The sequence below is a fragment of the Schistocerca cancellata genome, chromosome 11 (genome assembly GCF_023864275.1).
Source record: "Schistocerca cancellata isolate TAMUIC-IGC-003103 chromosome 11, iqSchCanc2.1, whole genome shotgun sequence".
Lineage (NCBI taxonomy): Eukaryota > Metazoa > Arthropoda > Insecta > Orthoptera > Acrididae > Schistocerca > Schistocerca cancellata.
The window spans coordinates 77381254-78332215 of NC_064636.1; the positions used below are offsets into that span (position 1 = coordinate 77381254).

At 44.3% G+C, this 950962-nt stretch overlaps 2 protein-coding genes, 4 non-coding genes and 1 pseudogene across 6 annotated transcripts; 4 read left to right on the forward strand and 3 right to left on the reverse strand.

Moving 5' to 3' along the window:
- Positions 1–31424: 31424 nt before the first annotated feature.
- Positions 31425–159251, forward strand: LOC126108554 (zinc finger protein 493-like). Its single transcript, XM_049913840.1, has 9 exons — positions 31425–31545; positions 41413–41505; positions 45074–45166; positions 61334–61396; positions 80716–80811; positions 90267–90359; positions 103249–103341; positions 122619–122656; positions 152848–159251. The coding sequence occupies exons 2-9, from the start codon at positions 41485–41487 to the stop codon at positions 154682–154684; spliced, it is 2334 nt and encodes a 777-aa protein (XP_049769797.1). The 5' UTR covers positions 31425–31545; positions 41413–41484; the 3' UTR covers positions 154685–159251.
- Positions 159252–173197: 13946 nt separating this feature from the next.
- Trnal-caa (transfer RNA leucine (anticodon CAA)) lies at positions 173198–173272 on the forward strand. Its single transcript has one exon. It is a non-coding gene; the product is annotated as a tRNA-Leu (tRNA).
- Positions 173273–194512: 21240 nt separating this feature from the next.
- LOC126108224 (pleckstrin homology domain-containing family G member 5) lies at positions 194513–889288 on the reverse strand. The gene is made up of 22 exons (XM_049913456.1): positions 889049–889288; positions 840034–840134; positions 563242–563372; positions 474734–474816; positions 385627–385797; positions 377552–377654; positions 370235–370389; positions 330725–330925; positions 313840–313950; positions 299418–299567; positions 290722–290832; positions 278862–279011; positions 254504–254746; positions 249012–249307; positions 240275–240454; positions 235961–236280; positions 221857–222039; positions 218078–218292; positions 207568–207757; positions 203562–203737; positions 200098–200297; positions 194513–197927 (listed from the first exon to the last, which is right to left on the reverse strand). The coding sequence occupies exons 1-22, from the start codon at positions 889286–889288 to the stop codon at positions 197918–197920; spliced, it is 3720 nt and encodes a 1239-aa protein (XP_049769413.1). The 3' UTR covers positions 194513–197917.
- Trnaa-cgc (transfer RNA alanine (anticodon CGC)) lies at positions 221382–221454 on the reverse strand. The gene has a single exon. It is a non-coding gene; the product is annotated as a tRNA-Ala (tRNA).
- Positions 567517–567590, forward strand: Trnat-ugu (transfer RNA threonine (anticodon UGU)). Its single transcript has one exon. It is a non-coding gene; the product is annotated as a tRNA-Thr (tRNA).
- On the forward strand, positions 794009–794126 carry LOC126109086 (5S ribosomal RNA; annotated as a pseudogene).
- A 45263-nt stretch (positions 889289–934551) lies between the features above and the next one.
- Trnai-uau (transfer RNA isoleucine (anticodon UAU)) lies at positions 934552–934625 on the reverse strand. Its single transcript has one exon. It is a non-coding gene; the product is annotated as a tRNA-Ile (tRNA).
- Between the last annotated feature and the right edge of the window lie 16337 nt (positions 934626–950962).

The following is a 950962-nucleotide window of genomic DNA, read 5'->3' on the forward strand; positions in this document are numbered from 1 at the left end:
AATGTTGTCAATGAGAATTCTTCTGTGGAAAGCATGTCCCATTTATCCAATGCAGAAGCTGCGAATTGTGTCGAAAACGTTAGTATAAGGAGGTTTTCACATCCCCAAAGTTTTCTTATAATATTTTTTCATCAAGCCTTGAGTTATTTCAATCATATATAACGAAATTATTTGTTTATTTCAGAGTGCAGTTGGTTCTTAAGTAATTGATTGTGGTATACAGTCGAAAGTAGAAATGGAAGACAAGGCGACCGAAACTTGCAATTTTTTCTCAGACATTGTGCACGAATTGAAATGTAAACTGAAGTGGGCCCGTGAAAAACTTTGAAGAAGATAGAAGAAAGTGTTTTCCAAGGATGACATAATTCATTGAAGGAGAAGGGGCATCTTCGTGAGAAGTTACATAACTTCCTCCATCATCAGAAAGGAACACAAGTGGAATTTGTGTGCAATTTAGTGAACAACTCTCTCTCGTCAAAGGGTAATAGATACACAACAAATGTGAAAATGTTTGCAATGACTGAGTACTTTTATTCACCAGAAGCATATGAATACCTGCAAAAATTAATGCCTCTGCCCCATAAATCATTAATTTCCAAATGGGTGGCAAGTGTAGACTGTGAACCTGGCTTCTTAAAAGATGTTTTTAAGTACATTGATTTGAACCCAATTGTAAGGGAGCAGTTCAGCAATTCATGTCTAATTGTAGACAGTATGGCAATTAGGAAGCAAGTACTTTGGGACCAAGGAACTAAGCAATACACAGGTTTTTTAGACTTTGGTAGGGAAGTGCCTCAGTCAAAAGAAGTAATAGAGGCATCTTAGGCTCTGGTTTTCAAGCTTGTCTCTATTAAAGGCAAATTTAAATGCCCGATTGCATATTTCTTTATCAACGGTGTACAGGCAAATAATCAGGCCACATTGATAAAATCTGCTTTAGAGAGGCTGCATAGTTCTGGCATTGGGGTTTGGTGTGTTACATGTGATGGCTGCAAGGTAAATATAAGCACTTTACGTTCACTTGGCTGTACTTTTAATTTTTCCATGGGTGATTTTAAAAGCCACTTTCCTCATCCTGTGGAAAAATACAATGTTTATTGTATCTTGGACATGTGTCATATGATTAAGTTTGCCAGAAATGCTCTAGCAGAAGTATCTGCTATTGCCTCTCCAACTGGCATTATTAGATGGCATTTCATTCAGCAATTGAACAAGGTACAACAAGAAGAAGGTATGACATTTGCCAACAAACTATCAGGACAACATATAAGTTATGTAAATAGAAAAATGACTGTTTCATTAGCTCCACAGACTTTGAGTTCTAGTGTGGCAGATAGTATAAAGTTTTTGAGGAGGTTTGGTGATCCAAATTTTAAAGGAAGTGAAGCAACAGTAGAATTCTTGTATAATATTGATAGGATTTTTGATATTCTGAACTCCAGAAATCCATTAGGTAAAGGGTATAAGAGCCCCCTGAGGGATGACAACAAATCTTATTGGCTTGCTATTTTCACACACACTGAAAATTATATCAAAAGCTTAAAAATCATTGGTGTTCCGTTGCTGCTCCATGCAAGAAATACTTTTGCTTTTGGGATAATTTTCAATATGCGATCAGTCAGGCACATAGCTCTGGCAAGTATGCTTTGTGTTGAATCTCCTCTGAAGTATTTTCTAACATATAAACTATCACAAGACCACATAGAGCTTTTTTTTCCTGCATTCGGTCCAGAGGTGTTTTGGAACAATACAAATGCATACCAGTTCAAATGTGCCATGAGAAAGTTGCTCTTGGGTAACAGTGTCACTGCAACGAATGGGAATTGCTCAAATTTTAATGTGTGTTGTTTGCCACCTGTTTATGATTTTCATGCAAGAAAGCATGTAGTGGAAAGTGCTGCAGAAAATGAAGTAGAGAATTGGTGTGCACTTCTTGATGATAAGTTGATGATTAAGTTCTCATTTTACAAGCAAAACATACTGTATTATATTGCAGGGTATGTGTCATTGCGCCTTTCAGGGCAGATCACATGCAAAGACTGTCTTCACATACTGAAGCCACCAGTAGTTAAATCTGCATTAGAATGTGATTCTCTCTATGCTTCTCCCAATACGGCCAATAAAAATGCATTTGTAAAAATTTTGTTAACCGGGGAAAACTGGTTAAAACAAGTGACTGTGTGTACTCTGTTGTAGAATACTCAGAAACTGTTTCAGATGTTTCTGATTGCTGAGGATATGCGACAGCAATATGTACAGGCCAAGATTTTGCATTGTGTTAAAAATAAATTTGTAGATTACCCATTTCCTGCTATTGGTCATGATTACCATTATGAAATTAGGATTGAGGAACTTCCATCATGCTCAATTTGTTTGTAAGATTGCATCCCTATACTCCTGCATACGCTTAAAAACATATGGAAAAAAAGCAGCTGAGAAAATTTTAAACAACAAATCAAGTATAAGGCAGACTTTAAATAAACTCATATTGTTTAATCATGTATAGTGCTAAAATTGGAAAATATTATGTAATGGGACATTCCATGCAGATGGGTGTGACATTTTGACAGATTTTTTAGAACGATTTTGTCCATAGATTTGTTGTTGTGTAATGATGAACTTCAAAAGATGACTTACATTGAAGTAAAATTAACTCTTTACGCCCAACTCTTTACGCCCTGTGTAGATATTGTAACAAAATTATAATTGTTTATTATACAAGCTTATATTAAGATGTTTGGTGTTACAAAATATGCACTTGCATTAAAAACAGGTGATTTGTGTGAAATTAATGAAAAAAATGTTCTGAGACTTATTTGACAGATGGCTTTAAGTGTGACAAAATGTTTCCCTCAATAGCTATGTCAACTTGAATTTTTCACTTTAAGAAAACAGTTTAATCACAGGATGAGTGTGATCTAATGGTGTATGCAGTGGCCCTATGTTTCAAACAATAATGTTTGTGGATACTCTGCAACATAAGAGCAATAAAATTGTTACTCTGTTAATTCTTGTTTTAATACTTCCCAGAGCGAACACAATGTGCCAATTGATCATAAGCATTCTTATTACTTTAGAACCTAATTTTCTGAATTTTGTCTTTATTCTGCTAGGATGTCTTTCTATTATATTTTGCTGTGTTGAGGAAGGGGGGGGGGGGGGGGGAGAATGCAAATATCTTTCTAGCACTACAAAGTACAGAATACAGTGATTACAGGTACACTTGGAAATCTAGGAAATTTCAGTATTCATGTTACATGCCTAATTTTCATCAACATTTACCTTAATTATACAGTTACACTTTTTGCTGATTTGAACTGTGTACTACATGTTAAAAAGATTTTGTTTGGTCATGGTAATAAAAGCATTTCATTTTGTTAGTTCATAAAACCTGTAATTGCATAATTAACTTAATTAACTACTATATATACTGTTACAAAATATTTCATATTTAATACCTTTGTATTTCAACTGTGTTAGGTAACTACTTTATTTGCCAGTGTTATGATGTGTTACGTAACTACTGTGTTTGCTACTAAAATGTAACTCATTTTTGGTACCTTTGTATGTATCTGAAACAAGAATATGTATTAAGCATTGTAGTCACCTGCTTAAGGTTTATGTTATTTGTAAGTTACTCATATGCTAATTATATCTATGCCTTATATATAGTGTCTGGAATATTAATATTATTTTATGTACTGACGAAGCCTATTTCATCTTGCATGATCAATGGCTAATAAAGAATCTTGAATCTTGAATCATACGGAACTGAAATTATCAAGTTATGATGACAAAGGAAGGAAATAACATTAAGGAATCTTACTTCACAGAAATTGTGCAAAAATGTTACACTTTTTGCTAGTTAATTTTAACATAAACCATTTAGTTTTCCATTAAGAGTGAAAGCAGTTGCACGAGTCACGTAAAGAACAAAGCTTCCCATAGGGAACTAAAGTATTTTACGTTTGTGTTATTGCAGACCCAAAGTATTGTGATCTTCATATTTCTATTTAAAAAAGTTTGTAACTCAAATTCACAGACATTTTGGAATCTGTACATACCTGTGTGTAGCATGGTACTTTTCATGAGCCATGTGGAACCTTTAATTTTCTGGTTTAAATATGATTTATTTCATGAATTACCTTTAATACCAACACTGTCTGAATGCATTATTTACCATTTAGAAGAAGAAATATTAGTGTACAGAATAACAAACCTCATGAAAAATGTGAGAGATTGTTCTGTACAGAACTTGGAATGGCTCTTTATCAATTGCAGGTAAAAAGAAGGCTTCTATTAAATGTTCAAAGAAACCAGTCAGTACCTCTTCATTCGCCATAGAGATGATAAAGTAATAAAACAATTTACTTTTTTCAGAATTTCTGCTAAGTATTAAAAGTGTGAAGACCTATTCAATTAGTATTTGCATTACCAATAACCTGTAGTACAAGCACACCTATAAGCAGGTAATTATGGGAGTTAAGAGTTACGTTAAAATTAGAGATACTGACTGTTATTACTTGCTCACAAAGCATTGTAGTTGCTGTACAGTTTATGCTGTATGTGGTGTACCCAATATGATTCCTGGAGGACATAATATGCTGTTATCCTATGGGAGTGCACTGGTACCACACCTATTGAAAGTATATTTTGCTGTGGAATAGTTGTATCAGATGTCTGTACCAGAAAACAAATCTCCACTGTGACACCCTCATGTTCTTGGTATGCTATTAGCTATTATTACAGGAATACTCTTCACATAGAGGAGGAAGCACAGTGAGATTTTCTTTTTCATCATTTCCAACATTGTACACAACTTTCTTGCACTTTTATGTTATCACATTTTTCCCTTGATAATGGAGAAGAGAGGGGGGGGGGGGGGGGGGGAATTAAGTGAGCTTTCATAAAAACTGAAAACTCTACTTGCGTCATTTGTTACTTTCATAATGTTACTCTCTTTCCAAATACTGTTCTATTTCTTTTTGAATTTCTCAGGTTATTACATATTATTTACTGTACATTGTTCACCAATAATTCTGTTGTTACTGGATAGTTTGTAATGTGGCACTACCTTTGTGCCACTGGTATTGGCTAGTGTACTTTTGCAGATAAGAAAATCGACTGGACTAGAATGTCCTGTCAGTATAGGACAAATTCAGACAATATGGAACTTTTTACACTAAATTTGCAATATAATGTCACCCTTGTCTCACACAGATTGTAGCAGCTATTGGGATGTCTGTCTGGCCAGCTTCTGCAGCTTTCACTTCCAGGTTGGTTTTTTGCTTGGGCCATATACTGACAACCAGTCATTCCAGTGATTGACACCATGTCAAAGACTGGAACCAACATTCACAGAAATAAAATTCCATGGTTGTAATTCAAAGTGTAATTAATTTTGCTCACTGACATGTTTTGAATTCAATTTTAAAATAAAACCATGGTACCAGTCATTGTTTGCGTGTCAGACTGGAAAATTACAGTTTTAAGACACCCCAGCCTTAAAATTAACAGCTGTGATCGAGGTTATTTTCAACAAGTTCCTTCACTTCCTACATCATCATGGATCAGTCCAATATAATATTATTATTAGACTTAACTTCCAAATGATACAAGTCATGCATTTAAGAGGAGACTGTAGTGTTACCTTTTTATTTTATTATCTCTTCTTCTCATTAACTATTGAAACAACATCACTTTGACATGTAATTTTAATTTTCACCAAAAGCACATTCAACACAGCGGGAAAATACACGTCTTTCGTATCAAGACAAGAGAGAGTTCTCCTTTAGTTCTTAAAAACAAAAACTACGCAAAAGTAAAAAAAAAAAAAAAAAGAAGAACAAAATTATTTATAAAATCGGTCGCTGGCGCAGCGCTCTTCTGCGTGCGCGATCGTAAATTATAACTTTGCGGAAGTCAAAGTACCATTACAATGCCTCCTCTACTGACACGCTCCGCAAGCGAGCGTGGCAGTATAGAAAATTTACATAGATACATACATATATGAGAAAATAAGAAATTTACATATTACAAAAAATATTTCTGAGCATAATGCTCTTTGCGTATCAGTCTTTGTATACAGTCTTTTTGGTGTGTATCTTCTTTAGGAGTCGTAACATTGTCTTTGAATTGCAGCGTATTATCGTTGCTTAGCGCAGCGTTTGAATTCAGTTCACATGATTCGTGTTTACAATGGAATTAATTCGAACAATAAATGTTTCTTTTATATTGCTCCAATGTCTTTAAACGTAGTATCGGATTCTGAGTGTGTGTGTACTGCCTGGATCTCTTGCGTGTGACTTGAAGAAAATCCAAAGTTTGTTCAATGTGTCAACACGAAATTGTGATCTCCAGCAGTCGAATTTTGGTGGCGTCTACCGGGGTATAAATGGTCAATGAGGGCACAGGAAACACCTCACTGCCTACGACAGGTGATGAGCTTGTCTTTTACACTAACCTGAAGACCTGCCGGCTTCCACAACACCATACACTTCAAAGCATGTTGACACTACGTAAATATTGCTTGACCAGTGTTCCATCACGTTGGTTTCTTCTTTGCATTTTCAGTTCCATTTATATGAATCATGTGCTACATGCACAAGTCCTTTGAATCTCATTAACATCTCCTTAAAATACATTTCTCGATACAATAAGTACATGAATATACAAATATTTACAATTAATCATTACATGAGATACATTGTTGTCATATAGTACATATACAGAATTAAATGAAAAATATAGACAATTTTTTTACGTTACATTCAATATCATTGTGCTGACATGTGAATTACATTACATTCAGATTGAAATATACATTTTATTTGTTAGCTCATTCTCTCTCTCTTTTTTTTTTCGTTACACTTGCAACATTTGAAGATAATTGTGGCAACTCGCTAGAATATTCAACTTTAAAATTCATCTTGCCTCCTGGAATAAAATTTACACATATTTCAAGCTTCAAGACAGCCCTCTGTAGGAGGATAGGTTCATGGGATGGTTGCTGACTACTTCATAAATACTAGTAAAGTGATCCCCTACAATGGACTACACAAAATAAAATATGATTAATAAAATACATGTTAACTTAATATAACGTAACAGTTCCTATACCGTTTCTAAGTGTGGTGTCCCCACTATTGCTGTTTCTAAGAGTGGTACCCCTCTATTACCGTTTCTAAGAGTGGTGCCCCTCTAAATATCTTAGGATCCTACAAGTATGTACATCAGTGTGGTAAGTGAATATATATATATATATATATATATATATATAGTTCAAGTCAATCATGTTCCTATAAAGTTTGTGTAGTTCATCTCCTTCCTTTCATGAGTGTCAAGCAATATAAATAAATGTTTTACTTAATAAATAAATAAATCTTCTTAGATAATTGCTGCTGCGTTCCATGCTGTATATCCATTCTGTATTTACCTTGTGGTACCTGTAAAATTGTATTCATAAATAAATATTTGTGTATGTCTCTCCATACTGTCAGATAATCACGAATTATATAATGTCCAATATTTCATCAACATGTATAAATTTTTCTAAGGAAGGGATGAGAGTATGAGCCACAACAGAGGACTGACGTTTTGTTTTCTCCTTATTCTCCTTTCTATTTAATGGTGCATCAGTTCAGTTCAGTAGATGAGCTTTAATTATGTCATTAGATGACTGCTAAATATGTTCTCTTAAATAATTCTTCCAATCTGAAGTGTCAAGCCTACATAACTCCAAAAATTTCATTACAAGTTCCTATTAGATTAGTGTTAAAGTGTTATAGATTTAAATCTTCTGGTATATTTCCAACAGTGGCTGCTGTAAATAATTCTTTCCACATAAATCTATACTTTCACATTTAGTTATAAGAATATATAAGACACCACATAAGTTATTATCTCAGGCATACCAATCTTCCAATAAATAATATTCTTTCCATTACTTTCATTCTGTATTCCATGAGTACATGTGATATAGCGTTCAAATCTAGTTTCTCTCCTCTCAACATATTCTCAATTACTCATAACATTCTCACCTATCCATTATTCATTCTTCACAAAATAACATATACTTATTCCTCAGCATTATATATATATATATATATATTCCTCTTATTCATCACCACTTACTTTTTACTTCAACAACAACAACAATAATAATACCCTTTTCTCATCTTATATTCCATTTACCTCTCTCCATATTACTATTTATCCTCTTATTAAACTAAAATTACATTCACTCATCTCATTCAGTCACTCACATCACTCATATCAACATTACTATTATCACATGCCTCCTAAAGAAAATAATTCTGTTCAGTTCTCTGCCTCCTCTAATGTGTATATGCCTCCTCTAATGTGTATATGCCTCAATAGCAACTCCTCTTGTAACCAAATATCTTATTAGCTATTGGATGGTTCACATTGCTTTCTAGACTTACCTGCATTCATTAGATTGTAAGTATCTGTATAACTTAAATGTAGGCTCATCATAACTGTATATCATATTAATTATCTTCTCCTCAGTAGCTAACATTTTACTGTATGTATTTTTTCAAATGTCTGTGTGGATGTAGACCTCTGGGTTTATGTGTTAATGGATATTCTAATGAATAACAGCCAGGGTGTGGAATATTTGCAATTCGGTATGGTCCAGAGTATAAGATCTGCCATTTCCTGTTTAAATGTTTCAGTTTTGTGGGTTTAGGATGTGTTCTTAGTAAAACTAACTCATCAACTTGAAATGTTTGTGCTTTCCTGACACCTCTGTCATATTTCTGCTTTCTTTCCTTAGCTTTGTCACATAATGTTGTGTAAGCTTGTCTTACCTTTTCTTCTAAACTAACATGATTTGTTGTTGCTGTAAATTTAGGTAGAGGGTCTGTCCATTCATTTCTTTCTGTTTTATCCATAATTAATTCAGTTGGTGTGTATCCAGTAGAAATGTGAGTTAAATTGTTCACTATTTGTTCAAATGGTGCTAGGTATACTACCCATTTTGTGTGCTTCTCTGGTGTGTGTGTTCTCATAAACTGTCCAAATTCTCGAAATGTTCTTTCTACTGGGTTACCTGCTGCGTGAAATCTTGAAATTAAAATATGTTTAACATTCTGTTCTTCAATAAATGTCTTCCATTTTAAACTGGTAAAATATGCTGCATTATCCGTGATCATAACTTCAGGTTTTCCTATTCTTACAAAATAATCTGTTAATAGACGTCTGGCAATAGCAGTGGTAGAAACTGAACGTAAAGCATATAATTTTAAATACTTTGTGAAAACATCTAACACAGCAAGGATGTATTTCATTCCTCCACGTGCTTGTGGATAGAGTCCTGCAATATCTAAAGAAATTAGCTGTAATGGCCTCTTAGGTATGATTGGGTGCAATTCATTCATGCTTGTGCGATTAGAATATTTGGCTTTCTGACATATGATGCATTTCCTAATATTACTCAATACTCTTCGCCTTAAATTTGGAAAATAGCAATATTGTATAATCTTATCTGTACATTTGCTTACACCATAGTGTCCCCAAGTTCTGTGTGTAAATAAAATAAAATCATCAACATGAGCTTCAGGTAAGCAAACACACCAATGCTGTGATTCAGGGTTTCGGCGGTGAAATAATACTTCTTTGTGTAACGTGTAATATTTTTCAAGATGTGGGTCTGCTCCTGCACGTAATTTATTCTTTATCTGGATCCACCTGGGATCATTGTCCTGCAATATGGCTAACTTCCTGCACATGTTTTTGTAGTAAGGTGCAAATGTACCATCATACATGAGTAAAATTTTGAAATCTGATGTTTGTTCTGTCACATCTGAAAATTCTTGTAGGCCTTGTGGCAAACGAGATAGAGCATCGGCTATAATGTTGGATTCTCCTTTTATATATATAATATCAAAATCATATTCTTGTAGTGATGCACACCAGCGTGCAAGACGTGGATGTAATAACTTGCATGATAGCAGGAAAGAAAGAGCTTGATGATCAGTATAAAGCTTAGTACGTTTTCCCCATAGAAAGTAGCGAAACTTGCGAAACGCCCATACTATGGCAAGTGTTTCGCGCTCGGTCACTGAATATGACTTTTCGCATTCAGTGAGAGTGCGGCTAGCAAAACTTATAGGTTTGATGACTGTTTGTTCATCTTCTACATGAATTTGGAATAAAAATGCTCCGAGCCCATAGGAACTTGCATCTGTTACTAGGCAAAAGTCTGACGTCATGTCAGGATGACATAACAACGGTGCATTAACTAAAGCATCCTTAATCGCTTCAAAATCTGTCTGACAGAACTCTGTCCATTTCCAAATATTATTTCTTTTGAGTAAAGATAGAAGATGTGGACTGTTAAGAAGGTGGTAGGGTACAAATTTCCTGAAGAATGAAGATAGACCAAGAAAGGCTTTGAGTTGATTACGATTCTGTAAAGATGGAAAATTCTTTATTGCATCAATTTTTCTTGAGTCTGGATAAATGCCTTCAGTTGATATGATGTGACCAAGGAATTTGATTTCTCTCCTCCCTAATTTCGTCTTTGATAAATTGATAGTGACACCTGCATCAGAAAATTTAGTCAGAAGTTGCTTCAAAAGATTTACATGTTCATCCCAAGTAGTGGTGGCAATGACAATGTCGTCAACATAAACTGTGATTTGCGATAACAATTGTGGTCCAAGAACAGCATCTAAGGCTTCGATAAATACTCCAGCACTCACTCGTAGACCAAAGGGTAGAACACAAAATTGATAACTACGTCCCTCACATAGAAATGCAGTGTATTTACGACTGTTTTTATGGAGGTTCACCTGCCAAAATGATGAGCGGAGGTCGATATTGGTTAAATACTGTACATTATGAAATTTTAAAAGTTGTTCTTCCAAATTAATAGGTCGTGTGTTGATTGGGATTATAACTTTGTTAATTTCTCGTGCATCCAGCACTAACCTTACACTACCATCCTCTTTATTAACTGCTAGGATCGGACTGCAATATGGTGAATGTGACCTTTCAATGATACCCCAAGCTTGCATTTTTTCAATCTCTTTCAAAACTGCGGGTTTCTTTGACCAAGGAATATTATAATATGTTCTACAGTATGTTTTGTGTGGTTTAACATCCATCTCATAAGTATAGCCTCTAATAATTCCAGGTTTCTCCACAAATACCTCAGCAAATTGCTGCAAAACTTCAAGTAATTCAAGTTGTTGTTCCTTCGTCAGATATTCAGATTCTGTGCATTTCTCATATAAATCATTAGGTTTAATTCCCTGAGATACAGCTTCATTAAAAGTTAAATCACATATGTTTATTGCTGGTGGATACACAAAATGTAACTGTTCAAATTTACCTTGTTTACTGTTTAAGTTTTTACCCTGTGTTAACTCTATTGTCAGTTGTTGTTGGTTTACGGTTAAATGACATTTCCCTTTTCCTAAATCTATGATTGCTTGATATTCATTCAAAAAGTCAATTCCTAATATGCAGTGCATAACTAATTTGTCTACTACCAGAAAACTGTAATTGAGTGGTATATTTGAAAATGTGAAGTTAATTAGCACTTGAAATTTCACATTCTTTGATTTGTTACCGGTGGCACTTATAATGTGACAATTCTGTACTGGCAATGTTTGTATGTTAATTATTTGTTTGAGTTCATTATATAAGGACATTGAAATGACACTTGCTGCTGCTCCTGTATCTAACATTACTTCCACTTCATAACTACCAATCATCATCATCATCATCATCATCAGCCAATTCAATCATTAGATGATGTGGCCTCTTCGAGTCGTGGACTCAGGTAGGCTTTCAGCAGTCTTCTCCAAGTGGGACGGTCTTGGGCAGTTCTCTGCCAGGTGTTACCAGCGATCTTCTTGATGTCTTTGTCCCATCTGTCTGGTGGTCTTCCTCTAGGCCTCCGGTGCTCTCTCGGACTCCACTCCAGTACTAGCTTCGTCCACCTGTTGTCTTTTCTTCTTGCGACGTGGCCAGCCCACTGCCATTTCAAGGAACCTACTCTCTCTAAGATGTCATTAACCTTCGTCACAGACCGGATGTCATCTGCCCTTTTCCTGTCCTTTCTTGTATAGCCCAGCATTGATCTCTCCATGGCTCTCTGTGCTGTCCTAAGTTTCCCTTTTGTGAATGAGTTCAGTGTCCATGTCTCGCATCCGTACGTCATCACAGGAAGAATGCATTGATCAAATACTGCTTTCTTCAGATTTACTGGCATTTTTGATCTGAATACTTTTGAATTCTTCCCAAATGCTTGCCAACCAAGCTTGATGCGTCGATAGATTTCTGGTCTTATGTCTCCCTTCATATTTATAATCTGGCCAAGGTAGACATATTCACTGACCTCTTCTAGTAGACTGTCCTTGACTTTCACATCTCCAGCTGGGACCCATTTGTTGGATATTACTTTTGTTTTGGAAAGGTTCAAGTTCAAGCCAACCAGCTGACATTCCGATGCAAGATCTGTAACTAAGTTTTGGAGCTCTGCGAAGTCTTTGGCCAGTAAGGCAATATCATCAGCAAATCTCAAGTTGGTAAGCCTTCTTCCATTAATTCTGATTCCCTTACCTTCCCAGCTCAGCTTTGACATAGCCATTTCCAATACAGCAGAGAACAGTTTTGGGGAAATGGGATCGCCTTGCTTGACACCCCTCATGATGCGGAATTCTTGAGTTGATTCGCCGATGTTAACATAAGCTGAAGAATTCTCGTAGATTTTCCTGAGCACTTCAATGTATGCTGCTCCCACACCTTGCTCACTCAAAGCTTGGAGGACAGCTACATGGCTAACGGAGTCAAATGCCTTTTCAAGTCAACAAAGGCAATGCAGAGAGGCATTTGGTATTCATTCGCTCTGCTTATCACTTCACTAATGGTCAGAATGTGGTCAATAGTGCTAAAATTGCTTCGGAATCCAGCTTGTTCTATAGGTTGGGCTAAGTCTAGGGTGGAACTAATTCGATTTAACAAGATCTTTGTAAAAATTTTGTACAAAATTGAGAGCAAGCTGATAGGACGGTAGTTTTTAATATTGTGAATACTTCCTTTCTTGTGTATCAAAATAATCTTAGCCTTGTTCCACGATAGTGGGATTGAAGCATAGTGCAGGCAGGAAGTAAATACTTTTGCCAAGTGATTTATTGTTACCTCTCCTGCCAGTTTGAGGATGTCAACGCTGAGCTCATCATCACCCGGCACTGTTCTCTTCTTCATGCTATCTAGAGCACACTTGACTTCCGATGGGAGTATATCTGGAACACTAGGTATATCATTTAAATTAGATACACTCAAATTTTCCCCTGTATTGCTATACAAATTGCTATAAAAGTCTCTGATGAACTTCAAAACCGCCTCCTTTTCAGTGATTCGACTGTCATTTCCATCGAGTGCGATAATCTGCTTTTTACCGATTGTGAGTTTGCGTTTGGCTGACTTTAAACTTGTCTTGTTCTCCAAGCTTGCTCGTAAGGTGTCTTCAGTGAATTTCTGTATGTCAGTTTTCATTTCTCTTCGCACTGCCTTACATAGTTCGGAGTACGCCACCATGTCACGATCGGTTTGGATTTTCATTTCTCTCCTCTGTTGTAAAAGGGTTTCAGTTTTGGCACTGAATTTCTTTGGTTGTTTATTTTTTTGGCATAGGCCACCGACTTCTTGTGCACTTGAAACAATCATTTCCGCCAAATCACAATCTTTAGTTACGTGGAACTTGCTTTGGAGGACTTCTTGGAATTTCGAGGAATGTTCTTCCAGGTTTTTGAGGTAACTCGTGTTATAGCCTGAATAATCTTCTTTGTTTTACTGGTACTATTAAAATCTACATCCTGATATAATTCCTTTTCTATTTTCTTACTGTCATCATATCGGAGAAAACAAATCGTCGGTTCCGTTGCGCTCTGCTCCCTACTGACCGTAACTCGAGCGCTTAGCTCGGTCGTCGTTCGTTTTCCGGCAAATTCGGTTGTTGCTGCGGGTTGGGTTCATTGCCCAACTCAATAATATTTACATTTCTGTCGCGCGTCACCCAAGTATCAGCTGTTTGGTTGTTGTCATTACCCCGCGTCGCATTGGGAGTTCCGTTAGGTACAAATTGAGGGTTGCTGTATTGCATGTGTCGTAGCGGTTGTCCATTGTGATTTCCCCATACATTATTTCGCCCATGACTGTAACTGGTGTTGTCATTACTGTTATTCCTGCAATACATGTTTGGATGTTGTTGGATGTTGTTTCTCTGAAAATATCCTGGATGGTACCTGTTATCCTCTCTTTGATCTCTATAATTTCGGTTCCTTCTTCTGTTGTTATTTTGAATATAACTGTTATTGTTCTGATTGTAATTATTGTTCGGATAACCATTATAGTAATAATTACTGTTTCCTTGCCAATGCTGCGAGTTGTTTCTCCTAATATTGAATGGATTTGTCCCAGTGTAGTGTGAATTGTTTTGTGTGGTGTCGGAGGCGGATTCCAATAGCCTCTGTCATTTCTGTTGTGCGTACGCGAATTGCTTGGATGGATCGGATACAATTGATTGAAATTCCTGATCTCATCTCTGTAAACATCTATCTCATCAACATAACTGAAAAAATTCTTTATGTTGTCCTCGGACACTCCTATTAATTTATCATGGTAAGGAAATGGTAAGTGGCTTTTAAGTGTTCTAATTACATCTGGTAAATCTGCTGGTTTTGTCCAATATAATGTTTTGTCTAGGTAGCGTTCAAAGTATTGTCGTAAAGTCTCCTTCTTCGGGTTGTAAATTTCTGGATTGTATACTTCTCGTTTTAAACTTTGCTGTTCTGTGATCGACCAGAATTCCTCAAGAAATGCTTGTTCAAACTGTTCAAATGTTAAACATCGTCTTTGAATTGCTGCTCCCCACTTAGCTGCTCTTCCACGTAACAAATTTGTAACATATCGAATTTTGTCGGCTTCTAACCAATGTCTCGGGAAAATACCATCAAAAGAGCGGATGAAAACAATCGGATGCACTTTGTCTTTCTCATCACATGAAAGTGTCTGAAAGTATCCATGTCATACTAATGTTTCATCAGCTACTCCCGGTGGTATTATGGGTCCTGTATTTTGTGTCAAACTGTGCATAGTATGTGGTGATGTCTGATAGTAATTTTGATCTTGTGGTAGCATTGAAAATGGCTCATTGGGATTTGTATCACTCATTGGTAATTCTATTTTCGGCTGTGTGCTGGGTCTAGCATTATTATGATTCTCATTTATGTTTTGGTTGTCTGTTATGGGTTTTGGTATCACTGACGAACTTGGTATTACATTCTCTTTAAGTTTACGTACCTCTTTCTGAATATTATCTGTTTCTCCCTTTACTTGTTCCTTTGTCTTATCTAAAATGATCTGTGTCATTGTCTCAAACTTCTCATCTAAATAATCATCACATAATTTGCATTCATGTACAAGTTTTTCTGCTAGAGTTGTGTCATTCTTTAAAGATGCTACATCTGCTCTGTCTTCAAGCTTTTCTAACTTTTCCTGTAAGGATTTCTGCTCCAATGTTACATCATTTAATCTGTCTGAAAGGTCTGTAATCGTCAGGTCTAAGTGTTCTTGGTTTGTTTTTACGGAATTGTGTGACTGTCGTAATACATCAACTTGGGTACTGGTTTTCTGTTGTTCAAAAGCTACTGTTAACAATTTCTCATTACATCGTTGTAAGTCAGTTTTTGTCTCGTCACTGAATTCCACAAATACCTTTTCTTGTCTCGTAACCTTCTCTGATAAGTCAGTAAATTTCCTTCCAAGACTACTGGTGGTTTCTGTCAAGTCGGCAATTTGTCTCGATTGTTTTTCAAAATTTTGTTTTATGTCCTGTGTCAGTTCATCGAATTTAGTGTCAAATCTTTTGTCTAAAGTGTCAAATTTTCTGTTTTGGTCACCAAGTAACTTCAGAATCTGGTTGAGCATGTCAGAGTCCTGTGTCTTAGTTTCGTCATTTTTCCGTGTCTGATTGATGTCTGGTTCTGAAGTTGACGTTGTCAATGTCACATTTTGTCGCGTAGTACTCACTCTCCACTCGCCTGTATATCTGTTTAAATATAGGGGTTGTTGTCTTAATCGATCCGGTAAAATTATATCTTGAACATACTCCCTATTAAGTTCAATATTCATTTGACTGTCGGACATGTTTTGCAATGAGTCACTTTCACTAAGCTCGTCTGCGGAAACAATTTCTACGCATCTAGCGTCCATCTTGCGATTTTCATAATTAATTGCAAATAAAATTTTCCAGTGGTAAAAAAAAAATTTTTTAGATATGATATGTTGAAATCTGAAATTTCTCTTATGGAAATGGATATTTCTATATGATTTCTAATTAGAAATTGAATTATAAAATTGGCACTGAAATTTCCCTCTCACAAATAAATGACTGTGAATATGCGCTTCACTTATCATTTGCAATAATAGTAGTAAATCAGTTTTAACTACAAATTGAAAAAAATAATTTCGAAATAAATGGATCGGAATAAAGGAAGTACAGATGGCTGCTTGAAACTGGAAAAAATGTAAATTGCTGTACTCACCATTTTTTCTTTGTCAGTCTTATGTTGCAAATGTAGCGTCAAATATACAGTTTTCAATCCAAAATTTTTCTTTCGCGTCCGTGCAAATTATTTTTATGGAACGTTATCCTTTTCCCCCTTTTTTTTACCAAATTAATTTCCTCAACATGAAAATGAAAATTAACACAAATTAATAACAGGGAAAACAATATTGTTGTAAATTTCATGCACGTAACATTACAATTGAAATGAATGAGACTTAGTCCAAATTCATTTTCTGATGCTATTAAGTGGTTAAAATTAGATAAAATGTCCAAAATTAATAATAACTGCACTTGTATCAAATCCAAACTGCACTTGTATCAAATCCTAACTGCACTTGTATCAAATCCGAACTGCACTTGTATCAAATCCGAAGATTGCACGTCCTGTCACGGTCGCCAATTGTAGTGTTACCTTTTTATTTTATTATCTCTTCTTCTCATTAACTATTGAAACAACATCACTTTGACAAGTAATTTTAATTTTCACCAAAAGCACATTCAACACAGCGGGAAAATACACGTCTTTCGTATCAAGACAAGAGAGAGTCCTCCTTTAGTTCTTAAAAACAAAAACTACGCAAAAGTAAAAAAAAAAAGAAGAACAAAATTATTTATAAAATTGGTCGCTGGCGCAGCGCTCTTCTGCGTGCGCGATCGTAAATTATAACTTTGCGGAAGTCAGAGTACCATTACAAGACGTTGGCCTTTGTGTTTGTCTCATTTAAATGTATTTCTTGTCTCGTATCAAAGACTGAAGCACTGTTAAAAAACTGGTGCTTCTAACTTATCACTCAGTTAAAATACACCGTGTCATGTACAGGCGTTAATAAAATCATGCCATTTAAATTTCTGATCAAAGAGAGAGCAAAATTCGTAAGTGCATGTTGCAATTACAGTGTCAGCATATATGCAGATCGGTAATGCATCACTTCAGATAAAGAAAAAAATTATGATTTTTTTCGTTTATACATAAGTAATACTTTAATAGTTCAGTTGTAATTTCTGTTGTCAGTAAAGATACCCCTAAGCAAACGATGTCAACTTATTTTCAAGAGACGTCTTCCCTGTTTTCCACACTTGACTTTCCGAATTATAACTGTAGTTAACAGCTTTGGCAAGTAAGGTAATTTGCTGACCTCCATTGAATCTTAAATAGTGTTTTAAAACGGGCAAATAAGTAAAGCACTCGTAAAATTAATAGTAAACAATTTATAGGTCAGCTTGTCAAACTTTCAAAACACACTCGATTTTAGGAATTTCATAGCAGAAATGTCACTGTTTTTTCTCGCTAGATTAGAAACACTTCATTATGTTGATGTGTAGATATCTAGAACATCCAATATAAAATACTTATGAGGGCGCAGAACGAAAAACGTTTTCATCCGTGTTTTGACACTTCGCTTTTTGTCAAATTCAGATATGGCGGACACTCAATGATACGATCTCTTGACCGGCACGCGCTAGAGCCATCTATCGGTAGGTCCAGTAGTTGAGCATCCCTCATTTCGCTAGCTTTCAGGCCCCCACAACCGCACGAGTGGTCGACTGTGAACAGCGGACAAATTGAATAGCTGGCCGGCGGCCATTAGAGTGGTAAACTGACGCGCGGAGTTCGAATGTTTATACATCGCTTTTGGTTATAAAATGCCTTCCCTTGAGTTAGGTCGCAAACATAATGCCTCATTTAAATACGTTACTACAATATACTTTTTAATTTATGAACAAACAGCAACTAGTCACTGTTTATGAATTTATCTTATGTACTACATGGAATCTGCCGTAGCTAAAAGTTATGTACTGGACCCCTAGCATTTTTCGTAGTTCATTTACGATAGATGTAAGCAAAATGCGTTAAAATACTCGAATATTTGCCCACTATATTAATAGATATTTTCTGACTCTACCTTGCTTTAGATTTTATGACGAGAAGTGCGTTATATATGGCATAGTGCTTAGGCAACTCACGACCAAATTATCAAGTTTCAACCTAATCTAGACCATGAAAACACTATCGATCAGCGAACTTTCTTCAAAATGATCAGAACATATAAAATGGTATTCTGTCGGTCGGAAATCTTGCCTCCTGACAGCGTGTAACCATTTTTGTAACAGCTGTGGTTTTGAGAAAGGAAACCTGCAAATAGATGCACAGGCATTATGCTAATACCGTGTTACAAAAACATTTATTAAGCAAGTGCACTGACATACAAAACAACTTAAAATATTCACATACCTGTGAAATGTAATATTCGTTCCTTTCTCGAATTTAATTGTACAATTAATCGCTGCACAACTCTTCACCATTGTACTTCTTTTGATTGGAACGTACAGACAGTAGAATTACGAGTAACAAATACTGTATGTACGCCCCAACAAATATACAACGTTGAATCAGGGTCTTCATAAACAACAATACTAGACAACACATCAGACTACAACCACTATAATGGCGTCCAGCGGAAGGTTCAAATTATCCCGCGACTGCAGCGCCATCAGTGAGTCTAGTTATTTTTTACAAGGTCTTTGCTAGCTTTAGACGCCTGTGCGCGGAGGATGCTAAGTTCTCCGCACTTGGATACGATGTGACGTCATTATGACGTATACACGCTACATCGAAAACGATAGAAACCGTATATCGACTATTCGACTTTTGTGAACTTTTGAGAGGTTGTGACAGGGTAGCGCTGTACTCTGCGTCATTCGTTTAAATGTGTTCTGCGTTCCTTGCGTTTAAATCGTGTATTGTACTGTGTGTGTGTCCTGTGCGTTGTTTTTCGTTGCTCGTCTCTAATTATGTGTTCAGCATTCGAGAGACTAATGAGAGAAAAGCTGAAAAGAGTTCAGCATCGATGAAGACGGGCAATTGCGTGGTTATTGTGAATCTCAAGCAGAAATTGATGTATTTCTGACCCAGCTGAAGTGCGTCGGTTATTCGTACTCGGTGAGAAGAAGCACTCAGCAGCCAAAATCTTTAGATGCGTCAAGACACTAACCTTTCGTTAAGATTACATTGAGAAATCCAGTTCCCCTCGTATTTCATCTCCGGTCGACGATTTTTCCTCAACAATGCCTCATATTTTTCTTTTTAAGTTCGAAATTCAATCATTCTACACACCAGTAATTACTGGACACTAAGGTACCTGTCTCTGCGGTCCGAGTGTAAAATTACTTGGAATTATGGTTGATAAAAGACTATCTTGGGATGCACGACATATAAATTACTTAGCTAACAAACTTGCACGAGTTCTCTTTCAGCTATATAAATTAAGAAAAAAAAGTTAGCAAGAGTATGCTGCTACAATCTAATATGTACTGACAAGATTCGATGAAACCGTACTAAAATATTGATAGTAAATAAATATTATTTTCGGCGTAAACATTCAATACAACAATCACACAATCTAATCTGGTCGGGACATAAGAAGACTTCACTTTTTTACGAAACGTGTTGTCCGTGGTGTTTTCAAGGCCACGGTCAGGAATATTTCTATTAATATCCAGCTCTTTTATTTTAGCGAAATACATATACGCTGCCACACTGAGCTGTTATCAGAATAGAACGTGTCAAAACAAACCACTAGCTGACGACAGTTCAGAATCTCGAACGTTCGTAAAAGTCGATAGGTGTGTTAATCGACTAAAGCGTATATACGTCATAATGACGTCACATCATATCCAGGTTGGGTGAACTTAGCATCCTCCCCTGTGCGCGTGCCGGCCAAAGATCATATCATTGAGTGTCCGCCAGGGAGAAGCGTCTCGCGGACCCCGAGGAATCATGACGTCACATCATGACATGACGTCGTCTCTCACGCTAGCCAATATCGCTGGTAGTTTTCGAAACGCGGATATTCTTTGAACATGACATGCTAATGCATTATGGGTGTGTGTGTATAATGGCGGGTTTTGTGATTTGTGTGCGTTAAAGCTTTTCAGTCACGGAAAAAAATTGATAATACTTGCTGCAAAAGCACATGTTTGCAGAGGAGAAAGGATAGTTTATATTCCAGATAATGGTCCTTAAATAACTTCCGTTAGTAATCTTATAATGCTCAAGAAAAGTAAAGTGTATGGTAAATCTACAGAAATTTCATTCTTTGTGCCTATAGTATTCTGGGGTCAACAGAAGCGTCCGATCTTACCCGTCGGCTTTGACCCGTGACGTAAGCGTGTTGTGGTGTGTGACGTCATTACGGCGCGGAGTTTGATTTGCGATTGTGGCGTGTTTGTAGATGTCTTGTTTTTGTTTGTCGTGCTCTCTGGTGGTGTGTTCATGGTTTTCGTTTGTTTCGTTTGTTTCGTGTGGTGGGGTCAGTTTTCTGTTGCTCAGGTGTTGGATTTGAAGCGGAATTTCTATTAGTGAGTTAATGGTTAATTTAATGCTGTTTTGTGTATTGGGTATAGGTTGGAAACATCCGATCTCACGCGTCGGCTTTGACCCGTGACGTAAGGGACCTACACATTGATCTGTAGCGTAGCCCTGAATACGAGGTTAGGTTGGGAGTTTTTTTTTTTTTGGAATGCGGCCGCGGCAGCGGCCGCCTATGATTCGAAAATATTGATTTGACACTAATGAACATGTATACGTAATATGAAGCAATTTGATGAACATATTGATCTGTAGCGTAGCCCACTTGAGGTTAGGTTGGGAGTTTTTTTTTTGGAATGCGGCCGCGGCAGCGGCCGCCTATGATTCGAAAATATTGATTTGACACTAATGAAGCCTGTGGGGGGATGGGGGGGCACTGCAGACTCCCCCCACCGCATAACGACACATGATGATCAAATTTTGAAAAAAAATGAAAAATTTTTTCCGTACCTGCTAAACTGCATAAGTGCCGATGTATGTAGGTGTAAGGGAAGCTTTCGTTTCTTAGTTTTCTATTGGGGGATGTGATCGGTAGGTTCTGTTGAGCTATATAGGTTAAGGGAAGTGTCCGATTATGGATAGGAATGTGTTTTTTGGTATTTGGTCAGTTTTGTGATGTTGATTTATTTCGTTGTTTTGCGTGGTTTTGAATGGCGGTCGGTGGCTACATTTCTGTATATTTAGTTTCTCCGCACCCAAAAACCCCTAATTTCCCACGCTTGTCCCGTTACAGTCATTAGGCTTTTTGTGAAACTTGTGTATTTCAGTGTTTACAATACGTATGCGATGTTTTTATATCCGCCATATTGGAATTGTTTATAGTCGTTTCCGCGGTATTTGTGACGTCATGGGTCAAAGCCGACGGGTAAGATCGGACGCTTCTGTATTACCGTATTCTGATGCATTATGTTACCCAGTAAAGTTTCTTTCAATGCATCTATGTTGATTATTTGTGGTAATGGCGTATTCTCATGATTATTTGTGGTAATGGCGTATTCTCATAACAAATGGCTTCGGTATTTAAGTTTCAATCATCGTAACTTTTTCCTGATCAAAACTTGTGTAGTAACTGTATTCTAACGTCAGTAACATGCACATTTGAAAACTTTTGAATGTTCAAAATCACATCATTCATCATAGTCAGTATTTTTTTACAGTAAAATAGTTATGAATTGAATTGCAGTGACTGAATCCAGATTTGTGAGTGATGTAATCTGTTTTTGTAATGGATGTTTCAGTTTCTGAAGTGAAAATCCAAAGAAGAGAAGACAGCGAGAAGTAGCTTTTTGTCTGTTTCATGGTTTATAGGCCTACTGGGGAAACTCGCCATGTAAAAAAACGAGTAACGCATCAAGCTTGGTACCTCTTTGGTGATGTGGAAATCCGAGCGTTGTTAATAAAGAAATTAATTCAGTGTGTGTGTGTGTGTGTGTGTGTGTGTGTGTGTGTGTGTGTGTGTGTGTGTGTGTGTGTGTTTCTTTTGATTCCTTTATCATGTTGCTTATAGTAGACCAAATTTAATTAAAATACCCAGGTGATAATTTCAACATAAATTGGACTATGTGCATAGCTATTTCTAATGGCTTTGCTGCTTCTCAGAGGCAAAGTATGAATATTTACCATCCTCTGGCACGTGCGTTCACTAGTCATTTATGGCAAAAGAAATCACTGACTGAAAGCATAATTTGCTTGGTAGACATAATTGGAAATGGCCTTTTTAGTTATAATTTTACGTTTTTAGATTATAGTACTCCCTGAGAGATTATCTTCTGCATTTCTTGACCCTGACATGATTAGTCATGGATGTTTCACCACCAGGTCAAGCATACGGCATTAAGTGTCCTGCTCTGCTGTGAGCAGCATGGTAGTCAATGTATTAAGCAGGCATTTAGGAACTTTGAATGTGAAGTATATGCATCTGTACAGTCGTGGCTAAAAAGAACAGCTAGAATGCTAATTACTGTTTCAGGAATTATCCTTTACACAGTTAAATATGTATCTAAAAATGAATTCATGAATAACTTTGTAGTCATTCAACCGTTTTGTTTTGTAAGACATTTAAATAAAAATATTGCAGACCCAAAAATAGCCTGGAAATGGCAAGGAATATCAAATATAAGTAAATATTTTTCCTCAGTAAGATAAAAGTGTAAAATTGCTGATACCTGGTTGTTACTATATCATTGCTGGCCCCAGCAGAGCGGTCTGCTGTGACCACCGGCAAATTCATGCCAGCCAACGGGTTAATACACAAAACAGGGCAGTGCAAGACTTGGTCCGTAATTTTCATTGGTCGAAGCAACTAAAATCAAATTTCTGAGGTGTGCTGGAACTGTGTTATTGGATGTATTCCCCAGCATGATTTAAAATTGTTGCATTGAAATGGCACTGACAGTGCGTAATATATTTTGCAACTGAGAATCGATACTAAAAAATTTATGTGGGAATATATTTCAAGAAACTCTTTCATACCAAACCTGACAATTATATTGACACACAAGTAAACCCACCTGAATGGCACACTGGGTTATACAAGCATTAGCTGTAGGTGTAGAATAGGTAATTTACACAGAAAACTTTTCATACAAATTTTATTGTAAAGCACACTAAAGTTAAGGGAAAGGTGCAATGCCTAGATGAGATAAACTTGGACATGCAAGAACTGGTTTTGCTCAGATATATGGAAAATTAACTGTAGTATTATATGACATACAACACATCTGAGGTGCAAATTTGTGGAGAGGAGAGATTGCATTGAAGCTGTTGTGTATGGTGCACATTTTGTTACAGTGCTGGGTTGATGTCATCCAAATTTCAAAATTAGTGGTCTAGTAATGAAACTCTCATCAGTTTTAATATTTAAAAATAAACATGCCTGAAAAAGGAAGCTGAATTAGGACTTTCAATCAAATTGCAAAAATGTTCTTATTTTGCAAATTCACTGCGGATGACACTTAAAAGCACGGTGTTAGTAGCTCTTATTGACCTTTGTATCAGCCACAGTGAACATGTTGAAGGTTTTAAATTAACAAAGTAGTTGTTGACATTGAGGTATTAATGGATGACAGCAGGAAACAGCAATGAAATAATGTGAATTACATAAACCAGGAATTAAACAAGTCTACATAGCTTTGAACACAGCCAAAAAATGGTTGGTTCAAATGGCTCTGAGCACTATGGGATTTAACTTCTGAGGTCATCAGTCCCCTAGAACTTAGAACTACGTAAACCTAACTAACCTAAGGACATCACACACATCCATGCCCAAGGCGGGATTCGAACCTGCGACCGTAGTGGTCGCGCGGTTCCAGACTGTAGTGCCTAGAACCGCTTGTCCACCCCGGCCAGCGAACACAGTCATTTCACACTTCTTATTCACTGCATATTTGTGTGCTGTAACTAATACAGCAACCTTTTATTTTCTCATCTTTGATCTGGAACACGTGTCACATCTTACTTGTTTTCCTAGAGCAACTCTAGGTTTACAAGATCCACATTTCAGAATTCTGGTAATTGCTAGTCCTACCTCATGCTGAAAGCGTGGGTTGATAGCTGTCTCTTCAGATATGATCTCATCAACTGCCATTTCAGAAACTTGAAGCAAAAATGTGATTATTCAATTTTCTGTCAGTGATGAATATAGCGCTAATTATAGGTATATTCATGATGGTATAGAACAGTGCAGGGCCATCATCTGGAACACCTGCTGGGTTGACTAAACTGTGCACTTCACATCCAGTGCATCAATTTCTTCAAAGGTAGTGTCATAGTACACTACTATCTCAGACTTGATTGTTGCGATGCTCAATGAAACAGCATTATGCCTTGAAGACACTAAACTAACAGCCTTCTTAAGTTTTTGAATGAAGGATATAAGAAGTAATATATCCAAAAACAATTAAGTTTTACATTTTGCTGTCAGGAACTCTTTTGGAATCTTTGCTTTTATTATTGTTTTGTACATGTGTGGCCTTTTTGTTTCCTCTTCCCAGTTTGACAAGCACATCTGATTTGCTTAATGGGGATATTTATGCTTACAAAAATAAATAAATAAATATGTGTGGGTTCCTGTAGTCATGTCCTAGTTGTTGAACCATGGGCAACGTATGAGTGGCCAAGTAAGTGGTCCCGACAGTCGGGATACCAGTTACTTTGGAATAAGGCTGGGCATCTCGGACATATTCTGAGTCGTGGTCACCTTTTGTGCTCATACGGCAAAGACTACCAAATCCACCGGTTAGTCCCTCAGCCGTTAGGGGTAAAACCCAATGGGACTCGGGGCAAGTAAGGCTAGCAACCTGCTTCCCTGGTACTCTAAATATGATGCTGGCAATAATCAGAGCAAAATGCCTCGGACCTTTGGAGGAGACGGAGTCCCACCTCTAACTGACAAACCAGGGACTCCTAAGATACGACTTGGCAAGCAAATGGTAATGAGATGGGGAGCTATTAATATCAATGGGGGCTACTCTGGGAAGATGGTAGAGCTGGCAGAGGCTGCAAGTAAGATGGGACTGGACGTTTTAGCTGTTAGTGACATTCGGGTAAGGGGTGAGAAAGAAGAGGAAGTGGGAGAATACAAGGTCTACCCGTCAGGCGTCAAAGCAGGAATAGCACAATGGGGTGTAGGGCTTTACATCAGGAAAGAAATGGAACCCAGCGTAGTTGCAATAAGGTATGTAAACGAACGACTGATGTGGATAGATTTGACAGTGTCTAGCAAGAAAATTAGGATTGTGTCAATATATTCGCATTGTGAAGGGACAGATCAAGATAAGATGGATAGTTTTTATGAGGCACTCAGTGATGTAGTTGTTAGAGTAAAGGACAAGGACAGTGTTCTGCTCATGGGTGATTTTAACGCCAGGATTGGAAATCGAACAGAAAGGTATGAAAAGGTTATGGGTAAATTTGGAAAGGAAATGGAGGCCAACAGGAACGGGAAACAACTCTTGCATTTCTGTGCCAGTATGGGCTTAGTAATCACAAACTCCTTTTTTAAACATAAGAACATTCACCAGTATACTTGGGAAGGCAGGGGAAACAGATCTGTCATTGACTATATAATAACAGATCAGGAATTCAGGAAGGCTGTGAGGGACACACTTGTATTCAGGGGATTCTTTGATGACACTGATCATTATTTAATCTGCAGTGAAATTGGGATTGTGAGGCCGAAAGTGCAGGAGGTCAGGTCCATATGTAGGAGGATAAGAGTGGAGAAACTTCAGAATAAGGAAATCAGGCACAAGTACATAACAGCGATCTCAGAAAGGTACCAGTTAGTTGAATGTAGTCAATTACAGTCATTGGAAAAGGAATGGACAAGGTACAGGGACACAGTACTAGAAATGGCTAAAGAATGTCTTGGAACAGTAGTGAAGAGTTGCTCAATGTAGGTGAAAATGCGATCAGTAATGTTTCAGATTTCGAGGTAGAATGGGATAGGAATGATGATGGAAATAGGATCACATTTGAGGAAATGGAAAAAATGGTCAATAGATTGCAGTGCAATAAAGCGGCTGGGGTGGATGAAATTAAGTCTGAACTCATCAAATACAGTGGAATGTCAGGTCTTAAATGGCTACACAGGATAATTGAAATGGCGTGGGAGTCGGGACAGGTTCCATCAGACTGGACAAAAGCAGTAATCACACCAATCTTTAAACATGGAAACAGAAAAGATTGTAACAACTACAGAGGTATCTCTTTAATCAGCGTTGTGGGTAAAATCTTCGCAGGTATTGTTGAAAGGAAAGTGCGAGTATTAGTTGAGGACCAACTGGATGAAAATCAGTGTGGGTTTAGGCCTCTTAGAGGTTGTCAGGACCAGATCTTTAGCTTACGGCAAATAATGGAGAAGTGTTATGAGTGGAACAGGGAATTGTATCTATGCTTTATAGCTCTAGAAAAGGCATATGACCGGGTTCCTAAGAGGAAGTTATTGTCTGTTCTGCAAGATTATGGAATAGGAGGCAAACTTTTGCAAGCAATTAAAGGTCTTTACATGGATAGTCAGGCAGCAGTTAGAGTTGACGGTAAATTGAGTTTATGGTTCAGAGTAGTTTCAGGGGTAAGACAAGGCTGCAACCTGTCTCCACTGTTGTTCATATTATTTATGGATCATATGTTGAAAACAATAGACTGGCTGGGTGAGATTAAGATATGTGAACACAAAATAAGCAGTCTTGCATATGCGGATGACTTAGTTGTGATGGCAGATTCGATTGAAAGTTTGCAAAGTAATATTTCAGAGCTAGATCAGAAATGTAAGGACTATGGTATGAAGATTAGCATCTCCAAAACGAAAGTAATGTCAGTGGGAAAGAAATATAAACGGATTGAGTGCCAAATAGGAGGAACAAAGTTAGAACAGGTGGACGGTTTCAAGTACTTAGGATGCATATTCTCACAGGATGGCAACATAGTGAAAGAACTGGAAGCGAGGTGTAGCAAAGCTAATGCAGTGAGCGCTCAGCTACGATCTACTCTCTTCTGCAAGAAGGAAGTCAGTACCGAGACAAAGTTATCTGTGCACCGTTCGATCTTTCGACCAACTTTGTTGTATGGGAGCGAAAGCTGGGTGGATTCAGGTTACCTTATCAGCAAGGTTGAGGTTACGGATATGAAAGTAGCTAGGATGATTGCAGGTACTAGTAGATGGGAACAATGGCAGGAGGGTGTCCACAATGAGGAAATCAAAGAAAAACTGAGAATGAACTCTATAGATGTAGCAGTCAGGGCGAACAGGCTTAGATGGTGGGGTCATGTTACATGCATGGGAGAAGCAAGGTTACCCAAGAGACTCATGGATTCAGCAGTAGAGGGTAGGAGGAGTCGGGGCAGACTGAGGAGAAGGTACCTGGATTCGGTTAAGAATGATTTTGAAGTAATAGGTTTAACATCAGAAGAGACACCAATGTTAGCACTGAATAGGGGATCATGGAGGAACTGTATAAGGGGGCTATGCTCCAGACTGAACGCTGAAAGGCATAATCAGTCTTAAATGATGATGATGATGATGATATGTGGATACAATGCAACCTGCAAACCAAGATCATCCTCCAAAACTTTACGAGCCTAGGAAATAAGCACAATGATTTGGACGTAGCAGCATGTTTTAATAAACCAGATGTTTCAGTTATTACTGATCATTGGTACACCAAAAAAGAATCTTATTATGCACCCATTAACAAAGAATTTCTGCTCATCTTTTAGTAGGGATATCAAACCTTATGGTGATGTTGCAAAAAGTGGCAATAATTGGTGCTCAAAGATGTAATTCCTACGTGTTGAAGGTGTTACTCAACTTTCTGCGATAAGCTATAGATGGGAAAGGAAACATAATTTTAGATATAGACAGACCTACATCTGAAATTACTGATTTGTTTTAGCTAATCTCTATCAGTTGCTTGTAGAGAGAGATAGTAAATACTACGGGAAAACGGCTGGTAATTATGCTGATAATGTTCACAGTTTAATAAAACCTTATCTAACACAAATCAGTTTTCACTCATAAGGATGGTGAGTGGCACACACAGATCTAACATTACTGATAGGTAATACAGGATACCCAGGACTTTGTACTGGGATACTTTCTTTTGTTGATTTGTGTAAATGACAAAATACTGCTCCTCAAATTCAAGGATAGTTCTGTGTACTGATGCTACACCCATTGCATGCAAGTGTAAAGATTATGAACAACTACAAAAACTATGAAACTGTATTACAAATGAAATAACTCAGTATTTCTATGAAAGTCATCTCATTGTCAGCACAAGATAGGAGCAGTAACGGATTTTCACCCCACAAGACAGATTTTTAAACTCAGTTGTGCACTGGAACTGATATTGTCATGAAAGAAAGCTATTGCTTGGTTACAGTTAAACTTTCTATATTTAACATGTTATAACCTGGAAACTAATTACCGTACAAGAACATAACTTGGTAGCATTAATGTCAAGGACATGGGGAAGAGAAATAATGCAGAATCAATTCAACTGAAACACTTGTAATGTGCTGCTACAGTACACCATACCATTACATACCAGTACCATTACTGGTGACAGTGATGGAGGCTGTTATGAAAAGCTTGCGATATTATTCAAATCTGATATGGCAAGTTAACAGAACTTTTGATCCATGTGAGTAAAATTATTGTGTAAAATCGATAGTGCAGCTTCTTACAGAAGTCTCTTCAGGGCCTTCGAAGTCTTTCACTTACATGTCAACATATTTACTCCCTAATAGTATTTGTTGTTCATAATAGGGGTAATTTTACTCTGTTCAGTGAAATGAACTTGCAAAATACTGGAAGGAAAAACAATGTCCATATAGACTATACATCCTTGCCTACGATTCAGAATGGAATTTCACATTCTGATCGAAAGTCTTGAACAGGTTGCTGCTAGACATCAGGCAGAAAACTGAAAATCCTAAGATATTAAAAAAATACAAAGTGAAAACATTATTTTATTAGCCTCTCCTTCTATAATTATAATTAAACGTAATGTTTCGACTCAAGGATGCACATGCTAGTTAACACTGAGGTTCAAATTAACAGGGTTTTAATGTTACCATTATATGAAGGGCTGCCAGTACTCATTGTAAAATTCTGAAATGCTTTGTACGAAGTATGAGAGAAAAACAGCACTTGAATAAAAAAACCATTTCTAGCTTTCAGAGTCATTACTTCCTTCCTCTGGGAAGATGAATACGTTTTGTGACTGGAAATGAGGGGAAGATCACTTAGACCACCCGTATAGAACACTTATGTGACACATTCATGAGTACTGCTCCAAAGTTTGAGATCCAGGTCAGATTTAAGCAACACATTGAAGCAACTCAGAGGCTGGATGCTAGATAGGTTACCAGTAGTTTCAAACTATGTGTGAGTATTATTTTGTATAACACTATTGAGAAAATTTAGAAGGCATGAGAAATCAGGGCTCGGATGATAGACAGCCTTTCTTCCCTCTCTCTATTTGCGAGTGGAACGGTAGCATTTGGTTGCTTGTGTAGTATGTATATACATAAAAATACGGAAGAAAATTGTTACTGCCTACTACATTAAGAAGTAATAGTTAAACTAACCTAAAGCTTCGTGATTTAGTTCAAATGTTTTGTCCCACTGACACACTCTTGACAATCAGTGCATCTATAGCAGTCTTACAATTTGGAGATGTCAGTATTGCTTCGATCTATTAATATTCCCTCATTGAGCTCTTTTTTATCTTAAGATCACATAAACTGGATTTTTGAGAAACTACATACAGGAAGATGTGATTGGCATATAGCTGTTTGTTTACAGAAAAACAACGATCAAAATTTAAGCATATCGGTAACACACACAGGGCAAAAGCACATATCTGGGCAAGCACACTATACTGGGTTTCGCCCCATTTTCCCTAGAAACCTTGACTGGAGTAATAACTTTATTTGTAGCATAGTCTGAGGTCTACATTAGGTTGAAAAGCGATAATTTCGTTGACAGTTGTGGTACACAGCGAATGAGAAATAAAGGTTGTGGTAACAGACAGACGTGTGTCTTTGCCTAATATTTGTTTGCGGCATATTTAAATGCACTTTCCCACATTTAACGCATTTCTCATAATAAAAAAAATAAAACTACTAGGTCATCCCCAAAAAACATATATTAGAAAATGAACAAGCATCCGACGTGTTTTGACGCATATTAGGTACTGATGTCGTACACAAACTGGAAAAATGCAATGGGCGTTCCACTACGCATCCTTTACCATATTTGATTCGTTTTTCCGCATTTGCTACTGCTGGTATGGGTTCAAAGACAAATTCGTACTGCAAACGTCTCAGTGGTAGTTAGCCTACATTAGTAAGATGCAGTTAATGCGTTAAAAACATTTAGACACATTTTCCGCAATGCGTAATACGTGTTATGCTATAAATCACTCTGCCTTTCGCGCCAGTAATTTTTAATCAGTTGGCTTCAATCAATCACGTACGACTCTAATATGTAGCCTTGACAACGCTGCGGATTTATCATGTCACTATAATCCAGATTATTCGCATTTAAACCTTCTTTCTGCATTTTATTCTGTTAACGGAAGCTTCATTCAAACAATCTGGATTGATTTGACATTCCAAAACAACAGCTGAAGGCAAGTCAGTATAAACACTAGTGCCAACGTGTGACGTCACATGAGTCAACAGAGTTGTTTACAGGTCTAGTCACCAGGCAGCGCTGTCACGCTTTCAGCCTTACTGATGACGTCATGAAGCGATTCCTCGGGGCCCGCGAGACGCACGTCTTCTAGCCGCAATTTGTCACTGAAATCGCAGAAAGCAGTACGGAATTCGGCCAACAGATGGCTCACGGCGTTGAATGTGAAATGCTACTTGCAACTGCTAACTGTGACTGAAATCGCAGTTAGATTTTGTAAAGTTGTTATTGTGATATCGGTGACTTCTCAATCACTGTGATGTATAACACATACGTGATTTCCTGCCCACCACTATTGTTTTCCGTCAGAGTTCGAATGTTTGCGGGCGTTGGTTAATGGACTTAATAGCTATTAGCTATGGTTCATAGGCGGTAAGTGTGATTCGCATTCAGAAGTATATGTAAGTAGGCCTCTTGAATTGATATCGAAGAAATATGGTATAGTTCTAAGTAATAAAACTTCTTTTCCTGATTTCCATTCAGGTAGAAGTTAATAAAGTGTTTGTGTCAGGGATTTAAGCAGTTTTGGTACTAACCAGTCCAAAGTTTTTAGTTTTAGTAATAATAATATAGTATAGATATATTAGTAGTCTTTCGCGGTAACAAACATTTCATTCTCTACAATCGCACGCAAAGGTTTCTTTTTTTCGGTTCTGTCTTACTTGGCGTCCGTGCGTAGCTAGATTAGTCACGATATTAACGTAGCCTAACATAGTTGTCGTTCGTCGCGAAATTTTGTATGCGTATTACTTAGAAACTCCAGGAAACGAGCACTTATCCCTAAACGCTCTTTAATGTCATTATACTGGATGATGTCGTTCTGTCCCATTAGTAGCTTGGATGTATGACTTCCAAATTTCGTTTCCAGTAATAATATCTGTAAAGGATTATTATACTAGTACACGGTTTCTGTGATCTGATGTCATTAGAACCAGTTTGCGATGACATGTGATTCCCTTCGATCTGAGGTCTATATCTCGTCATGCAGACATTTTTATGGAATCAGTATTATGTAGCGGTGTGAAAGGAAGGTTCTGTCGCAGTGCCCCTTTAACACACAAGGTCAGTGAAGTAAAAGCGGTACTTTCGAGAAAGACTTAGTCTGCGTGGAAGATGTTACTGTAGAATGTAAATAAACTCTTGAAATTCACATAACTAATCAGAACATTGTTCCATTGTATTGAATTATACTTTATTAGGCCTCATATTTTTTACAAGATGTGGTCAGATATGTGACAAGTCTGTTGAGAAGTATAGTGGGTATTTATGTTACTTCTCTGATAACATTGGTATCTGCCCTTTCAGTATTTAAATGTGTTTTTATTTGTATATCTTTATCTCTGCTGCTGTTGGGCTACCAAATGTTATATCATTGTAAAATGAACCTTGGACACACAAACTGACAATTGTGCATTTTATGCTTAACATGAAACAGTTCAGAATTAGCCTATTTATAGTAGGCTCTATTGAAAGTAAGGTTATTTTTTTGAAGCACCAAAAGTCTTCTTACATTCTATACCAATTAAGAACTTCAAATTTTATGTAGCATCTCCCTGAACTCCATAACCTTTACATAGATCAACTGAACCTAATGGTAACAGATTTCTGCTTTCTCCCATGATGTAATGATGTTGTGGCGTGTGATGTCATGTGTGCAAACTAGAAGACAACAGGGTCATAACTATATTTTTTGTGTTTATATTATTTTTTTGTGATTTAAACTGTGTTGACAGATCGATCATTAATGTAGCCCAATGTATAGATGTGTTTGGAAAGGTGACACTTTGCCTGAGTGGTGGCAAAATAGTATCAAAGACTTCATTCAGTCCCAGCACACAGCGTATTTTTCTCACTGTGTAATGTTTCTCTCAACCTGACGATAGCTTTAGCATTTTTCTTCCACCTACATGTTATTTTGTGGATTTTGCATTTTTATGTAATAAGTTTGGCTTTTTAGCTGCATGTTTTTTTAATGTACATGTAGGTGTAATACAACAATCTCATGGATATACATATGACCAGTGGTATGATATTACATTTTTTTCTACTCATTCCATTATGCTTAAAACTGATTTTTGCATCTGAAAAGTCCAATACCTCATGCTTTGCATCCTAAAAGTATAATACCATATTTCACCATGAGGTGAACAAAAGCAAAGTACTGATCTTTCAGTTAGTGTTTGTGGCAGCAGTTTTGAGGACTTTCATTGGGTAATGTGTTGTAACCAGCTTCAAGGTGTTTACCTTGTATGTGTAACAGTTGGTATATTTCTGTTCAGATTAAGTCACCATAAAATATTAATGAAATTGAAATTAAGCCAGTTTCTGGTATGTATTAAATGTCTGTTATATCAAGCATATGTTATCATTCCTTTCTTTCTGCATCTTCAATCACCAGGTCACATAAGTTCAGTGTTTAAAAGATAGTATAAATTTGTGACAGATATGAAACTATGAAGCGCAGATTCCAGACATAGCTTCTGATCAGTGCATTTTTCAAAGGTTGTAAAGCTGCTAAGAGTAGACAAAAAGGAGCTCTCTAGTGAAACTGAAGAGGCAGCAGTTTTTTAAGAGTTGCAGGTTGCTTTCTAATTTACTCAATTATATTTAGAGGGCACAATTATATATAAAGATAGGGAGTATAGCAACAGTTTGTCTGATTTCTGTTTCTTTAGTCGGTTCATTACATATCCCTGAAGACTGTCCTGGATGACATCTGTGGAACATAATGAATGCATGTATATTGTTTGTGTTAGAATTTACAAAAAAAATTTGTGAATGTGTATCTGTGAAAAACTGATTCAAGAAAAGCAGTTTCAATAATTCTCTTATGTAAAAAAAGATACAGATTCATTGTTTTTGAGTGTGTGTATCTTTTCATGGTCACTGAATGGAAACGGTAGTAGTGGCATTAGTAGAAATAATATTTTTATACCATGGATATTTGGTTGTAGAAACTGTACACAGTATCTGCTGACACCTTGTGATCTGTTTTCTTTTGTGTGAAATGTGGATACTGTGTTGCTTAAGAAGCATTTATTACAAGTATTTTGTTGTATGAAATGAATGCTGTCATGGTCATACTGTGATTTTAATTCGATCGTCTTTTGGGACATTCTTTCTGCCAGGAAAACTTTTGTTTTTGAGACTGCTGGTTTTGGATACACATCCATATCAGATCTTAAGAGCTCTAGACAGGTTGGTCCTGCTGGAAGGAACAGTGATAGCCATTTAATCAGTTTAGTACATTCGTGAGTGTTCTGTATATCATTATTCTTTAAAATACTAACGGTAGCTTAAAAACCGAAACTTTTAATCTTTTCAACTAAATTGAAATGTGAGCTGGGCTATCTCTCCTTCCAGTTATTTGGAAATTGGGGTCATCAGTCTTCTCAAAATGTCAGTCATCTGTGTTCCTGTTACTATTAAAAATGCCGTTAGTCCAAACACATGAAAAAGTACGGAAATGTTTCTCTACTTACTGTTTTCAGCTCTGTATGAGAATATTCCTAGTTTAACCACATTTAGCTGTTGAATCAGATTCTACTTAAAAAAGTCTACAAGACCACCTTGCATTGCATTTGCAAGACTTGAGGTGTGTTTCCTGGCAGGGTTAAGCATTCTGTAGCAGCAGTCATCTACAAAACTATAGATAAGCGAATCACCTATAAAGACAGGCCTAGACTGAAGTGACAAGTCATGGGATACCTCCTAATATTGTCAGACCTCATTTTTACTAATGTAGTGCAGAACCAGGCGTGGCATGGATGCAAGGCATTGGCAGAAATAGTGAGCCACACTGCCTCTGTAGCCATCCATAACTGCGAAAGTGTTGCCGGTGTAAGATTTTGTGCACGGGCCGACCTGTGAATTATGTCCCATAGATGTTTGATGAGATTCATCACCAGTGATCTGGATGGCCAAATCGTTCAATCAAATAGTTCAGAATGTTCTTCAAACCTGTAGCAAACAACTGGGGTCCCAGTGACACGGTGCCTTGTCATCCATAAAAATTCATTCATTTGAATTGCTTGAAATGGTCTCAAAGTAGCTGAACATAACAATTCCCAGTCAATGATCAGTTCAGCTGGACCAGAGGGCCCAGTCCATTTCCATGTAAACACACTGTTATGAAAACACCACCAGCTTGCACTTAGCCTTGTTGACAACCTTCATCAATGGCTTCATGGGGCCTGCGCTGTGCTCAAATCCAACCACCTGCTCTTACCAGCTGAAACGAGGACTTACCTGACCAGGCCACAATTTTCCAGTTGTCTAGGGCCCAACCGATACGGTCAAGAGCCCAGGAGAGGCACTGCAGGTGCTGTTCACATAGGCACTCACATCAGTCACTTGTTGCCATAGCCCACTAATTTCAGATTTCGACGCAATGTCCTAACGGGTATGTTGGTTGTACATCCCACATTGATTGATGCGGTTATTTCACACAGTGTTGCTTTCTGTTAGCAGTGACAGCTCTACGAAAATACTGCTGCCGTCGGTTGTTAAGTAAAGACTGTCGGCCACTGTGTTGTCCGTGGTGAGAGGTAATGCCTGAAATTTGCTACTCTCGCCACATTCGTGACACTGTGTATCTCGGAATATTGAATTCCCTAACAATTTCTGAAATGGAATTTCCCATGCGTCGAGCTCCAGCAACCATTCTGTATTCAAAGTCCATTAATTCCTTTCGTGGGGCCATAATCGTGTCGGAAACCTTTTCATAAGAATCACCTGAGTACAAATGACACCTTCGCCAATGCCCTGCCCTGCTACATCTTATGTACGCGATACTCCTGCCATCTGTATATGTGCGTATCACTGTCGCATTGCTCTTGTCACCTCAATGTATAAGGGCTGTCCCAGAAGTACCCAACAAACAAAAGACAGTTTTTATGTAATGCTGAAAATGTATCGTGTGTCTCTGCAATATGAAATGATGTTGCATAAATTTCAGTAAATGACGATTGTGTTGGCATTTTAAGGAGCTATTTACAGTTTTTATACCTTAATGATAAATTATTTTATTTGAATATGATAAATTATTTTATTTGAATATGATAAATTATTTTATTTGAATATAATAGAGGGAAACATTCCACGTGGGAAAAATATATCTAAAAACAAAGATGATGAGACTTACCAAACAAAAGCACTGGCAGGTCGATAGACACACAAACAAACACAAACATACGCACAAAATTCAAGGGAGAGGGTAAGGAGTCATTCCAATCCCGGTAGTGGAAAGACTTACCTTAGGGGGGGAAAAAAAGGACAGGTATACACTCGCGTGCACACACACATATCCATCCGCATATACACAGACACAAGCAGACATTTGTAAAGGCAAAGAGTTTGGGCAGAAATGTCAGTCGAGGCGGAAGTACAGAGGCAAAGATGTTGTTGAAAGACAGGTGAGGTATGAGCGGCGGAAAATTGAAATTAGAAATTAGCGGAGATTGAGGCCTGGCGGATAGCAAGAAGAGAGGATATGCTGAAGGGCAAGTTCCCATCTCCGGAGTTCTGACAGGTTGGTGTTAGTGGGAAGTATCCAGATAACCCGGACGGTGTAACACTGTACCAAGATGTGCTGGCCGTGCACCGAGGCATGTTTAGCCACAGGGTGATCCTCATTACCAACAAACACTGTCTGCCTGTGTCCATTCATGCGAATGGACAGTTTGTTGCTGGTCATTCCCACATAGAACGCTTCACAGTGTAGGCAGGTCAGTTGGTAAATCACGTGGGTGCTTTCACACGTGGCGCTGCCTTTGATCATGTACACCCTCCGGATTACAGGACTGGACAGACATACCAACAATTAAAGGGAATAGCCATGGGTACCAGGATGGCCCCCTCGTACGCCAACCTATTCATGGGTCGCTTAGAGGAAGCCTTCTTGGTTACCCAGGGCTGCCAACCCAAAGTTTGGTACAGATTTATTGATGACATTTTCATGATCTGGACTCACAGTGAAGAACAACTCCGGAATTTCCTCTCCAACCTCAACTCCTTTGGTTCCAACAGATTCACCTGGTCCTACTCTAAATCCCATGCCACTTTCCTTGACGTTGACCTCCACCTGTCCAATGGCCAGCTTCACACGCCTGTCCACATCAAACCCACCAACAAGCAACAGTACCTCCATTATGACAGCTGCCACCCATTCCACATCAAACGGTCCCTTCCCTACAGCCTAGGTCTTCGTGGCAAACGAATCTGCTCCAGTCTGGAATACTTGAACCATTACACCAACAACCTGAAAACAGCTTTTGCATCCCGCAACTACCCTCCCGACCTGGTACAGAAGCAAATAACCAGAGCCACTTCCTCAAACCCGGAACCTTCCACAGAAGAACCCCAAAAGTGCCCCACTTGTGACAGGATACTTTCCGGAACTGGATCAGATTCTGAATGTGGCTCTCCAGCAGGGATACGGCTTCCTCAAATCCTGCCCTGAAATGAGATCCATCCTTCATGAAATCCTCCCCACTCCACCTAGAGTGTCTTTCCGCCGTCCACCTAACCTTCGTAACCTCTTAGTTCGTCCCTATGAAATCCCCAAACCACCTTCCCTACCCTCTGGCTCCCTACCCTTGTAACCGCCCCCGGTGTAAAACCTGTCCCATGCACCCTCCCACCACCACCTATTCCAGTCCTGTAACCCGGAGGGTGTACACGATCAAAGGCAGAGCCACGTGTGAAAGCACCCACGTGATTTACCAACTGACCTGCCTACACTGTGAAGCGTTCTATGTGGGAATGACCAGCAACAAACTGTCCATTCGCATGAATGGACACAGGCAGACAGTGTTTGTTGGTAATGAGGATCACCCTGTGGCTAAACATGCCTTGGTGCACGGCCAGCACATCTTGGCACAGTGTTACACCATGCGGGTTATCTGGATACTTCCCACTAACACCAACCTGTCAGAACTCCGGGAGATGGGAACTTGCCTTTCAGCATATCCTCTCTTCTCGCTATCCGCCAGGCCTCAATCTCCGCTAATTTCTAATTTCAATTTGCTGCCGCTCATACCTCACCTGTCTTTCAACAACATCTTTGCCTCTGTACTTCCGCCTCGACTGACATCTCTGCCCAAACTCTTTGCCTTTACAAATGTCGGCTTGTGTCTGTGTACATGCAGATGGATATGTGTGTGTGTGTGTGCGCGCGAGTGTATACCTGTCCTTTTTTCCCCCTAAGGTAAGTCTTTCCGCTCCCGGGATTGGAATGACTCTTTACCCTCTCCCTTAAAACCCACATCCTTTCGTCTTTCCCTCTCCTTCCCACTTTCCTGATGAAGCAACCGTTGGTTGCGAAAGCTTGAATTTTGTGTGTATGTTTGTATTTGTTTGTGTGTCTGTCGACCTGACAGCGCTTTTGTTTGGTAAGTCTCATCATCTTTGTTTTTAGATATAAATTATTTTATTTGTTATGCTTACTCTAAATTCATGCTGTGATGACATTCTGGCTGTAGAAAAATATATTTAAATTCAGTTGCCAATTGTTCACAGTAGTGGACTGATCCCCACAACTATTGGTACAAAACTGAAAGAACAGATGTTCAACAATCCATTGTTGTAAAGAGAGAGAGAGAGAGAGAGAGAGAGAGAGAGAGAGAGAGAGAGAGAGAGAGAGAGAGAGAGACCGACCCCTTCCATCTCTGTCAGATGTACCACTGATTTAACGCTGGGCTCTAATGGATTAGTTACTCACACATTGTGTGTTTACTCAGTTCATCGGGAATGTATGTCACAAGAACTTATATCTGTTTCCTAAACTGTGAATGAATTTATAGGATATTATTTTTTTCTATTCTGTTTTTATGGTTTTTGTGGAGGTGTTGTTTTTCGATACTAGTTATTTTATCAACCTGCTGTTGATAATGCCTGTTGTTACATTCTTCTCTATATAAGTAATTCCACTATACTTTGTTTTTTGATGTATAACATTCTCCTCCATTACCTTTTACTAATGTTTAAAATGAAATGGTATTCAATGGTGTCATCCAGATGTTGTTAAAAGCATAATTTGGTTTAGAATTATGTTGTGCAATTGTTAATCCAACAACGCTACATGAAAATTTTTGAACTAAATTATCATTACTTAACTTTGCTGCCATTGTCCACTGTAGGCTTGTCATCAGTTAGGCTTTGTTGTCAACAAATAATTCTGATTTCACTTGCTTGCTAAAGGACTGTTTAGGTTCTACTTCTGTAATTTGTCAACAAGTTGAACAAAAGTCACAGTTGTTTGTATCACATTTACTTAGTGTTTAATCAACAAACATGTCTCCCTTCTCTCCAAGAACTGGCAGACTTACACGCTAAGTGACTAACATTAACACTCACCAAACATTAACTCGCATACAAAATGACTAGCGATGATGGTGTCCCATTGTAACTCATAGATGTTACATTTTTATGGTTTACATTGAAAGATGTGCTTTATAGTTTGGTTATGTGTTATAACATTTACATTGCAGAAGTTCTTCAAATTACAATCCAATATTTATTTAAAAACTAATAACAGAAGATTTAATTCTTTTCAAGCACAAAAAATTTAATTCTTTTCAAATATTTCTCTCAAATTTAAAGTGAACACATCCTTTCACATTTTGAAGTATTTTCTTCTTATTATTATTATTATCATCGTTAAAACACAATCAATATTCACAATGACAATATGGTACATAAATTGGTACATTTCAAATTCATGGCACTTTTTTCTGTCTCTTTCTTTTCTCTTCCCAAAAACCTTTCATAAAATCACTGTGTTTCTTCTTCCTCTCTTCTGTCCACTTCTTTCCTGGTTTCTTCTCTTTTGGTGTTTCTTCGAATTTCTGTTTGTTGATTTTTTCTCTGTATTTTCCTCTGTTTGATATTTCTTCTGTGGAGATGTTTAGATTTTTGAGGTCTTCCGTGGTTTCCTTTACCCAGTTAGTTTTCATCTTATTCGTCACCACTATGTTAAAAATCTTCTTGGTCAGCCTATTTTCATTCATCCTATGAATGTGCCCATAGAATTTTGCCCTTCTTTTTCTGATATTGTCTGTAATTGTCTCTGCCTGTTTGTACAATTCCTTTGTTGGTCTCTTTATCCAGATCCCCTGTCTCTGAACTGGCCTATAGATCTTTCTCAGAATTTTCCTCTCTTGCTTTCCATTTCCTTGATTTTAGTTCTTCCTCTGATTACTGTTGTTTCTGAGGCATACAAGGCCTCAGGTAAGACTACTGTTTTGTAATGTCTTAATTTGGCATTGACAGAAATATTTCTTTTATTGTAATGGTTCCATGTAAGTGTGTATGCTTTTTGTAGTTTTGTAACCCTTTCTTCATTGGCTGTTGATGTATTTTCTTATATTATATTTTAATATATTTGTTCCTAAGTGAAATAATTTTCTTTAATTTATTCAGTCAATTTGTGAAGTATTTTTATGTGTCGGGTAATCTGCTCATCAGAGTGTATCAGGTTCTCCAAGTGTCTGTAAGTATCAAATAATCAGATGGTTTGTGGTGTATTGCATGTTTGGGTTTGTGGTGAAAACAGGATCATTGACCAGTTCAATTACAGTTACTGCTTTCATAACAACTGGATAATGGCTAAATCTGGCCATGGTTTTTAAAATTAAGTTAGAAGTTTCATTGGGACTGTTGCTTTATTCCAAAGAGAAATTAGAGCTCATTCGAAGGCTTACCAACTGCCTCCGCCTCGCACACCATTCAGTTACAGAAAAGGAGGAACTTGTAGCAATACCAAAAGTACACTTGAAGTTAGGTGGCTTGTGGAGCCTGGATGTGGATGCGGAACACTAGTGACAGCAAACATGGACAGTATTCAGTTTTTCCAACTGGTGTATGATGGGGTTATAAAAAATGGTGTGCGATAGAACAAGTGTCTTCACCCATTGCTCCAATTACGTATTCCTGTTAACATTTTTTGTCAACAGCGTCATTAAACTGTACCAGACAAATTTTAGGCCACTCTCTAAATTAGGTACGTAAATTTCATATTGAACCACAATATCCAAAATTGCATTTCTCATTGACATTTATCACAGGAAACACCCTCGGAGCGATCCATTTTTTGGATGGCCACCTCCAGAAATCTCAAAAGGAAACATTGTCATAAATATCACAAACGAAGTACTGTAGAGTCTTAATAAACTATGACCAGTATGTGCAAAGATGTATATGCAGTATCCAGTGACAGTGATGTTTTTACCTTATTTTCAGATTCCAAAAGACCCGTTAGTAGCTGCAGGATTTACAGAGAGAATCAAGAAAGAATCAGAAGTACAAATTGGGATGGCTCTCGTTGTGAACTATGTAAGTATTCAATTTACACACATTATGTGAAAATGTTCAGTTATTGTGCTTGCATTAAAGTTAAGTGCATAGTATGAAGGCAACACACATTATTTCCAAGTGCACTCAATAGTGTATGTAAAATATTTATCTCCCAGGGCAACAAAATGAGGCGAAAAGTCTGTCTAGCAAATAAATGACAATCTATAATTTGCTGATCATGATATAGCAGAGATGTTGAGTCGCATACAGGCACAACAGAAAGGCTGTTAAAAATTAAGCTTTTGGCCAACAAGGCCTTCATCGGAAGTAAACATTGGACATGTACACACATGGCCACAGTCTGGTTGCTGAGGCCAGATTCAATCTGTAATTTCCCATTCACTGTGCACCTAGTAGTTGCTATTGTAATATTCCTCTGTTCATGTGATACTCGGGAAACCAAATGACCAGTAAATAGAAAGAACCAGATGCATGTTGCAGGATGGTATGCAAACATATGTATCTGCTTCTTTCTGCAACCAACGATAACTCAAACTGATATTTAATTCTTCAGTCATCTGGTGAATAGTCTGAGACTACAGTTTTTCTCAGTTTACTGCACCATGACCAGCTGTATAAAGTGAAGTCCTACCCAAGGACGCAAGGGGGGCACCCAAAAGTAACCGGAATCGTAATGCTGACATCGTGTAGTTGTAGTAGCAGGTTTCGCCGCCAGAGGGTTATAGTAGGATCTCTGCTGAGTCATTCTGCCACGCTGCGTCACCCAGTAGTGAGAAGTGTGGTTTCTTTGGCAGTTCTTTCAGTGTGCGTACAGTGCAGACGCGGCATGAGGAAATGGCTAGTTCTTACGAACAACGTGTGGCAGTGAAGTTTTGTTTCTTGCTCGGCAAGCATGCAGCAGAAACTGTTGTGACAGTCAAGACTGCCTACAAAGACCATGCATGCTCTTAGTAAAATGCAAGTGTATGAATGGTTTTCTCAGTTTAAAAAGGGAGAAATGGTGGTTGAAGATCAGCCCTGTTCCAGTCGACCTTCAATTGTTTGAAGCAAAGACAATATTGACAAAATTTGTTCTGTGAATTGTCCCACATTTTTAACAAGATTTGGGGAGATATTTTTAATGTGTCAACGGGGTGGCTGGCCCACCCAAATTTTTTCATAAGTGTTCAGCCAGTCTCATTTCCCTGTGCTGTTCTTTTAACTCTTTTGTGGTTTGTATTCACTCTTTTACTTTCTTGATTAACTATCTTGCCTCCTTGTTGGTTTTAATGCATGCGAGAGTGCCTGTGCGATAGTCATTGTGTGATCGTTTCGTGTGTATGCGTGTATGACAGTTTTCGTTTGTTTTCTTCGATGTCAGGGTAACCCCAGTGGGCTTTCCACCATGTTGATCGAACTTAATATACCTCATAGGTCGGGTTGCCACCTTTTTTATTTGTCAGGTTGTAATGATGGAGTCGCCCATGATCTGTCCGGTAAGATAATCAACATTGCCGTTTCCCACTTGACAGGCCTCGTTTGCTGTTGGCCTGTTCCGAGGTGGAGCTCGGCCATTGCCACCGCTATCCGCAATCGTCATCGTGCCTTGCAACGTCTCGTGCGGCACCTGTCCTCTGCCGGTCTTATTATGTTTAAATGTCTTCACACTAAAGCCCGTCCCTTAATCAAACAGAGCAAGTGGGTGTGTTGGGAACACTTTGTCTCTTCTCTAGGTTGTTCTGTCCCTTCATCACTCATGTGTGCTACACACCACACCCTCCAAGGTTGTCTGTGGCAGTCATAAATTCCGGGCCTTGCCATTCCAGGTCGCCTGTGTACAGATCCATCAGTTTTCGTGGAACACCCTTGACCCATTTTGCAATGGCATCGATGTCGGCCTGGTATCCAGCTGCCTTTCGGACTGAAGCTTTCTGCGTTTGTTTTACCTCTTTTCAAGCAGAATCCTCCAGCATACACTTTTTTTGAATGCGAGCTGCTTCTGGTTTCCTCTTCTTTCCACGATTCAGCTCCTGGCCCTGAATCCATCCACAACCAATTGCTTCAACACTTCAGCTCTTTGCAGTGCCAAAACCACCTCCAGGTGTTGAACCATATTTGGCTCCAATGCGTCTTCCCCTCTCAGTGGAGAGACACTGTTCTGGTTCCAGTCCATAAGCCTGACGAGGATCCGCTGTCCCTTGATTGTGACCGACCACTCCGTCCCTGACCAATGCTCCCTGCAATTTACTAGAACAGAGGGCGGCTCATCGGCTCAGTCGTGACTTCGAATCTCGGGACCTTTTGTCTCGTTACCGGTGTGGCTTTCATCAGGGATGGTCTCCAATCGATCATCTGCTTCAATTCGAAACCACAGTTCAGCAGGCCTTTTCCCAGCCCCCATCATCTTGTCACAGTTTTTTTTTCTTTTTTTAATCGTAATAAGATCAATAACAAAGCTTGCCGCCATCATATCCTCGAGTGGGGCCCTCTTTTGATTTTTATTCAGAAGCTCCCGTCACACATGTCATTCAGAGTTTGGGTTGGCAACTTTTTCTATACAAAGGGAATAGAAAATAATAGTTGTCCTATCACACTTCCCAGGGGCAGTCCTGCCGATACTCTTGTCTCTGATAACACTCGCCATTGAGGACAACATACTGGGTTCTATTACTTAAGAAGTCTTCGAGCCACTCACATATCTGGTAATATATTCCTATGCTCCTACCTGTGTTAACAGTCTGCACTGGGGTGCTGTGCCAAGTGTTTCCCGGAAATTAGGAATATTGAATCTACCTGTTAGCCTCTATCCCAATTTGTGGGGTATCATGTAGGGAAAAGGAAAATTGAGGTTTACAAGAGCAATGCTTTCTAAATCCGTACTGATTTGGGGACAGAAGCTTTTCTGTATCGAGGAAATTTATTATATTCGAAGTTAGACAATTTTCAAGAATTGTGCAGCATTCTGATGTTAAGGCTGGGTCTGTAATTTTCTGGATCTGCTTTTTTACTTTTCATCTATACAGGAGTCAAATGCATTTCTTTTCTTGTCAGTTGTGACTTTGCACAGGGTGAGAGACTTGTGATAAATGCAAATTAAGTAAGGGATAGGCACATACAAGACTGGGAGCATCTCTCTCTCTCTCTCTCTCTCTCTCTCTCTCTCTCTCTCTCTGTGTGTGTGTGTGTGTGTGTGTGTGTGTGTGTGTGTGTGTGTGTGTGTGTGTGTCAAAGTGATGTTGTGCAGCGTCGTGACGTGTCCGGTGCTCCGTCGAAGAAGAAGCTGCGTTATGTTGCATACCTTCGGTTTGTTGACTACTACTGGTAGCATTTTCATAGTCTGCTCTTCGGAATCCCAGAGCGGTACGCAGGTTGTACGCCATCCTGAAATGTCCAACACATAATACAACCGTGCCAATGCCTGCCACCTATAATGTAAGCAATATTCATGCTGACAAGCACACTTATATAACAGTTCACACTGATATAACTTTAATGATCTTATTTCTTTTCATCTTGTTTTACCCCCTGTTCATTCTGGCACCCAGTGACCACTAGACTTCAAGCTGAGAGATGTTGCAAATATACCTCTATTTCACCCTTTTTTCAGGTTCTCGGAGACCCATCAGCTGTTTTGGAATGTGCCAACAAGATTAAGGAAGAGCTGAAAGAAAAGGGTGAACAGGATAGAGCAGAGGCTACTGTAAGTACTTCTGCTGTACCATGTACTATACTGCAAGGTAGACCACTAGGTTTTAGAAAAGTCGTGCTAAAATGATTCTTCGTTCCTCCACAGCAGTAAAGAAGAAAGAAAGAAGGGCAAATAGTAAATGTCTGTTCTGTGCCACAGCTTCTAAATTTGGTAAATTTCTTTTTGGAATATTCTCATCAGTAAAAAGCATTTATTGCATTTCAGAATCCCTGCAGAGTGGAAAGAAAATGAAAAATATTGCCTGTTAACCACATGATCCACAGATTTTCTGAAAATCTGTTTGGAGGTTTGAAAGCACCACAAGTAGCAGAGATGACAGCAGTGCTCGTTGTACATTGGCTTTAATTTTTTTCATGACAGTTGCCTCTCGAGTGTACTCTTGTAAATATACTGAGGTGATAAGTCGCGGGACCTCCTTTTCCGCAGTGTAGTGCAACAGTTCGATGTGGCATGGACTCGATAAGCCATTGGAAGTCCCCTACAGAAATATTGAACCATGATGTTTTTATGGCTATCCATAATTGCAAAGGTGTTGCCAATTCAGGATATTGTGTGTGAACTGACGTCTCGATTATGTCCCATAAATGTTGGATGGTATTCATGTTGGGCAATGTGGGTGGCCAATCGTTAACTCGAATTGTCAAGAATGTTCTTCGAACCAGTCGTGAACAATTGTTGCCTGGTGACATGGCATTGTTGTTTCGGAACATAAAGCCTGTGAATGGCTGCAACTGGTCTCCAAGTAGGCAACCATAACCATTTCCAGTTAATGTTCACTTCAGTTGGACCAGATGGTCCAGTCTATTCCATGTAAACTTAGCCCACGCAATTATGGAGCCACCACCGAGTCTGTTGATAATGTGAGTCCATAGCTTTGTGGGCTCTGTGGACACTTGAATCCTACCGTCAGCTCTTCCCAACTGAAATTGGAGCTCAACTGACCGAGCCACAACTTTACAATCATCTTAAGGTCCGACCGCTACTGTCATGAGCCCACGACAAGCACTGCAGGTGATGCTGAGCTGTTAGCAAAGGCACTCACATTGGTCATCAGCTGTCATAGCTTGTTGTTGTTGTGGTCTTCAGTCCAGAGACTGGTTTGATGCAGCTCTCCATGCTACTCTATCCTGTGCAAGCTGCTTCGTCTCCCAGTACCTACTGCAACCTACATCCTTCTGAATCTGCTTAGTGTATTCATCTCTTGGCCTCCCTCTATAATTTTTACCCTCCTCGCTGCCCTCCAGTACTAAATTGGTGATCCCTTGATGCCTCAGAACATGTCCTACCAACCAGTCCTTTCTTCTAGTCAAGCTGTGCCATAAATTCCTCTTCTCCCCATTTCTGTTCAGTACCATTTCATTAGTTACATGATCCATCTAATCTTCAGCATTCTTCTGTAGCACCACATTTCAAAAGCTTCTAATCTCTTATTGCCTAAATTATTTATCGACCATGTTTCACTTCCATACATGGCTACACTCCACACAAATACTTTCAGTAACGACTTCCTGACACTTAAATCTATACTCGATGTTAACTTATTTCCCTTCTTCAGAAACGCTTTCCTTGCCATTGCCAGTCTACATTTTATATCCTACTCATTTACTACTTTAAGTGTCTCATTTCCTAATCTAATTCCCTCAGCATCACCCGACTTAATTCGACTACATTCCATTATCCTCGTTTTGCTTTTGTTGATGTTCATGTTATACCCTCCTTTCAAGACACTGTCCATTCCATTAAACTGCTCTTCCCAGTCCTTTGCTGTCTCTGCCAGAATTACTATGTCATCGGTGAACCTCAAAGCTGTTATTACTTCTCCATGGATTTTAATTCCTACTCCAAATTTTTTTTTTTGATTCCTTTACTGCTTGCTCAATATACAGATTGAATAACATTGGGGATAGGCTACAACCCTGTCTCACTCCCTTCTCGACCTCTGCTTCTCTTTCATGCCCCTCAACTCTTATAACTGCCATCTGCTTTCTGTACAAATTGTAAATAGCCTTTCGCTCCCTGTATTTTACCCCTGCCACCTTCAGAATTTGAAAAAGAATGTTCCAGTCAACATTGTCAAAAGCTTGCTCTAAGTCTACAAATGCTATAAACGTAGGTTTGCCTTTTCTTAATCTAGCTTCTAAGATAAGTCGTAGGGTCATTATTGCCTCACGTGTTCCAACATTTCTACGGAATCCAAACTGATCTTCCCCGAGGTTGGCTTCTACCAGTTTTTCCATTCGTCTATAAAGAACTCATGTTACTATTTTGCAATGTCTAATTTGGGCACACTGTCCTAAAGGACACGTTCGTGATGCATCCCACATTGATTTCTGACGTTATGTGAAACAATGTTACTTGTCTGTTAGCACTGACAACTCTGTGTAAACACCGCTGCTCTTGGTCATTAAATTAAGGCCGTCAACCATTGCATTGTCCACGGTGAGAGACAATGCCTGAAACTTGGTATTCTCGGCACACCCCTGATGCTGTGGAATCAGAATATTGAATTCTGTAACAATTTCTGAAATGGAATGGGCTGTGTGTCTGACTCCAACTATCATTCTGCATTCAAAGTCTGTTAATTCCCATTGTGAAGCCATAACCACATTGGAAACATTTTCACGTGAATTGTCTGAGTGCAATAGACACTGCCGTTTTATATCTAGTGTTCGCAACACTACCACCATCTGTACGTATGCTTATCACTACCCCATGGCTTTCATCATCTCAGTGTATAAGGGCTTCCCAGAAGTACTTGACAAACAAAACACAAACATTTTGGGGAAAAAACACCTTATTTCTCTACATAGCCCATTTTCAGTGTGGTACCCTTTTTCCAAATGTGTTCAATATCTCAGGACCCCATTTATAGTGAGAATTGTCGAGCACTGCAAAATAACCCTCAGCTGCAGGCGCCACCTCTTCAATTTTAGCAAATCTTTCACCACCACGTCATTCCATCAAGTTTGTAAACACAAAATAAACAGAAGAGGCTAAATGTTATGACTAGGGTGCATGAGGAAGTAATTCAAACTTTAACTCATTGTTTTTATCCATCAAGATAATGTATGTGTCAACTGGTGCAGTGTCTTGACGAAAAGAAACTTTATTTTTTGCTAGATGTGGCCATTTTTGCTTCATTTCATCACTAAAATGCTGCAATAACTTCACACATTACTCACAAGTAATTGCTTTTACTTTTTTAAGATAATCAATTCAAATTATCCTATAGGAATCTCAAAAAAATGACTACATGAACTTACCTGCTGACGGAACTGCTTGTCTTCTTTGGAGTTGATTCTCCATTTTCAGTCCACTGTTTTGAGTCTTCCTATGTACCAGATGCAAAGTGATGAACCCACATTCATAATCAATTATGAATAGACATAAAGATTTGGCTTTATTGCAGCAAAACATTGCCAAACACTCGACTGAGTTCGTGGTGATGCAGTTTTGTTCCATTGTGAGTAGATGTGGCACACAATTTGTGCACAGCTTTCTAATGTCCAAATTTTCAGTCAGTATGTGATGTACATACAGCACTTTTTGAAATGCATATGATGTTTGGTAGTTTGTGCAATTTCAGTCGTGGCTGTTCTACCCAATTTCTGGTGTGGTCACCTCATTTGGTCTACACCTACATATACATCCATACTCCGCAAGCCACCTGACGGTCTGTGACGGAGGGTACTTTGAGTACCTCTATCGGTTCTCCCTTCTATTCCAGTCTCGTATTGTTCGTGGAAAGAAAGATTGTTGGTATGTCTCTGTGTGGGCTCTAATCTCTCGGATTTTATCCTAATGAACAATATAATGCTTGACTCATCAGTGAAGGTATGGTCTCGAAACTTCAACAAGAGCCCGTACCGAGCTACTGAGCGTCTCTCCTGCAAAGTCTTCCACTGGAGTTTATCTATCATCTCCGTAACGCTTTCGTGATTACCACTGCACTGTTCGTCTTGGCAACTCGTGTGGCCTTGTGTAAACTCTGCCACCGAATATTTTACTGTAGTAAATGAAGGAGCAGATGCCGCCAGTAGAAAATAGCTCAGCTTTAATATTAGTTAGACTAAGACCTTTCAAATGAAGGTAGTGTTATCACATAACAATAACAAGTTCATCCACTTTCCCAAATTTTCTGAGAGCATTCACTATTGAAGGCTGCCACACAAATATTGAACAACAGAGCATTGTTAAACTTCAAACTTGAGCTTTATAATATTGGTAGTTGCCACTGTAGTCATTTGTTTAAAACAACGACCGCTATCTATATGGCTGGTTGAGTACTTCGTGGACGGCTCTCATGTTAATCGAGGAATAATAGCAGATAAACAACGGATAGCTAATACAATAGGGAAACTGGCTGCCTTTTGTCGCTGTAGCGACTTTCCTGCTAATTTCTTGATGTTTATTTGTACTTATACTAATTTTGTGGAAACTCTAGCAGATTAATGGCAGTTAATAAAAACATGTTCATTTATTCCCTTGTGTAAACTGGAGAATCATGTACCTCACACCACCTTTCTGAAGTGGCTGTAGAACACATTGTGTGAATGTGTGTCTGGGGCAATGTGAACTTTCGTGTTTGCTTTGATAGGCATCATCAAATATGGTAGATCCTGTTTGGGGATCTACACCTAACTTTACAGTGCTAATTGGAAATTAATTTCACGACAGTTACATGTATTTTGGCATGAACTTCAGTGAATGTACTTGAAAGCCTGGTAGTGTGCAGCCTCCCCCCTCCCCCCACCTAACACCTCCCCTTCCCCCCCCCCCCCCCCCAATCCAAATATGAAACTTTGTTAGTTTATTAGAGTTGTATTCCCAATATTACTTCAAGAGATTACCAGTCTTCCTCGGTTGCTACTTCAATTCTGTTTATTTTACAGAAGTGATTACAAATTACTCAAATTTTGCAATTGAAAGCTTTGTTTCCTGCAAAAAAAAAAAACAATAATAATTTAAGGCATTTTCAGTGCACTGCAGAGAAAGTAAATGAAACTATTATTTGCTGCACTATAAATATAATGTGTAGACTTCTGCAGTAGCACTTTTGGTGACTTTAATATCCACCTTATTTAAAAGTAAATGATGCAGGCTGTGAAGTTTTATGTCACAGAACAGTAATATATTCCCACTAATGCACAACTTAGCAAGGTGGGGTTGTACAGTTAAGTGAGTACTTGTATGACTGTGCCTAAACATGTAGGTTTAACATGTTTGATTAAAAACAATATTATGAAAAGGATAGTTGCTACTCATCATATGGCGGTGATGCTGAGTCGCTGCTAGGCACAATAAAAAGACTGTCACATAGCTGCCAGGGAGTTTGTGTGTGTGTGGGGGGGGGGGGGTAGAGAGAGAGAGAGAGAGAGAGAGAGAGAGAGAGAGAGAGAGAGAGAGAGAGAGAGAAGGCTCAACTGATGCCCCTGGAAGTGCACGTCCCTCTTCACAACATGGGCCTGACCTCTTATTTATGGCTGTCACCATGTCCTCATTTGTGATAGATGGTGACCCAGCAGCATGGTTCTCTCAAGCCCATTCGCCTCCCATTTGGATATCTGCTCCGTGTTTATGCAATGGAACTGAAATGGATACTACCGTTGCGTCTCAAAGTTATAATCCTTTACTGTGTTTTAGTTGGTAGCTTGTGTCATTCTGCAGGAATCTCATTTTACTAATGCTCCGTCACTAACGCTTCATGGGCTCCGTGCTTTGTTGGAACCAGGTCAGCCCTTTGAAGGCTTCCAGTGGTGACTGTACAGATACTGTCAGTACATGTATCCACCTTCGTACCCCATTGGAAGCAGTTGCCGTCCGGGTCCACTTGGACTCTGCAGTCGAGGTTTGCAATCTTTAACTCCCTCTGGCAGGCCACCTACACCTGCTGCCCTAACTGCCCTACTTCAGCAATTTCCTCTCTTTCCCTTCCATCCTTCTTCTTGGGGGATTTTAATGCCCATTGCCCTTTGTTGAACAGAACTTCAGTGTTTGTTTTTTTTTTCGAGTCGGGGCTCCTCGTGACCAATTTCTTGCAAAAAAAAAAAGATCAATGCCTTCTTAATGATGGTTCTTTACTCATTTTAGTGCTGCATACGGCACTTTTTTTTGCCACTGATCTTTCGCTTACTTTCCTTCCCTTGTTTTATCCTTACACTGGTTGCCACATGACGACATCTGTGGTAGTGGCCCGTTGATTCTCTTGTTCCCTTTCTGCCTCCTGATGACCGGGTAACCCCATTGTGCTTTCAATCATGCTTGAATGGCCTCTGTATACCTTCCGAGTCACGTTATCATCATCTTTGTCAGGTTTTATTGATGACGTCGTCCATAATCTATCTGATAAGACAATCCGGGCTGCCGGCATTGCTGTTCCCCACTTGACCGGGCCCATTCACCATTGCCTGTTCTGTGGTGGAACACCACCATTGCCACTGCTATCTGCAATTGTCGCTCCTTGCAACATCTCGAGCGGTACCTGTCCTCCGCCGGTCTTATTGCGTTTAAATGTCTCCACACTGAAGCCCATTACTTAATCAAACAGAGCAAGGGGGAGTGTTTTATGAACCTAGTATCCAAGTGCCTTCCTCCTCCAGAAACAGCAGGCTGAAGGTTTCCACGTATGTTTTGTGCCTTGTCAAGTGGAATCCTACAATGCACACTATACTGAATGGAAGCTGCTTCTGGTCCCCTCTTCTTCTCATGATTCAGCTCCTGGGCCTGATCCCATCCATAACTAATTGCTTCAATAGCGCCGAAATCTTCTCCAGGTGCTTACCTTATTTATTTGAATCTAAGCACTTTTTTTTCCAGTTTTTGTAATCCAAAAAACCGCCTGCAGGTTAGAATCGAGTGCAAAGTAAGTGAAAGTTCTGAAAAATGTTGGTAGGAGCCGCCACAACTAACTTCTGCTGTCGAAAATATGTAGCTTTACACAGGCATGCTTTGCAGACACAAAGACTGGCGCCAAAACCTCAGCGTCAATAAATAAATTTAAAAAAGGTAGAAGACTAGCTTTTTTTTCTCCACCCCAAGTTTTGAGCACTGCATTTTCATACATTATCCAACAAAGGAAATAGAAATTCCGTATTGTTCGTCTCCGAATGTAACAACAATAATAAATTTCTTTACATAAAATACCAACAATCCACAAGGCTTTACGATCGTTTCATGAGTTGATACGCTGGGGCTCACTAAGATTTCACATAGCGGCACCTATTGCTTCGTGGAAGTTTGTGAAGTACTTGTTGGTGTTAGTGAACCATAATGAAGCGCTTTCATTATAGTGCCAAATTCAATTTGTGGAACAAAGTTCTAATAGTGCTGCAGGTCTGCGATACTGGATTGATGAGAGAAACATCAGGCGATGGCGACTGCAGAGGGACAAGTTATTTGGATGATCAAGTAGCAGGAAAGCATTTAGTGGGCCAATGTGTGGCCAATATCATACACTAGAAGTGATTTTAAATGAATTTGTTAAGGAACAGCATCAGAAATTCCTGCCTGTGAATGTCGAAATTTTAAAAATTAAGGTGCATGAAACTGCTAGAGAGCAAAAAATCGAAAATTTTAAGGCTAGCCGCAGTTGGATTGCGGCGGTAGCGCGCACAAAAGCAAGCCATGGCGCGAGCAGCGACAGGTCGTAAACACTTATTATTAGAATGCGACAAACAGTGCATGACACAGTACAATAATGCATTTTCAGCTTAGAGTGACGTAAACACCTATAACGAAGAGAACGGCACTTATCAGATCAAAGCAAAATAAGCAATCAATTTGAACCAGACAAAGCACGTGAAAAAGTAAGGGTACCCGTATAAATACGGACGGAACGCCTGACGCATAGCAATGGCTACCTGGTAAAGCTTAAATGCTAAGCTTACAACTCGAACCAAACTACTGCAGCTGTATCTTCATCCATTCATTCTAAATCGTGTCTCATGTTGCAATGGTCCAACTTTGTTTCGATTTGGAGGTGCAGTCTAAAACTTTTCTCTCCCCTTGAATTTGGAGTCTCAAATTTCAGATGCGGCTTAGATTCGGGAAAACTTTTTTCCTTGATTTCGAGTCTCATTTTTCATGTGTGGCTAAGATTCGAGTGCGGCTTAGATTCGAGTAAATACGGTAACTGTATTTGGCTCCAAGGCATTTTCCCCTCTCAGTAAGGAGACACTGTTGTGGGTCCAGTCCATAAGCCCGGCAAGGATCTGGCGTCCCTTATTAGTTTCCGGCCAATCAGTCTGACCAGTGACCCCTCCAAGTTACTAGAATGGATGGTGGCCAATTTGCTCAGTTGGGTCCTCTAATCTCGTCACATTTTTATCTCGTTACTGGTGCGGCTTTCAGGAGGGACGATCTCTGATCGATCATCTGCATTAATTGAAAACTGCTGTTCAACAGGCCTTTTTCCCCAGTGCCGTCCTCTTGTTGCGGTTTTCTTTGATCAGAAGGGCTATGACACAGCTCGGTGCCATCACGTCCTCCTTAGGCTCCAGTATTTAAGGCCCCGTACTGATTTTTTATTCCCAAGTTCATGTCTCGCCTGTCATTCAGAATTCGGGTTCACGACTTTTCTGACAAAGGGAGTAGAAAATAATAGTCGTAGGACACTATGTTCATGTTACATGAAGTGCAAAAGTTTACATTTTTGGACATCTAAACTAGGTTGCAAGTCATTGCACCACTTTGAAATCTTATGAAGATCTGACAGAATATTTGTGCAGCCTTTTTGACACAGTACTTCATTGTAGATAACTGCATCATGTGCAGGAAGTCTAAAGTTCCTGTTAATATTGTCTGCAAGGTCATTAATATAGAACATGAAAGGAAAGGGTCCCAAACATCACCACCTAAAGACAAGACAAAACAAGCATATTGTGACAACATAGTCAAGTGGCGATTGTCATATAAAGCAGCCAACACACAAAGAATTGTGTGACTCAAAAATTGCTAAATTTATGAGTTGACACTTAAATGAGGTCAGTAAACAGCAAAAACACGTATAGTTATTTATGTGGAAATGAGGCGTAAACAATTAAGAACATGTAACTACAATTAATTCCATGCATACTGTGCGACTAGCAAGTTTATAAACGAAGCTGCTGAGATCTTTGAAGAAATGTTTTATTTCTGTGCTTATGAGCGGTTAGTAATATATGGGGCATTTTTAAATGTAGTGTACAGCAGTTGTACAGGAAAACTTTCACAAGTTTCCAAATATTTTCATACGCTAATACTAAGGCATGCACATCACAGTTGGTTGTGTTCACATTGTTCTCTGTTACCAGTACAAGACCAAGAACAAATTGAATGGCCAGAATTTTGTTTAATGAACCTGCTTTTGAGTAGGCCTCCACTGTGAAATGATTGCCACAGGATACACCAATATAATGCAAATGGACAGATAATAAAACACACACACACACACACACACACACACACACACACACACACACACACACACTCATATTTAACTTTCACAAGCTTTCGAAGCCAGTGGCTCCTTCTAGTGGCAGACTTGATGGGGAAGGAAGAGTGTTGAAGGAAAAGGACTAGAGAGGTGTAGGGAAAGGGGCACGGTTTAGAAAAGTAATCCAGAACCCTAGGTCCAGGGAAAGTAAGTATCCCCTGGCCCGATGTTCTGGGTTACTTTTCTAAATTGTACCCCTTTCCCTAAACTTCTGATTGAAAGTGGAGATGCAGTAAGTGCTGATAAAGAGACTGCATCACTCTGTCCAGAGAAACCGGCGATAGACGGTGGCAATAGCAGAAAAATCATTGTAAATAGAGATGGGTCATTTGCGAACTAACGGGTCCAAAGGAATAGTTCATCAAAATGAAAGGAATGAGTGAGGAACGAATTCTAAGGAATTGTCTTTCATAGTTTACTTCGGTCTACTTTCTACTTATAGTTCCTGGGAATGGGAAACGGTTGGTCTTGTTCCCGCAATGGCACGTCAGCCGGTCTCCTTTCAGCCTCGATCCCATTCCCGTCTGTCTCGGTCTCATTCGGGTGGACTTGTCCTTCTTCACGTGGCCACTCGTTGCAGTTCCACTGCCGACTGCTCATAGTTCAGTATCGAGTTGTTCGTTTGGTTCGCTACGCACGCCAATTCTGGATCTGTTTCAAACCTTTTTTGAGCTCTGAACTTCTGGTTCTTTTTGTATTCTATTCAGCATCCAAGACTGGTAATTAAAATTTTACAATTACATAAATTACATAAAAATTATGGAATGGTATGGAAGATGTACATCTTTTCAGGTAACAAAACAGCATATCAGCTTACTTCACTATTTCGATAAACAGCAGAAGAAATACTTGTAAAAAGCCAAGATTTTTTAGTTGTTATACATGCAAAGGAAGTCGGCATGGCACACACAAGTGGGCATGTTTTGCATTTTTTTGATCCAAGGTAAAAGAGCATGTTCATTGTTATGGGAGGCAGACCAACTTACAACTGAATGAAGCCCACGCTCCATAATCGAGTGTCTAGTGTCACATTGTGTAAAGAGAATATGATGACTTGTACAACATTATTTCAGTGGTACAGGGTGGCGCACGAAATATCAGCCCCGAGTACAAGACTGCTCATTGTTGGCCACCAGTTGTCATCTATTGTTTCAAAGTTGTTGTTTGCATTAGCTTATTTGTCATTTCTTCACTGCCTAATTATTACATGTTTATCTATTCTGCACATAGCGGTCAACAAATCGTGCGTAATTGGTGAGCAATCTGTACTCGGGGCCGGTTTTTGTGTGCCACCTTATATTATTTCGTAGCGATCAGCCACATAATACTACAGTTGGCTAAATGAGACGTTTTGCAGAATCACGAAAATTACAAGTGTGTGAGAATTTTGTTATGAATAAAAACTCTGTACTCCAGGGGAGAGGAAAGTGCCCCTCTTGGCACCTCCCATCTTCAGTCCCTATGCTACTAATTTTCCATTTTCCATAGGAACCATATACCAAGCACAAATGAATGATGAACAAGTAATGATGAATGGTTCCCAAATAAGAGTGATCACCAGTGAAATAGTTCCCAAGGATGAACGAGTTTGCCCATCTCTAATAGTAAATACAGATGAAACTGGTCTCTGCTGGAAGAAGGTGCCTAAAAGAGCTTTATTGGGCATGAAGTGAGAATCCTTCCTGGTTGTAAAGCTGCCAAAGGTAAATTGACAATGATGGTTGGTTTGAATGTAGCTGATGATTGTAAATTAAAACCCCTCTCAGTTCATTGCTCAGGAAATCAAAGAACTTTAAACAAGTATGTCTAAAGCTGTGTTGCCTGTGATTTGGAAGGTAAATGCTGGAGCTTGGGGGCAGCTTCCCTCTTTTTAAAGGACTCATTTGGTCATTACTTCATACCTCAAGACAGATATTATTGCCAATTACAGCAAATCCTATTTAAAGTGATTCTGTTAATCGACAGCCTACCAGGTCCTTTTCATGTTTCTATGATTAATTTTCATCGATATGTCAAAGTAGTATTTTTGCCACTGAATAGAGCCAGTTTGCTTCAACAGGTGGACCAAGGAGCTATTAAAACATTAAAGCTTATTACACGAGATGATCATTTGTGCATCTGCGCGAAGCTATGGGACAAAACAAGCTCTCTATTAGAGACTTTTGGAAACAAATCAATGTTTTAGTTGCTGTGAGAATTATTGAACAATTTCAGAGTGAAGTTTCACAAAAAGCTTTAAATGGCATCTAGAAAAACTGTGTCTGTTTATTTTCACTTCTTAAATGCAGGGGTAATCAGCACCAGGTCCTGATCAGATTGATAATGTGATTGAAGTAAATTTTACTGGCCGATTACATTTAGATGTGGATGGGTTATGATGTTCAAGAATTGTTTGATTCACACAATTGGGAGCTGACAGTTGATGAGCTTATAGAAATGCATGAGCAAGAGTTGAACATTGAACAACCTGATTCTTCAGGCCCAGTTCACCAGATGATCAATTGACTGCTCCAAACTTGACAGACAGCCTCAGTTCAATAGAAAAAGTTGAAAATTTTAGAAAAAGTGTATTCAAACAAAATGCTCTTTTTCGCATTCAAAACAGGGAATAAAAAATTTATTAGTGTGCTACAACAAAATATTCTGCAGGAAGAATAAAAATTTGACACATTGCATGAAATTGTTAGTGTTTATGAAGCCTTCTATGTCACAATAACTTAGATTTACATCATAGCATGCAGTAATACTTCACAGTAACATAATTTAGTGTTATTGAACATTTTTAGTAAACATTTTCCTTCTAATTTACATTGTCTTCTTTAGTGTCTGGTCCCAATGGAATATAATTTGCACATATTTGTATGCAGAACGAGTTCTCGTCACATTTTTTAGCCAAGGGGGATGAAGATGTTTCTCTAAGTCCATCTGTACGCAGAGCAACTGAAAAGGAACGGAACGGGCAGGTGATATAGATTGGCAACTGATTGTTGACTGCCTGCTAATACAGTTCACACACTGCTCAACTCTGAAGTGAGAAGCTGCAAAAACAACAAACAAAACTCTGTACTTCCAGAGAAACATAAACTACAGGCTGTTGCTAACAGCCAAGGAACTGCAGCAGACAGATTCAAAATTTACAGCTTTTATAGAATAGTTGCCCACTCCCTTAGATGAATGCTCAAGCACGTCTATTGTGCAACAGGCCCGGGTTCACTTCCTGGCTGATTCAGAGAGTTTTCTCCCCACAGGGAGTGTATGTTCTGTTGTCCTTATCACTGGCATGCAAGTTGCCCAATGTGGTGTCAGCTGAAAAGAATTCCAGCTCACCGGCCAAACTTCCCTAGGTGGGACTCTCGGCCATCAATGCCGTGTGATTGTCACATGACATAGATTGGCTAGGCAACACTACAGTGATTCTGTGAATTGATTGCTCCAGGCATTACTTTCATTTTCAAAAGCTGGATGTCTTGAGATTTGTATTCAAAAAGAATACCACAACTTTAAAAATGTGTGTTTAATGAAAGAAACATAATATAACCTTCTGTTATACATCATTACAAAGAGTATTTAAAAAGGTTTTTCACCAGAGATGTTCAATATGGCCCCCTCCAGACACTCGAGCAATATCAACCCGATACTCCAACTCGTTCCACACTCTCTGTAGCATATCAGGCGTAACAGTTTGGATAGCTGCTGTTATTTCTCGTTTCAAATCATCAATGGTGGCTGGGAGAGGTGGCCGAAACACCATATCCTTAACATACCCCCATAAGAAAAAATCGCAGTGGGTAAGATCAGGGCTTCTTGGAGGCCAGTGATGAAGTGCTCTGTCACGGGCTGCCTGGCGGCCGATCCATCGCCTCGGATAGTTGACGTTCAGGTAGTTACGGTTTCATAACTAACCTTTTTCGTAGGACTCTCCATACAGTTGATTGTGGAATTTGCAGCTCTCTGCTAGCTCTGCGAGTCGATTTTCCTGGGCTGCGAACAAATGCTTGCTGGATGCGTGCTACATTTTCATCACTCGTTCTCGGCCGTCCAGAACTTTTACCTTTGCACAAACACCCATTCTCTGTAAACTGTTTATACCAACGTTTAATACACCACCTATCAAGAGGTTTAACACCATACTTCATTTGAAATGCACGCTGAACAACTGTCGTCGATTCACTTCTGCCGTACTCAATAACACAAAAAGCTTTCTGTTGAGCGGTCGCCATCTTAGCATCAACTGACGCTGACGCCTAGTCAACAGCGCCTCAAGCGAACAAATGTACAACTAAATGAAACTTTATAGCTCCCTTAATTCGCCGACAGATAGTGCTTAGCTCTGCCTTTTGTCGTTGCAGAGTTTTAAATTCCTAAAGTTGTGGTATTCTTTTTGAATCACCCTGTATAAAGAAATATGATGTGGTGGTTTGTGGTGCTTAAATCATTCCTATGTGAACACCATTGTATGTGCTCATATTAGAGATTTGTTGTTTTTGTGTCATTTTCTCACAATTTTCACTGTTTATTTGCACACTACAATGTAATTTTATGGAACGACACAGTTGTTGCTGTTGTTGTTGTTGTTGTTGTTGTTGTTGTTGTTGTCTTCAGTCCTGAGACTGGTTTGATGCAGCTCTCCATGCTACTCTATCCTGCACAGGCTTCTTCATCTCCCAGTACCTACTGCAGCCTACATCCTTCTGAATCTGCTTAGTGTATTCCTCTCTTGGTCTCCCTCTACAATTTTTACCCTCCATGCTGCCCTCCAATACTAAATTGGTGATTCCTTGATGCCTCAGAACATGTCCTACCAACCGATCCCTTGTTCTAGTCAAGTTGTGCCACAAACTCCTCTTCTCCCCAAGTCTATTCAATACCTCCTCTTTAGTTATGTGATCTACCCATCTAATCTTCAGCATTCTTCTGTAGCACAACATTTCGAAAGCTTCTATTCTCTTCTTGTCCAAACTAGTTATCGTCCATGTTTCACTTCCATACAGGACTACACTCCACACAAATACTTTCAGGAAGGACTTCCTGACACTTAAATCTATACTCGGTGTTAACAAATTTCTCTTCTCCAGAAACTCTTTCCTTGCCATTGCCAGTCTACATTTTATATCCTCTCTACTTCGACCATCATCAATTATTTTGCTCCCCAAATAGCAAAACTCCTTTACTACTTTAAATGTCTCGTTTCCTAATCTAATTCCCTCAGCATCTCACAAAAGAATACTCCCAGTATGATTTACATTGTTTTGTAAATTTTCTCCCATTGACATACTGATAAATTTATTTTTATATATTTACACTACATATTTTTCATACAAACTATTTTTCCCACTTCATACTACTTTTTCTCTGTCAAATCATTGTTGCAGTATCCTGGGAGCTTATAGTTGAATAAAATTGGATGTTTTTCAACTTCCCATACAAAGCTAAGGTCCACAACCTGTTCGTTCATCTTCAGATTAAATCAGTACTGAACTGTATTTGACACCACAATGCAACTCAAAGTACTCGGCCATATATACACGAGTCTTTGGCAATTCACTGGTAGCACATGTCAAATAATTTACTGGCTAGTCACTCAGCATTCACACCATCTGTAGAGCCCAATTTAACTAAACAGGACGTGATTCAAAAGTGACCAGTTACCAATTCACATTGTCAATAGGTTTCATTTCAATTGGTTTGTTTGCGGAGGGCCTAAGGATGAGTATGAATTTCATGTGTATGAACGAGAGTTGTGACCCTCCGTTTGTTATGTGAAGGTATTGCAACATCAAAACGTGGATCAATTTCTGCGAGTATGTATTGTTTTTGCACATGGTCCCTTTATTCATATCTACAAGGAGGTCGGAAATAGTCTAAAAAGCATGTAAAGATGTTCCAGGAGAGGCTGTGCTGCTGAGAAGTAATTGCTAAGAAGGAAATTTGATATGTTGCACCAGTTCCGAATTATTTAGCGTTGAAGTTAGCCAATGAGGTCACTATGTGCACAAACTCAAGTGGCCCACCAGATACATTCAGTGTGAGTTGTTCCCATAGCTTAGATGATAGTGTATGAGCCTGCTCAGACTTTGGCTCAGGTTAAATTCTTGCTACTGTCCTATGTTCAGTTTCTGTATTGCTCTCTTGTTTGGTTGTAGGAAACCAAACTAACTACTCATTTGGCAACTTTGTCTCTGGTGTGCTGCTGCTTGAATTTGTGTGCACAATTGCCTGATTGACTCACTTCCTTGTTAATTAACTTGGAAGTGACGGAATATATAAAGTGTCTTTCTTGGGATTTAGTTCTCAGTACATTGTACCCTGCAGCACTCTTACAAGCTTTTCAAACCTGATAACTCTGTATAATGATGTAGTGGTGGACTACAACACTAAAGTGTGCTTTGTTAGTGGACATGAATCAAGAAATACTTTCATTAACGTATTTCAAGGAGTATTTCTGTTGACATTCATGGTATTTAGCATTGAAATCATATTTTCAGAGACCTCAAATTTAATAGGCTGGTGTTGCTATTACAAATGTTGCTGCATTCATTGAACATACACAGTTCCTCAAATGTAGCTCTCTTGTGAGTGTTAAATTCATTTTTTGTCATTGTTGAGTGGATTTATTGTGATATGTATAAATGTGATAAAACTTCTTTCTTCCAGTACGATCTGATGATTTGTGTTATTTGTTCTAGGTTGCTCCATTTGCTGAGGATTTTGTTCTTGAGCAGGATACTCTCAACATTAAGAAAGAGGAGGTATGTGTGTGTCATGTTGAGAGCCACAGATTATTAGATTTTATTAGTAATTTTCTCACCTGTCGTGGAATTTTTCATTTTGTGTATCTGGTGGAGAGTCAAGGTCTGGGGAACAGGACTGCACAAATTGGATGGTTGTATTTAAGTACTTTATTTGTGAAGCAAATAACTGAAGCACTAAACATACATTTTTTAACTAATTGGTCTCTCTTGTACTCGGTGTTAAGTTGAATTTACGTAGTCATTAGATGTATGACTGAAAATTTTCACTAATTTATAATAGGTCAGGTATTATGAGTGCTGACTTGGAGCAAGTAGTTACCTCTCCTTAGAAACGAAAGCGCAAAACTGAGCCAGTAGGAAAGCGGAATCAGCAAAAAGTCTCAAACACTAACTTTATTACAAATTAACAGGTAATACGAGCTGTTTCAAACCTGAAAAACTGATGAATACATCCAACTGATTATGTATTTTCACGAGTGACAATAACAGCATTATCAGTGGTGGAGGGAAGAAGGGTACTTTATGCCCCCCTTAAAAAAAATTAAAAAAACAAAATTCATTAATTGTTATTGATTTAACGTTAACAACATTTTCTGAAAAGGTGCTCGTGTTAGTAGGATCCAGAACCCGAAAATTTCTTTTATTACTCTAATAGCAGTGCTTGCCACTGCACTTTCAGTAATATGTACTACCAAGAGAGGTGGGGGTTACTTTATGAACACTACAAAAAATGTTTAAAAAATATAAAAATGATTGAATTTTGTTGACTGTTACAACATACTTTCTAAACTGATGTTGATGTGTAAGTAGTCCTGAACCTGAAAATATGGAATACTATCGAACCCAGCAATGCTTCGCAATTGCTAAATATGTATGTGAAATGGATATACGTCCTAAGCTGTTTCCCCCACTCTCTCTGCACATCTCTGCCTCCCCTCCCTCTCTGTCCATCTCCTCCTCCCACCTTCATATACATTTCCTCCCCCCCCCCCCTTTCATCTTGAGCATCATTTATTGTTATTACAAATGAAACTGTAATTCGAAATTGACGTCCCTTAAAATGAATGGTAAATCAGTTGTGATTATACACTATGTGATCAAAAGCATCCAGACACCTGGCTGAAAATGACGTAAAAGTTCATGGCGCCCTCCATCGGCAATGCTGAAATTCAATATGGTGTTGGCACTCCCTTAGCCTGGATGACAACTTCCGCTCTTGCAGGCATATGTTCAATCAGCTGCTGAAGGTTTTTTGGGGAATGACAGCCCATTCTTCACGGGGTGCTGCACTGAGGAGAGGTATCGATGTTGGTTGGTGAGGTCTCGCAGGAAGTCAGCATTCCAAAGGTGTTCTATAGGGTTCAGGTCAGGACTCTGTGGAGGCCAGTCCATTACAGGGATGTTATTGTCGTGTAACCACTCCATCACAGGCTGTGTATTATGAACAGGTGCTTGATCATGTTCAAAGATGCAATCACCATCTCCGAATTACTCTCCAGGAGTGGGAAGCTAGAAGGTGCTGAAAACATCAATGTAGGCCTGTGCTGTGATAGCGCAACGCAAAACAACAAGGGGTGCAAGCCCCATCCATGTAAAATGCAACCACACCATAACCCGGCCCCTCTCAATTTTACTGTTGGCACTACACACGCTGGCAGATGATGTTCACCAAGCATTCGCCATACACACACCCTGCCATTATATTTGTCACTCCACACAACATTTTTCCACTGTTCAATCATCCAATGTTTACACTCCTTACACAAAGTGGCCCTTGGCATTTACCTCCATGATGTATGGTTTATGAGCAGCTGCTCGACCATGAAATCCAAGTTTTCTCACCTCCTGCCTAACTGTCATAGTACTTGCAGTTGATCTGGATGCAGTTTGGAATTACTGTGTGATGGTCTGGATAGATGTCTGCCTATTACACATCGTGACCCTCTTCAACTGTCGGCAGTCTCTGTCAGTCAACAGATGAGGTCGGCCTGTACACTTTTGTGCTGTACGTGTTCCTTCACATTTCCACTTCACTATCAAATCAGAAACAGTGGACCAAGGGATGTTTAGGAGTGTGGAAATCTCGCATACAGACATATGATACAAGTGACACCCAATCACCTGGCCACATTCGAAGTCTGTGAGTTTTGCAGAGTGCCCCCTTCTCTCTCTCACGATGTCTAATGACTACTGATGTCGCTGATATGGAGTACCTGGCAGTAGGTGGCAGCACAATGCACCTTATATGAAAAAGTATGTTTTGGGTGTGTCCGGATACTTCTGATCACATAGTGTACGTATAAGTGGCATGAGAAACCTCTTCAGCTACTAGACCTATGAAGCTAATAGCGTCAATGACAGTATTTCACATAGTTCTAATCTGGAAATGGGTATGATTACAAGGCTTCAGACGATTCGGATTCCGTAGTAGTATTTTAAGCATAGGCCGATAAGCCAAAATACACCTTTCCTGTTTTCTGTAAAACTGATGGCAAAGGAGGGAACAGTTGTTGTGTGTACAATTGTTGTTTGAAATTTATTTAAGGAGAAAGAATGTACATGAGAGAAACAGATCTCATGGTTTACATGACTTTCAATCATAGTTGAAACTGACTGCAAGAAAGAAAACGAAACTGCAAATTTTCACAGCACAGTATTGTCTTTCCCACAGTGGACTTTAAATGAAAAGCTGTACATTATTGTTTAAAAAGATGTATTCAGTATATGTCAGTGTCAATGTTTGTTAGTGTATCATGTAAAAATTTTGAAGTAAATTGGTTAAGTACTCTTTGAAACATTTGGTAACAGTGTTTCTTCTCTGTGTATTACATATATATATTTGTAGATTATAAACATTAAAAATATATAGCCTGTGTCTGCCCAAATCTTCATTAGAGTATCGTGTCAAAATCTGAATTAAATTGAAGACAGAATTTTTTGGAGCATTGTCCATGGAAAAAGCGATACGCTATAAAACTATAATAAAATTATTTTAATAAAAGCTGTCTTGATTACATACAACTTATTTATTTCATTCAGTGACTGGTTTCGATCTCTTTACAAAATCATCATCAGATGACTTCAGTCCTTGGTGACCGCAGGAGATACTGGCATGGGGCGGGCTGCTCTCGAGAGGCATGAAGAACATTACTTCAGGCCACTATCTCCTGCTGTCACCAAGAAGTGAAGTGATCCACTAAGATTGGGCACTGAATGAAGCAAATAATTTGTGTGAGATCAAAACTGCTTTTACTGAAATAACTTTCAATTGAAGTACTTTTGAAATTTTTGGCAGCAATATTTGTCCTTTATTTATTACATATGCATTCATATATTATATACAGGGTGAGTTATTAACTATTGCCACCAAGAATAACTCCAGAAGTATGATAGGAGCTGAAAAATTTATGGGACAAAAGTTGCATGGGACACAGGGGCCATAATATGACATTGGTTTTTTGTTGCTTGGTGGGATTGCTTCAGAGATATGAAGGTCAGCTTTATTTTTTTAAATGGGATGCTATAGTTTGGTACTTATTTTCTGACAGCGGCTATCGAGACGAATCCAGTGATGTGTAACAGTAAGGTCTTTGGAGGTCAACGAAAGTCACAGAGGAGGCATGAACGTCCATTTACAGAAGGTGTCCGAAGTGATGACCATTGGTATGAATGCAGTGCTGCAATCTTCTTATCATGGATTCAGTGGTATTCCTTATCACATTGGCACTTATCGAAGCACATGCTCTGAAATTCTCTCGCGCTTACCTTCAGATGTAGTTGGAGCGTCTTTATAAAAAATGTCTTTTACAAATCCCCACAAGAAAAATTCCAGAGGCGTCAAATCTGGTGAAAGAGATGGCCACGACACATTTCTTCCGCATCCAGTCCAATGATTTGGAAGTTGTCTCTGCAACTCATTTCTAGCCATCAGCGAAAAATGTGCCGGATACCCATTGTGTTGACAACACGTTCTGCTCCTTGTTCGTAAAGGTATTTCTTCAAATAACAGACCTAATGTTTCTTGCAGGAATGTGGTGTACTTCCTACCATTAAGATTTCCTTCAATGAAGTAGGGGCCTATAATTCTGTCCTCCAGAGTCGCACACCGTACATGCACCGACCATGGTTTTTGGTGTGCAGCTTACCTCAGCCAACATGGATTTTCAGTTGCCCAATAATGCACGTTATGCAAATTAACATTTCCATAGTCCGTGAATGTAGCCTCGTCAGTAAATAAAATCAAATTAATAGATGTGCATCCCTCTGAATCTGAAGTTGAGCCCATTGGCAGAATTCAATGTGACGCATACAATCTGTGCCAGTTAATTCTTGGTGGACACTGATATGGTAAGGATGATATTTATGGCGATGCAGAACATGAACAACACTACTGTGGTTCATGCCAGATTCCCTTGCGATTTGACACAAACTAACACAAGGATCTCGAACCACAGTGACAAGAGTACCAATTTCAGTTTCCTCATTAGTAACTTTCCTTGGCGGATATGTTTCCAATGTGTTAAAGATCCAGTTTTCTCAATTTATCCTATGCATATATGGCCCTATGATGTGTAGGATGGTTGCATTGAGGATATCTTTCATTGTATAAGTCTATCTCTCACTGAATTTAGTTGGCATCTCTGTAAATGAGAAGCATATCGACTTGTTCTTCGAAGGAATACATCATTCACATTTGTTTGATTCTACGATACTATTCTTACCATTCTTATTACTGTTGTATTGCTAAAGCATCGAATGGTGTTTTTGTATTGCGAAACCATTGAATGGTGTTTACATGTCAATGGCGCGTTAGACGGCTACACCAAAGTTGGCGAATATTTACTATTTGCACGATATACGCGTGTGAATTGTCATAACATGTGCTTCGATAAGTGCCGAAGTGATAAGGAATACCACTCAATCCATGAAAGAATATTGCAGCACTGCATTAATACCAATCCAATGGTCATCACTTCGAACACCTTCTGTAAATGGGCATTCATGCCACATTTTTGACTTTCGTTGACCTTCAAAGACCTTACTGTTACACATAATTGGATGTGTCTCAATAGCCACTATCAGAATATAAGTTCCAAACTATAGCATCCCATTTAAAAAAAACAGAGTTGGTTTTCATATCTCTGAAGCGACCCCACCTTGCAACAAAAAATCAATGTCATATTCTGGCCCCCATTTTCGCATGCATTTGTCCCTCAAACTTTTCAGCTACTATCATACTTTTGGAGTTATTCTAGGTGGCAATAGTTAGTGACTCACCCTGTACGTTAAAAAACATAATGGCACGTGTCTGGCCAAATGTTCATTAGTATACGGAGTAAAAAATTTGAAATAAACCGGTCAAGAACTTTTTGAGAGCTTTGGTAACATCATTTCTTCTCTATTCGTTACGTATATATTACAATGATATTTGGTCTGTGTCCGTCTGAATGTTCATTAGAATATTGTGTAAAAAATTCAAATGTAGCGCTATGTAATTTTAGAGTACTTCGGTCGCAATGTTAGACACCATGTTTTTATATAAACAGTCCAGTCACATGGCTGTGGCCACCACCTATGGTCAGCTTCAGTGTGCAATAGCCACTCGCAGGCAGCAGGTGGCAGCACTAGCAGTGGAGGGCTTGTAAAGCATGTCGGGGATGCAGTAAACAGTGTAGTCATTGTTGTAATGTGGAAACAGCGATTTATCTGATATCGAAAAGGGGTGCTGATTGGATTTCAGGCCAAGGGTGCAAGCATTTCCAGAACAGCTAAATCTGTAACTTGTTTGCATCCTGCCATGGTGAAAGTACTCTGTGCATGGCAAAATGGTGCTACTGAAAACTGGCACCGAGTAAACTGTGTTATACCTTAAGCCATAGATGAGGGGTGAAGACAGCCACGGAGATGTGTGTGGGCGAATAAATATGCAATTGAAACTTCCTGGCAGACTAAAACTGTGTGCTAGATCGAGACTCGAACTCGGGACCTTTGCCTTTCGCGGGCGCAAGTGCTCTACCGACTGAGCTACCTAAGCATGACTCGCGCCCCGTCCTCGCAGCTTTACTTCCGCCGGTGCCTCGTCTCCTCCTAAAGCTGTGAGGACGGGGCGTGAGTCGTGCTTGGGTAGCTCAGTCGGTAGAGCACTTGCCCGCAAAAGGCAAAGGTCCAGAGTTCGAGTCTCGGTCTGGCACACAGTTTTAATCTGCCAGGAAGTTTCATATCAGCGCACACTCCACTGCAGAGTGAAAATTTCATTCCGGAATTGTGCAGTTGTTAGGGAACTGACAACTCAGGTGAACTGAGGTGCCACCAACAGTGTCTTCTCAATGTTCATCAAACATGGCCTCCTCCAGCAGGTACCTCGTTCCTGCACCCCTGCTGACTGCTGTTCAGTGACATTGAAGGCTGAATTTCCATGTCAGTACAACAACTAGATATCCATTAGTGATGGCAGGTGGTCTTTACAGATGAATAGCATTTTATACTCCATTGGACAGATGGCAGTTTGTGCATACGGTGTGAAACATCTTAAAGGAAACACCCTGCAAAAATCAATGGTGAGGTCCAGGCTAGAGGGAGAAGCATTACAGTCTGGAGAATGTTTTTGTGGCACTCCCTGGATGGTATCGTCATTCTCTGTCTGGGAGCCACAATGGATCAACACAAGTATGCCTCCATCCTTGGGGACCATATTCGTCCCTAGATGCAGTATGTTTTTCCTCGGAACAGTGGCATCTATCAGCAGGACAGTGCGATGTGTTACACAGATCACAGTGTATGTATGTGGTTTGAAGAGCAACAAGATGAGTTTACCATGCTTCCCTGCCCAAAAAACTCCCGGATTGAAACCTAATTGAAAATCTCTCTGTCGTGGATCCTCAGCTGAGAAACATAGCACAGGTGCCCACGGTGCAAGAGTCAGTTTGGCTCCACTTCCCTGTCAGTACCTTCCAGATCCTCATTGTCTTTCTTCCAGCATGTCTTGCAGTGATCTGCTCTGCAAAAATGGTTATTCAGGCTTTTGACGGGTGGTCACATTAATGTGACACTGACCAATGTGGTAGTATGAGAGCGAGTTAAATGAGAAGCTTAAATATTTTTTTAAATATTGTTTATTGTGCAGAAGTGGTACAAAGCTGTATCACTTTTCAACACAATCTCCCCCACGCTCAATGCAAGTCATCCAGTGCTTACAAAGTGTATAAATTCCTTTGGAAAACAATTCTTTCGGCAGTTTGTGCAACCACTCATGCACCGCATGGTGTACCTCTTCATCAGAACGGAACTTCTTTCCCCCCATTGCATCTTTGAGTGGTCCAAACATATGGAAATCACTTGGGGGCAAGGTCTGGTGAGTATGGTGGAAGAGGAAGACACTCAAAATGCAGGTCTGTGATTGTTGCAACTGTTGTACGGGCAGTGTGGGGCCTCGCATTGTCATGTTACCAAAGGACACCTGCTGACAGCAATCCATGTCGCTTTGATTTGATTGCAGGCTGAAGATGATTTTTTAGGAGGTCTGTGTATGATGCACTGGTGACAGTGGTCCCTCTAGGCACGTAATGCTCCAAAATGACGCCTTTTTCATCCCAAAAGAGTGTCAGCATAACCTTCCCTGCTGATGGTTCTGTTCAAAACTTTTTTGGATTTGGTGATGAGGAATGGCGCCATTCCTTGCTCGCTCCCTTCGTTTCCGGCTGGTGGAAGTGAACCCAGGTTTCGTCCCCAGTAACGATTCTTGCAAGGAAGCCATCACCTTCTCTTTCAAAGTGCCGAAGTAGTTCTTCACAAGCATTGACACGTCGTTCCCTCATTTCAGGAGTCAGCTGCCGTGGCACCCATCTTGCAGACACTTTGTGAAACTGGAGCACATCGTGCACAATGTGGTGTGCTGACCCATGACTTATCTGTACACATGGTGCAGTGTCATTCATTGTCACTCGGCAGTTTTCCTTCACTATGGCTTCAACTGCTGCAATGTTCTGTGGAGTCACAAGTCGTTGTGCCTGACCTGGACGAGGAGCATCTTCCACTGAAGTCACTCCATTTTCAAACTTCCTACTCCATTCGTACACTTGCTGCTGTGACAAACATGCATCACTGTGCTGAACCTTCATTCATGGATGAATTTCAATAGGTTTCACACTTTCACTATGCAAAAACTGAACACTGTTCTTCCTTGGTGCGAGTCTCAAGTGGGGTGGCCATCTTTATAGTGATACTGCAACGGTATGTGTGTATCTGCACTATGTTGCCACCTACAGGCCATTCTACACACTGTTTGTAGCACACTTACCAACTTACAGGATAACAGCATGAAATTTCGATTTGTTATTACAAATTTAAGGTTTTCATTTGACTCACCCTCGTATTATGGTAGATTAATTTTTACTTTTTGGACCCTCCGACTACTACTGAATGAAACACAATTTTCGTGCCATACACATTTCGCTTTTGTCTGCAAGGCATCTTCAGTGGCAGGTTGTGTGGACGATTTTGTTCATATTACACATGTGTTCCATTTTTGGTGCCGTAACCTCTTCTTATAAATGCCACTTGAGGTTTTTTCCCCACGTCGCAGCACTAGGGACTGAACTCTTGTTTTGATGCATAATCAATCTACCGTAATATTACACACAGCTGAGGAAGATGGGACTACAAAAGTTGAAGTTGTTAATGTTATAATATAGTTGACATTCAAGGCAAAAAGGACTTATACTACTAAGACGTAAATTTTCAGGTTAAGTTTAACTGAAAAATTTAAAACATTTATGTAATCTGCTAAAGGCCTTCATTAAAAACAATAAATATTTTCTTAAAAGTTTGAAGTATAAAATAAATGACTAGATCACGTTATTTTCCAAAAGGTGGCCATAAATTAACACTCCTCTTGCCACCCAGCCCCCCCCCCCCCCCCATTGGTATTGCGTGGTTTAATGTTTGTTTGAGATTTAACCATTGCTGAAACATTCGAAATATATTTTCACAGCAGTGAGTATTTTTGTATGTTTAATATTGGTTAGTCTGAACTTCTAAAGCCTCTAGAGTGAGTGACTGTTTTGAAATGAAGAATATTTCTATTTACGAATAAAATGAAGATGATCTTCATTATCCTTTGTCTGCAGTTGAGCAGGGTGGGGTAATGGTGGAGGTACTGAAATCACATTCAAAAGTTGTGGCTTCAGTGCGCTGCTGTGCCATGTAGTTTTACATGTTCCTCTGTTTTCATAAACTGAGAAATGTAAGGCAGGTTTTCTTTTTAATCCACACTTCTGCTGAGTCTCTAACGACCACAATGTCGGTGGGATGTGAAAGACTGCTCATACTTACTCCCACAGTTTCTCTTCATCATTCATTGTCTGCATTAATGGGAGGGTAGAGTGTCATTCACCAGTTTACTGCCATACTTTTGTGTTCATTTGGTTTGTGTCTTCTGTTTGCAGACAAGTACAAGGTGAGCCCATTCAGAGACATTGTTAATCTATTCAGAATAACTGCAGTGCATCCAGCAGACAGTCGTGTCTGCAACATGCAGGACATCCAGTTTCTCCTCATGAGGACAAAGAGGTGTCATTCTATTGGGTTCTCTGTCATGTAGGAAACAGATGCAGCAATTGAGTGGACTTTTTTGTCAGTGTATACAATTTATCCTCTCCTTAATCTGCTTCTTTCAGAGGCTTCCACATCTGAGGTATTTTTTGAAATTTGATCACAAATTATGTAGCTTAATTTTTATTACACAGTTCAAATATTTTCAGCAATCTCTGTGTAAGCCCTACTTTTTACATCCTGATTCATGTAATGTTCATGGGTCAATTCCCATAAACAAGGTCCTTCACAGTACAGTTGTAGAAGCTTTTTCCATTCAGGCATTGGTCATTCCTTTGTCATACTGGATGCAACTAAAACTTTGTCACTTGAAAACCACAGGAAAACTCACAGACTTTCTGAATGTGACTTGTCACTACTGCATGTGCTTAGACAACTATTGAAGAGGAACCACCGGTTCTGAGACCTGTAGAGATAGGCTTCAAGATTGTATCTCCATTAATGCAGAGGTGGGGACTGCAAGTGTTAGCAATTGATCAGGAAAATCCGTGGCCCGTTGCTAAAGTCCAGTCATTTGTGCGCAGCTTATGTCACAGGTCAGGAGGATAGCGGTAGGATGTGATAAGTAGAGTGGCTGGAAATAAGAGAGAACAAACTCCTGACAGCTAAACAAACTGTGTTCCTGTGGCATACTTCTCTCCAGTCACTCAGACAAAATGAAAATACCTAAAAACCTTTGTATAGCGCACTGCCACTTCAGCTACAATCCTCTCCAGTGTCTTGGAGAGCTCCTAGAATGTGACACTTGTGGCAAGAGTATGTGCCATATTTTAACATATGTTACTTGAATGCTGAAAATGGGCATTAAATGGTTTTTGGCGGGAGACGTACTCCCCATTTTAACTGATGATTGGACTAGTACAGCAGGGATTTTAAAGTTTTGTGAGGAATCAAAACTCCTTCCTCAATTTGTAGCAAGCATATTTTAACGTTTAAGGGCCCATCTTAACCCTTTACATCTACATCTACATTTATACTCCGCAAGCCACCCAACGATGTGTGGCGGAGGGCACTTTACGTGCCACTGTCATTATTTCCCTTTCCTGTTCCAGTCGCGTATGGTTCGCGGGAAGAACGACTGTCTGAAAGCCTCTGTGCGCGCTCTAATCTCTCTAATTTTACATTCGTGATCTCCTCGAGAGGTATAAGTAGGGAGAAGCAATATATTCGATACCTCATCCAGAAACGCACCCTCTCGAAACCTGGCGAGCAAGCTACACCGCGATGCACAGCGCCTCTCTTGCAGAGTCTGCAAGTGGGAGTGCATCATAACACGGGTGGGCATGCAGCGCACTTTATACGCAAAGTCACAGTTTAATAAAACAACAATAAGGTAAACTTAAGTTATAAGAGCCAAATCACTGCTTAATAAAACAATAATAAAATAAACTTTCATTACATCACTCTGTTGCCACGTATGGATGTTACCCCGCAGTAAAGAACTACTCAAAAGCATTGAACAGTGCCGTTGCATCAGATCCCTGCCAATTTATTATTTGATTGTTAATTATCTTGTAGATAACTGCCACTTTGTGTGGGATTGTGCTCCTAACTCAGAATCGGGATCATTTTTTTGCACAGATCATAAATTTTTTTCCTCTGGTAGCCTGCTGTTTATTTTATATTACTGCTGCTCTCATGAACGTATGATAACCTAACTTATCACTGTTAGCTGAAGCAATAATGAAGGAATAGGTACAGGCTCGCAGATCTAAAAAAACAGTGAAATGGTATCTTCATATCTCCCCCTTCCCCCCACCCTCACACGTATTAGTTGTTCTTTGTTGCAATGTACTTATTATTAGAGACCTGAAAATTTTGCATTTGCTGTAGATGCGAATTCTACTTCAAAATGTTAAAATGCAAAATTATCTGATAAATGCTCAAAAGAACTGTTATACCAGAGAAAATTGGAAGTAGCTTCATTTTCTGTATGTTGTTGTTGTTCTACTTATTATTAGAGACCTGAAAATTTTGCATTTGCTGTAGATGCGAATTCTACTTCAAAATGTTAAAATGCAAAATTATCTGATAAATGCTCAAAAGAACTGTTATACCAGAGAAAATTGGAAGTAGCTTCATTTTCTGTATGTTGTTGTTGTTGTTGTTGTTGTTGTTGTGGTCTTCAGTCCTGAGACTGGTTTGATGCAGCTCTCCATGCTACTCTATCCTGTGCAAGCTTCTTCATATCCCAGTACCTACTGCAGCCTACATCCTTCTGAATCTGCTTAGTGTATTCATCCCTTGGTCTCCTTCTACGATTTTTACCCTCCATGCTGCCCTCTAATAATAAATTGGTGATCCGTTGAAGCCTCAGAATATGCCCTACCAACCAATCCCTTCTCCTAGTCAAGTTGTGCCACAAATTTCTCTTCTCTCCAATTCTATTCAATACCTCCTCATTAGTTATGTGATCTACCCATCTAATCTTCAGCATTTTTCTGTAGCACCCCATTTCGAAAGCTTCTATTCTCTTCTTGTCCAAACTATTTATCATCCATGTTTCACTTCCATACGTGGCTACGCTCCATACACTTAGATCTATACTCGACGTTAACAAATTTCTCTTCTTCAGAAACACTTTCCTAGCCATTGCCAGTCTACATTTTATATTCTCTCTACTTTGACCATCATTAGTTGTTTTGCTCTCCAAATAGCAAAACTCCTTTACTACTTTAACATTCTCATTTGCTAATCTAATTCCCTCATCATCACCAGACTTAATCTGACTACATTCCATTATCCTCGTTTTGCTTTTATTGATGTTCATCTTATATCCTCCTCTCAAGATACTGTCCATTGCGTTCAACTGGTCTTGCAAGTCCTTTGCTGTCTCTGGAAGAATTACAATGTCATCGGCGAACCTTAAAGTTTTTATTTCTTCTCCATGGATCTTAATACTTACTCCGAATTTTTCTTTTGTTTCCTTTACTGCTTGCTCAATGTACAGATTGAATAACATCAGGGAGAGGCTACAACCCTGTCTCACTCCCTTCTCAGCCACTGCTTCCCTTTCTTGTCCCATGACTCTTGTAACTGCAATCTGGTTTCTGTACAAATTGTAAATAGCCTTTCATTCCCTGTATTTTACCCCTGCCACCTTCAAAATTTGAAAGAGAGTATTCCAGTCAAAGGATTTCTCTAAGTCTACAAATGCTAGAAACGTAGGTTTGCCTTTCCTTAATCTTTCTTCTAAGATAAGTCGTAGGGTCAGTACTGCCTCACATGTTCCAACATTACTATGAAATCCAAACCGATCTTCCCCGAGGTCGGCTTCTACCAGTTTTTCCATTTGTCTGTAAAGAATCTGCGTTAGTGTTTTGTAGCCGTGGCTTATTAAACTGATAGTTCGGTAATTTTCACATCTGTCAACACTTGCTTTCTTTGGGATTGAAATTATTATATTCTTCTTGAAGTCTGAGGGTAATCAGTTCTCAGTTACTGGTATTGCGCAGCATGTGATGATGCTCACTTTGGAAAGAAAATGTGCATAAAAATATGTTTGCAAAATATAAAGTGCACAAACGCAACAACATACTGTGTGCCGAATGCTCTAGTGCCCGGCCAGTTGCGGATGTTTAATGGTTTGTACGAGATACTCGGTGCATAATGCAATGTAGGACTCTAGAACAGAAACATATGATTTTGTCTGCTAGTTAAAATTCAAATGTAGGTACAGTGCAGACCCTGGAACATGGCAGTTTCATGTGGCAGTGTTTTGAATTGTGGTAGCGACAATTCCGGTAGAACCTGGGCCCGAACTACCTCATTTACAACACAGCGAGCCTTGGCAAGCATTCTGCTGTATCTGTTATGTAAAACTTTGTTATGCATTGCTCATAGTTATCTTATTTTTAAATGGATTTAAAGACTAATCCTGTTCCATCACGGAGTTCGATTATGGCCCTCACAAAACCAGAAGTGACCGGCACAACTCCAGAAAGGATCGGCAATTCCTGTGACTGAATGTCAGTTCTGCTTTTGCAGAAACATGGAACACCTGTGTAGGCTGGCTGCCATACGAGAGGGGCAGGGGCCGAGCTCGTTTGCCTGCACAACTGCTCTCCCCTTTTCAGTTCTATCTGTAGTGCTGTCAGGTATGCTTTGCGTGGCTATGAGTGCATGTGAAAGGTAGAAACCAACATTCTGCAAATTCTGTAATTATCACATTCAGTGCACAAAGAAAAATGATGTTGAGAAACAACATGCATCGTAGAAAGTGCTCTGTTCACCGGTGGGGGAAAAGGTGTTGCTTCTCAACAGGTGCTCTCATATGTTGAAAGCTTAAATAGAGCCAAAATAAGAAAAAAAGCAAAGATCATTTTGGAAAAAAAACTGTAAGTTTTTGCAAAGCAAACATTTCTTTCAAGAAGTCTCCAATCACCAGCTTCTTTTGATAGTTTCTAAGCATTATTTGTTTTCAATGTATTGGAAATAAGTCAGCTAGTTGCAAAATACAGATTTATTAAACCTTGACCATGGTTTTGACAGTTTTAAAACTGCAGTACTAGGTAAGGTCCTAATGGAGGTGGTTTGCCATTGCCTTCCTCCGACTGTAATGGGGGTGGTGGTGGTGGTGGTGGTGGTGGTGGTGGTGGTGGTGGTGGTGGTGGACGACCCAACACCACCCTGTCATCTCAGGCCAGGTGAAATCCCTGACCCCGCCAGGAATCGAACTTGGGACCCCGTGCTTGGGAAGCGAGAACACTACCGCGAGACCACGAATGCAGACTCCTAATCTATATATATGATTTATGATCTATCTGAGTCGCCTTTCATCAAAAAATCAAAACCAATTGCAAAACGATTTAGACAAGACATCTGCATCTTGCTAAGAGGGCAACTGACTCTAAATAACAAAAATTTGAGGTCCTTCACATGAGTACTAAAAGGAATCAATTAAATTTCAGTTACACAATAATTCACACAAATCTAAAGGCTGTCAATTCACTTAAATACCTATGGATTACAGTTGCCAACAACTTAAATAAGAATTATCACCTCATTGCGTACAGGCAGCTGGTGCAGGTGGTGAAGACTGCTGGCCTCGCCTGTGGGCTGGAAGCAGAGCTCAGAGTTTGCAGCGTAGTTCCCCGAGTTGATCGGGGTCCTTTGGTTTGAAGCAGAGTGGCGAGTCTCAGCCAAAGGATTCATCAACTCTGTGACGGTCGTGGCTGTAGATTTCTGGACCTGCATTATCGTGTGGGGATTTGTACGTCTACCCTTGACAGGTCAGGGGTGCACTACACCAAGGAAGCAGCTAGTCGGGTAGCGGAGTACTTGGGGAGTGCCCGAGGGATTTTTAGACCAGGCGATAGTTTGAGGTGCTGTGCCAGTCGATTCGCAGCAAGGGAAGTCAAACAGCATTCAGAATAAAGACACTTCGACTGTCACAATTTTATCAGTAAACTGTCGAAGTATTGGTGACAAAGTTTTCGAATTTACTGCCCTCCAGGAAAGTTCTTGAGCTCAAATTATTTTTGGTACCGAGAGCCTGCTGAAACTCGAAGTGGAAAGCTCCAAGGTATTTAGCGAGTTGTCGAATATATATCGCAAAGACAGATTAGTGGGAGGGGGGGCGGGGGGTGTTTATAGCATTGACAAAAATATTGTCTCTATTGAGGTTGTAGTTGAGTGACAGTGAAGTAATCTGCTCATGTATAACAGGTGTAGGTGAAACAAAGTTAATTGTTGGATGTTTCTACTGGCCACCCGATTCTGCTGTAGCAGTTCCAGACTCATTCAAAGAAAGTCTATTGTCAGTAGCTTGTAAATACACAGATCATGCAATACTAGTTGGAGGCGACTTTAATGTGCCGAGGATAGACTGGGATGTCTATGGATTCATTGTGAGGAGCACAGAAAGACAATCATGCGAAATACTTTTGAACAAGTTTTCTGATAATTGTCTTGAGCAGCTAGCTTGGCAGTCCATACCCAATGGAAATATCTTGGACCTCGTAGCTACAAATAGGCCAGACTGTATCGACAATGTCAGTATAGAAACGGGGATTAGCAATCATGTCATAGAAACTTTATTATGAAAGTTAATTACTCAAGAAGGCTAGGAGAGTGTTTCTGCTAGGTAGAGCAGATAAGCCGTTATTAACATCTTTCTTAGACAGTCAATTGGCATTACTTAGTACCACTAAGATGGATATAGAGGAATGATGTGCAAAGCTTAAGCAGATTGTAAATCATGGTCTGGAGAGTTACATGCTTAGTAAGTGGTTAAAGGATGGAAATGAACCACCACGGTTTAATAATGAAATTCGTAAGATGCTCAGGAAGCCGAAGCTGTTGCACTGTAGGTTGAAAAGGCGGTGCACGAATGATAAGTGAAGGTTAGTGGAGATTCGTCTGTGAAAAGATCTATGCGCGAAGCATATAACAACTGCCACTGTCGCACCTTAGCAAGATATCTGGCAGAGAATGTGAGAAAATTCTGGTCGTATGTAAAATCGCTATGCAGGTCCAGTCCCTTGTTGACCAGTCTGGTATGGCAGTTAACAATAGCAAAACAAAAGCCGAAGTTCAAAATTTCACATTCAGGAAATCGTTATTGCAGGAGAACAGTACAAACATACCATCATTTGACCATCAGACTCACTCCTGTATGGATACCGTAGAAATAACCATACCTGGTGTAGAGAACCAACGTAAAGATTTGAAAACAAATAAATCACCAAGTCCAGATGGAATCCAGTTCGATTTTAGAAACAGTTCATTACAGCATTGGCCCCTTACCTAGCTTGCATTTATTGTGAATCACTCGCCCAGCACAAAGTCCCAAAGACTGGAAAAAAGTGCAGGTGACTCCAGTGTATAATGAAGTTAAAAAAATGGACCTGCAAAATTGCAGAATCAATATCCCTAACTTGGCGTTTGCTGCAGAATACTTGAACGCATTCTCAGTTTGAATATAATAGACTAAGCAGCTAATGTCCATGCGTCAGCATGGCTTTAGAAAGCATTGCTTGTGCGAAACTCAGCTTGCCCTTCTCACACTGTATATACTTGAGAACTATGGATGAAGCACAACAGGGAGATTCCATATTTCTAGATTTTTGGAAAGCATTTGACACAGTGCTCCGTTGCAGGCTGTTAGTGAAGGTATGGGCATATGGAATAAGTTCACAGATATGTGAGTGGCTCAAATACCTTTTATGTGATAAAACCCAGTACCTTTTCCTTGACAGCAAGTATACATCAGAGACAAGGATATTGTCGGGGGTGCCCCAGGGAAGTGTGATAGGATCACTGTTGTTCTCTATATACATAAATGATTTGGCAGACAGGGTGGGCAGCAGTCAGCAGTCAGCAGTTGTTTGGTGATAAAACTGTGGTGTACGGTAAGGCGTTGAATGACTGTAGTAAGAGACAAGATGACTTAGACAAAATTTCCATTTCGTGTAATGAATGGCAGCTAGCCCTAAATGTGGAAACATGTAAGTTGATGCAGATGAGTAAGAACAAAAAACCTGTAATGTTCAGATACAGTATTACTAGTGCCCAGCTCGACGTAGTCAAGTCGTTTAAATATCTAGGAATAACACTGCAAATCGATATGAGGTGGAACGATTATGTGAAAGCTGTGGTAGAGAAGGCAAATGGTCAACATCAATTTATTATGAGAATTTTAGGAAAGGGTGGTTCAGCTGTAAAGGAGACTGCGTGTAGGACACTAATGCGACCTATTCTTGAGTACTGCCCAAGTGTTTGGGATCCGTACCAGGTCGGATTGAATGAAGACATCGAATCAGTTCAGAGGAGGGCTGCTAGAGTTGTTACCGGTAGGTTTGAACAAAACTTAAGTGTTACAGAGAGGCTTCAGGAATTCAAATAGCAATCCCTGAGGGAAGGCGGCATTCTTTTTGGGGAAACACTACTGAAAATATTTGGAGAACTGCCACTCGAAGCTGACTGCCGAACGATTCTGCTCCCGCCAACATACATTGTGCTTAAGGGCCACGAAGTTAAGATAGGAGAAATTAGGGCTGATATTGAGGTGAACAGATGGTCGTTTTTCCCTTCGCGTTTTTTGTGAGGGGAACAGGAAGGTAAATGACAAGGAGTGGTACAGGGTGTACCCGCTGCCACACACCTTACGGTGGCTTGCCGAGTATGTGTGTAACTGGAGATAATGTTGTGGTGAAGGTAAACAGAGGACTGTTTTATTGACAGAACACTGAGAAGATACAACAGGTCGACCAGTGAGACTTCCTACACTACTCGTGTCCATCCTCTTCTGGAACATTCCTGCATTGTATGGGATCAGCATCAGGCAGGATTCAAGAGTCCATTGAAAAAGTTCAAAGAAGGGCAGCTTGTTTCATACTACTGCGAAATATGGGAGAGAGAGAGAGAGAGAGTCACGAATATGATATACGGGTTGTTTAAACAAAGGTGATTTTTGTTGCGGCGAGATATTTTCATGAAATTTCAGTTGCCAGCTTTTTGGGCTGAACGTGGAAATATTTTGTTGATGCCAACCTCCATAGGACGAAATGATGATCATAAGAAAATAAGAGAAATAAAAGCTCTCACAGAAAGATTTAAGTGTTAATTTTCTCTTGAGCTGTTAGAGAGTGGAGCTGCGAGCAATAGTCTGAGGCTGGTTCGATGAACCCTCTGCCAGGCACTTAACCATTTGAGTCTCAACAACAAAAAATTCAATTTCAAAATTTTTCATAAGATTAACCTTTATTATCATAGTAAGCAACAAATACAAGAAGAAATTGACAAAAAAAAATCAATATCAAAAGTGCATACTGCCTCAGTGCTTTCATTTCAGAACCACTCATTAAAGCAGTGCTACTAATTCAACTTTAGGTATTCTTACTTTCAATGTCAATGATGTCCTCAGAATTATCACTATGAAAAAAGAGTTACAATCTCCTACAATTGCACCAAGTGACGTGGCACAGTGGTTAGCGCACTGGACTCACATTCAGGACGACAATAGTTCAAACCAGCGTCCAGCCATCCTGATTTGGGTATTCCGTGACTTCCCTAAATCACTTAATGCAAATGCTAGAATGATTCCTTGGAAAGTGCACAGTCAACTTCCCTCTCCATCCTTCTCTAATCCGATGGGACAGATGACCTGACCTTGCTGTTTGGTCTCCCCCCCCCCCCCCCCCCTCCAAACCAACCAATCAATCAACCAACCAACCAACCAACCATCTTACACTTCTGTAGTACAATCCCTGTGCCATCTGTTGCTGAGAACACTACCAGTGAGTGACAGCTACAATGCACTACATTCGAAGAAGTACCTCAGTGTATCACTAGATGTCTGTGTGTTGCAGTTTGATTTGGACCATCAATTTGGAAAACTATCTCAAATTGACTTGCAAAAACCACCTAAGCTACAGCACATGAGCATTGCTCAAAATATTCAGTTTTTTCTAGCTCTCTTTGTGCAAACTATTAGTCCTGGAAAAAAAATGAAATGGACTTTTTTTTTGTAGGAAATTTAATGTAATTTGGTTCTGTACTGGGTATGTTGGAAAGAAACATTCAAAAATAACCTCCAAATACACCCTAGCAATTATGAACTTAAACTGTCCTCTGAGTGCTATCCTTATTTCCTTCCACGTTCTTGTACTCTTGTACGCTAGTCCCCATTCCCCCTCCTGTCAAGAAAACATAGTGCTCTGCTCCAAGTGTTGCTTAGTCTGATGCTGTAATTTTTTTTTTTTCAGGATTTGGAGGATACATCGTTATCAAATTTGGAAGTTACAAACAGCACTAAAAAAGAAACAGAAGTAACATTTGATGAAGATGGAGCTGAGAATTGTGTAAGTACTCGTTCTCTAGCATGATACGCACAGTAGAAAAACTAAGACTTGTTTCCTTCCATCTTGTTGTACACTTGTATACTAGCCTTCCCTTCTCACTCGTCCCCCCTGTGGGTTCGGGGGTAAGAATAGGCCCGCGGTATTCCTGCCTGTCGTAAGAGGTGACTAAAAGGAGTCTCAAACGTTTCGGCCTTAATGTGATGGTCCCCTAAGGGGTTTGACCACTACCTTTCAAAATTTTCTGTTAGTGCATACCATTTGGGGAAGGACGCCTTACGTGGTGTATTATATATCCATCTTGCCTTAACATCTGGCACACCCGATATTGTCATGGAGTTTGACTTCCTTCGAGCTTCCGGCCACATCGGCTGCAGTGTGTTCCCGATAGCATACATTCCCTCCATTGTGCACTTCCATCTTTGCCCTCGTGATGTACATGGATATTTCGACACCCGACATCCAGCACGGTAGCCAGCCCGTTGTGGTGGGATTGTCATGTACCCTCTTGGTGGTAGCCCCCTGACTACACAGGGATCGCACTGCTGATGCCTGAGCTGAGACCTCCCCACGTATGCCGAGGAGTAGATGCCTATCCCTCTGGAGCATCGGGACTCCCGGCAAAGGCCATCCTGCCAGGTGGCATCAGGGCGGATGACCCACAATGAAGCGTGGTACATCATCTCTCTCTGGTGGGCCTCCACCAGCAGTCTCTAAGCGATCGAGGTCTAACCTCAACGGGCAGAAATACGATCCGAGATCATTTCCCTCCCTGGCCACTCCATGGGAGGAACGCATGGCAAAAGACAGCAGTGGAGGTTATTCACCCCGGTACCTTGTCTGTACGCGGGTTGATGGTGAATATTTTATGCCAACCAAGCCTCAGTTTTTTGTGGAGCATTTAGAGGACAAGTTCGGGGTGATGGAGGGCTTGTCCAAAATGCGCTCTGGGTCAGTTCTCATCAAAACAGCATCCTCTGCCCAGTCACGGAGGTTGCTCAATTGCGACAAGTTGGGGGATGTTTCTGTCACCATCACTCCCCATAAAAGTTAGACATGGTGCAGGATATTATCTTCCACAGGGATCTTCTTCTACAGTCCGACGATGAACTACGCGCCAACCTAGAACGACGAGGTGTTCACTTCGTCCGGCACTTCCATCGGGGTCCGAGGGATAATCAGGTGGCCACCGGTGCCTTCATCTTGGCCTTTGAGGGTGATGTCTTACCCGAAAAGGTCAAGGTGATGGTTTACCGCTGTGATGTGAAACCATATATCCCTCCTCCAATGCGGTGTTTTAAATGCTGGAAGTTCGGGCACATGTCATCCCGCTGTACTTCCAGCATCACGTGTAGAGATTGTGGTCGTCCTTCGCATCCCAATACTCCATGTGCCCCGCCTCCTATATGTGTTAACTGCGGAGAACACCATTCCCCTTGCTCGCCGGACTGTAGGAAATTCCAGAAAGAAAGGAAGATAATGGAATATAAGACCCTGGACCACCTGACCTACCCCGAGGCTAGGCGGAAATATGAGCTGTTACATCCTGTGGCAATGACATCCACCTATGCCGCAGCTGCAACACCGGCTCGAACCTCTACCGTGTCGTCCCCTACAGTTCGACCTCAGCTCTGTCAGAATTCACCGGCCCACTTGGTTGTGGGGGGCACTTCACTCCCTGTTGCTTCTGCTCCATCTACTTCAGGAGCAACACCCCCCAAACCATCGGGGACATCAGTGCCCCCTTCCCAGCTGGAGAAGCGTAAGACTTCTTCGGCTTCTCTCACCAGGAAGGGGTCCCTTGGGGGCCTCCCTTCGCAAGTTCCGACCGGTTTAAAAGCGGACACCCGCAGATGGCTCAAACAACCACCGGTCGCTGGTCGTAGGGCCTCATGGTCGTCGTCCGTCCCTGAGACTGAACCAGGGAAGCCCTCCCAGGCTGAACCACCGAAGGCACAGAGAGAGAGACACAGACAAAGAAAAAGGTTCATAAAAATTACGACAGTGCGGTGGCACCCATCCCACCGCTTCCTACAAATTCCGCATCTGAGAATGAGGTGGAGATTCTTGCGCCCGCTGAGGATCTTGCCGGTCCATCGGACGCAATGGATAACATTTGCACGGGTGCTCCATCGGAGGCAGCAGGTGACCCAGCGGCGTAATCTGCCTTCCCAGTCCCGTCATGCCTTTCACAGACATGGAAAATACCATCCTCCAGTGGAACTGCAGCGGTTTCTTCCACCATCTAGCTGAGCTGCGGCAACTTATCAGCCTTCACCCTTTCTTCTGCATTGCTCTTCAGGAAACTTGGTTTCCAGCTATGCGAACCCCCGCCCTACGCGGCTATCGGGATTATTATAAGAACCGAGCAGCTTATGAAAGGGTGTCTGGTGGCGTCTGCATCTATGTCCTTAACTCTCTTCACAGCGAGTCTGTCCCTCTACAAACAGCTTTAGAGGCTGTCGCTGTTAGTGTGTGGACGCCACAGGCTATTAACGTCTGCAGTCTTTACCTTCCACCGGATGGTGATGTCGCGCAGCATGAGCTGGCTGCGCTGCTAGCCCAATTGCCGTCACCTTTCTTCTTACTGGGCGACTTCAACGCCCATAACCCTCTGTGGGGTGGGTCAGTGGCAACAGGTCGAGGCGCCACCATTGAGCATTTATTGGCACAGCTCGATCTTTCACTCTTAAATGATGGTTCCTTCACACACTTCAGCATGGCGCGTGGCACGTACTCCGCCATTGACCTTTCGATCTGTAGCCCTCGCCTCTTACCGTCTGTCCAATGGAGTGTGCATGACAACTTGTGTGGCAGTGACCACTTTCCGATCCTTCTGTCACTGCCACAACGTCACTCTTCTGGGCGCCCCAGCAGGTGGTCTATGAATAAGGCTGACTGGGACTTGTTTTCCTCCACTGCCGCTATTGAGCCTCTCTCAAGTGATGACATCGATGCGGTGGTTCAGTCGGTCACCACCGGCATCGTTACTGCCGCCGAATCTGCCATTCCCCGTTCTTCTGGGTCCCCTCGGCGGAGGGCTGTGCCTTGGTGGTTGCCTGAGATCGCTGAAGCGATTAAAGATCGCCGGCGGGCGCTCCAACGTCACAAGCGACATCCCTCCATAGGCCACCTTATCGCCTTCAAACGGCTGCGTGCGCGGGCCCGCCTCCTTATCCGCCAAGGCAAGAAGGAGTGCTGGGAGCGGTATGTGTCCACCATTGGCCTCCGTGTCACTCCATCGCAGGTCTGGGCCAAGATTCGACGCGTCTACGGCTATCGGACCCCTATCAGCGTCCCTGCGCTCTCACTGAATGGAGCAGTTTGTACTGACTCCGACGTCATTGCAAACCGCTTAGCAGAGCATTTTGCTATGAGTTCCGCTTCTGTGAATTACCCCCAGGCCTTCCGCTCCATTAAAGAGCGGATGGAACGTCGGAGCCTTTCTTTTCGCACCCACCATTCTGAATCCTACAATGCTCCATTCAGTGAGTGGGAATTTCACAGTGCCCTTGCCGCTTGCCCTGATACCGCTCCCGGGCCAGATCACGTCCACTGTCAGATGCTGAAACACCTTTCAGTGGACTGCAAGCGACGCCTCCTCGACCTTTACAACCGTCTCTGGGTCGAGGGTGAGTTTCTGTCGCAATGGCGGGAAAGCATTGTCAACCCCGTTTTGAAACCGGGCAAGAGCCCTTTGGAGGTGTACAGCTACCGCCCCATTAGCCTCACCAACGTTCTTTGCAAGCTTCTCGAACGGATGGTGAGCCGGCGCTTGAATTGGGTACTGGAGTCTCGGGGCCTTCTGGTTCCGTCTCAGGGTGGGTTCCGTAAAGGCCGCTCCGCCACCGACAATCTGGTGAATCCGGGGTCGGCCATCCGTACTGCCTTTGCCCACCGTCAGCACCTGGTTGCTGTCTTTTTCGACATGCGGAAGGCATACGATACGACATGGCATCATCACATACTTTCTACGCTTCATGGATGGGGTCTTCGGGGCCCTCTGCCGATCTTTATCTGAAAATTTCTGTCGTATCGTACCTTCTGCGTGCACGTTGTGGCCTCTCATAGTTCCTCCCGAGTCCAGGAGAACGGGGTACCACAGGGATCTGTCCTCAGTGTCTGCCTGTTTTTAATCGCAATAAATGGGCTCGCTGCAGCAGTGGGAAATTCTGTATCTGCTTCCCTGTATGCTGACGACTTCTGCCTTTACTACAGCTCTACTGGTGTTGCAGCTGTTGAACGTCAGCTACAGGGTGCTATCTGCAAGGTGCAGTCTTGGGCAGTAGCGCATGGTTTTCAGTTTTCGGCTGCCAAAACCCGTGTTATGCATTTCTGCCGGCGCCAAACAGTCCATCCTGAGCTGCGGCTTTATCTTGCCGACGCACTCCTTGCTGTGGTGGAGACCCACAGGTTTTTGGGTGTAGTTTTTGATGCCCGGTTGACTTGGCTGCTTCATATTCAGCAGTTTAAACAGGCGTGTTGGCAGCATCTAAACGCTCTGAGATGCTTGAGACACACCCGCTGGGGCGCCGACCGATTTACCCTGTTACGGCTCTACCAGGCGCCAATCCAGTCCCGTCTGGATTATGGGAGCCTGGCTTATGGCTCAGCATCCCCATCTGCGTTGCAGGTGCTGGACCCAATTCTCCACAGCGGGATACGCCTTGCCACTGGTGCTTTCCGTACCAGCCCTGTGGACAGCATACTAGTGGAGGCGGGTTTCCCCCCACTGCGATTACGCCGCCAACGTTTGCTGGCTTCTTATGCTGCCCATGTTTTCAGCTTGCCCGGGCATCCAAACTATCGTCTCCTGTTCCCGCAGTCAGTCGTCCATCTGCCAGAACGTCGGTCCCAGTCAGGTTGTACGATCGCGGTTTGTGTTCGAGAGCTTCTCTCCGGGCTTGGGGCTTTACCTCTGCCGCCTCCTTTCAGGGCACCTCTGCGTACACCCCCGTGGTGTGTTCCTTGCCCTTGCCTTCAGCTCGACTTGGCACAGGGCCCGAAGGACTCAGTCCCTCCAGAGGCCTTCCGCCGCTGCTTTTATTCCATCCTGGCCACGTATCAGGGCTCTGGCATTGTTTACACTGACGGCTCGATGGTTGCTGGTCGAGTCGGTTATGCGCTAACTCTAGGGGACCATTTCGAACAACGTTCCTTGCCGGCTGGCTGCAGCGTTTACACTGCTGAGCTGGTCACCATCTCTCGTGCCCTAGAGTATATCCGCTCCTGCTCAGGTGAGTCCTTCGTTATCTGTAGCGATTCCCTGAGCGGTTTACGAGCTCTCGACCAGTGTTTTCCTCGTTCTCGTCTGGTGATGGCTATCCATGAGTCCCTGCATACGCATTTCGGCCGCTCTGTGGTCTTCGTGTGGACCCCAGGCCATGTTGGGATACCCGGCAATGAGAATGTTGACCGCCTGGCGAAAGAGGCGACCCGTACACCATCTCTGGACATTGGCCTCCCGGAGACAGATTGGCGAGTGTTCCTACGCAGCAAAATTCTGGACCTTTGGGACACTGACTGGCGCGCCCTGCCTTCACGAAACAAACTTCGGGCCATCAAGGAGGCTACCGGTGTGTGGCACTTCTCCTTGCGGGTCTCTCGCAAGGAGTCTGTTGTCCTGTGCCGGCTGCGCATTGGGCACACATGGATGACGCACGGCCACCTATTGCGACGTGAGGACCCACCTTTATGTCGCTGCGGCTCCGTTTTGACAGTGGTCCACATTTTATTGGACTGTCCACTTTTAGCTGTGCTCAGGCATTCGTTCGCCCTGCCTGACTCGCTCCCTGCCCTTTTAACAAATGACTCTGCTATGGCTGACTTAGTTTTACGTTTTATTCGGGCAGGGGGTTTTTATCATTTAATCTGAGTGTTTCTGTTTTATCTTATTGTTTTGTGTTGATTCTGGCCTCTGGCCTCTGATTTTAAACTGATTTTTTTACTGTGTTTCTAAGTGGTTTGCTTTTCCTTTTTTATTTCTATGGTTGGCCAACCACCGTCACACTCTGTGTGATTTTAGTACGTTTTGTCTGGTCTTTGTCTCAGTTTCTTTTGTTGTGTGTCGTCTGTGTTCTATTCTGTTAACCGTTTTTATTCTCTGTGGGTGTTTTTAGTATTTGGAAAAAGGGACCGATGACCGTAGCAGTCTGGTCCCTTTAATCCCACAAACCAACCTTCTCACTCAAGAACATGCACGGAGGTGAGAAAAGTAATGGGATAGCGATATGCTGATACGCGGACAGTGGTAGTACCACATACACGAGGTATAAAAGTGCAGTGCATTGGTGTAACTGTTATTTTTACTCAGATGATTCGTGTGAAAAAGTTTCCGTCATGATTATGGCCTCATGACGGGAATTAACAGACTTTCAAGGCAGAATGCTAGTTGAAGCTAGATGCATGGGACATTCCATTTCAGAAATCACTACAGAATTGAATCTTATTGGATGCACAGTGTCAAAAGTGTGCCGAGAACACCAAATTTCAGGCATTACCTATCCCTACGGACAACACAGTGTCTGACGGCCTGTGCTTAACGAGCAAGGGCAGTTGGGTTTGCATAGAATGCTAACAGACAAGCAACACGGTGTGAAATAACCACAGCAGTGAATGTGGTACGTACGACGAACACACCTATTAGGATGATGTGGTGAAATTTGGCTTTTATGTGCTGTGGCAACAGACGAACGATGTGAATGCCTATGCTAACACAGGGTGTATACGGCCCGGGAATTCCGGGAAAAACCCGGGAAGTTTTTCATCCAGGACAAATCCGGGAAAAACCCGGGAATTTTTTAGAATTCCGGGATTTTTCGTTGTTTTAGATTTCAGTTAAAGTTTTGTAGGTGTGACGTGTAAGATCTGATACGCTGACAAAGAACTTTACTCCACTACTGCTGAATAATATTGCAGCAACGAAACACAAATCAGAGAATAACACCAAAACAAGTTTAGTTGCATAGAAAATGGGTAATTTACGCAATGCACAGACCAGCTTGCCGACACCGTTAAGTGTCAAAGGCTTCAGGTCGAAGATTATGCAGTATGTCCGTAACAACTAACGTGCATTCGATGTGTGTGACGTCACAATTGTTTACATTTATAACAGATCACCAGAAAATATTACGAATAGTGGCTTGAGATGCGTTACTTACAAAGTAAATTTCCACGCAAGATGATGCAGACAGTGCAGTGAATTTCTTAAATCACAGGGCGTTATAATTCTCATTCAAAACGTAACACTTTGAGGATCAGCCACTTGAAAAATGTCGGGCCCAGAAGATAAGTCATTTATGCCACTATTTAAAATTTTACCGGCACATTTGTATTTGATATGACTTAACGTGTAACACACACTAAAAAAAGACCGAGCTTCAAGTTAGTTTTCATATTTAATGTTGTTCTTTCATAGATAAAAAATTACGCAGTCGATGGCAAAAACTGTAATTGACCTTCAAAAAAATGTGCATAATGTGTTACTGAGCAATGTCACAAGTCTCTTCATGCCAGAACACTGCGACTTTTCTATGCAACTGATAATCATTTTGGCACGATTTTAATTGCCAAATTAGAGCCTGTTTGTAGGCCTACGGACTTCCTATCATTTTAGGGCTAATGACAGTGGATGCCAATAGACGATGCAATTCTCCTTCGTACATACACATCTACTTACCAGTTAACCGGTGTAGAAACGCACTTTGCTGATTTGAGCGAGCTCGGCCTACCTTCGTAACGTACGCGCTGCGGCCTGTCTTTCTCGTAGGCCTCCTGCTCTGAATAACTAGCGAGATCACGTGACACGAGCTATGACTGGCTGACAAAAGTGCATCGCTCAACGCAATCTCTATTTTAGAGTATCCGTAGCTACCGTGCTGTAATTTGTGGAATTTGTGTATATACTTTAGCAATACGAAAATAAACTCTGTGCATATTGTCTCGCATCAAACGACTTTCCAGACGCATTGTTTTTCCTGGATTTCGTTACCTAAAGTGCTGGGACATCCTCCGCCGGTATAAGACCTTTACGATTCAAAGGACTGATAGGTTTTACAACTCCGAGGGAAAGTATACTGCTACTTAACACGGATGTATTTTCACCCGCTTTATGCGTAATTTCATCCGGGAGAAATTGTGTTTTTAACCGGGAAATCCGGGAAAAATCCGGGAATTTTTTTTCTTGTCCACGTAGACACCCTGTAACAGCACGATGTCACCTGCAGTGCCTCTACCATATTGGCTGGACCCTAGATGACTGGAAAATTGTGGCGTGGTCACACGAGTCTGGATTTCAGTTGGTAAGGGCTTACGGCAGGATTCAAGTGTGGCGCAGACCCTGCGAAGCCACAGACCCAAGTTGTCAACAAAGTACTGGGCAAGCTGGTGGTGGCTCCGTGATGATGTTGGCTGTGTTTGTAATGAAATGGACTGCGTCCTCTGGAACTTCACCGGTCATTTACTGGAAATGGTTATGCTTGTCTATTTGGACACCAGTTGCCAGCCATTCGTTGACTTCATGTTCTCTGACAACAATGGAATTTTTATGGATGACAGTGCGCCATATCAGTGAGCCACAATTGTATGTGATTGGTCTGAAAAAAAAATTGTGGACAATTCGAGCAAATGATTTGGCCACCAAGATCACCTGACATGAATCCCATTGAACATTTATGGGACATACTCAAGATTAATTTTAATTTTAAAAACCAACAGCCTCAGTCGCAAAGTTTATCTAGATGTAGCTAGATTCCAGTTGGGAAAGCCCAACCTTCTTCAGAATAAAAGTAACTAGCGAATATCCATAGTGGACGTCGTCAAGCTAAACTACAAATCCATAAATTATCGTCAGACTGTAAAAACTTATCTGAAACTGCCTCGGCCTGCGATGCGGCAGCCACGAGTGTGAGTTCCAATACAGCACCCGTGGCTGCCGCATCGCGATCGTGAACTGGGGCCGAGGCAGTTCCAGATAAGTTTTTACAGTCTGACGATAATTTATGGATTTGTGGTTTTAGCTTGACAACGTCCACTATGTACAACCGCTAGTTACTTTTATTCTGAAGAAGGTTGGGTTATCCCAACTGAAACCTGGGTAAATATAGGTAAACTTTGCAACTGTGGCTGTTGGTTTTTCAAATTAAAATTAATATTTATACAGTTGCTGACAGGGCTGTGAAATGTTGAAAATATTTAACATAATCAAGAGGTCTGTTTGTGCACAAAATCCTGCGTTTGTAACACATTTGTAATTATGGATGGCTACAGAGCCAGCATAGCTCATTGTTTCTGCAGGGGACTTCCAATGAGTTGTTTGGTACATACCATGTCGAATTGCTGCACTGCAATGGCAAAAGGTGGTCCAACATATTATTATGTGTCCCAAGACTTGTCACTTCAGTGTATAAATAGTGCTCTGCTTCAACTCTTGCTCAGTCTGATGCTCTGATTTTTTGCAGCATTTGGAGGATACATCTACAATATTGGCACTTACGAACGACATCAAACAAGAAGCAGAAATAACATTTGACGAGGATGAAGTTCAGGATTATGTAAGTACTCATTCTGTAGCATTATATTTGCAGTAGGAAAACTAAGACTGTATACCACTTATGGTGTTCTGACCACTTGTTGTTGTTCTGTGAGGCAGAAGAAATTTAGTAACACAAAAGTTCTAAGAGAATGTATCGCTACATGAATACTCTGCAGTTCACGCTTAAGTGCTTGGCAGATGGTTCATTGAGAGGTTTAAATTTTCCCACCTCCGCGTTGCAAATGTTTTGAGTGAAAATGCCCAGTCGATGCACTGTTGTCTTCACGTCAATTCTACCAACGTTGAGAGTTGTTTAGTTCTCGGGGTTTAGTAAAATTCCTGGATTCATGTCTCGTCGCTGTGCAGCCTACGAAAAGAATTGCGTAAAACTCCCAAATGAATTCCAAAGTACAGTGCGGTTTTAATACCAATATATTTCCAGGACTCGGGTGTCCGAGCCTGGTGAACTTTACCGGTTACATCACATGTACCCAAAGTTGACATCAAATGACATAAAGTTCACAACAATCAACAAACGAGTGAGCCTACAATACATTTGCTCGCAACCCTAGCCAAAAAAAGAGTGCCCCAAGGCGTCTGCGTGACCTCTATTTATACTTTTGTTAACAATTACCTACAGTGAAAATTACAATTTTACGTAAAATCACAATTAAAAGTTAAACCGAATATGAGATACACATTGCTAAAAATTTACAATCTCAGTGCTGAACAAGGTGAACCTATTTTCAACTTACTTATGAGTTAATATAACATTTTCTGACCAATCATATTACAGGTAACAATTACATGTCTAAATTTGTTTATAACAAATCAACTAGTGCCTGAATTTTAGTGCTAACACATATTGGAGATTCAATTAACATGCTTTATTTATATGTTCTATTTAATTTGCTTTAGTAATTTTATAATGATAGGTTTACTGGTGCATCCTGACCATGTGCTCTATTTCTTTCGATTAGCTACAGTATTAATTTCACATTTCTATTATGTATCTCACATAAGAACATTGTTAATCAGCAAAGCATCGTTTTCGAATTATATGTATACTGAAATAGTGGTTATTTTTGTATGTAATTTGGAAACAGGTCACTTTACAATTGGACAATTAGGATTGGTAGCAATGAGATACAGTAATATTTCAGTACCCCGGAAGAGTTTTGCCTAGCCTGATAGACGAAACTCTTCTCACAGAAATATTAGTATGATTGATGTGATACAGTACTAGTTGGACAAAATAACACGAACTGCATATATTTTAAAAGGTACAAAATTGGATCATGAAACTTTACGTACAGATAAATTTTCCAAATAGCTACAAACGTATACATCAAGAAAACAAGAATTGGAAATATGAGATTACAAAGAAATTTCCAAACTTTTACAAAATCAATATTTACATCAAATTTTCTGAATGAATGTTTTTTCGAAACTATCACTTCTAGAGAGTCCATTAATTTTTCCTCCTTCAAACACTCAAACACAACTAAGCTAACAAATTACAAATTTGATTGAATTAATTACGTTGCACTTTTAAAGTGTCCATATGACATGTTCTAGAATAATATTATCATATCAAAGACAGAAGAATAAAATTTATCCTAACAGTTTGCAATACCATAAAATATTTTACAAATCTTATCAAACATGAATATTCAAAATTATATTTGTACATTTATATTGTGACAGTATAGAAACTGTTCATTTATATCCAATCCGGGTTGTTGTCACAAGTATCTGAATATATTATGTATAGTCAATATTTCTTGGCTTTGTACATAAAATGAAATAACGTTTCAAAACGTTTACCAATAATCCAGAAGTCAGATCAAATTAACACCGAGAAATAGCTTCAAGGTTTTATAAATTGTGAGAAAATAATTAATACATAAAATAAATAAATAAATAAATAAATAAAAATAAAAAAAATTAAAAAAGAATCCTGAAAGTGGTAAGATACACTTAAGCAAGTGAAAATGTAACAGATTCCTTTTATAAATTATAGAGTGCAGCAATCAGTTGTCCTTTTTAAGATTTTATTACGCAAATCCAGATTTTGGCTAGTAGCTAGCCATTCTCTATGCACTATTTTCTATTCTCAGTGCATGTAAGTCCCTGTTGTTCGGGCATCAGTCACAGTTCTTTGAATACTACTGTGTCAGTAATATTCAAAGAACTGAACACCCAAACAAAAGGGACTTACATGCATTGAGAATAGAAAATAGTGCATTGAGAATGGCTAGCTACTAGCTGAAATCTGGACTTGCATAACAAAATCTAAAAAAGGACAACTGATTGCTGCACTCTATAATTTGTGTGTCCATAACAGTCTCTGAGTGCACCCACTTTCCGTTTGGAAGGTAACCTGATGAGGATTCCTTTTAGTACTCGTGTAGATGACCTCAAACTTCTCCAAATTTAGAGTCGGGTGCTTTTTTTTGTACCATACGGATATCTTAGCTAAATCATTTTGCAATTGGTTTTGACATTCTCATGGTTTTACGGATAGTAAATGACAGCATAATCTGCAAACAGTCTTAGACGATTGCTCAGATTGTCTTCTAAATGCCGGCCGGAGTGGCCGTGAGGTTCTAGGTGCTACAGTCTGGAACCGAGCGACCGCTACGGTCGCAGGTTCGAATCCTGCCTCGGGCATGGATGTGTGTGATGTCCTTAGGTTAGTTAGGTTTATTTAGTTCTAAGTTCTAGGCGACTGATGGCCTCAGAAGTTAAGTCGCATAGTGCTCAGAGCCATTTGAACCATTTGTCTTCTAAATCATTTATATAGATTAGGAACTGCAGAGGTCATAACACTTCCTTGGGAACACCCAATACTACTTCTGTTTCAAAAGATGACTTTTTTCAGTTAGTGCAGACTGCAATTTGATTTGAAGCCACTTCTGCGGAAGGATATCAAAATCCATGTGGAAATCTAGAAATACGGTATCAATAAGTGTCATATATCAATAGCACTCACTTCATGAGAATAAAAAGCTAGTTGTGTTTCATACGGATTATTTTATCTGAATCCGGGCTGTGTGTCTCCAGATCATTCCCATCAGGGAAATTCTGTTCATTATATGACTTTGCATTTGCAGTCCTGCCAGTTATCCCCCAAGAAATTAAAGCAACAAAAATTGTTATTTTCCATTGTAGCATGCAGTGTCTAATGAATGATTACTGGTAGTGTTTGGGACTCCCACACATCGGCTTAAAGGAGGAAACTGAAACATTTCAGAGGCAATCAGATATTTTACTAGTATGTTTGATCTACATGTGTATTACGGAAATGCTTTGTGAACACAAATGGGAATCCCTGGAACGAAGACGATGCTCTTTTTGCAAGGCACTGGTACGTAATTTTAGAAAACTGGCATTTGAGGCCAACTACAGATCGATTCTACAGCCACCATTGTATATTATGCATAAGGAATGCAAAGATAAGATGAGAAAAATTAGAGCACGTGTGGAAACTAATAGAAAATCATTTTTCGGTAGCTGTATTTGCAAATGGAACATTAAGGGAAGTGACTAGTAGTGATACATGTTACCCTACTCTCCACTATGCACCATACAGTGGCTTGTGGAGTATGTATGTGGATCTAGATGTAGAACTGATTTGTTGTTGCAGTCATTGGTCTGATGGGTGATTTTTTGCAACTCTCCATGTCTGTCCATCCCATCCTGGTCTGCTGCACCCTACATCCATTTGAACCTTCCAGCTGTTTACTTTTGTACAATTTGTACATCTCACACTTCCCCCTATTACCAAATTAATGACTCCTTGATACCTTATAATTTCTCATAGCAACCTATTGTTAATTATTTGGTCAAGTTGTGAAGTAAAGTTTTGTTTTCTGCAAATAGTTTCAGTACTACTTCGTTACTAGCTAAATTTACTCATGTAATCTCTAGTATTCTTCTGTAATCTGACATTTCCAAAACTACTACTTTATTCTTGTCTATAGTGATTATTGTCCTTGTTTAACTTGTGTACAAAGCTGTTCTCCAAACAGGAACTTTCATAAAAGATTTTCCAGGGATTATATATTTTTTATGTTGATGTATTCATCTCTCTCAGGAAATCTTATCCTCTAATTGCCAGTCTGTTTTATACCCACTTCACTTTTACTATCATCAGTTATTTTTTCTGTCCAAATATCAAAACTTGCCATCTGCTCTCGGCATTTCATTTCTAATCCATTTCTCCCAACATCACCTTACTTATTCAACTATCCTACACTCAGTTTTTTGTGTGCCTTTTTCTGAAACATTTTCAAGATACTAACTGTTCTGTTCACCTGATCCTCAAACTGATTTGCTAGCTATGGTAGAATTTCAATGGCAATGGCAAACTCCTTCAACTTTAAGAATTTTTGGAACATTATCCATGGGAAAAAACAACAATTGATAAAATTGTATTAGAATGATTTCAATAATACTGTTACATCGGATATAATTTGTATATTTCACTTGGTGATTGGTTTTGGTCTTTCAAGACTATTCTTAGGTCATTTTTAGTCTGTAAACAAGAGCTTTATATTTTGTAAATGGCGGAGGAATAAATACACTTTTTTGATCAAAAGTATCCAGATACCCCAAAAAACATAAGTTTTTCATATTAGGTGCATTGTGCTGTCACCTACTGCCAGGTACTCTCATGTCAGTGACCCCAGTAGACATTAGACAGTGTGAGAGCAGAATGGGGCATTTAGTTACATAGGGTATTATACCCTATTTTTGGATTGCAATAAATATTTTTGTATGTTTGATAAAGGCTGATCATCATGACCTCAGTTCTCATGCTCGTGCGACTTGTTATTCAAAGTGTCCACACATTTTAAAAATGACATTACAATGTGGCAGTTCGTGGCAGTTCTTGTAAATATTATCAATTTTTTCAATAATTTTCTGTTGTTTATTTTAATGGTATATTATCCCAAATACATTTTACATAATGAAAATATAATACTTCATGATGACAAACAGCTTGTGAATTAATACTGTGACACTGCTGTCATCAACTTGGTTGCTCCTTGTACATTAATATTTATTTTAATTCTTCCATTGCAATCTTTACATATGCTGATTGTCATCTGCACAAAATATATGCTACATTTTTTAAACCATTTTTAAGATATAATATCGTAATCATTATGTTTGAAAAAAAAAATAAAAATAAAAAAAAAAAAAAAAACCAGCATACTCGTGTAATGATAATTTTATAGTTATTTTTCTGTAATTGAACAACAGGCAACTGCTCTTTTCTATGTACGTAAAACAGCCACAGATGACTCCACACCATCTATAACTGAAAGCAGCACTCCCAACTGGGTTTTGCAATATCTTCAACTGACTGTGGAGAATATGGACTCTTATTCGCCTCCTTGGTAACAAGTTAGCATCCTATCAACCATCTTTACCACACCTGTGTTGTTACATGACATGTAGAAGGCAGTATGCTTTGAAATGAGACAGCGTCATTGAGCTAGGCAGTCTCTGCTATTTAAGAACACTATATGATGCACATTATTTATGTACCATATTCGTAATACCCCTAACTGTTTTCTCTATAATTTTAACCTGTAGTGATGTATCTTTTCAAACAGCCTTCGCAGAATATAGTAACAGCTTTCTGCTATTGGCTATTGCTATTGCTGATGCTACTCCTGAGACAGTGGGTGAAGTTTTCGCTATAAAACCACGAGCAACTCGGCTTTATTCAGCAGTGTTCCACACGCCTCTTCAGAGCTACCTCGGCACCATCTCCTACTGTCTCCAGTGAATATACCAGCCATTTATTTTGTTATGATTCTGTTTACTCCTCAACCATTTACAAAATATAATACTCTGGTTTACAGAGTAGAAATGGTCTGATGATGGTCTTGTAAGAGACCAAAATTAGTCACCAAGTGAAATATACATCTTAAATGTGATCTAGACTGTTTTTTTTGAAATAATTCCGTAAACTTAGTATGAGGGGCATTCAATAAGTAATGCAATAGATTTTTTCTTCAGCCTATTAAAAAATGCGGAATTTGTTGTGGGACACCAAGGATATTCCCACTTCAGCCCATATAGTTTCATGAAGTTTAGGTAGATGGCAGCATTATACTTAACCTTCAAAGTCGCATCTGTAATGGAGGTGCGTTCCAGGCAGAGAGCTGTCATGGAGTTTCTGTTGGCAGAAAATTGGAGCATCGCAGATATTCATAGGCTCTTGCAGAAGGTCTACGGACACCTAGATGTGGGCAAAAGCACAGTGAGTTGTTGGGTGAAGCAGCTACATCTACATCTACATACATACTCCGCAATCCACCATATGGTGTGTGGCGGAGGGTATCTCCTACCACAACTAGCATCTTCTCTCCCTGTTCCACTTGGGAAAAATGACAGCTTATATGCCTCTGTACGAGCCCTAATCTCTCTTATCTTATCTTTGTGGTCTTTCCGCGAAATATAAGTTGGCGGCTGTAAAATTGTATTGGAGTCCTCAGTAGCGATTCACGAAAAGAACGCCTCCTTTCCTCCAGAGACTCCCACCCGAGTTCGTGAAGCATTTCCGTAACACTCGCATGATGATCAAACCTACCAGTAACAAATCTAGCAGCTACATCTATGTACATACTCCACAATCCACCATACGGTGCGTGGTGGAGGGTACCTCGTACAACAACTAGCATCTTTCATCATCGCATCAAGGTTGCAGAAACCTGTCCCTGTCTCCCACATGGTGCCTGCCCACACAGCTGTGACTCCAGCTACGTTGGAAGGTGCGGGCACTCTATTTTAGGTGATCAGTGGATCACAAAGACACACCTTGTTGCGTAACTGGATATTTCTGTTCTTAGTGCTCACACGCCTGTCGGTCAGTTGGGGTAGTGAGTGGTGTGTGTCCACTGTGTAACATACCCCCCGCCCCCAGCATTACTATAATATTAAATAGCCAGAATTTGTAGCTGGGTATCGGTACTTACTGTCACACAAAGAATATAAATCATGCCACTATGACACCTTTTCCTGTTACGTAATTATACTATATAATACTATGAATGATATTTAAACAAAATTTATGAATAATTAAATAATATGTATATATGTAACATAATAATCACTATGAACCATCAACATTTCCTCAGAGCTATAATAATCAGTATGAAATTCATTTGATTAGAAGTAGTTATAAATGTTAGCATCGTTATTACTTTAGTTAATTAACTGCAATTAGATCTCGAAAGTTCAGTTTGGAAAACGTTATTGTAAATCGATCAAAAAGCAAGACCCAAATTTAAATTCACGTAATTTCAAGTGATATGTAATTTCAAATCTGTAAACCAGAATTAATACCAACACTAAAATAATTAATTGATCATTGTTAGCACATGCAATTAACTCCATTATTTACGTTTGGAGGCATACTTCAAAGTTATGAGCCATTAAAGAGGTAAAAACAACTTGTGTATATATTACGTAAATGTTAGCAATATTTTCCTATCGATACTTGATTTGTATTTATTAAATTAATGAAACGCATTATTGTAAAAAAGTCATATCTAATTTTCAATCTTAAATTGTAAAATTTTTAACCTGAAACTCATCTGTAATGAACTAATAGTTTATGCTGTAAGTGATCTGATTGTCAACCTTTTTTATATTGTTAACTTTTAATTGTAACTATTAATTTCACAATGGTGTAATAATTGAAGTAATGAACACTCATTGTTTGGAATATATATAAGCAAACGCAGCAATCCAGCGTCAGTTCGCCTAGGGGTTCACTTTCTTTTCGGTCAGTAAGTCAGTCTGTCAGCTGTTGGATTGTCAGAGAGTCTATATGTGAATTTGATGTATTCTGCAATGACTTCGGAAAAATGTTATCATCAACAAATAAACCTCCACAAATTGTATGACCTGATGTTAATTAGAGGGAATCACCAGCTACCCAACTCGGGCAAATTATAAGATAATTACAACAAAAATACTTTGTTATGCATCGCCCTTACTATCGTCCACTCCAGGTGCAAATATATAAGTAATTATATTAATGCACCGGTAAATAAATCATATGCATTTATTAAGTAAGGGAGATGTCATAACTGGGTTCCAAGCTCCCTAACATAAACCATGCAGAGGAACAAAGCACCATCTGTATGGAATAGGCTGTTTTCCTATCTTAAAAATATAGTTCAGAAAGTTTTTATTCTTAGTTATTCAACTTACATTTACAGCCGATATTCTCACAAAATATCTATTACTTTTATCTAATTAAAGCTTAAAATCATTAAATATCAAGATTTGCCTCTGTTATTGATAGAAGCTCTGGTGACATCACAGACTAGGAGTAAGACAAAGCTGTATGTGTGTTACAGAAGCGTCAGCAGAAGTTATTAGGTTTTTACGTGCTTTTTCTGCAAATAGTTTACCTACTTAGTGATGGAAAACACATTTACAACTTTTAAGCAACAAAAGAAAGGAATTTGATGAATGCTGGTAGTGGGGACCTTATGAAAGTTGATGTATTTGTGCTCCACTCATTTACAGCGGTGATATGTGTAAGGATGGACTTCCTTTTACCTGCTCCCCGCAACATCATTAAACTTGCTCAAAACTGAGGAATTGTGGAACTTTTGTGCAAATGGGTTCGTATCTTATATCTAGATTTTCAACTATCAATGAAGAACTGTGACCCAAAGCACAATAAAATTATTCTTCCAGAATGAAGTTTTCACCCTGCAGCGGAGTGTGCGCTGATATGAAACTTCGTGGCAGATTAAAACTGTGTGTCGGACCGAGATTCAAACTCGGGACCTTCGCCTCTCGCAGGGCAAGTGCTCTACCGACTGAGCTACCCTACTGGTGGAATTAAAAGTGTAAGGGCGGATCGTGAGTCGTGCTTGGGTAGTTCAGTTGGTAGAGCACTGGCCTGCGAAAGGCAAAGCTCCGGAGTTCGAATCTCTGTCCCGCACACAGTTTTAATCTGCCAAGAAGTTCCAAAATTATTCTTGGCAAATCTTAGTGCTGATTTCCACTTTAGAGAACAATCGACAGATGTGCCACATGTAACACGCGCTAAGTGGCGTAACATGTAGTGCATGTGACTGGATAACAACACAGGTTCGAGTCGTGGAAGATTCATATATTTTTAAAAGTTTTACACTAAATGACATTAGCAAGAACTTGTAGAAGTTGTTTCGATGATGGCATATAGTATACAGAGTGTATCAAAAAGAATGATCTGATATGGCATATCTATATTTCTGAAACTAATAAATATATACAATGAATTTTGTTTTTTGATGAATGGGGAAACTCAAAAAGGTTACCCCACCACCACTCCACATCCCCCACCCATACCTTTCAATAGGTGTTAAATATGCTCCCCTTGATAAGCAAGGCATATGTCAATGCGGTATTCAGATTGTTCCCACAGTGCAGCGAGGATGTCTTGAGTTACAGCTTCCACAGCTGCTGTTATGCGATGTCTCAGTTCGTGCATTGTTGTTTGTAATGGAGGCACATAGTCGTTTACAAATACCCACAAGAAATAACCACATACAGTCAGGTCTGGTGATCTTGGAAGCAAGTAACATAAGTCTGAATCATTTGGTCCAATGTGACTGATCCATTCTTCAGTAATCATTTGATTTAAAAATTCCCACTGTTGCCAATGTGGTGGTACCCCATCCTGTAGTTAAATGAAGTCATTTGAATCAGTCTCCAACTGTGGGAAAAGAAAGTTCTCAAGCATATCAAGATATGTGCTTCCTGTAACAATGTTCTCTGCAAAGAAAAATTGACGATACACCTTTTCCCATGAAACTGCATAAAACACATTAAATTTTGGAGTGTCTGTCTCATGTTGTAAAACTTCATGTGGTTGATCAGTACCACACATGCTCACCTTATGGTGGTTCACTATTCCATTTAAATGGAATATTGGCTTGTCACTAATGACTTAAGTGTGGAAGAGAACTGTTGTACTCCATCTTGCCATGAACGAAATTACAAAACTCCACACGCTGTTGTTTCTCACCTTCACAAAGGGCTTGCACTAGCTGAATTTTGTGTGGTTTCATGTGTAAACGTTGACATGACACACGCCAGATGGACATCAGGGCCATGTTGAGTTGTCGAGCTGCACGACAAACGGATTGCTGCGGACTCCTTGTGAAACTATGGCGGATGCATTTGATGTCTGTGTCAGACACTCTGTGTCAGACACTCAAGGACGGCCTAGCGATTTGCCTTTACACAAATTACCTGTTCCTCAGAATTGTTCATGCTATTGTGTATTGCTCTGTGCTGTACGAAAATCATGCTGAACAGTTAGTACTGACCCACACTGCGCAAAACATTAAACACTTTCTGTTGTCCTGATGCCATATTTACTTGAACTGAAGTAGGCGCACACTGCTACTACGTAGTGGGAACCATGTAAAACTAAAGAGTTTGCTCTTTCCTACAGTACATTGTTCACACACATATTGCAAATAACATAATAGTTATGACTTTTTTTTTTTTTAATCGGATGATTCTTTTTGGTACACCCTGTAGATAGCTTCGCATTTAATCTTAGTGTGAAAATGGACAACTGGGGATAAATGCATTTACCTTGCTCACAAACAGTTAACTTTCTTGAAGAGTATTGCTAGTAGTGAACATACTCGCACGGTACAATGAGCTGTAAGATGATGAAGTTTTGTATACAGCAAGATATAAAGCATTACAACATGCAGGTAATTAAAATATAAGCACTGTGCTGTTTATGAGTGTAAAGTAATGTTGGTGTCTGAAGCAGAGTTAACTGCATCGTATGTAAGATGATAAAGTTTCAAAAACTTAAACCATAAGGATCCTACCTGGACAGTACAAAGATAAAAAAATTTGTTTCTAATAAAAGTAAAAATTTGTGGCCACATTAACTAGCAAATATCTTTTCAAACATTGTGTGTGGACAGCTATTGCAAATGTAAGTGCATGCAAACTCCCCCCCCCCCCCCCCCTCCCCTCCCAAAAAAATGCAATAATACTGTTTCTAATCGGTGTGGTGAAATTTTGTATTTGTGGTTTGGTTTTCATATAAAAGAAGTGTCAATTGGTTTTACCAGTAAGTTAAAATATTTTTGCTGGCTGGATTCAAACCAGCAGCCTATGGATATCATCTATTATTCAATAGTCCATCGCTTTACCAACAGAGCTGCCAAATGATGTGCAAGGAAATGGATGTAACAATAATTTTTGCTAAGAATTTAGTGTCCTTGAGTGACACTATCCTTCATTGTAACAGTGGGAAAGTGTATCTCGCAGGTAAATTAATGTCAAATTCAGAGTGCAAGGCAGTTTTTAATTAAGTAAGGAAATGCGGGCATCGACGTGGTGGCATTTTGCCAGTATAGTGCAACAACATTTATTTTTTTATTTATTTTTTTTTTTCACCTTCTTATTCTTTGGAACATTCAAAAGCACTTTTTGGAGCAGTCGAGGACACTTTTTGGAGCAGTCGAGGACATTTTTTGGAGCAGTCGAGGACACTTTTTGGAGCAGTCGAGGACACTTTTTGGAGCAGTCGAGGACACTTTTTGGAGCAGTCGAGGACACTTTTTGGAGCAGTCGAGGACACTTTTTGGAGCAGTCGAGGACACTTTTTGGAGCAGTCGAGGACACTTTTTGGAGCAGTCGAGGACACTTTTTGGAGCAGTCGAGGACACTTTTTGGAGCAGTCGAGGACACTTTTTGGAGCAGTCGAGGACACTTTTTGGAGCAGTCGAGGACACTTTTTGGAGCAGTCGAGGACACTTTTTGGAGCAGTCGAGGACACTTTTTGGAGCAGTCGAGGACACTTTTTGGAGCAGTCGAGGACACTTTTTGGAGCAGTCGAGGACACTTTTTGGAGAGATTTTATGGACGTATTTGTACATTGTGGTACTACATACCATTTGTAATCTAATTTTTCGAAACGTAAATTACAGAACACGACATCACTGTGAGTTAGCTTTGACGGTAGGGGCAGTGAGCTAGCCAGTGACATCACAGGCATCACATGACTCAAATGGAGTGTTTTAGTTGCTTTCACATTATTTGAATTTCATTTCCATTTTTATAAAAGAATACTGAAATTCAAGAGGGAAAAAAGCATGGTGTGAACATGAAGTGACGCAATAAACCATTTAAGACAATTTCCAGAAAACAGTCAAATACTCAGTTGCTTGCACATTAAGAGGCTGATCGTGCAATTTTTTTTTAACACAGTCATAGTCGATGAAATATAGGTTCATTACTTCAGATCGGAAACAAATCAGCAACCTGTGGACTGGTGCCACAGCATGTCTTCTACAAAGAAAATGTTGTTGCAGCCTCAACTGGTGAAGTCATGGTGACAGTCCCTTCATTGCCGCGAAAAAGCATACAAACCTCTCCATTTCTGTGAGAATGCAAGGCTTAACACAATCTGCATACCCAAGAGGAGCTCACAAAACTTTCTTGGACTGATTTTCTTCATCCTCCCTACAGGCTAGATCTTGCACCTTCCGACTTCCACCTGTTTGGCGCAACAAAGGTTGCACACTGCAGGAAGCTGTATGTGGATGATGGGGAGGTTTGGGAGCTTATTGATGTGATAAGACATTGGCTCCAACATCGACCAGTAGACTGGTAACGTGCGCACATACAGGCCCTCCCAGTTGGGTGATGTAAGGCTGTCGCATTGAATGGACATTATGTTGAAAAATAGGATTTTGTAGCCAAAAGAGTGGGAAATAGTATGGTGTATTGGAATCCTGAATAAAACCAACCTGTTTTCAGAAAAAAAATGTGTTGTACGACGTATCGAACACCCCCTGAACTTTAGTTACGGTTTCCATTATGTAGTTTCATGTTTCAATTTCTTTCAGGTTCATGAAGACCTGCTACCAGTTTCGGAATTGACTAACAACATTAAAAACGAGCCAGAATTAACAATCGACAAGGATAAAATGGAGAATAATGTAAGTACTCATTCTGTAGCATCTCTTGCACAGTAAGGATCTGAGACTTTGTACTACATATTATATTCTGACTGTGAATTTTCCCCATGTAAGACTGTGGCTAATGTTAATGACACAAAAATTCCAAGAGAATTAAGTTCACTACATTGGCTAGTAGTCCTGATCCTGCCAGTTATCTTCAAAGACATTAAAGAAAGAAATATTGTTATTCTCCATTGTAGTATATAGTTCCTAATGACTCTCAGGAGAAACATATAGTCAGCAAACTGAGCCACCATTCGAGTCATCAGTTTGAAGACTAACTTTATGCAGCTCTCCATATCTGTCTATCCCATCCTGGTCTTTTCATATTTGCGTAAATCCTGCATTCTATATCCATTAGAACCTGTTTGCTGTAATAAAGATTTGTTGTTTGTTTACAATTCCCCCCCCCCCCCCCCCCCACTTTTCTCCATTACCAAATTAATGATACCTTGATGCATCACGATGTTTTGTATCAACCTATCCCTCTTTTTAGTCAAATCGTGTCAGGCAGATGTTTCTGCCAGAGTTGGATTCAGTGCTTATTCACTAATTACTGTGTGCACCCATATGCTCTAGCCTCGGCATTATAACAATATAATGAAAAAGTTAGTTACTACTCACCATATGGCAGAGATGTTGAGTCGCAGATAGGCACAACAAAAAGACTGCCGAAAAGGCCTTCATCAGAATTAGACACCACACACACACACACACACACACACACACACACACACACACACACACACACACACACACACACACACGCGCGCTTTAACAGTTGTCACCCATTCCATTCTGAGAAATCCCTTCCATGAAGCCTAGCTATTTGTGGCCTTCACATCTGTAGTGGTGATAAATCCCTTCCAAAATACACTTAAGTTCTCACTTAGGCCTTCACGAATCATAATTACCCTCGCAACCTTGTACAGAAACAGATCTCCAGTGCCTTATGTCTCCAGTCACCCACCACCTTCTCAAGTCCCCACCATCTGCCCACAGAGGCGCATTCCGCTTGGGGCTCGATACTACCGAGGACTGGAGCAACCGAATCACACCCGCCAAAGTTTTGACTACCTCTCATCGTGTCTTGAAATGAGAAATGTCCTATCCACTATCCATCCCACCCCTCCCACTGTGGTATTCCACTTCCCACCGAACCTGCACAATATCCTCATCTGTTCCTACATAACTCATACTCCAAGTACATTACCTCATGGCTCATATCCCTGTAATAGACCTAGATGCAAGATCTCTCTCATACATCCTACCGCTACAACCACCACCACCACCACCACCACCACCACCACCACCTACTCCAGTCCAGTCACAAGCATCACTTATCTCATAAAAGGAAGAAACCAAGAAACCAGGCCTGAACTACAAGCTAAGCTGCAACCACTGTGCCGTGTTGTTCTTGCACGTGATTGCCGACAAGCTGCCTGTCCGCAAGAATGGCCGCCGACAGCCCGTGGCCGAGAAACAGCTGGGACATCCAGTTGTTGAGCCAGCTACCCAACACAGCATTCTTCATTTCAATGACTGCTTCACAGCCTGTGCCATCCAGATCCTTTCTACCAACGCCAGCTTTTCTGAATTCCACATGTGGGAACTCTCCCTGCAATATGTCCTACCTTCCCACAACTGTCCTGGCCTCAATGTGTGTGTGTGTGTGTGTGTGTGTGTGTGTGTGTGTGTGTGTGTGTGTGTGTGTGTGTAGCCCCTACTTGTTTCATAGTCTTTTTGTTGTGCCTGTCTGCGACTCAGCATCTCCACTATATGGTGAGTAGTGATCTATCCCTTTCATAAAATTATAATCATCTCATACCGGACTTTCAATTATTTAACATTTGGCATTCTTACATAACACAACAGTTCAGAAGCTTTTATTCTCATGTTATCTGTACTGATTATCATCCTTGTTTTATTTCCATATGAGTTTATGCTGAAGGAAAAAAAAAAAAAAAGAAAAAAAGCTCTCCGGAAGGACTACCCAACATTTAATTTTCTCATGTAAGCTTATCTTAAAATTGCCAGTCTGCATTTCATATCCAATACATTCCTCCTCTCATCAGTTAGTGTACGGGACAAATACCAAATCTCAGCCACTTCCCTGTTCACACATGCTAATATAATTTTTCCAACATCTTCGCACTTAATTTGGCTGCACTCACAAGAAACCCCTTGAATACGAGGTCGCAAGTTCCATCTTTAGTAAAGCTCAGTTGACTTGTGTTAACAGTTATGACAAGAAAAATATTAGCTGCTAATGACTCACAATGTGCATCAGGAGAGTAACATAAAATGAGTGTCTGTGAGGTGCAGAGACCAACCTTCTGTTGGATGTATAAAATCTGTTAAAAAAATTCTGGCACTTTGTCCACAAAATTTTTCTGCACTTACCTTTTACTTACTGTGCATGGTTTCCTTCAAAATTCTCTACTCCACAATTGATACACTGCTTCCAAAACCATTTCCACTTCCGGAAACAGTCTTTTTACACCTCTTGCTGGTAGCGTGAAGCGCCGTCTGTGAATTTTCTTTTCTCTCGCCTGTCGTTGCAAATCTTTGTACTTTCAACAGGATTTTCAACTTTGGAAATAAAAAAAGTCTGCAGGGGCCAGGTCTGGAGATTGGAGAGCATGAGGCAGCACAGTGATTTTATTTTTTGTGCAATAGTGGTGCACCAATAGGGATGAATGTGCAGTTATGTTGTTATGATGCAAGAGCCATGAATAGTGTCACCACATTACAGGCCATTTCCTTCTCACATTTTCTCACAGGTGTTGCAACACATCCCAATAGTACCATTGAGTAACAGCTTGTCGCTCTGGCCCAAATTCGTGATGAACTAATCCTTAAAAGTCAAAGAAAATTTATCAGCACGGTTTTGACATTTGACTCGACGAGCTTTTTTTAGTCTTGGAGAACCTGTGCTGACCCATGAAGAAGATTGAACCTTTGTCTCAACATCCTAACCATAGACCCATGCCTCATCACCAGTTACGATTCTGTTAAAGAACATCTCATTCTCATTTGTGAATTCCAAAAACTCTCCACAGACTGCGAGGCTAAGGTCTTTCTGGCCTCGACTCACGAGCCTTGGGACGAACTTGGGGGCAACTCGATGCATTCAAAGATGCTATCAGGATTTTATGACATAATCCAACTAAAATGTTACATTCTTCTGCAATCTCTTTGCCAGTTAGGCTTCAAATGGCACTCACAACTTTGTTGATGTTCCTGACATGAGCTTCATCGGTAGATGTTAAAGGGCACCCTGAAAGAAAATCGTGTTTAATTTCCGTCGGGCCATTTTTAAACCGTGTGAACCATTCATAAAGGTTTTCTTGAGTTTCACACAAAATTTAAAGCAGGTGTGTTGCTCCTTTAACTCTTCCATCTCGGAATTCACAAACTGTGCAACACAACGTTCTACTCAATGCACCACTGAAAAATAACTAAGAGACATACAAAAATGAAACTTCTGACAGTTACATATTAAACACAGGCATATGAGGTGCAACAATAAAGTAATGAGACTGATTTTCTTTGCAAGATGTGGAAACCCAGCAGGCTTGCGTAGGCACAATATCTTGGACCTTGGTCTATAAGCTGCTTCTAGTCCAAGCGGCACATCAATGCAACTGCTCAGTCGTGAGTTGTGCTGTAATAAGTTAACACATGCTTGTGTCTCTTGTCACAGAAATGGAAACACATAATATTGCGCAACAGTATGCCGTTTCCTTTTGCGTTAAATTGGGTGAAAACGTGACAACTTACGGTAAGCTTCAGAAGGCTTGTGGAGAGGAGGTTATGTCAAGAGCTCAAATATTTCATTGGCATAAAATGTTTAGTGAAGGCAGAATGAATGTTGAAGATGAAGACGGCAGTAGACGACCGTCAACCTCACGGACGGATGTCACCTTGGCCAGGGTGCGTGAACTCGTACGATCTGATCAAAGATCATCCATGAAAACGATTGCAGAAGAACTGAACATCAATCAAGAACCAGTTTGTCTAATAATAACTGAGGATTATGATATGAGAAAGATTTGTGCAAAAATGGCCCCCAAAAATCTCACACCAGAACAGCGAGAAACACAGAAAAATGTGGCAGCCGATCTGTTAGAGCAAACGGAAATCAATCCAGAATTGTTGAGCCGTATTAACACTGGTGATGAATGTTGGTTTTTTTCAGTACGATTCAGAGACAAAATGCCAAAGTTTGCAACGATGCTGAAAGAGATCACCCAGACCAAAAAAAGCTCGCATTTCAAAGTCAAAAGTGAAATGCATGCTTTTGTGCTTCTTTGATTCCAAGGGAATTGTTCATAAAGAGTGGGTGCCTCCTGGAAAAACAGTTAATCAATGTTACTACAAAGAAATTTTGTAGAAGAGTTCTTTGTGTCTGTGTCAACATTGCTGATAATTGGATTCTGCATCATGATAATGCACCATCCCATATTGCTCCGTCAGTATGGAAATTTTTAACTTTAAAATAAATTTCAGTACTACCACAGCCACTTTATTCACCAGATATTGCTCCATGTGACTTTTTTCTATTTCCAAGAGTCAAAATGGCGGTCAAGAGACACCATTTTCAAGCGTCACAAGATGTCCAAAGAGCTGTGACGAGGGTCTTGGACGATATTACTGAAGGTGAGCTCCAGAAATGTTACCATCAATGCCAGAAGCACTGGTAAAAGTGTGTGCAATAAGAAGGGAACTACTTTGAAGGAGACAACACTAAACTTGCCTTAAAAGGTAAGCAACATTTTTTTTCACACGAGTCTCATTACTTTATTGTCGCACTTTGTATGCAGGGATGCCAACTGCATTTTGCTCCAACACACCATTCGTGCGAAATTACGAATGTTCTGTAGTTTTTTAAACAGATATTCTATGTATTACACTTCACAAAATGGACATCATCGACAATCGAGAAATGTCTAAAACAAACCATCATGAACACTGAATGAAAAACAGGATCCCACAGTGATCACAAAGGTTCGCACCATTAAAATCGAAGGCAAACTACCTGGAAGTTACGAACTGTGCAGGACTTTGTTATGTATCCACTCTTAAAGAATGCACGTAGAATCTTATTGGTGTAATGGGGTGATGAGAACTGATGGAATGCAACTGAATGGCAAACAGTCTGTCGTGGAACTTATTGTGAAACTGGCTATCCTTTAAGGAGCAGCTGCGGATAGTGTAATAGTGTTTCATAGGCATGGAAAAAACAAACATCTAGAGGCTGAATTTGTCCAGTGGCTCCAAGTGATATGAATTGTAAAGTCACACACGTTTCAGGAGGGACAGTTTGCTCTGAAGGAATATGATTTTTATACGCTGACTAGGAATCAAGCTATTGGTCAAACGCTGTGTTTATACCATAGTTGTAGTTCTATTATGCCCATTTTCCAACTGTTGCTTGCAGTGATATAAATATTCCCTATTGCCCTTGCAAGATCACGCACATGTGAAAGAATTGGAGGGGTTAGAGCACCTTGAGCTTCTTGCAGCCCAATAAATAACTTTCCAGTTGAGTTACCATCCAGATTAACAATCAATGTATTTGTATGTGAATCCATGAAAGCATTGATGTTAATTATCTTGATACAACTCTCTTGGTACTACTAATTTCCAGGGTTCCATTCGTATGCGTTGCCTCTTCAAATCCCAATTTGTTGAAGCTGAAAACAAATTCTATGCTAAACGCTGAGATAAATTTCATTATCTCATCTACAAATTTTCAGGCCGATTGTTCGGTCTGCTGTGCATCCTCAAGTTGACGCTTTGTTTGAAATTTCATTACCTTGTCTTCCAATTCTGTAGCAGTGTTTGAATTTATGTAACCATCCACTGCTTCCCTCAAAATCACTGTTGTCTATGTTGTGCACAATTTGATGTGCACAACATAGTAGATCACTATTGTGCTCATTGTGTAAATTGTATTGAGCATTCTTGAAACACGCAAACATCAGTTTTTGTAACAAGTGCGTCCTGCCCTCCCTTGAATATCTGCAGTTTTTCTTACGCACTACATGATTATATTGCTGCAGACTTATTCGGTGGCGTAGTAAAACATACAATTATGCCCATATTGTTTTTTTATGATTCTGCGGACGGTCTTCCATGTACGTACTTATGTTTAGTACGTGCTCCTTAGACAGTGATTGTCTTTTATTACATTTCACTGGAGATGGGATTTGTGGCTTCGTGTCTGAGAAGGATAATGAATTATATGGCTCGACACCTGTTCCAGTATCACTTACACTTGTTAAGCACGTATCGTCGTCATTGTACTCCTTGTGTACATTGTCCGCAGAGTCGAGCATATACAACACTGCGCATTCCACTGACTCATCTTGCAAAAATGCTAATATTTCATCTGCTATTTCTTTCTTGCTCTGCAAAATTCTGTGGGTCCATTTCTGACGAAACAGTTGTTGTAGGTGCAATGTTTGCTTTGTTTATTGTCAGCAATGCTCTGCTTTGCATCAACACCACTAGCACTGTAGCACTGTTGTTAGATACGCATCAAGTTAGCAGTTACACTACATTCTGTAGCCTCATGCTGTGCTCACCATTGGATAACTGTAGTCCCACCCCCTTGTTGCCATTAGCAACCAATATTATGGTTGCATGACTGACAATATGCAGGCCTTTAAATGCTGTGAACATCATTGAGCTATTGTGACCTTGCACTGAAGTGGTTCTTTAACAGTTACCCTTGTTTTACTTTAGTTGATGTTCATCTGGTTTTTTCCCAAAACACTATCCATCACTTCTCTCTGAACTTCAGATCCTCTTTTGTTGCTTAATTTGATCCTTTAATTTTTTTTTTTGAAGGATTTTGGTCAACCGTCATCTTCGGAATGGACTTACAACGTTAAAAACGAGACAGAAGCAGCACTTGAAGTGGATCGTGATGAGAATACTGTAAGTGTTCATTTCTTAGTGTCACACATGAAGTGAGTGCAGGTTTATTGATTGTTTTGGTATATTAAACTTATGTCAGCATATACAATGGCGATTCAGAAGTCTTGGCCCATAGGACAAAGTCATAATTAGTGGAGATGGCAACAACACAAAGAGAGGAATGCATGCTACAGATCTACTTTAATTGTAGAAACAAAATGTTACATCATCAGTCACTGATGGCCTCAGGGTTAACATTACAATGATACTGCCATCCCCGGTGAGTTGTGCGCCCATACCTTTAATGCTGAAGGTGTTGAAAGGGACCACCATCCTGCACACGATGCATCTGAACATGGCAACAGACACTGTTGGACACTTGAATGTATCGTTGCTGTTTGAATTTCTGTACTGGCCCCTGTGATATTTTCCTGCAGGTCAATTAATGTTCATAGAATGTTAGTATACAATGTAGACTTGAGGTGCTCCCAAAGAGAAAGTCCAGAAGTGTCAGATCTGGCGACCAAGGTGGCTGTTCCACTGGACTCCCATCTGCCAATCCAATGACCAGGAACAACCTCATGCAGGAATCAGCAGATGCTTTTGACTAGTGTTGAGGTGTGCCATCCTGCTGGAAAAAAAACCTACCCCTCTATTAGAGAGGCGGAGCATCCAAATTGCTATTAGAGAGGCGGAGCATCCAAATTGCGTAGTAATGTTCTCTCAAGATAATGCCTGTAACGTGCAGCATTGAATGTGCTGTTAAGTATGGCTCCAATGAGGACATTGCACCCACACCATGCATTTAATCCTCACACAGTATCAGGTGTGGAGAAACTTATTATGTGTGTGGTGTCGTTTTTGATCTGAAAGGGATTCTCACAACTATATGGCAATGAAGTGTAAATTTTTTTTGCAAGATAGCAATGACTTATTGTGAGCTCATGTACATTGTTGAACTTACAACTCCATTGTTGTGTGCTATAATTTGTGTGCAAGTTCTAATTATGTGCTAGCTATGTTTGCAATATGAAAGTGTAGATATTTTATTTTTGTTTTTATGTACACAATTACTCTGCAGTTCACAATTAAGTGCCTGGCAGAGGGTTCATTGACTCACCTTCAGGCTATTTCTGCACTGTTCCACACTCTAACACCACATGGGAAAAATGAATGCTTAAATCTTTTTGTGCGAGCTCTGATTTCTCTTATTTTATTATAATGATCATTTCTCCTGACGTAAGTGGCTGTCAACAAAATATTTTCGCACTCTTGAGGAGAAGATAGGTGATTGAAACTTCATAACAATGGAAAACGACTTTGTTTTAATGATTGCCACCCCAATTCATGTTTCAAATCAGTGGTGCTCTCTCCCCTATTTCACAATAGTATAAGGGGCATTCAAATGAAAGCGGTCACTAGTGTAAAGTAATGGTAACCATTTTATTAACTCAAAAATGTAGTTTATACACACTACACTCACTCAAAAATAGTCACCAAAACTGTTGGCACATTTATCCCATTGCGACACTAGCCAGTCGATTTCTTCCTTGAAGAAGCAGTACGCTGCTGTCGGATCCAGGCCTGAACCCAGTCACACACTTCGTCATCTGTTGCGAATCGATGTCCACGAGTAGGTTGTTTCGAGAGGTCCAAACACATTAGTCACACTGTGAAAGGTCGGGACTGTACGGCGGATGTTCCAGCAGTTTCCCACCGAAACTGCTGCAATGTCGTCTCCACTGCATTGGCCGTGTGTGGACAGGCATTACCATGCAGGAGGATAACGTCACTGGACAACATGCCTCGGCATTTCGACTTCATAGCTCGTCTAAGGTTCTGTAAAGTGGCTTAAAAACGCTGGGCGTGGATGGTGGTTCTCCGTTCCAGGAACTCGACAAGCAGTGGGCCTGTGTAGTCAAAAAAGCATATCATGACCGTAACAGAACTGGTGTCCATGGCCTTTGATTTCTTTGTAGGTGGTGAAGTCACATGTTTCCACTGCTTGATCTGACACCTGCTTTCCAGTTCAAAATGGTGACACCATGTTTCATCACCTGTGACAATACACAACAGAAAACCGTCTTTCTCCTCATGATAATGTTGCAGATGACTCAGACAGCTCCATTCGAGTATTGCGCTGTTTGATGGTCAGTTGTTGGGAAACCCATTGTGCACAGATTTTTTGAAAGTTCAAGTGCTGACTCGTTATGGTGTGGGCGGTGCCCACGCTAATACCCAGTAATCGATGGATCTCGTCCATGATGATTGTGTCAGAGATTAAAGCATTCACTTCCGCAACTATTTCCGGTGTGATAACACGAAGAGCCTGTCCAGGACGAGCATCATCTTTCAGTCACTCGTGCCCCTCAGGGAATCATTTGCGCCATTCCACAACACTTGAACGACTCAGACTGTACTCACTGTGCACAGCCTTCATCCGTCGATACCTTTCACAGCCTCCAACTCCCTCCACCACCAAAAATCGAATCGCTCCTCATTGTCCCTGCTTACTCACCTGTATGTTCGATAGTGGACGATAACTTGCGTGGCCACCTTCTCTTCGGGGTGAAACCACACTGGCGCTATGCAACATCAAACGGTGTGCGTGTGTTAGTCTCTCTACCAGTAGATTGTGCCACCATACAGGCAGTTACGTGGTGCCTCCTTATGTGTGAGGCAAAGGTAGACGCCCCGACCAGGTTTCATTTGAATGAAACTCATATAAAACAAGCTTTAACTTCTTTGAACTTTTTTAATGTCCTCCGTCTATTATATCTGATGCATATCCTACACAGCACGGCAGTATTCCATAAGAGGATGCGCAAGTGCAGTAGAGGATGTAAAAGTGCAGTGCAGACAGTCTCTTTAGTAGACCTGTTGCATTTTCTCTGTGTTCTGCCCGTAGGTCACGGTATTGGTTTTGCTTTACCCACAACATTATCTTAGTGATCATTCCAACTTAAAGGCATTCGTTATTGTAATCCCTAAGTATTTAGTTGAATTTACAGACGTTAGATTTGCCTGATTTATCGTGTAATCGAAATTTATCAGATTCCTTTTGGTGCTCATGTGGATGTCTTCACACTTTTCAATATTTAGAGTCAACTGGCACTTTTTGCAGTGTGCAGAGATCATGTCTAAATCATTTTACAATTTGTTTTGGTCATCTGATGATGACTTTGTAAGATGGTAAGTGATAGCATCATATGCAGAAAATCTAAGAGGGCTACTCAGATTGTCTCCTAAATCGTTTGTGTAGATCAGGAACAGCAGATGGCCCATAACACTTCCTTCGGGGACACCAGATATTACTTCTATTTCACTCGATGACTTTCTGTCAGTCACTACTTATATGATGTGCATTTTCACATACAAGGAATTGTGTTAGAAATGTAATTCTACTCGCTCTACATCCCATATGATGAACACTCGTTACACAACACTCTTATTGTGGCTGTTCTTTACAGATAGACTTGTAACACTCATCACTTTGATTCACTTTCCTGTTTTCTGACCTTGGACAGGAATCACACCTTTGTTTCAGATTTGGAACATCTGCATCCTGATTATCATGTTGCTTACCCTTTGAAAGATCTTTGAAGCCTGAAGAAATTATTGGTGAATGAATGTGTTGTGTTCTGCATTGGGGGCACAAAATTTGTGAGGTTTGAGCAGTTCTTTTCCCAGTTCTGAGAGGAATTCTCTTCTTGCATTTTTACATATCATCTAAAAATTTATAGTACAAGACATAAGTATTTGAGACATGCTGAATCAACTATATCAAAAAATGCAGCAAGTGCCCACCTTCTTGTTCCGTGTTTCACTGAGTAATGTGTAGACATTGTATCACCCATATCAACTCCTGGCTTTGTCAAATTGTGCAACATTATTATTTCAGGTTTTCTGTGTTCATGCTCACTTACATGAAATGAAATGTTTGTGGAGTAGACAACAAAATAACTGACTTGTTTTATACGAACACATAAGAAGATAAAACGGTATTCTGTGTACCTTAAAGTGGCCGATAAGGGAGATCTTTGTCTTGATGGCAACATTTATTTTGGAATCTCTTGTCCTTTGGTCCAGAGAGTTCCTGTAAGTGTCAGCTTCTTAGCAAGAGGTTCCTGAAGTTAAAATCTTCTGGGTTATTAGGCCACCTCATGTTTCTTCTAAAATGTTCGACGTTTCAACCCCTCAGCTGGGATCTTCCTCAGGATCTTTTGGTGTCCACTACTGCTAGAACACTGTCAGAGACGAGTGTCGCGTCCACTTATAAAATTCATATGGCTACCATTGGTGGGCACGTGAAGACAGAGTGTTGAGTACTGCTTGCTTCTGGGCTGGATGGTGGTGCGAAGTGGCATCTAAATACCTGTTTGTGTTAGTCATCTTTCTGTACACTCTGTGACCTAGAGTGTTATCAGATCTTCTGTATACCAACACATCAGCGACGACGACAACTTGGAATCAGAGTTGAATTTTTTAAAGGAGACATTGGAGGCAAATGGATATGATAGTTATTCAATCGACAGGACTTTTAAGCGGAATATTTATACCACTAATAAGAATGACGAGGAACCGCCTTCTCACTCTGTCAGGTTACCGTTCGTTTCTGGGGTCACTTACCACATAAGCAGAATTTTAAAGAAAAATGGTATTCAGACATCTTTCTTTAGTCAAAACAAAATAAAAGACTTTTTCCAATGGAAAATGGATGCACCTGATTACCTTCACAATGCAGGCATCTATCAAGTGTCATGAGGCTGCGGCAAAGTGTATACAGGCGAAACGGGAAGAACTGTTAAAGAACGCAATAAGGAACACGAATGGCACATGCGGCTAAAACAAAGTGCAAAATCGGCAGTAGCAGAATATCACTAGCACTGTGGCTCTGACATCAATTTTAATAACGTACATGTATTGGCTAAAGAAACCAACATTTATGGAAGAAAGGTCCGAGAAGCGGTTGAAATTTCTAAGAATGCATCTAATTTCAATAGAGGGAATGGCTATAGGCTTCCGGCATCGTGGCTCCCCGCCATCAAGGAAGTAAATACGCAGCCGCGGTGTGTGAGTGGCATAAACAACGCGCTGCAACTCACCTCGGCCGACAATAATATTTTGGGTAAACATTCCCCCCTCTCTTGCTCTGTCCGTTTGGAATCTAGCCACTGATGACGACCAACCGGTAGCTGTAGCAGGCATTTCAACCAATAACCTTTCTCCAGCATAAGTGTGGAATAGCGCCTTTCTATCCAATGACGATGACCGCCAATGGTATCCACAGGAGATGAGCTACCAACGCCCCTTCTCCTGCATTAGCTTATGACTACGCCCTACCAATGGTAGCCATTTGAATTTTAACCAATACTATCACTTCTCCAGTACGAACGCCAGAAAATTCCCCCTTTATAAGTGGACGCGACACTCGTCTCTGACAGTGTTCTAACAGTAGTGGACACCAAAAGATCCTGAGGAAGATCCCAGCAGAGGGGTCGAAACGTCAAACATTTTAGAAGAAACATGACGCGGCCTAATAACCCAGAAGATTTTAACTTCAGTGACAACGGCCACGAAGGCCTGCAGACTTCCTGTTCCAAATCAAAACTTATGAAAAGATTTAGTGATAATGTTTGTAGCACTTACCCTCAGTTGATCAACTAAATCATTTACCTCTCATTTCCTTTGATTTATTTTCCTTCCTTCAGCAGATTTCCCCATATCTAGTTGTGAATTTATGAGATAACTGGTCTCACAGTCAACAGTAGCCCACACTTTTATCCCATATGTTCCAAGTTTTGAAGAAATGTACACACAGAGTGGACACTGTCCCCTGAAAGTACACAGGTGCTCATCAGCTGTAATATAAGTCCTAGGGATATAAGACAAAATGTGTGTGTCAATGGACATTTCAGACACAGCCCATATGGGTTCAGCTTTCGATCCAGAAACATCATTTCTTTCTTCTCTTGTAAGTTCATCATCAAACGGAGGCTCGTGTAAATATCAAGAAATCTTGAAAATTATTGTGGCTCGAAAAATGGGTAAACTGCACTAATCTGACCAAAATTCACTCAAAGATTTTCCCATGTGCCTTATGTAGACCAGCTATTGTTAGAAGACCAAAGAATGCCTGTAGTTCTGTAGAGTCAAGCTCAATCCGGTGCTGATGATATGGGTGCAGAATTTTACTATCTTCTGGTCGATTATTGGTATACGTTGCTATTACACTCAGCATCTGATTGGTGATAAAAAAGTCTGCCTGTAATTGCTGTCTGAGGTGACATGGAATATGTGCAGTTTCACGTATTACATTCCTGGAAGCTTTCTTGCATACATGGGGTGATACTGTGTTGGCCATTTCTGGGTACATGAGTAGGCCCACAAGTTTCCTGAATACTATTATCATCTTCTTCACATCTGCATCAGCATTGGTCTCATCCTCATTTCCAGAAATTGATTCATTATCACTCTCAGTCTTGTGCATATCTGCTAAAATATGCTCAAACCTGTAGCCCCTTTCGGAGCGTATATCATCCATTGTGTATAAAATATAATACCACCTCTTACTTCAAAGAAATGCAATTCCTAACTGTGAATTTGTTCCAACGATGCATGTATATGTATTTTTTACAAATTGGTTGCGACAATAGAAATATAAATGTTGGTTGAGAAGGTGCATTATTCCAAGTTTTTATTTTCATAATGAAGTTGAAATATAAGATTGAAAATCACATGTTGTGTACATTAGGTATTTTCTGACACCCATTGCAAAATTTTTAAATTATTGTACTACAAACAATGATGTAACCATAAATATTTTGCCCGGACATAATAAAACCTCCATAAAAAGCATAGCTAGAGGATGAAAAGCCTACATCAGTAAGTAGTAGGGCACTACAGTTTGTGGCCAGGAATTCGCTGATGTCAGCATCAGTACCTTATCTGTGGTGTCATTTAACAATTGAGACAGCTGTGCATGTCATATTTCACTGACAACAGCATCAGCACTTACTTATCTCCAAGGCCATCGCCCCCCCCCCCTCCCTCTTCCCTTACTCTGCTTACTCTGTGCTCCAACAATTAGCGTAAAGTGCCCTGCAAGCGAGTGCTGTAGTTTGCAGATACTTTCATATCTCCAAGGCCCAAGGCCGTACAATGCTTTGTTATCTTCTGCGAATCTAGGCACTGAGCATCTGCTCCCAGCACCCCATCACCCGTCGATATTCTGACACTGTCACACAAGTATTGTTACCCCAAACACCATGATGACGTAGAGGCAATATAGTGCTCAAAAGTACCTCTTATACAGTATAACCCTGCTATTACGTTCCCAGAATTAACGTTTTCCTGCCGTTTACAACATTTTTTTAGGTCCCATCAAATTTCCTATGCCCACAATGCTAATTTGCATCAGATTTTGCGTCAACATATTTAAAATTTTCCCGCAATTTACACATTACAAAAAAATGTTTGTGGAGAAAAAATTATGCTGGCATAATGTTGACCATTTAGTAGTGTTTACAAATGTCATGTGTTTGTTTCTTGTCATCAGGGCACTCTACTCAGTGGATTTGAACCAGCAAACATGTAAAAGATGGAAAAATTTGAGCATTATCTCCCGCTGCTGCCAAGCTCTGCTTGGTGTGGTGGCTGATGGTAGTAACTAGGTTCATTCGAATGAAGATGTCGTGACCAATCACAGCCATTTCCAAATTGTCTCTACTGTGCAAATGCAGTTTCGTGATCATTGTGATCATCGTTACCCCTTTGTCGAACCATATTTAGCGTGTTTCGGCGTATAGCCACTTGGAGTGCTAGTTGATACCATAATTCACTTTTCGTTGCTCAAATATTTTTAGTTTAGACTCTGCGCTGGTTATGAAGTTTATTCATGTGGAGCAAAACGTGTTTCAAAAATATATTATTGTTGTCAAGTGCAGTATTTACCTATGTATTTTTTGTGATGTTACACGCAAACAGTGTGTGTGTGTGTGTGTGTGTGTGTGTGTGTGAGGGAGAGAGAGAGAGAGAGAGAGAGAGAGAGAGAGAGAGAGATTTTATACATAACTGATGAGGCACAGTACCTGATAACCTCAAAAAGACAACTACAGTGCAAGAGACACAGAATAACATGTTTTCAAACACCATACAAAATACTAATTTACATATTTGCACGTGACAATTAGTTAAAATTCTCAAAACATGTCGTGCTAAGCATGAAAAAATACGTAACTAGTGCAGTATTTTATTATTTAAATAATGAATGATGGCTGCAGGCTTTCAAAAACATCAGTTATGGCATATGAAATTGAGTGAAATGTTCCTCCTTCCCAGACAGTTACCAGTTACAGCAACATCAGCAGTTTTTATTAGATAATAATGAACATCTATCATACATAAAGTGCAAGGGGTTATCCTGTACATAACTTTTAAAGCATAAAACATTATTTCCCACATTTCACATTTTCTCGCATTTTACACAATTTTTTTGAAGTCCCTTAAAAAGTGTAAAAGCAGGGTTTCACTGTATTTATCAACTGTTTGAGGCCTCTGCCCTGTAGGGAGTAGCAGAATATGAGACTTTGTCAGTACAGAAAAATGATAGTGAAACGTAATCTGCGAAAAAGAAAAAAAAAGTCACAACATGGACAAAAGTGTGTGTTTAGTGATTGTGATGGAACGTCATTGTATAGGATTATAATGAAGAATAGGAGGCTGACAGATGGAAATGTCACTGCAAAACTGAAAGCCACACTTGTGAAACCTGTCAGGACAAAAACTAAATAATTAAATAAATAAAAATAAAATAAATAAATAAAAGGAGCTCCAGAAGCAGCAACAATGTATTGGCTGGCTCTTGTAGGAATGTACACTCTCGCTAATTTAACAAGAAATGTCACAGTGAGATCAGAGAGATTATAGTACAGCATCTGCCACTGGCACAGGTTTGCAAGGCACGTTGTAGACAACTACAGGGTGTTGCAAGAGGAATGAGCAGTATTAAGGGATACAATGGGAACTATCATTCAAAGCAAAAAAACAAAATCTAGTAAACATGGGCTCTAAAACGCACACCTTAAGAGCGACTCAAAAACTCACAAAATTAGGTCAACATCTCTCTTAAGTTACCAACACAGATGATGTGGTCAGTGTCTTAAAATCAAACATGCAGATGGATTTACTGTCTGCATTCTGCAAGCTGAATTTCACAAACATGAGTCTCGTGAACATACCGTATTTACTCGAATTTAAGCCGCACTCGAATCTAAGCCGCACCTGAAATTTGAGACTCGAAATTCAAGGGGGGAGAAGTTTTAGGCTGCACCTCTAAAGCGAAACAAAGTTGGTCCATTGTAATATGAGACACAATTTAGGTCGAATGAATAACGATACAGCTACAGTAGTTTGGTTCGAGTCGTAAGCTTAGCAGTTAAGCTTTACCAGGTAACCATTGCTATGCGTCAGGCGCTCCATCCGTTTTTCACGTGCTTCGTCTGGTTTGAATTGATTGCTTATTTTTCTTTGATCTGATAAGTGCTGTTCTCTTTGTTATAGGTGTTTACGTCACTCTGAGCTGAAAATGCATTACTGTACTGTGTCATGCATTGTTTGTCACATTCTGATGATGAATGTTTACGACCTGTTGCCGCTCGTGGTATGGCTTGCTTTTGTGCGTGCTACCGCCACTTACAATAAAAAAAAGGGAGAGGAATTGTCTCAGTAGCGAAACAATGGCAAGAGACTGCTATTTGTTGTTATTTACACTGCTGCTTTCTTTGTTAATGATCAACAAGAACCAAGTGATAAACTGCGTATGATAGAATATGTTCTGAACGAGAGTTTAGCAAAAAATTTTCTCTGTTTGAAAATCTTTGCAGACGCCTCTTTAGTACATTACTTTCTAGACACAAATTAGTCATCTTAGATTCAAAAATCTAGTCAATTGCCGTGCTTCATTTCTGACTGTATCCCTATTAGGCATAAGAATAATACGAATATAAACATGATATGATATGTGTATACTTCCGCGTTTGCTGTTGTCTCACTCTAGTTTCGTAGTTTATTAGCATAAGAATAATACAAATATAAACATGGTATGATATGTGTATACTTCCGCGTTTGCTGTTGTCTCACTCTAGTTTCGTAGTTTATTAGCCACACAGGAGTTAAATGAGATAGCAGCAAACATGAAACAATACATGGCAAAATGTTTATATTCGTATTATTCTTACGGTGAAGACAATACTGCATGTGATTCACAAAAGTTCCCATTAGCAACCATCTGTTCTCACAGGTAGAAAAAAATTCAGAACGTAGAATTGGCCATACTGACAAACATCGCAAACAGTCTTGCCAGTTGGACTTTCGTAGTACATTGAAATTCTGCTACATTCGAAGATGAACAATACGAAATTTGTATTTACTTCGTTAGATAATGTATGAATATGCAGTGGTCGAAATTTGGGGCGGAGAAAAAAGCTCATCTTCCGCCTTTTTTTAATTTATTTACTGACGCAGAGGTTTTGGCGCTAGTATTTATCTTTGTGCCTGCAAAGCATGCCTGTGTAGCGCTACATATATTCGACGGCAGAAGTTATTTGTGGCGGCACCTACCAACATATTTCAGAACTTCCGCTTACTTTGCACTCGATTCTAAGCCGCAGGCGGTTTTTTGGATTACAACAACTGGAAAAAAAGTGCAGCTTAGATTAGAGTGAATACGGTATCTATTCTTGCGGTGTTTTGTCGGAGACAACATTACGTGTTGTTCTTTCTACACCACTTGGATCCCTTGTGAGCTGAAACCGAGAGACGTTGAACGGCGTTTGTGTGTTTGTGAACAGTTGCTTCAGAGGCAAAAACAGAAGGGATTTCTGCATCGCATTGTGACCGGGCACGAAACATGGGTTCTTTACGATAACTCTAAATGCAAAAAATCACGGGGAGGTCGTGGCCATGCTTCTTCGTTGACAGCCCGACCGAATTTTCATGGCTCCAAGATCATGTTCTGCATTTGGTGGGACCAGCTCGGCGTCATGTACTATGAGGTGTTCAAACCAAGTGAAACAATCACAGGTGCTCATTATTGAATGCAATTAATGTGTCTGAGCAGAGCATAAAAAGACAAATGGTCACAATACAGGAGATTCGGTCGTGGCAACACAGTCAATAGGTGCAGGTCCCTTGGATGCAGCTGAAGTGATTATAGCCAGAAGATACAAGAGAACAGAAACAGACTTTCACTTTACCTGAACCTTATATAGTTCCTAGAATGACCAAAGTCCAAGTTTTCAGCTAAATTTGCTGCAGAAGTGCTGAGCCAATTCATGCAATCGTGTTCACTGACAGCACAATTTGATGAAAGTATGTAACAAGTCTGTGAAGAACATTAAGGATGATGCTACGATTTTGATGTTGGCGATCGTGTAATGCAAGGTGGACAGGTCATAAGGCCCTACTGTGCTGGCATATTTGGTTGTTCACAGCAAGTGACAGCACTCAGTGGTGTGCCTATCCACTTGATTATGTACCACTGGACAACTATTTTTCTAGTGGAGCATGAATACTCGTGGGACATTTCATTGAACTTTACAATTACTCTCCCCTCCCCCTCCCACCGCCACCCCAGAGGATGGAGTACCACTATATAGATCTGAATGTACAGTGCCCTGGAGGATGTATGTGGTGTTAACATTCTTCTTTTTGGTTTTCATACTTTTAAATTTGCAGTCTGTTTACATAACATGAACATATGCGTTACATTTCAGTAATTCTCATGATCTGGGTTGGAAATGGTATTCTTTGTTTTATGTGCCTTGAATTGTTCAGTCATGGGCTGCCTGCTATAACTAAACTGAATGAGCAAGATTACATTGTTGGTTATACACAATGCATCTGTTCTCAAATCCTGAACTGTAGATGTGTCATGGGCAGTGCTGTTCAGCTACATTATGGGAGAGAATCAATTTTTTATTAGTGTTCACAATCGTCTGTCCTGTGAGAAAAAATATAAATTATTCTGTGCAACATAATTCTGATTTCTTAACCAAACATGTTCATGACTGTAAAGTTTCTAGCACAAGTTTCGTGTACCTGGGGGACCTGGTGACATGTAAGAGACTGATGCTGTAGGTGGCTACACTGTTGAGAGTAATAACCTGGATCTGCCAAGTAATTTCTGCTGACATAGACTAAATTTTTATTACTTTTTCTGTATATTGTCGATAACCAGTCTTGTTGAATAATCAAATTTCTGTGATAGTTTATTATTGTGTGTATCATAACTTCTTGAATTTATGTAGTACAACCATTACTTGTTACAGGACATGGTCTCAACAGAATATGCATCAAATACTACATGGTAAGTTTCACTGTTTATCTATTTATTTATACTTTTAAATGATTAATGGAAAATCTCATATAAAGATGTGAAACAAATACTAACAAAGAGATAGAGGGGCTGGCCAGTACTTACCTCAGCTCAGTACAGCCGATAGATACACATAATACAGAACCGAAAATTTACGTTCCTAGCTTTCAGAACAAATGTTCCTTCATCGGGGAGGAGAGAGGGGAAAGAAAGGGAAGAAGGGAAAGGAGATTCAGTTACTCACAACCCAGGTTATGAAGCAATGGAACATTTGTTCCGAAAGCTAGGAACGTAAATTTTTTGTTCTGTTTTATGTGTATCTATCAGCTGTATTTATACTTTTATTGTTTTGTACGAGATTAAGGATCTCAGGCCATCTCTTAAAAGTACTAAGGCATCGTCTTTGGAGGATTTGTTTACAGATACATTCCATTATACAATGTCAAGATACTCTGCAACCTGCTACTCACAGAAGATGATTGTTGATGAATTGAACATGAGATAGACAGCACTTGTGCCCCTTGTCGGGTCCCCTTTGTGGGTGTTCTTCCGCCATAGAAAACCTTCCCATACACCTCCATGCGATACATGTCACAGACTCTCCTAATTCTTTGTGCGACTGTTTTATTGGAAGATAATTTAAATCACAAATTTCTTCCATGTAATTGGTTTCACAATCAGCAAGTCATTTTAGGCGAGAGAGTAAGTCAGTGGTAAGCCAATGGAAAACAAACGTGTGTCGTCGTCGCCCCCCCCCCCCCCCCCTGCGCCCCGTATCATGTCTCCACATGCAGAAAATACTACAACTTATTCAATCTTCATGGACTTTTTGAGAGACTGTAACCATCCGATATAACTGAATGTATTACAACAAAGAGCTACTGTACCATGTGCTATGTACAACTATGAACAATTATTTTTAAATCAGATGCACCACTTCAGTAATATGCTGCTGAGTACATGGTAAGTACACCAAGTGTCAGTATATAAGAATAAAGACTAACAATAAAATGTACAGGATAAATTGTTACTCACCACATAGAGGAGTTGAGTTGCAGGTAGGCAATGTAAAAAAGACTGCTAAAATATTAAGCTTTTAGACAAAGTCCTTTTGAAGTAGAAGACACACACACGCACAATTCGTACACACTCTGAGTGCTGGAACCTGCATGATTGATCTGAACAGAAAGCTGCTGGGGTGGATAATGAGGATAAGGAGGTGGTATGGGGCTAGAGGTATTCTTTCTAAGCACTTGGAATCCTGAGTGTTGCACCTGGTTCAGATTCATTGCTGACATTTCATGATCTGGATCAAGGATGAGGACACCCTATCCACATTCCCCCAGAACCTCAACCCCTTCTCCCCCATTCGCTTCACCTGGTCCTCCTAAACCCAACAAACCACCTTCTTCTATGTTGACCTTCTAACATTACTCCAACAGCAGTTCTGGCTAAAATACTTCTCATTACGAGAGATTCATCGTAATATGAGAGTGGTATAGTTTTTGCAGTGAATATTTAGCTTTGAACTGTTGAATCTCCTCCACCAATAAAGTCCGTTAGGGGATATATATTGCAGATTTGCATGGATTTCACACATGATGCAAACTTGGATGTTAAAATAATATTTTCCAACATACTGATGAATCCTTTGAACATCAAATGTATTTTCCATAAGCATTAAAAAAGATATTCACACAGCAACTGTTAAAGACTTTGGTAATTACATTGACCAAACTGACGTAAAGTGCTTTGCCCCATTCAATATATACCCATTCTTAACAATATATAAGTTCTTAGGACTATTGTCAAGAACAATTACATTTACTGATTTATAACGAAAAGTTAATGATTTACAACAAACTGTTAGTAGAATTTTAAAAACAATAAATGATGATTAATTCTGATTACATTTCTAAATATTCTCTCTCTCTCTCTCTCTCTCTCTCTCTCTCTCTCTCTCTCCCTCTCCCTCTCCCTCTCCCTCTCCCTCTTTTTCCCTCTTCTTCTTCTTTTTCTTTTTTTTAAGTTACAATAACAGTACCTATCATAAAATCATTAATTATATCTTGAGTTCACAGTGGATTTTATTCCTGACATTAACTGAGACACAGTACAAAGTGCCAAAACAGAATTTCAGGGTAAAGTTCTGTTTGATAATTTCGTAGTATTAAATCGACTGAAAGTCAATTGTATTTACATCAGAATGTTCAAGAATCATTTATGAAAAATTTGATTACAAGTGATCTGATTGGTTTCTCATTGTTGACATTATACATAAAGTGCACAAGCCACATTAAATGACAGATGACTGATAAATGTTCCGAAAGTCTCTTTTAAGAAGTTGAAATTTATGAATTTTACTAATTAATTATTTGTTTAATAAAAACATTGATATTTTTCCAGACACTTCTGTTGGTATGTAGTAATGCAGTCACGAGAATGAAATAATAAATTTTACTGAAATGTATGATAGGATGTTAATTCACCTCATCAGGTTTTCTAACTAATTCTAACTTTCTTTTAGTTACAGTTAAATGACCTGAAATAATGTTAATGATGTTGATTCAGTATATAAGTGCACCATACAGTTTAATTTGCTGATAGAAATTAAGAAAAACCATGCTTTCTAACTTTTGCCCATTACCTATTTAGACTGGATAGTATACAATCTGCTAAACTTTTAGTGTTATCATATCATTTATTAACCACCCTATAACTAGTCCTATTACAAGCTCAACCCCAAAAATGTCCACATCAATACCTCCATCCATATCAAACCTGCCAACCACCAGCAATACCTCCACTTCGACAGCAGCTACCTGTTCCATACAAAGAAGTGGCTTCTGTACAGCCTAGCCACATCCTGTGGCCATCGCACCTGTAGCGATGAATGGACTCTCTTGAAATATACCGATGGTCTTACTGTCAGGCCTTCACAGGCTGTCATTATCCTCCCAGCATTGCACGGAGACAGATTTCGTGTTCCGTATCTCTCCAGTCACCCGCCACCTCCTGAAGTCCCACTGTCTGGGTACGGAGGAGCATTCCCCTCGTGACTCAGTACTACCCGGGACTGGAGAAACTGAATTGCATTCTCTGCCAGGTTTTCAACTACCTTTTGCCGTGCCCTGAAATCAGGAATTTCCTATACACTATCCTTCCCACAGTGGTGTTCCACTACTGCTGAACATACACTATATCCATGTCCGTGCCTACACAGTGCCTACTCCTTACCCCCTTGTATTCCAGTTCGATCACGAGCATAACCTAGCCCATCAGAGACAGGGCTATGTGTGAAACTAGCAAGCTAAGCTGAAACCACAGCATTACATTCTATATGGGTATGACAGCCGACAAGCTGTTTGTCTGCACGAATGGCCACCGCCAAACTGTGCTCGAGGAACAGCTGGACCACTTTCTGAGCACGCCACCCAACACGAGGTTCTTCATTTTAATGACTGCATTCAGCCTGTGCTGTCTGGATCCTTCCTATCAACACCAGCTTTTCTTAATTGCGCACCTGGGAACTCCCTCTGCAATATATTCTACAGTCCAGTAACCCTCATGGTTTCACCCTTCATTAGCCATTGTCCTTCACCCTCCTGTCGCCTTCCATGTTCACATTCTAGCACTACAGAGCCCTCTCTTCCACCAATGCACCCACACTCTTCTTACTTCTCTCATTTTCTGTTCCTCTGCCCACCCTCCATCTAACTTCCGAACTGCATCTGGGTGCTCTACCTCTCCCCACCTTGTCTCTGAAAGCACCCTCAAGCAGCACTATGCCGTCCCCCCACCTATACACTGCTATCGCTTCCCTCCCTCCCCACCCCCATCTCCTTGCCTCTGCCCCCCCCCCCCCCCCCATTTAGATGCTGTAGCTCACAGTCTGGCCTTGGCAGCCAGAGACTGTGGTCACGTGGTCGCACACGTGTGTGTGTGTGTGTGTGTGTGTGTGTGTGTGTGTGTGTGTGTGTGTGTGTGTGTGTGTGTGTGTGTGTGTGTGTAATGCAGTCATCTTGCCATGCTTATCTGTGAATAAACATCTTGGTTATATGGTGAGTGACCATCTATCCTTCTCATAATATTGTCATTATTCCATCCTGGATTTTCCATTGTTAAAATACAAAGGGACAGACAGGTGTGGTGCCTATTCCATGCGCTGTGCACGTGGTGTGCAAGCTATGGGTACTGGCAGCAATCCAGAGGACAATAACACTGAACGTAATTAGTCAAGTGATTTTTGAAGCAGAAGTTGAAAAACACTGTCTTCACTGATATGGGTATGATGAAGGCACAATTGAAAAGTACCGGTTCTCTTGTGGCATTCAGAGCAAGTGACAGTGAACAATTAGATGAAGTTGTGTTTGATGATGTGTGTTCTATAGTTGTCAACATTATTAATGTAACTTCCTGGCAGATTAAAACTGTGTGCCCGACCGAGACTCGAACTCGGGACCTTTGCCTTTCGCGGACAAGTGCTTTACCATCTGAGCTACCGAAGCACAACTCACGCCCGGTACTCACAGCTTTACTTCTGCCAGTATCTCGTCTCCTACCTTCCAAACTTTACAGAAGCTCTCCTGCGAACCTTGCCCGCGAAAGGCAAAGGTCCCGAGTTCGAGTCTCGGTCGGGCACACAGTTTTAATCTGCCAGGAAGTTTCATATCAGCGCACACTCCGCTGCAGAGTGAAAATCTCATTCTGATTATTAATGTATATACATAAATATGTTTTATTAAGTTACCATTACATTTACTTAATTCATGCTTTCAACCAATTCTCCATAAACTTCAGGTACTGTTTGAGATATGGCTGTCTTGAAAATGCAAAATAAATATGTTGCAAAAATATTACAAACAGTGCTGAAAACTGTTTGTAATAAACACGTGGTGCAAGCTTGAGTGTGCACATCACTTTACACTTTTCCCAGTCCCAATTTCATATGTTTGCTAAGCAACAATCAGTGTTATCAAGGTTTGTCTGGTGTAGAGTTCCTTCATCAGTTTCCTGTCCTTCCAGTCTACACCAACATCCCAGAAGCTCATCAGGAGCATATGCCACTTTACTATGTCAAAAGCTTTTTCTCAGTTGACTATACTAATATACTTACACTTGTTAGCTTCCATCATTCTTTGTCCAATCATCCCCAGTACCCAGTAGCACCTTGTTTCATCCATTCCTGAATCCAGATTGATAACCCCTCATCTTTTCCTCAGGTTTTTCTTTCTTTCTTTTTTCTTTTTTAAATTCTGTGAACATGCGGTCATACAGGCTTTTGTAATGTGGCGTTTAAAACTGCTGTATAATCTTTGCACTCTTTGGTGTTTTATTTGTATGGTAAGTACAGCAGAAAAGTTTTAACAAGGTCTTTAGCCCAAATGCCCTTGTTGTATATCGTATAGATAAGGTTGATCAGTCTGGATATTGTGGTATCACCCAAGAGCTCCAGCTGGTATTTTATCATAGCCCATTGCTTTCCTCTGTCTGAGATCTTTAATGGCCTTCTCACATCTCAATATCTTTGCTCCACAGTCCATTTCAATTCATGCTCCAATTCCACATGCATATGGTCACCTCGTGTGCCATATAAATCTTAGACATACTCTTTCAATGCCTGTTGATTCTGTTCTATGCATACTGTTGTCTTTCAATTTTTTTTATTTATTTATTTTTTTTAGTTTTTTTTTTAATACGTCGTTTGCTGGCTATTCTTGTTACTTTGTTAGATATGTTGCTAATTCTGTACATTAACTTGTAATGTATCACCATTTTCCAGTTCTTAGTTTTCCTTGCACCAAATTTTCATCCATTCTTCTCAAACATGATCATTTGATATTTTTAGTTTATTATTGTGCTTTCTATACTGTTTCTTTCCTTCAGTAGTATGTTCACACTTTAATTTCTTTATTTTAACTAACGTAGTTGATGTAATTCATTCTTTATTATTCTTCCCCGTCTTTTTAGCAAAAAGAACACAGCATGTTGTTATCAATGGAGAGACGTCTACATACATTAAAGTAACCTCTGGCATGCCACAGGGGAGTGTTATGGGACCATTGCTTTTCACAATATATATAAATGACCTAGTAGATAGTGTCGGAAGTTCCATGCAGCATTTCGCAGATGATGCTGTAGTATACAAAGAAGTTGCAGCATTAGAAAATTGTAGCGAAATGCAGGAAGATCTGCAGCGGATAGGCACTTGGTGCAGGGAGTGGCAACTGACCCTTAACATAGACAAATGTAATGTATTGCGAATACATAGAAAGAAGGATCCTTTATTGTATGATTATATGATAGCGGAACAAACACTGGTAGCAGTTACTTCTGTAAAATATCTGGGAGTACACGTGCGGAACGATTTGAAGTGGAGTGATCTTATAAAATTAATTGTCGGTAAGGCGGGTACCAGGTTGAGATTCATTGGGAGAGTCCTTAGAAAATATAGTCCATCAACAAAGGAGATGGCTTACAAAACACTTGTTCGACCTATACTAGAGTATTGCTTATCAGTGTGGGATCCATACCAGATCGGGTTGACGGAGGAGATAGAGAAGATCCAAAGAATAGCGGCACGTTTCGTCACAGGGTTATTTGGTAACTGTGATAGCGTTACGGAGATGTTTAGCAAAGTCGAGTGGGAGACTCTGCAAGAGAGGCGCTTTGCATCACGGTGTAGCTTGCTCGCCAGGTTTCAAGAGGGTGCGTTTCTGGATGAGGTATCAAATATATTGCTTCCCGCTGCTTATACCTCCCGAGGAGACCACGAATGTAAAATCAGAGAGATTCGAGCGCGCACGGAGGCTTTCAGACAGTCGTTCTTCCCGCGAACCATATGCCACTGGAACAGAAAAGGGAGGTAATGACAGTGGCACGTAAAGTGCCCTCCGCCACACACCGTTGGGTGGCTTGCGGAGTATAAATGTAGATGTAGATGTACATCTCCATTATCTTCTAAGATTTTCAGAACTGCATTGTTTACTGTATTCCATTCTTCTGGTACATCGGTATTTTCTGCTGAATTTTCCATTTTTCTTTTTGTGAGTAACCCTTGTATGTGCTTTCATTCTTTGAGTCACTGACATAAAAGTGGTGTGTGTTCGGAGGATGAGGGGGAGGGGAGGGGGGGCCGGGGCAACAGATACTCCTTTCCATGACCCTTGCTCTGTATGTTCCTTATTTGCATATGGTTTCCTCTTTCTTGCCTTTACTGAACAGTTTTTGTTCCTTTCTCTTCGCAGGTAATGATTTAGTGCAAGTCGTTACATAATTGAAACATATTTGAAACAAGGCTATGAGGCATTCTATTACTATGTCGGGATTTTTGGTTTCCATTACCACACTGTTTGAGTTTACCTTACCAATATCATTTACAGCTGCACTTTCAGGTTTTTGTTGTTGATAAATCAGTCATGTACTGTGTACATAAACTGACTCAAAATGAGACAGATTTGGAGAAGAAAGCTAATCCAGTAATATTGTCTGCTAAATGACTTGAGCTCAAACAAGCCACTTGTAATTGAGGAGGTATGTTCAGAGTTACTGAAATCTGTGGAAAATGTAGGTAGTAGAAAGTTAAGTAAGTTAGTGCCAGAAAACTATGAACTGGATGACTTACTATCAGGTTTGTATAAACCATTATCATGTTAAGCAAAATGCAGATGTGAGACAGCATTATTAAACATTGGTCTAACAAGTTATGCTTGTAAATTGCTGAACAAAATAAATTGCAAAAGAATAGATCAAGGTCAGTTTGGTTTCAGGAAAGGAAAAGATATCAGAGAAGCAATTCTGTCATTGCATTTAGTAATAGAAGGCAGACTGGAGAGGCATCAGGATACCTATGCAGCATTTGTGGACTCAGAATCTGTAATTGTGCCTCCAATGTGAAATAAGATGCTCACGTTATATAGAAGTTTTACAGATAAGTAATCTACTAATCTATCTAATATTAAAGACTGAAGCTTAAGAAAGGCAAGTTGGTGTCAAGAATCTAATGCAGGATTGCAAGTTATCACAATTGTTGTTTATCTTCTGCATGAAAAAAGCAGCACTTACATTCCATCTCAGAGCGAAAGACATCATATATTTCATCCCCAGTATCCACATTGTTTGTGATCCTTGTGGCAGCACTTAAGTCTTCATTTTTAAATATAGTATATGCATTTTGTGCCATTTAAGGGAATGGGGTAGATAATAGAAATATTAATCCTTAACTCTGTATTGTAATATATACAGGGTGGTCCATTGATAGTGACCGGGCCAAATATCTCACGAAATAAGCATCAAACGAAAAAACTACAAAGAACGAAACTCGTCTAGCTTGAAGGGGGAAACCAGATGGCGCTATGGTTGGCCCGCTAGATGGCGCCGCCATAGGTCAAATGGATATCAACTGCGTTTTTTTAAAATAGGAACCTCCATTTTTTATTACATATTCTATGTACGTGGTATCACGTAACATTCCACCAGTGTGGACGGTATTTGCTTCGTGATACATTACCTGTATTAAAATGGACTGTTTACCAATTGTGGAAAAGGTCGATATCGTGTTGATGTATGGCTATTGTGATCAAAATGCCCAACGGGCGTGTGCTATGTATGCTGCTCGGTATCCTGGATGACATCATCCAAGTGTCCGGACCGTTCGCCGGATAGTTACGTTATTTAAGGAAACAGGAAATGTTCAGCCACCTGTGAAACATCAACCACGACCTTGAACATATGGTGACTCCCAAGTAGGTGTTTTAGCTGCTGTCGCAGCTAATGCGGACATCAGTAGCAGACAAACTGCGCGACAATCGGGAATCTCAAAAACGTCGGTGTTGGGAATGCTACATCAACATAGATCGCACCCGTACCATATTTCTATGCACCAGGAATTGCATGGCGACGACTTTGAACGTTGTGTACAGTTCTGCCACTGGGCACAAGAGAAATTACGGGACGATGACAGATTTTTTGCACGCGTTCTATTTAGCTAACATTCATATTTCTTTACGTACTACACAAATATGTAATAAAAAATGGGGGTTCCTATTAAAAAAAACACAGTTGATATCCGTTTGACCTATGGCAGTGCCATCTAGTGGGCCAACCATATCGCCATACTAACTAACTAGTTGCTGATTACGTATCTAAATTGCTCCACAGCTGCATACAACTTCCTCCTCTCATACACCCACGAGACCAAATTTGTTCTCTACCTTGAGACTCACATTCGTAATCTGCACTGAGGTGACAAAAGTCATGGTATACCTCCTAATATCGTATCAGACCTCCTTTTCCAGGACAGAGCATCAACTCGACGTAGCATAGACTCAACAGGTCATTGGAAGTCCCCAGCACGAATATTGAGCCATCTTAAACTGCGATGTAACATTTCGTGCACAAACTGACATTTCTGTTACGTTCCATAAATGTTTGTTGGGATTCATGTCAGGTGATCTGCATGGCCAAATAATTTGGCTAAATTGTTCGGAATGGTCTTCAAATCAGCTGCAAACAGTTGTGGCACAATGATATGGCACATTGTCATCTGTAAAAATTCTGTCATTTTTTGAGAACATGAGTTCCATGAATGGCTGAAAATGATCTGCAAGTAGCCGAAAACAGACATTTCCAGTTAATGATCTGTTCAGTTGTACCAGGGGACCCAGCCCATTCTATGAAAGCACAGCCCTCATCATTATTGAGTCACAACCATCTTGCACAGTGCTTTGTTGACAACGTAGGTCCATGGCTCTATGGGGTCTGCACCACACTCGAACCCTACCATCATCTGACCAGGCCACAGTTCTCCAGTCATCTAGGGTCCCACGATACGGTCACGAGCCCAGGAGAGGCACTACAGGTGACACTGTGATGTTAGCAAAGGCTCTCGCATCAATCGTCTGCTGCCATAGCCTGTTAAATTATTGTTGTAATGATATATGAAGATACTATCTGTTCCCCAAAGAACAGTTACCGTTGATGACCATGCAGCTTTCGCTAGACTGAAATGATAATTAAATGGACACCCTAGCTGCAAAGAGGCGTTGATATACTTCATTTGGGACATGTTGAAAATGTGTGTCCCCACCTGGACTCGAACCCGGGATCTCCTGCTTACATGGCAGACGCTCTATCCATCTGAGCCACCAAGGGCACAGGGGATAGTGCGCCTGCAGGGACTTATCCCTTGCATGCTCCCCGTGAGACCCACATTCCCAACATGTCCACACCACTACATTCATAGTGTGCCTAATAGATGTTTGCCCATCATACTCATTACCTCATGATGGGCAAACGTCTATTAGGCACACTATGAATGTAGTGGTGTGGACATGTTGGGAATGTGGGTCTCACGGGGCTCGTGCAAGGGATAAGTCCCTGCAGGCGCACTATCGTCTGTGCCCTCGGTGGCTCAGATGGATAGAGCATCTGCCATGTAAGCAGGAGATCCCAGGTTCGAGCCCCGGTCAAGGCACACATTTGCAACATGTCCCCAATGAAGTATATCGGCACCTCTTCGCAGCTAGGGTGTCCATTTAATTATCATTTCACTGTTGTAATGGATACATTCGACATGTCCCACATTGATTTCTGCGGCTATTTATCGTAATGTTGCTTGTCTGTTAGCATTGACAACTCTATGCGAACACCACTGCTCTTTGTCATTAAGTGAAGGCAGTCGGCCACAGCATTGTCTGTGGTGAGAGGTAATGCCTGAAATTTGGTATTTTCGGCACACTCTTGACGCTGTGAATCTCGTAATATTGAATTCTGTAAAGATTTCCGAAATGGAATGTCCCCTGCTTCTAGCTCCAACTACCATTTTGCATTCAGAGTCTGATAGTTCCTGTCGTTCAGCCGTAATCACATTTGAAACATTTTCAGATGAATCACGTGAGTACAATTAACAGCTCTGCCAATGGACTGCCCTTCTATTCCTTGTGTACGTGTTACTTCTGGCAGCTCTATATGTGCATATCACTATTCCTTGACTTTTGTCGCCCCAGTGTATTAAGGTTTCACTATGTACTGTAGAGTAGATGATAACTGCAGCAAATTTTTCGCTTGGGGTAATGTCCACTTGCTTAGCAGCACTTTCTTGCCACAAGAAAACATGACTAACAACAGACTTGACGTCTAATAATAACATTCACTACAGAAAGCTTTTTCTATGCTTAAGGCGATGTGCTGCAGCTGTCTGATTGTATGTCAGATGTTTTGGGTTTTCAAGCTGCTTCTTCCATTCTATTTCTCCTCCCACTCTGCGTCTTATGGGTGGGGATGCTTTGCCAGCCGAGGGTATATCTTTGAGACTGATACGATATTGCAGTGTCTGTGTTATTCTGATTATGATGCAGCATTCCTTTGGACATGCACACATTTTCAAAGGAACAGGCACTGCAGCGACTACAGCTGTTATGAAATACATTGAATGAATGTTGCGTCGGATAATGTTGCACAGTATTTCGACGAGACAGCTGCTCATCATCTTCGGGTGCTTACTGATGTGTTGCTGCAATGGCTTGCCAATATATACACTGAATCACTAGAAAAGCACAGACACCAGGGTTAAGGGGATAACATCATTGTAGACAAAGCACAGAGCACGGTGACATCCAGTGCCCCCTGCCGTACAATGGGCCACGGACTTCTCATTCGTGATGCTGGAAATGTGCAGCTGCAAATAGCAGCTCAATACTTGTGCGGGCAGTGTGTTGGTGCCCAGTTTAAATGTGCGGACTTTGATTCTCCGACTGTGTTGACTTGGATTCATTCAACTGTAACTGATGATACCTGGTTCCCATGCCTTGGTGAGTTGAAATCCCATGTCTCTATTGATCAGATCGTTACTTATACGAATACCGACTGCTTCTTTAATTTTGGAGTTCCAGTATGTGGAAGTGGATGAAAGTATCTTCGTCTCTCCGTACTTCATGATGTATCCCATGTCAAGACAGTGTTCAGCCACAGCAGACTTTCCTGGCTGACCCAGTCTGGTGTGATGTCAATGTGCAGCACATTTAGTCTTAACAGTGCGATACATGTGACCATTGTATGATTTCCCACACTGTCGTGGGATTTTAAATATCCTCGTCTCCTTAGACCTGGGTCGTCTTTAACCCAGCATAGTTTGCAATCGCACTGGAGGGCGGAAGACACATTTTGTTTGATGATTTTGAACAGCTTGCCAATCTCAAAGGAAACACCACCAACTTAGGGTAGAAAAACCATCCTCTTGGAGTTCTCTGTTTCTTATTGCTGTTCTTGAGATTCAGTGCATGCAAGTTTAAATGCACGACGGGTCTGGTTATCAGAGTACCCATTTTGTACAAATACAGAGTGAAGGTGGCTAAGCTCTGCTGACAGGTTCCCTGCATCTGAGATAACTCTAGCCCCATGAATGAGAGTCTGCAAATGCCACTGCATTGAGATGGGTGATGGCAGCTCACAGCTCGTAGATATAGGTCAGTGTGAGTCGGTTTGCGAAACCGAAAGTGAACCGAGGAACCATCTTCTTTCCTGCAGACCAAGACGTCAAGGTCTCCATTTTCCTCCACTTCCATGATGAAGCAAATGCTAGGATAGAGGGAGTTAAGGTGTTCCAGAAATGCAGGAAGCTTTGCTGCTCCATGTGGCCAAACTACAAAAGTGTCGTCCACATATCTCCAGAAACATTTAGCTTTCAACACCGCTGACTGAAGTGCTTTTTCCTCAAAGTCTTCCATAAGAAGGTTAGCTACTATGGGAGGCAAAGGACTACCCATGCCAACACTGTCAGTCTGCTCAAAATATTGTTCATTAAATAAAAAGTACGTCAAGATAAGCATGTTTGAATAGACGTAAGATGTCGTCCTCCAACTTATTTCCTATAAGTTGTAATGAATGCACCAAGGGTCCTCATGTGAACAAAGAGACCACATCGAAACTCATTAAAATCTCAGCTCGTTCGGGACGCAATGTCTTCACTCATTGTATAAAATCTTCTGAGTTTTAAATGTGATGTTTGCATTTTCCTACCAGTGGGCTTAGAAGAGAAGCCAGATGTTTTGCCAGGTATTATGTTGGGGCTCCTATATTGCTCACGATGGGGCGAAGAGGAACCTCTTCATTATGGATCTCAGGCAGCCCATAAAGTCGTGGTGGAACTGGTGCTTGTACTCTTAAGCTCTTTTTAAGACGCGACTGCTACGGTCGCAGGTTCGAATCCTGCCTCGGGCATGGGTGTGTGTGATGTCCTTAGGTTCGTTAGGTTTAGGTAGTTCTAAGTTCTAGGGGACTGATGACCTCAGCATTTGAGTCCCATAGTGCTCAGAGCCATTTGAACCATCTTTTTAAGATGTTCAGGAAACTGGCTGTGTTTGAGGAGTGCGGACATCTTCCATTGTACTGCATCAGTTGGATCCTTCTGGAGACTGTGATATGCTGAGTCCTGCAGTAAATCCGTTATCTTGCCAAAATAGGATGTTACAGGCAAAAGAACAGTAGAATTTCCCTTGTCAGCAGGTAAACCCACTATTTCTGAGTCTTCTCTTAAGGAACGGAGAGTTTTCCTTTTTTCGGTGTTGATGTTCTCCTTTGGTATGGGCATCCAGGTTATGGCGCTGCAAGCTTCTTGCCTTATTTCTTCAGCAGTCTCACTCGGAAGTTTCAAGACACCTTGCTTAACAGCACTGATAAAATTCTTAATAGGTGAAGACACCAAAACAGAACATCAACACCGAAAAAAGGAAAGCTCTTCGTTCCTATTCACCAGGTTTAGTACCATTAGACTTTCCTGTTCCTTAGGATGAAAATAGACTTAAAAGTGAAATATTTTGCTGATGTCGAAAACTTGAAATGCAATGTCGTGAGTGTTCTAGCAGGTATTAAAGAGAAGTGCTTCCAACACTGGAATGAACATTTGCGCAAGTGTGTTAATGCCAATGGAGACTACTTTGAAGGAAATTAAGCTTGTATTTGAAAAAGAATATAGTAAATGCTTTCTACAAGGAAATTCCAGTTACTTTTGTTCCCCCTCATTTGTTACTGTAAGCATGTTATACTAATTCTAGAAAAGAAAATTTACAAAAGTACAGATAAAAAACTACGTATATGCACATTTTATATGCATATGTGATAAATACAAGAATTAGAGACTTCAGTAACATAGGTTTTTAATTATGAGTGGCAGCAATGGGCTTGGAGAGCGGGTGGAGAAGGTTTAAGGATAAACAAAGCAAAGATGAAGGTTACGAAGAGTAATAAAGACTATGAATGGCATAGTGTGAGGAAAAGCTTAATCCACAGCAAAATAAGGAAGTTTCCTGCCCTTTCAGGCAAAGGTTTAGGTTCCGGAAGCAGGAACACACTTCCAAATGGTATGTTACTGGAACTACTTTCTTTCAATACTTTCCCATCACTGTTGCAGCCACACTCCCAAATGTTAACTGATAACAAAATTCAACCGTACCTGAAACAGCAAACAAAACAGTGGATTGTAATTATAGAATGTTGCTCAAAATGTAGCAGGAGCTTTGACTCTGATGTGCTTTCCATCAAAATTACCAATACAGTTTAGTAGATTCCTAGTTCCCAGTTAGGAATCAGCTTTTTTCTTCCTGGTGTATTAAATTGTTGTTGGTAAATATTCAGGCTGCAGATGTCCCCATTTTTCCTTTGATATTTCACCCACAATTCTTTGACTAGAAGTTTGTCCTCACAAAAAATAAAAGGAAAGCGAGATACTTATTCAGCTCTGTAAACACTTTAAAGGCACCATGTTTGTTTATATCACTATGACGTTGAAGATATACCCAGCATCTTTTAGACTTCTATTAATTAATGTAAACTGACTAAAGCCAGAACATCTTCATTGTCCAAAGAAGCCATAATATCATATTACTAATGCCTGATCACTTCTATTAGTGTCAAGTCTCATGCCTACCATTCCATTGCCATCTATCTGACATGTCACGCATCCTGTATCTTGTCACGCCATGCTGGTATGTGCCTTGAAAAAAAAGTGAGGAACTTAATCGTAGTATACCTCCGTGGTCTGTGCATGCTAATATTCTATCAGAGAAGTGAAAGAATTCTCTTATTTAGGAAAGGGTCAATTTACGTGGAACGCTTGATGCGAGAAAGGTACCAGAAATAGGCTTGGCATAGGCAAAGAAAGCGATTTTCAGTGACAGAGCTCTTTTGATATCAGATATTGATATGCAAGTGAGGAAATAGTTGCAAAGCGTGTACATGTTGACTTCTAAAGTATATGCAAGTGACATTCAAGGAGGAGAAACTTACTGTATTTAAAATGTGGTGCTGTCAGAAAAATTTTAAGTATTAAATGGACTGATGAAATATGATAGGCAGGAAAAGTAAAAAATACATGAAGAAAGAAGTCTCTGCAAGCCTGTTAGTAGAAGGAACAGATCAGTGGAACATCTGCTGCAAAAAAAATGAAGAGGATGTTGGTTGCAATAGTTGCATAGGAATGCAGAGGTTAGCAGAAGATGTAAAAAGGTAGAGAACAGCTCATAGAATGGTTGGACCAACCATTCAAGAGCAATTTAATAGATGGAGTCTGTAGAAGTGAGAGATTGACCCTTTGAGACTGTCAGTATCCCTGTAGAATGTCAAAAAATAGCAGGCAAAGACCATGGAAGTGAAGTAGAAATAAAGTGTCCTTGTTGCTTTAGGCATGGTACCCACAGAGCTGATGTCACAAGTGATGTGATGCGTCACATGTCAGATACGTAGTAACGGTGTGGCATGCACGTGACTTGACAGTAATAAAAGTGATTTGGCATTAGTAATGTGACAACTTTTCTTCTTTAGACGATGAATGTGTTCTGGCATTAGTCAACTTGTTGTTGTTGTTGTTGTTGTTGTGGTGGTGGTGGTCTTCAGTCCAAAGGTTGGTTTGATGCAGCTCTCCATGCTACTCTTTCCTGTGCAAGCTTCATCTCCCAGAACCTACTGCAACCTACATTCTTCTGAATCTGTTTAGTGTATTCATCTCTTGGTCTCCCTCTACATTTTTACCCTCCACACTGCCCTCCAATACTAAATTGGTGGTCCCTTGATGCCCCAGAATATGCCCTACCAACCGATCCCTTCTTCTAGTCAAGTTGTGCCACAAACTCCTCTTCTCCCCAATTCTATTCAATACCTCCTCATTAGTTATGCGATCTACCCATCTAATCTTCAGCATTCTTCTGTAGCACCACATTTTGAAAGCTTCTATTCTCTTCTTGTCCAAACTATTTATCGTCCATGTTTCACTTCCATACATGGCTACACTCCATACAAATACTTTCAGAAACGACTTCCTGACACTTAAATCTATACTCGATGTTAACAAATTTCTCTTCTTCAGAAACGCTTTCCTTGCCATTGCCAGTCTACATTTTATATCCTCTCTACTCCGACCATCATCAGTTATTTTGCTCCCCAAATAGCAAAACTCCTTTACTACTTTAAGTGTCTCATTTGCTAATCTAATTCCCTCAGCATCACCCGACTTAATTCGACTACATTCCATTATCCTCGTTTTGCTTTTGTTGATGTTCATCTTATATCCTCCTTTCAAGACACTGTCTTTAACCATACAGTAAAGTTGCATGCTCTCGGCTGTAACTTCCCCTTGCTTTCAGCCGTTCGCAGTACCAGCACAGCAAGGTCGTTTTGGTTAGTGTTACAAGGCCAGATCAGTCAATCATCCAGACTGTTGCCCCTGCAACTACTGAAAAGGCTGCCGCCCCTCTTCAGGAACCACACGTTTGTCTGGCCTCTCAACAGATACCCCTCTGTTGTGTTTGCACCTACGGTACGGCTATCTGTATTCCTGAGGCACGCAAGCCTCCCCACCAGGCTAATCGACAAAGGTCTAAAAGACGTTGGGTACTGCTTTACTGCCATACTGATGTGAACAAGCTTTCTGCTTTTTAAGTAACTATAGAGTTGAATATGTATCGGGCTTTCCTTATATTTTTTTAAAGACATGCTGCCATTCGAAGAGTTGTGGCTTTAATGTCATACACAAATGGGGAAATCTGCAGTCCAAATATTTACCAACATCTGCTCAATAAACCTGGAAGAAAGCAGCTGACTATTATTGGGAACTATGAACTCTACCAAACTTTGTTGGTAGCTTTGATGGAAAGCACATCAGAATTGAAGTGCTTGCTAAAAATGGATCAGCATTTCATAATTACAATTCATAGTCTTGTTAGCTCTTTCACATGCAGATGGATTATTTTTATCAATTAACATTGTGGAGTATGGCCACAACAGTGATGGGAAAGTATTGAAAGGAAGTTGTTTTGGCGAAGCGCCGTTTTGCACTCTTGCTTCCAGAACTTTGTTGGAAGAAGACTGTTAATTTCCTTATTTTGCTGGAGATGAAGCTATTCCTCTCACAGAACACACACCACCACCATATCTTTGAAAGGTACATATCTAATTACAGATTACACTGACTAATATTGGTTTGATAAAAACTAATGAGACAAAGAAATTTATTAGCTCTAATTTCAGCAGTATAGAGTAGGTGAAGTATTCTATTTTAATGGATTAAGAGAAAGTGATGCATCTAGTTACTTGTTGAAAGTTCATTTGACTTTTTTTCAGTTACATTCTAAGAGTTCTATAGTGATGGAAGAATACATGGTTGTTAGTTGGGTATGAAGAGAATTATGTGGTGGCTCTTTGAGATCTTTGTCTTTTGGCTTGCATCTCGAGAGTGAGTTCCAGAGCCTCTCTGAGTACTTACTCCAACCTACATCCTTCTGAATTTGCTTACTGTATTCATCTCTTGGTCTCCCTTTAAGATTTTTAGCCTCCACGCTTCCCTCCAATACTAAATTTGTGATCCTTTGATTACTCAGAACATGTCCTGCCAACCGATCCCTTCTGCTAGTCAAGCTGTGCCACAAATTCCTCTTCTCCCCAGTTCTATTCAGTACCTCTTCATTAGTTACATGATGTACCCATCTAATATTCAGCGCCGGCCGGTGTGGCCGTGCGGTTCTAGGCGCTTCAGTCTGGAACCACGTGACCGCTACGGTCGCAGGTTCGAATCCTGCCTCGAGCATGGATGTGTGTGGTGTCCTTAGGTTAGTTAGGTTTAAGTAGTTCTAAGTTCTAGGGGACTGATGACCACAGATGTTAAGTCCCATAGTGCTCAGAGCCATTTTTAATTTACATGTAGGGTTTTTTTTCTAAGAATTTCTTTTGATTCTGTTTAGTCTTCATTATTGTAACCATGTGGACAAGTATTACTATTCATTCAAAAGTTTTGCAGGTGCACCTGAAGGTGAACGCACAACCTGAAACTAGGTAGTGCTTTCCTTTTTAGAAATAAATAATTTTTATAATTGTTATGGATTTTATCATTGACATACATGGTTTAGCTACCAATGAAGGTAATACTTCCCATATGGTTCCACCCACATGCATGAATTGCTCACATCACCATCCTAAATGCAGTGCAGACTGTTCAGTCTTCGTAGAGGAAAAAATATATAAAAGTCCAGGTCATAATGTATCCCAAGCTGTGAGGGGATAAGAATATTTATAAGGCAATCCAGCTGCCTACTTTCATAAACGCATTCACCTCAGCTTTGAAGCAGTTTTTGTCAAAGACCAGTGACCAAGCTAGACGGTTAGCACACTGGACTTGCATTCAGGAGCAAGATGATTCAAAGCCTTGTACAGTCATCCACACAGGTTCCGTGATTTCCCTGAATTGCTTAAGGCAAATGGTGGAATGGTTTCTCTGAAAAGTGCATGGTCAATTTCCTTGCCCATCTTTTTGCCCTCATAAGTTTCTGCTTCATATCTAATTAACTTGTTGGAGACAGGACATTGTAAACTCTTTAATCTTCCTTTCTGCACCCCCCCCCCCCCACCCCACCCCCACCCCCAGATCTTGTTAATCCCAGCGATAATTGATGAAAGAACAACAAACTGCACATGCGAAAGTAGCTGCAAACCTGTATTACGAACTAAACCATGTAAACATTCAACAGAAACAATAGTTATGCCTGAAGTGGTGTTGAGAACTACTGCGTGTTCTCATGGCAGTTTGAAAAGAAGAAACACAAAAATAGGCCAGGTGAAACAGTCTTAAGATGTTGTCTGCCGAGGGATCAGCAGTGGCACAGTAGAGCAGCTACAAGGCACTTAACAGGGTGTCTGGAAAGTAAAGATGTGTCGAAAGAGATGAACAAATTCTACATTTACAAGGCTAATTTATTGAAATTGAAATCATGCATATATCTCTATATATAAAAGGCAATGGCCTGATTCACTCACTCACTCACTCACTCACTCACTGACTTATCATTGCCCAGCCCAAACTATTAAGGATAGAATTTTGAAATTTGCAGAGGGTGTTTATCTTATACTGTAATCGTTGTTTAATAAGGGATTTTTCAAAATTTCACTGCCAAGGGGATAAAATGGGGCGATGAAAGGCTTTTTGAAAATATGTTGCTATTAAGGCAATTTTGTGGCTGCACCTACGAACATTGGTATTTAATTTCTTTTCAGAAATAAATGTGTGTTTAAGCATTTTTGAAAATTTAACCCCTGTGGTGGGGAAATAGTGGGTGAAAATTGGTTTTGGAAGTAAATCATTATTAAAGAACTACTGAAGTATTTTTAAAGCTAAATGCATGAAAATTGGTGTTTGACTACTGAGTTACAAATGAAAAAAGTGTTTTTGCAAATTCAACCCCTAATGGGGTGAAATAGAGGATGAGATGTTTTACAAAAAATTTCACCATGAAAGTACTTTTAAAGTTGTATCTATTAAAATTGTAATTTGGCTTCTCGGTGAGAAATAAGAAAAATTAGGAATTCAGTCCCTTAGGTGGTGAAATAGGGGATGATTGTTTTTATGGAAATATTTCATTATGCAAGCACTTTTGAAGCTAAATAATTTGAAATTTTGTATATGGCTTCTCCGTTAGAAAGAAGAAAAAATGCATTTCACTCCTTTTGTAAATTCCGCCCCTAAGGGGTGAAAGAAGGCCACCACCCAGCCCAAACTACTAAGGATAGGGCATGAAATTTGGAGACAAGTTGATCTTATACTGTAAGCATTGTTTAAAAAGCGATTGTAGAAAATTCCACTCATAAGGGAGAGAAATAGGGGATGAAAAGTTTTATGAAATTATTTTGTTATGAAACTGTTTTCAAAGCAAAATTTATAAAAATTAGTATTTCACTTATTGGTTAAATATAAAGAAATATGTGTTAGGTGATGACAATTTTTATGGAAATATCACCACAAGAATGCAAAAGGTATGATTAACAGAAACCTTGGACTCCAGCCAACAGAATGGCTTTTTTGTCAGAAGTAAATTCAGAAAATACCATGTTTTTATGACCTTAATTAACTCGAAAAGTTTAAAAGGTTTAGCAGTTTGTGAACAACATAAAAAACTGAATTGAAGAAGAAGAAGAAGAAGAAGAAGAAGAAGAAATCTATAAGCTAGTTCTTATATAAGAAAGTGGATGCGCACCTTAAAATTCAGTGTAGATGCCTTGTGGCATCGACTAATAGTCTCTGACACCCACGTATGTAATCCACAGTCTTGTGGAGCAAGTAACGTGGGATATTGCTGATAACATCCGGAATCCATGTTTCAGATTTTTCCAATGGGTGAGGTTTCATCAGGTACACCTCACATTTTACCCAGCCATGTAAAAAGGAGTCACATGATGTAAGTCTGGACTTCTTGTCTGCCACTTGTGAGGTCCACATCTTTCTGGCCAATTTCCTGGAAACTTATCAGCCTAGTACACATTTGTAAAGTGAGATGGTGTATCATCTTGCATAAAAGTTGCGTCTTCAATGTTATCCTGTGCAGATAATGTGGGCCAAACAAAATTTTTGACAATATGCAGGTAGCATTCCTGTTCATTGTGTTTCACAGGATAAGTGGTCCAATAACATTTGTGGCAGTCATTCCAAACCACACGCTCACTTTTGGGCGAGACTGCATTTCCTCCACTGTACAACTGGGATCCTGTTCTGCCCAGTAATTACAGTTGCGTCATTTGATAAAACCTCCTTCATTGAGTATGGCTTTGTTGCTGCAGAGGATGTTAATAAGCAATTGAAGGCCAATCTTTGCATCGGCACACTGTACTCCATCTGCGATCGCAGACTTAGTGTCACCTGTCAGACGTGATAATGCTTCCACGTTTGATAATTCAGTTCTTTAATCGAGATCTGATGTACCACATACCTCCTGAGTCGTCCTTCACGTGCTGCCCAGCTTGTCGATTTCAAATATCTGCGTGGAAATATTTCCCACAGAGTCGGCACTTAATCGCCAGATCAAGACATGGATGGATGGCCAGTTTTTCTCGTATCTTTGTCCGAGCCAGTAGTCATAAGAAGAATATAATAAATAAGAAGAATATAATAATTCCAATCCCAAAGAAGAAAGCAGGAGTTGACAGATGTGAGAATTACTGAACAATCAGTTTAATAAGCCACAGCTGCAAAATACTAACACGAATTCTTTACAGACGAATGGAAAAACTAGTAGATGCCGACCTCGGGGAAGATCAGTTTGGATTCCGTAGAAATACTGGAACACGTGAGGCAATACTGACCTTACGACTTCTCTTAGAAGAAAGATTAAGGAAAGGCAAACCTACGTTTCTAGCATTTGTAGACTTAGAGAAAGCTTTTGACAATGTTGACTGGAATACTCTCTTCCAAATTCTGAAGGTGGCAGGGGTAAAATACAGGGAGTGAAAGGCTATTTACAATTTGTACAGAAACCAGATGGCAGTTATAAGAGTCGAGGGACATGAAAGGGAAGCAGTGGTTGGGAAGGGAGTAAGACAGGGTTGTAGCCTCTCCCCGATGTTATTCAGTCTGTATGTTGAGTAAGCAGTAAAGGAAACAAAAGAAAAATTCGGAGTAGGTATTAAAATCCATGGAGAAGAAATAAAAACTTTGAGGTTTGCCAATGACATTGTAATTCTGTCAGAGACAGCACAGGACTTGGAAGAGTAGTTGAACGGAATGGATGGTGTCTTGAAGGGAGGATATTAGATGAACATCAACAAAAGCAAAACGAGGATAATGGAATGTAATCGAATTAAGTCAGGTGATGTTGAGAGTATTAGATTAGGAAATGAGACACTTAAAGTAGTAAAGGAGTTTTGCTATTTGGGGAGCAAAATAACTGATGATGTTCGAAGTAGAGAGGATATAAAATGTAGACTGGCAATGGCAAGGAAAGCGTTTCTGAAGAAGAGAAATTTGTTAACATCGAGTATAGATTTAAGTGTCAGGAAGTCATTTCTGAAAGTATTTGTATGGAGTGTAGCCATGTATGGAAGTGAAACATGGACGGTAAATAGTTTGGACAAGAAGAGAATAGAAGCTTTCGAAATGTGGTGCTACAGAAGAATGCTGAAGATTAGATGGGTACATCACGTAACTAATGTGGAGGTATCGAACAGAATTGGGGAGAAGAGGAGTTTGTGGCACAACTTGACCAGAAGAAGGGATCGGTTGGTAGGACATGTTCTGAGGCATCGAGGGATCACCAATTTAGTATTAGAGGGCAGCGTGGAGGGTAAAAATCGTAGGGGGCGACCGAGAGATGAATACACTTGGCAGATTCAGACGGATGTAGGTTGCAGTAGGTACTGGGAGATGAAGAAGCTTGCACAGGATAGAGTAGCATGGAGAGGTGCAATAAACCAGTCTCAGGACTGAAGACCACAACAACAACAGTAGTCATTACTTTTCTGTAACAGTTCTTTACTGTGTCTGGACAAATTGTGGAATTCCCTCAATTCACAACACACCACCATCTCTGCAGGAGGAAGACGGATTTCCACACTTCATAAAGTGCAGCAATCTGTGTTCACTATTGAACAGTGAAGTGGTCAGCCATCTTTTCAGTTGCTGTGTGCAAATCATCTCAGGGCAACCGTCTGTACTGTAGAAAAGAGGGGGGGGGGGGGGGGAGGACACTAATCAGAGGGGGATGGAACAAATGCCAAGCATGGAGCACAAGTGTGGCCCGGCATCCAAGTGTGTGCAGCTGTATTGGTGCCAGTACGGCAATATGACCTTGGAGCCAGCTGAGATGTGCCCAGGAATTCAAACCTTACTTAATGACATATATGTACATACCGTTTCCATTGTGATTCCACCTATCCCAAAACTTCGACAGCTATAGTAGAACTCACTTTTTATATTCCCGCTTTTTACATTCATTTGTGAGGGTCCCAACAGAGGTTGTACTCTCTTGATACGATGCTTTCCCATCATTAACGATTCTTCATTATAACATTTCCCACATTTTAAATTTTCTTTGATGTTATTATGACATTTAACATTGATTTTTCGTACATATTTATACTAGAAGTTCATCGTGTTCCTATTCAAAGTCAGCCTTGGAACAAAGTAGGAAACACTGTAGATGCAAAGTTATTAATCATTTAGCATGACGTTAGCGTGGTAAGCAAGAGTTTCATTGTAAGCATGTTGGGTCACGGGACACCTGTATTAGAGTATGCCAAGACACTGCCTTATCGTGATCTGATAATAGTGAATGTAGTAGCAACCTTCCTTCTGCTCACTGATTTGTATTAAAGCACCTTTAATTTAATTTCACAGCTATTTATACAAATAAACACCACTTTTTATGATGGCTGTCTCTATGATAGGCCTTCATGAATCGTTGTTACTTCCACGTGAATTACCTAATCCGTACTAGACACACAGTCTTATGTTGGTACGACCTAATGTCACATGTAAACATTCGTCTCCAAGTTGCCCCTTAACGTAAGGACAATTTCAGCCCTCTTTCTCCCCCACGTCGTCATCTGAGCCGAGTGATGTCTTTGTCAGCAATAAGCTGTAGGTCTCATGCCTGTTGTTTTCTATTCACGAAGATGGCCAACTTTAGTGTTTTAATCAATATTGTGTTAATATCTTTTTAATTTGCTTTGATGAAAGACTATTGCTTCCGTGTTGTATTTACCATTGGATGTGATCGGAACATTTTGAGGCAGTACATTGGTAGTACGTCAGGTGGTGGTGATGAGTTTGATACTTTGCACAGGCCTACTGTGGAGAGACAAGTAGAGCTAATTGCTATTAAAAAGAAACAAAAACAATTATTTCAGTTTTTTTAAATAGGCAAACTTTAAATTACTTCAATTTTGTATTTTGAATGGTATAAAGAGAGTGACAGTAACAGTAATTTATTCATTCTCACTTATTGTACTTCCTGTGCTCTCCTGTATTTTACACTTTCCTGCATTTTACCCTGAAATGTGTAAAATGTGCTTTTACTGTATTTTATAATACCTAGTTACTCTAGAAACAAAAACAATCAATTATAGACAAAATAATTTAACTGTATAGATACAAAATTTACTTACCAAGGGGCAGCAGAGCAAACACATAAGATGGTTGTAATCGGCAAGCTTTCAGAGCCAGTGGTGCCTTTAGGTAGAAGGGTTGAAGGGGAAGGAAGAGGGGTGAAGGAAAAGGACTGGAGAGATCTGGGTAAAGGGGTAGATTTTGGGGAGACTTACTGCACGGGATGAGAAGGAAAGACTGATTGTTGGGGATTGCATCGGGTGAGATTTGAAAACCTGAGAGCTTAAAGATGGGAGACAACGTAATATGTAGGCAGAGATTACTGCTTGAACATCAAGCATGAGCTAATAAGAGTGAAAAGCTAAGTGCATTGTACGTAACATAGGTGGGGGTGGGTTGGTGAAAAATAAACAGGTAAGACAATGAAAGATGTTGAAAACTGAAATCGAATGAAGCAAAGAGTAGTTACTATGAAGAAATTTTGAGATGCAAGAAATTAATGTAAATTAAGGCCAGGTGGATGGTGAGAACCAAAGACATGTTGTAGTGCTAGTTCTCACCTGCAGAGTTCTGAGAAACTGGTGTCTGGAGGAAGAATCCAGATGGCGCATGTGATGAAACAGGCACTGATCATGATCGTCATGGAGAGCATGCTCTGCAACAGGGTATTGTGTGTTGCCAGTGTATACCCTCTGATAATTTGGTGGTAGTTAGGCTGAACAGTATTTACATAATATGTATTGCCAATTGCAGGGTTGGCATAGGTGATGGTAGGAGAGCGGATAGGGCAGTACTTGCAGCAGGGACATTCACAGGGGTAGGAGCCATAGGATTGGGAGATGGTTGTCGAAGGAGCATAGGGTCTGACAAGAATATTGTGGACATTGGGAGTGCAACAGAAAGCTATTCTAGGTGTGGTGGGCAAAATTTCCGATGGAATGGGATCTCATTTCAGGGCACGATTTGAGGAAGTCGTGGCCTTGTCGAAGTAGCTGATTGATACATTCAAGACCAGGATAATTGTGAGTGACCAGTGGTGTGTTTCGAAGTTGTTTTTTGGAGGGATCAGCAGTACCAGGATTGGATGTGATGGCCCAGGAATTATGCTTCATAACTAGGCTGCTGGGGTGATCGTGTGCAGTGCAGTTAAGGCTGAGGTGAGAATGGTGGTGTATTGTTGTAAAGAGTCTGCAAGGCAAAGGTCCCGAGTTCGAGTCTCGGTCCGGCACACAGTTTTAGTCTGCCAGGAAGTTTCATATCAGTGCACACTCCGCTGCAGAGTGAAAATCTCATTCTGGAAACGTCCCCCAGGCTGTGGCTAAGCCATGTCTCTGTAATATCCTTTCTTTGAAGAGTGCAAGTCCTGCAAGGTTAGCAGGAGAACTTCTGCAAAGAATGAGATTTTCACTCTGCAGCGGAGTGTGCACTGATATGAAACTTCCTGGCAGATTAAAACTGTGTGCCCGACCGAGACTCGAACTCGGGACCTTTGCCTTTCGCGGGCAAGTGCTCTACCATCTGAGCTACCAAAGCACGACTCACTCCCGGTACTCACAGCTTTACTTCTGCCAGTATCTCGTCTCCTACCTTCCAAACTTTACAGAAGCTCTCTTGCGAAACTTGCAGAACTAGCACTCCTGAAAGAAAGGATATTGCGGAGACATGGCTTAGCCACAGCCTGGGGGATGTTTCCAGAATGAGATTTTCACTCTGCAGCAGAGTGTGCGCTGCTATGAAACTTCCTGGCAGGCTGTGAGTACCGGGCGTGAGTCGTGCTTGGGTAGCTCAGTTGGTAGAGCACTTGCCTGCGAAAGGCAAAGGTCCCGAGTTCGAGTCTCGGTCCGGCACACAGTTTTAATCTGCCAGGAAGTTTCATATCAGCGCACACTCCGCTGCAGAGTGAAAATCTCATTCTGGAAATATCCCCCAGGCTGTGGCTAAGCCATGTCTCCGCAATATCGTTTCTTTCAGGAGTGCTAGTTCTGCAAGGTTCACAGGAGAGCTTCTGTAAAGTTTGGAAGGTAGGAGACCGAGGTACTGGCAGAAGTAAAGCTGTGAGGATGGGGCGTGAGTCGTGCTTCGGTAGCTCAGTTGGTAGAGCACTTGCCCGCGAAAGGCAGAGGTCCCGAGTTTGAGTCTCAGTCCGGTACAGAGCTTTAATCTGCCAGGAAGGTTCGTAAGTACTGTCGTTTGTTGGTAGGTTATATGTGGATGGAAGTGTGTAGCTGACCTTCGGTGAGGACGAGATCGACATAAGGGAAAGTGGAAGGGGATTCGGAATAGGACCTTGTGAAATTTCGTTCGTAGAAGGTATTCAGACATGTCAGGAATCTTGATGTTCGTCTTTTCCCTTTTTGTGTTTCTATAGCCTTGTCTTTTTCAGCTGGAGATTTTGGTATGTTCCAGAGTGGCCGGCTCATCCCTTTTTATTTTTGGGATCAGCCAGCCGAGGCCATCTGCTATATCATTATAATACCTTTCACCATTTTTTCCTTTAAGTGCACACTTTCCCCTTTTGGTTTTCCTCTTTTGTTTTCTCTTTCACTGTGGTTTCCAGTTATTTTATGCCTTTTGACTTTCCCTGACTCCTTTTGAGAATGGTTTTAACACAGTACCTGTTTGCGTGAGGAAAAAGGGCAAGATGACCCTGTGTTTGGTCCCTTTACTCTCCAAACCAACCAACTAAACATAAGTAAGGGTTCGTACAGCTATTGTTTTGTAGAACTACAGCTGGGTATCTTTCCCGGCTTTACTCTATAAACTTATAGCAATGGTTCCACATATGCAAATAAATTTATTTAATTTTTGGTTGATGTTATGGTTATATTTATAAGTGATGTCGCGTCTAGATATTTAAAATGTTTTAATTGCTCCAAGATTTTATTATTGAAGAATATTTTAAATGTTACTGGTCATCTGCCCTGAAATGCCATCGCTTTCATTTTATCTACCGACAATGTTAGGTTGTAATCGGAGGGTGTCTGCAGCACCTTACAGACTTCGATCAGGTCATCTCCATTCTCTGTAGTCATAGTTAGGTCATCTGCATGTAAAATTACATTTAGTCTAGTGTCGTGATCTAAAAGTACTGTTTTTACACTGCAAAAAGTTACAGTAAAGAGACGAGAGTTCAGTAGGTAATCCTACATCTACATCGACATGGATACTATGCAAATCACTGGCAGAGGGTTCCTTGAACCACCTTCACAATAATTCTTTATTTTTTCAATCCTGTACAACGTGCAAGCTCTGATTTCCCTTATATTATTATGATGATCATTTCTCCCTATGTAGGTTGGCATCAACAAAATATTTTTGCATTCGGAGGGGAAAGTTGGTGATTGAAACTTCCTGATAAGATTCCGCCACAGCAAGAAATGCCTTTGTTTTAATGGCATCCACCCAAAATCCTGTATCATTTCACTTGTACTCTGTCAGTCCTATCTGGTAAGGATTCCACACCGCGTACCAGTATTCTAAAAGAGAATGACATTTGTAGTGTAGACAGTCTTTTTGGTATAACTGTTACATTTTTTAAGTGTCCTGCCAATAAAATGCAGTCTTTGGTTAGCCTTTCCCACAACATTTTCTGTGTGTTCCTTCCAGTGCTCTTTTTATAAAAAAAAGTTTGAGGGTACTCCGACATTGGATATAATGCAGCAAAAATTAGTTACAACTGAAGTATGGGATACCACCTGTCTGCTTTTAGCCATGACGTCGTCATCATCATCATCATCATCATCATCATGGTAGCGGGACTGTAGAGACATCTATCAGTAGCTCGGCATTTGAGTGTACGCATACCTGTTTAGCACTACCGTCGCCCACTATTAGTGGGCGAGGGCAGTACATGCTTGTCGAACTGGCTGCCAGCGATTCAGTTGTCAAGAACGGTTGCCGCAGATTCGAAATGCTTGAAACAGTCAATGACATCGCTTTTCCCACCAAAAACTGCAATGGTATCGTTCGTATTGCAATTACCAACATGAAAAAATAAAATAAAAAATTTACGTCCGTGAAATAAATCTTTGGCACTCTTCAAAGTCCTCAGTATGGTAAAAAAATTATTTTGTCGACGAAAAAGTTTAGGGGTACGCATCCCCCAGCGTTCCTCCAGAAAAACAGCACTGGTTCCTTCCAATTTAAGTTGTTCATAATTGTAATTCTTGGATGTCTCGCTTTTTTTGGATTTTGAGAAAGCTTTCCATATGTGAATAGAAAAAAATGCTATGGAGTATCATGGCTGAACAAGATTATCCACATCACCTCATATATGTTGTTAATTCCAGTCATTATCAACTTAAAATTAATATTTTGGCTTATTTTATAACTAACATAAGCACTGTCATGTAATACAATTTCATAATGTTAAACCATTTCATTGGATTACACATCAACAGAATGTATCTTTTTGACTCTTTCCACATACCAGTGAACCCTCTCAGTAGCATCTATGGGTTAAAACAAATGTAAATAAATCATTTCAAGCAATGGAAAATCCAAGATGGAATGTACAATATTATTATGGTGGTTTCAGTTGGCTGAGACAGCAGTTTTGTGTGTGTGTGTGTGTGTGTGTGTGTGTGTGTGTGTGTGTGTGTGTGTGGGGCGGGGGGGGGGGGGGGACGAATGCCAATGGCCGATAGCTTTAATTGTCAAAGTCTTTTTCTTGTGCCTATCTACGACTCAGCATCTCTGCAATGTAAATAAATAATTTAGATTATCTAGAAGCTTTGCCATTTTAAAATCATTTATTATTGCTCCAGTTCATTTTTGCACATCTAGATATAAAAACACCTTTCAACAGTGTTATTAACAGAATCTATTCCAAACAGACCTCTACTCTCACAGGATAAAGATAACTGGTATGCTGTGGAAGGTATAAATGTAATCTGGAAATATTGAGCAAGCAGCAGTAAATAAAGAGCAATCACTTATTATAACTTAAAATACAGCAGCCTTTTTTCTCAAATTAGTGGAATTGATCGTTTTCATTATATTATCCTACATAAGCACCAATAGATTGTTAATACAGAGCACAGTGTGCATTTGCATTAGCCCCTTCCCTTTGTTAATGTATATCCTTAGAGACTCCTTTCTCTCGTAGTACATAGGAATATTATGAATGAGTGAATTAATTAATTCTGGGATGTTTCCTATAAATGTAAGTCTGAAAAAGACACTAGATAAAGGAGAAGAATCTCATCATCCATTGCTACATATTGTTTTATACTTGGTGTTCTGCGTGTGCCAGGCTCGAACTGAAAAGATTCGAAGTGCAGTCCCCAGTCATTTCTAAGATTTTCTGTCACTGAACTATTCCGTCATTTTGGGCAGTCATTTGCTAACGTGGAAAATTCCAAGTCTCAACATGGTGTGCAGTTCACACTGAAATTTCGGTCTTCCTACAGCTGGCTGTAGTTCATTTCAGAGCTAGGGAGAAAACGAATGGCTACCACATGTGATGTGATCCTTTCTCAGGAACCACTCCAGTATTCAAACCAACCTTTAGGTTGAGGTGAGCTGTAATTTTTATTTAGTCGTTGAGTAATGGCTTTTGTCTGTGGTTTCAAATATAAATATACAATGTTGGCACCCAATGTACAACCTAGTGTTTGAATTTTACTACAGTTAACATCTCCAGTTTTCTTGCCACGACTATTATAGCTTTTTGCAGTATATTTACAGTTCAGTGAAGTTAATAAATCTTTTTTTAATGGAAACTTGCATATTGTTTCAAAATATTTTGTGAGTGATGTTAACAATGTATAGCTCAATTTTTGTATGTGCTACATGTTTAATTTTGATAGTGTTTCTTTTGATGCTTCAGGTCCAGCCAGATTATGGAAAAATTCCCCAGCACTTCACGAGGAAATGTTCTTCAAAAACTGATACACGGTAAGCCGGAGACGGACCCGGAGACCTCGACACCCACTCTCAGTTGCGGCATTCGACCCCAACAGATTATCTCAAAAAAGGACAGTGCCATAAATACAGATAAGAACAGATCACCACAAGGTGAACGGTGTGTATTCAACTGCAGTTCGTGTCGGCAGAAGTTTTCGTCGAAATACCAGCTCATAAAGCATGTATTCATCCACATTGATGGTGCAGAGCCACCTTCACATGTTTGTAGATGTTGCGGTTACGTGTATAGAACTCGTGTCAGCCTGAGAAGACATTTGATGGTGCAGGAGAATGGATTAAGGCATTCTGCGGGGAAACCTTACAAATGTTACGACTGTGGCAAATCATTTGTTAAACCTAGTTATTTCAAGGCCCACAAACAAGCACATTGTAGAGTCAAGTCACGCAAATGCCACATATGTGGCAAATCATTTTCAACTGCTAATTATCTGAAATATCATATTACTGAGCATTCTGGAGTGAAGCCATACAAATGTGAGATCTGTAGCAAATCCTTCTGCACAGCTGGACGCCTAAAGTGCCACAAATTTGTTCATTCTGGGATGAGGCCACATAAATGTGATGTTTGTGGCAGATTGTTTACTAGGGCTCAGCACCTGAAGGGCCATACCCTAATCCATTCTGGAGTGAAGTCACACAAGTGTAATGTTTGTGGCAAGTTCTTTCGTACAGCTACACAGCTGAAGACCCACGAAGCAGTACACTGTGTTGTAAAGCCACACAAATGTGAGCTTTGTGGCAAGTCATTTGGTACTGCTACCAATCTAAAGTACCACGCACTGAATCATTCTGAAGTAACACCGCACAAATGTGATATATGTTCTAAATTCTTTTCTAGAGCTCAATATTTGAGGCGACACAAGTATTTGCATTGTGAGCTCAAACCGTACCAATGTGACGTGTGTTCTAAATGCTATGCTACTGCCGTATGTCTCAAGGCACATAAAGAGGTGCACGGCGCAAAGCGACACAAATGTGTTGTGTGTAGTAAGTACTTTCGTACAGCTACCCAGTTGAAGATCCACAGAGCAGTTCATTCTGATGTAAGAGTAAAGCCTCACAAATGTGATGTTTGTGGCAAATCGTTTCTTACTGCCACATATCTGAAGTATCACACACAAGCCCATTTTGGGGTTAAGCCATACAGATGTGGTGTATGTAGCAAATCCTTTCGTACGAGTTCCAATCTGAGGCATCACGCAGCTGTACACTTTGATATTAAGCCGTACAAATGTGAGGTTTGTGGCAAATCGTTTGCTAGAGCTGACGGCGTGAAGAGCCACGCACTAATCCATTCGGATGTGAAAGCGCACAAGTGTGACGTATGTAGTAAAACCTTTCGTACGATTTCCAACCTGAAGCGACACACAGTAGTACATTCTCCTATTAAGCCACACAAATGTGAGGTTTGCGGCAGATTGTTTGCTAGGGCCTCCGATATGAGGGGCCACGCGCTAATCCATGCTGAAGTGAAGCTACACAAGTGTGACGTGTGTAGCAAATCCTTTGGTAGGCGCATTCATCTCAAGCAACATTTGTTGGTGCATTGTGCGGTGAGGCCACACAAATGTGATTTGTGTCACAAAGCTTTCCGTACACCTGCCTGTCTGAAGAGACATTCATTGACACACACTGATATTAAGGAACACAAATGTGGTGTGTGTCATAAGACCTTTGTGAAAGCTGCTCACCTCAAGAAGCATAAACTCGCACATCCTGAGCTGAAACTATTCAAATGATGTATTTGTGGCAAATTGTAGACTTGGAGGCTGACTGTGTGAAGGGCCACACACACTGGAATTGGCCACACAAATGAGACATTAACGGAAAGTCCTTTTATTGAAACTGGTACCCTCGGGACACTTCTCTGAAGCATAGAGGGAAGCGATGATACAGGTGAGATAGAATGAGATTTTCACTCTGCAGCGGAGTGTGCGCTGATATGAAACTTCCTGGCAGATTAAAAAAAAGCTGTGAGTACCGGGCGTGAGTCGTGCTTCGGTAGCTCAGATGGTAGAGCACTTACCCGCGAAAGGCAAAGGTCCCGAGTTCGAGTCTCGGTCGGGCACACAGTTTTAATCAGCGCTATAAACATCTTGCCACTCTTGTTCCTTGATAAGGTTTACAAAGGTCTCTACAGCATCTGGATCAGCTTTCCTAAACAGCTGATGACTATATTTAACACGTCTTGTGGCACAAAAATCTTTTATAGTTAAAATTTGTGCCTCATGCTCTGAAAGGCCATTCACCTTTTTGCTAACAGAATGCCCTTCTAGTAATGAGGAATGAACAAAAATGTTGTCTTTGCACGAACTTTTCAAACGCCCCTCGTATGTCAAGTGTACGTAACAGAAATTCACCAAGTAGGACTGTGACGAAAATTAGGAGACGACAGCTCCAAAAGGCACCGCGGAACTGAATGTTGCACTGGTGAACACCGTCAGTGACAAAACAGTGTAAAGGGAGCTCTCAAAACAGGGAATTGCAGGGCAAGCTGGAATTCAAAAATCTCTCATCAGTGATGCAAATGTCCATAACAGGAAAAAACGTGATGCCAGAGCCATAAAACTTGGGATATGCAGCAAAGGAAGGGAGAAATTTGCTTTGGTGAGTCTTTTCACACTGTTTACAATTTCTGTTCAAGTTTAAGTCCCAAAGAGCAAAATGTGTTTGGGGTTTGCTAATAATTGAGCAGCTATATTGTAGTATTCGATGGGCCTCACAAGTGATCTGCGAGGTCGCGTGACTGCCGAGGTTTATTTTACCATTTTGGCTAATCGGGTGCATCTCGTGGTATAGTATTTGTTTCCTAATTGTGATGCTGTGTTGAGACGACAGGACCCCTCTTCGCACAGCTTGCATCGTCCAGGACTAGTTTTGTGAGCACGAGGATGAATTGTCGCATATCTACTCTGGAAAGAATGGTGCGTGATCACTGTCTGCCTCTGTCAGCACCTAAACTTACCTCTGTTTTACAGGGCGATTGGTATAAGATTCTCTGGAAAATCATACAGGACCTGGATTTATTCGTTCAGATATGACTGGAATATGTTATGAATGCCCACAGTTTTCCTACAGCTTATTAGGCATGGAAATGTGTGTTGTGTTTGTGGTGTTTCCATATTTCTGTCCACCTCATGTATGTAAAAGACAAGTGAAACCCCCAGCTACACTATGTGATCAGAAGTCTACGGACACCGGGCTGAAAATGACTTAAAAAGTTTGTGAAACTCTCCATCGGTAATGCTGGAATTCAGTATGGTGTTGGCCCACCCTTAGCCTTGATGACAGCTTCCACTCGCAGGAAGGTTTCATGGGGAATGGCAGCCTATTCTTCACGAAGTGCTGCATTGTGGAGAGGTATTAATGTCAACATTCCAAAACATCCCTAAGGTATTTGTAGGATTCTGGTCATGACTCTGTGCAGGCTACTCCATTACAGGGATGTTATTGTCACGTAACCACTCAGCCACAGGCCGTGCATTATGAACAGGTTGCTCGATCGTGTTGAAAGATGCAGTCGCCATCCCCCGAATTGCTCTTCAACAGTGGGAAGCGAGAAGGTGCTTAAAACATCAATGTAGGCCTGTGCTGTGATGGTACCACGCAAAACAATGAGGGGTGCAAGCCCCTACCACGAAAAACACGACCACCCCGTAACACCACCGCTTCCAAATTTTACTGTTGGCACTACACACAATGGCAGATGACATTCACCGGGCGTTCGCCATACCCACTCCCTGCCATCGGGTCGTCACATTGTGTATCATGATTCGTTACTCCAAACAATGTTTTTTCCACTGTTCAATTGTCCAATGTTTACACTTCTTACACAGAGTGTGGCTTCATTTAGCTTTTACCCGGTGTAATGCGTGGCTTATGAGCAGCCACTTGACCAAGAAATCCAAGTTTTCTCACCTCCCTCATAACTGTCATAGTACTTGCAATGGATCCTGATGCAGTTTGGAATTCCTTCGTGATGGTCTAGATAGATGTCTGCCTATTACCCATTATGACCCTCTTTAACGGTCAACGTCTCTGTGAGTAAACGGATGAGGTTGGCCTGAATGCTTTTGTGCTGTACATGTCCCTTCACGTTTCAAATTCACTGTCACATCGGAAATGGTGAACCTAGGGATGTCAAGGACTGCAAAAATCTTGGGTACATATGTATGACACAAGTGACACCCAATAACCTGACCAGGTTCAAAGTCCGTGAGTTCCGGAGCGCCCCATTCTGCTCTCTCACGATGTCAAATGACTACTGAGGTCTCTGATATTACCTAGCAGTAGGTGGCAGCACAATACACCTAATATGAAAAATGTATGTTTTTGGGGGGGTGCGGATACTTTTGATCACATAGTGTATAAATGACAGACATAAGGTGCTGCATTACAACATGATCAGGAGCCAGACTACAATCAAGGGTGCCACTGCAGATTTTCTTAGAATGATGATAATCACAGATTTTTTAAATTCCTTCACCAAAAAAGATAAAGTAAATTTTTCAGAATTTGAATCAAGAACAGCTGCCAACATGAGTAACTTAGCAGTTAGATATCTTCGGTAAAGCAAAGCAGCTGAAATTGCTTAACCAAACCAAGTCTTCTGGTCCAGATAGTACATCAGTTAGCTACCTTTAAGACTATGCTGAAATATTAGCTGCATTCTTGACAAAAATTCTTACACCTGCTTGGTCAATGAAAGATCTGTACCTCAAGACTGGAAAATTGCACAAGTCACACCAGTACTCAAGAAAGGAAACTGAAGTAATCTGCTAAGCTGCAGGCCCACATCACTGACACTGATTTACAGTATTATTTTAGAACTGTTGTCAAAAGTTATGAATTACCTCGAAGAAAATGATCTGCTCACACACAGCTAGCAGGGATCTAGGAAATATCGTTTCTGTGGAACACATCTAGCTCTTTATTCATGTGAAATAATGAGTGTCATTGACGGGGGATCTCAAATTAATTGTATATCTGTAGATTTTCAGAGAGCTTTTCACACCATTGCTCACAATCAACTTCAAACCAAATTGTGTTTCTATGGATTATTGTCTCAGTGTGCAACTACATTTGTGATTTCATGTCAAAAAAGTTGCAATTAATAGTAAATGATGAAAAATAATAGAGTAAAACCTGACATTCTTCACTGAAGTGTTACAGGTGCTCTGCTGCTCCCAGTCTACACAAATGATTTAGTAGACAATCTGAGCAACGCTCCTAGATTGTTTGCAGATGATGCTATTGTTTACCATCTAGTAAAATCGGAAGGTTACAACTGATTGCAAAGTGATTTAGACAAGATACCTGCGTGGAGCAAAAAGTGGCAGTTGACTCTAAATAATGAAAAATGTGAGGTTATCCACTTGCAGACAAAAAGGAGTATGCTAAATTTCGGTTACACAATAAATCACGCAAGTCTAAACACTGTCTGTTCAACTAAATACATAGGAATTACTGCTATGAACAACATAAACTGGAAGATCAATTACATAGATAACATTGTGGGAAGGTGAACCAAAGAGTGTGTTTTATTGGCAGAACACTTAGCGTGTGCAACAGGTGTGCTGAAGAGAGTGCCTGCACTATGCTTATCTTTCCTCTTCTGGAGTCTTGCTGGTTGATACAGGATGCTTACCAGATAGCACTGACAGAGGACATCGTAAATTCCAAAGGAGAGCTGCTCATTTTGTGTTATCGTGAAATAAGGGAGGAGGGAAGTGTCACAGGTACGATACTCCAGTTGGGGTGGCAGTCATTGAATGGAAGGCAATTCTTATTGTGGAGAGATCTTTTCAAAGAATTTCAATCACCAATTTTCTCTTTCAAATGCAAAATATTTTCTTGATGCCCACCTGCACAGGGAGAAATGGTCATAGTGATAAAATAAGAGGAATCAGAGCTCACACGGGAATATTTATTTATTCGTTTTACCTACATTTTTCCTGAGTGTGGAACAGTAGAGAAATAGTCTGAAGGTGGTGCGATGAACCCTCCACCAAGCATTTAAATGTAAATCACAGATTAGTTTTGTAGACGTACTTCCGATGTGTATTTATATTATCTGAGGAACAAAATAGTCCATTGTCGCACATGTAATGCTCTCTCGCTCACTGCATGCAAGTTTATGTCTTCACGGACTGCTGAAAGAGCTGATATTTTTGTGGCATCATATAAAACTACATTTTATTTTTGTGGTTATAAAATATGAAACAAAAAACTAACCAATTTTTTAAAAACTGACTTATGTACAAAGATGTTCTTTGAAATAAACAAATTCCTCCAGCTGTCCATGAAGTTACTCATGACATTCAGTAATGTTTCCCTTGGAAATGTTCCATTTCCTCTTGGACTACTTCTTTCCTTGCGTGTCTTGTTCATAATGCATTAATCCGATATATTTTACACTTGTTACAACCACATGAAAAAAACTTTTACGTTGTTAGATCTGCCGGGCAGGGTGGCCGAGCGGTTCTAGGCGCTACAGTCTGGAACCGCGCGACCGCTACGGTCGCAGGTTCGAATCCTGCCTCGGGCATGGATGTGTGTGATGTCCTTAGGTTAGTTAGGTTTAAGTAGTTCTAAGTTCTAGGGAACTGATGACCTTAGAAGTTAAGTCCCATAGTGCTCAGAGCCATTTTTTTTTTTTTGTTAGATCTGCAGAATGTGTGTGCCATGGAATGTCTCCATTTTAACAGCTCACTTGAACTGCTTGTGCCTGATGGATTGGCAGTTGCTTTCTACTGTTGAAAAGGTTTTGTTTCTTACGTACTGCGGAAGTTGTGTAGTAAAAGTTTTAGCCTGGGTACCTCAGTCACCATATTGCTGTCTCTTACATGCAAAATGATTTTGGGTTTACACACTATTTTCGGTCTTCCAGGCTTCTATGGTGTTTTTGGTGAAGTCTGTTCAAAGTTTTCAACTCACATTAACCACATATGCAAACAGCATTGACTGATAGTGACAAGTGTTAAAATGATACTGGAAAACACAATGCATGTTCTGTTAAAAAAATCGTACTTGATAAAACACATCAACAGCATCTACATGGCAATGTGCAGTCTGCTATTCCATTGTCCCCACATCGTAGTTGTTGAACGTGGTATCAGTGGCACCTCTCACTATTACTGCAGTTTCAAATTCTGGCCTACCTTGTTGTAAAATGAAATGTCGTGTGACGAGGGCCCCTGTCGGATAGACCTGATCGCCTGGTGCAAGTCTTTTGAGGTGATGCCACTTCGGCGACTTGCGCGTCGATGAGGATGGAATCGTGATGATGAAGACGACACAAACACCCAGTCCCTCAGTGGAGAAAGTCTCCAGCCCAGCCGGGAATCGAATCCATGCCCTCTGGTATGACAAGCCGGTGCCCTGTCCTCTCAGCTACAGTGGCGGACTACCTTGTTGTAATACTGTTGCAGTCTTTTGAAATAGCAGAAGTAATTTATAGAAGTAAGCTTTCTGATAATACTGATCTACGTCTGTCAGCGATGACACAATCACAAAAAGAGCCCTGTGTAGTAGTGCTCTATTTTTTTATTTATTTTTTTTTATTTTAATGCAAGATCATTGATAAACAAACATACAAAATATCAGTGTTTTTAGTTTACTAAACCAAACTAAACTAATGTCACGTCCCGTAGATAATTTTCACGATTATTTTATAGAAATGATGTGGAACAAGTCAGGTTACAAGATATATACAGGGTGGTCCATTGACTGGGACCGGGCCAAATATCTCACAAAATAAGCGTCCAACAAAAAAAATCAAAGAACAAAACTTGTCTAGCTTGAACGGGGAAACCAGATGGCACTGTGGTTGTCCCACTAGATGGCGCTGCCATAGGTCAAATGGTTATCATCTACGTTTTCTTAAAATAGGAACCCCCATTTTTTGTTACATATTCGTGTAGTACGTAAAGAAATATGAATGTTTTAGTTGGACCACTTTTTTCGCTTTGCGATAGATGGCGCTGTAATGGTCCAAAATATACGGCTCACAATTTTAGATGAACAGTTGGTAACAGGTAGGCTTTTTAAATTAAAATACAGAACATAGGTACGTTTGAACATTTTATTTTGGTTGTTCCAATGTGATACATGTACCTTTGTAAATTGATCATTTCTGAGAACGCATGCTGTTACAGTGTGATTACCTGTAAATACTACATGAATGCAATAAATGCTCAAAATGATGTCCATCAACCTCAATGCATTTGGCAATACGTGTAACGACATTCCTCTCAACAGCGAGTAGTTCGCCTTCCGTAATGTTCGCACATGCATTGACAATGCGCTGACGCATGTTGTCAGCTGTTGTCAGTGGATCAAGATAGCAAATATCCTTCAACTTTCCCCACAGAAAGAAATCCGGGTACGTCAGATCCGGTGAACGTGCGGGCCACGGTATGGTGCTTCGACGACCAATCCACCTGTCATGAAATATGCTATTCAATACCGCTTCAATCACACGCGAGCTATGTGCTGGACATCCATCATGTTGGATGTACATCGCCATTCTGTCATGCAGTGAAACATCGTGTAGTAACATCGGTAGAACATTACGTAGGAAATCAGTATACATTGTACCATTCAGATTGCCATCGATAAAATGGGGGCCAATTATCCTTCCTCCCATAATGCCGCACCATACATTAACCCGCCAAGGTTGCTGATGTTCCACTTGTCCCAGCCATTGTGGATTTTCCATTGCCCAATAGTGCATATTATGTCGGTTTACGTTACCCCTGTTGGTGAATGAGGCTTCGTCGTTAAATAGAACACGTGCAAAAAATCTGTCATCGTCCTGTAATTTCTCTTGTACCCAGTGGCAGAACTGTACACGACGTTCAGAGTCATCACCATGCAATTCCTGGTGCATAGAAACATGGTACGGGTGCAGTCGATGTTGATGTAGCATTCTCAACACCGACGTTTTTGAGATTCCCGATTCTCGCGCAATTTGTCAGCTACTGATGTGCAGATTAGCTGTGACAGCAGCTAAAACACCTATTTGGGCATCAGCAATTGTTGCAGGTCGTGGTTCACGTTTCATGTGTGGCTGAACACTTCCTGTTTCCTTAAATAACGTAACTATCTGGCGAACAGTCTCGAAACTTGGATGATGTCATCCAGGATACCGAGCAGCATACATAGCACACACCCATTGGGCATTTTGATCACAATAGCCATACATCAACACAATATCGACATTTTTCGCAATTGATAAATGGCCCATTTTAACTTGGGTAATGTATCACGAAGCAAATACAGTCCACACTGGCGTAATGTTACTTGATACCACATACTTATACGTTTGTGACTATTACAGTGCCATCTATCACAAAGTGAAAAAAGTGGTCCAACTAAAACATTCATATTTCTTTATGTACTACATGAATATATAATAAAAATGGGGGTTCCTATTTAAAAAAAAAAAACGCAGTTGGTATCCGTTTGACCTATGGCAGCACCATCTAGCGGGCCAGCCATAGTGCCATCTGGTTTCCCCCTTCAAGCTAGACGAGTTTCGTTCTTTGTAGTTTTTTCGTTTGATGCTTATTTTGTGAGATATTTGGCCTGGTCACTATCAATGGACCACCCTGTATACACAGATTAATAGTGCTAATGTTACTATTACTGAAACTTTTAGTTCTACATATGCAACTATGGTACAATTTATTTTTTTAATTTTTTTTGAAGAATTATTTAGTGAAAGGTATTGACTGTATCCAAATAATGACTATGAATATTCAGTTTAGAGTAAGATAATTGTATTAAGGCTGCAGTGTATCATGATGTCAAAACAGTTAAAGCTTCATGAAACTTTTGTAATTTTCTAACAAGGCAGCATTGAACTGTGACCCTACTGTTGTTATAGAACCTTTGCATGTGAAGAAATCTATTGTATTGTTTGAGCTGTTGGCAATGGCTGTAAAATGTAATGGATATTGTGCAATTGATGACTTATTTGTGAAGCTGTGTACAAAATACTGCAAATAGTATTAGTGCGTTGTTCATCCTCAAGTCAAAATGTGTAACGTTATGTTGTGGAGTGATTTATAATATGTAACAATTCAAAGCTTTGTGTGTTAATTTCTATGCTTTTCAGGATGACAAACATCAACTGTTTTTGCACAAAACTTGCTAAATTAATCATTAACATTATTGGTAAAGATGGGAATTAAACTTACAATGTACATTTTCGAAGTGTCTCACAGCTATTGAACTCGTGTTTTGTACAGAGGCATAACCGTTGCACCCAATGCCAGTAATGTGCATTTCAGCTGTCCAATGTAACTGATTTGTAATAGCACGTCAGTTTGCAGGTAACCTGTGCACACGGCAGCATAGTGTCCCATCAATACAAGAGAAATATATTCTGACCCTATAGCATTTATGAGAGAGTGATACAGTGAACTATAAGTGGACGTTTTGTATTTGTGTTTGTGTTGTACACAATTAGAATTGACACAAGCAAGGTGTTAGAAGTTTTACAGCAGATTGAATTACTGTCTTCATTAAGGGAATTACATGAAGAAGAAAGAGGCATTGCAAAACTATCTTAGATTTGATCAAGAAACTTGAAGGTGCCACTATCATTACATTCCTGGAGAATGAAGAACTGGTGCAAATGCCTTCCAATGACATTGCTGAAGTCAAACCAGTTTGTGAGCCTTTTACTGACGAGGTAGCTAATGACTACGTTCCTTCCGATTATGTCAAGAAGGTAATTGAAATGTCTGTCTCATTATCAGAGGCAGAGAACAAAATGTGATAAACTTTAGCTCTTGTTAGAGTACGTTTGATCTACATTTCAAGACGCAAGGGTTAATTCCATGGCTGCACATGATGTTGATATAAGGCTGTGGTCATGCACAATTGGTAGAGGGCTTGGACTGGTGGATTTTAAAGCTGGATCTATCTGGGTGTGGAATTGTAAGGCAGTTCACAAGATTGTGTGTCACAGAGTTATGCAGTTTCTAACTTACAAGCATGCTTGTGCACAAGAAGAGAGAGAGAATTCTGCAGTTGCATATGGTATTGAATTCGTGGACACTGTAGTTCCTGATTATTCAGCAGCTGTAATTCTAAATTGTGATCAGTCTCAATTTAATTGTGATATTCACAGAGACCACACAGTGTTTTGCATGCGTGAATGAGGCACTATGATCAGGTTGTGTATCACATTCGTATAAAATTCAGCCAATTACTTCCATTGGAGGTAGACTTCTTTCTCCACGTCTCACTGGCTTCCGTGCACCAAGTGGTACATTTGGTCCCCTTGTGTAAAAGAAAACGAACCAACCCTGAACATATACATAACGGATTCAAAATTGGGCGAAGCAAACAAGCGTATTATTGACTAATGGTGGGGGAACTGTTTCTCTCCCAGAGCTGGAACAAAATGTCTATTTCTGGATTCATTTCCACTCCGACAGGATGTACTCGTAATTCTGGATAAACACACATAGGTAGCAAACCATTCCACTTGGTGCAGTGTCCCTTGTTCAACCTTTGGATGTATGCATTTTTCGTCATTGGGAAAAGTTTTTAATTATTGTTATGAACAAGTTTTACTCGACAACATTGATATTGAACTCTGCAGTTGTAAAGCCATCATCAGCCTTCATGCACTTATCCATAATCAGATCAGTGTGCCCATTTTCAACAACATGATCAAACCTGCCGGGAAGAAAGTTGAATGTGATGCTTTTTATACTCCCGGCAATGTAAACTGGAATATGGAAAGTTCAAGTTGCTCAACACTCAATTGCACAACTGCATGCTTTATCCTATGCACGTGTTGTCATTTACATTTGTGTTTAACAGATTTCTACACCAAAACCCACAGATGTTTAATGATAGATTCATACAGCTAAACAGAATAAATAAATAATAATTATTATGTTATTGCCTGTGTTTCCTGTCCTTATAATTACTACACCCCCATCTATAAGGCTCAATGTAATTACCACTGCCGTGCGGGATTAGCCGAGCGGTCTAAGGTGCTGCAGGCATGGACTGTGCGGCTGGTTCCGGCGGAGGTTCGAGTCCTCCCTCGGGCAGGGATGTGTGTGTTTGTCCTTAGGGTAATTTAGGTTAAGTAGTGTGTAAGCTTAGGGACTGATGACTTTAGCAGTTAAGTCCCATAAGATTTAAGACACATTTGAACATTTGAATTACCACTGTCGTTGTTTTTGTTGTAGTCTTCAGTCTAAAGACTGGTTTGATGTAGCTATCCATGCTACCCTATTCTGTTGGAAGCCTCTTCATTTCTGAATAATACTGCAACCTACATTCTTCTGAATCTGCTATTGTATTCATCTCTTGGTCTCCTCCTAAAATTTTCATACCCCCCCCCCCCCCCCCCCCTGCCACTTCTCTCCGGTACTAAATTAGTGATCCTTTGATGTCTCAGAATGTGTCCTATGAACTGATCCCTTATTTTAGTCAAGCTGTGCCACATATTTATGAATTCTGTTCAGTACCTCCTCATTAGTTACTTGATCAACCTTCTAATTTTCTACATTCTTCTGTAGCTTTTTCTCCAAGCTGTTTATTGTCCATATTTCATTTCCATACATGGCTAAACTCCAGATTCGATGTTAACATATTTCTCTTCTTTAGAAACGCTTTTCTTGCAATTGCCAGTCTACGTTTTACATCCTCTCCACTTTGGGCATCATTAGTTGTGTTGCTGCTCAAACAGCAAACATCATCTACTACTTCAAGTGTCTTGTTTCCTACTCTAATTCCCTCAGTATCACATGTTTTAATTTGACTACATTTCACTATCTTTTAATGATGTTCGTCTTGCATCCTCCGTTCAAGACTCTGTCCATTTTGTTGAACTGCCCTTGCAAGTCTTTTGATGTCTCTGACAAAATCACAATATCGTCAGCAAACATCAAAGTCTTTATTTCTTCTTCATGAACTTTTATTTTTACTCTAATTTTTTCGTTGGTTTCCTTTAATGCTTGCTCAATCTACAGATCGAATAACATTGGTGGGGATAGACCTCATCGCTGTCTCACTGCATTCCCAACCACTGCTTCCCATTTGTGTCTCTTGACTCTTATAACTGCTATCTGATGTCTATTCAAATTGTAAATAGCTTTTCACTGCCTGTATTTTACCTCTGATACCTTCAGACTTTCAAAGAGATAAGTCGTAGGTCAATATTACCTCACGTGTTCGTACATTTTACCAAAATCTAAACTTATCTTCCCCAAGGTTGGCATCTACTTGTTTTCTCATTCTTCTGTAAAGAATTTGTGTAACTATTTTGAAACCATGACTTATTAAACTGATAGCTCGGTTATTTTCACACCTGTCAGTGGCTGCTGCTTTTTTTGAAACTGGTATTATTACATTGTTTTTGAAGTCTTGAGAATATTTCGCCTGTCTCTTACATCTGCCATACTAGGTGGAAGAGTTTTTTCTCAGCAGGCTCTCACAAGGCCATCAGTAGTTCAGACATAATGTCTTCAACTCCAGGTGCTATAACTTCTGCGATGGGCAGCTAAAATTGATGCAGTAAGTATTGCTTACACTTGACGTTTCCATCTAATTAATTTTATTTCAACATCGGTGCAACACTTTGGGAATGCACCTTGTCACTCATTAAATGTTTGCCTGTTTTATTATGAACATTTTTGGGAATAAAAGTAAATAGCATACTTTGCGAATCTTATTAGTGTACAACTCTGGTTTTCTGGAACTGTTGCATCACAAGTCAGAATTAAGTAATTGTGCAGCCAAACTCATGTTTGTGAATTTGAAATAACATAACGTCAGCAGACAAAACTTAGTTAAAAGAGCCCACTGGTCAAATTGGAGCACTGCATAGAGTGATCATCGACTGCTGATGTAGTAAGCCATGGCACTTGAGCGATTTGTATGTGATGGTGTTGGGTTCTCTTTTAATTATTTTATTTTGATTTAGTATAACTTTTTGTCATTGCATAATCAGACCAGATGCCATTCTAGTGGTGTGACTTGGTAATATCATCTTCCATTGGATGAAGGCGTTGTGTATGTTATTCATTATAATTGTTTTGTGTTAAGTGAAATCCAGTTATGATTACAATGTATACAAGCCAAGTGAGAGAACATAATATTTTGAGATTATCTTTAAAAACATTGAATGATGTATTTTTATAATTTTAAAAAATTTACTGTTAAAAAATAGAAGGTTTTTCATTTAGGTTTGTGATGTTCACCTGCTTTATTTCTTCATTGATAGTCTTTGGTTTTGACTAATCATTACATTATGAAAAAAAGTCACCCTCACATAAAAACTTAATTACTACTCAAATCAAAATTAAGAGGATGGAAGTTGTACCAAATCATTGCCCTACTTCTCCACTCAGCTCCGAACACTACCCTCATTCAACCAGAAAATGAAATCTTCACAAAATGTTACCAAATAGTCGACCTGTCAGATTAGTCACATCACTGTAGCACCACAGTTATCAATCAGAAAAATTACTGTCCTTCATTTCAGTATTACCACTTTAATCTCAAAATTCTGCAGAACACAAACAGAAGTTTTCAGATAACTTATAGATCCAATGATGCAGCATTATATGACTTGTACCTATATATCTCTTTCTCTTAAGCTCTCACTCCCAGCTGCAGTGTCATGAATTGCACAATATACACAGCACCCAAATGTCGCCTGTTTCAAATATTGATCCTCAATGTAGTTACACCACATTTGTTTGTATGCAGTTATCTTTTTCATTACTCAATCGTGTCTGTCAGCTCCATTATTTTACTTACCTTTCATACCTCATTAGCTAGTGGAGTGCATTCTCAAAAAATATCCCTACTGCAGAGACATGCTCCCTAACCATTACGACCCTAACTTTATTCATTATTTTATTATTTCATTATTGCTTCATTATGTAATAAATAAACGCCTGTTCTGCTATTCCAATGCAAAATTGATTTTACTGAAAAACACTCCACAGTAACAGATCCTTATGCTAAGGCGAACTTAACTCTCATTACTGCTGAGACAAAATTATCACTTAGAAAAACTGTTATTTCACTGTATTCCATCAAATTGCTTGAGATTCTAGCCTGAAGGACGATATACATACGAATCTTGCATATTCTTTCCACACACATTACTCCAGGCAACTATGTTTAAGGTTGTATTTCCTTAATGTTAGAAGAGGCTGTGGTATGATACACTTCTATAGGTAGATAGTTATCTCCATATACTGATTGCTCTGAGCACAAACACTTCTATTATACCACACTTAATATTAAGACCTGGTATTCAAGTTGGTTTTTTACTGCATATTGCCTCTGCTGCTGCACCATATTATACTGATTTCACACATGAGTTGATTACTTCATGTGTTAATAGTTTTCAGATAATCTGCACCTTCTCCTCCACATATGCTGACACCTTTCATTTCTGTTTACCTTACCTCTTTGTTTGCCAGAAATTCTTTAACCATAACACCAATTTACTTTCATCGTCTTTCATAAAACCAAAATAAACACAGTATCTCATAGATTATCAAATAATCCTGCTGGTTTCTCTCTCTCTCTCTCTCTCTCTCTCTCTCTCTCTCTCTCTCTCTCTCTCTCTCTCTCTCTCTCTCTCGATTCCATTACTTATGACTTAACACAACATGATATACAGGGTGAGTCACTAACTATTGCCACCAAGAATAACTCCGAAAGTATGATTGGAGCTGAAACGTTTGTGGGACAAAAGTTGCATGGGACAATGGGGCCATAAAATGACGTTGGTTTTTTGTTGCTAGGTGGGGTTGCATCAGAGATATGAAGGTCAACTTACATTCCACGTGGGAAAAATATATCTAAAAACAAAGATGATGTGACTTACCAAACGAAAGTGCTGGCAGGTCGATAGACACACAAACAAACACACACTAACATATACACAAAATTCAAGCTTTCACAACAAACGGTTGCTTCATCAGGAATAGGGAAGGAGATGGAAAGACGAAAGGATGTGGGTTTTAAGGGAGAGGGTAAGGAGTCATTCCAATCCCGGGAGCGGAAAGACTTACCTTAGGGGGCAAAAAGGACAGGTATACACTCGCACACACACACATATCCATCCGCACATACACAGACACAAGCAGACATTTTGTGTGTGTGAGTGTATACCTGTCCTTTTTTTCCCCCTAAGGTAAGTCTTTCCACTCCCGGGATTGGAATGACTCCTTACCCTCTCCCTTAAAACCCACATCCTTTCGTCTTTCCCTCTGCTTCCCTCTTTCCTGATGAAGCAACCGTTTGTTGCGAAAGCTTGAATTTTGTGTGTATGTTTGTGTTTGTTTGTATGTCTATCGACCTGCCAGCACTTTCGTTTGGTAAGTCACATCATCTTTGTTTGGGATGCTATAGTTCGGTACTTATTTTCTGATAGTGGGTATTGAGACAAATCTAATGAAGTGTAACAGTAAGGTCTTTGAAGGTCAACAAGTTGGCACGATTGTCGATTTACAGAAGGTGTTTGAAGTGATCATCATTGGTATCAATGCAGTGCTGCAATCTTCTTATCATGGACTGAGTGGTACCTTATCACTTCGGCACTTATCAAAGCACATGCTCTGACAATTCTCTCTCATATATCGTGCAGATAGTAAATATTTGCCGAATACAGTGTATCCATCTAATGTGCCATTGAAATGTGAACACTATTCGACAGTTTTGCAATACAACAAAACATTCGCTTGATTTGACGATACTAGTCTTACTGTTCCTATTAGTGTTGTATTGCGAAACCGTCGAGTGGTGTTTACATGTCAATGGCAATTTTGAATATACATCTGTATTTACTTTTAGCAGTTTTTCATCTACCACTACTGCACACTGCGTTTCTAAATCATTTTTAATCTGATCAATTTGGTTTTCAAGTTTAACGCTATTTTCAGCACAAAATTTCCTGGCTGCTGTGACTTCATCTTCACACTGTTTCTCGGAAGCCTCCACCCTCCTACTATAGTCATCACAAAGCTTCTTTCTCTCTTCTAAACATTTAGTACTCATTAATGTTAATTTCTCATTAGTGTTATGTACTACTTTTTTTATCTTTTCATCACAATCTTTAACTACCACCTCAACCTTCTTATTTAATTCTGAAAGATTAGAGCTGACTACCTTAGTTTTCTTTTTAATTTCTTTCTTCAGTTCATCCTTTAAGCTACTAATGTCTTCTTTTGTACAGATACTACTCGTAATTTGCCTTAACATTGCTCCCAATTTTCCATCTGCCATAAACTGTTGCCCTTGCTGACTTTCACCACTAGATTCCTCCCCCTGAACTTTAACGATTTCATCCACTTTAGTACTGTAGATGACGCTTTTATAATTTCATCTACAATAGGACTTTTGTCCCCATAATTCAAGTTACATTCATGTCTGATTTATAACCACTATCATCTACTGAATCGGTCCCCATGAAGTCTTTCTATTCATTTAAAAACTTAACCTCTACAGCTTTGTTATTAATCACACCCCTCCCCTGTTTTCCATTCTCACCATCACACTGTCTTGTTCGTTAAGGCCACTCATTACGTATCAGTTAATATAAAACAGATTTTGCTATTACCTTATTTTTAATCACTCATCCCCAGCTGCTGCTGCGGTTGTCATCTCGAATCGTCATCTGCACGGCAGCTGCAAGTTGTAATTTTTTCAGTGATGTGTGTTGTTTATCGCAGTTGGCTGCATCTACCTGCATGCTGATTGGCTGCTCCTGTACTCAGTGGCTGCTTCCATAGAACCCACTCACTAATTGGCTGCTGTTATACTGTGGCCACAAAACCCTTGCGCTGATTGGCTGTTGCACCTTCTTCGTTAAAATCACTGTACTGTAAACCGTACTTGAGTTCACTGTTCAAAATTCGCAGGTTGTAGTTTATTATGCCCATATACAATAGTCCTCATCCGAAAGAGCACCAGATGTGACATTCGCCTGCTTTATTTCTTCGTTGATAGTCCTCAGTGTTGACGTACTGCATTGTTATACTGGGTGAAAAATGGACTACTGAAAATGATGTAGCCGACAGCTGCACAGTTGCGTTTCACAGTTCTTTACTTTCAGTTCACAATCCCGAATATTACACAGTTATATGGCCAGTTAACTATTGGTTAACTTTTGATAAGCCTCATTAATAGTTTGCAGGCAAGCGTCAGCATACTGCTACAACAGTTTTCCATTGAATACCTATGAGCAGTAAAAAACTAACCACACAGTTCTTGCAGAATAATGCAGTACATGTGACACTATTGAACAAGCGCTGTCATTGTTTTAACACATGGCCTATTTATGTTAATTCCACTGTTCAGTTGATGCATTACTCTAATTGATAGACTTCCTGTCTGAAAATTGGAAGTGGACTTACTGTCTAGGGACCAAAAATCAGGCCTTTATATATACTCACAATAATAGGCACTGGAACTATACAGAAATTACAATTAAAACATAACTCATTCAATTAACTGAACACACCAAAAATTGGTTCCTTTTAACAGTTTCTTCAATCACAAAGGTTAGGACAAATTATTTGTTTAAATAACGAAATGAACAGATATAGGTATGCAAACAGTGCTTTTGACAAACCAGGTAATTATTTTGGCATTAATTAAGGGCTGGCTTTGCTAACATCTTTTAAAATAGAGCCAAATAAATATGTCAAGAATCCGAGCAGTTCTTCTTCGAAATGTTTATAATTATTACGGAATTTATATTTGTTTATAAGTCAACAATAGAATTTAAGTCACAAAGCAATTACTGATTTCACCCTATAACAAAAGATATTAACTAGGAATAGTCAAAATAAATTAGGAAAATGATTACATACACAAAACTAAGCACAAAATTAGATCTGGTGCTACATTCTTTAAGGCTGAGGCCAACCTTTCTCTTTTATGGAAATGCAGATTATACTCGTGTATGTTAATGGTAATTATTAAAAAATGAATTTAAGGAGGTAGATGGCAAAACAAGAGAAGAAGTAAAAAGATCCAAGCTTGCTTCGTCACAGGTTCTCTGTGTACACCTAACAATAGTACCAGTCATGAAGCTAGACTTTATTATATCTAAGACTACATTCATATCTAAGGGTACAGTTATCTGTGTCATGATTAAAATTAACACACAATACATCTAATTTATTGACTACAGCCAAGTGGAGGCAACTTAAACTTATTGTAGTGTCTTTTGTGATTTTATCATAAAAAATAGAATTATGTTTTGGCAAGTTTTTAATTACAACATGTCACCTCATATCTAAGTGATTTTTGAGTACAAACCATACATCGATTAGAAAAGACAGTCATCTTAATTTACATTGTATACTCAATTTTTTTCAATAATAAAATTACACAAGACACTACAGTAAGCGTAAACTGCCTCCGTTTGGTTGTCAGTAAATAAATTAGATGTTATTATGTGTTAATCTTAATCATGACATAGGTAATTGTACCCTTAGATATCAGTGTTGTACTGAGCAACGTGGTGCCGTGTTTAGATCACTGGACTCGCATTCGGGAGTATGACGGTTCAAACCCGCATTCAAATTTATACTGACTTTTTGATCACCCGGTATATTAATTCACTTGATGGCTCCCGCCCACAGAAATCTGGTTTGCTTTCATTTGACGTGGGAGCTGTAAACGAAAAGACACCAGCAATTTCGCGAAACATATACACAGGTCACGTGGAGAACGACCCCCCACTATAAGCCTGCTCTGCGCATGCGCGAATCTGGCAGCTTGGGCGCGTTAGAAAAATTTTTCCGGGTAGCTTCTGGCTACTTGCTGCTACTGCTCATACGGCAAACAGCCACACTTCAAGTAGCCAGAAGTGGAAGGAAGGCACTGATCATGCGCGAATTCAGCTCTGCGCATGCGCACGAGCCCGCTGGCAACTGCTCAAACAAACGTTAGAGTCCCCAGAATGAGATTTTCACTCTGCAGCGGAATGTGCCCTAACTTCCTGCCATCTTAAAACTGTGTGCCGGCCCGAGACTCGAACTCGGGACCTTTGCCTTTCGCGGGCAAGTGCTCTACCAACTGAGCTACCTAAGCACGACACACGCCGCTTTACTTCTGCCAGTACCTCGTCTCCTACCTTCTAAACTTTACAGAAGCTCTCCTGCGAACCAGGAGAGTTTCTTTAAAGTTTGGAAGGTAGGAGGCGAGGTACTGGCGGAAGTAAAGCTATGAGGACGGGGCGTGAGTCGTGCTTGGATAGCTCAGTTGGTAGAGCACTTGCCCGCAAAAGGCAAAGGTCCCGAGTTCGAGTCTCGGTCCGGCACACAGTTTTAATCTGCCAGGAAGTTTCAAACCTTAGAGTATCGGTCACGAAGCTCCCAGATACCTGGCGCGGACTGTATTTCTAAGCAATCTCTTTAGTAGACTCACTGCACTTCCCCAGTATTCTCTCAATAAACTGAAGTCTACCACCTGCTTTATCCACAAATGAACCATTCCATTTCATATCCCTACATCGTGCTACACCCAGGTATTTGTATGAGTTGGCCGATTTCAACAGTGACTCACTGATATTATAGTCAATATTATAGTCATAGGATACTGCGTTTTTTCGTTCGTGAAGTGCACAATTTTACATTTCTGAACATTTAGAGGAAGTTGCCAGTCTCTACACCATGCTGAAATCTTATAAAAATCTGGATGAATATTTATGCAGTTTTCGTCAGATAGTACTAGCCTAATACTGTAGCCTCTTGCTGAAGATTTACTGCGTATCAGTGGTTTTGAGAAACAGCTGAAATCATTAAAACTGAACAAAGCTCCAGGGCGCGACGGAATCCCTGTAAGATTCAGTACTGAATTTGTGGCTGAGTTAGCCCCTCTTCTTACTATAATCCATGGTTGTTGTTGTAGTGGTCTTCAGTACAGAGACTGGTTTGATGCAGCTCTCCATGCTACTCTACCCTGTGCAGGCTTCTTCATCTCCCAGTACCTACTGCAGCCTACATCCTTCTGAATCTGCTTAGTGTATTCATCTCTTGGTCTCCCTCTACGATTTTTACCCCCCACGCTGCCCTCCAATACTAAATTGGTGATCCATTGATGCCTCAGAATATGTCCTACCAATCGATCCCTTCTTCTAGTCAAGTTGTGCCACAAACTTCTCTTCTCGCCAATCCTATTCAATACCTCCTCATTAGTTACGTGATGTACCCACCTAATCTTCAGCATTCTTCTGTAGCACCACATTTCGAAAGCTTCTATTCTCTTCTTGTCCAAACTATTTATCGTCCACGTTTCACTTCCATACATGGCTACACTCCAAACAAATACTTTCAGAAACGACTTCCTGACACTTAAATCTATATTCGATGTTAACAAATTTCTCTTCTTCAGAAACGCTTTCGTTGCCATAGCCAGTCTAGATTTTATATCCTCTCTACTTCGACCCTCAACAGTTATTTTGCTCCCCAAATAGCAAAACTCCTTTACTACTTTAAGTGTCTCATTTCCTAATCTAATTCCCGCAGCATCACCCGATTTAATTGGACTATATTCCATCATCCTCGTTTTGCTTTTGTTGATGTTCATATTATATCGTCCTTTCAAGACACTGTCCATTCCGTTCAGCTGCTCTTCCAGGTCATTTACTGACAGAACTACAATGTCATCGGCGAACCTAAAAGTTTTTATTTGTTCTCCACGGATTTTAATTCCTACTCCGAATTTTTCTTTTGTTTCCTTTACTGCTTGCTCAATATACAGATTGAATAACTTTGGGATAGGCTACAACCCTGTCTCACTCCCTTCCAAACCACTGCTTCCCCTGCATGCCCCTCGAATCCATGGTAGATCCCTCGAACAAAAAACGGTGCCCAGTTTTTGGAAAAAATGCGCACGGCACACCTGTCTACAAGAAGGGTAGAAGAAATGATTCACAAAACTACCGTCCAGTGCCCTTGACATCGATTTGTTGTAGAATCTTAGAATATATTCTGAGCTCAAACACAGTGAGATATCTTGAACAGAATGACCTCCTCAGTCTCGACCAGCATGGATTTCGAGAACATCGATCATGTGAAATCTATGTCACACTTTTCTTGATGCGTTGGCAAATGTGCCAACACCTTGTAGATAGAGGAGGCCGAAATGCACGCTATAATCTAACGCAGACGGGCGTGAGATCTGGAACAGGATACGTAATGAATGCTATAAAGAAAAGTACGTAGCTGCTGAAATACTTAACTTTTAATCCATCATTTGTATACAGCATTCTTGATGATACAAGTGAGACTCTCTATAGAAAAGGTTAATGGCGCCTTGCTAGGTCGTAGCCATGGACTTAGCTGAAGGCTATTCTAACTGTCTCTCGGCAAATGAGAGAAAGGCTTCATCAGTGTAGTCGCTAGCAAAGTCGTAGTACAAATGGGGCGAGTGCTCGTACGTCTCTCTAGACCTGCCGTGTGGTGGCGCTCGGTCTGCAATTACTGACAGTGGCGACACGCGGGTCCGACATGTACCAATGGACCGCGGCCGATTTAAAGCTACCACCTAGCAAGTGTGGTGTCTGGCGGTGACACCACATTTCTCATGTGACGGATAAAGGCAAGCAGGTAGATGCAATATTTCTTCATTTCCAAAAAGCATTTGACTCAGTACCACACCTAAGCTTATTGTCAAAAGTGCGATCACACGGGGTATCAAATAAAATTTGATACTGGACTGAAGACTTTTGGTACGGAGGACACAGCATATCTTGGATGGAGAAACATCGTCAGATGTGGAAGTAATTTTGGGTGCGGCCCTGAGAAATGTGTTGGAACCCTTGCTGTTCATGTTGTATATTAATGACATTGCAGACAATATTAATAGTAGAATCAAGGTTTCTGCCGATGATATAGTTATCTATATTGAAGAACTATCTGAAACAAACTACATAAATATTCAGTCATATCTTGATAAGATTTCAAAGCGGTACAGAGATTGCCAACTCGCTGTAAATGTTGGGAAATTTAAAACTGTGGATTCACAAAACGAAAGAACGTAATATCCTACGACTGCAATATCAGTGAGTCATTGTTGGAATTTGCCAGCTCCTACCTCGGACGTTGACGTGCGCAAACTGGTTCACATCGCAGCCCCGGGGAATTTTATGAGACAGCCATTCACCACCTCATGTCAAAGTGGGACAAGTGTCTCAACAGCCAGGATCAATACTTCTAACATACAGGTACTCGTTTCTGTAATTATGCCTCCAGCTCATTTCCTTTTGAATGGAAACACACAGCAACAGAACGTATCGGCGTGGCTTCAAAGACTTTGTTACAGGAAATCTTCAAAATGTCCTCCGTTAGCGAGGATACATGCATCCACCCTCCGTCGCACGGAATCCCTGATGCGCTGATGCAGCCCTGGAGAATGGCGTATTGTATCACAGCCGTCCACAATACGAGCACGAAGAGTCTCTACATTTGGTACCGGGGTTGCGTAGACGAGAACTTTCAAATGCCCCCCTAAATGAAAGTCAAGAGGGTTGAGGTCAGGAGAGCGTGGAGGCCACGGAATTGGTCCGCCTCTACCAATCCATCGGTCACCGAATCTGTTGTTGAGAAGCGTACGAACACTTCGACTGAAATGTGCAGGAGCTCCATCGTGCATGAACCACATGTTGTGTCGTACTTGTAAAGGCACATGTTCTAGCAGCCAGGTAGAGTATCCCGTATGGAATCATGATAACGTGCTCAATTGAGCGTAGGTGGAAGAAACTAAAATGAGCTCTAACATGGAAATTAAGCGTTTCCGGACACATGTCCGCATAACATCTTTTCTTTATTTGTGTGTGAGAAATGTTTCCTGAAAGTTGGCCGTACCTTTTTGTAACACCCTGTATATATAAAAAAATAAACAGTTTCAAACTTTTTGAGCCGCTTCGCATAGCCCCACAGGACTGCCGTTCTTTCATCTCTGATTCAGCTCGGTACATTCAATAGTTCGCTCACCGTTTTCTGAACCTAGTCATAGTTTCCCTGAAACGTGTCAAAGATTTTACTCTTTCAGCCCATCGAGTTGAACACATTAGAAACAGTCTTTGAGCTTTTGAGTTTGGATTCGCCTCATCGATACCAGCTGCTAGCACAACATCTGCATACACGCTTTTCCTTGTTGTAGATTTTAGAAATACACACTGAAGCGCCGAAGAAACTGGTATAGGCATGCATATTCAAATAGAGAGATATGTAAACAGTCAGAAAACGGTCCTGCGGTCGGCAATGCCTAAATACGACAACAAGTGTCTGGCGCAGTTGTTAGATCGTTTACTGCTGCTGCAATGGCTGATTATCAAGATTTAAGTGAGTTTGGACGTGGTGTTATAGTCGGCGCACGAGCGATGGGACACAGCATCTCCGAGGTAGCGATAAAGTGACGATTTTCCCGTACGACCATTTCATTAGTGTACTGTTAATATCAGGAATCCGGTAAAACATCAAATCCCCGACATCGCTCGGGCCGGAAAAAGATCCTGCAAAAACGGGACCAACGACGAATGAAGAGAATCGTTCAACACGATAGAAGTGCAATCCTTCTGCAAATTGTTGCAGATTTCAACGTTAGGCCATCAACAAGTGTCAGTGTGCGAACTATTCAACGAAACATCATCGATATGGGCTTTCGGTGCTGAAGGTCCACTCGTGTACTCTCGATGACTGAAAGCTTTACACCTCGCCTGGGCCAGTCAACACAGACATTGGAGTGTTCATGACTGGAAACATGTTGCCTTGTCGGACGAGTCTCGTTTCAAATTGTATCGAGCGGATGGACGTATACAGCTACGGAGACAGCCACATGAACCCGTGGACCGTACATGTCATTAGAGAACTGTTCAAGCTGGTGGGGGCTCTGTAATGGTGTGGGGCGTCTGCAGTTGGAGTGATATGGGACCCCTGATACGTCTAGATACGACTCTGACAGGTGACACGTACGTATACATTCTGTCTGGTCACCTGCGTCCATCCCTGTCCATTGTGCATTCCGACGGACTTGGGCAATTCCAGCAGGACAATGCGACACCCCACACCTCCGGAATTGCTCCAGAGTGGCTACAGGAAGACTCTCCTTAGTCTAAACACTTCCGCTGGCCACCAAACTCCCCAGACATGAACATTATTGAGCGTATCTGGGATGCCTTACAACATGCTGTTCAGAAGAGATCTTCATGCTCTCGTACTCTTACGGAGTTATTGCCAGCCCTGCATGATTAATCTTGTCAATTTCCTCCAGCACTACTTCAGACATTAGTCGTGTCCATCCCACGTCGTGTTGCGGCACATCTGCGTGCTCGCGGGGGCCCTACACGATGTTAGGCAGGTGTACCAGTTTCTTTGGCAATAGACATCGACCATCTCGGCAATTATTTATCAACCCCTTCAGTCAGTTATACCAATGGCCTTGCGGCAGTGGTAACACTGGTTCCCGTCAGCTCACCGAAGTTAAGCGCTGTCGGGCTGGGCTAGCACTTGGATGGGTGACCATCCGGTCTGCCGAGCGCTGTTGGCAAGCGGGCTGCACTCAGCCCTTGTGAGGCAAACTGAGGAGCTACTCGACTGAGAAGTAGCGGCTCCGGTCCCGTAAACTGACATACGGCCGGGAGAGCGGTGTGCTGACCACATACCCCTCCATATCCGCAACCTGTCACGCCTGTGGGCTGAGGATGACATGACGGCCGGTCGGTACCGTTGGGCATTCCAAGGCCTGTTCGGGCGGAGTTTAGTTTAGTTCAGTTATGTGAAAGAGGCAGTGTAACATCTAGAAAGGTATCAGAAGGAAGTAAGCAGAGAGAGAAATTGATATTCTTGCTGGTGTTGCAGTTGATCCGCACGTTAACTCCTGCGCAATCGCACGAGGAAGTGGCATGAGTCAGGCAAGTGTTCAAATGGCTCTGAGCACTATGGGACTTCACATCTGAGTTCATCAATCCCCTAGATCTGAGAACTACTTAAACCTAACTAACCTAAGGGTATCACACACATCCATGCCCGAAGCAGGATTCGAACTTGCGACCATAGCGGTCACGCGGTTCCAGACTGAAGCGCCTAGAACCGCACGGCCACACCGGCCAGCTCAGGCAAGTGTCCTAAGCGTAAGTTTCACCCCCATGACATCTCTCTCGATCAAGAGCTGCATGGAAACGATTATGAGATTCGTGTTAACTTCAGTACATGGGCGTTAAAACAAGATACTTCAGATGTAGCATGTATCTTATTTAGTGATGAAGCCACATTTACCAATCATAGCCAGTTAAACCGCAGAAATATGCACTATTGGGGTCATACCAACCCTTTTGTCTTGGTCACGTTAAAACGTCAGAGTCCGTAGAGAGTAAACGTGTAGTATGGGACAATGATTCGTTAGCTCATAGGTCCGTTTTTCATAGACGGAAGACTGAACGCGGTGAAGTATCGCAGCCTCCTAACAGACCATCTTCCAGAGATCCTAGAAGACGTTCCTCTGCAGACTGAGGAGAACCTGTGGTATCAGCACTATGGCTGTCCAGACCATAATGCACGAAGTATTGCAGCATGTCTTCACGAACTGTTTCCAAATCGTTGGATTGGACGGAGAGGACCTGTACCTTGGCCGGCCCATTCCCCGCATTGACGCCGTTAGACATTTTTCAGTGGCTAAGGCTGACAGACGCTGTGTACAAGGACATACCTACCACAGCCGATCACACGCAACGAAATCTCCGCTGAAATGGTAGCACGTGTGCAGCAGTCGTTCCATACCAGACTGGTGAGACGTTGTAATTACTGGTATTAAGGAAAACGAGGAAGGGAGGACTCACTAATGTAACTTGCACACAACCTGAAACTTCCTGCCAGACTAAAACTGTGTGCCGGACCGAGACTCGAACTCGGGCCCTTTGCCTTTCGCAGGCAAGTGGTCTACCAACTGGGCAACCCAAGCACGACTCACGCCACGTCTTCACAGCTTTACTTCTGCCAATACCTCGTCTCCTACCTTCCAAACTTTACAGAAGCTCTCCTGCGAACCTTGCAGAACTAGCACTCCTGAAAGAAAGGATATAGCGGAAACATGGCTTAGCCACAGCCTGGGGGATGTTTCCAGAATGAGATTTTCACTCTGCAGCGGAGTGTGCGCTGATATGAAACTTCCTGGCAGATTAAAACTGTGTGCTAGACCGAGACTCGAACTCGGGACCTTTGTCTTTCGTGGGCAAGTGCTCTACCAACTTTTTTTTTTTTTTTTTTTTTTTTTTTTTGTAATCTCATTTTGTTCGTTTTCGTTCGTTGCATCTGCTCGGGGTGGACGTCGCAAGACACCCGTTTCAGTTCGTCGCTGATCCATTTTTTATTACAGAGGGCAGCTAACCCTCTGACCAATCACGCTGAGCTACCGCGCTGGCGACTGAACTACCCAAGCGCGACTCACGCCCCGTCCCCACAGCTTTAATTCCGCCAGGACCTCGTCTCCTGCCTTCCAAACTTCGCAGAAGCTCTCCTGCACACCTTGAAGTGCTGTTATATTCATAACCGGTGTAACCTCCAGAATGTTGAGTGCAAGGATACAGACATGCATTCATTTTGTCATACAGGTGACGGGTGTCGATTTTTGGGATGGATTTACACGCCTGTTGCACTTGATCAGTCAATACAGGGACGGTTCAATGCTGGTTGGGGATGAAGCTAGAGTTGTCGTCCGATGTTGAACCGTAATCGATTGGAGACAGATGTGGTGATTGAGCACACCAAGACAAACATGTCAACACTCTGTAGAGCTGGTTGGGTTACAACATCGATATGTGGGCAAGCATTATCCTACGAGGTGCATTCAAGTTCTAAGGCCTCCGATTTTTTTCTAATTAACTACTCACCCGAAATCGATGAAACTGGCGTTACTTCTCGACTTAGTCGCCCTGCAGACGTACACATTTTTCACAACGCTGACGCCATGATTCCATGGCAGCGGCGAAGGCTTCTTTAGGAGTCGGTTTTGACCACTGGAAAATCGCTGAGGCAATAGCAGCACGGCTGGTGAATGTGCGGCCACGGAGAGTGTCTTTCATTGTTGGAAAAAGCCAAAAGTCACTAGGAGCCAGGTCAGGTGAGTAGGGAGCATGAGGAATCACTTCAAAGTTGTTATAACGAAGAAACTGTTGTGTAACGTTAGCTCGATGTGCGGGTGCGTTGTCTCGGTGAAACAGCACACGCGCAGTCCTTCCCGGACGTTTTTGTTGCAGTGCAGGAAGGAATTTGTTCTTCAAAACATTTTCGTAGGATGCACCTATTACCGTAGTGCCCTTTGGAACGCAATGGGTAAGGATTACACCCTCGCTGTCCCAGAACGTGGACACCATCATTTTTTCAGCACTGGTGGCTACCCGAAATTTTTTTGGTGGCGGTGAATCTGTGTGCTTCCATTGAGCTGACTGGCGCTTTGTTTCTGGATTGAAAAATGGCACCCACGTCTCATCCATTGTCACAACCGACGAAAACGAAGTCCCATTCGTGCTGTCGTTGCGCGTCAACATTGCTCGGCAACGTGCCACATGGGCAGCCGTGTGGTCGTCCGTCAGCATTCGTGGCACCCACCTGGATGACACTTTTCGCATTTTCAGGTCGTCACGCAGGATTGTGTGCACAGAACCCACAGAAATGCCAACTCTGGAGGCGATCTGTTCGACAGTCATTCGGCGATCCCCCAAAACAATTGTCTCCACTTTCTCGATCGTGTCGTCAGACCGGCTTGTGCGAGCCCGAGGTTGTTTCGGTTTGTTGTCACACGATGTTCTGCCTTCATTAAACTGTCGCACCCACGAACGCACTTTCGACACATCCGTAACTCCGTCACCACATGTCTCCTTCAACTGTCGATGAATTTCAATTGGTTTCACACCACGCAAATTCAGAAAACGAATGATTGCACACTGTTCAAGTAAGGAAAACGTCGCCATTTTAAGTATTTAAAACAGTTCTCATTCTCGCCGCTGGTGGTAAAATTCCATCTGCCGTACGGTGCTGCCATCTCTGGGACATATTGACAATGAACACGGCCTCATTTTAAAACAATGCACATGTTTCTATGTTTCCAGTCCGGAGAAAAAAAATCGGAAGCCTTAGAACTTGAATGCAGCTCGTATTGGAAAACGCCCCCTGGAATGCTGTTCGTGAATGACAGTACAGCAGGTCGAATCTCCAGACTGTCAAACAGTTTTGCATTCAAGGCACTTGGGATAACCACGAGAGTGCTCCTGCTGTCATACGAAATCTCACCACAGACTATTACTACAGGTATAGGTCCAATGTGTCTAGCACGCAGACAGCTCGGGTACAGGTCCTCGACTGGCCTCCTTGTAACCAACACACGGCCATTGCTGGCATCGAGGCAGAACCGGCTTTCATCAGAAATCACGACAGGCCTCCACCCTGCCCTCCAATGAGCTCTCGCTTGACACCAATGAAGTCCAAATGGCGGTGGTTCGGGGTCGTCGGAATGCACACTATAGGGCGCCTGGCTCGGAGCTGTCCTTGAAGTAACAGGTTCGTAACAGTCCGTTGTGTCACTGTTGTGCCAGCTGCTGCTCAGATTGCTGCTGCAGATGCAGAACGATGCTCCAGAGCCATACACCGAACACAATGGTCTTCCCTTTCGGTTGTGCCATGGGGACGTCCATAGCCCGGCCTTCTGGCAACGTACATTTTCGTGAACATCATTGCCAGCGATCATGTACAGCGGCTACATTTCTGCCAAGTCTTTCTGCAATATCGCAGAACGAACATCCGGCTTCTCTTAGCCCTATTACATGACTTCGTTCAAACCTACTGAGGTATTGTTATTGGCGTCTTTGTCGCCTTAAGTGGGGTAGGTCGTCAAACGGGGCAACTTGGAGCGGGAGAGGCACCACAGTACATTTTAATTTCCACTGTCTATATTTTTACAAATAAATTCATAAAATTTCATCAGCATGAGCAGGAAGGATTCAGGATTCACACTCATAGCAGCGGAAGTTGTAAAACATAATAAAATAAATTTTTTTATATGTGAAATTTCATCATTTTTTTACTTACTGTTGGCTGCATTTGTTGATATAGGTAAACTTTTCTTCATGATGAATTTTGTACAGAACATAAACCATACTTACAGGTGTGTGAAACTCTAAAATTTATGTAATTTACGAAGATATGAATGAGCTGTTACATTTTAAACTTAATGTTAAGAAAAAATTCAAATTTTATAGTTAATTGTGTCAATTTTTAGCACAGATTTTAATAGATTTTGGAAAATTGTACAGTTTCATACACCGGTAAGTATGGTTTGTATGCTGTGAAAAATTAATCGAAGAATCTCTCTTACCCTCATATTTGTTACGAGACGCGCAGTTTACACTGAAGAGCCAAAAATTATGAATCCCTGCTTAATAGCTCGTTTGCACATCTTTGGAGCGAAATACATAGCAGATTCTGCTTATCAGAGATCTGACAGTTTGATGGTACGTTTGTGGAGGTATGTGTCATTAGATATCTATGCATAAGTCATGTAATTCGCGTAAATGACGGGCCGCTGATTTGCGTTGGCGGTGAAAGCAGCCGAGAGCGACCCAGATGGGTTCCACAGGATTTATATCAGGCGAATTTGGTCGCCGAGACAGCAGCGTTCACCATAACTCTCCTCAGACCACTGTAGCACGATTCTGGTTCCGAGACGCAGACAATTATACTGTTGAGAGATGACATCGCTGCCAGGGAAGACTTCAAGGATGAAGGGATGCAGGTGGTTCGCAGCTGCCAGCGTGTCTTCGATTACTACCGCAGGCTCCATGCAAGGAGAACGTCTCCTGTAGCATAATGCTGCTCCCACCAACCTGCGACCGTGGCGCACTGCACGTTTCGAGCCGCCTCTCACCTCGATGACGGCGTTTGTGGTGACGACCATCGACCTAGTGTAACGAAAATGTGATTCACTCAAAGAGCTGACACGTTTCCACTGATCGGCAGTCCAATCCCGATGGTCCCGTGCCCACTGCAATCGTATTTGCCCATGTTGGAAAACATGTGAACACTGTAACGGAACATATTAAAGGCTTTACTGTACCGAAGTATGCGATACCCTCCAAATTCAACCAGTTTAACGAGTATTTATGATTATAGAAAAGTTATTGTGTATGTTAACAATGATTGCGTAACATGTCTCCATAAACAGTCAACCCATTAAATTATACGGAATAACTGACCCACACAAAAGTTAATATCACTGGATCACTGATACAGCAAATGTCATCATGTAAAAACACTGAGTTCATCTTAAATAATTAATATGAAGTACGAAAAATAGTGTACAACTTAGGTATTTTGGATCTCCTTAAATAAAAATCACCCAGTGAAACCTATTTGTTCACTAGGAGCGTTTTCACTTAGTATTCACGAAATCAATCCTGTTTTAGACGAAAACCAATGTATTTCTTAATAATTCATGTTAATTACTTATTTATGCAAATTAGAGAAGTCAATTGACAAACTTCTAAAAAACGGACTTTTTGTAACAAAGAATTATTCTGTCAAGTCAACAAATCTGTCTGTCATTTTAATAACATGTTAAATTATGTCACTCGATGCAAATTAATAACTTTTCTGCACAAATTACGATAACAGACGTACATGTGACTTGTAAACTATATCTCTTTTTAGTAGTTCTTTGACAATGTTATAAATACGAGCAGCAAGAAGGGTCGAAAAGCAGTCGGAATGTCACTTTGGTACAGTGTGTTTGTGTGTTATTGTTTGAGGTGGATAAACAATGCAAATAACATGTAAAGGAAGTTGTGTTGTGTCATAGTCTTTGGTGGACAGTGGAATTAAGATGGCCACCAGAGAAATAAATATTTGAAGTTTACATATTTGTTGGTTTCGTTCATCCTTTATCATCAAAAGCACATAAAACAAAACACGGGACCTCATGTTTTTAACCCTAGACAACCAGATTTAGAGCCAGCATCAACATCGAGACACAGCAGCGATCCAGCAAGCAGCAGTGATTACTACAATGCATTTTAATGGCGCCAACCTAACATCAAGTGCTAACAAGCTCCGTAAATGGGAGTGAAATAGTGCGATTATAGCAATTAGCAATATCTACGACCAGGCGACCATTACAACACGTAAGGGTGGTCTCTTGCAGAGCTCCATGTTCAACAACGTACGATGGACGGTGTGCTCCAAAACACTTGTGCGTGCACCAGCATTGTGCTCTTTCAGCAGAGATGCCACAGATCGCCATCTGTCCTACTTTACTGAGTAGACAAGTCTCCGAATCCCACGTTCTGTGAAGAGTATTGGCCGTCCAACCAGTTAGTGGCTAGTGGTACTTTCACTGTCCTTCTTCCTCTTTCCATATACAGGGTGAGTCACCTAACGTTACCGCTGGATATACAGGGTGATTCAAAAAGAATACCACAACTTTAGGAATTTAAAACTCTGCAACGACAAAAGGCAGAGCTAAGCACTATCTGTCGGCGAATTAAGGGAGCTATAAAGTTTCATTTAGTTGTACATTTGTTCGCTTGAGGCGCTGTTGACTAGGCGTCAGCATCAGTTGATGCTAAGATGGCGACCGCTCAACAGAAAGCTTTTTGTGTTATTGAGTACAGCAGAAGTGAATCGACGACAGTCGTTCAGCGTGCATTTCGAACGAAGTATGGTGTTAAACCTCCTGATAGGTGGTGTATTAAACGTTGGTATAAACAGTTTACAGAGAATGGGTGTTTGTGCAAAGGGAAAAGTTCTGGACGGCCGAGAACGAGTGATGAAAATGTAGCACGCATCCAGCAAGGATTTGTTCGCAGCGCAGGAAAATCGACTCGCAGAGCTAGCAGAGAGCTGCAAATTCCACAATCAACTGTATGGAGAGTCCTACGAAAAATGTTAGTTATGAAACCTTATCGTCTGAAATTGATTCAAGCACTGTCTGCAGCTGATAAGATTAAAAGAATCGATTTCTGTGATTTTATCCTTGCTCAAATGGAAACAGATGAATCTTTCGTTTCAAAGATTGTGTGTAGTGATGAAGCAACTTTCCACACTAACGAGAAAGTCAACGGTCACAATGTTTGTATATGGGGCACTGAGAATCCGCGGGAAACAACTCAGTATGAACGTGACTCGCCTAAGGTGAACGTTTTCTGTGCCATTTCAGCCAATAAAGTTTTTGGTCCCTTTTTCTTCGAAGGTGCTACTGTAACTGGACTACAGTATCTGGAGATGTTAGAGAATTGGCTGTTCCCTCAGCTCGAACAAGAAGCACAGCAATTCATATTTCAGCAGGATGGAGCGCCACCACATTGGCACTTATCTGTCCGTAACTACCTGAACGTCAACTACCCGAGGCGATGGATCGGCCGCCAGGCAGCCCGTGACAGAGCACTTCATCACTGGCCTCCAAGAAGCACTGATCTTACCCCCTGCGATTTTTTCTTATGGGGGTATGTTAAGGATATGGTGTTTCGGCCACCTCTCCCAGCCACCATTGATGATTTGAAACGAGAAATAACAGCAGCTATCCAAACTGTTACGCCTGATTAACATTTTACAATGTAACAAACGGCACTGATTACGTATTTGTTTATATGTTCAGATGTCCTAACAAAACTAACGTGGTTCCATTTAAAAAAACGTAGGTTTGTGTTAAAAAACATACTTCTGTGCATTTTTGTATGGTTTGCATTAACCAATTACACTAGCCCCTCTCCTCACGTTCGGTCTGTGGAATCGGTTCATCAGTATTTGATGTGGTTTACGAAATATATCCAGCGGTAATGTTAGGTGACTCACCCTGTATACTCACGACAGTAGCACGTAAACATTTGACCAGCTTCGCCGTTATCGAGATACCCGTTCACAGGCTCTGCGTAATAATAATTTGCCCTCTGTCAAAGTCGCTTATCTCAGTGTATTTCCCCACTTGCAGCCCATATTTTCGCTGTGGTGATCCCCCGTCGGTCTCTGCTTCGCTTATATACGAGGGTAAGTCAATTATTATCCACAATTTAGTTATATTTTTATTTATTTTGGTAGTACTGTCGTTTTACGTTGATGACGCGTTCAGTATTTGTTGTTACATCTTTGCAATTTTCAAGCTGCTAGGTCAGTTTCGTTACCGCTGCCGTGCTGTTAATGATGGCTGCTCCGCTGTCTATTTGCGACAAAGAAGAGCAACGTTCAGTGATCCGCTTTTTGTGATCGGAACGCGTATCAGGGGCCGAAATTCATCGAAGACTTCCGGTGCAGTACGGGAAAAGAGTTTTTGCCACAACAGAGTGTCTACGAATGGATTGAAAAATTCCCAAATGGCCGCAAAAGTCTTATGCCCGATGAAGGAGCCGGACGACCGTTTACCGCCACAAATGAAGAGACCATTGAGCGTTCACGTGAAAGGATTCTCTTAGCCAGACGATTAACTACTGACGAAGTGGCACATCGTTCGCAAATTAGTCACGGTTCTTCCTACGAAATCATCCACAACAAACTTGGGTTTCATAAAGTTTGTGGAAGATGGGTCCCAAAACAACTCAGGCAGTTGCATAAACAAACACGCTTGGACATCTGCAAAAAAACATTTGGATCGCCGTGGTAACGAAGGGGACAACTTCTGGTGACGAAACATGGATCCATCATTACGAGCTGGACAGTAAACCATATAGTATAGAATGGAAACATCCAAATTAGCCGTGCAAGAAAAAGTTCCAAGACTCAACCGTCCGCAGGATAACTGACGCTTACAGTTTTTTGGGACGCACAGGGTCCAGTACTGGAACGTTATGGGGAAAGGGGCACAACAATAAACAGTGTATGTTACAGTGAGATGCTTATTGTCAGGCTAAAGCCTGCAATACGAAGCAAACGCCAAGGATTGCTGTCAAAAGGTGTTGTGTTGTTGCACGACAATGCCCGTCCGCATACTGCTGCCCACGCTGCTGAAACGCTCCAGGAACTCAAATTTTAAGTACTGGATCATCCTCCAAGTAGTCCCGATCTTGCCCCTTCTGACTATCACTTGTTTGGTCCACTCAAACAGGCATTAAGGGGCCGTCGATTTGCCTCGGACGGAGCAGTGAAAGAAGCGGTGCATTCCTGGCTCGCAGCTCAACCTAGAACTTTGTTTTATGAGGGCATCAGGAAGCTTGGACAACGATGGACCGAATGCGTTGAAACGCAAGGAGACTATGTTGAAAAATAATGTTCTTGCAAGTTTCCTATTTGATTACACTAAAATTTTATACTTACTTTGCGGATAATAATTGACTTACCCTCGTACTTTCGTTACCGCATCACTTCCACGGAACACTACTAGGTGCCATCCAACGTCGCATTGACCAGTAATCATAATACAGGGTGATTCAAAAAGAATACCACAACTTTAAAAATATGTATTTAATGAAAGAAACATAATATAACCTTCTGTTGTACATCATTACAAAGAGTATTTAAAACGTTTTTTTTCACTCAAAAACAAGTTCAGAGATGTTCAATATGGCCCCCTCCAGACACTCGAGCAATATCAACCCGATACTCCAACTCGTTCCACACTCTCTGTAGCGTATCAGGCGTAACAGTTTGGATAGCTGCTGTTATTTCTCGTTTCAAATCATCAATGGTGGCTGGGAGAGGTGGCCGAAACACCATATCCTTAACATACCCCCATAAGAAAAAATCGCAGGGGGTAAGATCAGGGCTTCTTGGAGGCCAGTGATGAAGTGCTCTGTCACGGGCTGCCTGGCGGCCGATCCATCGCCTCGGGTAGTTGACGTTCAGGTTTCATAACTAACCTTTTTCGTAGGACTCTCCATACAGTTGATTGTGGAATTTGCAGCTCTCTGCTAGCTCTGCGAGTCGATTTTCCTGCGCTGCGAACAAATGCTTGCTGGATGCGTGCTACATTTTCATCACTTGTTCTCGGCCGTCCAGAACATTTCCCTTTGCACAAACACCCATTCTCTGTAAACTGTGTATACCAACGTTTAATACACCACCTATCAGGAGGTTTAACACCATACTTCGTTCGAAATGCACGCTGAACAACTGTCGTCGATTCACTTCTGCCGTACTCAATAACACAAAAAGTTTTCTGTTGAGCGGTCGCCATCTTAGCATCAACTGACGCTGACGCCTAGTCAACAGCGCCTCAAGCGAACAAATGTACAACTAAATGAAACTTTATAGCTCCCTTAATTCGCCGACAGATAGTGCTTAGCTCTGCCTTTTGTCGTTGCAGAGTTTTAAATTCCTAAAGTTGTGGTATTCTTTTTGAATCACCCTGTACTTTCGCTCAATCAGTGTTGTGGTCTTCATTCCAGAAACTGGTTTGATGCAGCTCTCCATGCTACTCGTTCCTGTACAAGCTTCTTCATCTCCCAGTACCTACTGCAACCAACATCCTTCTGAATCTGTTTAGTTTATTCATCTCTGGGTCTCCCTCTACGATTATTGCCCTCCATGCTGCCCTTGAATACTAAATCGGTGATCCCTTGATGCCTCAGAACATGCCCTACCAACCGATACCTTCTTCTGGTCAAGTTGGGCCACAAATTCTTCTTCTCCCCAATTGTATTCAGTACCTCCTCATTATTTATGTGATCTACCCATCTAATCTTCAGCATTCTTCTGTAGCACCACGTTTAGAAAGCTTCTATTCTCTTCTTGTCTAAACTATGTATCGTCCATGTTTCACTTCCATACATGGCTGCACTCCATACAAATACTTTCAGGAAAGGCTTCCTGACACTTAAATCGATGTTAACAAATTTCTTTTCTTCAGAAACACTTTCCTTGCCATTGCCAGTCTACATGCTATACCCTCTCTACTCCGACCATTATCAGTTGTTAGCTCCGCAAATAGCAAAACTCGTCTATTACTATAAGTGTTTCCTTACCTAATCTAATTTCCCAAGCATCATCTGGTCAGTGAATATTGCCAATTATACAATCTATAATTTTATGGTTGAACTGCTATCTATACTGCCATACTAGTAATTCACCTGTAAGAGCTGAACGCTAACTCCTTTGTATCTCTGATTCAAAAGTTTGGTAAAACAGGGTATGCGGTTCAAACCTGGAACCTTCACATCTCTGTAATTAGTGCTGCCATTCGTCTGATAATGCTCGGAGTTACTAACAATTGTCATTTCAGAAAGTTTTAGAGAATCTTCATTTGCAGTCACTTACTCCTTTTTAAAGTTGAACCTCAGACGTATTTAGCTCCTAGGTTAGAAATGAAAAAGTATTATGTGTTTCACTGTTTTTGGAAATTCAACCCCTAAAAAAGTGAAATAGAGCCCTCATTGCGCAGCCCAAACAGCTAAAAACAGAAACTAGAAAGTTGGAGAGGTGCTGATCTTATACTATAGGCATCATCTAAGAAGAAACTGTCCAAAATTCCACCTGTAAGAGGGAGAAATACAGGACAAAAAGCTTTATGAAATTATTTCATTGTGAAAGCATTTTTGAACCTAATTCTATGAACATTTTTATTTGGCTTTTCTGTTAGAAATAAAAAAGTACGTTTCACAGGGTAAAATAGGAGATGAAAAATTTTACGAAAATATTTCGTTATTTTTTTAAATATAAATCTATGAAAATTGGTATTTCACTTCTCGTTTGGATATAAAAGAAATATGTGGTAGGGGATGAAAGTTTCTATGGAAATCCCACCACAAGAACACAAGAGGCACGATTAACAGAAACCTTGGATTCCAGCTAACAAAAATCGCTTTTTATTCAGAAGTATATCTGCAAAAAGATCGTGCTTCTATGGCCTTAATTAGCATCTAAAGTTTAGAAGCTGTTGCAATTTATGAACCACACAAAAATTCAATTACAGAAAAAATCTGTGCAGACCATAAAGTCTATGTGAGCACAGCAGCAGGCACTAAGCTATTTATCAAATATTTTTGCTAAGTTAGTTATCAAATATTTTTGCATGTCACACCTTCTAACCTCTCTCTCCCCATACACCAACCCTTGATTCGTTAAATAAATGAAGAAACACCATTTGGTTCACTTCTTTTATTACTGAATACAGGTTTCAACCTGAACTGTAGATCATCTTCTAATCTAGTTGGAACAGAAAAAAGGGAACAACAATAAAAATTACAAAAGTATGTTATTACAGACATACTATCAGAAGTTGCAAAATTAGCAACAAAATATTATAAGAATCCACTCATACCTGGGGCCACAAAGTGCATTTTGTTAATGTGTTACCTTATCATATCTTTTTATTCTTGAGCTCGTTATGTATTTTATTTTATTAGGGAGGCTGTTTTAATATACTAACCTATGACATGCATACATATCACATGATGACACAAAAATTATTACCCATCAACAATACTTGTATTTTATGTTAGTTGACAAATTGAAATTTTTTGTTCGAGGTACGTGTAGTTTCCCATAATATTCTGCTGTTAATTGAGCAGCCTCTGATGACAGTGTTTGTGTTTAACAATTTCATCATTTTTATTGTTGCTGCATCTTTTCATTGTAACAACTAGACCTGAAGATGATGCGCAGTACAGATTGAAATTTGTAGTCGGTAATAAAAGAAGTGATCCAGATGGTGACTGTTTATTTATTATAAGACAAGAGATCATGGTTCCTATGACATGGCATCAATTATGGATTGATTGATTACTTGATGTATTGATGGCTGGGTCACTGATAAATTTATTGATGCAAGGATGATCGATTAATTGATGCTGGATGGATAGCTGGCTGTATGTACAGATGACAGAATCTTTTGATGTGAATGATTGACACCCCTCCCCCCCCCCCCCAATCTCCAGATTATAAAGTTTATATAACTATGCATCAAATTTGGAATACAGTGAGGTATTGTTATAACTATGAGGGAAGAGGGATGTTTTCTGGAAAGAAATTTAGAAAATAAGTGTGCAGTATCCTCATTTCTCTGACAGTAGGTAGATATGTTGTGCACAATGAAATGAACATAGTGAATTATTGCCACTATATATCATATAAAGTATGCAATACAGATGTTTTAAATATACTTCATTGTTCAGCAAATTACAAGACATACTGTACAAAAATCAATTGGACCAAAGTTTATACATTTATAGCTATACATTAAACAATAATAATTACAGAATTATTATGTACACAGTTCACTGCCTAACTACGGTGTACTTCAATGGTAGATTACACTATTTATGGAGAAATTTACTCCTTGGGCTCCAGGTTCCTTCTGTTCTTCAAGGAATGTACTACCAATGCAGAAACTTACTACAGCTGTGCTGTGTCATGTCCTTGACAACAAGAAAATCAAACAGAATAATAATTTAATAGATAACTTAGACATTATCTACAAGCCATAATATATGTATTTTTCTCATAAGTGCTATACTACCTAATGCATAACATTTTTTAAAAATGTGGAATTACTTTCTTACATTGGATAGTTGAACTGTATAAATCCATCTCTGTACAGCTTTGCTGATAAATAATGCTGCAACAGTACACATTGACATGAGTGTACAAACTTTGCTACAAAATATATTTATATATAAAACAGAATGAAGGATTCAGAAAATTTGGTGCTATACATCACTCAATACAATATTGTTAGTAAGGAAATTCTGACAGTCCTTCATAATAATATAACACATCTCCATTAATATTTCTCAGCTAGTTGCATACTAGAATTGACACATTACAACTTAACACAGATAATTCTACATCTCTTAGCTTTTAAATGTTTTTCTGTTGGAACTTTGGTGCTCTGATTTTAAAAACAGTAGTGATGTAAGCGTCATCTATTGTAGGCCAACATTATTCCACTGAACAGGGTTCTAAACACATTCTAATACACTCCAAAACTAATACATACATTTAGTTTCCCTACACTAACAAATTGTATCAAATCTACAAATGACACTTTGGCTTCTAAAGTTAAAGCATGCACACATATAACACATAACCTAAAACCAGAATAAAATGTGTGGCTTTTGCTCACTGGAAAGCCACCACACTTATTAAGACGTATTCCCCCTTCATTTTGTTGTTGGATAATCAGTTTATTTCTATATATTAGATTCATATTTCAAAGAGATTAAAACTGCAGTTATTGTAACCTCACATGCAAGGGGAAAGAAATTGCAATCTCGGACAGAGGTAAAATTATCCACATTGATTATTCACAGAAAGGAAAACGCAACAGCAGGGGAAGCTCCGATGTATCAGGAAATGTTTTATTACACAATTATTGTAAAGATGATCAATCACTGTCAGTTCTTCACAAATATTTACCTGCAGCTGTCACCAAACAATTTTAAAACATAAACAGTATATGTGATGTAAACAGTTAATAAGTTGCAATACTATTATTTTGTACACTTATGATACTCAGCCAGATTCAATATATGGATTTGTTTTCAGAGTGCTTGCATGTGCATGAACCTTCAGTCAAAGTGAAGACAGATTACAAGACCAGTTGAATGGAATGAACAGTCTAATGAGTACAGAATATAGATTTAGAGTAGACTGAAAAATGATCAAAATACTGATGAGTCACAGAAATGAGATTAACAATAAATTTAACATAAAAATTGGGGATAACATAGCAGAAAAAGTTAAGCAGTTCTGCCACATTGGAAGTAAAATAACACGTGATGGACATAGCAAGGTGGACAGGAAATGCAGAACAGCACAGGCAAAAAGGGTATTCCTGGTTCTTATGTCAAATATTTGCCTTAAACTGATGAAGAAATATCTGAGAATGTATATGTCGAGCTCAGCATTGTATGGTACTGGATGATGGCCTATGTAAATTGAAGCTTTTGAAATGTGGTGCTATAGAACAATGTTGAACATTAGGTAGACTGATAAGACAGGGAATGAGACGGTTATCTGAAGATTCAGCAAAGAAAGGAAAATGGGTTACATATTGAAACCATTGAGAAGAAGAAGGGAGAGATTGTTAGGACATGAAGACATCAGGGAAAAACTTTGATGGTACTAGAGGGAGACGTAGAGGGTAAAACCTGTAGGGAATGAGAGTGATTGGAATACAACTAACACTCGCGGATGTAACCAGCAAGTGCTACTCTGATATGAAGAGTTGGCACAGAAGACGAATTCATGGCAGGCTGTATCAAATCCGTCAAAAGGCAACCATGTATAATAGCTGAATACTGGCAGAAGTCTTAACACTGATGGCTAAGGTAATCGAATAATTGAGATATTCTTCATGTGAAACAGATGAAAGAAACTGATTGAGTGTTTAAGTAGGGTGAGTGATGTTGAAACTTAGGAGGTCAATAAGGGCCCATAAGCTGGATGTGAACAAATAAAGCTGTGTTTAATTTGAGTATATACAGGCCGCAGTGCACAGGCTGATTTAAGTATTCAGTTCAATTTTTGATAGGCAGCTGTGTATCTGGCTGCTGGGAACTTGGATGAACATTATTATTAAAAATGAGGAATGAAAAAGGGAGGGGGGTGTACACACTGCAGACAACTGGAGGTATGTCTCCTAAGACAGTTTTATTTATATCAAGTAAAACTATTTGTTATTATGGGGCTAACTTGGATACCAGGAATAATTAGAAAAATTTCAGAGGTTCATGCAGGTGCATTTTTGTTTCCTTACATGGCAATCAGTAAACTTTTTATCTTGATGTTTGATTTTTAAACAAGAAAATGGAAGTATGCAATGGGGAAAGAAGCTTGGTGAACACTGTGAACAACAAAATAGTGTTAATAATGTCAGTGTCTCAGGGATGCAAAAACGCGCATGAGATGTGCAGCAGCATCACAAAAAAATCATGCAATGCCAGCAGTACATCAAGTCTCTCTTCCGACAAAATAACTGTCAGAAGTACACCATCATCAGCCCCCTAAGAGGAAGCCAGAACTGTAACAGATGCCATTCAAAACTCTGTATTCGCTTCATACTGAAACACCAAAGATGAAAGCATGAGAAGGGTAATGGTTGTGGACACCTTGACTGAAGCAGATAGGGGATATGTGCACCTGTCTTATTGATCTCAACTCCTAATTTAATCACATGGGACATAAGAGCTATTAGTGTTCCTATTTTGGAATAGGGATATGTCCTCATTAGCAACAACATGAATTCTGCAGTTCTTTATGTTCTAGTGGCTGTAAATGGACACTCTACTCTGAACAATGAGAATTGGCTACATGCTTGTATTGTGCACATGTTGTATATGAAACAAAATTTCTGCGTGGACAGGAGGGTCATGTCTGAAGAGAAAAAAAAGTTTGGTCTTATTGAAATCAACAATATAAAAATGTAGGAATACCTATTTCATCATATTTGTACAGTCTATATCTTTGATTTTGCTTACAACTGACAGAAACATACCACAACTTATATCCATATTTTGCATACATTTGTCACAAAACATTCCCGGGGCTTGGTTTTATATTTTCAGGTAAAAATATTGCATTTAGTTCTTCATAATAGCTCCTCAAATGCAATCAGTTTCTCCGTTATTATAACAATAATGACTTATCTTGCAGCACAACTGAGAAACATTACATGATATATCAAATGGTTAGCTAAAGCAACTACACTAGAGTAATATGAAATATCGAATCAATACAGTGCACAGAAAAAGAGGATACATGCAGTTAATATTTTACAATTGAAACTGGAAATGTGAAATCCATTTGACAGTATCATGGTGAATTTCTACAAATAAACGGTTGCATGAAGTCTATAACAGATGCCATATGCTTCTTTAATTATTAAGTGGTTGCCGTCACATAAGCAATGTCAAAATATGTGAAAATAAAGTATAATTAAAAATGAGATTATATTTTTTTCATTGTATATAAAATATTGCTAAAATAAAATTTAGTATTTGACATAATATTTTTGGTTTTTGTCACTACATCTTATCGGTCATCAAAATCTACTTAATCCAAACATTTGAGTCCACAAAGTTTGACTTACAAAACAATATTTATCATATAATTCCTTGTAATATACACTAGATCTGCTCATTAAATTTAAGGTAAAACCTACAATAACAAAATATACAGAACATTCAGGGTTTTTACATTATGTGGATAAGAAGACTTACTGACATTTATTATGTGTTCATGATTTAATTGGACTAGACATTTCATTGCACTAGATGTTCCATTTGGTAAAAGCTGATTGATTGCAGTACCTTGCATTGTTACCTAAATGAACTCTGTGGGTCCTGATATTTTGATTTACTAACAAAATAGGTCTGAACTTACATTTAGACCCTTAAATTAAAATAAAAAATTGCAATGACTAAAACTTTTTTACAATACTATATCAGTGAACTAATGCAATCTCAGCTTATTTGCCAAAATGGCTCACATACCAAATTTTTTACTAAAACACTCTACTTCTAGACATGTAAATATTTAAAACATACAACTTTCTGACTGCATTTTTCTGGCTGTTACTCCTCATGGAGAGAAATAAATTCAGTGCCCTCCATCAAAAGAATACCACTATTAAGAAGGAAATGGAAAAATAGAATTTTCCCAGTGCGAAATTAGTACAAACTTACAGTTCAATGATGTTTAAGTATGTAAACTGTTGTTCACCATAAAACTACCAAGTCTTGCAAATTCACAAGCAAGGGTAGAGTGACTGAAAAGTCTTTATACACAAATGTAATAACAAGAGAAGAACTTTAACAATTTTTAACAGTTATCTATGTTTCCCTACAAGAGTAAACATTTAGTTGTAAATAACTAATTTGTGCACATAATACTGCTAGAGTACACATACAATTTAAAATACTGTTTGTAAATATTTGCAATAATGATCTGGTATCTTGGTCCAAGATTATAAGGCCAAACGTTCAGAAGAAGTCGTCATCTTGCGACAACATATGCGCTTAGGCGTTTATACAGACACATAGTGTACAGACATTATATTAATTTGCTCCATACGTTTCTCGTTGTATTAGAAAAAAAGACTATTTGAGGGCACCACACTACCTCTTTTGTATCCCAAAAAGTTTTTCAATGTTATGGTCCCCATAATTAAGTACAGTGACACATGAAATGAACATGTATAGTTAAATAGCTTGTGGTAGTTCATTTCCAAAATAGATGGATAGGGTTTTCATACTGCATTGAATATCAGGTTAGGTTTCTCTTTGTACACTACAGTTCATTTCAGAATTAATATATCATCCTACTCATCACAAACATTTTCTACATACTGCAAGCTGCAGCTAAAACATTCTTGTCTTTTGGTATAGGACAAAGTATGCCATATATGGCACCCATTTCATAGCCAAAAACTAATAAAAAAACGTCTGACAGTGCACAACAGCATATGTAAAGAGCAATATAAAAGATAAAAATACTATGAACCACCTAATACAGAAATACAGCAACAGGCCTTAGGGAACTCCTTCTGGCCTACTACTCCTCATAATTTTTCATTTGCAGTGACATTATTGTACATATTTCAAGTACTCATTTAAAGCTGATAGTGTTAAAGCCAAGTAGAACTCAAAATCACAGCATCAGGAAGAACTTAATATACTGTGTGTTCTTAGAACCAATCCTGTTTTCCTCGTATCAGTCACTAATTCACAGAATGTGTGCACACAGTAAGTTACCGATGCACTATCAGAAATGTTTATACAGTATTAGGTGCAAGGTTCTACACTAATCAGAGGACATCAGAAAGTGAATCCTGAGCAGAAACATTTCTTTTTTCCAGCTAGAAAGCACCTGTCTTACATTACATTTCTAAAGAATAAAAATGAGTACACTTTGTAAAAAGACAGACACCATGTCACCATGTATTGCTGCCACGGTGACCATCCTTGATGCAATGTCACAATCTTTCCAAACTTTCCTCACTCTGCTGATCTTGCAGTCCAATAAAATACTGTAGAGATATTTCCAGATTGGTCATCAGACATTCCTGGAGAAGAAGAAGAAGAAAGTGCTTGTTAAAGTTCCTCTCTGCATATATTTCTTTTATACTGCTTGTATGCACACACACACACACACACACACACAGAGAGAGAGAGAGAGAGAGAGAGAGAGAGAGAGAGAGAGAGAGAGAGAGAGAGAGAGAGGAAGGGTGGGGGTAAGCAAGTAACTTACAGAAAACACACAAAAGCAATGTACAGAAAACACAAATTCCGATGTATAGGATCACATAAAAACACATATGGACAGAAAACAAACTGCCATGTATGCACAGAAAACCACAGCAATGCTCATGTACAGAAAAACATTCAAACAGATACATATAGAAAGCACACATACATATACAAAAAGTATGCCAACAGACAAGGATAGAAAACAGAGTAATACATACACAGAAAACTCATAAACAGATGTGTACATAAAACAGACACATGTAAAAGCACAGAAACAAGTAAGCACAGAAACAGACCTGTGCAGGAAACACAAAACCAGACATGTACAGGAAGCCCAGAATTATACATGTACACAAAAAACAAACAGGTGTGTTCAGAAAAAGAAACACAGACATATAAGTAGACGTGTATGGAAAACACAGAAACATATGCATACACAAAACACACAGACACATACACAAAACATGAAAACACAAATGTACAGAAAATCCACAAACAAACACGTACAGAAAAAAATAGAAACATACATGCACCAAAAACACGCAGACAGATGTACAAAAAATACAAACAGATAAGTACAGACAACACACATACAGGCATTTAACTCACAGGCAACGGATACACAGGGAACCAGATAGCTTTATCACACTAAGTAAATAAAACAAAAACAAATGGGCATCGCTGGAGAGAAAACAACCAGACTGGAGCCAATGCAAAGTATTTTATTTGGTATTGCAGCCATGGCAGCCACATTGTCATTAGGTGAGAAAGAAAGGAGGGGGTAGGGGGATCTACATCTACATCTACATCCATACTCCGCAAGCCACCTGACTGTGTGTGGCGGAGGGTACCTTGAGTACCTCTTTCAGTTCTCCCTTCTATTCCAGTCTCGTATTGTTTGTGGAAAAAAGGATTGTCGGTATGCCTCTGTGTGGGCTCTAATCTCTCTGATTTTATCCTCATGGTCCCTTTGCAAGATATACGTAGGAGGGAGCAATATACTGCTTGACTCCTCAGTGAACATATGTTCTCGAAACTTCAACAAAAGCCCGTACCGAGCTACTGAGCGTCTCTCCTGCAGAGTCTTCCACTGGAGTTTATCTGTCATCTCCGTAACGCTTTCGCGATTACTAAATGATCCTGTAACGAAGCGTGCTGGTATCCACTGGATCTTCTCTATCTCTCTATCAACCCTATGTGGTATGGATACCACACTGCTGAGCAGTATTCAAGCAGTGGGCGAACAAGCGTACTGTAACCTACTTCCTTTGTATCGGATTGCATTTCCTTAGGATTCTTCCAATGAATCTCAGTCTGGCATCTGCTTTACCGATGATCAACTTTATATGATCATTCCATTTTAAATCACTCCTAATGTGTACTCCCAGATAATTTATGGAATTAACTGCTTCCAGTTGCTGACCTGCTATATTGTAGCTAAATGATAAAGGATCTTTCTTTCTATGTATTCGCAGCATATTACACTTGTCTATATTGAGATTCAATTGCCATTCCCTGCACCATGCGTCAATTCGCTGCAGATCCTCTTGCATTTCAGTACAATTTTCCATTGTTACAACCTCTCGATGTACCACAGCATCATCCGCAAAAAGCCTCAGTGAACTTCTGATGTCATCCACAAGGTCATTTATGTATATTGTGAATAGCAACGGTCCTATGACAGTCCCCTGTGGCACACCTGAAATCACACTTACTTCGGAAGACTTCTCTCCATTGAGAATGACGTGCTGCGTTCTGTTATCTAGGAACTCTTCAATCCGATAATCTTTGGGCAACACCCCTCAGACAGGTGAAATTTGACATGAGGTTTATTCAGGTGTCACTGCTCACTCAATGGATTGTAGGGGACAATAGCTGTGGTAGTTTACATAGAAGTGATGAGATTAGCACAATATTGAAACATAATGTGGAGGACAGTAACAGACAGACAGACAGACAGACAGACAGACAGAGCAGTCCACTCACGAGCCATCAATGGGGGAATCCATGACGATGGCGTCCTTCATCCTCTGCAGCCCACCGGGTGGCCTCCTCTGGTGGTGCTGGTGGCGGTGGTGGTGGTGGTGCTGGTGCTCCAGTGGCGTCGGCGATGGCGTGGCTGCCCTCGGTGTCGGAGTCCCACTCGCACCTTGGCTGGACTCAGGAGTCCTTGCGGGGTGCACCATCTGTAGCGTAGAGGGAATATACTCTTGCGATGCTACTGCATCAGTGATGGGAGTCAGCAACATGGGGTTTCATGATGTGGATGTAAAAAAACTGAGATGAGCAGTAAGAAAGTTCAAAATGGCTCTGAGCACTATGGGACTCAACATCTGAGATCATCAGTCCCCTAGAACTTAGAACTACATAAACCTAACTAACCTAAGGACATCACACACATCCATGCCCAAGGCAGAATTCAAACCTCCGACCGTAGCAGTCGCGCGGTTCCATACTGAAGCACCTAGAACCACTTGGCCACACTGGCCAGCTAGTAAGAAAGTATCCTCATCAGGCTATCAGACCTGTCGTCCATTTTAAACATTAAATACAGCAGCACTGCAAAAAATCGTGGTCTCCGGTTTTCAGTATCTTCGTTTTAATACTTGCCACATGTAAAAGAACATTCAACAATCAGCTGCATTTTGCCAGTCTAGCGATAAAGTATATTATTTTGAAGTGAGCACAAAATTACGTGCCTATCTGACCACTTGTTTCGCATTATGTAATCATATTTCTCATTACTACATATTTTGGTTTCAATTGTTATCCGGATTTTCTTATTTTGTAGCATTGAATTATATGCACAAACTTACATTATTTATTAACTATAGCTTCAGGCGACTTTCTATGTGGAATAAGATGCCTGCAGTTGATTCAAATTTTGAAGCTTGGGTCCAACACAAATTACATGACGTAGGTAAAGAGAGAAATTGGAACAAAGACAAGATTTTGGATGATTCTGATGATGATTCTGTGGTAGCTGATAGTCACCGTGATACAGAGAGTAATATTACGGCATAAAAGGTTCTATTGGAAGAGCCTGTTGTGACCTGGGCAACAGTACTCTTATGGCAATGGTAATTTCAAATGGGAATGTTCAGAGCCTGTTAGAGCAAGGAAAAGACCCAGACACAACAATTTGGAAGGAGGAATGCCTGGACTAAAAGGAGAAATGGAATTTTGGCTCAAATGCCTAGTAAATCTCAAATATGGGAGAACTTATTTGATGACAACTAATTAGAGGCATACCATAAGACAGAATGTAAAAGTGTATAAGTGCACCAAATGTGGTCAGATAATTTGCCTGGAATGTAGCAGGAAGATCTGTGTCGACTATGCAAAGGTCCTGCAAATTAATATTTACAGTTCATTAGATTATTATCTTCATTTACATTTTCTACAGTCTTTCATTTATGCTAATGAATATCACGACTGGAGTAAAAATATTCAGTCATTTCAAGACTCATCTAAATGGGTATACATATTCAATCATGTTTCATGTTCATTCTGACAAATGTAATCAAAGGCACCATTACAACTGCTGAATAGTATTGCATCTACTTATAATATGAAATAGAGACCACTTTACTTCATTTTTGTTAACTAATGTGGAGTTATGTGATAAGAAACATTATGTCTACAAGAACACAAATTTGGTTTCGAGTTAATCGTTAAAGCTGCATAACATACAGTGACCATGCACAACAAATTAGTCCGATTCCTCCTGCACTGTTTTTAAATGATGACGTATTGCCAACAGATGGTCACAGTGCAGGTCTGTAAAATTTTCTGCCACTACTGTCAATCCACCAATGTTATGCTCTACAAAGGTGCTTTGGTGATGGAAAAACTGTATGTCTGAAGTATCAATTATTGGAATGTCCTTCCCCCCTCCCCATTCAAGAGATTTGACACTCCCTAACTTCCACATACTGCCCTCTGCCATGCACCTCACTGTGGTTTGCATAGTATTGATGTAGATACTCCATTATCAGAAGAAACTTGTGGCTCGAAAAAAGTTTACAGAGAGTCATAAGTGAGTGTTTTTCAGATCTTCAAGGAGCACACATGGGAGATTGAATTTTCTCACCGTGAAAATCATCTGATCTAATGCAGTGACTTTAAAGGGGTTTATATTCCGACATAAATCCAGATCTGAGAACAACCTCCTTTTAATCTGCGAGGAAGTTTCAAAACACAGCACACTCCGCTGCAGAGTGAAAGGTTTGGAAACAATCTCATATGTTGCGGTTAAGACATTTCACAGCAATATCCTTTCTGGCACAACACTAGTCCATCAAAGTGTGCAGGAGAACCTCTGTGGTATTTGGAATATGAGAGACGAGTGATAGCAGAAGTGAAGCTGTGGGGTGTGGCATCATATGTGTCTGGATAGCACACTCGGTAAGGGGCAAGCTCCCACACTGGAACTCGTTTTGGAAACAGTTTTGATGTGCCAGTAAGATCTTTTTTTAAAAAGTCTTTGACTGCCAGGTTGACAAATCTCACCTTTTCCTGGTAAACAGGTTTTGTGACATTTCTAAGTGACATGTGCTTTGTTCATAGATAACAGTTAGTGGACAAACTAGCTAAACATCTTTGAACATCTGTTAATTCCACAACAAACTCTGATTCACACACTCATTGAAAAAACAGGAGGAAATGTGAATGCGTTTCTCTGTCCTATATTTGGCTTTTTTTTTAATGAAGTCGGTTGATCTCCCCTGAAAAAAGGGGAAGGCGATTTCACCTGCCAGAAAGTTCGTTGACAGCGTCCTTGGCAAGTAAAAGTGATTCCCCTTACTGGTTTATCAATTACATTGTAAATGATAAAATAATTCACGAATGCTTTACACATCTTTGGCATCAACTAGTTGAGGAACTATTTGGGAAGAGGCGTCGGCAGTGAACAAAAAGAACTGGGTTTCATCAAGACAATGCACCTGTTTAGTCCGTGGGTAATATTGAGGTATTTGAAACACAGAATGTTACAACATTTACCATATTCACCACATTGGAGCCCATGGAGCATCATCTAGTCTGATGTCTAAAAAACTTTTGAGTTGGTTAGAGTCTAATATAGAGGTTATGCAAGCAGTAGATAGATGTTTTCTAAGATTTCCAAGATTTGCTATTCAGAGGTGGAATGTAATCATTAGAAAAGCATTTAATGGGAAGTAGGATGGAGAGAGGGGATGTCAGAATTAGAATGTGGGGGGAGATGGTGGGGTGGGGAACAGAGAGAGAGAGAGAGAGAGAGAGAGAGAGAGAGAGAGAGAGAGAGAGAGAGAGAGAGAGAGAGGGAGAGAGGGAGAGGGAGAGGGAGCGGGAGAGGGAGAGGGAGAGGGAGAGGGAGGGGGAGAGGGAGGGAGAGAGGGAGAGAGACAGCAGTACAGTGGCAGGAAAATGGCGAGATTCTGCCACTGGTTACAGTAGTCACTACTCACCTCGACGTTGACTGCCTCGAGGGGCACAGCCCGGGGAGAGAGGGGAGGCGTCCCCCCTTGGGGGTAGTAGCCCCCTGTCCCCACATATAGCTGGCGCTGCCCCTGGGGCTGTGGCTGAGATGGGCACGAAGGCGCACGCCGCCACTCGTACACCACCTCCTGCACCGGCTCTGCACCTGAAGATGAAACAAAAGTTAGAAACGTTCTTGTCTCACTACTGCCCCAGCTGGTACCAAGCACACCATCACAGCTAATTCTGTCCAGTTCAGAGTAAGAGACCCTGCTTCTAGGTTTTGTGCGGTATATATTGACCCTCTGCGATGAGCCAGTAGAGTACGACCACGTGCCTAATAGGGCATGGATGACCTTCTGAACACGACACAGAGAGATTCTGTGTGGCAAAGTTTCGGTAAGTCCTCTGTAGGTTTCTGACGGTATGTGGCACCAAATGTCTATGCACACGTCAAGCTAGTACAGTAAACTACACTAGCGGTTTGGGGCCCAGAGGTGGTCCCCGATACTGTCCAGGATGTGCTCCAACGAGTTCAGATCAGGCGAATTTGGTGCCCAAGGGGGTTCACTATCATGCTCCTCCAACCACTGCACCAGGATTTCGGCCAAGTGACATGGGCAGTTATCATGCTGGAAAATGCTGCCGCTGTTAGGGAAGACATGGATTGCATTAATGTTTACATACTCACAGCTCCTATAGCGTCTTCAGTTACTTATTTCTTGCTTATTTTGCCTGACCAGATTAGGGCTTTAATGCCCTCTCTTACATATGGCCAAGAATAAGACACACAAAAAATTACATAACAATCACAACAATAATAACTGGCATACTTAATAATAATGATAATATTAGGTTGGTGCGTAGTTCATAGAATTTTTGCTTTGCATATTGGTATTCCGGTAGCTATCGGTTTATTTATAGACTGTCACTTTTTATTTGCATTTGTCATTTGGATATTGTGAAAAGAGCAGTGGCCGCTAGAAAATGGAGTTCCAAGTGGAGAAATCAGAACACTTCCGACTTCTGTTTGAGTTCAGGAAATGGGAGACAGCAGTGAGGGCAGTAACTTACTTTTGCGCCATGTATGGGGATAATGCCATTGGACAGAGCGTGCCGAGAAAATGGTTTTCTCGTTTTATGGAACGCGGTTTTGGCATTACTGACTCTCCACATTCAGGAAGATCTTCACGGTTTGATGAAGATCGTTTAAACGCATTAATCCACAGCGATCCACTTCAGTGTACTCGAGAACTAGCAAATGTGATTAACTGATTATGACTTGATCGAAACGCATCCTATCGATGACCGCCGACTGTGCCGCCCGGTCTGTAACTTGAGTGTACAATCAGTATGTTCCAAGTAAAATCGTATATCTTTGGTTATGCTAAAGTTATTAATTAATTTATTAGTACCAACGTCTCCTGACATTGTAAAATTACTGAAAGATAGTATTTAACAATCATTTTCTAATCATTGCTGGTGAATTAAATAAAAAATTAGTTTCTACAGGGAACTGTATAACTCTCTTGGCACATGCCTTTCCGAGATTGGGGTCTGAAATACTCCTCTGTGATACAGGGAGATTGAGTAAATAATTAAATCACTGAAGACTAAGGACTCTCATGAATATGACGGAGTGCCTAGCAGAATATTAAAGTACTGTGCTTCACATGTTGGCCCTGCACTTAACCATATTTGTAATTTTTCCTTTAGGAATGGTCAGTTTTCTGGACGATTAAAGTACTCAGTAGGAAAACTGCTTTATAATAAGGGAGAAAGGGATAATGTACACAATTTTAGACCTATTTCTATGCCATCAGTGTTTGCTAAAGTTATTGACAGGCTGTGTATGTAAGGACCATTGATCATTTTATATCACATAATTTGCTATCACATGTACAGCAGCTTTAGAAGTCAATAACAAATAAAAATGCTATTTTTTTTCTCTGTGAGGTACTAGATGGGTTAAACATCACGTTTCGGACACTAGGCATATCTTTTGATCTAACTAAGCTGTTTGTTTGTGTTGATCACAAAATATTCCTCCAGAAGTTGGACCATTACAGAAAACAGGGACTAGATCACAATTGGTTCACCTTTACTTCAACAACACACAACAAAAGGTCATTATTCACAGTGTTGAGAATGATTCTGCTGTGGGGTCTGAGTGGGTTACAGTCAAATGGAGGGTGCCCCAGGGATCAGTGTTGGGGCCACTCCTGTTCCTTATTTATATAAATAATATGCCCTCTAGTATTACAGATAACTCTAAAATATTCCTGTTTGATATGACACTAGCTTAGTAGTAAAGGATGTTGTGTGCAACATTGGCTCATTCCAAATAGTGCAGTTCATGGCCTAGGTTCATAGCTTGTCAAAATAAACAAACACTAAATCACAGTAAGATACAGTTTTTACAGTTTCTAACACACAATTCAACATAACCCGATGTTTTAAGTTTACGCAATTGGCATATGTTTACTGAAACTGATCAGTCACCGAGCGAGGTGGCGCAGTGGTTAGACACTGGACTCGCATTCGGGAGGACGACGGTTCAATCCCGCGTCCGGCCATCCTGATTTAGGTTTTCCGTGATTTCCCTAAATCGCTCCAGGCAAATGCCGAGATGGTTCCTTTCAAAGGGCACGGCCGACTTCCTTCCCCGTCCTTCCCTAATCCGATGTGACCGATGACCTCGCTGTCTGGTCTCCTTCCCCAAAACCAACCAACCAACTGATCAGTCGAGATTTCTAGGTGTTCAGATACATAGTAAACTGTTGTGGAAAGTCCACGTTCTGGATCTTGCTCGAAGATTTAATGCTGCCATTTTTACTATTCGAACAGTATCTGAAGTAAGTGATCGTCCGACACGAAAATTAGTCTACTTTGCTTATTTTCATTCGCTTATGTCGCATGGTATTATATTTTGGAGTAACTCTTCCCATTCTAAAACTATATTTTTGACTCAGAAATGGGCGGTTCGGGCAATCATAGGTGGTGTATGTTTGCGAACCTCTTGTTGACACCTGTTCACTAGTCTGACTATTTTGACATTGACCATGTTCTGAAATGAATTGTTTAAAGTTCGGTTACACAATGAATGAATCAAGTCTAAAGGCCATACATTCAAATAAATATACAGGAATCACAATTAGGAACAGCTTAATTATAAAAAAACACACAGAAAATGTGGATAAGGCGTACCAAAGACTGCGTTTTATTGGCAAAACAATTGGAAAATACCACAGATTTACTGAAGAGACTGCTTACCCTCCTCTTTTGGAGTAGTGTTGTTTGGTGTGTGATCCTTACCCGATAGGATTCACGGAGTGCATCGAGAAAGTTCAAAGAAGGGTAGCACGTTTTGTATTATCAAGAAATAGAGGAGAGAGTGTCAGGGACGTGGTACAGGATTTGCTGTGGACGCCATTAAAACAAACACATCTCTTATAGAGGTGGGATCTTTTCACGAAATTTCAACCACCTACTTTCTCTTCCAAATGCGATAATATTTTGATGACGCTCAGCTACATATGGAGAAAGGATCGCCATAGTAAAATAAGGGAAAACAGAGCCCGCATGGGGTGTTTGTTTTTTTATGCACACTGTTAGAAAGTAGAATAATAGAGAATTATTGCGAAGGTGGTTCGATGAACTGATAGGCACTGCACATCGGTGCAGAGTAGCCGAGTAGATGTAGATATGGAGAGATGGCGACTGGTATAAAACTGTTCGGCGACTGACATAAAACTGTTCGGCGATTGGCGTAAAACTGTTTGGCGACTGGCATAAAACTGTTCGGCGACTGGCGTAAAACTGTTTGGCGACTGGCATAAAACTGTTCGGCGACTGGCATAAAACTGTTTGGCGACTGGCATAAAACTGTTCGGTGACTGGCATAGAACTATTCGGTGATTGGCATAAAACTGTTCGATAGGTTGAAGGGGAGACGTTTCGGCAGCACCGCGCGACGTCATCTTCAGGCGAGCGTACCTTGCGGCAGTAGGCAGCCGGCGCTGCCCCCGGAGCTGACGCCGCTGGACGAGCGCACGCTCTCCTGGCTGCCGCCCCCGCTGCCCGCCCCCACGGCCGCCGCCGCCCCCGCCGCCCCCGGCTGCTGCTGCTGGCGACCACAGTTCCAGGACAGCCGCTTGTGGATGCTGCAGTCGCGCGACTCCTGTTTCTGAAACGTGACACACGCATGCACGACTCACATTACACCCTCTTCACACATCAGCGCTACAGACACGTGACATAAGTCACGGGACAGTGATATGAACATACACAGATCGCGGCAGTGTCGCGTAAACACGGTATAAATTGTCAGTGCACTGGCAGAGCTGTCAATTGTACTCAGGTTGTAACACCATAGCTTAGACACTACATACCTTTTGTTGATTCATTTACCTTTATATTTTGTTCAACATCCCATCGCTGTACTTCTGCAATTATAGTTCAATTCTTTTATCTTAGCGGTTCGCGCATGCCCGCCCAGACGCGGGAGATTGCTGCGTTGCCAGTTGCAAACGACGCACGCGCCAAGAGAAGCAGCGCCATAGTATACTATACTTCGCAAACTTACATTTAGGGGAGAGCGCGCAGTTTCTGAAGTAAAGCCACCACGGGCGCATTAACTCTTTCGCTGCTACAGAGACGTGCTCCCTGCATTCCGCGCTGTGCGCGATTTTGTCGTAACTGCACTGCTCGCCTGTGCAGACACACGGTGTTTCGACTGCTTTGACACACTTATCATTCGATTTCACAAAAACTATTTGGCCCAAAAAATTGTTTTTTACACATATTCTTGACTGATACCTTCCCCCCATAAATGACTTAATTTTGTTTAAATGTTCAACGCAGTTATTGTGCAGCATTAAATGTAGTAAACCATTGCACGAAATTTGCAGAGGTAAAGGTCCACAGCGTATTCTTTCTGTATGGTAGATTTTAGTTGCCACTAAAAATTTCAAAAAATTACATTCAAACGAGTAAAACTCACGAAGTAAGACACATCGATATTGTCTTTAAATAAAGAAAATATTAAGCACCGAATAAGGTTAGAACTCAGAACCTTTTGCTCAGCAGTCGAACACCTTATCCATTGCCGGCCAGAGTGGCCGAGCGGTTCTAGGCGCTACAGTCTGGAACCGCGCGACCACTACGGTCGCAGGTTCGAATCCTGCCTCGGGCATGGATGTGTGTGATGTCCTTAGGTTAGTTAGGTTTAAGTAGTTCTAAGTTCTTGGGGGCTGATGATCTCAGCAGTTAAGTCAGAGCCATTTTGAGCCTTAACCATTACGCTAATGCAGTTCAACATTCAACAGTGTTCCTGGAGGACTTTAAAGAGGCACGCAGAATACCGACACACACTGTTGGTATGGTTATGAGTTACTCACGGTTCGTCGAAGTACAATAGGAAATAAACAATTACCGCTGTTCTTTATTGCGAAAAAGCGATTAGTGAGAATGAATTTCCTTGCTATCGCCTGAATTAGGACGCTTATTGCTTGTTTGGTTTAATTAATTAATAGAATATGAAGCAGGTCAGATGCGCAGAACGCACCTAAACTCGGCTGCCGTCGTAAATGACGCGCACTTTAGTGTACGATTAATTCGATACTGTAATGAAGTGTAAGCTCTGTAATACGCACAATATGAGCAAATGATCTTTTGTCTTCCTCATATAATCTCTTTGGTTACCTTTAAAAATTGAATAATTTTAAGTAACTTTTTGTAGAAATGTCCATATGTGCAAATGTTCTGTTTTATTTAAAATGTTTGCTGTTATGTAAACTGCTGACCTTCACTTAGGGTTCTTAGTTATTTTGTATGTAAAAGGCATTGTGGTTCCCCTCGGGAACGGAACTGTGAAGGGCGCGCAAATTGTGGTTGGCCTAGGTAGAAAAGGTGGAACAAAGAGTCAGTCGGGGATGAGCTACCAAACTATCAACTGCTCGTGTAAACGTTGTATATTGTGCTGGTTCCGAGAGAGGCTTTTCCTGACACTTTCCAATGCCTCAGATGGATGGATAAAGAGCTGGAAATATTCTGGAATAGGTATCTATCATCGCCACTAAGAAATGACAGAGTCCAGCAATTCTACCTGCAAAACCACCTACCGACATGCAATCGCCACCAGCTTGCGCAATCACTGTAATGGAACACTATAGTAATGTACAGTGAAGGATCAGCTCATAGGATGTTATGGTGTACCCAAATATATGGGAAAATATTACTGAACTCTTGTACCTACCGTGATTTATCCTTAGTTACATATCCACTTAGGGTCCCTCCCACGCTAAAGTGTTTGCCGACTGTCCTTTATTGAAGACATATTAAAATTAATGTGGCAACAAGGTGTGCTAAAATTAATATTGTTTGTTGAAAGGATCTTACAAATATCTCAAACTTGTGTTTCACTGCAGTAAAAGTTCAGAACTGCAACTGTTGAGAGTTATATGTTCATGCTTGCTAAGTACTTGTTTCTCTAGTGTATCGAAAGTGTGTTTAGTTTACTCTGCTACAGCGGGCAAGATTAAGGGCCCCCCTACAGTGAAAGTAGTTCAAATGCACCAAGTTACTTAATTATAGAAAATTTCAATTACTCTTGCTATTCACGTCTAATTCTGTTCAATATTGGGTTCCTCTTGTGTATTAAAAGTGCGTATTAATGCTGTAACAGGATCAACAGTTTGTCTATTGTGCTTATGCTAGGTAACAAGTAACAGAAAAACCACTATCTATGAAAACAGTAACTTCTTTATTCAAAGGACAGTGAGAAGTAATTTGTTAGTGAACTCCATTTAATTTTCATTCTAAGTAGAAAGGTGTTTGGTAGTGAGAGAATTAATCTATGTGCAGTAACTAAATTTGCTGTGAACCATATCCATATTTCACAGGAATTTGTTTGAAAAGTAATATTAAACCTATGTCCAATTTACGATTCTAGAGGGAATATTAATAGTAACTTTATTGCGACCATTCAGTTTGACTAAGTCCTCAAGGTAATAGTGTGTTTTGTTATCTGTTATATTTATGCAAATAGTTTGTTCTGATCTGGTAGCTCCAACCTTAACGTGAACATAGTGCATTCAGGTGCCAGAGTTCATTGCACTCGCGTCTGGCAAAGTATAGGTCTTGTTTATCCGTTAAAGTTACTCATACTTATTTTCTTGAACAAGAATGTCAATCATTCTGTTGCCTAATTAGTCTGGCGACCGTTTTCTTTGTTCTCTGAACAGTGTAGATAGGTAAAATATTGTTCGTTACTGTTTAAATATTTACGTAATTCTGACTTTCACTTCCGATAAGCCACCTCCGTTAGGTACAACATGGTCAACATAACAAAATTCCTCTCAGAGGGTAACACTGCTCTGTTGCTTTATACCATAATTGCTTTAACAAGATAGTTTTATTTCACGACCCGACTTTAAGGTTATGGTATAACAGTAGCGGACGGAAGTGGTATAAGGTGATTCATGTGAAGAAGGTTGTCGACATGATCATGGCCGCATGAAGGGAATAAACGACTTTGAACGCGGACTGGTAACTGATCCTAGACGCATGGGGCATTCCATTTCGGAAGTCGTTAGGAAATTCGATATTCCAAGATCCACAGACCCAAGAATGTGCCGAGGATACCGAATCTGGTGGACAACGCAGTGACTGATGGCCTTCACTTAACGACCGAGAGCAGAGTTGAGTTGTCAGTGCTAACAGACAAGCAACGCCTGCGTAATGTAACCTCAGAAATCAATGTAGGACGTAAGACTACTGAACCCGCTAGGACAATGCGGCGAAATGTGGTGTCGATGGGCTACGACGGCAGACGAAGGATGTGACTGCCTTTGCTATCAGTGCAGCATCACCTGCACTGCCTCTCCTGGGTTCGCGACCATAGCGGTTGGTCCCTAAATGATTGGAAAGCTGTGGCCTGGTCACATCAATACTGATTTCAGATGGTAACTGCTGATGGTAGGGTTCGACTGTGGCGCAGCCCGCACGAAGCAATGGACCCACATTGTCAACGACACACTGTGCAAACTGGTGCTGGCTCCATAGTGGTGTGGGTTGTGTTTATATGGAATGGACTGGGTCATCTGCTCTAACAGAACCAATCATTGACTGGAAATGGTTATGATCAGCTACTTGAACATGGAATTCGTGTGCCCAAAGAACGATGGAATTTTTATGGATGACTATATGGCATGTCACCAGACCACAACTATTCGTGACTGGTTTCAAAAACACTTGGGCAGTCCGACCGAATCATTTGGCCACCCAGATCTCCCGACACGAACCCCACCGATCATTTATGGGACATTATTGAGAGATCATTTTATTGAGAGTTCATTTCGTGCACAAAATCCCGAACCTACAACACTTTCGGAATCATGGACGGCTGTGAAGGCAGGATTGCTCAGTACTTCTGCAGGGGACTTCCATGCCAAGTCGAGATGGTGCACTAGGCGGGGCAAAAAGAAGATCCGGCGCGACATTACAAGGAATCGCATCACTTTTGTCTCCTCAGTGTAGCTGAAGGTTCTAAACTGAGCTGTTTCTTTGAAAAAGAGACAGACTGTACAATCCCAGCTAAGCGAAATAAGGGGGGGGGGGGTGGGAGGGGGAGGGGGGAGCCGTTTTGGAGAATATTTTCTTTCTCACCTAATATGTGTACTACAGTATTTTGTACTGTAATTTCAGTACATATTTTTGAACGGTCACATGTGGTCAAAAATCTCTTTTTACTCAACTGTTTGTAGCAGATGAATTGCTCATTCAAAAAACTATATATTTTTGTTTGTTTCTTGTGTCCCTCCTATGGAAGTGAAAAACTGACTGGTTAAAACCGATACCGGTATTTTAGTTCTGAATAACTTTTCTTTCGAAGTTTTTTTGGCCTCGGTTGTAACAGGTGTTTTTTTATATTTTACTATTAACCAGGTAAAAAACCGAAATATGATTTAGCCACAGAAGCAATGCAAAAAAATTTGGTTTTCAAATAAACCTTTTTTAAAAAAGAAACGAGTAATTTTAATTTTCAAAATTTCCATTGCTTTGTAAATTTGCGTTATTATGGAAAACAGGAAAAGTTATCAGTTCTATTATAATAACAATGCTAACAGAACGAGCAACAAACATACGGCATAATAATTGGTATAGCATTGTTGAGCCAACAATGTACCTGTTACCATGTGGTGTGGCCTATTAGATCGCATGTGTGTACATGCAGTGTGTAAGACTCGCCCCATCTGGATGGTTTCTCGTTGTATACGTTGGACATTAAGTGCATTAGAGAACGAGACCACAGCTAATCTGGAAATATTTAACAAACTACGGTGTCAATCAAGTACAATGCTGCATTTGTTGTAGCGATTAAAAACGGGAGGAGGCTCAACAATCTTGCGACATCATATGAGGAGAAAACTTAAAACTTTACGATTCATTCATAGTTCACAATAAAAATAGAAAGCAGCTAATGTGCTGCTTGTCTCTACATAATATGCCTTTATCTGCTTGTAAAACCTTGAGAACGCAGAAATTATCCCGAAAAATACAGTTCTTCAACGTCAGATTCCACTCTTTAGCACTGACTATTCGGAATGACCAAATAGTGGTATGATCCCTGGTTACAAAACGAATTTTGCGTAGAGTTTCAAAAAATTACAATCAATAGGAGAATACTGAAGACTTTTTTGTAGCATTAAACAATTTACCGCTTCTCGAGAAAAGCACCGAAATGTGGTAGGAATAAGTTTTATTTTATTTGCCTATTTACTTTTAATATTTTGATTGTATGCATCTTGAAATTGACGAAGTCAAAATTTTTCAACCTTTGTTCGATTTCCACATTTATTGTAGGAAATAACAGGAATAGGAAACCAAAAAACGGTTATTTCAGAAACCGATTATTTAGAGCGGTTTTAACACTCGGGTAAACTGCCGTTGAAAAACACCGATGTAACCGAAAACCGGCCATTTCAGCGATAATCGCCATCGCTAGTCCCTCCACACCCTTGCGTACAGCCATGTCCCGCCACCGTTTCATTAAGAGGACATCAACAGTTGTAACTGTGCTCTGGATCATGGGGTCACGGGTTCGATTCCCAGCCGGGATGGGGATTTTCTCTACTTGGGCACTGGATGTTTGTGTTGTCCTCATCATTCCTCATTCGTGGAAGTGGTTAGATTGGACTGTCTAAAGACTGGGACTTTGTATGGCTTAAAGTTGAAACAAATGAGCCCTCGGTCACAATTTTTAGTTTTATTAACCAGGATTCAACACTACTAAGAGTGCCCTCATCAGAATTTAAATGTTTAAAGATGCCTATAACATAATTAAAAATTTATGGGAAAAGAAAACTTGTATATAAAAGTGCAGGTACTGACTAACAATACAAGACAGAGACAGTACTTACATTTCACTTATAAAATAAATAACAGGCCGGACGAGCTTTAGTCACAAATATTTTTTAAAAAACTGCATGAAAGGCGAGCCGCTAAGTATTGTTAGTAAGTACTTACACTTTTATATAAAAAAATTTTCTCTTAAAAATTTTCTCTTCCCATAAATTTGTAATTACCGAACTATCAGTTTAACAAGTCACAGCTGCAAAATACTAACGCGAATTCTTTACAGACGAATGGAAAAACTGATAGAAGCGGACCTCGGGGAAGATCAGTTTGGATTCCGTAGAAATGTTGGAACACGTGAGGCAATACTGACCTTACGACTTATCTTAGAAGAAAGATTAAGGAAAGGCAAACCTACGTTTCTAGCATTTGTAGACTTAGAGAAAGCTTTTGACAATGTTGATTGGAATACTCTCTTTCAAATTCTGAAGGTGGCAGGGGTAAAATACAGAGAGCGAAAGGCTATTTACAATTTGTACAGAAAGCAGATGGCAGTTGTAAGAGTCGAGGGGCATGAAAGGGAAGCAGTGGTTGGGAAGGGAGTGAGACAGGGTTGTAGCCTATCCCCGGTGTTATTCAATCTGTATATTGAGCAACCAATAAAGGAAACAAAAGAAAAGTTCGGAGTAGGTATTAAAATCCACGGAGAAGAAATAAAAACTTTGAGGTTCGCCGATGACATTGTAATTCTGTCAGAGACGGCAAACGACTTGGAAGAGCAGTTGAACGGAATGGATAGTGTCTTGAAAGAAGGATATACGATGAACATCAACAAAAGCAAAACGAGGATAATGGAATGTAGTCGAATTAAGTCGGGTGATGCTGAGGGAATTAGATTAGGAAATAAGACACTTAAAGTAGTAAAGGAGTTTTGCTATTTGGGGAGCAAAATAACAGATCACGGGTGAAGTAGAGAAGATATAAAATGTAGACTGGCAATGGCAAGGAAAGCGTTTCTGAAGAAGAGGAATTTGTTAACATCGAGTATAGATTTAAGTGTCAGGAAGTCGTTTCTGAAAGTATTTGTATGAAGTGTAGCCATGTATGGAAGTGAAACATGGACGATAAATAGTTTGGACAAGAAGAGAATAGAAGCTTTCAAAATGTGGTGCTACAGATGAATGCAGATGATTAGATGGGTAGATCACTTAACTAATGAGGAGGTATTGAATAGAATTGGGGAGAAGAGGAGTTTGAGGCACAACTTGACCAGAAGAAGGGACCGGTTGGTAGGACATGTTCTGAGGCATCAAGGGATCACAAATTTAGGATTGGAGGGCAGCGTTGAGAGTAAAAATCGTAGAGGGAGACCAAGAGATGAATACACTAAGCAGATTCAGAAGGATGTAGGTTGCAGTAAGTACTGGGAGATGAAGAAGCTTGCACAGGATAGAGTAGCATGGAGAGCTGCATCAAACCAGTCTCAGGACTGAAGACCATTACAACAACAACATACATCAATAGGTACATATCGTGAAAGAGAATTGCTTCAAGTTTTGTTTAGTGTTAGGAGACTTCAACGTCGGATCCATTTCTTGCCCTGCACACGTTGATACGATATTCCACTTCTCGCCACGTATTCACCAACATTTCAGGTGTAACTGTCCCGACTACCACAACGATTCTTTCTCGTAAATGGCTGATGTCTCCGATCTTTTCACTGTACACAACTTATTTTATGTGGCCCCAAAAGAAAAAGTCCAGCAGGGTTAAGTCAGGGCTTCGTGGTGGCCAAGGTATTGGGCCAGCACAACCTATCCACCTTCCTGGAAAGCGAGGGTCAAGAGCCACATGGACATGGTTACTGTAATGAGTGTGGCGCCATCTTATTGGAACAACAAAAGTCCGCCTCAATATTGTCCATATGGAGAAAGACGTACTCTGTCAACATGCCACAGTAAATACACTACCAGTTTCCTTGAAATACTGTAGCCAATGAGGGATACTGAAAATTCCTGGCAGATTAAAACTGTGTGCCTGACCAAGACTCGAACTCCGGACTTTTGCCTTTCGCGGGCAAGTGCTCTACCAACTGAGCTACCCCAGCACGACTCATGCCCCGTCCTCACAGCTTTACTTCTGCCAGTACCCCATCTCCTACCTTCCAAACTTTACAGAAGCTCTCCTGCGAACCTTGCAGAACTAGCGCTCCTAAAAGAAAGGATACTGCGGAGACATGGCTTAGCCACAGCCTGGGGGATGTTTCCAGAATGAGATTTTCACTCTGCAGCGGAGTGTGCGCTGTTATGAAACTTCCTGGGAGATTAAAACTGTGTGCCTGACCGAGACTCGAACTCGGTTCGCAGGAGAGCTTCTGTGAAGTTTGGAAGGTAGGAGACGAGGTACTGGCAGAAGGAAAGCTGTGAGGACGGGGCGTGAGTCATGCTTGGGTAGCTCAGTTGGTAGAGCACTTGCCCGTGAAAGGCAAAGGTCCCGAGTTCGAGTCTCGGTCGGGTACACAGTTTTAATCTCCCAGAAAGTTTCATAACAGCGCACACTCCGCTGCAGAGTGAAAATCTCATTCTGGGAATGAGGGATACTTATTGCTGTAGCTGGTTCACCACCATAGTGACGTCTGAAATTACGCTGCACTGTTATAACTGACTCAGTTTTCAAAAGCCAAATAGCACACTGCATTTTCTGTTGCGGAGTACACGTTGTTCCTGAGTTGCTCTGCACTGCACGCACACCTGGACTCAACTGAGGGAACAGAGGAACAAAAAAGCACTGGTGCCGTCTCAAGGTCAAACAGACCTGCCAACAGCAGGGGAGCCAAACATGGAGAGTTGGTGAATCAAACACCACAAACCAGATTAGTGTATGTCACTTTGTACAGATTCTAGGAGACATTAACACTACAGATTTCTTTTTCAAACACACTGTATTATTGTCTCAGCAATGCTATGCCAGTTCTTATGCCATGCGCTTCCTGTTCATTTCCATCGGCATTGTTATTAAAACAGCCCTTACCACTTTTCCCATTTTCTATAATAACGCAGTATTGAAAGCAATGCAAATTTTACAAATAAAAATTAGTCGTTCATAGCAAAAGGCATATTTAAAATTGAAAAATTGTAGCTCACCTGCAATGGCTAATTGATATTTTGGTCTTTTTACCTTGTTATGGGCAAAAAATAAAAACTTTTTATAACTTCAAGCAGACAAGTACCAAAAAATTCTAGTTTTTCGGAAGTAAAATACTGGTATCGGTTTTAACCGATCTGCTTTTCCCACCCTTATTACAGAAGTACACAAACTGTCGCTTTTCCCTCACTCCATTTGCGTGAGGAACAGGAAAGGAATGCATGGTAGTGGTACAAGGTACCCTCTGCCATGCACCGCAAGGTGGCTTGTGGAGTACGGTTGTAGATGCAGATGTAGAGTTGACTTCATGTCTAAGTACACTAACGGCAATGGAAAAGTTTCACAATGGCAGCACACCGATATGTTCGCACAGCGATGGCAACCACGTCATGGTACTTTTACATCTGTCTCAGACCTCTCCCAATACTCTGTATTCTGTTGTTAAGGGATTCACTTGGAATGTAACTAGGACAACAAACTTAATTAAATATGTTATAATTATGTTACTACCCCGTGACTACAGGTCCATTATAGCTAAACACTCAAAAGACATCCCAGAACCACCTACAGAATTTTGTCAGTGGCATTTAGGATCACCCTGTATTACAATACCAGCCCTAAAACAGTGCCTTGAGGTAATCCTGAAATTGCCTTAAAATCTATCGAGCACCTTCTGTAGGAAATGAGATGCCGAGTTCTGTCTGCTAAGAAGTCCTGAATCTAGTGTAGTTTGATATAATTCTGCAGCATACCTGCTTGCACATGTTGTAGAACACTAACCATTGGCCACGGAAAAACTGAATCAGATGTCATCAACGAGATCTTCAAGAAAAGTACACGCGCGAAATACGAAACGGTACGCAGTATTCTGGCGCTTATGACTTATTTATTGGCCCAACTGCCTCTAGCAGTAGCCAGACACAAAGTTTTCGCCATTTCTAAAAACAGTTATGAATACCAACATATGTCATTTAGAGGGAAGATAGGGTAGGGCGGAGAGACCTACCTTGATGTCGTCTATGGCCCCGGCAGTCTTGTACCTCCGGTTGTCGGTGCGACCGGCTCTCTTGCCATTGCCGTTGCCGCCATCAGCGGCGCCAGTGACACCGACATCGACGGGACCAGCGCCTGGAGACTGGAGTAGCTGTTGAGACGGTCCTCTGCCATCTTCAGCAGGGTAGTCCCCCGGTGACGGCTTCTCGTCACTTGGTGGTGAAACACCTTCATCATAAGGAAATTCACCATAATGTTCATGAGCATGATCACAATAATGACCTAAGTCATAATCACAACAATGGTCACTAAATGATAATGACAATGATTATGATCACTGTAACGATCATTAGCAAATCACTATGATGAATGTCCACTCTCGGTAGCTGCGTGGTCAGCGTGACAGAATGTCAATCCTAAGGGCCCGGGTTCGATTCCCAGATGGGTCGGAGATTTTCACTGCTGAGGGACTGGGCGTTGTGTTGTCCTATTCATCATCATTTTATCCCCATCACGCTAGTCGCTGAAGTGGCGTCAAATCGAAAGACTTGCACCTGCAGAAAGATCTCCCCGATGGGAGGCCCTAGTCACACGACATTTACATTTTACTATGATGAGTGTGGTCATAATCACGATAGTCATCTCATCATCAGCCTATTCATGATAATGGTGACATGCCTCGCCTAGGCCGCCTGAGGGCTACTACTGTGGTGGATGACTGCTACCTACGGATTATGGCTAGGAGGAACCCTGACAGAAACGCCACCATTTTGTATAAAGCTTTTCGTGCAGCCACAGGACGTCGTGTTATGACTGAAACTGTGTGCAATAAGCTGTTGTGCACCCCCGACGTCCATGGCGAGGTCCATCTTGTCTGCAGGTGGTGGTCTAGGGGCTAGCAATGGTGCCTCTGGATCACGGGTACCCAGGTCCAATTCCCGGCCTGTTTGGGGATTTTCTCTGCCCGGGGACTGGGTGTTTGTGTTGTCCTCGTCATTTCATCATCATCATCATCATTTGTGAGAGTGACTAGATTGGATTGTGAAAATAAAATGGACTGTGTAAAAATTGGGTCTTTGTACGGGTGCTGATGACCACGCAGTTGGGCGCCCCACAAAACAAACATCGTCACTGAGGTCCAGCTTTAACCACAACACCATGCAGCGCAGTACAGATGGTACCGACAACATGCCGATTTGACTGCGTAGGATTGGCATCATGTTCTCTTCACTGATGAGCGTCGCACACGCCTTCAACCAGACAATCGTTGGAGACGTGTTTGGAGGTAACCTTGTCAGGCTGAACACCTTAGATGCACTGTCCAGCGAGTGCAGCACGGTGGATATTCCGTGCTGTTTTGGGGTGGCATTATGTGGAGCCGATGTACGCCGCTGGTGGTCATTGAAGCGCCATAACGACTGTACGATACGTGAATGCCATCCTCTGACCGATAGTGCAATCATATTGGCAGCATACTGGCGAGGCATTCGCCTTCATGGACGACAATTCGCGCCCCCATCATGCGCATCTTGTGAATGACTTCCTTCAGGATAGCAACATCGCTCGATTAGAGTGGCCAGCATGTTCTCCAGACATGAACACTTCGAACATACCAGGGATAGATTAAAAAGTGCTGTTTATGGACGACGTGACCCACCAACCACTTAAGGGATCTACGCCGAATCGCCGTTGAGGAGTGGGTCAATCTCGACCAACAGTGCCTTGGTGAACTTGTGGATAGTATGTCACGACGAATACAGGGATGCATCAGTGTAAGAGGACATGCAACTGGGTATTAAAAGTACTGCTGTGTACAGCAGTCTGGACCACAACCTCTGATGGTCTCGCTGTATGGTGGTACAACATGCAATGTGTGGTTTTCATGAGCAATAAAAAGGACGGAAATGATGTTTATGTTAATCTCTATTTTCTTTGAAGGTTCAAGAACTCTTGCAACTGAGGTGATGCAAAACTTTTTTTTGATGTGTGTGTTACGACTACTGTTCTCACACTGTGTTACAGGGCTGTGGCTGGTACGCCATTCCCTGTAGACACGCTGGGAAGTTTGCATTGATACACAAACAAATTGACCAATTTCATGCACATTGTGGTCACAGGCACATCTAAACACATTGACTCCTTTCTGCCAGTCTCTCATGCATCCAGGTCGACCCATTTTGCAGTACTGATTCCAAACAACCGACTGGCACATATTCGCCACTTGACTGCCATGAATTACTTTGGGTCACATGATCACCCAGTACCAATTCTACACCATGAACAGCGCTCAAAACAGTTCAGTGTGCTCTTTTAAGGGAGGGGGTTACTAAGTCAAAGGAGCGGCACACCATAAAGGAATATAGACAAATAAATGTTTACAATGTCAGAAAAGTTGGATGATTTATACAAGAGAAAGAGCTTTACATGTTCATAACGCATTGGTCTGTCTCTGGCCCTTACACAAGCAATTCTGACACTGATTGACAGAGTTGTTAAATATCCTCCTGATGGATACCATGCAATTTCAGCCCAATCAGATCGTCAAAATCCTGGGGTTTTTGGAGGATCCTGCCCATAATGCTCCAAATATTTTCAATTAGGGAGAGATGCAGTGACCTTGCACGAGCACGAAAATAAGCAGTAGAAAATTTTGTCATGTGCAGCCTGGCATTACCTTCCTGAAATGTAGGCCCAGGGTGACTTTCCATGAAGGGCAACAAAACGGGGCATAGACCATCGTCAATATACCACAGTGCTGTAAGGGTGCCACGGATGACAAGAAATGCTATGAAAAGAAATGGCACCCCAAACCATAATTCCTGTCTGTCAGGACATATGGTGGGTGACAGTTAATATCCCAAACTACACTAGATTCAGGACTTCTCAGCAGACAGAATTCAGCATCTCATTTCCTACAGAAGGTGCTGACCACGGCATCTGCAGACATGTCTTCACCCTGGAATCTCATTGACTGTAGCAATATTGTCTTCATTGATGAGTCCTGCTTCGAACTGAGCCCCGATGACCAGTTAAGTCGTCGCCAGATCACTCGCCAATTGAGAATGAGTGGAGCATTATGGGCAGGGCCCTCCAACAACCTCGGGATTTTGATGATCTAAAGAGCTAATTGGACAGAATTTGGAGGAGGAGGAGGAGATTAGTGTTTAACGTCCCGTCGACAACGAGGTCATTAGAGACGGAGCGCAAGCTCGGGTGAGGGAAGGATGGGGAAGGAAATCGGCCGTGCCCTTTCAAAGGAACCATCCCGGCATTTGCCTGAAGCGATTTAGGGAAATCACGGAAAACCTAAATCAGGATGGCCGGAGACGGGATTGAACCGTCGTCCTCCCGAATGCGAGTCCAGTGCGCTAACCACTGCGCCACCTCGCTCGGTGACAGAATTTGACACAATGTCCTAGAGGAGGGCACTGAACAACCCTATCAGTTAGTTTCAAGCCAAATAGCTGCTTGCGTATGGGCCAGCAGTGGACGAATGGGATACTGACTAACTCAATTTGTGAAGCTCTCTCTCTCTTGAATAAGTCATCCAATTTTTCTGAAATTGTAATCACTTATTTGTCTATACATGTACATAACATCTTGGGATTTCTGTCCCATTTGGATAATTCTTTTGTAGTGCTTTGCTGTTTTTGTCATAAAGTGTATTGTGTTCAATGAGTTTATATCCATGGAGTTGTGGTTATGGGTACATACCAATGGGGGCTCGATTAAATGCCAGAAAATAAATGAACTCAGGCAGACCCGAAGGTGATGCACAGTCTCTGTCCTTACCTGCTATAAGTGGCACTTCGAGATCAGAGAACCGCTGTGGTGGTGGTGGCGTGTGCTGGAGCCCTATACTGCCCACGCTGGCCACGTGACCAGTCTTCACCAGTGGAGGGTTCCGAGACTGTGGCACCGGCGTCGCGCGCTGCAGGGACCCTCGGCACGGACTGGGAGGTGGATAAGACACACCTGTGGAAAACCACCCAAACACTCTTAACATGTAATGCTGTTGGATATATTCTAATGCAGTAAGAGATTTTTCAAGATAAATTTCGAGGATCGTTGATAGCAGGTCATTTACACTGTTGTTGTTGCTGTCATCTACCTGTAGAAGGACTGAGGGAGTGATGAGATATTAATTAATTGCTGTTGCTATCCTAGGGGCACAATATTTCTGCACGCAACCAAATCAAGCCCTCCAATGAACTAGCTGCTGATTAGTGTTCTGACAATTACGTACCACCTTCTCCATTTCTAGTTGTATCCAGTTATCCCTCATAGCAAGTGGGAAATCTTGGTATGCACATAAAAGCTCATCTGCATGCAGTGGCAATGAGCGAGGTGGCGCAGTGGGTAGCACACTGGACTTGCATTTGGGAAGATGGGCGTTCAGCTGCCCTGATATAGGTTTTCTGTGATTTCCCTAAATCAATTCAGGCAAATGCTAGGATAGTTTCTTTGAAAGCACATGGCCAAACTCCTTCCCCATCCTCCCCTAATCTGATGGGGTCAATGACCTCGCTGTTTGGCCCCTCTGCCAAGTCAGCCAACCAACCATGCAATGGCAGTCTGTGCATGAGAATACCAGGTATTGGCAATATGGTCATTTGGTGAAGTATTCTGCACCAGTAGGGAATTGAGAATTTTATAACTGTGTAGCCTTTCCCAATCTGAGTCAATTAACGTAAACGGTTTGTGGGTGAAAATCTAAAATTTTAAAGTAGCTGTCACTGAATAAAACCTACATTTCAGTCACAGTCTCAGTGGCCTCCTTTGGGCCTAAAAGTCTACTGTGTTGTCCAGGGTCCGTTTCTTTTCATTGTTATATTGACATTATTGGTCTGCTGTACTCAAATTTATTGGAAAAATTTATTGTAGTTTCATACTGATTCAAAAGCACCAATGCAGCTGTATGGTTACTTTATTTAAAAAGCATGACCAGTTTTGCAACGTTAGTCGCATCATCAGGTGGAGTCCTGAATAGAAAGATACAGTGAAATAATACCAGGAAATGACAACCTTGGGACAACAGGAACGTCAGATCATTGCTAAATGCAAGTAATATAAAATGTGACAATGACCAACACTTACAGCTACGACACAGTACTGGAGTGCAATATTGATGTCAAGCTTCCTCCCAATTCCTACAATTTCGCTCCATTCTAAAAAAAAAACATGTCTCAGCCCACGACAGACAAACGTAGCAAGGGAGGCAATAGCTGGTGACCTAACAAGGAGTATAAATGATTCGTTAAAATAGTGCCTGGTGGAGGGAAAACAGGAAGACAGAAGAAAACCATACTTTGTACCTATAGTACGAGTGGAGTACAGGTTACTGAACGGACACTACTGCAGTAAAACATGAGGGGCTACTACACGGGTGGCACATGCGCAGAGGGGCTGTGGCAAACTCCGAATCTGAGAAAATACTAGGAATTGGGTGCAAATAAGATTACAAAGTCGAATACTTGCAACAGAAAATATAAACTGGATAGTGTTGGAAGACATAGAGGACATACTGTTGAAAATTATTAAGTCTGTTTGAAAAAAAGTAAAAGGACAGGGACCCATAGAGCATCAAACCATAAAAGACCCAAAGATAAGGGGGAGAGAAAGGAGGAGGCAATACAAAAACAGGTTATGGTTTGGGTTATCAATTGAGATACTGAAACTTCCTGGCAGATTAAAACTGTGTGCCCGACCGAGACTCGAACTCGGGACCTTTGCCTTTAACGGGCAAGTGCTCTACCATCTGAGCTACCGAAGCACGACTCACGCCCGGTACTCACAGCTTTACTTCTGCCAGTATCTCGTCTCCTACCTTCCAAACTTTACAGAAGCTCTCCTGCGAACCTTGCAGAACTAGTACTCCTGAAAGAAAGGATATAGCGGAAACATGGCTTAGCCACAGCCTGGGGGATGTTTCCAGAATGAGATTTTCACTCTGCAGCGGAGTGTGCGCTGATATGAAACTTCCTGGCAGATTAAAACTGTGTGCCCGGTGCCCGCTATATCCTTTCTTTCAGGAGTGCTAGTTCTGCAAGGTTCGCAGGAGAGCTTCTGTAAAGTTTGGAAGGTAGGAGACGAGATACTGGCAGAAGTAAAGCTGTGAGTACCGGGCGTGAGTCGTGCTTCGGTAGCTCAGATGGTAGAGCACTTGCCCGCGAAAGGCAAAGGTCCCGAGTTCGAGTCTCGGTCGGGCACACAGTTTTAATCTGCCAGTAAGTTTCATATCAGCGCACACTCCGCTGCAGAGTGAAAATCTCATTCTGGAAACATCCCCCAGGCTGTGGCTAAGCCATGTCTCCGCAATATCCTTTCTTTCAGGAGTGCTAGTTCTGCAAGGTTCGCAGGAGAGCTTCTGTAAAGTTTGGAAGGTAGGAGACGAGATACTGGCAGAAGTAAAGCTGTGAGTACCGGGCGTGAGTCGTGCTTCGGTAGCTCAGATGGTAGAGCACTTGCCCGCGAAAGGCAAAGGTCCCGAGTTCGAGTCTCGGTCGGGCACACAGTTTTAATCTGCCAGTAAGTTTCATATCAGCGCACACTCCGCTGCAGAGTGAAAATCTCATTCTGGAAACATCCCCCAGGCTGTGGCTAAGCCATGTCTCCGCAATATCCTTTCTTTCAGGAGTGCTAGTTCTGCAAGGTTCGCAGGAGAGCTTCTGTAAAGTTTGGAAGGTAGGAGACGAGATACTGGCAGAAGTAAAGCTGTGAGTACCGGGCGTGAGTCGTGCTTCGGTAGCTCAGATGGTAGAGCACTTGCCCGCGAAAGGCAAAGGTCCCGAGTTCGAGTCTCGGTCGGGCACATAGTTTTAATCTGCCAGGAAGTTTCATATCAGCGCACACTCCGCTGCAGAGTGAAAATCTCATTCTGGAAACATCCCCCAGGCTGTGGCTAAGCCATGTTTCCGCTACATCCTTTCTTTCAGGAGTGCTAGTTCTGCAAGGTTCGCAGGAGAGCTTCTGTAAAATTTGGAAGGTAGGAGACGAGATACTGGCAGAAGTAAAGCTGTGAGTACCGGGCGTGAGTCGTGCTTCGGTAGCTCAGATGGTAGAGCACTTGCCCGCGAAAGGCAAAGGTCCCGAGTTCGAGTCTCGGTCGGGCACACAGTTTTAATCTGCCAGGAAGTTTCATATCAGCGCACACTCCGCTGCAGAGTGAAAATCTCATTCTGGAATTGAGATATTCAAAATTAGCTAAGACCGATTATCTCATTTCAAAATTGCGTGTTGAATGTCAGACTAGGTGATTGCTTTAAGACAAGGTAAGTCTCTTGTTAAAAACATTGCCCTTACATTTCCTTCACAATACTGAAAGGTTGGATGAAGTATTGATAATAGAGTGATGCGTCTCAGAAAAATGGGTACACAGAGCTGTGTCAGAGCCTGAGCCAGATAAATGTTCACTTGTCCTGACCTCAAATGTCGTACCTGTCTGGCTGATATATTGGTACTGGTAGTCATTACACATAATTCTGTAAACTTTCGGGGGCTTAAAGAGATCATCCTTCATCTTTGCAGTATGTCAGAACCTCTATTATTCCTGGAAATGTAAGTAATGTTATGGAACTGGCCATGCCTTTTAAATGAAGTAGCTATACAGCTGCTGCGGTGCTTTCTTACTCAACATGAAGTGTTTTAGCTGTGGGTTTCTGATGAATAAACTTTTATGTTACTGTAGCTTGTTTCCTGTGTTGGAGCGAGTGGTCTATTACTGCTGTTGCTGTTGCCTGTTACAATATGTGTCAAGATCAGCAGTCGTCAGCAAGTGGCATGTAAATTCCTGTCTTCCTCATAATGGGCATGGGGTGCGCAGTGTAATTTGTTCATCAGTCACACTCACAGCTCAAGTTGTTTGTAAGGGCTGTTGAGCACTAATGGCCGGCAGTCAACAAATGTAACGCTGTCTTCTCTGTTCATGTTATTAGCATGCTTTAATAGTTCTATGGCCTCCTTGCTCTTGTGCTTGTAATGGTACTTGAATTGCGTAACCATTATGGTACCTCATCTGAACCTCTCGATACCAGTAATATTCTACTGTGTTTCTGTTAACTACTTAACATATTACTGAGACAACATTCAGATTTGATTTCATTTGTGATACGTCGATATGTTTATATTGCAATGATATTATTCTTATGTGTATTCCTCTTCGACCATAGATACTAGTAGACTGGCCTTGCTGTGCAGAAGCTATGGGGCTAGTGTGGCTCCAACATAAACCACGTGACTGTTGGCAAAACGTGGCGGGATTTCAAATCAGCGGTCTGCCATCCTATGTTTGTATCGGATTTTCCCCACATTTCTCAATTGACTGCCAAACGCTTCCAACAAAAACTACTTTTTTATTTGTGAAAAATTACGCAAGAACTACATTTGACCTGGATTTGTTCAAAGTACCATTTATAAAATCTAACAAATACATCGAACGCCACTCTGGTGGGCAGCGGGACGAAATTACTATAAACTATCAATTATAGTAAAAAGTCGTTAAAATTCTTTTAAACAGTAAGAGCGGGCTAGTGTCAAAACTTTAAACATTGTATTCGCCACGTTTCGAGCTTTAGTCACTTATAAAAGAAAATGGGCTGTGGGAATTATGTCAATTATAGGTGTCAAAATTGTCGACTTTAGGAGCAGGTCCATTTTAGAGTATCAATTTTAGGTGCACTTCAAAGGTTCAGTTCCCACTATTTTTACAAAAGTTTAAACTATCAGTTTAAAAAAAATGATATGTTAGATGAAAGGTGAGACTTTGCAGTTTCAGAAAATAATTTTGGAGCCTAGGTTTAAAAATGACAGACACTGTAAATACAAATTATAGATATACATTATAAATAATAACTAACCTATCAAAACACTTCTCCGCAAAGTGCTTCGAGCAAAGGCGCGTATGTGAAAACGGCTTAAAGTTTTTCCGTTTCAGGGCCTGTATCCAAAGCTGCCTTCGGTTTTCATCCTTACGGAACCTATGAGTAGCAACGAGAAACGATTATACTCACTTCTGTAACCGAATTATCACAGATACTTTCCAAAATGTAATATCAGTCTGACTTTACAGGCATCACTTTCAACACTTTAATTTACACGTGATACTCTATTTCAAGTGTAAAAAACATATAAAAGTCACTTCAGCAGATTTCAATAAACGCATCTGCACCATCTTAGACACACTTACACGTGAAATGTAATGCCATTTCCCCGACAAAACGCAGAGTACAGCCATAAGCGCAACACGAAACAACCATGTTTTGCCAACATTCACGTGACTTCAGCCCAGAGATGTTGGAGCCACGAAAATGACGTCAGGGCCAGCCTATTATATTTATGGTCGAAGTTATTCCTTCTTTTGTCACTATGATCTTTGACGTACTTGTAACTCTGATTTTTGGGCGCGTAAGCGATTATTAGTTGGTTGTTAACTTGTTAGAGGGTCGGACCTTGAGAAATTCAAGTCGTGGACGTCATGTTGGAAAGACGAATATTGTCGTCAGCTTATAAAATGTGAACTTTAACAGTGACTGCGAGGAAGATGTTTTCAAGTATGTTTTGTATTGTGAAGTGATGTTTTGTGTGTCACGTGATATTGCAATTAAAAGGAAGTGTAACTTAAACTCGGAGTGCTGATTATTCTTTACATCACCATTGCCCTGCTAAAGTGTAATCTTCAAGAATGGTTTGTGAAGCGCATCTACAAAACTTTTGAATATAGCAGAATAAAACCTAGGCCTCTTTGCATCCGAGCTTGGACTCATATCCACCTAGATTTTCGACGATTGAGAGCCATGATTTTACGACGAGACCAGCGTGGGAAACACAAAAATATGAGTGCCTAGTTTTTTTTATTATTACATGAAATGACTTTATTAACTGTGCTCTAATGACACCTGCCACATAATACGACTGTTGTTGCCCGAAAATGCAGTATTTAGCAGCGAGAGCAACACCACAATCGTTACTAAATGCTGCCCTTTGTTGTGGTAGGGTTGGTAGATGCTTCACCACTGCTTCACAGTTCTACACTGCTAGGAAACTTACCAAGTTCTATAAGATTTTATTTTGCAATGCAGTCTTTCTGGTGTTCAGCCAATGCCGATCTGTCGTACTGCCCAACTGGGATGTTGCACTCCTGCTTCCAGATGCACACTACTACACTACTGCTGGCCTTCCAGTTTTGCCAATGAACGGTTCTCCAAATTCACAGCCCATCTTGTGTGAGTATATGCCCACAGTGTGCAATGCATCTGTCCCGTCCTTTATGGAGCGTCACACGTCGTAGATCTTACAGACGCTGTAAAGGAGTAACTCCCACTACACGGCTGATGCCCCATAACAGGAAAACAGGAATCTAGACCACGTTCACTGACGACTGCACGGGGCTCCCGGGTTCGATTCCCGGCGGGGTAAGGGATTTTCACCTGCCTCGAGATGACTGCGTGTTTGTGTTGAACTCATCATTTCATCATCATTCCTGAAAGTAGCGAGATTGGACTGAGCAAAGGTTTGGAAATTGGTACGGACGTGCGGTTGAGAGCCCCACAAACCAAACTTCATCATCATCACTGATTAGTGCAGGTAACAATTCTTATTGTACGGGGCAATAGACAATATAATAAAATGATCTAATAAAGTTTCCCACCTCTTACATTAGAGCAGTCCAATAATATCACTACCTTTAGAATTGTGATGTTAATATCGTTCTCGGTAGAGGTCCCATGGCGAAATAAAATAGGCACTGGATCAAAACATACGTCATTAATCCCAGGAGATGACCACTGCAGCCATCGATGACGTATTTTATACTCTACCCCAAAAACTTTAATGCTATAATCCGTTCACCATAAGAATAAAGTCTGCAGCTCGTGCTCGTGCGGTAGCGTTCTCGCTTCCCACGGCCGGGTTCCCGGGTTCGATTCCCGGCGGGGTCAGGGATTTTCTCTGCCTCGTGATGACTGGGTGTTGTGTGATGTCCTTAGGTTAGTTAGGTTTAAGTAGTTCTAAGTTCTAGGGGACTGATGACCATAGATGTTAAGTCCCATAGTGCTCAGAGCCATTTGAACCATTCTTTTTTTAAGAATGAACCTGATGTGAACATCGCAATATGTATTCTTCCGTGTTTGCTGGAACCTTATTGGATTTCCGTTTCACGTGGGACTGCAGCCAATCTCTCTAGAGTACTGTCAAGTATGATAATAAGCGTTACGCGCACATCGACTTAGCGACATACGGGACAACAGGTTTAGCGGCGCATTTAACTCGGACAGCACTGGCCTGTCAGCTGGTGCAGCTAGTCTGCAGTGGCGTGCCCAGCTGCAGCTCACACGTAGAAAGAGGCGAGCAGAGGAACAACACGGCTTCGAATGTCGTTTAATTTTTGAACAGAATGAAATAATACACTGCAAATCTCCCACGATACGCTCCTTACAAGGGAACCTTCCCATCGCACCCCCCTCAGATTTAGTTATAAGTTGGCACAGTGGATAGGCCTTGAAGAACTGAAAACAGATCAACCGAGAAAACAGGAAGAAGTTGTGTGGAACTATGGAGAAAATAAGCAAAATATACAAATTTAATAGTCCATGGGGAAGATAGGCAACATCCAGGATAAGATGGGCTCAGGAGCGCCGTGGTCCCGTGGTTAGCGAGAACAAACGCGGAACGAAAGGTCCTTGCTTCAAGTCTTCCCTCGAGTGACAATTTTTTATTTTCAGACAATTATCAACAGGCACTCACACATAATCAACTTCGCTCTCCAGAATTCCAGGTCATGTTCAGATTTGCTTGGACATATGCAGGATTTGACTGTCTACACACGGAAAATTTTGAAAACGTTAAAAACATATGTTTTGACAGAGCACAGGAAAAACTGTGCGACTGTGAAACTGTTGCATTCATTTGTTGCAGTTTATGTGACAAACTCTTACGTTTTCATCACTTTTTTGGGAGTGATTATCACATCCACAAGAAAACCTAAATCGGGCAAGGTAGAAGAATCTTTTTACCCATTCGCCAAGTGTACAAGTTAGGTGGGTCGACAATAAATTCCTGTCATGTGACGCACATGCCGTCACCAGTGTCGTATAGAATACAACAGACGTGTTTTCCTGTGGAGGAATCGGTTGACCTATGACCTTGCGATCAAATGTTCTCGGTTCGCATTGGAGAGGCACGTCCTTTCGTCTACTAATCGCACGGTTTTGCGGTGCGGTCGGAAAACACAGACACTAAACTTATTACAGTGAACAATGGACGAACGGACAGACCATAACTTTACGAAAATAAAGAACGTAAACTTTTCACTCGAGGGAAGGCTTGAACCAAGGACCTCTCGTTCCGCAGCTGGTCACGCTAACCACGGGACCACGACGCTCCTGCGCTCACATTATCCTTGATGTTACCTATCTTGCGCATGGACTACTCAGTTTGTATATTTTGTTTATTTTTTTTTTCATAGTTCCACACAACTTCTTCCGTTTTCTCGACTGATCTGTGTTCAGTTTTTCAAGCCAATCTATAACTGAATCTGAGGGGTGTGCGATGGGGAGGTTCCCTTGTTAGACGTCTAGACGAAAACCGCAACACATTATCGTTTTTAGCTGACGTACTATTGTAATTAAAAACAAGAATGATGAAAATTCCTGACTTAACCACAGGGTAATTTTTCTGCATAAGCTGCGTGTAACGTGAAAGAGTATTGAAGAGTTTCACCGTATAGTTAAATATTGAAGCCACTGAAATCGTCTGCTAATCTCTTAGCTCCTTCCATATGCGAATCGCCGGCCGCGGTGGTCTAGCGGTTCTGGCGCTGCAGTCCGGAACCGCGGGACTGCTACGGTCGCAGGTTCGAATCCTGCCTCGGGCATGGATGTGTGTGATGTCCTCAGGTTAGTTAGGTTTAAGTAGTTCTAAGTTCTAGGGGACTTATGACCTAAGATGTTGAGTCCCATAGTGCTCAGAGCCATTTTTTTCCATATCCGAATCAGAGAAATACACTTCAGTTCTGGAAGTGTCAGGTGCTACATTGATAAGAAGCCTATCAACAACAGAATCCACGAAGTCAACCAGGCGTAACATTTTATCCTCTTCTTTTGTGACGTTCCATTCTGTATCCCGCCAGCGTTCCGCAGTGACGTGTGAAAAAATAGCGTGCGTTAGTTCCAGTACGTCTGGCTGCTTAACGGTCTTGTCACTTCTTGGGGCAAATCCCTCAGCTTGGCTCCAGATCATATTGTAATGGTACAGTGGCGAATGTAAAAATTCAACATCTGTATGATGTGCTCGATTCTGTGAAAATGATTGTTTTTCATGTTTTTACGATACTTATGTACCTCTGTGGCGTAAAACGGTGGACATAGTCCAAATCAAGAGCATTTGGTTTTTCATTTTTACCTTAAAAATTACATTGTTATGTTTTCTTAATGTAAACGACTTTTATGAACAGTTTTTCATAAAACATCGGTAATTAAGAATTTGCATTTGAAATGGAAACAGGAATTTTGCGTCCAATATGTAATTAAAAGCAAGAAGACGTGCGTTACTCATAAAAAAATGATGATGAGTTTTATAAATACGAGATGTAGGTGTTTCACATTGAACGAGAAAAAAAAATGATGATGTGGGGATTCGAACCAACGTGCGGATAATAGAATACGATTGACATTTCATTACGCTACCAGCTGCGTTACACGTCCGAGGTGGATTTTTTTTCATAAACTGCAGTTACACAACGGGGATAACTCCAAAGCCAATTATCTCCGCAAATTTATGAAAAACATTAAGGACATCCTATTTCTCGGCACTTTTTAACCGTGTTCCGCGCGCGTGTTTCACTACGGAGCAGAAAGCAGCCTCAGCCATTTTCATACTGCGCGTGACAGCGCGGCAATCAGAGCATAAGGCTGCAGAGGCTGTGGCTGTACACGATTTTTTAAATAAAAGATACGGAGCTAAAGCGTGATTAAGAAAACCGTCGATGGCGGTTAATACATTTGAATATCTTAAAGTTTCATTTAACATAACTTAGTAATATGATATGTAATACGTAAGTAGGGGCCACGGACTTGCCGCAGTGGCTACACCGGTTCCCGTGACATCACCGAAGTTAAGCGCTATCGGGCGTGGTCGCCACTCGGATGGATGACCATCCAGGCCGCCATGCGCTGTTGCAATTTTCCGGGGCGCACTCAGCCTCGTCATGCAAATTGAGGAGTTTTTTTTTTGGTCATCAGTCTACTGACTGGTTTGATGCGGCGCGCCACGAATTCCTTTCCTGTGCTAACCTCTTCATCTCAGAGTAGCACTTGCAACCTACGTCCTCAATTATTTGCTTGACGTATTCCAATCTCTGTCTTCCTCTACAGTTTTTGCCCTCTACAGCTCCCTCTAGTACCATGGAAGTCATTCCCTCATGTCATAGCAGATGTCCTATCATCCTGTCCCTTCTCCTTATCAGTGTTTTCCACATATTCCTTTCCTCTCCGATTCTGCGTAGAACCTCCTCATTCCTTACCTTATCAGTCCACCTAATTTTCAACATTCGTCTATAGCACCACATCTCAAATGCTTCGATTCTCTTCTGTTCCAGTTTTCCCACAGTCCATGTTTCACTACCATACAATGCTGTACTCCAGACGTACATCCTCAGAAATTTCTTCCTCAAAGCCGGCCGCGGTGGTCTAGCGGTTCTGGCGCTGCAGTCTGGAACCGCGGGACTGCTACGGTCGCAGGTTCGAATCCTGCCTCGGGCATGGGTGTGTGTGATGTCCTTATGTTAGTTAGGTTTAAGTAGTTGTAAGTTCTAGGGGACTTATGACCTAAGATGTTGAGTCCCATAGTGCTCAGAGCCATTTGAACCATTTTTTTTTCTTCCTCTAATTAAGGCCGGTATTTGATATTAGTAGACTTCTCTTGGCCAGAAATGCATTTTTTGCCATAGCGACTCTGCTTTTGATCTCCTCCTTGCTCCGTCCGTCATTGGTTATTTTACTGCCTAGGTAGCAGAATTCCTTAACTTCATTGACTTCGTGACCATCAATCCTGATGTTAAGTTTCTCGCTGTTCTCATTTCTATTACTTCTCATTACCTTCGTCTTTCCCCGATTTACTCTCAAACCATACTGTGTACTCATTAGACTGATCATTCCGTTCGGCAGATCATTTAATTCTTCTTCACTTTCACTCAGGATAGCAATGTCATCAGCGAATCGTATCATTGATATCCTTTCACCTTGTATTTTAATTCCACTCCTGAACCTTTCTTTTATTTCCATCATTGCTTCCTCGATGTACAGATTGAAGAGTTGGGGCGAAAGGCTACAGCCTTGTCTTACACCCTTCTTAATACGAGCACTTTGTTCTTGATCGTCCACTCTTATTATTCCCTCTTGGTTGTTGTACATATTGTATATGACCCGTCTCTCCCTATAGCTTACCCCTACTTTTTTTTCAGAATCTCGAACAGCTTGCACCATTTTATATTGTCGAACGCTTTTTCCAGGTCGACAAATCCTATGAAAGTGTCTCGATTTTTCTTTAGCCTTGCTTCCATTATTAGCCGTAACGGCACAATTGCCTCTCTCGTCCCTTTACTTATCCTAAAGCCAAACTGATCGTCACCTAGCGCATTCTCAATTTTCTTTTCCATTCTTCTGTGTATTATTCTTGTAAGCAGCTTCGATGCATGAGCTGTTAAGCTGATTGTGCGACAATTCTCGCACTTGTCAGCTCTTGCAGTCTTCGGAATTGTGTGGATGATGCTTTTCCGAAAGTCAGATGGTATGTCGCCAGACTCATATATTCGACACACGAACGTGAATAGTCGTTTTGTTGCCACTTCCCCCAATGATTTTGAAAATTCTGATGGAATGTTATGTATCCCTTCTGCCTTATTTGACCGTAAGTCCTCCAAAGCTCTTTTAAATTCCGATTGTAATACTGGATCCCCTATCTCTTCTAAATCGACTCCTGTTTCTTCTTCTATCACATCAGACAAATCTTCACCCTCATAGAGGCTTTCAATGTATTCTTTCCACCTATCTGCTCTCTCCTCTGCATTTAACAGTGGGATTCCCGTTGCACTCTTAATGTTACCACCGTTGCTTTTAATGTCACCAAAGGTTGTTTTGACTTTCCTGTATGCTGAGTCTGTCCTTCCGACAATGATATCTTTTTCGATGTCTTCACATTTTTCCTGCAGCCATTTCGTCTTAGCTTCCCTGCACTTCCTATTTATTTCATCCTCAGCGACTTGTATTTCTGTATTCCTGACTTTCCCGGAACATGTTTGTACTTCCTCATTTCACCAATCAACTGAAGTACACTCCTGGAAATGGAAAAAAGAACACATTGACACCGGTGTGTCAGACCCACCATACTTGCTCCGGACACTGCGAGAGGGCTGTACAAGCAATGATCACACGCACGGCACAGCGGACACACCAGGAACCGCGGTGTTGGCCGTCGAATGGCGCTAGCTGCGCAGCATTTGTGCACCGCCGCCGTCAGTGTCAGCCAGTTTGCCGTGGCATACGGAGCTCCATCGCAGTCTTTAACACTGGTAGCATGCCGCGACAGCGTGGACGTGAACCGTATGTGCAGTTGACGGACTTTGAGCGAGGGCGTATAGTGGGCATGCGGGAGGCCGAGTGGACGTACCGCCGAATTGCTCAACACGTGGGGCGTGAGGTCTCCACAGTACATCGATGTTGTCGCCAGTGGTCGGCGGAAGGTGCACGTGCCCGTCGACCTGGGACCGGACCGCAGCGACGCACGGATGCACGCCAAGACCGTAGGATCCTACGCAGTGCCGTAGGGGACCGCACCGCCACTTCCCAGCAAATTAGGGACACTGTTGCTCCTGGGGTATCGGCGAGGACCATTCGCAACCGTCTCCATGAAGCTGGGCTACAGTCCCGCACACCGTTAGGCCGTCTTCCGCTCACGCCCCAACGTCGTGCAGCCCGCCTCCAGTGGTGTCGCGACAGGCGTGAATGGAGGGACGAATGGAGACGTGTCGTCTTCAGCGATGAGAGTCGCTTCTGCCTTGGTGCCAATGATGGTCGTATGCGTGTTTGGCGCCGTGCAGGTGAGCGCCACAATCAGGACTGCATACGACCGAGACACACAGGGCCAACACCCGGCATCATGGTGTGGGGAGCGGTCTCCTACACTGGCCGTACATCACTGGTGATCGTCGAGGGGACACTGAATAGTGCACGGTACATCCAAACCGTCATCGAACCCATCGTTCTACCATTCCTAGACCGGCAAGGGAACTTGCTGTTCCAACAGGACAATGCACGTCCGCATGTATCCCGTGCCACCCAACGTGATCTAGAAGGTGTAAGTCAACTACCCTGGCCAGCAAGATCTCCGGATCTGTCCCCCATTGAGCATGTTTGGGACTGGATGAAGCGTCGTCTCACGCGGTCTGCACGTCCAGCACGAACGCTGGTCCAACTGAGTCGCTAGGTGGAAATGGCACGGCAAGCCGTTCCACAGGACTACATCCAGCATCTCTACGATCGTCTCCATGGGAGAATAGCAGCCTGCATTGCTGCGAAAGGTGGATATACACTGTATTGGTGCCGACATTGTGCATGCTCTGTTGCCTGTGTCTATGTGCCTGTGGTTCTGTCAGTGTGATCATGTGATGTATCTGACCCCAGGAATGTGTCAATAAAGTTTCCCCTTCCTGGGACAATGAATTCACGGTGTTCTTATTTAAATTTCCAGGAGTGTATTTCTTCTGTTACTCATGGTTTCTTCGCAGCTACCTTCTTTGTACCTTTGTACCTTTTGTGTTTGTTTACATCAGGTTTATTATTACGATGAATGGAGAATTAATTTCTGTAGTTTATCATTACACTTTGAATGCCTCGACGTGGCTCACCTCTGTGTCCGGGGCTGAGCAGGTGTTGTGGCTGGGCGTGCCGCTGCTTCCGGATGGCGCCGTGGCCCTGTCCGGGCACCAGGAGCAGCGAGGCAGGTGGGCTCTGGCCCAGAACTGGGGAGCCGCCGGTGGTGGCAGGTCCGGCTGCGGCCGGCGACGACCTGGGCGTGGGCGTGACGCTGCGCGAGGCCAGCACCGTGTCCGTGCCCCGGCTGGAGCTCAGGGTCAGGTTGGGCAGCGACTGGCCCAGCCCCGACTGGAAGCTGGGCGGCTGCAGCAGGCACAGCGAGCTGGGAGTCGGCGACAGCAGGCGCGACCTCCTGCGGTCGAGGGGGAAACATATCAGTCTGCCAGCCAAATATGTGTGGACCGTGTTATCTGGTGGAAAGTAGAGTGTCAACGTTGGCAGTAGTAAAAAGGGTAGAAAGGATGTCCTACGAGGTGCATTCAAGTTCTAAGGCCTCCGACTTTTTTTCTAATTAACTACTCGCCCTAAATCGATGAAACTGGCGTTACTTCTCGAAGTAATCGCCCTGCAGACGTACACATTTTTCACAACGCTGACGCCACGATTCCATGGCAGCGGCGAAGGCTTCTTTAGGAGTCTGTTTTGACCACTGGAAAATCGCTGAGGCAATAGCAGCACGGCTGGTGAATGTGCGGCCACGGAGAGTGTCTTTCATTGTTGGAAAAAGCCAAAAGTCACTAGGAGCCAGGTCAGGTGAGTAGGGAGCACGAGGAATCACTTCAAAGTTGTTGTCACGAAGAAACTGTTCCGTAACGTTAGCTCGATGTGCGGGTGCGTTGTCTCGGTGAAACAGCACACGCACAGCCCTTCCCGGACGTTTTTGTTGCAGTGCAGGAAGGAATTTGTTCTTCAAAACATTTTCGTAGGATGCACCTGTTACCGTAGTGCGCTTTGGAACGCAATGGGTAAGAATTACGCCCTCGCTGTCCCAGAACGTGGACACCATCATTTTTTCAGCACTGGCGGTTACCCGAAATTTTTTTGGTGGCGGTGAATCTGTGTGCTTCCATTGAGCTGACTGGCGCTTTGTTTCTGGATTGAAAAATGGCATCCACGTCTCATCCATTGCCACAACCGACGAAAAGAAAGTCCCATTCGTGCTGTCGTTGCGCGTCGACATTGCTCGGCAACGTGCCACACGGGCAGCCATGTGGTCGTCCGTCAGCATTCGTGGTACCCACCTGGGTGACACTTTTCGCATTTTCAGGTCGTCGTGCAGGATTGTGTGCACAGAACCCACAGAAATGCCAACTCTGGAGGCGATCTGTTCGACAGTCATTCGGCGATCCCCCAAAACAATTCTCTCCACTTTCTCGATCGTGTCGTCAGACCGGCTTATGCGAGCCCGAGGTTGTTGTCACACGATGTTCTGCCTTCATTAAACTGTCGCAGCCACGAACGCACTTTCGACACATCCATAATTCGTCACCACATGTCTCCTTCAACTGTTGATGAATTTCAATTGGTTTCACACCATGCAAATTCAGAAAACGAATGATTGCACGCTGTTCAAGTAAGGAAAACGTCGCCATTTTAAGTATTTAAAACAGTTCTCATTCTCGCCGCTGGCGGTAAAATTCCATCTGCCGTACGGTGCTGCCATCTCTGGGACGTATTGAGAATGAACGCGGCCTCATTTTAAAACAATGCGCATGTTTCTATCTCTTTTCAGTCCAGAGAAAGAAAATTGGAGGCCTTAGAACTTGAATGCACCTCGTACAACAAGGATGTTCAAATGGCTGCCAAGTGGTGTGATGGGCAACAGTTGTTTCAGACTAAACAAGGCTACAATGCTGAATGGCCCTACCCATACTGGACGATGGGAGGATGAGGTTGTTACTTCTATTTTGGCACCAAAAGTGCAAGGAAAGCATCCTGGATGAAGGAAGGGTAAGTTTCAACTGTTTCTTCATTGTTAGATTGAGCAGAATGTGGTCCTACCCATTTGGAAGATAGAGGGGTCTTATAGGTGTCGTTGTTTGGACAACACAGATGGCACAATTAGTCTACTGGCAAAAGAAATATTAATGGTTCAAATGGTTCAAATGGCTCTGAGCACTATGGAACTTAACATCTATGGTCATCAGTCCCCTAGAACTGGGAACTACTTAAATCTAACTAACGTAAGGACATCACACACATCCATGCCAGAGGCAGGATTCGAACCTGCGACCGTAGCGGTCACGCGGTTCCAGACAAGTGCCTAGAACCGTACCGCCATACCGGCTGGCTAGAAATATTGGTATTCAAGTGCTGTTCATAGTTAGGTTCACAACTGTCCTACTCAAATTGGTAGATTGGGCGCTGACGCATGTAGACTGGTTTGCATGACAATGAGGGCATGTAGGAACTCCAGGACCAAGTACCAATGAGGTTCAGCTGATTACCGAGTGTTTGGTTGCATAGAACATACATAAAAACACAGCTGAAAGGCAGTGTGTGCGTGTGTGCGTGCGTGCGTGTGTGTGTGTGTGTGTGTGTGTGTGTGTGTGTGTGTGTGTGTGTGTGTGTGTGCGGGTGCACAAGACTTGTCATTATCAGTACGGAATGTATTTACTTCCTTGTTCACTAGCTGAGAATCATATCGTATTGAGTGCAGCTGGTCCTGCACAAGCTGCAAGGCAGGGTTAGTACAGCGGTTTAGGCAGCAAGGAATACTGAAAAACGCCATGGAAAAGGGTGAGATGAGTTTTAACTGCTTGGTGAATGCTGTTTTGGGCAGAAGGTGGTCCAACAGGGATAATGAGGTAAGAAAAAGCAGAGCTGAATGTAAGAGTGCCTCCCAAGCTTCTAGTAACAAGTAAGGAAAAGATTTATCTTCTTTGTGAACTGCTGAAAATTATATTGAGCGCAAGTAGATCCCACATAACGTGGAAAGTAGAGTTCTAAGGTTGGCATAATAGTTTAGGTAGTAAAAAGGTAGGAGGGATGTCCTACAACAAGGTTGTTCAAATGGCTGCCAAATGGTATGATGGGCAACAGGCGTTTCAGCCTAAACAAGGGTATAAAGCTGAATGGCAGGGACTGTGTGCTGAACTCCTCTAATAAGTTGGGGATCGAGGTTGAGACTTTGCTGTGTTTCATATTGGCCAAGCTGGTTCAAAATGGTTCAAATGGCTCTGAGCACTATCGGACTTCTGAGGTCATCAGTCACCTAGAACTTGAACTACTTAAACGTAACTAACGTAAGGACATCACACACATCCATGCACGAGCCAGGATTCGAACCTGCGACAGTAGCGGTCGCGCAGTTCCAGACTGTAGTGCCTAGAACCGCTCGGCCATACCGGCCGGCCAAGCTGGTCCTGCTCAAACTTGAAGGCTGGGGTCTGAGATAGCTATAGTGGTTTGGGTTCCAGGGACAAAAGGAAGAAACTCCTCAGTGAACTATGGTAGGTAGGTATGTCACTTTATGTGTTTACTCGAGACACAGTAATGTCTGCAATCTGCAAGGGCAACGTTCTGCAATGGTAAATGCAGTTTCTAAGGAGGGATGATTGTGCCTGGCCAGGAAGGGTTGGTGTGGTAGACGAGTACCTGAAATTTGGTTAATCCAAGCATCTAGTGTGTCCAGCTCAGTCACCAGCTAAGTCTGACTGAACATTTGTGGAACACTTGAGGCTGAAGGTGACAGTGCTAAATCGACAGTCCACCGTTGACCTTCAAAGTTCCAGGCATTACCATAAGTCATGCTGGTGAGCCATTTTACATCTGAGACTTGCACATGAGGCTGTCACACCACAAAATGGCATTCTTTATGGCAGGTTGTTCTGGTTCCAGTACCTATCAGTGGGCAGCCTGGAGCCCACAGCCACAGTTAGGTATGGGTGGGCAAACAGCTGATATGTGGGCAGTCTTGCAACCAGATCATACTCTATGTCACTGTTCTGCAGCACTCGATTGCATGTCGGCGATGTTGGACAAGTGGTTCATCTATGTGCAGAATGTGTATAATAGGGCTGTCTCTACATTTTAGTTGTGACTGCCCATAAGCTATCTTAGCGACACCCAGCATCCTATGGGGCAACGCTGGAACAGCCTGCTCTATCAGATGTCATGTAGGTTAGGGCTTCCTGCTGCCAAACGACCCTCCGTTCCACAGTCAGTTTTCCAGTCTACCTTGTAACTATACCACTGTGCCACGTTGTTTCCACAGCACCTTTTAGTGTACACAAGGTTTCCTCTACCTCAAATATGCCTTAACATATGGACACAAGAGTATGTCAAACAGCGGAGTGGGACAGATTCAGTATTAACCTGATTGTGTTGGTACTACCATGACTGACCTGTCAGTCCTGGGTGAGGTGGCCTGCCTGGAGTCTCCAGTGGCTGTCGTGGAATGGGGCATCAGCAGACCCTCGTCAGAGCTGACACTGGAGCCGCGGTTGATGTCCACGCTGGCCTCACGAGACTGTGACTGGGATGCGCTGCTCAGCGAAGATGCCTCGTTCATCTCCAGTGAGCTGCTGCAAATGCGATGCACGATGTCAGGAAAAAGTCCTTAGTCAACATTTCCACGAACCAGCTAACATTACAACTCTACTGAGTCCTAAAGAGAATGGCGAAGGGGGGGGGGGGTCAAAAAGTGCAGTAGGTCATTGGACTTCACGCAAATTTAATTCTGGTGATTTACAACATGCTATAAACAAACCACCCCATTCTGACTTCCCCTTACACTTCACACCCTAAACCTTCTGACCACTTACTTATGACTCGATAGAAATACAGCATTAGTTGCGATGGTCTGTGAACAGGAAATACACTCCTGGAAATGGAAAAAAGAACACATTGACACCGGTGTGTCAGACCCACCATACTTGCTCCGGACACTGCGAGAGGGCTGTACAAGCAATGATCACACGCACGGCACAGCGGACACACCAGGAACCGCGGTGTTGGCCGTCGAATGGCGCTAGCTGCGCAGCATTTGTGCACCGCCGCCGTCAGTGTCAGCCAGTTTGCCGTGGCATACGGAGCTCCATCGCAGCCTTTAACACTGGTAGCATGCCGCGACAGCGTGGACGTGAACCGTATGTGCAGTTGACGGACTTTGAGCGAGGGCATATAGTGGGCATGCGGGAGCCCGGGTGGACGTACCGCCGAATTGCTCAACACGTGGGGCGTGAGGTCTCCACAGTACATCGATGTTGTCGCCAGTGGTCGGCGGAAGGTGCACGTGCCCGTCGACCTGGGACCGGACCGCAGCGATGCACGGATGCACGCCAAGACCGTAGGATCCTACGCAGTGCCGTAGGGGACCGCACCGCCACTTCCCAGCAAATTAGGGACACTGTTGCTCCTGGGGTATCGGCGAGGACCATTCGCAACCGTCTCCATGAAGCTGGGCTACGGTCCCGCACACCGTTAGGCCGTCTTCCGCTCACGCCCCAACATCGTGCAGCCCGCCTCCAGTGGTGTCGCGACAGGCGTGAATGGAGGGACGAATGGAGACGTGTCGTCTTCAGCGATGAGAGTCGCTTCTGCCTCGGTGCCAATGATGGTCGTATGCGTGTTTGGCGCCGTGCAGGTGAGCGCCACAATCAGGACTGCATACGACCGAGGCACACAGGGCCAACACCCGGCATCATGGTGTGGGGAGCGATCTCCTACACTGGCCGTACACCACTGGTGATCGTCGAGGGGACACTGAATAGTGCACGGTACATCCAAACCGTCATCGAACCCATCGTTCTACCATTCCTAGACCGGCAAGGGAACTTGCTGTTCCAATAGGACAATGCACGTCCGCATGTATCCCGTGCCACCCAACGTGCTCTAGAAGGTGTAAGTCAACTACCCTGGCCAGCAAGATCTCCGGATCTGTCCCTCATTGAGCATGTTTGGGACTGGATGAAGCGTCGTCTCACGCGGTCTGCACGTCCAGCACGAACGCTAGTCCAACTGAGGCGCCAGGTGGAAATGGCATGGCAAGCCATTCCACAGGACTACATCCAGCATCTCTACGATCGTCTCCATGGGAGAATAGCAGCCTGCATTGCTGCGAAAGGTGGATATACACTGTACTAGTGCCGACATTGTGCATGCTCTGTTGGCTGTGTCTATGTGCCTGTGGTTCTGTCAGTGTGATCATGTGATGTATCTGACCCCAGGAATGTGTCAATAAAGTTTCCCCTTCCTGGGACAATGAATTCACGGTGTTCTTATTTCAATTTCCAGGAGTGTAGTTCAGCTGGATACGGGAAATCGTTCAAGACAATGACATGGAAATTTGTCTGCACAGCAGTGCTAGGGAATTTTGAATCTTTCAGTTCCCAGAGCTAATTGTATGTGACTAATAGCCTGATCAAATAAATAGTCACTGTACTAAACGAGATGAATTGTAGCTCTCTGAAGTATCTCGTCTTCATACAGTTGTCGGCCCAGACGAGACTAACAACTTTTCTGAGCATTCAGTAGACACGACAAAATCTTCTGAGATATCTATATATCAACTTTTCGATAAACCGTCGCAGTGATGATGATTATGATGATGATGATGATGACTCGGAGGTTAACCATCGATTCTTTCGATAAATCGGAGTTTCACAAAGTCATTTTCTTTGAGAAAAATGTTTCTACTTTTGAGGCAGGAATATGTTGTTACCTAAAACTATTAAATTACTCGTAAATGTGTGCCATTATTCGCAGTGGTCCACGCCTCACTACCAGATATATTGCACAGATTCCTGAGATATCGACTGGAGGTATTCACACTCACACATCTAGAATATGTGCATCCTGGTGCCACAGTTTCTTACCCTGGAGCAAACGCAGAACCGTGTGTTGTGTGCCACTGTTGGCTAAGGTGTGTTGTGGATGAGTGTGATGATGCAAGATGGTCAAACACTATCTCTGGAGATGAAATGTGGGTATTTGTTGTGACCCATAAATGAACCGGGGATGCACAGAACAGCTGCAATATTGCGAGCCACCCTCGAAAGAAGTGCATACACTAGTCTGCGACTAAGGCTATGGTCATCACATTCTTTGATTACAAAGGCAAGATGAACATACACAGCTTATCAAGATGCCCAACAGTCACTGCAGCATACCCAAAGTCAAGTTCTTACCCAACTGATGGAAGATCAGATTACTGAGTAGAGGAAAGAACTTGTTGGTCAGTGCAAGCTTTTAGCGATAATGTCAGTTCCCAAGCTGCTCAAATTGCGATGAAGTTTTTGACCAGTAAAGGCATTTATACGTTTCCTATCCACCTCACGATTTTGACCTGGCACCCTGCAAAATTTTTGATGTACCCAACAGCAAAAAAGAACCTTTAGGGATGTCACTTTGACAATGAAACTCTGGCAATGAAAGCTATTGAGGCGAATTTGAAATGCAAAACAAAGAATGGCCTTCATCACATTTTCCAGGAGTGGCAGTCAAGATGGGGCAAGTGCACTGGATTGGGCGGGAAAATGATGAAGGTAAAAAAGCCTCTTCATCTCTGCATAACTACTGGAACCTACATCAACTTGACCTGTTGAGTGTGTTCGTTTCTTGGTCTCCCAATACAGTTTTTACTATTACACTTCTCTCCATTACCAAAATGAAGATTTTTTATGATTCAGAATTTGTCTTTTGAGCCCTTCTTTGAATCATGATGTGCCACAAATTTCTTTTCTCCTCAGTTACAGTCAGTGCCTCCTCATTAGTTATTCTTTCTATTCATTTACTTTTCAGTGTTCTCTTACAGCATCACATTTCATAAGCTTCTATTCACTTTTTCTCTGAACTGTTAGTCATCGACGTTTCACTTCTGCACAAGGCTATACTCCATAAAATACCTAACATTTAAATTAAAATACCATGTTGTCAAATTTCTATTTTTGGGAAATGCTTTTCTTACTGTATTAGTCTTCATTTGGTATCCATTCTATTTCAGCCATCATGAGTTATTTTAATGCCCACATAGAAAAAAATCATCTGTTACTTTCGGTATCTCATTTCCTTACCTAATTCCGTGAGAATCGCGTAATGCAATTTGACTACATTCCATTATCTTGTTTTACTTTTACGGATGTTTGTCTTACAACCTCTTTTCAAGACACTATCCATTCCTTCCATCTGTTCCGTCGAGCCCTTTGTCATCTCTGATGGAATAACGTCATAGGCAAACCTCAAAAATTTTATTTATTCTCCCTGAACTGTAATTTGGTTTCCACATTTCTCTTTCGCTTCTTTTACTGCTTAATCAACGTACTGTCTGCATTACACTGGGAATAGCCGACAACCCTTCCCTTTCATCCCCCCCCCCCCCCGACTCTTATGCAGTCGTGTTTCTATATGAGCTGTGTTTTAAGGCTACGACTCTTATGCAGTCGTGTTTCTATATGAGCTGTATTTTAAGGCTACTACCATCATAATTTTGAAGTGTGTACTCCAGTCAACAATGCGAAAAGTTTTCTCTAAATCGACATATGCTATGCATTTAGGTTTAGATTTGTCCACTGTATCTTCCAAGTCCAGTCATTACTATTCCCTCACGTTTCCCTACTGAACGAAGTGGCGTACTGGTTAGCACACTGGACACGCATTCAGGAAGACAACAGTTCAAACCTGCATCCAGTCATCCTGCTATAGGTTTTGTGTGATTTCCCTAAATCGCTTCAGGCAAATGCTGGGATAGTTCCTTTCAAAGGACATCCTTTCCTAAACTGACGGGATCAATGACCTCGCTGTTTCGTCCCCTCTCCCAAATCAGTCAACCATGTTTTCCTACACTTCTCCAGAACCAAAAGTGACCTGCCCTGAGGTCTGACACCGCCAGTGGTTCCATTGTTCTGTACGAATGTGGCATACAAATCACAATGGCTTTTCCACAAGCAGCTCTCCCATCGCATGAATGGACACTGATATGTCACATATACATTGCAAGGAGACTCATCAACAGTCTGGAAGCAGCTTCAGATATACCACATGGAAGTGTGTTGCGACCCTTACTGTCTGTATTGCATATTAACAACATTGCAGACTTTCTTGTTAGTAACCTCAGACTTTTTGCAGATAATGCAGTTATCCGTAAAGAAGTACTTTCTGAAAAAAATGCACAAATATTCAGTCACATATTGATAAGATTTCATACTGGTGTAAAGTTGGTAATTTTCATTAAATGCCGGAAAATTTAAAACAGTGCACTTCACACACTTATTTATGTAGTGCGGTGTGACTACAATACCAACAAGTCTCAGTTGGAATCGATCAGCTCACACAAACACTTGAGTCTAAAACTTTGTAGGGCTAGGAAATGGAATGGTCACATAGGGTCATTCATAGGTTAAATAATAGGTGGCAGTATTTGGTTCACTGGTAGAGCACTAGCGAAGTGCAAGCAGTCTACAAAGGAGATTGCTCACAAAACACATGTGCGACCTACCCAACAATATTGGTCATGTGGGTGACGATTGAATGTATACAGAAATGGGCAGCATGAATGGTCGCTGGTCAGTTGACCTTTGGGAGAGTGTCTCAGAGGTACTATAGAAACTGACCTGACAAACACTTGAGAATAGAGACAAACTGTAACGTGAAAGCTTACTTACAAAGTTCCAGGAACCGGGTTTAAATGGTTATTACAGGAATAGACTACAGTCCCATACACATTGCTCCCATAGGTACCATGAGGGCAAGACATACTAATTACAGAAGTTCATAATTTAAGCAGTCATTCTGCCCGTGCTTCCTACGTGAATCGAATGGGGAGAAGCTCTAGTCATTGGTACACCCTCTGCCTTGCACTTCTCTGTGGCTTCCAGAGTATGGATGTAGATGTAGATATATCAGAGAAATTTATTGATATTGAGGATACATCAACAGTGTGACACACTGATGCAAGAATTTCAGTATCACACTGAGATGACAAAAGCCGTGAGACAGTGGGAGGCACATACACAGATGGCGGTAGTTTAGCGTTCACGACGTATAAAAGGGCAGTGCATTGGTTGAGTGCAGTACATTGTACTCAGGCATTTCATTGGAAAGGTTTCCGACGTGCTTATGGCCAGACAGCGATAATTAATAGTCTTTTAACGCAGAGTGGTAGTTGGAACTAGACGCATGGGATATTCCATTTCAGAATTTGTTAGAGAATTCAATATTCTGAGATCCACAGTGTCAAGATTGTGCCCATGGTATAAATTTCATGGTATAAATCTCTCACCAAGGGCAACGCAGTGGCCGACGGCATTCACTTAACGACCGAAAGTAGCAGTGTTTGCGTAGACTCGTCAGTGCTAACAGACAAGCAACACTGCCTGCAATAACCGCAGAAATTACTATGGGATGTACGACTAACATATCCATTAGGACAGTTCGGCGAAATTTGGCGTTAATGGACTGTGGCAGCACATGACCGACAGTAGCACCTCCGCTGGGATTGTGACCATATCAGTTGCACCCCAGGTAACTGGAAAATCATGGCCTGGTCAGATGAGTCCAGATTTCAGTTGGGAAGAGCTGATGGAAGGATTCGCGAGTGGGGCGCAGATGCCATGAAGCCACGGACCCAGGTTGACAACAAGGTACTGTGCAAGCCGGAGATGGCTCCATAATGATCTACATCTACATCTACATTTATACTCCGCAAGCCACCCAACGGTGTGTGGCGGAGGGCACTTTACGTGCCACTGTCATTATCTCCCTTTCCTGTTCCAGTCGCGTATGGTTCGCGGGAAGAACGACTGTCTGAAAGCCTCTGTGCGCGCTCTAATCTCTCTAATTTTACATTCGTGATCTCCTCGGGAGGTATAAGTAGGGGGAAGCAATATATTCGATACCTCATCCAGAAACGCACCCTCTCGAAACCTGGCGAGCAAGCTACACCGCAATGCAGAGCGCCTCTCTTGCAGAGTCTGCCACTTGAGTTTGTTAAACATCTCCGTAACGCTATCACGGTTACCAAATAACCCTGTGACGAAACGCGCCGCTCTTCTTTGGATCTTCTCTATCTCCTCCGTCAACCCGATCTGGTACGGATCCCACACTGATGAGCAATACTCAAGTATAGGTCGAACGAGTGTTTTGTAAGCCACCTCCTTTGTTGATGGACTACATTTTCTAAGGACTCTCCCAATGAATCTCAACCTGGTACCCGCCTTACCAACAATTAATTTTATATGATCATTCCACTTCAAATCGTTCCGCACGCATACTCCCAGATGTTTTACAGAAGTAACTGCTACCAGTGTTTGTTCCGCTATCATATAATCATACAATAAAGGATCCTTCTTTCTATGTATTCGCAATACATTACATTTGTCTATGTTAAGGGTCAGTTGCCACTCCCTGCACCAAGTGCCTATCCGCTGCAGATCTTCCTGCATTTCGCTACAATTTTCTAATGCTGCAACTTCTCTGTATACTACAGCATCATCCGCGAAAAGCCGCATGGAACTTCCGACACTATCTACTAGGTCATTTACATATATTTTGAAAAGCAATGGTCCCATAACACTCCCCTGTGGCACGCCAGAGGTTACTTTAATGTCTGTAGACGTCTCTCCGTTGATAACAACATGCTGTGTTCTGTTTGCTAAAAACTCTTCAATCCAGCCACACAGCTGGTCTGATATTCCGTAGGATCTTACTTTGTTTATCAGGCGACAGTGCGGAACTGTATCGAACGCCTTCCGGAAGTCAAGAAAAATAGCATCTACCTGGGAGCCTGCATCTAATATTTTCTGGGTCTCATGAACAAATAAAGCGAGTTGGGTTTCACACGATCGCTGTTTCCGGAATCCATGTTGATTCCTACATAATAGATTCTGAGTTTCCAAAAACGACATGATACTCGAGCAAAAGACATGTTCTAAAATTCTACAACAGATCGACGTCAGAGATATAGGTCTATAGTTTTGCGCATCTGCTCGACGACCCTTCTTGAAGACTGGGACTACCTGTGCTCTTTTCCAATCATTTGGAACCTTCCGTTCCTCTAGAGACTTGCTGTACACGGCTTTCTGAAGGGGGGCAAGTTCTTTCGCGTACTCTGTGTAGAATCGAATTGGTATCCCGTCAGGTCCAGTGGACTTTCCTCTGTTGAGAGATTCCAGTTGCTTTTCTATTCCTTGGACACTTATTTCGATGTCAGCCATTTTTACGTTGGTGCGAGGATTTAGAGAAGGAAATGCAGTGCGGTCTTCCTCTGTGAAACAGCTTTGGAAAAAGGTGTTTAGTATTTCAGCTTTACGCTTGTCATCCTCTGTTTCAATGCCATCATCATACCGGAGTGTCTGGACATGATGTTTCGAGCCACTTACTGATTTAACGTAAGACCAGAACTTCCTAGGATTTTCTGTCAAGTCGGTACCTAGTATTTTACTTTCGAATTCACTGAACGCTTCACGCATAGCCCTCCTTACGCTAACTTTGACATCGTTTAGCTTCTGTTTGTCTGAGAGGTTTTGGCTGCGTTTAAACTTGGAGTGAAGCTCTCTTTGCTTTCGCAGTAGTTTCCTAACTTTGTTGTTGTACCACGGTGGGTTTTTCCCGTTCCTCACAGTTTTACTCGGCACGTACCTGTGTTGTGGGCTGTGTTGTCATACAGTGGACCAAATACTGCAGCCCAGCTGAGCAAGTCTTTGATTGGAAATGGTTATATTTGACTACTTGTTCACAAACAGTAATGGAAGTTTCACATGCCATGTTACCGGGACGGTACTGTTCATGACTAATTTGAAGGGCATTGTGGACAATTCGAGCAAATTATTTAGCCATCCAGATCGCTTGACATGAATCCCATTGGAGATTATGGAAAGTCAGTTCCTGCACAAAATCCTACACTGGCAACAGTTCCAAGTTATGGGCAGCTACAGAGGCAGTATGGCTCAATATTTCCTCAAGGGTCTTCCAAGGACTTGTCAAGTCCATGCCATGTCGAGTTCGTGCACCGTGATGGGCAAGAGGTGGCCTGACTTCATATTAGGAGGTACTCCATGGCTTCTGTCACCTGAGTGCGTATCTGCCATGTAACGACAATTCCGATATAGTGACGTAGTCGCCATCGAGGGGACAACTCAGAAGTACCTGTGCGAGTGTGCCAGGCTGGAGAGGCGGCTGCTCCTACTGGACTCCAGTCGGGGGCTGTGCGGCATCGCCTCGGCTGTCGCTGCCGCCCCTGCTGCTGCCGCCGCCGCCGCCGCCCCTGGCCACTCCGGCTGCGGCTCTGCCGCCCCCATCTGCTGCTGCTGTGCCACCCCCATGTGGGAAAGAGGCAGGGGCGGCGCCGCCCCGAGTGGGGAAGACAGCTGTGGCGCTGGAGACCAGGCCATCCGCGCCGTCGCGTACAGGTCCTGCGCGCGCTGCACTGCCTCCACCCAAACCTAGAAAAGCCACACACCACTCCTCGTGAACACACACACACATACACACACACATATACACGGTGTAACAAAAAGGTACGGCCAAACTTTCAGGAAACATTCCTCACACACAAATAAAGAAAAGATGTTATGTGGACATGTCTCTGGAAACGCTTAATTTCCATGTTAGAGCTCGTTTTAGTTTCGTCAGTATGTACTGTACTTCCTCGATTCACCGCCAGTTGGCCCAATTGAAGGAAGGTAATGTTGACTTCGGTGCTTGTGTTGACATGCGACTCAATGCTCTACAGTACTAGCATCGAGTACATCAGTACGTAGCATCAACAGGTTAGTGTTCGTCACGAACGTGGTTTTGCAGTCAGTGCAATGTTTACAAATGCGGAGTTGTTAGATGCCCATTTGATGTATGGATTAGCACGGGGCAATAGCCGTGGCGCGGTACGTTTGTATCGAGACTGATTTCCAGAACGAAGGTGTCCCGACAGGAAGACGTTCGAAGCAATTGATCGGCGTCTTAGAGAGCACGGAACATTCCAGCCTATGACTCGCGACTGGGGAAGACCTAGAACGACGAGGACACCTGCAATGGTCGAGGCAATTCTTCGTGCAGTTGACGATAACCTAATGTCAGCGTCAGAGAAGTTGCTGCTGTACAAGGTAACGTTGACCACGTCACTGTATGGAGAGTGCTACGGGAGAACCAGTTGTTTCCGTACCGTGTACAGCGTGTGCAGGCACTATCAGCAGCCGATTGGCCTCCACGGGTACACTTCTACGAATGGTTCATCCGGCAATGTGTCAATCCTCATTTCAGTGCAAATGTTCTCTTTACGGATGAGGCTTCATTCCAACATGATCAAATTATAAATTTTCACAATCAATATGTGTGGGCTGACGAGAATCCGTACGCAATTGTACAATCACGTCATCGACACAGATTTTCTGTGAACGTTTGGGCAGGCATTGCTGGTGATGTCTCGATTGGACGCCATGTTCTTCCACCTACGCTGAATGGAGCACGTTATCATTATTTCATACGGGATACTCTACCTGTGCTGCTAGAACATGTGCCTTTACAAGTACGACACAACATGTGGTTCGTGCACGATGGAGCTCCTGCACATTTCAGACAAACTGTTCGTACGCTTCTCAACAACAGATTCGGTGACCGATGGATTGGTAGAGGCGGACCAATTCCGTGGCCTCCACGCTCTCCTGACCTCAACCCTCTTGACTTTCATTCATGGGGGCATTTGAAAGCTCTTGTCTACGCGACCCCGATACCAAATGTAGACACTCTTCGTGCTCGTATTGTGGACGGTTGTGATACAATACGCCATTCTCCAGGCCTGCATCAGAGCATCCTCACACACAAAGAAAGAAAATGTGTTATGTGGACATGTGTCCGGAAACGCTTACTTTCCATGTTAGAGCTCATTTTATTACTTCTCTTCAAATCACATTAATGATGGAACGGAAACACACAGCAACAGAACGTACCAGCGTGACTTCAAACACTTTGTTACAGGAAATGTTCAAAATGTCCTCCGTTAGCGAGGATACGTCCATCCACCCTCCGTCGCACGGAATCCCTGATGCGCTGATGCAGCCCTGGAGAATGGCGTATTGTATCACAGCCGTCCACAATACGAGCACGAAGAGTCTCTACATTTGGTACCGGGGTTGCGTGGACAGGACCTTTCAAATGCCCCCATAAATGAAAAGAGGGTTGAGGTCAGGAGAGCGTGGAGGCCACGGAATTGGTCCGCCTCTACCAATCCGTCGGTCACCGAATCTGTTGTTGAGAAGCGTACGAACACTTCGACTGAAATGTGCAGCAGCTCCGTCGTGCACGAACCACATGTTGTGTCGTACTTGTAAAGGCACATGTTGTAGCAGCACAGGTAGAGTATCCTGTATGAAATCGTGATAACGTGCTCCATTGAGCGTAGGTGGAAGAACATGGGGCCCAATCGAGACATCACCAACAATGCCTGCCCAAACGTTCACAGAAAATCTGTGTCGATGACGTGATTGCACAATTGCGTGCGGATTCTCGTCAGCCCACACACGTTGATTGTGAAGATTTACAGTTTGATCACATACTGACGAAACTAAAATGAGCTCTAACATGGAAATAAAGCGTTTCCGGACACATGTCCACATAACATCTTTTCTTTATTTGTGTGTGAGGAACGTTTCCTGAAAGTTTGGCCGTACCTTTTTGTAACACCCTGTATATAGAGGATACATTTTTATGAGCTATGTAATTTCTAACAGAGTTGGATGGAATAGGTGAAAAATGCTTGCTGAATTGTACATTTATTTTGCTCACAATTTCTACTTTTAAAATTGCGAATTATCTTTGCAGTATTCAGCAAAGACATCCTAATGTCAGCTATGATTAGACGAGCCAAAGTATTTTATTTATCTCTTTGTGACACTGCTGAGACGTGTTTGCATCTGTGGTATGGTTCTACTCGTGTTAACCAATGTGGGGCATACACACTTTATAGCTGTAAGGATTCGAATGTGGATTGCATTGCTTTCTGCTAAGTGTTGTGGAGGTGGTGTGATGCAGTAAAGAGATCTCCAATATTGGTTTTGGGTGAGCTGTTTCCAGTTACTTTGCCATGGTGGTTAATAGATGATATGCAGGTCATTTCAATTGTGTGGTCTAAATATTCCTACAGATATTTTGCAATCATTCGGTTTACAGAACGTTTAGTGAATTCTAACTCACAAAGGCTCACATGTCGCTCATATTTTGTAAAGTGGAAGTTCATTTATGGGATCTAGTAATATCTACTCAATTCCTCGCATTGTATATTCAATCATATCATTCTCTCCTTATTACTTCTTTACTACTAATTCTATTTGCAATACACGTGGCAGACAGTAGCCACATATACTGCTCGATGTATCTGCAAAATTATATCATTGTCTTTCTGGAAAACATACCTGCAGAACACGTAATTTCGTGGCTTTTACCAAAACATCAGTTCATGTTACCAATACTGAGAATCCACAATACTTTCATGATCCATCCGCACAGCACTGAGGACAATATGTAAACCATATTCAATACTTCTTTTAATTATTTTACTCAACCTAAGTCATTCATTTATTATTGAACATAAAATAGCTACATGCTGGAATGCCACCTTCTTGTAAACTCTTGCTGCTACATTCTTTGTTTCATAACGATATTAGTAGGTACTCCTTGACCTTCCTCATTGCAGTTTATGTGTAGCCCAGTTGGTAGAGCACTTGCCCGCGAAAGGCAAAGGTCCCGAGTTCGAATCTCGGTCCGGCACACAATTTTAATCTGCCAGGAAGTTTCATATCAGCGCACACTCCATTGCAGAGTGAAAATCTGATTCTGGAAAGAATACCTGAATTAATTTGTGTTCTACTTGGTGACATTAATGACAAGTGAGTTGTTTCTTACTACACTCCTGGAAATGGAAAAAAGAGCACATTGACACCGGTGTGTCAGACCCACCATACTTGCTCCGGACACTGCGAGAGGGCTGTACAAGCAATGATCACACGCACGGCACAGCGGACACACCAGGAACCGCGGTGTTGGCCGTCGAATGGCGCTAGCTGCGCAGCATTTGTGCACCGCCGCCGTCAGTGTCAGCCAGTTTGCCGTGGCATACGGAGCTCCATCGCAGTCTTTAACACTGGTAGCATGCCGCGACAGCGTGGACGTGAACCGTATGTGCAGTTGACGGACTTTGAGCGAGGGCGTATAGTGGGCATGCGGGAGGCCGGGTGGACGTACCGCCGAATTGCTCAACACGTGGGGCGTGAGGTCTCCACAGTACATCGATGTTGTCGCCAGTGGTCGGCGGAAGGTGCACTTGCCTGTCGACCTGGGACCGGACCGCAGCGACGCACGGATGCACGCCAAGACCGTAGGATCCTACGCAGTGCCGTAGGGGACCGCACCGCCACTTCCCAGCAAATTAGGGACACTGTTGCTCCTGGGGTATCGGCGAGGACCATTCGCAACCGTCTCCATGAAGCTGGGCTACGGTCCCGCACACCGTTAGGCCGTCTTCCGCTCACGCCCCAACATCGTGCAGCCCGCCTCCAGTGGTGTCGTGACAGGCGTGAATGGAGGGACGAATGGAGACGTGTCGTCTTCAGCGATGAGAGTCGCTTCTGCCTCGGTGCCAATGATGGTCGTATGCGTGTTTGGCGCCGTGCAGGTGAGTGCCACAATCAGGACTGCATACGACCGAGGCACACAGGGCCAACACCCGGCATCATGGTGTGGGGAGCGATCTCCTACACTGACCGTACACCACTGGTGATCGTCGAGGGGACACTGAATAGTGCACGGTACATCCAAACCGTCATCGAACCCATCGTTCTACCATTCCTAGACCGGCAAGGGAACTTGCTGTTCCAACAGCACAATGCACGTCCGCATGTATCCCGTGCCACCCAACGTGCTCTAGAAGGTGTAAGTCAACTACCCTGGCCAGCAAGATCTCCGGATCTGTCCCCCATTGAGCATGTTTGGGACTGGATGAAGCGTCGTCTCACGCGGTCTGCACGTCCAGCACGAACGCTGGTCCAACTGAGGCGCCAGGTGGAAATGGCATGGCAAGCCGTTCCACAGGACTACATCCAGCATGTCTACGATCGTCTCCATGGGAGAATAGCAGCCTGCATTGCTGCGAAAGGTGGATATACACTGTACTAGTGCCGACATTGTGCATGCTCTGTTGCCTGTGTCTATGTGCCTGTGGTTCTGTCAGTGTGATCATGTGATGTATCTGACCCCAGTAATATGTCAATAAAGTTTCCCCTTCCTGGGACAATGAATTCACGGTGTTCTTATTTCAATTTCCAGGAGTGTAGTTCTATGAACGAGTACCCTTAAGTTGTTGGTTGTGGTTAGTGTTTAACATCCCGTCGACAACGAGGTCATTAGAGACGGAGCGCAAGCTCGGGTTACGGAAGGATTGGGAAGGAAATCGGCCGTGCCCTTTCAAAGGAACCATCCCGGCATTTGCCTGGATCGATTTAGGGAAATCATGGAAAACCTAAATCAGGATGGCCGGAGACGGGATTGAACCGTCGTCCTCCCGAATGCGCTAACCACTGCGCCACCTCGCTCGGTGTGTACCCTTAAGTTACATGACATCTGACTGGAGTAGTCAGTGACGTAAGACTCACCCGGACGGTCCTGGGGTCGTTGCTGGAGAGAGTGAAGGCGTGCACGGCGGTGCGCCACTCGCTCAGGTAGACGACGGCGACGCCCAGGCCGGAGGGGAGCTCTGCCACCCGCAGCCGCTCCACCAGGTAGGGCGGCCGCACCACCCGCAACGTCGCCCCCGCCCTGGAGGCAGAGCCGCGCCGCCTCCCAGCCGGCTTGCACACCAGCAGAGCGTCCGTCACCAGCACGCACCGCACGTCCGTCTGCACAGCCAAAACAAAAGTATAAAGCACTGTGTCCCACAGGGATCCATCTCGGGTCCACTACTGTCGAAATCCTGAGTTGACTTGCTGTTCCCCTGTGAGTCGACCCACAAAAAACATGCCCAGATACGTACATCATACGAGGGTCACTCCAAAAGAAATGCACCCTTTTTTTGTACAAATACAGTTTTCATTCTGCATGTGTGAAAGTTCTGCAGTGTGTAGATACATCCTTCCCGCTTGTTTTCAATCTAAATCTTCAGTACACTCGTCATTCATCGACTAGTGGTCTCTCGAAGGCCTGTCCGGCAACGTACGTGGTATCCGGTAAGAGTGCACCACACGTCCGTCTGCAGAACCAGATAAGAAACGTAAAAAGCACTGTGTCCCACAGGGATCCATCTCGGGTCCACTATTGTCTAAAACTTCAGTACACTCGTCATTCCTCAATGAGTGGTCTCTCGAAAGGCCTGGCCAGCAACGTACGTGGTACCCGGAAAGAGTGCACCGCACGTCCATTTCCAGAGCAATATATATAAAAAAAAGAGCACTAACGTCCCACAGTGTCTTAGGTCCACTACTGTCGAAATCCTGAGTTGACTTGTTGTTCCCCTGTGAGTCGACCCACAAAACACCTGCCCAGCTACATACATCATACGAGGGTCACTCCAAAAGAAATGCACCCTTTTTTTGTAGAAATACAGTTTTCATTCTGCATGTGTGAAAGTTCTACAGTGCGTAGATACATCCTTCCCACTTGTTTTCAATCTAAAACTTCAGTACACTCGTCATTCATCGACTAGTGGTCTCTCGAAGGCCTGTCCGGCAACGTACGTGGTACCCGGTAAGAGTGCACCGCACGTCCATCTGCAGAACCAGATAAGAAACGTAAAAACCACTGTGTCCCACAGGGATTCATCTTGGGTCCAATAGTATCGAAAACGTCAGTACACTCGTCATTCCTCAATGAGTGGTCTCTCGAAAGGCCTGGCCGGCACCGTACGTGGTACCCGGAAAGAGTGCACTGCACGTCCGTCTGCAGAACCAGATAAGAAACGTAAAAAGCACTGTGTCCCACAGGGATTCATCTTGGGTCCAATAGTATCGAAAACTTCAGTACACTCATCGTCCCTCGACGAATGGTCCTTGGCTCAAAAGGCCTGGCTGGCAACGTACGTGGTACCCAGAAAGAGTGCACTGCATGTCCATTTCCAGAGCAACACAAGAAACTAAAAAGAGAGAGAGAGAGAGAGAGAGAGAGAGAGAGAGAGAGAGAGAGAGAGAGAGAGAGAGAGCACTAACGTACCACAGGGGTCCATCTTAGGTCCACTACTGTCGAAATCCTGAGTAGACTTGCTGGTCCCCTGCGAGTTGACCCACGAAACGCCTGCCCAGCTACATACATCATACGAGGGTCACTCCGAAAGAAATGCACACTATTTTTGTAGATATGCAGTTTTCATGCTGCATGTGTGAAAGTTCTACAGTGTGTAGATACATCCTTCCCGCTTGTTTTCAATTTAAAACTTCAGTACACTCGTGATTCATCGACAAGTGGTCTCTCGAAAGGCCTGTCCGGCACTGTACGTGGTACCCGGAAAGAATGCACCGCACGTCCGTCTGCAGAACCAGATAAGAAATGTAAAAACCACTGTGTCCCACAAGGATTCATCTTGGGTCCAATAGTATCGAAAACTTCAGTACACTCATCGTCCCTCGACGAATGGTCTCTCGAAAGGTTGGCTGGCGACGTGCGTGGTACCCGGAAAGAGTGCACTGCACGTCCAAAAAAAAAGAGAGAGAGAGAGAGAGAGCGAGAGAGAGAGAGAGAGAGAGAGAGAGAGATAGAGAGAGAGAGAGAGCACTAATGTCCCACAGGGCTCCATCTTAGGTCCACTACTGTCGAAATCCTGAGTAGACTTGCTGTTCCCCTGTGAATCAACCCACGAAACACCTGCCCAGCTACGTACATCATACGAGGGTCACTCCAAAAGAAATGCACACTATTTTTGTAGAAATACAGTTTTTTCATTCCGCATCTGTGAAAGTTCTACAGTGTGTAGATACATCCTTCCCGCTTGTTTTCAATCTTAGTTCAACTTGCTCCCGTGAGTGGCGCCGTCACAGCATGTCTTCGAGGTGGCTGCTACCCTTGACGCTCGTCAGAAGCAACGTGATGTCATAGAATTCCTGTGCTGTGAAAACGAGACAGTGGGAAACATCCACAAGATGTTGGAAAAGTTGTATGGAGATGCTGCTGTCGATTGCAGTACGGTTAGTCGGTGGGCAAGCAGGTTACGTGCTGAAAGCGGGACACGGCAATGTTGAGGATTGTCCTCGCAGCGGCAGGCCTCGTACTGCACGCACTCCAGACAATGTGCAGAGAGTTAACGAATTGGTGACTGCTGACAGACACATCACAGTGAACGAAGTGTCACACTATGTTGGGCTGGGGAAGGAAATATTTGCAGAATACTGAAAGGTTTGTGCCAGGTGGGTTCCCAGGATGTTGACAGTGGCTCACAAAAAAAAACTAGAAAAATGGTATGCAGCGAAATTTTGGAACAGTACGAGAATGGTGGAGATGAATTTCTTGGAAGAATTGTGACAGATGATGAAACATGGCTCCATCATTTTTCACCCGAGACAAGAGGCAATCAATGGAATGGCATCATGCAAATTCACCCAAGAAAAAAAATTCAAAACCCCACCTTCTCCTGGAAAAGTTATGGCTACAGTGGTTTTAGATTCCGAAGGACTCTTGCTTGTGGACATCGTGCCAAGTGGAACCAACATAAATTCTGATGCATATGTGGCGACACTGAAGAAACTTCGAGCTCGACTGAGTCGTGATCGACCACATCGGTAAAAGCAGGATGTTTTGCTGTTCCACGACAATGCACAGCCACATGTCAGTGAAAAAAACGTGGAACCGATTACAAAACTCGGATGGACAATAGTGAAACACCCGCCTTACAGTCCTGACCTGGCTCCATGTGACTATCATCTCTTTGGGAAACTAAAAGACTCTCTTTGTGGATCATGGTTTGAAGATGATGACTCCCTTGTGCACGCTGCCAAACAGTGGCTCCAACAGGTTGGTCCAGAATTTTAACATGCGGGTATACAGGTGCTGGTTCCAAAATGGCGTAAGGCAGTTGAGAGGGATGGAAATTATGTGGCAAAATGAAAATATTGTTCCTAAATGATGTATCTACACACTGTAAAACTGTGAAACATGGAGAATAAAAGTTGGATTTAAAAAAAATAGTGTGCATTTCTTTTGGAGTGACCCACGTACATGGAAAGCATGCGCCACACGTCCATCTGCAGAGCAACATTAAAAAAAGCTCACTGGTGTCCCACAGGGCTCCATTTTGGGTCCACCATTATTATGTACGTCTGAGCAGTTGCTGATCCTCTACCATTGTCCCCATGAAAGTACTGCCCAACAGTGTATGTGGTAAATGGAAAGCAAGTAATGCATGTCCATCTGCAGAATAACATAAAATGTAAAATACTGGTGTTGTGCAGAGCTCTATCTTGGTCCACCACTATCGATTACTTATGAGCATTTGCCATTACTCTACCACTGTCCCCATGAAATCCCTGCCTATTACACTCATGCTCATATATTAAGGATAATTGCAGAATGTGGTGCCACACAACATGGCACTACACAAAACTGGCGCTGATAGCATAGGCACATACGGAACACACACTACACAGATCTGTAAGTCCACGGTATTGGTGATACATTGAGAAAATCGTCCCGAAACACAAGTGCTACAAAACGCCACTGTTTCCTGTGCATGTACCCTAACATCAATATGGGATATGATCACCGTGTACACATACACAGGCCGCACAACGGGTTGGCATACTCTGGATCAGGTGGTCGAGCAGCTGCTGGGGTATAGCCTCCCATTCTTGCACCAGTGTCTGTCGGAGCTCCCGAAGTGTCGTAGTGGTTTGAAGACGTGCAGCAATATGTCGACCAAGAGCATCCCAGATGTGCTCGATGGGGTTTAGGTCTGGAGAACAGGCAGGCCACTCCATTCGCCTGATATCTTCTGTTTCAAGGTACTCCTCCACGATGGCAGCTCGGTGGGGCCGTGCATTATCATCCATCAGGAGGAAGGTGGGACCCACTGCACCCCTGAAAAGGCGGACATACTGGTGCAAAATGACGTCCCGATACACCTGACCTGTTATAGTTCCTCTGTCAAAGACATGCAGGGGTGTACGTACACCAATCATAATGTGACCCAACACCATCAAATTGCGACCTCCATACAGGTCCATTTCAAGGACATTAAGGGGTTGGTATCTGGTTCCTGGTTCACGCTAAATGAAAACCCGCCGGGAATCACTGCTCACACTATACCTGGACTTGTCCGTGAACATAACCTGGGACCACCGTTCCAATGACCATGTACTGTGTTCTGGACACCAGGCTTTACGGGCTCTCCTGTGACTGGTGGTCAGTGGAATGCACCTTGCAGGTCTCCAGGCGAATAAACCATGTTTGTTCAGTCTGTAGATTGTGTGTCTGGAGACAACTGGTCCAGTGACTGCGGTAAGGTCCCGAGCGAGGCCATCTGCGGGCACTGATGGTGAGTTATCGGCCTTCTTGTGGTGTTCTACACTGTGGACGTCCCGTACTGTAGCGCCTGGACACGTTCTCTGTCTGCCGGAATCGTTGCCATAATCTAGATCACACTTTGTGGCACACAGAGGGCCCGTGCTATGACCTGCTGTGTTTGACCAGCCTCCAGTCGTCCTAGTATTCTACCCCTCATAACGTCATCAATATGTGTTCTCCGAGCCTTTGTCAACGCACAGTCGCCATTAGCACCTCTGAAAACGCCTGCACACTTACTTGCTGCACCGTACTCTGACATGCACCTACACACCTCTGCGTATGTGGACTGCTGCCAGCGCCAATGTGCGGCGACCGTAGGTCAAATGCGCCGCATGGTCATACCCCGAGGTGATTTAAACCCGCAAACCGCCCAGCAGTGCGTTGTTTCACCATGTATCAGCATTATCCTTAGTTTATGAGCATGAGTGTGTTTCGTCAATGGTCACAGTTACTCTGGAAGTTATATTTAATTCACTCAACGGAATTCGAAAAAGTTTGAAATGCAAAAATGTGGATTGCTATGATTTTGCGTTTGGTGCATATCACATAATACATTGCTGCATGTGAGAGTTAACTACCATATTGTAGTTTTGTATAGACTTACGTGGAGGTCCTATCTGTCACCAATCGCGAGAAAATTGATCTGACATAGCACACTCATATACGATTGCGACATGCCAGCGGTAATGCCAGAATTCCTCATATTCCTCATATTCTGTAAATGGTTTAAGATACCTGAATGAGATTTTAGCAAATGACAGCACACAAAGAGGGAATATTTTTGTATATGGTTACTATGCAAAACTTCATTATTTGCCGTTATTCCACTAACTGCAGACTTTTTCGATTAAAGAATGCAATTTTTAAGGTCTATCGATACCTGGCGAAACGAGAAATGCCGTGGGTTTTGGAAGAGCATAACTGAAGGCATCACACGTTTATTTTTGTACTGAGGATGTGCTTCCTCATAAGCTATTGACCTCACTTTTCCTCACTTAACAAACTTAATAAACCACAGTTTCAAAATTCTCTCATAATTGCATCAGCACAAGATGGTGAAGTGACGTGTGTGAACTCCGCTGCGTTTTGGACAGAAAACAAATTTCAACATGGCAACAAGGGAAATGTAGGTTTCGTTCCAAATTCGCCACTCGTGACGCATCTCTGAAAGTTACAAATGATTAACAACAAGCCAGACGAAAATAAATCGCTGCATTTTTCACCGATTTTTTTTATGTACTAACCAAACCAGAGGTGACAGTAGATCTTTTTGAGTGGTCACCATGTAAGTGTGGGTGGGAAGGGTATCTACTTAATATATTAAAAAAAAAACCGCGAGCATAGGCTTCAGTTTAGAACGGTATTTCCCCTCCAGCGCTCAGCATTCCCCCCCCCCCCCCCGCCCCCTCCGCACTCCTCCCCTTACTCCCCCCTCCCCCCCTACTACCACTCGCCCAACACATATGCTGCTGCTTGTGCATCTACCAGTGAGTATCGATTACATCTGCAAAACAAGCATAGCTTCAAGTTAATTTATTTCTATGTGAACAATACACTATGTGAACTATCGCTAATGCTTTCTTTCGGCATGAACAGAATAATTTTGACCTTAATTAACAATAAACATTCCCATGTAAATTTTCCCAAGTAATTTATAACAATATATTCATTCTAGAATGAAATTTTCACTCTACAGCGGAGTGTGCGCTGATATGAAACATTCTGGCAGATTAAAACTGTGTGCCGGACCGAGACTCGAACTCGGGACCTTTGCCTTTCGCGGGCAAGTGCTCTACCGACTGAGCTACCCAAGCACGACTCACGCCCCCTCCTAACAGCTTTAATTCCGCCAGTACCTCCTCTCCTACCTTCCAATCTTTACAGAGGCTCTCCTGCGAAAGTTGCAGAACTAGCACTCCTGGAAGAAAGGATATTGCGAAGACATGGCTTAGCCACAGCCTGGGGGATGTTTCTACAGCTGCGAGGACGGGGCGTGAGTCGTGCTTCGGTAGCTCAGTCGGTAGAGCACTTGCCCGCGAAAGGCAAAGGTCCCGAGTTCGAGTCTCGGTCCGGCACACAGTTTTTATCTGTCAGGAAGTTTCATAGCAGCGCACACTCCGCTGTAGAGTGAAAATCTCATTCTGGAAACATCCCCCAGGCTGTGGCTAAGCCATGTCTCCGCAGTATCCTTTCTTCCAGGAGTGCTAGTTCTGCAAGTTTCGCTGGAGAGCTTCTGTGAAGTTTGGAAGGTAGGAGACGAGGTACTGGCAGAAGTAAAGCTGTGAGGAGGAGGCGTGAGTCGTGCTTGGGTAGCTCAGTCGGTAGAGCACTTGCCCGCGAAAGGCAGAGGTCCCGAGTTCGAGTCTCGGTCCGGCACACAATTTTAATCTGCCAAGATGTTTAATATATTCATTACATTTACATAACAAATATGTGTAAAACCAACTGAAATACTTTCGCTGCCAGCAACGTAAATGAGGGGATTCTTTGCCGCAATTGTAATCTCTCTGGTCTCTATCACTGAGCGGGAAAGACGATTTCAGTTAGGCACGTTTTTGGAGTCTTAGTGGTTTGCTAGCATTTTGTAGCTCATGAGAGCACATGGAAATTGTATTACTGTAGAAGTAGAATGATTACTGTGACCCAGTTGTCTAAGTGTTTGGAAATGAAGAAGCTAAAATGAATGAACTGTTATTATTTAACATTTATGGTTCAAATGGCTATGAGCACTATGAGATTCAACATCGGAGGTCATCAGTCCCCTAGAACTTAGAAGTACTTAAACCTAACTAACCTAAGGACATCACACACATCCATGCCCGCGGCAGGATTCCAAGCTGCGACCGTAGCGGTCGCGCGGTTCCAGGCTGAAGCGCCTAGAACCGCTCGGCCACTCCAGCCGGCATTTAACACTTACAGTCATTCATTGAACTGTAACGATTCTGGAAACTTTCAGATCCTTTTTTATGCACGGGGAAAACTCGAGACAGCAATCACATCCCAAAGCAGCCATCGAGGCGAACATGAAACCAGTTAAGTACCAGATTCATAATTTATCAATGTGTGCAAGACTTCTTTTAAGTTTAAACACAATAACAAACATTACCAAAAATGGATGTGTCATTAGAGGTGTGTTCATTTGTTGCAATGATCATATCAGAACACCCATCCCACACAGGGCTCCATTTTGGGCGATTGCTGCCTGTGATGTACCTGTCACCAGCAAACATCACACATTCGTCGGTAAAAGATGAGTAAAATAACGCTGTTGTCCCTTAGGGCTCCATCTTCGCGCCACTGCTGTCTATGGCTACCATACAGTAACTATCACAAGTACACATCTGCAGAAAATGAAGGAAAACATCAGTAACAAAAAAGAACTGAGTCCCAAAGGGTTCTACATTAGGGAAACTACTATTGTGTACGACTTCTTCCCTCAATCTGTGGCAAGCACAAATTACACTTGCATCAGTAGGAAAAATAATAATAAATAAAAAACTGGTGTCCCATAGTGCTCCATCTTGAAGTCACTGCTATGTGCGCATCATGTGCCATACTTGTTTCTATACTAGTGAACTAATCAAGGTCTATCCAGTAACTTGCATGGTCAAAGAAGGAGAATAGTCTAATGTTGCTGGCTTCATCAGACCCAGAACAGTAGTTCAAATACCCGAACGATGGGCTTATACTTCTTTTCATACAGTGTGGACGATAAATAATAGCGAGAACTGACGCAGGTGAAAGTACACAATAATACACACATCAAAAAACGTTTTACATCACCCCTGTTCCCAGAACTCCACGTTGACTGTGGCTACTGTATCACACAGTCCCTTTGACAGTACAGATGTGCCACTAATCCCACCCAAAGATGTAAACAACCATGCATCAGAAGCGCCTATTACACGGAGGGGGTCTGACAGCCCATCAGTTCCAGTCATTCCAGCAAGAAAGAGGTACACGGCTCATGTTGTCTGTAGTTCAACCATGCCTAGACGGTCAATACCGCGGTTCGATCGCGCCCGCATTGTTACTTTGCGCCAGGAATGGCTCTCAACAAGGGAAGTGTCGTCGTGTCTGGGAGTGAACCAAAGTGATGTTGTTCGTACATGGAGCAGATACAGAGAGACAGGAACTGTCGATGACATGCCTCGCTCAGGCCGCCCAAGGGCTACTACTGCAGTGGATGACCGCTATCTACAGATTATGGCTCGAACCAGTCCTGACAGCAACGCCGCCATGTTGAGTAACGCTTTTCGTGCAGCTACAGCACGTCGTGTTACGACTCAAACTGTGCGTAATACGAGGTGCATTCAAGTTCTAAGGCCTCCCATTTTTTTTCTAATTAACTACTCACATAGATGAAACTGGCGTTACTTCTCGACGTAGTCGCCCTGCAGACGTACACATTTTTCACAACGCTGACGCCATGATTCCATGGCAGCGACGAAGGCTTCTTTAGGAGTCTGTTTTGACCACTGGAAAATCGCTGAGGCAATAGCAGCACGGCTGGTGAATGTGCGGCCACGGAGAGTGTCTTTCATTGTTGGAAAAAGCCAAAAGTCACTAGGAGCCAGGTCAGGTGAGTGTAGGGAGCATGAGGAATCACTTCAAAGTTGTCATCACGAAGAAACTGTTGCGTAACGTTAGCTCGATGTGCGGGTGCATTGTCTCGGTTAACAGCACACGTGCAGCCCTTCCCGGACGTTTTTGTTGCAGTGAAGGAAGGAATTTGTTCTTCGAAACATTTTCGTAGGATGCACCTGTTACCGTAGTGCCCTTTGGAGCGCAATGGGTAAGGATTACGCCCTCGCTGTCCCAGAACGTGGACACCATCATTTTTTCAGCACTGGCGGTTACCCGAAATTCTTTTTCGTGGCGGTGAATCTGTGTGCTTCCATTGAGCTGACTGGCGCTTTGTTTCTGGATTGAAAAATGGCATCCACGTCTCATCCATTGTCACAACCGACGAAAAGAAAGTCCCATTCGTGCTGTCGTTGCGCGTCAACATTGCTCGGCAACGTGCCACACGGGCAGCCGTGTGGTCGTCCGTCAGCATTCGTGGCACCCACCTCGATGACACTTTTCGCATTTTCAGGTCGTCATGCAGGATTGTGTGCACAGAACCCACAGAAATGCCAACTCTGGAGGCGATCTGTTCAACAGTCATGCGGCGATCCCCCAAAACAATTCTCTCCACTTTCTCCATCGTGTCGTCAGACCAGCTTGTGCGAGCCCGAGGTTGTTTCGGTTTGTTGTCACACGATGTTCTGCCTTCATTAAACTGTCGCACCCATGAACGCACTTTTGACACATCCGTAACTCCATCACCACATGTCTCCTTCAACTGTCGATGAATTTCAGTTGGTTTCACACCACGCAAATTCAGAAAACGAATGATTGCACGCTGTTCGAGTAAGGAAAACGTCGCCATTTTAAGTATTTAAAACAGTTGTCATTCTCGCCGCTGGCGGTAAACTTCCATCTGCCGTACGGTGCTGCCATCTCTGGGATGTATTGACAATGAATGCGGCCTCATTTTAAAACAATGTGCATGTTTCTATCGCTTTCCAGTCCGAAGAAAAAAAATCGGAGGCCTTAGAACTTGAATGCACCTCGTAGGCTGCATGACGCGCAACTTCACTCCCGACGTCCATGGCGAGGTCCATCTCTGCAACCATGACACCGTGCAGTGCGCTACAGATGGGCCGAACAATATGCCAAATGGACCGCTCAGGATTGGCATCAAATTCTCTTCACCGACGAGTGTCGCATATGCCTTCAACCAGACAATTGTAGGAGACATGTTTGGAGGCAACCCGGTCACCTGAACGCCTTAGATGAACTGTCCAGCGAGTGCAGCAAGGTGGAGGTTCCCTGCTGTTTGGGGCGGCATTATGTGGGGCCGACGTACACCACTGGTAGACACGGAAGGCGCCGTAACGGCTGTACGATACATGAATGCTATCCTCTGACCGATAGTGCAACCACATCGGCAGCATACTGACAAAGCATTCGTCTTCATGGACGAGAATTCGCGCCCCCATCGTGCACATCTTGTGAATGACTTCCTTCAGGATAACGACATCGCTCGACAAGAGTGGCCAGCACGTTCTCCAGACATGAACCCTATAGAACACGCCTGGGATAGATTGAAAATAGCTGTTTATGGACGACGTGACTCACCAACCACTCTGAGGGATCTACGCCGAATCGCCGTTGAGGAGTGGGACAATCTGGACCAACAGTGCCTTGATGAACTTGTGGATAGTATGCCACGACGAGTACAGGCATGCATCAATGCCAGAGGCCGTGCTACTGAGTATTAGAGGTACCGGTTTTTACAGCAATCTGGACCACCACCTGTGAAGGTCTCGCTATATGGTGGTACAACATGCAACGTGTGGTTTTCATGAGCGGTAAAAAGGGCAGAAATGATGTTTATGTTGATCTCTGTTCCAGTTATCTGTACAGGTTTCTGAACTGTCGGAACCGAGGTGATGCAAAACTTCTTTTGATGTGTGTACATAGACGCAAAAAAACCGCAACACCAAGAACGACTTGCGCGAACTAAACGAAACTTGGTAGGCATGTTTCTACATCTGAAAGATGAAATAGATTCAAATTTTGCATCAGTCATATAAGATGGTTCAAATGGCTCTGAGCACTGTGCGATTTGACTACTGAGGTCATCGGTCGCCTAGAACTTAGAACTAATTAAACCTAAACAACCTAAGGACATCACACACATCCATGACCGAGGCAGAATAAGAACCTGCGACCGTAGCGGTCGCTCGGCTCCAAACTGTAGCGCCTAGAACCGCATGTCCACTCCGGCCAGCAGTCGTATAAGAGTGGCGCTATTAGAGCGACTATGAGGATACAAATCAGGTTTGCTCTATGTACATACTGTAACAGTTATCAGCATCAGTCATCTTTGAGATTGGACGTGGTGAGTTGATGTTAGTCAAGACTGCCTTTAAGGTGACAAAGATACCTTTGTTCCTATACACACTGGACCTACACCTGGAGTTATGGTCTGGAGTGGGATGTCGTGTAACAACAACAGTACTCCCCTGGTTATCTCACACAACTTCATTGCAAATTTGAATAAGGATGGGGTAATAAGGCTACAAAAAGCTCTAGGTTCCGTCAGCGATACTGCAGAAAGATTTGGCAGGAATATAGCCACTGTACATGAAGGCTGGCAGTGGAGGTCACAACAATGTATGGTTGCAAGAGGACCAGACTCTGGCCGGGCATGTGGGGCTACCGAGAGAGAAAAACCATTGTGTTCAGTGCATGGCTCTGGTGCATTACTGTATCTGTCCGCCCCCGGTAGCTGAATGGTCAGCTTGACGGATTGTCAATCCTCTGGGCACAGGTTCGATTCCCAGCTGGGTCGGGAAATGTTCTCTGCCCAGGGACTGGGTGTTGTGCTGTCATTATCATCATCATCATCATCCTTCATCCTAATCGACTGCAGGTCGCCGAAGTGGCGTCAAACTGAAAGACCGGCACCCGGCGAATGGTTTGTCCGATGGGGGGGGGGGGGGGGCTAGCCATACGAATAAATACACTCCTGGAAATGGAAAAAAGAACACATTGACACCGGTGTGTCAGACCCACCATACTTGCTCCGGACACTGCGAGAGGGCTGTACAAGCAATGATCACACGCACGGCACAGCGGACACACCAGGAACCGCGGTGTTGGCCGTCGAATGGCGCTAGCTGCGCAGCATTTGTGCACCGCCGCCGTCAGTGTCAGCCAGTTTGCCGTGGCATACGGAGCTCCATCGCAGTCTTCAACACTGGTAGCATGCCGCGACAGCGTGGACGTGAACCGTATGTGCAGTTGGCGGACTTTGAGCGAGGGCGTATAGTGGGCATGCGGGAGGCCGGGTGGACGTACCGCCGAATTGCTCAACACGTGGGGCGTGAGGTCTCCACAGTACATCGATGTTGTCGCCAGTGGTCGGCGGAAGGTGCACGTGCCCGTCGACCTGGGACCGGACCGCAGCGACGCACGGATGCACGCCAAGACCGTAGGATCCTACGCAGTGCCGTAGGGGACCGCACCGCCACTTCCCAGCAAATTAGGGACACTGTTGCTCCTGGGGTATCGGCGAGGACCATTCGCAACCGTCTCCATGAAGCTGCGCTACAGTCCCGCACACCGTTTGGCCGTCTTCCGCTCACGCCTCAACATCGTGCAGCCCGCCTCCAGTGGTGTCGCGACAGGCGTGAATGGAGGGACGAATGAAGACGTGTCGTCTTCAGCGATGAGAGTCGGTTCTGCCTTGGTGCCAATGATGGTCGTATGCGTGTTTGGCGCCGTGCAGGTGAGCGCCACAATCAGGACTGCATACGACCGAGGCACACAGGGCCAACACCCGGCATCATGGTGTGGGGAGCGATCTCCTACACTGGCCGTACACCACTGGTGATCGTCGAGGGGACACTGAATAGTGCGCGGTACATCCAAACCGTCATCGAACCCATCGTTCTACCATTCCTAGACCGGCAAGGGAACTTGCTGTTCCAACAGGACAATGCACGTCCGCACGTATCCCGTGCCACCCAACGTGCTCTAGAAGGTGTAAGTCAACTACCCTGGCCAGCAAGATCTCCGGATCTGTCCCCCATTGAGCATGTTTGGGACTGGATGAAGCGTCGTCTCACGCGGTCTGCACGTCCAGCACGAACGCTGGTCCAACTGAGGCGCCAGGTGGAAATGGCATGGCAAGCCGTTCCACAGGACTACATCCAGCATCTCTACGATCGTCTCCATGGGAGAATAGCAGCCTGCATTGCTGCGAAAGGTGGATATACACTGTACTAGTGCCGACATTGTGCGTGCTCTGTTGCCTGTGTCTATGTGCCTGTGGTTCTGTCAGTGTGATCATGTGATGTATCTGACCACAGGAATGTGTCAATAAAGTTTCCCCTTCCTGGGACAATGAATTCACGGTGTCCTTATTTCAATTTCCAGGAGTGTAAATTACTGCATCTGCAGCAGCAGGATGAGCAGCAGTTGGCACCACAGTGATACAATGAACTGTTACAAATGCGTAACTCCAAGAACAGCTCCAAGCCAGAAACCCTTCCACTGACCCAAACCACCGCCATTGCCGCTTGAGTGGTGTCAAGAGAGAGCTCATTGGAGCGCAAGGTGGGGGTCCGTCGTGTTTTTTGATTAAGGCTGCCGTGGTCGTGCGTTAGTTATAAGGAAGGCCTGCTACCAACCTGTCTGCATGCTAGAAACATTGGACCTACACCCGGAGTTATGGTCTGGGGTGTGATTTCGTATGACAGCAGGAGCTCTCTCGTGGTTATCCCATGCATCCTGACTGTATGTCAGTCTGGTGAGTCGACATGTTGAGCTGCCTTTCATGAACAGCATTCCATGGGATGTTTTCAAACAAGATAACGCTCGGCCACATACCGATGTTGTAACACAACATGCTCTACAGAGACACAACAGGTTGCCTTGGCCTGCTCGATCACCAGATCTGTCTCCAAACGAGCACATATGGTACATCTTATGGTGACAGTCCGCCCCAATAGCAGAGTGGTCATCGTGACGAATTACCGTCCTAAGCGCCCGGTTTCGATTCCAGGCGCTGGGTCGGGGATTTTATCCGCTCAAGGACTGGGTGTTGTGTTGTCTTCATCATCATTTCATCCCCATCCGGCGCGCAGGTCACCCAATGTGGTGTCGAATGTAATAAGACCTGCACCAAGGCGGCCGGACCTGCCCTGCAACGGGCCTCCCAGCCAATGAGGTCAAACGCTCATTTCCATTTTCCATAGGGCGACATCTCCAACCATTCACAAAGAGCATTATCCGTCACTTATTGACTGTCCTAGTGCTATAGGCATGGAACTCCATCCCACAAACTGACATCCAGATCCTGTTCAACACCATGGATACACATTTGCATACTTGCATTCAATACTCTGGCGATTACACCTTTATTAATGTACCAGTATTTCACACTTGCAATGACTTATCTAGCCGGCCGGTGTGGCCGTGCGGTTCTAGGCGCTTCAGTTTGGAACCGCGTGACCGCTACGGTCGCAGGTTCGAATCCTGCCTTGGGAATGGATGTGTCTGATGTCCTTAGGTTAGTTAGGTTTAAATAGTTCTAAATTCTAGGGGACTGATGACCACAGATGTTAAATCCGATAGTGCTCAGAGCCATTTGAACCATTTTTTGATTTGACTTATCCAGCACTTGCATTAAGCTGTGATCCTGCTATGTTAATCACTTAAATATGTTACCTAGAAAAATGTATTCTCAGAATGTCATCACTCTACGTTAATTATTTTTTGGTGATGTGATGCGATCTGTCAGAGAAGAAGCAAAAGCTTTCCGGCCAACATGGGCCAAGAAATGAGCCATTTACAAGACATTGGGAATATGTGCTTAAGGGCCCAGCTGACTTCAGTATGACAGATTGTCACAGTTAGTGAAATGTATTTGAAATGAAAACTTTCTGATCAAGTCCACAGTAATTGGACTCAAGTTTCGTGCATGTTCCAACAAGAAAAACAACAGATTGGTTACTTGGTTTGGGGTTAAAGGGACCAATTTCTGGAGCTTTGTTACAGTGCACTGTACACTCATACGAGTTAAAGGATGTGGTCCATGTGTCGTCCATGCCATTTGGATGCAACACTGGTCTGTTCTCTGTGGTGAAATATGAATTCTGTAAAATAACTTCATATCTCCTCATACATCTTGCCAAGAGTGTGGAATTCACTTTTCCTGTTCTTCAACCACATCCGATGCAGTGCTGCTAACCTCACATTTGAGATGACATCAGGCATAAAAATACAGAGGACTGAGCTCAGGTGATCTTGGTAGGCAAGGTACAGGCCCCTATTGATCTATACAACTTGGGCCACACTGGTAAGATAGACGTTTTATAAATGTGTTCGTGCTCTACCATACATTTTGGAGAAAGGCATGCATTATGGCCACCATATGATTTGGCAATTTTTAACGAAGTTGCAGTCAATCTAGGAACTCCAAACGCAAAGGTTGTACAGTCAGGGTATCCTCCAAAGTGACCGACTCTTTTTATTCTTGTTGCGCTAAAGGAGAGCACCTAAATAATTAATAATCCGGAAAATTCCAGTGGCCACTGTGCCCGATGGGATAGGTAAAATGGCAACATAGCTGAAAACGGCTTAATAAATTGAGAAAATCAGCTTCAACTTTGAAAACTTGTATTGAGGGAAAATGTACTTACTAGGTGTAGAAGTATGAAAGCGGAATTTGGTTGCAATAATAACACGTCTCTTGTTCGAAACTGATAAACAAATTTTATTGAAAATAATCTCCGCTACTATTTATACATTTCTCCCACCTCTCCGTAAGGCTATGAGTGTTGTTGTTATGGTCTTCAGTCCTGAAACTGGTTTGATCCAGCTCTCCATGCTAATCTATCCTGTGCAAGCTCCTTCATCTCCCAGTACCTACTGCACCCTGCATCCTTCTGAATCTGCTTAGTGTATTCTACGCTGCCCTCCAATGCTAAATTTGTGATCCCTTGATGCCTCAGAACATGTCCTACCAACCGATCCCTTCTTCTGGTCAAGTTGTGCCACAAACTTCTCTTCTCCCCAATCCTATTCAATACTTCCTCATAAGTTATGTGATCTACCCATCTAATCTTCAGCATTCTTCTGTAGCACCACATTTCGAAAGCTTCTATTCTCTTCTCGTCCAAACTATTTATCGTCCATGTTTCACTTCCATACATGGCTACACTCCATACAAATACTTTCAGAAACGACTTCCTGACACTTAAATCTATACTCGATGTTAACAAATTTCTCTTTTTCAGAAACGGTTTCCTTGCCATTGCCAGTCTACATTTTATGTCCTCTCTACTTCGACCATCATCAGTTATTTTGCTCCCCAAATAGCAAAACTCCTTTACTACTTTAAGTGTCTCATTTCCTAATCTAATTCTCTCAGCATCACCCGACTTAATTCGACTACATTCCATTATTCTCGTTTTGCTTTTGTTGATGTTCATCTTATATACTTCTCTCAAGACACTGTCCATTCCATTCAACTGCTCTTCCAAGTCCTTTGCTGTCTCTGACAGAACGTCAAAAAAACTTCTTCTTTTGAAGCAAACCAGTCAGCGAGCCATTTTCGTACATTTTCATATCAACAGAAGCGTTGTTCAGCGAGAGCGTGTCCGAGTGATGCAAACAGATGATAATCGGACGGAGCCAAGTCTGGAGAATAAGCCGCATGCCCCAGTATTACCCACCTAAACGCCTCGATCGTTTCCCTCACCCTTTTTTGCTGTGTGTGATGAGGCGCTATATGGAGCAATATGACTTTGTGTTGCCTTTTTCCATATTCCGGTTGTTTTTCGCGTAACGCTCGATTTAAATCGATCACTTGCGGTTGATATCGATCAGTGTTAACGGTTTCACCATGTTTTAGCAGCTCATAATAGATGACACCCTTCTGATCCCACCAAACACAGAGCTTTGTCGTCTTCCCAAAGCGATTTGGTCTTGCAGTGGATGTCGATGGTTTGCCTGGATTCACTCACGACTTACGAGCCTTAGGATGCTCAAAATATATCAACTTCTCATCACCTGTCACTATCCGAAGGAGAAACCACTTTATTTTGTATCTAGCGACCAGCATTTCACAACTGGTCTTCCGATTTGCTTGCTGCGCTCCATTCAGTTCATGCGGAATCCATTTTCCCACTTTCTGCACCTTCCCTATAGGTTTCAACCGAAGAGAGACGGCTTTCTGCATCACATTCAATTGTTCCGCGAATTCCTGTCGAGCCTGAGTATCATATTCATGCAGTAAGGCATGGAATTCGTTGTCTTCGAACTTTTTCGGTAGTTTCCCGCGCTCGTCGTTTCTCACGTCAAAATCACCAGTTTTGAATTTTTTTGAACCACTCGAAATACTGTATTTTCCCAAGAGCACGTTCGTAGAAAGCTTCGACAAGCATTCGATGCGATTCTGCAACAGTTTTCTTCAAATAATGACAGAAAACCAACGCTGTCCGCAAATCGTAATTCGTAGGCACAAAACACGTTTACGGGTTTGAAATAGATACTGATGTGTGGAACTTGGGTTACTGTGTGTTGACATTCGTTGTCAGGCGTTAAAGGAAGCTGCACACGCGATCTCACGTGCCCGCCTGCCGGGGTGGCCGAGCGGTTCTAGGCGCTACAGTCTGGAACCGAGCGACCGCTGCGGTCGCAGGTTCGAATCCTGCCTCGGGCTTGGATGTGTGTGATGTCCTTAGGTTAGTTAGGTTTAAGTAGTTCTAACTTCTAGGCGACTGATGACCTCAGGAGTTAAGTCGCATAGTGCTCAGAGCCATTTCTCACGTGATCTACACTGACGCCTAGCACCATCTATAGAGAAATTCTGGTTTCATACTTCTACACCTGGTATTTTAGAACGAGGTACATGGCGAGAATGAAAATGAGTTACATAATATAATTATTATTTTTTTCACGAGCAATTTTTCTAGAAATAGGATTTTCACCACTACCATTAGTCACAAACGTTTCGTGGGTCACATTGCATATCCAGGGCACTTGACCACAACCTCATTGTCGGAAACCATTTCTGAAGCTGCACGTCTACTGTCCTCCAGCCGTTCCGGTATCCCTATCAAAATTGTGGGTAACATTATTCCTCTCGGACAGTTCAAATACTACACAACGCAGTTGCCCAATTCTCACCCGAAAATGTGTCTCCAGCAATAGGAGCTGGTCATAAATTCCCTTCTTCTGTTTTCAGCTAAAAATGATTGAAATACCTTCTTGTTGTCAGTATTCAATAATTGTTCACATAAATAAAAAATAAAAATTTTAATTCACGGTTGTTATGTACTGAGGTGACAAGTCATGGGATAGAGATATGTACGTATACAGGTCAGGGTAGTATCGCGTGCACAAGGCATAGAGGGGCAGTGCTTTGGTGGAGCTGTCATTTCTAATTTCCGCTGAGGTCATTCGTGTGAAAAGGTCTGCGACGTTATCATGGCCGCACGATGGGAATTAACAGATTCTGAACACGGAATGGTAGTTGGACCTAGATGCATGGGACACTGCATTTCGGAAATTGTTAGAGAATTCAGTATTCCGCGATCCAAGAGTGTACGCAGAATACCAGATTCCAGTATTACCTCTTACCACGGACAACACAGTGGCCGACGGCCTTCACTTAACCACCCGGAGCAGCGGCGTTTCCGAACAGTTGTCAGTGCTAGCAGACAAGCAACACTGTCTGAAATAACCGTAGAAATCAATGCGGGACGTATGAGGAACGTGTCCGTTAGGATAGTGCAGCGAACGTTATCATTAATCGGCTATGGCGGCAGAAGACCGACTCGAGTGCCTTTGTTAACAGCACAACATCGCCTCCAGCGGCTCCCCTGGATTCGTCACCTTACCAGTTGGGCCCTAGACGACTGGAAAACCTTGGTCTCGTTAGATAAGTTCCGATTTCAATCGGTGAGAGGCGATTATAGGGTTCGAGTGTGGTGCAGGCCCCATTAAGCCATGGACCCAAGTTGTCAACAAGGCACTGTCCAACTTGGTGGCAGTTCCATAGTGGTGTGGGCTGTGTTTACATGGAATGGACTGGGTCCTGTGGTCCAACTAAAGCAGTCATTCACTAGAAATGGTTATTTTCAGCTACTTGGAGACCATTTGGAGCAAAACTTCATGGCCACACAGGATAGCCGTGCAGTCTAAGGGCGCCTTGCCACAGTTCGCGCAGCTTGCCACGGTTCGCGCAGCTCCCACCATCGAAGGTTTGAGTCCTCCCTCGGGCGTGGGTGTGTGTGTGTGTGTGTTGCCCTTAGAGTGTTAGTTTAAGTTAGGTTAAGTAGTGCGTAAGGCTAGGGGCTGATGACCTCAGCAGTTTGGTCCCATAGGAACTTACCACAAATTTCCAAATCCCAACTTCATGTTCCCAAACCATGCTGAAATTTTTATAGATGACATAGCGCCATCACTGTTTGCGATTGGTTTGAAGAACATTGTGGACAGTTGGAGCAAATGGTTTGGCCACCCAGATCGCCCGACATGAATCTCACTGAACGTCTGTCGGACATAATCGAGAGATCACTTCGCATACAATATCCTGCGTGGGCCACATTTTCGTCATTATAGGTGACTATACAGGGTGTTACAAAAAGGTACGGCCAAACTTTCAGGAAACATTCCTCACACACAAAGAAAGAAAATATATTATGTGGACATGTGTCCGGAAACGCTTACTTTCCATGTTAGAGTTCTTCTCTTCAAATCACATTAATCATGGAATGGAAACACATAGCAACAGAACGTACCAGCGTGACTTCAAAATGTCCTCCGTTAGCGATGATACATGCATCCACCCTCCGTCACATGGAGTCCCTGTTGCGCTGATGAATCCCTGGAGAAAGGCGTATTGTACCACAGCCGTCCACAATACGAGCACGAAGAGTCTCTACATTTGGTACCGGGGTTGCGTAGACGAGAGCTTTAAAATGCCCCCATAAATGAAAGCCAAGAGGGTTGAGGTCAGGAGAGCGTGGAGGCGACGGAATTCGTCCGCCTCTACCAATCCGTCGGTCACCGAATCTGTTGTTGAGAAGCGTACGAACACTTCGACTGAAATGTGCAGGAGCTCCATCGTGCACGAACCACATGTTGTGTCGTACTTGAAAATGCACATGTTCTAGCAGCACAGGTAGAGTATCCCGTATGAAATCGTGATAACGTGCTCCATTGAGCGTAGGTGGAAGAACATGGGGCCCAATCGAGACATCACCAACAATGCCTGCCCAAACGTTCACAGAAAATCTGTGTCGATGACGTGATTGCACAATTGTGTGCGGATTCTCGTCAGCCCACACATGCTGATTGTGAAAATTTACATTTTGATCACGTTGGAATGAAGCCTCATCCGTAAAGAGAACATTTGCACTGAAATGAAGATTGACACATTGTTGGATGAACCAATCGCAGAAGTGTACTCGTGGAGGCCAATCAGCTGCCGATAGTGCCTGCACACGCTGTACACGGTACGGAAACAACTGGTTCTCCCGTAGCACTCTGCATACAGTGACGTGATCAACGTTACCTTGTACAGCAGCAACTTCTCTGACGCCGACATTAGGGTCATTGTCAACTGCACGATGAATTACCTCGTCCATTGCAGGTGTCCTCGTCGTTCTAGGTCTTCCCCAGTCGCGAGTCGTAGGCTGGAATGTTCCGTGCTCCCTAAGACGCCGATCAATTGCTTCGAACGTCTTCGTGTCGGGACACGTTCGTTCTGGAAATCTGTCTCGATACAAACGTACCGCGCCACGGCTATTGCCCCGTGCAAATCCATACATCAAATGGGCATCTGCCAACTCCGCATTTGTAAACATTGCACTGACTGCAGAACCACGTTCGTGATGAACACTAACCTGTTGATGCTACGTACTGATGTGCTCGATGCTAGTACTGTAGAGCATTGAGTCGCATGTCAACACAAGCACCGAAGTCAACATTACCTTCCTTCAATTGGGCCAACTGGCGGTGAATCGAGGAAGTACAGTACATACTGACGAAACTAAAATCAGCTCTAACATGGAAATTAAGCGTTTCCGGACACATGTCCATATAACATCTTTTCTTTACTTGTGTGTGAGTGTGGAATGTTTCCGGAAAGTTTGGCCGTGCCTTTTTGTAACACCCTGTATAGAGGCAGTGTGGTTCAAATGGTTCAAAGCACTATGGGACAACTGAGGTCATCAGTCCTCTAGACTTAGAACTAGTTAAACCTAAGGACATCACACACATCCATGCCCGAGACAGGATTCGAGCCTGTGACTGTAGCAGCAGCGCGGTTCCGGACTGCAGCGCCTAGAACCGCTCGGCCACAGAGGCCAGCTAGAGGCAGTGTGGCTCAATACTGTGCAGGTGACTTGGGAAGACTTGTGGAGTCCATGCCACGTCGAATTGTCGGACTATGCCAGGCGAGAACAGGTCCAATACGATGTTAGGAAGTACCCCGTTACTTTCGCCACGTCAGTGTATGGGCGAATGGCTGGCCATTGTGCTCGCCTAGACGTCGTTAGGTAAAAGTTATTTCTAGTTTGGGACAGCCTCCAATGTACCAATTGTCGACATGGGAATTTGTGACTAAGTAAGCACTCTTTCGACACGAACATGTTAGGAAAACCTTGCTGTTCCATTACAGCGGCGGACTTGGTGCTTCAGTGTACAACGTAGTCTCTTCCTCTATGGCGGTCTGCAGCTCCGAAACTGAACTGAAAACTACTCCTGTCGGGCCATTGCGTATTTATTTACTTCTGTTCACTGGAGGTGAACGACTTCACGGTCATTGCCTCTTCTGTCACATTGAAAAGCTTCTCGATGAATCTTCTTAACGTCAGTCATTGGCTCTTGGAATGTAGGCGAGGGCCTTTGATCAAATGTGACAATTGAGAAACACGTGAGCCGGTCGGGCGATGCCCTGACGGCTGAATCGACAGCTTCCGCTTATGTGGGGAGGGCGATGGCTTCTCCTGAACGTGCTGTCTTCATGGTCATTGCCTCTTCTGCTCTGCCCGCTATTTACCAGTGTGTAATTCTTCTAAACTAAACCAAGTTTTTCTTTTTTTTTTCTAATTTGACTAATTTATTTACCTACCTTAAGTACCACTCAACACATGTTACCGAAATTTGTAATAATTGCATGAAGTGAGAATTTACGTAAGAGCAGAGGGTCTCAAAACGATACCGTATGTGACTGCGAGACAACACGGTATCCTGGCTCATTCAACTGACTATGTGTTGCTTAGAAAGTTTCAAAAGACTCCTTTATGCAATTTCTGTGACTGGAGTACTGTACGGATTCACAAATGCAAATGGCCATAACGCACGCACTGGCCATTATGCCTGTCCTTCCTGTACCACATTCCCCAGCCATGTGCCACAAGTAAAATTTGAGATCGAATTAGATGAAGTCTTAACCACAGTAGCCACTATGCGGGTCTACATCTACATCTACATCTACATTTATACTCTGCAAGCCACCCAACGGCGTGTGGCGGAGGGCACTTTACGTGCCACTGTCATTACCTCCCTTTTCTGTTCCAGTCGCGTATGGTTCGCGGGAAGAACGACTGTCTGAAAGCCTCTGTGCGCGCTCTAATCTCTCTAATTTTACATTCGTGATCTCCTCGGGAGGTATAAGTGGGGGGAAGCAATATATTCGATACCTCATCCAGAAACGCACCCTCTCGAAACCTGGCGAGCAAGCTACACCGCGATGCAGAGCGCCTCTCTTGCAGAGTCTGCCACTTGAGTTTGCTAAACACCTCTGTAACGCTATCACGCTTATCAAATAACCCTGTGACGAAACGCGCCGCTCTTCTTTGGATCTTCTCTATCTCCTCCGTCAACTCGATCTGGTACGGGTCCCACACTGATGAGCAATACTCAAGTATAGGTCGAACGAGTGTTTTGTAAGCCATTCCTTTGTTGGTGGACTACATTTTGTAAGAACTCTCCCAATGAATCTCAACCTGGTACCCACCTTACCAACAATCAATTTTATATGATCATTCCACTTCAAATCGTTCCGCACGCATACTCCCAGATATTTTACAGAAGTAACTGCTACCAGTGTTTGTTCTGCTATCATATAATCATACAATAAAGGATCCTTCTTTCTATGTATTCGCAATACATTACACTTGTTTATGTTAAGGGTCAGTTGCCACTCCCTGCACCAAGTGCCTATCCGCTGCAGATCTTCCTGCATTTCGCTACAATTTTCTAATGCTGCAACTTCTCTGTATATTACAGCGTCATCCGCGAAAAGCCACATGGAACTTCCGACACTATCTACTAGGTCATTTATATATATTGTGAAAAGCAATGGTCCCATAACACTCCCCTGTGGCACGCCAGAGGTTACTTTAACGTCTGTAGACGTCTCTCCATTGATAACAACATGCTGTGTTCTGTTCGCTAAAAACTCTTCAATCCAGCCACACAGCTGGTCTGATATTCCGTAGGCTCTTACTTTGTTCATCAGGCGACAGTGCGAAACTGTATCGAATGCCTTCCGGAAGTCAAGGAAAATAGCATCTACCTGGGAGCCTGTATCTAATATTTTCTATGTCTGATGAACAAATAAAGCGAGTTGGGTCTCACACGATCGCTGTTTCCAGAATCCATGTTGATTCCTACAGAGTAGATTCTGGGTTTGCAAAAACGACGTGATACGCGAACAAAACATATGTTCGCCAAGTGGCAGGCTCCGTCCCCTACAGCAGTGACGGACCGTAGCGTCGTTGGATGAGTACGTGGTCCTACACCGCTGACGACCCCTAGCACTTTATCAGTGTAACTGTGCTGCACCCGGTGTACGCAGCACAAGTCAAACCACGACAACTGTGGGGCACCCACCTTGGAGGCAGCGCCCTCGCGCAGCTTCAGGTCGGACTCGAGAAGCAGCTGCCTGGGTTGTGAGACGTGGCAACCTGGCATGGGGCCCGTCAGGTCCAGCTGCGAATGGACGCGCACCAGCCGCTCCAGCTCTTCGTCCTTGACCGCCTCCTACAAAAATACACCACATTAACAATCCTTTCCAATCCTCCTCCAACTCTCCTCTTGTTACTTTCATTTATCCAATTTTTCTATCCCACTGAACACCACTTACAACCACACACACACACACACACACACACACACACACACACACACACTAAAACACGGCACCACATTAACAATCCTCTCCAACCTTCTCCAACTCTCCTTCCGTTACTTTCGTTACTAATTTTTGTATCCCACTGAAAACCACCTACTGGCACACACACACACACACACACACACACACACACACACACACAACACAGCACTGCACTAACAACCCACTCCAACTTCGATTTTCTTACTATCAGGTCTATGTTTGTAACATGTCACTGAACAACTCTTGCAACCACACACACATATGCCGCCACCATTAACTTAATGGCACAACATGAAACGGAGTAAATCCACTACTGGCCATTAAAATTGCTACACCAAGAAGAAATGCAGATGATAAACGGGTATTCATTGAACAAATATACACTCCTGGAAATGGAAAAAAGAACACATTGACACCGGTGTGTCAGACCCACCATACTTGCTCCGGACACTGCGAGAGGGCTGTACAAGCAATGATCACACGCACGGCACAGCGGACACACCAGGAACCGCGGTGTTGGCCGTCTAATGGCGCTAGCTGCGCAGCGTTTGTGCACCGCCGCCGTCAGTGTCAGCCAGTTTGCCGTGGCATACGGAGCTCCATCGCAGTCTTTAACACTGGTAGCATGCCGCGACAGCGTGGACGTGAACCGTATGTGCAGTTGACGGACTTTGAGCGAGGGCGTATAGTGGGCATGCGGGAGGCCGGGTGGACGTACCACCGAATTGCTCAACACGTGGGGCGTGAGGTCTCCACAGTACATCGATGTTGTCGCCAGTGGTCGGCGGAAGGTGCACGTGCCCGTCGACCTGGGACCGGACCGCAGCGACGCACGGATGCACGCCAAGACCGTAGGATCCTACGCAGTGCCGTAGGGGACCGCACCGCCACTTCCCAGCAAATTAGGGACACTGTTGCTCCTGGGGTATCGGCGAGGACCATTCGCAACCGTCTCCATGAAGCTGGGCTACGGTCCCGCACACCGTTAGGCCGTCTTCCGCTCACGCCCCAACATCGTGCAGCCCACCTCCAGTGGTGTCGCGACAGGCGTGAATGGAGGGACGAATGGAGACGTGTCGTCTTCAGCGACGAGAGTCGCTTCTGCCTTGGTGCCAATGATGGTCGTATGCGTGTTTGGCGCCGTGCAGGAGAGCGCCACAATCAGGACTGCATACAACCAGGCACACAGGGCCAACACCCGGCATCATGGTGTGGGGAGCGATCTCCTACACTGGCCGTACACCACTGGTGATCGTCGAGGGGACACTGAATAGTGCACGGTACATCCAAACCGTCATCGAACCCATCGTTCTACCATTCCTAGACCGGCAAGGGAACTTGCTGTTCCAACAGGACAATGCACGACCGCATGTATCCCGTGCCACCCAACGTGCTCTAGAAGGTGTAAGTCAACTACCCTGGCCAGCAAGATCTCCGGATCTGTCCCCCATTGAGCATGTTTGGGACTGGATGAAGCGTCGTCTCACGCGGTCTGCACGTCCAGCACGAACGCTGGTCCAACTGAGGCGCCAGGTGGAAATGGCATGGCAAGCCGTTCCACAGGACTACATCCAGCATCTCTACGATCGTCTCCATGGGAGAATAGCAGCCTGCATTGCTGCGAAAGGTGGATAAACACTGTAATAGTGCCGACATTGTGCATGCTCTGTTGCCTGTGTCTATGTGCCTGTGGTTCTGTCAGTGTGATCATGTGATGTATCTGACCCCAGGAATGTGTCAATAAAGTTTCCCCTTCCTGGGACAATGAATTCACGGTGTTCTTATTTCAATTTCCAGGAGTGTATATACTAGAACTGACATGTGATTACATTTTCACGCAATTTGGGTGCATAGATCCTGAGAAATCAGAACCCAGAACAATCACCTCTGGCCGTAATAACGGCCTTCATGCGCCTGGCCATTGAGTCAAACAGAGCTTGGATGGCGTGTACAGGTACAGCTGCCTGTGCAGCTTCAAGACAATACCACAGTTCATCAAGAATAGTGACTGGCGTATTGTGACGAGCCAGTTGCTCGGTCACCATTGACCAGACACTTTCAGTTGGTGAGAGGTCTGGAGTATGTGCTGGCCAGGGCAACAGTTGAACATTTTCTGTATCCAGAAAGGCCTGTACAGGACCTGCAACATGCGGTCGTGTATTATACTGCTGAACTGTAGGGTTTCGCAAGGATCGAATTAAGGGTAGAGCCACGGGTCGTAACACATCTGAAATCTAACGTCCACTGTTCAAAGTGCCGTCAATGCGAACAACAGGTGACCGAGACGTGTAACCAGTGGCACCCCATACCATCATACCATCACGCTGGGTGATACGCCAGTATGGCGATGACGAATACAAGCTTCCAATGTGCATTCACCGCGATGTCGCCAAACACGGATGCGACCATCGTGATGCTGTAAACAGAACGTGGATTCATCCCAATAAATGACTTTTTGCCATTCGTGCACTCAAGTTCGTCGTCGAGTACACCATCGCAGGCGCTCCTGTCTGTGATGCAGCGTCAAGGGTAACCGCAGCCACGGTCTCAGAACTGACAGTCCGTGCTGCTGCAAACGTCGTCGAACTGTTCGTGCAGATGGTTGTCGTCTTGCAAACGTCCCCACCTGTTGCCCTCAGGGATCGAGACGTGGCTGCACGATCCGTTACAGCCGTGCGGATAAGATGCCTGTCATCTCGACTGCCAGTGATGCGAGGCCGTTGGGATCCAGCACGGAGTTCCGTATTACCCTCCTGATCCCACCGATTCCATATTCTGCTAACAGTCATTGGATCTCGACCAACGCGAGCAGCAATGTCGCGATACGATAAACCGCAATCGCGATAGGCTACACCCCGACCTTTATCAAAATCGGAAACGTGATGGGACGCATTTCTCCTTCTTACACGAGGCATGACAACAACGTTTCACCAGGCAACGCCGATCAACTGCCGTTTGCGTATGAGAAATCGGTTGGAAACTTTCCTAATGTCAGCACGTTGGAAGTGTCGCCACCGGCGCCAACCTTGTGCGAATGCTCTGAAAAGCTAATCATTTGCATATCACAGCATCTTCTTCCAGTCGGTTAAATTTCGCGTCTGTAGCACGTCATCTTCGTGGTGTAGCAATTTTAATGGCCAGTAGTGTGAAAGATTTGATGTACAAACACTCGTGAAAGCATGAAAAATTGATAAAAGGTTACAGGAATAAGGTCTGCATTTCAGAATAAGGGACTATGAACTTCGTCAGTTCTACAGGGTGAGTCAAAAAGGACTTTACAACTTCGGAATTGTACAGAGTATTTCCATAAGAGTGTGCAAAAATGTAACAGCACATAGAGAATGCTCCATTGAACAATTTGAGGCAGGGAATCTGGGGTCCGAATAGCCAGCTTACAGATATATGGAAGAAGCTTGGCTATCACTTTGCCTAGCATTATTGCTTTCCAGCTTATTTACAACTAACATGCATAGAAATTTACACATACTGTGCTATTTATTTAAATGTACATTTTTTATTTCCTGCTAGGCAACAAGGACGACAAGACTGATTACTAGGAAATCATGATGCAGGTTTTGTTTACTTTACTTATCGATTAGGTACCTCTGTTGTATCGTATTTACACTGTCCCATGACAGAACATGCTATGAATCAACGATATAGGCATTCACAGATGTATAGTACAATACGATGGAGCAGTAATGGTACAGTATTTCCTGGTCACTGGATCGGAAGGGGCGGTCCTATTCCATGGCCTGTGTGGTCAAGTGACCTGAATCCCCTTGATTATTTCTTATGTGGATGTAAAAGTCACTTCTGTATGAGAGCCCAGTGGATACGGAGAGGGAATTAGCTGTCAGAATTGTAGCTGCCTGTGATGTGATTCGAAGTACACCAGGGACTTTTGTCAGAGTGCGTCAGAATCTTGTTTACCGACATCATGCTTGGTTTGAGGTTGATTGCCGTCAGCTTCAGCGTATTTTGCAAGATACGGCACAAATGGTACATTAATTATGTCAATAATGGTATTTGTAGTTAACTAATGTAAATAAAAAAGTACACAGTAATTTGATTTTATTCCTATTACCACCTTAAACTGGCCTCTCCGATCCCAGGTTCCCTACCTCAAATTGTTCAATGGAGCGTCCGCTGAAATCGTTAAATTTTTGCACGCTCTTACGGGACACCCGGTATAGACATTTATTGAGAGAACTTACGGAATCGGTAGATGTTTCATTTTGTAGCTAACAACCTCAAGTTTGATTCACGTAGTGCACTATTACTCCATTCGGCCAGCAGGAGCGCCAGCATAGTACACAGTTAAAATAGCTACTTTCACTGGTGCGGAGGATGTCCACCTCGCTCCCCAGACTTTACACCAATGGATTTCTTTCTCTGGGGTTTTATTAAAGAACGTATGTTCGTCCCCTGCCAAACAATTCAGCCGATCTGAAACAACGAATCTACGCTACCGTTGCACAAGTTGCGCCAGATTTGCTGCAACGAATGTGGGAAGAAACTGATTACCAGTCGGATATTTCCCGAATCACAAACGGCAGTCACGTCGAACCAAATTGAAACTTGGGACTTCTATGTGTAACTTGAGGTTGTTTGCTACAAAATTACACATCTACCAGATCTTAAGTTACCTCAACAAATTTACAGACTGAAGCGACAAAGAAATTGGTATAGTCATGTGTATAAAAGTACACATACGGCGCTGCGTTCGGCAACGCCTATATAAGACAACACGTGTCTGGCGCAGTTGTTAGATCGCTTACTGCTGCTACAGTGGCAGCTTATCAAGATTTAAGTGAGTTTGAACGTGGTGTTACAGTCGGTGCACGAGCGATGGTTCAAAATGGCTCTGAGCACTATGGGACTTAACATCTGTGGTCATCAGTCCCCTACAACTTAGAACTACTTAAACCTAACTAACCTAAGGACATCACACACATCCATGCCCGAGGCAGGATTCGAACCTGCGACCGTAGCAGTCCGGCGGTTCCGGACTGCGCGCCTAGAACCACTAGACCACCGCGGCCGGCACGAGCGATGGGACACTGCATCTCCAAGATAGCGATGAAGTGGGGATTTTCCCGAACAACCAATTCACGAGTGTACTGCGAATATCACGAATCCGGTAAAATATCGAATCTCCGACATCACTGCGGCCGGAAAAAGATCCTGCAAGAACTGGACTAACGATGACTGAAGAGAATCATTCAACGCGACACAAGTCCAAAACTTCCCCAAATTGCTGTAGATTTCAATGCTGGACCATCAACAAGTGTCAGCGTCCGAACCATTCAACGGAACATCACTGATATGGGCTTTTGCAGCTGAAGGTGCACTCGTGTGCCCTTGATGACTGCACGACACAAAGCTTTACGCCTCGCCTGGGCCCTTCAACACCGACATTGGACTGTTGATGACTGGAAACATATTAACTGGTTGGACGAGTCTCGCTTCGAATTGTATCAACTGGATGGACGTGTATGGGTATGGAGACAGCTTCATGAAACGGTAGATACTGCATGTCAGCAGGGGAGCTGTTCAAGCTGGTGGAGGCTCTGTAATGTTGTGACGCGTGTGCAGTTGGAGTGATATGGGACCACTGACACGTCTAGAAACGACTCTGACAGGTGACACGTCCGTAAGCATCGTGTCTGATCACCTCCATCTATTCATGACCATTGTGCATTCCGACGGACTCGGTCAATTCCAGCAGGACAATGCGACACCCCACACGTCTAGAATTGCTACATAGTGGCTCCAGGAGTTTAAACACTCCGCTGGCTAGCAAACTCCCCAGACATGAAACATTGTTGAGCGTATCTGCGATGCCTAGCAACGTGCTGTTCAGAAGAGATCTCCACCCCATCTTACTGTTAGGGATTTATGGACAGCCCTGCAGGATTCATGGTGTCAGTTCCCTCCAGCACTACTTCAGACATTAGTCGAGCAGATGCCACGTCGTATTGCGGCACTGCTGCGTGCTCGCGGAGGCCCTACACAATATTAGGCAGCTGTACCAGTTTCTTTTGCTCTTCAGTGTATATCATCCCAAAGTTGTAAAAGCCCTTTTTGACTCACCCTGTATTATAATTGGAGTCACGAACGATGGTCGTCGAGTTTACGCTTGCTCTGCGCACCTACGTCACTCACTCTCCGACAACCGATGGGCGTTCGGCAGTATTTTTAGCGCTCTGTTCTAAATGTCGTAGCCGGTTCTAGAGGAATGTTCGAAACTAGCCGTCGACGTTGACATGTGACGTAATGGCTGCTATGACGTCACGTTCTGGTGCAATTGAATTTCTGCGTCGCCTTACGTTCTATCGATCGTAATCTCGTTGGTTTATACAGAAAGTAATTTGTTAATCTTTGCGCTGGATTTGTAACTTCTTTTCAGTTATTACTGGCATCGCGAAATATGGAGGCAACTGTGGGGCCAAGCTCTGCTCCTGATTTTGAAGCTGTGGGGAATAGTAGGAACGGGGAACAACATATTCCTCACGTTCGCTTCACTATTGTGAAATGAGCTTATGAACCGGGCGTACCAACGAATGTCATCAGTTTTGCCAGACAGTACAATTTAAATGCTCGCTATTGTAAGTGTAGTGTTTGTGGCAAGTAGATGACATTATGCAAGGTTTGAGGAAACACACGGGTAATTTGTATATGTGGCGCTGTGCAAAAGATCTTGTGTGGAGGTATGTTCGTAGAAGGACGTGGTATGTGAAATCAAGACTTCCTATGAATAGTATTTTTTTTTTACTTTTTCATTTTTTTGTTTAAGATCTATTTGGCTTGTTTATCATGAGACAGAAACATACCGTAAATCTGTTATAGACTGGCATTCGTTTTGCTGGGAAATTTGTTCGGCTTTTGTTAAGACAAGGCGCAAAATTGTTGGTGGGCTGTGGCTATTATACAAATTCAAAAATTGCAATTGCAAAAAACAAAAAAATAAAAAAAGAAAGAAAGTGACAGAGGGGGGGGGGCAGTTGTTTTAGGAAATCACTGTTCTCCAAACATAATTTTTAAGGTGATCGAAGATGGAGAACTTGTACAATGTTTCACTTGGTACAAAGTTATAATAGAGATGGGTCAATCATGTCAGATAGGTGGGCTAGTTGTAAGGGATTAGACGAAATTGGGGTCATGTATTTGGCTGTGAATCATTCCGTTGAACTTAGTGACAAAAAAAAACAGGGGCATGTACAAATACAGCTGAAGGGATATGGGAGGCGGGCAATAAAAAGTATTACTGGGCGAGAGAAAAGGAAAATTTCAGCACTACAGAGCCATTTAGATGAGCATGTGTGGAGAAAGGATGTCCCACAAAACCAGTGCTTCTTTGAGGTATTTTTGGAAGGTGTGGCGAGGATGGAGGTGCCAAAGAAAGAGAGTTTAGTTGCTGCTTTGGAATGGAGGTACATTTTTTTGATTATTTTAATTTTTGCAATTAGTCTTATTTCATTAATTTTGTTATATCTTTGGTTTTGAATTATTGGGATTTTTTTTAATAGTTCATACATAGACTTGATTTCTTGGATATCAACCTATTAGGGATATTAGTCTGTATTGATAAGTTGTGGTGCGTACCCTAATACTGTAATTTTCATTTCTACACTAGTTTTTTTTCTAACACTGGCGTGCTGTGTAGTGGTTCTTGCATTATGTGCTGATGTTGGCAATTGTTGGTGTTGGTGTTAGCGAATTTGTAAATACCAATTGAGTACATGTCGAGGAGGAGGTGGAGTGAAAAGAGAGATGTATTTTTTGGAATTACTGAAGAAGTTCCGAATTTCCGAGAGAGTGGTTGGCTCGTGATTCAATAGAGAAGCTTAAAAATGTCACTATAATGGGTGGGTTTAGCCAGAGGTGTAGGTTAGGATGGAATATGACGATATGGACACGAGTTGGCAAAGCCAACGAATCTTACAGTGGGAAAGGTGTCTGTGCTGACACACTGACGTGTAACATAAACTGCGGACTGGGTTAGGTTGTCATGCAACACTTTGCTGTGAGTAAGCGAAGCAAGCAAATCTGATAGCAGATAAGAATTCTGGGGAGACACACTGATCCATAGCATAGACTTACAGTGGAAAATCTATAGCATAGACTTACAGTGGAAAAGGTGTGTGTGGTGAGATCTAACCTGCAGCATAACCTGAGGTCTAGGTTAGATGGTATGCAACTCTTTGGTTGTGGGTTAGCAAAGTCAAAAACCAGACATCCGATAAGATTTCTGTGATGTCACACTGTAGCATGGGCCGAGATCGAGGTTAGGTCGGAATGCAGCACTTTGGCTGTGAGTTGGTGAAGCCACGAATGTGATAGTTGAGAAGCTTTCTGTGGTTACACACTGATTTGTGTCATAGCCCGAGTTCTAGGTTAGACTGGAAAAGCAACAGTTGGGTTGTGAACTGGCGGAACCAAAGAATGTGGAAAAGCTTGCTGGGGTGACACAATGATCTGTAGCATAGACCGAGTTCCAGGTTACGTTGGAACGCGACAGTTTGGTTGTGAGGTAGCAAAGCCAAAGAATCGGACAGCAGATACGATTTGGTTAAGTTGGAACGCAACAGCTTTGTTGTGAGTTGGTGTAGGCAAGTAATTTGACAGTGGAAAAGATTTCTATGGTGGCAGACTGATCTGTAGCATAGAACGAGTTCTACGAGGTGCATTCAAGTTCTAAGGCCTCCGATTTTTTTTTCTAATTAACTACTCACCCGAAATCGATGAAACTGCCGTTACTTCTCGACGTAATCGGCCTGCAGACGTATACATTTTTCACAACGCTGACGCCATGATTCCATGGCAGCGGCGAAGGCTTCTTTAGGAGTCCGTTTTGAGCACTGGAAAATCGATGAGGCAATAGCAGCACGGCTGGTGAATGTGCGGCCACGGAGAGTGTCTTTCATTGTTGGAAAAAGCCAAAAGTCACTAGGAGCCAGGTCAGGTGAGTAGGGAGCATGAGGAATCACTTCAAAGTTGTTATCACGAAGAAACTGTTGCGTAACGTCAGTTCGATGTGCGGGTGCGTTGTCTCGGTGAAACAGCACACGCGCAGCCCTTCCCGGACGTTTTTGTTGCAGTGCAGCAAGGAATTTGTTCTTCAAAACATTTTCGTAGGATGCACCTGTTACCGTAGTGCCCTTTGGAACGCAATGGGTAAGGATTACGCCCTCGCTGTCCCAGAACGTAGACACCATCATTTTTTCAGCACTGGCGGTTACCCGAAATTTTTTTGGTGGCGGTGAATCTGTGTGCTTCCATTGAGCTGACTGGCGCTTTGTTTCTGGATTGAAAAATGGCATCCACGTCTCATCCATTGTCAGAACCGACGAAAAGAAAGTCCCATTCGTGCTGTCGTTGCGCGTCAACATTGCTCGGCAACATGCCACACGGGCAGCCGTGTGGTCGTCCGTCAGCATTCGTGGCACCCACCTGGATGACACTTTTCGCATTTTCAGGTCGTCATGCAGGATTGTGTGCACAGAACCCACAGAAATGCCAACTCTGGAGGCGATCTGTTCGACAGTCATTCGGCGATCCCCCAAAACAATTCTCTCCACTTTCTCGATCGTGTCGTCAGACCGGCTTGTGCGAGCCCGAGGTTGTTTTGGTTTGTTGTCACATGATGTTCTGCCTTCATTAAACTGTCGCACCCACGAACGCACTTTCGACACATCCATAACTCCGTCACCACATGTCTCCTTCAACTCTCGATGAATTTCAATTGGTTTCACACCACATAAATTCAAAAAACGAATGATTGCACGCTGTTCAATTAAGGAAAACGTCGCCATTTTAAGTATTTAGAACAGTTCTCATTCTCGCCGCTGGTGGTAAAATTCCATCTGCCGTACCGTGCTGCCATCTCTGGGACGTATTGACAATGAATGCGGCCTCATTTTAAAACACTGCACATGTTTCTATCTCTTTCCAGTCCGGAGAAAAAAAATCAGAGGCCTTAGAACTTGAATGCACCTCGTAGATTAGGTTGGCACGCAACATTTTTTTTCTTAAAGCCAAGACAACTACATGTATTAAGAGACTCATCTGGTGTACACCAAGAGATCTCCAATAGATGCAATGTGCTAATTTCTGGACTTGGGTCAGTTACGATTTATTATTAGAAAACTGCAGCTTATATTATCTACAAATGAGAGTTATCACTGGCTGACATCATACTGACCATTTATCGTTATCAGTTTGTTCGTTGTGATGCTTGTTTGAATTACTTCCGAATATGACTCTAATTACGAGGAATTATTTATAAGAAATATATCGCTGTTTTCGAGTATACTATGAGCTACGGTTATTATTTCCGAAAATCAAGGGATCCATTATCAATAGCAGCAGACTTTGGCAAAGTAGCTGAGCCTGTAAGTGTATATGTAGCTTGCTATTTTGGATGATTATGTTGACTCTTTCGTCCAGTAACATGGTTTTTTTTTAGTTACACGGGCTGTATTCTGAGAACATTAATGTGCGTTTGTTACTTACCCGTAGTTATAGTTCTTGGTTATGATTCGATTTAGTGTCCAACAGTTCATCTACATAATCGAATCATAACCGAGAACTGTAACTACGGATATCTGTTGAAAACACCGGAAACTACCAAAGTAAGAAACACACATTAATGTTCTCAAAATACAGCCCACCTAAATGAAAAAAAAATCGTGTAACGGTACTGAAAGAGTCAACACTATCATACAAAACAGTAAACTACAAATACACTTATAGGCTCAGCTACTTTTCCAGAGTCCGGGTCCCTTGATTTTCGGAAATAATATTTGCTTCGCGAATAACCGTAGCCATATTATACTCGAAAATATCGTTCGCTGTAAAACTATTTCTTTCATTTCAATATTCGTGGTCCTAAATGTTTGTTTTGCGACGATGTTATTTATTTATTTTTTTTACTCACTGATTCTGTCGGCTACGATGAAGAAATCCACTTTGATATGACGCCATATTGGGCATAATATTTCCGACATTTATTGCATGTTTACTACGTCACTCGCCAAAGCCAGCGACTCGTATCGAAGACTCCTCTTTATCCATCGTAGCCAATGCGGGCATTAACCGTGATCGGTGAGAGGTATTTAGTGATTCTTAATTCCATTTGTTGCTGGTTGTCACGACTAAAGGCGGCCGTAAGCGACAAATTCTGCACACAAGCAAGCCAGAGATATAATCTGCAGCTTGCACGCCTTTTTCAAGTGCAGAACACGTGTGTGCGCTTACGACAACCGTCTCTTGGAACTAGCAACAATGCAATTCCCGTCCGTGTCTACAGACGCACGAACCGCCATCGTTCGTGAATCGGGCTATAGTATCATATCAGAAAGTGGCAGCGACTGTACTGTATTTTCCACTGTCATCGGAATGATAATATCGTCAGAAGGAAGTACTTCACATGGATCCCCTTCGCACACCCGCTGGGAGACGACGCAAGTTGACAAATTTCTTGCTCAGAGCCAATTTCTAGAAATTGCAGAAAAATTAGGGTCCGGATTGAGCAGGAGAAGTGGAGGGTTTGGTGACTCAGTCATGACTCACCACGACGTCGTAGGACTCGATCCTCGCTATGAGGGCCTTCAGCTTCTCGTTGTCCTGTTTCGTCTTCAGTGAGGAATTCACATTGTTGACGAACTCGTCAACACTCGTTATCTGGAAAAAAGAGAGAATTTAAGTTTTTAATATTCTCCATAGTGTAAGCAGTCGCTTTGCGTCATTCTAATGAAATCTAACATTGTACAGGTAGTGAAAACGTTTGGATGGTTAGACTAGATGAGATCAGAAAACTTCTTATCCCATGGATTTACAGGGTGTTTCACAATTCATGCTACACACTTCTCGAGGCTGCAGAGGGAACTTCATAGATCAAGTTTTACAAGGTAACCCATGTCGGTAAACGACATCCAACGATGCTACAGAGAGACAAAGTTATATACATATATACAAGCGAAAGAAACTGGTACATCTGCCTAATATCATGTACGGAACCTGTGAGCAAGCAGAAGTGCCGCAACACAACGTGGCATGGACTCGACTAATGTCTGAAGTAGTGCTGGACGCAACTGACAGCGTGAATCCTGAAGTATAGTCCAAAAATCCGTAAGAGTACTAGGAGGTGGAGATCTCTTCTGAACAGCACGTTGCAAGGCATACCAGATATGGTCAATAATGTTTGTGTCTGGAAAGTTTGGTGGCCAGTGAGAGTGTTTAAACTCAGGAGAGTGTTCCTGGAGCCACTCTGTACCAGTTCTGGACGTGTGGGGTGTGGCATTGTCCTGCTGGAATTGCACAAGTCCGTCGGAATGCACAATGGACATGAATAGATGCAGGTGATCAGACAGGATGCTTACGTACGTGTCACCTGTCAGGGACGTATCTAGACGTATCAGGAGTCCCGTATCACTCCAACAGCATACGCCCCACACCATTACAGAGCCTCCACCCGTTTGAACAGTCCCCTGCTGACATGCAGTGTCCACAGATTCATGAAGTTGTCTCCACACCCGTACATGTTTATGCGCTTGATGCGATTTGAAACGAGAGTCGTCTGACCAGATAACGTAATTCCAGTTGTCAACAGTCCAATGTCGCTGCTGACGGGCCCAGGCGAGGCTTAAAGCCGTGTGTCGTGCAGTCATCAAAGGTACACGAGTGGGCCTTCGGCTCCGAAAGCACATATCGATGATGTTTCCTTGAATGGTTCGCATCCTGAGACTTGTTGATGGCCCAGTATATATATATGAGAACATTAATGTGCATTTCTTACTTTGGTTTATATATATATATATAAACGGCGAGCCCGCATCTCGTGGTCGTGCGGTAGCGTTCTCGCTTCCCACGCCCGGGTTCCCGGGTTCGATTCCCGGCGGGGTCAGGGATTTTCTCTGCCTCGTGATGGCTGGGTGTTGTGTGCTGTCCTTAGGTTAGTTAGGTTTAAGTAGTTCTAAGTTCTAGGGGACTTATGACCACAGCAGTTGAGTCCCATAGTGCTCAGAGCCATAAACGGCGATGGTAGATTAGTCCTTACTAATGTAAAATTGCTACCTTCTGAAGAAGACAAATTTATATTTGTCGAAACCTAGGTAAAGAATTTCTTTATCTATTGCAACTGGTCGGCTGCTTATAATTTTATTACTTGAAACCGTTGCTGTTGTGCTGCTATGTTTAAAATATTGCATTCCACTGTCATAGATATCAAAACAGTTTTCACTTATAACTCCCGAATCGTTCGTTTCGGTACAAGGGACCTTAACTCAAGCTGAAACACTTATTCGTTTCCATCGTCCTAGAAAACTTATAACATCATCACGGAATCATATAGAATTAGGGTTTGTCGGTTGTGAGCTTTGCAAGATCCATATTTACGTGACAAACCCTAATTCTAGGGCTATATTTCAATTTTGACAAATGGATCTATGCCGACAATTGTAAAAACGGCGATGGTACATTAGTCCTTACTAACGTAAAATTGCTACCTTCTGAAGAAGACAAATTTATATTTGTCGAAACCTAAGTAAAGAATTTCTTTATCCATTGCAACCGGTCGGCTGTTTATAATTTTATTACAGTGGAATGCATGTACCGGTACTACTGTTGCTAAGACTGTAGGGCAGGCAACTTTCAGAAGTGGTAGTATGGAGCAAAACAAGAGAAACTGTATCGTAAACATGGGCGATAAGATGCATACCACAAGAGGTAGGAGTACATGTTCAGTACAGGAGATGGGTCTCACCCAGTAGCAAAGATGCACAACTGCTTGTAGCCCCTTAGGTATGGGTTTTAGAGCCCATGTTTACCAGACTTTTTTTCCTTGTTTTGGTTCATACAACCACCTCTGAAAGTTGCCTGCCCTACATTCTTAGAAACAACAGGGGGGGGGGGGGGGGGTACAAGTATTCCACAGTCAGAGGTATCAGACTAGTATTTTACATATAACTTTCGACTCTTTCGTTTCCAAACCAAGGACCTTACCTCAAATTGGTAGAATTATCCGTCTCCATCATCCTTGGAGGTTTGTAGCATCATCATGGAATCATCCCCTAGATACATACATTTACACGCGCCGGCGCCTATATCTTTGACGCCATGTAGCGTCACTGGATGATGTTTCCCGACATGGGTATGTATGTGAAACTTTATCTACTAAGCCGGCCAGGGTGGCCGTGCGGTTCTAGGCTCTTCAGTCTGGAACCGCGCGACCGCTACTGTAGCAGGTTGGAACCCTGCCTTGGGCGTGAATGTGTGTGATGTCCTTAGGTTAGTTAGGTTTAATTAGTTCTCAGTTCTAGGGGACTAATGACTTCAGTAGTTAAGTCCCATAGTGCTCAGATCCATTTGAACCATTTTTTTATCTACTAAGTCCCCTCTGCCACCTCTAGAAGTGTGTGTGACACGAATTGTGAAACACCCTCTATATTGAGGAGATCCCTGTTGAAGAAGGACATTAGATTTTTTTACAGTATGTGACACTAAAAAAATTAAGTAACAGTGGTAATTATACATAAAGTATATCAACTGCTTTGTTTAGAAATTCGTCAGTGGGTTAGATGGAATAAGCCTTTCAGGCTCCTCTTAAACTTAGCTTCATTTGTAGGTAACCTTTCTATGGTTGGCAAGTTACTGAAAATGTCTCCTCCTGAATGGTGGACCCTTTTTTTGGACTGTAACAAGCGCTGTTCAAACATTTATTTAGTCTGTTCTTGTTCCTTGTACTGAACTTGTGAACTGAGCTCTTTGTTGGAAAAAGGGACACATTATTTACGACAAACTTCATTGAGGAATGAAATATGTATTCAGAAGCATTAGGCTATTGTTCATGAATTCCGAGCACAAATAATGCACATTACATGCTGATAATTTTTGTTTCACTTGAATACTTAGTCCAAAATGCCATTAAGCAATGAAAGTAAACAACTGTTTTGTAATTAAACAAGTATTTATATGCTTGCTGCGTATGATGGCCACACAAACAAACTTGTTGAAGTAAACAATGTACACTCCTGGAAATGGAAAAAGGAACACATTGACACCGGTGTGTCAGACCCACCATACTTGCTCCGGACACTGCGAGAGGGCTGTACAAGCAATGATCACACGCACGGCACAGCGGACACACCAGGAACCGCGGTGTTGGCCGTCGAATGGCGCTAGCTGCGCAGCATTTGTGCACCGCCGCCGTCAGTGTCAGCCAGTTTGCCGTGGCATACGGAGCTCCATCGCAGTCTTTAACACTGGTAGCATGCCGCGACAGCGTGGACGTGAACCGTATGTGCAGTTGACGGACTTTGAGCGAGGGCGTATAGTGGGCATGCGGGAAGCCGGGTGGACGTACCGCCGAATTGCTCAACACGTGGGGCGTGAGGTCTCCACAGTACATCGATGTTGTCGCCAGTGGTCGGCGAAAGGTGCACGTGCCCGTTGACCTGGGACCGGACCGCAGCGACGCACGGATGCTCGCCAAGACCGTAGGATCCTACGCAGTGCCGTAGGGGACCGCACCGCCACTTCCCAGCAAATTAGGGACACTGTTGCTCTTGGGGTATCGGCGAGGACCATTCGCAACCGTCTCCATGAAGCTGGGCTACGGTCCCGCACACCGTTAGGCCGTCTTCCGCTCACGCCCCAACATCGTGCAGCCCGCCTCCAGTGGTGTCGCGACAGGCGTGAATGGAGGGGCGAATGGAGACGTGTCGTCTTCAGCGATGAGAGTCACTTCTGCCTTCGTGCCAATGATGGTCGTATGCATGTTTGGCGCCGTGCAGGTGAGCGCCACAATCAGAACTGCATACGACCGAGGCACACAGGGCCAACACCCGGCATCATGGTGTGGGGAGCGATCTCCTACACTGGCCGTACACCACTGGTGATCGTCGAGGGGACACTGAATAGTGCACGGTACATCCAAACCGTCATCGAACCCATCGTTCTACCATTCCTAGACCGGCAAGGGAACTTGCTGTTCCAACAGGACAATGCACGTCCGCATGTATCCCGTGCCACCCAACGTGCTCTAGAAGGTGTAAGTCAACTACCCTGGCCAGCAAGATCTCCGGATCTGTCCCCCATTGAGCATGTTTGGGACTGGATGAAGCGTCGTCTCACGCGGTCTGCACGTCCAGCACGAACGCTGGTCCAACTGAGGCGCCAGGTGGAAATGGCATGGCAAGCCGTTCCACAGGACTACATCCAGCATCTCTACGATCGTCTCCATGGGAGAATAACAGCCTGCATTGCTGCGAAAGGTGGATATACTGTACTAGTGCCGACATTGTGCATGCTTTGTTGCCTGTGTCTATGTGCCTGTGGTTCTGTCAGTGTGATCATGTGATGTATCTGACCCCAGGAATGTGTCAATAAAGTTTCCCCTTCCTGGGAATGAATTCATGGTGTTCTTATTTCAATTTCCAGGAGTGTATGTCAGATTTTTATTTTTATATCATCTATGTCCCCCCCAAGAACCATGGGCCTTGCCGTTGGTGGGGAGGCTTGCGTGCCTCAGCGATACAGATAGCTGTACCGTAGGTGCAACCACAACGGAGGGGTATCTGTTGACAGGCCAGACAAACGTGTAGTTCCTGAAGAGGGGCAGCAGCCTTTTCAGTAGTTGCAGGGGCAACAGTCTGGATGATTGATCTGGCCTTGTAACACTAACCAAAATGGCCCTGCTGCGCTGGTACTGTGAACAGCTGAAAGCAAGGGGAAACTACGGCCGTAATTTTTCCCGAGTTCATGCAGCTCTACTGTATGGCGTGGAGAGATGGATCAAACCAGTATCAGGACTGAAGACCACAACAACAACAACATCATCTATGTCTGATAAGCCAACGGCCTTGCCACGCTGGTGACACTGGTTCACTTCAGATCACCGAAGTTAGGTGATGTCGGACATGGCTAGCACTTGGATGGGTTATTGTCCGGGTCTGCTGAGCGCTGTTGGCCAGTGGTGTGCACTCAGCCCTTGTGAGGCAAACTGAGGAGCTGACTGAGAAATAGCAGCTCCAGTCACAAAAAGTGACAATGGCTGGGAGATCAGTGTGCTGACCAAATGCCCCTCTGCATCCAGTGACGCCTAATGGCTGAGTTCGGTACGGTTGGGATTTCAGAGACCAGTTGGGCTGGAGAGTTTAGAGTTATAAGAAAATGAAACGCCAACAACCGTCCTTGTGAACTTATTTATTTTCTAGCTACTAGTTTCGGCACTTCAGTGGGCCATATTCAGGCCATAGTTGATGCTGAAGGGGTTGACACAATCCCTATGTATAGCACATCAGTGGCCAACATAACTGGTTATGCAGACTATCTGTAAACTTTGATGTCAGCACTCCAACCATCAACTGCCAACTGGCCACTGATTTGGTATATATAGGGATTGTGTCAAGCCCTTCAGCATCAACTGTGGCCTGAAAATGGCGCATTGAACTGCCGAAACTACTAGCTAAAAAGCAAATAAGATCTTAAGGATGGCTGTGGGCGTTTCATTTTCTTACAATAGTAGACGGCCATGGTCCCCAAGACCTCCACTCAAAAGGCTAGACATATAAAAAGTTCAGAATTATGTCTGATAACATTTGCACTGCAAATAAAGATATGTTCCGACATTTCAGCAGTTCTGTGGGATGCTCCTTCAAACTGAATTTTTTATCAAGTAGTCTATGAATTTAACAGTGTAAAGCTCTCCTACCTGCGCTTGTCCATACTTGTAAACCTCCTTATGTTCTAAACTGCAAAGTGTGGCTTTCTTCAAAGTTTAATGAGAGTGAGGTAGCTACAAAACATTCATGGATGTACAAGAAAATTTTACTACTGATCCTTTCTAAAACTATGCTAGACTTGCTGTTAATTGCAATATTCATATCATCTGCCAGCAAAACAAATCCTGTCTATCAATGTACCTGATGAGAGATCATTAATGTACACAAGAAAAAGCAGTGGGACACCACACGGAACTACTTCCCAATCTGATGATGATTGAGAGTTTAATTCACTGGTCTCTGATATTGACGTACTATGTTTTCTGCTTATCACTTGAGCCGCTTTGCAGCATTGCCAATGACGTATTAGCATTCTAATGTACTTAAAAGGACGTTGTGGCTCACACAGCCAAATGTCTTTGACAAATCACAGAAAATGCCTGCAGATTGTAACTGATTATCTAATGAATTATGTACAAATACCTGCAGATTGTAACTGATTATCTAATGAATTATGTACATTACCACCACATGTATAAATAGGCTTCTCAATATTGGAACTGTACAAAAACCCAGACTGTATCTTGGAGGCTCTGTGTTATTCATTGTCAGATGGTTAACAAGTTTCTTATGCATTATTTAAAAAAAAAAAAAACTTTTTGAGAGTGCTTGGAAAAGAACAATGTGTGAAATTTGATGACATTTCTTTATACAGGTCCTTCAAAAGTGATTTAATGTCAGAATATTCCAGCCTGTCAGTACACGTTTCAGTGATAAAAATTGGCTGCACAAATTATTAAAATTTTAGTAAACTCACAAGAACACCTTTAATTAACTTTGATGATATTGATATGTCATCAGAACAACTAGAATGCTTTGATTTTAAAGATTTTTCTATGTAAATTGTAGGTAGAGGAGGGATAAAAGAAAGGAAAGGGAAGGGATCATTGATGTAAACTGCATCAGGACTTTATGTGGAATCAATGGCGATGAGTGAAAATGTGTGCCAGATGGGGATTTGAACCAGGTATCTCCTGCTTGCTAGGCAGTGCATTTAATTAATGTGGCATCTGGGACGCATTGTTTATCGCAGTTGCACAGATCATCTCGACATGCCTCTTGGCCAACCCACATTCCCATCTATCTGCCGTCCCCATCAATGTCCTTCATGCTCACTACTTTGAGAGTCCCACAGGTGGTTGGACTTAATCCATATTGAAGATGATTGAATCACTGCCCATCAAGGCAAATCAGTTATGTGAATGCATGGAATCCGCAGCTGGGTAGGAATGTGGGTTCGCCTAGGGGTGTGTCGAGGTAGTCCATCCAGTTGTGATATACTGTGGTTCCAAATGGCTAACGCGACTGCCTATAAGCAGGAGATCCTGGGTTTGAATCCTGGTCTGGTACACATATTAATTCGTCACTACTGATTCCATGTAAAGATCCGATGCAGCTGTCATCAATAATTCCTTTCCTTTCTCCCCCCTCCATCTTCAATTTACATTATATATATCACAGCTGCAGATTCCACATTGTGTTTGTTCTTGTAGATATGTCTAAAAGAACAGACACCACATTTGTTTAATTTTATTAAATGTTTGAATAAAAACCTCGGTATAGACTTCACAAGCTGTGGCCAGGGCTGCAGTGGTGAGCTGAATTACCTGAGGAAGTGGTCCAACACTGAGCCATCTTGGTCAACTACATGAAAAGAAGGCATGCCCTGCCACAAAAAATGCAGGTCAAGCAACTATACATGTTCATCACTTGTACCCTACTGGTACCTTATCTTCAACTGACACCTACACCGAGACATATTCCGTGCCAGTTGGCAATCCCACTACATAGGCCAGATAGTTTAATCACAACTAGCTGATCATCCACTAGGGCTGGGCTATGGGACCCTGCTAGATCCGATGCTTCTAGGGCTCATGCTGGGGCCATTGAAAGGGGTCACATCCAGGTTGACTTCATCTGATCTCTGGGTCCGAGTCCCAGATGGCTCCATGTTGTACACCTGACATTCCATGGGGGTTGCTGGCTCTTTATACCTGCACCTGCAGCTTGTCATTACCTGATCAGCAAGACCACTGGAGTCCCCATTTCGCTGCTGCAGCACAAAGCTGCAAGGATGTATTTCTCTCCCCTCTCCTTTGGATGTCTTCAGGCCCCTCAGTACTTGCCATCCATGTCAGATCTGTGCTCTTTGCGCAAGGAACCACCCTGAATCGAGAGCTTCAGGTTTATACAGATCATGACTCTGCCTAGACATGCACCATCCAACACATACACAGCAGACATGTATTTTGAACGCCCCCCTGCTCCACCCTCCAATCACCTCTCACGGTGCTCACCAGTCAGGTCAGCGTGGTGGTGTGGTGTTTATGTGACACCTGGGCAAGGACACTGACATCAAAAGCTCGAGTATTATCTGGATCATGGATCATGACTCTGCCAAGATGTGCGCCATCCAACATGTGTAGAGCATAGACATGTTTGAGGCCCCATTTTTGGATTTCCTCGACCATCTTTCGCAGTACTCACCATCCGGGCCAGGGCGGTGGCATGGTGCTCGTCGTCGGTGTGCCGGAGCACCGCCCTGAGCAGCAGAGAGTATCTGGTGAGGCGCTGCATCGGCTTCACCAGCAGGTCTGCCAACCTCAGGCGGCCGCACGCTGGCTGCGCCTCACACCACTGGAAAACCAAATAAAAATAAAATACAGCTCCACTCACAGAACATAACATACATACTAAAATGTAGATTTTCACGGCCAGAAATATCATGTCCATTATAATTATCCAAGCTGTTATGCCGTGGTCGGTTGATGAATTTTGTCTCAATTCCCAACGTTTCGTCTCCGACTGCGGGAGACATCTTCAAGGGGGTCCGTAGTTCGATGGAAGGTCCAACACACCCACTGGCTCGCTACTGATCGAGCCAGTAGGTGTGTTGGACCTTCCATCGACCTACGGACCCCCTTGAAGATGTCTCCCGCAGTCGGACACGAAACGTTAGGAACTGAGACAAAAATTCATCAACCGATCATGGCATAACAGCCCGGATAATTATAATGCACATGATAACATACATATTCATCCATAGAAAGATGATCCTAAGGAAGTCGAAAAAGACTTGATCAGCACTTCCATTTCGTATAATATGTGGGAACTCTCTGTAAATATGTGGATACGTGGGAGATCAGGCGTATACTACGCAGACGAATGTCATGGGAGTGTGATATGCACATATGCAGATGGCGGTAGTATCGAGCAAACAAGGCATAAAAGGGCAGTCCATTGGAAAGCTGTCACTTGTACTCAGGTCATTCGTATGAAAAGGTTTCCGACGTGATTATAGCAGCACGACCGGAATTGACAGACTCTGAATGTAGGGTGGTAGCTGGAGATAGACGTATGGAAAATTTAGTTTCGAAAACCGTTAGGGAATTCATTATTCTGAAATCTACAGCGTCAAAAGTGTGCTGAGACTACCACATTTCAGGCATGAGCCTGCACCACGGACAACGCAGTGGCCGATAGCCTTCATTTAACGACCGAGAGCAGCGGCGTTTGCGTAGACTTGTCAATGCTGAAAGACAAGCAACACTGCATGAATTAACCACAGAAATAATGTGGAACGTACGGCAAACGTGTCTATTAGAACAATGCTGTGTCGTCTGCAACACCTCTCCTCGACTTGCGACTTTATCACTTGGACCCTAGATGACTGGAAAACCGCAGCCTGGTTAGATGAGTCCCGATTACAATTAGTAAGAGCTGATGGTAGGTTTCGAGTGTGGCGCACACCGCACGAAGCCATGGACACAACTTGTCAACAAGGCACCGTGTAAGCTGGTGATGGACCCGTCATGGTGTGGGCTGTGTTAACGTGGAATAGTGTGGGTCCTCTGGTGACACTGAATCGAAATGGTTGTGTTCGGCTACTTGGGAGGCCATTTGTGCAGCCTCTCATGAACTTCATGTTAACATACAACGATGCCGTGTGACCAGGCCATGATTGTTTGCCACTGGTTTGAAAAACATGCTGGAGAATTCGAAAAAATGGAAACATCAGCCTTGTCGCCCCACATGAACCCCATCGAACACTTATGGGACATAATCGAGAGGTCGGTTAGTGCATAAAATATTTCACTGATGGTGCTTTCACAACAATGGTTCAAATGGCTCTGAGCACTATGGGACTTAACAAAAAAAAAAAAGGTTCAAATGGCTCTGAGCACTATAAGACTTAACACCTCAGTCACCTAGAACTTAGAACTACTTAAACCTAACTAACCTAAGGACATCACACACATCCATGCCCGAGGCAGGATTCGAACCTGCGACCGTAGCGGTCGCGCAGTTCCAGACTGAGGTGCCTAGAACCGCTCGGCCACTCTGGCCGGAGGGACTTAACATCTGAGGTCATCAGTCCCCTAGAACTTAGAACTACTTAAACCTAACCAACCTAAGGACATCACACACATCAATACCCGAGGCAGGATTCGAACCTGCGACCGTAGCGGTCTCGCGGGTGCCGACTGAGGCGCCTAGAACCGCTCGGCCACTCTGGCCGGCGGGACTTAACATCTGAGGCCATCAGTCCCCTAGAACTTAGAACTACTTAAACCTAACTAACCTAAGGACATCACACACATCCATGCCCGAGGCAGGATTCGAACCTGCGACCGTAGCGGTCGCGCGGGTCCAGACTGTAGCGCCTAGAACGGCATGGTCACTCCGGCCGGCTCACAACTGTGGTCAGCTATAGATGTTGCATGGCTGTGTATTTGTACTGGGTAGTTCCAACGACATGTTGAGTCCATACCACGTCGAGATGCTCCATTACGACGGGATAAAGAAGGTCTGACCGGTTTTGGGAGGTATACGATGACTTTTGTCACCTCAGTGTATAATGAAGAGAAAGAAACCGATGAATATGGTAAAATGATTGCGGTGCACAGACCTAGTAGCAGGATGTCTAATCAGCAGCTTCCAGGGACAACTAAAATTTTATTTTCAAAGTTTCATATAATTATTGACCGAATTTAGAAATCTAACGCGCTGTCTTAATCTAGTGAATAAGACGTATAGTATTACATTAAAGGCGTAACGCAGCAAGACAGGTATTACAGAAAGTGTGTGTATTTCTTCAGGTAGCGTAAACTTATGGTGCGCAAATTAGGCACGTTGTACACTTAGCAATCAAACAAATAGGAAGTTCAGAGAAGCTAAGGCGACATAGGAGCGTGAAAAGTGTGAAGATATCGAGAAAGAAATGACTGTCGGAAGGACTGACTCAGCATGTAGAAAAGTCAAAACGACCTTCGGTGAAAGTAAAAGCAAGGATCCGAATTCCCACAGGAGAGAGGGGATGGGTGGGAAGAGGGCACTGAAGGCCCCTATGAGACGGAAGATTTTTCTGATGACATGATACAAGAAGAAACAGGAGTCTATGTAGAAGAGATAGGTGTCTAGTATCAGAATTCAACGCCTGGAAGACTTAAGATCAAATAAGAGAGAATGGATAGATACACTATGTCATCAAAACAATCCGGACACCACCAAAAACATTCGTTTTCCGCATTAGCTGCATTGTGCTGCCACCTCCTGCCAGGTACTTCAGTAGTCATTAGACATTGGGGCGCTCCGCGGAATTGACAGACTTCGAACATGATCAGACGATTGGGTGTCACTTGTGTCATACGACTGTAAGCGAGATTTCCACACTCCTAAATATCCCTAGGTCCAACGTTTCCGATGTGTTAGTAAAGTGGAAACGTGAAGGGACACGTACAGCACAAAAGCGTACAGGCCGACCTCGTTTGTTGACTGACAGAGACCGCCGACAGTTGAAGAGTGTCATAACGTGTAATAGGCAGACATCTGTCCAGACCATCACACAGGAATTCCAGACTGCATCATCGTCCACTGCAAGTACTATGATAGTTAGGCGGGAGGCGAGAAAACTTAGATTTCATGGTCGAGCGGCTGCTCATATGCCACACGCCACGTCGGTAAATGCCAAACGACGCATCGCTTGGTGTAAGGAGCGTAAACATTGGAAGATTGAACAGTGGAAAAACGTTGTATGGAGTGGAGAATCACGGTACACAATGTGGCGATCCGATGGCAGGGTGTGGGTATGGCGAATGCCCGGTGAACGTCATCTGCCAGCGTGTGTAGTGCCAACAGTAAAATTCAGAGGAGGTGGTGGTGTTATGGTGTGGTCGTGTTTTTCATGGAGGGGGCTTGTTTTGTGCGGCACTGTCAAAGCACGGGCCTACATTGATGTTTTAAGCACCTTGTTGCTTCCCACTGCTGAAGAGCAATTCAGAGATGGCGATTGCTTCTTTCAGCACGATCGGGCACCTGTTCATAATGTACGGCCTGTGACGGAGTGGTTACACGACAATAATATCAGTGTATTGGACTGGCCTGCGCAGAGTCCTGACCTGAATCCTGTAGAACACCTTTGGGATGTTTTGGAACCCCGACTTCGTGCCAGACCGCATCGACCGACATCCACACCCCTCCTCAGTGGAGCGCTTCGTGAAGAATGGGCTGCCATACCGCAAGAAACCTTCCAGTACCTCATTGAATGTATGCCTGCGAGACTGGAAGCTGTCATCAAGTCCAATACTATATATAACATCAACGTTACCGATGGAGGGGGGCCCCGACCTTGTACGTCGTTTTCAGCCAGGTGTCCGGATACTTTTGATCACATAGTGTAACATTCCATCGGAATTACTAAAAGCACACAAAGTGGCCACAAAGCGATTATTGATATTGGTGTCTAGAGTGTATGAGTCTGGCGAAATAACACCTGACTTTCGAAAAGTACCATCCACACAACTCCAAAGACTACAAGAGCTGACAAGTGCGAGAGTAATCGCAAAATCAGCTAAACAGCTCATGCATCCAAATTGCTGACAAGAGTAATGTACAGAAGAATGGAAAAGAAAACTGAGGATGTGTTAGATGACGGTCTGTTTGATTTTAGGAAATATAAAGGCCCCAGAGAAGAGGCAGTTCTGACGTTGCGGATGGTACTGAAGGTAAGACTGAAGAAAAATCAAGAAATGTTGATTGGATTTGTCGACCTGGAAAAACGTTCAACAATGTTAAATGGTGCAATTGAAATTCTGAGAAAAATAGAAATAAGCTATAGGGAAAGGCATGTAATAAATAATATGTACAAGAACCAAAAGCGAGCAATAATAGTCGAGCGCTAAGAACGAAGTGCTCGGAATAAAAAGGGTGTAAGAAAGGGTTGTAGTGTTTCGCCCCTACTGTCCAGTCTGAACATCGAAGAAGGAATGACGCAAATAAACGAAAGTTTCAAGAGTGGAATTAAAATTCAAGGAAAAAGGATATCAATGATAAGATTCGCTGATATTACTATCCTCAGTGAAACTGAAGAACAACATGATCTGTTGAGTGAATGAGCAGCGTATTGAGTACAGAATATGGGTTGAGAGTAAATCGAAGAAATACGAAAGTAATGAGAAATAGCAGAAATGAGAACAGTGAGAAACTTAACATCACAACTGGGGATGACGAAGTAGACAAATTCTGCTACCTAGGCAACAAAATATCCCATGACAGATGGAGCTAGGAAGAGATAAACGGCAGACTACCACTGGCAAAAACAGCATTCCTGGCGAAGATAAGTCTGCTAGTATCAAACAAAGATCTTGATTTGAGGAAGAAATTTCTGAGAACATACGTTTGGAGCAGAGCATTGCATGGTAGTGAGACACGGACTGTTGGAAAACCAGAAAAGGAGACAATCAAAGCTTTGAAAATTAGGTGGACTGATAAGGTAAGGCATGAGGAAAGGAATATGTGGAAAACACTGATAAGGAGAAGGGACAAATGGTTCAAATGGCTCTGAGCACTATGGGATTGAGGTCATCAGTCCCCTAGAACTTAGAACTACTTAAGCTTAACTAGCCTAAGGACATCACACACATCCATGCTTGAGGCAAGATTCGAACCTGCGACCGTAGCGGTCGCGCGTTTCCAGACTGTAGCGCCTAGAACCGCTAGGCCACTCCGGCTGGAGAAGAGGGACAGGATCATAGAGTATCTGTTAAGACATAAGGGAATGACATCCATGGCACTAGAGGGAAACGTAGAGGGCAAAAACTGTAGAGCAAGTCAGACTTTGGGATACATCCAGGAAATGAGAAAGTCCTACTTTGAGATGGAAAGTTGGCACAGGAGAGGAATTCATGGCAGGCCAGATCAAACCAGTCAGAAGAATGATGAACCAAAAAAAGAAAAAAATAGTCATCCTATATTTGAGAATGAGAGCTCTTGGTGGCAAACATAATTTCAAATATTTTTCAAATTTTTTGCTGCTTACGTGTTTAATGTCAAATATTTAACACATTAACTCATTATTAAAGAAGTATGAAGCTGTTTTGTACATGAGAGTTCGATTGTTCACAGAATAGAACGAGGAGGGGGGGGGGGGGTGGCAGAGGGAGTGTGTATTGGTAGCATCTGATCACAAGACCAGTGGTCAACAGCTTGAGCCACCTTCTATCCTCTCTGCTCCAACCTGTTTCCGTGCCTTTACTTTTGTGTCCTGCCCTCTCTCCATCTCCACACCCTCCACCTCCTTTCCCAACACAACTTCCAGCACCTACCCCTCCCGGATGATGAGCTTTGCCCTGACATCTACCCCTCCTACCAACTCTAACCCCACCTTCCCCCTCCTACTTCGCAGGGCTCCCTTTCACCTCCTCCTGCCTTCCCCTCGGCAGTTTTCCTCCCTCCTCCACCCTCATCCCTTTCCCATCCCCCCCTTCTGTGTCTGTGCTCCCTCCACACTTGCCTTCCATCTCCTGCTCCGCGTGTCTCCTGTCCCTTGGTGCGGCCCCCGACCCCCACCTTTTTCTTTTCCTCCCACCCCCTCCAGCCCTCCTCCCCACTTCCTCTCCCCTATATTTCCCTCCTCTCAGGCCTCCTCTCCCTCGGCAGGTACCTGCTGGCATTTTTTATTCTTCTTGTGTGCTCCATAACTTACAGTGGTTTTTTAAGTGCGTCTCATTCTGGTGTGTTTTTATACTGTGGCCAAATTTTAATTTGTGCATGTGATTCCAGTGTATTTTATTTTCTCCATTACCAAACAACTGTCTTCTTTTAACTTTATGCCGACTTTTTAACTGTCCCACAATAAACATCCCCATATCAGTGTATATTTTAACCCCCATTGCCTCTACTTATTATGTACGTTTTTATGTCCCTATTTTTTCGCCTTTTTATGCACAGTTTCCTCTTTTTATTTAACTGTAATGTCACTCAGCTGAAGAGTGGCGGATTGTGCTACTGCCAGCCCTCAAGTGCCCATATGGGGGCCAGGGGAATGAAATCACAATAAAGAAAAAAAAACAGTGGCGGACACTCACCTGAAGATGGCTGAAAGGGTTGCCAGCCAAAATGTTGTTGCAAGAAATCAATCCCGAAACATCACAGAATATTCAAAATGCCGGGAGAGTTTACATAGTTATTGGCTGTCACCTGAGTAACAAATCTATCACCGAGCGAGGTGGCGCAGTGGTTAGACACTGGACTCGCATTTGGGAGGATGACAGTTCAATCCCGCATCCGGCCATCCTGATTTAGGTTTTCCGTGATTTCCCTAAATCGCTCCAGGCAAATGCTGGGATGGTTCCTTTCTAAGGGCACGGCCGACTTCCTTCCCCATCCTTCCCTAATCCGATGAGACCGATGACCTCGCTGTCTGGTCTCCTTCCCCAAAACAACCCAACCCAACAAATCTATCAGGCACATTTCATCCCATGTAAGGCAGAAAAAGTCAACTGTTGTTGATGCGATTGTGAAGTCGAATGCGAAGAAAACACAGTGAAACTGAGACCCGTCATGTACTGACGGCCAGAGACTTTCGAGCACTGTTGAGGGTGGTGGTAAAAACTCGCATGAAATCAGCACAAGGAACCACTCATTCCAAAGAGCTACCAGCAGTCCAGCTAGCACAATGACTGTGCTTAGGGAGTTTCAAAAGAATGTGGTACAGAGGTAGAGCAGATCCTGGTAAGTCACACATTTCTGTGATCAGTGGTAAGCGCCACTTGAGATGGTGTAAATAGCGATGCCGCTGGACAGTGGATGACTGGGGTGTGATTTGGGGTGAGGAACTGCACTACACCCCGTGGCAATCCGATGGAGCTGGTTCAACTGGCTCTGAGCACTATGGGACTTAACGTCTGAGGTCATCAGTACCCTAGAACTCAGAACTACTTAAACCTAACTAACCTAAGGACATCACACACATCCATGCCCGAGGCAGGATTCTAACCTGCGACTGTAGCGGTCGCGCAGTTCCAGACTGTAGTGCCTAGAACTGCTTGGCTCCAATGGAGCTGTTTGGGTTTAGTTACCTGGCATCATGTGTGGTGGCAACAGTGAAGTGCAGAGGAGCTGGTGTTACGATAAGCGGGTGTTTTTCGTGGTTGGGGAGCGATCCTCCTATTGAGCTCAAGAAATGGGAAATGTGGAACAATATTACATTTTACAGCATTGTGTAGTGCTAAAAGTAGTCGAACAATTGCGATTCGATTATTGTTTGTATGAGCTTGACAATGCATCCTGTCATAAATTAGCATCAGTAAAGCAATAGTATGTGGACAATTAACATTCCTGATATGGAGTGGCCTGCCCAGCCTGAACCCAGTGGACTACCTTTGGATGAGTTAGAACGTCGATTTTTGCTCCAGACCCCAAAGTGTAGCATCCCCACCTTCTCTGGTTTCGCCTCTGAGGAAGAATGGGCTGCCATTCCCCTGCACACATTCAGATCCCTCACTGAAATCGTTCCCAGCAGAATTCAAGCTGTCATAAAGGCGGGGGTGGTCATACCCCATATTAACGTCCACCATCAGATGTTCTGATGGAAATGGAATTGTCGTGTGGCTAGGGCCTCCCGTCGGGTAGACCGTTCGCCTGGTGCAGGTCTTTCGATTTGCCGCCACTTCGGCGACCTGCGCGTCGATGGGGATGAAATTATGATGATTAGGACAACACAACACCCAGTCCCTGAGCGGAGAAAATCTCCGACCCAGCCGGGAATCGAACCCGGGCCCTTAGGATTGACAGTCTGTCACGCTGACCACTCAGCTACCGGGGCGTTACCAGATGTTCTGATATTTCGATCAAATAGTGTGTGTTGTAACCTCACATAAGGTGTCAATCGTGGTAAAAGTAACAAGCGCTCCGAAAGTAATTTAACAGCGAAGTTTCGATTCCGAGAAATGTGTTGTGTCGTGTAGGGTTGGTAGAGTAACAGCAAGTGTTGATGCGTGACGTCACGCAGAAATCGAAATTTTTTTGATAACGAAACGTATTTTATGTACCCCGATAGTAAGATTTGTGAAACTCCCTGGCAGATTAAAACTGTGTGCCGGACTGAGACTCGAACTCAGGACCTTTCGTGGACTAATGTACTACCAACTGAGCTACCCAAGCACGACTCACGCCCCGTCCTCACAGCTTTACTTCTGCCAGTACCTCGTCTCCTACCTTCCAAACTTGACACAAGCTCTCCTGGGAACCTAGCAGAACCAGCACTCCTGAAAGAAAGGATATTGCGAAGATATGGCTTAGCCACAGCCTGGGGGATGTGCCCAGAATGAGATTTTCACTCTGCAGCGCAGTGTGCGCTAATATGAAACTTCCTGGCAGATTAAAACTGTGTGCCGGACCGAGAACTAGTTCCGCAAGGTTCGCAGGAGAGCTTCTGTGAAGTTTGGAAGGTAGGAGACGAGGTACTGGCAGAAGTAAAGCTGTGAGGACGGGGCGTGAGACGTGCTTCGGTAGCTCAGATGGCCGGCACGGTAACTCAGCGTGTTCGGTCAGAGGGTTAGCTGCCCTCTGTAATAAAAAAACTGAGTTAATGGATCAACGACGAACTGAAACGGGTGTCTTGCGACGTCCGCCCAGGGCAGATACAACGAACAAAAACGAACAAAATGAGATTAAAAGAGGAAAATAAAGATGGTAGAGCACTAGCCCATGAAAGGTAAAGGTCTCGAGTTCGAGTCTCGGTCCGGCACACAGTTTTAATCTTCCATGAAGTTTCATATCAGCGCACACTCCGCTGCAGAGTGAAACTCTCATTCTGGAGTAATATTTGTGGTTTTTCATGTTATTATTTATTTGAAAGCTATTGAAATAATTGTGTTTGATATGAGTAAAAATAATCATATGACTATTATATCGTATTCACAGCGATGTAATAGTGATTTGACTTAGACATGACAATGAAGTAGTATATTACTTCTTTGATAAAGACAGAGATGTTAGCACTCTATCAAGCTACTCTGGTCCTAACTGATTGCGTAGAGGGCAATTCTAATTAATTACTGACTCCTTTGAGTGGTAAAAGGAAGAGGGACAGGGGCAGAAAAAGGAATAAATAAAGCTCACATCTTGCGGACTTTTACCAGCGAGGCGCGATGTATGTTACAAGAGATCGTGCTGTAGCATCAGTGTAGACTTCGCTTAAAACGAAGAACTATTACCGATAATAATTAGATCGGAAGTTGTTTTGAGAAAGCATATGATTTTCAACTGACTTTTAATTAACTATTACGAAAGATAATTCACGCGAGAAAAGACAAATTTCGAGAATTAGATTTGACTGTATGTTTGCATAGCAACGTATCAACAGTCTTGGGTTACGTGTACCTGGAACGCAGTTATAAGTTGAAAATCCCATACCACACACAGGCGAACACTATAAAAATTGGCATTAATTATGATTGAGTACCGAATGAATGTGATTTTTTTTAGCCAAATCGGGACCTCAATAAACTACAGTTACTTGAAAAGACAATTCATGTGTTGCGTGTCATTTCAATAGACGACCACCTGTAGAAACTACAAGTTCACATTGATGTGAAATAGTAGTCTCTACAGTTTTATCAAAACAGTGACACTCACTTTTTTTGTTTCCTGCCGTACTCGAACGAGGGCTATAAATTGCATGTTCTTAATGTTTTGTTGTATATCATGATTTCGAAACGATAATAAGATGTTCCCCTTCCTCCCTTCGTCGAACATACGACCCTGAGGATTTGCCGAGTCTGTAAAGGAGAAACAAGAGAGAACCAAACAAACCACAACCACGACCGACGACGACGACGACGACGACGACGACGACGAAGGAGACAAGGGGAGGGGAGTATACAGTGTGCTTACAGTAAGAAATACAGAGGGTGGGCAAGAATATGGAAACATCAGAAGCACAACATGTTAGTATGCCTAATACGGTGTAGGAAAACAAATGGCATTCAAAACAAGCTTCCAGTCATCTTGGAACGGATAAATACAGGTTGTATACAGTTTTCGAGGGAATCTTATAGCATTCTTCAAATGGTTCAAATGGCTCTGAGCACTATGGGACTTAATGTCTATGGTCATCAGTCCCCTAGACTGAACCACTTAAACCTAACTGAACCACTTAAACCTAACTAACCTAAGGACATACACAACACCCAGTCATCACGAGGAAGCAGAGAAAATCCCTGACCCCGCCGGGAATCGAACCCGGGAACCCGGGCGCGGGAAGTAGCATTCTTCCTACGAGATAGTGACAAGTGTAGCTAACGATGATGGAGGTGCGTAACTATCACACACCTTCCTCTCCAAAGTGCGTTACAAATACACTTCTGGGCATTAAAATCGCTACACCAAGAAGAAATGCAGATGATATTCAAATGGCTCTGAGCACTATGGGACTCAACTGCTGAGGTTATTAGTCCCCTAGAACTTAGAACTAGTTAAACCTAACTAACCTAAGGACATCACACACATCCATGCCCGATGCAGGATTCGAACCTGCGACCGTAGCGGTCTCGCGGTTCCAGACTGCAGCGCCAGAACCGCGCGGCCACTTCGGCCGGCTGCAGATGATAAACGGGTATTCATTGCACAAATATATTATACTAGAATTGACATGTGATTACATTTTCATGCAGTTTGGGTGCATAGATCCTGAGAAATCAGTACCCAGAACAACTACCTCTGGCCGTAATAACGGCCTTGATACGCCTGGGCATTGGGTCAAAGAGCTTGAATGGCGTGTACAGGTACAGCTGCCCATGCAGCTTCAACACGATACCACAGTTCATCAAGAGCAGTGACTGGCGTATTGTGACGAACCAGTTGCTCGGCCACCATTGAGCAAACGTTTTCAATTGGTGAGAGATCTGGAGAATGTGCTGGCCAGGGCAGCAGTCGAACATTTTCTGTATCCAGAAAGGCCCGTACAGGACATGCAACATGCGGTCGTGCATTATACTGCTGCATTGTAGGATTTCGCAGGGATTGAATGTAGAGCCATGGGTCGTAACACGTCTGAAATGTAACGTCCACTGTTCAAAGTGAGTGCGAACAACAGGTGACCGAGACGTGTAACCAATGGCATCCCATACCATCACGCCGGGTGATACGCCAGCATGGCGATGAAACGAATACACGCTTCCAATGTGCGTTCACCGCGATGTTGCCAAACACGGATGCGACCATCATGATGCTGTAAACAGAACCTGGGTTCATCCGAAAAAATGACGTTTTGCCATTCGTGCACCCAGGGTTCGTCGTCGAGTACACCATCGCAGGCGCTCCTGTCTGTGATGCAGCGTCAAGGGTAACTCCGAGCTGCATCAAACGTCGTCGAACTGTTCGTGCAGATGGTTGTTGTCTTGCAAACGTCCCCAACTGTTGAGTAAGCGATCGAGACGTGGCTGCACGATCCGTTACAGCCATGTGGATAAGATGGCTGTCATCTCGACTGCTAGTGATACGAGGCCGTTGGGATCCGGCACGGCTTTCCGTATTACCCTCCTGAACCCACCGATTCCATATTCTGCTAACAGTCGTTGGATCTCGACCAACGCGAGCAGCAATGTCGCGATACGATAAACCGCAATCGGCATAGGCTACAATCCGACCTTTATCAAAGTCGGAAACGTGTTGGTACCCATTTCTCCTCCTTACACGAGGCATCACAACAACGTTTCACCAGGCAACGCCGGCGAACTGCTGGTTTGTGTATCAGAAATCGGTTGGAAACTTTCCTCATATCAGCACGTTGTAGGCGTCGCCACAGGCGCCAACCTTGTGTGAATGCTCTGAAAAGCTAATCACTTGCTAATCACAGCATCTTCTTCCTGTCGGTTAAATTTCGCTCCTGTAGCACGTCATCTTCGTAGTGTAGCAATTTTAATGGCCAGTAGTGTACTTTATAATAATGAGGCTTGGTGACTGTATTGAACAGGGTAAATAAGACTATTCACGCTCGAAAAAAAAAAATTTTTCTTCGACTATGCAAGCGGTTTGAAGGGTTTCCAATCGTCTTGGAATCCACCGCTATCATTGGAGAACAAACAGTGTTCCATACAATGGACCTGATCAGTCTAAATATTTGCATAATCGTTTGTAGTAACGCGACCATGCAAAGTAACCATGAGGCCCATGAAATACCACTTTTTTTTTGGTCATCAGTCTACTGACTGGTTTGATGCGGCCCGCCACGAATTCCTAGCCTGTGCTAACCTCTTCATCTCAGAGTAGCACTTGCAACCTACGTCCTCAATTATTTTGCTTGACGTATTCCAATCTCTGTCTTCCTCTACAGTTTTTGCCCTCTACAGCTCCCTCTAGTACCATGCAAGTCATTCCCTCATGTCTTAGCAGATGTCCTATCATCCTGTCCCTTCTCCTTATCAGTGTTTTCCACATATTCCTTTCCTCTCCGATTCTGCGTAGAACCTCCTCATTCCTTACCTTATCAGTCCACCTAATTTTCAACATTCGTCTATATCAAATGCTTCGATTCTCTTCTGTTCCGGTTTTCCGACAGTCCATGTTTCACTACCATACAATACTGTACTCCAGACGTACATCCTCAGATGATATGGCAGCCAAAAACATCACCAAAGCCCTCCAATGTTTCACTGTCATACCTTAGCAGAAGATATTTTTCTTCTCTCTCTGTATGCAGTATAAATGTTCGATGTGGTGCTCCCTGAAGCACCAAACAATTTGGTTACTGTGGTTATGAAAACACCCACCATAGCAGCTGAAAGAATTCGGTCACGTTCGTAATCACTGTGCTTGGACACAATGCTATCACAACTACACAGAAGACTTCTCAGTACGGCTGAGTTTTGCTACGTACTGAGCACATTGCACAGGTGCCGTTAGTGGCCAAGTGGGCAGTGGGACAAATAAAAGTTGCTCAGATGAGTGGATACGATTGGACGTGAAAGTATGCGGATAGCCACACCATGTGACACGGACACCACGTGTACGCTCACCGCAGGCCGGGGTGGCCGAGCGGTTCTAGGCGCTAGTCAGGAAACGCGCGACCGCTACGGTCGCAGGTTGGAATCCTGCCTCGGGCATGTATGTGTGTGATGTCCTTAGGTTAGTTACGTTTAAGTAGTTCTAAGTTCTAGGGGACTGATGACCTCAGAAGTTAAGTCGCGTAGTGCTCAAGGCCATTTGAACTATGTGTCTCTGTATCCTGGAACTCTGTTCTCTGGGCCACTTTCATTTGCCCCATCCTGTAGGAGTGCAGGCTCGGTTAACATCTGCATTTATGTGGGGATGATTCCACAGTTTTGCCCAACCCATGTGGACCGAGCAAGGTGATGCAGTGGCTAGCACACTGGACTCGCATTCGGGAGGACGACGGTTCGATCCCGCGTCCGGCCATCCTGATTCAGGTTTTCCGCGATTTCCCTAAATGGCTCCAGGAAAATGTCGGGATAGTTTCTTTCAAAGGGCACGGCTGACTTCCTTCCCCGACCTTCCCTAATATGACGAGACCGATGACCTCGCTGTCTGGTCTCCTTCCACAAATAACCCAACCCAACCCAACTGAACCCCTGTGGATGTGCCGTGAGACAGGTGTGGAGGTACTCACGGCCAGGTAGGCGGCGAACAGCTCGTCCTTGCGGCACATCTCCCGGCAGTAGGCCTGGCAGTTGAGCTGCTCCGCACAGTAGCGCGTGTACGGCTGGAAGATCTCGTGGAACTGCAACATACACACACTCTGCTTAGCACTAGCCCGCAAGGATCTCCTCCATAAAAGTCACTGCCCAGAATAATATACAGAAGAATGGAGAGTAAAACTGAGAACCTGTTTGATTTTTTAAAGGCAAACGCACTATAGATGCAGCTGAAATTTGAAGCGAGACCTGACAAAAATCAAGACACTTCCATCGCATGTGCGTAAAATGGTGCAGGATGTTCGAAATTCTCAGATATGTAGGTCTAAGCTACTAGAAGAGATGCGTAATATACACACTTCAAAAAAAAGTTTTGCATCGTCTCGGTTCAGAGAGTTTAGGAAGCTGTACAGCATAATTGGAATAGAGATCAACATAAACACCATTTCCGCCCTTTTCATTGCTCAGGAAAACCACACATTGCATGTTGTACCACCATACAGCGAGACCTTCAGAGGTGGTGGTCCAGACTGCTGTACACACCGGTACCTCTAATACCCAGTAGCACGTCCTCTTGCATTGATGCATGCCTGTACTCGTCGTGGCATACTGTCCACTGTTCGTACAGATTGTCCCACTCCTCAACGGCGATTGAACGTAGATCCCTGAGAGTGGTCGGTGGGTCACGTCGTCCATAAACAGCCCTTATCAATCTATCCCAGACGTGTTCGATATTGTTCGTCTCTAGAGAACACGCAGGCCACTCTAGCCGAGCGATGTCGTTATCCTGAAGGAAGTCATTCACAAGATGTGCACGTTGGGGGCGCGGATCGTCGTCCACGAAGACTAATGCCTCGCCAATATGCTGCCGATTTGGTTGCACTATCGCTCGGAGGATGGCATTCACGTATCGTACAGCCGTTCCGGCGCCTTCCGTGACCACCAGCGGCGTACGTCGGCCCCACATAATGTCACCCCAAAACAGCAGGGAACCTCCACCTTGCTGCACTCGCTGGACAGTATGCCTAAGTCGTTCAACCTGACCGAGTTGCCTCCAAACACGTCTCCAACGACTGTGTGCTTGTAAGAATATGCGACACTCATCAGTGAAGAACACGTGATGCCAATCCTGAGCGGTCCATTCGGCATGTTGTTGGCTCCATCTGCACCGTGCTGCACGGTGTCGTGGTTGCAAAGATGGACCTCGCCATGGACGTCGGAAGTGACGTTGCGCATCATGAAGCCTATTGCGCACAGATTGAGTCGTAACACGACGTCCTGTGGCTGCACGAAAAGCATTATTCAACATGGTGGCGTGGCTGTCAGGGTTCCTCAGAGCCATAATCCATAGGTGGCGGTCATCCACTCCAGTAGTAGCCTGTGGGCAGCCTGCTTGAGGCATGTCATCGTCAGTTCCTGTCTCTCTGTATCTCCTCCACGTCCGAACAACATCGCTTTGGTACACTCCGAGACGCCTGGGCACTTCCCTTGTTGAGAGCCCTTCCTGGCACTGAGTAACAATGCGGACGCGATCGAACCGCGGTATTGACCGTCTAGGCACGGTTGAACTACAGACTACCTCCTACCTGGTGGAATGACTGCAACTGATCGGCTGTCGGACCCCCTCCGTCTAATAGGCGCTGCTCATGCATGGTTGTTTACATCTGTGGGCGGGTTTAGTGACATCTCTTAACAGTGAAAGGGACTGTGTCTGTGATAACAATATCCACAGTCAACGTCTATCTCCAAGAGTTCTGGGAACCGAGGTGATTCAAAACTATTTGTGATGTGTTTATAATACATTCAAGAGGGTGACCTACCACATATGACTCTCCTGCGTCAACCTCCTCATACCAGAGTACCACTTGCAAACTACACTCCTGGAAATTGAAATAAGAACACCGTGAATTTATTGTCCCAGGAAGGAGAAACTTTATTGACACATTCCAGGGGTCAGATACATCACATGATCACACTGACAGAACCACAGGCACATAGACACAGGCAACAGAGCATGCACAATGTCGGCACTAGTACAGTGTATATCCACCTTTCGCAGCAATGCAGGCTGCTATTCTCCCATGGAGACGATCGTAGAGATGCTGGATGTAGTCCTGTGGAACGGCTTGCCATCACATTTCCACCTGGCGCCTCAGTTGGACCAGCGTTCGTGCTGGACGTGCAGACCGCGTGAGACGACGCTTCATCCAGTCCCAAACATGCTCAATGGGGGACAGATCCGGAGATCTTGCTGGCCAGGGTAGTTGACTTACACCTTCTAGAGCACGTTGGGTGGCACGGGATACATGCGGACGTGTGTAGGAGAACGCTCCCCACACCATGATGCCGGGTGTTGGCCCTGTGTGCCTCGGTCGTATGCAGTCCTGATTATGGCGCTCACCTGCACGGCGCCAAACACGCATACGACCATCATTGGCACCAAGGCAGAAGCGACTCTCATCGCTGAAGACGACACGTCTCCATTCGTCCCTCCATTCACGCCTGCCGCGACACCACTGGAGGCGGGCTGCACGATGTTGGGACGTGAGCGGAAGACGGCCTAACGGTGTGCGGGACCGTAGCCCAGTTTCATGGAGACGGTTGCGAATGGTCCTCGCCGATACCCCAGGAGCAACAGTGTCCCTAATTTGCTGGGAAGTGGCGGTGCGGTCCCCTACGGCACTGCGTAGGATCCTACGGTCTTGGCGTGCATCCGTGCGTCGCTGCGGTCCGGCCCCAGGTCGACGGGCACGTGCACCTTCCGCCGACCACTGGCGACAACATCGATGTACTGTGGAGACCTCACGCCCCACGTGTTGAGCAATTCGGCGGTACGTCCAGCCGGCCTCCCGCATGCCCACTATACGCCCTCGCTCAAAGTCCGTCAACTGCACATACGGTTCACGTCCACGCTGTCGCGGCATGCTACCAGTGTTAAAGACTGCGATGGAGCTCCGTATGCCACGGCAAACTGGCTGACACTGACGGCGGCGGTGCACAAATGCTGCGCAGCTAGCGCCATTCGACGGCCAACACCGCGGTTCCTGGTGTGTCCGCTGTGCCGTGCGTGTGATCATTGCTTGTACAGCCCTCTCGCAGTGTCCGGAGCAAGTATGGTGGGTCTGACACACCGGTGTCAATGTGTTCTTTTTTCCATTTCCAGGAGTGTACGTCTTCAGTTATTTCTTGTAATAGATTCCAGTCTCTTTCTTCCTCTACAGTTTTCAATCTCTACCTCTCCCTCTAGTATCACGCAAGTTATTCCCTGATGCCTTAACAGACGTCCTATCATCCTGCCCTTCTTTTTGATACAGTCGAAGATTTGCTATCGTACAATGCTGTGCTACAAATGCACTTCTTCCTCAAATTAAGGCCTATATTTGATACTATTAGACTTCTCTTGGCCAGGAATAACATTTCACCCTGTGCTACGCTGCATTTTATGTCCTCCTCGCTCCGTCCATCATGGGTTGTTTTGCTGCCAAGGTTTTAGACTCCCTTAACTTCATTTACTTTGTGACCGTCAATCATTATGTTAAGTGTGTCGCTAATGTCACTTCTGCTACTCCTCATTACTTTCGTCTTTCTTCGGTTTACTCCTAATCCATATTCTGTACTCATTACACTGTTCATTCCTTCCACCAGATCTTGCAATTCTTCTTCACCTTCACTAAGTACAGCAATGTCATGAGCGAATCTTATCATTGATATCCTTTCATCCTCAATTTTGATGCATCTGTAGCTTTCTTTTATTTCGATCATTGCTTGTTCACTGTACACACTATATGATCAAAAGTATCCAACAACTGGCTGAAAATGACGTACAAGTTCATGGCGCCTCCATCGGTAATGCTGGAATTCAATATGGTGTTGGCCCACCCTTAGCCTTGATCACAGCTTCCACTCTCGCAGGCATACGTTCAATCAGGTGCTGGAAGGTTGCTAGTGAAATGGGAGCCCATTCTTCACGGAGGACAGGTATCGATGTCGGTCGGTGAGGCCTGGCAGGAAGTCGGAGTTCCAAATCATCCCAAAAGTGTTCTGTAGAATTCAGGTCAGGACTCTGTGCACGCTAGTCCATTACAGGGATGTTATTGTCGTGTAACCACTACGCCACAGGCTGTACAATATCAACAGGTGATCGATCGTGTTGAAAGATGCAATCGCCATCCCCGAATATCCTCTTCAACAGTGGCAAGCAGGAAGGTGCTTAAAACATCAACGTAGACCTGTGGTGTGATACGGCCACGCAGAAAAACCCCCTCCACGAAAAGCCCGATCACACCACAACACCACCGCCTCGGAATTTTACTGTTGGCACTGCACACGCTGGCAGATGACGTTCACTGGGCATTCGCCATACCCACACCTTGTCATCGAATCGGCACATTGTGTACCGTGATTCCTCACTCCACACAACGATTTTTCCACAATTCATTCGTCCAATGTTTACACTCCTTACACCACGCGAGGCGTCGTTTGGTATTTACCGGCGTGATGTGTGACTTATGAGCAGCTGCTCCACCGTGAAATCTAAGTTTTCTCACCTCCTTCCTAACTGTCACAGTACTTGCAGTGGATCCTGATGCAGTTTGGAATCCCTGTGTGACGGTGTGGATAGATGTCTGCCTATTACACATTACGACCCTCTTCAATTATCGGCGGTCTCTGTCAGTCAACAGACGAGGTCGGCCTGCACGCTTTTGTGCTGTACGCGTCCCTTCACGTTTCCACTTCACTAATCACATCGGAAACAGTGGACCTGGGGATGTTTAGGAATTTGGAAATCTCCCTTTCAGACGTATCACAGAAGTGACACCCAGTCACCTGGCCACGTTCGAAGTCCGTGAATTCTGCGGAGCGCCCCATTCTGCTCTCTCACGATGTCTAATGAGTACTGAGGTCGCTGATATGGAGTACCTGGCAGTAGGTGGAGCACAGTGCACCTAATATGAAAAACGTATGTTCTAGGGGTGTCCTGATACTTTTGATCACATAGTGTAGATTGAACAGTAGGAACGAAACACTGCATCCCTCTCTCGCGTCGGTTCGACGGGAGCATGTCGTTCTTGGTCTTCCACTGTTATTTTTCCCTCTTACAGTTAGTATATACAAGTACACTCCTGGAAATTGAAATAAGAACTCCGTGAATTCATTGTCCCAGGAAGGGGAAACTTTACTGACACATTCCTGGGGTCAGATACATCACATGATCACACTCACAGAACCACAGGCACATAGACACAGGCAACAGAGCATGCACAATGTAGGCACTAGTACAGTGTATATCCACCTTTCGCAGCAATGCAGGCTGCTATCCTCCAATGGAACGGCTTGCCATGCCATTTCCACCTGGCGCCTCAGTTGGACCAGCGTTCGTGCTGGACGTGCAGACCGCGTGAGACGACGCTTCATCCAGTCCCAAACATGCTCAATGGGGGACAGATCCGGAGATCTTGCTGGCCAGGGTAGTTGACTTACACCTTCTAGAGCACGTTGGGTGGCACGGGATACATGCGGACGTGCATTGTCCTGTTGGAACAGCAAGTTCCCTTGCCGGTCTAGGAATGGTAGAACGATGGGTTCGATGACGGTTTGGATGTACCGTGCACTATTCAGTGTCCCCTCGACGATCACCAGTGGTGTACAGCCAGTGTAGGAGATCGCTCCCCACACCACGATGCCGGGTGTCGGCCCTGTGTGCCTCGGTCGTATGCAGGCCTGATTTTGGCGCTCACCTGCACGGCGCCAAACACGCATACGACCATCATTGGCACCGAGGCAGAAGCGACTCTCATCGCTGAAGACGACACGTCTCCATTCGTCCCTCCATTCACGCCTGTCGCGACACCACTGGAGGCGGGCTGCACGATGTTGGGGCGTGAGCGGAAGACGGCCTAACGGTGTGCGGGACCGTAGCCCAGCTTCATGGAGACGGTTGCGAATGGTCCTCGCCGATACCCCAGGAGCAACAGTGTCCCTAATTTGCTGGCAAGTGGCGGTGCGGTCCCCTACGGCACTGCGTAGGATCCTACGGTCTCGGCGTGCATCCGTGCGTCGCTGCGGTCCGGTCCCAGGTCGACGGGCACGTGCACCTTCCGCCGACCACTGGCGACAACATTGATGTACTGTGGAGACCTCACGCCCCACGTGTTGAGCAATTCGGCGGTACGTCCACCCGGCCTCCCGCATGCCCACTATACGCCCTCGCTCAAAGTCCGTCAACTGCACATACGGTTCACGTCCACGCTGTCGCGGCATGCTACCAGTGTTAAAGACTGCGATGGAGCTCCGTATGCCACGGCAAACTGGCTGACACTGACGGCGGCGGTGCACAAATGCTGCGCAGCTAGCGCCATTCGACGGCCAACACCGCGGTTCCTGGTGTGTCCGCTGTGCCGTGCGTGTGATCATTGCTTGTACAGCCCTCTCGCAGTGTCCGGAGCAAGTATGGTGGGTCTGTCACACCGGTGTCAATGTGTTCTTTTTTCCATTTCCAGGAGTGTATGTTTGGGCTAATCCCAGTAACTAGTTTAGGGATTTTGATACGGTTTTCGTTAATCGATATAATCGATAGTGTTATTCACACAGAAGGTTACTGTGTATCACTACATACAAGTATCAAGTATTACAAACAAATCTTCCAGACGTAGATGCGTAGCGCTACCCGTCGAATCTGGTGTTGATCGCCAGCATTCTACATTACCCACCTTTCTGTGTAGCTTACAGTTGTTCTCCTTGGAATTTCAAACATGTTACAGAATTTTACATTGTCGATCGCTTCTTATACATCGACATTTGCTACGCACTTGTCTCAATTCCTCTTGTGCCTTCCATGCAATATCAACCCCTGTAGTTCCTTTGACGTTCCTAAAGCCACGCTGACAGTGACCGAACAGGTGCTGAATTTTATTTCCATTCTTCTGTTTACTATTCTTGTCTTGGATACGTAAATAAATACATAAATAATTGAATAAATGAAAACAAACGTATTGTGAAATTGTTTGCTTTAAATTAATACATAAAATGCTTCAGAGAAACCATTACGCTCCTTTAAATGATGCTCGAAATTATGCACAGCAGATGAGGTGTCTATTGAAAATGTACATTCTTTGGACCGTTATTTGAGAGATTGTCTGTTGCAAAATTTTTGAGACTCAAAAATTGTACAGGCTTTTATACACCTATGGGCATAGATGATAGAAATGTGTCAGAGCTACACAAAAGTAAACAGCACACCCTACATATTCCACCAAACTAATGTCCATACTCTTTAAAATTCTAAGTTTGTACGTTAAACACTGAACATTAACTCTGCAATCGCTGCCTCATTTGCTCTATACGATTTCGAGCACCATTCAAAGCTCGGTCAAATGTTTATCTATTTTATTCCTTACTTTTGAATTAATCATTTTGTGGTATCATGTATTAATAGCACCCTACCGGCGCCTTTAAACAACAGCGACTCAAAGGAAGGCCTCGGCGCTTGTTGGTGACGTCACGTCAGCTAGGCACGGCGAACGCCAGGTCTGTTGCAGGCAGAAACGCCTGGGCGTGCGCATCACTATAAATGTCTGGTATTGTTTTGAATTCTGCAGTTTTATTTAGATGAAAGATTTTCTTACTATCATAAAGCTACAAATGAAGATCATAGTACTGTATTACCGAATCCTGTCGAAACAAACGTAGATCAATATGAGAAGATACTTTGCCCCATTGCAAGCTTCGGAAATTTTACATTCAAGTAACTATATTTACTTGATCCATTTTGTTATCGAAACTTACGCCAACCCCCTTACAATTAACTCGTTTCTTTTATTTATTACTTATTTTCGTTTGACACCGTCAATGGAAATGTGAACTATGTCCAACTGTTGCCAGTCATTAGATTACAGTCGTTTTCAACGAAAGGAATTCTAAACAGGAAACAAAATAGATTCATACATCGAAAATACTGCTGAGCTTAAACTTTTTTAAACATGCACATTAGAAAAGATAAATATTCCCCTGTTCCAACTCAAAGGAGAAACTTTATAAGATAAAAAAATTTTATTTGATAAAACAAGTATCTCTCTTTTGCCTCTTCTTCTGTCCCCCACCCCCTCCCCCAACGTGTACAACCGCAAGATATTTCATTAACATTCAGTGCTCCTCACCCCATAGTCAACCAAGGTACCTAAAGAAGAGCACCAATATGTTCGCAGTTTCTTGTAAAAGCAACCCAGTACAAACGTAACTTCCTCAGATTTACAAATAAGATAAAGAAGCACGAATTCTGTTGCTGCTGGACCGTGAAGTTGTTTTTGTATGTCAGTCCTTAAAACAGGTGGAAATTTAAGTTCAGGAGTACACTATTTGTTAAGAAGTGTAATGAATTGCACAATTAACTGATTGCAGAAATCTCTCAGAATAATGTGTGTTGGTCAAGTACCGCCAATAGTTCCACATTTTCCTGTGTCAGGGAGGGAGACACCACCATTATGAGTGTTGTGTCTAGACAAGACACTCTAGACCAGGGGCGGGCAGGAATCCTGCTCGTGTGCGGTGCACTTGCACGCGTGCAGTTAACAGGTGTTCTGCGCGTTCGCAGGGGCAAGCTGGCCACCCGCTTATCTACCCTCCCCACCATACCTTCTGTCCGCTCCTTCCTCTCTAATGCGTTGTTTCCTACCTTGCTTTATTGAATGAAAGAATGAGGTTAGTAGGGGTGCTTGAAAGAAATCATGGTTTGAAAGAGTACCTATTACCTACGATACGTTTTATTTGATTACCACGGGTGGAGTTTACAACACGTTTCATATCTGGAACAAAATTTCTACATTCAGACAAACGCAAACAGTTACGTAAATTTTCATCACTGATGTTTGCTCTTAACCGAGACTTATTAATTCAGCAAATGGCTTTCCAGCTCTCGCTATATTAAGCGCAATCTTATAACTTGCACGTACCGCTGGGCTATTATTGTTGTCGTCCTGAAAAACTGAAAACAGTGCTTCATAAAATGTTAAATCTGTTACATGAGAGACATGACGAAAGTCGTAGATCTCTCGTGACAACAACAACTACGACAGATCATCTAGTATCGGCAGATCGCTCTTCTTAAGCTCAGTCAATTTCCCCATCTGCTCAGAATCCGACAATAAATTGTACTCGTCCTTGTGAAATTTATTATAATGACCTTCAATACTAAACTTACGCTGACCAGCGAGAATACTGCCACATATTAAACATTTCGAATTTTCACGTTTTTCACAAAGAAAAAAATGATTCTCCCATTGCTTTTTAAAAGATGACAAATCTCTACTTCTCCGCTTCCTTGTTTCGCTCTGCATTTTCCGGTTCTTGAAATACAACGTTCACTACGTAGTGGTCCCTTCGCATCAACGTCCGCTGCTTAGCCTGGCACTGCACTGCCGCACCCTGCCGCCTGACGCCGCTGCCCCATTCGACGCCTGCACGCGAGCAGCACACGTGCAGCGCTGTGCGCTCACGAGCCGCGTGCAACGTTTGCCCGCCCCTGGTCTAGACACAAGGCGAGGTAACCGAAAGGGCACGCGTCAACTCACGCCGGCTGGCGTGAGGTCTGAAACAGGATACGTGGTGAATGCTATAAAGAAAAGTACGTAGCTGCGTTAATACTTAACTTTATTCCATCATTGTGGTACATCGCTCTTGGTTATACAAGTGAGACTCTCTCCAGGAATGGTTAATGGCGCCTTGCTAGGTCGTAGCCATGGACTTAGCTGAAGACTATTCTAACTGTCTCTCGGCAAATGAGAGAAAGGCTTCGTCAGTGTAGTCGCTAGCAAAGTCGTCCGTACAACTGGGGCGAGTGCTAGTCCGTCTCTCTAGACCTGCCGTGTGGCGGCGCTCGGTCTGTAATGACTGACAGTGGCGACACGCGGGTCCGACATGTACTAATGGACCGCGGCCGATTTAAAGGCTACCACCTAGCAAGTGTGGTGTCTGGTGGTGACACCACAATGAGTATGCCTGCAACAGACCGGGCGTTCACCGTGCGTAGCTGACGTGACGTCACCAACAAGCGCCGAGGCCTTCCTTTGAGTCGGTGTTGCTTTAAACCGGCAACGGAATTGCCAATTTCTGTCCGGCGCCGACAGCGTGCACGCGCAATATGGCGGACCCAATGCCGCGTGGCAGCTGGGCCGCGGCTGCAACGGCTCCGAACCACGAGTGCCCTCTGCCGCTGCACAATAGGATGGCAGGCACCTGGACACTAGAGATGGGCAAAACTGTTCTTTTCAGAGATCGGATCAGAACTGTTCACTCCCTGAAATGAACTAGCTCTTTTTCATGACTCACCACTCATTCACAATAGAAAATAAATGGAAGGCACATTGCCCTTTAAACTTGGTTTATTCCAGTACTATACCTGTATTTCAATCTTATTTGATCCTATTTTGAAGTAACACAGATAATGAGTAAGAATTTTGTATTGTTTGTTGAAATTTCCACGATATGACAAAGTTTTTGATTATTGATTTATTTTGCACTATCGTGGTTTTTTGGGTGATCGGAAAATGTTGTAACTTGAGATTTACATTAACAATATAATGTATTAAAATTTCATTAACTTCGTATAAATACATCACAAGCCATATATTTTTAAAGTGAACGTTTCCTTCCGAAGACGCCTAAAATCGCAAAATCCGTACCAGAAAAAGAAAAAAATATATATAAATTTGACTGTAAGACTAAAGTGCTGCATATAGCCTTACGCAGAATAAAACAAGGAAAATATTGGTGTATCACATTTTGCGATACGTTTATCAGTTCGCTCGTAATTAAAGCGTAAATTCGAGTGTCCATAATAAAAATCCTATAGTAAGAGGAGTCGTCAGGAACCTAATCTGATCAGTTGAAACAAATAAAAATAAAATAAAAACAAATGATGTATACATAACATAATAATGTAATATACATAGCGGTATTACTACGAAGAACAATATCCAGTAGGGACGAACTCCGATGCAGAAGCGCTGAGTCGAGCAGGTCGAGCCGCGAGCTGTATTACTGTGTGAGCTAAGACCGCAGAGACTGGAGTGACACCTGAGTTGCTTTGCTCAACGCTCTGGCTAGAGTCGAGAACAGTGGGGTGAGCGTTGAGCGGGCGAGTTCCGAGGGTGGGGGGAGTGGTGAACGGCCACCAGTCACCCGCTCTGAGACAAATCGTCCGTTCTCTTGCGAGCAGGTTTTTGCAAGTAGTTCTTACGTTCTCCGCTAGGAGGCTCTCTGTCCTGTTGCTCGCATCAACTGCCCAGAGGGCAGGACGTGCGACTGAAACGATCGCCGACAGAGTGCGATACGAAGTTAAGCTGCGCCAGACACTGCACGTGGCAGACAACGCACAGAGACGGCACGGCATATGTGAAACACAAAATCCAATGGGTCACTGCACAATGCAGGCAGGCAAGGTAGAAGCAGGGCAGAGGCCGGCGCTGGCTGTGATGTGTGGCGTGCACTGTGCTCTGACCAGCAGAGGCGCCGCTGATATTCTCCTTCTCTCTCTCTCTCTCTCTCTCTCTGCCGTGGGAAACGTTTGGAGCTACTGTTCTTTTTTTCTGAATCACTGATTGTTCACTCCTTTGAAAGATTGAACTCTATGAATTAGTTCAAGAGCGGATCCCCCATCTCTACTGGACACAGGCCACCCAAACTTGGAGCCTCTTCTATGCGGTGCTATGCAGATGTTGCCTAGTCACAGCTCTGACACCATCATTCATGCTTTAGTTCAGAGAGATCCATCCTTGTTGACATTGAGAGCTGGACTCTTATTTCTTGCTGCATTATTCGTAATCAGCCTTCATATACTTGGAGAAATATAAGCAAAACAAATCTTCTGTTTGCCGTGTTATCTTGTTTGTTAATCATTACTGCTCCTGTCCACCTTTTCTGTGATAACAGCTGCTGCACCACTCTGCAGCCAACCTCTCCTTACTGTTGTGAAAAAAGTCATACACAACACATTTACCAAAACATTTCATGACCACGTATTATTGCGACCTGCATGTAGAATGCCGTGTTTATCATTGCTCAAACGTTGAGCTGAGTGGACACGGCACCCGCTACAAATTACCCAGTCGGTTGAGGGAAAATTACGTATTGGAGTATTGTCAGAGTTTTCATCGCCAAACAAAGAGTGACAAATGGACGAATGGGGTATCAAACGGACCAGTGGGAGATTTAGCTTCGAATAAAAATAGTTTCAACTGCTTGAAAGTAATGAAAGTGATCAAGCACAAGTTAACTGGTGATTAGAGGGAAAACTGAAATATCTCATAAACAGCTGCTATTAGTGATGTGTGAAAAATTTTCTCTCTTCAAGGCCTACTAATTTTGACATAAAACGCTGCGTTGGTATGATATTTATCTGTGAAAAAGGCTTACAATATTTCGAGGACAGAAGACGCTAGGGAAGCAAATAGGGTGTCCAAGAGATGGTGCTTTCTGAATAGAACATGAAAATAAAAAAAAAATACTTTTGAATACATTATGGGAGCGAACAGTGATCAATGTGTCACAAATATTTACTATCAGATACAGTCCTGATCACAATTTATTTATTACGGTGACCGGTTTCGACCACTACTGTGGTCATCTTCAGACTCGTTTGCAAAGCTTTAATTAGAGGGCTACATACATTAAAGAAAATACATAAAGTTATAAAGCTATAAAAGGAAGAATTACCAATGAGTAAGAACCTCTTTCTGCTGGAAAATTACTGCTGGAGAAACCAGTGCACGTCTTACTATACATGTAATAAAAAAAATGGAATCTACACACGAACTTCATAGACAATGTTTCATAAATATGCACAACTACTGTGCCCTCTCGATTTTATTTACTTATTTTTCTCTTAGTATTGTTCTGTAAGAAGTATTATGTTATCTGTGTAAATGAGAGTCTCTTATTACACCAGTAGAACGTACCTGTCCAGTATGTACTACGCATGTCAGCTAAAGATTATTGCAGCCTATTCATTGAAAATCGTTTCAATAAAGACATGTTGCTGCTCAATAGTACATTAGCTGACGTGACACCTTTTTTTTTATTTTGCCGGCCGGTGTGGCCGAGCGAAGCGCTTCAGTTTGGAACTGCGTGACCGCTACGGTCACAGGTTCGAATCCTGCCTCGGGCATGGATGTGTGTGACGTCCTTAGGTTAGTTAGATGCAAGTAGTTCTAAGTTCTACGGGACTGATGACCTCAGATGTTAAGTCCCATAGTGCTCATAGCCATTTTGTGACACTTTTTGCCATTCCACTTTCGCAACAAGTTCGTTAGAAAGAACCTGCTGCCACATCTTTGCACTGGCGTTTATCCTCACCATGGCGACCACTAGTCTGCCTGTCGACTTTACAACAACTTCAGCGGAAAGAAGCCTGCTGCCTCATCTCTGGAACGGCGTCCAACTTCACCATGGCAACCAGTGGTTCCAAATGGTTCACTAACAGGCCTTGAGAAGGCAACCCATGTACTATCAAAACGAAGTTCATTTATCCTACATGCTTAAATATTTTAAGGCTTCTTAATTGACAGTAGCTATTAAAAAGCTAAGTTTAATGTCTGTTTATTTTTTCTTTCTTGAGAATGTTCTTTTAACCAAGAAATTTTACATTGTTATTCGAGCTATAACCCATTGGTTAGTAATGACATCATTCCGTTAGAAGTGGATGGAGCCTCCATTATGTATAGTAAGACGTGCACTGGTTTCTCCAGTAGTGATTTTCCAGCAGAAAGAGGTTCTTACACACTGGTAATTCTTCGTTTTATAGCTTTATAACTTTATGTATTTTCTTTAATGTATGTAGCCCTGTAATTAAAGCTTTGTATACGACTTCTAGGTCTGAAGATGACCACAGCAGTTGTCGAAACCGGTCACTGTAATAAATAAATTGTGATCAGGACTGTTTTTGATAGTAAATATTTGTAACACATTGATCACTGTTCTCTCCCATAATGTGTTCAAAAGTAATTATTTTATTTTCATGTTTTGTTCAGAAAGCACCATCTTTTGGACACCCCATTTGCTTTCCTAGCGTCTTCTCGAAATATTGTAAGCCTTTTTCACAGATAAATATCATATCAATGCAACTTTTTATGCCAAAATTAGTAGGTCTTGAAGAGATGAACTTTTTCACACATCACTAATAGCAGCTGTTTATGAGATATTTCAGTTTCCCCTCTAATCACCAGTTAACTTGTGCTTGATAACTTTCATTACTTTCAAGCAGTTAAAACTATTTTTATTCGAAACTAGATCTCACGTTAGGGAGTTTGATGCCACATTCGTCCATTTGTCACTCTTTGTCTGGCTACGAAAACTCTGACAACAATCCAAATCGTAATTTTCCCTCAACCCAATGGGTAATTTGTAGAGGGTGCCATTTCCACTCAGCTCAACGTTTGAGCAATGATAAACACGGCATTCTACAGGCAGGTCACAATAATACGTGGTCATGAGCATTGCCGTCTGTAACAGGGGGCGAAGGGGGCGGGGAAGGGGTTGCAAGAGGCGGCACTATAACCACCCGCCCTTGGAATCAGTAGTCCAGGATTTTTTGTATACCATCGACAACTACCATTTCTCTGGGACATAATAAGTCCTTTGTGATATCTATAAAATTTACACTACTGGTCATTAAAATTGCTACACCAAGAAGAAATGCAGATGATAAACGGATATTCATTGGACAAATATATTAAACTAGAACTGACATGTGATTACATTTTCACGCAATTTGGGTGCATAGATCCTGAGAAATCAGTATCCAGAACAACCACCTCTGGCCGTAATAACGGCCTCGATACGCCTGGGCATTGACCCAAACAGAGCTTGGATGGCGCGTACAGGTACAGCTGCCCGTGCAGCTCCAACACGATACCACAGTTCATCAAGAATAGTGACTGGCGTATTGTGACGAGCCAGTTGCTCAGCCACCTTCGACCAGGCGTTTACAATTCGTGAGAGATCTGGAGAATGTGCTGGCCAGGGCAGCAGTCGAACATTTTCTGTATCCAGAAAGGCGCGTACAGGACCTGCAACATGCAGTCGTGCATTATCCTGCTGAAATGTGGGGTTTTGCAGGGATCGAATGAAAGGTAGAGCCACAGGTCGTAACACATCTGAAATGTGACGTCCACTGTTCAAAGTGCCGTCAATGCGAACAAGAGGTGACCGAGACCTGTAACCAATGGCACCGCATACCATCACGTTGGGTGATACGCCAGTATGGCGAAGACGAATACACGCTTCCAATGTGCGTCCACCGCGATGTCGACAAACACGGGTGTGACCAACGTGATGCTGTATACAGAACCTGGATTCATCCGAAAAAATGACGTTTTGCCATTCGTGCACCCAGGTTCGTCGTCGAGTACATCATCGCAGGCGCTCCTGTCTGGGATGCAGCGTCAAGGGTAACTGCAGCCATGGTCTCCGAGCTGATAGTCCGTGCTGCTGCAGACGTCGTCGAACTGTTCGTGCAGATGGTTGCTGTCTCGCAAACGTCCCCGTCTGTTAACTCAGGGATCGAGACGTGGCTGCACGATCCGTTACAGCCGTGCGGATAAGATGCCTGTCATCTTGGCTGCTAGTGATACGAGGCCGTTGGGATCCAGCACGGCGTTCTGTATACCCTCCTAAACCCACCGATTCCATATTCTGCTAACAGTCCTTGGATCTCGAACAACGCGAGCAGCAATGTCGCGATACGATAAATGGCAATCGCGATAGGCTACAATCCGACCTTTATCAAAATCGGAAATGCGATGGTACGCAAATCTCCTCCTTACACAACGACGTTTCACCACGCAACGCCGGTCAACTGCTGTCTGTGTATGAGAAATCGGTTGGAAACTTTCCTCATGTCAGCACGTTGTAGGTGTCGCCACCAGCGCCAACCTTGTGTGAATGCTCTGGAAAGCTAATCATTTGCATATCACATCGTCTTCTTCCTGTCGGTTAAATTTGTTGCCATCCTCGTGGTGTAGCAATTTTAATGGCTAGTTGTGTAATTCTTGTGGCATGACACGTTTCGAAACTTTGTGGGATCCGTACCAGATCGGGTTGACGGAGGAGATAGAGAAGATCCAAAGAAGAGCGGCGCGTTTAGTCACAGGGTTATTTGGTAACCGTGATAGCGTTACGGAGATGTTTAACAAACTCAAGTGGCAGACGCTGCAAGAGAGGCGCTCTGCATCGCGGTGTAGCTTGCTCGCCAGGTTTCGAGAGGGTGCTTTTCTGGATGATGGTTCAAATGGCTCTGAGCACTACGGGACTCAACTGCTGTGGTCATAAGTCCCCTAGAACTTAGAACTACTTAAACCTAACTAACCTAAGGACAGCACACAACACCCAGCCATCACGAGGCAGAGAAAATCCCTGACCCCGCCGGGAATCGAACCCGGGAACCCAGGCGTGGGAAGCGAGAACGCTACCGCACGACCACGAGATGCGGGCTTCTGGATGAGGTATCGAATATATTGCTTCCCCCTACTTATACCTCCCGAGGAGATCACGAATGTAAAATTAGAGAGATTAGAGCGCGCACGGAGGCCTTCAGACAGTCGTTCTTCCCGCGAACCATGCGCGACTGGAACAGGAAAGGGAGGTAATGACAGTGGCACGTAAAGTGCCCTTCGCCACACACCGTTGGGTGGCTTGCGGAGTATAAATGTAGATGTAGATGTAGATGTAGAACTGAGCACCTCATTTATGTCGAGAATGGAAATTTTAGAGGCTTACGACCCCCCACCCCCCACCCTGTAACCCCCTCCTCCAGGATAAATTTCTGCTGCCGGTCACGGTCCTGGAATCAGACGGAGCTGCTGGACTCACCCTGAGGAAGCCGTCCCTGAGGTGCAGCGGGTCGAGCGGCAGCGAGCGGTGCCGGGCGCTGGCGACGGCGGGCGCCAGGTGTCGAACCCAGAACTGCAGGCTGGCGGCCGCGACCGCCTCCACGTTGCAGAAGAGCCGGCCGGCGTCCACCTCGACCAGCAGGCCGCAGCCCTGCAGGGAGCGCAGGCACGCCAGGAACAGCTGCGGACACAGAGCGGGGGCGGGGTGAGCGGGGGAGTGAGTGGGCGACTCGTCCACCACCAGCTGGCGCACAGGGCTCCCACCTCCACACAAGTGGGGATGGGGGCATCAGGTCGCTTTCCAGTGGTTATGTCCATCATAATTTTCCTTTAATTTACGTCTATGGTCACAATCTTTTCTGTTTAAGGGGCTCCGGAAAGGCACAAAATCATGAAAAGTTCAATTTTTACTTTTTTGCATTTTCTGAATCTGCAGACTATTACCTTTTAATAGATATATAATTTATTCAATTCCGAAGACTACAACTATTTTTAAATTTTTTTTGAAATGTGTTCTACATGGGCGTGACCCACTGTGGCGCTGTTAAACTGCTGTCAAATGGTGTTATTATTAACGTCCGTGTTCATCAGGTTCATTTTAGTGATGTGAGATAAAGTATGTGTTGCGGCTAACCTCTGATGGTTCAATATATATCGCTGGTGTGATTGTCGATTGTTTCATGTTTATTTACTCTGTCGTTATCTCGAAAATATTCGTAATTAATTCTGTTTCTTGAGTCTCTGTTTTGTTGAAGTATAATAATCAGTAAAAGTAAAGTTATTAGAAATCCTCTGAAGGCTTTTAAGAAAAGGAGAAATGTTGGAAAGCCAAAGGTATGTGTTATTACTGTAAATAATAACATTCTAACATGGTACGAGCGATGCTTGCTTTAGACAAGGAACGCCTTCGGGCTGCAGACACGGCTGTAAAGAGTCTAGAAATACGAGCAAGAGTAAACAGGAGGAGGAACAAGAGGAAGCTGGAGGAGAAGTTTGCAGAGGATGAAGATAATCCATCCTATGGACCTGGAATGCACTAAAAAGTTAATCCAATCTTTGTCGCTCGATTCCCAAAACTTTTATTTTATCATACTAATTACATGTTTTCTAAGGATCTTCCACACATATTTGTTTCAAACTTTCAGTAAATGTTACACAGTACCTTCTGCATAATTTAACACAGCCTTTTTCCTAAAAACTATATATTTTTGAATATATAAATAAAAAATTGCAAAAAAACGTTGTAAATTTTCATTACAATTGAAAAAAAATCATCTTTAATAACTGAACTAAAATTTTGTAAAATCCCTGTGTTACGTTGTAGCCCATATTCCAATAAATAATGTGTAAGTAGTTCTACTTCCTACTTCAAATACTTTGTGAGGAAAGATGTAATTTATAAGCGTTATTTTAACATTGCAAGTATAGGGCGTTCCGGAGCCCCTTAACAGATTACCGGTTTCGGTCTTTAATGACCATCATCAGATCTGCAGCAAAAATGGGAGAAATATAAATACACTCGCAAACTGTATACAGCTTAAGAACGATACATAGAGCATATTGAAAAGTAGTACTGACAAAATTTACATTTGTGCGCTTTAAATGTGAAGAGGCATACCTGTCTCATAAAAACAAAGTCCTAATGCGCTGCAGCCATAGTGGCATAGTCAACTGTTAAATGCGGAATCAGCGCCAGCATCGTCAAATAAATAGAAATCACATCACATGCACGAGTCATGTAGTCAGTAAAACTACTGTTTAAAACTAGCTGCCGTACAGTAGCCACAAGATGTTTGTGTAGTAAGTCGACCAGATGTCGCTAATGTCAGCATACACTATTTTTCAATAATTAATTGAAACAGCGAAAATAAAAGGGGACAGAATGGTTAAAGTCTGTAATAAGCTTATAAAGTATAAAAAGTGTTACAGTAATAAAATGCAATAAAAAGAAGAACACGACAAAAGTAATATTGTTAAAAAGACGAAGAGTTAAAAAACAGTGGTTGACATATGCTCTAGTGCCAATATTCTAGGCAATGACGTAAATATTAAACGCCGTTATAATTATCCGGGCTGTTATGCCGTGGTCGGTTGATGAATTCTGCGTCAACTCCCAACGTTTCGTCCCCGTCTGCGTAGTTCATCTTCAAGGGGGTCCGTAGCTCGATGGAAGGTCCGACACACCCACTGGCTCGCTACTGACTGCCGCCAAATTCCGTGTCCGCGCGCTCCCGCGCCGAGGCGTGACGTCACGTGTTTTGAAAACGTCAGTGCAATTGGCTGCTGTCGGCTGCCGTCGATTGGGCCACTAGTATACCGCAGACCCACGCACACGGACCGTTATTTGCACCGGGATTCGAACCATCGCCCACAACAGAAGCGGGGTGTTATCAAGACGTTAGCGGACAGAGCTAGAAATATTTGTGAACCCGAGTTGCTGGACGTTGAGATGGAGCATCTCCACAATGCACTAATGGAGAACGGATATTCGTCCGCCGAAATAAAACGTGCGTTGAGACAGCCACGCAGAAACCATAGTGACGTACAGGCTACTGGAGTATCTAAGGTTTTCCTGCCGTTTGTTAAAAATATAACGGAAAGAATAGGGAGGATCTTGACGGACGAAGCGGGATATTACCGTAATTTACAAGCCCACCAAGAAGATACAGGAATACCTTAAGCCTGCCAAGGACGCTCGCAAACCATTGGAAAAAGCTGGAGTGTGTAGGGTCCCGTGCAGTTGTGGTGATGTTTATGTGGATACCACTAAAAGAACTGTTTCTAAACGTTTGAAAGAGCACAAGGGCAATTGTAGAAGAGGAGAAACAGAACGATCAGCTGTTGCGGAGCATGCTTTCCAGCCAAGGAACCACAATATTCGTTTCGAGGGGACGCAAGTACTAGCGGCCACGAGCGGATATTACGAAGGGCTCTACAGGGAGGCAAGCGAAATCGCGAAACACCCAAATAATTTCAATCGAAAGGAGGAGGGCGTGAAATTAAACGTTATATGGATGCCGGTGTTGAAGAAGATGTGTACCACCCGTCCACCACTGGGTGATGGCAACGGCGATCGACGGCGACGGACAGCGGCCAATTGCACTGACGCTTTCAAAACACGTGACGTCACGCCGCAGGCGCGGACACGGAATTTAGCGGCAGTCAGTAGCGAGCCAGTGGGTGTGTTGGACTTCCATCGAGCTACAGACCCCCCTTGAAGATGTCTCTCCCAGACGGGGACGAAACGTTGGGAATTGACACAGAATTCATCAACCGACCACGGCATAACAGCCCGGATAATTATAATGGACATGACATTTCCGGCCGTGAAAGTCTACATTGCCAATGCTTGTCAGGACATGCAAAACAGCAAAACATGTTACACTTACATCCAAAAAATTTATGTGGACTGTCAACACATTCAACTGACTCTTGGAAATAATGAATTGTTCCATACCGGGAATCGGCTTTGCCTCTTGATGTAATGAAAATGAGGGACACAAGCATAGCATTAACAGCATTATCATCTTCAACGTGTGCAGGGCCTTATACCTGCCGATCACCCAACACGAAAGAACTTTGGTGTATGGTTTGTTGCGCAAACTGCCAGTCCGTTGCTTGTCTCTTCAGTTTTGTTTATAGATGAGGCAACCTTCACAATAGACGGCGTAACAAACTTCCGCAACCAACACATATGGGCCGATCGCAGGCAGATCCTTTATCATTTAGCTACAATATAGCAGGTCAGAAACTGGAAGCAGTTAATTCCATAAGTTATCGGGAGTAGGCATTAGGAGTGATTTAAAACGGAATGATCATATAAAGTTGATCGTCGGTAAAGCAGATGCCAGATTGAGATTCATTGGAAGAATCCTAAGGAAATCCAATCCGAAAACAAAGGAAGTAGGTTACAGTACACTTGTTCGCCCACTGCTTGAATATTGCTCACCAGTTTGGGATCCGTACCAGATAGGGTTGATAGAAGAGATAGATAAGATACAACGCAGAGAAGCGCGCTTCGTTACAGGATCATTTAGTAATCGCGAAAGCGTTACGGAGATGATAGATAAACTCCAGTGGAAGACTCTGCAAGAGAGACGCTCAGTAGCTCGGTACGGGCAAATTGTTGAAGTTTCGAGAACGTACCTTCACCGAGGGGTCCAGCAGTATATTGCTCCCTCCTACGTATATCTCGCGAAGAGACCGTGAGGATAAAATCAGAGAGATTAGCGCCTACACAGATGCATACCGAAAATGTTAAGTTCACGAACAATACGAGACTGGAATAGAAGGGAGAACCGATAGAGGTACTCAAAGTAACCTCCGCCACACACCGTCAGGTGACTTGCGGAGTACGGATGTAGATGTAGATGCTACAGCACAGGACAGACATCAGCGTCAGTTTAAGATCAACCTGTGGGTTGTAATTGTAGGTGTGTATCTGCTAGGGCCGTATTTTCTCCCAGCACGTCTCACAGGTCCTACCTGCAGGAACTTTATTTTTATTCAGAACACCTGCTAGAACACGTGTCCCAGGAGATACGAAGAAACACGTGTTCTACGAGTAAGCGTGATGGAGTTCCAGCACATTTCAGTGTTCGACAGGCACTGGATGGTATCTACTATGGAAGATACATGCTTACAGGAGGACCATTTCCATGGTCTGCACGTTCCCCCGACCTCAGTCCTTTGGAATATTACCTCTGCCGGTAGCTAAACCAATTGGACTCTTCATAAAAAATGGTTCAAATGGCTCTGAGCACTATGCGACTTAACTTCTGAGGTCATCAGTCGCCTCGAACTTAGAACTCATTAAACCTAACTAACCTAAGGACATCACACACATCCATGCCCGAGGCAGGATTCGAACCTGCGACCGTAGCAGCAGCGCGGTTCCGGACTGCAGCGTCTAGAACCGCTCGGCCACTGCAGCCGGCCATCATGGAGAAGGTACACTAATTTGCAGACCACAGACTAATTGAAGATGACGATACCAACTTAGTGTTCTTCGTACAGAATGCACGTACACACTATGGGTTAACTGGAGATGACGATACTAACTTTGTTTTCCTCCTGGAGAGTGTACATAATGTACAGATAAGGGGTTAATTAAAGATGACGATACCAACTTTGTGTTCTCCGTAGAGAATGTACGTAATGTACAAATCACAGGTTAATTCAAGACGATATGGACTATGGAGCGTCATTTCCTCTATTTGTTTCCCACGTGATGTTGTCAAAGGTCACAAGTTTGCACGAGTCTCCCGTTAGTTACATACTCGTTTTTCGATTATTTCGAATTCTGTGGCTACCTGAATTAACTGTAGTAAATAACCTCGACTGCCAACTGCCTTGCCGCAGTGGTAACACCGATTCCCGTCAGATCACCGAAGTTAAACGGTGTCGGGCTGGGCTAGCACTTGGATGGGCGACCATCCGGTCTGCCGAGCGCTGTTGGCAAGCGGGGTGCACTCAGCCCTTGTGAGGCAAACTGAGGAGATACTCGACTGAGAAGTAGCGGCTCCGGTCTCGTAAACTGACGTACGGCCGGGAGAGCGGTGTGCTGACCACATGCCCCTCCATATCCGCATACAGTGACGCCTGTGGTCTGAGGATGACACGGCGGCCGGTCGGTACCGTCGGGCCTTCATGGATCTTTGGGGGGAGTTTAGTTTAGTTTTACTTTAAATGACCTCGACTCAGATCATAACCTTGTTGTCCTAACCATGGGGCGGACATTACGTCGCTCTTGCGGCCATAGGAAACACAACAACAACGACGACGATTTAGTAACAGAAAATATATTCGAAATTATCTAAAAATGAGTATGTAACTAACGGGACACTCGTGCAAATTTGTGACTTTTGTCAACACCAACTGGGAAACAAATAGAGGAAATGACGCCCCATAGCCCATATCGTCTTGAATTAAGCTGTAATTTGCACATTACGTACATTCTCTATGAAGAACACTAAGTTGGTATCGTCATCTTCAATTAACCCCTTATCTGTACATTATGTACATTCTCCAGGAGGAATGCGAAGTTGGTATCGTCACGTTCAGTTTACCCGTGGTGTGTACGTACATTCTCCAAGAAGAATACGAAGTTGGTATCGTCATCTTCAATTAGTCTGTGGTCTGCACATTAGTGTACCTCCTCCACCAAGGCCAGCCGATGTGGCCGAGCGGTTCTAGGCGCTTCAGTCCGAAGGCGCGCTACTGCTACGGTTGCAGGTTCAAATCCTGCCTCGGGAACGGATGTGTGTGATGTCCTTAGGTTAGTTAGGTTTCAGTAGTTGTAAGTCTAGGGGACTGATGACCTCAGATGTTAAGTCCCATAGTGCTTAGAGCCATTTTTTCTCCACGAAGAAAACAAAGGTGGTATCGTCATATTCATTTAACCTGTGGTCTTTACATTACGTATATTCTCCAGTAAGGACACAAAGTCAGTATCGTCATCTTCTATTAAGCTATGGTCTGTACAATATGTATAGTCTCCAGGAGGGACACAAAGTTGGTATCGTCGTCTTCAAATCATCTATGACCTTCGCATTGAAAACCGTCTCCAAGAAGACCATGAAGTTGGTATCGTTATCTTCAAGCCCCTGCGCAATACGTATATTCTCCAGGAATAAAACAATGCTAATATTGTCATCTTCAATTAACCTAGGGTTTGTACATACATTCTCCAGGAAGAATACAAAGTTTGTATCTTCATCTTCAATGAATGTATGGTATGCACATTATGTAACTTCTCCAGTAAGCACACAAAGTTGACATCGTCATCTTCAATTAACCTGTGGCCTGTACATTACGTACCGGCTGATCAAAAACTCAGTATAAATTTAAAAACTGAACAATCACGAAATAATGTAGATAGAGAGGTACAAACTGACACACATGCTTGGCATGACATGGGGTTTTATTAGAACGAAAAAAACACAAAAGTTCAAAAAGTCCGACAGATGGCACTTCATCTGATCAGAATAGCAATAATTAGCATAACAAAGTAAGACAAAGCAAAGATGATGTTCTTTACAGGAAATGCTCAATATGTCCACCATCATTCCCCCACAACAGCTGTAGTCGAGGAATAATGTTGTGAACAACACTGTAAAGCATGTCCCGAGTTATGGTGAGGCATTGGCGTCGGATGTTGTCTTTCAGCATCCCTAGAGATGTCGGTCGATCACGATACACTTGCGACTTCAGGTAACCCCAAAGCCAATAATCGCACGGACTGAGGTCTGGGGACCCGGGAGGCCAAGCATGACGAAAGTGGCGGCTGAGCACACGATCATCACCAAACGACGCGCGCAAGAGCTCTTTCACGCGTCTATCAATACTTTCTTGTTTTTTCTTTTTTTGGTTCTAATAAAACCCCATGTCATTCCAATCATTCCAAGCATGTGTGTCAATTTGTACCTCTCTATCTATATTATTCGGTGGTTTATCAAGTTTTCAAATTTATACTGACTTCTTGGTCACCCGGTACATTCTCCAGCAAGACAAAATTGGTAACGTTATCGTCAATTAACCTGTGGTTCCCACATTGCGTTCCTTCTCCAGGAATTGTCACCGTCAATTAATCTGTGACCTGTTGGTTACGTATACTCCGCAAAAAGGACACAAAGTTGGTGTCGTCATCTTCAATTAACCTGTGGCCCGTACATTACATACATTCTCCGGGAAGAACACAAAATTGTACCGTCATTTTCAGTTAACCTGTGAAGGCACGATGAAATCCATGACACATACCAACGACAATAAAAAAAGCAACTGTTGATACCGATAAATTCGTTTGACCTATATAGCTGAAATGACCTCTGCAACATATACCATAAAAAACCATCGACGTCCAGATGAAAAAATATCACAAATTCCATGATGTTTAACGTATCGCCGCGTGGGGAGATCGTAGAGTGTGGGAGTCTGGTCGCATAGTAGATGCTCGGGAAACACACGGCCCAACTTAACGGACACCACAACAACAAGACACGTTGCATCCACACCTGCATCTACGTCTTCAGTCTGCAGGTCACCTCTCAGTGTGTGGCGGAGAACTTTCAGCCTTACAGATTGGAAAGACAAAATGTGAATTTGGTATCAGTTACGTTCACGAGTGTCCACGCAAAGGAACCCAGAGTTAGTGTGCTTATTTAAGGTAATAATGTTCACAATTTCCGTTTCTCACAACCGACTTCTAACGAAGCTGCGGGCCTATGGGGTATCGTCTCGCTTGTGCGACTGGATTCGTGATTTCCTGTCAGGAAGGTCGCAGTTCGTAGTAATAGACGGCAAATTATCGAGTAAAACTGAAGTGATATCGGGTGTTCCCCAGGGAAGCGTCCTGGGACCTCTGCTGTTCCTGATCTATATAAATGACCTGGGTGACAATCTGAGCAGTCCTCTTAGGTTGTTCGCAGATGATGCTGTAATTTACCGTCCAGTAAGGTCATCCGAAGACCAGTATCAGTTGCAAAGCGATTTAGAAAAGATTGCTGAATGGTGTGGCAGGTGGCAGTTGACGCTAAATAACGAAAAGCGTGAGGTGATCCACACGAGTTCCAAAAGAAATCCGTTGGAATTCGATTACTCGATAAATAGTGCAATTCTCAAGGCTGTCAATTCAACTAAGTACCTGGGTGTTAAAATTACGAACAACTTCAGTTGGAAAGACCACATAGAAAATATTGTGGGGAAGGCGAGCCAAAGGTTGCGTTTCTTTGGCAGGACACTTAGAAGATGCAACAAGTCCACTAAAGAGACAGCTTACACTACACTTCTTCGTCCTCTGTTAGGATATTGCTGCGCGGTGTGGGATCCTTACCAGGTGGGACTGACGGAGGAAAAAAAATGGCTCTGAGCACTATGGGACTCAACAGCTTAGGTCATAAGTCCCCTAGAACTTAGAACTACTTAAACCTAACTAACCTAAGGACATCACACACACCCATGCCCGAGGCAGGATTCGAACCTGCGACCGTAGCAGTCCCGCGGTTCCGGACTGCAGCGCCAGAACCGCTAGACCACCGCGGACTGACGGAGGACATCGAAAGGATGCAAAAAAGGGCAGCTCGTTTTGTATTATCACGTAATAGGGGAGAGAGTGTGGCAGATATGATACGCGAGTTGGGATGGAAGTCATTAAAGCAAAGACGTTTTTCGTCGCGGCGAGATCTATTTACGTAATTTCGGCCACCAACTTTCTCTTCCGAATGCGAAAATATGTTGTTGAGCCCAACCTACATAGGTAGTAATTATCATCAAAATAAAACAAGTGGAATCAGAGCTCGAACAGAAAGGTTTAGGTGTTCGTTTTTCCCGCGCGCTGTTCGGGAGTGGAATGGCTGAGAGATAGTGTGATTGTGGTTCGATGAATCCTCTGCCATGCACTTAAATGTGAATTGCAGAGTAATCATGTAGATGTAGATGTAGATTTAGATTTAGATGCATCAACAACGAAGTTTTAAATTGAGATTGGAATAAACGAGCGTAAGGAATATAGGACCAACTCCGTTTTGGACCGAACACTTACTAGCAAACAGAACACATCAGGTCATTCTTAATGCAGAGAAACCATCACATATAAAAGTAACTTAGGCCGAACCCCAACGGAGTGTTGTAGGACCATTACTTTTGACAACATACACTGTGTTTCAAACATAGTTTTACAAACTTTGGGGACAGGTTCCTTGCACCAAAACAAGAGAAAAAGTTCATGTAAGCATATGTCCAAAAATGCTTCGCTTTCGAGTTATTAATGAAAGTTTACAATTTAGGTGATTTGAGCTCATCAGCACATAAATTCATAATAACTGCTTGAAATGTCCTTTTCTTGTAATCGTGGAGTCATGCACCGTCGCACCCTTCCAAACACTCCCTGACTGTTTCGAATGGTTTTGCAGGCTATTGTGACATGTTGATGGAGAGATTCGGCGTGTCGGTCGTATGCTGCACATATCAGTTGTTTAAGGGCTGAAGATGGGGAACCGTGCAGACCTTGGAAGTGGTTCTGCTTTAACCATGCATCTGCCATGGTAGATACCAGCCAGTGCTTCTCGAACGCTGAGATAGAAATGTGCTGCAGCTCCATCATAGATACTCGTAGAACACATGTTTCTTCGTATCTGCTGGGACACATCTTCTAGCAGGTGTTGTGGATAAAGTTCGTGCGGACAGCACCTGTATGACGTGCTGGGAGAAAGTACGGCCTTTACAGGCACACATCTAAAATTGCAGCCCACACGTTAATCTTAAACTGACGCTTATGTCTGGCCTGTCCCATGACAGCATGCAGTAATGTCTATTTTGTTTGTACCAGTCTTCAGAATGGGAAACAAGATAATGTCCTTGTGTAGTGAGCGTTCATTCTGTTTTTCTCGTTGCAACATTTGTCACACCACGGACATAACATCATGTTCAAATGGCTCTGAGCACTATGGGACCTAACTTCTGAGGTGATCAGCCCCCTAGAACTTAGAACTAATTGAACCTAACTAACCTAAGGACAAGACACACATCCATGCCCGAGGCAGGATTCGAACCTGCGACCGTAGCGGGCGTGCGATAACATCATGTAAGCTTTCATTCAGTAAGCAGTAAGTAATTGTTTTATTTCGTTTGCAACAGTTGTTACAGAAGAAAAATACATATACTGGCAGAAAAAGAAATCACAGCAACAAAAAATAATTAACGTAGAGTCGTGAAATTCCGCGAATACATTTGTCTAGGTAGCATATCTAAGTTATTAACATAGCAAGATCACATCTTAATATAAGCGCGACATAAGACATTGCAAATGTGAAATGCTGGTACATTAATAACCAGTGTAACCGCCAGAATGTTGAATGCACCCATGGAAACGTGCATGCACTGTGTGCACAGTTGCTGGATGTCAGTTTGTGGGATGGAGCTCTATCTGTTGCACTTACAGGGACTGTTAACGCTGTTTGTGGATGACGCTGGGGTTGTCGTCTATTGATGTTCCATATATGCTTGATTGGAAACAGATCTGGTGATCGAGCTGTCTGCAGAGATTGCATTACAAGAGCGGTATGTGGGCCAGCGTTATCCTGTTGGAAAACGCCCCCTGGAATGCAGTTAATGAATGGCAGCACAACGGGTCGAATCACCAGAGTGACGTACAAATTTGCAGTCAGGGTGCGTAGGATAACCACGATAGTGCTCCTGCTGCTATACTAAATAGCACGCCAAATTATAACTACAGATGTAGATCCAGTGTGTCTAGCATGCAGACAGGTTGGTTGCAGAAGCCGAACTGGCCTCCTCCTAACCAACATACTGGCAACGGGGTAGAACCAGCTTTCATCAGAAAACACAACACAGCTCCTGCAGCCTGCCCCCATTGAGCTCTCGCTAGACACCACCAAAGCCTCAAATGGCGGTGGTTTGTGGTCAGTGGAATGCACGCAACAGGGCGTCTTGCTCGGAGCTGCCCTTGACGTAACCGATTTCTTGTGTCACTGTTGTGCCAACTGCTGCTCAGATTGCTGCTGCAGATGCAGTAACATGCGTCAGAACCATACTGAAATGATAATTAAATCAAGACCGCAAGCTGTCGACAGGCGTTGATACACATCAACGGGGACAGTTGAAAAAGTGTGCCCCGAGAGGGACTCGAACCCAGGATCTCCTGCTTACATGGCAGACGCTCTATCCATGTGAGCCACCGAGGACACAGAGGATAGCGCGACTGAAGGCACTTATCCCTTGGACGCTCCCCGTGAGACCCACATTCCCAACCTAATGTCCACACCACTACATTCACCGCGCGGGATTAGCCGAGCGGTCTAGGGCGCTGCAGTCATGCACTGTGCGGCTGGGCCGGCCGAGCGGTTCTAGGCGCTACGGTCGCAGGTTCGAATCCTGCCTCGGGCATGGATGTGTGTGATGTCCTTAGGTTAGTCAGGTTTAAGTAGTTCTAAGTTCTAGGGGACTGATGACCTCAGGTGTTAAGTCCCATAGTGCTCAGAGCCATTTGAACCACTTTTTGTGCGGCTGGTCCCGGCGGAGGTTAGAGTCCTCCCTCGGGCGTGGGTGTGTGTGTTTGTCCTTAGGATAGTTTAGGTCAAGTAGTGTGTAAGCTTAGGGACTGATGACCTTAGCAGTTAAGTCCCATAAGATTTCAGACACATTTGAACATAAATAAGCAGCATATTGCCGCCACTGAGACCGTCATGTGCGCTCGTAACATAGATAGTTTGTCGATATTTGAGCTGTAGGGCAAAATTTATTGAATTAGGAGAACATGTACAACTGAAATAAGAAAAATACAAGCAAATGTAATTCTAGCTGAGGCAATGCGCTCGTCTACAAGACTAAAATCCCATCGTTCGAGTTGGCCCACTCTTTTTTTTTTTTAAGCAATATTGTTGAAAGGAGGAAGACTATACAAAATCAAGAAGCTGCATTCTTTATTCAATATTCGTCTATTTAAAACGTCGGAGCGGTCCTCCCCACTCAGAAATGTTTGAATTTTGAAATGTTGCCACTGTACAGATCTATCTTGAAGAGAGTAGTTTGCAAACCATTCTCTTGTTACTGCGGCTTGCTTCGAATAATTACTGCTGTTAATGTTAATAATTATTACTGTTAATAACTGTTGGTGTTAATGGAATAGCGTCATCAACTAAAACCGCATCTTATAGCATGCCTAGTGTTCTCGATTGTAATGCATGCAAAGTGATATGTAATTTCAGTTATGGCGACAGTGTTTCATGCATTATAATATCTTTATTACTTATTGCATAATTAACACTATTTAGGATAAACGTTAACAGTTCTGCTGACATTCTAAGAGAAGTAAAAGAACATCTTCGGTCTTCCTTTACAAATTATTTCAGCAAGGATGTTGAGCAACCGAGCTGACGTCATTTCTTCATTCAGTCACGAATCGAAACACGTTTTTCATTGTTTCCTTATGCAGCGATTCCGCACAACAAGCTTTAGTTCCATTACAACTCATGCGACGTGCAGCTGCCAAAACTTTCATTTCAGACACGACTCAGGGACCCACAAAACGACGAAACTGGAGTGTATACTGGTGTCCCCGTGTCTACAGTCAAAAATGAAACCACTTGCGTGCAACTCATTCCACGCAACGAGTGGCGCAACCCAATTTCGTCGTGTAAACTAGGCTTTATGCGACTGGCGCGAAATCTGAACAGTCACCATCTGTCAGATGCAGAAACACACTGACCAACTTTCGTTTACGTCGCAGAACTCCGTCTTGGGGCTGCGATTTTTTTTTCCGTCGGTGCAGAAAACAGCACACACACGATACATTACGCAGTTGGCTTGTTTAGTTTATATTGAAACGTCCCCTTTGAAAAATTATACATGACTGTGCTTAAACTGACACACAATATTTTTAGCGCAACGCAATCTGACTTTCAAAAATCCCTACATAAGAATGGCCCTGACTAACATCAACCTATACCTTTCACAAATCACTTACCTCACCAAAAATTTTCGTTACTTGAACTACTGCAATACAGCGAGCGCCACTACTGCCAGCTAAATAAAAGATTCAAACTACTGAAGGCACTAACTACTAATAGGCATAGTTAGCAAATGAAAGATTTTCATAGAGAACAAACAATGTATTTACCTTAATAATCATAATATATATTGTAGTTCATGACATCCATTCTGTACTCAAAAATCCGCCATCTCATTTCCCACATCCACCACTGCTGGCGGCTCACCTCGAACTGCGCAACACTACGCGCTGTTCACATCCAGCTGCCCGACACTACAATGGCAGACAACAATGCAAACCTGCCACAGACTGCACACAGCACAACCAGTGATTTTCATACAGAGCGCTGCGTGGCGTTACCAACATAAAAAACCTAAACAGCGTACTTACAATATGCTTTATGCATTACGAGTGAGTGCTGCAGTAATCAGTCTCAGGTCCACTGAAATGTTTATTGGGAGCTTCTCAGACTTTTGTCGTCCGTTCTGCATAATGTCTGCTCGTGTTTTCCAAGGTAAAGAATCGCAAGACACGCGTCTTCGTGCATAGCCGGGCGCCGACATTTTGCCTATGACGTCAGAGTCCTCCGACTGTCGTGTCCCGGGAGGAGATATTGCGCAATAATATTGTGCTGTTTAGGCCTCGCAATTCCAAGTAACGGATGTTCAAAAAGTCTCTCCGCAGTGCCGTATGATCGTTAGCCGTGCGTGCTGTATGCCGAGGTAAATATACCGAAATGAAACTCGGTGAAATACAAGTTATTAATTTATTGAATATTCATTTTTACTTACAAATTTTCACATTAAATGTTGAAAGTGTCCCCCCTGTTGTTGAATACACAATTCAATTCGTCTAATCATGTTTCCAAACCCAAGCTGTAACATTTCTTCTGTAACAGAAGCAGTGAAAGTGGATATTGCACTTTTCAATTCATCGATGGATTTTGGACGGTTTTTATAGACAGTTGCTTTCGCCGCACCCCAGAAGAAAACGTCAGTTGGTTAGGTCAGGCGATCGTGGAGTCCAAAGTCGCTGTGAAATTATCATCAGCTAGCATGACATTGAAACGCGAGCTGTATGCGCGGTTGCACCATATTGTTCAAAGTAACTGTTCAGTATTTCACTTAACACAAGTTCTCCTATGAATGGGTACAGAACATCACTGCAGTATCGTTGTGCGTTTACTGTTTCGCTGAAAAATATGGGACCCGCAATGCGACGTCTAAAAATTGCAATCCAAACTCCTATTTTCACAGAATGAAGCGAGTCCTCATGAATACACAATGGATTTGCATTAATGCACATACGAGAATTTTACGAGTTCATGTATCCGGATAAATGAAACCACGCCTCATCAGTGAAAAATGTTTCATTAAGAATATCCCTTCCATTTAGTTGAACGACATTTTTGAACCATTGACAATAATGCAGTCTCTTGCCATGATGAGTATTTTTCAGTTCTTCCTCGACTGTCACTTTGTATGGGAAAAGTTCTAATTTTTTCGTTACAGCTGTGTGAACCGTTCCGACACTAACATCGATTTCCTGGGCGAGTTTTCTTACTGACTTGTCCGGACTCGTGCACTGGACTCGCATTCGGAAGGACGACGGTTCAATCCCGTGTCCGGCCATCCTGATTTAGGTTTTCCGTGATTTCCCTCAATCACTCCAGGCAAATGCCCCGATGGTTCCTTTGAAAGGGCTAGGCCGACTTCCTTCCCCATCCTTCTCTAATCCGATGAGACCGATGACCTTGCTGTCTGGTCTCCTTCCCCAAACAACACAACCCAAACCGGACTCGTGGACGTTTTATCGGAAATATCGAGTAGTTTATCCTCAGACAAAACGCTAGGACGACCACTTCTCGGTGCATCTGTCACTGAACCCGTACTTCGAAATTTGTTAATCAAATATCGCACAGTATCGCCATGTGGGGGTGTTGTCTCCGGGAAAACTGAATTAAATGTTTGACGAACTGAAACTACGTATTTACCGCGAGCTTTGAACACTTGTTCGACTAAAAACACACGTTCTTCAGTGGTTAGCATTTATACAGTGAGGAAAACGAAACAAACGAACAAAGAAATAAACTTGAACGTTCACGTCAACACGTAACGACACACACCAACGATACTACTGACGCTGGCTGAGATAAACGGAACAGTGGAATGTTGGGAGAGTCCACTTGAAGGGAAGTAACCCAGGCAGGCGAACAATCATACGGCACGCGCGGCTAACAGTCATACGGCACTGCGGAGAGACTTTTTCAACAACCCGTAGTACATTGAAACAATACCGCTGCGCAATAGATATTGAGAGCGTGTGGACGGCTTTAAGAGGCAATCCGATGGCCTCAGATCTCTTGGCCACTAACCCTACCTCCCCTCTGGAGGAGGTGGCGTGTGGCGGAGAGGTAATTGATCACACCTCCCCTCCTGACGCACACACACACACACACACACACACACACACACACACACCGCTCAATGTCACCTCGGGGGCCAATACGCGTCGATGCGAGGGATCGCCCACCCCCTCCAGATGCTATGGGATATATAGGAGATTCCACACCATTAATGCCCAAACCTGGCACTGTTCCCAATTGGCGATACGCTGACAAAGATAAATCTCTCGCCTCCCTGGCTTCCCGCTGTTACGTCGGAAGCCATTACCCACGCAGCATTCGGTCGGTGCATAAGTTCGCAGCATTTTTCGTTACGTTTAATAAACACGACACTTTGGTCATCAACAATATATTCTCCTTCACTATTTACAACTGTCTGCCGACGCTGGGGTAACATTTCGATTCCGCCACTTGTGATGGCCTCAACCCACAGGAAAAATAATTATCAAAATCTGAACTGTGAAGTCATCCAAAATTCTAGTTGGAAAACCACACTCTTTGTTATACTTCTCAATTGGTCACGATCCCACTTTATTTATGAACTGAAAACTCTAACATTCACGAGCAACTGCTCTGAAATTAACCTGAATCGACAAAATTGTGTATATATTCTCTGAAACATCAAAGACATCTAAGACAATATCTGAAAGGAATTGGAAAAAGTGACAAAATTTCGTGAATCACACACAATACTCTTAATAATTGCATGAACACTGGGGGGGGGGGGGGGGGTTCACCATACATCTACCCACTTTTGGAGTATAACCAGTGTCTCAATACTACGACTCGTAGCAATACAATATCAAAAACTTTTATTATTGAGTAAACAGTCCCTACGTGATTTGACGGCTGACATTTATAATTCACGCTCACGTCAGGAAATGCAGCAATACGGGAATAGCAGCTTTTACGTTATTGGTCAGAACGCGAGCAATTATGGCCGTCGCCGTAATTTTCGCGCGACGCCATATTTCGCGACAAAATACTCTTATTAGTCACTGTCATATATCTAGTCTCATAAGAATACATAAAACTACAAAAAAAATAACTATAATAATTTTGACATGCAAGGAGAATTAGTTCTAATGAGAGGAAGAAGTTTATATTTACTAGTGTTTCAACAATGACTACCAGGCAACTTTTAATTCACTGATTGTAATTTTATTTTCGTTAGCACAAAGCAAACATATACTAAACAAAGAATTCATTTCAATAGAGTCTGTAATTCTTATACTTTTAATAGAGAAAGTAAGTTTCTAGGTGAGGGGATAGCGTTCGGCGAAATCTCTTAACTTTTTGTTGCATACGAAGCGTTGCGTTGGGCAGCACGATGTCGGCGGGTTACGATGATGAGAGCAGGATACAGGCAGTTCCGCTGGTTAATCGTCTCCGGCGAAACGCAAATAAAGTTCCGGCACAGCTGTATCATTAACGCCGTGGTGCTTAACAAACCACGAGACGCCGGTATACGGCCGTTGTTGACATGTCTTATCTTTCAAAGTACATTACGTAGACATCGCTCGTCTTTACACTTTATGCACTGTCCGTGACGCTATCGTCCATAATTACACAGTTCGTCACATTCATATAGTCTTAGCCACAAATACACAGTTCATAGAAGTGTTCTTGAGTGTGAAGCACACCGTAAACAATGTCCACTCTGTTCTCGCATCTCAAACTTCGACAACGTCACTGGAAGTCATTTATATTGCACAGTTAATTAAAGTCTTCACTTTCACGGCTTGATAGAATGTGATAGTCAACAGTCCCACCACCCAAAACCAATACCAGCAAAGTTCATTCGCATAAAAGCACAGTTCGTGTCGGCCACAATAAAGTTATTGCTAGTGGCACTTTCACAGTCCGGTTTATTTGCTCTTGAAGTTCGCTGGCGATGGCATACATACCGCAGTGGTAAAGAGAATTAACAATCTGATAGTTCGGTATCACTGTCCGTACAATTACGTATGCTTTTCATAAAACACGGTACTATTTTTCCGCACACGCTTCACAGACACACCATCCACCATCCCCTCTACTACACAACAACCGATATCACAATCGCTGTTCCCTGTCTATAGATGTTATATCGTTATCGTAAATTACGTAAATCTTTATAAATGTTATTGACTGCATTTTTCACAATTAATAATACTCCAAAAGCGAACTTTACAAACTTTACCACAGGTACAAAGCAAGAAACATACTTTATCCATTGGCAAACGAAATAATCAATATTACATCTTTACATTTAAAAACCACAATAGAATGTTACATAATCACAATTAGAAATGCCAATATGAAACAAAAGAAAAAGAATAGAAATCTAAAGAAAATCACGAAAAAAAATTTCTATGCGTAATTAGCAATGCCTTCACACACTGTAGAAATCACACGGTTTTGAAGCGATGAACTCGTTACGCAATGTTCAGAGCGCATTTGCATCCGGAGAGGAAAAAAGTCACCAGTGATGGCTACACCTCGGGGAAGCAATTTGTAGCACACCATACTGTTGCTGTTCCACCAGGTACATAACATTATCTTTTGTGGATGAGCACAGGTTTTGAACGGGAGTTACTGCTTTGTTTGGGCCCAACCATTCCTTTTTCTTTCCCTTCTGTTAGCTTAAAGACACCATTTCTCGTTAACAGTAACGATACAGAATAGCAATAGTCGGTGTTGTTCAAGTGGAAAGTTTGTGGTACGATCTTATGGAAACAAACTGCTTAGGTCATCGGTCCGTTGGCTTACACAGTACATGTTCTTTGCTCGCGTATCATGTTGTTTCTGGAAACCCAGAATCTACTCTGTAGGAATCAACATGGATTCCGGAAACAGCGATCGTGTGACACCCAACTTGCTTTATTTGTTCATGAGACCCAGAAAATATTAGATACAGGCTCCCAGGTGGATGCCATTTTCCTTGACTTCCGGAAGGCGTTCGATACAGTTCCGCATCTACGGAATATCAGACCAGCTGTTCAAAAAATAGCTCTGAGCACTATGGGACTCAACATCTTAGGTCATAAGTCCCCTAGAACTTAGAACTACTTAAACCTAACTAACCTAAGGACATCACACACACCCATGCCCGAGGCAGGATTCGAACCTGCGACCGTAGCAGTCCCGCCGTTCCGGACTGCAGCGCCAGAACGGACCAGCTGTGTGGCTGGATTGAAGAGTTTTTAGCAAACAGAACACAGAATGTTGTTCTCAATGGAGAGACGTCTACAGACGTTAAAGTAACCTCTGGCGTGCCACAGGGGAGTGTTATGGGACCATTGCTTTTCACAATATATATAAATGACCTAGTAGATAGTGTCGGAAGTTCCATGCGGCTTTTCGCGGATGATGCTGTAGTATACAGAGAAGTTGCAGCATTAGAAAACTGCAGCGAAATGCAGGAAGATCTGCAGCACATAGGCACTTGCTGCAGGGAGTGGCAACTGACCCTTAACATAGACAAATATAATGTATTGCGAATACATAGAAAGAAGGATCCTTTATTGTATGATTATATGATAGCGGAACAAACACTGGTAGCAGTTACTTCTGTAAAATATCTGGGAGTATGCGTGCGGAACGATTTGAAGTGGAATGATCATATAAAATTAATTGTTGGTAAGGCGGGTACCAGGTTGAGATTCATTGGGAGAGTCCTTAGAAAATGTAGTCCATCAACAAAGGAGGTGGCTTACAAAACACTCGTTCGACCTATACTTGAGTATTGCTCATCGGTGTGGGATCCGTACCGGGGGGGGGGGGGGGGGTAGACAGAGGAGATAGAGAGGATCCAAAGAAGAGCGGCGCGTTTCGTCACAGGGTTATTTGGTAACCGTGATAGCGTTACATAGATGTTTAACAAACTCGAGTGGCAGACTCTGCAAGAGAGGCGCTCTGCATCGCGATGTAGCTTGCTCGCCAGGTGTCGAGAGGGTGCGTTTCTGTGTGAGGTATCGAATATATTGCTTCCCCCTACTTATACCTCCCGAGGAGATCAGGAATGTAAAATGAGAGAGATGCGAGCACGCACGGAGGCTTTCAGACAGTCGTTCTTCCCGCGAACCGTACGCGACTGGAACAGGAAAGGGCGGTAATGACAGTGGCAAGTAAAGTGCCCTCCGGCACACACGGTTGGGTGGCTTGCGGAGTATACATGTAGATGTAGATGTAGAATCTGCCTTAAACTAACTTACACTAAGGACAACACACACACCCATGCCTGTGAGAGGACTCGAACCTTCGATGCGGGGAGCCGCGCCAACTGTGAAAAGACGTGTGAGAACCCGCGGCTAGCCCTCGCGGCGATGACAAGCAAGCAGAGAGGCAAATATGGCGACCCACTATTCTCTGTGTTGCTCACTTAAAGCATGCGGTACCCGTACACCCGAGTTTCGTACCTTCGCCATTGCTTGCAAATGGTGCACGATGGTGGAATGAGCATAGATCATCTGACTCACTAGTTCTCGTATACTCTGACGTAGATAATCGTGGATTAAAGGGTTTGAAAGATCTTTATCAAACCCCAAAATGTTTTACTGAACGTGGTGGCTTACTAAGGTAAAAACAACCCTCCTCACTACGGGGAAACCACTTTCTTGCCATGCTCTGTCCAATGCCATTATCCCCGTACACTGCACAAATGTTTCTGGCTGTCTCCGCTGTTGCAACCTCTCTATTCAACTCAAACAGAAGAATACGTCGGAAATGTTCCGATTACTTCACTTGGCAACTCCACCCACTATCTCCAAATAACAAAACGACAGTATGTAAACTCAAAAAGCGACAGTGAATTACGAGGGTAACCCCAAAAGTAAGGTCTCCCATTTTTTTCGTAAGTACATAGACCTGTTTGTTTCTACAATGGTTTACATCAGTTTACAGCCTGGACATTTAGCTATTTTTCGACATAAGCATCATTTCTGTCGATGCATTTTTTATAGACGCTGTGGCAGTTTTTGTATGCCCATGTCATACCAGCTCGCCGCCATGCTGTTCAGAAAGTGACGAATCTCTTCTTTCACCTCGTCGTCGGAGCTGAACCGCTGGGACCACAGTTAACGCTGACAGGTATTGTGAGACTCTGAAAAAACTCAAACGGGCAATTCAGAACCAGAGGAGAGGAATGTTGAGCAAGGGCGTACACATTCTCCGTGACAACGCTCGCCCACACATTGCTCGGGAAACAGTTGCTCTCCTGCAACAGTTTCAGTGGAACATAATCACCCACCCACCCTACAGTCCTGACTTCGCAACCAGTGACTATCACCTGTTCCCTAGGTTAAAAGAACATTTGGCCGGAAAGCGATTCAGCGGCGACGAGGAGGTGAAAGAAGAGGTTCATAACCTTCTGAACACCAAGGCGGCGAGCTGGTATGACATGGGCATACAAACTCTGCCACAGCGTCTACAAAAATGCATCGGCAGAAATGGTGATTATGTCGAAACATAGCTAAATGTTCATGCTGTAAAGTGATGTAAACCATTGTAGATATAACCAGGTCTATGTATTTATAAAAAAAATAGGAGACCTTACTTTTGGGGTTACCCTCGTACAAATGGAAAAAGACAACGATAAATAAACCCATTGCAACCGGAATACCAACATGCAAAACAGAAACGCTACGAACTTATGCAACAACCTAATACACCGGGTGATCAAAAAGTCAGTATAAATTTGAAAACTGAATAAGTCACGGAATAATGTAGATAGAGAGGTCCAAATTGACACACATGCTTGGAATGACATGGGGTTTTATTAGAACCAAAAAAATACAAAAGTTCAAAAAATGTCCGACAGATGGCGCTTCATCTGATCAGAATAGCAATAATTAGCATAACAAAGTAGGACAAAGCAAAGATGATGTTATTTACATGCTAAATATGTCCACCATCATTCCTCAACAATATATGTAGTCGAGGAATAATGTTGTGAACAGCACTGTAAAGCGTGTCCGGAGTTATGGTGAGGCATTGGCGTCGAATGTTGTCTTTCAGCATCCCTAGAGATGTCGGTCGATCACGATACACTTGCGACTTCAGGTAACCCCAAAGCCAATAATCGCACGGACTGAGGTCTGGGGACCTGGGAGGCCAAGCATGACGAAACTGGCGGCTGAGCACACGATCACCACCAAACGACACGCCCAAGAGATCTTTCACGCGTCTAAAGTGCTCGTCATTTTCGACGGCGGCCGAGTTTAGGTTCGTTCTGCGCATCTGACGTCACAAAACACAGTCAGCCAATGAACAGAGAATGACGTTGCCAGAGCTCGACTGCAGTGCAAAGCACGGACGAGTGTCTTCAGTTTTAGAAACGTTCAGTCATAAATAAAGTAACTGAACAAAAGCAATGTCTTGAGAGCGGACTTTCTTTTATAGAAAGTTTGGAAAAAGCAATGTTTATACCAATTGCTTCATATTCTATTAATTAATTAAACCAAACAAGCAATAAGCCTCCTAATTCAGGCGATAGCAAGGAAAGGTGTTTGTATCATTCTCACTAACCGCTTTTTCGCAATAAAGAAGAGCGGTAATTGTTTATTTCCTATTGTACTTCAACGAAAGGTGAGTAATTCATAGTCATACCAACAGTGTTTGTCGGTATTTTGCGTGACATGTTAAAGTGCTCCGTGAAGCATATTGAATGACGAGCTGCGTTAGCGTGGTTAAAGTGATTGGCTGTGAAGCGAAAGGTTCTGAGTTCAAACATTGTACAGAGCTTAATATTTTCTTTATTTAAAAACAATATCGAAGTGTCTTACTCCATGAATTTTGTTTGTTTGAATGTAATATTTTGAAATTTCTAGTAGCAACTAAAATCGACCATACGGTAAGCATACGCAATGGACTTTTACCTCTGCAAACTCTTCAAAATTTCGTGCAATGGTTTACTACATCTAGTGCTGCACAATAACTGCGTTGAACATAGAAACAAAATTAATTCATTTATGGGCGGAAGGTATCAGTCAAGAAGATGAGTAAAAATCAAATTTTTGGGCCAAATAGTTTTTGTGAAACCGAATGATAAGTGTGTCAAAGCAGTCGGAACACCATGTGTCTGCACAGGCGAGCAGTGCAGTGATGACAAAATCGCGCACAGCGCGGAATGCGGGGAGCGCGTCTCTGTAGCAGCGAAAGAGTTAATGCGGCCGTGGCGGCTTTACTTCATAAACTGCGCGCTCCCCCCTAAACGTAAGTTTGCTTGGCGCGTGCAACTGGCAATGCAGCAATCTCCCGCGTCTGGGCGGGCATCCGCCAAGATAAAAGAATTGAACTATAGCAATATGGGGTGGAGCGCCATCCTGCATAAACATCGTACGTTCCGGCAGGTATTTATCAGCCAGGCTGGGGATGATGCGATTCTGTAACATACCGGCGTACCTCTTACGCGTCACGGTAGCAGTTACAAAACCAGAATCACTCGTTTCCTCGAATAAAAAAGGCCCGATAACGGTTTTCTTTGTTCTAGTAAAACCCCATATCATTCCAAGCGTGTGTGTCAATTTGGACCTCTCTATCTACATTATTCCGTGACTTATTCAGTTTTCAAATTTATACTGACTTTTTGATCACCCGGTATAACAACAGCTAGCTGCAGCTGTCGAACACCAAAATTCTCACTGTTCCCAGTGCTTCCTATACCCAAGCCTGCTGAAACAGGCGTTGCTGTGTGTCAACAGAAACGATGTGCGTTGTGTTTGGTTGCTACCATGTGCGAGCGTCGTACTGGGCTATGATCTGATTTCGTATAACACCAAGAGCTCCCTCGTGGTTATCCCACGCATCCTCGCTGCAAATTTGTACGTCAGTCTGGTGACAATCTGCTGAGCTGCCGCTTATGAACAGCATTCCAGGGGATGTTTTTCAACAGGATAACGCTCGTCCATATACCGCTGCTGTAACCCAAAATGCTGTACAGGGTGTCGACATGTTTGCCTTGGACTGCTCGATCAGCCATCTCCAATCGAGAACATGTGGGACATCATCACTCACAAACAGCGTTAGCCGTCCCCGTATTGACCGACCAAGGTTGTACAGGGAACGATTTCCTAACAGGTGTCATCCGTCACGAGGAGTGTTTATTTCTCTCGAGCGATGAATGCGGGAGACTGGTTCACTAGAAACAGGAAACATGGGACCTGGCAACATGAGGACCACACGCAGACCCGGTCCGGAGTGGCCGTGCGGTTCTAGGCGCTACAGTCTGGAACCGCGGGACCGCTACGGTCGCAGGTTCGAATCCATGGATGTGTGTGATGTCCTTAGGTTAGTTAGGTTTAAGTAGTTCTAAGTTCCAGGGGACTGATGACCTCAGACGTTGAGTCCCATAGTGCTCAGAGCCATTTGAACCACTCGCAGACCAGATTTTGGAAAGGAGGTGCTCGTACGTGTTGCAGCTTACCCCGCTACAAGTATTCGTCGTATTGCACGTGAAATGGGCGCTGCACACACTAGCATGCGGCGAGAGCTCCACGAACAACAACTACACCCATATCTCTCACAACGAGTCCATGCAATGCTTGTGACTCACTTTGCACAACGGTAGCCTTGTATCAGCAGTTGCTCCAACAACGCGTCGATCGACCAGATTTCCCTCAAATCGTGCTGTTTACTGACGAGGCCTCATTTGGTCGTGATTGTACACTCCTGGAAATGGAAAAAAGAACACATTGACACCGGTGTGTCAGACCCACCATACTTGCTCCGGACACTGCGAGAGGGCTGTACAAGCAATGATCACACGCATGGCACAGCGGACACACCAGGAACCGCGGTGTTGGCCGTCGAATGGCGCTAGCTGCGCAGCATTTGTGCACCGCCGCCGTCAGTGTCAGCCAGTTTGCCGTGGCATACGGAGCTCCATCGCAGTCTTTAACACTGGTAGCATGCCGCGACAGCGTGGACGTGAACCGTATGTGCAGTTGACGGACTTTGAGCGAGGGCGTATAGTGGGCATGCGGGAGGCCGGGTGGACGTACCGCCGAATTGCTAAACACGTGGGGCGTGAGGTCTCCACAGTACATCGATGTTGTCGCCAGTGGTCGGCGGAAGGTGCACGTGCCCGTCGACCTGGGACCGGACCGCAGCGACGCACGGATGCACGCCAAGACCGTAGGATCCTACGCAGTGCCGTAGGGGACCGCACCGCCACTTCCCAGCAAATTAGGGACACTGTTGCTCCTGGGGTATCGGCGAGGACCATTCGCAACCGTCTCCATGAAGCTGGGCTACGGTCCCGCACACCGTTAGGCCGTCTTCCGCTCACGCCCCAACATCGTGCAGCCCGCCTCCAGTGGTGTCGCGACAGGCGTGAATGGAGGGACGAATGGAGACGTGTCGTCTTCAGCGATGAGAGTCGCTTCTGCCTTGGTGCCAATGATGGTCGTATGCGTGTTTGGCGCCGTGCAGGTGAGCGCCACAATCAGGACTGCATACGACCGAGGCACACAGGGCCAACACCCGGCATCACGGTGTGGGGAGCGATCTCCTACACTGGCCGTACACCACTGATGATCGTCGAGGGGACACTGAATAATGCACGGTACATCCAAACCGTCATCGAACCCATCGTTCTACCATTCCTAGACCGGCAAGGGAACTTGCTGTTCCAACAGGACAATGCACGTCCGCATGTATCCCGTGCCACCCAACGTGCTCTAGAAGGTGTAAGTCAACTACCCTGGCCAGCAAGATCTCCGGATCTGTCCCCCACTGAGCATGTTTGGGACTGGATGAAGCGTCGTCTCACGCGGTCTGCACGTCCAGCACGAACGCTGGTCCAACTGAGGCGCCAGGTGGAAATGGCATGGCAAGCCGTTCCACAGGACTACATCCAGCATCTCTACGATCGTCTCCATGGGAGAATAGCAGCCTGCATTGGTGCGAAGGGTGGATATACACTGTACTAGTGCCGACATCGTGCATGCTCTGTTGCCTGTGTCTATGTGCCTGTGGTTCTGTCAGTGTGATCATGTGATGTATCAGACCCCAGGAATGTGTAAATATAGTTTCCCCTTCCTGGGACAATGAATTCACGGTGTTCTTATTTCAATTTCCAGGAGTGTATATCGATCATCAGGAACAGCCGTGGGTGGGGTGAGGAATAAAAATGGCTCTGAGCACTATAGGACTTAACATCTGAGGTCATCAGTCCCCAAGAACTTAGAACTGCTTAAACCTAACTAAAGGACATCACACACAACCATGCCTGAGGCAGGATTCGAACCTGCGAACGTGGTCGCGCGGTTCTAGACTGAAACGCCTAGAATCGCTCGGCCACACAGGCCATCCTGGGGCGAGGAAAACCCTCACGCTGGCGTAGAATCACACCATCTACATCTACATCTACATGGTTATTCTGCAATTCACACTTAAGTGCCTGGCAGAGGGTTCATCGAACCATTTTCATACTACTACTCTACCACTCCACTCTCGAATGGCGCGAGGGAAAAAGGAACACCTAAATCTTTCCGTTCGAGCTCTTATTTCTCTTATTTTATTCTCATGATCATTTCTCCCTACGTAGGTGGGTGTCGACAAAATATTTTCGCATTCGGAAGAGAAAGTTGGTGATTGAAATTTCGGAAATAGATCTCGCCGCAAAGAATACCGCTTCTGCCACCGCAACTCGCGTATCATATCAGTGACACTCTCACCCCTATTGCGCGATAACACGAAACGAGCTGACCTTCTTTGCACTTTTTCGATGTCCTCCGTCAATGCTACCTGGTAAGGATCCCACACGGCGCAGCAGTATTCCAGCAGAGGACAAGTGTAATGTAGGCTGTCTCTGTAGTGCGTTTGTCGCATCTTCTAAATGTTCTGCCAACAAAGCGCCTTCCCCACAATATTATCTATGTCGTCTTTCCAATTTAAGTTGCTTGTAATTGTAATTCCTAGGTATTTAGTCGAATTGACAGCCCTTAGACTTGTGCGATTTATCGTATACCCAAAATTTATCCGATTTCTTTTAGTAGCCATGTGGATGACCTCGCACTTTTCTTTGTTTAGTGCCAATTGCCACTTTTCGCACCGTACACAAATTCTCTCTAGATCATTTTGTAATTTGAATTGATCGTCTTTACTAGACGGTAAATTACAGCGTCATCTCCAAACAATCTAAGGGGGCTGCTCAGATTAGCACCTAGATCATTTATATAAATCAAGAACAGCAGAGGGCCTATGACACTACCTTGCGGAACGCCAGATATCACTTCTGTTCTACTCGATGATTTACCCTCTATCACTACGAACTGTGACCTCTCATCAAGTCAGTTTTCCAGTGAATATTTGGGCTGGCATTGTAGGCGACAATGTCATTGGGCCATATCTTCTACCTGGCCGTTTGAATGGCCGCCTGTTCTACCCCAGTTGTTGGAGGACGTACCAATGGCTGTTCAAGAGGATGTGGGTAAAACATGGCGGTGAATCGCCTCACTTCAGTGTGGATGTCCGCAACCATCTCAATACCGTATTTCCTGGTCGCTGGATTGGAAGGTCCTATTCCACGGCCTGCGAGGCTACCCGTCCTGAATTCCCTTGATTATTTCCAATGCGTATACCTAAAGCCACTTTTGTATGAGACCCCCAGTGGATACGGAGATGGAATTAGTTTCCAGAATTGTGATTCGAAATACACCAGGGATATTTGTGAGGGTGCGTCGGAATCTTGTTTCGCCGATGTCATGCTTGGATTGAGCTTGGCGACCGTCAGTTTCAGCACATTTTGAAAGATACAGTATAAACTCTACATCCGTTATGCCAGTTGCAGTTAATCGTAACTAATGTAAATAAAAAAGAACACAGTAATGTGATTTTTGTTCCTATTATCTCCTTAAGCTGGCTTCTCCGAACCCAGGTTGCCTACCCGGAGATCAGTGTTTAAATTTGGCTCGTGCTCCTATTTTTTTCACAAAATTATGAACTTTCCGTCCGGTTGTTGATGTGTACGTTCTCCTACTTGACAACTCCTTCTATACCATAGATGAGTTCTTGAATATGAGTAAATAAATCTGGAGATATAATATATGCATTTTGTGCCAGTTAAGGGAATGGGATATATAATAGAAATATTTAGGTATAACACTATAATGTAAACAAAAAAGAGAAAAAACTTGTGCTATTGATGAATTGAACACGTAACTAACTAACTAACTAACTACCTTGATCCATACATCAAACGGAACACCTGCCACATCTGCATTTGTGTACACTTAATCTACATATGCAAACTTTAAAAGTTTCCAGAGGGCATATGAAATAGGATATCTTGTACGAGTGCTAGTCATTTCCTTTCGCATTCCACTCGCCAACAGCGTGAGGGAGAAATGACTGTTTATATGCCTCCGTATGAGCGCTAATTTCTCGTCTCTTATCTTCGTGGTCTTACACGAAATGTGTGATTGAGGCAGTAGAATCGTACTGCAGTCAGCTTCAAATTCCGGTTCTCAAAGTTTTCTCAATAGTGCTTCACGAAAAAATCGTCGTCTTCACGTATTCCCATTTTAGTTCACGAAGCATCTCCGTAATGCTTGCTTGTTGCTCGAATCTACCGATAACCAATATAACAACCTTCCTTGGAGTTTCTTCAGTATCTGTCTTTATTTCAACCTGGTGCGGATCACAAACACTCGAGACGTTCTACATTATGTGATCAAAAGTATCCGGACACCTGGCTGAAAATGACTTACAAGTTCGTGGCGCCCTCCATCGGTAAAGCTGGAATTCAATATAGTGTTGGCCCACCCTTAGCCTTGATGACAGCTTCCATTCTCTCAGACATAAGTTCAGTCAGGTGCTGGAAAGTTTCTTGGGAAATGACAAACCATGCTTTACGGAGTGCTGCACTGAGGAGAGGTATCGATGTCAGTCGGTGAGGCCTGGCACGAAGTCGGCATTCCAGAACATCACAGAGTTGTCCTATAGGATTCAAGTCAGGTCTCTGTGCAGGCTAGTCCATTAGGGGATGTTATTGTCGTGTAACCACTCCGCCATAGGCAATGCATTATGAACAGCTGCTCGATCGTGTTGAAAGATACAATCGCCATCCCCGAATTTCTCTTCAACAGTGGGAAGCAAGAAGGTTCATAAAACATCAATGTAGGCCTGTGTCGTGATAGTTCTGTAATCTTGGCTAGTGTCATAATATACATTGGTTACAGGCTATGAGTCACATGGTAAGAATATATTACTGTCGCAAGTGAATGTGATGAATGCTCTATGGCCTGTTAAATTTTTGCATGCTTTTACGCAAACAACCTCTACAGCCTACAAGAACACTACACGGCAGACATATTTTTGTGTTTCTTCTTTTTTGTGCATGAAACGTGAAGTTCAGAGCTCATATATCAATGAACAAAAGCATTTCGATGTAACTCTCAAAAATTCTCGAGAAATTCGAGTTCGAAGCTTTCCGAGAGCCTTCAATACAATAAAGCAAAATCGATTTTTCGTCGGCCTTTGTGGCTGTGTGATAAAATGATCGCCTCACACATGGTAGTCTGTAGTAAACGTTTTAACAGACGTTCACGTAAAGCATAAAATATATAAAGAAGATATAAATTAACTTGTATTTTTTTTTAAATTTTAACAATCATAAATGTTCGGTAATTAGGAATGGAAAAACGATTTTTGTCTGCGATATGTAATTAGAAACAAGAAGACGCGGAGTTTCAATAATAATGACAATTATATATGTGTTAATTAGGATGTATTGGATCAATTTTATTTTTAAATGGCATATGTATTCTAACTGAAAGGAAAAAAGAACGAAGGAAATAATGACTGAAGAGAAACTCGAACAGCGATCCTGCGTTACCAGCCTCGAATGTTACCGATTTTTGTCATCTCTGTGCATTTTACGCATCGCAGGAATGCTCGTACAAGGTAAACTATTGGTCGCACGTCCCTCAGATTTAGTGGTAAGATGGCTCTGTGAATAGCCCGTCAAAAACTGAATACAGGTCAAGCATGAAAACAGGAAGAAGGTGTACTGAGCTGTGAGAAAAGAGGCAAAATAGATACAGTTTACGGTCCAATTTCAAGATGTGCAACATCGAACGTACACTCATGCTCATAAATTAAGGATAATTGCAGAATGTGGTGCCACACAACTTGGCACTACACGAAACTCGGGCACATAGGGAACACACACAACACAGATCTGCAAGTCCACGGTGTTGGTGATAATTTGACAAAACCGTCCCGAAACACATGTGCTACACAACTCCACTGTCTGCTGCGCATGCACCCCGACATCAGTACGGGATATGATCACCGTGCACACGTACACAGGCCGCACAACGGGTTGGCATACTGTGGATCAGGTGGTCGAGCAGCTGCTGGGGTATAGCCTCCCATTCTTGCACCAGTGCCTGTCGGAGCTCCTGAAGTGTCGCAGGAGTTTGAAGACGTGCAGCGATACGTCGACCGAGAGCATCCCAGACGTGCTCGATGGGGTTTAGGTCTGGAGAACAGGCAGGCCACTCCATTCGCCTGATATCTTCTGTTCAAGGTACTCCTCCACGATGGCAGCTCGGTGGGGCCGTGCGTTATCATCCATCAGGAGGAAGGTGGGACCCACTGCACCCCTGAAAAGGCGGACATACTGGTGCAAAATGACGTCCCAATACACCTGACCTGTTACAGTTCCTCTGTCAAAGACATGCAGGGGTGTACGTGCACCAATCGTAATCCCACCCCACACCATCAAACCACGACCTCCATACAGGTCCCTTTCAAGGACAGTACAAGTTGGTGTCTGGTTCCTGGTTCACGCCAGATGAAAACTCGGCGAGAATCACTGTTCAGACTACACCTGACCGTGAACACAACCTGGGACCACTGTTCCGATAACCATGTACTGTGTTGTTGACACCAGGCTTTACGGGCTCTCCTGTGACCAGGGGTCAGTGGAATGCATCTTGCAGGTCTCCAGGCGAATAAACCGTGTCTGTTCAGTCGTCTGCAGACTGTGTGTCTGGAGACAACTGTTCCAGTGGGGTAAGGTTCCGAGCTAGGCTACCTGCAGTACTCCGTGGCCGTCTGTGGGCATGATGGTGAGATATCGGTCTTCTTGTGGTGTTGTACACTGTGGACGTCCCGTACTGTAGCGCCTGGACACGTTTCCTGTCTGCTGGAATCATTGCCATAGTCTTGAGATCACACTTTGTGGCACACTGCTGTGTTTGACCGGCCTCCAGTCGCTCTAGTATGCTACCCCTCATAACATCACCAATATTTATTCTTTGAGCCATTTTCAGCACACACGCCTGAAAACGTCTGCACACTTACTTGCTGCCGGCCAGTGTGGCCGAGCGGTTCTAGGCGCTGCTGCTGCTATAGTCGCAGGTTCGGATCCCACCTCATGCATGGATGTGTGTGATGTCCTTAGGTTAGTTAGGTTTAAGTAGTTCTACGTCTATGTCTACGTCTACGTCTAGGGGACTGATGACCTCAGATGTTAAGTCCCACAGTGCTTAGAGCCATTTGAACCATTTTGAACTTACTTGCTGCACCGTACTCTGAAATGCACCAACACACCTCCGCGTGTCAAATGCACCGCATGGTCATCCCCCGAGGTGATTTAAACCCGCAAACCGGCCACCAGAGCGTTGTTTCACCATGTATGAGGATTATCCTTAATTTATGAGCCTGAGTGGAGTTGTGTAGCCACGGCGTCATGGTTATGTGGTCACTGTGTTGGACTGCCAAGCTGGAGAGCCGTGTTTGAATTTCGCTCGTGCTCCTTTTTTTCCACAAAATTATAAACTTTCCGTCCGGTCGTTGACGTGTTTGTTCTCCTCCTGTAATCTTGGGTAGTGTCATACTATACATCGCTTATAGACTGTGAGTCATACGGTAAGAATATATTACTATCGCAAGTGAACGTCATGAAGAGCGAGAGCAGGCGAGATGCAGCTTCTACCTTCCACACAAATGAAAACAAATAATAAACGGGTGTGAACTATGTGACATCACTGGACTCGCATTCGGGAGGACGACGGTTCAATCCCGCGTCCGGCCATCCTGATTTAGGTTTTCCGTGATTTCCCTAAATCGCTCCAGGCAAATTCCGGGATGGTTCCTTTGAAAGGGCACGGCCGACTTCCCTAATCGGATGAGACCGATGACCACGCTGTCTGGTCTCCTCCCCCCAACAACCGAACCGAACCTATGTGACATCACAGGAATTCCAAAGTCAAAATTCCAAACCGGAACGCAAGAGTCATGTGACATCTGGGTTCAACAAATAGGTCACTTTCTTACATCTCACTGTTGCAAACGGATGTTACACCACGACACATTCACAAATATGAATACCGCAAACATACACGTCAATAACCGGACGGAGAGTTCATAATTTAGTGAAAAAAAAAACAGGTGAACGTGTGAGATTTGTACACAGACCTCCCCCTTCCAAGTCCAATACCGTAAACACATGACCACGACGGCCTTGCTACTGAAATATGCTCCTGCATATTTCGAGCTTGGACCCTTCACTATTTCTACTGTGCTTCTTTCTCTACGATTCGATACACCTTCTTCCTGTTTACACGTTTGATCATTTTTTGACGGGCTACCCACTGGCCACTTTAAATCTGAGCGGGAAGCGATGAGGAGCTTCCCTTGTTGGAACAAGTACCTTCCTTTAAAGATTTGCATAGACCGGGACTCGAACCCACGGCCCCCAGGTGCCAGGCGAGCATTATAACACAGCGCCACGCTGTTTCTCGAGAAAAAAAAATCGTTCTTACTTTAAGATATTAAAGGCGTTCGGAAAACTTCGAAGTCGATTTTCAAGAGGATTTATGAGAGTTACATCGAACAGCTTACGACGACTGATATCTGGGCTCCACACACCACAAATATAGCCCAACTAGCTTAGCGTTCGCTGCTTCACTCTCGAGAACTGCACCAGTTCTTTTGTTTTTCTTTAATCGAATTTTGATATCACTCATAAACTGCAATAACTTCCAAATTTTTCTCGTTAATGAAGGCAATGAAAGAATAGTCTATTCCGAATGTAGTTGATGCCAAAAAGCGATTCTGACAGTTGTAGCTCAAGGGTTCATTTTCTTCATTTTCTTTGCTTTCTTGTGGTGATCAAAGCTATCCGGACACCTGGCTGAAAATGATTTACAAGTTCGTGGCGCCCTCCATCGGTAATGCTGGAATTCAATACGGTGTTGGCCCTGCATTAGCCTTGACGACAGGTTCCACTGTCGCAGGCTTACGTTCAGTCAGGTGCTGGAAGGTTTTTTGGAGAATGGCAGCCCATTATTCACAGAGTGCTCCAATAAAGAGAGGTATCGATGTCGGTCGGTGAGGCCTAGCACAAAGTCGGCGTTCCAAAACATTCCAGAGGTGTTCCGTAGTATTCAGGTCAGGACTCTGTGCAGGCCACAGTCCATTACAGGGATGTTATTGTCGTGTAACACTCCGCCACAGGCCGTGCATTATGAACTGGTGCTCGATCGTGTTGAAAGATACAATCGCCATCCCCGAATTGCACAACAGTGGGAAGGAAGAAAGTGCTTAAAATATCAATGTAGGGCTGTGCTGTGATAGCAGCACGCGAAACAAAAAGGGGTGCAAGAGCCCTCTAGGAAAAATACGAACACACCATAACACCACCGCCTCCGAATTTTACTGTTGGAACTACACACGCTGGCAGATGACGTTCACCGGGCATTCGCCATACCCCCATCGGATCGCCACATTGTGTACCGTGATTGGCCACTCCACACACTCCACTGTTCAATCGCCCAATGTTTACGCTCCTTACACCAAGCGAGGCGTCGTTTGGCATTTACCGGCGTGATGTGTGGGTCATGACCAGTCGCTCGCCCATGTTCTCCAAGTTTTCTCACCTCCCGCCTAACTGTCATAGTATTTGCAGTGGATCCTGATGCAGTTTGGGATTCCTGTGTGACGGTCTGAATAGATGTCTGCCTATTACACATTACGACCTTCTCCAACTGTCGGCAGTCTCTGTCAGTTAACAGACGATGTCGGACTGTACACGTTTGTGCTGTACGTGTCTCTTCACGTTTCCACTTCACTATCACATCGGAAACAGTGGACCTAGAGATGTTTAGGAGTGCGGAACTTTCGCGTATGACACAAGTGACACCCAGTCACCTGACCACGTTCGAAGTCTATTGAGCTCCGCAGAACGCCCCATTCTGCTCTCTCACGATGTCTAATGACTACTGAGGTCGCTGATATGGAGTACCTGGCAGCAGGTGGCAGCACAATGGATGTGATATAAAAAACGTATGTTTTTTATGGGTGTCCGGATACTTTTGATCACGTAGTGTATATGGTTCCTTGAAAAGGAACTGTTGCAGGGTGGCATCACTTGAAGTGCCCAGCAGACCCTACTGCATCACCCGATGAGGCCGTTAGCAACTGTGGAAGAAGCTGAGTTGGCCGGCTGCCAGACTCCCCCTGGTGATGATGTGTATGACCTGGACGTAGGCAGCCTCGGTGGCCAGCAGTGGATACTTTTGATCACATAGTGTACATGGGTCCTTGAAATGGAACTGTACCAGGGTGGCTTCACTTGTTGAAGTGCCCAGCAGACCGTACTGCATCACCGGATGAGGCCGTCAGCGACTGCGGCAGAAGCTGCGTCGGCTGGCTGCCACATTCACCCTGGTGATGATGTGTATGTATGCAGCCTCGGTGTACAGCAGTGGATACTTTTGATCACATAGTGTACATGGGTCCTTGAACAAGAACTGTGCCAGGGTGGCATTACTTGAAGTGCCCAGCAGACCCTACTGCATCACCGGATGAGGCCGTTAGCGACTGTGGAACAAGCTGAGTCGGCTGGTTGCCAGACCCACCCTGGTGACAATGTGAATGACCTGGACGTAGGTAGCCTCGGTGGCCAGTAGTGGATACTTTTGATCACATAGTGTACATGGGTCCTTGAAAAGGAACTGTGCCAGGGTGGCATCAGTTGAAGTGCCCAGCAGACCCTACTGCATCACTGGATGAGGCCGTTAGCAACTGTCGAAGAGGCTGAGTCGGCCGGCTGCCAGACTCACCCTGGTGACAATGTTGATGACTTGGACGTAGGTAGCCTCGGTGGCCAGTAGTGGATACTTTTGATCACATAGTGTGTATGGTTCCTTGAAAAGGAACTGTGCCAGGGTGGCATCACTTGAAGTGCCCATCAGACCCTACTGCATCAGCTGACGAGGCCGCCAGCTACTGTGGCAGAAGCTGGGTCGGCTGGCTGCCACACTCACCCTGGTGATGAAGTGTATGTAGGCAGCCTCGGTGTACAGCAGTGGATACTTATGATCACATAGTGTATATGGTGCCCAGAAAAGGAATTGTGCCAGGGTGGCATCACTTGATGAAGTGCCCAGCAGACCCTACTGCATCACCCGATGAGGCCGTTAGCGACTGTGGAAGAAGCTGGGTCGGCCATCTGCCAGACTCACCCTGGTGACAATGTGAATGACCCGGACGTAGGCGGCCTCGGTGGCCAGCAGTGGATACTTTTGATCACATATTGCAGGGCTTAACAAGTGGCCGGTTTTGAGCGCGAGTACTCGCGTCTGCTCAGGCACGTGCTCGCGAGCAGGTGCAAGGTCGCGGAGTAGGGAGGGAGGGGAGGGAGGGGAAATGCGCGCGCACGCTTCAATAGGGCCGCAGCGTGCCTATTGAATTCGCGCCGACTGTGTAACGTTTAAAGTACTACGATCAGCTCAGATAACAGTCACTTCGCTGGTTAAGTATCATGTCAAGTCGCCGTTGTGTAACCCCAAACCATGCTTTCGCAGTTCAACCCCCATTGGGAGGAATTTTATCTGTTTACAGAAAAAGATGGTGTTGCAAAATGTTTAGTATGTCACAAAACGCTGAATTCTTTTAGGAAATTTAATTTGCAGCGACATTATATGTCGTACCACGCGAAAAACAACGGACGTAGAAAATGTGATGGACCATATTGTGCACAGGAAGTTATTAAACTTAAAAGGAAGCTATCCGGAGAAGATCTGGACGACGAAGAAAAATCAACTGAGGCAGCTCTCAGAGTGAGTTACAAAATTGCTTTGCTTTTAGCAAAATCCCTGCGCCCCTTCACTGATGGAGATTTAATAAAAGAATGTTTGGTAGTTGCAGCGGAACATGTGTGTCCATTTCAAGTTGAACAGTTTCGGATTGTGCCATTATCTGACATGACCATTATGCGTCGCATACAGGACATGGCAGACGACGTCCAGAGCCAGCTTGCAAATATCTGTAAAGATTTTATAGCGTATTCTCTAGCTCTGGACGAAAGTGTTGATATCACTGGAACAGCGCAGCTTTCCATATTTATTAGAGGTGTTAATAGAGATCTTCAGGGAGGGAGGAGCTGCTCGATGTAGTAGCCATGAAGAACACTACAATCGGAGGTGATATTTTAAGTAGTGTTGAAGAAAGTGTTGAAAATATAGGATTGTCGTGGAATTCTTTAGTTTCAGTGTCTACAGATGGTAGAGGCATACACTAAGCTAATAAAATTATGTGGCACGTGTACATTCTCCTTTATTTGTTTCATTTGTCGCAGTAATAATTCGTGAGTGATATACCTGCGGGTGGCCGCGGATTTACATTGACTGGCGGCAGCTGTTGTGTGCCTCACGTGACTCTCCCCACTCTCCGCTCTGGTCCGGTAGTGGGGGTAGCGTGTTCGCGCTGCTCCATGCTCGCGCCTTGCTGCTCACAGCTTTCTCCGCGAGCACATATGTTGTGAAGCCCTGACATATTGTATATCGTTCCCTGAAAAGGAACTATGCCATGGTAGCTCCACTCGATGAAGTGCCCAGCAGACCTACCGAATCATCTGACGAGGCCATCAGCGACTGTGGCACATGCTGGGTCGGCCAGCTGCCACACTCACCCTGGTGATGAAGTGCATGTAGGCAACCTCAGTGGACAGCTGTGGATACTTTTGATCACATAGTGTTTATGGTTCCTTCAAATGGAGCTGCACCAGGGTGGCTTCACTCGTTGAAGTGCCCAGCAGACCCTACTGCATTACCTGACGAGGCCATCAGCGACTGTGGCACATGCTGGGTCGGCCAGCTGCCACATTCACCCTGGTGATGAAGTGTATGTACGCAGCCTCGGTGTACAGCAGTGGATACTTTTGATCACATAGTGTATATGGGTCCTTGAAAAGGAACTGTGCCAGGGTGGCATCAGTTGAAGTGTCCAGCAGACCCTACTGCATCACCAGATGAGGCCGTTAGCGACTGTGGAAGAGGCTGAGTCGGCCGGCTGACAGACTCACCCTGGTGACAATGTGAATGACCTGGACGCAGGTAGCCTCGGTGGCCAGTAGTGGATACTTTTGATCACATAGTGTGTATGGTTCCTTGAAATGGAACTGCACAAGGGTGGCTTCACTTGTTGAAGTGCCCAGCAGACCCTACTGCATCACCGGATGAGGCCGCTAGCGACTGTGGAAGAGGCTGAGTCGGCCGGCTGACAGACTCACCCTGGTGACAATGTGAATGACCTGGACGCAGGTAGCCTCGGTGGCCAGTAGTGGATACTTTTGATCACATAGTGTGTATGGTTCCTTGAAATGGAACTGCACAAGGGTGGCTTCACTTGTTGAAGTGCCCAGCAGACCCTACTGCATCACCGGATGAGGCCGTTAGCGACTGTGGAAGAGGCTGAGTCGGCCGGCTGACAGACTCACCCTGGTGACAATGTGAATGACCTGGACGTAGGTAGCCTCGGTGGCCAGTAGTGGATACTTTTGATCACATAGTGTATATGGGTCCTTGAAAAGGCACTGTGCCAGAGTGGCATCACTTGATGACGTGCCCAGCAGACCCTGCTGCATCACCTGACGAGGCCGCTAGCGACTGTGGAAGAGGCTGAGTCGGCCGGCTGCCAGACTCACCCTGGTGACAATGTGAATGACCTGGACGCAGGTAGCCTCGGTGGCCAGTAGTGGATACTTTTGATCACATAGTGTGTATGGTTCCTTGAAATGGAACTGCACAAGGGTGGCTTCACTTGTTGAAGTGCCCAGCAGACCCTACTGCGTCACCGGATGAGGCCGTTAGCGACTGTGGAAGAGGCTGAGTCGGCCGGCTGACAGACTCACCCTGGTGACAATGTGAATGACCTGGACGTAGGTAGCCTCGGTGGCCAGTAGTGGATACTTTTGATCACATAGTGTATATGGGTCCTTGAAAAGGCACTGTGCCAGAGTGGCATCACTTGATGACGTGCCCAGCAGACCCTGCTGCATCACCTGACGAGGCCGCTAGCGACTGTGGAAGAGGCTGAGTCGGCCGGCTGCCAGACTCACCCTGGTGACAATGTGAATGACCTGGACGCAGGTAGCCTCGGTGGCCAGTAGTGGATACTTTTGATCACATAGTGTGTATGGTTCCTTGAAATGGAACTGCACAAGGGTGGCTTCACTTGTTGAAGTGCCCAGCAGACCCTACTGCATCACCGGATGAGGCCGTTAGCGACTGTGGAAGAGGCTGAGTCGGCCGGCTGACAGACTCACCCTGGTGACAATGTGAATGACCTGGACGTAGGTAGCCTCGGTGGCCAGTAGTGGATACTTTTGATCACATAGTGTATATGGGTCCTTGAAAAGGCACTGTGCCAGAGTGGCATCACTTGATGACGTGCCCAGCAGACCCTGCTGCATCACCTGACGAGGCCGCTAGCGACTGTGGAAGAGGCTGAGTCGGCCGGCTGCCAGACTCACCCTGGTGACAATGTGAATGACCTGGACGCAGGTAGCCTCGGTGGCCAGTAGTGGATACTTTTGATCACATAGTGTGTATGGTTCCTTGAAATGGAACTGCACAAGGGTGGCTTCACTTGTTGAAGTGCCCAGCAGACCCTACTGCATCACCGGATGAGGCCGTTAGCGACTGTGGAAGAGGCTGAGTCGGCCGGCTGACAGACTCACCCTGGTGACAATGTGAATGACCTGGACGTAGGTAGCCTCGGTGGCCAGTAGTGGATACTTTTGATCACATAGTGTGTATGGTTCCTTGAAATGGAACTGCACAAGGGTGGCTTCACTTGTTGAAGTGCCCAGCAGACCCTACTGCATCACCGGATGAGGCCGTTAGCGACTGTGGAAGAGGCTGAGTCGGCCGGCTGACAGACTCACCCTGGTGACAATGTGAATGACCTGGACGTAGGTAGCCTCGGTGGCCAGTAGTGGATACTTTTGATCACATAGTGTGTATGGTTCCTTGAAATGGAACTGCACAAGGGTGGCTTCACTTGTTGAAGTGCCCAGCAGACCCTACTGCATCACCGGATGAGGCCGTTAGCGACTGTGGAAGAGGCTGAGTCGGCCGGCTGACAGACTCACCCTGGTGACAATGTGAATGACCTGGACGTAGGTAGCCTCGGTGGCCAGTAGTGGATACTTTTGATCACATAGTGTATATGGTTCCTTGAAAAGGAACTGTGCCAGGGTGGCTTCACTTGTTGAAGTGCCCAGCAGACCCTACTGCATCACCTGACGAGGCCCCCAGCGCATGTGGAAGAGGTTGGGTGGTCCGGCTGGCTGCATGACTCACCCTGGTGACGACGTGGACGACCTGGACGTAGGCGGCCTCGGTGGCCAGCAGCTCCCAGAGCGCCGCCTGCTGTTGGCGCCGGCGCTCCGTCAGCTCGGCGCCGCCCCCGCACAGCAGCTCCCGCCAGTCGCCTTTGCCCATCTGCTCCAGCTCCTCTGCGAAACACCACACACGGCAATCAGGCGGAGCAACTGCCAGGCTGCAGCATAGGGCCATTTGAAAATGATGAACTACACTGATGAGCCGCTCGTAAGTGCAGCACATTTGGCTACCTGCTTTAGAGTGTGATGGTCCACCTGTGGGGTGCAAATCCTACGTGGCCAGAATTTAGGAAGACCTTCGCATTGATCCCAAAGTATGTGATACCAGTCATCTAGTGAATAGCAACTATATGGTTCCAGAGACCTTTTCAAGTCTCAAATATCTGTGATACCAGGTGATCAAAAAGTCAGTACAAATTTGAAAACTTAATAAACCACGGAATAATGTAGATAGAGAGGTAAAACTTGACACAGATGCTTGGAATGACATGGGGTTTTATTAGAACCACCCCATATTGCTAGACGCGTGAAAGATCTCTTGCGTGCGTTGTTTGCTGATGATCGTGTGCTCAGCCGCCACTTTCGTCATGCTTGGCCTCCCAGGTCCCCAGACCTCAGTCCGTGCGATTATTGGTTTTGGGGTTACCTGAAGTCGCAAGTGTATCGTGATCGATCGACATCTCTATGGATGCTGAAAGACAACATCCGACGCCAATGCCTCACCATAACTCCGGACATGCTTTACAGTGCTGTTCACAACATTATTCCTCGACTACACCGGTTGTTGAGGAATGATGGTGGACATATTGAGCATTTCCTGTAAAGAACATCATCTTTGCTTTGTCTTAATTTGTTATGCTAATTATTCCTATTCTGATTAGATGAAGCGCCATCTGTCGGACATTATTTGAACGTTTGTATTTCTTTGGTTCTAATAAAATCCAATGTCATTCTAAGCATCTGTGTCAATTTGTACATCTCTATTTACATTATTCCGTGATTTATTCAGTTTTCAAATTTATGCTGACTTTTTGATCATCCTGTATATACAGGGTGGTCCACTGATCGTGACCGGGCCAAATATCTCACGAAATAACTGTGAAACGAAAAAACTACAAAGAACGAATCTTGTCTAGCTTGAAGGGGGAAACCAGATGGTGGTATGGTTGGCCCGCTAGATGGCGCTGCCATAGGTCAAACTGATAACTGCGTTTTTATAAAATATGAACCTCCATTTTTCATTACATATTCGTGTAGTACGTAAGGAAATATGAATGTTTTAGTTGGATCACTTTTTTCGCTTTGTGACAGATGCCGCTGTAATAGCCACAAATGAATATGTACGTGGTATCACGTGACTTTCCGCCAGTGCGGACGGTATTTGCTTCGTGATACATTACCCGTGTTAAAATGGACCATTTACCAATTGCGGAAAAGGGCGTGTGCTATGTATGCTGCTCGGTATCCTGGACGACATCATCCAAGTGTCCGGACCGTTCGCCGGATAGTTACGTTATTTAAGGAAATAGGAAGTGTTCAGCCACATGTGAAACGTCAACCACGACCTGCAACAAATGATGATGCCCAAGTAGGTCTTTCAGCTACTGTCGCGGCTAATCCTCACATCAGCAGCACATAAGCTGCGCGAGAATCGGGAAACTGAAAAACGTCTGTGTTGAGAATGCTACACAACATCGATTGCAGTCGCACCACATTTCTATGCACCAGGAATTGCATGGCGACGACTTTGAATGTCGTGTACACTTCTGCCACTGGGCACAAGAGAAATTAAGGGACGATGACAGATTTTTTGCACCCGTTCTATTTAGCGACGAAGCGCCATTCACCAACAGCGGTAACGTAAACCGGCATAATATGCACTATTGGGCAACGGAAAATCCACGATGGTTGCGACAAGTGGATCATCAGTGACCTTGGCGGGTTAATGTATGGTGCGGCATTATGGGAGGAAGGGTAATTGGCCCCCCTTTTATCGATAGCAAACTAAATGGTGCAATGTATGCTGATTTCCTACGTAATGTCCTACCGATGTTACTACAAGATGCTATATTGCATGACAGAATGGCGATGTACTTCCAACATGATGGATGTCTGGCACATAGCTCGCGTGCGGTTGAAGCGGTATTGAGTAGCATATTTCATGACAGGTGGATTGGTCGTCGAAGCACCATACCGTGGCCCGCACGTTCACCGGATCTGACGTCCCCGGATTTCTTTCTTTGGGCAAAGCTGGACATTTGCTATCGTGATCCACCGACAACGCCTGACAACATGCGGCAGCGCATTGTCAATGCATGTGCGAACATTACGGAAGGCGAACTACTCGCTGTTGAGAAGAATGTCGTTACACGTATTGCCAAATGCATTGAGGTTGACGGACAGCATTTTGAGCATTTATTGCATTAATGTGGTATTTACAGGTAATCACGCTTAGCAGCATGCGTTCTCAGAAATGATAATTTCACAAAAGTACATGTGTCACATTGGAACAACCGAAATAAAATGTTCAAACGTTCCTACGTTCTGTATTTTAATTTAAAAAACCTACCTGTTACGAAATCTTCGTCTAAAATCGTGAGCCATATGTTTGTGACAATTACAGCGCCATCTGTCACAAAGCGAAAAATGTGCTCCAACTAGAACAGTCATAAAATGGAAGTTCCTACTTAAAAAAGCGCATTTGATATCCGTTTGACCTATGGCAGCGCTATCTAGTGGGCCAACCATAGCGCCTTCTGGTTTCCCTCTTCAAGCTAGACAAGTTTCGTTCTTTGTAGTTTTTTCGTTTGACGCTTATTGCGTGAGATATTTGGCCCAGTCATGATCAGTGGACCACCCTGTATATGCAGAGAGAAGCGACGAATGAAAATTTGTATAGAGGCCAGGATTCGAACTCGGTTCTCCTGCTCACTAGGTAGCTGACATACAGTGGCTTTGCACAACTGTGCGGACTAACCTAACATGCCCCCTCCTCATTCCAAGTTCCCATTCACGCCTCAGACCATTTGGTAGTCCACCTAAACACGAACAGCACTGGAGAGATTCTCCAACTGTATTGGAGTAGCATTTCTGTGCCAGGATGGCGTAGTAGTTAGAGCATTTGCTTAGTGAGCGGGGGACCCAGGTTCGAATCCCAACCTTGGTACAAATTTTCATTTGTCACTTCAGTTTACGTATATACATCATGAATAGGTCACGCAACAGGCATAGACTGTGGACCTGTTGGTTATAGCCGTGGAAACATTGCCTAATAGTGAAAGCTGTGAGTACCGGGCGTGAGTCGTGCTTCGGTAGCTCAGATGGTAGAGCACTTGCCCGCGAAAGGCAAAGGTCCCGAGTTCGAGTCTCGGTCGGGCACACAGTTTTAATCTGCCAGGAAGTTTCATATCAGCGCACACTCCGCTGCAGAGTGAAAATCTCATTCTGGATTGCCTAATAGTGTTGTGAGTGTGTTCCATCAGGTTCAGATCAGGCCAATTTTGTGCCCAAGATATTAACAAACGTTCATTATGGTAGGAATGCAATGCTGATTCTGGGTGAAACTATGACCTTGAACACTCCTCCCCTACACCCCTATTTTCCCCTACACCATCCCCCTCCTCCCCACCCCCAATATACCGAGCAGGGTGGCGCAGTGGTTAGACACTGGACTCGCATTCGGGAGGACGACGGTTCAATCCCGCGTCCGCCCATCCTGATTTAGGTTTTCCGTGATTTCCCTAAATCGCTCCAGGCAAATGCCGGGATGGTTCTTCTGAAAGGGTACGGCCGACTTCCTTCCCCATCCTTCCCTAATCCGATGAGACCGATGACCACGCTGTCTGGTCTCCTTCCCCAAAAACCAACCAACCAACCAACCACCCCCAATATCCCAACATTCCTAAGCCATGCCTTGTCCCCTCCTCAACCCTGCCTTTGGTGAGTCATGCAGCCTTTTTTAAAAAATACCCCATTGAGAGAACTTCCAAGCCAACATAAATATTTATCTCTGCCAATAACAACTCATAATTTTACTACCTAATGATATTTTTGATCACCTTCTTGAGCCACAGCATCGTTTACGGAAACAGGGCAATTAGAGAGCCCAAATTAAAACGTTTTTGATTTTTTTTTACTTATTTCACATTCATAAGGTCCACATCTCTTTAAATCTGTGGAAGCAACGTAGGCTATCTAATTCTTCATTAATGTGTATTATGTGTATTTTTAACACATATCATATTGTACGAGTACATTATTGAGAACCTTCTGACCAGGAATCTGTAGAACCAAATGTATACCTCATAAATAATCTAATATAAACACATTTCATATACAGCCACCATAGCTATTATACTGTGGATATGTGTAAGATGGTCATGATCATATCAGTGGCACATTGTAGATGATTCTTATCGCTTAACTGGTGGTCACGATCACGTAAATGACGTGTGTCATCACATAAATAACTAATCTTCTACACGTCAGCTGACGACTGACGATTGTGATCATGTAACTGAGGATTGTGATCATGCAAATTACGACTGTTATCACGTAATTGACGATTGTGATAACGTAAATGACGAAACTGATTACGTTAATGACGATTCCGATTATGTAAATCAGATTATGAGGAAACACTGACGATCGTAGTGACGCAAATAGTGCTTACGATCAAGTAAATGGCCGTCGTGGTAAAATAAACTGTGATCGTGACCTTGTAAATAACGACCGTGATCACGTAAATGACGATTGCAGTCTCGTGCGTGACACTCGTCATATGATAAATAACGAACATGACAGCGTAGTTATTCATATAGTGATCACTAGGACCTGGATTTTCATGCAATATCAAGTCGTAAAATATGCAAGCATTCGTGCAGTATCATACCACTAAACACACACACACGCAAACGCACAATGAGGCAGCAAAACAATATAAATATTGGACATCAAAATTCAGTCCTAATTTCCGTTGTCTGCTAAGACAGTACATAACCAATTTATCTAAATTTTTCACTTCGGCTCATACGTTGTCTGACGGTACGTTTTTGTACACAGAAAGTGCCCTTTCTATTTTACAAGAAGTGGTTAAGTGCATTGTTGAAAAAATTCCGGACAATTCTAGAAGCCATTACTGAACTTGAGAATCCGAGACAAATGTATGAAGTACCCGAATTCATTAGGTCTTCAGTGTAAGATATCAGCCGCTTTCGTTTGCTAGCGACAATGGAAAATGATTAACTTCTCACGATTGGGGTGCACAGTCATGTAGAATTTTTTAAATGACATTGACTGTAGAAATTATTTATCTCAATACTACAATTTCGACATTTGGGTCATTTTCAAGAGGTACTGCAAAAGATTTTGTTTCAGCACACGTGACTTTAAAACCCTCCGAGATGTATACATGCCATCGTCAAAAATTAGGCCTTTTCACTGTAGAAATACAGTAACGTCAGGCGAGTGTGAAGCTCTGTACGATGTGGAAAGAAAAACGTCTACTTTTGACGATGACTTGCAAATATGTCGGAGGATTTTAAAGTCTCACATGTGCAGGATGGAACTCTTTTGTAGTGCCACTTGAGAATGACACAAAGGCCGAAACTGCAACAGTTAAATAAATAATTTGTAAAGTCAACGACGAATATGCTGTCTTTTTGAAAAAAACCATGGGAAGTGTTGCATTGTCGACCGACTTCGTAATACCAAAGCGGGAAGAAACTGGTTCAGTGACGTGCTTTTGCCCGTATTTTACTTGTACACACAGTTGCACAAACCCACGTTCTGCTCACAATTGGTTAAATTAATTAACGGCTTAATAATTAATTAACTGCTTAAAAATTATTGATACAGAGTCTGTAAATTTCATATTGAGCTACGTCAGAGGCGACTGCAGTGAATGGGTACGGAACAGGACAGGGCAGCACTGCAGAGGGAAGTAATTCCTACAGTGCTGGCAAAATATTTTCGTGCAGCGACACTCACGTACAATAATTCGCAGATATTTACAGTAGATAGCAAGGATTGACAGCAGTGAGAGAAGGCACGAAGTATGCTGACTTATACTGATGGCTACCAGGCCGAACTAGGGCGGTTGAGCTCACTAGCAAAATTCGCAAAATTACTCATATTCTGCACTTCTGGCACAATGCGAATGAAAAAAAAATCAGTTAAAATTACTGCCATGCAGTGAATCCATAAAAATGATATAAACTTCTTCTTTTGCTTGTGTCTTTATCCCATGGTTTCGCTGAGTTGGCATTAACGGGTGGCCAGATGCCCTTCCTTCCATCCCGTACACCCCCCCCCCCCCCCCCGCTCCCCTGGGATGGAATTAGTGTACCGCAGCTGTCTGCATCTAGTTTAATCCATGGAAGAGTGCAAACGTGTTCAGATGGCTGCGAGTCATGTAACTGAGGGGGGATGCGGGGACCAGCCCGGTATACACCTAGTGGGATGTGGAAAACCACCTAAAAACCATACCCAGGCTGGCCGCTCACCGGCCTTCGTCGTTACGGGCCGGCGCGCCTACCCGAGTCCAGGAAGCAGCGCATTAGCACTCTTGGCTAACCTGGCGGGTACAAAGATGATATTATAAGCGTAATAAATATCTAATTCATGCTATTACCAGAATGAGATTTTCACTCTGCAGCGGAGTGTGCGCTGATATGAAACTTCCTGGCAGATTAAAACTGTGTGGCAGACCGAGACTCGAACTCGGGACCTTTGCCTTTCGCGGGCAAGTGCTCCATCATCTGAGCTACTGAAGCACGACTCACGACCCGTCCTCACAATTTTACTTACGCCAGTAGCTCGTCTCCTACCTTCCAAACTTCACAGAAGTTCTGCGAAACTTGCACTTGCCCGCGAAAGGCATAGGTCCCGAGTTCGAGTCTCGGTCCAGCACACAGTTTTAATCAGCCAGGAAGTTTCTCATGCTATTATATCGAAAAACTCTTCGAGACAAGCATTTATTCCTCGAATGGTCAACACATACAAAAATGCATGCAGTATTCATTTGCACGGAAAATCCCTTTCTACTGATCACGTAAATAAAGAAAGTAGTCAGGCAAATGACCATATTGATAATGTGATTGACCATCGTGATCATTTGGCAATAGTTGTGGTGATGGAGGTGGTGGTGGTGTTGATCAACAGGTGCTAAAGGTGTTAGACATTGTGTTGTCGTGATACGTCTCCATATCCAAACCTACTTAAGCCTCTGGCAGGGTACAAATGCAGGCTGTAGAAGGCGACTGAGGCAGAAACTCACCACGGTGGGTCTCGTACTCATCTGGGTCTGCGCGGACGTGCCTGGGAATGCCACTCTCCGAGTACTGCTTCAGCTGCTCCACCAGCGCCTCCATCTTCGTGTCCTGAGGATGGAAATATGGCATGAAACGACATTAGTGACGATACATGTAAACCTCGTGCCATTTTCACTTATCTCATCTGAGGCAAAGCTACTCATATTACGAGAAAACACACAAGGTGTCTGAAGGTCCCTATCTGCACTTTTGACAGAATGCGTACGGAAAAAAAAATCAGTAAAAATGACTGTTGTGCACTGAATCCATAGAAACGATATAATTTTATTCTTCTTTTGCTTGTGTGTTTATCCCGCAGTTTCGCTGGGTCGGCATGGTTAATGTTAAGGGGTGGCCGGATGCCCTTCCTTCCATCCCGAACCCCGCCCCCCCCCCCCTCACCCAGGATGGAATTAGTGTACCCCAGTTGTCTACATCTAGTGTAATCCATGGGATAGTGCAAAAGTGTTCAGATGTCTGCGAGTCATGTAACTGAGGCCGGACGAGGGGACCGGGCTGGTATTCACCTAAGGGATGTGGAAAACCACCTAAAAACCACACCCAGGCTGGCCGGTGTCTGAAGGTCCCTATCAGACACCTCTACCAGTTGCAGAGGGTTCTTCTTAGGTAAAGCTCTACATAGGATCTCATATCTGGATACACTCTAGTTCATTTTCATAAGAAAATGGCAATACATTCGTGCTTTTGACATAGGTTGTAACACTATAATACAAACATGCTACTTAACTTTTTTCCATTTATCTCTGATTATTTTTTTCTGTAAATTTTGAAATGTCACCAGTGACTGAAAATGAAATGTTCTTGTAATTAATCAAGATGTTGTTAAAACAATATGAATTACCTTTATAATTTCGTGCATACCTGCACACAGTCTAGGAGTAGTGTCGTTGACTAGTAATCAAAATGTCCTGGGTACTGATTTCGAACCTAGCCAAGGCTTCAATTGTGCACAAAGACCATCAGCAATGGAGGTCGAAGATTTATGGCAAAAGAAATCACGCTCATTCTGCCAACAGCCGTGTCAAAGAAGGCCAAAGAGCAGTCCAGGGCACTCTCTTGTGCTTGGGATGGGAAACTGCCCCTTAAAGGCGGAAGAATTGGAAATGATAAAAGGTATGAGGATGCAGAAGGTAATGGAAACCACTACATTAAAGACGGATAATGTGTATCCGTATCACATGTGATCTGTAATTGTAAAGTGTCATGATGATCTCACCGTTGGCAAAAGATTCTGGATTAATCCCTCATTCAGATCTACATCTATCTACATCCATACTCCGCAAGCCACCTGACGGTGTGTGGCGGAGGGTACCTTCAGTACCTCTATCGGTTCTCCCTTCTATTCCAGTCTCGTATTGTTCGTGGAAAGAAGGGTTGTCGGTATGCCTCTGTGTGGGCTCTAATCTCTCTGATTTTATCCTCATGGTCTCTTCGCGAGATATACGTAGGAGGGAGCAATATACTGCTTGACTCTTCGGTGAAGGTATGTTCTCGAAACTTTGACAAAAGCCCGTACCGAGCTACTGAGCGTCTCTCCTGCAGAGTCTTCCAGTGGAATTTATCTATCATCTCCGTAACGCTTTCGCGATTACTAAATGATCCTGTAACGAAGCGCGCTGCTCTCCGTTGGATCTTATGTCTTGTATCAACCCTATCTGGTACGGATCCCACACTGCTGAGCAGTATTCAAGCAGTGGGCGAAGAAGCGTACTGTACCCTACTTCCTTTGTTTTCGGATTGCATTTCCTTAGCATTCTTCCAATGAATCTCAGTCTGGCATCTGCTTTACCGACGATCAACATTATATGATCATTCCATTTTAAATCACTCCTAATGCGTACTCCCAGATAATTTATGGTATTAACTGCTTCCAGTTGCTGACCTGCTATATTGAAGTTAAATGATAAAGGATCTATCTTTCTGTGTATTCGCAGCACATTACACTTGTCTACATTGAGATTCAATTGCCATTCCCTGCACCATGCGTCAATTCGCTGCAGATCCTCCTGTGGGATGGGGCTGCCAAGGAGGAGGTGATCATGAGAAAAAGACGGAACAACGAGTCGGGGGATAGAATGTCAGAAGTTTGAATATGGTACGGAAGCTAAAAAATTTGAAAAGGGAACTGCTAAGACTAAATCTAGATATAGTTAGGGCCAGAAGGATTTCTGATTAAATGAGTGTAGGGTAATATCAATAGCAGCGGCAAATGGTATAATGGGAGTAGGATTCGTTAAGAGTAGGAAGGTAGAAGAGACCCTGAATTACTCTGAACAGTTCAGTAATAGGGTTTTTCGAATCAGAACTGACAGCAAACCAACACCGGCAACTGGTATACTTGCCGATGTCACAAGCAGAAGTTGAAGAGACAAAGTATATAAGGATATTTGTAAGTAGGCTGTTTAGGTTCTTATATTGGTAACGGCACGTAGCGTTCTATATGAAAATCACTGGCTGTGCTGTGTGCAGTCTGAGGCTGGTTGGCATTGTTGTAATACTCGCTATTGTAGTGTTGGGAAGTTGGCTGTTAACAGCGCGTAGCGTTGCGCAGTTGGAGGTGAGCCGCCAGCAGTGGTGGATGTAGGGAGAGAAATGGCGGAGTTTTGAGAGCGGACGATCTGGACGTGTGTCCATCAGAAAGAGTAAATTTGTATTATTGGATGTCATGAATTGCTATAATGACCTTTGAACACTATTAAGGTAAATACATTGTTTGTTCTCTATTAAAATCTTTCATTTGCTAACTGTGCCTATCAGTAGTTAGTGCCTTCAGTAGTTTGAATCTTTTATTTAGCTGGCAGTAGTGGCGCTCGCTGTATTGCAGTAGTTCGAGTAACAAACATTTTTGTGAGCTAAGTGATTCCTGAAAGGTATAGGTTATTGTTAGTCAGGGCCATTATTTTGTAGTGATTATTGAAAGTCAGATTGCGTTGCGCTAAAAATACTGTGCATCAGTTTAAGCACAGTCATGTATAATTTTTCTAAGGGGACGTTTCATATTGAACAGGTAATTCAGTTCACAAAATTCATGGCTATTGGAATGCAGGGGAAGGAGAAGAAGTAGAAGAAAGGGTTGCAGGAGAATATGGGCTTGGTAATAGGAATAAAAGAGGACGAAGACTAATTGAGTTCTGCAATAAATTTTAGCTGGTAATATCGATTATACTGTTGAAGAATCACAAGTAAACAAGGTCTACATGGAAACTGGAAGATTCCAACTGGATTACATCACGATCAAACAGAGATTCCGAAATCAAGTGTTAATTGTAAGGCTTACACAGGAGCAGACCTCAACTTCGTACTGATGAAAAGTAGACCGAAGTTTAAGAGAATCGTATGGAAGAATCAGTCTAGAAGAAAGTGGGGTACTGACATTCTGAGGAAAAATGAGATGCATTTGATTGGTTTGGGGGGGGGGGGGCTTAACAGCTAGGTCATCAGTCCCATCGGATGAGGGAAGGATGGGGAAGGAAATCGGCTATGCCGCTTCCCGGAATTTGCCTGAAGCGATTTAGGGAAATCACAAAAAGCCTACATCAGGGTGGCTGGACCCGGGTTTGAACCGTCGCCTTCTCGAATGCGAGTCCAATGTGCTAACCATCGCGCCATCTCGCTCGGTTAGGCGTTCGAAGTTCGCTAAAGATGGGGATACTGTGATAAGGTATGTCACAGTTGGAATTTCAGCTCAAGAGGATTGTACATCTCTGAAAACAGCAATCACAGGTGTTGGAAAGATAAACATAGGTATTAGAAAGGTAACTGCCAAGAAATCTTGGGCAACAAAGGAAATACTTCAATTCATCAAAGAATGAAGGAAGTATAAAAATGTTCCGGGAAATGGCAGGAAAAAATATAAATGTCTTAGAAAATACAGGGCAACCATGGCAAAATGGCTGCATAAAAGACGTGAAGAAATCCAAACAGAAAAGAACGTCAGGAGGACTGGCTGAGCATATACTGTGGCAAAGTCAAAGCAACCGTCGGTGAAACTAAAGGCAAGGTTGGAAACAATAAGGGTGCAATGGGAATTCCTCTGCTAAACACACAGGACAGAGTGGATAGGCGGTAAAGTACATTGAAGGCCTCTACGATGAGGAGGACTTGTCTAATGACGTGGTAAAAGAAGAAATGCGAGTCAACTGGGAAGATATAGGGGATCCAGTAATACAGTGGAATTTAAAAGAGTTGTGGATGACTTAAGCGGGGTAGGACGTCAAACGGGCCAACTTGGAGCAGGAGAGGCACCACAGGACATTTTAATTTCCACTGTCTATACTATTACAAATAAATTCATAAAGCTTTGTAAGTATGACCAGGAAGGATTCAAGATTCACACTCATAGCAGTGGAAGTTCAAAAGCATAACAAAATAATTTTTTTACATGTGAAATTCCATCATTTTTTCACTTACTGTTGGCTGCATTTGTTGCTGTAGGTACACTTTCTTCATAAGTAAGAGAGGTTCTTCGATGAATTTCGTACAGCATACAAACCATACTTGCAGGTGTATTAAACTCTAGAATTTTACAAATCCATTGAAAACTGGTAAAAACTGAGATATTTATGAAGTGTTGGCAGAAGAGCCAACACTGTGTTGCTAGAGGAGGCCGAAATGCACGCGTTTAATTACACGCTGACTGGCGTGAGGTCTGGAACAGTTAAGGGAATTAATAGTAGCAAATAAAGTACGTAGTTGATATAATACTTAACTTTAATCCACAATTGGTGTACATCGCTTTTGACGGTACATGTTATAATCTCAATATCAAATGCTATGGCGCCTTGCTAGGTCGTAGAAAATGACGTAGCTGAAGGCTACGTTAACTATCGTCTCGGCAAATGAGAGCGTAGTTGTCAGTGATCCATCTCTGGCTAAGTCGGCTGTACAACTGGGGCGAGTGCTAGGAAGTCTCTAGACCTGCCGTGTGGTGGCGCTCGGTCTGCAATCACTGACAGTGGCGACACGCGGGTCCGTCGTATACTAGCGGACCGCGGCCGATTTAAAAGCTACCACCTAGCAAGTGTGGTGACTGGCGGTGACACCACAATTTAACTATAAAATTTGATTTTTTTCTAAACATGAAGTTTAAAATGTAAGAGCTCATTCAGTTTTTTCATAAATTAAATAAATTCTAGAGTTTCATACACCTCTAAGTGCGGTTTGTATGCTGTGCAAAATTCATCGAAGAATCTGTCTCACTCATGATGATATGTGCAAACGGCCTCGCCGTAGTGGTAACATTGGTTCCCGTCAGATCACCTAACTTAAGCTCTATTGGGCTGGGCTAGCACTTGGATGGGTGACCATCCGGTCTGCCGAGCGCTGTTGGCAAGCGGGCTGCACTCAGCCCTTGTGAGGCAAACTGAGGAGCTACTCGACTGAGAAGTAGCGGCTCCGGTCTCGTGAACTGACATACGGCCGGGAGAGCGGTGTGCTGACCACATCACCCTCCATATCTGCATCCAGTGACGCCTGTGGGCTGAGGATGACACGGCGGCCGGTCGGTAACGTCGGGCCTTCCAAGGCGTGTTCGGACGGAGTTTATGAAGAAAAGTGTACCTATAGCAACAGATGCAGCCAATACATAGCAAGTGAAAAAAATGAGGAAATTTCACATGTGTTTTTGAACTTCCACTGCTATGAGTGTGAATCCTGAATCCTCCCTGGTCATGCTGACAAAGTTTTATGAATTTATTTGCAAAAGTATAGACAGTGGAATGAAATTTTCGCTCTACGGCGGAGTGTCCGCTGACATGAAACTTTCTGGCAGATTAAAACTGTGTGCCGGACCGAGACTCGAACTCGCGACCTTTGCCTTTCGCGGGCAAGTGCTCTACCGACCCGAGTTCGAGTCTCGGTCCGGCACACAGTTTTAGTCTGCCAGGAAGTTTCATATCAGCGCACACTCCGCTGCAGAGCGAAAATTTCTTTCTAGAAACATCCCCCAGGCTCTGGCTAAGCCATGTCTCCGCAATATCCTTTCTTTCAGGAGTGCTAGTTCTGCAAGGTTGGCAGGAGAGCTTCTGTAAAGTTTGGAAGGTAGGAGGCGAAGTACTGGCAGAAGTAAAGCTGTGAGGACGGGGCGTGAGTCGTGCTTGGGTAGCTGAGTTGGTAGAGCACTTGCCCGCGAAAGGCAAAGGTCCAGTGTTCGAGTCTCGGTCCGCACACAGTTTTAATCTGCCAGGAAGTTTTATAGACAGTGGAAATTAAAATGTGCGGTGGTGCCTCACCTGCTCCAAGTCGTCCCGTTTGACAGCCCATCCCCTTAAGATCAATTAATGCAGAAGGGAAGTGGCAAGATAACGACTATTCACGTTGGTGTGTAGGACTTTTGTGACTGGCGATATGGCATCAGACTTTTGGAGAAACACCAACCTACCTTACAAGGGAACCTCCACATCGCAATCCCCTCAGTTATAAGTCGGCACAGTGGATAGGCCTTGAAAAACTGAACACAGATCAATCTAAAAAACAGGAAGAAGTTCTGTGGAACTATGAAAAAAAAATAAGCAAAATATACAGTCTGAGTAGTCCATGCGCAAGACGGGCAACATCAAGGATAGTGTGAGCTAAGGAGCGCCGTGGTCCCGTGGTTAGCGTGAGCAGCTGCGGAACGAGAGGCTCTTGGTTCAAGTCTTCCCTCGAGTGAAAAGTTTATTTTCTTTATTTTCCCAAAGCTATGATCTGTCAGTTCGTTCATTGGCGTCTCTGTTCGCTGTAATAAGTTTATTGTCTGTGTTTTGCGACCGCGCCGCAAAACCGTGCGATTAGTAGACGAAAGGACGTGCCTCTCCAATGGGAACCGACAACAATTGATCGCAAGGTCATAGGTCAACCGATTCCTCCACAGGAAAGTACGTCTGATATATTCTATACGACAGAGGTGGCGGCATGTGCGTCACTTGACAGGAATATGTTGTCGACCCATCTAACTTGAACAGTTGGCGATGGGTAAAAAGATTCTACTACCTTGCCCGATTTAGGTTTTCTTGTGGATGTGATAATCACTCCCAAAAAAGTGATCGCATCGGACGGACGGACGGACAGATAATAATTATCTGAAAATAAAAAATTAAACTTTTCACTCGAGGGAAAACTTGAACCAAGGACCTCTCGTTCCCCGCTGCTCACGCTAACCACGGGACCACGGCGCTCCTGAGCTCAGACAATCCTTGATGTTACCTATCTTGCGCATGGACTACTCAGTTTGTATATTTTGCTTATTTTTTTCATAGTTCCACACAACTTCTTCCTGTTTTCTCGATTGATCTGTGTTCAGTTTTTCAAGGCCTATCCACTGTGCCAACTAAATCTGAGGGGGGTGCGATGGGGAGGTTCCGTTGTTAGAATCCCCAGTATATGAAGAGACCAATATGGACTTTCCAGCAATCCAGAAGGTTATGTTAAGCCCCAGGACACCACGAACCTCCCATGGACTTCCCAGGACTCCAAAAACCTCCCTTGGAGTCCCGAGTATACTACAAGCCTTTCTTGGAGTCCTCATCACACTACAATCCTACCGTCGAGTTTCCGTCATACGACTTTGGAATTTCCACCGCGCCACAACCCTACAGTGGAACTATCAGAGTATCTGGAACCTGACAGCCTACCCCCTTAAGATCAATTAATGCAGAAGGGATAGATAACATTCGATTAGAATTTCTAAAACCATTGGGGGAAGTGGCAAGAAAACGATTATTCACGTTGGTGTTTAGGCTGTATGAGACTGGTGATATGGCATCAGACTTTTGGAGAAACACCAGGCTACCTGGTTATATGAAGAGACCAATATGGGCTTTCCAGCAATCCACAACGTTACGTTAAGCCCCCAGGACACCACAAACCTCCCTTGGAGTTCCCAGGACACCACAAACCTCCCTTGGAGTCCCCGGTACACTACAAGCCTTTCTCGGAGTCCCCATCACACTACAAACCCACCGTCGAGTTCCCATAATACGACTTTGGAATTTGCACCACACCACAACCCTACACTGGGGCTATCAGCTTATCTGGAACCTACCTTGGAGTTCCCGAAGAGGCTGCTCCAGCGCTGCTTGGAGGACGAGCCCTGGGAGCGCACGCTGGCGGCGCCCCTGTCGGCCCGGCTGGGCGCCGCCTCCTGGTCGCCGCCTTCATCGGTGCTCACGCTGAAGAACGACCGTCCGGAGGACCAGCCGCGGTCGTAGCTCTGCTGCAACGAGGGAACGTCAACCACAGTCAGCATGCACAAAATGTGGTAGGGGGCTCATCAACTATGGGGGCACACTCATCTATATCTACATGATTACTCTGCAATTCACACTTAAGTGCCTGGCAGAGGGTTCACAGAACAATCTTTACAACAGCTCTCTACCGTTCCAGCCTTGAACAGCGCACGGGAAAATCCGTCAGCTACATCTTTCCGTGCGACATGCGATTCCTGTTACTTTGTCCCTATGTAGGTGTGCGCCAATAAATTACCTCAGTTCCGAGAGTTCTTGAACCCATACAGAAAATTGGAATAGAGATCAACATAAACCACCATACAGCAAGGTGGTGGTCCAGACTGCTGTACACACCGGTACCTCTAATACCCAGTAGCACGTCCTCTTGCTCTGGTGCACGCCTGTATTTGTCGTGGTATACTATCCACAAGTTCATCGAGGCACTATTGAGCCAGATTGTCCCACACCTCAATGGCGATTGGGCGTAAATCTCTCAGATTGGTTGGTGGGTCACGTCGTCCATAAACAGCCCTTTCAATGTATCCCAGGCATTGTCGATAGGGTTCATGTCGAGAACATGCTGGCCACTCTAGTCGAGCGATGTCGTTATCCTGAAGGAAGTCATTCACAAGATGTGCACGATGGGGGCGCGAATTGTCGTCCATGAAGACGAGTGCTTCGCCAATATGCTGCCGATGTGGTTGCGCTATCGGTCGGAGGATGGCATTCACGTATCGTACAGCCGTTACGGCGCCTTCTGTGACCACCAGCGGCATACGTCGGCCCAACATAATGCCACCCCAAAACAGCAGGGAACCTCCACCCTGCTGCACTCGCTGGACAGTGCGTCTAAGGCGTTCAGCCTGACCGGGTTGCCTCCAAACACGTCTCCGACATTTGTCTGGCTGAAGGCATATGCGAGACTCATCGGTGAAGAGAACGTGATGCCAATCCTGAGCGGTCCATTCGGCATGTTGTTGGGCCCATCTGTACCGCGCTGCACGGTGTCGTGGTTGCAAAGACGGATCTCGCCATGGACGTCGGGAGTGAAGTTGCGCATTGTGCAGCCCGTTGCGCACAGTTTGAGTCGTAACACGACGTCGTGTGGCTGCACGTAAGGCACTATTCATCATGGTGGCGTTGCTGTCAGGGTTCCTCCGTGCCTTAATCCATAGGTAGCTACCATTCACTGCAGTAGTAGCCCTTGGACGGCCTGAGCGAGGCATGTCATCAACAGTTCCCGTCTCTCAATTTCTCCTCCGTGTCCAAACAACATCGCTTTGGTTCACTCTGAGACACCTGGGTACTTCCCTTGTTGAGAGCCCTTCCAGGCGCAAAGTAACGATGCGTACGCGATCGAACCGCGGTATTGACCGTCTAGGCATGGCTGAACTACAGCCGTGTACCTCCTTCCTGGTGGAATGACTGGAACTGATCGGCTGTCGGAACCCCTCCGTCTAAAAGGCGCTGCTCATGCATCGTTGTTTACATCTTTGGGCGGGTTTTGAGACATCTCTGAACAGTCAAAGGGACTGTGTCTGTGATACAATATCCAGACTTAACGTCTATCTTCAGGAGCTAAAAACGCTAAAAACGCCTTTGTTTCAATGATTGCCGCCAGAATTGGTGTATCTTATCCGTAGAAGTCTCTCGCACATGTTGCGGTAATACCAAACGAGCTGCCTTTCTTTGGACTTATCCTCCGTCAGTCCTATCTGATGCGGATCTCACACCGCACACAGCAAAAATGAAATGATGGCACGGCATTGCTGGCCGAGAAGTTAGGCCGCCGAGTGCAAGTTTTTTCAAGCAACGCCGCATTGGGCGACGTGCGTGATATTGATGAGGACGAAATGATGATGAGGACAACACAAGACCCAGTCCACGAGTGGAGAAAATCTCCAACCCGACCGAGAAGCGACCTCGGGCCCGCTGCATGGTAGGCAAGCACGTTACCACTGGGCTAAGCAGGCGGACGCACCGCACACCAAAACTCCGGATGAGGGCGGTCAAGGGTAACCATTCCCTTCAGTACATCCGCTGCATTATTTACGTGTTCTGGCAATGAATGGCAGTCTTCGGGCTTCCCCCACAAAATTATGTATATGACAGTTCCAGTTCAAGGTATTCGTAATTGTAACCTCTAAGTATTTAGTCACAGCCTTCAGATTCGTGCGATTTATCGTGTCACCGAAATTTAGTGGATTTCTTTTAGCACTAACGTGGATGACCTCGCACTTTTCGTTGCACACAGTTAATTGCCACTTTTAGCATCCTACAGATACCTTGTCTAAATCATTTTGCAATTGGTTTTCATCATCTGCTGACTACAAGATGGTAAATGACAGCATCATCTGCAAACAATCTCAGAGGGCTGCTCAGATTGTCTCCCAATCGCTTATGTAGATCAGGAACGGCAGGGGCCCTGTAACACTTCCTTGGGGGACGCTAGATATTACTTCTATTTCACTAGTAAAGTTTCCGTCGGTTATTACGACCTGTGTCCTTTCTGGCAGGAAATTACGAATGTAGTCACTCAACTGAGATGATACTCCATAGGCACGCAGTTTAGTTAGAAGTCGCTTGCGATGAATGGTGTCAAAAGCTTTCTGGGAATCTAAAAATATGGAAGCAATATGAAGTTCCTTGTCGATACGACCCATTACTTCGTGAGAATAAAGAGCTACCTGTGCTTCGGAAGAACGATACTTTCTGAATCCGTGTTGACAATTTGTCGATAAATCGAAATGGCTCTGAGCACTATGGGACTCAACATTTGAGGTCATCAGTCCCCTAGAACTTAGAACTAGTTAAACCTAACTAACCTAAGGACATCACACACACCCATGCCCGAGGCAGGATTCGAACCTGCGACCGTAGCGGTCTCGCGGTGCCAGACTGCAGTGCCTAGAACCGCACGGCCAGTCGATAAATCGTTTCCTTCGAGAGGATTCATAACGTTCGAGCACAGTATGTGCTCCAAAACCCTACAGCAAATCGACGTTAGTGACATGGGTTTGTAATCTAGCGGATTACTCCTCTTTCCCTTCTTGAGCACTGGTGTGACTTGTGCAAGTTTCTAGTCTCTGGGTACGTATCCTTCTACGAGTAAGCTGTTGTATATAATTGCTAAGTACGGAGCTTTTGTATCAGCATAAAGGAACCTGACTGTTGTACAACCTGGGCCGGAAGCCTTGCCTTCCTTAGGTGTTCTAAGCCGTTTCGCTAAGCCGAAGATATTTACTTCTAAGTTACTCATACAAAATCGTTCAAATGGTTCTGAGCACTATGGGACTTAACATCTGTGGTCATCAGTCCCCTAGAACTTAGAACTACTTAAACCTAACTAACCTAAGGACATCACACACATCCATGCCCGAGGCAGGATTCGAACCTGCGACCAGCGGTCACGCGGTTCCAAACTGAAGCGCTTAGAACCGCACGGCCACACCGGCCGGCCTACTCATACAGCAAAAGATATCAGTGAGAAGTTCCTACAGTCAACTCTACAATATTCCCTACCTCATGTCAGTGGGAAACGAGCCATATACCCAAAAATATGCACTGAAGCGCCAAAGAAACTGATATGGGCATGCGTACTCAAATACAGAGATAGGTAAACAGGCAGAATACGGCGCAGCGGTCGGCAACACCTATATAAGACAACTAGTGTCTGGCGCAGTTCTTAGATCTGTTACTGCTGCTACAACGGCAGGTTATCAAGATTTCAGTGAATATCAACGTGGTGTTGTGGTCGGTTTTATAGTTCACGCCCGAGCGATAGAACCCAGCATCTCCGAGGTAGCGATAAAGAGGGGTTTTCTGCGTACAACTATTTAACGAGAGTACCGTGAATATCACTAATCCGGTAAAACATCAAATCTCCGACATCGGTGCGGCCGGAAGAAGATACTGCAAGAACAGGACGAACGACGACTGAAGAGAATTTATCAAACTGACGGAAGTGCAACCCTTCTGCAAATTGCTGCAGAATTCAGTGCTGGGCCATCTACAAGTGTCAGCGTGCGAACCATTCAACGAAACATCATCGAGCCGGCCGCGGTGGTCTCGCGGTTCTAGGTGCGCAGTCCGGAACCGCGCGACTGCTACGGTCGCAGGTTCGAATCCTGCCTCGGGCATGGATGTGTGTGATGTCCTTAGGTTAGTTAGGTTTAAGTAGTTTTAAGTTCTAGGGGACTGATGACCACAGCTGTTAAGTCCCATAGTGCTCAGAGCCATTTGAACCATTTGAAACATCATCGATATTGGCTTTCGGAGGCGAAGGCCCACTCGTGTACCCCTGATGACTGCATACCACAAAGCTTTACGCCTCACCTGGGCCCGCAAACACCGACGTTGCACGGTTGATGACTGGAAACATGTTGCATCGTACCACGAGACTCGTTTCAAACTGTATTGAGCGGATGGAGACATCCTCATGAATCCATGGACCCAGCATGTCAGCAGGGGACTGTTCAAGCTTATGAAGGCTCTGTAAAGGTGTGGGGCGTGTGCAGTTGGACTGATATGAGACCCCTGATACGTCTATATACGACTCTGACATCGTGCATTCCGAATGACTTGGGTAATTCCAACAGGACAATGCGACATCCCACATATCCAGAATCGCTACAGAGAGGCTCCAGAAACACTCTTCTGAGTTTAAACATTTCCTCTGGCCACCAAACTCCCCAGACATGAACATTATTGAGCATATCTGGGATGCCTTGCAACGTGCTGTTCAGAAGAGATCTCCATCCCCTCGTACTCTTGCGAATTTACGGACAGCCCCGCAGGTTTCATGGTGTCATTTCCCTCCAGCACTACTTCAGACATTAGTCGAGTCCATGGCACTTCTTGATGTGGCACTTCTGCGTGTTCGCGGGGGTCCTAAACCATATTAGGCAGGTGTACCAGTTACTTTGGTTTTTCAGTGTATATTCCTGCCCAGGAGATGACGGCATTTCAATAGAGAGACTCAAAGCTGGAGTTAAATTAACACAACAGAAAGTTACAAAATCATCCACAGAAATTTTGTGTTATCCATTTAGCCACTCGTATTTCTTAGCTGTACTTCTATATTTATTAGTAAAAATTGTTACTGTCACCTCTCTTTACGTTTACTATTTATATGTCTGTATGTTGTTTCATATTTTGTAACTCCATATGCAGACATCTGTAGGACTGCCCAATCAATCGACCATTGAATACAGCGTTCAAATCAATTAGTATGCACGTGAAGATACATTACGCAAGCTGTGACGGTACATCACATAAATATTGACATTTATATCGGGTGTAAAGCGTAGTTAACGTATTTTATGAATATAATTAGTATAAAAGATACAGTTAATGTTCTTGAAACAACTGACATGCAGCGATAATTTAAAAGTAGCATCTTTATTTAATGTCTATGAAAACAAAAAAGGATCGAAAAGAGACACGATTGTACGGCCGAGGAGGAAGGACGTACTTTATGGTAAACACACTGTTTTGTTTCGCGATACGGAAGGCAGCCATTGAGCAGCTACACATATTTTATGCAAGTCATTCGGTATTCTGCTAAAATAAACTAATTATTGTTATCACAAAATGAATTTCTTTGTAATAGATGTCACCTCAAATGGTCGCAGTGGCTAATTACAGGGCTATTACAAAAGATTGAAGCGATTTCATAAATTCACTGTAGCTCCATTCATTGACATATGGTCACGACACACTACAGATACGTAGAAAAACTCATAAAGTTTTGTTCGGCTGAAGCCGCACTTCAGGTTTCTGCCGCCAGAGCGCTCGAGAGCGCAGTGAGACAAAATGGCGACAGGAGCCGAGAAAGCGTATGTCGTGCTTGAAATGCACTCGCATCAATCAGTCATAACAGTGCAACGACACTTCAGGACGAAGTTCAACAAAGATCCACCAACTGCTAACTCCATTCGGCGACGGTATGCGCAGTTTAAAGCTTCTGGATGCCTCTGTAAGGGGAAATCAACGGGTCGGCCTGCAGTGAGCGAAGAAACGGTTGAACGCGTGCGAGCAAGTTTCACGCGTAGCCCGCGGAAAACTGGCTCATGCCACAACTGGAGACCGACAGCGCCGACTTCATCTTTCAACAGGATGGTGCTCCACCGCACTTCCATCATGATGTTCGGCATTTCTTAAACAGGAGATTGGAAAACCGATGGATCGGTCGTGGTGGAGATCACGATCAGCAATTCGTGTCACGGCCTCCACGCTCTCCCGACTTAACCCCGTGCGATTTCTTTCTGTGGGGTTATGTGAAAGATTCAGTGTTTAAACCTCCTCTACCGAGAAACGTGCCAGAACTGCGAGCTCGCATCAACGATGCTTTCGAACTCATTGATGGGGACATGCTGCGCCGAGTGTGAGAGGAACTTGATTATCGGCTTGATGTCTGCCGAATCACTAAAGGGGCACATATCGAACATTTGTGAATGCCTAAAAAAACTTTTTGAGTTTATGTGTGTGCAAAGCATTGTGAAAATATCTCAAATAATAAGGTTATTGTAGAGCTGTGAAATCGCTTCAATCATTTGTAATAACCCTGTATTTTTAATAACCATTTTTGTCAGTAATTTGCGCTGCGGTAAGCTTATCTTCCGATGCAGCCTCTGGTCGGCCATTACGCGCCGAAGTATTAATTTATTTTTCAAAGTGTTAACAGTAACTGTAATGCGAGAGATTTCGTTGTAAGAACCTTTTTAAATTGCAACAGATAATTAATTTACGTTAAAGTTCATTTTTCAAATTACACAGATTCCATGACTTCAGTAAGTTTTATCTTGGCCGCTCCACGGCAACAATTGCAATTCTCTCGAGCCTTGCTTTGGAATCAATAAATAGAAATTAACAAAATTAAATTCTATTCCGTTAATGGCTACTGTATTTTAGTCACCACGTTCACAATCTAAAGTTGGTACATGAATAACAGCGGCCCTTCAAGAACCCGTTTCATTTTTACTTAAGCACGTAAGTAAAAGTGACAAGGAAAGATCATATGCCTGAGAGAAAGAATCATGCTCTAACAAAAGAAAAATTCACCTGATAAATTAAAAAATAAAATATAACGTAACAAAGCCCACAATACAGGGTTATTACAAATGATTGAAGCGATTTCACAGCTCTACAATAACTTTATTATTTGAAATATTTTGAAAATGCTTTGCACACACATACAAAAACTCAAAAAGTTTTTTTAGGCATTCACAAATGTTCGATATGTGCCCCTTTAGTGATTCGGCAGACATCAAGCCGATAATCGAGTTCCTCCCACACTCGGCGCAGCATGTCCCCATCAATGAGTTCGAAAGCATCGTTGATGCGAGCTCGCAGTTCTGGCACGTTTCTTGGTAGAGGAGGTTTAAACACTGAATCTTTCACATAACCCCACAGAAAGAAATCGCACGGGGTTAAGTCGGGAGAGCGTGGAGGCCATGACATGAATTGCTAATCATGATCTCCACCACGACCGATCCATCGGTTTTCCAGTCTCCTGTTTAAGAAATGCCGAACATCATGATGGAAGTGCGGTGGAGCACCATCCTGTTGAAAGATGAAGTCGGCGCTGTCGGTCTCCAATTGTGGCATGAGCCAATTTTCCGCGGGCTACGCGTGAAACTTGCCCGCACGCGTTCAACCGTTTCTTTCCTCACTGCAGGCCGACCCGTCGATTTCCCCTTACAGAGGCATCCAGAAGCTTTAAACTGCGCATACCGTCGCCGAATGGAGTTAGCAGTTGGTGGATCTTTGTTGAACTTCGTCCTGAAGTGTCGTTGCACTGTTATGACTGACTGATGTGAGTGCATTTCAAGCACGACATACGCTTTCTCCGCTCCTGTCGCCATTTTGTCTCACTGTGCTCTCGAGCGGTCTGACGGCAGAAACCTGAAGTGCGGCTTCAGCCGAACAAAACTTTATGAGTTTTTCTACGTATCTGTAGTGTGTCGTGACCATATGTCAATGAATGGAGCTACAGTGTATTTATGAAATCGCTTCAATAATTTTTAATAGCCCTGTACATGTGTGTAGGTAATATCAACGTTCTGAACAGATATACTGTAGTCCAGGAACGTATTTCTGTCTGACACGAAGTGAGTCAGTTTATGTCATACAGCCGTGAATATTTCGAGATGAACATGGCTTTGCCTACAAAGTTCTTGACTGTCGCAAATGTATTCAATAAACAGGACGCCGATGACGGCCACCTCAAACATGGAATTCAGGTTTCTATAAGCAGCTGGCTCAGTTAGAATCTTACCTGCTCATTGTTAGGTTCGTCACTGTGAACACGGTGAAGTTACATTTTGTGCTTGATTATATGAGTCCACTGGACTTAGTGTTGGTACGTATTTTACCTTGTAAATCTTAGCGTTCGCTATTGAAATTTGACACACATGTTTATGCATTGGCCGTTCTGGTTTGCCTTGGTGTGTTTTTATTTTATCTTAGCGCTGAAGACGGTCACTCTGTGATTGAAATCGATATGCAGTAACAAAAAAGGTTTCAAATTTATTTAATCAATGTTGGAGTTTCTCTTGTTTGCAAAAGTTGTATCGTCATGATGCACAAATTTCCCAACGGAATCAAACCTCAGGTTCAGCAGCATCTGTTTGCGCTCACTCCAGCTACACACTGGAAAAACTAAACTTCAAAAATCTGGCGAAAGAACAAAGGTAATGCGCCTGACGGTCCTTAGAATTTTCAAATGGTTCAAATGGCTCTGAGCACTATGGGACTTAACATCGGAGGTCATCAGTCCCCTATAACTTAGAAATACTTAAACCTAACTAACTTAAGGACAACACACACATCCATGCCCGAGGGAGGATTCGAACCTGCGACCGTAACAGTCGCGCGGTTCCGGACTGAAGCGCCTAGAACCGCTCGGCCACAGAGGCCGGCGGTTCTTAGATGAGACACTCTATAGAGTAATTTCATGAGCTGGCTGGACTAACTAAGGAAAAAGGCCGACATTAATCGGTATTCGGCCACATTCTCTATCATAAATCAATTTCACTACCCCCCCCCCCCAACCAAATTTTGCTGTCTGCCGTTAGGAAGAAGATGTTTCGCATATCGCAGCTCGTGTTGCGAGGTAGAAATCAATAAAAATATTTCCCCCATTCTGTTAAGTTAACGACACGCAGCAAAGCGCGTCTTAAGGGCTCAAAAAAGGGGGAGAAGTGGTACCTTTCACCCCCCCCGCCCCCCCCCCCGCCAGCCCCCCCCCCCCTCCCCACCCAACGCTTCTAGCCAAATGCTACCAACTTACGCTACTGAACACTGAGGACGGGGAAACGAAATAATAAATGTACAGTTCAATTTCCTTCAGTTCCAAAGCAAAGTTTAGTTACCGCGTCAGCTGTACGAAAACGAGTCTTGCCGTTTGCAAAGCAGGCGCATGCCAGAGTAATTTTCTTTTTCTAATTACCGTCCGAAACTTCCGTTCCTTCATTTATTTCAATTGATGTTACCGCTAAAAGTTAGAAACTGCAGGTGTTGTTCAAATGCCCCTCACCGAAAATGTTCCAATAAAAAATATATATCGTCTCTATCATCGAGCACTGCTGCCGAATTATTTACACAAATTTGTTAGCTTTATTGAGGGGCTCCGGAAAGGCTCAAAATCATGAAAAGTTCAATTTTTACTTTTTTGCGTTTTCTGAATCTGCAGACTATTACCTTTTAATAGATATATAATTTATTCATTTCCGAAGACTACAAGTATTTTTAAATTTTTTTTTGAAATGTGTTCTACATGGGCGTGACCCACTGTGGCGCTGTTAAACTGCTGCCAAATGATGTTATTATTAACGTCCGTGTTCATCAGGAACATTTTAGTGATGTGAGATAAAGTATGTGTTGTGGCTAAACCTATTTTCAGAGACTTAGCAGCACCTGAACTGTTGAAAAAGTGTATTCACGGAAAAACTCAAAACCCCAATGAAAGTGTAAATAGTGTTATATGGTCGAGAATCCCCAAGACTGTATTTGTTGGAATAGAAACACTTCACTTTGGTGTGTATGATGCTGTGGCGACTTTCAGTGATGGCAACTTTGTAAGGTGCAAGGTATTTAGAAATATGGGAATGAAGATAGGTTCTAACACGGTACGAGCGATGCTTGCTTTAGACAAGGAACGCCTTCGGGCCGCAGACAGGGCTGTAAAGAGTCTAGAAATACAAGCAAGAGTAAACAGGAGGAGGAACAAGAGGAAGCTGGAGGAGGAGTTTGCAGAGGATGAAGATAATCCATCCTATGGACCTGGAATGCACTAAAAAGTTAATCCAATCTTTGTCGCTCGATTCCCAAAACTTTTATTTTCTCATACTAATTACATGTTTTCTAAGGAGCTTCCAAACATATTTGTTTCAAACTTTCAGTAAATGTTACACAGTACCTTCTGCATAATTTAACACAGCCTTTTTCCAAAAAACTGTATATTTTTGAATATATAAGTAAAAAATTGAAAAAAATGTTGTGAATTTTCATTACAATTGAAAAAAAAATCATCTTTAATAACTGAACTAAAATTTTGTAAAATCCCTGTGTTAAGTTGTAGCCCATATTCCAATAAATAATCTGTAAAAAGTTCAACTTCCTACCTCAAATACTTTGTGAGCAAAGATGTAATTTATAAGCGTTATTTTAACATTGCAAGTATAGGGCGTTCCAGAGCCCCTTGAGTTGTCGGTAGACCGGTTCGACTAAACGCGTCAAATGCAGCGCCTCACTTGGGAAGAACACACAGCTAGACAATTATACACACAAACACAACACAATAAGCACTTGAAAATCGAATTACAATCCTCTAAAGGTGTCGTATTTATTGAAATAATGCAACATTCAAAAAGCGACTACTAACTAAAGTTTATTTTAAGTATATACAGGGCGGTCCATTGATAGTGACCGGGCCAAATATCTCACAAAATAAGCGTCAAACGAAAAAACTACAAAGAACGAAACTCGTCTAGCTTGAAGGGGGAAACCAGATGGCGCTATGGTTGGCCCGCTAGATGGCGCTGCCATAGGTCAAACGGATATCAACTGCGTTTCTTTCAAATAGGAAGCTCCACTTTTTATTACATATTCGTGTAGTACGTAAGGAAATATGAATGTTTTAGTTGGATCACTTTTTTCGCTTTGTGATAGATGGCGCTGTAATAGTCACAAACGTATAAATACGTCGTATCACGTAACATTCCACCAGTCCGGACGGTATTTGCTTCGTGATACATTACCCGTGTTAAAATGGACCGTTTACCAGTCGCGGAGAAGGTCGATTTCGTGTTGATGTATGGCTATTGTGATGAAAATGCCCAACGGGCGTGTGCTATGTATGCTGCTCGGTATCCTGGACGACATCATCCAAGTGTCCGGACCGTTCGCCGGATATTTACGTTATTTAAGGAAACAGGAAGTGTTCAGCCACATGTGAAACGTCAACCACGAACTGCAACAAATGATGATATCCGAGTAGGTGTTTTAGCTGCTGTCGCGGCTAATCCGCACATCAGTAGCAGACTAATTGCGCGAGAATCTGGAATCTCAAAAACGTCGGTGTTGAGAATGCTACATCAACATCGATTGGACCCGTACCATATTTCTATACACCAGGAATTGCATGGCGACGACTTTGAAAGTCGTGTACAGTTCTGCCACTGGGCACAAGAGAAATTACGGACGATGACAGATTTTTTGCACGCGTTCTATTTGGCGACGAAGCATTCACCAACAGCGGCAAAGTAAACCGGCATAATATGCACTATTGGGCAACGGAATATCCACGATGGCTGCGACAAGTGGAACATCAGCGATCTTGGCGGGTTAATGTATGGTGCGGCATTACGGGAAGAAGGATAATTGGCCCCCATTTTATCGACGGAAATCTAAATGGTACAATGTATACTGATTTCCTACGTAATGTTCTACCGATGTTACTACAAGATGTTTCACTGCATGACAGGATGGCGATGTAGTCCCAACATGATGAATGTCCGGTACATAGCTGGCATGCGGTTGAAGCGGTACTGAATTGCATATTTCCTGACAGGTGGATTGGGCCCCCACGTCCACCGGATCTGACGTCCCCGGATTTCTTTCTGTGGGGAAAGTTGAAGGATATTTGCTATCGTGATCCACCGACAACGCCTGACAACAGGCGTCAGCGCATTGTCATTGTATGTGCGAACATTACGCAAGGCGAACTACTCGCTGTTGAGAGGAATGTCGTTACACGTATTCCCAAACGCATTGAGGTTGACGGGCAGCATTTTGAGCATTTATTGCATTAATGAGGTATTTACAGCTAATCACACTGTAAGAGCATGCGTTCTCAGAAATGATAAGTTCACAAAGGTACGTGTATCACATTGGAACACCCGAAATAAAATGTTCAAACGTACCTACGTTCTGTATTTTATTCATAAAACCTACCTGTTACCAACTGTTCGTCTAAAATTGTGAGCCATATGTTTGTGACTATTACAGCGCCATCTATCACAAAGCGAAAGAAGTGGTCCACTAAAACATTCATATTTCTTTAGGTACTACACGAATATGTAATAGAAAATGGGGGTTCCTATTTTAAAAAATCGCAGTTGATATCCTGTTGACCTATGGCAGCGCCAACTATCGGGCCACCCTTAGCGCCATCTGGTTTCCCCCTTCAAGCTAGACGAGTTTCGTTCTTTGTAGTTTATTTCGTGAGATATTTAGCCCGGTCACTATCAATGGACCACCCTGTACACGAGACAAGAGAGAAGGATCAGATTTCAACTGTTTATTGCAAACAAACTATAAAAGATAGAAACATTTGCTCATTTGGCTGTATAGAAGGTTCAAAGTTTTGACACAGCTGCGCTGTTTTTGATTGCAGCAAAATGGAGACTACACCGCGATGAAAACCATTTTGTTTGTTGGAATTTGCGCTAAATCTACCAATTGTTCAAGTGCAAACTGCATTCCGCCGTCGATCCAGCAAGAAGCGCCTCTGCACAGATAGAGGGACGCCAAGTGTTCAGAATTCTTGGAATCTTCTTGTACACTCCTGGAAATTGAAATAAGAACACCGTGAATTCATTGTCCCAGGAAGGGGAAACTTTATTGACACGTTCCTGGGGTCAGATAAATCACATGATCACACTGACAGAACCACAGGCACATAGACACAGGCAACAGAGCATGCACAATGTCGGCACTAGTACAGTGTATATCCACCTTTTGCAACAATGCAGGCTGCTATTCTCCCATGGAGACGATCGTAGAGATGCTGGATGTAGTCCTGTGGAACGGCTTGCCATGCCATTTCCACCTGGCGCCTCAGTTGGACCAGCGTTCGTGCTGGACGTGCAGACCGCGTGAGACGACGCTTCATCCAGTCCCAAACATGCTCAATGGGGGACAGATCCGGAGATCTTGCTGGCCAGGGTAGTTGACTTACACCTTCTAGAGCACGTTGGGTGGCACGGGATACATGCGGACGTGCATTGTCCTGTTGGAACAGCAAGTTCCCTTGCCGGTCTAGGAATGGTAGAACGAGGGGTTCGATGACGGTTTGGATGTACCGTGCACTATTCAGTGTCCCCTCGACGATCACCAGTGGTGTACGGCCAGTGTAGGAGATCGCTCCCCACACCATGATGCCGGGTGTTGGCCCTGTGTGCCTCGGTCGTATGCAGTCCTGATTGTGGCGCTCACCTGCACGGCGCCAAACACGCATACGACCATCATTGGCACCAAGGCAGAAGCGACTCTCATCGCTGAAGACGACACGTCTCCATTCGTCCCTCCATTCACGCCTGTCGCGACACCACTGGAGGCGGGCTGCACGATGTTGGGGCGTGAGCAGAAGACGGCCTAACGGTGTGCGGGACCGTAGCCCAGCTCCTTGGAGACGGTTGCGAATGGTCCTCGCCGATACCCCATATGCAAAGCGAAGAGCAGTGGTCGGCGACGCACGTCTTATGAAAATGTTGAGGGTGTCCGAGATGCCTTCACGCTGAGCCCTCGTCAAATTCACAAGTCGGGCAGTCTAGGAGTTTCAGCTTCCTCAAATAACGAAGTGGTGTGTACAGAAACAAAGCCTGCATTATGAGGCCTTTCAATTTGCTGGTACTGCAGCAATTTCGTTCTGGAGACCATAATAGACGGTACGAAGTCCGTATTTCACTTCTCCAGGATTTGGCAGAGGACACTTTTTCCGAACGACTTATCTTTTCTGACGAATCACCTACCGTGTAAAGTAAACCGCCATAATGTTAAAATTTGGGCGTCACCCAAATCCTAGCGTCTTGGTTAAAAGCAGTCTTGGTTGCAATTTTTACACCAAGATCTGCATAACGCGTTCCCGTTAATGCTTGCTACCTGAGCCCCATCTTATTCTGTTACTCGCTCCTGTGAACGGGAACGCGTTATGCAGATCATGGTGTCACTCGCGTCCATCTAGAAAAGTTTTTACTGAGTTTAACGAAGGCGATGCTGGGCCTGATATATTCGACGATGCCCTTTGGCTACACTGACTAAAGGATCCTTCTAAGAAATGCCAAATTAAGATAACCTGAAGATGCCTAAATAAGGCGAAACGCGTAGTTGAAAAACAAAAAACTAAAATTGCAACCACGACTGTTTTTAACCAATACTGTTAAGCACTGGTTTGCTGTATACCACATTGGAAGAATTTCCTTAGCGTCGTGGTCTAACATGAAAGAGACTCACCGATACGGAATTGTTCGGCGTCATTTCTGTTCACAAGGTTTTATACCTGTACATGTTGCAAAACTGGTCGTTTTGTCAACTTTACGAAGATTCCAATGATTTAATTTTTATGCATGACGGCGCCCCGCCAAATTTGCACCCTCAGATGCGGCGTTGTCAACAACAGCATCCCACAACGTTCTAATGGAAGAGGTGGATAAGATCTTGTTCATTGCTTTTATCCTCCCGGACCTTATACCTTGCGATTTTTTTTCCATAGGGGTACATAAAACTCAGAGTATTTGTTCCACCTTGGCAGCTGAGACAACACCTAAGACACTGAAATGTTGAAGCTGTCTATTCAATGAGGATGGACCTGTTGACTCGTGTGTGGAATGGAAAGGATTATCGTTTCGATGTTTCTCGAGCAACGCGTGATGCTCATGTTGAGTGAGTGGTATAGAGTCTGTGTGAACATAAAACTTTGTGTTTCTATCTTTCATGGTTCCTCCGCAATACACAATTGAAATTTCTTTCTTTTTCAGTCACCCTGTGTTTATCACGCAAACATTTGTAAAGGAATCAGACTTTAGATGCTGTTTAATACAAGAGTGGTTGATTCTTTAAAGTTTAAGCAATCGTCGGGGGAGGTGGTTTAGCGTACGTCAATGCCTATCCATATTTTTTTATTTTTAGAAAATATTGCTGACGTGTGGCCGACTTTCTGCAAAGCTACGACTAGAGATGTGTCGTGTTCACGGAAGCGTATAATGCAAAAGAAAACAAGTGAGAAGAAGAGAAGCGGCCGTTGAAAACTTATTATTGCGTCATGGCTATAGCGGGAATGAAGTTTCGGAATGTCGTTATTACGCTTGGCAGACGCGCGCGGCATCTCCTGGTAGCAGCTAGTCATTCACAACGCGGTTCCACTCGTTCGCCGCTAGATGGCAGCGCCGGCGGCGGTCGCCGCTCGTATGTGCTCTTCTAATTAACTGCGTGTAAGCGGAGCTACGTAATCCCTCTGTGCCCCCCACCACCGGCCCGCAATCACGGTCCGTGGCTGGGGTGAGAGAACAGGGGGTTAGCTCCCCCTGCGTGTAGCCGTCAATTAACTTTTCCTTCGCCGTCAACCGTTACAACATGACGAGATACGCTCACTTTGTTACAAGGCTTCGCTCGGACAGCACGTCGGCTAATTTCAGCGCTCTGGGCCCGACGTCATAGTCAGTGACGTGTGCTTCGCATTATCACGTTGCAATTTTTTCTGCGAGGGAGAATAAGGGGATGGGGAGGGAGTGAAGTCTTCCAAAGACAAAGGATCCTTTTTTCAACATTTACGATAGAGGCTGTCCACGAAAAAAAAAAGAAAGAAACCTATGCGGTTTGTGGTGTCATGTAAAGCAACTCAAAAAGTTTTGTGTGGATTTTTTTCCAAGCGATTCCTTATGTTCCACATTCTAAGCTGTATCTATTTATTGGCATCATAAAACCTGCTCTCCTGTGTCTCTAAAGCAAGTAGTACATCAGCACACTGAGTATTCTCTACATCATAGTATATATTTTTTCCTAAATTATAAAAATGTAACATTAAGTTACAAAATTATACAATACAAATTAATGTATATATTTATAATTTTATAATCAGTTAAGAAGAAAAATAAAATGAAAGTAAGTAACGAAGAAAGGAAACGTATTTTTTACTTCTTATGTAAATTTGGCTAGCTAATTGCGGTTTGCGTTTACCTCAGTACATCTCTGGGTTTTGCCTGCGCTGTGTGGAAAAATAGCGTACATTTCAACCATCTCTAATCAACTGTCCACGTGTTTAGCGACTCGGCAAAAAACATCGAATCATCACACTTATGACTTTTAATAACCAATATATTTATACTAAAATTAAATTACAACTTATTACGAAACACTACACAACACTTTCCTGATAAAGCAGTGTGTGTCTTTTTCTCCAACCGGTACTACCACCGTCTTTTCACGCCTCCTCATCATTCGCAAGTTCCCTCTGTCATCGCCTCTCTTCTCTAGACGTTTCTTACATACGTATGTCTTTCTGATATAGGCAGATATCTATCCAGACCATCACACAGGAATTCCAAACTGCATCAGGATCCACTGCAAGTACTATGACAGTTAGGCGGGAGGTGAGAAAACTTGGATTTCATGGACGAGCGGCTGCTCATAAGCCACACATCACTCCGGTAAATGCCAAACGACGCCCCGCTTGGTGCAAGGAGCGTAAACATTGGACGATTGAACAGTGGAAATACGTTGAGTGGAGTGACGAATCACGGTACATAATGTGGCGATCCGATGGCAGGGTGTGGGTATGGCATCTGCCAACGTGTGTAGTGCCAACAGTAAAATTCGGAGGCGGTGGTGTTACGGTGTGGTCGCGTTTTTCATTTTTTCATTTTTGTGTTGTTTTGCATGGCACTATCAAACCTTCACACTGTTGAAGAGCAATTCGGGGATGGCGACTGCATCTTTCAACACGATAAAACAGCTGGTGATAATGCACGGCCTGTGGCGGAGTGGTTACACGACAAAAACATCCCTGTAATGGACTGCCCTGCACAGAGCCCTGACCTGAACCCTATAGAACACCTTTGGGATGTTTTGGAACGCCGACTTCGTGCCAGACCTCACCGACCGATATCGCTACCTCTCCTCAGTGCAGCACTGCGTGAAGAATGGGATGCCATTCCCCAAGAAACCTTCCAGCACCTGATTGAACGTATGCCTGCGAGAGTGGAAGCTGTCATCAAGGCTAAGGATGGGCCAACACCATACTGAATTCCAGCATTACCGATGGAGGGCGCCACGAACTTGTAAGTCATTTTCAGCCAGGTGTCCGGATACTTTTGACCACATAGTGTATGAATGTTAATCTGACTGTCAGAGTAGCTAAAGTGAGAGTGTGGCCTGCCACCTTTCAGCTGTACGTTCTGCCTTTGCTGCCCTTAAGCCCGGTCCACACGCAACGATCTGTCTGCGCAGACATCGGCGCAGATGTCTGTACATGCAAAAGATCGCTGCAAATGTGGTGTGTTCACACGACACAAACCCCAATCTACTACTCGCCCGCCATCTGTCGGTGTAGAGAAGAAGTATCAGTGGCAAGCGACTACGCTCCCCGTAAACGTCAAAAATTTAATTCAGTTATTTTGAAATATAGAAATGGATGAAGTTCTCTTGTGTTGCAAAAAACATTCAGACCAACCGCAGGAAACAGAGAAAGCGTTCAAAATGGTGTAGACAGTGGCTGCTAAGGCGAAAGCAGTTTTCTCACATAAATTTACTGCGAGATTTCCGGGGCGAACCTTAAGAAAGTCAAGCAGATCAAAATACCATAATGTTGGCTGGTATACTTGATCCACTCCTACACCAGATCTTCTAGATTACTGAACTTTGGATAACTCTTTTCGGTAAACAGTTCGCAACGAATTTTTTTTTTTTTATTACTGTTTCTCTGTTTGCCGAGGCGTCAACTGCCCGCAATTTTTCAGTTAGAGCATTGTATGGTGCTGTCTTTTTGTCTCTGTCACTATATTCTTTACTTTTAATCTTCCACAAACATGGTGTTTTCTATATATTTCAATGAATTCACTAACAAACTCTCGAGAACACTGACGAGTATCAGCCATTTTAATGCCCTGTGCGCACAAATACAAACACTAGACTGAGCCAACAGCTTTTTCGCGCCAGATTTGCGGCGATCTGCTGTCCACACGCTCCAACTTGTCTGCGCAGATGTGGTTTGAACCCACAGATTTGAGAGGTTTCGCTCGAACCTCCAACTCCAACTTCCAGGTTTGCACACACCTCAGGTTGGTGTAAATCTTCTGTCCACACGCAACGATCTGTCTGCGCAGACGCGATGTGCGCAGACATTTGCGCAGACAGATCGTTGGGTGTGGACGGGCCTTTACAATACGACGATTCCAGCGGGCGTCTGTGTTGCGTGAACACCTAGAAGCTCGCTATGGGTGTGATAATGTTCACGTCACCAGTGATACCATCACCGTCGTTGCACAACTGACACAGCACGTACAATTTGTGTTGTATTTCTCATAAAGGACCATCCCGCCACTCGGAAGGCCACAATTTGACTCCTTCCAAACTCGCTCAGTTGGCTGTAGGAAGCACGAGTGCATTGCGTGTCATGGTCGCCTGCTCGCTTCACACGTTTGGGCCCCACTGTGCCTTTAGGCTTTGAGCATTCCCTACTAAAGGGTAGACACAGGTGGCGCAGGGTAGCTATGCCACTACGCTATCTGTCGGCGGACGACGTTGATACCATTATCACTACATCTACTGTCCTCTGGATGGAATACGCCGTCATTGGACAAAAATCGACGTTGTCTTTCCAGCTGTACTGGACTTCTGCCGGGTCACTCACACTTCGCACATCGAATGTTTGTAAAAAAAAAAAAAAAAAAAAACTTTCAGACTTTCTCTGGCAGTGTATTCTTCAAACTTACTTTTGCACTCCGTCTTCAGGCCACAAGTGGCCCATCGGGACCATCCGACCGCCGTGTCATCCTCAGTTGAGGATGTGGATAGGAGGGGCGTGGGGTCTTTCCAGCTGTACTGGACTCTTGCCGGGTCACTCACGGTTCGCGGTTCGCACATTGAATGTTTGAAAAAAAAAAAAAAAAAAATTCAGACCTTCTCTGGCAGTATATTCTTCAAACTTAGTTTTGCACTCCGTTTCAGGCCACAAGTGGCCCATCGGGACCATCCGACCGCCGTGTCATCCTCAGTTCAAATGGTTCAAATGGCTCTGAGCACTATGGGACTCAACATCTTAGGTCATAAGTCCCCTAGAACTTAGAACTACTTAAACCTAACTAACCTAAGGACATCACACACACCCATGCCTGAGGCAGGATTCGAACCTGCGACCGTAGCAGTCCCGCGGTTCCGGACTGCAGCGCCAGAACCGCTAGACCACCGCGGCCGGCCATCCTCAGTTGAGGATGCGGATAGGAGGGGCGTGGGGTCTTTCCAGCTGTGCTGGACTTCTGCCGGGTCACTCACAGTTCGCACATCGAATGTTTGTAAAAAAAAAAAAAAAAACTTTCAGACTTTCTCTGGCAGTGTATTCTTCAGATGTAGTTTTGCACTCCGTCTTCAGGCCACAAGTGGCCCATCGGGACCATCCGACCGCCGCGTCATCCTCAGTTGAGGATGCGGATAGGAGGTGCGTGCGGTCTTACCAGCTGTACTGGACTCTTGTCGGCTCACTCACGGTTCGCACATCGAATAATGTAAAAAAAAAAAAAAAGACTTTCAGACTTTCTCTGGCTGTGTATTCTTCAAACTTAGTTTTGCACTCCGTCTTCAGCCCACAAGTGGCCCATCGGGACCATCCGACCGCCATGTCATCCTCAGTTGAGGATGCGGATAGTAGGGGCGTGGGGTCTTTCCAGCTGTACTGGACTCTTGTCGGGTCATTCACGGTTCGCACATCGAATTTTATAAAAAAAAAAAAAAACTTTCAGACTTTCTCTGGCAGTGTATTCTTCAAACTTAGTTTTGCACTCCGTCTTCAGGCCACAAGTGGCCCATCGGGACCATCCGACCGCCGTGTCATCCTCAGTTGAGGATGCGGATAGGAGGAGCGTGGTGTCTTTCCAGCTGTACTGGACTCTTGTCAGGTCACTCACGGATCGCACATCGAATTTTGTAAGAAAAAAAAAAACTTTCAGACTTTCTCTGGCAGTGTATTCTTCAAACTTAGTTTTGCACTCCGTCTTCAGGCCACAAGTGGCCCATCGGAACCATCCGACCGCCGTGTCATCCTCAGTTGAGGATGCGGATAGGAGGGGCGTGCGGTCTTTCCAGCTGTACTGGACTCTTGTCGGGTCACTCACGGTTCGCACATCGAATTTTGTAAAAAAAAAAAAACTTTCAGACTTTCTCTGGCAGTGTATTCTTCAAACTTAGTTTTGCACTCCGTCTTCAGGCCACAAGTGGCCCATTGGGACCATCCGACCGCCGTGTCATCCTCAGTTCAAATGGTTCAAATGGCTCTGAGCACTATGGGACTCAACATCTTAGGTCATAAGTCCCCTAGAACTTAGAACTACTTAAACCTAACTAACCTAAGGACATCACACACACCCATGGCCGAGGCAGGATTCGAACCTGCGACCGTAGCAGTCCCGCGGTTCCGGACTGCAGCGCCAGAACCGCTAGACCACCGCGGCCGGCCATCCTCAGTTGAGGATGCGGATAGGAGGGGCGTGGGGTCTTTCCAGCTGTACTGTACTTCTCGCGGGTCACTCACGGTTCGCACATCGAATGTTTGTAAAAAAAAAAAAAAACCTTTCAGTCTTTCTCTGGCAGTGTATTCTTCAAATTTAGTTTTGCACTCCGTCTTCAGGCCACAAGTGGCCCATCGGGACCATCCGACCGCCGTGTCATCCTCAGTTGAGGATGCGGATAGGAGGAGCGTCTGGTCAGCACACCGCTCTCCTGGTTACGATGGTATTCTGGACCGGAGCCGATACTATTCGGTCGAGTAGCTCCTCAATTGGCATCACGAGGCTGAGTGCACCCCGAAACAGCGCATGGCGACCGGATGGTCACCCATCCAAGTGCCGGCCACGCCCGACAGCGCTTAACTTCGGTGATCTCACGGGAACCGGTGAATCCGCTGTGGCAAGGCCGTTGCCCCAAATTTAGTTTTGAAAGACCATTTTTTTCTGTAACTTCTAAAGGCCGGTCTTAGGCTGAATGTGAAGGAAACGAAAATTATGGCAACTACACCTACCAATTCGTGGGATATAGCAGGAGAAACCATGGAGGTAGTGACCACATTCAGGTATCTCGGTTCCCAGATCTCTGTTGATGGCGACTGCAGCCTTGAAATCCGGAGACGCCTGTTGCTCGGTAGACAGGCGATGTCAAACCTTGACAAAGTTATAAGGTCCAGAGATATAACACTAGCAACAAAGATCCGTATTGTGAGGGCTATGGTCTTTCCAGTTGTATGGATGTGTGACCTGGGCCATTAGAGAGGCTGAACGGCGAAGAATTGACTCCTTCGAATTGTGGTGTTGGAGGAAACTTCTCAGAGTTCCATGGACTGCAAAGAGAACCAACAGATCAATATTGGAGCAAATAAAACCATGTTTCTCCCTGGAAGGTCTAATGTTAAAACAAAAGCTGACCTACTTTGGACACACAATGCGAAGTCATGCATCGCTGGAAAAAACATTAATGCTGGGGAAGGTTGAAATGGCTCTGAGCACTATGGGACTTAACATCTATGGTCATCACTCCCCTAGAACTTAGAACTACTTAAACCTAACTAACCTAAGGACATCACACAACACCCAGTCATCACGAGGCAGAGAAAATCCCAGACCCCGCCGGGAATCGAACCCGGGAACCCGGGCGCGGAAAGCGAGAACGCTACCGCACGACCACGAGTGGCGGACTAATGCTGGGGAAGATTGAAGGAACTACAAGAAGAGGACGTCAAAGGATGAGATGGATCGCAGGCATCACAGAAGCACTGTGTTCCAACCTGGAAGGTCTACGGGAGAAAGTGCAAGACAGGAAAAACGTGGCGTGACTTGGTTCATGGGGTCACGAAGAGTCGGAACCGAATAAACGAATAGAGAGAGAGATATATATAAATTCTGGGAACAGTTTCAATTGTTTATTGCACAAGAACGAAACATTGTACAGATATCATACATATATCATTTTGAAGAGAAACCTTGGAAGTTTTTCTTCATGTACACGGCCACAGCGTAGTTTGGTAATTTGCCGATAGTCAGCGCTAGTGGCAAACATGGCGAGTTCCGGTGCGAAGCGAGCTTTCTGTGTGTTGGAGTTCGACAAAAACAAGTGTGCTACAGCTGTTCAACGGATGTTTAGAACCAAGTACGGTAAGAAGACAGCAACAAGGAAGGTCACTTACCACTGGTACAACAAATTCGTTACGACAGGTTGCTTATGCCCGGCAAAGAGAAGCGAACGTCCCAGTGTGACAGAAGTGAATGTGGAGCACGTACGAGAGACATTCGTAAGGAGTGCAAAGAAATCGGTGCGTCGTGCATCCCGTGAACTCGAAACGGCTCCAGTGACGGTGTGGAAAGTCCTGCGGCAGAACCTGTCTGTGAAACCATTCGTCCGCAGCTCGTGGTCGTGCGGTAGCGTTCTCGCTTCCCACGCCCGGGTTCCCGGGTTCGATTCCCGGCGGGGTCAGGGATTTTCTCTGCCTCGTGATGACTGGGTGTTGTGTGTTGTCCTTAGGGTAGTTAGGTTTACATCTACATCTACATTTATACTCCGCAAGCCACCCAACGGTGTGTGGCGGAGGGCACTTTATGTGCCACTGTCATTACCTCCCTTTCCTGTTCCAGTCGCGTACGGTTCGCGGGAAAAACGACTGTCTGAAAGCCTCCGTGCGCGCTCTAATCTCTCTAATTTTACATTCGTGATCTCCTCGGGAGGTATAAGTAGGGGGAAGCAATATATTCGATACCTCATCCAGAAACGCACCCTCTCGAAACCTGGCGAGCAAGCTACACCGCGATGCAGAGCGCCTCTCTTGCAGAGTCTGCCACTTGAATTTGTTAAACATCTCCGTAACGCTATCACGGTTACCAAATAACCCTGTGACGAAACGCGCCGCTCTTCTTTGGACCTTCTCTATCTCCTCCGTCAACCCGATCTGGTACGGATCCCACACTGATGAGCAATACTCAAGTATAGGTCGAACGAGAGTTTTGTAAGCCACCTCCTTTGTTGATGGACTACATTTTCTAAGCACTCTTCCAACGAATCTCAACCTGGTACCCGCCTTACCAACAATTAATTTTATATGATCGTTCCACTTCAAATTTAAGTAGTTCTAAGTTCTAGGGGACTGATGACCATAGATGTTAAGTCCCATAGTGCTCAGAGCCATTTGAACCATTTTTTTTAAAACCATTCAAACTGGAGATAATGAAGAAGCTCAATGATGACAACAAAGACAAGCGTTTTGAGTTTTGTTCGCAGTTGCAACAACTGAATGAGGATAGGGATGGCATTGTTGATCGCTCAATTTTTAGCGTCGAAGCCACTTTTCACACTAATGGGAAAGGGAACAGGCGTAATTGTCGAATTTGGGGTACAAAGCGTCCACAGAAATGCACTGAATTTGAGCGTGATTCCCCAAAGGTAAATGTTTTTTGTGCCTTGTCATTTCGAAAACTGTACGGGCCTTTCTTCTTCGCCGAGAGCACTGTCACTGGATATTCCTACCTGGACATTTTGCAGCAATGGCTGATGCCTCACATGCAATCGGAGTCTCCGTTCATCTTCCAGCAGGATGGGGCTCCACCCCATTTTCATCGTGAAGTTCGTGGCTACCTGAACACGGAGCTGCCGCATCCACGGATCGACCGCGCTACAGAAGGGGACAGCTGTTCCATGAAATGGCCTCCCCGATCACCAGATCTCACTCCGTGTCACTTTTGTCTGTGGGGACACATTACAGATCCGGTGTATGTACCGCTTCTACCACGTGATGCAGCAGAGCTACGGGAGAGAATACGGGAAGCAACTGCCACAGTCGACGATGCCATGCTGGTACGGGTGTGGCAAGAATTCGAATACCGTATTGACTTCGGCCAGCCTGGATGTGGTTTTTAGGCGGTTTTCCACATCCCGCTCGGTGAATACCGGGCTGGTCCCCATGTTCCGCCTCAGTTATACAGCTCGCAGACATCTGAACACTTTCGCACTACTCCATGGATTACACTCGACACAGACATTTGGGGTACACTGATTCTGTCCCGGGGGGTACAGGGTGGCGGCAGCAAGGGCATCCGGCCACCCCTTAACATTAACATGCCAAATCCGATTAACGATGGCTGACCCTGCGTAACTGCAGGTCGAGGCTCAAGCAATAGATAGATAGAATTGACTTCTGCCAGGTCACTCATAGTTCGCACACCGAATGTTTGTCAAAAAAAAAAAAACTTTCATAGTTTCTCTTCAAAATGCAATATGTATGACATCTGTACATGTTTAGTTCTTGTGCAATAAAGAATTGAAAGTGTTCTCAGACTTTATGTACACCCTGTCCTACATTAGCAAACTTATGAGCTAAAAAATTTCACAAATTTTAACAAGAATTGCAGCAAATTTGTATATTTTGGAAAGAGGGTCATTTCAGTATACTGCAGCCGACTGTTGGATCGATTGTTTCCGCAAGTTGGTTGGTTGGTTGGTTGGGGAAGCAGACCAGACAGCGTGGTCATCGGTCTCATCGGATTAGGAAGGATGGGGAAGGAAGTCGGCCGTGCCCTTTCAGAGGAACCATCCCGGCATTTGCCTGGAGTGATTTAGGGAAATCATGGAAAACCTAAATCAGGATGGCCGGACCCGGGATTGAACCGTCGTCCTCCCGAATGCGAGTCCAGTGTCTAACCACTGCGCCACCTCGCGCGGTTTTCCGCAAGTGTTTGACCGTTCAAAATTGATGCGGCCTATTTCGCCTTACGTCTTTGAAGATGTAGACACTACAAGAGTGAGAGAGAGAGACAGAGAGAGAAATATGGGGGTGGGGCATGTAATGGTACTTGAATTACGTAACCATTACGGCACCTCAACTCAACCTCTCGATACCAGCAGTATTCTACTGTGTTTCTGTAAAATAGTTAACATATTTCTGTGACAACATTCAGAATTTATTTCATAAATGTAGAGGTACTTTGATACATCGATATGTTTATATTGCAATGATATTATTCTTATGTGCATTCTTTCTTTTGTCACTATGATCTTTGACGAACTTGTAACTCTGATTTTTGGGCGCGTGAGCGATTATTAGTTAGTTAGAGAGTCGGACCTTGAGAAGGTCAAGTCTTGGACGTCATGTTGGAAAGACACATATTGTAGTCAGCTTATAAAATGTGAACTTTAACAGTGAGGAAGATTCCAGAATGAGATTTTCACTCTGCAGCGGAGTGTGCGCTGATATGAAGGAGACGAGATACTGGCAGAAGTAAGGCTGTGGGTACCGGGCGTGAGTCGTGCTTCGGTAGCTCAGATGGTAGAGTACTTGCCCGCGAAAGGCAAAGGTCCCGAGTTCGAGTCTCGGTCGGGCACACAGTTTTAATCTGCCAGGAAGTTTCAGTGAGGCATGTTTTGTATTGTGAAGTGATGTTTTGTGTGTTACGTGATATTGAAGCAAAAGTAATAAAAAAAAAGAGGCGTAACTTAAATTCGAAGTGCTGAATACTTTTTTACGTCACCATTGTCTTGCAAAAGTGTAATCTTCAAGAATGGTTTGTGAAGCGCATCTACAAAACTTTTGAATATCGCAGAATAAAACCTAGGCCTCTTTGCATCCGAGCTTGGAATGATCACCACCTAGATTTTCGACGATTGAGCCATCGTGGGAAACACGAAAAGATGAGTGCTTAGTTTATTCATTATTACATGAAATGGCTTTATTAACTGTGCTCTAATGACACCTGCCACATAATAACTTTGTTGTTGCTCGAAAATGCAGTATTTAGCAGCGTGAGCCACACCACAATCATTATTAAATTTTGACCTTTGTTGTGGTAGAGTTGTTAGAGGCTGGAGGCAGTCGACTTTAATTTCCGCGACCACGCGGGAAGTGCGCCAAACGGCTCTGTTAATTTCCGGTCCTGTGCCAATACGTGCTCGTGTCGGTTGTTACCGAATTCTACCGGGCAGTCTTCCACCCCTCTCTTCATCTCTCTCTCTCAAAGGAGAAGTGAAAGGAATTTTATTGCAGGCCTCCGGTGAAGCCAAGACAGAAGTTCTCGAGCTGTGAAACGTATCACGGTTAGTACAGTTTCATTCTGTCGCCTAATGAAAAACACATGAGCGTACGGAATTTCAGACCAGCTGCGATTGCACTGACGAGTTTCTAGTAAGCAAAACATAACATGTGATGTGATTCTCAACAGAGAGAAATGTTCAGACGTTAATCACAGCTATACGAGGTGCATTCAAGTTCTAAGGCCTCCGATTTTTTTTCTAATTTACTACTCACCCGAAATCGATGAAACTGGCGTTACTTCTCGACGTAATCGCCCTGCAGACGTACACATTTTTCACAACGCTGACGCCACGATTCCATGGCAGCGGCGAAGGCTTCTTTAAGAGTCTGTTTTGACCACTGGAAAATCGCTGAGGCAATAGCAGCACGGCTGGTGAATGGGCGGCCACAGAGAGTGTCTTTCATTGTTGGAAAAAGCCAAAAGTCACTAGGAGCCAGGTCAGGTGAGTAGGGAGCACGAGGAATCACTTCAAAGTTGTTATCACGAAGAAACTGTTGCGTAACATTAGCTCGATGTGTGGGTGCGTTGTCTCGGTGAAACAGCACACGCACAGCCCTTCCCAGACGTTTTTGTTGCACTGCAGGAAGGAATTTGTTCTTCAAAACATTTTCGTAGGATGCACCTGTTACCGCAATGGGTAAGGATTACGCCCTCGCTGTCCCAGAACACGGACAACATCATTGTTTCAGCACTGGCGGTTACCCGAAATTTTTTTGGTGTCGGTGAATCTGTGCGCTTCCATTGAGCTGACTGGCACTTTGTTTCTGGATTGAAAAATGGCATCCACGTCTCATCCATTGTCACAACCGACGAAAAGAAAGTCCCATTCGTGCTGTCGTTGCGCGTCAACATTGCTCGGCAACGTGCCAGACGGGCAGCCGTGTGGTCGTCCGTCAGCATTCGTGGCACCCACCTGGATGACACTTCTCGCATTTTCAGGTCGTCATGGAGGATTGTGTGCACAGAACCCACAGAAATGCCAACTCTGGAGGCGATCTGTTAGACAGTCATTCGGCGATCCCCCAAAACAATTCTCTCCACTTTCTCGATCGTGTCGTCAGACCGGCTCGTGCGAGCCTGAGGTTGTTTTGGTTTGTTGTCACACGATGTTCTGCCTTCATTAAACTGTCGTACCCACGAACGCACTTTCGACACATCCGTAACTCCGTCACCACGTGTCTCCTTCAACTGTCGAAGAATTTCAATTGGTTTCACACCACGCAAATTCAGAAAACGAATGATTGCACGCTGTTCAAGTAAGGAAAACGTCGCCATTTTAAGTATTTAAAACAGTTCTCATTCTCGCCGCTGGCGGTAAAATTCCATCTGCTGTACGGTGCTGCCATCTCTGGAACGTATTGACAATGAACGCGGCCTCATTTTAAAACAATGTGCATGCTTCTATCTCTTTCCAGTCTGGAGAAAAAAAAATCGGAGGCCTTAGAACTTGAATGCACCTCGTACCAAAGGTGGTGATGTGGTGCGGGGTGGGGAGTGTATTTATGCCCACCTTTTGAAAATATGATAATCTAATCAGGTACTTTATGTTTTAAAATTTTGAAAAAAATATTGTTTATAATGCTTTCTTCTGCGAAATTCCGCAACTGTTTGAAATTTTTCAACAAAACTAAGATTCAACGATAAATAACGAATTTGGTATTAATAACAATTTTGCCATTCCATCTTGGCAGGCTGTTAATAGCTTCAATGGATTGGAAATAACGGCGAACCAGTTGCAAAATGCAGGTTTCTTGAAGCTTGACCTAGGTTTCGTCAGTTTTACAACTGTCTTCTTCAGATGGTATTGCAACTATTAACAAATGTTACGACATTTTTTGTAGATCAGATATGCCATCGTTACAATAAACAAAATTGCAGGAAATGTTTACAAATAATTTTAGTGAAGCATAGCCACGTGGAATCACATTGTTTGTATCCAAAGCGGAAAACGATGACTCTTTCTATAAGCCGTTCATTATAAGAATAAACCTGATGTAAACATTGCACTATGTATTATTCCGCGTTTGTTGGAACCTCATGGGATTTCCGTTTCACGTGCGACTGCAGCCAAGCTGTTTCGAGTACTGTCAAGTACGATAATAAGGGTACACTTTGTGCTATGCGTTACGCGCACATCGGCTCAGCGACAATACGGGACAACAGCTTTAGCGGCGCATTTAACTTGGACAGCACTGACCGGTCAGCTGGTACAGCTGCAGCTCACACGTAGAAAGGGACGGGCAGAGGAGCAACACAGCTTCCAATGTCGTTTAATAGTTAAGCAGAATGAAATAATACACTGAAAATCCCCCATAATACAGCTCCTTAGATGACTAGATGGTTCAAATGGCTCTGAGCACAATGGGACTTAACATCTGAGGTCATCAGTCCTCCAGACTTACAAGCGCTTAAACCTAAGGCCGGTATTACACTATCAAATTTCTTTGTCAAAGATTTCATCAAAGATGTGACCAAATATTCCGTCAAATATATTTGACAAAGATCTTTGACGTAGCACTAGAAGGGGTATTACACTGTCATCATATTACTTCGTCAAAGTTCAAGGCGGCTGACAAGAACAACTTGTTATTAACCGCAGCAGTTGTACGAGGTGCATTCAAGTTCTAAGGCCTCCGTTTTTTTTTTTCTCCGTACTGGGAAGAGATAGAAACATGCGCATTGTTTTAAAATGAGGCCGCGTTCATTGTCAATACGTCCCAGAGATGGCAGCACCGTACGGCAGATGGAATTTTACCGCCAGCGGCGAGAATGAGAACTGTTTTAAATACTTAAAATGGCGACGTTTTCCTTGTTTGAACAGCGTGCAATCATTCGTTTTCTGAATTTGCGTGGTGTGAAACCAATTGAAATTCACCGACAGTTGAAGGAGACATGTGGTGATGGAGTTACGGATGTGTCGAAAGTGCGTTCGTGGGTGCGACAGTTTAATGAAGGCAGAACAGCGTGTAACAACCAACCGAAACCACCTCGGGCTCGCGCAAGCCGGTCTGACGACACGATCGAGAAAGTGGAGACAATTGTTTTGGGGGATCGCCGAATGACTGTCGAACAGATCGCCTCCAGAGTTGGCATTTCTGTGGGTTCTGTGCACACAATCCTGCACGACGGCCTGAAAATGCGAAACGTGTCATCCAGGTGGGTGCCACGAATGGTGACGGACGACCACACGGCTGCCCGTGTGGCACGTTGCCGAGCAATGTTGACGCGCAACGACAGCACGAATGGGACTTTCTTTTCGTCGGTTGTGACAGTGAGACGTGGATGCCATTTTTCAATCCAGAAACAAAGCGCCAGTCAGCTCAATGGAAGCACACAGATTCACCGCCACCAAACAAATTTCGGGTAACCGCCAGTGCTGAAAAAATGATGGTGTCCATGTTCTGGGACAGCGAGGGCGTAATCCTTACCCATTGCGCTCCAAAGGGCACTACGGTAACAGGTGCATCCTACGAAAATGTTTTGAAGAACAAATTCCTTCCTGGACTGCAACAAAAACGTCCGGGAAGGGCTGCGCGTGTGCTGTTTCACCGAGACAACGCACCCGCACATCGAGCTAACGTTACGCAACAGTTTCTTCGAGATAACAACTTTGAAGTGATTCCTCGTGCTCCCTACTCACCTGACCTGGCTCCTAGTGACTTTTGGCTTTTTCCAGCAATGAAAGACACTCTCCGTGGCCGCACATTCACCAGCCGTGCTGCTATTTCCTCAGCGGTTTTCCAGTGGTCAAAACAGACTCCTAAAGAAGCCTTCGCATCTGCCATGGAATCATGGCGTCAGCGTTGTGCAAAATGTGTACGTCTGCAGGGCGATTACGTCGAGAAGTAACGCCAGTTTCATCGATTTCGGGTGAGTAGTTAATTAGAAAAAAATTGGAGGCCTTAGAACTTGAATGTACCTCGTACTTACAGTCAGTCGTCTGGTAATCTCTTATCTCCTTCCTCATCCGAATGCGAGAAGTACATTTCAGTTCTGGCAGTGTCAGCTGCTACGTTGATAGCGAGCCTATCAACAACAGAATCCACGAAGCCAACCAGGCACAGCATTTTGTCTCCGTCTTTTTATGACGATCCGTTCTACAGTATATCCCGCCAGCGTTCGGCAGTGACGTGTGAAAACCATGCGTGCGTTAGTTCCAGTACGTCTCGCGGCTTAAGAGTCTTTTTACATCTCGAGCCAAATTCCGCAGCTTGGCTCCAATCAGTTCTGTCGGGTTCATACTGTACTGGTACAGTAGCAAATGCAAAAATGCAGCATTTGTATGATGTGCTCGATGCTGTGAAAATGATTGTTTTTCATGTCTCTAGGATACTTACGTACCTCTGCGGTATAAAATATGGACAAGGCCAAATAAAAAGGATTTGGTTTTTCATTAGTATCTTAAAAATTACATCGTTTTGTTTTCTTAATTTAAACTTGTATGAACAGTTTTTTTAAAACATCGATAATTAAGAAATTGTATTTGAAATGGAAACAGGAATTATGTAATTATAAACAAAAAGGCATGCATTAGTCATAAAAAATTACGATGAGTTTCATAACTACGAGATGTAGGTATTTCGAATTGACCGAGAAAAAATATGGTATTGGGAACATTTGTGCAAACGCACGAATAACAGCATTTAGCTCACATTCCATTACGTTACCACCTGCGCTACACATTCATTGTAGGTGTATTTAGCAACTTCATTATGTACAACCGCGGAAAACCAAAGCCGATTATCTCCGTAAATTTATGAAAGACATTAAGTCTATTTCTCGGCACTTTTTAACCGTGTTCCACGCACGTGTTTTACTACGGAACAGGAACCAGTCTCAGCCATTTTCATACTGCGCATTAACAGCGCGACTGTCGGAGCACAACACTGCAGAGGGTGTGACTGTACGCGATTTTCGAAATAAAAACTACGTAGCTAAGGCGTGATTAAGAAAAACGTCGATGGCTGTTAATACATTTGAATATCTTGAAGCTTCATTTAACGTAACTTAGTAATGTTGTTCTGGTCTTCAGTCCCGAGACTGGTTTGATGCAGCTCTCCCTGCTATTCCATCCTGTGCAAGCTTCTTCATCTCCCAGTACCTACTGCAACCTACATCCTTCTGAATCTGCTTAGTGTATTCATCTCTTGGTCTCCCTCTACGATTTTTTACCCTCCACGCTGCCCTACAATACTAAACTGGTGATCCCTTGATGCCTCAGAACACGTCCTACCAACCAATCCCTTCTTCTTGTCAAATTGTGCCAGACTCCTCTTCTCAACAATTCTGTTCAATACCTCCTCATTAGTTATGTGATCTACCCATCTAATCTCCAGCATTCTTCTGTAGCACCACATTTCGAAAGCTTCTATTGTCTTCTTGTACAAACTATTTATCGTCCATGTTTCACTTCCATACATGGCTACACTCCATACAAATACTTTCAGAAACGACTTCGTGACACTTAAATCTGTACTCGATGTTAACAAATTCCTCTTCTTCATAAACGCTTTCCTTGGCATTGCCAGTCTACATTTTATATCCCCTCTACTTCGACCATCATCAGTTATTTTGCTCCCCAAATAGCAAAACTCTTTTACTACTTTAAGTGTCTCATTTCCTAATCTAAATCCCTCAGCATCACCCGACTTAATTCGACTACATTCCATTATCCTCGTTTTGCTTTTGTTGATGTTCATCTTATACCCTCCTTTCAAGACACTATCCATTCCGTTCAACTGCTCTTCCATGTCCTTTGCTGTCTCTGACAGAATTACAATGTCATCGGCGAACGTCAAAGTTTTTATTTCTTCTCCATGGATTTTAATACCTACTCCGAATTTTTCTTTTGTTTCCTTCACTGCTTGCTCAACAATAACATCGGGGAGAGGCTACAACCCTGTCTCACTCCCTTCCCAACCACTGCTTCCCTTTCATACCCCTCGACTCTTATAACTGCCATCTGGTTTCTGTACAAATTGTAAATAGCCTTTCGCTCCCTGTATTTTACACCTGCCACCTTCAGAATTTGAAAGAGGGTACTCCAGTCACCACTGTCAAAAGATTTCTCTAAGTCTACAAAACTCACGTGTTCCAACATTTCTACGGAATCCAAACTGATCTTCCCCGAGGTCCACTTCTACCAGTTTTTCCATTCGTCTGTAAAGAATTCGTGTTAGTATTTTGCAGCTGTGACTTATTTAACTGATAGTTCGGTAATTTTCGCATCTGCAAACACCTACTTTCTTTGGGATTAAAATTATTATATTCTTCTTCTTGAAGTCTGAGGTAATTTCGCCTGTCTCATACATCTTGCTCACCAGATGGTAGAGTTTTGTCAGAGCTGGCTCTCCCAAGGCTGTCAGTAGTTCCAATGGAATGTTGTCTAGTCCCGAGGCCTTGTTTCGAGTCAGGTCTTTCAGTGCTCTGTCAAACTCTTCACTCAGTATCGTATCTCCCATTTCATTTTCATCTATCGTCTCTTCCATCTCTATAATACTATCCTCAAGTACATCGCCCTTGTATAGACCCTCTATATACTCCTTCCACCTTTCTGCTTTCCCTTCTTTGCTTAGAACTGGGTTTCCATCTGCGCTCTTGATATTCATACAAGTGGCTCTCTTATCTCCAAAGGTCTCCTTAATTTTCGTGTAGGCAGTATCTATCTTACCCCTAGTGAGATAAGCCTCTACATCCTTACATTTGTCCTCTAGCCATCCCTCCTTAGCCATTTTTCACTTCCTGTCAATCTCATTTTTGAGACGTTTGTATTCCTTTTTGCCTGCTTATTGCATTTTTATATTTTCTCCTTTCATCGATTAAATTCAATATTTCTTCTGTTACTCAAGGAGGTCTATTGGCTCTCGTCTTTTTACCTACTTGATCCTCTGCTGCCTTCACTACTTTCTCCCTCAAAGCTATCCATTCTTCTTCTACTATATTTCTTTCCCCCATTCCTATCAATTTTTCCATTATACTCTCCGTGAAACTCTGTACAACCTCTGGTTCTTTCAGTTTATCCAGGTCCCATCTCCTTAAATTCCCACCTTTTTGCAATTTCTTCAGTTTTAATCTACAGTTCATAACCAATGGATTGTGGTCAGAGTCCACATCTGCCCCTGGAAATGTCTTACAATTTAAAACCTGGTTCCTAAATCTCTGTCTTACCATTATATAATCTATCTGATACCTTTTAGTATCTCCAGGGTTCTTCCGTGTATACAACCTTCTATCGTGATTCTTAAACCAAGTGTTAGCTGTGATTAAGTTGTGCTCTGTGCAAAATTCTACCAGACGGCTTCCTCTTTCATTTCTTCCCCCCAATCCATAATGGCCTACTACGTTTCCCTCTCTTCCTTTTCCTACTAGCGAATTCCAGTCACCCATGACTATTAAATTTTCGTCTCCCTTCACTATTTGAGTAATTTCTTTTATCTCATCATACATTTCTTCAATTTGTTCGTCATCTGCAGAGCTAGTTGGCATATAATCTTGTACTACTGTAGTAGGCGTGGGCTTCGTGTCTATCTTGAACACAATAATGCGTTCACTATGCTGTTTGTATTAGCTTACCTGCACTCCTATTTTTTTATTCATTATTAAACCTACGCCTGCATTACCCCTATTTGATATTGTATTTATAACCCTGTATTCACCTTACGAAAAGTCTTGTTCCTCCTGCCACCGAACTTCACTAATTCCCACTATATCTAACTTTAGCCTATCCATTTCCCTTTTTAAATTTTCTAACCTACCTGCGCGATTAAGGGATCTGACATTCCACGCTCCGATCCGTAGAACGCCAGTTTTCTTTCTCCTGATAACGACGTCCTCTGGAGTAGTCCCCGCCCGGAGATCCGAATGGGGGACTATTTTACCTCCGGAAAAGCTGCATGCCCTCGGGAAAAATAACGGCTGTAGTTTCCCCTTGCTTTCAGCCGTTCGCAGTACCAGCACAGCAAGGCCGTTTTGGTTAGTGTTACAAGGCCAGTCAATCATGCAGACTGTTGCCCCTGCAACTACTGAAAAGGCTGCTGCCCCTCTTCAGGAACCACACGTTTGTCTGGCCTCTCAAAAGATACCCCTCCGTTGTGGTTGCACCTACGGTACGGCTATCTGTATCGCTGAGGCACGCAAGCCTCCCCACCAACGGCAAGGTCCACGGTTCATGGGGGGAGGAAACTTAGTAATAAGATACCTAATACATAAGTAGGACCTACTTCGAAGAGCGTAACACGAGCGTACGTGTGCTACGGCTTCTGACCAATCATCGCGTTTGTGTTTGTTTACATCGGGTTTATTCTTATGATGAACGGATTATAGTACTCGTGCGTGCCATATAAAATACGTGATATGAAAGTAGTTGCTCTGTGCTGTACAGCTTTGTCTTAAAACATTTAAAATTTAAAATATGACACATTTGACATGGGATCCAGCAACATGCACTGTATCACTTGACAGATTTGTATATAGATGACATTAAACACAAAACGTGGCATCGGATCCTACAGAGCCGGCAGAATGTACCCTGCTGTCTCGGAGCTGTCGTCGAAGTAACCGATTTGTAGCACTTCGCTGTGTCCCTGTGTTACCAAATGCTGCTTAACTCTTTCTTACAAGAGAACCTCCCCATCGCACCCCCCTCAGATTTAGTTATAAGTTGGCACAGTGGATAGGCCTTGAAAAACAGAACACAGATCAATCGAGAAAACAGGAAGAAGTTGTGTGGAAGTATGAGAAAAGTAAGCAAAATATACAAACTGAGTAATCCATTCCCATAATAGGCAACATCATTGAGTATGTGAGCTCAGGAGCGCCGTGGTCCCGTGGTTATCGTGAGCAGCTGCGGAACGAGAGGTCCTATTTTCAAGTCTTCCCTACAGTGAAAAAGTTTAGTTTTTTTTATTTTCGCAAAGTTATGATCTGCCCGTTCGTTCATTGACGTTTCTGTTCACTGTTATAAGTTTAATGTCTGTGTTTTGCGACCGCACCGCAAAAGCGTGCGATTAGTAGACGAAAGGACGTGCCTCTCCAATGGGAACCGAAAACATTTGATCGCAAGGTCATAGGTCAACCGATTCCTCCACAGGAAAACACGTCTGATATATCCTATACGACACTGGTGACGGCATGTGATCGTGTGTCAATTATCAAAGTTGAGGCACACACACATAATCAACTTCGCTCTCAAAAATTCCAGCACATGTTTAGATTTGCTTGGACATATGCAGCATTTGACGGTCTACACACGGAAAAAATTCAAAACGTTAAAAACATATGTTATGACAGAGCACAGGGAAAGCTGTGCGACTGTGAAACTGTTGCATTCATTTGTTGCAGTTTATGTGGCAGACTCTGATATTTTCATCACTTTCTTTGGAGTGATTATCACATCCACAAGAAAACCTAAATCGGGCAAGGTAGAAGAATCTTTTTACCCACTCGCCAATGTACAAGATAGGTGGGTCGACAACATATTCCTGTCATGTGACGCACATGCCGTCACCAGTGTCGTATAGACTATATCAGACGTGTTTTCCTGTGGAGGAATCGGTTGACCTATGACCTTGCGATCAAATGTTTTCGGTTCCCATTGGAGAGGCACGTCCTTTCGTCTACTAATCCCACGGTTTTGCGGTGCGGTCGCAAAACACAGACACTAAACTTATTACAGTGAACAGAGACGTCAATGGACGAACGGACAGATCATAACTTTGCGAAAATAAAAAACTAAAGTTTTCACTCGAATCAAGGACCTCTCGTTGCGCAATTGCTCACGCTAATCACGGAACCACGACGCTCCTGAGGGCACACTAATCTTGATGTTGGCTATCTTGCGCATGGACTACTCAGTTTGTATATTTTCCTTATTTTTCTCATAGTTCCACACAACTTCTTCCTGTTTTCTCGATTGATTTGTGTTCAGTTTTTCAAGGCCTATCCACTGTGCCAACTTATAACTAAATATGAGGGGGGTGCGATGGGGAGGTTCCCTTGTTAGTGTTGCGGTTTTGCCCGTCAGTGTAGTTTAGTCATAGCGAGCAAGAGAATATGAAAATCTCGCAGGTGGTATAGGAAGGGTTGCGGGTTTCATAAAACCGACAGATAGGAGCAGCCGAATCGCCTTGTGTACTTACTGTCTGCTCAGTACATTAGCCCGCATCTCGTGGTCGTGTGGTAGCGTTCTCGCTTCCCACGCCCGGGTTCCCGGGTTCGATTCCCGGCGGGTTCAGGGATTTTCTCTGCCTCGTGATGGCTGGGTGTTGTGTGCTGTCTTTAGGTTGGTTAGGTTTAAGTAGTTCTAAGTTCTAGGGGACTTATGACCACAGCAGTTGAGTCCCATAGTGCTCAGAGCCATTTGAACCATTTTTCAGTACATTAGACTGTGGTGGGTGGTAGAGGGTACTTTGAACGAGTAGCGGGTTCTTTGTGTCGTTGTCCATTCGCCTTGTGACCGCTCGGGGAGTATCTGCATACATGCGCCTCTGCGCACGCTGGATGTAAGATGTGTGTGTTTGCTCCACACTGCATGACGCTGGACGCAAAGCTCATTAGAAATTCTTTACCCCCTGCGTGACCAGTGGGGCGTTAAATTGGGTGAGCCCTTGATGACAGGCCATTAATTTCTCGCTAGTTCTCGCACGGCCTGACGTTTGTCACGAGGGAAGCTACGGATATATATTGGCTATCTGTTTGCGAAAGATTAATTACGGACGTTCAAAGCAGTGGGGCGAGACACATTAGCCGCTCCGAGCGGTAACGTCCGTGCTTTCACTAATTTGCATTCCGCCACAAACTTGTACCTGTATAATTCCTGTTAGGTATTTGTTATCAGTATGAGTCAAGAATGGGATTTTCACTCTGCAGCGGAGTGTGCGCTGATATGAAACTTCATGGCAGATTAAAACTGTGTGCCCGACCGAGACTCGAACTCGGGGCCTTTGCCTTTCGCGGGCAAGTGCTCTACCAACTGAGCTACCCAAGCACGGCTCACGCCCCGTCCTCACAGCTTTACTTCAGCCAGTACCTCGTCTCCTACCTTCGAAACTTTACAGAAGCTCTCCTGCCAACCTTGCAGAACTAGCACTCCTGAAAGAAAGGATATTACGGAGACATGGCTTAGCCACAGCCTGGGGGACGTTTCCACAATGAGATTTTCACTCTGCAGCGGAGTGTGCGCTGATATGAAACTTCATGGCAGATTAAAACTGTGTGCCCGACCGAGGCTCGAACTCGGGGCCTTTTCCTTTCGCGGGCAAGTGCTCTACCAAGTGAGCTACCCAAGCACGTCCTCACAGCTTTACTTCTGCCAGTAGAGCACTTGCCCGCGAAAGGCAGAGGACCCGAGTTCGAGTCTCGGTCCGGCACACAGTTTTAATCTGCCATGAAGTTTCGAAGTTGCTAATGCTGGCGCTGCTGTCCAAGTGGTCGTCACCGGTCCGGCGTGGCGCTTATGTCCTTTTCACTTAGGGGCAGTTGCTGTCGCGTTGTCGTCCTGGTTGACTTCTTCTCACAGCTTTCTCTTCCGTGTCGTTCCCGACTGCCGTACCGGCGCTGACTTAATGCCGTAACACCTTTTTCATGTCACTGTCCACAACCTCTCCCTCCCCTCCCTTAATTATCTTCTGTTATTAATTAAATGATTGATCAGAAATTTGTTAACATCGAGTATAGATTTAAGTGTCTGGAAGTCGTTTCTGAAAGTATTTGTATGGAGTGTAGCCATGTATGGAAGTGAAAGGTGGACGATAAATAGTTCGGACAAGAAGAGAGTAGAAGCTTTCGAAATGTGGTGCTACAGAAGAATGCTGAAGATTAGATGGGTACATCACGTAACTAATGAGGAGGTATTGAATAGAATTGGGGAGAAAAGGATTTTGTGGCACAACTTGACTAGAAGAAGGCATCGGTTGGTAGGACATGTTCTGAAACATCAAGGGATCACAAATTTAGCATTGGAGGGCAGCGTGGAGGGAAGCACCAACAAGGACGTATTTATATTAATGGCTTTTTTTTTTTTTTAAAAAAAAGGTGGGGCACTGCTTATTGAACGATCCTCGTATAATCTGGATACTTGCGTAAGGCGAGTTATACTGCCTAAGCACATACACTCAGTTCCTAACTGTAATATTTACTTTGCTGTGTTAAACCTTCAATAGAAGAGTATACACCTTAGTGAGTGGGTTACCACAGCATTTTCAGTTCTTAATTATGGACAGTAATTACGCAAAATATTAAAATTAATTTTTTGGTTTTGTATCTATGCTTTATAGATCTAGAAAAGACACATGACCGGGTTCCTAGGAGGAAGTTATTGTCTGTTCTAAGAGACTATGGAACAGAAGGCAATCTTTTGCAAGCAATTAAAGGTCTTTACATAGGCAGTCCGGCAGCAGTTAAGAGTTGACGGTAAATTGAGTTCATGGTTCAGAGTAGTTTCAGGGGTAAGACAAGGCTGCAACCTGTCTCCACTGTTGTTCATATTATTTATGGATCTTATGTTGAAAACAATAGACTGGCTGGGTGAGATTAAGATATGTGAACACAAAATAAGCAGTCTCGCAAATGCGGATGACTTAGTTGGTATGGCAGATTCGATTGAAAGTTTGCAAACTAATATTTCAGAGCTAGATCAGAAATGTAAGGACTATGGTATGATGATTAGCATCTCCAAAACGAAAGTAATGTCAGTGGGAAAGAAATATAAACGGATTGAGTGCCAAATAGGAGGAACAAAGTTAGAACAGGTGGACAAAGTACCTAGGATGGATATTCTCACAGGATGGCAACATAGTGAAAGAACTGAAAGCGAGGTGTAGCAAAGCTAATGCAGTGAGCGCTCAGCTACGATCTACTCTCTACTGCAAGAAGGAAGTCAGTACCGAGACTAAGTTATCTGCGCATCATTCAATCTTTCGACCAAATTTGTTGTATGCGAGCAAAAGCTGGGTGGATTCAGGTTACCTTATCAACAAGGTTGAGGTTACGGATATGAAAGTTCAAAAAAAAAAAATGGTTCAAATGGCTCTGAGCACTATGGGACTTAACATCTGTGGTCATCAGTCCCCTAGAACTTAGAACTACTTAAACCTAACTAACCTAAGCTCATCACACACATCGATGCCCGAAGCAGGATTCGAACCTGCGACCGTAGCGGTCGCGCAGTTCCAGACTTTAGCGCCTAGAACTGCTCGGCCACTCCGGCCGGCTACACGCATGGGAGAAGCAAGGTTACCCACGAGACTCATGGGTTCAGCAGTAGAGGGTAGGAGGAGTCGGGGCAGACCGAGGAGAAGGTACCTGGATTCGGTTAAGAATGATTTTGAAGTAATAGGCTTAACATCAGAAGAGGCACCAATGTTAGCACTGAATAGGGGATCATGGAGGAATTTTATAAGGGGACTCCAGACTGAACGCTGAAAAGCATAATCAGTCTTAAATGATGATGACAACTTTGATTGCTGGTGGAAGCCGTTACTGTGAGCCATGAGCCGGAATAGTCATTTAGTAATACCTGTATACGCGAAATGCGTACGCGGGTAAAACCTCCATAAAAGCGATAGTTTTGAATAACGAACAACTGGCCAGAACAATGTATCTCTCTTGTCAGTCACTCAGTCAACTTTATAATACCAGTGACCTTTATACCATTTCTTCGATAGCGTCTGCAGAAATCTCATTTCCGCATTGTCACGACTCGCAGATATCTGACGCTCTTACGTCTCCGCATATTAAAAAAAAGCCAGAGGACGGAGCGCAATTTTATTTTATTAATTCTCCAACTCAAATTTAATTTCCGACTCCACGTCACTGTTGTGAAGTAGACCATCGAAAACGCAGCCATACGCTACCCTCAGTTAGAAAACATGCTGAATTTTCCATTTCCTCAGTATAAGACGCCAAATGTGTTTGCTACGAGGAGCGCCAATAAGTAATGCAACACATTGTTATTTCTCGGTTGGAAAAATGCGGAATTTGTTGTGAAACATCGAGGTGTATTCCCGCTTCAACTCCTACAGTTTCATGAAGCTTCAATAGGGGCCAGCGCTATACGTTCCCTTCAGAATGGTGTCTGTCATTGAGTTCCTTTTGGAGCAAAAGCAGAGCATCGCAGATATCCATGTATTTGGCAACCATTTCTTAAGTGAAGCCGAAAAAATTGTAAGAATAGATCAGAAGCAAAAGCCACACAGTACATGGAAGAGTCAGTTTTCAGAAACCCTGGTCAGATTAATTTCCTTCTAAGAACCTCTTGTGAAATAAGGAAAAATCATGAAATCTTTGAAATTGATTGGCGACTCCATGTTGTCTTGTGCACTACGACCAGGTAACAGGTATACTTGAAAAAAGAGACAGCATTGGTCGTATATTTTTCTATTGCAAAATCGATTTTCTGTCACTGAGTGACCATCTTCAGTGCTAGAAGTTAAAATTTTTTTTCACATTACGATCAGAGAGTACAACATAGAAAATCACAATTACATCTGCATATGAACATAACACTTGTTAAAACTAACCTATATTGTATAACAAATTGGGATGCACTGTTGTTACTAAGCTTACGGCAATCACATAGACTGAGGTCGCTGTTTACCTGCACTTGTTCAGCAGACCTCGGTGTGACGGGTATCGTGCATAGTCTGTGTTTAATTTCTCTAAAGTACAATGTACATTTTGGTATAAGTGACACTATTACTTGTCCTTCCTCATGATGGTTTCTCGATGATTATCAGACCAATTGTGTGATTGGATTGAGGAGTTCCTAGATAACAGGACGCAGCATGTTATTCTCAATGGAGAGAAGTCTTCCGAAGTAAGAGTGATTTCAGGTGTGCCGCAGGGGAGTGTCATAGGACCGTTGCTATTCACAATATACATAAATGACCTGGTGGATGACATCGGAAGTTCACTGAGGCTTTTTGCAGATGATGCTGTGGTGTATCGAGAGGTTGTAACAATGGAAAATTGTACTGAAATGCAGGAGGATCTGCAGCGAATTGACGCATGGTGCAGGGAATGGCAACTGAATCTCAGTGTAGACAAGTGTAATGTGCTGCGAATACACAGAAAGATAGATCCTTTATCATTTAGCTACAAAATAGCAGGTCAGCAACTGGAAGCAGTTAATACCATAAATTATCTGGGAGTACGCATTAGGAGTGATTTAAAATGGAATGATCATATAATGTTGATTGTCGGTAAAGCAGATGCCAGACTGAGATTCATTGGAAGAATCCTAAGGAAATGCAATCCGAAAACAAAAGAAGTAGGTTACAGTACGCTTGTTCGCCCACTGCTCGAATACTGCTCAGCAGTGTGGGATCCGTACCAGATAGGGTTGATACAAGACATAGAGAAGATCCAACGGAGAGCAGCGCGCTTCGTTACAGGATCATTTAGTAATCGCGAAAGCGTTACGGAGATGATAGATAAACTCCAGTGGAAGACTCTGCAGGAGAGACGCTCAGTAGCTCGGTACGGGCTTTTGTCAAAGTTTCGAGAACATACCTACACCGAAGAGTCAAGCAGTATATTGCTCCCTCCTACGTATATCTCGCGAAGAGACCATGAGGATAAAATCAGAGATAAAATCAGAGCCCACACAGAGGCATACCGACAATCCTTCTTTCCACGAACAATACGAGACTGGAATAGAAGGGAGAACCGATAGAGGTACTGAAGATACCCTCCGCCACACACCGTCAGGTGGCTTGCGGAGTATGGATGTAGATGTAGATGTAGATGATTGATGTATACTACTTGTTCGCACCTTACATTTGCACGGCATTTTAATTATTAAGTAACGGCAGTTTCGTACTGTGATTATTTTTTTATATATTTGACTCCTTGGTATTAACGTTATTATTTTTTATATTTTGACTCCTTGGTATTAACGTTTGTTACATAAATCACGAACGTTGTACTTTTGACTTCCCACGCCAGATGGTGGGTGTTACGTTTTTTAAGAAAGACCTGTGTTACGCCTCTTTTTATGTTGTTCATTTATTATTCTTTGGCATTATCTTTTGCTTTGTACATGTTCTGCACTCTAACAACTTATCATCGATCTATTTTATGTTTTATAGTTTATAAAAAACAATATGCCAATGTATTTTAGATGCTCTCCTGCGTCTGCTATGTGTTGTACGCACATTTTAAATTTGAATTACTACACCATTCACAAAAGTACAAGATTCATTTAGTGTTAATAATTCGTAAAATCAATAACACTATGTCTTCACGTGACACATGTCACATAGAGGGCGTGTCAAGCCCTGTCACACCGAGGTCTGCTGAACAAGTGCAGGTAAACAGCGACCTCAGTCTATGTGATTGCCGTAAGCCTAGTAACAACAGTGCATCCCAATTTGTTATACAATATAGGTTTGTTTTAACAAGTGTTATGTTCATATGCAGATGTAATTGTGATTTTCTATGTTGTACTCTCTGATCGTAATGTGAAAAAAAATTTTAACTTCTAGCACTGGAGATGGTCACTCAGTGACAGAAAATCGATTTTGCAATAGAAAAATATACGACCAATGCTGTCTCTTTTTTCAAAAAATCTTTGAAACATAAATGTTGTGTTGCAGTAGATGACATCTCTAATAAGATACTAAAACAATGTCGAGAAGTTGCGGCTGGTGTTCAGAGTCACATCTGTAACGCATCACTAAATCAAGGTATGTTCCCAGACAGGTTAAAATATGCCATTGTCAGTCCTCTCTACAAAAAAAGGGGACACCACAGATGTCAATACTTACCGGCCAATATCCTTGCTCACAGCATTTTCAAAAATTGTCGAGAAAGTAATGTGCTCAAGAGTGGTTAGCCATCTCAGCAGTAAAGGGATACTTTGTAAATCACAGTTTGGATCTCAAAAATGCTGTTCCACTGAGACAGCAATATACAATTTCACTGTCCAAATAACAGAGTCTTCAAATAGTAAAATATCACCAATAGGAATTTTCTGTGACTTATCCAAAGCGACTGATTATGAACCATAACATTATGTTACAGAAATTACAGTTCTATGGTATAAATGGAACAGTATGTGAGCGGTTTAAGTCATACCTACGGAGCAGGAAGCAAATATTTTTTTTACATGGTTTATGTGATTTAAGGAAGTTTCCAACTTCATTTAAGTGGGATGAAATTACAGTAGGTGTTCCGCAGGGTTCGATCATGGGTCCCCTTCTGTTCTTTATATATGTGAATGACTTCCACTCTTACCTGAGACAAGAAGCTAAACTGACACTGTTTGCTGATGATACACAAGCATAATTGTTAATCCAGTAAAAGAAACTCCAATAGAAAATGATACAAATAATGTCTTTGGAAAAGTTACGGATTGGTTTCCTCCGAATGGGCTTGCTCTGAGCTTTGAAAAAAACACAGTACATCCAATTTTCTACTGCCAGGAGTACAGTTCCTTCAATAAATATAACACATCAAAAGAAGTCACTAGCCAGGCTAGATCATACTAAATTTTTGTGTGTACATGTAGATGAGAATCTTACTTGGTAAATTCATATTTTGGATCTTCTAAAGCGACTAGGTTCAGTAACTTTCGCAATCAGAATAATTGCTAATTTTGAGGATATAGAAATAAAAAAGCTAACATAAAAATGGTTCAAATGGCTCTAAGTACTATGGGACTTAACATCTGAAGTCATCAGTCCCCTAGAACTTAGAACTACTTAAACCTAAATAACCTAAGGACATCACACACATCCATACCCAAGGCAGGATTCGAACATGCGGCTGTCGCAACAGTGTGATTCTGTACTGAAAGGCCTAGAACCGCTCGGCCACAGCGGCCGGCAAGCTAACATACTTTGCATACTTTCACTCTATGATGTCATACGGAATAATATTTTGGGGTAACTCGACACTTAGACAAAAAGTATTCACTGCTCAAAAGAAAGTGCTTAGAATAACGTGTGGGGCTCATAGTCGCGCATCTTATAGGCATGTGTTTCAAAGGAATTCTCACAACAGCCTCACAGTATATTTACTCAGTTATGAAATTCGTTCTCAACGACATGGACCAGTTTAAAATCAACAGTGACTCTCATGATTATAATACCAGAAGAAAGAAAAACTTACACTATCCTCTGCGTAACCTATCTATGGCACAGAAAAAGATAAAATATGCTGGTGTAAACCTTTCGATAAATTGGCAGATGAAGTAAAACGTCTGACGGACAGCAGTAACAGTTTTAAAAATAAATTGAAATCTCATCTCCTTGACAACTCCTTCTATACCATAGATGAATTCTTGAATAGGAATAAATAAATCTATATGTATAATATATGCATTTCATGACAATTAGGGGAATGGGGTAGGTAATAAAAATTTTAAGCTTTAAAAAAACAAAAGAAAATTCATGTGTGCATGTCTTATGCACTTGGCACGTTCCGCATCATAGCGGTTAACATGAGTTGGTGAAAAAAATGGTTCAAATGGCTCTGAGCACTATGGGACTTAACATCTGAGGTCAGCGAATCTACGACCGTAGCGGTCTCACGGTTCCAGACTGAAGCGCCTAGAACCGCACGGCCACAATGGCCGGCTCACGAGTTGATGAATGGAACACGTAACTAACCTGTAAAGGCGCTTGCAGAATGCCTACGGAGACCTGGCAATGAACAAAAGCACGGTGAGTCGTGGGGCGTCGTCATCGCAACAGGACCGACGGTTTGAGGCGGCATGTCACGGACTGCGCGGGCACTCCCACCGGAGGTTCGAATCCTCCCTCGGGCATGGGTGTGTGTCTTGCTCTTAGCATAATTTGCATTAAGTAGTGTGTAAGTCTAAGGACCGACGACCTAAGCAGTTTGGTCCCTTAGAAGGTCCCACACATTTGAATCTGAAACCTGTGCTATCTCCCGCAAGTCGTCCGCACACTGCTGTGACTCCTGCAGTGTTGGAACGTGCGGACACTCTCATTCTATGTGACCCACCGACCATAAAGAAAAAAACTCACTGCTCATCTGGACATACCTGTTGATAGTGCTAACACACCCACCCACCAGTTGGGATACCCAAATGTGTGCGCCCTCTCGGTTCGTCACCGCCTAAGAGTCGATAAAGAGTAACGAAGGACCATATGTGCGGTATCGCTTGTAAGTTATAAGGGTTATCGTAAAAGTTTTTTGTCGAACATCGTCACAGGCGATGAAGCATCGGTTCAGCACTTCATACAGGAAACGAAAGGGCAATCCGTGGAGTGGTGGCACACCAGATCTCCGTCGAAGAAAACGCTTGAAGCCACTCCTTCATCCAGTGAAGTCATGGCGACGGTGTTCTGGGGCTCTCAAGGGGTTATCCAGTTTGATGTCTTTCTTACGGTGCAACGAACTACTGGCCATTAAAATTGCTACACCACGAAGATGACGTGCTACAGACGCGAAATTTAACCGACATGAAGCAGATGCTGTGATACGCAAATGATTAGCTTTTCAGGGCATTCACACAAGGTTGGCGCCGGTGGCGACACCTACAACGTGCTGACATGAGGAAAGTTTCCAACCGATTTCTCATATACAAACAGCAGTTGACCGGCGTTGCCTGGTGAAACGTTGTTGTGATGCCTCGTGTAAGGAGGAGAAATGCATACCATCACGTTTCCGACTTTGATGAACGTCGGATTGTGGCCTATCGCGATTGTGGTGTATCGTATCGCGACACTGCTGCTCGCGTCGGTCGAGATCCAATGACTGTTAGGAGAATATGGAATCGGAGGGTTCAGGAGGGTGATACGGAACCCCGTGCTGGATCCCAACGGCCTCGTATCACTAGTAGTCGAGATGACAGGCGTCTTATCCGCACGGCTGTAACGGATCGTGCAGCCACGTCTCGATCCCCGAGTCAACAGATGGGGACGTTTGCAAGACAACAACCATCTGCACGAACAGTTCGACGACGTTTGCAGCACCACGGAGTATCAGCTCGGAGACCGTGGCTGCGGTTACCCTTGACGCTGCATCGCAGACAGGAGCGCCTGCGATGGTGTACTCGACGACGAACTTGGCTGCACGAATGGCAAAACGTAATTTTTTCGGATGAATCCAGGTTCTGTTTACAGCATCATGATGGTCGCATCCGTGTTTGGCGACATCGCGGTGAACGAGTGTATTCGTCATCGCCATACTGGCGTATCACCCGGCGTGATGGTATGGGGTGCCATTGGTTACACGTCTCACTCACCTCTTGTTCGCATTGACGGCACTTTGAACGGTGCACGTTACATTTCAGATGTGTTACCACGCGTTGCTCTAAGCTTCATTCGATCGCTGCGAAACCCTACATTTCAGCAGGATAATGCACGACCGCATGTTGCAGGTCCTGTACGGGCCTTTCTGGATACAGAAAATGTTCGGCTGCTGCCCTGGCCAACTCATTCTGCAGATCTCTCACCAACTGAAAACGTCTTCTCAATGGTGGCCGTGCAAGTGGCTCGTCACAATACGCCAGTCACTACTCTTGATGAAATGTGGTATCATGTTAAAGCTGCATGTGCAGCTGTACCTGTACACGCCATCCGAGCTCTGTTTGACCCAATGCCCAGGCGTATGAAGGCCGTTGTTACGGTCAGAGGTGGTTGTTCTGGGTACTGATTTTTCAGAATCTATGCACCCAAATTGCGTGAAAATGTAATCACATGTCAGTTCTAGTATATATTTGTCCAATGAATACCCGTTTATCATCTGCATTTCTTCTTGGTGTAGCAACTTTAATGGCCAGTAGCGTATATTATGCTAGTCTCAGGAAACTGAAGCAGCGACTTCAGCGTGTTGGTCGCCACAAAAATGCAAACGACCTTCTAATTCTGCATGACAACGCAAGGCCTCACAGAAGTCTGCGCACCCGAGAGGAGGTCACAAAACTTCACTGGACTGTTCTTCCTTATCCACCCAACACCTCGGATCTCGCACCTTCCGACTTCCACGCGTTTGGCCCAAGGAAGGATGCTCTCCACAGGAAGCGGTAGGTGGATAATGGGGAGGTTACTGATGCAGCAAGACGTTGGCTCCGACTCGACCAATAGAGTTGTACCATGGAGGCTTGTAGGTGCATGGTGCAAGGTGTCATAAGGGTGCCGTTTTTTTTTTTTTTTTTTTTTTTTTTTTTTTTTTTTTTTTTTTTTTTTTTTGAGGCATCACTGTGGTTGGTTCGATGCGGTCCACCACGAATTCCTCTCCTGTGCCAACCTCTTCATCTCAGAGTAGCATTTGCAACCTACGTCCTCAATTATTTGCTGAATGCCTCCCAGTCTCTGTCTTCCTCTTCCCTTGCCTTCTGCAGCTCCCTCTAGTACCATGGAAGTCATTCCCTGCTGCCTTAACAGATGTCCTATCATCCTGTCCCTTCTCCTTATCCGTGTTTTCCGCATATTCCTTTCCTCTCGATTCTGCATTCCTTACCCTATCTGTCGACCAAATTTTCGACATTCGTCTATAGCACAACAACTCAAATGCTTCAATTCTCTTCTGTTCCGCTTTTCCCATAGTCCATGTTTCACTACCTTACGATATTCTGCTCCAAACGTACAGTCTCAAAAATTCCTTCCTCAAATTGAGGCCGATTTTTTATATAGTATTTTATATTAACCAGGTGCTAGAAACGACAGAGAGGGTCCGTCCCCGCCGCAGCCGCAGTGGTCCACAACCCCACGACGACTATCGCAGTCCACTTCACCCCTCCGCCGCCCCACACCCAACAGCTCTTTCAGTGTACTGTGCATCTCATACCAGACGAGTGTAACCCCTACGTTTGCATGGTAGAGTAATGGTGGTATACGCGTCCTTGGAGAACTTGTTTGCACAGCAATCGCCGACATAGTGTAGCTGAGGCGGAATAAGGGGAACCAGCCCGCATTCGCCGAGGCAGATGGAAAACCGCCTAAAAACCATCCACAGACTGGCCGGCTCACCGGACCTCGACACAAGTCTGCAGGGCGGATTTGTGCCGGGGACTAGGCCCGGAACGATTTTTGATATTAGTAGACTTCTCATGGCCAGCAATGCCCTTTTTGCCAGTGCTAGTCGGCTTTGGATGTCCTCCTTGCTCCATTCATGACAGGTTATTTTGCTGCCTACATAGGAGAATTCCTTAACTTCATCTACTTCGCGACCATCAATCCTGTTCTCATTTGAGCTACTTCTCACTGCTTTCGTCTTTCTTCGAATTACTCACAGTCCCCATTCTGTACTCATCAGACTGTTCATTCCATCCAGAAGATCCTGTAATTATCCTTCACTTTCCCTCAGGTTAGGAATGTAATCAGCGAATCATATCAAAACGGTTCAAATGGCTCTGAGCACTATGGGACTTAACTTCTAAGGTCATCAGTCCCCTAGAACTTAGAACTACTTAAACCTAACTAACCTAAGGACATCACACACATCCATGCCCGAGGCAGGACTCGAACCTGCGACCGTAGCAGTCGCGCGGTTCCGGACTGAAGCGCCTAGAACCGCTCGGCCACCGCGGCCGGCCGAATCGTATCATTGATATCCTTTCACCTTGAATTTTAATCCCACTCCTGTACCTTTCTTTTATTACTCCTGAACCTTTCTTTTATTTCCTTCATAGCTTCTTCGACGTACAGATTGAGCAGTATGGGCCAATGAATACATCCCTGTCTTACACCCTTCTCAATACGAGCACTTCGTCCATGGTTGTCCACTCTTATTATTCCCTCTTGGTTGTTGTACATATTGTATATGACCCGTCTCTCCCTATAGCTTACCCCTACTTTTCCCAGAATTTCGAACAACTTGCACCGTTTTACATTGTCGAAAGCTTTTTCCTGGTCGACAAATCCTATGAACGTGTCTTGATTTTCATTTAGTCTTGCTTGCATTATCAGCCGCGTAAAAACAGCCTCTCTGGTTTCTTTACCTTTCCTAAAGCCGATCTGATTGCCATCCAACACATCCTCAATCCGCCGCATTAAACGGATATTGTGTTGAAAATAGGATTTTGAAGCCAAAAGAGTAGGGAATAATTTGGTATATTGTAAGTCTGAATGAAACCAACATGCTTTCCGGAAAATAAATGCATTGCCTCACTAATTGAATGCGCCTTGTACAAGAAATCAACCCTTAACATAAATAGAACAATGGGAATTTATTTCTGAGCGAAGAGGTAAAATAATTCTGTACTTTTTAATGTAGATAATAATTCCACAGATTGCTTAACAGGCAGAATATCTAGGGATAAGCGTTGACTGTGATCTGTACTCGAATGGTCAAAGAACGATACCGGCAAACAATGTCGTCAGCAAGTTTTGCCTCGAGAGTTCCGTCATCAGCTTGTAAACAGGTTTGGCTTGTAGCTACGCACTGTTCTTACCTGCACTCAGATCAGCCCTTAGCTGTGGAATCAATTTTTGGCGTTGGGACGGGATATGCAGACAGTTTTCAAACTACAGGAAAGAACCATCAGAAAGACAGCCAAACATACACTCCTGGAAATGGAAAAAAGAACACATTGACACCGGTGTGTCAGACCCACCATACTTGCTCCGGACACTGCGAGAGGGCTGTACAAGCAATGATCACACGCACGGCACAGCGGACACACCAGGAACCGCGGTGTTGGCCGTCGAATGGCGCTAGCTGCGCAGCATTTGTGCACCGCCGCCGTCAGTGTCAGCCAGTTTGCCGTGGCATACGGAGCTCCATCGCCGTCTTTAACACTGGTAGCATGCCGCGACAGCGTGGACGTGAACCGTATGTGCAGTTGACGGACTTTGAGCGAGGGCGTATAGTGGGCATGCGGGAGGCCGGGTGGACGTACCGCCGAATTGCTCAACACGTGGGGCGTGAGGTCTCCACAGTACATCGATGTTGTCGCCAGTGGTCGGCGGAAGGTGCACGTGCCCGTCGACCTGGGACCGGACCGCAGCGACGCACGGATGCACGCCAAGACCGTAGGATCCTACGCAGTACCGTAGGGGACCGCACCGCCACTTCCCAGCAAATTAGGGACACTGTTGCTCCTGGGGTATCGGCGAGGACCATTCGCAACCGTCTCCATGAAGCTGGGCTACGGTCCCGCACACCGTTAGGCCGTCTTCCGCTCACGCCCCAACATCGTGCAGCCCGCCTCCAGTGGTGCCGCGACAGGCGTGAATGGAGGGACGAATGGAGACGTGTCGTCTTCAGCGATGAGAGTCGCTTCTGCCTTGGTGCCAATGATGGTCGTATGCGTGTTTGGCGCCGTGCAGGTGAGCGCCACAATCAGGACTGCATACGACCGAGGCACACAGGGCCAACACCCGGCATCATGGTGTGGGGAGCGATCTCCTACACTGGCCGTACACCACTGGTGATCGTCGAGGGGACACTGAATAGTGCACGGTACATCCAAACCGTCATCGAACCCATCGTTCTACCATTCCTAGACCGGCAAGGGAACTTGCTGTTCCAACAGGACAATGCACGTCCGCATGTATCCCGTGCCACTCAACGTGCCCTAGAAGGTGTAAGTCAACTACCCTGGCCAGCAAGATCTCCGGATCTGTCCCCCATTGAGCATGTTTGGGACTGGATGAAGCGTCGTCTCGCGCGGTCTGCACGTCCAGCACGAACGCTGGTCCAACTGAGGCGCCAGGTGGAAATGGCATGGCAAGCCGTTCCACAGGATTACATCCAGCATCTCTACGATCGTCTCCATGGGAGAATAGCAGCCTGCATTGCTGCGAAAGGTGGATATACACTGTACTAGTGCCGACATTGTGCATGCTCTGTTGCCTGTGTCTATGTGCCTGCGGTTCTGTCAGTGTGATCATGTGATGTATCTGACCCCAGGAATGTGTCAATAAAGTTTCCCCTTCCTGGGACAATGAATTCACGGTGTTCTTATTTCAATTTCCAGGAGTGTAGTTCTAGATTGACTTTAAAGGTTGTCAAATGTAGACATCTTATGCTAGGCTTCACCATGGATGTTGAACTTTCACCTGAAACTACGGTGTTTCAACGAGTTCAAATTTAATTAACACGCAAACTAATCGCGAAACGAAGTCGAACATTTTACACAAGGTACAACATTTATTCAAGTTTACTTAGGGCAAGTGCGGCTCGTAATTAATTGCTCTGAGGCGGGGCTGCCCCAGAATAAACATCAACATAAATTTCTCAGTAGCGCTTTACAGAATTTAAATTAACAGAAGGCATTTCGCATGTTTCCCACACGAATTTAAACAATGCGTGTGAACGTTTTTGGAACTTTTCATATATGATGTCACGTGATGTTTCTCGAACAGGTAGTAGCTATACTTAGTGCCTTTTAGCTCCATGTAGCGGATGTTTGGGGGCGTGGTTTCCTCGGAGAACAGCTCTTATGGGCGTCTCGAAAGCTCTGGTGTTTCAGCCTAACGGTGTCCTACCAATGCGGACAAAATTTTCACGTTCCATTGCTTACATCCAACGGGAATGAACAGTTTCCTGAAACTTAGGTATCGAATCCCTGTCTCTGTATATCTTAACTGTGCTTTGATTCTTCTTTAATCGACTTCGTAGTGTTATTGTGTGATAGTGTTTTGCACAGTTCGTTTTGTTTCTGCCACTGGCTATTCTATCCAACGTTGGAATAAGTTCGCCAATGTCTAGCCAGAGTGCACTACGGAACTATAACGTAAGTATCACCACCTAGTGAGAATTTCACAAATTATGGAGGAAAAAGCGCGAAGTATACTTCTTGCGCGAAATACGTCCCACTACTTTAGTTTCCTTGTTTGCTGACTGCGGGTCAAGTGCGTTATTAGCAAGTTTCTTTTTCTGAGCGTATTGTGCATGAGTTTAGTGAGTTTCACGTCGTTCCGAATAGCAGCAATATGCCATCAGTTCGAAAACAACGCAATATGAATTCAGTGTGCAATTTATCAGGTAAAATTTTGGAATATGCGGTTAGGATGAAAGTGCAGGAGCCGGCCGGAGTGGCCGAGCGGTTCTAGGCGCTACAGTCTGGAACCGCTCGACCGACACGGTCCCAGGTTCGAATCCTGCCTCGGGCGTGGATGTGTGTGATGTCCTTAGGTTAGTTAGGTTTAAGTAGTTCTAAGTTCTATGGGACTGATGACCTCAGATGTTAAGTCCCATAGTGCTCAGAGCCATTTGAACCATTTTTTTGAAAGTGCAAGAAACTTTGTGCGCCCAGATTCGATGTGAACATCAATCAAGTACAGAAACAGCGTAAATGTAGGCAAGGGTATACACACAATTTTAACAGAGTTCTGTACGAAACGGCTTGGTGGTTCTGTGCGCTACCATAGAATGAAGGCTTTCAAGACCGGATGACATAGTTGCCGGTAAACCTTTCGGGATGTGAGGTCGTGGTCCAAGAAACTCTTCTGTTCCTGACGTTTTGTCCAGGAATGTGCTGGACATACTCGAAGGCGGTCCTCTGCTGACTCATACATGAAACACTCGCGTCATTTCATTGAGAAACTTGAAGGACTAATTCTTGTAAGTTTTAACATAGTGTCCTTCTTCACTACGATTCCGTTAACAAAGTTACGATTTTTATAACGGATGTTTTTTCAGGAGATTTGACTGCTCTTTTTAGACACTGCCTTTCTTCGAGTCAGTTCAGTTCCAGTGGGAAGATGAATTTAATGAGTAACTTGATGGTGCAGCAATGGGTAACCCATTAGGTCCTGTGATCGCTAATTCCTATTTGGAGAAATTCTAACAATCGGCTCTGGACAAAGCAAATAAGAAACCATCTTGCTGGTACCGGTTTGCTGATGACACAGTTGTGGTTTACTCCCATGGTAGACATGATTTGGACGAATTCTTTGATCATCTACATAAAATTAATCCACAAATCCAGTTCACTATGGAAATGAAAAATGAGAATATCTTTCTTGGATGTTTTAGTTATGAGACAGTCCGATGGAAGTTTGGAACATAAAGTTTTCCGAAAAGTCACACATACGGACAGATATTTGCATAAAAACTCCAATCACCATCCACAACAAAAGAGAGGTGTCATTAAAAGTCTTGTCGATAGAGCCGAACAGATATGCACTCAGAACACCTGGACGCTGAAATAAAAAATCTGAAGCTGACTTTTGAGAAAAATGGCTACTCAGGGAACGAGGTAAAGAGAATTTTGTGACCAAGAAAAAAAATGGTTCAAATGACTCTGAGCACTATGGGACTCAACATCTTAGGTCATAAGTCCCCTAGAACTTAGAACTACTTAAACCTAACTAACCTAAGGACATCACAGACACCCATACCCGAGGCAGGATTCGAACCTGCGACCGTAGCGGTCTCGCGGTTCCGGACTGCAGCGCCAGAACTGCACGGGTGACCAAGAAACAAAAGACCGAAGGACAAGGATGAACCACAACAACAGAAAAATACAGTTTCTCTCACTTTTATTAAAAGAGTAACGGATCATATCGAGATTTTACAGGAACATGATATCAGACTGCTTTAGACCAACAAAGAAAATAAGATAAGTACTCCGAGCTGTGAAAGATAAACGCTCTCCTCTGTCGACATGTGGAGTATACAGAATTCTGTGTACGAATGGCAAAGTTTATATTGCAACTACCAAGAGGGGCGTAAATACACAGCTAAAATAGCACAAAAGCCGACTAGGAAAAATAAGGAAATCAGCTGTAGCAGAGCATGCTCTTCAATCAGGAAACCACCAAGTGAAGGTTTCGGAAATAGAAATTTTTATCTACGTCAAATTATTATCCACGACTGTGTAGAGAAGCTATTGAAATTTATAAGCATCAGGATAATTTTAATAGGAAAGAGGAGGCAATGATACTTAGCGACATATGGACAGTAGCTCTGCAGAATTGCTAGACAATTTTATCTCTGACAAGACGACAATCGATGCTTAATTTTTGCCTCTGACAAGGATTATCCCTGCTCATCACGTGTTACTTTGAACACGCCCCCTTTCCTAGAGTATTTATGTTGCTCTCGGACGTCCAAGCGGTTTCCTTCATATCAACCCCTCCAAGACCCTGCGATCATCATAGGCCACACCACCCACTCCTTCCATGATTTCTACCTCACCATTTATGGCCATTCCACCCACATCACTCCTAGCCTAATATACCTTGCCCTCAGCCTTGACTGCCTCCTTATTTGGACTCCCCATCTCCTTATGATCCAACACAAAGCCCACAATAGAGTCCACCTTAAGCAACTCCTGTCCAGCCTGGCATGGGGACAGCATCCTTCCAGCATCCATCTACAAATCCTTGATCCATCCCATGCTTTGTTATGCCAGTTTCACCTGTATTTCCGCACCTCCCAGATTCTATAAAGCCCCAGAAATCAGAGAATGTCATGCACTCCGCCTCACCTTCCATATCCACCTTCCGTCCTCCATGTGCATTCTCTACGATCTCATCCCATTTCCCCACTTTCTCCTTTTCCTTGAACACATCCGCATCCTGTACATCATCCACCGACTGGATCCAATTCCCCCCTCCCCTAGTGTCCCCCTTCCTCTCCACCCCCAGTCCATTCTGCCGCACCTACTGTTGTTTCCCATCCTCTCTCCATCTCCACACTCTCACCTCCTTTCCCACCGCAGCTTCCAACACCAACCCCTCCTGGATGATGAGCTTCGCCCTGATATCTACCCTTCCTACCAACTGTAACTGCACCTTCCTCTTCCCTACTCCTCAGGGCTCCCTCTCCCCTCCCCTTACTTTCCCTTCCCTTGACCAGTTTTCCCCTCTCCTCCATTCCCCTTCTGTGTCTCTGCACTTCCTCCTGTCTTGTCTTCCCTCTTCATCTGCCCTGCCCATCTCCTGCCTCTTCGTGCGCCTCCTGCCCCCTTTTCTTCCTCTTTGCCCCCCTCCCCCAGTCCCCTCATCGCACTTTCCTCCCCTCTTTTCCCCTCCTCTCCAGCCTCCAGTCCCTCGGCAAGTCCCTGACTGGTTTGATACGGCCCGCCACGAATTCCTTTCCTGTGCTAACCTCTTCATCTCAGAGTAGCACTTGCAACCTACGTCCTCAATTATTTGCTTGACGTATTCCAATCTCTGTCTTCCTCTACAGTTTTTGCCCTCTACAGCTCCCTCTAGTACCGTGGAAGTCATACCCTCATGTCTTAGCAGATGTCTTATCATCCTGTACCTTCTCCTTATCAATGTTTTCCACATATTCCTTTCCTCTCCGATTCTGCGTACAACCTCCTCATTCCTCACCTTATCAGTCCACCTAATTTTCAACATTCGTCTATAGCACCACATCTCAAATGCTTCGATTATCTTCTGTTCCGGTTTTCCCACAGTCCATGTTTCACTACCATACAATGCTGTACTCCAGACGTACATCCTCAGAAATTTCTTCCTCAAATTAAGGCCGGTATTTGATATTAGTAGACTTCTCTTGGCCAGAAATGCCTTTTTTGCCATAGCGAGTCTGCTTTTGATGTCGTCCTTGCTCCGTCCGTCGTTGGTTATTTTACTGCCTAGGTAGCAGAATTCCTTAACTTCATTGACTTCGTGACCATCAATCCTAATGTTAAGTTTCTCACTGTTCTCATTTCTACTACTTCTCATTACCTTCACCTTTCTCCGATTTACTCTCAAACCATACTGTGTACTCATTAGACTGTTCATTCCATTCAGCAGATCATTTAATTCTTCTTCACTTTCACTCAGGATAGCAATGTCATCAGTGAATCGTATCATTGATATCCTTTCACCTTGTATTTTAATTCCACTCCTGAACCTTTCTTTTATTTCCATCATTGCTTCCTCGATGTAAAGATTAAAGAGTAGGGGCGAAAGGCTACAGCCTTGTCTTACACCCTTGTTAATACGAGCACTTCGTTCTTGATTGTCCACTCTTATTATTCCCTCTTGGTTGTTGTACATATTGTATATGACCCGTCTCTCCCTGTAGCTTACCCCTACTTTTTTCAGAATCTCGAACAGCTTGCACCATTTTATATTGTCGAACGCTTTTTCCAGGTCGACAAATCTTATGAAAGTGTCTTGATTTTTCTTTAGCCTTGCTTCCATTATTAGCCGTAACATCAGAATTGCCTCTCTCGTCCCTACCAGCGGTTTTTATTCTTCATGAGTGCTCCGTCGCTTCTTGTCGTTTTTTAAGTGTCATGCTCTGTGTGATTTTTATACTGTGGCCCACTTTTTAATTATGTTTGACTCCAGTGTATTTTAAGTGCGCATCGAATTGCCACCTGTCTTCTTTTAACTTAATGCCGACTTTTTAACTGTCCCCCAGTGCATGTCCCTATATTAGTATATATTTTAACTCCCATCATTTCCATAGACTGTGTTTTTTTATGTCCTCCTTTTATACCCCTTCCTATGTAAGAGTTCCCCTTGTCATGTATTTTTGTAAAGCCATTTGGCTGAAGAGTGGTGTACTGTGCCGCTGCCAGCCCTCTCACGCCCATGTGGGGCAGGGGAATGAAATTACAATAAAGGAAAAAAAAGTACAACCTTCAGTCGACAAGACTCAGCGGACGAGCGCCTCTGAGGATGTCCAGCGCAGTCCTGGACGAAACGTCAGAAACATACGAGGGTCTTGGACTATGACCTCACATCCCGAAAGATTTACCAGCAGATCTGTGCGTTATACCACTCAAAATGCATATTTCTGTAATGTACAAGTGTAAGTAAAAACGATAAATCCGATCTGTAGATTTCCATGGCAGTTGCTCAGGTTCCACATGTCGTCCAGTCACAGCACAAGACATGTGACATCATGGGAGCATCACTGTTTCGTCACGCAGGCTCATAACACGGCAGTCTGAGTGCACAGAACATTAAACGTCTGAAGTCAAAATGCAAATACTAGAAACTACAGCGTGTTACAAAAAGGTATAGCCAAACTTTCAGGGAACATTCCTCACACACAAAGAAAGAAAATACGTTATGTGGACATGTGTCCAGAAACGCTTACTTTCCATGTTAGAGCTCATTTTATTACTTCTCTTCAAATCACATTAATCATGGAATGGAAACACACAGCAACAGAACGTACCAGCGTGACTTCAAACACTTTGTTACAGGAAATGTTCAAAATGTCCTCTGTTAGCGAGGATACGTGCATCCACCCTCCGTCGCACGGAATCCCTGATGCGCTGATGCAGCCCTGGAGAATGGCGCATTGTATCACAGCCGTCCACAAAACGAGCACGAAGAGTCTCTACATTTGGTACCGGGGTTGCGTAGACAAGAGCTTTCAAATGGCCCCATAAATGAAAGTCAAGAGGGTTGAGGTCAGGAGAGCGTGGAGGCCATGGAATTGGTCCGCCTCTACCAATCCATCGGTCACCGAATCTGTAGTTGAGAAGCATACGAACACTTCGAATGAAATGTGTAGGAGCTCCATCGTGCATGAACCACATGTTGTGTCGTACTTGTAAAGGCACATGTTCTAGCAGCACAGGTAGAGTATTCCGTATGAAATCATGATAACGTGCTCCATTGAGCGTAGATGGAAGAACATGGGGCCCAATCAAGACATCACCAACAATGCCTGCCCAAACGTTCACAGAAAATCTTCTCTGACGCTGACATTAGGGTTATCGTCAACTGCACGAAGAATTGCCTCGTCCATTGCAGGTGTCCTCGTCGTTCTAGGTCTTCCCCAGTCGCGAGTCATAGGCTGGAATGTTCCGTGCTCTGTCGGGACACCTTCGCTCTGGAAATCTGTCTCGATACAAACGTACCGCGCCACGGCTGTTGCCCTGTGCTAATCCATACATCAAATGGGCATCTGCCAACTTCGCATTTGTAAACATTGCACTGACTGCAAAACCACGTTCGTGATGAACACTAACCTGTTGATGCTATGTACTGATGTGCTTGATGCTAGCACTGTAGAGCAATGAGTCGCATGTCAACACAAGCATCGAAGTCAACATTACCTTCCTTCAGTTGGGCAAACTGGCGGTGAATCGAGGAAGTACAGTGCATACTGACGAAACTAAAATGAGCTCTAACATGGAAATTAAGCGTTTCCGGACCCATGTCCACGTAACATCTTTTCTTTATTTGTGTGTGAGGATTGTTTCCTGAAAGTTTGGCCGTACCTTTTTGTAACACCCTGTATAAGCATGCAACAAAGCTAACGTACATAGCATTAAAGATCTCTCCAAAACTCAGCTTTTAGTACTATGTGTTGTGGTAAACTGCCGGAAAATGTGTCGTTGGGGTTAATACACTATCTATAGGTTTTATCCTGGAGTTACCTTCTGATGTTATTTAGCAGTTGGTTATGAACCGGAAAGAAGATAAAGTATGTAAACGTTTGGCGAGAGTGTGATATTGCCCACTCCCTTCCCTCCTCTTCCTTGATTATGATGAAGACTCATCTTTAACTTAGCCTGAGGTCTAGGTTAGTTCCGAACGATAAATGTCGCAAGCTTTCCGCAGTATGGATACCACAAGCTGCGTCTGACTTAGGGGATACTACATCGGACAAAAGACGCCCATTCGTGGCTATACAATTCTCGAGACGTACAACCCAGTTTCTGCACACAGATTTCGTAACTACAGGAGAAATTCTGGAAATTTAGTCGTGAATTCGATGTTTCAACTCTTTCGAGCTTCTCAGCCAGTCGGACTACACTCCCGTCTTCAAATAATCGCTCGATTAAACCAGTCGAGCATGGCGGCCATTCGACAAAAGCACGTTTGGAAATTATGCCATTCTCAAACGCTTCAGGGAGAACTTGAAAGGTCTTGTTGGATGTGTGGCGTGTCGTGCCTGAACCTTAAAAAGTTCACGTTAGGCACTTGAAAGGGCACTACAAATTGGCCGCAGCGAAAACGGCGCTCCACATGGAACGCACGACGTTGTTTCCGCCAGTATGACACCGTTACTCACCTGTGTGTGGGATAAAACTTGACACTCCGCATTACTAAAAGATGGCTCCACCGTCGCTGTATCTTGCTTTAGCGCGCGTTGTTCATATATTATGAAATCGTCAAAACATTGTGAAACACCCTTTACAGTCAGTGAAAATTTTTTTTATTTCCTCTACAGCAGGGCTTCACAACACACGTGCTCGCAGAGCAAGCTGTGAGCAGCAAGGCGCGAGCACGGAGCAGCGCGAGCACGCTACCCCCACTACCGGACCAGAGCGGAGAGTGGGGAGAGTCACGTGGGGCGCACAACAGCTGCCGCCAGTCAATGTGAATCCGCGGCCACCTGCAGGGATATCACTCACGAGTTATTACTGCGACAAGTGAAACAAATAAAGGAGAATGTACACGTGCCACATAATTTTATTAGCTTAGTGTATGCCTCTACATTCGTATTAATTTGTGAACTGTTACACAATTAAAAGTGTCACTGAAGTGTGGTATCCTCGGTTATCTTGTACTTTTTGCCCTTTACAACTGAGTCTATGTACGGAGTAATTCTTCTTGTGCTTTTTAGGCGCAGCGTGCAGTTTAAATTTCGACCAGACAATGCGTTTCTCAGGCGCGTCTTGTTACATTTCATTGCAGAGAACAGTTGTTCACAAACATACGTGGAACCTAACATTGATATTATCGTAGCCGCAAGTTTGTGCAAACGAGGAAATCTATCCTGAGGGAAGTGTCTGTAGAATTCCAAAATGTTTTTCTTCTTCTGAAATTTGTCTCTGTATTCTCATCACACTGCAGGTCAATAATTTCTTGCTGCAGCTCAGGACGAATCTCTTAAATATTCGCTGAATATGGAGAGGAGAACAGACCAAAATCACTGTCTAGTGCTGTCAGATCTTGAAAGCGCTGATCAACTAAACTATGTGAATAACGTTCACAGTCTTTGTGAACATCTTGCATGGATGGTAATTTAGGAAAATGAGCTAGGTTTCCTGTTTCCAGCTGACTCACCCAAAGTGTCAATTTCATTTTAAAAGCTCGTACTCGATCTATGAAGTGAGTAATTAGCAGGTCTTTACCTTGTAGTAAAATGTGCAAAGCATTCAGATGGGTAGTTAAATCTGCTAAGAACGCGAGACCACATTCAAACGTGCGCGCGCATTTCCCCTCCCTCCCCTCCCTCCCTACTCCGCGACCTTGCACCTGCTCGCGAGCACGTGCCTGAGCAGACGCGAGTACTCGCGCTCAAAACCGGCCAGTTGTTAAGCCCTGCCCTACACAGTTCAAAAAAGGGTTCAAATGGCTCTGAGCACTATGGGACTTAACATCTGAGGTCATCAGTCCTCTAGACTTAGAACTACTTAAACCTAACTAACCTAAGGACATCACACACATCCATGCCCGAGGCAGGACTCGAAATTGCGACCGTAGCATCAGCGTGGTTCCGGACTGAAGCGCCTAGAACCGCTCGGCCACAGCGGCCGGCTATGCAGTTCAGATGTATACAAATTCATCATCACGAAACGATGTATTTGTTGTGTGAACGCCTTATCGATAACCTGTGGGAGCGTATGCTCCCACAAGACAAAAAAAGAAACACTAATTTAGTACAAGGCGCAAGTTCTGTTGATGAGCGGATACGGAGCAAAAAAGGACTAATGTTGTCCCGAAATGCATGCTTTCCATGCTAGACACCACTTATTCAATCATACTGTGTTACAGAGACTGAGGTCTAATACGCGCATTCGGGAGGACGACGGTTCAATCCCGTCTCCGGCCATCCTGATATAGGTTTTCCGTGATTTCCCTAAATCGCTTCAGACAAATGCCGGGATGGTTCCTTTGAAAGGGCACGGCCGAATTCCTTCCCCATCCTTCCCTCACCCGAGCTTGCGCTCCGTCTCTAATGACCTCGTTGTCGACGGGACGTTAAACACTAATTCGTCCCTAATACGCGCTGTACTGTGCAGCCATAGTTACAGTATGCACCGTTTCCACCTAGAAGGTTCATCGTACGTCATGCCTCATCGCCCTCTCTTGCGATAGTAATTCGAAATAACTTGCTCCCCTTCTAACAGCCGAGTACCGCAAGTCTCTAGAGGAACGGAGGGTTCCAAATGATTGGAAAAGAGCACAGGTAGTCCCAGTCTTCGTCGAGCAGATGCGCAAAACTATAGACCTATATCTCTGACGTCGATCTGTTGTAGAATTTTAGAACATGTTTTTTGCTCGCGTATCATGTCGTTTTTGGAAACCCAGAATCTACTCTGTAGGAATCAACATGGATTCCGGAAACAGCGATCGTGTGAGACCCAACTCGCTTTATTTGTTCATGAGACCCAGAAAATATTAGATACAGGCTCCCAGGTAGATGCCATTTTCCTTGACTTCCGGAAGGCGTTCGATACAGTTCCGCACTGTCGCCTGCAAACAGAACACAGCATGTTGTTATCAATGGAGAGACGTCTACAGACGTTAAAGTAACCTCTGGCGTGCCACAGGGGAGTGTTATGGGACCATTGCTTTTCACAATATATATAAATGACCTAGTAGATAGTGTCGGAAGTTCCGTGCGGCTTTTCGCGGATGATGCTGTAGTATACAGAGAAGTTGCAGCATCAGAAAATTGTAGCGAAATGCAGGAAGATCTGCAGCGGATAGGCACTTGGTGCAGGGAGTGGCAACTGACCCTTAACATAGACACATGTAATGTATTGCGAATACATAGAAACAAGGATCCTTTATTGTATGATTATATGATAGCGGAACAAACACTGGTAGCAGTTACTTCTGTAAAATATCTGGGAGTATGCGTGTGGAACGATTTGAAGTGGAATGATCATATAAAATTAATTGTGTGGTAAAGCGGGTACCAGGTTGAGATTCATTGGGAGAAAATGTAGTCCATCAACAAAGGAGGTGGCTTACAAAACACTCGTTCGACATATACTTGAGTATTGCTCATCAGTGTGGGATCCGTACCAGATTGGGTTGACGGAGGAGATAGAGAAGGTCCAAAGAAGAGCGGCTCGTTTCGTCACAGGGTTATTTGGTAACCGTGATAGCGTTACGGAGATGTTTAGCAAACTCGAGTGGCAGACTCTGCAAGAGAGGCGCTCTGCATCGCGGTGTAGCTTGCTGTCCAGGTTTCGAGAGGGTGCGTTTCCGATGAGGTATCGAATATATTGCTTCCCCCTACTTATACCTCCCGAGGAGATCACGAATGTAAAATTAGAGAGATTCGAGCGCGCACGGAGGCTTTCCGGCAGTCGTTCTTCCCGCGAACCATACGCGACTAGAACAGAAAAGGGAGATAATGACAGTGGCACGTAAAGTGCCCTCCGCCACACACCGTTGGGTGGCTTGCGGAGTATAAATGTAGATGTAGGTGAATGTTGCGTCCGATTCACTTCTCTTGCTGACTCACCTTGTAGTGGATGTGATGCAGCGTCGTGGTTCCGTGTTCGAATCATGCACTTGCCGACACGGTGTTTACTTGCGGAAAGGCAAATGGTAACGGGCGGCGGGCATCAAGCTTGCATCAGCAGGTCTATCTCCACCGACAACAACCACGGCATTCAATATTTGCAACAGTGTTTCGCCGTTTGTCTGAGACAAGTTCGTTTCAGAAAGCAGCAAATCGAGAAGGAAGTGCCCGAAATGTTCAGACACCAGACTTGGAGAAAAATGTGATCAACACTGTGGAAGGTCAGCGCGGTGTCAGAAGCAGGCAGTTGGCCTCCAATACAGGGTAAGCCAGACGACCGTGAGGAACTGAAGTTAAAACCTTCTGCATTATGGGACCGCGTCATGCTTCTTCTAAAATGTTCGACTTTTCGACCGCTTTGCTGGGATCTTCCTCAGGATCTTCTGGTGTTCACTACTGCTAGAGAATGGTCAGAGACGAGTGTCGCGTTCACTCATAAAAGGGGGGGTTTTCTGGCGTTCGTGCTGGAGAAGTGATAGTATTGGTTAAAATTCATTGGTTGGCCATAGTCATAGGATAATACAGGAGAAGGTGCGTTGGTAGCTCATCTCCTGTGGATACCAATGGCGGTCATCGTCACTGAATAGAAAGGCACTATTTCACACTTATGCTGGAGAAGGGTTATTGGTTGAAACACCTGCTACGGCTATTGGTTGGTCGTCATCAGTGGCAGGCACTTCAACCAATAACCCTTCTCCAGCATAAGTGTGGAATAGTGCCTTTCTATTCAGTGACGATGACCGCCAATGGTATCCGCAGGAGATGAACTACCAACGCCCCTTCTCCTGCATTAGCCTATGACTATGGCCCACCAATGAATTTTAACCAATACTATGTAGACTAGACTGGCAATGGCAAGGAAAGCGTTTCTGAAGAGGAGAAATTTGTTAACATCGAGTATAGATTTAAGTGTCAGGAAGTCATTTCTGAAAGTATTTGTATGGAGTGTAGCCATGTATGGAAGTGAAACATGGACGGTAAATAGTTTGGACAAGAAGAGAATAGAAGCTTTCGAAATGTGGTGCTACAGAAGAATGCTGAAGATTAGATGGGTACATCACATAACTAATGAGGAAGTATTGAATAGGATTGGGGAGAAGAGCAGTTTGTGGCACAACTTGACCAGAAGAAGGGATCGGTTGGTAGGACATGTTCTGTGGCATCAAGGGATCACCAATTTAGTATTGGAGGGTAGCGTGGAGGGTAAAAATCATAGGGGGAGAGCAAGAGATGAATACACTAAGCAGATTCAGCAGGATGTAGGTTGCAGTAAGTACTGGGAGATGAAGAAGCTTGCACAGGATAGAGTAGCATGGAGAGCTGCATCAAACCAGTCTCGGGACTGAAGACTACAACAACAACAACAACTATCACTTCTCCAGCATGAACGCCAGAAAACTCCCTCTTTATAAGTGGACGTGACACTCGTCTCTGACAGTGTTCTAGCAGTAGCGGACACCAAAAGACCCTGAGGAAGATCCCAGCAGAGGAGTCGAAACGTCGAACATTTTAGAAGAAACATGACGCGGCCTAATAACCCAGAAGATTTTAACTTCAGTGACATCGGCCACGAAAGCCTGCAGATTTACATAGAACCGTGTTGAACTTTCTCCATGACACTTCCTGGCAGATTAAAACTGTGTGCCCGACCGAGACTCGAACTCGGGACCTTTGCCTTTCGCGGGTAAGTGCTCTACCATCTGAGCTACCGAAGTACGACTCACGCCCGGTACTCACAGCTTTACTTCTGCCAGTATCTCGTCTCCTACCTCATTCTGGAAACATCCCCCAGGCTGTGGCTAAGCCATGTCTCCGCAATATCCTTTCTTTCAGGAGTGCTAGTCCTGCATGGTTCGCAGGAGAGCTTCTATAAAGTTTGGAAGGTAGGAGACGAGATAGTGGCAGAAGGAAAGCTGTGAGGACGGGGCGTGAGTCGTGCTTCGGTAGCTCAGCTGGTAGAGCACTTGCCCGCGAAAGGCTAAGGTCCCGAGTTCGAGTCTCGGTCTGGCACACAGTTTTAATCTGCCAGGAAGTTTCATATCAGCGCACACTCCACTGCAGAGTGAAAATCTCATTCTGGAATTCTTCATGACAATTGTTACTACCATTATCACTTACAGCGTGTACAGGGTTTACTATCATAGAGATTTTCCACATTGGGAGCGGTTTTGAGACTGGTTTCTTCACCAGGCAACCATGACTCCAGGATTTTTTTTACATCCATCCTACTCACAGATGAGGTCACCTTTACGTGGACTGATGTCTTCAGTTTTCATAACAGTCTTCTGTGGGATAGTATGCAGAACTCACATGGCATAGTGATAGCGAATTGTCAGCATCTGAGGAGCTGGAATGTGTGGGCCAAGATAATGGGTGACCATATTTTGGGACCAGTCCCCCTTCCACGTCACCTAACAGGCTGGAACTCGGCGTTTCTTCCGGATGACTTAGCCTCCCCTGCTGGAAGAAGTGCCATCGATGATTCGGTTATCTGTTTCCAGTCCACTTCGCTGTTAATGTCCGAACGCTTGCCAATCGTGTCTTACCTGATCTGTGGATCAGACGAGTGGGTCCAGTTGCACGGCCTGCTCACTCACCGGATCTCAACCTGCGCGATTTCTGGTTATCGGGTCATCTCAAAACAATCGTGTATGTGGAAAATGGTTCAAATGGTTCTGAGCACTATGGGACTTAACATCTGAGGTCATCAGTCAAGCCGGCTGCGGTGGTCTAGTGGTTCTAGGCGCGCAGTCCGGAACCGCGGGACTGCTACGGTCGCAGGTTCGAATCCTGCCTCGGGCATGGATGTGTGTGATGTCCTTAGGTTAGTTAGGTTTAAGTAGTTCTAAGTTCTAGGGGACTGATGACCACAGATGTTAAGTCCCATAGTGCTCAGAGCCATTTGAACCATCATCAGTCCCCTAGAATTTGGAACTAGTTAAACCTAACCTAAGGACACTACACACCTCCATGCCCGAGACAGGATTCGAACCTCCGACCATAGCAGTGGCGCGATTCCAGACTGAAGCGCCTAGAACCGCTTGGCCACACAGGCCGACTGGGGCTATGGGACCTTATCATCATACAGTCTGTGCAGGTCATGTAGAATGAAAAAATTTGTAGACAATCTGGTGAAAAATGTCATTCTTCAGATTTATTGAGGATGCGGAGTCTAAGCAGAAGGTTGGTTGGTTGGAACTCGAGAAGGGACCAAACTACACGGTCATCAGTCCCCTAAGCAGATGGACATGACTAATCATAAAACTGTAACATCAAGGACAGCACTCTCACTCCGTCTTCATGCCACGAGTGGCCTACTGGAGCCATCCGACCGCCGTGTCATCCTCAGAGTTGATGTAGATAGGAGGGGCGTGGGGTCAGCACACCACTCTCCCGGTCGTTATGATGGTATTCTTGACCAAAGCTTGACGGTCGAGTAGCTCCTCAATTGGCATCACGAGGCTGAGTGCACCCCGAAGTTCTGGTTATCGGGTCATCTCAAAACTATAGTGTATGTGGAAAATGGTTCAAATGGTTCTGAGCACTATGGGACTTAACATCTGACGTCATCAGTCCCCTAGAGCTTGGAAGTACTTAAACCTAACTAACCTAAGGACATCACACACAACCATGCCCGAGGCAGGATGCGAACCTGCTACCGTAGCGGTCGCGCGGTTACAGACTGAACTGCCTAGAACCGCTCGGCCACACCGGCCGACTCGCGCTATGGGACCTTATCATCATACAGTCTGAAAAAAATTGTAGACAGTCTGGTGAAAAATGTCATTCTTCAGATTTATTGAGGATGCGGAGTCTAAGCAGAAGGTTGGTTGGCTCGACTGGAGAAGGGACCAAACTACATGGTCATCAGTCCCCTAAGCAGATGGACATGACTAATCATAAAACTGTAACATCAAGGACAGCACTCTCACTCCGTCTTCATGCCACGAGTGGCCTACTGGAACCATCCGACCGCCGTGTCATCCTCAGGGAGGATGTAGATAGGAGGGGCGTGGGGTCAGCACACCACTCTCCCGGTCGTTATGATGGTATTATTGACCAAAGCTGCTACTATTCGGTCGAGTAGCTCCTCAATTGGCATCACGAGGCTGAGTGCACCCCGAAGTTCTGGTTATCGGGTCATCTCAAAACTATCGTGTATGTGGAAAATGGTTCAAATGGTTCTGAGCACTATGGGACTTAACATCTGAGGTCATAAGTCCCCTAGAACTTGGAACTACTTAAACCTAACTAACCTAAGAACACCACACACATCCATGCCCGAGGCAGGATGCGAACGTGCGACCGTAGCGGTCGCGCGGTTACAGACTGAACTGCCTAGAACCGCTCGGCCACACCGGCCGACTCGCGCTATGGGACCTTATCATCATACAGTCTGAAAAAAATTGTAGACAGTCTGGTGAAAAATGTCATTCTTCAGATTTATTGAGGATGCGGAGTCTAAGCAGAAGGTTGGTTGGCTCGACTGGAGAAGGGACCAAACTACATGGTCATCAGTCCCCTAAGCAGATGGACATGACTAATCATAAAACTGTAACATCAAGGACAGCACTCTCACTCCGTCTTCATGCCACGAGTGGCCTACTGGAACCATCCGACCGCCGTGTCATCCTCAGGGAGGATGTAGATAGGAGGGGCGTGGGGTCAGCACACCACTCTCCCGGTCGTTATGATGGTATTATTGACCAAAGCTGCTACTATTCGGTCGAGTAGCTCCTCAATTGGCATCACGAGGCTGAGTGCACCCCGAAGTTCTGGTTATCGGGTCATCTCAAAACTATCGTGTATGTGGAAAATGGTTCAAATGGTTCTGAGCACTATGGGACTTAACATCTGAGGTCATAAGTCCCCTAGAACTTGGAACTACTTAAACCTAACTAACCTAAGAACACCACACACATCCATGCCCGAGGCAGGATGCGAAACTGCGACCGTAGCGGTCGCGCGGTTCCAGACTGAAGCGTCTAGAACTGCTCGGCCACAACGGCGGCGTGTATGTGGAGCCCAACCCAGACGTGTAGACACTGAAACAGCGTCTTCCTCGCCAATATGAGCGTGTGAGAGAGAACGTGTTACAGCATGTACACGTATGTGTTGAGGCACACGGAAACCATTTTCAACACACACGGTAATTGTGGCTCGATGGTATTAGACTGCAGTCTCTGTAGCAATGTATGATTAAATATTACTGTTAAAAACAGTCTTGATCACGATTTATTTATCGAGGTGACCGGTTTCGACCACTGCTGTGGTCATCTTCAGACTATTGAGTGGGAACAGAAAGAGGTTCATACTCAATGGTCTGAAGGTGACAACAGCAGTGGTCGAAACCGGTCACCTTGATAAATAAATCGTGATCAAGACTGTTTTTAATAGTAATATTTGTAACACATTGATCACTCCCACTCCCATAATGTATTCAAAAGTAATTATGATTAAATAAATGGTCTCTAGCATGGAAACCATTTCTGGACGTAAGTTCCTTAGACCTTTTTTGTTCCGGATCCTCTCGTCTATCAATACCTACAGTCTGTACATGGTGGAAAAAATTACCCTGTACAAACATCGACAGAGAATGAAATTATATATTAATAGCTTCAGCTGCTGACGGGCGTTGATACGTATCAACGGGGAAAGGTGAAAATTTGTGGATTGAACGGGACTCGAACACAGAATCTCCCGCTTACACGGCAGACGCTCTATCCATTTGAGCCACGCAGGCCACAGAGGATAGTGTGACTGCAGGGACTATGTGCCGCACACCTCCCACGAGACGCACATTCTCACCTTGTATGTCCACACACTACATTCGTAGTGTCCCACCCCAACACACCCATCACTCATGGAAGACATTGTTACCAAGTCCCATAAGAGTTCTGTGTCTCGCGGGAGGCGTGCGCCAGATAGTCCCTGCTGTCGCACTATCCTCTGTGCCGTCACTGGCTCAGATGGACAGAGCGTCTGCCATCTAACCATGGGATCCCGGGTTAGAGTCTGCGACACACATTTTCACATGCCCCCATTGATATATATCAACGCCCGTCAGAGCAGATGAAGCTATTAATATGTAGGGTGTTACAAAAAGGTACGGCCAAACTTTCAGGAAACATTCCTCACACAAAAAGAAAGAAAATATGTTATGTGGACATGTGTCCGGCGACGCTTACTTTCCATGTTAGAGCTCATTTTATTACTTCCCTTCAAATCACATTAATCATGGAATGGAAACACACAGCAACAGAACGTACCAGCGTGATTTCAAACACTTCGTTACAGGAAATGTTCAAAATGTCCTCTGTTAGCGAGGATACATGCATCCACCCTCCGTCGCACGGAATCCCAGATGCGCTGATGCAGCCCTGGAGAATGGCGTATTGTATCACAGCCGTCCACAATACGAGCACGAAGAGTCTCTACGTTTGGTACCGGGGTTGCGTAGACAAGAGCTTTCAAATGCCCCCATAAATGAAAGTCAAGAGGGTTGAGGTCAGGAGAGCGTGGAGGCCACGGAATTGGTCCGCCTCTACCAATCCGTCGGTCACCAAATCTGCTGTTGAGAAGCGTACGAACACTTCGACTGAAATGTGCAGGAGCTCCATCGTGCACGAACCACATGTTGTGTCGTACTTGTAAAGGCACATGTTCTAGCAGCACAGGTAGAGTATCCCGTATGAAATCGTGATAACGTGCCCCATTGAGCGTAGGTGGAAGAACATGGAGACAAATCGAGACATCACCAACAATGCCTGCCCAAACATTCACAGAAAATCTGTGTTGCTGACGTGATTGCATAATTGCGTGCGGATTCTCGTCAGCCCGCACATGTTGATTGTGAAAATTTACAATTTGATCACGTTGGAATGAAGCCTCATCCGTAAAGAGAACATTTGCACTGAAATGAGGACTGACACATTGTCGGATGAACCATTCGCAGAAGTGTACCCGTGGAGGCCAATCAGCTGCTGATAGTGCCTGCACACGCTGTACATGGTACGGAAACAACTGGTTCTCCCGTAGCACTCTCCATACAGTGACGTGGTCAACGTTACCTTGTACAGCAGCAACTTCTCTGACGCTGACATTAGGGTTATCGTCAACTGCACGAAGAATTGCCTCGTCCATTGTAGGTGTCCTCGTCGTTCTAGGTTTTCCCCAGTCGCGAGTCATAGGCTGGAATGCTCTGTGCTCCCTAAGACGCCGATCAATTGCTTCGAACGTCTTCCTGTCGGGACACCTTCGTTTTGGAAATCAGTCTCGATAAAAACGTACCGCGCCACGGCTATTGCCCCGTGCTAATCCGTACATCAAATGGGCATCTGCCAACTCTGCATTTGTAAACATTGCACTGACTGCAAAACCACGTTCGTGATGAACACTAACCTGTTGATGCTACGTACTGATGTGCTCGATGCTAGTACTGTAGAGCAATGAGTCGCATGTCAACACAAGCACCGAATTCAACATTACCTTTCTTCAATTGGCCAACTGGCGGTGAATCGAGGAAGTACAGTACATATTGACGAAACTAAAATGAGCTCTAACATGGAAATTAAGCGTTTCCGGACACATGTCCACATAACATATTTTCTTTATTTGTGTGTGAGGAATGTTTCCTGAAAGTTTGGCCGTACCTTTTTGTAACACCCTGTATAATTCTAATTTCGTTCTAGACAGCTGCAGGTCATCAATGATGTCTGTACTTTCGGACATGTCCGAAAGAACAGATGGCATCCCCATGTAAGTATATGGACTGAGAATGGTGTGGCCGGGCCATGCGAAATATCCTCCAACCTGGGTCCACAGTAGTGGCAACACCTCGGTAATGCGTCGGTAACTTCCTGCAACAGCCTGTTCCGTCAGCAATATTGCGCAGCCATGCTGTATTGCTTCCGTGTATTGCGGCCACATTCCAGCTGTGCTGACGACAACACTTTTGCGCCCACGCATTGCTACACTACTGGCTATTGAAGTTGCTACACCACCGAGATGACGCGCTACAGAAGCGAAATTTAACCGACAGGAAGAAGATGCTGTGATATGCAAATAATTAGCTTTTCAAAGCATTCACACAACGTTGGCGCCGGTGGCGACACCTACAACGTGCTGACATGAGTAAATTTTCCAACCGATTACTCATACACAAACAGCAGTTGACCGGCGTTGCCTGGTGAAACGTTGTTGTGTTGCCTCGTGTAAGGTGAAGGAATGCGTACCATCACGTTTCCGATTTTGATAAAGGTCGGATTGTAGCCTATCGCGATTGCGGTGTATCGTATCGGGACGTAGTTGCTCACGTTGGTCGAGATCCAATAACTGTTAGCAGAATATGGAATTGGTGGGTTCAAGAGGGTAATACGGAACGCCGTGCTGGGTCCCAACGGCCTCGTATCACTAGCAGTCGAGATGACAGGCGTCTTACCCGCACGGCGTGCAGCCACGTCTCGATCCCTGAGTCAACAGGTGGGAACGTTTGCAAGACAACAACCATCTGCCCGAACAGTTCGACGAAGTTTGCAGCAGCACGGACTATCAGCTCGGAGACCGTGGCTTGACGCTGCATCACAGACAGGAGCACCTGCGATGGTGTACTCGACGACGAACCTGGCTGCACGAATGGCAAAACGTCATTTTTTTATCAATCCAGGTTCTGTTTACAGCATCATGATGGTCGCATCCGTGTTTGGCGACATCGCAGTGAATGCACATTGGAAGCGTGTATTCGTCATCACCATACTGGCGTATCACCCGGCGTGTTGATATGGGGTGTCATCGGTTACACGTCTCGGTCACCTCTTGTTCGCATTGACGGCACTTTGAACAGTGGACGTTACATTGCAGATGTGTTACGACCCGTGACTCTACCCTTCATTCGTTCCTTGCGAAACCCTACATTTCAGCAGGATAATGCACGACCGCATGTTGCAGGTCCTGTATAGTGCTTCCTGGATACAGAAAATGTTCGACTGCTGCCCTGGCCAGCACATTCTCCAGATGTCTCAGCAATTGAAAACGTCTGGTCAACCGGTCAACTGGCTCGTCTCAATACGCCAGTCACTACTCTTCATGAACTGTGGTCTCGTGTTGAAGCTGCACGGGCAGCTGTACCTGTACACGCCATCGGAGCTCTGTTTGACTCAATGCTCAGGCGTATGAAGGCCGTTATTACGGCTAGAGGTGGTTGTTCTGGGTATTGATTTCTCAGGATCTATGCACCCAAATTGCCTGAAAATGTAATCACATGTTAATTTTAGTATAATCTACTTGTTCAATGAATACCCATGTATCATCTGCATTTCTTCTTGGTGTAGCAATTTTAATCGCCAGTAGTGTACAAAATACGGCGCGTGCAAACGCAGCTTTAGAAGCTTCTACGTGGCAGACACGTCAGTCTTTATGGCGGCCCAGCGCGGCCCTGTTGTCGCAGACATAGACGGCGCCCCCTCCTTCACGCCCCGTCGCCCCGCTGCCTTCTACGCGCCTCGCTTCGTCTCCTCCGTGTGTTAATTGCGGCGCTGTGTGAATTGCAAAGCGCAGACGTCACCGTCCTTTCGCCCGCTTGAGAATTCCCGTCTGCACAAACACTGCTTCCTTACTTCCTCGTGGAAGCAGAATATTATCAACCCGTCGTCTGTTGCCTTCGCCTCGAGCTTCTTCTCAGAGCACCGTTAATAAAAAGCCCTTCAGTTCGGCAGATATGATACGCAGCGACAAATCGATTACGAGACACGTTTAAGAACTCTGCTGTCACAAATGAAAATACAGGGTGAAAAGTATTTAAACCGACAAACTCTGGGACGTTGTAGGGGACATAAAAACAAATATTTTTTCAAACTGTAGACTTTCACGGCCGGAAATATCATGTCCATTATAATTATCCGGGCTGTTATGCCGTGGTCGGTTGATGAATTTTGTCTCAATTCCCAACGTTTCGTCTCCGACTGCGGGAGACATCTTCAAGGGGGTCCGTAGCTCGATGGAAGGTCCAACACACCCACTGGCTCGCTACTGACTGCCGCTAAATTCCGTGTCCGCGCGCTCCCACGCCGCGGCGTGACGTCACGTGTTTTGAAAACGTCAGTGCAATTGGCCGCTGTCCGTCGCCGTCGATCGCCGTTGCCATCACCCAGTAGTGGGCGGGTGGTACACATCTTCTTCAACACCGGCATCCATATGCCGTTTAATTTCACGCCCTCCTCCTTTCGGTTGATATTATTTTGGTGTTTAGCGATTTCGATTGCCTCCCTGTAGAGCCTTTCGTAGTATCCGCTCGTGGCCGCTAGTACTTGCGTATCCTCGAAACGAATATTGTGGTTCCCTGGCTGGAAAGCATGCTCCGCAACAGCTGAAAGTTCCGTTTCTCCTCTTCTACAATTTCCCTTGTGCTCTTCCAAACGTTAAGAAACAGTTTTTTTTTTATGCGACTTAACGTCTGAGGTCATCAGTCGCCTAGAACTTAGAACTAATTAAACCTAACTAACCTAAGGACATCACACACATCCATGCCCGAGGCAGGATTCGAACCTGCGACCCTAGCGGCAGCCCGGTTCCAGACTGTAGCGCCTAGTACCGCACGGCCACTCCGGCCGGCTAGAAACAGTTCTTTTAGTGCTACCCACATAAACATCACCACAGCTGCATGGGATCCTATACACTCCAGCTTTTTTCAAAGATTTGCGAGCGTCCTTGGCAGGCTTAAGGTATCGCTGTATCTTCCTGGTGGGCTCGTAAATTACGGTAATATTCCGCTTCGTCAAGATCCTCCCTATTCTTTCCGTTACATTTTTAACAAACGGCAGGAAAACCATAGATTTTGCAGTAGCCTGTACGTCAGTATGATTTCTGCGTGCCTGCCTCAACGCACGTAAACGCAGTGTATAGGATCCCATGCAGCTGTGAGTGATGTTTATGTGGGTAGCACTAAAAGAACTGTTTCTAAACGTTTGGAAGAGCACAACGGAAATTGCAGAAGAGGAGAAACGGAACGATCAGCTGTTGCGGAGCATGCTTTCCAGCCAGGGAACCACAATATTCGTTTCGAGGAGACGCAAGTACTAGCAGCCACGAGCGTATACTACGAAAGGCTCTACAGGGAGGCAATCGAAATCGCTAAACACCCAAATAATTTCAACCGAAAGGAGGAGGGCGTGAAATTAAACGGTATATGGATGCCGGTGTTGAAGAAGATGTGTACCACCCGTCCACTACTGGGTGATGGCAACGGCGATCGACGGCGACGGACAGCGGCCAATTGCAGTAACGTTTTCAAAACACGTGACGTCACGACACGGCGCGGGAGCGCGCGGACACGGAATTTAGCGGCAGTCAGTAGCGAGCCAGTGGGTGTGTTGGACCTTGCATCGACCTACGGACCCCCTTGAAGATGTCTCACGCAGTCGGAGACGAAACGTTGGGAATTGAGACAAAATTCATCAACCGACCACGGCATAACAGCCCGGATAATTATAATGGGGCCGGCCGCGGTGGTCTAGCGGTTCTGGGGCTGCAGTCCGGAACCGCGGGACTGGTACGGTCGCAGGTTCGAATCCTGCCTCGGGCATGGGTGTGTGTGATGTGTCCTTAGGTTAGTTAGGTTTAAGTAGTTCTAAGTTCTAGGGGACTTATGACCTAAGATGTTTAGTCCCATAGTGCTCAGAGCCATTTGAACCAATTATAATGGACAAAATATTTTTCCCCAGTGTCATTTTTTCCTATGCGGAGTATTTAAACCGGTAGAGGAAGATTTCCCTGGCGGCAAATTAATTGGTTAATGGCTCTGAGCACTATGGCACTTAACATTGTGGTCATCACTGCTCTAGAACTTAGAACTACTTAAACCTAACTAACCTAAGGACATCACACACATCCATGCCCGAGGCAGGATTCGAACCTGCGACCGTAGCAGTCGCGCGGTTCCGGACTGAGTGCCTAGAACCGCTCGACCACAGCGGCCGGCGGCATATTAATTAAACCAGCAAATACTTTCACATTTTTTTATGACTAAGAGACAACACATTAACACAACCCAATTTCAATTACAGTAGATTTTCAAAAATGCCTCCATTGACACGTAAACAAAGGTTACACCGTCGGATCATGTTCTGTCTGACACGTGGAGAAACCCCAGGAGTATCCTGAATTTATCCTACTGCTGCTACTATCCGGGCAACCAGATCCTCTTCTGATGCGACAGGAGTTGCGTAAACAAGATTGCGCATCTCTTCCCACACAAAAAAGTCCAGAGGGGACATATCTGGGGATCGAGCAGGCTATGATACAGGACGGTCTCTGCCAATTCACGTTTCTGGGAACCGTCGGTCCAGGAATCGGCGCACACGACGGCTGAAATGTGCCGGCGCCCCGTCATGTTGGAACCACATGTGTTGTCTTGTAGGGAGCGGGACGTCTTCCAGCAATTCTGGCAGTGCTCTGGCGAGAAAATTGTAACAGTGCCTGCCATTTAATGGCCTAGGCAGCAGATACTGCCCAGTTAAAGTCCCCAACAACAACGAACCAAATATTAACGAAGAACCGCACTTGATGAGCGCTAGTAACTGTGGCATGTGGGTTATCCTCACTCCAGACATGAGAATTGTGCATGCTGAAATCTCCATCACGCCAGAACGTTGCTTCATCGGCAAAGAACACAGAGGATGGAAATGTAGGATGCATTTCACACTATTCCAGGTACCACTGCGAAAACTGTGCTTTGGGTGCATAATCAACTGGTTCCAGATTGTCTAATCTTCAGAATTCTTCTGTAGCATCACATTTCACCAAAGCTTCTGTTCTGTTCTTGTCTAAACTATTTGTCGTCCATGTTTCACTTCCATACATGGCTACACTCCATACAAATACTTTGAGAAGAGACTGCTTTCATATGACATCGTATTTTGGGGCAATTCGTCATTAAGAGAGAAAGTATTCATTGCACAAAAGCGTGTACTCAGAATAATAGCTGAGCCCACCCAAGGTCACCTTGCAGACATTTATTTAAGGAACTCGGGATATTCACAGTACCTTCGCGAACATATATTCACTTAGGAAATTTGTCATTAATAACCCACACCAGTTCAAAAATAACAGCAAAGTGCATAGCTACAACTAGAAGAATGGATGATCTTCACTATTTTGGATTAAATCTCTGTTTGGCACAGAAAGTGGTGAATTATGCTGCCACAAAATCCTTTGGTCAAGTACCATTAAAAGTCTGGCAGATAGCCAACCAACATTTAAAATCAAATTAAAAGAATTTCTGGATGACAACTCGTTCCACTCGGTAGATGAATTCTTAGATATGTATGTAACTGTAAAAAAATTAATTATTTTGTGTAAAGAACTCTTATTTTAAAGTGACGCGTTTCACATCGTTACGAAGTGTCGTATTCATGATGTATGGAACAAGGATTAATGTATGCATGTATGTGATGTGGCCAGCGGAAGTGTTTAAACTCAGAAGAGTTTTCCTGGACCCAGTCTGTAGCAAATCTGGACATTTGGGGTGTCGCATTGTCCTGCTGGAATTGCCCAACTCCGTCGGAATGCACAATGGACACGAATGGATGCAGGTGATCAGACAGGACGCTTACGTACGTGTCACCCGTCAGAGTCGTATCTAGACGCGTCAGGGATCCCATAGCACTCCGACTGCACACGACCCACACCATTAGAGAGCCTCCACTACCTTGAATAGTCACCTGCTGACATGCAGGGTCACCGAATTCATGAAGTTGTTTCCTTACCCGTACATGCCCATCTGTTCAAAACAATTTGAAACGAGACTCGCCCGACCAGGCAACATGTTTCCAGTCATCAACAGCGCAATATTGCTGTTGATGGACCCAGGTGAGGCATAAAGTCCTCGGCTCCGAAATCCATATCGATGATGTTTCGTTGAATGGTTCGCCCACCGACACTAGTCGATGACCTAGAATAGAAATCTGGAACAATTTCTGGAAGGGTTGCATTTCTGTCACGTTGAACGACTCTCTTCAGTCGTTGTTGGACTCATTCTTGTAGGATCTTTTTCCGGTCGCAGCGATGTCCGAAATTTGACGTTTTACCGGATTCCTGATATTCACGGTACAGTCGTGAAACGGTCGCACTGAAAATCATCACCTCATCGCTACCTCGGAGATGCTGTGTCCCATCGCTCGTGCGTCGACTGCAACACCACGTTTAAACTCACCCAAATCTGGATAACCCACCATTGCAGCAGCAGTAACCGATCAAACAACTGGGCTAGACACTTGTTCTCTTATATAGGCATTGGCGAACGCAGCGCCGTATTCTGCCTGTTTACGTATCTCTGTATTTGAATACGCATGCCTATATCAGTTTCTTTGGCGCTTCAGTGTATATGAAAGTAAGAAGTTGACAGTTCTGTTATGAGCAGAATGACATGCACACCGCACTCTTGTTAGAAGAGAAGCAGCTACGGCAACGGAAACATGGCTCGGTCAAGAGTAGAATTGCGCTCTATGAAAACTACAGTACGGTAGGTTTGGTGCAGCACAGAAATGATGTGTAAATGATAGGATTGGCTGTGCTGCTGGTAGCATTGGTAGGCAAAGAAACACTAATGGACAACACAGGAACTCTTTCTCACATACAAGACGTAAAAAAAAAAAAATCGGGAATAACTGTCTTGGGCGGAGCTTGTGTAGTTCGCATTTCTGCCACTAGGCGTGTGCACAACTCATTGCCAGTTAAATGCCGCCTCTATTTGTAACCTCCCCCTCACTTATCGACCTTAATGACAGTGTCACTTATCGACCTTAATGACAGTGAAAAATTAAACCGCGTGTACCTAATGGAAATCTGGGAAAAGCAATCGTCACCGAAGTCAATTTGTCGGTAAAGAGGGAGGAAAGGGTTACAGCTAAATGAAAGGAAAAATGCAAATGAAACTGGTGGAAATTAATTTTGAAAAGCGGTAAAGTTAATAAAGAAAGTAAATGTGCGGCCGTTACGTTAACAATTAACTAGCGGTAATTAGATATTTGAGATTTGGGGGAAATTACGGTCGCCAGTCCTAAGGACAATTACTATAGTAACTGAAAAAGAAAGGTTATTACACATATAATTAGCACTAGAAGCGTGGCAACTGAAGGTTGACACGTGTAGTGTGAAAACTGAAAGTTTGTCAGAAGTAATAAATTCCGCTACACTCTGACTTAATTTAGCAAAAGAATTAATAAAACCGGAAAATTGAAAGTTAACTTAGTGACTGAAGTTAATAGTGAGCTTTCTTTCTGAAGCACGTCGAAATTCAGTAAAATACGGTTAGTCTTGGACTACCTCGACAATCATTTCTCCTCTCCATATTCAGCGAATATTGAAGAGATTCGTCCTGAGCTGCAGCAAGAAATTATTGACCTGCAGTGTGACAGAGAATACAGAGAAAAATTTCAGAACAAGAAAAACATTTTGGAATTCTACAGACACTTCCCTCAGGATAGATTTCCTCATTTGCACAAACTGGCAGCTACAATAATATCAATGTTCGGTTCCACGTATGTTTGTGAACAAATGTTCTCTGCAATGAAATGTAACAAGACGCGCCTGAGAAACGCATTGTCTGATCGAAATTTAAACTGCACGCTGTGCCTACGATGCAAAAGAACAATTACTCCGAACGTAGATGCAGTTGTAAAGGGCAAAAAGTACAAGATAACCGACAATCCCACACTTCTGTGACACCTTTTATTGTGTAACAGTTCACAAATTAATGCGAAAGTAGAGGCATACACTAAGCTAATAAAATTATGTGGCACGTGTACATTCTCCTTTATTTGTTTCACTTGTCGCAGTAATAACTCGTGAGTGATATCCCTGCAGGTCGCCGCGGATTTACATTGACTGGCGGCAGCTGTTGTGTGCCCCACGTGACTCTCCCCACTCTCCGCTCTGGTCCGGTAGTGGGGGTAGCGTGCTCGCGCTGCTCCGTGCTCGCGCCTTGCTGCTCACGGCTTGCTCCGCGGGCACGTATGTTGTGAAGCCCTGCAGTAAGCAGATTGAGAAGCATGTAGGCTGCAGTAGATATTCTGAGATGAAGAGGCTTGCACAGGATAGAGTAGCGTGAGAGATGCATCAAACCTGTCTTTGTACTGAAGGCCACAACTTCAATCACTTTCCGAAAAAAAGCAGCGAACGGTGGAAGGAATAAGTTTTCTTTTATTTGCCCGTTTAATTTAACATTTTGATTCTATCTTTCTCGAAGGTGACAGAGCGAAACTTTTACTACAGGAAAAAAATGGAATAAAATAACGAAAATCGGTTATTTCAGCGTTTTTAACACCCAGGTTAACCTGGCGTGGCGAAAAGTGTGGGGTGATCCACACGAGTTCCAAAAGAAATCCGTTGGAATTATCCTGGTGAAATGTAGGGTTTTTCATGGATCGAATGAAGGGTAGAGCCACGGGTTGTAACACATCTCAAATGCAACGTCCATTGTTGAAAGTGCCGTCAATGCGAACAAGAGGTGAACGAGACATGTAACCGATAGCACCCCATACCATGACGCCGGTTGATACGCCAGTATGGCGATGACGAATACAGGGGATCTCAAGTTGATTCCGTATTTCTAGATTTCCGGAAAGCTTTTGACACCGTTCCTCACAAGCGACTTCTAATCAAGCTGCGGACCTATGGGGTATCGTCTCAGTTGTGCGACTGGATTCGTGATTTCCTGTCAGGAAGGTCGCAGTTCGTATTAATAGACGGCAAATCATCGAGTAAAACTGAAGTGATATCAGGTGATCCCCAGGGAAGCGTCCTGGGACCTCTGCTGTTCCTGATCTATACAAATGACCTGGGTGACAATCTGAGCAGTTCTCTTAGGCTGTTCGCAGATGATGCTGTAATTTACCGTCTAGTAAGGTCATCCGAAGACCAGTATCAGTTGCAAAGCGATTTAGAAAAGATTGCTCTATGGTGTGGCAGGTGGCAGTTGACGCTAAATAACGAAAAGTGTGAGGTGATCCACACGAGTTCCAAAAGAAATCCGTTGGAATTCGATTACTCGATAAATAGTACAATTCTCAAGGCTGTCAATTCAACTAAGTACCTGGGTGTAAAAATTGCGAACGACTTCGGTTGGAAAGACCACATAGATAATATTGTGGGGAAGGCGAGCCAAAGGTTGCGTTTCATTGGCAGGACACTTAGAAGATGCAACAAGTCCACGAAAGAGACAGCTTACACTACACTCGTTCGTCCTCTGTTAGAATATTGCTGCGCTGTGTGGGATCCTTACCGGGTGGGATTGACGGAGGACATCGAAAGGATGCAGAAAAGGGCAGCTCGTTTTGTATTATCACGTAATAGGGGAGAGTGTGTGGCAGATATGATACGCGAGTTGGGATGGAAGTCATTACAGCAAAGACGTTTTTTGTCGCGGCGAGATCTATTTACGAAATTTCGGTCACCAACTTTCTCTTCCGAATGCGAAAATACACTCCTGGAAATGGAAAAAAGAACACATTGACACCGGCGTGTCAGACCCACCATACTTGCTCCGGACACTGCGAGAGGGCTGTACAAGCAATGATCACACGCACGGCACAGCGGACACACCAGGAACCGCGGTGTTGGCCGTCGAATGGCGCTAGCTGCGCAGCATTTGTGCGCCGCCGCCGTCAGTGTCAGCCAGTTTGCCGTGGCATACGGAGCTCCATCGCAGTCTTTAACACTGGTAGCATGCCGCGACAGCGTGGACGTGAACCGTATGTGCAGTTGACTGACTTTGAGCGAGGGCGTATAGTGGGCATGCGGGAGGCCGGGTGGACGTACTGCCGAATTGCTCAACACGTGGGGCGTGAGGTCTCCACAGTACATCGATGTTGTCGCCAGCGGTCGGCGGAAGGTGCACGTGCCCGTCGACCTGGGACCGGACCGCAGCGACGCACGGATGCACGCCAAGACCGTAGGATCCTACGCAGTGCCGTAGGGGACCGCACCGCCACTTCCCAGCAAATTAGGGACACTGTTGCTCCTGGGGTATCGGCGAGGACCATTCGCAACCGTCTCCATGAAGCTGGGCTACGGTCCCGCACACCGTTAGGCCGTCTTCCGCTCACGCCCCAACATCGTGCAGCCCGCCTCCAGTGGTGTCGCGACAGGCGTGAATGGAGGGACGAATGGAGACGTGTCGTCTTCAGCGATGAGAGTCGCTTCTGCCTCGGTGCCAATGATGGTCGTATGCGTGTTTGGCGCCGTGCAGGTGAGCGCCACAATCAGGACTGCATACGACCGAGGCACACAGGGCCAACACCCGGCATCATGGTGTGGGGAGCGATCTCCTACACTGGCCATACACCACTGGTGATCGTCGAGGGGACACTGAATAGTGCACGGTACATCCAAACCGTCATCGAACCCATCGTTCTACCATTCCTAGACCGGCAAGGGAACTTGCTGTTCCAACAGGACAATGCACGTCCGCATGTATCCCGTGCCACCCAACGTGCTCTAGAAGGTGTAAGTCAACTACCCTGGCCAGCAAGATCTCCGGATCTGTCCCCCATTGGGCATGTTTGGGACTGGATGAAGCGTCGTCTCACGCGGTCTGCACGTCCAGCACGAACGCTGGTCCAACTGAGGCGCCAGGTGGAAATGGCATGGCAAGCCGTTCCACAGGACTACATCCAGCATCTCTACGATCGTCTCCATGGGAGAATAGCAGCCTGCATTGCTGCGAAAGGTGGATATACACTGTACTAGTGCCGACATTGTGCATGCTCTGTTGCCTGTGTCTATGTGCCTGTGGTTCTGTCAGTGTGATCATGTGATGTATCTGACCCCAGGAATGTGTCAATAAAGTTTCCCCTTCGTGGGACAATGAATTCACGGTGTTCTTATTTCAATTTCCAGGAGTGTATTTTGTTGAGCCCAACCTACATAGGTAGGAATGATCATCAAAATAAAATAAGAGAAATCAGAGCTCGAACAGAAAGGTTTAGGTGTTCGTTTTTCCCGCGCGCTGTTCGGGAGTGCAACGGTAGGGAGATAGTATGATTGTGGTTCGACGAACCCTCTGCCAAGCACTTAAATGTGAATTGCAGAGTAGTCATGTAGATGTAGAACCGAAAACCGGTTGTTTGAGCGATAGCCGCCGTCCCCAGGTGCTCCACGCCGACAGCCCACGCCGAGTGGGGCGGTGACGTCAGCGCCGGTTATTAAGGCAGAGCCCTGGCGCAGCTATCTCGCAGCGTAATGCCGCTCGCGGGTCGCGGGACAGGCCGGGCAAAGGCAGACAAAGCCAAAGGCGGAGGCAGACGTCTGGCCGCTGCTGTTAGTCAAACAGGGAGCAGGGGGGGGTCGGGTTTCCATATGCGGTGCGCCTGGCGGCTCCGCTTCAAAAGCTCGACGGCTTCAAACAGTCGGCATACAGTCTCGCTGTCTGTCGGGGCCTGTGTAGCCGACACAGCTGTGCCCGTGAGTCATATGCCGCAGTCTGCTTCACCAACATCTGTATTTATACTGCGCAAAGCCACTTCACAGTGCACGGCAAAAGCGTACTATACATAGATACAGGGTGGTCCGTTGATAGCGACCGGGCCAAATATCTCACGAAATAAACTTCAACAGGCCGGCCGCGGTGGTCTAGCGGTTCTGGCGCTGCAGTCCGGAACCGCGGGACTGCCACGGTCACAGGTTCGAATCCTGCCTCGGGCATGGGTGTGTGTGATGTCCTTAGGTTAGTTAGGTTTAACTAGTTCTAAGTTCTAGGGGACTTATGACCTAAGATGTTGAGTGCCATAGAGCTCAGAACCATTTGAACCATTTTAAACTTCAAACGAAAAAACTACAAAGAACGAAACTCGTCTAGCTTCAAGGGAGAAACCAGATGGCGCTATGGGTGGCCCGCTAGATGGCGCATATCAACTGAGTTTTTTTAAAAAATACGAACGCCCATTTTTATTACATATTCGTGTAGTACGTAAAGAAATATGAATGTTTTAGTTGGACCACTTTTTTCGCTTTGTGATGGATGGCGCTGTAATAGTCACAAACATATGGCTTACAATTTTAGACGAACAGTTGGTAATGTGTAGTTTTTTTTTTCTTTTAATTAAAATACAGAACGTAGGTACGTTTCAATACTTTTATTTCGGTTGTTCCAATGTGATACATGTACCTTTGTGAACTTATCATTTCTGAGAACGGATGCTGTTACAGCGTGATTACCTGTAAATACCACATTAATGCAATAAATGCTCAAAATGATCTCAGTCAACCTCACTGCATTCGGCAATACGTGTAACGACATTCCTCTCAACAGCGAGTAGTTCACCTTCCGTAATGTTCGCACATGCATTGACAATGCGCTGACGCATGTTGTCAGGCGTTGTCGGTGGATCACGATAGAAAACATCCCCACAGCTGAAGTATGTAACGTCATGAGTTACGATGAAGTTATTGACAAAAGTAAGGAATATTTCAAATCTACTTAAAAATAAATTTTACCATCACAAATCTTACATAATAAACGGCATTTAAAAATTAAAAACATATAAATTCTAGTATTTCATTTTTTTCCTTTGATTTCTACTTTTTTGCTTCAAGAGAACCGGTACTTTCTCGAGGGTCATATTTACAAAAACAAAAAAACACTTAAAGCATAAAAATTCGGAGCACCACGAATTACGTATTACGTCACATATTTCAAATTCCTAGCATGAATAGGATTACGAAAACATCCACATTAACGTGGATAAATACCCCACGACGTTGGCGGCGATTTCTCGCCAAACTAAGAATTTTCTCGAAACTTGGAGCCTGCAGCAGATTGTGAATAAAGCCTTTTATTTTAACTGCATCTCTTATACATGTGATTGCCCTTTGCTTTGGGATGAAAATAGGGCACTTGTGTAATCGGCGAATGCAATTCTCCGCCAGTCGGTAAACGTACACGTCGCAGATTTAGCATAAAGGCGTACACTTTGCCGAAAATACCTTCGTCGACAAACAGGCCATCGTAGTGTATAACACTTTGGCACATCAGTTCGCAAAGCATTTTCCAAAAACTGACGATTCGTTTATTTTGTGAGCTCTCCCGATTTTGTGGCTGTTGCTACCACATTCTCTTGCCCTTCCATCAACTGGTTCAAGTCTTGTTGGAGTCCAGGAATGTGCCACAGACCTGTTACCGACAAAGAAATATCGCACTGTTGGTAACAGTTTTCTGGAAAGCTTTAATCCGTCTCAGTTGTGATGATAATACATTACTGGCCACTAAAATTGCTACACCAAGAATAAATGCAGATGATAAACGGGAATTAATTGGACAAATATATTATACTAGAACTGACATGTGATTACATTTTCACGCAACTTAGGTGAATAGATCCTGAGAAATCAGTACCCAGAACAACCACCTCTGGCCGTAATAACGGCCTCGATACACCTGGGCATTGAGTCAAACAGACCTTGGATGGCGTGTACAGGTACAGCTGCCCGTGCAGCTTCAACATGATACCACAGTTCATCAAGAGTAGTGACTGGCGTATTGTGACGAGCCAGTTGCTCGGCCACTATTGACCAGACGTTTTCAATTGCTGAGAGATCTGGAGAATGTGCTGGCCAGGGCAGCAGTAGAACATTTTCTGTATCCAGAAAGGCCCGTACAGAACCTGCAACACGCGGTCGTGCATTATCCTGCCGAAACGTAGGGTTTCGCAGGGATCGAATGAAGGGTAGAGCCACGGGCACGGGTCGTAACACATCTGAAATGTAACGTCCACAATTCAGAGTGCCGTCAATGCGAACAAGAGGTGACCGAGACGTGTAACCAATGGCACCCTATACCATCACGCCGGGTCATACGCCAGTATGGCGATGAAACGAATACACGCTTCCAATGTGCGTTCACCGCGATGTTGCCAAACACGGATGCGACTATCATGATGCTGTAAACAGAACCTGGATGCATCCGAAAAAATGACGTTTTGCCATTCGTGCACCCAGGTTCGTCGTCGAGTACACCATCGCGGGCGCTCCTGTCTGTGATGCAGCGTCAAGGGTAACTGCAGCCACGGTCTCCGAGCTGACAGTCCGTGCTACAACAAACGTCGTCGAACTGTTCGTGCAGATGGTTGTTTTCTTGCAAACGTCCCCATCTGTTGACTCAGGGATCGAGACGTGGCTGCACGATCCGTTACAGCCGTGCGGATGAGATGCCCGTCATCTCGACTGCTAGTGATACGAGGCCGTTGGGATCCGGCGCGGCGTTCCGTATTACCCTCCTGAACCCACGGATTCCATATTCTGCTAACAGTCATTGGTTCTCGGCCAACGCGAGAAGCAATGTCGCGATACGATAAACCGCAATCGGCATAGGCTACAATGCGACCTTTATCAAAGTCGCAAACGTGATGGTAGGCATTTCTCCTCCTTAGTCGAGGCATCACAACAACGTTTCACCAGGCAACGCCGGTCAACTGCTGTTTGTGTATGAGAAATCGGTTGGAAACTTTCCTCATGTCAGCACGTTGGAAGTGTCGCCACCGGCGCCAACCTTGTGCGAATGCTCTGAAAAGCTAATCATTTGCATATCACAGCATCTTCTTCCTGTCGGTTAAATTTCGCGTCTGTAGCATGTCATCTTCGTGGTGTAGCAATTTTAATGGCCAGTAGTGTAAGATGACGCTATCAGCAAACTTGGGTACAGTCTGCGCGACAGGACTGGTGAAGCAGCAACGAAACTTTATGACTGTCATTTTCTCGTAAAGTAATAAGTGCTGGCACCTAAGCCAAAATGGATGTCCCTTTACTTTCTAGCTTCTTTCCCCTACCAAATTTCGACTGTTCAAATGGTTCAAATGGCTCTGAGCACTATGGGACTTAACTACTGAGGTCATCAGTCCCCTAGAACTCAGAACTACTTAAACCTAACTAACCTAAGAACATCACACACATCCATGCCCGAGGCAGGATTCGAACTTGCGACCGTAGCGGTCACGCGGTTCCAAATTTCGACTGTTCCTACGCCGGATACTCTTGTAAGTTTCGCAAGAACTGTGATCACAGAATTCACAGAGATGATTTTCGTCCTTCAAGAATCGTAACTACGCGACGGTATGGAACATGTTCCGTTAATACTACAATAGAATAGTGATTAGCAGTAGCAGAAATGAAAACAGCGAGAAACTTAACATCCGGATTGATGGTCACGAAGTAGATGAAGTTAAGAAATTGTACTACGTAGGCAGCAAAATAACTGAAGATGGGCGGACCAAGGAAGACATCGAAAGCAGACTAGCAGCGGCGAAAAAGGACATTCCTGGCCAAGAGAAGTCTAGTAGTAGCAAACAGAAGTCATAATTGGAGGAAGAAATTTCTGAGAATGTACGTTTTGGGCACAGCACTCTATAGCAGTGAAACGGACTGTGGGGAAACCGGAACAGAATAGGATCGAAGCATTTGAGATGTGGTGCTGCAGAAGAATATTGAAAATTAGGTGGACTGATAAGGTAACGAATGTGGAGGTTCTGTGCAGAATTGGAGAGGAAAGGAAAATGTGAAAAACACTGCGAAGGACAAGGAATGGGATGATAGGACATGTGTTAAGACATCGGGAATGACTTCTGTGGTGCTAGAGGGAGCTATAGAGAACTAAAACCGTAGAGGAAGACAGAGATTGGAATACACCCACCAAATAATTGAGGACGTAGGTTGCAAGTGCTACTCTGAAATGATGAAGTTGGCACAGGAGAGGAATTCGTAGCGGGCCGCATCAAACCAGTCAGATTAGATTAGATTTAGATTAGATTAGATTAATTATACATTCCATAGACCCATAAAAGAGCGAATCCTACTCGGTGTGGAACATGTCAGATAAACACATTACAAAAATGTAATTCGAAAAACTTGAGTTCCATTAATTTTAATGATCCTCAGTCAATAAACAGTAAAATTATGTACATGAATTAAATTTAAACTTCTAATATTTACAGGTTTAATGCTTACATCTGCTTTCATTAAATCCATGATTCAGACATTTGCTAGCTTCTTGGCTATTACAACCAAATATTGTCAAAAATTAAATTATTCATTTCAGTGATCCTCAGTTAAGAACAGTCAGATTATCTACAAGATTTAAAATTAAACTTCCACTATTTAGATCGAGCGTGCTGGTGCAGTGGTTAGACACTGGACTCGCATTCGAGGGGACGACGGTTCAATCCCGCGTCCGGCCATCCTGATTTAGGTTTTCCGTGATTTCCCTAAATCACTCCAGGCAAATGCCGGGATGGTTCCTTTGAAAGGGCACGGCCGACTTCCTTCCCCGTCCTTCCCTAATCCGATGAGACCGATGACCTCGCTGTCTGGTCTCCTTCCCCAAACAACCCAACACTTCCACTATTTACAGACTTAAGACTTTAATCTGCTTTCCATACAGACATCATTCACACAGTAGGTAGTTACTTGGCTGTTACAACCAAGTATTTTCAAAAGTTAAAGTATAATAAATTTTCATTAAAATGATCTACTGCACTTGTTGAGAAACTCATGGATGGAATAGAAGGAGTTGACCACCAAAAATTCTTTTAAATTATGTTTAAATTGTGCTACTTATGTTACTTAAAATCCGTCTTGATTGCAATTTTTTTATTATTATTCATATGACCGGTTTCGGTTCATTCAGAACCATCTTCAGATCTGATATTTCAGTTACAGGAGTAACCCGTCCAAATTCAGCAACTTTCACATGCTACGTCACATAAAATTTAAATTGTGCCTTGTCTGAAACTAAACTCTTAGTGGCTGCTGGTAACTTACTGAAAATATGCGTTGCTGAATACTGGACCCCTCTCTGGGCAAGAGTAAGTGTTTTTAAATCTTTATGTATATTGTTCTTATTCCTAGTATTGATACTGTGTACTAAGCAGTTAGTTGGAAAAAGAGATGTATTATTTACAACAAACTTCATTAAGGAATAAATATACTCAGAAGCTGTGGTTAATATGCCCAATTCTTTGAATAGGTTTCGACATGATGTTCTCGGATTTACACTACTCATTACTCTTATTATACGCTTCTGTACTCTAAACATTTTTTCTCTGTTTGTGGAGTTACCCCAAAATATGATATCATATGACATAATCGAGTGAAAATAAGCAAAATATGCCAGTTTTTTTAATATTTATATCTTTTATGTCTGACATCATTCGCATTGCAAACACAGACGTGTTTAGGTGCTTTAGCAGTTCGTTAGTATGTTGCTCCCAACTGAATTTATTATCAAGTTGTAATCCCAAGAATTTTACACTGTCAACTTCTCCTATTTCCATGTCATCATATTTTATACACACACCACAAGGAAAGTTGTGAACTGTTTATAGGGGTCTTTTCAAAGTTTAATGACAGCGAATTGGCTATGAACCACTTATTAATGTCAGTAAAAGTTTGATTAGCTGCCCTTTCTAAATTTATATTTGATTTACTATTTATTGCAATGTTTGTATCATCTGCAAATAAGACAAACTAGGCATCTGGTAATGTAACAGATGACAGATCATTAATATACACAAGAAAGAATAGTGGACCTAGTATGGAACCTTGGGGAACACCAAATGTAGACTGATGACTCAAAAACGACTTTTCTTGAGAATGGAAATGACCTGCGCATTCTTTTCCAGTCGCTAGGTACCCTTCGTAGCTGGAGTCGTTTTCCAAATTAGTGCAGGATTACCAAGCGAGGTGGAGCAGTGGTTAGCACACAGTACCCACATTCGGGAGGATGACGCTTCAGACCCTTGTCTGGTCATTCTGGTTCAGATGTTCCGTGATTTTCCTAAAACGCTTCAGGCAGATGTCAGGATGGTTCCTTTGAAAGGGCAGGGCCGACTTTATTCCCCATCCATCCCCAATTCGATGGGAACGATGACTTCGCTGTTTGGCCCTTTCCCCCAAATGCAATCAACCAATTGGAGGATCTCACAAATATCTCGTTCGGTTCACTTAAAAACTGAATCTACTGTCTCGGTACACAAAAAGAGTTTTTACTCACCTCCGAAACGCTTTTGAGCAGCGGCGCCGAGGAAGCGCTGGAGTCTTTGCTGGAACTTCTCGTGGGACTCTGTGCGTCGCGAACTGGAACAAATAAAAACTCCATCAGTACCACGCGGAAATGTCATTTTCAAACTTTTGGCTTCATTACAGAAACCTGAGCATAATTCTGTCTAAATTTAAATGGCGCTCGTACTAACGTTACACTAAACACTGTGCTATTCCATTCGCATAGTCGAAATGTAAACAATATAGGGAACAGAGATTGTTATGACTGGGGAAAAACCACTTAACGGCGATCTACGAGGGAGGATCGGAAAGTATCCCCCCAATATGGCAGCTGGAATGGTTGGAATTTCACGACAACTTTATTTTTACTTTTTTTATTTGCACGTCACGTTCCGTAGGACCAAATTGAGGAACATATCTCCAAGGTCATAGAACGTGTCAGTACATGAAATTACAACATGAAAGTAATAATAGATAAAAATGAAATCTTTATGAACCCGAAAAAAGTCAATCCATAAGTTTAGGTAACCGCAATCAACAATAACACAAGAATTAGCTTAATTTTTCAAGGAACTCGTCGACAGAATAGAAGGAGTGGTTCAAATGGTTCTGAGCACTATGGGACTTAACATCTGTGGTCATCAGTCCCCTAGAACTTAGAACTACTTAAACCTAACTAACCTAATCCTGCCCGAGGCAGGATTCGAACCTGCGACCGTAGCGGTCACGCGGTTCCAGACTGTAGCGCCTAGAAGCGCACAGAAGGAGTGACCCATGAGGAAACTCTTCAGTTTTGATTTGAAAGCGCAGGGTTTACTGCTAAGATTCTTGAATTAGAGTGGCCTGCTTATTGAAAATGGATGCAGCAGTATACTGCACACCTTTCTGCACAAGAGTTAAGGAAGTCCGATCCAAATGCAGGTTTGATTTCTGCCGAGTATTAACTCAGTGAAAGCCGGGAAATAAGCTGATATTGTTAACAAGAATTGACAGTAAGGAATATATATATATTGAGAGGCCACTGTCATTATACCCAGAGTAGTGAACAGGGGTCGAGAAGAGGTTCGTGAACTCGCACCAGTTATTGCCCGAACTGCCCGTTTCTGAGACAAAAATATCCTTTTAGGATGGGGAGAGTTACCCCAAAATATAATACCATACGACATGAAGGAATGAAAATAAGCAAATTAGACTAATTTTCGTGTCTAACGATCACTCACTTCTGACACCGTTGGAATACTACAAATGGCAGCAATAAGTTGAAACGTCCCCTTAGAAAAATTATACAAGACTGTGCTTAAACTGACACACAATATTTTTAGCGCAACGCAATCTGACTTTCAAAAATCCCTACAAAAGAATGGCCCTGACTAACATTAACCTATACCTTTCACAAATCACTTACCTCACAAAAATCTTCGTTACTCGAACTACTGCAATACAGCGAGCGCCACTACTGCCAGCTAAATAAAAGATTCAAACTACGGAAGGCACTAACTACTGATAGGGATAGTTAGCAAATGAAAGATTTTAATAGAGAACAAACAATGTATTTACCTTAATAGTCATAATATATATAGCAGTTCATGACATCCAGTCTTACAAATTTCAAAACTTCGCCATCTTTCTCCCCACATCCACCACTCCTGGCGGCTCACCTTCAACTGCGCAACGCTAAGCGCTGTTAACAGCCAACAGCCCAACGCTACAATGGCAGACAACAATGGAAACCAGCCACAGACTGCACACAGCACAGCCAGTGATTCTCATACAGAGCGCTACGTGGCGTTACCAACATAAAAATCTAAACAGCCTACTTACAAAGTCTTTGAGCAAGATCCTGGACGTGAGCTTTTCACGACAGTTTACTATCTACACTCCTGGAAATGGAAAAAAGAACACATTGACACCGGTGTGTCAGACCCACCATACTTGCTCCGGACACTGCGAGAGGGCTGTACAAGCAATGATCACACGCACGGCACAGCGGACACACCAGGAACCGCGGTGTTGGCCGTCGAATGGCGCTAGCTGCGCAGCATTTGTGCACCGCCGCCGTCAGTGTCAGCCAGTTTGCCGTGGCATACGGAGCTCCATCGCAGTCTTTAACACTGGTAGCATGCCGCGACAGCGTGGACGTGAACCGTATGTGCAGTTGACGGACTTTGAGCGAGGGCGTATAGTGGGCATGCGGGAGGCCGGGTGGACGTACCGCCGAATTGCTCAACACGTGGGGCGTGAGGTCTCCACAGTACATCGATGTTGTCGCCAGTGGTCGGCGGAAGGTGCACGTGCCCATCGACCTGGGACCGGACCGCAGCGACGCACGGATGCACGCCAAGACCGTAGGATCCTACGCAGTGCCGTAGGGGACCGCACCGCCACTTCCCAGCAAATTAGGGACACTGTTGCTCCTGGGGTATCGGCGAGGACCATTCGCAACCGTCTCCATGAAGCTGGGCTACGGTCCCGCACACCGTTAGGCCGTCTTCCGCTCACGCCCCAACATCGTGCAGCCCACCTCCAGTGGTGTCGTGACAGGCGTGAATGGAGGGACGAATGGAGACGTGTCGTCTTCAGCGATGAGAGTCGCTTCTGCCTCGGTGCCAATGATGGTCGTATGCGTGTTTGGCGCCGTGCAGGTGAGCGCCACAATCAGGACTGCATACGACCGAGGCACACAGGGCCAACACCCGGCATCATGGTGTGGGGAGCGATCTCCTACACTGGCCGTACACCACTGGTGATCGTCGAGGGGACACTGAATAGTGCACGGTACATCCAAACCGCCATCGAACCCATCGTTCTACCATTCCTAGACCGGCAAGGGAACTTGCTGTTCCAACAGGACAATGCACGTCCGCATGTATCCCGTGCCACCCAACGTGCTCTAGAAGGTGTAAATCAACTACCCTGGCCAGCAAGATCTCCGGATCTGTCCCCCATTGAGCACGTTTGGGACTGGATGAAGCGTCGTCTCACGCGGTCTGCACGTCCAGCACGAACGCTGGTCCAACTGAGGCGCCAGGTGGAAATGGCATGGCAAGCCGTTCCACAGCACTACATCCAGCATCTCTACGATCGTCTCCATGGGAGAATAGCAGCCTGCATTGCTGCGAAAGGTGGATATACACTGTACTAGTGCCGACATTGTGGATGCTCTATTGCCTGTGTCTATGTGCCTGTGGTTCTGTCAGTGTGATCATGTGATGTATCTGACCCCAGGAATGTGTCAATAAAGTTTCCCCTTCCTGGGACAATGAATTCACGGTGTTCTTATTTCAATTTCCAGGAGTGTATCTGAACACTTAGAAATTTGAACTGTTGAGTTACACTAATCACATGCCCATTCTGTGAAATTAAAACGTCAGGTTTTGTTGAATTGTGTGATAGAAACTGCAAAAAACTGAGCTTACAGTGATTTCGCGTTAGTTATTCTAAATGATGGAGCCATTTACAAAATGTCGTATGTATTCAAGTACAAATCCAAAACGAACAAGCTTTATGCCAATGACAAGAGTAAGTTTTAAAGTTTTTGGCGGGCGGCGGCGGGCAGGTGGTGATGGCTTCAGAAGCGGCCGGTGGAGTTCGCGTGGCAATAGTGGCGCCATTCCGTTTCACTGTCAGCTGTGATGATGATGATGATGTTTGGTTTGTGGGGCGCTCAACTGCGTGGTTATCAGCGCCCGTACAATTACCCAACCTTTGCTCAGTCCAATTTCGCCACTGTCCTGGATGATGATGAAATGATGAGGACCACACAAACACCCAGTCATCTCGAGGCAGGTGAAAACCACTGACCCCGCCGGGAATCGAACCCGGGACCCCGTGCTCGGGAAGCGAGAACGCTACCGCGAGACCACGAGCGGCGGAATGTCAGCTGTGAGATGGCGACTGTGGAGCAAGTTCGCGGAAAGTGAGTCGCCAGCATTTCGTACCAGATTCGGTATTCAACCACCAACTCGCAAAAGCATTAGCCTTTGGTCTAAGCAATTTAAACAGACTGGGAGTGTGCGGCAAAGGAAAAAGCACAAATAAAAAGGTTCGAATGGCTCTGAGCACTATGGGACTTAACATCTGAGGTCAGTTCCCTAGAACTTCGAACTACTTAAAGCTAACTGACCTAAGGACATCACACACCACCGTGCCCGAGGCAGGATTCGAACCTGCGACCGTAGCGGTCGCGCGGTTCCAGACTGAAGCGCCTAGAACCGCACGGCCACACCGGCCGGCTAAGGTTTTCCATGATCTCCGTAAATCGCTTCAGGCAAATGCCGGGATGGTTCAGATGGCTCTGAGCACTATGGGACTTAACATCTGTGGTCATCAGTCCCCTAGAACTTAGAACTACTTAAACCTAACTGACCTAAAGACATCACACAAATCCATGCGCGAGGCAGGATTCGAACCTGCGACCGTAGCGGTCGCGCGGTTCCAGACTGAAGCGCCTAGAACCGCACGGCCACACCGACCGGCTAAGGTTTTCCATGATCTCCGTAAATCGCTTCAGGCAAATGCCGGGATGGTTCAGATGGCTCTGAGCACTATGGGACTTAACATCTGTGGTCATCAGTCCCCTAGAACTTAGAACTACTTAAACCTAACTGACCTAAAGACATCACACAAATCCATGCGCGAGGCAGGATTCGAACCTGCGACCGTAGCGGTCGCGCGGTTCCAGACTGAAGCGCCTAGAACCGCACGGCCACACCGACCGGCTAAGGTTTTCCATGATCTCCGTAAATCGCTTCAGGCAAATGCCGGGATGGTTCAGATGGCTCTGAGCACTATGGGACTTAACATCTGTGGTCATCAGTCCCCTAGAACTTAGAACTACTTAAACCTAACTGACCTAAGGACATCTCACAAATCCATGCCCGAGGCAGGATTCGGACCTGCGACCGTAGCGGTCGCGCGGTTCCAGACTGAAGCGCCTAGAACCGCACGGCCACACCGGCCGGCTAAGGTTTTCCATGATCTCCGTAAATCGCTTCAGGCAAATGCCGGGATGGTTCAGATGGCTCTGAGCACTATGGGACTTAACATCTGTGGTCATCAGTCCCCTAGAACTTAGAACTACTTAAACCTAACTGACCTAAGGACATCTCACAAATCCATGCCCGAGGCAGGATTCGGACCTGCGACCGTAGCGGTCGCGCGGTTCTAGACTGAAGCGCCTAGAACCGCACGGCCACACCGGCCGGCTAAGGTTTTCCATGATCTCCGTAAATCGCTTCAGGCAAATGCCGGGATGGTTCAGATGGCTCTGAGCACTATGGGACTTAACATCTGTGGTCATCAGTCCCCTAGAACTTAGAACTACTTAAACCTAACTGACCTAAAGACATCACACAAATCCATGCGCGAGGCAGGATTCGAACCTGCGACCGTAGCGGTCGCGCGGTTCCAGACTGAAGCGCCTAGAACCGCACGGCCACACCGACCGGCTAAGGTTTTCCATGATCTCCGTAAATCGCTTCAGGCAAATGCCGGGATGGTTCAGAAGGCTCTGAGCACTATGGGACTTAACATCTGTGGTCATCAGTCCCCTAGAACTTAGAACTACTTAAACCTAACTGACCTAAGGACATCTCACAAATCCATGCCCGAGGCAGGATTCGAACCTGCGACCGTAGCGGTCGCGCGGTTCCAGACTGAAGCGCCTAGAACCGCACGGCCACACCGGCCGGCTAAGGTTTTCCATGATCTCCGTAAATCGCTTCAGGCAAATGCCGGGATGGTTCAGATGGCTCTGAGCACTATGGGACTTAACATCTGTGGTCATCAGTCCCCTAGAACTTAGAACTACTTAAACCTAACTGACCTAAGGACATCTCACAAATCCATGCCCGAGGCAGGATTCGGACCTGCGACCGTAGCGGTCGCGCGGTTCCAGACTGAAGCGCCTAGAACCGCACGGCCACACCGGCCGGCTAAGGTTTTCCATGATCTCCGTAAATCGCTTCAGGCAAATGCCGGGATGGTTCAGATGGCTCTGAGCACTATGGGACTTAACATCTGTGGTCATCAGTCCCCTAGAACGTAGAACTACTTAAACCTAACTGACCTAAGGACATCTCACAAATCCATGCCCGAGGCAGGATTCGGACCTGCGACCGTAGCGGTCGCGCGGTTCCAGACTGAAGCGCCTAGAACCGCACGGCCACACCGGCCGGCTAAGGTTTTCCATGATCTCCGTAAATCGCTTCAGGCAAATGCCGGGATGGTTCAGATGGCTCTGAGCACTATGGGACTTAACATCTGTGGTCATCAGTCCCCTAGAACTTAGAACTACTTAAACCTAACTGACCTAAGGACATCTCACAAATCCATGCCCGAGGCAGGATTCGGACCTGCGACCGTAGCGGTCGCGCGGTTCCAGACTGAAGCGCCTAGAACCGCACGGCCACACCGGCCGGCTAAGGTTTTCCATGATCTCCGTAAATCGCTTCAGGCAAATGCCGGGATGGTTCAGATGGCTCTGAGCACTATGGGACTTAACATCTGTGGTCATCAGTCCCCTAGAACTTAGAACTACTTAAACCTAACTGACCTAAGGACATCTCACAAATCCATGCCCGAGGCAGGATTCGGACCTGCGACCGTAGCGGTCGTGCGGTTCCAGACTGAAGCGCCTAGAACCGCACGGCCACACCGGCCGGCTAAGGTTTTCCATGATCTCCGTAAATCGCTTCAGGCAAATGCCGGGATGGTTCAGATGGCTCTGAGCACTATGGGACTTAACATCTGTGGTCATCAGTCCCCTAGAACTTAGAACTACTTAAACCTAACTGACCTAAGGACATCTCACAAATCCATGCCCGAGGCAGGATTCGGACCTGCGACCGTAGCGGTCGCGCGGTTCCAGACTGAAGCGCCTAGAACCGCACGGCCACACCGGCCGGCTAAGGTTTTCCATGATCTCCGTAAATCGCTTCAGGCAAATGCCGGGATGGTTCAGATGGCTCTGAGCACTATGGGACTTAACATCTGTGGTCATCAGTCCCCTAGAACTTAGAACCACTTAAACCTAACTGACCTAAGGACATCACACACATCCATACCCGAGGCAGGATTCGAACCTGCGACCATAGCGGTCGCGCGGTTCCAGACTGAAGCGCCTAGAACCGCACGGCCACACCGGCCGGCTAAGGTTTTCCATGATCTCCGTAAATCGCTTCAGGCAAATGCCGGGATGGTTCAGATGGCTCTGAACACTATGGGACTTAACATCTGTGGTCATCAGTCCCCTAGAACTTAGAACTACTTAAACCTAACTGACCTAAAGACATCACACAAATCCATGCCCGAGGCAGGATTTGAACCTGCGACCGTAGCGGTCCCGCGGTTCCAGACTGAAGCGCCTAGAACCGCACGGCCACACCGGCCGGCTAAGGTTTTCCATGATCTCCGTAAATCGCTTCAGGCAAATGCCGGGATGGTTCAGATGGCTCTGAGCACTATGGGACTTAACATCTGTGGTCATCAGTCCCCTAGAACTTAGAACTAGTTAAACCTAACTGACCTAAGGACATCACACACATCCATGCCCGAGGCAGGATTCGAACCTGCGACCGTAGCGGTCGCGCGGTTCCAGACTGAAGCGCTTCTAGGCTACCCCGCCCAGGAAAAAAAAAGAAAAAAAAGGGTACACGCCGGCCGCGTGTGTCAGAGGACGATGTCCGACGGATTCGAGAAAGTTATGTGCGGATTCCCAGTAAGTCTACCCATAGCGCCAGTCGAGAATTTGGAATACCAAAACCACCTGTACGGAAAGTTCTGAGACGGCATTTGCTGTACAAGCCCTGCCGATTACAACTTGTGCAGGTGTTCAACTCCAATGGAAAGAGAAGCCTGTCGCAGTTTGTGGATATGATCTAGAAAAGATGGAGGATTACGCATTTCTACAGCACGTAACTTTTACCGATGAACCGACGTTCCACCTTAGTGGAAAAGTCAACAGACACAATGTCCAAGTTAGATTAAGTAGTGTGTGTAAGCTTAGGGACCGATGACCTAAGCAGTTTGGTCCCACAAGATCTGACCACCAATTTTTACACAATGTTCACATATCAGGTTTGGAAAATCCACATTCAATACTGCAACACGAAAGAGGCTCATCGAAGATCAACATGTTCTGTGCCACATCCCTTACAAAGGTTTACGAGCCATTCTTCTTTGCAGAAAGGGCTGTGACGCGAATCACATACCTAGACATGTTGGAACAATGGCTGTCCCCTCAAGTTGTGGAAGATTCCCGGGACTTCATTGTGCAAAAAGATGGAGCTCCACCCCATTAGCACTGTGATGTACGAGGCTTTTCGAATGACTCCATTTCTCTGTGTGTGAAAACTTATGGGACTGAACTGCTAAAGTCCTCAGTCCCTAAGCTTTGTTGTTGTAGTGGTGGTCTTCAGTCCTGAGACTGGTTTGATGCAGCTCTCCATGCTACTCTATCCTGTGCAAGCTTCTTCATCTCCCAGTACCTACTGCAACCTACATCCTTCTGAATCTGCTTAGTGTATTCATCTATTGGTCTCCCCCTACGATTTTTACCCTCCACGCTGCCCTCCAATACTAAATTGGTGATGCCTTGATGCCTCAGAACATGTCCTACCAACCGATCCCTTCTTCTGGTCAAGTTGTGCCACAAACTCCTCCCCAATCCTATTCAATACCTTCTCATTAGTTATGTGATCTACCCGTCTTATCTTCAGCATTCTTCTGTAGCACCACATTTCGAAAGCTTCTATTCTCTTCTTGTCCGAACTGTTTATCGTCTACGTTTCACTTCCATACATGGCTACACTCCATACAAATACTTTCAGAAACGACTTCCTGACATTTAAATCTATACTCGATGTTAACAAATTTTTCTTCCTCAGAAACGCTTTCCTTGCCATTGCCATTCTACATGTTATATCCTCTCTACTTCGACCATCATCAGTTATTTTGCTCCCCAAATAGCAAAACTCCTTTACTACTTTAAGTGTCTCATTTCCTAATCTAATACCCTCAACATCACCCGACTTAATTTGACTACATTCCATTATCCTCGTTTTGCTTTTGTTGATGTTCAACTGCTCTTCCAAGTCCTTTGCTGTCTCTGACAGAATTACCTCAAACTTTTTATTTCTTCTCCCTGGACTTTAATATCTACTCCAAATTTCTCTTTTGTTTCCTTTACTGCTTGCTCAATATACAGATTGAATAACATCGGGGAGAGGCTACAACCCTGTCTCACTCCCTTCCCAACAACTGCTTCCCTTTCATGTCCCTCGACTCTTATAACTGCCATCTGGTTTCTGCACAAATTGTAAATAGCCTTTCGCTCCCTGTATTTTACCCCTACTACCTTTAGAATTTGAAAGAGAGTATTCCAGTCAACATTGTCAAAAGCTTTCTCTAAGTCTACAAATGCTAGAAACGTAGGTTTGCCTTTCCTTAATCTTTCTTCTAAGATAAGTCGTAAGGTCAGTATTGCCTCACGTGTTCCAGTATTTCTACGGAATCCAAACTGATCCTCCCCGAGGTCGGCTTCTACTAGTTTTACCATTCGTCTGTAAAGAATTCGTGTTAGTATTTTGCAGCTGTGGCTTATTAAACTGACTGTTCGGTAATTTTCACATCTGTCAACACCTGCTTTCTTCGGGATTGGTATTATTATATTCTTCTTGAAGTCTGAGGGTATTTCGCCTGTCTCATACATCTTGCTCACCAGATGGTAGAGTTTTGTAATGACTGGCTCTCCCAAGGCCGTCAGTAGTTCTAATGGAGTGTTGTCTACTCCTGGGGCCTTGTTTCGACTCAGGTCTTTCAGTGCTCTGTCAAACTCTTCACGCAGTATCGTATCTCCCATTTCATCTTCATCTACATCCTCTTCCATTTCCATAATATTGTCCTTGTATAGACCCTCTATATACTCCTTCCACCTTTCTGCTTTCCCTTCTTTTCTTAGAACTGGGTTTCCATCTGAGCTCTTGATATTCATGCAAGTGGTTCTCTTTTCTCCAAAGGTCCCTTTAATTTTCCTGTAGGCAGTATCTATCTTACCCCCTAGTGAGATAAGCCTCTACATCCTTACATTTGTCCTCTAGCCATCCCTGCTTAGCCATTTTGCACTTCCTGTCGATCTCATTTTTGAGACGTTTGTATTCCTTTTTGCCTGCTTCATTTACTGCATTTTTATATTTTCTCCTTTCATCAATTAAATTCAGTATTTCTTCTGTTACCCAAGGATTTCTACTAGCCCTCGTCCCTAAGCTTACGCACTACTTAACCTACATTATCCTAAGGACAAACACACGCACCCATGCCAGAGGGAGGACTCGAACCTCCGCCGGGACCAGCCGCACAGTCGCTTACTCCCCTTCTGGATCGGTCGCAGGGGACTTGCGGACCTGTGTCTGTATTTCTGGCCACCGAGATCCCCTGGTCTATTGTGTGGGGCTACGTCCAGGAAGCTGTTTACGTCCCGCCCCTACGAACCACTGTGAACGATATGCGGAACCGGATCACTGCTGCCGTGCACTGAATAACAGCAGATACGCTTTCGCGTGTGTGGGACGAGTTTGGCTGCTGCGTTGATGTTTGCCGTGCAGCCAACTGTGGCCACATTGGACGTTTATAACATTCGCCACCTATTTCATTTTTAAATAATTATTAAATTCATATCATCATCAGTGTTCTGCCGAAAGCCATATTTTCACACAGTTGTCCTCCACGCTGTCCGGTCTTAAATTCATATCAAACATTATGAAAAACTTTGAAACATCCTCTTTTCACTGGTTGTGACTATAAATGTCATATTAAAGCAACTTAATTCTACGGCTGATTGCTGCTCTATCTAATCCAATACAGCCACAGTCGTTGCGTGCACCCACCACATGGAGGACAACCTGAAAAAGCTTGTTCATTTTGTTTCTTTAAAGTCAGTACCGCCATTAGACTGTTGTTTATTTACATTTACACTTACACAATCATGATTTCGGCTTCAAAGTACCATTATCAAGTGTTTTATCATCATCATCATCATCATTTAAGACTGATTATGCCTTTCAGCGTTCAGTCTGGAGCATAACCCCCCTTATACAGTTCCTCCATGATCCCCTATTGAGTGCTAACATTGGTGCCCCTTCTGATGTTAAGCCTATTACTTCAAAATCATTCTTAACCGAATCCAGGTACCTTCTCCTCGGTCTACCCCGACTCCTCCTACCCTCTACTGCTGAACCCACGAGTCTCTTGGGTAACCTTGCTTCTCCCATGCGTGTAACATGACCCCACCATCTAAGCCTGTTCGCCCTGACTGCTACATCTATAGAGTTCATTTCCAGTTTTTCTTTGATTTCCTCATTGTGGACACCCTCCTGCCATTGTTCCCATCTACTAGTACCTGCAATCATCCTAGCTACTTTCATATCCGTAACCTCAACCTTGTTGATAAGGTAACCTGAATCCACCCAGCTTTCGCTCCCATACAACAAAGTTGGTCGAAAGATTGAACGGTGTACAGATAACTTAGTCTCGGTACTGACATCCTTCTTGCAGAAGAGAGTAGATCGTAGCTGAGCGCTCACTGCATTAGCTTTGCTACACCTCGCTTCCAGTTCTTTCACTATGTTGGCATCCTGTGAGAATATGCATCCTAAGTACTTGAAACCGTCCACCTGTTCTAACTTTGTTCCTTCTATTTGGCACTCAATCCGTTTATATTTCTTTCCCACTGACATTATTTTCGTTTTGGAGATGCTAATCTTCGTACCATAGTCCTTACATTTCTGATCTAGCTCTGAAATATTGCCGCGCGGGATTAGCCGAGCGGTTTGGGGCGCTGCAGTCATGGACTGTGGCGATAATCCCGGCGGAGGTTCGAGTCCTCCCTTAGGCATGGGTGTGTGTGTGTTTGTCCTTAGGATAATTTAGGTTAAATAGTGTGTAAGCTTAGGGACTGATGACCTTAGCAGTTAAGTCCCATAAGATTTCACACACATTTGAACATTTCTGAAATATTACTTTGCAAACTTTCAAGCGACTCTGCCATCACAACTAAGTCATCCGCATATGCAAGACTGCTTATTTTGTGTTCACATATCTTAATCTCACCAAGCCAGTCTATTGTTTTCAACATATGATCCATAAATAATATGGACAACAGTGGAGACAGGTTGCAGCCTTGTCTTACCCCTGAAACTACTCTGAACCATAACCTCAATTTACCGTCAACTCTAACTGCTGCCTGACTACCCATGTAAAGACCTTTAATTGCTTGCAAAAGTTTTCCTCCTATTCCATAATCTTGTGGTTCATGGTGTGGCTTCCTGTAGTCATGTCCTAGTTCATGAACCACGGGCAACGTATGAGTGGCCAAGTAAGTGGTCCCGACAGTCGGGATACCAGTTACTTTGGAATAAGGCTGGGCATCTCGGACATATTCTGAGTCGTGGTCACCTTTGTGCTCATACGGCAAAGACTACCAAATCCACCGGTTAGTCCCTCAGCCGTTAGGGGTAAAACCCAATGGGACTCGGGGCAAGTAAGGCTAGCAACCTGCTTCCCTGGTACTCTAAATATGATGCTGGCAATAATCAGAGCAAAATGCCTCGGACCTTTGGAGGTGACGGAGTCCCACCTCTAACTGACATCAAGTGTTTTAAGTGCTATAAATTGCCTGAGATGGCATACTGTCGTATTAAAATACACTATTAGACACATCATCTAAGAGTCGATAGACAATGTGTCTAATACTGTATTTTAATACGACAGTATGCCATCTCAGGCCATTAGTAGCACTTAAAACACTTGATAATGGCACTTTGAAGCCGAAATCATGATTGTGTAAGTGTAAATGTTGTTGTTGTTGTTGTTGTGGTCATCAGTCCTGAGACTGGTTTGATGCAGCTCTCCATGCTTCTCTATCCTGTGCAAGCTTCTTCACCTCCCAGTACCTACTGCAACCTACATCCTTCTGAATCTGCTTAGTGTATTCATCTCTTGGTCTCCCCCTATGATTTTTACCCTCTACGCTGCCCTCCAATACTAAATTGGTGATCCCTTGATGCCTCAGAACATGTCCTACCAACCGATCCCTTCTTCTGGTCAAGTTGTGCCACAAACTTCTCTTCTCCCCAATCCTATTCAATACTTCCTCATTAGTTATGTGATCTACCCATCTAATCTTCAGCATTCTTCTGTAGCACCACATTTCGAAAGCTTCTATTCTCTTCTTGTCCAAACTATTTATCGTCCACGTTTCACTTCCATACATGGTTACACTCCATACAAATACTTTCAGAAACGGCTTCCTGATACTTAAATCTATACTCGATGTTAACAAATTTCTCTTCCTCAGAAACGCTTTCCTTGCCATTGCCAGTCTACATTTTATATCCTCTCTATTTCGACCATCATCAGTTATTTTGCTCCCCAAATAGCAAAACTCCTTTACTACTTTAAGTGTCTCATTTCCTAATCTAATACCCTCAGCATCACCCGACTTAATTCGACTACATTCCATTATCCTCGTTTTGCTTTTGTTGATGTTCATCTTATATCCTCCCTTCAAGACACCATCCATTCCGTTCAACTGCTCTTCCAAGTCCTTTGCTGTCTCTGACAGAATTACAATGTCATCGGCGAACCTCAAAGTTTTTATTTCTTCTCCATGGATTTTAATACCTACTCCGAATTTTTCTTTTGTTTCCTTTACTGCTTGCTCAATATAGAGATTGAATAACATCGGGGAGAGGCTACAACCCTGTCTTACTCCCTTCCCAACCACTGCTTCCCTTTCATGTGCCTCGACTCTTATAACTGCCATCTGGTTTCTGTACAAATTATAAATAGCCATTCGCTCCCTGTATTTTACCCCCGCCATCTTTAGAATTTGAAAGAGAGTATTCCAGTCAACAGTGGTCGTGCGGTAGCGTTCTCGCTTCCCACGCCCGGGTTCCCGGGTTCGATTCCCGGCGGGGTCAGGGATTTTCTCTGCCTCGTGATGGCTGGGTGTTGTGTGCTGTCCTTAGGTTAGTTAGGTTTAAGTAGTTCTAAGTTCTAGGGGACTGATGACCATAGATGTTAAGTCCCATAGTGCTCAGAGCCATTCCAGTCAACATTGTCAAAAGCTTTCTCTAAGTCTACAAATGCTAGAAACGTAGGTTTGCCTTTCCTTAATCTTTCTTCTAAGATAACTCGTAAGGTCAAAAAAATGGTTCAAATGGCTCTGAGCACTATGGGACTTAACAGCTATGGTCATCAGTCCCCTAGAACTTAGAACTACTTAAACCTAACTAACCTAAGGACAGCACACAACACCCAGTCATCACGAGGCATGGTAAGGTCAGTATTGCCTCACGTGTTCCAGTATTTCTACGGAATCCAAACTGATCTTCCCCGAGGTCGGCTTCTACTAGTTTTTCCATTCGTCTGTAAAGAATTCGTGTTAGTACTTTGCAGCTGTGGCTTATTAAACTGATTGTTCGGTAATTTTCACATCTGTCAACACCTACTTTCTCTGGGATTGGAATTATTATATTCTTCTTGAAGTCTGAGGGTATTTCGCCTGTTTCATACATCTTCCTCACCAGATGGTAGAGTTTTGTAATGACTGGCTCTCCCAAGGCCGTCAGTAGTTCCAATGGAATGTTGTCTACTCCGGGGGCCTTGTTTCGACTCAGGTCTTTCAGTGCTCTGTCAAACTCTTCACGCAGTATCGTATCTCCCATTTCATCTTCATCTACATATTCTTCCATTTCCATTTCCATAATATTTTCCTCAAGTGCATCGCCCTTGTATAGACCCTCTATATAGTCCTTCCACCTTTCTGCTTTCCCTTCTTTGCTTAGAACTGGGTTTCCATCTGAGCTCTTGATGTTGATACAAGTGGTTCTCTTATCTCCAAAGGTCTCTTTAATTTTCCTGTAGGCAAGTGTAAATGTAACACTGTAAATAAACAACAGTCTAATGGCGATACTGACTTTAAAGAAATATATTACGACTCTAGCCCCACATTATACTAATTTTTCATTTTGGATTTGTACTTGAATAAATACGAAGTTTTGAAAATGAGTCCATGATTTAGAATAACGCTTTCGTCTGAAGTACGCTCTGCCTTCTATACTTTCACGTGATACCCTTTGTGTGGGTCACGCTATGCTACCGGCGCTCGCAATACGATCCTTCTCAATGGCAGACCTGCCGGGCAGTTATAACTAATGTGCAGTTACCCATGGAGGTGCAACGTGGGCTGTAATTATCGTATGGCAGCGGAACTTGACAGCTATGCTAATGTGTTAATGGGGAACTGATTTACACTTTTAAAAAATTAGTTCCAAGTTTGGCCACCAGGTGCAAATCTGGCGCTCTACAGCATCTAGTTAATATCTCTGGTACACATAGTGAACAAGGGCCAATAATAAAATCAATATTATGCCTTTCTCATGTGTTTTCTGTCCATACCCCTTTCGTAATCCATTACATCTACATTTATACTCCGCAAGCCACCCAACGGTGTGTGGCGGAGGGCACTTTACGTGCCATTGTCATTACCTCCCTTTCCTGTTCCAGTCGCGTATGGTTCGCGGGGAGAACGACTGCCGGAAAGCCTCCGTGCGCGCTCTAATCTCTCTAATTTTACATTCGTGATCTCCTCGGGAGGTATAAGTAGGGGGAAGCAATATATTCGATACCTCATCCAGAAACGCACCCTCTCGAAACCTGGACAGCGAGCTACACCGCGATGCAGAGCGCCTCTCTTGCAGAGTCTGCCACTCGAGTTTGCTAAACATCTCCGTAACGCTATCACGGTTACCAAATAACCCTGTGACGAAACGCGCCGCTCTTCTTTGGATCTTCTCTATCTCCTCCGTCAACCCGATCTGGTACGGATCCCACACTGATGCGCAATACTCAAGTATAGGTCGAACGAGTGTTTTGTAAGCCACCTCTTTTGTTGATGGACTACATTTTCTAAGGACTCTCCCAATGAATCTCAACCTGGTACCCGCCTTACCAACAATTAATTTCATATGATCATTCCACTTCAAATCGTTCCGCATGCATACTCCCAGATATTTTACAGAAGTAACTGCTACCAGTGTTTGTTCTGCTATCATATAATCATACAATAAAGGATCCTTCTTTCTATGTATTCGCAATACATTACATTTGTCTATGTTAAGGGTCAGTTGCCACTCCCTGCACCAAGTGCCTATCCGCTGCAGATCTTCCTGCATTTCGCTACAATTTTCTAATGCTGCAACTTCTCTGTATATTACAGCATCATCCGCGAAAAGCCGCATGGAACTTCCGACACTATCTACTAGGTCATTTATATATATTGTGAAAAGCAATGGTCCCATAACACTCCCCTGTGGCACGCCAAAAGTTACTTTAACGTCTGTAGACGTCTCTCCATTGATAACAACATGCTGTGTTCTGTTTGCTAAGAACTCTTCAATCCAGCCCCACAGCTGGTCTGATATTCCGTAGGCTCTTACTTTGTTTATCAGGCGACAGTGCGGAACTGTATCGAACGCCTTCCGGAAGTCAAGGAAAATAGCATCTACCTGGGAGCCTTTATCTAATATTTCCTGGGTCTCATGAACAAATAAAGCGAGGTGGGTCTCACAGGATCGCTGTTTCCGGAATCCATGTTGATTCCTACATAGTAGATTCTGGGTTTCCAAAAACGACATGATATTCGAGCAAAAAACATGTTCTAAAATTCTACAACAGATCGACGTCAGAGATATAGGCCTATAGTTTTGCGCATCTGCTCGACGACCCTTCTTGAAGACTGGGACTACCTGTGCTCTTTTCCAATCATTTGGAACCTTCCGTTCCTCTAGAGACTTGCGGTACACGGCTGTTAGAAGGGGGCAAGTTCTTTCGCGTATTCTGTGTAGAATCGAATTGGTATCCCGTGAGGCCCAGTGGACTTTCCTCTGTTGAGTGATTCCAGTTGCTTTTCTATTCCTTGGACAGTTATTTCGATGTCAGCCATTTTTTCGTTTGTGCGAGGATTTAGAGAAGGAACTGCAGTGCGGTCTTCCTCTGTGAAACAGCTTCGGAAAAAGGTGTTTAGTATGGAAACATTTCTATACGTCTTTGCCGCATTCACAGCGCCAGATTAGCACCTGGTGGGCAGGAACGGAACTAATTTTTTTTTCCATCTTAAATCGGCGGAGTGCATTCTACTGAGAGAGCCATGTACACCTTGGTGATTCGCCACGTTCCGGGCATCCAGCAACAGCTGCAACCTCACAAATGTCAGAGCCACCGATGAAGCAATTTTGGACTAACCGGCATGTGCAACTGCGAACCTTATCACAGAAATTCATTTCCTGAGGTCGGGTTGTCGATACTGTTCATGACACGGTCGAATCTGGTAAACTTGGTGCTCGCTGGGTGCCTAAGAAACTGACAGATGGCCACAAGGGCCAGCGAATGGCGACGAGCTGGGATCACTTAATAGAAAGGAACGGCTTTCTGAAACAAATGGTCACTGCTGATAAGTCATGGGCATACCACTGGACTGTATGTCCGACACAGGGCAGGCCTCTGCAGTGGAAACGTGCTGGTTCCCCAGCGCGAAAAAATGTTGAAAGTGACTGAGTCTGCAAGCAAAGTGCTCGTGACAGTGGTCTGGGACATTACCGGTGAGTTAGTGGTGGACTTTGACGAACACAGCACCACTGTGAATGCTCCAGCCTATGCTAAAACTTCGATTGTCGTGCCACAATATTAATGCTGATGGTGTCAAATACACACATCAAAAAAAGTTTTGCATCACCCCTCCGGGTCGCAGAGCTCCCGAAGATAGACATTGAATGTGGAGATCGTATCACAGAAACAGTCTATTAGACCAGAGATGCCACTAAACCCTTCTAAAGATGTAAACAACCATGCATGAGCAGTGCCTATTACACAGAGCCAGTTTGACAGCGGATCAGTTCCAGTTATTCCAGCCGGCCGAGGTGGTCTAGCGGTTCTGGCGCTGCAGTCCGGAACCGCGGGACTGCTACGGTCGCAGGTTCGAATCCTGCCTCGGGCATGGGTGTGTGTGATGTCCTTAGGTTAGTTAGGTTTAAGTAGTTCTAAGTTCTAGGGGACTTATGACCTAAGATGTTGAGTCTCATAGTGCTCAGAGCCATTTGAACCATTTGAACCAGTTATTCCACCAGGAAGGAGGCACATGGCTCGTGTTTTCTGTAGTTCAACCATGCCAATACCGTGGTTAGATCGCGTCAACGTTATTACTTTGTGCCCGGAAGGGCTCTCAACAACGAAAGTGTCCTGACATCTCGTAGTGAACCAAATTGATGTTGTTCAGGCATGTAGGAGATACAGAGGGACAGCAATTGCAGTGGATGACCGCTACCTACGGATTATGGCCCGCAGGAACCCTCACAGCAACGCCACCACGTTGAATGACGCTTTCTGTGCAGCCACAGGACGTCGTGTTAAGACTCAAACTGTGCACAATAGGCTACATGATGCGCAACTTCACTCCTGACGTCCATCTCTGCAACCACGACACCATGCAGCGTGGTACAAGTGGGCCCGACAACATGCTGAATGGACCGCTCAAGATTGGCATTTGGTTCTCTTCACGGATGAGTGTCGCATATGCCTTCAACCAGACAACTATCGGAGACGTGTTTGGAGGCAACCCGGTCAGGCTGAACGCCTTAGACACACTGTCCAGCGAGTGCAGCAAGGTGGAGGTTCCCTGCTGTTTTGGGGTGGCATTATGTGGGGCCGACGTACGCCGCTGGTAGGCACGGAAGGCGCCGTAACGGCTGTACGATACGTGAATCCCATCCTGCGACCGATAGTATAACCATATTGGCAGCATATTGGCGAGGCATTCGTCTTAATGGACCACAATTCGCGCCCCCATCCTGTACGTCTTGTGAATGACTTCCTGCAAGATAACAACATCGCTCGACAAGAGTGGCCAGCATGTTCTCCAGAAATGAATCCCATCGAACATGCCTGGGATAGATTGAAAACGGCTGTTTATGGACGATGTTACCCACCAACCACTCTGAGGGATCTATGCCAAAACGCCGTTGAGGACAATCCAGACCAACAGTGCCTTGACGGACTTGTGGTAAGTATGCTACGACGGATACAGGCGTGCATCAACGCAAGAGGACGTGCTACTGGGTATTAGAGGTACCGGTGTGCACACCAGTCTGGACCACCACCTCTGAAGGTCTCGCTGTATGGTGGTACAACATGCAGTGTGTGGTTTTCATGAGCAGTAAAATGAGTTGAAATGATGTTTATGTTGATCTCCATACCAATTTCCTGTTCAGGTTCCGGAACTCTCGGAATTGAGGGGATGCAAAACTTTTTTTTTATGTGTGTATCTTCATAATAATGCTCGCCCCCATGTTGCTGCTCCTGTTCGTGAGATGCAGTGAAAATATTTGTATGGAGTGTAGCCATGCGTGGAAGTGAAGCATGGAGGATAAATAGTTTAGACGAGAAGAGAATACTAAAAGCAGTAGATGAGTTTTGCTATTTGGGGAGCAAAATAACTGATGATGGTCGAAGCAGAGAAGATATAAAATGTAGACTGGCTATAGCAAGGAAAACGTTACTCAAGAAGAGAAATTTGTTGACAAGGAGTACAGATTACAGTGTCAGAAATCTTTTCTGAAAATATTTGTTTGGAGTGTAGCCATGCGAGGAAGTGAAACATGGACGATAAAAAGTTTGGACAAGAAGAGAATAGAAGCTTTCGAAATGTGGTGCTACAGAAGAATGCTGAAGATTAGATGGGTAGATCGTGGTGTGTACACTGTTACCGCACGAATACGAGATGCTGTAGAAAACACGACGGAAGAGATGATGGCAAAAACGTGGATAAAAACTGACTACCGTCTTTACGATCAACTGGGAATAAATGGAGCACATGTGCAAGTGTGTACATAAAAACAAAGTGCCCACAACCACAGGTGGAAGCACAAGCGACCAAAGACACTGCTAGCTAGGGCATAGGCACCTATGGTAAACTAACATACGCAAACAGCGACAAACGTCGGCAAGCCCCTGCATATCAGCAACACTGACTGGCAACTACCAGCTGCTATTAGAGCCGACCAACAGGCCACAGCAGGGACACCGACGAGCTCGCCCACAGACGCACGAACAATCTCCCAACACTCCCTCACACTGTGCCTCCGGTATATGACCTATCGGACACAAGATCGATAACAAACCTAACTGTTGCAGGTTGCTGACGCTGAACGAGGACTCTGTACCAGCACCCAGCGCCAGCCGCCGAGCAGCACAAACGCACGACGTCAAGGTATCGACACGCACGATACCCACTACTAACAAAGCCTATCCTTGCACGACCTATCGCAGGCAGCAAGAGAACCGCTACTGCTCTTACCGCCCGACCTAACTTTCGCAGAGGTTTTTTTCCCTTGGCTCTTGCCTTGGCACTTTTTTCCTCTGCCCTTCAAACCGCTACCCTTCGTCAGATTTCGACCAATCTCTCTCCAGATGAGCGCGTATTAATGGTTAATCCTAACCAGACGTACGCAAACATCGCAGTACCCACATCCTGCGACACCTCACTTTAGTGAATACTAACCCTTATGCAGAGATGGCAGTAGACCTTTTGTGTTGGCTATCATGCCGGTGTGGGCGGGGAGGGGCTCGACCTCTTGTAAAAAAAGAATAAAAATAAAAATAAAAACAGAGTGTATCAGCTAAGCTACAACAAATGGCTCTGAGCACTATGGGACTTAACAGCTGTGGTCATCAGTCACCTAGAACTTAGAACTACTTAAACCTAACTAACCTAAGGACATCACACACATCCATTCCCGAGGCAGGATTCGAACGTGCGACCGTAGCGGTCACGCCTCTAACCGCACGGCCACACCGGCCGGCTAAACTACAACCTGCAACAAACCGCATACCTGTATGTACCATCATCATCATCATCATCATCATCATCATCATCATCAGCCAATTCAGTCATTAGATGATGTGGCCTCTTCGAGTCGTGGATTCAGGTAGGCTTTCAGCAGTCTTCTCCAAGTGGGACGGTCTTGGGCAGTTCTCTGCCAGGTGTTACCAGCGATCTTCTTGATATCTTTGTCCCATCTGTCTGGTGGTCTTCCTCTAGGCCTCCGGTGCTCTCTCGGACTCCACTCCAGCACTAGCTTCGTCCATCTGTTGTCATTTCTTTTTGCGACGTGGCCAGCCCACTGCCATTTCGGGGAACCTACTCTCTCTAAGATGTCATTAACCTTCGTCACAGACCGGATGTCATCTGCCCTTTTCCTGTCCTTCCTTGTATAGCCCAGCATTGATCTCTCCATGGCTCTCTGTGCTGTCCTAAGTTTCCCTTTTGTGAATGAGATCAGTGTCCATGTCTCGCATCCGTACGCCATCACAGGAAGAATGCATTGGTCAAATACTGCTTTCTTCAGATTTACTGGCATTTTTGATCTGAATACTTTTGAATTCTTCCCAAATGCTTGCCAATCAAGCTTGATGCGTCGATAGATTTCTGGTCTTATGTCTCCCTTCATATTTATAATCTGGCCAAGGTAGACATATTCACTGACCTCTTCTAGTAGCCTGTCCTTGACTTTCACATCTCCAGCTGGGACCCATTTGTTGGATATTACTTTTGTTTTGGAAAGGTTCATGTTCAAGCCAACCAGCTGACATTCCGATGCAAGATCTGTAACTAAGTTTTGGAGCTCTGCGAATTCTTTGGCCAGTAAGGCAATATCATCAGCAAATCTCAAGTTGGTAAGCCTTCTTCCATTAATTCTAATTCCCTTACCTTCCCAGCTCAGCTTTGACATAGCCATTTCCAATACAGCAGAGAACAGTTTTGGGGAGATGGGATCGCCTTGCTTGACACCCCGTACCATAGTTCCCTAGAAATAAATTTCAGAGTTCAGAGAAAGATTTTATGCACAGACTGTATATCCCTACACAGACAATGCGTTTGCATGTCTCTGGAAACAAACGTGGCGGGAAACGTAAAATATCCTGAAGACCTTTCTGGGTTAAATCTCGCCCTTGCCGATGCGAATAAAGTGCAACGTTTAGGGGTGGAAAAAAGAAAAAAAGTAAGCGAAGTGTGGCAAGGGGGGGTGGCGGAGAGGAAGCTTATTTGGAGTGCATTTAAAAGTTAGTGGGGTATTAACGAGACTGGAGTTCTGCGAACCGCGAAGTAATAAACCCGCGATAACCTCTTGTTACTATCTGCTAGCGGGAAGTGAGGTCAAGTTTGTAAAGGAAAACTGCGGGGGGGGGGGGGGTGCGACTGGAAGGGGTGGGCATTAAAGAAGGAGCTTTTTTCCTTTAACAGCGGTAATAAACCGGGGAGAGTTTACGACGGCACAAGTGACGCAATGCTAGCCGCTGCGCGCCCTGGGAGGAGTCTGATATGGCGAAGGGAAACACAGGGGGGGGGCGGGGGAGGAGGGGTGTAAAACGCATTTCACGCGCCGCGGGGCTGGTTCTACACCGCGCATGCGCGTCATGCATTATGCATGCGGCGGGTCGTGGCGACACATTATGATCGCGACTCGCTTAACATTCGTCCTCGCGCGCCCCACTAACGAGCTGGGGGCGCAGAACGGACGGAGCTGCGGAAATACGTGACGGAAATTTTTTTCAGTTTCATACAGGGGGCGGTCATAAGGTTTTAATTAGCACCTCGACCAAAAGCTGCCGCCGTGAAACTTCGTGACGTTAGCCCATATGGGAAAATTTTCCCAGCTCTGCTCAGTCCTCAGGCAGTACATGTGATACACCCACCTCACAGCCAAGCGTTACATACGCAGCGCTATAGTTCAATGCTTTTATCTTGGCGGCTCGCGCATGCCCGCCCAGATGCGGGAGATTGCTGCGTTGCCAGCTCCAAACGACACACGCGCCAAGACAAGCAGCGCCATAGTATAGTATAGTTCGCAAGATTACGTTTAGGGGGGAGCGCGCAGTTTATGAAGTAGAGCCACCACGGCCGTATTAACTCTTTCGCTGCTACAGAGACGTGCTCCCCCCATTTTGTCATCACTGCACTGCTCACCTGTGCAGACACATGGTGTTCCGACTGCTTTGACACACTTATCATTCGATTTCACAAAAAAAATTCAGTTTCATACAGGGGGCGGTCTTAAGGTTTTAACTAGCACCTCGACCAAAAGCTGCCACCATGAAACTTCGTGACGTTAGCCCATATGGGAAAATTTTCCCAGCTCTGCTCAGTCCTCAGGCAGTACATGTGATACATCCACCTCGCAGCCAAGCGTGACATACGCAGCGCTATAGTTCGATTCTTTTACCTTGGCAGCTCGCGCATGCCCGCCCGGAAGCGGGAGATTGCTGCGTTGCCAGTTGCAAACGACGCACGCGCCAAGAGAAGCAGCGCCATAGTGTAGTATAGTTCGCAAGCTTACGTTTAGGGGGGAGCGCGCAGTTTACGAAGTAGAGCCACCACGGCCGCATTAACCCTTTCGCTGCTACAGAGACGTGCTCCCTGCATTTTGTCATCACTGCGCTGCTCGCCTGTGCAGACACATGGTGTTCCGACTGCTTTGACACACTTATCATTCGATTTCACAAAAAAAATTCAGTTTCATACAGGGGGCGATCATAAGGTTTTAATTAGCACCTCGACCAAAAGCTGCCACCATGAAACTTCGTGACGTTAGCCCATATGGGAAAATTTTCCCAGCTCTGCTCAGTCCTCAGGCAGTACATGTGATACATCCACCTCGCAGCCAAGCGTTACATACGCAGCGCTATAGTTCAAAAAAAGGGCCATCACAAAAGTTGGGAAGGAAAACATAGGTACAAAGAAGGTAGTTGCGAAGGAACCATGGGTAACAAAAGAAATACTTCAGTTGATTGATGAAAGGAGGAAGTACAAACATGTTCCGGGAAAATCACGAATACAGAAATACAAGTCGCTGAGGAATGAAATAAATAGGAAGTGCAGGGAAGCTAAGACGAAATGGCTGCAGGAAAAATGTGAAGACATCGAAAAAGATATGATTGTCGGAAGGACAGATTCAGCATACAGGAAAGTCAAAACAACCTTTGGTGACATTAAAAGCAACGGTGGTAACATTAAGAGTGCAACGGGAATTCCACTGTTAAATGCAGAGGAGAGAGCAGGTGGAAAGAATACATTGAAAGCCTCTATGAGGGTGAAGATTTGTCTGATGTGATAGAAGAAGAAACAGGAGTCGATTTAGAAGAGATAGGGGATCCAGTAGTAGAATCGGAATTTAAAAGAGCTTTGGAGAACTTACGGTCAAATAAGGCAGAAGGGATAGATAACATTCCATCAGAATTTCTAAAATCATAGGGGGAAGTGGCAACAAAACGACTATTCACGTTGGTGTGTAGAATATATGAGTCTGGCGATATACCATCTGACTTTCGGAAAAGCATCATCCACACAATTCCGAAGACGGCAAGAGCTGACAAGTGCGAGAATTATCGCACAATCAGCTTAACACCTCATGCATCGAAGCTGCTTACAAGAATAATATACAGAAGAATGGAAAAGAAAATTGAGAATGCGCTAGGTGACGATCAGTTTGGCTTTAGGAAAAGTAAAGGGACGAGAGAGGCAATTCTGACCTTACGGCTAATAATGGAAGCAAGGCTAAAGAAAAATCAAGACACTTTCATAGGATTTGTCGACCTGGAAAAAGCGTTCGACAATATAAAATGGTGCAAGCTGTTCGAGATTCTGAAAAAAGTCGGGGTAAGCTATAGGGAGAGACGGGTCATATACAATATGTACAACAACCAAGAGGGAATAATAAGAGTGGACGATCAAGAACGAAGTGCTCGTATTAAGAAGGGTGTAAGACAAGGCTGTAGCCTTTCGCCCCTACTCTTCAATCTGTACATCGAGGAAGCAATGATGGAAATAAAAGAAAGATTCAGGAGCGGAATTAAAATACAAGGTGAAAGGATATCAATGATACGATTCGCTGATGACATTGCTATCCTGAGTGAAAGTGAAGAAGAATTAAATGATCTGCTGAACGGAATGAACAGTCTAATGAGTACACAGTACGGTTTGAGAGTAAATCGGAGAAAGACGAAGGTAATGAGAAGTAGTAGAAATGAGAACAGCGAGAAACTTATCAGGATTGATGGTCACGAAGTCAATGAAGTTGAGGAATACTTCTACCTAGGCAGTAAAATAACCAATGACGGACGGAGCAAGGAGGACATGAAAAGCAGACTCGCTATGGCAAAAAAGGCATTTCTGGCCAAGAGAAGTCTACTAATACCAATACCGGCCTTAATTTGAGGAAGAAATTTCTGAGGATGTACGTCTGGAGTACAGCATTATATGGTAGTGAAACATGGACTGTGGGAAAACCGGAACAGAAAGAATCGAAGCATTTGAGATGTGGTGCTATAGACGAATGTTGAAAATTAGGTGGACTGATAAGGTAAGTAATGAGGAGGTTCTACGCAGAATCGGAGAGGAAAGGAATATGTGGAAAACACTGATAAGGAGAAGGGACAGGATGATAGGACATCTGCTAAGACATGAGGGAATGACTTCCATGGTACTAGAGGGAGCTGTAGAGGGCAAAAACTGTAGAGGAAGACAGAGATTGGAATACGTCAATCAAATAATTGAGGACGTAGGTTGCAAGTGCTACTCTGAGTCTGAGATGAAGAGGTTAGCACAGAAAGGAATTTGTGGCGGGCCGCATCAAACCTAAAAAAAATAGTTCAATTCTTTTATCTTGGCGGCTCGCGCATGCCCGCCGAGATCTACATCTACATCTACATCCATACTCCGCAAGCCACCTGACGGTGTGTGGCGGAGGGTACCTTGAGTACCTCTATCGGTTCTCCCTTCTATTTCAGTCTCGTATTGTTCGTGGAAAGAAGGATTGTCGGTATGCCTCTGTGTGGGCTCTAATCTCTCTGATTTTATCCTCACGGTCTCTTCGCGAGATATAAGTAGGAGGGAGCAATATACTGCTTGACTCTTCGGTGAAGGTATGTTCTCGAAACTTTGACAAAAGCCCGTACCGAGCTACTGAGCGTCTCTCCTGCAGAGTCTTCCACTGGAGTTTGTCTATCTTCTCCGTAACGCTTTCGCGATTACTAAATGATCCTGTAACGAAACGCGCTGCTCTCCGTTGGATCTTCTCTATGTCTTGTATCAACCCTATCTGGTACGGATCCCACACTGCTGAGCAGTATTCAAGGAGTGGGCGAACAAGCGTACTGTAACCTACTTCCTTTGTTTTCGGATTGCATTTCCTTAGGATTCTTCCAATGAATTTCAGTCTGGCATCTGCTTTACCGATGATCAACATTATATGATCATTCAATTTTAAATCACTCCTAATGCGTACTCCCAGATAATTTATGGTATTAACTGCTTCCAGTTGCTGACCTGCTATTTTGTAGCTAAATGATAAAGGATCTATCTTTCTGTGTACTCGCAGAACATTACACTTGTCTACATTGAGATTCAATTGCCATTCCCTGCACCATGCGTCAATTCGCTGCAGATCCTCCTGCATTTCAGTACAATTTTCCATTGTTACAACCTCTCGATACACCACAGCATCATCTGCAAAAAGCCTCAGTGAACTTCCGATGTCATCCACCAGGTCATTTATATATATTGTGAATAGCAACGGTCCTATGACACTCCTCTGCGGCACACCTGAAATTACTCTTACTTCGGAAGAGTTCTCTCCATTGAGAATGACATGCTGCGTCCTGTTATCTAGGATGCGGGAGATTGCTGCGTTGCCAGTTGCAAACGACGCACAAGCCAAGAGAAGCAGCGCCATAGTATACTATAGTTCGCAAACTTACGTTTAGGGGGGAGCGCGCAGTTTATGAAGTAGAGCCACCACGGCCGCATTAACCTTTTCGCTGCTACAGAGACGTGGTCCCCGCATTTTGTCATCACTGCACTGCTCGCCTGTGCACACACATGGTGTTCCGACTGCTTTGACACAGTTATCATTCGATTTCACAAAAACTATTGGGCCGAAAAATTTGATTTTTACACATCTTCCCCCCATAAATGATTTGATTTTGTTTCGATTTCAACGCAGTTATTGTGCACCATTAAATGTAATAAACCATTGCACGAAATTTTGAAGACGGCAAATACTTGCCAAAACATAGGTAGACGAAAACATTGAATATGACGTTGCCAAAGCAGCGAAGCAAAGAATTGCGTCAGACAATCACGTAGCTCGGCAACGTACGAGCCGAAATTCTGCTCTAAATAATACTTTTAATACTGTCGCAAAAGAATATATCTCAATGTGAATAGTAAAACAGCGACTGCGGAAGAGAAGATACACAAACAAAACAGATAACATGAATATTGTATGTTTGCCTGTTTATTGTTTTTAATTGCTGTGAAAAGAAATATTGGAGGACAAAATTAGAAAAACCGAATACTTACTATGATTATAATGAAGAGTCAAAGCACTAGAAATTTCGAAAAATTACATTCAAACGAATAAAATTCACGACGTAAGACATTTCGATATTGTTTTAAATAAAGAAAATATTAAGCACCGAACAAGGTTTGAACTCGACATTTCGATATTGTTTTAAATAAAGAAAATATTAAGAACCGAACAAGGTTTGAACTCTGTATCTTGCACTTAGCAGCCAAAAACCTCAACCATCACGCTAACGCAGCTCGTTATTCAAATTTATCTTCTGGAGGACTCTAATAAAATGTCACGCAAAATACCGACAAACACTGTTGGTAGGACTATGAATTATTGGCGTTTCGTCGAAGTACAATAGGAAATAAACAATTATCATTGTTCTTTATTGCAAAAAAGCGGTTGGTGAGAATGATACAAACACCTTTCCTTGCTATCGCCTTAATTAGGAGGCTTATTGCTTGTTTGGTTTAATTAATCAATAGAATATGAAGCAATTGGTATAAAGAATGCTTTTTCCTAACTTTTTTTTATAGAAAGTCTGCTATCAAGACATTGCTTTTGTTCAATTACTTTATTTATGACTGAACGTTTCTAAAACTGAAGACACTCGTCCGTGCTCTGCACTGCAGTCTGAGCTCTGGCAACGTCGTTCTCTGTTCATTGGCTGACTGTGTTTTGTGACGTCAGATGCGCAGAACCAACCTAAACTCGGCCGCCGTCGTAAATGACGCGCACTTTAGTGCTCGATCTGTACATTGATGAAGTAGTACACAATGCTGTTTCGTTTGTGGGGCATTCAACTGCGCGGTCATCAGTGCCCGTGCAAAGTCCCAATTTTGACCACTCCAATTGTTACACAATACAAATTAGTCATGGTCACGAATGATGATCGTGAGATGATGAGGACAACACAAAACCCTGGACAGAGAAAAATCACCAAGGAGGCCAAGAATCGAACCCAGGACCCTGTGATCCAGAGACAGCAACGCTAGCCACTAAACCACGAGCTGCGGATGTATTACCCAATGGCGACCACCATGTTGGGCCTGTTTTTAATATTATGGAGGTGAAATTTTATATTTTACTGACGCTTTTCGGATATTTCAAAGACACCTCCGCTACATCAAGTGACCCAGTACATTTGAATTACTTTGTACCCGTACGAGTTGTTGTGGTCCTCACTCCAAAGATTGGTTTGATGCGGCTCTCCATGCTACTCTATCCTGTGCAAGCCACTTCATCTCCCAGTACACTACTGGCCATTAAAATTGCTACACCAAGAAGAAATACAGATGATAAACGGGTATTCATTGGACAGATATATTATACTACAACTGACATGTGATTACATTTTCACGCAATTTGGGTGCATAGATCCTGAAAAAATCAGTACCCAGAACAACCACCTCTGGCCGTAATAACGGTCTTTGTACACCTGGGCATTGAGTCAAACAGAGCTCGGATAGCGTGTACATGTACAGCTGCCCATGCAGCTTCAACACGATACCACAGTTCATCAAGAGTAGTGACTGCCGTATTGTGACAAGCCAATTGCTCGGCCACCATTGACCACACGTTTTCAATTGGTGACAGATCTGGAGAATGTGCTGGCCAGGGCAGCAGTCGAACATTTTCTGTATCCAGAAAGGCCCGTACAGGACCTGCAACATGCTGTCGTGCATTATCCTTCTGAAAGGTAGGGTTTCGCAGGGATCGAATGAAGGGTAGAGCCACGGGTCGTAACACATCTGAAATGTAACGTCCACTGTTCAAAGTGCCGTCAATGCGAACAAGAGGTGACCGAGACGTGTAACCAATGGCACCCCATACCATGACGCCGGTTGATACGCCAGTATGGCGATGACTAATACACGCCGGCCGGAGTGGCCGTGCGGTTCAAGGCGCTACAGCCTGGAGCCGAGCGACCGCTACGATCGCAGGTTCGAATCCTGCCTCGGGCATGGATGTGTGTGATATCCTTAGGTTAGTTAGGTTTAATTAGTTCTAAGTTCTAGGGGACTGATGACCTCAGATGTTAAGTCCAATAGTGCTCAGAGCCATTTGAACCATTTTTGAACTAATACACGCTTCCAATGTGCGTTCACCGCGATATCGCCAAGCACGGATGCGACCATCGTGATGCTGTAAACAGAACCTGTATTCATCCGAATAAATGACGTTTTACCATTCGTGCACCCAGGTTCGTCGTCGAGTACACCATCGCAGGCGCTCCTGACTGTGATGCAGCGTCAAGGGTAACCGCAGCAACGGTCTCCGAGCTGATAGTCCGTGCTGCTGCAAACGTCGTCGAACCGTTCGTGAAACCCGCAGGCTGTGGTTGAGCCATGTCTCCGCAATATCCTTTCCTTCAGGAATGCTAGTTCTGCAAGGTTCGCAGGAGAGCTTCTGTAAAGTTTGGAAGGTAGGAGACGAGATACCGGCAGAAGTGAAACTGTGAGCACGGGGCATGATTCGTGCTTGGGTAGCTCATATACTGCCGGCACGGTAGCTCAGTGTGTTCGGTCAGAGAGCTGTTTGGCCTCTGTAATAAAAAAAAAAAAACAAAAACAAAAACAAAAAAAAACTGAGTGGAAGGATCAACAAACGAACTTGAACGTCCGCAACGACCAAATACATCGATCAACAACGTACAAAATAAGAGGAATAGAAAGAAAGAAGGAAAAAAAAAGATGGGAGAGCACTTGCCCGCGATAGGCAAAAGTTCCGAGTTCGAGTCTCGGTCCGGCACACAGTTTTAATCTGCCACGAAGTTTCATACCAGCGCACACTCCGCTGCAGAGTGAAAATCTCATTCTGGAAGTATGTCATTTTGTTCCATCTACAGGGTGTTTCAAAAATGACCGGTATATTTGAAACGGCAATAAAAACTAAACGAGCAGCAATAGAAATACACCGTTTGTTGCAATATGCTTGGGACAACAGTACATTTTCAGGCAGACAAACTTTCGAAATTACAGTAGCTACAATTGTCAACAACAGATGGCGCTGCGGTCTGGGTAACTCTATAGTACGATATTTTCCACATATCCACCATGCGTAGCAATAATATGGCGTAGTCTCTGAATGAAATTACCCGAAACCTTTGACAACATGTCTGGCGGAATGGCTTCACATGCAGATGAGATGTACTGCTTCAGCTGTTCAATTGTTTCTGGATTCTGGCGGTACACCTGGTCTTTCAAGTGTCCCCACAGAAAGAAGTCACAGGGGTTCATGTCTGGCGAACAGGGAGGCCAATCCACGCCGCCTCCTGTATGTTTCGGATAGCCCAAAGCAATCACACGATCATCGAAATATTCATTCACGAAATTAAAGACGTCGGCCGTGCGATGTGGCCGGGAACCATCTTGCATAAACCACGAGGTGTTCGCAGTGTCGTCTAAGGCAGTTTGTACTGCCACAAATTCACGAAGAATGTCCAGATAGCGTGATGCAGTAATCGTTTCGGATCAGAAAAATGGGCCAATGATTCCTTTGGAAGAAATGGCGGCCCACACCAGTACTTTTTGATGATGCAGGGACGATGGGACTGCAACATGGGGCTTTTCGGTTCCCCATATGCGCCAGTTCTGTTTATTGACGAAGCCGTCCAGGTAAAAATAAGCTTCGTCAGTAAACCAAATGCTGCCCACATGCATATCGCCGTCATCACTCCTGTGCACTATATCGTTAGCGAATGTCTCTCGTGCAGCAATGGTAGCGGTGCTGAGGGGTTGCCGCATTTGAATTTTGTATGGATAGAGGTGTAAACTCTGGCGCATGAGACGATACGTGGACGTCGGCGTCATTTGGACCGCAGCTGCAACACGGTGAACGGAAACCCGAGGCCGCTGTCGGATCACCTGCTGCACTAGCTGCCCGTTGCCCTCTGTGGTTGCCGTACGCGGTCGCCCTACCTTTCCAGCACGTTCATCCATCACGTTCCCAGTCCGTTGAAATTTTTCAAACAGATTCTTTATTGTATCGCTTTTCGGTCCTTTGGTTACATTAAACCTCCGTTGAAAACTTCGTCTTGTTGCAACAACACTGTGTTCTAGGCGGTGGAATTCCAACACCAGAAAAATCCTCTGTTCTAAGGAATAAACCATGTTGTCTACAGCACACGTGCACGTTGTGAACAGCACACGCTTACAGCAGAAAGACGACGTACAGAATGGCGCACCCACAGACTGCGTTGTCTTCTATATCTTTCACATCACTTGCAGCGCCATCTGTTGTTGAAAATTGTAACTACTGTAATTTCGAAAGTTTGTCCGCCTGAAAAAGTACTGTTGTCCCAAGCATATTGCAACAAACGGTGTATTTCTATCGCTGCTCGTTTAGTTTTTATTGCCGTTTCAAATATACCGGTCATTTTTGAAACACCCTGTATGTTAGCTATCAAAGAGTGTCTATACAATCCTTGACCCCTCTGTATAGCCAACTTTCACCTACCCTACGAAAAGACCCTCTAAAACTGAAAGTTATATTCTATGTGAAAAAATTTCTCTTTTTCAGTAATTTCTATCACTTACCAATCCGCACTTTATGTTCTTTCTACTTTGCTCTCGTTATTTATTTTGTGGCCAAATAACAAAACTCACCTTCTGTTTTTACCGGTAATCTAATTACTCAACACTGCCCGATTTATTTCGTCTATATTCCATAAGCCTTGATTTACTTTCTTTTATATTCGTGGAATAAGCTCTTTTCGAGACATCATCTATTCCGATCAAATGCTCTTGCAACTTCTTTGCCGTACCCGACAAACCTCGAGGTTTTAATTTCTCCTCGCTAAACTTTAACACCCCTCTCAAAATTTTGTCTGGCTTATTTTGCCCTTTGCCCAACGTACAGATTCAGCTGTTCTTGTTGTTGTGGTCTTCAGTCCTGAGACTGATTTGATGCAGCTCTCCATGCTACTCTATCCTGTGCAAGCTTCTTCATCTCCGAGTACCTACTGCAACCTACTCCCTTCTGAATCTGCTTATTGTATTCATCCCTTGGTCTCCCTCTACGATTTTTACCCTCCACGCTGCCCTCCAATACTAAATTGGTGATTCCTTGATGCCTCAGAACGTGTCCTACCAACCGATCCCTTCCTCTAGTCAAGTTGTACCACAAACTCCTCTTCTGCCCAAATCTATTCAATACCTCCTCATTAGTTATGTGATCCAATCTTCAGAATTCTTCTGTAGCACCACATTTCGAAAGCTTCTATTCTCCTCTTGTCCAAACTATTTATCGTCCATGTTCGGATTCAGTAACATTGGCGATAGAATACAGCCCTGTGTCAATCACTCCTCAACCACTGCTTCCCTTTCAAGTCCTTCCATTTTTACAACTGCATCTGGTGTTTATACAAGTTGTAGATAACCACTCTCTCCCTGTATTTTGCCCGGAACTTCGAAAGATCTGTTAGCAAAAATAATGGCAAAAGCTTTTTCTAAATCAATGAATGCTATAAAATGAGAGGTTCTCTACCAATTTTCTAACGCGGTTTTACGAAAATCGTCCACGAAGCAGGATCCACTGCGACTGAGCGACGAATATTCGCTTCGACAACTCATCTGTGTAATAAACGGAAAAGTGCATTTCCAGGTAGCAATATTTCTCATCGGGGCAAATTCCGGCAAAACCATTTTTACCGCGAGAGCGATTTACGCTCGGCTGACGGAATGTTCCAAGTATCCACTATTTTTTTTCTTTTTATTTCCTTTTTTTTTTACATTTCCATTTCTCGTGAAAGTACGAGACCGCCTAGGCTGGGACGGGCGGAAAAAATATAGGAGCCAGTCAGTCGGGCGGAGGCTGGAAGGAATTTCGTGGGAGAGACAGCAGATAGGAGCGGAATGTTATCGGAAATACGTCAGCGGCGATACTTTGCGGTTTTTGCGGATTTTATTCCGAGCCGCGGCTGACATCGTGACGTCGGGAGAGAGGGAGTCCCTACCTGGGGCCGTTTCTCATTTACATAACACACCGTGGAAGCGCAGAACCCGTGTGTGTACTCCAGGTATTTCTCATAATACGATTCGCGGGTCGCGATTTCTCTCGATTGTGTATCGAGCGAGAAGGGAGACGATTCGTTTGATATCCACATACGAGGGCCGTTCAGAAAGTAACCTCTGGTTGATTTAAAAAAATACACCAAGTTAAATAAAAATATTTTAATATATACATCTTTGCACTATTATATTAATATATACATCTTTGCACTATTTTTCTACATAGTCTCCATAGCGATTGAGGCACTTATCGTATCTCTTCACACGCTTTGAAATTCCTTCTGCATAAAAATCACCCGCTTGTGCCTGGAGCCAGCCTGTGACCGCATCTTTGAGCTCTTCGTCGTCATCAAACCGCTGTGACCCGAGCCATTTCTTCAAATGCATGAAGAGGTGATAATCACTTGGCGCCAGGTCTGGGCTGTAAGGTGGATGGTTGATAACGTCCCACTCGAAGGACTCGAGAAGGGCCGTTGTTCTGCGAGCAGAGTGAGGACGGGCGTTATCGTGCAAAAAAAACGATACCGGAAGTCAGCATACCGCGGCGTTTGTTCTGTATAGCCCGTCGCAACTTTTTTATTGTTTCACAGTACACGTCTCGATTAATGGTCGTACCACGTTCCACGAATTCAACCAACAACACCCCTTTGGCATCCCAAAACACCGTTGCCATCAGTTTTCTGGCAGAAAAATCTTGCGAGGCTTTTCTCGGTTTGGTAGGCGAATTTGAATGTGCCCACATCTTTGATTGTTCTTTTGTCTCAGGGTTCACGTACTTAATCCAGGTTTCGTCACCGGTCACGATTCTGTTTAACAATGGTTCTCCTTCGTCCTCATAACGTGACAGAAAGTCTAATGCAGAGGCCATTCTTCGAGTTTTGTGGTGGTCGGTAAGAATTTTGGGCACCCATCGTGCACAGAACTTACGGTAACCCAATCTTGCTGTCACTATCTCGTACAAGAGAGTCTTAGAAATCTGTGGAAAACCAGTAGACAACTCCGACATTGAGAAACGTCGATTTTCACGAACTTTTGCATCAACTGTCTGAACGAGTTCGTCAGTCGCCAATGATGGTCTACCACTCCTCTCTTCATCACGAACGTTTTCTAGTCCACTTTTAAATAAACGTACCCATTCACGGACAACTCCTTCACTCATAACTCTCGGTCCGTACACGGCGCAAAGCTCACGATGAATAGCTGCTGCAGAATATCCTTTGGCTGTAAAAGACCTTATGACAGCACGCACTTCACATTTGGCGGGGTTTTCTATTGCAGCACACATTTCAAACTGCCACAAAAACTAAACTAGCGCAGGTACGACGTTCACTCGACCACGGCTTGATGCCGACTGACCTGTTGAGTGCGTGAACGCACAGATGGCGTCGCTACTCCCCCCACAACCCGCACTGTGACCGATCGGAGGTTACTTTCTGAACCGCCCTCGTACATCTGCATATACACTGAAGCGCCAAAGAAACTGTTATAGGCGTGCGTTTTCAAATGCAGAGATGTGTAATACGGCGCTGCGGTCGGCAACGCCTATATAAGACAACAAGTGTCTGGGGCAGTTGTAAGTAGGCTGTTTAGGTTTCCTTATTGGTAACGCCACGTGGCGTTCTGTATGAAAATCACTGGCTGTGCTGTGTGCAGTCTGTGGCTGGTTGGCATTGTTGTGTGCCATTGTAGTGTTGGGCAGCTGGATGTGAACAGCGCGTAGCGTTGCGCAGTTGGAGATGAGCCGCCAGCAGTGGTGGATGTGGGGAGAGAGATGGCGGAGTTTTGAAATTTGTTATACTGGATACTATGAACTGCTATATACACTCCTGGAAATGGAAAAAAGAACACATTGACACCGGTGTGTCAGACCCACCATACTTGCTCCGGACACTGCGAGAGGGCTGTACAAGCAATGATCACACGCACGGCACAGCGGACACACCAGGAACCGCGGTGTTGGCCGTCGAATGGCGCTAGCTGCGCAGCATTTGTGCACCGCCGCCGTCAGTGTCAGCCAGTTTGCCGTGGCATACGGAGCTCCATCGCAGTCTTTAACACTGGTAGCATGCCGCGACAGCGTGGACGTGAACCGTATGTGCATTTGACGGACTTTGAGCGAGGGCGTATAGTGGGCATGCGGGAGGCCGGGTGGACGTACCGCCGAATTGCTCAACACGTGGGGCGTGAGGTCTCCACAGTACATCGATGTTGTCGCCAGTGGTCGGCGGAAGGTGCACGTGCCCGTCGACCTGGGACCGGACCGCAGCGACGCACGGATGCACGCCAAGACCGTAGGATCCTACGCAGTGCCGTAGGGGACCGCACCGCCGCTTCCCAGCAAATTAGGGACACTGTTGCTCCTGGGGTATCGGCGAGGACCATTCGCAACCGTCTCCATGAAGCTGGGCTACGGTCCCGCACACCGTTAGGCCGTCTTCCGCTCACGCCCCAACATCGTGCAGCCCGCCTGCAGTGGTGTCGCGACAGGCGTGAATGGAGGGACGAATGGAGACGTGTCGTCTTCAGCGATGAGAGTCGCTTCTGCCTTGGTGCCAATGATGGTCGTATGCGTGTTTGGCGCCGTGCAGGTGAGCGCCACAATCAGGACTGCATACGACCGAGGCACACAGGGCCAACACCCGGCATCATGGTGTGGGGAGCGATCTCCTACACTGGCCGTACACCACTGGTGATCGTCGAGGGGACACTGAATAGTGCACGGTACATCCAAACCGTCATCGAACCCATCGTTCTACCATTCCTAGACCGGCAAGGGAACTTGCTGTTCCAACAGGAAAATGCACGTCCGCATGTATCCCGTGCCACCCAACGTGCTCTAGAAGGTGTAAGTCAACTACCCCGGCCAGCAAGATCTCCGGATCTGTCCCCCATTGAGCATGTTTGGGACTGGATGAAGCGTCGTCTCACGCGGTCTGCACGTCCAGCACGAACGCTGGTCCAACTGAGGCGCCAGGTGGAAATGGCATGGCAAGCCGTTCCACAGGACTACATCCAGCATCTCTACGATCGTCTCCATGGGAGAATAGCAGCCTGCATTGCTGCGAAAGGTGAATATACACTGTACTAGTGCCGACATTGTGCATGCTCTGTTGCCTGTGTCTATGTGCCTGTGGTTCTGTCAGTGTGATCATGTGATGTATCTGACCCCAGGAATGTGTCAATAAAGTTTCCCCTTCCTGGGACAATGAATTCACGGTGTTCTTATTTCAATTTCCAGGAGTGTATATTATGACTATTAAGGTAAATACATTGCTTGTTCTCTATTAAAATCTTTCATTTGCTAACTATCCCTATCAGTAGTTAGTGACTTCCGTAGTTTGAATCTTTTATTTAGCTGGCAGTAGTGGCGCTCGCTGTATTGCAGTAGTTCGAGTAACGAAGATTTTTGGTGAGGTAAGTGATTTGTGAAAGGTACAGGTTAATGTTAGTCAGGGCCATTCCTTTGTAGGGATTTCTGAAAGTCAGATTGCGTTGCGCTAAAAAAATATTGTGTGTCAGTTTAAGCAGAGTCTTTTATAAATTGTTCTAAGGGGACGTTTCACAGTTGATGATGATGATGTTTGGTTTGTGGGGCGCTCAACTGCGTGGTTATCAGCGCCCGTACAATTACCCAATCTTTGCTCAGTCCAATTTCGCCACTGTCCTGCACGATGATGAAATGATGAGGACAACACAAACACCCAGTCATCTCGAGGCAGGTGAAAATCCCTGACCCCGCCGGGAATCGAACCCGGGACCCCGTGCTCGGGAAGCGAGAACGCTACCGCGAGAACGTTTCACAGTTGTTAGATCGGTTACTGCTGCTACAATTGCAAGGTTATCGAAATTTACGTGAGTTTGAACGTAGTGCTACAGTCGGCGCACGAGCGATGGGACACAGCATCTCCGAGGTAGCGATGAAGTGGGGATTTTCCCGTACGACCATTTCACGAGTGTACCGTGAATATCAGGAATTCGGAAAAACTTCAAATGTGCGAGATCACTGCAGCCGGAGAAGATCCTGTAAGAATGGGAATAACGACGACTGACAAGAATCGTTCAACTTGACAAAAGTCCAGCTCTTCCGTAAATTGCTGCACTTTTCATTGCTGGGCCATCAACACGTGTCAGCGTGCGAACCATTCAACGAAACATCATCGATATTGGCTTTCGGAGCCGAAGGCCCGCTCGTGTACCCTTGATGACTGCATGACACAAAGCTTTACGCCTCGCCTGGGCCCGTCAACACCGACACCATTTGTTGATGACTGGAAACATCTACATCTACATCTACATACATACTCCGCAATCCACCATACGGTGCGTGGCGGAGGGAACCTCGTACCGCCAGCCGGGGGTGGCCGAGCGGTTCTAGGCGCTACAGGCTGGGGCCGCGCGACTGCTACGGTCGCAGGTTCGAATCCTGCCTCGGGAATGGATATGTGTCACCTTAGGTTAGTTAGGTTTAAGTAGTTCTAAGTTCTAGGGGACTGATGATCTCAGATGTTAAGTCCCATAGTGCTCAGAGCCATTTGAACCATTTTTTTGGTACCTCGTACCACAACTAGCATCTTCTCTCCCTGTTCCACTCCCAAACAGAACGAGGGAAAAATGACTGCCTATATGCCTCTGTACGAGCCCTAATCTCTCTTATCTTTGTGGTCTTTCCGCGAAATGTAGGTTGGTGGCAATAAAATTGTACTGCAGTCAGCCTCAAATGCTGGTTCTCTAAATTTCCTCAGTAGCGATTCACGAAAAGAACAGCTTTCTATCTACCATTTTGTCATCTGTGCGACAATCTAGAGAACGAACTACTGTGCAGTCTTCCTCTGTGAAGTAGCTTTGGAAAAAGACATTTAATATTTCGGCCTTTAGTCTGTCATCCTCTGTTTCAGTACCGTTTTGGTCACAGAGTGTCTGGACATTTTGTTTTGATCCACCAAAATTTCTTAGGATTTTCTGCCAAGTCAGTACATAGAACTTTACTTTCGAATTCATTGAACGCCTCTCGCATAGCCCTCCTCACACTACATTTCGCATTCTGTGTGTCTTCTGTAGAATATTAATTGTTCGCGGCTGCGTAGTTTGATGTTACTAAAAATTGGCCACGGTACGTAGAAATTGTGTCTTCGCGAACCACGTGGGCACACGAGTCTGTTGTGAATCGTATAGCGTGTCACAAGCAATTGTCACCTAGCACGGAACTGACACCATGAATGCTGCAGGACTGTTCATAAATCCGTAAGAGTACGAGTGGGTGGAGATCTCTTCTGAACAGCACGTTGCAAGGCATCCTAGATATGCTCAGTAAATTTCATGTTTGGGGAGCTCGGTGGCTAGGGGAAGTGTTTAGACTCTGAAGAGTGTTCCTGGAGCCACTTTGTAGCATTTATGGACGTGCAGTGTGTCGCGTTTTCGTACTGGAATTGCACGAGCCCATCTGAATGCACAATGGACATGAATGGATGCAGGTGAGCAGACAGGATTCTTACGTACGTTTCTCCTGTCAGAGTCGTGTCTAGACGCATCAGGGGTCCCACATCACTCCAACTGCAGACGTCCCACACCATTACAGAGCCTCCACGAGCTTAAACAGTCCTCTGCTGACATATAGGGTCCATGGATTCATGAGGTTGTCTCCGTATCCGCACACGTCCATCCGCTCGGTACAGTTTGATACAAGACTCGTCCGATCAGGCAACCGCTTATAAAACACTAATACGACCTATTCTTGAGTAGTGCTCGAGCGTTTGGGATCCCTATCAGGTCAGATTGAGGGAGGACATAGAAGCAATTCAGAGGCGGGCTCCTAGATTTGTTACTGGCAGGTTTGATCCGAAGACGGCAAGAGCTGACAAGTGCGAGAATTATCGCACAATCAGCTTAACAGCTCATGCATCGAAGCTGCTCACAAGAATAACATACAGAAGAGTGGAAAAGAAAATTGAGAATGCGCTAGGTGACGATCAGTTAGGCTTTAGGAAAAGTAAAGGGACGAGAGAGGCAATTCTGACGTTACGGCTAATAATGGAAGCGAGGCTAAAGAAAAATCAAGACACTTTCATAGGATTTGTCGACCTGGAAAAAGCGTTCGACAATATAAAATGGTGCAAGCTGTTCGAGATTCTGAAAAAAGTAGGGGTAAGCTATAGGGAGAGACGGGTCATATACAATATGTACAACAACCAAGAGGGAATAATAAGAGTGGACGATCAAGAACGAAGTGCTCGTATTAAGAAGGATGTAAGACAAGGCTGTAGCCTTTCGCCCCTACTCTTCAATCTGTACATCGAGGAAGCAATGACGGAAATAAAAGAAAGGTTCAGGAGTGGAATTCAAATACAAGGTGAAGGGATATCCTGAGTGAAAGTGAAGAAGAATTAAATGATCTGCTCAACGGAATGAACAGTCTAATGAGTACACACTATGGTTTGAGAGTAAATCGGAGAAAGACGAAGGTAATGAGAAGTAGTACAAATGAGAACAGCGAGAAACTTAACATCAGGATTGATGGTCACGAAGTCAATGAAGTTAAGGAATTCTGCTACCTAGGCAGTAAAATAACCAATGACGGACGGAGCAAGGAGGACAGCAAAAGCAGACTCGCTATGGCAAAAAAGGCATTTCTGGCCAAGAGAAGTCTACTAATATCAAATACCGGCCTTAATTTGAGGAAGAAATTTCTGAGGATGTACGTCTGGAGTACAGCATTGTATGGTAGTGAAACATGGACTGTGGGAAAACCGGAAAGAAGAGAATCGAAGCATTTGAGATGTGGTGCTATAGACGAATGTTGAAAATTAGGTGGACTGACAAGGTAAGGAATGCGGAGGTTCTACGCAGAATCGGAGAGGAAAGGAATATGTGGAAAACACTGATAAGGAGAAGGGACAGGGTGATAGGACATCTGCTAAGACATGAGGGAATGACTTCCACGGTACTAGAGGGAGCTGTAGAGGGCAAAAACTGTGGAGGAAGACAAAGATTGGAATACGTCAAGCAAATAATTGAGGACGTAGGTTGCAAGTGCTACTCTGAGATGAAGAGGTTAGCACAGGAAAGGAATTCGTGGCGGGCCGCATCAAAGCAGTCAGTAGACTGATGACCAAAAAAAATAAAAAGAGGTGCCGAATCGTGGGTACATGGATATGACCCTGAAACCAAAGTGCAGTCTTCGCAGTGGAAGACACCAGGTTCACCACAACTGAAAATAGCACGGCAAAGTCGGTCGAAGGTGAAGACAACACTGGTGATTTTTTTTCCATTCTATCGGTATTGTGTATCATGAATTTACCCCTGGTGGACAAACAGTTAACGAGGAATACTACAAATGTATCCTTGTGCGAAAAGGTGCGGAAGAAAACGCCTGCATTGTGGAAAGACAGGAGTTGGGTGCTGCACCGTGACAATGCTCTGGCTCATTATGGCTCCTCCACCGTTGAATTTTTGACCAAATTCCAAATTCCTCTGCTTCCTCAACTTTTATATTCCCCTGATTTGGCCCCTGCGGATTTGTACCTGTTTCCTAAACTGAAATTTTCACTGAAACGCAAGCGATTTGACTCGATTGAAGACATCCGGGCAAATATGGAGAGCGTCCTTAGCAAAGTTCAAGGAAAAAAGTTCCCACGAACGTTTCCACTTTTGGAGTGGGTGTGTCTAGTCAGAAATGGGGTATTTTGGAGGAGATGCATCACAGTAGCATCGAAGTACCACCATTGCACAATTACAAGCCCACTTGTAAATCTTTCCAATCACACCTCGTGCAATGCGAAACTTCGCTGCACTGTCCCGACGGACACGTTCGTCGTACGTCCCACGTGGATTTTCTGCAGTTATTTCACGCAGTGTTGCTTGTCTGTTAGCACTGACAACGCTACGCAAACGCCGCTGCTCTCGGTCGTTAAGTGAAGGCTCTCGACCACTGCATTATCAGTGCTGAGAGAAAATGCGTGAAATTTGGTATTCTCGGCACAGTCCTGACACTGTGGATCTCGTGCGGCGAGGCGGGTTAGAAAATGCGGCGTAATGTCTGACCACTGTCTCTCGTCGTACTGTGAACTACGCAAGTTCCACTCATGGTACTGTGAACTACACAAGTTCCACCTACATCAGTACGGGGTCTGCATACGTAGATACTGTTCAGATGACGTTAAAAGCTGTGTTCAAGAAAACCACCGTCATTACTTAAGTTTCAAAAGTCTGCATAAACTCTGGTAGCAAACAATCCTGTAATATCTTATAAAAGTTTTCGGGAGGAGTGCGATTGCTTCATCTCTTTAGAAAAATGTCAAAATTCAGCAACAAGTTCTTTTACTTCTTTAGGTTCAAAATAAACTACTGGCCACTAAAATTGCTACACCAAGAAGAAATCCAGATGATAAACGGGTATTCAATGGACAAATATATTATACTGGAACTGACATGTGATTACATTTTCAAGCAATTTGGGTGCATAGATCCTGACAAATCAGTACCCAGAACAACCACCTCTGGCCGTAATAACGGCCTTGATACGCCTGGGCATTGAGTCAAACAGAGCTCGGATGGCGTGTACAGGTACAGCTGCCCATGCAGCTTCAACACGATACCACAGTTCATCAAGAGTAGTGACTGGCGTATTGTGACGAGCCAGTTGCTCGGCCACCATTGACCAGACGTTTTCAATTGGTGAGAGATGTGGAGAATGTGCTGGCCAGAGCAGCAGCAGAACATTTTCTGTATCCAGAAAGGCCCGTACAGGACCTGCAACATGCGGTCGTGCATTATCCTGCTGAAATGTAGGGTTACGCAGGGATCGAATGAAGGGTAGAGCCACGGGTCGTAACACATCTGAAATGTAACATCCACTGTTCAAAGTGCCGTCAATGCGAACAAGAGGTGACCGAGACGTGTAACCAATGGCACCCCATACCACCACGCCGGGTGATACACCAGCATGGCGATGACGAATACACGCTTCCAATGTGCTTTCACCGCGATGTCGCCAAACACGGGTGCGACCATCGTGATGCTGAAACCAGAACCTGGATTCATCCGAAAAAGTGACGTTTTGCCATTCGTCCACCAAGGTTCATCGTGGAGTACATAATCGCAGGCGCTCCTGTCTGTGATTCAGCGTCAAGGGTGACCGCAGCCACGATCTCCGAGCTGATAGTCCGTGTTGCTGCAAACGTCGTATTGTGATCAAAATGCCCAACGGGCGTGTGCTGTGTATGCTGCTCGGTATCCTGGACGACATCATCCAAGTGTCCGGACCGTTGCCGCATAGTTACGTTATTTAAGGAAACAGGAAGTGTTCAGGACAGGTGAAACGTCAACCACGACATGCAACAAATGATGATGGCCAAGTAGGTGTTTTAGCTGCTGTCGCGGCTAATGTGGACATCAGTAGCAGACAAACTGCGCGACAATCGGGAATCTCTAAATATATTATATTAGAACTGACATGTGATTACATTTTCACGCCATTTGGGTGCATACATCCTGAGAAATCAGTACCCAGAACAACCACCTCTGGCCGTAATAACGGCCTTGATACGCCTGGGCATTCAGTCAAACAGAGCTCGGATGGCGTGTACAGGTGCAGCTGCCCATGCAGCTTCAACACGATACCACAGTTGATCAAGAGTAGTGACTGGCGTATTGTGACGAACCAGTTGCTCGGCCACCATTTACCAGACGTTTTCAATTGGTGAGAGATCTGGAGAATGTGCTGGCCAGGGCAGCAGTCAAACATTTTCTGTATCCAGAAAGGCCCGTACAGGACCGTGCATTATCCTGCTCAAATGTAGGATTTCGCAGGGATCGAATGAAGGGTAGAGCCACGCTTCCAATGTACGATCACAGCGATGACGCCAAACACGGATACGACCATCGTGATGCTGTAAACAGAATTTGGATACATCCGAAAAAATGACGTTTTGCAATTCGTGCACCCAGGTTCGTCGTGGAATACACCATCGCAGGCGCTCCTGTCTGTGATGCAGCGCAAGGGTAACCGCAGCCGTGGTCTCCGAGCTGATAGTCCGTGCTGCTCAAAGGTCGTCGAACTGTCCGAGCACATGGTTGTTGTCTTGCAAACGTCCCCATCTGTCGACTCAGGGATCGAGACGTGGTTGCACGATCCGTTACAGCCGTGCGGATAAGATGCATGTCGACTGCTAGTGATACAAAGCCGTTGGGATCCAGCACGGCGTTTCGTATTTCCCTCCTGAACCCTCGTATTCCGAATTTTGCTAACAGTCATTGGATCTCGAGCAACGCGAGCAGCAATGTCGCGATACTATAAACCGCAACTGCGATAGGCCACAATGCGACCTTTATCAAAGTCGGAATCGTGATGGTACGCATTTCTCCTCCTTACACGAGATATCACAACAACGTTTCACCAGGGAACGCCGGTCAACTGCTGTTTGTGTATGAGAAATCGGTTGGAAACTTTCCTCATGTCAGCACGTTGTAGGTGTCGCCACCGGCACCAACCTTGTATGAATGCTCTGAAAAGCTAATCATTTGCATATCACAGCATCTTCTTCCTGTCGGTTAAATTTCGCGTCTGTAGCACGTCATCTTCGTGGTGTAGCAATTTTAATGGCGAGTAGTGTAGTAACGGCTCACAGAGACACACACACACACACACATGCAAAGAGACAGAGGGGCGTCACAGATGACCCAGAGCGTCCCAGAGTACCCCAGGGAGCTACAAAACCAAGAACAGTTGCTTTGGGCAAGATCAACGTGTGGTCTTTTTATTCAAGGTCAACAGTTAATTTACGATAATACGAGGTGTGTTTTTTAAAGAAAGTACTGTTTTGAAATTAAAAAAAGACGTGCTGAGATATCTCAATAATTTCATTTTTACACGAAAGCCTGTACCATAATATACACAGTGACGCCATTACAGTCTGATTCTTCCTTGTTTACGTTGTGTACCGAGTGTTTAGGATGCCTCCGATAACCGTGAGTCCCGCCGACTGTGAAGTACGGACTGTTATAAGATTTCTCAGTGCTGAAGGCCTAAAAGCGATCGATATTCATCGTGAGATCTGTGCAGTTCACGCAGAAAGCATTATGAGTGACGGAATGGTAAGAAAGTGGGTGAGAGTATTTAAAGATGGCCGCACAAATGTGCACGATGAACAACGGAGTGGGCGTCCTTCGGCCGTTATTGAAAGTTTGGTGCAAGAAGTGGACAATAAGGTGAGAGAAAACAGACGCTTTACGATTTGCTCCTTGCGGGATGACTTTCCTAGTAGTGTTTTGTACGGCATTGTGACCGAGCACTCGAATTACCGAAAATTGTGCGCACGTTGGGTACCGAAAATGTTGACGGATGTGCACAAAACCAAACGTTTAGACAGTGCATTGACTTTCTTTGAACGCTATCACAACGACAGTGATGATTTCTTACGCCAAATTGTTATGGGCGATGAAACGTGGGTGGCTTACGTCACACCAGAATCAAAGCAACAGTCCGTGGAAGTTGAGCAAGGGCATCGTTTTGCTGCAAGACAATGCCCGTCCACATGTGGCGAATCAGACCAAAGACGTCATCACATCTTCTCGATGGGAAACTCTGGATCATCCTCCGTACAGCCCCGATCTTGCGCCCAGTGACTGCCGTCTGTTCCTGCTCTTGAAGAAACACCTGGGCGGTCGGCGTCTTCGAGACGATGACCACGCAGTGGTTAACAAGTCAGGCGGCAGACTTCTATGAGGAGGGTATTCAAAAACTGGTACAACGTTATGACAAGTGCCTCAATATTGACGGAAATTATGTAGAAAAGTAGATTAAGGTACAGACTTTCGTGTAAAAATGAAATTATGAGATATCTTAGCATGTCTTTTTTAATTTCAAAACGGTACTTACTTAAAAAAACACGCCTGGTACAAAGTCACGAAGAATGGATGCATCTTCAGAAGAACCATGTCCTTTACACAAAAAAAACACAGCCTCATCATCACCAACCTCCTGCGACCACGAGTGCGCATAAACAAAGCTTGCGGAGGAACTAAAAGCTATAGAGAACGTGGAATTGCAGGCTGCTGCTATAACAGCGAAGAATACAGCTAAAGTTAAAGCCATCGCTTCTCGTGCTGCTACTGTGTAAGAGGTATGCGATGTATGCGCTGCCTGCAACAGGCAAGACTTAGGAGAGTCTCTGACCAGAGAGCAGTATGTAGTTAGTTGTTGCTTGTCGCTAGTTGACAGTAGTCGGCGCGTGTCGGCAGTCTGCTCTGGTCGGGACTCTGGAGGATGAGTATTATTGTAGAAGGCAAAGAAGCAGCCTTGCGCATACCTAGTAATGTATGTTAACTGTCATCCCATTTCTTTCAAAAAATGCCCCAATAACAATTTTTGCAATACAAACGTCTCAAAAACGAGATCGACAGGAAGTGCAAAATGGCTAAGCAGGGATGGCTAGAGGACAAATGTAAGGATGTAGAGGCTTGTCTCACTAGGGGTAAGATAGATACTGCCTACAGGAAAATTAAAGAGACCTTTGGAGAGAAGAGAACCACTTGTATGAATATCAAGAGCTCAGATGGAAACCCAGTTCTAAGCAAAGAAGGGAAGGCAGAAAGGTGGAAGGAGTATATAGAGGGTTTATACAAGGGCGATGTACTTGAGGACAATATTATGGAAATGGAAAAGGATGTAGATGAAGACGAAATGGGAGATACGATACTGAGTGAAGAGTTTGACAGAGCACTGAAAGACCTGAGTCGAAACAAGGCCCCGGGAGTAGACAACATTCCATTAGAACTACTGACGGCCTTGGGAGAGCCAGTCATGACAAAACTCTACCATCTGGTGAGCACGATGTATGAGACAGGCGAAATACCCTCTGACTTCAAGAAGAATATAATAATTCCAATCCCAAAGAAAGCAATTGTTGACAGATATGAAAATTACCGAACTATCAGTTTAATAAGTCACAGCTGCAAAATACTAACGCGAATTCTTTACAGACGAATGGAAAAACTGGTAGAAGCCGACCTCGGGGAAGATCAGTTTGGATTCCGTAGAAATGTTGGAACACGTGAGGCAATACTGACCTTACGACTTATCTTAGAAGAAAAATTAAGAAAAGGCAAACCTACGATTCTAGCATTTGTAGACTTAGAGAAAGCTTTTGACAATGTTGATTGGAAAACTCTCTTTCAAATTCTGAAGGTGGCAGGGGTGAAATACAGGGAGCGAAAGGCTATTTCCAGTTTGTACAGAAACCAGATGGCAGTTATAAGAGTCGAGGGGCATGAAAGGGAAGCAGTGGTTGCGAAAGGAGTAAGACAGGGTTGTAGCCTCTCCCCGGTGTTATTCAATCTGTATATTGAGCAAGCAGTAAAGGAAACAAAAGAAAAATTCGAAGCAGGTATTAAAATTCATGGAGAAGAAGTAAAAACTTTGAGGTTTGCCGATGACATTGTAATTCTGTCAGAGACAGCAAAGGACTTGGAAGAGCAGTTGAACGGAATGGACAGTGTCTTGAAAGGAGGATATAAGATGAACATCAACAAAAGCAAAACGAGGATAATGGAATGTAGTCAAATTAAGTCGGGTGATGCTGAGGGAATTAGATTAGGAAATGAGACACTTAAAGTATTAAAGGAGTTTTGCTATTTAGGGAGTAAAATAACCGATGATGGTCGAAGTAGAGAGGATATAAAATGTAGACTAGAAATGGCAAGGAAAGCGTTTCTCAAGAAGAGGAATTTGTTAATATCGAGTATAGATTTAAGTGTCAGGAAGTCGTTTCTGAAAGTATTTGTATGGAGTGTAGCCATGTATGGAAGTGAAACATGGACGATAACTAGTTTGGACAAGAAGAGAATAGAAGCTTTCGAAATGCGGTGCTACAGAAGAATGCTGAAGATAAGGTGGGTAGATCACGTAACTAATGAGGAGGTATTGAATAGGATTGGGGAGAAGAGAAGTTTGTGGCACAACTTGACTAGAAGAAGGGATCGGTTGGTAGGACATCTTTTGAGGCATCAAGGGATCACAAATTTAGCATTGGAGGGCAGTGTGGAGGGTAAAAATCGTAGAGGGAGACCAAGAGATGAATACACTAAGCAGATTCAGAAGGATGAAGGTTGCAGTAGATACTGGGAGATGAAGAAGCTTGCACAGGATAGAGTAGCATGGAGAGCTGCAGCAAACCAGTCTCAGGACTGAAGACCACAACAACAACAATAATTTTTATAATATAAATTAATTTTTTTAAAAGAAAGGCATTCATTTCAATTCATTTTATTCAATGGATTATCTTTCCTTTCATGAATCACAAAGCATAGGCCAGCATTGCACGGAGCTGTGCCGAAAATTTTTTATGTAAGAGCAGATATATTCGCAGTTTTTATTGAGGTAAGAATTTTTTGCTTTTTTATTCAGAATACAGGGCCGAGGCGCAGCGCTGCTGTCGTCATAAAATTTACCAGGTTACTGAATTTCTTTATTATTTTGGTGTTTAGGAATTTTTCTGTTTCGAACTTAACGTTAAATGAGAAAACAATTTTGTGGGAATATTAAATGTGAATGCATTTCTGCACAAGAGATTATAAATGGGAGCCAATTTCGTTCCGAGGTTACAATATTTAAAAAATTCATTTAATTATTATTTCCGTGGGGAGGTTACACTTGGTTCATTTTCATTTTCATAATATTTTTGTGGGGAGGTTGCAATTGATGGGCCGTATGTGTTTTTAGGTTATAGAAATTTCGAAATTCTGCTAAGGGTCTGGAGAAATGATCACAAAATACGAAATGACAGGTTCTTTTGAAGTGCATCGTGGGAGAGGCAGAAGAGCAGTTGATCCGACGTCTGGCGAAGATGAGGGGTCGAACGGTGGTGTGCAAACATACAGTGGATGGGAAGTTGCCCAATCGTTGGACGTGCCTGCGAGAACGCTGCACAAAATCCTACTAAACATGCTGCACTGCTGTCCGTACAAAATCACCCGTTTTCAGGAGCTGCTTCCTGCTGACCTGCTCTGGAATTGGACAACGAACGGCCATGGAACGTTCTGTGGAAAGACGAAGCCAGTTTCCTCTGCAAGGACATGTCCGTTCGCAGAATTTGCAGAAAATCCGCACGCCCATCTACATCTACATTTATACTCCGCAAGCCACCCAACGGTGTGTGGCGGAGGGCACTTTACGTGCCACTGTCATTACGTCCTTTCCTGTTCCAGTCGCGTATGGTTCGCGGGAAGAACGACTCTCTGAAAGCCTCCGTGCGCGCTCGAATCTCTCTAATTTTACATTCGTGATCTCCTCGGGAGGTATAAGTAGGGGGAAGCAATGTATTCGGTACCTCATCCAGAAACGCACCCTCTCGAAACCTGGACAGCAAGCTACACCGCGATGCAGAGCGCCTCTCTTGCAGAGTCTGCCACTCGAGTTTGCTAAACATCTCCGTAACGCTATCGCGCTTACCAAATAACCCTGTCACGAAACGCGCCGCTCTTCTTTGGATCTTCTCTATCTCCTCCGTCAACCCGATCTGGTACGGATCCCACACTGATGAGCAATACTCAAGTATAGGTCGAACGAGTGTTTTGTAAGCCACGTCCTTTGTTGATGGACTACATTTTCTAAGGACTCTCCCAATGAATCTCAACCTGGTACCCGCCTTACCAACAATTAATTTTATATGATCATTCCACTTCAAATCGTTCCGCACGCATACTCCCAGATATTTTACAGAAGTAACTGCTAATAGTCATACAGTAAAGGATCCTTCTTTCTATGTATTCGCAATACATTACATTTGTCTATGTTAAGGGTCAGTTGCCACTCCCTGCACCAAGTGCCTATCCGCTGCAGATCTTCCTGCATTTCGCTACAATTTTCTAATGCTGCAACTTCTCTGTATACTACAGCATCATCCGCGAAAAGCCGCACGGAACTTCCGACACTATCTACTAGGTCATTTATATATATTGTGAAAAGCAATGGTCCCATAACACTCCCCTGTGGCACGCCAGAGGTTACTTTAACGTCTGTAGACGTCTCTCCATTGATAACAACATGCTGTGTTCTGTTTGCTAAAAACTCTTCAATCCAGTCACACAGCTGGTCTGATATTCCGTAAGCTCTTACTTTGTTTATCAGGCGACAGTGCGGAACTGTATCGAACGCCTTCCGGAAGTCAAGAAAAATAGCATCTACCTGGGAGCCTGTATCTAATATTTTCTGGGTCTCATGAACAAATAAAGCGAGTTGGGTCTCACACGATCGCTGTTTCCGGAATCCATGTTGATTCCTACATAGTAGATTCTGGATTTCAAAAAACGACATGATACTCGAGCAGAAAACATGTTCTAAAATTCTACAACAGACCGACGTCAGAGATATAGGTCTATAGTTTTGCGCATCTGCTCGACGACCCTTCTTGAAGACTGGGACTACCTGTGCTCTTTTCCAACCATTTGGAACCTTCCGTTCCTCTTGAGACTTGCGGTACACGGCTGTTAGAAGGGGGGCAAGTTCTTTCGCGTAAAATTTATGACGGTAGTATCTGTTCCCGAAAGAACAGTTACCGTGGATGACCATGCAGCTTTGCTAGAAATGAAATGATAATTAAATGGACACCCTAGCTGCAAACAGGCGTTGATGTACTTCATTGGGGGACATGTTGAAAATGTGTGCCCCGACCGGGACTCGAACCCGGGATCTCCTGCTTACACGGCAGACGCTCTATCCGTCTGAGCCACCTGTACCATTTCATACTGCAAAAGTGACTGTGCGGTGCGAGCCGTATTTTTGCGACGAGATGAGTCTTGATAATCGTGTTAACTGTGCCGTGCCTCAGAAGTGAAGTCCCATAGTGCTCAGAGCCATTTGAACCATTTCTTTCAGTGGGGAAAGTTGAAGGATATTTGCTATCGTGATCCACCGACAACGCCCGAGAACATGCGGCAGCGCATTGTCCATGCTTGTGCGAACATTACGGAAGGCGAACTACTCGCTGTTGAGAGCAATTGTCAAACGCATTGAGGTTGGCGGCTATCATTTTGAGCATTAACCGCTGCGACGCACCTTGGCTCCATGGAACTGCATCTACATCTACATCTACATTTATACTCCGCAAGCCACCCAACGGTGTGTGGCGGAGGGCACTTTACGTGCCACTGTCATTATCTCCCTTTCCTGTTCCAGTCGCGTATGGTTCGCGGGAAGAACGACTGTCTGAAAGCCTCTGTGCGCGCTCTAATCTCTCTAATTTTACATTCGTGATCTCCTCGGGAGGTATAAGTAGGGGGAAGCAATATATTCGATACCTCATCCAGAAACGCACCCTCTCGAAACCTGGCGAGCAAGCTACACCGCGATGCAGAGCGCCTCTCTTGCAGAGTCTGCCACTTGAGTTTGTTAAACATCTCCGTAACGCTATCACAGTTACCAAATAACCCTGTGACGAAACGCGCCGCTCTTCTTTGGATCTTCTCTATCTCCTCCGTCAACCCGATCTGGTACGGATCCCACACTGATGAGCAATACTCAAGTATAGGTCGAACGAGTGTTTTGTAAGCCACCTCCTTTGTTGATGGACTACATTTTCTAAGGACTCTCCCAATGAATCTCAACCTGGTACCCGCCTTACCAACAATTAATTTTATATGATCATTCCACTTCAAATCGTTCCGCACGCATACTCCCAGATATTTTACAGAAGTAACTGCTACCAGTGTTTGTTCCGCTATCATATAATCATACGATAAAGGATCCTTCTTTCTATGTATTCGCAATACATTACATTTGTCTATGTTAAGGGTCAGTTGCCACTCCCTGCACCAAGTGCCTATCCGCTGCAGATCTTCCTGCATTTCGCTACAATTTTCTAATGCTGCAACTTCTCTGTATACTACAGCATCATCCGCGAAAAGCCGCATGGAACTTCCGACACTATCTACTAGGTCATTTATATATATTGTGAAAAGCAATGGTCCCATAACACTCCCCTGTGGCACGCCAGAGGTTACTTTAACGTCTGTAGATGTCTCTCCATTGATAACAACATGCTGTGTTCTGTTTGCTAAAAACTCTTCAATCCAGCCACACAGCTGGTCTGATATTCCGTAGGCTCTTACTTTGTTTATCAGGCGACAGTGCGGAACTGTATCGAACGCCTTCCGGAAGTCAAGGAAAATGGCATCTACCTGGGAGCCTGTATCTAATATTTTCTGGGTCTCATGAACAAATAAAGCGAGTTGGGTTTCACACGATCGCTGTTTCCGGAATCCATGTTGATTCCTACATAGTAGATTCTGAGTTTCCAAAAACGACATGATACTCGAGCAAAACACATGTTCTAAAATTCTACAACAGATCGACGTCAGAGAGATAGGTCTATAGTTTTGCGCATCTGCTCGACGACCCTTCTTGAAGACTGGGACTACCTGTGCTCTTTTCCAATCATTTGGAACCTTCCGTTCCTCTAGAGACTTGCGGTACACGGCTGTTAGAAGGGGGGCAAGTTCTTTCGCGTACTCTGTGTAGAATCGAATTGGTATCCCGTCAGGTCCAGTGGACTTTCCTCTGTTGAGTGATTCCAGTTGCTTTTCTATTCCTTGGACACTTATTTCAATGTCAGCCATTTTTTCGTTGGTGCGAGGATTTAGAGAAGGAACTGCAGTGCGGTCTTCCTCTGTGAAACAGCTTTGGAAAAAGGTGTTTAGTATTTCAGCTTTACGCTTGTCATCCTCTGTTTCAATGCCATCATCATCCCGGAGTGTCTGGACATGATGTTTCGAGCCACTTACTGATTTAACGTAAGACCAGAACTTCCTAGGATTTTCTGTCAAGTCGGTACCTAGTATTTTACTTTCGAATTCACTGAACGCTTCACGCATAGCCCTCCTTACGCTAACTTTGACATCGTTTAGCTTCTGTTTGTCTGAGAGGTTTTGGCTGCGTTTAAACTTGGAGTGAAGCTCTCTTTGCTTTCGCAGTAGTTTCCTAACTTTGTTGTTGTACCACGGTGGGTTTTTCCCGTCCCTCACAGTTTTGCTCGGCACGTACCTGTCTAAAACGCATTTTACGATTGCCTTGAACTTTTTCCATAAACACTCAACATTGTCAGTGTCTGAACAGAAATTTTCGTTTTGATCTGTTAGGTAGTCTGAAATCTGCCTTCTATTACTCTTGCTAAACAGATAAACCTTCCTCCCTTTTTTTATATTCCTATTAACTTCCATATTCAGGGATGCTGCAACGGCCTTATGATCACTGATTCCCTGTTCTGCTCTTACAGAGTCGAAAAGTTCGGGTCTGTTTGTTATCAGTAGGTCCAAGATGTTATCTCCACGAGTCGGTTCTCTGTTTAATTGCTCGAGGTAATTTTCGGATAGTGCACTCAGTATAATGTCACTCGATGCTCTGTCCCTACCACCCGTCCTAAACATCTGAGTGTCCCAGTCTATATCTGGTAAATTGAAATCTCCACCTAAGACCATAACATGCTGAGAAAATTTATGTGAAATGTATTCCAAATTTTCTCTCAGTTGTTCTGCCACTAATGCTGCTGAGTCGGGGGGTCGGTAAAAGGAGCCAATTATTAACCTAGCTCGGTTGTTGAGTGTAACCTCCACCCATAATAATTCACAGGAACTATCCACTTCTACTTCACTACAGGATAAACTACTACTAACAGCGACGAACACTCCACCACCGGTTGCATGCAATCTATCCTTTCTAAACACCGTCTGTGCCTTTGTAAAAATTTCGGCAGAATTTATCTCTGGCTTCAGCCAGCTTTCTGTACCTATAACGATTTCAGCTTCGGTGCTTTCTATCAGCGCTTGAAGTTCCGGTACTTTACCAACGCAGCTTCGACAGTTTACAATTACAATACCGATTGCTGCTTGGTCCCCGCATGTCCTGACTTTACCCCACACCCGTTGAGGCTGTTGCCCTTTCTGCACTTGCCCGAGGCCATCTAACCTAAAAAACCGCCCAGCCCACGCCACACAACCCCTGCTACCCGTGTAGCCGCTTGTTGCATGTAGTGGACTCCTGACCTATCCAGCGGAACCCGAAACCCCACCACCCTATGGCGCAAGTCGAGGAATCTGCAGCCCACATTGTCGCAGAACCGTCTCAGCCTCTGATTCAGACCCTCCACTCGGCTCTGTACCAAAGGTCCGCAGTCAGTCCTGTCGACGATGCTGCAGATGGTGAGCTCTGCTTTCATCCCGCTAGCGAGACTGGCAGTCTTCACCAAATCAGATAGCCGCCGGAAGCCAGAGAGGATTTCCTCCGATCCATAGCGACACACATCATTGGTGCCGACATGAGCGACCACCCGCAGATGGGTGCACCCTGTACCCTTCATGGCATCCGGAAGGACCCTTTCCACATCTGGAATGACTCCCCCCGGTATGCACACGGAGTGCACTTTGGTTTTCTTCCCCTCCCTTGCTGCCATATCCCTAAGGGGCCCCATTACGCGCCTCACGTTGGAGCTCCCAACTACCAGTAAGCCCACCCTCTGCGACTGCCCGGATCTTGCAGACTGAGGGGCAACCTCTGGAACAGGACAAGCAGCCATGTCAGGCTGAAGATCAGTATCAGCCTGAGACAGAGCCTGAAACCGGTTCGTCAGACAAACTGGAGAGGCCTTCCGTTCAGCCCTCCGGAATGTCTTTCGCCCCCTGCCACACCTTGAGACGACCTCCCACTCTACCACAGGTGAGGGATCAGCCTCAATGCGGGCAGTATCCCGGGCAACCACAGTCGTAGTCCGATCGGGGGATGCGTGGGACGAGCTGGCCGTCCCCGACAAACCCCCATCCGGACCCCCACAGTGATGCCCATTGGCAACAGCCTCAAGCTGTGTGACCGAAGCCAACACTGCCTGAAGCTGGGAGCGAAGGGATGCCAACTCAGCCTGCATCCGAACACAGCAGTTGCAGTCCCTATCCATGCTAAAAACTTGTGCAAAGAACGTCTGAACTAATCTACAGAGAGCTCAAACAAAACGACAAAATTGAAGCGGTTATTAAAATACAAGATTGCCTAGTAAATGCAGTAATGCTGCCACTTGTGCACTGCTGACACACTGCTCGGCGGCGGAAGGAGACTACGCGATTTAACACTATTCGAGTACTAAAACGTGATGCTACAACTCTCAAATACTATAATACGCCCGAAATTTATGTGGTAGAGCTAGGAGTATACGACTTGCTGCTGCAGCTGCTTATCCAACGGCGGCAGGGAGCACACTGACTGTGACCAACCGACACTGGCCGTTCAAAACGAAAACAGATGACAGACGACTACGCGAATTTACACTATTCAGGTACTAAAACGCGATGCTACAACTCTCAGATACTATAATACGCCTGAAATTTATGAATTAAACAATGCAAGTACCAAAAACACGCAAAGAAATTAAGAATTAAACTATGTAACAAATGAGTGAGCTAGGAGTATACGACTTGCTGCTGCAGCTGCTTATCCAACGGCGGCAGGGAGCACACTGACTGTGACCAACCGACACTGGCCGTTCAAAACGAAAACAGATGACAGACGACTACGCGAATTTACACTATTCAGGTACTAAAACGCGATGCTACAACTCACAGATACTATAATACGCCCGAAATTTATGAATTAAACAATGCAAGTACCAAAAACACGCAAAGAAATTAAGAATTAAACTATGTAACAAATGAGTGAGCTAGGAGTATACGACTTGCTGCTGCAGCTGCTTATCCAACGGCGGCAGGGAGCACACTCAACTGCTTGCTGATAAAGAGGAGTAACGTTCTGTAATCCTCGTGGTCATACGTGTCATTGTCTACCTTCCCTCCTTATTATTTTATGGTTTATATCCGACCCTCAGAGTTTTACTCGGTCGGCTCTTTGGTCGTAAATATAGACAGTACTATTGTAGGAAGACACTATTTGTCGTTTCAAAATCTGTCCCGCTATTATGTTGCCTTTCCTTTCTGGTTTGCACCCGATGATTAATGTACTTATTAGTCACCTCTTCGTGGTAAATACTGCTGATAAACAAAAGAAGGACATTGCGGTTAGATTTAGCTGTTAACCGGTTCAATTCTTCGATTGTAATTGCATTTCTCAGTCAGTAGTTGCAATATGAACAAGCTGTTGTACTAAGCTGTTCGTTTCTGTGACCGGTTAATTATTGGTGTACTTTAACTGGATCTTGTGGTTCCGTCCAGGGAGTTCTCTTGTAGTAAGTGTTGACAAGTAGTGTTTTAAAACGTTCTTTGAGAGCGGTCTTAATAACTGACAATGTTTAACTTTGAAAATATTAACAATCAACTGTCACCAGAGCTTTAGTGAAAATAAAATTGTCTGCAGGGACGAGTTGGTATCCAGTCGCACCTTGGTTGCCGATTGAAATTCAGAGGTTGCTTGCTTTGAAGTAAGCCTTTTCATTGTCATATTGTTTCCTAATCAGTTTAACCTTTAAGCACAGCTGCGCATCTTAACCCCGAACCGTTCGATATACAGCAATCAGATTAAACGTTAAGCCATCTGTTTTAAGTAACTGAATCACTCTTGTCATCGATGGTGCTTATACAGTTTCATTTGTTGCAGAAGGTCGTTTACGGCCGGAGTGGCCGAGCGGTTCTAGGCGCTACAGTCTGGAACAGCGCGACCGCTACGGTCGCAGGTTCGAATCTTGCCTCGGGCATGGATGTGTGTGTGTGTTGTCTTTAGGCTGGTTAGATTTAAGTAGTTCTTTCTAGGGGACTGATAACCTCAGAAATTAAATCCCATAGTACTCAGAGCCATTTGAACCATTTTTGAACCAGAACGGCATTTAATGAGACCGACTGTGTCTAGCGCGGTAGTAAACACAGATGTTTCACCCGATACCGGGCGGGCTTGCAGATCCGGCCGTCTTGCAATCATTGTCGTAGTTTACTGTTTTGAAATACAGCGCTTCAGACTTCTTTTGCAAAGATTGCAAGCTTATTGAACTTCAGGTTTAAGGTCAAAAGAATTTTGCAAATTCATTCATTTTGTTAAAGAAAATTTAAGTTAAATGTTTTGATTATCTGTAAAACACAGTTGATATGAAACTTCCTAGCAAATTAAAACTGTGTGCCCGACCGAGACTCGAACTCGGGACCCTTGCCTTTCGCGGGCAAATGCTCTACCATCTGAGCTACCGAAGCACGACTCACGCCCGGTACTCACAGCTTTACTTCTGCCAGTACCTACCTTCCAAATTTTACAGAGGCTCTCCTGCGAAACTTGCAGAACTAGCACTCCAGAAAGGAAGGATATTGCGGAGACATGGCTTAGCCACAGCCTGGGGGATGTTTCCAGAATGAGATTTTCACTCTGTAGTGGTGTGTGCGCTGATATGAAACTTGCTGGCAGATTAAAACTGTGTGCCGAACCGAGACTCGAACTCGGGACCTTTGCCTTTCGCAGGCAAGTGCTCTACCATCTGAGCTACCGAAGCACGACTTACGCCCGGTATTCACAGCTTTACTTCTGCCGGTACCTCGTCTCCTACCTTCCAAACTTTACAGAAGCTCTCCTCCGAACCTTGCAGAGCTAGCACTCCTGAAAGAAAGGATACTGCGGAGACATGACTTAGCCACAGCCTGGGGGATGTTTCCAGGATGAGATTTTCACTCTGCAGCGGAGTGTGCACTGATATGAAACTTCCTGGCAGATTAAAACTGTGTGCCGGACCGAGACTCGAACTCGGGACCTTTGCCTTTCGCAGGCAAGTGCTCTACCATCTGAGCTACCGAAGCACGACTTACGCCCGGTATTCACAGCTTTACTTCTGCCGGTACCTCGTCTCCTACCTTCCAAACTTTACAGAAGCTCTCCTCCGAACCTTGCAGAGCTAGCACTCCTGAAAGAAAGGATACTGCGGAGACATGACTTAGCCACAGCCTGGGGGATGTTTCCAGGATGAGATTTTCACTCTGCAGCGGAGTGTGCGCTGATATGAAACTTCCTGGCAGATTAAAACTGTGTGCCCGACCGAGACTCGAACTCACAGCCCAGGCTGTGGCTAAGCCATATCTCCGCAGTATCCTTTCTTTCAGGAGTGCTAGTTCTGCAAGGTTCGCAGGAGAGCTTCTGTAAAGTTTGGAAGGTAGGAGACGAGATACTGGCAGAAGTAAAGCTGTGAGTACGGGGCGTGAGTCGTGCTTCGGTAGCTCAGATGGTAGAGCACTTGCCCGCGAGAGGCAAAGGTCCCGAGTTCGAGTCTCGGTCGGACACACAGTTTTAATCTGCCAGGAAGTTTCGTATCAGCGCACACTCCGCTGCAGAGTGAAAATCTCATTCTGGCACAGTTTATATATTGTTAAATAAACAGACTGTATGAAAAGAAAGCTATATTGGTAGTTCCTCCCTTCCATATTTTCCTTAATTCCAGTAAGTACCACGTATCCGGTATCCTTTGCGTTTTTATGTGGTTGTTGGCCTCATTGTTTTGGTTTTCATACTGGTTTTGGCCCCAGGACAATTGAAAACCGATCTCATTATATCAGTCTTGCCACTCTCGCCATGTGACGGTATGATGGACGCAGGGACTGAAGCAGATCGGATCACTTGCCCAGGAATGAAATAGAGCAGAAGAAAATAAACAGGAGACAGAGAGAAAAGAATGAGTCACAGAGAGAGAGAGAGAGAGAGAGAGAGAGAGAGAGAGACGAAACTTTGTTCCGCTGCTGAGTTTTACGGAGCTGTTTATGTGGACTTATTACGTCGCGCTTTATGGAGGTCGGGCTCTTCCGAAGGGCATAAAAAAGTGCCCCATGGTTGGCTATACTGCAACGCGGCGCTCACGGAGCGACGAGAATGGGTTTTTTAAAGTTCGCCGCGCGCCGACCGACTACACACTGCGAGAAAAAGATAAAATTGTCCAGCGGAGCAAAGGTCCGACCCTATAGACACACACACACGTACACAAAGTCTGCGGAAATCATTTTTAGGGCATCCGCGGACGAGAGGCAAAAACTCATACGGGACGCCTGTGACAGTTCTGGATGGCAAAGACGTAACGCAGTACGAGGTGCACTCAAGTTCTAAGGCTTCCGATTTTTTTTCTAATTAACTACTCACCCGAAATCGATGAAACTGGCGTTACTTCTCGACGTAATCGCCCTGCAGACGTACACATTTTTCACAACGCTGACGCCACGATTCCATGGCAGCAGCAAAGGCTTCTTTAGGAGTCTGTTTTGACCACTGGAAAATCGCTGAGGCAATAGCAGCACAGCTGGTGAATGTGCGGCCACGGAGAGTGTCTGTCATTGTTGGAAAAAACCAAAAGTCACTAGGAGCCAGGTCAGGTGAGTAGGGAGCACGAGTAATCACTTCAAAGTTGTTATCACGAAGAAACTGTTGCGTAACGTTAGCTCGATGTGCGGGTGCGTTGTCTCGGTGAAACAGCACACGCGCAGCCCTCCCCGGACGTTTTTGTTGCAGTGCAGGAAGGAATTTGTTCTTCAAAACATTTTCGTAGGATGCACCTGTTACCGTAGTGCCCTTTGGAACGCAATGGGTAAGGATTACGCCCTCGCTGTCCCAGAACGTGGACACCATCATTTTTTCAGCACTGGCGGTTACTCGAACTTGTTTTGCTGGCGGTGAATCTGTGTGCTTCCATTGAGCTGACTGGTGCTTTGTTTCTGGATTGAAAAATGGCATCCACGTCTCATCCATTGTCACAACCGACGAGAAGAAAGTCCCATTCGTGCTGTCGTTGCGCGTCAACATTGCTCGGGAACTTGCCACATGGGCAGCGGTGTGGTCGCCGTCAGCATTCGTGGCACCCACCTGGATGACACTTTTTGCATTTTCAGGTCGTCATGCAGGATTGTGTGCGCAGAGCCCACAGAAATGCCAACTCTGGAGGCGATCTGTTCGACAGTCATTCGGCGATCCCCCAAAACAATTGTCTCCACTTTCTCGATCGTGTCGTCAGACCGGCTTGTGCGAGCCCGAGGTTGTTTCGGTTTGTTGTCACACGATGTTCTGCCTTCATTAAACTGTCGCACCCACGAAAGCAATTTCGACACATCCATAACTCCATCTCCACATGTCTCCTTCAACTGTCAATGAATTTCAATTGGTTTCACACCACGCAAATTCAGAAAACGAATGATTGCACGCTGTTCAAGTAAGGAAAACGTCGCCATTTTAAGTATTTAAAACAGTTCTCATTCTCGCCACTGGCGGTAAATTTCCATCTCCCATACGGTGCTGCCGTCTCTGGGACGTATTGACAATGAATGCGGCCTCATTTTAAAACAATGCGCATGTTCTCTTTCCAGTCCAGAGAAAAAAAATCGGAGGCCTTAGAACTTGAATGCACCTTGTACTTCATTTAAATTCATAATATGAAACACTTACTAGTATCATATTATTTCTTTCTTTTTTTTAAGATATGTACAATCTCTGCTCGTCTTTCCGTATAGCTTGCAAGCAAGGGTCGATTCAAATGCTGTACTTTGTTAAGAAAATTTATTTGTTACGTTTCATTTCCCAGCAAGGAATCACAGAGTTATAGAAGTGAAATGCGCCTTCAGCGCATTCGAAACTTGAAAATGTTAATATTATATGAAAAGGGAGCGAAAGCTTCTGACATCAGAAACAATGTTCCACGAAATTGAAGGGCAGAGAATATTCAGCAAAGAAAAAAAGGAAGACCTGTTATCAATGACACCTTATTTGGATGAATAATACAGACCCTTTTATGAGAACCTGTATCATACTAATGTGGACTGGCCTGTATTTAGAGTCTCTTAGTGCGTGCAGGTACTAAGAGTGAAACTACCTTTCGCACTTAGCCGATTTTCGAATAAAAAGCGGTACACACTTAGCTATGTTTATTATTGTCCGCCCCTGGTAGCTGTGTGGTCATCACAACGGAATGTCATACATAAGGGTCCGGGTTCGATTTCGATCTGGGTCGGAGATTTTCTCCGCTCAGGGACTGGGTGTTATGTCGTCATCATTTCATCCCCATCGACGCGCAGGTCGCCGAAGTGGCGTCAAATTGAAAGACCTGCATCAGGCGAACGGTCTACCCGACGGGAGGCCCTAGCCACACGGCTTTTTATGTTTAATATTAGCCCTCAACAATTCATAATAGTTATGTGATATGCAGTATCATTAGTTAAATACAACAACCTACTCACAATTGTCCTATTTCGTGCACACGACATTTAATATTAAAATGAAAACTCCTGTAATACATTTTTATTACGTCTCCTAAACAAGTTTTGGGCAAAGCAGGTTTTTAGGTTACACTGTCTATTGTATTTAGCTGTTTCGAGACGGAAACAAGCCGTGTCTTGTGGCAAAGTTGCAGATTAAATCTCCATATGCAACCCTACCTATATCACTAATTAATTATTGCACATGAATCATATATATATATATATCATATATATACAGCGATAATTGTTTTTCTTTTTTTTTTTTTTTTTTCAAGAGGCAACTGCTCGACATCATAAATCAATCCTTAATATATTGTGTAGTGCACGGCAGTTCTCTTTAATTCGTTACATATTGCACAGAAATTGACTTCTAACAGCGTTTTTATAGAACGCTTATTGAAATACCATGAGTGATTAAATATGTCCGGAATTCTATTTTCTTCTTGTACAAACCTTTTGTTTTTAAATAATTGCGTATATGAAAGACTGTGAAGAATATTTCAGCACAATTACATGGAAATAAAGGCATTGCGCAAAAACGGAAAATGCCAGACATAGCCAACTTAATAATTCGTGGAAATTTAATAACCGTACTACATAAACTCATACTGAATTAAATATTTAATGAATTTAAAAAAAAAAACGCCGCGCACTCAATATGAAAATAGGTGCGGTATCGTTGATTAAAATTTTGTTTTAATTTTAACATTATGACAATCTGTAACGAAGAACGATACACCGAAACGGTTAGCAATCGAAATAAAAAAATGAGAACGTGTCGTGTCACTTCCGAAATAGACGGAAGTTTATCCTTTGACAATTTACAATTTGGGATATGTTAAATTTTGTGCTCGACGTTCGTCTTAGGCTAATTTTTTTTTTCTTTATTCAATTTCAATTCCCCCCGAAGGGGGCGGGCTGGCAGCAGCGTAGTACGCCGCTCTTCAGCCCACAGACTTTGTTTTAAAAAGGTGAAGTGAATAAATAATAAAAACAGGCGATAAAATCGGAGACTTAAAGAGTAACATGGCGGGAAAAAAATCGTGGAACTTACAACAAAGAACAGAGGGATCATAAAGTACATACGAAGCAGACAGGTAAAACAATAGACAGACAATTAAAAAACATGGCGACAGTCTTGTTTCTGATCGCAAAAGATATAAAAGTCACACCTAGCAACAGCATGGTTTCTGTTCACAACACAAGAAAGACGAACAACACTGAGCAGTCACTGGAACATTGCACTAAAAAGTTGGCAAATGTGACATACCACAGCCGAGAGCAGTTGGGGGGAAATGGATAGATGATGGAAAAATAAAAAAGGGGGGGAGGGTGAGGAAAAGCGAAGGGGGGGAGGTGGGAAAGGAGCCGATGGAGGATGACGACCCATAACAGGGGTGGGGGGATGCTGGGCAGATGCGACAGGGAGTGGGGAAGGCAGAGGAGGGGAATACAAAAAGGACTCGACAGGCGGGGAGAATGGAAGGAGGGAGAGGTTTGGTGCGGAGAAAACAGGAAAAGGGGGGGAAGAGGGAGCCCAGGGAAAGGACGGAGGAAAGGGGGGGTGGGGATCAGAGTTGATAGGAGGGAGAGATGGAGGGAGAGAGGGCACCATCCGGGAGGGGGAGTTGACGGAAGCCACCTTGGGAAAGGAGATGAAGGGTGTAGCGATGGAGGGTAGGGGGGACACAACAGTGAAGGCGTGGCAAGGGGTGAGGATGGGAGAGGAGAGGAGCAACCAGGGGGTGAGGGGGATTAAGGTGGCGGGAGGTGTAGAGTATGCGGATATGTTCGAGGGACAGGAGCAGATGGGGGAAAGCAATGAGGTCGTAGAGGATCCGCATGGGGGACGGAGGCGCATACGGAAGGCGAGGTGGAGTGCATGATGCTCGAGGATCTGGAGGGACTTATAGAATTTGGGGGGGGGGGGGGGGAGGCAGATACCCAGGCGGGACTGGCATAACAGACGATGGGACAGATTAAGGATTTGTAGGCGTGGAGGATGGTAGAGGGGTGCAACCCCCATGTCCGGCCAGAGAGGAGTTTGAGGAGTCGGAGGCAGTTGTGGGCTTTGAATTGGATGTCTTATGCTAACAGTTGCGTTTGGTTTTATAGATTCAGGAAATTGCTTGCCTTGAAATGGAATTTCTACCCATCATGGGCGCTACGTATATTCTTATGCCCTCTTCCCTCACCCTCCAACAATCAAGATTAAAAAGTTACGATCTTTGTAAATGGACGTCACTTCCTGCCTCGCTAACCAGACAGATGTAACAATTCAGTAAAACTCTGGAGAAAGGCAGGGCTAGTTGCAAGAGAACACAGAGCCACCGCTCGTGAAATACTGAAACTACGAGAGCGTGCTGAAAATTTATGCGTCCGAATTTTTTATGTTAAAACTCTTATAGCTATTTAAATAAAACTAACTTTACTAAAAGTGTACGTATTTATTCTTCATTTCTACATATTTATTTCTCAGTATAGTTCCCTTAGCGCCGAACAAATTTCTCCCAACGCAATACCAGTTTGTTGATACCGTCGCTGTAGAATGTTCGACTTTGCTGACGGAGCAACGGTCTCAACTACCCTTCCGCCGCTTCATCGCTATCATAGTGCAACCATCGAAGATGTTCTTTAAATTTTAGAAACGGATGAAAGTCAGACGGAAGCAAGTCGGGACAGTATGGATGATGATCAATGGACAGATCGTGAACCCAAGGCGTTGGATTGTTGCCGATGTCACAGCAAACGTCGGGGTCCTCGCATTGTCATGCTGAAGCATAAAGTCTTCTACGTGGGGTCCAAATCTTCCACTTCGTGCTTTCACTTTCTCATGGAGGCTTCTGTGGTGATGCGCTACAGACAATTGTCTTTGCTTGTTTCTTGTGTTTACGCTTCTCCATGATTTTTCGTCCCTTTCACATTAAACACTTTAAACCCGTGTTCGTTACATACTGAAAGTGCTGTATTTAACTAATGATTATACAGGGTGATTCAAAAAGAATACCACAACTTTAGGAATTTAAAATTCTGCAACGACAAAAGGCAGAGCTAAGCACTATCTGTCGGCGAATTAAGGGAGCTATAAAGTTTCATTTAGTTGTACATTTGTTCGCTCGAGGCGCTGTTGACTAGGCGTCAGCGTCAGTTGATGCTAAGATGGCGACCGCTCAACAGAAAGCTTTTTGTGTTATTGAGTACGGCAGAAGTGAATCGACGAGAATCCGCGGGAAACAACTCAGTATGAACGTGACTCGCCTAAGGTGAACGTTTTCTGTGCCATTTCAGCCAATAAAGTTTTTGGTCCCTTTTTCTTCGAAGGTGCTACTGTAACTGGACTACAGTATCTGGAGATGTTAGAGAATTGGCTGTTCCCTCAGCTCGAACAAGAAGCACAACAATTCATGTTTCAGCAGGATGGAGCGCCACCACATTGGCACTTATCTGTCCGTAACTACCTGAACGTCAACTACCCGAGGCGATGGATCGGCCGCCAGGCAGCCCGTGACAGAGCACTTCGTCACTGGCCTCCAAGAAGCCCTGATCTTACCCCCTGCGATTTTTCCTTATGGGGGTATGTTAAGGATATGGTGTTTCGGCCACCTCTCCCAGCCACCATTGATGATTTGAAACGAGAAATAACAGCAGCTATCCAAACTGTTACGCCTGATATGCTACAGAGAGTGTGGAACGAGTTGGAGTATGGGGTTGATATTGCTCGAGTGTCTGGAGGGGGCCATATTGAACATCTCTGAACTTGTTTTTGAGTGAAAAAAACTTTTTTAAATACTCTTTGTAATGATGTATAACAGAAGGTTATATTATGTTTCTTTCATTAAATACACATTTTTAAAGTTGTGGTATTCTTTTTGAATCACCCTGTATATCAACTTGAGGTTATTAACTTGAAAGGAACATGAAATGTGCTATTATCTAATCTGTTTTCACCTTACGTCTACATCTACATCTACATTTACATGGATACTCTGCAAATCATACTTAAGTGCCTGGCAGAGGGTTCATTGAACCACCTCCACAATAATTCTCCATTATTCCACTCTCGAATAGCGCGCGCAAAGAAACGACAACCTCTATCTCTCCGAGCGAGCTCTGATTTCCCTTATTTTATCATGATCGTTTCTTCCTATGTAGGTCGGCGCAAGCAAAATATTTTCGCATTCGGAAGATAAAGTTGGTGATAGAAATTTCGTTAGAAGATCCCGCCGTATCGAGTAAAGCCTTTCTTTTAATGATGTCCACCCTAAATCCTGCATCATGTCCGTGAAGCTATCTTCTCTTTTCTCGATAATAAAAAAAAACGCTGCCCTTCCCTGAACATTCTTGATGTACTCCTGTAATCCTATTTGTTAAGGATCCCACATCACACAGCAGTATTCCAAAAGAGGACAGAGAAGCGTAGTGTAGGCAGTATTTTTAGTAGATCTGTTGCATCTTGTAAGCTTTCTACCAATATATCGCAGACTTTGTTTCGCCTTCCCCACAACATTTTCTATGTATTCTTTACAATTTAAGTTGTTCGTAATTGTAATTTCTGTATACTTAGTTGAATTAAAGGTCTTCAAATTTGTGTGATTTATCGTGTAACCGAAGTTTAATGGATTCCTTTTAGCACTCATATTGATGGCCTCACACTTTTAATTAATTGGTGTCAATAGTCAATTTTCGCACCATACAGATACGTTTCCTATATCGTTTCCCAATTCGTTTTGATCTTCTAATGAGTTTTCTAGACGATAGACAACAGTATCATCTGAAAACTACCTAAGACGGCTGCTCAGATTGTCCTAAATCGTTTACGTAAATACGGAACAGCAGAGGGCCTATAACGCGACCTTGGGGAACACCAGAAATCGCTCACAGTTTTACTCGATGGCTTTCCGTCAGTTACTACGAACTGTGACCTCTTTGACGGTAAATCAGTCAATTATTACGAACTTCTTTGACGGTAAATCACGATTCCAATGGCATAAGCAAGCAATTTGGTTAAGGGCCGCTGTGAAGTACGGTGTCAAAAGCGTTCTGGTTCAAAAAATGGTTCAAATGGCTCTGAGCACTATGGGACTTAACTTCTGTGGTCATCAGTCCCCTAGAACTTACAACTACTTACACCTAATTAAGCTAAGGACATGACACACGTCCATGCCCGAGGCAGGATTCGAACCTGCGACCGTAGCGGCCTCGCGGCTCCAGGCTGCCTAGAAGCACTCGGCCACCAGCGGCCGGCCAAAACCGTTCTGGAAATCTAGAAATATGCAATGAGTCTGAAATTCCTTGACGATATCACTCAAAGCTAGTTGTGTTTCCCATAAGCGATGTTTTTCGTATCTATATTGGCTGTGTGTCAATAGACGGTTCTCTTCGAGGTAATTCACAATATATGTTCCAATGTCCTGCTGCGTATCGGGGTTAGTGATATGGGCCTATAATTTAGTAGATTACTCCTATTGCCCTTCTTAAATATTGGTGTGACCTATGCGACATTCCAGTTTCTGGCCACGGATCTTTCGTCGAGCGAGCGGTTGTATGTGATTGGTAAGTACGGAGCATACTCTGAAAGGAACCTAGGTGGTATACAGTCTGGACCGGAAGACTTGCTTTTATCAAGTTATCTGAGTCGATTCGCTACTCCGACGATACCTACGATTATGATGACGATGATGATATTGGTTTATGGGGAGCTCAACATCGTGTTCATCAGCGCCTGTACAAGTTCCAAATCTTTCCATTCCCAGTCTCAGCACTTTACGAATGATGGTGACATGATGAGGACAACACGAACACCCAGTCCTCGGACAGAGAAAAATCCCTGACCCGGCCGGGAATCGAACCCGCTAGCCACTAGACGACGAGCTGTTGGCGGGGGATATCTGCGATAGACATGCAGGGTTTTATAATTAACAACTTATGGTTAAGAAATGCATTTTTAAATTACTTAATGGCTGTTGGTTGTCACTTACCCAAAACATTAACCTACAGGAAACTTTTACCTCGATATATTGGGGAAATTCCTGGGGCCACATCTTCGGGAAGCGGAGATGGCTGGTAGTGTTGCGTTCCAACAGGATGGAGCGCCCCACTCATTTTACTCTCACTGTGAAGGAGATGGGCAGAGGTTCGACAAGCTTGTGGCAACTACATTCACTTGATTTGGCATTCTTGGATATCTTCACTTGGGGGTATACAAAGTGAAAAATACGCAAAGCAAAGGTCAGGGATCTACAGGATCTAAGAGCTCGAATCCATGAAACAGCGTCGCTTGATACAGCGTCGGTCGTTTCACAAGATACACTTCAAAATGTATTCGGGTCTACTGTTAAAACGATGGCAGTAATGTTTCAGAATGCACGGAGCCGATGAGGAAGTGCGCTGAATATGCAGGGTATTTTCGTAAGAGCGTGCAAAAGTTTAACAGGACATAGAGGATGCTCCACTGAACGATTTGAGGTGGGGAGATTGCGGTCGGAGAAGTTAGCTTAAGATGATAGTAGGAATAAAATCATATTACTGTGTACTTTTTTATTTACACTACAGGCCATTGAAATTGCTACACCACGAAGATGACGTGCTGCAGACGCGAAATTCAACCGACGGGAAGAAGTTCCTGTGATATGCAAATGATTAGCTTTTCAGAGCATTCACACGAGGTTGGCGCCGGTGGCGACACCTACAATCTGCTGACGTGAGGAAAGTTTCCAAACGATTTCTCATACACAAACAGCAGTTGACCGGCGTTGCCTGGTGAAACGTTGTTGTGATGCCTCGTGTAAGGAGGAGAAATGCTTACCGTCACGTTTCCCACTTTGATAAAGGTCGGATTGTAGCCTATCGCTATTGCGGTTTATCGTATCGCGACATTGCTGCACGCGTTGGTCGAGATCCAATGACTCTTGGCGGAATATGGAATCGATGGGTTCCGGAGGGTAATACAGAACGCCGTGCTGGATCCCAACGGCGTCGTATCGCTAGCAGTCGAGATGACAGGCATCTTATCCGCACGGCTGTAACGGATCGTGCAACCACGTCTCGATCCCTGAGTCAACAATGGGGACGTTTGCAAGACGACAACCATCTGCACGAACAGTTCGAAGACGTTTGCAGCAGTAGGGCGTATCAGCTCGGAGACCGTGGCTGTGGTTACCCTTGACGCTGCATCACAGACAGGAGGGCCTGCGATGGTGTACACGACGACGAAGCTGGGTGCACGAATGGCAAAACGTCATTTTTTCGGATGAATGCAGGTTCTGTTTACAGCATCACGATGGTCGCAACCGTGTTTGGCGATATCGCGGTGAACGCACATTGGAAGCGTGTATTCGTCATCGCCATAGTGGCGTATCACCCAGCGTGACGGTATGGGGTGCCATTAGTTACACGTCTCGGTCACCTCGTGTTCGCATTGACGGCACTTTGAACAGTGGATGTTACATTCCAGATGTGACCCGTGGCTCTACCCTTCATTTGATCTCTGCGAAACCCATATTTCAGGAGGATAATGCACGACCGCATGTTGCAAGTCCTGTACGGGCCATTCGGGATACAGAAAATGTTAGACTGCTGCCTTGGCTAGCACATTCTCCATATGTCTCACCAATTGAAAACGTCTGGTCAATGGTGGCCGAGCAACTGGCTCGTCACAATACGACAGTCACTACTCTTGATGAATTGTGGTATCGTGTTGAAGCTGCATGGGCAGCTGTACCTGTACACGGCATCCGAGCTCTGTTTCACTCAATGGCCAAGCGTATCAATGGCGTTATTAAGGCCAGAGGTGGTTGTTCTGGGTAGTGATTTCTCAGGATCTATAACCCCAAATTGCGTGAAAATGTAATCACATGTCAGTTCTAGTATAATATATTTGTCCAATCAATACCCGTTTATCATCTGCGTTTCTTCTTGGTGTAGCAATTTTAATGGACAGTATTGTACATTAGCTACAGTTAACTGTAAATAACATCACTGAGATAATGACGTACCATTTGAACTGAATCTTACAAAATGTGCTGAAACACGGACTTCAACCTCAGTGCAAGCGTGACGTAGGCGAACAAGGTTGTGATGCACCCTGACAAAGGCGGCCGGTGTTTCAGAGCGGTTCTAGGCGCTTAAGTCTGGAACCACGTGACCGCTACGGTTGCAGGTTCGAATGCTGACTCGCGCATCGATGTGTGTGATGTCCTTAGGTTAGTTAGGTTTAAGTAGTTCTAAGTTCTAGGGGACTGATGACCTCAGATGTTAAGTCCCATAGTGCTCAGAGCCATTTGAACCAACCTCCCTGACAAATATTCTTGGTGTGTTTCGATTCACATCACAGGCAGCTAATTCCATCTCCGTATCCACTGGGATCTCGTACACAAAAGACTTTAGGTATCCCCATAGGAAATAATGACGAGGATTCAGGTGAGGTGACGTCGCAGGCCGTGGAATAGATCGTCCCCTTCCAATCCAGCGACCAGGAAATCCAGCGCTGAGATGATTGAGGACATTCACACTGAAGTCAGACGGTGCACCGAGATGTTGTATCCACATCCTCTCAAGAACAGTCAAGGGTACATTCTCCAAAAACTCAGGTAGAACTCTTTGTGCGAACACAAAGCAGAAGATATGGCCCCATGAAATTATCCTCCGTGTTTCCTTGCAGGACATAAAAATGTACATGTGAATGTACGTGTAAACTTGGACGCATGTTAGTTGTAAACAAGCTGGAAAACAGTAGTGCCAGACAAAGCGGTAGACAAGTTTACTTCCACATCTCCTTAAGCTGGCTGGCTTCTCCGGCCTTAGGTTCCCTATCTCATTCCCATTCTCTATGCCCTATTATATTTTTGCACGCCCTTACGGAAACATCCTGTATACAATAAACATACATAGCGAGATTTTCACTCTGCAGCGGAGTGTGCGCTGATATGAAACTTCGTGGCAGACTAAAACTGTGTGCCGGACCGAGACTCGAACTCGGGACCTTTGCCTTTCGGAGCAAGTGCTCTACCAACTGAGCTACACAAGTACGACTCACTCCCCGTCTTCACAGCTTTACTTCTGCCAGTACCTCGTCTCCTACCTTGCAAACTTTACAGAAGCTCTCCTTGCACATCCCAAATGTGTTTCATCGACCTCAGATCTTCGTTGCCGACAGTTCACTATCACGCCACTGATACCACCTTGGCGTTGTGGCGTTATCCTGCTGGAAGATGTCACAGCCATAGTGGAAGACATCGGGCATGAAGAGATGCAGGTGGTCCATAGTAATGTTCAGCTGTCAAGGCACACAGTTTTAATCTGCCAGAAAGTTTAATAAACATACATGCTTATTCTGTAAATGCATCAATTATTTCTTAGAAATGTGCCGAGACTTTTTGACCATCTTGTACATAATTCCCGTTGACATTAATTAATATATTATTTTTTAGTCCTACTGATGCTATTGACTTTAAAAACTAAGTTTTTTTTACAGTCTTCCACTTTTTAACCCTGCAGTAATCGCTTGAATTTCTGTTACATTTTTGGATGCGTGTGTGACAGCTGTGACCCACCATTGTTCTCTATGTTATCTTAACAACAATGAAACAAAATATATACTTGTGTAAAGATAGAGGATTCAATTAATTACTCAACTCCACACTTTAACTGTCTATATTTATTATAATACGCACACACAATCATAATTCAACGAAGAAACAAAAGTGAACTTATACCGCAGTGAATATGAGCGATAAGTGTGGTTTGTGGACCATACATTGCAGCACCGGTATATGGAGCTTAGTAATTAAACGACTAAACCAAAATTTCCAAAATTACTTTCTGACACACGTATTATTGCAGTCCGCACTGTCCAAACAACCGACCCAAACTCCGTTCAAATGATCAGGGCAGGTTCACTTAACTGCACCAAACACACCATCCCGTGGTTGATTTGTCCCGTGGTCTGCCACACTCGTAACGTCTCCCTCTTTTTTTTCCTTCCTTTCATCTTGCTGCCCGTTTACAGTCTCTTTCCTTTCAAGCACTGAAAAGTCCTCGCCTCCCTATCTGCTTAGGAACCTGTGGTCCTTGGATATCTCCTTTCTGTTTGGAGCTTCGTAAGTTCCTATGCAAGACAGGTTAAAAAGAATTCCCCTTCAGTGGTTTATGTTAATTTTTCTTGAATTTATAAATGCGAAATTATTTCAGCTAAGTTTAGTAGATAGTAGAAGACTATAGCACACCTACCCCTTGTATTTCGACCCATGTCATTCTTTCTTTTTTTTAGAAATACATGACTCCTCTCCCCAACAACAGCCATATTCAAGCAACAATGATGAAATAATGATATTTAAAGTGGAACTAGAAGACACACTAATTCACATCTGTGAAGAACCCGTACGGGCGACAACATAACAAAAAGAGAAGGACTACTCAAGGGTTAAATACCGTATTCACCCAACACTAAGCCGAACATTTTATCCCAATTTCTCCCTCGAAAAGTTAGGTTGCAGGCTACAAACAATTGCTGCACAACAATTAAGTTCATTTGCAACAATACAACCTGCGTCTCCAGCCGAAACTGGCTTTTTTACTACGCAGAAATGCAAAGATTTACAGGGGTTTTATTGGTGTTAACATTGTGTAGGTCTAACTGTATTGTTTCGTTAGCTTATAATACCGTTTTAGCTGGATTCTGATAAGACAGACTGATTTATGATGGTATGGACTAGGGTCGTTAATACAATATCAATATATCCGTATTTCCTGCAGAAAATATCGGTAGACATACCGGCAATATTTTCTTCCTGTAATCATCGCCATGTCGATACCAAAATGGTAATATGGAGTGCCGATATTTTTATTTGATATATTTTTTCGCAATTTTCAGTCAATATTTTGAATTGATCTTTCGAAATTGTCATAGAACATAATTTTACTTTCACTGTGTGCAGGAGTCTTACTACATTTTGAGCTTTCCTCACGTACAGACTTTCTGTTTCATTATGTGAAGCAAGTATACGTGGCACAATCTACATCTACATGGATACTCTGCAAATCACATTCAAGTGTCTGGCAGAGGGTTCATCGAACCACCCTCGCAATTCTCTATTATTCCAATCTCGTTTAGCCCGCGGAAAGAATGAACAGCAATATCTTTCAGTAAGAGTTTTGATTCCCCTTATTTTACCGTGGTGAACGTTTCTCCCTATGCAGGTCGGTGTCAACAAAATATTTTCGCATTCGGAGAAGAAAGTTAGTGATTGGAATTTCGTGAGAAGATTCCGTCCCAAAGAAAAACGCCTTCCTTTTAATGATTTCCTGCCCAAATCCTGTATCATTTCTGTGACACTCTCTCCCATCTGCCTCTCTTTGAACTTTTTAGATGTACTCCATCAGTCCTATCTGGTAAGGATACCATACCGCGCAGCAGTATTCTAAAAGAGGACGGATAAGCGTAGTGTAGGCAGTCTCCTTAGTAGGTCTGTTACATTTTCTAACTGTCCTGCCAATAAAACGCAGTCTTTGGTTAGCCTTCCCCACAACATTTTCTACGTGTTCCTTCCAATTTAAGTTCTTCATAACTGTAATACCTAGCTATACAGGGTGTTGCAAAAAGGTACGGCCAAACTTTCAGTAAACATTCCTCACACACAAATAAAGAAAAGATGTTATGTGGACATGTGTCCGGAAACGCTTACTTTCCATGTTAGAGCTCATTTTTTTACTTCTCTTCAAATCACATTAATCATGGAATGGAAGCACACAGCAACAGAACGTACCAGCGTGACTTCAAACACTTTGTTACAGGAAATGTTCAAAATATCCTCCGTTAGCGAGGATACATGCATCCACCCTCCGTCGCACGGAATCCCTGAAGCGCTGATGCAGCCCTGGAGAATGGCGTATTGTGTCACAGCCGTCCACAATACGAGCACGAAGAGTCTATACATTTGGTACCGGGATTGCGTAGACAAGAGCTTTCAAATGACCCCATAAATGAAAGTCAAGAGGGTTGAGGTCAGGAGAGCGTGGAGGCCACGGAATTGGCCCGCCTCTACCAATCCGTCGGTCACGCAATCTGTTGTTGAGAAGCGTACGAACACTCCGACTGAAATGTGCAGGAGCTCCATCGTTCATGAACCACATGTTGTGTCGCACTTATAAAGTTACATGTTCTAGCAGCACAGGTAGAGTATCCCGTATGAAATCATGATAACGTGCTCCATTGAGCGTAGGTGGATAGAACATGGGACCCAGTCAACACATCGCCAACAAACGTTCTGGTGAGAAGATGTATGAGACAGGTGAATACCCTCAGATTTCAAGAAGAATAAAATAATTCCAATCCCAAAGAAAGGAGGTGTTGACAGAGGTGAATTATCAGTTTAATAAGTCACGGCTGCAAAATAGTAACACGAATTCTTAACAGACGAATGGAAAAACTGGTAAAAGCTGACCTTGGGGAAGATCACTTTGGATACCGTAGAAATGTTGGAACACGTGAGGCAATACTGACCCTACGACTTATCTTAGAAAATAGATTAAGGAAAGGCAAACCTACGTTTCTAGCATTTGTAGACTTAGAGAAAGCTTTTGACAATGTTGACTGGAATGCTCTCTTTCAAATTCTAAAGGTGGCAGGGGTAAAATACAGGGAGCGAAAGGCTATTTACAATTTGTACAGAAACCAGATGGCAGTTATAAGATTCGAGGGACATGAAAGGGAACCAGTGGTTGGGAAGGGAGTGAGACAGGGTTGTAGCCTCTCCCGATGTTATTCAATCTGTATATTGAGCAAGCAGTAAAGGAAACAAAAGAAAAGTTCGGAGTAGGTATTAAAATCCATGGAGAAAGAAATAAAAACTTTGAGGTTCGCCGATGACATTGTAATGCTGTCAGAGACAGCAAAGGACTTGGAAGAGTAGTTGAACGGAATGGACAGTGTCTTGAAAGGAGGATATAACATGAAGATCAACAAAAGCAAAACGAGGATAATGGAATGTAGTCGAATTAAATCGGGTGATGCTGAGGGTATTACATTAGGAAATTAGACACTCAAAGTAGTAAAGGAGTTTTGCTATTTTGGGAGCAAAATAACTGATGATGGTCGAAGTAGAGAGGATATAAAATGTAGACTGGCTATGGCAACGAAAGCGTTTCGGAAGAAGAGAAATTTGTTCATCGAGTATAGATTTAAGAATCAAAAAGTAGTTTCTGAAAGTATGTGTAAGGTGTGTAGACATGTATGGAAGTGAAACGTGAACGATAAATAGTTTGGACAAGAAGAGAATACAAGATTTCGAAATGTGGTGCTACAGAAGAATACTGAAGATTAGATGGGTAGATCACGTAACTAATGAGGAGGTATTGAATAGAATTGGCGAGAAGAGAAATTTGTGGCACAACTTGACCAGAAGAAGGTATCGGTTGGTAGGATATGTTCTGAGCCATCAAGGGATCACCAATTTAGTATTGGAGGGCAACGTGGAGGGTGAAAACCGTAGAGAGAGGCCAAGAGATGAATACACTAAACAGATTCAGAAAATTGCAGTAGTTAGTCGGAGGTGAGGAAGTTTGCACAGGATAGAGTAGCACCAAGAGCTGCATCGAAGCAGTCTCTGGAGTGAAGACCACAACACATCGGCTAACCGATATTTTTATAAATAACCAGAGTCCTAAGATGGATGATCATTTAGCTCGAAAAGCATCATCACGCTAAGGAATTCGGTGCAATTAGGAAGCAAGCTTCAAACTTCACAGTTGTGCGTTACGCGAAAACCACAACCAACAGAGAGGCGGGAAGGAAGTATGGACTGGACAAATCTAATGTGTGATGGCGGGTTGCTTCAGAAGGATACTCGAAGAAGGCAGTTTCAACGAGAGTTTCAGCGAGAAAATCGTTCTATGGACGCACACCTGGGCCACTGCTTGATACGGGAATAACCTGTGTTACTGTCAAATGACCCACAGGCATATCAAAGCTAATCAACACTGAAAAATGTTTCTGTGTACAAAAGTATACTTTTAATTACATCTGCATCGAATGCGATGGCAATATCAGAGTGACTAAAATTACAGCGTAACTGAACAAAAGTAAATCCACTGCATAAAAAAGGCAAAAAAAATTCGTTTGCATTTATGAAATTTAATAATCGTAGTACATTAATGGAAATCGAAGTCTATTACTGCGCAATATTTAACATACGCTCAAAGGGAGTATAAATGAAACATGATTAATTTTAACAATGTCGAGACACGACCACGTCAAAGGAAAAATATAAACCTGCACGTAGATGAACAGCAGTCGGAATTAATTTACGATAGTGCAAATTTTGTGCTAGTTCGTAATTTTACGAAAACTGTAGCCTACTACTTCAGAAAGTTGTTTACCTTGAGAAACAATATCTAGCTATCACGGTCGTAACGTGTGGTCCAAGTTGCTTGCAAATCACTTGTGCGACCCATTCTGGAACACTGTCCAAGTGTGCGGGATCCATACGAAGATGGAGCATCAGACGATTTTAAACATTTTACAATGCAACAAACGGCACTGATTACGTATTTGTTTATATGTTCAGATGTGCTAACAAAACTAACGGGGTTCCATTTAAAAAACGTAAGTTTGTGTTAAAAAACATACTTCCGTGCATTTTTTATGGTTTGTATTAACCAATTACACTAGCCCCTCTCCTCACGTTCGGTCGGTGGAATCGATCGTCTGTATTTGATGTGATTTACGAAATATATCCAGCGGTAATGTTAGGTGACTCACCCTGTATATATATATATATATATATATATATATATATATATATATATATATATATATATATAAGCAAACGCGGCAATGTAGCGTCAGTTCGCCTGGGGGTTCACTTTGTAGTCAAGTATTTTCGGTCAGTAAGTCAGTCTGTTAGCTGTTGGATTGTCAAAGGGACTATACGTGAAGTTTGATGTATTCTGCAATGACTTTGGAAAACTGTTATCATCAACAAATAAACCTCCGCAAATTGTATGACCTGGAGTTTTAATTAGAAGGAATCACGAGCTACCCGACTCAGGATAAAAAAAAAAATTTGTTATGCATCGCCCTTACTTACGTCCACTCCAGGTGCAAATATACAGGGTGTTTCAAAAATGACCGGTATATTTGAAACGGCAATAAAAACTAAACGAGCAGCGATAGAAATACACCGTTTGTTGCAATATGCTTGGGACAACAGTACATTTTCAGGCGGACAAACTTTCGAAATTACATTAGTTACAATTTTCAACAACAGATGGCGCTGCAAGTGATGTGAAACATATAGAAGACAACGCAGTCTGTGGGTGCGCCATTCTGTGGGTGCGCCATTCTGTACGTCGTCTTTCTGCTGTAAGGGTGTGCTGTTCACAACGTGCAAGTGTGCTGTGGACAACATGGTTTATTCCTTAGAACAGATGATTTATCTGGTGTTGGAATTCCACCGCCTAGAACACAGTGTTGTTGCAACAAGACGAAGTTTTCAACGGAGGTTTAATGTAACCAAAGGACCGAAAAGCGATACAATAAAGTATCTGTTTGAAAAATTTCAACGGACTGGGAATGTGATGGATGAACGTGCTGGAAAGGTAGGGCGACCGCATACGGCAACCACAGAGGGCAATGCGCAGCTAGTGCAGCAGGTGATCCGACAGCGGCCTCTGGTTTCCGTTCGCCGTGCTGCAGCTGCGGTCCGAATGACGCCGACGTCCACGTATCGTCTCATGCGCCAGAGTTTACACCTCTATCCAAACAAAATTCAAACGCGGCAACCCCTCAGCGCCGCTACCATTGCTGCACGAGAGACATTCGCTAACGATATAGTGCACAGGATTGATGACGGCGATATGCATGTGGGCAGCATTTGGATAACTGACGAAGCTTATTTTTACCTGGACGGCTTCGTCAATAAACAGAACTGGCGCATATGGGGAACCGAAAAGCCCCATGTTGCAGTCCCATCGTCCCTGCATTCTCAAAAAGTACTGGTCTGGGCCGCCATTTCTTCCAAAGGAATCATTGGCCCATTTTTCAGATCCGAAACGATTACTGCATCACGCTATCTGGACATTCTTCGTGAATTTGTGGCGGTACAAACTGCCTTAGACGACACTGCGAACACCTCGTGGTTTATGCAAGATGGTGCCCGGCCACATCGCACGGCCGACGTCTTTAATTTCCTGAATGAATATTTCGATGATCGTGTGATTGCTTTGGGCTATCCGAAACATACAGGAGGCGGCGTGGATTGGCCTTCCTATTCGCCAGACATGAACCCCTGTGACTTCTTTCTGTGGGGTCACGTGAAAGACCAGGTGTACCGCCAGAATCCAGAAACAATTGAACAGCTGAAGCAGTACATCTCATCTGCATGTGAAGCCATTCCGCCAGACACGTTGTCAAAGGTTTCGGGTAATTTCATTCAGAGACTACGCCATATTATTGCTACGCATGGTGGATATGTGGAAAATATCGTACTATAGAGTTTCCCAGACCGCAGCGCCATCTGTTGTTGAAAATTGTAACTACTGCAATTTCGAAAGTTTGTCTGCCTGAAAATGTACTGTTGTCCCAAGCATATTGCAACAAACGGTGTATTTCTATCGCTGCTCGTTTAGTTTTTATTGCCGTTTCAAATATACCGGTCATTTTTGAAACACCCTGTATAAGTAATTACATTAACGCACCGGTAAATAAATCATATGCATTCATAAAGGCCGGCCGGTGTGGCCGTGCGGTTCTAGGCGCTTCAGTCTGGAACCGCGTGACCGGTGCGGTCGCAGGTTCGAATCCTGCCTCGGGCATGGGTGTGTGTGATGTCCTTAGGTTAGTTAGGTTTAAGTAGTTCTAAGTTCTAGGGGACTGATGACCACAGATGTTAGGTCCCATAGTGCTCAGAGCCATTTGAACCCATCATTCATAAAGCAAGGGAGATGTCATAACCTGAAGCGCCGATAATTTGCCATTGGTCGACGGTCGGACGGTCGGAAGCCGCTGGATACGGACCTCTCAACTGGAAATGGGTGAACGAAGTCGTTCAGTAACGTTTGTTATTGTTGTTGTTGTTGTTTCTTCAGTCTTCAGATTCCTTAAACTCGAAACAGCGTTGCACAAGCGCAGAACCTCTGTGGACGGTAATACAGACACATCACCGTGTTTCTAAATTAACTTTTATTCTGCTTCAGCCGTCATGCCCTGCAAATATCTTACAGAGTCTGCTAGTGGAATTTTATACACTCCTGGAAATGGAAAAAAGAACACATTGACACCGGTGTGTCAGACCCACCATACTTGCTCCGGACACTGCGAGAGGGCTGTACAAGCAATGATCACACGCACGGCACAGCGGACACACCAGGAACCGCGGTGTTGGCCGTCGAATGGCGCTAGCTGCGCAGCATTTGTGCACCGCCGCCGTCAGTGTCAGCCAGTTTGCCGTGGCATACGGAGCTCCACCGCAGTCTTTAACACTGGTAGCATGCCGCGACAGCGTGGACGTGAACCGTATGTGCAGTTGACGGACTTTGAGCGAGGGCGTACAGTGGGCATGCGGGAGGCCGGGTGGACGTACCGCCGAATTGCTCAACACGTGGGGCGTGAGGTCTCCACAGTACATCGATGTTGTCGCCAGTGGTCGGCGGAAGGTGCACGTGCCCGTCGACCTGGGACCGGACCGCAGCGACGCACGGATGCACGCCAAGACCGTAGGATCCTACGCAGTGCCGTAGGGGACCGCACCGCCACTTCCCAGCAAATTAGGGACACTGTTGCTCCTGGGGTATCGGCGAGGACCATTCGCAACCGTCTCCATGAAGCTGGGCTACGGTCCCGCACACCGTTAGGCCATCTTCCGCTCACGCCCCAGCATCGTGCAGCCCGCCTCCAGTGGTGTCGTGACAGGCGTGAATGGAGGGACGAATGGAGACGTGTCGTCTTCAGCGATGACAGTCGCTTCTGCCTTGGTGCCAATGATGGTCGTATGCGTGTTTGGCGCCGTGCAGGTGAGCGCCACAATCAGGACTGCATACGACCGAGGCACACAGGGCCAACACCCGGCATCATGGTGTGGGGAGCGATCTCCTACACTGGCCGTACACCACTGGTGATCGTCGAGGGGACACTGAATAGTGCACGGTACATCCAAACCGTCATCGAACCCATCGTTCTACCATTCCTAGACCGGCAAGGGAACTTGCTGTTCCAACAGGACAATGCACGTCCGCATGTATCCTGTGCCACCCAACATGCTCTAGAAGGTGTAAGTCAACTACCCTGGCCAGCAAGATCTCCGGATCTGTCCCCCATTGAGCATGTTTTGGACTGGATGAAGCGTCGTCTCACGCGGTCTGCACGTCCAGCACGAACGGTGGTCCAACTGAGGCGCCAGGTGGAAATGGCATGGCAAGCCGTTCCACAGGACTACATCCAGCATCTCTACGATCGTCTCCATGGGAGAAAAGCAGCCTGCATTGCTGCGAAAGGTGGATATACACTGTACTAGTGCCGACATTGTGCATGCTCTGTTGCCTGTGTCTATGTGCCTGTGGTTCTGTCAGTGTGATCATGTGATGTATCTGACCCCAGGAATGTGTCAATAAAGTTTCCCCTTCCTGGGACAATGAATTCACGGTGTTCTTATTTCAGTTTCCAGGAGTGTACGTCTGCGAGGACGTATAGGGTTCTTTATATGGAAGTTATGCACAGCATTCCCTGCAGTCGTGTGGGCGATCGCAAACGACCGCTGCACTCAATACTGTGCGAGGGACCGGTCCGGGGATCTGGCCTCCCGGGCAGACGGCGGAATGCATACCTGCACTTGTGCATCACGCTCGTGTGTGTGTATGTGTGTGTGTGTGTGTGTGTGTGGGTGTGTGTGGGAGGGAGAGGGAGGGAGGCAGGTTAGGGGGCTGGGAGCTGGGGGATCGATACATCAAAGGGGCCGCGCCCTTTTTTTTTGCAACGTGGGCCACAGATGGTGGCGCAAGCGATTTCGCTCTCTGTCCCCCTGTTTCATTCCGCGGAACAGGACGGGTAAAAAATTCCGTCTCTTGTGGCCATCTCGTCCACAAAGGACAGCACCGCGAGGACTACGACAGGTCATTAAATACTAATTAAAATTTTATACAATACAGGGTGTTACAAAATGGTACGGCCAAATTTTCAGGAAACATTCCTCACACACAAATAAAGAAAAGATGTTACGTGGACATGTGTCCGGAAACGCTTAATTTCCATCTTAGAGCTCATTTTAGTTTCGTCACTATGTACTGTACTTCCTCGATTCACCGCCAGTTGGCCTAATTGAAGGAAGGTAATGTTGACTTCGGTGCTTGTGTTGACATGCGACTCATTGCTCTACAGTACTAGCATCATGTATATCGGTACGTAGCATCAACAGGTTAGTGTTCAATACGAACGTATTTTGCAGTCAGTGCAATGTTTACAAATGCGGAGTTGGCAGATGCCCATTTGATGTATGGATTAGCACGGGGCAATAGACGTGGCGCGGTACGTTTGTATCGAGACAGATTTCCAGAACGAAGGTGTCCCGACAGGAAGACGTTCGAAGCAATTGATCGGCGTCTTAGGGAGCACGGAACATTCCAGGCTGTGACTCGCGACTGGGGAAGACCTAGAACGACGAGGACACCTGCAATGGACGAGGCAATTCTTCGTGCAGTTGTCGATAACCCTAATGTCAGCGTCAAATAGTTGCTGCTGTACGAGGTAACGTTGACCACGTCACGTATGGAGAGTGCTACGGGAGAACCAGTTGTTTCGGTACCATGTACAGCGTGTGCAGGCACTATCAGCAGCTGATTGGCCTCCACGGGTACACTTCTGCGAATGGTTCATCCGACAATGTGTCAATCCTCATTTCAGTGCAAATGTTCTCTTTACGGATGAGGCTTCATTCCAACGTGATCAAATTGTAAATTTTCACAATCGACATGTGTGGGCTGACGAGAATCCGCACGCAATTGTGCAATCACACCATCAACACAGATTTTCTGTGAACGTTTGGGCATTGTTTGGGCATTGTTGGTGATGTCTCGATTGGGCCCCATGTTCTTCCACCTACGCTCAATGGAGCACGTTATCACGATTTCATACGGGATACTCTACCTGTGCTGCTAGAACATGTGCCTTTACAAGTACGACACAACATGTGGTTCGTGCACGATGGAGCTCCTGCACATTTCAGTGGAAGTGTTCGTACGCTTCTCAACAACAGATTCGGTGACCGATGGATTGGTAGAGGCGGACCAATTCCGTGGCCTCCACGCTCTCCTGACCTCAACCCTCTTGACTTTCATTTATGGGGGCATTTGAAAGCTCTTGTGTACGCAATCCTACTACCAAATATAGAGACTTTTCGTGCTCGTATTGTGGACGGCTGTGATACAATACGCCATTCTCCAGGGCTGCATCAGCGCATCAGGGACTCCGTGCGACGGAGGGTGGATGCACGTATCCTCGCTAACGGAGGACATTTTGAACATTTCCTGTAACAAAGTGTTTGAAGTCACGCTGGTACGTTCTGTTGCTGTGTGTTTCCATTCCATGATTAATGTGATTTGAAGAGAAGTAATAAAATGAGCTCTAACATAGAAAGTAAGCGTTTCCGGACACATGTCCACATAACATATTTTCTTTCTTTGTGTGTGAGGAATGTTTCCTGAAAGTTAGGCCGTACCTTTTTGTATATATATATATATATATATATATATATATATATATATATATATATATATATATATATATTAAAAATAAATATGAATATGGTTGTTGAAATGTTCTGTGCTTATTGGTATTCTTTTGGGCATCGCGATTCCTTACATTTTTGTTCAAACTTCAATCAATAAAATGCTTGATACGGTTCTTTAACGTTATATTATTCACTCACACACATAATATATCGAGATCGCAATACTTCATCTCTAAAATCGCTTTCCTCTGCCTCGTGATGACTGTGTGTTGTGTGATGTCCTTAGGTTAGTTAGGCTTAAGTAGTTCTAAGTACTAGGGGACTGATGACCAAAGCTGTTGAGTCCCATAGTGCTCAGAGCCATTTGAACCATTTTTTCTAAAATCGCACATCCTCATTGTCCTTCTACATACAAGAAAATCTATGTCTATATAAAACAAAAAAACTTACAACAAATTGAATGAGAAAAAGTTTTCGTTTGTGTGCGCCTTACTGCGCATTCATAATTAATGTCTTTGTCAATGAGCTGGTTACTCGGTGTTTCAATTTTTTGTTTTTTAATGAATCTCAGTTTTACGGCATCGTGGGGGCCTTCCACCAAGTACTTATACACTATGACACCCAATTTGTCAACATCATCTCCGTTCAATGCGACGGCCTTGTGCCAAATTACTGGGAGGGCCTGTACGCCCACATGGTACCACTCTACTGGTCGACGTTGCAGACAACACAGATGTCCAGCTGAGCAGTGAGGTGTTTCACTGTGATCCGCCGATGACCTCGGATGAGACTGTCCGCACGTTCCAGCAAGGCAGCTGTGTGCAGCCGACCAGTACGTGAGGGGCTGGACAGGTCTGCACGGCCTTCTTGTGATGATGAAAATCGCCTCGCCCAACGAGTCACCGTGCTTTTGTTCACTGCCAGATCTTCGTAGACATTCTTAAATCGCCTATGAATACCTGCGATGTCTTGTCTTCCACCAAAAGAAACTTAGTGACGGCTCTCTACCTGGAACGCACCGCCATCCCAGCAGCCATTTTGAAGGCTATGTGTAGTGCTGCCACTTATCGGAAACTCGTGAAACTATACGAGGTGCATTCAAGTTCTAAGGCCTCCGATTTTTTTTCTCCAGACTGGAAAGAGATAGAAACATGCGCATTGTTTTAAAATGAGGCCGCGACCATTGTCAATACGTCCCAGAGATGGCAGCACCGTACGGCAGATGAAATTTTACCGCCAGCGGCGAGAATGAGAACTGTTTTAAATACTTAAAATGGTGACGTTTTCCTTACTTGAACAGCGTGCAATCATTCGTTTTCTGAATTTGCGTGGTGTGAAACCAATTGAAAGTCATCGACAGTTGAAGGAGACACGTGGTGACGGAGTTACAGATGTGCCGAAAGTGCGTTCGTGGGTGCGACAGTTTAATGGAGGCAGAACATTGTGTGACAACAAACCGAAACAACCTCGGGCTCGCACAAGCCGGTCTCACGACACGATCGAGAAAGTGGAGAGAATTGTTTTGGGGGATCGCCGAATGACTGTCGACCGGATCGCCTCCAGAGTTGGCATTTCTGTGGGTTCTGTGCACACAATCCTGCATCACGACCTGAAAATGCTAAAAGTGTCATCCAGGTGGGTGCAATGAATGCTGACGGACGACCACACGGCTGCCCGTGTGGCACGTTGCCGAGCAATGTTGACACGCAGTGACAGCACGAATGGGACTTCCTTTTCGTCGGTTGTGACAATGGATGAGACGTGGATGCCTTTTTCAATCCAGAAACAAAGCGCCAGTCAGCTCAATGGAAGCACACACATTCACCGCCACCAAAAAAATTTCGGGTAACTGCCAGTGCTGAAAAAGTGATGGTGTCCACGTTCTGGGACAGCGAGGGCGTAATCCTTACCCATTGCGTTCCAAAGGGCACTACGGTAACAGGTGCATCCTACGAAAATGTTTTGAACAACAAATTCCTTCCTGCACTGCAACAAAAACGTCCGGGAAGGGCTGCGCGTGTGCTGTTTCACCGAGACAACGCACCCGCACATCGAACTAATGTTACGCAACAGTTTCTTCGTGATAACAACTTTGAAGTGATTCCTCATGCTCCCTACTCACCTGACCTGGCTCCTAGTGACTTTTGGCTTTTTCCAACAATGAAAGACACTCTCCGTGGCCGCACATTCACCAGCCGTGCTGCTATTGCCTCAGCGATTTTCCAGTGGTCAAAACAGACTCCTAAAGAAGCCTTCGCCGCTGCCATGGAATCATGGCGTCAGCGTTGTGAAAAATGTGTACGTCTGCAGGACGATTACGTCGAGAAGTAACGCCAGTTTCATCGATTTCGGGTGAGTAGTTAATTAGAAAAAAAATCGGAGGCCTAAGAACTTGAATGTACCTCGTAAGGGCTGCAGCAGACATATTCCACGTTCTACAACAAATTATGCATTTTTCCAACTGAAATCGGACGAGAAAAAAATATGGCAATACCTAGTGAACACTCTTCTTATCTTCAGTATGAATTAAAAAAAAAGTAAAATAGAGAGAGAGACGAGAGTTTTGGGGCCGATTTGAGCTCTAATGGAGTTCTAACTGCTTCTTTTTCTTCTTGCTGAAAAATTTCTACTTATTCCTCTAAGGAATTCCTCTTTCGTTTCTCTCCCTCCTCACTTCCTCCCTCCTCTCTCCACCCCAGGCTCCTCTCCAGACTTCCCGCCCCCCATACCCTCTCCTCACACCCTCCCTTCTTCTCTCCCACTGGCATCCTCCCCCCACTCCCTCCTCCCCTCCCCTCTTACCTATGGCAGCCCCCGATGTTTCGAGCAAACAGTATGTTTCAGTGCGCCGAAGTTCTTCGCCACTGTGCTCGTGTTTCTCTTCCCATCAGTTCATCAGTGTCTCTCCTGCAGTGCTCTTACGTTCATGTGTGCAACTCTGTGTCTCCATTTGTGTATAGTGCTCAACCAGTGTGGCCGGCCGGGGTGGCCGAGCGTTTCTAGGTGCTACAGTCTGGAACCGCGCAACCGCTACGGTCGCAGGTTCGAATCCTGCCTCGGGCATGGATGTATGTGATGTCTTTAGGTTAGTTCTAACAAGGGAGCCTCCCCATCGCACCCCCCTCACATTTAGTTATAAGTAGGCACAGTGGATAGGCCTTGAAAAACTGGACACAGACCGATCGAGAAAACAGGAAGAAGTTGTGTGGAACTATGAAAAAATAAGCAAAATGTACGAACTGAGTAGTCCATGCGCAAGATAGGCAATATTAAGGACTGTGTGAGCTCAGGGGCGCCGTGGTCCCGTGGTTAGCGTGACCAGCCGCAGAACGAGAGGTTGGCTTGAGTGGTTGGTTGGTTGGTTGATTGTGGGAAGAGACCAAACAGCGAGGTCATCGGTCTCATTGGATTAGGGAAGGAGGGGGAAGGAAGTCGCCCGTGCCCTTTCAAAGGAACCATCCCAGCATTTGCCTGGAGCGATGTAGGGAAATCACGGAAAACCTAAATCAGGATGGCCGGACGCGGGATTGAACCGTCGTCCTCCCGAATGCGAGTCCAGTGTGCTACCACTGCGCCACCTCGCTCGGTTTGGCTTGAGTGAAAAGTTTAACTTTTTATTTTCAGTTTATGTGAAAAACTCTTATGTTTTCATCACTTTTTTGAGAGTGATTATCACATCCACAAGAAAACCTATATCGGGCAAGGTAGAAGAATCTTTTTACCCACTCGCCAAGGTGGGGCGACAACATATTCCTGTCATGTGACGCACATTCCGTCACCAGTGTCGTATAGAATATATCAGACGTGTTTTCCTGTGGAGGAATCGGTTGACCTATGACCTTGCGATCAAATGTTTTCGGTTCCCATTGGAGAGGCACGTCCTTTCGTCAAACTAATCGCACGGTTTTGCGGTGCGGTCGCAAAACACAGACACTAAACTTAACACAGTGAACAGAGACGTCAATGAACGAACGGACAGATCATAACTTTGCGAAAATAAACAAAGTAAAATTTTCAGTCGATGGAAGATTTGAACTAAAGACCTCTCGTTCCGCAGCTGCTCACGCTAACCACGGGACCACGGCGCCCCTGAGCTCACAATCTCCTTGATGTTGCCTATGTTGCGCATGGACTACTCAGTTTGTATATTTTGTTTATTTTCTCATAGTTCCACACAACTTGTTCCTGTTTCCTCGATTGATCTGTGTTCAGTTTTTCAAGGCCTATCCACCGTGCCAACTTATAATTAAATCTGAGGGGGCTGCGATGGGGATGTTCCCTTGTAAGTTAACTCCCATAGTGCTCAGAGCAATTTCAGCCAACCAGTGTGGCCGTGAATTCCTTCCTTTATTTTAATATGTATGTCTCCTCTTTTTATCCTTCATCTATGTTTGTTTTTATGTCTTCGTGTTTACTGTATGTTTTTCTATGGCCGAAGAGCGGCAGAGATAGGCCCTTGCCGGCCTACCTTTATGTAAAGGTAATAAAATCACAATAAAGAAAGAACTACCACGCTCAACGCCTCATGCACTGAAATTAACCCAGAAAAACGTTTTTCTATTCCTTTCATAGGACCCATTTCCTATCAGATTCAGCGCATGCTTCACAACAAATACAACTGCAATGTTGCCTTCTCTACTAATAATAATCTGAAGAGAAACTTCATTCATAATTTGAAATCCATTCGCTCCCCTGCAGAAAGTTCTGGCGTCTATAAGATTATGTGTGATACCTACTCCTCCTGTTATACAGGGCAAACCGGACGTGCTTTCACCATCAGATATAAAGAACATATTTTGAGAAAGAACGGCACCAGTCCCCTAAATTCATCCTTTGCCGATCATCTCTCAATTACTGGACACGTGCCTAAAGCCATAGGCGATAGCAATATTCTGTATACCGAAAAGAAGGGGCGTAGGTTAGATGTCTGAGAGGAAATGGAGATTTTCAAACATCTCTCTCGTCATGATGGCCTCATTCTCAACGAACAGCTGCAGCTGCGAAATAAAAACTTTTTCGACTGCATAAAGTCATTGCTTGATCTTTGATTCAAATTTCCTAATGCAGTTTGCCGAAATGTTGTTTTCCTGTTACATCTTTGCTGTTTTCTTGAATGCCATAACTGACGTTTTTTACGTTACTAAATGTATCTCTGTTTAAAGCAGATAAATACGTAACTTCATCCTATTATTATTATTATTAGTGCTTACGTTATGCCTTAATCAGCTGCATCACAATTTCATATGTCTAATTTTGCTAGAATAGTAGCCTAGTTGTTTCTGCAGCTACTAGATGGCACTCGAAGCAACACCATGTTTACTTGCCCACACTTTCTAACGTGGCCACCTCAGTCTTGTTGCAACCCTTGTTCACTCAAGTACGAGCAACCCTTATCGGCTCGCCATCTTATTTACAACTATTCAGGACGTCGCCTTTCCGGCTTAGATTGATATAGAATGTGACTTGTAAGTACAGGGCTATTACAAATGATTGAAGCGATTTCATAAATTCACTGTAGCTCCATTCATTGACATATGGTCACGACACACTGCAGATACGTAGAAAAACTCATAAAGTTTTGTTCGGCTGAAGCCGCACTTCATGTTTCTGCCGTCAGAGCGCACGAGAGCGCAGTGAGACAAAATGGCGACAGGAGCTGAGAAAGCGTATGTCGTGCTTGAAATGCACTCACATCAGTCAGTCATAACAGTGCAACGACACTTCAGGACGAAGTTCAACAAAGATCCACCAACTGTTAACTCCATTCGGCGATGGTATGCGCAGTTTAAAGCTTCTGGATGCCTCTGTAAGGGGAAATCGACGGGTCGGCCTGCAGTGAGCGAAGAAATGGTTGAACGCGAGCGGGCAAGTTTCACGCGTAGTCCGCGGAAGTCGACGAATAAAGCAAGCAGGGAGCTAAACGTACCACAGCCGACGGTTTGGAAAATCTTACGGAAAAGGCTAAAGCAGAAGCCTTACCGTTTACAATTGCTACAAGCCCTGACACCCGATGACAAAGTCAAACGCTTTGAATTTTCGGCGCGGTTGCAACAGCTCGTGGAAGAGGATGCGTTCAGTGCAAAACTTGTTTTCACTGATGAAGCAACATTTTTTCTTCATGGTGAAGTGAACAGACACAATGTGCGAATCTGGGCGGTAGAGAATCCCCACGCATTCGTGCAGCAAATTCGGAATTCACCAAAAGTTAACGTGTTTTGTGCAGTCTCACGGTTTGAAGTTTACGGCCCCTTTTTCTTCTGCAAAAAAAACGTTACAGGACACGTGTATCTGGACATGCTGGAAAATTGGCTCATGCCACAACTGGAGACCGACAGCGCCGACTTCATCTTTCAACAGGATGGTGCTCCACCGCACTTCCATCACGATGTTCGCCATTTCTTAAACAGGAGATTGGAAAACAGATGGATCGGTCGTGGTGGAGATCACGATCAGCAATTCGTGTCATGGCCTCCACGCTCTCCCGACTTAACCCCGTGCGATTTCTTTCTGTGGGGTTATGTGAAAGATTCAGTGTTTAAACCTCCTCTACCAAGAAACGTGCCAGAACTGCGAGCTCGCATCAACGATGCTTTCGAACTCATTGATGGGGACATGCTGCGCCGAGTGCGGGAGGAACTTGATTATCGGTTTGATGTGTGCCGAATCACTAAAGGGGCACATATCGAACATTTCTGAAAGCCTAAAAAAAATTTTTGAGTTTTTGTATGTGTGTGCAAAGTATTGTGAAAATATCTCAAATAATAAAGTTATTGTAGAGCTGTGAAATCGCTTCAATCATTTGTAATAACCCTGTATTGCATCTCTTTCCAGTCAGTACAAACTTTAATTTTATTAATGTATTATATACCTAATATGTTTTAGAACAGTTAGTTTTATTCTGAAGACGACGTACATAGTAGCGTCGAAACCTGGTCAATTTTGACTTAATATTTGTGACCGAGGGCTTATTTGTTCTAATATAAAAAAAAATTTCTACTTATGCAGGTCGTTCACAGAGCCTCTCCCATGCTATGTAGAGCTAACAGCAGTCACACACACACACACACACACACACACACACACACACACAGAGAGAGAGAGAGAGAGAGAGAGAGAGAGAGAGTCACTGACCTCTGACCCTGATGTGACGTCCAGCAAGGGTGGCCGTGTCGGCAGTCAGTGGCGTTCGGGCGTCGTCCACCGAGACGCTCACTGCGCTGACGTCGACGCCGCGTCGGTTGCACGACGCCTGCAGTGCCTCTCTGTGAACAACGAAAAAGACACTCATGTAATACACACACACATACACACACATATTGCAGCACACTGCCCTTAAGTAATAGTGCCACTGTGTTAGATCCACTCTGAATGAGCTTTCGAAAATTTGTATAATGTTCATCATCAGGAGATGATGAAGGGCCAAATATACGAAAGCTTGAGATTTTTTCCTACCTATGCTGCGGCGTCAACACCAAGTGCGTTATACTGATAACCACACTATCTACAGATCTCGTCTTTCGTAATTAAATTTTCTCTGATACAAGTGCCAGCCGGAGTGACCGAGCGGTTCTAGGCGCTACAGTCTGGAACCGCGCGACCACTACAGTCGCAGGTTCGAATCCTGCCTTGGGCATGGATGTGTGTAATGTTCTTAGGTTAGGTTTAAGTAGTTATAAGTTCTAGGGGACTGATGACCTCAGAAGTTATGTCCCATAGTCCTCAGAGCCATTTTTCTCATACAAGATATGCTGACCACAAAGCACCAGAACATTGAACTCGAAGTTGCTAGGACTTATTTTCCTGTAACTGGCGCACTACTGCTTCTGTAGTCCTGGGACTTGTCTATCTGCTTTGATACGGGACTACCAACATCGACATTTCGTCTTTCTAAAACTGCTAAAAATTTTTTCAAAAATCTTTTAATTTCCCTGATCGCAGAAATACATTACATTATGATTGATTAGTAATTTTGCTTGTTAAACAACTATTTTCAGATCACTCATGGTGAAGGCTCTGTGTCTACATACACTGCATACTATAACATCATCTTCTGGAAGAGTGTATCTTGTAACATGCTCACTAATGAGCCAGGCCTCGATACAATATTTGTTATAATGCAAAACTTGTGATTGCAGACCATGGTGCACGGCACTCAGTTCATAATTCTCTCTTAGTGAGGAAATTTCGCATTAGTGTACAGTGTCACACAGTCCTCAACACACATTCAGGGTGTTCGGAAATTGCCATTACAAACTTCTTGTAAGAGGATTGTGTACATAATGTTTTCAGTAGCAACTGAAAACATATTTGTTAGGTATATTTGCAACAAGGTACTCATGGCAGAGGTGGTTACGTCGGCCTGGGTGAGAGAATTTGACGTCTGCCATACCTCTCTCTCCTGGTTCGAGCCTCACTCACTACTCTCCAAGCGTTAGAGGCAGTATAGAATGGAAATCGTGCTTTACTTTAACCTCATACAGTTTTGTGGTGGCTTCATATTAGCTAAGGTGCTAAATTTCAGGCAAAAATCTTTCATTAGCTGTAACTCCATAAATAAACATTCGCGGACCTATGTTTATATGAACTTTTTTCTTTAGTTTTACTTGTATAATAACATATTAAAGTATTTGCATATCTTGCTGAATGACCCTATATACAGGTGTGATTCAGGAATTTACACCTATCACTTTCTACACATTGTAATAATAAAATTTCTTCTACGGCAAAGAAAGAATTGTCAGGGACAAACTTTTCCAATTTGTTTTCCAATTTTACTTTGCTGTTCAAAAAATGGTTAAAATGGCTCTAAGCACTATGGGACTTAACATCTGAGGTCATCAGTCCCCTAAACTTGGAACTACGTAAACCTGACTAACCTAAGGACAGCACACACATCCATGCCCGAGGCAGGATTCGAACCTGCGACCGTAGCAGCAGCGCGGTTCCAGACTTAAGTGCCTAGAACCGCTCGGCCAAAGCGGCCGGCTTACTTTGCTGTCTGTGAGATATTTTTTACAACTCAGCAAATGATCAAAAATTTTATTATAATTGCTTTCCTTTTTGAGGTAAAGACAACCTTACTGTCGTATAATGAATGTAATTTTTCCTTCTGATATTATAATTACGTACATCATTGTTCCTTTTGAACCGCAGTGGATTATTTCATGAGGGAAAAAATATACTGTGAAACAGTAGTCAAAATGCCCAATTCCCTAAACATTTTCTACAAGGATGAGTAACTCTGAAGATTATCCCATAAGACATTATTCGATGATAATATCCGAAAATGTAAACGTACTGAATTCTCCACGCCCAACATTTTCAGAGCTGCTACGAGCAAATATGGCTGGACTAAATAGTTAAAGGAGTTCCAAATTGTGCTCTGTCCAGATTAAATTCTCATCGGTATTGACATCTAAAATTTTTGAAGTTTCCACCCTGTTTATTATTTCCTCACCACGTGTTACTCTTAACATAGGTGTAGTAGTAGCCCCAGATGTGCAAAAATGTCTTTTTAAAATTGGGGGTGAGACCATTCAATGAAAACCAGTCAGATTTTCATTCTGAATTTTGTATCCTCTGCACTTATGGAATCATCAGTGGTTTTGTTGCCCAAATAGCAAAACTCATCTACTACTTTTAAATGGTTGAAATGGCTCTAAGCACTAAGTGAATGAGGTCATCAGTCCCCTAGAACTTAGAACTACTTAAACGTAACTAACCTAAGGACACCATATACACTCCTGGAAATGGAAAAAAGAACACATTGACACCGGTGTGTCAGACCCACCATACTTGCTCCGGACACTGCGAGAGATCTGTACAATCAATGATCACACGCACGGCACAGCGGACACACCAGGAACCGCGGTGTTGGGCGTCGAATGGCGCTAGCTGCGCAGCATTTGTGCACCGCCGCCGTCAGTGTCGGCCAGTTTGCCGTGGCATACGGAGCTCCATCGCAGTCTTTAACACTGGTAGCATGCCGCGACAGCGTGGACGTGAACCGTATGTGCAGTTGACGGACTTTGAGCGAGGGCGTATAGGGGCATGCGGGACGCCGGGTGGACGTACCGCCGAATTGCTCAACACGTGGGGCGTGAGGTCTCCACAGTACATCGATGTTGTCGCCAGTGGTCGGCGGAAGGTGCACGTGCCCGTCGACCTGGGACCGGACCGCAGCGACGCACGCATGCACGCCAAGACCGTAGGATCCTACGCAGTGCCGTAAGGGACCGCACCGCCACTTCCCAGCAAATTAGGGACACTGTTGCTCCTGGGGTATCGGCGAGGACCATTCGCAACCGTCTCCATGAAGCTGGGCTACGGTCCCGCACACCGTTAGGCCGTCTTCCGCTCACGCCCCAACATCGTGCAGCCCGCCTCCAGTGGTGTCGCGACAGGCGTGAATGGAGGGACGAATGGAGACGTGTCGTCTTCAGCGATGAGAGTCGCTTCTGCCTCGGTGCCAACGATGGTCGTATGCGTGTTTGGCGCCGTGCAGGTGAGCGCCACAATCAGGACTGCATACGACCGAGGCACACAGGGCCAACACCCGGCATCATGGTGTGGGGAGCGATCTCCTACACTGGCCGTACACCACTGGTGATCGTCGAGGGGACACTGAATAGTCCACGGTACATCCAAACCGTCATCGAACCCATCGTTCTACCATTCCTAGACCGGCAAGGGAACTTGCTGTTCCAACAGGACAATGCACGTCCGCATGTATCCCGTGCCACCCAACGTGCTCTAGAAGGTGTAAGTCAACTACCCTGGCCAGCAAGATCTCCGGATCTGTCCCCCATTGAGCATGTTTGGGACTGGATGAAGCGTCGTCTCACGCGGTCTGCACGTCCAGCACGAACGCTGGTCCAACTGAGGCGCCAGGTGGAAATGGCATGGCAAGCCGTTCCACAGGACTACATCCAGCATCTCTACGATCGTCTCCATGGGAGAATAGCAGCCTGCATTGCTGCGAAAGGTGGATATACACTGTACTAGTGCCGACATTGTGCATGCTCTGTTGCCTGTGTCTATGTGCCTGTGGTTCTGTCAGTGTGATCATGTGATGTATCTGACCCCAGGAATGTGTCAATAAAGTTTCCCCTTCCTGGGACAATGAATTCACGGTGTTCTTATTTCAATTTCCCGGAGTGTATGACGGTAGTATCTGTTCCCGAAAGAACAGTTACCGTGGATGACCATGCAGCTTTGCTACAAATGAAATGATAATTAAATGGACACCCTAGCTGCAAACAGGCGTTGATGTACTTCATTGGGGACATGTTGAAAATGTGTGCCCCGAATGTGTGCTACGAATGTAGTGGTGTGGACATGTTGGGAATGTGGATCTCACGGGGAGCGTGCAAGGGATAAGTCCCTGCAGACGCACTATCCTCTGTGTCCTCGGTGGCTCAGATGGATAGAGCGTCTGCCATGTAAGCAGGAGATCCCGGGTTCGAGTCCCGGTCGGGGCACACATTTTCAACATGTCCCCAATGAAGTACATCAACGCCTGCTTGCAGCTAGGGTGCCCATTTAATTATCATTTCATTAGAAAAACAAAATGGTGTACGTAACTGCACCCTCCACTCACAATTGTGGAACCACCTGTCAGAAGTCTCATTAACCAGCTTCTGGAGCGCGGACCGATGTGAGACGTGCGGAAGGGAGCCAGTGAGGTTCTGGAAGGTACCCACAGGTGTCTGGAGCCCTTCCGGCTCCAGTGCTGTGTTGCGCTGGGTTTCCCGGGTCAGGATTCATGGTGCGAGCAGCCCGATCGAGGTGCTCCCCACAGGTTCACCAATGGGTTTAAATTCGAGGTGTTTGACGGCCAGGGGAGTACGGTAAACTCATACTGGTGCGTTTCGAACTACACCGGCCGCTGTGACCGAGCAGGTTCTAGGCGCTTAGGTCCGGAACCGCGCTGCTGCTACGGTCGCAAGTTCGAATCCTGCCTCGGGCATGGATGTGTGTGATGCCTGTTGTGGACTGGCAAGACAGCCAATCCACTATGGCAGGAAGCCGAAAGGCACGCGTTTAAGCTCACGCAGGCTGGCGTGAGGTCTGCAACATGACAAGGAATTTATAGTAGCAAAGAACGTACGTAGCTTCTGGAATACTTAACTTTAATCCATAATTGGGAAACATCGCTCTTGACGGTACATGTTTTACAGCAGCAATAGTTACTAGTAATGGCGCCTTGCTAGGTCGTAGCAAATGACGTAGCTGAAGGCTATGCTAACTATCGTCTCGGCAAATGAGAGCGTAATTTGTCAGTGAACCATCGCTAGCAAAGTCGGCTGTACAACTGGGCGAGTGCTAGGAAGTGTCTCTAGACCTGCCGTGTGGCGGCGCTCGGTCTGCAATCACTGATAGTGGCGACACGCGGGTCCGACGTATACTAACGGACCGCGGCCGATTTAAAGGCTACCACCTAGCAAGTGTGGTGTCTGGCGGTGACACCACAATGCCCTCAGGTTAGTTAGGTTTAAGTAGATCTAGGTCTAGGGGACTGATGACCTCAGAAGTTAAGTCCCATACTACTTACAAGGGAACCTCCCCAACACACACCCCTCAGATGAACAAACGGACAGATTATAACTTTGCGAAAATAAAGAAAGTAAACTTTTCACTCGAAGAAAGACTTGAACCAAGGACCACTCGTTCCGCAGCTGCTCACGCTAACCACGGGACCACGGCGCTCCTGAGCTCACACCCTCCTTGATGTTGCCTATCTTGCGCATGGACTACTCAGTTTGTATATTTTGCTTATTTTTTTCATACTTCCACACAACTTCTTCCTGTTTTCTCGATTGATCTGTGTTCAGTTTTTCAAGGCCTATCCACTGTACCAACTTATAACTAAATCTGAGGGGGGTGCGATGGGGAGGTTCCCCCGTTACAGCCATTTTCGAACTACACATTGTAATGTAACGGACTACTGAAACTACCGATACCACCGTCTGGCGAGGTGTGCGATGCCGTCAATCAACTTGAAGGAGCAAGTGAACTTTAACTACGTAAACATAAACAAATTGCCGGCTGGAATGGCCGAGCGGTTCTAGGCGCTACAGTCTGGACCCGCGCGACCGCTACGGTCGCAGGTTCGAATCCTGCCTCAGGCATGGATGTGTGTGATGTCCTTAGGTTAGTTAGGTTTAAGTAGTTCTAAGTTCTAGGGGACTGATGACCACAGCAGTTAAGTCCCAAAGTGTTCTGAGCCATTTGAACCATAAACATATTATTATTTTGTTACAAAACTGTTAATATGAGGACAATCATGAGGTATATTGCCACAGAACAATATTATACACATTTTCATTTTTCATACTAAGTTTTTCATATATGTATATGTGCGATGTGTAAAATATCGATATACAACCAAGGTTGGCAGTACTGCACAGTTTGAAAGCCCTGTGGACAGGAGCCGGTGGTTGGCGGGCGTAGAGACAATGGGCTGTTGGTGTTGAGTCGTCTTGTAATACGTTTGCTTTGAGAAGGTCAAGGGTAGAGGGAACGAAGTGACGTATTGGAAAAGCTGTTACGTTGAAAATTATTGAATATCGTCACGATCAGCATTTATGAAATAAAAGTTGGAAGTTTAAATATGTGTCAGTTCTAACGCAGCAGAATACACACCATGGACCTCAAATTGATTTAACAAACAGCGGATGGCGAGATTCATCACTGGACCACAAGCGTGCAACAACGACCAATGAAGGTAAGAAAGTTATGTTACTCTAAATTCAAATTGTGATACCTTTCTTTCTCCATGTCTTCCACCCTGTATGTACTCTGTTGTTAGAGTGAACAGCGTGACAGGGACTTGTGGTCAACTAGACACACCAGGGAGACCACACAGGTTTAAAATGATAATTTGTAGCTTAATATACTACTACTGATAATAATTAACATTTGTCCCCCGGAGAAGTGCATTACAACATGCACGCTGTCAACTGACTCACACGTTGCTTTGTCCTGCTGGAAGATGCCATCGTGACGAGGGAAAAAGAGACTGCATGTAGTGGTGGACATGGCCCCCAGGGATTGATGCAGACTTGTGTTGACCCACTGAACCTCCCAGAACCACAAGATCACCCAGGGAATGCCACGAAAACGATCCCCAGACTGTAAGACATGCAGCCTTTAGATTTGTGTGTTTTATCCTGTAACAAAAATTTAGTATTCTCTGGATCCATAGGGGGCAGAAGGAAGCGAGGAAAGCAAGGGACCAGATGGAAGGATGGCATCGATGATGGCGTGGTGGTAATGGGCCTGAGTAAAGGAGAATGAACTACAAAAGCCAGGAACGGAGAGCACTGGAAGAGAAATGTAGAGAACGGGTCCCAAGCGACAGTTATGAAGAAGAATCACAATCCTAGTTGAATATCCCATACCAAGGTACTGTCTTTAAAACGCATCTTTGTCGTGCTGAAACCAAATGTTTCTCAATAATTGTATAATCCTAATCGAATTGGTTTCCCTCATATATGTCACGCAGGATTCTGGGTGGGAATACAGCCAGTATGGCATGGTCGATTTTTTATTTTAATCATACCGACTTCGATCGGAAGCATGTTAACGAAATGGGCTCGTAATGTTTAAACTCAGAATGTCGATTTAGTCAAATTGTACCACACATACCTTGTCTTCCCAGTTCGAAGCCATACCACTTCACAAGACACACGATCTGCTCACCTGGTCATCAGCATTATTCTAGAGCAGCACATTTCAAAAGTGTGAACTCCCTTCCTGTCTGCACTGTTTAGAGTCAACGTTTCACTTCCTTACAGTTCAAAAAAATATTCAAATGTGTGTGAAATCTTATGGGACTTAACTGCTAAGGTCATCAGTCCCTAAGCTCACACACTACTTAGCCTAAATTATCCTAAGGACAAACACACACGCCCATGCTCGAGGAAGGACTCGAATCTCCGCTGGGACCAGCCGCACAGTCCATGACAGCAGCGCCTCAGACCGCTCGGCTAGTCCCGCGTGGTTTACAGTTCCGACAAATATCTTCAGAGCAGGTCTCCTAACACAAAAATCTATCTTAGTTTCTTAGTTTCATGTTCCATGGAGCATTTGGTATCATAAATCGTAATGACGTGGGACGAGGCATTTTACATTGGCGTCACAAGTTAATCTGTAAATATGGCTACGTACCGAAAATTAATAAAGGTTTTTTAAAAATACAGTGTGATTCACGAAGTTACGCAAATATTTTAATATTTTATTCTACAAGTAAAACTAAAGAAAAGAGTTAATATAAACGTAGGTCCGCAAATGTTTACTTACGGAGTTACGGCTAATAAAAGATTTTGCCTCAAATTTAGTAACTTGGCTAATATGAAGCCGTTGCAAAACTGTACGAGGTTAAAGTAAAGCACTATTTCGATTTATTTTATTGTTATTGGTCTGGTGAATCTAGCAAAACAAGGCCCAGATGTGTATCTGCAGTAGGTTTCCAGGACATCCAGAGGAGCAAAGACCTAATTTCGTAAAATTTTTAATTTATTAACTGCTTGGCCCAATTTGTCTTTTAAATTCCAGACAAGTGCATAAACTTTTCAACAGGAGTTGTAGAGAATTTTGGAAAAATGATGGAAATAAGGTTAACTGAAACTGTATGAATGTGTCAGGTACTCTGCTTTTATTAATACCATAGCACAGGTGAATTTACATTAAACAGGAAAAAACTAAGTGCAGTGTTCAGGAAGTTGGACAGTGTACATACTAACTCGTTTCAAGGTTAGGAAAAGACTGAAACAACTCAGTAACGGTTGGCCACGCTGACATAAACGTTTGTACGAGGGTTGGAACTTTAATAGCGGCAACTATTTATTTACAACTCGTGCAAAATAGATACGTGTTTCAAAGTTTTACTAAGTAGTCACCAGCATCGTGTATAACCCGTTGCCAGCGATTCTGGAAGTCGTAGGATACTCTTAGCAGTGCCGGTTGTGTTGACAGTTATAGCGGTGCGGTCTATTGCCCTACGAATTTGTAGTAGTTCTGAAGCGAATGCCGTGAGGTGTTCACTTTAGATACCGAGTTGAACTCACGAGGGCTTAATTCAGGGGAGTGCAGTAGGTGGTACAGCACTTAGCAGCCCCATGAGTCAAACAAATCAGTAACAGCTTGCACTGTACGTGCTTGAGCATTGTCCTGCAAAATGATGGTCAGGTCCTGCAGAAAGAGTCATCACTTCTAAGCTGGTCGTAGGTTGTGTTCCAAATGTGAACAGCATGTTGTTGCTGTTGTGGTCTTCAGTCCTGAGACTGGTTTGATGCAGCTCTCCATGCCACTCTATCCTGTGCAAGCTGCTTCATCTTCCTGTACCTACTGCAACCTACATCAATCTGAATCTGCTTAGTGTATTCATCTCTTGGTCTCCCTCTACGATTTTTACCCTCCACGCTGCCCTCCAGTACTAAATTGGTGGTCCCTTGATGTCTCAGAACATGTCCTACCAACCGATCCCTTCTGCTGGTCAAGTTGTGCCACAAACTCCTCTTCTCCCCAATTCTATCTAATACCTCCTCATTAGTTACGTGATCTGCCCATCTAATCTTCAGCATTCTTCTGTAGCACCACATTTCGAAAGCTTCTATTCTCTTCTTGTCCAAACTATTTATCGTCCACGTTTCACTTATATACATGGCCTCACTCCATACAAATACTTCTGACACTTAAATCTATACTCGATGTTAACAAATTTCTCTTCTTCGGAAATGCTTTCCTTGCCATTGCCAGTCTACATTTTATATCCTCTCTACTTCGACCATCATCAGTTATTTTGCTCCCCAAATAGCAAAACTCCTTTACTACTTTAAGTGTCTCATTTCCTAATCTAATACCCTCAACATCACCCGACTTAAATCGACTACATTCCATTATCCTCGTTTTGTTTTTGTTGATGTTCATCTTATACCCTCCTTTCAAGACACCATCCATTCCGTTCAACTGCTCTTCCAAGTCCTTTGCTGTCTCTGACAGAATTACAATGTCATCGGCGAACCTCAAAGTTTTTATTTCATCTCCATGGATTTTAATACCTACTCCGAATTTTTCTTTTGTTTCCTTCGCTGCTTGCTCAATATACAGATTGAATAACATCGGGGAGAGGCTACAACCCTGTCTTACTCCCTTCCCAACCATGAAGAGCATGAACGAGGGGAATTAAGAAACTTTGAACGCGGAATGGTAGTTGGAGATGCTACACGCATGGGGCATTCCGTTTTGGAAATCAAGAGCGTGCCGCGAATACGACGTTTCAGGCCTTACCTCTCACCATAATGCAGTGATCGACGGCCTTCACTTAACGACCTAGAGTAGTACCGTTTGAGTAGAATTCTCACTGCTAACAGACAAGCAACAATGCATGAAATGTCTACAGAAATCAATGTGGGACGTACGACGAACGTATCCGTCGGGACAGTGCATCGAAATTTGGCGTTAACGGAATATGGCAGCAGACGTCCGACGCGAGTGCCTTTGCTCACGAAATAAGCGTCAAACCAAAAAACTACAAAGAACGAAAGTCGTCTAGCTTGAAGGAGGAAACCAGATGGCGCTATGGTTGGCCCGCTAGATGGCGCTCCCATAGGCCAGACGGATATCAACTGCGTTTTTTTAAAAATGGGAACCCCATTTTTTATTACATATTCGTGTAGTACGTATAGAAATATGAATGTTTTAGTTGGACCACTTCCTTCGCTTTGTGATAGATGGCGCTGTAATAGTCACAAACATATGGCTCACAATTTTACACGAACAGTTGGTAACAGGTACGTTTTTTTAAAATTAAAATACAGGACGTAGATACGTTTGAACATTTTATTTCGGTTGTTCCAGTGTGATACATGTACCTTTGTGAACTTATCATTTCTGAGAGCGCATACTGTTAGAGCGTGATTACCTGTAAATACCACATTAATGCAAATAATGGTCGATATGATGTTCGTCAACCTCAATGCATTTGCCAATACGTGTAACGACATTTCTCTCAACAGCGAGTAGTTCGCCTTCCGTAATGTACGCACATACATTGACAATGCGGTGACGCATGTTGTCAGGCGTTGTCGGTGGATCACGATAGCAAATATCCTTCAACTTTCCCCACAGAAAGAAATCCGGGGACGTCAGATCCGGTGAACGTGCGGGCCACGGTATGGTGCTTCGACGACCAATCCACCTGTCATGAAATATGCTATTCAATACCGCTTCAACCGCACGCGAGCTATGTACCGGACATCCATCATGTTGGAAGTATATCGCCGTTCTGACATGCAGTGAAACATCTTGTAGTAACATCGGTAGAACATTGCGTAGGAAATCGGCATACATTGCACAATTTAGATTGCCATCCATAAAATGGGAGCCAATTATCCTTCCTCCCATAATGCCGCACCATACATTAACCCGCCAAGGTAGCTGATGTTCCACTTGTCGCAGCCATCGTGGATTTTCCGTTGCCCAATAGTGCATATTATGGCGGTTTACGTTACCGCTGTTGGTGAATGACGCCTCGTCGCTACATAGAACGCGTGCAAAAAATCTGTCATCGTCCCGTAATTTCTCTTGTGCCCAGTGGCAGAACTGTACACGACGTTCAAAGTCGTCGCCATGCAATTCCTGGTGCACAGAAACATGGTACAGGTCCAATCTATGTTGATGTAGCATTCTCAACACCGACGTTTTTGAGGTTGCCGATTCTCGCGCAGTTTGTCTGCTGCTGATGTGCGGATTAGCAGCGACAGCAGCTGAAACACCTACTTGGGCATCATCATTTGCTGCAGGTCGTGGTTGACGTTTCACACGTGGCTGAACACTTCCTGTTTCCATAAATAACATAACTATCCGGCGAACGGTCCGGACACTTGGATGATGTCGTCCAGGATACCGAGCAGCATACATAGCACACGCCCGTTGGGCATTTTGATCACAACAGCCATACATCAACACGATATCGACCTTTTCCGCAATTGGTAAACGGTCCATTTTAACACGGGTAATGTACCACGAAGCAAATACCGTCCGCACTGGCGGAATGTTACGTAATACCACGTACTTATACGTTTGTAAATATTACAGGGGCCATCTACCACAAAGCGAGAAAAGTGGTCCAACTAAAACATTCATATTTCTTTACGTGCTTCACGAATATGGAATAAAAATGGGGGTTTCTATTTAAAAAAACGCAGTTGACATCCGTTTGACGTATGGCGGCGCCATTTAGGGGGCCAACCACAGCGCCATCTGGTTTCCCCCTTCAAGCTAGACGAGTTTCGTTCTTTGTAGTTCTTTGGTTTGATGCCCTGTATAGTGTTTGGACCCTAGACGACTGGAAAACCATAGCCAGACCAGATGAGTTCCGATTCCAGTTGGTAAGAGCTGACATAGGGTTCGAGTGGGGCGCGGGCCCCACGAAGCCCTGGATCCAGTTCATCAACTAGGCACGTTGCAAGCTGGTGGTGGCTCCATAGTGGTGCGGGACGTCTTTAGATGGGATGGACTGGGTCCTCTGGCCGAACTGAACCGGTCGTTGACTGGCAGTGATTATGTTCGCTACCTGGAGACCATTTGCAGCCACTGATAAACTTGACATTCCCGAACAACGAAATCGTCTTACCACCGGGCCACTGTTTTCCGCGACCTGTTTCAAGAACATTCTGGGCAAATGTAGCTAATGATTTGGCCATCGAGATCATAAATACCCGTTACACTGGTTGAATTTGGTGGGTATCGCATACTTCGGTAAAGCAAAGCCTTTAATAGGTTTCGTTACAAACTGAACCGACTGATTGGAAATGATTACGCTCGGCTACTCGGAGACTATTTGCAGCCATTCATGGACCTCATATTCGCAAACCGCGATGGAATTTACTGGGCCACAGTTGTTCGCGACTGGTTTGTACAGCATTCTGGGCATGAATCCCATCGACCATTTAGGGTGCATAATCGAGAGGTCAGTTCGTGCACAAAATCCAGCACCGGCAACACTTTCTGCAATTATGAACCGCTATAGAGACAGCATGGCCTCAGTATATCTTCAAGGGACTTTCGACGTCTTGTCAATGATACGTCGAGCCGTGCAAAAGGAGGTTCGACAGGATATTAGGAGGTATCCCACAACTTTTGTCAAATGTTCCAATATGTGTGAATTCCTAAGGCATCAAACTGCTGAGATCATCGGGCCCTACACTTACACACTAATTAGACTTACTTTTGAATGCATTACGGGAACAGCAGTGATCAATGTCTTGTAAATAATTACTATTAAAAAACCAGTCTTGATCACGATTTATTTAACAAGGTGACCGATTTCGACCACTACTGTGGTCATCTTCAGACCATTGAGTAGGAACCTCTTCCTGTTGGAGAACAGTGATTCTCCAACAGGAAGAGGTTCCTACTCAATGGTCTGAAGATGACCACAGTAGTGGTCGAAACCGGTCACCTTGTTAAATAAATCGTGATCAAGACTGTTTTTAATAGTAATTAAACTTACACTAAAGATGACACACACTCCTATGCCCGAGGGGCCGCGCAATCCGTGACATGGCGGCTCTAACCGCGCGGCCACTTCGCGCGACCGAGTTTTGTCAAAAATGGTTCAAATGGCTCTGAGCACTATCGGACTTAACTTCTAAGGTCATCAGTCCACTAGAACGTCGAAATACTTAAACCTAACTAACCTAAGGACATCAAACACATCGATGCCCGAGGCAGGATTCGAACCTGCGACCGTGGCGGCCGCGCGGTTCCAAACTGTAGCGCCTTTAACCGCTTGGCCACCACGGCCGGCCCGAGGTTTGTCACCTCAGTGTAGATTATCTTCGAAACCGAGACGCCAAACATACCCTAAACATCACGTGGAACAACCAAATGACCGCGTTCAGCAGCACTCCTTGTTATTTAGGCGTCACCCTCGATCGCAAACTTACAGACATCATGTAGATAAGCTCAGGGGCAAACTATCAACAAGAAACAACCTCCTGAGTAAGCTCACCTCCACAAAATGGGGTGCCGACCCACATACTTTACGTACGTCGGCACTTGCACTCTGCTACTCGGTTGCTGAATACGCTGCCCCAGTTTGGGAAAGATCAGCGCATGCGAAACGAGTGGATCCTCTGCTGAACGATGCCTGTCGCGTCATCACGGAATGCCTAAGACCCACCCTGGTTGGCCAACTTTATTTGCTTTTGTGGCATAGCTCCACCCAACACCAGACGAGCTATAGCAAGCGAAGCAGAGCGCCTCAAGCAGCTGCGCGACCAGCGCCATCCTCTCTTCGCACAAAACCCTCCACACACACGTCTAAAATCGAGACGGAGTTTCCTCACCACAGTTCAACCGCTCGAAACCTCAAAACAAAAGGCCAGATTGTCAAAATGGCAAGCAAGACTGCCTACGGGAGACCAGGCACCTCTAATCCCACCCAATGAACAATTGGCCTCTGGAAATGAACTAAAATGGCCATTGTGGAGAACCCTCAACCGCCTACGATGGGCGGATGCAACGTAAACACGTGTAAATGGGGACACCGAGACGGGACGGACACGTGAAAGTGCGGGCAGACCCAAACAATGGACCACCCCCTGGAATGCAGCAACATGGGGGAAGTGTGCAGGAAAGAAGATCTGGCAAACGCTACAGCAGTGGCAGTTAAATGCGCTGAATTTTGGCTGGACGTGATATGATATATATACTATGTTTGTCTTTATATTGTAATGTGACTCCCCATTTTGGGTTTGTTTTACTTATACAGGGTTATTACAAATGATTGAAGCGATTTCACAGCTCTACAGTAACTTTATTATTTGAGATATTTTCACAATGCTTTGCACACACATACAAAAACTCAAAAAGTTTTTTTAGGCATTCGCAAATGTTCGATATGTGCCCCTTTAGTGATTCGGCAGACATCAAGCCGATAATCAAGTTCCTCCCACACTCGGCGCAGCATGTCCCCATCAATGAGTTCGAAAGCATCGTCGATGCGAGCTCGCAGTTCTGGCACGTTTCTTGGTAGAGGAGGTTTAAACACCGAATCTTTCACACAACCCCACAGAAAGAAATCGCATGGGGTTAAGTCGGGCGAGCGTGGAGGCCATGACACGAATTGCTGATCGTGATCTCCACCATAACCGATCCATCGGTTTTCCAATCTCCTGTTTAAGAAATGCCGAACATCATGATGGAAGTGCGGTGGAGCACCATCCGGTTGAAAGATGAAGTCGGCGCTGTCGGTCTCCAGTTGTGGCATGACCCAATTTTGCAGCATGTCCAGATACACGTGTCCTGTAACGTTTTTTTCGCAGAAGAAAAAGCGGCCGTAAACCTTAAACCGTGAGATTGGACAAAACACGTTAACATTTGGTGAAATGCGAATTTGCTGCACGAATGCGTGAGGATTCACTACCGCCCAGATTCGCATATTGTGTCTGTTCACTTCACCATTAAGCAAAAATGTTGCTTCATCACTGAAAACAAGTTTCGCACTGAACGCATCCTCTTCCATGAGCTGTTGCAACCGCGCCGAAAATTCAAAGCGTTTGACTTTGTCATCGGGTGTCAGGGCTTGTAGCAATTGTAAACGGTAAGGCTTCTGCTTTAGCCTTTTCCGTAAGATTTTCCAAACCGTCGGCTGTGGTACGTTTAGCTCAATGCTTGCTTTATTCGTCGACTTCCGCGGGCTACGCGTGAAACTTGCTCGCACGCGTTCAACCGTTTCTTTGCTCACTGCAGGCCGACCCGTTCATTTCCCTTTACAGAGGCATCCAGAAGGTTTAAACTGCGCACACCATCGCCGAATAGAGTTAGCAGTTGGTGGATCTTTGTTGAACTTCGTCCTGAAGTGTCGTTGCACTGTTATGACTGATGTGAGTGCATTTCAAGCGCGACATACGCTTTATCGGCTCCTGTCGCCATTTTGTCTCACTGCGCTCTCGAGCGCTCTGGCGGCAGAAACCTGACGTGCGGCTTCAGCCGAACAAAACTTTATGAGTTTTTCTACGTATCTGTAGTGTGTCGTGACCATATGTCAATGAATGGAGCTACAGTGAATTTATGAAATCGCTTCAATCATTTGCAATAGCCCAGTACATATGTGTATTGTATTTGTATTTGTGTGTATATGTAATACGTGGGTTGTGTATGGCTTGGACACGATTAAATAAATAAATAAGTGTAGATTATGAGAGCGTGAGAACTTTTAACACTGCAGCACGTCAGCAATCGTGAATAATTTAATGACTATAAAGAACCCGCCTCGATTGCAAACTAAAACCTGATGTTTACCTAGGTTTCGGCGCGGCTTATTTTTTTACATTTTATGCGAGTCTTTTCCCCTTCTGGGCGTTCTATATTAATGTTGGACCATGCCTCTTTACGCAGTTTGTAGTTTTAGTATGTTCCGAAGAAGGCATGTTTTCGATTTGCAATAGAGGCGGATTCTTTATAATTATTAAATTAGAAAGCATTTTAAATTTCTAAAGACGATCAGTCATAAAACGGGGCGATTCAAAAGTCATGTCTCTCAGGGCGAAGTCTATATCGGTGATTCAGCAGTCTCGGCTCAAACAACGACTAATTCAAGAATATTTCAGGTATGATCATTCGAAGCAAAATTTTGTAGTAAAGATGGGCTGTAAAATGCATACCGTAAAAGCTATGAAGAGTTGTTCATCTTCGCTATTGTGAAAGTCATATCTTCTATTGAACAGGTGCCTGTAGCTATTAAGGTAAGCATTTTAGAGCCCATATTTGCCAGCCAGTTTTGCTTCGAAAGATCATTCCTGTCATAAGGGCCAAGAATATTGAACCACTAATACAGGCTTCGTCCTATAGGAGATGACTTTAGAATCACTCTTTCTGAAATTTAGAAAATCGAATTTTTGTTAGCCTTGGAAGCCATCAGTTAGTCAACCCGCAACCACTGGATGACTTTTTCAGGTTTGTAGTAGTACACATTGCGAAGAAACAGAAGAGCCAGCACGGGGTCCCGGGTTCGATTCCCGGCGGGGTCAGGGATTTTCACCTGCCTCGAGATGACTGGGGGTTTGTGTTGTCCTCATCGTTTCATCATCATCCAGGAAAGTGGCGAAATTGGACTGAGCAAAGACTGGGTAATTGTACGGGCGCTGATAACCACGCAGTTGAGCGCCCCACAAACCAAACATCATCATCATCATCATCATCAGAAGAGCCAATAAATATACTACTTCCTGCTATGCGTTGTCGGGGGAATACCATGAAGGTATAGAGATTCAGGATCACACTGATCCGTAGCTATAATCGGTCTCCCTGCGCACCGTTCGATACAGGAACAACAAAGGGAAGAAGAGGGAGCGGTCTAGCACGAAGCATGATCCGCAACACACCGTATGGTGACTAGCAAAGTGTAGGTGTATACTGTAAGCGAAATTTCCGTATAGATAGGTTTAAATGTGGAACGTGCGAGGAATACAGTTGTGAAGTTGGCGGGGAGGGGGGGGGGGGGTCTGTTTTTTTCGGACGTGTCCGAAAGAACACACACACACACACACACACAAGACTGGTTTGATGCACGTCTCCGCGTTACTCTATCCTGTGCGAACCTCTTCATCTGCGAGTAAGTACAGTTTGAACGTCCTAACGCAAACCGTTCAGAAGGTACGACGATTTGATTTCGAATAGTTCAATAATTGCCACCTTGTACGTGGTATTCGTCTCTCCACAGCGCCGTATGATTGTTAGCCGCGCTTACCGTACGCCGCAGTTAATATACCGAAATTAAAGTCACAGCAGTATCGTTTTGGGTTTATTGTTTCGTTGAAAAATATGGAACCCACAATCCGACGTCTAGAAATTACAATCCAAACTCCTGTTTTCACAGAATGAAGTGGTTCCTCATGAATACACAATGGATTTGCAGTATTCCACATACGAGAATTTTGCGAGTTCATGTACCCGGATAAATGAAACCACGCCTCATCAGTGAAAAACGTTTCATCAAGAATATCCCTTCCATTTTGTTGAACGAAATTTTTAAACCATTGACAATAATGCAGTTTCTTGCCATGATCAGTATTTTTCAGTTCTTGCACGACTGTCACATTGTATGGGAAAAATCTAATTTTTTCCTTACAGCTGTGTGGGCCGTTCCGACATTAACATCGATTTTCTTGGCGAGTTTTCTTACTGATTTGTTCGGACTCGTGGACATTTCATCGGAAATATCGAGTAGTTTATCCTAACAAAACGCTAGGACGACCACTTCTCGGTGCATCTGTCACTGAACCCGTACTTCGAAATTTGTTAGTCAAATCTCGCACAGTATCGCGATGTGGGAGTGTTGTCTCCGGGAAAACTGAATTAAATGTTTGACGAACTGAAACTGTGTATTTACCGCCAGCTTTGAACACTTGTTCGACTACAAACACACGTTCTTCAATGGTTAGCATTCTAAGAATGACAAAACCGAAACAAAGGAACAGAGGAACTAAACTTAAACGCTCACGTCGACACGTAACGACACACACCAACGACACGACTGACGTTGGCTGAGATAAACGAAACAGTGGAATGTTGGGAAAGTCCACTTGGAGGGAAGTAACCCAGGCAGGCGAACAATCATACGGAGCTGCGGAGAGACTTTTTGAACACCGCGTATAAAGGGGAAACTTTGTTACTGACTATCACGAAGAGTTCTTAAATGATTTGCTACGGATTTTTACAGCTCGAAAAGTTATTGACCAATTTACAGCCAGTTTTTAATATATTAAATTTATAAATATGTATGTAACATGTTGTGAATTGGCAGGAGCCAATTCACGGAGTTTGGAGGAAGCCGAAAGGCACGCGTTTAAGCTCACGCAGGCTGGCGTGAGGTCTGGAAAATGACAAGGAATTAATATAGCCAATAAGGTACGTTGCTGCTGGAATACTTAACTTTAATCCATAATTGGAGAAGATCGCTCTTGATGATACATAATTACAATCGCAATATAAACTGTTAATGGCGCCTTGCTAGGTCGTAGCAAATGACGTAGCTGAAGGCTACGCTAACTATCGTCTCGGCAAATGAGAGCAAATGTGAGTGAACCATTGTTCGCTAAGTCGGCTGTACAACTGGGGCGAGTGCTAGGGAGTCTCTCTAGACTAGACCTGCCGTGTGGCGGCGCTCGGTCTGCAATCACTGACAGTGGCGACACGCGGGTCCGACGTATACTAGCGGACCGCGGCCGATTTAAAGGCTACCACCTAGCAAGTGTGGTGTCTGGCGGTGACACCACATAACATATAAAGGGGAGAGTAGTAGTAGTAGTAGTAGAAGGGTTTTGTGGGCGCACGACAGCAAGGTCTTCAGCGCCCGTTCAGTATCATAGTGAGACGGGGGTCAAGAAAGAAACTCACAACATTTACATCAAACGGAACATAAAACACGGGGAACAATCAGGGAAAAATATGTGCTCACCCACACCGAAGCGTGGGATGAAGCAGGGCGTCAGCAGTAAAACATGGACAACACAGGAAGAAAAAAGGTAGAGGGAGCTAAAACAATGTAGCAGATGGAAGTGGCTGGCTGACCGCAAGGAAAAAAGGGAGGAGTCAGCCACTCTGCAAGACACTAAAACCGCCAGCCTAAAAGTTTAGGCCACAGTCCAGACACATCACAAAACTTAAAAACCCTAGACACACACGTCTCATCGTTAGCTAAAACACAGGGCAGATCCCCATCAACTTGTGCTTCTGCCCTCGCATCACGGTATAAAACGCAGTCTGTTAAAATGTGCCGGACAGAGATGTGCACACCACAAGTATCACAAAACGGAGGATCCTCCCGCCGTAATAAAAAGCTATGTGTGAGAGGACAGTGCCCGATCCGAAGACGTGTGAGCGCCAGCTCTTCCCGCCTGAGCAGCCGGCAGGAGGAACGCCACGGCCGAGTGGTCGACTTTACCGACCGCAGTTTATTGGCCGTCACCGCCAGCCATTCGTCGTCCCACAACTCCATGCACTTCCTGTGGAGTGCAGCGATGACTGACTGCAAGGGGATAGGACACTGGACAACATCCGGCTCTCTGCAGGCCTCCTTGGCAGCCCGATCAGCCTGTTCATTGCCCCATATGCCGACATGACCAGGCACCCAGCAGAAGGATACCTCTTTACCCCGCCGTTGGAGCAAGTACAGTTGGTCATGTATCAGCCGGACCATCTCTTCAGTCGGGTACAGGTTCTGCAGTGACTGTACGGCACTAAGAGAATCGGAGCAGAGAAGAAATCGATCGCCCCGAACAGTGCCGTCAGGATCGCGTGGAGCTCCGCTGCGAAAACGGTATATTCAGCAGGGAGGCGAATCCGGGTAACATGATCAGGGAACACCACAGAACAGACAAGGAAAGTCTCCTGTTTGGAGCCATCAGTATAAACGACAGTGAAACCATGATGCGCATCTAAAATGTTAGAAAACAGAGATTGGAACGTAAAATCTGGTGTGCCAGCTTTCTTAAAATTAGTCAAATCTAAAATAAGTTTGGGTCTCCGGAGGAGCCGAGGTGGAGATCTGCTCCAACCGCGACGTAAAACACGAAGACCAGCCATAGACATCGCACCGAGGCAATCCTGTGCGCGAATCCCATAGGGCTGCGTCGCACGTTGCCGGTTATGAAACAATCGTGCCAGAGAAGGCTGAGCAACGGTATGGTATGCAGGTGTGGATAAAGGGGAGAAGTAACTCAAACTTTCGAAAAGGTCTCGATAGATTTACTTCATATTTTTACGCGTTACTCTGCTGAACATTCAGACGGAAATGGACACAGGGGGTAGGAGGAGATGGACGGAGAGGGGGTGGGGGCGGGGGTGGGGGGGAGGATGCGAAGATGGGCAGATAGAGGGGGCGACCGCAAGGAATACAGGACGTATATGCAATTCCCACACGTATTTAGCAGTTGCGAAGCATTCCCCGATTTGCTAGTTCGTAATAAGTACACATGAACAAAGTGTCTTTCTTGTGGAAGACTGGGTTAGGAACAGGACAAGTGCTAAGAGAATACGCCTTTGGTTTACGGAAAGAGCGGAGAATGCGATGGAATTATATGGTACAGCTGTGGCCTGATGTAAAGGCCGGCCTTTATCTGTCCCGGGTCGGGCAGGAACGGCAGTTCAAATGCCGGCCGACGCGAAAGGTCGGGCGCGACGCGGACTTTGCTCCTCCTCTAAAGTTTACAACTACTGGCGGGCTCGCAGTAACCACCCACGCTCAACTGCGACCGGCGAATCCTATTCCTGGATCCGGCGTCACGTATTTAACCCGTCCGTCAAGACGGCAGTGGCGATGCCGAACACCCCAATTCCACGAGGAAAAAAAAAAAAAAAAAAAGGACTCCAGGCCACGAGTGGCCTACCGGCACCATCCGACCGCCGTGTCATCCTAAGAGGAGGATGCGGATAGGAGGGGCGTGGGGTCAGCACACCGCTCTCCCGGTCGTTACGATGGTATTCAAGACCGAAGCCGCTACTATTCGGTCGAGTAGCTCCTCAATTGTCATCACGAGGCTGAGTGCACCCCGAAAAACGGCAACAGCGCATGGCGGCCTGGACGGTCACCTGTCCAAGTGCCGGCCACGCCCCACAGCGCTTAACTTCGGTGATCTCACGGGAACCGATGTAGCCACTGCGGCAAGGCAGTTGCCAATTCCACGAGGAAGAGAAATGAATATTAGTTAAGACACAAAGGAATTACCGTACCGACATTTGCAGCGAGTGAACATTGATCTAAGTTAATGGGGACGGTTGAAAATGTGTGCCGGACCGGAATTCGAACCCACGTGTCCTCCTTACTAGACAGATGCTCTGACCAATAAGACTTCTGGACGCAGCTGCACGGACACCCTTCCACGCCTCCCATCACGCCGGAATTCTCAACTTGTCCACACACTACTAATGTAGTGCCCATTATCCACATTACTCGCACCATCTCGCCGATTCCCGTACGGGTTCGAGCCTGGTGTGGATCTACACAGCCGGCCGGGGTGGTCGAGCGGTTCTAGGCGCTTCAGTCTAGAACCGCGCGACCGCTACGGTCGCAGGATCGAATCCTGCCTCGGGCATGGCTGTGTGTGATGTCCTTATGTTAGTTAGGTTTAAGTAGTTCTAAGTTCTAGGGGACAGATGACCACAGATGTTAAGTCCCATAGTGCTCAGAGCCATTTGAATCATTTCAACCTTGTAACTAATTTACGTTCTTTCCACATAGCTCAGGGTGGTCCATTCATCGTGACCGGAGACCGGACCTAATATCTCACGAAATAAGCGTCAAACGAAAAAACTACAAAGAACGAAACTCGTCTAGCTTGAAGGGGGAACCCAGATGGCGCTATGGTTGGCCCGCTAGATGTCGCTCCCATAGATCAAACGGATATCAGTTGCGTTTTTTTAAATAGGAACCCCCATTTTTTATTACATATTCGTTTAGTACGTAAAAAATATTAATGTTTTAGTTAGTGTCAAATTGAATTTTTATTATGAAAACATTCGACAGCAGAACGGTCAAACTGAATGCAAATTTGGTTTATTTTCTTTGTCGCACTGAAAATATTATTACCATTCACAATTACGAACACAACACCAACAAAAAAGCAACCAAGTGACAATGTTACACAACTGATTTTAATTTCCCATCTTTCCGGTGGATTTTACAAATATTCCCTATAATACAAAACTCGTCCTAAAAGTTCTGAACAGAACAGAGACAATGATCAACCAAATCTGTCGAGTCGTTCATAAGTGATAATATGTCATAAACGCGGCTACGTTGCCGACTTTTCCAGTGGATATTCCATAAATTTTATTTCGTACAAACCTTGTCGTAACAATTACGTTCACACACAAAGAATCAACTAAATCGGTCAAGCCGTTCTCAGGTGATGATCTTGTACTATTCCAGGTCCTCCTTCGCCCACCCTGTCCGTCCATCTCCTCTGCTTCTATTTCTCTCTATTTCGCCCTCCTTCTCTCCTCTTCCCAACTCATCCGTCCCATACCTATGTCCACACCTTCCTTCCCTCTCTCTGTCTGTCCATCTACTCCTCCACCCATCTCTCTCTCCACGTTATCACCCCCACCACAGTAGGAGGTTGCTCGTTTTACCGCCACACTATTTTTTCCAGAGAGTAAATAATATTTAATCTTCGTACATCCATATTTAAATTGGATGAAGGTGGGATACAGCTGGTATAATTTTTATTAAAAATGAAACTGCTCCAGCTGTACTTAAGATTTTATATTCATTTGGCTAATAGTTTCGACGTTGCGTCAACACGATCTTCAGGCCCTATATAACATCACCATACATAAAACAAAGAATGTGAGACATCAGTAGTCTGTGTTCTAGTGTACAAAATAAATATATTGTAAACATATTATATATAGGATGAATTCATTAAAAGTAGTTACATTTCGTTCATTTTCACTAAGATGCAATTTACGTTGACATTAACAATTTTTATGGTACAAACAAGTACAAATGATGTTAAATATACACGACCACTTCCGTTATGGATCAATACCAGACATTTGAATAAATATGGGGGTATATATAAGTGTACGTGACACGCCTTTACTCTTCCACATTTATAAGCGAAGGCGTACTTCCTTGACACAATATAGGCTAGTTGTGCTCCGTCTCTAATAACCTCGATGTCGATGGCACGCTGAACCAGACCTTCATTTCATCGGCAAAGAGGACATCGCTTGAAGCTTCGTTCTCGCGACCGTGGCGCCCTCTCGTGGCCTTTCCGACCCCCAGTTCATGTATTATTACTGATTCTTCTTGTATACCCGATATGCCATGCTATTTTGTAAACGCTTTTTTCAGTCCCTTGTACCCATTTTGTAATTTTGATGCACTACTGGCTATTAAAACTGCTACACCAAGAAGAAATCCAGATGATAAACGGGTATTCATTGCACGAATATATTATACTAGAACTGACATCTGATTACATTTTCACGCAATTTGAGTGCATAGATCCTGAGAAATCAGTACCCAGAACAACCACCTCTAGCCGTAATAACGGCCTTGATACGCCTGGACATTGAGTCAAACAGAGCTTGGATGGCGTGTACAGGTACAGCTGCCCATGCAGCTTCAACACGATACCACATGTCATCAAGAGTAGTGACTGGCGTATTCTGACGAGCCAGTTGCCCGGCCACCATTGACCAGACGTTTTCAATTGGTGAATCTGGAGAATGTGCTGGTCAGGGCAGCAGTCGAACATTTTCTGTATCCAGAAAGGCCCATACAGGACCTGCATCATGCGGTCGTGCATTATCCTGCTGAAATGTAGGGTTTCGCAGGGATCGAATGAAGGGTAGAGCCACGGGTCGTAACACATCTGAAAAGTAACGTCCACTGTTCATAGTGGCGTCAGTGCGAACTAGAGGTGACCGAGACGTGTAACCGATGGCACCCCATACCATCACGCCGGGTGACACGCCAGTATGGCGATGACGAATACACGCTTCCAATGTGCATTCACCGCGATGTCGCCAAACACGGACGCGACCATCGTGATGCTGTAAACAGAACCTGGATTCAACCGAAAAAATGTTTTGCCATTCGTGCGCCCAGGTTCGTCGTCGAGTACACCATCGCAGACGCTCCTGTCTGTGATGCAGCGTCAAGGGTAACCGCAGCCTGTTGACTCAGGGATCGAGACGTGGCTGCACGATCCGTTACAGCCGTGCGGATAAGATGCCTGTCATCTCGACTGCTAGTGATACGAGGCCGTTGGGATCCAGCACGGCGTTCCGTATTACCCTCCTGAACCCACCGATTCCATATTCTGCTAACAGTCATTCGATCTCGACCGACGCGAGCAGCAATGTCGCGATACTATAAACCGCAAACGCGATAGACTACGATCCGACATTTATCAAAGTGCGAAACGTGATGGTACGCATTCCTCCCTCCTTACACGAGGCATCACGCAACGTTTCACCAGGCAACGACGGTCAACTGCTGTTTGTGTATGAAAAACCGGTTGGAAACTTCCATCATGTCAGCACGTTGTAGGTGTCGCCACCGGCGCCAACCTTGTGTGAATGCTCTGAAAAGCCAATGATTTGCGTATCACAGCATCTTCTTCCTGTCGGTCAAATTTCGGTCTGTCGCACGTCATCTTCGCGGTGTAGCAATTTTAATGGCCAGTACTGTATTACATTATGAAAATATATTACATTTTTAAATTCGGTCAATAATTAACATAAAATTCTGAAACTGAACTTGTTGTTGCACCTGGAAAGCGTTAGAAGGGCGACGTGTGGGTCGGATTCAGCGATTTTATCGTAGAAATTTGTGACCAGAATCGTCACCTGTGCGTCGCTCCGTGTTGCAATGTCTGAAATGTCTTATGCTTAGCAGCACACAGGAATCATTGAAGACGATTTTTTGAATTGCTTGTTCGTTTAGGAAACTGATGTAAGCACGAATAAATTTGATGAGTCCCGTTGTTAGACGACGGCCCAATGCTGATAAATGGTCGGCTGGTTGGTTGGTTGGTTGGTTGGTTGACTTGGGTAAGGAGACCAAACAGCGATGTCATCGGTCCCATCGGGATAGCAAAGGACGGGGAACGAAGTCGGCCGTCCCCTTTTAAGGGGAGCCGGAGGTGCCTATGCTGCCCATGTTAAAATCACCAAGTTTGAGGCACATTTATGAATAAACTACCAAATAGAAAAATTTGAATTTTTTTTACATACAGAGTGGTTTACTATTGCAGTTATGACAGAGGGATTTTGGAGTATCTTTTCTAGTTTCCTTCCAATTATTTTTTTAATTAATGACCCAAATTTTTTTACAAATAATTGCTTTATAATTAAACTGAAATGAAACTACTTAACATATTGCCAAATGGCTCTGTTACAATGTAAGTTTCACCACTAGGAGTACTGTATAAAAATTTCATCTCTCTAGCTTGAGTAGATTTTGAGAAAATCTTCCTTATATTCGAAAAATTCTAATTTACGGGAAATGGCTATCAAAGTTTCTCAATACATTCCTGCACTATAGGATGGATTATCAGGGTCTTCGTCTTCATCCTCCAAAAGCTTCCTCTTCTGTCTTCTTTTCTGGCCTGTTGTTCCATCATACTTCATATGCCTTTCTCTTCTTTCTGCTCGTACAGTGCTTAGTGCTTGTACAGTGTTCACCCCAGCTGTAAATCCTAATGCCTTCAGAACTTCACACTTCACACTGTTCCCTTGGTTGTAGGTTGCTATTGCATCATAAATGCCGAAGTGCAGTGTTTTTATGCTTACAAACACCCTTTGAGGAAGCACTTTCCAAATCAAATTGTTTACGCTCTCATTAGAATTCTGCGTCTTTACGTGTAGACATTTGTGTAACAATTCTGGCTGTGCTAAGTCATGAAAAATATCATCACTGTCACTAACATATTTACGAAATCTGTCACTTCCACCAGTCAGCTTCTTACTAGAAGATGTCACAGGGCTATGGCCGACCATGTGTTGCTTAGCAGAAGAACGCACTGTTTCACTAATTGTAGTATCGCAACTTGGTATTAGTGTTAATTTTCTTTTGCCTACGTTCTTCCTCTTCTTATATACACGGTTAATAAAACGTGGCATCGTAACCAGAACAACGCTTTACACAAGAAGTATAACACTACCAACAACAGGCGCAACACTGAACTAATTCGAAACGGTAAACAGCAGAGAGACGATGTTCCGCGCTCTTAGCGCTTCATTTGTCACAGAAAACAATGTAGCCAACCCTTGCACACTCGCTGTATGCGTAACATAAGGCGCTGTATGCGTAACAGGCCGAGAAAATCCCAAGCAGTTCGCCAGGAAGTCACGAGAGGGTGTTAGATGCATTCAGCGGCCGCCCATTTCCTCTGCAGGCGTGGGGGAAAATGGTAATAACTCCACTTCTAGGGCGAGTGGAACAATAATTCAAAGTTTACATTAAAGAAGAGTGTTCCAATTAATTTTCGGTAGCAAAAAAAAAAATCGTATATTTTTGGATTTGACCACCTCCGGCTCCCCTTAAAGGAACCATCCCGGAATTTGTGCGAAGCGATTTCGGGAAATCACGGAAAAACTACATCAGGATGATCGGACGCGGGTTTGAACCGTCGTCCTCCCGAATGCGAGTCCAGTGCGCTAACCACTGCGCCACCTCGCTCGATAATGCCGATAAATACCGAAGTCACCAATGCTACAAAATCGAACAGGCGAAAGACTTCAGACACTTATTTCTGAGATCTGTCTCTTTGTCAGCACCTACGGCTTTTCAGTTCAGTATCCACTTTTCGGACGCGCAGGGTGAGTACGGCCTTCATCTCATAATATACTACCTGTATGAGCGGAATGGGACCAGGTATGTCGCAGGTGTTTCGAGCGTTACCAACTGCTGGATTGCTGTGGACGGAGAGGGGGGTGCAGGGGGGTCATTTGACAGGGGTGGGGGACGGGCGTAGTCTGGAATGCCTACCCCTGCCCCCTGGGCAAACGTCCCTGCGCTATGCGACGCATGTGTCCCCAGCCCAGCATTGCCAACATAGCAGACCGAAGGCGCGACACTGTCGCTGCAGTGCTGGATGTTGGCACCCCTGCCGGACCGCCGAACGCTGGCGGAATGCTAACTGCGTCTTGTCCGTCACGGTACACTGACGGACATTAGAAACTGTAATACAGTGTAGGCAGCACGCAACGTCCACAAAAATCGCCGTGAGGCTGTTTACGCAAATGATTAGAATTTCAGCGCAAAGACGCAAAGGACGTGGGAGTGACGTTATGTGCAGAATGTATGCGATAGCTACTTATAACGTACCAGCGTGGTCTACAGTAGGTCCATACAAGTTAGAAAACAACTTCAAATTGGCCAAACAGAAACCACCTAAGCTACGAAAAATGCGCGGTGCTCTTTATGCGTGAAACTACTAGTCCTTGCGAAAAAATTAGACTTTTCTTTGTAGGAAATGTGGCTTAATTTTGGGATACATTTTCGTTAGAGGCTGCGCAATAGCAAGGGAGATACTATCGATGACGGTGCTGCTAAAGGAGAGTTACTAAACACAGCTTGCGGAAATTCCTTCACCAAAGAAGAAGAAGTAAATATTCCAGAATTCGGATCAAGGACAGCTGCCAACATGGCTAACTTAGAAGTAGATATCCCCGGAATAGCGAAGCAAGTTAAATCACTTCATAAAAGCAAGTCTTCCGGTCCAGACTGTAGACCAATTAGGCTCCTTCTAGAGTATGCTGATGCATTTGCTCCATACATAACAATCATTTGGAACCGTTCACTCGACGAAAGGTCCGTACCCAAAGACTGGAAAGTTGCACAGGTCACGCCAGTATTCAAGGAAGGTAACAGGAGTAATCCACCAAATTACAGGCCCATATCCAGAATGAGATTTTGATATGCGCTGATATGAAACTTCCTGGCAGATTAAAACTGTGTGCCTGACCGAGACTCGAACTCGGGACCTTTGCCTTTCGTGGGCAAGTGCTCTACCATCTGAGCTACCGAAGCACGACTCACGCCCGGTCTCACAGCTTCTGCCAGTATCTCGTCTCCTACCTTCCAAACTTTACAGAAGCTCCCCTGCGACATGGCTTAGCCACAGCCTGCGGGATGTTTCCAGAATGAGATTTTCACTCTGCAGCGGAGTGTGCGCTGATATGAAACTTCCTGGCAGATTAAAACTGTGTGCCCAACCGAGACTCGAACTCGGGCAAGTGCTCTACCATCTGAGCTACCGAAGCACGACTCACGCCTGGTCTCACAGCTTTACTTCAAGTTTCGTATCAGCGCACACTCCACTGCAGAGTGAAAATCTCATTCTGGAAACATCCCCCAGGCTGTGGCTAAGCCATGTCTCCGCAATATCCTTTCTTTCAGGAGTGCTAGTTCTGCAAGGTTGGCAGGGGAGCTTCTGTAAAGTTTGGAAGGTAGGAGACGAGATACTGGCAGAAGTAAAGATTGCCCGCGAAAGGCAAAGGTCCCGAGTTCGTGTCTCGGTCGGGCACACAGTTTTAATCTGCCAGGAAGTTTCAAGGATAATGAGAGCTCTCACGGAAAGTGTTCGTTATTCCCACGCGCTGTTCGAAAGTGGAATAATGGAGAATTATCTTGAAGGTGGTTCGATGAACCCCCTGCCAGGCACTTAAGGGTAATTTGCAGACTATCCATGTAAATTTATATGTTTTCGAGATATGAAAGAGAAACCAACGAAAGTGGCCTTGGAACGCACTGTCCCACCCTCAACTCTCTTGCTCCCTCCTCCCCCCATGCTCCAGCTGTCTGGACTTTTAGTACCATATTTTACAGGCTATACGACGCATTTTTTCCTTCGAAAAATTACCTCCAAAACTGAGGCGTGTCTTATACTCGAGATCAATATGAAAATGCCCAGTGTCTGATTTAAAATTCCCGCCAATCTTAAAAATGGCCGTAAGTTCAATGCTGCGAGAAACGTATCTCCGCCTGACCACATTGGGCTGAACTGCTAGCAGCAGAGCACCAATGCGCCCAACATGGGTTGCGGAGATTCACAAGCTCTCTAACACTCCCTCCCGCCCCGCCATTACAAAGCCTGGACACTATCCAGGCTATGACGCGGCATTGCAGTCTACAGTGCCTAAGAACTTGAACTAAAAATGTCGTGTGACTAAGGCCTCCCGTCGGGTAGACCGTTCGCCGGGTGCAAGTCTTTCGATTTGACGCCACTTCGGCGACTTGCATGTCGATGGGGATGAAATGATGATGATTAGGACAGCACAACACCCAGTCCCTGAGCGGAGAAAACCTCCGACCTAGCCGGGAGTCGAACCCGTACCCATAGGAACTTGAACTGAAAGTGATATGTGTTATCGGTAACAGTACAATATTGTTCAAAAAATGGCTCTGAGCACTATGGGACTCAACATCTTAGGTCATAAGTCCCCTAGAACTTAGAACTACTTACACCTAACTAACCTAAGGACATCACACACACCCATGCCCGAGGCAGGATTCGAACCCGCGATCGTAGCAGTCCCGCGGTTCCGGACTGCAGCGCCAGAACCGCTAGACCACCGCGGCCGGCTACAATTTTGTTGTTAGTAGTGAGTTTCATAATGAGAAAAAAATAGAAGGTATTCATATGATGCGGGCTGTAAATTGAAAATGATAGCATATGCAGAATAACACGGAAACAGAGCAGCTGAGTTGCATTTCGGCCCTCCACCAATAGAACTGGTGGTCCATAATGGTGTGGGCTGTGGACCACGCACTCCAGCTGAACCGATCGTTGACTGGAAATGGTTACATTCTGCTATTTGTCGAGTATTTGCAGCCAATCATAGACGTCATCTTCCCAAACAACAGTGCACCATGTCACTCGGCCACAGTTGTTCACGACTGGTTTGGAGAACAATCTGGATAGTTCGAGCGAATGATTTGACCACTCATACCGACCGGTCGAGCATTTATGGAACGTAATCGAGAGATCACTTCCAATCATAGACTTCATCTTCCCAAACAACAGTGCACCATGTCACTCGGCCACAGTTGTTCACGACTGGTTTGGAGAACAATCTGGATAGTTTGAGCGAATGATTTGACCACTCATACCGACCGGTCGAGCATTTATGGAACGTAATCGAGAGACCTCCACAAAATCCTGCACCATCAACACTTTCGCAGTTATGGACAGCTATAGAGACACCATGGCACTCAGCCCTCGTGAGGCAAACTGAGGAGGTACTTGATTGAGAAGTAATGGCTCCAGTGCCGTAAACTGACAAATCGGTAAGGAGAGCAGTGTGCTGACCACATGCCCCTCCATATCCTCATCCAGTGACGCTTGTGGTCTGAGGATGACACGGCGGCCGGTCGGTAACGTCCCTAATGGTTTCCGAAACAAACTGCCCCGTGCGTCTAGCGCCAACTAGCATTCCAATTGAAAGTCTGTTAAATCCCGTCGTGGGTCTAGAATAACGTCGGAAACTGTTTCACATGACTCAGCTGAGCACAAATGACAGTTCTCCAAATGTTTTGCCCTTCTATACCTTGCGTACGTGATACTAAAGTGCGCGTCATTTATGTTGGCGGCCGAGTTTAGGTTCGTTCTGCGCATCTGACGTCACAAAACACAGTCAGCCAATGAACAGAGAACGGCGTTGCCAGAGCTCGACTGCAGAGCAGAGCACGGACGAGTGTCTTCAGTTTTAGAAACGTTCAGTCATAAATAGAGTAATTGAACAAAAGCAATGTCTTGATAGCAGACATTCTTTTATAGAAAGTTTGGAAAAAGCATTCTTTATACCAATTGCTTCATATTCTATTAATTAATTAAACCAAACAAGCAATAAGCCTCCTAATTAAGGCGATAGCAAGGAAAGGTGTTTGTATCATTCTCACTAACCGCTTTTTTGCAATAAAGAACAGCGGTAATTGTTTATTTGCTATTGTACTTCGACGAAACGCCAATAATTCATAGTCCTACCAACAGTGTTTGCCGGTATTTTGCGTTATATTTTATTAGAGTCCTCCAGGAGGTCGCTTGAATAACGAGCTGCGTTAGCGTGATGGTTGAGGTTTTTGGCTGCTAAGTGCAAGATACAGAGTTCAAACCTTGTTCGGTGCTTAATATTTTCTTTATTTAAAACAATATCGAAATGTCATACGTCATGAGTTTTATTCGTTTGAATGCAATTTTTCGAAATTTCTAGTGCTTTGTCTCTTCATTAACCCTTTCGCTGCTACAGAGACGTGCTCCCCGCATTCCGCGCTGTGCGCGATTTCGTCATCACTGCACTGCCCGCCTGTGCAGACACATGGTGTTCCCACTGCTTTGACACACTTATCATTCGATTTCACAAAAACTATTGGGCCCAAAAATTAGATTTTTACACGTCTTCTTGACTGATACCTTCCCCCCATAAATGACTTAATTTTGTTTCGATCTTCAACGCAGTTATTATGCAGCATTAAATGTAGCAAACCATTGCACGAAATTTTGAAGAGTTTGCAGAGGTAAAAGTCCGTAGCGTATACTTTCCGTATGGTCGATTTTAGTTGCCACAATGTTGAGAATGAAATGTGGACAAGATACCTAAATTTCATATAAAATTTACTGTATAACAATATCTCATTTAAGAATCACATAGGTGTCGTATGTAACATTGAGAAATATTCCGTCTTTCGCGACTGTACTAAAAGTATTATTTACACCGGACGCGTTTGGCTTTATTTTAAAGCACTTCAATCAAGGAAAGGTATGGCACATACAAAATGGTACTCATGTTCTCTTTCTTGTTTTTGTTCCACAGTCGTAGTTTTACCAATGGTACTGAAATATATTCCTCTTCTGCAACTGTAATAAGGGACTTATTTAGACCAAACGCGTTTCTCTCTTTTGAAGCATCTTCAGTGGACAGTATTTTGTCTCCTCCATTGCCAAGTCACCTTTCGTAGTTTTGTGCTGCGGTAACACAATATTCAACGTTTGTGTTGGCAGATCAGTGTTTTAGCAAATAAATGATGTTTGTGTGTGCCACACACAAAAATTATATTTGACATAGCTCAGAGCACTTCACTGATAGACGGTATATTCAAATCCTAATGTTTTAAGTGCTTTAAAATAAAGCCAAACGTGCTCAGTGTAAATAAAACTTTTGTTACAGTCGCGAAAGACGGAATATTTCTCAATATTACATACGACACCTATCTGATACTTAAATCAGCTATTGTTATACAGTAAATTTTATATGAAATTTAGGTATCTTGTCCATATTTCATTCTCAACATTGTGGCAACTAAAATCGACCATACGGAAAGTATACTCTATGGACTTTTAACTCTGCAAACTCTTCAAAATTAGGTGCAATGGCTTACTATATTTAATGCTGCATAATAACTGCGTTGAACATCGAAACAAAATTAAGTCATTTATGGGGGGAAGGTATCAGTCAAGAAGATGTGTAAAAATCTAATTTTTGGGCCAAATAGTTTTTGTGGAATCGATTGATTAAGTGTGTCAAAGCAGTCGGAACACCATGTGTCTGCACAGGCGAGCAGTGCAGTGATGACAAAATGGGGGAGCACGTCTCTGTAGCAGCGGAAGGGTTAATGCGGCCCTGGTGGCTCTACTTCATGAACTGCGCGCTCCCCCTACACGTAAGCTTGCGAACTATGCTATACTATGGCGCTGCTTCTCTTGGCGTGTGCGTCGTGTGCAACTGGCAACGCAGCAATCTCCCGCGCCTGGGCGGGCATGCGCGAGCCGGCAAGATAAAAGAATTCAACTATAGTTCCATCTGTACACACTGTAAGTAGGCTGTTTAGGTTTTTATGTTGGTAACGCCACGTAGCGCTCTGTATGAAAATCACTGACTGTGCTGTGTGCAGTCTGTGGCTGGTTGACATTGTTGTAATATTCGCTACTGTAGTGTTGGGCAGCGGCAGCTGGATGTTAACAGCGCGTAGCGTTGTGCAGTTGGAGGTGAGCCGCCAGCAGTGGTGGATGTTGGGAGAGAGATGCACAGTTTTGAGAGCGGACGATCTGGACGTGTGTCCGCCAGAAAGAGTAAATTTGTAATACTGGATATCATGAACTGATATATATATGATGACTTTTGAACAGTATTAATGTAGATACATTGCTTGTTCTCTATCAAAATCTTTCATTTGCTAAGTATGCCTATCAGTAGTTAGTGCCTTCAGTAGGTTGAATCTTTTACTTAGCTGTCAGTAGTGGCGCTCGCTGTATTGCAGTAGTTCGAGTAACGAAGATTTTTGTGAGGTAAGTGATTTGTGAAATGTATAGGTTAATGTTAGTCAGGGCCATTCTTTTGTAGGGATTATTGAAAGTCAGATTGCGTTGCGCTAAAAATATTGTATATCAGTTTAGTGATAATCAGAATAAGTAAAGAGAGAAATGTCTGAGTACGTTCAGTTCTGCTCAGCTGTTTGAAAATCAAATAACGTAAGAGGTTTATCAGCACAGTGATTCATTAATGTTTCTAAGGGGGCGTTTCGTATGTCGACCCTTAGCCGAGGATACCTCACTGGAATCTTCTGATTTTTTCTTTTATGTAATTAGTGTAGCTATTGTTTATTGCTAGCGCATAATTGCCCGCATCTCGTGGTCGTGCGGTAGCGTTCTCGCTTCCCACGCCCGGGTTCCCGGGTTCGATTCCCGGCGGGGTCAGGGATTTTCTCTGCCTCGTGATGGCTGGGTGTTGTGTGCTGTCCTTAGGTTAGTTAGGTTTAAGTAGTTGTAAGTTCTAGGGGACTGATGACCATAGATGTTAAGTCCCATAGTGCTCAGAGCCATTTGAACCATTTTGCTAGCGCATAATTATAGAGAGAATTTCTTTTGTAGTTGTAGTTTTTCATTGTTGTACTGTAAAACAGTTCTGTCATGCATGTAGATTTGCAGCAAGTATTTCGCAGCTGCGCTTGCGATTAACGAGATATTATTTTCAGTGCTATGCGTTTTCTTGTATTTGCTCTTCAAATTGTGCTTTTCTTGTTATCGTGTGAAATACGTGATAATTATGGCGTGTGAAAAACGTAACACTAGGCTCCAAAGTAAATTGAGAATTGATAGTGACGACGATTGTAGCTTATCAGCACCACCGTGTAATGAATTAACAGACATTCAACGTAGTAATTTGGTAATTGTGCATAGGGAAATGGAGCGGGCGGAAAATAATGGTGTAGACAGCGAAACAATTAGTGAACAGGGAAGCATTATCGATCGATCGGTCGGCAACAGCTCGCCTCAGGAATCCGAAATGACAGGACACAATCTTGCAAATACTGTAGATTCAGGTTTTGGGTCCTCGTCGTTTTCTCAAATAAGTCAAGACACATTTTCTGCTTGTCAAAACGTGAATGTTGCCGGTGAAAATGCACTGCCGAACAGCACTGAGGAACATGTTTCAGACACCAGTGCATTGTTATTACAGTTAATGCAACAAATGGGACAAAGGCTACAAAAGTTAGACACAACGCTTGAACAAAATCAGTAACGAGTGGGACAAAAGCTTCAAAAGTTAGACACAATGAAACAACACCAGAGACAAACACAGCAACGGTTAGACACGATGGAACAAAATGAGAGACAAACACAGCACAGCCAGTGATTTTCATACATAGCGCTACATGGCGTTACCAATATAAAAACCTAAATATCGTACTTACAACACGCATATCGCTATCTCATTTCGTCTTCCCCGGGCGGGATGGGGATTTTCTCTGCCTAGGGACTGCGTGTTTGTGTTGTCCTCATCATTTCATCATCATCATTATGTCCACCCCTGGTAGCTGAGTGGTCAGCGCAACGTAATGTCATACCTCACCGCCCAGGTTCGATTCCCGGCTGGGTGTTGTGTTGTCCTTATCATCGTCATTTCATCCCCATCGACACGCAAGTCGCCGAAGTGGCGTCAACTCGAAAGACTTGCACCAGGCGAACGGTCTACCCGACGGGAGGCCCTATCCACACGACATTTCCGTTTCCATCCGCAGACCGCTACGGTCGCAGGTTCGAATCCTGCCTCGGGCATGGATGTGTGTGTTGTCCTTAGGTTAGTTAGGTTTTAGTAGTTCTAAGTTCTAGGGGACTTATGACCTCAGCAGTTGAGTCCCATAGTGCTCAGAGCCATTTGAACCATTTTCCATCCGCATCATTCGTGACAGTGACTATATTGGACTGTGAAAAAAATTGGGCTGCGTAAAAATTTGGACTTTGTACGGGCGCTGATGACTGCGCAGTTGAGCGCCCCACCAACCAAAAATCATCATCATTCCGTCTGTCCCCTCAGTGTACGTAAGTGTCAGCATAATGGACGCACTGTCATCTTCAAATAGTTCTTTTAATTTATCCAGCTACGCCATCTTTCTTGCAGAGTTTCCCATGTACATCTTCATCCACACACATACTCTGGAAGCCATCATACGGTGCGTGGCGGAGGGTACCTTGTACTACAACTTATCATTCCCTTTCCTGTTCCACTCTCAACTGGAGCGAGGGAAAAACGACAGTCTATACGCCTCCGCACGAGCCCAGATTTCTCTTCTCTTCAGGGTCGAGATGTACGTCGGCGGCACGAGAGTCGTTCTGCAGTCAGCCACAAAAGCCGGTTCTGTAAACTTCCTCAACAGTGTCTCACGTTTCGCGTAAAGAACGTCTTCTACCCTCCATGGATTGCCATTGGAGGTCGCTCAGAATTCCATAACACTTCTGTGCTGATCGAACCTACGGTAACAAAACTACCAAATTCAATAGCTTCGATGTCTTCCGTTAACCTGACCGGGTGTGGATCCCACGCACTCGAGCATTACTCAAGAATGGGTCGCAGTAGTGTGCTATACGCTGTCTCCTTTATAGAATTTTCTAAAATTCTCGAAGTAAACACAAGTTGGCTATTCTCCCTTCCTACTAACCACCAGCTTATTCCATGTCATATCGTTTTGCAACGCTACATACATATTTAATCAATGTGACTCAGTCAAACAGTACACTACTAACGCTGTATTCGAACATCATCACAGGATTGTTTTCCCTCCTGATCGTCATTAACTTACATTTGTCTACGTTTATAGCGAACTCTCCACACCGACTACAAATTTTGTCTAACAATAGCTCATCTTGTATTCTCCTACAGTCACTCAACTTCGACACCTTCCCATGTACCACAGCGTCATCAGCAAACAGCAGTAGACAGCTACTCACTTTATCTTTCGGACCATTTATGTACACAGAGAACAACTGCAGGCTCCTCACGATAGCCTTGTCTCTGATGAAACCTCGACGTCCGGAACAACATACGAGCTTCTATTATTTAAAATGACGTCGAGCCACTCACATATCTGGGAACCTGTTCCGTATGCTTGGACCTTCGTTAACAGTCTGCAGTGGGCCACTGTGTCAGACGCTTTCCGGATATCTGTAAATGTGGAATTTGCCTGTTGTCCTTCATCCACGGTTCCCAGGAAACTGTGCCGGAAAAGAGCAACCTCAGTTTCAGACGAGGCATGCTTTTAATATCCGTCTGATATTCTCAGTTTAACTTCTCCTAACATCTCAGTTACAATTTGGTATGGCCTAGGGACAGGAAAAAAATCGTTTTATACTATGGCCAAATTTTTTGTCAGATGCTGTGTTACTTCTTGTTTTGCAAAATTCGTTGCAGTTTTTGCCTAATTTGCTGTAGTGTTTGTCTTACATTCAACGTAATTTATGGTCAAAGTCAGTGTTTTTTATTTGCCGAGTTTAGTGTTGTTTCTGCCAAATTTGGTGTTGTTCTTTCCTGCCAAATTCAGCGGTGTTGTTTCCTGCGGAATTCGGTAGTGTTATTTGCCAAACTCGGTGGTGTTATTTGCCAAATTCTGTGGTGTTATTTGCCAAATTCGGTGGTGTCATTTGCCAAATTCGGTGGTGGTATTTGCCAAATTTGGTGGTGTTATTTGGCAAATTTGGTGGTGTATTTGCCAAATTCGGCGGCGTTATTTGCCGAATTTGTCGTTGTTTGTTACCAAATTACTCGTTTGTTGCCAAATTACTCGTTTGTTGCCAAATTACTCGTTTGTTGCCAAATTCGTCCTCGTTCAATGCCAACTTTGTCTTTGTTTATTGCCGAATTTGTCGTCGTTAACTGCCAAATTCGTCGTCTTCAGTTGTCAATTTCATTGCTATTTGTTGCTATATTCGTTGTCATTTGTTGCCAAATTCGTTCTCATTTGTTGTCAAATTCATTTTCGTTTGTTGCCAAATTCGTTGTCAAATTCGTCGCAGTTTATTGCTAAATTCAATGATTTTTACGAAATTTCACGTTTTTTGAAAAATCGATTGTTTTTTTAATTGGTGACTTTTTTTTACCTAGTTTGGACAAATCTGGTGCTATTTTCGTTATCACACCGAGTTTCTTACTGAAGAAAACAAGCGTTATTTTAAAATTATACACGAACTTCATTCAGCCTTACGGAGAGTAGGAGGCAAAATGCAATGTTAACACACAATAACTGTCGGTTATTAACGAACAGCCATACTCAAAATTATAATCTTTTCATTTGGAATTACATATTTCGCGATATCTCTTAAAAATCGCCGATTTCGCCCTATTTCGCTAATATCGGAAGATTTCGCGTAATTTTTCACGTTATCGTTTTCGCGAAATTTTCCTGTTCTTCGGTATTTACTATAGTCACCTGTTACGAATCTAGCAACACGCTCCTGTTTCGCTCGTCGCAAAAAAAAAAAACAAGGGGTCGCCACACAGTACACGGCGAGTGTTTGTTTACGTGGGCAGTTCTATCAGCGGAGGACAGATTTACCGACACCGGCCGGCAGGGCTGCCAATAGCTCGCGCCTGATTTACGCTGACGGATGGGGTCCCGCGGGGATTGGAGTTGCGGTTGTGGTGGCAGCGGGCCCGTCCCGACACAGAGGGGGCACGGTGGGTGGCGAGGAAGAGGGAAATTTGTGCGACAACCCGCGGCCGGGGGACCGTTGGCAGCCCTGACTGACAGCATCGGCAATATCCGGCGAACGATTGCGCCGCATTTCGCGAACGCCCGGTAGTTAGCCGCGCTTCCCGTCGAAGGCGTTGTCATTAGCGACAGACTAATCGGCGCTTCGATTGTTGAATGATTTTATTATGTGCGCAAGATTCAAGAAGGGAACAGTAAGAATGGAAGACTCAGAACGAGGTGGTTTGATGAGGAAGGGTGTAAGCTGCAGTACCAGGAACTTTGAAAATTAAGAGAGCAGACAATAGTCCAAGAAGTGGTGCAGTGAGACAAGCTGAAAAATGGCTTCTTACACGTCTTTTTGAATCTGCAGTTATCTACTCAAATATTAATGCATATCTGAATACATCTGCAATCTCAGAATAATGAGGCGCATCCAATGACATATCAGTATGTCAATATCTTTAAAACTACAGAAGCTAATGTGTCACAGCAAATAAACATTTTCGCAATGATCATCTGAATTAATAACTTTTAAATGCCTCATGCGATTTCAACAAACGATATCTCACATGACAGCATTGCGCTGTAGCTACCATGGAGGTATAAGGAGGGGAGATGCCATGACGTCACAAACTTGAAGCCGACAGAAACCGAGCTCCGCCATTGCAGTTTGGTCAGAAGACTCGTTTCCGATTGTGCTACTGTGTAGAGCTGCTGAAGGTTTTTTTCATTTTAAAATGCCGGTTTGCGTTGTTTACGGGTGTACTAACCGTTGGAATAGTGCTACCAAGTTAAAAGGAATCGCGTTCCATGCGTAAGTGGCCCCGTTCGTAAAATATTGTCGTTTATATTCGTGAGATGTGGGGCTTTGTTTACGTTTTGTGAAACTGTTTTCTTCTTATTTTATTTCAGATTTCCGATCAATGAAGCTCGTAGGGCTTCATATGCTTATTTTTCTTGACAAAGCACAAACAATGTTTGTATTTACAAATGAAATTTTGTATAAGTGTGTAAACGAGTAAGAAATATCATCCGGTATGTAAACTAGCATAGCTTTTGGGTTCTGCTTTCAGTTTACATCGACACAAATACAGTAAAAGGTGATTTGAGTTTGAAAAGAGCTTTGTACACTGTTATTTTTCATCATTCGAAGTTCGTATCCAAAAGAAACACTTAAGTTAACGAAACCAAATCAGTTGTATTGCTGGGGCAAAAACGCATTAACAACAAAACGAAAACACCTGAAAAAGCTATTCTGACGTTGTGTTATGCATGTAAACATTGTAACACGCATCATCTGAAATTATTTCGCAGACATAACGTTAAATATGAAGAACACGCAATTCTAACAAGAGCTCTGTCACTGTTTTGACCAATCAAACATGGCGGCCCACCGGCTTCAAACAGACGTACAGCAGACGGCCATAGTGCCATCTCCCCTCCTTATACCTCCATGGTAGCTACACTATGTGATCTAAAGTATCCAGACACCCCCGAAACATACGTTTTTCATATTAGATGCATTGTGCTGCCACCTACTGCCAGGTGCTCCATATCAGCGACCTCAGTAGTCATTAGACATCGTGAGAGAGCAGAATGGGGCGCTCCGCGGAACTCACGGACTTCAAACGTGGTCAGGTGATTGGGTGTCACTTGTGTCATACGTCTGTACTCGAGACTTCCACACCCCTAGGTCCACTGTTTCCGACGTGATAGTGAGGTGGAAACGTGAAGGGACACGTGCAGCACAAAAGCGTACAGGCCGACCTCGTCTGTTGACTGACAGAGACCGCCGACAGTAATGTGGAACAGGCAGACATCTATCCAGTCTGTCACACAGGAATTCCAAACTGCATCAGCATCCACTGCAAGCACTCTGACAGTTAGGCGGGAGGTGAGAAAACTTGGATTTCATGGTCGAGCGGCTGCTCATAAGCCACACATCAAACCAGAAAATGTCAAACGACGCCTCGCTTGGTGTAAGGAGCGTAAACGTTGGACGATTGAACAGTGGAAATACGTTGTGTGGAGTGACGAATCAACGTGCACAATGTGGCGATCAGATTTCAGGGTGTGGGTATGGCGAATGTCCATTGAACGTCATCTGCCAGCGTGTGTAGTGCCAAGTAAAATTCGGAGGCGGTGGTGTTATGGTGTGGCCGTGTTTTTCATGAAGGGCGGTTTGCCCCCTTTGTTGTTTTGCGTGGCACCATCACAGCACAGGCCTACATTGATGTTTTAAGCACCTTCTTGCTTCCCACTGTTGAAGAGAAATTCGGGGATGGCGATTGCAACTTTCAGCACGATCGAGCACCTGTTCAAAATGCACAGCCCGTGGCGGAGTGGTTACACGACAGTAACATCCCTGTGATGGACTGGCTTGCAGAAGGTCCTGACCTGAATCCTACAGAACACCTTTGGGATGTTTTGGAATGCCGACTTCGTGCCAAACCTCATTGACAGACATCGATACCTCTCCTCAGTGCAGCACTCCGTGAAGAATGGGCTGCCATTCCCCAAGAAACCTTCCAGCACCTGACTGAACGTATGCCTGCTAGAGTGGAAGCTGTCATTAAGGCTAAGGGTGGGCCAACACCATAATGAATTCCAGCATTACCGATGGAGGGCCCACGAACTTGTAAGTGATTTTCAGCCAGATGTCCGGATAATTTTTATCACATAGTATATGACCCCTGAAAGCTACGTGCCTATGTCTATTTTATGTACTGATTTACGACGTCTTTTATATCTTCTTCATTACGCGAGTGTTTGTCAGAACATTGCATCTGCCACAATTACATAGCAAATGGATATGACAGGAATACCTCATATTTTGTCATACTCGTGTATTTATTTAATGAACGGTTTATTATTTTGCCAGTAACTTTATTCAGATGTTGACTGCAAGCGCTATTGAGAAACTGTGTTGTTTCGAGAGTGACTCCACAATTGAAGAGTGAACCAAAAGACGCTTCTGCCAAGACGGCATAAAAAAACTGTTTAAACAAAATTGAACAACGATTCGTTGTCATTTAACAAGAGTGCTCTCGCACAAAAATACTAAGTTATTTATTTCTGAATAGACCTTTATTTGTAATCGTTGTACCGGTCTGTTTATAATATCTCTCTTATTAAAATACTGTTTTGATATATTACTTTGAGCGGTGAAGTGGTTGTGTTGAATCAAATCATGTCTGTAGAGCTTAAGGATGATGTATTGTTGGTGGGGACGTCCTTCAGCCAATGGAAAAGCAGACAATAGTGGAACACTGTGGGAATCAAGTGGAGACAGAATGGCAGACACGTCTACATGAGTTCTGGAAGGAGGCAGAGCTGTCTGTAGAAATGAGTGGTGTTACACTGTGCATATGTTTGGTTCTCGGCAGTGAACGGCCGATACCATAGTCTAACTTCTGAACGGATTTTATAGTTCTAGAGGTCTGAATGTGCTACAGAGAAGGACGGTAACATTTTGTGTTTGATTTATGGAACTGAGAACGGACAAAGAATATGATGCTATTCCTTGTATTATGTGTGCTAATTTGTGACTCATCATGTTGCACTTTGAACTGTTCTGAGCTGATAAATATTTCATGTATCTTGATCAAGGAATGGACTTAGTTTTCGCATGTCTTCGATAATAATTTAGTCTAGGGATTTTACTACCGTTCTCATAACTACATTTTATAAGGGTATTTTCCGTGTGTATATCAGTTCAGTATCTTAGGACCACACCCTGTTTATTAGAGATGCCCTTTGTTGAATAAACATTATTCGACATAATTCTCTGTTGTCTACATGATTTACAGACCTTAGACTAGAACACTTATTTATCTTTTATTTTGCACTGACTATTCGTAATGTATGATCCCCGATTGCAACAAGATTTTGAAAAAAGGTTTTAAAATTTAGAATCAGTAAGAGAATACTGGTGACTTTTTGTGGTAGTCAACAACTTCTCACATTCCGAGGAAAACAGCGAATTCTGGGCGGACTTATATTTGGCAATTTAATTTAATGTTTTGATTCTATGTACAGGGCTATTACAAATGATTGAAGCGATTTCATAGATTCACTGTAGCTCCATTCATGGACATATGTTCACGACACACTACAGATACGTAGAAAAACTCATAAAGTTTTGTTCGGCTGAAGCCGCACTTCAGGTTTCTGCCGCCAGAGCGCTCGAGAGCGCAGTGAGACAAAATGGCGACAGGAGCCGAGAAAGCGTATGTCGTGCTTGAAATGCACTCACATCAGCCAGTCATAACAGTGCAACGACACTTTAGGACGAAGTTCAACAAAGTACCACCAACTGCTAACTCCATTCGGCGATGGTATGCGCAGTTTAAAGCTTATGGATGCCTCTGTAAGGGGAAATCGACGGGTCGGCCTGCAGTGAGCGAAGAAACGGTTGAACGCGTGCGGGCAAGTTTCACGCGTAGCCCGCGGAAAATTGGCTCATGCCACAACTGGAGACCGACAGCGCCGACTTCATCTTTCAACAGGATGGTGCTCCGCCGCACTTCCATCATGATGTTCGGCATTTCTTAATTAGGAGATTGGAAAACCGATGGATCGGTCGTGGTGGAGATCATGATCAGCAATTCATGTCATGGCCTCGACGCTCTCCCGACTTAACCCCATGCGATTTCTTTCTGTGGGGTTATGTGAAAGATTCAGTGATTAAACCTCCTCTACCAAGAAACGTGCCAGAACTGCGAGCTCGCATCAACGATGCTTTCGAACTCATCGATGTGGACATGCTGCGCCGAGTGTGGGAGGAACTCGATTATCGGCTTGATGTCTGCCGAATCACTAAAGGGGCACATATCGAACATTTGTGAATGCCTAAAAAAAACTTTTTGAGTTTTTGTATGCGTGTGCAAAGCATTTTGAAAATATCTCAAATAATAAAGTTATTGTAGAGCTGTGAAATCGCTTCAATCATTTGTAATAACCCTGTAGGGGGGTCGTTCAATAAGTAATGCCCCACATTCTTTTTTTCAAAAGCCTATCATATACATAGACAGACGTCCATGTTGGTGCTTCACATTTGATGTTTGTTCTGTGCGCCGGTGAAGTTCCGAACCGTTCTGGCAGATGGCAGAACAGCGTCAAAATGGCGTCTGCATACGACTCACGTTACAAGCAGGGTGCTGTTATTGAATTCTTGTGTGCAGAAAAATAAACCGTGGTGAACGTCCATAAACGTTTGTGTGCGGTGTATGACGGTGCTGCAGTTGACAGGAGTACGGTTGGGCGATGGGTGAAGGAAGTTACAGCCTCAGGTAATGTAGAAACAGGGCTCCACGATCAGCCACGCTCGGGACGTCCTGTCGCAGCCACTGCTCCACACCTGCTGAATCGTGTGGACGCCATTTTTCGTGTCGACTGGCGCATCACAACTCGACAATTGCCTCTACAGTTGTCGGTCAGCAATGGAGAACCCGGGAACACATCGCCAAATTGGCATCCTCGGACTTCCATCTCTACAAGTGTTCAAATGTGTGTGTATTCCTGACGGACCAAACTGCTGAGGTCATCGGTCCCTTGACTTACACACTACTTAAACTAACTTATGCTAAGAACAACACACACACCCATCTTGTACATGGCTGCACGTGCAGACACCGTGAATATTTACAATTGAACGAAAATCAGCCCTCGCTCACTATTTTCAACAAATTAACCCGATTTCGACACTGCTAGGAGTGTCTTCCTCAGAATTTAAAACAAAGAATGGTCTACATTCTATAACATGGTCACAGAATTATGACTAAAAATGTATTATAGAGTATAAGTACGGAATCGTCGTGAAACACTGGCAGTACTTATGTCATTTATAAAATAATAAATATGCCAAAAGCGTATGAGTCACAAAGATATTTAAGATAAGGTTGCGAACGTGCACCACGCAAGTAACGAGCGGCCCTTAGCGGCTCGCCATCACAGTTTTCTTTATCTTACACATCTTTGTGACTAAAGCCCTTTTGGCATATTTATTATTTTATAAATGACATAAGTACTGCCAGTCTTTCACGACGATTCCGTACTTATACTCTATCACACATTTTTAGTCATAATTCTGTAACAATGTTATAGAATATAGACCTTACAACGTCGGGCTCGCACGAGCCGGTCTGACGACACGATCAAGAAAGTGGAGAGAATTGTTTTGGGGGATCGCCGAATGACTGTCGAACAGATCGCCTCCAGAGTTGGCTTCTGAGGAAGACACTCCTAGCAGTGTCTAAATCGGGTTAATTTGTTAAAAATAGTGAGCGAGGGCTGATTCTCTTTCAACTGACACACACCCATGCCCGAGGGAGGATTCGAACCTCCGGCGGGAGGGGCCGTCCAGTCTGTGACATGGCGCTTCAAACCGCGTGGTCACTCCACGCGGCTCCATCTCTTTGGGCGGCTTAAAGATTCTCTGTGGGGAACACACTTTGAAGATGACGAGAGTGTCAGTCATGCAGTGGAAACATGGCTACGCCTACGGGACGAGAGCTTTTACCAGCAGGGAATACATGCTCTTCCACAACGTTGGCTTACTACGTAGAAAATAGGACATGGACAAGACATGTTGATGTACGAGGTGCATTCAAGTTGTAAGGCCTCCCATTTTTTTTCCAATTAACTACTCAACCGAAATCGATGAACTGCCGTTACTTCTCGACGTAATCGCCCTGCAGACGTACACATTTTTCACAACGCTGACGCCACGATTCCTTGGCAGCGGCGAAGGCTTCTTTAGGAGTCTGTTTTGACCACTGGAAAATCGCTGAGGCAATAGCAGCACGGCTGGTGAATGTGCGGCCACGGAGAGTGTCTTTCATTGTTGGAAAAAGCCAAAAGTCACTAGGAGCCAGGTCAGGTGAGTAGGGAGCATGAGGAATCACTTCAAAGTTGTTATCACGAAGAAACTGTTGCGTAACGTTAGCTCGATGTACTCGTGCGTTGTCTCGGTGAAACAGCACACGCGCATCCCTTCCCGGACGTTTTTGTTGCAGTGCAGGAAGGAATTTGTTCTTCAAAACATTTTCGTAGGATGCACCTGTTACCGTAGTGCCCTTTGGAACGCAATGGGTGAGGATTACGCCCTCGCTGTCCCAGAACATGGGCACCATCATTTTTTCAGCACTGGCGGTTACCCGAAATTTTTTCGGTGGCGGTGAATCTGTGTGCTTCCATTGAGCTGACTGGCGCTTTGTTTCTGGATTGAAAAATGGCATCCACGTCTCATCCATTGTCGCAACCGACGAAAACAAATTCCCATCCGTGCTGTCGTTGCGCGTCAACATTGCTCGGCAACGTGCCACACGGGCAGCCGTGTGGTCGTCCGTCAGCATTCGTGGCACCCACCTGGATGACACTTTTCGCATTTTCAGGTCCTCATGCAGGATTGTGTGCACAGAACCCACAGAAATGCCAACTCTGGAGGCGATCTGTTCGACAGTCATTCGGCGATCCCCCAAAACAATTCTCTCCACTTTCTTGATCGTGTCGTCAGACCGGCTCGTGCGAGCCCGAGGTTGTTTCGGTTTGTTGTCACACGGTGTTCTGCTTTCATTAAACTGTCGCACCCACGAACGCACTTTCGACACATCCATAACCCCATCACCCCATGTCTCCTTCAACTGGAGGGCCCGGGTTCGATTCCCGGCTGGGTCGGAGATTTTCTCCGCTCAGGGACTGGGTGTTGTGTTGTCTTCATCATCATCCCATTCCCATCGACACGCAAGTCGCCGAAGTGGCGTCAAATAGAAAGACTTGCACCAAGCGAACGGTCTACCCGACGGGAGGCCCTTGTCACACGACATTTCATTTCATCTCTCGGTCTCCCCCTACGATTTTAACCTCCCGCAATTCCCTTCACTGCTAAATTGGTGATCCCATGATGTCTCAGAATATGTCCTACCAACCGATGCCTTCTTCTAGTTAAGTTGTGGCACAAATTTCTTTTCCCCCCAATTCCTCTCAGCACCTCCTCATTAGTTACGTAACCTACCCATCTAATCTTCAGCATGCAGCACCACGTTTAAAAAGCTTCTATTCCGTTCTTGTCGAAACTGTTTGTCGTCCATGTTTCACTTCCATATATGGCTACACTCCATACAAATACTTTTAAAAAAAGACTTCCTGACACATAAACTCGATATTAACAAATCTCTCTTCTTCAGAAACACTTTTCTTGCCACTTCCAGTCTACATTTCATATTCTCTCTACTTCGACAATCACCAGCTGTTTCGCAGCCCAAATAGCAGATTTCATCTACCACTTTCACTGTCTCATTTCTTAAGTTATTTCCCTCAGCATCATCTGATTTACTTTGACAGCATTCTGTTACCCTTGTTTTGCTTTTGTTGATGTTAATCTTATATCCTCTTTTCAAATCCTGTCCACTCCTTTCAACTGCTTTTCCAAGTCCTATAGGGATTTTCTCTGCCTCGTGATGGCTGGGTGTTGTGTGCTGTCCTTAGGTTAGTTAGGTTTAAGTAGTTCTAAGTTCTAGGGGACTGATGACCATAGCTGTTAAGTCCCATAGTGCTCACAGCCATTTGAACCATTTGAACCAAGTCCTATGCTGTCTCTGACAGAATTACAATGTCACCGGCAAACCTCAAAGATTTATTTCTTCTCCGTGGACTTTAATTCCTACTCCAAATTTAGCTTTTTTTCCTTTATTACTTCTTGAATGCACAGATTGAATAACGTCAGGGTTAGGCTACAACCCTGTCTCACTCCTCAACCACTGCTTTCCTTTCGTGGCTCTGAGCACTGTGGGACTCATTATCTGAGGTCATCAGTCCCCTAGAACTGAGAACTACTTAAACCTAACTAACCTAAGGACATCACGCACATCCATGCCCGAGGCAGGATTCGAACCTGCGACCGTAGTGAAGCGCCTAGAACCGCTCGGCCATTCCTTTCGTGCTCCTCGACGCTTACAGCTGCCATCTGGTTCCTGTACAAATTCTAAATAGCCTTTCGCTGCTTGTATTTTATCCCTGCCACCGTTAAAATTTGAAAGAGACTATTCTGGCCAACATTGTCAAAAGCTTTATCTAAGTCTACAAATGCTAGAAACGTACGTTTCCCTTTCCTTAATCTTATAAGATAAGTCGTAGAGCCAGTATCGTCTCGCGTGTTACTGCATTACTCCAAAATCCAAACTGATCTTCCCCGACGTCAGATTCTACCAGTTTTTCCATTGTTCTGTAAAGAATTCGTGTTAGTATTTTGCAACCATGACTTTTTAAACTAGTATAGTTAGGTAATATTCACACCTGTGAGCACCTGCTTTGTTTGGAATTGTATTTATCATACTCTTTTTGAGATCAGACGTTATTTCCGCTACAACATGGAATTATCATGGCTGGCTCTCCGAATACTAGAGGTAGTTCTGACGGGATGACGTCTACTCCTGGAGCCTTGTTTCGACTTAGGTCTTTCTGTGTTCTGTCAAATTTTTCTCGCAGTATTATATATCCTATGTCATGTTCATAAACATCCTGATCCATTTATATAATATTGTCCTCAAGTACGCCTCTCTTCTATAGACCCTCTGTACACTCCTTCCACCTTTCAGCTTTCCCTTCTATGCTTAGAACTGGTTTTGCATCTGAGCTCTTGATATTCATGCAGATGGCTCTCTTTTCCCCAAAGGTGTCATTAATTTTCCTGTAGGCTGTATCTGTCTTTCCTCTAGTGATATATTCTTCTAAATCCTTACATTTATCCTCTAGTCACAGCTACCTAGTACAGCAAGTATGGCACCCGAATTTTTGCGGTACTCAGCCTCAGGAATATTGTTGTGGCTCAAGTTGAAGACTACTGATTCCGAGATTTACCCCTGTCACGCTAGCTTTAATGCTCACGACGTCACCAACTCATCCGTTCTTGCACTAATCGCCGGCCGCTGTGGCCGAGCGGCTCTAGGCGCTACAGTCTGGCACCACGCGACCGCTACAGTCGCAGGTTCCTCGGGCATGGATATGTGTTATCTCCTTAGGTTAGTTAGATTTAAGTAGTTCTAAGTTCTGGGGGACTGATGACCTCGGATGTTAAGTCCCATAGAGCTCAGAGCCATTTAAAGCATTTTTTGCAGTAATCATGCAGGGTGTTTCAAAAATGACCGGTATATTTGAAAGGGCAATAAAAACTAAACGAGCAGCGATAGAAATACACCGTTTGTTGCAATATGCTTGGGACAACAGTACATTTTCAGGCGGACAAACTTTCGAAATTACAGTAGTTACAATTTTCAACAACAGATGGCGCTGCAAGTGATGTGAAAGATATAGAAGACAACGCAGTCTGTGGGTGCGCCATTCTGTACGTCGTCTTTCTGCTGTAAGCGTGTGCTGTTCACAACGTGCAAGTGTGCTGTGGACAACATGGTTTATTCCTTAGAACAGACGATTTTTCTGGTGTTGGAATTCCACCGCCTAGAACACAGTGTTGTTGCAACAAGACGAAGTTTTCAACGGATGTTTAATGTAACCAAAGGACCGAAAAGCGATACAATAAAGGATCTGTTTGAAAAATTTCAACGGACTGGGAACGTGACGGACGAACGTGCCAGAAAGGTAGGGCGACCGCTTACGGCAACTACAGAGGGCAACGCGCAGCTAGTGCAGCAGGTGATCCAACAGCAGCCTCGGGTTTCCGTTCGCCGTGTTGCAGCTGCGGTCCAAATGACGCCAACGTCCACGTATCGTCTCGTGCGCCAGAGTTCACACCTCTATCCATACAAAATTCAAACGCGGCAACCCCTCAGCGCCGCTACCCTTGCTGCACGAGAGACATTCGCTAACGATATAGTGCACAGGATTGATGACGGCGATATGCACGTGGGCAGCATTTGGTTTACTGACGAAGCTTATTTTTACCTGGACAGCTTCGTCAATAAACAGAACTGGCGCATATGGGGAACCGAAAAGCCCCATGTTGCAGTCCCATCGTCCCTGCATCCTCAAAAAGTACTGGTCTGGGCCGCCATTTCTTCCAAAGGAATCATTGGCCCATTTTTCAGATCCGAAACCTTTACTGCATCACGCTATCTGGACATTCTTCGTGAATCTGTGGCGGTACAAACTGCCTAAGACGACACTGCGAACACCTCGTGGTTTATGCAAGATGGTGCCCGGCCACATCGCACGGCCGACGTCTTTAATTTCCTGAATGAATATTTCGATGATCGTGTGATTGCTTTGGGCTATCCGAAACATACAGGAGGCGGCATGGATTGGCCTCCCTATTCGACAGACATGAACCCCTGTGACTCCTTTCTGTGGGGACACTTGAAAGACCAGGTGCACCGCCAGAATCCAGAAACAATTGAACAGCTGAAGCAGTACATCTCATCTGCATGTGAAGCCATTCCGCCAGACACGTTGTCAAAGGCTTCGGGTAATTTCATTCAGAGACTACGCCATATTATTGCTACGCATGGTGGATATGTGGAAAATAACGTACTATAGAGTTTCCCAGACCGCAGTGCCATCTGTTGTTGACAATTGTAGCTACTGTAATTTCGAAAGTTTGTCTGCCTGAAAATGTACTGTTGTCCCAAGCATATTGCAACAAACGGTGTATTTCTATCGCTGTTCGTTTAGTTTGTATTGCCGTTTCAAATATACCGGTCATTTTTGAAACACCCTGTAAGTGCGTCATAATCGAGGTTTTATGTGTAGGAACGTTGCCCAATCCGGTGGAAGAAAACAAAATGATTTCAGTTCCTTCGAGCACTGTCCGAAGCATGTGCGTTCAGGCGTTGAGGTGGTCTGCACCGAGACTGTGCACATGCCGGCGTGTACTCATATGAGGTGCGGCCTGTATAGCTGCCAACGCTCGTGGCCGTTAGACGCGTCTGATGGCGCTCTTCTCGCCAAGTTGTGACGGAATGTCTGGGAAGGTCGCCGGCGCCGCCCTAGAAGGCGGAAGTTTAGTGGCGGCAGAGCCGGGCTAAGCGCATCCCTGAGACACCGAGCCTCCATAAAGACGGTCCACGCCACACCTTAGGAACGCGCCCCGGGCTGCGATGGCCGCCGTAGGAGAGATTACTGCCGAGATACGACCTCGGCCGCGCCACGCGCTGAGTGCAGTTGTGGCCCGGGGAACGGAGAAGGGGAGAGAAATGGCTCCGTGTGGAGTCCACAGCAGGCTGGGCGCTGCGTAGTCAAGGCTGCGGAGGTCAGCGGTGGGGATGGAGGGCCAGAGGGAGAAACAGTAAGACACAGAGTGTGAGAGGAAGAGGGACTGTAAGAAACAGAAAGCAAATGGGATAAATAGAGAGGGAATAAAACAAACTGGGAGACTATCAAGGAAACATAAAGAAATAGAAAGAGGATAAGTGGAACAGTGAGAGGATAAAAGAAAGAGAATGAGAGAAAAAGAATAAAACGAGGATGAAAGAAACAGGAACAGACTGAAAGAAGCAGAAAGAATATGTAACAAACAGAAATAGAATGAGAGACAGGGAATGAAACCAACAGTAATATGAATGAAACAAACAGAAACAGAAAGGAAATAAAACAAACAGAAACAGAATGAAAACAACAGAAAGAGAATGAAAACAACAGAAACAGAATGAAAGAAACAGAAACAGAATGAAATAAATAAGACACACAGGAAGAGAATGAAAAAAATACCATAAGAGAATAAGAAAACAGTACGAGAGAAAAGAAACAGGAAGAGAATGAAGGAAACAGAAAGAAAATGTAAACAGTAAGAGAATGAGAGAAAGACAATGAAAGAAACAGAAAGAGACAGAAATGAACATAAGCAGAATGAAAGAAACAGAATGAGAATAAAACAAACAGTAACAGAATGAAAGAAACACACATAACGAAAGAAAAACACATAATGAAACAGAAACAGAATGAAAGAAACAGATAGAGAATGAAGAAACTGTAAGAGAATGACAAATAATAAGAGAATTTTAAAAAGTAAGAGAATGAGAGAAACAGAAAGAAAATGAAGGAAACAGAAAGAAAATGAAACATACAATAAGAGAATGAGAGAAAGAGAATGAAAGAAACAGAAAGAGACATAAATGAACAAAACCAGAATGAAAGAAACAGAAAGAGAATAAAACGAACAGAAACAGAATGAAAGAAACAGACACAGAATGAATGAAAGAAACAGAAATAGAATCAAAAAACATAAGAGAAAGAGAAAACAGTAAGTGAATGAGAGAAACAGGAAGACAATGAAGGAAGTAGAAATAAAATGAAACAAACAGTAAGAGATGAGAGACAGAGAATGAAAGAAACAGAAAGAGACAGAAACAAACACAAGCAGAATGAAAGAAACAGAAAGAGAATAAAACAAGGAGTAAGGGAATGAAAGAAAGAGAAACAGAATGAAAGAAACAGAAAGAGAATGAAAAATCAGTAAGTGAAAGAGAAATAAAGAAAGAAAATAAAGCAAAGAGTAAGAGAATGAAAGAAATTGAAAGAGACAGAAACAAACAGAAACAGAATACCTCTCTTCAGGTATTACGAAAAGTTGCTTGTGACAGTACCATATTTGCCAGAGCCTTCCTCATCTTTTCTTCCTTGGCTCTTCTAATTTCTAGCATTTAAGGGGAATCTCTCGCTCGCAATTCTTTCTGTGTTCGTTCTATTTTCTTCCTTGATCTATATTTTCATAATGTAAGCTAAAAATGTCTAGTTCTTCCGTAATACGTTGATTTATTACTGTCTTCTATAGTGAAACCCCTAACTCTTTTCAGGAATCTCTTCTATCGTATCTGAACACGGCTTTCTCGATTTGTGGTAATCAGGTCTCGCTTGTACACAGCAACGCGGAGACTGCAACAGTTTTGAGTATATCTTCTGGTAAACCTTCCGGGATGTAAGGTCGTGGTCCATGAAACTCTTCAGCTCCTAACGTTTCGTCCAGAGCTGCGCTGGACATCTTCAGAGGGGTGTTTCTCCTCCGGTGAGTCTTGCCGACTGACCCATCGGAGGAGAAACACGCCTCTGAAGATGTCCAGCGCAGCTCTGGACGAAACGTTAGGAGCTGAAGAGTTTCATGGACCACGACCTTACATCCCGGAAGGTTTACCAGAAGATATGTCATCCGGTCGTGAAAGCCTTCATACTATGATCAGTTTTGAGTATGTTTTCTAATTTTTCCGCCTCGCTGCAGAAAACCACTACCCCATGGATACGAGCTGCCGATTTGCTATTGGCTACCAATCACTGTCGAGAGACTGCCCACCAATCACTTACCAGAGTGGTACGGGCAACAGAAAGCCGATACGCTACCTTCTAACAACCACCTACTAGAGTTACCTTCCAATCAGCCACCAGCGTGGCACAAGTGACAGCGTATCGAATTGCCACCGCCTGCAAACCCTCCTCCTCAAATTATCCAATGATGTCTCAGATATGTGACGTCAGCAGTCATCGAACATGACAGTATATAAAAGAAGTCATTTTACCAGCACACACCGTTGAGCCACCCTGAAGAGCACCGCAGCAATTTGGCCGAAACGTCAGCAGTAAAGTTGTTTTAGTAATTTACAATGACGCGGCACCAGAACCAAAATTATTTTATACAAAATTTCCCAGTTTTGTATTTAAGGTTTCTGTCAACGGTTTCACATATCTGGCTGAGTTTACTAACTTAATTTCTATGTATCTGTTGTAGCCATGTGTCTCCTCGCATCCTAAGTAACTGAAGTGCTTTACTTGACCTAATACGGGGTGTTCAAAAAGTCCCTCCGCAGTGCCGTGTGATAGTTAGCCGCGCGTGCCGTATGATTGTTCGCCTGCCCGGGTTGCTTCCCTTCAAGTGGACTCTCCCAACATTCCACTGTTTCAGCCAGCGTCAGTGGTATCGTTGATGTGTGTCGTTACGAGTTGACGTGAGCGTTTAAGTTTACTTCCTTTGTTCGTTTATTCATTTTTGCCACTGTTAAAACGCTAACCATTGAAGAGCGTGTGTTTTTGGTCGAACAAGTGTTCAAAGCTGGCGGTAAATACACAGTTTCAGTTCGTCAAACATTTAATTCAGTTTTCCCGGAGACAACACTCCCACATTACATTTGATTAACAAATTTCGAAGTACGGGTTCAGTGACAGATGTACCGAGAAGTGGTCGTCCTAGCGTTTTGTCTGAGGATAAATACTCGATTTTTCCGACAGAACGTCCATGAGTGCAAACAAATCAGTAAGAAAACTCGCCCAGGAAATCGATGTTAGTGTCTGAACGGCCCACATAGCTGTAAGGAAAAAATTAGAACTTTTCCCATACAAAGTGACAGTCGCGCAAGAACATTACTGTCAATGGTTCGAATATTTCGTTCAACAAAATGGAAGGCATATTCTTAATGAAACGTTTTTCACTGAAGAGGTGTGGTTTCATTTATCCGGGTACACGAACTCGCAAAATTCTCGTATGTGGAGTACTGCAAATCCATTGTGTATTCATGAGGACCCACTTCATTCTGTGAAAATAGGAGTTTGGATTGCAATTTCTAGACGTCGGATTGTGAGTCCCATATTTTTCAACGAAACAATAAACGCACAACGATACTGCAGTGATATTGTGTACCCATTCATAGGAGAACTCGTGTTGAGTGAAATACTGAACGGTTATTTTCAACAAGATGGTGCAACCGCGCATACAGCCCGCGTTTCAATGTCACTGCTTGCTGATGTTTTTGGTGATCGCATAATTTCACACTGACTTTGGCCTCCACTATCGCCTGACCTAACACCACCTGACTTTTTCTTCTGGGATGCAGCGAAAGCAACTATCTATAAAAACCGTTCAGAATCCATCGATGAATTGAAAACTGAAATATCCACTTACTACATCTACATCTACATACATACTCCGCAATCCACCATACGGTGCGTGGCGGAGGGTACCTCGTACCACAACTAGCATCTTCTCTCCCTGTTCCACTCGCAAACAGAACGAGAGAAAAATGACTGCCTCTGTACGAGCCCTAATCTCTCTTATCTTTGTGGTATTTCCGCGAAATGTAAGTTGGCGGCAGTAAAATTGTACTGCAGTCAGCCTCAAATGGTGGTTCTCTAAATTTCCTCAGTAGCGATTCACGAAAAGAACGCGTCCTTTCCTCTAGAGACTCCCACCCGAGTTCCTGAAGCATTTACGTAACACTCGCGTGATGATCAAACCTACCAGTAACAAATCTAGCAGCTCGCCTCTGAATTGTTTGTATGTCCTCCCTCAATCCGACCTGATAGGGATCCTAAACGCTCGAGCAGTACTCAAGAATAGGTCGTATTAGTGTTTCATAAGCGGTCTCCTTTACAAATGAACCACATCTTCCCAAAATTCTACCAATGAACCGAAGACGACTATCCGCCACTTTCACTGCTTCTGCTACAGAAGAAATGTTACAGCTTGTATTTGGAAACATGATTAGACGAATTGAATCGTGTATGCAACAACCGGGGTGGGGGGGGGGGGGGGGGGGGGCGGCACTTCCACATTTAATGTGAAAATTTGTAAGTAAAAATGAATATTCGATAAATTAATAACTCGTATTTCACTGAGTTTCATTTCGGTATATTCACTGCGGCATACGGCACGCTCGGCTAAGAATGATACGGCAGTGCGCAGAGGCTTTTTGAGCACCGCGTATCTTCTGATTTATCACTAGTTTGGTTCTAAAATGTTCTTTCACCGCAATGACCGTTTTCTTAGTTTTTCTTCCATGACAAATGTCGCACTGTTTCAGCAAGTAAATTCCTTTCGGAAGGTCCTCTTATTCATATGCTAGGATCACTGCATCGTCAGGTCACAAAAGTCGTGGGATATCTCCTAATATTGTGTCGGATCTCCTGCACGCTTGTTGTTGTTGTTGTGGTCTTCAGTCCTGAGACTGGTTTCATGCAGCTCTCCATGCTACTCTATCCTGTGCAAGCTTCTTCATCTCCCAGTACCTACTGCAACCTACATTCTTCTGAATCTGCTTAGTGTATTCATCTCTTGGTCTCCCTCTACGATTTTTACCCTCCACGCTGCCCTGCAATACTAAATTGGTGATCCTTTGATGCCTCAGAACATGTCCTACCAACCGATCCCTTCTTCTGGTCAAGTTGTGCCACAAACTTCTCTTCTCCCCAATCCTATTCAGTACTTCCTCATTAGTTATGTGGTCTACCCATCTAATCTTCAGCATTCTTCTGTAGCACCACATTTCGAAAGCTTCTATTCTCTTCTTGTCCAAACTATTTACCGTCCATCTTTCTCTTCCATACATGGCTACACTGCATACAAATACTTTCAGAAATGACTTCCTGACACTTAAATCTATACTCGATGTTAACAAATTTCTCTTCTTCAGAAACGCTTTCCTTGCCATTGCCAGTCTACATTGTATATCCTCTCTACTTCGACCATCATCATTTATTTTGCTCCCCAAATAGCAAAACTCCTTTACTACTTTAAGTGTGTTATTTCCTAATCTAATTCCCTCAGCATCACCCGACTTAATTCGACTACATTCCATTATTCTCGTTTTGTTTTTGTTGATGTTCATCTTATATCCTCCCTTCAAGACACCATCCATTCCGTTGAACTGCTCTTCCAAGTCCTTTGCTGTCTCTGACAGAATTACAATGTCATCGGCGAACCTCAAAGTTTTTATTTCTTCTCCATGGATTTTAATACCTACTCCGAATTTTTCTTTTGTTTCCTTTACTGCTTGCTCAATATACAGATTGAATAACATCGGGGAGAGGCTACAACCCTGTCTTACTCCCTTCCCAACCACTGCTTCCCTTTCATGTCCCTCGACTCTTATGACTGCCATCTGGTTTCTGTACAAATTGTAAATAGCCTTTCGCTCCCTGTATTTTACCGCTGCCACCTTTAGAATTTGAAAGAGAGTATTCCAGTCAACATTGTCAAAAGCTTTATGTAAGTCTACAAATGCTAGAAACGTAGGTTTGCCTTTCCTTAATCTTTCTTCTAAGATAAGTCGTAAGGTCAGTATTGCCTCACGTGTTCCTATATTTCTACGGAATCCAAACTGATCTTCCCCGAGGTCGGCTTGTACTAGTTTTTCCATTTGTCTGTAAAGAATTCGTGTTAGTATTTTGCAGCTGTGGCTTATTAAACTGATAGTTCGGTAATTTTCACATGTGTCAACACCTGCTTTCTTTGGGATTGGAATTATTATATTCTTCTTGAAGTCTGAGGGTATTTCGCCTGTTTCATACATCTCTGCTCCTGCACGCTATAGCCTAGCAATTCGACGTGGCGTGGACTCAACAAATCGTTGGAAGTCCCTTGAAGATATATTGAGCCATGCTGTCTCTATAGCCGTCCCTAATTGCGAAAGTGTTGCCGCTGCAGGATTTTGTGCACACACTGACCTCTCGATTGTGTCCCACAAATGGTCGATGGGATTCGTGCCCAGAATGCTCTTCAAACCAGTCGCGAACAACTGTGGAGCAGTTAATTCCATCGCGGTTTGCGAATGTGAAGTCCATGAATGGCTGCAAACAGTCTCCAAGTAGCCGAGCGTAATCATTTCCAATCAGTCGGTTCAGTTTGTAACGGAACCTATTAAAGCAGGGGCGGGCAAACGTTGCAGGCGGCTCATGAGCGCACAGCGCTGCACGTGTGCTGCTCGCGTGCAGCCGTCGACCGGGGCTGTGGCGACAGCCGGCAGGTTGCGGCAGTGTAGTGCCAGGCTAAGCTGCGGACGTTGATGCGTAGCGACCACTATGTAGTGAACGTTGTATTTCAAGAAACGGAGAAGTGGAGGTTTGCTATCTTTTAAAAAGTAATGGGAGAATCATTTTTTCTTTGTGCAAAAACGTGAAAATTCGAAATGTTTAATATGTGGCAGTATTCTCGCTGGTCAACGGAAGTTTAGTATTGAAGGCCATTATAATTAATTTCACAAGGACGAGTACAATTTATTGTCGGTTTCTGAGCGGATGGGGAATTGACTGAGCTTAAGAAGAGCGATCTGACGATACCAGATAAATCTGCCGTAGTTGGCAGGCCGGCGTGGCCGAGCGGTTCTAGGCACTACAGTCTGGAACCGCGCGACCGCTACGGTCGCAGGTTCGAATCCTGCCTCGGGCATGGATGTGTGTGATGTCCTTAGGTTAGTTAGCTTTAAGTAGTTCTAAGTTCTAGGGGACTGATGACTACAGCAGTTAAGTCCCATAGTGCTCAGAGCCATTTGAATCTGTCGTAGTTGCTGTGGTCACGAGAGATCTGCGACTTTCTCTCGTCATGTCTCTCATCTAACTGATTTAACATTATATGGAGCACTGTTTTCAAGTTTCCAGGACGACAACAATAATAGCCCAGCGGTATGTGCAAGTTATAAGACTGCGCTTAATATAGCGAGAGCTGGAAAACCATTTGCTGAATTAATAAGTCTCGGTTAAGAGCAAACATCAGTGATGAAAATTTACGTAACTGTTTGTGTTTGTCTGTATGTAGAAATTTTGTTCCAGATATTAAACGTATTGTAAACTCCACCTGTGATAATTAAATGAAACGTATCGTAGATAATAGGTACTCTTTCAAACCATGATTTCTTTCAAGCACTCCTACTAACCTTATTCATTCACTCAATAAAGCAAGCTAGGAAACAAAATGCATTGCACAGGAAGGAGCGGACAGAAGGTATGGTGGGGAGGGGAGATGAGCGGGTGGCAGGCTTGCCCCTGTGTGCACGCAGAACACCTGTTAACTGCACGCGTGCAAGTGCACCGCACACGTGCAGGATTCCTGCCCGCCCCTGTATTAAAGGCTTTACTTTTCCGAAGTATGCGATACCCTCCAAATTCAACCAGTTTAACGGGTATTTATGATTATAGAAAAGTTATTGTGTATGTTAACAATGATTGCATAACATGTCTCCATAAACAGTCAACCCATTAAATTATACTGAATAACTGACCCTCACAAAAGTTAATATCACTTGATCACTGATACAGCAAAGTCATCATGTAAAAACACTAAGTTCATCTTAAATAATTAATATGAAGTACGAAAAGTAGTGGCCAACTTACGTATTTTGGATCTCCTTAAATAAAAATCACCCAGTGAAACCTATTTGTTCACTAGGACCGTTTTCACGCAGTATTCACGTAAACACTCCTATTTTAGACGAAAACCAATGTAATTCTTAATAATTCATGTTATTTACTTATTTATGCAAATTAGAGAAGTCAATTGACAAACTTCTACAAAACGGCCTTTTTGTAACAAAGAATTATTCTGTCAAGTCAACAAATCTGTCTGTCATTTTAATAACCTGTTAAATTATGTCAGTCGATATAAATTAATAACTTTTCTGCACAAATTACGATAACAGATGTACATGTGACAAGGTTATATATATACAAGCAGCAAGAAGGGTCGGGAGCGGAGTCTGAATGTCACTTTTGTAAAGTGTATGTGTGTTATAATAGGTTTGTTTATAAATAAATAAATCTTCTGCTAGCAGTCACGATTTTTTTTTATTTTTCTTTTATTTTACTGTTCGCACGACGCGTTTCGACAAATAATTCCCATTTTCAAGTGCGTTTTTTTGGTGAAGATAAAATATTAAATGAAAAACTTGAAAGCGAATCAGTGAATTTCTTCAGATGTTTCGATAATATACTTAAATAAAAATAGTAAAACATAGAAATAACCACAATTGTAAAATCAATATAAGTAATTCATGAGCCAAATTGTTAAGATAAATAACCTCTGTACAAAAGCATATCATAATCTGTGGAAGACCTATAATGTTATCTCTGTGAACTACCTGTAAGAATGAGATTTTCACTCTGCAGCGGAGTGTGCGCTGATATGAAACTTCCTGGCAGATCAAAACTGTGTGCCCGACCGACTCGAACTCGGGACCTTTGCCTTTCGCGGGCAAGTGCTCTGCCATCTGAGCTACCGAAGCACGACTCACGCCCGGTCTCACAGCTCTACTTCTGCCAGTATCTCGTCTCCTACCTTCCAAACTTTACAGGCTGTGGCTAAGCCATGTCCCCGGAGTATCCTTTCTTTCAGGAGTGCTAGTTCTGCAAGATTCGCAGGAGAGCTTCTGTAAAGTTTGGAAGGTAGGAGACGAGATACTGGCAGAAGTAGAGCTGTGAGACCGGGCGTGATTCGTGCTTGGGTAGCTCAGATGGTAGAGCACTTGCCCGCGAAAGGCAAAGGTCCCGAGTTCGAGTCTCGGTCGGGCACACAGTTTTGATCTGCCAGGAAGTTTCATACCTGTAAGAAGATCTTTGTAACTGTTTTGTTTATATAAGAAATTTTCGATGTGTAAAGTGTACAACAATTTGTGTATGATGTTAAGTGTGTGTGTGACTCTACACAAATGGACCATTAGAAAACTGTAAGTACAAATTGTTCTAAATTTTAGCCACTAACCTCACAAAAAGAATTGATACCCAACTAAAAATCGCGTTTCTTATGTATTACAGTAAAAGTCAACTAAATGAAGCAGCCTCACACACACGGACGACATCAAAAGAAATGGCTTAATACACACCAAAAAAACGCACTTGAAAATGGGAATTATTTCTCGAAACGCGTCGTGCGAATAGTAAAATAAAGAAAAAATCGTGACTGGTAGCAGAAGATTTATTTATTTGTAAACAAACGTATTGTATCTACAGTCGCAGGCTTTCATAAACCATTTATAATGGATCAAATCAGATGTATGTGTATTACTGTTCGAGGTGGATAAACATTGCAAAGAACATGTAAAACAAGTGCTACTTTGTGTTGTGTCATTGTCTTTGGCGGACAGTGGAATTAAGATGGCCACCAGAGTAATAAATATTTGAAGTTTAAATATTTGTTGGTTTCGCTCATTATTTATCATCAAAAGCACATCAAAAACACGGGAAACTAACATCAAGTGCTAACAAGCTCCGTAAAAACACGGGAACCTAACATCAAGTGCTAAGAAGCTCCGTAAATGGGAGTGAAATAGTGTGATTATAAAAATTAAAGAGACCTTTGGAGATAAGAGAACCACTTGTATGCATATCAAGAGCTCAGATGGAAACCCAGTTCTAAGCAAAGAAGGGAAAGCAGAAAGGTGGAAGGAGTATATAGAGGGTCTATACAAGGGCGATGTACTTGAGGACAATATTACGGAAATGGAAGAGGATGTAGATGAAGATGAAATGGGAGATACGATACTGCGTGAAGAGTTTGACAGAGAACTGAAAGACCTCAGTCGAAACAAGGCCCCCGGAGTAGACAACATTCCATTGGAACTACTGAAGGCCTTGGGACAGCCAGTCCTGACAAAACTCTACCATCTGGTGAGCAAGATGTATGAAACAGGCGAAATACCCTCAGACTTCAAGAAGAATATAATAATTCCAATTCCAAAGAAAGCAGGTGTTGACAGATGTGAAAATTACCGAACAATCAGTCTAATAAGCCACAGCTGCAAAATACTAACAAGAATTCTTTACAGACGAATGGAAAAACTAGTAGAAGCCGACCTCGGGGAAGATCAATTTGGATTCCGTAGAAATACTGGAACACGTGAGGCAATACTGACCTTACGACTTATCTTAGAAGAAAGATTAAGGAAAGGCAAACCTACATTTCTAGCATTTGTAGACTTACAGAAAGCTTTCAACAATGTTTATTGGAATACCCTCTTTCAAATTCTAAAGGTGGCAGGGGTAAATACAGGGAGCGAAAGGCTATTTACAAATTGTACAGAAACCAGATGGCAGTTATAAGAGTCGAGGGACATGAAAGGGAAGCAGTGGTTGGGAAGGGAGTGAGACAGGTTGTAGCCTCTCCCCGATGTTATTCAATCTGTATATTGAGCAAGCAATGAAGGAAACAAAAGAAAAATTCGGAGTAGGAAATAAAATCCATGGAGAAGAAATTAAAACATTGAGGTTTGCCGATGACTTGTAATTCTGTCAGAGACAGCAAAGGACCTGGAAGAGCTGTTCAACGGAATGGACAGTGTCTTGAAAGGAGGATGTAAGATGAACATCAACAAAAGCAAAACGAGGATAATGGAATGTAGTCGAATTAAGGCGGGTGATGCTGAGGGAATTAGATTAGGAAATGAGACACTTAAAGTAGTAAAGGAGTTTTGCTATTTGGGGATCAAAATAACTGATGATGGTCGAAGTAGAGAGGATATAAAATGTAGACTGGCAATGGCAAGGAAAGTGTTTCTGAGGAAGAGAAATTTGTTAACATCGAGTATAGATTTAAGTGTCAGGAAGTCGTTTCTGAAAGTATTTGTATGGAGTGTAGCCATGTATGGAAGTGAAGCATGGACGGTAAATAGTTTGGATAAGAAGAGAATAGAAGCTTTCGAAATGTGGTGCTACAGAAGAATGCTGAAGATTAGATGGGTAGATCACATAAGTAATGATGAAGTATTGAATAGGATTGGGGAGAAGAGAAGTTTGTGGCACAACTTGACCAGAAGAAGGGATCGGTTGGTAGGACATGTTCTGAGGCATCAATCGATCACTAATTTAGCATTGGAGGGCAGCGTGGAGGGTAAAAATCGTAGAGGGAGACCAAGAAATGAATACACTAAGCAGATTCAGAAGAATGTAGGTTGCAGTAGGTACTGGGAGATGAAGAAGCTTGCACAGGATAGAGTAGCATGGAGAGCTGCATCAAACCAGTCTCAGGACTGAAGACCACAACAACAACAACATACCAATATCTACGACTAGGCGACCATTATACGTTGGACCTAAACCATTCCATGTAAACACAGCCGACATCATTGTGGAGCCGCCACCGGCTTGCACAGTGACTTGTTGACAACTTGGGTCCTTGGCTTCGTAGGATCCGTACCACACTCCAACCCACCATCGGCTCTTATCAAATCGGGACTCACCTGACTAAGGCCACAGCTTTCCTGTCGTCTAGGGCCCAACCGATACGGTCACGAGCGCAACAAAGGCGCTGCAGGCGAAGTCGTGCTCTTAGCAAAGGCTCTCACTTCGCACGTCTGCTGCCACAGCCCATTAACGCCAAATTTCGCCGCCACTGTCCTACCAGATACGTTCGTCGCACGTCCCGTATTGATTTCCGCGCGGCTATTTCACACAGTGTTGCTTGTCTGATAGCACTGACAACTCTACACTGCTCTCGGTCGTTAAGTGAAGGCCGTGGGCCACTGCGTTGTCCGTGGTGGGAGCTAGTACCTGGAAGTTGGTACTATAGGTACATACTTGACACTATGGATCTCGGAGTACTAATGGCTTCCGAGATGCAATGTCCCGTTCCACATTCAAAGTCTGTTAACTGCTATTGTGATGCCATAATCATGCCGGACACCTTTTCAAATTAATCACCTGAGTACAAATGACACCTCCACCAATGCGCTACCTTTTTATATCTTGTCTACGAGATACTACCGCCACATGTACACTACTGGCCATTAAAATTGCTACACCACGAAGATGACGTGCTACAGACGCGGAATTTAACCGACAGGAAGATGATGCTGCGATATGCAAATGATTAGCTTTTCAGAGCATTCACACAAGGTTGGCGCCGGTGGCGACACCTACAACGTGCTGACATGATGAAAGTTTCCAACCAATTTCTCATACACAAACAGCAGTTAACCGGCGTTGCCTGGTGAAACGTTGTTGTGATGCCTCGTGTAAGGAGGAGAAATGCGTACCATCACGTTTCCAACTTTGATAAAGGACCAATTGTATCCTATCGTGATTGCGCTTTATCGTATCGCGACATTGCTGCTCGCGTTGGTCGAGATCCAATTACTGTTAGCAGAATATGGAATCTGTGGCTTCAGGAGGGTAATACGGAACGCCGTGCTGGCTCCCAACGGCCTCGTATCACTAGCAGTTGAGATGACAGGCATCTTGTCTGCATGGCTATAATGGATCGTGCAGCCACATCTCAATCCCTAAGTCAACAAATGGGGGCGTTTGCAACACAACAACCATCTGCATGAACAGTTCAATGATGTTTGCAGCAGCATGGACTATCAGCTCGGAGACCGTGGCTACGGTTACCCTTGATGCTGCATCACAGACAGGAGTGCCTGCGATGGCGTACTCAATGACAAACCTGGGTGCACGAATGACAAAATGTCATTTTTTCAGATGAATTGGGGTTCTGTTTACAGCATCACGATGGTCGCATCCATGTTTGGCGACATCGTGGTGACCGCACATTGGAAGCGTGTATTCGTCATCGCCATACCGGCGTATCACCCGGCGTGATCATATGGGGTCCCATTCGTTACACGTCTCGGTCACCTCTTGTTCGCATTGACGGTACTTTGAACAGTGGATGTTACATTTCAAATGTGTTACGATCCATGGCTCTACCCTTCATTCGATCCCTGCGAAACCCTACATTTCAGCAGGATAATGCACGACCGCATGTTGCAGGTCCTGTACGGGCCTTTCTGGATACAGAAAATGTTCAACTGCTGCCCTGGCCAGCACATTCTCCAGATCTCTCACCAATTGAAAACGTCTGGCCAATGGTGGCCGAGCAACTGGCTCGTCACAATACGCCAGTCACTACTCTTGATGAACTGTGGTATCGCGTTGAAGCTGCATAGGCAGCTGTACCTGTACGCGCCATCCAAGCTCTGTTTGACTCAATGCCCAGGCGTATCAATGCCATCATTACGGCCAGAGGTGGTTGTTCTGGGTACTGATTTCTCAGGATCTATGAGCCCAAATTGTGTGAAAATGTAATCACATGTCAGTTCTAGTATAATATATTTGTCCAATGAATACTGGTTTATCATCTGCATTTCTTCTTGGTGTAGCAATTTTTGTCACCTCGGTGTAAATTATTTAAAAGAGGTCTCCTGTCTGTGTGCTAAATTTCTGGTGTTCTGTTTTCGATATTTGCATTATTTTATGTGTGTAAATGTTGCACAAATTTGGGAAGATGCACCAGGCTTGCCGTTCTCCTTCGTTTTTTGGTGTTTCATTGGCCATTTTTCCATTGACATCTGGAATGACAGTCGTGTGCTTATAGGAACTTTTTATCTCATTTATGAAATGTTTCGGATATCGGCGAGTCTTAATATCTGCCAAAGTTTTTGTCTATTGACACTGTCAGAAACAATTTTAAATGGTTCAAATGGCTCTGAGCACTATGGGACTTAGCATCTGAGGTAATCAGTCCCCTAGAACTTAGAACTACTTAAACCTAACTAACCTAAGGACATCACACACATCCATGCCCGAGGCAGGATTCGAACCTGCGACCGTAGCGGTCGTGCGGTGCCAGACTGAAGCGCCTAGAACCGCTATGGCCACCGCGGCCGGCGAAACCGTCTTAAAATCAGTAAAACCAATGTATGTTTGTTTTTTTTATGTTTTTGTATTATCTGCTGTAAAATAAAAACTGCATCTATCGTACAACGCCCTTTCCTAAAACCCACTGGTTCCTCATGCAGCACGACTTTCTTTATACTTTTAAGTCGTGTTTCAAAACACACCATGTAGGTTGTGTGCTGAGTCCACTACACTTATTCCTCAGTAGGTACTGACTTTTATCTCCTTTTTTAAAACATTGTTTTCACTCCTTCAATCTTCCAGTTCTTGGGGATACTCCTGGTCTTCCAGTATTCGTTTAAGAGACGTAGGAGTCGTAGATGGAGCGTAATTCCTCCTTATTTTAGCAATTCGGCGTTAATACCATCTCTCCTTGCCACGTTTCTGTTCTTAAATGATGTTAAGGCAGATATATTTCATCCAATCCCTTGACATCTCTTGGTTAAATTTCTGTTTCTTGTGCTGTATCACCCTGGCATGATCCTATGTTATAATTTATCCATTGTTGTTTTTCAGTACTGTTTATTCGTATATTTTTTTCTGTTGTGTCTAATGTTTTCAAAACCTTATGGCCATTTGCAGTCTCATCTACGTCTAAATATACATATATACTCCGCTAGCCACCAAGCGGTGTGTGGCGGAGGGCACAATTCGCGCCAAAGTCATATAACCCCCCCCTCCCCGCCCTCCCTCTGTTACACTCGCGGATCCCGCGAGAGAAAAACGACTGTCTGAACGCCTCAGTACGAGCTCTAATTTCTCTTATCTTTGAATGGTGATCTTTGCGCGATTTCAAAGTTGGTGGTAATAATAATATATGCTCTACATCCTCGGTGAAGATCGGATTTCGGAATTTAGTGTGCAGCCGCTTCCGTTTAGCGCGCCGTCTATCTGCAAGTGTGTCCCACTTCAAACTTCCTATGAGACTTGTAACGTTCTCGCGATGGCTAAATGTACCAATCACGAATCTTGCCGCTCTTCTTTGGACCTTCTCAATCTCTTGAATCAGACCGAAGTGGTAAGGGTCCCATACAGACGAACAATAAGACTGGGCGAACTATTCCCTTTGTTGGAGGGCTGCATCGCTTCAGGATCCTACCAATAAACCGCACTCTATAGTTCGCCTTATGCGTTACTTGTGTAATCTGATCATTCAGTTTGAGATCATTTCGAATAGTCACACCCAGACACTCGACGGATGTTACCGCTTCCACAAATGGTTCAAATGGCTCTGAGCACTATGGGACTCAACATCTGAGGTCATCAGTCCCCTAGAACTTAGAACTACTTAAACCTAACTAACCTAAGGACATCAAACACATCCATGCCCGAGGCAGGGTTCGAACCTGCGACCGTAGCAGTCACGCGGTTCCGGACTGAAGTGCCTAGAACCGCACGGCCACCGCGGCCGGCTCCGCTTCCACAGACTGGGCATTTATTTTGTACTCGTACATTAATGGGAATTTTCGCCTTGTTATACGCAGTACGTTACACTTACTAATATTGTGAGTTAACTGCCGGTCATTACACCACGCATTTATTTTCTGCAAATCCTCACTGATTTGTTCACAACTTTCGTGTGATACTACTTTTCTGTAGACTACAGCATCATCGGCAAACAGTCTAATGCCGCTGTCTCCTGTGATCCAATAAATTAGAAATAAATCTATCCCAATGTCCTTAGTGTGCTTTTCTTACTACACATTTAGCAATATTTCTTCTCTCCTACAGTGTTCTCGGCTACGTGCTTGTTTAATTATTTTATATATGCATCCTGTTTTTCTTTAACAGTTTTTCTTTTTCTTACTTTTTTTTTCCTTTTTACCGAGAGCCTCTCCTGATATTCTATGTGTAAAACTCTTTGGATTTCGCCATTCTTCTTCTGCATTCAATATGCAAGTTTCCTAGCTCTTTATCTTGCTTTGGCAATGATATTTGATAATGTCCTCATCAAGTAAGTATACTTTATGAATGCTTTGATCTTCTTGGTTAAATATGTGTTTTATCGTTTTCGGACATTCTGTAAAATGTCTGCTCTGGACATTACTAGAGATGACCTGATCCTATACGTTGTCCTCTATATAAACTCCCGTATCCCTTACTGCACCTACTAGCTTAATGTTTACCATCTGTAGTCAGTTATCCATCTAAGACATATGCCGGTTCTTGTTTGCGTAAGTGTATCTCTTTCCTTAAAAAGAGAGGTTGTTATCTTTATACTGTTGTGACTGACAAAAGCTTTTCGTATTTTTCCACTTTCATTACAACCGGTGCTTGCTTTGTACCACTGCAAATCGTTCCCTTTCCTGCTCCACACGCAATACTTTGAGGATTCCTAATGCTAACGGCAATTGTACGCAGTATTAAGTGCTAATCCTACTACTTTGTCCAAGTCGTATGGGCACAACGTGAACAGTGCTAGATGCTTTGCGCCTGACGCTGCCCGGAATGCAACACGCACAGCGCAAGTGCTGGGCACGAAATCGAAATCGAAAGGCGGAGCCTAACGTGCTCTTGACAGAGTCGTATGACATGGTAGCAGACATAATAACATATCTCCTTAAGCAGTTCGACCACCACTGATGAATGGCGGAGCGTGCCTTGTACCACTGCAAATCATTCCCTTTCCTGCACCACACGCAAATGGAGCGAGAGAAAAAACTACACTCCTGGAAATGGAAAAAAGAACACATTGACACCAGTGTGTCAGACCCACCATACTTGCTCCGGACACTGCGAGAGGGCTGTACAAGCAATGATCACACGCACGGCACAGCGGACACACCAGGAACCGCGGTGTTGGCCGTCGAATGGCGCTAGCTGCGCAGCATTTGTGCACCGCCGCCGTCAGTGTCAGCCAGTTTGCCGTGGCATACGGAGCTCCATCGCAGTCTTTAACACTGGTAGCATGCCGCGACAGCGTGGACGTGAACCGTATGTGCAGTTGACGGACTTTGAGCGAGGGCGTATAGTGGGCATGCGGGAGGCCGGGTGGACGTACCGCCGAATTGCTCAACACGTGGGGCGTGAGGTCTCCACAGTACATCCATGTTGTCGCCAGTGGTCGGCGGAAGGTGCACGTGCCCGTCGACCTGGGACCGGACCGCAGTGACGCACGGATGCACGCCAAGACCGTAGGATCCTACGCAGTGCCGTAGGGGACCGCACCGCCACTTCCCAGCAAATTAGGGACACTGTTGCTCCTGGGGTATCGGCGAGGACCATTCGCAACCGTCTCCATGAAGCTGGGCTACGGTCCCGCACACCGTTAGGCCGTCTTCCGCTCACGCCCCAACATCGTGCAGCCCGCCTCCAGTGGTGTCGCGACAGGCGTGAATGGAAAAACGAATGGAGACGTGTCGTCTTCAGCGACGAGAGTCGCTTCTGCCTTGGTGCCAATGATGGTCGTATGCGTGTTTGGCGCCGTGCAGGTGAGCGCCACAATCAGGACTGCATACGACCGAGGCACACAGGGCCAACACCCGGCATCATGATGTGGGGAGCGATCTCCTACACTGGCCGTACACCACTGGTGATCGTCAAGGGGACACTGAATAGTTCTACCATTCCTAGACAGGCAAGGGAACTTGCTGTTCCAACATGACAATGCACGTCCGCATGTATCCCGTGCCACCCAACGTGCTCTAGAAGGTGTAAGTCAACTACCCTGGCCAGCAAGATCTCCGGATCTGTCCCCCATTGAGCATGTTTGGGACTGGATGAAGCGTCGTCTCACGCGGTCTGCACGTCCAGCACGAACGCTGGTCCAACTGAGGCGCCAGGTGGAAATGGCATGGCAAGCCGTTCCACAGGACTACATCCAGCATCTCTACGATCGTCTCCATGGGAGAATAGCAGCCTGCATTGCTGCGAAAGGTGGATATACACTGTACTAGTGCCGACATTGTGCATGCTCTGTTGCCTGTGTCTATGTGCCTGTGGTTCTGTCAGTGTAATCATGTGATGTATCTGACCCCAGGAATGTGTCAATAAAGTTTCCCCTTCCTAGGACAATGAATTCACGGTGTTCTTATTTCAATTTCCAGGAGTGTATGTGCGTCCGTACAAACCCTGATTTGCCGGCCGGAGTGGCCGTGCGGTTCTAGGCGCTACAGTCTGGAGCCGAGCGACCGCTACGTTCGCAGGTTCGAATCCTGCCTCGGGCATGGATGTGTGTGATGTCCTTAGGTTAGTTAGGTTTAAGTAGTTCTAAGTTCTAGGGGACTGATGACCTCAGATGTTAAGTCCCATAGCGCTCAGAGCCATTTGAGCCAAACCCTGATTTTTCGTAAGCCTCGTTTGCATCGAAACGAACGTAAGCATAATACTCGCTTGTTGATCGAATCTCGTGTTGTTGTGGTCTTCAGCTCTGTCCTGTGCAAGCCTCTTCATCTCCGAGTAAGTATTGCAAACTACATGCTTCTGAATCTGCTTGCTGTGTTCATCTCTTGGTCTACCCACACTTCCCTCCAGTGCTGAATTGGTGATCCCTTGATGTCCTAGGATGTGCCTTATCAAGCGATTCGTTCTTTTGATCACGTAGTGCCACAAATTTCTCTTCTCCCCAGTTTTATACAGAACCTCCTCATTTGCTACGTGATCTGCCCATCTAATCTTCAACATTCCTCTGTAGTACGACATTTGGAAAGCTTCTATTATCGTTCTGACTAGCCGCTTTGTCGCCCGTGAAGAGCCAAAGAAAATGGTACACTTCACTAATATCGTGTAGCACCCCCGCGAGCACGCAGAAGTGTCACAACACGACGTGCTCAGATATCCGCTGTATTGCACAATATCACCAACTCTAGTATGGAAATATTTTTACGAAGTGTCGTAACAGTGACTTTACAGAACCTCATTTGCTTTAAAATATTAAAGATCTGTCTGCCATTTCTACGAAACAATAAAAGAGGAAGGAAATTATGGTAACAGTGATAAATTAAATACTTAACAACTATTCATTCATCATGCACAGTCAAAACAGGAAGTAGCTAATCTCCTACCTGTGTCTACATAATATGCCTTCACCTGCTCGTAGCCCATGAAAACGGACAAATTAACACGCACAACTGACTTCTTCGACCTTGTTTTCACCCTATACTACTATTCTTAATGTGCAAATAGCGGTATGATGTCCAATTACAACACGAGTTTTGCGCAGTGTTTTAAAAGATTAGAATCAGTCGGAGAATGCTGGTGATTTTTTTTCTAATATTCAACCTCTTACCACTCTTCTTTGCTCAATTTCTACGTTAATTACAAGAAATAATAGGAACAAACGGCAACTGCTTGCTCCAGAAACCAGTTATTTTGAACTGTTTTAACAGTCAGGTTAAACTGGCGTGGAAAAAAATGATATAATCCAAAACCGGTTGTTCCAGCGATAACCGCCATCCCTATGATAGGATGTGCAGGAGGGGACCAGAATTAGAGCGACGTGCGCAGATGGAAGCTACAACATGGCTTCCGCGGCAACTTAATTGGGGAAGCCACACAACCTGTGTGTACGTTGCTGTCTGCAGAATTAGCCGTTTATATACGGCGCTTGGATGGATGCTTGGTGCCAAAATACAGCGTCTATTCCTGCTCGTGGGGGATCATATCCGTACAGAGCCACTGCACAGTTCTGTGATGTACCCTGTCGATCCAAAACGTTTCGAGACTGGGTTAATAAAACACAAAGAAAAGATAAGTTTCAAAGGTGTGTGTATACAATTTTATAGGCAATTTTCTCGTTTCTGGCTGTCTTGGGATGCAGAGCCAACGCCCTTGGTGCGGCGGTAACACCGTATAGCGTCCCCAGCGAAATAATAATAATAAAAGACTTAAAAGACAGTATTTATAAAGATGAGACATTTAAAAATTGGGTAATATACATTTAAATCATTTATCCGTATTATAATAATTTCTCTGTGTAAGTTTCGAGGGCAAAGAAATATAACAAAATGACCTAAAGAGACGACAAGATACGCTCTTTTGTTAATTTTTTAGTCGTCTTCACTTCTTCTCTTGTCTTGATTGCGTGTAGACGGACATCTTGCGGGAGCTGGAAAATGTAAGCATTTTGTATGAATTAAGCAGATAATATATTGATTTAATATTACTGTGCACTTTTAATTTGTGAGAGGTGATCCCGATTTCATGTCCGCCTTCCTTAAATTAACCTGCATTCCAGTAATTTGCAGTTCAACAATCGCAGCGGCCGATGTAGCCAACGACGCCATTACGTGGCGATATTAACTTATGAAAAATAGCGGAAGCGAAAAACTCGCCCGCTATTAACATAATATACATTTTTCTCCACAGCCGCACGAAGTTGCAGAAAATACGTAGCTTTAAGATTCGTATTTTCAGTACCACAGCCGAGAGCCAGAGCCAGGACTCCGACTACAATGCAGTGGTTAACGGAGGGAAGAAGAAATACTCTCGCGCGTGTGTGGGCCGCAATTGTAACTAATAACTAAAGATTTTTTGCTGACTAGCCGAGGAAATTAATATGAAAAGTTTATTACATTGTTCAACTTATGTGCTCATGTTTTAATATTCAGTGACTGTAACAATCATTAACGTCACAAATAACTTAAGATTAATACTGTTAAAAAGCAAAACTTTAGGAAAGCATTTAAGGGGGCTCCGGAAAGGCTCAAAATCATGAAAAGTTCAATTTTTACTTTTTTGCGTTTTCTGAATCTGCAGACTATTACCTTTTAATAGATATATAATTTATTCAATTCCGAAGACTACAACTATTTTTAAATTTTTTTTGAAATGTGTTCTACATGGGCGTGACCCACTGTGGCGCTGTTAAACTGCTGTCAAATGGTGTTATTATTAACGTCCGTGTTCATCAGGTACATTTTAGTGATGTGAGATAAAGTATGTGTTGTGGCTAACCTGTGATGGTTCAATATATATCGCTGGTGTGATTGTCGATTGTTTCATGTTTATTTACTCTGTCATTATCTCGAAAATATTCGTAATTAATTCTGTTTCTCGAGTCTCTGTTTTCTTGAAGTATAATAATGAGTAAAAGTAAAGTTATTAGAAATCCTCTGAAGGCTTTTAAGAAGAGGAGAAATGTTGGAAAGCCAAAGGTATGTGTTATTACTGTAAATAATAACATTCTAACATGGTACGAGCGATGCTTGCTTTAGACAAGGAACGCCTTCGGGCTGCAGACAGGGCTGTAAAGAGCCTAGAAATACAAGCAAGAGTAAACAGGAGGAGGAAGAAGAGGAAGCTGGAGGAGGAGTTTGCAGAGGATGAAGATAATCCATCCTATGGACCTGGAATGCACTAAAAAGTTAATCCAATCTTTGTCGCTCGATTCCCAAAACTTTTATTTTCTCATACTAATTACATGTTTTATAAGGATCTTCCAAACATATTTGTTTCAAACTTTCAGTAAATGTTACACAGTACCTTCTACATAATTTAACACAGCCTTTTTCCAAAAAAACTGTATATTTTTGAATATATAAATAAAAAATTGCAAAAAAATGTTGTGAATTTTCATTACAATTGAAAAAAAAAATCGTCTTTAATAACTGAACTAAAATTTTGTAAAATCCCTGTGTTAAGTTGTAGCCCATATTCCAATAAATAATCTGTAAAAAGTTCAACTTCCTACCTCAAATACTTTGTGAGGAAAGATGTAATTTATAAGCGTTATTTTAACATTGCAAGTATAGGGCGTTCCGGAGCCCCTTAATCGTAAATCAAAATAGAATGAAATATCATTTTTATTAAGGCCCACCACGTAATTCGGCAACAATCAAATAATAATAATAATAATAATAATAATAATAATAATAATAATAATATATTAAATTACGACGGCCGACGGGCGCGAGAACCGGTTCCCGTCAGATCACCGAAGTTAAGCGCTGTCGGGCTTGGCTAGCCGTTGGATGGGTGACCATCCTGTCTCTGGCAAGCGGGGTGCACTCAGCCCTTGTGAGGCAAACTGAGGAGCTACTCGACTGAGAAGTAGCGGCTCCGGTCTCGGAAACTGACATACGGCCGGGAGAGCGGTGTGCTGACCACATGACCCTCCATATCCGCATCCACTGACGCCTATGGGCAGAGGACGACACGGCGGCCGGTCGGTCCCGTTGGTTCTTCCGTAGCCTGTTCGGGAGGAGGAGGTAAGGACGCAGATGTAATTCTTGTTTAGTTATGCATTTTGTGTGTCCCATTTTCTAATTTACTTCGCCCCTCCCTAGTATCGCAATTCGATTACATTCCATTATTCCTGTTGTTACCCACTCCGTTCACCTGCTCTGCTAAGTCCTTTGCCGTCGCTGACGGAATCACAACACAACAGGCAAACCTCAAAGTTTCTTTCTCTTCTCCATGAACTTGAATTCTCTTTCACAAATTCCTCCGTGTTTTCCTTCACTGCTTACTCAGAGTACAAATTTAATAAGATGGTTGATAGGCTACAACCCTGTCTCACTCTCTTCTCAACTACTACTGCTTCCCTTTCACGCCCTTGGACTCTTACGTCTGCAGTCTGGTTTCCTTCCTTCTGTTTTATCTCTTCTGCGACCAACATTTCAGTGTAGTCCAGTTGACATAGTCAAAAGCTTTCTCTAACGGTACAAACGTTATAAACGTAAGTTCGCCTTTCTTCAGCGTACATTGGAACTTCAGTTACACGGTCAGAGTCGCCACATATGTTTATACTGGAAATAAATAACATAAAAAACGGAAATAACAGATACAAACGTTTTGAAACGTACAGTAAAATTTTCACTTTACTTTGTTTTCAAGCCAGAAAAAAATAAGAATTCTGGTGCAGTAAGCACAGAATAAATGGAAACACACTTGGAGGCGAGGTGAAAAAATAGGAAACAAACCACGTTAAGACGAGATCTTTGTTGATCAGTACACAGAATTCTTTGTATTCACTAACGAGGATCAAGTAACAAATTCAGTTCCTCTAGATATTTGCACTTTTTACCCGTTTTCCCAACACTGCATTTTCTCTCCAAGTGCGTATGTTATTATTATATTATTATGATTGTTCCCCTTTAGGAGAGCGACTTAACTTGAATTCATAATTTCATCTCCGGCGTTTTTTCTTTTTTGCTTCCCAAAAACTCTTCATCCTCTCAGAATGCTCCTTCTTCCGTTCTTCTGTCCATTTTTTACCAGGGTGGCGCGATGTTCTTTTCTCAAACTTCGCACTTGTGATTTTACTCCGGCACTCAGTGCGGTCTTCGAGATTTTTTATATTGATCTGCTGTAGATCCCTCTGGACTTTTCTCAGTCATTCTGTGGCGCATTTACTTTTTTTTATAATACTGAAAAGTTTACTTGCTGTTCTGGAGTCTTCCATCCTGTAGATATGAGTATAAAATTTGGCTTCGCGTTTTCCGATTTCGTCTTTTACTGTGTTGGTCTTTATATAGAGCTCGTTTTGTGGTCTCTTCATCCATTTTTGTTGATTGCTCCGTAAATACTTCCAAGAATTTTTCTTTCCTGCTTTTCTATTTCCCTAATTTTTGAATGAGCATGAATCAGGATTGTGATTGCACTGTTCTATAGCGCCTTAATTTTGCATCTGTCGAAATGCACTTCTTGTTGTAATGCGTCTATGTTAGCTTGTAGGTCTTGGTGATTCTTTGTTCACTGGCGATTCGGTTTAATCCTGAGGACTGTTTAGTTTCTCCGAGGTATTTAAAATGGCAGACTTGTACAATTTTACCATGTCTTGTGATTAAAAGGGATTTATATTCTGGCTGTCCTTCCGTATATTTGTTTTTTTCATAAGATATCTGCAGTCCGGTTTTATGTGAAACTTCATGTACCGTAGTTTTTGCACCGCGTGAATCTGGGTGATAATTGCAATGTCGTCAGCGAAAGCAAGGCACTTGACTACAATTGGGTTCCATTTATTGATACCAATTTGAACGCCCTTTACGTGAGATTCCCATTCCCTGACGATCTTTTCTAGAACAATATGGAAAAGCATTAGGGATAGTCCGTCCCCCTGCCGGACTCCAGTTTTGATTTTGAGGAGTTCTGATATTTCGCCCATCAATATCAATTTGGATGTTGTTCCTGTAAGGGTGTAAATTTTAAGTTGACAAACGAGAATAGGGTGGGCTGTGAGAGAGCTTTACAAATGTTGACACAAATATTAATTTTTTCCGCAGATTCGGATAAGTTTGGCTTGTTTCGTGGTCATGGGGCCACACAACTTTTAATGGGGAGAGAGGGAGAGTTTTAATTTTAGCGAATTAAAATTTATGTTGGAAATAAGTATTTTTTATTTATCAGCAACCATTTTCCACGCAAAAATGAGAACACGGATTTTCTCGAATTACAGCACCAACTACCAAGATTCAAAACAAATGTTTAAGACAAAATGTAAGTAGTTCTTTATGTAGAATCTGATTCTGCAAAAAAAATGGGGGTTCCCATTTGAAATTTTGAAGTTGCCTCCCACCCCACCCCCCAGGGGGCTGGAGTGGTGGGCTAATTTTAGCACCAGCAGATGTCCCCCTCGAAAATAATCAACGTTGAATTCTACACATTTTTTCGTGTGAAGGTTATTTTTCGAGTTATTCTGGATTGTCAACTTAAAATTTACAGCCTGTATATAATGGTGTTTCCAAAAGAGCGTTCAAAAATTTAATAGGACATAGAGGAGGATGCTCCACTGAGCACACTTTGAGGTAGAGGACCTGGGGTCAGAGGAGCCAACTTAAGGAGATAATAGGAATAAAATCACATTTCTGCTTACTATTTTATACTATACTATACTATCAATGACACAATGGACGTACCATTTCTATCGTATGTTACAAAATGTGCTGAAACTGGCGGCCGTCAATCTCAATGGAAGAATGACATCGGCGAACAAGATTCTGACGCACCCTGACAAATATCCCTGGTGTGCTTCGATTCACGTCGCAGACAGCTGCAATTCTGGCAACTAATTCCATCTCCGTATCCACTGGGAACTCTTACACAAGTGACTTTAGATATTTCCCAAGGAAATAATCAAATCCAGCGGCCACGAAATACTGTACGGATACTGCTCCATAGTATTGTACTGTACGTCTCTGAATAGCACTGAGTAACGAATGGCTCTGTCGTTGATTCACAACACATTCTGTCATGGTCAAACTTGTATGTTCTAGTTTTTGGCACTCATATAGATGACCTCGCAGTTTTCATTATTTAAGGTCAATTGCCAATTTTTTCACAATACGGATATCTTTTCTAAATCGTTTTGCAATTGGTTTTGACCTTATGATGATTTTAGTATGCGATAAACGACAGCATTATCTGCAAAAACAACCTAAGTCGTTTATACAGGGTGTTACAAAAAGGTACGGCCAAACTTTCAGGAAACATTCCTCACACACAGAGAAAGAAAATATGCTATGTGGACATGTGTCCGGAAACGCTTACTTTCCATGTTAGAGCTCATTTTATTACTTCTCTTCAAATCATATTAATCATGGAATGGAAACACACAGCGTGACTTCAAACACTTTGTTACAGGAAATGTTCAAAATGTCCTCCGTTAGCGAGGATACATGCGTCCACCCTCCGTCGCACGGAATCCCTGATGCGCTGATGCAGCCCTGGAGAATGGCGTATTGTATCACAGCCGTCCACAATACGAGCACGAAGAGTCTCTACATTTGGTACCGGAGTTGCGTAGACAAGAGCTTTCAAATGCCCCCATAAATGTAAGTCAAGAGGATTGAGGTCAGGAGAGCGTGGAGGTCACGGAATTGGTCCGCCTCTACCAATCCATCGGTCACCGAATCTGTTGTTGAGAAGCGTACGAACACTTCGACTGAAAAGTGCTGGAGCTCCATCGTGCATGGACCACGTGTTGTGTCGTACTTGTAAAGGCACATGTTCTAGCAGCACAGGTAGAGTATCCCGTATGAAATCAGGATAACGTGCTCCATTGAGCGTAGGTGGAAGAACATGGGGCCCAGTGACGACATAAACAACAATGCCTGCCCAAACGATCACAGAAAATCTGTGTTGATGACGTGATTGCACAATTGCGTGCGGATTCTCGTCAGCCCACACATGTTGCTTGTGAAAATTTACAATTTGATCACGTTGGAATGAAGCCTCATCCGTAAAGAGAACATTTGCACTGAAATGAGGATTGACACATTGTCGGGTGAACCATTCGCAGAAGTGTACCCGTGGAGGCCAATCAGCTGCTGACAGTGCCTGCACACGCTGTACATGGTACGCAAACAACTGGTTCTCCCGTAGCACTCTCTATACAGTGACGTGGTCAACGTTACCTTGTACAGCAGCAACTTCTCTGACGCTGACATTAGGGTTATCGTCAACTGCGCGAAGAATTGCCTCGTCCATTGCAGGTGTCCTCGTCGTTCTAGGTCTTCCCCAGTCGCGAGTCATAGACTGGAATGTTCCGTGCTCCCTAAGACGCCGATCAATTGCTTCGAACGTCTTCCTGTCGGGACACCTTCGTTCTGGAAATCTGTCTCGATACAAACGTACCGCGCCACGGCTATTGCCCCGTGCTAATTCATACATCAAATGTTCATCTGCCAACTCTGCATTTGTAAACATTGCACTGACTGCAAAACCACGTTCGTGACGAACACTAACCTGTTGATGCTACGTACTGATGTGCTTGATGCTAGTACTGTATAGCAATGAGTCGCATGTCAACACAAGCACCGAAGTCGATATTACCTTCGTTCAATTGGGCCAACTGGCGGTGAATCGAGGAAGTACACTACATACTGACGAAACTAAAATGAGCTCTAACATGGAAATTAAGCGTTTCCGGACACATGTCCATGTAACATCTTTTCTCTATTTGTGTGTGAGGAATGTTTCCTGAAAGTTTGGCCGTACCTTTTTGTAACACCCTGTATAGATAAGAAACGGCAGAGGGCGTGTAACACTACCTTGGGAAACGCCAGAAATCACTTGTGTTTTTCTCGACGACGTTCCGTCAGTTAGTGAATTGTGATCTCTCTGACAGGAAGTCACGAATCCAGTCACATAACAGAGTGGATATTCCACACGAAAGCGATTTGTTTACAATCCGCTTGTGAGGTACGGTGTTAAAAGCCTTCTGGAAATCTAGAAATACGGAATAGGTGCGAAATACCTTGAGGAAGCACTAAACACTTCGTGTGATTAAAGAGCTAGCTGTGTTTCACAAGAACGTTGTTTTCTAAATCCATGTTGATTGTGTATCAATAAACCGTTTCCTTCGAGGTAATTCATGATGTTCGAACACAATATGATGTTCCAAAATAGTGCTGCAAATCGACGTTAGAGATATGGGCCTGTAGTTCAATGGATTACTCCTACTATCTTTCTCCAATATTGGTGTGACCTGTGCAATATTCCAGTCTTTGGGTACGGATCTTTCGTCGAGCGAGCGGGGGTATATCATTGTTAAGTATGGAGCTATTGCATCAGCATACTCTGAAAGAAACCTAACTGGTATACAATCTCGACCGAAAGACTTGCTTTTATTGATTTAAGTTGCTTCACTACTCCGAGGATATTTACTTCTAAGTTATTCATGTTGGCAGGTGTACTTGATTCGAAATCGGGAATATTTACTTCGTCTTCTTTGGTGAAGGAATTTCGGAAGCTGTGTTTAGTAACTCCGCTTTGGTAGCAATAGTCATAGATACTATTTCCATTGCACAGAGAAGGTATCGACTGTGTCTTGCTGCTAGCATATTTTACGTACGACCAGAATCTGGTTGGATTTTGTTACCTTTTGCCGGACAAGTTGAATCCGTCCCTTTATTGTAGTACGTTTCTTTGCAATACTTCCCCTGACGCATTAGAAAAGGCTCTTTTTGGCGTTCGGCAACAGGTGTAGTTTCAGCATCGTGGTGCAGCGACACGCTTTGGAATGGATATGCGCAAGTATAGAAATGAAGCTTTTCCAGGGAAATGGATTGGTCGTCCGTCCAATGTTCTGCCGTCCACGTTCCACGAACCTTAATCCACTACATTTTTATTTGTGGAGTTACTTATAGGAATAAGTTCATAGTACTGCTCCCACGGATGTACAAGACCTAATGGCTCGCGTGCATGCCGCGCATGTGCAATGGTGGACAAAGGTGTGTTGCATAGGGTCGAGCAAAGTAAGATCCAGCGAATGGCGAAGTGCTTGTAAAAGCGAGGTGGTCGCTTTTAACACCTCTAAAGTGAACGTTGCTCACGAGGATAATTAATGCACCTAGCTATTTAGAGTAGTCTACATGTTGTGTTTTTTGTAACGCAGTGGATGCTGTTGTTGTTGTTGTTGTTGTTGTTGTTGTTGTGGTCTTCAGTCCTGAGACTGGTTTGATGCAGCTCTCCATGCTACTCTATCCTGTGCAAGCTTCTTCATCTCCCAGTACCTACTGCAGCCTACATCCTCCTGAATCCGCTTAGTCTATTCGTCTATTGGTCTCCCTCTACGATTTTTACCCTCCATGCTGCCCTCCAATACTAAATTGGTGATCCCTTGATGCCTCAGAACATGTCCTACCAACCGATCCCTTCTTCTAGTCAAGTTGTGCCACAAACTCCTCTTCTCCCCTATTCAATACCTCCTCATTAGTTATGTGATCTACCAATCCAATCTTCAGCAATCTTCTGTAGCACCACATTTCGAAAGCTTCTATTATCTTCTTGTCCAAACTATTTATCGTCCATGTTTCACTTCCATACATGGCTACACTCCATACAAATACTTTCAGAAATGACTTCCTGACACTTAATTCTATACTCGATGTTAACAAATTTCTCTTCTTCAGAAACGCTTTCCTTGCCATTGCCTGTCTACATTGTATATCCTCTCTACTTCGACCATCATCAGTTATTTTGCTCCCAAAATAGCAAAACTCCTTTACTACTTTAAGTGTCTCATTTCCTAATCTAATTCCCTCAGCATCACCCGACTTAATTCGACTACATTCCGTTATCCTCGTTTTGCTTTTGTTCATGTTCATCTTATACCCTCCTTTCAAGACACTGTCCATTCCATTCAATTGCTCTTCCAAGTCCTTTGCTGTCTCTGACAGAATTACAATGTCATCAGCGAAGTTCAAAGTTTTTATTTCTTCTCCATAGGTTTTAATACCTACTCCAAAATTTTTCTTTTGTTTCTTCCTTTACTGCTTACTCAATATATAGATAGAATAACATCGGGGAGAGGCTAGAACCCTGCCTCACTCCCTTCCCAATCGCTGCTTCCCTTTCATGTCCCTCGACTCTTATAACTGCCATCTGGTTTCTGTACAAATTGTAAATAGCCTTTCGCTCCCTGTATTTTACACCTGCCACCTTCAGAATTTGAAAGAGAGTATTCCAGTCAACATTGTCCAAAGCTTTCTCTAAGTCTACAAATGCTAGAAACGTAGGTTTGCCTTTCCTTAATCTTTCTTCTAAGATAACTCGTAGGGTCAGTATTGCCTCACGTGTTCCAACATTTCTACGGAATCCGAACTGATCTTCCCCGAGGTCGACTTCTACCAGTTTTCCCATTCGTCTGTAAATTTCGCGTTAGTATTTTGCAGCTATGACTTATTAAACTTATAGTTCGGTAATTTTCACATCTGTCAACATCTGCTTTCTTTGGGATTGGAATTGTTATATTCTTCTTGAAGTCTGAGGGAATTTCGCCATACATCTTGCTCACCAGATGGTAGAGTTTTGTCAGGACTGGTTCACCCAAGGCTGTCAGTAGTTGTAATGGAATGTTGTCTACTCCCGGGGCCTTGTTTCGATTTAGGTCTTTCAGTGCTCTGTCAAACTCTTCACGCAGTATCACATCTCCCATTTCATCTTCATCTACCTCCTCTTTCATAATATTGTCCTCAAGTACATCGCCCTTGTATAGTCCCTCTATATACTCCTTCCACCTTTATGCTTTCCCTTCTTTGCTTAGAACTGGGTTTCCATCTGAGCTCTTGATATTCATGCTAGTGGTTCTCCTTTCTCCAAAGGTCTCTTTAATTTTCCTGTAGGCAGTATCTATCTTACCCCTAGTGAGATAAGCCTCTACATCCTTACATTTGTCGTCTAGCCATCCCTGCTTAGCCAATTGGCACTTCCTGTCGATCTCATTTTTGAGATGTTTGTATTCCGTTTTGCCTGCTTCCTTTACTGCATTTTTATATTTTCTCCTTTCATCAATTAAATTCAATATTTCTTCTGTTACCCAAGGATTTCTACTAGCCCTCGTCTTTTTACCTACTTGATCCTCTACTGCCTTAACTACTTCATCCCTCAAGGCTACCCATTCTTATTCTACTGTATTTCTTTCCACCATTTCCGTCAATCGTTCCCTTATGCTCTCCCTGAAACCTCTGCTTTAGTCAGTTTATCCAGGTCCTATTTCCTTAAATTACCATCTTTTTGCAGTTTCTTCAGTTTTAATCTACAGTTCATAACCAACAGATTGTGGACAGAGTCCACATCTGCCCTTGGAAATATCTTACAATTTAAAAACTGGTTCCTAAATCTCTGTCTTACCACTGTATAATCTACTTGAAACCATAGAGAATCTCCAGGCCTCTTCCATATATAGAACCGTATCCAATATTATTTTCTATTGGCTGTATTTGTGCCAGGGACGAAACAAAGTGATCGTTTGCGTCTGTAAGAAGTTCGTGATATGTTCGCATAAAGGTAGCGGTAAGAGACACAATGACACAAGATACCGCACTGTGGAGGCGTAAATTCGATACAATTAGCTGACGCAGCGCAGAGTTACTGCTATCCGTTCTTGGCCACAGCTTCGCTTTTCAAATCGCATTTCTATTAAACCTATTGACGGGACTAGGTTTTACTAATCTTTTTCTGCCGAAATTAGGGAATCGCGTGCATACCTCCAAGTGCGGCATTTCTTCTGCCCTCTATACATCGTGACAGAGCCTAACTCAGGACTCGCTATTTGTGCAGGCCGCAATCATGCAACAGGCCTATTTGAGACTGCGAGCATTTGTCCACTCTCAGCGAACTGTACACATAATTTCCAGCTTTCCAAAACTTTTTAGAGCTGACACCCTCCACCGAACGATGAAAAGAAAAAAAGTCAATCGCTTGCTATATTTTTGATTTTGGTATAGTGAAACGTCAGTATCAGGCATATCGTTTTAATTCATTACGTCTCTACTACAAACTCCATTCGCAACACGTTTCGCGGTAGCGCCTTCCAACAACATTAAACACAGTTTCAAACCGTTTTCCCATTTATTACCGATTTACTTGCGCAAAGTCAAATATTTAACACATTAATTCATCTGCAAAGTAATTAGAAGTTTGGAAGTGTTTTACACACAGGACATCGTTTCTTAAAGGAATCCCGGGTTTACTGGTATAAAATAAAGACGAAGAAGATTTCTTTAAACAAAACTGGAGCTATGACTATTCGAGCCGTCAGCAGGCAAAAAAGCAACTGCGTGTGTTCCATTCAGTCTGCCGGCGGCGTGTGGTACGGCCGAATTAACGGAACAATGGCTTTATCAGCCCTTTTGTGCCGTAATGCGGCGGTAATGAGTTACCGACAAAGAAGGCTCCGGATAAACAGAAAAGCTAACAACAGCCGCATTTTCCCCCAGATAATTCACATCGCGAGGAAAATATTTTGAGAGGTCAGAAATCGCAAATGCACGCGGCAAGTAAAACACGTGTGGTATTCGTGACGATTACAGTGTGTGACTGTAACACCCAAGGAGGACTCTCACTGATGTAAGAATATCCGGGGCATAGATAGACGTATTGTATTGTATTGTACACTACGGGCCATTAAAATTGCTACACCAAGAATAAATGCAGATGATAAACAGATACTCATTGAACAAATATATTATACTAGAACTGACATGTGATTACATTTTCACGCAATTTGGGTGCATAGATCGTGAGAAATCAGTACCCACAACAACCACCTCTGGCCGTAATAACGCTCTTGATACGCCTGGCCATTGAGTCAAACAGAGCTTGGATGGCGTGTACAGGTACACCTGCCCATGCAGCTTCAACACGATATCACATTTCATCAAGAGTAGTGACTGGCGTATTGTGACGAGCCAGTTGCTCGGCCACCATTGACCAGACGTTTTCAATTGGTGAGAGATCTGGCGAATGTGCTGGCCAGGGCAGCAGTCGAACTTTTTCTGTATCCAGAAAGGCCCGTACAGGACCTGCAACATGCGGTCGTGCATTATCCTGCTGAAATGTAGGGTTTCGCAGGCATTGAATGAAGGGTAGAGCCACGGGTCGTAACACATCTCAAATGTAACGTCCACTGTTCAAAGAGTCGTCAATGCGAACAAGAGGTGACCGAGACGTGTAATCGATGGCACCCCATACCATCACGCCGGGTGATACGCCAGTATGGCGATGACGAATACACGCTTCCAATGTGCGTTCACCGCGATGTCGCCAAACACGGGTGCAACCATCAGGATGCTGTAACCAGAACCTGGATTCATCCGAAAAAATGAAGTTTTGCCATTCGTGCACCCAGGTTCGTCGTCGAGTACACCATCGCAGGCGCTCCTGTCTGTGATGCAGCGTCAAGGGTAACCGCAGCCACGGTCTCCGGGCTGATGGTCCGTGCTGCTGCAAACGTCGTCGAACTGTTCGTGGAGATGGTTGTTGTCTTGCAAACGTCCCCATCTGTTGACTCAGGGATCGAGACATCGCTGCACGATCCGTTACTGCCGTGCGAATAATATGCCTGTCATCTCAGCTGCTAGTGATACGAGGCCGTTGGGATCCAGCACGGCGTTCCGTATTACCCTCCTGAACCCACCGATTCCATATTCTGCTAACAGTCATTGGATCTCGACCAACGCGAGCAGCAATACGATAAACCGCAATCGCGATAGGCTACAATCCTACCTTTATCAAAGTCGAAAACGTGATGGTATACTCATTTCTCCTCCTTACACGAGGCATCACAACTACGTTTCACCAGGCAACGCCGGTCAACTGCTATTTGTGTATGAGAAATCGGTTGGAAACTTTCCTCATTTCAGCACGTGGTAGGTGTCGTCACCGGCGCCAACCTGAGTGAATGCTCTGAAAAGCTAATCATTTGCACATCACAGCATCTTCTTCCTGACCGAGCGAGGTGGCGCAGTGGTAGCACACTGGACTCGCATTCGGGAGGACGACGGTTCAATCCCGTCTCCAGCCATCCTGATTTAGGTTTTCCGTGATTTCCCTAAATCGTTTCAGGCAAATGCCGGGATGGTTCCTTTGAAAGGGCACGGCCGATTTCCTTCCCAATCCTTCCCTAACTCCAGCTTGCGCTCCGTCTCTAATGACCTCGTTGTCGACGGGACGTTAAACACTAACCTAACCTAACTATCTTCTTCCTGTCGGTTAAATTTCGCGTCTGTAGCACGTCATCTTCATGGTGTAACAATTTTAATGGCCAGTAGTGTAGTTCTAAGTTCTAGGGGATTGATGACCCCACATGTTAAGTCCCATAGTGCTCAGAGCCATTTGAACCCTTCTGAATGTAAATACAAATCGAATCGGAATACAGACGGAATATGTGATTCCCTTTTCTGTGTTTGCCGCTAGAGGGCACAGAATTGTCTGCATTTGTGCTGCAGTAACAGGACGTATAGTTGTGTGCTTGCTGCTTCAAAGCAGAACACGAAATTTGTGTAGCTACAAATGTAGTGACGTCATCAGGTGACGTCAGCGTCCCGTCTGAGGGGTTGCACGCAGGTCTTCAGTTTTGCTGTGAGGCTGCAGCCGAACTATCGAGAAACACGCCAAGGCTGTCTATAACTAAAACATTAAGTACCCAAGTTTACAGGGATGCCCGCTATTTCTGATGCGGAAACATCTACACTCCTGGAAATTGAAATAAGAACACCGTGAATTCATTGTCCCAGGAAGGGGAAACTTTATTGACACATTCCTGGGGTCAGATACGTCACATGATCACACTGACAGAACCACAGGCACATAGACACAGGCAACAGAGCATGCACAATGTCGGCACTAGTACAGTGTATATCCACCTTTCGCAGCAATGCAGGCTGCTATTCTCCCATGGAGACGATCGTAGAGATGCTGGATGTAGTCCTGTGGAACGGCTTGACATGCCATTTCCACCTGGCGCCTCAGTTGGACCAGCGTTCGTGCTGGACGTGCAGACCGCGTGAGACGACGCTTCATCCAGTCCCAAACATGCTCAATGGGGGACAGATCCGGAGATCTTGCTGGCCAGGGTAGTTGACTTACACCTTCTAGAGCACGTTGGGTGGCACGGGATACATGCGGACGTGCATTGTCCTGTTGGAACAGCAAGTTCCCTTGCCGGTCTAGGAATGGTAGAACGATGGGTTCGATGACGGTTTGGATGTACCGTGCACTATTCAGTGTCCCCTCGACGATCACCAGTGGTGTACGGCCAGTGTAGGAGATCGCTCCCCACACCATGATGCCGGGTGTTGGCCCTGTGTGCCTCGGTCGTATGCAGTCCTGATTGTGGCGCTCACCTGCACGGCGCCAAACACGCATACGACCATCATTGGCACCAAGGCAGAAGCGACTCTCATCGCTGAAGACGACACGTCTCCATTCGTCCCTCCATTCACGCCTGTCGCGACACCACTGGAGGCGGGCTGCACGATGTTGGGGCGTGAGCAGAAGACGGCCTAACGGTGTGCGGGACCGTAGCCCAGCTTCATGGAGACGGTTGCGAATGGTCCTCGCCGATACCCCAGGAGCAACAGTGTCCCTAATTTGCTGGGAAGTGGCGGTGCGGTCCCCTACGGCACTGCGTAGGATCTTGGCGTGCATCCGTGCGTCGCTGCGGTCCGGTCCCAGGTCGACGGGCACGTGCACCTTCCGCCGACCACTGGCGACAACATCGATGTACTGTGGAGACCTCACGCCCCACGTGTTGAGCAATTCGGCGGTACGTCCACCCGGCCTCCCGCATGCCCACTATACGCCCTCGCTCAAAGTCCGTCAGCTGCACATACGGTTCACGTCGACGCTGTCGCGGCATGCTACCAGTGTTAAAGACTGCGATGGAGCTCCGTATGCCACGGCAAACTGGCTGACACTGACGGCGGCGGTGCACAAATGCTGCGCAGCTAGCGCCATTCGACGGCCAACACCGCGGTTCCTGGTGTGTCCACTGTGCCGTGCGTGTGATCATTGCTTGTACAGCCCTCTCGCAGTGTCCGGAGCAAGTATGGTGGGTCTGACACACCGGTGTCAATGTGTTCTTTTTTCCATTTCCAGGAGTGTATTCGCTCGTCTGTCGAAATTTCTCGTGTGACACAGTACGGTCAGATTAGGTTCGCTAATAACTACGAGGCTAATAATACTCACACCATGCGCCGGCCCACAAAGTATAGATCACCTCTGTGCGTGTTTGCGGCGCAGTATTTGTTTTGCTTCTGACGCTATCGTACGGCTGTAGGTGCATGCAACTGAGTACTACGAATTAGCTTTGTGCACAGTTATAAACTCGTATAGCTTGGAAACGTTTTTGGCTAGGGCATCGATTCGGATGTCATTCTCAAGAGCTTGCTTAGCACTGCTAGGACTCAACGTAAGAAAATAAAAATAGTAGTCGGAATGTTAATCTAAATTGGTGTCGCTGTTGTTTTTGTTTGTTGTCCTCGTCTTCCGTCCGAAGAATGGTTCGATGCATGTCTCCATGCAAACTCTATCCTGTACAAACCTCTTCATCTACTGAAACCTACATCCTTCTGAATCTGCGTACTGTATTCATCTCTTGGTCTTCCTCTACTATTTTTATCCCCCACGCTTCCCTCCAGCACTACATTGGTGATCCCTTGATGTCTCAGAAAGTATCCTACCGACCGATCCCTTCTTCTACTCAAGTTGTGCCACTAATTTCTCTTCTCCCCAATTCTATTCAGTACCTCCTCATTAGTTATGTGATCTACCCATCCAATCTTCAGCATTCTGCTGTAGCACCACATTTGGAAAGCTTCTATTCTCTTCTTGTCTAAACTATTTATCGTCCATGTTTCACTTGCATACATGGCTACACTCCATACAAATACTTTCGGAAAAGACTTCTTGACACTGAAATCTATACTCGATGTTAACAAATTTCGCTTTTCCAGAAACGCTTTCCTTGTCATTGCCAGTCTACATTTTACATTGTCTCTACTTCCACCATCATCAGTCATTTTACTCCCCAAATTACATAACTCATTTATTACTTTAAGTGTCTCATTTCCTAATCTAATTCCTCAGCATCACCTGATTTAACTCGACTACATTCCATTATCCTCGTTTTGTTGATGTTCATCTAATATCCTCCTTTAAAGACACTGTCTATTCCGTTTAACTGCTCTTCCAGGTCTTTTGCTGTCTCTGACTGAATGGCAAAGTCGTTGGCAAATCTCGAGGTTTTTATTTCTTCTCCCTGGACTTTAATTCCTACTTCAGATTTTCCTTTTGTTTCACTTACTGCTTGTTCAGTACAGAGATTAATAACATCGGGGATAATCTACATCTACATCTACATGGATACTCTGCAAATCACATTTAAGTGGCTGGCAGAGGGTTCATCGGACCACCTTCACAATTCTCTATTATTCCAATCTTGTATAGCGCGCGGAATGAACGAACACCTACATCCTTCCGTACGAGCTCTGATTTCCCTTATTTCATTGTGGTGATCGTTTCTCCCCATGCAGATCGGTGACAACAAAATATTTTCGCATACGGAGGAGGAAGTTGATGATTGGAATTTCGTGAGAAGATTCCGTCGCAACGAAAAACGCCTTTTTTTTGTTTAATCATGTCCAGCCCAAATCCTGTATCATTTTTGTGACTATCTCTGCCATATTTTGCGATAATACTAAACGTGCTGCACTTCTTCGATGTACTCCGTCAGTCCTATCTGGTAAGGATCCCACACCGCCCAGCAGTATTAAAAGAAAAGAGGACGGACAAGCGTAGTGTAGGCAGTCTCCTTAGTAGATATCTTACATGTTCTAAGTGCCCTGCCAATAAAACGCAGTCTTTGTTTAGCCTTCCCCACTAGATTTTGTATGTGTTCCTTACAATTTTTGGTAATTGTAATACCTAGGTATTTAGTTGAATTTGAGGCTTTTAGATTAGAGTGACTTATCGTGTAACCGAAGTTTAACGAATTCCTTTTAGGACTCATTTGGTGACCTCACACTTTTCGTTATTTACTGTCAACTGCCACTTTTCGCACCATTCAGATATGTTTTTTGAATTTGTTTGATCTTCTGATGACTTTATCAGTCGATAAACGACAGCGTCGTCTGCAAACAACCGAAGACGGCTGCTCAGATTGTCTCCCAAATCGTTTATATAGATAAGGAACAGCAAAGGGCCTATGACACTACCTTGGGGAACGCCAGAATTCATTTCTGTTTTACTCGATAACTTTCCGTCAATTACTACGAACCTCTCTGACAGGAAATCACAAATCCAGTCACATAACTGAGACGATATTTCATAAGTACGCAATTTCACTAGAAGCCGCTTGTGTCGTACAGTGTCAAAAGCCTTCCGGAAATCCAGAAATACAGAATCGATCTGAAATCCTTTGTCAATACCATCCAACACTTCATGTAAATAAAGAACTAGTTGTGTTTCACAGGAACGATGTTTTCTAAACCCATGATGACTGTATGTCAATAGACACTTTTCTTCGAGGTAATTCATAATGTTTGAACACAATATATGTTCCAAAATCCTGTAATTTAGTGGATTACTCCTACTACCTTTCTTGAATATTGGTGTGACCTGTGCATTTTTCCAGTCTTTGGGTACGGATCTTTCGTCGAGCGAACGGTTGTATATGATGTCCCTTCTCAACCATGCTTTCTTTTCATGCTCCTCAACTCCTCTAACTGCCAGCTAATGTCTGTAAAAACTATAAGTAGCCTTTCACCCCCTGTCTTTTACCACCGGCTCCTTTAGAATTTGAAAGAGAATATTAAATTTAAAACTGCAAAATAATAAAAAGATATCGTCTCATATTCTCAAACAGCTCATGAATATTCTCGGAATCGCAGAAAATACTAATCGGATTAAAGCTCGCTCCGAAAGTAAGCCGTAAAGTCTAATATGTTCAGTGCCGAACGAATACGAGAGGTACAGGGCCGTCGAAAACCAAATGAAAAAACGGCGTAAAGTGATTACGTAGCTGGCCCATCTGACATGCAACGGTCAGCGGCGGTACGTTTTATCTGCTCTGCAACCATTATACGACTCTTTGTAGCCACTGTATTACAGAGATTAATACGAAACACCGGTTACGACTTTATGTAGACGTTTTCATGAAAAAGCTATAGCGCGCACACGAGCTGTGTACACAGAATTCTTTTTTAATTTATTTCACACCAGACGAAATGGCAAACTCTTCAACGATACGATGCGTAACCCAACATCGATCACACTCTCATATTCAAAATAAAACTCTTTGTCACCATGAAACAGAGCATCAGACACCGGTAACATTTCGCAGCCCAGGTCACGCCTTCTGACAGTCATTCCCTGCAATGCTCACAGAATCGCGAGCACTGCAACACTGGTAGTTCGGCCCCCCTTACACAACAAGAACTACACTGAAGCGACAAAAAAATCTCAACACCAAGACGGAGTTGTCCGAAATAGACAAAAGCTGGTAGGCGCTTTTCTACCTGTGAAACAAGATGTCTGTTCAGATTCATAGTAGCGCCAGTATGAGGATGCTAATCAGATTTTCTTTAAATACACGCTGTAAGAGCAGTGAGTGTTAATTACTTTTGAGATTGGACGTGGCGAGATCAAGAATCCCATTGAGGCGACAAAGACACCATTATCAACACCTCGCTACGTTTGAACAGAATCGCGTAATAGGGCTACGACTGACCGCCCGGCTAGCTGTGCGGTCTAACGCGCTGCTTCCCGACCGGGAAAGCGTGCCGGTCCCCGGCACGAATCCGCCCGGCGGATTAGTGTAGAGGACCGGTGTCCCGGACAGCCTGTGGATGGTTTTTAAGGCGGTTTTCCATCTACCTCGGCGAATGAGGGCTGGTACCCCTTATTCCGCCTCAGTTACAATATGTTGCGATTGCTGTGCAAACACTGTCTCCTCATACGCGTACACCATAATTACCATGCAAACACTCGTCTGGTATGAGACGTCCCCAGTGACGGGAGGGGGGGGGGGGGGAACGGTCCACTAGGGGCTGAACCGCATAATAACCCTGAGTTCGGTGTGGGGCGGCGGTGGGATAGGTAGACTGCTGTCGGGTTGTGTGCCACTGAGGGCTATGGCGGCATGAAGCCTCTCTGTCGTTTCTAGGTCGCCGGTTTAATACACAATAGGGCTACGAGAAGATGGATGTTCCTTCTGAGGTACTGCAGAAAGTCTTCGCAGCAATGTAGCCACTGTACATCATTGCTGGCAGCGGTGGTCACGAGGACGTATGGTCGCAAGAAGACCGGGCTCTGAACGCTCACGTGGCTCCACCGAGAGGGAAAACCATCGTGTTTGGCGTATGGCTCTGGCGCATCGTACTGCATCTGCCGCAACAACCTGAGCAGCAGCTGGCACCACAGTCACACAACCAACTGTCGCAAATCAGTTGGTTCAAGGGCAGCTCCGAGCCCTGTAGCGTGCATTCTACTGTCCCCAAATCACAGCAATTTACGCCTTCACTAATGTTAAATGAGAGCTCAATGGAAGGCAGGGTTGAGGTCTGTCGTGTTTTCTCATGAAAGCGGCTACTGCCGCGGTGTCAGCGATCGCCGTGTGTTGGTTAGGAGGATGTCAATTGAGGGCCTGCAATCAACCTGTCTGCGTGTAGACACACTGGACCTACACCTGCAGTTATGATCTGGGATGGGATTTCGTATTGCAGCAGGGGCACTATCGTGGTTATTCCATGCGTCCGTGACTGCAAATTTGTTTGTCAATCTGGTGATTCTACCTCTTGTGCTGCACTCATGAACAGCATTCCATGGGGTGTTTTCCAACAGGATAACGCTCGCCCACATACCGCTGTTGTAACCCAACATGTTCTCCATAGTGTCGACATGTTGCCTTGGCCTGCTATTTGGTGATAGTACCTGTTGCGCTGCAATCATGAACAGCATTCCAGGGGGTATTTTCCAACAGGATAACACACGCCCACATACCGCTGTTGTAACTCAACATGTTCTACAGAGTGTCGACATGTTGCCTTGGTCTGCTCTTTGGTGATTCTACCTGTTGCACTGCCACTCATGAACAGCATTACAGGGGGTGTTTTCCAACAGGATAACGCTCGCCCACATACCGCTGTTGTAACAGAACATGTTCTACAGAGTGTCGACATGTTGCCTTGGTCTGCTCTTTGGTGATTCTACCTGTTGCGCTGCACTCATGAACAGCATTCCAGGAGGTGCTTTCCAACGGGATAACGCTCGCCCACATACCGCTGTTGTAACCCAACATGCTCTACATAGCGCCGACAAGTTGCCTTAGCCTGCTCGATCACCAGTTCTGTCTCCGATCGAGCACATATGGGACATCATCGGACGACAACTACAGCATCATATGCAAGCAGCATTAACCATCCCTGAGTTGACCGACCATGTGCCACAGTCATGGAACTCCATCCCATAAACTGACATCCGGCACCTATACCAACCAACAGGCCATGCCACATGGTAACAGGTACAATGATGCGTCAGCAATGCTGTACCAATTGTTATGCCATGTTTTTTATTTGTTCGTTTTTGTCGCCATTCTTATTAAAATTGCACTCACCGCATTTCAGATATTCTACAATAACGCAATGTTTCAAAGCAATGGCATTTTTGCGAATAAGGATCACCTGCTTTTTTAAAAAAATGAAAAATTTTAGCACCCGATATGGCGGCTTTTTAATTGGATTATTAGTAAAAAATAAGAAAGACCTGTTTCAACGAGGCCAAACAAATCCGAAAAATGCCGATTATTCAGAATTGATGTACCGGTATCGGTTTAAACCGGTCTGTTTCTCCCATCGCTACTGCCACCACAGGGAGGACTATTGCCTGGGATTACTTCATCAGTCCACAAAATAATTCGCAGATGAATATTACTCTGCCGTTCGCAGATAAATACAGACAGGCTCACTCTGCCAGTTGCCACAGATGATCAGTTTCTAGTAGTTATTCTGCAGTTCCTGGCCAGTTATCAGCGAGCTACTACCAGTAATCGAGAAGACATTACCGAGTGTCGAAGTGTGTATCTTTATTCAAGTCTCAGGTAAATACTGTCCCTGACAGCATTCCAGACTGTAACTTCTATTCGGTCAGGCAGTCATCGTCATCGCCTTAGGTCAGACCAATGTTCAGAACATTTACCACAGAGCCACGCCACCAGTTCACCATCTAAAGCTGAGTATTTATTTGTGTACAGTATTTTACTAAATAACTGTTAATTGTTCAAACCTGTATTGCCAACAGTATTGTAGTTCGACCTATGACGACAGTGGTTACAAGCTTTCAAGCACGCCACCTTAATACAGTCACTAGGTTTCAGTGGTATGGGGTTTGTTTCGTGATACCTTTGTCTCGGCACCAAACGTATTCATTCAATGCATACAACATAAGACAATGGGGTCATGCAAAATAATTACTTTGCCAAAGAAAAATCACCAAACAGCCGTATGTTTTCAGAAGTTGTTGTTTTATTTCCACACCCAGTTTCGTCATCTCATAATGCAGGGCTTCACAACATACGTGCTCGCGGAGCAAGCTGTGAGCAGCAAGGCGCGAGCACGGAGCAGCGCGAGCACGCTACCCCCACTACCGGACCAGAGCGGAGAGTGGGGAGAGTCACGTGGGGCGCACAACAGCTGCCGCCAGTCAATGTAAATCCGCGGCCACCTGCAGGGATATCACTCACGAGTTATTACTGCGACAAATGAAACAAATAAAGGAGAATGTACACGTGCCACATAATTTTATTAGCTTAGTGTATGCCTCTACCATCTGTAGACACTGAAACTAAAGAATTCCACGACAATCCTATATTTTCAACACTTTCTTCAACACTACTTAAAATATCACCTCCGGTTGTAGTGTTCTTCACGGCTACTACATCGAGGAGCTCCTTCCTCACCTGAAGATCTCTATTAACACCTGTAATAAATATGGCAAGCTGCGCTGTTCCAGTGATATCAACACTTTCGTCCAGAGCTAGAGAATACGCCATAAAATCTTTACAGATATTTGCAAGCTGGATCTGGAGGTCGTCTGCCATGTCCTGTATGCGACGCATAATGGTCATGTCAGATAATGGCACAATCCGAAACTGTTCAACTTGAGATGGACACAAATGTTCCGCTGCAGCTACCAAACACTCTTTTATTAAATCGACATCAGATAAGGGGCGCGGGGATTTTGCTAAAAGCAAAGCAGTTTTGTAACCCACTCTGAGAGCTGCCTCAGTTGATTTTTCTTCGTCGTCCAGATCTTCTTCGGAGAGCTTCCTTTTAAGTTTAATAACTTCCTGTGCACGATCTGGTCCATCACATTTTCCACGTCCGTAGTCTTTCGCGTGGTATGACATATAATGTCGCTGCAAATTAAATTTCCTAAAAGAATTCAGCGTTTTGTGACATACTAAATATTTTGCAACACCATCTTTTTCTGTAAACAGATACAATTCCTCCGAATGGGGATTGAACTGCGAAAGCATGGTTGGGGTTACACAACGGCGACTTGACATGATTCTTAACCAGCGAAGTGACTGTTATCTGAGCTGATCGTAGTACTTTAAACGTTACACAGTCGGCGCGAATTCAATAGGCACGCTGCGGCCCTGTTCAAACGTGCGCGCGCATTTCCCCTCCCTCCCCTCCCTCCCTACTCTGCGACCTTGCAGCTGCTCGCGAGCACGTGCCTGAGCAGACGCGAGTACTCGCGCTCAAAACCGGCCAGTTGTTAAGCCCGGTCATAATGCCATCTTCAGCCCCTATGCACTCCACATGGAGAGAATCAGATACATCAATCACCAATGACTGAAGCCATCAAGACCTGGATTCAGTGAATTTATTGTGGAGCGTGTACCATGAAGACTTGACAACAACTTCGAAATATACACCCCACAAATAATTCATGAATGTCACCAGTCATGCATGTATCGATGTATCTGATTGTCTATACATGGAGTACAAAGTAGTCTCAAGATGGCAATAATGGGATACTGAAAATGAATGTGTAAATATCCGCGGCGGATCTACAGAGAATGAAATAATTACACTTGCATATTTTTCGATGCCGTTGGCCTTGCCATGGCATCCGGTCAGATCACAGAAGTTAAGCGTTGGGAGACTCGGCGAGCACTTGGATAGGTGACCACCTGGGTATGCCGAGTGCTGTTGGCCAGCAGGGTGCACTCAACCTTGGAGAGGCCAACTGAAGAGTTATCTGATTGAGAAGTAGCGGCTCCGGTCACGAAAACTGACAACAGCCTGGAGAGCGGTGTGCTGACTACAAGCCAGTCCGTATCAGCATCCATAGATTTCCAGAAGGCTTTCGACACCGTTCCTCACAAGCGTCTTCTAACCAAACTGCGTGCCTATGGAATATCGCCTCAGTTGTACGACTGGATTTGTGATTTCGTGTCAGAAAGGTCACAGTTCGTAGTAACAGACGGAAAGTCACTAAAACAGAAGTAATGTCTGGTGTTCCCTAAGGTAGTGTTACAGGCCCCTCTATTGTTCCTGATCTGTATTAACGACATGGGAGACAATCTCAGTAGCCGTCTTAGATTGTTTGCAGATGATGCTGTCATTTACCGTCTTGTAAAGTCATCAGATGACCAAAACGGATTGCAAAATGATTAATATAAGATATCTGAATGGCGCGAAAAGTTGCAAAGGACTCTGAATAAAGAGAAGTGTGAAGTTATTCACATGAGTACTAAAAGAAATACACTAAATTTCGATTACACGGTAAGTCACAAAAATCTGAAGGCTGTAAATTCAACTAAATACTCAGGGATTACAATTACAAATACCCTAAATTGGAACAATCCCATAGATAATGTTGTGGGTAGAGCAAACCAAAGACTGTGATTCATTGGCAGAACACTTAGAAGGTGCAACAGGTCTACTAAATAGACTGCTTCCACCACGTGTGTCCACCCTATTCTGGAGTATTGCTGTGCAGTGTGGAACTGACGGATCACATCGAAAAAGTACAAAGAAGGGCAGCTCATTTTGTATTATCGCGAAATAGGGGACATAGTGCCACAGACATGATACGTGAATTGGAGTGGCAATCATAAAAAAAAGGCGTTTTTCGTTGTAACAGGGTCTTCTCATGAAATTTGAATCACCAGTTTTCTCCTCTGATTGCGAAAATATTCTCTTGGCACCCACCTACATATGGAGAAATGATCATCACGATAAAATAAGAGCAATCAGGGCTCGTACAGAAAAATTTAAGTGCTCTGTTTTCCTGTGTGCTGTTTGATAGTGGAACGGTAGAGAGACAGCTTGAAAGTGGTTCATTGAACCCTCATGCCAGGCACTTTATTGTGAATAGCAGTGGTAACGACGTAGATGTAGATGTAGATGCAGTGACGCCTGTCGGCTGAGGACGACATGGCGGTCGGTTGGTTCCATTGGGCCTTCTAAGGCCTGTTTGGAGAGAGTTAGTTAGTTATATTTTTCGAGGGCTCACACACCAAACAAATAAAACAAAGACGTTTTTTATTTTAAAATTCTGTCATGCAGGTCCACAGGCTGTAGCCAACAGCTCTGTTTGCAAAGTAGCTTTCCAGTCACATTCTAGAGTATTAAAGTAGGTGGGAGGACGTGATGGAGAGCATTGCAACTTTATACTGTACCGGAGTGTGTTGTGAGAAATGCCTACCCTCGAAAGTTTGATAACGCGCAAAGCATTGTACGAGAGTCTGGAGGGTGAGTGAGAAGTTGGGGCAGTAAAGTGAAGTGTTGAAATAGAAACTAATCTAGAAAGCAAACACAGTGAGGGGTCCTCTGCTTACGGGGGTAGCAGCAGCGACGCAGGCTGTGGCGCGGTGGGCTGATGTGGGGAGAGGGAGGGGAAAGGGGGGGGGGAGGAGTGGTGTGAGGGAGTGATGGAATTAACGGCAGAGCCGCCGGTCCCCCATTGTTCTGCCCGGCATTGTTTTCGTCCCGGCCGGCCGGCGGTGCAATGGGGCAGCCCCATTCGACTCATTTCCGTGGCGCGCGCCAGTCAAAACACAGCGAGGCAGAGAGAGAGAGAGAGAGAGAGAGAGAGAGAGAGAGAGAGAGAGAGACAGAGACAGAGACAGAGAAGAATGGAAAAACCGCATGGGATTGCGTCAATAGCGCGTTATAATTGGGCCAGCGTGGACTGATACTGAACTTCATTCATCGCATTCATGCTTTACTGGTGTCAGTTTGCCGATACACGCAGTGGTGGCATGTGTGTTCGGACTGCTATTGCAAAACTCCTGTAGGCTGGTTGGGTAGAGGGTGGGGGAGGGTGGACTTCGACGCCGTAACGGTCACCCACCCATGGCCCACATTTTAAATAAAATAAAAGCCCCAGAGCAGATTTATTAAGTTACGAAGAGGTAACGGCATATATGAAGAAAATATTAAGGACACGTGGGAAGAACGGAGTTGCCGACAGGTGTGAATATTAAGGAACCATCAGTGTAATAACTTATGGTTGAAAAATACTGATATGGATTTGTAGAAGAGTCGAAAAGTGGTAGGAGCTGACGAGAGAGAGAAGATCAATTTGAGTTCTGGAGAAGTACAGGAAAATACGAGGCAATACTAACCCAACGACTTTACTTAAAAGATGGACTGAGAAAAGGCAAACACACGTTCACAGCATTTGCAGATTTGCAGAAAGTATTCAACAATGTTCTATGGAATACACTCTCTTCTTGAAAGCAGACATTTTGAGAACCGAGGATGTAGTAAAATTATAACGTTTATAATTTTCAACAGTTAACAGTCACAATTGCGGTTTAAAAAACTTCATTTGGTCTGAGTTTACGATAGTCGTGGGATAGCGATATGCATATATCGTTGTAGTATCGCACATAAGTTATAAAAGGTGGAGCTGTCATTTCTACTCAGGTGATTGATGCGAGAAGGTTTCTGACGTGATATTCGCCACATGACGGGAATTAACAGATTTCTATCACGGAATGGTAGTTGGAGCTTTCCCTTTCGGAAATCTCAAGGGAATTCAATATTCAGAGATCCACAGTTTCAGGAGTGTGTCGAGAACACTAAATAAAATGAAATCTCTCCACGAGCAACGCAGTGGCCGACGGCCTTCACTTAAAGATCGAGAGCAACGGCGTTTGCATAGTTGTCGGTGCTAACAGACAAGTTGCGTGAATTAACCGCAGCATGTCATTCTCAATGGAGAGAAGTCTTCCCAGTGATTTCAGGTGTACCGCAGGGGAGTGTCGTAGGACCGTTGCTTATCACAATACATATAAATGAAATTGTGGATAACATCCGAAGTTCACTGAGGCTTTTCGCGTATGATGCTGTAGTATATTGGTAAGTTGCAACAAAGGGAAATTATACTGAAATGCAGGAGGATCTGCAACGAATTGAAGCATGGTGCAGGGAATGGCAATTGAAAATCAATGTAGACAAGTGTAATGTGCTGCGAATACATAGAAAGAAAGATCCTTTACCATTTAGCTACAAAATAGCAGGTCAGCAACTGGAAGCAGTCAATTCCATAAATTATCTGGGAGTAGGCATTGGAGGTGATTTAAAATGGAATGACCACATAAAATTTATCGTCGGTAAAGGATATGCCAGACTGACATTCATTGGAAGAATTCTAAGGAAATGCAGTCCGAAAACAATGGAAACAGGTTACAGTACGCTTGTTCGCCCACTGCTCGAATACTGCTCAGCAGTGTGGGATCCGTACCGGATAGGGTTGACAGAAGAGAGACAGAAGATCCAACGGAGAGCAGCGCGCTTCGTTACAGGACCATTTAGTAATTGCGAAAGCGTTACGGAGATGATAGACAAACTCCAGTGGAAGACTCTGCAAGAGAGACGCTCAGTAGCTCGGTACGGGCTTTTGTCGAAGTTTCGAGAACATACCTTCGCCGAGGAATCAAGCAGTATATTGTTCCCTCCTACGTATATCTCGCGAAGAGACCATGAGGATAAAATCAGAGAGATTAGAGCCCACACAGAGGCATACCGACAATCCTTCTTTCCACGAACAATACGAGACTGGAATAGAAGGGAGAACCGATAGAGGTACTCAAATGTACCATCCGCCACACACTATCGATGGCGGACTATGGATGGCTTGCGGACTATGGATGTAGATATAGATCTAGACTCTGTTGGGGTTGTTCTCTTTGATGTTCTCCCTCACAGTGCGACAGTCAACTCATAAGTCTATTGTGCTACCTTAGGAAATTGAAGAAACGACTTCAGGGAGACAGCCGCCACAAAAATGAAATTCTCCTTCTCCGACGCCTCGCACATGTCTGAACACCCAAGAGGAGCTCACAAACCTTCAATGGCCTGCTCTTTCTCGTCCACCCTGCAGCCCCGACTTTGTACTTTCCGACTTCCATCTGTTTGGCCCAAGGTAGGATGCTCTCCACGGGAAGCTGTATGCGGGTGGTGGGGGGTCATTGACATGACAGGACATTGGCTCCGACGTCGACCAGTACAGTGGTACCATGCGGGCACATAGAACCTGCCAGTAAGATGACGTAAGGTCGACTTCCATCTGTTTGGCCCAAGGGAGAATGCACTCCACGGGAAGCTGTACGTGGGTGGTGGGGCGTCATTGACATGACAGGACATTGGCTCCGACGTCGACCAGTACAGTGGTACCATGCGGGCACATAGAACCTGCAAGTAAGATGACGTAAGGTCGACTTCCATCTGTTCGGCCCAAGGGAGAATGCACTCCACGGGAAGCTGTATGTGGGTGGTGGGGCGTCATTGACATGAGAGGACATTGGCTCCGACGTCGACCAGTACAGTGGTACCATGCGGGCACATAGAACCTGCCAGTAAGATGACGTAAGGTCGACTTCCATCTGTTCGGCCCAAGGGAGAATGCACTCCACGGGAAGCTGTACGCGGGTGGTGGGGCGTCATTGACATGACAGGACATTGGCTCCGACGTCGACCAGTACAGTGGTACCATGCGGGCACACAGAACCTGCCAGTAAGATGACGTAAGGTCGACTTCCATCTGTTCGGCCCAAGGGAGGATGCTCTCCACGGGAAGCTGTACGTGGGTGGTGGGGCGTCATTGACATGACAGGACATTGGCTCCGACGTCGACCAGTACAGTGGTACCATGCGGGCACATAGAACCTGCCAGTAAGATGATGTAAGGTCGACTTCCATCTGTTTGGCCCAAGGGAGAATGCACTCCACGGGAAGCTGTACGTGGGTGGTGGGGCGTCATTGACATGACAGGACATTGGCTCCGACGTCGACCAGTACAGTGGTACCATGCGGGCACATAGAACCTGCCAGTAAGATGACGTAAGGTCGACTTCCATCTGTTTGGCCCAAGGGAGGATGCACTCCACGGGAAGCTGTACGTGGGTGGTGGGGCGTCATTGACATGACAGGAGATTGGCTCCGACGTCGACCAGTACAGTGGTACCACGCAGGCACATAGAACCTGCCAGTAAGATGACGTAAGGTCGACTTCCATCTGTTCGGCCCAAGGGAGAATGCACTCCACGGGAAGCCGTACGTGGGTGGTGGGGCGTCATTGACATGACAGGACATTGGCTCCGACGTCGACCAGTACAGTGGTACCACGCAGGCACATAGAACCTGCCAGTAAGATGACGTAAGGTCGACTTCCATCTGTTCGGCCCAAGGGAGAATGCACTCCACGGGAAGCCGTACGTGGGTGGTGGGGCGTCATTGACATGACAGGACATTGGCTCCGACGTCGACCAGTACAGTGGTACCATGTGGGCACATAGAACCTGCCAGTAAGATGACGTAAGGTCGACTTCCATCTGTTTGGCCCAAGGGAGAATGCACTCCATGGGAATCTGTACGTGGGTGGTGGGGCGTCATTGACATGACAGGACATTGGATCCGACTTCGACCAGTACAGTGGTACCATGCGGGCACATAGAACCTGCCAGTAAGATGACGTAAGTTCGACTTCCATCTGTTTGGCCCAAGGGAGGATGCACTCCACGGGAAGCTGTACGTGGGTGGTGGGGCGTCATTGACATGACAGGACATTGGCTCTGACGTCGACCAGTACAGTGGTACCATGCGGGCACATAGAACCTGCCAGTAAGATGACGTAAGGTCGACTTCCATCTGTTTGGCCCAAGGGAGGATGCACTCCACGGGAAGCTGTACGTGGGTGGTGGGGCGTCATTGACATGACAGGACATTGGCTCCGACGTCGACCAGTACAGTGGTACCATGCGGGCACATAGAACCTGCCAGTAAGATGACGTAAGGTCGACTTCCGTCTGTTTGGCCCAAGGGAGGATGAACTCCACGGGAAGCTGTACGTGGGTGGTGGGGGGTCATTGACATGACAGGACATTGGCTCCGACGTCGACCAGTACAGTGGTACCACGCGGGCACATAGAACCTGCCAGTAAGATGACGTAAGGTCGACTTCCATCTGTTTGGCCCAACGGAGGATGCACTCCACGGGAAGCTGTACGTGGGTGGTGGGGGGTCATTGACATGACAGGACATTGGCTCCGACGTCGACCAGTACAGTGGTACCACGCGGGCACATAGAACCTGCCAGTAAGATGACGTAAGGTCGATTTCCATCTGTTTGGCCCAACGGAGGATGCACTCCACGGGAAGCTGTACGTGGGTGGTGGGGCGTCATTGACATGACAGGACATTGGCTCCGACGTCGACCAGTACAGTGGTACCACGCGGGCACATAGAACCTGCCAGTAAAATGACGTAAGGTCGACTTCCATCTGTTTGGCCCAACGGAGGATGCACTCCACGGGAAGCTGTACGTGGGTGGTGGGGGGTCATTGACATGACAGGACATTGGCTCCGACGTCGACCAGTACAGTGGTACCACGCGGGCACATAGAACCTGCCAGTAAGATGACGTAAGGTCGACTTCCATCTGTTTGGCCCAACGGAGGATGCACTCCACGGGAAGCTGTACGTGGGTGGTGGGGGGTCATTGACATGACAGGACATTGGCTCCGACGTCGACCAGTACAGTGGTACCACGCGGGCACATAGAACCTGCCAGTAAGATGACGTAAGATCGATTTCCATCTGTTTGGCCCAACGGAGGATGCACTCCACGGGAAGCTGTACGTGGGTGGTGGGGCGTCATTGACATGACAGGACATTGGCTCCGACGTCGACCAGTACAGTGGTACCACGCGGGCACATAGAACCTGCCAGTAAAATGACGTAAGGTCGACTTCCATCTGTTTGGCCCAACGGAGGATGCACTCCACGGGAAGCTGTACGTGGGTGGTGGGGGGTCATTGACATGACAGGACATTGGCTCCGACGTCGACCAGTACAGTGGTACCACGCGGGCACATAGAACCTGCCAGTAAGATGACGTAAGGTCGACTTCCATCTGTTTGGCCCAACGGAGGATGCACTCCACGGGAAGCTGTACGTGGGTGGTGGGGGGTCATTGACATGACAGGACATTGGCTCCGACGTCGACCAGTACAGTGGTACCACGCGGGCACATAGAACCTGCCAGTAAGATGACGTAAGGTCGATTTCCATCTGTTTGGCCCAACGGAGGATGCACTCCACGGGAAGCTGTACGTGGGTGGTGGGGGGTCATTGACATGACAGGACATTGGCTCCGACGTCGACCAGTACAGTGGTACCACACGGGCACATAGAACCTGCCAGTAAGATGACGTAAGGTCGACTTCCATCTGTTTGGCCCAACGGAGGATGCACTCCACGGGAAGCTGTACGTGGGTGGTGGGGGGTCATTGACATGACAGGACATTGGCTCCGACGTCGACCAGTACAGTGGTACCACGCGGGCACATAGAACCTGCCAGTAAGATGACGTAAGGTCGACTTCCATCTGTTTGGCCCAACGGAGGATGCACTCCACGGGAAGCTGTACGTGGGTGGTGGGGGGTCATTGACATGACAGGACATTGGCTCCGACGTCGACCAGTACAGTGGTACCACACGGGCACATAGAACCTGCCAGTAAGATGACGTAAGGTCGACTTCCATCTGTTTGGCCCAACGGAGGATGCACTCCACGGGAAGCTGTACGTGGGTGGTGGGGGGTCATTGACATGACAGGACATTGGCTCCGACGTCGACCAGTACAGTGGTACCACGCGGGCACATAGAACCTGCCAGTAAGATGACGTAAGGTCGACTTCCATCTGTTTGGCCCAATGGAGGATGCACTCCACGGGAAGCTGTACGTGGGTGGTGGGGGGTCATTGACATGACAGGACATTGGCTCCGACGTCGACCAGTACAGTGGTACCACGCGGGCACATAGAACCTGCCAGTAAGATGACGTAAGGTCGACTTCCATCTGTTTGGCCCAACGGAGGATGCACTCCACGGGAAGCTGTACGTGGGTGGTGGGGGGTCATTGACATGACAGGACATTGGCTCCGACGTCGACCAGTACAGTGGTACCACGCGGGCACATAGAACCTGCCAGTAAGATGACGTAAGGTCGACTTCCATCTGTTTGGCCCAACGGAGGATGCACTCCACGGTAAGCTGTACGTGGGTGGTGGGGAGTCATTGACATGACAGGACATTGGCTCCGACGTCGACCAGTACAGTGGTACCACGCGGGCACATAGAACCTGCCAGTAAGATGACGTAAGGTCGACTTCCATCTGTTTGGCCCAACGGAGGATGCACTCCACGGGAAGCTGTACGTGGGTGGTGTGGGGTCATTGACATGACAGGACATTGGCTCCGACGTCGACCAGTACAGTGGTACCACGCGGGCACATAGAACCTGCCAGTAAGATGATGTAAGGTCGACTTCCATCTGTTTGGCCCAACGGAGGATGCACTCCACGGGAAGCTGTACGTGGGTGGTGGGGGGTCATTGACATGACAGGACATTGTCTCCGACGTCGACCAGTACAGTGGTACCACGCGGGCACATAGAACCTGCCAGTAAGATGACGTAAGGTCGACTTCCATCTGTTTGGCCCAACGGAGGATGCACTCCACGGGAAGCTGTACGTGGGTGGTGGTTGGTCATTGACATGACAGGACATTGGCTCCGACGTCGACCAGTACAGTGGTACCACGCGGGCACATAGAACCTGCCAGTAAGATGACGTAAGGTCGACTTCCATCTGTTTGGCCCAACGGAGGATGCACTCCACGGGAAGCTGTACGTGGGTGGTGGGGGGTCATTGACATGACAGGACATTGGCTCCGACGTCGACCAGTACAGTGGTACCACGCGGGCACATAGAACCTGCCAGTAAGATGACGTAAGGTCGACTTCCATCTGTTTGGCCCAACGGAGGATGCACTCCACGGGAAGCTGTACGTGGGTGGTGTGGGGTCATTGACATGACAGGACATTGGCTCCGACGTCGACCAGTACAGTGGTACCACACGGGCACATAGAACCTGCCAGTAAGATGACGTAAGGTCGACTTCCATCTGTTTGGCCCAACGGAGGATGCACTCCACGGGAAGCTGTACGTGGGTGGTGGGGGGTCATTGACATGACAGGACATTGGCTCCGACGTCGACCAGTACAGTGGGACCACGCGGGCACATAGAACCTGCCAGTAAGATGACGTAAGGTCGACTTCCATCTGTTTGGCCCAACGGAGGATGCACTCCACGGGAAGCTGTACGTGGGTGGTGTGGGGTCATTGACATGACAGGACATTGGCTCCGACGTCGACCAGTACAGTGGTACCACGCGGGCACATAGAACCTGCCAGTAAGATGACGTAAGGTCGACTTCCATCTGTTTGGCCCAACGGAGGATGCACTCCACGGGAAGCTGTACGTGGGTGGTGGGGGGTCATTGACATGACAGGACATTGGCTCCGACGTCGACCAGTACAGTGGTACCACGCGGGCACATAGAACCTGCCAGTAAGATGACGTAAGGTCGACTTCCATCTGTTTGGCCCAACGGAGGATGCACTCCACGGGAAGCTGTACGTGGGTGGTGGGGGGTCATTGACATGACAGAACATTGGCTCCGACGTCGACCAGTACAGTGGTACCACGGGGGCACATAGAACCTGCCAGTAAGATGACGTAAGGTCGACTTCCATCTGTTTGGCCCAACGGAGGATGCAATCCACGGGAAGCTGTACGTGGGTGGTGGGGGGTCATTGACATGACAGGACATTGGCTCCGACGTCGACCAGTACAGTGGTACCACGCGGGCACATAGAACCTGCCAGTAAGATGACGTAAGGTCGACTTCCATCTGTTTGGCCCAACGGAGGATGCACTCCACGGGAAGCTGTACGTGGGTGGTGGGGGGTCATTGACATGACAGGACATTGGCTCCGACGTCGACCAGTACAGTGGTACCACGCGGGCACATAGAACCTGCCAGTAAGATGACGTAAGGTCGACTTCCATCTGTTTGGCCCAACGGAGGATGCACTCCACGGGAAGCTGTACGTGGGTGGTGGGGGGTCATTGACATGACAGGACATTGGCTCCGACGTCGACCAGTACAGTGGTACCACGCGGGCACATAGAACCTGCCAGTAAGATGACGTAAGGTCGACTTCCATCTGTTTGGCCCAACGGAGGATGCACTCCACAGGAAGCTGTACGTGGGTGGTGGGGGGTCATTGACATGACAGGACATTGGCTCCGACGTCGACCAGTACAGTGGTACCACGCGGGCACATAGAACCTGCCAGTAAGCTGACGTAAGGTTGCACTGCATTGAACGGAGATCATGTTGACCAATAGAACATTGTAGCCAAATGAATGGGGAATAGTATGGTGTATTGGAATGCTGAAATAAAACCAAAAGGCTTCCAAAAAATATGTGTTGCATTAGTTATTGAACGCTGCTCGTAACTATAGAGTAATATCCAGGAAAGGAAAATATTTACGTGGTAATGGGGGCTACACAGGATAATTGAAATGGCCTGGGAGTCGGGACAGGTTCCATCAGACTGGACAAAAGCAGTAATCACACCAATCTTTAAACATGGAAACAGAAAAGATTGTAACAACTACAGAGGTATCTCTTTAATCAGCGTTGTGGGTAAAATCTTCGCAGGTATTGTTGAAAGGAAAGTGCGAGTATTAGTTGAGGACCAACTGGATGAAAATCAGTGTGGGTTTAGGCCTCTTAGAGGTTGTCAGGACCAGATCTTTGGCTTACGGCAAATAATGGAGAAGTGTTATGAGTGGAACAGGAAATTGTATCTATGCTTTATAGATCTAGAAAAGGCATATGACCAGGTTCCTAGGAGGAAGTTATTGTCTGTTCTACAAGATTATGGAATAGGAGGCAAACTTTTGCAAGCAATTAAAGGTCTTTACATGGATAGTCAGGCAGCAGTTAGAGTTGACGGTAAATTGAGTTCATGGTTCAGAGTAGTTTCAGGGGTAAGACAAGGCTGCAACCTGTCTCCACTGTTGTTCATATTATTTATGGATCATATGTTGAAAACAATAGACTGGCTGGGTGAGATTAAGATATGTGAACACAAAATAAGCAGTCTTGCATATGCGGATGACTTAGTTGTGATGGCAGATTCGATTGAAAGTTTGCAAAGTAATATTTCAGAGCTAGATCAGAAATGTAAGGACTATGGTATGAAGATTAGCATCTCCAAAACGAAAGTAATGTCAGTGGGAAAGAAATATAAATGGATTCAGTGCCAAATAGGAGGAACAAAGTTAGAACAGGTGGATGGTTTCAAGTACTTGGGATGCATATTCTCACAGGATGGCAACATAGTGAAAGAACTGGAAGCGACGTGTAGCAAAGCTAATGCAGTGAGTGCTCAGCTACGATCTACTCTCTTCTGCAAGAAGGAAGTCAGTACCAAGACTAAGTTATCTGTGCACCGTTCAATCTTTCGGCCAACTTTGTTCTATGGGAGCGAAAGCTGGGTGGATTCAGGTTACCTTATCAACAAGGTTGAGGTTACGGATATGAAAGTAGCTAGGATGATTGCAGGTACTAGTAGATGGGAACAATGGCAGGAGGCTGTACACAATGAGGAAATCAAAGAAAAACTGGGAATGAACTCTATAGATGTAGCAGTCAGGGCGAACAGGCTTAGATGGTGGGGTCATGTTACACGCATGGGAGAAGCAAGGTTACCCAAGAGACTCATGGATTCAGCAGTAGAGGGTAGGAGGAGTCGGGGCAGACCGAGGAGAAGGTACCTGGATTCGGTTAAGAATGATTTTGAAGTAATAGGTTTAACATCAGAAGAGGCACCAATGTTAGCACTGAATAGGGGATCATGGAGGAATTTTATAAGGGGGGCTATGCTCCAGACTGAACGCTGAAAGGCATAATCAGTCTTAAATGATGATGATGATGATGATGATGATGATGGTGATGGGGGCAGTGTTGTCGAAGAGCCAAGTTTCGCGGAGAAGGCAGCAGATGTTTCTGGTCATTTGTTCGCTCTTAGTAGCCACGCGGAAGGCCTCTTTGCTGATTTACTGCGGAACAGCGGAAGTTTTAATTGAATCGCGCCCTTCAGTAAAACACAGCCGAGCGCGTACAGTCTGTCGTCGGCGAAAGTCATGGGCAGAACGACTTGGTAACGGGTTTTGTTAAAAGCGAAGCTGGAATCGAAAAGAATCGGAGGTTCTTTCCGTCGAACTGTACGGCAGAGGAAGAAGGGGAACGTAGAAAGGGAAAACTAAAAGGAATACTTCACTTCTGCCGAGTTGTTGTGCGTTACTTGTGCTGAATCCTGTTCCAAGTAAGTGATTCCGTGTTGTCGGTAACTAGGTGGGGAGAAGAGGATGAAATGCTTGCCGGAGTAAGGTACCAGTGAAGCAGATTTGTGCGACGTACGGGTACGTTTTAGCACCCATTACCGGCTGTCACTAGCGCTCATACGTCTTTCTGTTTATGTCATTCTCGTGTCTCAGTGTTAGTTGCGATACTCTTCCGAAACGGCTAGATCGATTCTGAGGAAATTTTACAAATATATTCGGTACGTCTGAGAATCAGTCGTAATCTATTTTTCCTACCCCTAAGTAATAAGGGTGGTCCACCCCAAAAATGTTTTACTTATTTTTTTGGACAGAACTCTTTCTTTTTTATTTTTTTATGATAGACGCAACCCTAAATTTTCACCCTTCTGCCACCTACCCCTACTTTTTAATAGCGATTTTAGTAGTATAATAATTTTCAACCCCGGTCGATAACTGATCAATTATCACTTCACCAACGGCTCGTTCGATTCTGATATTCGGTACGTCTGAGAATCGGTCGTAATCTATTTTTCGTACCCCTAAGTGATAAGGGTGGTCCACCCCAAAAATGTTTCTTAATTTTTGCACAGAACATTTTATTTTTATTTTTTATGATGTGGGATTAAAAAATACACACAACCCTAAATATTCACCCTTCTACCACCAATCCCTATTTTTAATAGCGATTTTAGTAGTGTAATAATTTTCAACCCCAGTCGATAACTGATCAATTATCACTCTATCAACGGCTCGATCGAATCTTACATGTATATTTTACATGTATATTCGGTACGTCTGAGAATCGGTCGTAATCTATTTTTCGTACCCCTAAGTGATAAGGGTGGTCCACCCCAAAAATGTTTCTTAATTTTTGCACAGAACATTTTATTTTTATTTTTTATGATGTGGGATTAAAAAATACACACAACCCTAAATATTCACCCTTCTACCACCAATCCCTATTTTTAATAGCGATTTTAGTAGTGTAATAATTTTCAACCCCAGTCGATAACTGATCAATTATCACTCTATCAACGGCTCGATCGAATCTTACATGTATATTTTACATGTATATTCGGTACGTCTGAGAATCGGTCGTAATCCATTTTTCATACACCTAAGTGATAAGGGTGGTCCACCCCAAAAAAAATTTTCTTATTTTTTGGACAGAGATGTTTTTCTATGAAGTGGCATTACAAAATACACTCAACCTTAAATTTTCACCCTTATACCACCAACTCCTATTTTTAATAGCGATTTTAGTAGTGTAATAATTTTCGATAACTGTCGATAACTGATCAATTATCACTTGATCAGTTATCCCCGCTATGTGTCTACCGGTGATAGTCTGTCACTATTCGACAGATAGGTAATTGAAGCCAACGTACCAAATTTAACGACTTGAATCGACGTAACTAGAACGAGAAGTTTAACTAGGTAGCACGCGCCATTCGCCAAACCGACATTTAGGCCTAGCATTGATTTTTATCGTACGGAAATATATCGTACGATCAAATTCTTCTAGTGGAACAAAGAAGTTCCTATGCTCTCCTTTGTTCCACTAAAAGAATTTAATCGTACAATATTTTTACGTACGATAAAAAATCGATGCGTGTGCGCTTGGCCTTATTCATAATGCTGGCGAACACGTTTCGACACGAAATTGCGACAATGTTTGCATGCTCATGGACGGGCCGTGTATCGCCTGCAACTGTTAAATCCGCGCGATCTACCGTAGAAACGCTACAACTAATAGTGGCCGATACTGCCGGACTTCCCCCTAAGTCTTCTCTCACTCCCTACACAGTTTTCGGCCATTATTATTGTTTATGTCACGAGCTCCCGCCAACAAAGGCTATTATGTTACACGTATACATTGTGTTACACGTAAACATTGTTCTTATACACTAGAGATAATTTATATGGCAAAACAACGTTTGCCGGGTCAGCTACAACATACAGAGATTTTCAGAGGCGGAACGAAGTTCAAATGGCTCTGAGCACTATGGTCATCAGTCCCCTAGAACTACTTAAACCTAACTAACCTAAGGACATCACACAACACCCAGTCATCACGAGGCAGAGAAAATCCCTGACCCCGCTGGGAATCGAACCCGGGAACCCTGGCGCGGGAAGCAAGAACGCTACCGCACGACCACGAGATGCGGACATGGAACGAAGTTCGCCGGGTATAGTAAGCTGTAAATTGTACAGAATGCAGGCTGCAGTTACATGTGTCGAAGGACGTAAAAGGGGAGCAGTGTTTGAGAAGCGAAGCAAGGCAAGGTTGCAGCTTGTCCACGATGTAAACACTGACCAACCAGTAATTGAAATGAAGGAGAAATTTCGAAAGAGAAGTGAATTTCAGGTTAATTCAGGATTTGTATGCTGATAAAAATAGCAAGAAACACTGTAATTCTGTCAGAGAAAGTAAAGGAATTGAGAGTGCAATCGAAAGGAATGGACAGTGTCTTGAAAGAAGAGTATAAGATGAACATCAACACAGGCAAAGCAAAGGTAATGGAATGGAGTCAAGTCACGAGATAGTAAGGGAATTACATGAGAAATTTAAATAGTAAATGGGTGCGGGCTGCAAAATAGCCGATGATGGCCGAAGGGAGGATATAAAGTGCAGACTGACAATTACAAGCCTGGCACGAGAAGTGTGTACGAAAAAGTACATTTGTTACTGTGGAATATAAATTTATGCTTTGGTAAGTGCCTCCTGATGGTACTTGTCCAGAGTGTAGACATGCATGCCGGCCGCGGTGGTCTAGCGGTTCTGGCGCTGCAGTCCGGAACCGCGGGACTGCTACGGTCGCAGGTTCGAATCCTGCCTCGGGCATGGGTGTGTGTGATGTCCTTAGGTTAATTAGGTATAAGTAGTTCTAAGTTCTAGGGGACTTATGACCTAATATGTTGAGTCCCATAGTGCTCAGAGCCATTTGAACCATTTTTGTAGACATGCATGAAAGTGAAATATGGACGATAGAAACTTAAACTTTGCGTTCTGCCTTACGGCAGGTCTTGTCATGGGGGAAGCCTCGTCCGAGAGGTCCACCGCATGAGCGTCTAGGGAAGTGATTCCAGTGGTGGCTTCCCGTTGCCTTCCACTGATGATGATGAAATGATAATAAGGACAACACAACACCCAGTTCCTTTTTTTTTCTTCTATTGATCGTTGTGTTTGGTCGTTGCGGACGTCGCAAGACATCTTGTTCAAGTTCGGTGGTTGATCCTTCCACTCAGTTTTTTATTACAGAGGCCAACCGGCTCTCTGACCGAACCTAACCAACCTAAGGACATCACACACACCCATGCCCGAGGCAGGATTCGAACCTGCGACCGTAACAATGAGCGGAGAAAATCTCCGACCCAATCGGGAATCGAACCCGGGCCCCTTGGCGAGACAGACCGCCGCGCTGACCACTCAGCTATCGGGGTGCACAGCAGATCAGAAAAGAACAGAACAGATGCTTTTGAAATGTGATGTTACAGAAGAATGCTGAAGGTTAAATGGGTAGATCAAGTAACCAATGAGGAGGTACTGAACAGAATTGGTGAGACCAGAAATTTGTGGCACAATTTGACTAAAAGAAGGGTTCGATTGATAGGAAACATTCTGAGACTTCACGGCACCGTCATTTTAGTATTGGAGGGAAGTGTGTGGGATAAAAATTGTAAAGGGACATCACGAGATGAATACAGTAAGCAGATTGAGAAGGATGTAGGTTGCAGTAGTTACTCGGAGATGAAGAGTCTTGCACAGTACACAGGTGGGGGGGGGGGGGGGGGAGATATGTGAAACTAGTTCAAATGACTCTGAGCACTATGGGACTTAACATCTGATGCCATCTGTCCCCTAGAAGTTAGAACTACTTAAACTTAACTAACCTAAGGACATCCCACACATCCATGCCCGAGGCAGGATTCGAACCTGCGACTGTATCGGTCGCACGGATCCAGACTGTAGCGCCTAGAACCGCCCGGCCACACTGGCCGGCGTCAAACTGGTCTACCGTCTGAAGACAACAACTACAGAAAGAACAATATCACGTCTATTCTGCGAGTTGGAAAAACCTGTTTTTGTGTTGTTTAAAACTGCAAATTAAAGTGCACTAGTGTACAAGATAAGCTACCATTTTTGTGACAGATGCAAAGTGTCTCAAGTATTTTGTGATGGCGCTTATACCGCAGTTCCGTTGAATGAAAATATGATTGAAGAGCTTGGCTATTACACTATGTGATCAAATGTATCCGGACACCCACAAAAACATCCGTTTTCATATCAGGTGCACTGTGCTCCCACCTACTGCCAGGTGCTCCATATCAGCGACCTCAGTAGTCATTAGAGATCGTGAGAGAGCAGAATGGGGCGCTCCGCAGAACTCACGGACTTCCAGTGTGGTCAGGTGATTGGGTGTCACTTGCGTCAGACGTCTGTACGGGAGATATCTACACTTTTAAACATCACTAGGTGCACTGTTTTCGATGTGATAATGAAGTGTAAACGTGAAGGGACACGTACAACACAAAAGCGTACAGGCCGACCTCGTCTGTTGACTGACAGAGAGCGCCGACAGTTGAAGAGGGTCGTAATGTGTAATAGGCAGACATCTATCCAGACAGTCACACAGGAATTCCAAACTGCATCAATATCCATTGCAAGTACTATAAAGTTGGGCGGGAGGTAATAAAACTTGGATTTCATGTTCAATCGTCTGCTCATAAGCCACACATCATGCCGGAAATTGACAAACGACGCCTCGCTTGGTGTAAGGAGCATAAAGGTTGGACGATTGAGCAGTGGAAAAACGTTGTGTGGAGTCACGAATCACGGTACACAATGTGGCGATCCGATGGCAGGGTGTGGGTATGGTGAATGCCCGGAGAACGTCATCTGCCAGCGTGTGTAGTGCCAACAGTAAAATTCGGAACCGGTGGTCTTATAGTGTGGTCGTGTTTTTCATGGAGGACTGGCCTGCACCTTTGATGTTCTGCGTGTCACTATCTCAGCACAGGCCTACATTGATGTTTTAAGCACGTTCTTGCTTCCCACTGTTGAAGAGCAATTCGGGGATGGCGGTTGCATCTTTCAACACGATCGAGCACCTGTTCATAATGCAGGGCCTGTGGCGGAGTGGTTACACGACAATAACATCCCTGTAATGGACCGGCCTGCGCAGAGTTCTGACCTGAATCCTATAGAACACCTCCGAGATGTTTCGGAACGCCGACTTCGTGCCAGGCCTCACCGACCGACATCGATACCTCTCCTCAGTGCAGCATTCCTTGAAAAATGGTCTGCCATTCCCCAAGAAACCTTCCAGCACCTGACTGAACGTATCCCTGCGAGAGTGGAAGCTGTCATCAAGGCTAAGGGTGGGCATTACCGATGGAGGGCACCACGGACTTGTAAGTCAATTTCAGCCAGGTGTCCGGATACTTTTGATCACATAGAGTATGTATAAATTTTTCGTACAGCAGTCATCTACATCTGCATGTACAAATTGGTTTTGTGTTGCCTTACTGAGAAAAAGCGTTACTGGTTTCGAATATACACAAGTTAACGTCAGACGGCTATCAATTCTTCCGTCAAAGCGCATGTTACGTCGACATAGAAGTGAGTTAGCGTCGAATATCCGCTTGGAACATTCGTTTCTACAGTTCTTCACGAACGAATCATATTCACGCTGTTGCTCGTATTTTCGCATAACACACGTTGGTTTTCATTATTATAGTCTTTCGGTGGGCCACAACTCAATCTGCCAAGGGCACCTCATGTTCGGACTCATCCACACACAGAGCCGTCAGAGACATTTTCTCTGTTGTTTTGGCAGATATTTGCCATTTCCGTCTTGCAGTGTGCAGGTGGAGTCGGCTCATAAAGTCTTTCCTGCGATGCCCAGTGTCAACGGAAAGCGTCGGTTTTTTTGCGTCACAAAGGAACTGATTTTTAAAACTCAGCAAGAAACCGCGTTACCTGTCTGTTAAGTGTGTTGCATACCTATCGCGGGTAACCAACTTGCAAACGCATTTTTTTCCATATGCAACGAGAGTCTGATTAGTCTCCTCTAGCAACCGGAAGACACGTTCATAGAATTTGTCGACCTGGAAAAAGCGTTCGTGTAAAATGGTGCAAGATGTTCGAAATTATGAGGTAAGCTATAGGGGAAAAAAATGGACTCAAATGGCTCTGAGCACAATGGGACTTAACATCTGAGGTTATCAGTCCCCTAGAACTTGTTGTTGTTGTTGTTGTTGTCTTCAGTCCTGAGACTGGTTTGATGCAGCTCTCCATGCTACTCTATCCTTTGCAAGCTTCTTCATCTCCCAGTACTTACTGCAACCTACATCTTTCTGAATCTGCTTAGTGTATTCATCCCCTAGAACAGAACAACTTCTACCTAACTAACCTAAGAACATAACACACATCCATGCCCGAGGCAAACCTGCGACCGTAGCGGTCGCTCGGATCCAGACTGAAGCGCCTAGAACCGCTCGGCCACACCGGCCGGCCAAGCTATAGGGAGAGGCGGGTCATATACAATATGTACAACAGCCAAGGCGGCTCATATACAATATGTACAACAGCCAAGAGGAAATAATAAGAGTGGGCGACTAAGAACAAAGGGCTCGTATTAAGAAGTGTGGAAGACAAGGATGTAGTCTATCGACCCTATTGTTCAATCTGCACTTTGAGGAAGCAATGGTGGAAATAAAAGAAAGGTTCAGGTGTGGAATTAAAATTCCTGCTGAAAGGATATCAATGATACGATTCGCTGATGACATTGCTATCCTGAGTGGAAGGGAAGAAGAATTACACGATCTGCTGAACGGAATGAACGCTCTAATGTACAGAGTATAGACTGAGAGTAACTCGAAGAAAAACGAAGGCAATGAGAAGTAGTAGAAATGAGAACAGCGAGAATCTTAATATCAGGATCGATGGTCACGAAGCAGATGAAGTTAAGGAATTCTGCTACCTAGGCAGTAAAATAACAAGTGACGGACGTAACAAGGAAGGCATGAAAAGCATACTAGCAATAGCAAAACGGGCATCCTTGCTGGGAGAAGTGTACTAATATCAAATATCGGCCCGAATTTGAGGAAGAAATTTCTGAGAATGTACGTCTGGAATACAGCATTGTACGGTAGTGAAACTTGGACTGTGGAAAAACTGGAACAGAATAAAATGAAGCATTTGAGGTGTGGTGTTACAGACGAATGTTGAAAATTAGGTGGAATGATAGTGTTGAGGATCAGTGGACAAAGTTCATAACCATCGTACAATATGCATTAGATGAGTTTGTGCCAAGCAAGATCGTAAGAGATGGAAAAGAGCCACCGTGGTACAACAACCGAGTTTGAAAACTGCTGTGGAAGCAAAGGGAACTTCAGAGCAAACATAAACATAGCCAAAGCCTTACAAACAAACAAAAATCACGCGAAGCGAAATGTAGTGTGAGGAGGGCCGTGCGAGAGGCGTTCAATGAATTCGAAAGTAAAGTCCTATGTACTGACTTGGCAGAAAATCCTAAGATATTTTGGTCTTATGTCAAAGCGGTAGGTGGATCAAAGCAAAATGTCCAGACACTCTGTAACCAAAATGGTACTGAAACAGAGGATGACAGACTAAAGGCCGAAATACTAAATGTCTTTTTCCAAAGCTGTTTCACAGAGGAAGACTGCACTGTAATTCCTTCTCTAGATTGTCGCACAGATGCCAAAATGGTAGCTATCGAAACAGACGACAGAGGGATAGAGAAACGATTAAAATCGCTCAAAAGAGGAAAGGCCGCTGGACCTGATGGGATACCAGTTCGATTTTACACAGAGTACGCGAAGGAACTTGCCGCCCTTCTTGCAGCGGTGTACCGTAGGTCTCTAGAAGCGCGTAGCGTTCCAAAGGATTAGAAAATGGCACAGGTCATCCCAGTTTTCAAGAAGGGACGTCGAACAGATGTGCAGAACTATAGACCTATATCTCTAACGTCGATCAGCTGTAGAATTTTGGAACACGTATTATGTTCGAGTATAATGACTTTTCTGGAAACTAGAAATCTGCTCTGTAGGAATCAGTATGGGTTTTGAAAACGACGATCGTGTGACATCCAGCTCGTGCTATTCGTCCACGAGACTCAGAGTCACGGGTTACCAGGTAGATGCCGTGTTTCTTGACTTCCGCAAGGCGTTCGATACAGTTCCCCAAAGTCGTTTAATGAACAAAGTAAGAGCATATGGACTATCAGACCAAGTGTGTGATTGGATTGAAGAGTTCCTAGATAACAGAACGCAGCATGTCATTCTCAATGGAGAGAAGTCTTCCGAAGTAAGAGTGATTTCAGGTGTGCCGCAGGGGAGTGTCGTAGGACCGTTGCTATTCACAATATACATAAATGACCTTGTGGATGACATCGGAAGTTCACTGAGGCTTTTTGCGGATGATGCTGTGGTATATGGAGAAGTTGTAACAATGAAAAATTGTACTGAAATGCAGGAGGATCTGCAGCGAATTGACGCACGGTGCAGGGAATGGCAACTGAATCTCAATGTTGATAAGTGTAATGTGCTGCGAATACGTAGAAAGATAGATCCCATATCATTTAGCTACAGTATAACAGATCAGCAACTGGAAGCAGTTAATTCCATAAATTATCTGGGCGTACGCATTAGGAGTGATTTAAAATGGAATGATCATATAAAGTTGATCGTCGGTAAAGCAGATGCCAGACTGAGATTCATTGGAAGAATCCTAAGGAAATGGAATTCGAAAACAAAGGAAGTAGGTTACAGTACGCTTGTTCGCCCACTGCTTGAATACTGCTCAGCAGTGTGGGATCCGTACCAGATAGGGTTGATAGAAGATATAGAGAAGATCCAACGGAGAGCAGCGCGCTTCGTTACAGGCTCATTTAGTAATCGCGAAAGCGTTACGGAGATGACAGATAAACTCCAGTGGAAGACTCTGCAGGAGAGACGCTCAGTAGCTCGGTACTGGTTTAAGTGAAGTTTCGAGAACATACCTTCACCGAGGAGGCAAGCAGTATATTGCTCCCTCCTACGTATATCTCGCGAAGAGACCATGAAGATAAAATCAGAGAGATTAGAGCCCACACAGAGGCATACCGACAATCCTTCTTTCCACGAACAATACGAGACTGGAATAGAAGGGAGAACCGATAGAGGTACTGAAGGTACCCTCCGCCACACACCGTCAGGTGGCTTGCGGAGTATGGATGTAGATGTAGATGTAGATGTAGGAGGCTCCGTGCAGAATCGGAGAGGAAAGAAATATGTGGAGAGTACTGATAAGAACATCTGTTAAGACACGAGTGAATGACTTTCATGGTACTAGAGGGAGCTGTAGAAGTCAAAAATTGTAGAGGAAGACAGAGACTGGAATACATCCAGCAAATAAATGAGGACGTAGGTTGTGAGTGCTACTCTGAGATTAAGGGATTGGCACAGGAGAGGAATTCGTGGCGGGCCGCATCAAACCAGTCAGAAGAAACCGGAAGCGGTGAACCTTTTGCAAATCCAGTGAGCGTATATAAAGGGTCACGAAAGGTACAGAACGTTGATGTTCTGCATAGTTATTATTTAGAAATAAACAGTCTCTAAACGAAAAGTGAATTTGACAATATTTAATTCCGGTTTTATGAGAAAATTGTTGATCTCTAACATGAAACAGCAGGATGTTAAAGTAAAAATATGATTATTAGAGTGGATGCACCAAATAGCATATAGAAAGAATAACATTTCTGACAATATTATAAATGCCAGTTTCTGTAATCCAGTGGCTCATAAACATTCCTCAATCAAAACATTTTTATTTAAGCGTAATGCGTTTGATTCTCTTGCTCATTTCACCCGAACCACAACAAAGAGTTTGCTACTACCAGTTAGCGATCAACGATTAACTTTAACGTCTGATAAATCATCAGTAAAGTAACGCTTTTACGTTTAATGCAGTAACTTTTTTGGTAATTGGGGCGACGATGTTGGTTTTTTTGTTTACCGTTGTCCAGCTATGCGCCGGCCGGAGTGGCCGAGCGGTTCTAGGTGCTTCAGTCTGGAACCGCGTGACCGCTAAGGTCGCAGGTTCGAATCCTGCCCCGGGAATGGATGTGTGTGATGTCCTTCGGTTAGTTAGGTTTAAGTAGTTCTAGGGGATTGATGACCTCAGATGTTAAGTCCCGTAGTGCTTAGAGCCATTTGAACCATCCAGCTATGTTTCCAGCACGCCCCCGTACATTCTGAGTTAACGACGTAACACTGTTGTCGTCTGCTTTGGTCCCGATACGGCGACTCCATAAGGAACTCTGCTGTCCACACCTCCGTATAGCCCACGGTAAAGAGATTTCCGCCACAGTCTGCGAGACCTGTCTCGGAGTGCGCCTAACCACCGCCGTGTAGGCAACCCGGCGCACTCCAGCGGCTCGCGGGCAGCCGCCCTCTAGTCGGGTCAGGCGCGGCGCGGCTATCAGCGGGTGACGTCACGGCCTCCCTTTGTGTGTCTGGAGAGGGTCGGCCTCTTCGATTACGGACCAGCCGGCCTGCCGGGCATCGCTTACCACTGGTGCGACGCCGGCGTCAGCGGATCCGGAGAAACTCCAGCCGTGTTCCCAGCAACGCCGAACCTAGTGGTCGGGCAATTTCCGCTGCTCCGTTCACTAGCCCAATACTCTGCATCACTGTTCGATTTACGAAGGCATTGGTGGTGACGCTAACAAGCACGGAGAACAGTCGAATTTTGAAATAAAGATGTCGGTTAATAATAATTCTTACTTCATGTGCGAAACAGATTTTCTGTCTCAAATGCATCATCAGAGTAAGAGGAATAACAGGTAAAAGTGCTGTAGATGTGTTTAGCTAAATTAAAAAAAAAAAAAAAAAAAGAGAGAGAGAGAGAGAGATAGCATGTACCTCGACCGAACGGCAGACACTATTCGGTGTCTTGGAGGAATTCGGAACAAATGGAAGAACTAAGGCAATTCAAGAGTTAATGTAAACCTTGTCACAAGGAAAATTTCATCAGGATTTAAAAGCACATTGAGGTTATGGCAGGAGTTATACAAGGAGATGGAATGTCACCCATTTTGTTTGACGTTGTGCTGGAAAAGATAACCTGAAATGATCATACCGCCTTGTTGGCCGAAAGTAATAGTCATGCATTCTGCTTCCCTGGGTATACAATTACACAAGTGTCCATACGTTGCTTTGTATTTCCCGATGTTTTTAAGCTAGTATTGTGTTTCCCGAAATAACCTGTTCTTGCACATACGTACACCTGTAATGAATTGTGTGGCAATGGGACACAGAATTTGTTTTGCATTCTTGTGCATGTAAAACGTGAAAAGCAATATAAACTATACGGAAAAAGGAAAAAAAAAAGATCCTTTTGTGCAATTGTTCGTCCACCAAATAATAAAAACAATATAAAAAACACCCAGTCCTGAAGCGATAAAAACGTCCGAGCGCGACGGGGAACGAACTCGGGGCTCCATGACCTACGGTACGACTGCTAAACACTGGTCCACGAGCCGCATACAACACACAACAACCTTACACAACCACCCACCCACCCACCCACACATTCACATACAAATTAATAAATGTACACTGGTATGCAAAACGTAACGACTAAAGTAACTCTGCGTCATCTATACAACCTACGACCGCGCCACTCGAACTGTCAACACAACTGGCACTGCTAAGAGTATCCTACGACTTCCACATCGCTGGCAACGTGTTATACACGATGCTGGTGACTACTTTGAAGGTGAGTGAAACTTTGAAACACGTATCTATTTTGTACGAGCTGTAAATAAAAGGTTGCCACTATTAAATTTCCAACCCTCGTAAAAAAACCGCTACAACTATCGTTTCAACGGAAATCGGACTTTATGGGTTATACCCTAAGCAAAAATTAAATTCGGACGTTGCCCCAGCATTCCTGTGTTGCAGATGACCAGCTGTATTAATTTAGACTTGTGGCTGATTTCTTGTTAGCAGCCTCAGGACACACATAATGAACGAAACGCTAAATAGACATATAATATAAACAAAAACAAAATCTGATGTCAACATATTCCCAACCTACATAACACTTTACAAATAATGGAAGAAAACATACCGTGGAATATGTCACGCCTATGGTCGATACTGTGTAGATATTAAATAAATAAAGTTTTGTGTTCTTGCAATACATTTCAACGAAAAATTTTACCTATTTATGTCTTATATTTTCATATTGATACCTGATCACTATGGTAACAAACTTTTCAGGTATCCTGCATTGGAGTTATTACATCCATGTTCAGAAAAAACAAAGTATCTTGAATGAAAAAAATTTTGATAGTTTGAAAATAATTAGACACCAGTTTCATATCTGTATCTTACTTTTAGCCTGAGTTATCAGTTTGTGTAATCAGGGAAAAACTTTTCGGACACCCTGTATATTGAAAAGACTACACAAACAATACCTGAAAATCGTGTCGCTGTCCGACGCACTGTTTACCGTCAATTGTCACGCACGTATCATATCGACTCGAGACTAGGACGACAGCTCAGCACTGAGCAAGTATTTAGCAGTGCAGTCTACACAAGATTTCACAGGACTAAAGCCGGAAAGCACGCCTCATTTTTCTATTCCGTCCACGTTTTGAAGCGAGTTGGCCCACTGTGCGTCGGTTCAATCCATGGGAGGGAAGTTTGAGTCTCGCCTATGCGTAGTGCAGTCGGTGACAGTAGCCGCGTAGCATGGGCTAGCGCCATATTGGACCCTGTGCGGGGTTTATTAGCGAGATGGTCAATTAGGCTGAGTGGTTCCGTGCGAACGATAAGTCGAGCATCGGTCTGTCCCTGACACGGCGGCCGCGAAAAGGCAGCGCCCTGACTTTGTGTACGACTGACTGTGTCTGTGTTAGAAATTCACGACTAATTCCCGTCACGTCCCGTCCGTAATGCATCGTACTACGTGCTTCTCTACCGTGGCAAAGGAATGCGACGACAAGCTTAAGGGGAGGTTTACTATCTTTTGGTTAAAAAAATCGATTTTTTTTAATTGCATTTCTTGATCCATAAAAGTGTTTAGAATCCACCCCTGAAACGGTTTTTCCGAATACGGAACGGAAATGAAACTTCCTGGCAGATTAAAACTGTGTGCCGGACCGAGACTCGAACTCGGGAGCTTTGCAAATGGTACAAATGGCTCTGAGCACTATGGGACATAACTTCTAAGGTCATCAGTCCCCTAGAACTTAGAACTACTTAAACCTAACTAACCTAAGGACATCACACACATCCATGCCCGAGGCAGGATTCGAACCTGCGACCTTAGCGGCCGCGCGGTTCCAGACTGTAGCGCCTTTAACCGCTTGGCTACCACGGCCGGCTGGAGCTTTGCATTTCGCGGGTAAGTGCTCTACCATCTGAGCTACTCAAGCACGAAAAAAATGGTTCAAATGACTCTGAGCACTATGGGACTCAACTGCTGTGGTCATAAGTCCCCTAGCACTTAGAACTACTTAAACCTAACTAACCTAAGGACAGCACACAACACCCAGCCATCACGAGGCAGAGAAAATCCCTGACCCCGCCGGGAATCGAACCCGGGAACCCGGGCGTGGGAAGCGAGAACGCCACCGCACGACCACGAGATGCGGGCTACCCAAGCACGACTCACGCCCCGTCCTCACAGCTTTACTTCCGCCAGTACCTCGTCTCCCACTGGCCGCGAAAGGCAAGGGTCCCGAGTTCGAGTCTCGGTCCGGTACGCAGTTTTAATCTGCCAGGAAGTTTCATATCACCGCACGCTCCACTGCAGAGTGAAAATCTCATTCTGGACGGAACGCGGAACGGTAATGTTTATTATTCGCGGTTGAACAAAAAAAAAAAAAAACAGGCACCTGCCTGAAATCGGCCTTTCTCACTAACCAGTTTTTTCTTTCAGAGGACGAGTTATTGTACCGGTGCTCGGGAGGAAACACACAAAATTCAAAGGAAAGTTTGAACGCTTGCGTTTGGAAGTTAGCACCACAAGCATTTGCATTCTGGTGCGAAGACTGTGGAGATTGCGACTTTCCTGGCAGTGAGCAGCTTCAACGAAGGGTATTCAGCAATTCTGAAGACCGTGACAACGGTGGACGTCACCCTGGGACTCTATTCGACGCAGTTGCCCAAGCATTCGGACGACCACCGCATCCGAGCGGCCGAGAACCGCTTGTCACCGGCCGTAAGAGCGGCTCTGGAGCAGCGCAGGATGGCCCAGATCGAGCAGAACGCCCTCTATGAGGAAGGACTAGTTTATGGACCCCCCCCCCTTTATTGGGTTTCGATTCCTCCTAAAGGGGGCGGGCTGGCAGCAACTTATTACGCCGCTCTTCAGCCTACAGATTTTGTTTTAAAAAGATGAAGATAATAAAAAATAATAACAGTTGGCGATAAAATCGGTGAATTAAAGGTAAAAATGGCAGAAAATTCTGGAGCGTAAAACATAAAACACAGGGTTGATGAAGGTAATAAAACACACAGGAAGCAGAAAAACAAGAGACAGACAATTAAAAGAACACGGCGACAGTCTGGGTTCTGTTCGCAAGAGATATAAAAAGCACACCCAGCGACGGCATGGTTTCTGTTCGCAACACTGTGGAAGGACACACAACACCGAACACTCACTTGAACACTGCGCTAAAAGTTGGCACAAATACGACATACCACACCCGAGAGCAGGTGGGGGGGAAACTGGTCAGATGACGGGAAAAAGGGGGGGGGGAAGGAGAGGAAAAGTGAAGGGGGAGGGGAGAAATGAGCCAATGGAAGAGGAGGATCCATAAGAGGGGTGGGGGGTGCTGAGCAGACGGGCCAGGGATGGGGGAAGGCAGAGGAGGGGAGTACAAAAGGACTTGGCGGGAGGGGGAGAGAAAGGAGATGATAGGCGGGGAGAAAATACAGGATGGAAGGGGGGAGGAAGAGGGAGCCCAGGGAAAGGACAGAAGAAAGGAGGGGGGGTTGAGGATCAGAGTTGATAGGAAGGATAAATGGAGGGAGAGAGGGGAACATCTGGGAGGGGGAGCTGATGGAAGCCACCTTGGGAAAGGAGATGTAGGGTGTAGAGATGGAGGGTAGGGGGGACACAACGGTGAAGACGTGGCAGGGGGCGGGGATGTGAGAGGAGAGGAGCAACCAGGGGGTGAGGGGGTTCAAGACGGCGGGAGGTGTAGAGGATGCGGATATGTTCGAGGAATAGGAGCAGATGGGGGAAAGGAATGAGATCATAGAGGATCCGCGTGGGGGACAGGAGGCGTATACGGAAGGCGAGGCGGAGTGCATGACGCTCAAGGATTTGGAGGGACTTATAGAATTTGGGGGGGGGGGGGGGCAGATATCCAGGCAGGACTGGAATAACAGAGGATAGTTTGTGGACCCGGAGTAGCAGATTTAACGTACGTTGCGTAACATTGCATTTATAGGTAGTCAAAACTTCAAACTCGTTTTTCTCGAAATGATGTTTTTTTTTTATCGTGCGGTATGGTAACTTCAAATCTACTGAACCCATTGGCATGATTATCTGTTTCCGACAAAGCTAACTAAATTGTCTAGGAGTACCACTACTTTTATTCCAATCCAACAACTATAAATATTTTTACTTGGCCGACGCAGTTTGAGCAATGGCAGCGCCATCTAGCGGGCCAACGCTTTTACGCCGTACGCTTTTACTGCAGTCAGTCATTCAAGTTGACACCCTACTCCTTTGAGCGCAGATAAAGCTTACCGCTATTCCTTCATTAACACACAAGCAAGAACGTTAACTACTGCCCACCATTTCATCATGAAGTATGAAGTCAGATCGTAATAAAGATCATCTTCCCTAAGAACATGAAGTGGCATGACACTGAATCAGAAGTGAGAGTGCCCTGCAATCTCTCACAACCTCCGTGTTCTTCTCAAATTTGTTCCTGGGGAGTGTCACAAAATGGGTCTGAGTACTATGGGACTCAACATCTTAGGTCATAAGCCCCTAGACCTTAGAAGTACTTAAACCTAACTAAGCTAAGGACATCACACACACCCATGCCCGAGGCAGGATTCGAACCTGCGACCGTAGCAGTCCCGCGGTTGGAGTGTCAAACTTTAAAAGGTTAGTGTGACACAGAACAGAATGTGACACATTGGTGGGGTCATTATCAAATCTTGTAGTAACATCGGTAGAACATTACGTGGGAAATCGGCATACATTGCACCATTTAGATTACCATCGAGAAAATGGGGGCCAGTTATCCTTCCCCCCCATATTGCCGAACCATACATTAACCCACCAAGGCCGTTGATGTTCCACTTGTCGCAGCCATCGTGGATTTTCCGTTGCCCAATAGTGCGTATTATGCTGGTTTACGTTACAGCTATTGGTGAATGACGCTTCGTCGCTAAATAGAACGCATGAAAAAAATCTGTCATCGTCCCGTAATTTCTCTTGTGCCCAGTGACAGAACTGTACTCGACGTTCAAAGTCATCGCCATGCAGTTCCTGGTGCATAGAAACATGGTACGAGTGCAATCGATGTTGATGTAGCATTCTCAACAGCGACGTTTTTAGATTCCCGATTTTCGCACAATTTGTCTGCTACTGATGTGCGGATTAGCCGCGACAGCAGCTAAAACACGTACTAGGGCATCATCATTTGTTGCAGCTCGTGGTTGACGTTTCACATGTGGCTGAACACTTTCTGTTTCCTTAAATAACATAACTGTCCGGCGAACGGTCCGGACACTTGGACGATGTCGTCTAGGATACCAAGCAGAATACACAGCACACGCCCGTTGGCCATTTTGATCACAATAGCCATACATCAACACGATATCGACCTTCTCCGCAATTGGTAAACGTTTCATTCTAACACGGGTAATTTATTACGAAGCAAATACCGTCCGCACTGGCGGAATGTTACGTGATACCACGTACTTTGCGTTTGTGACTATTTCAACGCTATCTATCACAAAGCGAAAAAAGTGGTCCAACTAAAACATTCATATTTCTTTACGTTCTACAAGCATATGTAATTAAAAATGGGGATTTGTATTTAAAAAAAAAAACGCAGTTGATATCCGTTTGACCTATGGCAGCGTCATCTAGGGGGCCAACCATAGCGCCATCTGGTTTCCCCCTTCATGGTAGACAAGTTTCGTTCTTTGTAGTTTTTTCGTTTGATGCTTATTTCGTGAGATATTTGGCCCGGTCACTATCAATGGACTGCCCTGCACAGTAAATGGCAGTGTATTGCTTCGAAAAATACTCTGTGACTGTGGCTCATCATCATCGAAAAGGTTTCTGATATAATGTCGCTTGCTCAGAAAAATTCCCTGAGTCACCAACACATACCACGTACAGGGTGTTTCAAAAATGACCGGTATATTTGAAACGGCAATAAAAACTAAACGAGCAGCGATAGAAATATACCGTTTGTTGCAATATGCGTGGGACAACAGTACATTTTCAGGCGGACAAACTTTCGAAATTACAGTAGTTACAATTTTCAACAACAGATGGCGCTGCGGTCTGGGAAACTCTGTAGTACGATATTTTCACATATCCACCATGCGTAGCAATAATATGGCGTAGTCTCTGAATGAAATTACCCGAAACCTTTGACAACGTGTCTGGCGGAATGGCTTCACATGCAGATGAGATGTACTGCTTCAGCTGTTCAATTGTTTCTGGATTCTGGCGGTACACCTGGTCTTTCAAGTGTCCCCACAGAAAGAAGTCACAGGGGTTCATGTCTGGCGAATAGGGAGGTCAATCCACGCCGCCTCCTGTATGTTTCGGATAGCCCAAAGCAATCACACGATCATCGAAATATTCATTCAGGAAATTAAAGACGTCGGCCGTGCGATGTGGCCGGGCACCATCTTGCATAAACCACGAGGTGTTCGCAGTGTCGTCTAAGGCAGTTTGTACCGCCACAAATTCACGAAGAATGTCCAGATAGCGTGATGCAGTAATCGTTTCGGATCTGAAAAATGGGCCAATGATTCCTTTGGAAGAAATGGCGGCCCAGACCAGTACTTTTTGAGGATGCAGGGACGATGGGACTGCAACAAGGGGCTTTTCGGTTCCCCATATGCGCCAGTTCTGTTTATTGACGAAGCCGTCCAGGTAAAAATAAGCTTCGTCAGTAAACCAAATGCTGCCCACATGCATATCGCCGTCATCAATCCTGTGCACTGTATCGTTAGCGAATGTCTCTCGTGCAGCAATGGTAGCGGCGCTGAGGGGTTGCCGCGTTTGAATTTTGTACGGATAGAGGTGTAAACTCTGGCGCATGAGACGATACGTGGACGTTGGCGTCATTTGGACCGCAGCTGCAACACGGCGAACGGAAACCCGAGGCCGTTGTCGGATCACCTGCTGCACTAGCTGCGCGTTGCCCTCTGTGGTTGCCGTACGCGGTCGCCCTACCTTTCCGACACGTTCGTCCGTCACGTTCCCAGTCCGCTGAAATTTTTCAAACGGATCCTTTATTGTATCGCTTTTCGGTCCTTTGGTTACATTAAACCTCCGTTGAAAACTTCGTCTTGTTGCAACAACACTGTGTTCTAGGCGGTGGAATTCCAACACCAGAAAAATCCTCTGTTCTAAGGAATAAACCATGTTGTCTACAACACACTTGCACGTTGTGAACAGCACACGCTTACAGCAGAAAGACGACGTACAGAATGGCGCACACGCAGACTGCGTTGTCTTCTATATCTTTCACATCACTTGCAGCGCCATCTGTTGTTGAAAATTGTAACTACTGTAATTTCGAAAGTTTGTCCGCCTGAAAATGTACTGTTGTCCCAAGCATATTGCAACAAACTGTGTATTTCTATCGCTGCTCGTGTAGTTTTTATTGCCGTTTCAAATATACCGGTCATTTTTGAAACACCCTGTATATTCCAGTCGGTTTTAAGTTGTCAGCAAGTCATCGTCAGATGACCTACTTACAAAAAAAGAAAAAAAGCGAGGTGCTAATAAATTAGACTGTTCTTCGACCCACTCCTTCTTTGTTCGATGTTTGCGTAAATTGCTGAAGCGATAGTAACGAAAAACCAAAGAGCGGTTATTTCAGAAACAGGTTATTTTGAGAGGTTTTGTCACTCAGGTGAAACTGGACACAGGAGAAAGCCAGTGAGCCGTGACGCGCCTCGCGTTTCTGCCGAGTCTAGTTTTCTGCCAGACCGTGTTGTTTAGTTGGCATGGTTGCGTTGTTTGTCTTCTTCTCGTGTTCACTGGCGCCACTCGGTTTCGTAAGCGTTGCCTGTCTACTAGTGGCAGCATCGGCGCTTATCCTTATCTAGTCCTGCTGCCCTATCTTTGGAGCGACCTCACCCTTTTCTGGTGGTGTGAGCGGGGAGTTCGGTTGGGGACGACGCAGAAGCAGCGAGGTGCGCGCAGAGCGACAACACGCCGGGACCGCTGGCGGCGTTTATGGCGCTACATAGGCCGTGGGGAGCACAGTCGGATGCGGTGTGTGGTGGATCATCCCGTGGCAGCTGTAAAAACCTAAGTTGGGTACACTCAGAACGTACGTGTCCCTCCTTCCCACACCCAGAGCACGTTACTGGTTACGGATGACAATCGCCCTACAACAACGAACGGAAGACAGCATGTTGTTATCAATGGAGAGACGTCTACAGACGTTAAAGTAACCTCTGGCGTGCCACAGGGGAGTGTTATGGGGCCATTGCTTTTCACAATATATATAAATGACCTAGTAGATAGTGTCGGAAGTTCCATGCGGCTTTTCGCGGATGATGCTGTAGTATACAGAGAAGTTGCAGCATTAGAAAATTGTAGCGAAATGCAGGAAGATCTGCAGCGGATGGGCACTTGGTGCAGGGAGTGGCAACTGGCCCTTAACATAGACAAATGTAATGTATTGCGAATACATAGAAAGAAGGATCCTTTATTGTATGATTATATGATAGCGGAACAAACACTGGTAGCAGTTACTTCTGTAAAATATCTGGGAGTATGCGTGCGGAACGATTTGAAGTGGAATGATCATACAAAATTAACTGTTGGTAAGGCGGGTACCAGGTTGAGATTCATTGGGAGAGTCCCTAGAAAATGTAGTCCATCAACAAAGGAGGTGGCTTACAAAACACTCGTTCGACCTATACTTGAGGATTGCTCATCAGTGTGGGATCCGTACCAGATCGGATTGACGGAGGAGATAGAGAAGATCCAAAGAAGAGCGGCGCGTTTCGTCACAGGGTTATTTGGTAAGCGTGATAGCGTTACGGAGATGTTTAGCAAACTCGAGTGGCAGACTCTGCAAGAGAGGCGCTCTGCATCGCGGTGTAGCTTGCTCGCCAGGTTTCGAGAGGGTGCGTTTCTGGATGAGGTATCGAATATATTGCTTCCCCCTACTTATACCTCCCGAGGAGATCACGAATGTAAAATTAGAGAGATTCGAGCGCGCACGGAGGCTTTCAGACAGTCGTTCTTCCCGCGAACCGTACGCGACTGGAACAGGAAAGGGAGGTAATGACAGTGGCACGTCAAGTGCCCACCGCCACACACCGTTGGGTGGCTTGTGCAGTATAAATGTAGATGTAGATATAGATGTAGAACCAGTGATGTATAGTTATGACGCAACACGTTTTCGAAGTTCGATCCATTTTTCAGCCACGTGGGATAAAACCGTTTTGTAAGACGTAGGGCTACTGTCACCAATTCTTCTGGCACTACGAATGGAAGCTCAGAGACACGGATCGTTCGCAGTCACACGCTGGCGTGTTCGACTGTAACTGCCCCAACATTCCTGTCGGAATGATACAAACGAAGTCCTTGTGGGTGTCGGAGTAGTAATTCGTCACAAACCGCTTCGTTGATGAGATTCGATTTTTACCTCGTCCCTTAAATAACGTTCTATCTCATAAGCTTTCGGTCGAGCATATTCTTTACCAAAACTAAATTTCAGTCTCGATTTGCGAAACGACAAGGCCATCATCCGTTCTATGTATTACCACGGCACACCGATATACACTTAAGGGGCTCCGCAAAAGGCCCAAAATCATGAAAAGTTCAATTTTTACTTTTTTGCGTTTTCTGAATCTGTAGACTATTACCTTTTAATAGATATATAATTTATTCAATTCCGAAGACTACAACTATTTTTAAATTTTTTTAAAAATGTGTTCTACATGGGCGTGACCCACTGCGGCGCTGTTAAACTGCTGTCAAATGGTGTTATTATTAACGTTCGTGTTCATCAGGTACATTTTAGTGATGTGAGATAAAGTATGTATTGTGGCTAACCTGTGATGGTTCAATATATATCGCTGGTGTGATTGTCGATTGTTTCATGTTTATTTACTCTGTCGTTATCTCGAAAATATTCGTAATTAATTCTGTTTCTTCAGTCTCTGTTTTGTTGAAGTATAATAATGAGTAAAAGTAAAGTTATTAGAAATCCTCTGAAGGCTTTTAAGAAAAGGAGAAATGTTGGAAAGCCAAAGGTATGTGTTATTACTGTAAACAACAATGGTACGAGCGATGCTTGCTTTAGACAAGGAACGCCTTCGGGCTGCAGACAGGGCTGTAAAGAGTCTAGAAATACAAGCAAGAGTAAACAGGAGGAGGAACAAGAGGAAGCTGGAGGAGGAGTTTGCAGAGGATGAAGATAATTCATCCCATGGACCTGGAATGCAGTAAAAAGTTAATCCAATCTTTGTCGCTCGATTCCCAAAACTTTTATTTTCTCATACTAATTACATGTTTTCTAAGGATCTTCCAAACATATTTGTTTCAAACTTTCAGTAAATGTTACACAGTACCTTCTGCATAATTTAACACAACCTTTTTCCAAAAAAAAACTGTATATTTTTGAATATATAAATAAAAATTGCAAAAAAAGTGTTGTGAATTTTCATTACAATTGAAAAAAAATCATCTTTAATAACTGAACTAAAATTTTGTAAAATCCCTGTGTTACGTTGTAGCCCATATTCCAATAAATAATCTGTAAAAAGTTCAACTTCCTACCTCAAATACTTTGTGAGGAAAGATGTAATTTATAAGCGTTATTTTAACAATGCAAGTATAGGGCGTTCCGGAGCCCCTTAATGTAAATACCTCTCGCGCGCACGTGTGGCAGGGACGTAAACACCGTCCGAACCGCTTCACCGTTGAAGGCTCTCTGTGTGTGAGTTCCACAAGCACGGTGATTGTTCGACAATCTTACAATCATACAACGATGGGAATTTTTGCCTGTTTACACGCACGACACTACATTTGTTTACGTTCACGGTCAACTGCCAGTCCCTACTCTAGACATCAGTTTCCTATAAGTCTTCCCCGCATTTTGCTGTAGCCTTCTCGGATTGCAACACTCATATAGGCGACAGCATATCCTTTGTAAACTTTCGATTAAAATACTGATGTAAACCACTCTGCGGTTACACATTTCCAACCGTCTGACGAGTGTGGCCATTTCTAATGCTAACGGCAACCGTATTAGATAGTGATTTATCCACGTCTTGCAGATGTAAAGTGTATCTGACATTCGCAACCAGTTGCCCCTACTCGTCACGGAGTATACAAGCCGCAAAACCGGGGTGCGTTGCGGGAAATCCAATTGGGCAGGCGCTGCATTGGCATTAGAAGCAATTACCACAAACTTAATTCCCACCCCCGAAAAGCGGGTGTCCGTAGAGACGCGGACACAGAAGGAGATATATGACGCTGAGATTTTGGGGAAAAGTGGGATTTACGAAAAAAAAGTTGCTACACGGAAGGATCTACCTGGTCTGGCATTACACCCAAGTGTCGGCTGTATGGCGGTTTTATACGTTAGAGGGACTCCGGGAAAGAAAGAAAGGCGTTCAGTCTCAACAGGTGCAGGTCGAAAGTACATCTAGGTACCATCACTATAACAGCTGTAAATTCGGAGCTGTGTTGGGAAAGTACCAGAGCTCCAAGCGCTAAGCTCATGCTCAAATACACTCCTGGAAATGGAAAAAAGAACACATTGACACCGGTGTGTCAGACCCACCATACTTGCTCCGGACACTGCGAGAGGGCTGTACAAGCAATGATCACACGCACGGCACAGCGGACACACCAGGAACCGCGGTGTTGGCCGTCGAATGGCGCTAGCTGCGCAGCATTTGTGCACCGCCGCCGTCAGTGTCAGCCAGTTTGCCGTGGCATACGGAGCTCCATCGCAGTCTTTAACACTGGTAGCATGCCGCGACAGCGTGGACGTGAACCGTATGTGCAGTTGACGGACTTTGAGCGAGGGCGTATAGTGGGCATGCGGGAGGCCGGGTGGACGTACCGCCAAATTGCTCAACACGTGGGGCGTGAGGTCTCCACAGTACATCGATGTTGTCGCCAGTGGTCGGCGGAAGGTGCACGTGCCCGTCGACCTGGGACCGGACCACAGCGACGCACGGATGCACGCCAAGACCGTAGGATCCTACGCAGTGCCGTAGGGGACCGCACCGCCACTTCCCAGCAAATTAGGGACACTGTTGCTCCTGGGGTATCGGCGAGGACCATTCGCAACCGTCTCCATGAAGCTGGGCTACGGTCCCGCACACCGTTAGGCCGTCTTCCGCTCACGCCCCAACATCGTGTAGCCCGCCTCCAGTGGTGTCGCGACAGGCGTGAATGGAGGGACGAATGGAGACGTGTCGTCTTCAGCGATGAGAGTCGCTTCTGCCTTGGTGCCAATGATGGTCGTATGCGTGTTTGGCGCCGTGCAGGTGAGCGCCACAATCAGGACTGCATACGATCGAGGCACACAGGGCCAACACCCAGCATCATGGTGTGGGGAGCGATCTCCTACACTGGCCGTACACCACTGGTGATCGTCGAGGGGACACTGAATTGTGCACGGTACATCCAAACCGTCATCGAACCCACCATTCTACCATTCCTAGACCGGCAAGGGAACTTGCTGTTCCAACAGGACAATGCACGTCCGCATGTATCCCGTGCCACCCAACGTGCTCTAGAAGGTGTAAGTCAACTACCCTGGCCAGCAAGATCTCCGGTTCTGTCCCCCATTGAGCATGTTTGGGACTGGATGAAGCGTCGTCTCACGCGGTCTGCACGTCCAGCACGAACGCTGGTCCAACTGAGGCGCCAGGTGGAAATGGCATGGCAAGCCGTTCCACAGGACTACATCCAGCATCTCTACGATCGTCTCCACGGGAGAATAGCAGCCTGCATTGCTGCGAAAGGTGGATATACACTGTACTAGTGCCGACATTGTGCATGCTCTGTTGCCTGTGTCTATGTGCCTGTGGTTCTGTCAGTGTGATCATGTGATGTATCTGACCCCAGGAATGTGGCAATAAAGTTTCCCCTTCCTGGGACAATGAATTCACGGTGTTCTTATTTCAATTTCCAGGAGTGTAGTTATAGGCACTGACAGCTGGCTAGAGCCGGAGATAATTTCAGCTGAAATTTTTGCGAAGGACCTAACGGTGTTCAGAAAGGATAGGCTGAACACAATTGGCACTGTCGTGTTCGTAGCTATTGTAGCGAAACTGAAAAACGTACTTCCTGTTTGTTGGTTTGGGCAGAGGTCATTCATGGTAACCGGGGTAAAATAACAACTGGATCCTTTTACCGACCTTCCAACTCAGATGATATAATTGCTGAAAGGTTCAAAGATAACTTGAGTCTAATTTCAAACACGAAAAAATTGCCAAATGGCTCTGAGCACTATGGGACTTAACATCTGAGGTCATCAGTCCCCTAGAACTTAGAACTACTTAAACCCAACTAACCTAAGGACATCACACACATCCATGTCCGAGGCAGGATTCGAACCTGCGACCGTAGCAGTCGCGCGGTTCCTGATTGAAGCGCCTAGAACCGCTCGGCCACCGTGGCCGGCTATTTCAAACACGTACCCGACTCATACAATTATAGTCGGTGGCGAAAATACATGTTTAAATCTGGAGGAATGCATAAAATATCATCATAAATTGTGCTAAACGCATTCTCTGAAAATTATTTCGAGCAATTAGTTCACGAGTCCACTCGAATAGCAAACGGTTGTGAAAACACACTTGACCTGTTGGCAACAAATAATCCAGCGCTAATAACGAGCATTAAAACGGATACAGGGATTAATGAACACACCGATGTTGCAGCGAGACTGAATACCGTAACTCCCAAATTCGCCAAAAATAAACGAAAAATATACCTGTTCTAGAAAGTAGATAAAATACGCTTCCTGAGAGATAATCTCCACTCCTTCCAAATTAATATTGTAAGTGTAGACCAGATGTCGCCTCGATGCAAAAAAAAAAAATAGTATCGACAGCAATTGAGACATTTATACCAAATAACATGAAACGTCCCCTTTGAACAATTATACATGACCGTGCTTAAACTGACACACAATATTTTTTAGCGCAACGCAATCTGACTTTCAGAAATCCCTACAAAGGAATGGCCCTGACTAACATTAACCTGTACCTTTCACAAATCACTTACGTCACAAAAATCTTCGTTACTGGAACTACTGCAATACAGCGAGCGCCACTACTGCCAGCTAAATAGAAGATTCAAACTACTGAAGGCACTAACTACTGATAGGGATAGTTAGCAAATGAAAGATTTTAATAGAGAACAAACAATGTATTTACCTTAATAGTCATAATATATGTAGCAGTTCATGACAAATTAGAAAACTTCGCCATCTCTCTCCCCACATTCACCACTGCTGGCGGCTCACCTCCAACTGCGCAACGCTACGCGCTGTTCACATCCAGCTGCCGCTGCCCAACACTACAATGGCAGACAACAATGCAAACTAGCCACAGGCTGCACACAGCACAGCCAGTGATTTTCATACAGAGCGCTACGTGGCGTTACCAATATAAAACATAAACAGCCTACTTACAAACATAACAAACGACGGATCTGATCCTCCATGGTACACAAAACGAGTCAGAACACTGTTGCAGAAACAATGAAAAAAAGCATCTCAAATTCAAACGAATGCAAAACCACCAACATTGGCGATTTTTACAGAAGCTCGAAATTTAGCGTGGACTTCAATGTGAGGTGTTTATAACAGTTACCGTAATGAAACTTTGTCTCGAAACTTGGCAGAGAATCCAGAGAGATTCTGGTCGTATGTGAAGTATGTTAGCGGCAAGAAACCAGCAATGCCTTCTCTGCGTGATAGCAATGGAGGTACTATCGAAGACAGTGCTGCCAAAGCAGAGTTACTAAACACAGCCTTCCGAAATGCCTTCGCAAAAGAAGGCGAAGTAAACATTCCAGAGTTGGAATCAAGAACGGCAGTCAACATGAGGAACTTAGAAGTAGGTATCCTCAGAGTAGTGAAGTAACATAAATGGCTTAATAAAAGCAAGCCTTCCGGTCCGGACTGTGTACCAATTAGGTTCCTTTAAGAGCATGCTGAGCAGTAACTCCACACTCAACAATCATATACAACCGCTCGCTCGACGAAAGATCCGTACCCAAAGACTGGAAAGTTGCACAGGTCACACCAACATTCAAGAAGACATGCATCGTGTTCGAACACTATGAATTATTTCGAAGAAAACGGTCTATTGGCACATAGTCATCACGGATTTAGATAATATCGTTCTTGTGAAACAACTCACCCGAAGTGTTGATTGCTATTGACAAGGGATTTCAGATTGATTCTGTATTTCTAAAGTTCCAGAAGGCTTTTGGCACTATACCACACAAGCAGCTTGTATTGAAATTGCGTTCTTATTGAATATCGTCTCGTTGTGTGACTGAATTCGTGATTTCCTGTCAGAGAGGTCACAGTTCGTAGTAATTGCCGGAAAGTCGTAGAGTAAAACAGAATTGATTTCTGGCGTTCCCCAAGGTAATGTTATTGGCCCACAGCTGTTCCTTGCCTATATAAACGATTTATGTTGTAAGTAGGCTGTTTATATTTTCTTATTGGCAACGTTACGTAGAGCTCTGTATGAAAATCACTGGCTGTGCTGTGTGCAGTCTGTGGCTAGTTTGCATTGTTGTCTGCCATTGTAGTGTTGGGCAGCGGCAGCTGGATGTGAACAGCGCGTAGCGTTGCGCAGTTGGAGGTGAGCCGCCAGCAGTGGTGGATGTGGGGAGAGAGATGGCGGAGTTTTGAAATTTGTAATACTGGATATTATGAATTGCTATGTATATTATGATTTTTCAACACTATTAAGGTAAATACATTGTTTGTTCTCTATCAAAATCTTTCATTTGCTAACTATGCCTATCAGTAGTTAGTGCCTTCCGTAGTTTGAATCTTTTATTTAGCTGGCAGTAGTGGCGCTCGCTGTATTGCAGTAGCTTGAGTAACGAAGATTTTTGTGAGGTAAGTGATTTGTGAAAGGTACAGGTTAATGTTAGTCAGGGCCATCCTTTTGTAGGGATTTTTGATAGATTGCGTTGCGCTAAAAATATTGTGTGTCAGTTTAAGCTCAGTCCTGTACAATTTTTCAAAGGGGACGTTTCGAGATGACAACCTGAACAATTGTCTTTGGCTGTTTGCAGATGACGACGTCGTTTATCGACTAATAAAGTCATCAGAAGATGACACAAAATGCAAAATGATTTAGAAAAGATATCTGAGTAGTGAAAAAATTGGCAGTTGACCCCAAATAATGAAAAGTGTGAGGTCATCCACATGACTGCTGAAAGGAATCCGTTAAACTTCGGTTACACGAAAAATCAGTCTAATCTAAAAGCCGTACATTCAACTAAACACCTAGGAATTACAGTTACCAACAACTTAAACTGGAAAGAACATATAGAAAATGTTGTGTGGAAGGCAAACCAAAGATTGCATTTTATTGGCTGAACACTTAGGAAATGTAACAGATCTCGCTTCCCGAGCACGGGGTCCCGGGTTCAATTCCCGGCGGGGTCCAGGATATTCACCTGTCCTTTCATTTCATCATCATTCATGAAAGTGGCGAGATTGGACTGAGCAAAGGTTGGGAATTTGTACGGCTGCTGATCACCATCATCATCAGCATCATCATTACGCTTGTCCGTCGTCTTTTAAAGTACTGGTGCGCCGTTTGGGATCCTTACCAGGTAGGATTAACGGAGTATATCGAGAAAGTTCAAAGTAGGGCAGAACGTTTTCTATTACCGGGAAATAGGGGAGAAAGTTTCTCGGATTTGGGGTGCGCGTCCTTAAAAAAAAAAGGCGTTTCTCGTTGCGGTACGATCTTCTCACGAAATTCCAATCACCAGATTTCTCCACCGAATGCGAAAATATTTTGTTGACGCCGACCTACATAGAAACGATAAGGGGAAACAGAGAGCGCTGGGAAAGATATAGGAGTTCGTTCTTTTACCGCGAGCTGTTCGAGAGTGGAATAACGGATAATTATTGCGAAGATGGTACCTTCTGTCAGGTACTTAAATGTGGCTTGTAGAATAGCCTTATGTAGAAAAGTAGATTAAGGTACAGGCTTTCATGTAAAAATAAAATTATTGAGATATCTTAGCACGTCTTTTATTTTTAATTTCAAAACGGTACTTACTTAAAAAACACGCCTCGTAGATTTTTTTTTATTCAGGTTCGTGGCCACTAAACTGCGGGGCCCTTAGCATTTGCTATCTCCTGCTACTTGGCTAATCAGGCACTGATTGTGCTTATCCAGTACAGGAGAGACAGCTTGTGGTGGTAGCGTGTGTGTGTGTGTGTGTGTGTGTGTGTGTGTGTGGTGGGCGGGGGGGGGGGGGATGGGAAGGGGCCGGAAACAGCCACGTGCTGTCCTCTGTGCTGCGTTTGTCCTGATAAAGGCAGCCCTGTGGCCGAAACGCAACCGTCAGCGCTATACGCCTGCGCAGTCCTAACGCGCCGATCCGCTCCGCTTGTGCAGAGCTACGCGGGAATATTTAGCGTGGCAGCGGTTCCAGCATCCCCCCCCCCCCCCTCCTTCCAGCCACGTACTGGAGAGGCGAGGCCGACCGCACATCAGCTCGCCGGAATTGCAACAGACCGCAGACGGAGCACCCGACAAAGTACCCATCTGTCCGGTGCGGGCAGCACCGAGCATCGGGGGACACAGATGTGCGCGGTGACAGGGGTACAGGGGTGGAGTGGAGTGGAGAATAGATGGGATGGAGCAAAAAGGAGGGTGAGGGAGGTGGACAGACAGACAGAGAGAGAGAGGGAGAGAGATGGACGCAGGGGTAGGGGAGAGAGAGGGAGAGGGTGGGAGGTAGGGAGAGATAGAGAGAGAGAGAGAGAGAGAGAGAGAGAGAGAGAGAGAGAGAGGGAGGGAGAGAGAGAGAGAAATGGACGCAGAGGTGGGGGAGAGAGAGAGAGAGAGAGAGAGAGAGACAGAGCGAGAGAGGTGTCAAGGTGAGGTCAGAGGACGCTATGATGCGACAATCTCTATGCGACGCGCCATTACTGGCGGATCAGCTGTCTGTCAAAGGGCTTCAGGGTCGCGGTTTTCTGCCGTCAGACAGCACCATGCAGTACCTGTTCGCCTGTGGTGGACGCTGAAATGCAGCTGCCATACCTGCAGCAAGTATCGTAGTAAGATACATAGCATTACTAAAGCAGCCGATAAATTTTTATTTTGTTTATTTTTTTTATTTACACATCTAGTTGCGTAGGACCAAAGCGAGAAGCAAAACTCCAATGTTATCGAACGGGTCAGTACATAAAATTATAACATAAAAGTAATAATAGATAAAATAAAAGGTTTATTAACACAAAAAATGTCAAGCTGTGAGTTTAAGTGAACGCAATCACCAATATAACCGAGGAATCAGCTTAATTTTTCACGGAACTCGACATAATAGAAGGAGTGACCCATGATTACTGCTAACATTTTTGAATTATTGTGGCAGCTTATTGAAAATGGATGCAGCAGTATACAGTACACCTTTCTGCACAAGACTTAAGAAAGTGCGATACAAATGCAGATTGGATTTCTGCCTAGTACCCGTCCGGAGTGGTCGTACGGTTCTGGCGCTACAGTCTGGAACCGAGCGACCGCTACGGTCGCAGGTTCCAATCCTGCCTCGGGCATGGATGTGTGTGATGTCCTTAGGTTAGTTAGGTTTAAGTAGTTCTAAGTTCTAGGGGACTGATGACCTCAGAAGTTAAGTCCCATAGTTCTCAGAGCCATTTCAACCATTTGCCTTTACACTCCTGGAAATTGAAATAAGAACACCGTGAATTCATTGTCCCAGGAAGGGGAAACTTTATTGACACATTCCTGGGGTCAGATACATCACATGATCACACTGACAGAACCACAGGCACATAGACACAGGCAACAGAGCATGCACAATGTCGGCACTAGTACAGTGTATATCCACCTTTCGCAGCGATGCAGGCTGCTATTCTCCCATGGAGACGATCGTAGAGATGCTGGATGTAGTCCTGTGGAACGGCTTGCCATGCCATTTCCACCTGGCGCCTCAGTTGGACCAGCGTTCGTGCTGGACGTGCAGACCGCGTGAGACGACGCTTCATCCAGTCCCAAACATCCTCAATGGGGGACAGATCCGCAGATCTTGCTGGCCAGGGTAGTTGACTTACACCTTCTAGAGCACGTTGGGTGGCACGGGATACATGCGGACGTTCATTGTCCTGTTGGAACAGCAAGTTCCCTTCCCGGTCTACGAATGGTAGAACGATGGGTTCGATGACGGTTTGGATGTACCGTGCACTATTCAGTGTCCCCTCGACGATCACCAGTGGTGTACGGCCAGTGTAGGAGATCGCTCCCCACACCATGATGCCGGGTGTTGGCCCTGTGTGCCTCGATCGTATGCAGTCCTGATTGTGGCGCTCACCTGCACGGCGCCAAACACGCATACGACCATCATTGGCACCAAGGCAAAAGCGACTCTCATCGCTGAAGACGACACGTCTCCATTCGTCCCTCCATTCACGCCTATCGCGACACCACTGGAGGCGGGCTGCACGATGTTGGGCCGTGAGCGGAAGACGGCCTAACGGTGTGCGGGACCGTAGCCCAGCTTCATGGAGACGGTTGCGAATGGTCCTCGCCGATACCCCAGGAGCAACAGTGTCCCTAATTTGCTGGGAAGTGGCGGTGCGGTCCCCTACGGCACTGCGTAGGATCCTACGGTCTTGGCGTGCATCCGTGCGTCGCTGCGGTCCGGTCCCAGGTCGACGGGCACGTGCACCTTCCGCCGACCACTGGCGACAACATCGATGTACTGTGGAGACCTCACGCCCCACGTGTTGAGCAATTCGGCGGTACGTCCACCCGGCCTCCCGCATGCCCACTATACGCCCTCGCTCAAAGTCCGTCAACTGCACATACGGTTCACGTCCACGCTGTCGCGGCATGCTACCAGTGTTAAAGACTGCGATGGAGCTTCGTATGCCACGGCAAACTGGCTGACACTGACGGCGGCGGTGCACAAATGCTGCGCAGCTAGCGCCATTCGACGGCCAACACCGCGGTTCCTGGTGTGTCCGCTGTGCCGTGCGTGTGATCATTGCTTGTAAAGCCCTCTCGCAGTGTCCGGAGCAAGTATGGTGGGTCTGACACACCGGTGTCAATGTGTTCTTTTTTCCATTTCCAGGAGTGTATTTACACGTCTAGTTGCGTAGGACCAAAGTGAGGAGCAAAAGACCAACGTCATCGAACGTGTCAGTACATGAAATTAGAACATAAATGTAATAATAGATAAAATAAAAGCTTTATGAACCCAAAAAATGTCCAGATGTGAGTCTGAGTAAACGCAATCAACAATATAACCTAGGAATCAGCGCAATTTTTCACAGAACTCGACAGAATAGAAGGAGTGACCCATGAGGAAACCCTTCAGTTTCGATTTGAAAGCGCGTGAATTGCTGCCAAGATTTCTGAATTCTTGTGGCAGCTTATTGAAAATGGATGCAGCAGTATACAGCACACTTTTCTCCACATGAGTCAAGGAAGTGCGATGCAAATGCAGATTGGATTTCTACCTACTATTAACTGAGTGAAAGCTAATTCTTGGGAACAAGCTAATATGGTTAACAAGAAACGACAGCACGGAATATAAACTGTATACTGACAGGCCAATGTCAGAATACGCCGGCCGTTGTGGCCGAGCGGTTCTAGGCGCTTCAGTTTGGAAGCGCGCGATGGCTACGGTCGCAGGTTCGAATCCTGCCTCGGGCATGGATGTTTGTGATGTCCTCAGGTTAGTTAGGTTTAAGTAGTTGTAAGTTCTAGGAGACTGACGACCTCAGAGGTTAAGTCGCATAGTGCTCAGAGCCATTTGAACCATTTGCCTTTATTTACACGTCTAGTTGCGTAGGACCAAAGTGAGGAGCAAAAGACCAATGTCAATGAAATTACAACATAAAACTAATAATAGATAAAATAAAAGGTTTATGAACCCAAAATATGTCAGGCTGTGAGTTTACGCGAACGCAATCAAGAATATAACCAAGGAATCAGCTTAATTTTTTACGTAACTCGACAGAATAGAAGGACTGACCCATGAGGAAACTCTTCAGTTTCGATTTGAAAGCGCGTGAATTACTGCTAAGATTTTTAAATTATTGTGGCAGCTTACTGAAAATGGATGCAGCAGTATACAGTACACCTTTCTGCACAAGAGTTAAGATAGCGCAATACGAATGCAGATTCGATTTCTGCCTAATATTAACTGAGTGAGAGCTGCTTATTCTTGGGAATAAGCTGATATTGTTAACAACAAACGACAGTAAAAAATGTACATATTGACATGCTGATACCTCCCCTTAGAAAACTTATGAATGGCTGTGCTGGTAAACTTCTACGTTATTTGATACAAAGACAGCTGAGTAAAACTGAATGTACTCAGACAGTTCTCTCTTTACTTATTCTTATCATCACTAAACTGGCACGCAATATTTTTTAGCGCAACGCAATCTGACCTTTAATAATCCCTACAAAAGAATGGCCCTGACTAAGAATAACCTATGCCTTCCATGAATCACTTACCTCACAAAAATCTTCGTTACTCGAACTACTGCAATACAGCGAACGCCAATGCTGCCAGCTAAATAAAATATTCTAACTACCGAAGGCACTAACTATAATTAGCAAATGAAAGATTTTGATAGAGAACAAACAATGTACTTACCTTAATAGTGATAAAAAATTATATATATATACAGGGTGTTTCAAAAATGACCGGTATATTTGGAACGGCAATAAAAACTAAACGAGCAGCGATAGAAATACACCGTTTGTTGCAATATGCTTGGGACAACAGTACATTTTCAGGCAGACAAACTTTCGAAATTACAGTAGTTACAATTTTCAACAACAGATGGCGCTGCGGTCTGGGAAACTCTATAGTACGATATTTTCCACATATCCACCATGCGTAGCAATAATATGGCGTAGTCTCTGAATGAAATTACCCGAAACCTTTGACAACGTCTGGCGGAATGGCTTCACATGCAGATGAGATGCATTGCTTCAGCTGTTCAATTGTTTCTGGATTCTGGCGGTACACCTGCTCTTTCAAGTGTCCCCACAGAAAGAAGTCACAGGCGTTCATGTGTGGCGAATAGGGAGGCCAATCCACGCCGCCTCCTGTATGTTTCGGATAGCCCAAAGCAATCACACGATCATCGAAATATTCATTCAGGAAATTAAAGACGTCGGCCGTGCGATGTGGCCGGGCACCATCTTGCATAAACCACGAGGTGTTCGCAGTGTCGTCTAAGGCAGTTTGTACCGCCACAAATTCACGAAGAATGTCCAGATAGCGTGCTGCAGTAATCGTTTCGGATCTGAAAAATGGGCCAATGATTCCTTTGGAAGAAATGGCGGCCCAGACCAGTACTTTTTGAGGATGCAGGGACGATGGGACTGCAACATGGGGCTTTTCGGTTCCCCATATGCGCCAGTTCTGTTTATTGACGAAGCCGTCCAGGTATAAAAATAAGCTTCGTCAGTAAACCAAATGCTGCCCACATGCATATCGCCGTCATCAATCCTGTGCACTATATCGTTAGCGAATGTCTCTCGTGCAGCAATGGTAGCGGCGCTGAGGGGTTGCCGCATTTGAATTTTGTACGGATAGAGGTGTAAACTCTGGCGCACGAGACGATACGTGGACGTCGGCGTCATTTGGACCGCAGCTGCAACACGGCGAACGGAAACCCGAGGCCGCTGTCGGATCACCTGCTGCACTAGCTGCGCGTTGCCCTCTATGGTTGCCGTACGCGGTCGCCCTACCTTTCCAGCACGTTCATCCGTCACGTTCCCAGTCCGTTGAAATTTTTCAAACAGATCCTTTATTGCATCGCTTTTCGGTCCTTTGGTTACAATAAACCTCCGTTGAAAACTTCGTCTTGTTGCAACAACACTGTGTTCTAGGCGGTGGAATTCCAACACCAGAAAAATCCTCTGTACTAAGAAATAAACCATGTTGTCTACAGCACACTTGCACGTTGTGAACAGCACACGCTTACAGCAGAAAGACGACGTACAGAATGGCGCACCCACAGACTGCGTTGTCTTCTATATCTTTCACATCACTTGCAGCGCCACCTGTTGTTGAAAATTGTAACTACTGTAATTTCGAAAGTTTGTCCGCCTGAAAATGTACTGTTGTCCCAAGCATATTACAACAAACGGTGTATTTCTATAGCTGCTCGTTTAGTTTTTATTGCCGTTTCAAATATACCGGTCATTTTTGAAACACCCTGTATATATAATGACATCCATATTTACATATTTCCTTTTTCTGGCGGACACACGTCCACATCGTCCGCTCATAGCAACTTCTCAAAACTCCGCCATCTCTCTCCCCACATCCACCACTGCCGGCGGCTCACCTCCAACAGCCCAACACTACGTGCTCATCACATCCAACTGCCCAACACTACAATTGCAAATGTTCCAACAATGCCAACCAGCCACAGACTGCACACAGCACAGCCAGTGGTTTTCATACAGAGCGCTACGTGGCGTTACCAACATAAACATCTAAACAGCCTACTTACAACGCCAATGTCAGAATACGGAGACTAGAGAACAGAGGCAGACAAGACGTTCGCGAATTTACACCACTTCTTGCCTGAACCGCCCGTTTCTGAGTCAAAAATATTCTTTTAGAATGAGAAGAGTTACCCAAAAATATAATACCATACGAAATAAACGAATGAAAATAAGCAAAGTAGGCTAATTTTCGTGTCGAATTATCACTTACTTCAGGTACCGTTCCAATTGTAAAAATAGCACCATTAAGTCTTTGAACAAGATCCTGAACGTGGGCTTTCCACGACAGTTTACTATCTACCTGAACACCTAGAAATTTGAACTGTTCAGTTTCACTATTTATATGCCCACTCTGTGACATTAAAGCGTCAGGGTTTGTTGAATTGTGTGTCAGAGGGTGTAAAAACTGAGTCTTACTGTGATTTAGAATTAGTTTATTTTCTACAACCCATGAACTTATGCCATGAATTCCACTAATTGAAACCGATCCAATGTTGCACACAACATCCTTTACTACCAAGCTAGTGTCATCCGCAAAAACAGAACCATTTTAACTGTAATACTAGGGAGCATATCATTTATACAAACAAAAAATAAGGAACAGGTAGATGCGTGCACGATATGTGTTAAATCCAGCCTTGTCGTCAATTTTTACATCTCTATGCTCGTCGTTGAATATGAGGAGTCTAGGAATCCTACGTACTCGGTTACTGTAGGAGGATACAAGATGACTTGGACAGGATTTGTGATTGGTGTAAAGAATGGTAGCTAACTCTAAATATAGATAAATGCAAATTAGTGCAGATGAATAGGAAAAAGAATCCTGTAATGTTTGATTACTCCATTAGTAGTGTGGCGCTTGACACTGTCACGTCGATTAAGTATTTGGGCGTAACATTGCAGAGCGATATGAAGTGGGACAAGCATGTAATGGCAGTTGTGGGGAAGGCGGATAGTCGTCTTCGGTTGATTGGTAGAATTTTGGGAAGATGTGGTTCATCTGTAAAGGAGACCGCTTATGAAACACTAATACGCCCTATTCTTGAGTACTGCTCGAGCGTTTGGGATCCCTATCAGGTCGGATTGAGGGAGGACATAGAAGCACTTCAGAGGCGGGTTGCTAGATTTGTTACTGGTAGGTTTGATCATCACGCGAGTGTTACGGAAATGCTTCAGGAACTCGGGTGGGAGTCTTTGGAGGAAAGGAGGCGTTCTTTTCGTGAATCGCTACTGAGGTAATTTAGAGAACCACCATTTGAGGCTGACTGCAGTACAATTTTACTGCCGCCAACTTACATTTCGGGGAAATACCACAAGAGATAAGAGAGATTAGGGCTCGTACAGAGGCATATAGGCAGTCATTTTTCCCTCGTTCTGTTTGGGAGTGGAACATGGAGAGACGATGCTAGTTGTGGTACGAGGTACCCTCCGCCACGCACCGTATGGTGGATTGCGGAGTATGTAAGTAGATGTAGATGTAGCTCGACGGTTCAAACTAATCGTATCAATCACTTTTCTTACAAAATGAAAAGAGACAATACTTAACTTTGCGATTACAAAGACGTGTCGCAAGCAAAGAGTGACATACGAAATAATTAAGTTTCTTTCGTATGAACAGTCCTAGGCGCTTCAGTCCGGAACCGCGCGACCACTACGGTCGCAGGTTCGAATCCTGCCTCGGGCATGGGTGTGTGTGATGTCCTTAGGTTAGTTAGGTTTAAGTAGCTCTAAGTTCTAGGGGACTGTTGACCTCAGATGTGAAGTCCCATAGTGCTCAGAGCCATTTGAACCATTTTTTGAACAATCCTAAGTCGCTGCTATACAAGTTGCTGCTGTAGAATTGGGCCGAGACGATTCGGGTGCGCCGCTTATGTCCTCTTCACATAGAAGCCGCTCCTGTCGCATTGTCATCCTGGAAGGGGGGGTTGATCAGCGTGCGATTAGCTGACGTCTCCTTCACAGCCCTCTCTCGCTCCCGACAGGGCGGCGCTTGACTTTACGCCGTAACAATATGTCCAAAAAGTTCCGAGACTCATTTAATACCTGACGTGTGTGCGACGTCAATGCCGTAACTCAGGAGACGGCTTGAATTAACAACTGTAAACAACAAATGTTTATGTGGTGTCACCGCCAGACACCACACTTGCTAGGTGGTAGCCTTTAAATCGGCCGCGGTCCGTTAGTATACGTCGGACCCGCGTGTGGCCACTATCAGTGATTGCAGACCGAGCGCCGCCACACGGCAGGTCTAGAGAGACTTCCTAGCACTCGCCCCAGTTGTACAGCCGACTTTGCTAGCCGTGATTGACTGTCTACATACGCTCTCATTTGCAGAGACGACAGTTTAGCATAGCCTTCAGCTACGTCATTTGCTACGTCCTAGCAAGGCGCCATTACCAGTTACTATTGATGCTGTTGAAACGTCCCCTTCGAACAATTATACAAGACTGTGCTTAAACTGACACACAATATTTTTAGCGCAACGCAATCTGACTTTCAAAAATCCCTGCAAAAGAATGGCCCTGACTAACATTAATCTATACCTTTCACAAATCACTTACCTCACCAAAAATCTCTGTTACTCGAACTACTGCAATACAGCGAGCGCCACTACTGCCAGCTAAATAAAAGTTTCAAACTACGGAAGGCACTAACTACTGATAGGCATAGTTAGTAAATGAAAGATTTTAATAGAGAACAAACAATGTACACTCCTGGAAATGGAAAAAAGAACACATTGACACCGGTGTGTCAGACCTACCATACTTGCTCCGGACACTGCGAGAGGGCTGTACAAGCAATGATCACACGCACGGCACAGCGGACACACCAGGAACCGCGGTGTTGGCCGTCGAATGGCGCTAGCTGCGCAGCATTTGTGCACCGCCGCCGTCAGTGTCAGCCAGTTTGCCGTGGCATACGGAGCTCCATCGCAGACTAAAACTAAAACATATTGATCCCAGCCGCGGTATGGTACATTTCATCACAGGACATGGCCCTTATCCCACGCACCTGTACCGCGTGAGTCTGCAGCAGACTAATAGATGCACATGCGGGGAAGAAGGTTCCCCTGAACATACTGTCTTCTTCTGCGGACAACGCACGAACATAAGACACACAGTACACATAAATCGCCTGAACACACAGAACGATCTACATGCCATAATTCGCGACCCGGAAAGGTGGACTGAACTCAACAAACTAACGGACGAAATCTCGAAGATCCAACAAATAGAATACTTGCGCAACAGACACTACCGAAGGCAAGTCGGTCCAAACAGACGTCACGATGCCCAGGGGGACACAGATATGATTAGCACCACGAGTGATGAAGAAGAAACAGATACAGACCAGGACACCAACACAGATATTGAAGCGTCCAGCGCGGATGATCCATAGTGTCAACCAAGTTAAATTCAAAGAATAGAGTGGAACAACCGACAAGAGGTGCACAAATCACACACAATCCTAAAAACAGATTGCACCTTATATATAAACAGTTAACAGCATCTCCATGTTCAATAAGAGCTTAAAGCTGGGTACCTCTTCAAGGGACCTACGCCTTCCGTTAAGAGGCAGCGCACAGTCTGTATGGAAGGATCTTAATTGTGGTCCCTCTCTTTTGAGCCCAACCCGACGGATACCTATGGTAGATCGGGGAAAACCACCGCTCAGGCTGTGTTGCTGGCGGGGCCGGAAGGTGCTAACTGCCACACCACGTATCATTGTAAGTCTCATTGGCTCAGTGTGAACTGTTTGTACAACTAACCTACACAGCCTATACTTCAACCTCCACTATACTAACAACTTCTCATGTGAAGCTTAAAGTTGGGCACCTCTTCAAGGGACCCACGCCCCCCTGGTAAGAGGCGGCGCACGTCCTGGATGGAAGGATCTTAATTGTCGTCCCTCTCTTTTGAGCCCAACCCGACGGATACCTATGGTAGATCGGGGAAAACCACCGTTCAGGTCATGTCGCCAGGGCCGAGAGGTGCTTGCGCCTGATGTACTCTACTAGGAGCCTTGTAGGCTCAACACAAACCGTTAGCGTCATTACCTTATTACTTTTACTACGAGTACCCTTTCATTAGCAACTTTGAGCCAAGCACAAAATCAGTTACCTCTCTATTGTATATCGTAAATAGTTTAGTAGGCTGGACATGGAGGTCTTAGTCTTAGTTTCTAGCTTTAACGTACCCTAATCTCTTCTAGTTAAGGTAGTTTTTAGGATAGTGGATGTTAAAGGCATGGTGAGCGACGGCCAGCGTCTTGAGGTTCATTCCAAGACCCGGGCCGCCGCCCACAACCAGGTGACGGGCAACATTATACCTATAACTTCTTTATTCAGTTCTCTTCCTTCCTTCTTTCTAAATATTTAATTTCGTTTTGTTTATTAATATCGTACTTGATTTTGTATTAGTTATAAGTTTTTGTAATGCTGCACAAAAAAAAAAAAAAAAAAAAAAAGATATCAAATGGATCTAAACAGAGCCCGCCTCCACGTGGCGGGACACGGGCAACGGTGTGAGTGGGGACGGGAGCCGGTGTGGTGTTACTTTCAGTCACTGCGGACCCCGGACCCAGTCACAGCGGCTAAGTGGCAATATACGACCCACCATAAGAAATTAGACGGTGGGTCATAAAATATAAGCAGCTAGTGGGAAAAAAAAAAAAGTCTTTAACACTGGTAGCATGCCGCGACAGCGTGGACGTGAACCGTATGTGCAGTTGACGGACTTTGAGCGAGGGCGTATAGTGGGCATGCGGGAGGCCGGGTGGACGTACCGCCGAATTGCTCAACACGTGGGGCGTGAGGTCTCCACAGTACATCGATGTTGTCGCCAGTGGTCGGCGGAAGGTGCACGTGCCCGTCGACCTGGGACCGGACCGCAGCGACGCACGCATGCACGCCAAGACCGTAGGATCCTACGCAGTGCCGTAGGGGACCGCACCGCCACTTCCCAGCAAATTAGGGACACTGTTGCTCCTGGGGTATCGGCGAGGACCATTCGCAACCGTCTCCATGAAGCTGGGCTACGGTCCCGCACACCGTTAGGCCGTCTTCCGCTCACGCCCCAACATCGTGCAGCCCGCCTCCAGTGGTGTCGCGACAGGGACGAATGGAGACGTGTCGTCTTCAGCGATGAGAGTCGCTTCTGCCTTGGTGCCAATGATGGTCGTATGCGTGTTTGGCGCCGTGCAGGTGAGCGCCACAATCAGGACTGCATACGACCGAGGCACACAGGGCCAACACCCGGCATCATGGTGTGGGGAGCGATCTCCTACACTGGCCGTACACCACTGGTGATCGTCGAGGGGACACTGAATAGTGCACGGTACATCCAAACCGTCATCGAACCCATCGTTCTACCATTCCTAGATCGGCAAGGGAACTTGCTGTTCCAACAGGACAATGCACGTCCGCATGTATCCCGTGCCACCCAACGTGCTCTAGAAGGTGTAAGTCAACTACCCTGGCCAGCAAGATCTCCGGATCTGTCCCCCATTGAGCATGTTTGGGACTGGATGAAGCGTCGTCTCACGCGGTCTGCACGTCCAGCACGAACGCTGGTCCAACTGAGGCGCCAGGTGGAAATGGCATGGCAAGCCGTTCCACAGGACTACATCCAGCATCTCTACGATCGTCTCCATGGGAGAATAGCAGCCTGCATTGCTGCGAAAGGTGGATATACACTGTACTAGTGCCGACATTGTGCATGCTCTGTTGCCTGTGTCTATGTGCCTGTGGTTCTGTCAGTGTGATCATGTGATGTATCTGACCCCAGGAATGTGTCAATAAAGTTTCCCCTTCCTGGGACAATGAATTCACGGTGTTCTTATTTCAATTTCCAGGAGTGTATTTACCTTAATAGTCATAATATATAAAGCAGTTCATGACATCCAGTCTTACAAATTTCCAAACTCCGCCATCTCTCTCCCCACATCCACCACTGCTGGCGGCTCACCTCCAACTGCGCAACGCTACGCGCTGTTCACATCCAGCTGCCCAACACTACAATGGCAGACAACAATGCAAACTAGCCACAGACTGCACACAGCACAGCCAGTGATTTTCATATAGAGCGCTACGTAACGTTGCCAATAAGAAAACATAAACAGCCTACTTACATAAAGAAAACATAAACAGCCTACTTTCACTGTGAATCATGTACCGTCAAGAGCGACGTTCACCATTAATGGATTACAGTTAAGTATTCCTCCATCTACGTCCGTTTTTTTTTAAATTCTAATTTCCTTGTCCTGTTCCAGACCTCACGCCAGCCTGCGTGAGCTAAAACGCGTGCCTTTCGGCTTCCTCTAGTAACACGGTGTTGGCTCTCCTGCCAACCACAACAGTTTATTTGACCAGTAAAGTTGTGAGCAGGTAGTGTTAAGTAGATGTGTATTTGACCAGTCCATTTTGACCAGTTAGTGTTAGGCAGTGGACACGCTGCAGAAGGGAGTAAACGTTGTTGTGTCAAATGGTTCAAATGGCTCTGAGCACTATTGGACTTAACTTCTGAGGTCATCAGTCCCCTAGAACTTAGAACTACTTAAACCTAACTAACTTAAGGACATCACACACTTCCATGCCCGAGGCAGGATTCGAACCTGCGCCCGTAGCGGTCGCGCGGTTCCAGACTGTGGCGCCTAGAACCTCTCGACCACTCCGCCGGCTGTAGTGTCAGAAATCGCAATGGAGCAACATCTTTAAATCAAGTGTTCCAGACATTCTGCAGAATAATGTTACTTAAAATCCGTCTTGATTGCAAATTTTTTATTCACATGACCGGTTTCGGTTCATTCGGAACCATCTTCAGATCTGATATTTCAGTTACAGGAGTAACCCATCCAAAACCAGCAATTTTCACATGCTACGTCACATGTGAACCGAAACCGGTCATATGAATAAAAAATTTGCAATCAAGACGGATTTTAAGCAACATTAGAAAATCACTGATTGCTGTTATCCCATAAGACATTATGTCTGTTTTTGCAAAATTCTGCAGTATGTTTTAAGGTGGGGTAGGACGTCAAACGGGCGGACTTGGAGCACGAGAGGCACCAGAGGACATTTTAATTTCCACTGTCTATACTTTTACAAATAAATTACAACTTTGTCAGCATGACCAGGAAGGATTCAGGATTCACACTCGTAGCAGCGGACGTTGAAAAACACAACAAAATAATTTTTTTTACATGTGAAATTTGATCGTTTTTTCACTTACTATTGGCTGCATTTGTTGCTATAGGTACACTTTTCTTCATAAGTAAGAGAGACTGTTGGATGAATTTTGCACAGCATACAAAACATACTTACAAGTGTCTGAAACTCTAGAATCTATTTAATTTATGAAAAAAATGAATGATCTGTTACGTTTTAAACTTTATGTTTAGTAAAAAATCAAATTTTGTAGCTAATTATCTCAATTTTTACCACAGTTTTTCATAGATTTGGAAAATTCTAGGGTTTCACACACCTGTAAGTATGGTTTGTATGCTGTGTAAAATCATCAAAGAATCTCTCTTACTTGTGAAGAAAAATGTACCTATACCAACAAATGCAGCCAACAGTCAGTGAAAAAATGATAAAATTTCATATTTAAAAAAATTTATCTTGTTATGTTTTTGCACTTCCACTGCTATGAGTGTGAATCCTGTATCCTTCCTGGTCATGCTGACAAAGTTTTATGAATTTATTTGTAAAAGTATAGACAGTGGAAATTAAAATGTCCTGTGGTGCATCTCCTACTCCAGGTCGGCCCGTTTGATGTCCTACCCCCTTAAAGGAGAGAAAAGTGTGTCCAGAGTTTCTTCCGCACACCACCTCTCCCTAACAAAAACGGCGATGCACGGACGCCAGCTGCAACCTGCTTCAGATGCGAAACGCAGATCTTTTCTGGGGAAAATCATAACGGGTGACGAGACTTGATGAATAACAACGTACCACACAACGATAAGGTGAAGGAATTCACCTAAAGGGTCGACGCTTTGACGAAATAACCGACATTCGAGCCAATGTGACGTGCGATTTGAACAACATCCCAGAAAAATTACGTTGCTGACAGTTCGACATGGATGTAGCAAGGTTTTGTGGGCCGTACTCAAGTCATGGGAGACTACGCAGAACACCTACGGTATTAAAACTACCGTCTAAAAGGGAGGTTTACTATCATTGGCCCGAAAAAAAGCATGTTGTTTGAGAATTTTTTTCTCGGGATGTGTAATAGATATCAATGCCAAATTTGGTTTGTTTATTGATATTTCCTCTACAATCTGGAATTTTTTTTTCGACCGGAAATGTCGATGAGCAAAGGCGGAAGTGCCGTCGGAACGAAACAAAATTGCGATGTAGACCTCCACGCGCGCTATGTCACGGGTCAGCCGGCGCGCCACAAATCAAAAGAGAGTTGACGTTAGCGAAGTTGTACGTCGCTTAAGTGATTTGGACCATAGGAAACAAAATGGCGGCCATTTAAAAAAAGGTTTCTTCATCGATTTTTCGACTTCCTCGGCCAAGTAAAAATATTTGTATTTGATGGATAGGAATAAAAGTAGTATAACTCCTAGACAATTTAGTTAGCTTAGTCGGAAACAAAGAATCATGCCAATCGGTTCAGTAATTTGAAGTTACCATAATGCGCGATAAAAAAAAACCTCATTTCGAGAAAAACGCGTTTGAAGTTTTGACTACCTATAAATGCAATGTTACGCAACATACGTTAAATCTGCTACTCCGGGTCCACAAACTATCCTCTGTTATGACAGTCCTGCCTGGATATCTGCCCCCCCCCCCAAATTCTGTAAGTCCCTCCAAATCCTTGAGCGTCATGCACTCCGCCTCGCCTTCCGTATACGCCTCCCGTCCCCCACGCGGATCCACTATGATCTCATTCCTTTCCCCAATCTGCTCCTATTTCTCGAACATATCCGCATCCTCTACACCTCCCGCCGTCTTGCACCCCCTCACCCCCTGGTTGCTCCTCTCCTCTCCCATCCCCGCCCCCTGCCACGTCTTCACCGTTGTGTCCCCCCTACCCTCTATCTCTACACCCTACATCTCCTTTCCCAAGGTGGCTTCCATCAACTCCCCCTCCCGGATGTTGCCCTCTCTCCCTCCATTTATCCTTCCTATCAACTCTAATCCTCAACCCCCCCTCCTTTCCTCCGTCCTTTCCCTGGGCTCCCTCTTCCTCCCCCCTTCCATCCTCTGTTTTCTCCCCACCTATCATCTCCTTTCTCTCCCTCTCCCCCCGAGTCCTTTTGTACTCCCCTCCTCTGCCTTCCCCCATCCCTGGCCCGTCTGCTCAGCACCCCCCACCCCTCTTATGGATCCTTCTCTTCCACTGGCTCATTTCCCCCCTCCCCCTTCACTTTTCCTCTCCTCCCCCCCCCCCTTTTTCCCGTCATCTGACCAGTTTCCCCCCATCTGCTCTCGGGTGTGGTATGTCGTTTTTGTGCCAACTTTTAGCGCAGTGTTTAAGTGAGTGTTCGGTGTTGTGCGTCCTTCCACAGTGTCGCGAACAGAAATCATGCTGTCGCTGGGTGTGCTTTTTATATCTCTTGCGAACAGAACCCAGACTGTCGCCGTGTTTTTTCAATTGTCTGTCTCTTGTTTTTCTGCTTCCTGTGTGTTTTATTAGCTTCTTCGATCCTGTATTTTATGTTTTACGCTCCAGAATTTTCTGTCATTTTTACCTTAAAGTCACCGATTTTATCGCCAACTGTTATTATTTTTTATTATCTTCATCTTTTTAAAACAAATTCTGTAGGCTGAAGAGCGGCGTAATAAGCTGCTGCCAGCCCGCCCCCTATAGGGGGAATCGAAACCCAATAAAGGGAGGGGGGGGTCCACAAACTAGTCCTTCCTCTTCCTCACAGAGGGCGTTCTGCTCGATCTGGGCCACCCTGCGCTGCTCCAGAGCCGCTCGTACGGCCGGTGACAAGCGGTTCTCGTACGCTCGAATCCGGTGGTCGTCCGAATGCTCGGCGAACTGCGGCGATTAGAGTCCCAGGGTGGCGTCCACCGTTGTCACGGTCTTCAGAATTGCTGAATACCCTTCGTCGAAGCTGCTCACTGCCAGGAAAGTCGCAATCTCCACAGTCTTCGCACCAGAATGCAAATGCTTGGGGGCTAACTTCCAAACACACGCGTTCCAACTTTCATTTGAATTTTGTGTGTTTTCCTCTAAGCACCGGTACAATAACTCGTCCTCCGACAGAAAAAAAACCTGATGCGTGAGAAAGGCCGATTTCAGGCAGGTTTTTTTTTTTGTTCAACAGCGAATAACAAACATTTCCGTTCCGTATTCGGAGAAACCGTTTTAGGGGTGGATTCTAAACACTTTTATGGATCCAAAAATGCAATTGGAAAAAAATCGATTTTTTGAACCAAAGGAAAGTAAACCTCCCCTTAACTTGTCTCTCCTCTTCAATAATCCACATTCGAAACTTTCCGGACTGACGGGACGCAGACCACGCACCGACCTCTGTCGGACTGCGATATGAAACCAACACCTGAGTCACGTGACGCAGTGCGAAAAACCGTGTTTCCTCAGTTAGGCGCTGCGCCGAGTGCAAAAAGTGGTTACCGTTTTTCTCACTGATACCTGAAATCAAGCACTGATTTTATCTGCTGAACGACTACATGCCTCCGAAATTCTGAGTGGTAATGCAAACCTACGTTTCTAGCATTTGTACACTTTAAGAAAGGTTTTGACAATGTTGACTGGAATACTCTCTTTCAAATTCTGAAGGTGGCAGGGGTAAAATACAAGGAGCGAAAGGCTATTTACAATTTGTACAGAAACCAGATGGCAGTTTTAAGAGTCGAGGGACATGAAAGGGAAGCAGTGATTGGGAAGGGAGTGAGACAGGGTTGTAGCCTCTCCCCGATGTTGTTCAATCTGTATACTGGGCAAGCAGTAAAATAAACAAAAGAAAAATTCGGAGTAGGTATTAAAATCCATGAAGAAGAAATAAAAAGTTTGAGGCTTGTCGATGTCACTGTAATTCTGTCAGAGACAGCAAATGACCTGGAAGAGCAGTTGAACGGAATGGACAGTGTCTTGAAAGGAGGATATAAGATGAACATCAACAAAAGCAAAACGAGGATAATCGAATGTAGTCGAATTAAGTCGGGTGATGCTGAGGGAATTAGATTAGGAAATGAGACACTTAAAGTAGTAAAGGAGTTTTCCTATTTGGGGAGCAAAATAACTGATGATGGTCGAAGTAGAGAGGATATAAAATGTAGATTGGCAATGGCAAGGAAAGCGTTTCTGAAGAAGAGAAATTTGTTAACATCGAGTATAGATTTAAGTGTCAGGAAGTCGTTTCTGAAAGTATTTGTATGGAGTGTAACCATGTACGGAAGTGAAACATGGACGATAAATAGTTTGGACAAGAAGAGAATAGAAGCTTTCGAAATGTGGTGCTACAGAAGAATGCTGAGGATTAGATGGATAGATCACATAACTAATGAGGAGGCATTGAATAGAATTAAGGAAAAGATGAGTTTGTGGCACAACTTGACTAGTAGAAGGGATCGGTTGGTAGGACATGTTCTGTGGCATCAAGGGTCACCAATTTAGTATTGGAGGGCAGCGTGGAGGGTAAAAATCGTAGAGGGAGACCAAGAGGTGAATACACTAAGCAGATTCGGAAGGATGTAGGCTGCAGTACGTACTGGGAGATGAAGAAGCCTGCACAGGATAGAGTAGCATCGAGAGCTGCATCAAACCAGTCTCAGGACTGAAGGCCACAACAACAACAATAACAACAATGCAACGGTTATCGTTTTCGCATTTGGCCAGCTGAAACGAGAAAAAACAGTTTGAAAAACTGTACTCATCGCTTTTTCTTTTTACAAGTGAATTCTTGTCTGTTGCAAAGCGAGTCATCTACGTGATCGTGCTTAAAAGTAATGCCCCCGAATGTCTTATGTGAAAACAAGCGTTGTACACAAAACAACTGTTATTAACGTCCTACATCTTAAATCGGAGAAAGACGAAGGTAATGAGAAGTAGTAGAAATGAGAACAGCGAGAAACTTAACATCAGGATTGATGGTCACGAAGTCAGTGAAGTTAAGGAATTCTGCTACCTAGGCAGTAAAATAACCAATGACGGACGGAGCAAGGAGGACACCAAAAGCAGACTCGCTATGACAAAAAAGGCATTTCTGGCCAAGAGAAGTCTACTAATATCAAATACCGGCCTTAATTTGAGGAAGAAATTTCTGAGGATGTAGGTCTGGAGTACAGCGTTGTATGGTAGTGAAACATGGACTGTGGGAAAACCAGAACAGAAGAGAATCGAAGCATTTGAGATGTGGTGCTATAGACGAATGTTGAAAATTAGGTGGACTGATAAGTTAAGGAATGAGGAGGTTCTACGCAGAATCGGAGAGGAAAGGAATATGTGGAAAACACTGATAAGGAGAAGGGACAGGATGATAGGACATCTGCTAAGACATGAGGGAATGACTTGCATGGTACTAGAGGGAGCTGTAGAGGGCAAAAACTGTAGAGGAAGACAGAGACTGGAATACGTCAAGCAAATAATTGAGGACGTAGGTTGCAAGTGCTACTCTTGAGATGAAGAGGTTAGCACGGGAAAGGGATTCGTGGCGGGCCGCATCAAACCAGTCAGTAGACTGATGACAAAAAAAAAAACATCTTAATGTACCAGGCATACATATTTGCAGCCCTCTGTCGAAAGAGGGCTCCGAATTGTAGCATGTAACACGGTGGTGTGTAACGTAACTACACCTGCCTAATATCGTGTGGGCATCCGCGAGCACGCAGAAGTGCCGCAACACGACTAAAGTCTGAAGTACTGCTGGAGGGAATTGACACCATGGATCTTGCATGGCTGCCCCTAAACCCGTAAGTCTCTTCTCCTGCTTGCGGGAGAAGGAGTGTCCAGGGTCACTATATGGTTGCCTGAGGAGCTGTTGTGAAGGACGGGAGGTCTGGCTATCATCCCCTAGCGGCAGAGTAGGAAAAATCCATAACTAAGGGATTTCCCAGGGCTCCGTACTAGGTCCCCTGTTCTGGGACATCCATATGGAACCACTTTTAGACATTTTGGAACAGAGTGAAGAAGTGATAGAGGTGATAGCCTACGCGGATGACCTCCTCTTGCTGGTCGGCGGCCGAAGCCACGAGGACATCGAACCAAAAATAGACAGAGCAATGACCAAATTACAACTGTGGTGCACAAATACCAAGATGACGATCTCACCGACGAAATCGGCGTACTTATTACTGAAGGGACAGCTGGTGAGGGACCCTACAGTCGGAATCGGAGGCTCACCAGTAATAAGACGACAAGAGACTCGCTACCTGCGCGTCATCATCGATGAAAGGTGGAACTTTGGAAAGCACACTGAGTCCGTTACCCAAAAAGCATTACAATTATTAAACAATCTTACCTCAATAGGCCATAAACGTTTTCATGTTCCACCACACCTAATCAAGTTGTATCATAATAGCATATTAACGTCAGTAGTGGGTTACGGATCGGGAGTCTGGGCACATAGGCTCACGAGGGTGGTGCCTGCCATGGCAGTGAGAAGAGTACAAAGAAACATGCTTTTAAGATCCATAGGGGCGTGTAGAACTTCTCCAGGAAGTGCACTCTTAATAATAATGGGGCTCTGTCCTCTAGACATCAAAATTCGGGAACAAGCAGCTTGGTACTGGGTCAAGAAGGGGAACAACGCGAAAATAGAGAACATCATGGGAATACTGGTATTGGACAAGGGAGAAATACGTAGAAGGGGCGAGGACTTATGGCAACAGTCTTGGGAAATAGAAGAAACTGGCAGAAGAACCTTCGGGTTCTTGCCAGATGTAAAAGAAAGGCTAGGGATGAAGTAGTTTGAGCCAACGCGGGGTCTAATACACTTTCTCACTGGTCATGGGCCCTACCCGACATACTTGTGTCGGTTTGGGAAAAAGGCTACACCCGAGTGTGACTGTGGTGCTTCGGAGGGCACTCCCGACCATGTGGTTTACGAGTGCCCCCTTTACGATGATGTAGCAATGACACTAAGACAACAACTTCCACATAATAACACATGACTTATTAAGACACGAAGGAACTTTCGACACTCTAAACGAACTGGCAAACGAGGTGTCACGAAAAGTATTGACGGCATACCTGAGTGACTTTCACGATAAAGACATATACCAAATGTGTCCCATTACGGGATACATGAGAGTCGTTCATGATTAGCGACATTTACCGAATGTGACCAATTAACCTCATCCTATACCGCCTGTACGTGGACAGGTCGACTTTTTAGTTGTAATCCGCCACGTGCAGGACTAGGGGGATCAGGGTACACCAATGAAGACTAAAGCACCGGAATTGATGTAGGTTAGCATAGTAGTTGTAGCTTTAGATATAGATATTAAGTTAGGAACCTGCAGCGACAAACAGTCTTGGCCAGCCCAGTGTCAGGGGCACGCTCATCGGGATTAGCTCGATGAGCAGGGCCTAAAGCGGTAGGTTTATACACTCCTGAAAATGGAAAAAAGAACACATTGACACCGGTGTGTCAGACCCACCATACTTGCTCCGGACACTGCGAGAGGGCTGTACAAGCAATGATCACACGCACGGCACAGCGGACACACCAGGAACCGCGGTGTTGGCCGTCGAATGGCGCTAGCTGCGCAGCATTTGTGCACCGCCGCCGTCAGTGTCAGCCAGTTTGCTGTGGCATACGGAGTTCCATCGCAGGCTTTAACACTGGTAGCATGCCGCGACAGCGTGGACGTGAACCGTATGTGCAGTTGACGGACTTTGAGCGAGGGCGTATAGTGCGCATGCGGGAGGCCGGGTGGACGTACCGCCGAATTGCTCAACACGTGGGGCGTGAGGTCTCCACAGTACATCGATGTTGTCGCCAGTGGTCGGCGGAAGGTGCACGTGCCCGTCGACCTGGGACCGGACCGCAGCGATGCACGAATGCACGCCAAGACTGTAGGATCCTACGCAGTGCCGTAGGGGACCGCACCGCCACTTCCCAGCAAATTAGGGACACTGTTGCTCCTGGGGTATCGGCGAGGACCATTCGCAACCTTCTCCATGAAGCTGGGCTACGGTCCCGCACACCGTTAGGCCGTCTTCCGCTCACGCCCCAACATCGTGCAGCCCGCCTCCAGTGGTGTCGCGACAGGCGTGAATGGAGGGACGAATGGAGACGTGTCGTCTTCAGCGATGAGAGTCGCTTCTGCCTTGGTGCCAATGATGGTCGTATGCGTGTTTGGCGCCGTGCAGGTGAGCGCCACAATCAGGACTGCATACGACCGAGGCACACAGGGCCAACACCCGGCATCATGGTGTGGGGAGTGATCTCCTACACTGGCCGTACACCACTGGTGATCGTCGAGGGGACACTGAATAGTGCACGGTACATCCAAACCGTCATCGAACCCATCGTTCTACCATTCCTAGACCGGCAAGGGAACTTGCTGTTCCAACAGGACAATGCACGTCCGCATGTATCCCGTGCCACCCAACGTGCTCTAGAAGGTGTAAGTCAACTACCCTGGCCAGCAAGATCTCCGGATCTGTCCCCCATTGAGCATGTTTGGGACTGGATGAAGCGTCGTCTCACGCGGTCTGCACGTCCAGCACGAACGCTGGTCCAACTGAGGCGCCAGGTGGAAATGGCATGGCAAGCCGTTCCACAGGACTACATCCAGCATCTCTACGATCGTCTCCATGGGAGAATAGCAGCCTGCATTGCTGCGAAAGGTGGATATACACTGTACTAGTGCCGACATTGTGCATGCTCTGTTGCCTGTGTCTATGTGCCTGTGGTTCTGTCAGTGTGATCATGTGATGTATCTGACCCCAGGAATGTGTCAATAAAGTTTCCCCTTCCTGGGACAATGAATTCACGGTGTTCTTATTTCAATTTCCAGGAGTGTATCTATGCTGACACACCTGTAACGCTGCAGGCAGTTAGGAATTAACAAGTAGGAAGATACTAACAGTTAGTAAGTAGAATATAGCTGTAGTCTGCCTATTATCTTCTAGTATCCTGTCTGTAGCTTACAATAATTAACATGGCATCATTTAATAATAATAATAAACAGAAATAGCTGCTGAACATCTAATATGTAGAATAGTTATGACCCACTAATCACTAAGGTAGTGGGTTCTTTTGTATAAATATTGATGTTGAATATAGAATTTAAAAAAAAAAAATCCCCATAAGAGTACGAGGCGGTGGAGATCTCTCCAGCACGTCGCAAGGCGTCCCAGGTAGGCTCAATAACGTTCATGCCAGTGCAAGTGTTTAAACTGCTCCTCGAGCCACCCTGTAGCAATTCTGGACGTGTGGCGTGTCGCATTGTCCTGCTGGAATTGCCCAAGTCCGTCGAGATGCACAATGGACATAAGTGGATGCAGGTGATCAGACAGGATGCATACGTACATGTCACCTGTCAGAGTCGTATGTAGACGTATCAGGGGTCCCATATCACTCCAGCTGCACACGTCCCACACCATTACAGAGTATCCACCGGCTTGAACAGTCCCCTGCTGACACGCACAGCCAATGGATTCACAGGTTGTTTCCATACCCGTACACGTCCGTCCGCTCGATACAATTTGAAACGAGACTCGTCCAACCAGCCAACATGTTTCCGGTCATGACAACGAAAATTTGTCACGAACCGGGACTCGAACCCGGATATCCCGCCTTAACCGTTTCGGCTATCCGTGCACGAGTGATAGCCAGGCCCAAACTTCCACATGTCGTCGTTCCTGCAAAACAGCCTGTACTCGCACACACATTATGTAATTCCCGTACAGGGACGAAAATTTTAATTGATACTTGCTGCCTCGTATTGGAGGATAAATACGATATTACAGTGGCTGTGTTGTTGATAAGACCGAAGTAATGTTCCTCCGGACATGCATGCGTAATTGTTCGTTTTCACAACAGCGAATAAATTTCATGTACACTACTTGCCATTAAAATTGCTACACCACGAAGATGGCGTGCTACAGGCGCGAAATTTAACCGACAGGAAGAAGATGCTGTGATATGCAAATGATTAGCTTTTCAGAGCATTCACAAAAGGTTGGCGCCGGTGGCGACACCTACAACGTGCTGGCATGAGGAAAGTTTCCAACCGATTTCTGATACACAAACGGCAGTTGTTCGGCGTTGCCTCGTGAAACGTTGTTGTGATGCCTCGTGTAAGAAGGAGAAATGCGTACCATCACGTTTCCGAGTTTGATAAAGGTCGGATTGTAGCCTATCACGATTGCGATTTATCGTATCGCGACATTGCTGCTCGCGTTGGTCGAGATCCAATGACTGTTAGCAGAATATGGAATCGGTGGGTTCAGGAGAGTAATACGGAACGCCCTGCTGGATTCCAACTGTCTCGTATCACTAGCAGTCGAGATGACAGGCATCTTATCCGCACGGCTGTAACGGATCGTGCAGCCCACGTCTCGATCCCTGAGTCAACAGATGGGGACGTTTGCAAGACAACAACCATCTGCACGAACAGTTCGACGACGTTTGCAGCAGCACGGACTAATAGTGGCTGCGGTACCCTTGACGCTGCATCACAGACAGAAGCGCCTGCGATGGTTTACTCGACGACACGTCTGGCTGCACTAATGGCAAAACGTCGTTTTTTCGGATGTATCCAGGTTCTGTTTACAGCATCACGGTGGTCGCAACCGTGTTTGGCGACATCGCGGTGAACGCACATTGGAAGCATGTATCCGTCATCGCCATGCTGGCATATCACCCGTCGTGATGGTACGGGATGCCATTGGTTACACGTCTCGGTCACCTCTCGTTCGCACTGACGGCACTTTGAACAGTGGACGTTACATTTCAGACGTGTTACGACCCGTGGCTCTACCCTTCATTCGATCCCTCCGAAACCCTACATTTCAGCAGGATAATGCACGACCGCATGTTGCAGCTCCTGTATGGGCCTTTCTGGATACAGAAAATGTTCGACTGTTGCCCTGGGCAGCACATTCTCCAGATCTCTCACCAACTGAAAACGTCTGGTGAATGGTGGCCGAGCAACTGGCTCGTCACAATACGCCAGTCACTACTCTCGATGAACTGTGGTATCGTGTTGAAGCTGCATGGGCAGCTGTACCTGTACACGCCTTCCGAGCTCTATTTGACTCAATGCCCAGGCGTATGAAGGCCGTTATTACGGCCAGAGGTGGTTGTTCTGGGTACTGATTTCTCAGGATCTATGCACCCAAATTGAGTGAAAATGTAAGCATATGTTAGTCTACTACTCAGGAGGACGTCATTATCAGGAGAAAGAAAACTGGCGTTCTACGGATCGGAGCGTGGAATGTCAGATCCCTTTTCGGGCAGGTAGGTTAGAAAATTTAAAAAGGGAAATGGATAGGTTAAAGTTAGATATAGTGAAGTTCGGTGGCAGGAGGAACAAGACTTTTGGTCGGGTGATTACAGGGTTATAAATACAAAATCAAATAGGGGTAATGCAGGAGTAGGTTTAATAATGAATAAAAAAATAGGAGTGCGGGTTAGCTACTACAAACAGCATAGTGAACGCATTTTTGTGGCCAAGATAGACACAGCCCATGCCTACTACAGTAGTACAAGTTTATATGCCAACTACCTCTGCAGATGATGAAGAAATAGATGAAATGTATGACGAGATAAAAGAAATTATTCAGGTAGTGAAAGGAGACGAAAATTTAATAGTCATGGGTGACTGGAATTCGTCAGTAGGAAAAGGGAGAGAAGGAAACATAGTAGGTGAATATGGATTGGGGGGAAGGAATGAAAGAGGAAGCCGCCTTGTAGAATTTTGCACAGAGCATAACTTAATCATAGCCAACACTTGGTTCAAGAATCATAAAAGAAGGTTGTATACCTGGAAGAATCCTGGAGATACTAGTAGGTATCAGATAGATTATATAATGGTAAGACAGAGATTTAGGAACCAGGTTTTAAATTGTAAGACATTTCCTGGGGCAGATGTGGATTCTGACCACAATCTATTGGTTATGAACTGCAGATTGAAACTGAAGAAACTGCAAAAAGGTGGGAATTTAAGGAGATGGGACCTGGATAAACTGAAAGAACCAGAGGTTGTAGAGAGTTTCAGGGAGAGCATAAGGGAACAGTTGACAGGAATGGGGGAAAGAAATACAGTAGAAGAAGAATGGGTAGCTCTGAGGGATGAAGTAGTGAAGGCAGCAGAGGATCAAGTAGGTAAAAAGATGAGGGCTAGTAGAAATCCTTGGGTAACAGAAGAAATATTGAATTTAATTGATGAAAGGAGAAAATACAAAAATGCAGTAAATGAAGCAGGCAAAAAGGAATACAGACGTCTCAAAAATGATATCGACAGGAAGTGCAAAATGGCTAAGCAGGGATGGCTAGAGGACAAATGTAAGGATGTAGAGGCTTGTCTCACTAGGGGTAAGATAGATACTGCCTACAGGAAAATTAAAGAGACCTTTGGAGAGAAGAGAACCACTTGTATGAATATCAAGAGCTCAGATGGCAAACCAGTTCTAAGCAAAGAAGGGAAGGCAGAAAGTTGGAAGGAGTATATAGAGGGTTTATACAAGGGCAATGTACTTGAGGACAATATTATGGAAATGGAAGAGGATGTAGATGAAGACGAAATGGGAGATAAGATACTGCTTGAAGAGTTTGACAGAGCACTGAAAGACACGAGACGAAACAAGGCCCCGGGAGTAGACAACATTCCATTTGAACTACTGATGGCCTCGGGAGAGCCAGTCATGACAAAACTCTACCATCTGGTGAGCACGATGTATGAGACAGGCGAAATACCCTCAGACTTCAAGAAGAATATAATAATTCCAATCCCAAAGAAAGCAGGTGTTGACAGATGTGAAAATTACCGAACTATCAGTTTAATAAGTCACAGCTGCAAAATACTAACGCGAATTCTTTACAGACGAATGGAAAAACTGGTAGAAGCCGACCTCGGGGAAGATCAGTTTGGATTCCGTAGAAATGTTGGAACATGTGAGGCAATACTGACCTTACGACTTATCTTAGAAGAAAGATTAAGAAAAGGCAAACCAACGTTTCTAGCATTTGTAGACTTAGAGAAAGCTTTTGACAATGTTAACTGGAATACTCTCTTTCAAATTCTGAAGGTGGCAGTGGTAAAATACAGGGAACGAAAGGCTATTTACAGTTTGTACAGAAACCAGATGGCAGTTATAAGAGTCGAGGGGCATGAAAGGGAAGCAGTGGTTGGGAAAGGAGTAAGACAGGGTTGTAGCCTCTCCCCGACGTTATTCAATCTGTATATTGAGCAAGCAGTAAAGGAAACAAAAGAAAAATTCGGAGTAGGTATTAAAATTCATGGAGAAGAAGTAAAAACTTTGAGGTTCGCCGATGACATTGTAATTCTGTCAGAGACAGCAAAGGACTTGGAAGAGCAGTTGAACGGAATGGACAGTGTCTTGAAAGGAGGATATAAGATGAACATCAACAAAAGCAAAACGAGGATAATGGAATGTAGTCAAATTAAGTCGGGTGATGCTGAGGGAATTAGATTAGGAAATGATACACTTAAAGTAGTAAAGGAGTTTTACTATTTAGGGAGTAAAATAACCGATGATGGTCGAAGTAGAGAGGATATAAAATGTAGACTGGCAATGGCAAGGAAAGCGTTTCTCAAGAAGAGGAATTTGTTAACATCGAGTATAGATTTAAGTGTCAGGAAGTCGTTTCTGAAAGTATTTGTATGGCGTGTAGCCATGTATGGAAGTGAGACATGGACGATAACTAGTTTGGACAAGAAGAGAATAGAAGCTTTAGAAATGTGGTGCTACAGAAGAATGCTGAAGATAAGGTGGGTAGACCACGTAACTAATGAGGAGGTATTGAATAGGATTGGGGAGAAAAGAAGTTTGTGGCACAACTTGACTAGAAGAAGGGATCGGTTGGTAGGACACGTTCTGAGGCATCAAGGGATCACAAATTTAGCACTGGAGGGCAGTGGGGAGGGTAAAAATCGTAGAGGGAGACCAAGAGATGAATACACTAAGCAGATTCAGAAGGATGCAGGTTGCAGTAGATACTGGGAGATGAAGAAGCTTGCACAGGATAGAGTAGCATGGAGAGGTGCATCAAACCAGTCTCAGGACTGAAGACCACAACAACAACAACATGTTAGTCCTAGTATAATACACTCCTGGAAATGGAAAAAAGAACACATTGACACCGGTGTGTCAGACCCACCATACTTGCTCCGGACACTGCGGGAGGGCTGTACAAGCAATGATCACACGCACGGCACAGCGGACACACCAGGAACCGCGGTGTTGGCCGTCGAATGGGGCTAGCTGCGCAGCATTTGTGCACCGCCGCCGTCAGTGTCAGCCAGTTTGCCGTGGCATACGGAGCTCCATCGCAGTCTTTAACACTGGTAGCATGCCGCGACAGCGTGGACGTGAACCGTATGTGCAGTTGACGGACTTTGAGCGAGGGCGTATAGTGGGCATGCGGGAGGCCGGGTGGACGTACCGCCGAATTGTTCAACACGTGGGGCGTGAGGTCTCCACAGTACATCGATGTTGTCGCCAGTGGTCGGCGGAAGGTGCACGTGCCCGTCGACCTGGGACCGGACCGAAGCGACGCACGGATGCACGCCAAGACCGTAGGATCCTACGCAGTGCCGTAGGGGACCGCACCGCCACTTCCCAGCAAATTAGGGACACTGTTGCTCCTGGGGTATCGGCGAGGACCATTCGCAACCTTCTCCATGAAGCTGGGCTACGGTCCCGCACACCGTTAGGCCGTCTTCCGCTCACGCCCCAACATCGTGCAGCCCGCCTCCAGTGGTGTCGCGACAGGCGTGAATGGAGGGACGAATGGAGACGTGTCGTCTTCAGCGATGAGAGTCGCTTCTGCCTTGGTGCCAATGATGGTCGTATGCGTGTTTGGCGCCGTGCAGGTGAGCGCCACAATCAGGACCGCATACGACCGAGGCACACAGGGCCAACACCCGGCATCATGGTGTGGGGAGCTATCTCCTACACTGGCCGTACACCACTGGTGATCGTCGAGGGGACACTGAATAGTGCACGGTACATCCAAACCGTCATCGAACCCATCGTTCTACCACTCCTAGACCGGCAAGGGAACTTGCTGTTCCAACAGGACAATGCACGTCCGCATGTATCCCGTGCCACCCAACGTGCTCTAGAAGGTGTAAGTCAACTACCCTGGCCAGCAAGATCTCCGGATCTGTCCCCCATTGAGCATGTTTGGGACTGGATGAAGCGTCGTCTCACGCGGTCTGCACGTCCAGCACGAACGCTGATCCAACTGAGGCGCCAGGTGGAAATGGCATGGCAAGCCGTTCCACAGGACTACATCCAGCATCTCTACGATCGTCTCCATGGGAGAATAGCAGCCTGCATTGCTGCGAAAGGTGGATATACACTGTACTAGTGCCGACATTGTGCATGCTCTGTTGCCTGTGTCTATGTGCCTGTGGTTCTGTCAGTGTGATCATGTGATGTATCTGACCCCAGGAATGTGTCAATAAAGTTTCCCCTTCCTGGGACAATGAATTCACGGTGTTCTTATTTCAATTTGCAGGAGTGTATATTTGTCCAATGAATACCCGTTTATCATCTGCATTTCTTCTTGGTCTAGCAGTTTTAATGGCCAGTAGTGTATTTCGTAACGGCTGTCAAGACATCAGGGAATAACTTCCATGGGAGTAGAGGCAGCTAGATTGTAATCCATCCAGGAAATAACTGAGGACGTAGTAGGCAGTATTTCCTACTCCGAGATGGAACTTTGGAACACGAGAGAAATTCGTGTCGGGCCGTATCAAACCAGTCAGAAGACTACTGAGAGAAAAAAAAAGAGAGAGAGCAGCCTGGAATTTCCGCAGTGCCTGTTGCCTAGGACTTAACAAAACAGGCGCTGCAATGTCATATCGCAGTTTTATGGGCATGGTCGTACACTGAATCGGTCAGGAAGGAACAGCTGTTTCCACACAGAGCTCTGGTCTGCTGGTGGGTGGGTAAACACTTTGTACTGTCGTTACAAGGAGAACGCAGATGCCCGCGGTACTGTAGGCGGAAGTACGCACTAAGCACTAAGGGATGTAAGCTGTTGGCGTTCCGGATTGGGGCAACAGCTGGCGCTCCCACGGAGATCATGCTAATTAGCTGCAAAGCACTGTAGAGGAACCACAAAAGTCAACAGCCGCGCGTCACGCTGAACGTGGAACAAACAACGCGTGTGTAGCGACAGGAAAATTGTGCGAAAACGATAACGCGGAAAATAAAGCGAAATCGGCGGTTTTTGCCGAAAAAACGTGAAATCGGCGGTTTTTACGAGATATGACGAAAATTTGTAATCTTGCTCATAAAAATTGCATTAGTCTGACGGAGGTTTAGTAAGAATCGTAACTGATTGTTGTTGAATGTTAAAACTGCACTCTTCTCAAGACTTTGGTTCGTGTATAATCTTAAACCGAAAGGTACTGAACTTTGAAGCTTGGCGAAAACACCGCCGACATTAGCGAACATAACACGGAATCAAAAATATAAAAAAAACCGAATTTGGCAAACAGATATTAAATTTGACAAAAAAATCACGGAATCAGACGCAAAACACCGAATTTGGCAAAAAGACACCAAATTTGGTAAATAAATATACTGAATTTGTCAAAAAAATAACTGAACTAGGCAAAAAAAGTAACAACGGATTTGGTAAAAAATAACATCGTTTGGATGACAAGTTACACAGGATTTGAGGAAAAAATAGCACCGAATTTGCCAAAACATAACTCCGATTTCAGCAAGAAACAAACAATTTGGCAAAAATAATGCTGAATTTGGCCAAAAATAATACCATGTTTGGCAAAAAATAATACCAAGTTTGGCAAAAATAACACCAGATTTTTTAAAAAACACCGCTCGTCACAGAATTTGGCAAAAAAGTCACCAATTATAGATAAAAAATTTTAAAAAGAATAACGGTAAAGTCACCAAATTTGGCAAAAAAGTCACCAATTTTATCTAAAAAAAATTTGCAGATGATGCCCTCATTTATCGTCTTGTAAAGTCATCAGATGTCCAGAACGAGTCTGTATGATGCGAAAAGTGGCAATTGAACCTGAATAAAGAAAAGTGTGAAGTTATTCACATGGGTACTAAAAGAAATCCATTTCAGTTACACAATAAGGCACACAAACCTGAAGGCTTTAAATTAGCTATTACTATTATAAGAGGCCTAAATTCGATCACAAAGATAATGTTGTGGGTAGAGCAAACGAAAGACTGCGATTCATTGGCAGAACACTTAGAAGGTGCAACAAATCTACTGAAGATTCTGCTTACACCACGCTTATCCGCCCTATCCTGGAGTATTGCTGTGCGGTGTGGGATCCGCATCAGGTGGGACTGACGGATGACATCGAAAAAGTACAAAGAAGGGCAGCTCGTTTTGCATTATCGTGAAATAGGGGCGATTGTGCCACAGACATGATACGTGAATTGGAGTGGCAATCATTAAAACAAAGGCGTTTTTCGTTGCGACGGGATCTTCTCATGAAATTTCAATCACCAGTTTTCTCCTCCGATTGCGGAAACATTCTGTTGGCACCCTCCTACATAGGGAGAAATGATGATCAAGATAAAATAAGAGAAATCAGGGCTCTCACAGAAAAATTTAAGTGCTCGTTTATCCCGCGCGCAGTTCGAGAGTGGAACGGTAGAGAGACATCTTGAAGGTGGTTCACTGAACCCTCTGCCAGGCAATTTATTGTGAATAGCAGAGTAATCACGTAGACGTAGAGGTAGATGCAGTGACGACTATCGGCCGAGGATGACGTGGCGGTCGGATGGTTCAGCTGGGCCTTCCGAGGCGTGTTTGGAGAGAGTTCGTTATATTTTTCGGGGGCTCAGACACCAAACAAAAAAAACAAAGATGTTTTTTATTTTAAAAATCTGTCATGCAGGCCCATAGGCTGTAGCGGACGGCTCTCTGTGCAAAGTATCGTACACTGCTTGCAGACCACGCACACCCCTTCATGACGATCATGTTTCCCGACGACAGTGGTATTTTTCAGCAAGACAACGCGTCACGTCACTAGGCCGGAGCGTGATGGAGCGGGTAGAGGAACACAGTGGCCGATTCGAACTGACGTACTGGCAGCACCATTTCGCCAGATCTGAACACGTTCGAACACATCTAGGAAGTGATTGAATGTAGCTCCAACGCACATCGGCCCCCTCCCCGGAATCTATGCGAATTGGAACACGTATTATGTTCGAGTATAATGACTTTTCTAGAGACTAGAAATGTACACTGTAGGAATCAGCATGGGTTTCGAAAAAGACGATCGTGTGAAACCCAGCTCGCGCTATACGTCCACGAGACTCAGAGGGCCATAGACACGGGTTCCCAGGTAGATGCCGTGTTTCTTGACCCCTGCAAGGCGTTCGATACAGTTCCCGACAGTTGTTTAATGAACAAAGTAAGAGCATATGGACTATCAGACCAATTGCGTGATTGGATTGAAGAGTTCCTAGATAACAGAACGCAGCATGTCATTCTCAATGGAGAGAAGTCTTCCGAAGTGAGAGTGATTTCAGGTGTGCCGCAGGGGAGTGTCGTAGGACCGTTGCTATTCACAATATACATAGGTGACCTTGTGGATGACATCGGAAGTTCACTGAGGCTTTTTGCGGATAATGCTGTGGTATATCGAGAGGTTGTAACAATGGAAAATTGTACTGAAATGCAGGAGGATCTGCAGCGATTGACGCATAGTGCAGGGAATGGCTTGGCTCTGAGCTCTATGGAACTTAACATCTGAGGTCATCAGTCCCCTAGAACTTCGAACTACTTAAACATAACTAACCTAAGGACATCACACACATCCATGCCCGAGGCAGGATTGGAACCTGCGACCGTAGCGGTCACGCTGTTCCAGACTGAAGCGCCTAGAACCACAAGGCCACTCCGGCCGGCGCAGGGAATGGCAACTGAATCTCAACGTAGACAAGTGTTAAGTGATGCGAATACAGAGAAAGAAAGATCCTTTACCATTTAGCTACAATGTAGCAGGTCAGCGACTGGAAGCAGTTAATTCCATTAATTATCTGGGAGTAGGCATTAGGAGTGTTCTAAAATGGAATGATCATATAAAGTTGATCGTCGGTAAAGCAGATTCCAGACTGAGTTTCATTGGAAGAATCCTAAGGAAATGCAAAGGAATTAGGTTACAGTACACTTGTTCGCCCACTGCTTGAATACTGCTCAGCAGTGTGGGATCCGTACCAGATAGGGTTGATAGAAGATATAGAGAAGATCCAACGGAGAGCAGCGCGCTTCGTTACAGGATCATTTAGTAATCGCGAAAGCGTTACGGAGATGAAAGATAAACTCCAGTGGAAGACTCTGCAGGAGAGACGCTCAGTAGCTCGATACGGGCTTTTGTTGAAGTTTCGAGAACATACCTTCACCGAGGAGTCAAGCAGTATATTGTAACTTCCTGACAGATTGAAACTGTGTGCCCGACCGAGACTCGAACTCGGGACCTTTGCCTTTCGCGGGCAAGTGCTCTAACATCTAAGCTACCGAAGCACGACTCACGCCCGGTACTCACAGCTTTACTTCTGCCAGTATCTCGTCTCCTACCTTCCAAACTTTCATGACTGCTAGTTCTGCAAGGTTCGCAGGAGAGCTTCTGTAAAGTTAGGAAGGTAGGAGACGAGATACTGGCAGAAGTAACGTTGTGAGTACCGGGCGTGAGTCGTGCTTCGGTAGCTCAGATGGTAGAGCACTTGCCCGCGAAAGGCAAAGGTCGCGATTTCGAGTCTCGGTCGGGCACACAGTTTTAATCTGCCACGAAGTTTCATATCAGCGCACACTCCGCTGCAGAGTGAAAATCTCATTCTGGAAGCAGTATATCGCTCCCTCCTACGTATATCTCGCGAAGAGACCGTGAGGATAAAATCAGAGAGATTAGAGCCCACACAGAGGCATACCGACAATCTTTCTTTCCACGAACAATACGAGACCGGAATAGAAGGGAGGAGCGATAGAGGTACTCTAGGTACCCTCCGCCACACACCGTCAGGCGGCTTGCGGAGTATGGATGCAGATGTAGATGTAGGTGACTTGTGTGTGTGCAGATGTGGTACCAACTCCCTCCATTGACTTACCAATGCGTCATTGCTTCCATGCCACGACAAGTCGCCGCTAATATCTGTGCCAAATACGTACATACCGCCTATTAGCTATGTGGCCATGGCGTTCTGCCTGATCAGTGTACGTGCTGAGTGTGTGGTATGTACGGAAGGCGTGGTTAAAATAGAAACTGACAACCATTTCCGTCCGCCCTGCTTTGTTATGTGCACAAGACGAGCCACATAATATGAGATCAGGCTCGCATGTCACAACTTGTTAGGATATCACGGCGCCTGTGCAAGATATTTAATTCTGCAGTGTTGTCGCCGTGCGGCGTGCTTCCGGTAATTACCGTAGCCGACGAGCACGCCCCCCCCCCCCCCCCCTCGCCCCCCCCCCCTCCCCCACAACTAGCCCTGCGCGTGCCGGCAGGTAAGTTTCCTTCAGGACGCGTAGTTTGAGCTCTGTACGGGAAAACGGACGACCAGAAACCACGCTAGAGCAACCGGCGATAGCGTCGGCTGACGTAACGGCGCTGTTGCGCCCAGCACGCAACTCAACTCCGCACGCACTCAGCAAATTCAGTTTCATCAGGTCACAGGGTGTTGCAAGGCAGAGATGATTTTAGTTTCGGCGGAGAGTTTTAGTATGTGACACAAATATCAATGTGATACCTCCATCTGAGAAAAAGAGATCCTAACAGTCGGAGAGACAGCCAACAAAGTGATCCTATAGTGGTTCCGTTTAGACCGACTGAGGCAGCGAACCATGAAAAGTGGCACATTTAACCTGTTTCCGCCCATTCGTCTGGGGATGCGCCTTTAGTGGCGTGTGCCTGTAATTTTCTCCGTTTCGCCACATACTTCATTGTCAATTTTTTTTTTTTTTTTTTTTTTTTTTTTTTTTTTTTTTTTTTTTAGCTACCATTCCTGTTACAGATTCTTTGCACTTTTTCCTCCAGTTCTTCGAGGACGCCTTTATTCGCAATCAGAGATAAGATTCCGGCTGCATACACAAATAACTTCTGGCCTCAGAACCATTTCATAGGGACCTGTCTTAGAGTTTCGTGAAAAAGGCATTTGTAGTTCCAAGATCGTGCGCGACATTTTGTTGGAAATTTCTGGTTTACGTATTCGTTCCTTCAATGCTTCCAGTTTGTTTTTAGTGTTCCGTATCTCTAAACTAAACTCCGTCCGAAAAGGCCTTGGAAGACCACACGGTACCGACCGGCCGCCATGTCATCCTCAGCCCATAGGCGTCACTGGATGTGGATATGGAAAGGCACACCGCTCTCCCGGCCGTATGTCAGTTTACGAGACCGGAGCCGCTACTTCTCAATCAGGTAGCTCCTCAGTTTGCCTCACAAGGGCTGAGTGCACCCCACTTGGATTTGGATTGTTTTGGGGGAGGAGACCAGACAGCGAGGTCATCGGTCTCATCGGATTAGCGAAGGATGGGGAAGGAAGTCGGCCGTGCCCTTTCAAAGGAACCGTCCTGGCATTTGCCTAGATCGATTTAGGAACACCACGGATAACCTAAATCAGGATGGCCGGACGCGGGATTGAACCGTCGTCCTCCCGAATCCGAGTCCAGTATGGATACGGAGATGGAGCGGCATGTGGTCAGCACACCGCTCTCCCGGCCGTATTTCAGTTTATGAGAACAGAGCCGCTACTTCTCAGTCAAGTAGCTCCTCAGTTTGTCTCACAAGGGCTGAGTGCACCCCGCTTGCCAACAGCGCCCGGCAGACCGGACGGTCACCCATCAAAGTGTTAGCCCAGCCCGACACCGCTTAACTTCGTTGATCTGACTGGAACACGTGTTTCCACTGCGGCAAGGCCGTTGACAGGGTTCCGTATCTCAGTCGGCCAAAATGGAACTATTGTACGATAGCGTTGTTGTCCAACTGCTGTCTGTCTGCCTTTTCGACTGTCGAAAACCCTTTTTCTCAGGAACGGGTAGACGTATCAAGCTGAAATTTGTGTCACGTGCTGAGGTCTATTGTCCTTCGGCGGTGTACAACATTTATGCTTCTAAGTCAGTGGAGTCGAAAGGTGCGGCCATTTATGTCGCATATTTTCAAGCTCGGAAAACTCATTCGTCAAACCCACGCCTGTATACATGTCGGACCTGGTGGTAAAACTCGAGGCTGGAAAACGAGAGGTCGCAGGAAAGAATCTCAGACGGACGACAGGTTTTTCAGTCCTCGTTTTAACCTAGGCTCCATCTCTTAGTGATGTGAGGAGTCGCCACAAAGAACATGTGGTTGGGATTCTGTGTTTAACTGTAGGTCTACTTTTCCCACTTGGGTGATGGGGTAAGTTAGGGACATGCAAGCCGACAAAGTGTCGTCCAATAGAAAGACTTCCACCAGGCTATTTACCGACACCAAACTGTTATTATTGTTAGCATATATATATATATATATATATATATATATATATATATATATAGAGAGAGAGAGAGAGAGAGAGAGAGAGAGAGAGAGAGAGAGAGAGTTTCGTGTCGATAAAAAGCCTGGTGGCAGTCTATCTATTGGACGCCACTTTGGCGCTGGCAACGAGTTCCACACAACGCTGGTGACTACTTTGAAAGACAGTAACAGCTGCAATATTTATCTCTGTTCTGTCGGTTGTAAGTTCCAACCCTCGAATATATACAGGGAGGTCCATTGATCGTGACCGGGCCAAATATCTCACGAAATAAGCGTCAAATGATAAAACTACAAAGAACGAAACTCGTCTAGCTTGAGTGGGGAAACCAGATGGCGCTATGGTTGGCCCGCTAGATGGCGCTGCCATAGGTCAAACGGATATCAACTGCGTTTGTTTTTTAAATAGGAACCCCCATTTCTTATTACATATTCGTGCAGTAAGTAAAGAAATATGAATGTTTTAGTTGGACCAATTTTTTCCCTTTGTGATAGATGGCGCTGTAATAGTCACAGTACGTGGTATCACGTAACATTCCGCCAGTGCGGACGGTATTTGCTTCGTGATACATTACCCGTGTTAAAATGCACCGTTTACCAGTTGCGGAAAAGGTCGATATCGTGTTGATGTTCGGCTATTGTGATCAAAATGCCCAACGGGCGTGTGCTATGTATGCTGGTCGGTATCCTGGACGACATCATCCAAGTGTCCAGACCTTTCGCCGGATAGTCACGTTATTTAAGGAAACAGGAAGTGTTCAGCCACATGTGAAACGCCAACCACGACCTGTAACAAATGATGATGCGCAAGGAGGTGTTTCAGATGCTGTCGCGGCTAATCCGCACATCAGTAGCAGATAAATTGTGCGAGAATCAGGAATCTCAAAAACATCGGTGTTGAGAATGCTACATCAACATCGATTGCAGCCGTACCATATTTCTATGCCCCACGAATTGCATGGCGTCGACTTCGAAGGTCGTGTACAGTTCTACCACTGGGCAAAAGAGAAATTACGGGACGATGACAGATTTTTTTGCACGCGTTCTGTTTAGCGATGAAGCGTCATTGACCAACAGCGGTAACGTAAACCGGCATAATATGCACTATTGTGCAACGGAAAATTCACGATGGGTGCGACAAGTGGAACATCAGCGACCTGGGCGGGTTAATGTATGGTGCGGCATTATGGGAGGAAGGACAATTGGCCCCCAGTTTATTGACGGTAATCTAAATAGTGCAATGTATGCTGATTTCCTACGTAATGTTCTACCGATGTTACTACAATATGTTTCACTGCATGACGGAATGGCGATGTACTTCCAACATGATGGATATGCGGCACATAGCTCGCGTGTGGTTGAAGCGGTATTGAATAGCATCTTTCATGACAGGTGTATTGTTAGTCGAAGCACCATACCGTGGCCCGCATGTTCACCAGATCTGACGTCCCGGCTTGTCTTTCTGTGGGGAAAGTTGAAGGATATTTGCTATCGTGATCCACCGACAACGCCTGACAACATGCGTCAGCGCATTGTCAATGCATGTGCGAACATTACGGAAGGCGAACTACTCGCTGTTGAGAGGAATGTCGTTACACGTACTGCCGAATGTATTGAGGTTGACGGCCATCATTTTGCGCATTTATTGCTTTAATGTGGTATTTACAGGTAATCACGCTGTAACAGCATGCGTTCTCAGAAATGAGAAGTTAACAAAGGTACATGTATCACATTGGAAAAACCGAAATAAAATGTTCAAAAACCTACATTCTGTATTTTATTTAGGAACCCTACCTGTTAGCAACTGTTCGTCTAAAATTGTGAGACATATGTCTGTGACTATTACAGCGCCATCTATCACAAAGCGAAGAAAGTGGTCCAACTAAAACATTCATATTTCTTTACGTACTACACGAATATGTAATAAGAAATGGCGGTTCCTATTTTCATAAACGCAGTTGATATCCGTTTGACCTATGGCAGCGCCATCTAGCGGGCCAACCATAGCGCCATCTGGTTTCCCCCCTTCAAGCTGGACGAGTTTCGTTCTTTGTAGTTTTTCCGTTTGACGCTTATTTCGTGAGATATTTGGCCCGGTCACTATCAATGGACCACCCTGTATACAGAGTGTGTCACCTGACGTTACCGCTGGATATATTTCGTAAACCACATCAAATACTGACGAACCGATTTCACAGACCGAACGTGAGGAGAGGGGCTAGTGTAATTGTTTAATACAAACCATACAAAAATGCACGGAAGTATGTTTTCTAACACAAACCTACGTTTTTTTTTTAAATGGAACCACGTTAGTTTTGTTAGCACATCTGAACATATAAATAAATACGTAATCAGTGCCGTTTGTTGCATTGTAAAATGTTAATTACATCCGGAGATATTGTAACCTAAAGTTGACGCTTGAAACCTCCGACGTTCAGTTGCGTGTTGTAACAAACACGGGCATAAATTGGCCAGCCCGTTCTCCTGATCTTACACCTCTGGACGTCTTTCTGTGGGGTACGTTAAAGGAGAATGTGTACCGTGATGTGCCTACAACCCCAGAGGATATGAAACAACGTATTGTGGCAGCCTGCGGCGACATTACACCAGATGTACTGCGGCGTGTACGACATTCATTACGCCAGAGATTGCAATTGTGTGCAGCAAATGATGGCCACCACACTGAACATCTATTGGCCTGACATGTCGGGACACACTCTATTCTACTCCGTAATTGAAAACGGAAGCCACATGTGTACGTGTACCTCACCCCTCATGGTAATGTACATGTGCGTCGGTGAAAAAGACCAATAAAAAGGTGTTAGCATGTGGACGTAATGTGCTGTTCCAGTCTCTTCTGTACCTAAGGTCCATCACCGTTCCCTTTGGATCCCTACGTAATTCGGTGCTCTCCGATACACACGATCAAACAGCGGAGGAGTGGTACTCAAACGTCAACTTTAGGTTAGAATATCTTCGGATGTAATTAACATTTTACAATCCAACAAACGGCACTGATTACATATTTGTTTATATGTTCAGATGTGCTAACAAAACTAAAGTGGTTCCATTTTAAAAAAACGTCGGTTTGTGTTAAAAAACATACTTCCGTGCATTTTTTTTTATGGTTTGTATTAACCAATTACACTAGCCCCTCTCCTCACGTTCGGTCTGTGGAACCGATTCGTCAGTATTTGATGTGGTTTACGAAATATATCCAGCGGTAATGTTAGGTGACTCACCCTGTATATATATACTTGTGTGGGTACATACTTGGGTGGGCCCATTCTCATTACAAAGAATTGATCAGGTGCTCTGACTGATGATCTGAGGGTTCCGGATAACTTCGTTATACAAAAGTTCCTACTGTCGCCATGTCTTCATACACTCCTGGAAATTGAAATAAGAACACCGTGAATTCATTGTCCCAGGAAGGGGAAACTTTATTGACACATTCCTGGGGTCAGATACATCACATGATCACACTGACAGAACCACAGGCACATAGACACAGGCAACAGAGCATGCACAATGTCGGCACTAGTGCAGTGTATATCCACCTTTCGCAGCAATGCAGGCTGCTATTCTCCCATGGAGACGATCGTAGAGATGCTGGATGTAGTCCTGTGGAACGGCTTGCCATGCCATTTCCACCTGGCGCCTCAGTTGGACCAGCGTTCGTGCTGGACGTGCAGACCGCGTGAGACGACGCTTCATCCAGTCCCAAACATGCTCAATGGGGGACAGATCCGGAGATCTTGCTGGCCAGGGTAGTTGACTTACACCTTCTAGAGCACGTTGGGTGGCACGGGATACATGCGGACGTGCATTGTCCTGTTGGAACAGCAAGTTCCCTTGCCGGTCTAGGAATGGTAGAACGATGGGTTCGATGACGGTTTGGATGTACCGTGCACTATTCAGTGTCCCCTCGACGATCACCAGTGGTGTACGGCCAGTGTAGGAGATCGCTCCCCACACCATGATGCCGGGTGTTGGCCCTGTGTGCCTCGGTCGTATGCAGTCCTGATTGTGGCGCTCACCTGCACGGCGCCAAACACGCATACGACCATCATTGGCACCAAGGCAGAAGCGACTCTCATCGCTGAAGACGACACGTCTCCATTCGTCCCTCCATTCACGCCTGTCGCGACACCACTGGAGGCGGGCTGCACGATGTTGGGGCGTGAGCGGAAGACGGCCTAACGGTGTGCGGGACCGTAGCCCAGCTTCGTGGAGACGGTTGCGAATGGTCCTCGCCGATACCCCAGGAGCAACAGTGTCCCTAATTTGTTGGGAAGTGGCGGTGCGGTCCCCTACGGCACTGCGTAGGATCCTACGGTCTTGGCGTGCATCCGTGCGTCGCTGCGGTCCGGTCCCAGGTCGACGGGCACGTGCACCTTCCGCCGACCACTGGCGACAACATCGATGTACTGTGGAGACCTCACGCCCCACGTGTTGAGCAATTCGGCGGTACGTCCACCCGGCCTCCCGCATGCCCACTATACGCCCTCGCTCAACGTCCGTCAACTGCACATACGGTTCACGTCCACGCTGTCGCGGCATGCTACCAGTGTTAAAGACTGCGATGGAGCTCCGTATGCCACGGCAAACTGGCTGACACTGACGGCGGCGGTGCACAAATGCTGCGCATCTAGCGCCATTCGACGGCCAACACCGCGGTTCCTGGTGTGTCCGCTGTGCCGTGCGTGTGATCATTGCTTGTACAGCCCTCTCGCAGTGTCCGGAGCAAGTATGGTGGGTCTGACACACCGGTGTCAATGTGTTCTTTTTTCCATTTCCAGGAGTGTATTTTGTCCCGAGTTCTGGGAGGCCTCCTCGATGTTAGTCATGACTTCCGCTCTTTTTCTTTTCCAAATTATATCTGGAGACCAGCTTGTTTGTCGGTTTCCTCTCACATGTCTATATGAATGTCCATTTGAATCCTAGCACTCTCGGCGTCATTCGACAGACTGGCTATATCACTGGCAAAAGCTATACATATTTGCCATTTACTTAGTTCCAATTCTCTTTGGGTTATAGTCAGTTTTCACCTATCTTGTTCACCTGATGGACCTTTTTTTTTTCTTTTTAATAACACAGCAGGAAAGTATCGCAAACCACTGCTCTCTCCAACTTGAGTTTTGACCTCAGACGAAAAAGCGTGGCATTCTTGGTGCTTGTATCCAATCAGGTGGTTCAAACTAATACTAGTAGTTTAATTCTACAGTATTTTTTAAGGTTTCATACGTTAACCGTCTCTCCATCTGACTGTTAAAAGCCATTTCTCTCAGGAATGGGAATGCGTAGAGTGTGTTAACTGTAAGGCGGTAGAGTAGTGAGGGGTGTGTGGGGAGAGGAGGAAACAAGCATTGTCTGGCGAGGGGTGGCGAGCCGTTGGAGGAGGGGGGGACAAGGCACGCTTACCAGAGTTGCAGTGCTGGCACTACAAATTGCGCGTCTTGCTTACACGAAAGCAGCGAATGGCTTGGAAGTAAAACTCGCTTTAAATGTTGTTCGTAAACGAAACTGAAATCGCCATGTACATATATATATATATATATGTTGTTGTTGTTGTCTTCAGTCCTGAGACTGGTTTGATGCAGCTCTCCATGCTACTCTATCCTGTGCAAGCTTCTTCATCTCCCAGTACCTACTGCAACCTACATCCTTCTGAATCTGCTTAGTATATTCATCTCTTGGTCTCCCCCTGCGATTTTTACCCTCCACGCTGCCTTCCAATACTAAATTGGTGATCCCTTGATGCCTCAGGACATGTCCTACCAACCGATCCCTTCTTCTGGTCAAGTTGTGCCACAAACTTCTCTTCTCCCCAATCCTATTCAATACTTCCTCATTAGTTATGTGATCTACCCATCTAATCTTCAGCATTCTTCTGTAGCACCACATTTCAAAAGCTTCTATTCTCTTTTTATCCAAACTATTTACCGTCCATGTTTCACTTCCATACATGGCTACACTCCATACAAATACTTTCAGAAATGACTTCCTGACACTTAAATCTATACTCGATGTTAACAAATTTCTCTTCTTCAGAAACGCTTTCCTTGCCATTGCCAGTCTACATTTTATATCCTCTCTACTTCGACCATCATCAGTTATTTTGCTCCCCAAATAGGAAAACTCCTTTACTACTTTAAGTGTCTCATTTCCTAATCTAATACCCTCAACATCACCCGACTTAATTCGACTACATTCCATTATCGTCGTTTTGCTTTTGTTGATGTTCATCTTATATCCTCCCTTCAAGACACCATCCATTCCGTTCAACTGCTCTTCCAAGTCCTTTGCTGTCTCTGACGGAATTACAATGTCATCGGCGAACCTCAAAGTTTTTATTTCTTCTCCATGGATTTTAATACCTACTCCAAATTTTTCTTTTGTTTCCTTTACTGCTTGCTCAATATACAGATTGAATAACATTGGTGAGAGGCTACAACCCTGTCTCACTCCCTTCCCAACCGCTGCTTCCCTCTCATGCCCCTTGACTCTTATAACTGCCATCTGGTTTCTGTACAAATTGTAAATAGCCTTTCGCTCCCTGTATTTTACCCCTGCCACCTTATATATATATACTATGCGCTCACAAACCATTCATCCAATTGCCATGAAACTTTGGTGAGTTGTTCTCCAAACGCCCGAAGAGGTAATGGACAATGTTTCAACAATTATGTCATTGCAACATGCGTAGCGCAATTGATTAGGTCAAGGCTTGTCATGCAGCAGACCCGAATTCGATTCTCACTGCTCGCAATTTAAAAAAAAAATGTTTTTTCATTCCCTGCAATGTTAAACTATTAATTATAAAATTTAAATATACTTAAACAGGTCATATAGTATAACGTAACTGTCAATCTCTATATATAAAAATGAATGTATGTATGTCTGCCCTCTCTGCGTTCCCAAATCATTCATCCGATTGCGATGAAATTTTGGTGATTTGTTCTCCGTATGCCCACGAAGGTTTCTAGGCGGAAAAAAAAAGAAATAAGACACATTCTTGAGGAGATATGACGTCATAAACAACGAAATGCCACCGTGGGAAAATACCCAGATTTATGCATCCACTATTTGAGAATGAGAACACTTAGCGACTAGCAACAAACGTTACATACAATTTGAAAATTTTTTATCGCTGACACCCCCCACACAATATTGAAAGGAAAAAAAGGTTGTCGCTTACTACATTTTCTCAGTACTTACCGTAAATCTGCAGCAGTAGGCATGACGTTTTAATGCATTATTTCGTTACTATTAACTATAATCGCAACATATTTCGCATACGGTATCCACATATATCAGTAAATGCGCCGGCAAATTTATGTCTCTTTACGACACATAATTCTGGAGATATGACGAGGTAAACATCGAGATGCGTGAAAAAGTGCCGCGTCAGGCATGACTTTTTATTTTCTATTATTTCTTCACTACTAACACTATTCGCAACACGTTTCGCAAACGTGTTAAAAAAAGTATATAAAACCACGCAGAGCAGTACATCGCAAAACAATAACGAAGCAGACGACAATGGCTACCTTGTACAACACAGCTATGTAATGTTGGCAGCAGTCGAAACTGCGTGCCTCCCGAAGCCTCCCGACGTTTACCGACTTCCGCCGATTCAGAACTAGGGAGAGGTCTGCCATCTAAAAGTTTACACACTGTATGAAGATCAGTTGTACGTCACATACTGAGGTCTATGATCTCTTGGCGGTGTAAAAAATTTAAACTTCTCTGTCAATGCAATTAAAAGATACGACTTATAGGGTACTTCCGGTTCGACTAGAGTCTTGAAATTTGGCAGGAAGCGAGGTTTCACGGTACAAGAGGAGGAAAAAAATCCGAAATTGTTAATTTGTAATTATATGAGACTAGTGAAACCGGCATTGCTTTGCGATTGCTAAACTATATGGGAACTAGGTATATGTCCTAAATAATGCTCACCCCATTCTTCTGTCAACCTCCTCCTTCCCTTTCTCTACATTCATTTCCTCCCCCTCATCTCTGCATCTCCTCCAACCTCTCTTCAGCTCTATTTATTGTTATGGCCAACGAGTCCTTGACTAGGAATAGAAGTCGCTCAAAATGAATAGGTAAAACGGATTTCGGGTATCACAGACATCCGTTATTGCTGCATCACTGAGGCTAGGAGCTTCAATGGCAGTAATTCACATGCTCTTAACCTGTGCAAGTGTAGGACTTGAAAGCAGTCGACATTTCAGATTCTGTAGTAATGTTCTAGTTCAACACAGGATACAAAAACATTTTCTTTCTCGCACATTTTCTCAGCACAGCATATAAAAACATTTTGTCTTGCAGACAGTTTGAAGGAAAAACATGTAAATTGTTGTTTAGAAACAATATGCAGTCGATGTCCGTCTGAATATTTATTAGAGTACTGTGTAAAAACTTGAAGTAAATCAGTCAACTACTTATTGAGATTTTTCCTAACACTTTTCGCCCTTTATTTAGTTTATGTTAAAGATATATACTTCATATAGCATATATTAAAGAAACGTGTGACCTGTGTCTGCCAGAACGTTAACTGGAGTATTGTGTCAAAATCTGAAGCAAATCGGTCGAGAACTTTTCGAGACCTTTGGTACGAACTTTAAGCAAGACTTGTTTATATACAAATAAAAAAATGCGTGTAACCATATATCTTGTAAATATTTGAAATAAATCGGTCAATAACTTTTCGAGATTTTTTGCTAAAAACCTTTCATCTTTATACAGTCTAAATGTACTGATATACCACATATATTAAAGAAATGTGTAGCCTATATCTCTGGATGTTTATTATGGTATCATGTAGGAATGTAAAGCAAATTGGGAAAGAACTTTTTGACATTTTTGGCAACAATGTTACAAGCGCCTAGAACCGCTCGGCCACAGTGGTCGTCCAGTAATTGCAACAGGGACGACAGCAAATGAAATCAACACTTCTTCAATTGCCAATTAGCATAGCATGTAAATATAATGTCACAATTTAGAAAAAAATACGTGAAAAACTGCAATAGTGAATGCAAAACTGCTCAAAAATTTTAAGCTTAAAATTAAAAGATCGTTGAAAGTCTTGGGATTCCCGCGACCGATATCTTGCCAGTATCTGTATCGACAACAGGTAAAAATCGTCGGGGTTCTTAATTCCTGGGATGTATCAACTATCAATAAACATAATTAAGTTTGTACAGAAACCTTGGAGTGCAAGCTCTATTCGGACTTTCCAGTTTTTTTTTTCTTTTGAGTTCTTTGGTTAAGACGTATCTTCCATCTGTAAAGTTACAACCCATCTCGTATCCTTGCTGCAGCAGCCTCTTCCTCCTTCCTACCCTATTTTTCCCCCTCAGTTTCTACAAGAAAAGTTTCTTCCTTGCTGTGTAGCTGTTTCCTCCTGCCTCTGAAGTCACACCGCGATGTAATTTAAGAGCGTCGGCAGCCGATGTTTGCGAGACGGCTAGTAGCGGCCCATATCCGGCGTTACTCGGTCACCGGGCTAATACTCGATAAGCGCGGCGATCGATCTATCGCCGTCGACGCCGGCGGGCGGGCGGGGGTCGATGTCTGCGAAACGGGCCGTACCCGGTTCCGGCTCTTAATTCCATTAAGGGCCATCTTGGCTGGAAAACGCAGCGGCGAAACGCGACGAGAAAGGCGAAAGATAATCTGCCGAGAGCTGCCACGTCTCTCCACGCCCCTTGAACCTGTCCCCGCGGAAGGGACAGTCTGCGAGGCGCACGCTCTTTGCTCAGTTACTTCTGCTACCTCAGCCTGCTGCTCTCTCTCTCTGGCCTCCTTCTGAACTCTTTGTTCCTTCCGCCGCGCTGCGAAGCAACTGAATAAGCCACTCCTTTAGCTTGCGCCAGCGACACGGAAAACAGAGGATCCCACGCGTGCAAAAAAATAAATACGAGAGCTATTCCAGTAACACCTCAACCTTCCATTTTGTAATACCCGTTCAATGAAGCATTACTAGACGTTGTTATCATTTCTTACAATTTCGTTACCATTCCATTTTTTTTTAATCTAGCTTTTCTGCTCAAGTTTTACCATATGAAAATCTTCCTGGAAACATGTTTCTTCGGGAGTGCCACAAGGATCAGCCTTAGGACCACATTTGTTTTCTTTATATGTCAACGATATGTCGTCGGTTCTGTCCTCCTGTAAATATCATTCCTATGCCGACGACCTCCAGCTCTACCTAAGCCTCAGACCTGAAGACGTAAACACTGCAATCGCTCAGATGAATGATGATCTGTCTTCAGTAGTGACATGGGCGAAAAACCTGGGGCTTAAACTAAATGCAAAAAAGGCGCAAGTAATCTTAATAGCCCATCTGAAATTAATAAGTTCAGATTTCCGCGAACGGCTACCTCCTATTCTGCTCGACGGTACTCCAATACCACATCAGAAAACATCTCAACTGGGCGGAGAATACAGTCGCAGTGTGCCGAAAGACGTCTGCTTGTCTCTATGCTCTCAAAAAGTTTCGGAACATATTTCCACAGGACTTGAAACGCCAGCTCGTGCAAGCACTCGTTCTACCGAACCTCCACTATTGTGACGTGATTCAACAAGGCAAGAGTAGTGAAAACAAAAGACGGCTAGAGCTAACCATGAATGCCTGTGTGCGTTACACATGCAACATTCGCCGATATGATCATGATAGTGCTTCATACTCCGAGCTAGGGTGGCTGCGGCCGGACCAATTGCGTGACTACCACACTCTATGTCTACTTCACCGATTCATCGTCGCGCAAGCACCCAAGTACCTTGCTTCAGAGATTAAAAACCTGTCATGCCATCATAATCGAAACACGAGGTCACTCTTATTTGGTATCCTAACTGCGCCCACTCACAAAACAAAAACTTTTGCAAACTCCTTCTCAGTTGCCGCTGTCCGCCTCTGGAACAAACTGCCCCTTACCTTGTGCAAAATTCAATCTCCTGCTGCTTTTAAGAAGAAGTTGAAGCATTTCCTGCTACCATCCTCATAACGTTCTCCACAAAATTAATGTACAAGGCCAATCCTCTCATCTGTCAAATAGCAAAGCTAGCGTCTCCTATCTTGCTCCTGAGATGCCTTCCTCTTCATCTGTTAGCCACGCAATCTTCTTTTCCTTTATATTTCCTTAATTATGTTTCATCATGTCTCTCTATTCTTCTCCTCCCTTCACCATGCGTCTCCCTCATATTCCCTGCTGCCAGCACTCCTATCTAAAATCTGTCTCTTCAATAATGTCTAATTATAACAGTACTTATGATCTACGAATATATATGTATTTTTCCAGGTGTACCTTTCTAATCATTTATTTCACTTTTTGTACTAGATGTAGTTTAACATGCCTACTAAAACATATGAATGTAAAATAAGTAGAATGCCTGGTTATATGCAAGAGAGGGTCTGATGGCCCTAATCTTGCCAGGTTAAATAAATAAATAAACAAATAAATATGAACAACGAATATTTAGAAAGCGATAAACAGTTTGCATTTCATTATTTTCTCGGTACTGTAGGTGAGAAGAAGTTTAGATGAGCTTTGAAATTACGTTTAAAGTTTGTTGGAAATCGCTCTCATTGGGCCGTGTGAAAGAAGTGAAGCAAAAGCTTTTCCTTGCAATTTCGGAGCTGAAACTTCGGAATTTATAAATAAAATCTGAAGCGAGGACTGTAGCTCGCGGGGACAGAAGGGAGGAAAAAGCTTTTCCTTTGCGGTAAGTTTTAGCTTCGGCATTTGATATACTGTATGAGTATAGAGAAGCTCTTACTTCGTTCTGGGAAGCAAAGGCTTATAAAATGTAAAGGCTGGTCAGTAGAAGTCACATTTGCTGAGTGGAGATACGTCGTAACTAACAGAATGTGGCCGGCCGCTGTGGCCGAGCGGTTCTAGGCGCTTCAGTCCGGAACCGCGCTGCTGCTACGGTCGCAGGTTCGAATCCTGCCTGGGGCATGGATGTGTGTAATGTCCTTAGGTTAGTTAGGTTTAAGTAGTTCTAAGTCTAGGGGACTGATTACCTCAGATGTTAAGTCCCCGACTCTACATCGTGTCAACGAAAAAAATGTGAAATGGATGGTGAATCATTCTTTGCCAGAGGCGTAAGAATGGAGAGGTGGAGCGCTATCGTAAGAACAGAAGAGGAAGATTTTGATTCTGTATGCAGGCGATCTGGGAACCCAGACCGTCGTAACAGAAGATATGGGGATTCGTCAAAGCACAGCGAGTTGAATTTCTAAGAAGATAATAGAGAAAGCTGACTTGGGGATCAAACTTTCGTCGTTACCACGTCTTGTGATTGTGGCAAAAAATGAGTAGCTAGAAAACTGGAAATCTTGCACGCGGTATTCCGAACTTATGAAATGAAATGAAATGATCGTATGGCATTGTTGGCCGGGAGGCCCCATGCGCGGAAGTTCGGCCGCCATATTGCAAGTCCTTTATAGTTGACGCCATTTTTTTCCCTTTTTTTGTTTATTTTATTTAACCGGGCCCGATGTTGCTTAACTTCGGTGATCGGACGAGAACCGGTGTATTTTTTATTTTTATTTTTTGTTTTTTTTTTTTCATTTCTTTTTTATTGTTATTTTTTAATTTTTTGTTTCTTTTTTCGGTGTTCTTTTTCTTTTTTTATTCTTTTCTTTTTTGTTTTCTTCGGCGACTTGCGAGTCAATGACGATGAAATGATAATGAAGAACACACAACACCCAGTCATCACGAGGCAGAGAAAAATCTCTGAGCCCGCCGGGAATCGAACCCGGGTCCCCGTGCGGCGAAAGCGAGAACGAGCTGCGGGCTCCGAACCTATGCTAGTATGGCGACGAATGCATGAATAGAAATGGTTAAGGTAGTATAAATGTGCTGGCTGCGCGCAGTGCAAAGGAACATTACACTAGCGCCGAGCTTAGCTGTTCCGGGCCAGTACATGGCAATAGAATATGGAGAAATTCAAATGTCGTGGAAGCACTAATTGAATTCAAGAACAGTGTTCTTTTGGGTGAAGAAGGCCATGGTCTAGATCCCTAGTTGATCACTTCCTCTGGCCATCCAACAGGAGAGAGTCAAAAATCATTCAACAGGCGTCTTAAAAAAAATCGTGATAAACCAGAGTTTTGGTCATCTGAAGAGGCGGTTTCCCACTTTGCACTTATCCCTTATCAAAAATTTTCCAATTTTGTTTTATAGATTACTACATTGTACTGCATAATGTTGCGAAATATCTACAGGAGAAAGACTGATATAATCCACAGGATTTCTATGGCTATGGCGATAATGAAGGGAAGGATGTAACGGAGAGGGAAATTCTTGGAAGAGAGCTTGAAAAAAGACAGAAAATTGCAGCTCTGATAACAAAATGCAGGATTTTGAATTATTTCAGCTATGAGAGCGTACAAAACTGCTTATTGTGTACAACAAGCTACTGGTAACACGGTCTAAAGAACAGTATATATATATTAAAACTATTTTCTTTTAATTGAATCAACTGTGGGTTCTTGGTGAAACATTGTAAATTAACTAAACAAGCACTGTTTTTAGCCTTGTTCCACAATTTATTATTAATATTGTTGCACAACCTATGTTTCGAGTTATAAGCCCATTTTCAATTACATTACTGATTCCCAAAGATGATAATACATAGATAAACATGATGACAAGGCAACTACATTCTCAGCTTCTTAGGTATCGATCCACAGCTTAATGTGCACTAATATCAATAACAATTTTTTAACAAATTGCATTCATTATTACACATTCACCAATTATATTAGAATGACCGGACTGAAGTTATGCATCAGCTAAGATATTTTTAACTACGATGAACTGGGGTCCAAAGTTTTGCTTCTGTCCTGGGGTTGTGATCTCATCTAAAAGAGGTGAATAATTGAATTGGGTTTGCTCGTTTAATAATAGGTATGGGAATATACACATCTGCATGTTAATTTCTAAAATTTCTAATTGGTCGAGTTCGGACCCCTTTTCCTCTTCGTGTAGGACTTGTACATGAATTGTATATTTGTGATTGTTGTTCAGGCAATGTTCTGCTTCCTCAATGTCCAGCTTCTGTGGTGCTGTTTAAGCCTGATACAGATTTACCTCCCCGTCTGCTGAATGTAGCAAGACTGACACTCCCGGCATGTGATTTTATAAACCCCACTTTTTGTGATAGCTGGATGTTTGTCTTTTGCACTGAACAGGAAACCACCTATTGTCTGAGGAACACAGAAAAACACAGCGAAACCCTTTGCCTTCAAGACGTTACTTATGTTATTTGATGTTTTCCCTATAAACTGTGTAAGACGTGTCTATTTCTATTGTCTATTGTCAAACCACAATTTATGAAAGATGTTTATATTTTATTAATAGGATTAAGTAGGAATAATTAATATTTGTCATGTTGGAAATAACTGTGGTAGCAGGGAATGTCTGCACCAAAGTATCGTTGGCACGAGAGACTGCACATTGACATAATTTTAAAAAGGGCGGGAGAGACCGCGTATGGATACATTTTAAGAAAAGAGGGGGATAGACCGCGCATTGACACATTTTGTAATGGTAGCAGGGATTGTCTGCACCAGAAAGCATTGTTAGCAGCAGAGACCGCACTTTAGCGTTCGTAGGAAGTCAGTAGTAAGCGAGAAGTGAAGCGAGTCTGTAGCAGGTCTGAAGCGAGAGGTTTGAGAGGAGCGGTGTGCCTGCCAGCCACCAGCTGTGACTTACAAGAGATTATAAACGGATGTGCAGAGACATCAGCTAACTATTATCATAAGAGGAGCTAATATTATTGAATTATTTTTTTGAGAAACTCAAGACTACTGAAGGTATGTTCGCGCAATGCTAGTTGTAAGATTATTGTAAAAAGTAAGCCCCATTTGAACGTTTGTAAAATCATTTCATTTAGAATGTAATTAATTTTTGCCAGCAATATTGCAGTACTGATTATAATCGATCCCAAGAACCATCGACGTAAAACTTTGCAAAATTTTATTGTTGTCAAGAAAAGCTGTAACTATGAGTTACGTAACTTCAGTCAAATTAATTAAAGAATAACGTCAGCTTTGCTATTAAAGAATTACGTCAGCTTTGGTAATAAATACAGCCACTTACGACAGCCCACCAGTAGCTAATCGAGTATAGTAAAACAGAGTAAGTATATTCATGTCGCAGTTCGATGTAGCAGATGGCGATCCAGTAACAGTAAAAAAGGTGAGGAACAGTTTTGGGTTATTGCAGGTAACGACTGAGGGACATGAAGACGACACATTCTATGTTTCGTCGAAATAATCAGAAAATCACTTTTAATAAGCAGTATTTAAAGTTGTATACGAAGACTGAGAAAGATAATTAATTTCAAAGGGAAGATTTCATTTGTTATTATTAAGCAAGAGACAGAAATCCTAAGGGAAGGTTTCATAGGTTATTGTAGAAGGGAAGGTCGCGTAACAAAAGAGATATATAGAGGAGACGGGAAGGTTTCAACGGTAATCTGCGCCACTTCTTTCCCTGTTTGTTTGTGTTTTTCATTGGCGACAGTAAGGGCCTGGTTTGCTTCTTCTTCTTCTTCTTTCTTTTTTTATCAATGGTGTTCATAAAAACAATAGCCGTAAATAATGAATTTCACCGTGATGTTGTGAATTATTATTCCCAGATCACAGACATATTTTATGGCTACTAAAAAGTATCTCTGGTGTGGATATTAAATATTTTTCCTTATGACCCGAAATAATTTGAAAATTCTTTCAATTCTGAAATATTACTTCGTCAGGCTCGAGCCAAACTTAACGCAAGCTTCTGCTAGTGTGGTTTTACGCAAAGATAAATTTTCAACAATGAAAGATAACGGAACTTCGTAAATAGCTTTCAAATACAGTTTGTTCAGAATGTAAAGCACGAAAAATGAAATGGAAACTAATTTTAAGCTACTTTTGGGAATTAAATTCTAATACCACACGAGTTTCCACCTGTACAAAGCACTGACCACGTTTACGTAAATGGCAAGGAGAGCAAAAGGTTTCCGCTTCAAAATCGTGAACTGATTTTTAAAATTCAACACTGATAATAATTATTATTTAACGGTAATTCTGCTCACATGAATAGCATACAGAGCCACGGGCGCAAGACAAGACAAGAGGCGAGCAACAAGATCATAAAGACATGCGATCAGAGAGAGACAACATGGCGTCTTTCCGTTATACAGTAGCTCGTGGAATCTTTATGTGTCACAGAGAAATATAAAGTTTCAATACACTACTTGTGATAAATACCCTCTGTTAAGTGTATATCAGTGTAATTACTTTTACCAGTAATTAGGGGCGTTACAATATGCAGTCCGTGACTAACGCTACCTGAAGATATATACACAATTTCAGACAGTAAAACTTATCTTATTGTTCTGAAACTTTAAAACGGGGGGGAAAAGACATCAAACGGGCCGACTTCGAGCACGAGAGGCACCAAGGGGCATTTTAATTTCCACTGTCAACACTATTCCAAATAAATTCATAAAACTTGGTCAGCATGACCGAAAAGCAGTCAGGATTCACACTCAATAGCAGTGGTAGTTCAAAAACATAACAAAATAAGTTTTTTTACTTGTGAAATTTCATCATTTTTTTCACTTAGTATTGGCTGCATTTGTTGCTATAGGTACACTTTTCTTCATAAGTAAGAGAGATTCTTCGATGATTTTTGCACAGCATACAAACCATACTTACAGATGTATGAAACTCCAAAATTTATTTAATTTACAAACAAATGAATGAGCTGTTAAATTTTAAACTTCATGTTTAGAATAAACTCAAATTTTATAGTTAGTTATCTCAAATTTTACCACAGTTTTTAATAGATTTGTAAAATTCTAGAGTTTAATACACCTGTAAGTACGGTTTGTATGCTGTGCAAAATTAATCGAAGAATCTTATTTATGAAGATTAGTGTACCTATAGCAACAAAGGCAACCAACAGTAAGTGAAAAAACTGATGAAATTTCACATGTAAAAAAAAAAATTATTTTGTTATGTTTTTGAACTTCCACTGCTATGAGTGTGAATCCTGAATCCATTCCGGTCATCCTGACAAGATTTTATGAATTTATTTGGAATAATATAGACAGCGGAAATTAAAATGTCCTGTGGTGCCTCTCCTGCTCCAAGTAGGCCCATTTGGCGTCCTGCCCCCCTCCCCCCCGCCCTTAACATAAGATTACAGCTCATAATGAGTACATTCTGACACCTTGTTAATCTTTCAATTCTGTCGATAACCATACGAAATACCGAAAATCAAATTTTTGTACTCCCTGGAAGCTGTTAGCTGGACAGCCTGTAAGTGGGAAGGTGTGAACGTTTTCGCAGTTGGTAACACGGATCACCATTAAAGAGGTAGCTCAGGGTGTTCGGTCAGAGAGCCGGTTGGCCTCTGTAATAAAGAACCGAGTGGAAGGATCAACCACCGAACTTGAACAGGATGTCTTCCGACGTCCGCAACGACCAAACACAACGATCAATAACGAACAGAAGGCAAGAAGACCTGGGTTCGTGTCCTGGCCGCAGCACAAATTTTAAGGGGCTCCGGAAAGGCTGAAAATCATGAAAAGATCAATTTTTACTTTTTTGCGTTTTCTGAATCTGCAGACTATGACCTTTTAATAGATATATAATTTATTCAATTCCGAAGACTACAACTATTTTTAATTTTTTTTTTTTTTTTTGAAATGTGTTCTACATGGGCGTGACCCACTGTGGCGCTGTTAAACTGCTGTCAAATGGTGTTATTATTAACGTCCGTGTTCATCAGGTACATTTTAGTGATGTGAGATAAAGTATGTGTTGTGGCTGAACCTATTTTCAGAGACTTAGCAGCAGCTGAACTGTTGAAAAAGTGTCTTGACGGAAAAACTCAAAACCCCCAATGAAAGTGTAAATAGTGTTATATGGTCGAGAATCCCCAAGACTGTATTTGTTGGAATAGAAACACTTCACTTTGGTCTGTATGATGCTGTTGCGACTTTCAGTGATGGCAACATTGTAAGGTGCAACGTATTTAGAAATATGGGAATGAAGATAGGTTCTAACACGGTACGAGCGATGCTTGCTTTAGACAAGGAACGCCTTCGGGCTGCAGACAGGGCTGTAAAGAGTCTAGAAATACAAGCAAGAGTAAACAGGAGGAGGAACAAGAGGAAGCTGGAGGAGGAGTTTGCAGAGGATGAAGATAATCCATCCTATGGACCTGGAATGCACTAAAAAGTTAATCCAATCTTTGTCGCTCGATTACCAAAACTTTTATTTTCTCATACTAATTACATGTTTTCTAAGGATCTTCCAAACATATTTGTTTCAAACTTTCAGTAAATGTTACACAGTACCTTCTGCATAATTTAACACAGCCTTTTTCCAAAAAAAACTGTACATTTTTGAATATATAAATAAAAAATTGCAAAAAAATGTTGTGAATTTTCATTACAATTGAAAAAAAATCATCTTTAATAACTGAACTAAAATTTTGTAAAATCCCTGTGTTAAGTTGTAGCCCATATTCCAATAAATAATCTGTAAAAAGTTCAACTTCCTACCTCAAATAGTTTGTGAGGAAAGATGTAATTTATAAGCGTTATTTTAACATTGCAAGTATAGGGCGTTCCGGAGCCCCTTAATTCACTTCATCAGCTTCCAACGCTATCGTAGATAAATTAGAGACTTAATTGTCTATTCGATTGAGAAAAAAAAGAGACTGATATAGAGGGAGGATCCCTAATGGTGCGGACAGGGATTATGTTGACCACTTGAAGACTTCTCCACGATACTGTACGGGTGAATCAGCAAGGTTTAACTGCTAACGGATATCGTGACAAGATCTCGATATCTCATTTGTTGTGAGGCGCTGTGAAGCTAGACTCCGTACTGATGGCCGATAATGCTCGATCACATAGAGCACCGGTGGTCGATGTTTTCTTGTAATCGGAAGACATTGCACAAATGGCGTATCGTGGACGCTCTCTTGATTTGAATCCCATAGAGCGTGTCTGGGATGCACTGGGCAGACGGGTTTCATGACGTCAGCATCCTCCAAGACTTGCGAGCAGATCTGCAGAAAGAATGGCGTCATTGTCTCAACATGAGGCTGATGACATCATTGACAGCATATACCGTCGTTGCCAGAGACACCCCATACTGACCACATTAAACAGCTCTCGAAATGCGTGTGCAAATCTGTGAAGTTGAAAAAAAAACAGTTTTGCCTTCCGTTATGCATGTAACTGTTGCGGTTGTAGGCGCTTCGGTCCAGTCCGGAACCGCACTGCTGCTACAGTCGCAGGTTCGAATCCTGCCTCGGGCATGGATGTGTGTTATGTCCGTAGGTTAGTTAGCTTTAAGTAGTTCTAGGGGACTGACGACCTCAGATGTTAAGTCCCACACTGCTCAGAGCCAATTGAACCATTTTTTTGTAACTGTTGTTTACATTCTGTATTCTTTACATTGTTTCTACTCTAGTATGTTTCTTGACTTCCGCAAGGCGTTCGATACAGTTCCCCATAGTCGTTTAATGAACAAAGTAAGAGCATATGGATTATCAGACCACTTGTGTGATTGGATTGAGGAGTTCCTAGATAACAGAACGCAGCATGTCATTGTCAATGGAGAGAAGTCTTCCGAAGTAAGAGTGATATCAGGTGTGCCGCAGGGGAGTGTCATAGGACCGTTGCTATTCACAATATACATAAATGACCTGGTGGATGACATCGGAAGTTCACTGAGGCTTTTTGCCGATGATGCTGTGGTGTATCGAGAGGTTGTAACAATGGAAGATTGTACTGAAATGCAGGAGGATCTGCAGCGAATTGACGCATGGTGCAGGGAATGGCAATTGAATCTCAATGTAGACAAGTGTAATGTGCTGCGAACACACAGAAAGATAGATCCTTTATCATTTAGCTACAAAATAGCAGGTCAGCAACTGGAAGCAGTTAATACCATAAATTATCTGGGAGTACGCATTAGGAGTGATTTAAAATGGAATGATCATATAATGTTGATCGTCGGTAAAGCAGATGCCGGACTGAGATTCATTGGAAGAATCCTAAGGAAATGCAATCAGAAAACAAAGGAAGTAGGTTACAGTACGCTTGTTCGCCCACTGCTCGAATACTGCTCAGCAGTGTGGGATCCGTACCAGATAGGGTTGATAGAAGATATAGAGAAGATCCAACGGAGAGCAGCGCGCTTCGTTACAGGATCATTTAGTAATCGCGAAAGCGTTACGGAGATGATAGATAAACTCCAGTGGAAGACTCTGCAGGAGAGACGCTCAGTAGCTCGGTACGGGCTTTTGTCAAAGTTTCGAGAACATACCTTCACCGAAGAGTCGAGCAGTATATTGCTCCCTCCTACGTATATCTCGCAAAGAGACCGTGAGGATAAAATCAGAGATATTAGAGCCGACACAGAGGCATACCGACAATCCTTCTTTCCACGAACATTAGGAGACTGGAATAGAAGGGAGAACCGATAGAGGTACTCAAGGTACCCTCCGCCACACACCGTCAGGTGGTTCGCGGAGTATGGATGTAGATGTAGATGTATCACCTGCTTACACTGTTTTATGCTGAAGTAAACGCAACCTTGCAAAATGTGGATTTGTTAATTTCATTTTGGACACCAGTGAATTTTGGAACCTGGCACTTCACCACTGCCATCTGCTCGGTTGCATTTAACCCGTCGCTTAGACCGGTGCGCCGGTTTCTGTGACGTAGGTGAACAATACGTCAGGACCTGGTGGGTGTTTAATGAGTCTGACCCCGAAGGGCCGAGCGCTGCCACTACACTAACACACTCCTACACTGCCTGAAGGCTACACGCGCCGGCCGTTCGGGGGCTTTAATTGCTCCAGCCGGTCGGGTTCCATATATAGCCGAAGCCCCGCTAATGACTTGTAAGGCACACCTCTGCAACCCAAACACTGCGCTCCGACCTCATAACTCACGCCCACCGACGACAACGCCCCCCTCCCCTCCCCCTCCTCCCACCGCCGACGCTTCGTCACAGCTCACAGTGGCTCTGCATCAGAGACATTCTAAAATAGTCACGGAATAGCGATATCCATACAGATTGCTGTAGTATCGCCTGGACCAGTTATAGAACATCAGTGCATTGGCGGAGCTGTCATCGGCACTCACGTGATCCACGTGAAAACGATTCGGAAGTGTTTATGGCCACACGACGAGAATTACCAGACGTTGAAAGTGGAACAGTACACTGCTGGCCATTAAAATTGCTACACCACGAAGACGACGTGCTACAGACGCGAAATTTAACCGACAGGATGAAGATGCTGTGATATGCAAACGATTAGCTTTTCAGAAAATTCACACAAGGTTGGCGCCAGTGGTGATACCTACAACGTGCTGACATGAGGAAAGTATCCAAACGATTTCTCATACACAAACAGCAGTTGACCGGCATTGCCTGGTGAAACGTTGTTGTGATGCCTCGTGTAAGGAGGAGAAATGCGTACCATCACGTTTCCGACTTTGATAAAGGTCGGATTGTAGCCTATCGCGATTGCGGTTTATCGTATCGCGACATTGCTGCTCGCGTCGGTCGAGATCGAATTGTTAGCAGAATATGGAGTCGGTGGATTCAGGAAGGTAATACGGAACGCCGTGCTGAATCCCAACAGCCACGTTTCACTAGCAGTCGAGGTGACAGGCATCCGCACGGCTTTAATGGATCGTGCAGCCACGTCTCGATCTCTGAGGCAACAACCATCTGCACGAACAGTTCGACGACGTTTGCAGCAGCACGGACTATCAGCTCGGAGACGGTGGCTGCGGTTACCCCTGACGCTGCATCGCAAACAGGAGCACGTGCGATGGTGTACTCGACGACGAACCTGGGTGCACGAATGGCAAAAAGTTATTTATTGGGATGAATCCAGGGTCTGTTTACAGCAGCACGATGGTCGCATCCGTGTTTGGCGACATCGCGGTGAACGCACATTGGAAACGTGTATTCGTCATCACCATACTGGCGCATCACGCGGCGTTACGGTATGGGGTCACCTCTTGTTCGCATTGACGGCACTTTGAACAGTGGACGTTACATTTCAGATGTGTTACTACCCGTGGCTTTAACCTTCATTCGATCCCTGCGAAACCCTACATTTCAGCTGGATAATGCACGACCGCATGTTGCAGGTCCTGTACGGGCCTTTCTGGATACAGAAAATGTTCGGCTGCTGCCCTGGTCAGCACATTCTCCAGATCTCTCACCAACTGAAAACGTCTGGTCAATGGGGGCGGAGCAACTGGCTCGTCTCAATACGCCAGTAACTACTCTTGATGAACTGTGGTATCGTGTTGAAGCTGCGCGGGCAGCTATGTCCATTATAATTATGCGGGCTGTTATGCCGTGGTCGGTTGATGAATTTCATGTGTTACGACCTGTGGCTCTACCCTTCATTCGATCCCTACGAAACCGTACATTTCAGCAGGATAACGGACGACCGCATATTGCAGGTCCTGTACGGGCCTTTCTGGATACATAAAGTATTCGACCACGGCATAACAGCCCGGATAATTATAATGGACATGATATTTCTGGCCGTGAAAGTCTACATTTTAGTGGGCAGCTGTACCTGTACACGCCATCTAGTCAATGCCCAGGCGTATCAAGGCCGTTATTACGGCCAGAAATGGTTGTTCTGGGTACTGATTTCTAAGGATCTATGTACCCAAATTGCATGAAAATGTAATCACATGTCAGTTCTAGTATAATATATTTGTCCAATGAATACCCGTTTATTATCTCCATTTATTCTTGGTGTAGCAATTTTAATGGCCAGTAGTGTAGTTGGAGCTAGAAGTTCGGGACATTAGATTTGGGATATCGGTAGAGAATTCAATATTTCGAGATCCACAGTAACAACAGTGTGCCGAGAGTACAAAATATCAGGCTTTACCTCTCACCACGGACTACGCAGGCTCGACGCCTTCACTTAACGAGCGAGAGCAGCTGCGTTTGCGTAACGACGTCAGTGCTAACAGACAAGCAATATTGCAACCGCGGATATCAAGGTGGGACGTACGGCGAACGTGTCCGTTAGGACAGTGCAGCGAAATTTGGCGTTAATGTGCTGTGGCAGCAGACGACCGATGCGAGTTCCTTTGCTAACAGCACGTCATTATCTCCAGCACCCTGCAGGATTCATGGTGACAGTTCCCTCCAGCACTTCAGATGGTGTACTCGACGAGGAACCTGGATGCACGAATGGCAAAAAGTTATTTATTGGGATGAATCCAGGGTCTGTTTACAGCAGCACGATGGTCGCATCCGTGTTTGGCGACATCGCGGTGAACGCACATTGGAAACGTGTATTCGTCATCACCATACTGGCGCATCACCCGACGTTACGGTATGGGGTCACCTCTTGTTCGCATTGACGGCACTTTGAACAGTGGACGTTACATTTCAGATGTGTTACCATCCGTGGCTCTACCCTTTATTCGATCCCTGCGAAACCTTACATTTCAGCTGGATAATGCACGACCGCATGTTGCAGGTCCTGTACGGGCCTTTATGGATACAGAAAATGTTCGGCTGCTGCCCTGGCCAGCACATTCTCCAGATGTCTCACCAATTGAAAACGTCTTGTCAATGGTGGCCGAGCAACTGGTTCGTCACAATACGCCAGTCAATACTCTTGATGAAGTGTGGTATCGTGTTGAAGCTGCATGGGCAGCTGTACCTGTACACGGCATCCAAGCTCAGTCTGACTTAATGCGCAGGCGTATCAAAGCCGTTATTGCGGCTAGAGGTGATTGTTCTGGGTACTGATTTCTCAGGATCTATGCACCCAAACTGCGTGAAAATGTAATCACATGTCAGTTCTAGTATATTTGTCCAATGAATACCCGTTTATCATCTGCATTTCTTCTTGGTAGAGTAATTTTAATGGCCAGTAGTGTAGTTGGAGCTAGAACCTCTGTACATTACATTTCAGATATCAGTAGGGAATTCAATACTTCGAGATCCACAGTAACAACAGTGTGCCGAGAGTACAAAATATCAGGCTTTACCTCTCACCACGGACTACGCAGGCTCGACGGCGTTCACTTAACGAGCGAGAGTAGCTGCGTTTGCGTAACGACGTCAGTGCTAACAGACAAGCAATATTGCAACCGCGGATATCAAGGTGGGGCGTACGGCGAACGAGTCCGTTAAGACAGTGCAGCGAAATTTGGCGTTAATGTGCTGTGGCAGCAGACGACCGACGCGAGTTCCTTTGCTAACAGCACGTCATTATCTCCAGCACATACACCAATGGAAAACCATGCCCTGTTCAGATGAGTACCGATTTCAGTTGCTAACACCCAAACCTCCAGATGTTAGACACTCAGATCAGTACCACACGCTCTGTGTTGACAGAGTATCAACCAAAGTACCGATCTAGGTCGTGTTATGTGCTGTCGTCCAGCAGTAACTGGAGAAAACATTAATCAAAAGTAACACCAGAACTGCGGAACACAGGAAAGGCGTGTCTGCAAGTATTACACTGAAGCGCCAAACAATCTGGTATAGGCTTGCCTATTCAAATTCACAGATATGTAAACAGGCAGAATAGGGCGCTATGGTCGGCAACGCCTATACAGGGTGTTACAAAAAGGTACGGCCAAACTTTCAGGAAACATTCCTCACACACAACAGAAAAGATGTTATGTGGACATGTGTCCGGAAACGCTTATTTCCATGTTACAGTTTCGTCAGTATGTACTGTACTTCCTCGATTCACCGCCATGATTTCATACGGGATACTCTACCTGTGCTGCTAGAACATGTGCCTTTACAAATACGACACAACATGTGGTTCATGTACGATGGAGCTCCTGCACATTTCAGTCGAAGTGTTCGTACGCTTCTCAACAACAGATTCGGTGACCGATGGGTTGGTAGAGGCGGCCCAATTCCGTGGCCTCCACGCTCTCCTGACCTCAACCCTCTTGACTTTCATTTACGGGGGCATTTGAAAGCTCTTGTCTACGCAACCCCGGTACCAAATGTAGAGACTCTTCGTGCTCGTATTGTGGACGGCTGTGATACAATACGCCATTCTCCAGGGCTGCGTCAGCGCATCAGGGATTCCATGCGACGGAGGGTGGATGCACGTATCCTCGCTAATGGAGGACATTTTGAACATTTCCTGTAACAAAGTGTTTGAAGTCACGCTGGTACGTTCTGTTGCTGTGTGTTTCCATTCCATGATTAATGTGATTTGAAGAGAAGTAATAAGATGAGCTCTAACATGGAAATTAAGCGTTTCCGGACACATGTCCACATAACATATTTTCTTTATTTGTGTGTGAGGAATGTTTCCTGAAAGTTTGGCCGTACCTATTTGTAACACCCTGTATAAGACAAGAAGTGTCTGGCGAAGTTGTTAGATCGGTTATTGTTTGCAACTATGGCAGGTTAATCAAGATTTAAGTGAATTTGAACGTGGTATTATAGGCGGCGCACGAGCGATGGGACACAGCATCTCCGAGGTAGCGATAAGGTGGGGATTTTCTCGTACGACCGTTTCAGGAGTGTACCGTGAATATCAGGAATGCGGTAAAACATGAAATACCCGACGTCGCTGAGGCCGGAAAAGTAGTATCCTGCAAGAACGGGACCATCGACGACTGAAGAGAATCGTTCAGCGTGACAGAATGGCGATCCTTCCGCAAATTGCTGCAGATTTCAATTCTGGGTGCCGGCCGAAGAGGCCGTGCGGTTCTAGGCGCTGCAGTCTGGAACCGCGAGACCGCTTCGGTCGCAGGTTCGAATCCTGCCTCGGGCATGGATGTGTGTGATGTCCTTAGGTTAGTTACGTTTGATTAGTTCTGAGCTCTAGGGGACTAATGACCTCACAAGTTGAGTCCCATAGTGCTCAGAGCCATTTTTCAATGCCGGGTCATCAACAGCTGTGAGCGTGCGAACCATCCAACGGAACACAATCGATACGGGCTTTCGGAGATGAAGGCCCAATCGTGTACGCTTGACGGCTGCACTAGACAAAGGTTTACGTGTCTCCTGGGCCAGTCAAAACATTGGACTGCAGATGACTGGAAACATGTTTCCTGGTCGGACGAGTCTCGTTTCAGATAGTGTCGAGCGGATGGACGTGCACGGGTATGGAGACAACTTCACGAATCCGTGAATCCTGCATGTGAGCAGGGCACTGTTCAATATCTGCACTACTACCCATTACGCCGCATATGTGTAGTTCAAAAATGGCTCTGAGCACTATGGGACTTAACTACTGAGGTCATCAGTCCCCTAGAACTTAGAACTACTTAAACCTAACCAACCTAAGGGCATCACACACATCCATGCCCGAGGCAGGATTCGAACCTGCGACCGTAGCGGTCACGCGGTTCCAAAGTGACGCGCTTAGAACCGCACGGCCACACCGGCCGGCTATATGTGTACTCTTTACACGAAGACACACACACACACACACATACACACACACATTTTATATATATATATATATATATATATATACATATATATATATATGTGTGTGTGTGTGTGTGTGTGTATGTGTGTGTGTAAAGACCATATTTGTGACATCAATAAAGTGCGGCCTGGCGATGTCTGCAGTCCATAATGCAATTTAATGTTACGACTCTGTTTTTCTCATTTAATAACCTTAAACTAATTATTTATTTGTTTCTTGTTTATTTACTTATCCCATATGATTAGGGCCATAAGCTCCTGCCTTACATCAGATCAGGATTTGGCACGTACAGTACCTTTTTCACATCATAGTTAGTTGAGAAATAACAGTTTTCATATGACAAATAGTATTAATGTGATTTTATCGTCTGTAGTGATGAGAGTATAACGAGGGCTATTCAGAAAGTAACAGACGTTTTGAAATACACTGAAGCACCAAAGAGCTGGTGTAGGCACGCGTATCCAAATACCGAGATATGTAAACAGGCTGAATACGGCGCTGCGGCCGGCAACACCTATATAGGTCAACAAGTGTCTGGGGCAGTTGTTAGATCGGTTACTGCTGCTACAATTGCAAGGTTATCCAAATTTACGTGAGTTTGAACGTGGTATTATAGTCGGCGCACGAGCGATGGGGCACAGCGTCTCCGAGGTAGCGATGAGGTGGGGATTTCACCGTACGACCATTTCACGAGTGTACCTTGAGTATCAGGAATTCGGTAAAATAGCAAATCTCTGAAATCGCTGCGGCCCGAAAAATTTCATTTCTGGGACATCAGTAAGTGTCAACGTGCTTTCGAAGCCGAAGGCCCACGCGTAGAGCCTTGATGACTGTGCCTGGTCGGACAAGTGTAGTTTCAATTTGTATCGAGCACATGGACGTTGAAACGTCCCCTTAGAACAATTATACAAGACTGTGCTTAAACTGACACACAATATTTTTAGCGCAACGCAATCTGACTTTCAAAAATGCCTACAAAACAATGGCCCTGACTAACATTAACCTATACCTTTCACAAATCACTTACCTCACAAAAATCTTCGTTATTCGAACTACTGCAATACAGCGAGCGCCACTACTGCCAGCTAAATAACAGATTCAAACTACGGAAGGCACTAACTACTGATAGGCATAGTTAGCAAATGAATGATTTTAATAGAGAACAAACAATGTATTTACCTTAATAGTCATAATATATATAGCAGTTCATAACATCTATTTTTACAAATTTCAAAACTCCGCCATTTCTCTCCCCACATCCACCACTGCTGGCGGCTCACCTCCAACTGTGCAACGCTACGCGCTGTTCACATCCAGCTGCCCAACACTACAATGGCTGACAACAATGCAAACTGGCCACAGACTGCACACAACACAGCCAGTGATTTTCATACAATAATAAAACATAAACAGCCTACTTACATAGCCTAATTACAACGTGTACAGGTATGGAGACAGCCTTTATGAATCCATGGACCCTGCATTTCAGCAGCGGACTGTTCAAGCTGGTAATGGTGTTAGGCGTGTGCAGTTGGAGTGATATGGGACCCCTGATACGTCTAGATACGACTCTGACAGGTGACACGTACGTAAGCATCCTGTCTGATCACCTGCATCCGTTAATGTCCATTGTGCATTTCGACGGACTTGGGCAATTCCAGCAGGACAATGCGACACCCCACACGTCCAGAATTGCTACAGAGTGACTCCAGGAACACTCTTCTCAATTGAAACAGTTCCACTAGCCAGCGAACTCCCCAGACGTGAACATTATTGAGCATATCTGGAATGCCTTGCAACGTGCTGTTCAGAAGAAATCTCCACCCCCTCGTACTCTTACGGATTTATGGACAGTCCTGCAGAGCTCATGGTGTCACTATCTTCAGCACTACCTCAGACATTAGTCGAGTCCATGCCACGTCGTGTTGCGGCACTTCTGCGTGCTCGCGGGAGCCCTACACGATATTAGGCAGATGTACCAGTTTCTTTGACTCTTAAGTGTAGTTAACCTTCGCTTGTGTGAGTTCAAAAATGGTTCAAATGGCTCTGAGCACTATGGGACTTAACATCTATAGTCATCAGTCCCTTGAACTACCCTAAGGACAGCACACAACACCGAGCCATCACGAGGCAGATAAAATCCCTGACCCCGCCGGGAATCGAACCCGGGAACGCGGGCGTGGGAAGCGAGAACGCTACCGCACGACCACGAGATGCGGGCCTTGTGTGAGTTGCTAGAGTGGATGTCGTGATACCAAAAGTCCCGCGTTCAAAACGGGCAGATGATAGTTTTTTTTAACTGCTTGGGCATGAAATTGTTATACGGGAGAACATTTTCGTGAGTTTCCGGAGTTTGTAGCGGTGTTCTTTTTGCAGTCTGCTTTCGCTTCTTTAATTGAACGTAGCAAACCTATACAATACAGTTGCAGAGATAGACATATGCGACATTACAGACGCCGTTCGTGATGAAGCAGCTACTGCATTTGCAATTTCACAGAATAAACATAAACAACTGGAACAATAGAATAAAGAAAAATTTTGCATTACACGTGCAGAAGTATTAGTAGACGCATGTAACACTTTCTCGTATAATACAGCAAACACGTCATCATCATCGGGGTTTGAATCTTGTACCTCAGAAAGATTTCTCAAAAGAATTTGCTAGAAAACAGATTTCTAACAACGAAACACATAAAATCTCAGGTGGAAGAGGCTAATGTGAATGCATCTGAACGGACTGTTCGCAGGAGGTAGGATGCTGATTTCGCCGGCCGCTGTGGCCGAGCGGTTCTAGGCGCGTCAGCCTGGAACCGCGCGGCTGCTACGGTCGCAGGTTCGAATCCTGCCTCGGGCATGGATGTGTGTGATGCTCTTAGGTTAGTTAGGTTTAACTAGTGCTAAGTTGTAGGGGACTGATGACCTCAGATGTCAAGTCCCATAGTGCTCAGAGCCATTTTTGATACTGATTTCAAGGCCTGTCGACCCGCTAGAAAACTAAAGTTAACAGCCAAAGCGTCTGAAGTGGGCTAAACAGTGCTGTTACACGGATGTGGACTACTGGAGATCGGTAATTTAACTTCAATATTATTATTCACGATATGACATAACCTATATAAATTTATTCGTAGTATTTTAATGACGTTTCTTGATTTTTACAGGTACGCTTGAGCAATGAAAGCACGTTTAAAATTTTCACTGACAAATTTCAGTATGTGCGCCGTCGGACAGGAGAAAAATTTCATCCCGACTGCATTATTCAGACCGTAAAACACGCAACTAAGGTGATGGTTTGGTCTGTCATCTGTGGCAAGGGTACAGGGCGTCTTTCGTGGTTAAAACCATAGTGAGCGAAGACCAGTACAACGAGGTCCTGCAAAAACGGTTAATATCACAGCTCAGAGAATGGTTCCCCAATGGGGAACAATCTTCGATGAAAATGCTCTCCGATCACGTCTCGACGAGTTCTTCGCCTCTAAACCACGCAATTTCTACAGTCGCAGAATCGAAAAGTTACCCTAGCGTTGGCAGACTGAAGGCGAACGTTATGTGTATCTATTGTGTTTATTAAACTTACAGATAATCACTATTAACTTACGCGCCTATCTAATACGTGCAACAGTGATGCTTGGTAGCAAATAGAGAAACAAATTAAACCTGCTGAAGATACTCACTGGTCAGGGAAAGAGATATAAGTAACAGGACAAAGTTAGCAGAAAGGCTGGAAGGAACGCAACAGAAACAGGTGGAGATGAGAAAAGCATGTAAGGTATTGAGTTTATAAAGCCATTCCAAGAGGTCAACTTAACCTTTATCACACGCTATGATGCACCTTATACCAACGTAACAGAACCAAAATTTTAGCCATAACAAAACCCTCTTCGCTTCCAAGATGACAACTTATCACGTTAAGACGTACTTTGCCCTTCGCCCTCTCCTCTACCACGGCCTTAATGCAGAACGGAAGGAATCTAAAATTCTACTGCCTTGGTCGTTACATTAGCAATGCGAATTCGAATGCTTCTTCTATAGCTTAAGATCTGTTGAGTCCCTGAAAGTTCGTAAAAGCTCCGCAGTAGTGAAAGCAGTTTTGTTATTACGACTGAAACACAAAATAGTGGCAGATAATTCGCTTAGTGACACGTGACACGTAATGGAAGAAGTTGAAACATTCTACATCTACATCTATATCTATACTCCGCGAGCCACCTTACGGTGTGTGGCGGAGGGTACTTATTGTACCACTATCTGATCCCCCCTTCCCTGTTCCATTCACGAATTGTGCGTGGGAAGAACGACTGCTTGTAAGTCTCCGTATTTGCTCTAATTTCTCGGATCTTTTCGTTGTGATCATTACGCGAGATATATGTGGGCGGTAGTAATATGTTGCCCATCTCTTCCCGGAATGTGCTCTCTCGTAATTTCGATAATAAACCTCTCCGTATTGCGTAACGCCTTTCTTGAAGTGTCCGCCACTGGAGCTTGTTCAGCATCTCCGTAACGCTCTCGCGCTGACTAAATGTCCCCATGACGAATCGCGCTGCTTTTCACTGGATCATGTCTATCTCTTCTATTAATCCAACCTGGTAAGGGTCCCATACTGATGAGCAATACTCAAGAATCGGACGAACAAGCGTTTTGTAAGCTACTTCTTTCGTCGATGAGTCACATTTTCTTAGAATTCTTCCTATGAATCTCAACCTGGCGCCTGCTTTTCCCACTATTTGTTTTATGTGATCATTCCACTTCAGATCGCTCCGGATAGTAACTCCTAAGTATTTTACGGTCGTTACCGCTTCCAATGATTTACCACCTATGGCATAATCGTACTGGAATGGATTTCTGCCCCTACGTATGCGCATTATATTACATTTATCTACGTTTAGGGAAAGCTGCCAGCTGTCGCACCATGCATTAATCCTCTGCAGGTCTTCCTGGAGTACGTACGAGTCTTCTGATGTTGCTACTTTCTTGTAGACAACCGTGTCATCTGCAAATAGCCTCACGGAGCTACCGATGTTGTCAACTAAGTCATTTATGTATATTGTAAACAATAAAGGTCCTATCACGCTTCCTTGCGGTACTCCCGAAATTACCTCTACATCTGCAGATTTTGAACCGTTAAGAATGACATGTTGTGTTCTTTCTTCTAGGAAATCCTGAATCCAATCACAAACCTGGTCCGATATTCCGTAAGCTCGTATTTTTTTCACTAAACGTAAGTACCTATAATAGCCGACCTCGATACGCTATTTTTAACATGCTAATGGTAATTTATAATAAGAAGAGCACATTAGTACACACTTTATAGCAGAAGTTAAAAACCATTCAAAACCCAAGATCACAAAAAAAATATTATTTGTTCAAGACAACCGGTTCCAATAGTCTTAGCTGTCATCTTGAGGCCTTAATTTTTTTTTTTTTAGCAAAACACATTCATTTTACGTTGAACTTCATGCACAAGATTTCAACGTACCTTTTACGCCATTTAAAGTGGATATGCAGTGTTTAGTACGTGCCCAGCAAATATAAACTGATGTGCTCTTGTATGCCGTATTTTTATCACGTAACAAGCACCTTCGAGCAATAAGTACACTACGTAATCAAAAGTATCCGAACACCCCAAAAAACATACGTTTTTCATATTGTGTGCATTATGTTGCCACCTACTGCCAGGTACTCCATATCAGCGACCTCAGTAGTCATTAGATATCGTGAGAGAACAGAATGGGGCGCTTCGCGGAACACACGAACTTCGAACATGGTGAGGTGATTGGGTGTCATTTGTGTCAAACGACTGTATGCGAAGATTTCCACACTCCTAAACATCCCTAGGTCCACTGTTTCCGATGTGATAGTGAAGTGGAAACGTGAAGGGACACGTACAGCACAAAAGCGTACAGGCCGACCTCGTCTGTTGACTGACAGAGACCGCCGACAGTTGAAGAGGGTCGTGATGTGTAATAGGCAGACATCTATCCAGACCATCAGACAGGAATTCCAAACTGCATCAGGATCCACTGCAAGTACTATGACAGTTAGGCGGGAGGTGAGAAAACTAGGATTTCATGGTCGAGCGGCTGCTAATAAGCCACACATCTCGCCGGTAAATGCTAAACGACGCCTCGCTTGGTGTCAGGAGCGTAAACATTGGACTATTGAACAGTGGAAAAACGTTGTGTGGAGTGACGAATCGCGGTACACAATGTGGCCATCCGATGGCAGGCTGTGGATATGGCGAATGCCCGGTGAACGTCATCTGCCAGCGTGTGTAGTGCCAACAGTAAAATTCGGAGGCGCTGGTGTTATTGTGTGGTCGTGTTTTTCAAGGAGGGGGCTTGCACCCCTTGTTGTTTTGCGTGGTACCATCACAGCACAGGCCTACATTGATGTTTTAAGCACCTTCTTGCTTCACACTGTTGAAGAGCAATTCGAGGATAGCGATTGCATCTTTCAACACGATCGTGGACCTGTTCATAATGCACGGCCTGTGGTGGAGTGGTTACACGATAATAACATCCCTGTAATGCACAGAGTCCTGATCTCAATCCTATAAAATACCTTTGGGATGTTTTGGATCGCCGACTTCGTGCCAGGCCTCCCCAACCGAAATCGACACCTCTCCTCAGTGCAGCACTCCGTGAAGAATGGGCTGCCATTCCCCAACAAACCTTCCAGCACCTAATTGAACGTATGCCTGCGAGAGTGGAAGCTGTCATCAAGGCTAAGGGTGGGCCAAGACCATACTGAATTCCAGCATTAGCGATGGAGGGCGCCACGAACTTGTAAATCATTTTCCTCCAGGTGTTCGGATACTTTTGATCACATAGTGTATGTTGAACCTCATGTGGAAGATGTCGAGGTACCTTGAACGCCATTTGAAGTGGATTTGCTGTTCAGTACGTGTCCTCCTTACACAAACTGATGTGCTATTGTGTACCGTATTTGTATCACGTAACAAGCATCTCTGAGCGATAAGTATATGCAAATGGCGTTCTGGACCAGGTGCTGTGCGTTTTCAAATGTTTAAGCGATGTCAGAAGTTTATAATGTGCTGAGTTCTATCCACTTGAGATCTTCTGCGTGAGGTTCAAAGGAACATGTTTTGCTGCAAAAGAATGTTTAAGACATGAAGATGACAGCTAAGACCGTTGAAAGTGGTTGTCTTGAACAAAAAATATTTTATGCGATCTTGGGTCTTGAATGATTCTTAACAATTGAAACACATCGCCTTTCAGTACTCTCTTAATGAGTAATTTTATTTATTTATTTTTTATTTATTTATTTATTGTTCCGTGGGACCAAATTAAGGAGAAGTCTCCATGGTCATGGAACGAGTCAATACATGAAATTATAACACGATATTAGAAACAGATAAAATGAAATATAAAAAAAAACATATTCAGGTGACAAGTCGTAAGTGTAAATAAAGAAAATCAACACTGTTTAACACTGGAATTTGCTTAATTTTTCAGCTCTTCCAGGAGCTCCTCGACAGAATAGAAGGAGTGAGCCATGAGGAAACTCTTCAGTTTAGACTTAAAAGAGTTTGGGCTACTGCTAAGATTTTTGAGTTCTTGTGGTAGCTTATTGAAAATGGACGCAGCAAAATACTGCACTCCTTTCTGCACAAGAGTCAAGGAAGTGAATTCCACATGCAGATTTGATTTCTGCCTAGTATTAACTGAGTGAAAGCTGCTAACTCTTGGGAATGGGCTAATACTGCTAACAACAAACGAGAAATTTTAATTTTACGAAGTGTATAACTGACATTGTGGAACATAAAGGCGGGAAATCAACTCATATTGTAAAAGTTTCTCGTATGAACAATACGGATGATGATACAGAAAAAACGGCAAACAAATGTCTTATGTTAGCATACCCTCCACCAGAACGCAGTCCTTAATGTTCATATAGACGAATCTAAAATTCTATCGTCTTGGTCGTTACGTTAGCACTGAGAAAGCCTTTTCGCTTCTCCTCAGCTTGTGCTGGTACGGCTCCCTGATGCTTTTCGCATCTCAAATGTCCTGCAGTGGTGAAAGCACTTTTACTGTCGTTTCTGAGACGCCAAATTGTCGTGGATAATTCACTTTATTACGAGGTAGTGGAAGCAATTGAAATATTAAGTGGCTATAAAAGCCGAATTGCCACTAAACGCCAACTGTTACACGACGGGAATAATTTATCGTTAGAAATACACACTAAAGCGCGTTTTCTAGTAACTTGCATGATGACGACGAACTGTTTAGGGGCAGAGGGCAACATTACATCCACACACACACACACACACACACACACACACACACACACACACACACACATACAGGTGACAGAAGTAATAGAATAGCGAAATGCACAGAAGGCGCTAGTATTGCGTACACAAGGACGGGGTGTTAAGTCTCTCCGCAGTGCCGTATGATTGTTCGCCTGCCTGGGTTACTTCCCTCCAAGTGGACTCTCCCAACATTCCACTGTTTCGTTTATCTCAGCCAGCGTCTGTAGTGTCGTTGGTGTGTGTCGTTACGTGTTGACGTGAACGTTTAAGTTTAGTTGCTTTGTTCGTTTTTTCCTTTTGTCAAAAATTGGTTCAAATGGCTCTGAGCACTATGGGACTCAACTACTGTGGTCATAAGTCCCCTAGAACTTAGAACTACTTAAACCTAACTAACCTAAGGACATCACACACATCCATGCCCGAGGCAGGATTCGAACCTGCGACCGTAGCGGTCGTGCGGTTCCAGACTGTAGCGCCTTTAACCGCTCGGCCACTCTGGCCGGCCCTTTTGTCACTGTTAAAATGCTAACCATTGAAGAACGTGTGTTTTTAGTCGAACAAGTGTTCAAAGCTGGCGGTAAATACACAGTTTCAGTTCGTCAAACATTTAATTCAGTTTTCCCGGAGACAACACTCCCACATCACGATAGTGTGCGAGATTTGATTAACAAATTTCGAACTACGGGTTCAGTGACAGATGCACCGAGAAGTGGTCGTCCTAGCGTTTTGTCTGAGGATAAACTGCTCGAAATTTCCGATAAAATGTACACGAGTCCGAACAAGTCAGTAAGAAAAACTCGCCCAGGAAATCGATGTTAGTGTCGGAACGGCCCACACAGCTGTAAGGAAACAATTAAAACTTTTCCCATACAAAGTGACAGTCGTGCAAGAACTGAAAGCCGGCCGCTGTGGCCGAGCGGTTCTAGGCGCTTCAGTCCGGAACCGCGCTGCTGCTACGGTCCCAAGTTCGAATCCTGCCTTGGGCATGGATGTGTGTGATGTCCTTAGGTTAGTTAGGTTTAAGTAGTTCTAAGTCTAGGTGACTGATGACCTGAGATATTAAATCCCGTAGGGCTTACAGCCATTTGAATTTGAAGAACTGAAAAATACCGATCATGGCAAGACACTGCATTATTGTCAATGGTTCAAAAATTTCGTTCAACAAAATGGGAGGGATATTCTTAATGAAACGTTTTTCACTGATGAGGCGTGGTTTCATTTATCCGGGGACACGAACTCGCAAAATTCTCGTATGTGGAGTACTGCATATTCATTGTGTATCCATGAGCAACCACTTCATTCTGTGAAAATAGGAGTTTGGATTGCAATTTCTAGACGTCGGGTTGTGGGTCCCATATTTTTCAACCAAACAATAAACGCGCAACGATACTGCAGTGATATTCTGTACCCATTCATAGGAGAACTCGTGTTAAGTGAAATACTGAACGGTTATTTTCAACAAGATGGTGCAACCGCGTTTCAATGTCACTGCTTGCTGATGTTCTTTGTGATCGCATAATTTCACAGGGACTTTGACCTCGACGATAGCCTGAACTAACACCACCTGACTTTTTCTTCTGGAGTGCAGAGAAAGCAACTGTCTATAAAAACCGTCCAAAATCCATCGTGTAAGAGGTATGCGATATATGCGCTGCCTACAACAGGCAAGACAGGAGAGTCTCTGACCAGAGAGCAGTATGTAGTTAGTTGTTGCTAGTCGGCATGAGTCGGCACTAGTCGACAGTAGTCGGCGCGTGTCGGCAGTCTGCTCTGATGAGTATTATTGTAGAAGGTAAAGAAGCAGCCTTGCGCATATCTAGTAATGTATGTTAACTGTCATCCAATTTCTTTCAAAAAATGCCCCAATAATAATTTTTATAATATAAAGTAAATTTTTTTAAAAAAAGGGCATTCATTTCAATTTAAAGATTTTATTCAATGGATTATCTTTCCTTTCATGAAGCACAAAGCATAGGCCAGTATTGCACGGAGCTGAGCCGAAATTTTTTTAGGTAAGAGCAGATATATTCGCAGTTTTTATTGAGGTAAGAATTTTTGCTTTTTTTTATTCAGAGTACAGGGCCGTGGCGCAGCGTTGCTGTCGTCATAAAATTTACCAGGTTACTGAATTTTTTTATTATTTACGGGTTTAGGAATTGAATTTTGTGGTTACATTATATTTGAATGCATTTCTGCACGGAGACTATAAATGGGAACCAATTTTGTTCACAGGTTACAATATCTATAAAAAATTCATTTAATTAATATTTCCATGGGGAGGTTACAATCGCTGAACTGAAAACTGCATTATCCACTTTCACTGCTTCTGTTACAGAAGAAATGTTACAGCCCTTGTTTGGAAACATGATTAGACGAAGTGAATTGTGTATTCAGCAACAGGGGGGCACTTTCAACATTTAATGTGAAAATTTGTACATAAAAATGAATATTCAGTAAATTAATAACTTGTATTTCACTCAGTTTCATTTCGGTATACTCACTGTGGCAAATAGCATGCGCGGCTAACAATCATGCGGCACTGCGAAGAGACTTTCTGAACACCCCGTAAATGGCTCTGAGCACTAAGCGACTTAACTTCTGAGGTCATGAGTCGCCTAGAACTTAGAACTACTTAAACCTAACTAACCTAAGGACATCACACACATCCATGCCCGAGGCAGGATTCGAACCTGCGACCGTAGCGGTCGCTCGGCTCCAGACTGTAGCGCCTAGAACCGCTTGGCCACTCCGGCCGGCGAACACCCCATATAAAACGGCAGTGCACTTTCGGAGTTGTCATTTGTACTCAGGTGGCTCAAGTTTGCGACGTGATTACGGCCGTACGAAGAGAATTAACAGACTCTGAATGCCGAATGGTAGTTGGAGCTACATACATGGCACCCTCCACTTCGGAAATTGTTAGGGAATTTAATATTTTGCGACTCACAATGTCAAGAGTGTGCCGATAATACAAAATTTCGGGCAGTGCCTCTCACCACAGACACAGCCTTCACTTAACAACCGAGAGCAGCGGCGTTTGGGTGGAGTTGATAGTGCTTACAGACATGCAACACCACATAAATCAATGTGGAGTGTATGACGAACGTATCCGTTAAGACAGTGGAGCTAAATTTGTCGTTAATGGGCAGCAGACGGCCGCCACGGGTGCACGACATCTTCCACTGCGCCTCTCTTGCGTGCCTATTCTGTATCTTTCCGCCACTGTGCCGATCGTTTCGGTACTCACGAGCGCCGAACGGTCTAGTATTCGAATTAGAGTCCCTGCATTACTCAGTATGCATTTCGGTAGCGATACCGTTCGGGTCTAGAGAACCGAAGCGCTGTTGTTGGTTCGCGTCGCGCAAGCCAATCAAAAGCGCGCGGCCGCAGATCCGCGCATGCGCACTGCAGTGCGCGCAGCTTCACGAACACAAAGCGGCTACCAGGCGACACAAGGTTCATATGAGCAGTTGCCTGCGGGCTCGAGGGCATGCGCAGAGCTGAATGCGCGTATGAGCAGTGCCTTCGTCCCACTTCTGGCTACTTGAAGCGTTGCTGTTTGCTGTATGAGGAGTAGCAGCAAGTAGCCAGATGCTACCCAGAAAATTTTATCCGGCATGCCCAAGCTGCCAGATTCGCGCATGCGCAGAGCACGTTGAGTTATAGTTGAGGGATGGGGGGGGGGGGGGGGAATCCTTCCCCACGTGACCCGTGTGTATGTTTCTTGTTTTCTTAATATTGCCAGTCTCTTCGTTCACAGCTCCCACGTCAAATGAAATCAAAAGAGATTTCTGTGGCCGGGAGCTATCAAGTGAATTAATATAGTCTCATAACCATGAAAGACCAAAGTAAGTTAGTGATTTCAGTTTTCTGATTTTATCAACAAAAGCAAAACGAGGATAATGCAATGTAGTCGAATTAAGTCGGGTGATGCTGAGGGAATTAGATTAGGAAATGAGACACTTAAAGTAGTAAAGGAGTTTTGCTATTTGGGGAGCAAAATAACTGATGATTGTCGAAGTAGAGACGATATAAAATGTAGACTGGCAATGGCAAGGAACGCGTTTCTGCAGAAGAGAAATTTGTTAACATCGAGTATGGATTTAAGCGTCAAGAAGTCGTTTCTGAAAGTATTTGCATGGACTGTGGCCATGTATGGAAGTGAAAAATGGACGATAAATAGTTTAGGCACGAAGAGAAGCTTTCGAAATGTGGTGCTAGAGAAGAATGCTGAAGATTAGATGGATAGATCACATAACTAATGAGGAGGTATTGAATAGAATTGGGGAGAAGAGGCGTTTGTGCCACAACTTGACTAGAAGAAGGGATCGGTTGGTAGGATATGTTCTGAAGCATCAAGGGATCACCAATTTGGTACTGGAGGGCAGTGTGGAGGGTAAAAATTGTAGAGGGAGAGCAAGAGATGAATACACTAAGCAGATTCAGAAGGATGTAGGTTGCAGTAGGTACTGGGAGATGAAGAATCTTGCACAGGATAGAGTAGCGTGGAGAGCTGCATCAAAACAGAATCAGGACTGAAGACCACAACAAGAACAACAACATATTATTTCCACGTTATTAGCAATCAACCATTAATGTCTTAATGAAACTATTTCTGTCTGTTTTGTAGAGAAATTTGCTTATATTAATTTTTTTTCCGCCGAGGCAGTTAGTTTGTTTGAAACGAAGTGTTTCATTCCGCACTATTGGCTACTTTCAACTTCGTTCAATTTTAAGTACAAATTTTCATTTTCTGGGACGAATGACATTATACCATAATAAAGAACCAAACATGAGAGTACAGTACTGGACCTCCGAGAAAATTGGTATCACGAAAAACACATGAAAAGCTGAATATCAGGTACTTCAGAGTGCATCTGGACATAGAAATGTGCAATTAGAGCGGGAATGAAGCATTTTAGTGTGGTTTATGAAATTCCGAAGCTGGCTGGAGTAGTCTGTGATGTCCTGTTCCTTTCATGACACTCTGAGATCTCTTAATACATACGAACATACGTAAACATATACTTGAAGCTGACTAAGTAGGCAAATTTGGTCAGTAGTTTTGAACTAAATATTTTGTTTCAAATATAATGAGAGCTGTAGCAGAATTTTATAAGTGAAGCAATGGCACTTGTCTAGTACTTTTTCTAGGCTTGAAGTTATTTCTTAATTTGTGTTTACGTATTAAATTTATAGAATGCCATTCTATGCTAAATTTTAGACTGGCAGCATACCGTGTTTTCTCCTTTTTAACTCCCCACATGGCTTCATATTTATTCCTAGAGTAGAATATAAACTGTCAGTTGTACAGTTTCTTTGCCTTACAGACAACCTTGTTAATTTTTTGCACATTTTGAAATAGTCGTGAAATTTATTGTCCTTTATTCTGGTGTAAACTACACAAGAAACTTTTTTTTTTGCAAGAAATTTGTATTCAATCCTACTAGCTTTTTGCAGTGCTGTGTAGATGTAAACCTGTTGGAAATGCTACATAACAACATTGCAGAGTACGAATTAAAAAAAAAAAAAATCTGTCAAATCCACCCCATAGCAAAATGTAATGGTACTTCGAGCTGTGGAGTCTAATTTTGAAATGATATTTTGCCAACAACTGCTTCCTTGAAACTTCCTGGCAGATTAAAACTGTGTGGCGGACCGAGACTCGAACTCGTGACCTTTGCCTTTGGAAGGTAGTAGACGAGGTACTGGCAGAAGTAAAGCTGTGACGACGGGGCGTGAGTCGTGCTTAGGTAGCTCAGTTGGTAGAGCACTTGCCCGCGAAAGGCAAAGGTCCGGAATTCGAGTCTCGGTCCGGCACACAGTTTTAGTCTGCCAGGAAGTTTCATAGCCGGCCGCGGTGGTCTAGCGGTTCTGACGCTGCAGTCCGGAACCGCGGGACTGCTACGGTCGCAGGTTCGAATCCTGCCTCGGGCATGGGTGTGTGTGATGTCCTTAGGTTAGTTAGGTTTAAGTAGTTCTAAGTTCTAGGGGACTTATGACCTAAGATGTTGAGTCCCATAGTGCTCAGAGCCATTTGAACCATTTTGAAGTTTTATATCAGTGCACACTCCGCTGCAGAGTGAAAATCTCAACTGCTTCGTTGTTCGCATCCTTTATCTGGGTGGGATGTGATAAAACAATTGCTCTAAGTACAACTCTGTATGTCCTCTCAACAACATGACGCAGGGCTGCACATAGTCACGTGATGCCCCACCACGCACGAAATTCCACGAGAAATTCGACGAGAAGCATATCAGCGAGCAGAGCAAGCACCAAGCGCGGGCTGCCTACGTCATCGTAACTGCGCATGCGCAGTACAGCCTGTTGTCTGGCGCTGTCTCGTAACTGCTCAAATGACCCCACAGGCGCGCTAATCTTCCAAGTACCGAAATTTACGTTTACGTTGCCATAACGCATGACGCAGCATTCCATCGAGCTGACGAGCCTGTCTTCATCGCCCTTGCCTCCTCCCTAACAGTATCAGGCGCAGAATACCCATTTCCATTATTCTCAGCTGAAATGCATAGAAATCTTTACAGTTTCTCTGACCGCATGTTTCCATGCATGCATAATAACGACAGCGTATTTGACTGTATTCTGCAGACTGTCGTAAATGCCGCATTACGTCATCTTATTCTCATTCACACTGACGTCGTGTTTTGGATTTTACGTTTCGGAATATGAGTTAGGAATAGTGTGTAGTACCACGTTGTACTAATACATCTATAAAAACACCCGAAAAATTGATTCTCAGAGTTTCAAAGAATGAGAAGATCAATAGAATGTGGTTATAAATCGCTCCTAGATATCCAAATGATTAACTAGCCCTCTTCACTATATGATACGTCAACAATTTGGGTCTTAAAAACAAAACTAAGAAAACGCCTTTTCGAGAGCTCCTGCAGTTCGTCGAAGTTTGTAACAAACATCTCACGAATGAAAATATTGCGTGTACTGTATGGTGCTACAGTCTAAAAATATTACGGCGGATATATTTCATCTCTGTCTACTGTGGTTGAGAATTCGATCGCAGATAAATACTTGTGACAAGCAAGATTATGAAGATGACTGCTGCTAGTTACATTCCCAGTAATTTAAGATGTGCTCTTAGATTCCTGTCTAAGCGCATACTCGGAAATCGCTACATGTTCGGAAAAAACGGTGAATTATCTCTGACGAGAAAAAATATAAAGGTCATTGTCGGTTGTTTCACCCACAGAAATTTCATCTCCAGCATTTTTATATTTCCTTTTTTTAAACACACAGAAATCACGAAATCATTAGTGAGGAAGTGCGCTCCTACATGTCAGTAATAACGAATATCGCAGAAAAATCTTAACTTACACGAATAACGATATCTCAGAACGTGTTGCATATAAGAAAAGGAAAAAAAAAATGTTTTTGCACCCATCCGTGCGTGAACCTGTGTCCCTTCGTATCGCATTCAAGCGCGCTAACCAGTTTTTTTTTAATCTCATTTTGTTCGTTCCCGTTCGTTTCATCTGCTCGGGGCAGACGTCGCAAGACACCCGTTTCAGTTCGTCGTTGATTCCTTTACTCAGTTTCTTTTTTTTATTACAGAGGGCAGCTAACCCTCTGACCGAACACGCAGAGCTACCGTGCCGGTATCCGCTTAGCGACGCTAAACAACAGAAATGCAGTGCTCAATTCTCACACTATTGCGAAGAGGAACGAATGCTGACTTTGTTGGCAAATGGTGTTGCGTAAGTCATAAATGCGTGACACTTTCAAAGGCTTCCAGTATCAGGCTTCACATAATTGCTTTCCATTGATACTTGAAAGTTGTAAACACGTTTCGATAATTACTAACTAAACCATTTGTGGGGAAAAGTACACAAAGTCACTAGTAACGTCAGTTCGCACTCATGTAATACGCAAGCAGAGCCGATGTCTTGATATTTAGTGATCTTTAAATTCCTATTTCTCTAGAAATAATTCGTATTTTGAGAGACCGAAAACTTTTTTTTTATTTAATCATGCACAGCAACAAGCTAACCTAACTACTCGTATATTTCTAAAAAGGAAAATAGTTTTATGAACTCACTTTCCGAACCGGATGCGTCCTCTGGTGATTCTTAAGTAACAAAATCACTAAAACCAAAGCTGAAACCGCTAAATATGTTTAAAATAACAAATTATGGGTGTACATAAACCACAGCTCACCGATCGACAGGCCGGCCGGTGTGGCCAAGCGGTTAAAGGCGCTACAGTCTGGAACCGCGTGACCGCTACAGTCGCAGGTTCGAATCCTGCCTCGGGCATGGGTGTGTGTGATGTCCTTAGGTTAGTTAGGTTTAAGTAGTTCTAAGTTCTAGGGGACTGATGACCTTAGAAGTTAAGTCCCATAGTGCTCAGAGCCATTTGAATTTGAACCGATCGACAGGGCCAGACCGAAATCCAAAACCTCTCGGTACAATTGTCGTAAAATCGGTGGGAGGACCATTCGGCAACAGGTCTCAGAAGCTTACTGAATGGGATATTTCGATAAAGAACCGAAAATGACGTCACTACCGAGACTAACCTACTACACCGATCGGTATGAACGATACAGAATAGAGCCCCTGGGGCCCTATTCTGCATCTTTCGGGCGCTCTGCCGATCGGATCGGTAATTCAGCGCACCGATCGGCGTTGTTTTCGAAGGAAAGCCCCCACGTTATTCTGTAAGCACTTCGGAAGCGACGCCGTTCCAGCGAACTGACATGCTGTCGTCAGTTCTCCTCGCGCCACCCAATCAAACGCAATCTGCCTAAGATCCGCGCATGCGCACTGCAGCGCACACAACGGCACGAACCCGAAGTGGCTAGCAGCCGGCACAGGCGTACCATTCTTCACAGTACCGAAAAGTGTGCTTAGAGTACGTAATACTGTTCAAATTTCACTCACCACGTGTTTCCATGCATGCATAGTAACAATAGAATATTACACTGTGTTGTAGAAACTGTCATAAGTGGCCCATTATGTCATTTTATTCTCATTCACATCGTCGTCTTGTTTTCGATTTTACGTTTCGGAATATGAGTTAGGAATGGTGTGTAGTACCACATTTGCATAAATACATATATAGAACGAGCGGTTCTAGGCACTACAGTCTGGAATCGCGCGACCGCTACGGTCGCAGGTTCGTATCCTGCCTCGGCCATGGATGTGTGTAATGTCCTTAGGTTAGTTGGGTTCAAGTAGTTCTACGTTCTAGGGGACTGATGACCTCAGCAGTTAAGCCCCATAGTGCTCAGAGCCATTTGAACCATAAATAGAAATATCCGGAAAAAATCCTCATATTTTCTGTTTTCCGTAGTAACTTAGTTGCTTCAAATTTCATGGCGGTACGTTCCGTCTATGCAACTAATTGAAGGCAGTTTGTTTACTGCCATAGGCGTTTCGCCTCTTTTATTCGTGAAGACTGCCAAACGCATTTCGTTTGTTTTATTTGTGAAGATGCTTCACAAATAAAAGACGCGAAGCGCGTACGGCGATAAACAAACAGCCTTCAGTTAATTGCATAAACGGTACACATTTGCAACGAACCCGAAAAATTGTTTAAGAGAGTGTCAAAGAATAAGAAGATGCACAGAATGTGGTTGCAACTCGCTCTTGGAGATGCAAATAATGAGGTAGCCTACTTCTCTATATGATACATCAACGATTTGGGTCTTAAAAACGAAACTTAAAAAACGCCTTTTCGAGAGCATGTGTCGAGTGCAGCTACTGAAGTTCGTCTTACTTTATAACATGCACCTGATGAATCAAAATGTTTCATATGTGGTGTGGACAAGCAATGAAGATTGCTGCCAGTTTCATTTGTACTGTTTAGATTCCTGCCTGACAACACGCTCGGATATCGCTACGTATTCTAAAAGAAATTGTCACTTACTTGTGATAAGAAAGATATGAACATCACGGTCAGTTGCTTCATGTACAACAATTTCATTTCTTAAACATATCGAAGTGCGAAATCGAAGATAGTGATTAATGAGAAAGCGCGCTCTCACATGTAAAAACTACATTTCAGAAAAATACGGAACTTTCACGAATAACGGAGTCTCAGAATGTGTTACAAACACGAAGAGGAACAAATACTTTTCGTACCCAGTGGTGTGCGAAACCTCACTGGTAACCTTGCTGGAACTCTCGTACGCGATGCCCTTTGTCCCTGCTAATGCTAATCGAGACAGACGCAGGCTGACTTCGTTGCCAAATAATGTGGGCGTAAGCCGTAAATGCATGCAATTTTGGAAGGTTTCCGCTATCAGGCTTCAGAAAGTTCGTTTCCCTTGTTGCTTAAAAGTTTCAAACGCGCTTCGATAGTTAATAAGTAAACTACACTCCTGGAAATGGAAAAAAGAACACATTGACACCGGTGTGTCAGACCCACCATACTTGCTCCGGACACTGCGAGAGGGCTGTACAAGCAATGATCACACGCACGGCACAGCGGACACACCAGGAACCGCGGTGTTGGCCGTCGAATGGCGCTAGCTGCGCAGCATTTGTGCACCGCCGCCGTCAGTGTCAGCCAGTTTGCCGTGGCATACGGAGCTCCATCGCAGTCTTTAACACTGGTAGCATGCCGCGACAGCGTGGACGTGAACCGTATGTGCAGTTGACGGACTTTGAGCGAGGGCGTATAGTGGGCATGCGGGAGGCCGGGTGGACGTACCGCCGAATTGCTCAACACGTGGGGCGTGAGGTCTCCACAGTACATCGATGTTGTCGCCAGTGGTCGGCGGAAGGTGCACGTGCCCGTCGACCTGGGACCGGACCGCAGCGACGCACGGATGCACGCCAAGACCGTAGGATCCTACGCATTGCCGTAGGGGACCGCACCGCCACTTCCCAGCAAATTAGGGACACTGTTGCTCCTGGGGTATCGGCGAGGACCATTCGCAACCGTCTCCACGAAGCTGGGCTACGGTCCCGCACACCGTTAGGCCGTCTTCCGCTCACGCCCCAACATCGTGCAGCCCGCCTCCAGTGGTGTCGCGACAGGCGTGAATGGAGGGACGAATGGAGACGTGTCGTCTTCAGCGATGAGAGTCGCTTCTGCCTCGGTGCCAATGATGGTCGTATGCGTGTTTGGCGCCGTGCAGGTGAGCGCCACAATCAGGACTGCATACGACCGAGGCACACAGGGCCAACACCCGGCATCATGGTGTGGGGAGCGATCTCCTACACTGGCCGTACACCACTGGTGATCGTCGAGGGGACACTGAATAGTGCACGGTACATCCAAACCGTCATCGAACCCATCGTTCTACCATTCCTAGACCGGCAAGGGAACTTGCTGTTCCAACAGGACAATGCACGTCCGCATGTATCCCGTGCCACCCAACGTGCTCTAGAAGGTGTAAGTCAGCTACCCTGGCCAGCAAGATCTCCGGATCTGTCCCCCATTGAGCATGTTTGGGACTGGATGAAGCGTCGTCTCACGCGGTCTGCACGTCCAGCACGAACGCTGGTCCAACTGAGGCGCCAGGTGGAAATGGCATGGCAAGCCGTTCCACAGGACTACATCCAGCATCTCTACGATCGTCTCCATGGGAGAATAGCAGCCTGCATTGCTGCGAAAGGTGGATATACACTGTACTAGTGCCGACATTGTGCATGCTCTGTTGCCTGTGTCTATGTGCCTGTGGTTCTGTCAGTGTGATCATGTGATGTATCTGACCCCAGGAATGTGTCAATAAAGTTTCCCCTTCCTGGGACAATGAATTCACGGTGTTCTTATTTCAATTTCCAGGAGTGTATTTGTGGGAAAAAGTACGCGAAGTCACTAGCAATTTCAGCTAACACTCATGTAGTATGCGTAAGCAGAGCCGACCTAATGAAATTTGATGATTTGTAAACTCTTAATTACGTAAAAATAACAGTTATTTTGTGAGAATATTAACCGAAAATGTTTTTCTGATCTTATGATCATTCACAGTAACAACACAAACCATATTACTAACAATAGAAAATAGTCTAATATGAACTCACTTTCCAAAAATGGTTCAAATGGCTCTAATCACTATGGGACTTAACATCTGAGGTCATCAGTCTCCTATACTTAGAACGACTTAAATTTAACAAACGTAAGGACATCACAGACATCCAAGCCTGGGGCAGGATACGAACCTGCGACCGTAACAGAAGCGCGATTCCAAACTGAAGCGCCTAGAACTGCTCGTCGACAACGGCCGGCTCACTTTCCACTTGGATGCGTTCTGGTGATTCTTCATTAAAACATAGTCGCTAAATCCGAAGCTAAAACCGCTCAGTATGTCTAAAATAACAAATTCTAGCTGTAAATAATTCGCGCCGAATCGAAGCAGTGCCTGTACGGAAACCTAACCACCTCGGTGTAGTTGTCGGAAAATCGGTGGCAGGACCGATCGTTAACACGTCTCAGAAGTAGAGATGGGGGATCCGCTCTTGAACTAATTCACAGAGTTGCATCTTTCAAAGGAGTGAACAATCAGTGATTCAGAAAAAAAGAACGGTAGCTCCAAACGATTCCCACGGCAGAGAGAGAGAGAGAGAGAGAGAGAGAGACGGAGCATATCAGCAGCGCCTCTGCTGGTCAGAGCACAGTGCACGCCACACAACACAGCCAGCGCCGGCCTCTGCCCTGCTTCTACCTTGGCTGCCTGCATTGTGCAGTGCCCCATTGGATTTTGTGTTTCACATATGCCGTGCTGTCTCTGTGCGTCGTCTGCCGCTTGCAGTGTCTGGCGCAGCTTAACTTTGCATCGCACTCTGTCGGCGATCGTTTCAGTCGCACGTCCTGCCCTCTGGGCAGTTGATGCGAGCAACAGGACAGAGCCACCTAGCGGATAACATAGGAACTACTTGCAACAACCTGCTCGCAAGGGAACGGACGATTTGTCTCGGAGCGGGTGAGTTCACCGCTCCCCCCACCCTCGGAACTCGCCCCAGCATTCTCGACTCTAGCCAGAGCGTTGAGCAAAGCGACTCAGGTGTCACTCTGGTCTCTGCGGTCTCAGCTCACGCAGTAATACAGCTCGCGGCTCGACCTGCTCGACTCAGCGCCTCTGCATCGGAGTTCGTCCTTACTGGATATTGTTCTTCGTAGTAATACCGCTATGTATATTACATTATTATGTTATGTATACATCAATTGTTTTTATTTTATTTTTATTTGTTTAAACTGATTAGATTAGGTTCCTGATGACTCCTCTTACTATAGGATTTTTATTATGGACACTCGAATTTACGCTTTAATTACGAGCGAACCGATAAACGTATCGCAAAATGTGATACACCAATATTTTCCTTGTTTTATTTTGCGTAAGGCTATATGCAGCACTTTCGTTTTACAGTCAAATTTATATTTTTTTTTCTTATTCTGGTACGGATTTTGCGATTTTAGGCGTCTTCGGAAGGAAACGTTCACTTTAAAAACATATGGCTTGCGATGTATTTGTATGAGGTTAATGAAATTTTAATACATTATAGCCAAATATATTGTTAATGTAAATCTCAAGTTACAACATTTTCCGATCACCCAGAAAACCACGATAGTGCAAAATAAATCAATAATCAAAAACTTTGTCATATCGTGGAAATTTCAATAAACAATACAAAATTCTTACTCATTATCTGTGTTACTTCAAAATAGGATCAAATAAGATCAAAATACAGGTATAGTACTGGAATAAACCAAGTTTAAAGGGCAATGTGCCTTCCATTTATTTTCTATTGTAAATGAGTGGTGAGTCATGAAAAAGAGCTAATTCATTTCAGGGAGTGAACAGTTCTGATCCAATCTCTGAAAAGAACAGTTTTGCCCATCTCTACTCAGAAGCTTACAGAATAGCAGTTTCGCATAAAGAACCGATAATGACGTCACTACCGATGGTAACCTACCGCACCAATTGGTATGATCGATACAGACTACAGCTCCTGGGCTCGTGACCATATCGGTTGTGCCAAGACAACTAGGAAACCGTGACCCGGTTAGGTAAGTCCCGATTACAGTTCGTAAGACGTGATGCTAGGGTTCGAGTGTGGCACAGACTCCATGAAGCTGTGGACCCAAGTTGTCAACAAGGTTATGTGCAAGCTGGTGATGATTCCATAATGGTGAGTGCTTTTACATAAACTGGTCCTCTGATCCAGCTGAACCGATCACTGACTGAATGATAATGTTCAGCTACCTGGAACCATTTTCAGCCATTCATGGACTTCACATCCCCAAACAAGGATGGAATTTTTATGGGTGGCAATGTGACATGTCACTTGGCCATTGTTCGATACTGTTTAGAACAACATTCTGGGCCGCGCGGGATTAGCCGAACGGTCTAAGGCGCTGCAATCGTGGACTGTGTGGCTGGCCCCGGCAGAGGTTCGAGTCCTCCCTCGGGCATGGGTGTGTGTGTTTGTCCTTAGGATATTTAGGTTACATAGTGTGTAAGGTTAGGTACTGATGACCTTAGCTGTTTAGTCCCATAAGATTTCACATACATTTGAACATTTTTGAATAACAGTCTGGATAATTCGAACGAATATTTAGGCCACCAAGATATAATCGAAATTTTATGGGACATAATGGAGAGCTCAGTTCATGGACAAACTGCTGCACCAGCAACACTTTCGCTAATACAGGCAGCGATAAAAGTAGCATGGGTCAGCATTTCTGCACGGGATTTCCAACTTTTTGTTGAGTTCATGCCACTTTCAGTCCCTGCATTACGCTGGGCAAACGGTGGTCCGACACGATATTTGGAGGAATCTCTGACTTTTCTCACCTCAGGGTATATACAGTGCAGTCTTCTCTACATTGCATGGCAGTCGGTGCACTGTACCAATATTGTCGAATTCTTTTTCCTATTCCATTCGCGTACTTTGCAAGGGAAAAAAGACCATTTATATGCTCCACAATCTACCCTCATCCTTCTTGATATGTCTGCGTAAGCAGAAGAAACTAACGATCAAAGTCCGAAAACAATTTATTGGACTGTTCAGTTCAAAAATGGTTCAAATGGCTCTGAACACTATGGGACTCAACTGTTGTGGTCTGCAGTCCCCTAGAACTTAGAACTACTTAAACCTAACTAACCTAAGGACATCACACACACCCATGCCCGAGGCAGGATTCGAACCTGCGACCGTAGCAGCAGCGCGGCTCTGGAGCGCCTAGAACCGCACGACCACCGCGGCCGGCGACTGTTCAGTTAACCAAACAAATTCTCCAAGTATAACACCAACACAAAACAGTGATCCGTCTTCGAATCACAACTACATACAAGAATAATATAGAAAACAACTGAAATAATTTCCTTCTAGTCTCCGCCAGAGTCTTCTCCGATATACCAAGCCTAATCCAGACCTCAGCGAGAAAATCCAAGCCGGGCTGCCGGGGCGGTAGCTATCCACGTCTGCTGGAAGTCGGTGAACTGCCGATGTGCGGCCGAGCACCGGCCTTTATAGCGCTTCGGTAGATGAGTACCTCGGAATTATTTTCCATCACGTGGTTTGTCGTGTGAAAATAGTTCCGGGATCTGCAGCGACCTCTTCCTTATGTTTATGTAGGCCGGTAGTGGCCGCTGGTGTCTTTGCTGTGTTGTTGTTGTTGTTGTTGTTGTGGCCGTTCATCAATATTGCCTGTCGGTTGTGTAGTGCTTCGGTGTGCCTGCGAAGCGGGCAACCCGCGGCTGCAGGCTGTCCGTTTGGTTGCTGATACTCTAGGCGCTGTGATGTCTGGTGGAGAAGGCCACAGCACTTCTTACCTTATTCCCATATCTAGGTGAGATATATGGTAGTGCCATCATAATTCTCGCATACTCTTGTTGGAGTACAGCATCTCTAAACGTGCCCAACACAGTGACACATCAACTGTCATGGTTACTGCATAAGTTCTCAGAAAACTGAAACATTGGAACTGGTAGCTTTAACGCCTTGTAGGGTATTGAGATCAAATGAAGCAGAAGGGACAGATAATATTCCTGTTGTGACCAAGCGAGTCTAGGCGCTTCAGTCTGGAACCGCGTTGCTGCTACGGTCGCAGGTTCAAATACGACCTCGGGTGTGGATGTGTGTGATGTCGTTAGGTTAGTTAGGTTTAGGTAGTTCTAAGTCCTGGGGACTGATGACCTCGGATATTAAGTCCCATAGTGCTTAGAGCCATTTGAACTGTTTTAGATGACATACCATTGGAATTCCTAAAGTCATTGCGGCCAATGGTAACGAAGTCACTATTCAATCCAGTGTGTAGAATCGATGAAACTGGCGGATGATGATGATGATTTTTGGTTTGGGGGCGCTCAACTGCGCAATCATCAGCGCTCTTACAAAAAATGGTTCAAATGGCTCTGAGCACTATGGGATTTAACATCTATGGTGATCAGTCCCCTAGAACTTAGAACTACTTAAACCTAACTAACCTGACAGCACACAACATCCAGTCATCACGAGGCAGAGAAAATCCCTGACCCCGCCGGGAATCCAATCCGGGACCCCGGGATCCAGAGGCAGCAACGCCAGCCACTAGACCACGAGTTGAGGACGTCAGACATTCGGAAAAATACGATCCACACAATTCCGAAGATAGCAAGAGATAACAAGTGCGAGAATTATCGCACAGTCAGTATAAACACGAAGCTGCTGACAAGAATAAGATACAGAATAATGGAGAACAAACCAAAGGACGTGTTAGATCACAATCAGTTTATCTTTAGCAAAGGTAAACGCCCACCGAGACAGTTCTGAATTTATGATTGATAATGGAAGCAAGACTGAAAGGAAATCAAGTTACGCTCATCGGATTTGTCTAAGTGCAAAAAGCGTTCGACAATGTAATTTTCGAAATTCTGAGAAAAAAAATAGGGGAAAGCTGTAGGGAAGGACGGGTAATATACAACATGAACAGGAACCAACAGGGAACAGTAACAGTGGAAGGTCAAGAAGGAAGTGCTCGGATTAAAAAGGGTGTAAGACACGGATGCAGTTTTTGCCCCTACTGTTCAATCTATACTTCGGTGAAGCAATGATGGAGATAAAAGGAAGGTTCAGGAGTTGGGTTAAACCTCAGGCTGAAATAATATCTATGATAAGATTCTGTGATGACATTGCTATCGGCAACAGTGGAAGGTCAAGAAGGAAGTGCTCGGATTAAAAAGGGTGTAAGACACGGATGCAGTTTTTGCCCCTACTGTTCAATCTATACTTCGGTGAAGAAATGATGGAGATAAAAGGAAGGTTCAGGAGTTGGGTTAAACCTCAGGCTGAAATAATATCTATGATAAGATTCTGTGATGACATTGCTATCGGCAACAGTGGAAGGTCAAGAAGGAAGTGCTCGGATTAAAAAGGGTGTAAGACACGGATGCAGTTTTTGCCCCTACTGTTCAATCTATATTTCGGTGAAGCAATGATGGAGATAAAAGGAAGGTTCAGGAGTTGGGTTAAACCTCAGGCTGAAATAATATCTATGATAAGATTCTGTGATGACATTGCTATCGGCAACAGTGGAAGGTCAAGAAGGAAGTGCTCGGATTAAAAAGGGTGTGAGACACGGATGCAGTTTTTGCCCCTACTGTTCAATCTATACTTCGGTGAAGCAATGATGGAGATAAAAGGAAGGTTCAGGAGTTGGGTTAAACCTCAGGCTGAAATAATATCTATGATACGATTCTGTGATGACATTGCTATCGGCAACAGTGGAAGGTCAAGAAGGAAGTGCTCGGATTAAAAAGGGTGTAAGACACGGATGCAGTTTTTGCCCCTACTGTTCAATCTATACTTCGGTGAAGCAGTGATGGAGATAAAAGGAAGGTTCAGGAGTTGGGTTAAACCTCAGGCTGAAATAATATCTATGATAAGATTCTGTGATGACATTGCTATCGGCAACAGTGGAAGGTCAAGAAGGAAGTGCTCGGATTAAAAAGGGTGTAAGACACGGATGCAGTTTTTGCCCCTACTGTTCAATCTATATTTCGGTGAAGCAATGATGGAGATAAAAGGAAGGTTCAGGAGTTGGGTTAAACCTCAGGCTGAAATAATATCTATGATAAGATTCTGTGATGACATTGCTATCGGCAGTGAAAGTGGCGAAAAATTTCAGAATATGTTGCAAGGAATGGTCTAATGAGTAAAGGATACAGTTTGCGAGTAAGACAAATAATGGCAGCTAGTAGATATGAGAAAAGCTACAAACTTAATATCAAAATTAGTGGTCACAGACGAAATTAAGAATTATAGGAAGCAGAATAACGTATAACAGTCGAAGCGAGGAGGACATAAACAGCAGAACAGCGCAGGCGGAGACGGAATTCCTGGCGTGCTACTTCAAACTAGAAAAATAAAGGAAATAAAAATTATCTTCAACATAAGGCTAAGCATTTTTATAGTAATATTAGGGAAAGCCTTCAACTTGAGTTGTGAAATTTTACATTACACTTGGGGCTACCATTGGCGAATAAATTCTGTCGGAAAGAGAATTACAGTAACTTCTTGTGTCTCTCAGAGATACGGTAGTCTGAAAAATCCATGGTCGGACCAGGAATCGACCCTGCGACCTTTCCGTTACAAGCCCACGAGACCAGATAGAAATGCAATGTTTTCTGCCAGCACTCGAAAGGATGGCTCCAACCTAATAAACAAGTAAAATGGGAAGCTTTCAAAACCAACAAGAGAGTACAATTAGAGGAAGAAACGTAATTACATGGTTTTCTGTGCCATTAGATAGCCAATGGAGGAAGAATAATGCTGCAGTTAATGCAATACGACAGACGCTAATTTTTTTATCTCTCCCAAACAGGAACAATACTAGCATGGATTTATGCGGAGTGAAATTATACGCCACACTGGTATTACGCACGGACCAGCATTCGCACAACTGGATTAATTTATTTTTAAAATAGTATATCTAGAACGGTGAATTGTGCTCGTATTTATGAGTGTCCCTGTACATGTATATTTTCCGATAATTAAAACGACTGCCGCAGCGAGGGAACATCAAATAATACGTGGCGAACAAAGGGTCGACTCAATAGGGGCTCTTTCTGGCGGAGACAAAAGGCCGGTGAAGTCGTCCGTCATACTTGCAGTCCAGGCATGATAACATCGAATACTTTTGCGTGTAAACACGTAAGACCGCTCCATATGTAGCTATCCACTCCACAGTCACTTGCAAAGTAGAAACTGGTGACAAAATTCATAGGTTACCTCCTGATACCGTGTCGAATCTCCTTTCACCGGCGTAGAGGAGAAACTCGACATACCATGGACTCAAGTCGTTGGAAGTCCGCTGCAGAAATACTGTGAGCCACGGCGACCATAATTGAAAAAGTTTATCCACTATTTATCCACTGCCTAAAATCGTTCAAATGGCTCTAAGCACTATGAGACTTAACATCTGAGGTCATCAGTCCCCTAGACTTAGAACTACTTAAAGCTAACTAACCTAAGGACATCACACACATCCACGTCCGAGGCAGGATTCGAACCTGCGACCGTAGCAGCAGCGCGGTTCCGTACTGAAGCGACTAGAACCGCTCGGCCACAGCGGCCGGCCAACTGCCAAAATATGAACGACCAGCAACACAGAATAAAATGGCAAAAAATCCGAAATGTTGTCTGGGTCTCCGTGCACTGCTGGAAAAAGAAACTATATCACAAAAAACCAAGAAGAGATAAAATACCGGCAGCAAACAAAGCAGAATCTCTAGGGCTTATCTCGACTTAACCTCGCCACACCGTCTTTACGAAACACAAAGATGGACATGCTGTTTTGAATTGTCCAGGGATTGGTGAAGTCTATTAGGATCCTGACGGAAGACTGGATTACGTGTGATAATTGCTCCCAACGGTGACATGAACAACGCACAGATTATGGAGGACATCTTGGATTTTCTTCTGGTTTATGTTAGTGCGTACACTTTGACTGCACGTCGCGTAGTCTTACCAGACAATGCGCCTAAGAATACGAACGAGCAGTGTGTTGTTGTCATTTATAAAATCATTCAGCTATCTTGACTTACTGTTATTTGTATTTTGCCTATACTGAGCCTTTTATAGTGAGATTTTTCCCACACCTTGTGTTGTGGCTTTATATGTATGAGTGATTGTCTGTGTGTGTGTACTGCTGTAGTGAATACACTCCTGGAAATGGAAAAAAGAACACATTGACACCAGTGTGTCAGACCCACCATACTTGCTCCGGACACTGCGAGAGGGCTGTACAAGCAATGATCACACGCACGGCACAGCGGACACACCAGGAACCGCGGTGTTGGCCGTCGAATGGCGCTAGCTGCGCAGCATTTGTGCACCGCCGCCGTCAGTGTCAGCCAGTTTGCCGTGGCATACGGAGCTCCATCGCAGTCTTTAACACTGGTAGCATGCCGCGACAGCGTGGACGTGAACCGTATGTGCAGTTGACGGACTTTGAGCGAGGGCGTATAGTGGGCATGCGGGAGGCCGGGTGGACGTACCGCCGAATTGCTCATCACGTGGGGCGTGAGGTCTCCACAGTACATCGATGTTGTCGCCAGTGGTCGGCGGAAGGTGCACGTGCCCGTCGACCTGGGACCGGACCGCAGCGACGCACGGATGCACGCCAAGACCGTAGGATCCTACGCAGTGCCGTAGGGGACCGCACCGCCACTTCCCAGCAAATTAGGGACACTGTTGCTCCTGGGGTATCGGCGAGGACCATTCGCAACCGTCTCCATGAAGCTGGGCTACGGTCCCGCACACCGTTAGGCCGTCTTCCGCTCACGCCCCAACATCGTGCAGCCCGCCTCCAGTGGTGTCGCGACAGGCGTGAATGGAGGGACGAATGGAGACGTGTCGTCTTCAGCGATGGGAGTCGCTTCTGCCTTGGTGCCAATGATGGTCGTATGCGTGTTTGGCGCCGTGCAGGTGAGCGCCACAATCAGGACTGCATACGACCGAGGCACACAGGGCCAACACCCGGCATCACGGTGTGGGGAGCGATCTCCTACACTGGCCGTACACCACTGGTGATCGTCGAGGGGGCACTGAATAGTGCACGGTACATCCAAACCGTCATCGAACCCATCGTTCTACCATTCCTAGACCGGCAAGGGAACTTGCTGTTCCAACAGGACAATGCACGTCCGCATGTATCCCGTGCCACCCAACGTGCTCTAGAAGGTGTAAGTCAACTACCCTGGCCAGCAAGATCTCCGGATCTGTCCCCCATTGAGCATGTTTGGGACTGGATGAAGCGTCGTCTCACGCGGTCTGCACGTCCAGCACGAACGCTGGTCCAACTGAGGCGCCAGGTGGAAATGGCATGGCAAGCCGTTCCACAGGACTACATCCAGCATCTCTACGATCGTCTCCATGGGAGAATAGCAGCCTGCATTGCTGCGAAAGGTGGATATACACTGTACTAGTGCCGACATTGTGCATGCTCTGTTGCCTGTGTCTATGTGCCTGTGGTTCTGTCAGTGTGATCATGTGATGTATCTGACGCCAGGAATGTGTCAATAAAGTTTCCCCTTCCTGGGACAATGAATTCACGGTGTTCTTATTTCAATTTCCAGGAGTGTATATACACAGCTGGTGGGACACGGGCGATGGTTGAAACTGCTTTCACACTATACGCTTCCATTGTCATGACGATTTGCTCCAGCTGCTGCAGATGCTGTATTGAAGCTGAAATTGTTAGTCGAAGTTGCGGAGAAATATTCGACGGGGCTCTGATGCATAGCAATCAGATTTGCCTTCAGTGCTTAGAAACAATGGAGGCAAAAAAAAAAAAAAATATAAATAAAAAGATCCGTGAAATCACTTCTTTTCCGAAGAAAGCATCAAATTATTTATTTAGAACTGAACGCCTCCGTCGGAATTGTTCTCGAGCTAGATTTCATTAACAGATCACTCGAGAGTATACGTCGCTTATGGAAATATTTTTGAAATAAAGGAAGTTTTATTGACCTAAGTGTCAATGAAATTCTTCCCGTACATTAATTGGCGATTCTCTATCATATACGGTATACAGATGTATATGATGGGTGGAAGCAGTAGAGGGTCTATAGAAAGGCGATGCTCTTGAGGATAATATTATGGAAATGGAAGAGTCGAAACAAGGCCCCGGGTGTAGACAACATTCCATTAGACTACTGACAGCCTTGGGGAGCCAGTCCTGACAAAACTCTACCATCTGGTGAGCAAGATGTATGAGACAGGCGAAATTCCCTCAGGCATCAAGAAGAATATAGTAATTCCAATCCCAAAGAAAGCAGGTGTTGACAGATGTGAAGATTATCGAACAATCAATTTAATAAGCCACGGCTGCAAGATACTAACACGAATTCTTTACAGACGAATGGAAAAAACCGGTAGAAGCCAACGTTGGGGAAGATCAGTTCAGATTCCGTAGAAATGTTGGAACACGTGAGACAATGCTGATCCTACGACTTATCTTAGAAAATAGATTAAGGAAAGGGAAACCTACGTTTCTAGCATTTGTAGACTTAGAGAAAGCTTTTGACAATGTTGACTGGAATACACTCTTTCAAATTCTGAAGGTGGCAGGGGTAAGATACAGGGAGCGAAAGGCTATTTACAATTTGTACAGAAACCAGATGGCAGTTATAAGAGTCGAGGGGCATGAAAGCGAAGCAATGGTTGGGAAGGGAGCGAGACAGGGTTGTACCCTCTCCCCGATGTTATTCAATCTGTATATTGAGCAAGCAGTAAAGGAAACAAAAGAAAAATTCGAAGTAGGTATTAAAATCCATGGAGAAGAAATAAAAACTTTGAGGTTCGCCGATGACATTGTAATTCTGTCAGAGACAGCAAAGGATCTAGAAGAGCAGCTGAACGGAATGGACAGTGTCTTGAAAGGTCGATATAAGATGAACATCAACAAAAGCAAAAAAATGGTTCAAATGGCTCTGAGCACTATGGGACTCAACATCTTTGGTCATAAGTCCCCTAGAACTTAGAACTACTTAAACCTAACTAACCTAAGGACATCACACACACCCATGCCCGAGGCAGGATTCGAACCTGCGGCCGTAGCAGTCCCGCGGTTCCGGACTGCAGCGCCAGAACCGCTAGACCACCGCGGCCGGCGTCTCAAGAAACGCAAAACGAAGATAATGGAATATAGTCGAATTAAGTCGGGTGATGCTGAGGAAATCAGATTAGGAAATGAGACACTTAGAGTAGTAAAGGAGTTTTGCTATTTGGGGAGAAAAATAACTGATGATGGTCGAAGTAGAGAGGCTATAAAATGTAGACTGGCAATGGCAAGAAAAGCGTTTCTGAAGAAGAGAAATTTGTTAACATCGAGTATAGATTGAAGTTTCAGGAAGTCGTTTCTGTACGTATTTGTATGGAGTGTAGCCATGTATGGAAGTGAAACATGGACGATAAATAGTTTGGACAAGAAGAGAATAGAAGCTTTCGAAATGTGGTGCTACAGAAGAATGCTGAATATTAGATGGGTAGATCACATAACTAATGAGGAGGTATTGAATAGAATTGGGGAGAAGAGGAATTTGTGGCACAACTTGACTAGAAGAAGGGATCGGTTGGTAGGACATGTTCTGAGGCATCAAGGGATTACAAATTTAGCATTGGAGGGCAGCGTGGAGGGTAAAAATCGTAGAGGGAGATCAAGAGATGAATACACTAAGCAGATTCAGAAGGATGTAGGGTGCAAGAGGTACTGGGAGATGAAGAAGCTTGCACAGAATAGAGTAGCATGGAGAGCTGCATCAAACCAGTCTCAGGACTGAAGACCACAACAACAACAATGATATTTTCCCCGAAACATAACTAATGAGGAGGTACTGAACAGAATTAAAGAATTAAAGAGAAGAGAAATTTGTGGCGCAACTTGACTAGAAGAAGGGATCCGTTGCTAGTACATATTATGAGGCGTCAAGGGGTCACCAATTTAGTATTGGAGGGCAGCGTGGAGGGTAAAAATGGTAAAGGGAGACCAAGAGATGAATACACTAAGTACATTCAGAAGGATGTAGGTTGCAGTAAGTACTGGGAGATGAAGAAGCTTGCACAGGATAGAGTAGCATGGAGAGCTGCATCAAAGCAGTCTCTGGACTGAAGGCCACAACAACAACGATCAAAATGTGGCAGTGTCGTAGATCTGTACTACACAGCACACAACAGACTCCTCTCTCATGAAATTAAATCTTAACAAAACAAAAGATTACTGTCTAAGATTAATTATCTAAACGCACTACACTACAAAGTAATAAAGAATATCTTTGTCTCTCTTTTTCGTACTGTCACACTAATGCATAGCAATCTTATTACATGATACACCATATATTTAAAGTTTGTGTTAAAAGTTAGGAACCTGTAACTCAAACGTATTATTCCTGGAAAAACTAGCAATAATTTTTTATAAGACAGGTTTGTGTGTCCTCTATCTAGACTTTCCCGTAATGCCAAATTTCACCGCACTGTCCTAACGGATAAGTTCGTCTTACGTACCACATTTGTATCTGGGGTTATTTCACGCAGTGTTGCTTGTCTGTCAGCACCGACAACTGTACGCATACGCCGCTGCTCTCGGTCGTTAAGTGAATGTGGTCGGCCACTTCGCCGTCCTTGGTGAGAGGTAATGCCTCAAATACGGTATTCTGGATACTGTGGATCTCGGAATATTGAATTCCTTAACGATTTCCGAAACTGAATGTCCCATGTTCTAGCTTCCAACTACTATTCCACGTTCAAAGTATATTAATTCACGTAGTGCAGGCGACGTCGGAAAGATTTCAGGATGTATCATCACAATAGAAGTGGCAACGGCCTTGCCGCAGTGGCTACACTGGTTCCCGTGAGATCACCGAAGTTAAGCGCTGTCGGGCGTGGTCGGCACTTGGATGGGTGACCATCCGGGCCGCCATGCGCTGTTGCCATTTATCGGGGTGCACTCAGCCTCGTGATGCCAATTGAGGAGCTACTCGACCGAATAGTAGCGGCTCTGGTCAAAGAAAATCATCATAACGACCGGGAGAGCGGTGTGCTGACCCCACGCCCCTCCTATCCGCGTCCTCCACTGAGGATGACACGGCGGTCGGATGGTCCCGGTAGGCCACTCGTGGCCTGACGACAGAATGTTTTATTTATCATCAGAATAGAAATGACAACGCCACCAAAGCAGTGGCCTTTTATGCCTTGCGTATGCGACACTACTGTCATCTGTACATGCGCATAACCGTGAATTTTGTACCCTCACTGTACGTGAGGACTAGGATGCAGAAAGGCGTTTTAACGAATGCTGTGAAGTCTGCTACGAACAGGGCTATCGTCGCTTCTCTCCGCCACTGTTGTTGTGGTTGTTGTTGTGGTCTTCAGTCCTGAGACTGGTTTGATGCAGCTCTCCATGCTACTCTATCCTGTGCAAGCTTCTTCATCTCCCAGTACCTACTGCAGCCTGCATCCTACTGAATCTGCTTAGTGTATTCATCTCTTGGTCTCCCTCTACGATTTTTCCCTCCGCACTGCACTCCAATTCTAAATTGGTGATCCCTCGATGTCTCAGAACATGTCCTACCAACCGATCCCTTCTTCTAGTCAAGTTGTGCCACAAGCTCCTCTTCTCCCCAATTCTATTCAATACCTCCTCATTAGTTATGTGATCTACCCATCTAATCTTCTGCATTCTGCTGTAGAACCACATTTCGAAAGCTTCTATTCTCTTCTTGTCCAAACTATTTATCGTCCATGTTTCACTTCCATACATGGCTACACTCCATACAAATACTTTCAGAAACGACTTCCTGACATTCAAATCTATACTCGATGTTAACAAATTTTTCTTCTTCAAAAACGCTTTCCTTGCCATTGCCAGTCTATATTTTATATCCTCTCTACTTCGACCATCATCAGTTATTTTGCTCCCCAAATAGCAAAACTCCTTTACTACTTTAAGTGTCACATTTCCTAATCTAATTCCTCAGCATCACCTGACTTAATTCGACTGCATTCCGTTATCCTCGTTTTGCTTTTGTTGATGGTCATCTTATATCCTCCTTTCAAGACACTGTCCATTCCATTCAACTGCTCTTCCAAGTCTTTTGCTGTCTCTGACAGAATTACAATGTCATCGGCGAACCTCAAAGTTTTTATTTCTTCTCCATGGATTTTAATACATACTCCGAACTTTTCTTTTGTTTCCTTTATTGCCTGCTCAATATACAGATTGAATAACATCGGGGATAGGCTACAACCCTGTCTCACTCCCTTCCCAACCACTGCTTCCCTTTCATACCCCTCGACTCTTATAACTGCCATCTGGTTTCTGTACAAATTGTAAATAGCCCGTCCCTCGCTGTATTTTACCACTGCCACCTACAGAATTTGAAAGAGAGTATTCCAATCAACATTGTCAAAAGCTTTCTCCAAGTCTACAAATGCTAGAAACGCAGGTTTGCCTATCCTTAATCTTTCTTCTAAGATAAGTTCAAAATGGCTCTGAGCACTATGGGACTTAACATCTATGGTCATCAGTCCCCTAGAACTTAGAACTACTTAAACCTAACTAACCTAAGGACAGCACACAACACCCAGCCATCACGAGGCAGAGAAAATCCCTGACCCCGCCGGGAATCGAACCCGGGAACCCGGGCGTGGGAAGCGAGAACGCTACCGCACGACCACGAGATGCGGGCTAAGATAAGTCGTAGGGTCGGTATTGCCTTACGTGTTCCAACATTTGTACGGAATCCAAACTGATCTTCCACCAGGTCGGTTTCTATCAGTTTTTCCATTCGTCTGTAAAGAATTCGCGTTAGTATTTTGCAGCTGTGGCTTATTAAACTGATAGTTCAGTAATTTTCACACCTGCTTTCTTTGGGATTGGAATTATTATATTCTTCTTGAAGTCTGAGGGTATTTCGCCTGTCTCATACATCTTGCTCACCAGACGGTAGAGTTTTGTCAGGACTGGCTCTCCGAAGGCTGTCAGTAGTTCTGATGGAATGTTCGGGGGCCTTGTTTCGACTCAGGTCTTTCAGTGCTCTGTCAAATTCTTCACGCAGTATCATATCTCCCATTTCATTTTCATCTACCTCGTCTTCAATTTCCATAATATTGTCCTCAAGTAAGTCGCCCTTGTATAGGCCCTCTATAGACCCGCCACTATTTGCGAAAAAAATATGTTCAAATGTGTGCGAAATCTTATGGGACTTAACTGCTGAGGTCATCAGTCCCTAAGCTAACACAGTACTTAACCTAAATTATCCTAAGTACAAATACACACACCCATGCCCGAGGGATGACCCGAACCTCTGCCGGGATCACGCGCATAGACAATGCAGCGGCTTAGACCGCTCGGCTAATCCCGCGCGGCCACTGTTTGCCGTCTCCGTCATTAATCACTTAGATATTGAGAACTAATTTAACTCTACCTCCGCTCATTACAGACGATAGCGAGTGTGACAAGTATCGGGCAACTAATGGCATGCCACCAGGCGGGCAGCTAATTTCACGCTCCACTGATCGCACAGGGTATTAAGAAATTCTAAAGAGCTTGGCGTGTAGCGTCGCAGAAAACCGGGAACACACACACACACACACACACACACACACACACACACACACGTCCGCCGCTCGTGGTCTCGCGGTAGCGTTCTCGCTTCCCGAGCACGGGGTCCCGGGTTCGATTCCTGGCGGGGTCAGGGATTTTCACCTGCCTCGAGATGACTGGGTGTTTGTGTTGTCCTCATCATTTCATCATCATCCAGGAAAGTGGCGAAATTGGACTGAGCAAAGATTGGATAATTGTACGGGCGCTGATAACCACGTAGTTGAGCGCCCCACAAACCAACCATCATCATCATCACACACACACACACACACACACACAAAGTGACGCCATTATTATTCGTATCTTTTGGGAGAAGAGCTTAAGTCGTGATAGATGAGTAGAACTGACGTCTTGTAAGTCTCTTCGGGTTTGCTGCCGTATCCTAAAATCATCTTGACTCGATATTTCGGCGATCCAACTGGTCGCCATCTTCAGGAAAATGCTGCTTCTGTTGATGAGTCCCTCTGAGAACTGACGCCAGGCTGCAAATCGACGCCCTATACAGGGTGTTACAAAAAGGTACGGCCAAACTTTCAGGAAACATTCCTCACACACAAAGAAAGAAAATATGTTATGTGGACATGTGTCCGGAAACGCTTACTTTCCATGTTAGAGCTTATTTTATTGCTTCTCTTCAAATCACATTAATCATGGAATGGAAACACACAGCAACAGAACGTACCAGCGTGACTTCAAACACTTTGTTACAGGAAATGTTCAAAATGTCCTCCGTTAGCGAGGATACGTGCATCCACCCTCCGTCGCAGGGAATCCCTGATGCGCTGATGCAGCCCTGGAGAATGGCGTATTGTATCACAGCCGTCCACAATACGAGCACGAAGAGTCTCTACATTTGGTACCGGGGTTGCGTAGACAAGAGCTTTCAAATGCCCCCGTAAATGAAAGTCAAGAGGGTTGAGGTCAGGAGAGCGTGGAGGCCACGGAATTGGTCCGCCTCTACCAATCCGTCGGTCACCGCATCTGTTGTTGAGAAGCGTACGAACACTTCGACTGAAATGTGCAGGAGCTCCGTCGTGCATGAACCACATGTTGTGTCGTACTTGTGAAGGCACATGTTCTAGCAGCACAGGTAGAGTATCCGGTATGAAATCATGATAACGTGCTCCATTGAGCGTAGTTGGAAGAACATGGGGCCCAATCGAGACATCACGAACAATGCCTGCCCAAACGTTCACAGAAAATCTGTGTCGATGACGTGATTGCACAATTGCGTGCGGATTCTCGTCAGCCCACACATGTCGATTGTGAAAATTTACAATTTGATCACATTGGAATGAAGCCTCATCCGTAAAGAGAACACTTGCACTGAAATGAGGATTGACACATTGTCCGATGAACCATTCGCAGAAGTGTACCCGTGGAGGCCAATCAGCTGCTGATAGTGCCTGCACACGCTTTACACGGTACGGAAACAACTGGTTCTCCCGTAGCACTCTCCATACAGTGACGTGGTCAACGTTACCTTGTACAGCAGCAACTTCTCTGACGCTGACATTAGGGTTATCGTCAACTGCACGAAGAATTGCCTCGTCCATTGACAGGTGTCCTCGTCGTTCTAGGTCTTCCCCAGTCGCGAGTCGTAGGCTGGAATGTTCCGTGCTCCCTAAGAGGCCGATCAATTGCTTCGGACGTCTTCCTGTCGGGACACCTTCGTTCTGGAAATCTGTCTCCATACAAACGTACCGCGCCACGGCTATTGCCCCGTGCTAATCCGTACATCAAATGGGCATCTGCCAACTCCACATTTGTAAACATTGCACTGACTGCAAAACCAAGTTCGTGATGAACACTAACCTGTTGATGCTACGTACTGATGTGCTCGATGCTAGTACTGTAGACCAATGAGTCGCATGTCAACACCAGCACCGAAGTCAACATTACCTTCCTTCAATTGGGCCAACTGGCGGTGAATCGAGGAAGTACGAGGTGCATTCAAGTTCTAAGGCCTCCGATTTTTTTTCTCCGGACTGGAAAGAGATAGAAACATGCGCATTGTTTTAAAATGAGGCCGCGTTCATTGTCAATACGTCCCAGAGATGGCAGCACCATATGGCAGATGGAATTTTACCGCCAGCGGCGAGAATGAGAACTGTTTTAAATACTTAAAATGGCGACGTTTTCCTTACTTGAACAGCGAGGAATCATTCGTTTTCTGAATTTGAGTGGTGTGAAACCAATTGAAATTCAGCAACAGTTGAAGAAGACATGTGGTCATTGAGTTATGGATGTGTCGAAAGTGCGTTTGTGGGTGCGACAGTTTAATGAAGGCAGAACATCGTGTGACAACAAACCGAAACAACCTCGGGCTCACACAAGCCGGTCTGACGACACGATCGAGAAAGTTGAGAGAATTGTTTTGGGGGATCGCTGAATGACTGTCGAACAGATCGCCTCCGGAGTTGGCATTTCTGTGGGTTCTGTCCACACAATCCTGCATGACGACCTGAAAATGCGAAAAGTGTCATCCAGGTGGGTGCCACGAATGCTGATGGACGACCACACGGCTGCCCGTGTGGCACGTTGCCGAGCAATGTTGACGCGCAACGACAGCACGAATGGGACTTTGTTTTCTTCGGTTGTGACAATGGATGAAACGTGGATGTCATTTTTCAATCCAGAAACAAAGCGCCAGTCAGCTCAATGGAAGCACACAGATTCACCGCCACCAAAAAAGTTTCGGGTGCTGAAAAAATGATGGTGTCCACGTTCTGGAACAGCAAGGGCGTAATCCTTACCCATTGCGTTCCAAAGGGCACTACGGTAACAGGTGCATCCTACGAAAGTGATTTGAAGAACAAATTCCTTCCTGCACTGCAACAAAAACGTCCAGGAAGGGCTGCGCATGTGCTGTTTCACCGAGACAACGCACCCGCACATCGAGCTAACGTTACGCAACAGTTTCTTCGTGATAACAACTTTGAAGTGATTCCTCATGCTCCCTACTCACCTGACCTGGCTCCTAGTGACTCTTGGCTTTTTCCAACAATGAAAGACACTCTCCGTGTCCGCACATTCACCAGCCGTGCTGCTATTGCCTCGGCGATTTTCCAGTGGTCAAAACAGACTCCTAAAGAAGCCTTCGCCGCTGCCATGGAATCATGGCGTCAGCGTTGTGAAAAATGTGTACGTCTGCAGGGCGATTACGTCGAGAAGTAACGCCAGTTTCATCGATTTCGGGCGAGTAGTTAATTAGAAAAAAAATCGGAGGCCTTACGACTTGAATGCACCTCGTACAGTACATCCTGACGAAACTAAAATGAGCTCTAACATGGAAATTAAGCGTTTCCGGACACATGTCCACATAACATCTTTTCTTTATTTGTGTGTGAGGAATGTTTCCTGAAAGTTTGGCCGTACCTTTTTGTAACACCCTGTATAGGCCACCGTTCAGTACACGGCGCATGCGGCGCCCACCACGCTTTCTGCCTTCCAAGACAGGGAGGTGGCGCCGCCCTTAGTGGAGCACTGCTGGCAACGTTATATCGCAATCAGTTTTGATGCGAGATAATACAGGATTCCACGTCTTGCTAAGAGGAAACCCATTGTCTCTGTTGATTAAATTATCAGCCGACCTCATTTCAATCTCCGGAAATGTTGGCAACTACCACCGTTGCATCAAATTTCGTACTGTGTCATTTAGGCTCTGCTACTGCCGATTTTTCCGGCTGTTGTAGCCTCGTATGACGGCGATGTTCCACACACCTGTCATGCACTGTGCGAATCGAACGGCCAATGTAAGCATTCCCACATTGACACGGAATTTTGTACACACCGGGTTTCCTAAGCCCCAAATCATCTTTCACAGAGCCGAGCAGAGCCCTAATCTTAGAGCCGGCCGGTGTGGTCGTGCGGTTCTAGGCGCTTCAGTCTGGAACCGCGTGACCGCTACGGTCGCATGTTCGAATCCTGCCTCGGGCACGGATGTGTGTGATGTCCTTAGGTTAACCGGGTTTAAGTAGTTCTAAGTTCTAGGCGACTGATGACCTCAGAAGTTAAGTCCCATAGTGCTCAGAGCCATAGCCTAATCTTAGAAGATGGACGGAACACTCTCTTAATGTTAAAATTAGTTAAAATTCGTCCTATCTTAAACGATAAGCCTCCAACATAAGGAAGAAAGGCCACAGATCTATGTTCCTCTTCATACACCTCCGGAGATGGTCCAATCTGCATAGCCCGACGAATCTGCTTCTCGGTGGATCCATTTTCCTTAAAAGCAGCCATCAAATGCTCAGGTTCTTGGATTAAGCTGTCCGCGTCGGAAATGGTATATGATCTCCGTACCAAAGTCCTAAGGACGCCACTGCGTTGGTGGGGTGGATGACAACTCTTAGGATGCAGATACCAATCTGTGAACATTGTGTCCCAAAGTACGATCTGTTTTTTTTTATATAAAACTTAACGTCTAAAAATGGAAGCATCCCATCATTTTCATCCTCCATAGTAAAGCTGATACGGGGATGAAGACGGTTGAAATGGTCCAAAAATACACTCCTGGAAATGGAAAAAAGAACACATTGACACCGGTGTGTCAGACCCACCATACTTGCTCCGGACACTGCGAGAGGGCTGTACAAGCAATGATCACACGCACGGCACAGCGGACACACCAGGAACCGCGGTGTTGGCCGTCGAATGGCGCTAGCTGCGCAGCATTTGTGCACCGCCGCCGTCAGTGTCAGCCAGTTTGCCGTGGCATACGGAGCTCCATCGAAGTCTTTAACACTGGTAGCATGCCGCGACAGCGTGGACGTGAACCGTATGTGCAGTTGACGGACTTTGAGCGAGGGCGTATAGTGGGCATGCGGGAGGCCGGGTGGACGTACCGCCGAATTGCTCAACACGTGGGGCGTGAGGTCTCCACAGTACATCGATGTTGTCGCCAGTGGTCGGCGGAAGGTGCACGTGCCCGTCGACCTGGGACCGGACCGCAGCGACGCACGGATGCACGCCAAGACCGTAGGATTCTACGCAGTGCCGTAGGGGAACGCACCGCCACTTCCCAGCAAATTAGGGACACTGTTGCTCCTGGGGTATCGGCGAGGACCATTCGCAACCGTCTCCATGAAGCTGGGCTACGGTCCCGCACACCGTTAGGCCGTCTTCCGCTCACGCTCCAACATCGTGCAGCCCGCCTCCAGTGGTGTCGCGACAGGCGTGAATGGAGGGACGAATGGAGACGTGTCGTCTTCAGCGATGAGAGTCGCTTCTGCCTTGGTGCCAATGATGGTCGTATGCGTGTTTGGCGCCGTGCAGGTGAGCGCCACAATCAGGACTGCATACGACCGAGGCACACAGGGCCAACACCCGGCATCATGGTGTGGGGAGCGATCTCCTACACTGGCCGTACACCACTGGTGATCGTCGAGGGGACACTGAATAGTGCACGGTACATCCAAACCGTCATCGAACCCATCGTTTTACCATTCCTAGACCGGCAAGGGAACTTGCTGTTCCAACAGGACAATGCACGTCTGCATGTATCCCGTGCCACCCAACGTGCTCTAGAAGGTGTAAGTTAACTACCCTGGCCAGCAAGATCTCCGGATCTGTCCCCCATTGAGCATGTTTGGGACTGGATGAAGCGTCGTCTCACGCGGTCTGCACGTCCAGCACGAACGCTGGTCCAACTGAGGCGCCAGGTGGAAAGGGCATGGCAAGCCGTTCCACAGGACTACATCCAGCATCTCTACGATCGTCTCCATGGTAGAATAGCAGCCTGCATTGCTGCGAAAGGTGGATATACACTGTACTAGTGCCGACATTGTGCATGCTCTGTTGCCTGTGTCTATGTGCCTGTGGTTCTGTCAGTGTGATCATGTGATGTATCTGACCCCAGGAATGTGTCAATAAAGTTTCCCCTTCCTGGGACAATGAATTCACGGTGTTCTTATTTCAATTTCCAGGAGTGTATGTTAAGAGCATCACGTCCATGCGGCCAGACGAAGAAGGTATCATCCACGTATCTCCAGAAGCACGATGGTTGCAAAGCTGAAGTCCTCAGTGCCATGTCCTCGAAGCCCTCCATAAATAAACTGGCGACTATGGGTGACAATGGACTACCCATAGCCACTCCGTCATTCTGTTCAAAAATGAACTGACGTCATCTTCTCACTTTTATACACCGGCCAAATGTTCAGCTCTCCTCTGGGTTGTCTATAGAAACACAAGAGTGGCAGAGTGAGTGCGGAGGAGCGTTGGCAGATGGGAAGTGGAGTTGGGGTTTGAAAATACGGGATGAGCAACACTTTATACGGCCACTGGCCTTGCCGCCGTAGTAACACCGGTATCCGTGACGATCATGTCATTTATAATTATCCGGGCTGTTATGCCGTGGTCGGTTGATGAATTCTGTGGTGATTCCCAACGTTTCGTCTCCGACTGCGGGAGACATCTTCAAGGGGGTCCGTAGCTCGATGGAAGGTCCAACACACACCCACTGGCTCGCTACTGACTGCCGCTAAATTCTGTGTCCGCGCGCTCCCGCGCCGAGGCATGACGTCACGTGTTTTGAAAACGTCACTGCAATTGGTCGCTCAAAAAAATGGTTCAAATGGCTCTGAGCACTATGGGACTCAACATCTTAGGTCATAAGTCCCCTAGAACTTAGAACTATTTAAACCTAACTAACCTAAGGACATCACACATATCCATGCCCGAGGCAGGATTCGAACCTGCGACCGTAGCAGTCGCGCGGTTCCGGGCTGAAACGCCTAGAACCGCGAGACAACCGCGGCCGGCCGCAATTGGCCGCTGTCCGCTGCCGTCGATTGGGCCACTCACAAGGGAACCTCCTCATCGCACCCCCCTCAGATTTAGTTATAAGTTGGCACAGTGGATAGGCCTTGAAAAACTGAACACAGATCAATCGTGAAAACAGGGAGAAGTTGTGTGGAACTATGAAAAAAATAAGCAAAATATACTAACTGCGTAGTCCATGTGCAAGATGGCCCACATGAAGGACAGTGTGAGCACAGTAGCGCCGTGTTCCCGTGGTTAGCGTGAGCAGCCGCGGAACGGGAGGTCCTTGGTTCGAGTCTTCCCTCGAGTGAAAAGTTTAATTTTTTATTTTCAGACAATTATTATCTGTCCGCCCGTCCGTCCGATGCGAGGTAACTGCGCCGTAGTATGGGGACGCTATACCTAATCAAACATCGAAACAGACGATGTGAGTCGACTACACCGCACGGAAGAGAGAGTATTGCTGCTAACGCCGGCCGCGGTGGTCTAGCGGTTCTAGGCGCTCAGTCCGGAACCGCGGGACTGCTACGATCGCAGGTTCCAATCCTGTCTCGGGCATGGATGTGTGTGATGTCCTTACGTTGGTTAGGTTTAAGTAGTTCTAAGTTCTAGGGGACTGATGACCACAGATGTTAAGTCCCATAGTGCTCAGAGCCATTTGAACCATTCCTGCTAACGAGGCTCCCTGGCTGGCAGTTGACTGTTCGCTACTTTGGACGAGAGTGCATTAAATACGTGACATGTATTACGTGGGCAATATGAATCCAGCGAATATAGCTCGCGACTTCAATAACAATCGCATGGTTTTGCGGTGCTGTCGCAAAACACAGACATTAAACTTATTACAGTGAACAGAGACGCCAATGAACGAACGGACAGATCATAACTTTGCGAAAATAAAGAAAGTAAACTTTTCACTCGAGGGAAGACTTGAATCAATGACCTCTCGTTCCGCGGCTGCTCACGGTCACCACGGGCCCACGGCGCTACTGTGCTCACACTGTCCTTCATGTGGGCCATCTTGCACATGGACTACGCAGTTGGTATATTTTGCTTATTTTTTTTTTCATAGTTCCACACAACTTCTTCCTGTTTTCTCGATTGATCTGTGTTCAGTTTCTCAAGGCCTATCAACTGTGCCGACGTATAACTAAATCTGAGGGGGGGTGCGATGGGCAGGTTCCCTTGTCAGTAAACCGCAAACCCACGCACACGGACCGTTATTTGCACCGGGATTCGAACCACCACCCACAACAAAAGCGGAGTGTTATCAAGGTGTTAGTGGACGGAGCTAGAAAAATTTGTGAACCTGAGTTACTCGACGCTGAGATGGAACATCTCCACAAGGCACTAATGAAGAACGGATATTCGTCCGCCGAAATAAAACTTGCGTTGAGACAGTCACGCAAAAACCATAGTGACGTACAGCCTACTGCAGAATGTAAGGTTTTCCTGCCGTTTGTTAAAAATGTAACGGAAAGAATAGGGAGGATCTTGACGAAGCGGAATATTACCGTAATTTACAAGCCCACCAGGAAGATACAGGAATACCTTAGGCCTGCCAAGGACGCTCGCAAACCATTGGAAAAAGCTGGAGTGTATAGGATCCCATGCAGCTGTGGTGATGTTTATGTGGGTACCACTAAAAGAACTGTTTCTACACGTTTGGAAGAGCACAAGGGCAGTTGTAGAAGAGGAGAAACGGAACGATCAGCTGTTGCGGAGCATGCTTTCCAGCCAGGGAACTACCATATTCGTTTGGAGGAGACACAAGGACTAGCGGCCACAAGCGGATATTACGAAGGGCTCTACAGGGAGGCAATCAAAATCGCCAAACACAATTTCAGTCGAAAGGAGGAGGGCGTGAAATTAAACGGTGTACGGATGCCGGTGTTGAAGAAGATGTGTACCACCCGTCCACCACTGGGTGATGGCAGCGGACAGCGGCCAATTGCACTGACGTTTCCAAAACACGTGACGTCACGCCTCGGCGCCGACACGGACTTTAGCGGCAGTCAGTAGCGAGCCAGTGTGTGTGTCGGACCTTCCATCGAGCTACGGGCCCCCTTGAGGATGTCCTGACACAGAATTCCCGACCGCATGTTGCAGGTCCTTTACGGGCCTTTCTGGATACAGAAAATGTTCGACTGCTGCCCTGGCTAGCACATTCTCCAGATCTGTCACCAACTGAAAACGTCTGGTGAATGGTGGCCGAGCAACTGGCTCGTCACAATACGCCAGTCACTACTCTTGATGAACTGTGATGGTATCGTGTTGAAGCTGCATGGGCAGCTGTACCTGTACACGCCATCCGAGCTCTGTTTGACTCAATGCCCAGGCGTATCAGGGCCGTTATTAAGGCAGAGGTGGTTGTTCTGGGTACTGATTTCTCAGGATCTATGCACCCAAATTGTGTTGAAATGTAATCAAATGCCAGTTCTAGTATAATATATTTGTCCAATGAATACCCGTTTATCATCTGTATTACTCCTTGGTGTAGCAATTTTAATGGACAGTAGTATACTTGCAGGGAACTTTCAACGACTTGTTGAGTCAATGCCATGTCGTGCTGCTCCACTACGCCGGGGGAGATCCGATATGACGTTAGGAGGTGTCGCACGACTTTTGTTACCTGAATGTGTAGTCGACAGAGGTCGTTTACCTTTGGAGGAACAATTCTTGTACAGCTGTGTTATCGTGTTGATACGGAGTGGACCATCTTCTTAGTGTCATATTGTTTCAGGATGGCCCAGACAACCGGTTTGCACAGAACTACAAAATAAATGTTAATGTGGAACATTAATATTGTCCGAAGGGGCCATGTTCCTCGACATGCCGATAGAATATTTCATGGTCGATAGCTTGCCTCTTACGTTACCGTTACACTCATCTTTCCTCTTTTATTAATGTTTTATCCTGCGAGGCAAAAGAACGAGAGGTGAGCATGGCAATGCCACATACTGAACACTGAAATACGAGGGTATTTCGGAAAGTAAAGATACGCCGTACGCCAGAGGAAGTTGGCAACACTGGTGTTACCCTTGAACCGTTAGCTTTCTCCTCGCGGTCGTTCGGCAGTCGAACGTTGCTTCTGGTCGGAGTAGGTCGTGTTTAAAATGGCTGCGCCGATTCAGAATCCCCCCCAATGCATTTCCTTCATGCAAAACGTCAGCGACCAGCGGATATTCACAAATAAAATTGTTTCTGTTTATGGGAACTTTATGAATCGACAAAATGTAACGAAATGGTGTCGTCATTTCTCTGAAGTTAGGACCGATGTTCGTGACGAACAAAGAACATGTCGGCCATCTGTGATCTCTGATGCCCTTCTTCGGAGAACAGAGGAAGCAATTCGTGCAAATAGACGTCTCACATTGACACAATTGCTTCAGATCATACCGGACGTATCAACGGCAGCTCTTTATGATGTTGTGAATGTCAAGTTAGGGTACAGGAAATTGTGTGCGTGCTGGGTTCCAAAGCATTTAACGGAAGAACACAAAAAGAAAAGATTCATCTTTGTGCTCGACTTCCTCATACACTATGCTGAAGCTCAAAAAATGGTTCAAATGGCTCTGAGCACTGTGGGACATAACATCTCTGGTCATCAGTCCCCTACAACTTAGAACTACTTAAACCTAACTAACCTAAGGACATCACACACCTCCATGCCCGAGGCAGGATTCGAACCTGCGACCGTAGCAGTCGCGCGGTTGCGGACTGAGCGCCTAGAACCACTAGACCACCGCAGCCGGCTATGCTGTGGCAGGTGATCACACTGTGTAATCAGGTGATTCCTCGATCACATTGTGACAGGTGACGAGACGTGGCTTTATAACCATACACCTGAATCCAAGCAACGATCAATGCAATGGCGCCAATCGAATTCACTAAAAGCCAAGAAATGTAAAACGTCTCTTTCAGCGAAGATAACCGTGGCTTCTGTTTTCTGGGACAGACAAGGCATTCTTGTGTTGGAATTTATGCCTCCTGGAACGACAATTAATGCTGCTGCATATTGCCTGCCTTTGAAACGTCTTTGAAGGGCAATTCAAAACAAACGCAGGGGAACGCCGACAAGTGGAGTCCTCTTGCTTCGTGACAACGCTAGGCCTGACCAAAGCACTACTCAAACAGTTCAAATGGGACGTATTGGACCATACGCCATACACGCCGGACCTTGCGTCCACCGACTTCCGTGTCTTCCGTTACCTGAAGTCACATCTACATCTACATCCATACTCCGCAAGCCACCTGACGGTGTGTGGCGGAGGGTACCTCGAGTACCTCTAACGGTTCTCCCTTCTATTCCAGTCTCGTATTGTTCGTGGAAAGAAGGATTGTCGGTATGCCTCTGTGTGGGCTCTAATCTCTCTGATTTTATCCTCACGGTCTCTTCGCGAGATATACGTAGGAGGGAGCAATATACTGCTTGACTCCTCGCTGGAGGTATGTTCTCGAAACTTTGACAAAAGCCCGTACTGAGCTACTGAGCGTCTCTCCTGCAGAGTCTTCCACTTGAGTTTATCTATCATCTCCGTAACGCTTTCGCGATTACTAAATGACCCTGTGACGAAGCGCGATGCTCTCCGTTGGATCTTCTCTATCCCTTCTATCAACCCTATCTGGTACGGATCCCACACTGCTGAGCAGTATTCAAGCAGTGGGCGAACAAGCGTACTGTAACCTACTTCCTTTGTTTTCGGATCTCGGTGGAAAATCATTCCACGACGATGAAGAGATAAAAGGTGAAGTTGAAATGTGGTTCCGACAACAGGCGGCAACCTTCTAAGACTACGGGATACAAAAGCTTGTGAACCGACTAAACAAATGTTTGGATAACGGGGGTGATTATGTCGAAAAATAACAAATAATCCAGTTAATAAGATGTAACTGACGTTTCCTAAATAAATGTACTATTTGCGGAGTGCGAGCCATTGTATCTTTACTTTTCGAAAATTCCCTCGTAGTACGCGAGTGTTTACATAGCTACGAGAGATTCACGGAACGCTGTCGGGCGGAGTTTCGCACTCGTGAGAGAATCTTCAGGTAAGAGATGGTTTCCGTCCCGGTCGAGAGGCAACTTTACGTCCTGTCTCGGCGCCCCCTTTCAGTATCCGAGAAGGCGGAATACACCTCCGCCCGCGCCAAAGTGGAGGAGAGCTTACGGCGGGGGATCCCGCAAAGTGGTGGCGGGCCTCTATCGATCGATCGAACGGGGCAACTGCGGTAAAGCGGGATCGACTGCCTTAAACGGAGCGGCGCAATTTATCGTCGGCGGCCGAGCGTATGCAGTCTTAGCCTTTGTGGCGCTCGTAAACCACGCTGCTACGGCGATGCCGGCAATACTGGGTGATTCAAAAAGAATACCACAACTTTAAAAATGTGTATTTATTGAAAGAAACATAATATAACCTTCTGTTATACATCATTACAAAGAGTATTTAAAAAGGTTTTTTTTCACTCAAAAACAAGTTCAGAGATGTTCAATATGGCCCCCTCCAGACACTCGAGCAATATCAACCCGATACTCCAACTCGTTCCACACTCTCTGTAGCATATCAGGCGTAACAGTTTGGATAGCTGCTGTTATTTCTCGTTTCAAATCATCAATGGTGGCTGGGAGAGGTGGCCGAAACACCATATCCTTAACATAAGAAAAAATCGCAGGGGGTAAGATCAGGGCTTCTTGGAGGCCAGTGATGAAGTGCTCTGTCACGGGCTGCCTGGCGGCCGATCCATCGCCTCGGGTAGTTGACGTTCACGTAGTTACGGACAGATAAGTGCCAATGTGGTGGCCCTCCATACAGTTGATTGTGGAATTTGCAGCTCTCTGCTAGCTCTGCGAGTCGATTTTCCTGGGCTGCGAACAAATGCTTGCTGGATGCGTTCACTCGTTCTCGGCCGTCCAGAACTTTTCCCTTTGCACAAACACCCATTCTCTGTAAACTGTTTATACCAAAGTTTAATACACCACCTATCAGGAGGTTTAACACCATACTTCGTTCGAAATGCACGCTGAACAACTGTCGTCGATTCACTTCTGCCGTACTCAATAACACGAAAAGCTTTCTGTTGAGCGGTCGCCATCTTAGCATCAACTGACGCTGACGCCTAGTCAACAGCGCCTCAAGCGAACAAATGTACAACTAAATGAAACTGTATAGCTCCCTTAATTCGCCGACAGATAGTGCTTAGCTCTGCCTTTTGTCGTTGCAGAGTTTTAAATTCCTAAAGTTGTGGTATTCTTTTTGAATCACCCTGTATTTCGGAACTAGCACTTCCGCAGGATGCGGCAAAGCGCCGTATGTTTCGCGCTTGGCAGTTATTCCTCGGAGTATGGGGCCGAAATTGACGTGGAATTCACTCTGGAGGACTGTCTGTCGGTACGAGACGCACACGTTCCCCACACTCGTACGTCTAAATATCTTTCCTACTTCCGAGTATGATAATTCTCCACGTAATACTGTAAGACGTGTGTATTTCTATTGTTTACTGACAAATCACAATTTATGAAAGATGTTTATATTTTATTAATAGGAATAAGTAGGAATAATTAATATTTGTCATGTTGGAAATAATTGTGGTAGCAGGGATTGTCTGGACGAAAGTATTGTTGATATAATTTTGAAAAGGGCGGGAGAAACCGCGAACGGATACATTTTAAGAAAAGAGCGGGAAAGACCGCGCATTGATACGTTTTGTACTGGTAGCAGGGATTGTCTGCACCAGAAAGCACTGTTGGCGGGAGCGACCGTACTTTAGCGTTCGTAGGAAGTCAGCAGTGAGCGAGATGTGAAGCGAGTCGGTAGCAGGTGTGAAGCGAGAGGTTGAGAGGAGCGGTGTGCCTGCCAGCCACCAGCTGTGACTTACAAGAGATTATAAACGGCTGTACAGAGACATCAGCTAACTATTATCATAAGAGGAGCTAATATTATTGAATTATTTTTTTGAGAAACTCAGGACTACTGAAGGTATGTCTGCGCTATGCTAGCTGTAAGATTATTGTAAAAAGTAACTCCCATTTGAACGTTTGTAAAATCATTTCATTACCAGCAGTAAATATTTGAAGAAACGTTTTCAAAATATAATTAATTTTTGCCATCAATATTGCAGTACTGATTATAATTCACCCCAAAAACAATCAACGTAAGACTTTGCAAAATTTTATTGTTGTCTACAAAAAGTTTAACTATGAATTACGTAACTTCAGTCAAATTAATTAAAGAATGTCAGCTTTGCTATTAAAGAATAACGTCAGCTTTGGTAATAAATACAGCCATCGGGTTCCCGGGTTCGATTCCCGGCGGGGTCAGGGATTTTCTCTGCCTCGTGATGGCTGGGTGTTGTGTGCTGTCCTTAGGTTAGTTAGGTTTAAGTAGTTCTAAGTTCTAGGGGACTGATGACTATAGGTGTTAAGTCCCATAGTGCTCAGAGCCATTTGAACCATTTGAATAAATACAGCCACTTACTATGACAGCCCACCAGCAGGTAATAGAGTATAGTAAAACAGAGCAAGGATATCCATGTCGCAGTTCGATGTAGCAGTCAGGTGGCGGTCCAGTAACAGTAAAAAAGGTGAGGAACAGTTTTGGGTTATTGCAGGTAACGACTGAGGGCCACGACGACGACACATTCTATGTTTCGTCGAAATAATAAGAAAATCACTTTTAATAAGCAGCAATAAAATTTGTATGCGAAGATTGAGAGAGAGAATTAATTTCAAAGGGAAGATTTCATTTGATATTATTAAGCAAGAGATAGAAATCCTGAGGAAAGGTTTCATAGTTTATTGTAAAAGGGAAGGTTATCATTAACAAAAGTATAGAGGAGACTGGAAGGTTTCAATACAAAATGGTTCAAATGGCTCTGAGCACTATGGGACTTTACATCTTAGGTCATCAGTCCCCTAGAACTTATAACTATATAAACCTAACTAGCCTAAGGCAATCACACACATCCATGCCCGAGGCGGGATTCGAACCTGCGACCGTAGCGGACGCGCAGTTCCAGACTGAAGCGCCTAGAACCGCTCGGCCACACCGGCCGGCCCACGTAATACAGATTTGCTCACATAAAACTAGCTTTGTTGAGTATAAAGGGCCGGCCGCGGTGGCCGAGCGGTTCTAGGCGCTTCAGTCCGGAACCGTGCGACTGCTACGGTCACAATTCGAATCCTGCTTTGGGCAGCCTCACAAGTTCCCCACACTCGTACGTATAAATATCTTTCCTACTATTAGACTTCCGAGTATGATAATTGTCCACGTAATACAAAATGTTTCAAATGGCTCTGAGCTTTATGGGACTTAACATCTGAGGTCATCAGTCCCCTAGAACTTAGAACCACATAAACCTAACTAGCGTTAGGGAATCACACACATCCATGCCCGAGGCAGAATTCGAACCTGCGACCGTAGCGGTGGCCGAGCGGTTCTAGGCGCTTCAGTCCGGAACGGAAGGTTCGAATCCTGCCTCAGGCATGGATGTGTGTAATGTCGTTAGTTAGGTTAAAGTAGTTCTAAGTTCTAGGGGACTGATGACGTCAGATGTTAAGTCCCATAGTGCTCAGAGCCATTTGAACCATTTTGAGTATAAAGGAAATGCAGGGGAATTACAGAAACGAATAGCTGAAATGGGCTTACCATTTACTTACAGTGAAAAATACAGTGGAAAATAGATTTGTAGAAGATACTGAAACTGACCCCTTGCAACATCAGTACAGAGCTGTGCAAGTCTAAGCATATTCAGATACACCCGGCGTAAAGTTCGGCTATCGATGGGAGCAACTTCACGACTGATGTTGTCTCTCAGTTCCTGTATTGTCTGTGCATTTGTTTCGCAGACCTCGCTCTTCAAGTGTCTCCACAGGAGAAAACCACATGTCGTCACATCCGGCGAACGTGGTGGGCATAAATGCTTGCTGACAATTCGTTCTTCGCTGAAGACATCGTGAGCTCGCTCCACAGATATCTTTGACGTGTGGCATGTCACGCAATATTGCTGGAAGAAGCAATGTTGTCTTCCATATTTAATGAGCTGAGCACGAAATGTACCAAAAATTTTCATGTATGCAATGTATTGAGGACACATCAAAAAAATGTCGATCCAATGATGCTCGTTCCTGTTACACGGCATAAAACGCCAATTTTTTCCGTCACGCAATGGTCGCTGACACACAATGTTAGGCTGAAAATGTGTGCCCCCGACCGGGACTCGAACCGTGGACCTCGTGCTTGCATGGCAGACGCTCTATCCGACTGAGCCATCGAGGACACAAAGGATAGTACAGGGTGAGGCAGTGAAACGGCACGATTTCGATAGTGGTTGTCGGGCGCGGAGGGGGGTTGCGAGAGTGGGGGAAGTGACCTTGGGCGTCTAGAGTGGTGGAAGTTTCAGTAGCCATGGAGCGTTGGTCGAGTGCGCAACGTGCATATGCCGTAAAGGCATATTACAAAAACGCGGATAGTGTGGTTGGTGCTCAACGCGCCTTTCGTCGTGAATTCAACCTGCCGCCACGGGCTCCCGTGCCAACAAGGAAAGCCATTCTCCTTTGGGTTAAAACCTTTGAAGCTACTGCTAGCACAACAAAGAAAAGAGGCGGCAGCACAAAAACAATCCGGACACCCGAGAACATTAATCGTGTGCGCGAAGCGTTGGGACGAAGTCCGCGAAAATCCGCGAGACGGCACAGCGCAGAACTTGGTCTCAGCAATCGATCAGTAAGACGGATTTTGAAGAGTGACCTTCACTATCATCCATACAAAATTCAGGTAGTGCAAGCCCTTTAACGTAATGACTACAATAACCGTATACGCTTTTGCCAGTCAATGCTTAACGTTATTGAACGAAATGAAGAAAGAGTGCATAACTTACGGATGAGTGATGTAGCCCACTTTCATCTTAGTGGGTACGTAAATAAGCAAAACTTCAGATATTGGTCCTCAGATAACCCGCACGAACTTCATGAAAAACCTCTCCATTCTGAAAAAGTAACAGTCTGGTGCGCAATGTCATCTCGTGGAATCGTGGGGCCCTATTTTTTTGAAGATGAAGATGGCAACACAATGACGGTAAACTCTGGACGTTATGCTGACATGTTGACCATTTTTGGTCTGCCTGGAACTGATCGACATGATCCAGATGCTGAAACACTCTTCCAGCAAGATGGTGCAACAAGCCATACTGCTAATGTCTCAATGGAATTGCTCAGACTTGCATTTCCACGACGTCTAATCAGCAGGAATGGCGATTTCCCCTGGCCTGCCCGTTCACCAGATCTGACGGCACCAGACTTTTTTCTTTGGGGCTACCTCAAGTGCAAAGTCTTCCAGGAAAATCCACCAAGAACAAAAGAAGACCTGAAGGAGCGAATTCGACAGGAAATTAACAACATTCCAGTACAGATGCTACGAAACGTCATGGGACAATTTCATCTCAGGCTTAGACAATGTGTGCAAAACCAAGGACGACACCTCACTGACACCATATTTAAAAAATGATTGTTTTTAAGTTAAATCTTTAATTTCCACTCTTGTACTTGAGATCCATGTTCAACTATTATGACTTTACTTGTAAATAAATCTTTGGTTGTTTTACAAAATCGTGACGTTTCACTGCCTCACCCTGTACGTCCGTAAGGACTTACCTCTGACACGCTCCTCGTGAGACCCACATTTCCAACTCTTTGTCTATTTGTGGTCTCCCTGCCCACCATACTAATTACTCGCAGTAATCAATCTACCGATTCCCACAAGAGTTCGAGCTATGTAAGAGCATCCGCACTGAAGATGATCATTGGCCGGTAAGCCTTATCGCATCAAAGAAAGTTTTGCGTCACCCCAGTTCCCAGAACTTCTGAAGATAGATGTTGGCTCTGGATGTCGTATCACGGGCACAGTCCCTTTGACTGTACAGAGATGTCACAAAACCCACCCAAACATGTAAACAACCGTGCGTGAGCAGCGCCTATTAGAAGAAGGGGGTCCGACAGCCGAGCAGTTCCAGTCATTCCACCACGAAAGAGGTACACGGCTCGTGTTGTCTGTAATTAAACTATGCCTAGACTGTCAATACGGCGGTTTGATCTCGTTCGGATTGTTACTTTGTTCCAGAAAGGGCTCTCAACAAGGGAAGTCTCCACGCGTCTCGGAATGAAGCAAAGCGATGTTGTTCGGACGTGGAGGAGATACAGAGAGACAGGAACTGTCGATGTGTAATATCTCTTTATATTCGATGAATTATTCTGATACAATTCTACCCTTGAATGACGTTTACTAATTTTCTATCTTCATACTCGCAGAATCCATGCGAAAAGTAGTTCATACAATGGCTATGCCATGAGCGGATAACTATTCTTTGTAGTACTCTCTCTGGTGGTTGTTAAAAAAAAAAAAAAGAAGGGGGCTTCCGAGATTGTCTTCGTGCCGATTAGCATGAGCTTGGTTTGGAAGAACTGTAATTTGATTACTGAGATTTATCACAGAAGATAACTGATACGAACTGTACGATTAAAAAGGAAATATATATATATTTGGAATTTGTTAACATCGAGTATAGATTTAAGTGTCAGGAAGTCGTTTCTGAAAGTATTTGTATGGAGTGTAGCCTTGTATGGAAGTGAAACATGGACGATAACTAGTTTGGACAAGAAGAGAATAGAAGCTTTCGAAATGTGGTGCTACAGAAGAATGCTGAAGATAAGGTGGGTAGATCACGTAACTAATGAGGAGGTATTGAATAGGATTGGGGAGAAGAGAAGTTTGTGGCACAACTTGACTAGAAGAAGGGATCGGTTGGTAGGACATGTTTTGAGGCATCAAGGGATCACAAATTTAGCATTGGAGGGCAGTGTGGAGGGTAAAAATCGTAGAGGGAGACCAAGAGATGAATACACTAAGCAGATTCAGAAGGATGTAGGTTGCAGTAGATACTGGGAGATGAAGAAGCTTGCACAGGATAGAGTAGCATGGAGAGCTGCATCAAACCAGTCTCAGGACTGAAGACCACAACAACAACACATATATATTGCTCCTTCAAAAAAAGATTAGCAGACTGCCGCAAAGCACGAGCCTGCAGAGAAGAAGAATCATCGCCTGATTTCATTCTAACAAGTAAAATTTCAGAATCATTTTGAGTGACTGACCTATGACTGTGTTTCCTATCATGAATGATTGATTGCTCGAAAGAATTGAGAGCTACATAATTACGTAGATAGGAGGAAAAATTGGAAAAATTACAGATGACATGCCTCGCTCAGGCCGCCCAAGGGCTACTACTGCAGTGGTTGGCCGCTACCTATGGATTACGGTTTCGAGGAACCCTGACAGCAACGCCACCATGTTGAATAATGCTTTTCGTGCAGCCACAGGACATCTTGTTACGACTCAATCTGTGCGCAATAGGTTGCATGATGCGCAACTTCACTCCCGACGTCCATGGCGAGGTCCATCTTTGCAACCACGACACCGTGCAGCGCGGTACAGATGGACCCGACAACATGCCGAATGGACCGCTCAACATTGGCATCACGTTGTCTTCACCGACGAGTGTCGCATATGCTTCCAACCAGACTATCGTCGGAGACGTGTTTGGAGGCAACCCGGTCACAATGAACGACATAGACACACTGTCGAGCGAGTGCAGCAAGGTGGAGGTTCCCTGCTGTTTTGGGGCGGCATTATGTGGGGCCGGCGGACGCCGCTGGTGGTCACGGAAGGCGCCGTAACGGCTGTACGATACGTGAATGCCATCCTCCGACCGATAGTGCAACCGTATCGCCAGCATATTGGCGAGGCATTCGTCTGCATGGGCGACAATTCGTGCTCCCATCGTGCACATCTTGTGAATGACTTCCTTCAGGACAACGACATAGCTCGACTAGAGTGGCCAGCATGTTCTCCAGATACGAACCCTATCGAACATACCTGGGATGGACTGATAGGGCTGTTTATGGAGGACGTAACCCACCAACCACTCTAAGGGATCTACGTCGAATCGCCGTTGAGGAGTTGGACAATCTGGACCAACAGTGGATAGTATGCCACCACGAATACAGGCATGCATCAATGCAAGAGGACGTGTGCAGCAATCTGGACCACCACCTCTGAAGCTCTTGCTGTATGGTGGTACAACATGCAATGTGTGGTTTTGATGGGCAATAATAAGGACGGAAATGATGTTTAAGTTGACCTCTATTTCAACTTTCTGTACAGGTTCCGGAACTCTCGGAACCGAGCTGATGCAAAATTCTTTTTGATGTGTGTGTGTTAGGGTTCTCTGTCGCCCAGTACCTCATATTATGTGAATGTACATGACCAGAAAGACGAAACTGTGCTTCATGACTCATGATGTAATGGAAGGGGTCCAACAAATCATCGTTGGCCACGTGCAGTAATCTACACGTTTCTCACTGTCATCCTGCGCCGGCCGTGGTGGCCGAGCGGTTCTAGGCGCTACAGCGCGGAGCCGCGCGACCGCTACGGTCGCAGGTTCGAATCCTGCCACGGGCATGGATGCGTGTGCTGTCCTTAGGTTAGTTAGGTTTAAGTAGTTCTAAGTTCTAGGGGACTAATGACCTCAGAAGTTAAGTTCCATAGTGCTCAGAGCCATTTGAACCATTTTTTTGTCATCCTCCCGTAATTTCTGCACAACCGTCACACGATATGGCTTCAAATTGAGACTTTTCAAATGTCCGCTGGCAGGTCCTCCAACTTGCATGCGCCCGTTGGGCCAGTTTACGTGTAGACTTTTTTGGGCTCTGAATAATTCTTCGGCGAATATCTGCAACAGCTGCTGGTGTGCAAAATGTAGGAATTCTTTGTCGCCTACCTTCACTGATGAAATAAACTGAAATGCTGACACAAGAATGCTAACAATCGAATACTGCAGCCAACTGTCATTTGTTGTAGCTGTTTATTTCAGAAGTCGTAATATTGCATCCGCATTCAGAGGGGAGTCAGGCTACTTTTTAAGTGCGTCACCCTGTTCTGCTTGACAAGTATTGACTTATACAGGTTGATTCCGCTGCCCCTGCCGATGTCGTTTCATCCAACATGCAATACTATATCTGGCCACGCGAGAGACTTCCATATTCTGTCGCTCGCTACGCGCAAACTATTAAGTGTTACAGAAAAAAATGAACAGGACCTTTTTGTAGGAATTTCATCGTCATCGTCTTGGACAGTTTCCAGCCTCCGGCCGGGTCTGAATGGAACGTAGGCCTCTCCATCGTCTTGTCTTGCCACCATCTCTCCGTCTTCACCAGTCTTCTCCTGTCTTCTGGGCGCATTCCTCCACTCCTTTCAGCCATCTGTCTCTCGTTCTTCCTCTTGGTCCCTTTCGTTCCAATTTCATCTCGTGTATCCTCCTGGGTATCCTCTTCTCCTCCATTCTCTTAACGTGTCCGTACCATCTCAGCCTTCATTTCTCTATCCCCTCCTGCAATGGTTCCACCTTCATTACCTCTCCGATCCTCTCATTTCTTAACCTTTCTATCTTTGTCACTCCAGTACTGTTCCTCAAGAGTTTCATCTCACTAGCTTGTTCTCTGATTTTCTCTCTGCCTTTCATAACCCATGTTTCGGATTCATATGTCAGGATCGGAACATAGTATGACCGGTATATAACCTTTTTACCGATTTGGGGTACATCCTTGCTCCATATTAATCTTATGACCTTCTTCCGAAATGGTTCTGCTTTCTCCCCCCCCCCCCACTCATTTATTTCTCTGTCTTTTTTCCATCTTCCTGTATCAGGAGGCTTCCTACGTACTTTTTTTCTGTAACAATACTTTGCGCGTAGCGAGCGACAGAATATGAAAATCTCCTCAGTCGTTCCCTACCAACTCCTATTCCAGCTGTTCCTCTCTCCTTCATTCTTGTTGTGATAATCATCTCACTCTTACTTATACTAAATTTCATCCCATATTCTCGTGCTGTTCGTTCCCATACGTCCAACTGCCATCTACTTCCTTCTCCTTATTCCCCCAAATCATCAGATCATCTGCAAACACCATAGCTTTCGTCTTTGCTTCTTCAGTTACTTGTGCTACTGTACTCATTACATTGTCCATCACTACGGCCGGCCGGAGTGGCCGTGCGGTTCTGGCGGTACAGTCTGGAGCCGGGCGACCGCTGCGGTCGCAGGTTCGAATACTGTCTCGGGCATGGATGTGTGTGTGATGTCCTTAGGTTACTTATGTTTAATTAGTTCTAAGTTCTAGGCGACTGATGACCTCAGAAATTAAGTCGCATAGTGCTCAGAGCCATTTGAACCATTTGAACCATCCATCACTACAATGAAAAGTAATGGTGAAAGTGCACTTCCCTGACTCAAGCCATTCATCTGTTCAATCCAAGCTGATCTCTCTACTCCCACTTTCACACGGCTCACACTTCCATGTTACAATCCCTTATCCTCCAAATAATCTACACTCCTGGAAATTGAAATAAGAACACCGTGAATTCATTGTCCCAGGAAGGGGAAACTTTATTGACACATTCCTCGGGTCAGATACATCACATGATCACACTGACAGAACCACAGGCACATAGACACAGGCAACAGAGCATGCACAATGTCGGCACTAGTACAGTGTATATCCACCTTTCGCAGCAATGCAGGCTGCTATTCTCCCATGGAGACCATCGTAGAGATGCTGGATGTAGTCCTGTGGAACGGCTTGCCATGCCATTTCCACCTGGCGCCTCAGTTAGACCAGCGTTCGTGCTGGACGTGCAGACCGCGTGAGACGACGCTTCATCCAGTCCCAAACATGCTCAATGGGGGACAGATCCGGAGATCTTGCTGGCCAGGGTAGTTGACTTACACCTTCTGGAGCACGTTGGGTGGCACGGGATACATGCGGACGTGCATTGTCCTGTTGGAACAGCACTTTCCCTTGCCGGTCTAGGAATGGTAGAACGATGGGTTCGATGACGGTTTGGATGTACCATGCACTATTCAGTGTCCCCTCGACGATCACCAGTGGTGTACGGCCAGTGTAGGAGATCGCTCCCCATACCATGATGCCGGGTGTTGGCCCTGTGTGCCTCGGTCGTACGCAGTCCTGATTGTGGCGCTCACCTGCACGGCGCCAAACACGCATACGACCATCATTGGCACCAAGGCAGAAGCGACTCTCATCGCTGAAGACGACACGTCTCCATTCGTCCCTCCATTCACGCCTGTCGCGACACCACTGGAGGCGAGCTGCACGATGTTGGGGCGTGAGCGGAAGACGGCCTAACGGTGTGCGGGACCGTAGCCCAGCTTCACGGAGACAGTTGCGAATGGTCCTCGCCGATACCCCAGGAGCAACAGTGTGCCTAATTTGCTGGGAAGTGGCGGTGCGGTCCCCTACGGCACTGCGTAGGATCCTACGGTCTTGGCGTGCATCCGTGCGTCGCTGCGGTCCGGTCCCAGGTCGACGGGCACGTGCACCTTCCGCCGACCACTGGCGACAACATCGATGTACTGTGGAGACCACACGCCCCACGTGTTGAGCAATTCGGCGGTACGTCCACCCGGCCTCCCGCATGCCCACTATACGCCCTCGCTCAAAGTCCGTCAACTGCACATACGGTTCACGTCCACGCTGTCGCGGCATGCTACCAGTGTTAAAGACTGCGATGGAGCTCCGTATGCCACGGCAAACTGGCTGACACTGACGGCGGCGGTGCACAAATGCTGCGCAGCTAGCGCCATTCGACGGCCAACACCGCGGTTCCTGGTGTGTCCGCTGTGCCGTGCGTGTGATCATTGCTTGTACAGCCCTCTCGCAGTGTCCGGAGCAAGTATGGTGGGTCTGACACACCGGTGTCAATGTGTTCTTTTTTCCATTTCCAGGAGTGTAGATAAATTTTCATACTGGGATACGTTTTCGCTAGAGGGCGCAGTTTTCGAGTTGTTCAAGAAAAACTAACAAAACTGATAATCAAACGTACCCCCAATCCCACACTCAGCGTCCACCGGACAAGATTTCTAGTATGTTATACTCGGCACTCCCTCTTATCACCGTGCAAAAATCTGCGACTGCACGGTTCCACATTCAACCTTTTCTGGTCTCCATTCACTGGCCTTATTACGCCACCTGCTTAGTCGAGCGCTTACAAAACGTAGAATTGAAGTTTGTGGAAATTTCACTCGTCAGGCTTTCTGACTGCGAAACTACTGTACTTGAAGTGTTAAGTTTGGATCCAATTGTCAACGTAATTAGTCTTAGCGTAACGTTTGGGAAAGTAGTGTTTCTTTCATTATCCTCATGGGCACGTTTAAATTAATAATGTTAACGAAATTCCCGACCTTGTTGGTGTCGTAATACCCCAGTCTACAGATACCAAAGTAGGTCGAATATCGGGAATAATTCATGTAGTCTGAAATTTTTGTTCAGTGGTAGGAGGGAGTGCTACGGACAACATACTATAAATCCTGACTGGTGAGGAATAATGTGGGCGTGTAAGTGCGTTAGATCACTTTTGTGCGTTTCTCTTGAATAACCCGAAAACCGTGGCCTGCAGCAAAAACGCATCCCAGTATAAAAATTTAACTACGTTTAATTTTCTACAGAAAGGTCTTGGTATTTTTTTTTTTTTTTTTTTTAGCGACCGAGTTAATGCAAAAATTTCGCGCGTGGTTTTCGAAAGCCAGACAAAGAATTGCGGGTTGCATAAAAAGACCCAGCTGAATCATCGTGTGTATTCAGTAAAACTGACGCGTAACCTGAGGTCTGCATGAAAGGTGCCACTGTATCTGCACTTCACTAAAAATTTATTTTCCTGTCTTACTGCCCAACATCAGTATAACAGTGGCTCTCTGATACATCTGTGTGCAACAACTGAGCATTTGCATCCAGCAAAACGATGATGTCACAAAGTTATAACCTTCTTGGGAAAGGAAGCGTATATTACTGTTATGTTAAACTGAAAAAGTATTTTGGGAGATCTGTCCGAAAAAAGCCGGAACATTCGGAATTTGGCGCCAGTGGTGTGTTGAAGCGAAATGCGGTTGGCATCCCTGCACACTCCTGTGTTTAGTGTGTAACTGCCGGATCTTTCATTGCCGTATGTCTCTATTGAGTAGAACGTTGTGTCGCACAGTTTGAGAAACAATAAAATACACTCCTGGAAATGGAAAAAAGAACACATTGACACCGGTGTGTCAGACCCACCATACTTGCTCCGGACACTGCGAGAGGGCTGTACAAGCAATGATCACACGCACGGCACAGCGGACACACCAGGAACCGCGGTGTTGGCCGTCGAATGGCGCTAGCTGCGCAGCATTTGTGCACCGCCGCCGTCAGTGTCAGCCAGTTTGCCGTGGCATACGGAGCTCCATCGCAGTCTTTAACACTGGTAGCATGCCGCGACAGCGTGGACGTGAACCGTATGTGCAGTTGACGGACTTTGAGCGAGGGCGTATAGTGGGCATGCGGGAGGCCGGGTGGACGTACCGCCGAATTGCTCAACACGTGGGGCGTGAGGTCTCCACAGTACATCGATGTTGTCGCCAGTGGTCGCCGGAAGGTGCACGTGCCCGTCGATCTGGGACCGGACCGCAGCGACGCCGAGACCGTAGGATCCTACGCAGTGCCGTAGGGGACCGCACCGCCACTTCCCAGCAAATTAGGGACACTGTTGCTCCTGGGGTATCGGCGAGGACCATTCGCAACCGTCTCCATGAAGCTGGGCTACGGTCCCGCACACCGTTAGGCCGTCTTCCGCTCGCGCACCAACATCGTGCAGCCCGCCTCCAGTGGTGTCGCGACAGGCGTGAATGGAGGGACGAATGGAGACGTGTCGTCTTCAGCGATGAGAGTCGCTTCTGCCTTGGCGCCAATGATGGTCGTATGCGTGTTTGGCGCCGTGCAGGTGAGCGCCACAATCAGGACTGCATACGACCGAGGCACACAGGGCCAACACCCGGCATCATGGTGTGGGGAGCGATCTCCTACACTGGCCGTACACCACTGGTGATCGTCGAGGGGACACTGAATAGTGCACGGTACATCCAAACCGTCATCGAACCCATCGTTCTACCATTCCTAGACCGGCAAGGGAACTTGCTGTTCCAACAGGACAATGCACGTCCGCATGTATCCCGTGCCACCCAACGTGCTCTAGAAGGTGTAAGTCAACTACCCTGGCCAGCAAGATCTCCGGATCTGTCCCCCATTGAGCATGTTTGGGACTGGATGAAGCGTCGTCTCACGCGGTCTGCACGTCCAGCACGAACGCTGGTCCAACTGAGGCGCCAGGTGGAAATGGCATGGCAAGCCGTTCCACAGGACTACATCCAGCATCTCTACGATCGTCTCCATGGGAGAATAGCAGCCTGCATTGCTGCGAAAGGTGGATATACACTGTACTAGTGCCGACATTGTGCATGCTCTGTTGCCTGTGTCTATGTGCCTGTGGTTCTGTCAGTGTGATCATGTGATGTATCTGACCCCAGAAATGTGTCAATAAAGTTTCCCCTTCCTGGGACAATGAATTCACGGTGTTCTTATTTCAATTTCCAGGAGTGTAGTTAGAGGAGCAGCAAAATAGTTAATTTTGTTTTTAAATCGGATGATTGTTTTTGATACACCCTTTATTATTAGATATGTTTATTCACTTTTCTTTACTCTTAACTTGCTCACTTGTTTGTTTAATTTGTGTACTGACATATATTTTTTTACCCTCCTTCTCCCACGCACACTTAATGCTACAATACGTAGGCTGCCGTAAGCAGTTACAGAAGTCGGTATCACGTGGAAACTGAGGCAGAGACAGAAATTCTGAAACCAGATATGAAGTCAGGGACGAAATATCGTCCAGAGACACTGGGGTTTTGATTCTGTGAGTGAGGAAAATCTTTCTTTGCAGACCAGTGTAAGAGGATGACAGCTGACAAATTCGCTGCAGAAGTGAATGTCTCACACGGGACCCCTGTCAGCACCAAAAGACCACCAAGAGGACTCGATAAGAAGGGAATTGCAGGGTTAGATGGATTTCCGAAACCAATCGTCAGTGATGCAGAGACCCATAACAGGAAAAAAACGTGGTGCCAAAGACATAGAATCTGGACAACTAAGCAATGTAATCATGTCATTACACAGTGTTTCCAATTTATGGCCGAATTTATGACCAGGAGTGAAACATAGCGGGGATTCAGTGATGATTTGCGAACCATGTCACGGTATTCCAAAGGCGTCATAGTTACTCTGCTAAAGATTATGTTAACGTTTTGGCTGATCAGGTTCATCCCACGGTACAATATTTGTTCCCAGTGATGAAGCTACGTTCCAAGATACATGGCCCCTGTTTACACAGTTCACATCGTCCAGGACTGGTTTTGTGAGCACGGGGTAGAATTGTCGAATCTTCCCTGCCCCCCACAACATCACATCTCAATCTTATTGAGACATTCTCGACTACTTTGGAGAGAACGATGCGTGAGCTCTATCCACCAGCATTGTCGCTACCTAAACTTCCCACTATTGCGCAGAAATAATGTTGTGTTTCCCAAGAACACTACACAAGACATGTATTTATCACATGGTTCAAATGGCTCTAAGTACTATGGGACTTATCTGAGGTCATCAGTAACCTAGACTTAGAACTACTTAAACGTAACTAACCTAAGGACATCACACACATCCATACCTGAGGCAGGATTCGAACCTACGACCGTAGCAGCAGCACGGTTCCGGAATGAAGCGTCTAGAACCGCTCGGCCGCAGCGGCCGGCTGTATTTATCCATTCCGGGATAACTGAAAGCTGTTTTCAATGCCACCGTGGATTCCTACACTATTTTTGGCATGATAATGTGTTCTGTTGTTGGTGTTCCATCTTTCATCCGCACCCTCTCGTATGCCTGTGTTCTCCCGTGTGTAGTACAATAGCTCTCTTGCGTAAAGGTGTTTCAGTACCTGTATACAACCCCTACTGACCCTACGCCTCATCTTAGAAGATAGATTAAGGAAAGGCAAACCTACGTTTCTAACATTTGTAGACGTAGAGAAAGCTTTTGACAATGTTGACTGGAATACACTCTTTCGAATTCTGAAGGTGGCAGGGCTAAAATACAGGGAGCGAAAAGCTATTTACAATTTGTACAGAAACCAGATGGCAGTTATAAGAGTCGAGGGGCATGAAAAGGAAGCAGTGGTTGGGAAGGGAGTAAGACAGGGTTGTAGCCTCTCCCCGATGTTATTCAATCTGTATACTGAGCAAGCAGTAAAGGAAACAAAAGAAAAATTCGGAGTAGGAATTAAAATCCATGAAGAAGAAATAAAAACTTTGAGGTTTGCCGATGACATTGTAATTCTGTCAGACACAGCAAGGACCTGGAAGAGCAGGTGAACGGGATGGACAATAACTTGAAAGGAGGATATAAGATGAACATCAACAAAAGCAAATCGAAGATAATGGAATGTAGTCGAATTAATTCGGGTGATGCTGAGGGTATTAGATTTGGAAATGAGACATTTAAAGTAGTAAAGGAGTTTTGCTATGGGGGAGCAAAATAACTGATGATGGTCTAAGTAGAGAGAATATAAAATGTAGACTGGCAATGGCAAGGAAAGCGTTTCTGAAGAAGAGAAATTTGTTAACATCGAGTATAGATTTAAGCGTCACGGAGTCGTTTCTGAAAGTATTTGTATGGTGTGTGGCCATGTATGGAAGTGAAACCTGGACGATAAATAGTTTAGTAGGAGCTTTAGAAATGTGGTGCTACAGAAGAATGCTGAAGATTAGATGGGTAGGTCACATAACTAATGTTGAGGTATTGAATATAATTAGGGAGAAGAGAAATTTGTGGCACACCTGACTAGAAGAAGGGACCGGTTGGTAGGACATGTTCTGAGGCATCAAGGGATCACCAATTTAGTACTGGAGAGCAGCGTGGAGGGTAAAAATCTTAGAGGGAGACGAAGAGATGAATACACTAAGCAGATTCAGAAGGATGTAGGTTGCAGTAAGTACTGGGAGATGAAGAAGCTTGCACAGGATAGAGTAGCATGGAGAGCTGCATGAGACCAGTCTCTGGACCGAAGACCACAACAACAACAACATAAAACCGCTGCAAGTATGTTTTCCTACAACGATATTTTTACTAATTTTTATTCTATTTATTTCCGTAGCTTGTTAACGTACACTAGTAACTTGGTGGGTCACAGTACAGTTGCTTGTGCGACACACATTTCAACTGTGTCCTCCACAGATACACCGCCCGTCTGCACCTTACCCTTCTCAATACTCCGGCAATTTCCTCGCGTATTCTTTTATTCCCCCTGTGTCCCTTGTCTTCTGATACACTGGATATATCTAAACTACCTCTCTCTCTAAGCTGACTGCAGAATTTTTAATCTCCGGAGAAAATTCCCATCTCGCTCATACTTTCTGGCTGCAGTGTCGCCACGCCTGTTCAAACCTTACGACGGCCGAGGGGATAAAACAGAACAACTCTAGCGGAAATTAACTCCTTTGAGAATACTCGGAAAGAGTCTGCCAGTTTCACAGAACAGCACTTTGTAATTCTAAACTGTTATTTCCCTACAGCGAGAAAATAGTAACAGCTCGCAAGATCTGCTCACTCGTACTTGGAAACAGGCACTCTGGAATTCTCGACAGAGCTATCTCTAAAGGATGGCCCAAGGGGGATAATCAATATTCAGGCTAGGACTGTTGATATTTTTAAAAATACCGGGTGTCCGATAAATCCACATTATAAAAAAATACCATTTTCGGCTCTCGTTATACAGAGTGGTCCATTGATAGTGACCGGGCCAAATATCCCGTGAAATAAGCGTCAAACGAAAAACCTACAAAGAACGAAACTCGTCTAGCTTGAAAGGGGAAACCAGATGGCGCTATGGTTGGCCCGCTAGGTGGCGCTGCCATAGGTCAAACGGATATCAACTGCGTTTTTTAAAATACGAACCCCCATTTTTTATTACATATTCGTCTATTATGTAAAGAAATATGAATGTTGTAGTTGGACCACTTTTTTCGCTTTGTGATAGATGACGCTGTAATAGTCACAAACGTATAAGTACGTGGTATCACGTAACATTCCGCCAGTGCGGACGGTATTTGCTTCGTGATACATTGCCGGTGTTAAAATGGACCGTTTAGCAATTGCGAAAAAGGTCGATATGGTGTTGATGTATGGCTATTGTGATCAAAATGGACAACGGGCGTGTGCTATGTATGCTGCTCGGTATCCTGGACGACATCATCCAAGTGTCCGGACCGTTCACCGGATAGTTACGTTATTTAAGGAAACAGGAAGCGTTCAGCCACATGTGAAACGTCAGCCACGGCCTGCAACAAATGATGATGCCCAAGGAGGTGTTTTAGCTGCTGTCGCGGCTAATCCGCACATCAGCAGCAGACAAATTGCTCGAGAATCGGGAATCTCAAAGACGTCGGTGTTGAGAATGCTACATCAACATCGATTGCACCCGCAGCGTATCTTTATGCACCAGGAATTGCATGGCGACGACTTTGAACGTCGTGTACAGTTCTGCCATTGGGCACAAGAGAAATTACGGGACAATGACAGATTTTTTGCACGCTTTCTATTTAGCGACGAAGCGTCATTCACCGACAGCGGTAACGTAAACCGACATAATACGCACTATTGGGCAACGGAAAATCCACGATGGCTGCGACAAGTGGAACATCAGCGACCTTGGCGGGTTAATGTATGGTGCGGCATTATGGGAGGAAGGATAATTGGCCCCTATTTTATCGATGGCGATCTAAATGGTCCAATGTATGCCGAATTCCTACGTAATGTTCTAGCGATGTTACTACAAGATGTTTCACTGCATGACAGAATAGCGAGGTACTTCCAACATGATGGATGTCCGGCACATAGCTCGCGTGCGGTTGAAGCGGTATTGAACAGGATATTTCATGACACGTGGATTGGTCGTCGAAGCACCATACCGTGGCCCGCACGTTCACCGGATCTGACGTCCCCGGATTTCTTTCTGTGGGGAAAGTTGAAGGATATTTGCTATCGTGATCCACCGACAATGGCTGACAACATGCGTCAGCGCATTGTCAATGCATGTGCGAACATTACGGAAGGCGAACTACTCGCTGTTGAGAGAAATGTCGTTATACGTATTGCCAAATGCATTGGAGTTGACGGACATCATTTTGAGCATTTATTGCATTATTACCAACTGTTAGTCAAAAATTGTGAGGCATATGTTTGTGACTATTACAGCGCGATCTACAACAAAGCGAAAAAACAGGTCCAACTAAAACATTCATATTTCTTTACGTACTACACGAATATGTAATAAAAAATGGGGATTCCTATTTTAAAAAAAACGCAGTTGGTATCCGTTTGACCTATGGCAGCGCCATCTAGCGGGCCAACCATATCGCCATCTGGTTTCCCCCTTCAAAGTAGACGAGATTGGTTCTTTGTAGTTTTTTCGTTGGATGGTTATTTCGTGAGATATTTGGCCCGGTCACTATCAATGGACCACCCTGCATATCTGAAAATTTATCGATACATCGACGCGAAAAATATCGACTTACAAGCCTATAAAAATATCGGCTGCACGTTGTAAACATGCAGCCTGTTTTAGTGCTGTATATTAAAGTATTGATTTATTATTAGATCCGCGCGACTGCTCCGGTCGCAGGTTCGAATCCTGCCTCGGGCATGGATGTATGTGATGTCCTTAGGTTAGTTAGGTTTAAGTAGTTCTAAGTTCTAGGGGACTGATGACCACAGATGTTAAGTCCCATAGTGCTCAGAGCCATTTGAACCATTTAAGTATCGTTCTACGGATATATCGATATTTTATTCCCAGGCCTAGTATTCAGGGATAGGAACAATCCCTCGAAGCAAAATCGATTAGTAAACATGTGCTCTTGAACACTGTTCATGTTCCATACTGTGAAACAAATCTGTCCTATTGCAAGCTCTTTGCTTGGCATATTTTTAGAGGAGGCAGTATGGACCAAACCAAGAAAAAAATGGAATCTAAATTGTTTACCTGAAGGACTACAAGCCCTTGTTAATCTACGATACTGCGAAAGATACTGAAGAAGTGCTGATAGCTTTCAAGTTACGCATTATAGATCTATGTTTCTCAGACAATCATTTCCTTGTTTTGGTCCATACTACGTCCTCCCACAATATGGGAAGGAACGTAGAAGAGATTTGTATCACAGTATCGAAGATAAGGAAGTCCTCATAGCTCGCAAGGTACACGTTTAAGAGTCGATGTTTAGTGCACCGTTTCGTTACCAATTATCGTTCATGTAGTACCCCTGAATATTTACCATTCTTTCTGGGACATCCTATCATAGTAAACGGAGATAGGCCACCACCCTATCTCACCCCCTTCTCGACCACTGCTTCCCTTTCATGCCCCTCCAGTATTATAGCTGCCATCTGGCTTCTGTGCAAGTTGTAAATAGCCTTTTGCTCCCTGTATTGTACCTTTGCGACCTTCAGAAGTTCAAATAGAGTATTCCAGTCAACATTGTCAAAAGCTTTCTGTAAGTCCACAAATGCTATAAACGTAGGTTTGCCTTTTCTTAGCCTATCTTCCAAAATAAGTCATGTTTCCAATTTCTCCGGAATCTAAACTGATCTTCTGCGAGGTCAGCTTCTATCCGTCTTTCCATTCCTCTGCAAATAATTCGTGTCAATACTTTGGAGCCATACTTCTGATGGCTCGGCAATTGTCACATACGTCATAACCTGCTCTCGTTGGAATTATTATTGTTGAAGTGTCAGGGTATTCTACCCCTCTGATATATCTTGCACACCAGATCGAAGAGATTTTTCACGACGGATTACATTAACATTGCTAATTCAGAGCATATTTACGAGCGTCCCAGAGAGCTTTAGACGCTCGCAGTCGAATATCGCTGTTTCATGTATGTCGAAACATTGAGAGCTTCGAAAGCTCTTTGGCGTTCCTGGGAGAGGATCTTTGGGGGAGAAAAAGCAGAAACTAGCGGTGCGTTCTTGACGCTGTAACCTAACTGATGCATCGGCAGACATACTGGACTGGCAATGCAGTGGCTAGTGCCTATGTAGGTAGGCTGTTTAGGTTTTTATGTTGGTAACGCCACGTAGCGCTCTGTATGAGAATCACTGGCTGTGCTGTGTGCAGTCTGTGGCTGGTTTGCATTGTTGGAATATTTGCTTCTGTAGTGTTGGACAGTTGGATGTGAACAGCGCGTAGCGTTGCGCAGTTTTCCCGGAAAAATTTATGAGTGATTGTGCTGGTAAACCCCTTACGTTATTTAGTTTTCAAACAGCTGAGCAAAACTGAACGTACTCAGGCGTTTCTCTCTTTACTTATTCTGATCAACACTAAACTGACACACAGTATTTTTTTAGCGCAACGCAATCTGACTTTCAATAATCCCTACAAAAGAATAGCCCTGACTATCATTAACCTATACCTTTCACAAATCACTTACCTCACAAAAATCTTCGTTAATCAAACTACTGCAATACAAAGAGCGCCAATACTGCCAGCTAAATAAAAGATTCAAACTACTGAAGGCACTAACTACTGATAGGCATAGTTAGCAAATGAAAGATTTTGGTAAAGACCAAACAATGTATTTACCTTAATAGTGTTCAAAAGTCATAATATATATATATCAGTTCATGACATCCAGTCTTACAAATATACTGTCTCTGATGGACACACGTCCAGATCATCCGCTCTCAAAACTCCGCCATCTCTCTCCCCACATCCACCACTGCTGGCGGCTCACCTCCAACTGCGCAACGCTACGCGCTGTTCACATCCAGCTGCCCAACACTACAGTAGCGAATATTACAACAATGCCAACCAGCCACAGACTGCACACAGCACAGTCAGTGATTTTCATACAGAGTGCTACGTGGCGTTACCAATAAAAAAAACCTAAACAGCCTACTTACAGTGTAAGGACCTAAATAGACGCTGTACGAGGGGGTATTAAAAAACGGAATTATTTTATAAAAGCTATATACTTTCAAGTTGTTTACAAAAGAACCTTATCCCCTTCAAAATACTCCCCATTACAACTAATACGATTGTCCCACCGGTGCTTTCACTGTTTGAAACATTTTTGTAGCCATCTTGAGAAATGGCTGACAGCTCCTCCCTCGTTTTTCTCTTAATTTTTTCAGTGTTGTCAAATCGGAGTCCTTCCGTGCCCCTTTTCATGTGTGGAAATAAGAAAAAGTCGCACGGAGCCAGGTCAGACGAGTAAGGTGCGTGGGGCAGCGGAGCTGTGCCATTTTTAGCCAGAAACTGTCAATCAAAGATGGCTGTCGGTGCAGGTGCGTTGTCGTGCCGGAAGAACCAGTCCCTTGTCTGCCACAAATAGGGTCTTTTTTGACAAGCACTGCTGCGCAATGTTCTTATATCTCCTGAAAACGATCTCTACGCGCAAGCTCGCAAATTTTTTCAATATTTTCTGGGATTCGGGCAGTTGGCTTCGGTTGGATAGTTTGGCGGAAGAGACCAAACAGCGAGGTCATCGGTCTTGGGAAGGACGGGCAAGGAAGTCGGCCGTGCCCTTTCAATGGAACCATCCCGGCATTTGCCTGGAGCGATTTAGGGAAATCACAGAAAACCTAAATCAGGATGGCCAGAGGCGAGTTGGGCAGTTGATGGAGGCCAGAACGAGGCTTGTCATCAGTCAACATGCCACAATTTTTAAATCGAGCAAACCACACGCACACTTGAGCTTTCCCCATAGCGTGCTCTTGGTAAGTTGTTTTCAACATTAAAACAGTTTCAACAGCATTTTTACCGAGGAGAAAACAAAATTTTGACATCTGCACGTTGTTCACTTATACTTGCCATCATAAAAAACGGAACAAGATCAAAACAGCGCTAGTGAGAACAATGACTACAGAAGAACAGAACAATACGGGTCGAAAAGGCGGCGCTGAACTGGCAGTGAGCTGCGCTATTCACTTCTAACGGCAGCAAGGCGTACTACACAAGCTCCAGTCATGGCGGTTTTAGTCCGGTTCCCTTTGGCTGCCCCCTCGCAGTGTAAGACGATCAGTTCTTGGGCCACATTGATACTTGCCTTGGACCGCTGGCCGGCCGTGGGTTGGACACTCCTATCTTAAGAGCTATCACCAATTTTTCACCTTCGATAGTGTGAAACACATCCCTTCTACTTCAAAACTCTTTGGTTTCCGTATTTTTGGAGGAAGCAGTACGGAACTAAACAGGAAGAAAGACCAGTAAATACAGGGTGATCCATTGATATTGACCGGGCCAAATATCTCACGAAATAAGCGTCAAACGAAAAAACTACAAAGAACTAAACTCCTCTAGCTTGAGGCCCGCTAGATGGCGCTGCCACAGGTCAAACGGATATCAACTACGTTTTTTTTTTTAAAACAGGAACCCTCATTTTATTACATATTCGTGGAGTACGTAAATAAATATGAATGTTTTAGTAGGACCATTTTTTTCGCTTTGTGATAGATGGCGCTGTAACACTCACAAACGTATAAGTACGTGGTATCACGTAACATTCCGCCAGTGCGGACGGTATTTGCTTCGTGATACATTACCCGTGTTAAAATGGACCATTTACCAATTGCGGAAAAGGTCGATATCGTGTTGATGTACGGCTATTGTGATCAAGATGCCTAACGGGCGTGTGCTATGTATGCTGCTCGGTATTCTGGACGACATCATCCAAGTGTCCGGACCGTTCGCCGGATAGTTACGTTATTTAAGGAAACAGGAAGTGTTCAGCCACATGTGAAACGTCAACCACAACCTGCAACAAATGGTGGTGCCCAAGTAGGTCTTTTAGCTACTGTCGCCGCTAATCCGCACATCAGTAGCAGACAAACTGCGCGAGAATCGGGAATCTCAAAAACGTCGGTGTTAGAATCCTACATCAACATCGGTTGCGCCCGTACGATATTTCTATGCTCCAGGAACTGCATGGCGACGACTTTGAACGTCGTGTACAGTTCTGCCACTGGGCACAAGAGAAATTACGGGACGATGACAGATTTTTTGCACGTGTTCTATTTAGCGACGAAGCGTCATTCACCGACAGCGGTAACGTAAACCGGCATAATATGCAGTATTGGGCAACGGAAAATCCACACTGGCTGCGACAAGTGGAACATCTGCAACCTTGGCGGTATGGTGCGGCATTATGAAAGGAATGATATTTGGTCCCCATTTTATCGATGGGAATCTAAATTGTGCAGTGTATGCTGATTTCCTACGTAATGTTCTACCGATGTTACTACAAGATGTTTCACTGCATGAAAGAATGGCGATGTACTTCCAACATGATGGATGTGCGACACACAGCTCGCGTGTGGTTGAAGCGGTATTGAATAGCATATTTCATGACAGGTGGATTGGTCGTCGAAGTTCCATACCGTGGCCCGCACGTACAAGGATTTGTTTCTGTGGGGGAAGTTGAAGGATATTTGCTATCGTGATCCACCGACAACGGCTGACAACATGCGTCAACGCATTGCCATTGCATATGAGACCATTATGAAAGGCGAACTACTCGCTGTTGAGAGGAATTTCATTACACGTATTGCCAAGTGCATTGAGGTTGGCGGACATCATTTTGAGCATTTATTGCATTAATGTGGTATTTACAGGTAATCATGCTGTAACAGCATGCGTTCTCAGAAATTGTAAGCTCACAAAGGTTCATATTGGAACAACCGAAATAAAATCTTCAAACGTACCTACGTTCTGTATTTTAGTTTAAAAAACCTACCTGTTACCAATTGTTCGTCTAAAATTGTGAGCCATATGTCTATGACTATTACAGCGCCATCTGTCAGAAAGCGAAAAAAGTGGTCCAACTAAAACATTCATATTTCTTTAGTACTACACGAATATGTAATAAAATGGAGGTTCCTATTTTTAAACGCAGTTGATATCCGTTTGACCTATGGCAGCGCCATCTAGTGGCCCAACAATTGCGCCATCTGGTTTCCCCCTTCAAGCTAGACAAGTTTCGTTCTTTGTAGTTTTTTCGTTTGACGCTTATTTTGTGAGATATTTGGCCCGGTCACGATCAATGGACCACGCTGTACAGGCTAAAATGAATACTTGAAAGCGCTATGGGCACTTGCTCAGTAAGAGAAATTTGTTTCGTATTAGCGAATATCAGCATGTGCTTATTCTCTTAAGGTATGCAACTTTCAGCCCATGTTTACTGGACATGTTATCTTGTTTTGGTCCCTACGACCATCTCTGAAGGTCACCCATCCTGTGATCTTAACACCAAAAGTGTATTGCAGGTCAGAGGTACGAGGAAGATTTTCACTTGTAACTTTCGAATCGGTATTGTCCAGACCTGGGTTCCTTATCTCAGATTGGCGCGTTTGTCCTTATTAACAATCCCTGGAAGTCTGTAAAACCATAACGGAATCACCCGGAATATCACAGATAGAGTTGCGCTGTACCAAAGCTACGATTCGGTAGTTTTGTTACACCACATAAATGATGTAGTAAATGGTAGGATTACCCGTAGTATTGACAGCATGAAAAAGGAAATGAAACAAAAATAAATGTATGAGAGAGAAACTGGGAGCCGACAGTTCCCTCTGATTTGTCTTGACTTGTTTACTTTGGACGTAATTGTTGTCGCATAGCGTTCAGCGTTAGGCCACTGAGTATTTTTTATCCTTACGAAATATAATCTACAGTTTTTAAGAAATAGTTAATCGTGTTGCTTTCCTCGCAAGTGCAGTTTACACGCACGAACGTAAAAGAATCCATATAATTATTGCTGTTATTCTGTACTCAACACAACGTCCCTCAACATGATCAAAGACAATAATTACTATTGACAAGCGCGGAAGTTGTTTATGAATAACAGAAACATGTTTTATGTAAGCTCAATGAAGTATTGAACCGATGTTTGAAATGTTACTGTTTCGTATTCTTTTTATTTTATTTTTCTCTGGAGAAAATTGCGTTTCCTAGCGCTATGTCATAAATAAATCTTTTTTTTTTTTAAATTTTGAACACAACGTCCCTGTGTTTCACGTTACAAATCAACAGTTTTCGAATGAAACTTGAATTAAACATTGACAGTTTCCATGTTGCAATAAGTAGTGCTTACTCTAAAGCAACGGACAGCAGGATAACCACGCAGACAAAAATGTCCCGTAAACTATGCGACCTTCCACATATCCTCAGTATGTTTCTACGCGATTCACCGCTGCCGGTTTCCAGAGGAACCTAACAAGGAAACCTCCCCATCGCACCCCCCTCAGATTTAGTTATAAGTTGGCACAGTGGATAGGCCTTGAAAAACTGAACACACATCAATCGAGAAAACAGGAAGAAGTTGTGTGGAACTATGGAAAAAAATAAGCCAAATATACAAACTGAGTAGTCGATGCGCAAGATATGGAACATCAAGGATACTGTGAGAGCAGGAGCGCCGTGGTCCCGTAGTTAGCGTGAGCAACTGCGGAATGAGAGGTCCTTAGTTCAAGTATCCCCTCGAGTAAAAAGTTTACTTTTTTATTTTCAGACAATTATCAAAGTTCAAGCACTCACACATAATCAACTTCGCTGTCCAAAATTCCAGGAAATGTTCAGATTTGCTTGGACATATGCAGGATTTGACCGTCTACACACGGAAAAATTTGAAAACGTTAAAAACATGTTTTGTCAGAGCACAGAGAAAACTGTGCGACTGTGAAACTGTTGCATTCATTTGTTGCAGTTTATGTGGCACTCTCTTATGTTTTCATCTTAATTTTTCGCCAAGTGTGCAAGTTAGGTGGGTCGACAACATATTCCTGTCATGTGACGCACATGCCGTCACCAGTGTCGTATAGAATATATCAGACGTGTTTTCCTGTGGAGGAATCGGGTGACCTATGACCTTGCGATCAAATGTTTTCGGTTCCCATTGGAGAGGCACGTCCTTTCGTCTACTAATCGCACGGTTTTGCAGTGCGGTCGCAAAACACAGACACTAAACTTATTACAGTGAACAGAGACGTCAACGAACGAACGACAGATCATAACTTTGCGAAAATAAAGTAAAATTTGCACTCTAGGGGAGATCTGAACCTAGGACCTCTCGTTCCGCATCTGCTCGCGCTAACCACGGGACCACGGCGCTCCTGAGCTCACACTATACTTGATGTTGCCTATCTTGCACATGGACTACTCAGTTTGTATATTTTGCTTATTTTTTCCATAGTTCCACACAACTTCTTCCTGTTTTCTCGATTGATGTGTGTTCAGTTTTTCAAGGCCTATTCACTGTGCCAACTTATAACTAAATCTGAGAGGGGGGGGGTGCGATGGGGTGGTTCCCTTGTAAGAAAGGAAAAGTCCCAGCCCCTCCCGCATCGCAGCCTTCTCAGATTTAGTGGTAAGATGGCCCGGTGGATAGCCGGTCAAATACTGAACATACGTCGAGTACAAGAACAGGAAGAAGGTGTACTGAACTCTGAAAACAGAAGCAAAATAGAAACAGTGAAAGTTCCAAGCTTAAGAAGTGCAACATCGAGCGAATTGGAGGAGCTACGGCGTCGCGGCTGTGTGGTGACTTTTTCGGACTGCAAAGGGGGAGGTCTGTGTTCATTAACCCTAGGACACCCAAGCATTTTTTCCTAACTTGGATGCCTGGGGGGGGGGGGGGGGCGGGGGGTTCGGCGAGCCCACAGGTATTAAATACGTTTACTGACGAAAAATTACAACTTTTAAAATGGTTTATGTATTTTAACTAAGGCATCAGTTTATAAATGTTGTTAATTATATACATATTGGATTGAGTGAATAAAAAATTGACATATTACAATACAAAATACAGATGTGTTCATATACAAAAGACTACTCTGAGTCCTCAGATTCAAGGCAAGAGACACACTTCACAATTTTTTTCTGAATGTGTGTTACACACATGTTTATGACACTCTCCACAATACTGTTTTGGTTTATTTAGATTGTTGCACTTCTGCTTCTTTGTTTTAGCTTTTCTTACACAAACATGGCGCCGACCTTTCCCTGCAGGAGGCTGACGTGCTTCTGTTGCCACTTCTTTGATTTTCTTTTGTAGAATAGTCTCCACTGATTGAACAATTTGGTTAGATAACCCTCTTGCATTGGCACTTCTTTCTTCTACCTGCAATTTCACTAGTTCCATCGCAGCTTGCAGAAGATAAAGTTTCCGTTTGTTGTGTTTCTTTTCATTCCATCGTGGATGTTGCAGGATGAATATGGTGGTTGCATTGATAGCACAAATGTCGACGAGAGACTAAAATACAGATAGAGGCCATCTCTTTGTTCCCCTCTTACATACACGCCATTTGATCAATGGTATCAATTACACCTTTAGTGGAATTATAATACGCATTTATCTCAGATTTATTCTTCTCTCCTCCAACAGTGCCTTTATCTTGGTGCATTGTTGACAACATCAGTAAGTTTTTACGTGTTTTCGTTTCTGCTGTGTAGGACACCAAAAGTACTGGAGGCCTACCTGTTGGGAACTGTACTAACTCACTGCAAGTTTACAAGATAAATAACAGCTGACTGACAGCAACAATCACTTCCTCTGAAAGTAAACCGACTGTTGTAAATATCAAGAATACCAACCCCAACAAGAAACTAACTTGCATTGTTGTAGAGATGAGAAATACGAATTCCTACTAACGGAAATTTTCTACAGCATGGAAACCTGCGGGGGGGGGGGGGGGGGGGGGGGTTTGTTGGACCCATAATAAGTTTATTTATTTTTTCTTTCAAAGCAGGAATTTTCTATAAAATATGTTGACAATAATGTTTCATAAAATAGCCAATAAACAATAACTCAAAGGGAATATGTAGTATGAAAGTTACTTGGGCAAAAGCAGGGGACATAAAAAAATTGTGGGTTCAACGAACCCCCTCCTTAGGCGTCCTAGGGTTAACTCCCCTGTGCCCCCTGTGTCAAAATTATGAACTGTACGTCCGGTCACTGACGAGTCTGTTCGCTTACTGTATTCAAATTTGTGTCTGTGTCGTAGTGTAATGTCCATATGCACAGGAAAGTCTATGGAAGTAACCCCCAGACGTCCATACATCCTATTCGTTCTACACACGTACCGCAGGTTATGACTGTTGCGTTCCGTTTTGGAAGTTTTGACACTTGAATTCCTTTGTTGTAACACAGTTCACACCCACTTATTTGCTAATTTCATTTCTGTGAGGAGCCTCCGTTTTGGAAGTTTTGACACTTGAATTCCTTTGTTGTAACACAGTTCACACCCATTTATTTGCTAATTTCATTTCTGTGAGGAGCCTTTGCGACATCTCGTCTGCTGTCACTACTCATCACATTCACTTACTATATGACTCACATAGTCTGTAACCGATGTATAATATGACAATGGCCAACACTACAGAAGGAGAACATACATGTCAACGACCGGACGGGAAGTTCACACACTATGTGATCAAAAGTATCCGGACATCTGCCTGAAAATGACTTACAAGCTCGTAGTGCCCTCCATCGGTTATACTGCAATTCAGTATGGTGTTGGCCCACCCTTACCCTTGAGGACAGCTTCCGCTTTCGCAGACATACGTTCAGTCAGGTGCTGCAAGGTTTCTTGGGGAATGGCAGCGCATTCTTCACGGAGTGCAGCACTGAAGACAGGTATCCACGTCGGTCTGTGAGGCCTGGCACGAAGTCGGCGTTCCGAAACATCCCAAAGGTGTTCTGTAGGATTCAGGTCAGGACTCTGTGCAGGCCAGTCCATTACAGGGATGTTATTGTCGTGTAACCAACGCGCCAAAGGCCGTGCATTATGAACAGGTGCTCGATCGTGTTGAAAAATGTAAACGCCATCCTCGAATTGCTCTTCAACAGTGTGAAGCAAGAAGGTGCTAAAAACATCAATGTAGGCCTGTGCTGTGATAGTGCCACGCGACACAACTAGGGGCGTAAGCACCATCCATGAAAAACAGGGCCAAACCATATCACCAACACCTCTGAATTTTACTGTTGTCACTACACACACTGGTAGATGACGTCCACCAGGCATTCGCTATATCCACACCCTGCAATCGGATCACTACATTGTATATCGTGATTCGTCACTGCACATAACGTTTTTCCACTGTTCAATCTTCCAATGTTTACATTCCTTACACCAAACGAGGCGTCGTTTGGCATTTACTGGTGAAATGTTTGGCTTATAAGCAGCCACTCAACCGAGATATCCAACTTTTCTGACACCCCACCTAACTGTCGTAGTACTTGCAGTGGATCCTGATGCAGTTTGGAATTCCTGTGTGATGGTCTGGATAGATGTCTGACTATTACACATTACGACCCTCTTCATCTGTCGGCGGTCTCTGTCACACAACAGATGAGGTCGGCCTATACCCTTTTGTGCTGCATGTGTCTCTTCACTATTACATCGGGGTTCAAATGGCTCTGAGCACTATGCGACTTAAATTCTGTGATCATCAGTCTATTACATCGGGAAGAGTGGATCTAGGGATGTTTAGGAATGTGGAAATCTCGTGTACAGACATATGTCACAAGTGACACCCAATCACCTGACCACATTCCAAGTCCATGAGTTCCGTGGAGTGCCCTGTTCTGCTCTCTCACGATGACCAATGACAACTGAGGTTGCTGATATGGAGTACCTGGCAGTAGGTGGCAACACAATGCACCTAATATGAAAAACGTACGTTTGTGGGAGTGTCCGGATACATTGTTTCATTTTGTGAAAAGAAAAAATGATTGGAGCATGAGCGAATTTTTAACGCAGGTCTCCACCTTAACTGTCCAACACATTGATCACACAACCACGACGTCGTGGCTACACAAGTATGAGCTTCGACAGTTCACTGTTTCTATTTTGCTTATTTTCTCACAGCTCAGTACACCTTCTTGTTTTCATGCTTGATCTGTGTTCAGTTTTTGACGATCTGTCTACTAGGCCATCTTACCAATAAATGTGAGGGGGACGTGATGTGGAGTTTCCCTTGGAAGAAGAGACTCTGCGTATATGCAAACAAAGCGATTAAATAGAGGTAACGCCTGGAAGGTATGCAACGCACCCAACGGGCAGGTAAAGCGGTCACGATCTTAAGTGACCGAAGCTACTAGGAAAACTACATTACTCTAAGGCAACTTGTGATAGTCTACGGTACTCTGTGGTAGTTTTACAACTCTGACCGCAGCAGACAGTATCTGCTGGTTGCGTGTAGAAAAGAGGAAAAACCGTGACGGGTGGCGCGCGAAACACGAGTTAAATTCCGGGTCCGTCCGAGGTGAGATAAACATTTCGTGCCGTCGTGAAATGCTGCTGGTGTGAGCCGCTGCCGCCGTGTTTTGCGGTCGGCTTCAGCTCCGCCGCGTCCTTGGCGCCTGCAACCCGACCCCACGCGCTTTGTGGCCACGTGTGCGGGTGGAAGAGGAGTAAAGCAGAAACACACGCCCACACATGTGTGGGTGGTACTCACGCTAGCGTGACGCCGCGACACGCCGCGACGAACTCGTCCGGGCCCGCGTCCGCGCCGCTGGGCAGCTCGAAGCTCACGCTGAAGTACTCGGAGCTGTTCACCTGAGGACGAAAACACAGAAGAGGTGTGAAACGTCGTCGACAATGGGTTAAAAAGAAACATTAGCACAGTAACACACATTTCAGGATGAATCTCCTATAAGCGCAGCGTGTGATGTTTCGTAAATTTTCGCACAGGTTACGAATTGTGCTCAGGGCCGGGAATCGAACCGAGAACCATTAAATAAAAAATGGTGTTAGTCAAAGAGACTTCTTTTCACCTTTGTTGTTTGAATGCATTTTAGAAAAATGGGACTTTTAATTCGGAGGTAAAACGTCACAAAATTGAATGAGTTGAATTAACGCAAACTGTCCGCCTCAGTAGCTGTGCGATCAGCTATTCAAAGTCCCGGGTTCGATTACCGTCCGAGATTTTCTGACTGTTGTGGTGTCTTACATATGAATCGTCATAACTGATATTCCACTCTGGAAATGACTCTATGGGCACGTCCTGAAACCCAATTAAAAAAAAAAAGAAATGAAGGTGATCTGCCTAGATTCTGGAAACGATTTTTGCTACACTTTCAGAAAATTTGACAGAAGCTGTTACTCAAATAAATCTTCTGAAAATAGCTAATACAACTGGTCTCAAAATTTCAGTTCAAATAAAAAAATAAAAGTTTTGAAAAAAAAAAGGAAAGAGCTGACAAGTGCGAGAAGGACTCGCGCTTTGACTTTTTCGTACAAACTTAATTACAGGTTTGCTGTGGAGGGATTCCGCCTTGAGCAAAACAGACTTTTATCTTATCTTCTACTTCCCAGACGTGTTTTGCTGAAATTTCAGCATCATCAGTCGGCTTCTGTTTTGTTTCTTCGTAGCGCAAGTCGTGTGGTTTTCCGCTTTTTTATATCTTTTGTTGCACTTGTTTTCTTTCGGTATCTGCCATTTTTTCTGGTTTCCCTCTTACCTTCACTGTGAAAACATGCTCTATGCAACTTGCCTTGTCACTGTTTACAAAAAAAAAAAAAAAAAGGTTCAAATCGCTCTGAGCACTATGGGACTTAACTTCTGAGGTCATCAGTCCCCTAGAACTTAGAACTACTTAAACCTAACTAACCTAAGGACATCACACACATCCATGCCCGAGGCAGGATTCGAACCTACGACCGTAGCAGTCGCGCTGTTCCGGACTGAGCGCCTAGAACCGCGAGACCACCGCGGCCGGCTAGACTGTTTACAGAGACAGTTAAAGTTGCATAGCGCAGGTTTTCACAGTGAAGGTAACAGGGAAGCCAGAAAAACGACAGATTCCGAAAGAAAACAAGTGCAATAAAAAAACATGAAAACAAAAAACAGGAAACCCACGCAGCAAGCCGCCCGGAGTGGCCGAGCGGTTCTAGGCGCTACAGTCTGGAACCGCGCGACCGCTACGGTCGCAGGTTCGAATCCTGCCTCGGACATGGATGTCTGTAATGTCCTTAGGTTAGTTAGGTTTAAATAGTTCTAAGTTCTAGGGAACTGATGACCTCAGATGTTAAGTCCCATAGTGCTCAGAGCCATCTGAACCATTTTTGAAGACACACAGCATGTGGTAACAAGAAGGGAAAAAGAGCCCCTGATGATGCTGAAACTTCAGCGAAACACGTCTGTTGGTTGGGTTGGGTTATTTGGGGGAAGAGAATGGTTCGAATGGCTCTAAGCAATATGGGACTTAACATGTGAGATCATCAGTCCGCTAGACTTAGAACTACTTAAACCTAAGTAACCGAAGGTCATCACACACATCCATGCCCGAGGCAGGATTCGAACCCGTGACCGTAGCAGCAGCGCGGTTCCAGACTGAAGCGCCTAGAACCGCTCGGCCACAACAGGCGGCGGGGAAGAGACCAGACAGAGAGGTCATCGGTGTCATCCGATTAGGGAAGGATGGGGAAGGAAGTCGGCCGTGCCCTTGCCAAGGAACACATCCCGGCATTTGCCTGGAGCGATTTCCGGAAGTCACGTAAAACCTAAATCAAGATGGCCAGACGCGGGATTGAACCGTAGCTCTCCGGAATGCGAGTCCAGTGTGATAACGACTTTGCCACCTCGCTCGGTAACACGTGTGTGAAAGATTACATAAAACCGTGTTTTGTTCAACAACGAACCTACTTCCAAACAAACACCGAAAGAAAAGCTTCAACTTCAAGACGATTAAAACGTAATTGTTTATATATATATATATATATATATATATATATATATATATATATATATAGAAAGTTTCTCCATAGGCTATGATGAGTTATTTATTTATTCGTTCGGCATATACAAGGCAAATATTACAGGGTCATTACAATCCACCAGGAAATTACAACACTACACAATGCTACTTATAGTTTTGAGCCAATCTATGGCTAGGTCAGGCAGGTAATGTATGTCCTTCAGTTCACCACCATATCCTACCACTTCACACACCAGTAGGTGGTCCATTGTCTGGATTTCACCACATTCACACACGGGACTCTCCGCAAGTCCCCACTTATTCATTAGATGTTGGCATCTTCCCACGCTTGTTCTAAGGCGATTTAAGGCAACCCAGAGCTTCCGAGGGAGATCAAAACCATTTATCTTCTTGCTGGGGTCATCGATAAGCTTTTGGTTCTTGTGTGTCCCTTTGCGCCATGATTGTCCCCAGGCTGGCTTTGGGTCGAAGTCCTGTAATTCCCTGCCAATCTTCCAAAAGGGGGATCTAGATTTTAGCCTGTTGATGGGTGATAAGTCTTGGTGTATAGGGAGTTCTGGATTGTGTACGATCTTCCTATATATTCTTGAGGTCGCCATGGAGCGCCTTATATCAGGGGGTTCTATGTTGGCAAGGATTGGGAGCCAGTCACATGGGGTAGCCCTAAGTGTGCCTGAGATAATTCTCAACGTCTCTTTCAATTGGTTGTCCACTTTATTTACATGCGCACTTTTCGCCCAGACTAGTGAACAATATTCAGCCACGCTGTACACGAGGGCTAATGCTGACGTCCTTAGTGTATCAGCTCCGCACCCCCATGATGTTCTGGCCAGTTTAGACATAATGGCATTTCGAGATTTTAATTTCTGTTTGGTGTCTTCCAGATGGGAGCTATACGTTAGTGTGCGGTCTAATTTTACTCCCAGATATTTGGGCTTACCTTCATGTCTGATATGCCGGTCATTCAGGGAAAGCTGTAGTTTCCTGCTTGAAGCTCTGTTATTAAGGGGCATTATGGTACTGGTCGTTTTATTGGGGTTGGGATGCAAATGCCACTTAAGGTAGTAGGTGTTCAGCGCTTCAAGGTCCGCATTCAATGTTTTTTCAAGATCTTCGAAATTTTTGCTTTGGTATGCGATGGCCAGATCATCCGCATACGAAAATTTACGCGACCTGGTGCTCGGGATATCAGATATGTATAAATTAAAAAAGGTCGGCGCCAGGGCTGACCCCTGCGGCAGGCCATTGTTTATGACCGTGCTTTTGCTGCTCTTTCCATGGAGATAGACCTTGATCTTCCTGCCTGTCAGCATATTTTTTAGTAATGTGTACGTCTGATTGCATTTGATAATTCGAGTAACCTTGAGCAGTAGTCCTTCGGTCCAGACAGTGTCATAGGCTGATGTAAGATCTATTAATACCAGGCCCGTTTTCAGCTTGTTCTGATAGCCTTTCTCTATATACGTTGCAAGGGACAAAACTTGTTCACAGCAGTTCCTCCCCACACGGAACCCTGCTTGATAGTCCGGGAGGTTCGCCTCAATGTATGGTGCTAGTCTGTCCAGTAATATTCTCTCAAATAGTTTTTAAGAGGTACAAAGCAGTGAGATCGGTCTATAGTTCTTTGGATTATCTCCATCCTTTCCTGGTTATGATGAGTGAGTTTGTCAATATCAAAATGTGTGACACAAATGGCCGTATCTTTTAACTGGATCGACATTGAAAGCTGCCTCACACATTACTATTTGACAAAAATTTCAATTTAGTACCGCCACCCATTCCTGAGAAAAATGTGTCTAAACAGGAGGACAGAAAGGCACACAAACACAACAAACTGATCCTATAACGGTTCCGTTTTTAACAAGTGAAGCACAGTAGCCTGAAAATTGCGCCAAAATCCATAGAAACACAAATAGGTGAAATACAACAAGATAGTGGAGAAATTCTACAGCACAATGCCTCAGAAAAATTTACAATAGATGTTGATAATCGGTCTACTCAGGTTAACGTGACCATCAAATGTGTTGGACACGGACGTGCAGTTACCACTCACAGGCAGTAGGTGGCAGCACTAGCAAAGGAGGGGATACAGGGTGTTAAAGAAAAAGTCGAGTACTTTAACAGGTAGTAGCACTCATAGAAACAAGGAAAATAACTCCAATAAACAGAGTCCAGACATGGATACAGTAACGTTCTTTTTAAAAGAAAACGTCATACAATTACGCTGAATTAATGTCTGAAATGTGGAATGCATACAAGACTGGAGTTATCGTGTAGCCAGTTGTAACTACAAGTGGTGTGCTTAGTCTATGTCATTTTGAGCAAAATTTTACACGGATTGATTGGGCAATTCAACTCCCAATACCAGTAAAGAAATACAGTCACTGAAAAATAAATTTAGCACCTTAGGCACTGAATCCTCTGGCCCTGTTCAAAACTGATAACTTTGGTCCCTGTGCACATATCAAAGAAATTAAATTGTCTTAACTCTACAGCAACAACGGTGGAAAGCGATATATTCTGGTCTTTGATGAAAAAAAATAAAATATGTGAGCTACATGCTCAGCGGTGTTCAATGCTGGCCATAATACTTTGAAATGCACATGGAATTCTTTTGGGTGATAAACGAGAACATTTAAGAAAACCCAAACTTCTTTGAAAAACATATGACCTGTACAAGGAGGCTGTACTGATTGTGGTGAATTACTAACACTGAGTTTTTTTTTTAGCAAAATTATATCGCAAGTTAAGTTTGTCTTTTCAGAAACATCTACAATTGATGTTACATTAGTTAGAATAATATATCATATTTACTAATTGATCCACAAACAACGAGATTTATACAGCAAGTATTATCTAACCTCACTAAACCAGCATAAATGCAAATCATCAAATTATATATAGCTCTGTTAACAGTTACAAACGAAGTGGTTCTGGAAAGAGCAGGTGAGAAGAGAAGCTTCTGGAGTTTCATTGTTAAAAGAAGAGTGCAATTTACAGGCCATCTATTACGACATAAAGGACTCGCATTCGGGAGGACGACGGTTCAATCCCGTCTCCAGCCATCCTGATTTAGGTTTTCCGTGATTTCCCTAAATCTCTCCAGGCAGCCGGCCGGTGTGGCCGTGCGGTTAAAGGCGCTTCAGTCTGGAACCGCGTGACCGCTACGGTCGCAGGTTCGAATCCTGCCTCGGGCATGGAAGTGTGTGATGTCCTTAGGTTAGTTAGGTTTAATTAGTTCTAAGTTCTAGGCGACTTATGACCTCAGAAGTTCAGTCGCATAGTGCTCAGAGCCATTTTTGTTTCAGGCAAATGCCGGGATGGTTCCTTTAAAAGCGCACGGCCGATTTCCTTCCCCATCCTTCCCTAACCCGAGCTTGCGCTCCGTCTCTAACGACCTCGTTGTCGACGGGACGTTAAAAACACTAACCTGACCAAGACATAAAGGACTCCTGAACACAATCATAGAGGGGTATGACGAGGGAAAAAGACCACGGCTGAGGTACATGGAGAAAATCGTGAAAGATGTGGGGTGTAACACCTATAAAAGAAACGAAGAGACAAGCTGAAAGACGCACAGAATGAGCAGACATGCTGTTATTGTAGCTGTTGCAAACCAATCCTTGGATTGACCACTACAGGAGAAAGAACGAATCATAGAAACATTACAAAAGTGAAATGTCTAGCAAGGCTTCTTATCAAATCAGTTTACGTATGTTCTGTGGTTACGCAACAATTACAAATTATCAGCCAACACATCTACGCTACGCGCTGGCAAAACAAAAACGAAAATTATTTAACATCTTTACCTTGCCTGCGACAAGGCTTCTGCTAACATGTAATCTAACAGTTCGTGGTTTCACACAGAACACCACAGAAACTGCCTACTCCGTCCTCTTTCGCTCAGAGACAGCTACGCACTACCGAGCGCCAAGCACTCTCTTACTGCGACACTACAATCTCAGACCAGAAGCAGTATCTTTGGCTCTGCGGTGGTGTACAGTCAGCGATCCGCATTATAAAGCCTATCACAGGCATGTTGTTGTTGTTGTTGTCTTCAGTCCTGAGACTCGTTTCATGCAGCTCTCCATGCTACTCTATCCTGTGCAAGCTTCTTCATCTCCCAGTACCTACTGCAGCCTACGTCCATCTGAATCTGCTTACTGTATTCATCTCTTGGTCTCCCCCTACGATTTTTTACCCTCCACGCTGCCCTCCAAAATTAAATTGGTAATCCCTTGATGCCTCAGAACATGTCCTACCACCGATCCCTTCTTCTGGTCAAGTTGTGCCACAAACTTCTCTTCTCCCCAATCCTATTCAATACTTCCTCATTAGTTATGTGATCTACCCATCTAATCTTCAGCATTCTTCTGTAGCACCACATTTCGAAAGCTTCTATTCTCTTCTTGTCCAAACTATTTACCGTCCATGTTTCTCTTCCATACATGGCTACACTCCATACAAATACTTTCAGAAATGACTTCCTGACACTTAAATCTATACTCTATGTTAACAAATTTCTCTTCTTCAGAAACGCTTTCCTTACCATTGCCAGTCTACATTTTATATCCTCTCTACTCCGACCATCATCAGTTATTTTGCTCCCCAAATAGCAAAACTCCTTTACTACTTTAAGTGTCTCATTTCCTAATCTAATTCCCTCAGCATCACCCGACTTAATTCGACTACATTCCATTATCCTCGTTTTGCTTTTGTTGATGGTCATCTTACATCCTCCTTTCAAGACACTGTCCATTCCGTTCAACTGCTGTTCCAGGTCCTTTGCTGTCTCTGACAGAATTACAATGTCATCGGCAAAACTCAAGGTTTTCATTTCTTCTCCATGGATTTTAATACCTACTCCGAATTTTTCTTTTGTTTCCTTTACTGCTTGCTCAATATACAGATTGAATAACATCGGGGAGAGGCTACAACCCTGTCTCACTCCCTTCCCAACCACTGCTTCCCTTTCATGTCCCTCGACTCTTATAACTGCCATCTGGTTTCTGTACAAATTGTAAATAGCCTTTCGCTCCCTGTATTTTACCCCTGCCACCTTCAGAATTTGAAAGAGAGTATTCCAGTGAACATTGTCAAAAGCTTTCTCTAAGTCTACAAATGCTAGAAACGTAGGTTTGCCTTTCCTTAATCTTTCTTCTAAGATAAGTCGTAAGGTCAGTATTGCCTCACGTGTTCCAGTATTTCTACGGAATCCAAACTGATCTTCCCCGAGGTCGGCTTCTTGTATATAGCCTGAGCAAAAGGCGGGCGCAATTCCGAAAATAAATTCGGCAAGTGTGTAGCTTACAAAACAATACGCAAACTCTCTCACTCTCAGAAGAACTGCACAACGGCTACGCAAAATATGGCGCCTATTAGTACGCTGTAGCACCCTCGGGGCCACTGAATAACGTGTCACAACCCCTCCACGTAGTCTCTGCTGATATGTAGCTCCCTGGACTCCGTAACCGGCTATACGTCCCTTTGAATATCGCGTTCCTATCTCTCTCTCTCTCTCTCTCTCCCTCTCTCTCTCTCTCTCTCTCTCTCTCTCTTGTAATTTTTCCTCCTTTCTATCTACGTAATTCTGTAGCTCTCAATTCGTTCGAGCAATCAATCATTCATGATAGGAAACACAGTCATAGCTCAGTCACTCGAAAATGATTCTGAAATTTTACTTGTTAGAACGAAATCAGGCAATGATTCTTCTTCTCTGCAGGCTCGTGCTTTGCGGCAGTCTGCTAATCTTTTTTTGAAGGAGCAATATATATATATATATATATATATATCCTTTTTAATCGTACAGTTCGTATCAGTTATCTTCTGTGATGAATCTCAATAATCAAATTACATTTCTTCCAAACCAAGCTCATGCTAATCGGCACGAAGACAATCTCGGAAGCTCCCTTTCTTTTTTTTCTAACAACCACCAGAGAGAGTACTAAAAAGAATAATTATGCGCTCATGGCATAGCTATTGTATGAAACTATTTTGCGCATGGATTCTGCGAGTATGAAGATAGAAAATTTGTAAACGTCATTCAAGGGTAGAATTGTATCAGAATAATTCATCGAATATAAAGAGATATTACACTCTCTCTCTCTCTCTCTCTCTCTCTCTCTCTCTCTCTCTTTCTGTGTGTGTGTGTGTGTGTGTGTGTGTGTGTGTGTGTGTGTGTTAGTTGAATCACTGTCACCTCTACACTGTTTTCTCAACATTAAGCCGAAAAATTCGAACGTTATGACCCAGATGTCTGGTCGATCGCTCCTGAGAAGAAACGTCGTACTGTGGTTGCCAATTCACGTCAGCTGGTTTCATCTTAACAGTAGAATGGCCAATGCAAAGCGACATGTCATATCTAATCGCCAAGTCCTCTGCCACCACGACTTCGTAAAATACCTAGAAGCAAATTATCACTCTGCATCGGAGTGCGCGGTGATATGAAACTCCCTGGCAGATTAAAATAGTGTGCCGGACCGAGACTCGAACTCGGGACCTTTGCCTTTTCGGGAAAGTGCTCTAACAATCTTTTTTGTTTCTTAGTTGATCTCTTTGTTCGTTATCGGTCATTGTATTTGTTCGGGGCGGACGTCACACGACGCTTGTACAAGTTCATCGTTGACCCACGATCTCAGTTTTTTTTTTAATTACAGAGGGCAGGTAACCCTCTGACCGAACACTCTGAGCTACCGTGCCGGCTCCCGCTGAGCTACCCAAGCTAGTTACCAGAAAACCGTGTCCTGCAATAAACACGTAGAAAAGCTGAGATTCCACAACAGCATCATACCGCTTGCGGAGCAAGAGCTAGAACATTACGATGATCTTCCTTGGCGCTCGTCTACTCTGCTACCGAATTCTGTGCTCCAGTGTGGCTTAAGGGGCTCCGGAACGCCCTATACTTGCAATGTTAAAATAACGCTTATAAAATTACATCTTTCCTCACAAAGTATTTGAGGTAGGAAGTTGAACTTTTTACAGTTTATTTATTGGAATATGGGCTACAACTTAACACAGGGATTTTACAAAATTTTGGTTCAGTTATTAAAGATGATTTTTTTTCAATTGTAATGAAAATTCACAACATTTTTTTTGCAATTTTTTATTTATATATTCAAAAATATACAGTTTTTTGGAAAAAGGCTGTGTTAAATTATGCAGCAGGTACTGTGTAACATTTACTGAAAGTCTGAAACAAATATGTTTGGAAGATCCTTAGAAAACATGTAATTAGTATCAGAAAATAAAAGTTTTGGGAATCGAGCGACAAAGATTAGATTAACTGTTTAGTGCATTCCAGGTCCATAGGACGGATTATCTTCATCCTCTGCAAACTCCTCCTCCAGCTTCCTCTTGTTCCTCCTCCTGTTTACTCTTGCTCGTATTTCTAGACTCTTTACAGCCCTGTCTGCAGCCCGAAGGCGTTCCTTGTCTAAAGCAAGCATCGCTCGTACCATGTTAGAACCTATCTTCATTCCCATATTTCTAAATACCTTGCACCTTACAATGTTGCCATCATTGAAAGTCGCAACAGCATCATACACACCAAAGTGAACTGTTTCTATTCCAACAAATACAGTCTTGGGGATTCTCGACCATATAACACTATTTACACTTTCATTGGGGTTTTGAGTTTTTCCGTGAATACACTTTTTCAACAGTTCAGGTGCTGCTAAGTCTCTGAAAATAGTTTTTATCACCTCCATTATCCCATGAGGCAGACTCTGCTTATGAGTGTACACTTCACCAGTTAGCAATCCTTTGTTATATTTACACCAACTGTCTTCTTCTTTGGGACACAAGCTATGTTGGGGATTTTCATCGGTTGAAGAAGTATGAGAAAAAAGAGCCCAAACAGCCTTCTTCATTTCGTCGACACTTTGTGTATTTTGCCTAATAGCCATTCCATAATAGTTCTGTATTTTGTCAATTACACTGTCAGTTAACCTTCCCTTCCCATCCAACCCTTTACCATCACTGAGTTTTTGTTTTTTGTACGAAGCTTTCAGTCGCCAAAGTCTTGTTCCCATTCGCTTCTGTACGTGTCCAATACACTCAAATTTCTGCACTACAACATCATCACCATAGGGCTTCAGTCCTTGAACATATTTGAAACTTTTAGAATCACCGTCACCAAGGTAATTAACATATCGCACAGCGCCACAGTGGATCACGCATATGTAGAACACATTTCAAAAAAAATTTAAAAATAGTTGTAGTCTTCGGAATTGAATAAATTATATATCTATTAAAAGGTAATAGTCTGCAGATAGAGAAAACGCAAAAAAGTAAAAATTGAACTTTTCATGATTTTGAGCCTTTCCGGAGCCCCTTAATAGTCTACACGTGAGAAAAATCTGCGCTCAGCAAAATGCAGCAGTGAGGCCAATAACAATCTGCATGAGGTGTATTCCTTGTCACTGGTTACCACCTCTAAGCCACATCGTCTCCGCAGATCTTCAAAGACGAGACGTACTTTTCAAGAAATACGAAAAATTAATTAAAATTCCTGAGCTGCACGGCACTTAGAACGAGGCGGCAGAAATCCAGGCAGTCATCTATCATATTAGATGGAAACAAATTCACTGAATGCAAATAACTTGGCGTCATCTGTACAGTGCTGAAAGATAATACAAAGGCACAGATATTTGTACGAAAATTAACATTGTCAAATGGTTCAAACTGCTCTGAGCACTGTGGGACTTAACTGCTGTGGTCATCAGTCCCCTAGAACTTAGAACTACTTAAGCCTATCTAACCTAAGGACATCACACACATCCATGCCCGAGGCAGGATTCGAACCTGCGACAGTAGCGATCGCGCAGTTCCAGACTGCAGCGTCTAGAACCGCTCGGCAATTAACATTGTCCATTACAATAGTTGTGCATAATGTACAGGGTGTTTCAAAAATGACCGGTATATTTGAAACGGCAGTAAAAACTAAACGAGCAGCGATAGAAATACACCGTTTGTTGCAATATGCTTGGGACAACAGTACATTTTCAGGCGGACAAACTTTCGAAATTACAGTAGTTACAATTTTCAACAACAGATGGCGCTGCCGTCTGGGAAACTCTATAGTACGATATTTTCCACATATCCACCATGCGTAGCAATAATATGGCGAAGTCTCTGAATGAAATTACCCGAAACCTTTGACAACGTGTCTGGCGGAATGGCTTCACATGCAGATGAGATGTACCGCTTCAGCTGTTCAATTGTTTCTGGATTCTGGCGGTACACCTGGTCTTTCAAGTGTCCCCACAGAAAGAAGTCACAGGGGTTCACGTCTGGGGAATAGGGGGGCCAATCCACGCCGCCTGCTGTATGTTTCGGATAGCCCAAAGCAATCACACGATCATCGAAATATTCATTCAGGAAATTAAAGACGTCGGCCGTGCGATGTGGCCGGGCACCATCTTGCATAAACCACGAGGTGTTCGCAGTGTCGTCTAAGGCAGTTTGTACCGCCACAAATTCACGAAGAATGTCCAGATAGCGTGATGCAGTAATCGTTTCGGATCTGAAAAATGGGCCAATGACTCCTTTGGAAGAATGGCGGCCCAGACCAGTACTTTTTGAGGATGCAGGGACGATGGGACTGCAACATGGGGCTTTTTGGTTCCCCATATGCGCCAGTTCTGTTTATTGACAAAGCCGTCCAGGTAAAAATAAGCTTCGTCAGTAAACCAAATGCTGCCGACATGCATATCGCCGTCATCAATCCTGTGCACTATATCGTTAGCGAATGTCTCTCGTGCAGCAATGGTAGCGGCGCTGAGGGGTTGCCGCGTTTGAATTTTGTACGGATAGAGGTGTAAACTCTGGCGCACGAGACGATACGTGGACGTTGGCGTCATTTGGACTGCAGCTGCAACATGGCGAACGGAAACCCGAGGCTGCTGTCGGATCACCTGCTGCACTAGCTGCGCGTTGCCCTCTGTGGTTGCCGTACGCGGTCGCCCCACCTTTCCGGCACGTTCGTCCATCACGTTCCCAGTCCGTTGAAATTTTTCAAACAGATCCTTTATTGTATCGCTTTTCGGTCCTTTGGTTACATTAAACCTCCGTTGAAAACTTCGTCTTGTTGCAACAACACTGTGTTCTAGGCGGTGGAATTCCAACACCAGAAAAATCCTCTGTTCTAAGGAATAAACCATGTTGTCTACAGCACACTTGCACGTTGTGAACAGCACACGCTTACAGCAGAAAGACGACGTACAGAATGGCGCACCCACAGACTGCGTTGTCTTCTGTATCTTTCACATCACTTGCAGCGCCATCTGTTGTTGAAAATTGTAACTACTGTAATTTCGAAAGTTTGTCCGCCTGAAAATGTACTGTTGTCCCAAGCATATTGCAACAAACGGTGTATTTCTATCGCTGCTCGTTTAGTTTTTATTGCCGTTTCAAATATACCGGTCATATTTGAAACACCCTGTATTTGCAATAGTATGAAATGCAGTCTGCCGACAAATGCAGTCAAACTGTAACACATCTGGTGTCAGTAGTACAGAATACAGCAAGACATCAAAGTTTCACGTGCAGAGGGTGGAACTCCGTACAAAGGCCGTCGGCTCTGTGCGCTGTGAAGTGTGTGCATACGTGCCTTTGAGCGTATTGAGTACATAAATCACGATTCTAACCATGCCACACGGAAAACAGTTATCATGTAATGAAAAGGCAAAAAATCAGTGCGCGCAACGAAACGGGACTCTGTTATCGTCAAATTATCAAGGTGCTGATCGGTGCAAGTGCAGCGATAGTTTCGTTAGCAGGCGCGGCACGTAATTAAAGGCTCTGAGGCGGAGCCGCCCCTAAATATATGTTAAAGTAAATTTCGCAAGAACGTATTTCATAATTTAAATTATCAGGACGAATTTCGCATGTTTCCCATTCCGATTAAAATAACGACGGTCAACGTTTTTGGAACTGTTTGTATCGATAGATGTTTTCCGAACGGTTAGTAGTGTTTAGGCTGCGCCCAGGCCCCCACAACCGCGCGGGTGGTCGACTGTGAAGAGCGGACAAATTGAATAGCTGGCCGGCGGCCATTAGAGTGGTAAACTGACGCGCGGAGTTCGAATGTTTATACATCGCTTTTGGTTATAAAATGCCTTCCCTCCAGTTAGGTCGCAAACATAATGCCTTATTTAAATACGTTACTACAATATACTTTTTAATTTATGAACAAACAGCAACTAGTCACTGTTTATCAATTTATCTTACGTACTCCATGGAATCCGCCGTAGCTAAAAGTTATGTACCGGACCCCTAGCATTTTTCGTAGTTCATTTACGACAGATGTACGCAAAATGCGTCAAAATACTCGAAGATTTGCCCACTATGTTAATGGATATTTTCTGACTCTACCTGGCTTTAGATTTTATGACGAAAAGTGCGTTATACATGGCGTAGTGCTTTGGCAACTCACGACCAAATTATCGAGTTTCAACCGAACCTAGACCATGAAAACACTACCGATCAGCCAGCTACAACAGACAAGACTTCAGGCAGGCATCCAGTATCGCATTAGTCACAATATTTACTTTCGAAAATGTACACTTCACTTTATATGTGTGGTTTTTTCATATAAAAAATAAAACTCAACAACTGTTCCATCGAGAGAAGTTGTGAAATCAGATTACAATTACACACATTCAGTTGCATTTTATAACGATAAAAAGCCTGCTAACTCAAATTTCGTGTTGCTTGCAACTCAACTTTTATAGTTAAAATAAAATGTGGTTCACAAAGAAAAATTTATCTTCTGCTGTATATAGTCTGGAAAACGAAAGATGGATGGAACAGCATCATCTTTCAGCTTTCTGCGATTTACGTAATTTTCAGGGAAACAACTTTCTTCAAAATGATCGGAACATATAAAATGGTATTCTGTCGGTCAGAAATCTTGCCTCCTGACAGCGTGTAACCATTTTTGTAACAGCTGTGGTTTTGAGAAAGGAAACCTGCAAATAGATGCACAGCCATTATGCTAATACCGTGTTATAAAAACATTTATTAAGCAAGTGCACTCACATACAAAACAACTTAAAATATTCACATACCTGTGAAATGTAATATTCGTTCCTTTCTCGAATTTATTTGTACAATTAATCGCTGCACGACTCTTCACATTGTACTTCTTTTGATTGGAACGTACAGACAGTAGAATTACGAGTAACAAATACTGTATGTACGCCCCAACAAATATACAACTTTGAATCAGAGTCTTCATAAACAACAGTACTACACAACACATCAGACTACACCCACTATAATGGCGTCCAGCCGAAGGTTCAAATTATCCCGCGACTGCAGCGCCATCAGTGAGTCTAGTTATTTTTTACAAGGTCTTTGGCTGCGCCTTGGAACGTCCGTAAGCTGCATGTAGTAGCGGTTTGGGGGCGTGGCTTCTACATAGTACTGCTCTTTATGGGCGACCCGAAGGCTCAGAGCTTGCAGCCTAAGGGTGTCATACCAACCACTACACGTTTTTCACGTTCCACTATCTATGTAATAAAGGAATGTAGAGTGGCCGAAACTTCGATATCCAATCTCTGTCTCTGCACATCTCTACAACGCTTCTATGTGTCATTAATCGACGTTTAGTGTTATTGTTTTGATAATGTTTTACACAGTTGTTTTGTTTCTGCCATTGGCTATTATATCCGCATTTAGAATAAGTTTGCAAATATCCCTCCAGAGTGCACTACACTACAGTAACATAACGGTACTGCCATCTGGCGAGAGTTTTATAAGTGATTAGAGGACAAAGCGCGCGAAATTTGTCCCGTTACTTTACTTTCCTTTTCTTGCTTGCTGATGCTGACTGCTTTTGTTGATACCGCGTGATATTAGCAAGTTTCTTTTTCGGAGTGTATTTTGCAAGATTTTAGTGAAAGAACTAGGTGCACCCAGACCCGATCTAATGATCAATCAAGAACAGAAACAGTGCAAATCTAGGCAAGGATACAAACGCAGTTTTAATAGAGCAATGTACGACGCAGCTGAGTGGTTGTGTGGTTGTGAAGTGAAAAATGCATTTTTCTGTTTCACCTGTCTTCTTACAAAAAGTACTGACTGTGCGTGGACTGAAACTGGTATCACTGACTTAAAGAATATTCACGCAAAGGTGAAAAAACATAATTCCAGCGAACAACATTTAAATGGCTTCATTGAGTTTTCAATGCTAGGGAAAGTGCACATTATGTGCCAATTGGACAGTGCTTACCGCCGTAATATAAAGATATATAATGAAAATGTATCAAAAAATCGGTATTTTCTGGGTAATCTGATAGATATGATTTGCTGCAAAGTGTCAGAAAATGTAACGATGACGTATAAAAACACTAACCAAAGATTTTAACTCGACGTTAGCTTCTAATGATACTTAATACCTAATTACACTCCCGGAATTTGAAATAAGAACACCGTGAATTCATTGTCCCAGGAAGGGGAAACTTTATTGACACATTCCTGGGGTCAGATACATCACATGATCACACTGACAGAACCACAGGCACATAGACACAGGCAACAGAGCATGCACAATGTCGGCACTAGTACAGTGTATATCCACCTTTCGCAGCAATGCAGGCTGCTATTCTCCCATGGAGACGATCGTAGAGATGCTGGATGTAGTCCTGTGGAACGGCTTGCCATGCCATTTCCACCTGGCGCCTCAGTTGGACCAGTCCCAAACATGCTCAATGGGGGACAGATCCGGAGATCTTGCTGGCCAGGGTAGTTGACTTACACCTTCTAGAGCACGTTGGGTGGCACGGGATACATGCGGACGTGCATTGTCCTGTTGGAACAGCAAGTTCCCTTGCCGGTCTAGGAATGGTAGAACGATGGGTTCGATGACGGTTTGGATGTAGCGTGCACTATTCAGTGTCCCCTCGACGATCACCAGTGGTGTACGGCCAGTGTAGGAGATCGCTCCCCACACCATGATGCCGGGTGTTGGCCCTGTGTGCCTCGGTCGTATGCAGTCCTGATTGTGGCGCTCACCTGCACGGCGCCAGACACGCATACGACCATCATTGGCACCAAGGCAGAAGCGACTCTCATCGCTGAAGACGACACGTCTCCATTCGTCCCTCCATTCACGCCTGTCGCGACACCACTGGAGGCGGGCTGCACGATGTTGGGGCGTGAGCGGAAGGCGGCCTAACGGTGTGCGGGACCGTAGCCCAGCTTCATGGAGACGGTTGCGAATGGTCCTCGCCGATACCCCAGGAGCAACAGTGTCCCTAATTTGCTGGGAAGTGGCGGTGCGGTCCCCTACGGCACTGCGTAGGATCCTACGGTCTTGGCGTGCATCCGTGCGTCGCTGCGGTCCGGTCCCAGGTCGACGGGCACGTGCACCTTCCGCCGACCACTGGCGACAACATCGATGTACTGTGGAGACCTCACGCCCCACGTGTTGAGCAATTCGGCGGTACGTCCACCCGGCCTCCCGCATGCCCACTATACGCCCTCGCTCAAAGTCCGTCAACTGCTCATACGGTTCACGTCCACGCTGTCGCGGCATGCTACCAGTGTTAAAGACTGCGATGGAGCTCCGTATGCCACGGCAAACTGGCTGACACTGACGGCGGCGGTGCACAAATGCTGCGCAGCTAGCGCCATTCGATGGCCAACACCGCGGTTCCTGGTGTGTCCGCTGTGCCGTGCGTGTGATCATTGCTTGTACAGCCCTCTCGCAGTGTCCGGAGCAAGTATGGTGGGTCTGACACACCGGTGTCAACGTGTTCCTTTTTCCATTTCCAGGAGTGTATATAAGATAGAGTACGTAAAATTATGGGTAGAGAGTGATTTGCCCACTCCCCTCCCCCTGAATTCTTAGTTGTTTATTTCAGACTAATCTGTAGCGTAACCCGAGGTCTATGTTGGCTCCGATAAATGCCGCAGCCTTCCCCAGTATAGAAACCACGAGCCGCTCCTGTTCGTTAGGTTATCCTCACGATATGCACAGGACGGAAAAATTAGAGAAGTAAAAAATTGTCTGAGGCATCGAAATGGTTACTTTTGCGCAAAGCAAGAGCCATAAACCGATGTTTTTCTCATCTTGTTGCTGGTTTACAGCTGTCAGTAACTGTCAGAAGTGTTCGACAAATTTTGTCACATGACTGACATCTTTCACTCAAGAAACGACTGCACAAATCTGCTCTTACACGCAAACATAAGCAGGCTAGATTGGAGTGTAAAGGTGATCTTTAGTCCTGGGAAGAACTTTAATGTAAATGGGCAAGATGGATTACAGTATTATTGTCATGACTTGAAAACAGACCAACATGTAAGAATGGGAAGAAATTTTGGTGGTGGAAGTGTAGTGTTGGCAGAAGAGCCAACACTGTGTTGCAAGAGGAGGCCGAAATGCACGCGTCAACTCACGCAGGTGGGCGCTAGGTCTGAAACAGGATACGTAGCTGCTGGAATACTTAACATTAATCCATCATTTGTAAACAGCATTCTTGATGATACAAGTGAGACTCTCTCTAGAAATGGTTAATGGCGCCTTGCTAGGTCGTAGCCATGGACTTAGCTGAAGGCTATTCTAACTATCTCCCGGCAAATGAGAGATAGGCTTCGTCAGTGTAGTCGCTAGCAAAGTCGGCTGTACAACTGGGGCGAGTGCTAGTACGTCTCTCTAGACCTGCCGTGTGGTGGCGCTCGGTCTGCGATCACTGACAGTGGCGACACGCGGGTCCGACATGTACTAATGGACCGCGGCCGATTTAAAGCTACCACCTAGCAAGTGTGGTGTCTGGCGGTGACACCACAGGAAGCATCATGATTCGGGCAGCCTTCTGTGCTGAAGGTAAATAACGCACTCCTCGGCGGAACACTAGAATGGTCTCTTAACATACACACTGAGATTCTAGAGACAGAACTGATTACAATGTACACTCCTGGAAATGGAAAAAAGAACACATTGACACCGGTGTGTCAGACCCACCATACTTGCTCCGGACACTGCGAGAGGGCTGTACAAGCAATGATCACACGCACGGCACAGCGGACACGCCAGGAACCGCGGTGTTGGCCGTCGAATGGCGCTAGCTGCGCAGCATTTGTGCACCGCCGCCGTCAGTGTCAGCCAGTTTGCCGTGGCATACGGAGCTCCATCGCAGTCTTTAACACTGGTAGCATGCCGCGACAGCGTGGACGTGAACCGTATGTGCAGTTGACGGACTTTGAGCGAGGGCGTATAGTGGGCATGCGGGAGGCCGGGTGGACGTACCGCCGAATTGCTCAACACGTGGGGCGTGAGGTCTCCACAGTACATCGATGTTGTCGCCAGTGGTCGGCGGAAGGTGCACGTGCCCGTCGACCTGGGACCGGACCGCAGCGACGCACGGATGCACGCCAAGACCGTAGGATCCTACGCAGTGCCGTAGGGGACCGCACCGCCACTTCCCAGCAAATTAGGGACACTGTTGCTCCTGGAGTATCGGCGAGGACCATTCGCAACCGTCTCCATGAAGCTGGGCTACGGTCCCGCACACCGTTAGGCCGTCTTCCGCTCACGCCCCAACATCGTGCAGCCCGCCTCCAGTGGTGTCGCGACAGGCGTGAATGGAGGGACGAATGGAGACGTGTCGTCTTCAGCGATGAGAGTCGCTTCTGCCTTGGTGCCAATGATGGTCGTATGCGTGTTTGGCGCCGTGCAGGTGAGCGCCACAATCAGGACTGCATACGACCGAGGCACACAGGGCCAACACCCGCCATCATGGTGTGGGGAGCGATCTCCTACACTGGCCGTACACCACTGGTGATCGTCGAGGGGACACTGAATAGTGCACGGTACATCCAAACCGTCATCGAACACATCGTTCTACCATTCCTAGACCGGCAAGGGAACTTGCTGTTCCAACAGGACAATGCACGTTCGCATGTATCCCGTGCCACCCAACGTGCTCTAGAAGGTTTAAGTCAACTACCCTGACCAGCAAGATCTCCGGATCTGTCCCCCATTGAGCATGTTTGGAACTGGATGAAGCGTCGTCTCACGCGGTCTGCACGTCCAGCACGAACGCTGGTCCAACTGAGGAGCCAGGTGGAAATAGCATGGCAAGCCGTTCCACAGGACTACATCGAGCATCTCTACGATCGTCTCCATGGGAGAATAGCAGCCTGCATTGCTGCGAAAGGTGGATATACACTGTACTAGTGCCGACATTGTGCATGCTCTGTTGCCTGTGTCTATGTGCCTGTGGTTCTGTCAGTGTGATCATGTGATGTATCTGACCCCAGGAATGTGTCAATAAAGTTTCCCCTTCCTGGGACAATGAATTCACGGTGTTCTTATTTCAATTTCCAGGAGTGTATGAGCACCTATGGAACGAAGGTGTAATGCTTCAATAAGATAATCCGTCTGTGAATGTTTCTGCCAAAACTAAAATGTGGTCTGAAGGTAAAGACACCGACGTCTTTCAGTAGAGTAGCAGGATTCTGTAGCAATTTTTTTCCAATTTCAAAAAAAATGGTTCAAATGGCTCTGAGCACTATGGGACTCAACATCTTAGGTCATAAGTCCCCTAGAACTTAGAACTACTTAAACCTAACTAACCTAAGGACATCACACACACCCATGCCCGAGGCAGGATTCGAACCTGCGACTGACGCAGTCCCGCGGTTCCAGACTGCAGCGCCAGAACCGCTAGACCACCGCGGCCGGCTTTCCAATTTCCATGCAAAAATTCACGACACTTCATTGCTCCATTACTGCACGTATAATTTTACTGCCAACACAAAATAACAGCTTTTACGCCATCGGAGGCCAGGGCCACACGGATTCGTTCAAAAAATGGTTCAAATGCCTCTAAGCACTATAGGACTTAACATCTGAGGTCATCACTCCACTAGACTTAGAACTACTTAAACCTAACTAACCTAAGGACATCACACACAGCCGACCGAAGTGGCCGTGCGGTTCTAGGCGCTGCAGTCTGGAACCGCGAGACCGCTATGATCGCAGGTTCGAATCGTGCCTCGGGCATGGATGTGTGTGATGTCCTTAGGTTAGTTAGGTTTAACTAGTTCTAAGTTCTAGGGCAGTAATGACCTCAGAAGTTGAGTCCCATAGTGCTCAGAGCCATTTGAACCCATTTGAACATCACATACATCCATGCCCGAGGCAGGATTCGAACCCGCGATCGTAGCAGCAGCGCGGTTCCGGACTGAAGCGCCTAGAACCGCACGGCCACAGCGGCCGGCGCACCGATTCGTCTACACAAACCAGAGATGCCTCAATCAACTGAGAAGCCTTCACGGTTCACAGGATCATCTTTGGCGCATGCGTACTTTCTCTGTGACAGCATCACTCCCGTTATTTTATAGTCACACCTCGTGTCACATGGCTTGAGTTATACGGCAAGGAGAACTTGGATAAAGCAAGCTTTATAGCACGAGTAAACAAATACATCGATGAACACAAAATAACAGCACAGCAATACGACATACGTAAAAATACGTGCACCAATCTTCCATCCTCTTACAGGATGTATGAGTGCCTAGACGTAGCCCAGATACGAACCCAGGGGGAAACACTTACAAGGCGTGTTTATCGCAATAGAACGCAATCAGAGGCCGTATATGAGCTAAAAAGTGTGATACGAGGAGAGTGAGTGAAGTTTCACTGCAACAACAACTAACCCTAACGAAAGCAAAGAAAATTTTTGAGCCGGCCGCTGCGACCGAACGGTTGTAGGCGTTTCACTACGGAACCCCCGGCTGCTACGGTCACAGGTTCGAGTCCTGCCTCGGTCATGGATGTGTTAGGTGTCCTTAGGTTTGTTAGGTCTAAGTGATTCTAAGATCTAGGGGACTGATGACCTCAGATGTTTTAAGTCCCATAGTGCTCAGAGCCATTTTAACCATTTGAAGGATTTTTGAGGTGATTCGGAAGAACAGCGGGTGAACGAAGTGCTAACAATGCAATAAGAAGAAAATGGTTCAAATGGTTCAAATCGTTCTGAGCACTATGGGACTCAACTGCTGTGGTCATAAGTCCCCTAGAACTGAGAACTACTTAAACCTAACTAACCTAAGGACATCACACACATCCATGCCCGAGGCAGGATTCGAACCTGCGACCGTAGCGGTCGTGCGGTTCCAGACTGTACCGCCTTTAACCGCTCGGCCACTCCGGCCGGCAAGAAAATGGTTCAAATGGCTCTGAGCACTATGGGACTTAACATCTCAGGTCATCAGTCCCCTACAACTTAGAACTACTTAAACCTAACTAACCTAAGGACATCACACACATCCATGCCCGAGGCAGGATTCGAACCTGCGACCGTAGCGGTCGTGCGGTTCCAGACTGTACCGCCTTTAACCGCTCGGCCACTCCGGCCGGCAAGAAAATGGTTCAAATGGCTCTGAGCACTATGGGACTTAACATCTCAGGTCATCAGTCCCCTACAACTTAGAACTACTTAAACCTACCTAACCTAAAGACATCACACACATCCATGCCCGAGGCAGGATTTCACCCTCGACTGTAGCGGTCGCGCGGTTCCATACTGTAGCGCCTAGAACCGCACGGTCACTGCGGCCGGCTATTTTCATAGTAAATTCGATACATGTGTGCTTCAGACACCGCGCTATTACTTCCGCATACCCTGTCTCTATACTGATTTCCACTACTGTATTAGCTACAGATGCTCTACCTGTTGGTGACATATGAAAATTTGTGTCAGACTGGGATTCGAACCCGGAGTAAGCTAATGGGGAGCGGGAAATCCCTGTTCACTCCCGGTCCGGCACAAATTTTCGCATTTGACCAACAGGTAGAACATATGCATCTAACACAGATGACACCGAGTTATTTGCGTCCTGTGAACTTATTCCGATCTAATTTAGAATGGCTGTCAGTCATCATTAACGTAAATACCTGTCATATTGGCAGAATCGCTGCAAGCAGTGCATGTCACCATGAGCAGGAAATGGTCAGAAAATTAGAAACGTAGAATAATATTGTCCATGAGCAATAACAGACCCCCATAAGACCCGATAAAAGACTAGTCGGAAAGAATTGCGGTAACGTGCTTGGAAAACAATTAATACGGTTCTTACAGGCCGTGGTGTCTTTGCAGAAAATCTCCACCAGTGAGGAAAGGCTGCATCTCCACAATGTGACCTTGGTGGAGGACATCAGATCGTAAACATAATGTTACAACATTTAGCGTGTGAGCTCACTCTGGAAATCTGGAATATTTCATTGAAATCAGAGAGGCAGCCTATGATCAATTAAAATTTTGGTTATAAATTTGTAGATTTAGCTGTTTAGCTGCATTTTCTTTGTGAAATCATACAGTTCATGTATGTTAGTTGGAGTTCAGTTTGGATGCACATGTTGTTGTGGTCTTCAGTCCTGAGACTGGTTTGATGCAGCTCTCTATGCTACTCTATCCTGTGCAAGCTTCATCTCCCAGTACCTACTGCAGCCTGCATCCTTCTGAATCTGTTTAGTGTATTCATCTCGTGGTCCCCCTCTACGATTTTTACCCTCCACGCTGCCCTCCAATACTAAATTGGTGATCCCTTGATGCCTCAGAACATGTCCTACCAACAGATTCCTCCTTTTAGTCAAGTTGTGCCACAAGCTCCTCTTCTCCCCAATTGTATTCAATACCTCCTCATTAGTTATGTGATCTACCCCTCTAATCTTCAGCATTCTTCTATAGTACCACATTTCATAAGCTTCTATTCTCTTCTGGTCTAAACTGTTTATCGTCCATGTTTCACTTCAGATAAAGACTGCACTCCGTACAAATACCTTCATAAAAGACTTCCTAACACTTTAATCTACACTAAATATTAACTAAATTCTCTTCTTCACAAACGCTTTTCTTGCCATCGCCAGTCTACACTTCATATGTTCTATACTTCGACCATCATGAGTTATTTTGTTACCCAAACAGCAAAATTCATCTACTACTTTCAATGTCTCATTCCCTAATATAATTACCCCGGCAATAAACGATTTCATCGACTACATTCCATTACCCTCGTTTTGCTTTCGTTGATGTTCATCTTATAATCTTCTTTCAAGACACTGTCCATTCCGTTAAACTGCTCTTCCAAGGCCTTTGCTGTCTCTGACAGGATTGCAATGTCGTCGGCAAACGTCAAAGTTCTTATTTCTTCTCCCTTGAATTTAATTCCTACTCCAAATTTTTCTTTGCTCTCTGTTACTGCTTGCTCAGTATACAGATTGAATAACATAAGGGATAGGCTACAACCATGTCTGAATCTCTTCTGCACCACTGCTTCCCTTTCATGCCCCTCGACTCTTACAACTGCCGTCTAGTTTCTGTGCAAGTTGTAGATACGAGGGTCACTACGAAAGAAATGCACACTATTTTGTAGGAATACGGTTTTCATTCTGCATGTGTGAAAGTTTTACAGTGTGTAGCTACAGCCTTCCCGCTTGTTTTCAAACTTGGTTCAACCTGTTCCCGTGAGTGGCGCCGTCACAGCATGTCTTCAAGATGGCTGCTACACGTGACGTTCGTCAGAAGCAACGTGCCGTCATAGAATTCCTGTGCTGTGAAAACGAGACAGTGGGAAACATCCACAAGAGGCTGAAAAAGGTGTACGGAGATGCTGCTGTCGATCGCAGTACAGTTAGTCGGTGGGCGAGCAGGTTAGGTGACGAAAGCGGGCACGGCAGTATTGAGGATTGTCCTCGCAGCGGCAGGCCTCGTACTGCACACACTCCAGACAATGTGCAGAGAGTTAACGAATTGGTGACTGCTGACAGACGCATCACAGTGAACGAATAGTCACGCTACGTTGGGATAGGGGAAGGAAGTGTTTGCAGAGTACTGAAAGTGTTGGCGTTAAAAATGGTTTGTGCCAGGTGGGTTCCCAGGAAGTTGACAGTGGCTCCCAAAGAAACAAGAAAAACGGTACGCAGCGAACTTTTGGAACAATACGAGAATGGTGAAGATGAATTTCTTGGAAGAGTTGTGACAGGTGATGAAACATGGCTCCATCGTTTTTCATCAGAGACGAAGAGGCAATCAATGGAGTTGCATCGTGCAAATTCACCCAAGAAAAAAAAAAAAAATAAAAACCACACCTTCTGCTGGAAAAGTTATGGCTACGGTGTTTTTCGATTCCGAAGGACTCTAGCTTGTGGACATCGTGCCAAGTGGAACCACCATAAATTCTGATGCATATGTGACGACACTGAAAAACTTCAAGCTCGATTGAGTCGTGTTCGACCACATCGGCAAAAGCAGGATGTTTTGGTGTTGCACGACAATGCACGGCCACATCTCAGTCACAAAATCGTGGAAGCGATCACAAAACTCGGATGGACAACACTGAAACACCCGCCTTACAGTCCTGACCTGGCTCCATGTGACTTCATCTCTTTCTCTTCGTGGAACAAGATTTGAAGATGATGACTCCCTTGTGCACGCTGCCAAACAGTGGCTCCAACAGGTTTTCCAGAATTTTACCGTGCGGGTATACAGGCGCTGGTTCCAAGATGGCGTAAGGTAGTTGAGAGGGATGGAAATTATGTGGGGAAATGAAAATATTGTTCCTAAAGGATGCATCTACACACTGCAAGACTTTCCAACATCTACATTTATACTCCGCAAGCCACCCAACGGCGTGTGGCGGAGGGCACTTTACGTGCCACTGTCATTACCTCCATTTCCTGGACCAGTCGCGTATGGTTCGCGGGAAGAACGACTGTCGGAAAGCCCCCGTGCGCGCTCGAATCTCTCTAATTTTACATTCGTGATCTCCTCGCGAGGTATAAGTAGGGGGAAGCAATATATTCGATACCTCATCCAGAAACGTACCCTCTCGAAACCTGGCGAGCAAGCTACACCGCGATGCAGTGCGCCTCTCTTGCAGAGTCTGCCACTCGAGTTTGCTAAACATCTCAGTAACGCTATCACGGTTACCAAATAACCCTGTGACGAAACGCGCCGCTCTTCTTTGCATCTTCTCTATCTCCTCTGTCAATCCGACCTGGTACGGATTCCACACTGATGAGCAATATTCAAGTATAGGTCGAACGAGTGTTTTGTAAGCCACCTCCTTCGTTGATGGACTACATTTTCTAAGGACTCTCCCAATGAATCTCACCCTGGCACCAGCCTTACCAACAATTAATTTTATACGATCATTCCACTTCAAATCGTTCCGCACGCATATTCCCAGATAGTTTACGGAAGTAACTGTTACCAATGATTGTTCCGCTATCATATAATCATACAATAAAGGATTCTTCTTTCTATGTATTCGCAATACATTACATTTGCCTATGTTAAGGGTCAGTTGCCACTCCCTGCACCAAGTGCCTATCCGCTGCAGATCTTCCTGCATTTCACTGCAATTTTCTAATGCTGCAACTTCTCTGTATACTACAGCATCATCCGCGAAAATCGTACGGAACTTCCGACACGTAGAATGACAGATGGATTTTAAAAAAGGTAGTGTGCATTTCTTTTGGAATGACCCTCGCAGCATGTCACTCCCTGTATTATACTCCTGTTATCTTCAGAATGTCAAAGAGATGTACTAACCTTTGTTAAACAAATTAATATGTATTCACCCTCTCTTCGCCGATTAATAAAAAAAATTGTCGTTCCGACAGCGATGAACTGATCATCTTCATATAATCAGATAAAACCGTCATACCTACCGTGCGCAATTAGGCCGAAAGCCGCTGCTATCGCAAGTGCAAACAGGCCTGTTGTTTACGTCCCAAACAGTGCGGTGTTTTGTTACGCTGCGGTGTATATCGCCTGTTCCGTAGCTGGGGGCCCTCTGTTTGGGTTGCATTATGCATGTTGCATGTCATGACGTCATAATAGCGCCCCCCCCCCCTCCCCCCCCGCCCAGCCACGGCACGGACGCATCCATATTTAACGCGGTTTCTTCAGCAGTCTCACAGGCCTACATCGATACTTTTACTGTCTGCCCTGCGCGGGACACGGAACTGAACCTTGAGGAACGCCAAATACACGATGTGAGCGGAAGAGGAATCCTGTCGTAAAAAAAAGGAAAAGTAAGGGCCGACACAATAGCCTATAAATTGCTGACGTCAGGCAAAAGAGCGCTGAACGTCGCGCGGAGAAAGTGGTTTCGGGCGGCAGTGGCCCGTCTACGGCGAGGTCATCGACGTCGGCGCAGAGTGTGCGTGGCAGTGGGAGGCAGGAACTGCGGAGAGCGATCGCCGGGGAGATTGATCGGCGTGGTCATATACTATCTCACGAATATTTGATGACATTAGTGTTTACGGTTTCTACTGACAAGGAAACCTCCCCATCGCACCCCGCTCAGATTTAGTTATAAATTGGCACAGTGGATAGGCCTTGAAAAACTGAACACAGGTCAATCGAGAAAACAGGAACAAGTTGTGTGGAACTATGAAAAAAATAAGCAAAATATACAAACTGAGTAGTCCATGCGCAAGATAGGCAACGTCAAGGATATTCTGAGCTCAGGAGCGCCGTGGTCCCGTGGTTAGCGTGAGCAGCTGCGGGACGAGCGGTCCTTCGTTCAAGTCTTCCCTCGAGTGTACTTTCTTTATTTTCGCAATAAAGATCTGTCCGTTCGTTCATTAACGCCTCTGTTCACTGTAATAAGTTTAATGTCTGTGTTTTGCGACCACACGACCGTGCGATTAGTAAACGAATGGACGTGCTTCTCCAACGGGAACCGAAAACATTTGATCGCAAGGTCATAGGTCAACAGATTCCTCCACAGATAAACTCGTCTGATATATTCTATACGACACTGGTGACGGCATGTGCGTCACACGACAGGAATATGTTGTCGACCCACCTAACTTGTACACTTGGCGAACGGGTAAAAATATTCTTCTACCTTGCCCGATTTAGGTTTCCTTGTGGATGTGATAATCACTCCCAAAAAAGTGATGAAAACATAAGAGTGTGTCACATAAACTGCAACAAATGAATGCAACAGTTTCACAGTCGCACAGTTTTCCCTGTGCTCTGTCATAACAAATGTTTTTAAGGTTTTCAAATTTTTCCGTGTGTAGACCGTCAAATCCTGCATATGTCCAAGCAAATCTGAACATGTCCTGGAATTTTGGAGAGCGAAGTTGATTATGTGTGAGTGCCTGAACATTGATAATTGTCTGAAAATAAAAAATTAAACTTTTCACTCGAGGGAAGACTTGAACCAAAGACCTGTCGTTTCGTTGCTGCTCACGCTCACCACAGGACCACGGCGCTCCTGAGCTCACACTATACTTGATGTTGCCTATCTTCCGCATGGACTACCCACTTTGTATATTTTACTTATTTTTCCATAGTTCCACACAACTTCTTCCTGTTTTCTCGATTGACCTGTGTCCAGTTTTTGAAGGCCTATCCACTGTGCCAACTTATAACTAAATCTGAGGGGGGGGCGGTGCGATGGGGAGGTTCCCTTGTGAGACAAATTGTTCAAAACACTAGGTGGAATTGCACAACGAAATCTGTTTTTCGTCATACAGGTACTAATAAAATCAATGGAGAAAATTATTTTCTAATATTTGAAGAAATACTTCCGCGTCAAGATCGCCTTTTCAGATTTATTTTGAATTGATGACCGATTTCAACAGTAGTTTGCTGTCGTCTTTGGATCTGCAATACGACATACAGGGTGTTTTAGAATTCATAGTTACACACTTCTAGCGTTTGTAGAGGGGACTTTGTAGCTGATGTTTTACATAAGATCCCATGTCCGAAAACGTCATGCAGGGTCGTTACAGAGCGCCGGCGCCTGTAAATGTAAGTACGAGGTGTAAGACGTGTATATTTCTGTTGTCTATTGTAAAACCACAATTTATGAAAGATGTTTATATTTTATTAATAGGATAAAGTAGAAATAATTAATATTTGTCATTTTGGAAATAATTGTGGTAGCAAGGAATGTCTGCACCAAATTATTGTTGGCGGGAGAGACCGCACACTGATACAATTTTAAAAAGGGCGGGAGAGACCGCCGCGCACTGATACATTTTGTAGTGGTAGCAGGGACTGTCTGCAGCAGAAAGCATTGTTGGCGGGAGAGACCGCACTTTAGCGTTCGTAGGGAGTCAGTAGTAAGCGAGAAGTGAAGCGAGTCGGTAGCAGGTCCGAAGCCAGAGGTTGAGAGGAGCGGTGTGCCTGCCAGCCACCAGCTGTGCCTTACAAGAGGTTATAAACGGATGTACAGAGACATCAGCTAACTATTATCACAGGAGGAACAAACATCTTTGATTTTTTTTTTTTTTGAGGAAGTCAACACTACTGAAGGTATGTTTGCGCAATGCTAGTTGTAAGATTATTGTAAAAAGTAAGTCTCATTTGGACGTTTGTAAAATCATTTCATTACCAACGAAGAATCGTTTTGAGAATTTAATTAATTTTTGCCAGCAATATTGCATTACTTATTATAATCCGTCCCAAAAACTATGAACGTAAAACTGCAAAATTTTATTGTTGTCAAGAAAAAGTTTAACTGTGAATTACGTAACTTCAGTCAAAGTAGTTAAAGAATAACGTCAGCTTTGGTAATAAATACAGCCACTTATTATAACAGCCCACCAGCAGCTAATAGAGTATAGTAAACCAGAGTAAGTATATTCATGTCGCAGTACGATGTAGCAGTCAGATGGCGATCCAGTAACAGTAAAAAAGGTGAGGAACAGTTCTGGGCTATTGCAGGTAACGACTGAGGGCCACGACGACAACACATTCTGTGTTTCGCCGAAATAATCAGATAATCACTTTTAATAAGCAGCATTTAAATTTGTATGCGGAGACTGAGAAAGAGAATTAACTTCAAAGGGAAGATTTCAATTGTTATTGTTAAGCAAGAGATAGAAATCCTAAGAGAAGGTTTCATAGGTTACTGTAGAAGCGAAGGTTGTGTAAAAAAGAGATATAGAGGAGATGGGAAGGTTTCAGAGGGTTGCCAAGAGAGTACTGCATCGCTTTTTTTTCTTCAACAATTCTTTATTTTACATGAGAACAACATACACGAAAGAATGGTGTTTATCTACACACCCTACTTTTCCACGTAATCTCCATCCCATTCTATGGCCTTCCTCGAGCGCGAAACAAGGGCGTCTATGCCCTGTCAGTAGTAATCCTTGTCCTGGAGGCGAAGCCAGTGTTTCATTGCGTGAATCACCTCCTCATCGTCCACGAAATGTTTTTCATGAATGGCATCCTTTAGTGGCCGAAATAAGCGGAAGTCCGAGGGAGCTAGGTCAGGTGTGACAGCAGTGGATGGACTCGGCGACCGCTGCAAATCGTGGAGCTCTGTGGAACCGCCTTCTGATGACCTCACCCCCCGTGCCCAGCTTCTGACTGTACTTCTGTCAAGAGCAGATGCTCCTCAGATTTTGCCAGCGGCGAGAATGAGAACTGCTTTAAATACTTAAAATGGCGACGTTTTCCTTACTTGAACAGCGTGCAATCATTCGTTTTCTGAATTTGCGTGGTGTGAAACCAACTGAAATTCATCGACAGTTGAAGGAGACATGTGGTGATGGAGTTATGGATGTGTCGAAAGTGCGTTCGTGGGTGCGACAGTTTAATGAAGGCAGAACATCGTGTGACGAGAAACCGAAACAACCTCCGGCTCGCACAAGCCGGTCTGACGACACGATCGAGAAAGTGGAGAGAATTGTTTTGGGGGATCGCCGAATGACTGTCGAACAGATCGCCTCCAGAGTTGGCATTTCTGTGGGTTCTGTGCACACAATCCTGCATGACGACCTGAAAATGCGAAAAGTGTCATCCAGGTGGGTGCCACGAATGCTGACGGACGACCACACGGCTGCCCGTGTGGCACGTTGCCGAGCAATGTTGACGCGCAACGACAGCACGAATGGGACTTTCTTTTCGTCGGTTGTGACAATGGATGAGACGTGGATGCCATTTTTCAATCCAGAAACAAAGCGCCAGTCAGCTCAATGGAAGCACACAGATTCACCGCCACCAAAAAAATTTCGGGTAACCGCCAGTGCTGAAAAAATGATGGTGTCCACGTTCTGGGACAGCGAGGGCGTAATCCTTACCCATTGCGTTCCAAAGGGCACCACGGTAACAGGTGCATCCTACGAAAATGTTTTGAAGAACAAATTCCTTCCTGCACTGCAACAAAAACGTCCGGGAAGGGCTGCGCGTGTGCTGTTTCACCGAGACAACGCACCCGCACATCGAGCTAACGTTATGCAACAGTTTCTTCGTGATAACAACTTTGAAGTGATTCCTCGCGCTCCCTACTCACCTGACCTGGCTCCTAGTGACTTTTGGCTGTTTCCAACAATGAAAGACACTCTCCGTGGCCGCACATTCACCAGCCGTGCTGCTATTGCCTCGGCGATTTTCCAGTGGTCAGACTCCTAAAGAAGCCTTCGCCGCTGCGATGGAATCATGGCGTCAGCGTTGTGAAAATGTGTACGTCTGCAGGGCGATTACGTCGAGAAGTAGCGCCAGTTTCATCGATTTCGGGTGAGTAGTTAATTAGAAAAATAATCGGAGGCCTTACAACTTGAATGCACCTCGTATAATCCGTCTTGATTGCAAAATTTTTTATTCATATGACCGGCTGCGTGAAAGGTGCTGGATTTGCACGGGTTACTCCTGTAACTGAAATATCAGATCTGAAGATGGTTCTGGATGAACCGAAACCGGTCATATGAATAAAAAAGTGGTTCAAATGGCTCTGAGCACTATGGGACTTAACATCTATGGTCATCAGTCCCGAAGAACTTAGAACTACTTAAACCTAACTAGCCTAAGGACATCATACAACACCCATTCATCACGGGGCAGAGAAAATCCCTGACCCCACCGGGAATCGAACCCGGGAACCCGGGCGCGGGAAGCGAGAACGCAACCGCACGACCACGAGCTGCGGACTATGAATAAAAAATTTTGCAATCAAGACGGATTATAAGTAACATTATACATTCGCTGATTGCTGCTATCCCATCAGACATTATGTCTGTTTTTGCAAAACTTTGCACAGGTGTTTGTCAATATTTCCCACAGTTTGTTTCTATGCAGTGAGAAATTCAATGACGGTACGTTGTTTGTAACGTACACCACCTACAGACGCCATTTTGAAACTGTGCTGCAGCTACGCTATCTGTCGGAAGTGACGGAAACCTGGCGCGCTCACTCTGGAGACTTCAAATAATACATACGTAAAGTTTCGCATTCGTAGCATTGTTTTCAGCTGAGAAAAAAAAAGCGGAGCATTACTTTCTGGGCAACCCTCGTATACATACTGGGTGATTCTGTGTGACTTTACAAACTTTCTACGGTGGGTGGAGAAGTATAAAAGCCTCAGTTTGGGGTATGGGTCCCTGTACGGGAAACGAACGAGTCGAAAGATAAGCTAACACCGTTCTGACACCTCTTCCCCCCCCCCTCCTCCATCCTCTTTTTTTCCCCACCTACCCTCTCTCTGCCCCCATTCTCTCCCCTGAGTCCTTTTGCATTTCCCTCCTCTGCCTTTTCCCATTCCGTCTCGCGTCTGCCCTGCCCCTCCCCCCCCCTTATGAGTCCTCTCCCTCCTTTGGTCCTCCCCCCCCCCCGTTTTCGTTTTTTCCTCTCCTCCCTCCTTGTTTTCCCCCTCATCTGTCCAGGTCCACCCCCCGCCCCCCCCATCTGCCCTTGGCTATGGTGTGCCATCTCTGTGCCGACATTTTAGTGCAGTGTTTACAGTGGGTGTTCAGTGTTGTGTGTCTTTTCCGAAGAGTTGCGAACGGACATCATACTGTCGCTGGGTGTGATTTTTTATAACTCTTGCGAACAGAAACCAGATTGTCGCCATGTTTTTTTAATTGTCTGTCTACTATGTTACCTGTCTGCATCCTGTGTATTTCATTCGCTTTGCCAACCCTTTGCTTTGTGTTTTAACTTTCCACAATTTTCCGCCGTTTTACAATTTCAGTCACCGTCTTATCGCCTGCTTTTATTGTTTCTTTTCTTCTTACGTTTAAAAAAGTCTGTAGGCTGTAGAGCAGCGTACTAAGCTGCTGCCAGCCCGCCCTCTTCGGGGGGAATCGAAATACAATAAAGGGAAAAAAAATGACACCTCTGGTCTAAACATGCCTACCAAGCTCTGTATCTACCGGGCCGTTATCCTGCCTGCCCCCACTGCATGGGCCACGATTACTGTCACCAGGATGTGGGCGTTGCAGCGCCTGCAGAACAAAGTTATCAGGTGGAGCCTGCACGCCCCCCACTCACGAGAATTGTGACTCTCCATGAGGAACCAGATATCGTCCCCTTCAAGGAGACCATACGCAACTACGCGCGGCAGCTCTATGAGAAAGTGGCTGCCCTACGTGACCCTGTCCGTGGGCTACGCCACGTTGGGAATACACATCCGGACCGCTGGCATCACCATCCGATTCCGTAGACCGCCCTCGAGGAACTGGCTTCTGGCCTGCGCTAGCGCTTGGCCTGGCACGCCCACCATGACTGCCAGGATTCCATTCCACGTCCACGACTTTCCAAACTTACCTGCCCACGTCCGCCTACGTTTTTCTGCCGGACAGACGAATACTGTCACCGTTGCAGGATGCTACGGCAATCTGAAGTCCCACCGCCACAGCTCCAAAGTGTATTGCAGCGACGCAGTGTCACTGCCCTATGGTTTATACACTACTGGTCATTAAAATCGCTACACCACGAAGATGGCGTGCTACAGACGCGAAATTTAACCGACAGGAAGAAGATGCTGTGATATGCAAATGATTTGCTTTCCAGAGCATTCACACGTTGGCGACAGTGGCGACACCTACAATGTGCTCAAATGAGGAAAGTTTCCAACCGATTTCTCATACACAAAGAGCAGCCGATCGCCGTTGTCTCGTGAAACGTTGTTGCGATGCCTCGTGTAAGGAGGAGAAATGCGTACCATCACGTTTCCGACTATGATAAAGGACGGATTGTAGCTTATCGCGATTGCGGTTTATCGTATCGCGACATTGCTGCTCGCGTCCGTCGAGATCCAATGACTGTTAGCAGAATATGGAATCGGTGGGTTCAGGAGGGTAATACGAAACGTCGTGCTGGATCCCAACGGCCTCGTATCACTAGCAGTCGAGATGACAGGCATCTCATCCGCATTGCTGTAACGGATCGTGCAGCCACGTCTCGATCCCTGAGCCAACATATGGGGACGTTTGCAAGACAACAACCACCTGCACGGGCAGTTCGACGACGTCTGCAGCAGCACGGACTATCAGCTCGGAGACCGTGGATGCGGTTACCCTTGACGCTGCAACACGAATGGCAAAATGTCTTTTTTTCGGATGAATCCAGGTTCTGTGGACAGCGTCACGATGGTCGCATTCGTGTTTGGCGACATCGCGGTGAACGCACATTGGAAGCGTGTATTCGTCATCGCCATACTGGCGTATCACCCGGCGTGATGGTTTGGGGTGCCACTGGTTACACGTCTCGGTCACCTCTTGTTCGCACTGACGGCACTTTGAACAGTGGACGTTACATTTGAGATTTGTTACGACCCGTGGCTCTACCCTTCAGTCGATCCCTGCGAAACCCTACATTTCAGCAGGATAATGCACGACCGCATGTTGCAGGTCCTGTACGCGCCTTTCTGGATACAGAAAACGTTCTACTGCTGCCCTGGCCAGCACATTCTCCAGATCTCTCACCAATAGAAAACGTCTGGTCAATGGTGGCCGAGCAACTGGCTCGTCACAATACGCCAGTCACTACTGTTGATGAACTGTGGTATCGTGTTGAAGCTGTATTGGCAGCTGTACCTGTACACGGCATAGAAGCTCTGTTTGACTCAATGCCCAGGCGTATCAAGGCCGTTATTACGACGAGAGGTGGTTGTTCTTGGTACTGATTTCTCAGGATCTATGCACCGAAAATGCGTGAAAATGTAATCACGTATCAGTTCTAGTATATTTGTCCAATGAATACCCGTTTATCATATGAATTTCTTCTTGGTGTAGCAATCTTAATGGCCAGTACTGTACATACTGGATGACAATTACTGAACTACACTCCTGGAAATGGAAAAAAGAACACATTGACACCGGTGTGTCAGACCCACCATACTTGCTCCGGACACTGCGAGAGGGCTGTACAAGCAATGATCACACGCACGGCACAGCGGACACACCAGAAACCGCGGTGTTGGCCGTCGAATGGCGCTAGCTGCGCAGCATTTGTGCACCGCCGCCGTCAGTGTCAGCCAGTTTGCCGTGGCATACGGAGCTCCATCGCAGTCTTTAACACTGGTAGCATGCCGCGACAGCGTGGACGTGAACCGTATGTGCAGTTGACGGACTTTGAGCGAGGGCGTATAGTGGGCATGCGGGAGGCCGGGTGGACGTACCGCCGAATTGCTCAACACGTGGGGCGTGAGGTCTCCACAGGACATCGATGTTGTCGCCAGTGGTCGGCGGAAGGTGCACGTGCCCGTCGACCTGGGACCGGACCGCAGCGACGCACGGATGCACGCCGAGACCGTAGGATCCTACGCAGTGCCGTAGGGGACCGCACCGCCACTTCCCAGCAAATTAGGGACACTGTTGCTCCTGGGGTATCGGCGAGGACCATTCGCAACCGTCTCCATGAAGCTGGGCTACGGTCCCGCACACCGTTAGGCCGTCTTCCGCTCACGCCCCAACATCGTGCAGCCCGCCTCCAGTGGTGTCGCGACAGGCGTGAATGGAGGGACGAATGGAGACGTGTCGTCTTCAGCGATGAGAGTCGCTTCTGCCTCGGTGGCAATGATGGTCGTATGCGTGTTTGGCGCCGAGCAGGTGAGCGCCACAATCAGGACTGCATACGACCGAGGCACACAGGGCCAACACCCGGCATCATGGTGTGGAGAGCGATCTCCTACACTGGCCGTACACCACTGGTGATCGTCGAGGGGACACTGAATAGTGCACGGTACATCCAAACCGTCATCGAACCCATCGTTCTACCATTCCTAGACCGGCAAGGGAACTTGCTGTTCCAACAGGACAATGCACGTCCGCATGTATCCCGTGCCACCCAACGTGCTCTAGAAGGTGTAAGTCAACTACCCTGGCCAGCAAGATCTCCGGATCTGTCCCCCATTGAGGATGTTTGGGACTGGATGAAGCGTCGTCTCACGCGATCTGCGCGTCCAGCACGAACGCTGGTCCAACTGAGGCGCCAGGTGGAAATGGCATGGCAAGCCGTTCCACAGGACTACATCCAGCATCTCTACGATCGTCTCCATGGGAGAATAGCAGCCTGCATTGCTGCGAAAGGTGGATATACACTGTACTAGTGCCGACATTGTGCATGCTCTGTTGCCTGTCTCTACGTGCCTGTGGTTCTGTCAGTGTGATCATGTGATGTATCTGACCCCAGGAATGTGTCAATAAAGTTTCCCCTTCCTGGGACAATGAATTCACGGTGTTCTTATTTCAATTTCCAGGAGTGTAATTCGCATCATGGCCCGCGGCCAACCGTGCACTTTGAATGTCATAACGCAAACCGTTCAGAAATGTGACGATTTTCTTTCATATAGTTCAGTAGTTGTCACCAGTATATTTACAGGCGCCAGCACCTATAACTTTGAAGCTCTGTAGCAACGTTGTATGACGTTTCTGGACATGGGTTCCTATCTCAAACATGCTCTACTAAGTCCCTTCTACGATCTCCAGAAGTGAGTAACATGATTTCTGAAACATCCTGACGACTGACTCGTAATTGTAAACAGGTTTTCTACCCTAGTAGATACATACACGTAACATTTTAGATATAGGAGACATACCTCATCTTTTTCAGAGTTACGGCGTACATTTTGACTCTGTTGATAATTTCAATAATATGGAAATGCAGGCTCTACCAGCATGTACATCACAACCAATCAACATGTCATTAATGAAAACACTACTTCCAATCATTCAACTTTCGCCGATTGTGGGCAATCACACGCATGTTCGTCTGGAGCCGTTCTTGTGAGTCGTGCGCTGCAAAAGGCACGCTACCTCTTATCGCAGAGAGGTAAATTATACAGTCCGCTTATGATAAAACTTGTACAGTAACTACAGTCCTCCAAATCTGAAGTTAAACAAAATTACAGACATTTTATAACGATTGTACAGTAATAATATCTGTCAATATACCAGTTTCCACAAAGGAGCAACATCGTCTTTGAGTAAAACATTGCTAAAAGAATTATTCTGCACTGTACGTCATAGTAATTCGATTTAAAAGCAGATGTAAGGACATCAGACAAACCGGTTCGTTTCCGCATTATGAGAACTGTTTCCCGCGTCCGGTCGACATGCGTTACATACCCTCCACTGCAGGTGCTGCCACCTACCACCTGTGAGCGGTTATTGCATGTTGACGTCGAACATAGCCGGTGGTCGCATTAACGTGACTGGACCGTGTGATTCTGCTTCATGTAGGTACGGAATATATTGTCGCAACCACTATACAGGGTGGTCCATAGATCGTGACCGGGCCGAATATCTCACGAAATAAGCGTCAAACGAAAAAACTACAAAGAACGAAACTTGTCTACCTTGAAGGGGGAAACCAGATGGCGCTATGGTTGGCCCACTAGATGGCGATGCCATAGGTCAAACGGATATCAACTGCTATTTTTTAAATAGAGATCCCCATATTTCATTACATATTCATGTAGTACGTAAATAAATATGAGTGTTTTAGTTGGACCACTTTTTTCGCTTTGTCACAGATGGCGCTGTAATAGTCACAAACATATGGCTCACAATTTTAGACGAACAGTTGGTAACACTTACGTTTTTTAAATTAAAATACAGAACGTAGGTACGTTTGAACATTTTATTTCGGTTGTTCCAATGTGATACATGTACCTCTGTGAAATTATCATTTCTGAGAACTCATGCTGTTACAGCGTGATTACCTGTAAATACCAAATTAATGCAATAAATGCTCAAAATGCTGTCCGTCAACCTCAACGCATTTGGCAATACAGGTAACGATATACCTCTCAACAGCGAGTAGTTCACCTTCCGTAATGTTCGCACATGCATTGACAATGGGCTGACGCATGTTGTCAGGCGTTGTCGGTGGATCACGATAGCAAATATCCTTCAACTTTCCCCACAGAAAGAAATCCCGGGACTTCAGATCCGGTGAACGTGCGGGCCACGGTATGGTGCTTCGACGACCAATCCACCTGTCATGAAATATGCTATTCAATAGCGCTTCAACCGCACGCGAGCTATGTGCCGGACATCCATCATGTTGGAAATACATCGCCATTTTGTCATGCAGTGAATAATCTTGTAGTAACATCTGTAGAACATTACGTACTAAATCAACATACACTGCACCATTTAGATTGCCATCGATAAAATGGGGGCCAATTATCCTTCCTCCCACAATGCCGCACCATACATCAACCCGACAACGTCACTGATGTTTGACTTGTCGCAGCCATCGTAGATTTTCCGTTGTCCAATAGTCCATATTATGCCGGTTTACGTTACCGCTGTTGGTGAATGACGCTTCGTCGCTAAATAGAACGCGTGCAAAAATCTGTCATCGTCCCGTCATTTCTCTTGTGCCCAGTGGCAGAACTGTACACGACGTTCAAAGTCGTCGCCATGCAATTCCTGGTGCACAGAAGTATGGTACGGGTGCAATCGATGTTGATGTAGCATTCTCAACCCCGACGTCTTTGAGATTCCCGATTCTCGAGCAATTTGTCTGCTGCTGATGTGCGCATTAGCCGCGACAGCAGACGAAACACCTACTCGGGCATCATCATTTGCTGCAGGTCGTGGTAGACGTTTCACATGTGGCTCAACACTTCCTGTTTCCTTAAATAACGTAACTATCCGGCGAACGGTCCGGACACTTGGATGATGTCGTCCAGGATACCGAGCAGCATACATAGCACACGCCCGTTGGGCATTTTGATCACAATAGCCATACATCAACACGATATCGACCTTTTCCGCTATTGGTAAACGGTCCATTTTAACGCGAGTAATGCATCACGAAGCAAACTAAAACATTCATATTTCTTTACGTTTTAACTAGGCTGTTTAGGTCTTTATGTTGGTAACGCCACGTAGCGCTCTGTACGAAAATCACTGGCTGTGCTGTGTGCAGTCTGTGGCTGGTTGGCATTGTTGGAATATTCGCTTGTGTAGTGTTGGGCAGCTGGATGTGAACAGCGCGTAGCGTTGCGCAGTTGGAGGTGAGCCGCCAGCAGTGGTGGATGTGGGGAGAGAGATGGCGGTGTTTTGAGAGCGGATGATCTGGAAGTGTGTCCATCAGAAGGAGTAAATTTGTAATACTGCATATCATGAACTGATATATATATATATATAATGACATTTGAACATTATTAAGGTAAATACATAGTTTGTTCTCTACCAAAATCTTTCATTTGCTAACTATGCCTATCAGTAGTTAGTGCTTTCAGTAGTCTTTTATTTAGCTCGCGGTATTGGCGCTCTCTGTATTGCAGTAGTTCGCGTAATGAAGATTTTGTGAGGTAAGTGATTCATGAAAGGTATAGGTTATTGTTATTCAGGGCCATTCTTTTGTAGGGATTATTGAAAGTCAGATTGCGATGCGCTAAAAATATTGTGTGTCAGTTTAGTGTTGATCAGAATAAGTAAAGAGAGAAATGCCTGAGTACGTTCAGTTTTGCTCAGCTGTTTGAGAATCAAATAACGTAGAGGTTTTCCAGCACTGTCATTTATAAATTTTTTCTAGGAGGTTGTTTCAACGTACTACACGAATATGTAATAAAAATGTGGGTTCGTATTTAAAAAAAACGCAGTTGATATCCGTTTGACGTATGGGAGCGCCATCTAGTGGACCAACCATAGCGCCATCCGGTTTCCACCTTCAAGCTAGACGAGTTTCGTTCTTTGTAGTTTTTTTCGTTTGACGCTTATTTACGTAAGAATATTAAGATATTCAAAGTAGATTTCTCGTGAAACTTCCGGGTAGATTAAAACTGTGTTCCGGTCCGAGACTCCAACTTCGGACCTTTGCCTTTCGCGGGCAAGTGCTGTACCACCTGAGCTACCCAAGCACGACTCACGTCCCTTCCTCACAGCTTCACTTCCGCTAGTGCCTGTGCCTGGAAGTTTTATATCAGCGCAACACTCCGCTGCAGAGTGAAAATTTCATTCTATATTTCTCGTGTTATTTCGATCCAGTTCCAGTCCAACAAACAGAACAGATATGTCGGGAAGACTCAGCATAATATACCGCTTCAGAGATAGCGAGAGAGAGAGAAAGAAAGAGAGAGAGAGGTGGGGGGGGGGGAAGTGGGGAGGGAGATGAGAGAGGAGGGAAGGAGTATTCCTAGAGAACTGCGTCAACTCTGGTGGAAGCAATATCTATATATCCCTCCGCCGCACACCGTCAGGGGGATTGCGGAGTATGGATGTAGATGGGGGTACATCTATTTTCATTTATATGACTGCTCTGCAATTCACACTGAAGTCCCTGGCAGACGGTTCTTGGAGCCATCTTCAGGCTGTTTCACCACCGTTACACACTCTAATTGCTCATGGGAAAAATGAACACTAAAATAGTTTCGTGCGAACTCTGATTCCTCTTATTCTATTGCCATGATAAAATCACCCTATGAATGGTGGCGCTCCTAAAATATTTCCCCATTGAGAGGACAATCTTGACAAATTCCGTGAAAAAAATCTTCGCCCCAACCCAACACGCTTTTGTTTTAATGCCTGCCACCCCAGCTCGCTTATAATATTCGTGACACTCTCTCTCTCCTATTTCGCGATTATACATGCCCTTCTTTGAACTTCCTCGATGTCCTCCTCCAATGCTATCCGGTAAGCATCCAACACAGAACAGCAACACATTAGCAGAGGACGGAAAAGCGTATTGTAAGCAGTCTCTTTAGTAGATGTGTTTCAGTTCCTAAGTGCTCTGCCAATATAACGTTGTCTTTGATTTGCCTTCCCCACAACATTATCGATTCAATTTAAAGTTGTTCCAAATTGTAATTCCTAGGTATGTTGTTGAACTGACAGCATTTAGATTTGTCTGACTCATTGTGTAACTGAAATTTAACTGATTGCTTTTGGTACTCATGTGGATGACCTGACACGTTTCCTTATTTGGAGTCAATTCCCACTTTTCGCACAATACAGATATGGTGTCAAAGTCATTTTGTAATTCGTTTCCATCTTCTTATGATATTGGTGTATAGTGTGTGGTGTATTGAACTGGGGACCTAGAAACGACGGTGAATCTTTGTCCTGCCATAACCCTCAGTGGTTCCTAACCCCACAACAGTCCACAGCAGTCCACCCACCCCACCAAACCCTGGGTGGTTCTGCGGTTTGGCCCCCAGTGGATGCCCCCCCCCCACCCTGGGAATGCCTCATAAACCAGACAAGTGTAGCCCCAAATGTTTGCGTCGTATAGTAATTATGGTGTACGTTTATGTGGAAATAGTGTTTGCGCAGCAATTTCCGACATAGTGTAACTGAGGTGGAATAAGGGGAACAAGCCAGCATTCGCCGAGGCACATGGAAGAGTGCCCGTACTTTCGCCAGTACCTCATATCTTACCTTCCAAACTTCACAGAAGCTCTCCTGCGGTACATGCAAGACTAGCACTCCTGGAAGAACAGATATCGCAGAGACGTGGTTTAGCCAAAGCTTGGGCTTTATTTTGAGAATGACCTATCACGCTGCTGTCTGGAAAGCAAGGTGAGTTATTGGCATAAATGCAGCTGTCAGGCCTGGTTGTGAGTCGCAGAGTAGCTCGGTAGGTTTACCTTCCAAACTTCACAGAAGCTCTCCTGCGGTACATGCAAGACTAGCACTCCTGGAAGAACAGACATGGCGGTGACATGGTTTAGCCACAGCTTGGGCTTTATTTTGAGAATGACCTATGACGCTGCTGTCTGGAAGGCAAGATGAGTTATTGGCAGAAATGCAGCTGTCAGGCCTGGTTGTGAGTCGCAGAGTAGCTCGGTAGGTTTACCTTCCAAACTTCACAGAAGCTCTCCTGCGGTACATGCAAGACTAGCACTCCTGGAAGAACAGATATCGCAGAGACGTGGTTTAGCCAAAGCTTGGGCTTTATTTTGAGAATGACCTATCACGCTGCTGTCTGGAAAGCAAGGTGAGTTATTGGCATAAATGCAGCTGTCAGGCCTGGTTGTGAGTCGCAGAGTAGCTCGGTAGGTTTACCTTCCAAACTTCACAGAAGCTCTCCTGCGGTACATGCAAGACTAGCACTCCTGGAAGAACAGATATGGCGGTGACATGGTTTAGCCACAGCTTGGGCTTTATTTTGAGAATGACCTATGACGCTGCTGTCTGGAAGGCAAGATGAGTTATTGGCAGAAATGCAGCTGTCAGGCCTGGTTGTGAGTCGCAGAGTAGCTCGGTAGGTTTACCTTCCAAACTTCACAGAAGCTCTCCTGCGGTACATGCAAGACTAGCACTCCTGGAAGAACAGATATCGCAGAGACGTGGTTTAGCCAAAGCTTGGGCTTTATTTTGAGAATGACCTATCACGCTGCTGTCTGGAAGGCAAGATGAGTTACTGGCATAAATGCAGCTGTCAGGCCTGGTTGTGAGTCGCAGAGTAGCTCGGTAGGTTTACCTTCCAAACTTCACAGAAGCTCTCCTGCGGTACATGCAAGACTAGCACTCCTGGAAGAACAGATATGGCGGTGACATGGTTTAGCCAAAGCTTGGGCTTTATTTTGAGAATGACCTATCACGCTGCTGTCTGGAAGGCAAGATGAGTTATTGGCATAAATGCAGCTGTCAGGCCTGGTTGTGAGTCGCAGAGTAGCTTGGTAGGTTTACCTTCCAAACTTCACAGAAGCTCTCCTGCGGTACATGCAAGACTAGCACTCCTGGAAGAACAGATATCGCAGAGACGTGGTTTAGCCAAAGCTTGGGCTTTATTTTGAGAATGACCTATCACGCTGCTGTCTGGAAAGCAAGATGAGTTATTGGCATAAATGCAGCTGTCAGGCCTGGTTGCGAGTCGCAGAGTAGCTCGGTAGGTTTACCTTCCAAACTTCACAGAAGCTCTCCTGCGGTACATGCAAGACTAGCACTCCTGGAAGAACAGATATCGCAGAGACGTGGTTTAGCCAAAGCTTGGGCTTTATTTTGAGAATGACCTATCACGCTGCTGTCTGGAAGGCAAGATGAGTTATTGGCATAAATGCAGCTGTCAGGCCTGGTTGCGAGTCGCAGAGTAGCTCGGTAGGTTTACCTTCCAAACTTCACAGAAGCTCTCCTGCGGTACATGCAAGACTAGCACTCCTGGAAGAACAGATATCGCAGAGACGTGGTTTAGCCAAAGCTTGGGCTTTATTTTGAGAATGACCTATCACGCTGCTGTCTGGAAGGCAAGATGAGTTATTGGCATAAATGCAGCTGTCAGGCCTGGTTGCGAGTCGCAGAGTAGCTCGGTAGGTTTACCTTCCAAACTTCACAGAAGCTCTCCTGCGGTACATGCAAGACTAGCACTCCTGGAAGAACAGATATCGCAGAGACGTGGTTTAGCCAAAGCTTGGGCTTTATTTTGAGAATGACCTATCACGCTGCTGTCTGGAAAGCAAGATGAGTTATTGGCATAAATGCAGCTGTCAGGCCTGGTTGCGAGTCGCAGAGTAGCTCGGTAGGTTTACCTTCCAAACTTCACAGAAGCTCTCCTGCGGTACGTGCAAGACTAGCACTCCTGGAAGAACAGATATCGCAGAGACGTGGTTTAGCCAAAGCTTGGGCTTTATTTTGAGAATGACCTATCACGCTGCTGTCTGGAAGGCAAGATGAGTTATTGGCATAAATGCAGCTGTCAGGCCTGGTTGCGAGTCGCAGAGTAGCTCGGTAGGTTTACCTTCCAAACTTCACAGAAGCTCTCCTGCGGTACATGCAAGACTAGCACTCCTGGAAGAACAGATATCGCAGAGACGTGGTTTAGCCAAAGCTTGGGCTTTATTTTGAGAATGACCTATCACGCTGCTGTCTGGAAAGCAAGATGAGTTATTGGCATAAATGCAGCTGTCAGGCCTGGTTGCGAGTCGCAGAGTAGCTCGGTAGGTTTACCTTCCAAACTTCACAGAAGCTCTCCTGCGGTACATGCAAGACTAGCACTCCTGGAAGAACAGATATCGCAGAGACGTGGTTTAGCCAAAGCTTGGGCTTTATTTTGAGAATGACCTATCACGCTGCTGTCTGGAAAGCAAGATGAGTTATTGGCATAAATGCAGCTGTCAGGCCTGGTTGCGAGTCGCAGAGTAGCTCGGTAGGTTTACCTTCCAAACTTCACAGAAGCTCTCCTGCGGTACATGCAAGACTAGCACTCCTGGAAGAACAGATATCGCAGAGACGTGGTTTAGCCAAAGCTTGGGCTTTATTTTGAGAATGACCTATCACGCTGCTGTCTGGAAGGCAAGATGAGTTATTGGCATAAATGCAGCTGTCAGGCCTGGTTGCGAGTCGCAGAGTAGCTCGGTAGGTTTACCTTCCAAACTTCACAGAAGCTCTCCTGCGGTACATGCAAGACTAGCACTCCTGGAAGAACAGATATCGCAGAGACGTGGTTTAGCCAAAGCTTGGGCTTTATTTTGAGAATGACCTATCACGCTGCTGTCTGGAAAGCAAGATGAGTTATTGGCATAAATGCAGCTGTCAGGCCTGGTTGCGAGTCGCAGAGTAGCTCGGTAGGTTTACCTTCCAAACTTCACAGAAGCTCTCCTGCGGTACATGCAAGACTAGCACTCCTGGAAGAACAGATATCGCAGAGACGTGGTTTAGCCAAAGCTTGGGCTTTATTTTGAGAATGACCTATCACGCTGCTGTCTGGAAAGCAAGATGAGTTATTGGCATAAATGCAGCTGTCAGGCCTGGTTGCGAGTCGCAGAGTAGCTCGGTAGGTTTACCTTCCAAACTTCACAGAAGCTCTCCTGCGGTACATGCAAGACTAGCACTCCTGGAAGAACAGATATCGCAGAGACGTGGTTTAGCCAAAGCTTGGGCTTTATTTTGAGAATGACCTATCACGCTGCTGTCTGGAAGGCAAGATGAGTTATTGGCATAAATGCAGCTGTCAGGCCTGGTTGCGAGTCGCAGAGTAGCTCGGTAGGTTTACCTTCCAAACTTCACAGAAGCTCTCCTGCGGTACATGCAAGACTAGCACTCCTGGAAGAACAGATATCGCAGAGACGTGGTTTAGCCAAAGCTTGGGCTTTATTTTGAGAATGACCTATCACGCTGCTGTCTGGAAGGCAAGATGAGTTATTGGCATAAATGCAGCTGTCAGGCCTGGTTGCGAGTCGCAGAGTAGCTCGGTAGGTTTACCTTCCAAACTTCACAGAAGCTCTCCTGCGGTACATGCAAGACTAGCACTCCTGGAAGAACAGATATCGCAGAGACGTGGTTTAGCCAAAGCTTGGGCTTTATTTTGAGAATGACCTATCACGCTGCTGTCTGGAAGGCAAGATGAGTTATTGGCATAAATGCAGCTGTCAGGCCTGGTTGCGAGTCGCAGAGTAGCTCGGTAGGTTTACCTTCCAAACTTCACAGAAGCTCTCCTGCGGTACATGCAAGACTAGCACTCCTGGAAGAACAGATATCGCAGAGACGTGGTTTAGCCAAAGCTTGGGCTTTATTTTGAGAATGACCTATCACGCTGCTGTCTGGAAGGCAAGATGAGTTATTGGCATAAATGCAGCTGTCAGGCCTGGTTGCGAGTCGCAGAGTAGCTCGGTAGGTTTACCTTCCAAACTTCACAGAAGCTCTCCTGCGGTACATGCAAGACTAGCACTCCTGGAAGAACAGATATCGCAGAGACGTGGTTTAGCCAAAGCTTGGGCTTTATTTTGAGAATGACCTATCACGCTGCTGTCTGGAAGGCAAGATGAGTTATTGGCATAAATGCAGCTGTCAGGCCTGGTTGCGAGTCGCAGAGTAGCTCGGTAGGTTTACCTTCCAAACTTCACAGAAGCTCTCCTGCGGTACATGCAAGACTAGCACTCCTGGAAGAACAGATATCGCAGAGACGTGGTTTAGCCAAAGCTTGGGCTTTATTTTGAGAATGACCTATCACGCTGCTGTCTGGAAGGCAAGATGAGTTATTGGCATAAATGCAGCTGTCAGGCCTGGTTGCGAGTCGCAGAGTAGCTCGGTAGGTTTACCTTCCAAACTTCACAGAAGCTCTCCTGCGGTACATGCAAGACTAGCACTCCTGGAAGAACAGATATCGCAGAGACGTGGTTTAGCCAAAGCTTGGGCTTTATTTTGAGAATGACCTATCACGCTGCTGTCTGGAAAGCAAGATGAGTTATTGGCATAAATGCAGCTGTCAGGCCTGGTTGTGAGTCGCTGAGTAGCTCGGTAGGTAGAGCACTTGTCTGTCAAAGGCAAAAGTCCCAAATTCGAGTCCCTGTTGGAACACACTTTAATCAGCCACGAAGTTTCGTATCAGCACACACTCCACTGCAGAGTTCATTCTGGAAACAAAGGAGAGACTGCTTGTGAGCCATGTACATCCATCTAGAGAAACGATTCACCGTTTAAGGAGTCATGGGCCAAACAGAGTCATGGGTCATACTATGAAATATTTATACAGAGTACGAAAAAGTCTGACAAATGTATATCAAGATCTGCGAACTCAAGTAAGAGTAAATAATATACTACATGATATTGTTGGAAGCAAAGACCACTGGTGAACTAAGTAACAGATAAAGGCATGGCAAGGGAAAACTCGACAGTACATGATAGTGTGAGGCACATACTGTGCAGTGAATATCACCGAGGATTCGCCGATACCGAAATTAGTCCCTACACAGAGGTTGACCGCAAGCAAAAACCAGTGGCAGAATCAGCAGGAAGAATGTGAACTCGTGTGTGACCTACGCGGTTCTTCCTGCAAGGGCAGGCTGCTGGATTTTTTCTGTGATGGATCCATTATAAAGTCGCACTGGGTGACTGCACTGGTTCTGCAGATGATGGTGGTTGCACATCGGTTTGGCCCCACCACAGGGCTGAAGGGTGGTGTGTTGGGTTTGCTTGGGCATAGTATGGGATTACTGCAACTCCAGTTCTAGACAATTAGCACGCTTTCTCCCAGCAGCCGGGGACTCTGTCGTATAGACGTAAGTAATGATAGCGTAGGTTACAGGCATAGAATTCCACAAGAGGGTCTTCCTAAGGCATACAACTTGCCTGGCTCTGAGCTGTTACGATGGTTAATATTAGCAATTGCCAATAAACCAATTTTTGCAATGGTAGGTGACAAACAATTTAGCTTTCTTTCTTCCCTAACCGTATCCCATGTCTTCATGGGGCTGCAGGTTAGTCTGAGTTTGGCGATGTTGGTGATACAGGGTCGCCAGATGCACTTCCCATCACCAACTCTCCATCTCCTCTCATCCTCCTCCCCACTGGGGTGGAATTTCTGTATCCCATCTGTCTAGCTACTGCACCACTGGAAGTGTGAGAACGGTTTTCAAAATTTTCACTGTCATATAACTACGGAAGGACACGTGAACCAACTTGTACTGTCTAAGTCATATGTAATACTCGTAATTTACCAGGTGGATTCGATCAGGGGCCAATGTGCCACCCTGAAATCTAGCCCCGGTGCTGCATGTGGACATACAGTTGCTGAGAGTCTACAAGTGCGAGAGTTACTGCACTGTCATCTAACAGTTCATGCATCCAAGCTGCTGACAAGAATAATGTACAGGAGAATGGAACAGAAAATTGAGGATGTATTAGATGATGCTCAGTTTGGCATTAGGAAAGGTAAAGGTCCAGGGAGGCAGCTCTGACAATGCAGTTATAATAGAAGCAGGGCTAAAGAAAAATCTAGACACATTCGTAGGATCTGTCGACCTGGAAAGAGCATCTGACAGTATCAAATGGTGCAAGGTATTCGAAATCGTGAGAGAAGCAGCGGTAAACTATAGGGTAAGGTAGGTAATACATAATAGGTACCAGAGCCAAGAGGGAATAATAAGAGTGGAAGACGAAGAAACAAGTGCTCAGATTAAAAAGGGCGCCCCTACTGTTCAATCTGAAACATCGAAGAAGCAATGATGGAAATAAATGAAAGGTTCTGGAGAGGAATTAAATCAAGGTGAAAGGATATCAGTGATATGATTCGCTGATGACATAGCTATCCTGAGTGAAAGTGAAGAAGAATTAAATGATCTGCTGAATGGAATGAGCAGTCTGATGACTACAGAATATGGACTGAGAATAAATCGAAGAAAGATGGAAGTAATGAGAAGTAGCAGAAATGAGAGCAGGAAACTTAACATCGCAATTGGGGAGGACGAAGTAGATAAAGTCAAGGGATTCTGCTACCTAGGCAACAAAATTATCCATGACATACGGATTGCAGACGGCATAAAAAGCAAACTAGCACTGGCAAAAAGGGCATTGTTGGTGAAGAGAAGTCTACCAGCATCAAGCATATACCTTACTCTGATAAAGAATTTTCTGGCAATGTACGTTTGAAGCACAGCATCGTATGGTAGTAAGACATGGACAGTTGGAAAACTGAAAAAGACTTCAAGCATTTCAGATGCAGTGCTACAGAAGAATGTTGAAAATTAATTGGGAGGAACACATAGAAAATGTTGTGGGGAGGGCTAACCAAAGACTGCGTTTTATTGGCAGGACACTTAGAAAATGTAACAGACCTACTAAGGACACAGCCTACACCACGCTTGTCCGTCCTCTTTTAGAATACTGTTGCGCAGTGTGGGATCCTTACCAGAGAGGACTGATGGAGTACATCGAAAAAGTTCAAAGACAGGCAGCACGTTTTGTATTATCGCAAAATATGGGAGAGAGTGTCACAGAAATGATACAGGATTTGGGCTGGACATCATTAAAAGAAAGGCGTTTTTCGTTGCGACGGAATCTTCTCACGAAATTCCAGTCACCAACTTTCTCCTCCAAATGCGAAAATATTTTGTTGACACCGACTTATATAGGGAGGAACGATCATGAAGATAAAATAAGGGAAATCAGAGCTCGTACGGTAAGATATATGTGTTCATTCTTTCTGCGTGCTATTTCGAAATTGGAATAATAGAGAATTGTGAAGGTGGTTCGATGAACCCTCTGCCAGGAACTTAAGTGTGATTTGCAGAGTATCCATGTAGATGTAGATGTAGATGTAAAATTAGGTGCACTGATAAGGTAAGGAATGAGGAGAATCGGCGAGGAAAGGTGTGCATGGAAAACACTCACAAGAAGAAGGTACAGCATCATAAAACTTCTGTTAAGACACCAGGAAATAACTTGCACAGTACTAGAGGGAACTGTACAGGATAAAAATTGAAGAGGAAAACAGAAATTGGAATACATCTAGCAAATAGTTGAGCACATAGTTTGCAAGTGGTACTGTGAGATGAATAGGCTGGCAAAGGAGAGGAATTCGTAGTGGTCCGCAACAAACCAGTCAGAAGACTAACAAATCAGACAAAAAAAAAAAATAAATAAAAAAATTCAAACACATCGATCAAGTGTCTTTATCTTCTGTTTTTTAATATTTAATTCTACCCATTATTGAATATGTTCAGACTACATTACAAATCTTGAGGTGAATGTCTGGTTACAGTTGTATATAAGATACTGCAGCTGTTAGAAATAAGACCTGCATTTGGTTTGAAGTGTCGGGGGTCGGTATTGTAAGCAATAATAAATAAGTAAACAGATGTTGGGTATTGTTGGAAGCTCACCTGCGACCGGACGAGGCGGTGCCTGCGGCTGCTGCCAACGAACGAGGTGACGGTGGTGACGCCGGCGCCAGACGCCTTATCAGGGGTCTGCCCTGGGGGCGGCGGCTCGCCCCCACCCCCGCCGTCCGCCCCCGGCACATCGAGGCAGGCGGCGGCGGGCGACGCGGCCGGCGCAGACATGGCCGCCGGGGGAACCCCAGGGCCCAGGCTGGGGAATCCCGGACCCACTGAGACGCACATGCCTGCAACAGGGGTCAGGCGTGCCAACTACGAACAGGCTGTGTTTATGGGAACTGTTGAAATGACAACTAAGTTTATGTAGCTACGCCAGAACAATGGCTGTGTTTCAGATGGTTGGCAGAGCTTACAAGGGAACCTCCCCATCGCACCCCCCTGAGATTTAGTTATAAGCTGGCACAGTGGATAGGCCTTGAAAAACTGAACACAGATCAATCGAGAAAACAGGAAGAAGTTGTGTGGAACTATGATAAAAATAAGCAAAATACACAAACTGAGTAGTCCATGCAAAAGATAGGCAACATCACAGTATGTAGTAAGCCCCGGAGCGCCGTGGTCTTGTGGTTAGCGTGAGCAGCTGCTGAACTGGAGGTCCTTGGTTCAAGTATTCCATCGAGTGAAAAGTTTAATTTTTTATTTTCAGACAATTATCAAAGTTCAGGCACTCACACATAATCAACTTCGCTCTCCAAAGTTCCAGGACATGTTCAGATTTGCTTGGACATATGCATGATTTGACGGTCTAAGCACGGAAAAATTTGAAAACGTTACGAACATATGTTTTGACAGAACACAGGGAAAACTGTGCGACTGTGAAAATGTTGCATTCATTTGTTGCAGTTTATGTGACAAACTCTTATGTCTTTTTCACTTTTTTGGGAGTGATTATCACATCCACAAGAAAACCTAAATTGGGCAAGGTAGAAGAATCTTTTTAGCCATTCGGCAGGTGAACAAGTTAGGTGGGTCGACAACATATTCCTGTCGTGTGACGCACATGCCGTCACTAGTGTCGTATAGAATATATCAGACGTGTTTTCCTGTGGAGGAATCGGTTGACCTATGACCTTGCGATGAAATGTTTTCGGTTCCCATTGGAGAGGCACGTCCTTTCGTCTAGTAATCGCACGGTTTTGAGGTGCGGTCGCAAAACACAGACAGTAAACTTATTACAGTGAACAGAGACGCCAATGAACGAACGGACAGATCATAACTTTGCGAAAATAGAGAAAGAAAAATTTTTCGCTCAAGGGAAGACTTGAACCTAAGACCTTTCGTACCGCAGTTGCTCACGCTATCCTCGAGACCACGGCGCTTCTGTGCCCTTAGTTACCTGTTATGTTACATATACTACGCATGGACTACTCATTTTGTATATTCTGCTTTTTTTTTTTATAGTTCCACACGACTTCTTCCTGTTTTCTCGATTGATCTGTGTTCAGTTTTTCAAGGCCTACCCACTGTGCCAACTTATAACTAAATCTGAGGGGGGGGGGGGTGCAACATTGGCAACAGTAACAACATTGTTAGATAAATTCTACAACAATGTCTTTTGACATACAGTAGAGCGTCGATTATGCGAACGTCGATCAACCGAACGACCGCTTAACCGAACTGCGTACTCGCTCGCACCTGTTACTCTCCATCATCCCCCTCACTCCCAAACCAAGTTTCCCACAGTAGTCGCCGCACTGGGCCACCGCTGGCGGAACATTGACTGTTGTGTACACTTCACAAAAGAGTGCCTGGATGGATAGTACGATTTCTATGAAGTGGTTTCTGGACGTTTTCGTACCCTCTGTAAAAGCTCATCAGCTAAAGAATGGGAAGAGGGAGAAAACACTACTTCTCCTTGACAATGCACCAACTCATCCGTCATGTGATATTTTAAAAAGACAAGTTCATAAAGGTAATATTTCTTCCACCTAACGTAACCTCCTTATTACAGCCGATGGACCACGGCGTTATTGAGACTTTCAAACGATATTACAGGAAATAAGTTATTGTTAGAAGGAGAAGAGGATGGAGAAGAAAGTCTCTTAAGAAATCATAAGAATATTGACTTGAAAGACGCGTCCTACATTATCAGCGCAGCATGGAATAGTGTAAAGGAAGAGAATTTGAAGAAAGCCTGGAATAAAATTTTGGACACAAGGAAATTCACAAGGTATGATTGAAAATGTCGAACAGAATGATGTGTCCTAAATTCTCGGAATGCTAAAAGAAATAGATTGCCACGAATGTGATGAAGAAGACGTTCACGAACGGATGAATACCGACGATGAAGATCCAGGACAACCAAATCGTGCAGGACAGCAGGATTGTAAACGTCGTCACTGATAAAGATGACGCCGCCAGCATCTCATCAATCAGTGCTGCAGAAAGTGAAGATGAAAGTATACCGACAGCTTCTGAGGCGTTCACCTGTTTAGATACTGCCTTGCGATGGTTTGAAGCCCAAGATGAAAGTGACCAGATTCAGATATCTGAAGTGAAAAAAGTACGTGACTTAGCTGCTCGTAAGCGTGTACGCTTGCTTAGACAGTCCAAAATAAATGATATTTTTAAACGTTAATTTTGTATACTGTGTATATTGTTCATGCAAAATGCGTATGTAATATGTATATATTTTTGTTTAATAAACTGTGCCACATACTATATATTCCTACAGAAGTTGCCTTTGTATGTTACTTTGTAATACTAAAAGAGATGCCTGTTTTTATGAATAAATTTACTGTACAGTACTTCTTTTTGGCAAATGAACATGTACAGTTCGATTATCCGAACAAACCAGTTTTCTGAACACCCATGTCCCCCAATTACTTCGGATGATTGACACTCTACTGAACGTTTCAACAAACTGTCCCTCCTTGTAACAATGTGGAAGAACTCTACTTGTTGAATCAATGTGTGACTCCAATTGGTTAATAATTAAAAAAATGTGCATACCATAATGACGCCACTGACTTTTGAAATAGAGTGCAGATTCGCGCAACATAAAGACATAGAGTCTTACATAAAGTCTAAGGCTGTGTAGTCATGGACTGTGCGACTGGTCCCGGCGGAGGTTCGAGTCCTCCCTCGGGCATGGGTGTGTGTGTTTGTGCTTAGGATAATTTAGGATAAGTAGTGTGTAAGCTTAGGGACTGATGACTTCAGCAGTTAAGTACCATAAGATTTCACACACATTAGAACATTTTCTTAAATAAAGCATTATCCAAACGAATGTTATATAAATAAGGGGACTACACTGATATTGGACTTTCGTAATTTTTTATACTTCTGTCACGTGAAGTTCAGAACTCAAATGCACCTCTCCCGAAGCAGTTTGTGAATCAAAAAAAATTCTCAAGAAAATGGACTCTGAATTTTTTCGAAACTTGTTTAATATGCTAAAGTAAGGAAAAAAATTTGGTGGTTGTGTGGCAGAGTGCTCTCACTTGCTGCGGAAGGCTTTGGGTTTGAAAGAAAGGTGTTTTCTACGATTATTTCTGTGAAGATGTATTAGATGACGATCAGTTTGGCACTAGGAAAGGCATTGTCAGAGCTGCCTCTCTGGAGCCTTTACCTTTCCTAATGCCAAACTGATCGTCATCTAATACATCTTCACAGAAATAATCGTAGAAAACACCTTTCCTAATGCCAAACATAAAGTGCAGAAGACTCGTAATCGCCCGATCCAGTCTCTTTTCCGTCATTATTTTTTCGTTTTTCTGTTTTCAGTTCGAATACTTACGTCATTTTAATATATAATTCACCAAATATATGCTAATTAACACATCTAATTGTCATTTTTACGAAAAATGCACATCATCTTATTACATGCTGCGAACAAATATCCGGTATTCATTGCAAAGGAACATTCTTAGTTACTGATCTTTTACAAAAGATTTTTAATCAAGATTGCGAATGCTAGAATTATTTTTTTTTTGTCTTTTTGTATTTTACCCTTCACGAAATGCTTGCGAACTTGCATCTTTGTTTACAAATTTATTTCCGTCAGGATTCTAACCCAGCCCCCCCCCCCCCCCCCCAAGACAGCATTCAGCATTCTACTACAATAGCCAAAGTGAGCGTAAAATAAAAAAAATTGCACAACCTTAGTTTTCCATGTTAAAAAGGGTCGGAAAATTTGAAAGTCGATTTTCCCGAGTATTTTTAAGAGTTGCATCGAACTGCTTTGGGAGCAGTTCTGAGCGTCACCTGACATAAATACACCGAAAGGCAAAGAAACTGGTACAGCTGCCTGGTACACCTGCACAGCAGCCCGTCTCTCAATTGCTTTGATGTCTTCCTTAAATCCGACCTGGTACAGATCCCAAAAACTGGAGCAGTACTCAAGAATAGTTCACACCAGCGTCCTATAAGCGGTCTCCTTTACAGGTGAACCAATTTCATAAAATTCTACCAATAAACCGAAGCAGATCATTCAACTTCCCTACCACAGTTCTCACATACTTCTTCCACCTCATACCACTTTGCAACATTTTGCCCAGATATTTAAACGACTTGACTATTTCAGGCAGAAGATTAGTAATACAGTATCTGAGCACTACAGGTTTGATCTTCCATCTCATCCGCATTAGCTTAAATTTTCCCACATTTAGAGCTAGCTGCCATCCATAACACCAACTGGAAATTTTATCTGTGTCGTCTTGTATCTTCCTACAGTCACTCCACATCAACACCACAACATCATCAGCAAACAACCGCAGATTCACGCTGACAAACGTGTAATGGATTTGGTCTTCCCAGAAAAGTATGGGGACCCATTAATCGATTCCATACAGGGTATGGAAGATGCGGTGCCTATCTGTACGAAAGGGTGTTCAAAGGTGCCGCCGCGAATGACTGTTGTGATCCTGTGGAAACCACGCAGGCCCTAAAGAAAAAATGTATACTAAGAAAAGTTTCTGGTGGACTCCGTCCGAAGACCAGTATCAGTTGCAAAGCAATTTAGAAAAGATTGCTGTATGGTGTGGCAGGTGGCAGTTGACGCTAAATAACGAAAAGTGTGAGGTGATCCACACGAGTTCCAAAAGAAATCCGTTGGAATTCGATTACTCGATAAATAGTACAATTCCCATGGCTGTCAACTCAACCAAGTACCTGGGTGTTAAAATTACGAAGAACTTCAGTTGGAAAGACCACATAGATAATATTGTGGGGAAGGCGAGACAAAGGTTGCGTTTCATTGGCAGGACACTTAGAAGATGCCACAAGTCCACTAAAGAGACAGCTTACACTACACTCGTTCGTCCTCTGTTAGAATATTCCTGTGCGGTGTGGGATCCTTACCAGGTGGGATTGACGGAGGACATCGAAAGGGTGCAAAAAAGGGCAGCTCGTTTTGTATTATCACGCAATAGGGGAGAGAGTGTGGCAGATATGATACGCGAATTGGGATGGAAGTCATTAAAGCAAAGACGTTTTTCGTCGCGGCGAGATCTATTTACGAAAATTCAGTCACCAACTTTCTCTTCCGAATGCGAAAATATTTTGTTGAGCCCAACCTACATAGGTAGGAATGATCATCAAAATAAAATAAGAGAAATCAGAGCTCGAACAGGAAGGTTTAGGTGTTCGTTTTCCCCGCGCGCTGTTCAGGAGTGGTATGGTAGAGAGATAGTATGATTTTGGTTCGATGAACCCTCTGCCAAGCACTTAAATGTGAATTCCAGAGTAGTCATGTAGATGTAGACTCAGTGAAATGCATTTGGTGACACAAACAGCTGTAGAGTGATTAAGACACACAAATATTCGGTTACAACCTTCTCTCTGGCTTGACTGTTTGCTTGTTTATATTACGTTTATTTTTGTGTACATTTAACCCTTACACAAGTCGTTATACAGCGTGCGGCACGTAAAACCCGCCTATCGTACGCAACGAAAAAGTTGCAGTGCGTGCCCGCACCGCGTGCCAATAATAATGGAAAACGAGAAATTCCGTCCTAACAGTTGGGCACGAACTAATCATTTCCTCTAATGTACCGACACTGCGCGGATGTTTGTCGAAACCAGTTGAGAAAAAGGCCTGGTAGCGCGAAGCCGGATTAGTGTGAGCATGTCATAATGCCAAATTCGTTACCGGAGGGTGTTGCCATTGTTGAAGCGTTAATTCGTTCTCGATCTTTTGCGAAAACAAAGAATTTGTTTCAGGAGACATTTTCAGGACGTTCTGTAGCACCAAAAAGCACCGTACGGGATCTGATTAAAAAATGGCGGCATTCAGGATCGGTTCAAAATGCTCCCAGTAACAGACCTCCACCTGTCTGCACACCTGAATTAAAGTGGCAGGTGCAGCAGATAATGACAAGAATTCCTCGTAAGTCAGCCTGGAGATTGATTCAACAGGCTGATGCGGGTAGAGAAGTTGCAGGCGTGTTTTAAAGGGACTGAAGTTGAAACCATACCGGGTAAGTGTTGTGCAACTGAAGGCGCCTGACCTGAGGAACAGAGTGCATTTTTCTGTTCATGGCTGCTGGGAAATGTTGCCAGTGGTGTCTAGGACCCACTAAGGCTCATCATGAGCGATGAGGTGTGCTCCCACCCGTCTGTGCTCATTGTTGTTCTTGTTGTTGTTGTTGTATTCAGTCCTGAGACCGGTTTGATGCAGCTCTCCGTGCTACTCTATCCTGTGCAAGCTTCTTCATCTCCCAGTACCTACTGCAACCTACATCCTTCTGAATCTCCTTAGTGTATTCATCTCTCGGTCTCCCTCAACGATTTTTACCCTCCACGCTGCCCTCCAATACTAAACTGGTGATCCCTCGATGTCTCAGAACATGTCCTACCAACCGATCCCTTCTTCTAGTCAAGATGTGCCACAAACTTCTCTTCTCCCCAATTCTATTCAATACCTCCTCATTAGTTATGTGATCTACCCATCTAATCTTCAGCATTCTTCTGTAGCACCACATTTCGAAAGCTTCTATTCTCTTCTTGTCCAAACTATTTATCGGCAATGTTTCACTTTGAGAAACGACTTCCTGACACTTAAATCTATACTCGATGTTAACAAAATTTCTCTTCTTCAGAAACGCTTTTCTTGCCATTGCCAGTCTACATTTTATATCCTCTCTACTTCCACCATCATCAGTTATTGTTCTCCCCAAATAGCAAAACTCCTTTACTACTTTAAGTGTCTCATTTCCTGATCTAATTCCCTTAGCATCACCCAACTTAATTCGACTACATTCCATTATCCTCGTTTTACTTTTGTTGATGTTCATCTTATATCCTCCTTTCAAGACAGTGTCCATTCCGTTCAACTGCTCTTCCAAGTCCTTCGCTGTCTCTGACATAATTACAATGTCATCAGCGAACCTCAAAGTTTTTATTTCTTCTCCATGGATTTTAATACCTACTGCGAATTTTTCTTTTCTTTCCTTCACTGCTTGCTCAATATACAGATTGAATAACATCGGGGAGAGGCTACAACCCTGTCTCACTCCCTTCCAAACCACTGCTTCCCTTTCATGTACCTCGACTCTTATAACTGCCATCTGGTTTCTGTACAAATTATAAATAGCCTTAAGCTCCCTGTATTTTACCCCTGCCACCTTCGGAATTTGAAAGAGAGTATTCCAGTCAACATAGTTAAAAGCTTTCTCGAAGTCCACAAATGCTAGAAATGTAGGGCTATTTTCTAAGATACGTCGTAGGGTCAGTATTGCCTCACATGTTCCAACATTTCTAAGGAATCCAAACTGATCTCCGCCGAGGTCGGCTTCTACCAGTTTTTCCATTCGTCTGTACAGAATTCGCGTTAGTATTTTGCAGCTGTGACTTATTAAACTGATAGTTAGGTAATTTTCACATCTGTCAACACCTGCTTTCTTTGGGATTGGAATTATTATATTCTTCTTGAAGTCTGAGGATATTTCGCCTGTTTCATACATCTTGCTCACCAGATGGTAGAGTTTTGTCAGGACTGGCTCTCCCAAGGCCGTCAGTAGTTCCAATGGAATGTTGTCTACTCTGGGGGCTTTGTTTCGACTTAGGTGTTTCAGTGCTCTGTCAAACTCTTCTCGCAGTATCGTATCTCCCATTTCATCTTCATCTACATCCTCTTCCATTTCCATAATATTGTCCTCAAGTACATCGCCCTTGTATAGACCCTCTATATACTCCTTCCACCTTTCTGCTTTCCCTTCTTTGCTTAGAACTGGGCTCATTGATTCCAAAAACAACTGCTATTGGTCCACAGAAAATCCACATGCGAGTGGCATTTCCGCTACATGCATTATGGGACCCAACCAGGTTAGCCGAGAGCGCTAATGCTCTGCTTCCTTGACTTGGACAGGCGCGCCGGCCCCAGATCGAATCCGCCCTGTGGCTTAACGACGAGAGCCAAACCTGACGGCCAGCCTGGTCGTGATTCTTAGGGGGTTTTCCACATCCCACTAGCTGAATACTGGGCTGGTCCCCATGTTCCACGTCAGTTACACAACTCGCAGACATTTGAAAACGTTTGCACTGTTCCATGGCTTACACTGTCCACCCCAATAGCTGAGTGGTCACCGTGACACATTGCTGTCCTACGGGTCTGGTTTCGATTCCCGGCTGGGTCAGAGATTTTCTACGCTCAGGGACTGGGTGTTGCCTTGCATCATCATTTCATCCCCATCCGGCGCGCAGATCGCCCAATGTGGCGTCGAATGTAATAAGACCTGTACCTAACTGGCCAGACCTGCTCCGCAACGGGCCTCCCAGCCAATGATGGCAAATGCTCATTTCCATTTTCTTGGCTTACACTACACGCAGACAGATGGAGTACACTAATTCCGTCCCAGGGGTTCAGGGAGGAGGCAGGAAGGGCATCTCGCCACCCTCTGCAACTAACACTGTCGAATGAATAGTACCACAGCGGACCCCGCGTGACGCGAGACAATGGCCCCAAGGAAGAGAAATATTTTGAGACTCGGAGCGTGGTATGTCAGATCCCTTCATCGGGCAGGTTGGTTATTGTTGTTGTTGTGGTCTTCAGTCCTGAGACTGGTTTGATGCAGCTCTCCATGCTACTCTACCCTGTGCAAGCTTCTTCATCTCCCAGTACTTACTGCAACCTACATCCTTCTGAATCCGCTTAGTGTATTCATCTCTTGGTCTCTCCCTACGATTTTTACCCTCCACGCTGCCCTCCAATACTAAATTGGTGATCCCTTGATGCCTCAGAACATGTCCTACCAACCGATCCCTTCTTCTGGTCAAGTTGTGCCACAAACTCATCTTCTCCCCAATCCTATCCAGTACCTCCTCATTAGTTATGTGATCTACCCATCTAATCTTCAGCATTCTTCTGTAGCACCACATTTCGAAAGCTTCTATTCTCTTCTTGTCCAAACTATTTACCGCCCATGTTTCACTTCCATGCATGGCTACACTCCATACAAATACTTTCAGAAATGACTTCCTGACACTTAAATCTATACTCGATGTTAACAAATTTCTCTTCTTCAGAAACGCTTTCCTTGCCATTGCCAGTCTACATTTTATATCCTCTCTACTTCGACCATCATCAGTTATTTAGGTTGGTTAGAAAATTAAAAAAATGGAAATGAATAGGTTAAGACTAGATATAGTGAAGTTCAGTGGCAGGAGGAATAAGACTTCTGGTCAGGTGAATACAGGGTTATAAACACAAAATCAAATAGGGGTAATGCAGGAGTAGGTTTAATAATGGATAAAAATATAGGAGTCCGCATATGCTACCACAAACAGCACAGTGAACACATTATTGTAGCAAACTTGGACACGAAGTCCATATCTACCACAGTAGTACAAGTTTATACGCCAACAAGATGCGCAGATTACTAAGACATTGAAGAAATGTATGATGAGATAAAAGAAATTATTCAGATAGTGAAGGGAGACTAAAATTTAATAGTCATGGGCGACTGGAATTCGATAGTAGGAAAAGGAAGAGAAGGAAAAGTAGTAGGTAAATATGGAATTGGGGGTAAGGAATAAAAAAAGCGGAAGCCGCCTGGTAGAATTTTGCATAGAGCATAAATTAATCATAGCTAGCACTTGCTTTAAGAATCATGAAAGAAGGTTGTTTACATGGAAGAGGCCTGCAGACGCTGGAAGGTTTCACATAGATTATACAATGGTAAGACAGAGACCTAGGAACATGGTTTTAAACTGTAAGACATTTCTAGGAGCAGATGTAGACTCTGACCACAATTTATTAGTTATGAACATACAAAGGAAGTAGGTTACAGTACACTTGTTCACCCACTGCTTGAATATTGCTCCCCAGTGTCGGATCCAGGCCAGACAGGGTTGATGGAAGAGAGAGAGAAGATCCAACGGAGAGCAGCGCGCTTCGTTACAGGATTATTTAGTAATCGCGAAAGTGTTACGGAGATGATAGATAAACTCCAGTGGAAGACTCTGCAGGGGAGACGCTCAGTAGCTCGGTACGGGCTTTTGTTCACCGATGAGTCAAGCAGTATACTGCTCCCTGCTACGTATATCTCGCGAAGAGACCATGAGGATAAAATCAGAGAGATTAGAGCCCACACAGAGGCATACCGACAATCTTTCTTTCCACGAACAATGCGAGACTGGAATAGAGGGGTGAACCGATAGAGGTACTCAAAGTACTCTCCACCACACACCGTCAGGTGGCTTGCGGAGTATGGATGTAGATGTAGAACTGTAGGTTAAAACTGAAGAAACTGAAAAAAAGGAGGGAATTTAAGTAGTTGTGACATGGATAAAATCAAAGAACCAGAGGCTGTAGAGAGTTTCAGAGAGAACATTAGGGAACGATTGACAATAACGGGAGAAAGAAATACAGTAGAAGAAGAATGGGTAGCTTTGAGAGTGAAGGCAGCAGAGGATCAAGTAGGTAAAAAGACTAGGGCTGGCAGAAATACTTGGGTAACAGAAGAGATATTGAAATGAAGCAGGCAAAAAGGAATACAAACGTCTCAAAAATGAGATCGACAGTAAGTGCAAAACGGCTAAGCAGGGATGGCTAGAGGACAAATGTAAGGATGTAGAGGCATATATCACTATGAGTATGATTGATACTGCTTAACGGAAAATTAAAGAGACCTTTGGAGGAAAGAGAACCACTTGTATAAGTATCAAGAGCTCAGTTCTAAGGAAAGAAGGGAAGGCAGAAACGTGGAAGGAGTATATATAAGGCCTATACAAGGACGATGTAGTTGAGGGCAGTATTGTGGAAATGGAAGAGAACGTAGATGAAGGTGAAATGGGAGATATGAAACTGTGTGAACCGTTTGACAGAGAACTGAAATACCTAAGTCGAAACAAGGCCCCAGGAGTAGACAACATTCCATTAGAACTACTGAATACTCTCAGACATGAAGAAGACTATAATAATTCCAATTCCGAAGAAAGTAAGTGTTGACAGGTGTGAAAATTACCGAACTATCAGTTTAATAAGTCAAGGCTGCAAAATACTAACACGAATTCTTTCTAGACGAATGGAAAAACTGGTGACCTCGGTGAAGGTCAGTGTGGATTCCGTAGAAATGTTGGAACACGTGAGGCAATACTGACCCTACAGCTTATCTTACAAGATAGATTAAGGAAAGACATACCTACGTTTCTACCATTTATAGACTTGAAGAAATATATTGACAATGTTGACTGGAATACTCTAATTCTGATTGTGGCAGGGGTAAAATATAGGGAGCGAAAGGCTATTTATAATTTGTACAGAAACCAGATGGCAGTTATAAGAGTCGAGGGGCACGAAAGGGAAGCAGTGGTTGGGAAGGGAGTGAGAAAGGGCTGCAGCCTCTCCCCGGTGTTATTCAATCTGTATATTGAGCAAGCAGTAAAGGAAACAAAAGAAAAATCCGGAGTAGAAATTAAAATCCACGGACCTTTGAGGTTCGCCGATGATATTGTAATTCTGTCAGAGACAGAAAAGGACCTGGAAGAGCAGCTGAATGGAATATGCAATGTCTTGAAGGGAGGATATAAGATGAACATCAACAAAAGCGAAACGAGGATGATGCAATGTAGTCGAATTAAATCAGGTGATGCTGGCCAAGTATGGGATCGAAACAATCGTCAGACCCACGAGGAAGATTAAGGAATACAGTGAAACCTCTTTATAACGTTCCTCCATATAATGTTTTCCTCTATGTTACATCTGTTTTTTTCGGTCCCGACTAAAAGCCCATATAAACAATGTTAAATTTTCCTCTTTACTGTGTTTCCTCTATATTACAATTTCCTCCATGTAACACTCATATTTTTGGAACCCTGGTCAATTATTTACCTCTTTATAACGTTTAAGTGACTGGATGTAGACGCATCATTTTCCGTTCTGTGGATTCACAGTTTGCACCGGCTCGGAAAGCCCGCGCTCAGCGTATTTCATACACTCCTGGAAATGGAAAAAAGAACACATTGACACCGGTGTGTCAGACCCACCATACTTGCTCCGGACACTGCTAGAGGGCTGTACAAGCAATGATCACACGCACGGCACAGCAGACACACCAGGAACCGCGGTGTTGGCCGTCGAATGGCGCTAGCTGCGCAGCATTTGTGCACCGCCGCCGTCAGTGTCAGCCAGTTTGCCGTGGCATACGGAGCTCCATCGCAGTCTTTAACACTGGTAGCATGCCGCGACAGCGTGGACGTGAACCGTATGTGCAGTTGACGGACTTTGAGCGAGGGCGTATAGTGGGCATGCGGGAGGCCGGGTGGACGTACCGCCGAATTGCTCAACACGTGGGGCGTGAGGTCTCCACAGTACATCGATGTTGTCGCCAGTGGTCGGCGGAAGGTGCACGTGCCCGTCGACCTGGGACCGGACCGCAGCGACGCACGGATGCACGCCAAGACCGTAGGATCCTACGCAGTGCCGTAGGGGACCGCACCGCCACTTCCCAGCAAATTAGGGACACTGTTGCTCCTGGGGTATCGGCGAGGACCATTGGCAACCGTCTCCACGAAGCTAGGCTACGGTCCCGCACACCGTTAGGCCGTCTTCCGCTCACGCCCCAACATCGTGCAGCCCGCCTCCAGTGGTGTCGCGACAGGCGTGAATGGAGGGACGAATGGAGACGTGTCGTCTTCAGCGATGAGAGTCGCTTCTGCCTTGGTGCCAATGATGGTCGTATGCGTGTTTGGCGCCGTGCAGGTGAGCCCCACAATCAGGACTGCATACGACCGAGGCACACAGGGCCAACACCCGGCATCATGGTGTGGGGAGCGATCTCCTACACTGGCCGTACACCACTGGTGATCGTCGAGGGGACACTGAATAGTGCACGGTACATCCAAACCGTCATCGAACCCATCGTTCTACCATTCCTAGACCGGCAAGGGAACTTGCTGTTCCAACAGGACAATGCACGTCCGCATGTATCCCGTGCCACCCAACGTGCTCTAGAAGGTGTAAGTCAACTACCCTGGCCAGCAAGATCTCCGGATCTGTCCCCCATTGAGCATGTTTGGGACTGGATGAAGCGTCGTCTCACGCGGTCTGCACGTCCAGCAGAACGCTAGTCCAACTGAGGCGCCAGGTGGAAATGGCATGGCAAGCCGTTCCACAGGACTACATCCAGCATCTCTACGATCGTCTCCATGGGAGAATAGCAGCCTGCATTGCTGCGAAAGGTGGATATACACTGTACTAGTGCCGACATTGTGCATGCTCTGTTGCCTGTGTCTATGTGCCTGTGGTTCTGTCAGTGTGATCATCTGATGTATCTGACCCCAGGAATGTGTCAATAAAGTTTCCCCTTCCTGGGACAATGAATTCACGGTGTTCTTATTTCAATTTCCAGGAGTGTATGTCAGCGGCAGAACCTGGTCACGTGACATGTGACACACATTTTGCTTCTGATCTTTTTGGCGCCATTTACTTTCACCCATCCACCTACCGGGCCCCATGTTTTAATTACAAAAAACTAATCATTCGATACATTGATCATTTTCGATGAATATCATATTACAGTGTTGTGAAAATTTAAAATGTCATCCTATGGCACCATTTGTCAAAGCTGATTAGTGGTATCACGATCTTCAGTAATGCCCTACAATTATTATTTGGAAGCCTTCCTCTTTATAGTGTTTTCCTCCATACAGTGTTCAGAATTTGTGGTCCCTTGAAAAATGTTATATAGAGGTTTCACTGTATTTAAGAACTGCAAAAGACGCCCGACACCCCCTAGCAACACCTGGGGTATACAAAATTCCATGCGTTTGTGGACAAGTATGTATTGGAACAACGAAAAGAAGTGTAAACACCCGCTTAGCCGAACATAAAAGAAACTGTCGCTTATGACACATCGAAAATCGGCCGTAGCTGAGCGTGTTTTTCGAGATGGGAACCACGACATTAAATTTAATGAGACAAGCGTTCTAGCACGAACATACCATTATCACGCGCGCATGTATAGAGAAGCAATAGAAATTCACAAACACCATACCAAACTCAACACAATAGTTGAAGTTTCAAAATTAGACAAAACATGGATGTCGACGTTGCGCCAGCAGAATGACAGTCGATTACTCTTAATCGAGAATGATGACGCCTCCCAAAGATAGGCATCACGTGACGAATGGTGGTGCCCTCTACGCGCTCTATAAATGCGAGAGTACCTGCAGCCTCACTGGCAGTAGCCGAATGACCACAGAAGATATCTCCCGCAGATGGAGACGAAACGTCAGGTGGAAATTTTATACATCGCCACGGCCTCTCAGCCCGGAAGTTTCAACTGAAGATTAACTGTTGTATCTGTATTTAATGGTGATTTGCTAAATTGTAACTCACTGAAAGAACTATTATTTACACAGTTGTTTATTCCTTCATTAATAAGCTGTGTTTCTTTTTTTGTTTATTGTCGAGTCTGGAAATATCGGTTTGAAATAAATTGTGTGTACATCTAAATCTAAATCTACATGATTACTCTGCAATTCACATTTAAGTGCTTGGCAGAGGGTTCTATCTCCATACCATTCCACTCCCGGACAGCGCGGGAAAAAAAACCACCTAAACCTTTCTGTTCGAGCTCTGATTTCTCTTATTTTATTTTGATTATCATTCCTACCTATGTAGGTTGGGCTCAACAAAATATATTCGCATTCTGAACTGAAAGTTGGTGACTGAATTTTCGTAAATAGATCTCACCGTGACGAAAAACGTCTTTGCTTTAATGACTTCCATCCCAACTCACGTATCATATCTGCCACACTCTCTCCCCTATTACGTCATAATACAAAACGAGCTGCCCTTTTTTGCACCGTTTCGATGTCCTCCGTCAATCCCACCTTATAGGGATCCCACACCGCGCAGCAATATTCTAACAGAGGACGAACGAGTGTAGTGTAAGCTGTCTCTTTAGTGGACTTGGTGCATCTTCTAAGTGTCCTGCCAATGAAACGCAACCTTTGGCTCGCCTTCCCCACAATATTATCTATGTGCTCTTTCCAACTGAAGTTGTTCGTAATTTTTACAGCCAGGTACTTAGTTGAATTGACAGCCTCGAGAATTGTACTATTTATCGAGTAATCGAATTCCAACGGATTTCTTTTGGAACTCGTGTGGATCACCTCACACTTTTTGTTATTTAGCGTCAACTGCCACCTGCCACACCATACAGCGATCTTTTCTAAATCGCTTTGCAACTCTGGTCTTCGGATGACCTTACTAGACGGTAAATTACAGCATCATCTGCGAACAACCTAAGAGAACCCAGGTCATTTATATAGATCAGGAACAGCAGAGGTCCCAGGACGCTTTCCTGGGGAACACCTGATATCACTTCAGTTTTACTCGATCATTTGCCGTCTATTACTACGTACTGCGACCTTCCTGGCAGGAAATCACGAATCCAGTCCCACAACTGAGACGATACCCCATAGGCCCGCAGCTTGATTAGAAGTCGCTTCTGAGGAACGGTGTCAAAAGCTTTCCGGAAATCTAGAAATGCGGAATCAAGTTGAGATCCTCTGTCGATAGCGGCCATTACTTCGTGCGAATAAAGAGCTAGCTGCGTTGCGCAAGAAGGATGTTTTCTGAAACCATGCTGATTACGTATCAATAGATCGTTCCCTTCGAGGTGATTCATAATGTTTGAATACAGTATATGCTCCAAAACCCTACTGCAAACCGAAGTCAATGATATAGGTCTGTCGTTCGATGGATTACTCCTACTACCCTTCTTAAACACTGCGCGACCTGCGCAATTTTCCAACCCGCAGGTACAGATCTACCGGTGAGCGATCGGTTGTATATGATTGCTACAGGGTGTTTCAAAAATGACCGGTATATTTGAAACGGCAATAAAAACTAAACGAGCAGCGATAGGAATACACCGTTTGTTGCAATATGCTTGGGACAACAGTACATTTTCAGGCAGACAAACTTTCGAAATTACAGTAGTTACAATTTTCAACAACAGATGGCGCTGCGGTCTGGGAAACTCTATAGTACGTTATTTTCCACATATCCATCATGCGTTGCAATAATATGGCTAGTCTCTGAATGAAATTACCCTAAACATTTGACAACGTGTCTGGCGGAATGGCTTCACATGCAGATGAGATGTACTGCTTCAGCTGTTCAATTGTTTCTGGATTCTGGCGGTACACCTGGTCTTTCAAGTGTCCCCAGAGAAAGAAGTCACAGGGGTTCATGTCTGGCGAATAGGGAGGCCAATCCACGCCGCCTCCTGTATGTTTCGGATAGCCCAAAGCAATCACACGATCATCGAAATATTCATTCAGGAAATTAAAGACGTCGGCCGTGCGATGTGGCCGGGCACCATCTTGCATAAACCACGAGGTGTTCGCAGTGTCGTCTAAGGCAGTTTGTACCGCCACAAATTCACGAAGAATGTCCAGATAATGTGATGCAGTAATCGTTTCGGATCTGAAAAATGGGCCAATGATTCCTTTGGAAGAAATGGCGGCCCAGACCAGTACTTTTGAGGATGCAGGGACGATGGGACTGCAGCATGGGGCTTTTCGGTTCCCCATATGCGCCAGTTCTGTTAATTGACGAAGCCGTCCAGGTAAAAATAAGCTTCGTCAGTAAACCAAATGCTGTCCACATGCATATCGCCGTCATCACTCCTGTGCACTATATCGTTAGCGAATGTATCTCGTGCAGCAATGGTAGCGGCGCTGAGGGGTTGCCGCGTTTGAATTTTGTACGGATAGAGGTGTAAACTCTGGCGCACGTGACGATACGTGGACGTCGGCGTCATTTGGACCGCAGCTGCAACACGACGAACGGAAACCCGAGGCCGCTGTCGGAGCACCTGCTGCACTAGCTGCGCGTTGCCCTATGTGGTTGCCGTACGCGGTCGCCCTACCTTTCCGGCACGTTCATCCGTCACGTTCCCAGTCCGTTGAAATTTTTCAAACAGATCCTTTATTGTATCGCTTTTCGGTCCTTCGGTTACATTAAACCTCCGTTGAAAACTTCGTCTTGTTGCAACAACACTGTGTTCTAGGCGGTGGACTTCCAACACCAGAAAAATCCTCTGTTCTAAGGAATAAACCGTGTTGTCTACAGCACACTTGCACGTTGTGAACAGCACACGCTTACAGCAGAAAGACGACGTACAGAATGGCGCACCCACAGACTGCGTTGTCTTCTATATCTTTCACATCACTTGCAGCGCCATCTGTTGTTGAAAATTGTAACTACTGTAATTTCGAAAGTTTGTCCGCCTGAAAATGTACTGTTGTCCCAAGCGTATTGCAACAAACGGTGTATTTCTATCGCTGCTCGTTTAGTTTTTATTGCCGTTTCAAATATACCGGTCATTTTTGAAACACCCTGTATGTAGGGAGCTATTGTATCAGCGTAATCTGAAAGGAACCTAATACGAACCCTGCCTTCCCTTGACTACCGGGTTTCAAACACGCCTGTATTTTAACTGCGGAGTACTCCGCAGGATGAATGCCGGCAGCGAGAAGTCGCCCTCGATAGGAGCGGGGAGTCACGAAATGGAACGACGTTTATTCCGGCAGCGGCGCTCAGCCGCTTCGGTGGCAGAAACCGCTGCCGGAATGATGAGTTTGGCCCCTTTAAACAGAGCCAATCTCGGCCCTGGAACGGCCCGATAGGGCCCAGTTATGGCTTTTTATGGCGAATGCACGGCGGCGTAACTTTTTTATGGACTCGCGTCTTTGCTGGAGCACGCCAAGCAGGGATTATTTCCAGCCTTGATTACTCCTGGCCGCACTGGAGCGCTGGAACGGCGGCCATTAAGAGGTCGTTAACACTGAGGTCGAGACAGGAGCGAGCGAGCGAGGGAGAGAGATCGATACAAAAGGCAGTCGATCGGGCACTCGCCCATTCCATCTCGCTACGAATTGTCGACCTGGTAAACAGGATGCTGGAGGCGAGTACTAGCCGGACGTTGTTGACGAGAGCATGTTGTTGTTGTTGTTGTTGATGTTGACTTCAGTACCAAGCCCGGTCTGATGGGGTCCCACACGCTACTCTACTTCTACATCACAGTTTTCATTCCAGAAGGTTTCCTAGACTGAGAATGTTATCTATGCATTCACTCATCAAATGGTTCAAATGGCTCTGAGCAATATGGGACTTAACTTCTGAGGTCATCAGTCTCCTAGAACTTAGAACTACTTAAACCTGAGGATATCACACATATCCATGCCCAAGGCAGGATTCGAACCTGCGACCATAGCGGTCGCGCGGTTCCACACTGTAGCGCCTAGAACCGCTCGGCCTCTCCGGCCGGCCATTCACTTGTCAAACAGTACACGCCTTAAATATTAATGTATCGCCAGTTGGTATTCTTTTGTGATTTGTTCAAGGCGTTTGACAGTGTAGGTCATGATACTCTCTCAGAAAAACTCAGGTTTTATGTAATTGATGACTTCTCGCACAGTTGGTTTGATCAAGTGCTATGGAATTGATGGCTCCTTGGAGAGCTAGTGTGAATCATACGTAACAAACAATAATTCAGACAATGTCGGAAAGGTAGAAAATTTTAGCCACTGTGGAAAAAAAAAACACAAACGGAGACGCGTACTGTTCAGTTTTGGGGCCGCTACTATTCCTTACATATGTGAATGAAGTTCCACTTAACAGCGCAGATGTGCAGAACTATAGACCTATATCTCTAACGTCGATCAGTTGTAGAATTTTGGAACACGTATTGTGTTCGAGTATAATGACTTTTCTAGAGACTAGAAATCTACTCTGTAGGAATCAGCACGGGTTTCGAAAAAGACGGTCATGTGAAACCCAGCTCGCGTTATTCGTCCACGAGACTCAGAGGGCCATAGACACGGGTTCACAGGTAGATGCCGTGTTTCTTGACTTCCGCAAGGCGTTCGATACAGTTCCCCACAGTCGTTTAATGAACAAAGTAAGAGCGTATGGACTATCAGACCAATTGTGTGATTGGATTGAGGAGTTCCTAGATAACAGGACGCAGCATGTTATTCTCAATGGAGAGAAGTCTTCCGAAGTAAGAGTGATTTCAGGTGTGCCGCAGGGGAGTGTCGTAGGACCGTTGCTATTCACAATATACATAAATGACCTTGTGGATGACATCGGAAGTTCACTGAGGCTTTTTGCAGATGATGCTGTGGTGTATCGAGAGGTTGTAACGATGGAAAATTGTACTGAAATGCAGGAGGATCTGCAGCGAATTGACGCATGGTGCAGGGAATGGCAATTGAATCTCAATGTAGACAAGTGTAATGTGCTGCGAATACACAGAAAGATAGATCCTTTATCATTTAGCTACAATATAGCAGGTCAGCAACTGGAAGCAGTTAATACCATAAATTATCTGGGAGTACGCATTAGGAGTGATTTAAAATGGAATGATCATATAATGTTGATCGTCGGTAAAGCAGATGCCAGACTGAGATTCATTGGAAGAATCCTAAGGAAATGCAATCCGAAAACAAAGGAAGTACGTTGCAGTACGCTTGTTCGCCCACTGCTTGAATACTGCTCAGCAGTGTGGGATCCGTACCAGATAGGGTTGATACAAGACATAGAGAAGATCCAACGGAGAGCAGCGCGCTTCGTTACAGGATCATTCAGTAATCGCGAAAGCGTTACGGGGATGATAGATAAACTCCAGTGGAAGACTCTGCAGGAGAGACGCTCAGTAGCTCGGTACGGGCTTTTGTCAAAGTTTCGAGAACATACCTTCACCGCGGATTCAAGCAGTATATTGCTCCCTCCTACGTATATCTCGCGAAGAGACCATGAGGATAAAATCAGAGAGATTAGATCCCACAAAGAGGCATACCGACAATCCTTCTTTCCACGAACAATACGAGACTGGAATAGAAGGGAGAAACAATAGAGGTACGCAAGGTACCCTCCGCCACACACCGTCAGGTGGCTTGCGGAGTATGGATGTAGATGTAGATGTAGAACAGTCAACAATCAAATATGATACTTTTTGCAGACGTTACTAGTGTTATAATAAATCGTACTAGAGAGGAAACAACAGAAGACTTGCGAAATGATATTTTCCAAAGAATTATTAAGTGGCTCCCTGAAAATGGAAACTCCCTAAGTATTGAAAAAAAAAATTACAGACACACACTATATTCAGTTCTGCACAACAAATAAAGGCATACCAACAACTGATGTACTTCATTAGCAGGAGTCAGAAAATAGAGTACAGGGCTCCATACTTTTTTCTGTCTATTTTAATGACAACTTCAATTGGAAGGCGCATATAACCGAGGTTCTCGAACAGTTATGTTCAGCTATTTTTGCTTTTTATACAATTACTTTTCTTGGAAACAACGGTATGAGCCTCCTGACATATTTTGCATATTTCCATTCAGTAATGTCGTACGGAGTAATCCCCTGGGGTAACTCATCACTTAGAAAGAAAGAAATGATTGTACAAACATGAACATTAAGAATAAAATATGGTGTTCATCGACGGATGTCATGTAGATACTTCTTCAAGGCGCGAGACATTTTAACTACGTCGTCACAATACATATATTCGCAGATGAAATTCGTCATTAATTATCCATCACAATTTGAGAAGAACATTGATGTACATGACTAAAACGCTAGTGGGAAAAATGATCTTTCTTACCCATTGTTAAAGCTGTCAGTGGGCCACAAAGGAGTTCTATACGCAGCAATAAACATTTGATCATTTGTCCAATAAAATTAAATTTCTGACAGATAGCGAAGGAAGTTTTAAATCTAATTTAAAATATTTTTTCCTACACAACTCCCGTTCTCGAATTTCTACTTAAAAACTTGTAGCCAGAAAAAGTAAAAAAATAAAAATAAAAAATTAACTGTACTTAACTGAGTAGCACTTAAAATAATACTGTGTTCAATAATGTAAACACTAATCACATAGGCCTAGATACACTGCAAACTAACTCGTTCCACATCGGTTCGATAATAAAAGAATCGTTCAAATGAACTACAGAACAACTAACTAACTAACTAACTAACTAACTACATCCACGTCTGTACTCCGCAAGCCACCCGATGGTGTACGGCAGAGAGTCCTTCTGTTACCTCTATCTGATCCTCCTTCCCTCTTCCATCCACAAATGGCGTGTTGGAAGAACGGCTGTCGATAAAACTCCCTATTAGCACTGATTTCTCTGACCTCCTGGTCGTGGTCACTTCGTGTGATGTATGTGGGAGGAAGCAACGGGACGTTCGACCGTTCTTGGAACGTACGCCCGAGCGACGTAGTGGTCAATACACCGAGCTCGCATTTGGCAGGACGGCGGTTCAAATCCGCGTTCGAACATCCAGCTTTATGTTTTCCGTAATTTCCCTAAATCGTTCCAGGCAAATGCCGGGATAGTTCCCTTGATACGATCGGCTTCCTTCGCAATCCTTGAGAGATTCAGGAGCTCGAACTCCGCCTCTAATGACCACGACGTCGACGGGAAGTTAAATACAAAAGTTACTACCTTTTCTACTTCCTTTGGAAAGTACGCACACAAATTTTCAACAATACACCTCTCGGTGACGCCGAGCGACTTGCTTGTTATATACGAGGTGCATTCAAGTTCTAAGGCCTCCGATTTTTTTTCTAATTAACTACTCACGCGAATTCGATGAAACTGGCGTTTCTTCTCGACGTAATCGCCCTGCAGACGTACACATTTTTCACAACGCTGACGCCATGATTCCATGGCAGCGGCGAAGGCTTCTTTAGGAGTCTGTTTTGACCACAGGAAAATCGCTGAGGCAATAGCAGCACGGCTGGTGAATGTGCGGCCACGGAGAGTGTCTTTCATTGTTGGAAAAAGCCAAAAGTCACTAGGAGCCAGGTCAGGTGAGTAGGGAGCACGAGGAATCACTTCAAAGTTGTTATCACGAAGAAACTATTGCGTAACGTTAGCTCGATGTGCTGGTGCGTTGTCTCAGTGAAACAGCACACGCGCAGCCCTTCCCGGACGTTTTTGTTGCAGTGCAGTAAGGAATTTGTTCTTCAAAACATTTTCGTAGGATGCACCTGTTACCGTAGTGCCCTTTGGAACGCAATGGATTACGCCCTCGCTGTCCCAGAACGTGGACACCATCATTTTTTCAGCACCGGCGGTTACCCGAAAATTTTTTGCTGGCGGTGAATCTGTGTGCTTCCATTGAGCTGACTGGCGCTTTGTTTCTGGATTGAAAAATGGCATCCACGTCTCATCCATTGTCACAACCGACGAAAAGAAAGTCCCATTCGTGCTGTCGTTGCGCGTCAACATTGCTCGTCAACGTGCCACACGGGCAGCCGTGTGGTCGTCCGTCAGCATTCGTGGCACCCACCTGGATGACACTTTTCGCATTTTCAGGTCGTCATGCAGGATTGTGTGCACAGAACCCACAGAAATGCCAACTCTGGACGCGATCTGTTCGACAGTCATTCGGCGATCCCCCAAAACAATTCTCTCCACTTTCTCGATCGTGTCGTCAGACCGGCTTGTGCGAGCCCGAGGTTGTTTCTGTTTGTTGTCACACGATGTTCTGCCTTCATTAAACTGTCGCACCCACGAAAGCACTTTCGACACATCCGTAACTCCGTCACCATATGTCTCCTTCAACTGTCGATGAATTTCAATTGGTTTCACACCACGCAAATTCAGAAAAAGAATGATTGCACGCTGTTCAAGTAAGGAAAACGTCGCCATTTTAAGTATTTAAAACAGTTCCCATTCTCGCCGCTGGCGGTAAAATTCCATCTGCCGTACGGTGCTGCCATCTCTGGGACGTATTGACAATGAACGCGGCCTCATTTTAAAACAATGCGCATGTTTCTATGTCTTTCCAGTCCGGAGAAAAAAAATCGGAGGCCTTAGAACATGAATGCACCTCGTATAAAATGGATAAATACCCTCAAGAGCCAAAGAAACTGATACAGTTGCCTAATACCGTGTAGGGCCCCCGCGAGCACGCAGAAGTGCCGCAACACGACGTGGCGTGGACTCGACTAATGTCTGAAGTAGTGCTGGAGGGAATTGACACCATGAATCCTGCAGGGCTGTCCATAAATCCGTAAGAGTACGAGGGGGTGGAGATATCTTCTGAACAGCACGTTGCAAGCCATCCCAGATATGCTCAATACTGTTCGTGTCTGGGGACTTTGGTGGTTGGCGGAAACGTTTAAACTCAGAAGAGTGTTCCCAGAGGCACTCTGTAGCAATTCTGTATCTCTTGCGTGTAGCATTGTCCTGTTGGAACTGTCCATGTCCGTCGGAATGCACAATGGACATGATCAGACAGGATGCTTACGTACGTGTCACCTGTCAAGAGTCGTAGCTAGATGTATCAGGGGTACCACATCACTCCGACTGCACAGGCCCCACACCATTACAGAGCCTCCACCAGCTTGAACATTCCCCTGCTGACATGCAGTGTCCAGGCATTCATGAATTTGTCTCCATAACCGTACACGTCCAGCCGCTCGATACAATTTGAAATGAAGCTTAGTGTCGTGCAGTCATCAAGGGTACACGAGTGGGCCTTTGGCTCTGAAAGCCCACATCGATGATGTTTCGTTGAATGCTTCGCACTCTTGACGTTAGTTGATGGCCCAGCATTGCAATCTGCAGCAGTTTGTGGGAAGTTTGCACTTCTGTCACGCTGAACGATTCTGTCGGTCTTGCAGGATCTTTTTCCGGCCGCAGCGATGTCGGAGATTTGACGTTTTACCGGATTCCTGATATTCACGGTACATTCGTGAAGTGGTCGTACGGGAAAATCCCCACTTCATCGCTACCTCGGATGTGCTGTGTCCCATTCCCGTGCGCCGACTGTAACACCACGTTCAAACTCACTTAGATCTTGATAACCCGCCATTGTGGCAGCAGTATCCGATGTAACAACTGCGCCAAACACTCAATGTCCTATTAAAAACGTTGTCGAGCGCAGCGCCGTGATCTGCCTGTTTTCCCACCTCTGTATTTGAGGTTATGAGCAGTCGTTCATTAGAAGAGTGCTCAGATGAAAAATTGCTCATAGCTCTTAACGTACGCATTTTAGAGCTTATGTTTACTGGACATTTTTTCTTTTTGTTTTTGGTCCATACTGCCACTTCTCAAAATGTGGAAAGCAAACAGCTTGCAGTAGAAGAGATTTGTTTCACAGTATCGAAGATGAAAAATCACTTGTACCTCTTAAGGTATGCATTTACCATCCTATGTTTATCGAGACATTTTTGCTTCTAATATCGCCTACTTTCAACTGCATGCGTTTAGGCCATTAATTATGTTACACCCTGTATAGTGAAGAAATACACTCCTGGAAATTGAAATAAGAACACCGTGAATTCATTGTCCCAGAAAGGGGAAACTTTATTGACACATTCCTGGGGTCAGATACATCACATGATCACACTGACAGAACCACAGGCACATAGACACAGGCAACAGACCATGCACAATGTCGGCACTAGTACAGTGTATAACCACCTTTCGCAGCAATGCAGGCTGCTATTCTCCCATGGAGACGATCTTAGAGATGCTGGATGTAGTCCTGTGGAACGGCTTGCCATGCCATTTCCACCTGGCGCCTCAGTTGGACCAGCGTTCGTGCTGGACGTGCAGACCGCGTGAGACGACGCTTCATCCAGTCCCAAACATGCTCAATGGGGGACAGATCCGGAGATCTTGCTGGCCAGGGTAGTTGACTTACACCTTCTAGAGCACGTTGGGTGGCACGGGATACATGCGGACGTGCATTGTCCTGTTGGAACAGCAGGTTCCCTTGCCGGTCTAGGAATGGTAGAACGATGGGTTCGATGACGGTTTGGATGTACCGTGCACTATTCAGTGTCCCCTCGACGATCACCAGTGGTGTACGGCCAGTGTAGGAGATCGCTCCCCAGACCACGATGCCGGGTGTTGGCCCTGTGTGCCTCGGTCGTATGCAGTCCTGATTGTGGCGCTCACCTGCACGGCGCCAAACACGCATACGACCATCATTGGCACCAAGGCAGAAGCGACTCTCATCGCTGAAGACGACACGTCTCCATTCGTTCCTCCATTCACGCCTGTCGCGACACCACTGGAGGCAAGCTGCACGATGTTGGGGCGTGAGCGGAAGACGGCCTAACGGTGTGCGGGACCGTAGCCCAGCTTCATGGAGACGGTTGCGAATGGTCCTCGCCGATACCCCAGGAGCAACAGTGTCCCTAATTTGCTGGCAAGTGGCGGTGCGGTCCCCTACGGCACTGCGTAGGATCCTACGGTCTTGGCGTGCATCCGTGCGTCGCTGCGGTCCGGTCCCAGGTCGACGGGCACGTGCACCTTCCGCCGACCACTGGCGACAACATCGATGTACTGTGGAGACCTCACGCCCCACGTGTTGAGCAATTCGGCGGTACGTCCACCCGGCCTCCCGCATGCCCACTATACGCCCTCGCTCAAAGTCCGTCAACTGCACATACGGTTCACGTCCACGCTGTCGCGGCATGCTACCAGTGTTAAAGACTGCGATGGAGCTCCGTATGCCACGGCAAACTGGCTGACACTGACGGCGGCGGTGCACAAATGCTGCGCAGTTAGCGCCATTCGACGGCCAACACCGCGGTTCCTGGTGTGTCCGCTGTGCCGTGCGTGTGATCATTGCTTGTACAGCCCTCTCGCAGTGTCCGGAGCAAGTATGGTGGGTCTGACACACCGGTGTCAATGTGTTCTTTTTTCCATTCCCAGGAGTGTACATTCTGTATAAAGGGTGTAAATTGACAAACCAGAATAACTCGAAAAATAAGCTCCACTCGAAAAGTTGTGTATAATCTAATGTTGATTGTTTTCGAGGGAGACATCTGCTGGTGCTAAAATTAGCCCGCCACCCCAGCCCCCTGGGAATGAGGCGGCAGGCAACTTTAAAATGTCAAATGGGAACCCCCATTTTTTATTGCAGAATCAGATTCTACACAACGAAACTACTTACATTTTGTCTTAAACATTTGTTTTGGTTCTTGGTAGTTGGCGCTGTAATTTAAAAAATAACCGTGTTCTCCTTTTTGCGTGGGAAATGGTTACGGATGAATAAAAAATACTTATTCCCTTCGTAGGATGTTTGATAAGTTAGTCAGATGATTTGTTTGATAGAAGTTGTGAGGCCTCATGACCACGAAAGAAACAAAAGCCGCCCGGGGTGGCGGTTCTAGGCGCTACAGTCTGGAACCGCGAGACTGCTACGGTCGCAAGTTCGAATCCTGCCTTGGGCATGGATGTGTGTAACGCCCTTAGGTTAGTTAGGTTTAAGTAGTTCTAAGTTCTAGGGGACTGATGACCTTAGAAGTTAAGTCCCATAGTGCTCAGAGCCATTTGAACTTTTTCAACAAGCAAAAACTTACACTAATCTGCAGAAAAAATTAATATTTGGGTCAACATTTGTAAAACTCTAATTCCTCTCTCTCAAACGCCACCCTATTGGGAGAGAGGGAGAGTTTTAGTTTTAGCGAATCGAAAGTTACGAAGTAAGTATTTTTTATTTATCCGTTACCATTTTCCACGCAAAAACGAGAACATGGATTTTCTTGAATTACAGCGTCAGCTACCAAGATTGAAAACAAATGTTTAAAACAAAAAGTACGTAGTTTTTTATGTATGACCTGATTCTAAAACAAAAAATGGAGGTTCCCATTTGAAATTTTAAAGTTGCCTCCCGCCCCACAGCCAAGTGTGCTGGGGTGGCTAATTTTAGCACCAGCAGATGTTCCCTTCGAAAATAATCAGCTTCGGATTCTACACATTTTTTCGTGTGAAGCTTATTTTTTGAGTTATTCTGGTTTGTCAACTTAAAATTTACACCATATATATATATATATATTACAAATGATTGAAGCGATTTCATAAATTCACTGTAGCTCCATTCATTGACATATGGTCACGACACACTACAGATACGTAGAAAAACTCATACAGTTTTGTTCGGCTGAAGCCGTATTTCAGGTTTCTGCCGCCAGAGCGCTCGAGAGCGCAGTGAGACAAAATAGCGACAGGAGCCGAGAAAGCGTATGTCGTGCTTGAAATGCACTCACATCAGTCAGTCATAACAGTGCAGCGACACTTCAGGACGAAGTTCAACTCCATTCGGCGATGGTGTGCGCAGTTTAAAGCTTCTGGATGCCTCTGTAAGGGGAAATCAACGGGTCGGCCTGCAGTCAGCAAAGAAACGGTTGAACGCGTGCAGGCAAGTTTCACGCGAAGCCCGCGGAAAATTGGCTCATGCCACAACTGGAGACCGACAGCGCCGACTTCATCTTTCAACAGGATGGTGCTCCACCGCACTTCCATCATGATGTTCGGCATTTCTTAAACAGGAGATCGGAAAACCGATGGATCGGTCGTGGTGGAGATCATGATCAGCAATTCATGTCATGGCCTCCACGCTCTCCCGACTTAACCCCGTGCGATTTCTTTCTGTGGGGTTATGTGAAAGATTCAGTGTTTAAACCTCCTCTACCAAGAAACGTGCCAGAACTGCGAGCTCGCATCAACGATGCTTTCGAACTCATTGTTGGGGACATGTTGCACCAAGTGTGGGAGGAACTTGATTATCGACTTGATGTCTGCCGAATCACTAAAGGAGCACATATCGAACATTTGTGAATGCCTAAAAAAACTTTTTGAGTTTTTGTATGTGTGTGCAAAGCATTGTGAAAATATCTCAAATAATAAAGTTATTGTAGAACTGTGAAATCGCTTCAATCATTTGTAATAATATATATATATATATTTGTAATATATATATATATATATATATATATATATATATATATATATATATATATATATATATATATATATATATATATATATAACAGATGATCAAGGCAAGCCTGTATACAGACTAAAAAGCAACAAAGAAGTGTATACCAAGTGCAGCAAAATTACAGACGAAATTAGAATAAGAAGATGCTCCTTTTATGCTCACATCATGAGAATGAACCCGAATAGGCTTACAAAACAAATATTTTCGTACATCGCAAATCTAAAAAATAAAAATTTATGGTTTATCAACACAGAAAGAGATCTAAAAGAAATGGACATAGATCAGGAAACAATATTTAACAGAAACCTTTTTAGAAAAAAACTGAATTCACTCACGGGTTTCGGTGTGAAAATTAAGAAGACTTGTGGAACTAAATGGTCTGAAGAGAGAAAAGCCTCCTTCAGCGCAAGTATGAAAGAAGTGTGGACTGAGAGAAAGAAGACTTCCCAGAAGCGCAAGAAATAACTGTTTTCACGGTCTTCAACGGCCAAATTTGTATAATAATATATATACAGGGTGAGTCACCTAACATTACCGCTGAATATATTTCGTAAACTACATCAAATACTGACGAATCGATTCCACAGACCGAACGTGAGGAGAGGGGCTAGTGTAATTGGTTAATACAAACCATAAAAAAATGCACGGAAGTATGTTTTTTAACACAAACCTACGTTTTTTTAAAAAATGGAACACCGTTAATTTTGTTAGCACATCTGAACATATAAACAAATACGTAATCAGTGCCTTTTGTTGCATTGTAAAATGTTAACTACAGCAGTGGTGGATGTGGGGAGAGAGATGTCAGAGTTTTCAGCGGACGATCTGGACGTGTGTCCGCCAGAAGAAGGAAATTTGTTTAATTGTATGTCCCAATATTATGACTTTTGAACGCTATTAAGGTAAATACGTTGATTGTTCTCTGTCAAAATCTTTCATTTGCTTGCTATGCCTATCTGTAGTTAGCTGGCAGTATTGGCGCTCGCTGTATTCGAGTAACGAAGATACCTGAGGATTCTATGACCATTTGTTCATCTTTGCTAATGTGAAATACATCTCCTCTACTGAGCAAGTGTTCATAGCTGTTAAGGGCCGCACTTTAAACCCCACGTTTATTGCACATTTTTTCTCGTTTTTGTTCTCACGACTGAAAGTTACCAACCCTAGGCTACACTCTTCGCAACACAAGAACCGGTACATGTATGCAACTGTCAGAGGCATCAGAACGGTTTTCGTTTATAAGTTTCGACTCGTTCGTTTCCGGTACAGGGATCCTTACTTCAAATTAACACATTTATCGTTCTCCATCATCCTAGAAAACCTGTAACATCATCACGGAATCGCCCCGTGTGTACGTACATTTACAGCCGCCCGCGCCTATAACTATGGCGCTCTGTAGTCCTGTTGGATGGCGTTTCCGGACATGGGTTCCTATTCAAAATGAAGATATACACATATATACTTCTTCAGATTTTTTATAACAACGTTTCCCCATTATTAAATTTTAAAAACATATGTGTACTCCAGTGCAACGTTGCGTCAAAATTTCATAGAGAAAGAGATTAGGACGTATATCCAATTCCCATACGTATTAGAAACCTGTACTTTCTCTTTTCTTTCTTTTCGATGTAAGCAAACTGACCCACAGCAAAAGCGTGGCTAGGTACAGCTAGTATAATACCAAAATTTATAGCAGATATACGAGATAATTTTCTTCAATCTTTAACTTTTAGTGAGTTTTAGAAAAATAAATAAAAATTTTGTTATTTATGCACTGATATTAATAAAACCTTGCTGAAATAGAATTTATTCATATTTTCGTTGTTTGTTTTAGTGAAAAAGAAAGTAAGCAGGCTCACCTCAGGTGTGTACCGTGATAAAATAGCATTCTGGGGTTAAGTAAGTACGCTAATCAAGCGCGCAGGTCCACAGAGGTTGCCGATGCCTGCCCTAGACAATAAACAAGCTGCCTGCTTTCATTCTGGTCGCCCAGGTGTATTAATCTTTCATTCAGCCGATGTGTTGCTGCAGCCGGAAATTAAAACTGAAGTTGGCAAAACAGCGCTCTGCAGAACTTCCCGTTCTCTCCTGCGGTACTGGCGATAAGATCGCCAGTATCCCAGCCTAGCACTCAATTAGTTGACACTAAGTTGGTAAACAAGTTTTGCCTGCTACGTTCGGAGCACCGAAGAGCTCCACAGTGCAAAAAAAGTTTCCACTCTGTTAATAGTTAGCTAAAAGTTGTCGCTAGGGGCGTCTCTAGCGAATTATTCCGCTGGAAGAACGGATTCTCACGGGAATTTTAAGAAAAGTGAAGGTAAAGTAGTATGCGAACTTACGATATTTTCGAAATTATAATATTTTTTCAAGCTTGTGTTGGAACATTCTACAGACCAGGCAGCACTACAATGTGGCAATTAATCCATACAAATTATAAAAATGGATGTAATATGTATGTCCGAGACGTGTTCAAAAATTAATGGAACACTTTCTTTTCCTCAGCCAATCTCAGTTGAAATAATCTGCAATTTCTTGTCGGATATTGTGGAATATTTCTGCTTCAGCCCAGTCGCTAAGTCTTTATACAGGGTGTTTCAAAAATGACCGGTATATTTGAAACGGCAATAAAAACTAAACGAGCAGCGATAGAAATACACCGTTTGTTGCAATATGCTTGGGACAACAGTACATTTTCAGGCGGACAAACGTTCGAAATTACAGTAGTTACAATTTTCAACAACAGATGGCGCTGCAAGTGATGTGAAAGATATAGAAGACAACGCAGTCTGTGGGTGCGCCATTCTGTACGTCGTCTTTCTGCTGTAAGCGTGTGCTGTTCACAACGTGCAAGTGTGCTGTAGACAACATGGTTTATTCCTTAGAACAGAGGATTTTTCTGGTGTTGGAATTCCACCGCCTAGAACACAGTGTTGTTGCAACAAGACGAAGTTTTCACCGGAGGTTTAATGTAACCAAAGGACCGAAAAGCGATACAATAAAGGATCTGTTTGAAAAATTTCAACGGACTGGGAACGTGACGGACGAACGTGCTGGAAAGGTAGGGCGACCGCGCACGGCAACCACAGAGGGCAACGCGCAGCTAGTGCAGCAGGTGATCCAACAGCGGCCTCGGGTTTCCATTCGCCTCAGCCCCCCAGCACCGCTACCATTGCTGCACGAGACACATTCGCTAACGATATAGTGCACAGGATTGATGACGGCGATATGCATGTGGGCAGCATTTGGTTTACTGACGAAGCTTATTTTTACCTGGACGGCTTCGTCAATAAACAGAACTGGCGCATATGGGGAACCGAAAAGCCCCATGTTGCAGTCCCATCGTCCCTGCATCCTCAAAAAGTACTGGTCTGGGCCGCCATTTCTTCCAAAGGAATCATTGGCCCATTTTTCAGATCCGAAACGATTACTGCATCACGCTATCTGGACACCTCGTGGTTTATGCAAGATGGTGCCCGGCCACATCGCACGGCCGACGTCTTTAATTTCCTGAATGAATATTTCGATGATCGTGTGATTGCTTTGGGCTATCCGAAACATACAGGCGGCGGCGTGGATTGGCCTCCCTATTCGCCAGACATGAACCCCTGTGACTTCTTTCTGTGGGGACACTTGAAAGACCAGGTGTACCGCCAGAATCCAGAAACAATTGAACAGCTGAAGCAGTACATCTCATCTGCATGTGAAGCCATTCCGCCAGACACGTTGTCAAAGGTTTCGGGTAATTTCATTCAGAGACTACGCCATATTATTGCTACGCATGGTGGATATGTGGAAAATATCGAACTATAGAGTTTCCCAGACCGCAGCGCCATCTGTTGTTGTAACTACTGTAATTTCGAAAGTTTGTCTTCCAGAAAATGTACTGTTGTCCCAAGCATATTACAACAAACGGTGTATTTCTATCGCTGCTCGTTTAGTTTTTATTGCCGTTTCAAATGTACCGGTCATTTTTGAAACACCCTGTATATGTGGTGGCGCTAGACATAGCTTTAAAAACCACATCTGTAACGAAGGTGTGATCCACGCAGAGAGCTGTCTTTGATTTTCTTTTGGCGGAAAACCAGAGCATCACTGACTCCCGGCTGTCAACAAAAGCGCGTTGAGTCGTTGGGCGAGACGTCTGCCGTCATCGCAACAAGGACGCCCAAACCTGTCCGATTTCCCGCGTGCCGGCTGACCGCTGACAGCTGTGACTCCTGCAGTGTTGGAACGTGCGGACACTCTCACTAGAGGTTATCGACAACCACGCACCTCGCTACTCAGCTGGACCTTTCTGTCGGTGGTGCTCACAAAACTTCAGTGGACTGTTCTTCCTTATTGACATGACAGCCCGGATCTTCCGACTTCCATCCGTTTGGCTCAATAAAGAACGCACTCCACCAGAACCGGTACGTGGATGACAGGGAGGTTCCAGATACAGCAGGACTTTGCCAGTGAGGTGACAGTGAGGCCATCGCGGTGAACAGATATACTACACTACTGGCCATTAAAACTGCTACAACAATAATAAATGCAGATGACAAACAGGTATTCATTCGACAAATATATTATTCTAGAACTGTCATGTGATTACATTTTCACGCAATTTCGGTGCATAGATCCTGAGAAATCAGTACCGAGAACAACAACCTCTTGCCGTAATAACGGACTTGATACGCCTGGGCTTTGAGTCAAACAGAACATGGATGAGGTGCACAGGTACAGATGCCAATGCAGCTTCAACACGATACCACAGTTTATCAAGAGTAGTGACTGGTGTATTGTGACGAGCCAGTTGCTCGGCCACCATTGACCAGACGTTTTCAATTGGTGAGAGATGTCGAGAATGTGCTGCCCAGGGCAGCAGTCGAACATTTCCTGTATCCAGAAAGGCCCGTACAGAACCTGCAGCATGCGGTCGTGCATTATCCTGCTGAAATTTAGGGTTTCGCAGGGATCGAATGATGGGTAGAGCCACTGTTCAAAGTGCCGGCAATGCGAACAACAGGTGACCCGAGACGTGTAACCGATGGCACCCCATACCATCACATCGCGTGATACGCCAGTCTGGCGATGACGAATACACGCTTCCAATGTGCGTTCACCGCGATGTCGCCAAACACGGATGCGACCATCGTGATGCTGTAAACAGAACCTGGATTCATCCGAAAAAATGACGTTTTGCCATTCATGCACCCAGGTTCGTCGTCGAGTACACCATCGCAGGCGCTCCTGTCTGTGATCCAGCGTCAAGGGTAACCGCAGCCACGGTCTCCGAGCTGATAGTCCGTGCTGCTGCAAACGTCGTCGAACTGTTCGTGCAGATGGTTGTTGTCTTCTTGCAAACGACCCATCTGTCGACTCAGGGATCGAGACGTGGCTGCAGCATCCGTTACAGCCGTGCGGATAAGATGCGTGTCATCTCGACTGCTAGTGATACGAGGCCGTTGGGACCCAGCACGGCGTTCCGTATTACCCTCATGAACCCACCGATTCCATATTCTGCGAACAGTCATTGGATCTCGACCAACGCAAGAAGCAATGTCGCGGTACGATAAACCGCAATCGCGATAGGCTACAATCCGACCTTTATAAAAGTCGGAAACGTGATGGTACGCATTTCTCCTCCTTACACGAGGCATCACAACAACATTTCACCAGGCAACGCCGGTCAACTGCTGTTTGTGTATGAGAAATCGGTTGGAAAATTTCCTCATGTCAGCACGTTGTAGGTGTCGCCACCGGCGCCAACCTCCTGTGAATGCTCTGAAAAGCTAATCATTTGCATATCGCAGCATCTTCTTCCTGTCGGTTAAATTTCGCATCTCTAGCACGTCATCTTCGTGGTGTAGCAGTTTTAATGTACAGTAGTGTATTTGCAACAACCGGTGTAAAGGAGCCAAATATGGAAATGCATGCAATGCGGTCTCTAGTCACAAGGTATGCATTCTAGAGCCTCTGTCTAATTGAACATTTTCTCTTGTTTTATATCTATGCTGGCTCCTCCCAAAATGTGGGAAGCAAAGAGACTGCAGTAGAAGATGTTTGTTTCACACTATTGAAGTTGAACAAGTGCTCTTAACTCTTAAGGTATGCATTTTACAGATTGTGCTCAGTAAACAATTTTTTCTTGTTTTTTCCCCCTGTGGATACTAGCTATTCCCGGAATTTGAAAATAAAACGTTTGCTGCAGAAAAAATTTGTTTCACAGTATCCATAATAAAAGAAGTGCTCGTAGCTTTTCAGATATGCATTTCACAGACAGTACTCACTGCACAATTTTTTCTTGTGTTTGTCCATACTACCAGCTCACAATATTGGAAATCAAGTAACTTGCAGTAGAAGCGATTTTTTTCGCAGAATTATACATGAAGAAGGGCTCATAAGTCTGAACATGTGCATATTAGAGGCTATGTTTACTAGACTTTTTTCCTTCGAACGATCGGTCCTGTCATATCCTTGATTATTGATCACTCCTCTTGGGAGACCCTGTATAGGCGACACATTTTCCTTTCATTTTTGTTTTTTGACACTCCCGAGTACACTTAGGGAGTCCTTTAACACCACCACACCGCTTCATGAGAAAGACCTGCCGTTTTATATTGCTTCCCTAATGGCGATGGCTTCCGCGTAGCAAATTGTCTACATCTACATCTACGTGATTACTCTGTTATTCACAATAAAGTCCCTTTCAGAGGGTTCAATGATCCACCTTCAAGTCGTCTCTCTGCCGTTCCACTCTCGAACGGCACGCGGGAAAAACGGGAACTTAAATTTTTCTGTGCGAGCCCTGATTTCTCTTATTTTATTGTGATGATCATTTCTCCCTATGTAGGCTGATGCCAACATAACGTTTTCGCAATCGGAGGAGAAAACTGGTGATTGAAATTTTATGAGAAGATCCCGTCGCAACGAAAAACGCCGTGTTTTAATGATTGCCACTCCAATTCACGTGTCATGTCTGTGGCACTATCTCCCCCATTTCGCGATAATACAAAACGGGGTGCCCTTCTTTGTACTTTTTCGATGTCATCCGTCAGTCCCACCTGATGCGGATCCCACACTGCACAGCAATACTCCAGAATAGGGCGAACAAGCGTGGTGTAAGCAGTCTCTTTAGCAGACCTGTTGCACCTTCCAAGTGTTCTGCCAAGGAATCGCAGTCTTTGGTTTGCTCTACCCACAATACTACCTATGTGATCGTCCCAATTTCGGTTATTTGTAATTGTAATCCGTAAGTATGTAGTTGAATTTACAGCCTTGAGATTTGTGTGACTTATCGCGTAATCGAAATTTACTTGATTTCTTTTAGTACTTCACCATTTCCTTATTCAGGATCAATTGTCACTTTTCGCACCATACAGATATCACATCTAAATCATTTTGCGATTCGTTTCAATCACTTGATCACTTAACAAGACGGCAAATGGCAGCATCATCTGCAAACAATCTAAGACGGCTACTCAGATTGTCTCCTATGTCGTTAATACATATCAGGAACAATAGAGGGCCTACAACACTTCCTTGGGGAACGCCGGATATTACTACTGTTTTTCTCGACGACTTTCCGTCTATTACTACGAACTGTGACCTTTGTGACAGGAAATCACGAATCAAGTCGCACAACTGAGGCGATACTCCGTAGGCACGCAGTTTGGTTAGAAGTCGCTTGTGAGGAACGGTGTCGAAAGCCTTCTGTAAATCTAAAAATATGGGATCAGATTGACATCCCCTGTCGATAGCACTCATTACTTCATGAGCATAAAGAGCTAGTTGTGTTCCGCAAGAACGATATTTTCTAAACCCGTGCTGACTATGCGTCAATAAATCGTTTTCTTCGAGGTACTTAAAATGATCGAATACAGAATATCTTCCAAAACCCTACTGCAAATTGACGTTTGTGATATGGACCTGTAATTCAACGGATTACTCCTACTTCCCTTTTTGGTTATTGGTGTAACTTGAGCAGTTTTCCAGTCTTTAGGTACGGATCTTTCTGTGAGCGACCGGTTGTATATAATTGCTAAATATGGAGCTATTTTATCAGCATACTCTGAGAGGAACCTGACTGGTATACAATCTGGACCGGAGACCTTGCCTTTATTAAGTGATTTAAGCAGCTTCGTTACTCCCAGGATATCTACTATGTTTCTCATGTTGGCAGTTGTTCTTGATTGGAATTCAGGAATATTTGATTCGTCTACTTTGGTGAAGGTTTCGGAAAACTGTGTTTAATAACTCTGCTTTAGTGGCACTGTCATAAAATGATAAGTAGTGAGTGGTACCATACAAAGTTGTCATGACTGGTAAAAATTTGACCTGATTAACCCTACAGTATGGTTGAAACTTATATTTAGGATGCTCACAGTAATAAATTGTACTTTGTTGCACACAATTTAAAGCGCAAAAAGAAAAATAAATTGCACTAGGCAAGTACCGAACCTGTGACCTTTCATTCACTAACCATTAACGATACCAAGAGACTTCTCATTACTGTTGCAACCTGCACGCTAATCTACATTGCATTAATACGAATACAGTTGTTACTGTTTCTTACAGCCTACTTTTGATCGTAGGACTTGTTTCATTCATACACATTTTAAAAATATTGTATTCTCTTGTATTTTGTAACCATTCTCCTAATGTCATATAACAATATGCAGGCAAAATTTTATGGGATAGATACTGACAAAAATATAAAGCATGCGTAATCATATACACACGTTTATCAATTCTGTTTACTAAGGAATCGCGCATATATGCAAGGTGTTTCCATAAACGCGTGCAAAAATGTAACAGGACATAGAGAATGCTCCAGTGGACAGTTTCAGGCGGGGAACCTAGAGTGAGAGAATCCAGCCTTTGGAGATATGGAAGTAAACCCGGCTACCGCTTTGTCTAGCATTACTGTTTCCCAGCTTACTTACAGCTAACATGTCTACAAGTTTACAGGTACTGTAGTGTTTATTTCCATATACATTCTTTATTTCCTGCAAGGAAACAAGGAGGACGAGCCTGTTTACCACGAAATCATGATGCAGCATCTGTTTGCTTCACTTGTCTGTAAGGTGACTCTGTTGTATCCTATTTGCATTGTCCCATGACAGAACGTGCTATGAATCAACGACAGACCCATTCTATAATGTTACTTAAAATCCGTCTTGATTGCAATATTTTTTTATTATTCATATGACTGGTTTCGGTTCATTCAGAACCATCTTCAGATCTGTAAAAATAATTATACTAATTTACTATTTCACGGAAGCAAATCTTTTTCATCCTGTCTAATCAACATCAAATGTACCAGAACGTACCTGATATTTCAGTTACAGGAGTAACCCGTCCAAATCCAGCAACTTTCACATGCTACGTCACAAAAAATTGGTTGGCAGAGTGCACGTCATTTATATTAATTATAACACTATTACCTACAGGTGGCGTCTGGTACATTTGTTACATTCCATTTGGACATACCTGTACTGTATTCAGTAGATGTTTTTTATATTTAAAATATTTAATTAAAATATGTAGATTTAACTTTGACATCTACATATTTTAATTAAATATTTTAAATATAAAAAACATCTACTGAATACAGTACAGGTATGTCCAAATGGAATGTAACAAATGTACCAGACGCCACCTGTAGGTAATAGTGTTATAATTAATATAAATGACGTGCACTCTGCCAACCAATTTTTTGTGACGTAGCATGTGAAAGTTGCTGGATTTGGACGGGTTACTCCTGTAACTGAAATACCAGGTACGTTCTGGTACATTTGATGTTGATTAGACAGGATGAAAAAGATTTGCTTCCGTGAAATAGTAAATTAGTATAATTATTTTTACAGATCTGAAGATGGTTCTGAATGAACCGAAACCGGTCATATGAATAAGAAAAAAAAATTTGCAATCAAGACGGATTTTAAGTAACATTACAAAATCAGTGATTGCTGTTATCCCATAAGACATTATGTCTGTTTTTGCAAAACAGACCCATTCGTTACTCAGTGCTATTTAGAGACGTACAGTACAATACGATGGATCAGTATCGATATTTTCTGGTCGCTGGATAGGAAGGGGAAGTCCTATTCCATGGCCTGCGAGATCACCTCACCTGAATCCCCTTGATTTTTTTCCTATGCCGATATCTAAAGTCACTTGTGTAATAGATCCCAGCGGATACGGAGACGGAATTAGCTGACAGAGTTCAGGCTGCCTGTGATGTAATTCGAAACACAGCAGGAATATTTGTCAGGGTGCGTCAGAATCTTGTTCGGCGATGTGACGTTTGCATGGAGGTTGATTGCCGTCAGTTTCAGCACATTTTGTAAGATCAAGTACAATTGGTACGTTAGTTGCGACCGAGCGAGATGGCGAAGTGGTTAGCATGCTGGACTCGCATTCGGGAGGACGATGGTTCAAACCCGCCTCCGCCCATCCTGATTTATGTTTTACGCGATTTCCCTATATCGCTTCTGGCAAATGCCGGCATGGTTCTTTTGAGAGGGGACGGCCGACTTCCTTCCCCATCCTTCCTTAATCCAATGGGGCCGATGACCACGCTGTTAGTTAGTTGGTTGGTTACGTGTTCCATTGATCGATTACACGGTATGGTAGCCGTTATAATGTGGAACGTGTCCAGTGCACAAGCAATGCACATATGAAACAAGATTTTTAATATATATATATAGGGTGGTCCATCGATAGTGACCGGGCCAAATATCTCACGAAATAAGCGTCAAACGAATAAACTACAAAGAACGAAACTTGTCTAGCTTGAAGGGGGAAACCAGATGGCGCTATGGTTGGCCAGCTAGATGGCACTGCCATTGGTCAAACGGATATCAACTGCGTTTTTATTACATATTCGTGTAGTACGTACACAAATATGAATGTTTTAGTTGGACCACTTTTTTCGCTTTGTGATAGATGGCGCTGTAATAGTCACAAACATATGGCTCACAATTTTAGACGAACAGTTGGTAACTGGTAGGTTTTTTAAATTGAAGTACAGAACGTAGGTACGTTTGCACATTTTATTTCGGTTGTTCCAATGTGATACATGCACCTTTGTGAATTTATAATTTCTGGGAACGCATGCTGTTACAGCATGACTACCTGTAATTACCACATTAATGCAATAAATGCTCAAAATGATGTCCGCCAACCTCAATGCATTTCGCAATACGTGTAACGACTTTCCTCTCGACAGTGAGTAGTTCGCCTTCCGTAATGTTCGCACATGCATTGACAATGCTCTGACGCATCTCGTCAGGGGTTGTCGGTGGATCACGATAGCAAATATCCTTCAACTTTCCCCACAGACAGATATCCGGGGACGTCAGATCCGGTGAACGTGCGGGCCACGGTATGGTGCTTCGACGACCAATTCACTAACTAACACATTCATATTTATTTACGTACTACTCGAACATGTAATAAAAAATGGGGGTTCCCATTTTTAAAAAACGCAGTTGATATCCGTTTGACCTACGGCAGCGCCGTCTAGTGGGCCAACCATAGCGCCATCTGGTTTCCGCCTGGGCTAGACGAGTTTCGTTCTTTGTAGTTTTCTCGTTTGACGGTTATTTCGTGAGATATTTGGCCCGGTCACGATCTATGGACCACCCTATATATATATATATATATATATATATATATATATGATTTTCAATTTATTTTTGCAGCTATTACTGCTGTCTGTCAGACATTGTATTACATCTGGGCCGGCCGGTGTGGCCGAGCGGTTCTAGGCGCTTCAGTCCGGAACCGCGCTACTTCTACGGCCGCAGGTTCCAATCCTTAGGTTAGTTAGGTTTAAGTAGTTCTAAGTCTAGGGGACTGATGACCTCAGATGTTGAGTCTGATAGTGCTTACAAGGGAACCTCCCCATCGCACCCCCCTCAGATTTAGTTATAAGTTGGCACAGTGGATAGGCCTTGAAAAACTGAACACAGATCAATCGAGAAAACAGGAAGAAGTTGTGTGGAACTATGAAAAAATAAGCAAAATATACAAACTGAGTAGTCTATGCGTAAGATATGCGACATTAAGGAGAGTGTGAACTCAGGAGCGCCGTGGCCCCGTGGTTAGCGTGAGCAGCTGTGGAACGAGAGGTCCTTGGCTCAAGTCTGCCCTCTACAGAAAAATTTTAATTTTCTATTTTCAGACAATTATTATCTGTCCGTCCGTTATGTTTTCATCACTTTTTTGGGTGTGATTATCACATCCACAAGAAATCCTAAATCGGGCAAGTTAGAAGACTCTTTTTACCCATTCGCCATTCGACAACATATTCCTGTCATGTGACGCACATGCCGTCACCAGTGTCGTATAGAATATATCAGACGTGTTTTCCTGTGGAGGAATCGGTTGACCTATGACATTGCGATCTAATGTTTTCGGTTCCCATTGGAGAGACACGTCCTTTCGTCTATTAATCGCACGGTTTTGCGGTGCGGTCGCAAAACACAGACACTAAACTTATTACAGTGAACAGAGACGTCAATGTACGAACGGACAGATCATAACTTTGCGAAAATAAAAAAGTTGTCGCTCGAGGAAAGACTTGAACCAAGGACCTCTTGCTCCGCAGCTGCTCACGCTAACCACGGGACCACGGCGCTCCTGGGCTTAGGTTATCCTTAATGTTGCCTATCTTGCCCATGGGCTACTCAGTTAGTATATTTTGCTTATTTTTTTCATAGTTCCACACAACTTCTTCCTGTTTTCTCGATTGATCTGTGTTCCGTTTTTCAAGGCCTATCCACTGTGCAACGTATAACTAAGTCTGAGGGGGGTGCGATGGGGAGGTTCCCTTGTTAGAGCCATTTGAACCATTTGAATATTTCATTTGGTAATTCGTCGAAAATTTTTATAGCAGCTTATTTTACCCCTTTCTGTGCCAAAGATAGGTTGAGTAAAGGATAGTGTAAGTCTTTCTTTTTTTTGGTATTATAATCATGAATGTCACAGTTGTTTTTAAACTGGTTCATGTTGTTGACAACAAATTTCATTAGTGAATCTTTTAAAAAGATGCCTTCAAGATGTGCGCCTATGAACCCCACACATTATTCTAACCACTTTCTTTTGAGCAGCGTACACTTTTTGCCTAAATATTGAGTTACGCCAAAATATTATTCCGTATTCCCCTCCTACAAATCAACCAACCGTCCATTATGTCACTGATGGTGTTTGCAGTTAACTGTAATTTATGTAAATAAAAACGTACATAGTGATATGATTTTATTCCTATTATCTCCTACAAACGTTTCAAAAATGAGATCGACAGGAAGTGCAAAATGGCCAAGCTGGGATGGCTAGAGGACAAGTGTAAGGATGTAGAGGCTTATCTCACTAGGGGTAAGATAAATAGTGCCTACAGGAAAATTAAAGAGACCTTTGGAGATAAGAGAACCTCTTGCATGAATATCAAGAGCTCAGATGGAAACCAGTTCTCAGCAAAGAAGGGAAGGCAGAAAGGTGGAAGGAGTATATAGAGGGTCTATACAAGGGCGATGTTCTTGAGGACAATATTGTGGAACCGGAAGAGGAGGTAGATGAAGATGAAATGGGAGATATGATACTGCGTGAAGAGTTTGACAGAGCACTGAAAGACCTGAGACGAAATAAGGCCCTCGGGAGTAGACAACATTCCATTAGAACTACTGACAGCCTTGGGAGAGCCAGTCCTGACATAACTCTACCATTTGGTGAGCAAGATGTATGAAACAGGCGAAATACCCTCAGACTTCAGGAAGAATATAATAAATCCAAAGAAAGCAGGTGTTGAGAGATGTGAAAATTAGCGAACTATCAGTTTAACAAGCCACGGCTGCAAAATACTAACACGAATTCCTTACAGACGAATGGAAAAACTGGTAGAAGCCGACCTCGGGGAAGATCAGTTTGATTCCGTAGAAATATTGGAACACGTGAGGCAATACTGACCCTACGACTTATCTTAGAAGAAAGATTAAGGAAAGGCAAACCTACGTTTGTAGCATTTGTAGACTTAGAGAAAGCTTTTGACAATGTTGACTGGAATACTCTCTTTCAAATTCTGAAGGTGGCAGGGGTAAAATACAGGGAGCGAAAGGCTATTTACAATTTGTACGGAAACCAGATGGCAGTTATAAGACTCGAGGGACATGAAAGGGAAGCAATGGTTGGGAAGGGAGTGAGACAGGGTTGTAGCCAGAATGAGATTTTCACTCTGCAGCGGAGTGTACGGTGATATGAAACTTCCTGGCAGATTAAAACTGTGTGCCCGACCGAGATTCGAACTCGGGACCTTTGCCTTTCGCGGGCAAGTGCTCTCGCAGGAGAGCTTCTGTAAAGTTTAGAGGTAGGAGACGAGATACTGTCAGAATTAAAGCTGTGAGTACTGGGCGTGAGTCGTGCTTCGGTAGCTCAGATGGTAGAGCACTTGCCCGCGAAAGACAAAGGTCCCGAGTTCGAGTCTCGCTCGGACACACAGTTTTAATCTGCCAGGAAGTTTCATATCAGCGCACACTCCGCTGCAGAGTGAAAATCTCATTCTGGAAACATCCCCCAGGCTGTGGCTACGCCATGTCTCCCCAGTATCCTTTCTTTCAGGAGTGCTAGTTCTGCAAGGTTCGCAGGAGAGCTTCTGTAAAGTTTGGAAGGTAGGAGACGAGATACTGGCAGAAGTAATGTTGTGAGTACCGGGCGTGTGTCGTGCTTCGGTAGCTCAGATGGTAGAGCACTTGCCCGCGAAAGGCAAAGGTCCCGAGTTCGAGTCTCAGTCGGGCACACAATCTTAATCTGTCAGGAAGTTTCAGGGTTGTAGCCTTTCCCCAATGTTATTCAATCTGTATATACAGGAAGCAGTAAAGGAAACAAAATAAAAATTCGGAGTAGGTATTAAAGTCACTGGAGAAGAAATAAAAACTTCTAAGTTCGCCGATGACATTGTAATTCTGCCAGAGACAGCTAAGGACCTGGAAAAGCGGCTGAACGGAATGGACAGTGTCCTGACAGGAGGATATAAGATGAACATCAACAAAAGCAAAACGAGGATAATGGAATGTAGTCGAATTAAATCGGGTGATGCAGAGGGTATTAGATTAGGAAATGAGACGCTTCAAGTAGTAAATGAGTTTTGCTATTTGCGGAGCAAAATAACTGATGGTGGTCGAAGTACAGAGGATATAAAATTTAGACTGGCAATGGCAAGGAAAGCGTTTCCGAAGAAGAGAAATTTGTTAACATCTAGTATAGATTTAAGTGTCAGCAAGTCGTTTCTGAAAGTATTTGTATGGAGTGTAGCCATGTATGGAAGTGAAACGTGGACGGTAAATAGTTTGGACAAGAAGAGAATAGAAGCTTTCGAAATGTGGTGCTACAGAAGAATGCTGAAAATTAGATGGGTAGATCACGTAACTAATGAGGAGGTATTAAATAGAATTGGGGAGTAGAGACATTTTTGGCACAACTTGACTACAAGAAGGGATCGGTTGGTAGGACATATTCTGAGGCATCAAGGAATCGCCAATTTAGTGTTGAAGGGCAGCGTGGAGGGTAAAAATCGTAGAGGGAGACCAAGAGATGAATACAGTAAACAGATTCAGAAGGATGTAGGTTGCAGTAGGTACTGGGAGGTGAAGAAGCTTGCACAGGATAGAGTAGCATGGAGAGCTGCTTCAAATCAGTCTCAGGACTGAAGACCACAACAACAACATAATCATGAATGTTCAAATGTGTGTGAAGTCTTACGGGACTTAACTGCTAAGGTCATCAGTCCCTAAGCTTACACACTACTTAACCTAAATTATCCTAAGGACAAACACACACACCCATGCCCGAGGTAGGACTCGAACCACCGCCGAGACCAGCTGTACAGTCCAGGACTGCAGCGCCTGAGACGGCTCGGCTAATCCCGAGCGGCATAATCATGAATGTCACTGTTGGTTTTAAATTTGTCCATGTTGTTGAGAACGAATTTCATTAGTGAGTAAACGTACTGTGAGGCTGTTGTGAGAATTCCCAATCTTGGATGCCTTCAAGATGTGCGACTATGAACACCACACATTATTCTAGCCACTTTCTTTTGAGTAGCGTACACTTTTTGCCTACATATTGAGTTATCTCAAAATATTATTCCGTATTCCCCTCCTCCAAATCAACCACCCGTCCATTATGTCAGTGGTGGAATTTGCAGTTAACTGTGACTTATGTAAATAAAAACGTACACAGTGATATGATTTTATTCCTATAATCTCCTTAAGCTGTCTTCTCCGACTTCAGTTCCCTACGTCAAATTGTTGACAGCATCCACTATGTGCTGTCACCTTTTTGCACGCTCTTTCGAGCGGTCTAAGGCGCTGCAGTCATGGACTGTGCGGCTGGTCCCGGCGGAGGTTCGAGTCCACCCTCGGACATGGGTGTGTGTGTTTGTCCTTAGGTTAACTTAGGTGGTAGCTGAGTGTTCAGCGCGACGGAATGTCATGCCTAACAGCCCACGTTCGATTCCCGGCTGGGTCGGAGATTTTCTCCGCTCAGGGACTGGGTGTTGTGTTGTCCTTATCATCATTTCATCCCCATCGATACGCAAGTTGCAGACGTGGCGTCAACCCAAAAGACTTGCACCGAGCGAACGGTCTACCCGACGGGAGGCCCTAGTCACATGATGTTTACATTTCATCCACATGCGTAAACTAGGCCTAACAGAGTTCATCGCGGTTTTGCAGCCCACGTGCAGAGGCCTAGGTTGCAGCGGTGACCCTACAGAAGGCGAAAGCAGCGGCGGACCCACCCTCCGCTGTTTGGCTCAATCCCGTAATGGAGCGCCCGTGTCGGATCTGCCCCGCTGATGACGTCACACCGACAACTGTGCCGTCTCCCTTCCCCCGCCCCTTCCCTCGTCCGACGTAACCAGCTGTGCACCACGTCCGCTCCACTGGCTTTTCAAGAGAACGCTTTTCTGTCGCTCTTCCTATTCCTCAGACTCCACGATCGTGGCAAGCGAAAAGAAGCATTCTGTAGCGAAATCGTCAAGGATCAGTACCCTGCTCCAACAATTTCTTGGCAAATCCATTAGCACTAATGTCATTGCCGTCGACGTACACTGCCTGACAAAAAAAGAAAGCGAAGTACCCACAGAGGGAGGGTGGGACGAAAGGGAACTTGACTGGTTCATAGGGTATGTGATGTTATTTCACAGAATGAAATTACTATTAAATCACTACGTTTAGCTGCATACAGGGATTGATATACGTCAACAGGGACAGGTGAAAATGTGTGCCCCGACCGGGACTCGAACCCGGGATCTCCCGCTTATATGGCAGACGCTCTATCCATCTGAGCCACCGAGGACACAGGTGAATAGCGCGACTGCAGGGACTTTGGCCCGCCTCCCGTGAGACCCACATTCTCAACTTATTGTCCCGCACTATATTCATAGTGCCTCTGCCCATTATGCTCATTACTCGCGGCTTTTTGCCGATTCCCGTAAGACTTCGGGCACTGTTTTTTGCAACCGCGCAGATGAAGAAGATGGTCAAATCGCCGATGAGCCTTAACTATATATATATATATATATATATATATATATATATATGGGTGCTCCATTGATAGTGATGGGCAAATATCTCACCAAATAAGCATCAAACAAAAATACTACAAAGAACGAAACTCGTCTAGCTTGAAGGGGGAAACCAGATGGCGCTATGGTTGGCCCGCTAGATGGCGCTGCCATAGGTCAAACGGATATCAACTGCGTTTTTTTGAATAGGGACCCACATTTTTTATTACATATTCGTGTACTACGTAAAGAAATATGAATGTTTTAGTTGGACCACTTTTTTCGCATTGTGATACATGGCGCTGTAATAGTCGCAAACGTATAAGTACGTGGTATCACGTAACATTCCGCCAGTGCGGACGATATCGACCTTTTCCGCAATTGGCAAACGGCCCATTTTAACACGGGTAATGTATCACGAAGCAAATTCCGTCCGCACTGGCGGAATGTTACGTGATACCACGTATTTATACGTTTGTGACTATTACAGCGCCATCTATCACAAAGCGAAAAAAGTGGTCCATCTAAAACATTTATATTTCGTTACGTACTAAACGAATATGTAATAAAAAATTGGGGTTCCTATTTAAGAAAAACGCAGTTGATATCCGTTTGATCATGGCAGCGCCATGTAGCGGGCCAACCATAGCGCCATCTGGTTCCCCCTCAAAGCTAGACGAGTTTCGTTCTTTGTAGTTCTTTCGTTTGATGCTTATTTCGTGAGATATTTGGCCCGGTCACGATCAGTGGACCAGCATAGTACTGTACTACAAGTGCCAAAACAAAATGGCAAGGACAATTAGATAAAGTGGAGTATTCTATGGCAATTAATTTGCTTCATCTGGAAGGGAACGAAGCTGCAACTGGTGATGCTGAGTTGTTGGATGTGGACGGCAGCTTTGCATCATCGTATGAGATAGTGATCAACAGACACTTCCAGTGTGGTCAGACAAGTGTGAAACGACTAGCCAAATGGCGGACTATGAATGAATTTTATCCATAGTGGATGCTGTCGAACTCCGTGACTGTTCCTTTATGGGGTTGTAGAAAAATATGCGCTACCAGTCACAATAAAAGGTTGTTTATTCGTCACACGACCGGTTTCGGGCTAAGTTCTCTGACAACAGTGTAGGTCATTTTTTTATTTTTTTTTATTTGTAATAGCTTTGAGTAATTTCATATATATAAGAACACTGTACTTCCTAGATCTAAGTTTTCCGTCAAAAATGTGAACCAAAAAATTTTATAATGTGTGCCAAGAAACGTCGCAGTCTATTATAGCTTTTTAAATTTCTATATATGCAACACCTTTGGACTTCCTGTGGCTAAGTTCTTTGACCAGAACCGACGAGTTTCTGTGTGAGCAACATCTTTGCATCTGCTACATCGAAGTTCTTTGGCCACAGCCCACATGTTTCTATATAAACATAGTGTATTTCACGAGTGCACATCATAATAGTGTAATATGGAGCTATACCTGATATATGGACGTGAAAAGGACCATAAGTGTGTAATTAAGTGGCAAAACTATCATCACAGCATAACTGTAATAATGGTGCATCATCTTTTTGTTAAGTACAGATATATTTTCGTCAAATGCTGCCTTACCACTTACAATTGTCCCACTTGTATTTGTGTAGTCACCAACAAATAATTTCTTTATATTTATACAGTAATCTCCAACAGTACAAACATGTAAACGAATGTGTAAACACCTGAAGATGGGCGCAAGCCCGAAACCGGTCATGTGACGAATAAACAACCTTTTATTGTGACTGGTAGGGGATATTTTTCTACAACCCCAAATGGCAGACTGTCTGTCTGCCAAGAACTGGAAATAACAAGAAGAGTGGATGGCTCTGAGCACTATGGGACTTAACATCTATGGTCATCAGTCCCCTAGAACTTAGAACTACTTAAACCTAACTAACCTATGGACAGCACACACAACACCCAGCCATCACGAGGCAGAGAAAATCCCTGACCCCGCCGGGAATCGAACCAGGGAACCCGGGCGTGGGAAGCGAGAACGATACCGCACGACCACGAGATGCGGGCAAGAAGAGTGGAGGCGAGATGCTCAAAGAGCGGTGTCTCTCAATCAAGGTGACATTGGTGAGAGTGAAAATCAGACACAGATCAGTTCACAACTCTTTGCACGAGCTTTTGAATACGGCAAAGGTAGCTGTCAAATGGCTCTGAGCACTATGGGACTTAACTTCTGAGGTCATCAGTCCCCTAGAGCTTGGAACTACTTAAACCTAACTAACCTAAGGACATCACACACATCCATGCCCGAGGCGGGATTGGAACCTGCGAGCGTAGTGGTCGCGCGGTTCCAGACTGTACCGCCTAGAACCGCTCGGCCACCCCGCCCGGCGGTCGCCGTCAGGTGGGTTCCACGACTGCACACAATTGTTTAGAAAGCCGAGGCAGCAAGGGAAGTGTTGCAATCGAAATCTTCATACAAGGTTATGGAGGCTATCAAGATGAAATTTTTGTTGAAGTTGTCTGAGGGCTGTTATAGCTCCATCAGCACAATGGCCCAGTCGTGCTGCAGAGCACACCGCCCCATGCACTGCTTCTCTGGGGTGTCACAGTTTGGTGAATGGTGGTGGGTAGCTGTCTTCCAGGAGCTGTATATGCAGATGGACATGTCTGGGAGATGTTTCCAGAATGAGATTTTCACTCTGCATCGGATTGTGCGCTGATATGAAACTTCCTGTCAGATTAAAACTGTGTGCCCGACCGAGACTCGAACTCGGGGCCTTTGCAACGCACTGTAGGAGCAGTAACCGATCTATCAAGTACGCTAGACACTTCCAGAATGAGATTTTCACTCTGCAGCGGAGTGTGCGCTGATATGAAACTTCCTGGCAGATTAAAACTGTGTGCCGGACCGAGACTCGAACTCGGGGCCTTTGCCTTTCGCGGGCATGCGCTCTACCAACTGAGCTACCCGAGCACGACTCACGCCCAGTCCTCACAGTTTTACTTCTGCCAGTACCTCGTCTCCTACGTTCCAAACTTTACAGAAGCTCTCCTGCGAACGTTGCAGAACTAGCACTCCGGAAAGAAAGGATATTGCGGAGACATGGCTTAGCCACAGCCTGGGGGATGTTTCCAGAATGAGATTTTCACTCTGCAGCGGAGTGTGCGCTGACTTGAAACTTCCTGGCAGGTTAAAACTGTGTAGAGCGCTTGCCCCCGAAAGGCAAAGGTCCCGCGTTCGAGTCTCGGTCCGGCACACAGTTTTAATCTGCCAGGAAGTTTCATGTCTGGGAGAGTTTTACAGACATCAAAAAAAGTTTTGCAGCACCCCAGTTCCCAGAACTCCTGAACGAAGAAGTTGACTGTCGATATTGTATCACAGACACACTCCCTTTGACTGTTCAGAGATGTCACTAAATCCGCCCAAAGATGTAAATAACCGTGCATGAGCACCGCCTATTAGATGGAGCGAGTCCGACAGCTGATCGGTTCCAGTCATTCCACCAGGAAAGAGGTACACGGCTCGTGTTGTCTGTAGTTCAACAGTGCCTAGACGCTCAATACCGTGGTTCGATCGCGTCTGCATTGTTACTTTGTGCCAGGAAGGGCTCTCAACAAGGGAAGTGTCCAGGCGTGTCGGAGTGAACCAAAGCGATGTTGTTCGGACACGGAGGAGATACAGAGAGACAGGAACTGTCGATGACATGCCTCGCTCAGCCCTCCCAACGGCTACTACTGCAGTGGATGACCGCTACCTACGGATTACGGTTCGGAGGAACGCTGACAGCAACGCCACCATGTTGAATAATGCTTTTTATGCAGCCACAGGACGTCGTGTTACGACTCAAACTGTGACGCAATAGGCTGCATGATGCGCAACTTCACTCCCGACGTCCATGGCGAAGTCCATCATTGCAACCACGAGACCATGCAGCGCATTACACATGAGCCCGACGACATGCCGAAGGCACTGCCCAGGAATGGCATCATGTTCTCTTCACGGATGAGTGTCGCATATGCCTTCAACCAGACACTCATCTGAGACGTGGTTGGAGACAACCCGGTCAGGCTGGACGCCTTACACAGACTGTCCAGCGAATGCAGCGAGGTAGAGGTTCCCTGCTGTTTTGGAGTGGCATTATGTGGGGCCGACATACGCCGCTGGTGGTCATGGAAGGCGCCGTAACGGCTGTATGACACATGAATGCCATACTCCGACCGATAGTGGAATTGTATCGGCGCCATATTGGCGAGGCTTCGTCTTCACGGACGACAATTCGCGCCCCCATCGTGCACATCTTGTGAATGACGTCGCTCGACTAGAGTAGCCAGCATGTTCTCCAGACATGAACCCTATCGAACATGCCTGGAATATATTGAAAAGGGCTGTTTATGGACTATGTGAGCCACCAACCAGTCTGAGGGATCTACCCCGAATCGGCGTTGAGGAGTGGGACAATCTGGACCAACAGTGTCTTGATGATCTTGTGGATAGTATGCCATGACCAATACAGGCATGCAGCAATGCAAGAGGACGTGCTACTGGGTATTAGAGGTACCGGTGTGTACAGCAATCTGCACCGCCAGCTGTGAAGGTCTCGCTGTATGGTGGTGCAACATGCAATGTGTGGTTTTGATGGGCAATAAAAAGGATGGAAGTGATGTTTATGTTGATCTCCATTCCAGCTTTCTGTAAAGCTACCGGAACTCTCGGAACCGAGGTGATGCAAAACTTTTTTTGATGTGTGTAGATGGATGGAGGGGCTACAGGCAGGGAAAGGGGGCAGGAGGGTATGCATAAAGAGAGAGGGGCCAGGAAAGGATGGAGAAAGAGAAGGGAGAGCCAGGGGAAGTACAGAGAGAGGGGGGAATAAAGAAGAAGAGGAGGAGAGGGAGAGAAGGGGAGATAAATAGGATGAAGTGGAAAGAAGGTAGAAGGAATTGAATGTAAACAGAGGGCAGGAGGAGATAGAAGGGGGAGTGCACGACGAACAGACTGGACAGCAAGTAGGAGATGGCTCAGAGAGGAGGTTGAGATGCACATAGTGGTAAAGGGGGGGGGGGGTACTGACAGAGATGGGGAGGAGGGAATGGAAGGGTTGGGGAAGGAGAGAGACCAAAAATGAGGGGGAGAAACAGATGAGTAAAATATGCACAAATACACTACTGACCATTAAAATTGCTACATCACGAAGATGACGGGCTACAGACGCGAAATTTAACAGACAGGAAAAAGATGCTGTTATACGCAAATGATTAGCTTTTCAGAGCATTCACAGAAGGTTGGCGCCGGTAGCGACACCTACAACGTGCTGACACGAGGAAAGTTTCCAACCGATTTCTCATACACAAACAGCAGTTGACCGGCGTTGCCTGGTGAAACGGTGTTGTGATGCCTCGTGAAAGGAGGAGAAATGCGTACCATCACGTTTCCGATGCGGTTTATCGTACAGCGACATTGCTGCTCGCGTTGGTCGAGATTCAATGACTGTTAGCAGAATGTGGAATCGGTGGGTTCAGAAGGGTAATACGGAACGCCGTGCTGGATCCCAACGGCCTCGTATCACTAGCAGTCGAGATGACAGGCATCTTATCCGCACGGCTGTAACGGATCGTGCAGCCACGTCTCGATCCCTGAGTCAACAGATGGGGACGTTTGCAAGGCAACAACCATCTGCACGAACAGTTCGACAACTTTTGAAGCAGCATGGACTATCAGCTCGGAGACCGTGGCTGCGGTTACCCTTGACGCTGCATCACAGACAGGAGCGCCTGCGATGGTGTACTCGACGACGAATCTGGGTGCACGAATGGCAAAACGTCATTTTTTCGGATGAATCCAGGATCTGTTTACGGCATCATGACGGTCGCATCCGTGTTTGGCGAGATCGCGGTGAACGCGCATTGGAAGCGTATATTCGTCATCGCCATACTGGCTTATCACCCGGCGTGATCGTATGGGGTGCCATCGGTTACACGTCTCGGTCACCTCTTGTTCGCATTGACGACACTTTGAACAGTGGACGGTACATTTCAGATGTGTTACGACCCGTGGGTCTACCCTTCATTCGATCCCTGCGAAACCCTACATTTCAACAGGATAATGCACGACCGTATGTTGCAGGTCCTGTACGGGCCTTTCTGGATGCAGAAAATGTTCGACTGCTGCCCTGGCCAGCACATTCTCCAGATCTCTCACCAATTGAAAACGTCTGTTCAATGGTGGCCGAGCAACTGGCTCGTCACAATACGCCAGTCACTACTCTTGATGAACTGTGGTATCGTGTTGAAGCTGCATGGGCAGCTGTACCTGTACACGGCATCCGAGCTCTGTTTGACTCTATGCCTAGGCGTATCAAGGCCGTTATTATGGCCAGAGGTGGATGTTCTGGGTACTGATTTCTCAGGATCTATGCACCCAAATTGCGTGAAAATTTAATCACACGCCAGTTCTAGTGTAATATATTTGTACAATGAATACCCGTTTATCATGTGAATTTCTTCTTGGTGTAACAGTTTTAATGGCCAGTAGTGTATATGCAGGTGAAGCTCAGAGGATATAATAAAAGTAACTGTGGTTTGTCCCAGCATCCCATAGTAGTCTGCATGGAGGTTATATGGTATGGTAACCTTCTACCTGTCACCCATGTAGAAGGCTTTCGTTTGGAGCTGCAGGGATTAGATTCGAAAAAATGGGTGCAAAAGTGGGCATCGGAACGATGGACGTTGTGTCACAAATACTATTCGGCGGGGGGACAGAACAATTGTATACGTGTGATAACTACTGGCGGTAGCTGAAATTTACATTTTGTCAAAGTTAAAACTATGATCACAATGAAGTAAATCACTCTCCAAACATATCTGAATGACTTCCCTGCAAAGTGAATCCCAGAAGCGTAATACAGATGTTGAAATCTGGGCATACTTTTAGGCTACAGAATTTGCTGCCTGTATAGCTACAGTGGTCGGTCACAACAGATATATCAGGTTGTAGCAGGCAGGAATAGTATTGTTGTAAACAACATTCATGAACTGTACTTAAAGCATGAACAATATGTACTCAAGAGTCAACCATTACGAACATCTGTTCAATAGCGTTTTAGTCAGCTTCTCAAACACAATACAGCTCCAGTTGTGTGCGGTATGGATTCGACGACTCCTAGGTAGGTTTGCAGGACAGTATTCTTTTTCGAAACTGACTGTAACCTAATTAATAACCCACTATTCAAATTAGACTATCAAATAAATTTTAATTACTAGCTATTCAAGAAAGTACGAATGCAACTGAAAGAAACACCAATGATGGCAAACTTAATAAGTACTTGCTTGTTTCAGTTCCGCACAGTGAAAGATATGTGTAATGTTTTCCCGTAAGTTGGGTCCGCTGGCTGGCTGTGAGATATGAGGACCACAGAGGTACAACCGCAAGAAGTTGTAAAACTGTTCCTCGCAGGATACCAGCACGACCACACTGGATGGATGGGCGCTGTCAGAGACGGTTGTCCACGTTCCAGTACGAGCCATACACAGGGGTGGAGACTGCATTTGGCAGGCTGTGAGCTTCGATTGTGAGAAGCAGTGTATAGAATGCTTTCTTAAAAAGACAGAGATCTGCAAGGGGATGGGAAAACACAAAGTACTCAGATCGAGAAGAATCTGTTGGACCCAAAGGAGGCCAGCAGTAACTGATTTTGGAAGGGAGCTCTGGATTCGTTCAACAAAATTATTTTCATAGCAGGTCAAACGTCCTTTCAGATCTTCGGTCTTGGCTAACACTCAGCGGTAGAGCAATGAGATTGTTATTTCTTACGTATCGGTATCGACGTTACAAACAGAACATTGATGAACTGAACTCGTGACTTGTGCTAGCTATTTACTTTGTGGCAGTGATACTTTTCACGTATTTGCAGGATTTCAGAAATTATAGACTATGATAAACTTGCAGTGGAACAGACGAAGGATGCAGAGCTACGACAGCTGTTAAACGACCCGTCTACAGGTCTGAAGTTCGAGCAAATTCTGGTGCCTAACTCCAAGCGGGAGCTGTGGTGCGACTTTTCTCAAGGCAGACCGAGACCATTCATTTCAGAAATATTGTGCCAGACGGCATTCAACAGTGTCCACACACTATCGCACCAAGGAGCCAATGCTACAATCAAGCTGCTGACAGACCGCTACGAGGTGCATTCAAGTTCTAAGGCCTCCGATGTTTTTTCTCCGGACTGGAAAGATATAGAAACATGCGCATTATTTTAAAATGAGGCCACGTTCATTGTCAATACGTCCCAGAGATGGCAGCACCGTACGGCAGATGGAATTTTACCGCCAGCGGCGAGAATGACAACTGTTTTAAATACTTAAAATGGCGACTTTTTCCTTACTTGAACAGCGTGCAATCATTCGTTTTCTGAATTTGCGTGGTTTGAAACCAATTGAAATTCATCGACAGTCGAAGGAGACATGTGGTGATGCAGTTATGGATGTGTCGAAAGTGCGTTCGTGGGTGCGACAGTTTAATGAAGGCAGAACATCGTGTGACAACAAACCGAAACAACCTCGGGCTCGCACAAGCCGGTCTGACGACACGATCGAGAGAGTGGAGAGAATTGTTTTGGGGGATCGCCGAATGACTGTCGAACACATCGCCTCCAGAGTTGGCATTTCTGTGGGTTCTGTGCACACAATCCTGCACGACGACCTGAAAATGCTGACGGACGACCACACGGCTGCCCGTGTGGCATGTTGCCGAGCAATGTTGACGCGCAACGACAGCACGAATGGGACTTTCTTTTCGTCGGTTGTGACAGTGGATGAGACGTGGATGCCATTTTTCAGTTCAGAAACAAAGCGCCAGTCAGCTCAATGGAAGCACACAGATTCACCACCACCAAAAAAATTTCGGGTAACCGCCAGTGCTGAAAAAATGTTGGTGTCCATGTTCTGGGACAGAGAGGGCGTAATCCTTACCCATAGCGTTCCAAAGCGCACTTCGGTAACAGGTGCATCCTACGAAAATGTTTTGAAGAACAAATTCCTTCCTGCACTGCAACAAAAACGTCCGGGAAGGGCTGCGCGTGTGCTGTTTCACCGAGACAACGCACCCGCACATCGAGCTAACGTTACGCAACAGTTTCTTCGTGATAACAACTTTGAAGTGATTCCTCGTGCTCCCTACTCACCTGACCTGGCTCCTAGTGACTTTTGGCTTTTTCCAACAATGAAAGACACTCTCCGTGGCCGCACATTCACCAGCCGTGCTGCTATTGCCTCAGCGATTTTCCAGTGGTCAAAACTGACTCCTAAAGGAGCCTTCGCCGCTGCCATGGAATCATGGCGTCAGCGTTGTGAAAAATGTGTACGTCTGCAGGGCGATTACGTCGAGAAGTAACGCCAGTTTCATCGATTTCGGGTGAGTAGTTAACTAGAAAAAAAAGTCGGAGGCCTTAGAACTTGAATGGACCTCGTATGAAAGGAGACGCGCGCCTTTGGGTACGTTCCTGCATTCCTTGTCAACAAAGTAAAGTAGGACGACATGTGCGTGCTGATATTGGAGATTTTCGAGGTACCTCTGCTAGATTCGCACACGTTCACGTGGACCTGGTTGGACCTCTCCCACAGTCAGAGGGTTACAGATATTTGTTTACGGCCATAGATAAGTGCACAAGGTGGGCAGAAGCAACTCCAATAGTCGATATTTCAGCCGAAACTACTGCGAAGACGTTTCTGTGTACGTGGGTTGCCCGTTTTGGATGCCCCCTTCATGTCAGAAATGACCAAGGACGCCAGTTCGAATCTACGTTGTTCCTCGAGCTATCCAGAATGTGCGGTTTCCAACGCCACCACACGACTACCTATCACCCTGCCAGTAATGGTATGGTCGAACGATGGCACAGAACACTCAAAGCAGCATTGATGTGTCATCAAGAGAGATGGCCGGAAGCATTACCATTAGTGTTGTTAGGCCTGTGGACAGCTCACAAACCCGAAATTGGTGCATCATTTGCCGAGACGGTTTACGGCGAGCCGCTACGGATTCCTGCAGATTATTTAGTGCCAACCTCACTACTTGGATCAGAGGGCCTCACACACTGGGTGTAGCAGCTAAAACGTCACTGCACAAATATACGTTGTGTGGGGCGGCGGGTGGAATTAATTGTTAATTTATATGTATATGTAGGCTGGAGGCTTTTGAGATCTGGACATGGCGGAAGATGGAAAGAATAAGTTGGATGGACAGAGTAAAAAATGAAGAGGTACTGTGAAGAGTGGGAGAGAAAAGTCAGTTTCTACATGTAATAAAGAGAAGAAAAAGAAAATGGATTGGGCATATATTAAGAAAGAATGACAGACTGATAAAAACAGTTTTAGAAGGTTATGTAGAAGGGAAAAGGAAGCGAGGAAGGAAGAGATTCCAGATACTCGATGACATGATGGACGGTACAACATACAGCAGCCTTAAGAAGGAAGCAATGGATCGCAGAAAATGGAGAGGCAAAGGACCTGCTAATATAGCAGATAACTGATGATGATGGTGTAGAACGTAAAGTAGAAAAGATGCATTTCCCGGCCGATTCACCATATTTGGGGCGGCGGGTGGAATTTATTGTTATAAAAATGTTCCTATTATTTATGCAGTCTTTTGCCGTTCTCAACACTGGCGCTCTAACTACAATACTGGCAACCAGAAAGTGATTAGCAAAACGTGAAGCCTGTAATTAGAATTCCTAGTGCCCACCATCTGAGAAATACACTTATAGCTACAGCTTAAAGCTCTGAGGAATTAGGAAATTGTCTGGGATTCATAATCAAAAACGATTCTCTCTAAAAATGTTCACTATATTCTGAAAGTCACAGACCAAAAAGAATCCACACAATCCAACTAACAGAGCAGTTCAGAGTCTAATGCGCTGATACAACTATAACTGTTCAAATTAAATGTTTAAGTGAATGCTCGCCATAATTTGATGACAATGCTCATCAAACGCCACGCCAAATAATGGTAGAATGTCTGCGCCGCGACGGCACGTGAAAATACGACACACGCAAACTGAAGATAGGTCATTAAAGTCATCCCCGAATTAACACTTCACTCGAAAACGATTTCATGGTTACGCGTATCCCGAGTAACATATTACGGCATCCGAGGCTGTTTATAGCAACGCGACGCGACTCCCGGCACAGGTGGTGCGGCTATTCAGCGTCTGGAGAGAACTGGGGCCTTTTCTCTCTCGCGCAGCGTTCTTATATATAAGGCCGCGGTGCGGGCGGCTAAGGGAACGCCTAATCAAATCGGCTCTCCCGACTAGCTGCTGGGCTAGTAATGCACCACTTTAAGTTATCGAATAAATCATTGCTTGCTTTGCTGATGGCCGATGAAGCTCTCAATTTAAATGTGCAATCAGCACACAGATAAGTAATCATAATAAAAGTCTGACGTGGCTAAGTCAAATATTTTGGGCGAGAGAATTTTTACACTACACGCAGTAGACGAGCTCTGAACTTGCCCTTTGGAGATACGCTATCGCTATAGTTTTATAGTTATTCAGTCGAAACTTCTCACATCTTTATGATTATAGCGGATCTCCCTTCTACTTAAATTTAAACATCCTAGCTTTATTTATTCGCCTACTTAATCTATCTTGCTTCCTTAATTTCTAAGACAAAAACCAGAAAATGATGAATTTCAACTAAAATTTTAATTTGTGAGATCCAGAATACTGTTTCTACCAAAATTATTATGAAAAAGGAACCCAAATACAAATTTTTAAGTTTCTAGCTCTTTACTGTTGCGCCAATAATTTTTACAGAAAAACATCCAAATTTCGAAAATGGTTAAAGTTATTGAACTGATATTCAACACATATTGATTTAGTATTACTCCTGACATGCTAGAAACGTTTCAGGTTATTTACTTGATTTTTAAAGTATTGCGCAACATTTATGACGTCAGAGCTAGTTACCGCGGACTGGCTGGCACACAATGGAAAGACTGATGTGAATTTTATACGACGTGAGTAGGCTGCTTCCCTACAGTTGCCCGCCACCTTCTCGCCGTGGCAACCGTAATGTGTTTGTACACAAAGACTTATACGATTGCTCTCACGTAACAGACTCAGTCAAATCGCCTTTACGACCTCCATATACGGGCCCATTTCAGGTGCTGAGTAGAAATAAGCATACCGTGGACATAATGTATAATGGTGTTCCGACAAAGGTATCGATTGAACGTGTCAAGCCAGCATGGGTTTTACCCTCCCCGACCTCTGACACCGCGTCTGTGCATCAACACATGATGGACGCAGAGCATACCGAAACACCGCTCACTACATCGTCCGAGACAGGTGAATCACCACCACAAACAACAACGTCACCGTCCCCGAGACACCTGACGCACGCCACAGCTGGACGTCGAATAAAATTGAAGTATCAAGACATCCCTTGGGTTCCGCACTTTAGGGGGGGGGGGGGGGCTGTGTGGCAGTGATATTTTTCATGTCTGGCGCAAAGTGATAGTTTTTTCTGGTCATGTGTTGTTTTTTCTATCTTTGTCGTAAGGGGGGGGGGGGGGGGGGAGGGGCTGTGTGGCAGTGATATTTTTCATGTCTGGTGCAAAGTAATATCAAATGTGCGCGAGAGTTTTTTTCTGGTCATATGTTGCTTTTTCTATCTTTGCCGTAAGACTATAGAGTCTCTATTGTTTTTTTTTAGTTTCTTCTCATTGTGAGTTTTTGCGAATAAATATTTTTCCGTTAACACATTAAACCGGACGGCTATGCAACTACTTGTTGTAGGCAAGTCTGATACTAAAATGTAGACTTTCACCGCCGGAAATATCATGTCCATTATAATTATCCGGGCTGTTGTGCCGTGGTCGGTTGATGAATTCTGTGGTGATTCCCAACGTTTCGTCTCCGACTGGGGGAGACATCTTCAAGGGGGTCCGTAGCTCGATGGAAGGTCCAACACACCCACTGGCTCGCTACCGACTGCCGCTAAATTCCGTGTCCGCGCGCTCCCGCGCCACGGTGTGACGTCACGTGTTTTGAAAACGTCAGTGCAATTGGCCGCTGTCCGTCGCCGTCGATCGCCGTTGCCATCACCCAGTAGTGAACGGGTGGTACACATCTTCTTTAACACCGGCATCCATATACCGTTTAATTTCACGCCCTCCTCCTTTCGGTTGAAATTATTTGGGTGTTTAGCGATTTCGATTGCCTCCCTGTAGAGCCTTTCGTAATATCCGCTCGTGGCCGCTAGTACTTGCGTCTCCTCGAAACGAATATTGTGGTTCCCTGGCTGGAAAGCATGTACCGCAACGGCTGATCGTTCCGTTTCTCCTCTTCTGCAATTTCCCTTGTGCTCTTCCAAACGTTTTGAAACAGTTCTTTTAGTGGTACCCACATAAACATCTCCACAACTGCATGGGATCCTATACACTGCGTTAACGTGCGTTGAGGCGGCCACGCAGAAATCATACTGACGTACAGGCTACAGCAAAATCTAAGGTTTTCCTGCCGTTTGTTAAAAATGTAACGGAAAGAATAGGGAGGATCTTGACGAAGCGGAATATTACCGTAATTTACAAGCCCACCAGGAAGATACAGGAATACCTTAAGCCTGCCAAGGACGCTCGCAAACCATTGGAGAAAGCTGGAGTGTATAGGATCCCATGCAGCTGTGGAGATGTTTATGTGGGTAGTACTAAAAGAACTATTTCTAGCCGGCCGGAGTGGCCGTGCGGTTCTAGGCGCTACAGTCTGGAACCGGGCTGCCGCTAGGGTCGCAGGTTCGAATCCTGCCTCGGGCATGGATGTGTGTGATGTCCTTAGGTTAGTTAGGTTTAATTAGTTCTAAGTTCTAGGCGACTGATGACCTCAGACGTTAAGTCGCATAAAAAAAATAAAAAAAACTGTTTCTAAACGTTTGGAAGAGCACAAGGGAAATTGTAGAAGAGGAGAAACGGAACTTTCAGCTGTTGCGGAGCATGCTTTCCAGCCAGGGAACCACAATATTCGTTTCGAGGAGACGCAAGTACTAGCGGCCACGAGCGGATACTACGAAAGGCTCGACAGGAAGGCAATGGAAATCGCTAAACACCCCAATAATTTCAACCGAAAGGAGGAGGGCGTGAAATTAAACGGCATATGGATGCCGGTGTTGAAGAAGATGTGTACCACCCGCCCACTACTGGGTGATGGCAATGGCGATCGACGGCGACGGACAGCGGCCAATTGCACTGACGTTTTCAAAACACGTGACGTCACGCTTCGGCGCGGACACGGAATTTAGCGGCAGTCAGTAGCGAGCCAGTGGGTGTGTTCGACCTTCCATCGAGCTACGGACCCCCTTGAAGACGTCTCCCCCAGTCGGAGAAGAAACGTTGGGAATCACCACAGAATTCATCAACCGACCACGGCATAACAGCTCGGATAATTATAATGGACATGTAGACAAGTCGCCTACAACTTCACCAAATGTCGTAATTAAATAGTTTATAATCGATGGTTTATCAGTTGCTATTTAAATATTAATGATAAGTTCAAATTAGTTCCAGCGACACCAAATTCCCTATAGACTGGTTGTAATCTCAAATCTATAATCAGTCGTAACAGTGTTATTAATTCCTAACGTCAAGGAATTTCTATATAAGCGCCGAGCGCTTCAGTCAAATAATATCGCAGCACGTAATCACTATAAATAATATTGTAAAACTTGAATGATAAATGCGTGGATTGTCACGATATGCTGGTTTATTACACAATACTAGTCACTTCCTAACAGAGTCCCGAGGAAGAAGCTTTCCCAGGTGTTGGGGGAAATTATAAATTATATGCTTCGTAACTATCGCCAAGTTCCATAGTCCAATAGTTATTACGAATGAAATTGTCTATCTGTGTTCACTTCCTAAATAGTGTTAACTTCAGGTTGTTGTTGTTGTGGTCTTCAGTCCTGAGACTGGTTTGATGCAGCTCTCCATGCTAATCTATCCTGTGCAAGCTCCTTCATCTCCCAGTACCTACTGCAACCTACATCCTTCTGAATCTGCTTAGTGTATTCATCTCTTGGTCTCCCTCTACGATTTTTACCCTCCACGCTGCCCTCCAATGCTAAATTTGTGATCCCTTGATACCTCAGGACATGTCCTACCAACCGATCCGTTCTTCTAGTCAAGTTGTGCCACAAACTTCTCTTCTCCCCAATCCTATTTAACACCTCCTCATTAGTTATGTGATCTACCCATCTAATCTTCAACATTCTTCTGTAGCACCACATTTCGAAAGCTTCTATTCTCTTCTTGTCCAAACTATTTATTGTCCGTGTTTCACTTCCATACATGGCTGCACTCCATACAAATACTTTCAGAAACGACTTCCTGACACTTAAATCTATACTCGATGTTAACAAATTTCTCTTCTTCAGAAACGCTTTCCTTGCCCTTGACAGTCTACATTTTATATCCTCTCTACTTCGACCATCATCAGTTATTTTGCTCCCCAAATAGCAAAACTCCTTTACTACTTTAAGCGTCTCATTTCCTAAACTAATTCCCGCAGCATCACCCGACTTAATTCGACTACATTCCATTATCCTCGTTTTACTTTTGTTGATGTTCATCTTATATCCTCCTTTCAAGTCACTGTCCATTCCGTTCAAATGCTCTTCCAAGTCCTTTGCTGTCTCTGACAGAATTACAATGTAATCGGCGAACCTCAAAGTTTTTATTTCTTCTCCATGGATTTTAATACCTACTCCGATTTTTTCTTTTGTTTCCTTCACTGCTTGCTCAATATACAGATTGAATAACATCGGGGAGAGACTATAACCCTGTCTCACTCCCTTCCCAACCAATGCTTCCCTTTTGTGTCCCTCGACTCTTGTAACTGCCATCTCGTTTCTGTACAAATTGTAAATTACCTTTCGCTCCCTGTATTTTACCCCTGCCACCTTCATAATTTGAAAGAGAGTATTCCAGTCAACATTGTCAAAAGGTTTCTCTAAGTCTACAAATGTTAGAAACGTATGTTTACCTTTCCTTAATCTTTCTTCTAAGATGAGTCGTAAGGTCAGTATTGCCTCACGTGTTCCAACATTTCTACGGAATCCAAACTGATCTTCCCCGAGGTCAGCTTCTACCAGT

What these genes read in the sequence shown, in the direction of transcription:
- LOC126108554 (XM_049913840.1), top strand. Translation starts at nt 41,485, where the DNA reads ATGGCTCTCGTTGTGAACTAT. An exon ending in AGGATAGAGCAGAGGCTACT is followed by an intron (nt 45,167 to 61,333) that starts GTAAGTACTTCT and finishes TATTTGTTCTAG; the next exon opens with GTTGCTCCATTTGCTGAGGA. An exon ending in TCAACATTAAGAAAGAGGAG is followed by an intron (nt 61,397 to 80,715) that starts GTATGTGTGTGT and finishes TTTTTTTTTCAG; the next exon opens with GATTTGGAGGATACATCGTT.
- LOC126108224 (XM_049913456.1), bottom strand. Translation starts at nt 889,288, where the DNA reads ATGTGCGTCTCAGTGGGTCCGGGATTCCCCAGCCTGGGCCCTGGGGTT. An exon ending in ACCGCCTCGTCCGGTCGCAG is followed by an intron (nt 840,135 to 889,048) that starts GTGAGCTTCCAA and finishes TTTCGTCCTCAG; the next exon opens with GTGAACAGCTCCGAGTACTT. An exon ending in TCGAGTCCTACGACGTCGTG is followed by an intron (nt 279,012 to 290,721) that starts GTGAGTCATGAC and finishes GTATTTTTGTAG; the next exon opens with GAGGCGGTCAAGGACGAAGA.